At 45.0% G+C, this 932,721-nt stretch overlaps 2 protein-coding genes and 1 long non-coding RNA gene across 11 annotated transcripts in view; 2 read left to right on the top strand and 1 right to left on the bottom strand.

The window, feature by feature from the left end:
- Positions 1-9,689: 9,689 nt before the first annotated feature.
- LOC147733870 (uncharacterized) lies at positions 9,690-18,331 on the bottom strand. Its single transcript, XR_015307594.1, has 2 exons — positions 18,211-18,331; positions 9,690-10,457 (listed from the first exon to the last, which is right to left on the bottom strand). It is a non-coding gene; the product is annotated as an uncharacterized LOC147733870 (long non-coding RNA).
- A 208,878-nt stretch (positions 18,332-227,209) lies between these two features.
- On the top strand, positions 227,210-828,066 carry FGD4 (FYVE, RhoGEF and PH domain containing 4). Of its 6 annotated transcripts, none has more exons than XM_086952768.1 (17): positions 227,210-228,345; positions 666,724-666,897; positions 682,686-682,854; positions 690,352-691,084; positions 732,045-732,134; positions 734,118-734,263; positions 748,508-748,664; positions 777,556-777,694; positions 785,813-785,871; positions 786,677-786,823; positions 789,620-789,792; positions 790,364-790,394; positions 797,353-797,448; positions 800,047-800,172; positions 809,668-809,811; positions 811,838-811,978; positions 824,142-828,066. In XM_086952768.1, exons 1-17 carry the CDS (start codon positions 228,099-228,101, stop codon positions 824,391-824,393), a joined length of 3,024 nt encoding a protein of 1,007 aa, XP_086808894.1. In that variant the 5' UTR covers positions 227,210-228,098; the 3' UTR covers positions 824,394-828,066. The 6 variants fall into 6 exon arrangements, with proteins under 6 accessions (XP_086808894.1, XP_086808898.1, XP_086808899.1 ...); XM_086952772.1 differs by lacking the exon at positions 227,210-228,345 and adding an exon at positions 472,493-473,085; XM_086952773.1 differs by lacking the exon at positions 227,210-228,345 and adding an exon at positions 531,367-531,546.
- A 44,377-nt stretch (positions 828,067-872,443) lies between these two features.
- Positions 872,444-932,721, top strand: part of DNM1L (dynamin 1L) — an 829,340-nt gene continuing 769,062 nt past the window's right edge. For 2 of the 4 annotated variants that reach the window (XM_086952765.1, XM_086952764.1), the window contains exon 1: positions 872,473-872,693. In XM_086952765.1, the coding sequence (XP_086808891.1) occupies positions 872,592-872,693 (102 nt within the window). In that variant the 5' untranslated portion in view covers positions 872,473-872,591. Of the gene's footprint in view, positions 872,694-932,721 lie in introns of all 4 variants that reach the window. The other 2 variants (XM_086952767.1, XM_086952766.1) reach the window with 2 other exon arrangements.

The following is a 932,721-nucleotide window of genomic DNA, read 5'->3' as shown; positions in this document are numbered from 1 at the left end:
CTTGCACCCACAAAATAATTTTCATACACAATATTGTCTCTCATTATACAAAATTTCCCTAACATTGGTGTATCTATATTTATGGCTACATTCACATTTTTATCATCCAGGTTTTCATCATTAAATGTTCATTATTTAAATGTTTCATGTTTAACTTTTTTAATTATTTTATAAGCCATTCTCCTCTCTTCAACCATATCTAGGAAAGTCCTTTCCTCTGCTCTTAATTTACATGTCAAATTATGTTTAAAAGCAAACTCATGAGATAATTCTTCCATTTGCAAAAAATATTCTCCCATAACTTTTCCAGGTCTCTTTTTGTTCAATGTATTATCAATCTTTAACTTAGCAAAAATCTCCTCTGTGTTGGAATAATGATATTCCAATCTTCCAAGCTGATAAAACAAGCTTGCAATTACACTATAAGTTACTCCATATGTAAGAGGAAGGTGATGATACGTCACACCTTCTGACCCTGATGCAGGCAATTTTACACAAACATAACAGTCATCAACATTCATAGTGTGAATATATTTAAGCAATAACCTTGAAAACGTATTTTGCGAATAGACACTAATAGACCTATCTTGATGCAACTATGGTTTATACACATGGGTCTCATGAACCTCCACTTTCTCACTTGGCTTATTCAAATGTGCTTTGATTTTAATTTTGTTAAATTATCCTGAAAAGGAATCACAATAGCTAAAATTATCCATAATATTATCAATAATCCCATACAAATTGAACAACATCTACACCATTTTCTAAAAAGAGAACACTTTGTCTTATAATTATTTGTCTGCATTTTATCTAACAGTGTTTCTTCGACCTTGTGTCACCTATAATTTTACAATGTTAGTTCACTAACAGTGTTTTTCAACCATGTGTCACCTATTCTAATCTATATTATAAGTTATTTCTCTAACAAGTTTTCTTCGACCTTGTATCAACTCCGACCTCTTCTATATTTACAATATCCGTCTCACAGGACTACAGGCTTTTGCTTAATATCATATACTTTGATAACCAATCAATTTTCTCTTATGCTGACCTTTTTACTCACTTTTCCCAATTGCTTTTGGGCAGCACAAATCTTCTTGACTACTATTAACCTCAGCAATGGGTGGTAGAACTATATAAGTCCACTCAGGCGATTTGGATTTTTGGTTTGGTTGTCTTACTCTCTTTGGCCTTTGAACAACCTCTATTTTCTTTCCCAATGTTTCCTTCTGGCTGGTAATCTCATTCACCTGCTCTTCTATCTCTTTTGCTTTGTTTACAAGCTTGAATCTCAATCCACCAGTTTCTTTAGGCCAATTATCACCCTTGCAGATTCTCTTGGTCTTTGGCTCTATTGTGTTATGCTCCACTCTCCAAGCTCTTTTCCTTGGACTCTTCCTTAACACAATTTCATCTGAACTGTCATCAGTTTCACTTTCTGTATCTTCAGCTCTGTCATTGGTTATGATTTTCACAATGTCGTTATCTTCATCTGATTCAGCTTTCTTTTCTGTTAGGAACACCTTCATAACTGGTACTCGGAATCTCATCCTTTTCGTGAGTCACTTCCTATTCCCCAGTCTCAGGATTTCCATTCCTGCCTTCAGAGTGTTCAGATTTTTCCTCAGCTTTTTCTTCTTCAATGACTTTATCTCTGTTTGCTCTTGCGTCTTTACTGGTTTCTGTCTTTACCGAATCTCGACCTTCAAGTAGATCTTCGGAATCTGGTATCTCCACAATCTCCCTTTCACCTTCACCTTCAGACGCAGAACTAGCTTCTGATACTTCCAGATGTCGACGTTCCTGTCGATCTTCTGTATCTGGATTCTCTTCTGATTCAGCTTCAGAATCAGAGTCAGTTGTACTTTCACCGTCGTATGGGTATTCAGGTGCAGGCACAGGATGATGTGGCCAGCATGTACCCACCTCTTTAATCCAGCACACTTCACTGCAGTAGTACTGACCAGGATTACCTGTCCTGGCTTTTGCCACCGAGGTACCAAACAGTTTCTTCTGCGATGTACTTTCATTCGAACCCAGTCTCCAGGGACTAGATCATGAGCGAGATTTTTCTCTTTAGAGTTTGATTCAGTTCCCACCTGGTGGAGCACAGAAGTTACTACATCAGACAGATTTTTACAGTAGTCCAATATGATATCATCATTTATTGTTAGCAATTTGTTAACAGGTACATAAGCTTGTCTCATAACCCTACCCATCAAAATTTCATGTGGACTTAATCCAGTTTTCCTGTCAGGAATACTTCCCAGTGTCATCAAAACAAGTGGCAAGGCATCTGGCTACTTGAGTCCTGTTGCCAAACACATCTTTGCAATTCTCTTTTTAATGGTTCTATTTACCTGCTCTACTACCCCTGAAGCCTCAGGTCGGTAAGCACAATGCAGTTTCTGGTGAATATCCAGAGCCTCACAAATCATCTGCATCAACTCGTTTTGGAAATGTGGCCAGCGGTCCAATTCAATGGCTACTGGGAAACTGAATCGCAGTATAATTTTTTGTAAGAACAGTTTGGCTACAGTTATTCCATCATTCCTTCTGGTGGGAAAAGCATCAACCCATCGTGAAAACAAACAAATTATCACAAGAACATATCTAAGCCTATTGCATGGGGGCAATTCTACAAAATCCATCTGAACTCTTGTGAATGGACCACCCTCCCGTCCTATGGCTCCAAACTCACAACGGTTCTTCTGTTTGGATTGAATTGTTGGCACACTAGGCACCTTTGGCACAATTTTTTAGCAATCATTCTGAATTTAGGATTATACCAAGTTTGTCTAAAAAGACGAATCATGGCATCTCTTCCAATATGGGCTTGACACTTGGTACATTTGTGCCATGTCTGAAATCATGCTATCAGGCATTACTGGTCTTTCATCTTTGTAAACCCAAATTTCATCTTCTTCTCGCTGTCTAAATCCTGCCTTTAGCCAAATATCTTTTTCTTCTCGTTTTGCCTCTTCTTGCATCTGCTTTGCTTCCTGCCATGTCTCAACTACAGTGGTTAGCATTAAAGGACTCGGGAACATGTTCTTTTGTTTTGTCTCGATTGATTGAAATTTGATTTTTCGCACAATGCTTAGCAATGGCATCCGCATAATTATTTGCTTTAGAAATATAATCCTCATTCTTTTTATGTGCTGTACACTTTACCACAGCTATTTTTGCAGGTAACTGAATTGCGTCAATCAGTGTTCTCACAAACTCAGCATTTCAAATGGGTGTTCCCGCAGAAGTTAAATAACCTCTTTGAGACCAAAGCTGTCCATAGTCATGAACAACTCCATATCCATACTGACTATCAGTCACTATGGTTACTTCACCTCTTTTTCCAGTTCACATGCACGTATCAAAGCAATCAACTCCGCTACTTGAGCAGAATGAATTCCTTTCAGACAAGATGCTTCCAACACTTCTGCTACTGTGCAAATGGCATAAGCAGCACTCAAAATACCACTCTCTGTTCTCAGACACGATCCACCTACAAACATCACATAATCTGATTCAGGTAATGGCTCGTCTTTAATGTATGGCCTAGGTTTTGTGCAATACTCAAGAACATCCAAACATTTATGATCAAGTTCACCTTTCTCTTCGGCTTCAATAGTGTCAGGTAGTAATGCAGAAGGATTAACATTCACACATCTGCCAATTGTCACATTTTCAGCTCCCAAAATTTCCTTTTCATAACGAGTCATTCTGCTGTTGGTCCTGTATTGGGTCTTTGCTCTTGTGAGGAGAATCTCCATGGAATGAGGTACATAGACTCTCACAGGAAATCCCATCACAATTCCTTCACTCTGCTCCAGGCTTACACTGGTTGCTGCTACTGCTTTCAGACATCCTGGCAAAGCCTTTGCAACAGGGTCCAAATTAGCTGAGAAATACGCAATTGGTTTTCTCATTCTTCCATGTCTCTGAATCAATACTGACAAAGCACATCCTTCTCGCTCACTGCAGTACAGTTCAAACTCGTTTTCATAATCAGGTATTCCCAATGCTGGTGCTTCACACAATTTTGTTTTCAGTTGTTCAAATGCTTCCATTTCAGTTTTGGTTAAAACTATTGGATCTCTGATGTCTGCTTTTGTCAGTCTCTGCAATGGTTTTGCAATCAATGAAAATCCACCAATCCACTGTCTACAATAACCTACCATTCCTAGGAACATTCTTACCTGTCTCTGAGTAAGAGGCGCCTGCATTCCTTGTATCATTCTGATTCTTTCTGCTGTGACTTGTCTAATTCCTTTTGCAATTTTATGGCCTAAATATTGCACTTCTTTCTGATAAAACTGCAATTTTGACGGAGACACTTTATGTCCTTCTTCTGCCAAATGATTTAACAATGCTACTGTGTCGCTTACACATGGATCTTTTGTTTTGGATGCGATCAAAAGATCATCTATGTACTGTACTAACACAGATTCTCCAGGCATACTTAGACTCTCCAATGATTTCTTTAGCAACTGATTAAAAATTGATGGACTCTCAGTGTACCCTTGTGGAATTCTACACCATGTTAGGATACGATTTTGGAATCTGAACTCAAAAATTGGCTGACTTTCTACATGCAATGGAACAGTAAAGAACGCATTGCATAGGTCAATCACTGTGTACCATTCTGCATCATGAGGAATTTGGTACAAAATCACTGCTGGATTCGGAACGATAGGGCAACATGGGACACCAATTTTATTAACCTTTCTAAGGTCTTGAACAATTCTAAATGTTCCATTTGGCTTTTTCAATCCCATGATCAGTGAGTTACAAGGGCTGCTTTCTATCTCTCTAAGAATTCCTTGCTCAGTCATTTTATCAATCACAGGTGTAATTCCCTCAATTATTTCTGCAGTCATCTTATACTGAGGTATATTTGGGTAACTTGCTCCTTCTTTCACTGTAACCTTTACAGGATCAACACCTTTCATCAATCCTATTATCTTTCCTAGTAAAATCCCATACTTCTTCTATCACCGATTCTTTCAATTCCACAGGAATCTTTTTTCGATCAAAAACAGGAAATAACTTGTTCTGCTCTGCCTCAATCATAAGCATCGTCATTTTGTATTAACTGTCTTCATCGGGGGTTTGTAATTCTATGCCATCTGGCGAGCAATATATGGCACAGTTCATTTTACACAGTATATCCCTACCTAACAGATTAACAGGGCTACTGTGACACACCACAAATCGATGCATCTCTTTGTAACTTCCAATTTCTGCTTCAACTGGTTCTGTCAAAGGGGTTTGTATTTCTCTATTTGCTACACCTACAACTTGGATGGATTCTCCCGAGAGAGGAAGATTTTGAATTTCCACTGATCTTACAGTAGAATGGGTAGCACCAGTGTCCACTAGGGAAGTTATTTCCACATCATTCACCTTTCCGTTCACAAATGGATTAGACTAATCTACCTCAAGAGTGGCTCCAAGCAGACACTCTTCTCCCTCTGTCAGGCACCATCATAAACTTTCATCCGACTCATTGCCACCCTCTTCTTGTAACCAATACTGAGGACACGCATTTCCTCTTTGCGGTCTTTTTACCTGTTCACCTCCGCTGAATCCTGTCTCTGCACTGTATCTCTGCTGGTTTACACTGTCTGGCAGTGGCGGTTGCGGCACCTGACTTTGCTGATTTGCTATCTGCTGTTGTTGCTGTTGTGGATTTATCTCAAATTGCACCTGTGAATTCAATTAATTATTTTCCGCATTAACTCTTGGCGGACACTTACACTCGTTCTTCCAGTGCCCTAACTTGCCGCAATTAAAACAAGGATGCTTTCTCTTTAAACCATCTATATTTCCCACCAACTTTGGTTTACCCCTAAAATTCCCTTGATTCCCTGCATTCTTATTTTTCATTTGCGCTACTTGCTGCTCCGCTACTTTTACTTGTGCCCACATGGCTTTTTCTTTTAGCTTTTTCTGTTTGGCATCAATTTCTTCACTGCAATATTTTGCTTTTCTCAAATCCTCATCCACAGTAACTGACTGACATCCTATCATGCTGTGACGAATCATGTCTCCAATTTCTGTTCTTATTCCATACACAAATCTGTATATGAAGTGACTCACATCTTTCTCATTTAATTCCTCATAACCACTATACTGTTTAAAGACTAACAACAATCTTTCATAAAATGAATGTACTGATTATTTTGGTTCCTGTGTAGTTCTGTCTATTTTTACCCAATCAGTTTCTTTTGGTGGTATTTTATTTTTCAACCATTCTACTGCCTGATCATATTTCCGCATCACGTCAGGTGATGGAGCTACTGTAACTTTGTCTCTGGGAAATTCTTCTCTTGGCCAATATATAGCTATTTTGCATTCTGACCATAGATCTGCTGGCACTACTATGTCAAACAATCCATCTAAATCAATCCACAGAACTTTTGACACTTTCACAAATCTGTCTACTTGACAATACCATTCTACTGGTTTTTCTCCTAATCTTGGGACATCATTAGTAAATGACAATATATCCTGCCTGGTCCAAGGAACATGTACATATCCTCCTCCAGGTATCTCTCTCATAGAAAAATCAGTTGCTACTGCCTCTTTTTCCCTGACCGGAAAAGCTAATGTAGATTTGTCACTATTTTCTTCCTTCTTCTTTGCCCACTTATGTCTCCATTTACTTACATCTCCCCATCTTCTTAATAGTACAATTAGCTCTTTTATCTGCAACAACCTTCCTGCAGTATTCATGTTTTCAATGTCTCTTTCTGCAAAATCCACTCTGTATGATTTCTGCAATGATTTGAATTTTGAAAATTCCACTCCTAATTTATTTGCTAATTCCTCCAGTTGATCATTCACTGAATAAGCTCTCCATGTAATGCTTTTACACAAAAACATAAGTTCATCATCCAGATACGTTTTCAGTCTCTCTGGACCAATTGTTCCAATTATCAATTCTTCCATATCTACCTTTAGCTTTGCTACATCTAATATTTTCGATTCATTCTCTTTTAATTTCAGGGTTTTGATCCACTCACTCAACTCTCTATCTGACGGTCCTACAGGAGTTTGTATTGAACTTATTTTATACAGGTTTCTCTCAGGTGTCACAGAGTCAGATTCCGCAGCCATCGGGTATCTGAATAATGAGCTTTGGTTAAAAGTTAACTCAGGTGGATTCACATTAACTATTCGCTTTATTTCTGACAAATCAGGATAAATATCCTCTCTTGCTTTTTGCGAACCCTGTTGTAACAGTATTGTCAAACTTGGTTCTTTTATTTTCTGGTTTTCAAACACTGGTAATATCGGTCCTATCGTTACGGGGACAGTCACTGCTTCCATATTTTTAGTAAGGTTCTGAATCAATTCATGTGTAGAATGTTCATAATCAGAAATATTTGGTTGCACATTATTCCTATTTTCACTATTTTGCTCACTTCTATGTGATTCATTTCTTGATACAGGAGTACCTGTAATTCTGGCTTCTGCAACAGGTGTATTTGGAGTATATCTAACCTCTGCTCTGTCTGGCAATCTCTCAAACTTGAATATGGTCTTGGGGTTTCATCATTACTTTCATTCATGACTAGAGCATTCGGAGTAGTCCATAAAGAACTTGGCTGATATGGGGGCGGTCTCCTATTTAATATTTCTTCTAAAACAATATCTTCTGATTCACTGTCACCATAATTTTGATTCACTGTCTCCATATTCTTTTTCTTTTCTGTACATTTCCGACCCTCATTTTCATCCACCAATCTAACTGGATACATACCATCACACATATTACTGTATCTCCATCTACGCATTCTGCTTTCATGAGCTCACCCCTTAAATTTTGACCTCTACCTCTCGTCTGATATGTCTGCATAGTCTCTCACTCTCTTGCTTGTGCATCTCATCTTCCCATTCAACTAAAGCCTCAAATTGAGTCGGTCTAGGTCTCGGCTCAAGCTTCATCATTTTGTCTCTCAAATTTCTCAAAACTGCTGCATCAAGTGATGCTTCCTCAGGAAAGGTTAACACCCCATCATCCTGAGTATATCTTGCCCAGTTTTCTAACCAAACACAGGTATGGTAACCATATTTTGATAACATGTAAGAAGCTGGCATTTTCAGTGGAGGAAATAATTTTCCCTCTCTAGTCACAATTTCTTTGTCTTTTGAAAAAGCATTCTTTAATTTCTTAAATCATGAAGGTATCTTCTTCTCTTCTTCGTAATAATAAGATATCTCTCCGATAATTCTCTGTCTTACAAAAGATCGCGCACTTCCCTGTTTACTGTTCCGTACACCAACCTATAGCAGCGCGGTTCACACTAATGCACCAATTACAACACGATCCGTTTTTTCTAAGTGCTTAACCAATCCCTTTTACTGCTTTTTCGTGATGAACCTATCAGCTCCTACTCTAACTTGGTCACGTGAACCAATCCCAGCGCGGCTCTTTTGACGTCCCCAGCGCTCCGGCTTCTGCAGCGCCGACTGACCCCTCTTTTACAAGGATTTTTTCAGAAAGCCGTATTCACAAGATATTTTACAAAATCAGTTAATAACTTACACAAAACAATTCCACTAATCTGTTTCGCTATTAAAGTGATAGAATTTTCAATCACACAAGTATTCTGTAACCGGAGTAGACGACGCTTATCTCCTCAGAATTTTTAGACTCGCCAATAAAGCAACACTACTGGCCTTACCCTTCTGTCAGGCAATAACGAACTCGCTTCTCTAGGAAAGCACATACAGAGATCTTTTTCACCTCCTTAGAGACAATCCCAAAGTTTCGCTTGAACGCGTATTGCAATTACATTTACACAGGATCATACAGAAAACCCTATTCACATATACATGAACTCTGTTTTACCAGTAGGCAGCGCGTCCATCTAACCCACCACAGAATTTCTCTATTGTTAACAAAAAGAGACACCGCTTCTTTTACCCTTCAATCAAGCTCGGGTTAAGACCTACTAATTTCTTCAGCGATAAGTTTTAGTCAGGATACGCAATGATCCCCATGCTGGAAAGCTGAGATTTCATAGACTGCCTTTGCTATACATTTATCCTTTCACACCTAAGGTCCCTAAACAGTGATATACGACGATACCACCGCAGTATATGACAATACTACTTCTTTGAAACAGACTAATGCACTGTGCGACTTTACTTGCCACACTTCCTCTGCCTGCAGACAGAGGCACTGGCTTCACACAACACTTGGAAGCCTTTTTAAAACTACATATAACGTAATACGAACTCAACAGATTTTAGTTCATAATTCTGTACATCAAATTGTATATAGGACTTTATACATAACCCTAGCTAATTTCCTTAGCAACTACTACTCTGCTAACAAGATATAACTGCTACAGCGGGACTCCAGAAATAAACTCTAAATTGCCATGGCCATTTCTCTAAAACCTCAGAAACACACATAACATTCAACAGTGGGGCCCAATCACTGCATACTTACTCTGTTCATATAATTCAGCTTCTAAGATCTGGCCAACAACCCAGGAGTCATACTATAACATTGGCGGAGTGTCTAAACATATTAAACTATTTTTATTTACACCTGCAATGTAAAGCATTTTACCATGGTTTCATTTTAAACACCATTTTATTCAGACACACCACCATAATGGCAATGGATCTGCTAGAACGAAAATTAGGCGTAGGAAGAATCAAAGACCAGCTTTTATATTCTTCATTTATCTAAGTTTTATTCCAAGCAACCTTTAGTATGTCCGACATTTAGCATTTGTTTATTTCTTTATTCAAGAAGAATTCTTTAACTTTATTTTCAAAATGATCATTTATTTTAAACCTCAGAAAATAGACATTTATTTAAAAGTTTAGCATGAGTTTAGCAAAGAACAGATAGTTCCAAATTCATTCTCTCCTATCGTCCCTAGCTAACACCCTCATCTTATCCTAACAGACCTGCAAAGGAAAAACAAACAGTCAGAAGTTAAAGTTCTTACGTTCCAAGCAATCGATATTCAGTCCGGCAGCATCTCCAGAGGAAATCGAAAAAGCGACCCCTTCTCGCCCAAATCAGGGGGTTTTATACACTAACTTAATCTATCTAAAAAGTAATTAACATCTTCAATTCGAACTCTGATTGGACAAATTTGGGGTAGATGAGCACTTCCTCACCATTACAGCATTTGTTTTTCACATGATTCAGCGGAATTATAAAAGTTCTTTGTTTAAGACAGTTCGTGGCCTAGGCGCATCCTACTTTAGCAACAGTGCTCTTCTTTCCCAGGGTTTGGGCATTAGATCGTTCATGCTTGGCACCCATCCTAGGTTCCGGGTAAGGTGGCCTTGAACTCTCCCTCAAGCATAGTCAGCTCACTCGCGCTGGCAGAAATCTTTGACGCGCCTGCGCAGACCAGTACCCACTCGCAGTAGCTCAGAGCGGCCATTTTCTCACTAGGCCTCACAGGCCACATTTGGAACTATCATAGAAACAAACAAAAATCCATGTTAATTATAGTAATGAAACCCATTCTGTTTACCTCCCACCATTCTAATATTTCCCATTAGTTGTTACCTAGTGAGGAAGCCACATAAATGCATTTTTATACTTACATAATCGACCTTTTTAGCACAAAACTTTACAATAAGCACGTTCAAATTGCGTTTTATTTAAACTTAAGCTGCACATTAATTCACATCACAATGACAACATATATTAATTAATTATTTCACTCCATGCAAGCAAGATTAGTACTCCCCATATGTTTGTGAATGCATATTACTCTAAAGTTGATTATTCAAACACATCACACTATTAGTAAATGTTATGTTATGGGACATTAATTTCACGAGGGGTACACAAAATTTTGTGTTTTTCCCACCTCGCTCCATCACACCCAGGGCAGCTTCTACATGTTGAACATGGTTGTTTTCATTTGGAGAATATATCAGGATGTCATAATCTACAACAAAATTATCTAAAAATTCCCTGAGCACATTGTTGATAAAATATTGGAATGCTGCCGGGGAGTCACATAACCCAAACAGCAATATGAGGCCCTCAAATAAAGTAAATCAGGTTTAGAAAGCGGTCTTCCATTCATCTCCTTTCCAGAACCATACTAAATTATAAGTCCCTCTCAAATCTAGTTTAGTGTATATGTGGGCTCCTTTAATTAATCTCCTAAAACTGGGATAAGTGGCAGAAGATATTTATTCTTTACAGACATGTTGTTCAAAGCATGTACACAGTGCAACACAAATGCTCACATCAATTTCGCACCCTCAGCTAACGCTCTTAAACTGGAAGAGCACCCAAATTGCTGCACCAAGCTAACAATCTGCTATGCAAGTAAGCTTATCTTATTGCCAAACGCATGTTGGTCTGTTCTCAAGACAGAAAAAGAAGGATGTGATGGGGTATTAAGCGCAAACCATGGGGGTTGTGGTAGTGGAAAACAGCATCTGTCTCAGAGGCAGGGCCACCTCAAGTTGTTATGGCTGTGACGAGTAGGACTGATAAAGGGGTAATGTACAAGGCCGGACTGGGAACCCAAAACAGCCCTGGTAATTGTGTCGGACCAGCCCTCGCAGTGGTGAGGAGAGGGGTGGTTGCAAATTTAAAGCACTGCTATTTTTCTTTCTGGGGGCCAATAATGCAGCATCGCTGCAAAATCGGCCCCCAGTGACAAAACCAGCCGCCACCGCTGTATAAACTGCCCCCCACCCTCCCGGAATAATGCCCAATGCTGCTACAACCAGTACCCCAGATGTAGTCACCTGACTTAATTGAATCTTGTCACCAAGAAGGATCCTCAGTTATCAATGTAAAGGATCTAGAACATTAACAACAGCTGCAGAGGTATATCCTGTCGCAATAGTTTCTGCCAGGTTAAACTATGATTACCACAAATTAATGCTCTGCTAACATCAAAGAAAGCTTAGTACAAAAGCTCTTCCCTTGTAAAATCTGAATGCCTAACAGGAATAAGAAGTTAGTTACAAATAAGCACTAATTTTAACTTTTGTCGTGTTTTGAAACTATGTGAAAATTACTTAATTATACAGTATGTTCAATGCAGTATACCTTTTTTGATCTGTGACAATGATAGTACATATGTATTATATGCATGATAATCATTTGTCTCCTATTCACTACATACTAACATCTCCATTGTTTTATGGTGCATTACGTTTTGTATGACACTGACACTTACATATAAATGTACTAGTGTGTCATTTACCATTGTGATCGAAATATATAGAACCCAGATAAATGCTGTCACTTCTCACACACAAAGTGAGCATTTACAAAAGAAATACAACAAGTTTGAGACTTCACCACACAGGATTCATTTTCATGGATGCATGGATAGTTCATGTATATCCAGTATGATTTGAAGGTGAATATACACACACTTAAATACATTACATTAATGGTTGTAAATTGCATTCATAGAAGAGTTTTAAGATGTCATCAAACGTCCAAATTTACAGCATGCTGATATTAATTTTCAAATGATTTACATATGTCCTATATCTCAAGTATCATTTCATTTGTTAAAATTAGAGGCCATATTCCCTTGTTTCACATCTATGCAAAAATACATCTCAATATGTACATAAATGTAGCAAGCTGTATGTGTGCTTCTACAGGTACACCCATACTTGTGCGATTATGTACAAGTCACACATATGTAGCTAGATAATTGTTATGTGACATGAGTAAGGGTAAGTGAAGACATTCCTTTGTTGTTATACTAATGGCATCTGTCTATGTGTGATACATGTGAGATTTGAGTAGGGATACACAAAACCCACACAAGCATACAACCATGCCTGTCAAGGACCCTTGTATTTTTTTATATAAATGTGTATGAAATGTGGTGATTTGGTTAGAATTTATATTTTACTTGGGTATTAACACTCTAAATGGACTTGCTGGCCTATTTCACAGGTGTATTTGTTAGCTAGGCCTTAGGTTATTGTGAAGGCACACTTGTATGCCTTACAGATTACCTGATGGAATGTACACACGTGGCACAAAAGTCCACTAGCCTGCCTTGTGTGTTTACGCACACCCATACACACACCCAGAGTTATTCATTGGTAATGGTATTTCTACAGTTTATTATAAGACATTCTGTATGATAGGCTTTATATGTTTAGGTAGACAGTGTGTTTAACTTACTAAGTTGGTCCATGTGTGTTTAGATATAATGTTTATTTTACTATGTCACATTTTTATGGAGACTTTGCATTGTCCTTGCATGACGCAAATGTAGTCAAGAACAACACAAAGCCTTACGTAATATATACAAAACAATGCAAGGTTTGAGGTTTTTTATGGTGTGTATGTAAATGTTTACATATTATAGAGCCACCTGATTGTACTGCATGATAATGACTTTTCAATGGCAATGTGTCCCATTACCTGTTCGAAACCATCCACCCATGAATTCTGAAAGTTTGCAGGTTTTAACATATTTATACAAATTATATCGCATTAAGTTGCTTTTGCTTACCTAATGAACACTATATTGTCTTACTTACACATATTCAGCATTATGCTACACACCAGCCAAACTTTTCCCCGGTTCACTCCTGACCTAAGATTGATAAACTTATCGACCGGAAGGCAGAACATAATTGGCAACACCACAAAAAAAACTCATAGTAACTATATGGATATATAGCGTCAGCAAAAAAGACCTATCTCGGAATCAGAATAGATCAGGCCTCCAACTCACAGAAGGAACTTTATAAAATAGTCAAAGAATTCACTAACCCTGCCGCTTGCCAATTTCCTCTCACTGCATCCCAAGAATGGGTTGATTTTGTAGAGAAAATAGAGGACATTTACAGACAGTTTCCACCTAACACTGCACCTAAACAAGAGACCAACAAATCTACCCCGCCATTCACTCTCTCTCTCTCAAGCAATTCTGCACCATCACTAAGGAAGAGGTAGCTCTTACCTTGAGCAATATCAAATCAGAATCTCCTGACGACCCGTCATCCTCTCAAATCCTATCAAAAATTGCCCTAGTCCTCATCCCTCACCTAACGAAAATCTTAAACCTCTCACTGGCCCAATCTATTGTTCCCACACATTGGAAGAAAGCCACAATCTGACCAATTCTGATAAAACCTGCGGCTGACCCAAAACAACTTGCTAGTTGTCGTCTTATCTCCCTCTTACCCTTGTTCAGTAAGGTTATGGAATCACTGATTAATGGCCAGCTATATAAATACCTGGAACACAACAATCTGCTGGACCCATCTCAATCAGGTTTCCGGGCGTGACATAGCACCAAAACCGCCCTGCTCGAAATTGTCAATAATAATCAGGCTCTCTCTCGATGCAAGACAATCTGCTTTCCTGATACTGCATGACCTGTACGCGGCCTTCGACACCATCTCCCATAACGTCCTGCTGGAACGCCTGTCGGAGTTTGGTGTTGAGGGCCCGGCATAAAGCTGGATTAAGAGATACCTGACTGCCAGGTCCTCCAAGGTTCAAATGGGCACTTTCTTCTACAAAAAAAACCCAGAATATTGATAAAGGAGTCCCCTAGGGCTCCATATTGAGCCCTACGCTCTTCAATCTGTACGTGTCACGCCTGGCTAAGATTATCCAAGATTATGGGTTTGATAAAGTGTCATACGCTGATGACACCCAACTACTAATTACACTCAAGCAGATCCCAATGACACTAAAACCCGATTTAATCAATGCATGGCATCTATCAAAGATTGGATGGGGAACAATCACCTATTACTCAATGCGAGCAAAACCGAAATCCTACTTTTCGGCAATGCTCAGGAAATATGGACAGATGACTTACCTGGGTCCCTGCCCGCCACCCAAAACCGCAGCGCGCAACCTGGGCATTATAATAGACGACAAACTTTCCATGGAGGATCACATAAACACTGTGATCCGCACCAGCTTCAGCCTAATGAGAACCCTCATAAAAATCTTTACGTGGATTCCTTTACCATCCCGGATGCCTCTAGTTCAGGGTCTCATCATCAGTCGTCTAGACTATGGAAATGCTCAACTGGCCAGCATCAATGAGGAGCATTTGTCTAAAATACAAGTATTACAAAACACGTCAGCCAGACTGGTTCTCAACCTTCCCCCCCCCCGCACCTCCTCTGCCCCCAGTCTGAAGGCCCTCCACTGGCTCCCCATAAAGAAAAGGATCATTTTCAAAATATGCTGCCTGATCCATAAGTCCTTAAATGGCAATGGTCTTATTGCGGCCTGTAGGTTCATGGCCAGCTTTTCTTATGTCTTGTATTTGTGGTCATGCCAGCGAGTTTTGCACTCCACAACATCTTTCTTGTTGTTGCCACACAGTTGATCTTGTTCGTCCTTCTTTGCTAGTGGTCATTTTAAGGTGATAAATAATTAATGCGCATTTTGTCACATCACATTAGTATTTTGCTTTCCTTCTCTTTACAATTTGACTTCCTCTTCCTTTTGCCAAGAAATTTGGGTTGGTGGGCTCTTGGCTTCCTGTTGCTCCTTCCATGGTGCGCAATATGAGAAGTGCTACAGAGATTTGGTTTGAGAACCATACGTTTTTTACCTTTCTCACAACTCATTGCAGTCCTGCGTAACGCAATGCTGACCTGCGCCACGTAAAGGTGTTTTACGGCAAGCAATTCAGATTTGTGTCACGTAGGTTGTAGATGCATTATGGTGCGTTCTGCCAAAGCAACAACTTTGCGTCACACTGTGGAATACATCAATGAGCACTGTATCATGGTGCGCCGTATGGTAAATACGACGCATCCATGGCGCAGGAATCTGCCGCAACACGGCGCAACGACTTCTCATGTAATGCTGAACAAAGATTTTAAAGCCAATGGCCGAGCATTGAATGGGACTTTTGTTCCTTTTAATAGTTTAAATTTTTTTTGCTGTCTATACAGGGGCGTGGCTAGAGCTTGTGCCGCCCGGGGCTACCCCTCAGATTGCCGTCCCTTTGGGGGGGGGGGGGGTGCTGGGGAAAAAGGACGGTGAGCACTTGAAAGATGTCCGAGTCTCCGAGGAGAGACACGTAGTGTTGCTGCTAACAGTTACCTCGATCATGAAAGTTACATTTAGTTATTTATAAAGTTTTATATAGCCCGAACTTGTACCCGAAGGATATCAGAGTGCTTTACAATTTGAGGCAAAGGTAACAAATCAGAACATTAGTCGAACATGGGGAATCAAATGGGCATTGAGATGTTTACTCCTCTCAAAATCGGAATGGTTGTTTGTTAGAAATGGGGGTCTCTAGTTGGCAATGGCTGGCCACTGTCCAAGTGGGGACCCTTCTTCCTAAATCGGAGTAAGGGGGCTACACCCTTTGATAACCCCTGCTCAACCCTGTGGTAACGTAGCACGAGCAGCTAGGCTTATCTCAGAGGCAGTGTGTAAAGCATTTATGATCATACACAGTAACACAGTAAAGAACACTACAAAGGGACAAGTTGACATATTACTGCTGAATTCCCAATTTCCCCTTGAACAACCTGCAACTGCCAAAAACAGTCCACGCCTAATTATATCACCCCTGCATAACATGCCTGCTCAGTCGAGGAATAACTCTGTCTTAGCCCACCCACCCAGAATAGTACTTGCTCCCGACAATGCTAATTTTACTTCTCACATGAAATAGCTGAGGGCATCCTCTTACACGCAGGAGTACCACACGGAATTTGTACAGTGTTTTTGTTCACAATCACAATTAATTTAGGTTTCTATTAATTTCCACCACTACACAAAAGACTGCACCCTTGGCATTTACACATCACAGGTAACCTTTCAACTTTGAAACATCTCAACATCGTTTTGTTATTGTTTTGATCCAACAACAAGATTGATGCCCAACAAGACTGATGCTGCCCTTGAAATTACCAGGAGCCACCAACCAACCCTTACTACTCAAATGTAGATTAATGTTTGGGTGCCCACTGCCTTAACACGACACCACCCTAGCGTCGGCGCTGTTCACAGCCATGCGCTGTTCCCAGTACTCACAGCCATGCCCAGTGCTCCTTCAATAGATTCACAGATTAAACTGAGCAAACAAAAGGGCAGTGGTCGTGTCTTATTGTTGCTGGGCACATCCACTGCGGTTATTTATTCCTCGTGACTGCAGAGCCCACAGGACTTGCCCTTCAGCCATTCTCTGGTCATTAGGAGCAGGGCCCTTTCCTTTACACATTAAAGGCCAGGAACCTATAAAAATGTGTACGAGATGACGGCTATGTCCTATGCTACGTACCTATAAGTCGTGGCTTGAGCAAGTCTATAATAATGAAATCTAAGAAATAAAGTAGTCATACGTTTTTTTATGGGTTTATGACATCACAACGCATGCTTTTACATCGCAAGTTTTACAACGCATGCCTTTACAACTCATAGTGTTGAGGGGTGCTGGATAGTGAATAGTTTAATTTACCATTCCAACTCCAGTCCCCGTGGATAGTAGGGAAGGTGTTGGATAGTAAATTAAATCTATTCCCTATCCTAGAGCGCCCCCCAGCGCAATGAGTTGTAATGGTTTGCATTGTAAAAGTTGCAATGTAAAAGCACTGCGTGGTAAAAGTTGTGTTGTAAAGGATGTTTCCTTTTTTTATATAGCGCGAACTCGAAACGAGAACCAGTTACATTTCACATTAATTTTTAGGCAAGGGGTGATTAAGTGATTTGTCCAGAATCGCAAGAGACTGTGCTGACTCAGACTCGAACCGGGTAATCCTCAGTTTCACAGGGTGAAGCTTTGGCCATTATACTACATCATCTACCGAGGTAGAGCACTCTGATTGGATCTTATAATAACTTATATTTTAAAATGCGCGCAAATTCCCTCGAAAGTACAATTTGGAAGAACAATATGTTTGCAATGGAAAAGCTAAAAAATCACAGAAATCCAACATTCATTGGTAGGTTGGCAGACATAGTGCTCATGCATAAAGACGGAGTGCTCGCTCTTAACTCACATCTCTTATCTCTAATTTAGCAAACTCATACTCATGCAGAATGGGTATTAGAATTCAATGAAGTGCATACAGGGCCATAGATCCTCACTAACGGCAGAGTGCAAAACGAGTCTGGGCACTTAAAGAGTGTGGAAGTAGTGTAACATTTGTTGGTGCGTGCTGGTCGTGCAATGATTGCAGGTGTAATTGGACGAAAGGTCGGTCATCTTTATTCTTTCCTTTCCTCACCTGAATTATTTTATAGTTGCGCTGCAGCTGGCCCTGGCCCGGCCGTATGCAGGGGGCTGAAGGCAAGATGAAATAAGAAGAGAATGGTAGTGACGCACTCCTCCAACTCCAGGCTCGACACGACGACGAGGGGCGAGCGTAGGGGGCATGGGGAGGGCGGTGAGCGCGTAACGCCGTCACACTGCTTGCTGGGCGCGGCGAGGGCTGGCCAAAGTCCTTACAGGGCCGTCATTGGTTGCACTAGCCCGCGCCGCACACGCTACCACTGGATTGACGGCCCTGGAGGACTACTAGCGTGACTGAGCGAGGCTGGGAGGAGGAGGGGCAGGCCAACAACGGTCATCACATGATGAATGTTGAATTTTTATTTAATTCCGAACCCGGGCCGACAGTGACAGAAACTAAGTCTGTGTTTACACTTACAGTCAGTATTTATTTATTATAATGCCCATAAGAACTCTGTGCAGTCAGTGCTTAGTGCTAACTTTACATATTGCCATATGTAAAACTAAAGAGCGCCGCCGGTGTGTGTCACAGAGGCCGCCGCAGCCGCAACGGGCCTCGGCCAATGACAGTCAGTGCTGGCCCATGCGGCCGCCTCAGAAAAGGTGCCACCTCAAAAAAGGTGCCGCCTGGGCCGAACTGTCCACCCCCACCCCCCTAGCTACGCGGATGTGTCTATAGAGGTGTATTCACGTTTTGGCCAGGCCGTACAAATGAAGAGATGAACCGGACTACAAAATAATACCACGGTTGAGAAGATGGTCTACGCCAAATTGAGGTCGTTTTCAGGGTGGAATTTCGAGACTTGCTTACTGTGTGTAAGAGGGATATACTTGTTGTGCTGGGTGTATCCCAGTCTTGAAATACAATATTGTAGAAACGCTTGGTTTCACATTGTTGACTGTTCATTGTGTGAGGATAAGTTGGGGCACGCTTTTCGATTCTTCAAACATCATTTCATTCACTTGTTATGCGTTACTGTGTTGGTTGCTTTCAAAGCTGCAAAGATTTTTTGTTTTAATTCACCGGAACAATATTGGTTGTTTTTCTTTGATTAATTACTTAGCGGCAACCCACATCTGGGAATTTTGCCCAAATAGATGAGACACTGACTCACATGCTGCAGGGTTCTTTTATTCCCTCCCATGACTTGTCCTTTCAAGTCGACTATGCTCCTTTTTGGAAACAGCTACACCGTAAATAATTTGTTAAGTATGAAGACAAAAATGTTTATCAACTTGCCTGTAAAAATAGACCTGATGACGATGTGAGCTCTACTTTTCATAAGCTTTTAAAACCACACTTCTCTTCCATTTCATTATGATTACTGAACAGTTCTGTAAATGTGCAGTTTTCTCTTATAGCACCAGGGTGTCTCAAAAAAATATCATTCGAATCTTTAAACAAAATCAAGTTTACGCAGATAATGTATCTACCATTTGTCTGGTTTCGATGTGCTCATCACAGGAGATGTGCAACTAAATGGTACAACATTTCTCAACCACGCAAGGATGAAAGGATAAGCAAATTTACCAGGAATCTAACCTGTGACCATCAGGTTACACATAGACCTCTACATTGTATGCAATAGGCTTCTCTAACCTATCATACCAGGTTATGGAAAACAAGCGATCAGCCATATCCTCAGGTGGTATCAAAGCACAACCAAGCATCACAAAGAAAGACAGTGAAAAGACAAAAATGGACAAACTCTATATAAAATAACTTTTATATTGTACAGTTTGTGTTCACCCCTAAGGGTATGTTGACTCTAAATAAGATATTTATTGTTTCCCAATGTAATGGTTCTCATTGTGTGGATTCGCAGAGATGAGGATCCGCGAGCAGGGGCTCAACCACAGATCACTGCAGCAGATGCATCAGTCCATTGAGCCTTCAGACCAGGCTATTGATTCAAAGACCAAAGCAGCCTGCTGTTACCTGCTCCACTGGGACCACACATCTGTCTTCGTCTATGGGCCACCGAGATGCAAGGCCATGAGATGCGATGGTATAGAGGGAAAGAAGCGGCAGGGGTTTTAGACAATTCCATTGCTTTTTAAAAATATTTTTAGGCTAATATGGGACGTCAGGACCAACAGTAAGGTTTTTCCTGACCTCTCATCCGAATGCACAGTATGCCCGGGCTCTTGACAGTTGCGTGTACTGATTAATTACTTTCTGCATAAAATTCAATCAAGACCTACTGGGAGAATGGGAATATAATATCCAGTTCTTCATCCCTATGAGCAGCACCTGGCCCAAGATACCAAGCTGATAAACAGCCACTTTAACACCATTGAGTAGATGGTTTCTATGAGAGAGTGCAGCCTTTAGGGAGAGTTCATCTCTGGGAGAAAATCCTTCTTGAACTGGAATGTTCCACAGATGTCTTTATAGGATGAGATAAAACATTTCACTGGGACCAACAACACCTTGTATCTGACCTTGTGCAACTGCACGCCCGCCATGATTGTTTCCCTGGTGGATTCTTTTAAACCTTTACATTATTTTTGAGAGCTGTTAGTTTTCAATGCAAAAATGTTTTGGGATTTTGGATTGTTCCCAGAATGTGTACTGAATACCTTGCTTCCTGAACTGGGACGGGTGAATAGGACTGGCCTTGGATGAACAAAGCTCTCCTCCTGCCATTGTTACCACTAGAGGTAGATATCACTGGACCAAGCACAGTCTTGCTACCTCCCTTTTATTGTATGTATTTTTCTACCCTACAATAGCAAGCGAGCTGCTGACATGATATCAAGGAAAGCAGGGGCGGCTCTAGCCTCATGGTGGCCCTGTGCAGGGAGCGTAGGTAGGGGGCCCCGGAAGAGGGTCAGAGCGCGGAGGCCAGTGGGGTCAGGGTGTTTGGAAGTGGAACAGAGCCAGAGCCGCCAAATCCCTGCCAGGGGCCGCCATGCAAATATGTATTATATTAAGGATATATATTGGCATGGTGGTCCCTGGGGTTCGGTGGCCCTGTGCAGGTGCACAGCTTGCACATGCCCAAGGCCGCCCCTGAAAGGTTGTTGTGCCAAAATGCTTGCATTGGGGTGCCAATGGGCTCAACAGATTTGGGGTATGCACCTGTTACAACGCATTTTTTACTCCGCACTACCATTACAACGCGACTTTTACAACGCATACCATTACAACGCATTGCGCTGGGGGGCGCTCTAGGATAGGGAATAAGTATAATTTACTATCCAACACCTTCCCTAGGGTCCACGGTGACTGGAGTTAGAATAGTAAATTATACTTACCACTATCCAGCACCCCAAAGCGCTATGCGTTGTAATGGTATGCGTTGTAATGGTAGGTAGTTGTAACGGTATGCGGAGTAACGTCATACATCCCAGATTTGGACGTCATGGAACAGCAGAAGTTCAGTGTTTCTGAACACTGACAGAATTAAGAGTGAGTTTCAGTACTGTACTACCTTGTGGGACTTTAAGCAGGAGCTGAGATGTGGGGGTGCTCTTGGGTTGAATAGCAAGCGACTTGTGATGCTGCAGTATTTAGGTGCACTATCAGAGCCGCGTACTCGTTTTAATATTGGAGTATCAACAGATGTTTTAGGTCAGGGGTGGGGTGCTGTGAGAATGCCTATGTGCGAGTACCAAAGAAGCTAGGTGCTGAACGCCAGGTTTAAGTGCTGAGTGGTGTAAGTACAAAAGTGCAGGGTCACTTACTGGTGCAAGCCAGAAATGAAATGCATTACCCGAACTTCGTGCTCATCCCAATTCTGAAACTGACCAGGACTGAGGTATGTGCGGTCTCTGGCCTGGTAACCAAGGATGTTGTAGGTTGGAATTTAGCGGTGGGGGAGGAAGGTTTAATAAAGAGTAGAGGTGCATGGAAGAGAACGAGGCTCACGGCAGAACAAGAGGAAAATGGAAAACGGGCAAGAAAAACTGGAGAGCCATAGGGAAGAGGCCTGGATGCATAGGAGAAGTTAAAGCACAGGAGAGATGTAAGTGGTACATGGGGCAAAGGAAGTAAGAGCTGAAGGATAATATAATACCTTAGGACAATGTACAGCTCCCAGGAGATAAAGAGTTGAGTAAACCCCACCAAATATTTAACTCAAATTCGAGTGACAGCCCTAATGTCATTTTTTGTAAACAAGGTCAGGAGAGGGATTGCTGAGCGTGGAGCCCGTAAACATTAACTCCAGGTAACATCTGCACCTACCGCAAGTCACATTCATGTCTCTGATGTCTAGAAATATCTGAACTGAGTAACCATCTTGCCCTTGTTTTGGTTTATAGTTTGTGTTTCCTTACACCGCAGTTCTGTGTGTGTGCATATGTCTTTTGTTAACCGCTCTTGTTTCTTCTGTAAGTAAATGCCCTGCAGAGGTCTCTTGGCGCTATGTGTACTCAAACAACATTGGCCAATAAAGAAATTAAGAAATTGCTTAACTTCAAGCAAGGATGTGTAAGTAGCCCTACAATGACCAGCCCAGCCTGTTCCTGGTAACTACTACCATTTTGCAAGGGGAGTATTTAATTACAATATAGTGTAACACCAAGGAGCAAGATGAGAGATAAAGCCCAAGTGGGCACCTCCCACTATGCAAACCTGCAACACACAAAGTTCAGTGAGTTGTTGACAAAGGAGACTGGACTCTCAGTCATGAGCTGGTGACACCAGGTAGCTGTCACAGTAAGGGTTACCCGATGAGTAGGGGGTGTAGCTATCAAGAGTGCAGCAAGTGCACTGACGTCGCTCTCGCCACCGTCCCACGCATCCGTGACCTCCCACCTCGCCACCAAGACATGGAACACCATCCCCATCCACCCGTGTCAGACCCAGGACCTACTGACCTTCAGGAGACTCCTCAAGACCTGGCTGTTCGATCAGAAGCTGCAACATCTCCCAGCCACACCAGCGCCTTAAGACCCTCACGGGTGAGTAGCGCAATCTACAACTGTTTGATTGATTGAGGGGTCCTCCGGACTCAAATTCTGACTGCCTTTTACTATCAAATTGTGGTTATGTGAGTCAATATGCATTGCTTGCTTTAGGGAGAAATCCTCCCATGCCACTACCCAAGAGAGTGCATGTGATTGAACCAGCACCTATTCATGAATTCTGTGATTAAGTTAAAGGGAGCACAGAACTTGTGTTTCTTCATGACACCCTCAAGAAGTGAGTAAGGAGCAGTTTATGAAGGAACAGAGTCAGATTATATATTAATTATCCCCTATTCCCTAGGCTCCATCATAAATTCACCATAAATAGGAGGTCATGCAATACTCCTCTATGCTTACTGGTAGCTGCTGTTTTTTAGTAGTACTCCTGCTGTTTTTATTGAAACTGAGACAGTGAGGATTACCTTTATGACTTGCACCCTGCGGTCTACTTGTTTCATTGAGTTCCTCACTTCAAGACTACAAGGAGTGCACATCTTGTTGAGATCATCCTGGAGCTGTGATAGAGGATTGCTCCCTTTTAGGTCGAGCCTAGCGCCAGCGCACATGCCCTGTTTGCTTTGCGAGGCATGCAGTAGTCGAGTATGCTGTGGAAGCCTTGTCTTCCCTCAGCACATATTTTGATTAGCTGGTGTCATTGTCCTTGGTAAATGCTGGCTTCTGATTGATAATGAGGCTTGTTAGTCCCTCCTTGTTACCGCCCTGTCACCATTTGTTACCTCCCATGAGGACTGGATCTTTTACTTGTGGTGTTACACGGTCTCCTTCATAAGTCGGTGAGCACTATGATTTGGTTTTTTCAGCGCGGTCCGCTTTCACTTTAGCGGCTGCACCTGTTTATTTAACTAATTTGCCTTGCAGGCAGAAAGGGAGCTTTTCTACTCACTAATATAGCAAGCATTTTCAATGCAATAGGTCTCGCATTTACCCGAGTTTGAGCTCTTGACATTGCAAATAACAATGCCTTTTATTTTTGTTTTCTTTTTTAAAACATAAATAAAAGGCATTGTCATTTACAATGCCAATAGCTTAAACTCGCGTAAATGCGAGAACTATTGCATTGCAAATTCTTGTTTCAGTTGCAGTCATTGGATGTGTTTAGTTATGGGTCCATTCTTTGGTTAGATTGTTGCAGATATCCTTCAAGCTTCTGAACAGGCAGATAGTTAATAAATAGTTTGACAAATTTAAGGGTGGCAGATCCAGGCCTAGCAATAAGCTGTAGTTTCCAGTCAGAGAGCCCAGAGGACCCTCTGGCAATTCATGTTTATTAGACTAATGCATGTTGTTAAATATTGATAGCATGGACAACTTTAATCTAGCAAGATATAATTATATTTTTTAAAGAACATTGTATAGTACTTGTGAGATGTTTCTAACCATACTAACAAGCAGAAGCACTATCAACTGAAGCAAGAAAAGCCAAGGCATTTTAAGTATGTAAATTTAATAGGCGCCAAGATAAAACTGTTGTAAAAATGAATAATAATAAAATTGAAGGTGAAAGCAACATACACTACAAGCTAAAACAACTTTAACAATGAGATCATAAGGAAGTCAATAAATGGTGGGAGGAAATATTGCTCCGGAATTATATTGACAATATTACTATCCCGAGGGGATTGTGTTTATTAATGTTTGTGAAATATAGGAGAATGATCTAAAGGAGTCCACATCACACATTGTAAGGAATTTGGTGAAGCATGCCAATATTAATGCAGCAAAATTGACCAAAAATGTTTAACAGTTACAGACATCTTCAGATTCACTGCCACATAACAAGGAAATCACAATGTATTTGTGATAAAATCTAAGTCTAAGAACACAACGTAACTACGAGTGAGATATTTGTGTACATGACTGTGTGCAGACTATACACGTTTCATGAGAAATATACTTACCGTTATACACTAGAGCAACAAATAGAACAATCATTGTCATATGGTGAGAGCGCTCAGACTTTCTCAGACATTGATTACTCAGGCAATGAAGGACAATCACAAGATTGGAACAAAGTACGACATTTTTTTAAGGGAAATACAAGTCAGACTGGCAGAGATGATTAACAACAAAAACGTAGAAAAAAGGGAGAAATCGACAAAGAACGAAGAGAACTTGTCAAAATACTTAAAGCACACCCTAATGAGCCACAAGACTAATAATTCCAAGTGCAATACCAAGAAGTAAAAGTTAGAGATAAGAATGATTTTGATACAAATGTCACTAATTTTCATGATAAAGTTCGAACCAATAGAAATTGAGGTTCAACAAAGTATTAGATATGCATTTTCCTCTTGCTGAGTATGTTATAGAACAAGGGCTAACAGAAAGTGATCTTAAGTTGATTCTATTTTCTGCCCACAAGTGGAAGATAGTCTCATTTTGGCATTTGACCAATTTGTCTGTTATGATTGTGTCACCACATTCACAGATTCCTGTTTAGCCAGATGGAAGATGACATCTCTTAAGGTATTGAATGACTCAATCAGGATAAAAACTCTCAAATAATCAATGCATAGAGCCTTCAATTCATGCACGCCATGCCCGTTGACAGCATTGATTTTCCAGATCTACAAATCACGGTCATTAATCAGAATCTTTCCATGTCTTTTTTCAATATTAACGGAAGATAGTTGCCATGCACACAGTACCATCAATACCATCCCATATAAAGAATATATTATTGCTAGGAGAAATTGTACTTATGAATCAACATATAAAGCAACAACCAATGATATGATAAAAAGAATTAAAGATTGTCGGCAATCAGTAAACAAAATGTATAACAGTCAGGAAAAAGGCAGATATAAAAAATAAGTCTGAGTTATTTGCTTATAGAAATAAGAAGGGAGTGTACACATGAAATTCAGATATGGAAGCAATACTTCTCAAATGATATTCTCACCATAATCCGAAATTGAGGGAGTTCATTAATAGTATTCACTGTAGGCCGACAATGTATGGAAGAATTGCTCTTTGCATGACCCAATATGACCATTTTGAGAGCAGAAAATTTCAAAGACAAATTAACCAGCGGTCTCTTTATACCTAATATTTAAAAAATTGGTTGACCTGTACAGGTTCCTTTAACTGCAAGGATTGCAGTATCTATGAACTGTCATTTAAAAGATGCAGTGAAATCACTGGTAATATTGGTAAAGAAATTTCTATTAGACCCTTTATCATCTGTAAAAGCATACATGTCATTTATGCATTTAGATGCTCTTGTGGTATGTTTTCACAGGTAGCACAACAAGACCACTAAGAGAACAAATTATGGAATATATTTGAGCCATGAGGAAGAATGATAAATATCCTCCTGCATTTAATTTTCAAGGTGAGCATGATTTGAACTACAAGCAGTTACATTTAGTTAATATGTACACCAGAAAAGAAACATCTGAGGGGAACTAATAGAAAATTAAAAGAGGAGAGCTAATAAAGAATTCAAATGAAGGTAGATGTAATCCCGACTAATATTTTCCCTTTTCTCATAGAAACCTAATGGCTTAAACTCCGTTTAGGGTCTATGGTACGCTGGAGTAAAATTGCCGTTTTGTACCGACCTGCGACGCTGCCCGGACCCGTGGGTGTTGCTGAGACCCATGGGGGTTGTTGCGTGCTGCGAAGACTCCTCGCCGCACCCGCTCTGCGGGTGTCGCGTCGTGCTGCTTGGAGGCAGTGCTGCAGCTGAGGGGCTGATTGGGTGAGGCGGCGGCTTGCCACAGGGAAGGAACATCGCGCAGCAGGGACTCGCTTTCCCAAGAGTCCCTGCTCGGCCGTGATCACCTGGCCTGCACACCTGTGAGCCCCGCCCCCGGACCGGCAAACCACTGAAAAGGGCTGCCTACCCCAGATAACTTGGGACGCTGGAGTAAAATTGCCGTTTTGTACCGACCTGCGACGCTGCCCGGACCCGTGGGTGTTGCTGAGACCCGTGGGGGTTGTTGCGTGCTGCGAAGACTCCTCTCCGCACCCGCTCCGTGGGTGCCGCGTCGTGCTGCTTGGAGGCAGTGCTGCAGCTGAGGGGCTGATTGGGTGAGGCGGCGGCTTGCCACAGGGAAGGAACATCGCGCAGCAGGGACTCACTCTCCCAAGAGTCCCTGCTCGGCCGTGATCACCTGGCCTGCGCACTTGTGAGCCCCGCCCCCGGACCGGCAAACCACTGAAAAGGGCTGCCTACCCCAGATAACTTGGGACGCTGGAGTAAAATTGCCGTTTTGTACCGACCTGCGACGCTGCCCGGACCCGTAGGTGTTGCTGAGACCCGTGGGGGTTGTTGCGTGCTGCGAAGACTCCTCTCCGCACCCGCTCCGTGGGTGCCGCGTCGTGCTGCTTGGAGGCAGTGCTGCAGCTGAGGGGCTGATTGGGTGAGGCGGCGGCTTGCCACAGGGAAGGAACATCGCGCAGCAGGGACTCACTCTCCCAAGAGTCCCTGCTCGGCCGTGATCACCTGGCCTGCGCACCTGTGAGCCCCGCCCCCGGACCGGCAAACCACTGAAAAGGGCTGCCTACCCCAGATAACTTGGGACGCTGGAGTAAAATTGCCGTTTTGTACCGACCTGCGACGCTGCCCGGACCCGTGGGTGTTGCTGAGACCCGTGGGGGTTGTTGCGTGCTGCGAAGACTCCTCACCGCACCCGCTCCCCGGCTGCTGCGTCGTGCTGCTTGGAGGCAGTGCTGCAGCTGAGGGGCTGATTGGGTGAGGCGGCGGCTTGCCACAGGGAAGGAACATCGCACAGCAGGGACTCACTCTCCCAAGAGTCCCTGCTCGGCCGTGATCACCTGGCCTGCGCACCTGTGAGCCCAGCTCACGGACCGCCATTTCTCCTATTTGTTGAGCCCACTGAACGCCAAGCGGGACGCGCCGGGAGAAGCCCGGGACAAGGGCGGGCCCTCTGAGGCCCTCAGAGGTCGAGGAGGCCGGGCCGGGCGCACTCCCCTAACATTTGCTATCGCAAGTATCCCCAAGGTACGTTCTCCATAACTTCTGCCGCATCAGGATTGACTGTTGGACATTTTAAAATTTCGCATAAGGGACATAACATTGACCTGCATCTATCTCCCTGCATTTTGCGAACTTGATTGCACAATTTGACATATCGCTTCTCTCATCTCCAAAGCCCATTATTACATCTATTGCTTTATAGTTCTGATATTGTAATTGAGTAACACTTAATAGTGATAATAGAAACTTTCAAATCATGTCTACTAGGGGTACCAGAAACAAAACTGCAGCTGGGGGGGTTCCAGTGATAGGCCCAATAGACAGCTTCATAACTAGGGCCAATGATACCATAGATCAGGGTATTTTACTTCTAGAGCGCAGGGTTTCACAAGATCTGGCCCAAGCCAAACGATCATCTCTTGGCCTTATTGCATCGGCAAGAACCCCCATCCAGGCTAGAACTATTAATACCGGACCTATGACTGATATCTGTGCCGAGATTCATAGTATACCAAACGAGGTCAACCTTTCAGCATCGAATCCCCTAATAGACTCAGACTCAGAACCTACCATGGACTTGGAAAGGACCCCCAATATGTCCATTAACTCAACACCAGATGAAGTAGTTACAGACAGCACAAGGCAATTAAGGGGAAGGCGGGAGGGTGCCATACGAAAACAAGTAAAGCACACCACAAAGCACAGTACGTCTAAGGGTAGGAAACATAGCGTACCAAAGCGAAAGCCTAGGAAGGGTACGAACCCGCATTTACACTCAAACATAGACAAAACTAATGCAATTATTGAGATAGGCGAAGAGCCTCAAGGGATGCTGCAGGGTACAAAAGATAAATCTGACGCAACTATTGCAAATGACCTGCTGTTGGAAAGAATGGGTGAACTTCTTAGTATTTATCTGTCCCCAATAGAATCCAGACTTGCACATATCGAAAAGCAATTGGCTGAATTAAGCGTCCCCATTAAAAATATTTCCAGTCATGGGGCGCCTATTGGTGAGGGAGCCAAATCAAGTACACCAAAAACTACATGTTCAAAACCTACATGTTCCAAACCTAAGAACCCCCCAGTCCCAAATACAACCATAAAGCCTAAAACCCCACAGGCTCTAGGTAAAGGTACCGCTGCCAATCCACTGGCTGCAAACATCAGCGCTAATCCTACTGCTAACCCTCACATGGCCAATGTAGTCTTAGAGTCAGGGAAGGGGCAAAATAATGCCCCGAATAATGCCCAGAGCAATGGAATCCCAACGAGCCAAACTACTAACTGCGCTCAAAAGCTCCCTAGGAGTCAGCCCGCGCAAAACACGGCAACTAATATAAGGTCAATCCCACCACGTATCAACCTGCCGCCTGAATGTGGGGCATATGTGCTGGTTCTAGTCAATGTATCTAAACTTAGGAAGGATCAAGAAGAAACCCCGACATCCCTTAAAAACAAGACCCTACATTGGCTAATTGCAAATTGCAACTTCCCAATGGAAGGGGCAAGGGAGATTATCCACACCCAGAGAGTGGGATGGATAGGCCCATTGAGGAAAAAGTTTGAGGGGGACTGCATAACAATAAATTTTAAGAACCCCGATTGGGCGGAAAAAACTCTGGCTAGTGCACCACTACCGTCACCATGGGAATTTAATACGACCCTGCTCCCATTGGGTTACTTCTACAGACATTTGATTCCCCCTAAGTTGAATAGAACGAATAACTCTGCCGTGCCTTATCAGGACCCAAATTTTTATACTAGGATTAAGTCTCCACTTTTTCACCAGAACCAAGACTTTAATCCATCGAAGGGCCCCGTTCAGTGCCATCAGGTCTCAATGCCAGCATATCCTTTATACTACCCTCAAATCGCCACAATGCCTCAGTATGATCATAGGGAAAGGTCATATCCAACAATCATTCAGAATCAGTACACACAGTGAAATGAAGTGAGGCCATTATTCAACATTCCAACATACAATCGGTTCGAATATGCTTTTTCGAACTTAGATGAGCAGGACTGACTGGCCAAAACGACTGATGGTAACATTGGAAGCATAGATACAAGTGGTGACAACAAGGGATACCTAACATTAGCAGCAGAAGATAGACTAATTCAGAATAGATCAATTGAAGACACTGATGGCAATATCGGTTGTCCAGTAGCTGATAACACTAATAAGGGATACCAACTAGTAATATCAGCCAATGCCCCTCAGGACACACCAACATATGACCATATTACTACATCTCTAGCCACATATGAATTTAAAACCCACATACCTCCTGAACCCAATGTGAACACAGTGAGGAGCCTTGGTAATAGGCCCATTAGACACTCCAGCCACCGAGGCTTGTCAATTCTTAGCTGGAACGTGGCTGGGCTTGAACAAAGGCTCTCAGATCCGCATTGGGTTAAGATAATTGATGGTATAGATGTTGTTATGTTTCAAAAGACTTGGGCTGTAGGCAACCTACATATAGAGGGTTACCATTGTTTTAGTGTAACAGCGCCCAAACCTAGTCTGGGCCGAGCAGTGGGTGGTTTGTTTATTGGGATCAGGATTTTGGCTGGCGGTACAATTAAAGATTTGTCTCGCGGGAATCCGAACATACACAACTTAGAATTCAGTACCCAGAATCTTGCTGGGCTAGGGATTTTAATCGGGGGGGACTTCAATGCAAAGTTACCAAAGAACTATGGGACTAAGGACAGGCCCACCTAGATCAAGTGGAACGAAGAGGCACTGAACTAATTAACATTCTGACTGAGTTCAACCTTGATGATGCTATGGAAATAGGCCACACTCTCAGTGCTCTTCAGGCTCCTACATTTAGAGGCAGGGACAGTAGCTCCACTATTGATTATATCTTTATGTCGCCCAACTTAATAGACTGTGTAGTAAAGTCGACAGTGTTGGAGACATCGTTTAGCGACCATAATCCTCTTATAGTAACCTTGGATTTTGCACCTAGTCCGGTTTATGCAAACCTAAATGGTGCTAGGGATATTACACCCTCGACCGATGGCTTGCGATTAAAATGGAGGGGGGGGTTGACAGCGGGGCAATCCTGAACAGTGTACAAATTAAATACCCGCATCTGATTATGTCCTGCTCATCCATGGACGGTGACTACTGTAGGATAATCACCGACTTTGGCAAACTGTGCTCAACCATAAAAACCCTCTTGTCAGTACCATTACCCAATGAAGGGAAAGAAACAAGGTGGTTTGACTCTGCTTGCTCATTTGCAAATAGAGAATTAAGAAGGGCCCTTACCACCAAACCTAGGTGTAAAAAGACCATCCAGATAGCCAGGAAGCAGTATAAACTCAAAATAGCTGAAAGAAAAGCCACACTACTTTCGGAACAGTGGGAATCATTGGTTGCCAGTGCAAATCTAGGTAACAGCGGGCCTTTCTGGTATGCGGTCAGGAAAACAAGGGAAATGGGCAAAAAATTAACATCAATTAGCTGTAACATAACTAGTACCGCATGGGAGGCTCACTTCTCTAAAATCTATGCCGCACCACCTGAGGAGTTTATGTCCCCCAGCCCAGGACAGTTGCACGGCTTACATTTTGAAGCCCACGAAGTAAAATTAGCTATAAAGGAGAGCCTTGGAAACAAGGCACCAGGCCCTGATGGTGTGCCCATTGATATTATCAAGCATAGTCCAGAATTATGGGCACCTATTCTTCTTAACGTCTTTAATAGCTTGCCAACAGCGCCCATGCCCACTACATGGACAACTAGCATCATCGTCCCGATCTTTAAAAAGGGAGACAGGTCGGACCCAGTTAACTACCGTCCGATCTCTCTCCTGGATAACACCTTAAAAATCTTGGGGCGAGTAATTTACAACAGGGTGCTTGAATGGACCGAAGATACAGACTTACTGGATCCATGCCAGATGGGATTCAGGAGTGGGGTAGGGACAGTGGAGCAATGCTTGAATTTAAAATTGATAATTGACAAGTATAGCATTGCTAAATCATCTCCCATTTACCTTGCTTTTATGGATCTTTCATCTGCATTCGATCTTGTTGATAGATCTAAACTTTGGACCATCTTATTGAATTATGGGCTAGATGAGGCTCTCGTAAGCGTCCTGGCCTATCTCCATACTGATCTTAAAGCACAGGTCAGGATTGGGATGGGTGGAGAAGTTTCTGGGGCTATTGATATTGGCAGGGGGGAGGCAGGGGTGCGTTTTAGCACCCCTGTTGTTTATTATCTATATTAACGGCCTAGCCAGAAGTCTTAAACAAGTTACCACTGATGTCCCGATAATCCTAGGGAAACCCCTACCAGTGCTTTTATACGCAGACGATGCAGTGCTAATGGCCTGCACACCAAATGCCCTCCGCTTATTAGTTCAAAGCTTTGTTTAATATATGGAGGGATTAGATATGCGTGTAAATTTAAAAAAAATCTTTTATTATGTCATGTGGGCCCGGGAAACGGAAGCTCAACAGAATACATGTAGGGACAGATAAACTCGAATCTGTTCCTACATTTCCTTACCTTGGACTGGTTTTCGCTGCGAATGGCGCGTGGAGTGGGCATTTGGCCCACGCCACGAGTAAGTTCTCGAAAGCCACCAATTCAATTCTGAGCTTGCCTCGCCCGAAGAAAATATGTGCCACAAGAGCTATTTTAAAAATTTTTAAATTACAGTGCCTACCAGTAGCCTCATACGGAGCAGAGGTTTGGGGGTTGGGAAGTAGCCCATGCATTCAGCGGGAAGAAAGTCGTTTTTGCAGGAAAATACTGGGCGCCCCAATCTCATCCTCTGATTTTATCTGTCACAATGAACTAAATCTTCCCTTTGTTTGCGATTTTATCAGAGCCAGACCAGCATTATTCTGGATTAGGGTTTGGAGGAACAATTCAGCCACCCTTACAAAAAATATCATAAAGGATTGCTTAAATTGTGACCATGGGATGGCGATTCCATGGCTCTCAGGAGTCTTCAAGACACTGAGCGCCGTGGACAGGGGTAATTTATTCTCCAACCCTACCAGGATTGAGCCTAAGGATAAAACTGAGGTTAAATATGCACTGTACTCACTTTACAAATCTGAACGGATGGAAAGAGAATCATCTAAATCAACTGTTGTAAAATATTTGGGAAATGAACTGTGTAGACAACCGCTCCCGCTGTATCTTACCCTACCTGTGACCAGTTGGGAGAGATCACTATTGTTTCGCTTAAGAGCGGGTTAAGTGAAATTTTTGTTGTAATTTCCCTTGGGCTATCGACACAGCACAGAATACAATCCATGCCCGTGTGATGGTGTCAGTACACAGGATGATCTGCACTTTCTATTCTTCTGCAAATTTTATTTAAGATATATCAAATGGTTTTTAACTCCATATTTTAAGAAACACAGACCCCTTTCTCTTGAGGAGTCTTATTTAACCCCTTCCAGGCTGATGACGAGCTGAGCTCGTCATGGCGTAGCCTCCTCGCACGCTGATGACAAGCCCAGCTCGTCACGTAAAGTGCGTTTTCGCAAATCTCAGCGTGTGAGCGGAATAACGCTAGCGCGCATGAGGTTAATGTTGGCTTCCCTGGATTCAGATTAATTAATCTTTCGCACCAGCACTTTCCTGAGACTGATAACAAGAGTGCGTAAAACGATGGAAAATCCCTGATGTTTGCCTCATTAGAACTGTATTATATTTTAATTATGAATTTCTGTAATGATGTGTATGTAAATGATTTGTTCTTATCTGGTACTTTTATGAATTTTATGAAATTCGAATAAAGGTCTTTTGAACTTGAACTTGGGTCTATGGTAGTTTCTTATACATTGAAACACTTGGTCTATCTGAAATGTATTGAGAACTGTAGGGACTTTATTGATGTTAGAAATTTCTATTTACATGCATGACATGGGTCATAATTAGTACATTTCTGGAGTGAATTGCTTGTGTATACATTGTAGGTATTGGTATACTGAAATCTCTTAGCTGCTGGGAATTAATCATTCATAAGTGGGTATTTAAATACGTTCTATATTGTACATTAAAATAACTTTATCAGTATTAAGATGCGAATGGGGCAAGGAACTATATTTTTAATAGGGTTACATGTATTAGTAACATATAAACATATTACATTTTTTAATACAATGTAGATTAAATTGAAGACCATCTATTATTATTACGAGTTTTTTAAGCTTTTCAAATCCATATCCATAATGACATCAAAAATTGACCAATGGATGGCTTCATTTCCCATAATGCACCTTGTTGGATGGCTCACCAAATGCACTCTACCTATGCTTTTAATTGATTGCGCCAACTAGGCTATTTTGGTTTTAAATGGGCCACTGAACATGTGTAGTGTAACCTTAAAAAGGTCTACATTTTATTTTTGCACCCAATATGGGCTCCCTATTATTTTCACCTAATTGGCGATTAGATTTGTGACATGGCAAGAACTACCCTAACTGCGGTGCGGCAGTTTAGTGGAGTGGGTGCAGCACTACGGATGTAGTGCTCGCGATGGCCATTGGCCAACAAATACAGTGAAGGGGCTAATGACCTTAACGTAGCGGTCTATTTGTTTGTTTTGTTGAAGTATTATGTTAATTATATTTAATGCAACAGTTTTTATTACATTAACAGCTAACATATTTCATTATATTTAGGTCTTACCAGTAGGTAATATATATATATATATATGCTGTCGTGGTGTACTGAGAAATAAAAAAACTCACCTGCACTCTGGGTCTTCCGTTCTCTTCCTGGTGGATGGCTCTGGATTGAGGGCACGTCGCTGAGAGGGTACGAGTGCGAATATATATATATATATATATATATATATATATATATATATATATATATATATATTCACTGAAAAAACCATAGGTTTCACACCAGTTATAGTTACCTGGAAATTTTAATGACATAAAACCATTGAAATTCCCACGTTATAGTTAGTTGGACTCACTATAACTTGCGCGTGTAATGCACTGCTGTTGACATCACATATTACATCACTCATGACATGGTCAGTGACATCACTCATGACATCACTGATGACACCATCCAGTGAATGTGTGCCTTTCTGAAAAATAAATAAATATTTTTTATATATGTATATGTAAAGGTCAATGGAAGAATAAATGTTTAAATAAGTGTCTAAATGGATGTTTTTTTTTAAAAAAAATGATTGGTTAACTAGCTTATTAAGTGTATCTTAGTGAATACATATATTAGCGAGTAATATTTAAATATTTAAATATATGTATCAGTGTTTCACTTTGTGTATAAGTGGCTGCATGTGTTGGTGAGTAGCTACATGTGTGTGTATATGGGTTATTAGATGTTTTTTTTTAGTATCTTTATAATTGTCTGTTTGATTTGGTGGGGGTGTTACTTAGCACATAGATGCATCAATGACTGACTCACTGTTTGTATGTGTTTTGAAGACAGCATATGTGTAGGATTGTAAGGGTGAATGAGTGTGTATATGTATGTGTTAGTAAGTGAATGACTGTCTCACTAGTGTCTTTATCAGTAACTACATTTGTTTTAATCTAGTATATGTGAGTATTGGTGTATATAATTGAGTTTATGTGAGAGTGAGAGATTGAAAGAGTTCTTGTTTAAATAAGTATGTATTTCTATAAGTGTTTGTTTAAGAGAGTATGTATGTGTAAGTTTCCTTAGAAGTAAGGTGGTAGTGTGTGTATAGCTGTATATGCAAATAAATGGATGTTCAATAGTTTATTTGCATGTGTGAGTATGTGTGTGAGCAACTTTTGGAAGACTGTCGGTGTGTTAACGGATGTATAGGTGTCTCACTACGTATGATGAGTGAGTATATGTATAAGTGACTATATAGAAGTGTTGGTGAGTGAGTGGATATGTATATAAATGGTGGAATTACTGAATTGGTTGCTGTATCTGGTATAGGTATGTCCACTTTTTTTTTAAATGTTATTTTTTATTTTTCAAAATGTGTTTCAAGGGTTACTTTACAGTGAACGTAGGTCAGTCTCTCTGTCACAAGGAGGTGTCATCAGTGATGTCATGAGTGATGTCACTGACCATGTCATGAGTGATGTAATATGTGATGTCATCAGCAGTGCATTACACGTGCAAGTTATAGTGAGTCCAACTAACTATAACGTGGGAATTTCAATGGTTTTATGTCATTAAAATTTCCAGGTAACTATAACTGGTGTGAAACCTATGTATTTTTCAGTGAATTTGATAGGTTTTTTAAATGCTAATTCCTAACTATAACTGGTGTGAAACCTATGTTTTTTTCAGTGAATTTCAAAGTTTTTTTAAATGCTAATTCCTTTCTATATCAAGTTTCTAACCTTTTTATTTTTTTTACAATTTGCTGTTTTGTGTAAGTATCCTTTTTTTTTAATATAATTTTTTTCTTTTGCGCTCTGGGTGCGCTCTCCGGTAAGCTCTCCGGTATGCTCTCCGGTAAGCTTTCCGGTAAGCTAACCGGTAAGCTCACCGGAAAGCGCACCCAGAGCGCTACTTTCGTTCGTGAAAAAAAATATGAATGAAAAGTTAATAATAATGCAAAACATTTCGTACCATACAAATACAATCAGGTTTTTTTATAAGAAAAATGATTATGCATTTCCGTAAAAGTTTGATGACGTCACTTCGGCGCGCAACGTAAGCGCCCTCGGAAGCGCCTACGTTCGCGCCGCGTAAACGCACCCGGAAGCGCCAACGTTCGCGCCACGTATGCGCCCTGGAAGCGCCTACGTTCGCACCGCGTAAACGCACCCGGAAGCGCTCCGGAGCGCGCAGCGTAAGCGCGTCGAGTCATGTGACCTTAAAATAACACTTTTCATTGGTTGCTAACAGTTTTTTTTACAAAGAATGAAATCCCCACCCATTTCCTTCACTTCTTCTTTCACTTTTGTGACTGAAAGACCTACCTTTTTGCTCCAGGATATTTCTTGGTTTTACAATGGCTGCCAGACAATCCAGCAGTGAGGATGACCCAGAATTCATTAATGAAGAGCCTCCTCAACGAAAAGTTAAGGAACATTTCATTTGGAAATTTTTTGAAATCCCACCTGGACAAAAAAAGGTAAATGCTCCAAAAGTGCAGTGCAGGATCTGCAAAGAAGAGCTGTCACGAGGTAACCCTTTGAAAAAGTACTCTTTTGGGAACTTCACAATGATCCGCCATGTCCAGAGGAAGCACCCCCAGAATTTTGCCCGGGAGAGTGTCAGGGCTCTGGCACAAGAGGTTCCCAGTGATGGGGCCTCTACATCCACCGGAGGAGCAACTTCTTCTGGGAGGGGGCAATCACAGGAGCAGGTGCCAAACATTCAACCTGCATTTAACCATGGTATCGTCAGATGCAGATACTGCAATCAACTCCTCACCTATGGGGAGCAAAGTGTCCAGCTCATGGTTCGAGCATTGGAGAACCATCACTGCCCTTCCCACCCCTAATTTTTTTTGTTTTTTTTGCTCCTGTTGAGCAGTTTCCATTCCCTGTTTTTGTTCCTGTTTTGAAAAAAGAAGAAAACCAAAAGTTCTTTTCAGAACTACCTCCAATTCTCATCAAAGAGCTATATTCTTAAAAAAATGAAAAAGAGTAAGTGAAATAGAGTGCATTGATAATTGAAAGGAGAATGAGTAAGAAAGAACAGAAAGGTATGAGAGGAAAAAAGAAGTGAAGTAGGAGGACTGAAAGAAGGTGAGTGTTAGGAAAGAAAGTTATGAGAAGAAGAGTGAATATGGGGAATGTTGATATTCAATGAAAATGTTGAAAAAGAACAGGAGTGTTGAAGGATAAGAAAAGATGCATTGCTGGAGTTGAAGGTAGAAGGCCTCATTTATGAAGCCATGCGTCACTTTAACGCCACCAAAGCATCACTTTTTGTGACACAACATTCCAATAAAAAATGCACCTTATTTATTCATATTTACAAAGTGGCGTTTCTAGGTAAATACATCACTTTGTAAACCCCTGTGCCACATTATTCCTACGTCAGGTGTAATGTATGCAAAAGGGACGTATTGACGCAAGAAAGGGTCGTAGAGGTGACACAGTGAATAAACTGGAGGCCTCATTTGTGAAAAGTGACGCATCGCTACGTGAAAACAGCGATGCATCACTTTTCTAGGCGCACTCCTTATGACATTCCAGATATGTCATATTTAATTTAAGACTAATCAATTCGCAAGGAGTTACAGATACGTCAGTATTTCTGACGTATCTGTAAACACAAAATTGACACATTACTGGAGTGCGTCACAAAAGTGACGCAACTCCAGTAATGCGTCCTTTCACATGGGAAAAGCACCATGTGAAAGGACCTGCGTCAGTCTTACACCTGCTGTGAGGCAGGCGCAAGATTTTGACGCAACAGCATCCTAAAAGTGACGCAGTGAAATCTCATAGATTTCACTGCGTCAATATTAGAAAGCTTTTTGCGGGGGAACACCCCCTCTGCATACATTATACCTGATGCAGATATAATGTGGCGCAGGGTTTTAAAAAGTGACCCATCTACCTAGATGCGTCACTTTTTAAATATAGCGCAACGAGGCGCATTTTTTTACACCGCTGGTGCGATGCGTCACTTTTCTGTGCGCACTCCTTACGACATTCCAGATGTGTCATATTTAATGTATGACGAATCATGTCGCAAGGAGTTACAGATACGTCAGTATTTCTGACGTATCTGTAAACACAAAAATGACGCATTGCTGAAGTGCGTCACAAAAGTGACGCAACTCCAGTAATGCGTCCTTTCACATGGGGAAAGCACCATGTGAAAGGTCTTGCGTCAGTCTTACACCTGCTGTGAGGCAGGCGCAAGATTTTGACGCAACAGCATCCTAAAAGTGACGCAGTGAAATCTCATAGATTTCACTGCGTCGCTATTACCAAGCTTTTTGCGGGAGAACGCCCCCTCTGCATACATTATACCTGACGCAGATATAATGTGGCGCAGGGTTTTAAAAAGTGACCCATCTACCTAGATGCGTCACTTTTTAAATATAGCGCACCGAGGCGCATTTTTTTACACCGCTTGTGCGATGCGTCACTTTTCTGTGCGCACTCCTTACGACATTCCAGATGTGTCATATTTAATGTATGACGAATCATGTCGCAAGGAGTTACAGATACGTCAGTATTTCTGACGTATCTGTAAACACAAAAGTAACGCATTGCTGGAGAGTGTCACAAAAGTGACGCAACTCCAGTAATGCGTCCTTTCACATGGGGAAAGCACCATGTGAAAGGTCTTGCGTCAATCTTACACCTGCTGTGAGGCAGGCGCAAGATTGTGACGCAACAGCATCCTAAAAGTGACGCAGTGAAATCTCATAGATTTCACTGCGTCGCTATTACCAAGCTTTTTGCGGGGGAACGCCCCCTCTGCATACATTATACCTGACGCAGATATAATGTGGCGCAGGGTTTTAAAAAGTGGCCCATCTACCTAGATGCGTCACTTTTTAAATATAGCGCAACAAGGCGCATTTTTTTACACCGCTGGTGCGATGGTGCTTTCCCCTTGTGAAAGGACGCATTACTGGAGTTGCGTCACTTTTGTGACGCACTCCAGCAATGCGTCACTTTTCTGTTTACAGATATGTCAGAAATACTGACGTATCTGTAACTCCTTGCAACATGATTCGTCATACATTAAATATGACACATCTGGAATGTCGTAAGGAGTGCGCACAGAAAAGTGACGCATCGCACCAGCGGTGTAAAAAAATGCGCCTCGTTGCGCTATATTTAAAAAGTGATGCATCTAGGTAGATGTGTCACTTTTTAAATATAGCGTAACAAGGCGCATTTTTTTACACCGCTGGTGCGTCACAAAAAGTGACGCACAGGCGGCGCAAAACTGGCAGCGCAAGGCCTTCATAAATATGGTCCTGGATTTTCCCCGTGCTTCGCTCCGTGGTGCGCTTCCCGGTGCGCGTACCGGGCGCTCCCCCCCGCGCAAATCGAAAAAAAAAATGTTTTTTAAATGCCCCGCAGGACCCTATTTTAGCCCCCACATTAAACCTAGGGGATCAGGAGGGGGTCTACCCTGCCCCCTTATGGTCAATTCCCCCCTTTGTTTTTGCCACCTCTTGTGTCTCGATTTTACCGAGACACAAGATGGCGGCCGCTCCGGACTGTTTAGAATGTTTACAGACACCCAAGAGCCAATCAGCTTTCTGCGCGCAAGTCGCGTGGCGCGCCCGGTGCGCTCCCCGGTGCGCGTACCGGGGCACGCCTATAGATATATATATTTTTTTGAACCTAAATTACTCAAAATCCACTGGAGCACATATCTTGAGACATAGCAAAGGCACATCGGGCTACTAGTCCCTACAATTTTGCCAAGTTTGGTGTAAATCCATTCAGCCGTTCGAGCTAAAAGTGAAATCGACCGCCCTATGGAAATTAACATGGGGAAAACGTGTTTTGGGACCCCCTTTTATCTCGGCCCCTGCTTGACAAATCCCCCCCCAACTTTCAGGGAAAGACCGGAACTCGACGAGGCCATTTTGAGGAAATTTTCAGGCAGATTCGTCAACTGGTGCCAAAGTTATTCCAAATAGAATTTTGAGATTTAACATTGAAAAAAATCCTAACTATAACTACCTACTGGCGACTGCCAGTAGGTAATATATATATATATATATATATATATATATATATATATATATATATATATATATATATTCACTCCGATCTCCTGCACAACACTGCAATGTGAAGGAATCACAAGCCACTCCAGCCGGGTAGGTTTCAGATATTTTTAATGGGCACAAAGAAACGCGTTTCGAGCGCACAGGCTCTTGGTCACACACATATATATATATATATATATATATATATATATATATATATATATATATATATATATATATATATATATATATATATATATATATATATATATATATATATATATATATATATATATATTACCTACTGGCAGTTGCCAGTAGGTAGTTATAGTTAGGACCTAGTTACCATAGGAAAATCGCATCATTCTATTCCCAATAACTTTGGCGCCGAATGATGAATCTTTGCGGAATTTTCAAAACTCGTGGGGCGCTCAAGTCTGCTCCTATCCTGAAAGTCTTTGGGTGATTCGGCAAGTGGGGCCTGAGAAAAAAGGGGGTCCATTCTCCATGTTATTTTCCATAGGAAACTTTAGACACGACTACAGCCCGAACTGCTAAACGGAATTACACCAAATTTGGTAAAAAGGTAGCGCTTGGTTCAGAAAGCGACTTATTTTATTTAAATGGTGTAAATTCATTCAGTACTTGCTGAGAAATTAAAAAAAATAAGAGTCAAAAAATCAATTTCCCATAGGAAACATTAGCCAAGGCTACAGCCCGAAATGCTTAATGGAATTACACCAAATTTGGCAAAAAGGTTGCCCTTGTTTCAGAAAGAACTCTTCTAATTAAATGGTGTAAATCCCTTCAGTAGTTTGTTAAATATTAATGGAAAAAGAAATATATATATCTGGGTGGAGCCTAACCAGACATCTCATTGTGAGATCTGTTTGGCTGTCAGCACTTCATCCAAGAAGTGTTGGCAGCCATCTTGGGACCAATATACATCATAGCACCTCATTAAAAAGCATTGCAGTTAACAGAAGGTTTTAGGACTTTAGTTACATTATAAATCATTTGTTGATGGTACCATACTCATTTTAGGAATTGTGGTGTGTTCTAAGGTGATTTTACCATGTGAAAAAGCCTTCTGCTGGGATATCATGAATCAAGTTTGAGAGAAAATTATTTTCTCATGCTTTTCCCACAGAGGTTTGGAAGATGATCTATAAGCTAAACTGAGAGCATATTTTCTGTAAATCCACATTATCTTTCTCAGTCATGTGAGAATGAAGTCTGACATTCTCAGGACAACATGTACATCCAACAAGGGCAGAGACTGTCAGTTGATTCCTTTGTGTACTACTGCAGCTTCCCAGAGTGTTCTAAAGAACAACTAGAGTGCTAACAGTACTACTTATGACAAAAGTATTGTACACCTGAAGCCATCTTGATTGGAATAAAGTGGTAACTCTTAAAACATTTAAATTAAAAAGGAACAAAATGAGGGGGTTCATTTTGGGATAGAAGGTATGATTAGTGCTGCAGAAAGAAAAAGTAGGGCAGATTTTGAGTGACTTCTCAAATCCTCTTCTATTTCATAAAGAAATTCTGACATGCAGACTGAAACATGCACTTTCAATACCAGCAGCAGACTTCTCTGTCGAGGAGTAGCTTTACTACCGTGATCTAATAAGCAACTAGAGTGTTAACATTTTGAATTTATAGCAAATGTGGGACACATCTGAATGCCTTCTTGATGGAATCAAAGTAAAAAACTGAAAGTATTTCCTACTGAGGAGACTGCAGTATATGAGGAAATTAGGAAACTTCATAACAAATAAGTTTCCCAAGATGGCCACCAGAGACAAAAGAGTCCAAATGTAGCACAAGTATCACCCAGATGTAGCCCAAGTATAGCCCAATGGCAGAATGTCCCAGAGTGTTCTAAAGAACAACTAGAGCGCTAACATTCTTACTTATGACAAAAGTATGGCACACCAGAAGACATCTTGATTGGAATGAAGTGGTAAGTCTGAAAACATTTAATTTAAAAAGGAACAAAATGAGGGGGTTCATTTCGCCATAGAAAGTATGATTAGTGCTTCAGAAAGAACAATTAGGGATCATTTTGAGTGACTTCTCAAATCCTCTTCTATTTCATTAAAAAAATTCTGACATGCAGACAGAAACATGCACTTTGAATACCAGCAGCAGACTTCCCTGGTGAGCAGTAGCTTTACCACAGCGATCTAATGAGCAACAAGAGTGCTAACATTCGGAATGTATGGCAAATGTGTGACACATCTGAATGCCTTCTTGATGGAATCAAAGTAAAAAACTGAAAGCATTTCCTACCGAGGAGACTGCAGTAAATTAGGAAACTTCATAACAAATAAATCTCCCAAGATGGCCACCAGAGACAAAAGAGCCCAAATGTAGCACAAACATCTCCCAGATGTAGCCCACATGTAGCCCAATGACAGAAGTGTGCAAAACACTTTTTATTTTTTGTGTTTTTGCAGTTTTATATAATGCAGACTTGTCAGGTATTGGAGTGCTTTACTTGAGCATTGGTTACATCACACAAGAACAAATTCATTTTGGTTGTAGACATGGGGAGATTAAGTGATTTGATCAGAATCACAGAATGTCGAGCTGAAGCAGAAACTCCAACCTGGTTCCTCAGTTGCAAAGTCTGCAACCCTGGAAGTAACACCACGTCCTCTCCCCTAAGTGCTACATTTAATCAAGTGGTCAACTGGATAAAGAAACAAAGATAACAAATAATCTAAAAGTGCTTTGTCACTATTTGAAAACTCAGAAAATATGTCCTCATTTTAGTTATTTAAAGCACTAACCATATTTTTGATGCAAATAAGACCCTCTCATATATGTAATTTCTAAAGGAAATGCACTAGGTATTACAGTTTTGTCTACATCAAGATGACGTCAGGCGTTCCACACTTTTGTAATAAATATAGAATGTTAGAAATCTAGTTGTTCTTTAGGATACTGTTGAGAGGCAGAGGCCAGGGGCAAGGACTCTGAAAATTGAAGATATGTAGGAGGGTGCGGAGGCAACAATTTGACCACACTGGGCAGGCAGGGAGGGCAGTGGCAGCACAACAGACTATGGAGGGCAGTGGAAAGGGGAGTAGGGGCAACAAACCAACAATACAGGACTGGCATGAGAGGCTGTGGCAATATAATAGACCATTGTGGGCAGAAGGAAGAGGCAGTGGTAGTACAACACACATGCCAACAGACCCGATTCAGCCAGGAAACATCCAATGTTTTTAAGCCCAAATGGGCTTTATTTGATCTGTCTTCTGTCTACAATGTCCTCTTTTTCAATGCAAGTCAAAGGGGAAAATCAGTACCCCAGTTTTTTTTCAAAATCTCCCTCTTACCAAGTTCAAAATGTTAACAAGTATGGTACATTGGATCATGGAAGGCAGGGGGAATTGGTATAGGGACATGGATAACAGAGGACAGGAGGGACATGGAGAGGTGCGCCAAACTGACCCTACAGGGCAGGCATCAGGGTTTGCAGCAGCACAATACACCACACAGGGCATGCAGGACGTGAGTGCAGCACAACAATCCATAGAAAGCAATAGGGAGGGGACAGGACCATACACATGGACAACAGATAACAGAGGGGACAGAAGAGGCAATGGTAGCTAGCTGACCATAATGGACAGACAGGAGAGAAACCAGCAGCATAACGGACCATAAAGGGCAGGAGGGACGGATCTGGGGCATTACAATGGAACAGACAAGCCAGGAGGGAGGGAATAGAAACAGAGGGCTGGGGGAAAGGGGGCAGGCAGGAGCAGCAAGATGACCATGTAGGTCAGGCCGGATGTGCACTACAAGCAAGACACACCATGGAGAGCAACAGTGAGACTATAATGGCATACACAGAGACCATGGAAGGAAGGTGGGACGTGGTCAGGGTTAGCTAGCTGACCACACAGGAAAGGTGCGAAAGGCCATGGCAGCACAGAAGACTATGCATGGCAAGCAGGAGAGTTAGTGGAAGCACAATGGCTATTATGGGCAAGAAGGGGGGTGCAGGGGCATGCACAAAGGACCATAGAAGATAAAAGGGAGGGTCAGGACCTGGGCACAGACAAGAGAGTTCAGGGGAAGAGGCCTCACAACAGACTACGCGGGCAGGCAGGAGGAGCAGTTGCAGCACAACAGACCAGGGAGGGCAGAAGGGTGTGGCAGTAAAATGGACCATGGAGGACAGGAGGAAGGGGATAGGGGCATGGAATGTGGACAGGCAGGCTGGAGGTGGCAGGGACAGTTTACAGTCAGTTGACAAGGCTAGGCAGGTAGGAGGGGAGTGGCAGCTCAACAGAACACTCAGAGTAGATAGGAGTGGCAGGTCTATGGAACATGGTGGGCAAAAAGGATGGAGCAGGATCATGCACACAGACATCGGAGGGCAGGGGGAAGGAGAATAGGGGCAGCAAGCTAAGCACAGAGGCTAAGCAGGAGGTCAATGATGGGGTATAGGATTGGGCAATGGAGGGCAGGAGGAGTAGACTGGTACATCATGCTAAATGGAGGGCAGTGGCAGCACTTCAGACCATGCATGGCAGAAGGGAGGAGGCTAGTCCATGGATTCAGACAACAGAGGATAGGGAGGAGGTGGATGGGGCAGCAAGCTAACTGTTCAGAGAAGGCGGGAAGGCCATTGGCAGAACAATGGCCAAACAGGGCTGTAATAAGGGAGCAGGGGCAGGGACTTGGACAATGGATGGCTAGGAGGAGGGAAGGCAGGAGCAACAAGCTTGGGAGGAGGCAGCACAATGCCAGGCCCTGCTTCCAAACCCCCACCATCCATTGTAATATGCATCTTACTTAACGTTAAAAAAACCTAGAAATTAGCTGAAAAAAACAAGGGACGGTATAGTTAGACTCAGATTTTACTCATACACAACCCATGAAATTCAGCAGTTATAGTTACCTGAGCTAATTATAACTTAAGCCCCCGCAATGTACTGCTAATAACCTCAGACATTGCATCATTCATGACATGGTCAATTACGTCACTCATGACATCAGTCATGACATCTCAAATGAGCTGTGAATGGAATGGAACAATAATCGCTAGAACTTTCTCTAGGGATAGTGTTTGTACATTAACACCCTTTCTTTTCTTTTCTTTTCTTTCGTGTAAGAACCATTATAATATGCAACCTGCCCAGATTAATATGGCTGATAGCCTTTCACTTTAAAGTAATGTGTTGTCCATTGTTTATGTTGATGTTTGCAATCCTAAGTATGTTTATTTTGAATAAGTCACGTTGACGAACATACAGGTATGGTGGTCACGGGGCAAGATATGCTGAAATGACATTGTGTGCATATTAACACTTGTTTCCTTTTCTTTATTGTATCAATTCCTGAATTTTCACATCGTAACCAGGCCAATATGGTCGCCAGCTTTTCGATTAGATTAATATGTAGTCCTTTGTTAATGTTGGCAACTGGAGGCATTTGTACATTTAAATAAGAATACTACAATGACATCTTGTATCGTTATCAAGGTTCGGACGAGCCAAAACGCATGGATCACTTCCTTTGCAGATTAAGTATTTCCAAACTACAACCTGAGTGCTGATTCCTTCCTTGTAAGAGTGAAAGGAGATTAAATACATATATATATAAAATTCACTGAAAAAACCACAAGTTTCAGGGGCATTATAGTTAGAAACTAGCATTTAAAAACCTCAGAAATTCACTGAAAAAACCACAGGTTTTATGAATGTCATGGTTAGTTGGTCATTTCACTCGTACAAACAAGAGAAATTCGGCCACTATAGTTAGTTCTGCTAACTGTAACTCGCGCCCCTGCAATGCACTGCTGATGACGTCACATATTACATCACTCATGACATGGTCAGTGACATCACTGATGACATCACTGATGACATCTCAAATGACATCACTGATGACATCATCCATGGGATCATCTGATGCACCTCCTCACACCCTAAAATACAGACTACCATTCTCAAAACCATAGACACACCAATACTAGTATAGCTACAATATTCTGTGCACTATGCATGCAGACCTCTAATCAACTATATAGCAGTGATACAGTCTTTTAAATACTCAGTACCTATGCAGTCTAGGAATCCCTCTGTCTGTCCCATGCACTTGTCCCTTCACCCATCTAGCACTATGTATGTATCCTATCACTCTGCCAATACCTAAGCACTTATAAATTTAGCATGCACTCTCTTTGCAGCACTAAAATTACTCCAGTTATTAGTCATATACTTAAGGAATGGCCTAGCGACTAACCCAAGTACAGGTATAATGCTTTGTACACTATACATGCAGATCTCTAACAAGCTACATATTATTAATACGCTCTTCCAAATACCCAGTTAATACCTATGCAGTGTTGGAATCCTTCTGTCTGTGCCACGTATTTCTCCAATCACCCATCCAGCACTATCTACGTACCCTATCACTCCGCAATACCTAAGCACTAAATTCAACATGTACCATCTTTGCAGCACTGAAATTATTCTAGTTACTAGTCATGTACCTAAGGAATGGCCTAGCCAGTAAAACTAGTACAGCTACAATATTCTGTGCACTATGCATGCAGACCTCTAATCAGCTACATAGCATTGATACAGTCTTTTAAATACTCAGTTAGTACCTATGCAGTCTAGGAATCCTTCTGTCTGTCCCATGCCCTTCCCCATTCACCCATCCAGCATTATCCACATATCCTATCACTCCACTAACCACTTATAAATTCAGCACTACTTTATTTGCAACACTGAAATTACTCCAGTTATTAGTCGTATACTTGAGGAATGGCTAAGTCACTAGCAAGTGCAAGTACAATATTTTGTACACTATGCATGCACACCTCTAACCAGCTACAAACTATTGATACAGTCGTCTAAATACCCAGTTAGTACCTATGCAGTGTAGGAATCCTCCTGTCTGTCCCATACATTTCTCCAATCACCCATCCAGCACTATCTACTTATCCTATTACTCCACCAATACCTAAGCATTTATAAATTCACTATACACTCTGTTTGTAATACTGTAATTATTCTAGTTACTAGTCATGAACTTATGGAATGGCCTAGCTACTAATACAAGTACAGCTATAATATTTTGTGCACTATCCAAGCAGACCTCTAACTAGCTACATACTATTGATACACTCTTCTAAACACCCAGTTAGTCCTTATGCAGTGTAGAAATCGTCCAGTCTGTCCCATGCACTTCTTTAATCACTTATCTACCACTATATACTTATCCTATCACTCCACCAATCGTAAGCACTTATAAATTAAGTGTTCACTCTGTTTGCAGCACTGTCATCATTCCAGTTACTGGTGGTATTCTTATAAAATTACCTAGGCACCAACACAAGTACACATAAAATATTCTGTGCATAATCCCTACAAATCTCTAAGCAGATACATACTATTGGTCCACTTCATTAAATACTGAAGTAGTACCCATGCAGCGTAGGATACTTACTAACAGTGTCATGCAATTTTTCAATCACTCATCCAGCACTATGTTCCAATTGTATCAGTCTGCCAATACCTAAGCACTTATGGGGCAGATTTACAAGCACCCTGCGCCACCAGTACGTATTTACAAGGAGAGGTATTTCCTCTCCTTGTAAATACGACCCCTTCATACACAGAACTTTGCATTGAAGGGTCGTTCCATAGGTGTTGCTGTGGGTGTTCCCATGCAACACCCATAGAACAAGACCCATCTTCAGATTTATGAGAAATCGTAAATCTGGAGATGTGTGTGAATGCTGAGCCATCCTAGAAATGGGGTAGCAAGGCGTAACGAGGAGAATTTTTTTCATTTCTCCTAATTTTTTCCTCTTTCAATGCATGCTGCATTCCACAGCATACATTGAAAGAGGAAAATGCCTTTACTGATTGGTGTCCCTTCCTGCACAAAAACAATCTCCGCACGACACAGACATCCTTGCACCTTGGTGCAAGGGTGCCCGTGTCACCGCATGGCTCCAGTTTGTGCAACAGTGCAGAGAGAAGCACAGAGTTGCAACATATTCATGTACATATGTCACATCCCTGTGCTCCAAAAGTGCCACAGTTCAGTGCAGCTAAAGAGCTTGTAGTGTCACGCTGCAGTACTTCCTTATAAATCTTCACCTATAAATTCACCATACACTACTAATGCATTCTTTCAATCAATCATGCTGTATACATATATTCAACCAAACTTTCACACATCACCTGGCAATAATAGTTCTTTCTTTAACCAGATAAGGTAGTTCTGATTAGAACTTTTTTTTCTTCTTTTTTCTTTTGTATTTTTTTTATTTTTTTGATCAATTTTGTATTTGTTTTGGTGTTTTTTCAAAAAATGAACAAAAAAAAGAACGAATAAAACAGGAAACCTTTGGAATTACTTATCATTCCAAAAACAAAAAACAAAAAAAATTAACAACGATTGTTGTGTTGCGCAGCACAAACTGCAACCACCGACTGCTCACCGAAGCATATACGTTTCTTACACTTCACGCAGCGTTGCTTGAGAAAGGCGAATTCTGGCTTAATGTCCATTGCATGTGTTCCTGTTTACGCTCCAGACGTACTTGCCACAGCAGGAGAGGGGTTCAAAGCAGCTCGCCTCATTTCCTCCCGAGCAAGATTGAGAGGATGTGTGGTCCGGAGATGCTTGTACATAGAAGCAGTGCCACAAGAGTATTTATTTTCACTGCCTCTTGACAGGACTCGTTACCAATTTTGCATGTCATCTTCCTCGCATTTACTTTCTTCTCTCCAGGTGGAAAAGTGAAGAATTTTCACACTACAGATTCCGGCCTTTGTGGACTTGGTTCCTCCTGCAAGAATTCTTCAGAAGAAGAAATTTCCTCCTGCGGCTGCTGCTGTCCAGATGTTTGCTATTTTTTGAAAAACACCAAAAACAAGCAAAAAGGGTTCTTGTATGAAAAGAGATGTCTCTCTAAAGATGCTCCAAAAAGAACGATCAAAATGGGTGGAGTCCTTCAATAGTTACAGTGGGCAATGTTATGAACCAATTAAATCTTTTTTTGAGGTCACATGGGATTTGTGCACTCTGCGCTCACGAAGCACGCACCCAACGCAACTTCGCGAAAATATATTTAAACATAATATAAGTTTATTATAAGTACAAATATATTATTTGTATGAATATCTTAGATAATCTCTGGCCCTAATATGTATATTAAAGACACATACATATAATTTTAGAACATAAAAAGTTTTTTGCGGTAGTCCAGCACCCAGCACGCCCCAGCACGTATATGACATCACGTGGGACCCTCTACCGTGCAAGCGTCGCGTACCATAATGCGCATGTGTCGCGAATGCGCGGGAGCAGGACTGGTCGCATACAAATCGCGTACATCACGTAATATTAAATCTATATGATGTAACTGAAAAACACGCAGCCGTCGCATACCGTACGCGGATCCTTCACGACTTTTCTAAAATGGCGGCTAGAATCCACCCACCCACAGTGATGTGTACGCTTTGGGTGCGCGACTCCGAATTTTTTTTAAAACAAACTTAAAAAATAAAATAATATAAATATATTAAAATAAATAATAAAACAAAAAATTGAACAATATTTCAGTTTCAATTATTATTTTTTTATGCAATTTTCAGAAAAATATATAATGTTATTTAATGAATACAATATTTATCATTAAACAGTTAAAAAAACTGTAGAAAATCAGTACAAAATAGGTATAACTACTATTACACTTAAAAATTAGAATTTAAAAAAACCTTTGAAGTTCACTGAAACAACCATAGCTTTCAGAGACGTTATAGTTAGAAATTAGCATTTAAAAAAGCTTTGAAATTCACTGACAAAACCATAGGTTTCAGAGACTTTATAGTTATAAATCAGCTTTTAAAAAACCTTAGAAATTCACAGAAAAAAACATAAGTTTCAGGTGTGTTATAGTTATCTGGACATTTCACTCATACAAAACCATAGAAATTATTTTGTTATAGTTAGTTCTGCTAACTATAATTCGAGCGCCCGCAATGCACTGCTGATAATGTCACATATTACATCATTCATGTCAATGACTTCACTGATGACATCACTGATGACATCTCAAAGGACATCACTGATGGCATCACTGATGACATCATCCATGTGACAATCTGATGCACCTCATCATACACTAGAATAACCTTTCATCATTTACTGTAAAATACAGAGTACCATATTTGAAACCATTGACACACCAATACCAGTTACTATAAACCCACTCACTGATTCTTAAATCTAAACACACAACTAGCCATTCAACAACAGAATCACTTATACATGCAGTCACTAATTAATAGAACACTATCAAATGCACTTATACACATATATAGACATTGACACATCAGCAGTCATCTTAGTCGGTTATGCAGTCATCCTACTCACTCATGAAAAAAATTAATCACACTTGCATTTACTCACTTACACAATTATACACACACCTCATTTATTCAAACACATTGTAACTCATAGTTAATATGTTAAAAAATCACCATTACAATTATACACTCATTCATATAGTTACTCTCACTATCACTGACTCTTACATATACTTATTTATATACACCAACTCTCACATACAATGGCTTTTATTTTGAAGATGAACAACTAAAACATATATTTGCTCACCAACACACAAATAAATACACTCAGTCACCCAAACAACTGTTTCCACATGCACCCTTAAACCTAGACACCTAGTCAATCAACCATTCACACATCTATGCATAGAGTTACACACACCCCATCCAACCACACATAAACTCAGCGTCCCATACAAATACTCACCCAACTAATCAATAACTAATATATACACTCATGTAGTTAGTGACCAATTGATGTAGCATGTTATACAACAACAGAGACAGTGATGCACACATTCACATAGTTTAGTTACTAATCCATGTATTAAGTGAGACACTTTTAATTACTCACTTCAACAGACAGTCAGACAGCTACTAAATCATCCATCCAGAGAGTTATATCCCACTCAAACTTCACTAGAGTTTGGTATATATATATAATACATATTTAAATTTCAAACTAAACCACATTCACTGGATGATGTCATCAGTGATGTCATTTGAGATGTCATCAGTGATTTTACTGACCATGTCATGAATGATGTAATATGTGACATCATAAGCAGTTCATTGCGGGCGCACAAATTAAAGTTAGCAGAACTAACTATAACGGAGGAATTAATATGGTTTTGTACGAGTGAAATGTCCAGCTAACGATAACATCCCTGAAACCTATGTTTTTTTCTGTGAATCTATACTACTATTATAAAGAGAGAACTGTGTTCTTTGAGCCAGGTAAACTCAAAAAGTACACCACCAATCGCAACACCCAATACAGCATTGGAAAAGGGAGGTCCAGGAGATGGCTATATAAAAATAAAAATAAAACGTAATTAAAAAAAATTTACCATAAAAAAAGTAGTCCCTTGAAAGTAGCGCCGGCCGGGAGGTGCGTCATGACATCAGGAGCGAGGGGAGGAGCGGCGTACGAAGACGTCCGAGCATTGATTGCAAAGAGCTGAGACTGGAGGACTGGTGAGACGTGATTGGAGCAACCGACGCTGACGTCCTGTTGCGTGTTTATCTAGGTTCCTGATCGATACTGTGACCTTATGCCCCTATTCGGCTATAAATCCATTTATTCCCTATATTGGCATAACCGTTCAAGTGCGATTTTCTGAAAAGTCATCTCTGGCCTCACACGAACAGAGCCACATTCCAGCATAGTTCCCTCTGCCACTTCCTTTGCGACCAATTAGTGCAATGACAGAGCAGTAGTCACTATCTGATATTCCTAGATAACACCCCGAGTTCTTCAACAAGATAAAAACTCAGCAAACCTGGAAATCCCCGCTTGCTATGTTTTGATTAGTAATGGAACTCTAATGAGCAACTGATAACTATCACTTCCTAGTGACATCTTTAATTGACGTCTTATGTCCAGCAAACTTGCGTCAAACCCGGCACCTGTCAGGTATAAATATTACCAACGTTGCCTTAAGCAATGCCTGTTGTACGAGCTACTGAAGCCAGCTGCCTGCACGACCCCGTGTTGGTAAATCTAGCACTCTGTCGCTGCAGCCTGCTATCCTGTGGTGGTGAAGCTGCTGATACCATTATCGCCGCTAAAGCGCGACCTATGGTGCAGTACGCTTAAGGAGCTGAACAGCCGTCCCTCTGCGAAGACATCCAGCAGATTCCAGCTGCCCGCGGACGCTGTCCCCCCTCCTTCCTCGACGCGCTGAAGAGAAGCCGCTGCCTTTCTCGTGCAGAGAAATCCAGTCCCGGCGCTTCCGGTTTACCCTCGCGGGTGACTGGGATATCGAGAGAGACCCCTGAAGGAGATACCAATCCTCCATCATTCTATTCAGAGGTATGGTGTTGACTAAACCCTTAGACGAGAATTCTTGAAACAAACCTTGGTAAAACCAACTTAACTTAAAGCTACTTACTTACTCCCCTTTCACGTGTTAGGCTTAGGTCAGGCACACTGGGGTAGGCTTAGTTAGAAGCACCAGTTGAGTATGTTAGCCTAATGTATATATGACTGTATATATGTTTTATTACTTTTAAACCATTGTATGGCTAAGAAACCATATCAATGCTTTTACAGTTCTATTTCGCAATACTTATCTTACTGTACGTACTTTTTATAATAACAATTATTGCAATTGTGGCAATACATTTCTCTTGTACGAGAAGAAAGACTGTTCAATAAATGTTAACCCTTTATTGTTACACGCCCATCTCTCTATTCTCTACATCTCATGAAAGTAAACTGCACTAGACTGACTGAGTGAAATACATGTCTATTGTTTCACACGACCCTAGAGATTGACTCTTGATCTGAGGAGCAAAGTTGTCATGTTGCACGGTTGTTGGAAAACTGAATCCCTTCTTGTCTTTGCCAAGGAAGCTGATCACTTCCTATGCAGAGAAGAAAGTTTCCAGTGACCTCTGAGCTAGTTGGTAACACAACCCAATTAAGTTTAGCATAGTCAGTGGAGGCCTGGAATATCCGCAGTTCCACGTCGATACTACTGTTTATGTTATTCCAATGCGCAGGGCCTAGTGGGAAACTAGGAACTACACTACATGGCGCCCAACGTTTGGTAAGGCGATAAACTAACGCAAGACTTGTAGAGTAACTCAGTCGTGCATATTTCACACCCCTTTCTCCCGTAAATACTCCAATAGACGTCTGGAGTGGGTGAAAGGTTAAAATCCGCCCGACCTTAGTAGGAAGAGATTCCTATGTAAAGCTCTGGTTTATTCAACGTTGAAGGATACAGTGTTCCAAAATATTGTGCACCTAATCTTTGTCTCCTTGGAGACCTACTCTGCAAACCTTGCATTTTTACAATGCCAGAAAATAACGGAACCACTGGGGCCGCAGCAGATGCGACTCAGCAAAGTCCCGAAAACACAGCCCCGGATGCAATAATCATCCCGGCACAGTTAAGAAAATCTATAACTTCAAAACTTATAGTAAACGGACTGACACCTCAGGGTGGTACAGTAATTTTCGTGATAGAGGCTCACGAGTATCGGCAGACAGAGGTATTCTATTCATGGATAAACTTTCCAGCGGTAAATGCTAGAACAAAAGAGTTTCACTATTACAAAATAGAGAAACCTCCGGAAGAGTACGCTCCTTTCGAGGAGATTGAAATTCCACTTAAATTTCAAGAGCACCTGCTCTGGTTTAATGGCGCCCTAAAACACAATGATCACATAACTAGGCTCGGTCCACTAGGTAGACCAGGAGCCACGTGGCCGGTTCTAGCCAGCTACACACCACATCCTGACATTGCAAAAATGTCTAGAGAAGAGCTGTTAGTACAGCTAAACACATTAATAAAAATACATAGGCAATTAGTCCAATATGTAATGCGGACTGCAACAGTCCAGCCAGCTGTTAATACACCACAGCTGACCCCTCATCAGGGGAACACAAATAAAATTACACCACAGAACATACAGTCATGTCTTGGTAAAACACCCGTAAAACGGGAACAAATTCCTTTCTGGTTAGCACAGAAAATCACTCAAATAGAGGCAGTATTTCCTGATACTACCCCTATTGAGAAACACAGAATCTTGACCATCTGCCTTCCTATGGGAATCGCACCACATGTGGAGGACTGCGACACTTGGGGTAAGTCTTTGCTTCCATTTACACAAAAACACACGGTGTTCCGTCTATGGCGGTAATACCAGAAGTGCTAAAACAGATTCAAAATGAATTCGGTCCAGAGCCCGCTTTAAATCTAGGTATGAAATTACTGAAAGACTTCAAGCAGGTCTCGGCTATATTATTAGCCAATATTAAAGGAGAAGCAGCATCTGTGGCGATCCACCAGAAGTTGAAGGAAACAGATATAAAAGATTCTGTTGAGCTTGCAAAAATCATAGAAAAATGCTATGAAGAATTAGGTAGAGACAGCTTGGGTGGAAAACCAGTAAAGCCCCAACTGCTCGAAAATCCTGAAAAATTATTTATTAAAAATAATTTAAATACTCCTAAAAAGAGCTGGGATGGAAATAAACAATCCACTCCCAAGGAAAAAGTTTTCCAGTCCAGAGGAAGGTCTCCTCGACGGAGGGAACGAACTCCGACTCGAGAACGCCAGTCTCCCCAGAGGGAGCCCTCTGAGAAAAGATATAACCTTAGAAATAGGGATAATCTGAAAAAACCTGATAGATATCAAAGTATTGATACACGTCCCTCTCGATCTCTTCCACAGAATTCGGAAAGAAGAGGACGGTCAGACCCAGGAGAGCACACCAAGTCCAAAGACAAGGAACCTGCTCAAAATAAGAAATCTCAATTTCAGAAAAAGAAGGTAGCCAGTATTAGAGTAATCAACCATGCCGAGAATACCGAGGACACAGTTGAAAAACGGGGAGTGGGCATTGACAATGTTGGACAGTGCAGCAGAAATCAGTATAGCGCGCAAGATCTTGATGAGTCATCTGGAGACAGTGGACACGAATGAATACATTCAGGTTGAAACTGCCGACGCCAGACTTAGCGAGCCCCATAAAATATACGAAATAACATTGCGTATAGAGGGGGATAAGACTAGGAAAATTAAGGGTCTATTTTGGGATAAGCTCTCAAAAGGCTATGATATTCTGTTAGCTGAAAAAGATTGGCCCCCAGAGTTTGTCAGGGAGTGCCCTCGTGGCGAAGAAGTGATTATGCCTGCCTTCTCGAATCACATTCCGATTCACAAAAAATATACATATGCAAGGAAATGGGCAGTAGCCCAAGCACCTGCTTTATATAAAAATCATGTAGGATGGGATGAGGATTCACCGCCTCACAAAATCCAATTAAAAAGTGAACCAACTGCCCAACGGCAGTATCTCATAAAGCAAGAAGCTAAAAAACAAGTCAGGGAGATCTTAGATCAACTTGAGTACCAGGGGGTGATTGAAACATGCACCTCTCAAATGAACAATCCTTTGTTTCCTGTCTCCAAGCCAGACAATTCATATCATCTAGTTTTGGACTACAGACATCTTAATACATGTTGCAAAACTTTTGCAGTACAAAACTCGCATAGTGCAGCCCTAATGAATAATATAGTTAGGAAAAAATATAAAACGACATTAGACATTTCTAATGGTTTCTTTTGTCAAAACATTGCACCGGAAAGCAGATATTTGACCGCTTTCTCCGCATTTGGGTCGCAGAAAAAATTCTGTCGACTCCCACAGGGGTTCAAGAACAGCCCAGGACTATTCTCAGCTAGGGTAACAGAGTTACTACAAATCTATGATGATGAAGCATTGTCTTACGTAGATGATATTTATCTCACAGACGACGACTTGGATACTCACTTGAAAAGAGTGAACACCATTATACTTGGGTTCGCAGCAGAGGGTTACAAATTCAACTTTAAAAAGTCCCGAATTGCCCATCTGACAGTACTGTTCTTAGGGTACGAATTATCAAGTGAAGGGAAAAGCCTAGCGGACAACTTCTTAGAGAAGTGCGCTGTACTCCAAGCTCCAAAAATGCTGAAGAATTTACAATCAATACTAGGTTTTCTGAATTTCGGAAGAACTTACATACTAAATTACGCAGAGAGGGTTAAACCTCTCTACGAACTAATTAAACCTGATTTTAAACAAATCAATTGGACTCAAAAACACACAGAAATTTTGAGATCACTGCAAACAGACATGTTAGCAAAAACAAAATTAGATACACGTGACAACACACGTGATCTTGTAATCCGAGTCATCCCAGGAAGATGCGGATTCACATACCTAACCTCTAATGAGGGAGAAAAGGTACCTATTTCAATTAAATCTCACTTGTACACACAAGCAGAAAAAACATTCAGTCACACAGAAAGAACTGTGAAAGCAGTGCAAATCGCACTAGCAAATGAACGAGAACTAGCACACGGCAAACGGATTAATATCCTTACAGCGGAATCCGCCTTCGAGGCGCTATTCAGCCCAGTAAACCTGCCTACAGTGTCACTGGATCCGAAATGGATTCAGTGCGTAGATTCTCTAGGAGCGGAAGATGTGAAATACTATTTCGCCCCGCAATTTGAAGAACTGAATGATTTAGAATATGAAGAAGAATATCCTCTGCCAATCGAAATTCTGCCTCTCCCACTATACGCCTGTATGATCTACACAGATAGCTTTTTACAGCATTTCAACGTAGAGAGAAAATCCTACGATGCAGCATGTGCGATCATTAAATGTCGTTGGCTGTGCGGTAAAATTACACCGAAAGTAACAAAAACTGAATCTGTAAGAAACTGTTCGGTTCAGCGAACTGAAATCAGATCTTTAAAGATGGCGCTCGAAAATGCAGAACGTGAATTCCCGACACTTATAGTGTGCGATTCTCATTTTTGCGTCAATTCTTACAACAATAAACTGCAGAGTTGGATCAAAAACGACTACAAAGATGACACAGGTGCCACAATAAAGCATAAATTGCTCTGGAATGAGGTAGCTCTTTTAAGTAAAGAACTACAAAAGACTCACGTGATTCACGCACAGAGTCTTCAACGTGATGGCGTTCACGTTGCAGGGAATTCATTGGCTAATACAGCCAAAGCGGAAGCAACTAACCCGGCTTCCGTAGCCACAAAAAAAGCGTACAGATAAGTACATAGACGGGGAAACCATGCTGGCAGTAAAAACGACCGTAAAAGGCGACTGTGCAGCACTACCCGTAAACTATCCACTCAATTATGCATACATAATCGATGCAAACTCCGTTCCTTTTGCTCGAATCCCTGGAGTGGGGGACAGAGTAATTCCAAACATGAACAGGAGAATATTTTTAATAGCAGACACACACATGGGTTTGGGTCTAAGGCACAGAGAGATCAAGGAATCACTGACTGAATTACAATCAGTATTCTGGTGGCCGGGAATGAGTGTAGAACACCAAATATATGCAAACAACTGTGAAAACTGTAATAGGGATCGCAGTGGTGAACCTTGCTACCGGCTACCAGTCAGAAAGAGCGTAACGCTGCCTACACCCCATCCTGCGTCCTATTAACAGTTAAGACGAAAAGCACTTAAAAAATGAGGCCTCCAGCGCTCGGCTGACGCTAGAACGGTTATAAAAGATTTGCGAGTCTATATCGGCATACACGCAATTACCACGTTCCATTCTGACCAGGGTCCTGCTTTCAGCTCTCGAGCTTATAGGGAGGCCATGGCCAGCATGGGAATTGGGTTGCGGTATTCTTGTCCGTCATACCCCGGAAGGGAATAGTGTGGTAGAAAGAAAAAAACGGGGCATAAAGCAATCTATAACAGCGAAGACATTAGGTTCAGGCGCTGGGTGGGTCAAACATTTAATAAGTGTCCAGACTAGTCTTAACAACATGCCAAGAAATTCTCTAAAAGTTTTCAGCCCATACGAACTATTGTTCGGAATTAGAATGCGAGTTCAGGACCTCGATAGTCAGATGTCAGTGGTACAAGAAGAAACAACGCACTTTGATGTAAAAGATCGTTTGGCTGTTTTACAGGAACTGAATGAAACAAGAAAATCATTAAGCAACATAAAGTTAAAGCAACAGCCAAGTACCACTGACGAGGCACCACCCGCAACAGCCCCAGCAAGGCCTGTCTGGATTCCAAAGATTGGGGATCTAGTCAGAGAAAAGATCGCGGTTAAGAAGGAATTTGGGCCTTCTTACAGAAAAGCAGTACCTGTCTTGGCAGTCACCGGAACAAGATCAGTTGTGCTACCGCCCCTTGCTGGTAAAAAGGAGAACAGAGTCGTGTCCATCGATCTGGTAAAACCACAAGCATGTGGCCTATAATCAACAGTAGGCCCAGTGGACTCCCAAGAAACAACAGAATACCCAAACTTGCAACAATCCAAGAGGTTCAAACTGAAAGACTCATCACATTCGATCAGCCTGCAGTGCACAATGAAGGACTATGCAATAATGCCATGGAACTCGTGCCTCTTGAAACACAGATTGAAACAGTTCGTCAAGAAACAACACCAGTCTACAATGATGTGGCATCAGAAAGTGCTACCGAGAGACAGATTGAAAGAACAATCCCATCAATTGACAGAACTGCCTCTGGTTATTTCATCAACTTCGACAACTTCTCTGAAGATCAAAACGATCCCGAAGTGATGCCAGAAACTAAAAAGTCTTTTAAAGAAAAAGCAACGGAACTCTTTCATCAACTGAAGGAAATCTACCTAATTTCCCCTTGGCTAGAGTTCTGGTTCGGTCTAGGTGTATTTTTCCTCCTGCTTTGGCTCATCATGGTACTATGTTTGGGAAAATTCATTGAAGGAAAATATATTACAATGGACACAGCAAGTCAGAACATCAACCTAGTCCTGAAACCACACAGATCATCCCACGTGAAGAAAAGAGAACTGTCAACAGTAAATGTCACAGCAATTCCAATACCTGGTGGGGTAGTATGGGAGAAAACAGACTATGAGATCTATGGTCCGGTCGAAATCCTGAAGTATCCTCATCAACTAAAGGTTTCCTTAAGTGACTTTGTGACACCAAGTACATTCTCTGATGATTGGGACTTTAACAGTATTAATGACATGATGTCTGATTTAGTAATGTCAGCTAGATTCACAGATCATGATTATTTACAAGGTTCATCTAGTTATGAGCAGTTATTCTGTTACACCCACTATGGGGATCATTACTTGCATAAATCTGCACAGCCTAGAAATGTTTTTATGTATAATCAATGGGAACATTGTTCTACACCACCTAAAAGCAGTTCTAAAGCATTTTTTGAGAAATTCAAATACTTTTCAGGGTTTAACACCAGTGATGCAGAAACGTTTTATTATAAACTGTTAGATAAAACAGGAATGAAAACAATGCTGACAAATTCTAAATTGATATATTCAGAAGCATTTTATGACAAAATGATGACATTTGGTTTTGATTATTGGAAAAATAATATTGAAACGAAAACAATTTGGGGTACAAAAGATTGGCAGGTGCAAGGCATAGAAGCACTATTTAGAACCTGCATGATACCTGAACAAATGTTGTTTTTAAATGACACAATACACCAAACATCTTGTCTTGGCCTAGCTAAGATCAAAGACCTTAAAACACTGTCTATACCAAAGCCAATACCTGAAAATGCAACCACAGATATTGAGTTAGACGTGTCACACATTTTACATTTCAACAGAACACATCCTGATTGGAATAAGTGGTTAATCTGGCCTACAGACACAAATAGCTGTCAGGATAGATTCCTGAATAAAACACAGGGGTTAAAAATGACCAGATTAGACCCTAGATACTCCCAGAGACAACATCCAGGGATTATAACAACATACAGTGTAGGGAAACTCTGCCTTGAATGGCTAAAAACATCCACACTGGCTGAAATTAAGCAACACTTGTCTTTACTAAAAGATGGTGCTGATTTGTGCGATTTCATTCTTGGACCACGCAAACAGCGTCAAAAGCGTTTCATAGCGACCAGTATCTATGCTGCTTACAACGAGGCTTGGAAAGTAAAGCAAATTGAAACTGCTGAGAAAATACGAGAAATTGATCGTATTAATTTGGAGAAATCACTTTCTGTGGTAGACAATGGGTTAACGACTCTGTCTTCCAGAATATATTCTTTGGACAATATTGTATCCTCTGCCTTTGATGTGATAGACAGAGATTTGCTAATGTTACAACATGGCCAGTCTCAATTACGCTCTATTATAGAATTAGGCTGGACGCTGCAAAATCTTCGTTCAGGCTATGTGCCTTGGCGTTTAATCAACACGACGTCATTATTTTCCAGTTTTAACCTTACTGATAAACAGATCAGTTTGGCACAGAAAGGAGCAGACTATACAATCCTGAGCATCGAAAAACTCGAGAGATTACCATTGACAATGTCAGAGAGTCCTGTCATTGAATGGATAATACACGGAATTATCACAATTCCGATAACAACTTTCCGATTTAAAAAGTGCCTTGAGTACATACCTGCTGGCCAATATGAACAATTGGGTAAAGGATATGTAAAATCCGAATGGAAATTACCATACACTCATTCTTGCTATAGTGACAGCGACAAAAATGTATTTCTTAGTGGTGAGAACTGTAAACATTCACTAAGCGGTATACTTTTGTGTCAGGGTATTAATTTACACGGAGCATGTGATGGAAATTCAAACAACCTTTCATGCCACCAGCTAGTCACACCTGCAACTCAGATAGAGCCCTTCTTTATGCAACTCGCAAACGGGAGTTACATTCTTAGAACGGATCACAGATGTTGTGGCCTGACGCCAGGGAAAAGTTATCTAGTACAAGTTACGTCCATGGTCAAATGTTGTATGCAAGCATTGTTCCCGAGCGGGCCTCCAGACATAGTGACTCCCCTCTGGCCTCGTCTGAATCTCTATTCTATACGAATTGATACATTAAGCAAAATGAAATCTGTACTTTTACAGACAACCGTGCCTATAACGTCATCTAAAGAGACGTATGATCTTCTAGTCGCAAGGACGGCTACTGAAGTTCATGACCTTTTATCAACAAATTGCCCCGTGCATTTCGTAGAAATGTTCAGCCAACTCCTTAACATGTCTAGTGCAACAAGCATCCCAGGCATATTTAAGACAGTCTTTACGGGACTGCTAACACCCTTCCAGGCAATTTTGGGAATCTTTCCTAATTTTGTGCACTCCATTTTTGGCGGCATACCATTATTTTTGGGACTCGTCGCAGGGATTCTATTTTTGACCCTCCTGCTTCGTTATGGCAAGCCTCGGCTCAGACATAGCTCCCATGGGAATGGAAGAGACAATCCTAGCAATGCGCTACCGGGACAGGATAACTAACGTCCTCGGATTGGCCAGGCTGAGAGATCTAAACATGACCTGGTTCCTTTCATTCAGACCGATATGGCAAAATTGCATTTTACCTGTGCTACGGTGTATGCTTTGCGGCGATGAATGCGTGTTGGACATCTGTCTTTCACTTCCATCAGCAGTACCAATGGACGTCGATACTTTGCTCAGTCCAATAACGGCTCACGCATTGTGTTGTCCCCAGCGGCTACCAATCCTGATGACGGCATTCGTGGAGACTCCTGTGCTACAACCAAGTGGTAACAGTGGAGCGAGTGACAAAAGCAACATCATCCAGGTACAACGTTCTGTGAGCATTGCTGGTCCTGCCTTCGATGACAGCAATCATTCTCACACCTGCCAAGTTACAGCGCTATCTAATTTGGTTGAACTATCACCTGAATTTGTAGACCAATTCTTTGAGAGCCTGTCTGATACGATGTTCTCACCCATAGAGAAACAATAACTTTTGAGAAGCTTTCCGACACACAGCGTTCCCATGAACTCTGAATTCGGCCTTCAGTTTTGATCAACAAAAACTGTCAAGAGCTTTGGAAATCTATTTTCTTTGGATTGGACAATTTTTCTAATATTGACCTTTTTTGGCACGAACAATTCTTTGCTTAACGTAAAAACTATTCTTAGAGAACAGAAGCTTCACACTTCTATTTCTAAACACATCTAGAGACATAACAACATTACACCAGCCTCTAGCACACATGTTATTACAATGCATTTTTATGTGATGATCTATCTCGCCTTTCTTCTGTCATAGATACTTCATGTGTAATTCCTTTAGCATAATCGTTCATTGATTTCATATGCAATACTTTTTTGAATAATTACTATGCTTTAAAAAACGTACAGTACCTAACTTCATGTATTACAAGTACGCCTATTTCGAAAGCATTTATGTATTTTGGGGTGGGCAATGTTACACATGCATCTAATTGCTTTAGTTTTAGTAATTTTGATGGACATTAACCCGTGGAGTGGGTGTTGCGTGTTTATCTAGGTTCCTGATCGATACTGTGACCTTATGCCCCTATTCGGCTATAAATCCATTTATTCCCTATATTGGCATAACCGTTCAAGTGCGATTTTCTGAAAAGTCATCTCTGGCCTCACACGAACAGAGCCACATTCCAGCATAGTTCCCTCTGCCACTTCCTTTGCGACCAATTAGTGCAATGACAGAGCAGTAGTCACTATCTGATATTCCTAGATAACACTCCGAGTTCTTCAACAAGATAAAAACTCAGCAAACCTGGAAATCCCCGCTTGCTATGTTTTGATTAGTAATGGAACTCTAATGAGCAACTGATAACTATCACTTCCTAGTGACATCTTTAATTGACGTCTTATGTCCAGCAAACTTGCGTCAAACCCGGCACCTGTCAGGTATAAATATTACCAACGTTGCCTTAAGCAATGCCTGTTGTACGAGCTACTGAAGCCAGCTGCCTGCACGACCCCGTGTTGGTAAATCTAGCACTCTGTCGCTGCAGCCTGCTATCCTGTGGTGGTGAAGCTGCTGATACCATTATCGCCGCTAAAGCGCGACCTATGGTGCAGTACGCTTAAGGAGCTGAACAGCCGTCCCTCTGCGAAGACATCCAGCAGATTCCAGCTGCCCGCGGACGCTGTCCCCCCTCCTTCCTCGACGCGCTGAAGAGAAGCCGCTGCCTTTCTCGTGCAGAGAAATCCAGTCCCGGCGCTTCCGGTTTACCCTCGCGGGTGACTGGGATATCGAGAGAGACCCCTGAAGGAGATACCAATCCTCCATCATTCTATTCAGAGGTATGGTGTTGACTAAACCCTTAGACGAGAATTCTTGAAACAAACCTTGGCAAAACCAACTTAACTTAAAGCTACTTACTTACTCCCCTTTCACGTGTTAGGCTTAGGTCAGGCACACTGGGGTAGGCTTAGTTAGAAGCACCAGTTGAGTATGTTAGCCTAATGTATATATGACTGTATATATGTTTTATTACTTTTAAACCATTGTATGGCTAAGAAACCATATCAATGCTTTTACAGTTCTATTTCGCAATACTTATCTTACTGTACGTACTTTTTATAATAACAATTATTGCAATTGTGGCAATACATTTCTCTTGTACGAGAAGAAAGACGGTTCAATAAATGTTAATCCTTTATTGATACACGCCCGTCTCTCTATTCTCTACATCTCGTGAAAGTAAACTGCACTAGACTGACTGAGTGAAATACATGTCTATTGTTTCACACGACCCTAGAGATTGACTCTTGATCTGAGGAGCAAAGTTGTCATGTTGCACGGTTGTTGGAAAACTGAATCCCTTCTTGTCTGTGCCAAGGAAGCTGATCACTTCCTATGCAGAGAAGAAAGTTTCCAGTGACCTCTGAGCTAGTTGGTAACACAACCCAATTAAGTTTAGCATAGTCAGTGGAGGCCTGGAATATCCGCAGTTCCACGTCGATACTACTGTTTATGTTATTCCAATGCGCAGGGCCTAGTGGGAAACTAGGAACTACACTACAGTCCGAGCATTGATTGCAAAGAGCGGAGACTGGAGGACTGGTCAGACGTGATTGGAGCAACCGAAAGGTGAAGAAAGGGGGACCCGATAAACGAGAGACGTGTGGCGAGTAGCAGAGAGGGTCAGGAGAGGGGTCACTCACTTGTATGATAGTCACAAGGCAACAGAGCTAGGAAGGGGGCGGAGTGATGTGATGCTGAGGCGGCCAGGGAGCAGGTATTGAGGTACAAAGACCGAGCGCACGGGAAGGGGTGCTGTGACAAGATGTAGTAGATGCCGCGTGGGAAGGGAACAGGTGACAAGGTGTAGTAGATGCCGTGTGGGAAGGGGTGCTGTGTCAAGGTGTAGTAGATGCCGTATGGGAAGGGAACAGGTATGATGTATACAGCCAGCTGGAGCACAAGGGATATGGCAGAAGGCTTGAGAGGGCTGGTATGCGTAGAGAGAACCAAATAGCGGCTTTTGCAGTACGATCATCCATCAGCAAAGTCAGAAAGTCAGTGAGCAAACTAACAAGACTGGATATGATGCAGATGTGTCTACAGAAGTCGAAAGAATGCTGCCCAAGCATCTAAAAAGGTGACCAGGAGGTGGAAAAGTGGGCTCTTATGCAAACCCAAAACATGGTCTGAAAGAAAAGGTTTAAATACACCCAGAGCCTAACCGATCCCTTTTTCTACGTGCAGACGGGGGCTCTGAAGCCTAATTGCTCCCGGACAACGTCGGGACGGGCTGCTAGTATATATATATATATATATATACATACATACATACATACATATATATATATATATATATATATATATATATATATATATATATATATATATATATATACATATATATATATATATATATATATATATATATATATATATATACATACTAGCAGCCCGTCCCGACCTTGTCCGGGAGCAATCAGGCTTCAGGGCCCCGGCCCCTGCCGGCCCCGACATTGTCCGTGGGTCCTCCGGAGTAGCAGCCCGCCCCGACCTTGGATTCAGGGCCCCCGCCCGACATTGTCCGTGGGTCCCCCAGAGCCTTACCTCATCCCCCGCACCTCCCAGTGCTCCTGAGTTCACCGGTCCGCCGCTCCTCGCCGCTCCTCCCTGCCTGTCCGCCGCTCCTCCCCGCCTGTCCGCCGCTCCTCACCGCTCCTCCCCGCCTGTCCGCCGCTCCTCCCCGCGCTCATGTCCGCCGCTCCTCCTCGCGCTCCTGGACGCCGCTCCTCCCCGCGCTCCTGATGTCAGCACGCACGTCGCGGCCGGCGCTACTTCCATGGGACTACTTTTTTTTTCTCGTAAATTTTTTAACTAACCTATATTTTTTCAATTTATATAGCCTATGTCCATCTGCACACCCTGACAATTTCAACGATGTATCGGGTGTGGGGATTGGCGCTGTGGTTCCCGAGTTTACCCGCCTCAAAGGTTCAAAGTTCTTCCTTTATAATAGTAGTATAGATTCACTGAAAAAAACATAGGTTTCAGGCACGTTATAGTTAGGAATTAGCATTTAAAAAACCTTAGAAATTCACGAAAAAAATCATAGGTTTCAGGGACCTTATAGTTAGTTGAACATTTGACTCATATAAAACCACAGATGTTGCCGTGCGTAATGATGTGATCTCTGACCTGATTCAATCTAAACTCTGTCTTATTTCAAAGACCTGCTGGGCCATCTTGTAGGCCAGAGCCAGCGGGCAGTGCTGCCCTACAGACACCTGTTGAGCGCTGTGCTGCGGGAGGGGTGGGGTGCATCAGCCTGAGTGCGCATGTGCGAATAAGTGATCTTGCCTGGGTGCAGTAGGTCGACGCTCTGTCTCTTCCTCCCTCTCTTCTTTTGACTCTCCCTCTCCTCCCTGCCACCCACTCCCTCTCCCTCCCATTCTCACTATCGTCCTTTCATTCGGACTACCTTTCTTTACCTCTTCCACATAGCACACATACTTATGTTTCATTTTTGTCTTGCAGGTTTTCTATGCTGCTTCCACTGGACTCCAACCAACGTCTTTTATATTATACTATTTGTTCTATTAAACTTACGTTTCTATTTATTTGTGTTTTAATAAAGGTTATTTTTGTTTCCAAATAAATACCTGAGTGTATAGGTCTTCTTTTTCTGACAAAACTTGTCTATAGTTTATTGTGAAAATCATCTGTTTATGAGGGCAAACCTAATATTACAGTGCACCTACCAAACATAATCCAACTGACTATTACACAAATGAATCCTGGGTAATTCTACAACTGCAAGAGTTCTATGAGTGTATCACTTTATAAAACCATGAATACTGCCTGTGTGATTACAGAACCAATAAGGCACTGCCTAGGACCACCGAGGCTTCAGGGACTGCCGATGCCCAACCTGCATATTTAAGTAAAGCCCCGGAGTGTGGCGATCCCCGGACTTCAGTTGGCCTCGAACCCCCCAAATGATTAGTAAACAATACCCAGGAAGGTGGCGGTCCCCTAGACTGCGAAACGTCTCTGTGTCCTTCCTCACCAAATTGACATGTGAAATTAAGATCTCCATTCCTACAGAGACTCCGCAATATAATAATTGGATTGGCCGCGGAACATTACCCACCAGGGGCCTTATTTAAGTGAATGGGTGAGAACCCGCTTTTTGGGGGGGGAGGGTTCTCCATTTTTACCATCTGCATCCTCTCTATTAAAGCGATACGAGGTTTTCCTCCTCTCGCCTCAAGTAGTCAAACAAGGATTTGCTATCCCAGGGTGGAAGCCATGCACCCACCCTCTAATAGCAAACACAAATGTCCTGCGAATGCACACCCCGGGACATTGTATGAGCTGCGCCTGAGAGGTCGCCCTCCCTAGGACCATGATGCATTTGTTAGTATAAACGCATACTAACACTACTTAGACACGTGTAATACAGCGACCAGAATGTAGTGAAGAAGCAGAGGAAGCGTAAAATCTAAAAATATAAATCCTACCAGAAGTCAGATGATCTAGTTCAATGAGCCGATGGCCCTGGCATAAGTAGAAACAGCTACACAAAGAAAACCGGTCTTCAGTACAACGCAACCAATTTTGAAATATTGGTGAGTGCTGCCTTCTTTTTACCTTCTCCCGCTCGTTGCCAAATTTATGTAGTGAAGAGGCAGACAGCAGTGGATCCAAAAAGTAGATTTATTACAGGAAAACAAGACACTTGAAACAGCCACCAACAGGAGCAGACAGCAAGGCAACCGTCTTCTCCAGCACCGTGTAGAAACTCCGCAAGGTTCCCCTCATGACAGCCCTACATTCTAACATTACCTACTTAGATTCTAGTAGAATTACATACTAACATTCTACTATGACTTACATTGGAATACTACACAGAGCACATGACTTTACAGCAATGAGCTCATGGTTTCATCGACGAGTCTTAAGACCGGTAGGGGTGAGTAGTTCGCTTCCCACTCCCTGTATTGTATAAACGTAAGCTAACACTACTTCCAGAGGTATGCTACAACGCCCAGAGCACATCACTTTACAGCATTGAGCTCACAATTTAGGCTCATGGTTTAATCCCGGAGTCTTCAGACCAGTAAGGGTGAGTAGTTTGCTTTCCACTCCCTATATACTATAAACCCAAACTAACACTACTTGCACAGTTGTACTACAGCAGCTAGTATCCTACAGCGCCCAGAGCCCATCAATTTACACCAATCAGCTCGGTTTCGGACTCTTCACACCGGTAGGCGTGAGCACGTCGCTTTCCACTTCCGGTATGGTATAAATGCACGATAGCCTAGCAGTCAGTATTTCGCTTCCCACTCCCTGTATGGTATAAACGCCTACTAACACTACTTGCACACATATGCTACAAAGATCAGACCACATCACTTTACAGCAATGACCTCACGGTTTAGGCTCCCAGTTTCATACCCGAGTGTAGCACCATAGCATATCAGCACCATGTCACTCTGAGCAACACCGCACTTTCAGACTGGTAAGAGGGACTACTTCGCTTCACACTCCCACACAAAGGTTATAGTGCTCCTAGCTTCCTTTCCAATGTTATTTGCCCTTTTTTCCCCTTACTCGCTTCAACGGAATCACAAAATGGTGACCAACACTTCCTAGTTGCAACCACTCGCAGCTATCGCAGCCAATCAGCGGCAAGCTCGTACTTGTAACGCCTCAGCCAACCAGATGGCAGGAATCCCAAATATCGATATCTGTAAATTTCGATATTTCTCAAAAACTACTAAATGGATTTACACCAAATAAACAAAAGCGTGCTTTCTAGACCCAACCCCTTCTCCCTACCAAATTTGGGGTAATTGCGTTCACCCGTTCGACCTGTAGCCTTGTCTGAAGTTTCCTATGGAAATTAACATGGAGAAAACACGTTTTGGGACCCCCCTTTTATCTCGGCCCCCCCTTGATGAATCACCCCCAAACTTTCCACATAGGAGCTGATATGGACAGAGAATTCATTTTGAAACTTTCATTAAGATTCATCAAACAACGCCAAAGTTATAAGCAAAACAGAAAATGCTCCTCCTATGGAAACCCGGTCCTAACTATAACTACTTACTGGCGACCGCCAGTAGGTAATATATAGACAGTTGGAGACTGAATACATTATTGAGCTCAATACTAAGACACCTTGAGGGCTCAATATTTGCAAAAATTTGCACTATTACCTGTAGTTTAACCCACCAACAGTGAGTACATTGGCCTAGTTTACATTCTTAATGCACTGTATTTCTTAATGTTTATACTATTGTAACATTTATGGTTTTAATGTTTTTAGTCTCTGCTATGCGACCAGTTTTTTGCATTTTACCATTTATTTATATTTTGATATGAGTGGGTGGTTTTATGCTATTTATTGGCGTTTTTTGCACAGATTTTTAACACTGCTGTTCCGCTGGCCCAACAGAACAGATCAGAAGATCAGAGAAGGGAGGGAGAGGCCAGAGGCCAGTGGGGGGTGAGACTGTGAGACTGCGAGACTGCGTTGCTGCCCCCGTACCTTACGGGGGCTTGTGATACCAGGCACTGTGAAGAGGGCTGGGGGTAAAGCCCGACTGACCCACCACCCCTACCACCCCTACTACATCTCCCCAACTTCTTGGGCCCTATCCAAGTATGAGGTCAGGCAAGAAAAGGGCCCAGCTCGAGACTAAGTCCAAATTCAAGTCAAAGTCGAAGGCCACGACAACAGCCAAACAAAAGGTCAATACAAACCAAGTCAGTGGGAGCCGGGACTCATCCCCAGACGAAGTTGGGGCATGTATCGATCAAGCCCTCCAGGCCGTGATTTCTCACCCCAATCTTCGCCAACCAAAAATCACATCAAAATTTTAATTTTTGAAGGACCCACTCTCCACCACCTTTTCGTACAGTGGAAAAATCCTGGGCCTCCAGGACTCCTTACTTCCACTATCCCCTCTTGAACTGTAAAAAGATCAACCCTCGGGCCAAGCAGGAGATATTACTAACGTTCCTCTCGTAACAGACGGCTTACCTGCACAGGGTCTACTTGCTCATGGTAAAACAGGGACAGCGGGAGAAGGGGAGTTTACAAACAAGGCCATTTGCAGCCCACTTGCCCCGCGGTCAGGCGACAGGGGGGCTAGGCCGGGCCTATGATCATCCCCCTCTCCCAAGCATACTAACTCCTCACCTACCCCAACCACTTCACCTTTACCTTCGACTAGTCATAAGGCAATGCATTTTTTGTGCAACCGCACGACCTGAAGTGGTAAGGACTCTAACCAATGGCAAGAAGACCTAAGCACCTTTAACCCAAACAACCTGTCAAAGACTGCTAATATCCTTTCGCACCAACTGGATGGCTCAAAATTCTGCCAACAGCCCACTGAAGAAATAGCAGAAGAGCAGAGTTCCGATGAAAACCGGAAGGAGACTGTGGAAAATATACCAAACTCTGGGGGTGACGGCCCCATCAACCTAACTTATCTGGGATCACAGGAGTGGGCTGATCTAGTCGCTTCCTACATTCCAGCTACACCGGTTAAACTATCTCTGCCCACAGATGAACTAAACAACAAAACCCAGTCGACCAATCGGGCTTCCGACCAGGAGGCTATACTCTCGATTTCAATAATCTCACAAAATTTTTCTCTTACCTCAACACCCAACAAATCTTCAACCCAAAAAAAGCTCAAACCTAGGACTCAAGCATCAAATGTGTCAAACACCTGGGACATTCTTTTAAACACTATGCAACAAACTGTAGACACTCTCCACTTTCAATCTGATAAAATGGACTTACAGTTGACTCTACTTGACACCTTGGCTGTCTATGTGGGGCAGATTGACGAGAAACTCGGCCAATTAAATTCTTTAATCGGCAGAGTCCAGCAGGAAGCAAAGTTGACGTGCAGCTGCGGTCCGATCATCGACAAATTAGCAGCACTCCCAGAAATAATATCTACTCTGATAGAAGGCCTGCTAAAAGGGCCTTACGCAAGGGACCCGTACATCAATCCCCACAAAACAGCCACTCTCGAACCCTCAATAGAAGAGTCCATTACAGCTAGCATTACAGACAAGGCTGTACTAGCACCACCAGCAGGCCGTTTGTCAACACGCTCCTCTTCACTTCCCAAGGTCCATGTGCCAATCCAGAACGCCAAGGGTGGGCGTCAGCAAAGAAGGAAAGGTCGTAATAAACTAACAAGTTCGAGTAAGGCAGACGTTTTTCCACTTTTTAGGTCTGAAACCAGACAGGAGTCGCAAGATCTGGGCCTAATCACAGTAAACAACGCAAGTACAGAACAAACTTCCGCAGGGCCCAGTGCTTCCTCAAAAGGGGAACACTTGGCAGTAACCATAGAGGCACCTACACAGGAGGGCGGTAGGGCTCTGCCCAGCTGTGAAACCGGCAATTCAAATATTATGGTAAATCGTGGCCTTGGAAAAGGGAAGGACGTTAGCCCCTGCATATAGCTATCCACATTCGAACTTAGGGGGGCCCCTCCAAAGCACAGTCCGGATTCGGCACGAGAAGCTATGACCATCTCTCACTGTGAAAGATCCCGGGCTCAAGAACCGATGAAAATAGGGCTCTCGTGCACCCAAACCCAGCTATACTCCTCTATAGTGGGTGCCCTCATAGCCCCCTTTGTTTCTGAATCCCATAAACTTTCCTCTGGTGACACCCTCACAGAAACTTTACCACAGTCTGACACTAACAACAGAGGGATCCAAGTGCATAGCAACCCCCCAACAGCTCAGTTGGACGATCAAAATAGGAATTCTACTATTATCCTCTTTACCCCAGAGTACGAATCAAAGGGTCCATTCGATATTCTGAACAGAGGTAATCTACTTTGTCTCCTTAGCACCATACCTACCTTAAATGGTTTATGCTCTTCTGACCTTCTATCTGTAGAATTCATAAAAACTGACAGAACACAGGACAAAGAAGCAACAAAAGCTACCTGGATTTCGTCCGAAATTGTAAATAAAATCTTAGATGAGCAAAACATTCTCAAAGCCTGGGGGATTAAACCTGTCCTACACCATAACATAGGATATCCGCTTCCCCTGCTCGAGCGACCTTGGTATGGACCATCTACAAAAAACTTGAAGACGTCAGTGCTTAGGGGCGCACTGGGTCGATCTCCTACAAAAATACAGGCAACATTCACCCAAAAGAGCTCGATGGTCTCTAACTCGGACAATCCCGATGATCATCGGCTATTTAGAATAAGGAACACACCAAGCCACCCACAAGGACAAGGGAATCCAATAGAGCCAGGCTCTCACTTGGCCACATCACTTCTGAAACTGTGCTCGTGGAATCTACATGGGCTCAACGACAAGGCAACAGACACTGAATTCTTGCAATATGTGAAAATATTTGATATTATCCTCCTTCAGGAAACATGGCTGGAGGATCCAGCACACATAGAAGGCTACACCTGCTATCACTCCCCAGCCATAAGAAAAAGCAAATTTGGCCGGCTGGCGGGTGGCTTAGCAACATACATCAAAATCTCAAACATCGGCAGTGTGCAGGGATTTACCACCAACTCTCCTGCTATAAACACAGTTCAGATTACATTACATCTTAGGGGGAAAAAAGAAGAGGTGCTGCTGATCAACACCTACATCAATCCAAAAAAGAAGAAACATGAGTTGAAACTTCTAATGGACCATTTACACCACCTAATGACTTCGCAAACTTCACCCAATTTAATTCTTTCTGGAGACTTCAACCAATACATTTTAGGCTCATCCTCAAATAGTGACATTCAGGCCCAGTCCTACTACTGGAATATTCCAACTCAATCCTTTAGCAGCCAAGGTAAAACCTCCAAGCCAGCGAAGGAGCTGCTGGAAGACCTGGAGCACATCGGCCTAAGGGTTCTAAATGGAAGATTTCCTGAGGACTCTCCATCTGTGGCCTCGTTTAACTCAGGCAGCGAAACCTCTACATAGACTACATGCTAGTCTCCCTCCCATTTTTTCAGCACATACTGGGCTTTAACCTAGGAGACAAGGGAGATAGCAACCACCGCCCCCAGGAAGTCTCTTTTCTTGCCTTTCCGGACTCAATTCTCCCCAATCCAACAGGACCACACGCCTGCCACACCATAAATCTTAAACGAATTAAAACCTCGGTCGCAAACCCGATGGAGGTACTTCAAGTAGCAAAATTACAATTAAACAGCTTAAATTATCCTATGGGTAACCCAGTAACCGTATGGGAAATTTTTATGGCCGAATTCGCAAACACATACTCAACAACAGTACGGCACTTCCCATCTTTTGGCTCCAAGGTCACAGGGAAGATTTCAAGCACCCAGAAACTAACCTTAAAAGACCACAAAAAAGCAATTAATAAATCCCTAAGATTATTGAGAAAAAGCCCGGGCGAAAGGGATCTTCTCGAACAGCTTCGCAAACACCGGACAGACCTCAAAAAACTGAAATGGGTGGTCAACAGATCTAATGAAGAAGATCTCTGGGCTAAACTTCACGATGACTCTAAGGGAAATAACAGCGCCCGATTTTGGTCCACACTAAACAAATTCTTAAATCCAAACCATGGTGGAATAACATCATACATAACCAAAAGCTACTGGGAATCCTTCTAAGACACTCCTTCACAATCAACAGGCCGCTGTAACAAACAAGCCTCAGGTTGCCCACGAGGGCTAACCCCTACAAACAATAAAATTATATGAAAAAGTTAAAATCGAAATTAATGCTGTTGCACTCAGGAAACTGATCTCCAAAGGAAGGAAGGATGGTGCACCGGGGCCAAACGGAATTCCTCCAGCCCTCTTTAAACTTGATCCGGAATACTGGGCAGAATCCTTGACCCCCCTTTTCACCTCTGTCAGCCATTCTGGGTGTCTCCCCGCCTCATGGAAGGGTTCAGTTATCTCACCGATATATAAGGCGGGGGACAGAACGTTACCAAAGAATTATCGCCTAATAGCCCTTCTAGACATTGAGGCAAAATACTTCGCAGGGCTATTATTGATTCAGCTGTGCGAATGGGCCACTAAGTGCAACATAATTCCATCTAGTCAAACTGGATAGAGACATGGGAACTACAACAAACCTCCTGGCACTATCTTTACTTATTGACAAAGCAAAACTGACTAATCAAACTCTTCACTTTTGCTTTGTGGACTTCAATGCGGCTTTCGACAATGTCAATCGAGCCAACCTTTGGAGAAAACTAGCCTCTTGGGGGATCCCTGCCCCTCTACTAAACCTCTTGATCGAATTGCACTCTAACATGTGGGTTCAGGTAAAGCTTGGGAATGGCACGCACCTCTCTAGGCGTATTCAGACTACAAAAGGCCTCAAGCAAGGGTGAGTCTTAGCGCCTACCCTTTTTAATTTATTTACAGCCGACCTGCCACCTGCCCTAGAAGCTTGCAATGCGCACGCACCCCGACTGGGGAGTAAAGCCCTGCCCAGCATATCCTACGCAGGTGATGTGGTCCTAGTTAGTCATACCAAAGTAGGACTGCAGAATCTTATCAACACGCTGCATGGATACGCCGAAGAGAATTTACTCGAAGTAAATATTGACAAAACCAAAGTACTAACAATAACTAGGAATAAAAAGCCGCACACTTGGGTCCTTGGAACACAGGTAGTCACAAACTGCTCTGAATATAAATACCTTGGAATCTTAGTTGATAAAGGAGGTCGCTTCTCAAATCATCTTGAGGCCACAAAGAGAAAAGGTATGCTGATTGCGACAACACTCAAACAGCTAAAAACTAAGCTGACCGGCCCCACACTTCTACCATTGCTCCGCATTGCCCAAGTAAAAATACAGTCATGTATCACTTATGGCAGCGAGGCATTAAGAGGCACAGACGCGAGACTGCTGGACACAATCATTTCAAAAGCATACAGACTTCTCTTAAATTTGCCATCTTATACCTCACAAGCCCAGATCCGGTTAGAATTTGGACTAATCAGCCAAATGCTTTCAAGGAGAGGATCTTATATTAAGTGCTGGCACAAAATAAAGAACTCACCAGAGAACACACTGAACCATCAGCTCTGGCAAGATCTGTGCAGCTGTTCCAAAAAGCCGGCGAAAAAATACTTGGAGGAGTCCTTGATTGTTACAGGACTGAAAGAACTATGGGAAACCCTACTATTGCATGCGCAATTCAAATGCGTAGTAAATAAGAGTATAAAGAGACTCTCGCACGTAGAGGACAAAGCTACCTTTTCCAACAGGCGACACGCCTGGATGACTCTGTGTACATACAAATCACCTGGGTTACAAGCGTATTTTGGTCTGGGGTACTGCAGGAAAACAAAAGAAGCCTTTTTAAAACATATTCTATGAATCTTACCAGCTATACCACATTTACAACCATGGTTGAGAAGGAACTGTGGGACAAAATGTAGCTTATGTGGTGCAGGGAATGAAGATATTGAACATTTGCTATGTACCTGCTTGAGGTTGAAAGAGGAAAGAGCAGCCCTGCTAAAAATTTATTTTAATGAACACAGAATACGCACACGTAGACAAGCAGTTCTTGCTTGTTTCGATCCAGGAATTCCCTCACTAAATGGGAAGTTGGTGAAATTCCTGAAATTAGTGGATCTGAAATTAATAAGCTAAGAAGTCGGCCCAGACATGACTTAAGATATAAGATATAAGATTTAACGAACTATGGTCACTTCCCAAACTCCATTGTTTTTACTAGTATAACTATTAATAATTATGATCTCTCTCTCTTTTAATTTTAAAACTTTTAATTGCTGACATGTGCACTCAAACGTATTTTTGTAATGTTTTAATTAATCAGAAACAATAAACTTTTACTTACTTTCTTACTGTAATATCCCATCCTCGTCGCCAAAATAATGTAGTAAATAGGGAGGATGGTCTGTATGTTTGGTTCTATTCTCCTCTTTTCCCTTTTCTGGATTTCTATTTCTGGTTTGTTCCTTGGACGTCCTTATTACATTATTTTGGCGACGATCCTGAAAGAACCTACTTCAGTCACCTCTCAAGTACTACAAGCAACCTACTGGAACAAGATTTTGTGAAATTTATTCAAGGCACCTCAACTGGCATCGTGACCCCACCAGTGACCTGACACCGTCGCCCACAGCAGCCAGTTGTTCAAGCGTCTGGTGAGTCTATTCTCTGTAAGCCTTTCTAGCAACATGCTTTTGCTCTTAATAACAACTGGCAGCGTTTTCAAAATACAAAGATATGTGTAAAACAACCGCTCGCTTGCATCAATCTGCCAGTTATTCAAGTGTCTAGTAAATCTCATCTCTGACTGTAACTCTTCCAGCTGCGTTTTCAACATCAATGGAATATTGATATAATTAACAGTCAAGTGTTTAAAGATTGAACATTTTACTAAACAAACCTCGAGCAAACATGCAAGGAATAAGTGGCTAAGTGGGAAGGCTACTGACTGTCTATCTGTGATACTCCTTCCTTTAATAACTGAATTTAAGCAGTCACGATTGATGTGCCACTCGTAAATCAGATTAATGGTCGCCTTAAATCTTACTCAGACTTCCGCTTTACCAGCTACACAACAAAAAAGCATATTATCGGTGAAGCAATTATTTTGACTTTAAAAACGTGTACAAATAAATACTTGCTGCCACCTAGTGGAGAAATAATTGACTTCTGCATGACGTTCGGCATCAAATTAAATTTGTTCGACTTCCTACTGTCTAACGCATTTAGAGAAGCGCTGTGCTGATGTGACTAAGTTTACACTCTAGGTGGTCTCGAATTACAGCGCTGCTCAGGGCTTGTTTACTCACCTTCATAAATGTCCGTTGGTCGACGGTTGTTCACGGGCGATCTTCCCTCCTTCCCTCCTGCCGTCCATTTGATGACGTCCGTAGAATGCTCCAGGGAGTTAGCGAAGCAAGATTCTTCTCAGGTCCAGTGACGCCTGTGACGCCGACCTTTGGAGACACGTTCTTCACGCTTCTCACGCCGCTACAAACAACATGACAGCCATCTTGTGTTTGTTTAGGTCGTCATAGCAACAACAGCTACTCGTAACATTTACAGACTACAAGTGAGTCTTAAGGCGTTTGTTTTTCCTTCGGTGATATACACACCAGTGTATATTTCTTCACTCATGGAAACAATCAATTTATACTCAACTGACCAAAATTCACAACAACTTATAGAAACCAATCTGCGTCAACAAAGAACAGTGTACACAGAACCCGGGTGAGAGATCGCTCACCGGAGCTAATGGTGTTTATTTATATATATTTATGTTGCAGAATTTGTTACATGCATGTCTTAACTTAGGTGTGCACGAATTTTAAGCTGCCCATTTTCTTCCAGGTTCCTGTTTCCATTTCTTAGAGACAGCTTTTTGCCACTTGCCACATGTCTTTTATAATATACACTACCATTAGCTACCTATAGTTGTGGTATTTAAGTGAGAAGTCATAATTTAGTATTGTTTGGGTACATTTAGTAGTGTATGGGAGCTGGTCTCCTTACTCTAAATTATCTTCAGTGTTGGGTGGTGCGCACACTCATTCACTGGTTCCTCTTTACATGTGCCCAATCTTTGTTGTCTATGCTTTTCACAATGTGGCTTTTATTCTTCTAGGCAGTTGTTTGGTTGTAGCAGTGACTTAAAATTAGTTGCACTTTAATCAAAATAATTAATTGGTATCCAACCTTTATATCAGTACAGCTGAGAGTTTTAAAAATGTAACTGTATTTGCTTAGAGTTTCAGTCCCTTTTAGTATTCAGTACTGCTTGACAGTTTTCGATATACAGACTCTTTCTGTGTTGCGTAGGGTTTTAGTCCCTTCAGTTTTGAGTTGTGCACATCAGTTGTCCATACACAGACTCCACTGGATTTTGTTTGTCTGTAATTTATTTAGGGTTATACTCCCTTAAGTTTATAACTGTGCATATTTTGAGTCTATACACAGATTAGTACAACATTTTGTTTCCCTGTGTTTTGCTAAGGATTATTATCCTTTAGTTTCCAACAGCACCACATTTGTTGTCCTCACATGGACCCCATTAATTTTGTAGGTGCATTTTGTTATGCTTGGGTTACTTTCCCTTGACATTAATGTAATGGGTTCCTACTCATACTTTATTTTGTATTTCTCTTCCTGTTTAGGAGTTGTTTTAGGGTGCAATTCCCTTTGTGTGACATGGGTTCCCACCCATACTCTGTCTTTTCGGTCCGATTTGAAGGGATTTATGAAAAGTTTAAAGTTTTTTATATCTCTTTTCACGAGTTTTCTAATCTTTGCTAGTTATTTAGCATTTTATTAAGTGCACAACGTGGCTTTCCACACAGTTTAGTATTTATTCTTACAGTGCCAGTAAGTTCTGTTTCTATTTTGGTGCACTTTGTTTTTTTTCACAAAGAGATTACGCCTTATTATCATATTTAGCTTATGTTCTAGTCACATTTTAGTGCCTTCATGCATTTTTTTTTAGCTAAATATGTTCTGTTTTATTGTATTTTGATTAACTTTTCTCGCACTATTTCCATTGCATTACTAATTTGTTTTTGTTTATGGTTAATAGTGTTTTGATGAGGTTCTCCTAATTTGTTCCTCATTTTCTTTTCTGCTTTATTCTTCTTTCTCTGATTTTCTGTGTTCCATAATTTCCATTTCTCTTCGTTCTCCATTCATTCCTGTTCTGGCCAGTAGGTATGCGTTGGAGTTGTGTTTCGTATTTTCTTCTTTTCTTTTCTTTTCTGCCGTTGTGTGAGAAGGGAGGATGGTCTGTATGTTTGGTTCTATTCTCCTATTCCTATTTCTGGATTGCTTCTTTTCTTCTGGTTTGTTCCTATTCCTTCTTCTGGATTGTTTCTTTTCCTATTTCGTTAATTCTTTCTTTCTTGTGCTCTCTTTTCTTGATTTCATTCTCTGCTTCTAAAATGATGTTTCTAACTTTTAAAATTTTATATAAGAAAGGGGGATATGTAATATCCTATCATTCCCTATGTGATGCATTTATACCATCTTTAGAATGTTCATAAATGCTGCAGTCAGAATGTTAGTACTCTGACTGCAGAGTGACAGTTGGATGGGCTGAGCACCTGGATAGGAGCTCCTGGTGGGGTCTCCCAATGGTCTCTCCTAGGTCCCTTAAGTCTCCTATTGAGCTTGTACCTGACTTATCTTATCTGCTCAATAAAACTACATGAAAACTACCTTCAAGCGTGGACCTATTTACTACACTTACCAAAGGATTGAACACTCTTTTATGCTGCATGTGACCATCTCGACCCCTGCCACCACTGACAGAGCATCTTACAACTCCACCTTGCAAAGCGGCTACCGGCATCTTCTTCAATATTCAGTTTAGTGTTGTGCCTCTAAAAAAAATTGGAGCATTTTTATCACTTAAGAACCGAACTTGCTACATTTCAGCAAATCCACAGAAAAACATACTGTGAACAACTTATTACTAATTCGAAAAATACGTCTAAACTGATAATTTCTGTCTAAAGAAAAACTCCAATCTACATGCTGTGGAAAGTGGTGTCAAAAACATTATTACTATAGACATTCACAAATTCTAGATGACCTCGGGAAAGTGATTTTACGAAAAGATGTAAATGTAACCTAGAGACAAACGATGACACACAGAACGGAAAGACAACATTTGGCCAGTTGGAGAAAGCAGGAGTTGGAACCAGAAAATCATTGAGAGCGGGGCCAAGAACTGGACAGTTTCCTTGCAGGAAGGGACGCTGTGCACTTGGCAAGCCTGGAGAGAGGGGTCATGGAGCTGGGTCAAGAAGAAACGTGCTGGGATGCTTGGAAAAAACATATCGTCCATGCGCACGGGTTGGGTTAGGAAAGGACAGCTGCCACTTGCTGATGAAATGAGTGTGGGAATCAAATGTTCAGTAATAGGCAGGAAGACAGATGTTTAACAAGCAGCAGATTCCAATCCTCTCCACCTCCCCCGCCCCCCTCCGGCGGGCTTTGAGATCCGTAGAACTATCTCTATAAAATTTCCCGTGATTTGCCATCGGGCTTAACAGTAATGAGATGAGCTATTTTTTGACATCAGATTATCATTAGCAACAAAAGTGTAAATCAAATGAAAATGGCAGTATTAAGAAGAAATACATTATCTGGTCATAATGCAATGTATCCAAACCTTGTTTACTTTTTAGTTAATTCATTTTGTGTTACAGGTTTACATTTTATTTTTGTTTAATGAGTAATTGTTGCACGAATTAGCTAATATTTTGATGTACATACAGGGAGAATGTTTAAGGGTCTTGACATTCAAGGGCCACAAGCCTGAAAGTCAAGAACATTTTCCAGGAGAATATATTTGTGAAGATGAGTGATTATGTTTTCTTGAATGTGTCTGGAGGGGGAGCGCGCAGAGAAGAGCGATTTTAATCCAGATGTGAACGTAGGCTCACATAGAACTACTATTACCCCTGAGTAGTAAAGGGGAAAGGGCTCAACGTTTAGAATTCCAGCCTCCAGATCTAGTGAATGACAAGCTCAGGCTCCTATTAAATGACATGATTATGGTGTGGGTTAGTTCTTAATTTGCTGTGAAGTTTCCTTCTCCTTTTTTTTTTATTTTTTTTTTAAATGTGGAAGTTTCCTCCTCCAAATCTGAATAACCCTGTAGTTGATTATATATCTTTTATGTGTGTTCTATTTTATTATATGATAATGTAGTTCTAGGCATGGATGATGGAATGTTGGTGGTAGCGTGAGGTGGAGAGCACCATGTCCTAGGATAACTACTGGGAAAGTGGAGTGTTTCCAGGGCCCATTGTCAGTTACCTGGGAAGGCCAGAGCAGGAGGACGTGTTGCTGCAGTTATTGAATCTATTCACTGTTAATGTTGTGCTTAGCTTGGGGGCTTGCAGCACGCTGGGTGGAGGAGGCGAGTCCCCTAAAACAAGAAATCCCGCATGGCCTCTATGGAGGCTGCTGCTGCCTTGGAGACCACCAAGCCGAGCTTCGAGAAGAAGTGCTTCTGTCTGCTGGATAATCAGGTGCATCACTTGTGTCAGCAGAGCACCTGGACCTTTAGGTTTTGTGGCCTGACACAAGCCATATCCACTGCAGCCCTCAAAAGCACAGTGCTGTCCTGGTGAGGTGTGTCCCACAAGCCATATCCACTGTGGCCCTCAAAAGCACAGTGCTGTCCTGGTGAGGTGTGTCAATGTTGTCAGTAGCAGATCTGACAAGAATTTCGGCATCAAAACCAACACATCACGACAGTAGGGTCTCCAAAGATCAATGCAATATTTATTATTTATATCATATTTCACAAGCTACCACTGATTGACCTATGACTGTTGGATATGAAAGAAAAAAATAGTCTTGATATGAAAAGCAAAGAAAAGAAAGAAAGGGCAAAGGCTTTAGAGCAGATGGAGAGTTAACTAATAAAAGTACTTTCAAGCAACCATGAGCAGCACATCTACAATACCAGGCTCATAAATGTGTTGAAATACTGAAAAGTGAGCCAACAGTGACGAATACGTGAGAGTCAGTCAGACTGCTGAAATCGTTTTATCGATATAGTACAATGGTTCTTCCACAGTAAACTGTGCTGCTAAGCAGGCATATGCTGACTGTGATTGCCTACACGTAATTCTTTAATTAATACGCGTCATGGGTTGGTACCTTTATTGACTCCCCTCTAGTTTAGAAAAATGCTTAGGAGTAATTACAAAGGAGCCATAGTTTAATATATAGAGGTTATAGTACCAGCAGATTATTTGGTAACATAATTCAGTAGATTTGTAGAGCACTACGAGTCACCCAGGAGGGTATCCAGGAGGTAGAGGGTAATGTGGGTTAGTCTAGGGAGATCCAGAACGAGCCTGGCTGCGGCGTTCTTCATAATCTGTAGTCGTCGGAGGTGAGCTGCAATCCCTGCATAGAGAACTTTGCCATGGTCCAGCCAGCTGGAGATGAGGGCCTGGGTGATGGTGGGTCTTGAGCTTTGGGGTAGCCATTTGAATATCTTATGAAGCATGCAGAGGATGAAGAAGCAGGAGGACGAAACAGAGTTGACCTGAATCATCATGGTTAGTTTGTTGGCCAGAATGATGTCCAGGTTCCTAGCATGGTGATTAGGGGTAGGTGTAGGTCAGAGTTCTGAGGGCCACCAGGATGTGTCCCATGGGGAGCTTTTGTTTCCAAAAAATCCGCATCGGCAGTTGCTCTCATCCAGTTGGCTATGTCTGTCATGCATGTGTGGAAGTTGATCTTGGTGTTGGCGGTGTCTTCAGAGAGGGAGAGGATGAGTTGTGTGGTCAGCATATGATATGATGTTAAATCCTTGGGTTATGGCGATGATAATCAGAGGTGTCATATAAGCATTGAAGAGGGTGGGGCGGAGCGAGAATCCTTGGGCTACTCCACAGAAGATTTCCTTGGGTTCGGAAGTGAAGGCATACTTTTTGCATTCTTCCAGTGAGGAAAAAGGCGATCCACCTAAGAGCAGCTCCTTTGATGCCTATGTTGTGTAGCCTTGTGATGACTGTGTGGTGAGAGACTGTGTCAAAGGCTGCCAAGATGTCCAGAAGGATCAGAGCTGCAGTCTCTTCTCAGTCGAGTAGGGCTCGGATGTGGTTGGTAGCCGCAATGAGGGATGTCATGATGATGTGGTTGCTGCGCAATCTGGATTGGGAGAAGCCGAGTAGGAGATTCCGTTCCAGATGGGAGGAGAGTTGTTGATTTATGGCTTTTTCTACAACTTTGACCAGGAATGGGAGGCAGGGAGATCGATCAGTAGTTGTTGAGTTCGCTAGGGTATGCCAATGGTCTCTTTAGTAGGGCGTTGACTTCTGCGTGTTTCCAGACCTTGGGGAAGCCGGCTATGGCAATTAAGGTGTTAAACAAGGTGGTTAGCATGTGGCTGATTCTGGCTTCACCTAGGTTGAAGATGTGGTGAGGGCATGGGTCATTTGGGTCCCCTGAGTGGATCGAGTTCATGATGAAAGGGGTGTCCTGTGCTGTGAGCTTGCGACATTCAGTTAGTCGGATTTCTGTAGTGGTAGCGGGGTCATTGCGTTGCTTGAAGAAGTCAGTGGCCATGGATTGGTGTTTGAAGTTTCTGTAGATGTTGGCGATCTTGTCATGTAAGAAGTTTCCAAGGTTGTCGCAGTTCCCGTAAGGGGGTAATGTTGTTTGTTGCAGCTTGGGGATTGGACAATTCTTTGACAATGTTGAATAGTTCTTTGCTGTTTTTGGAGCTTCATTCGATGCTTGAGGCTAAGGTCTGTTTTCTTCTAACAAAGTTACCACTGAAACTATAAGATAATGTCTCGTCATTAAACTATAGCAGTGATCCAGTTTTCTGGAAGATGACTGCAGATCTTCTATGTGGCCATGCATAATGCAGAAAATGGACTACACAGCATCTGGATTCAGATGCTTCAATGCAGATCAGGCAACCCAATAAAAAGAAACAAAATACCACAAAGTATATTTTTCACACAACTAGCTAAAGGATATTACTATATGCCATGCTTTCTATGCTTGCAAAAACACAGTTGATGGACAGAATGCAGAACAATGTCTTACATTCACCCCAGTACAAAGATCTGGGCCTAAATCCATCGTTTTTTTGCACTCCACACCACCCTAGGTCAGACAATGGCTATATGCAAATCAGCCTTGACCCTGTGCCTCATGTGAACAGTCCAGGCCGAACTACCAAGCCATGTCTTTCCTAGACCGGAATCAAGTATCCAAGGACCGGTTTCTGGCTATCAGCCTTCTTCAGCCTGGATAGCTTGGCTCCAGTGATGTGGAGAGCCTGGGATTCACGTCTGAGCATACCCAGCCCACTCAGGGTGAAAATTGCAAAAAACACAGTTGATGGACAGAATGCAGAACAATGTCTTACATTCACCCCAGTACAAAGATCTGAGCCTAAATCCATCGTTTTTGTTGCACTCCACACCACCCTAGGTCAGACAATGGCTATATGCAAATCAGCCTTGACCCTGTGCCTCATGGGAATAGTCCAGCCCGAACTACCAAGCCATGTCTTTCCTAGACCGGAATCAAGCATCCAAGGACCGGGTTATGGCTATCAGCCTTCTTCAGCCTGGATAGCTTGACTCCAGTGATGTGGAGAGCCTGGGACTCACGTCTGAGCATACCCAGCCCACTCGGGGTAAAAATTGCAAAAAACACAGTTGATGGACAGAATGCAGAACAATGCTCACTTTGCCACTGGATTCAAGCAAGCTGGGCTGAAGACGGCTGAAATGCCAGAAACCGGTCCTCGGAAGCTTGTTTCCGGTCCAGGGAAGACATGGCTTGGCAGTTCGGGCTGGACTGTTCCCATGAGGCACAGGGCCATACTAATTTGCATATAGCCATGTCTGAACTGGGGTGGCAGAGTGGGATAAGGATCGGTGATGGATTAAACCCAGATCTTTTGACTGGGTGTGAGTGTTTGATTGATTCAGATGCTCCGTCCATCACCACCCCCTTTTGTACCGCTTTTGGCCGCCATAAGTGTGGCAGGGTATGCTCAGACGTGAGTCCCTTGCTCACTTTGCCACTGGATTCAAGCAAGATGGGCTGAAGATGGCTGGAATGCCAGAAACCGGTCCTCGGAAGCTTGTTTCCGGTCCAGGGAAGACATGGCTTGGCAGTTCGTGCTGGACTGTTCCCATGAGGCACAGGATCAGACTGATTTGCATATAGCAACGTCTGAACTGGGGTGGCAGAGTGGGCTAAAGAACAGTGATGGATTAAACCCAGATCTTTTGACTGGGTGTAAGTGTTTGATTGATTCAGATGCTCCGTCCATCACCACCCCCTTTTGTACCACTTTTGGCCGCCATAAGTGTGGCAGGGTATGCTCAGACGTGAGTCCCTTGCTCACTTTGCCACTGGATTCAAGCAAGCTGGGCTGAAGACGGCTGGAATGCCAGAAACCGGTCCTCGGAAGCTTGTTTCCGGTCCAGAGAAGACATGGCTTGGCAGTTCGGGCTGGACTGTTCCCATGAGGCACAGGGTCAGACTGATTTGCATATAGCCATGTCTGAACTGGGGTGGCAGAGTGGGCTAAAGAACGGTGATGGATTAAACCCAGATCTTTTGACTGGGTGTGAGTGTTTGATTGATTCAGATGCTCCGTCCATCACCACCCCCTTTTGTAATGCTTTCTATGCTAGTGCAAGTGTCAGTCCTTATCTGTTTCAGACAAGCTTTGGTGACTTGAATTATTCAACACTAGTATTATTTACCTTTAGTGTCAAAGGAACATCTTGTTGCACTGTCAAGACATCTGCATGATAAGTGGTCCTAAACAGTTGCATACAAATGCTGTAACATGTTAATACTAGTAATAATTGCAGGTAATAAAATGTTTTGTTGACAGAGGATTGTCCTCCTTTGGTGACTCTTTGATTCATGACTGACCCAAAAATGAAACCTCCATTGGTTGTGTTAATATTTTATCTGCATTTGATCTATTTCTTTCACGGCACATTCCAAGAAATCAGGAAGAGGAAAGGTTTTAACTCTACCTGATAAATATATTTATGTATTAGGATTCCCACATGATCATTTTAATCAAGAAAATAATGTAATATGGACTAAGCTATAACTCCTGATATTAGTGACAGCGATCAGTGGTGACTCCTTTAGTTTCACCCCACTGAGTAATATAATGAAAATGCCTATTTGATCTTTCACAGAATGCTCTCAGTTAAGGGCATATCACTTGCAAGCTGTAATTAACATATGGTAACGCCAGAGATACGAGTGCCATTTATTTAGGGGTACAAGCACGGCTTCGTGAAACGTACAGGTTGGTTGAATGGGTTCTGTGCATGGGTGGTAGAATTATCGGTTGTCTGGATTTGATTTCGTAATCTGCTGCAGAGTGTTGCCATAGCCGCCAGCCTTTTTTTTCTATTTTGCAATCACTTTCTGCGATCTTGTTTTGCTTTGCCCTTGGGGAGTACTAAATGGGTTGGTAATGTGAAGGAAAATATGTATGTTGTGCACAGTAGAAGGTTTCCTCAGACACTGCCAGAGGTCCAGCCAACCAGTCGCTCATGAGTCCTCACTGTTCCCTTCTCTATTTAATGCTGTGGCTCAACCGAAAGAATGTCTTCAGTTGTGCCCATTGCACTGCTGTCGCTGTGGTTTTGTGCAAAACTTAGCATTCTATCTAGCTGTTAAAGCACATTTGACCTTTGCTTGCTCCCACCCACTGTTGGCCTTTGGGGAGCCCACCAGGCCTTTGTATACATCTATGCCTGCTGCCCTTCACTACCATGAAACCAGGGAACTCTGCCTTCTACACAAGCAGTTATGGTGTCTCTCCCCATTCCTTCCTTACCCAACTCTGAGGCTCTGTACCCAACGAAACTGTTAAATCACCATTGGCGCCACTCTCAGTGGAGTTTTCAGATGCGGTCCCGGGGGAGCTGAATCTAGGTATTTCCGATACGTTTTCCCAATCAAGGAACATTGATTCCATAAGGTGAAAACGAACCCCTTAGAGTGACCATGAGGTGCCATTGAGCACAGCTGCAACATTTGAAATAAAAAAAATCGTATGTATTCTACTATGAACGCATGCTTTATACATTAAGTATTTTTTCTTTAATTTTTATTATATCACTGTCTTACTAAGGACTTTGGAGTGGCAAATGCAGAGCTGGTCTCTGCATGGTCCTGACGAAATGCTAGAGGTAGCATGAAACATGTTGACCTTCTCACTGAATCAGTCCCCATTATAGGTTGGTTGGCAGTGATACTCACCCCATTTTTAATATACCTGTCTAGGAGCAAAATAAATTTATTGAGGCCCACTAAACACAGTATTTTTAATATACCCACACCCACTCCACCACCGTACACTACACATAGTCTCTCACTTTGAAGTGCTCCTGCGTAGTACGAGAGTCGCAGCACGCCCCTTTTCGTAGAGAACTGGGAGGGCACCAATGATGAAGCATGTCACCGTGGGGCAAACCTGGTGAGTGAGGGGACACTAGAAAGAAATTTTTCTTTCTTGGAAGGTATCACTGATCAATCTGGTCAGTTAACGCGACATGACCTAGGTCTTGGAACCCAATACTTTGGATTCTTGGTTGTACAAGTTTTCATACGCACCATCCTTCTCATATGCTCTTACAGCTACTGTGCTCTCAACATCTTCAGCAAAGGTCCCTGCATAATCTTCATCCTAAGGCAATGATTCTACTGTCTGCCATTTATCCACTTTAGTGTTTGCGGGAGCAGTAGTTATTTGTTGCAGTAAACAGCAAGCTTTGTTCTGCACCCATCTTTAATGATGATTCAACAGGAGGGAAAGTTGGCACTCTGTAAGCCACCATGATCGAATTTCAGACAGACTACTTATTGGGAGGGGTATGGATTGGTGGTAAATGTCAAGAAAAAGGACCTACTTCCACTCAGAATATAGCAACATATACATACTACATGTGGGACAGAAGTGCTGCCATTGATGTTCATGCACAGCCAATTTCTTGACAATCAAGTGTCTGACTGCACCACTTGCTTATGGCAATGGGTAGAGTGAAAGTGGTGCCACTCAATGAGCAAGTGATGTCAAGCAACATTCTAGGAATTGTGATGATAGACCAATTTGAGCTTTATAGCGTATCCCACAGCCTTCATGCGGTTAGCTATGGTAGTCTCGGGTATATCCTGATTTCACTGGAGGAAGTACCCGACAGGAGATAAATATAGCATCTCAGTTTTGGGGAAAGATCTATGTTGGGTTACAGTGACACCATCCATCTCACACAATCTCACCTTGAAATAGGCCTATTCGAAACAACACAACAATGCATAATGATGAGGATGCACAGGTAAAGTGTATACACTATACACTTCCTGTGGACTTGTGACTGGAGATATCACCTTCCCTCAACCTCTTATTGAAGTATAAACATCCACCTACCAAACTCCCACTTTCAAGAAAGTGGTTGAAATGTACAGAACCTCAAGCCACCATTAAATTCACCCTCACTGTGGGGTTTTAGGGGTCAGCCCACCAGGGTTTTGGGGAAGTGGTGCCGTCCGAGGACTGCATAATGGTTTTGGGCTATGTAGGTAGCTCAGCATATATAGGGGGATGCCATTTTAGGTGCCAGCCACCATTTTCATCGTGGCTGATTCACAGTTGCTACTGGCTTCCTTTCACAGCATCACATGTGTATGTGTTTGTTGATCTATTTCAGCTCTTATGAGTACTCCTATGTGTTTCCTGGTTCTTCTGGGAATTTGTACGACTGTGAACAAGCATCACAACATGGTGGGCTGAAGATATGGGGTGTACTGAGAGTGACTGGCAGGTGCAAAATAATGTTTTGCTCTCCCGAAGAGGGGGAAGCTTTAGATTGGCAGTTGTCATCCATGTTAAAGTTGCTTTTCTACTAAGCAGTGGTTAGCTCCTACATGCGATACACACGTGTTCAGTATGTTGAGTGTTGTGGTTTGGGGCTGTTGTTGACTAATGCTTTTGCTGACTGCGGTGACGTCGATGTTGTTTGCAGGGGAGTGGCCTTCGAGATCCACAGTTACCGTACATGTGATCAGATAAATGTCCATGTTTATGTTTCATTTGTAGGGGTTGCATCCATTTAATCATTGCTCCTGGAATTATCTGTCCGTGGATGACCAATTTATGTAGCAGAGTTGACTAAATTATTTGGCATCAAAATGCAAATTGAGCAAAAAGGAAAGTCAAATTATGCAGGAATCGTGCATTACACACAAATTAAACAACATATTCTGCACATTATTGTCTATCCATTTTAACACAATGACTCAAAATTGATTTCAGATTTTTGTAGTTAAAGTTGTGCCTTAATTACTTGGTGCATTTATATTTTAAAACTTAGCTTACTTTCGGTTTAGCCTGTGTTCTCATTAGAGGGTTTCTGAAAGCACCACATTCCATTATAAAAGCAGCTCTGCAGAACTGGATTACGTAGGTGTCTAACTATGGAACTTAAAAGACAAGCAACATGTCTGAAATTCCTCAAAGTCACTGATATTTTGACAAAATTGTCTGATATGAGCACAAATTTGTTTGAAGTGCATAACAAAAAGAGTCATGACAAATAATGCATCATTCGTTCCATTCATTTTGAATCACATTCCAATAATATTTAAGGTTTTTGTTTTCTGTTGCAGACAAAAATCAACCATGTGAGTATTGTAGCCACCTGATTATTATAATTCAAAGAGGAGACAAGTTAAATTTCACAACGTGTGTCTGTCACAGCACTGCACACCCTGTGCAGCAGTTTTAATAACCTTTGATTCAATTGAGCTATAAACAACAAATGTTATATATTTTGTTGTCATTATTTACATAGCACATATTCTGCCATTGTTATGGCCTTGTAGTGCCCACATGGTCTGGTGCCTCCTCAGCCTGGTTTTTACGACGCAAATACAGACCAGATTCTAGTGATGTCTTTGTAATCAATATCTGTGTAACTGTGTAATCACTGCGATGAGAGCCATTAACATCGCCCTGCCGGTAGATCTGTCTTTGTTCTGCAGAGATATCCTGTGGACTGAAGAAAACAGGCAGTAGGTCACACTGAGCAACTCGTGAGATGTTTTATGGGAATTGTTCAGAATGCGACTGCTATTAGTGACTGATCAAGAGGTTTGTCTCTCAAGGAAATAATCTGAGGTGTTGCCCTCTGTCTGAATGTTATACACAGCACAGCCTTCTCTCTTTCGCTTGCATAAGAGTCCCTTGGTGCCACAGGTGTCTCTTTGATGCACTGTAAGCCCCCCCCACCCTCAACTAATATATAGCATATTTATGTTTCCCAGAAATTTAAACAAAAAGCCTCACTATGAGCCTTTATCTATCCCTTTTTATTTGAACGTAGGTTACGAAAATTGGATCTCATTTATTTACAAGTCCATCTGAAGTTGTGTCAGAAGGCCATGCTGTCCCTTAGGGGCCATGGTAATTTCTGCTCCCCTATCAGAAGATCCCTCTTTTTCTGAGGCATTTCTCTTATCTCTTACTCGTCACTACCGGACTTGTCCATTTTTTGACATTTCCTTTAGGGAAGTGTGTGCAGTCCTTCTCGATCCCTCTTTGTTTTTCCGGAGTACCCCCGAAGCATATTCTAAGCCCTTGATCCTGTCAATATTAGGAATAACTCTTATTAGAGTAGATTTGACTTTCAGGTCGTTTTATTGTTTTATGATACCCTTAATTGGAAATCCAGCACGGTACACCGCCTCACATTGGAACGCCCTTATATATTTTCGCTACTGATCCGTTGGAGCTCCTTCTGATCCTGTTTTTGGTTTCAGCTGGTTGGGTCACTAAGGTATCTCTTCCTATGACAGTAAGGATGTGATTGAGGCAGATCTGTTTCCCTTTGTGCATTTAGTACCGTTGCAACTCTCTCTAATGGCTATGATGCCTTCTTCTCTTTTTATGAGGCCTACTATTATTTCAGAAAGTATGTCAAATTTGCCAAATCCAAAACCAGTGGCTGCTTGTGCACTTCCTTAAATAGTTTCAGGGCCTCATGTAACACTATATAGATATTAGCAAATATGTTCTCACAAATATTACTTTTTGGAGTGGTGGGCACCATTCCTCTAGAAAGTCAGACAGTCAACATTTTGGGCCCGATGTAGGTAGGGCTTTACCGATCGGTATCGGCCGAAAATACCGATTTTTGGCCCTTACCGATCGGTAAACAGCCATCGAGATGTAGGGAACCAAAAACAGAACGAATCGGATAGAAAACCGATTTGGAATGTGTACCGAATGTGAAAGAATCCGATACGTACATACCGAAAATCGGATATGTAACGATTCGGAAAAACACCGATTCGGTTACAAAGACCGAATCGGTCCATGTACCGAATCGTTAGTGACACCGAATCGGAAAATCACCGATTCGGTCCCACTACCGATTCGTTAGTGACACCGAATCGGAAAATCACCGATTCGGTCCCACTACCGATTCGTTAGTGACACCGAATCGGAAAATCACCGAATCGGTCCTACTACCGATTCGTTAGTGACACCGATTCGGAAAATCACCGATTCGGTCCATGTACCGAATCGGAAAAAATACCGATTCGGACATGATCCGAATCGGAAAACATGCCGATTCGTATGAATCTCCGATCGGGAAATTCCCCGATTCCGACAGTTGGGGAGATGTAGGGAGGCACAGAAACACCGAAATCGGCTCAAAATCGGTAGAATTCACTCGGTATTTACCATGGATTGCAATCAGGTGGTAACCAACTCCAACCCATATAAACAGTCCCAAAATTCATTGCAACTTGCAGGATGGCAGCTTTCTATGTCATTGCGAGGCGGCTACGGCTACAGCAGGAAGGACTGAGGGAATGGCTAAGAAATGAACAGGTCTACAGACAGAGGATAACCCTGTTCATGCTCACTGAGGCTGAGATCCTACAGAGATACAGGCTGGACTCTGACACCATACTTGAGCTCATCAGGGACCTTAAGCCATACTTGGACCACCACACCCCAAGGGCACACGCCATCCCTGCGCACGTCCAGGTGCTATGCAGCCTACACCTGGTAGCGTCTGGCAGCTATCAAAGTGGAGTAGCAGCAGCAGGAGGGGTGAGCCAGAGCAGCCTGTCAAGGTTCTTCCACATATTCCTTGACGCCATGATAGACAGGATGGACCAATACATCTCATTCCCTGCAACCCACGCAGAACTGCTACAAACCAAAGCGGACTTCTACCAGATGGCACACTTTCCCCAAGTCATCGGTTGCATAGATGGCACGCATATTCCGATTTGCCCACCAGCGGACACCGAATACATATACCGCAATCGGAAATCGACACACACCATCAACGTGCAGGTGATCTGCAATGCCAAGTGCACCATCACAGACCTGGTAGCAAAATTTCCAGGGAGTACCCATGACTCCTATATATTCCAACAGAGCGGCATATATGCACGGCTGATGGCTGGCGATTTTGGAGAAGGATACCTCCTAGGTGAGCCACATCATCAGACCCCCATAACACATAGTAGGTAGGTGTAATACATGTATGCATGTGTCTAATGTGACCCCTTTCTCTTCCAGGCGACAGTGCATATGCCCTCCGCTCATTCATACTCACCCCCTACCTCAACCCCTCCACACCCAGCCAAAGGAGGTATAACCGTGCCCACATACGCACCAGGAATGTTGTTGAACGGACCTTTGGCATCTGGAAAAGTAGATTCAGATGCCTGCACAAGAGTGGAGGTGCAAGGCAGTATACCCCCATCACCTGCTGCAAGATCATAGCTGTATGTGCAATGTTACACAACCTTGCGGTCAAGAAGGGCACTGAGGTGGAGTTGTCTGACTACGAGGACTATGACGACGACGAAGCTGTGCCACTGACACAGCCAGCTGGGGTGTGTACGCCATGTGATGGCAGATACAGACGTGAGGAGATCACTGAGAACTATTTCTGACTGAGTACAGATGCAAAGACACCTAAATGTTGCTTGGAAAATAAAAATTTTAATAGTGATGCACCACAGTTACATCACTGAAGTGCATCAAAAAATGGAGTCTGTCAAAACAAATAAAGTCCAGGGTTCTGGTATGATCATCCCCCCTTGCCAGCCTATTTTTTGGCCCGCTTTCCAGACCCACTGGGGTGTCCCTCGGCCCCCTCCGAATGGCCTGCAGCATCAGCGGATCGCCTGGTGCTCCTCCTTGGCTCTGATGCAGCGCTGGCCGGGCTGCTGCGGCTGCTGCTGTCACCAGCATCACCCAGGTCCAGGGCAGGATTGGAGGCGGCGTTTGATATTAACATGGCCTCCATGGCCGTGGTGATCCTGGCCATCCCCCTGGTCAGCTCAGCAGTATGCTGACTCTGCACCGACTCCTGATTAGAGCTACGATGGCACAGCTGTGCGGTCGCCGCTGCAAGGCGGGCCATGGCCCGGTTGAGCACCCGGGCATCCCTCCTGCGCGCAACCTCATGCTCCTCCTGCCTGGCAGAGGAGTGGGTGATGGCAGTGGTCAGCCTGCCCAACCCTGCTGCCACCTCCTTGTTGCTGTCCACAACAGCCTGGAACCCCTTCACCAACTCCCCCATCTGCAGGTTGTGCTGCAGGAGCTGGCGTTGGCAGGCCATGGTGGATCTGGCCTGTTGGCGCTGGATTTTGACCATCTGGCCCTCCAGGCCCAGGAACACACTGCCCTCCCGTGCTGGTGCAGCAGTGGTGGTGGTGGTGGTGGTGGTGGTGGCACGGCGTCTGGCACTGCTGCCTCCGGCCTGCTGAGTGGGCTGGGGTGCCACTGGTGGTGGTGTGGTGCTGGCCGGTCCCGGAGCACCTGCTCCCAGGACAGGTAGGACGGGTGGCAAGGCCACGGTTGTGGCAGGAGCTGTTGTCGGCGGAATGGTCTGCCTTGTTGGGGAGTTGTATGGTGAAAATTGCAAGGGGGGTGAGCTGGGCAGTACTGGGGAGTGCACTGCCTGGAAATCAATCACCAGGACTCCCTCCATTCCAAGCCCTGGGGTGTCTCCTTCCTCATCCTCTTCCTCCTCCTCCTGGCCAGGCTGGCTGGTGCTCGGCCCTGCCACTGCAGTATGTGATGTCGAAGCTCCCTCTGCTGCCACAGTGGTGCCGCCTGATGGTGCCCCTAGGTACAAAGAAGCATTTGTAAACTGAGTGCCGATGTATTACAGTCAGTACAATTATGGCATTCCACATGTCCTTGCATCTCCTTACACCGTGTCACACTGTTTCCTGTCTTGTGATTCTGCACTGACATATTTGGCTAACTTCTGCTGACTACATGTACCATGATGCTTGTCTCTTGTATGTTGGTGACAGTACAGTGCTGGTGTTTGCCTATGCATTGTGTCTAATGGGGAGGTGTCTGGTAGGGTGTGTCATGATGCGCATGCTTCTTACCTGTAGCTGTGGCCATCGCAGTGCTGTCCAGGGTCCCGATCCCTACGATGCTCTCCCTCTCGATGGTGCTGGAGACAATTTCCTCCAGCTCGGTGAGGGGTGGCGCCGGGTTCTTGCCTCCTCCGGTGAGTCCAGCCTGCCTTTGGAGGTCGGCCAGCTTCCTCTTGGTGAGGCTGCGGAGGTCATAAAACCTTTTCTTAAGTTCCTCAATGGACCTGGGGGTGACTCCAGCAGCATTGACCTTCTGGGCGATGTCTGCCCACAATCTCCTCTTGGTGCTGTCTGGCACGTTGAGGGACAGCTTGCCAAAGAGCTGGCGGTGCACCCTCACCACCTCCTCAACCAGCACCTGTAGTTCTGTGGTGGTGAATTTGGGCTTCCTCTTTTGGGAGGACTTCTGGCTTCCTGCCTGATCTGCCATATTCTCTTGCTCCTGCTCAGTCTGCAACCTCCTTCTCCCACTGCTGCTAACTGTGTGTTGGGCTCAGGCAGGCTTTCCAGAAACTTCTAGAAACTTCTTAATTGGCTGCACCTGCCAGGGTTGCCACTCCCTGTTTGGGTGGGGGAGGGGGAGCCACCTCATTGGCTGAATCGCCTATTGCCGAGTCTGCTTTTACCGATTCGGTAAAATCCGATTCGGTAAAATCCGATTCGGTATTATCCGAATCGGTAAAAGCCGAATCGGGTCATGCAATGCATTCCTATGGGCTTTTTCGCCATGGGTCTATGATTGCCGATTCGGTTTTTACCGAATCGGCTTTTACCGATTCGGTATTCGCCGAATCGGAAATATCCGAATCGGTGGTAGCCGATTCGGTATTTTCCGATTCGTTGTTGGCCGATTCGGTAATTTCCGATTCGGACCGAGCTGAATCGGAACGTACCGAATCTCATTACCGATGCCGACCGAATCGGTTTTCATTCGGTATTTTTTTCCTACATCTCGTTTTCCGATTTCAGAATACCGATTCGGCCCGCCTCGGTATTTTGAAATCGGAAAATCCCGTTTACCTACATCGGGCCCATAGTGTATTGCTATGATTAGTAGGAGAATATATTACATTTTTCCTGCTGGCCATACAGAAAGGGACTCTAAATACATAGTTAGTGGAAGCCATAAGAGATCCTTCTTTATAGCTAGAGATATAGGAGAGATGTAATTGGTATCTAGTATGTGATGAAAGTGAATGGTATTCCACCAGTACCTGAAAGTAACATTCTGAGCTTGTTTCCAATGTGATGCTATTAAGCGAAAACCAACAGCCAACAATAAATCTATCAACATATAACCTGAGGTTATAATGAATTATAAATAGCAGATGCTGATGGATTAGTATTTAACAATGGAAAAAGTGTAGCCCATATGGAGGGAGGGGAGGATGTAGAAGGCAATGTGGAAATAAATATGGTTAATGGACGTACATAACCCTTCATACTGTGTTCTGGATGTAGATGGCAGAGAAAATTTAATTCGGAGATCAGAGAAGGATAAAAGTTGACCATCAGTAAGAAGTTGCAATACCCAACACAAACCTTTGGCTCGCAAAGTACTCCAACATATAGAACGATTCTTAATTTGTATGGAATTATTATTTCAAATGGGTTGTTGTTGATATGTATCAATTTAGGGGTATGTTGAGGGTAGAAGAAGAGTCAGGAGTTTACAGGCATGGGAAAAAAAATGGAACGTGTGCTTGAGGAATATGTGTTGTGAAAACAAGAATGTACTTAAACGCAAAAAGAGAGATAAGACATTTCTCTAACTGTAGCCACAAAGGAGGATGTAAGGGGAGCTTGGAGGAGAGCCATTGCGCAGCCTCCTTTAAAGAGAAAGAGTAATGATATTTTTTTAAATCAGGGAACTCAAGGCTTCCATTGGGTTTATCCTATCTTTAATGAGGATACATCTATATGAGGAAATTTGCCTTTCTAGAGAAATTTTGATCAAAGAGAGTCTATTTTCTGAAAATAATAGGCAGAGATGTGTAGGGGTATCATAAAACTAACATATAATATCAGTGGAGTAAGCATCATTTTAATTGAGTCAATTCCGTCCTACCAAGAAAGAAAAAGTGGGTGCCAATGGACAATATTATTGTTTAGTATTTTGGTTATAAATGCAATATTCAATTTGAAAGTTTCTTTAATCCTCTGTGAAAACTACAATCCCAGATGCTTTATTTTGGAGGGTTGATAAGCAAAACCTGTGTGATCAAAAAGTTGTTTATTACACAAAGCATTTAAAGGTAATACCTCAAATGTATCAATGTTGAGCCCATAACCTGATAATTGGGAAAAAGTGGCAACTTGCTGAAGAAAAAGAGGAAGGGAAGCTGTAGGGTTGGAACAATATAGAAGACTGTCATCAGCATAAACTGACATCTTAATTTGGTGAGACCCAATTTGAAAACCTGATATATGTGCATCTTGTTGACTTTTGGTTAGAAAGGGTTCAAGTGCAGTAATAAGCAAAATAGGGGATAGTGGACAACCTTGAAGTACCCTTCTGAACAGAGGGAAGTAATATGAGATCAAGCCATTAACAAATATTGCAGCTTTATCGCCTGTATATAACAAGGAAATTAAAGTAATCAGTTTAGGTTGGAATCCAATCTATCTCGATGCCTAAAACATAAAATCCCAACCAATCCTATCAAAAGCTTTTCTGCGTCCAAAGCAATAGCAGCAAGAGGATGATCTAGTGTAGAGGCCTTGCTTAGGATATTGAAAAAGACACTCGCATTGTCAGAGGTCAACCAACCCTTAACGAATTTGGAATGGTTAGGGCCTATAAGATCAGGTAGAATAGTGTCAATGTGCAAAGCCAAAATCTTAGCAACCATTTTGTAATCAATATTAAGTAAAGAAATGGGACAGTAATTCTTACACAATGAGGGATCTTGTTATCTTTTAGAGTTAAACAAATCATGGCATCTTGGAAAGATCCTTGAGAAGCTCCCTTAGTGAAAAATTAATTTAATAAATGTAAGAGGTTGGGAAGGAGAAGCTTTGCAAAATGGCTATGAAATTAAATTGGAAAACCATCAGGCGCAGGAGTTTTCCCTCTGCATAATATTGATACTGCACAAGTGATTTCTTAAAGTGAAATATCTGATTCTAGTGGCTTGAAATCACATTGATGTGAGGGAAGGAAGACAATGGTTTGAAAGTATTTGATTAAATCAGATTGCAATGGTTGTATTTCTGGAAAATATACATGTGTATAAAAGTTAACAAATTCATTTAAAATATCTGTATCCTTAAGGAGAGTAGTCCCTGTATTATTATGCAAGGATTCTATTCTGGTTCTATGTCTTCTAATTTTTATATACTTTGCAAGCAATTTACCTATTCTATTTTGACCCCCATAATAGCGTGCACTGTCTACAATAGGTAGGAAGAGGTTGCATTTGTGGCTAGTCTGTTAAAGGTAAGTTTGGTGTCTATAAGATTTTGTAGGGAGGTCTAGTTTCTGGAATGATAGTAGTAGGCATATGCCAATTGTTTTATTGAATCAAATAATTGGTTGAATTGAGCTTCCATGGATTTTCTCTTTTACAAAACAAAATGTATTATAAAACCTCTTGCCGCAGCTTTAAAGCAATCCCAAATCATTGAAAAGAAGGCTCAGGTGTTGAGTTAATAACCAACAATTCTTAAGCAAAAGATTCAAATTGGGACGTGAATTTAGTACACAAAAGTAGTGAATTTTAAAAGCGCCATCTACCTGCATGTGGTCAAAAAGGGTTTATGGTCATGGTCTACGTATACTTGTGCATGATCTGATATCAAAAAAGATCTTATATCAGACTAAAGAACACTTTGGGCTAATGATTTTCTGAGAAAAAGATATCTATGGCTATGCAGGATTGTGAGTGATGTGAGGCCATAAAACAATGCATATTTCGGACATCCAGGTGGCACATTCTCCAAATATCAACAAAGGATCTACACTGAATGGTGGATTTAAATTGTGAGTGCATTTTAGTGTGGATAAGCTCGACTGTAGAATTTCTAATCAATATCAGAGCATGAATTTGTTTGCAGTCACCACCAAATATAACATACTCATTATCACACAAGAGCAATTTATTATACATTTTGGTCCAAAAAGTATTATTAATAGACACTGAACCATAAGCATTAAAATAGTTAAAGGCACGTTATCAACAAGAAGTTTAACAATGATCCATTGACTTTTAGAATCAGACTCTTGGTTAGCAACCGTAACACGTGACCTTTTGTGGCAAAGGATCAATACTCCAGTTTTCTTCCCCAAAGCAGGGGAAGCAACACAATACCATCACCACCATCTTTTTAACTTGGCAACATCTGTTTCAGAAAGGTGTGATTCCAGAAATAATGCAACATTTATTTTTAGTTTAACTAGATGGGTTAATACCCTTTGCCATTTAATAGGGTTACCAAACCGTTTAATATTTCAAGTGGTAACCTGGAATGAATTACTAGCTCAATAGCATGCCCAATCATATAGTCTACCGTAACAAGTATAAAAAAAAAAGATTCAAAGAATGAGGGAAAGTTTTGCTTAATGAGGAAAGGATACCAGGGTGAGAGACAGGAGAGAAGAAAAGACAGAGTAGAGCCAAAGGGAGGATCATCGGTATGGAACCAGTAAAATCAGAAAACATAGTGACTTGTACAAGTCATACAAATGACAACTGAAGAAAATACCTACAAAAACATAAATGAAAGGGAGGGTGGCAACACCGGAAGGCGATGGCAACACTCGAACTCCACAGGGTGGCAGGGCAGCCATAACTTGGATGAAGACATCACATAAAGATGAGAACTTAAAGGAATTAGATGTGAAGACATATATCTGTATCATAATAAAAGAGACAATACAGAATTAAGGATTAAACTAGTGAAGAAAAAACATCATAACAATTAGACAATAAAAGAAACTATTACTTAATTATTATTAGAAAGAAAACTGACAACAGAAACAGGATGACATTCAAGTAACCCTTGAAGTAGTGTCCATATCTTCTGCTCCATGTTGCTGGAGAAATCTCTTAAGTGTGACAGACTCCTCATAAATGGTTATTGTTCCTTGTATGTTACTTTAAGCAGGCAAGGGTGAATTAAACCAAATCTAGCGTTCATAGAGCTTAACTGAGGACGTATTTCCAGAATTGTTTCCAACAATCTGCAGTAAGTTTGGCAACATCCCGAGAGAAAAACAGTCTGGCCCAGAAAATTCGTTTTTTGGTTTTGACTACAGACATAACTTGTAACTGATTGGTGTATTGCAAGAAAAAGAACTCCTCGTGGTTTGAAGAAACTTTAAGGCCAAGCCTATGCGCAATTTGTATGCTGAGAGGGGTAGTAGTTGACATATTAAGAAGTTTTGGCAGATAAGACTGAAAGTAGACAGTCGGATCAGAGTCCTCCGTGTTTTTGAAGAAGTCTATATATACAGAGGTTATTCCTGCAATTTTGATTTTTGAGGTCCTCCATGTATTTTTTAAGAAGAGAGATTTCGAATTCCAAATGAGAAATAAGGGAAATTGCAAGTTTGAGTCTCTCTGTCTTTTGCTCAACCATTAAAACTTATGATTCCAAAGAAGACCATTTATTATCCAATGTGGGTAATGTCTTGTTAGTTTCTTCCATGAATGGTTTCAGTGCACAAATGTCCTCAAGAATCAAATCCATAGAAGCTGGTGTGAATTTCACTGGGGGCGGAGGATCTTCATTTTTGTCTTTTATTTTCCCCCACCGATATTTTACCTTGTAATGAAGTTTTCGGAATGGTACCTAGGTGAGAGGTGGATTTCTGAGATGTGGCGTCATCCATATTGTTGCCGTTAGAACCTGAGTCTGATAATATAGCCTTGTTGGAGCTACCAGAGAGTTTAAGGTTTCTTATTTTCCCCATAAAAATAAAAGGGCTGGAAAGGAGAAAAGATTCAAAAGATGACTTGTTCTCTGCGAATGTGTGAAGCAAGAAAATAGGTAAAACACACTAGAGGCATTCATAGTGCATCAGAAACTGTACATATAAGAGGCTAAAATGGAAAAACATCATGAAAACAATATTGTCACGTATTTCTCTATATAGAAGGGTAACCCATTCAGTAGAAAGGAAGCAGTGAACCATACTCTCTGAAACATGAGGAAAAAGCTCTTAAAAATATGTTGGAATAAGAGAGCCAATGTCAGTATCAAACAAGATTGTCAATCATGAGGAGGCTCCAAAAGGCAGCTGGGCAAGATATAGTCAGACTCTGAGGTAACATAAAGACATTCTTGTTGAAAGAGCTTGCTCACTCTTTATTTTTAGTCATGAAAAACAGTTGCAGGGCCTCCAGATGACAAGTGCATGTTTTGTGGAGAAAGTGATTTTATAAACAGGAGAGGGACAGTTTCCCATGCCTGCTAAATCGCTGAATCAAGGAACGCACCACTGCCACGCAAAATGGTGGGCGCAACCTCACATTGTGAGGAAAATATCCCTGGGGCCAGCCGCAAACAAAAGCAAGGATCAGCGAAGATAGAAAGGGCGCCAGCGACTCACCATAACATCAGGAGGAGATGCAACGTTGTCCCCCTCTTGTGTGCACTGGAGCGGTCCCAAATGTGTAAAAGGCTCCCAGTATCTGTTAGAGTTCAGCACAGCACCATTATCTTGAGTGTGGAAAAAGCTAACTATTGAGGCGTGGCTACGCAGTCCGACTTGGCGCGCGTGCTTCTGTAGAGCTCCCGTAGCCCCGCCACTATCCGTAATTAATCCTGCCGCCATCTGCCCTGAAGCGATGATTTTGTTGTCCCTGGGAGATGCCCCATGCCCCTTGGCATCCCGGAGCCAGCTGTGTCCCCCCCTGCGCCACCAAAGGGGTGGGGTGTACCATCGACGTGGAAGCCTGCCGTTCCCCAGCCTCGAGTGCATATTAGCACTGGGGCACGCAGCGGCGGAGCCTCGCTGCTGACAGTGGATTCAGTGGCTTCTACTTGCCGAGGGACTTGTGAAGGTCTGTGCCGATAAACAGTGAGTGGTGTGATGCAATAGGAGCAGCGGTGGGCGGCCTGTGGCTTGGTGGTCTCATCGGACCGCAGCATGTCCCCCCTGGCCAGCACGGCCTTGTGTGATGCATATGGGGGTCTGGGCTACTGACTCACCAAGCTACACCAACCATCCTTCTGCCTGGGGTGCTGGCCTGCTGACTGGAGGTTGGGGGAGCGTTGGGCCATCGGCGGTCGTTTTGGGCTGCAGCCTGTGCTGTAAATTGACTGGGGGCCTGTGCTGGTCCTGGATGCCATGGCCCTGGGTGGCTGCCAGATTGCCTTCGGGCCCACCGCCAGGGGTCTGCGAGGGGCCCACGTGGAGAGACCTGCCATCGTTCTACTACATTGATCTCTCTCCCGTCGGAGGCACTGACTGGTGGCTCGAGGGCTAGAAGCGTGCCGGCGTATTATCAGCTGTCTCGGCCCCTGGAATACATGGCCATCTACTCTGAGTGATCTGCTGTGACCCAGTGTGCTTGGGCCCCGGGTGGCAGCCAGCATTGCATGTGGATCTCCTGTTTGGCTAAAGTGGGGTGCTCTACTGCAATGTATAAGTCCCCGCTTGATGGCACACACGGTGGAAGTCTTTGGCGCTGTGGATCCCCCCCCTTCCTGCGGCAGTTGCACAGTTCTTGGCCCAGGCATTCTCCAATCACTCTGGACTATAATCCATGATGAGCGCAAACTAGATCCCAGTGGAGTGCTTCCCTGGCCATTGTATAGAACACACTTCTGATGCCTTATACACATTGCTCTGTATTGGTGGTTTTGTGCAGCCGCTGCGGCCTCTTAAAACGTCCCACTTGCCTGGGGTCACTGGCCCTGGGAATCTGATACCTCGTTCTTGACTTTCATACTCGCTTCCTCGAACTGTGTAGCTACTGTACCTAGATTCGCTCATCCTTGGGGTCAGATCCCAGTTATTGCACCCTGTGAGCTATGACGAAAGTTAAAACTACAGGGGCGGCGGGTGCCAAAGTACATTGGTTAAAAATACCGGTGTAGCGGCATCAGTGTTTAACCCAGGGACCCGACGCCTTCCATGTCTGACAATGCGGTCATACTCGCCGCTATAACACAAACCAGATGCACATCAGAGGCCAAAATCGGAGTGGTGGGCTCAGATGTCATGCTCCTGCGGCAGGACCTTCGCAATGCAGTCCAACGAATCATGGAAACCGAAACTAGGCTCTGAACTACAGAAGACGCGTTGTCTATCCTCCAGAAGAAAGTGTCCTCTCTGGAAACAATCACATAGGGGCTGGCACTGTGCGCAGAGGACGCGGAGGGGCGTGCATGCAGAAATAACCTCCGGTTTGTAGTGTTTCCTGAGGGCTGTGAGGGCAGCGACATGGAGGGCCTCCTGATCAAATGGCTGACGGAGTTGATTGCACCTGGTGCCCTGTCACCTTGCTTCATCATTCAACGCGCCCACCAGGCACTGCAGCAGAAACCACCGCCTGGCTCTTGAACCAGCCCTATCATTGCCAGCTTTTTGAATTATAAAGACGGGGCACTATCCTGCAGCAGGCCAGGCAGCGTGGGCCCCTCCACTACACATCACATCCTATTATTATATTCCCTGACTACACAAGGCTAGTCCAGCAGTGCCAGCAATCATTCACAGGCTAAACTCCAGTCCCTTAAAATTCAATATTCCCTTCTATTTCCGGCCAGACTGCGGGTCGTATATCAGTCAGGCACGCACTTCTTTGAATGACTGATTAGGTCGTTAAGCTCCAGCCTCATAGACCGCCCAGACTGGACTCGGATTCTTCGTCGGGAGGCCAGTGTCCTAAGATCTCCCAACTTCAAAATAAGCAGCGCCGGAGATCACGTTCACAGAGACCCTCCAAGACTCGCAGCAAGCCCCGCATCTGCTCCACAGAGGAAACTGGGGACTGACGGCACCCTAGTTTTATCCTGCTATACCATCACCTATGGCTAGGCCGATGGCACAGCACTTGGGGCTACTTTTATCAGCGTTACCCGTGACTTTGAAGACACTGGCATGCACAAGGGGCGCTTGTTTGGGATCTATTGACAGACGGTAACCCTGGCCCCTTGTTGGGGTCGGGACGCTGCTCTTGCCGCGACAGATACTTTAATCTTTGCTGAGGTATTGGGGTGGGGCTTGGGTAAGTTGTTGGTTCTGTTGCTGTTAGTGTCATGTGTTCACAGTACATGCATATGGTCTTCTCCTTAATCTTTTACTAAGCAGGGCGCTCCACCCACATTCATCATGATCTACCACGTCACTAGATATGTCCAGGTTACAAGATAGGCGCCTTCGTATCATAAGTTAGAATGTTCGGGGCCTACTTGACAAAGTTAAGAGAGGGGCTGTGTTACGTCATGCAAGGGGTCATGAAGCCGATGTGCCCTTCTTACAGGAAAGGCACCCATTGGGTAACAAGACACTATGCCTATTGCGTTACGGATATGTGCAGATTTTTCATTCTGGCTTACTCGGGGTTCACAGGGTGACCATATTGATCCATCGCAGAATGCCCTTCATCCACGAAAAACTTTGAACAGACCCCCAAGGCAGATTCATCACTATCATTATCACCGGTACATTATATGGTGAGTCACTCACCCTGGGCAGTGTATATGCTACCCCACCATTAGCATGGAACATGATTTAATGCTTGATGGGGTTATGGGCAGAGATCCCCCAATGTCTAACAATAGTTAGGGGTGACTGGAACGACATTATATCCCCCGAGAACAACCGATGGCACAGTACAGGTAGACCAATAGAGCCCCGGGAATCAAAACTGCGGCTCTTATTACAGGGGATGGACTGGGTGGACACTTGGCGGCGGCTCCATCCTTCGGATACGGGATACACGTATTTCTCTACCATTCATTGGTCCTTTTCTGGAATTGACTACATCTTTCTATCAGCTGCACACATACAAAGGTTAGAAGTGACAGAGATATTGCCTAGAGGCCTGTCTGACTACTCCCCTATGCTGCTGGACTTACCGCTGAGATCTATGCACCCTACCTCCGATGTCGACTCTCTACTTGCCACTTCCACGATGAGCAGTATAGGTCACATATGCACACCGTCATCCCGGAGTATTACTCACAGAACCTTGGGGCAGTAGAAAACCCCAAGACCCTCTGGGAAACTATGAAGCAGACGCTGAGGGGAATGGACATTGGTTATTGCACAGACCAGCGCAGGCAGTGCCACTAGAAGCTAATACAAATGGCGGTCTTATTGACCTATAACATAAGAGTAGGAGCGGGGATGGTGGCATTGCACGTTGACAATTAGCCCACGCACAGCAAGTATATGCCAGTGAACTGATGGATGTGGCCAGAATGGCATGGCTCACTACGCATAGTAGAATATAACAATGGGGGGACAAATCGAGAGCACTTCTGCATCGCCTCTGTCAGAGGACACTCTGCCCTATGACTATCCCGAGTATCTGCAGCCCGGCCGCGGCTGTTCTCACTGATCCCGCACAAATTGCAGCAAGCTTTGCCAGATATTATGAGACTCTATATGCCCCCAGTGAAACTATCTCATCGCACCTGGCCTATAAATTCATAGATGACCTGCCACCGCGGGCCCTGTCAGAGGGAGGAATTGGATGCTCCAATTACAGTGTCAGCATTGTCTGAAATGCAACCTTGTAAAGCACCTGGCCCGAACAGCTTCCCTTCTGAGTTTTATAAGAAATACCAGACCCTCCTACTGGCTCCATACTAGGCAGCATTAAATGTGTCCCTTCAACGTGGGTGCCTTCCCGTGGAATGGCGCCATGCGGAAATCGTTGTATTCCCCCTTAACACTATACCTTCTATCGCCAAATTTCGCTCCTTAACATCGAAGCCAAGCTCCTAGCCAAAGTTATCGCCACCCATATAGTACCACACATTACGAGTCTGGTCCACCCCGATCAGGCGGGCTTGCCTTTATGCAGGGCCGCGCTACAAGACACAATATCCGGCGTGTACAGAACGCCATTGCATTGGTGGATCGCCTCGGGGAGCCCTTGGCACTCTTGTTGCAGACATGGACAGGGCATTTGACTCCCTTACTTGGACATATTTATTTGCACTACTGAGCAGATTAAATTTCGGCCCTAGTCTCCTCAAATGCATTCAAAGCCTGTATACTGACATTACCACCTCTGTGCAAGTGGCAGACTCTATGTCACCTGCTTTCTCTATTAGGCGGGGTATCCATCAGGGCTGCCCTCTCTCTCCCTACCTCTTCGCGTTGGCCATGAACCCCTAGCAGCCTGGGTGCGGATTGACACACAACTTCACAGCTTTGAATGGTCTAGAAAGATCTCCGACCACATTGAGCTCTATGTGGATGATGTCCACCTTCTTCATGCTACCTGATAGGTCGGGCCCAGATTAATCCGAATTATGGACATTTTTGGAGAAAGATCCGGTCTCTATATGAATACTCACAACTCATATCTATGGAATCTGCGAGCTGTGGACATGTGGGCGAATGGGCACACTAGGTGACAATAGTACGCAAAGGTTTTAAGTACCTGGGGGTCTTTCTGTCATCCTCCCAACATACATCCTGGGAAAGGAATTTGGCCCCGCTGTGGATGCAGATCAAGAAACAGACTTGTTCCTGGTCCCTTCTACCGCTCTCCGTATTTGGCAGATCTGCCATCTTTGAGATGGTCATACTGCCTCGCTTATCGTACAAGGTTCAAAATCACCCATACATGAGTCCACCCGTCTGGAACTCAATTCTGTTCTCCGACATTTCTTCTGTGAGAGGGGTGCAGCTCGGGTGGCACTGAAAACATGCTTCCAGTCCACCTACTGTGGAGACATTGCAACACCAGATGTTCAGGCGTATTATGCAGCCTCACATCTTCCCATTCTGAATGATTGGTGGTATGTGGACAGGAGGGATCCTGCATGTGCATTTGAGCGTCTACAGATGGGTGACACATCACTCCACATGATTCTATATACTACCTCAGTCCTGAGAGAGTTGCCTCAAGCTCCCGTAACGGTATTTAAGCTTTGGAGGAGATCATTGCAATAAATGGAATGGTGGGGCAGGCTCACAAAAGAGACGCCTCTTTGGCACAATGGTCTCCTCCCTTCCCTGGCTTGATTATCTGGTGTCTCCGGCTAAGAGGCTGTTGATATCTCTAAGACAGGTGATGTCCTCTGTGGCCAGACACTGAGGTCATTTCAAGAACTACAACAGGAGTACACACTGCACAGATCACAATTGTATAGATACCTCCAGTTCCGCCATGCCGTTTCCCCCCATATCTTACACATCAGGATACCGTGCCAGACTACAGGCCATCGAAGCTAAAGTGTTTATGGGAGTCCTAGGGGAGCATAAAATTACTAAGATCTACTGAACATTAGTAACAAACAGCCCAAGTACCCGAAACAAAACTAGAGCGGCGTGGCAGCAAGATATCGGCCCACTAGATGAAGAGGACTGGGCAGAGGCTCTGGAATCCCCAAGAACAGCTGCCATTGTGGCACGCTTAAGATATATCCAATTCAAATATCTTCATAGAATTTATTACACCAGGTATAAGCTGTGGTGAGCTGGACTGATTGCATCCCCGCTTTGCCTGCGGTGCCAAATGTCTGAGGGCACTCTTACACATATGGTTTGGCAGCGCACCACCCTCTCCAGGTTTTGGCGGAGGATCATTACATGCTTGCTGGAGGTTCTCTGATGGAACATCCCATACACACCTCACCTGGCCCTGCTCCACATTACCCATGACATTGGAAGTAACATATATAAACAACATTTACTACTGCTGGGCCTTACATTGGTGAAGCGGGACATTGCACGGGCATGGAAGGATGTGTCCCCACCACGGGTTGGGGTGTGGAAAAAGGGTCTTGATTTTTGTATGAGGTTAGCGATGCCTATCTTTAAAGAGAGAGGATGCCCACAGAAACACCCCAAGATTTGGAAGAGGTGGTTGGAATATCGTGGGCTGTTTTTGGAACCCATTCCAGCAGCCTCCATAGAGTAATGCTCGCAATAATGGTAATGGGGACATGTGATGGACATGGGTGTGGGTATTTGAATGACGGAGAACTGTAGCTAGACCTGATATGTGATAGGGAATGTAGCAGTAATGAGACACTATGGCTCCCTGTTGGGGCATCATGTTATATTGTTGGTGTTCAGCTTATTCATGTACATGTATCGTGCATTGGCTGGCTACCCGGTCTTGCCACGTCCATTGTGATTGCGGACAATAAAATTTGTCGTGAAAAAAAAACCTAACTAATAAGAATTCCCTGAATCCTAAATTTACAATTGTGTCAAATCCACCAAAAAGGCAGAATTTCAACAGTTAAAGTATAAAATTCTGTCAATCGAGGTTCTGTGAGTGTCTTGTAGAACCTTTTTGCACACCTAATTTGGGTGCACACATTTTCAGGCCTTCAAAACCCATCAGTACCGTCATTTTAAGTTGTCTGCACTTGTTTTCTGCACTGGTAAATTATACTTGTTTCTACATTCCACATCTTTAAACAATACTCCCACGGATGATTTGCTATGCTTAGAATTTACAATGCAGTTCACTGCTTAATCCTCTAAGGAGGCCTAATGATCACTGAATGCACTCATTCATAGTAAGAATAAACTATCAGCTCAAACCTCTGCCATCTCCGTTTTTACCACTACACTCTTTGTCCCATTGTTCTCTTGCTAAGTACTGAATCAAACACAAGGAACCGAAAAATACAATCTGTTGTGCCAACACCCCAGGTAGCTATCATGCCACACCATAAGCTAACATTGCCATTTAAAAAGTATGCAAATAATTAGAAACTATTTGTAGTTCGTACAAAAACAATCATGCTTATGTGGCACTTTTGTAGATGTAGATGTAGATGTAAGGCTCATTTATACCGCGCTAACAATCGCTCCAAGGAGCATCTCGGCGCATCTTGGCGGAGCATGACCTGATGGTACCCAGCATCGCTCAGAGGCCAGCTGAGCCCGCTGTCTTCAGCGCTGGAAACCAACCCATTGGCCCATCCGTCACAAAAATTCACTAATGTTCCTGCCCATGATCACCATGCAAGGCGTGGTGAAACCAAGACAGGAAAGCATAGAGTAGTCCAACATTCAGGGGAAACTTCCCAGCACACTCTTTATTTTGCTTACCTGAAGCAAACTCCTGCTCTGGGAGTTTGTATTAGAAAAAACCAAACAAGCACTGGCATAGCCAATAGGTCTCGCATTTGGGACCTTATAAGTGTTTAGCCATGCAACAGTTGGTGTTGTTGCACCAAGGATATTCTGCTGCATAACTAGATAGCTTATAGGGTCCAAAAAGCGAGACCTATTGGCTATGCCAATGCTTGTTTAAGTTTCCAGATCAACAATAGCTGGACATGGTTTTAGTTAACAGTTCTTTGACCCAAATGAACTTGTTTTCATTGCTTTAAATGTTATTTCCATTCTGGTTGTAGGAAGCAGTCATTCCCAGGGGTGTGTTGGCTGCCTAGCTGTGCGCATGCCCCGAACTTTGCAAATGAGAAAAAGCCTGGTGCAGGCGCAATTTACAAGTGTGGAGTGAGTGAGTCCCAGGCAGCATGACTCACTCACACAGGAGTTCATGCACTGCACCTGCATACTCAGCAAGGTTTAAGGAAACTCGACCCACTCCCTCCCAGGCATCGAACACATATTTACCAAGAAACTCTGAGAAGAGCCTGCCTGCTGCACTGACGGCTGGTGGTGAGTGTGCCTGGTGAATGCGTGCACTGACGTCTGGTTCGTGTGTGAGCCTGGTGAAAGCATGCACTGATGGCTGGTGGTGTGTGTGCCCGGTGAAAGCGTGCACTGACGGCTGGTGGTGTGTTTGCCTGGCGGAAGCGTACAATGGTGCCTGTTGGTGTGTGTGCCTGGTGGAAGCATGCACTGACGCCTGGTGGTGTGTGTGCCTGGTGAAAGCATGCACTGACGGCTGGTGGTGTGTGTGCCTAGTGAAAGCGTGCACTAACGGCTGGTGGTGTGTGTGCCTGATGGAAGCGTGCACTGACGACTGATGGTGTGTGTGCCTGGTGGAAGCGTTCACCGAGGGCTGGTTGTTTGTGTGCCCGGTGAAAGCGTGCACTGCACTGACAGCAGGGGGTGTGTGTGCCTGGTGGAAGCGTGCACTGATAGCTGGTGGTGTGTGCCTGGTGAAAATGTGCACTGATGGATGGTGGTGTCTGTGCCTGGTGGAAGCATGCACTGATGGCCAGTGGTGTGTGTGCTTTTTGGAAGCATGCACTGATGGCTGGTGGTGTGTGTGTGCCAGGTGGAAGCATGCACTGATGGTGGTGGTGTGTGTGCCTGGTGGAAGCGTGCACTGACGGTTGGTGGTGTGTGTGCCTGGTGAAAGCGTGCACTGACAGCGGGTGGTGTATATGCCTGGTGGAAGCGTGCACCGACAGCTGGTGGTGTGTGTGCATGGTGGAAGCGTGCACTGACGCTGGTGTGCGTGTGCCTGGTGAAAGCAAGCACCGACGGCTAGTGGTGTGTGTGTGCCTGGTGAAAGCGTGCAATGACGGCTGGTGGTGTGTGCCTGGTGGAAGCGTGCACTAACGGCTGGTGGTGTGTGTGCCTGGTGGAAGCGTGCACTAACGGCTGGTGGTGTGTGTGCCTGGTAGAAACATGCACTGTCAGCTGGTGGTGCGTGTGCCTGGTGAAAGCGTGCACCGACGCTGGTGGTGCGTGTGCCTGGTGAAAGCAAGCACCGACGGCTAGTGGTCTGTGTGTGCCTGGTGAAAGCGTGCAATGACGGCTGGTGGTGTGTGCCTGGTGGTAGCGTGCACTGATGGCTGGTGGTGTGTGTGCCAGGTGGAAGCATGCAGTGACGGCAGGTGGTGTGTGTGCCTGGTGGAAGTGTGCACTGACGGCTGGGGGTGTGCGTGCCTGGTGGAAGCGTGCACTAACGGCTGGTGGGGTGTGCCTGGTGGAAGCATGCACTGTCGGCTGGTGGTGTGTGTTCCTGGTGGAAGCATGCACTGATGGCTGGTGCTGTGTGTGCCTTTTGGAAGAGTGCACTGACGGCTGGTGGTGTGTGTGTGCCTGGTGAAAGCGTGCATTGACGGCTGGTGCTGTGTGTGCCTGATGGAAGTGCGCACTGACGGCTGGTGTTGTGTGTCCCTGGTGGAAGCGTGCACTGATGGCTGGTGGTGTGTTTGCCTGGTGGAAGCGTGCACTGACGGCTGGTGGTGTGTGCCCGGTAAAAGCGTGCACTGACAGCTGGTGGTGTGTGTGCCTGGTGAAAAAGTGCACTGATGGCTTGTGGTGTGTGTGCCTGTGGAAAGCGTGCACCGACGGCTAGTGGTATATGTGCCTGCTTGAAGCGCGCATTGACGCCTGGTGGTGTGTGTGCCCGATGAATGCGGGCACTGATGGCTGATGGTGTGTGTGCCTGGTGGAAGCGTGCACTGACGGCTGGTTTTGTGTGTGCCCAGTGAAAGCGTGCACTGACGGCTGGTGGTGTGTGTGCCCGGTGAAAGCGTGCACTGAGGGCTGATGGTGTGTGTGCCTGGTGGAAGCATGCACTCACGGCTGTGGGTGTGTCAGCCTGGTGGAAGCGTGCATGATGGCTGGGTGTGTGTGTGCCTGGTGGAAGCGTACTTTGACGGCTGGTGGTGTGTGCCTGGTGGAAACGTGCACTGACGGATGGTGGTGTGTGTGCCTGGTGGAAGCATGCACTGACGGCTGGTGGTGTGTGTGCCTTTTGGAAGCGTGCACTGACGGCTAGTGGTGTGTGTGCCCGGTGGAAGCGTGCACTGATGGCTGGTGGTGTGTGTGCCTGGTGGAAGCGTGCACTGACGGTTGGTGGAGTGTGTGCCTGTGGAAGCGCGCACTGATGGCTGGTGGTGTGTTTGCCTGGTGGAAGTGTGCACTGACGGCTGGTGGTGTGTGTACCTGGTAGAAGCATGCACTGACGGCTGGTGTTGCGGGTGCCTGGTGAAAGCGTGCACCGATGGCTGGTGGTGCATGTGCCTGGTGAAAGCATGCACCGACGGCTCGGTGTGTGTGTGTGTGCCTGGTGAAAGCGTGCACTGACGGCTGGTGGTGTGTGCCTGGTGGAAGCGTACACCAACGGCTGGTAGTGTGTGACGGCTGGTAGTGTGTGTGCCTGGTAAAAGTGTGCACTAACGGCTGGCGGTGTGTGTGCCTGGTGGAAGTGTGCACTGACAACTGGTGGTGTGTGTACTTGGTGGAAGCGTGCATTGACAGCTGGTGGTGTGTGTGCCTGGTGGAAGCTTGCACTGACGGCTGGTGGTGTGTGTGCCTGGTGGAAGCGTGCACTGAGGGCTGGTGGTGTGTGTGTCTGGTGGAAGCGTGCACTGACAGCTGGTGGTGTGTGCGCCTGGTGGAAGCGTGCACTGGCGGCTAGTTGTGTGTGTGCCTGGTGGAAGCGTACACTGACGGCTGGTGGTGTGTGTGCCTGGTGAAAGTGTGCACCAACAGCTAGTTGTGTGTGTGCCTGGTGGAAGCGTACACTGACGGCTGGTGGTGTGTGCCTGGTGAAAGCATGCACCAACAGCTAGTTGTGTGTGTGCCTGGTTGAAGCGTGCACTGGCGGCTGGTGGTGTGTGTGCCTGGTGAAAATGTGCACTGACAGCTGGTGGTGGTTGTGCCCGGTGAAAGCGTACACCGACTGGTGGTAGTGTGTGTGCCTGGTGAAAGCGTGCACTGCCGGCTGGTGGTGAGTGCCTAGTGGAAGCGTGCACCAATGGCTGGTAGTGTGTGACAGCTGGTAGTGTGTGTGGCTGGTGGAAGCGTGCAGTGGCGGCTGGTGGTGTGTGTGCCTGGTGGAAGCATGTGTCAGGACTCTAAGACCGGCTCATGTGCTTTGCAGTGTAAGTATGGCCAAAACATTCCCAGAGACGCATGGTGCCTTTACTTGGTCCGATTTGGTGAAGTTAAGGAGAACCAAGATGGCCGCCCAAGTGCCCACGTCCCGGAATGGGGTGGCGGTCTAGACTTTTGAGCACAGCTGAAGTGAAGGTTAGGTGATGCGCGAGCCCCCTGCTAACTGCGCACTTCACCACAGCCCTAAGCCAGTGAAGACGTCCTATTGTAGAAGCTAAAAATAAAATCGAGATAAACCTAGTAATTCCTAGTTGGTTGTTCCCCATTTAGTTTAAAACGAAGTGAAGTGTTTTAGAGAAGACTCGGTGCGTTAGTTCAAGCGCGAGTCAAAGCGGCAATATTGGTAAAGCGTCGGCTTCAGGAGCAGAAGTCGTGTACGCCGTCAGCTGAAGAGAAGGAATCAGTACGTCGTCAGCTGAGGAGAAGGAGTCATGAAATCCGTCGTCTAGAGAGAGAGAGAGAGTCGTCTGGAGTGATTACGTTCGTGTTGAAGAACTGAAATTCCCTGAATAAACAACGTTCGAGCAGAGAAGCAGATATCTACTAGTCAGAGCTAAGTTGACAACGTCTTGATAAAATTGTGACTAGATAATTCAACACCTTACCTAACATATAGAAATTGTTGGAAACTTCCTAGCAGAAAGTTAAGAAGGCATATGAGAGAAAACTTTAATATGCTGGTTGATTAAATACAGAAGGACAAAAACCACAAGCATTGCATATATATATACATATGTATCAACTCATCTGAAAAAGTCTTTGAATGACCCATTCCTCAAAACCTGTAATGAAATAAAAGAACAGTATCAGGAGAAGCGGTCGCAGATATACAGGCAGTATTAAAAGATGAAGCGAGTGAGATAACAGAACCCATATAAGGAACAACTCTTCTAGTTAGTGAAGTAAGTGCACTTACAATATTGGGTCATAAAATAAGGTGTAGGTAACAGAGAAACAAAGTACTAAAATTGTCATTTATTCTAAATAGTAACAACTAACCAGAGAAGGAAGACAGTAAAACAACTAGAGCAGAAGAGAAGCAAACGTCCAGCATAGCCAGGGTGGGTGAGATATTAATATCCATCAGTAGTACAAGAATAAAAAGGGAATAGAGTTGGTAGTTATAATGATGTATTAATTTACAGGTTCCAGAGGAGGAACAGAGAACGTTTGGCAAGTAGCTGACGGAAGAAGCCTATTCTGGACCAGTCTCTTCTTTGTTTGTTATTTTATCCAATTCCCCCGTCCCTTGAGGTAATAACTGGGAGGTTCTGTTGAAAGACCTCCGGGCATTGCCAAGAGGGATTAGGGACCTAGCATCTCTGTTCCCGTGCAAGAACCGGTAAGCCAACATAATTTTAGCTTTGAGTTCTGACAGAGTGAAGTACCCAAGTTGCCTTCGCACCTGAACAGAGATGGCAGAAGGAATTGATGTACAATCCTTAGGAACCATTCTAGATGCCATACAAAAAGAATTAGGAGCAGTCAGAGAAGAAAATTGTAACCTTAGACAAGAGGTAGTCAGCGCTAGGAAAGATACTTCAGAATTAGCGCTAAGATTAAGGCAGTCTAGTAGCCTACAGAGAGAAGCGATGAATCCTGTATTAGAAGCCGCTAATAGATCAACCACGCAAGTCATTCATTCTCTATCCCCAGTTATACCATTAGCAGCCCCAGAAAGATTTAACGGGGATCCGCAGAAGGCGCAAATATTTCTCTCCCAATGCTCCTTACACTTTATGTGCCTCCCTTCGATATTCCCTGATGCGCAGTCTAAAGTGGCTTTCATTCTCTCATATCTGAGTGGGGATGCTGCTTCATGGTCCATGCCTCTAGTTACCCGGGATGATCCTTTACTGAGAAACTTCGAGGAATTTAAACAAGAATTCCTTCGAATATTTGACAGACGAAGAATATCTTAAGTAGTGGATAATGAACTACTCGACCTGCGACAAGGGAATCGAGATCTTATTGCGTATCTGGCCCAGTTCAATAAGCTGGTCGTGGAAACTAACTGGCCAGAAAGCAAGAGAGCGGCCGTGTTTATCGTGGTTTAAGAGATTAATTAAATGACACATTGGCTCAGATTCCGAATCGACCATCAGAGATCTCAGCTTTAATTGACTTGGTCTTGGAGATAGATTTCCACCAGGGAGAAAGAAGAGGAGAAAAGAAAAAAGACTTTAGAACGATAACCCCTAGGTTTGATAGAGCTCGGCCCGACAGCACAAGAAGTTCGGACACCCAACCCGGGGCAGAACCAATGCAGATTGGAACAATAAGAGGGCCTCTATCTAAGGAAGAGAAGGACAAGAGAAGAGCTAGTAACTTGGGTATGTATTGAGGATCCAATGGGCATTTTGTTAGAAATTGCCCGAAGAAACCCAAAAGTACCTTCAAGCCGAAGGAAAACTAATGGCACCACCTGTGGATGGAGTTGAACAGGTGGGTGCAATCTCAGAAAAGACTCCACAGGAACATCAGGTAGCGATTACGCTACAAACGGCGGCTCCGCATTTGAATCTGTCCATGGAAGCGAGATTCAGGCAAACAACTCTGACGGATGTATCAGTCCTGATAGATTCAGGAGCCACTAGTAGTTTCTGTGACTTAAGGTTTGCGGCCAAGGTGGGCATTCAAGCCATCCAGAAGACAAAGAGTGAGCCCGTCTGAGCTGTGGACGGAACAAACCTTTCATCTGGACCAATCGTAAGCCACACGGAAGTAATCCAATTGATTTCAAGTGATGAACATAAAGAAAAGATCCAGTTTAACTTAATTGATGCTCCACAGTTTCAGCTAATTCTTGGTCTCCCGTGGCTTACTGAACACAATCCTACGATCGAATGGAGCTCTAGAACCATTGTAATGGACTCAAGTTATTGTCATGAAAATTGTTTTGGTATAACAGAGAAACCTTTGGAGAGCAATCCAGCTTTAGCTCTGTGTTCCACTGGGCATTCCATGTGTGTGATAAGCGTCCAAGAAATTCCTGAAGAGTATAAGGAGTTTAAAGAAGTATTTAATGAGGTGAAAGCTGAACAACTACCTCCACATCGGGCCTATGACTGCAAGATAGAATTAGAGCCAGGTTCGAATCTACCCTGTAGTCGAGTTTATGCATTGACGGAAAAGGAACATCATCACTTGAAAGAGTACTTGGATAAATATTTAGCCAACGGGTTTATTCGGCCTTCGCAGTCCCCGGTCTCATCTCCACTATTTTTCGTGCCCAAGAAGGAGGGAGACTTAAGGACGTGCATCGACTACAGGTCCATCAACAAGATCACCAAGAAGAACCGGTATCCCCTACCATTGATCTCAGTTCTTCTAGATCAAGTGAAAGGTGCCCAAGTCTACACAAAATTGGATTTGAGAGGCGCGTACCATCTAGTTCGAATGCGCGAAGGTGATGAATGGAAGACGGCATTTTGGACTAGATTTGGGCTTTTTGAATACCAGGTAATGCCTTATGGATTATGCAATACGCCGGCTGCCTTCCAGCACTTCATCAATGATGTCTTGAAGGAATTTATAGACCAGTGCGCAATCGTTTACATTGATGACATCTTGATATATTCATCTGATGTCACAAAACATCACGAACAAGTGAAGGGTGTTTTGAGGAAGCTGCAAGAAAATAAGTTGTTTGTTAAATTGGAAAAATGCGCTTTCGAAGTTTCGCAAGTGGAGTTCTTAGGTTTTGTCATTTCACCTACCGGAATATTGATGGACCAACGAAAAGTGGAAGCTGTTACGAACTGGGAATATCCAACAAGTGTAAAAGAAGTCCAAGGCTTCATTGGATTTGCTAATTTTTATCAGAGATTTATTAAAGAATTCTCATGGAAGATCCTTCCTCTTACTAAGCTGCTGAAAAAAGGAACCAAGTTTGAATGGTCAAAAGAGTCGGACCAAGCCTTTCAGTCCTTGAAAAAAGTTTTCACCACGGCGCCTGTCCTGTTACACGCGGACCCTACTGAACCCTTCTATGTAGAGACGGATGCGTCGGACCAAGCCGTGGGTGGAGTTGCTTACCGATCCAGAAAACTGACCCAGGCAGAGATCAACTACACCATCACCGAGAAGGAGTTATTGGCTATTAAAGATGCCTTTAAGGAATAGCGAGAATATTTGATGGGAGCCCAACATCAGGTGACGGTGTTTACAGATCATCGCAATTTGAAATTCTTAAAGACAGCCAGAACCCTCACACCCAGAAAATTGAGATGGTCCTTGTATTTTGCAGACTACGACTTTGTGATTACATATCGTCCTGGAGCCCAGAATGGAAAAGCAGATGCATTATCTCGAACAGGCACAGAAGTTCAGAAAACTTTCACAGAGAATCAACCAATCATTCCTAGCGAAAAGATTATTGGAGTCACGACCTCAATCAGTCTGGAAAAAGATATCGCTGAAGTCATGAGTCCAGAAGTTATGCAGGAGTGGGCAAGGGAAGATTTGAATAGGAAGATTATTCGGCAACTGCCCTTTTACCATGATGCCTTGTATATCCCCACTACGGAATTACAACAACAAGTGATGCGTGAGAGCCATGATGATAAAATGGCCGGGCATAAAGGAGAAGCAAAAACTGAAGAATTGATTAAGAGACACTATTGGTGGCCCAGGATGACTTCAGATATTGAGAGGTATGTTAAGTCATGTGAAATTTGCGCTCAGGGAAAATCAGAACGGCAGGCCCCAAAGGGTCTGTTGCAACCCTTACCCACACCTCCTTATCCATGGCACACAGTAACCCTCGATCTTATCACAGATTTGCCCAATAGTCAAGGCTTTGATACCATTCTAGTAGTGGGGAATGCTTTTTCCAAAATGGCCCATTTTACAGCATTAAAAGGGGTTCCTGTTATATCTTTGTAATGATGTAATGTTCTATGTCTCTGTGCTCACTGGATTCCAGAGTGTGGAATCCAGGGGGCAGTACACAGATGAACAGTTACTGAGAGAGTTGGTCCTTGGATCTCCCTGGGGTTGTTACTTTGAATAAACTACTTTTTATTCTTCAATCCACTGTACTTCAAGTCATTTCAGTGGCCACGAGGATGGGATCGTTTTGAAGAAATTTGAAGATTAAAATCTGGATTAATGAAGAATTCATGAAGAAAAATCAATTAATGAACTGAAGATTTTCTTACAACTGAAGATTTCCAACAACCCCAGATTAAAACTGAACATTTCGATGGATTTCCAAGGTATCTGATGTATTTAACTTTTTTTTTTTACATACATCTTTTTAATATTTAACTACTAAATTTCGTTTAGAATTCGGAACTTAATTGATAAACTCTTCGTTTTCAGAACTTGTAAAGTGTCGTTTACATAATAATATTTTAATGCAATTTGGACAGTGTGCTAAAGCGTAATGCCACATTAAAGACTTCTAAGCGTAATGCCACGTTAAAAAACCTTCATAAACTGCCAACGTTTCCTACTTGAAAAATGCTCCTTTGATTTCATCTCCTTCGCGTGCGCTCGACTCCTCCATTGTTTTGGTGTTTCCTCACGCGTCACTACGTGTCAACGCATACAGCGTCATCACACGTCAACGCGCACCGGCGTCATCGCGTATTACTACGCTAGAACGAATACGTAGCGGCCATCTTCAGTTCCCATAGCAACTTGATGCCACTGATCTTCACCGCTTCACGGCTTCAATTTCATTTACACGCCGCGCTTACAATATCATTGCAAAGACTGCAAAGACCTCTTCGTTTCTTCGACGCATTAGTGGAAATTCAATTCTCATTACAGAACGAAAACAATATTAGTGAAAATTCAACGTTCATTACAAAACGGGAACTATTTAGCAGAAATCTACAACAGCTCAATGTTCATTACAAAACGGGAACTATTTAGCAGAAATCTACAACACCTGCATTTAACTCGCTGACAACGGTGACTACATTATTTATTTTAATTCATTATTTTATATTCCAAATTGACAACGGTGACTACTTTAATTATTTTAATTATTTTTTTTCTTTCTCTCATTATTCTTCCTGCTTATATTGTGTGTTTGATATTACTTTAGTAATTATTATGGATGTCTCTTCTTCTGTAATTGCTCCTCCTAAATTTCTGCAATCTCCTGGTCCTCCATCTATGAATTGGGAGGATTGGTCTGAATCTTTTGAGACCTATTTAGAGGCAATTGGCGGTGATGTATTTTTGCCATCCAGAAAGCTAGCTTTATTAAAACATAATTTGGGTGTTGTCTTAAAAACATTACCTACTATCATTCGTGTTGTTTCAACTGTTGTTGACAATGATGAAAGCAGTGAAACTAGTGAGACAAGCGCAAATGATACATCCATAGATGTATATTCTGATGCATTAAAAGCTTTAGAAGAAAATTACGGAAAGAAAACTAGCATTGTAGTTGAAAGGCACAAATTCTTCTCTAGAGCACAATTAGCTGGTGAAAATGTGCAACAATATGTAGCATGTTTAAGAACTTTAGCCATCACTTGTAAATTCAAAGACTTACATGAAGAAATAATTAGAGATCAATTTATAAATAGGATTAAAAACATTAAAATTCAAGAACGTTTACTTGAAACTCAAGAATCCATCTTTACAGAAAACACTTGATACTGCAAGAAAAATGGAGAATACTTCTCATTACGTTAAAGAGTTAGGTTCTAAAGATGAATCTAGCAATGTTAATGCTCTAACTTCCAGTTATAAAAAGTCAGATTCTAAAGGTGACAGCAAGGAGTTTAAACCTAATTTTTCCAAAAATAAGTCTGCTTTCACCAAAAGAGTGTGTTTCAGGTGTGGTAGTCAAAAACACACTGCGGACTTCAATAAATGTTCTGCTAGTAAGGTTACGTGCATTAAATGCAAAAAGATTGGTCACTTTGCTAAGTGGTGTAGAACGGGTGATAATAGTAATTGGAAACGTTAGGTTAATCTTGTGGAATCTCATGTTGAGAGTGATGATGAAGAATTTGACAGCAATTAATTAATTAATTAAGTAATGATGCTGCAGGATGATTTTGTTAATGATATATCTGATGATTATAGCCCACCTAAATGTGAAGTGCTAATAAATGAAGTGTACATGATGCTATGGGCAGATTCATGTTCACCGTATACCATTATTGATAAAAATATGTGGGAAAATGGGAACAAAGACACCTTAATAACCTCCGATGCACGACCTAAAGGTTATTGTGGCATTAAGTTACCTGTTTTGGGCTATTTTGATGCCAAAGTAACTTTCAAAGGGAGGTCTTGTTCAACAAAAGTATATGTTGTCGAACAGGGACGTGCTTTATTAAGTTGGAAAGATCTTAAAAAGATGGGGTTACTATTAAACCCAAATCATCCTGATCAAGTAGTTTTAGCTGATGATTATCCTGACCAAGTTTTATTAACCAATGAAGATTCATCTTCAAGATGGGAATCTGTCTTTCCCAAATTATTTAGCAAGGATCTAGGATGTTTAATCAAATTTGAGCATAAGATCATATTAAAAGCTGACAACACTCCATCTGTTCATAAAGTAAGGAACGTACCTTTTGCCCTACGGAATCCTCTGAAAGAAGAATTAAATAGATTGTGCGATGCCAAGGTAATAGAACCTATTGAAGCTTCAGATTGGCTTAGTCCCATCGTTTTGGCTCGCAAAACCAATGGAAAAATTAGGATGTGTGTGGACCTGAGAGATCTAAATAAAAATATTTGGGTGGATAGATATCCTCTCCCACATATCAACAAAATGATTTCCAGTATTAAGGATGCCATGTATTTCTCATCAATTGATTTGTCGAATGCATACCACCAAATCAAATTACATGCTGATTCTAGGCATCTAACATCTTTCATTACGCCTGAGGGTGCTTTTCAATATCTCAGAATGCCATTCGGATTGGCATCTGCATCCTCAGTTTTTCAGAGAGTCATGTGTAGTATTTTGAAGGATGAATTGAATGTGAGAATATTTCAAGACGATGTTCTTATTTGGGGGAAGGATCTAATTTCTCACGACCATGCTGTACATAGTGTGTTGCAGAAATTACAAGATGCTGGTCTGACTGTATGTGGTGAAAAATGCAAGTTTGGAGTGAAAGAAATTGATTATCTTGGTCATACTATTTCCAATGAAGGTGTTAAACCTAAAATGAAATTATTAGATGCCATTGAGAAAGCACCCCACCCCATTAATAAAGATCAGTTACGATCATTTTTGGGACTTGCAGAATACTACTCTAAATTTGTCCCAAACTTTGCTGATAAAGTGTATAATTTGAGATTACTAATGAAAAAAGGTACTTCTTTTGTATGGTCAACTTTGTGTCAACAAGCCTTTGAAAACATCAAAAATGATATCACAAAAGCTGTAGCTCTTAAACCATATGATCCTGATCATCCTTCTATAATCGTTGTGGACTCCAGTGCTTATGGTTTAGGTGCTGTTCTTATGCAAAAACACAATGGAGTTGAACGGATTATAGCATTTGCGTCTCGCACACTTAAGGGTGCTGAACCTTCATATTCCGTAATTGAAAAGGAGGCGTTAGCATGTTGGTGGGGTGTAGACCATTTCAAGACCTTTATTTGGGGAACTTCATTTGAATTAAGAACTGATCATCGACCTCTCATTGATATTTTTACCACTAAAGGTGCTTCTAGAGCCACTCCTAGAATAGCAAAGTGGTTATATAGATTACAGGGATATAATTTTCAAATAAACTACGTTCCTGGTCATAAGAATATAAATGCAGACTGTTTATCTCGCCTTCCTTTGCCTTATGTCAAGAATGATACAACTGAGGATAATGATGAGTGGTTAATTGCCAGCATTGAGGAATCCTGCAACAATGCATTCAGTGAACAAGAATGGGTTCAAGCTGTGACCGATGACACCTTACTGCAACAAATTATTAATAACCTACATGTTGGTGTAGATCTGTCATCCCTAGACAAGTCCATTTTGGCTGATTATAAGATGGTTTGGCCGGAATTATCGTTTTATGAGGGCATTCTTAGGAGAGGTGACAGATTAGTTGTACCTGCAGTTCTGCGTGACAAATTATTGAATTTATTACATGAAGGACACAGTGGAATGACTAGCATGAAAAGGAGGGCTAGAAATGATTTTTGGTGGGTTGGAATGGACAAAGATATAGACAGATGTGTTAGGAATTGTCTGGCATGTATGTCTAGTGACAAATCTCACAAATCACAAGAAACTACCATCTCTGCTACTCCTTTTCCTGACGAGCCTTGGGACAAAGTGGCTATTGATATCTGTGGTCCATTTCATGTTAAGGGTATTGAAAATAAGTTTGCTATTGTCTTGATGGATTTTCATTCTAAATGGCCTGAAGTGGCTTTTGTTAGGGATATCAAGGCCTCCAATATAATTGAATTTTGTGAAGGGATTTTTCGTAGAGAGGGCTATCCAAGTATTATCTTATCAGATAATGGTCCTCAATTTATAGCAGTGGAATTTTCTGTTTATCTGAACAAAGTCGGTATAAGACACATTACTACTTCTGTATATAATCCAAGAGAAAATGGTTTGATAGAAAGATTCAACCGAGTGTTGAAAGAATGTATTCAACAACAAAAAAGTCCCTGGTTGGTGGAAATGTATCTTAAGACGTAAGGTAACCTAGGCCAAATGGCTTGAGGGTTATCTACGTTAACAGAGACTACAAATATGTCGAAACACCCTATTGCAAACGGTTTATATACAACACCATTAAAGGTACTTTTTCTACATATTGAATCATTTGGGCGTTTAACAAAAGACTCAGGATTGGATTGTTCTACTACTACTACCTTTACCAAAACTATTATGTATTTCTGTCCTGTATAGTTATATTTGTGTAAAGCCTAAAGATATACGGTGGTCGCCCCAGATACAGCAAAGACCACACATTCGAAAATATCTATCCAGGTAACGAACCTTTATTGATAAAGAAATATTGCAATTTACAAAAAACCAGGGTATTTCTGAATGTTGTAAACTTACCCCCCAGGTGGAATAATTATTGAATACTTTCCGCCACTGAAGATAAGTCTACAGGAGACAGATCAAAGATAAAAAAATCTGCATCCTTCTTAAGATAACAACTGCTTCGAATCCCTCATACAGTTTGAGGTAGGTTGCACACACTATAGTGATATAAATCTGTCACTAGAAATTTAAAAGTGTAATGTAAGCAAAGAGACTATTAGTTTAAAGAGACGCAATACAGCTAAGCGAAAGAGACCAATATGGATAATGTTAAAATGTAAATGGTTCTCAAATTGAAAGGTTCCTTCCTCTAGAGAGGTAGAGACATTGGGAAATTATGTATACGGGTAACTAATCCTTATGGTATGTTCAATCACACTGCACTTTAGTCCATCTAGTATGGCAGGATTAATGTAAACAAAAGAATCCTAGTCGCCCCAAGTTAATAGAGTTAGAACGCTAAGTTGACCAATTTAGTTATGAACTCTGGAGAAAGGAGAATTTGATTAACCCTTGTGTATTCCAAGCATAGGCACTGTAATGCAAGACCTTATATAGGTTGAATATATGTACTGTAATGTAACCTTTCTACATATGTACTGTACTGTAATTTTTTTGCTGTGTCAATGTGATTTCTAATGTAACCCTAAACAGTCAGTGTATAATAGGCCCCTATTGATTGTATGTTTTCTGTAATCTTACCTTTTAGAGATTTTTTAACAAAAAAAACCCTGTCCTGAAGAAGGTGTCGGCATCAACAAAAGACACCGAAACGCCGCGTCGACTTTTGGTTTTTTAAATAATATGTATTTTATTGTACAATGTGTTTTCTGATGCAAATTGATTCTGTAACCGTTTTAATAAATTGTTGTTTTTATACTAGTAGAAATTATAGTCTCTTAATTGTTGTGTGACTTACAGATAGGGTACCTACACTGACTGATTATTTGCAATAGGGTGTTTCGACATATTTGTAGTCTCTGTTAACGTAGATAACCCTCAAGCCATTTGGCCTAGGTTACCTTACGTCTTAAGATACATTTCCACCAACCAGGGACTTTTTTGTTGTTGTGTACTATTTACCCTGTCCCCTAACGGTCTTAAGGGTACCTCCCTCCTTGTGTTGTGAAAGAATGTATTCAACTTGCCAGCAACAATAACGATGACTGCAAAGATGCTGTTAGGGAGATGTTATGGTGTTATAGAAATACTCCCCATACAGCTACAGGAGTATCTCCATTTTCCTTATTAAAGGGGCGTGCGGCTGGATCTAAAGTCAAACCCGCATGGATGTCTAGAAACTGTCCAAAAGTAATTGATGGTAAGAGTTTAGCAAGTAAAGTTCGACAATATCAAAACAAATACGTTCTTAGTCATAATTCTAAAATCAATTGCAGTGATAGGGCATTTAAGGTTGGTGATTGGGTACGTTCACAATTAATGGGAAATCGGAAACCTGGTTCCTCTAAATGGTCTAAACCCAAACAAATTGTTTCAGTAGCTGGTAACATAGTGAAACTAGATGACGGTAAACAATGGAATATAAGAAGCATTACAAGATGTAATGATCTTGAATGTAAACAAATTTCTGATCAGGCTGTAAATTCTCAAAAAACATCTGTTGAGAAAAGAGATGATGTACCCATGTCAGTGTCTACTCTTTATCTTCTAGGCCTAAGTGTAAACCTGTGTGGATGAAGGATTACATCTGTTCATGATTTGGGCACTCTAATACGTGTTGTAAGTTTGAAGCTTATTTTCTTGTTTTCTTTTAGGTTTTGTTTTGTTGTTTTTATAGAAAGGGCGATATGTTATATCTTTGTAATGATGTAATGTTCTATGTCTCTGTGCTCACTGGATTCCAGAGTGTGGAATCCAGGGGGCAGTACACAGATGAACAGTTACTGAGAGAGTTGGTCCTTGGATCTCCCTGGGGTTGTTACTTTGAATAAACTACTTTTTATTCTTCAATCCACTGTACTTCAAGTCATTTCAGTTCCTACTGCCAAACAGTTAGCTACTCATTTCAGTTCCCAGATAGTCAAGATATGGAATACCCAAGGTTGTGATATCAGACAGAGGCACTCAATTTGTGTCGCATTTCTGGAGGGCCTTTATGGAGGGATTAGGTACAGAAGTTAGATTCTCCACTAGCTATCACCCCGATACCGATGGGCAGACAGAGAGGGTAAACCAAGAATTAGAACAATATCTGCGACTGATTCTTTTGAAAGAGGAGGGTGATCGGTCGGATTATCTGTGGACTGCAGAATTTGCCCACAATAATGCAAAGAATAGTTCAACTGGTTACTCCCCCTTTTTCTTAAATTATGGCAGGCACCCAAACGCTACCATTCGACAAACGGATATATCTGTCCCCGCAGTTAAAGAGGTAGTTTCACATCTACGCCAAATACAGCGAAAGGCAGGAGATAATCTCAAGGTAGCTAAGGACAAGTACAAGAGTTATGCAGATCCAAAAAGAAGAGAAGGGCCTTTTTTGACTACAGGAGATCGAGTTTGGCTAAGCACAAAAATGTTAAGATTAAAAGGAAACCGAAAATTTCAACCTTGTTTATTGGCCCATATCCAGTAGAAGAAAAGGTCAATCAGGTCACCTATCGATTGAAGTTACCCACTAGATTGAGGATCCATCCGGTTTTTCATGTTTCTTTATTAAAGAAAGCTTCCACAGATTTGAGAATCCAATCAACCCCAAAACCAATCCAGTTAGAGACAGGAGCTGAGTTTGAGGTAAAAGAAATTTTGGATTCAAAAAGGTCCAGAGGAAAATTGTACTATTTAATTGACTGGAAGGGTTATGGTCCAGAGGAACGATCTTGGGAGCTGAGTGAGAATGTTCATGCTCCTAGATTAATCAAGTGATATAGAACAGGAGTAAGACCCATAGACCCATAGACCACGTTGGGTCTGGGTATAAAGTATATAGAAAAAACAATGTCCCAACAGGTAACAATCAAAAGGCAGTTTATGTATGTATGCACAGAGCATTACATTGGAAGGAGACAAGGAGGCTCGAGTGGTTAGTGCATGGTTTGTAATTCACCAGTTTGTTTGAATATTTACACATGGAAATACAGTTGAAGGCAGCACTGTACAAGAAAATTCATGTGACAACCCAAGGACACTTGGTGACAAGGTGATATATACAAGTGAAGGGTGACGACGCAAGTGATAAGGTGAACAGCGTGAACGGCGCAAGGTGACAAAATTATATACAGAAGTGGCTCAATAGTCAAAAGATTTTTTGTTAGTTGTAACACATTCAATCACAGTTATGAGCCAAACGCTAAAGTGTGCCAAACAATTGCGCTGTGGTGTAGACGGCGTTTCAATCCTCAATGGTTTGGTATCTTCTTCAGGACAGGGTTGTCGAGTTGGTATGGTGCTGAGGAGACTTGGAGGGGGCGGACGCGGGTACAGTTGGCCCCAAGAGCGTCAAGGCGAATTCACGAAAGTATTGAAATAAAGTTAAGGGCACGGATCTCAGTCAGTTAGATCCCGTCTCAGGGTCGTTATATCTGTGCTGATAGATAATGGCGTCTTACTTAGTGTGGACGTCCCAGCAGCGTCTGTATTAATCCGAGCTGCTGCGAGGAACGGAAACTCCCGAAGTTGATTCAATCTGCGGCAAGGTAGACTAGATTAATCAAGTCATTTCATCAGCGGTTTCCCATAAAACCCAGGGGGAGAGAATCTGCCTTGTTGGGGGTCACTGTCAGGACCCTAAGACCGGCTCATGTGCTTTGCAGTGTAAGTATGGCCAAAACATTCCCAGAGACGCATGGTGGCTTTACTTGGTCCGATTTGGTGAAGTTAAGGAGAACCAAGATGGCCGCCCAAGTGCCCACGTCCCGGAATGGGGTGGCGGTCTAGACTTTTGGGCACAGCTGAAGTGAAGGTTAGGTGATGCGTGAGCCCCCTGCTAACTGCGCACTTCACCACAGCCCTAAGCCAGTGAAGACGTCCTGTTGTAGAAGCTAAAAATAAAATCGAGCTAAACCTAGTAATTCCTAGTTGTTTGTTCCCCGTTTAGTTTAAAACAAAGTGAAGTGTTTTAGAGAAGACTCGGCGCGTTAATTCAAGCGCGAGTCAAAGCGGCAAAATTGGTAAAGCGTCGGCTTCAGAAGCAGAAGTCGTGTACGCCGTCAGCTGAAGAGAAGGAATCAGTACGTCGTCAGCTGAGAAGAAGGAGTCATGAAATCCGTCGTCTAGAGAGAGAGAGAGAGTCGTCTGGAGTGATTACGTTCGTGTTGAAGAGCTGAAATTCCCTGAATAAACAACGTTCGAGCAGAGAAGCAGATATCTACTAGTCAGAGCTAAGTTGACAACGTCTTGATAAAATTGTGACTAGATAATTCAAAAACTTACCTGACATAGAGAAATTGTTGGAAACTTCCTAGCAGAAAGTTAAGAAGGCATATGAGAGAAAGCTTTAATATGCTGGTTGATTAAATACAGAAGGACAAAAACCACAAGCATTGTATATATATATAGGCGCCACTTAGAACGGCCTATCTCATTTCATCTACACTTTACATATTAGTTGATGGTCTTTGTTAGGGACTATAAGCTTCTATTATGTATGTAATGTAATTTGACATTCTGTTTGACAAGTGGGCAATGATGAAATTTTATGCATTTGCATATTTTAATCACTGAAACGGTTTAGTTATGGAAACATTTTTTCCCCCTCACCCCCTGATGTCCTCCTGTTCATTAAGTAGGACATCTCAGCACTCCCTCACTTTTTGGTTATTTATATTTACAATCTCTACTGGCGGTATACAACTACATAATATTAATTGGGTATACACTATACGTGCTTAAGCATTGAGCTTTTACTATAACTGTGGAAACCCATCCAATAGAGCTCAATAATAGAAAAACATGAATTTTCATTTAACAAAGCCATGTCACACTATGGAACCTTTACATATTTTCCAATTGTTTTGGTTAAGAACTATATTTACAACATACATTGTGGTATAAGCAATCGAACGTTAGGATATGACTTCAGATTTGTGTATATATATGAAATGCCATTATTTGTTAACTAATGTATTTGAACGATTAATATGTTGCGTATTTGCACAGTCAATAATTTTGCGTATTTGCACTCGTAATATTTGCACAATAACGGCTGCTATGCATTTGCACTTTATTTAATGTATTCCTTGCGTTTGCTACAATAAGGTACACCACAATCTATTAAGGAATGTTAATATCTCCAAAAGGTTGTACTTTACCTATGTATGTCATACAAATTTTCAACTTTGCTCCGTTATAAAATGGCCGAACTGTTAATTACGCACAATATGGATGGGTGCCTACTATAGTCCTCTTTCTAGTTCAATGAAACTGAAGAGAATTTTTGGCGCGTTAATGCAATTAACCAATGTATTTAAATGAGTTATGTACCGCTTACCCGCTGACAGTGAGCAAGGGCGTTCACGCCCGAAACGCGTCTGTTTGGCAGTGTGTTGCACCTCTGCACTTTATATGCAATAAAGGACGAAGAAATATCCTAAGTAAGTCTGGCTGCGGATTTATTTACCTGTGTCTGCGCTCTGGGTTCGGTGTGGAAGCGTCGCACGAACTTTCCGGTTGGAATCTATATATATATATATATGTATGTATGTATCAACTCATCTGAAAAAGTCTTTGAATGACCCATTCCTCAAAACCTGTAATGAAATAAAAGAACAGTAGCAGGAGAAGCGGTCGCAGATATACAGGCAGTATTAAAAGATTAAGAGAGTGAGATAACAGAACCCATATAAGGAACAACTCTTCTAGTTAGTGAAGTAAGTGCACTTACAATATTAGGTCATAAAATAAGGTGTAGGTAACAGAGAAACAAAGTACTAAAATTATTATTTATTCTAAATAGTAACAACTAACCAGAGGAGGAAGACAGTAAAACAACTAGAGCAGAAGAGAAGCAAACGTCCAGCATAGCCAGGGTGGGTGAGATATGAATATCCATCAGTAGTACAAGAATAAAAAGGGAATAGAGTTGGTAGTTAATGATGTATTAATTTACAGGTTCCAGAGGAGGAACAGAGAACGTTTGGCAAGTAGCTGACGGAAGAAGCCTATTCTCGACCAGTCTCTTCTTTGTTTGTTATTTTATCCAATTCCCCCGTCCCTTGAGGTAATGACTGGGAGGTTCTGTTGAAAGACCTCCGGGCATTGCTAAGAGGGACTAGGGACCTAACATCTCTGTTCCTGTGCAAGAACCGGTAAGCCAACATAATTTTAGCTTCGAGTTCTGACAGCGTTCAGTGATGGCTGGTGGTGTGTGTGCCTTGTGGAAGCTTGCAGTGACGGCTGGTGTTGTGTGTGCCTGGTGAAAGCTTGCAGTGATGGCTGGTGGTGTGTGTGCCTGGTGGAAGCGTGCACTGATGGCTGTGGTGTGTGCGTCTGGTGGAAGTGTGCACTGACAGCTGGTGGTGTGTATGCCTGGTGGAAGTGTGCACTGACGGCTCGTGGTGTGTGTGCCTGGTGGAAGCGTGCACTGGCGGCTGGTCGTGTATGTGCCTGGTGAAGCATGCACTGAGGGCTGGTGGTGTGTGTGCCTGGTTGAAGCGTGCACTGACGGCTGGTGGTATGTGCCTGGTGGAAGCGTGCATTGACGGCTGGCGGTGTGTGTGCCTGTTGGAAGCGTGCACTGATGGCTGGTGGTGTGTGTGCCTGGTGGAAGCTTGTAGTGACGGCTGGTGGTGTGTGTGCCTGGTGGAAGCGTGCACTGATGGCTGTGCCTGGTGGAAGCAGGAGCATTCACAGTGATAGAAGACACAAATTAAACTGAAGAAGAGGAGGGGGAAAAGGGGGGGTAGTGCAAGCAGAGGAGCCTGATTATAGCAATAAAAACACAGATGGCAGCTGTGCACATGCACAAGCTTGTGAACGCAAACTGTAGGCCAGCAAAAGCCTCTAGTGGCACTTTTAAAAGCCACTTACTAAATGTCTCGCTGTCTCAGGCGAGACCTAAAAAGGATGCCTAGCTAGCCAAAAACAAAATGGTACCCACGTGGCTTTCAGCCATTTCAACATTGTGAGCAGAGATCCCTGCCACACAGGGATCTCTGAAGATGGCAGGATGTCCTCCCATGGGGGCAGAGGTAAAGTCCTCTGCCACCCCATCGGGCTGGAGGATCGCCCACCATGACTGGAATGAATCCTTTAACACTTTATACTTCAAACCAGTCAGAAATTTACCCCACAGGTTTCCACCTCAGGTGAGCGAAGATTTACACCTGTATGGAAGTCATAAAACCTAACCAAGTTACTCTTAGAAACCAGCCGAGGTTGCAGCTTCCCTGGCGTAACCCTGACAATGGTGTGTGTATTATTGTTGTTTAATTCAAAAGTATGAGAGCAAGTATAAGTTTTTGCATGTGAAAATAAGGGAGCTTATGTCACTTTGTTTTATATTCATATTTCCATCAGGAAAATATTTTTCCGACTGGCGAAATCCCCTGTTCTAAACAGCCCAACAATTTTGTGCCGTTTTCCGACCTCCTGCCACTTGGGAAAGGAATTTGCTCGTTCCCAAGACAGGATTAAATATTTAATTTCCAGAGTTGAAGTTATTCGGAATATGGTTTGTTCACTCCCACAAACATGTATGTCGGTGTTTACAAACTGCGAGGGTATTTCTGCCCAGGACCCAGCTCACTCCACCAAAAGAGGTAGATTTAGTCAGACAGAAACCCCTATGCGATCGTATCCTCTCATGAGTGCATAACATTCTCTTGTAAATAGCAAATATTTTGCACTTGAGAAAAAAGTTATATGCATGCATGTACGTGCAAGTCAGTGTTACATCGGTCCACAGCTCTGTGAATGAAGGCCTTAAAATCAAGACCCAGATGTAAAAAGACAGGTTCTGCACATTTTTATGTGTCCAAATTACTGACCGCTCCTGAAAATTCCAAAATGAGTTGCTATGTTGATAATAGTCATTTACTTCTTGGAGGAGAAGTAGGAGTTTGCAGTGGAGCCCTGGCATGAGGAGTGGCCACCACCTATTTAATGAAAGGTTTTGGGGGCATGGTCGAACCATAATGTCAAGACCCATTGTGTCAGCAAGCACCCGACATATAGTTAGCCAAAGTGCAGTTGCAACAATTTTTCCAGGCAGCTGCGGCTGTCCTACCCACCCAAACCCTTATACAAATTAGGTTTGGCATGAATATTAGGTTTTTTGGGGGGAAACTCTGAGGCAGAGGAAGTCATGGGTTGATAATATTCTCTTGACCTGTGTTTTGAGAAACAGAGGGCCCGATTCACAGAATGAACTTAAGACTCAATCCTAAACTTACTACTATTTTGGTATTCACAGAATGCACTTACTACTTTTGGCATTCACAGAATGAACTTACTACTTTTGGTATTCACAGAAGTTAGGATTTTGTCTTAAGTCTGTCTTAAGTCTGTCTTAAGTTTGTCTTAAGACAAACTTAAGACAAAATCCTAACTTCTGTGAATACCAAAAGTAGTAAGTTCATTCTGTGAATGCCAAAAGTAGTAAGTGCATTCTGTGAATACCAAAATAGTAGTAAGTTTAGGATTGAGTCTTAAGTTCATTCTGTGAATCGGGCCCTGTAAGTGGTTGTCGGGGAGATGGTTAGGGACAGGCTACAAATCTAGCAATGCAAGTCGTTAAAGAAGGTTTTTTAAAGAAGGTACAATCTAACGAAGAAGATCAGCTATAGGTCAGCCAGATCAATCATTACAAAAGTAGCCATATAACAGGTCAACATCCAGCACAAATGTATCTCTTGAAAGGTTTTAGGGGTTCAGGAAATGGTTAATTGGCCAAGAAACAAAAGTTAAGTGGAGTCTGAAATGGGCCATATAAGGCTGGAAGTTCAACGTCGGAAGATAATGTTGAGCCATTTATAAAATCCTATTTGTGGCAAAAGCCACCTTTTCTCAAAAAAGATATTATCAGGATGTCCTTCACAATATTCCATAAAGGAGTGTCTGTCTGGTGGGCAATACTTGTAGCAGGGATTACGTTCTCCTACAGAACTGTGCATAGAGATCTGGAACCTCAGTGAATTAGGATGGCCCAAAACTCACCTCAGTACCCAAAATCCCCTTACCGAGCTAGCTACAGTGTCTCATTAGTCATAACAAACTCCCAATGCTTAGACAAGCCAGAACATGAACTTAGGTTACCTCAGGTATCGTGGAACACATGAACACTCTTTCGCTCTATAATCATTTCAAACCAAAACTTGGAGTAAAGAGGACACGTGCATATTTGAAATATTTATTTACTAATGCAGAGTTCTCAAACGCAGTATCGTATATAATACAAGCAAACATATTATAAGAATCAAAGTTATCAGCATAGTTACTAGTCCATCGAACGGTGACAGCATACGAAAATGCTGAAATGAATAGGAATTAACAACACCTAATTCTCACCCTCCCTATTTAGCATAGTATTTTATATCTATGAAGGTCTCTTTTGGGTTTTAGCAGGGCGGGCCCATACTTCAAAATCTCAGTGGCAGAGGATCACATCATCTTCCACCAGCTCTCTGCATGTGAAGCATCATCAAGTGTGTCTTTGCATTCCCAGTAACTCTATCTTAAACCCGCTTAGAGCCCGATGTTGGCAGCAACTGTATTTGTGTTATGTCTAAAGTGGTGCGAAGTTCAGACCTCACAACAACCTTGTGTTGAGTTATTCTTAGAGGTTTCAGCACTCACTGTGCAGACAGTGTAGCAGACAGTGTACCAAGCAAAACTGATATCACAGCAATAACATATTATTCTCAAATAAATCACAACGCTCTTCTAGGTTGAAAGCTATAATAACAAGTATGTGTTGTGCGCAAACTAAAGCAAATGAAAAATGGCGTTTAAACATTTAATAAGCCCATGCTAACTTAACACAAGATATAGAAAAGAAGTAACTATATGACAATACAAGTACTATAAACGCACAATGTAGATGAAGGTATATTAGTATCCACAAACATGTGCAAAGCCATTCATGAAGTTCTAAGTTTAGGTCTAATTTGATTAGGTCTTGCCATGCACTAAGAGTCACAAGTGTATGCAAGACCCCACCTTTTGCAATAAGTTTACAGTAATGGAATCTGCACATAGAAACACTCGCATTGGCAAAGCCAATATGCCTGTTCACGCATCAAAGCTATTAGGCCTGGTGATAAATGCAAACAAAGGCATGCACAAATGCTTCTTACACAAGTTTACTACATTAAAGTCAGATCTACTGGTTTTCCCAATGCTTGTTTTATTACTAATAGTCCACATGCACACACACACACACAATGTGTTTTGCAAACACCACCATGACCCTTTCTCTCACACACATCAAAAACAATGATCTTATATGTACGAAGACAAGAATGTTATGGTGCAAACGGAGATAGTGGCGATGATAATGGTGGTGGTAATGGCGGTACTGATAATGGTAATGGAGGTGTTGTTAATGGCGGTGGTAATAGCATAATGCTGGTGGTGGTATTAATGGTGGTGGGAACAACGGAGATACTGCTAGTAGTAAGGTAGTGGTGGTAATAGTGATGGCAATGTTGGTAATGGTGATGTGGTACTGATGATGGCTATGGTAGTGGTAATATTAGTGATGGTGGCATTGATAATGTTGAAGATATTAAATAGTGGTAATGGTGGTGGTAGCAGTGAGGCTCAACATTGGCAAGATCTCAAACGGTAATACAAGGGTTCTGTATAATCTCATGCTAAACATCACCAGTGTGTTCTCTCTGCATAGCAAATGCGTGGCCCAGTAAGCGATTCAGCAGGCCAGGTGCTCAGCATTGAAAGGAAATGGGTGGTCCATTAAACATGACTCAAGAGATGTCGAGTGCAAAAACCAGGGCCACCATTAGCCACAGTAACAAGGATGATGGATGAGTAGGAATCAGGGTTGTCGGGCCCCGTGAAGCAGTGAGGAGGAGAGTGGCATAGAAAGGAAGCGGAGACTGCCATGCTGAATGGAAAGGAGGGGATGTAAAGAAGGGGCGGGGATCTCAGGGTGAGCAATTGGGGGTCAGGCATTAGGCAGTCCTGTTAAAATCAGGCGTGCCGGTGCTTCAATGCTAACAAAATCATTAAAAACCTAGTGCACTGAAAACATACCAAATAAAAAAGGCTTGCTTTATGAAAACAATGCATGCATGAAATAAATAATTAAAAGTGTGTTGGCTCAGTGTACTTTATAGATGCATAATTGTCCATTATGTAGATCGATGGAAACACTTCCTAGGAGGGGAAATGAGACACCCAATGGCCCTTAGCATGACAGCGAATGGGACATACTGATCCAAGATGTGATTGACAGTCTCACAAACCAATAGATGATTGGGGGTTTCACAAAGAAGTCAATGGCGGAAGGAAGCTGACCCAATCCTCTTTCTCTGTATATTAGGAATAGTAGTCACACTCACAACTGAGCTGTCATGTCAGACCTAAAACTAAACATTACACAAGTTTAAGCTATGGTCTGCGGGTTTCCTGTAGTGCAGACGTTCAGCCCGTATAGGGTTAGGACAAATTATAAAACTACCACAATCATTTTAGGTTTGGGTTTTGTGACTTGGTAAACATTCGGAAAGGTGCATTTATTTTTATGAACCAGGGAATGTGTTTTCATTCTACTGACCCTTTAATTATGTTCAGTGACCCAATACTGAAGGTGCTCTGTGTTGTGAATAAACAAAAACACATGATTTCAAAACGACTCCAGTGTACCGAAACAGAGCACCTTTTGTTTACACTGAAAACAGAGATCATTTCAGAAACAACTGCCATTTCACCGACAACACAAGGAAAAAAAACAAATATTACAGAATACACATCCTATAAAAGAACCAGACAAAAGCATTGCTGTTCATTTCCAGAAAATCCCTGGTGACGAAAAACCATCTTCTGATTACCTATTGTGGAGACTGCGTCCTGTTCCCGTTAAGAAGACATTAACTGTTCATGAGATCATAGAGGTGGGAGGATGATATAAAGTATCATGTTATTGAGTTTATTCTTCTCTGGTTGTACAATGCCACTGGTGTGGCTCTGTTGAAGCACATCTGCAAGGGGAGCTGTACAAGAGCAGACCCTGACGCTGCTGGAATAATTGTGTAGTTGGCCCGTCATTCCATAGATCATCCAACAAGGGCCCAATATCCTACTGCCAGGGTCCTTGATCTTTCTTAGGAGTACCACATCACACAATCCTCTGCACTCAAGGTGTCACTAAAGTCACTGAGGACCAAGAGGATACAGGAAACATCTGGGTGGGTAGGTGGACAATAATAGAGGAACAGAGTGAGAAGTGTGGAGATGGAAATGACCAGATCTGTCAACAACAAGACCAAATCCAAAAGTCACAGGAAAAATAGGAACTTTACAAAAACAGCAGTACTAACTAGCCTTAATGTGGGGTCTTGTTGGACAAGCACGTGGTTGTAGATCAATGTCTCTGCTGGTGTGATGGGAGTAATCAGACGTAGGATGGTCATGCCCATAATCCTGAATGAGTAAGAATGGTGTTTAGCCTGCTCGCAACTGTCCAGACAAACTTACAAAAAACTAGAGGCTGAAACCTATTACTCCTACCACAGAAGGAGTTAACCCTTTATGCAGTCTACATGACGGATGACTGGATTATATTATCTTCCTCTTTTCTGGTGCCTTAAAACCACCACCACCACCATGGTTTGCTAGTGCTCTTGCTAGCAAAATAGTCTTAAATTGGTGGCATCAAAACTCAGCATGTGGTTTATGTTGAAAGTTGCAACATGCGAATCCACCTGCAAAGGTACGTACTTAACTACTGGATGAGCCATTTCAATTGCAAGGGTAACCAGTAGCAAATCAGTGTGCCCGGTTGAATTGGAAGCGGAGAGAAAGCTGGGATATTTCAGTGTTGGATGCCACTACATGGTTAAATCAGTTAGTTAGTCAAAAAACACTGCCAGTACTAAGTAAGTAATCTGAACTTGGGCATGTTGGATCTGGCCTTTTTGCAGGGTCTCCCCGGATTTCTTGACCATCTGTTGTCCTATCTGTTTTTGTTGGCATTTGGCCTGTGCACTTGACCACTGCTAACCAGGGCTCAGGGCTTGTTTTCTCTCCTTGAAACATGGTATTGTTGGCTTACTCGTAATTGGTACATTTAATTAAATTGTAAGTCCCTAGTGAATGATACTACATGTACCCAGGGCCTGTCAATTAAATGCCACTAGTGGACCTGTAGCACACATTGTGCCACCCACTAAAGTAGTGCAGTTTTAAACCGCCATTTTAACCTAATGAAATAAACTTTTGATAGGCCTAAACCTTCACTTTTATTATATATATGTGAGCCATAAGGTAGGCCCTAAAGTCTCAAAGGGCAGGGTGCATTGTATTTAAAGAGTAGGACATTTGTACTTATGTTTTACATGTCCTGGTTGTGAAATACCTCCTAAACGTGTTTTTCACTACAGTAAGGCCTATCTCTCCCATTAACTAACACTGTGTTACTTATTGCATTTAATAAGTCATAACTTTAGATTCAGAGCAGATAGAGATATGGTGCTTACACTAAAATTAATTATAATTTAAAATCCTCTTTAATGGTAAAGTCAAATTTTGAGTCTCAATTCTGAAAATGCCACTTTTAGAAAGTAGTAGTTTTCTTGTCTTAGCCATTTGTTTCTTCTGCAAGTATCCTGAGTCACATGACTGTAAATGACTCTCCTTTTGCGGTTTGTGTAGCCCTCACCGGATGGTGACACAAAAGGGGACTTGCTGCAAACAGGATGGGCCATCCTGCCAGGATGGCTGGTGGGGGAGATGTGTCTCGCCTCACTTAAACTTCAAAGGCTTGCCTCTAGGAGACCTTGCTTGACCACAACGAATCATGCCTATTGATACTTCTTGACTTATCCTCAGCTTTCGATACGGTTTAAGCATGATAACCTACTGTCCTTACTAGAACGAAGGATGGGCCTAACTGGCCTAGTGCTACAATGGTTCACCTCCTTCCTAAATAACAGAAAACAAGAATCAAGACAAAGCATTCCCTCTCTCAACCCTCCAGGGTCACCATGTTGGTTGCTCAGGGGTCAGCACTCTCACCCATCCTTTTCAATTTACTCATGAAACCCCTGGCAAATGCACTGAACTCTGCGAACATTCTATATCACCTATATGCGGACGACACTCAACTGTATATGAAAATCTCGCAACCAGAAGACTTCATCTCCCTCAACACTATTATACCAGAGCTAGGATGGGAGGTTGTTCGTTCAGATACCTGGCTTCCAAGTGTTGGAACGAACTCCCGCTCGAGCTCCGGAAGAAACCCTCTGAAATCAGGTTCCGGGGAAAACTTAAAACCTTTCTCTTTCCACGTGCATAATCTCTTCTCTTTCCCCAGCCCCTCTTGGCTCACCCATGTTCTTTCCTTTTGAGCTGTTTTGCAGTGTTTAGCGCGGGGACACACTGTTTTTGGGTAACCAGGCGCTTTATAACTGGTTTTATTATTATTTATTATTATTATTCTACAGAATACTGTAAGTTGGCTCACTGACAACCACCTCATGCTTAACACCAAAAAAAAGGAATTCCTTCTCATCTCCCCTCCCAATCACACACCCACGATAGACTTATGGCTGAAGCATCTTACCTCCTTTGACTGTGCTTCCTATATCATTGACTCCGCGAAACCTTGGTAGTCACCATAGACAAACACTTGAACATGCAGGAGCAAATCAATGTTGCCACCGAGAGAGCTGATCATCAAATGAACATATTAAGGAAACTTAAGCCCTTCCTCCCACAGAACGACTTTAAAATTGTGGTACAAGCCCTAGTGCTACCAAGATTGGACTATGGAAGCACCACTCTATGCGGTCTTCCCAAATACAAGCTTGCCCCACTGAGGGCTTCACTTAACGCTGCAGCCAGACTGGTCTCAGGAACTAAAAGAAATAACCACATTTCTCTAACCTTGAAAGGTTTGGACTGGCTACCCTATGAGGCAAGAATACACCTAAAGAATACCTGCATGACTCACAAAGTCCTGCATAGCAATACCCCCAGCTACTTAGCACGAAAGCTTGAGCGATCAGGAGGATGCAGACTATTGCATAGTGGGAGGTCATTAATACTGAATCCACAATACTTCCACAAAAAGAGAACTGGTTGCAAAGCATTCTCAGGGATTGCTCCGAAGATCTGGAACTCCCTACCTTCAGTGGTTCGCAGAATCACTTCCTTTACCTCCTTCAAAAAAAATGTAAAACTGCTCCTAATGAACAAATTCACATCCTAAGACAATAACTCCATAATGGCTACCAGTCTCCTATGCTACCCTTATACTACTGTCTACCTCTTTTGTACTTAATGACTAATATTGAATGTATGTATACTACCTCAACCTCCTAATATGTAGTAATATGTGTATTGTAAAGTGCTCTGATTCCTCCGTGGATCATTCCTTAATAACTACTAGTCTCCTGTGCCACCCATATACTCATGTCTACCTATTTTGTACTGAATAGCGAATACCGAATCTATGTATACTACCTCAACCACCTAATGCTCATCAACTGCATGTTGTAAAGCACTCTGATACCCCCGTGGGTCATGTTCACACTATATAAAACTTTATAAATAAATAAAACCTGACACTAGTCTTCTGTCATCCAGATTTCTTGGACCCTTGACAAGGGAAAGGAAGACAGAGCGAGATGTGGGGGTAGTGGAGAGGACCCCACTTCAAAAGCTGGCACCAGGTATAAATAATGGATCTCCAGAACCACTCATCAGTACACTCCTGGACCTCTGGAAGACCTCTGAAGTACACGCCAGAGAATTAGCGCTTTGCAAACCTTGTGATTCTGTCAGCTCCTACCTCTGTCCGCTGGGTTTTGGAGTCCTGTGCATGCCCGTGCTGCTCCTGCTGTCTGGGAGGTAATCTTTGAGCCCAGGTTGCCGCCGCCATACGCTGGTGGGACTCACAATCCCAGGGTACACCACAGCGCTCTGATCAGCAACAGCTGCCGCTGGGGGTGGCGTGGTCGTCGCGCTACAAAGCACTGCCTCGACCCCCGCAGCGCAAGATTTACACGGGTCACACCCAGGCAAAGCCCGGGCCCATCTGAGCCCATCCAAGACTGATCGAGGCTGGGCTGGGCCACCCCCTTAAATTTGCTCCCTGTTTGCCCTAATGTTGGTTTACTGGCTCCCATGAGAGTGAATTGATTTGGGGACAGCATTTGGGGGTCGCACAGAGAAAAATTGCAGATCTTAAAACCTCTGGAGTCCAGTGGGGCTAGTGCTTCCCCTAACCTACTGACTAATATCATAAAAAATTGTTACAGGTTGGAGAGGCCCAGATAGTAAATAACCATGGGAAAACGGACCCCCTCCGCTCACAAGGCTTGCCACCAGGCAGAAATTTCCCATGCTAACCCCCATTGCTTAACCGACTGCTATCGATAAAATGCTGCAGCAGGCAATAGGATCCGTCTCCAGTGAAATAGAACGCACTGACAGATGCTTCTCCCTAACACTGCTGATCCCAAGCACCTCACCAACAATGGAGTCAGAGCTACTTTATTCACCCCAAACATTAACCGTTCCCGCTATTTTAGAACTGCTGTGCGCCCAAGAAATCATAGCTTCGGAAAATACTACCAAGACCGGCACGGGTGGGGGGGGGGGGGCAAAAAAGAAAGGAAGACCTCGGAAGCAAAATGATCATAAAGGAGGGAAGCATGCGAAACATACTCCAGGGATGGCATCAAATCAACCGCCAGGTAGATATGTTGCCAACGAGAGTAGCTACAAAACTTTGGACCCCCCCAGCATGGGTATCTAATCTAGCAACAGAGCTTAAAGCATATTTCGAACAGTTCATAAAATCCGAATTCGAAGTCACAATGAGACGTATTGATAACCTAACTGCACTGATGGACTCATGGGGGAGAAAAGCTGATGCCATCTTGAATACAATCAAATTTATTAAATCCCTAAATTTGGAAATGGCCCCTCATCGAAACCAGGTAACTCCACCTGTCTGTATACCACCACCCCCCCTTGAAGGGCATAAACTAATTGTGCAAATGAATGCGCTTACTGGGACTAAATCTCCAGCCCCACAAAATCAGGCCCCAGCCTGTCTCCAACACAGGCCTCCCCATTGTCCTGACAACGCTCATGATTCTAGGTCTATAGCAACTACCTCAGGTCCGCTAACAAAACAACAGGCACAAAGATCTTGCGCTGCGGACACCAGGAACACATTTCATCCAAAACCAAGGGAAATAAACTCTACACTTCCCTGTATGGATCTGCCCCCAGTCTCCACCCCCTATGTTGTTATACTAGCTGGAGTGCCAGAGTTGGAAATAGGCAGAGGGAGTCATACTGTGAACTGAAAAACAAATTCACTTTTTGGTTAAATAAATACAGACCACTCCCCCACTTAGCACAAAGCGAAATCCTATTTACACGCAGGGTTAGCTGGCTGGGGCAGAGGCGTAAGGAAATTCCGGGGGACTCTGTTCTGATTAATTTCAGAGATAGTAGGGTGGTTCAACATATACTTGAATGGAGATACTCTAGGGAGTCAGGAGGCATGCAGACCCTGCCCTTGGGTTACTTCTATCCCCCAGTCCCCTGTTAGACAGAATGGGAACTGTGTACAAAAAGTGGGAATTGAGAGCCCAGAGTGGTTGCATGTTAAATATGGGCCAGGGATGCGAAAACACCATGGCATTTAACATCTCCGTGAACAATAGATTTAGTCCCCTGGATTTGGTTGTGTGACTAAATCCTACCTGTAAAAGTTTGACCTACATTACCAAACAGCCAGTTGAGCCCCAAATTGTGGAAGACCCGAGAATGGTGACCAACCCCTTGAAAAAACCTACAAGGTCACTACAGCAATTAGTACTCCAAGTGCTTCTACAAAGATGCTTCGAGATCCTGACTGCAACCCCCAGATTGAGGCAGGGATTTCCGACCAAGCCAAGACCATGTACCAAGCAATACAACAGGATAGACGTTCCCTGCACACTTAGATTGCCATCCTAGACGAAAAACAGAACATTAAGATTCTTTCCTGGAATATAGCAGGTCTTAGCTCACAAATGGATCTCCCAGATTGGGGAGACTATATAGACACTCATGACCTATGCCTCTTCCAGGAAACATGGTCAGGGTGAGACCTACATAGAGTGGGATATGTTACATATTGTATTCCAGCCGCCCAGGGGGCCAGGAGGAGACCATCAGGGGGGCTATGCACATGGGTCGGCACACATCTGGGATGCAATATTAAAATGATAGACACCCTTTCCCCTGATATTTTGTGCATCCTTCTCTCTTTTTATAACACCATGAAGATTGCTATTATCAACATCTATTCGCGTCCAGTGAGGCAGGGGCAAACCTCACAGACCCTAGATTTTTTTGCCACATTTCTTTACACTCTACCAGAGTTTACCCATGTAATTATTGGAGGGGACTTTAAATGTCATTTTGAGCCCTTAAATTGTATTACCATTACCATTACAAGTGAGAAAGATTCGGCTTGGTCAATCCCTGAATGTAACAACTACCCAATCAGGGGTTGGACCCCTTTAGATCTGTAGATGAACTCAGTTACATTTAGCCACTCTCTAAGGGCATGTAATCGTCGATTCCCCTCTGACACCCAGGGTAATTTTACCTTTAATAAGTTGGGACAGGCATCTATAATTGATTATATTTTGGTAGATGTTGAACTATGGCACAAAACTAAAGATTTGTCGGTTAAACCCCGACACGAAAGTGACCATAATCCGTTGGTGTTAGAAATAGCACTCCCATTGCCCAAGGACCATCAAAGTACACCCTAACAACCCGTTCCAAATTCAGTTGCAATTGAAGGTGGTAGAAGAGTACGCTGGGGAACATTCGCACAGTCGACGGAAAAAGGGGCCACTTTGTATAAACAAATTGTTCCTTTTTTATAAACCGCATATCGATTGTTTGAAAACAGTGAAGGTTCTAAATCCTTGTTGTTACTAGGAAAGAACCACCAAGATATGTTTTTAAAATTGGCAGAGTGTTTTTTACAATAGTGACAATACTAGTTCTGATCCTAAACCCAAACATCCTTGGTATAACAAAATGTGTAGGAAAGCTAAACATGATCTATTATTGCGGATTAAAAAGAATGACAATCTATGTATTAAAGAAACCAAGGCATAATATAACAAAAACCCTAGCTGAAGCAAAAACCACCTGGGAGATAGACAAATGGGAAGCAATTAAAAAAGCTTTAGACAACCGCGATATGAGAGGCTTCTGGAACCTAGTTAAAACTGGGAAATCCGAAGGCAACTCAGCAATTGAACCAAACTTGGGGGAAGAAGTTTGGAGATCTCATTTTAAAATGTTATACTCAAGGGCTTTAGATGGAGCTGCAGTTGCCAGGGAAGTAGAAGTGGATAAAACCCCCCTAAATATTAGTGCCCCCCCTAGCACAATGAAAGAGGTCACTGTGGCACTGGGTAATTTGCTTCCAGCCAAGGCACCAGGGCTGGACAGAATTCCTGGCGACCTATTCAGAAATGAACAAGCAGTGTGGACACCCTACCTATGGACATTATTTTAACGCTATCCTACAAGGCATGGCACTGCCTCCGACATTTGCAGGGGCAGACATTATTCCCATTTATAAAAAAGGCACCCTGCTCAATCCAGCAAACTACAGTCCAATAAGTCTCATAGACGTCACACAAAAGATATTTGCCCGTGTTCTCCTTGGTCGATTGCAATCATGGATGCAAGAAAACAAGGTATTAACACCCTTACAAGCTGGCTTTAGGACTAAACCTCAACTATTGTCCAGATGTTCAGATTGCAATTGATCCATTGGAAAACCGGAATCTTGGAGGGTGGTAGTCTTTACCTAACCTTCGTGGATCTTAAATACGCATTCGACATGGTGCAGCGTGATCAGCTATGGGACTTACTCTGTGATATGGGAGTACCAGCCTACCTATGCCAACAGCTGAAGCGCTTGCACCAAAATACGTATGCGAGAATTAGATATGGTAAAAAAAGGGGAATGTAGAGAAAGGGGTGAGACATGGATGTGTTTTTGTCCGACCCTGTTCTCCCTCTTTTTAAACGGTTTAATTGAAACTCTACTGGTAGAAAAACCATAGATTCACCGAGGTTAGCAAACTGCAAAATACCGGCTTTAATGTTTGTGGACGATACACTTGTACTGTCCAAATCTCCCATGGGCATGCAGCGGGTATTGGAGGAATTTTGTTAATTTTGCAGGAACAGGGACTTGGAGATAAACCTCCATAAAACAAAATACATGGTCTTCCATGCTGATACTAACAATTTCCCACCGCCCAAATGGAAGGTAGGGCCTTAGAGAGGGTGTCCATCCCCGATTATTTGGGCCTCATACTTAATGATAAGATGGATTGGGGGACCCAAGTAAAGAAAGCTAATTTAAAACTCACACAGTCCATAGGGGGTATCCTAAAAGTACATAAAAACTGCACTCAGAAAGTGATAGGTCCACCCGCAGAGATATACAAAACACAGGCAAGGGGAGCATCACTATATGGAGCAGAACTTTGGGGCCAATGCCCATCTAAAACATTATCTATAACAGAGAACACTTTTCTTAGGCAGCTGTTTGACATCCCCAGGAGCACCCCCTTAACACCATTAAGGGGTATTGGCCCCATTGCTCACATAATTGCTTCTCAGACACGTCTATTCTGGCGCCGTCTCTGGAGCATCCCTGAGTTAGTAAACTATAGGGAGGAATTAATGGATGTTATGACCATCTTGGGAGCAGCAAACATACCATGGCTGCCCTATATTAGGAACACATGCCAAGCTTTGGGGAGGGCGAATATGTGGTTAACACCAGAAGAGACCTGTCCCTCCATTCCCAAAAAGTCCCAATTCCTTGCCTATAAAGGACACAAATTTGCCCAACTATCACAGAGCACCAACTCAAGCAGTCTGACCTCCAGGTTTCTGATAGTCAAACATCAATATAAGATAGAGTTGGCCCTGGATAGTATTCAACCCCTCTTGGCAAAGAAATTGTTCCTTCAATTTAGACATGGGGCGCTCCCGCTCCGAGCACTTACAAACAAATGGAAGGGAGCTATTAAACTAGATTGCCGAGGGTGTAATTTGACCGAAGAGACAGAACTCCATGTCCTTCTTTTTTGTCCCCCCTATAGAAGGCCAATGTCCAAGTGGGTGCTCCAGCTTTGCAGAAATGTGGGGATTAGCCACCACACTAAGGCCTTTAGGCTATTAAAATATGAAACACAACCAACAATTTTATTTGCAATTTCAAGGTTTTTATTCACGATGTGGTGCATACGTAGGGCCATTATAAAGAAAAAAGAGCTTGGAAAAAATCTAACTGTGCCCACCCATTAATTATGCTGCTAAGCTATGTTTGCACAACTCTTTTAGCTAGAAAAATGGTTTTGAAACCTTCCCTTTTTGAGCTATTTTATCGATTTTTTTAATGTATATATTGTAATTGTTCATAAATGTTTTTAAAATCATGTTCATAGATTACCAGGCAAAGATTGATATCTAAGGTTGTTAATAAAAGGATGATCAGTAGTAGTGGAGTCAGAAAACATTGTAAAACTTGTATTATACTACCTCCTTCGGTCCTAAGGACATTTTGTATTTTTTATGCATAAATGTTGTGTTATATGTTTTAATAATACATGTAACGGTATAATTATATGTGCTTTTATGGCTTTATAGACGAAATAACGTTTTTTAACTGACTGACTGACTCTGAAGTACTGCCTTGATACCCAGAGAACTCCAGTGCAGCTACCAGAGAACTACCCTGCTGCTTGAAGTACTGTCTTGCTGCTAGAAGGAGAACCGGATCATCTCCTGGAATCCAGGACCATGTGAAGTGCCTTTAAGTGCTAGCTGGCTGACCTCCTGGGTCATAACAAGCTCCTGAGGCCTTGAATCCTGCACCTGACTTCTTCTGGAGTGAGCTCTAACCCCCAAGTGGTGCCCCTCAGTTCCTGGAACCTTGGACGCCCGGAAGTGGTGTAAGAAGTACTGCTCCCATATATCTCCAAAACTTGGGACTTAAAAGAAGTCACCAAAAACTACCTGTAAACGGACAGAAGACCTGGACCTACCTGCCAGGTATTTTTCCTACAATTGCTAAAGAACGTATCTCGGCAGGACCACAATAGGAGAAAGGGGTTATTCTTTGGGTAACTTTGAGACAGCATGGGTGGACAAGGAGCACCATATGGCCAGCTTATTCATTCTATGTAATACTAGCAGCCCGCCCCAACGTTGTCCGGGGGCAATCAGGCTTGCTGGTATTCCACCCGACGACATGTAATTTCACTGGTCCCGTACTTTTAAGCAGAGTTTTGGGCGCTGGTACTTATTCTTAACTCTGCTTAACCCCAGGCTCACTTCCATTCCCACGTTGTCTGGGGGCAATCAGGCTTGCTCCCAGTCGCTGAAACCCAGGCCCCCAACCACCTCCTCAGCCCAAGTTCACTGCCACCTTCAGTGCCCCCAATCATCCGCACACGCCCTGCTCCCTAACACTGTGGCCACGCATCCGACGCTGCAAACGAACAAAGCCAGTATACACGCCCTGCTGCAGCGCTAAAGTTTACCTATCATCCCGCTCCAGTCCGCCTTACTTCACCGCTCCTCCCAGCAGTTCACGTACCTCAGGCCGCTCCAGTGTGGCTAAGTTCTCCCTCCTCCCCACGCTGTTGTCCGCCGCCGCTGTAGTCCAGTCCTCCTTAATTCACCGCTCCTCCCCGCGGTTCACGTACCTCAGGCCGCTCCAGTGTGGCTAAGTTCTCCGCTCCTACCCACGCTATTGTCCGCCGCTCCTCCCCGCGGTCCTGTCCGCCGCTCCTCCTCGCGCTCCCATCCTCCGATGATGATGTCAGCACGTATGTGGTTAGCGCACACGGCCGACGCTACTTTGAAGGGACTACTTTTTTTATTGTAAATTTTTTAAATAACGTATATATTTTTTTTATATATAGCCTATGTCCATCTACTGGACCTCCCCTTTCCAACGCTGTATTGGGTGTTGCGATTGGTAGTGTACTTTTCGAGTTTACCTGGCTCAAAGGACTAGGGGCCATATGTATCAAGCCTTTTGCGATTTTTTAAGGCCGAAATTCGCAGAATTTCGGCCTTAGCGAATCTCAAACGGCCTTTTTACCGATTTTGAAATGTATTAAAAATTAGCAAAATAAGGAATCGCAAAAAATTGCGATTCCTTATTTTGCTTAAGCATTTAAGGAATCACAATTTTGCGATTCCTTAAATGCTATGTATAAAGCTTTTCAAAATTGGGAATTCAGGTTTAGAAATCGCAAATTACCACCAACTTGTAGTTGGTGGTAATTTGCGATTTCTTGTAAATATGCACAATTGTGCATTTGTGAGGGTCCCATGTATGTGCGCCATATGCACACACACATGTAATTTTCAGGGGTGGAGCAGGGTGTCCTTGAGACACCCCTACACCTTTGAAATAATTCTCATATTGCGATTAGCAAATTGCAAATTCGCAAATTGCGAATTCGCAAATAAGGAATAATTGGAAATCGCTAAAAAATAGCGATTTTCCTACATACATACCATTTTGCGATTTCTAAAGAGCGATTCCTTAAAAATCGCTATTTAGAAATCGCAAATGGTGATGCTGATACATATGGCCCACAGTTCTCTCTTTATAATAGTAGTATAGATAATCAGGAACTTCTTTCATGCACCCTTGCAATAGGAACACAGCACTCCAGATAGTATTATTTTGTTCTGAAACTTGCATGTCTTGTATTGATAATATGTAATACAAGATGTACCTTCTCAGAACTAGAGTTCCACCTCTTCTTCCATGTGTGGGCCCTGTGAGCTTGTGAAATGTCACATATGCTGCCATATCTAGGATCCACCAGCTGCCAAATGACCTATATACTGAATTATTCAATTTTGTTACTAGTTGGTTTTTCTGCCTCAGATATCTTAACTAAACAAAGGTTCTTCAGGGATACATAATAGCTGCATTGCATTGTTTCACACATTTTAGTCCAGCAACATAGGCCTCACTTAGAAATTTTGTCAGGGGTGATGATACTTCAAGAGTGTAGTATTAAACATGTTCCTGGTTCAACAATGAAGATTTACTGAATATTTTTGGTATATAAATGGCATGTTCATAATGTACTTTGCATAGCTGTGACGCTGTACAGAAGCTGAGTTGGTGGCCATGACTACAGATGGATTGAGAGCAGCAGGACTAGTCAGGCAGATCAGGAATGCTTACTGGCACAAGGCTGAGATAGTGGCTGAGCAAATGAGATGGCGAGTTGCCCACCCAGAAAAGGGTGCGGAGTAGATGTTAGCGTAGGCCCACCAGACAATGATCTAAAAAGAACGTTCCTGGTTAATTTTCTTGCATCCCTGTTTCCTCCTCTAGCCATATACCCGATTCGGCAGTTAGGCTCACATCCACAGATAGCATTGTCCTTGCACTAAGGAGGCTGGGGCTAGAATGAAACTACAGAAGGCTAAACAGGAGTTCAAGAAATGGTACATGAAGAAAAAGACAGAGTTAGAAGAAAAAGAAAGGTGTGAAAGCTGTGGAGCCTAAGCAACTGGTGATGCAGTTTTAGGTTTTCATTTTGCATTTAATGACATGCTTATGCATAGCACGTATAATCATTGCTTACATGTATGCGCATATGACATTTTGTATTTACACTAATAGTGATTTTTATATTAACGATTAATAATGGCAAAAGTGTGTTCATATTCACTTAGCCGGAGTCATTGTAGGCCTCAGATGTAATATTCCATTTTAATATAAATCTTGAATTTCTCCTTGCTGTGCTTAATCTCTCTCTCGTTTTAGGCGCCAAGAAGAATCACATTCTTGTTAACTGTGAGGTTACTGTTAGAGATTGTGTGAATGTTCTTGCAGTAGCATTTTAATAGCCTTAAAGAATTTCCCAGCACCTGCATGAGAAGGGAGTCGGTGAAGAAGAATCCTCCCCTGTGTGATATCTATGAAGGCCAAAGTGATGGAAAATTCTGCATTGTATCACTCATGAGAAGTGGGCTGACACCGACTGTTACATGGATGTTTAATTTTGATTAGTCCCTTCTCTGTGGGAACCCTAGGAGGGCCTCTTTCTATTGAACTACATGATTTAATTGTGAACTTTTGGATGCTTGTTAAGTTGTGATGCATTAGTATTTGGCTACTTCACAGATCCCTGGTCTCAGGGAATTGTAATGTATGCTGACAAGTAGGTAATAATCAGAGAAGGCCAGGAGGAGGCGGGTGTCAGATGGTGAAAGTTTATGGCTAAAAAAGTACCTCACAGAAGGTCCAAGCCTCTAAAAGTAACCACAGTGGTTCCCAGGCTTCCCCACAAGAGGATAAGCCAAAAGGGAATAGATATTTTTTGAAGATTCACAAAGCTGAGAATAGAGGATGCATCTGAGATGTGCCACAACCCCATTCTAAGGTTAGGCTAAAGGTTGCCAAAGTGACCCCTCAGAAGCAGTTTTTCTGGCTGGGTGGCTAGAAGGGAAAACGATTAATCCAATGTTACAATCTTTCCAACACCTCAAACTATATAGAAACTGTATACCAGGGGCTCAGCAAAAATTGTCAGGTTAAGGTTGATGAGCCACACCTCTTTTATTATAGTAATGTCTTATGTTAGTTTATTGTTTATTTCCAAATTCCCTCTTGGGGATACCAGGCTTATCACTGTTCTTGTTCAATTAGGGGGTTGTTGCATCAATGCTGCCTCTGTAACCAAGGAGGAAGAATACTATGTTTCACCTTCAAGATATTTGACACAAGAAAGGTTAGAAATGGGTCTGTAAAATTGAACCTAGATTGGGGTCAAGAGGCCAAATGTATCAAGATTTGGAATAGCGATTACCTAATTATGATTTTCAGCTAATTGCAATTAGGTAATCAGTCAGTCAGTCAAGAGGTCTTCATTCGATTTGCATCATAAAAGACAAAATACATTAAAAAAACAGTTACGATTTTACATATAAGATAATAAATACGTTACATTTTAAAACCATGTTAAAAAAGTATTACATTTAGACAGTGATGTGCAAAAGGCCCCTGACTACATAAGAGCAATACAAAGTTACAACTAGAAACTCATAAAAACATATACAATGGGAACTTCATTTACCAAGGTTGCGAATACGGATTGACCAAGCCCAACTCACAAATTTTGCTACTCCAATGGCGATAGGGGCAGAAGTATCAGTTTTTAGAATCCTAGTCGCTGCAACAGCAGATCTAGTACCTAATAAGCGGCAAACTGGTAAAAGCCAAACTTTTCTGGGTAACGAGTACATAGGGCAGCAGAAGAGAAAGTGTTCAATATTCTCTACTGCTGTTACACAGAAAGGACACTTATCGCTGCCACCAGTCGACCAGGAGTGCGTAAGCCCCCGCACGGGTAACGAGCCTACTCGTAGTTGATGATACAGTTTACGATCATTAGGATTGGTTATTAAGTCCCAGTAGGCTTCGTATTTAGGGGCATCCTTAACAACCAAAAATTCCAGTGACATGGTAGGACCAACAACCATGGTGGATCTCCTCTCAGCGATCCAGTGCCAATAAATATCTTTGAGTGCCCTTTTCGATGGATAGGTAGCACGTGCTGGATCAACCCATAGTGCCTCCAGGCTCAGATTTTTCAAAAGCATCCTGAGATGAGAGAACCAGGGTACCCTATGGGCCCCTTCGAGCTCCCTCACCTCAACAATGGCCTCAGCAAACAGGGATAATTCGAGTGTAGTCCACAGACGACGCCAGAACGCCAGTGGTCTATACCGTACCACGACCTAGATAGATTTAACACCTAAATCAAGCTGCAGGGGTAGGCAAGGTGTTGATTGTGGGAGACCAGTTGCCATTCTGAGGAACCTATTCTGAGCCACCCTCAGAGTGGATAAATCACTATACCCCCACAGTTCTGCACTGTAGATAATTGCAGGAATTATCTTGGAGCCATAGATTTTTACCAACGGTGCCAGGGGTTTAGTGAGAGATTTTGCGTGCTCCTTTAATAAAGCTCCCCCAAGTTGGGCATGTTTCAGGGTCATAAGATCCAATTGGGGTTTCCAGCTCAAGTTCTCACTTAGTGTGACTCCCAAATATGTAAAAACCTCAGTTTGATCCAAAATGGCTCCGCTCATCAACACCTTGGCCTTCGCAGCCTTGGGGCCTCGCAGAACCATAAATTTGGTCTTGCAGACATTCACCTCTAACTCATGCTCGCTACAGAAACACTCAAAACGGGCCAGCGCGGACTGAAGGCCTTGCCTCGTTTTAGAAATAATAAGAGTGTCGTCCGCGAACATGAGGAGGGGAATTTTCCTTCCAGCAAGGGAGGGGGCGTCCGTTGGAAAGTCAGAAAAATACTTAGTCACCCCATTAATAAACAAAGAAAAAAGAGTGGGGGCCAACACACACCCTTGTCTAACCCCTTTGGCGACTTTGAAACTGTTGGTGACCTCCCCTGGACCACCCCATCTTACTTTGGCATAGGTGTTTGAATGCAGATTGATAAGCAGCGCCACCTGCTCTTTGGGCATGCCCAGATCCAATAAGACTTCCCAGAGCTTAATCCTAGGCACTAGGTCGAAAGCGGACCTAAGGTCCACAAATGCCGCAAACAGCAGACCTCCCCCTAGGTAGACCACCTTCCAATATAATAGCATAAATCTAAAAACTTGCTCTAGGGTCCCCATATGTTGCCGAAAACCCGCCTGGAGAGGGCTTAAAACATCATAATCAGAGATCCAACTCTGGATCCTACCCAGAAGTAGGCGAGCCACAATCTTTTGTACAGCATCAATAAGGCTAATAGGTCGGTAATTAGTCGTTACTGAGCAATCACCCTTCTTATGAATTGGGAGGATCTCCGCCCCCAGCCAAGAGTCAGGGACTTTTGCACCCCTTGCCAGAGCATTGGCTAAAAGAACAATGTATGGGACCCAAAGGTCCTGTTCCTGCTTAAACAAATCAGCTGGTATGCAGTCAGGTCCTGGTGCTTTACCCCCCGGGATAACCCTTAACACTGCCCTCACTTCAGTAGAGGTAAAAACCAGGGCTTCGTCAGTAGTGATGGGCAGCAGAGTGGCAGAACTAGTGACATTCGCTTTGAATTGGTTCCCATAGTATTCGACCCATTCCCTTGGCTCAACACAGTTTGAGGGGGATGTATCCTGTGGGCGGTTGCCCCATTTAAGCTGCCGCCAGAATTTAGTCATGTTATTTCTCTGGCAAGCATCCAACAGTTCCTTCCATCGGGTCTCGTCCCAGTTTTTCTTGGCAGCGGCCTACACAGCTTTGTAAGTAGCCCTGCAGCTGCGGATTAAGCTCTGATCTCTTGACTTTAGAGCCGCATGGAGCGCCTTTTGTGACTCCCTGCATGCACTGTCAAACCAGGTTAGGGGCTTCAACTTATTTCTTCTTGAGCCAGTGCACTTAACAAAAAGAGGTTTAAGATTTAGAAAGAGATCCCTATGTAATGTGGTGATATTGTCCAGAAGGTCCGACTCTTGGCAGAACCCACTGATTTGAAGCATTGTATCCCCAAGCATGGTTCTAATCCTTGACAGAACCTCCTCATCAAGGGCTAGTTTAGGCCAACTAACCCTTCTTTCATTATTAGATAGTGAGACCTGTGGCAGGGACGCCTCTGCCACAGAGAGCTCTGCAAAGGTACCTTCTTTGATCGATAGAACCAAGGGATTATGATCACTCTCGGCTCTACTTACTACCACCATATCCAGTAGACTGGGCCACATTTCCACATTCACCAGGATATAGTCAATGCGGGAGCCAGATCTGCCATTGTCGTCGGTCAATGCCCCCATCCTATCGGACTTCAGTCGCCCATTGACTGCACGCATTCCCTGATTCAAACATAGACCCTTCAAAAATATGGCTGATTGGGACCATTTCTTAATAGGTTGTAATTCCAAACCCGGGATGCCCCATAAAGAATCCTCATCTTCGGTGAGCATACCATCATCCAGCCCCAGAGGTTCAAAACAGGTATTGAAGTCCCCCAATACCACCCTATTTGTATTCACCGGCAATGAACTTAAGAGACCCTCCAACACAAGTGCAACAGGTGAGCATTTTCCCCCTTGGATGCCCCGCATATAGATATTTACAATCACCATATTCAGTCCCGAAGACGAGTTTACCCGTATGGCCAACATATCAGGGTTGTCCAACGGGACCTCCTCCACTGTTACTCCCATATGTTGGCGTACCCAGATAGCTAGACCACCCACTGGTCTGCCCCTTACACCTTTCACAGCTGGTCTAGAATAGTTCAAAAAGCCAGCGCGAAATATAGGCCGAGTGGCCCAGGTTTCCTGGAAGGACCAAATATCAGAATGGTCTATGAAGGTCCCCCAGTCAGGCAGATCAAGCTTCGATTCAAGGCCAGCAATATTCCAGGAGCATATCCGTAGCAACGGTGAACACTGGTCAATTGCCCCCTTCCCACCTCCCGCCGAGCTAAATATGGCTGGGCAGGGTGAACAGAGAGATGGGCTGACACCAGTGCAAGAAGGTAGGGAACTTACAGGTAAGACTGAAATGAATGATTCACCATGGGTGGCTTTATCAACATTTAAACCAACAGATATCCCCTGTTCAGGTCCCACTAGAAATGAGCAACAGTCAACGGAAGGGAGTGCAGTTACAGGCTCAGTGGATTGCACTGATAAAAGACTCTCATTTGCTGGATGTAATAAAGAGTTTGATGTTAGAGTCACCATGCCCATTAGACTGTTAACAGAGTACCCCAGCTGTCAATCACACCCATCAAAACAGGAGAAAATATTAAATCTGTTAGAAACTTCTAACGGGGTAAATGGAATCAAATAATCCATTCTCTTGTTCCCATGTAAGTGATCCAACCTCCCTGGAGGCATACTATAGCTTCTAACGGGAACTGTGTTCCACCCAAGATCGTTCCTGATGGGCAAAAGTCCAGGAACTTGCCCCGTGTAACTGTTGTTAGAAGGCAAGTACATGTTGCGCTGTGTATCAGCTAGTCCTCCAGGGTAGAAAGGGGGGGTCACAAGGGATCTTGGATAGAAATATGTTAAGTCATATGGAACTATGGCATTACTCAAGTTCCCCGAGGGCCCATTCAGTATAAATCTGACTGCCTCTGGGTCTCTAAAATTTATTACGATAAGGTCTCCCTTTAAATTTTTTTCCCTGCTGCCTAACCAGGGGAGACGCCTGACGTGAACAATCTCTCCATTAATATAATATGGGAGTGGTCTATTTTGTCCTAGCCAGTGCATAGTTTTATTTTTTAACTGGGAGTACCCCTCCCTTTTACCAACCTCTAGGGTAGGGACTCCTGTGAGCACGACCACAAAAGGCACAGCATCGGGAGGTAATTCAACATTGGGGCCCTGCAATTTATCATTGGTAGGTCGACTCAACCTTCCCCTTACCACTCGCTTGTTCAGGGAGGTAGGATTATTCACTCCCTTCTGAGGTTCACTAGCAGCCTGTGCAGCTGATTTTACTGCTGTCACCAGAGGGACCTGTTGGTGAGCTCGCTGGGTTGCTGGTGCTCCCGAATGGGTATTAAAAGGGGGTTTATTAACTTTGTTAATGCCCTTAATAGGGCCCTTAGGGGCTGCCGGGGTCAGGATAGGAGCAATTAGAGCCTGAGCTGTGACCATCAGTGGGGAGACTGGCTTTTCGGTGATCATGGAAGGCCCTGCCCCAGCATTATCGGCAAACAATGACTCTAGGTTCCCAAGCCGTTGTTCCACCCTCTTCAGAATATCTAGTATTGGGTGCATAAAGGACCTAAATAGGTGCTCAATAGAATCCTAAGGGGTACCAGACAATAAGGCTTTCTCTAGAGGGGGAAAGGCTGGGCTCGCTTCACATAATGAATCGGTAACAGGCATTATATCATTTGTATCTAACACCACAGAAGCCGGTGGCACTACAGCAGAGATTACTGGGGCATTAACCATAGATACAGGTGGAGCATTAACTTTTAGGGATTTACCAAACTCAGAATGACTGAGCTTGCACCTCTGAGGTACCCCCCCCCTCCTACTCCTTTTAGATGGTGGGGGGCCATGGGCTTTGGGTACATAGGGCAACTTGCCCTTCCTTTTAGGTAACTCCCTAGCTGGAAGAGAAGGCACGTTAATTACTTCTTGTCCTGTAATAGGAATACTTGGGGACAGCACATTGGGAGAAGGAGCAGTATTTACAACAACATGAAGCGGCGAAGTGTCTCTAAGAAGTAAGGGGAATTTGTCCAAAGACAGTGGGTCTTCGCTGAAAATGTCAGAGACTGTATCCGGCAAAACGGGTACAGGCACCAAAACCGTCCCGTGAGGGAGGGTGTGCGCCTATTTTATGCGCCTCCTGGCGCTTGTGGATGGTGCACGGTGGGCGCTGTGTCTGCTGGGGGTTGTAGTACCCCTGGCCCGCCCTCCACACTGCAGCAGCTCTCCAGGTGTCCGAGGAGGCGTGCGGCGGGATGCGGGATGGCTCCGGCGGCAACAGCGAGGCGGCAGGTAATCACTGGATTCACTTAATCACCAAAAGGAAATGGGCCACGGCAGGTCCCAACAATGGAAAGATCCCCCGCTCTGCAGGGTATGCGCCTATTTTATGCGCCTCCTGGCGCTTGTGGATGGTGCACGGTGGGTGCTGTGCCTGCTGGGGGTTGTAGTACCCCTGGCCCGCCCTCCACACTGCAGCAGCTCTCCAGGTGTCCGAGGAGGCGTGCGGCGGGAGGCGGGATGCAGGATGGCTCCGGCGGCAACAGCGAGGTGGCAGGTAATCACTGGATTCACTTAATCACCAAAAGGAAATGGGCCACGGCAGGTCCCAACAATGGAAAGATCACTTTCCAAGTGTATGAAACTCCAAGAGTTTCATTTAGTGATTCATAGGGGCTCGCAAATCGACCAACCTCATTAATAACAATGATGTAGGTCTCAATTTGTGACCCTCTAGGAATCGCTAAAAATAGGGGGATGGTGGCCTGCTGGCTTCAGCAGACCATCCTGTTCTTTATTGCTTGTAAATAAATAAAGCATTTTTTTTATGGATCCCGTTTTCCTTAAATGAAAACGGGTTGCGTTTAAAAAACAAAAATGAAAAGTTTTCTTTTCATTTTTTAAGAGCAGGCAGTTCTCTTAAAAAACGTTTTCTCCACCATTCCCAAAGAGGAAGGGATAATGGGTTACCACCAACTAGAACTTAGTTGTAAGTTGCAAATGCTTTGCGACCGAATTCACAGTAACAAAACATTCATACATACCGCTTCAATTCGCTATATGGAAGGGTCGCCCTACACAAGCCCCTTCCAAATACCAAATAACTAACCCATTTTGCGATTTGTAACAGGTTCCCGAATCGCAAAATAGGGTTTGATATATGTAAATAGCCTTTTTTTGCGTTCACAAATGGGCTGATTATCCAAATCCCCACAGTACCCCTATACACTACCCATCCTTAATCACTAAAAGCACCTCACTAAGCACCTCACTACAGTAATACACTATCCATACCTGAACCCTAAAAACTCACACTTGTGTGTGTGTGTGTCCATCCTTGTGGGGACTTGGGTGTTATAACACTCACACTGTGGAGACTTGATTGCACCGTGAGGGCCTGAACCTAAGTCCCCACAAGGTAATTTCTTCTAAATTATATAAAATGACTTCAGGAACATCTGTGTCAATTTTTACAACTTTTGGACGCTTCCTGGTATCGTTATAACTCGCTGAACTGCTGCTGCCTGTGTATTTTGGCGCCTCACATGCATAGCGCTTCCGCAGATTATCAGCCTCCTCCAGCGCTATTGCAATCTGTATTGCTTGTCTGCGCATTGCATTTCAGGACTGCTGCTCTTTCGATAGCTCGCTGTGGCATTTAATTTTGTCAGCGCTTCGTTTACATTGTGCTCACTCGCTGCTTTTCTGTGTTTACTACCCCCGTGTCCTCTGCCCTCGGACCCTCCATTTTGTTGTTGTTGTTCTCCCCAAGCCCGCCCCTCAGCCACACTACCGCCTCCCTGCTGCCCCTCCCACCCACGTTCATTGAGCCTTCCTCTCTCCCAGCCTAACTGTGACCACCTGGACCTGCTTCAGGACGGTCGCTCCACCACGCTCCTTCTGTGCTTGTGCTGTGACGCTGTGACGATTCCGAAGTTAGACGCTTCCTGGTATCGTTATAACTCGCTGAACTGCTGCTGCCTGTGTATTTTGGCGCCTCACACGCATAGCGCTTCCGCAGATTATCAGCCTCCTCCAGCGCTATTGCAATCTGTATTGCTTGTCTGCGCATTGCATTTCAGGACTGCTGCTCACTCGATAGCTCGCTGTGGCATTTAATTTTGTCAGCGCTTCGTTTACATTGTGCTCACTCGCTGCTTTTCTGTGTTTACTACCCCCGTGTCCTCTGCCCTCGGACCCTCCATTTTGTTGTTGTTGTTCTCCCCAGGCCCGCCCCTCAGCCACACTACCGCCTCCCTGCTGCCCCTCCCACGCTCCGCCCCCTCCACTGTCCACATATGTCAGATGGTCCCACGCGCAGCGTCCACGCGCTACGGCCGCGCCGAAGGTGCGCCAAAGGTAAGCCCGTCTACGCCCGTCCGCGCCTGGACCGCGCCCTGCGCCAGACCCCCTGGCCCTCGCAATGCCCAGCCCTCCCGCATTACTTACGACGCCTCCACCCTTCTAGCCCTTAACCCCGGCCGCTCGCCCAACTGGGTCCAAGCCGCTCCCGGACTCACCCATGGACCCTTCTCCTGCAACTCCTGCAAGTTCGACGGCACCAAGATAACCTCCACGAACAAAAAACAGATATCTGACTCCAACCGCCTAAAATGCATCCTGCTCAACACCCGCTCAGTCCACAGACACGCCATCGACCTCTGGAATCTACTCGACGCCATCTCTCCGGACGTCGCCTTGCTAACAGAAACATGGATGAATGCCTCATCAGCCCCAGACATCACCATTGCCATCCCGGAAGGCTATAAGATCATTCGCAAGGACCGTACCGGCCACACAGGAGGAGGCATCGCTATCGTCCATAAGAAATCCATCGCATCTCAACCAGCTCTGACGTCAATCTCGCCAACTCTGAACACCTCCACTTCCAGATCCACATCGACCCCAAGACCACACTCAGAGGCACCCTCCTTTACAGGCCACCAGGACCCCGCGCACAATTTAGTGAAGACATCACGGACTTCATCACTCCACACGCACTCCCCTCCGAGGACTACATCCTTCTGGGAGACCTCAACTTTCACCTTGAAAAGAACAACGACCGCAACACCACCACCTTTTTGGACAACCTCGCAAACCTCGGACTTAAACAACTTGTCTCTACCTCCACCCACATCGCAGGTCACACACTCGACCCTATCTTCACCTCCAGCAAACATGTCTCCTTCAGCCACACCACAGCTCTCCTTTGGACTGACCACAGCTGTGTTCACTTCACCTACAACAAGCCCACATCCAACAACCACCACCATCCCACTCTGCAAAAGAAACTGGAACAAAATCACCATCGACCTGATCTCCTCATCGCTTCTTCAAAACCCCCCCGCCCACTCCTCAAACCCAGACCAAGCAGCCACTAACCTCACCCAATGGTTATCCAACAGCGCCGACACCCTAGCACCACTGAAAAAACGACAAATAAAACCAGGCAGCAAGAAGGCCTCCTGGTTCAACGACGACCTTAAGAAATCCAAGAAACTCTGTCGCTCCCTCGAGAAGGCCTGGAAAAAAGACCCAACCACCAGCACCAAAGACGCCTTCAAAAACGCCACCCGCATACACCACCAACTAATCCGAAACGCCAAGAAATCAGCCTTCAAGGACCGTCTAGATAACAACGCTCACAACAGCAAGGAATTATTCAACATCGTCAAGGAATTTACCAACCCCTCAGCCAACTCCAACGACATCACCCCCTCTCAAGCCCTCTGCGACTCCCTAGCCTCATTCTTCCACAACAAAATTCCAGACATCCACAACAGCTTTGACAACCAAACCGGAGACCAACCCACCCAATCCACTGCAGGACCCCCACCCCCCCTGAACATCCTCAATGACTGGAAGCCAATCTCCACTGAGGACACCATCCGTCTGATGAACTCTATCCATTCAGGATCCCCCACAGACCCTTGCCCTCACCACATATTTAACAAAGCAGACTCCATTATTGCACCGCACCTCCGAGATGTCATCAACTGCTCCCTCAACTCCGCAACCTTCCCGGAAAGTTGGAAGCATGCCGAACTCAGCGCCCTCCTGAAGAAACCCACAGCTGACCCCACCAAACTCAAAAACTACCGCCCTATCTCGCTCCTTCCATTCCCAGCCAAAGTCATCGAGAAAGCTATCAACAACCAGCTCGCCGCATTCCTCAAAGCCAACAACTCCCTCGACTCTTCACAATCCGGCTTCCGAGCCAAGCACAGCACCGAAACCGCCCTCATCGCAGCAACAGACGACATTCGAACTTTACTGGACAATGGAGACACAGTCGCCCTCATCCTCCTCGACCTCTCCGCAGCCTTCGACACGGTCTGCCATAGCACCCTTCTACAGCGCCTCAAAAACATCGGAATCCAAGGAAAAGCACTGGAATGGATCACTTCGTTCCTCTCCGGAAGAACGCAGAGAGTCCGCCTTCCACCATTCAAATCTGAGGCCACTGAAGTCATCTGCGGCGTACCCCAAGGGTCCTCACTCAGTCCCACCCTTTTCAACGTTTACATGAGCCCCCTCGCGGCCATCGCACGCCAACATGACCTCAACATCATCTCCTACGCCGACGACACTCAACTGATCCTATCACTCACCAGAGACCCTAACACGGCCAAAACCAACCTACACGAAGGAATGAAAGAAGTAGCCGAATGGATGAAGCTCAGCCGTCTGAAACTGAACTCAGACAAAACAGAAGTCCTCATCTTAGGTACCTCCCCCTCCGCCTGGGACGGCTCTTGGTGGCCAGAGGCCCTCGGAAAAGCACCCATCCCGACGGACCACGCACGGAACCGGGGCGTCATCCTGGATTCCTCACTCTCGATGAACAGACAAGTCAACGCCGTTTCTTCATCTTGCTTCAACATTCTTCGCATGCTCAAAAAAACATTTCGCTGGATCCCTACCGAAACTAGAAAAACAGTCACCCACGCTCTGGTCACAAGCCGACTGGACTATGGAAAAACCTCCACTGGCTCCCCGTCAATAAGAGGATTACTTTCCGGCTCCTAACCCACGCACACAAAGCACTCTACGAAATAGGACCCGAATGCCTCAACACACGACTATCCTTCTTCACCCCCTCCCGCCAGCTACGATCCTCCAACCAAGCCCTTGCCACTGTACCTCGCATCAACAAAACCACCATGGGAGGTAGATCCTTCTCCTACCTAGCAGCTAAAACTTGGAACTCACTTCCCACTCACCTTCGCCTTACTCAGAACCACCTAGCATTCAGAAAGCAACTCAAAACATGGATATTTGACAAGTAACTCCCCACCCTTCTTCAAGCGCCTTGAGACCCCCTGGGTATGTAGCGCGCTATATAAATCTATTGACTTGACTTGACTTGACTTAATCAGCTCTGCCCCTGTAGACAGGAGATAGTACTGCAGTGTTAAACACACTGCATTCAAACACACACTGCTCCCCAGAAACACTTACTAGCAGCAGAAACGACAGACATGCTGAAGGGGAAGCTAGGTAATCTTGAATTTATCCAAATATTTTTCATGGAATTAACATTTTGTCTATTTATTAAAATAAAACTTTATTTACGTGAAGTTATCAAATTTAGACTTTCCGTGTCTAAAAATTGTTAGTGGTTTTATTAACATTGCTAAAAACAATTTGGGTCAGTTTTGAATCCCAGAATACTTCACTATTGCCTTTTTATCCTTATCTGCAATTAAAGAAAGATGGTGCAATACAATAAAAAATATCCTATCATTTTTTTGTAAATAACCTAAAGGCATCAATACCTATTGTTACATTTTAATGCTTGTACCAGTAATTTTGAAGTCTTTATGTTCCTTTAGCTTTGTTCGCATATCAATATGCACTATGTAATAAATTCTTTTAGATGAGTGACTTCCTTTGCAATGTGCTAAGCGCTATATTCTCACATACAGTGAATGAATGAATGAAATGAAAAGACCATTCATATAGCGCGGTAGCTACCCTCGTCCAAGCGCTCAGACGTCACACCTGGTTAACAGCGGTCAGAGCTAGTCTGGTTTATTGAACAGCCAGGTTTTCAAAAGTTTACGGAAGACGAGCAATTTGGTGAACTGAAGCAATGTTATTCGCACAGCATAAGGACGTTTATTTTTTACCAGGAAAGGCATGTTCTTATAAAATTAGTGACCTTCTTAAAAGATATAGTCATATATCTCCATAATATTTATTTTGAGGTATTTAAAGAGCAGAAAAATATGCAGCTTGATATCAGTGCAATACAGATTACATACTTTCAGTTCAAAATCGCTTCCCAATTGCACATTGCTCTTAATAGTACGTTGCAGCATATCTTTGTAGTAGTCAGTGCATCTAAACATCTTTCCTTATGACATTTGAGTTAAACAGAACCTGAATTCCTGCCTTTGCATGCAAATGTTAGCATTGTGAAATGTATGGGTTTCTTTTGTAGGAACCAATTTGATTGCATGCACACATATGTTAGGTTAATGTATGTTGCTTGGTTAAGTGTGTCACGTTGTGGTGGCGATAGGTGCTCTGCCTTATCTACTTAACGTGGCTTAACACTGCCTTGTAAATAAGTATACTTAGCGTGAAAGGGGAGGACAATGGGCATTTTTGTGGGCGTCCCACCGCAAAAACCATTGATTTTGATACTGACCCATATTTACAAGGGTGGCGTGAATATGGGTCAGCGCCAAAATTAAGACCAGGGAAAACCTGGTCTTACCCTGGCACAACAAAGAGAAATGTTTAATTTCTCCTCATTTATGCTGTTTGCATGTGTGCTGCATTTTACAGCACACATAGAAACAGCAAAGCGCCAATGATTGTTTATGTGCAGGAAGTCAAAAAGTAATATAGCACAGCGAGCTACGAGCCAGCAAGGAAAAAATGCAGGCAAACCGAGAAATATTGGTTAGTACCAGAAGAGTCCCCAGTCTCTAAATATCGGAGTGGAGGTGCCAGACTACAGTAGATGGAACCAGGTTAATGACCTCCAGCTCGATACCTCGAATCTTCGCAGGTTAGCGGTCTAGTGTTCCCTCACCTTTAGTATTTAATGGCGGTATGGAGGAAGCGCAGCGGACGAGCGCAGCGGGAGCGCCGACTTCGCGCCGAAGTCGCGCACAAGTCAAGCCCGTCTGCGCCCGTCCGCGGCCGACCAGGCCCAGGGCCTCGTCGTAATGCCCATTTTTATTCTTACTCCTCCTCCGACCTCCTGCGACTTAAATCCTCAGGGCCTATTCCCGCCTGCACTATCAGAGCGGCTCAGGAATGTGGCATTCTTGTCCCATCTGATTTCTCTGCACTTGAATCCCTTCACGACCCCTCCCCTACAACGCCGCCGACTTCCGCCTCTTTACTCATTTACTATCTCAATACCCGTTCCCTCATCCGCCACCAGCTTGAGATTTTTCAACTGTTGCATCAGAGCACCATCGATATCCTTCTCTTAGCTGAAACCTGGATCACCGAAGACTCAGCCCCTGACATCCTCGCAGCAATCCCTACGGGATACTACATTATGCAAACAAACCGGCCCGCTGGGAAGACGGGCGGCGGGGTGGCGGCTATCATCCGCTCTGAACATACTTTCTCTGAGGTCACGGTGACACCTATTCCAAAAACTGAATGCTTAGCTCTAAAATTTTCCTCTGCTAAGTCGTCCTTTATTTGTGTTATGGTCTACAGACCCCCTGATTATATGCCTCTTTTTCCCCAACTCTTCAGCGATTCCATCGCTCAACTTGCGATAAACCACGCTAATATCCTGGTGATTGGAGACTTCAATTACTGGCCATCTGCTGCCCATGAAAGCCAATCTTCCGCGGAATTCACTGACCTCTTAAATAGCATGAACTTTTTCCAGCACGTCCACACCCCTACCCACCACAAAGGCCATATTCTCGACCAAGTCTGGACGTCTAATCTCGACATCTCCCCTCCTGCTGTCCTCCCCTGCTCCTGGTCCGATCATAGCTTCATCTCCTTTCAACTACATCTGCATACTTTGTGCCCTCCCCCCCTTGCTAAGAATCTCGTGGCTCGTAACTGGAAAAGGGCCAATTTGCCCGAATTTCATGATTTACTGGCCTCCACTGCACCCTTGTCATCGAACTCGCTAGGGGATCAGGCTGACCATCTCGATGAATGGCTACGTCAGGCTAGCAATAAAGTTGCCCCTTTTAAAAAGATCAAAGCTAAGCGCCCTCACGACGCACAACGGTGCTTCACGGACCAACTCAAAGCGGACACACTTGCCCTGCGGCAAGCTGAACGCCGTTGGCGTCGCAACTACGACCCGCAGCTCAAACTCGTCTACACTGACTCCTTAAAGTCTTATAAAAAATCGATTCTGACAGCTAAGACGGCCTACTTTTCACAAAAAATAATGGACTCGAACAACAAAACCAAGGAGATCTTCTGAATTGTCAACGAGCTTTCCCTGCCTGATAGGGTCACCCCCCAACCCCAGCCAACCCAAACCCTGTGCGACTCATTAAACTCCTACTTCATCGAGAAAATCATAACCATAAAAAACAATATCCCGACCCCTGCGTCCCCTATTCCTCCTCCCTTCCTCCCAGGAACACCAATATCCTGGCGGAGTTTCCTCCTATCTCCCTCCAAGATTTCTCCTCTCTTCTTCTCAAAGTTAGCTCAGGGTCTCCCAATGACTGCTGCCCCCCTCAGATTCTGAGAGAAGCCTTCCTTGCTTGCCCGGACCCCCACTAGCATTACTTAATAACTCTCTTGCTACTGTCCCTCGCTCTTTCAAACAAGCAGCCGTTCTACCCATCTTAAAAAAAAACAACGCGGACCCCACAATCCTAAGCAACTACCGACCCATCTCCCTCCTCCCTTACTTAGGAAAAATTTTGGAGACCTATGTCACCCGTTGCCTGAGCTCCTTTATAGAGAAATCCTCCTTCCTGGACCCCCAACAAGCTGGATTCAGACCCCTCCATTCCACTGAGTCGGTCATAGTAGCAGTTATAGACGCCCTTAGGAAAGGCACAGACAAAAACATCTCTCAGGCCCTTGTCCTATTAGACCTCTCGGCGGCATTCGACACGGTCGATCATACCATCCTGATCGACCGTGTCCACAATGCCGGTATCCAGGGGGTGGCCCTCGACTGGCTCAGATCATTCCTCGACCAGCGATCACAATCTGTTCACCTGTCCACCTTCTCTGCACCTTACACATCCCTTACCTGTGGTGTCCCACAGGGCTCGGCACTTTCCCCCTTCTATTTAATTTGTATCTCCAACCCCTCTTAGCCTCCCTCCGCAACTCCCCGGTCACAATCTTCAATTACGCGGACGACCTCCAGTTAATCTTTCCCATTGACTCCCTCCCCTCCTCCCGTCTCAATTTTCAGTCCATCATGCTGACCATCGCAGAGTGGATGTATCACAGCCAACTAAAGCTGAACCCCACTAAAACTGAGCTCGTACTTGTGGGGGTCCCACTCATCCATGGAATTCCACCTTCTGGCCAACATCCCTGGGGACGGCACCCACTCCAGTGAGCACAGTGAAAAGTCTGGGGGTGATTATCTCTGAAGACCTTTCAATGAGACCGCAAATCAACTCTGTCACCTCATCCTGCTTCTTCCATCTTAGGCGGATCCGCAAAATCAGCAGGTTTCTTACTAGAGATGCCCTGATTCAAGTTATCATCGCTCTCATCACCTCTAGGCTTGACTACGCCAACATGCTGTATGTGGGGATTCCTGCATGCCACCTCCACCGACTGCAGCTGGTGCAGAATCAGGCTGCCCGCCTTATTTTCCGCCAGCCTAAACATCAGCATGTCACTCCCCTCCTCCGTAGTCTGCATTGGCTCCCTGTCTCCAAGCGCTGCACCTTCAAGCTGGCATGTTCAGCTTTCAAGGCCCTCTCTGATGCAGCCCCTGCTTTCATCTCTTCTGTCTTGACTCGCCACATTCCCCTTAGAGCTCTTCGTTCAGCATCTCTCAACCTCCTCGTGGTCCCCAAATTCAAACGGCAAAAGCACGGAGGTTCGAGTTTTTCTGTTCTGGCCCCCTCCACTTGGAACTCCCTGCCACCCACACTTCGTTTATGCCCCAACTATGACTGTTTCCGCAGACTATTAAAAACCCTGCTATTCCAATCTGCCTACGAATAACCCTCACCCTTGATCATCGTACTTGTCAAAGTGCGCCATGAAACCGTTGGTGAAAGTGCGCGGTATAAATAATTTTAACGTAACGTTTAACGTAACGATACTAGCGGATCACTATTATTCACTGATGGTATTTGGGTTAAGGAAGGTACGCAGGAATATTCCATTTAATCCCAGAATCACACAAAACTGCTTAGATGTTAAGTGTCTTATGGAAGAGTGGGTGGGCTGATAGCCTTCTCCAGTCATTGCCACGGCACCACAACGCCAGAAAAAAAGATTGCTTATGCAAACATAAGCTATTTACGAGTTTGGTGAGGCTGATGCTGAAGTTGAGCTAGGTTACACACAATGCTGATGGAATAGAGACAAACTTGGGTAATTCGCAAAGAGCAACCCTTCCCAGGATCACAAAGGCATGTTAGGGAGGACCAATATTCCCAAAAAAGGGAGCTGGGGATTTAATCAACAAGGAGAGCAGGGTCATTAGTTACAACTTCATCAGGCGAGGATTAATAGTCAGCGGAAAAAGTACTAGGCGCACATTTGACCAAGGTACAGTACACAACACAGGGCCAGCGGCACAGGCTGAACACGTTGATGGGCTCTTTTCTCGAGAAGGAATAGAAAGGATGGATATGAAGGGTAAGCTAGGTCACACAATGAATGAGAGAATAGGGGCAGGCCAGGGCAACCTCGGGCAGCACCCCCTGGGCAGGATTGCGGGCATATTACACTAGTAGAACGGTATTCCCAGTCATAGCCCAAAAAATTAATGCTGGACGAATTAAAGGAGAAAGTAGATGCCAACCTTCCCCAAGCCCTGGTGCTGCTCGACCTGTCGGCTGCGTTTGACACGGTCGACCATACCATCCTTCTCGACCGTGTCAGCGTAGCCGGCATTAGGGGAACAGCACTTTCCTGGCAGGCGTCCTTCCTTCAAGACAGGTCACAATCCGTTCATCTTTCAGGATTCTCCTCCCCCCCCCCCGTCCAGTCGTGTGTGGGGTGCCCCAAGGCTCTTCCCTTTCTCCCCTCCTTTTCAATCTCTATATCTATCCCCTTATTCTTTCTCTCCGCGAGCAGGGGGTCTCCGTGTATAACTACGCGGATGACCTCCAGCTCGTCTTTGACCTTTCCACCTCCTCGGATTCCTCCCCTTTTCTCAGCTCCACTCTAGTATTTATCTCGGAATGGATGAGCTCTAACCATCTTAAGCTCAATCCGGATAAGACAGAGCTTGTCCTCACGGGTGGTCCTTCCAATCCTTGGTCCCCGATTCACTGGCCCCTTTCTTTTGGTTCTCCCCCCTCACCGGTTTCCTCCGTCCGTACCCTGGGCATCAAGGTCAGCAATGATCTCACTATGCATGCCCAGGTCAGTTCTGTCGTTTCTTCTTGTTTTTTATCCCTCCGTCTTATCCGGAAAGTATCCCGGTATTTCTCCACGGATGCCCTCAAATCCATAGTCATGGCCCTTATCACCTCCCGCCTTGATTATGGGAACGGCCTCTATGTGGGGATACCAGTCGTCGAAAGGCGACGACTACAGGCAATTCAAAGTCAGGCAGCCCGTCTCATCTTTCACCTCCCTAAATCCTCCCACATCATGCCCGTACTCAAGTCCCTAGACTGGCTCCCTGTGCATTTTAGATCTCTTTTTAAATTGGCCTGCCTAACTTTTCGAGCTCTCACCCATTCTGCCCCCCTCTATATTGGCACTTTGATTGTTCCCTACACCCCGGTCCGCACTCTCCGCTCTTCATCTCTCTCCTTACTCCAAGTCCCCCTTTTCCGCAAATCCAGAACCGGGGGCACCCGATTCTCGGTTCTTGCCCCCCAGCTCTGGAACAGACTCCCTCTTCCTATTCGCTCCATTCCTACTTATTCTTCTTTCCGCAAAGCCCTGAAAACCTTTCTTTTTGCTCAGGCCTTCCCTGACTAGCCCCGTCGGATCATTTGCAGAGCTGGGCATCAGATTTTCAGCGCCAGGAAGCCGCTTGGCCACAGTGCGCTTTAGCAAGTCCCTTTTTACATTACATTACATTACAATTAACCATGGTCACAAGCCCTAGCTTTCAGAAGCAGAGCTCCAGATTAGGTAGTTACAGAGTGCGGTGACGCAAACCTCACCATCTGGGAACCACTCCCCCCAGGGTACAAAGATGACAAGGTTTCAGCTACCTGGTACCGGTGCTAGAACTAATTTTCTAGTGGTCATGAGGGGAGCTGTCAGTGGTCAGTAAACCTGATCCAGCGTGGCGGGAGTCACAAGGTTAAAATATCTTCACAGAAGAACATAAAAGGGCCCTCTGGGGCTGAAACGAGTAATGGTTGCGATGTTCTTTGTGGAATAAAGACAACTATATAGCACTTACCAGGTGGTCCGTACTCCATTTTCTTCAAGCAGACAGAAGCCCCTTTGGCGGGTGGAGTACTCCAGAAAAAAATATATAATAAATATATATATATATATATCAAATATATATATATGATATATATATTAATGATATATATATATATATATACATGTGCGCTCAAAGTGTAGAAAACACCAACCACACTTGCGGGGCTTCTGTGCAAGGCTTTATTCTCACAATAGTTGCTAGATAGCTGAGAAACACAGGAACAGGGTTCGTGATGCAAGCCTAATTCGTCGTGTATCCTGACGTGTTTCGAAGGCGGCTGCCTTCTTCTTCAGAGGAGGACGAATAAAGTTTTCAGGGTAGTGGCAGGAAAAGCCCTCTTTTATGTTCATGACACGCCCCTGGATGGGCGCCGTGCCTTATGGTACTTGTATTCCTGCAAATGATGCCTTGTCGCTTATGGCGTCCGAGTCCTGAATTCTCAATTGTCGGGAAACAGCCCTGGACTGGAAACCTCTCGCCAGCCGGGTAGCGTCATGGTGTTTGAGCAGGGGAAAAGATAGATTCATCTCCCGACAAGCTGGATGCTCGCCATTACGGGCTCTTTCCATCTCGCTGTTTGGCGGTGCTCGACGTGATACAGTTTCCCTGTCGGTGCTTTTGCTGAAAGACTGAAATGCCATTTGGTAAATAAAATCGGAAGGAAACTATGCTGACACCGTGAGTGCGTGTTCATTTCTCCTTCCTTGAAGGAGAGCTGTGTTACAATATATATATATATATTTACCTCTGCACCACCTAAATTGTATGTAACTCTGGAGATCACGGAGAAGAGAACATGTAATTGGGGCTAAGGCTGACTCAATGGCACTGTATTAGGGCTCCTTAGCACAAAGACTTCATCAGAACAAAATACACTCTACTGGAGAAAATAACCAAAAATGACAGAATTACAGAGATTAGAAAGCTAGCGTTACCACATATAGGACTATGGAGTAGTCCTTTGAACAGGTTTTAAGATCATTCTCCCTGTATCCACCATGTCATGTGTTGATTGCTTTGCACAGCTGCTGCTTGTATTAACTTCCCCCGCTCTGAGATCATTTAAAGCCTAACACAAACTGATCATAGATGAATTCAGGAGGTGTTGTGACTGTGCCGTTCTGGGTTGAATTATACAGTTTACAGCATATTGTATCATAATGTGGGGATAATAAGGGCACTATGTCCTAATTTTGGGTTCCCCACAAGTCGTTTCCAATATAAATATGGGATCCTTGTCCTTGAGTCTACACATTTACACTCTGTGTAAAGGGGTATAGGTGGTTTGAAATGATGGTTTCATGACATGTAAACCTCCTAAAAGGCGTAACATGGTCTTTCTTGAGCCCTCCCCCCAAGCCCCCTTCTTTCTTTTATAATATCAGCCACCTGCATATGAGTTACTTAAGAGGCAGGGATCTGTCTCTTAGTTTTGGCTGAATTTGCACTTGGCACTTTACACTTTGCACGTGTGTTTGCACTTAAGGGTCTGATAGAGTTAGCACCAGCACTTTAACATCTTTTGAAGGGCAACGTTAATTGTACATATTAGTCTCATATAGATTTGCACTGTTATCCTGTAGACCCTGGATTCAATACCGACATAAAATTGTATATTACGCTGTATATAAAGGTATTATGAATTTAGAAAACCTTCAGCTTGTAAATATGGTATTTTTATACATCATGGTAATTTATTATGCTTTTGCATTTGTTATTTACGTTGTAAATAATTTTTACATTTGTAAATACGGGTCTGTTTTCTAATCTGGATGAACTGCAACTTACATGCTTTTTCAGTTTCTATGTATGTACACGCCCCTTCTTTGTGTTAATTGTGCGCCCTATATATGCACTGTTATTGGTTCTGTCTGGCATGTGATCAAGGTCACCGTGTCGTGACCGAAACGCGTCATGCTGGCAATTGCGAGAAAATAAACCACCTTTGAAGTTATAATCCTGCGCTGTGGAGTGGTCTGTACCTGTGGGTTCCGTTGGTTGTTTACGGAAATCTTTTCCTTTGGCAGAAAACGGAGCAGGACTGTGAGGCGTATATATATATATATATATATATATATATATATATATATATATATATATATATATATATATATATATATATATATATATATATATATATATTTACCTCTGCACCACCTAAATTGTACGTAACTCTGGAGATCACAGAGAAGAGAACATGTAATTGGGGCTAAGGCTGACTCAATGGCACTGTATTAGGGCTTCTTAGCACAAAGACTTCATCAGAACAAAATACACTCTACTGGAGAAAATAACCAAAAATGACAGAATTACAGAGATTAGAAAGCTGAAGGGTGTGAACGGAACAGCAACTTCCATATTATTGACCTACCAGAGGGCATCGAGGGTACCAACATGGTACAATACAGCGAGAGGTGGCTGTCAAATGAGAGGGACATCCAAGAGCTTACACTTTTTCTTCACTGTGGAAAGGGCACACAGGATCCCAAATCAACTTCCACCCTCAGGCACTCCCAAAAATTGTGAAACTTCTAAACTTCGGGGACAGACCTACGATACTGCAAGCAGCAAGGTAAGCAAGACACTTCTAGGTGGACAAAGGCAAAGTGTTGATTTTCCCAGGTTATAGACCAGCATTGCAAAATTGATGTGTTCCTTTTCTTGGTAGAAAACACAAACTAAGGGAGATGGGCCTGAAACTCTGGCACTTGAGACCTTAGAAGATTTACTGATTGAACTGGAGTGGGAAGCCTTACAAAATGCTGCATGTACAGACCCGCCTTGGCAGGAGAAAGAGAAACGCTCCCTTATCAAAACCTTGTGATGTATTGAAAACCCTGCACTTGTGGCCAGAACACACAATAGGGGGAAGAAAGCAAGTAGACTGTTGACTTGGCAGATTAAGCAAGAACATAAGGGTACTCAAATTACTGAAATTACAATAAGTACAGATTCACCCTATACTCTCAAGAATAAATTAATGGAGCCGTCTATGGATCCTCCCAAAAAGTATTTTAAAGCATGGAGATGTAATGTAATACCTTTCAAAAGGGGGGGGGGGGGCGACTCCACTTTGCCACAAGTGTCCCTGGGTCACAAGGAGGAGATGGATGGACCAATTACTGTTCAGGAAATGAGAGGAGCCCTGCTGGAACTAGTAGCCTGGAAGAAACCGGGTTTGGAGGAGCTCCTAGTAAAATTGTACAATACGTAAGCAGACCAGCTGGCCTGAACACTGGCATCACTTTATGATGCAAATTCTGAGGCAATATATGTACCTTCTACCACAAGTGAGGCTCAAATTGTTTCACTGCCAAAACCGGTGCAAGATCTCTTGAACATTTCTCTTCATATTAAGCACTGTTTACAAAATCCCGAGTAAGATATTAGCTAAGAGGGGGAAACATCCTTACGACGCAACTATTACGACGCATAATGGTTACATCGTGGTTTTAACAGCGCAATTCGTTACGTCGACTTGCACTGGAGGGCGCTCTAGACTAAGGAATAGTGTGAATTACTATTCCAACGCCTTCCCTACTGTACGTAGACTGAAGTTGGAATAGAAATTCACACTATTCCTAAGTCCAGCGCCCTCCAACGCAAGTCGATGTAACAACTTGCGCTGTCAAAACTGCGATGTAAAATACTGCGTTGTGATGGTATGCGTGGTATCATCATATATTCGCTAACAGGTTACTACTGGGGCTGCCTGAGTTAATGAACTCAAATATGTAGATTTGTTCCCAGTTCCAGCTCTTCCTTAAAGATGAGAATTTTATTTAGGCTGCCAGATGAAGCTCCATCTCTCTGGCCTAACTGAACTGTTTTGGCCCTCAACTTGGTAAAAAAAAGGTGGCTTTGGGAGAAATATGATAAAAAGGATAACCCTGCTATATGCCAGGTCAGTGTATGAAAAGGCAACCATATTCCTGCCTCATACCGGGTAGGCAGTGGTATATGACGGGGATCATGGTGTCACCTCATGCTGTTTTCCCTAGCAATTGAGCCCTTCACTGCTAGAATGCGGCTAGAGGGGTAAAAACAGGGTTCTCGTTCTCGGAGAGCATGCACTCAGTGTGATGAGGACATGTCATTTATAAGAGATGTGAGTACTAAACTGGTATAATTGCCCAATCCTTGCAAGACTTTAAAGAGGGTGCACAGACAAAATATTGACTCCAAAATATCGACTGGACATAATATCGAGTTTTAAATATAGACTGGACAAAATATCGACTGGACATAATATCGACTACAAAAATTTCGTTTTACAGGTAAGTGAAGTAATATCGACTGTATAAAATATAGATAGCAAAAATATCGAATTTTTAATAATATATAATATTTTATAGTGTATTTTTATGTAATAATATGTGTGAAAAGTGTGTATTAATGTTATAAAATATTTTATTAAATGAATTTTGTTTTTTTAGTAATTGCGTAATGTAATTCTGTCGCGGGTTGTGGGTTTATAGGGGAATAGGGTGGGAAGTAATTTAATAATAATTAATTAATTAATATATGTTTGTAAATATTTATAATTAATAATTATTTGATAATTAATTAATAATAATTAGTTAATTAATTAATATAATTTTGTACATATTTTGTATTAGTAATTAATTGGTAATTAATTAATTGTAATTAGTTAATTACATTAATTAGAGTACATTTTAATATATATAATTTTGTGTTATTGTTAAGTAATTAATTGGGAAAAAATAATATTAATTATTAAAATAATTACAGCTAATGTGTTAATATATTTACTTTATTGTTATTGTTAATAATTATTTGGTAATTAAATAATATTGATAAATTTTGGGTAAAGGAGTATTTTTAGGGTTCAGGGTCAGTTTTCAGTTTTTGGGTAAAGGGGCATTTTTAGGGTTTTGGGTCAGTTTTAAGTTTTAGGGTAAAGGGGTATTTTTAGGGTTCAGGGTCAGTTTTTAGTTTTTGGGTAAAGGGGCGTTTTTAGGGTTCAGGGTCAGTTTTCAGTTTTTGGGTAAAGGGGCATTTTTAGGGTTCAGGGTCAGTTTTTAGTTTTTGGGTAAAGGGGCATTTTTAGGGTTCAGGGTCAGTTTTCAGTTTTTGGGTAAAGGGCCATTTTTAGGGTTCAAGGTCAGTTTTCAGTTTTTGGGTAAAGGGGCATTTTTAGGGTTCAGGGTCAGTTTTCAGTTTTTGGGTAAAGGGGCATTTTTAGGGTTCAGGGTCAGTTTTTAGTTTTGGGGTAAAGGGGTATTTTTAGGGTTCAGGGTCAGTTTTGGGTTTTTGGGTAAAGGGGTATATTTTAGGGTTCAGGGTCAACAAATAAGATTGTAAATAATTATTTTTATTATTTTCATTTATTTTTTAATTATTATAATTTAATTTAAGTATTTTTAAGTATATTTTAGTAATTAAAATTTAAAATTAATTTAATTTAACACTGTTTTTAATAAAGTCGATATTTTTTACATCTATATTATTGTTAACGATATTTTGTACTCGATATTTTTGTACTTACCTGTTTGTAGATACAAACTCGATATTTTGACTGTCGATATTTTGTCCACGATATTTTGGCAAGTCGATATTTTGTCCCTCGATATTATTTCAGTGATCCTTTAAAGAGGTGTCGAGATTGGGGGGGGGGTTCACCAGAGAATGCAGACCAAGATGGATTCCTTCTGAAAAAGCTCCATTGACTGAAGGTGCTCTCTCTTCATACTATCTCGTTATAATACTTAGCTGACGCTGAATTGGCAAAGCCCAAAATCCAGAGAGGACCTGGACCCCAGTGTGCTGGGATTTGACCTATTTGGTGGCAAGCCAGAGGAAGTGTTGCTTGTCTGAGTCCTGCAGTCTGTCTGTCTGTATTTCCCGAAGCCTGACTTTACGTCTCGGAGCTCCGTGGCATGCCCAGATTTCATTGGAAGTAGAGATCTATGCCAGCCCGAGTTGGAGCTTAGCGGGTGGAAAAGACCAACCAACCCAAAACCACTGCAGTGACACTGAAGTCAGTTGATCAGACTGTAAGATCTCAAATGCTGCTGCCCTCCCAATGCTCTCTATGAGTCTGGCTGCCAGCTCACTGAGGACTGTGCCACCACCGCTGTTAACGCTGTCAAATAAGACTAGTCACCACTGCAGCTCCTTCTTATCATATCACAGCTGTTCATTAGAAGTGGGCAGAGAGCTCTGTGGGGTGAAAGATACACATTCTTTTTCTTCACCTCCCTGGCCCATAAACAGTTATGGAGCTTCTAGCACATTGGAGATACCTACCTATGCTGAGACCTTCTCCCCATATCTTGAAATTGTGGTGACCCTCCATTGCAGAATTGGTCTCAAAAGTTTCTTGATATCCCCCAGGAGTTGGCAAACCAGAAAATAATGCATTGTGCAGCTGGTGGCAATATTTCTGCTGTCATGTGGGAGCCGAGCACACTGGTGTGATCAGTGCCTCTCTGGACACAGCGCCCCAACCCTGTTGTTGGACATCATTACCATATTTATTTTTATTTTTTTATTAATTAATTAATTAATTTATTTATTAAATGCCATTTTCTATAGAGGGAACATTACCCGAAGGTGTCAGAGCGCTTTAGAAAAGAACCAGTTGTGATACATAAGGACTTAGGACCACATGAGTTACACAAAAGAAACAAACAGTCAAAAAAATTGCAAATGTACAAGTTGTAAAGTCACACAGGCAAGAGATACAAATAGGAAAAAACAAGCAAGACACCATATAATCGAGACTGACCTTCAGGCTCACAGGAGTGTATGTTGGAAAAGAACCCTTGTTCTTTGGCACCTCAGGGACGAAGTACGAGTAATGCAGGGCAAGTGGGTGGCCTCCTCGAAACGAAAAATGAAAAATAGACACTAAGACTCACTTCCTCACTAGATGTGTGGATGACATGAAAGAAGGGTTAGATACACCACACACACAAATAGACATGGTGGAGCGCTGAATGTCAGATATAGAAGACGCAACTGAGGCTTAGTTCAAGTTCCAAAAAGAGATACTGATGGAGATTGAGAGAATCAAAGGAAAGAATGAGGATCTGGAGGCAGGCTCTTGAAGACGTTACCTTCGTATAGTGGGAATGAAAGAGTCAGCTTTTGGGGCGTGTTAAAGACTATATAGAGCAAATGCCTATTGATATAATTGTCTGTGATGACCTCTCAACGGTCTTCATAGTGGAGCAAGCTCTGCCCTCCAGATGTGCCCCTGGCGCTCCGCCTCACCCTATCCTTGTGAATCTACTGAGCTACCGGGATCAGGACAATATTTTGAAAGTGGCAAGAGAAAAAAACAGAGATCCAATACACAGATGCCTCAATTGTTTTCGACTCTGATTTTGCTTGGAATGTACATGAGGCTAGAGGGAAGGTCACCCCAATCAAAAAAAAAAACTCTGCAACATAAGTATCCACTAGGCTAGGCTACACCTGGCCAGGCTGAGGTTCATTTTACAATGCAGGCCACACATATTCACTGCCCTAAAGAAACTTCCACATTTATGAACAAGAACTCTCTGACACTGTTGCAGCAATGACTCTATATAACATGTGAAATGCAGTGGTAGAGGCACAGGCATGTGGTTCTAGTCACCTGATGAGATTTACAGAAGGATCGTTCCTGTATTTCTGTGTGAATTGATTGGTGTTGTTTGGAGTCATTTTGGGAACAGTATCGGAGTTCCATATATGTTTACGTAGCTCCAGTGCTTTAGACAGATGACAATGTCCTGATGAAACCCGACAAATAACTTTGGGTCGAAACGTTGACACATCCTCCCCTTGGTTATTTTCAAACACACTGTTTGATCCTTTGTTGATTTATTCATGTAGACTTACAATTGAATTTGCACAACCTTGAGTGTCAGTGTCTATGTATATTTTGTGTATATATTTTGTGTATATATTTGTGTAAAGATGTGTAGCCAAACAACTCTCTCGTCATATCAAGGACAATGATCTTCTTGACAATTGTCAGTCCGGCTTCATCCAAAACTGCAGCACTGAAACAGCCCTACTGCAAGTGGTTGATGATGCGCTGAGGATACTCGACTCAGGGGGGTCCTGTCTGCTAATTCTCCTTGACCTCTCCGCAGCCTTCGACACTGTTAATCACAACACCCTCCTCAATATTCTTCAACAGAGAATGGGCATGGAGGGCACTGTGCTTAAATGGTTTGCATCCTTCCTCTCTGACAGATCTCAAATGATCAAAATAGCGAACAGTCTTTCGTCTCCTGTGGCGGTGGGTCAAGGTGTTCCCCAAGGCTCTATACTTGCACCCACACTGTTCAATCTCTACTTAGAACCACTGGGAAACCTCCTAAGCAAATCCGGGATTCACTATCATCTCTATGCAGATGACACTCAACTCTACCTCAAGGTTGCCTCCACTCATGATCTCTCCATCCTAAAATCTACTCTTGACTCCATTCAAAACTGGATGTCATCTCATCAATTAATTCTGAATCCCTCCAAAACTGAATTCCTCCTCTTCTCCTCCTCACTCTCTCCTCCCCCGGTTCAATCATGGATGGATCAGATGAATCTACTAAACAACAAACCCATCATTGTCGACAGCGCAAAATCTCTTGGTGTCATTCTAGACAAAAAACTCAATCTAACTCCCCACATCAATTCTATTGCAAAATCTGCTCGCTACCAACTGCGCCTTCTTTGGGGAATCCGTCGCTTCTTCCCGGAGCAGGACCTTATAACCCTGGTGCAATCGCTGGTCCTCTCCAGACTAGACTACTGCAATTCTCTTCTTACTGGCCTCCCCAAATCTCACCTGTCCCCACTTAAGTCTGTCTTCCATTCAGCAGCTCGTTTCATCTATGGGGCCAAAAGAAGCGATCACATCACACCGTTGTTATCCACCCTCCGCTGGCTTCCCTTCGAGGCTAGAGCTATCTACAAGACCGCTTGTATCACCCACAAAGCCTTGCACTCCTCCTCTCCCCGCTACCTGGTGAATAAACTGAAACTCTCTGGAGGCTCTAGACCTTCACGCAATGCCGAGAATCTACTGCTTGAACCTCCCACTTTCAAGAAGGAAAGAACAATGGCCCAATCCTTTTCAGGCAACGCAGTGAGAATCTGGAACTCGTTTCCGCCTGAGCTCCGGACCACCGCCTCCTCCCAGGCCTTCAAAAGGGACCTCAAAGTTCTCCTCCTCCAGAGACACCTCCAAAAGTAATTCACGTCCTCTTGCTATTCGGAGGAAGACTTCCCACTACTGATATTTTCTACTTTCCATGACCATGGGAGTGCCTTCCCAGTGTTTTCCTGTGGTGGGAGTGTCTGCCTTTTTGCAGTATTCTCCATGTACTTGTGTTCGGTGCCCTTTTGTAACATGCACACAACACTTTGCCCTTGTAACACACGGTTGCTACCTCTCACATGTTTTTACCTTTGATACTTGCACAAGTGCCACCTTGCCTACGTAACGCCTGTTCTTGTGCCTAGCACTTATTGCAGTATTATACCTCAAATTATACTCTGTTTTCTCTTATAACTGCCCACTTGTCACTTTTCCTCTTGTGCACTTTTGACTACCTCATGTATTTTTGGTTGTTCACAATTTTTACTACCTCAAGTATTTTGTTTGCTCACAATTGTCACTATTACCTTTACTACCTCATGTATTTTTGGTTGCTCACAATTTTTACTACCTCAAGTATTTTGTTTGCTCACAATTGTCATTATTACCTTTACTACCTCATGTATTTTTGGTTGCTCACAATTTTTACTACCTCATGTTTTTTGTTTGCTCACAATTGTCACTATTACCTTATGTAAGTAACGTATGTTTTAGTAATCTGCTCTTCTGTAATGTTTCTCATTATGTTTCATTTCTGTTCCTAATGTGAAGCGCTCTGACGCCTTCGGGTAAAGTCCGCGCTATATAAAAATGCATAAATAAAATAAATAAATAAATGATTACACTTTTTAACATTGCGCCATCTGCACTATTGCTTCACTCATGCACTTAAAAACTTCTTCCAATAATAATGAGGTTAAGAGAAGAGCTTTAGGATTTATTCATCTTTACAATCAAACCTGATACACAATAATTGCTGAAATTTGCTGAAGCAACATTTATGACTAGATTACCCAGGAGTAGCACATGAGGTGATCACTTGAATGAGTCCTGAAGGACAATTCTTTTAGTGTAATAGTTTACCCTAAGCCTCATTGGCATTAAGAGTTGTTCTTGTTTTGTTTACATATTTTAGGGCACTTTAGCCAGGGGTCTGTTAAGGGAAATGTCACAGAGACGTTTGGACATTGATGTGTGGGGGTTTGGGGGAGGGGTGGGAGTGCAGCATTAATGGCAATGTTATGTTGGCACATTTTTGTCATGTTTTGGCATTAGTACACATAGTTGTGCTAGCTGTTGGTATGCTGAATTAGTGGTGAGTCAGCATGGCGGCCACTGTTGAAAAGCGTGTCCTTTCACCTGCTTGCACACTGAAGGTGATGAAATGGAATGTGAGAGGTCTGAACAATCAACGCAAGGCCCGTCAGATAATAACGTGTCTCAATAGGCAAAATGTAGGTGTTATGTTTCTACATCACACATTTTTAAAGAGGATATCATGCAAGCGATCCAGTCTTACTTTGTGTTAAATAGTAGGTTGTCAGTCTCCACAATGCTACACTGTGGGGGGTGTTTAAAAAGACTGTACCACGTGAATGCACTGCAAAGTGGCACGTTATTCTAAAGTCAATTTGCAATAAGCTTTGCATGCTAGAAAAATACATCAGAACACTTGAATGCAGTCACTGCCTTCTATTAGACTAGCTCTCTCAACTTGCTGACTTCAGGGACACAGCGGAGAGTGAGGTTATTCCTGGGTATTCATGCACCTGTAAGGCTGTGAGAAATTGGATTGTTGGTTGACTGGGGTTGTTGCGTGGATTCTGCATATACCCAGAACAATGGAGTTAGGAAAGGTCTATAGCAAAGTGACAGACATTGATTAGATAATACAATTTACGTTTTTGTGTAAATAAAAACCTAGAATGAAACAGTATATTAAGTCCACTTGTGTACAGAAACCAATGAGCAAAAAAATTTCTGATACAGCTTTATTGTTTATTGTTGTTGACTATTTTTCTTTTGTTTTTTACTGTTTTTTGTATATATAGTTTTTATAAGTGATTATGTGTTTAAATTTTATATAGTCTTTAATTAAAAATCTATGTCCATAACAATAAACAATAAAGCTCTATCAGAAATTATTTTGCTCATTGGTTTCTGTACACAAGTGGACTTAATATACTGTTTCATTCTAGGTTTTTATTTACAAAAAAACGTAAATTGTATTATCTAATCAATGTCTGTCACTTTGCTATAGACCTTTCCTAACTCTGTTTCTTCCCTATGTATAGCGAGCAGGGGGTCTCCGTGTATAACTACGCGGATGACCTCCAGCTCGTCTTTGACCTTTCCACCTCCTCGGATTCCTCCCCTTTTCTCAGCTCCACTCTAGTATTTATCTCGGAATGGATGAGCTCTAACCATCTTAAGCTCAATCCGGATAAGACAGAGCTTGTCCTCACGGGTGGTCCTTCCAATCCTTGGTCCCCGATTCACTGGCCCCTTTCTTTTGGTTCTCCCCCCTCACCGGTTTCCTCCGTCCGTACCCTGGGCATCAAGGTCAGCAATGATCTCACTATGCATGCCCAGGTCAGTTCTGTCGTTTCTTCTTGTTTTTTATCCCTCCGTCTTATCCGGAAAGTATCCCGGTATTTCTCCACGGATGCCCTCAAATCCATAGTCATGGCCCTTATCACCTCCCGCCTTGATTATGGGAACGGCCTCTATGTGGGGATACCAGTCGTCGAAAGGCGACGACTACAGGCAATTCAAAGTCAGGCAGCCCGTCTCATCTTTCACCTCCCTAAATCCTCCCACATCATGCCCGTACTCAAGTCCCTACACTGGCTCCCTGTGCATTTTAGATCTCTTTTTAAATTGGCCTGCCTAACTTTTCGAGCTCTCACCCATTCTGCCCCCCTCTATATTGGCACTTTGATTGTTCCCTACACCCCGGTCCGCACTCTCCGCTCTTCATCTCTCTCCTTACTCCAAGTCCCCCTTTTCCGCAAATCCAGAACCGGGGGCACCCGATTCTCGGTTCTTGCCCCCCAGCTCTGGAACAGACTCCCTCTTCCTATTCGCTCCATTCCTACTTATTCTTCTTTCCGCAAAGCCCTGAAAACCTTTCTTTTTGCTCAGGCCTTCCCTGACTAGCCCCGTCGGATCATTTGCAGAGCTGGGCATCAGATTTTCAGCGCCAGGAAGCCGCTTGGCCACAGTGCGCTTTAGCAAGTCCCTTTTTACATTACATTACATTACAATTAACCATGGTCACAAGCCCTAGCTTTCAGAAGCAGAGCTCCAGATTAGGTAGTTACAGAGTGCGGTGACGCAAACCTCACCATCTGGGAACCACTCCCCCCAGGGTACAAAGATGACAAGGTTTCAGCTACCTGGTACCGGTGCTAGAACTAATTTTCTAGTGGTCATGAGGGGAGCTGTCAGTGGTCAGTAAACCTGATCCAGCGTGGCGGGAGTCACAAGGTTAAAATATCTTCACAGAAGAACATAAAAGGGCCCTCTGGGGCTGAAACGAGTAATGGTTGCGATGTTCTTTGTGGAATAAAGACAACTATATAGCACTTACCAGGTGGTCCGTACTCCATTTTCTTCAAGCAGACAGAAGCCCCTTTGGCGGGTGGAGTACTCCAGAAAAAAATATATAATAAATATATATATATATATATCAAATATATATATATGATATATATATTAATGATATATATATATATATATACATGTGCGCTCAAAGTGTAGAAAACACCAACCACACTTGCGGGGCTTCTGTGCAAGGCTTTATTCTCACAATAGTTGCTAGATAGCTGAGAAACACAGGAACAGGGTTCGTGATGCAAGCCTAATTCGTCGTGTATCCTGACGTGTTTCGAAGGCGGCTGCCTTCTTCTTCAGAGGAGGACGAATAAAGTTTTCAGGGTAGTGGCAGGAAAAGCCCTCTTTTATGTTCATGACACGCCCCTGGATGGGCGCCGTGCCTTATGGTACTTGTATTCCTGCAAATGATGCATTGTCGCTTATGGCGTCCGAGTCCTGAATTCTCAATTGTCGGGAAACAGCCCTGGACTGGAAACCTCTCGCCAGCCGGGTAGCGTCATGGTGTTTGAGCAGGGGAAAAGATAGATTCATCTCCCGACAAGCTGGATGCTCGCCATTACGGGCTCTTTCCATCTCGCTGTTTGGCGGTGCTCGACGTGATACAGTTTCCCTACAGCGCTCCTATCCCCATCTTATATATATATATGGTGCAGAGGTGAATATATATATATATATATATATATATATATATATATATATATATATATATATATATATATATATATATATATATTTACCTCTGCACCACCTAAATTGTATGTAACTCTGGAGATCACGGAGAAGAGAACATGTAATTGGGGCTAAGGCTGACTCAATGGCACTGTATTAGGGCTCCTTAGCACAAAGACTTCATCAGAACAAAATACACTCTACTGGAGAAAATAACCAAAAATGACAGAATTACAGAGATTAGAAAGCTAGCGTTACCATATATAGGACTATGGAGTAGTCCTTTGAACAGGTTTTAAGATCATTCTCCCTGTATCCACCATGTCATGTGTTGATTGCTTTGCACAGCTGCTGCTTGTATTAACTTCCCCCGCTCTGAGATCATTTAAAGCCTAACACAAACTGATCATAGATGAATTCAGGAGGTGTTGTGACTGTGCCGTTCTGGGTTGAATTATACAGTTTACAGCATATTGTATCATAATGTGGGGATAATAAGGGCACTATGTCCTAATTTTGGGTCGTTTCCAATATAAATATGGGATCCTTGTCCTTGAGTCTACACATTTACACTCTGTGTAAAGGGGTATAGGTAGTTTGAAATGATGGTTTCATGACATGTAAACCTCCTAAAAGGCGTAACATGGTCTTTCTTGAGCCCTCCCCCCAAGCCCCCTTCTTTCTTTTATAATATCAGCCGCCTGCATATGAGTTACTTAAGAGGCAGGGATCTGTCTCTTAGTTTTGGCTGAATTTGCACTTGGCACTTTACACTTTGCACGTGTGTTTGCACTTAAGGGTCTGATAGAGTTAGCACCAGCACTTTAACATCTTTTGAAGGGCAACGTTAATTGTACATATTAGTCTCATATAGATTTGCACTGTTATCCTGTAGACCCTGGATTCAATACCGACATAAAATTGTATATTACGCTGTATATAAAGGTATTATGAATTTAGAAAACCTTCAGCTTGTAAATATGGTATTTTTATACATCATGGTAATTTATTATGCTTTTGCATTTGTTATTTACGTTGTAAATAATTTTTACATTTGTAAATACGGGTCTGTTTTCTAATCTGGATGAACTGCAACTTACATGCTTTTTCAGTTTCTATGTATGTACACGCCCCTTCTTTGTGTTAATTGTGCGCCCTATATATGCACTGTTATTGGTTCTGTCTGGCATGTGATCAAGGTCACTGTGTCGTGACCGAAACGCGTCATGCTGGCAATTGCGAGAAAATAAACCACCTTTGAAGTTATAATCCTGCGCTGTGGAGTGGTCTGTACCTGTGGGTTCCGTTGGTTGTTTACGGAAATCTTTTCCTTTGGCAGAAAACGGAGCAGGACTGTGAGGCGTATATATATATATATATATATATATATATATATATATATATATATATATATATATAATATACATTTTCACTTAATTGTCACTTTGTATATTTATGTGCGGGTGCCCTGTATAACATTTTTTTGCCAAAAAGCTAAAATAGCCCAGAATCAGCGCCCATTTATATGCACATGTTATAACACCTTTGTAGTTTATTTTCTATGTCTATGCATAGATCACGTGGTGTCACTGTGATTTGAAGCGAGAAAAAAATGAGTGTGTGCACTATATAAATGAGAGAATACTGCATGTCCGTCATGTGATCAAGGGCAGACCCTGCCCGAAACGCGTCATGCCAAATTTCAGCTGCAATGGTTAAATAAACGCCTGCTGTGACACTCTGCAACTCGTGTGGTGGTCCGTATTTTCTGTGGGTTCATCCTGGAAACAGAACTTAATCCATATATATATATATATTTACCTCTGCACCACCTAAATTGTACGTAACTCTGGAGATCACAGAGAAGAGAACATGTAATTGGGGCTAAGGCTGACTCAATGGCACTGTATTAGGGCTTCTTAGCACAAAGACTTCATCAGAACAAAATACACTCTACTGGAGAAAATAACCAAAAATGACAGAATTACAGAGATTAGAAAGCTGAAGGGTGTGAACGGAACAGCAACTTCCATATTATTGACCTACCAGAGGGCATCGAGGGTACCAACATGGTACAATACAGCGAGAGGTGGCTGTCAAATGAGAGGGACATCCAAGAGCTTACACTTTTTCTTCACTGTGGAAAGGGCACACAGGATCCCAAATCAACTTCCACCCTCAGGCACTCCCAAAAATTGTGAAACTTCTAAACTTCGGGGACAGACCTACGATACTGCAAGCAGCAAGGTAAGCAAGACACTTCTAGGTGGACAAAGGCAAAGTGTTGATTTTCCCAGGTTATAGACCAGCATTGCAAAATTGATGTGTTCCTTTTCTTGGTAGAAAACACAAACTAAGGGAGATGGGCCTGAAACTCTGGCACTTGAGACCTTAGAAGATTTACTGATTGAACTGGAGTGGGAAGCCTTACAAAATGCTGCATGTACAGACCCGCCTTGGCAGGAGAAAGAGAAACGCTCCCTTATCAAAACCTTGTGATGTATTGAAAACCCTGCACTTGTGGCCAGAACACACAATAGGGGGAAGAAAGCAAGTAGACTGTTGACTTGGCAGATTAAGCAAGAACATAAGGGTACTCAAATTACTGAAATTACAATAAGTACAGATTCACCCTATACTCTCAAGAATAAATTAATGGAGCTGTCTATGGATCCTCCCAAAAAGTATTTTAAAGCATGGAGATGTAATGTAATACCTTTCAAAAGGGGGGGGGGGGGGCGACTCCACTTTGCCACAAGTGTCCCTGGGTCACAAGGAGGAGATGGATGGACCAATTACTGTTCAGGAAATGAGAGGAGCCCTGCTGGAACTAGTAGCCTGGAAGAAACCGGGTTTGGAGGAGCTCCTAGTAAAATTGTACAATACGTAAGCAGACCAGCTGGCCTGAACACTGGCATCACTTTATGATGCAAATTCTGAGGCAATATATGTACCTTCTACCACAAGTGAGGCTCAAATTGTTTCACTGCCAAAACCGGTGCAAGATCTCTTGAACATTTCTCTTCATATTAAGCACTGTTTACAAAATCCCGAGTAAGATATTAGCTAAGAGGGGGAAACATCCTTACGACGCAACTATTACGACGCATAATGGTTACATCGTGGTTTTAACAGCGCAATTCGTTACGTCGACTTGCACTGGAGGGCGCTCTAGACTAAGGAATAGTGTGAATTACTATTCCAACGCCTTCCCTACTGTACGTAGACTGAAGTTGGAATAGAAATTCACACTATTCCTAAGTCCAGCGCCCTCCAACGCAAGTCGATGTAACAACTTGCGCTGTCAAAACTGCGATGTAAAATACTGCGTTGTGATGGTATGCGTGGTATCATCATATATTCGCTAACAGGTTACTACTGGGGCTGCCTGAGTTAATGAACTCAAATATGTAGATTTGTTCCCAGTTCCAGCTCTTCCTTAAATATGAGAATTTTATTTAGGCTGCCAGATGAAGCTCCATCTCTCTGGCCTAACTGAACTGTTTTGGCCCTCAACTTGGTAAAAAAAAGGTGGCTTTGGGAGAAATATGATAAAAAGGATAACCCTGCTATATGCCAGGTCAGTGTATGAAAAGGCAACCATATTCCTGCCTCATACCGGGTAGGCAGTGGTATATGACGGGGATCATGGTGTCACCTCATGCTGTTTTCCCTAGCAATTGAGCCCTTCACTGCTAGAATGCGGCTAGAGGGGTAAAAACAGGGTTCTCGTTCTCGGAGAGCATGCACTCAGTGTGATGAGGACATGTCATTTATAAGAGATGTGAGTACTAAACTGGTATAATTGCCCAATCCTTGCAAGACTTTAAAGAGGGTGCACAGACAAAATATCGACTCCAAAATATCGACTGGACATAATATCGAGTTTTAAATATAGACTGGACAAAATATCGACTGGACATAATATCGACTACAAAAATATCGTTTTTCAGGTAAGTGAAGTAATATCGACTGTATAAAATATAGATAGCAAAAATATCGAATTTTTAATAATATATAATATTTTATAGTGTATTTTTATGTAATAATATGTGTGAAAAGTGTGTATTAATGTTATAAAATATTTTATTAAATGAATTTTGTTTTTTTAGTAATTGCGTAATGTAATTCTGTAGCGGGTTGTGGGTTTATAGGGGAATAGGGTGGGAAGTAATTTAATAATAATTAATTAATTAATATATGTTTGTAAATATTTATAATTAATAATTATTTGATAATTAATTAATAATAATTAGTTAATTAATTAATATAATTTTGTACATATTTTGTATTAGTAATTAATTGGTAATTAATTAATTGTAATTAGTTAATTACATTAATTAGAGTACATTTTAATATATATAATTTTGTGTTATTGTTAAGTAATTAATTGGGAAAAAATAATATTAATTATTAAAATAATTACAGCTAATGTGTTAATATATTTACTTTATTGTTATTGTTAATTAATATTTATTTGGTAATTAAATAATATTGATAAATTTTGGGTAAAGGAGTATTTTTAGGGTTCAGGGTCAGTTTTCAGTTTTTGGGTAAAGGGGCATTTTTAGGGTTTTGGGTCAGTTTTAAGTTTTAGGGTAAAGGGGTATTTTTAGGGTTCAGGGTCAGTTTTTAGTTTTTTGGTAAAGGGGCATTTTTAGGGTTCAGGGTCAGTTTTCAGTTTTTGGGTAAAGGGGCATTTTTAGGGTTCAGGGTCAGTTTTTAGTTTTTGGGTAAAGGGGCATTTTTAGGGTTCAGGGTCAGTTTTCAGTTTTTGGGTAAAGGGGCATTTTTAGGGTTCAAGGTCAGTTTTCAGTTTTTGGGTAAAGGGGCATTTTTAGGGTTCAGGGTCAGTTTTCAGTTTTTGGGTAAAGGGGCATTTTTAGGGTTCAGGGTCAGTTTTTAGTTTTGGGGTAAAGGGGTATTTTTAGGGTTCAGGGTCAGTTTTGGGTTTTTGGGTAAAGGGGTATATTTTAGGGTTCAGGGTCAACAAATAAGATTGTAAAAAATTATTTTTATTATTTTCATTTATTATTTAATTATTATAATTTAATTTAAGTATTTTTAAGTATATTTTAGTAATTAAAATTTAATATTAATTTAATTTAACACTGTTTTTAATAAAGTCGATATTTTTTACATCTATATTATTGTTAACGATATTTTGTACTCGATATTTTTGTACTTACCTGTTTGTAGATACAAACTCGATATTTTGACTGTCGATATTTTGTCCACGATATTTTGGCAAGTCGATATTTTGTCCCTCGATATTATTTCAGTGATCCTTTAAAGAGGGGTCGAGATTGGGGGGGGGGTTCACCAGAGAATGCAGACCAAGATGGATTCCTTCTGAAAAAGCTCCATTGACTGAAGGTGCTCTCTCTTCATACTATCTCGTTATAATACTCAGCTGACGCTGAATTGGCAAAGCCCAAAATCCAGAGAGGACCTGGACCCCAGTGTGCTGGGATTTGACCTATTTGGTGGCAAGCCAGAGGAAGTGTTGCTTGTCTGAGTCCTGCAGTCTGTCTGTCTGTATTTCCCGAAGCCTGACTTTACGTCTCGGAGCTCCGTGGCATGCCCAGATTTCATTGGAAGTAGAGATCTATGCCAGCCCGAGTTGGAGCTTAGCGGGTGGAAAAGACCAACCAACCCAAAACCACTGCAGTGACACTGAAGTCAGTTGATCAGACTGTAAGATCTCAAATGCTGCTGCCCTCCCAATGCTCTCTATGAGTCTGGCTGCCAGCTCACTGAGGACTGTGCCACCACCGCTGTTAACGCTGTCAAATAAGACTGGTCACCACTGCAGCTCCTTCTTATCATATCACAGCTGTTCATTGGAAGTGGGCAGAGAGCTCTGTGGGGTGAAAGATACACATTCTTTTTCTTCACCTCCCTGGCCCATAAACAGTTATGGAGCTTCTAGCACATTGGAGATACCTACCTATGCTGAGACCTTCTCCCCATATCTTGAAATTGTGGTGACCCTCCATTGCAGAATTGGTCTCAAAAGTTTCTTGATATCCCCCAGGAGTTGGCAAACCAGAAAATAATGCATTGTGCAGCTGGTGGCAATATTTCTGCTGTCATGTGGGAGCCGAGCACACTGGTGTGATCAGTGCCTCTCTGGACACAGCGCCCCAACCCTGTTGTTGGACACATTACCATATTTATTTTTATTTTTTTATTAATTAATTAATTTATTTATTTATTAAATGCCATTTTCTATAGAGGGAACATTACCCGAAGGTGTCAGAGCGCTTTAGAAAAGAACCAGTTGTGATACATAAGGACTTAGGACCACATGAGTTACACAAAAGAAACAAACAGTCAAAAAAATTGCAAATGTACAAGTTGTAAAGTCACACAGGCAAGAGATACAAATAGGAAAAAACAAGCAAGACACCATATAATCGAGACTGACCTTCAGGCTCACAGGAGTGTATGTTGGAAAAGAACCCTTGTTCTTTGGCACCTCAGGGACGAAGTACGAGTAATGCAGGGCAAGTGGGTGGCCTCCTCGAAACGAAAAATGAAAAATAGACACTAAGACTCACTTCCTCACTAGATGTGTGGATGACATGAAAGAAGGGTTAGATACACCACACACACAAATAGACATGGTGGAGCGCTGAATGTCAGATATAGAAGACGCAACTGAGGCTTAGTTCAAGTTCCAAAAAGAGATACTGATGGAGATTGAGAGAATCAAAGGAAAGAATGAGGATCTGGAGGCAGGCTCTTGAAGACGTTACCTTCGTATAGTGGGAATGAAAGAGTCAGCTTTTGGGGCGTGTTAAAGACTATATAGAGCAAATGCCTATTGATATAATTGTCTGTGATGACCTCTCAACGGTCTTCATAGTGGAGCAAGCTCTGCCCTCCAGATGTGCCCCTGGCGCTCCGCCTCACCCTATCCTTGTGAATCTACTGAGCTACCGGGATCAGGACAATATTTTGAAAGTGGCAAGAGAAAAAAACAGAGATCCAATACACAGATGCCTCAATTGTTTTCGACTCTGATTTTGCTTGGAATGTACATGAGGCTAGAGGGAAGGTCACCCCAATCAAAAAAAAAAACTCTGCAACATAAGTATCCACTAGGCTAGGCTACACCTGGCCAGGCTGAGGTTCATTTTACAATGCAGGCCACACATATTCACTGCCCTAAAGAAACTTCCACATTTATGAACAAGAACTCTCTGACACTGTTGCAGCAATGACTCTATATAACATGTGAAATGCAGTGGTAGAGGCACAGGCATGTGGTTCTAGTCACCTGATGAGATTTACAGAAGGATCGTTCCTGTATTTCTGTGTGAATTGATTGGTGTTGTTTGGAGTCATTTTGGGAACAGTATCGGAGTTCCATATATGTTTACGTAGCTCCAGTGCTTTAGACAGATGACAATGTCCTGATGAAACCCGACAAATAACTTTGGGTCGAAAAGTTGACACATCCTCCCCTTGGTTATTTTCAAACACACTGTTTGATCCTTTGTTGATTTATTCATGTAGACTTACAATTGAATTTGCACAACCTTGAGTGTCAGTGTCTATGTATATTTTGTGTATATATGATTACACTTTTTAACATTGCGCCATCTGCACTATTGCTTCACTCATGCACTTAAAAACTTCTTCCAATAATAATGAGGTTAAGAGAAGAGCTTTAGGATTTATTCATCTTTACAATCAAACCTGATACACAATAATTGCTGAAATTTGCTGAAGCAACATTTATGACTAGATTACCCAGGAGTAGCACATGAGGTGATCACTTGAATGAGTCCTGAAGGACAATTCTTTTAGTATAATAGTTTACCCTAAGCCTCATTGGCATTAAGAGTTGTTCTTGTTTTGTTTACATATTTTAGGGCACTTTAGCCAGGGGTCTGTTAAGGGAAATGTCACAGAGACGTTTGGACATTGATGTGTGGGGGTTTGGGGGAGGGGTGGGAGTGCAGCATTAATGGCAATGTTATGTTGGCACATTTTTGTCATGTTTTGGCATTAGTACACATAGTTGTGCTAGCTGTTGGTATGCTGAATTAGTGGTGAGTCAGCATGGCGGCCACTGTTGAAAAGCGTGTCCTTTCACCTGCTTGCACACTGAAGGTGATGAAATGGAATGTGAGAGGTCTGAACAATCAACGCAAGGCCCGTCAGATAATAACGTGTCTCAATAGGCAAAATGTAGGTGTTATGTTTCTACATCACACATTTTTAAAGAGGATATCACGCAAGCGATCCAGTCTTACTTTGTGTTAAATAGTAGGTTGTCAGTCTCCACAATGCTACACTGTGGGGGGTGTTTAAAAAGACTGTACCACGTGTCTGCACTGCAAAGTGGCACGTTATTCTAAAGTCAATTTGCAATAAGCTTTGCATGCTAGAAAAATACATCAGAACACTTGAATGCAGTCACTGCCTTCTATTAGACTAGCTCTCTCAACTTGCTGACTTCAGGGACACAGCGGAGAGTGAGGTTATTCCTGGGTATTCATGCACCTGTAAGGCTGTGAGAAATTGGATTGTTGGTTGACTGGGGTTGTTGCGTGGATTCTGCATATACCCAGAACAATGGAGTTAGGAAAGGTCTATAGCAAAGTGACAGACATTGATTAGATAATACAATTTACGTTTTTGTGTAAATAAAAACCTAGAATGAAACAGTATATTAAGTCCACTTGTGTACAGAAACCAATGAGCAAAAAAATTTCTGATACAGCTTTATTGTTTATTGTTGTTGACTATTTTTCTTTTGTTTTTTACTGTTTTTTGTATATATAGTTTTTATAAGTGATTATGTGTTTAAATTTTATATAGTCTTTAATTAAAAATCTATGTCCATAACAATAAACAATAAAGCTCTATCAGAAATTATTTTGCTCATTGGTTTCTGTACACAAGTGGACTTAATATACTGTTTCATTCTAGGTTTTTATTTACAAAAAAACGTAAATTGTATTATCTAATCAATGTCTGTCACTTTGCTATAGACCTTTCCTAACTCTGTTTCTTCCCTATGTATAGCAAGTGCTACTATATTATATAGGGGTCCCCTTCTTCCAAATATATACCCAGAACAATGCGCAGGAAAACAGGATCTCGGTGTATAGAGGTTGTACCTTCCCACCACCTTAGTAACCACAATCCCGAAACTGACCAGCAATAGTGTCTCATTTGTTCTCCTACATAATCACGAAGCTACAGGTGATTAGACAACTCAGAACACAACACTCCCGACTCTCAGGAATAACGGTTGCAAGACATACCCTTTCGCTCACTCACTCATACTTGTCCACAATAAGGATTGTCAGAGTCACTGTATAGTTCAAAATGTTTATTCTAACTATTGTGCTCTATAATGAAGTATATGAGCCACTACCAGCAGCAAAAGGCATAAACCTAGAACAGTTAGCATTGTTACAATACCATTGAATATGAAGGGGGATGTCATCATATACAGACAGTGGAAAAAATAATATAAGGCCTAACCACCCTCCCCTCAGTAGGTTGAGGTTTATTATATAAAGGAAGATCTCTGGGCTTTGTCATCAGACCCCATACCTTAGAGCCTAGATGGTAGGTTTACATCATAGGAACAGCATAGCTGTTCTCCAAGGAAAGGTCTCTCTCCAAGTGTGTATGAACAACATGCATCCCCGTAATATCAAAGCACAAGCTTTCCAGCAGGGTAGCTGCATTTAGCATGTTCTGTCTAGGTGCTAGGGACTGACCAGAACAGAATAACAAGGGGCATGTTTATCGACCTTGCACATCGTGTCCAGACTAAACCCCAGGAACAGCAGAGAACGCAGAAAGGAGGAAGGGCCTTCTCCTACATCGCAGCCAAAACCTGGAACGAGCTGCGGGTCAGCATCAGCTGCACATCTTCAGAAAGGACCTCAAGACCTTGCTCTTTGACTGAGCCGGAGCTGCCTACCTTTATTAGGGGCTGACCAGTAAATTAAATATGCCAATTGGGATTAAGCCAATTCGCCCATGTTTTACGGAGAGAGCACACGAAGTTTAGCACTGATTTGCAGTGGTAAACTGAGCAGAGTCCTAATGCCAGCAAAAGCAAAGTCAATAAACAGGAGGGTTGAAGGCAAAGGTTAGGAGGAAAACCACACCAAGGATGCCAGGTCTAAAACAGGCGATATGGGGAGGGAGAGTGCCAGGGCCATATTATTGCAAGGTTATTCGATCACCGTGGACTGCAATGGAAATAATCAAATAGAATGCTACATCGTTCAAATGATATTCTAAATACATTTGTAGCATTTTACCCTGGTTTCTAAACTGACTGGTCGGAATCAAGCTTCCCCAATATTTCCAAGTACCTGGACATAGATACATTAGCTATAATAGCACAACTGGAGGACAATGGAACAAGCAAGGAACAAATGTGAACTTAAGAAATGGGAAGGACCCTTGTGGAGATGGGCTTCCAACTTAATTCTATAAATGCATTGAAGAGCTGCCCCCTTTCCTGCTGGTAGTATAAATGCTCGGAGGGGGAGTACTGCCCGTATTGTTATATCGTTATAACTTTACTTAAGCCTGGTAAGCCCCCACGTCACTGCGACTCACATGGAACTGTATCACTGGTTAATGTGGTTAATGTGGATAATAAAATCCGGGCTATAGTTATTAGCCAGCATGTTTGTTGCTCACACTGCTGCTGGATCTGATTAGACTGGACTAATCAGGGTTTATTCTAGGCAGACAACCTGCACACCCAGTTTGTGGCCACCCACCAAACTGACACTAACATCTCAGTGGTATGTTGCTAAGGTTTGCAATTCTTTTGAATGGCCATATTCTCTTGCAGTGATGGAGAGTATGGACATGGACAGGGCTGTGCTCCAATAGATTAAAACTTATACAGACCTGGCAACTAGAATAAAAAATAATAACCAACTAATCTCCTTAATTATAATGGGCAGATGCCCCCTGTTTCCCATCTTACTTGCCCTGGCTGTAGAACTCCTTGCTAGCTTCATTAGAGAATTTCCGTCCAGATGTGCAAACACATTTTCCCATAGACACAGTATGGGTAAAACTGTTTGATACATCTGGCCCTTCATCATTCCTGTGGCATCAAATTTGGATTCCATGGGATTTTTCTCTCCGTGTATGCAGATGATATCCTCCTGTTGGTTAAAGACTCTGAGCAGAATTTGAACTTGGAAATAATCACTTTTGGTAGATGGTCTGGTTTATTGATAAATTGACCATAGTCTATTATGCTACTCTTAACAAAAGACCTCCAGCCACCAGTCCTGGAATTCCCACTAAAAAGGCAGGCAGAACTAATACAATATAATTGTGGTATAGATGCTTTTATTAGGGAAAACTGTGGCAAATGCATGGAAACTATTGCTTCTCTTACTGAAAAGTGGATTAGGCTGCCCTTATCTGTAGCAGGCAGGGTGTCTCTTATTAAATTTGTGTTATTGCCTAGCTACTGTATCTGTATTCCAGGATATTCTTATCTCACTTATTAGAGCATTTTTTGATCAGATTAGGTCACTTATGGTTATGCTTGCATGGGCTGGGTGGCAACACAGAATAACATGGGATAAGTTATCCCATAAGGAGGGTGGATTTGCTACCCATAATTGTTGTTATATTCATATGATTTCCCAAGCCCAAATCGTGGTTTTACAAGACAAAGAGTAATCACACTGCGGCAGCAGCAGAGCCCGACTTGGCCCTGTGTGGTGTGGCCAAGGCCAGCCCGAAGGCGCGAGGTAGATGGAGGTTGCGTCAGTGGTGGGGTGGCAGGGTGGGCCAGTGAAGAGAAGGTTGCAGCCCCTCACCTGCCACAGGAGCGCAGAAGGGGTAGAGGCCATTCCTCCAGGTTCTTTCCCTCTCACAGGGCAGGTGACACTTGCTTCCCTAGGGCCCATGGGATCGCCAGGGCCACTGTCATCCTCTCTGTAATAATTGAGAGAGAACAGCTTCCCTGAAACCTCAGTGAATCAAGATGTATTTGGTGCCGAATGACTCACGTAACTAAAGTGTTGCTTGGTAATCTTACCTCCCTTCCGACTTGCCATTGGGAGAATGGTGACGTTATTAATAACAATGAAACCTCGTGATTCACAAGTCAGATAGAAATAGAAGCTGTTTCTGCGGACTGCACTGCCCAGAATCCATCAGGAAGGATGGAGGGCAGGGGAGGCATAGTAGCGCCTCATGGGCGCTACTTATGTAATGTGGGACACTGTATCTTGGGACTACACTACCCAGGATTAATCTGGGAGGTCAGACGAGGCATGGAAGTGTGAGGGTGCTATTTAACCGCATCGCTGCTGCGGTGATTTTTGTGCTGTGCAGAATTTTTTTAATTACCGCGATACATGACGAGCTCAGCTTGTCATCAGCACACGCCACCCGTGGGTGATGACGAGCTGAGCTCGTCATCAGCATCGAAGGGGTTAAGCACTGTTGTGAGCTCGTCAGAGCCCGGTAGAGCTGTTACGCCTCTTCTTTTTCACCCTTTGTTCCTGTGACTGGCTGCAGTGTGGTACCCCCATACTATTCAGTGATGGGGATTGCAGCGCTGGTTTGCCATACAGATGTATGTCCGTTGGTAAAAAGCAAGAGAGGACGTCTGCAGTGAGACTGCTCTCACAGAGAGAAGTGTTTCTATGGATTTAGGGCGTGTTCGCCATTCTGCTGATATCCAAATCGAGGTGGGTTGTATTATTGCCCTTGCAGCTAGTCCCTGTCAACCAGATGAGTCTGACCCCCAAACGAGGCCCCCAGCTCACCTATTGTCTCAGCCCCTAAATGCAAAAGGAAGAAAGTGTGTAATGCCACAATGGAGGGTCTGTCTACTAGCTTGACAATTAGCAACCCTGGTAAGGCTCCTGTTAAGGGAAGGGGGAGATGACATGTAGAGGACATTATACCGACTTCAGTATCCTGCTTCAGGCCCACCTGGCCCCTGTTTTGGATAGATTGGCTTGCACTGAGTCACAGCTTATCTTACTGACTGATAAGACATGTTCTACCCCTCATGCTCCAGCTCTAGTGTTCGTCTCTGCTCCATCGCTAGTGCTACTTCTTAGTGGTTAACCTTATACCGGGGAGAGCTCAGTAAATCCTCAGTTACCTTGTCAGCCAAATACTGAAATTCAACACTCTGTTGCTGATTGTTACTTGTCAGCCGGGGCACATGTCAAGAGTAGTGCACCTCTGGCACTAAGCCTGCCAAGTAACTCCATTGCGCTCACAGGCCACACCGAGCCTATGGAGTGTTCTATTAATATGGTATCTGTTGTAATGAGAGTTTTATTTGATTTATTTCTCGAGTGTAGTTACTGAGTGTTCTTAGTTGTGCTTCATCTGCATTAGCCTTTCTTTCTGTGTTAAGTTCTACATTCCTTTCTGGAATGCTCTATTTCAAGCACCTTGGCAGTTGGACTCAGGCCACCATGTTGGTTGGCTACGGCCTCTGCTGCTGGGGACATATTTATGACGGATAAGTGCTTTCTAAACTTACTTTGCCTCTTCATTGTCACCAAATTTTAGCTAGGAGGATGGAATGATGCATCCAAAATGCGCAGAGCAGCAACATAACCCTCAACAGACTCAGCGGCTAGCTGGTGCCGTGAATAAAAATTAAAATGCTCCATGACAACATTTGGTTCCACCATGAATTGCAACTTCAATCTTTCTAGTGCCTCTGTGAATACAACATAGTTCTTATCTTCCCTTTGGCAGAAATAGTTTGCGCCTCAAATACTCTACATCTTTAGTTCAAAACTTGTATTTTTCCATTGGTAAGGTCATCTCCTTGTCTTGTCAAATTTGTAATACATTTCACAACCTTAAATTATAGGGACACAATATAGTCAGCAAAAATGAGAATGCCATCCTGGAACCCCATATCCCCATCTGAGTTCCTAAAGAGATTGAACATACTTTTTTGTAAATGGGGCTTTGCGGGGGCGTGGCCGACCGGAGGGAGGGTCTTCCCCCCCCCCCCCCCCCCCCCCCCCCCCCGGGGAAGTTTGGGGCCCCGGGAGGAAGGGAGGGGGGAAGACATTGAGCGAGGGACAGGAAACAGGTTTGGGCTGGTTGGGCTCCTTGGGCTGGTTTGGGCTCCTTTTGGGCTTTAGGGTTATAACTGCGGCCATTTTGGGTCACTGGGCACCATTTTGGTGACAGTGACCCAGCAGCCGAGCAGTAGGAAGTTGTTGTTGTGTTTGTTCTGGATTTATTCTAGTTAGGGAGTAGTTTAGGCGTTTTCGGCGGTCTAGCGACGGAAGGTGTCGGGTGCCTGTCAAGCGACGGACCGCTGAGGGGCTGAGCGGCAGTGCGGCGGTATTTGAATTGAGGCGGTGATGCGGGAGCGGCGGTACTTGCAGGCATGGCCGAGTCAACGAGTGCAGATCCTCGAGTGCGGGAAGCGTTGCTCCTCTTAGGAGAGGCGGGCAGGATGGACCTGCTACATGGAGACCTGCGGGTAAGGCCCCCGCGGCGCGCTGCCGATGGCGCCGTGGTGGCAGTGGTGGCCTGCGAGCCACCGCGAACAAGAGCGAGGAGGGAGGAGGGAGCAGGGAGGGGAGAGGGTGTGACGTGCGGTGGCGGTCCGCGGACGGCAAGTGCGCCGGTAAAAGGCAAAGGACCGGGGAAGGGGCACAGGGGCCCAAAGAAGGCGCCGCTGGTGTTCGTGGAGGGGGTGGGGGTGAGGGGGGGGCAGGCAGCGGGGGGAAGATGGGTAAGGCGCGAGAGGGAGGCACAGGGGGGTCCAGAAGGGTGGGCAATGCAGTGAGGAGTGGGGGGTGCTCAAGGGAAGCGGAGGAGTGCACGGCTGGAGGTAGGGGCGGGGGGAAGGAGGGCAGGAGCCCCAGGTGCAGGATGGGGGGGTGCGGGGAGGGGGTTCCGGGGGGTTGAGGAATTGGCATGATGGGGCGGGTGGGGGGGGGAAGCCGAGTGGGGGGTTGCCTGGTTCACGGGAGGCGGGGAGTGGGGGGGAGGGGGGAGAAGGTGCGCTGCAGGGTGCGGGCGGAGGAGAAGGAACCAGGGGCAGTTGGAAGCGGGAGGGATTCTCTGTTACTTATTGAGGAGTCTGAGTGGGAGGGGGAGACCGGGGGAGGAGGGGGGGAGGGTGACTTGGACTGGGGGTCCTCATCGGACGGGGAGGGAGACATGGTTGGGCCCAGCAGGCCAGCGTCACCCCGGGGGGGGGCGGGTGGACAGGGGCAGAGAGGGGGTGAGGCGAGGATGGGCGGGGAGCGGGGGAGAGGCGAAGTAGGCCCGAGGGGGGCGGTTGGGGGGTGGGGGAGGGAGGGGGGCACGAGTGGAATTGGGAAGGCGGGGGGAGGGTCAGGGACAGCCAGGGTGGGGCGTGGGGGTGCGGGGTGTGCGAAGGGTTGGGGGGGCGCAGGGGGGTGCGGGTGGGGTTGGGTGAATGGGGGGCGTCCGGGGCGACGGGGCGGACACTCAGCGGCGTGGGGGAGGTGCGCACCAGTGAGTTGGGGGGGTGAGTTTTCCTTGGCATGCTGGACTTCTCCAAATTTTTCTTGGCAGGAGCAGTTGGCAGGGGGCTCGGGTGAGCAGCATGCGGCTACAACTCGCAGAGTGGATGCGCCGGCTCTGCCTTGTACGGGCGGTCGCGCTCCAACGATGGACCATGTACATGAGGACGATGGATGGCAGGGCCATGGGCCGCTGCCGCCCCCACGACGATGGGTCGAGACGGCCGCCGGGGGACGGGGTTGGAGTGAAAATGTGTGTGGATACCCGGATTACCAAACAGAGAGGGGGAGAAGGGAGAGTGTAGATTTGGGGGAATTGATGACAGCGTGCAGGGATAAGGCTGGTTTGAGCAGGGTGAGCACTGGTCGGGCACAGCAGTGGGGGGATGGTGTAGGAGGCGGGGAGATGGAGTCAGAGGAGGAGGGGGAGTTGTGGGAGGGGGGAGGGGACACGAGTAATGTTGTTGGAAGTATCTTACAGGTATGCCCCCGGCAGTCGGTGCCGCGAGTGATGGCCGCCCCAGCGGAACTGGTTTGGCGGCGGGATCCGGTGCGGACGCCAGCCTTGACGCCAGGTAAGGCAAGTGCACAGTCGGGGAGTGGCTTGGGCGGGCCTCATGGAGGCCGGGTGATCGGAGAGGCGGATGGTGGAGGCACGCCACGGGGTGGCCAGGTGTCTGTGGGTACAGCTGCAGAAGGGGGGGATTTGGTGCGCTTGGTGAAGAGCAGGTATGTGGTGGATGCAGGGGTGTGTACGGGGACGGAGGGGGCAGCAGGCGAAGTGGCAACGGCAAGCGCAGGGACGGGTGATGCGGCGGGGTCCGTAGGGCCGGCGGCATCTGGCATCGGGGCGAAGGAGAGTTGCGATGTGCCGGTCAAGAGGATGCCGTACATGGGGGTGGCAAAACCTTTGGGGCGCACTTGTCACTGGCGACTAAAGAAAAGATTTGGAAAGGGGAATATGTGGAGATTTTAAAATTGCTGCACAGGGAGTTGATGGCTAAGGAGGGTTCGAAGGAGGAGGAGCAGGAGTTAGCTAGGCCCCCCAAGGTGCCGGTAACCATTGAGCACTGGTCGGTGGCTTTTTTGATATATGCCAGTGTGTACTGCGAGAAGTACCCGGACAGGTCGGTTGCGTTGTTCAAATATATGGATGTGGTGCGGTGGGCGCAGGTGACGTACGGCGGGTATGTGTGGTCACATTACGACGAGGAGTTTTGGGCGCGTATGGCGTCGGACCCCGAGGCGAAGTGGGGAGAACTGGACGCGGACCTGTATCAGCAGACGATAAGTGGCGCGATGTTTGGCCGCACCATCTGCACGGCCAGTGGGCTTTCGCTGGCGGCGCCACCCTTTACGGCCCGCCCCACCCTTGGGGGGGTGGGGTCAGGGGATACAGGAATTGAGACTAGCTTTTGGGCATGCTGGGACTTCAATAGGGGGTCCTGTCTCAGGCAAATGTGCCGTTTTCAGCACGAATGCTCCAAGTGCGGGAGGAGACACCCAGTGGAAAAGGCTCATACGCCGGTTAGGCTGGACAGGCTCGAGCCTCTGTTGGCGGTTTATCCGCGGGCGGAGGATGCGACGGTGCTGCGTCGGGGTTTCAGGGAGGGTTTTCGGTTGGGGTATGCGGGTCCCAGGATTTCTCGGTGGGCGGAGAACCTGAAATCCGTTAACGCGCACAAAGGCATAGTTCGGGAGAAGCTGTTCAAGGAAGTGAAGGAAGGGAGAATGGTGGGCCGCTTTCAGGAGCCGCCCCTGCCAGACTTGATCATTTCACCGATCGGGGTGGTCCCGAAGAAGGAGCCGGGTCAGTTTCGACTGATTCAGCATCTGTCCTGGCCAAAAGGCACGTCGGTGAATGACTACATTTCGGCGGAGTTGGCGTCGGTGTCTTACTCGTCTGTGGACGTTGCGAGGAGGCTGGTGACGGCGGTGAGTCGGGGTGCGCTCATGTCGAAATGTGACGTGAAATCTGCGTTTCGGCTGTTGCCGGTACATCCAGCGGATCATCAGCTGCTGGGGATACAGTTTGAGGGCCACATTTTCGTGGATATAGCGCTTCCCATGGCGTGCTCCGTGTCGTGTGCTCTGTTTGAGAGGTTCAGCTCCTTCTTGCAGTGGGCTTTTTCCTGGCGCACAGGCTCTGAGGTGGTGACGCACTATCTGGACGACTTCTTCCTGGTGGGTCGGCCTGGTTCGACGGACTGCCAGCAGCAGCTGGACAGTTTTATGGACTTGATGGGTTACCTAGGGGTGCCCCTGGTGCCGGAGAAGACTCAGGGTCCCAGCACGGTGCTGTCCTTTCTCGGGATAGAGCTCGACTCAGCGGCCATGGAAGCACGCCTACCGGAGGATAAGCGGGTGGTGATGATGGACTTGGTGAGGGACATGTTGGTCAGGGGGAAGGTGAAGGTGCAGGAGATGCAGGTATTGTTGGGGCATTTGAACTTTGCGTGCCGGGTCGTGCGGGCGAGGCTGACGTTTTGCCGCCGGCTGGGATTGGCTTTGTCCGGTCTGACGTTACCACACCATCACATGCGCCTGTCAGCGGGGTCGAGAGAGGATTTGAGAATGTGGCTGGCTTTTTTGGAGCGTTTCAATGGAGTGCCTATGGCGCCGCCAGAGGATTGGCAGTGAGACGTCACTATGTCGTCTGATGCGGCGGGAGTCGGGGGTTTCGGGCTCTACTGGGCGGGGAGATGGTGCGCGGAACAGTGGCCGGCGCGGTGGCAGGCGGGGCGAAGGAGTATTGTGTTCTTAGAGCTTTTTCCGCTGGTGGTGGAAGTGACGGTGTGGGCACAGGATATGGCGCACAAGTGGGTCTTGTTCAAGGTGGACAACATGTCGGTAGTGCAGGTGGTGAACCGGCAGTCCGCGAGGGAGGCCCAAAAGCTGAAGTTGATGCGCGTTTTTGTGTTGAAGTGTTTGGAGCACGACAAACTGTTTCAGGCTCAGCATGTTCCGGGGTGGACAATGATATTGCGGATGCTTTGTCTCGTTCACAGTGGCAGAGGTTCCATGGGCTAGCCACAGAGGCGGACGCTGTCAAGACGAAGGTGCCGGAGGAGCTCTGGATGGTGGGAAAGCGCGGGTCGTTCAACTGGTGAAGGCGTCGGTGGCGGTGTCCACATGGAGGGCTTATGAGCAGGCTTGGCTGGAGTTTCTACGTTCGGGGGCTGTAAGCCGGCGTGGCAATTGGCGTCGGGAGGAGCAAGTGGTGCGGTTCATGCTCGGTCTGATGGATAAAGGGCAGGCGAGGGTGACGATTGCAGGGAAGTTGGCTGGGGTGGCGTTCATGGGTAAGCTCTGGTGGGGTTATGCACCTTCGGCGGGAGTGTTGAGGGGTAGGCTGTTGGAGGGTTGGGAGAGAGAGAAGGGGGCACGAACACGGCGGCGTCGGCCAATTACGGAAGTGATGTTGGAAAGTTTGGTGCGCCTCCTACCGGGGGTGCACAGGGATCAGGCGGAGACGGCGCTGTTTTCCACTCTGATGTCGTGGATGTTTTTTGGTGCTTTCAGGGTGTCGGAGCTGGTGGGGTTGCGCGGGGGGCCGGGAGTGAGTTGGGAGGAGGTGGAGTTGCGGGGCCTGGAGGTAGCGGTGCATTTGCGTCGGTCTAAGACTGATCAGCGCGGAGAAGGCACTTGGGTGGTACTGGGTCCGGGGAGGTCGGAGGCGGTGTGTCCGGTGGCATGGGCGAGACGGTTGGCAGAACGGAGGGAGCAGGACGGGGCGGAGGTGTTTGGCCGGCGGGGGGCCGGGCGAGTGACCGCGGCTCAGCTGCTATGGGTCCTGCGGCACGCCCTACGGTCCATGGGTGAGGACCCGAAGGAATTCGGGACGCATTCATTTCGCATTGGTGCAGCAACGGAGGCGGCGCGACGGGGTTGGGGTACGGAGGAGATAAAGTGGCTGGGGAGCTGGAAGTCGGACTGTTATAGGACGTACGTCAGGATGCGGGGTAGAGGGGTAGAGTGAGGTTGACATGCTTGGCCCATTGCTTACATATGTATCTTTGCAGGTGCAGTGGCGGGGCCGACTGCGGCAGCGAAGAGCATTTACGTGGTGGGCCATTCCTTTGTTAAGAGAGCGGAGAGGGCCGAATGGGAAAAACACAGGAACCTCAATTTGGAGTTGGATGAACCGTTGTTTAGGTGTCTTTGGAGGGGCAAAGGGGGTATGCGTTGGCACGAGTTGGTGCCGGTTTGGAACAATGTTGTGCGGGGGGGGGGTCTGTCCAGATGTGGTGGTCATCCATTTGGGTGAAAACGATTTGGTGCAGTGTAAGGGACTGGCACTGGTGAAGCAAATGAAAAGGGACTTGCTGGAAATCAGGAGACAGTGGGCGGGGTATAACGTCATTTGGTCGGAATTTATTCCTAGGCGGTGCTGGAGAGGGGCGGAGAGGCCTGCAGCAGCTTTTGACAGGACACGGAGAAAAATTAACAGGTAAATGAGGGTTTTTTGTGAGAAAGAAGGGGTAGGTCACGATACGGGATGGAGCTATATATTGTGCAGCTGAAGGAGGCGGTAGATCAGGTGGTTGGGGTGCGCAGGTATCCGAAGGTGCAAGGGCACTAGGGGGGGTCAAAAGCTGTATGGGGCTTTCGAGTGGCGCTTTTCCTAGTTATGGGGGGGGTAGGATAGGAGGAATGAGGTCTCATGGACAGAGGGGGAGGGAGTGTACAGTTGACAGGAGTTGTAAAACAGTTGAGGGAACTTTTTAGGGGTGGGGGTGAGGGTTTGAGCAGGTACGTGTTTATTTAGTTGGGATTAGTTTTGTACGCCAAAGGCCAAGGATATGTTTTGTTAAGATGCACCTGTTCCCAATAAAGCGGCCTTTATCACACCTTAAAATGTCTCCCGTCGGTCTTTCCCCTACCCGTCTCCCGATGGGCCCCAATGGGGCTTTGCGGGGGGCAGGTGCTGGAAATGAATTTGGATGGCGCTTTTCCTAGTTAAGGGGGGGTGGGATAGGAGGAATGAGGTCTCATGGACAGAGGGGGAGGGAGATTACAGTTGGCAGGAGTTGTAAAACAGTTGAGGCAGGCGTTTGGGTAATTGGTAAATATGTATATGTTGTTGCGGGGGAACTCTTAGGGGTGGGGGTGGTGGTTTGAGCAGGTACGTGTTTATTTAGTTAGGACTAGTTTTGTATGGCAAAGGCCAAGGATATGTTTTGTTAAGATGCACCTGTTCCCTATAAAGCTGCCTTTATCATACCTTAAAATGTCTCCAGTCGGTCTTTCCCCTACCCGTCTCCCGATGGGCCCCAAATGGATGCGGCTGACAACAACCCAACAGGCAAGTATATATACCTAAAGGCACCATCTGATGATATGCAGATTTGAGATCAAGAGATGTGAAATATTTTGCACCACCCAACTGTGACAACAGTTCTTGTATTTTTGCTAATGGATGGCAATCAATGATAATTTGTTTGTGTAGCCACCTCAAATCTGTACATTATCTAAATGAAGCAGATAAATCCTCTGGCTCAATTAGGTACATTCCCCAGGATTCTGCAGTAAAGGTGGTGGTGGGTTACAGCACTGCTGCATGATGCAAGAGAAAAACCAAGGTTGCAGCTTAGTGTTAACTACAAAGAGGCCATAAGCAGCCAGGCAGGTACGCACACTCACTTGTATTTCAGGTGAGGGATGAGGCAAATAGACACAGCAACGGAATGGCAGCACTAAAACAAATGTTTTGCCAGCATTAATAAGCGTGCGCAAATAACACGTAGTCCATAAAACCAATGGGAAACAGCATCAAAACTGGAAAACAACAGCATTAATTTATACCTATTGCAGATAAACTGTGTCGGATGCAGCTTACTAAACAATATGGCGGCATGTAATTTACATGCACGCGGGTGGCTTGCTATAAACATGTGCCCCTGGAGCTGCCGAAGGAAGTCGGAGTCCGTGATAGTGGCACATAGACTTACGTGTTGGCCGGGTGGTTCAAGGACCAGGAATGCTTACCACAGAGCTCCTGGAATGTCACTGACAGCCGTTGCATAAGAGATGCGATGAAAAAGGTGGTGACGCCATAAGTGAGCAGAGATTTGGTGGTTGTCAGAAAATAGCTAAATCACCTCCCACACAGCACCTTGATGGAACCAGGTGCAGTTCCTGTAAAGATGACAAGCTCTTTTGCTGCTGAATGTGACGAGACGTGGGAACCCACGTCTGGATACAACCTATCTGTCTTCGCATCCGATGAAAGATTGCTCAGCGGTGATACGCTCAGAACTGGGGACAGTTCTGTGTCACCAAAAGGTGGTGACAATGTGGTGTCCACTCCCCCTATCTTGGCTGTAAATCAACAAAATACCGGGTCCGATAATGTGAGACTGCAAAAGGGGGCTGAATTTTCACCCAATTTGATAGTTTTGAATCTACCCCCTGCTGCCTGTCCCTATGTTATGGTACTGATTGGAATTTCATGTGGAATCTGGTGAGCAGTAGTTTAACAAAGTTATCTACTGACTATCACTAGGAAGGGGGTTAGACATACTTGATGGCACACAGATCTTTATGACATGCCATGTGAACTGGACTGTATCCTTGTTGCGTAAATGATCGCACACTCGAAAGGCACACAGTAGTAGTACGTGCTTTATTGTCAGGAGTTCATCAGATCATAGCTGCTAATGCAGTAGACGTCTATCCAGCTCCTCAGCTCCCAGTCATTTTCCGAGTCTCCCTGGAGATTCTAGAACCGTATCTTGGTGACAGCTCTGCATTCTACCCCACAAAACATCCCCCTTTTTACATAATGAAAACTGTTATTATTGGCCTAATAATGTACATTTATATTCAGAAACAAACATAAAAATAAATATCGTACAGAAGAGTTCATAGGCGATGCCCAACAATATAGTCCTTCCACCACACAGGAGGTTTACAAACCCACTTCTCACTCGTTAACCCTCCAATAGCACATTCCTTTCTTCCCACCTTCAACCCAAAACTGAAATCAACATTACAAGCACCTAAACCCATCTGTTACAACTCTGGAAGAACTGCCTCACCATCATCTTCATCCAAATCTGAGGTTGTTTCGACACTTTCTCCATCCGTACCCCCACCCAGCCGAGAAGCTTCTTCATCGCTCAACCAACCAAAATATGCCTCCTTGTGAAAATTCTTCCAAATTTCACCTGACCCCTAAGCAATCTGTTTAAGGATTACCACCTTACCACTACTTGAATGAACAGCATTGCGCAACATTTCAACCACCTTCTCTGGTTCATAGGATTAACTTGGCTGTTAAACCAGGTTTCTTTATGAGAACCCAGTCACCCACCTGGATTTGTACTGGTTTGTCATCATAATATTTTTTGCTATTTTGACAATTTTCTTCTATTAACTTCCTAGCAGAATCAATTGATCAATGCCAGTACAAAATAACCATCCCAGAGTGCAATTAGTTCTCTGCTTTCTAGCTCTCATACTTAGGAAAAGAGAAATTACTACTGTCTCATTCTTTGTTACTCTGTATGCCCGTACAGTTTTTTTTTTAATTGTGCAACCCAATCTAAAATATTGGAACATGCTGACTGGATAACACCCTTCCTCACACAGTTAAATCTATCAACTATGCCATTACCACTCGAATTGTACGAAGATGTAGTCCTATGTTTCACACCTATGTTTTAAAGTATTTCATGGAAGCATTAGACAAAAACTGCACCGCATTGTCAGTTAAAATTGTGGCAGGAACTCTTTCTATGAAGACTTGATCCAGGAATACCAAAACGGAATCTGAATCAATCTTATCAACAATTTCCACAACCGGCCACCTTGAAAAAAGGTCCATCAAAACAACATATTATTGCGGAGAACCCACTGGCCTTCAAAATGTGCACTGCTACCAATTCCTAAGGGTGCTGAGGAATGAAACCTTCACTCATTGGAGGCCTAAATGTACAAAGGGATTTATCAGCACCTGAGCAATTCATACAGTTTCTCCATACCTTTTTACACCAGAATCCGCCCCGGCTTCTAAAACAACTTAACCACAGATATTGTCCTTACACTGCCAAAGTGACCTTCATGACAATTCCAAAATTATTTTTAAGTTTTGGCGAATTTTGCGAATTCGCAGTACGTGGATTCGTGCAAAAGTAAACTAGCGGTCCGCAAAATCCGCGAACTTTCGTGTGATTGCGTATTTTTTCATTTTTGCGTGTTCGCTGGATTTTTTTCACCGCGGCTACCGCAAACGTACCCATGCGGCCATCTTGTTTTCACTGTTCGCGTTGCCTATTTACGTTTCTGGTCGCTAGTTGCAAGCTCGCGTTGCGCTTTTCCTGTTCGGGCCGCAGTTGCGTGTTCGCGTCCATTTTTGTGTGCTCGCGAAGAAAATATCGAGCAAACTTACCCTTGTGGTTGCAATGGGCGCTGCCATCTTGTTTTTCATTCATTGCTATGGTTCTGGGCATGCCTTTTCTATCCAGCTTCAATCTTTGTAATCCTTTGTTTTTTTTTACTTTAAAAAAAATCTTTTTTACTCTTTATCTATCTCTTTATTTTTGTACATCCATATTTTGTGTTTTTTTCTACATTTCGTTAATCTAACAACTACTTTTTCTTTTAACTCTCTCTTGTCTTTTATTTACTTTTTTTTACCTATTCTTTCCTCTTTTTCCTTTCTTTAACCCAGGACCATGGCAAAGGGAGCCGGCAAGTCCAAGGGGAAGAGTCCCCCTCCCGCATCCCACAGCCGGCTCCCTTGCGGGCGCTTACGGGGGGAGTCTGTAAGTCCCAGGGAGATCTTCAGCGCCGTGAAGGTGGCCGCACTGGTCTTCTTTGTGCAGCGACACCTCCCGAAGACCGTCACAGCAGGTGGCAGGCCCGGAACCGGGTACGGCCTCCGGGAGCGTCGCCAGCTATGGGGTAAGGTGTGCCGGACCATGTATCGGGAGTCAGGAGTCCGGCGTACCTACAACCAGGTGACGCACCGGTGGTTCGACTTACTGGACCGGGAACAAGACCTGCTCGACCTGCTTGGAGTCGAGATCCCTGGGCTTGGTGAGTACTAGTAGCTATTTGATAACTACTTTGTTTTCTTCTGCTCTGTGTTATATTGCAAATATATGTTTTTTCAGAAGAGCAAGAATGCTGCTGTTTGCATTGCAGGTAAATTATATTTCAAAAGCTTCTGTGATTACAGGTGCTTGCCTGCTGAGTGGCGGTGCTACTATGCTTACTTGTTTTCAATTTTGTGCTCATTTGGCCTGATTGATTATGAGTGTACTTTACAGAACCTCGTAATGCTCGAGACTAGAGACTCAAGTCCTTCCTTTGTACTCCTGCCACTAAGAAGAGATAGTGGTGGTGGACTGATAGGTTGAGTATATTATGACTTGTCATTTAGTAGGAAAAATGTTTGTGGTCTGCAATCATGACGGACTGTGTCTGTCACTTCGCGTGCTGCTGAGTGCTGCCAGTCCTAGTAGAACCTTTTTGTAGTTGGTTTAGTGAGTTACATAACTTTCCAATTAGACGGTCCGTGAATCCAGCAATACTAATATCCTAGTAGACCACATCAGATAGGTCAATAAATTTAGTGCAATTGTTGTTTATTTTCCCGAAATAATTTGTTATTGTTTTTTTGAAATGTTTGATTTCGTTGACAACAATCATCCATGTTTGTCTCTTTCTTTCATGTACATCAGCTCCTCCCAGTCTGAGATGGCCAAGAGGTCGTCCTTAAACTTGCCCAAATTGGAGTCGCACTTCTTCGAGAAAGCAAACACCAATTGGGTATCGTCGGCGTAAGACACCAGGGACAGCCCCCTTCTCTTAGCCACCTCTGCCAAGGGTCTGGCATACAGATTGAGCAAGAGAGGACTCAGAACGGAGCCCTGCGGGACTCCCCGATGTAGAACAGCCTCCCGAGAGTGGTATGGAGGAACTAGGCCCTGAAAGGACCCGTCTTCAAAAAAGGACTGAAACCAGGTCAGTGTCAGATCTCTCAGCCCCACTTCCTTGAGGCGTTTCAGAAGGATCCCATGGGAAACCGTATCGAAAGCGGCACTTAGATCCAGAAGAACCAGTGCCGCAGAGTCCCCCACATCCAGACTGCCTCGGATGTTCTCTAACACAGTGAGTAGCGCAGACTCAGTACTGTGCCGCGGCCGAAAACCATGCTGAGTTGTATCAAGAATAGCATTCTGCTCAAGCAACTAGGCCAGGATAGAGTTCACATGAGATTCCACCAACTTGGCCAGAAAGGTAGCTGGGAAATCGGTCGAAAATTCCCAGGGTCACTCGGGTCCAGTGTAGGCTTTTTTAGTAATGGGACCACTTTAGCATGTTTCCATGCCCGGGGAATGGAAGCTGAGCTCAAGGCCAGATTGGCCAGATCGAGACATAACGGGGAGATTTAGGAGTGTAGCTGACGGAGGAGGGCAGGTAGCAGAGGGTCCACCGGGGAGCCAGATCTAATTTTAGAACACAAAGCCTCGTATCCTGACAGGGTCAGAGGAGGGAAAGAGGACAGGCTGACTACCCCTGGGTTGCCAGATGTGTCTAACACCCCACCCTCCAAAGGGGAGGACATCGTTGGTAGACCCCTGTAGATCAGCTCCACTTTATTCAAAAAGTACTGTGTGAGCTCATCGCAATGTTGGTTAGAGCTGATGGAATAAGCCCTCTTGAGCCCCGCACTCTTCATACCATTAAGCAGAGAAAAGATAGTCTTGGCAGGGTTTGAACTGGTTAAGATTTTATTAGCCACATAATCAGCACGGGCTCTGCGGATGCCTTTGTGGTACTGTTTGATGGCTGCCCGATACTCTGTCTTTGCAGATGACTCATAAGAGTGTCGCCACGCTCGCTCTAGCGGCTTGCAGCGCTTTTTCACCAGCGTGAGTGATTCCGTAAACCAAGGATTAGCAGGCCCTCACCCCTTGCCCCCTCGTTTGGCTGGAATACAACTGTCCAGGCCCGCTGTCAGCCATTTCTGAAGACACAAATTGGCCGCCTCCGCATCACGTTGAAGTTGAGGCCGGTGCTCCGGAGCCCAACTGGAAAAAAGGTCCGGATCCAGTTTAGGCCAAGGACGTTTGAGGACTCGAATTGGGCGGGGCTCTTCTAATTTGCCCTGGGATTGCAGAGCAAATGGAACCAGAAAGTGGTCGGTCCAGACCTGCGGGACCGGTGGTGAAACAGTTAAAGAACTTAAGTTGGAAAAAATGGGGTCCAACAGGTGGCCTGCCACATGAGTGCCCTCAGTGACGTGCTGCATTAGCTGGAAGGCTTCTAAGTCAGCCAGAAAACAAGCAACCTTGGCATTTCCCCCATTCTCTAAGTGGAGATTGAGATCCCCCAGGATGATAAAATTCGCCGACTTACTAGCCAGTGGCCCAACCACACTAAGTAGGTTGTCCCTGAACAAGCTGGACGGTCCTGGGGGCCTGTAGATTAGCAGGCCGGATATAGTGAGATTGTGATTCAGGTGGATGTTCAGGTTCATGTGTGGCCTATCGGTGTTCACTCAATCAATAAAAACAAAGCGCCTTAAGTCATCCCATATATAAGCAAATATCCTGTGAAGGGATAGATGATCATATTATCTTCTTCATTTTCCTTTTGTAGTAGTCAGGGGCAGGGCAGGGTGAAAGTTAAATTAATTGAGCAGTAGCCCTTGTAACAGAGTAGGGCCAGTGCCACCCGTAATAGAAAAGTAAGAGCTTTCCCATCTGCATGTACTGGACTGGTAACAGTAACGCGAGTCTGCGTCATCATGGTTTGCGTCTGTTTTTCTTGGGTGCAAGCTGACTGCGCTGGCATTATGCCAGCTTCCATAAGTTTACGTACTAATTTCGCTAAACAAGAGAGAAGAAAAATACTTGTGTACTGTCTGAGTCTAATGTAGTAAGTACATATAGTGCTAGTAGAATTCCTGAAACTCCCACTAATGTTAGAGCAGAGGCCGATGAAGTGGGAGGTTAGATAGATGCATGCCACAAATGTTATGTACTGTGCTTGCAAGTTGCTAGTGCTACTGTGACACAACTTTCTGTTGAATTATTTTGTGTTAATCTTAAAGAGTATTGGTTACAGTATTTTTTTCTTTCTTCATATAGATACTCCTTCTAAACTATCAAGGAAGGAGTTGGCTATCCGGGCCATGCAATGGAAACTGGAGGCAATTGCCGCCGAATATCGGTGGCTGGTGGCTCAGGAGGATGACTCTCAGTCAACATCAACAACAACAGCTGCATCCTCCTCTGCTGCCCCTGGGTCATACAGCCAGCGCAAGCCTCCAGCGGTACGGCGCGGTGGTCCGGCAGCCGCCCGCCGCCGTCGAGCAGCGAAACCAGCAGCTGCCCCCCACAGTACCTGCAAGGCTTGTGTGCACCGACTAACCCTGCGAGTGGCCTACCTTGAGCAGGAGGTGGATAGGCAGAAAACCCTGTCCAAGGCCCTCCGGAGAGAGCTGCGTGGCCACCTGGCCACAGGACACCGCCGGCCAAATTAAAGAGAGACTGTCTCTTGCCCCTTTTTTAAAGACTTTTGGGAGGGTGGGAATTGGGCATTGGGGTTTTAAACTTTTGGTACATATTTCATGGACATTGGTTGGGGTTAGGGAGGGGGGTGGGTCCGGTCATGTGGGATAGTTTATTTTTGTTAGGGTCGAAATAATTATTAATTTTCCACTTAAACATAGCATATGCATTTTTACTGTTTTGTGGGGGAGAAAGGGGGGTTAACTGTACGTTTGTTTTCCTGAAACTTAACTGGCTGGTTGATTCAAATTGTCTAAGTAATCGCTCAAATTTGTACAAAAGTGCCACTGACAGAGTTAGTGAATTCAATTGTCCTACTACTTTACTAGTACTACCGTCAGTCTCTCCTCTCCTCTTACTCCATTATTCTTCCTCCCCCAAAATGCTTATCTTACCTGTGATTCGTGTTTGAGAATAGGGCTAGGCACAGGGCTGGCTGCATGGCAAATGGCGATTAAGGTTGGCTATGGAATCCAGTACGGATGAAATGGCATTGTTGTGGTGGTAGTAGTAGTGGTACACACTGGCAGTTGCAGCATATGAAAAAAAAGGAAATGAGACATTGAGTGGCCTGAGGAGCATTAGAACAGTACGATAGTACATAGTACAGTACACAAGAACAGTGCCATAAATTGTAGCCTAAGCAATGCTAAAGTATTCAATCAAAAGTTAACTACTAGTTGCGTGGATTATGGCTACTACAAGAATTAGTACTGAAGGACATAGCAGCGTAAGCTTTCGTCACGTGTAGGAGGATGTTGTTGTTGATGAATCCACTCAATGGCGGACATGAAATTCTGAATTGATTTACAAATACTCATGGGTGTGTGTCAAGCAGAATAAGAATATATCCTCGGATTCCTTTACCTGCCTTGAAATTGATTTTCTGTTGCTTTTGACCTTATCCTCCCCAGCAAGCGTGTGGAATTATTGGTGCAATTTAGTCACACCTCAATGAAAACAACACAGCCCGGGGGAAGAGGGTTAGGGTTTGAAAAATGGATGGGAATGGGGGGCTTTGGGAAAGTTTTTTGGAGAGAGAAAAAAAACACAGCATGGACAAACAACAAATGAAGAAAAACAAATCTTTGGATACAACATATCCATTAATCTTTAAGTGCATGCATGAAGTTGTTTGCTAAATGGATGGTTAGGTTACTGAAAAGTAGTACTTATACTACAACTTACTAACTAGTACTAAACAATTAGACAGTACAGGGCTGCAGTAAATACGCAATTTCACTTGTCTATCAGCCCTCAGACAGAATAAACACTTAATAGTACATTACATTAGTTTTAAAAATAGCAAAGAAACGTATCAAATAGCTGTAGGGATGAATTTGAATCAGAGAGCAAACGCACAGAGTCGCACTCATAGAAGAACAATAACATTATTTAAAAGATAAGGACAAGTGAAGTGGATACTGTAACTGTATGTTGTAGTTGTCCTGGTCAAACTGGGAAGTTGCATTCATCTAGCCATTCCTCTTATTCGCGGTACTCCTTCATTCCATCGGGCGCTCCATCGATCAATCTTGGTGACCACACTGTCCACTGCCTGCCTCGCGGATGCAGAATTGCGGATTGCTATGGTAAGCCTGAGTTAATGTTTTTCCCATCGCACAGGGTAAGTGACGGCCTATAATTGACGATGGAAAAACAGAAAGGGATATTAAAACACCCCGGAGGAAAAAATATAAGGTACGGTGTGTAGTGCAAAAATAACACTTTGACTTTCAGAGGCGACAGTATTACATACATGCATCATTTCTAAAGTGCCTACTCTGAGTCTCTGTTTCCAGGATAATAATTAGCACACAGCAGGCCAGGGCCATGCAGATGGTCAAGGCAGGCACCACTGAATGAACCAATCTCCATGTAGCATACCTCTTTGACACAGACAGACAAAGCAGATCTAATTTTATACTTTTATACAGCAAGCCACATACACGCAATTTTTTTACATGAACCGCTGTCTGGACTCTGGCATAATACTACACTGGATCGACCACTACATACCACGACTAGACAGACATGTAGTTCTGCTGTGGTTGTTGCTGACTTGTTTACCTGTTTGCCACTCACGAAATGGCCATAGTTCTTCCATAAATCGACGATGATGATCCATCCATCCCAGCGAGTGACTGTGAAGATATTATGTAACAAATAGGATTCATTTCATGCACAACAAAAAAAACAGCAATTGCTTTCATCAGAGCCAGACAGCCAGTGGTGTCCACTGCATGCCACCTCATCATTCATTACCTGTTCCACTTTTTGTCAACATCTTCTTCTTCAGTGAAGGGCCACAGGGCAGCCTCTCGCGTCAATTTCAGAAGTAACAGTCAGCATAGTCAGTCATTCCAGTCCCACTTCTTTTGAGGGGACTCGTCTACGAAGCGACAGTTTCTTGATTCTGCGTAATCCGGCCATCTGCCTTGAGGGAAATGGAAAGGGGGAGTCTGGAGGAGGAGGATAGAGGAGCTGACTGAGTTGTGAACTTGTGAACTTCAGGAATGCAGACAGTGGCACCTTCAATATGGAAATAAGACGAAGACAGTGCTGCTGATGGATTTGTTGTGATTAGATTTTTTTTGTTGTGCTAAAAGTTGCACAACAAAGAAAGACAAACAGAAATAAAAGTGAATAAGGATGAAAAAAAGTAAGTATTTCAAGCCTAGGTGTCAGGGAAGTAGAGCTCGTCCTCAAACTCTGTGAATTGAACAGGGAGTAGGTCAGCTAACAGAGAAGAACTTCCGTCACCTAAGTCGGTGTCCTCTTCTTCCTGCGTGGATTCACATATTTTGTAATCTGGTGGTATGAAGTGCTGATTCATCTTGATCATTGTTAAGCTCTCCACATTTTTGGGCGAGAGGCGGGTCCTTTTTAAAGTTACAATGGCACAGCAGCACTGAAAACATGTTCAGAAGACATGCTTGCGAGTAGGCGAGACAAATAATTTATAGCCAGCTTGGTGATCAGTGGCCATTGAGGCCTTTTCCCATACCAATACACCAATGCGTTCTGATCAAAGAAGACCTCTGTTGGGTCATCCCGATAGGCCTGCACCATCCACTCAAGGTCCTCCAGGGGTGCTCCACTTTGCGTACCATCTGTTGCCTTTGCATCAACACTAGAACGAGCAAACCATTGATGAGTTATCCAATCCGCTTCCGACAATATTATGGCTGGGCCTGGTGCAGGTGATGACACGGTTGCTGGTGTCGTTAACGGCTCTGAGGAAAAGTGACTGCCTTTGGCCACAGAAGTGGACCTTGACGCCGGATGGCTTGCTGCTTTGGTAGTACTTGTGGTGGTTCCTTCAATTTCCTGCCGCTCTTTTTCAAACCAAGTGGCTGACAGAGCTAGCCAATGTTTGTACTTGGAAACATCTGCTTCAGAAAAAGGAATGAATGTATTGCTGGCCAGTGCCTTTTTGTACCTGGGATCCGGGAATAGTGGCACAAATGTAATGTTGTTCTGAATGTATTGCTTTAAACCTTGCCTTGTCAACTAGGCGGCCTAATAAGCTCTACGCCAACCGATATGCGTCTTGTTTTTCAGCATCAACTCGGAACGTCGAATACACCGCCTTCAGTTGGTGCTCCAGCATGCGCAACAATGGGATAGCTTTGCCCAAAGTACAGTCCTCCCTGCTGACTTCACGGGTGAAGACCTCAAAAGGGCGAAGCATGTCTGTCAGGCTTTTAACTAGGTCCCATTCCTCCACCTCTAGCCTCATGTCTTTCATAGAAGCAGCCTGTGCGTGAAAGACATACTCATTGATTACCAAGTACTGCTCAAACAGACGCTCAAGCATGTAAAAGGTTGAGCTCCAACGTGTTGCTACCTCCTAGATGAGTCTTCTGACTGGCACTCTACGGTCACGTTGAATGATCCTCAGCTGCTTCCGGGCCCTAAAGGAATGGCTGAAATGTGTGCAGATTCTTCGGCAGGTGGTCAGTAACATGCTGACTGTGTTTTCATTTTTCAATAAATCTTGAACAATAATGTTAATGCTGTGCGCCAAACACAGCACTCTGAAATAGCCACCATCAGCCATGGCCTTAACTATATTACTGCCATTATCCGGGAAACATAACCAATCATGCCATTCTTGGATGCAGCCATTCAAAGACCTTATTGTTAAACTCCTCCAAAATGTTTACTGCAGTATGAGATTTCTCCATGGAAAACATGGCTACTGTGGCATGTTTCCGGGTAGCTTGAAAAATGGTGACAGTGTCAACACCTGTAGCTATCTTCTCTCTAACCCCCGCAAAAGAGACCCAGTGTGCAGTGATGCACATGTAATCAACAGCTTGGCAACTGGTCCACATGTCTGTTGTCAGGTGGATAGTGTGAACAGTACTCTTCTGCAAAGCTGCCCCAACCACGTCCAGCACATCTTGATGTAATGCTGGAACCGCAACTCTGGCAAAATAGGAGCGACTAGGAACCTTCCATTTAGGGCAGACTGTTGCCACAAATTCTAGAAAACCCACCCCTTCCATGAAAGAAAAAGGGAGAAGGTCCAGCGCTAACATTTTAGCCAGCATTGCATTATACAGACGTGCCGTTGGGTGGTTGCGTTCAAATGGTGCCTGCAACCAAAACATGCTTTTAATGGTGGTCAGGACCGTTTTCATATGTGATGATGATCCAGACTTCTTCAACCCAGTTAGGCTCATTGATGTACTTTTTCGCATTGGTGTCTCTACCAGACTCTTACTGTGTCTCCTAGATGTTGCTGGGGTAGAGGGTGTGGGGGCTATCACTGCAGTGCTGCTGCCAGGGGTACTGTGTGTACCAGAAAAAATGTCTCTCGCGTCTTCACCTCCCCCCGCACGATCAGCTCCTCGTCATTACCAGACGCAAAATCAATGGCTACATTTGGATTTGTACTTTTGGCTTTCCGGATGTTACTTAGGTACTTGTTTACAAATCGAACAAATAACGTGGTATTCCGCCTTTTTGCTAATACTAAAGAAGTCCCAAACTGGGGAGTTGAGATTTCTGGTGGTTGTGAAGGAGGTGCCACTTTCAATGCCAGATGAAGTGGAGTATTTGTCTCTGTTGTGCACTTACAGCACCACTACTTGAGGTAATGGAGGTCGAGCTGGATGGAGGTCCCTGCCGGCCCTTCTGAAGAGAAAATATGGAAGCTGTAGGTCATGTTGGTGTAGTATTAACCTGTGTTGGTGGTGGTACCAGTGCCACGCCGCCCACATCCTGCGCAGCATTTCGGGATCGGCTAAAAATGTCTGTCTGCTGCATGCCCGCTGGGGCTGGAGTGACGACTGTGATGACTGGGTCGTCATCGTCAGACTCTTCATCAGCAGCAGAATACACCACTTCTACTTCTTCTTCGTCATCACCTATAACTGAAAGCCTTGCGGGAACCTTCCTTTTACCTAGCTTTGTCGGCTCATGGCGTGCCTTCCTCTCAGACTGAATTGGTGGGTGCCAATCAAGATCTAGATCATCAGAAGGAAGGGGGCTTGAAGAAGAAGTTGTACTAGTAGCCCTCCTTTTCCTTGCTGGGGATCTGGAAGACAATGGATCATCAGGAGTGGCTTGCTCGGCTGATACCTCCGCATGAATCTCGATTTCCTCATGTGCTGCTACTTCTGGAGTAACAAGCATTGTGGGCAGTTGTGCCTCTCCTTGTGCCTCTCCTTGCGCCTCTCCTTGTGCCTCTCCTGGTACCTCTCCTTGCGCCTCTCCTTGCGCCTCTTCTTGCACCTCTCCTTGTGCCTCTCCTTGCGCCTCTCCTTGCGCCTCTCCTTGTTGCACCTGTGGTTGTCATAGAGGCTGTGGTTGAACACTCGTCAGATGAGTTACACCCTGCAGAACAGCAGGATGCAGTTGAACGAGTTGCAGAGTTGTCTGTGGCCAAACGTGACATCATGTGACGTTGTGCACACACCGCAGCAGGACTTCTTCCTGGCACTACAACAAGTGATGATGATGAGGATGATTCCTGGTTCTCAGTTAAATAAATGTTGCATATGTCGTGCTTCAATTAATAATATTGCAACTAGTCATTTATTATTATTAACACAACACACCCAAAAACGGAAAGACCCAAAATAAAAATTGCAATCCTAATCAAAAATGGATATTTAAATTAATAGAAGAGAGGCCACACAGAGAGAGTTGTTTCACACACCCATTCATCATATAACCCTAGGCCTACTGGCCTGTAACCGGAAGCTTGCCGGCCTATGGCAAAAAGCGCCTGGCCTCAACCCCCACTCACATGGCCAGGCCCTGGACCAGGCCCCAACAACACCAAAAAAAATAGAAATACACACAAAAATCACCCCAATCCAATGCCATCCATGCCCTAAATGATGTTTAAATTCAAGAGACCCCACAGAAAGACTTTGTCCATGCACCACTGAGTACCCCTGGCATAATGGATGAAAGCAAGGCAGACTGGGTACAGGTCTATGGTACAAAGCACACTGCCTGGCTTCAAAATGGCCCCTAGACCCAAACCCACATTGCCAGGCCCTGGACCAGGCCTCAAAATGGCCCCCACCCACATGGCCAGGCCCTGGACCAGGCCCTTACAACACCCAAAAAAATCAAAATACACACAAAAATCACCCCAATCCAATGCCATCCATGCCCTAAATGATGTTTAAATTCAAGAGACCCCACAAAAAGACTTGGTCCATGCACCACTGACTATCCCTGGGCATAATGGATGAAAGAAAGGCAGACTGGGTGCAGGCCTATGGCACAAAACACACTGCCTGGCTTCAACATGGCCCCTAGACCCCCACCCACATGGCCAAGCCCTGGACCAGGCATCAAAATGGCCCCCACCCACAAGGCCAGGCCCTGGACCAGGCCTCAAAATGGCCCCCACCCACATGGCCAGGCCCTGGACCAGGCCCCAACAACACCCAAAAAATCGAAATACACACAAAAATCACCCCAAACCAATGCCATCCATGCCCTAAATGATGTTTAAATTCAAGAGACCCCACAGAAAGACTTGGTCCATGCACCACTGACTACCCCTGGGCCTACTGGCTAGTGTAGCTTTAACACGCACCCCAAAATTAAAAAAAAACTTCCACATATAACAGTCAGCTATTCAATTCCATGCCATCCATGCCGTAAATGAAATTTAAGTTCAACAAAACTCACAGAAACAGTTGTATCATGCACCCATGACTAACCCTGGGCCTACTGGATACTGTGGCTACCCACAATATATATTTTTTTAAAGTTTATAAATTGTAGTTGCAGCAACTGCAATGCCCCAAACAAACAACACCAACTTACTTGTACAATCTCAAATCCAAAAGTGATCCAAACAAAAGGTCCTCAAATACAAATATCCAGCAGCAGCCACAAAGAGTAATCCTTCCAGCTCCAGATCCAAATGAAAAGTGACCAGGACATGGACAAAGCACTGGGAGGAGCCTGCTGGACAGGAACAGGAAGTTGGAGACTCTTGGGCACTTCCTTCCTCCCACCCCCCCAAAAATGGACTCCTTGCACGAAAACGTGCAGCCAAATGTCAATCGGAGGAGTTTTTCTGATCCAAATCATCATTTTCAGAAGGTTTATGCTGACAGCGATAGATTTCTTGTGCAGAATTGCAATTGTTGCGACTTCGGGAAAGCGAGATGTTCAAATCTCCCGCCAGATGTCAGCTGCGCATCGCATCTACGTATTCGCAATTGTTTACTCTTGCGATGCGTGACCGCGGGCCCTTATGACGTATTTGTGTTCTCAAAGTCTCCCAGTGCAAAATGGCGGGACTCAATGACATACTCGCGGTCGAAAAGTCTTGCGCGATCACGCAGCCAGATCCAAAATGGTGCAGAACACGCCAACCAGGAAGAAAACAACTCGGTGAACTCAGAATCACTGTAACTCAACGCCGCGCGTGCAAGATTGTATTTTTGAAACGCGAGCAAGCAAAAAAAATTGCCAACTAGCGAATCGCAGATTTTTGGGCAATTTTGCACGATTCGCTGACCACGAAATTGCCAAAAATCCGCAAACTTCGCGAGCGGAAAGAATTTTCAGCCCATGCTTTATTTTATGCAACCCACACGGGGAATTATTCTGCAACCTTTCCAAATGATGCCGTTCTCTGGTGAAATTCAGACCTGACCTCCCAGAATAGTATAAATAGATCACTCTATGTTTCCTTCCTTGGCCATACATCACAAATATACTTAGAAATGCTCTGCAACGCTTCATCCTTCCGGTACTCCACCTCCCATTCCTCTTTTTTAACTGCTGGTCCTCCACAGTCATGTACTAACGCAACCTTGAAGTTATTCCATACATCATGTTCACTCCTGTTGTGCGGGTATCCTTGAAAAAAAGAAATGGCTACATTATCTCTTCCTGAGAAATATGCCATCGTCTAAGTGTAATCGTGCATTCTCATTGATAGCCTGGCTATTCTTGCAGGTGCATTAACTGTACCTTCCATTGTCAATAACTTAATTAATGGTTTGTGGTCACACTGGAAAATAAGAGGTTTCGCCCACAGAAAATCTCTGAAATGGCCAAGTACACACTGGAACGTCCTTCTCTATAGTTGAGTACTTCTCTTCTGTTGGAGATAAAGATCCCAATGTAAAAGCTATTACACTCTCCTTCCCTGTGGCATCTCTCTACAACAATAAAGCACCAGGACCGCAATTACTAGTGTCCTAGTGTCTGTAGTGATAATGCTGTCAGCATTAGAATCGAAACTTTTCAAAGCAGCAGCATTCATAATTTCATGCTTAATGCATCAACCAGTGATCTTACGAAGTGCAACTACTCACCCATGAGGGTGTCAGAGCGCTTAGTGTGGGGCGGGGGGTCTGCCGTTAAGTTGAAGAGCTAGGTCTTGAGGTCTTTCCTGAACTTCGGCAGCCATGGTGATTGCCTGAGGTGCAGAGGCAGGGAGTTCCAGGTCCTGAGAGAGGTAGGAGAAGCATCTTGCTCCAGCCATGGTTTTGTGGATCTGTGGGATGGTGGTCAGGGCTAGTTGGACAGAGCGGAGATGTCTGGTGGGAGTGTAGAAGGAGAGTCCGTGGTTGAGGTATGTGGGTCCGGCATTGTGAAGTCACGGCGGCATTAATCGTGGGGGGTTGCGCGGAAAGGGGGTACATTTAATAATTAAAAAATTTTTAACCGTACCTGTCCACAGGTCCTGCGTTTTCACAGCTGCGGCTCCTGCTCTCCTCTCCTGGAACAGGAACAGGAAGCAGGCAGCCTCCCTCCCCTCCCCTTAGCCAATCACAATGCTGCAACGGCAGCGTTGTGATTGGTGGGCACGCCACAGAGCCAGGGGCCTATGGGGAGGCCATTTTCTCCATGTAGGATGCATTGCAGCCTGCATGGAGAAAGGGCAGAATACGCATGACTGGTTTGGGCGGTCCCAGAGGGCCAACCAAACCAGTCATGCCCACTCAGGAGTGGGCACACCACTCCTCGTCTGCCAAGCCATGCTTGTAGAGCAGCCCTGCCCACCTACCTGCAACCAAACACTTCTGCTTTCTCGCAGTGCGAGTAGTGGAAACATAAAATGGCAGTTTTTCCATTTTATGTTTCTGCATCTCGCTCAGCGAGAAAGCAATGTTGCAATGCTCCTCCGCCCTAGTGGAGGAGCCGTCCCTGGCATTGTGGAGGGCTTTGTAGGCATGCATGAGGAGCTCGAAGGCAATTCCTTTGTTGATAGGTAGCCAGTGAAGGTCTCTCAGGTGGCCGGTGATATGGCTGCGGCATGGGATGTTCATGATGAGTCTGGCGGAGGCTTTTTGGATCTTCTGCAGTTTCTTTAAGAGTTTCTGAGTGGTGCCAGTGTAGAGTACGCTGCCGTAGTCGAGTCTGCTGCTGACGAGCACATGGGTGACCATATTCTTTGATTCAGTGGGAATCCACTTGAAGATCTTATGAAGCAGCTTGACCGTGTGGAAGCAAGAGGATGAAACAGTGTTGATTTGGCGGTTCACTGAGAGTGAGGAGTCCAGGATGATGTTGAGGTTTTGTGTGTGACCCGTGGTTGTGCGGAGGGGGGGGTGAGCTTTGCGGACCACCAGGAGTCATCCCAGGGGGAGGGGGAGTAGACCAGGATAAGGATTACGGTCTTGTCTGAGTGGATGTTCTGGAAATCCCTTTCACACTCGGATGACCACACAAACTTGTTTTTGTTTTTTAACAACTATCTGATATTGTAACTCTTATCCGCAAATCGAGAAATACATTTGGCACAATACTAGGAAGTCTCAAAAAATGATCAGACACCAACCTTAGAAATGGGAGGAGATATTTCCTCAATAGCATTCACTAAAGAAGGTTTTAGTTTAACTCAATAATGCGCTACAAACACTGTTCTCCGCAAACTTAGATTTAGAGAACTCTACAGTCAAACCTCTTGACTCTAAAATTCCACTCTGGTGTCATGCTTGGAGCAATCCTAACCAAAAATCTAAATGTCATCCTGAAAGAATACAATGCCACCCTCCTTGACAAATAAGGTGAACATCAACCTCTGGAAGATGTCTGCCACCAAAGCTAAACTGAATGGCATCCTTTTAAACTGAAAACAGCCATCCAGTGTAAAGAATGCCATGAGTTTCTTTGATTCAGATGTTAATGAAATCTGATGGTAGGCAAATGACAAGCCTATAATTGAAAACCATTTAGCCTCCTTAAAGCATGACACAATTTCATTGATTTTAGGAAATTGAAACCTTTCTATTTCAATGTTGTTATTAAGATTGCATAAATTCACTTATAACTGTATCTTATCATTACTTCGCCATCAGCGACTAGCAAACTTCAACAACCACAACTCAACATGTAACGTCTAAAGAGAGTGAGAAGATCGCAACGCCCGGTCCAGTCACAGACTGACGAGAGAAGACAGTGTCCGTGAACCAGGACAGGACCGGATGGAAGCAGGTGGAGTGCACGCTGCCTGGAGAAGTCTGGTTAGGAAGATGGAACAGCAAGGTGACCAAACCGCATTGCGAAGAAGATGGAGAAAGGAGAAGAAGTCTGAGTGGCATGACGCCACCAAAGAAGGAGAAAGGAGAAGAGGTCTGAGTGGCACGTCTGCCACCACCGAAGAGAAGGAAAGGAAAAGAGGTCAGAAGCACGACGACAGGACGACAAGAGAATGGAGGATAACCAAGAGGAGTGTGGACCAAGACACCACGACACTCAAAAGGGGAAACACCGAGGAGAACGTGAGAGGTGCACGACAGTCCACACGCACGACCGGGACAAGTAACATCACTGGAAGGAAGCATCCACGTGCGAACCCGACAGTCATCCAGGAAGGACAGAAGCGAGCATGCCGGTCTGTTGGCAACACCCGCCTCTGGGATGGAACGGACGTAAGGGCCGCGGAAATCCAGGGGCAGAGGCCTCCGGGACACCGGTGGCAGCGGGTCCCCAACGAGAGATGGACTGTTGAAGCTCGCGCTGAAGATCCTGGAAGACAGAAGGTCGCACGAGACGGAACCAGTGCCAACAACACCCTTTCAGGTAGAACTCGGACACGGAGAAGAGGACCCGCAGCGACGTCCTTCAAAATCTTGAAGAGACAAGGCGGGCATGCCCACCGGTCCAGTAGAAGCCAGGCAGAAGAGGGCCTCCGGGTCGTCCAGTGAGAGGGGACACCCACGAGAGAGGGGTATCCGTGAGAGGGATACCCTGCAACTGAAGATCCCGTCAGGAACAGACACCAGTTTCAACCAAGCACTTTGAACAGGACGGTCCAGCGAAAAGTAACACACTTGGGACTCAATGTATATTTATACTTCTGCACGTTCACAGGATGTGGAACAGAGCGAGAGAGACTGTAAAGCCCACTTACAAGCTGCAAGTCTGCCAAGGCAAAGAAAAGACATTGCCAGCAATCAACGGAACCAGCAGTAAAGACCACCACGTGGGAGTCGTCGTGTAAATTATGGGTTTTGAATGAACTGTATTTTTCCCCGCAGGTTGAACTCTAGTCAGGGCAATTTGCTTAACTAAGGTTGGGAGGGATGTAGTAACGTAAGACACAGTCTAGTGTCTCAGTTCTTTCTATAACTGCACACCTAACACCCACCCACCACCAGGCGTCACAGGTCATGTGACACTGGCCAATAAAGGGGCCGAGCGCACGTGCTCTGGGCCCATTACCTATCCCCTAACTACTGTGTCTGCGTCTCATTTACTCCTCTACAGCATGAGGGCCTAGCGCCCTCCCCAAACTCTACAGGTGGGGTTCAGAAAGCGCTCTCCTGCCTTCTTTCTATTGAGGTCATTCCTGATGCCAAATGATCTATATGTTAAAAATAAAACTCAACACATCAAGAAGCCCAAAGTCTAACTTGCTTTTAATGCAAAATATCAGTAACTGAGCAAAATTATTAAAAGACAACGCCTGTTTTAACTAACCAGGGCTTTCACTAGAAAAGCTGGAGCATAATGGTAAAGTACATAAAATGTAAGACAGTTTATATAGGTTTTCTCTCAGTAAATCTACCCAATCTATTCACGTGTCAGAAACATGTAATTTTCGGCAAAAGCTTATCTTATAAACTTGTGGCAGGATTTTCTCCTGATTATCTCCTGACTGATTATTCTCCTAAATGCAACCTCCAGTTGAGTCCATTGAAAGCGAGGTTACATTTTGCAGAAATGTTCACATGTACAACCATGAATAACATGGCTTCTGGGCCTACTAGAATCAAGAAATTCACCGAACCTATTTAAGGCTAATGGTTGCTTCAAACAAATATGAAACAACATCCATATTTGGTCATAACATTTTGTCTTAAATGTGTAAAACAATAAAACGGTAATGCATGACCACATAGGAGTACCTGATTATATTTTCACATGACAAATTGAATTCAAGCAATACTAACAAAATAAGACACCGCTCTCCAGGACTGCACCACAGATCATCATATTGTTTTACTGTAAGAGAACCATACGAGTCACTGCTTTCTCACTACAAGCCACCAAACTCCAGAACTCACGGCCAGCCAAGATTAGAAGCATTCTGGAGCATTTAACAGTTGAGACGCGAGTTGAAAATATGGCTGTTATAGAGTGTGACCTATCACTCATACATCACAAGCATGCATCCAGGCATCCTGGTGTCAAGTGCGGCATAAGAGGTTAAGCTATAGGCACTGAGACACTTGAGCCTCGGTTCTGGCCGGTTATTACACTGTGTCCACGTGTTCCTCTGTCAGCTGACCTATATACTGTAGCACCGCCAGCCAACCAGCCGCCATCCTAACCTCTGCCGCAGCACTGTCTGATTGGTCTCGCATTTGTTTGAGTTACAGCTACTGGCATTCTACCTGGCAATGTCTTTTACCTATGTGCTCTGGAGTGTATATATGTGGTGTATAGTGGAATTATGTGGGTTGGATTGTTTAAGTTAGTTGGGTAATTGTGTGGCGTGGAATTGTCTGATGTGGTTTGGATTTGTGTAGTGGAAATATGTGAATTCCCACATAGGGGGCTAAGAGGATATTTAAGGGACCTGCGTGGGCCGTCTCCCCACTAAATCACAGTCAATTTCACAAAAAGAGCCCACAGGTCCTAATGGTAAGTCTACTGGGTATTTGGAATGTGCTTGCCATGATCAGCGGGAAAAATTGGGACAAAGGAAAGGGGTCCCTTTTTAAAGGACAGATCCCCACACACACCATAAGGTGTCATGCTTTATCATAGGGGTACCTCCTCGCATCAAGAGCCTGGTCTTGATGTGGGATACAACCTCCTCGCCACGAGGGAGGAGCTCAGGGACGTTTTTGTAAGGGAGGATGGTCCTAAAACCCTACGTGAGCGTGGTGTGAAAAGGTAAGGGGCAGTGCTTTAGTGAGTGGTGATTAAAACTGCCTACAAGGTTAGTTGGGACAACTTTATTCTACTACCCAGTGGCAGGATTAAAAACAGATAGCTTGTGATGTAGCTGCAGTTATTAGAGACAGTTACATCTAAAAACGATCGACATGTTTCAGCCGGTTGACCTATAAAAGTATTGTGGCCATTGTCAGGATCAGTTTGGAGCTACTGCAAAATGTGAAAAACAAAAAACGATGGTAAACAAGAACACAGTGGACACCAATATGGAATACTACACCGTTGTCCAGGTGTTCAGTAGATTCGACAATGGGAAATGTGGTATAACAAAGAAATAGTGTTCTATACCAATCACAATGTGATTACAAAAATGTAACGCATGGCAGGGCCACACCACAATAGACAAAACCCACATCCAGACCTACTACTGAGTGGATATCAATATGAAACACACCTACAGCAATCAGGTAATCTACCGCCCAAGATACATACGTCGACCATCCTAATAGATAAAGTGATGGCGTTAGAGTCAACCGAAGAAGAAAGAATGCATTGAAAGTGTTCAACAGAGGTGTGAACAAGGAAAGTGCAAAATGAGAGCTACACTTATGCCTATGAACGGGGGGATAAGGGGTAGGGGTAGACACCCTACATAATCTGCATCATCATGCGACAAATGGACTGATACTTTATAGAGCACGTAATTGGCGATTTTAGCATTCGATTTTTATTGAGCTGGGCAGAGTGCCGCTTTCTATTTGTCACATTAACCGTTGACACCTGCCGCGTATACTTTAACCCAACGCATGCTTGCAAGTTACAACAATGCATGCTCGTACACCTCATAGTCTTGGCTTTGTGCAAACGTCATCTCACCCTGCACTTGCTATACAAACCACCTTTGGCCGCGCACCTGGGTAGGCCACCAATTTTGCCTGGCAACAAACTGTAGGACATTTCTTAATTTTATAATGTAATGTTTTATGCCATAGCTTATGCCTTCTTTTAGATTTTTATATTTACTGTTTTTATGTGCTATCGCTTATCGATAAGATTTTAAGTAATCATACAATAAAGAATCATTCATTCATTCAGTCATCATAGAGAGGAAAGAGTGAGTTTCGTATCACAGGCAGATAGACCGGTGATACGATTAACAACTATCAAAGATTATCATGGTTCATTGTATATTCTCACTTTTTGTCTGTTGTTTATAATTGTTTTCAATTTAGCTCTGTGTATATCGATGGGAACTTGAAAAGCTTGACAAGGGATTATGTTCCTAAATATCGGGTAAAAATATTATTTATTCTTCCCTTTCCTTGGTTTTTATGTCCTACTCACTATTTTTTCACAAGTGGATTTGATGGTGAAGGACACGCTTGCTGTACACTAATTTACCCTTGAATTTGACACATGGGGATAGTTATTTATTAAGCCTGGGCGAAGTTTGCGGAGTTCTGCTACGCGGAACTCCCCAAAGTGGAAAAAAACCTCTGCTGCGTTATGCGGAGCTCCGCAAGCAGCGGAGTGTATAGGATAAATGCGTTTTGTGATGATTTTCAGTTCCAGGTGCTTGTCTGCACTGTGCAATCATCGAGAACATCACCATGCAAAGAGCAAGCGGGCGCTGCTTCCTTTCTGCAGCACAAGATTTTTATTCGAAAGGCAGCTTTCTCAACGCGAGCAGACAGTTTCTCAACACAAACGGTCGCGAGCATACGCAACCACTCGCAATGAGAAATCTGACCGCTTGCGTTGAGAAATCTCACCGGGAGGTTGGTTTCCAACGCTCGCCAATGTGATGTTGACAATCGCGAACGAGGAAAAATATCGCCGGTGAGTGGATCTTCCTTGCTCGCACGCGCCCACTTGACGTTGACGAACGCGAACGAGGGAAAAACTCTGCTCCACTTGAGGAACTGAGTTTTTCGGATCTCCGCAAGCTCTGTGTAACGCGGAGTTCAAAAATCTCTGCCGAATCCGCGAGTGGAGCAGAGTTCACGGCCCAGGCTTGTTATTTATGCAAATAAGAGCAAACACTGTTTTTTTCTTCTTTTCCTGGCCATAGGTGAAAACTGAGGATAACAATAATGTATTCAGTAAACCACCGAACAAAATGTATGGCTAGTATTTGATTACGATTTTGAAAGCAGAGTCACAGTTAATCTCTGGTCCTGATGAATGCCTGTGAACTTTATATAGTCATTAAGAGGCTGAAACATGTTGGCCCATTGAGATAGGGTAGTTGTTACATCCTGCCCTTTCACATGTTTTATTCTATCCAGTGGGGGCACCAGAATAAAATTGTATTTTGCCCACCGGGAGATATTTTTTAGACATTAATAATTTTTCTTTTCTCAATTCTTTTTGCACTCTACCCCCCCTCATCTATATTACCATTCTGCTCATCAAAAAACACTCCACTCCTCCCAGGTACTTGGGAGTTGTAGCCCACACAAGGTACCTTGCGGTCCTTGTGTGAGGAGGGCGCCCCATGATGAAGCATGTCACATTCAGGTGAGTGAGGGTTCTTGTCCTTAACAGCGAAATGCTTTCTGTATACTACCAAACATACAATTAGTGTGTTATATTGCACACACTATCACTGCCTTCCATGATCCTTGATACAGTTTAACTTCCATTTAAAGGACATCATAGTTCTAGCCTGAAGCAAAATCAACCTTGGCTCAAAATCATTAGGGAAATGCTGGGCGTGCAGAATCTGGCCACACATTATCTCAAGTGAGTCCATTTTTGTTATTGAAGGGTAGGATGATTGCTTCACAAGATTATCCATGGTGATTGAAAAAGAAAATGTTCATGTTCAAAAAGATACAAAGCCTGATATTAGGTCACTAGGTAAAAGAGTATCAGACAAAAAACCTAAATCTGAATGGTATGATGACTGCAGTAGAGTCAAGGTTTCAGACATAAAACTGTGAGTTTGGTTAGAGTACACTGGGCAGGTTTGTTGGTAAAATCTGATTCACGGTTCTCTGTGCCAGAGAAGGTGTTCAAGGTAAACAAGGTGTATTACAGCATGTGTGTGCAGGTTTAAAACTGTTATTTTGACCTGTTAAAATAAACCTATTGCTAGTCCCCAACCTTTCTTTTTAATAAATACAAGTCATCCCTAGGGTTTGCCATGAGCAGCCCAGTAGGCAAGATGCAATTTATTGAAAAAGTAGTACATGTACTTTTACGTTTTGCATGTCCTGGTGGTGGAAAAACTCTTAAATCAGGGCACAGCACTTCAAATACATGCCTCTAGAAGCTTCTCCTCACTTCAAAGGCACAACTGTGTATAAATACTGGACTTCAGACACCAACTCTTCAGTGCACTTCTGGACCTGTGGATACTCTGCCAGAAAGGACTGCTGTGTTGCTACACGGACTGCCACTCTGCTAGACTGCTGCGCTGAAATGCTGCCTGTTGCTCTCTTGACCGAGGAAGAAGAATTGGACCTTCATCTTCATCTTGAACCCAGGACACCAAAATGACTCCAAGAGCTAGTTTGCTGGCCTCCTGGTCTGGGTTTCGGGGACATTAAAGGTTCACCAACATCCTGCACCAACCCCTGGACCCAGTTGCAGTGAGTTCCTGACGGATATATGACGTTACCACGCATGCCTTTACAACGCGGTTTTTACAACGCATACCATTACAATGCATAGCGCTCTGGGGTGCTGGATAGTGAATAGTTTAATTTACTATTCCAACTCCAGTCCCCGTGGACACTAGGGAAGGTGTTGGATAGTAAATTAAACTTATTCCCTATCCTAGAGCGCCCCCCAGAGCAATGCGTGGTAATGGTCTGCGTTGTAAAAGCTGCGTTGTAATGGTAGTGCGTGGTAAAAGATTCATTGTAAAGGTTGTATACCGTTCCTGACCCCTAAATGGTGCCTTTCAGGTCCTGGATCCTCGGTGTTGCTCAAGGGCGCAGAAATCAAGCTTTTCGGCTCTTCGTGACCCCAAATGAGCCCGTTTATATTGAGACATTGTCGCTCGCAGTGCAAATCAGCACAAAGCTCTGTCAACACAACTCTTTGCACTGCAGCATTGATCGCTCTGAGGCACTACCAACACGAAGCTCCAGCAAAGCCCGCATGTGACACCGGCTGGCTTCATGCTCTTCACCGACGGCCTCCGAAGATGCTCTCCCTGCTCCTCACAGCCCTCTTTAACATGAACGGAACTCTCGTCACAAACTTGAGAAGGTAAACTTCAATTGTCCTAACCTGGTGACTGTATTCGATCTACACTCCATCAAAGTCGGCCTGAAAGAGTGACTTTGACCAGGTACAGCGCAACCAGATATCAGAAGTTGGCGCTTTGTGCTTTTTTGCACTAATTTCACTACATTCTATAGAAATTCTTATGTCCTGCATTTTTGTCGTTTTGGTTTTGTTTCTCTATTAAATGTTGCTTTATTTTTTTTACTTGGTGACTGATCTTTTTGTGTGGTGTTTTTACTGTCTTACTGTTTGAAGTGTAGCACAAACACTGCTCTGTGCCAAGCTACTAAGGGGTTGGTACGTATTCATTTGAAGTTTCCTTGTGCCTTTCCCAGGATTGTGGTTGCCACTTGACATGGGTCACATCCCAATCAACCATTAACTTAATTTCGCACAGCCGGGATTTCGGGAGTGTGTAAAATTACTATGACGTTTCATTTTAAAGGTAAGCATCTTTTTCCAAGGATGATAGAGGTGTTCCTCCTGAAGAGAGCAGCTTTATGTGTCCAAGATAGGTAAGGATAGCCAGCATAAAACTGTGAGTAGAAGGTCCTTGTTTTACTGTCTGGTTGCTTGTGGAGAGAAGGAACTATGCTCTTCTGCTGAACACACACCATCTCAGAAACTACCTGGTTATGAATTCCTCGACGATGTGTCTGCATAACATCCAAAGTAAATAATTACGTCATACTCATAAAACCCTCAAGGAGATTTTTGCAAAATGTAATATCTAGTTTGTCTGGCTATATTGCTAACTATTGAAAAAGAATGATGTTTTGCACATATTGATATATCATACTGGTTTTCCCCTTTCCTCCGTCACTCGACGCGCCTCCATTGCCTTATTATAACCCTTCTACATCCCATTCCTCCGGTCAAGGTTCTATTGTAACAGTTAGAGGCTGATAGTTACTCTGGACGTCAGTTTTGAATAATGCTGTTCTCTGACCTTACTGAATAAACGTCTTTATTGGTCCTTACCTGGTATATTTCAACGCTTTATATCTAATAGGCACAGTTTCAGTAAATAATAAAAAACATAATCCACGTTGACGTTAATCCCCCCAAAAATCAATTCGATCATTTTGGCGGCACGGTGAAGAAGTGGTAACTCTTAAAGAAAAGTGGTAAAATAAATCATGAAATTTGACAATATCCCGTTTCCTCCCAGCAAACAGGTTATCATGTAGCGAGTGATCCAAGTTTTCCCAGGTGGGATCACTCCAGCCCCGCAGTAAGAACGGTAGCACTGGGCGAGCCTGGGCACAAGCCTTGGAATGTGAGCTATGCGCAGACGCCTGCATCCCAGCTATATGTCTCTGCGAGTCTGTGAATAAGGGGCGTTCCCATGGCCACGCGCTCAGCAGTGATAACTTGCTGCCGGACTGACCTCTGCAGGAGGCTGCGGGGCAGCCAGTTGAGCGCGCGCCACGCCGGAATCCTAGTCGGGTCATCTGGGAACCGACCAGAAGTTGACCCACCTGCACAAACTCTACAAAGTGACCAGCAAAAGTGGGAGGGTCATTCTAATGAAACCAAGTGGGCGTGTCGTGTTTGGGAAAGAAGGTGGGTGTGGCTCGCTAGGGGCAGGAAGTGGGCGGGGCTCTGCGCAGGTGAGTCAGGTACGAGCCACGCGCTCTGTAAACAGAGTGGAGCTCGAGAGGCGGGCCCGCGAGGGCACAGAGGGTAGAGCTCGCCTACGAAGCACATGTGAAGCCCACGCTTTTTGAAGTTACGCCAGCGGAGCCAAGGACGAGCTGTTCTACTGACTTGCTGGCAGCGTTCATTTAATACGGGTGGTTTGGGGGAGGCAGGGTTGCCGTTGTCAGCGCGTGGCATGCACAGCACCAGTCAGTACTGGTCCATGGGAGGAGCTGAAGGGCGGGGGCAGTGCGGCTGGAAAACTACGGGCTTCAGGGCAGCGACTGCTTCGGATCCGTGGTATGTGCTGGCTCCGTGGGGAGCTTTCTAGCGCTGCAGTGCTGCTGGCCTTCTTCCGCAAGCATGAAGGGAACTCTCTGCACTGCTCTGTTATCACTCCAAGGGATGTGCTGCTGCTGAATGCTGCTGGTCCAAGGAATATTCAGGTGTCTACTGTTTGTGTTCCAAGGGGTGTTTCTCAACGGAGAGCAGCAGGATCGACACGGAATGTAAACTCCTGGGAAGTTCCATCTCCTGAGGTCTCCATTTCAAGGAGTTGCCCTGACACTAAGTTCTGCTTCCTGATGGCATTGTTTGGATCTGGGTCTCCAGGGCATGTTGGACTGTGGAGTGAGTCTTCTGTAGGCAATGTCCTGCCGTGTCATCTGTTCTCGCAAAAACAGCAATGCTTTGAAATCACTCATTCTCTCTTTCTGTTGGAGTTTTTTCTTTAGGAGAAGAGTGTAAACGTGTAATTTTGCTATTTTGTTTTATTTTTTTGAGGAGAGCTTTTTATTATCAAACCAAACTCAAAATAGCTTATCTGGGCTGTTGTGTGACCAGAAACCTTCTCCAGGGAATTTGCAAAAAAAAGTGGAGTTTCTGACTGAGGAATACAAACTTTGGCCATGTTGGAGGAGTCTGAAGCCACAGTGGTCCCTATTGGGCGAGGACTGAAACGGGACACGAACAGCTGCCGGCGTGGAGCCCTCCTCCACGTTCGTGCCTGCAGGGATTCCGGCGTCGAGGACTTCAGGAGGAAAGCCTTCAAGAAAAGATCAGGCCCTGCCCATGGAGGATTCTTCTCAGAAGACTGTGCTGGTCAGGACCGTCAGCGTAACCAGCCACCTGGAGGCAAAGATGGGCCGCAAGCAGGTACAGGTCTCACCTTTCCATCAGCACCGCTCAGTGATGCCTGCATTGTTTATTGTTATTGCACGTGCAGTGGTGCCCTTGTGACACTCTCGTTAGGATACTGGGATTAGGATAATGATGTGCTTAGAGATGGCCCAGATTTCAGGATAGTTTAAGGTGTAATCCTCTGGCAGATATATTTTTAAATGAAAGCTTGCTCGACTACCAAAGATAAGAAGTTTCAACAGCTGTCATAGGAGATACTTTGAGACCTCTGGATAGATGACCCCGTGTACATGTCAAAATGATCACCTTAGAGCAGCAGTGATGCTGTGACCTCTGAGAAGTAGTGGTACTATTGGCAGCGTCAGCGAAGCATTAGAGCTGTTACAGTACGCTGGCACTATTACCTATACTTAAAGCTATAGTTCGCACTGGTAGTGCTGTGGCACTGTGGGCTGTGTATAGGTATGCAGATTCCTCCTGTTTGATTATCACTCCCTTAGAGTGCAGCAGGTCCCCATCAACACTGAGGCTTCTCTCTTCACCGTATCTCATTACCAAATGACTAATTCACAGCCCAGCCTGCCTATTTCTATGCAATAGAAACAGAAAACTGAAGAAATAAAAGAACCACCGAGCAGTAATGTGCCTGGGGCTTTAGCGCTGATTATGTGTGTTTGGGCAGTGGCAGACCCATGGTTTGCCCTTTCAGCAGTGTCGTTGCCGTAGGGCCCAGACTTTCATTCCCACGGCTGCACTGCCAGTTATGGTGGTCCTACACAATGTAGATGCCGGTGGTGTGCCCCTGCCACTTTGTCTGATTGCTTTACTTCAGGGGAGGAGTGACCATTTGTTAAACCTGTGTAATGGCAGGTGGGCTGGCAGCATTAAACTCTCTGAGGCTGGTACCCTGCCGGGTCAGCGGTCCTTCATCGTAGGTGAACACAATGTACCTTCTACAGAACATTGGAATACTGGGAGCTCCATTGAACACCATGTAGAAGCTCTGGGCTTATACTGGTATACGCCTTCTGCTCCAACATTCAAATGCTTGTCTTTGTTTCTCCCTTTCTAATTTACAACAATATTCCCTCAGTGGGTGGAATGTTCTAATAGCCATATAGCCCTTCTGCCTCGGGCTATAAAGATTGTTAAAGGCCCTCTTCCTCATTACAGCCCTAGCTGCTCAGTTTCAAGGCCTTTAACAAACTGTATAGCTCTCGTGGTGGGGAATAAGGCTATATTAACCCCCTCTAAAGGTATCTAAACATGCTTCTAAAGTTCCGTTTTACTGGACACCATCTGCATAAATAAATGGAGCTTAGGAAGGGTAAGAGGGTAATAGCTCATGTGCGCAGTGCTAGCAGATGGGCATCCCACCAGTCTTGAAGCTTCCCAGCTCACATTCCATTTCTATCCCCTGTATTGTTTTGTACTCCTTTTCTGCCCACTCATTATTACTACCTATTCCTGCTGTTTTGGATCCCTCCTACATTGGCGTGCCTCTTTCCTGCTCCAACTTATTGAAACTAAGCCACCTTGCCTCTGTTGTCCTTTCTAAGATGTAAGGCCTGATGTGTCTGTGACACATTTTGCAGTTCTGCCACTCAGAGCTATCTGCTTCATACTACATGCAGCTGTCCTGGGAAGCACTGTAGTGCTGCTCCGAGTCCACAGTACGTTCCCTGCGTGAGTTGTTAACCTGTGATTGCCTGCTGTGCACCAAATGTTCTGCAGATGAAGGGCTACCTGTAGTCTGAAGCCTTGCTTGTGATGCTGCGCAACTAGCACGGTCCCAAGCCACATTGAAAGGACAGCAGCACACGAATGCTCCCATGTTACAAAAAATGCCTTAAGTCTCGTATCTGCATATCACTGTCAGGTGAGCAAGCAGAGCTGATATTTTAGCCTTGAGTGGGTCAGTGTTGAGTGCGGATGTAGCTAAACTGTGCCCCAAAGCGTGGGCCAAAAGGTACCTTCATAGTGTTTAAGCGATATCCATTTGCAGTGTACCAGTTCACATTCTTGGATGCCCATGTGTGCCATGCCCTAGTCAAGCTGGATTTCACACAAGGACATCAAACTGAGTTAGGCATTTCAGGAGTTGGCAAGACCTATTGCAGACTGTCGATGGGCGTCAATCTATCATATCAGTTTTATCTCAATTTGCCAGTGACGTTTTAAAGTGTGTATCGCACTGCACTGTTTGGATGCTTCAAATAATAGCAACAGTGAAATAGCTAGTTGCTTTTCACTGTGGCCGCCATGGGGCGGCAAACGCAGAGACCGCCACAGGGCCCATAGGGCTATGCCTCTGAATAGCAAATGCAACTTGAAGTGGTTTAGGAGCTTTCTCTACAATCTGTCTCATTAATATCTTCCTCATAAAACTTTTTCCGAGAAGTGTTAGAGTGCCTTAGGGTTTACAGACATCAGTTGTTGTCTTGGAAGAGAGGCGGTTGAACTGAGCTATAAAAAGCTAAAATAAGCACCTTGCAAAGGTGCCAATTACTATTGACGCAGCACGAAGGGTGTTTGGAAGACATGGACATGTTTGGAGTTCTGCCAATTACGTTTCGTTGTTAGAAAGATCACAGTGTTTATGCTTGTACTTTGTTGCTCTTTCTTTACTAACACATGTGCAATATAAATATTGTATATAGCAGTTGCCAATTGAAAAACCTCAATAAGGAATGTGTGTAACTTTTTTTGAGTAAAAAAAAAACTTTAAAGTACAAGCCAGGAAGTTGAAGACTTTTATATATTACATTGTGCTTGAGCTTTTGAGACGCCTCCTAAGAATTCTCAAAATGGATGATTCCAGCTTTTCCTTTCCCCTGCCTCGCCCTTTGCTTAGATTGGGACTTTTTATTTACTTTCCTGATCTGCCTACCAGTTTGCTATCACAGTTCAACAATCTAGGATGTAGCGTTCCCGCTTTCATATTCTCTAAATAGCAACTTTCATTACTTTTGTCATGGAAGTCATTTACCCTTCAAAGTTTAGTGAAAGGAGTATTGATACCTTCTAAATAATGATAAAAATTCAAATTTTATGTTCTGAATTTTTAACACCATTTCTCCCAAGATTGATATGGGGGTGTTTTTATTTGAAGATCACCCAAGTAGATAATTGCAAACACCATTGTTGGATTTCCATTCTGGATTGCTTTCCAAAAATTATGCGCACATTGAACAAAATGTAGCCTCGTAAATCTGCAAGAAGCCCCTTAGGTGCAAGAGATGTCCTCTGAATCTTTGGCTCCTGGCCAGACTATTTTAGTTCGAAGAGCGTCCACTTGCAATGGCAGAGCCGGATCAATGAAGGTAGTGCAACCAGTGAAGGTTTGCAACAGACCTAAATTACTGTTTGCCTTTTGGCTGCAAATGTACTTCAGTTGACAGTGGATGCCAGGCTCTTAAATGGTTGTGTTTACTGTACTGAGGTTAGTCGTTGACTGCTTATGAGGCTCTTTGAAGTTTTGACTAGATTAGAAGTCTTGGTACTCTTGCCACCAACTCAATAATCTTGTTTTCTTGTGCTGCCGTCTGTTTCTGCTCTCCGGCATTTTTCCTTTACCTCCCAGAGGCTTCTCTTGATTGCTTTCATCATCATTTGTAAAATTCAACCAAAGGGGACTTCAGTTAAGTGTGGTGTTTCTACTCCTCAGCTTTTCTCAAAGCCTCAACATCAAGTAGTGGGTTGCTGAGGTTACCCTGTGATCTTATCCTGGGCCAGAGGGCTCGGGATCTGTCTTCTACTTCTCATGGCAGTTTATCTAGGTTTCCCAGTGGTTGGATTTTACCTGTGTTACCCTGCTGGTTGTTTCCTTCTGCGCCGTAAATTGTTGTATTCAGGGGAGTATCAATTGCAAAAAAATGTTATGCGGTATAAAAGTGAGGATTGCTTATCCAGACTGCAGAGCAAAGTGATGACTCGGCTTGTTCTCACGACTTTAGCAAATCTTAGTGCCTGCCTCTTTGCATCATATGCTGGTTGGTTCGCAATATATAGACTGCTGACATATGTTCTCCCATTTAAGGCTCCGCCCTGCCCCCCCCCCCCCCCCCCCATGTCTCATAAATGTAGTCACGAGGCAGGGGCTTTTCGTGGATAATACTTGCCTTCATTCGTTGTGTGTGAACCTTTACAAACAGAAGGATTAGGGTTTCACCTGACTCAGCTCGAACAGCTGCTTAATCTTAAAACTTTTCACAGAGCCCAGCAAAACCTCTTGTTTGCATCTCGTGAAGGATTTTGCTAACGTTGAACTTTTATCTCACTTCAGTTTGTAGCTATTTTTGCCTAATTATGTTTTAGATTATTCTTTCTGGGTTTTTAATGTGTTTTGTTATTTTTCTTATTTGGTTGCATGTAGTGTTTTCCGGTATATTCGCATTTTGGTCGAGAGATCCAACCAAGCGCCTTGAAGCGGTCATATGGTTGTATGTGCGCTCAAATGAAGACACCTGCTTGCTGATACTCTCCTGGAGGAGAGCGGACAGTGTATGATGCCAATATGGTCAGGGACCCCGACCACCCCCTTCCTGTTTGTGCACCATCACCTTAACTTGGAAGTAATTAGTCTCACTAAAGATTGATTCTTTGGAAGGCGGGGGCCCTCACGACCCCCCGGCCGTATTTATTAAAACATGAAAACAAATTTAAAATTGAAATCAACATATTTACACAACAATTAATATACAAAATACAGACGTTAAATTACAAGTGATGTAGACAGGTATAAAGAGCTAACCTTAAGTGTCTAATACAGCGTGTTTCCTAACCGAATCTAATATCCTACATATGAATTTTGCATATCCTAACTTTTTGGGCCTACGGCAAAGTCGTTAACCGGTGTCAGATCCTTTTTACCAGCTAAGCGCTCATGTATGAGTGCGCATGCGCAGAGGGCCCGTTTACCGGGAGAGTATTTACCCCCCTCCCAGTTACCCCCGTACTCTCCCCGAACTCCACTGTTCAAAAGGGGGGCCGTTTCACTCTGCGTCGTTTAATGACGTCATAGTGTCGGTGAGGGGTGACTAACCAATCAAAAGAAGAAAGCGTGACTCCCCTTTCCCCCTCACCCATCCAACCAAGCGGATATCCCGCCCCTGGAGTTCTAGGAGGGACCATTGGCCCCTCCCCATGGGTGACCCCATTGAATGATGGGGCCGCCCCCTAAGGACCTTCAATTGACTGCTCACCGATCATGACCTTACCGCCTGACTGCAAAAATAAATACGACAATTTCTTGTACCTGTAAACGGGGAAAAAGGGCCTAAGGAGGAAAAGAACACCATACTAAACATCCATGCACACCAATACTTTACGTCCTGTTCTTGGGAGAAAGGCCTAAGGAAAACAACATAATACACACCGTAATACAAGATAGCACATCAATATCACATAACACACACACAACCCACCTCCCCCACACACACACACGACCACACCCCAGGATAGCAAAACATATCATAGCATAACAAAACATAGTATAGCATAACAAAAAACAACAAAACGTAGCATAGCATAGCATAGCATTACAAAACATAGCATAACAAAACATAGCATAGCATAACAAAACATAGCATAGCATAACAAAACAAAGCATAACATAACAAAACATAGCATAATATAAAACCTAGTATAACAAAACCTAGCATAGCATAACAAACCATTGCATAGCATAACAAAACACAACGAAACATAGTATAACAAAACATAGAATAGCAAAACATAGCATAGCATAACAAAACACACAAAAACATAGCATAACAAAATATAGCATAGCATAACAAAATAAAGCATAGCATGACATATAACAAAACACAACAAAACATAACATAACAAAACAGAGCATAACATAAAAAAGAATAGCATATCACAACAAAACAGAGTAGCATAGCACAACAAAACATAGCAAAACAAAGCATAGCATAACAAAACATAACATAGCATAACAAAACATAACAAAATGTAGCATAACAAAACCTAGCTTAACCCCTTCCAAACTACCTCCCCAGTGCTGCCCTCGGCCAATGGCCGACGTGGCCCGCCCATTTTGCGGATGTGAAGCACTGCCTCAAAATCGTGGTAAACGGGATAACAAAACAAAGCATAGCATGGCATATCATAACAAAACACAACAAAACATAGCATAGCATAACAAAACATAGCATAGCATACCAAAATAAAGTAAAGCATAGCATAACACTACAAAGCATAGCATAACAAAGCATAGCATAGCAAAGCATAGCATAACATAATACATAGCATAGCATACCAAAACATAGCATAGCAAAACAAAGCATAGCACAGCATAACAAAGCACATCATAACAAAACATAGCATAACATAATACATAGCATAGCATAACAAAACATAGCATAACAAAACATAGCATAGCATAACAAAACATAGCATAGCATAACACAACAAAACATAACATAAAACCTAGCATAGCATAGCATAAAACCTAGCATAGCATAACAAAACAAAGCATACCATAGCATAACAAAACATAGCATGACAAAATAAAGCAAAGCATAGCATAACACAACAAAACATAACCAAACATAGCAAAACATAGCATAACAAAGCACAGCATAACAAAATATAGCATAGCATAACAAAACAGCAAAGCATAACAAAACACAACAAATAGCATAACAAAACATAGCAAAACACAACCAAACATAGCATAACAAAACATAGCATAGCAAAGCATAGCAAAACAAAGCATATAGCATATCAAAACATAGCATAGCATACCAAACGCAACAAAATATATCATAGCATAACAAAACACAACAAAACATAGCAAAACAAAACCTAGCATAGCAAAGCATAGCATAACAAAACAAAACATATAGCATAGCAAAACATAACATAGCATACCAAATACAATAAAGCATAGCATAGCATAACAAAACATAGCATAACAAAACATAGCATAGCAAAACATAGCATAATGAAGCACAACAAAACATGGCATAGCATAACAAAACGTAGCATAACAAAGCATAGCATAGCAAAACACAGCAAAACATAGCATAACATAAAACCTAGCATAACATAAAACCTAGCATAGCATAACAAAACACAGCATAGCATAACAAAACACAACGAAACATAGCATAGCAAAACACAATGAAACATAGCATAACAAAACATAGGATAGCAAAACAAAACATAGCGTAACAAAACAAAGCATAGCATAACAAAACACAACACATAGCATAACAAAACACAGCAAAACACAACAAAACATAGCATAGCATAACAAAACGTAGCATAGCATAACAAAACAAAACATATCATAGCATAGCAAAACATAGCATAGCATACCAAGCACAACAAAACATAGCAAAACAAAACAAAGCAAAGCATAGCATAACAAAACAAAACATATAGCATTGCAAAACATAGCACAGCATACCAAACACAACAAAACACAGCATAGCATAACAAAACATAACATAAGAAACCATAGCATAACAAAGCATAGCAAAACACAGCATAATGAAACACAACAAAACATAGCATAGCATAACAAAACATAACATAGCATAACAAAACACAGAATAGCATAACAAAGCATAGCATAGCATAGCAAAACACAGCATAGCATAACAAAACACAGTATAGCATAGCATAAAAAAACAAAGCATAGGATAGAAAAACACAACATAGCATAGCATAACACAACAAAACATAGCATACCAAACAAAACATAGCAAAACAAAGCATAACATAACAAAGCATAGCAAAACAAAACATAGCATAGTATAACGAAACATAGCATAACATAACAAAACATAGCATAACAAAACATAGCAAAACACAACAAAACATAGCAAAGCATAACACAACAAGACATAGCATAACAAAACATAGCAAAGCATAGTATAACAAAACAAAACATATCATAGCATAGCAATGCATAGCATAGCAAAACACAACAAAACATACCATAGCATAAAACAAAGCATAGCATAGCATTACAAAACATAGCATTACACAACATAGCATAACAAAACATAGCATAACAAAACATAGCATGGGAAAACAAAGCATAGCATAACAAAGCATAGCATAACAAAACATAGCATAGCATAACAAAACAAAGCATAGGATAGAAAAACATAGCATAGCATAGCAAAACAAAGCATTGGATAGCAAAACAAAGCTTAGCATAACATAACAAAACATAGCATAGCATAACACACCACATAGCATAACAAAACACAACAAAACATAGCATACCTTAATAAAACACAACAAAACATATCATAGCAATACAAAACAATACATATCATAGCAAAACATAGCATAGCATACCAGACACAACAAAACATAGCATAGCATAACAAGACATAGCATAGCAAAACAAAGCATAACACACACAACCACACCCACACAACCACAACACACACAAGCACAACTATCTATCTATCTATCTATCTATCTATCTATCTATCTATCTATCTATCTATCTATCTATCTATCTATCTATCTATCTATCTCTCTATCACCCTCACTCTATCGCCCTCACTCTATCTATCTTTCTATCTACCTATTGCCCTCATTCTATCTATCTATCTATTTCCCTCACTCTATCTATCGCCCTCACTCTATCGCCCTCATTCTATCTATCTATCGCCCTAATTCTATCTATCTATCCCCCTAATTCTATCTATCTATCTATCGCCCTCACTCTATCTGTCGCCCTCACTCTATCTATCGCCCTCACTCTATCTATCGCCCTCACTCTATCTATCGCCCTCACTCTATCTATCGCCCTCACTCTATCTATCGCATATCAAAACATAGCATAGCATACCAAACGCAACAAAAGATATCATAGCATAACAAAACGCATAACATAACGGAGCATAGCATAACAAAATTTAGCAAAGCATAGCAAAACACAAAAAAAATAGCAAAACATAACAAAACATAGCATATCATAACAAAACATAGCATAACATAGCAAAAACAAAGCATAGGTTAATCAAACACAACAAAAACAGCATAGCATAACAAAACATAGCATATCAAAACACAACAAAACATATAGCAGAACAAAGCATAGCATAACAAAACACAACAAAACATAGCATACCATAACAAAACAAAGCATTGGATAGCAAAACAAAGCATAGCATAGCATAACAAAACAAAACAAAGCATAGGATAGCAAAACAAAACATAGCGTAACAAAACAAAGCATAGTTTAACAAAACACAACACATAGCAAACCAAAACACAGCAAAACACAACAAAACATAGCATAGCATAACAAAACATAGCATATCAAAACACAACAAAACATATAGCAGAACAAAGCATAGCATAACAAAACACAACAAAACCTAGCATAGCAGAACAAAACAAAGCATTGGATAGCAAAACAAAGCATAGCATAGCATAACAAAACAAAACAAAGCATAGGATAGCAAAACAAAACATAGCATAACAAATCATAGCATAGCATAACAAAACACAACACATAGCATAACAAAACACAGCAAAACACAACAAAACATAGCATAGCATAACAAAACGTAGCAAAGCATAGCATAACAAAACAAAACATATCATAGCATAGCAAAACATAGCATAGCATACCAAGCACAACAAAACATAGCAAAACAAAACATAGCAAAGCATAGCATAACAAAACAAAACATATAGCATTGCAAAACATAGCACAGCATACCAAACACAACAAAACACAGCATAGCATAACAAAACATAACATAAGAAACCATAGCATAACAAAGCATAGCAAAACACAGCATAATGAAACACAACAAAACATAGCATAGCATAACAAACATAGCATAACCAAGCATAGCATAGCAAAACACAGCAAAACATAGCATAGCATAACAAAACATAACATAGCATAACAAAACACAGAATAGCATAACAAAACATAGCATAGCAAAACACAGCATAGCATAACAAAACACAGTATAGCATAGCATAACAAAACAAAGCATAGGATAGAAAAACACAACATAGCATAGCATAGCATAACACAACAAAACATAGCATACCAAACAAAACATAGCAAAACAAAGCATAACATAACAAAGCATAGCAAAACAAAACATAGCATAGTATAACAAAACAAAGCATAACACAAGACATAGCATAACAAAACATAGCAAAGCATAGTATACCAAAACAAAACATATCATAGCATAGCAATGCATAGCATAGCAAAACACAACAAAACATACCATAGCATAAAACAAAGCCTAGCATAGCATTACAAAACATAGCATTACACAACATAGCATAACAAAACATAGCATAACAAAACATAGCATAACAAAACATAGCATAGCAAAACAAAGCATAGCATAACAAAGCATAGCATAACAAAGCATAGCATAGCATAACAAAACAAAGCATAGGATAGAAAAACATAGCATAGCATAACAAAACAAAGCATTGGATAGCAAAACAAAGCATAGCATATCATAACAAAACAAAGCCTAGGATAGCAAAACAAAACATAGCGTAACAAAACAAAGCATAGCATAACAAAACACAACACATAGCATAACAAAAGACAGCAAAACACAACAAAACATAGCATAGCATAACAAAACGTAGCAAAGGATAGCATAACAAAACAAAACATATAGCATAGCAAAACATAGCATAGCATACCAAGCACAACAAAACATAGCATAACAAAACAAAACATAGCAAAACAAAACATAGCATAGCAAAGCATAGCATAACAAATCAAAACATATAGCATTGCAAAACATAGCACAGCATACCAAACACAACAAAACATAGCATAGCATAGCATAACAAAACATAACATAAGAAACCATAGGATAACAAAGCATAGCAAAACACAGCATAATGAAACACAACAAAACATAGCATAGCATAACAAAACGTAGCATAACCAAGCATAGCATAGCAAAACACAGCAAAACATAGCATAGCATAACAAAACATAACATAGCATAACAAAACACAGAATAGCATAACAAAACATAGCATAGCATAGCAGACCACAGCATAGCATAACAAAACACAGTATAGCATAGCATAACAAAACAAAGCATAGGATAGAAAAACACAACATAGCATAGCATAGCATAGCATAACCCAACAAAACATAGCATACCAAATAAAACATAGCAAAACAAAGCATAACAAAGCATAGCAAAACTGAACAAAGCATAGCAAAACAAAACAAAGCATAGCAAAACAAAACATAGCATAATATAACAAAACATAGCATAACAAAACATAGCAAAACACAACAAAACATAGCAAAGCATAACAAGACATAGCATAGCGTAACAAAACATAGCAAAGCATAGCATAACAAAACAAAACATAGCATAGCAATGCATAGCATAACAAAACACAACAAAACATAGCATAGCATAAAACAAAGCCTAGCATAGCATTACAAAACATAGCATAACAAAACATAGCATAACAAAACATAGCATAGCAAAACAAAGCATAGCATAACAAAGCATAGCATAACAAAGCATAGCATAGCATAGCATAACAAAACATAGCATAGCATAAAAAACAAAGCATAGGATAGAAAAACATAGCATAGCATAACAAAACAAAGCATAGGATAGCAAAACAAAACATAGCATAACATAACAAAACATAGCAAAACATAGCATAGCATAACACAACACATAGCATAACAAAACACAACAAAACATAGCATACCTTAATAAAACACAACAAAACATATCATAGCAATACAAAACAATACATATCATAGCAAAACATAGCATAGCATACCAGACACAACAAAACATAGCATAGCATAACAAGACATAGCATAGCAAAACAAAGCATAACACACACAACCACAACACACACAACCACAACTATCTATCTATCTATCTATCTATCTATCTATCTATCTATCACTCTATCACCCTCACTCTATCTATCGCCCTCACTCTATCTATCTTTCTATCTACCGATTGCCCTCATTCTATCTATCTTTCTATCTATTTCCCTCACTCTATCGCCCTCACTCTATCGCCCTAATTCTATCTATCTATCGCCCTCACTCTATCTATCGCCCTCACTCTATCTATCGCCCTCACTCTATCTATCGCCCTCACTCTATCTATCGCCCTCACTCTATCTATCGCCCTCACTCTATCTATCGCCCTCACGTTATCTATCGCCCTCACGTTATCTATAGATCTATCGCCCTCACTCTGTCTATCTATCGCCCTCACTCTGTCCATCTATCGCCCTCACTCGGTCCATCTATCGCCCTCACTCTGTCCATCTATCGCCCTCACTCTGTCCATCTATCGCCCTCACTCTGTCCATCTATCGCCCTCACTCTGTCCATCTATCGCCCTCACTCTGTCCATCTATCGCCCTCACTCTGTCCATCTATCGCCCTCACTCTGTCCATCTATCGCCCTCACTCTGTCCATCTATCGCCCTCACTCTGTCCATCTATCGCCCTCACTCTATCGATCTATCGCACTCACTCTATCGATCTATCGCACTCACTCTATCTTCTCTATTGCACTCACTCTATCTATCGCATCACCACAGCATCACTCTGCACCACCACAACATCACTCAGGGGCATCACAACATCACTATGCGCTACCACCGCATCACTGAACGCCACAGCATCACTCGTCGCCACAACATCACTCAGCGCCACCACAGTATCAATCTGTGCAACCATTCAACACAACTGGTTCAAATATTTTCTCTCAATGTTTGAAGCTTTATTGCAAATGTCACAAAAAGATGTTAATATTTCACTTCTGTTCTTGGATTTTCGTCACAATAAAATACACTGATTATAATCTTCACAAAAGTTATTTGCAAAAGTTTAAGCTATTACCATTATAAATAACAATAACTTTTATTTAAGTATTAATTATTTTAAAAAATGAAAAGTCATTGTTATTTGTAATATCAATACATCCTAAGTCACTTAAATACAACACATATTGCATTACAAATGCTATAGGTGTGACACTCTATCGCCCTAATTCTATCTATCTATCGCCCTCACTCTATCTATCGCCCTCACTCTATCTATCGCCCTCACTCTATCTATCGCCCTCACTCTATCTATCGCCCTCACTCTATCTATCGCCCTCACGTTATCTATCGCCCTCACGTTATCTATCGCCCTCACGTTATCTATAGATCTATCGCCCTCACTCTGTCTATCTATCGCCCTCACTCTGTCCATCTATCGCCCTCACTCTGTCCATCTATCGCCCTCACTCTGTCCATCTATCGCCCTCACTCTGTCCATCTATCGCCCTCACTCTGTCCATCTATCGCCCTCACTCTGTCCATCTATCGCCCTCACTCTATCGATCTATCGCACTCACTCTATCGATCTATCGCACTCACTCTATCTTCTCTATTGCACTCACTCTATCTATCGCATCACCACAGCATCACTCTGCACCACCACAACATCACTCAGGGGCATCACAACATCACTATGCGCTACCACCGCATCACTGAACGCCACAGCATCACTCGTCGCCACAACATCACTCAGCGCCACCACAGTATCAATCTGTGCAACCATTCAACACAACTGGTTCAAATATTTTCTCTCAATGTTTGAAGCTTTATTGCAAATGTCACAAAAAGATGTTAATATTTCACTTCTGTTCTTGGATTTTCGTCACAATAAAATACACTGATTATAATCTTCACAAAAGTTATTTGCAAAAGTTTAAGCTATTACCATTATAAATAACAATAACTTTTATTTAAGTATTAATTATTTTAAAAAATGAAAAGTCATTGTTATTTGTAATATCAATACATCCTAAGTCACTTAAATACAACACATATTGCATTACAAATGCTATAGGTGTGACATTCGCAAAAGTTATAACTATTGGCATTGTAAATGACAAAGCTATTAATTTCACTATTTTCAAAACCAACACATAAAAAAAATTGTTATTTACAATACCAATAGCTCAAACTTTCCTAATGTGAGATCTATTGCATTGCAAATGCTTGTTTAATTTACCTTTCTCTTGTGTAACATCGGTGCTTCTATTCTGGTTTGGAATGGAAAGACAGGCACAGTTTGAACAAGACATGCTTAGTTTTTTAGGGTATTCCTACCCATTTCCAGATTTGCTAAGAGATTCACTGACCTAAAATCGCTGTCAAATAAGGCAAACCTATTTCAGCTGCTCAAGCGTTTTCCACTTTTGAAGCCTTTCCGTGGGTCGTACAGCCATTCAATGAGTATACTAAGCATTAATTAACCCAATTCTATTTTGGAACTTTCTTCTTGCGATTAAGATTTATGTTTTTTTAATAGTGGGAAATAGTGGGTTGATTGTGCTTTCTAGGCTTCAGTATGGCTACAGGGATATCTAGTTTTCAACTTAAAATTTTTAAATAGCCTTATAGCCCGCCGTAGAGGGCTGTACCGGCTATTAAAGGACCTCTCCAGCTTTTAAGGCCCGAGCCGAAGGCCATTAGCAAAGCAAATGGCTTTAACTTAGTCAAAGGCAAGACCCATTGCATTTTCAGTGCTTGTTTAATGTTTACTGTTGCCACGTACTGAATGCCTGAAACAAGAAATTGCAGTCAATCACATTGAACATGGTGTACGTCTCACTGAAGAACCGTCACACGCCGATAGAGTGGGATAATACCTGAGTTAAGGTGTGTGTGCCACCAAACCAGTAACACGAGGCATCAATACTTTTGCAGTCCGCAACAGCTGCCACGTCCCATATGAACCTGATGAATGAAACTGAAGTGCACGTCTGCGGTTATGTTGCCCTAGCAATGTTTGGCTGAATGACACTGGAGATATGGAGGCAACATGAACATGTGCAACATCACAATGCATCAAGTCCGGCACATAGTGAGGGATAACCCCCCCCCCTATCCCCCCTTCTCACTTTCTTTCCAGTCTCTTGGGGCTTACAGATACGCCGTCTACCAATATCAGCCGTCATGCCTAAATACCGAATGTACCCACAAGATGCCTGTATCTCATCTGTATGTGCCCCCGCATTACCACTGTACTGTATTAAAAATATCTTCAATAAAACTCTTTGAAATAAAAAATAAATAAAAAATAAAATAAAAAAATAAGTATTTATTCTAGAGCATCATCTTGTCACAGGCTCACAGCAACTGCCTACTCCCACGTTCAAAGATAAACATTCCAAACACTACTATAATACACCCATTCCATATTCTAAGATCCCAACACAAATCTAACGTGTTTAATGCAAAAGTAGCAATAAGCACTGCAAATAATCAAACAAGAGTTGTCATTTCAACTGACGAGTGCTCTTGTTAGAAAAGAAGGATCAGTTGGAGCCTAATGTACCGTAGGCACTGGAAGCATGTAATAATAAAGTTATTTATAGTGTGACTGGCTACTTCAGCCAAAGTGTCCCTGCTCTAAAACTTCATACTCATGCAATCCCTATGAGGCAAGTTCCAAAATGGCATTACGCCAGTCCAAATAACCAGGTTTTAAGTTTCTTTTGAAAGATCAATTCAGAGCTTTTTTGTCTAATTACCAGGGGCAAGGCATTCCACACCCAGCTAAAGGCGCAGCCTCCCATACGAGCTCTTTTCACAGTGGGGGTGATGGCTATAAAGGGCCCTGTGTATGTACACCAGTTGCCTCTAGGTGTTGTGCACTTACTGAGTGTGTCTTGCAGAAGACCGAATGCTTTTGTGATCGAGTAGCCAAATTCTTCACATAAGTGGAGTGCAGTGTTCCTGACAGAACATATTGAGAAATAATTAGGCATGAGACACAAATGTATGTTAAACACCTAATGCTACAATACATGTAATTCTAAGACACTTCAAGTATGTTTTCTTTCAGTTCAAGTTTATGGAACGTACTCATGTGACAGAAATGTGTTACTGTCAGCAAAAATGTATCTAGTGAGCAGGTGGCAGGAACTTGTCCCTGAGTAAGTACGAGATGTCTTTCTGAAGATGTCGAGTCCATTATTTTTCCAAAATCCTTCTTCTAGTAGCCAGAGTACTAAATTAGGTTACCTCTTGCAAAAATGTCCAAATACCCTTAATAAAATGGCTTCTGGTCCTACAAAAGGTGTGAAACATAGCAAGCGGAATTGAGGCAGAAGGACACTATAGATCAATAAGACGCATTAACCATAATTGATTATAAAATATATTGGTACACGCAGTGATATGCAGATATATAATATACAACTATGTTGAAGTACGTAGAAATTTATGATTGTTTTCACACCATGCCTTATTCAGTCAGTGAAAATTGCTGGTGGCTTTCCTTATAAGCGAGTAATTAACTTTATTTGTATTGCTTAGAATCGAGCTTTTTCCATAGTTGTTTTGGCAGCTAATTTGGTGGATGTTGGATCCAGTGGTCTGATGTGTCATTCACATCTTCCTTCTGCCCAATACGGCTTGAGACAGTCGGCCAACCCATTCCTGCTGTTGGCAACTTCACTGTGAGGGACAGCATTCTATCCTTTCGCAAAGAGCTCCTCCATACACAAAGAAGTTCTTTCAGTGCCAGAGACTACTATGGCAATGTGTGCTTTGAACTTTGCTTTCAGCTAATGTTTTTTCTATTGATGAGGCACAGCAAGTCCCCCAAAATAAGCATTTGCAGAAACCACAAATAAACAAAGCTAGCATAGGAAAAGGCAACCGGCCGGCAGCCAACACTAGAAGTATTGTCTTTGCTATTGCTTGTGTTCCGTGACTTAAAACAATTCAGGAAACAACTTTCTGGCAAACTGTGTACCATTGGAACAATTTAAGCTAGATTTCCATTTTAGGTCTCGCGAAGAGCTGTCGCCAGCGAGACCTATGGTCGTCGACTATGTTTTCAAGGGCTCTAAAAGGAGACAGGAGATGGGGACGCGCAGGCTGCAGGCCGGATCGGGACGCGCACATGAACACGCGCTAGCATCCACTGTGAGCCGTTCCTTAACTTTCACTTTCATTGATAAACATGTACAGCTGGCGCTTCTCCCTGCAAGCCGCATGCAATTGTACATTAAAGTTAAGCTCGCAATGGCTCTAAAAAGAAATTACAGGTTGGTGAGGCGCTTTGCTTCACTGCACTTTGTGGTAGCAGCGCGGCCCTCGCAGGCACGGTAGTGCCGCCACTCACCCGTCTTGGTCGCCTCCCGGTAGCTGTTCTCGGGCGTGCAGCATGGAGGGCATGGGCTGCTTTTTTGTTGCTTTGGCGGCCCCCTCCCACAGTCTCGCCAGCCGCGCATCACTCCTCAAGCTCCGCGAGTAAAGACCAAAGGTGCCGCCACTGGGCACGAGCCGTAGGGCACGCCAAAGTACACGCTCACGGCGTCTCGCTCCTACCCTCCCGCGTCTCTTCCGGCTTGTGCCCCAGTCCCGCCCCTTGGGTCACGTGTGCTTCAGGACCCGCAATCCTGCTTACAAGTAGCGCTGTGGGCTACGATCAGTGTTTGTGTGTCCCGATCCTCCAGCACTCGTAAACCAAGAAACAGGATCGGGACACACAAACACTGAGACGCGCTAGATGTGCACTCTCAAATGCAGCGCAAGCCAGACTGGGTGCCTCAACCCCAGCCCGAAAAGCTTCACTGCGATGTGCACGCACCCCTCAGCTAGTCTGCAGGAGAGGGACAATGTACAGCAATGCTGGCCCTGTGACTAAGGCCCGCTGACACCACACCAGACCCTCACGAGGTATCTTAGTTTTGGACTAATAATCCGCCGCTTAATTCAAATAATAATTTGCGTTAATCATTTTAAAGGTTTTCCATCAACGTCTCCGTGCATTCAGAACACAACTTTCACGGTCCTGGTGATTCGTTTGGAAAAACATTGTTCAAAGGGTGTTAGCCCAGCTTTCTAAATTCGGACTTAGCAACGGTTTATCTACTTTAAAAAAATGGAACACTCGAGTCTGTATGCCATATGAGGATTGCTTCTTGGTGGTGGTAGGGCCCAGTGTGTGCCGTCAAGTGTTTGAATTAAATAGTCAAATCTGTGGTAGAGGGATGTATTCTTGCATGGTTGCGGTGCCATCGCCTGGTATGTTGTTCAAACAATGGAGTGTCTGAGTGCTTGGGACACTGAGATGTGCTGTACACCGTGCCTGCTGACGCTGCTGGCACCCGTGGGCGCCCCTCACCTACTGCCCCGGCAGTGCCCTTGCGGATCGCCTCGTCTGCACCCAGGAGGTCACCATGGTCCAGCTCTTCAGTCTCCAGAGGCAGCTGTTTAAGGTGGGTCTTGGCCTGTCCCCGCCCCTCCTTGGTGTCTGCAAACTCAGCAGGCGGTGGCAGGGCGCTGCAGCCTTCCGCTTTGTTTTCTTTAAGTGGCACATTTTAGGCTCATAAAGAAAAGGCTCTTGGGATCTGTTAAGGTGGCACCGTCTCCTGCAGCTCCACTATATTAGGATACCTTGCTGAGTCAACTTGGCTGCCCAAGCTTGCAATGTTACAATCGCCTCCTCTAATATGTTCAAATTGATATTTGCAGATGGACTGTGCTTTGTGCAGCTTTGATGTCAGGTGGAGGTGGATGCTGTTAAGTGACACAGAGGAAGGACTGAATTTTATTGTTCAATGATGACGTGGTGAAGCTGTAATAGCTGATTAGTGTTAGTTGTAGTCATGTTTCATCTAATAAAGCGCACAATTATACAGAAGTGTTTTCTGTTTAAAGCATCTGCACCTAATATGTCCTGGTAAAACCCTGTTTAGACCACTGGGAGCCCTTTTCTCCCCTCCCCCACCTCCAGTTGCCACTGTGACACACTCGAACATAACTCAATAACTTCTGCCGGGTACACCCAGTTGCACGAGGCCAAGGTGGCTCCAAGCTCACTTCACTAATTCCAAAATATCCAGTATTATATCCAGCGAGTAATCTGCATTAAATCTTGAAAGTAGCATTTCCCTGGTGCACCACAGCTTTATCTCCCATCCCCCACACGCCCCACAGTTGCTTAATCTCGCCCCCCTCCCTTCAATGCCGCAAGAGTCATCGAGAGTGTCCTGGACTACCGGACGGTGGAGGGGGGCGGGCTGGAGGGGAGACCGGAGTATCGCACACACTGTGCACCCGCCCCCCCCTGCTGCCCACAAGGCATATTCCAGATCGGCTGCAATCAGAACCAAAACCATGCTCCACCTCTCAGCAGCACGCTCTAGAAGCTTTTTCTTACATATGTACATATTATTTGTTTTTATATTGCTGCACGAGTCCCCCTGACTACACTATAAAGAACATGTTGCTGCAGCATAATCATAGACTGATTTTCACAAAGCTCACCTCCTGGTGTTACCTTTTAAACTGCAAGCTTTGTTTACAGAAGGTTGATGATCCTCCCTGGGGAAGGGCCGGGGAGCAGTTGCCGCACCTCGTAAACAGCTTCTTACTTTTTGTGTGTACTTGACTGAAGCCTGTCTCCATTTTTGTTGGTTTTCTAGTGTTTATAAAGTATTACTTTGACATGCTTTAATCCCAACATCCATCCTTCTACCCCAAAAGTCTCTCTCTCTTCTAAAATGTCCCCTCTTCCTCAAGCCCAAACTCTGCCTGTCTCTGTTCGCCAAACTCTCTCACCCTCAAATGCCCGCTCTCTTCTCCTCCCACCCCAAACTCCATCCCTCTCTCTCTTTTAAATGGACTCCTCTCCAACTCCATTTGCGGTGAAAGGGTGTAAGCTTGTAAGGGCTTCAGTCTAGGAGTATTGTGATAGTGTGTAAAAAAAATGTTAAACTTTTTTTGTTTTATCTTTTATTTATTAATCCAACTTGTTAATGTTCAACGGCCTCCTGCCTCCAGTCTATGGCCCCAAACGGCCAGTCCCAGGGCCTTTGTTTGGAATTTGAAGCACCGCGGCTGCTGTTTACTCTTTGCTTGTTCTGTTTGAAGTTATTGGAGACGTTTCGGACATGAGAAAGGCCATACTCTGCAACATCGTAGTTTCGCACAATAAACAGACCACGCAGTTATAGGCGTAAAAGGCCATTTATTAGACCAGAACTGCGCATAACAATAGAACAGTAAACAATAACAGCAAACTCCCCAATCATACATCCCCCCCATTCGTTTCAATCATTCATGTCAATACTGAGCCCTAGCGGCTCCAAACACCCTCCACTTGCCGTCAATCACCCTTCCAGCCCCCAGTCATTGCCAACTTCAAACAAACTTCGATCCGTCCTGCGCCAAGTCTCCCCCCCAAGGGATGGGTATGCCCGCTCTTGACCCCCTATCCCTTCGAAACCTGCCTACCGCAGCTCTGGCCTAAACTGGCAACGCAAATGACCGGCCCAAGTACCACCTCCAACTGCCGGGTGGGTGGGCGGCCTTTCGAGCTCCCTCCCGATGGTGCCAGGCGCAGAAAAGAGGAAGATCCCTTCCTCCCCCGCGCTTAAGTACCCACCCCCTAACTCCTCCCCTTCCCCTGCCTGGACTATCCCCTGCGCGAAAGACCCCGGGGAAAGACTAGTCTGCGACTCTGCTTTCCCCGGGGCCCGGCATCGCGCAATAAACAGACCACGCAGTTATAGGCGTAAAAGGCCATTTATTAGACCAGAACTGCGCATAACAATAGAACAGTAAACAATAACAGCAAACTCCCCAATCATACATCCCCCCCATTCGTTTCAATCCTTCATGTCAACTTCAAACAAACTTCGATCCGTCCTGCGCCAAGTCTCCCCCCCAAGGGATGGGTATGCCCGCTCTTGACCCCCTATCCCTTCGAAACCTGCCACCCAGTGGACCCCCTGTAGGGTGGTACACTGCCCCACCCCCCCACCAAGGGGCCGTCCGTCCGTCACTGCAAAGTCACGACCTCCGACACTATATCGACTCGTTCCACAACCTGCTCACCACATCCCGTAGTTCCATCATATACCATGCATTCCCCAGTCGAGACAGATGCACTCCGTCCTCCCTAAAGGCTAAAGGCTCCTCCAGGCGAATTCCAGGATGCGAAATGACTTTCACCCCCCTGTCCACACAGTAAAGTCTCATTGCCCGATTCAATTTTCTCTGAGCCTTTTCAATGGCCCCGTGTTTCATGGCCCCCCTCCAAACTTTCCGGGGGACCAGCTCCGTCCAGGCAATGCAGGCCCCCGACATCCTCGATTTTAGCACATCCAAGTCCCTCTGCATAAGTTGCAACAGAGCCAGTCCAGACAATTGCACCAGGTCGTTCTCGCCCAAATGAATGATCAACAGATCCGGGCACCCCCTCTGTGGGACCATCTTCGCGAGCCAGGGCAGTAGTGCCCCCCATCGCATTCCGCTCTTTCCCCACCATTTCACCTCGTGCAATCGTCCTTTCAGTCCCAGGTTACGGCCGTAAACCTGCTGGTCAGCGTACTTGGATGCCCAGTGCACAAAGGAGTGCCCAACGATCCACGTCACCGTCTTACCACCCGGGCCACCCACGCAACCTACGAAGAAAAAAGATGTTAGAACAGGCAAAACAGAAAATTGCAAACCAACAAACCTGCCTGGGACCCCCACTACTTCCTCACATACCGCTCGCAGCAGCGAGACTTCCAACGACCAATACTCCGGATCCGATCCCAGGACCAACCCAACCGTGCCGCTGCAGTCGCAGCCCCAATACGGAAAGAATGAGTACCAAAACCCGCACCATTCATCCCCAGGCGACCCAAAGCCATCCTCAACACCGCCAACAGCTGGCCCGCCGACATCCTCGCACCAGAAGCATGAAGGAAAATCTCGCCCCCCGCGGGCCACCTGCCCCGCAGAAGGAGCGCCATTCTCGCACCGGGCAAACCGCCCCACCAGATTCATTCAGCCACACCCACGTACCACGCCCCACTTGATCAGTCTTCGAGCGGCCCAGCCATATCCCCAAACGCCCCGCATCCACCCGTACATCCTCAAACAATCGTCCGGCCCCCCGCCTCGTGCCCAGCAACTCAGACACCCGAAACGCCCCAAAAAACATCCAAACCATGCACAGGCGAAACAGGCCCACCTCGGCCCCGTCATAGCAACACTCCGGCAACACCCCAACCAGCCGGACCAACAGGTCAAACGTCACCGCCTCCCGCAGGCGTCCCCCCCCGGCGCCCCTCTCCCGATCTCACCCCCGCAACATTCGAGCCAGCACCACATCCTTGGTGGGGTCGAAACCCAGAAACAAAACACAATAAAAGGAAATGCCAGCCAATTTACCAGAAATCGTAGCAGCAGTCAGGCCACGGTCCATACCGGAAAGCACATAGCCCCTCACACCACCCAGCACTTCCGACTCCCCACTCACCACACCATCCACCGTCCAGCCCATAAAAGAACTAAATTCAGACCATGCCAGCCGATATGTCTTCCTCGTGGACGGGGCCAACAAACCCTCCACCAGACCAATCATCCTCACTCCCCCAAGGCCCAGATGCCGGTCGGCAGCTCGGTCTTGCAGGCGTCCGCTCCCGGCGCCAGATGTCGGAACCGCTGCCACTGCGAACGAGACAAAGCATCCGCAATGTCATTATTCGCCCCAGGGACATGCTTGGCCCGAAACACCACATTCAACTGCAGACAAGCCACCATGAACCTTCGCAACAGCTTCAACACTCGCAGGTCCCTCGCCCTCTGGTTATTCACAAGGTCCACCACCGTCATGTTGTCAACGTGGAAAAGCACCGTCCTGTCCCGAAAGTCATCCCCCCACACCACCAGAGCCACGAGCAAAGGGAAGAACTCGAGAAAAGCAATGCTCCTGCCCTGCTTCATCCAGGAGGCCGGCCAGCTCTCCGCGCACCACCGCCCATCCCAAAAGACTCCAAACCCCGCTGACCCAGCCGCGTCAGAAAAGATCTGGCATTGCCACACTGCCCTCTCCTCATCAAACTCCAAAGGCACCCCATGAAAATCTTGCAAAAAAGTGATCCAAGTCCTCAAATCCGACCGCACCCCCAGCGAGATCCTCACCCGGTGATGCGGAAGCACTGCCCCCGACATGGCCATGCCGAGCCGTCGACAGAACGTGCGCCCCGCCCGCACTACCCGGCAAGCGAAGTTAAGGAAACCCAGCAGCTTCTGAACCGCCCGCAAAGGAATCCGCCGCTCCCCCACAGCCCACTCCAGACAGTCCAAAATCTCCTTCACCTTAGTCGCAGGCAGGCGCGCCAACCAGTCAACCGAGTCCAATTCGATCCCCAGGAACGTGAGGCAACAGCTGGGACCAGCCGTCTTCTCAGGCGCGAGAGGCACTCCAAATTGCACCGCCAAGGCCTGGAAACGCGACAGAGCCCTGCCACAATCCCCCGACCCCGCCCTGCCCAGGAAGAGAAAGTCGTCCAGGTAGTGAGTGACCTCGCGGCACCCGCTCACCCGCACCATGACCCACTGCAGAAACGTGCTAAACAATTCAAACAAAGCACAGGAGATGGCACAACCCATGGGAAGGACCTTGTCGACATAGATGGCACCCCCGACCTGCATGCCCAAGAGCCCGAAATCCGCTGGGTGAATCGGCAAGAGCCGGAAAGCCGACTTGATGTCGCACTTCGCCAGCTCAGCCCCGGGACCACAAGAACGCACCATCCGGACCGCATCGTCCACCGACGCATACAGCACCCTCGAGTCCTCCTCTGCAATGAAGTCGTTCACCGACCTCCCCTCCGGCCAGGACAAGTGGTGAATCATCCTGAACTCCCCCTCCTCCTTCTTCGGCACAACCCCCAGTGGCGATACGATCAGGTCCGGCAGCGGCCAGTCAACAAACGGCACCGCGACTCTCCCTTCCGACACCTCCTTCTGCAACTTCGCAGCCACCACACCCGGCAACTCCTTCGCTGACCTCAAATTTTCGGCCCACCGCCGCTCCCTGGGGCCCTGATAACCCACCCGAAAGCCCTCGGTGAAGCCCCAAAAGAGCCGCGCCGCGGCCTCGCGGTCAGGGTAGCACGCGAGCCACGGGGCCATCGCCTCCACCCTAACCGGAGTAGGCGCCCTTCGGGCCAGGCTGTCCCCGCCCCCTGGCGTTCCGCCATTGTTCAGAAGGGGTGGCGAGCGAGAGACACTGAGTGACGGGGTGCTTCCCCCCACACTTAGAACACTCATGCTTGAACTTACACGGGTAGCTCGAGCAGAAACCCCGACTGTAGCTCCACCACACCCCCGTGGTGGCCCCTCCCGGTTTGGCTGGTTGTCCGGACACAATGGTGCTGGGCACAGTTCCGCCCCCCGCCCCGCCCTGGGCGGGACGCGTCGGAAAAGACCGATACAACACCGGTAAACCGCTGGCCGTATGTGTAGAAGCTGACGAGTGCGACGACGCCATCCACTGCATCCAAAGCTCCTGATCCACCTCCCCCCAGCTCTTTTCTGGATCGGCGCTGACCCGGGCCCGAAACTCCTCGTCATAGCTTAACCAAGCAAAACCCCCAAACTGCATCTGAGCCTTACGGATAATGTCCATGTATTTGAACAACGCAATCGCCCGGTCAAGATATCTCACACAATAGACGCTAGCATAGATCAGAAAAGCCGAAGTCCAATTCTCCATGGTGATAGGCACCCTAGGCCGCCTCGTCAACTCCCACTCCTCTTCCTTGGAACCCTCCTTTGCCTGAACCTCCCGGTGCAACAACTTAAAAACGTCCACACACTCGTGTTTCCAAATCTTCTCCCTCATTTTCTCCGACAAATGAGACCCCAACGGCATTGCCAGCCCCATGTAAGGCATTTTCTTCGGGAGCTTCACCCCCTTCTCATCCTTCCCATCACTTTTGTCAGTCTGCACCCCCAGAGTTACCGACTTACCATCCACCGACTTACCATCCACAGGTGGACCGCCCGAAGGCGCCCCCCCCTCCCTCACCGACCCATCTCCCACTCCCACCGACCTGCAGGCCCGCTTCCGCCCCTCCCCACCCCGGGGTACGTCATCCCAAACCGCCCACCAGGCACTCTCACCTGTCAGTGCCTCCGTCCGCTCCCGGGGCCGTCCTCTGGACTCCTTTCCACGGGCCTTCCCAGGTCCAGTCTTCTTCTGCGATCCGGGGTCGACCTGCAAGACACCAAGGTCGTCACCCCCCGCTGCGCGGCCTACGCCTTCCAGGTCATCCCTCACCTCCCCTTCTTCCAAATCCTCGCTCTCAGCACTGTAATCCAGTTCAAGCACCGGTTCCTGATCCACACCTTCACTTGAGACACACTTCACAGCACGCTTCACTCCCTTGGCTCCACACTCGCGGCCACGCGATCCAGTGGCGCCACCAGTATTCGTTGCCCGATCCCGCGGGGGAGGGACAGCCGCCGCGGACTGCCCTGCTGCTTCCGACCTGCGTCTCGGAGCCGTGTTGCGCCCCGCAAGGCCCCCCTTGACTCTGCCGACAACCGCCGACTTGGATCCCCTCCCGCCCCCCAGGTCGCTCGAACCTGGCAGGGCCCCGGCACCATCGGGCCTCAAAGCCGTGCTGGCCGTCCCTACCCCGGCCGCACCCCCAGTAAGGTGGGCGGCCGGGCCTGACCTCTTCAATCTCGCCTGCCGAATCTCCTCCTCCTGCCTCTCCGCCTCCCTCTCCTCCTCCGAGGTGGAGGTGGGAGGCCCCTCAATGTCGGGGCCCCACACCGAACCTACTCGGGCCCTCGTCTCCTCAGCCCACCTGACCTCCTGAATCTGTTCCAAGATACGCTCCCCTCTGGACCTCTCCTCCCAGGAGACAGAACCCCAAATCGGAGGGGGGAGCGGTTGACCGTGGCCAAAAAATTCGCCCCCCCGGGGGAAGAAACCCACCTGATGGAAACCTTGAACCCAACCCGGGCCGCCAATGGGAACCAGAGTGGGAGAGGCACTCCTGCCCACCGCGAACCCAGGCACCAACGGCCGAACCGCGGCCGGGGTGCCCGCCCTAGAGCCCCGGGACAAGTCAATCGGGCCCCCCCAGACACCCGCAGGTCCAGCCCAGGCCCATCCCCACTAAAAGAGGCCTCCTCCAGGCGGACCAAGGGCCCGGGGGCCCCGCCGCCACCCACCGACCCGTCCAGGCCTGGCGCGGGCCCGGCCATGGAGACACCTAGCTCCACCCCCTGCGCAGCACCGTCCGGCGCCAACAGAGGACCATGGAGCGCCCCCGAGGCCCCAGGCAAAAACTCCAACTGGGGGAAGGGGCGCGCGGAAGTCGTCCTGCGCTTCCCGCCCCGCGCAGTATTCTTGGGGCCCCCCCCCCTTCCGCCCCCCGGGCCACCCTCCTGAACCTGGTCGTCCTCCAAGCAGGCGAAAACCGCCGCCCGCACCCCCGCCGAGGCAGCCCTCGTGCCTCTGGTGGCCCCTACCCAGGCCTGGTCCATGACCCCGGGCCTAATCAGGTCCTCGCGGCCGGCCCTAGCGAGCAGCAACAAGGCCTCACGGACCTGTTCCGCGGACACCCCAGACATCCCAACCAATTCAACAAGAGCAATAAAAACAAGATACAACCCCAGCTGCCGTAAAAACAGCTCAGAGTACAATTCCAAAAGTAGACCTAGGCCCCAACTACGCACTAACTAACTACTCCTTTCGAGCTCCCTCCCGATGGTCCAGGCGCAGAAAAGCGGAAGATCCCTTCCTCCCCCGCGCTTAAGTACCCACCCCCTAACTCCTCCCCTTCCCCTGCCTGGACTATCCCCTGCGCGAAAGACCCCGGGGAAAGACTAGTCTGCGACTCTGCTTTCCCCGGGGCCCGGCATAGTTTTTCATAGCGCCAATGTTCAGCCCGGGGGCAACTTTATATCGCTATGTTAATTTATAATGCGCCACGGTATTATTTGAAAACTGTGTAATTATTTTTTTTGTTGCCTGCCAAGCGCGTTCGAAGGCTGTAATCATTCAGAAATGCAAATAACAGTAGTAAGGAATTCTAAGCAAACACACCTAATAATTTAGCAATTTATACGCAGTGTCACGTAATTTGTCAATAAAACACTGACCCCTCTCAAATAAGTGAAACAATCACAAATGCATGTATTCCAGTTTGTTTTATCAGTGTGATATAGATGAGATTTCCTGTTGCTTTAACTTTTTTTTTCGTCACTAATTCATCTCCAGTCTAATGGTGCATAATTATTAATATATTCTGTATACTTTTTAGAAAATGAAAACGATATAAAAAACAATGTCATTTACAATGCTAATAGCTTTAAACATGTCACTGCGAGGCCTATTGCATTGTTAATGCTTGTTATATAATCAGCAGACTGTCTTGTAAATAATTTTCCTATGGAAAGGGGATATTTTCCTTATGTAGTGGGATCAAGGAGGCCCAGCTGTCTATTAATTTGTGAGAGGAGGTTCTTCTCGGCTGCTGTTTCCTGAAAAGTTCTTACTTTTATCCAAAGTGGCAGCAGTGCTAAAATCTTTTCAGTTTTTAATATGTTTCGACTGCTTAACCCATTAAGTGCCTCATTTAGACTTGGGTGTGTCACAGATTGCCATTTATAGTAGGTATTCCCACATTCCAATAATTTGCTGATTGGGAATATTTGAATTATGCTTACTAAAGATTCATCACAAAGCATCTTCTTGTATAACAAATAAGAGAATCAGTTTGTTCTTATAGTAACCTACGAATGTACACTATTTACCACATATTCACACATATGCATTCACACACACATCCTAAGTATCCAGAATTGTTTACCATGTTTTTTAGTCTTGTGAGAGCTCCTGCAAAAGGTCATGTTAATTTACTAACAATCATAGAGGAAGACAATTCTTTTACACATGGGGTCCGATTACGATGTTAGTGGGGCCATGTCGGTCCCACTGACATCTTTAACTGCGGTCAGACCAACACATTACAATGTGGTCAATCTGACTGCATTGCCATAGGGACCAACCAACAGCTTCCAATGGGCCCAAGGAGCGGTCGGTCGGATCGCATTCCCTACAATGGGGGCGTTGCCTTCTCAGGCACCACCGTGGGGATTATGATCCACCTTTCCGCCAGCCATTTCACTTCGGTTCTTCCAACATGAAATGGCTGGTGGAAAGGGTTTTTTGCAGCCTTTAGCAGGGCCCCTGTCCCCATGGCCTTCTGCTATGGGCCTTGTGGGGCGCCTGTGGTGCCCCCCAAACAACCCTGCATCCTGTGGCAGGCACCACAGGGTGCAGGGATGTTTGTAAACATGCTTCTTTAGATAGGGGCTTGTGCTGCGACCCTTTTCCGGGCCGCAGCACAAACCTCAATGCAAAGAGGCATGGTTCCGACCGCTTCTCATCGGTTGAGTCCAAATTTGGTGGGCGGGACCTCCGACTACCTATTGGTCGGTCTCATTCCCACATCACCATCGTAATCAGCTCCATAATCTTCTCTGTTAGTTCTTAATAGAGCGATGAGGACCCAAGATTGTGTGTACATTGACTCTGGGTGGAAGTAGAGAACCTCCTGTACAAATAACCACCCAAGTCTCTGGCAAGTCTGGTTGCATGATTCTATCCTGACTATTATTATGATCTAGTCTGCGAGAGGGCCTGTGAGAAACTGGTCTGTTCTGTCTGCTCCGTATGCTCCATTGGTTATAACTGCCGACACTGGGGGCTAAGAGAAATCTACCTTATGTGACCAAAATCTTGGCATGCATCATCTCATGTAGACTCTGCTTCATTTGCAAACCAATAAGAGCAATGGCCCAAAGTTTTACTCAGAAGCCCCTAGCCCAGAGTTCTTCAATCTGTGGGGCGCGCCCCCCTGGGGGGGGCGCGACACCATCCCAGGGGGGGCGCGCACTCCACACCAATCTTATCTTTGTTGCCTGCGTCCGTCCGTCCCAAGCCTTCTTAAAGCCGGAATGGTTGGAGGGGGAGGGAGGGGAAATCGACCTGTTCTTTTGTCTTGATAACTCTCCCAGGAGAGGTTTAATTCTTCGCTGACATGCTCGAGCTGCAGTGGGAGGCGGGGGTCTCTACTGCTAAAGAAAAGAAACAGACACGCCGGTTTTGGCAGTGGAGACCCCTTGCCTCCCACTGCAGCTGGGGCATCTCAGCTGTATGAGTTGGCCCCCTCCTGGGAAAGTAAACAAAGTTTCCATAGAAGTTTTGGGAGTGGACACGAGTGCTTACTGGTCACATCATCATATTGGCGAAGAGTGAAAACCTGGATAAACGAAAAACACTACAAAACGCCGAACGTGCAAAATGCTGCTGTAATTTGGTTCCGTTTAAGAAAAGAAATACTTGGAGCCGTCCACCGCCTCGCGTTTCTTCATACAGCGTATTTGCATTACATTTTATTTCTTTTAACTAAACAGAATAGAAGCGTGTGGAGCAGGAATTTAACATGTTTTTGCCACTTTCAATTCTGAGGATTACCTGGCAAAATGTGAGCATCTTTTATGTTTAATTTATTACAAAGAGCCTGTGAGCGCAAGCAGAGTCAGCTTGTACATAATCCTCAGCAGCAGTGGTCACGAGGAGCATGACAGCCGCAAACAGTGCGCGCGCGAGTCTGTCTATTGCAGAGTCCATCTATTGAGCAATGCACGTGCCGCCTGCATTCCAAAGCACACTCTGAAGGGCAAGATTTGATTTCATCCGCCTACTGCTGCAAACCCGGATAAAAAACACGTTTTTTCAGTGGGTAATCTGCAAAAGAAAATATTAATCACGGGCTTTAGAGAACCGGCAAGCCATCACAGTCTCCTTCCATTTTCATGTATTTGGACTTAAATGTTTGCAGCGCTCCAGAGTCTGTTTCCACAGCGTGATGACGAATAAACCTCTTGTGTCATTCCTATGATTCCAGTCATACCCAGGCAGGGCCGGCATTAGCGATGGGGGCGCCTGGTGCGACAATCTTTTTGTCGCCCCCAACTCCCATTACAAATTCGTATTCCCTCACTAACACCATGTAAACGTGCCTCTCATCTCTCCAACCCCCTTCTCTCACATACATTTCTATTGCTTTAAAGAGGTTGCTTTCCTAATCCACTCAGCTATCCACATAAAATGCAGATCTGTTCCACAGCAGGCATATTAATCTTCTGCGCTACTTTATGGCGAGTCAAAACCGCCATTAGGCAAACCTTCAATCTCTCTTTTAGCAAAAACATTCACGAAGATTTATCTTCACATTTTATTGCTGCCTGAAAGTTGGACGCACAAGCAGCTCCGCAGCAGGTTTTTTTACATCCTAAATTATTGCTAAACACAGCGCCGCCCCTCCAGGTCAGCGGCCAGTGCGCCCCCATCAGCCCCTCCACCCTAAAGCCGGCCCTGAACCAAAGGCGCGCTGTCGTTCTGAAGACAGCTGATGGGTTTGGACATTTTGCGACCTCCCACTCCAGGCTGTCAAGCAGGCCCTGCTCAAACATAGAGGGCCGTAAAGAAGCATGGGTGGGCCATTAAGATGATTGGGTACTGGCCAAACAACAACCAAGTATTCAATCGCTCTGGTAATTTAGGTATTGGCACCTGTCCAAATTTAACATAAAACAAGCATGATGTGCTTCAGGCTTTGGGCAAGGGCAGAAACTCTGCTTGTCAAATCTTTAAGATGCAGAACTTTAAAACGGCAGCATGCTGCAGGTCATGTGTGGCAGCAGTTTCTGCTTCCACACAGAGCCACTTACAGCTTGTCATGTTTTTAAAAGAAGTTGGCAGCTTTTTACTTTACAAAGCATTTACGTAATGAGCTGGCAACCCTAATCATAAGACTGGAAGTTTGTTGAGGGATCAGTACATTATTTCCTCCACCCTGATCCCTGGTTTCTGCCATAATAAGCCTCTGTCATTTCACCACACTCACTCACAAACCTGCAGTTTACTAAACACTCTTATTGTATTGAACATTATTTGCTGGATATGCCCGGAATGTGCGTGTGGCGGTCGATTCCAGAAATTTTTCAGGTTGTGGGGGGGCCCATATCTAAAAAAAAACCAGCTGGGGGGGCTCAACCTACAAAAGTTTGAAGACCTCTGCTCTACAGGCTCTGTAAAATGCTGCTGTCTGGCTCCATGCTGTGAGCACCAACTGCTGTTCCAGAACATTGGTGTTATTTCACTCTCTCTTAAGTGAACTCTTCCATTTTGTTGGCTGAAAGGGACAGCCTTAACGTACGTTTTATTATTTGCATTTTACGTGTTGGGAGGAGTAAGGTTGGTTGCAACTATTACCAGTGGCGTGGCCTGTGTCTCATGGGCCCTAGTGTACAAAGAAAAAAATGGGCCCTCCAGCCACTTTTTGAACTGTGAAATACAGCAGCCAGAGTACGGTGGCCCCGTGGGTTCAGCAGGTAGGGTGCAGTGCACTTCACCTGCTGCACCAATGCAATATACGACTATTAACTATCACAGGAGTCTCTCGTCGTAATAGTAATCTAAACAGAAAATGGAGAGTGTTTGCTAGTTGATACTCCTCACACCAATTTACGCCACTTGTGAATACATTTGTCCATGTTTGTGATAGATAGAGAGCGTGTGTTTCAGACCGCTTCAGTTGTGATTCATTCATATAATCCGGCCCTGGTTTGTTCTATCTTTTGTAAGTCCATGCTTGTGTAGTGCAAGGGTTGGGCGGGATGTTAGGCTAGGTTTGAATGAATGAATGAGTACGCTTGTCTATAGCGCATGGCTACCCTCAGGCATCCCAGCGCTGTAAGACCCAAGAACAAATGTAAAAACACTCAATGAAACAGGAATGTCCTCAGTAGCTTCCTGAAGGCCAGATGATTAGATTCAAGCCTGATGATGTCAGGTAGTGTGTTCCAAAACTTGGCTGCTTGGAGAGAGAGTTGGCGACCGCCCATGCGTGCCCGCTTCACCCTCGGGACTGCCAGCAAATTACGCTGGTTGGATCTCAAGGATCTAAGAGATTGCTGACGGCGAAACAGGGGGCGAAGAATGGCCGGGCAATTATTGGAAATGGACTTGTGCGCCATGCACATGGTTTTAAACAGGATCCTTTCCTGTATCGGCAGCCAATGGAGAGACCGAAGTGAGGCCTTCGCCGAGCTACGTCTGGGAATGTTCATGAGTAACCGTGTTGCGCAGTTCTGCACAGATTGCAATATTGGAATAGATCCTGCCGGGGACCCAAGATAAACGGTTTCTAGTCTCTCTGGGTTCTGTTGGACGCATGCCTCCGCTTTGCCTTAGTTTGTTTTTGCCATGGGCTCCCAGCGTCTTCTCCAGAGCATTGACTTACTGACATTAATTATGAAAAATGTTTGGGGGTAGTCGAAGCACTCTATTCTACTGTGAAAGCAGAGTACTTCCATTTCAGCACTTTCCATGTTTAGGTTGAGCTTAGGCAGCGCATGTGCCGCTCTGGGAGGCAAGTAGTAATCCAGACTGTTGCTTGTAGCACCTGCCATCTTTTCCATTTTCTCCTGCCCGTCATACATACATGCCTGCTTTTGATTGGTTAGCATACTTAGTTAGTCATGCTTTTTCGTGTTTTGGTACCTCCCAGTTCACCGCCCCTGCTACATGTGGTCTTGCACGTTTTTTTAATCTATGTTCCTTCCTGCACATTATTTTTGGGGGGCTGACTGGGGCTTTTGTATCAACATGGTGCCTGCTTCACGGGCGTCGCAATTGCATTTTCCAAGGTATATTTTTCATATAATCAGCACGGCAGCCGCCACATGGAGTCATGTTTGTATCTTGTCAGCAATCCTCTACCTGATCGCTGCTTTCCCATTACTGTCTGTGTGTCCTCCCCCCCCCCCCACCACCTCCTGCACGTGGTTTCTTTTTTGAGCCTCCTTTTTGTCCAACCTTTGACCCTTACACAGGGAAGTACTTTGGAAGATTGTTGGCAATCGTAGCAGAAATTCTTTAGAATTATGAAACTTCACTGTCACACTTCACTGCCACGTCAAGCATCTAAAATTTCCTTTTCAGGTCACACCTAGAGACAGCGTGCATGTGCTGCTCTTCGAGACTTGTTGTGGTGTAGTAGTGAATATAAGCCCCGCCCACTCTCCGCCCATATTTGCCATTTGCTTGTGCCATTGTCTGTCCTAAATGCTGGCTTCTGATTCGACAATAGGCTTTTTAGAACCTCCTTAGTACTGCCTCCTCTTCATTTGTCACCTCCCATGGCGACTGGCCCCTTTACTTCGGTTGTTACACGGTACGTCTTCTTTAGTCTTTCAGCACTATTTGCTTTAATGAGGTTCTCCTACTGCAGGCACGACATGCTTTGGTGCCTTCTTTTCCCCTCCAAGCCCTCTCTCCCATTGTCCGTTCCTTCTCCTCTTCCCCCCACCTGCCCTCCCTCCCATTGTCCGTTCCTTCTCCTCTCCCGCCCACCTGCCCTCCCTCCCATTGTCCGTTCCTTCTCCTCTCCCGCCCACCCCCGCCCTCCCTCATTTTGTCCATGTCTTCTCCTCTCATTGTCCGTTATGTCAACCATTAGCAATGCAATAGGTATCATGTAAATTGGAGACCTATTGTATTGCATGTGCTTGGTCTCAGTAGTTCTCTGTGTTTACTGCGGGGATAAGTTGAGTAGGTTTTCTTTCAGTAATGTGGTGCCAGGACTTTGTTTGTTTGAACTGGCTCTTCCTCATGGTCTTGCCTATCAAGATTTCCCTCAGTTCAGACTGAGCCTTCATTATTGTGTGACAAATTCCGGTTACCGGTCTTGATTGTACTGTTTCCGGGGACTGCTTCGGCTTCCACCCTCTTCATTCCCACACATAGTTAAACGCAAGCCGACCCAGATGAGAGGGCTGTGTATATATCAAAATATCGAGATGCGTATTTTATTGACTTGCAATAATATTGTATCTAGACTATTGTTAGATTTGGGGGTCTCTAGTTGGCAGAGGTAGGTACTTTTGACCAATTAGGGACCCTTGTGTCCAGTTATGGTAAGGGGGTACACTCCTAAAATAACCCCTGCTCACCCCCTTAGTAGTTTGGCACGAGCAGGCTGGCTTATCTCAGAGGCAGTGTGTAAAGCATTTGTGAACACATACAGTAACCCAGTGACAACACTACAGATAGACACCACACAAGTTGTAGTATGAAATAAGTATTTTTATATAGATTTAACACAAAGGGTAGGAATAGCTTTGTTCTCTCTAGAGAATAAAAATGCAACACTTTGAGTTCAATGTACCTTTGGATGTGTAATGCTATACAACAAAAGTGTTGCAGGGAAGGTGATGCGTCGGTTCCTTACAGTTAAGAATGGTGATGCGTCGGGTCCCTACTGCTGCGTAGGGGATGCGTCCGTTCTTCTCCGCGTGGGGAGGTGATGCGTCGGTTTCTTACTGCGCTTCCGCGGCGATGCAACAAGCAGCGCTGTGATGCGATGAAGATCTGGTGCAATGAAACAAAATGGCATCTTCTTCTTGATGAGACACAATGCGTGCACCCCCAACGGCCGTGCGGCGACTCAGCGCTTTTTCTGAGCTGGGACAGGCTCTGCGACACGCTTCTCCGGTGATGCGACGGTGTCTGCTGCGACGGCAACACTCTTCTCCGGTGATGCGAGGCACTTTGGGTGATGCGATGGCGACAGCAACGGCACGCTTCTCCGGTGATGCGACAGCGTCTGCAACAACAGCGACACTCTTCTCCGGTGATGCGACGACAACAGCTGCGGCGGCAATACGCTTCTTCATCTTGAGCGCGCTTCCGGCTCCCAGCTACACGCAGTCTCTCAGAAGGCCCAGCTCAACAGTAGGCACTTCAATTCCCAGCAAGGGAAGGCAGGGGAGCTGGTTGGTGAAGTCTGTTGTCCCTGAGACTTCAGCAGGAGGCAAGCTCTAACTCAAGCCCTTGGAGATTCTTTACAAGTTGATTTGAAAGTAGCACAAAGTCCTTTCTCCTTTCTTTGGCAGTCAGGCAACCACTGAAGGCCAATCCCCCAAACAGCACTCAGCTTAGGGATAGCCTCCTCCTCTGTTTCTCTGGTTCCTCTCCTCAGCAAAGGTTCTGCTTGTTTCCCAAAAGTGATCTACAGTTCTTGGGTCTGGGTCCCAATATTTAAACTAGCAAATCCTTTGTCTCTGGAGGCAGAGAGTGTCTGTGCCTAGTCCAAACCAGTTCTGTGCAGTCCTGAAGCACTTTGTTGACAAGACTCCTTCTTTCGTTTTGACATTGTGGGCCAGGGACATCAGACGCACCGCAGAAGGTGGAGCCAGTATTGTGGAAGGCAGGCACAGCCCTATTCAGGTCCCAGGTGCAACTCCTCCCACCCATCTAAATGCAGATAGCTCTATTCAGCCCTTTGCTGACTCACCCTGTCTATTGTAATCCCCCAGCCCATGTCACTCAAACTCCAGACAAGGAATACACAACCTGGCAGAGGCAGGCTTGGATAGTTAGGCAAGAAAATACCCACTTTCTAAAAGTGGTACTTTCAAACATAGAATGTTAAAACCAACTTCACTAAAAGATGTATTTTATCATTCTTAGTTCAGGCATACTAAACTCGAATTTCTACCTATTTCCCTGAGTCAGTTAGGATTATACGGTGTTATAATCAAACTGCCGATCCTGGCCTATGGAGAACAGGTAGCCTTGCAAAAGTGAAAAACGAAAATGGTTGTAATTCACTATTAGGACTTGCCACACACACCAGGACATGTCCTGCCATTTACCTACAATGAATCCTGCCCTTGGACCTACTATAGGGGTGAGTAATATGCAGAAAAGGGAAGGGTTAGGGACTGGCAAGTGGGTGCACTTGCCCAATCAACATGGCGGTACCGGGCGGCACACAGGCTCTGCAATGGCAGACCTGAGACACACTTTACAGGCTGCTTCTGTGGGTGGCACAAGCAGTGCTGCAAGCCCATCAGCAGCATTTGATTTACAAGATATGGGCTCACGTAGTGTTCTGTATTAGGGTCTGACAAGTAAACCAAAGCAGCCAATCATGGAGTCACTAATCCATACATCAATTTACAAAAGGGAGAGCATATGCACTTTAGCACTGATCAGCAGTGGTAAAGTGCCCAGAGTCATAAAACAGCCAACAACAGGTCAGAAAAAATACAGGAGGAAGGCAAAAAGTTCAGGGATGACACTGGAAAAAGGGCCAAGTACAACAACTATCAACTACCAATACATGTTGTATTACAGCAGCAGGTCCATTAACAAAATCTATGCACTCGTAGAACACCAGACAAAAATGCAGAGGAGGAGAAGAGGCCTAACAGTAGAGCCTTCAGAGTTAGAAGTTTTTAATTATAGTTGTCTGAATTATTGTATACATAGTAACATATTAACAAGAAGTAAAATACACCAATGTCCTGCAGTCTGTACGAAAAATTATTTTAATCTTTTTCAAACCTATTGGTACTAATCTGAAACATCCCAGGCAATAAACCTTTGTATTATTTACCCTGACATTCTGGCCCTAAGTAAATTGATGTGATGTGCAATAGAAAAAGAACTCCATAAATCCTGCCACCTCAGACCATGCTTTGTCCGACTTGAAGGATGAGTATCAGAATTTCAATTTTTTCGCACAAAACAATGCAGCAAACAAATTTACTGTGCTACGTTAGGCAAAGGGCAAAGGGGAAATATCTAATAAGCCTGGCCTGCTGCCATCTCCCTCGATGCTGCTCTAAAACGGTGCCTTGTGCGGAGCACAGCCTTGCATGTGGTGAAAGGGTTAGCATGCACTGCTTGGCATAGGTTTTGTGCTGGAAGCCTAAACTTCCAATACACATTTCTATGAGTCCCCAAACTCAAAACAACGTGGGCTTTTGTTTTTAGAAAGGAACACATTTCCACTTAGTTAACGCCTGCTTGAGAAAGTTGTTACATTTTTTATGCCAAGCCCAGGCTTGCTATCCTAGTAGATCGTGCTTTGCATCAAAACCTAAGAGTGCTTGCTCTGACCCACCAAGCCTTGCCCGAGTAAGATCCGCTTGACACAAAGCGATGCAAAGCAACATAAAGCACTGTTTGTACACAGAAAATGGACACCCTTCCAGTGTGAAATACCTTTTGTGCTGGACAATAAATGCCTATAAATCACTTTGCATTACTTTACGGTGGTGCAAAGCCTTGGTAAATCTCTTCGAAGTGCAATTTTGAAAACAACTAAGGGCTTGCTAAAGAACTCTATTCTCGATGTATCAGGCTTGCATTCTCCTCTAGCTCAACAAATCTGAAAGTAAGCCGAGGAGCTGTACTTTGTGTGGTCAGGTTATTATGTGCGGTGCCCGGGAAGCTTTGAGATAGCTCCCGGGGCCGAATGAAGTGCCTCAGGATGTTTCTGAGCTCTCTTTTTCCATCAAGAAACGCCCCCTACACTTGGCCCACACCCAACTTGCCGGCTGACCCTCCCCCCGATTACCGCGCATTATGCCACTCGTTTTTCCGCACTGCCACTGAGTTGCGGGTGTGGCTGGAGGGGGAGAGGCGCACAAACCTGACCTGCTGCATCCCAAAAGAACGGACTTCCACCAGGGCCTGAACCCGGTCGCGACGGGAGGAGGAGAGGCTCACAAGCCTGACTTGCTGCGTCCTACGAGACCGGACTTCTGATTGCGACCCGCACCCGCGGCCGATGTAAGGTTGCGGCGGGAGGGGCACAAAAGCCTTAATTGCAGGTACAGCGTCCCATGAGACCGATCCTTTGCTGGGGTCTCAATCTGCGCCTACCTCTGTGATATGATTTGCGGCGACTATGGACGCGAAGAATGCAGTCTGCAGGGCATGTCTGTTAATTGATGTAAGATCACTGATGATGTCCATGAAAGTCCTGGTTAAGAAGCACTGCAAAATTCTCAATAAATTAGAAGTTTTTGCTTTAACACCGCAGTGTATAAACTACACTTCTGCAGATTGCATCCATCTGAAGACCCTGAACATTAGCAGAATCCCTAAAGTAACCGATGCCTGCCTAACAAAGATAGCCTCTGCTTTGAAAGAACTAACCATGCTGAATGTAACAGGGCGCAATTTGATTAGAGATCGTGCTGTCCATCATATTGTAAAGCAATGTCCAAAACTGGAAGGACTGACTTTCAGTTCGTGCCCACAATCACTTATCTGCCCACAGTTCAATATCTAGATGTACGTGAATGCAAAAAGGTGACAGACACTGGGATCCAGGCCCTAGCAAGAACCTGCCATCAACTTTGTTATCTTGATTCAAGTTCTACGGGAACTGGAAAAAGAGGTGTTTGCTTGCTGGCTACCTATTGTAACAAAACACTAGAGTGCCTAAAGCTCAGTTTCTGCAAAGATGTCACTGTGGATGCTGTTGAAAAGCTGTACAAAAATTTCAAAAGGCTGGGTTTTAAAGAGGACGTCTGGAATTTTCTCGGACCATGCCCCCCTACCCCCCCTGCACTATTCTGACATTCCCCTGAGTACACTTGTCCCCTACCCGGACAGTGGAGTTCGAGCATTTTGTCAGACGCCCGGTGGAGCTGCTCTGTTCAGCTAATTGAGGAGATCGGCCTTGGTTTATCCCCTGGCCGTCACCTGCCCAGCCGGACACTGGACACTGTCTCTCCCCTTCTCCCTGTCTCGCCCCCCCCTTTTGTGTATTTCTGCGGTTTGCCTTTTCCTTGTTATCTTTTTTTCCCATTTTTCTGACCGATACCCGTTGGAACTTCCTAGAGAGCTATAGTGGAGACTGGCCTTGGATTATCTCCCTGGCCGTCACCTACTCATTTTGTCTTTGGGCTGACTTTACCTTTATCTCTTTTCCATCTTCCCCTTCATCCTCTCTCTTCTCACTCCAACTCTCCCCTTTCCCTCTCTCTTGGTCTATCCGGACATTGGACACAATTCTTCCTCGTCTCCCTGATATGGCTCCTTCCTCCCCTCCTTTCCTATAAATTCTCTCAACCGCGTTGTTTGTTTACTGTACCTTACTACGCTATTGTAACTGATGTAATTTGTAACGCAATGTTTCTCTGCTATAGCGCTCCGATACCTACGGGTCTAGCCAGCACTTTATAATCCTTTTGATGTACCTTCTAATGCAACATTCCCCTGGTTATGCGCTCTGATACCTCCGGGTCTAGATAGCGCTATATAACCTTTGCAAATCAAATAAAACTAAAAACAGTTTTTTCCAGAACGCTGAGACCTGGGCAACATGGCTGATAACCGGTGGAGCTGCTTGACAGCTAATGAGGAGTCTGGCCCTGGTTTTCTCCCTTGACCGTCACCTACCCAGCCGGACATTGTGCATTGTTCCTCCTGGTCTCCCCGCTTTTACCCCTTCCTCCTCTCCCTCCTACGAATTATTGAAACATTGTTTATGTGTCTGATGTAACTTGTAGCGCAACGATCCTAAATGTAAAGCGCTCTGATACCCTCTTGGGTCTAGTTTCTTCTATATAGAACTTAATAAATAAATAAGAAGTATTTGCCATGTGAATGCCACCAGCTACATTCATAAAGCCAAGCCTAAAAGGGGACATTGACATTTAGATGAGATGAGGTGCCACCACAGTTCTTCTTCTCGATGTTTTTCAATGTAGAGCATGCACTGCTCTAGGAGATGACCTTTTGGAATTGGTGACGGGACAGGAGAGGTGACGGGTCAGGAGAGGTGACGGGTCAGGAGAGGTGACGGGTCAGGAGAGGTGAGGGGTCAGGAGAGGTGACGGGTCAGGAGAGGTGACGGGTCAGGAGAGGTGACGGGTCATGAGAGGTGACGGGTCATGAGAGGTGACAGGTCATGAGAGGTGACGGGTCATGAGAGGTGACGGGTCATGAGAGGTGACGGGCCAGGAGAGGTGACGGGCCAGGAGAGGTGACGGGCCAGGAGAGGCCAGGAGAGGTGACGGGCCAGGAGAGGTGACAGGTCATGAGAGGTGACGGGTCATGAGAGGTGACGGGTCATGAGAGGTGACGGGTCATGAGAGGTGACGGGTCATGAGAGGTGACGGGTCAGGAGAGGTGACGGGAAAGGAGAAGTGACGGGAAAGGAGAAGTGACGGGAAAGGAGAAGTGACGGGAAAGGAGAAGTGACGGGAAAGGAGAAGTGACTGGGAAAGGAGAAGTGACTGGGAAAGGAGAAGTGACTGGGAAAGGAGAAGTGACTGGGAAAGGAGAAGTGACTGGGAAAGGAGAAGTGACTGGGAAAGGAGAAGTGAAATGAAATGAAATGAAATGAAAATGTGATTTGTAGAGCGCTGCAGCTGCCCTGAGGCGTCCAGGCGCTGAAGTGACTGGGCAGGAGAAGTGACCGGGCAGGAACAGCAACACGGAAGGAGAGGTGACTGGGCAGGAGAGGTGACTGGGCAGGAGAAGTGACTGGGCAGGAGAAGTGGCTGGGCAGGAGAAGTGGCTGGGCAGGAGAAGTGGCTGGGCAGGAGAAGTGGCTGGGCAGGAGAAGTGGCTGGGCAGGAGAAGTGGCTGGGCAGTAGAAGTGAGTGGGCAGGAGAAGTGAGTGGGCAGGAGTGCTGACCGGACCGGAGCAGTGAACGGACCGGAGCAGTGACCGGTCAGGAGCGGTGACCGGTCAGGAGCGGTGACCGGTCAGGAGCGGTGACCGGTCAGGAGCAGTGACCGGTCAGGAGCAGTGACCGGTCAGGAGCGGTGACCGGTCAGGAGCGGTAACTGGGCAGAAGTGATGCGACAGGAGAGGCGACGGGAAAGGAGAGGTGACAGGACAGGAGAAGTGATGGGGCAGGAGAAGTAACTGGGCATGAGTCGTTATTAGGCATGAGCAGGCGTGGTAACCGGACAGGAGCAGTGAACGGGTCGTCAGGAGCAGTGAACGGGTCGTCAGGAGCAGTGAACGGGTCGTCAGGAGCAGTGAACGGGTCGTCAGGAGCAGTGAACGGGTCGTCAGGAGCAGTGAACGGGTCGTCAGGAGCAGTGAACGGGTCGTCAGGAGCAGTGAACGGGTCGTCAGGAGCAGTGAACGGGTCGTCAGGATCAGTGAACGGGTCGTCAGGAGCAGTGAACGGGTCGTCAGGAGCAGTGAACGGGTCGTCAGGAGCAGTGAACGGGTCGTCAGGAGCAGTGAACGGGTCGTCAGGAGCAGTGAACGGGTCGTCAGGAGCAGTGAACGGGTCAGGAGCTGTGAACGTGTCAGGAGCTGTGAAACGGGTCAGGAGCTGTGAAACGGGTCAGGAGCTGTGAAACGGGTCAGGAGCTGTGAAACGGGTCAGGAGCTGTGAAACAGGTCAGGAGCTGTGAAACGGGTCAGGAGCTGTGAAACGGGTCAGGAGCAGTGAACGGGTCAGGAGCAGTGAACGGGTCGGGAGCAGTGAACGAAGCAGATGAAGTGATGGGGCAGGAGCGTTGAAGGGGCCTAGAAGCAGTGATGGTCCAGAAGAAGTGACGGGCCAGGAGAAGTGACGGGCCAGGAGAAGTGACGGGCCAGGAGAGGTGATTAGGCATGAGCAGGAGCGGTAACCGGGCAGGAGCGGTGAACTGACAGGAGAGGTGATGGGACAGGAGAGGTGATGGGACAGGAGAGGTGACGGGACAGGAGAGGTGACGGGACAGGAGAGGTGACGGGACATGAGAGGTGACGGGACATGAGAGGTGACGGGTCATGAGAGGTGACGGGTCATGAGAGGTGACGGGTCATGAGAGGTGACGGGTCATGAGAGGTGACGGGTCATGAGAGGTGACGGGTCATGAGAGGTGACGGGAAAGGAGAGGTGACGGGGCAGGAGAGGTGAAGGGGCAGGACAAATGACTGGGCAGGAGTGCTGACCAGACAGGAGCAGTGACTGGTCAGGAGCAGTGACTGGTCAGGAGCAGTGACTGGTCAGGAGCAGTGACTGGTCAGGAGCAGTGACTGGTCAGGAGCAGTGACTGGTCAGGAGCAGTGACTGGTCAGGAGCAGTGACTGGTCAGGAGCAGTGACTGGTCAGGAGCAGTGACCGGGCAGGAACAGTGAACCGACAGGAGCAGTGAACGGACAGGAGCAGTGAATGAACGGACAGGAGCAGTGAATGAACGGACAGGAGCAGTGAATGAATGGACAGGAGCAGTGAATGAACGGACAGGAGCAGTGAATGAACAGACAGGAGCAGTGAATGAATGGACAGGAGAAGTGAATGAATGGACAGGAGAAGTGAATGAATGGACAGGAGCAGTGAATGGACAGGAGCAGTGAATGGACAGGAGCAGTGAACGGACAGGAGCAGTGACTGGTCAGGAGCAGTGACTGGTCAGGAGCAGTGACTTGTCAGGAGCAGTGACTGGTCAGGAGCAGTGACTGGTCAGGAGCAGCAACAGGGAATGAGAGGTGACTGGGCAGGCGTGGTGACTGGGCAGGCGTGGTGACTGGGCAGGAGAAGTGATGCGACAGGAGAGGCGACGGGAAAGGAGAGGTGACTGGACAGGAGAAGTGATGGGGCAGGAGAAGTGACTGGGCATGAGTGGTTATTAGGCATGAGCAGGCGTGGTAACCGGACAGGAGCAGTGAACGGGTCAGGAGCAGTGAACGGGTCAGGAGCAGTGAACGGGTCAGGAGCAGTGACGAAGCAGATAAAGTGATGGGGCAGGAGCGTTGAAGGGGCCTAGAAGCAGTGATGGGCCAGGAGAAGTGACGGGCCAGGAGAGGTGATAAGGCATGAGCAGGAGCGGTAACCGGGCAGGAGCGGTGAACGGACAGGAGCAGTGAACGGGGCAGGAGCACTTAGTGTGCCTTCAGAGTCTGTCTTTTTCAATCTACCCGTCTGTGCCTCTGTCTCTTTTCTGCTTTGCCCCTCTTTCTCTCTTCCACTGCCCCTCTCCTTGCCCAGTCTCTGTCGCTCCCTTCATCTGTCATTTATGCCATGGCTCAGCCAACCAGAACAAAAAGAAACCGCATTCACAAGCAACGGATTCACATCGCACAAACCAACACATGCTGGGGTTAGTACCACGAAAAACTAGGATGTCCTCATCTCTAAACCAGCGTCTAGTCATATTTCATGTTTAATGTAGTTACAGAAGTCCCCTGTGCTGCTTCCTTTCCCCAGTCTCCTGCTGCCTCCATGGTGTGCGTCTCCACCTCCCACTGCTGCCCTTTCTTTCCTACCCCTACTAAACTCTTCTCGATTCCATCCACTCCTCATGCTTACATTTGCACTTGCAACATGACCCGTTCGCATGGTCGCTAGTAATATTACACAAGAACGCGCTATATATATATATATTTTTTTGGTATTAGAATATTAATAAATTATCTTTACATGTACATCTGCACTGATATGTATATTTTTTCGCCAAGAAGCCCAGAACTGGCAGTGCGTGGTAACTAAAATCCTCCATTAATTAATTCAATCAGCACGGTGGTGAAGGATAGCACAGTGTTCGATAAACAGACTAGAATAGCACTTTCATACATGATGCGAGGCCCAAATTATGCTCTTAATAGATTTAAGAGACCGACTGGAGCAGAACAATGGCGGCTATTTTCCTTCTAGTAGAGCATCGCTTGTGGGCTCAGCGGCGTCTCTTCCTGAGAGTCTTGGAAAAGCGTGGTTTTTCCTGTTCTTCATAACTGCTCTGCAACGTGCTTCTTTCTTGCCAAACAAGATTTGTCTTATCCTGGTGTTAGTGATTCCTGTCAAAGCTTTTGATGGCTATCGAGGAGTGGGTGTAGTCATATAAACACAGGGTTGCAGTGACCCTTCGCCCTTTTTACGACCTTATCCAGGGCCGTTTGAAATGTGTTCTACTTGAGTCGTAAGGCCTTTATTTCAGCCATTTTTATCCACTGATCTGTTGTTGTTGTTCACATTTTTCTTTTGCCCACTACAGTAAGCACTATTAAATACAGTTACAGTTGACAACTTGGAGCACAGGATAATCCCACTTCAGCCATAAACTAATTTAATTGTAAGTGACGGCATTCTACTCTTTTGCAAGGAGGACACCGACCCACCCACCTGTGCTTTCATCACCAAGGACTAGTTGTTGGCAATGTGTGCTTTTTGAGATCAAGAAAATATTTTTTAGCCAGTGTTATAATTTTTTTTTGTATTGATTAGAACAGCTCCCCAACAATAATGTTGTACTAAAAAAGCTTCAAAACAAGAACTCTCAAAGCTAAAAGGATGGCAGGCTAATACCAGATCTATTGGCTTTGCCAGTGATTATGAACCATTGGTGCATATCTTGCTTTAGTAGATGTATCTGTCATTAGGTGATGTTCACTCTGGGTGTTTCTGGGTGGTGGTAACAGACTTCATTGGCAAGCAGCATTGTCTTTTACTAGGGGTGAGGAAGTGAGGCAGACCATGTAAAATCATTTATTTAGTCACAAAATCTTTGTTTTTGGTAAGCTTATGAGTAAGATGTTGAGGATTCTTTCATTTACTGGTTCTTGGCATTTGAGAGTCATGTTCTTGTGCAGATACACATTTCAGAGATCCCCTCAGATCATAGTAAATCTTCCTTCCTAGTTAGCTGTGATAGGCACTTTGGAAAACGAGAACCTCCTTTGCATGGTGCTGAAATGTTATAGTGCTGTTGACTTGCATCAAATGCACTTGTCCTTCTGTCAGGGTAATTTAAAAGCTGTGGAATGTGTCCATAAATGTTTCCAGAGGCAAACATGTATTCTTGAATCAGATTGCATAACCTAGTTTTTAGTAATTGTATAGGGTTTCAATCTCTGGTGCACAGCACACAGGAAAATGTGATGTATGGTTAAACACTTATAAGGTCCCAAAGGCGAGACCGATTGGCTATGCCCATGCTTGTTTTTTTCTCCTTTGCCAAGCCTTTGCATGGGGACAGTTAGCAGAGTCTGTTTAGGCAGTTTCTTTTTAATGGCTGGTTAGAGTAATTGTTGATGGTTTATATTACTTGAGATGTTGGTCTTACTTACACTCCTACAACTCTGAAAGTTTATTGATAGCCTGAAAACCAGGAAGCCAAGGTACACTGGTACACTTGGGGATCACATGTCCTGGAACATGTTTTCTGACAGCAACAGTGAAAAAAATCAGAACCTAGCTTAGCATAATTCACAATATCTGGAGTTAAAATGGTGGAACGGCGTTGATGGTAGATTTGCAGTGATTCCTGGATAGGGATTCCGGCTTTGTGCAGCAGTCCAATGATGATTAGCACAATATTTCCTAGTAATCCACAATGAGGTAATGTTGTGAGACTATGTGCGCTGGGACCCATGCAGTTCTGAGTGGACTCTACAGGAAATTATGTAGCTTGCTGGGAGGTGTTAAGGTGTGGTTATTAACCTTTATGAAGTAATGAGTCGGCAATGTGTGATTGTATGCTGAGGAATAATAATCCAGAGCTCTGTGTGTGGCATATTTCTTTGCATGCTCCTGGGGCTGGGTAGGACACAACAGCTGGCGATGAGTAGGAGATCTATGCACCGAAGAAACGAGACTGCTCTCCCTGAGTGTTTGCAATTCTACAGCAAACTGTTCTTCTGTGCCACATGCACCCAAGTGGATGTGAAGCAGTTCAACGTTGACATATGAGGAGTTAAAGCCCCACTCCAGCCCATATTCGACCCTCAAAGTAGTTGAAGGCGCCTGCGGAGAAGCACATTTAAAAAGACCGCCAGAGTCGAGGAGGCAGCAACTTACAATGTCTACATCTATCACCCCGAGACAGGAAGCCATCGCATCACGTAGAAAGATAAGTACTACTGGGGGGAAGTCAGTACTTGATTTACTTTTAAAAAACATACTGTTCAGACTAATCCTCAGGCCGAGACTGAATCACCATTGCCTCTATCCTTAATCGATGACCAGTACAGTAGTCATGAGGTGGCCCTCCCTGTCCTACCTGTGCCTCAGACAAATGATTCTCTGGGTGTTGATAACGAAGTAACAGAACCGCTAAGCGCTCCCCCTATTATTCAACCTGTTGGGAATGTATTAAACATTTGGACCGTTCCGGTAACTGAATCAATTTCTGAATCAGCTAAGACTTCTGAACCCATACAAACCAGCGAAATGGCAGACGGGTTAGAATCTAACAGAAAGCAGATTGAGGAGGGGCGTGCCATGTCCTTTACCGGGCCAGGTGGAAACATCTTAGGAGTGCAGAGTGGGCTGGCTAGCTGTTCTGGGGAGACAGCCATAAACCAGACATTACTTACAACACCGACTCAGCTGTTAGTTACCTCCTGAAGAATCAATATCTGGAATCCTACACCCTGAGCAAACTGTAGTAAATGTAAATGTAAATGCATTACATGATATTAATGACCCGACAACCAACTCAATTTTGATACAAAATGCTGTTCAGATTTTGGAGGTTGAGAAGGATCCTAGTGAGTTCTACTCATTCTCGGATGAAACTGGAGAGGTCGGAGCTGATGTAGTAGGGGAGTGGTCAGAGAGCTTTGTCTCTACGGAAGAGGAGGAGGAAGATGATGAACTGGAATCTCACCCCTACTCCTCAGAAGATAGCTATGGGGATGAAAGACAGAACGTCAACACAGTTAAAACTAAATCTAAAATAGGCACTAGAATTATGCAAAATAATTTAGCAAAAGAATGCTCTGATAATAATCATGGTGCCAGCTCTGCTTTCTCCGAGATACCTCCTACTGGGGTTGAGACTATTCTACAAGCAATAGCTGCTCATAGGGAAGAGACCGCGTTAGATAGTAAAAGATCTCAGGCAGCTCTTCGTAAAATGCAGGGGGTCGTCAAGAAGCTCTCTAAAACATGCAATAATATTGGTGAGAGAGTTACTGAAATCGAAACAAGGGTTATGACAGCAGAAAAAGATTCCGCTGAGAACTCAGAGAAAATAAAGCTACAGGAGGCAGAGCTAATGGATATAAAATGGAAGCTGGAGGACTTCGAAAATAGGCAGCGTCGCAACAATCTGCGCATCCTAGGAGTGCCGGAGAAAATGGAGGGGGAGAATTTGCGAGCCTTCATTGTTAAACTTTTTTGTGCTTCTATGCCCGAAGTACAAAACTGGAACTGGGAATTAGAAATACAGAGAGCCCATCAAGTTCCATTTAATCCACCACCCAAGCCAGGGCTGTACCCACGAGCCATATTAGTATATTTTGGGAACTTTTTGCTTCGGCAAGTGGTGGCTGAGAAAGCGAGACCAGATCACAAACTGTCTTTCAATGATGTCTCTTTTTTCTCAAGGCCTGACTTTTGTCATGCAACTATTGAAAGACGCTGGCGGTTGCGCCTACTGATTAAACCATTCCAAGAAAAGGGAGCCTTGGCTTATTTGAACAATCCTGCTAGACTTAAAATCATTCATGGTAGCACGACAAGGTTTTTTCAATCAGAAATTAAGGCAAAAGCCTATCTTGATGAAATATCATAGATGGACCCTAGACAATCTGTAGTCAACTCCGGAAAGTAATCCTAACTGTTTAACTAAGAATACCATGTTCTTATGTATGATATATCCTTTGAAATTAACCGTTGTTAATTCTATAATAACTAGCTGATTGGATTGAGAAGCTTCATTAAGGTCTGACAAGATACCGGGCCCCTTTTGAGTAAGGTCATGGTACATAATGGCTTGTATTTAGTTTCTTCTTTTTCTTTTTAGTCTTACACTAGGGAATTATCTTTTCTTTTTCATTTCTAATTCAGGAAGCGGTAGCTCAGCAGAAGTGCAGCACTTCCATCACACAGACTCTAAGTGGAGTCTGAATGCCTACGAAAAGGGGAGAGGGGTCAGCTGGGAGGGACCAGGGGAGGGATTGCAAGGGACGTGGGAAGGGGAAGGGCAAAGGGGGGAGTGGGGAAAGGGGGTAAAAAAATAAAAAATGAACCAGGATCAGTGACAGGAGCATTGTTAATTTTTGAATTAAAGAGAGAGGTGATACAGCAGGACAAAGAATACAATATGAATAAGCATAAAAATATCATGCAATCTTTTTATATCAATAATGGGTAAACTTAGTGTGCAATCCTGGAATGTAGGGGGGCTCCTATCCAGAGATAAACGTATTAGACTGGGTGAATTAATTAAACTAAATCCCGTAGATATTCTGTGCATTCAGGAGACACATATTCCTTGGAACAAAAGAGCCCTATTAAGTTTTAAGGGGTACAACCTGTTGATAACAACTTCCCAATCCTCAAATATAAGGGGAGTAGCAATTTTTGCGAAATCATGTTTTGGCCATGGAATACGTTTCTTATCGGATACACATGGAAGGTGGGCAATTGTTAAACTCGCCAATGGAATTACTATTTGTTCCGTTTACGGATCTAACCATGACGATCCTGCAGTATTTGATTTTTTAGAAACAGAACTAGCTACATGGCAAGGGCCTTTAATTTTCTGTGGTGATTTCAATATTTCGCTTCTTCCGGCATTTACGACTCAAACACCGGAACAGAAATATATGGGTCTGAAACCAAGAGTATATCGTGCAGTCAAGAGCTTAATGTATAGTATGGGATTGATCTGGCTTTTAAATAAACCAAATGATCTTGGCTATACATACTTTTCCCATCCACACCAAAAGCATGTTCGGATAGATTATATCTTCACTTCTAGAGAATTAGCAACTCATTCCAACATAACCAAACCACCTAAGATAATTTCGGATCATAACTCATTAGTATTACTAACCACTTATGATAATAATCCCACCCAAAAGTATTCTTGGACCTTCGATAGGAAATTACTAGTTAATAATGAATATATCAATTACATTAAAACCTGGACCGATGAATTTTTTAATATGAATCGTTATAGCGCGCCAAGAAACATTGTTTGAGATTCCTATAAAGCTGCATTAAGGGGTGAAACTATTAGCTATCAAAATAAAGCTCGAAAAATCTTGAAAGTGAACTATGATTAGAAAATTGCTGCCTTCTCTAAAGCTGAGGAGGAACACACTGTTAAAATAATGTAAAAGCAAGAAGCCGGGAACTTGATGACCCAAATAGCAATATTAAAATCCGAGCTAAATACTAGCCTCAGCCAGAAAGCGGCCCAAACATACCAAACACACAGGAAGTTAATTTATGAAAGTGGAGAAAAAGTGGGTAGACACTTGGCTCTCTCTTGGCTCTCTCTACACGTCAGAGAAATACAAGGAATAATATTTCTTCAATAGTAGAAAATGGACAGACCTTCACCCATGCGACAGATATTAACTACCAATTTCAAAGATATTATCAGAATCTATATACAGAAGATACTCCGGCTACCGAAAGGGATATAATAGACTATTTGGATAATTTTCTTACTAATACGGAGGCTACAAAGTTGCTAGATGATTTCACCAAGGAAGATCTTGAAAAAGAAATTTCATTAGCAGAGGTGAGGGTTGCTTTATCCTTATTATCTTCCGGCAAGGCAGCAGGCCCTGACAAAATTCCGATTGATTTATATAAGATTCTTAGTCAACAGCTGTGTCCTATTCTACATGATTTATTCCTTGGTATTCAATATAATGGTGCTCCACCAACATCTTGGGATGAAGCTAAAATAATAGTTTTTCCGAAAAAGGGAAAGCCCCCCGAACAATTAACCTCATATCGTCCCATATCCCTGATCAATTCGGACTCCAAATTGTATGCAAAAGTTTTGGCGCTCAGACTCAGTGGGGTCGTTGAACAGCTTTTCTCCCCGTGGCAACATGGCTTCATCCCTGGTAAAGGAACTACAGAACACACTCGTCGAGCAATCACCCTATTCGACGCCATGGTTGCCACGGGGGGCCAAATGTCAATGATCCTACTTGACGCTGAGAAAGCCTTTGACCGCGTCTCATGGGACTTCCTGTGGGAAGCGCTGAAACGTAATAATTTCGGCCCTAAATGTATTAAATCTATTAAGTCAATGTACCTTCAGCCCAAAGCAAAAATTCTAGCGGCAGGACTTTTATCTGAAAATATTAATATTGCAAGGGGTACTAGGCAGGGATGTCCTTGTTCACCCCTGCTTTTTGCTTTATATATTAACCCCTTATCTTGAAATTATTAGAAAACAATATTATTAAACCGGTCATTAGCTTCCAATTCGAAACTAAAGTATTGGCCTACGCCGATGACATTACGGTTATTACAACAGACCCGACTGAGGCTATACGTGAAATAGAAAAACTGACTACTGAATTTGGACGTTGTTCGGGCTATTCTCTTAACAAAGGAAAAACGATTATTTTGTGTACAGATAACAGCATCTGCACGGATCAACGAAGAGCCAGAAAGGCTACGTATCTGGGAGTTGTTATGTGCGCAGATACTAAATTACTATCAAAAGCTAATTTCGATCCATTATTGGCTAAGATCAAGAATGATTTTGAAAGAGTTAATAGCCTCCATCTTTCTATCATAGGTAGAGCCAATTAAGTAAAAATGAATACACTGCCTAGATGCCTGTATCTTTTTCGGGCAATTCATTTAGCTATCGATCAGGGAACGCTAGAGTTGATTAATTCACTTATTTCTAAATTTATGTGGCAAATGGTAAGATTCGGAGATCTCTGGCGCTACTATCACTGCCCTTTGATAGAGGTGGCCTGGCAATTCCCAATATAATTTTTTATTATTGGGCAGCATTTTTAAAACAACTCACACCTATGATTAATGGCTATAGTATAGAGAGTCCAGAAGGAGTCGAAAATATTCCCTCAATTTATGAACTTCTTATAGGTCAGGAGGCTAAGGGCTTACTTGTACGGAAAACTGAGGCAAGAAATTATAAGGCTTTCAAGGGAGAAGTTATAAATAGCGCATGGAGGATTTGGAAGAAAGTGACTAAATATTTGCATATTTGCAAGATTAATCGACATACGCCTCTTTGGCCGTCAAATGCCATTGGGGGCAAGGAACTTAATGCTGTCTTAAAGAAATGGGAAAAGGTTGGAATAAGAACCACCGGGACTTTTTAGTAAATAATTTCGACTCCACCTTTTTTGATTTAAAAGTTAAATATAAGTTAACTAATGGAGACTTTTTGAGCTACGCACAGATATTTGCTAAATTAAAGGCCAAAGAGTCCTTAATCTGTCTATCCAAAGTCGAAATTTTGGATGCAATTCCCAGAATAAACACCAGGATTGGAACCCTCTATAACATTCTTCTGACTCAAAACATGATGATCTAGACAAAATCGAAAATAAATGGACCACAAAATTAAACAATCCTATTGTTGACATTGACAGAGTGTTAGAGAAGAGCCAGAAGTTACATATGGCTAGTAATCTTAAAGCGCAACTGTATAAAACTGCATTTGACCTGTATTTTACTCCCGCAAAATTGTTTTTATGGGGGAAGCGTGAGAATGATTTATGTCCTAGATGTAATCAAGGACCTGCTATGCTAACCCATATGTTTTATAATTGTCCTGATTTGATGGTAATCAAAAATATGATATCAGCCTTTTGGGAAGAGGTATTCAATCATAAAATACCAGAATCAGAAACTGTATTCTTACTAGGACATGATTATTCTCTAAATTTAACTAAATCTGAAGAAAGATTAATTTTCATAGGTACGGCAGTATTAAGACTTATCCTATCAACCCGTTGGAAAGAAAGAGATCCTCCTAGTTTTCAGATGTGGCTAGCGCGTTTCCGAGCAGTTTATAGATTTGAAACAGCTATTTTTGAAACAAGAGGAGCCAAATCCAGGGCCCGCGGGGAGGCACTTTGGCGTCCAATAACTAGATGGAAAGCAGGCATTATTCCTAGCGGCATTGGCTGAGTCAAAAATCAATGTTCATTTTCCACTTATCTTAAATATTCATTGTTGTACTTATGTTGATTTTGTTTAATATATTGTTTCCTCTTGTGCTTGATTAACGGTCCAATTTTTAGTATCTGCTGTTTAGTTAACATTCTATTCATTTTTGTCATGTTTTGTTTAATTTTTTCCTTCTGTAAAGTTGCTCCTGTTTTTTCCTGGTTATAAACAAATAAAAAAAAAAAAAAAAAGACCGCCAGAAAACCGCTGGTAAGGCTAAAAGGAGGGATAATGCGCTGCATTCACAACACACAGCCATCATCAATGCAAAGTGAAATGCTAAAGGCAGCCACAACCAGGTATGATAAGAAAACTAAAGACAGTGACAAACAAACACTAGAGACTAAACCGTCACTTACTGTCCAGAAAGAAGATGGTGCCCTATAACCTCCAATCAGGTGTGACAATGCTATTACAGGCACAAGGCCAGTGCTTTCAGAAGGTACCAGCCCAGAAGAACAACTTCTGTCATCTGAATAGCATATGCTTTTGAAAGCAGTAGAAAAGAGTGCAAAGTAGGATGCAACTTTGTTTCTGAAACAGTCATTCAACACCGCTAAGAAGCAGAATATTGGCGCCAGATGGACTGAATGAATCGAAATGTTCAATGATTTCATAGATGCACTGCAAGAAACAGACAATGAGGAAATAATTAAGTGCCTAAAGAACCTTGCAGGTGACAGAGTGAAAGAAGTGATAAAGAAACTATCACAAGATGATGTACTATCATACTGTCAAATCAAGGAAGCATTGGGATCCAAGTTCAGTTTGATGCCGAATGTCGACTATGAAAGGTACATTTTTAATCAAGCGAGACAGAAAGCTGGTGAAATGATAAACTAGTTTGTTGAGGGACTTGATCTGCTTATCAAGCGCTGTACGTTTAATTAATTTTATGATGAAGAAGCCATACGTCTCCAGCGGCAGCTCCTCTGCTAAGGCGGAGGAGCGTCACCCCACTGCTTTAAGAGCAGTGCAGAGGAAAAATATAATGATAATAACGTAACCTTATTATGACTTTATTTTTCCATTCATAGCTGCAGGGAGGTGTGGGGCTGGGCAGAGAAAGAGCCAGGGGGAGGAGTGTTGAGTACACTCAAAGTGCCCATGACTGTTTGGCGGGCCGTCTTGGGCCAGCCAAACAGTCATGCGCACTTTGCATGTTCCCCACCAGGCTGTGTAATGCACAGGCTCCCTGTCTCCGTCTGAGCGCCAAACCAAGGTGCTCAGACCAATGGCAATGCTGAATTACAGCATTGTCATTGGCTTAGAGAGCCTGAGAGCCCGGGTGCTTCCTGCGACCGAGGAGATGCGGCCGAGAGGTGGCGGCTAGCGATGCGACCAACAGGTACGTTTTCTTTATCTTTTCTATTTTCTACACCCCATCTCTCCGCCACCGTTCCCTATCAGCCACCACTGTATGTCTCCGTCATCAATGGCTGTCTGTCAGACTCTTTCAGATAACGCATGTTGAGAGAAATGCTCTGCTTAGAGAAAGTACTAATGGCTAGAAAAGCCATTGAAAGAGCATATCGGCAAGCCGCTGATAGGGAAGTTGGAACAGCAAAAAATGTATTTGCATTGGTCATGAAAAGCAAGTACAACGTAGATGCATGCATGTTAATGCCACCAAAGAAGAAAAAGATTGTGTTTCCGATGTGGGTTTTAATTTCCCATCAAAGCAAATGTCCTGCCAAAAGTTGCAGCACAGAAAACCACTTCATAACGGTTTGCAAATAAAATGAGAAAATAACTACATCACAGCAAGAAGAGTAAATGGATACTAGAAGCATTCTCGCCATGACCACAAAGCAAACAAGCATTGGCAATGCTAATGGGGCTCGCATTTGTGAGAGTTCGAGCTATTGGCGTTGTAAATGTTTTTTACCCATGTCTTTTGTATTGTTGTGGATATATGTTGTGTGTAGTGGAATTATGTGGGTGGTGGAATTGGTGTGGTGGAATAGTGTGTTGAGGAGTGGATTTGTGTAGTGGAATTATGTTGTATGGTGGATAGGTAATGGAGAGAGGCTTCCCTGAATTGCTTTGGGGAGAGTAAACAACATGATATCGACCTCAAGGAACTCTTAGTTGATTTGAAGACCAGCTTAAAAGCAATTGATGCGAAACTGGACATACTCACCAGTTGATTTGATCATGTTATACAACAAGTCGGCAAGCATGAAAACAGACATATCATCTGGAAAATCGCGTCTCTGATGAGAAAGACACTCAGAAAGACTCTAAAGAGCACCTTTTGTGAATTGACAAAGTCCTTGAACTCAACAAAACCAAAAATTGATACAAATAAGCATACTCAAGAAGCAATAATCATTGGATCACAGTGGTTCTGCAGTCCACTGCAGTTACCAAAATTTAATGTTTAGTGGAGACCATGCCCGAAGACAAGTCCTCCCCCAAGAGGTGCGCCGGATCACCTCATTGTTACACGACTGTTGAACTAAAGAGCTCGGACATGGCACGTGAGCGTGGACCGATCCAAAATCAGGGATAAACCCTCTCCTTTTACCCAGACTTCACACTATCGGTCCAGTCCACCCGCCGCAAATTTCTGCCTACCAAAAGACTTCTTCAAAAAGCCGAAATCCTATACGGACTATTGTACCCGGCCAAATTACATATCTCCTTTGATGGTAAACCTCACTTCTTCACATATGCAAAATTGGCCCTCAAGTTTGCCAAGCATGCTACTAATTAAGAGTGCATGCCCAGGGGTTCACTGTACACCTCTGAAGCAAACTTTATTAGTGATGCCGACTGATGATCTGATCATCCAGTGACACCTCAGTCCAGCACCCGTCCTGTCCTGTAAAGAAAGGTACAGTAGTCTATCTCTGCGCACCATTCATAGTGCAGAGCGCAGTGGGATCAGGTGCCTTGTTGGGGAAACAGCGCTGTTTGACTATGAGATAACCAAAGACTGTCTGCAATGGGTCACCCCTTGAGATCCTTTCTATTCAGCCACATAGCCGGTTCTGGCAAGGTTGTACGCTGGGTTACTTTCCGTCTCCAGGGATGATTCCCAAATGAACCATAAAATTGGCAGAGGATTCTAGGGTGGGTGGGTGTGACTGTTTTTCTCAACCATGTTTGTGGGTTGGGGTGGGTGGGGGGTGGTATGGGGTTGTGCGTTTGATTTTGATGTTTTCTTTCTTCTCTAGGTTTCTGCCTCTGTAAACTAACTCTTTTCCACCCAATTGCATTTTGCATGCGAAATTGCACAACCATGTTTAGACCAATGTATTCTATACACAGGCAATATGACCACTTCAACATGAATTACTTGGAACATCTGTGGTCTTAATGACCACCAAAAAGCTGGCTTAGTCCATGCATACCTAACCAGACACAAGCTGTAGTATTGTCACTGGGTTACTGTATGTGTTCACAAATGCTTTGTTATGTTATGTTATGTTAAATCTATTTATTGAGCGCGCTAACACCATTAGGTTTCTTGGCGCTATACAGAGGGAGCAGGGAGGAGAGACAGAAAGACAATGCCTCTGAGATGAGCCTGTCTGTGCATGCCGAGCTACCAAGGGGGTGAGCAGGGGTTATTTTAGGAGTGTACCCCCTTACCCAGACTAGATGCAAGGGTCCCTATTTGGTCAATGGTACCTACCTCTGCCAACTAGAGACCCCCATATCTAACAGCCCCTGATTCTGAAAAGCACCTCTGCACCTGGCCACCTCAGTGCCATCTGAGGTGAAAGCACCTTGGCATTCAGCTGCCCAAGGGCCGCCAAAGTGACCTGCGAGTGCTGCCTTGGACCTTGTCCCATACTCTCCTCAAGTCCAGAAAATTGGTCTTGTAAATCGCTGTACTGTAAATGAATGATGTACTCCCACAGGATAACTTTGCCTGCATCTGAAAAATGCATTGTGTCAACTTTTTAAATGCAAAAATATTCTTCTTGAAAAAACATACTTACCTTGTCATATTGATTCTGGTGCTTAAACATATATAAAGATACGTATTATTTTTTAAATTTGTTGTGGATCTTCTTATTGAGTCATGACTATTGTGTGTATTTGCAGATGTCTAACACTCCTCGCTGGTAGGCCTAAGGCTGCTCAACCACACAACTCCATAAAAAGCACCTTGGGATTGCTAGAGCAAGCCCCTATCTGCTAGTAAAGGAATACAGAACTCTTTGCACAGTATACCTCTTTGTGGTGTACCATATAAGGAGCCGGCTCCCTACCCTGGTGGTGCAGTGATGGGGTACAATACTTGACAACTGCTGTACCACTTGGTTAATGGGTGATTCCACTAATGGATCCAAAATTGTCTTTTAGTTAAAAGGGATTTTTTTTCAATTTCTATATTTTTTCTAAATTGTTTAAACTAACTGTTAAGGCCTTTTGTTAAGTCCCCCAGTCCAAGCTGTTTAGAATTTTAAAACGAGTTACAAAAAGTTTATATTTAAATTTTTTGTCATTTTCTAAAAAGGTTCCAGCTTTAGTAACAAATGTATTCTACAGGCGATCTGGTTCAGGAGCTCAACCAGACCCCTTAGCTGCAACTTACAATGCAGCAGTTATGGGTCCTCTGTAAAAATTACAGAATAAAAACAGGACAAACTCCTACCAAGGCAAAGCTTTATGAGCTTCCTGAGGATGACACTGATCTCCCTTAGGGTCAGAGTCGAGACCGTGGAAGTGAGGAGACCTTAGATCTCCTCTCCTAGGGAAAGAGGACCTCCTAGAGGAGGAACTCATTCTAGAAAGATTTGCCAGGAGAGCGGCTTCAGAAGCCCAAATCCTGGCTGTAGAAAAGGAAAGAGCTGAGATGGGCCTAGGACCCATCTCTGGTGGCAGCAAAAGGAATGCATAGAGAAAAAGATGAAGCTTTTGATCCTAAGCTCCCAAATAATCAGAGGGTGATGATATTACCAAATGGTTTACAACCTTTGAAAGGTCCTGTAAAATTAGGCAACTCAGCAAAAAGTATTGGGGCTCTCTTCTCTGGGAGCTGTTCTCAAGAAAGTGTAGGTATAGGCTCCTGAAAGTGAATTAGGCAGATGCTGAGTCCTTTGACCTCGTGAAGGATACGCTGATTGAGGGTTTTGGACTCACCACTGAGGAATAAAGATTCAGGTTCAGGGAGACTCGAAAAACCCAAAGTCAGACCTGGGTAGAGTTTGTAGACTTTTCAGTGAAAACACTAGGTGGCTGGTTGAAAAGTTACAATGTGCACGACTATGATGGGCTTTATAATCTTATAATGAAAGAGCATCTGTTGAGTAATTATGTTCCTGAGAGATTACATCAGTACCTGGTAGACCTAGGTACATTTTCTCCTCAAGAGTTAGAGAAGAAGGCAGACCGCTGGGCCAAGACAAGGGTCACCAAGACAACTCATGGTGGGTGTGACAAAAAGAAAGGGGTCGCAAAGCTCTACCAAGGGAAAGATGGTGACCTGACAAAAAACAAAAGTCTTCTCAAGGCCCACAAAAACCTGTTCAAGTGGTTGGACCCGAGCCCATACACAGTCTAAGGGACACAGGACCCTTCCCACTCTTGAAAGCCTGAGACGGCAAGCTGGGATCAGGAAAAGGTAGAGGTCAGTAGCTCCCACAGAACATATTGGGAGGAGGGGCCCCTTTACACTGAGGCCAGAGACCCCAAACCTGGTGCCACTAGGAGAATGTGTAGTATAGAGAGTTTCTCCTCACATTGGCCCATGACACGGCTAGCTGGGCATCTTGGCCAGGCTAAAACTTGGATTAGGCTAGACGCCCACTTCTACTGCCCAGGTATGTCCCTGAAGGTGAAGGAATTTTGTAACTCCTGTGCCACCTGTCAAGCCAGTGGCAAGATCAGTGGCCATCCAGAACCCCCCTTAAATCCAATTCCAGTGTTTAGTTTATGGTTCCCTTTGAAAGGGTAGGAATCGACATTTGCTGTGCCCTTAACTTTCCAACTGCATCATGAAACAGATTCATACTGGTAGCAGTGGATGAAGCTACCAGGCACCCTGAAGCAATTCCCCTAAGGATTACCACTGCTCCTGCAGTAACTAGGGCCTTCATTGGTAACTTTAACAGAGTGGGTTTGTATATTTGTTTCTGACAAAGGTACAAACTTCATGTCTGGTTACATAAAAAACACATGTTGGCAGAATGGGGAGTGACTTATATGTTCACTACCCTATGTCATATTGTAAGTAGACTAGGGCAACTTCAATCAAATAAACAGCTCAACAGTAGCGCAACAATACACAAAAATAATCAAATAGAGAATAGTGACACTAATATATAGAAAAATACAAAAATGATTTTATTAATACATGGTAGTCATTAAGAAAGAGAGGTAGTATGCTAATTGTACATCTCTAGGTGAAAAAATGACATGAGCAATATTGTAACCTTCAGTCATTTCTTAAGTCTATTAGACATGATTATTCATAAAATTCAATTCATAAATCTATAGTTTAAGTAATTGTGAACTATGTCCATTGAACAAACAATTTATCCAGTGGTTTCCAAGTGTTGACTCAATGCGCGTTTCAGCAGCCCACGCTGCCTTCCTCAGGAGTTCCACCTCCAAAAAAGTATATTCTAAGGATGTAAGGAGCCCAATTATATAGGGGAATGAGTTTAGTCTATGTCGATGATGTAAGGATGCTTCCTGGAGCAACAAATGTCATGAATCCTATATATTGATCATGGTGGGTCAAAAATGAGATAAAGATGACCCAGCAAAAGGGATCCAGAACTGGCACCTGGTGATATAAGCGTAATACTCGAAAACTTGAGACTAGAACTTGAAAAACCAGGATCATCACTGTTTTGTCATCATAAGATGGTCTAAAGGAGTGCTTGATATTAGCTCAGCAGGGAAAAGGATGAGCTGCTGATCCTATATGCGTATATGGTTCTTGCTGTGTATTGATTGACAACAGCAGAATGCGGGCAGCTCAAAATCAGATGACGATGCGTCCTCACTCTAACGGATACGGAATCACTACCCTATATCACCCACAAACCAATGATCTTGTTAAGAGATTCAACAAGACCATGAAAGGTATGATTGCTAGACTCTCTGGAAAAACTCAGAAGGAGATGGGATGTCTTACTTCCATTCCTGCTTTTTGTGTACAGGAAAGTGTCACAGAAGGGAGTCATGTTTTCACTCTGTGAACTTCTGTTTGGGCATCCTGTCTGGGGACCATTGTGTCTACTGAAGGAAAGCTCAAAGAGGCCTATAAGAGAACCTAAACAGGACATTGTCGACTGTGTGCTTGACATTCATTCCAGGATAGCTGAGTACATGGAAAAAGCCTCTGCTTCCCTCTGGGAGGCCTCGCGGCTACTGCTCCTCCCTCTGAGCGTCACCGCGCCGGGCATGGCCAAGTCTGCTGATGTCTGCAGCTTGCCACCGGGCGGTATGTGCTTGTTCCCCTTCTTGGGGCTGCTCCCCTAGTACCAGAAAGACCCTCCCATCCACTTGAAGATGCACTTTGGCCTGCAGCCTGCGCTCAGACGCACATGGAATCACCACCAGCAGCCTTACGATACGGCCACCCCCACTATCTCGGGCCTCCTCCTTCACTAAATCGAGCCGCCTTGCCTCTGCCAGTGGCTGCATGGTTTGGGCCACCTTATCGTCTCCTGCCACGGGTGCCATCAGGTAGGTCAGAGACAAAGGATATATGCTGCACTATGTAACACCCTAATAAATTTCCCAGAAGCTAACCTACTCACTACGTTCCTCGCAACAAAAGCTCCTAAGTACCAGCCACCGTGCTACCATGATATAATGGAGGCTGGTGTACAAAATTGCACCCACTATATAACAAGCCCAAAATCCTACGTGCAGTACTCTGGACTGCATCATTTCCCCAAACCCCTGTTGGCAGACCTCCATGTGGTCGACTGCCCCCAAATCCACATTATTCTGGGCTGTGCACGATTCCAACAGAAAAAGATGGTTTGTTAACTCATTAGTAGAAATTGAGATTGGTGATAGTTCACAAAAGTACATAGGATCCCGCCAGGAGATAATGCTGTGGAGATATTGGGCAGTTATAAGCTGCACAATAATATAGGACAAAGTGCAGGTGAGAACAGGGGTTGTATTGTCTCTGCATTTTTGTTGTACGCAAGAGGAGAGGGGATTTAAATAATTTCGACCATTTATATACCTGACATCAAATACTCCATAGTATTTTTTTAGTCTAATTGGGATTTGAGGGCTCCTCGTTGGATGTGCATTTGGCTCACTGGAAGTGCATCCATAGCCGAAGCCCAGTCAAAACTCTTTGGAGGCTTCTGTGAATTGAACTTTCCTCTTTCCTTCATGGTAATGCTGGCAGACCCGTTAACCGAGACGCTAGTCACGAAATTGCTTTAAAAACGTGGGCTTGTGCAGGGGAATATGCAGCCATTTCGATCACACCTGACTTCCTCTGAGGGTGTAGGAGAACATGGAGCATTTTAGAAATAAATGATTCAAACTACTACTCTCCTCGGATCAATAAGACATGTCTTGGGTACGAATGAACAGACATCTTGTAGTGAGGGGGTGACAAGCGATCTATTAGCTGGAATGAAGAGGCCTTTAACTGCTAACCTCTCCAGGGACTCACCAGGCGCCTCATGTTCTGTCTCCGCTCCACCGTCTGTCATGTCGTGTACAGCAGTCTAGTGTTTGGGGATAGATTCGTGGGAGGAACAGGAAAGGGAGGAGCAGGAAACGGGGAATGGGAAGTTCAGTTAAGAGCAGGCATGGTAGAATAAAGGTCATGTTGCAACCTGCTCCCGGCTCCTGTGGTAATTAAGGGGAAGGCACGACAATGGCGACGAGGGTGGGATGAGTACTGAAGCCCACAATGCCTATAAACCCCTGCCGCCTGTAAGCGGCCGTGAACAGAGAGCCTGCAGCCTGTGCCAGCGTGGCGAGCACGAAAACAGGAGGACTCAAACGCTGCCCCTGCTGCCCAAAGCAGTGTCCGGCGGACTCCACCAAGCTGCCTGCCCAAGTGAAGAAGGCGCCCGGCGTGCAACGCCTATACCAGGTGATGAAGTGTGGCCAAAGTGAAAATCCGCGCGGAAACGGCGCGAAAATCGTGAAGCACCCAACAAGCAGCTGCGTGGAGCGCTGAGGAACTTGCAAGAAAATCATAGCCCAGAGAGCGCTGGTTAGTCAGCCTGGTCCAAAGCTCCGTGGCTGGAAAGCTGCGTGGAGCGCTGAGGAACTCGCAAGAAAATCATAGCCCAGAGAGCGCTGGTTCGCGTCAAAACAGCGCGAGTGCATCAGCAATACCCCTGGAGGGTTTGAAGTCAAAGAGGAACCTGGGAGCCCACCCCAGCCCTCCTGAAGCGCCCCGAAGAGTGAGGGGTGTCCAGAGAAGCGAGGGACCCCTGTGGAGGCGCCGGAAGAAAAGCGCCGATTCTGCCGACATCAGGGCTCACCCCTGATGCGTGAGGGACGGCACGTAGACAAAAGAAAGACGTCGGGAATTTATCCCTGGCTTACCTGCAGGGTAGAAAGTGGCCAAAGATCGTGGACTGCGCTGGACAAGACCTGCTGGGCATGTAAGCAGCTCCCGGTGAGTGTCTGGTGTGACTCGGTGAGCTGGAGACTGAATGTATCCCAAATCTCGTGGAGAGTGAGATTTCCGAGCGGCCATCTTGGAGTCAGGCGGATCTTGTCCCAAACCCTGTTAAGCATCCATAGCAGCCATTTTGAGGTCAGGCGGGCTGAGGTGGAAACAAGCATTGGCAAATTGGATCACAACAAGCATTGGCAACTGTGAGGGTGGAAACTAGCATTGGCAAATTGGATCACAACAAGCATTGGCAACTGTGAGGGTGGAAACAAGCATTGGCAAATTGGATCACAACAAGCATTGGCAACTGTGAGGCAAATTGTGAAGCAACAAACCCAAGCAAATACAAGCCTTAAATGCAACGAACACGAGCAAATGCAAACCTAAACACAAGAAGCACAAGCCAAAGACAACGTAACGCATCGAACGCTGGCAAAGGTAAATGAACGGACATTGACAAGCGTACAATCTCAAGTGCAAGAATTGCAACAAGACAAGTACAAGCAAATGCAAGGCGCAAGTACAAACAACGCAGATAAACACAAGTCACGCATGCAACACTCAAGCCAACACCAAGCGCTAAGGCAACAAGCACTAGCTCATACAAGCCTCAGGCACAACAAGCCCGAGCAACTGCAAGTCCGGAATACAACAGGCATAAACGAGTCCCGGCTTCAGAGTACGTGCCAGCGCTAAGTGGAAGCAAGCGATTAAACTCAAAGAGGAAATAAGTGTACTTAAGATCTCGACTGCAGAGAATTCTAGAATAACGTGGAAGGCACAAGGGAACAGCTTCGTGACGGTAGCATACTAGGACCTTCCTCTGCCATGTCAGTGAGAAAAGGAAAACACAAACCCCATATCTACATTGAGGTGCCACCCCCAGTGACACAGACCAAAGACCAGAGTCTGGGTTCTAGATGGACTAGGTGGCTAGAATCCTTAGATGCATTCCTTGAAACAACCGGAGAGGGAAGAGATAGCAACCGCTTACTGTTACTACTTCGGCTGGTGGGTCACGAAGGTCGACGTCTAATCAGGACGTTCTCAGCAAAGGACACAGAGACATATAGAACCCTCAAAGAGACGCTACGCACTCACTTCAACACACAGGAGAGTGTGGATCACGAACGCATCGCCTTCAATGCAGCACGGCAGGAACCCGGAGAATCATTACCAAACTTCATAATAAGGCTACAAAGTCTAGTGCACCAGTGCCATTTCAACAAATTTACAGATGAGGAAGCAATTCGTCTCCGGGTAATTGAAGGTTGCTCAAAACCTGAAACAAAACGCAAGATCCTTCAAGGGCGGTTCTCGCTACAAGAAATCATCAGGAGAGCTGACGTTGGCGAGCGAGTCAAAGCAAGACAATCAGCAAAAGGACGGCACCCGACCACAAGTCACGAAGATGCAGGAATGGAGACGTCTCTCATGTCTGTGGGAAAAGCCCAAGCTACAAACAAAGCCAGAAAGAGGGAGGGCGAAGGCAGCATAATGACAAGACAGCGGAATAAACCAAGTGCTGTAAAACACCCAGCGTTAACAATACAAAAGGCAGGGAAGGATGCCAACAACAGCCTCACTGATACGTCTCTCCCAAATCATTCAACAGACACCACACAATATCCGGATGAAGCCTCAAGTGAGACAGATGACAGTCAGCTCAGTGGACATGCGGAAAGGACCAAATACAGACGAGTGGACAAGTCACACCAACTCCGGACACCGACACATGAACTCAGCCGAGCACCCCACTGCCCACCAAATGTCGTAGAAGCTTCTGAAGAAGCACCAAGCAGGGAGTCTCATTACACAAACGTCACTGCCATTAGTACACCCAACAAACGGGAGGAAGAAACAAATCACATGAATTTGCACTTGCCACTGAGGCGCCGGAAAGAGATAAGCACGCGTGCCAAAGGCACCCACAACAACAACGAGATAACTGGGGAGAGACAGTTAACATCACATGAGAGAGACAGTGACCAAACGCTCCATGACCAGACCAAGGAAACAAACGTGTGGTTAGCAAATAACCCATTCACAGCAATACCACAAAAGACACCGCAAAAGCCAAACAGTCTTACAGATGACTCAGATGACTCCGACTCCAGGAGCATATCATCACAGGCCACCAGCTCAAGACATGTATCAGTCAAACAGCCCTCAAAGAAACGTCCTCGGGGGAAAACAGCAAGAAGCTCCTCCGATTCAGGAAACATGTCTGTACGGTCATTCCGATCAACTGAGTCAAGTGAGTCAAGGTCCTCACAATGCTCATGGCACCAATCACCAAAGCGCGTGATAGAATCAGAGAACATTCTCCCTGTCCAGAGCAGCACATCCCACGTCAAGGACCCAAAATATCTGATCACCCCACAATACCACACATTATGTCAGTCACGGTCACGTCACGATATAAAGAATACACCGACACCCCTGAAGGGGTCTGCGAGACTGACTGAACGCGCTCGCAGAAGGAAACCAGAGATACGGGACAGCACTCACCCGGTGAGAAAGGAATACCATGCCACTCAGCAAGAAAGGCAAAATGGGTGGATAAGGAAGAAACATGCACATGCCCGGATGATGAAAGAGTCCACCAGTCCCAAATGCGAGTGGGAGTGGGAGAGACAAACAGAGTCAACAAACGAGTCCCGAGACCAAACCGGGTCACCCATGTCAGACAGTGCCTTGCTGACTGATATTACAAATGAGTCCCGAGATCAAACCGGATCACCCATGTCAGACAGTGCCCTGCTGACTGGCATGCACGACTCGGAACAAGAGGACAGTGCCGCCCCGACTGGAAGGGACAGAAGAAAGTAAGGTCTCGTACAGATGCTCAGAAGAGAACCAGAACACCGTTCACTTCTGAAGGAGATCGAGCGTCAGTCGAACGAGAACTACCAAGGAAAACAGATTGCCGCTATCGAGCTGAGCCACCAACCGTCATCTCACACAAAGCAGCCACGATCGCGTCAGAATCTGTAAATAAGTGGATGACCCGGGAGACTGTTGAAACCCGCAACGAATCTGAGAACCAGAAGACCACACACAATGCCTCATACTTTCAAAGGCACGCTCCCGCAGTCAAGGATATTCTTGTCGAGGCAGCCGACAGCAGCTCAAACAAAGCAGTGCCCCAATAGAGTACACCTTGCCAGCGCCTGAGAAGCTGACTGAGTCTAAGCCTGGAACGGCAATGTGTCTATGACCCATGCGGACTCCCGCAGACCTGTGTGGACAGTCAAGAAACTACGAACATGTTGAAGATGACTATTTTGTTAAGAAAGGGGGAGATGTCATGTCGTGTACAGCAGTCTAGTGTTTGGGGATAGATTCGTGGGAGGAACAGGAAAGGGAGGAGCAGGAAACGGGGAATGGGAAGTTCAGTTAAGAGCAGGCATGGTAGAATAAAGGTCATGTTGCAACCTGCTCCCGGCTCCTGTGGTAATTAAGGGGAAGGCACGACACCGTCCTCTGAACACATTTCCCTTCAGTCTGCGGTCCCATGAAACCGACCTGCCAGCACCGCCTTGACTTTGATCGCGAGTCACATTAGAAATGCTGAGGTAAATTGGCTGAAACCTCTTTTAAGTAGCATTAGTTTACAGTTCAAAGGTAATTGCTTGGCAAGTAGCCTTGTCCAGGAGGAGCAGGTCTTTGATCCTGATCTTCATAACCTGACTTTTAACTGGTGATTTCTGAGCCTGTGATTTCGCAAGTACAATAAAGGGTTAATGCTTCTTCGTCTTGCTCAAAGCATCATTGTTAAATTAGTGCAAGATCCATGTCTCAACACAGGAGTACAACTTCTCTTTCAGATGTGGACGTCTCTCGCTCCCGTCATATTTAGATTACAGTCCGCATTCATTTGTATTCTTGATGAGGCAGGAGGACCACGCCCTGGTACTTCCTTCAGCACCTTCTCATGCTGTACACAATTTACTTTCCATGCGGGAACCTTCCTCTCTGAAATGTTAAAATGGCGACTATCAGATTGTGGCCTTTTCTGTGGTTTTGTGAAGAGGCCTTTGTACTAAAAGGTCACTTCACAAAATTGCTGTTCCCAGTGGGTCATTTGGAGCTCGGCACTACGCTTTATATCTACACCTTCAAGAAAAAACGAAAGACTTGTTTTTTTCGACAATCTGCATATGTCGTCGCTGCTGGTGTCGTTATGTCTGTTTAGCGCCGGGACACTCTTTGAGTAGCTGTGCGCTGTATAAATCTCAATAACATAACATAGCATAACATGATAGAACAACCTACCTAATGAATAATGATTGGGCAGGTTTCAATTTCCACACTCCTGTGATTGGTCACAAACACTGGAATGGTGGCCTGAAAGGGACAGCAGATCACCCTCCGTGTGTCTGCATTTCCACTTGAAAACAATATATTTATTGTTTTAAAAAACTCGACTTGTGTTCCTTAAAGGAGCTGGTGTGACTTTAAAAAAGAATAACCGTTTTCAGTTTGGCAATAACATCGGGGGAGCAGGCAGTGGCCCCCTGCATCTCATAGGCTGTCTCTTTATGGAATCTTTTTTGCAGCAATACTTCCCTTTTTACCTGTGGTGTCCTGGTCAGTTGAGGCTCTGCTGCCTGGGAAGACTGCCACTGTTGGGGTCTGTGAGGATTAAACTTCTGAGATTACTGGATTGCCTGCGTGTTCACTACTCCAGAGTGCTTACTTAGAGGCCTGTGGCATGGTCTAGTCTAGACCACTGAAGTGCAAGAAGTGTCTCCACTTTATGTGGGGATGTCAGAAGAAGGAAAGTGCGCGACAGCAAATTAAAAAGAAAGAAATCTTTTTGTTTGCGGACCTAGGTTTTCTTGCCAATCAGGGTCCTTCAGGGTCTTAATGTAGGACTCCCTAGGACAAATGTCAAGCGATATACAAATGGGCTGTGTGATATAAATGTGGGTATGAATAGGTTCCACATCACATTATATCTAAGTAAATTCTAATGCAGGATTCGGTCTTGCATACGTTAACTAGGAGGGTCTCCGAGCACCCAGGGCACAGCATACTTGCTACTCACTGCTACGAAACCAATACACCGTTCCGGAATGGGTACACACCGGAATGGTTAACTTTACACATGAAACAAGTCACTGATAAATCCATGTATTATAATTTTGAATTGATAACATGCGGAGTCTAGGAAAAGGATCAATATCTATCTATGACACCAAAGGAGCAGGCCAGAATTAAAACCGATCTCAAGGAGCTTTGGAAGAAGAATGTAGCCCTGAGGAAGTTGCTGGATATTTCCCTTTAAGCGACGAAACACGTGTTGGCTTATGAGGCTAAAGTTTTCAACAATTGAACAAGGATAACACAAAGAAAGAAGAAACAAAGAAGAAGACAACTGTTAATCTCTGAATTAAATTCTAATGTAGGGATAGCTTTCTGGCAGCCAGTAAGTGGTGCAATATTATCACCCTAATGGTGAAGTGCCTGTCTATCTTCACTTTAGGTATGTTTTCCTTCGGGTATGTTTCCCCTACTGGTCTACAGCCAGTTGGTCTAACAATAATTTACTCTCTTACAATTGCCTATGCACGTGTTTTGACCTTTTTAAGTCTAGCATTAGCCAAGGCCTTGTGATTTTAGTAAAACTGTATAGTATACTTACTTACAGGGGGTTTCAGCCAGCCCTCATCTTCCATTGGTCTGTTATTTTGTCATCCACATTTTATTTCCACCACTACAGCATGGAGCAGTTGTTCAGACCACTTCAGCTATTGACCGTCTTCTCTGTGAGTGGCTGCATTATGCCCTTTCTCAAGAGACCATATTCAAACAGAAAGTATTTACCTTGAGTGCTAGGGACTGTGCTTGTAATGCATACTTTTTGAGACTAAACATGTTTTTGCTATTAGCCGTTGTTTTTATGTTTTGATTAATGAGGGCCCAGAACATTTACCAAGAATAATGTTTTGCAAAAAGAATGACAGGAAAATGAGCATTGACCTTGACAGTGCTAGTTTTCATAGGTTTATGTCTTTAGACTGTTCCATCAAATGTGAAGTAGACTATCTTCAGTACCATGACTTTGTTGTCACTTATAAGAAAACTACAGATAATGTGCAACGTTTAATGCCATCTATACATTAGCATATTTAGCACAAGTAATTCTAATCTTTTAGATTAAGGACTACATAACCCTTTTAGTTTTTTGAGAAAGCATTAACAATAAGGGCCTTGCATTATTTTGATTTTAAAAAAAATTGATCTCCGAGTTTGCCATCATTTTAACTCGCACCCTGAAAACCCTTAACTACTTCCCATTCGTTCAGGAAGACACCCATTTGGCAGGCACTCCTTCTATCAGGCTGTTCTACACTGCCTCTGCCATCCTTTGATCCACTCTCCCACACACTCCGCTATCTCTTGCACCTATTCAACATGGCCTTCACCACCCCAGCCAGACGTAGCGTTCCAAAAGTCAAGCCCAACACCCCAAAAACTAGGCCCAGCACCCCATTAGCTGTAATCCACATCGCTAGTCACATTTTCACCCACATTAATCTGTGCATTAGCAGACAACGAGGAAAGAACGGGCTGGCACCTGGAAGCACTGGTTAACGCCTGCGGAGGAGTGGTTTGACGCAATCAGAGGCTGTAGGATAAATTGAGAGAAGATCAGAGGCAGGTAATGTCTGGCAGAACATCAAAGGAGGAAGAAATTAGAAAACTGCATTCGTACTGTTCTGTTCCCGGCTTGTTTATGTGGACATCTGGAGGCTACAGACTTCATGAATTGGTCAATTTCATGTTACAGACACAATTCAACATTGAAAAACCTCAAGGTTTGATTGGAAGAACACTAACACAGAAGTCATTTCTGGGACCTGCTACTGCTTTATGTTCAGTCCCTATCCCCAACAAACGGGTGATGCAAGGAGCTTAGCAAACACAAGGAGATGATGGATGGAGCGCTGAAACTTTTCAGAAACTCACCGTCGGTCACAGATCTGGGTTAAATCCATCATCATTCTTTAGCTCACTTCGCCATCTCAGTTCAGACTCAGCTATATGCAAATCAATCTTGACCCTGTGCCTCATGGGAACTGTCCAGCCCGAACTGCCAAGGCAGGTTTTCCCTGAACCAGAAACAAGCATCCTGGGACCGGTTTTTGGGTAACACCCTTCCTCAACCAGGCTAGCTTGAATCCAGTGACAAAGTGAGCAGGGGACCCATGTCTGGGCATACCCTGCCAACTTAGAGCAAACACGAGGAGATGATGGACAGAGCGCAGAAACTTTTCAGACACTCACCCCCAAATTGAATATGGCAAATTTTACATGACTCACTAAATATCTTAAACTTGTAAAGGACGCTGTGAGGCAGTTGCCATAAAACATCTATGGATCTTAGGCAAACAGGTTAGGGATGTGTGATGAATATTGTGAGGGTTAATTTGTTTTCAGCAAACACAACAGGATGATGGATGGAGTGCTGAAACTTTTCAACCACTTACCCCCAGTTACAGATCTGGGTTTAATCCTTTGTCCTTTTGCTCTGACCAGGAACAAGCATCCTGGGACTGGTTTCAGAGTTTTACCGGTCATCAGTCAGGCTAGCTTGAATCGAGCGGCACAGTGAACAAGGGACCCACGTCTAGGCATACCTTTGCCAGCTTAGGGCGATCATAGCAAACACAACAAGATGATGGATGGAGTGCTGAAACTTTTTTAGACACTCACCCCCAGTCCTCGATCTGTGTTAAATCCATCATCATTCTTTAGCCCACTTTGCCACATCAGATCAGACCCAGCTATATGCAAATCACTCTTGGCCCTGTGCCTCATGGGAACAGTCCAGCCCGAACTGCCAAGCCAGGTCTTCCCTGAACTGGAAACAGCATCCTGGGACTGGTTTCTGGGTAACACCCTTCATCAGCCAGGCTACTTTGAATTCTTTAGCGGAGGCAACTGTGGACGTACCGCATGTAGGAGCAACCAATATACCGGTCCTCCTATATGCAGACGACGCAGTTCTCTTAGCTCGATCTGGTGTGGCCCTGAATAGACTGCTAGCCTCCTTTGGTGATTTTATGACCTCGCTAGATCTGAAAATTAACACATCAAAATCCCAGGTCATGGTGGTGGGAGATTTTAGTAGGAAAAGGAAATGTAAATCTTTTTTTTGTAAGAGGGTCCCTAACTTTCCTTATTTGGGTGTCATCTTTGATGATCAAGGAACTTGGGGTCCCCAACAGAAGTGCAAAAGCAACACAGTAGCCAGGTCGTCTGCGGCCCTGTTGGGATTCGCCAAACGGATGGGAGCGAGACCAATGGAGGCCATACTTAAAGTATACAAAGCAAAATTCTTGGCAATAGTCACTTATGGCTCTGCTATTTGGGGATACACAAATCAGGATAACATCCAGAAGGTGGAGAATAAATTCTTAAGATCCCTTCTTTCCGTACCACAGTCCACCCCTACATTTTCAACTCACTCAGAGCTGGGGCTGGGGTTTGTTACAGACCTATTGAAATCTGCCCCTGTAATCTGCTGGATTAAAACCTGGCTCAACCAGGAAATTTCCCTAAATCATTTGATTCTTAAGGATTGCCTTGCACTGGATAGAGCTCACAGGATCCCATGGCTGGTCTATATTAAGGCTGTGTTGACGAAATTAGGAAGACCAGAGCTCTTTCATTCTCCAGGGTGTATAAAAAGAGAAGATGTAAGGGAGATTAAAATTGCCTTGTTAAATCTGTTTACAGCTGAGAGGGAGGCAACGGAGATGGAAAAACCGTTTGTAAGAAGAAACTATGCATTAATAACTGCCCCGGGCCTTGAACCTTATCTTACTCTGGTAACGAGACCGTATCATCGGTCCCTTTTAACTAGATTTCGTTTTAATCTAATACATTTTACGCTAGGCTCTTTTTTTTATCTGGGACACACCAGAAAAGGCTAAACCTTGTGAATGTGATAACTTTTCAATACAGGACACGCAACATTTCATGATGTTTTGTGATCATTATGCAGAAACAAGGAAAAAATATTTGTTGCCACTTTCTCTAGGTGAGTCCCGCTCTCCTGTTTCTGCAACTCCTATCTAGCGCACGTGTCACTTCCATGTAGCGAGTTATTTGGTAGCGTGTGTCCGTATCAATAAGAAGTGATGTAGGTTACGGGGTATCCCTTTTAGTACATGAATTAATTGCACGTTGGTTGTTGTTGTTTTTAAATGAAATACTGAGAACGTTTTTAATCATGCTAATTTTAATTTGTGTAATTTATATTTATTCTGTAATTGTAATCGATGGTCTGCTGCTGTTTATACCCTGTGATGTATTTGTATCCATGTCTTTTTTTGATTTCTAATAATCGAATAAAAGTATTTTGACTGACTGACTGACTGACTGACTGAATTCAGTGCAAAACCAAAGGGGATGATGGACGGAGTGTTGAACATTGCAAGCACTCCGCCCCAGTCAACTGATCTGGGTTTAATCCATCATCATTCTTTAGTTCACTCCGCCACCCCAGTTCAGACATGGCCATATGCAAATCAGTCTGACCCTGTGCCTCATGGGAACAGTCCAGCCCGAACTGCCAAGCCAGGTCTTCCCTGGACCGGAAACAAGCATCCTGGGACCGGTTCCTGGCTAATCAGCCGTCATCAGCCAGGCTAGCTTCAATCCAGTGGCAAAGTGAGCAAGGGACCCACATCTGGGCTTAGCCTGCCAACTTAGGGCGAACAAAGCAAAACTAAAGGGGATGATGGAACGAGTGTTAAACATTGCAAACACTCACCCCATTCAACTGATCTGGGTTTAATCCATCATCATTCTTTAGCTCACTCCCCCACCCCAATTCCGGCATGGCCATATGCAAATCAGTCTGACCCTGCGCCTCATGGGAACAGTCCAGCCCGAACTGCCAAGCCATGTCTTCCCTAGACTAGAATCAAACATCCTAGGACCTGTTTCTGGCTATCAGCCGTCATCAGCCAGGATAGCTTGACTCCAGTGGCGTAGTGAGCACGGGACCCATGTCTGGGCATACCCTTCCCATATAGGGCGAGCAGCAAAACACACAAGGTGATGGACGGAATGTTGCACATTGGCAAAACATTCACCCCCAGTCAACTGATCTGGGTTTCATCCATCATCATTCTTTAGCTTACTCCACCACCCCAGTTCAGACATGGCCATATGCAAATCAGTCTAACTCTGTGCCTCATGGGAACTGTATAGCCCGAACTGCCAAACCATGTCTTCCCTAGTCCGGAAACAAGCATCCTGGGACGGTTTCTGGCTAATCAGCTGTCACCAGCCAGGCTAGCTTGATTCCAGTGGCTAAGTGAGCAAGAGACCCACGTCTGGGCATACCCGCCAACTTAGGGCAAGCAAAGCAAAACCAAAGGGGATGATGGACGGAGTGTTGAACATTGCAAGCACTCACCCTCTCAGACGTTAGTCCCGTGCTCTCCATGCCACTGGAATCAAGCTATCCTGGCTGATGAGGGCGGAGAGTCCTAAACCGGTCCAAGAATGCTTGTTTCCAGTCCAGGGAGGACCTGGCTTGGCAGTTCGGGCTGGACTGTTCCCATGGGGCACAGGGTCAAGACTGATTTGCAAATGGCTGGGTTCAAATTGGAATGGCATGGTGAGCAAAAAAACGATGGATTTAGGCCCAGATCTCTGTACTGGGGTGAATGTATGACATTGTTCTCCATTCTGTCCATCAACTGTTGTTTTTGCATTTGTCACGCCGAGTGGAACGGGTATGCTCAGACATGAGTCCTGTGCTCTCCATGCCTCTGGGATCAAGCTGTCCTGGCTGATGAGGGCTTAAAGCCAGAAACCAGTCCTAGAATGCTTGTTTCCAGTCCAGGGAGGACCTGGCTTGGCAGTTCGGGCTAGACTGTTCACAAGGAGCACAGGGCCAAGACTGATTTGCATATGTCTGGGTTCAAAATGGAATGGCATGGTGACCAAAAAAACGATGAATTTAGGCCCAGATCTCTGTACTGGGGTGAATGTATGACATTGTCCTGCATTCTGTTCATCAACTGTTGTTTTAGCTTAAATCCAGTGACAAGGAGCTTGCCAGGCTTTTCTTCAAAGGCCCAACAGGGAGCCCAAGCTATGATCAGGAGCCTGGCGCTTTTGCACCATTGCTCACTGCAATTTGATTTGCTTTCGTTTTAATGCAGTGATGGGGACAATCTGTTATTTTCTGAAGATCTTCTGTGCCTACTTTAAGGTCCTTCTTTAAGTTATCCATGTATCCCCGCTTCTAAAGGGGAGACGCAGAGCCCCATCTTTTGACCAAAGATTGGACAGCAGTGTTGCCCACTTTCGATCAGTCTTGCCTGTTTTATGATGAGTCTGTGATTCTTCCAGGATGCAGCAGCATGTACAGCAATCAGAGGCTGAGTTGATACACTGATGGCGCCCACAGAGGGGCCATCCCTTGATATAGTGACCTAGATAGTTTTTCCATCGTTAAAGCTATGCAGCTCTGTACAAGACTCCTCAAATACATATCTAAATTAACTACACCCTCACAGAGGATGTGTTGGGGACCATCTTCTATTCTCTTCAGAATGGGCTAGTTGTGAAATCCTCTCTTTGAAGAACAGCGTAAGATGTATCTGTGGTGTATTTGTTGTTCTAAGAAAGCCCTCTTTGTTTATTTGACCAAAGCCCTTCAGGTGTGTGTTAGTGATTTTCTAATTTGTGACTTTGCTATACTTCAAGAGATTGGGCCTCAGCAGCGCCATCGAACATGCCTTTGTTTTCCCTCGAATAATGTCTTGCATAAAGCTGCTGCAGCCCATACTAGCTTGTATAATCTGTTTACATAGATTTCCAGTGTATCTATTTTTAGTGAATATATATGGTTGTTTCTGAATTGATATGCGTCATTTTCAGAAAATGTTCGTGGGAGGTAGTTTGAAGTTTTCCCTAGAGTCTGCAAGCTAGCAGACCAGGCTCTCCCACTGCCTCTTATTAAATGAGTTTCTTTGTTTGGGTGCTTGTCACAGACTCCACTCTGGTTCATTGAGCATGTTTTAAAATTTCCACATCACTTGCCGTCTTTCTCGAGGAGAATGTGCATGCCAACAGCTTCTCATTGTGCTATAAACCCAGAGTGAAATCCCGGAAAAAATGGCCGTGGGTTGTGTAGCGTACAGATTTTTTTCTTTTCTTTTTTTGTTCCTTTAGATTTATTCATTTTATTTTTGCATATTTGTTAGGTGCAGCAACGGCAGGGAACCTAGGAACATTACTAAAGAGGGAAGGTTTCTCCTGGTTCCTGAGTGTACATGAGGACATTACCACAGTTCAAGCGGTACATAATTAGCAACAACAATTTTAAGGGGTACTTGTGTTGTGTAGAGAGTCGGCTAACCAGTGGTTAGGAGGCTGGATTGGGTAAGTCAGAGTGTGGTAGGAATATAGAAAACTATGCGCTCTAGTGCCTTGCTGAATTGTTTTCAAGACAGACCATTTGAAATGCAGGGGCTACTTGTTCCAGAGTTTTAATATATATAGAAGAAAAGTCCGGTTTATGTGTGTATTTTTTATGACCTACTGATTTGGTTTATGCCTTGGACAAAATGAAGGGGAAATTTACGAATTTGTGATCAGAGAATTAATCTGGTCACTCGCACATGTCAGCATTATGCTATGTTACAGTAGCAGCGGTATGATTAGCGCGGGCTGTTCCCGTTGGTTTGCATCCCGCATCATTAGTGTTTATATTCATTATTCTTGAAGCTGAATAAGTCCAGTTCTTTCCTTCTCGACTGCAAATGGTAGGGCAATGCCCCCAACGCTACTGATCACCAGACGCCCCTGACTTGATATACGCTATTCTCATGCAAATCATGTGCATCATAATTATCATAGTAATGAATAGCTGACTGACTACACATTAGATGAGAGAAAACACATTTGTTTTCGGTCCAGGGAGGGCCTGGTCTGGGAGTTCAGGCTGGACTGTTCCTGTGAGGAACAGAGTCAAGACTGATTTGCTTATGGCTGGGTCCAAACTGGGGTGGCATAGTGAGCAAAAAAACGATAGATTAAACCCAGATCTGTGACTAGGAGTAAGTGGTTGAAACCTTTCAGCACTCCGTCCATCATCTTGTTGTGTGTGCTATGTTTTCCTTAAGTTGGCAGGGTATGCCTAGAAGTGGGCCCTTGCTCAGAGTGCCACTGGATTCAAGCCAGCCTGGCTGATGAGGGGTAAAACCCAGAAACAGGTCCCAGGATGCTTGTTCCTGGTCAGGGAGGACCTGGCTTGACAGTTCGGGCTGGACTGTTCACATGAGGAACAGGATCAGGACTGATTTGCATATTGCTGGGTCCAAACTGGGGGGGCATGGTGAGCAAAAGAGCAATGGATTAAACACAGATCTGTGACTTGGGGTGAGTGGTTGGAAAGTTTCAGCCCTTCTTCATCATCCTGTTGTGTTTGCAAAAAATAAATTAACCCTCACAATGTTCATCACACATCCCTAACCTGTTTGCCTAAGATCGATAGATGTTTATGGCAAACTGCCTCACAGAGTCATTTACAAGTTTAAGATATTTAGTGAGTCATGTCAAATTTGCCATATACATGCATGCCAGACAACCTCGGATCCGACCTTCATTGGACAGAATCTGCCGAGCGACTGATCGATCTGCTCGTCCACCCTGCTAGTCATCAATGCCTTTCTGACTTAAGGAGTCCATGGAGCAAGTAGGGGATAATTCGGTCAGAACCTGTATTTTGCAAAAAATGATTAAAAACAATTCTCCTATTAGTTTATCAGCAAGCGCACAGTGATCTTAGCACTGTATCAGGGAGGAAACAAAAGCGCCTGCTCGTCCATCTCTTGAATTCCACCAGCACACACCTTGTACAAGGTCATCCTGGCAGTAGACTTTAGCCACCAATTCTGCTCAATAAATCAAGTATTCAAGTGCAATTCATGCACATATATGAACTGTGTTAACATGCATCCAGGCCTGCAATGGAACCTAGCTTTAAAAACATGCAAAAGTGTGATCATACTGGCCAATTTACTTCCAGAATGAGCAACTGATACTAAAGAAGGCAATTTGTATGTTATAAAAGATCTGGCTCACTTTCTTTATTATTCGAGATTGATGCATACAAATGTACTTGACAATGTCCTGAGGAAAATTCCTTGTAAATTAGATTGACCTAGTTCGATCCTTCAGACACAGTGGCAACCTTCAGGGGCGACCTTAGGCATGTGCAACTGCACAGGGCCACCAACCCCCAGGGGCCACCACGCCAATATATATCCTTAATATAATAATTCTCTGAGGATGGATACATATTTGCGTGGTGGCCCCTGGCAGGGATTTGGGGGCCTCCAGCTCTGTTTCCACTTCTAAACACCCTGACCCCCCGCTCTTCACTGGCCTCCACGCTCCGCCCTGCCCGGACCCCCTCTTCCGGGGCCCCCTACCTACGCTCCCTGCCCAGGGCTGCCATGAGCCTAGAGCCGCCCCTGCAACCTTAAATAGTAAATTTGTATTGAGTAAAATATCAGTGACATTTGTGACTTCTGTTACTTCTAGAGACCTTCATGGGCCAAAATCCTAAATGGACTAAAATCTCAATAATTTAGTGTATGTTTCAACACGAATTTGACAAATTCATTCATTTGGTGGTTTCCAGGTATTGCACAGCACTTCATAAGCAGGGCACGATCATGCCTAAGTATTCATTGTTGTGTGTTTCAGGAAGACAATTATTGTAATACTCTATCATTCAACTTTCAAACCATGAGACATCCTTGAAAAGTGCAAATATTGAACTTATTGATACGTGTCTCTTTTCTTCCCTGGTTTGATCATGGTCCGAGTCCTCTGTCAGGTTTTGTTTGTTGACTTTATTTTGAAGGTTTATATATATAGTTTGGGGAATATATGTTTTTCGGTTTTCTATAAATGAGGCATTGTCTATTCAAATTGTGTATTTTGAAGGTATTCTAGGTGTTTTAGAAGAATCTGCACTATTGAGTAGCAGTTTCTTGAGCATGGTTCTTGACCTATTACACCTATGTGTTTATTTTAATTACTATTTTAAGTTCAAATCAGGCCCTGCCAGGCGTGAGAGACACTATTTTGCTTCGTTTTCCACGGGGAGCGCGGTGGCTGACATTGAATAGCGCATATAGGTATGAGCATGCATTTGTTACTGATGGAAACAGGATTCTACATTGTGGGTAGGCAGTGTTTTCTTGTATGCCTGTATCGATTTTAAATGATTAAATGTATGACAAACAGTTGACTGACCATAAATATTGGGCAGTTTGATGGAGAAAATCAGGGTGTGGGTGTAGCCCGTCCAGTTTTGAGATATGGGTGCGAAAAGGTTATCTTCAGGTAGAGGGCCATTGAGGTAACTCAGATATGCCTTTGGGAGGCAGAAAATAGACATGGTTATGTCAACCATGCATGACCAGAAATGGAATGACAGAATGCGCATGTGTTTGTGCATTCTATGATTGATTCCCGAATTGTCTGTTGAACATTCTGAATTGTAAGCATGGATTAAGAGAGTATTGGGATGCCAATGAGTAAGTGTGATCACTTGGCCATGTAAACGTAGGTACTGAGTTGCCATAATAAATGGATAACGTTGCACACACTTACAGTTGTCATTGAGTATGTGCATGTGTCATGTTATAACTGTATGCACTTGGCCTTATCCTTATGCACTTAAATGAAACGATTGTCCGAGGTGAGCACTTGAGCATATGCACTTAAATAAAATTGTTTTCTGAAGTGTAATGTTTTTGATGTGAGCTCCTGGTCTTATACACTTAAATGCAGAGTTATTCACAGTAGGAGGAACAAAGGAATTGTATTGTTGTAGGGCTTGTTTCTAGGTGCACACCATCTTGGTTTAAAGATAGTGCTCTTTACCTCCAGGTAAAGCTTTTCTGCCAGATGAATCTACAGAAGATTTTAAAAGGTGAAGACTTCAAAAGAAAGAACACAACCAGTAATGTATCCCTGTTTCTGGCTACGGTTGAATGTTCTGCTTGACAAGAGTGTCCTTACGCAAGGTCACAATTTGCTTCATACAATACATTGAGCAAATCTTGGAGGAGTTTCCTAGGCTCGTGGTCCAACCCTTCTATTTGTTTCAGTCTGGCACCCAATCCTCAACCCCTTAGGAGGAGCTGGCAATTGGCATTTTTGTCTCTGCAGGTGCGTTTCTTCTGCATGGAAAACGGCCTCCCCGAATACTGTCTGCCAGACAGACCACTAGCACAGGAGCTTGCTCTCAGCAGGGACACTGGATTCCTTTTGAAAAGTGAACAGGAAAAGACTAATATTTTTGGGTGTGCCCTCCTGTTCTTAAACACTGTCTTCTGTCAGTTCTGACTCTAACTCTCCCTCGGGTTCTGCTTTCTGATTTCTGCAGCAGAGTGTATTCTTCAAAAGGGTTTGAGCACCGTTATCGAGAAATCACTCTGCTTGGATGGAGATCAGAAATATCTTTATAGTGCCCAATTTTCAAGAACTCTACCTGAGTGAACAACTCTGAAATTCATATTGTGCTATCCTTTGGATAAAGAACAGTTAGGAATTTTTGTATCCCAGATGAAATTAGGCGATCTATCGCAAAGCACTGCGTTAGTACCGGATTTTGGCTCTACTTCATAACATATTCCCACCTCTATTCCTTTTTCTAAAAGTTTGATATGACAAAATATGTTACACAATCTATTCATGTAATTGAATTGGCTATGTAGTCCAAAAAACTCTTAAAATACCAAATGTTAAAGGGGTGCGATATCCTGAGTCAAACTGGGGGCACTCTAGAGACGAGACATAGTCTTGAATTGAAATTAACTTCTTTATTTAATTCATAAGGCCCCAACCGCAAGGGAGCATCAGAGCGTCCTGCTCCTTACAATCTTTTTCCCGCACTCCCTACCTCCCTCAAGCATTGTACTTGCATCACAATACCACCGATGACATAGCCAGGAATAAGGGTGATTCCTGGGGGGAACCAAGTTTCCCATTACAACACATCCCCCTCTCAATAAAAGACAACCATATTTATTTATTTAATTTTTTCCCACACATTAAACTAATAATTACATTTCTACCATTATAAATGTCAACACAAAAAGAATTGCAACACCACTAAAATGTATGCGGCATATGGTACAGATTTACAATACCCTTTGCATGAAGTAGGTTACACTATTTGCACACACACACTCTTTTGTCCAGACAGGTTTATTGATACTTCTACCAGATCTCCCCACATTACTATTGTCATTACACTCCATAGTCTTGTTACTACTAGAAATGCCACTATCTGGCACTGGACTCCTTGCAATGTGGACTCTGCGTGGAAATCTGTAGTGCTTCCATCTCTGGAAGATTCCAAGTTCCCACCCACATTCCCATGGAACTTATTAGAGCTATCCTCTATGGAAGATCCCATGTTCCTACTGTCGTTCATATGATCTTCAACCATCCATTCATCACATCTCTTGGAACCTTACATTTTAGGATGGTGAAAACCCTTTCTTTCTTTGTACAAAGAAATGCAACTTAAATGCCACACTTTACCATCACTCAACATAACCGAGTTACACAATACCTTTACCACCTGCATCGGTTGAAAATAATGTCCTTCCCCTTTTTTGTGTACACCAGGTTTCTTTACTCTGCCCAGTCACCTTATACTAATACTAATTTGTCTACACTGGTATTTTGCATCAAAATCATTTTTACACTGCTTAGTCGCTTTAACTAAATTCTGTCTTACCTGGAAGGTGTACACTCACTCCTTCAAGACTTCAGCCTCCAACCAATATTGTCCTTCATGAATGTTATCCTACCACTCATAATCTCAAACAGACTAAATACTGTGGTATTAGATATGCCCAAATTGTTCTCCAAACCTTCTTTACCCAAGCCAAATTTGCCTCCTTGGCCAGCTGTACAGTATTCTTTATTACCCTATGGAAGCGGTGTAATAATAGCAGTTAATCTTTGACTCTCTGCATACAAAGGTACTTGATCGTAAGCCGCCTTTCAATCGATAGTGGTAAACCATTTCATGTCTTTTGGAGCAGACAACATTTCGCCAATTTTGGGCAAGGGAAACTGGTCAATCCATATATTCTTGTGTATATCCCTGAGATCTACACACAGACAGAGTTTTCCATTGACCAAACAGAGGATTACACTGACTCAATTATACCAGCATTGCCAGTTTTACGCTTCCCTGTTCTCTTTGTCTATAGTTACGGAAAAAAGTTTGGGCTAATGTGAAATTTGTGTCTGATCTGCCACTATGCCTGCTCTTTATGGTAACAGGGTAAGGTTATGCTAATTGGTACATGGTCTTTGGTGTCAGCAAATTCTACTGGTGTAGAAAGAAGCATCTGTGATCGTAAAGAAACTTCCTGACCTTCTGTGTACCTTGAGTCATTTGCCTTTGCAGTTCTCACCATGAATTCAGTTTATTTTACATTGTTAGCCAGTGCCTATGGGATTTTAGATTTTATGTTTATTTATTTGAAAGCAATCAGAGGGACCACTGACACTTGATTTTTACTGAGCATGTGGACCTTTGTTTATTTGAAAGCAGTGCAGGAACATTTTCAGTCTTGGGGTTTTCTTCCTTTATAATGTACTTCAATGCTGAATTGAAAGGTACGCTCCTCTGGATAGAGACCTGGAAGTGACTTACCATCTTTTCACTCTGGTGTGCGTACCTTTTTACGTCAAGCATTCAATACCACTTGTATATACTTTAATGTACACTTATGTGTATGTACTTGTGGGCTCTGGAGATCAGCCCTAGGACTTGTCTGCTTCTGCTAAAGGACTTTTTTCTCCGTTCAACTGCCTCTATTTCACTGTCTTGATAGAAAACGACCAGTAGAGGTCAGTAAAATACCAGAATTGCTTAGTGCTTTTTATATTCAGTAAAATATCAGAATCACTTTAGCATTCTCTAGATTCCAGTCCATACACATTGTCTTCCACTAGCAATTTTTTCAAATCTTGCATTTTCAGTGATATGTCCACCGAAGGCCCTGATTTTATATTAAAAACAGAGCTTTGGACTAAACCATTTTCCGCTGAAAGGCAATATTTCTCTCCATGTTTTCCCATACCTGGTGTGTCACGCACTTTGGTGCTTACTTTCCCTCCATGTTAAAGAACAGTAGATGTTTCAACATCCAGGCTATAATGTGCTGCATAGCAAAATACATGTAAGGTCCCAAAGGCGAGACAAATTGCATTGCAAATGCTCGTTTCTTCTGGAAGCCCCAGATTCTCCTTTATCTTCCCCAACACACCTGAAAGGTGATCTCTACACATTACTTCTTAGGATCAGCCCTAGAGCTTTATCAGGTTCATCCAGGAGTGAAGATGTCTTGGAACCATCCTGAGAGAGACGTAGAATGATGTTGCTTTCCTGTTTAATGCTGTGCCTTGTTCACTGCTGATTTAACAAGCTCAATCATTCTCTGCTTGAAATTGAAGATAAGGAACTTCTAGACCTGTGACCTTTGTGCCGTATATCTAGGACACTAGAGAATCCATATGTTCCTGACTTATTCTCTAAATATCTGCATTTGCCCCATGACTTGAAAAAGTGAATGACTTCCAAACTCGCCATGGTGGTGCTCTCCTGCACTTAGCTGCCTCGCTGCTTCCTCTTTAAAATGCACCACAGAGCTGACCCCACTTAAGTGTGAGGCGTCCCTGTAGTGCACAGACAAAATCACTTCTCTGTTCATGTATGGAATCAGAAACTATGCTCCATTGATCTCCCAACGAAGGTACTCTCTAGAACTCTGGTATTCTTCCATTTCAGGTGATAGCACCAAGACATATATATTCACATTTAACCTAGTGTAGGGATTTGAAATACGAATACAAGTTAAAGTGATTGTGAAATGGTTTCAATTATTTATAGCTGGCCATGTTACGTCGACAAACTCACTTCTAGCAATGCAGATATTACCAACACAGCCAACCCTAGAGCATATCCCGACATGTAAAGCTATAAATCCAAACCTTCCCCCATTTTCAGTCGACGTGAACACCAAGTTAAGAGGGTGAGGTACGTACTTACAAGGAAGAGAAGACTCAGAGTAATGAAATTGCTGGTAAGTAATTAAAAAACTGACTCTTCGTCCCGTCCCTGGTTTTTCTCATTGCACAATAGGGAATACTCAACATATACACAAGGACAATTGGAATGGGCACACCTAGAGAATAACTGTTTGCTGCAAAAATGTGAACATGTATTCGTCCAGGTAACAAACACCTCTCAATATTACTTCATAACTGTCGGAAAACTCGTGGCAAGCAAATCTTCCAATTGACCAGCAAGACTGAGTCTTTAATGTTTAACAAAAGTTGAAGGGGTGGATCAGGTACCCACCCTAAAAATCTGCAGAAAATATGCACCCTTATATTCTGCCCAAAAGGCAGCCAGGCCTCTACTGGCTGGCCTTGAACCCCTAATGGACCTTGAATCTGGTGTGCATGAGTAATTAAAGCCTTTATCCAACCAATAAATGTCTGACTCGACGGATTACCTCCCTTTCCAGCTGTAGCAGAGTGAACAGATAAAGCATCTATCTTTGGAAAAGAAGAAACACTGTCAAGATAAATAATCAAAGCTCTTTTATTTTTTAGAGTGTGAAAAGCAGCCACTTTTGGAGAGGTAAGAAAAGAGCTACACTCAGGTAAATGAATCTATTGATTCATATAGAAAGAAGAGCCAATCTTCGGTACAAAAGATTGACCAAGTCTTTAAACTTTTCTGTTAGAAAACATCTGATATGATGATTCTGACAACAAAGAGAGTATAACTCTTTACAATCTCTTGCATCTTCCTTGTTGTCTGTTAGCCTCCAGGATTCCAGTCTCCATAGAGTCAGCAGAACTTTAACAAATAACAATTCCAGGCATGTGCAACTTATTACAACAGTCATATTGGGTTTTTAATGTCTCCACTAAATTCAAAGGAATAGCGATCCTGCAGAAATAACAAAATATTGATAATCTCACAAGATAAGGGGTTTACATTTCTGTTTTCACACTTCTTCATGAATGATTCTCAATGACAAGACTGAGTTGCCTGCTTTCTAGATGCTTTGACCATAGTTGCCAACTTTCTTGCTATGCCTTTCCTCTGTAAGCCAACCCATCTCAGCATCCATAATAGTTGGCAAAATCCATTCCAGAACGGTTTCATCTGAATCACCATCGGAAACCAATACAAGCATACCGAAAAAGGAGCAATGCAGTTCAAATGACTGGGGCCCAGATCTCTTTATGTATGACATAGCTTAGCATTCTGTCCATCGTTTATTGTTTTTGCATTTGTCACCCAGAGATGGACTGGTATGCCCAGATGTGGGATTCGTGCTCTCCATGCCACTGGAGTCAAGCTACCTGGCTGATGAGCGGTGAAACCCCAAAACTGGTCCTAGGATGCTCGTTTCCAGTCCAGGGAAGACCTGGCTTTGCAGTTCTGGCTGGGCTGTTCCCACGAGGAAAAGGGTCAAGACTGATTTGCATATGGCTGGGTCTAAACGGGAATGGCATTGGGAGAAAAACACGATGGATTCAGGCCCAGATCTCTTTACTGGATTAAATGTCTGACATTGTTCAGCATTCTGTCCATCAATTGTTCTTTTTGCATTCCTCCTTCCTCTCCATAATCAGTAATTTCTAAATCACTGGGGATGATGGAAAGGCATACAGGATCCTCTAATTCAGGACAGAAAAGAGCATCCAGATTCAAATCCCTCCTCTTATGCTTGAGCAGAATACAGGGAGAAGAGCATTCTGTTGACTGGCAAACAAATATTTTGCTGGATGCTTCCACTTCGAAAACTTGCTTAGGAACAGAAATGGATTTAGTCAATAGTTTTGGAAAGAAGGAAAATTGTGCTCAGTTGATCTGCTACCGTATTCTGGACCCCCTGAATATGAACTGTAGAAAGAGATATTGCTATTTCTCTGTCCACTAAAAATTGATGTTGAAATCTGAGAGACCACCTTCAAATTAGTTTTTGCTTGTTTATTTGTATATCAATTGGTTGTCATGTTGTCTGTTCGTACCAGCACTGCCTTCCCACTCAGAAGAAGAGAAAAGTACATTCCAGTCAGATAGAAAACTCTTCTCCTGAAGACCACAGCACTTGTTAACCCCTTCGCTGCGGGGCTAATTCCCCTGCGGTGCGCGGGGGAAGAGGGGGGGGACGCGTGCGGCGCCGCCGTGCTTGTGATGAGCTCGGCTCGTCACGCTGCACGGTGGCGCTGTGCTCATGACGAGCGGAGCTCATCATGACCACACCCGTTTTCGAACGTTCAGCACAATAGGGAAATTATCCCCGCGTGCGAGCGTTGCGGCGGTTATGACGAGCTCAGCTTGTCATGAGCACAGCGCAACCGTGCCTCATGACGAGATGAGCTCATCATGAGCACGGAAGGTGTTAAGTCCTTTCTTTCATTCAAACTCCACTACCGGTACTCATGGTGCTTGTTGTTATTGTTTTCTCGGTGGGACATGTCAGATGAAGATCCCTCAAAGTGTGAAGGATTTAACCACCATTTCACTTTCCCTTTGAGATCGTAGTTCTGAGTCTTTGAAACCATCGAGTCAGGAAGTGATCAATTAGGACCCACGGATGAGGTATGGCCCAAGCTACCAGATGAAGAGTTAATGCTATATCTTCTTGGATCTGTGAACATTATCTCACTGTTGGTGTCCTCTGAACCAGAATTTTCAACACCGGTTTCTTCACTTTCAGCAAACTGTGCTCTGGGAGACATACTATTCGTATATCTGAAACATTGCTCCTTTGAACACTAAGCCTCGACATGGTTGTAATTTTGGCTACTCCCATTATACCAACAACCTGGGATCTAACAAATCTTTAGATCTGCATACCTGCCGTTGAATGCTTGATCCTTTGATGAAGAGTAAATCAGACCGTCATCTACATATGAGTGCAGAGGCACCCCTTCCTTGTGAAGAATGATGCTTCTGGTGGCTTGGCAAATTGCAATGTTTAGATATGCATCCTGTAGGTCGACGGCTATCAGGTGCCTCCCAGCATCACGATTGGGATCACCTCTGTAGACTGTCCGTTTTAAAATGGGTAGTAGTCCTTACTCAAGAGCTGACTGCCTTCAGATATAGTACAGGCCTGAAACCTCATGAAGCCTTTTCTACCCGAAATATAATTGAATACAATCGTTTTCTTCCCATGGGTCTGGTGAAATTACATTTGTCTTCAACAATGTTGAAATCCATTTCCACCAAGTGCCCACTTTGCTTTAAAAAAAACTAAAATTTGGAATAAGACTAAGGGTTCTTCCAGAGTTTGAAGTCATAGAGACTAGTTTGACTGCATACACTCTGTGAATTATATTCTACATCCATTTTTCAAAAACATCCACCTCGCAGATCTTGAGAAAATGCTGGATATGACCTCCAACTAGAACAAACCCCTCTCCTTTTACATGAAAGTCAGGACCACAGACTTTTTTTAACCTGACTTAGGTGAGGTAGATTCCGAATTTGTCTTTATTTGGTCTGAAAATACTTCCTGCAAGATTATTTTGAGAAAATGTATTCTAGAACAGCACATGACTGAGATGGTTAAGGTTTACCTGCAATGGCAGAGCATATTTTCTGTCTTTAAAAGCCTTTGTTACCATTAGATCAGACTGCTCCCAGAAAGGTTTCTTACCCAGGACACAAAGCTCCAGCAGATCCACTTCTTCATTTGTATTGGCTTTCTAATCTCTTAGTCACATATGGTATCTTGCTAGAGTTGAGGCTCCTTATCTAAGTGGTGGTGATCTGATAGAATTGCATAAAATATGCAAAAGGAACCTGGCATGCTGCTCCATATTGACCAACAGCTCTGAGCAGCGCTCACACTCTTGCATAACACTAACTACATATTCAAAGTTTATTTGAGCTATTTAAGCCAAAAAAGCGCTATCACTGAGCACCACATTACTGCCTTCAAATTATTTTTTCATGGCTTTATAAATTCTCTTGTGCACTGGCTCAGCTGGTGAGCAAGCCTCTGGATCCTCTTGATTAGCAGAAGTGCAGCCAATCAGTGTAACCAGAATAGAGTCAATCCTGATAAAGCGAGGGAGAAAAGCTTTAGTATTGTCTGTCTAGAGCGGATGATAAGATGGGACTTTTAGGTCAAAGGCTACGCATGTCAGGAAGACTGAATCCTACGGGCATGTCTGTTGCTAACAACTTGAACCAAACCAACAAATATTAATAGCTGGAGCTTAAGAGCCTAGACACCAAGTTATGGGGAGCGAAGGCGTGATTTCATACCTCAACTCAAGAAATCATGCCAAACACTTCTGTGGAGGTTTTGAGTATGCAATTTATTATAATGAATGCCTATTAAGATAGATATATCGCCAGTAGGCAGTTATACTTAGGCCCATGTTTCCATAGTAAAAGTGTATTTTGTGTTGCCTATATCTTTGGCACCATTTGACGAGTCTTCACAAAATTTTCAAACAAATATTTGGCGCTCACTTCAGCTGCTTTTTGGAAAGTTTCGGGGTGATCCATCAAGTGTGATCAAGAAAAAGAGGGGGTACCGAAACACAACTTCCCCATGATAATTCCCGTAGAGATTTTGAACACAACTGCAGCCCGAATCGCTGAACGAAATTACATCAAATTTGCCAGAAAGCTAGCTCTTGGTCCAGAAAGTGTGCTTTTAGTGATGTGGTGTAAATCCATTTGGTAGTTTTTCAGATATTAAACTAAAACCGAATTTGTATATCTAACAGCATGGATCCTCCATAAGCGTGGTAACGATAGCTGCGTTGTAATGGCTGTTTTCCAGCCACCAGCATAACAAAGCCAGGACTCTTGGGGGATGGGTCCCAGGGCCGAAATCGGCCCGGGGAGGGGGGGTGCATCCCCCCTCCCCATTCAATTGTGGCCGGGCCCTAGGGGATGGATTATCCGGGTGGCTGAAATCTCCCCTGGGGATGGGACCTCCTTCCCCATAATCCTTAGTACTATGCAAAGTCTTCCCACCTTTTCCCACATTGATGGACCGTTTAACAAAAGGCCCCTCAGCTCTTTTCCAGACGATGTGGTGGACATTTACCCAATGAGATAGCGCTTACTAATTAGACAGATGAAAGTACTCCAGTTGGTTGGACGTTTTGGGCAAAACTGAGGACTCTTCTAGGAAAAAAATAAGGTTCCAGTCTGTCCCAGGTGCGCATTTCTCAGAAATTAAATCTCAGCTGGAAGCACTTACAAATATAAACATAGCTGGTGCACCAGTTGTGGTATTACTCACAAGGGAAGCTTATCACATCTCCCCAGATATCATTTAAAAGGAGTGCCTCTTTGATTGACTTATTAGTCCACAGCCACTTTTCAGATACTAACGATAAAAAGAAGGCAGTCACAGGATTTTTTTCTTGTATGCGGTGCAAGGCATGCAGGTTCAGTAAGAAGACAACAACCAATGAGATATCCCAATCAAGGAAGAAAAGCATGATTGCCAAATTGCTGAATTGCAAATCGGACCATGTGGTCTACTAGCTTATATGCCCATATGAAAAGAAATATATAGGCAGTACAACCAACAACGGGAAGAAGAGTGTTGGAACACATGCGGGAATTGCTTACTGTGATCCTGTCTATCTAGTTGTAAGGCATTTCTAGGCCCATCATGACCATGTTCGGGATCTTTTCAGATTTTACTGAAGCCAGAGAGGAAAGAGGGGGAGACCGAACAAAAACACTATGACAACTGGAGTCCAAGTATATAACCACACTACAAACTAGAAATCCAATAGGTTTCAACTCCGATGAGCAACTATGGGTTCCCATAGGATAGCACTGAGTTCTTTCCGGTTATATCAGATTTTTAGTTTGCAGACAGATCATGGACCACAGTAACCACTCAGTAGAAAGGCAGCACTGAATACATATTCCATTCCATATGCCCATCCAGGGTAACCAATAGTATCATAACATTAATTCACAATAGAACATCATCACTATGTGGGATGAGCCCAGACAGTGCATAATAATGTAGAACACAATGGTCACCTCACATGGAACTTGTGATTGTGTTATCTTCAATGTATTTGTTAGTAGATTTATGTTGTATTATGCTTATGGCTCCCTGTTTTCCATTTGTTACTGATTTTTACAGATAAATACAGACAGAAAACCATTTATTTTCTTGTCTGTATTTATTTTTAAATGTGGATCAACCCAGAAACTGGGTGCTTTTTGAGTGATTCTAAATACTTTGCCATGACTGCCTGGCCAATAACTGTGTGGATTGATAGGTAAGGGGTTTAAAAAAAAGTAATTTTAGTAAAGAGGCTTAAACAGCAGTAGATATGTACAAGGCTGATAGTGAAATGTACATATTTTCATATAAGTGCATTGATTTATCTTCTGTCGGTGTTCACATCACTGAAACGTGGCAGGCATTCAGGCATGACTGCATATTTATTGGTTAAATAAATGTGGAAATAAACCATTTTCAGCTCTATTGTTTTCACAAACCCCACAATAAATATGGGTAAATAAAGATAAAGTTGACAAAAAATAAATATGGATAAATACAAACGGAAATTTGAAGAAAAAATTATATAATGAATTATGTATCCAGATCTTGTCAACAGCATAGCTTACTAACGGCTGAGAACGATTTGCGGCTTGATTTAAACAGCTACCTGGCTACTTTATGCTGTACATTTTGTTTTACATTGCTGCTCAAATATATTTCTACAATGAAATTCTAATTGAATAATGAAATGATTTGTCACAAATGCCGTTTTCACTTTTTTTAAAGAAAGGATTTATGTCACACAAGGATTTACTTACTTCCTCCACTCTTACCAGAGTGCATGTCTTCACTTTCACGTAGGAGATGCTGTCTTTAGAACTTGGTTGGACGCACCTTCTCTATGGGGTGCCTTCGCTGAAACAACTTCCCGCTTAAGCTGGCAGTCGGCCGCTGATTAACTGTCTAAGGCACATACTCTCTTCTATGACACCCTTACGCAAACGCTGACTGTGCTTGAGAAGGGGGGCCCGCTAGCCCCTCTTAGGGTCGTCGCCCTTCCCTGATCCACAAAGATCCTCTTAAGCATGGACCAAGCACAGCAGAGGCCATGGGAGCTGAAGTAGAACACGATTAAGCTGGCGCCCAACACTCAACTGAGCTTGTCTACCTGGAAAAGACAAAACAAAACTCAATGTGCTGCAGTTTGATGTTTTGGAAATATCCACGTTATGTGGGCTCAGATTGCCAGCTTTCATGTTTCTATAGGACATACAGTTGTTCAATCATCTCCTAGAAGTATTTATGCCTCATTTCATAATAAATAGAACAAGGAAGAGGGTGATGATGTGTTGGTCATGTTTAGGTACAGAGTGAATGGTTGACGCTACGCAGTACCTCGTTGGAAAACATCCCTATGTAGTTATAGTTGGGCCAGATTTACTATAAAAAGCCATTGTTTGTTTTGCTTATAACTTTAGTGGCGTTCGACGAATCTGCACACAACTTTCCCCCCCAAAAAAGTTCATCCACTTTTCTCCTACATAGAGAGCATTTATTTGATCTGTCAAGCAGGGATCAAGAACAAAGCCAATCGGTTTTGCCTACACGAGTGCTAGTGGCTTTGCTAATGTGTTTTAACCTGTATTACACCGGTGTGGCTGCTGTTTAGCGTGGTTAAAATGTTCATAGAATGGAGTGAAGTGACGTGAAGTGTTGTAGACTGGAGTGGAGTGTCTTGGAGTGGCATAGAGTGGATTGGTATAGAGTGGAGTAGAATGTTGTAGAGTGGAGTAACATAGAGTTGTGTTGCGTATTGCAGGTTTGAATGGAGTAGATTATTGTAGAGTGGAGGAGAATATAATGGTGTAGCATCACATGGAGTATCGTAGAGTAGAGTATCGTAAACTGGAATACAGGGAAGTAGTGTAGCGTGAAGTGATGTAGAATGTCATAGGTTAGAGAGGCATAGAGTGCAGTAGAGTTTCATATAGTGGAGTGGTGTAAAGTGGAGTAGCTTGGAGTGGTGTAGAGGAGAGTGTTGGGGAGTAGTGTCATGTGGAGTAGTGTGTCATGGACTGTCATAGACTGCAGTGGTGTAGAGTGCCGCACAGTGGAGTGGTATAGAGTGTCTTGCAGTGGAGTGGCATAGAGTAGAATGTCATAGAGTAAGTGGCGTGGAGTGTCCTAGATGGGAGTGGCATAGAGTATAGCAGAATGTAGTGCTGTGGAGTGGTGGCATACAGCAGAGAAGAGTGTTGTCGAGCGGAGTGGAGTGTCGTAGACTGGAGTGTCATAGAGTGCACTGAATTGCATGGAGTAGCATAGAGTGGTGTAGAGTGGAGTAGTATTGTGCAGTGGCGTAAAGTAGAGTGGTGTAGATGGGAGTGACATAGAGTGTCGCAGAGTGGAGTGACGTAGAGTACAGTAAAGTGTTGAGTATTGTCTTAGACTGGAGTAGATTTTCGCAGAGTGAAGTAGAGTGTCATAGAATAGAGTGGCGTAGAGTGGAGTTTAGTTTTGTAGAATGGAGTGTGCATGGTGTGGCATGAGCATTGCCATTTCAGCGAACATATCTTCAATTGAAATGACCAATACATTTGCACATAAGTACAATTTTACTGAAGAAAACAAATGAAAATGTGTAGATATCAGCTTCACCTAGTGTATTGATTTGTTTTGATCCTATTAAAATATTTGTTTCCACCACACTTCAGGATTTTTTTTAATGTGATTTATTTGTGCTTTGCTAATTCTGCTATATTCTGAAATATTTGTGCTGTTTATTTGCCTTTTATTGTGTGCTAGAAACTAATAACATCATACAATAGCCTTTTTGTATTCCCACACCCGGTAAGATTGTTGCATAAATCCTCTCACTTTGCAGTCAAAGAAAGACAAGTAAACACAAAGCTCTGAGGAAGACAAAGCCTACTATTTGACCTCCGTCTTTGAATGCACAGCAAGTGTGACCTGGTAAAAACACAATTTAAAGGGATGTTTATTGCTCATTCCACTGTGAACTCTAGCCTGGTTATTTTGGGGGAGTTTCAGCATGGCCCACCACCCCTTCCCTACTTCCAGTGACTATAACATTGTTGCAAAACTGAGGAAGAGTATTGTTTACAGTATGCCATTAGTAAAGAGTACTGACCAAAATAAACAAGCTTGTAGACAGAACACTGTTCCTCACAAGCATGCAAGACTGAAGAAGTTGTACTGGCAAAGAGAAGTAGAATCAGTCAAGCAGAAAGATAGCAGGCATGAAACCTTTTCAATGAAATGCATCATGTTTACTGCATCCTGAACTAGCATACAAGGGAGATAACTGAAAACGCATGCACTCTTCTGGGGTGTCTCTCAAAAAAAGGGGGAAAAAAGAGTTCCCAGAAAGTGAGCATTAGTTGAAGAATGCAAGGAGCCGGTCAGAGAGTGGTAAATAGGCTATGATCCACAAGAGGGACAAAGATGCGTACGGTCTACAACAAATAAAGCCAGCAAGTAGAAAGCAAGCAAATATGATTTACAATCCACAAAGCCAATGGTAAGCAGTAGGCAGAATGCATTCCTAGGGAAGCTTTACGAATATGCGTAAGAAGTCTTTTGCAACTGGACAGCTATGAGGTCTGCTAGGCTTTGATTTACAAAGGGGCATAGGAGTAGCATGAAAAATTACTTAAAATTCAGAAAACCTATAGGACGCTATCATAGTAACTGGATAACAACATCAGTGATGTGATTTATGATATTATTAGAGATGTCATCAATGACGTCATTTAACAGGTTATGAGTGATGCAATATGTGAACTCATAAGCAGTGCATGGCAGGGCTGCAAGTTATAGGGATTCAACTAAACTGTAGCTGGTGATTTTCAGTGGTGTTTTCGTTTTTGAAACATTTCTTACCTCATTTTGACACCTAATTAGAAAGCATGTTTAACTTTTTTTTTTTCATTGACCTATATATATTAATTACGTTAATATAATCAGCTACAACACCATTTCTGCAGCTGTGCAGAGACATTTTTTCGACTCTATACCACTTTTGTTCTCAAATATCCTGTAAATTACTCTTTTATTTATTCACTAGCAGCGCGTCCCGACGTTGTCCGGGTATGAATTGCTGCCGGCCAGTAGTATATTGTTTTGTAGGATTTCGTTTTGATAGCATTTCTTATCTGTGACAGGCCTGTGAAACTCTCCGATTCACAGTGCACTGCTGATGCACTTAAGAGTGCGCATTTAGTAGTGTGTGAACTTGAGTTTCCTTACTTTATTTTTCCTTGCAATATTATATAGCGCAAACTCTACAACATTGCATGAGCACAAATTTACATTACAGACGAACACATTAATTTGTTGTAGACACCGGGAGACAAAGCGATTTGCCTGGAATCCCAGGATGTTGAGCTGATGCCGAGATTGAAACGTAGTTCCCCAGCTCTAAAGTTCGCAATTCTAGAACTTGTGGCGGGAGGTGTGTCTAAAAGTGTATGTCGGTGCTGGCCATCAATGAGAGAGACCTGTGCATTTTTCAAATGGGTGGTGAAAAAATATGAGTATGTTACTGGAGATGTGGGCCGCCGTGCCACCAATGTACTTACCGGGGAGGCTAAACATCCATTATTCCGCAACTTTCTTTCCGCATACCATCACTCCGCATACTTTCATTACGAAATTACCATGACTCCACAATGCCATTATAACGCATGGCATTACATTTTATTTGCTTTTACCACGCATACATTTACAACGAAATTCGTTGTAAATGCATGAATGGTAAAAGCATGTTATTCTTTTAATGTTTGGATAAGGTAAGTATGGGTATAGGGGTATATGTTTTGGTGTACTGAGGTATATGTTTTGGGGTGTTTGGTTATTTTAAGGGTTCAGATATAGTTTTGGGTTATGGGGTACAAGGGCAGTTTTAGGGATAGGTATGGGTTTTGGGGTACAGGGGTATTTTTAGGGTTCAGGGCTCGGTTTGGATTTTGGGGTATAGGGGTATTTTTAGGGTTGAGGGGTAGGTTTGGGTTTTGGGGGTGTTTTAGGGTTCAGGGGTAGTAATGAGTTTTAGGGTACAGGGTTATTTTTAGGGTTCATGGCTAGGTTTGGGTTTTGGGATACAGGGGTATTTTTAGGGTTCAGGGGTAGGTTTGGGTTTTAGGGTACAGAGGTATTTTAATGGTTCAGGGCTAGGTTTGGGTTTAGGGGTACAGGGGTAGGTTTGGGTTTTGGGGTACAGTGGTATATTTAGGGTTCAGGGCTTGGTTTGGGTTTTGGGGTACAGGGGTATTTTTAGGGTTTAGGGATAGTTTGGGGTTTTGGGGTACAGGGTATAATTATAGGGTTAAGATGGGTTAGTGTTTAAGGGTGTTGGGGTATTTTAAGGAGTAAGGATGGGTTATGATTATGGGGTGCAGGGGTATTTAAAGGGAGCAGGGTGGGATTAGCACTATTTGAGACATGGCATGAAGGGCGGAACGTACCACACGCCCCCAGCGTTTGTCACTCCCCCAGCACACGCCCACAGCACAACGCAGACACGCCCACAAGGGACTACTTTGCTGGCACGGTTCTTTTACCTTTTAAATGTTAAAGGTGGGCGTCTGCATAGCCTATGTCCTTCTGCTGCAAGTGCCCTTTCCAACGCTGTATTGGGTGTTGTGATTGGTGCTGTGGTTCCTGAGATTACCCGCCTCAAAGGTTTGGGCTCTCTCTTTATTATATTAGTATGGATTTTATTTGTTTATTTATTTTTACTAAGTTCTTTAAGTCGCTTAGCTTTACTCGCTATCTTGCAAGCCATTGCTCGTCTGCACGAGGCGTGGGTCCAGTGCTTCAAATGTAACAAAAGAGTACTTCATAGTGGACATTCTGCTCGAGTTAAAATTAACTCAGTAAAGGACAGTAGTTAAGGAAATTACTTGTTATTTCAAGTAAATTGCAAAGATGTGATATGGCTCCTAGCCTTTAGTAATTACATTACAAACCTTGTTTTAGACTAAAAAAGCTGTTCAGTGACCCGGCTCTTCCCTGGAGTCTCTGCCTTAATTGGTTATTGGTGAAGATCAAACAAGTTTGTTAGCTTTGGCATTTAAATGTATTGAACAGTGCTGAAAGGCAATGAACAATGCTTTGATTGTACTACAGTGTAATATCTCATCCATATTTTGCATGTGTGTGTCATATCATATCATATCACTGAAAAACCCCATATGTTACAGGTCCATTATAGTTAGTTGGACATTGCACTCGTACAAAACCAGAGAAATTCGGCCATTATAGATAGTTGATCTAACTATAGCTTGTGCCCCCCCAATGCACTGCTGATGACATCACATATTACATCAATCATGACATGGTCAGTGACATCATTGATTACCTCATCCACGTGATAATCTGATGCACCGCCTCTTACTCTAAAATACAAACTATCATTTTCGAAACCATAGACACACCAATACCAGTTACTACATACCCAATAACTGATTCCTAGGTCTACACACACATCCACTCATTCAGTGGTACAGTCACCCATACATGCAGTCACTCATCAATACAGCACTATCATATGCACTCATAAACCTATATAGACACTCACACACCGCCACTCATCCATAGAGTTACTCACACACCTAGGCAGTCATGCCAAGAATCAATCACACTCCCATTTACTCGCCTATACAGTTATACACACAGCACTTCACTTATTCATACAGATACTAACACATACTTACTGTCTTATACAATCACTGATACACACACTCATCCATACAGCTACTCTCACAATCACTCACTCACTCTCACATAGTCATTTATATACTCCAACACTCACATATACTGCCTTTCACATATGTAGTTTCTCACACATGTACCACTGAGACATCTATTCACTCACCAATTAGCCTATATACACATTCACCCACCAACACAGCCCTTTACACATGCAGTCTTGAACCCATGCACTCATTAAATCACCTACTCACACATATATGCACACAACAGGCACTCACCCACACCCCACCCATACAGACACTCAAGCACCCATACAGATACTCAGACAACCAATCAATTACCCATATAGACACTCATGTAGCTACTCACCAACCCATGCGGCCGCTTACACACCAACTAACAGACTGATACAGACATTCACACAGTTTAGTCACTACCCCATGCATTCAGTAAGACCTGTTGAACCACTCACTTATACAGTCAGTCACACACCTAATAAATCATCCTTTCAGACACTCATACACCCACTCATTCTTCAATACACCTTGGTATATATATATATATATATATATATATATATATATATATATATATATATATATATATATATATATATATATATAACATATTTAAACTTTAAAGAAACACAGTCACTGGATGGTGTCATCAGTGATGTAATTTGAGATTTCATCAGTGATGTCACTGAGCATGTCATGAATGATGTAATATGTGACATCATCAGCAGTGCATTGCGGGGGCGTGAGGTATAGTTAGCTTAATTAACTATAACAGCCGAATTTCTCTGGTTTTGTACAAGAGAAATGTTCAACTAACTATAACGTCCTTGAAACCCATGGTTTTTTCTGTGAATTTCAAAGGTTTTTTAAATGCTAATTTCTAACTATACATACATAGGTAGGACATATGCAGAAAAAGGAAGAAAGGCGCAAGAGAAATGCAGAAAGAGGCAACAGTAGTCCAGAAAGAGGAAGAAAGGTGCAAAAAGAAGCAAGAAATGTGCAGAAAGAACCAACAGAGGTGCAGAAGGAGGCCTTGTTGCAAAGTCATCGTATGCCCTGGGCAACCCCCAACATTTTGCTAACTGGTACTGGTGATAACTGACTCTGACTAACCAGTCCTGGAGAAGTACAGAAAGAGGTAAGATGGATGCAAAAAAGGGAAGAAGGGCAGAAAGAAGCAAGAGAGGTGTAGAAAAAGGCAAGTGAGGTATAGAAGGAACAAAAATACTGAAGTAAGAGGCAAGAGAGTTGCAGAAACCGGCAAAAAGGGTGCAGAAAGAGGGAACAGGTGTGCAGACAGAGGCATGAGAGGTACAGAAAGAGGGAAGAGTGGTACAGAAGAGGCAAGCGGGATGCAGAAATTTGCAACAGAGGTGCAGAAAGAAGCAAGAGCAGTGCAGAAAGAACCAACAGAGGTACAGAAAGAGGCAAGAGGGGTGCAGAAAGAGGCAAGAAAAATAAAAGAGAGGTGCAGAAAGAGGGAAGAGAGGAGTAGAAAGAGGCAAGAGTTTCACAAAGAGAGAAGAAGGGTACAGAAAGAAGCAAGAGGGGTGCAGAAAGAAGCAACAGAGATGGAGAAAGAAGCAAGAGAAGTGCAGAAAGAAGCAACAGAGGTGCACACAGAGGCAAGAGAGGTGAAGAAAGAGGCAACAGAGGTGCCGAAAGAGGCAAGAGAAGTGCAGAAACAGGCAAGAAAGGTGCCGAAAGAGAGAACAGGGGTACAGAAAGAGGTAAGAGGGATACAGAAATGTACAATAGAGGTTCGGAAAAAAGCAAGAGCAGTGCAGAAAGAAGCAAGAGAGGTGGAGAAATAGGGAAGAGGGGTGCAGACGGAGGCAAGAGGGATGCAGAAATGTGCAAAAGAGGTGCAGAAATAAGCAAGAGCAGTGCAAACATAACTAACAGTAGTACAGAAAGAGGCAAGAGGGTTGCAAAAGAGGCAAGAAAAGGGCAGAAAGAAGCAAAAGAGGTGCAGAAAGAGGCAAGAGAGGTACAAAAAGAGGGAAGGGAGGAGTAGAAAGAGGCAAGAGAGTTTCACAAAGAGGGAAGAAGGGTGCAGAAAGAAGCAAGAGGGTTGCAGAAAGAAGCAACAGAGGTGGAGAAAGAAGCAAAAGAAGTGCAGAACGAAGCAAGAAGTGCAGAAAGAGGCAAGAGGGGTGAAGAAATAGGCAACAGACGTGCAGAAAGAGGCAAGAGCGGTGCAGAAACAGGCAGGAGAGGTGTAGAAAGAGAGAACATGGTTACAGAAAGAGGCAACAGAGGTACAGAAAGAGGCAAGAGAGGTACAGAATGTGGAAGAGATGGGCAGAAAGAGGAAAAATAAGTGCAGAAAAAGAAAGAAAGGTACAGAAAGAAGCAACAGAAATGCAGAAAGAGGCAAGGGAGGCACAGAAAGCAGCAATAGTGGTTTGCACACCATTAGTACCAATTTTATACCCCAATTTAGCAATACGTAACAGGTGACCATTCTAGGTTTGTAATACTTGTTGCTGCATTTTTGGTAACATTTGAGCCTTTTGAGCTAGAAACAAGTTTTTTTTGTTCAAATCTACATATTATACAGCAGATGATGGATTATGTGGCAAGGATGGAAAATGTATAATTGTGCAAAAGTCAGTGCAGCCAAACAGTTGCATAATTCCAGTGGCCCTGCTCATATCTCTGACTAAGTCCAGAAGTGCCCCTCAGTGGTTCCTTCTTTTATTGTCTTATTGAGTGTATAGTTTAGCTTCTATGGAAATGAGGAAGAATAAACATGAGGTTACCACTCCACAACACAGACTACCATACCACGTAATTACTCTCCATAACACATAATCTCACTCTACATAATTCCTATACACTAAATACCATATACTTTCTATCCACATCCAAGTCAATTTATCCCCATAATTTCACTGCACATCATACTACATAATTCCACTACACACAACCTACATCCACTCCAAGAAACATTAGTTAAACACTTTTACATTTACGTCTATAGCTCTAACTCTAGCAAATGTGAAACCTATTACATTGCAAGTGCTTCTTCAACTAGTAGTCACGTTTGCAGAGAGGTGGAGAAAGAGGGCTGGGCCTCCGACCAGCACTCATGAATTCCGCTGTGTAGGACTTGCAGGAGGTACCAGGAGGGTTTCTTGGCCCCCAAAATCCCTCAGGAGCAAAGTGAACTTCATCCCCCAACCCGTAGTGTGCCAAAAGGTGCATTTGCAGAGCGATGGAGAAATCGGACGTGGCCTCCGAAGACGTCCTACAAATACCACTGTGTGAGACTTACTGGAGGTAACAGGAGGGGTAGTTGGCCCCCAAGGACAACCGTGGGATCCAACTACCCCTCCCATTATCCCCAGTAAGTCCCACAAAACAGCATTGCTAAGTTGTCATTGCAGGCCATGCCCCCTTTTCCCACCACTCTGCAAACCCGCTCCCCGGTGCGCTCTTGGTTGCGGGATGAAGTCTCTTTGTCTCCTGAGGGTCCCTTGGGGGCCAACTAGCCCTCCTGTTATCTCTAGTAAACCCCACATAGCTGGATTTGTGAGAGGTGGTCCAAGGCCACGCTCCCCTTTTACACTACTCTGCAAAAGCAACTCCTGGCGCACTGCTGCTTGGGGGATGAAGTCCACTTTAGTCCTGAAGTCCTCAGGACACAAAGGGGCCTCATCGCCCCACCAGCAGTGTGCCAAGAGGTGCATTTGCAGAGTGGTTTAAAAAGGGGCGTGGCCATGGACCACCTCTCAGCAATCCCACTGTGTGGGGCTTACTTGAGGTACATGGTGGGCTAGTTGGCCCCTAAGGACCCATAAGATTCTAGGGGACTTCATCCCCCAACCCAAAACGTGCCAGGAGGCGCGTTTGCAGAGTGGTGCGTGCAGGGGGCGGGGCCTCCGGCGAGATGCCGGCTTCTCTTTTTTCTCTTCTTTATATACATCTTTTGTTTCAATTTGTTTGACAACAGACCTAATATATTTTGGTTCGTTCTTTGTTGATAATTGAGCAGGGCTATTAGGACCATCCTGTTTTCTGTATTGCATGCATTTTAAAGCCAATATAGATTACCAGGCCCACAAGCGTGTACAGGCGTTTAATAAGTGCCAAAACCTCTGAAACTATACCATACCAACAAATAGCCAGCCACCTTCAGTCATAAATCAGGTGCGCAAAGACAGCGTGCATGAATTAGCCATGTCAGCACATTTAGCATGTCACAGAGGTTAATTTTTTTGTCATACACACGACAATGCAAACTTATTGCACCTTATTTCTGCTCATTTGAGACAATGCCTGTTGCATAAGTGCATGCATGGCCGCCAGAAATTGTACCGGGAATGTCAGGGACAGCGTGCCCGCGTTTTTGTTTTGAATCCGTTCCTTCACTATATGATCATTAGCGGCCCTGCTGTTATTTGCCGCTATATGCATGGTGCTGTGCTGAAGTGCGGAGTGTGGAGGGAGAATTATGGGGGCTTTTGTCATTACATTTTGTGGTTTGCTCCGACCGCAGTGTATGTCTGAAGTACTCTAGTAACACAAAAAGATGAGGGGTGATACCCCGAAACCGGTTCCAGTGTTGTATAGCGTTTTAGGACCCTAGTGTAATTTTCTCGATTCATACCCTTATATAGGTATAAATCACATTAACCTTATATAGGCATAGAAGCCATAACCGTATTTAGACATAACCCATCCAGTCCAAATGCAGTCATAGCTACTTCCACTAGTTCCAAAAAGCCACAACGATTTCTTGGAAAACTCGGCTTCAGCAGTCAGGTACATCCCCTTTCTTGAATATTGATTTGTCCTAGAAATCATGGCGTTTTCAAAGAACTACCGTTCTTTGGTGACGTTATTATGCCCGACCTTACGTCAATCCAGGCACCTTCAAGGTATAAATATGCCTACACTTGCCCTAGCAAACACACAGTGGTTTGGAGCAGTTCGACTATCTACTTGCCCGACGCATCTCGCCACAGCAAGTCCCGATGGAAGCCGACCCTCCAGCTGACACACTGACAGAGAGGCTGCCTTTCTCTCGCTGATAATCCAGCTCCAGTGTTTCCAAGCTCCCCTTGCGGGGTGTTGGGAAATCAAGTCCGGAGACAGAGATACCAGACCTCCTTCATTCTAAAATAAAGATACAGAGCTGATTAGACCCTAAGAGAAATCTTGGCGAAGAAACTAAACCTATGCTACACCTCACCTACTTTTTCCCTCGTACTAGACTTACGTTAGATACATTGGCGTAGGCGTATTTTAGAAGCACCAGTTGAGTACTTTTAGTCTTTATTATTTATGTATGTATTTTATGGATTAAATACCATACCATGCTTTTACAGTATTATTTTATAATACTTTTATTGCTGTACGCATTATACTTTACAGCCAGTATTACGATTGTAGCAGTTCATTTCTTTTGCATGAGAAATAAGACTGCTTAATAAATACTTTTATTGAAAACGCACGTCTCACTATTTCTCTGCACCTCTGATGAAATGAAGCATGCACGATTGACTGAGTAAAATATCTATCTATTGTTTCCACGACTCTGAAGATCGGTTTTATTCTTGGGGAAACAAAGTTGTCATGTTAATGCGGTTGTCAGAAACGAATCCCTTCTTGTTCATTCGAGAAAGTTTCTAGTGACCTCTGAGCTAGCTGGCACTCAAAATTAAGTCTAATATATTCGATAGCGACCTAGTCGACCTAAGTCCTACGTCACATCCAATGTTCCCTCTAATTATTTTCCTCTGTGTGCGGCAAACTAAGGTCTCTGTGCGCTGCAGCCAAGGATCTGTGCGCCAAGAACCTGACCGCACGTGTAGACCAGGGCTTTGAGTGGGATGAAAATACTCGGGGATCTTTCAAGGGGCGTAAACAATGCAATTAAGGGTGTGACTTAAAAGTAATTAAGCTATAAATATGTGCATCGCATAGTGTGCCACCCTACTGATATTTTGCTGCCTCTGTCAGTACATCAAAATATATAATACAAGTAACATTACACCTACAAGAAGCCAAGACTGTTGGCTTTGTCAATGGTTGTTTTTAGCATCAAGTTGTATATAATAATAGGAGGATTCGAACTGACCAATATTAACTCTCTATGTGGGAAATTCCACAAGGTGTGATTCAACTAAGTGGAAAATCACCACCAGTAAGGCAGGCAGAAATATGATTTGGACCTTAAACTACTTTGTTTTCTTTTATAGGCAAAACAGAAACTCAAAAAGTGGGGGTGTCTGAGAAGCATTCTCACAGTATTAAATGTAACCCTACAACTAGGCATTCTGGTCCATTTGCCCAGGGCGGCAGAATTTACGGGGGCTGAAACCCTGTTATTACAGTCTGTTGTCAAGCTGCCTAGTTAAATATGGTGCCAATGAGGTATTACCTAGAGAGAAAAAGGAATTCTTTGAACTTAGCTGGTCCCAGAAACCGCAGTGATGAACACGTAGATGGAGGGTAATGGATGTAAAAAGTATGGATGTAAATAGTATCGCTGAGATATCAGGTGTCTGTCTAAAGATGATCATATACAACCTGGCATAGAGGTAGAAAAAAGGGGGGGAGGGAAAGAAAATGACATGATATAAACCTGCCAAAACGGTAGAGTTAACCTTACACTGGGTGCATCAAGAATATGGGATAATAAGAATATGCTAAGTTACCTTAATATCGGTAAATCTAATTCAGGCTCGAGGGGAGTGCATAGCTATGGACTGTGTCCGTTGTTAACACTGCTGAGCTCATCGAATGAACATGATGTAATCAGGCAAACAATCTAGGGAGAAACACAGGGCCATAATCTGTTAGAAACGAGGAAAGAACAGCTGATGAAAAAGTGATGTGACACAGATATTTAATAAATCTACCACGCGGTTGTGTCATAACCTAGAAGGCTCTCTGCAATTGCCTTGCCCATAAAAGATCGAGTGTCAGAGGCCACAGTTCAAGGAGCAGTTGTGTACACAATGAATATAAACATAATGTCCCGGGCCGTGACAAAATAATAGCCTATTTCTATAAAGTATCTCAACAGAAAATATTAGAGAAAACGGCGCTTCTAATCACGGACTTACCGATAATAATTAAACTCCAGCTCCAGTGTACAACAGAAGCAAAACGGACTTTAAAGCATTGGCATAATCATACCATTTTTGCACGCACAGGGCTAAATCGAGCACAAAGCATACTGCACAAATATCTGCCCTAAAGCATTTGCACCCGGAATCTGCACGACGTGTACTTTACACGTCCTGCTTTTGCACTTGCTGCATTTTTTATGGATCACGGCTGGGGCTGATGGTGGCCATTGTGAAAATATTCCTGTTAATGCGCTGCAATTAACAGGAATATTTTCACAATGGCCACCATCAGCCCCAGCCGAGATCCATTAAAAATGCAGCAAGTGCAAAAGCACGTCGTGTAAAGCACACGTCATGCTTTCAGACTTGCTGCATTTCTTTTCTCATTAGAGCACAGCTGGGTGCCAATTGTGGGCCATTGTGAAAATATTCCTGTTAATTGGAGCACATGACGAGCGCTGTGATTAACAGGAATACATTCACAATGGCCTCAGGCAACCAGTTAAATTGCCGTTTTTCGCAGCTCGCGTTTTAAAAGCGGGCGGCGGCGAGAACTTGCGCGCGCTCCACAAGTAGCACTGCGCGCTCGGTACCTTAAAGGTGCGCGGGAGCGCAGCCGCGCACGTTGGAGGGAACACTGGTCACATCTATAGGATATATTATTCCAATATGCAGAGCCTATTGGGAATATAGGAACTACACTACACCAGGTTACTTGACAATGTTCGGCGTTATGTCCGTCATCTTTTTTTGTTGTCTGAAGTACTCACCTATGTTTTTAGAATTTCTAAAGTACTCACCTTGTTTTTTAGTAAGTCGCCTATGTTTTTAGTATGTCTGAAGTACTCGCCTATGTTTTCAGTACGTCACCTATGTTTTTCGTTTTTATTAAATCTGAAGTACTCACCTATGTTTGTAGCATGTCTGAAGTACTAGCCTATTTTTTTAGTAAGTCGCCGATGTTTTTAGTATGCCTGAAGTACTCACCTATGTTTTTAGTATGTTTGAATTACTCGTCTGTTTTAGTATGTCTGAAGTACTCGCATGTGGTCTTACCGCGTGAGTTAAAAGCTCATACCGTTTTGCCCATTTCATTAGAGAAGTGGAGAAGTGTGGCTCACGGTGTAGAGCAGGCAGACCCGGAAGCTGAGGTCAGACCCGGGACCAGGGTTCAATTCCCGATGTGGCAGGGTCTTGAGCTCAAATGTCCACGGACTCGATAATTCTCGCTTCGGTGCCTGCTCTAATCATGGGTTCTCACTCTGCAACTCTGGGCATTAAGCTTGCTTAATCTCCACAACGGCCCCCCTGCGGCGGGATGCCTGGCTTTCACCTTGGGGATGCCCTGTAGGGGCTATCTCACAGGGAAAAGCCAGGACGGGTTCCCAAGGCAAGCGCCGGGAAACCTCCGGGTAGCTGTGCGCTCAATAAATGCAATAATAATAATAATAATAATAATTAAAATTGGAAAGCCATTTAATTAAATATTGAAGTGCTAATTTTACTCGTGATAATTGCGTCATAGCTGGGTTTCAGCAATTCTTCCAGTACCTGATTGTACATTTACTATATGAGAGTCGGAAAATAAATGTTGTAGTTCGACGCTGCATACCCCAACAGCCGATCTTTCAATATTAGCAGTGGAACAGTAAAGCGCTGAATGGTACCTTTCGCTGCAGCTCAGGTGGTCCATATTTCGCGAAAGTCTCACGATAGGCGACGGTACTGGGAAAGGGAGATAAAATGATTCGCCCAGGATTACACATTTTGGCCGGTTAAGGTCCGGTGAACAAAGTTTCTCTCTTCCAAGGCCGGTAATTTAGCCGCTGATCTACGTCAGTTGCCAGCATCTTGTGTCTACGGTACTCCAGGTATATAACCCAATGCTTGAAATAGAAATATAGAAGAAGTGCAGCCTGCAGGTACTCCTTGTCTCAGAGTGGAGTGCCTGTTTGCAGTTGAGTAGAGATGGTACTACTCTGTGCTCTCACAATTAAAAAAGCATTGGAGCAGTACTGAAATGTGGGGGTGCTGAGCACCTGATGGTACCTGACCATTCAAAACAATCTACAGACATTTAAAACTGAGACGCACATTTATTTTTCTTTCTGATTATGAACAACACTAGGAAGGAAGTGCAAGAGGCCTTAAGTCGACAGTGGGTCATATTAAAAAAAAAAAACCTAAACGGATAAACAAACAGACACACTTTCTTTTAAAACATATACTCGAAAACATCAAACACATGCAGACATACTAATATGCTAATTTCTCCAATGTTCCGCTTCACTGCAAGCCATAAATGGATTACTAAAAAGCCCTCTCCGATGAGATAGGCACAAAGCGATACAATCCAGACTAGCGGGCAATAAAAAACAAGCACTGGCAAAGCCTTTGGGACCTATTGACTTAGTCAATGGATGATGCTGCAATCACTAGCATTGCCTTTTGCCCCCAGCGCCGCCTCCCAAGAGTAAGATTTTAAGGCACTATAGTCACATGGGGCCCACGAGGTACATGACCATTCTAAAGAACAGGCCGAACTGTCCCCACTGTTATTAGCACTACAAGGCCTCTCCAGCCCACAAGATAGTTACAAACATTGAGAATGTCGGCTGGCCCTGAAAGTAATTTTGGAGCACAAGAGGGTGGTTCAATAGTAATAAAATATCCGGGAGGGGCGAGATATTAAAAAGTAAAACCACGTGCGTTGGAGGAGTTTGAGTGGTTGTCCAGCACTCTTTAGAAAAATAACACTAGTCGCCCAGTTACAAAACCTGCAGGCGTCTGTCCCAACGGCAAGAAGAGTGACATTTTTATGTATAAAAAGGAAACTAACATAAACACCTGCCTGTGGAATGCCCTGTTAGGGAAGCTCTGCATACTTCATAGCGCTAGAAAAATGTAACATTCTTCTAAAGATCTTGGAGCCTGGGCACACTGGAACCATAGGTTATGAAAGCTTTAAAACATCACCTGAGGGAAAGCTGATGCACTGCACTGGCCTCTTAATGTAAACTAATTTGCTAATGGGAAGCCACGTAGCTCGAGCAGGCATCGGCGGGATTTTAAGGCAAGTGAAGATTTACCTACGCGGCACACTGTCAATTGCATCAAAACTGTATAGCTCATCCTCTCGCTCACGAAGAATCCCGAAGACACCAGACTCTGTTTCCAGGAAGGTATGAAGAACGTGGCAGCCTGGGTGAAGGGCCGTCTGAAGCAAAACTCAGAGAAGACCGAGGTTGTCATCCTCGGCCTCTGCACCTCCAACGGGGACAACACCTGATGGCCCTCCGCCCTCGGGAGCCCACCCACCCCCACAGACCACGCTCGGAACCTCTGCACCATCCTGGACTCCTCTCTCTCCATGAACTGCCAGATCAACGCCGTCGCTCCACCAGTTCCAACTGCTTTCGCATCCTCCGTAAGAACTTCAAGTGGATCCCTGCCAATTGCAGAAGGACCGTCACCCACGCACTCATTACCAGCAGACTAGATTACGGCAACTCCCTCTACGCCGGAATCAACGAAACTCTTCTACACAGGCTCCAGACCATCCAGAATGCCGCAGCCAGACTCGTCCTCGGTACACCACACCATGAGCACATGACCCATCACCTACAAGGCCTCCACTGGCTCCCCGTCGAGAAGAGGGTCACCGTCAAACTCCTCACCCACGTCTACAAATCCCTCCACGACATCAGACCCAAATACCTAAACGAGAGAGTATCCTTCCACGTACCCAAGATGAAACTCCACTCCACCGACCTCACCCTGGCAGAGGTCCCCCGCATCCGCAGGAACAGAACCGGCCGAAGAGCTTTTTCCCACATCGCGCCCAAAACCTGGAACAAGCTCCCAGTGAACATCAGATGCTCCCCAACCCTGCAAACGTTCAGAAAGGACCTCAAGACATGGCTCTTCGACTGATCCAGAACCACCCCCCTCTCCCCCCACAGCACCTTGAGACCTTTACGGGTGAGTAGCGTGCTATATAAACCCCTGATTGATTGATTGATTGATTGTGATAAAAATGCTTGGCCACAGTGTGACGTTACCCCTCTCTTACTGGGAAGTTTAGAAAGACGGGATACCCCTGCTACTCCTCTGATGTTTTGCCCTGCCGAGGCTCTTCTTTCAAAGTCCCTCTCAGAGCCCCGGCGTCAGCTGTTTGGTCCTGTCACGCAGCAGGGCCGCCCCCTGGCTACTGTTAGAACAAGACACCATGCTGTGCAGTTGTCACTCTTTTATAACAACAAGGGGCCCCAATACAGTCAGCCAGGGACCTCGGGGAGCAATTTTCTGAAACAACAGTGGTCCCGTGCATAAAGCAATTAACAGCCAATGAATATAGACGAAATCAAATCTATATTTTGGAAAGACTTGTCCAGCCGGACAGGGGTCCTTCAAGTTTACTGAATAAACAGAAATTTCAAAAGTAGAACAAGGATACCTTCCACAGAGCCCCTGTGTGGTACACAAGCCTGTGCCCAACACTAGCGGGGTGATTACCGTTGGTGAAAATAGGAAAGGTTTCAAGGCAAAACAAGCGTTTTTCTGCTTACATATACATTGTACAGAAAATACCAATTAGCACCGTTACATCAATCTATACAATCACATCAGTATAGGGTGCATGAGCAAGTCGACGGCGTTTCGGTTCCCCTAAAGGGTCATGGGAACCATCATCAGGACAGACAGTAATATTGCCTTTTTCATTAAACCTCAAATTGCCGAGGCAGTACGCCACAGGTGATTTTTTAAGAGTCAATGCTCATTTGGATAGATCCACCAGCCCCAGTTTGGACGGCAGTTGCCGCATTACAGAATCGTAACGGGTTGACGCCAGGGTAAGCCGATAAATGCGGTCAACGCGATGTTCCCGTTGACCGCATTTATCGGCTTACCCTGGCGTCAACCCGTTACGATTCTGTAACGCGCCAACTGCCGTCCAAACTGGGGCTGGTGGATCTAACCAAATGAGCATTGACTCTTAAAAAATCACCTGTGGCGTACTGCCTCGGCAATTTGAGGTTTAATGAAAAAGGCAATATTACTGTCTGTCCTGATGATGGTTCCCATGACCCTTTAGGGGAACCGAAACGCCGTCGACTTGCTCATGCACCCTATACTGATGTGATTGTATAGATTGATGTAACGGTGCTAATTGGTATTTTCTGTACAATGTATATGTAAGCAGAAAAACGCTTGTTTTGCCTTGAAACCTTTCCTATTTTCACCAACGGTAATCACCCCGCTAGTGTTGGGCACAGGCTTGTGTACCACACAGGGGCTCTGTGGAAGGTATCCTTGTTCTACTTTTGAAATTTCTGTTTATTCAGTAAACTTGAAGGACCCCTGTCCGGCTGGACAAGTCTTTCCAAAATATAGTTTTGATTTCGTGCAGTGGTCACAGCTCTGCTAACACCAGCCATCTGCTATCCCAGTAATCTCCTGGCCCCAGGAGGAGAGACACCTGGGGCTACCAACAGCATTCCCACCCAGCCAAGATCAATGTTGGGCGGTGGACCCCCGGGTAATTTTTAGCCTCTGCCAGCCAGATAAAGAGCAGGTACAGAGGAGGGAAAAGCGAGTGCCAACCGCACCCACTCTTTCGAGAGGAAGTGTCTCAGAGCAGTGAAAGGATAGCAGGGGAAGTGAAAGTTACCTGCATACATTATCAACATTTCCCCGGGACCTGGCCCACCCGGGGGCTTATTAAAATGAAGCGCTGGAACCTGATCTTAGTTTTTTTTGTTTTTCTCAGCCGGATTCACGCACCCAACGCAAATTTCTCCGTTTTTGTTTGGTTTTTTAATGCTTTTTTCGGCCCTGGTGGTCCATGTGGGGCCCCCTGAGCAGGCCTAGCGGGTCAGGGTGTTTGTACTCTGCCCCACTTAGTTTTTTAATGTTTTTTCACCCTTTTTCTTGTGACTCGGTTACCGAGTCACAACATGGCTGCCAACACTTCCTGGTTGGGAATGTTGACAGCCAATCAAAAAGAAGCTTGTGCTTGGGAGGATTCGCGACTCCCCCTTGGTGCTCGGATATCGATATTTTTATTTTTTTTATTTCTCAGGAACTACTGAATGGATTTACACCATTTAAAACAAGGTCGCTTTCTGAACCAGGAGCTACCTTTTTGCCAAATTTGGTGTAATTCCGTTCAGCAGTTCAGGCTGTAGCCTGTTCCAAAATTTCTGATGGTAATTAACATGGAGAAAACGCACCTCACTGGTCATCACACATGACTTGGAAAAATTACCCACTTATGATTAAACAAAGACAACATACATCCAACCACACAACCTGCATGTGAGAGCATCTTACTCGTGTCAACAAGCGCCTCAGTGACCCACAAATGGGTAATAAATACTATATGAACATAGGCACTGTAAGTCGAGGGAGTTGGCTCCAACACCCCCACTAAATAACCAGGCTAGAGTTCAGATGGTGAATGAGCAATAAAGATGCCTTTAAATATTTTGTTTATCTTGTTACTATTGCTTTGCGTTTAAAGACCAATGTCAAATGTCATGCTAGGTCTTCTGACAAATTGCTGCTTCTTTCAAAATGGAGATTGATTATAACTATTCTTTCTCTGGCTGAAAATGGAGACAATTTGGTAAAGTGAACTAGTTGATAACCTTGCTGGCATGCAGGGAGTGTGAAATGAAAGGCTGTAGCATGTCTATTTTTTTCTAGCACACAACAAAAATTAAATACCTGTAAGTGAAATGTACAAATATTTCAGAATATGTCGCAAGTTGGGATAGCACAAATGAAGATCATTTTTTGAAATTCTGATGTGTAATGGAAACAGAGATGTTAATACAATACCTCCTGGAACGAATGGACAGCACCAGCCAAACACAGTTGATATCAGAACCCACGCACAGAGCAGGGCACAAGGTGCACTCCATCTTCACGTCAAGCAACAGAATCAGACTAATGCACACCACGGAACTCGCTTGGTCCAACCTTTCCATCGTACACTTCATTATCTCATGATCTCAGTATCGGCATCACCCAGCTTGACCTCTCCATCAACCTTAATCAGGCAGTAGAGAACTTAATCACCTGGATCCCAAGGGTCGCCAACCGAGTTACTCCCATCAAATCAGTCAGAACACACGGTCCCACCAAACAAGCCAGCTGGTACACCCCATAACTCAGTGTAACGAAGCACAGATGCAGACAACTGGAAAGAAGATGGCACACCAGGAGACACAACACTGATTGAGCCACCTTCAAGTCAGCCCTCAACATCTACCACCACCAACTCATAGCTGCAGAAAATGAGTCCCTGAAAAACCGCATTGAGGCGAACCCCAACTAGACCAAGGAACTCTTTGCCATCATCAAATAGTTCACCTGCCCATCAGCCACCGAAAACTCAATCATGGGCATTTGTATAGCACGCTACTCACCCGGAAGGGTCTCAAGGTGCTGGAGGGGAGGGGTCCGCTACTGCTCGAAGAGCCAGGTCTTGAGGAGCTTCCTGAAGGAGATATGATCCTGGGTCAGCCGGAGGTGAATCGGGAGGGAGTTCCATGTCTTGGCTGCCAGGTAGGAGAAGGATCTTCCCCTGGCGGTGGCTTTGCGGATGCGTGGTACGGCGACGAGGGCGAGGCTGGTCGATCGTAGCTGGCGGGTGGGTGCATAGAAGGTCAGGCGGTTGTTGAGGTACTTGGGGCCCAGGCCGTGGAGTGCCTTGTGTGCGTGGGTGAGGTGCCTGAACGTGATCCTCTTGCTGACGGGGAGCCAGTGCAGGTCTCTCAGATGGCCGGAGATGTGGATTGGCTGTGTCGGGAGATGTCCAGGACGAGTCGTGTGGAGGCGTTCTGGATGCGCTGGAGTCTTTTCTGAAGTTTGGCTGTGGTTCTGGCGCAGAGAGTGTATCGTAGTCCAGTCGGCTGGTGACGAGTGCCTGGGTGACTGTCTTCCTGGTTTCAGTGGGGATCTATCGGAAGATCTTACGGAGCATGCGCAGGGTGTTGAAGCATGATGACGAGACGGCCTTGACTTGTCTGGTCATCGAGAGGTTGCGTGCATGGTTCGTTGGTTTGGGGGTGGTGCCCAGGGCAAGGGGCCACCAGGAGTCGTCCCAGGCGGAGGGCGATGATCCTAGGATGAGGACTTCCATCTTGTCTGAGTTCAGTTTCAGGCGTCTGTTCTTCATTCATTCTGCGACGTCTTTCATCCCTTCGTGTAGGCTGGTTCTGGCGGTGGCGGGGTCGTTGGTAAGGGAGAGGATCAGATGGGTGTTATCGGCGTAGGAGATGATGTTGTGTTTGCGTGCGATGGCTACGAGTGGGCTCATGTAGACGTTGAAGAGGGTTGGGCTGAGTGATGACCCTTGTGGTATGCCGCAGATGACTGCGGTGGCCTCGGATCTGAACGGGGGGAGGCGGACTCTCTGGGTTCTTCCGGCGAGGAACGAGATGATCCACTCCAGTGCCTTCTCTCGGATTCCGATGTTGCTGAGGCGCTGTAGTAGGGTGCGGTGGCAGACAGTGTCGAACGCTGCAGAGAGGTCCAGGAGGATGAGGACCGTTGTTTCCCCATTGTCGAGCAGGGATCTGATGTTGTCAGTGGCTGCGATGAGGGCGGTCTCGATGCTGTGGTTGGCTCGGTAGCCGGACTGCGAAGGGTCGAGGGTCCAGTTCGTCTCGAGGAAGGCGGCAAGCTGTCTGTTGACGGTCTTTTCAATGACTTTGGCAGGAAAAGGGAGGAGAGAGATGGGGCGGTAGTTCTGGAGGTCGGTGGGGTCCGCTGTTGGTTTCTTCAGGAGGGCGCTGAGCTCGGCGTGATTCCAGGTCTCCGGGAAGGTGGCGGTGTTGAAGGAGGTGTTGATGATGTCCCGGCGTTGGGGTGCGATGATGGAGTCGGCCTTGTTGAAGACGTGGTGGGGGCAGGGGTCAGTTGGTGATCCGGAGTGGATGGTGTTCATCGTGCAGGTGGTGTCTTCGGTGCTGATCGGGGTCTAGGCGCAGAGGGTGGTGGTGGTGGGCCTTGGTTCTGTGGTTGGGTGCGTGGTTGGTGCGCCGAAGCTGTTGTGTATATCGGCGATCTTGAGGTGGAAGAACAAGTGAGTCGCAGAGATCTTGCAAGGGAGTGATGTCGTTGTTTCCGGCGCTGGGGTTGGAGAACTCTTTGACGATGCTGAAGAGTTCCTTGCTGTTGTGGGCGCTGTTGTCCAGTCGTTCTTTGAATGCTGTCTTCTTGGTGGTGCGGATCAGCTGGTGGTGTTTGCGGGTGGCGTGCTTGAGGGCCGTCCTGTTGTCCGTGGTCTGATCGTGGCGCCAGGCTTTCTCGAGGGTGCGGCAGTTCTTCTTGGAGGTCTTGAGTTCGTCGGTGAACCAGGGGGCTTTCTTGCTGCCGGGTCTGCTGGGAGGGTCCTTCAGTGGTGCGAGGTCATCTGCGCAATTGGTGAGCCACTGTGTGAGGTTGCTGGCTGCTTCGTTGGGGTCCGTTGTGCTGGCGGGAGGGTTCTGGCGGAGGGAGGTGGTGAGCTGCTTGGCGGTGATCTTGTTCAAGCTCCTGCGAGGACCCTGTTGCGGGTGGTGGTGGGTCGTGGTTTTTCTGCAGCTGTGGTCAGTCCAATGGAGTCCGGTGGAGTGTCTGAAGGAGATGTGCTTGCTAGAGAAGAAGACGGGGTCAAGCGTGTGGCCGGCGTAGTGGGTGGGGGTGTTCACCAGTTGCTTGAGTCCGAGATTAGCGAGGTTAGCCAGCAGGGTGGCGGTGTTGCGGTCCTTGTAGTTCCACCAGGTGGAAGTTGAGGTCCCCTAGGAGGATGTAGTCAGCGGAGGGGAGAGCGTGCGGGCTGATTAAGTCGGCGATGTCTTCGCTGAATTGAGTGCCTGGTCCCGGGGGTCTGTAGATGAGGGTGCCTCTGAGGGTGGTCTTGGGGTTGGTGTGTATCTGGAAGTGGAGGTGTTCGGCGGCGGTAAAGGTGTCTTCGGGGTTGGTCGTGATGCGGATGGTGTTCTTGTGTACGATGGCGATGCCTCCTCCAGTCTGGTTGACGCGGTCCTTCCGGGTGATCTTGTATCCGTCCGGGATGGCTATGGCGATGTCAGGCGCTGAGGAGGCGTTCATCCAGGTTTCTGTGAGGAAGGTGACTTTGTGTCGAGCAGGTTCCAGAGTTTGACGGCGTGTCTGTCGACGGAGTGGGTGTTGAGCAGGATGCACTTGAGGTGGTTGTTGTTGGTGCTCGGCTTGTCGGATGCGGTGCAGGTCCGGAGGCAGGTGAATTTGCAGGCTTGGCAGGTGAAGGGTCCTTGGGAGCGTTTCAGGGTAGCTCAGTAGCAGGCGGGGTTTCGGCCGGCGTTGAGTGTGTGGAGGGTGGCGGCGTTGTAGGTCTGTCGTGTGGTCTGGCGTCGTCGAGGGTCCCAGGGATCCTGGCGCTGGGCGCGGTCCAGGCGCGGTCCAGGCGCGGACGGGCGCAGACGGGCTTGCCTTTGGCGTGCCTTCGGTGTGCAATCGGCGCGTACGTGCGGACCCCGCCATAAATGTCGAAGTGGGAGAGAGGAGCAGCTTGGAGTCGGGAACAGGGTGGCGAACGGGAAGGGGGAGTGGGTACATAAGGAAAGAAGGGGCGGGCCGCAGGGGAGCAGCGGCGGGGAGCGGGAAAGACGGAGGTGAGGGGGCACAGTAATAGCGAAACAAAAGTAAGGCTAACAAATAAGGCAGGGGACAAAATACAGTCAGGCAATAGTAAAGGCAGGATACGAGCAGAAATGAGGCACAAGGTACAACCAAGACCGGCAAAGTCTGGCACAGTGATAGCGAAACAAAAGTAAGGATAACAAATAAGGCAGGGGGAGAAAATACAGTCACACAATAGGAACAGGCAGGTTACGAGCAGAAATGAGGCACAAGGTACAACCAAAAATATAGTTTGGATAGCAGCCTCCCTAATCTTGTTCTTGACCAAACTTCTCATGAACATGGTGCCTTGGGTAGCCTGGGACACTGGAATTATTTACAAGGATGTACTAAACTGTAAAGGAAGGAAATGCTAATTATGCAACAAGTTTGGGAAATTAATACTGTGCTAATATGACATTATAGCTCACATAAAATAGAACATTGTGCTTTTGAAAATGTATATTTCAGGAAAGACACTACACATTCGGCAGATAGCGTGGAAACGATTATTTATCAGCAATTAATGATCGTTTTCCGTTAAGGTACAGTGGCTCCATTGTATTAATGCTTACCTTTTTTGTCCCATAGTATAAAAGTTTGTGGAAATCCTCTACGATGTAGCTGTCAGCAAAAAGCTAAGTTTCAAATATGCACTCTGCGTAACAGAAGGTGTATCTTTTTATGCTGCGCACCCCTACTTAAGTTTAAAAGCAGTCTCCGGGTACTAGAGCTATTCTGTGCTCACAGAATTACGTTGATCACCTTTGATGCCTCATCGAAGGACCCAAGCTCTATATAAGTGCAAACCCCTCCCACTTCTATCCCTCCACTATCCCTTCCTACACAAAAAACACTGACATGTCCACCTCTTCAACATCTCATCAGGAGTAGCAAGTGCTATATAAATGCAAACCTTTTCCTCTTCTATCCCTCCACTATCCTTTTCAATCCAATTAACAGACTAACATATCCACCTCTCAAATTAATTTCTTTTCCCTTATACTAATTCACCAATTATCCTTTTTGGGTCCCAGAGTAGTGTGCTACTCACCGAAAAGCGCTTTGACGCCTCGGGGGTAGTAAGCGCTATACAAAAGCAAATAGAGTTGCGTTTCTTGTTGTTTACTGAAATACTTACCCTTATTTATCCATTAGGGGTGTTAAAAACAATTTTGTGAAATCTCTCTAGCTCTTGAATCTCACAACCCTTGTGACTCGGTTTAAATGTATGGGCCTTTTAGTCCAGGGATGCAAAGCCTGTTGGCAAAATACCAAGACATCCTGATGGGGACTAAATTGACATGTTACCAGTTATGAGATGTATTCTACACAGTTGTATGGTAAACAGGAGCAAGGTTTTTGTTATTTAGCTCTACATGCAAAATATACTAAGTTTAGCAAAATATGCAAAAATATAACTTGAGCTGTGATTAAAAAACAACAGCTTTGCTGCCAAAAATGCCCAGGGACTATTTTACATGGGATTTAATGTGAAAAAGTAACGCTTGGCATCCTCGTTTTAAGACATTAAAAGAGTTAGAAATGGTGGTAGGTGTCCTTTACCCAGCAGTCAGCTGGCCACTTGTCATCCACATAATTTTCACCCAGCCCAGGTGTGTATTTGTGAGTGTAGACAGAGATATAGTTACAGGCATGGATCTGTTTCATGGTGAAGCCTTCTTATGGAATGATTTTCAATGATTTCAAAGCTCAGATGTTACAGAAAGAGGCCTTCAGTGTTAATTATTTTCCGCAAGTCACAAGACTGTATTCTATTTGTCAGAAATGTAGCTTCCCTAGATACATAAAATATTCGAATGGATAATTAACACAGCATTGCTTCTTTCAGTGCAGATAAAATACACTTTCACTATGACTGTGCTGATCTCGGAGCTTTATTCAGAACGACTCCCAAGCTCACCCTTTCAGGCCAATCAATCCTTGATGCCAGCATTTACCAATGAATCCTCCCCTGAATGTGAGAATAGACATTGTAAATGCAGAACCCTGTCAGCAAAAAAGTAATTGTCCACCACTGTCATTTATTTTCCCATTTTCAGTTTTGTTATACTTACGCTATAATGTCAATACACTACGAAAGGGAAGTACATTTTAGAATGCCTGTTTTCAGTGTCCGTACTAAGCTGCTTTACATTTAAAATGTTCTTTCCAATGCACTTTTTTCCAAGGAAACTCATTTTAAATAGTAGCACATAATCTGTTCCCCAACAAAAACAAGCATTTGACAAAACATTGACAGATTTCTGCAGTCTCTCGCAAACAATAAATACTCAAAATGAAACCGAGAATGATGTCCAGGGCTCTCAATCTTTCTAAAGAGTACAGAAAATATTTAATAGATTAAGCAGTATAAAAATACATAGTAACCTATTGTGTAGTATGGTCCTGTAGTGCCATCTCGCGATTCAGGTGACATTTATACACAGTTCCGCCTTCAGCTTTGTGGTTTATGATGTCACGTCGATGGCAATAAAGGCCTACATTACACATTTACCCTTAATGTATTCTCTCTATATATATCTATACATACATAAGGTCTGAAAGCCACCCTCGGGGTATTGGGCCTATGTCTTAAAGGTATACCACCAAAGTAAATAAACTCTAACAGACCTAATGAAGACTTGGAACAAGTACAGCCTTCTTTTTGCTAAACTTCATAATAACCTTCTGAAAAGCAAGGGGGAAGTAGCACCTCTCAGTAAAAGGCTTTTTGGCTGATTTTTGTTGTTGTTGTCGATGGTCTAATACCGGAAGTGAGACACCCACTGCTATAGTTAATCGGGTAGGAGCAGCCCGCATTGAACAGGAAGTAAGTATTAAGGGCTATGTTACAGTGAAAACTGAAAGTTTCAATTTATTTCTACATTTGGAGGACTTCACATAAGCACCTTGGAAAAGCAGAGCTGACGCCGCCGTTTCTTGGTGTTTTAAGGAGGTTGCCCGGTGAGAATGTATTTTCCTAGCATTATTAAACTTTTCTGTTGGTGTGTTTTGGCGCCACGTGCCTCTCGAACAGTTCAGTCGGCTAAAGCCCCTGTTGCAGAAATCTGTTCGCATCCTGAAAACTATAAAGTCGGATGCTAGCTGGGCAAACTTAGCCTTTCACCTTTCTAGGTCGATGAGTGAGTCCAATGCTATCAAGAATAGGGTGTTATTTGATAATGCTACGAAGCTCCAAGACTGTGGCACCAAATGCTAAATGAAAATAGCTATTACTATTAAAGACCCAAAAAGATGATTTGACCTGGAAACATTTTAGGATATTTGGTAAATAAATGTAAATGACTGCCGTTTGATGACGTTGCTGTTGCTTCTTAACCAGAATCAGTATGATGTAAAATGTAGATAAGTGAATAGAAACGAGTGGTTGGTTTGCTGGATTTGTTCCATCATTTGAATTGTTTATGCTCAGTTACTTCTAAATTGGGAATGTGGCTGAGTCTCATGTGCTTTCAACTGAATTGTTTTAACATGAGACAAGGAAGAATTAATTTATGACCAACAGGGTGCGTTTTCGCCACTTTCCTATTCGCATTTTACACTAATAATGTAGAATTTGCTCTGAGGAAGTCCACACCAGATGTTCCTTTTATAGATTTCCAAACCAATACCAATACCTATATAACTTTATGCGGATGACGCAGTGCTCATACGACGTACTAGTAATGCACTGCGTCATTTAGTGCTGGATTGCACGCAATATATGAACTCCCTGGATAGGAAAGTTAATTATTCCAATTCCTTTATCCTTGTGGCCGGTCCGAAATTGTGGAAACAACCCCAAATTGTCACTCTTTTAATTATTTAGGGATCATGTTTGATAGGCAACTTAATTGGCAAAACATGGTTGTAAATAGAGCGACCCAGATGGCAAAGAATATTGGGGCTTTAATTAAGTTTATAAAAAAAACAGTCTAAAACCTCTGGATGCTATAAAAACAGTGTATGAAGCATGTCACTTATGGAGCGGCCATCTGGGGAGTCAGAGAATGTACAAAACTTCAATCAATTGAAGATAATTTTTTTTAAAAGTTACTCTCATTACCGAAGTCTTGCGCCAATTTTAAATGCCATATGGAAATGACAGCCCCCTACATTTCTGATAAAATCTCTTTGGCGCCAATATTACTGTGGCACTCAATATGGCGAAAGGAGACGCTCACACTGACGAGAGATATTATAAGTGATGTCCTGAAACTTGATGGGGTGAGTAACATAACCTGGTTACGATATGTTGAATCTACTTTAAAGCTAACGGGCTACATCACCTTTTTCTAGATCCTATAAGCTGCTGTTCTATTTAACGTTTTGAAAGCTCAGCTATCATCTAATATGCAGATTGGAAGGGAGATATTAAATGCCAAGTTGTCAACAGCTAAAATATATCTAACTGTACCAAGTATCTCACAAATGGCAAAAAAATCAACGTACCTAACTTTTGTAACTAATCTACAGCATAGGTACATCCTGATGAGATTCCGTCTAAACTATATTCCTCTAATGTTGGGTATCCCTGGTAATGTTAAGTTGCTGCCGATCTCCCACTCTGTACTTGTGATAATCAGTCAATACTGAATGATATACATTTTTTGCTTTTTTGTAAACATTACCATAATGAGAGGAAAAGGTTTATCATCCCCATTTTGCGAAAAATTAACTTTAGACAATGTCGTGTGGCCTTTTACTATTTACAGCTATTGTCTGACACCTTTATCTGTTCCTCTGTGCCACCCTTTCTTTTAACTGCTCTAAAAAAAGAGACGTTCAATCTGCGGATCCAATTAATTGTAATATGAACTTAATCATGAATGAATTTTTATTATAACTGTTGAAATTGTATAGCTATCGTATCTCAAAAATTATCATACTGTAAGGATGTGGAATGTTTTTATCTTTTATCCTTTTATATATGTAGCATACTTTTATGCCTTCATCATGTCAGCGAAATAAAGTTATTCTGACTGACTGACCAACAGAGATTCTGTTATACACTCATTTCTGTGATGATGTGAGGTCTGAATATCCCTACGGTGACCTAACCGGTTCCCAAACCTAATGCAGCGTGTGTTGTCTAGTGCACCATTGGCAAACTACAAGGAGAGAAAATAATGTGGCTTATGACTTCTTTTGTGTCTTGAGTTGACAAAATATTACCGCACCTGTTGGTCTTTGGGAAAGCTGTATTTTTATTAGTCCAGTTGACTTGGGTACCAGATAATCCTATCTGTCTCATTTAGCAGCAGCCAGAGGACACTGATTATTTATATACCTGGTCTGTTTTAAGGTCTTGTAGGGCTCGCACCTGCATGCTTTGTCCAAGACTAAGTCCGAAGATGATGGGCGAAGGGGACGCTTTTAAAGGGTCTCTTCCTTATATTAGATCGGCCACCCTAACTAGCTTGATCGTCCAGGTTTTGAGTGGCTACCAAAAGGAAAACCACTTTTCACATGTCCTGGTGTAATAAAGTGTCCATAAAAATGTCTTTATCTTGGTTTAATATGTTTTTATGTTCATAATATCCATGTTTTCTTTCATGCAAATCACACCCAAGTGGATCACGAAGATGGAATCGGAATAGCACAAAATCTAATATTCTCCCTCAAGAAAGTGAGATCCTTCCTGGATGTCACTGATCACCCTGAAGCTTAATAGCGCCCAAACAAAGATCCCTTTTACTCGGGGTTGCTCAGCTGCTCAAATCTGACCTACCTCGTGAGACCTTATCCTGAACCCCTGACTCAATCAAAAGCCTGTGTATGCCTTTCACTCCCCATATTCCTCTGGAACTGCATTGGTACATCTTGTGATTTTTATCTCACACTGTGGGGCAGGTGTTACATTTCTTGATTCCCTCCCCAGGTCATCTCATAGGCACTTGTTTCATGGAGTCTGGACTTTGGAAATTGCTCCTAATTGTGCTTTCCCCCAAAAGGTTTATAATGCGATTAGCGTATTCAAAACCTTTCCCATGCCAGCTTTGGAGTTGATGCACCATACATTGACCGATGGTGGCAACTGCATTAAGTTTCATTACTTCACCGAATCTTTGCTGAAATCCGCCCTACGTTATTCAAAACCAAAAACCACCTTTACACTGAGACAGGAAGTGTGTCTAATTCCACAGAGTGAGACTCAGTGACCGAGCCTCCTCTGTTTAGGTTGCCAGATTATGGAACACTCATGAAATTTTGCTATACAGAGCTTAACCACCAGTGCTTAATTTGAGCCGGTGGCATCCACCGGCACTCATTTTTGGGGACTGGCACTCATATTTTTTTCTTAAGACCTTCCCTGAGAGTAAGAGAGGGAAAACACATAAAGTAGAAAGGAGATGGAAAAGAAAGACTGAAAACCTGTCACATAGGGAGAAAGCAGGGGCTGATCATAGTGTGTAGTGTCTGGTTGTGGATTAAAGATGTTGGAGGAGGATTGAAAACTACCGTACCATGTCATTATGTGCACCTACATTTAATAGTGCCTACTGCAGGTTTCTAATCAGAGCTATGGTCACCGACACACATAATAAAGTACTGCTAACCACCTTAATTGTATTAAAGCAATTTAAACATAGCTTTTTCCCCTGGATGGGTGCACCCTTGATCCCACTCGCAATGCTATACACAGCCCAGAATTGCTCCAGCTGCTGCTCACATGTTAAATTAACAACTTTTAGAAAATGGAAAAAGTGACTGCTTTGATGTGATCCCAAATGCAGAGAATACAACTCCACAATAGTCCTACAGGCATTACGGGGCAGGCTTCAGGGTTACAAGCAGCAAGGAGCAATACGCAGGCAGCACAGAGTAATGTAAATAACAAGTATGGAAAGTCCCAGAGTATCAACATCATGTCAGGAAACAGAGGAACAGGCAATCCTAAAGTCAAGGGACACAAGAAAGCAGCTAATTTCTGTCATAAAATGATTAATTGGCCACAGTGTGGGGATGAGGAAAACTTCAACAAGTCCAGTCCTCCATCTTCCAGATGTAACTTTCTTACGACATCACCTGCTTGCGTATCATTGGAGAGAAACCATAAAGGGATGTTTTACTCCCTCTCTTCCCATGAATCCCTGATTTGAAGCAGGAGAATCATACCCCCTATTCTGGACCATACAACTGCACGAATCTCCGCCAGGAAGCTGAGAAATCTGGGTCACAGTTTACTTTGTTGAGTTTTGCTCCGAGTCTATTGTAGTAGACCGGCTCAAGAGAAAAAACTAAGTTGATTTGGTCATAAGATAAGATCAGATCTTAGCCTTGTGTGAGTTTGCGGCTTGATGAGAGCGTGAATAGGTGCCACTGTTGTACTGGTGATGGCACTGGGATCATCCTCCAGACATAACCCACTAAGGGTCCTGAAATCGGCTCACTGCATCCTACTAACAGCCCAAGACTTGTACAACAACCCTTGTGGACAGGACCTTCTCTGTGGTGGCAGCAAGATGCTGGATCCATCTTCCTTTAAATATTCACAGTGAAACGTAGTTTCTTGGATTTACAAAGTTCCTTAAAAACTGCCATTTAGCCAGTGATATTTTCTTTTAGCACTTCTATTAATATCTCCTTTCTCATGGTGCTGAAAAAAAAATTGGGGGCCAAGAGGCTCGATTGTGTTTGTTGTGCTTGTTAAATAAATGCATAACACCATCAACCTAACTCTGCTAGGAGCTCCGTGACATCTGTGCTCAAGGGGCTCCGCCTCCTCGCTCCTTCGGCCATGATACACCACCTGAGTTTCTCCCTGAGGAGGCTTGGGTTTCTGGTGGGGGAGGTTCGCAGTCGAAATTTGCTGAGATCTAACCAGCATGTAGGAGACAAACAGCATGGCTGCTATGGCCGCCATCTTTACCTTATACCTTGCTCCTGCACTCACCCGTGCACGTTGCCTGACGGTGCGCATGCTCCTCTGTTGGAGGTGGGGCCGAGAGAACTGAGCATGAAAAACACAGGAGGGAGATAACTGCAGCTGTTTCTCAAGGAGACAACTGACTGCTGTAGTTTCTATGAGTTATACAACTGCTGAATCTAAAGGAGGGGTTCACTGCATCAGCTGCTAAATAAGAGATCAGTTCATTGCACTCCTATCTAAAGGAGTGAGAGTTTTGCTGTTTCTAAAACTGCGAGGCCACTAGAACTGAAGAACCGGGTTTTAGAACCCAGCGGCGCCAGGGAAAACGCCCGATGTCTTCGTGTTCCCCTGCCTTGGCAAACAGAAACACGGGACACTTCTTGATGACGTCAAAGACCAAATTTATTGGCTGCAACCAGGAACAGAGGTCTACGAAGCACAACACGGGTGGTTCGCTAAAGACTGCACAAATTCATAGAGCGGAGCATCGTCTTTTATGCTAAAAATCACATTCCTGGATAGCATCGATTACATACAAACTGACCAATCGTAGGGTGACATTTCAAACATATCGCATGACGACATTCCCACTTACCGTTGTCAAGCCCACCAGAAATGACAAGGCAAAAACCAACATTCCTGCTCGATCAGGCCGGACCGACCCATCCTAAAAGACCTCAACCCAAATCAATAATTAAGCCATAAAGGAAGGAACAGGAGCAGATGACAAGTAAGATAGAAGGGTGTGTGCATGTACCATAAACTCAGCATTGTCCTGCTCCGTGATCTCTATCTGACCAGCTGCTTAACAAGGAACTGGCTCAACGAGGTCAGCCTCAGGCAAGGGAGTCAGTTCGTTCAGGTCACTCAGAAGTCAGCTAAGGTGTACGTGTCCCAAAAGACTCGTTCGGCCGTAGTCATCGGCCTATGTGAGGGCAACCACACAAAATGTCTGCCGTACACAAAATGAAACCAGAGGGTTCAAACGAAATCCATGAATACGTAGTGTTCTCATTGATCGATTATTACGGAAACACTCGCACATACCACACTCGTCATTTGCGGTCCGCTGACACCAAAGTCGTCTATATCCGACGACTTTCATTGAACGGGTTCAGAACCACAGAACCACAGAACTTGTTTTAAAAGTTTGAAGTCACTTCAGCCTTTTCCATAGGAGGGAGGACACTGTAGCTGTGTCCACAGGAGGGAGGTCACTGCAACTGTTTCTAAATGAGTGTTGTTACGGCTACTGTGGCAAAAGAAGCTGACGGACTACAGTGACCGCGCGCTTCGAATGCCACTTACATCCAAACGTGACCGCAGTGACCTGTTCCCTTGCCCTAACCTCTCGAGACATTTCTGCCGCTTCCTAATGGACTTAAATCTCCAAATAGGGGCTCTTTTCCCCAATATTTTTCTGAAAATAACATCATTTAAGGTTTTAGATCCCAACAGGAGAAAAAAGGTTTTGACGTCACGAGCGCTGCACTTGGGTACTCATTACACTGTGGGCTTCCAAGCTTACTCCACGAGGATCACACAGTGCAACAGCTTGAACACTTACCTGGCTTCTACATCACTCATTCAGTACAGGAGAACCGCAGGGATGCCGCAGGGCAGTGCCAGGAAGGGAAGGACACAGCCCGCAGACCATTGCTCTGTAGCTATCACCACCTTTCTGTACATCTACGCCTTCACCGGAGGTGATGAGACTCCATAGCTGGAAGGGATTGGGGTGGTGTGGCGAGGCGTGGGAGCAGGCTTCAAGAGAGGCTTTATATACCCGAACCCTCAAGCAGCATCTCAAACTGAACTGGACCTTGCAGCCACCCTTTTTCAGACTACATGTGTGCCCTAACATCTGGAAGGACACCCTTCGAAGGTTCAAACCTTCGGCTTCCGGTCTCGCACTCGTAGTTCTGCACCATCATTTTATCCTGTTCACATTTTCTCTACCCTTTGTTGAAAACTCTAAATTGAGGATCTTTGTGTTGTTCGCCTGCATCGTGGCATTATACTGGTCAGCCATGCTCCTCCAACCAAAGGACTAGAAACAAGCAAATCATTCCTTTTCTAAAGATCACAGACTCCTCGTGGCACCAAACATAAAGAAATTCAGAAGTGGAGGGTGTACTTTCACCTGTTTGGCACCAAACCGTAGGAACTCGCTGCCTTTATCCTTGAGCTGGTCTGAGGACGAAACAAAGTTTCAGAAACTACTTTTCTCTTCCAATGAGTGGCTTGCTTTATCCTCTGCGATGGAGCTTTTTCAGTGCTGGGAGGTCCGTTGGGTAGTCAGGCGCTTTACAAATCCCTAGCATAGCATTGCATATTATTAGCCTTGAGAAAGCTACCGGCCTGCATGCTGCTCTGGGGCGAAAGACACACTGAAGTTTCTCACTCCGAAAGCATATTTAAGGCTGATGCGGCACATGAAACGTATCAAAATATAACATTGTATGAACAATGAAAATAAGGAGCCGGTGTGTATCACTAAGTACTAGAGCTGTATCTCAATTGAATCGAGTCCTAATGATAACCTACTGCCTGCCCTACTCTCCGCTGAGTTTCATCTGCCACTGTGGGTATAGGGGTGCTGCCACCTTCCTAGGGCTTGGCAGCACATTTGAATATTTAGCCAATATTGGGCAACACAATCCACAGGGCACTGCCCCTTTCTTCTTTTAAGACCATCAATCACTTGATTACAATCACAGCAGGCATGCTCTCAGTCTCGCAGTCTGTTTCTATACGTTGTTCTTGTGGTGATTGGGTTGTAATGTAGCTTATATATTACTTGCCATAATACTCAGAGGTGGCACTCCACTGCACACTTTGAATTGTGTTTGTGTTTGTTATAGTTGGTTACCATCGACAGCGTATTGAGAGTCAAGGGGCAGAGGGAGGAAGGAAGGGATCCGGGGAAGCCATTGCATAAGCAAGGACAATAATCCAAGAACCCATTTAACAGATTCAATGAAAAGAAGAAAATAAAGGGATTTTCGTTCATGTCTGAGCGAAGCGTGCAGATAGGTCAAGAATATTGAACCAATGTATGTGCTCAGTAATTACCGTAAAAAGTTGGTGGGTGCCAATGGATAAGTCTGAATTTTTGGTGAGTTGTTACCAGTGTATTCATGAGCGATCCAGACTTTGACAGACCGGATGGCAGCTTCTCACTACACTTCATTTATTGTATTATTTCATTTACAAAGTGCCTCATACCCCTGACGATGCGCCACAGCTCGTATGCATGTGGGTGACACTCGTCCGTGGGAGTTGTGTGGTTGGGAGAGAGCGCATCTACAGTGCTTTGGGGCAGGGGCGGCTCTAGGCTCATGGCGACCCTGGGCAGGGAGCATAGGTAGGGGGCCTTGGAAGAGGGAGTCCGGGGGGCCCTGAAGGGGGGGGGGGGGGGGTCAGGGTGTTTGGAAGTGGAACAGAGCCGGAGGCTGCCAAATCCCTGCCAGGGGCCGCTACGCAAATATGTATCCATCCTCAGAGGATTCTTATATTAAGGATATATAATGGCGTGGGTGGGCCCTGGGGTTTGGTGGCCCTGTGCAGGTGCAGAGCTTGCACATGCCTAAGGCCGCCCCTGTTTGGGGTGAATGAGAACCAGAGTTGAGCACTTGTCGTGATTTGTTGCTGCACTTAGCTGGGAGGCAATGGACGTCATTTTGGGGCCACAGATGCGACCTCTGGCTTCAGAGGTGGGAAAATCAGTGCCAGGAGCACACTCGCAGCACTTCTTTCATGGAGCTCCTCTCTGTTTATTTTCTCTCAATTTGTTTTTACTACACTTATGTTGAATAATGTCCCATTATTCACTATTAATGTGATTAAAAATGGGTACAATTAGCTGAAATATGGCCTTCCCTCCAGCTGTTGTAAGTAAAAAGAATGCTTTTAAATGTGTGAATGTTTGCAAATGAGTGTGTGTAACTGTGAAGGTGTGTCTATGTAAGCATGTGTCTTAGTGAAACCGAAGGTCAAAAGACATGTGATGTCACTTCCGCTACCCCTGGCATTTTGGCGAATTGACAGTTCTTGTGTGAGGTTGAAGGGAATGAACTGGATGGGTAAAGAGTGCAAGTGCATTGTGTCTATATGGGGAATGTTTTCATGTTGCAAGTCTATTGTTAAGAAGTTTAGCTCCTGTTGCCGCTGCGCCTAAGCAGTGGCCTTAACATGTTTTGAGAATAGATACGCTCATGCAAGCATGCGGAGCCCTGCAGTCTTACAGTGGTCTGCATCAGACGCATAAAAACCACATTGAGCATAAATCCCCTCGGTTGTGCGTGCTTCTATTAACTACAGGAAATTGATCTCAGGATTGGCAAAGAGGCAACCCATATAGACCAACAATATTCCCATTATACAGCGAGTGATAGTATATGCTCTGGCCTTTTGTCTTAATTTCCACACAACAGTGGTCTCTCCCTGCCATCTCTTCCACTTACCTAGATGCAGGGTGCTATGCTTGTGTCCCGCTCAGTGCCACTAGGAACTCTGCACCCCCACGTTTTTGTTAGGCCACCGCTCCCAAATCCACATTAAGAACTTACTAGACCCAAGCAAGTCTAATCTGCAAGGACACCGTCACTAGCCTTAGTATTTAAAATGGAAATATAGTGGTCCTGGTACTCCAGATCCCAGAGTCGCTGTTTCTTACTGAGAAGAAGGGAAGTCCAGACTTCACTGCCACCTGAGCCTGCCAGTGGACAACCTTGTCTTCACGAAGGCACCCAGGAAGCACATTAGTAGGCCATAACATCCGATAAAATGGCTTCATCCTTGGTGTGTTATTGGAGAAGAAGATGAGCAAACTTTCCTGCCATGCTTAAGAGTTCCTTCCGCCTCGCTCGTTAACTGGCAGCCCTAAGGAATTGAACTATGAATGAACATGTACTTCTCCCGGTCCAGGAGGTGGTACCTGCAAGGGTAGTGTGGTGTGCATACATGCCATTTCAAGAATTATCCCATGGCTCCTGTGAAGGTGCATCTGGCACAATGAGGTTTGACTGTTCCCATGGCTATGTTTGTTAAAGCCAATGGGTGTTGGCTCCAGTGCCATTAAATCGGCTACTTAGAAGGCAGACTTTTTTATTTGTCGCCTCATTGGTCTGAAGAATGAGTGAGCTCCAATCATTCACCCCACAAGAGCTACAGAGTGCAGTGCATAATCATAAGATAGTACTTAGGGCTTGAGAATAGTACACAAGAAATCGTGTTAGAAAAATAATGGCAGAAATTAAATCCTCAATTTTCTAACATTGACAATGATTTCTGTAGGTTTTTATAGCTCCACCAGAAATTACCAGAAAAGGTGTGCAAACATTGGAAAATAGCATTTCTTCAACTAAATTATACAAGAGGAAATATGGACAAATGGTGCCTGTTGCGTTTCAGGCCCACCAAGGAAGACTCGTACCCGAGCTAGGGATTAACGTGGCTTTATTGTCATAGCCGGATCCCGAACTAACTTCCCTTTCCTGCCGTCCCTCCCTATCCGCTTCCGCCTGCCTTGTATACAGACAAGGTCAGGTGGACGACATGACACCTCCCCTCTATATACAATAATGCTTACTGTCTCTCAGAGTTCCTCAATGTGTCGAACAGGTCGTTTGACCACTCTTCTTGTGCGACTGCCCCGTGCTTGTTCAGGAGTAGGACAGTCTCGTGTGTCTTCTAGCCTCACTGACTTAGAACGTGCTCCATCACTGTTTCCTCCGTGGTTCGATGAGTCCGTGTTGGACTCGCTGTCTTGGGATCGAGCATGTGCTGAGGGGTGGTATCTCTTGAAATGGGATATGTTTCGAGTTATCCTTTTTCTTTCCGACTTAGCGGTGATCATGGTCCCCTTTTGACTGGAGACTATCATCGGGTGGGCGAGGCTTCGACTGTCTGCCTTAGTCTTGTAGTCTTGCTTCACCAGCTTGCTTCACCAGCACCCAGTCTCCCACTTAAATGTCCCTATGTCGCGCATGCCTGCGATGCTTGGCGTAGTCTTTCAACTTTGCTTTCTTTGCCTGCTCTAGCTTTACCAGGGGTGTCATGATCAGTGGTCACGATTCGGGGTTGCGGAACGGTGTTTGATGTAGACAGTCGCGTGCGAGGAACTCGGCCGAGCATCAGGGTGGCAGGGCATTGATTCGTGGTGCTGTGTGCCGAGGTCATGTACGCTCGCAACACTTTGTTTAGTGCTTGCTGAATGTCACGGTGAACGAGTTCTGCTTGCTGAACTGTCTTCTTAAGAGTCCCTATGAATCGCTCGACCATACCGTTGGCTTGGGGCCACAGAGGAGTAATTTTCCGGTGTTTAAAGTTGAGGTGTTTAACAAATTCAGCAAATTCGTGGCTGTTGAACGGTGGTCCGGTGTCTGTCTTTACTCCTATAGGTATTCCCCATGCCGCGAACGCTTCATCGATGACAGGGATGACAGCCGACGCTTTCGTGGAGGACACTTGCTTTGTGATGGGGAAGAGGGAGTATTCGTCCATGATGACGATGTACTTGCCTGATTTTAATGGCCCGAAGAAATCGATAGCCACTTGTTGCCATATCCCATCAGGTAGTTCAGACATCTGTAAAGGGGCTGGTGGTTCCTCTCGGCCAACGAATTGACATGAGGCACAGTCTTTGAGCGTGGCCTCCACCATGTGATCGAGGGATGGGAACCAGACACGTTCTCGGAGTGCTTTCTTGGTGGCTACGACTCCTCTGTGCCCTTCATGAGCGAGATTAATGATTCCTTGGCGAAGTCGTTGAGGAATGACTATCCTCCCTCCTCTTAGCAGTAGACCATCCGTGCTGATTGATAGTTCTGGCTGGACGTGTTTAAAAGCCACCAGTTCTTGCGCATCCGCAGAAGCATCCTGGCGGCTGGTGTCCAGGTGTCTCCAGGAGTTGGAGTGTATCCGACCTATGATGGCTTGAACAGAGGGGTCCTGGGCCGAGGCCTCTTAAATGGCTTCCAGGGGCACAGCTGGGGGACATGCACTGTCGATGACGAAGTGAATGTACTCCTCCGCTACAGAGCATCAATGACGCGTCTGTGATTGCGGGTGCCTGGACATGTAGTGTGCTCGGTGTTCAGCCTTTCCAGGTTTATGAATGATGGTGTAGATGTAGTCTTGCAAACAGAGGCCCCATCTTTCTATTCGCTGCGGCATCTTCGCTCGTGGATTGCCAAAGATGGTGATGAGTGCTTGGTGGTCCGTGATGAGTGTGAAGTGCTTTCCGTATACAAACAGATGAAAATGTTCGCAGGCCCAGACGACCGCGAGACTTTCCTTCTCGGGCTGAGAGTAAGCCTTCTCTGTGTCAGTAAGGCTACGGCTGGCATAGGCAAGCACGTGGCGTTGATCAGCGTCATTGTTGTATTGAACCATGATGGCATCCAGTCCCACCGGACAAGCATCTACAGTGATTTCGGTCTTTCATTTGGTGTCAAAATAAGCTAGATTGATAGCGGTGCTCACAGCGCCCTTGATTGTGTTGAACACATGTGGGAAACGAATGCGGTTATGATGCCATGATGCCTCGACTCTACAGCTCACAACAATAAGTTGGACCTACAACGCCCCGGCTCAGCAAAATTATTTCATCAAATAAAGCATGAAAATATCTCTCTGAGTTACGGGACCCCCAACAAAGAAAACATACTTACTGCTTACAAGGTATTCGCCTTAATACTTGCACAACCACGCTGAGAAAGAAGTTTTAGAGATAAACTCCTTAGACGAAGCATCAGACTAGACAACAAAAAAACAGTGACTAACCTGCCCTGAAGAAGTCCGGTTGGACGAAACGCGTAGGCACTGGCTACAACATTGTTTTTATGGAGATAGCATTTTGAACAGAATAAAAGGCCTGACTACCCAACTATTGAAGACTCCTAACTTACTTGGATGGAATGATTGAAATGTTGTAATTATATGGTGCTTTTTGATAATTATTGTTTAATCTGCCACTATGCGATAAAGAAATAGATCATCTCCATACATTTATAGAGTGCTGGACATTGTGTCAAAGCATGTTCACATGCAGATGACCACAGGAATTGTTGGCCTTGGCGGGTGAGTTCCCGGAGTGGGTAGCTGATGGTGGAATAGTCTTTAATGTAGCGGGCACAGTAGCTTGCCATTCCCAGGAAGGAGCGGAGGTCGCCGACGTCCTGCGGTTGTGGAGTGTCCGCAAGGCCAGACACTTTCTCAGGATCTGGCTTCATGCCGTCCTTGGAGAAGATATGTCCATAAAATGTTTGCGTGGACTTGTGGAATTCACACTTGTCCGGATTGAGGGTGAGGTTGGCGTTGAGTAAGGCATGGCCCAACCGGTCCAAAGCTTTGTCATGCTTCACTTGGTTTTCCCCAAACACTAAGATGTCGTCGCTGTAGTTAAAGGCATTTGGGATGCCCCGGATGACCCTCCGAATGGCCTCTTGAAAGATCTCCGCAGCGGAAGATATTCCGTTTATATCGGAATAGACCTTGATGGGTGGTGAAAGTGGTGATATAACAAGATTGTTCATGTAGTTCTAATTGGTGGTATCCCTTGTTGAGGTCCAGCTTTGAGAACACAGTTGCTCCATTGAGGCGAGCAATCATATCGCTGATATGAGGTCCAGGATGTCTTTCCCTCTTGATGGCTGTGTTCGGGGCCCGCATGTCAACGCAGAGGGGTACTTTATTGTCTTGTCCTTTCTTGGGCACTACCACCACAAGAGACACCCATGGGGTGGGCCCTGTGGATCTTTCAATGATGTCCGTCCACAGTAGGTCTTGGAGCTCGTCATCTACTGCCTGCTGTAAATGAAATGGCACCTTTCTGTGGTGTGCACTATCGGAGACACCTGCTCGTTGATGTGTAACTTGACCTTGAATTGGTTCAGTTTTCCGAGGCCCTTGAACAGGTTCAGGAATTTGTTGACGATATCCGGGGAATCATCCATGGTGTTCTGCTGTTGGCAGACTGAGGAGGCAATCCGCTGCATCCGGACCCTCAATCACATGGATATGTGCTTGGATCTGTCGGTCTTTATAGGTTAGAGTTGTGCGGAACTGTCCCAGGCAGGGTAGGGGCTTCCTCGACATACATGTGTAAACTCGAACAGCGTCTGGTTCTAGTCTTGGCTGAGGTTTCATGCTGTTGTATTCCATGGCACATTTGTAGTTTAAGGATGCTCCTGAGTCTAATACAAATTTGGCCAGGTGACTTCCTATTTGAATGTTCAGCCGCGGGTATTTTTAGTCTGTCGGGGTCCGATACCATACATACATATTCGTCACTGTCTTGTGACACTGGCGTGGGAGAGGACGATTCTCGGGACGTTGAACTCTGAGATCTACGTGAGGCAGTTGAGTGAGTGCTTGAGCTGGAGGAGCGACTTTGCCTTCCCCTTACTGCCCTTGCGTGGTGGCGAGGTCCTGAACTTGACTTGGCTGTCTTTGTTTCTGACCGATGTGTTTGGCAGGTTGTTTCAAAGTGATTTTCTCTCCCGCATCGGTGACACTGTTGTCCTATGGCAGGACAGTGTCCCGAGTGCGGATAGTATTGACCGCATCTGTAACATTTTGAGGCCGGCTTGTTTTTTTGTGTGTTAGCTTCTGGCTCCAGTGCGTGTGAAGTCGCTCGGGAGTCCTGCGTCGGTCTTCCTGATTTGCGGCCGTCCGAATGACGCCTCGAGTCCATGTGCGATCGCATTCGAAAGGCTTGTTTCTTTTTTTCAGACTTGCTGGCTTCCATTTTCTTAGCAAGGTCTTTAGCTTGATCGTTGATGCGAGTGAGTCCTTCAATTTCTTCCAGCGTGTAATGTTTCTTCAGCAATTGGCGGCGCAGTGATTCTGATTGGCATCCCTCAATAATACGCAGTCGTAGGGCATCTTCAGTGTTGAACACGTCAAACTCGCAGTACCGGGCTAGGCGTCGAATGTGAGTGATGAAGTCATACATTGGTTCATCTTTTTCTTGGGAAGCAAGGTTGAACATGTATCGCTCGTAATCTAGGTTTCGCTTGTGAAGGAACTTCCGATCCAGGGCTCCTTTTACATCCTCATATGAGATGGCAGTGGCGGCGGGCAATTCTTTGATAATCTGCGCAATGTCCTTTCCTATTAGATTTTGCAAAGCTATCAGCTTCTGCTCGGAATCTTGCACCTGGGACCCTGTCATAAAGTCCTCAAAATCTTCTGCACAGCTCTTCCATTTGGGCCCCGTGCTGTTCCCAGATGTTAGTTCTAGGGGCTCCGGCGGGCGTAGGTATGACACTCCCATCATCATCATCATCGGGCGCGGTTGCGGGGCTTGTGGGGTGGACCCTGTGGCTTCTGGGCGTGAAGTGTCAGGTTCACCAGGCACCTTGAACGCAGATATGGGCTCAATTGGCCGTGTCGAGCTTTATTCCTAGGAATTTTTGTAGGTTTCTTGCACTTGCCTGACCTCAAGATGGCCACCGTGTCAGGAACTGATGAAGTCCTATGCACAATGCCTGACTTCAAGATGGCCGCCACGGAGGACACCAGTCCTTCTTTGTACAGTGTCTGCTTCAATTTCTGGCAGTTTTCCAATAACGGCAGTCGCCGCTCAGACTCACCTTTCATGCGCTGCAAATTTTTGCTGTATGGCACCTGCGTGGCTCACAATTTCCAGCGCTATCGCGTTTAAGCTTTGCGCTCTTTTCGACGTCTCGGGCTGGTCTTCGGCTGTAGACACGTACACTGCGGTCGCAGCGAGGGGCAGAGCGGTGAGTCCGCACCATTCCACCCTCGTCGACAGTGTTGCGTTTCAGGCCCCCCAAGTAAGACTCGTACCCGGAGCTAGGGATTAACGTGGCTTTGTCATAGCCGGATCCCGAACTAACTTCCCTTTCCTGCTGTTCCTCCCTATCCGCTTGCGCCTGCCTTGTATACAGACCAGGTCAGGCGGACGACATGACAGTGCCAATAGTGCATCATTAGTCTGTGGCTGTTATCTATTATATTTGGAAAAGTGCTTGCATCTCATCTACAACAGAGCCATAAACCAGCAATTAAAATGTTGCGGTGTCAAAATAAATACATCAAATTACATAGCGGTTCAGTTACAAGCTATGCAACATGTTACACCTACTGTATAGAGACAATATTACAGGATGCACCAGCAACAAAACCTAAAGGGAACACACATGGGACAATGTAACCATGCACAAAATGTCATATCCTTTATGGACAACACATGCAACTAATGGCCAACCATGAAAAATATATGAAAGCCAGTGTCTGAAGAGGGCTGACACAAAGTATACGTTCTCTCTATCTCCGCTTGTTTCTAATTATTTGTCCTTTTACTTATGGCATGAGGTCGTCCTGGCAGCTAAGGCTGTCTGTTCTCAGACATAAAAAACTTCTCCCTCCCAAACTCAAGAGAGGTTTGAGGAGTCAGTTGTTGAAGGACTGAGCGTTCTCTCAGCTTTCAGGAATACAGGTTTGTCCTTGAGGTATTTAGGTGTCTAAGGAGGCTCTTGTGTACAATAGGCACACGTTGGAGGGTAATCCTGTGTTTCACACATGACCAGTGGAGAGCTGTCCTGTCCGTGGAGACGTGATAGCATCTACAAAGTTCAGATGTTGCTTTGATTTCAACATTTTGTACAATCTGAAGGGTGTTTAACAGCTACTTTGCGTTCCCTAAATAGTGTGGTTTCCCTACTCTAGCCTGGCACTGACTGTTGCTCCTGGGTAATGAAGCATTGTATTTTACTTAGTCTTTGCCAGGGTTCTCCAAACTCGGTCCTGCCAGGCTGTATCCATGCCAGATTTTAAGAAAACGACCCTTCTCTAAATGGGTATATGCAAAAAACCCGGCATGGATCCGGTCCGCCAGGACCGACTTTGGAGAACCCTGGTCTATGCTGATAGTAAATCATTAGGTGTAGATTTACTGATTTAATTAACTTATGTCTTCTTATAGACTAGATCATCAAGAACTTTTGGTGCCCTAAAATAGAACTGCCTGCAAACCATTCCGAGGTGCCTCTCAATCTACCTTTGGGCTCTGGATCTGACGCATTTAATTCTAGATCCGCCGATGTCTGGGGTCCTTGGAAGAGGCAAAGATCAAGCATATTTGCTGAACTGTATTTGGCCAATACATACATTAATGTGCACGCTCTATGCCGGGATCAGAAAAGAACTCATCTAACAACTACCAGACATTCTAAACTTGGCTGCAAGAATCACACTTACCCTCTCACACCTCATGCACAACGCACCACACCTCAAGGAGTTCCACTACTTGTTTGCATATTGGGAGCCAAAGTTCCTCACACACACCTTCAAAGCACAACAGTGGAGCGGCCTACCTCAATAGCCATATCTCCTTTCGCCAACCATCCAGATACTTCCACTTTGCAGGAGTATTTTTTTTGCCACACATCCCACCATTTACAGGACCAGGTCAGGTGGTCTGGCCTTCTCCTGTATCCCCTCTAAAGCCTGGAATGGCCTGCCGCTGCACATCAGAGCCTTCTCTTCAATTCTCGAATTGCAAAAGAAGCTTAAGACTTGGGTCTTCTCATTGCTCCCCCTCCCTTCTCTTCTGCCCCAAACACCCCCGCAGCCCCCCCCCTACATCTCCTAGGTGAGACTAGCTTCACACCTGCTCGGTAGTGCCAGGATACCCTCCCAGGTGATAGCGCGCTGTACAAATATGCACACCATAAAAATTTTCGGTACCTACTGCAAATATTTTGAAATTGTTCCTCGTTTTTCTACTGTTCTGCATAATCCTTTTGGCCTCTCGCATGTGTGTGCTGTCACCTGTTTTCTCTCTTTTCATGAATATTCCAATATGTGCTGCTCTTTTTATATGATTTTTCTTCTTTTGTTTCCTCTAACTTCTCAATGCCCGCAGTCTTTCTTTCATTTACATCTCATGTGCCACTGCAGAGTTTCCGATTATTTTCCTCTTTGTTCAGGATTATCCGCTTCCTCCACATTGTGAGCCAGACAATATTCCAGTGATCGGCATTCACTGAACTTCCAAATGTATTCTGGGAGATGTAGTCTTGATTCATCTCAGTTGACCCAATTGAAATACATTTCTAGTTTATGTTGGTTTGTAGGAGGAAGACTTGGACTGGAATCCGGAGTCACTGGTGGAAAGGTCTCACCTGGTACCCCTGCAACGCGGTCATCGCCTGGCAGTGTGCCCATATAAATGTCATTATTCATTCCTACCCTTAAAACATTATCACCTATTTATCCTCTTAATCAAATTGGATTAGTAGAGCGCAAAAAGTGACATTGAATGACCTTCCAGCACTAGAAGCCACAACAGATAAGGCAACATGTGTGACAATGCAAACAGCTGTATTTGGCGGCATGGGTACTGCGCTGTTCCTGTGGGACTCTCCCTTGTAAAATCGGTCATTATGGAGCATGATTTGTGCTCTGTTGATCAATATAGAACACTACAATTAAGTGCTTGCTGCAGCATCAAAGAGAGAGAGAGAGAGAGAGAGACTGAGACTGACTTTCATTATAACCTAATTATACCCTGGCCATCCCCATGGTGTGCAGATCAGAACACTGTGTCTTGCATCCAAAATACATTTCTTTTCCTTGTGCCAACACAGCTGCTGCGTCCTTTTTTAGGTTGTACAAATAACATTAAAATAGCTCCACCAACTCCCACCCAATCCACTATTCAAGAACAGCTCTACCTGCTGTTTGGCTTCTGGGGATGACATTCTCAACTATCCCCCATTGCTTTGGCAATTTAACCCAAACACTGTTCTGGCCAAGCGGAGGTGTGTCCTGCTCGTCTCACGGTGGAGTGGCTGGGATCAGTGCTCTGTTTTCAGTAAAGAGATTATGACCTTCCGTCCATCAGACTGAGACAGAGGGCAGCAGCTTCTCACGGAGTCTGCATGGAGCCGCCTCTTTCTCGTGGTGCCAGGTTAACTCCTGGCGCTCTGCTGCCACCATTGGCAGCAACACACGGACTATATATGTTGAAATAAGGGCAACATTATTTTCCAGAAAATGTGTTTCTTCAGAGGGTGGGATGATAGTGGATGTGGCGCTAGAGGCTGCATTTCCAGTTGTTGAACCAGGATGTCTGATGTCAAATCCTGCCCCCCCCCCCCCTTAAAATGTGTGATCTCGGGAATGTCGTTTGACATCTCACTTTTTTGGCGGTCAAAATTGCAAACAGTATAAAGTCCAATCTGCAACGTTTTATGCAAATAGTGAACATTTACATGTCCATTGTCAATGTCCACAAGAGGAGAATCTTTGTAAATGTAATATTAGTTTTAGAAAGGTAATGTTACTGGGAACCCCTTTTCAGACCTATCCCTTGTTCATAAGAGGTCTGTTTTGTAGTTTGAAAAGACTTTCTTTTTCGAAAACGGTCACTATTAAAAAAAATGATCCTCTGGTCCTTGTGCTGTCACGCCCACACGTGGCCAGTGATGTTATCTTAGCAGTGCTACCGCTTTCACAAGCTCTGCGCAGACACCGCTACTTGAGAAGTTCGCGCGCGTGTTTGTTCCTCCTCGAGTCGAGGGCTCGCTTCCACTGACAGGAGCCAGCGCTGCTCTGTGCGGCTCTCCAGCGTCACCGACGCCTGACGTCATTCCCTCTCTGTAACCCGCGTGACCTGCTACAGACGATGAATGCTTAGATTGGATTTACATGTCTGGGAGTGGCTCTGGTCTTACAGAGAAGAACCGAATGCGGCATCAGCGTGTAGACAGACAGATGGACAGTCCCTTGCCGGAACTCTATCAAATAGCCCTCGTTAGTGAGTGTAGCAGTTGCGCCAGGACCCACTGCACTCCAGTTAAGGATGTCTTTACTGCATAACTGGGTGGAAGGGGAACATTTTCCGTGCTTGCCCGTGCCCCCCCCCCCCTAAAACACCACAATCTATCTCTCACACACATACCAATCCCCCTTCTCTCTCTCTCTTTGTCGTTCGTTTTTCTCTTTCGTTCTTTTGTTCTCTGTGTCTTTGCATCGCTTTCTTTCTATGTCTTGTGCAAACTCTTTCTATTTCTCTCGTTGCATCTGCGTGTAGACAGACAGGTGGACTGACACATGTTGGCACACAGAGGTATAGCCCTTATTAGTGCAGTAGGTGCAGTGTGCTAGAGTCCATGTTTGTGAGGGGCCCACTGCTCTCCAGTTTAGGATGTCTTTTCTGCAAAACCAGATGGAAAGGGGGCGTTTTCATTGCTTCTCCCCAAGCAACCTTACTACACCACTGCACACACACTCTCTCTCACACTCACACACTTTCCTCGCTCTTTCTGTCGTTCGTTTTGCTCTTTTTGCTCTTGTTCAATGCTCTCTCTGTCTGTGTGTGCAATCTCTTTCTGTTTCTCTTGTGCTGCAGTGTCACTTCTGTGAGAAGTTGGCCCGATATGCAGCGTTCGCTATTCTAGCGACCGCTATGTATCGTTCCAAACGACCCTTATGGTGATTGGTTGTAAGTCAACCTATAGACCAGCTATCCTAGTAGCGTGGATACGAGCAGTCTAAGGCTAAAGAATCGAGAGGGCGCGTTAAGCCAGCTGTTTACCACACATGTACCCCTTGAACACCAAGTGAAAGGACACCACACAAGTGTTATGAAAATAAACAGTATATTTATTAAGAATCACTACAGCCCTGTACTCTTTATGAGGACAGGGTACTAAGCACAAACCAAATCTCTTAGGAAAATACTTCAAGTGCACAATTAAACAAGTGTCCGAGGACACGGAAAGTTTAGTGGTCTCGGGCGGACCCGATAAGGCAAGTCGGAAGCGAGGGACTCGGGACCCTAGAGTAAAGAGGCTATGCAGGCACCGAAATGCCGAGTTACCTAGCCACGAGGGCTGCGGCTGCACAAGTCTTACAGGCGTCGGGGTCTTCGCTGACGAGCCAGGAGCCGGAAGAAAAGGAGTTGCTGGCCGGCGACCAGTGATGAATAGTTCGTAGAGATCCAAGCCTGGATCAGAGATTGATGATACCTGAAAGCAGAGGGGACCAAGTTCGTACTACTAGCCAGTAGTCAGAGGGTACCAGGAAGGCACCGGTTGGCCGTCACCTCGACCAGGTGAGTGGGCGACGCTAGGCTCTGCAGTCTCATGGACCAGGAGGCGTTGTCGGCGACCACGGTGGAGGTGCGAGCTGTCCCACGAAGGATGATGCTGTCGGCGTCGCTGGGCCCAGGATGGGGCAACAAGCCTTGGCAGATCTCAGGGCCACGTGGTGGGCCTAAGATGGCGTCTTGAGTGGACCAGGAGGGTCCGGGGTGCTTCTCGCAAAGATGGAAGCAAGGGCCAGTCTGGAGCAACCAGACCAGCAGTGTTGATTGTCGGATGTCGTCACAGAAGGGCACAAGCCAGCGGCTAGTGACCAGACAACGTGCTGAGCAGCGAGCAGAAGGGCCCCACGCAGATCGTGGAGATGCTGGGGGACTGCACTTCGGTGCTGGAGCGGCTCAGGGTCGGGGCTTCTCGGACCCCAGAGCACTCACCAGAGAATTACTTCGATGGTCGTGCTGGTTAAGAAAGCGTGCAGGTTTTGATGATGGCCGGTCCCTCGAGGTCTCGTCGCACCCACAGATCACAGCTGAGCTGATGACGTGGGTAGAGGTCAGAGGTGCCAGGGAAGCCGGTTCTCGTCGAGCTGGGCCGTCGGATCCTTGAGGAAGGACTTGCAGCAAACCGCAGAGTTCTTAGATGGTGCCCGCTGATGCAGGGTGACTACTCCTTAGTCACAAGGGAGAAATCTTGAGAAGAGTCTTGAATGTCCTTTCGTAGAAAGTAGTTCTTGATTCAAAGATGATCTAATTTGGAAGGGTCCCCGCTCCGGTCTTTATCCTAAAGAAAGGGGTGGGTACATGACTAGGTCCTGCCCTAAGGGTGGGACCAGGAAGGGGGGTAGTTACACCCCTCTCCCCTGCCGGACTTTCCCCAGGCCAGGGCTGGCGCCCCTGGAACTGGTTCTGACCGGCAGATGCGTAGTGAGCACCGGGGTGCCACTCCGCAGTCACCTTCTCGCAAAAGCCCTACCTACCCAGAATACACAAACCCGGTCTGGGACGGTGCGAACACCGCCCTCGACAGGAAACCCTTTGTCCAAGCGCTCCTCGCTGGAAGGACTCCCAGCAGCAGGAGGTCAGACTCGTGTCTGTGGTGGCAGCATCCATTTTGTGGAGCTGAGGCTTTAGTTAACTTTAACCGGGGTTCACAGTTACGTACATGTCGTGTCCCTCTAGAAGGGCGGAATGCTAACCTCGTCGCCAGAGTTGGTGAGAGGGCAGCATCCCGATTCGTATGACACCTTACTCGACATGTCTTGATAACGCGACACCGAAGTTACCGATATGGTACGCGTTATCATGGAACAGCCATTGGGTCTTGATTCCGCAAGCTGCAACCGGGCTCGGCTCGGGCCAGAACACAGTTCACACGAGCCCACGCACTCTGCCTTCAGGATTGTCAAGGCCTGCCATAGGAGTGACTGATAGGAACTCGGGTGTCCATTGTATGGTTAGATATAGGGCTACTATATCTAAAGCAAAGGGTGATTACACGACTTCGCCCCAGCTGTCATGCAGCCAGTTGTGTCAAATTTAGGAGGCCAGCCAGGGGTGGCATAATACATGCTGCAGCCCCTGGCGGCCCTGGGTACACCTATGCCCTGAGTTACAGGGTCTGATAAGGTGGCCCAGTACCAATTGGTAAATGCACCTAGGGTACATATCGTAATTTAGAAAGAGAACAGCCAGGCTGTGGGTCTGATTAGCAGGCCCACAGCCAGAGAAAGTCGTAAACCAGTGAAACAAAAGCAAAAAAACTGGGTGATCATAGGATTGCAGACCCTACTCTCCTACATGACCCCCCCCCAAACGTCGGAACAATAAGCTAACCTTGACCAGGTGAGTCTTCCTGTTCTAAGTGGAAATATCTGGAGAGCCCATCGGCATTGCCATGATCAGTACCAGGTCTATGTTCCACTGTAAAGTCCATCCCCTGTAGGGAAATGGACCACCTAAGCAGTTTGGGGTTTTCACCCTTCATCTGATTTAGCCACAAGAGGGGCTTATGGTCGGTCTGAATCTTAAAGTGAGTGCCAAACAAGTATGGCCTCAGCTTCTTCAGGGCCCAAACCACAGCAAAGGCCTCCCTCTCAATAGCTGATAATTCTTCTCTCTAGGGGTCAGCCTTCTGCTTATAAAAGCAATGGGCTGGTCTTGACCATCAAAATTCAGTTGAGAAAGTACAGCTCCCACACCCAACTCAGAAGCGTCTGTTTGGACAATGAATGGTTTGGAGTAGTCTGGACTCTTGAGGATAGGCGCCGTGCACATGGCCTGCTTTAGGTCATCGAATGCTTTTTGACAGCTCGCTGTCCACTGAACCTTTTTTGGCATTTTCTTACTTGTCAGTTCATTTAATGGTGTCACGATGGAACCATAGTTCCTGACAAACTTTCGGTAGTATCCAGTCAGGCCCAAGAAAGCTCGAACCTGAGTCTGGGTGGTTGGAGGAGCCCAGTCCCTGATTGACTGTATCTTGCTCTCCAGTGGCTGAACCTGGCCTCCACCTACAAGGTGGCCCAGGTATACAACCTGTGTCTGCCCTATCTGGCACTTGGTGGCCTTGATAGTGAGGCCTGCTGCTTGCAGAGCCCCTAACACTTTCCGCAGGTGGACCAGGTGATCCTCCCAGGTGGAGCTAAAGACAGCAAATCGTCTAGATATGCCGCACAGAAGTCATCCAGCCCAGTAAGGACTTGATTCACCAACCTTTGGAAGGTGGCAGGTGCATTTTTCAGACCAAAGGGCATCACCACGAACTGATAATGCCCACCAGGGGTTGAAAATGCGGTTTTAGGCTTGGCGTCCTCAGCTAACCTGATTTGCCAATACCCAGCTGTCAGGTCAAACGTACTTAAGTAGTTGGCCGAAGCCAATCTATCGATAAGCTCGTCTGCCCTTGGTATTGGGTGGGCGTCAGTCTTAGTGACTGCATTGAGACCCCTGTAGTCTACGCAGAACCTCATCTCTTTCTTACCGCCCGGGGTGTGAGGTTTCGGCACTAGAACTACGGGACTAGCCCAAGGGCTGTCCGAGGGTTCAATGACTCCCAGCTCCAACATTTTCTGCACTTCACTCTTGATGCAGTCTCTAACGTGATCAGGCTGCCGGTAGATGTTACTCTTAACGGGCAAGCTGTCACCAGTGTCAACCTCATGGGTGCACCAATTGGTCTGACTGGGTGTTAGAGAAAACATATGTCTGAACGACTGAAGAACCTGTTTACAGTCGCTCTGTTGATGTTCGGAGAGGCTGCCACAAAAGACAACACCATCTACCGATCCATCGTCAGGATTCTGAGTGAGCAGGTCGGGGAGAGGGTCACTCTCCTCTTCCTGTCCCTCATCTAGGGCCATGAGCAAACTCATGTCCTTCCTGTCGACATATGCCTTGAGCCTGTTGACATGAAGCACCCTGTGGGGGCTCCGGGGAGTTCCCAGGTCGACCAGGTAGGTGACCTCTCCCTTTTTCTCCAGGATGGTGTAGGGCCCGGACCATTTGTCCTTGAGTGCTGCTGGGGCCACTGGCTCCAACACCCACACCTTCTGTCCGGGCTGGTAAACAGTCAAGACAGCCTTTTGGTCATGCCAAGCTTTTTGGAGTTCTTGGCTGGCCTTAAGGTTTTCAGATGCCTTCTCCATGTATTCAGCCATCCGCGAGCGGAGGCCAAGCACATAGTCCACTATGTTGGCTGCAGGCTTTTTGAGAGGTCTCTCCCATCCTTCCTTCACCAAACACAGGGGTCCTCTTACAGGATGTCCGTACAAAAGTTCAAAAGGGCTGTAGCCAACCCCCTTCTGTGGGACTTCTCTGTAGGCGAACAAGAGGCAGGGGATCAGGACGTCCCATCTACGCCGAAGCTTTTCCGGTAGTCCATGAATCATCCCTTTTAGGGTCCTGTTGAATCTCTCAACAAGCCCATTGCATTGTGGATGATAGGGTGTAGTGAACTTGTAGTTGACACCACATTCCTTCCACATAGCAGTTAAGTAGCTCGACATAAAGTTTGCACCTCTGTCGGAGACGACCTCCTTAGGGAAGCCCACTCTGGAGAATACTCCAACTAGGGCTCTTGCCACAACAGGCGCTGTAGTGGTCCTAAGGGGAATAGCTTCAGGATACCTGGTGGCATGATCCACTACCACCAGTATAAACTTGTGCCCTGATGCTGTTGGTGGTTCCATGGGACCGACGATGTCGATCCCCACCCGTTCAAAGGGCACCCCCACCACAGGCATTGGTATAAGGGGGGCCTTTGTCGTGCCACCTGACTTACCACTGGCTTGGCAAGTGACACAGGAGCGGCAAAACTCCTTGGTATCTTCGTTCATATGAGGCCAGTGAAAGTGTGAGACAAGCCTGTCCCACGTCTTCGTCTGGCCTAAGTGACCTGCTAAGGGAATCTCGTGGGCCAAGGTAAGTAGGAAACCTCGCTGAGACAAGGGTACAACCAGCCTCCTGGTCATGCCAGGCTTGGGGTCTCTTGACTCAGTGTACAGGAGTCCGTCTTCCCAGTATACCTTGTGGGTACCTGTGGCGTTCCCAGCAGCCTCAGCAGCAGCCTGCTGTCTGAGGGGTTCAAGAGAAGGGCAGTCTAACTGGTCCTTCCCCAGGTCTTCCCTTGAGGGTCCCCCTGAACCCAAGAATTCAACTTGATCAAGTTCGAATTCCCTAGGCTCAGTTTCCCTCAATTCCCGTAGGTCAGCCTCCTCTGAGACTTGATCCACGACCTGGGGCAAGGGGGAAGGCGCAGCCTTAACCCTACTGCTCTTTTTCTTGGGAGGTGTCTGGTCCGTTGTTCCAGGATCCAGCACCTGTTCAGTGGGGCATTTCCTGACCTGTGACCTGGTCACAGCGAACACATGTGCTGGCAAACCTAACATTTCCATGTGAGTCCGGTGCTCCACTTCCGACCATTGTGATGACTCCAAATCATTGCCCGACAAACAATCCACTGGGAGGTCTGAACTAACTACAACCTTCTTTTGGCCAGTTACCCCTCCCCAGGAGAAAGCTACAATTGCCATACTGTGATTGGTAGTGACATTGCGTGCATTGGTCACCAGGAATTCTGTACCCGGCATGATCTGTCCAGGGTCCACAAAGTTAGGCGTCACCATGGTGACGCTGGCACAAGTGTCCCTATAGGCCTGAGCCATCTTTCCATTTATGAAAGGCGTCTGTCTGTATTTGCCCAAGGTATTGGGACTTATGTCAGGGGACACGTCCACGTCCCCTGTACTGACAAGGACAGCCTGAGTGAGTGTGCCAACTAAGTTGTCACGCCCCTCAGAACCCAGGGTTAACCCTACTAAACCCTTGGGAGGCGCACTACCACTGCTGACTGTACTAGGGGGCACAGGTGCCTTAGGGGCTGCAGTGGCAGGAGTCTGCCCTCCTCCTTTCTTGGTGCACTCACTAAACCAGTGAGATTTACTTTTGCAGTACTGGCACCATCTTTTGGATTGGCCTTCTTTCTTCTTTTGGGGAGCCTGACCCCCACCCTCTTTGGGTTGTTGGGGACCTGTCGAAGACTTCTGGTCATTTTGTTCCCCCTTAGAATCTTTACCCTTCTGGTCTGCTTTCTTCTGACCACCTGGATTCTGGCCCTGGTTCTGTTTAACTCTCGTACGAACCCATCTGTCTGCCTTCTTTCCCAATTCTTGGGGAGAGGTCAGATCCGAGTCGACAAGATGCTGATGCAACAACTGGTTCTGACAATTGTTTAAAATTTGTTCTCTCATCATCAAATTATACAATCCTTTGTAATCAGTAACCTTACTGCCCAGCAACCAGCCCTCAAAAGCCTTAGTGGCACAATCGACAAAGTCAGACCAGTCTTGAGCCTGCGTTTTCTGGGTATCCCTGAACAGCACCCTGTACTGCTCAGTGGTTAGGCCGAACCCTTCAACAAGTGTATTTTTCAAGACCTGGTAATCGTTAGCATCCTCCACCCTTGTGGTGAGGAGCTTGTCTCTTCCTTTACCTTCAAAGGAGAGCCACAAGATAGCTGCCCACTGACTCTGGGGAACACCTTGCACAGTGCAGGCCCTCTCCAAAGCAGTAATCCATTTGTGGATGTCGTCCCCTTGTTTAAAGGGGGGCACTATCTTCCCAAGGTGTTTCGTATCAAAACTCCTTTCCCTATTGCTAGGTACAATGCTGCCACCAGTGGGGACTACCCCACTTAACTGTTGCTCTCTAGCAAAGGCAAGCCTCTCTTTGGCCAGGGCAAGTTCTTCCCTTTCAATCCTCAGATTAGCTGCCCTTTCCTTAGCTTCGTACACTCTCCTCTGAGGGGACGTCATCCCTCTTTGAGAAGAGTTGTGAGAGCCATTGGTTTGAAGGGATCTGCCAGAGTCTCTTGACAGAGATCGGGCTCGTCCATTCCCAATGTTAAGCTGACCTGACAGTAGCGCTGGGGGTCCCCCAGTACCACTATCATGTTTGCTTAAGTTGGACCTGCTTAGTCGAACGACTTCTACCTGTCCCTTATCTGCCTCATCCCCAGAGGGATCCTCATCCTCATCATCCTCCACATCTTCGTTCTCAGTTGCGAGGTGGATGAGGTCAGGATCGTCTCTGGTTCCCTCGAGGGGAGGCATGTCTCCTTCTGGATTAGAAGAGCTGGGACGGGTCTCAGCTTTTCTGGCATCGTAAGTCTCCAAGAGACCAATCAGAAAGGACGTTGTGGGGTTAGACCCCTGCTTGATCTTCCTGGAGTGACACACTTGTCTTAACTCCTTGAAGCTCAGCACAGTATATCTCGAAGGGATGACCTGTGGAGGGTCAACTGACACAAGGGGAGACTCAGAGTTTCCTCCTTTGTCCGACATACTGTTTCTAGTGTGGTGTAAGTGATGCACCTACCTACACTATGTGTTTACCTACTGATCCCTTGCTAAGAGTTGCAGCCAAGGTGTGCTAAGCCTTGAGGAGCTACAACAGCTGGTTCAGTAGAACTCAGAGTATTCTAAGCTTTAGGTATATGTACTAACAGTACTTATGCGATCTTTCAACAAGATATTCTTAGGATACGTGTGGTAAAACAACAGCAAGCTCAAATCCCAACCGCTGCTCACCAATGTGAGAAGTTGGCCCGATATGCAGCGTTCGCTATTCTAGCGACCGCTATGTATCGTTCCAAACGACCCTTATGGTGATTGGTTGTAAGTCAACCTATAGACCAGCTATCCTAGTAGCGTGGATACGAGCAGTCTAAGGCTAAAGACTCGAGAGGGCGCGTTAAGCCAGCTGTTTACCACACATGTACCCCTTGAACACCAAGTGAAAGGACACCACACAAGTGTTATGAAAATAAACAGTATATTTATTAAGAATCACAACAGCCCTGTACTCTTTATGAGGACAGGGTATTAAGCACAAACCAAATCTCTTTAGGAAAATACTTCAAGTGCACAATTAAACAAGTGTCCGAGGACACGGAAAGTTTAGTGGTCTCGGGCGGACCCGATAAGGCAAGTCGGAAGCGAGGGACTCGGGACCCTAGAGTAAAGAGGCTATGCAGGCACCGAAATGCCGAGTTACCTAGCCACGAGGGCTGCGGCTGCACAAGTCTTACAGGCGTCGGGGTCTTCGCTGACGAGCCAGGAGCCGGAAGAAAAGGAGTTGCTGGCCGGCGACCAGTGATGAATAGTTTGTAGAGATCCAAGCCTGGATCAGAGATTGATGATACCTGAAAGCAGAGGGGACCAAGTTCGTACTACTAGCCAGTAGTCAGAGGGTACCAGGAAGGCACCGGTTGGCCGTCACCTCGACCAGGTGAGTGGGCGACGCTAGGCTCTGCAGTCTCACGGACCAGGAGGCGTTGTAGGCGACCACGGTGGAGGTGCGAGCTGTCCACGAAGGATGATGCTGTCGGCGTCGCTGGGCCCAGGATGGGGCAACAAGCCTTGGCAGATCTCAGGGCCACGTGGTGGGCCTAAGATGGCGTCTTGAGTAGACCAGGAGGGTCCGGGGTGCTTCTCGCAAAGATGGAAGCAAGGGCCAGTCTGGAGCAACCAGACCAGCAGTGTTGATTGTCGGATGTCGTCACAGAAGGGCACAAGCCAGCGGCTAGTGACCAGACAACGTGCTGAGCAGCGAGCAGAAGGGCCCCACGCAGATCGTGGAGATGCTGGGGGACTGCACTTCGGTGCTGGAGCGGCTCAGGGTCGGGGCTTCTCGGACCCCAGAGCACTCACCAGAGAATTACTTCGATGGTCGTGCTGGTTAAGAAAGCGTGCAGGTTTTGATGATGGCCGGTCCCTCGAGGTCTCGTCGCACCCACAGATCACAGCTGAGCTGATGACGTGGGTAGAGGTCAGAGGTGCCAGGGAAGCCGGTTCTCGTCGAGCTGGGCCGTCGGATCCTTGAGGAAGGACTTGCAGCAAACCACAGAGTTCTTAGATGGTGCCCGCTGATGCAGGGTGACTACTCCTTAGTCACAAGGGAGAAATCTTGAGAAGAGTCTTGAATGTCCTTTCGTAGAAAGTAGTTCTTGATTCAAAGATGATCTAATTTGGAAGGGTCCCCGCTCCGGTCTTTATCCTAAAGAAAGGGGTGGGTACATGACTAGGTCCTGCCCTAAGGGTGGGACCAGGAAGGGGGGTAGTTACACCCCTCTCCCCTGCCGGACTTTCCCCAGGCCAGGGCTGGCGCCCCTGGAACTGGTTCTGACCGGCAGATGCGTAGTGAGCACCGGGGTGCCACTCCGCAGTCACCTTCTCGCAAAAGCCCTACCTACCCAGAATACACAAACCCGGTCTGGGACGGTGCGAACACCGCCCTCGACAGGAAACCCTTTGTCCAAGCGCTCCTCGCTGGAAGGACTCCCAGCAGCAGGAGGTCAGACTCGTGTCTGTGGTGGCAGCATCCATTTTGTGGAGCTGAGGCTTTAGTTAACTTTAACCGGGGTTCACAGTTACGTACATGTCGTGTCCCTCTAGAAGGGCGGAATGCTAACCTCGTTGCCAGAGTTGGTGAGAGGGCAGCATCCCGATTCTTATGACACCTTACTCGACATGTCTTGATAACGCGACACCGAAGTTACCGATATGGTACGCGTTATCATGGAACAGCCATTGGGTCTTGATTCCGCAAGCTGCAACCGGGCTCGGCTCGGGCCAGAACACAGTTCACACGAGCCCACGCACTCTGCCTTCAGGATTGTCAAGGCCTGCCATAGGAGTGACTGATAGGAACTCGGGTGTCCATTGTATGGTTAGATATAGGGCTACTATATCTAAAGCAAAGGGTGATTACACGACTTCGCCCCAGCTGTCATGCAGCCAGTTGTGTCAAATTTAGGAGGCCAGCCAGGGGTGGCATAATACATGCTGCAGCCCCTGGCGGCCCTGGGTACACCTATGCCCTGAGTTACAGGGTCTGATAAGGTGGCCCAGTACCAATTGGTAAATGCACCTAGGGTACATATCGTAATTTAGAAAGAGAACAGCCAGGCTGTGGGTCTGATTAGCAGGCCCACAGCCAGAGAAAGTCGTAAACCAGTGAAACAAAAGCAAAAAATCTGGGTGATCATAGGATTGCAGACCCTACTCTCCTACAACTTCCTTTCGGAAAAGGTTGATATTTTGACTAAAATGGAGCTGTCCGAAGTGTGATAGTCGTTATATTCTTCTTAAGGAAGTCCATTTAAGGCCTGGTTTGTGTGAAACATAAACGGGGATAGATTTCAAGGCCTACAAATGAATGCACTGCGTGAGTTCTGACTCTGTTTGAAGAGACTGCGCGCGGCCTGTGCCCAGAAGAGAGGTGCTTGGATTTCAGCAATAGATGGTCTCTTGTTTGCCCCCCTATGGGTTTCACAGCTGCATTAACATAAAACCCTGTCCCATTCATGTCTATGACCCCTTATCTCGGGGCTCCTGGCTCCAGCCACCCTTTGAAGTCCATTATTAACCGCATGTTTGATGGTTAACTTGAGGAGAGTGTAATAAACTACAGAGAAATCACAGTACGGCTCGTTTCGTGCTATTTAGAGCCTCACAATGAGGACTGATCTTTCTGCTTCTCCATCAAAGGGTGTTTTCTGACCCCCTCTGTGTAAAAAAACAATAGAAGAAGTCAGGATTCAGGGTCGGACGCCTCGGTGCTGCTGCTGCTGCGGATTGTAGACTTAAAGGGAGAAAAATAGAACTATTTATTTTAATATCAACAAAATAATACTCCCAAAATTAAGTAATATCAAATACTCAGTTAAGGTGCTCCTATTTAGTGATGGCTCAGCGAGAAGAGAAACCGTGAACAAATTGTGCGCTGGTGCTATCTCCAATACTATATACATGTGACTGACAGGGATAGTGTGATGTTCTTAATAGTTTCACAATCCATAATCAAATTAAACAAGCATTTGCAATGCAATAGGTCTTGCATATACGCACGTTTGAGCTATTGGCATTGTAAATGACAATGCCTTTTTTATGATTTGGTTTGGTTTTTAAAACATAAAACAAAGGCATTGCCATTTACAATGCCAATAGCATAAACTCACGTAAATGCGAGATCTATTGCATTGCAAATGCTTGTTTTAAATACTGCCCGTTTTCCTTAAAGGAAAACGGGATGCATTTAAAAAATAAGAAGGAACATTTCAGTTTAATTTTTTACGGGCAGGCTGGCAGGCTGGCAGTGGTCCCTGGGACCACTGCCAGCTCTTAAAAAATATTTGTGCATCCATTCCCAAAGAGGAAGGGATCCCCTGGGGACCCCTTCCCATTTGCGGTTGGTTTACCACCCGTCTGGTGGTAAACTGCGACTGTTTTGCGACTGCAATTGCGGTCGCAAAACGTTCCAACATAGGTTTTGGAGTAGCTTGTAGGAAGGGACGTCCTTGGCTCGCCCCTTCCTGATAGCGAGTCGCTAACCCTATTTTGCGAGTAGCTAATTGTTTAACGACTTGCAAAATAGGTTTGGTACATTGGGCTGACCTATTTTGTAGTCACAAAGGGGCTGAAATCCCCTTTGCGACCGCAAAAAACGGTTGTACATCTGGCCCATAGTGTAAAGTATTTGTGCTCACAATAAAACAGTAAAAACACCACAAAAAGACTCCACACAAGTATAGAAAAATAGAGAATATTTATTTATCTGAGTAAAACAAGACAAAAACAACAAAAATTCATAAGTAGAAGTTGAGATATGAATTGTTAAAGATTAAATCCAAAAACAGTGTTTAGAAGTCAATAGCACTGAAAGGTTACCTGAGGTCACACTAGACCAGGGTAAATCCAATGTGCAGGTCCTTCCTACTCCTTTTTGATGCAAACGGTGTGCTGTTGCGCAGTTTACTCCTTTAGGAGTAAGAACCATGTAAAGACAAGAAACCTTATAAATGCCCCTACCAGATCAATATAGTACTGATAGTGGGCCAAAAATGATATCTTTAGACCCATGCAGTCTGTACATTTTAACCCATCCTAAACATGTGAAATTAGTTTTCACAGAATGTTCATTGGAAGTGCAAATGGGTGATATATTTCCCATACAGACCACAGCTGCATAAAAGCAACATCCTGAGCACCTTAATAAATTAGCTAGAGCCCTGCTGCAGACAAGAACTACCATTGGCAAAGCCAACAGGTCGCCAGTTTGCCAACGCTTGTTTTCTTAAAAGCATTGGCTATAGATTTGTGTTGCAACAACTGGAAAAGTCAATACTAAAGTTCAATAATCATCAATATGTACTTTCAAGCTAGCTGTGACATTGCATTAAGACGGAACAAGATAGTGTTCTTGGGGTGTTACTATTTATACTTTCAAGATGGTCTTCATGTTGCATGAGACAGTGTGGGATGGCACCACAGGTACCCTGTATGTAATGCCTGGGTGATGCTAGTCGTTTTGCCCATGATTGTGATGCTATTCTACAAGCACTGATAAAGCAAAAGGCGTGAGCAGTGGCAGGCGGCAGCAGATAGTAGCACAAGGGACTACTTTCAGCTTTGCCCTGTAAAAAACATCCACAAGGAAACTGATGGCAAAGCCTTATAATCTTCTGCGAAATGTCATGGCTTTAAGGATAGCACAACCAAGCAATGACAAGTCTTTAAAAATACCAGAAGCCAATGGCTGAAGGGACAGACCAGAAGCCCACTCTCTGTACAGTGTACCCACACTGTATGTCGTATGTATGTAGTGTTGTATTAGTAAAATGAGGTTACAACTGTCTGAGAGTGAGAACTAAAAAAGGACCATTCCATATGGAAATACAAAATACACAACCTACATAAAAATGTTGGCGTAGTCTAGACCTCCAAGTAACGATTCAACAGTCCAGATTTAAAAAAACACTCACAAACCAAAATCGATATATACTTCATTCACACAAAATGTTTTCCTATGGGGGAAATGAGAAGGCATAATCAAACAATATTTGCAAAGATGGATGTGTGGTATGAATGTAACCATTTATAAAAACAGGTATAACCCTAACACACACCTCCTCCACATTTCACAATACCGTTACCTTCCCTCCAACACACACACGCCTCCACATCGCCACTACCGCTGAGTGGGAATTGATTTCTTCAACCTAGTGCCCAGCTGATTGGATTCATCAGTCTTGAGCCTTGGCTCTTTTAAAAGCACAATGCACTATTAGCTGCTTAGGCCAAACTACCAGTTGGCAGTGGTCATTGAAATTGCAATGTTGTGCGAAAGAAGGAAATGAGGTCAAATTATGACGAGTGGAGTTTGCCAGTACCTTGTGTGAAAACTGAATGTGATGTGAGAGAATACCTCATGATAAAAAAAAGCCCACAAGATTCACTCAGAAGACAGCCCGCGGAGAAATTGTCTCTCTGCCACACAGTACACTGTCCCCACACAAACGTTTCTGCTCAAATCAGCCTCCCACAGGAGAAAACCAAATACATCACCCAAACTTACCCCAGCAAGGCACGATTGTGAGATCATCTACTTGGGCAGAGAGAGCAGAGCGCAATCCGTACCAAGAGCAAGGACTCATTCCCCCCAAATCTGCAAGCAGTTTAACTACAGGAACACATAAGAGGTGATGTCTTTAGCAGAATATGACAAAGCCATGTTTCACTCATCACCTGGCTTTGAGCCGTGTGTTATCTTTGGTGCACACCAATTTATCTGGATATGGCTGCAGTGCGATCAGTTCAAGGAACTGATCAGCTTACAAATAAACTCAAGGCCTCCACTGTGGGTGTAAACCCGCTCTCCACTGTAAACAGCGACGCACAGCACCTCATCCATACAGTGTGTGATCGTGAACATGCGGAGATATGTTCAATGACTAACACGTCTGCCTGATAACTGCACTCTGCATTGTAAACACAGCAGTACGTCACTCGGCGAGCACTTGAAATGTGTAGGCATCAAATGCTGAATACCTCACGTTCTAGCAGATTTGTTTTCAGATAACAGTGGTTCAGGTAACAGAGGGTGAGGGCGACTGGAACAGCTGAGCTGAAAGAAGAGTGGTAAGGCGAAAGTGAAAGCGCTCCATGCGCGCGCTCTGTTCACGTGGTGACAAGAGATGTGAACGCGTACGGAGTACACATCTCCTGTCCATACGCGTGCCATCTCCTGTCCCCCTTCAGAGGAGACACCATACATGTGCACATCAGATGTCCGTGCGTGCACATGGTTTGTCTCCCTTCGCTAGCAAAACCCACAACAATAGAGGCTCGCCAATGCGACGCAATGCATGCGCTGGGTTTGCTAGGCGAGACCTAAAAAACAGTCCACATTTGTAAATTGTAGACATTTCCAGCCACAATAGCAAATTAATCAGAAAAGGGTCATCATCAGGATAGAAATTTGAAGGAGACACCAGAGAATTGCGTCCTGTAATCCTAATGAGTATTAACTCAATAGATACATCATCAGGCTTGTTCGTAAAAACAAGCAAGAAATTAAAGAGTCTGATTAAAAAGGTCAAAGAATAAGGGTGAATCCAGTTCTCCGCGCGCTAAAAACTTGATGTTTCGTCATGTAGAGTCTGCTAGTGTGATTCAACATTTCCCTTGTGAACACAACACAGCTTAATTTTTCTACTGTATTCAATCTTCTATGCCCTCGTGAATTGAGTGGCCACCAATTTGATAAATCCGAAATCAGATGAATGCTGTTGCAAGGATTGGTATTGTGTATGAACATGCGCGCTGTGCCAGAATGAAACCGAAGACCGGCGCGCAAGTTCATACACAATACTGATCCTGGTGACCGTATTAATCTGATCTCGGACTTATCAAATTGGTGGCCACTCAATTCACTAGGGCACATACGACTGAACACAGTGGAGAAATGGTATGTTGTGTTGTGTTCACAAAGGAAATTGTGAAAATCGCTCTAGCAGTCTGTACACGACGATACATCAATTGTTCAGCACACAGAGAACTGTATTCACCCATATTCATTGACCTATTTCAATCGGACTCTTACCTTTCTTGCTTATTTTTAAGAACAAGCCTGATGACGTACCTATCTAGCAAATACTCATTAAGATTACAGGGCTGCTGCTGTGATTCTCTGATGTCTCCTTCAATTTTCTGTCCTGATGATGACCTATTTCTGATTCCTTTGGCATTGTGGGTCAAAACATCAACTATTTCCAAATGTGGACTGTTTTTTAATCTATTAGGCATTGTGACCTTTGTAAGATGAATTTCTTGTATAATATCACAATATCCCTGTCAGCAGGGCTTTAAGTGGGAGGAAAAAACTGGGGGGGGTCTCTCAAGGGGGCGTGGCCATTTTAATTAAGGGTTTGGCTTAAAACATGCAAGTTAAAAATCTATGCTTAGCATAGTCTGCCGCCCGACTTGTATTTTGCGGTTTCTGCCATTGCATCCAGATATATGATACAACGAGTAACATCATACTTACAACAAGTCAGAACTATTAACTTTGTCAATGGTTGTTAGTTTCATAAAATAAATAAGCAGCAACTATGGCTTGCTGCATATGATATGGGAAAAGCTTCCACTTAAAGCTCTGGTGACACCACAACAATGTTATGTTATGTTATGTTATGTGGTTTTTATTTGGCGCACAGATGCTCCAGCTAAGGAGCCTCCTGGCGCCCGACAAGGCAGCTACACAACACAACTAAAATAAAACAGCACAAGCAAATGACTAAGGGAATAAAAATGTTTTCACGGAGCGACGAAAAGAAAGCAAATCGCTCATAGCGCGAATTGCCGGGGGTAAGGAGTTCCACAAGGCAGCGGCCCGCACTCGAAATGAGCGTCCACCGGCCCTGCTTCGTTTAAAGCGCGGTACCACGGCCAATTCGAGGTCTGCCGATCTTAAGGGTCGTGCTGGAATGTAGTTGGCCATGAGGGTCGTAAGGATCGTTGCCGGGGACCCCTTCAAAATCTTATAGGCGACGCAGAGGACCTTAAACTGAATCCGCTGCGCCACCGGAAGCCAATGCAGCGCTCGTATGGTGCTGGAGGTAGGACAGAATCTTGGAAGGCCTACCACCGCTCTCGCTGCGGCATTCTGGATCCGTTGCAGGCGCCCGATCTCAGCAACGTTCAACCCGGCCAGCAAAGAACTCGCATAATCCAGCCTGGAGATGACGGTAGCTTGGATCATGAGTTGCCGGGTAGGGGCATCGAAGAACTTTAGCACAGGACGGAGCCCACGCAAGATGCCGAAGCAACACGCAGCCGTGCGTTTAGTGTGGCATGCAAACGTAAGGGAAGGGTCCAACCAGACCCCGAGGTTCTTAAGCTCGGCGACTGGGATGGGAACAGAACCCAACTCCTCCGGCCACCAACTCTCTCCCCACAGTTCCGGTTGTCTACCAAATACCATCACCTCGGTCTTACTAGCGTTTAGCTGGAGACAATTGAGCGTCATCCAGCTAGCGACCGCCCTCAGTCCTTGTTGAAACCTGGGAGCGTCGACTTCAGCATCCCCGCTGATCGTGACCGCTAGCTGGGTGTCATCGGCATATGACACCATGGTCATACCCCATTGTTTGACAACCTCAGCTAGCGGCCTTACGTACAGATTGAACAACGTAGGACTCAGCGAGGAGCCTTGGGGGACGCCCAGGTTCAACGGATGGAATTTTGACTGATAAGGTGGGACGGTCACGCTAAAGGCCCGGTTGGTTAAGAACGACCGGAACCAGTCGAGAGCAGTGCCGGTAACACCAGCCTCCTCTAAACGCTGCAGAAGGATAGGGTGCGAGACGGTGTCAAAGGCAGCGCTTAGATCTAATAGCACCAGCGCTGCCGTTTGTCCCGCGTCAAGCACGGAGCGAAGGTGCTCCACCATATAAAGCAGAGCCGTCTCCGTGTTATGACCTGCCCTAAACCCATTCTGCGTGGCGTCGAGTATATCAGCTCGACTGAGATGTTCCGAGAGAGCGGCATTTACGTGTGCCTCCATCACCTTAGCCGGCCACGGCAAGAGTGAAATAGGCCGATAGCTCTCCGGCTTGCTCCCATCCAGGCTAGGTTTCTTCAGGATCGGACGAACCATGTTGCTGCTCTTGCGTTTCAAAAACAAAAGGGAAATCCAGAGATAAAATATCTCTCTTTAAAGGATTTCCCTTCTCCTACAACGCTCACCTGGCATGACGTCATGCCGTAACCTCTCCACTAGTGAGAAGTGAGTAGTGTGAGCAGGCACACATGATGTGCCTGCTGTCACTGCAGTCCGAGAAATACGGACAGCATGTCCAGGGCACAAAACAGAGCCCGATAGAGACCCGTTTCGAGGCCTCCTTTAAACAAGCATTGGAAATGCAATAGGTCTCGCATTAGGAAAGTTTGATCTATTGGTATTGTAAATGACACTTTTTTTATTTATGTGTTGGTTTTGAAAGTAGCAAAATTAATAGCTTTGTCAGTTACAATGTCAATAGTTTTAACTTTTGCAAATGTGACACCTATAGCATTTGTAATGCAATGTGTGTTGTATTTACGTGACTTAGATGTCTTGATATTACAAATAACAATGGCTTTTAATTTTGTAAATAATTAATACTTAAATAAAAGTTATTGTAATTTATAATGGCAATAGCTTAAACGTTTGTAAATAACTTTTGTGAAGATTATGTTCAGTGTATTTTATTGTGACGAAAATCCAAGAACATTGCATTTGCACCTACACACACACAGAGCCACACACATATAGATGTGGTGGTGGTGTATCTGGGGGATATGGTGGTGGTGGATGTGGTGGTGGTGGTAATGGTGGATGTGGTGGTGATCGTGGTGGATGTGGGGTGGATGTGGTGGTGGATGTGGTGGTGGTGGTGGATGTGGTGGTGGATGTGGTGGTGATGTGGTGGATGTGGTGAAAGTGGTGGTGGATGTGGTGGTGGATGTGGTGGTGGAAGTGATGGTGGTGTGTGTGGTGGATGCGGTGGTGGATGAGATGGCGGATGAGATGGCGGATGAGGTGGTGGATGTGCTGGTGGATGTGCTGGTGGATGTGGTGGTGGTGGATGTGGTGGTGGATGTGGTGGTGGATGTGGTGGTGGATGTGGTTGTGGATGTGGTGGTGGTGGATGTGGTGGTGGATGTGGTGGTGGATGTGATGGTGGATGTGATGGTGGATGTGGTGGTGGTGGATGTGATGGTGGATGTGATGGTGGATGTGGTGGTGGATGTGGTGGTGATGGTGGATGTGGTGGTGGATGTGGTGGTGGTGGATGCGGTGGATGTGGTGGATGCGGTGGTGGTGGTGGATGCGGTGGTGGTGGATGGGGTGATGGTTGTAGTGGATGTGGTGGTGAGTGTGGTGGTGGATGCGGTGGTGGTGGATGTGGTGGTGGATGTGGTGGTGGTGGATGCGGTGGTGGATGAGGTGGTGGATGTGGTGGTGGATGTGGTGGTGGATGTGGTGGTGGATGTGGTGGATGCGGTGGTGGTGGATGTGGCGGATGTAGTGGTGGATGTAGTGGTGGATGTGGTGGTGGATGTGGTGGTGGTGGTGGATGTGGTGGTGGTGGTGGATGTGGTGATGGTGGTGGATGTGGTGGTGGTGGATGTGGTGGTGGTGGATGTGGTGGTGGATGTGGCGGTGGTGGATGTGGTGGATGTGGCGGTGGTGGATGTGGTGGATGTGGTGGATGTGGCGGTGGTGGATGCGGTGGTGGATGTGGCGGTGGATGTAATGGTGGATGTGGTGGTGGTGGATGCGGTGGTGAAGTGGTGGTGGATGTGGTGGTGGTGAATGTGGTGTTGGATGTGATGGTGGATGTGGTGGTGATGGTGGATGTGGTGGTGGATGCGGTGGATGTGGTGGTGGATGCGGTGGATGCGGTGGATGTGGTGGATGCGATGGTGGTGGATGTGGTGGTGGTGGATGGGGTGGTGGTTGTAGTGGATGTGGTGGTGGGTGTAGTGGATGTGGTGGTGGGTGTGGTGGTGGTGGTGGATGTGGTGGTGGTGGTGGTGGATGCGGTGGTGGATGAGGTGGTGGATGAGGTGGTGGTGGTGGTGGTGGATGAGGTGGTGGTGGTGGTGGTGGATGTGGTGGTGGTGGTGGCGGTGGTGGATGTGGTGGTGGTGGTGGATGTGGTGGTGGTGGTGGCGGTGGTGGATGTGGTGGTGGTGGATGTGGTGGTGGTGGTGGCGGTGGTGGATGTGGTGGTGGTGGATGTGGCGGTGGTGGATGTGGCGGTGGTGGATGTGGTGGTGGTGGATGTGGCGGTGGTGGATGTGGTGGTGGTGGATGTGGTGGTGGATGCGGTGGTGGATGTGGTGGTGGATGCGGTGGTGGATGTGGCGGTGGATGTCATGGTGGATGTGGATGTGATGGTGGATGTGGTGGTGGTGGATGCGGTGGTGAAGTAGTGGTGGATGTGGTGGTGGTGGATGTGGTGGTGGATGTGATGGTGGATGTGGTGGTGATGGTGGATGTGATGGTGGATGTGGTGGTGGATGCGGTGGATGTGGTGGTGGTGGATGCGGTGGATGTGGTGGATGCGGTGGTGGTGGTGGATGTGGTGGTGGTGGATGGGGTGGTGGTTGTAGTGGATGTGGTGGTGGGTGTAGTGGATGTGGTGGTGGGTGTGGTGGTGGTGGTGGATGTGGTGGTGGTGGATGCGGTGCTGGATGCGGTGGTGGATGCGGTGGTGGATGCGGTGGTGGATGCGGTGGTGGATGAGGTGGTGGGTGAGGTGGTGGATGAGGTGGTGGATGCGGTGGTGGATGCGGTGGTGGATGAGGTGGTGGATGAGGTGGTGGATGTGGTGGTGAATGTCATGGTGGATGTCATGGTGGATGTCATGGTGGATGTCATGGTGGATGTTATGGTGGATGTTATGGTGGATGTGGAGGTGATGGTGGATGTGGTGGTGGTGGATGTGATGGTGGATGTGGTGTTGATGGGGGATGTGGTGGTGATGGGGGATGTGGTGGTGGATGCGGTGGATGTGGTGGTGGATGCAGTGGATGTGGTGATGGTGGATGCGGTGGTGGTGGTGGTGGATGGGGTGGTGGTTGTGGTGGATGTCATGGTGGATGTGGAGGTGATGGTGGATGTGGTGGTGGTGGTGGATGTGATGGTGGATGTGTTGTTGATGGTGGATGTGGTGGTGGATGCAGTGGATGCGATGGTGGTGGATGCGGTGGATGTGGTGATGGTGGATGTGGTGGTGGTGGATGGGGTGGTGGTTGTGGTGGATGTGGTGGTGGATGTAATGGTGGTGGGTGTGGTGGTCCTGTGGGTTCCATAAGGGTTTGTGACAGAGAAAAGATGATCTTATTTCAATAACATACACGGCCCTTCAACCTGATTGTTGCCCTGGTAACGGACGCCGCTGAAACGCTGCTGAAGGAGCGGTGGTGGTGGAATAGGCAGAATCCTGGTGAGGAATCCCGGGGGCAGACGGAGGATGGAGTAGGACAGGGGGTGTGGATAGATCCGGGGCAAGGGGTGAAGGGGTGGCATATCTAACATTACATCCCTGAGTGCCAAGCATTGTTGTACATTACTGTGCCAGAGTTCAGCAAGAAACGAGATGTTATTTTAAAAAAAAGTTACCCTTACCGTGCGTATGCATATAATGTAGGTGTATCGATGTTTATTCAGAAGTTCAAGTTTGCCGGCATGGTAGACTAATACATTTACAGATGTTAGTATCGTGCGTATATAGGCTAATGGTCAGGAACATTAACTTAGGACTCTGTGTCAAAGAACAGTCACCGCCATTGTGAAATGGTGTAAAACGATACAGCATAGCGCTGCATTATAGGTCTTTCAAGTTCATTACATGGAACATTTGTATAATAAACACAATTGAGTAATAAATACAATAAAGGGTGTGGGTGGTAATTGTTCCAGACAAGCATGAGAAAGGCTAAATAATGATGCCGCAGCACAATGGAGTGAGCATAGGAAGAGGCCAATGGAACAAAAACAAGCTTTGCTCGGACTAAAAAGGAAATGCTAACAAGAAAAAAACAAAACATAACAGTAAAAAAACTAAACCAAACACTGAGTTGAGTATCCAGGTAACGTAAGAGGAACTGCACTAGCTATAGATGAGGAGCAGAAGGGTGAAATTAAAGATCGCAAGGATAGTAAGGAAGGACAGGGTATTGGTAATGGTGCAGCAGACAAGAGAGGCCAAGAAGCTCATCTCAGTGGGTGGCTGAGCGCCGTGAAAGCAACAGGTCTGAGCGGAGGGCAGTGCCTCTTTCTGCTTCACTCGAAGCACACAGGCAAAGGAGGGGGTGGGGGGGGGGCAATGCTGCGTTTGTTCTCAGAGGGTAGGGGAAGGGCCCCAGACGTGAAGGGGGAGGGGGAATACCCAGAAATACTAGTAACGTTCATGAAATTAAGTGTTCTAAAATAAAGAGTGTGCAGTGCACTCTGATGTACATACAGCACTGTAAATTATATCATGCATTGCACGTTAGGTTGTACAGGGCTGTGAAAGTCCACCCATCCAACGTGAAGAGATACGGAGCCCTGCTACAGTGTGGTGGCAAAGTGGGAAATAAAAAGCAACCAACAACAAGGGAGGAGTTGCACATCGCCGAGCAGAAGTAAAGACCCGTGTGTTAAAGGGCGGTGCTCTGTTGTGCAAGCAGCTCCAACATAGTGAATATGACGAGCCGCATAAAAAAAACAAGCGCAGCACTCTCTCCCAGGACGCCAGACAAAGGGCCGAGTTCAAGTCTAAATAAATAAAACATTTCACAAAGGCACACACACACGAGAGATGAGTCATGGGGTACTTACAATTTTCAGCCTGATAGTCTGGCACAAACTGCTCGTCATTGTCCGGTACCTGAGCTGAAGAGAGAGAGAGAGAGAAACAAAACGGAGGGCATTGCTGTGGGGAGGGGGGGAGGAGAAATGCGACACAGCCGAAACTGAAAGCACGGCCGGCCGGCCGTGAAAGCCTTTGATCCGGCAGGGGGTGGAGCGGCACCAAGCCGTGAGGGGAGAGAGAGTGGGGAGAGGGCGGAGCAGGAAGAGCTGCTCTCGGCAGGCTGGGGAACAGATGCTGCTGGGTAACTGATGAGGGGAGGTGCCCTGAAGAAATGCGACACGGCAGGCAGGGGAGGGGGCGGAGCGGGGGTGTGGGAGGAGTGCGGCTGAGGGAAAAGACATGCAAGGCAGGCGGCTGGGGGCATGTGCACGCGCTTTTAATGTCAATGCGCATGCGCATTGAGCTTGAATTTCACGGGCACTGCAAGGAATCGCCATTGATTCCTTGCAAGTTGGTTAAAGTCTGTTTAAGCCCCCATAGTCTTGCAAGCTCAATGCGCATGCGCATTGACAGGCGAGACCTAAAAACTGCCGGTGCTCTGCACCGGTGAGACCCGGCCCACTTAAAACCTTGTCTGTCAGTCACAAGTATAAAGTATTGTATATAGCTCCAGCGCACTATATATTCACTGTATCAAATTTCAGTGTTCCAGCACGAAATAGGAGCACCTTAAGTAACTGAGTATTTGATGTTACTTTATGTTGGAAATAATATTTTGTTAAATTTAAAATAAATACATTAAATGCACAAACAATGCTTACTTGTAAGGACAGTTCCTTAAGAAACTATTGCCGAGAAAGTCGAGGGCTACATTTACCCCATAGGTACCATTTGTGCCTTTAATCATCGTTCTACCCAGGTCCCTGGGTTATTGGGTACCCCCTTTTTTAGGTTTCGCCTGGGGAACGGAGCGTAAGCTCCGCCCCCAGAGAAATCTGTAGTTTCCAGTAAGGACTCTTGAATACGCCCCTCTGTTCCATTGGCTAGCTCCATAAATGGAGGCTAGCCATTGGAACAGAGATCTGTCCGTCAAGGCCGGACCAGATTCGGGGGCGTTCCCGACATTTTTTCCCTCTCCACCCACTTCTGTTCGTCATCACGGCGGTGGGTGTGTGTTATTTTCTTTTTTGGAGTCCGCCTGTTTTCTTCTTTTGCTAAGTGTCTGTTGTTGGAGTTGGCTGCAAGATTCGAGTTCCCACGAGGCGATCAGGTAAGGAGCATTTTGTTTATAAATGTGCGTGCGCCGTGATCCTCCCCCCCCCCTCCCTCCCTCCCGCAGTCCGTGCGCCGTTCCCGCCTCCCCCCCCCCGTCCTGTGCCCGTTCCCGTTCCCCTCCCTCCCTGTGCTCGTGGTGCTTGTTTTTTTATTTAGGTATGAATGGCCCCGCAGTCCGTGCGCCGTTCCCCCCCCCCCTCCGTCCTGTGCCCGTTCCCGCCCCCCTCCCTCCCTGTGCTCGTGGTGCTTGTTTTTTATTTAGGCATGAATGGCCCCGCAGTCCGTGCGCCGTTCCCGCCTGCGCCCCCCCCCCTCCTGTGCCCGTTCCCGCCCCCCTCCCTCCCTGTGCTCGTGGTGCTTGTTTTTTATTTAGGCATGAATGGCCCCGCAGTCCGTGCACCAATGACACCCTTGCAGCGTGGGCAGTCCTACGGTCTGGTGATGTAAATGGGCATATGCAGTTTTATTTTAAAAGGAATGCACATGATGCAGCTTTCTGTGTTGCTTCCATGCACAGGTTTTGAAAAGAGGCCTGTTTACACTAAATTCTTCAAAGTTGAAAATCGTGCAGCGGGTGCAGTGCACCCGGGAACGAGTAATCTCCAGATTTCCCAATGTTGCCGGTCGTATCTTCACTGCCTCTTCTTCCTCCGCGCACACCCCGGCTCCTACTTCCTGTGTCTGCCGGGCCATTGTTTCTAGCACGGCTAATTATAGCCTCGCTCGTCTACGGTGGCCCTTCAGTGACATCTCTAGCAGGGTGGATGTGGAGAGGTCAACAGAGCTGATGCCTGTTCTAGTCATATGGTCTACATGGTGGGGATAGCTCCCGGCGGCAGCGTAACTACGTTCCTTACCAATCGTGCAGCGGGTGCATTGCACCCGGGAACGAGTTATAGGGATTATAGCTGTTTGCTACCAGCAGAAGGTGGGCGCTTTCTCCTTGTGTGCAGTATCACCAGGGCCCCTGCAATTATGCGGCAGCGGCTGCCCAGAAATGAAAGAGTTATTGCACAAGACAAGGAAGCACTATTTGTCATGATTCCAGCAACTGTATATATATTTATAGATAAGTAACAGTGAATTAAGGTGATGTTTTTCACCAGGGGGTTCTGAGCACATCAAATAGACAACTAGTTGTCCATGACGTCACTCAGAACGCCCATTGAAGCTCTACAAAACAAAAGGCATCATTCTATTGGCCCTGATTAACACAAATGACACCCTTGCAGCGTGGGCAGTCCTACGGTCTGGTGATGTAAATGAGCATATGCAGTTTTATTTTAAAAGGAATGCACATGATGCAGCTTTCTGTGTTGCTTCCATGCACCGGTTTTGAAAAGAAGCCTGTTTACACTAAATTCTTCAAAGTTGAAAATCGTGCAGCGGGTGCAGTGCACCCGGGAACGAGTAATCTCCAGATTTCCCAATGTTGCCGGTCGTTTCTTCACTGCCTCTTCTGTTGGCGGATCTGCTCTGTTCTCTTGAGATGACTCAGTTGTTAAGGCAGGCACCATGGCCGTGTCCATTAATGCGAGTAGTGCAACCTAATTAATTTGTACCGAGTGCAACAGAAAGTGCATCCCTTCCAAGTGGAACTCAAATAGGAAGGAGCTACCAATCGATACAGAAACAGAATGCTGTAACTCCCTGCAGCTAGTAAGGTGCTTGCCCAGATAAAACCATGTACCTTCTAGTAAATATTTTAAGCGACAGTCCATGAGGCATCGATGTTTCACGGAGGAAGTAGGGACTGACAGTATACAAATTGCACTTCATGACTGAGAACTTTTTTAAACAAAAAAAATCACTGTTGACCATTTAGGCTGTTGGGTTTGTTTGTCAATTATATTTTGTCAAGCAGCATGTAATGAGGAGAAGGCCAGGAAACTGGTACATGGATTAGTGTGAGACAACAAAAGCAGTTTATGACTCCTAGTGAAAGGATAGAGGAATATACATTTGTTGGGGGTGTAATGAACAGGAAGAAGGATCGTCTGGTGCTGTAGTGTGCTTCATCTGTGGTAGTCTTGTGGTCAAGAGACCATGAATTGTCCTCACCCTTCTGCGAATATTGTTTTATAATTTTCACACCATCACATAGATTCCTAAAAAAAAAAAAAAAATCCCACACCAGCCAGCTATATTTAAAATAGGTCTAAAATCACTGTGGGTGAAAGTAGTACAGTCACTCCTTAAACACGCTAAGAACATAGTCCTCTACTTTCTTTAGCTCGAACCTACTTCTTTGGAGAGGCAGTGCTCTTTATCTTAAATGCTTTAGTTTGATTAGGACATTCGAGGCTCTAAAAGTAAAGGGGAGTGACCACTATCCATTAAATACAATTCAAAATTTGGCACATTTCAAGGAAGACAAAGGTGCTCCCTATAAAGGTTATGTATCCAAAACAGCTAAGGACAATCATTTCTGAAAAACATCTACATTTATTAAAGGTCCTCAACACAAGTATAGAGAATACGCTGATGAAGAATTACACACTGATGACTTACTATGGTATGAGGACATAATTAAAGAGGTTGTTGCGTGCCTAAAAGTCAAATTGAAGGCCTTTAATATCATTCAAGATCAAAATAAGAGTGAGAAGTATTATGAAAATAGCTGGTTTGATATGGAATGCAGACTTCCAAAACGAAGAATAAGGAAGCTTAAAAGATATATAAGGTTCTCTAAAAATAAAGTGGTTATATTCTATCTTCAAAATTTAAGGAAAGAGCTTAAAAACATGGCAGCAAGTAAGCAGCAGGTATTTAAAGTAAAATGCTGGAAAGTAATGCTCGAAACAATTGAGTCAAACAACGTAAGGAAATTTTGGAGACTGGTATAGAATGGGATTGAAAAAGCGCAGGGGAAACTGACAGGTTTGATAGAAGAGTATGCTTGGGTAGAATACCTGGAGGCAGTCTACAATAAAGATGCCATCATTTGTTAGCCTGATAACATTTCTTGCTAATAAAGAGATCAAAGAGGGGTTCTCAATACCAATAATTAAGAAAACAACTGAGATGCTAAAACTTACAAGAGCAGGCGGCACAGATAACTTATCAGCAGTAATAATAAAAACAGCTATTCCTTGGTGGAACAACTTGCTCCACCTGCTTTTTCAAACAAATTCTCCTGAAAAAAGCTTCCTAGATTGCTGGAAGGGGCAGTCCCTCGAGTCTGGGGTACACCTCCTCCACCTCTGGCCAAGTTCGACCCCCCGCCCCACGTACGCAGCTCTCCCTTCATTGTTTACCTCCTCTCTTTCATCACTTCTCCCTTACCCTCCCTCTATTTCATGCTAGAGGCTTCATGCGAGCCTCATCTGGTGAAACTCTGCTTCTGTGCCACCCCTGACCTCTGTGTGGGGCTCTTTGCATGTGTGTGGGGCTCTTTGCGTGTGTTTGGGGCTCTTTGCGTGTGTTTGGGGCTCTTTGCGTGTGTGTGGGGCTCTTTGCGTGTGTGTGGGGCTCTTTGCGCGTGTGTGTGTGGGGGGGGTTCTTGCGTGTGTGCGGGGGGCTCTTGCGTGTGTGTGGGGGGGCTCTTGCGTGTGTGGGGGGCTCTTGCGTGTGTGTGGGGGGGGCTCTTGCGTGTGTGTGTGGGGGGCTCTGTGTGGTGTGTGTGGGGGGCTCTGTGTGGTGTGTGTGGGGGGCTCTTGCGTGTGTGTGTGGTTGGCTCTTGTGTGTGTGTGTGGGGGGCTCTTGTGTGGGTGTGTGTGTGCAAATGCAATACGTCTTGCATTTGCGACAGAGTAAGCTATTGGCATTGTAAATGAGAATGCCATTTATTTGTTTTCAAAACCAACACATAAATAAAAAGTTTGTCATTTACAATGCCAATAGCTCAAACTTTTCCGAAGGCGAAACCGTTGCATTGTAAATGCTTGTTTTCTTTAACGAAGAATAGAACTAGCCACTGCTGCCCCTTCACTGTGTTTCCGCCACGTTTAATTCTTCTCGTTGAAAGCTGCTACTGTGGGGGTACTGCCACACATGCCTATTATTGCAATCTGTGTTATAACAAAGACGTGAAAGGGCACATCGATCTCAGGAAATACCTTTGTGGCCCAGAAGGTGGCAGTGTAACACAAGAGGAGTGCTGATAGAATCCATTTCTTTACCTCGGAAGTCAACCATGCTCGCATGGTTATTGTAAACAGTTTTCTGGAACTCGATCAAATTCCGTTGTAAAACAAAGATTCCCCTTCGGCCCTTTCCCTATGGTTGACATACTCTGGAAGTTGTTCTATAAAATTTTCTTTTGTCTTTTAAAATATGTACTAAACATTATAAGATGCTGATGAATACTGCATAGTTGCCAAGTTTTCAGACCTCTTTTGTGTAACATCTGTGTTTATAGCCTGCTTACTTGTGACATGTGAAGTGCTTTCGAGTGACACCTTACCATGAGTATACCTAAGCAGTTATGGCCATGTTGTGAAATAAATTTGCAATTGTAACCCATTTTGTGCAATGTGAGGATCTAGAAATGACTTCATGCTTATACAATGCAAGATATGCATGTGTTGCACTGCACTGCGAGGAGTTAGCGTCTGCCTTATAACTACACCACATCATGGCAAGGCATTTCTTGGGCTGTAATAGGTTGCTGTCCTTGGCCAAATAAGGCCCGTTTCCCATCGTGAAGCGTGATACTTTTAGCCATTACTTGCTTTTGTACGTGATAACAGTTGCATTCTGCGATCTGTAGTTGCTTTTTATATCAGTTGTTGACTACAAAGCCAGAACTACTGAAAACGTGTTGCAGGCCTCTAGCCCATTCACAGCTGCAAAGTTTACCAGGTCCTTACCTGACTAGTTAATTCAGCCTGCTTTTTTCTTAGAATTCTGGGACTTGCAATTCTTGTTTTTATACTGAATTAATACTACAAGAATTCTAAGAAAGAACAGGACTAGAAACTTCGCAGCTATGCGACACTTTAAGGTCCGCTGAACAAAGCAGTGGTGTACAAGTAAGGAGATTAATTTCACACAATGTTCTGCTTTAGAAGGGGCTTTAAAATGCTTGCAACCTTTATGCAAGGTGATTCGTTTATCCTGGTCGCCCTTTCCTCGGAGGAGCATCGCCGACTCTGACAAATACACCTCTTTCCCACGCCTCACTCATTGGTGGTTCTGAGTGGATGTTTGTAAGAGTACTTTTTAGGTCTCGTAGCGAACACAGCGCGTCAGCGCTGTGTCTCCGCTAGAGATCTTTTGTTAGCGACTGTGCTTCCTAGGAGACAGTTTCGGCCATGCGCATCCTTCGAGCCGATTTGTAACTGGAACGCGTGCTGTGGCCAGGCGCTATCTCCTGGGAAGCGCAAGCACCACACACGCATGCGCATACACACACACAAGCGCCCATGCACACACGCACATACATACATACAGAGACCCCCCCCCTGACACATACACACACACGCACACACACAAGTGCACCGAGGCCCCCTCTCCCCCTCCCCCGCCGTCACCGTCGCATACACACACGAGCATACACGCATACACGCACACACACACACACACACACACAAGTGCACCAAGCCCCTCCAGCCTTTTGAAACTTACCTGGGCAATGTCGGGGACTCTTCTCTCAGCACGCGGCGCCCAACCTCCTGCTAGCGCGGCCCCGGGTCTCCACACCGCTCACAGGAGCCCCGGGCCGCGAGACGCATCGACTCCGCCTGCCTCCTCTTCCGGTCTGGACGTGGCCCCGCCCCCGTCACAGGCGACCGTGCCTGACTTCCGGGGCGGCCTCCGTGAGCAAAACTCATCACAAATATTTACAAAGACCCTAATCTATGGCATTTAAAAACGAAACATCTTGCAATCAAGGACTATTGTTTTTTACATTAAAAATTAATTATTAAATGACTTTGGCAGAAAAGATATCGAAACTATTTAGCACATGCTTGATTATTTTTCTATTGGGACATGCCCTGTGGTCCTTTTCAAACTCTTGAGCATATAGTGGTAATCCTGAACTGTACTATTTAGACAGTAATAAATTATTGCTCATAAAAGCGTAATACATCAGTCATGAGAACACACCGTAGGCACTGCACATACTTGTCTCAGCAGATATGTAAATTCTTCCTGGAATAAATCCTGCACAATTTTAACGTTGAGAAATAGGCGCCGTGTTTATGACGAAACGAGTGGTTGAATGATGCGCAGAGTGCTGTTATCATTGTTTCTTCCAATTGATTGTATTTGTGTGTGGCACTCCCATGAGGTGCATAAGCCATGCAGCCCTCTGAGACTTTCCCTCAACTGGAAAAGATCATCACCAACTTAGTGTTGAAAAAAGTTTATCCTTCCATGCAAATATGGAGGTGACCTTGAATGACCTGAAAGCACTGAATTCATTCACAAACCATAGTAAGCCCACACCTCTGCACGTCGTACTGCTGCTCTATGTGGGAGAGTTTTCAGAATTCTAATGTGCTTTACTCCCATTAGAGCTCTGCATTGAGAAAGGCCGCAACCTGAGCAAATGTTCCCTGTTGGGGAAACTCCTTTACCATGAGCAAAACATTTTGCCTGTGGAGAAACCCATTCCCTCGCAGCCGCACAAAGTCTGCAGAAATTCAGTTTCTTCGCCCTCCCTAGAAATGAATTCATGCCCGCTTTTTGGGACCAATCTGACAATTTCCAAGGTCCCAAGGGGTTTGCCAGTAGCCACAACCTCACAAGTTTGTGGGTGTTTATGTATCCTCATTGCAAACCATGGCTTGATCCGCGGACTCCAAACCCTCACTTAGGGTTTACCACTGTATAATTGCACTTGGCGAGGCTTTTGTTAGCGACTGTGCTTCCCAGGAGACAGTTTCGGCCACGCGCATCCTTCGAGCCGATTTGTAACTGGAACGCGCGCTATGGCCAGGCGCTGTCTCCTGGGAAGCGCAAGCACCACACACGCATGCGCATACACACACACAAGCGCCCATGCACGCACGCACATACATACATACATACAGAGACACCCCCCCTGACACATACACACACACGCACACACACAAGTGCACCGAGGCCACCCCTCCCCCTCCCCCGCCGTCACCGTCGCATACACACACGAGCATACACGCATACACGCACACACATCACACACAAACATAGCCACGCACTGATACACACACCCCCAATTCAATTCAAATGTTCCTTATTCGGCCAAGATAATGATCATAAAAGCACATAAATGCAGAAAAATCATTACAAAATACAGTATAAAAAAACTATGCCAAGCAAAACAAAAAACTCTAACTTAAATACTACGAGACCTATTGCATTCTTTCGTTATGCAGAACGTAGTCTGTAAAGCACTCTGATGCCGTTCAACCACGTTTGTGCTATATAGAGGGCCACTGGAATTATGTGGCAGGGGAGGGCCAAAGTATGTGGCAGGGGTGGGTAAATAATGTGGTAAGAAAAGCCTTATTATACGGCATAAAACATTTATTTTTGTGATAGTATTCCTTCATTATTTTGTCACTTGTACACTTGTTAACACTGTAAGGGCATTGGTTGCACCCTATTAGTGCCAAATTTAACACCCAAAAATAGAAATAAGCAACAGAAAGGAGAACAGTCTAACTTTGCAAAGGCCCCTGCGTTGCAACATGCATTGTTGCGTTTTTAGTAACTTTTGAACCATTTGAGCTAGAAACAGTATTCTTTTGTTACAGTCTGCAGATTATGCAGTTGATGATGGATTATGTGGCAAATGCGGTAAATCTACAATTACGCTGAAAACAGCTGTGGCCACACAATCACATATTTCCAATGGCCAGGGCTACATAAACTGCTAGTAGATTTTTAAAAAAACATACTTTGTCCTCTCCTCACCCTTGCAGAGATAGCCTATGCCAAAACCACTCTGACTTGTCCTCTACCATATTTAATAGCAAAATCGTTTGTGCAGAGATCCCTATATCCTACTGTGGCATCGGTGTAGAAAAGATCAACTGTATATCCTACTCCCATGTGTCAAAATTCACGACCCAGGTAAACTCCATCTTCCGAAGCCTGGCACACTCACTCATTGCCCTCTCTTAAGCTGCAGCGATCAACACCACCTACTTATATGTCTTGATCCCATGGCACACAGTCTCCACCCTCCCTACAGCCGCAAACACCTTTGACGCAGTTCATCTGTGCTTCACCCATCTGCTGAGAACTCTGGCTCCCCATATGCCCTGGCTTCTTCTGCAAAGACTAATATTAAACTGTCTGTTTTCTAATCTGGGAATAATTTCATTTTAACCCTTTCCCTGCGGGGCTAATTCCCCCGCTGTGCTGGGGGAGGAGGGGGCGCGCACAGCGCCCCGGTGCTCGTGATGAACTCAGCTCGTCATGAGCCACGGTGGCCGTGTGCTCATGACAAGCTCAGCTCATCATGGCCACGCCCGTTCCAATGGAACGCCCAGCACAGCAGGGGAATTATCCCCGCGTGGGCGCGACGCAACGGTCATGACGAGCTGAGCTCGTCATAAGCACGCTGCCACCATGGCTCATGACAAGCTCAGCTCGTCATGAGCATGGGAGGGGGTTAAAGAGCACTTCCATGGAAAGCCATGGTCCATTAGTTCAGGAAGTGAATATCTCTCTCTCTGCTAAGACCACCTCCTACACTCGCAATGACCTCTTTTGAGCCACCGTACTCTAAACTGTCCATAGGGATCTGTGTAAGGGGGCAGCGGATCGTCTTGCTTCAGGAAAACCAGGATTCTTCTGAGGGCTCAGGACATGCCAGCAGCTCTTGTTTTAGGTTCAGGCACAAGGGATTGTGGGATTGGTCCTTCATCAGCTCTTCTAATGGCTCTATGCAGGACAGCTTCTGGTCTTTTTAGGGCTCCTTCTTTAGGGATCTCTCCAGCAGTAGATCAGCCACTCTCCTCAAAGCATAGAGTAGGAGGATAGCGTTTTCTTTAGCGTCTTATCCAGACAGTACAAGGGTCCGCGGAGGACAGAATTTCTTCTCGGGATCTCTCCTCCACAGGAACAGCTCCTCTTCTTGGTGATACGTGCAGAAGTAAAGTGAAGGCAGTAACCTTCCACCACCATGAGGGTAGCGCTTGTGTGACCCTCTAGTCCAACATGACTGCAATCTGTGAGACATGCTAATGTCATGGCACCCCCACCTGACCTGTGTTCACCTATGACAACAAAAATCAGCATTATGAACCTAGACATCAGTACAGTTGGGCTTGCAGGTTAGCGGTACACATCTCTTACCATGCAGAGAACCTTCCAATCCCAACAACCCCCTAACAAAAAAATACATTTTACAGCTTTAACGTCCGTCCAGTTACCTTAAAAGGCTATCATCGAACCATACATAATCTCGTAAAATTGATCATCAGTCCCGTAGCTCTTTACTCGGAACGTTGTCTCGGACACTCACAGACACCAACAAAGACCTGGCCACTTTTGAGCATTCATATTGGGGTTCCAGACTGGATGTCTTCGAAATATGACTAGGCAGCAATCAGCAAGAGAGGAGAGCCTCTGCCAGTCCGTGGGTGTCTACAAGTGTGGATGTTTGTTGGTAATATGCTGCCCTCCCTTGTTTCAGTTTAATTGTTAAATCCTCGGCTCCTTACCAATACCACTCTAGGCTCCTGAAATCTAAAGAAAATGGAGAAGGCGCTTCCTGAATATCATGTAAATGCCCATGGCTGCAGGAACAATTTATTTGTCATAATAAGTCTTAATATTAATGCATAGATGAGGTAGGTTTCACTACTGCGAATAACCGGGAATCCCAGGATTGGACTGGCTTACAAGGCAATCAGACAGAGCCCAATGTGCTGGTCTGACGGATCAGAGGATGGGTCTGTTTTTGTTTTGTTTTTTGCAGTTTTTGGGCCTGTTTCATGGCCAGATTGACCTGTTTTTACTGTTAATTTCCCTGCTTTTACCACAGACATTACTACAGCAAATTCAAATGTATACAATTTCTCGTACCTTGCTAAATACCGATAATGCAAATCTTTGCAAGTTCAAACTTGACCTGATTTGCAAATGTGAGCCACTTTTTAGCTATCTGGTTCACTAATTAGGCCACTTTTATTTTGGCATATTATTTGTCCCTGTCCAACCCTGGTGAAAGGCCTTGTATTGCTCTAGAATCAGACATTACTGCCCTGTTTATGCCAGTAAACCCTAATAGGGGTTTTCATTTTTAACCATGGGGCAACGCTATGACAATAGATTGCACTGTAGGGTCAGGAGATCCCTTACTTAATGACTGGTTGTTCAGTGAGATAAACAAAGGCAGAAACAATCTGCTAATTGATTTAAATAAAAAAAATCTACGGCCATATAACAGTGCGCGCTTCATTAATATGCAGAATGTGTTGTAAGTGTTTCCTCCTGGGCCAGCAGCAATTCACAGCGTTGTACAGCGTTTCCAAAACACTACCGCACAGTAACACTGAGCAGTGGTGTTACCCATCGTGTGTCAAGCTGAGCTAGGTGGAGTGAAGTAACCGTTTTCTATTGTGGGGGTGAGGGGACAATGGTGACCACTTGTGGAAATCTAGGGATGATAGCAAAGGCTCATGGTGACTAAGACCTGGTGCAGACTGTTGGACACTGCTTTTATATATTTAAGTAGGATGGGCCCACGGAGGGAGGAATTTTATCACCCACGCGAGCAGGAAAGAGACTCATGACATTCGGGTGAAAGGAAAGTTTTGCAACTGGTATATTTGGTGAGGGCCAACATGAGATGATGACATCCCTGGATGCCCTCTTGAAATGGTTAGACAGGGTGGGAAAACTTTGCAGAGGTGGCCGGGCAATTGATGAGGGTATGGGAGCAATAGAGAGGGTTGAGACATCAACAAGGTCACTGGACAATGCCATAAGGGCATCGAATCTCAGGGTGACAATATTTTTTGCATACTATCTGAGCTCTCTAAATCAGGAGAAGAACACATGCAGGCTTTTTCCCTGCTCAAAACTTTGGTGGATCATGGTAGTTTTGGGGAGTTTCTCAATTCCTTGACCTCATTCTACAAAATGTGGCAAAGATAAAATAGTATCTACAAACCAATGGAAAACTAATTTTGCTTTTTCCTGACACATGGATTACAGAGGGAGGTAACTGCAAGAACTGCGTAAGGAGTTTGTTCAAGAGTTTTGGCATTTAAATTGAGTCCTGCAAGACTGAGCTACTTTATGGAAAGAAAATGTACAATCTCTCACAGAAGGTGACTGTAAACCCTTTCCTAAAGGCAATACACCTAATGAGAGGTGGTCCACTGCAGGTGAGACCGATAGAGAATAATATTGGTCTTGTAGTTGGCTCCTGACGTCTCTTGGTTGTCACGCTTTTTATAACATGTATTTGGCAGGGACAACATATGAAGTGCAACTATTCAGGTTTTATTTGTGGGGATTTTTCGCCTTGGAATTTCTTCCTCTCCCCTTTCACATGCTCAGCATTTCCCTCTCTTTTATCATTCCTTTTGATCCCCTCTTCTCCTCCTATATTACTTTCTTGTCCTTTCTGCCCACTTGTTGTGTATTTGGTGTCACACAGAATCCCACTGTGCAAAAACATCCGCGAAATTCACGGTTTCCCTTCTTATAGAGCACACTCAACCGAAAGCGAACACTGCATTGTACAAAGGAACAACCAGAGATGCAAAGCATCCTACAGGGAAGAAAAAAAATATTAACAATAAATGAACCTTGCATTCAACAGAAAAGCAGTTAGGAGGAAGAATCTGTGCATTTGTGCAGCTTAGGGTAAATATAAACAAAAGAAAAGGAACAGGGAGTGGAGATGAGATGAGATGAGGCTCAGCAAAAGGCCAATCACCAGAGGAGCACAAAAAAGGGTGGGATGAGGGAAAGGAGAGGGAGGTCTAGAGGGAAGCATGAAGGGACGATAGAGTGTAAAAGTGAAAAGATATGGGGGGAGGGGGGTGTCGGATGAGAGAGACCTATAGAGAAGGAATGATTGAGAGCAGCTTGTTGTATGTTCAATCATGTTATAGCTTCAACAGATCAGTTTTCATTTTTTTTAACAATCATTTTCCTGGACTGAATGAAGCATCCAGATGCCCTTCACACACTGGCATCGTATTTATGAAATGAAATGAATGAAACTTATATAGCGCACGACTTACCCTGGGGCATCTCAGCGCTTGCTTAGGGAACCCGTCCTGGTATTCCCCTGTGAGATAACCCTGGCAGGGTATCCACAAGGTGAAAGCCAGGCATCCCACCGCGAGGGGCCGTTGTGGAGATTAAGCAAGCTATTGCCCAGAGTCGCAGAGTGTGAACCTGTGAGTCGAGGAGGCACCGGAGCGAGAATTAACGAGTCTGTGGAATTTTGAGCCCAAGACCCGCCGAGGCGGGGAATTGAACCCTGGTCCCGGGCCGAACTCAAGCTCCAGGTCTGCCGCCTCTGACCCCTGAGCCACACTTCTCCACTGACAGCAAGGGTAAAGTTTGACAGCTCTGCAAAGTACTGACTTTCTGAACACTTTAAAATAGGTAACTCTGGTTATACACCTTGTATTGATTTCATTTTGGTGTCTAAATTTATATAAAAATAAGCTCTATTTTTACAAAGCAAACTCGGCAGCATGAAGGCCTCATGGTTCAACGTTGATCTTAAGAAATCTAAGAAACTCTGCCGCTCCCTTGAGAAGGCCTGGAAAAAAGACCCAACCACCAGCACCAAGGACGCCTTCAAAATACACCATCAACTGATCCGAAAGGCCAAGAAAACCGCCTTCAAGGAACGACTAGATAACAACGCCCACAACAGCAAGGAACTTTTCAACATCGTCAAGGAATTTACCAATCCCTCGGCCAACTCTAACGACATCACCCCCTCTCAAGCCCTCTGCGACTCCCTAGCCTCATTCTTCCACAACAAAATTGCAGACATCCACAATAGCTTCGACAACCAACCCGGAGACCAACCCACTCAACCATCTGCTGGACCTTCACCCCCCTCAAACATCCTTAATGACTGGAACACAATCTCCACTGAGGACACCATCCGCCTGATGAACTCCATCCACTCAGGATCCCCCACAGACCCATGCCCTCACCACATCTTCAACAAAGCAGACTCCATCATAGCACCGCACCTCCGAGACGTCATCAACTGCTCCTTCAAATCCGCCACCTTCCCGGAAAGCTGGAAACACGCTGAACTCTGCGCCCTTCTGAAAAAAAAACCCACAGCGGACCCCACCGAACTCAAAAATTACTGCCCTATCTCGCTCCTTCCATTCCCGGCAAAAGTCATCGAGAAAGCTGTCAACAACCAGCTCGCTGCCTTCCTCGAAGCCAACAAATCCCTCGACTCCTCACAGTCCGGCTTCCGAGCAAAACACAGCACTGAGACCGCCCTCATCGCAGCAACAGACGACATTCGAACTCTACTGGACAATGGAGACACAGTCGCCCTCATCCTCCTCGACCTCTGCGCAGCCTTTGACACAGTCTGCCATAGCACCCTTCTACAGCGCCTCAGAAACATCGGAATCCAAGGAAAAGCACTGGAATGGATCACCTCGTTCCTCACCGGAAGAACCCAGAAAGTCCGCCTCCCACCATTCAAGTCAGAGGCCACTGAAGTCATCTGCGGCGTACCACAAGGATCTTCACTCAGCCCCACCCTTTTCAACGTATACATGAGCCCCCTCGCGGCCATCGCCCGCCAACACAACCTCAACATCATCTCCTACGCGGATGATACTCAACTGATCCTATCACTCACCAATGACCCTAGCACCGCCAAAACTAACCTACACGAAGGAATGAAAGAAGTAGCCGGATGGATGAAACACAGCCGTCTGAAACTGAACTCTGATAAAACAGAAGTCCTCATCTTAGGTTCCTCCCCCTCCGCATGGGACGACTCTTGGTGGCCAGAAGCCCTTGGAAAAGCACCCATCCCGACAGACCACGCTCGGAACCTGGGCGTCATCCTGGATTCCTCACTTTCAATGAACAGACAAGTCAACGCCATCTCCTCATCCTGCTTCAACATTCTTCGCATGCTCAAAAAAACATTTCGCTGGATCCCCACCGAAACTAGGAAAACGGTCACCCACGCTCTGGTCACGAGCCGACTGGACTATGGAAACACCCTCTACGCCGGGACTACCGCTAAACTCCAGAAAAAACTCCAACGAATCCAAAACGCCTCAGCCAGGCTCATATTAGACATCCCGCGTAAAGAACATATCTCTGGTCACCTGAAAAACCTCCACTGGCTTCCCGTCAATAAGAGGATCACTTTCCGGCTCCTAACCCACGCACACAAAGCACTCTACGAAATCGGACCAGAATGCCTCAACACACGACTGTCCTTCTACACCCCCTCCCGCCAGCTTCGATCTTCCAACCAAGCCCTTGCCACTGTACCTCGCATCAACAAGACCACCATGGGAGGTAGATCCTTCTCCTACCTGGCAGCTAAAACCTGGAACTCACTTCCCACTTACCTTCGCCTTACCCAGACCCACCTAGCATTCAGAAAGCAACTTAAAACGTGGATATATTGGAGGAGCTACGCGGGCATCCAAGATGGTCGCGTGAGCAGAGAGCTCCCGAGACCCGCGCCGTCCGTCTTTATCTATCCTTCACCTATCCTGGTCAGGTTGACGGGCTTTTGTAGCGCTATCTTCACTGATGCCAACGTTCCTATTCTGGTCGAAATCGGACCCTGGGGACCATTTTTCTGACATCTGCAACTTTTTGGCCTGCCCGCGGGCGCGACCGGGGACTCGGCTACCAACTGTGGCCGACCTGTAATTGAACAACAACGGCTGACTGGCATCTGGCCCACCGGAGGTGTACTGCTTTCACTTTCGGTTTCCATCTCTTTGTTCTTGTCTCCTCCTACTCTGCCTGCGCCTGTTGCCTTCACAGCCCACATCTTCCACCGTAGGACTGGCACGGAGGTCGCGATACTCCTATTTCACTGGCACGTCGGAGTTTCGAGACTTTTCCTCCTTCTCGCCGCTTCTCCTGGTTGTCCGGCCACCACTGCAAGTGAGATGGCGACTAAAGCGGAGGCCGAAAAACGCCGGAAGGCTGCGACCCGGGGGGGATCGATCCAGTCCATGATTGATCCAACATGATCGAACGCTATACCCAGCCGAGGGGCTCCCCCGGGGCCACAAGCGTTGGTGCTGAAGGACTTCAAACGGACATGCCATCTTCGTCGGAAGTATCGCTCCAAGATCTTTTGGCTGCCATCACTGGACTCAAGGCCGATATGAGTCAGCAATTCGAAGCCGTCGTGTCCAAGATAGACACGGTGGCGGTGGATGTAACTCTTATTCGGGCCGACTTAGCCAAAACGAACGAGCGTGTGAAGGCTCTGGATCTTAAAGCATCGAGTCTGGTGACGGACATGGCTGAGGCGCAATCCGAGATTGGTAATCTGCGTGCCTCGCATGATCTGCTGGTCAAGCGGATGGAGGACTATGACAACAGGGCCAGGCGGAACAACATACGCCTGGTCGGAGTGCCGGAATGTGATGGTGCTGTATCGACCGACCTGTTGGTCGAGGAACTTATTGTCGCTCAACTGGCTCCAGCAGGACTCAGTAAGTTCTTTGCCGTGGAGTGCGCCTATCGTTTTCCAGGAGGACAAGTGAAGCCGGGAAACCCACCGAGGCCTATTATTGCGAGGCTTTTTCACTACCGGGACAGAGACGCTATCCTCCAGGCCGCCCGCAAACACGGTCCTTTAAAATATGACAATAACTCTGTCTCCATATATCCCGATTTCACTCCCCAAGTGCAGCGGCAAAGATCAGGTTTCCTTGGAGTGAAGCGTCGCTTGAGGGATCGGGGACTGAAATACGCCATGCTGTTTCCGGCCCGGCTACGGATCGAATTTCGAGAGCGTGCCTACTTTTTTGATCAGCCTGAACGTGCTGCCGACTGGTTGGACTCGCTGCCGGCAGATGACTTTGGAAACGGAGGCCCCGGTGGCGCGGAAGGTGGTGCAACGGCCCAGGAGTAATTGGGGCCCCTGAGGTTCTGATTGAGACTATCCAATATACTGTGTAACTTAACTTTGTGCTTTATGTTACTGCCCGTGACGGTGCGGGAACGGGTGATTTCTCCCTTCCTCCTCGGGGGGTTCTTTGTGTAGATAATATGGGGCGACAGGCACACTGCAGTTGGGGGTGGCTTTTTAGTCAGCAGGGGTGCAGGGAGGGGGGTGTTGTGATGGGTTTCGGTTTCGGGGTTGGTTTCTGGGGACTTGGTTGGGTTTTGTTTCGTTTGTTCTGTCTTGGTTTTCATGGTATTTCACATCTTGCAATGACTTTAAACTGTGGGCTTTGCTGGTGGGTGGGGGTGGAATGTCTTTGCAGCAATGGGGGGGGGGTGAAATGCGGGTTCTTTCTTGGAACGTAAACGGCTTGGGTGATAGGATTAAGCGGGGCATTGTACTGCAATTCTTGAGGCGCCACACCCCAGATGTTGTATTCCTTCAGGAGACCCATTTGATTGGAAATGCTTGCAAGGCCTTAGACCGCCGGGGTTATCGCTTGGTTGCACATGCTGGTTTCACTTCAGGATCTCGGGGGTGGGTATCATGGTAAAGTCTTCCCTTGCTCTTGCTATTGACGAGGTTGTCCTTGACGACCGTGGGCGGTATGCTGCTGTGTCTGGGAGGTGGGAGGGTAAACAGATCGTGTTTGTTGTTGTCTATATCCCCCCGGGACTGCAGGCTACCACTTATTCTGATCTTGGCAGGACTCTCCTTGGGCTTCCAGACGGATTGTTAATCCTGGGTGGGGACTTTAATTCTGTAATGTCCGGTGAATGTGATCGACTTCCCCCTAGGGTATTGTTGCAGTCCCAGATGTGGCTCAGTGAAATGGCTGATACTTTTGGCTTGGTAGATGTCTGGCGCTCACTGCACCCCACACTCCAGCAATACACTTTTCACTCTGGTGCGCATGGTAGCCTCTCCCGTATTGATTATTTTCTTATGTTGGCCTCCACTCTGTCCACAGTTCGAGAGATAAGACATCTTCCCCGTGGTATCTCGGACCACTCTCCCCTGCTGATTACAATTTCCGTAGGCGGTTTACTTGGTAACAGGGTCCCCCCGATTCCTCCCTGGCACTTCCGTAACCCCCGGCTCCGCTCAGAATTGGTTAAGGCAGTAGATTGCTACTTTTCTGAGAATGTGGGTTCGGTCACTTCCCCCACTGTTCTTTGGGAGGCTTTCAAGACGGTTATTAGGGGTTCCGCCCTGTCATTCATTGCCGCAGAGCGTAGGGTCAAGAGGGAGGCTGTTGTGGCTCTTGAAACCGAAATAACTGCGCTTGAAAGTGAGCTGGGTGGGAATGACACGCCTGCCCTGCTGCACGCTTTGGAATTGAAGCAGGCAGACTATAGAGCCTGTGTCACGGATGCTGCCAAATTGATGCGGGCTAATCAACTGGGCCGACTGTATGATGTGGGTGACAAAGCTAGCAAGCTCCTTGCGTGGCTGGATAAGACTGAACGTGCGAGTCGTGTTGTTCCTGCCATTGTTCGTGAATCTGGTGAGAGTGTCTCTGATCCGAGTGAAATTGTTGACTGCTTTGTTGACCACTTCCGAACTGTCTATACGCCTGTCAGCGATCGAGACGAGGCCGACTCCAGGCTACTGCTGCGAGACATCGCCCTGCCCACTGTATCGGAGGAGGACTGCCTTGCTCTGGAGGCCCCTTTTACTGTCGATGAGATTGCCCTTGCAATCCGATCCCTTCGCTCCGGAAAGGCGATGGGCCCTAATGGACTCCCCATTGAACTCTACAAACTTTGCCCCGACAAGATGGCCGCCCACCTGCGTCAAATGTTTCTCGAGGCGGTTGAGGCTGGTTGCCTCCCCCTTGAGCAGCGCCTCGCTACCATAGTCGTCATTTATAAGGACGGCAAACCTCGTGACCGCTGCGCCTCATACCGCCCCTTTTCCCTACTCAACGCGGAACCCAAAATCCTTGCTAAGGTACTGGCCAATCGGCTGCTTACGGTGATTTGCGACCTGATCCATCTGGATCAATCCGGTTTCATCCCCCATAGGAACACTGCCCTCAATTTGCGTAGGCTCCACAGCGTTCTCGCGAGAGCTCCAATCCTCGCCGAGCCGGCGGTGGTTGCGTCCCTTGATGCCACAATGGCATTTGACACTATCGAATGGCCCTATCTATGGGCGGCCCTCGCTAAATTTGGCTTTGGCCCTAATTTCATCGCATGGGTCAAACTTCTTTACGAACGGCCACTTGCTCAGGTCGCTGTAAATGGTAGATGCTCGGATCCCTTCCCCTTAGGCCGTGGCACACGTCAGGGCTGTCCGCTCTCCCCACTCCTATTCGCATTGGCGCTCGAACCTCTTGCCGCATGGCTCCGGTGGGAACCCTCTATTAAAGGGATCCGATGGTCCCCAGACCTTGAGGACCGTGTTTCCTTATATGCGGACGATATTCTTCTTTATCTCACTTCCCCTCAGAAGTCGCTCAACGTTCTCTTTGACGTTCTCACGTCTTTCGGTAAGAACTCGGGACTTGTCATTAACTGGACCAAGTCCTGTGTCTACGTTATAGCTGGTTCGCTGCCGCCCCTACCACGCAGGTTCCCCATTCTGGTAGCGGCCGACGGCTTCAAGTATTTGGGGATCTATGTATCCATGTCCTCCTCGATCCGCTACGAGCGAAACTTGTACGCTCCGCTTCGTAGGTTGAAGCAAGACGTTCGACGTTGGCGCGATCTGCCTTTATCTCCATTGGGCCGGGCGGCACTCTTTAAAATGATGTCGCTCCCCCGATTCCTTTACGCCCTGCAAAATTTCTTTGACCCTGTTCCAGCTCGCTATTTCCGTGAGGTCGAGAGTTTACAGCGACAACTTATTTGGGATGGCCGTGCCCGCATTGCCTTATCCAAGCTCACGCTCTCCTGGTATGATGGGGGTATCGCATTGCCGGATATTAGACGGTATTACTGGGCCTCACACCTCAGCGCCATCAACCATGCGACCTATGCTCCGGAGCCCACACCCGCTTTTGCTTTGGATAAATTATTGTTGCCTGGTGGCAATTTCAATAGGGCTCTGTATTCGAAGGCACCCTACCGGCTCCTCACGGGCCCGACGAAATGTGCAGTGCGGGCGTGGAGGGACGCTACCGTGGCTACGGGCTGGGGTGGTAAGCTGACGCGTAAGACACCACTGTATGATTCGGAGCGGTTGGGGAACCTGTGGAAGACAAAAGGGTTTGAGAAATGGGACATGATTGGGATCAGCACGGTGGAGGACCTGTGGGCACGGGGCGCGGTTAAGTCTTTTGAGTCCTTGAAATTGGAATACCGGCTCGATGATAGAGAGCACTTCCGATACATGCAGGTTAGGCACGCCTTATCTTCAGTCTTTCCACCGGGTACCGTTATTCCGCAGTCCTCCCCCCTGGAGGATCGAGTTCTCGACGGCCACGTCCCGGATAGTACCATCTCCTTAATCTACAAAAAGCTTATAAACAACAGAGCTGACCAGCTTGAGAAGCTCCGGGCTGCCTGGACGGCTGATGGACTCGAATTAGACGACGAGGACTGGCAATCAGCTGTGTCCTCCCCTAAGGAGGTGGCTATCCCGGCACGGCTTCGCTTTGTCCAGTTGAAGATCCTCCACCGTGTGTATTTGACTGGGGTGCGTCTGGTGCGAATGGGTTTGGTTTCGGATGGTCGATGCAGGCGTGGGTGTGGGATGGATGGCACCTTTCTGCATGTTCTGTGGGAATGCCCGATGATTGCAGCGTATTGGTCCAGGGTGCATGATGTTATGAGTCGTGTCACGGGGATCCCACTACTTCCCGAAGCACGTCGTTGTCTGTTGAATGTGTGGGAACCGTCTGATTGTAATGCCGCCCAGACACTTTGGGTTACCCTGGGGAACATGGTCGCAAAGAGAGATGTCGCGCAGCTCTGGGGCTCCCCTAGACTGCCACTGTTAAGCGCCTGGAAAGAGAACATGGACTGGTCCATGTTCCGAGAAAAAACCGTGTATGAGGCTCGTGGGCGTCCAGGGAAGTGGTCCAGGGTTTGGGCTCAGTGGAATGCTTATCGCGGAGATATCTGTTCTCCTCCGCTTGACTATGAGGTCCCTCTCCCCTCATCCCCATGATTTACGTTCCTCTTTTAATCCCACTACACGTTCTGTTTTCCCGCACGCGCCACCCCCCCCTGGCCAGTATCCTCCTTTCTACATCTCTTTCCCCCCCCCCACCTCCAGCAACCCTTGCCACTATGATACCATGTGTTTGTGTGTTGGTGTTCTTTCGACAAAATTATAAAATTTAACCTTTCTTATCCTTTTTGTATTGAACTATGCTTTCCTGACAATGTGGACTCGATCCTTTGCTTCAACAACGTGCTGTCTCTGTTTCTACTTTCACTCAGCCTGTTTTTGTCATAGCGGCCGGCCCTGCGGGTTTGTAGGCAGACGCTGTGTATTGTGCATTCGTAAATAAAGGTTTTGAAAAAAAAAGAAGAAAAAAAAACGTGGATATTTGACAAGTAACTCCCCTCCCCTCCTTAAGCGCCTTGAGACCCTCTGGGTATGTAGCGCGCTATATAAATCCTTTGACTTGACTTGACTCTACCCAGCACGGGCGTCTCGCATGCAGAGGTGTACCTGGCTATCCATGGTGCTGAACGGGAGCATCGGGGGCTGACTTTAACAGGTGTGCCAATGCAGACAGGTTTGGGATGCCAGTACTCGACAACTGCACCACAGAAGTTGAGAGTCGACGATGCAGTACGTTTCCCTCTTCTTGAAGCGTAGAGTAAAGTAGTCAGCCAGAGCACCAACAAACCTTGGCAATGGCAAATGCAGCGATGCAGCAAATCTTCTTCCAGATGTCCAGGGACCGCTGTGAGGGATGAGACTCGATGTTCAGGACTACCCTTCCCAGAAGGCTCTTGGACAGTTACTTTTGGGCTGGTCCTCAACGGATCCCAGTGGACAGTCCTCCTTTGGATCTTAGAGGTGCGGTTTGTACCTCCCCACTGCAGGGAAATAGTACCTCTAGTCCTAGGGAGTCCTGGTGAAGTCTTTGGGTTGCAGAGGGGCTCACCTTCCTTTTGGAACCGGTCTCTGGTCCAGGACGAGTCGTAGTCCAGTGAGTGCGGGGTGCAGCCGAGGGTGCAGAGCTCTGCGCCTTCTCTTTGTGGAGTCCTGCCTTGTGCAGACACAGGTCTCTTCTTTGTCCTTCTTCCCTAATGGGCTACTGATCCTGTGGCTAATCTGCCCCTGAGGTGGTCACATTCCGGGGTGGTGTATTTCACTAAACTACCCAGAACCTACTATTTTCTTTAGACTTTCAAGATGTCACAAGCCTACCTCAGCTATACAGACCAGCTAGCCCTCCCTAGAGGTGCGGTTAGCCTTTTGGGATTGTACGCCTACTGAATACCCAATTTCCCACCTGCTCACAACCATGAGTGCCTGGGGGCATCGGGGTGTCTTTATCCCAATTTGAAGACGAGTCACCTACATATCAGAGGTGCTGTGGCCTTTGAGGCTCACCGCACTGCTGTCATTCACCAGCCATCCTGGGAGGGCGGAGGTGAGATGTCCTTCCCAGGCCTTTTGTCTCCATCCTCTGGGAGTTATTGCACTTCCCAGCAGGAGAGCAGACTTCTGTGTAGACGGCACCTGGCTCGGAAAGCACACCATAGCACAGGGAGTCTGAGGCTTTTTGGGGCTAACCACTAAGGATCCCGCCTGGGTACATGCCAGCTCACCCTTGACACATAGACAATGTCACAGTAAAAAAGCACGGTGTTTGATACCCAACACAGTGGAATTTGGTGGTACCGTAATGGTGCTGGCTAACCACTGGCACCAAATACAAGGGACTAAGAATGGGGGGGTTATAGCATGTTATGTTATGTTATATGCCGATTTGTAACGCACACAATTACTACCGGAGTATCCTGGCGCGGTATACCGCTGGGGAACCCGTCCTGGCTTTCCCTGTGGGATGGTCCCTTCTGGGAGTTCCCAAGGTGGAGCCAGGCATCGGCGGCGTTGATGGGGCCGTTGTGGAGATTAGGCATCTTGCCAATTAGGTGTACCAAGTCACATTACCTTTGAGGTAAAGAGCACTAGCACTGGGGCATGGTTAGCAGTTGCCACTGCACTTTCAGTTCTATTACCACAGCATCCAGAGCAAAAGGTGAGGGGGGACAATCCAAAAAGAGCACTTTCCTGCAGGCAGCTTTGTTAATGTAGGGACCACCAGGTCAGCCTTTCAGAGCTTGGTGGGATCTGCATGGCTGGCACTCGTCTGCAGAAGTTGCAGCCTGCATGGAGAACATGCAAAGTGTGCATGACTGTTTTGGACGGCCCCAGAAGGCCGGTCAAACAGTCATTGCGCATTTGGAGTGGTCAAACCACTCCTCCCCTGCTCTAAGAGCAGAGCAGCCCCACCTCTCAAAGCTGCGCAGCAGGAACAAATACAATGGTGATAACCTTGAGTTATTATCATTGTATTTGTTCTTTCTTTCACTGCTTTGCAGCAGTGGGGAGAGCTGCTACTGCCTGCACAATGTATGTGAAAACTTACAAACATCCAAGTTTGATTGGATGGTCCCTTCTGTAAGCAGCCTACCTCTTCTCCACAATCCTACCCAGAATTCCAAGTTTGTGGATGTGGTGATTGCTATGCCGGCAGGTTTTCTGCATTTGTAAATACATTTTTCCCACATTCACTTCCATTAGTTCTGATTTTGTGCACCTTAGTGGAATTGTGCATTGGGTCCATGAGGAACACAAGCAATTTCACTTAATTGTGGGTTTATGTGTAGCAGCTCATCATCACTTTATAGAGGCTTGAAAGCATACATGCCGCATGCTTAAATAAATACAATTCACATGTGTCATGACCATATATACTCACTATTTCAATTTAGTACCGGCAGACACTCTATTTTTAGGGCTCCTAAGCGAAGCGAGCAAAAAGCACTTTTATTAGGGTTTCAAAAATGGACCTTGAAATTCCACATAGCTCGTGCATGTGCATTTCAGGGTCCATTTTGATTGGGCTTTGCATGCGTGCTGTTTTATAACAAAACACGCAATAGGCCATAGGCGGTCGCGTAGCTCCGCCCATGGCCTATTGGTGTCTGTTACGCGCACCAAAGCCCATATGTCTTCAATTATGGCGGCCAGACTCGGCCGCCATAGTTTAAGACATATGCTCGAAGTGGCGCGCGCGGCACACTCACAAGCTTCTTTTTTTGGGGGGGGATCCATTTCACGGCCGAAGCAACTAAACGCTGACGTCTTGTTGCTGTTTGTTGACTTTCACTTTTAAAGATGCATAATTGAGGTGATCTCTTCTGATGCAGGTAAGTTGTTCCTCCTGCCAGCAGTATTGGCTTTCAAGAAGGGTCTGTGAACTTGCAAAGTTTTTCTTTCATGAACACTTGTCTTTTTTGCTGTATATTACAGTTACTATTTGTGTTCGAAAATGTCCTGCATTTGCTTTTCACACTTACACTGCGATTTGGCTCCCAAGTTAAGTTGTTAAGATAAAAAATTGCAAACAACCATTGAAATATGAGAAAAAACTTTTTAAAGTGAAGTCACGTGAAAATGGTGTAACTTTTTTTTAGTACGAACTAGCTCTCGTGTGGACATATTTTCCTATTTATTTCGAATACTATGCTTGGACATAGACTTGGGAAAGATCAGTCAGTGATTTTTTACGTCAGACTTTGCCCATGTAATAAAAATTCAGATTTTTAACTAGGGGTACATCACACCCAGCGTGGTTCATGACTGACTGTTTCTTGGGTATCACAGACACAGGAAAGTAAAGCATCACAAACATAGTAATGTAAATAAAAAAGTAAAGAACAATCATCCTAGAATGGAATGAAAATTGGAAGGAAATAATTCACAATGTTGAGGATATAGTTGACATCTGTATATGTTATAAACTCCAAGAAACAAGATGTTCCAATGAGGGCAGAGAGAAAAGCACTGAACAAGCCTCTTGGCTTTGGGGGTACACCTCCCATCTCCTGGGATTCTGGCCCTCCATCTGTCTCCTGACTGCCTCCCAGTGCAGAACGCTGCGGTGCAGGGGGGGGTTTGGCCGGGCACTTGTTCCTGTCTTAGGCCGCTGAGCTGCTTGCAATATGAACCCTGATGCATAAGGACTCTGCCGGGCCTGTTAGTAGCCTCGTTTAGGCTTCTAGAGAGAAATCCCACGCAGCATTGGGTCGCTCGTTGCAATGGTCTTTGCAACTGGTTCTGCTCCACCGCATGTTCTCTTAATGCACGGGTTTGCCCAACAGCGTTTTCTCTTGATGCACAGGTTTCCCCCAACAGTGTTTTCTCTTGATGCACAGGTTTCCCCACAGCGTTTTCTCTTAATGCACAGACCTACCTGCATAATTTCCTGTTTTTTTATGCCCTTGAGTATGTTCTTCGACCCCTTCATTTGCTTGACTGTTTGGGGCGGTGCCCACACCTAAACGTAGTATACTCTGCAGAGATGTTCAACTGGGACTGTGGAATGCTGCGGGTGGAGGGGAAGTAGGGAGGTTTCAGCATGCCAGGCTGGTGAGGAGGGGGCGGCGGGCGAGGGGGTGTCAGTCTGAGGCAGGACACAGGCTGTCCCATAGAGTGAATCGTTGTGTTCGAGATCAGACTGTCCCCGTGAGCTCATGGAAGAGGAGATCCCCCACACTCCCACCCACAGAGGGCGCGCGTGCGTCACACAGGGTACCCACATTATAATGGGTGCCCACATCACACAGGAAGTCCGCCTTAAAGAAAATTTCATCAGACATTATATACAGTGAATCAAAGTAACACAGGGTGTTCACAATATACAGGTTGTTCTAGTCATGCAGCCTGTACTTATGAAACAGGGCGTCCTCGTGATAATGGGCAATTTTCTTTACACTGAATGTTCGCATCGCGCTGGGAGTCTGCGCGATACAGGGTGCGGATATCATACAGGACGCTCCTTAGCTGGAGCATCTGTGCGCAAAATAAATGATAATAACATAACATAACATAACATACCGGATGTCCCAACCATACTAGTGTCCTCCTCTTACAGGGTGCCCACAGTACCGCGGCACACACATAATACAGGGTGCGCGCATTCGGCCGATTGCTCACTTTGTACGGGGTCGTCCCCCTGTATAGGTGCGGAGTTCCACTTAAGGGCAGCAGGCTCCATTGTGGGCCCAGGGTGACCCCTTTACACAGAACGTGTCCGTTTTACGGTGCTGCTTTCATAAAATCAGGAGGGAGGTGGGTGTGTGTGGGGGTGGGAGGGGGCCTCTCCGTGATCATGGCGCGATCTAACCCCCTTCCATAGGCGGGGGAGTGTTGTCTTTACAGGGGCCGGTGTGATCTGTACAGGAACAGAGACGGGTTTTACAATGCCCGGGAATCTCCGTGTGTCTCACAGGGGTAGGTGTGATTTGCACAGGTGCGGGACACCCTTTCCCAAGACACGGCTCTCGAGGACTGTGCAGCGGCATATGGCATCTGTAGAAATGCCTATGGTCTGTACAGGTGAACCCACAGAAGCAGATGCTGTCCAGGCCTGCTACATGCCAGGAAGAGGGGACGTGTCCAAGGTGGGATTGCATGGGAGGTTTTTGTACATGGCCCGGGCTGTTCCAGTGTGTTCAGGCGAAGGGCTTGTGCTGGGGCAGGGACTGTGCCTAGATTGTCTGGGTCACAGCACGGGTCGTGCAGGTATTGTCTGTGCCACAGCATGGGGGCATGCAGGTATTTGTGCGCCACAGCATGGAGTGGTGCCGATATTGTCTCTGCCACAGCAGGGGGCGTGTAGATATTGTCTGTGCAACAGCACTGGGTGGTGCTGGTGTTACAGGTGCCACATCATGGGTCCGTGATGATATTAAAACATAGCCGAGCGTTGCATACCATTGCCTAGCATAACATAACTTAACAAAAATTAACATAAAAAGCCTAGCCTAACATAACAAATCGTAACATAGCATAACAAAACATATCATAGTATAGCATAACATTGTATAGCATAACAAAACATAGTATAGCATAACAAAACATAACATAACAAAAACACAACCTAGCCTAACACAACACATAATATAGTATAGCATAACATAACATAGTATAGCTTAACATAGCATAGTATAACATAACAAAACATAGTATAACATAACAAAACACAGCACCACACAACACAACCTAGCCTAACACAACACATAACATAGCATAACATAACATAGTATAGCATAACATAACATAGTATAGCATAACATAACATAGTATAACATAACAAAACATAGTATAACATAACAAAACATAACACAACACAACCTAGCCTATCCCAACACAACACAGCCTAGCCTAACACAACAAAACATAGCATATCATAACAAAACATAGCATAGCATAACAAAACAAAGCATAACAAAACACAACAAAACATAGCATAACAAAACATAGCATAACAAAACATAGCAAAACAAAACATAGCATAACAAAGCATAGCATAGCATAACAAACCATAGCATAGCAAAACATAGTATTGCATAACAAAGCATAGCATAACAAAACACAACAATTCATAGCATAGCAAAACATTGCATAGCATAAAAACACAACAAAACATAGCATAGCAGAACAAAACATAGCATAACCTAACACAACAAAACAAAACAAAACACAGCATATCATTGCACAACAAAAAATAGCATAACAAAACATAGCATAACCAAACAAAACATAGCATATCATAACAAAGCATAGCATAACAAAACACAACAAAACATAGCATAGCATAACAAAACATAGGATAACAAAGCATAGCATAACAAAACACGAAACAACATAGCACACCATAAGAAAACCTAGCATAGCATAACAAAACACAACAAAACATAGCATAACAAAACAAAGCATAACATAACAAAACAAAACCACATAGCATAACAAAACACCATACATAACAAAGCATAACAAAACACCATACAGAACAAAACACAACAAAACATAGCATTGCATCACAAAACAAAACATAGCATAACAAAACATAGCATAGCATAACAAAAAGTAGCATAACAAAGCATAACAAAACACAAAACATAGCATTACAAAACCAAGCCTAACAAAACCGCATATATAACAAAACACAACAAATCGTAGCATTGCATAACAAAACATAGCATATCATAACAAAACATAGCATAGCATAGCATAACAAAACAAAGCATAACAAAACAAAACATAGCATAACATAACACAACACAACAAAACAAAACACAGCATAGCATAACAAAACAAAACATAGCATAACAAAACATAGCATGACCAAACAAAACATAGCATATCATAACAAGGCATAGCATACCAAACCACAACAAAACATAGCATAGCATAACAAAACACAACAAAACATAGCATAGCATAACAAAACAGCATAGCAAAACACAACAAAACATAGCATAGCATAACAAAACACAGCATAGCATAACAAAACACAACAAAACACAGCATAGCATAACAAAACACAGCATAGCATAACAAAACACAGCATAGCATAACAAAACACAACAAAGCATAGCATAACAAAATATAGGATAACAAAACAAAGCATAGCATAACAAAACACGACACAACATAGCACACCATAAGAAAACCTAGCATAGCATAACAAAACACAACAAAACATAGCATAACAAAACAAAGCATAACATAACAAAACAAAACCACATAGCATAACAAAACAGCATACATAACAAAACACAACAAAACATAGCATAACAAAACACAGCATAGCATAACAAAACACAACAAAACATAGCATAGCATAACAAAACATAGGATAACAAAACAAAGCATAGCATAACAAAGCACGACACAACATAGCACACCATAAGAAAACCTAGCACAGCATAACATAACACAACAAAACATAGCATAACAAAACACAGCATAGCATAACAAAACATAGCATAACAAAGCATAACAAAAAACAAAACATAGCATTACAAAACCAAGCATAACAAAACAGCATACATAACAAAACACAACAAAACATAGCATTGCATAACAAAACATAGCATATCATAACAAAACATAGCATAGCAAAACAAAGCATAACAAAACACAACACAACAAAACATAGCATAACTAAACATGGCATAGCATAACAAAACATAGCAAAACAAAACATAGCATAACAAAGCATAGCATAGCATAACAAACCATAGCATAACAAAACATAGTATTGCATAAAAAAGCATAGCATAACAAAACACAACAAAACATAGCATAGCATAACAAAACATCACATAGCATAAAAACACAACATAGCATAGCATAAAAACACAACATAGCATAACAAAACATAGCATAGCATAACAAAACATAGCATAACAAAGCATAACAAAACACAAAACATAGCATTACAAAACCAAGCATAACAAAACAGCATACATAACAAAACACAACAAAACATAGCATTGCATAACACAACATAGCATATCATAACAAAACATAGCATAACAAAACAAAGCATAACAAAACACAACAAAACATAGCATAAAAAATAGCATAACATAGCATAGCATAACAAACCATAGCATAACAAAAAATAGTATTGCATAACAAAGCATAGCATAACAAAACACAACAAAACATAGCATAGCATAACAAAACATCACATAACATAAAAACACAACAAAGCATAGCATAGCAAAACAAAACATAGCATAACATAACAAAACAGCATAGCAACAATACATAGCATAGCATAACAAAACATAGCATTAACCCCTCCCCTGCTGATGACGGAACCGCTCCATCATCAGCTGCGGTGGCGCTGTGCTGATGACGGAGCGGTTCTGTCATGGCCCTGCCGCCGCGCCTACGCGGCGCTGATTTCACGCCTGCGCAGCGCGTTTTATTGAGCGGACGGGGCCGTGACGGAACCGCTCCGTCATGAGCACAGCGCAACCGACACTGGTGACGGAGCGGTTCCGTCACCAGCATGCGCCTGCCGCTCTGCCGCCCTCCCCCATTAGCACTGCGGCGGAATAGCCGCCGCGTTGAAGGGTTTAAAAAACATAGCATAGCAACAAAGCATAGCATAACCAAACAAAACATAGCATATCATAACGAAGCATAGCATAACAAAACATAACATAGCATAACAAAACAAAGCATAGCATAATAAAGCATAGCATAACAAAACACAACAAAACATAGCATAGCATAACAAAACAGCATAGCAAAACACAACAAAACATAACATAGCAGAAAACACTCACACACCATGCAGTGAAAATAAGTGTGGAGCAACGAGACATAATATTTATAGCAACTGTGCTAGCAAACACACATTCACAGTACTACAGTCAAATGTGAGTTTAGCACCACAGTGTAGCCAAACTGACATGAGAAATATATTGTTTACTGCCTCGCATATTGCATGCAACAACAATATCTTTACAGAGGGAAACAACTTTCCAAATAGTCATCAGGCCTCCTCAATGTTAATTAACTTCAGTGCTCAAATTTAACCCCATGCATTCTGGTGTTACTTAAATAACTATGTTATTTTAAACACACTTGAAAAATACCATTGTGTAAACTGCATTGTTGAGTCCACTGTAAGCCTCTCCACTGTAAGCCTCGTGCCGAAACGGCAGGTTGAAGAATACCATGTGGATTTGGGGCACAATGTAACATGGTCTCTTCCACCAGCCAGCCTGACAGCTGGCACCCCTCAAATGTCAGTTCCAGCTGTAGCTGTGTCATACACAGAATCAATGTCTTCTGATTCGCTAATGAGAGGAGTTGTTCTGGGGGTCCAAATTAATCGCCATATATTTTATGGGCATTTAGTCTCCACGGCATAAATACATTAAATTAACATTCTTCCCCTGGAGTGTGCTGACCTTGATTTGAACTTGACACTGCTGTAAATCCTCCCCTCCTGGTGGAACATAAAAGCAGGGCCTCGGGGAAAGCACGGCATAAAGGATTTTTTAAAAGCGGTGAACTGGAAAGAAAAGAGGTTTTACTACTGCGTATTATTTCTGCTTTAAAAGAAAGACACCCAGCCCCCAAACTACTTACAGGCTCCTAAACAAAAAGATAGGGTTCACTATTTCCTGCGCACAGCAGGCGGAACATGCATGGTTGTGTTAGCGGAGTCAGGAATTGCAAAGGCAGAGCTAGGCAGGCGGTGTCCGGCGTCTGCTGCAATGACCATGACTGCCCAGGTGAGCTTCTGAAGACATAGCTATTGCAATTAGAAAATCATTTCATTGTAAAACCCTATATGAGCTCCTATTAATCCCTCAATTCAGTGTCCAGACACACCTAGAGCAAAAGAGCTGAATGCAGGACCCCGCCTTGTGGTCTAATTAACATAAAGTTTGTTGAGAAATTGTCATTTCCTATAATTCTGCCACCCAAGTCCTAATATCACACTTGTAAATTAGACAAACATTTTGACCCAGAACCATAGGTGGCGCAATTGCCTATAGTAATGGCCAATGCATTTTAAACGTAAGGAACTTGTAAATTCCTATGGTAGCTGTTGCTACATTTCAGTTCGATTCTAGTGCAGAGTATGGTGTCTGACATGTCAGATCTCTGGCCAGGTTCTACCCATGATGATGATATGTGTGTACCTAGGGATGAGTATTTATGTAGAACAAACCTAGCCATAAAGTAACAGAGCTCTATACAACACAGAGGTATGTCGACACAAAACACAGGTAAGCCAGACTTGATTGCATAGGGAGGGTTCACTTTCTTGGCATTCATGTGCGGGAAGCCGTCGAGGTGGCCACTTCTGGACGAGGAATGCCTTGAAGAGGAGGGTCTACGGCTATTTTTGAAGTGGAAGTGTGAAGGTGTGTGTTGTATCGCAGGTGGGTGGTGCTTCTAATCCTTGGTGCCTAGCAAGAGAAGCCTTCTTCTGCATATTTTTTCGAATTTCTGTGTTTTAAGCCTGACAGTGCCATGGCCGAATGGGTTCCATTCTTCACCGTAGATAATAATCTTGTGTGAAAATTAGGGTGGTGTATGTGCGGTGACCGCCTTGGTTGAAGCAAATTGCAGTACATTGAAGATTATTCAGGCTTGCAGGTGAGGTCATTATAGTTCCTGGAGTGTGTGGATGACCCAGTCATACTATCCCAGTTCCATGATATTTTGCTGCTACATAGAAGGTGTTTTCTACTGCTGTGGACGTCTCCGACGCTGGATTGTACCATCTAGTTGTGAGAAGACCAGTGCAGGGATTGCAGCCATGACATGAAAGCTGGTGCCAGATGTTCAATGCTATTCACAAATGCGGGTCTTGAATCAAAGGATTCTGTTGCTGTAGAAAGTGAGTGACTTAGTCAGTCAAAAAGCTTTATTATCGGTTGAAAACCATAAAAGCGAACAATACATAATTACATAAGACAGCCCTTTAACCAACAGTAGGCCACAATACAATATAGATAGTTAAGCGATACACCTAAAACAATACATAAGTAACATTTAAAACAGGTGAAAACAGATTAAAAAACAGACCACTTACAAATAGTATTAAAATTCCCTCGAAAATTACGGGGAGGTGCTAGAACAGTTATAGCGACTTACTTCTTGATTTTGGCTCCTCTAGTACACCACGTAGAAAATGGGTATCTAGTGGTCGCACACACAGTCAAGGGGGGATAGTCGTATTTCAACAATCTAAACACATCCCTGTAATCCCTGAAGCCTCTGGACTTGCATAACTGTAAGATCCATTTGGTACAAAGGGCAGAAGAGCAGAACGTGCAGATCCGTCTCTTCAGCATCTTCACACCCCGGACATAGGCTAGGTGCATGATGAGCCATTGACCACTTGTTTGTTACTGCCCTCACTGGGAGAGATCCGTGTCTAAATTGGACGTATAATTTCTTCGCCAGTGGGGGCTGAATGTCGTCCAAGAATTTCTCAAATTGATACCTATCATTGACTTCAAGAAAATTACTGGTCAGCCTACCCAAAGATGGTTTTGATGCCATCTGGTCCATTCGAAATTGGTTGAGTGCTTTGACCAGCATCCTCCTAGGAGTCCAGGCAGAGAAGGGTTCCGGGGAGAGCCACAAGTCTATCTTCCCCTAGGCCTGACATAGCTGTTTAATGTGCTTTAGTCAAGGGATTTTTGCTGGGGGAGTCTAGATCCCTCGCGCCCCAGAGATGTTTAATCAAACCATTAAGGAACAGAGAGAAGAGCGTTGGGGCTAACACGCACCCCTGCCTCACGCCCTTTTCCACCGGAAAAGCGGCCGAAAGCTCCCCATTCCTCCCATACCTCAAGGTTGCAAAGGTGCCCTGATGTAAACGTTTGAATAATTGGCACAGATCAGCTGGAGCACCCCTCTCCAACAAGATCGCCCATAGCTTCTCCCTCTGGACCAGGTCAAATGCAGAACAAAGGTCTACAAAGATCAAATACAAACTACCGGCCCCCATAATCACCGTCTTCCAGTAGACCATCTGTAGTCTAAACAGTTGGTCAATGGTGGAAACTTTAGCACGAAAGCCCGCTTGAAGCGAGGTCAGGATTTGATGATCGTCCATCCAACACTGCAACCTTGATAGTAAAATGCGGGCCATTAATTTCTGCAAGACATCAATAAGACTAATGGGGCGGTAGTTGACCGGGTCCAGAGGTTAAGCCTTTTTGTGGATGGGAATGATCTCTGCCCCCAAACAAGTTGGAGGGATTTCCATACCAAGTACGATGGCATTAAAATATAGGCAAATGTAAGGATCCCAAACCTTTTGCTCACTCAAGAACAAATCTCCCGGTATGCGGTCCAAACCCGGGGCCTTCCCTTTTAAGGTCACACTGAGTTTCCCGCAGGTTAACTGGGTAGTATTCCGGGTCTGTAGTGACCTGTAAATGTGGAGCAGGTGTAGTTAAATCTGCTAAGATTGAAGTATTGGTATGAGCGAAGAGAGGCTTAAAGTGCGCTATCCACACCTCTTCACTCAAATTGGGTGTTATAGCACACGACCCCTCAGGCGATCCTGATCTAACCAAATTCCAAAACGCCCTATAGTCGCGTCCATCAAGGGCGTCTTTAATGTTTTCCCATCTTCGGGCCTCCCATTCCAACTTGGACTCTGCGGTAATGCTTTTATAGGTATGTCTAGCCCCTCTTATACTCTCAACTGTGCTGGTTTTTACCTCCCTAACAAGAGCACATTTTCCCTCCCCACAGGGTTTATTAAACCACTGCTCCCAATTTTTTTGGCCAAGCCCTCCTATTAGCTGATGTGTAAAAGTAATCGGCTAGGGAGGTAATTAAATTAGTAGGAATGAGCTCAAGTGCCCGGAAGTGACTTAGTGATATTGGCGAGGAAGGAGTGAATTCATCAAGGATCTTTGCATCAAGGTTTACCTGGCAATTGGTTGCAAGCATACTGCATGCTTACTTGAAGGGTGGGGTCTTATTTTATGGGGCTTCTTTTGCTTTGGATCTTTAAGACTTGAGACATGGTCAGTCTCATTTTGGATCAGCCTAAAGGACTTAGTGTTCTTGATGGTCTATTTGGGTGTGTCATTCTGTCTCCATTAGAATGTGTGAGGAACTATTTTGCAGCAGAAATCAGTCAACAAGCGGCCACAAGTAGTCTGGAGCAGGGCTGGACTGGGTACCGAAATCGGCCTTGGCAAACAGCTTGGCCGGCCCTCCTGGGGGCTGCAGCCGAGCTGTTTGCAAGGGTGGTTTCGGCTGATTTTGTTACAGGGGTAACAAAACGGGCCCCCAGGGGCCCAAAACCGGCCTCCACCTTGGAGGCCCACCAGAAAAATGCCTGGTGCCCGCTACAGCCAGTCCGGCACTGCTGTGGAGCAACTACTGACAAAGGCATCTAAAAATGTAAATCAGAGCAACCATTTTTACATCTCGCCTACACACCACATGCACTGCGCTGCAAGACGTATTGTTTGCAATTCAGTGGGCTTTCAGCCCACCCACAGCATGCCCTTAGTTGTTTATGTTGTCACTCTCATTTGCAGTTTTTCTATTGCTTACCTCCCCTAGGCTTCTCTTCCTTTCTTGTCTTAGCTCCTCCCTGGAGCATGGACCAAGTACGTGTTCTTCCTTGTCTTTGTTCTTCCTCGTCTTTGTTCTTCCTCGTCTTTGCAATACACTATTTTTTAATTTTGTAAATTTTTCAATATTATTCCTCGACGTGCAAAATGCCTTCTTACTTTTAACACATTCATACAGCTTCTTATTTATGTTGTTTCACCCTATCTGCCATCTGTATAGATGCTTTAGTTATTTACGCCCACAACTGAACTACTCTGTCACTCCATGCCACTCTACTCTTCGCCCACTCTACTCCACATCACCCCACTCTATGCAACTCTATATCACTCCACTCTACTTTACACCACTTCTCCATATGCCACTGTACTCTATGCCGCTCCACACAATGCCACTCTATTGCACTCTATGCCACTCCGCTCTATGACACTCCACTCGTCTACGCTACTCTACACCACTTTGCTTCATGCCACTCGATTTTATACCAATCCACTTTGACACCCTACTTCACTCTATGCGACTCCACTTCACTCTACTCTATTCCACTCTACTCTATTCCACTCTACTCTGTGCCACTTCATGCCACTCTACTCTGTCACTCTTGTATATTCCACTCTCCTCTATTCCACTCTCCTATATTCCAAGCCGCTCTATTCCACGCCGCTCTACTTTACTCCACTCTACTTTACTCCACTCTACGCCACTCCACTCTACTTTACTCCACTCTACGCCACTCCACTCTACGCCACTCCACTCTACGCCACGCCACTCTACGCCACTCCACTCTACGCCACTCCACGCCACTCCACTCTATGCCACTCCACTCTATGCCACTCCACTCTATGCCACTCCACTCTATGCCACTCCACTCTATGCCACTCCACTCTACGCCACTCCACTCTACGCAACTCCACTCTACGCAACTCCACTCTAAGCCACTCCACTCTAAGCCACTCCACTCTAAGCCACTCCACTCTAAGCCACTCCACTCTAAGCCACTCCACTCTAAGCCACTCCACTCTAAGCCACTCCACTCTAAGCCACTCTAATCTAAGCCACTCTACTCCATGTCACTCCACATTATTCTGCTCTAAGCCACACCACTCTACTCTATGCCACTGTACTATACACCACTCTGCTCTGTCACCCCACCCCATGCCACTCCATTCTACTTCACAACACTCTACTTTAATCCATTCCACTCTACTCCGCACAGTGCCACCCACTTTACACAACTCTACTCCATTCTACTCAATGCCACTCTACTGAACTGTACCCCTCTCCACTCTCTGCCTCTCCACTATCTGCCTCTCCACTCTCTGGCGCTCCGCTCTCTGGCGCTCCACTCTCTGCCGCTCCACTCTCTGCCACTCCACTCTCTGCGCCGCTCCTCTCTCACCGCTTCACTCTACGCCACTCTGAACCTATACCACTCTGCACGACTCCACTGTATGTCACTCTACTCCATGCAACTCCATTCCACTCTATTCAATGGCATTCTCTATGCCACTCAACACGATATCACTCTACACCCCTCCATTCCACACAATGGCACTCTGTGCTATTGTACTTTATGATACTCCACTTTGTGCCACTTCACTGAACTGTATGCCTTTCCACTCTACACCTCTCCACCCTACATCTCTCCACTCTACGCCTCTCCACTCCTCGCCACTCTAATCTATGCCTCTCTACTCCTCTCTACTCTGCACCACTCCACTCTATGCCTCTCTACTCTATTCCACTCTGTGCCACTCCATTCTATGAAACTCTACTCTACGGCACTCCACGCCATTCTGCTCTATGCCACTCCACGGCACTCCATCCTACAAAACTCTCCTCTACACCATTGTACTCCACTCTACTCTATTTCACACAATGCCACTCTATTTCACACAATGACTCTCTACTGTACTCTACACCACTCTAGTCTACCCCACTCTACTTTATACCACTCTACACCACACCCCTCTATGCTGTCCTACGCCACCGTATGCCACACCGCTATTCGGCAGTCCACTCTACACTTCTGTATCCCACTCCACACTACTCTACACTACTCTTCTCTCTACTCTATCCCTTGTTGAGAAATTGAGGCGGTAGTTTTCTTTCATGCCCGCTTCCAATGCAACCCCTGAAGTGACAGTTTTGGGCTGATTGTTTTGGGATTTTTTATGGGTGTGTTAGGTTTGCTGCACTGGGTTGTACTCTTGATTTGTCTTATATTACCACAAACCTTTCCTGCAGTAAAATCACATATACACGCTGTCTTCCAGTGCACACCCTGAAGTGTAGGTGTGACAGGTTCACTGTATGGGCTGAAGTGTTTGGCATCAAATTGTGGTGCTGTGCAGTAGTTGTAAGATATTATTAGAGTTCCTATTGCTCAAATGGGTGTTAATTCTGATATTTATATGTTTCCCTTGTCGTCTTTGCTTGATATTTACCTCGTGAGAAAGTGTCACTCTTAGCCGTTGAATGTTACTCATAATTACGTAGGAACTTAAGGTTGACAGTCAGTTTAAGGTATCACTTGTTGGATATGGGGGACACTGACAGTTAGAAGGATCTCTAGTTTTACCTGGGGGCCACAGGTGTGTCGGTGATGGTGCTTTTCAAAGGAGTCGCGAATGACTGCTGGACTGCAGTGCTGACTGACTGACACTACATGAAGTTACCCGGAGGCAAGGGCCCGGGCAGGCCTTTATGGAATGCATGTGGTGGATGAAAAAGCATGAAACTGCCTGCGCTGTGGGGAAAAATATGGAAATTGTATTTTTTTACACCATGGACTTTCTTGCAGCTCCAGCATGTGGGAGGGGGGGGACTAACCTAGTTAGTCAGTGTGCAAGTAACATTATAGTGTGTGCCATCACAGCCTGTGATGTCACAATGCATGACCTCACAACTGGCATCACAGTAAGTGGCATCACATATCTTGAGTGCATTTAAGCGCATTATGAGATTTAACAAAGTAGATTTTGCTTTGGGGTTGTACTGAAAAAAGTGGCGCAATCCCGATGCCTCAACTAATTTTACAAATTTTATAAAACCCTGCTTAACCCCTTCGCTGCTAGGCCTTTTCCCCTCCTGTGCTAAGCCCTTTTTTGGCGATTTGGGGTAGTGCGCGCATAGGCCCTTGTAACTTTTTGACCACATAAGGTATCCACGCCAAATTTGCGTCCTTTTCTTCCAACATCATGTGGATTCTAAAGGCGCCCAAGGTTTGTGAATTCCCTTGGAGGGGTCCCGGAAATTAACCAAAATATAGTGGGTTTTTTTGTTTTTTCCAGGAAAATGGGAAAAACGGGCTGCAAATGAAAGCCTCTGGGGTTTTCCCTGAAAAAGTTATCAAAAAAGGGTTTGTGGGGCTGAAATCTCCATTTTCACAGCTTTTAGGGAATGGCAGTCTTTTGTCAGAGAACCGACATTTTTCACACAGTTTTGGCATTTTTCTTGGACATAGCCTTTTTTTGCTATTTTTAGAGCTTTCAACCTCCTTCCAGTTAATGGTAGAAATGAGTTTGAAAGCAATAATGGATCCTGGAAAGCTATACATTTTCGAAAGGTAGATAAAATTCTGAATTCAGAAAGGGGTCATTTGTCTAAATCCATGAAGGTTTCTTTATAGAAACTAACAGTTAAATATTGGAATATTTGAACATTTGTTGAAAAAAACAGCCTTTTGTCTCAACGTTTTCACCTATAACTTTTTCTAATTTTGACAGCTCTTGGAAAGCAATATACCGTTACATCCGTTAGACCTTCCTGGTTGTGGGGATATATAGGACTTGTAGTTTCACCAAGAACCTGACGAACCCAGATCCAAATACTGAGCAGCAACTTGCAATGGTATTTTTTTATTTACTGGGTATAGAGCACTTGTCTTGGAAAATGTATACATGGAAAAATCTGTATGAAAGACACCTATGTATTTCTGAATTGGGTACAAATTATAGAGTTCAGAAACAGTATATAATTGCTAATTTTCAAAATTGGGAATACTCATACTAGCATGAGAATTATTGGTCATTTTTCAAAAATATTATTTTTTTGCACTTTTTGGACAAAAAGACTACCTTTTGTTTTTGCGCCCTAGCTCTTCCAGCACCTAAGGAAACCTAGCAAACCTATACATTTTTGAAAAGTAGACACCCAGGGAAATTCATGATGGGGTGACTCCTCTGCCTACCCTCAGGTTTTGTTACCCAGAATCCCTTGCAAAGCTAAGATTTTGACAAAACAAAAACATTTTCCTGACATTTCTTTGGTGGAAAGTTCTGGAATCTGCGTGGATCAACAAATTTCCACCCACCCAGCGTTCCCCCAGGTCTCCTGAAAAAAATGGTACCTCACTTGCGTGGGTAGGCATAGTGGCTGCGACATGAAACAGCGCAAAACGCAACATGGTCGCACCACAATTTCCCAGTGAAATTTTGCACTTTTTGGACAAAAAGACTACCTTTTGTTTTTGCGCCCTAGCTCTGCCAGCACCTAAGGAAACCTAGCAAACCTAAACATTTTTGAAAACTAGACACCCAGGGAAATTCAGGATGGGGTGACTCCTCTGCCTACCCTCAGGTTTTGTTACCCAGAATCCCTTGCAAAGCTAAGATTTTGACAAAAAAAACAAATTTTCCTCACATTTCTGTGGTGGAAAATTCTGGAATCTGCGTGGATCAACAAATTTCCACCCACCCAGCGTTCCCCCAGGTCTCCCGAAAAAAATGGTACCTCACTTGCGTGGATAGGCATAGTGGCTGCGACATGAAACAGCGCAAAACGCAACATGGTCACACCACAATTTCCCAGTGAAATTTTGCACTTTTTGGACAAAAAGACTACCTTTTGTTTTTGCGCCCTAGCTCTGCCAGCACCTAGGGAAACCTAGCAAACCTATACATTTTTGAAAACTAGACACCCAGGGGAATTCAGGATGGGGTGACTCCTCTGCCTACCCTCAGGTTTTGTTACCCAGAATCCCTTGCAAAGCTAAGATTTTGAGAAAAAAAAACATTTTCCTCACATTTCTGTGGTGGAAAGTTCTGGAATCTGCGTGGATCAACAAATTTCCACCCACACAGCGTTCCCCCAGGTCTCCCGAAAAAAATGGTACCTCACTTGCGTGGGTCGGCATAGTGGCTGCGACTGGAAACGGTTCAAATCATACGGTGGTGAATTTACAATACCCAACTGCAAAACGACCTTGATTTGGGGGGGGGGGGGGCACCTGAGTTTTTGGCCCGGGGATCGGTGGTATTCTTTGGAAAGTCCCAAACCCAAACAGTTCTAAAAAGTAGACACCCGGGGGAGTCCAGGGAGGTATGGCATGCGTGGGTCCCCAAATGTTTTCCTACCCAGAACTCCTTGCAAACCTTAAAATTAAGTAAAAATATCACTTTTTCAAACTTTTTTGCGTGGGATCTCCGTGCCGGCAAAAATTTCCTACCACCTAGCGTTCCCCTTGTTCTCCCGAGTAAAAGGATACCTCACTTGTGTGGGTGCCCCAAAGCCGAACAGTCCAAAAATGAATTTTGAAAAAAGTAGTATTTAAGTTTTACAAGTTAAGCCCCCCTGCCTTAGTCACAGGCCTTTGGCTCACCCACACAAGTGAGGTATCATTTTACTCGGGAGAACAAGGGCAACGCTGGGTGGTAGGACATTTGTGCCGACACGGAGATCCCACGCAAAAATGCATGGAAAACTGTCTTTTTTTACCTAAATTTATGGTTTGCAGGGATTTCTGGGTAGGAAAACATTGGGGGACCCACGCATGCCATACCTCCCTGGACTCCCCCGGGTGTCTAGTTTTCAGAACTGTTTGGGTTTGGTAGTTTCCAAAGATGCCGGCCGAGCCCCAGTCCAAAAACTCAGTCCCACCCCCCAAAAAAAGAAGGTAATGTTGCTATTGGTTATTGTAATTTCACCACCGTACGATTTGGACTTTTTCCTGTTGCAGCCACTATGCCTACCCACGCAAGTGAGGACCCATTTTTATCGGGAGACCTGGGGGAACGCTGGGTGGGAGGAAATTTGTGTGAGCCTAGTGATTCCACGCTTTCCCACACAAAAAAAGTGTGAAAAAACAGATTTTTTCAACAAAAATCGATGTTTGCAAGGGACTCTGGGTAAGGGAACGTTGGAGGATCCACGCAAGTCATACCTCCTTGGAAGCCCCCGGGTGTCTACTTTTCAGAAATGTGTGGGTTTGGTAGGTTTCCCTAGATGGCCGTCTAGCACGGGGCCAAAAACCCAGGTAACCCCTCTTGCAAAAGCTGGTGGTATTGACATTCAACCCAGGTAACCCCTCTTGCAAATTGCAAAAGCTGGTGGTATTGACATTCAATACCACCATCTTTTGCAAGAGGGGTTACCTGGGTTTTTGGCCCGTAAAACTTACATACTACTTTTTTCAAAATTCATTTTTGGCCTGTTCTGCTTTGGGGCTCCCAAACAAGTGAGGTATCCTTTTACTCGGGAGAACAAGGGGAAGGCTGGGTGGTAGGACATTTTTGCCGGCACGGAGATCCCACGCAAAAAAGTTTGGAAAAGTGATATTTTTACCTAATTTTAAGGTTTGCAAGGAGTTCTGGGTAGGAAAACATTGGGGGACCCACGCATGCCATACCTCCCTGGACTCCTCCAGATGTCTACTTTTCAGAACTGTTTGGGTTTGGTACTTTCCAAAGAATACCACCGAGCCCCAGGCCAAAAACTCAGGTGCCCCCCCCCCCCAAAAACTCAAGGTCGTTTTGCAATTGGGTATTGTAAATTCACCACCGTACGATTTGAACCGTTTCCTGTTGCAGCCACTATGCCTACCCACGCAAGTGAGGTACCATTTTTTTCGGGAGACCTGGGGAACGCTTGGTGGGAGGAAATTTGTGTGAGCCCAGTGATGCCACGCTTTCCCACACAAAAAAAGTGTCAAAAAACAGATTTTTTTCAGCAAAAATTGATGTTTGCAAGGGATTCTGGGTAAAGGAACGTTGGAGGATCCACGCAAGCCATACATCCTTGGAATCCCCCGGGTGTCTACTTTTCAGAAATGTGTGGGTTTGGTCGGTTTCCCTAGATGGCCGTCTCGCACGGGGCCAAAAACCCAGGTAACCCTTTTTGCAAAAGCTGGTGGTATTGAATGTCAATACCACCAGCTTTTGCAAGAGGGGTTACCTGGGTTTTTGGCCCCGTGCTAGACGGCCATCTAGGGAAACCTACCAAACCCACACATTTCTGAAAAGTAGGCACCCGGGGGCTTCCAAGGAGGTATGGCATGCGTGGGTCCCCCAATGTTTTCCTACCCAGAACTCCTTGCAAACCTTAAAATTAGGTAAAGATATCACTTTTCCAAACTTTTTTGCGTGGGATCTCCGTGCCGGCAAAAATGTCCTACCACCCAGCGTTCCCCTTGTTCTCCCGAGTAAAAGGATACCTCACTTGTGTGGGAGCCCCAAAGCAGAACAGGCCAAAAATGAATTTTGAAAAAAGTAGTATGTAAGTTTTACAAGTTAAGCCCCCCTGCCTTAGTCACAGGCCTTTGGCCCACCCACCGCCAGCCGCGGACCCATCACATTACAACACTCACACCAGCGGACAGCGCCATTCAAGGGCCCATCACTTACGTATCTGCCACAGCAACTACACAAAATGATGGACTGCGTAGAGTGTCACTCAACTAGCAGTGTGTGTAGTGACCAACAGAAAGTTAGTACTCGCACTCTGCCAGCCGAGCGCCAGTCCACCCACACCACCATCCAAGCACCAGACCATGCACACCGCCAGCCAAACACCACTCAGCGCACACCGCCAGCCAAGTACCACTCCACACACACCGCCAGCCAAGCACCACTCCGTGCACAGACCGCAAAGTACCACTCCACGCACACCATCCAGCCAAGCGCCACTCCACACACACTGCAAGCCAAGCGCCACTCCACGCACACCGCCAGCCAAGCACCACTCCACGCACACTGCAAGCCAAGCGCCACTCCACGCACACCGCCAGCCAAGCACCACTCCACGCACACCGCCAGCCAAGCACCACTCCGTGCACAAACAGCCAAGTACCACTCCACGCACACCATCCAGCCATGCGCCACTCCACACACACTGCCAGCCAAGCACCACTCCGTGCATAGATAGCCAAGTACCCCTCCACGCACACCACCAGCCAAACACAACTCAGCGCACACACCGACAGCCAAGTACCACTCCACACACACCGCCAGCCAAGCACCACTCCGTGCACAGACAGCAAAGTACTACTCCACGCACATCATCCAGCCAAGCGCCACTCCACACACACCGCCAGCCAGGCACCACTCCGTGCACAGACAGCCAAGTACCACTCAATGCACACCACCAGCCAAGCGCCACTCCACACACACTGCCAGCCAAGCACCACTCAGCGCACACCGACAGCCAAGTACCACTCCGCACACACCGCCAGCCAAGCACCACTCCGTGCACAGACAGCAAAGTACCACTCCACGCACACCATCCAGCCAAACGCCACTCCACACACACCGCCAGCCAAGCACCACTCCGTGCACAGACAGCAAAGTACCACTCCACGCACACCATCCAGCCAAGCACCACTCCGTGCACAAACAGCCAAGTACAACTCCACGCACACCATCCAGCCATGCGCCACTCCACACACACTGCCAGCCAAGCACCACTCCGTGCATAGATAGCCAAGTACCCCTCCAAGCACACCACCAGCCAAACACCACTCAACGCACACACCGACAGCCAAGTACCACTCCACACACACCGCCAGCCAAGCACCACTCCGTGCACAGACAGCAAAGTACCACTCCACGCACACCATCCAGCCAAGCGCCACTCCACACACACCGCCAGCCAAGCACCACTCCGTGCACAGACAGCCAAGTACCACTCAACGCACACCACCAGCCAAGCGCCACTCCACACACACCGCCAGCCAAGCACCACTCCACGCACACTGCAAGCCAAGCGCCACTCCACGCACACCGCCAGCCAAACACCACTCCACGCACACCGCCAGCCAAGCACCACTCCACACACACTGCAAGCCAAGCGCCACTCCACGCACACCGCCAGCCAAGCACCACTCCACGCACACTGCAAGCCAAGCGCCACTCCACGCACACCGCCAGCCAAGCACCACTCCACGCACACCGCCAGCCAAGCACCACTCCGTGCACAAACAGCCAAATACCACTCCACGCACACCATCCAGCCATGCGCCACTCCACACACACTGCCAGCCAAGCACCACTCCGTGCATAGATAGCCAAGTACCCCTCCACGCACACCACCAGCCAAACACCATTCAGCGCACACACCGACAGCCAAGTACTACTCCACACACACCGCCAGCCAAGCACCACTCCGTGCACAGACAGCAAAGTACCACTCCACGCACACCATCCAGCCAAGCGCCACTCCACACACACCGCCAGCCAAGCACCACTCCGTGCACGGCCAGCCAAGTACCACTCAACGCACACCACCAGCCAAGCGCCACTCCACACACACCGCCAGCCAAGCACCACTCAGCGCACACCGACAGCCAAGTACCACTCCACACACACCGCCAGCCAAGCACCACTCCGTGCACAGACAGCAAAGTACCACTCCACGCACACCATCCAGCCAAACGCCACTCCACACACACCGCCAGCCAAGCACCACTCCACACACACTGCAAGCCAAGCGCCACTCCACGCACACCGCCAGCCAAGCACCACTCTAGGCACACCGCCAGCCAAGTACCACTCCGTGCACAAACAGCCAAGTACCACTCCACGCACACCATCCAGCCATGCGCCACTCCACACACACTGCCAGCCAAGCACCACTCCGTGCATAGATAGCCAAGTACCCCTCCAAGCACACCACCAGCCAAACACCACTCAGCGCACACACCGACAGCCAAGTACCACTCCACACACACCGCCAGCCAAGCACCACTCCGTGCACAGACAGCAAAGTACCACTCCACGCACACCATCCAGCCAAGCGCCACTCCACACACACCGCCAGCCAAGCACCACTCCGTGCACAGACAGCCAAGTACCACTCAACGCACACCACCAGCCAAGCGCCACTCCACACACACCGCCAGCCAAGCACCATTCCACGCACACTGCAAGCCAAGCGCCACTCCACGCACACCGCCAGCCAAACACCACTCCACGCACACCGCCAGCCAAGCACCACTCCGTGCACAAACAGCCAAGTACCACTCCACGCACACCATCCAGCCAAGCGCCACTCCACACACACTGCAAGCCAAGCGCCACTCCACGCACACCGCCAGCCAAGCACCACTCCACGCACACTGCAAGCCAAGCGCCACTCCACGCACACCGCCAGCCAAGCACCACTCCACGCACACCGCCAGCCAAGCACCACTCCGTGCACAAACAGCCAAATACCACTCCACGCACACCATCCAGCCATGCGCCACTCCACACACACTGCCAGCCAAGCACCACTCCGTGCATAGATAGCCAAGTACCCCTCCATGCACACCACCAGCCAAACACCATTCAGCGCACACACCGACAGCCAAGTACTACTCCACACACACCGCCAGCCAAGCACCACTCCGTGCACAGACAGCAAAGTACCACTCCACGCACACCATCCAGCCAAGCGCCACTCCACACACACCGCCAGCCAAGCACCACTCCGTGCACGGCCAGCCAAGTACCACTCAACGCACACCACCAGCCAAGCGCCACTCCACACACACCGCCAGCCAAGCACCACTCAGCGCACACCGACAGCCAAGTACCACTCCACACACACCGCCAGCCAAGCACCACCCCGTGCACAGACAGCAAAGTACCACTCCACGCACACCATCCAGCCAAACGCCACTCCACACACACCGCCAGCCAAGCACCACTCCGTGCACAGACAGCAACGTACCACTCCACGTACACCATCCAGCCAAGCACCACTCCGTGCACAGACAGCAAAGTACCACTCCACGCACAACATCCAGCCAAGCGCCACTCCACACACACTGCAAGCCAAGCGCCACTCCACGCACACCGCCAGCCAAGCACCACTCCACGCATACTGCAAGCCAAGCACCACTCCACGCACACCGCCAGCCAAGCACCACTCCACGCACACCGCCAGCCAAGCACCACTCCGTGCACAAACAGCCAAGTACCACTCTACGCACACCATCCAGCCATGCGCCACTCCACACACACTGCCAGCCAAGCACCACTCCGTGCATAGATAGCCAAGTACCCCTCCAAGCACACCACCAGCCAAACACCACTCAGCGCACACACCGACAGCCAAGTACCACTCCACACACACCGCCAGCCAAGCACCACTCCGTGCACAGACAGCAAAGTACCACTCCACGCACACCATCCAGCCAAGCGCCACTCCACACACACCGCCAGCCAAGCACCACTCCGTGCACAGACAGCCAAGTACCACTCAACGCACACCACCAGCCAAGCGCCACTCCACACACACCGCCAGCCAAGCACCACTCCACGCACACTGCAAGCCAAGCGCCACTCCACGCACACCGCCAGCCAAACACCACTCCACGCACACCGCCAGCCAAGCACCACTCCGTGCACAAACAGCCAAGTACCACTCCACGCACACCATCCAGCCAAGCGCCACTCCACACACACTGCAAGCCAAGCGCCACTCCACGCACACCGCCAGCCAAGCACCACTCCACGCACACTGCAAGCCAAGCGCCACTCCACGCACACCGCCAGCCAAGCACCACTCCACGCACACCGCCAGCCAAGCACCACTCCGTGCACAAACAGCCAAATACCACTCCACGCACACCATCCAGCCATGCGCCACTCCACACACACTGCCAGCCAAGCACCACTCCGTGCATAGATAGCCAAGTACCCCTCCATGCACACCACCAGCCAAACACCATTCAGCGCACACACCGACAGACAAGTACTACTCCACACACACCGCCAGCCAAGCACCACTCCGTGCACAGACAGCAAAGTACCACTCCACGCACACCATCCAGCCAAGCGCCACTCCACACACACCGCCAGCCAAGCACCACTCCGTGCACGGCCAGCCAAGTACCACTCAACGCACACCACCAGCCAAGCGCCACTCCACACACACCGCCAGCCAAGCACCACTCAGCGCACACCGACAGCCAAGTACCACTCCACACACACCGCCAGCCAAGCACCACTCCGTGCACAGACAGCAAAGTACCACTCCACGCACACCATCCAGCCAAACGCCACTCCACACACACCGCCAGCCAAGCACCACTCCGTGCACAGACAGCAACGTACCACTCCACGTACACCATCCAGCCAAGCACCACTCCGTGCACAGACAGCAAAGAACCACTCCACGCACAACATCCAGCCAAGCGCCACTCCACACACACTGCAAGCCAAGCGCTACTCCACGCACACCGCCAGCTAAGCACCACTCCACGCATACTGCAAGCCAAGCACCACTCCACGCACACCGCCAGCCAAGCACCACTCCACGCACACCGCCAGCCAAGCACCACTCCGTGCACAAACAGCCAAGTACCACTCTACGCACACCATCCAGTCATGCGCCACTCCACACACACTGCCAGCCAAGCACCACTCCGTGCATAGATAGGCAAGTACCCCTCCACGCACACCACCAGCCAAACACCACTCAGCGCACACACCGACAGCCAAGTACCACTCCACACACACCGCCAGCCAAGCACCACTCCGTGCACAGACAGCAAAGTACCACCCCACGCACACCATCCAGCCAAGCGCCACTCCACACACACCGCCAGCCAAGCACCACTCCGTGCACAGACAGCCAAATACCACTCAACGCACACCACCAGACAAGCGCCACTCCACACACACCGCCAGCCAAGCACCACTCCACGCACACTGCAAGCCAAGCGCCACTCCACGCACACCGCCAGTCAAGCACCACTCCAGGCACACCGCCAGCCAAGCACCACTCAGTGCACAAACAGCAAAGTACCACTCCACGCACACCATCCAGCCATGCGCCACTCCACACACACTGCCAGCCAAGCACCACTCCGTGCATAGATAGCCAAGTACCGCTCCACGCACACCACCAGCCAAACACCACTTAGCGCACACACCGACAGCCAAGTACCACTCCACACACACCGCCAGCCAAGCACCACTCCGTGCACAGACAGCAAAGTACCACTCCATGCACACCATCCAGCCAAGCGCCACTCCACACACACCGCCAGCCAAGCACCACTCCGTGCACAGACAGCCAAGTACCACTCAACACACACCACCAGCCAAGCGCCACTCCACACACACCGCCAGCCAAGCACCACTCCACGCACACTGCAAGCCAAGCGCCACTCCACGCACACCGCAAGTCAAGCGCCACTCCACACACACCACCAGCCAAGCGCCACTCCACACACACCACCAGCCAAGCGCCACTCCACACACACCACCAGCCAAGCGCCACTCCACACACACCACCAGCCAAGCGCCACTCCACACACACCGCCAGCCAAGCACCACTCAGCGCACACCGACAGCCAAGTACCACTCCACACACACTGCCAGCCAAGCACCACTCCACACACACCGCCAGCCAAGCACCACTCCACGCACACCGCAAGCCAAGCGCCACTCACCGCCAGCCAAGCACCGCTCCACGCACACCGCCAGCCAAGCACCACTCCGTGCACAGACAGCAAAGTACCACTCCACGCACACCATCCAGCCAAGCGCCACTCCGTGCACAGACAGCCAAGTACCACTCAACGCACACCACCAGCCAAACGCCACTCCACACACACCGCCAGCCAAACACCACTCCACGCACACTGCAAGCCAAGCGCCACTCCACACACACCACCAGCCAAGCGCCACTCCACACACACCACCAGCCAAGCGCCACTCCACACACACCGTCAGCCAAGCACCACTCCGTGCGTAGATAGCCAAGTACCCCGCCACGCACACCGCAGCCAAACACCACTCAGCGCACACCGACAGCCAAGTACAACTCCACACACACCACCAGCCAAGCACCACTCCGTGCACAGACAGCAAAGTACCACTCCACGCACACCATCCAGCAAAACGCCACTCCACACACACCGCCAGCCAAGCATCACTCCGTGCACAGACAGCAAAGTACCACTCAACGCACACCACCAGCCAAGGGCCACTCCACACACACCGCCAGCCAAGCACCACTCCACGCGCACTGCAAGCCAAGCGCCACTCCACGCACACTGCAAGCCAAGCGCCACTCCACGCACACTGCAAGCCAAGCGCCACTCCACGCACACCGCGAGCCAAGCACCACTCCGTGCACAGACAGCAAAGTACCACTCCACGCACACCATCCAGCCAAACGCCACTCCACACACACCGCCAGCCAAGCACCACTCCACACACACTGCAAGCCAAGCGCCACTCCACGCACACCGCCAGCCAAGCACCACTCCAGGCACACCGCCAGCCAAGCACCACTCCGTGCACAAACAGCCAAGTACCACTCCACGCACACTATCCAGCCATGCGCCACTCCACACACACTGCCAGCCAAGCACCACTCCGTGCATAGATAGCCAAGTACCCCTCCAAGCACACCACCAGCCAAACACCACTCAGCGCACACACCGACAGCCAAGTACCACTCCACACACACCGCCAGCCAAGCACCACTCCGTGCACAGACAGCAAAGTACCACTCCACGCACACCATCCAGCCAAGCGCCACTCCACACACACCGCCAGCCAAGCACCACTCCAGGCACACCGCCAGCCAAGCACCACTCCGTGCACAAACAGCCAAGTACCACTGCACGCACACCATCCAGCCATGCGCCACTCCACACACACTGCCAGCCAAGCACCACTCCGTGCATAGATAGCCAAGTACCCCTCCAAGCACACCACCAGCCAAACACCACTCAGCGCACACACCGACAGCCAAGTACCACTCCACACACACCGCCAGCCAAGCACCACTCCGTGCACAGACAGCAAAGTACCACTCCACGCACACCATCCAGCCAAGCGCCACTCCACACACACCGCCAGCCAAGCACCACTCCGTGCACAGACAGCCAAGTACCACTCAACGCACACCACCAGCCAAGCGCCACTCCACACACACCGCCAGCCAAGCACCACTCCACGCACACTGCAAGCCAAGCGCCACTCCATGCACACTGCCAGCCAAACACCACTCCACGCACACCGCCAGCCAAGCACCACTCCGTGCACAAACAGCCAAGTACCACTCCACGCACACCATCCAGCCAAGCGCCACTCCACACACACTGCAAGCCAAGCGCCACTCCACGCACACCGCCAGCCAAGCACCACTCCACGCACACTGCAAGCCAAGCGCCACTCCACGCACACCGCCAGCCAAGCACCACTCCACGCACACCGCCAGCCAAGCACCACTCCGTGCACAAACAGCCAAATACCACTCCACGCACACCATCCAGCCATGCACCACTCCACACACACTGCCAGCCAAGCACCACTCCGTGCATAGATAGCCAAGTACCCCTCCATGCACACCACCAGCCAAACACCATTCAGCGCACACACCGACAGCCAAGTACTACTCCACACACACCGCCAGCCAAGCACCACTCCGTGCACAGACAGCAAAGTACCACTCCACGCACACCATCCAGCCAAGCGCCACTCCACACACACCGCCAGCCAAGCACCACTCCGTGCACGGCCAGCCAAGTACCACTCAACGCACACCACCAGCCAAGCGCCACTCCACACACACCGCCAGCCAAGCACCACTCAGCGCACACCGACAGCCAAGTACCACTCCACACACACCGCCAGCCAAGCACCACTCCGTGCACAGACAGCAAAGTACCACTCCACGTACACCATCCAGCCAAACGCCACTCCACACACACCGCCAGCCAAGCACCACTCCGTGCACAGACAGCAACGTACCACTCCACGTACACCATCCAGCCAAGCACCACTCCGTGCACAGACAGCAAAGTACCACTCCACGCACAACATCCAGCCAAGCGCCACTCCACACACACACTGCAAGCCAAGCGCCACTCCACGCACACCGCCAGCTAAGCACCACTCCACGCATACTGCAAGCCAAGCACCACTCCACGCACACCGCCAGCCAAGCACCACTCCACGCACACCGCCAGCCAAGCACCACTCCGTGCACAAACAGCCAAGTACCACTCTACGCACACCATCCAGTCATGCGCCACTCCACACACACTGCCAGCCAAGCACCACTCCGTGCATAGATAGGCAAGTACCCCTCCACGCACACCACCAGCCAAACACCACTCAGCGCACACACCGACAGCCAAGTACCACTCCACACACACCGCCAGCCAAGCACCACTCCGTGCACAGACAGCAAAGTACCACCCCACGCACACCATCCAGCCAAGCGCCACTCCACACACACCGCCAGCCAAGCACCACTCCGTGCACAGACAGCCAAATACCACTCAACGCACACCACCAGCCAAGCGCCACTCCACACACACCGCCAGCCAAGCACCACTCCACGCACACTGCAAGCCAAGCGCCACTCCACGCACACCGCCAGTCAAGCACCACTCCAGGCACACCGCCAGCCAAGCACCACTCAGTGCACAAACAGCAAAGTACCACTCCACGCACACCATCCAGCCATGCGCCACTCCACACACACTGCCAGCCAAGCACCACTCCGTGCATAGATAGCCAAGTACCCCTCCACGCACACCACCAGCCAAACACCACTTAGCGCACACACCGACAGCCAAGTACCACTCCACACACACCGCCAGCCAAGCACCACTCCGTGCACAGACAGCAAAGTACCACTCCATGCACACCATCCAGCCAAGCGCCACTCCACACACACCGCCAGCCAAGCACCACTCCGTGCACAGACAGCCAAGTACCACTCAACACACACCACCAGCCAAGCGCCACTCCACACACACCGCCAGCCAAGCACCACTCCACGCACACTGCAAGCCAAGCGCCACTCCACGCACACCGCAAGTCAAGCTCCACTCCACACACACCACCAGCCAAGCGCCACTCCACACACACCACCAGCCAAGCGCCACTCCACACACACCACCAGCCAAGCGCCACTCCACACACACCACCAGCCAAGCGGCACTCCACACACACCGCCAGCCAAGCACCACTCCACACACACCGCCAGCCAAGCACCACTCCACGCACACCGCAAGCCAAGCGCCACTCACCGCCAGCCAAGCACCGCTCCACGCACACCGCCAGCCAAGCACCACTCCGTGCACAGACAGCAAAGTACCACTCCACGCACACCATCCAGCCAAGCGCCACTCCGTGCACAGACAGCCAAGTACCACTCAACGCACACCACCAGCCAAACGCCACTCCACACACACCGCCAGCCAAACACCACTCCACGCACACTGCAAGCCAAGCGCCACTCCACACACACCACCAGCCAAGCGCCACTCCACACACACCACCAGCCAAGCGCCACTCCACACACACCGTCAGCCAAGCACCACTCCGTGCGTAGATAGCCAAGTACCCCGCCACGCACACCGCAGCCAAACACCACTCAGCGCACACCGACAGCCAAGTACCACTCCACACACACACCACCAGCCAAGCACCACTCCGTGCACAGACAGCAAAGTACCACTCCACGCACACCATCCAGCAAAACGCCACTCCACACACACCGCCAGCCAAGCATCACTCCGTGCACAGACAGCAAAGTACCACTCAACGCACACCACCAGCCAAGGGCCACTCCACACACACCGCCAGCCAAGCACCACTCCACGCGCACTGCAAGCCAAGCGCCACTCCACGCACACTGCAAGCCAAGCGCCACTCCACGCACACTGCAAGCCAAGCGCCACTCCACGCACACCGCGAGCCAAGCACCACTCCACGCACACCGCAAGCCAAGCACCACTCCGTGCACAGACAGCCAAGTACCACTCCACGCACACCATCCAGCCATGCGCACCTCCACACACACCGCCAGCCAAGCAGCACTCCGTGCACAGACAGCCAAGTACCACTCCACGCACACCATCCAGCCAAGCGCCACTCCACACACACCACCAGCCAAACACCACTCCACGCACACTGCAAGTTAAGTGCCACTCCACACACACCGCCAGCCAAGCACTACTTCTTGCCCAAGGGGTCGCTTCCTAAAAACTAAATTTAAATTCCCTGGTGCTAGTGGGTATTTTCTGCACCCCCCGTGGGCAAAAAGGCAAATAAAACGGGCCGATTTGCACCCAGGGTGGACAGAAAAACAAAAAACACAATCATGGCCACCTGGAAGCGACCCTTACCCAAGGGGTCGCTTCCCAAAACAAACACAGTGCCCCAACAAATATCCCTGGTGCTAGTAGGAAATTTCTGCCCCCCCCCCCCCCTTGGGGCAAAACGGCCAAAAAACAGGCCGATTAGCCCCCAGGGGGGGCAGAAAAACAAAAAGTTAAGTGTGAGGCCACCTGGAAGCAACCCTTGCCCAAGGGGTCGCTTCCTAAAAGCTAAAAACAAAATCCCTGGTGCTAGTGGGCATTTTCTGTCCCCCCTGGGGGCAAAACGGCAAAAAAAACGGGCCGATTTGCCCCCAGGGGGGACAGAAAAACGTAAACAAAAAATATGGCCACCATCTTGGCTCCAAAAAACAACCCTGGTGCTAGTGGGGAATTTCTGCCCCCCCTGGGGGCAATACGGCCAAAAAAACGGGCCGTTTTGCCCCCAGGGGGGGCAGAAAAACGAAAACATTATCACAGCCCGCCTGGAAGCGACCCTTGCCCAAAGGGTCGCTTCCTATAATCTAAAATTACATCCCTGGTGCTAGTGGGGGCATTTCCGCCGCACAATCGCGACGCTGTGCGCGATCGTGAGGCAGAAATGCCCTGCAAAGAGACATCAGGGGAGAGGAAAAACTCTTTCCTCTCCCCTGATGCCTCTTCGCTGCCCCAAACCCCCGCCAGACACTGTAATTCTACCTTTTCCCCAGACGCGCAGGAAGCAGATGGCTTCCCGAGCGCTGGGAATCCCTGATGATGTCAGGGCGCGCTGTGCGCGCTGACGTCATCAGGGATTCCAATGGGGGGGGGGGCGGGGCGGCAGCGGAAGGTCTTTCGCTGCCGCCCCCAGCAAAACAACGAAGATCAGAGAACCTCGGGGGGAGCGCCAGCGCTTCTCCCGAGGGTGGGGCTGATGACGAGCTGGCCTTGTCATCCGCGCACGGCAGGTAAGCGCCATGACGAGCCCAGCTCGTCATTAGCTTTGAAGGGGTTAAAGAAATTGGCAGCAAGGAGAAGCATGTTGGTAGATCTTTTATGCTTAATTGGTTACAAAGTCTGTGTTTTCTAATATTTTTATGGGGAAAGACATCTTCTGCAGAGGTGCCCAGTATATATCATGGAATAATAATTGGTGAGATAACCCAGGCGGTTAAAGTATTTCTTGGAGAGATTTCTGTTTTGTGTAGTCCCAGATCTGACTCGAAGTAGTATAGAAGGTTAATGTGCTGGCAAAGCACGTCATGTAATATGCAGATGATAGAATGTTTTTTTAATGTAGCAAGGTAAGAGGGTTACTGCTTTTAACACAGATCCTTTCGTTACTTGCAGTTCATAAATAGTAAGCCTTTCAATGTAGCACAGTGAGCTATGTAGGACACCTTTCAACCCTCACTGACTCATGCAACACATCTTGTACACTGATTTACACACTTGTATGAAAATAGTGCTATTTAAATTGTGTGTAAATACTGGGACAGACCAACACATATGCCATTCTTACAGTTCATGCACTTGCATAAAGCGACCTAACAAAGTCAAAAGCATGCCTCTCTTAGGTACCTGTGAAGCGATAACAAGCTCTGTGCTTTTGTTTCCCTCTGTTGCATTTACATTTAAGTGTGAGGTTCCAGGCCACTCCGTCAAAAGGAGGCCCAATGGCCTCCGAACTTGGCCTTTGTCTTTGGCTCAGCTGGAGGTGAAGATAAAAAGCCCCCTCGCTGCCAGCACGTTGCTGATGGGAATGAAAAGCAGACAATGTGCAGGTGCTGCTGTACGTGTCCAGGAGTATGAAAATGACACTGGGACAAGTTCTACATATTTCTGTGTGGCCCAACTTCTTGGCAGGGTGGACGGCATTCACCCTGTGAAAATAGTGGGTGGACCCACGCAGCACCTACGCTCCGACCTTTGCTTTCACCTGCAGTGGAGTAGAGAGTGGCGTTGTAACATAAACCCAGCCAATCCACCCCCGCTGCTCACCGTCCTTTTTCCCCAGCTCCCCGGCCAAGGGCGGCAATCTGAGGGATAGCCCCAGGCGCCAGAAGCTATAGCTACACCACTGTTGTAGAAGAGGCAGTGATTGCGAAGTGGCCTTCTGTTATGTGAATTACACTTTCTTCCAGTTCTGACTATGCAGTCCGATTGATTACCTATTAACCGTATCAGGCTCGAGCCTTTTCGGATTGCTACGTTAAATGCTGGTTTAGAACGTCCTCACTTCATTAGATCACGTGCCTTATTAGTGTCAATGAATATAAACATTGTTTAAAACGGCCTTGTGAATTGCATTTACGTACATGAGCTTGTACATCCCACGCTACACTCAATATATTTCAGCCCATCATAGACATATCTACACAACTTAGCTGAGCTGCTCTTATGCTCAGTGTGTGTACAAGGTGAGGCTAGGGAAATGCACTCATTAAATGAACAAAACTCTTGGACTACACTCACCATAAAATATCACTCAGTGTCACACACATGGCGATCCATTCTCACACAAACAATGAAAACACACAAATGTCACACTTATGGAATCAGACAACTTGGCAGCTATGCCATGCTTCTACTAAGTGTGGGTGATATTATACCACTCTCAAGAAAGTGTCACTGATTGTCATTTAATGTCACTCATAATTATACTGAAAATATGAAAATGTCACATATAACCAATCTGAAACTTTGGCTGCTATGACATCATAGTGTGACATGAAAGATACTAATGGCAAACATATTGGCGTTGCCAACCCTTGTTGTGGGTCTGTCACCCTCTCAAATGAATTACCGAGCCAGTGCGACAGTCCAGATAGGCAGAAGTTGAATTTCCTTCTCCTATTTATACATTTTGTAACAGAGCTCATGTTACCCCAAAAAACATTTCGCTTACTAGCCCGCACTGGAGGATAAAAGGCGGAGCAGAATGTTCCACTTAATGTGCAGTCGCACTACCTTAGGAGTTTTTGACAGGCTTATTTCTGCTTCAGTTGGGGTGCTTTCATTTTCGCTGTATCTTTTATTTTAAGAACATAATAGAGACCTTGCCCCGCCCCTTGGGCCTGTGAGGTGCACTTAGCGGGCATTTCTCAACCCCGCGTTCGTCTCGTGACCTACATGGTTCTGACAGTCACCACAATGGCCCTTTCTCGTGCACTCTGACCGTTCATTTGATTGGCTGAGTCACCGCGAGTTGAAACCACAAAACATTGTTTTCCTCAGACGTGGAGCCCCCTGTCCGAGGGGGGGCCTCAATGCCAGGCTCCAGGGTAACATTTGACAAAGGTTTTTCGGATGCGCACTCGCAAGGCCTTTCTGAATAGATAACAATGTTTGTTGTATTTCAGTGTTTCTCTAATTGGGGTTGGCGAATTTCTTTTTCATACAGATTTTACAGCTGCAACAATGTAACTTCCGCGTCGAGGACATCGAATGTAGGAACTAGAATGTGAACAACAAGCCGCCAGAGCACAAGTACTTTCCGGCTTTCACTTTTACTGTTTTGGGGTAAGGGTATGTGTTGTGTTTTTTACTGGGGTGGGGGGAGGTGTGGGGGGCTCACTTTTACCCAAAAGAGCCTCTGAAACTTGTTCATTCAGGTCTGGAGGGGCGTTTTGAGGAATCCATGCGACTTTCCCCTGCATCGTTTATGACCAAAGTGATTCCTGGAGTACTAAATAAATACGTTTGAGTTTTTTTTTAAAGTTTTTTTTCTTTCAGTCAAGCTCCATTTTTATCTATTTTTGTTGTTTTCTGCCATATACACCTCTTCTAGAGGCTGCTTCCAGCACACCCTCACTTGCTGCGAATTTGCCTTTGCTGCTCTTTCCTGTTGTCCTTCCATTCCTGTGGGTGATTTATCCCTCATTCTGTCTGTGTCTGAATGTCTACTGACTGGTGCTGCGCCCTGTTCATTCTGAAAAGTGCAGGGATAACAGTCCAGCTCTCACTTTATCAGAACGGTTTGCCCTCTTGCCTTGTGTAGGAAATTGGATTATTGGTTGAAGGGGGTGATACCATACTCCAACAACAACCACAATTCTTTCCAGGGTGGCACACAAGCAAATCCAAAATTCTTATCCTTTTGGTAGATTGGCACAAAAGCAGTCAGGTTTAACTTAAAGACAATTTGTAAAGTATGTCAAACAGTAATAAAGTTAAAACACCACGCAAGAAAAACCCCACACCAATTTAGAAAAATAGAATAAAATCTAACAAATGATTTGAGATCCAATTAGTAGAACCGGAGATATGGAATTTTAAAAATGTATGTGAAAACAGTGCTTAAAAAGCACAACCGCCGACTGGAGTTATCTAGTCGTGCCGGATCTAGACAAAGTCACAAGTTCAGGCTGATCGCGATCGATTGCAGGCCAGATACAGAAACCTAGTTATGCCAGCTGAGCAAAGTACCTTAAATACTGGTACGTGTTTTGTGTGGAATTGCTTTGCGAGGCTTCGTGTCATCCGACGTCAGTACTGAGGGGCTGCAATGGCCGTAATATGAATCCCTGCTTCATACTGCGTCAGTTCCAATGAAGTTGGCAACTGGGTGGCGAGGTAAGGAGACATTTGGCATCTCTTGCCATCGGATTCCATAAAGCTTGTAACTGTTCAGCTAGGCTTAGTGGGGCTTCGCAGCAGATTTAGTGAAGACTACAGCTGGGCTGGCAAAACACCTTGAGCCCCACTTCCAAGTGTCCAGTACGGCAGGGGGTACAAATTGGGGGCTTATAACTCACAGAAGACATAGTTGAGGTGCAGGGTTCAAGAAAGTTGGAGCTTTTTCTGCCCTTGAGGCTCCGATTAGGATGCTAGTCAACTAGCCCTTGGAGTCACTCTGATGGACCTGGGTGCAAGATGCCGGTTCAGTTCTTCTCACTCAGGCAGCAGAGAAGCAGTCCTCTGGCAGCAGAGCAGCACAGCAGTCCTTCTTCTGAGCCTTCCACAGGTCCAATTGTGTAGTGAACAGTTGGGTTTTCGGGTCCAATATAAATACCTGATGCTTAATTTGAAGTAGGAAATGTTTATAAAGGCCTCCCCCCCCCCCCTACGAAGGTGTCTGGAATGTCCTTCCTCTCTTCCCTGGCTCCAGCTTGTCTGGGGACACAAGAAACTACAGTGAAACCTTTTGTGAGTTTGAAACCCTTTGTGACTGTGCAGTGGCAGAGTCTTTGTGACGTGCATTTGTGGTAGGTGACCGCTCCGCCCCAATCAAGTCAAATATGGACCATCTTGCCAACATCTGTTCCTCCTTTGTCTCACTATCTGGGTGTAATACACAAAGACCAATCGCCAGCTACACCTAGTCATGTGACCCAGGATATAGGCAAACTCTGCATTTCTACTTGCTACCAATTGAAAGTTATCACTTATTAAATGTAATAAGGTAACCCAATGTTAACCTATGGGAGAGGTAAGCCTTGCAGTAGTGAAAAACAAACTTAGGAGCGGGGGAGGCCAAAGCTAACAAAGGGTGATGGGGTGGGTGGGATGAGCGCCGGGGTAGAGGGGAGAGACGGGTTAATAATAATGAAAAAAACATACCCGAAGCCGCCGGCCGCCTCCCGTATTGCGTTTCTCCTGCTGGCCTTTTCCATCGTCCCAGCAGCCCCTGGGACAGACTCCCAGCCCATCCCTGTACTGCAGAGCAGCACAGGGATTGGCCTGAGTAGGCATGAAAGACACTCTGCTCAGGCCTGGTAGTCTGTGGGTTTTCTCTAGCCCAACTGCTCCATGCAGCTTCGCTAGAGAACACCTAAGTGTGCATGTGTGTTTTGGTCAGCCTGAGATGGCCGGCAAACACACACGAGCACTGAAGGAATGCACACGCACTCCTCTTTCCCCCTCCCATGCCCCGCCCCTCCATGCGCAAACTCGTCAAACAAAAAATAAAACGGTGCTAGAGCATAGTTTTATTTTTCGTTAGCTGGCTCTGCGTCAGGAAATGGGACGAAACTCCTTTACCATTGCGGATGAGCCGCCACTGCTTAGGAGTTGTTTTTTGCTACCAGAACATGTAAAACTTAAATGTACATGTCCAACTTTTTGAAGACTTATATGTATTTTAAAAAAGGGTTAGGCCTGGCAAAAGGCTATTTTAAAAGGTCGAAATGACAGTTTAAAACTGCATGCACAGACTGCAGTGGCGGCCTGGGACATGTTTAAAGAGATTCATAAGTGGGTGGCACAATCAGTGCTGCAGGCCTACTTGTGGCATTTAATTTACAGGCCTTGGGTACAAGTAGTACCACTTTACTAGGGATTTACAAGTAAAATAAAAGTGCCAATGGGGTGTATGCCTAACGTACCATGCTTAAAGGTGAGAGCACAATCACTTTAGCTCTGGTCAGCAGTGGTAAATTGTGCAGTGTCCTAAGGCCCACAAAAATTAAGTCTGCAAAAACAAGAGGACGGAAGGCAAAATGGGGAAAATTCACACCAAGAATGTCCGGTCCAGCACCTTGTTTTTGCTTTGTCACCCTGCTCTGTGAGCTTCCTCTCAGTGAACTCTGAGAATGCTGGAGGTACCTCACATCTAGTATTTACTCCCCACACAGAGCACATGACAGTACTGAAGAGGAAGTACTCTTAAAAGGTACCCCTGCCCTGAGTGGAGAGTAAATACAGTACCCTACCAGACTATGGTGAGATTGACAGTAGGTGGAAGCTGAATTACAGCACAAGTGTTTCGCCCATTCACCAGTAGGCCTTGGAGACCCATATGGAAACATTGGTTCAGTCCCACGTAGGTTGGCTCTTTCATTTCCACTTATACGTGAGCCATGGCATGTAGCATGCACTTAGAGTATGTTACATGCTTGAATGCCCAGTAAGGTGTATTCTGCAAGAGTACTGGGATTGCAGGGTAGGATGAAGGTTCCCTTCAGGTGGTCCTTGGTCGGGGTCGAGCCGGCTCATCCATTAGGGCAGAGGAGCATCGCCCCACTGCTTTCTCGCAGTGCAAGAAGCTGAAACACAAAATGGTAATTTAAATACTATTTTATGTTGCTGATTCTCGCGCTACGAGAAAGCATAAGGGTGTGCCTGGTTAGGGGTGAGTCGGGGAGGAGTGGCTTGCCCAATGCTGTGGGCCTTGACCGTTTGGTCGGCCCTCTGCAGCTGACCAAACCAGTCATGCCCACTCTGCATTTTCTCTGTCGGTTGCATGCAGCCTACATAGAGAAAATGGCCTCCCTACAGGCGCCCGGCTGGGCGCTGTCCGCACCAATCAGAAAGCTGCCATTGTAGCATTGTGATTGGCTTAGGGTAGCAGAGTGAAGCTGCCTGCTTCCTGTTCTTGCAGCGCTGGACCCAGTAAGGTGAGGTTTTTTTTTATTTATTAAATCCCCCTGCCTGAACCCCCGTGACCCCCCCCCCCCCCTACACACCTGCCTTCAACCCGCGAGTCATGCGAGCCACGCAGTGGTTAATTTGTAAAAAAAAATAAGTGCCTGGGCTCTCTTTAGGAAGCTGCTTGCACCAGCCCATTTCTCCTGTTAGCGCCACCTAAAGCAGAATCCTGTGATTTTGGACAAACCACTTAGGGCCAAATGTAGGTCGGTAACGGCCGAAATTACTGAATTTCGGCTGTTACCGACGGGTATTGGGCTTTTTAGATGTACGTGGAATTTTTTAGGATTCTGTATTTTACCGAATCGGTAATTTAAGGATTCGGTAAAATACAGAATTCTTAACATACCGATTCTGTAAATTACCGAATCCGAGATGTAGGGAGCACTCAAGTTGACATTAAAGTCAAACCTAAAAGACCAGGGCTCTTCCTTCAAGCCACAGACGAACAATCATACCAGCTGCACACCTCCATGACCCGAGAATCACTTGAGAAGCAAGGCAGCTCGGGGGAGAGGGAGTCATTACAGCCAACCGAATTCTGGACTGGTACCCCGACAGCTCATAATTAAGCAGACACATTTTTCCGAACAATTGTCTGCCATTCACAGGGGGCTATTCTTTCGCAGGAAGCTTTTTGGCGGCACTGGAGGCATAATTGCTCGGGCCTCGATTCACGTCACACAAAGTCTGTTTATTAGCAAGTTACAAACACCATGGTGACCGTCACCGGTCTCAAAGAAGAAGCAGCTATGGTTTGGCTATTTACTCGTTACTGGTGGGGGCGCTGCCTTTACTAATTGGCCTATTGCAGCTGCCCTCCACGTGGTGCTGAACTGCTGGTGATTCTTGTGGTGTTTGTGCCGCGGCGAGGTATTTTGAAAAAAATCTACTCACGCTACCCCCACATAACCAAATATAGTCCAATCAGTGTCCCACCCACCAGCAACACTAAACAAAGAACCTAACGCAAATGCGCATGGATATGATTGGATTTCTATCAGCTCTCACAGCACAGCAACACTGCTAACTAGGGACTCAGGAAGCAAACAACACTGTCTTCGGTAAGTGAGGCAATTATATTTACTTTGCCATAGATGGGCAGACGCGTGGAGTAGACCCTGTTAAATAAGAGCCGGTGATAAGCACGGGAAAGCACCAGCACAAATTAAGCACCGGAGCCGCCAATGCCTTGTGTGATTGAAAGCCAACATATAGAAAAAAGTATCCTCCCCCCCCCCCAGTTCCTCCACCCTTTCCCCCCAAGAGGCACAAGCACTGTAGAGCATCCATTTGGGGACGGTGAACTCACATTCATATCTAATGATACCCAAACCATGCTTTTACATTACACATTCTTCTGACCACCCGTGGCTTCCCCCTTCTGTGCTATGCTTACTACCATGATTGGAAGGAAGTGAGGGTGTTAGGGCCCCAAAACCTTGATATCCCAATTTAATGCTAAGTTAGTATGAAGGGAAACATGGTTGGTGTCTATTTGTATTGGAAAACACAAAGAATAACTGTGCGTCTTAAAATGTAGGACAAATATTCCCAATACCATGGGTAAGGGCCCCAGCCCCAGAAAAAGTGCTATGTAGTTTCAGAAGAGCATGCTTTCATTTACTGGTAAGCTCCTTGGCTACTTTTTTTTTAGGGCCCTCACCAGCTACTTTTCTTATCTGCTTCCTAACACCATTTACTGTTTTTAATGTGGCTATAGGCCACATGTGGACCTTTCATAGAGACTTTTATTGGCCTTCGAACAGCTAACCAATTGTGACCGGTATACCAGGACTGTCCTGGCATACAGGTCAGGTCGTGATTCCTTCTTCCCACATAGACATATATCAATATAAATATAGTTACCATAATCTGCCTACTTGTCGCCATTACAGTGAGGCCTACCAGAAGCCACTACTGGGGCCACACTCCCACAACTAATCTTACGGTGACCATGCATTGTTGAACCGGGATAGAAAATAGGTCCAGGCACCAAAATAAATGTGGCTCCCATTAGAGAGTCTGATAGCTAAAAAATGGTGAATATTAACAAATCAGCAAAACACACAAGATGATGGACGGAATGTTGCACAATGGCAAAACATTCACCCCCAGTCACAGATCTGGGTTAATCCATCGTTATTTTGCTCACCAAGCCACCCCATATCAGACATGGCCATATGCAAATCAGTCTTGACCATGTACCTTATGGGAACAGTCCAGACCGAACTGCCAAGCCATGTCTTCCCTGGACCGGAATCAAGCATCCTAGGACCGGTTTCTGGCTATCAGCCGTCTTCAGCCAGGATAGCTCGACTCCAGTGGCGTAGTGAGCATACCCTTCCCACATAGGGTGAACATCAAAACACACAAGATAATGGACGGAATGTTGCACAATGCATGTGGTAAGTTGCAAAAAGGTGGTGCCTTATATCCACTTAGTTATGGCATGTACACCGGTGGTGGTCAAGGAGGCCAGTTGTTTTCACTCCTAGTTTAGGTCACATAAGTGGTCATTCAGGTAGTTTTAAGAGTAGCTCAGCATGGACTACACATATGTGTTTAGACCTGGTTTTTCATATATGGTGTGAGCGTATACAAAGGCATTTGTAGAGCTTTTTATTGGTTGTATGTACTGTTTGATTAATAGGTACTTCGATCTTCCCAATTACTGAAGAGGCTTAAATTAAAATGTGGCCAAATGAATTGACAAGACATTTTGGAGCAGTCATATAAACTTCAACGGCTGAATAATTATATGGACACATAATCAAAAGGTTCAGGGCAGTACTGCCCACCAAAGTAGTACCCTTTAAGGACTACTTCCTATGTGGATTGCGAATGAAACGAGAAGTGCAACCACATCTTGCTAGTACATAAGGAGGACTGAAGACCAGATTGATTGAATTTGTGGTAATTTTCTTTCCTTTTCTTTTTCGTCTATTTTTAACAAACACTCTAGGTACTGTGTGCAAGGAGTGAGGATTACTATGCCATAACCAAGTAAATAAAATGTTTTATATAAATCATACTGATATCCCAGTGACAAATAGTCTAGTCTAGTCTAGTCTGGATATTTGTATTGCGCAACATATCACATCCCGAGGGAGTCCCATTAATTAATTAATTAATTAATTAATGTTGCATTGTAGTACAAATAATTGTATGATATATCCCCATTAGATAACATGTTAAAGTATAAGAAGTTTCATGGCTGGGTATTGTGGGGTTATTCGGGCACCCCCCCCCTATATGATTAAACTGTGATAGGGGGCACAATGTGGTGGCAGTTCCTGTAGTTGTAGATTTGATCATGACTTGATCATGACTACGGCCACAAAATAAAGCTGTTGGATAATCAACAAAATGTTGCTAGGGGGAAAAAGTGAATGAATTGTTTTTATGATCTAGAGCTGAATCCTGTAGAACGAGTATCTCGAGTTGTATTCTGGTGGCTGCATTCAGTCTGGAAACCATGATTGAAAGTGGCAAAAAATTCGAGAGACCCCTTCCAGGAAGCTTCTCTAGTCAGAACTATCTTTTCTTTAATTTGGCTAGGGAAAAGAAGGTTTTTAGATCAGTTATAAATGGGTGCACTGCCAGTTCATACGCATACAGTTATAAATAATATAAGTCTCCTAGGTGCTAATCGGCGAGTGGACAAACCTGAACCACTCTCTTGAGTAGAAAACTACTACTATCTAGTATATGGATTGCCGAAGCACTCTAATTTGAGTATATTGATTGTTCGGTGACAATTTACAATAAATCAAAACACCAATTTGACAGAAGTGACAAAGGTTCCAACAGATGAGTGAATCTTGGAGTCTTTAATGAAGATTACAGCCAGCCGACACGTGTTTCATCGCCTTCGCGATTCCTCAGGGCTGAAACAAACAAATGAGTAGCATCTAGCATATTCTTTGAGCAGATGGATTTACATACAAGACCATAGTGTATGGTCGTTACAAACATACAATAGAAGCTTCCTCCTGCAGTGAGCATACAGTGATTTTTTCAAGTTTGTTTCACTAGTGCCACCACAACACATCCGTGTCGAAATAGGGTGTATATTGCCGATGTTCTATAAGGACGTGGATATATGTGATAGTGATTGTGATGGATATGTGCAGGGACGAAATAATCATAGTATATCTCGAACGGCAAGCAATGACACGTGCTCTACGTCGCAGCGGAAGTGTCCTATCCGTGTGCGGCTCTTTCATCCTACATGCCAATCCTTTATGAAATAGTGAAAACATGTGTCATTGTGAAAGCATACCTAGATGGCCGTGTCAACGTCAGAAGGTCTGTATGTTTGTTGAAAAGAAAAAGACAAAAAACGAAAAATCTCATCACTAACCGTACTTTAGTGATATTCAGGCAAGATGTCACCAAAATGAGACTGTCCGCCAATAACTACATGCAGACTCACCGCTCAGCTGGTGATAATTCCGACCCAGCCGGGCCCTTGACCAGTTGCACTAATTCGAGTGCGTCCAGCAGCGGTAAATATCTTTATTTCTGTGACAGAGTAAAAGTAATATATGTCACCTTAAATACATGGTGTCTGAATCGTCATCAAGGTGACCTAAGTTGGTAGTACCCTATGTAGTCTAATGTCACAAGGATTATCTTACTAGAGCCATAGTATTCGAAATACCTGCGAGAAATTCCCTTCCTTTTACTCCAACATCAATAATTGATCCGAATTTTTAGGAATTCGTTGCGTGTCATGCAATACCCACAAAGGTACTACTATTCTACTTACATGAGTATAGAAATCAAGAAGTATAAGTGGGGCTCGGAGATCACCCGATATAATTCACAACGTTTGAGACTTCCGTTTTCAAAATAGATACTGTTAAGAAAAATGACATTTCCGTCAAACATTGACATAGTTAGTCATTGCTGGGCAAAGTTACATCTCGGAAGATCTTGACATGATCTTACCTATTCAATTCTAGTACGTGGATACCGGTTGCGGTTCCAATTCAAGCGTGCACCAAGCTAAAAAAAGAACGAGTAATAGGGGTATTTAGACTTATGTTCGTTTCCGGAGAATGAATCATCGTAAAAGTCCTACTTTAGTGCCTGTATACGATCGCATGATTCACTTACCCGTGTTTGGCTCTCCGAATGCGTCCGGCGGGTGCACCTCCTCCGAGCCCTGTTCCTGTTTGGACACGTGACTGTGTCCAAACCGACGTATATGCGCGCCTGAGCGTGACGTGTTCTAAAGACTAGAACGCGTATGAGACTGGCGCTACCGTCCATGTTGGATGGTAACTTTATGTTACATCTATTTCACCTACGTGGTGAATATAAACATCGGTATTGTGATATTCTCATACCGTATAAGATGAGAAAAATTATATATTAGAAATAAAAAAATGTATATATACATATTGGACGCGAGTATATTGTTATGGATATGCGATAAGTTGGTCGCAGTTCAAGTCATCAGAAGCGCTCTAACCGGGTGCATATAAGATTATATACGCACCATTGTGCCGGTGGGTATGTGTCATAGGGAACTCGGGTATTTTAACTAGTGGATTCGTGCTAAAAAGTGCAGCGTGACACTAGATTCTGATATGGTTTTCAATAGTGAAGTGCACACCGTGATTGAGTATGGTTTCTTTACGAGTGAATAGCCCAATCATACTGTGACTGCATATCACATAAAATTGCGTACAGTATCATAAGTTAGTATTTGGGGTCTCATAACAGTATTTATCAGTACAGGAGAGTCATCCCAGCGTTAGGAAAGATCTAAATGTCGACGTATTCACAAACACAGTTCTGCAACATCTTTAACTTTCATGACAATCCATTGTGAATGCAATACCACAGTACCTAGATTCAATCACCCAAAAAGTACTGCATTTCTTGGTCATAATTTAATCCTAACTCCACAGATTTCAAGCGCATAATCCAGATCGCTTCAGTGCGTCTCAGTCTCAGTTCTCGATTCCCACCTCTTACTGCCAAAGGTACAGTTTCTATTCCAAAAAATTGCACATTTTTGTTCCTTTGATCTTTTTGGCAGGAGGCTACGTGTAAAGCCACTGGATATTTAGGGTCACAATTCACAATGGCTCTCACATGTTCCATCATTCTCTCTTTCAATGGTCTAATTGTGCTTCCCACATAATGTTTACCACATTCACATTCAATAATATAAATTACGAATTTGGTTGTGCAATTGATATTACTCCTGATGGTGTAACATACTCCATCAGGGCCCTTGAAATTTGTTGTGCCGTGTTTTGCCCATTTACACATACTGCAGAATCCGCATTTGTGGAAACCCAGACCACGTTGTGTCAACCAGTCAGCACTCCTTGTGTCCCGGGGTACTGTAGGACTCAACTTGTTCCGTAATGTATTCCCTCTTCTAAAAGAGATTTGTGGTCGCTCTGTGATGTACTCGGTCAATGCTTTTTCAGATTTCAGTAGACTCCAATGTTTTGTTAAACTTCTTCGTAAATCAGAATGGAGTGAATTGAAATCCGTGACCATTCTTATGCAATCCTTTTTATCAGAGTTAAGCTTTTGTCTGGTGGTTAGAGTGTCTATTCTCCTAACTCTCTTAATTCTTTTTTCAGCTTTTTCAATGGTGTTATTTGCATAACCCCTTGTATGGAATCTTTCTTTCATGCTGGTAAGACATCTCCCGAACTCACAGTCCTCACTACAGTTTCTTCTTTCCCGAATAAATTCGCCAAAAGGTATGGCGTTAATCTGGTGTGAGGGGTGTGAACTTGAGGCATGCAGGATTGCATTGCATGCTGTTGACTTCCTGAACAGTCTACTGTGCAGACAGTTGGAGGAAATATAGAACTCAATGTCTAAGAATTCTATATTCGTTTTGCTCCACTTCATAGTGAAGCTGATCTCCCACGTATTGTCATTTAGGTATTTAAAGAAATTTTGTAGTTGCTCCTCTGAGCCTGACCAAATGAGGATGCAGTCGTCAATATATCGACCCCAAAATATTATGGAGTCGATATATTGAGCACCCTTTTTGCCCCAAATTAGGTCTGCTTCCAGTGCGCCCATAAATAGGTTCGCAAACGAGGGTGATATCTTAGAGCCCATGGCTACACCTTGCTTTTGCCGGTACCAGTTTTTGTCACACATAAAATAGTTCTTTTTAAGGACCAATTCTATCATTGTGGATAGCATCTCAGTATGTTTCCATAGTGTAGCTGGTCTGTTGAAAAGGAATTTGTTGATAGCCTGAATACCCAGATCCGTGTTAATACTGGTGTACAATGACACCACATCCATTGTTACAAGAAGAAAATCTTCTTGCCATTCCATGTCTGCTAAGGTACTCAGAATATGCTTAGAGTCCTGTATGTAGGAAGGTAAGTTTTTGACTAGCGGGCCCAGAAAGAGATCCACGTATTCTGCTATTCTTTCCGTGGGGCCCCCTATGCCAGAAACAATTGGTCTCCCCGGTGGAAAAGGGAGGTTTTTGTGTATCTTTGGCAAGGTGTATAGCCATGGATATGTCGGTCTGAATACTTTCAAATACAGGTATTCTTCCTCGTTTAGTAACCCTGACTGTTTCCAATTTAATTTGGTGTGGGAAATGTTCCCTGCATTCGAAAGCTAAACCAAAACAGCATTGCCCTAGCCTCTGAAGGCTTTGTCAACTAGAGGAGGCAATAAAGGAAGTTTGGGTCAAACGTATCTAAAATGCGAGCTGCCCTTGACCAAAAACCAGCTGTCATTGTGACGCTAATCCTCGAGAGTGAACTACAGACCAGCTCTCCTCGGGTGGTGTACCTCAGTGCCAGCCAGGCACAGGGTAGAATGAGAGGACACCGGTTTCCCCTGCAGTATGTAGTGTCCTGCTGGACGCGTTCTAGCGTTTGGTACTCTAGTGTTTCCATCAGCCACTCCTTGAGGGCTGGCTTCCACACTCACCCCACACCCATCCATCACAGGCGTCACCAATCAGGTGTCCCTGCTAAGAAAAGGGGCTGGATGCACATGCCCTGGAGCAGTTCCAGTTACTATGATGATGTGTCTGTGTCATCTTTGAGGCTGCATGCGGGTCTAGGGCACAAGTACCTACAATGGCGACAAGGGGGGTTCGACCCCAAGTGTGTGCCGGCAGCATATCTAATGTTCTTGGTGAGGGAAAGGGTAGCCTGCGCATAGCCCCCTCGCAGCCATCGCACGCCAACATGACCTCAACATCATCTCCTACGCCGACGACACCCAGCTGATCCTCTCCCTCACCAACGACCCCACCACCGCCAGAGCCAACCTACATGAAGGGATGAAAGACGTCGCCGACTGGATGAGGAGCAGCCGCCTTAAACTGAACTCAGACAAGACAGAAGTCCTCATCCTGGGATCATCACCCTCCGCCTGGGACGACTCCTGGTGGCCCCCGGCCCTGGGCACCGCTCCCAAGCCAACGGACCACGCACGCAAGCTGGGCTTCATCCTGGAATCCTCCCTGTCGATGACCAGACAAGTCAACGCCGTCTCATCTTCGTGCTTCAACACCCTGCGCATGCTCCGCAAGAACTTCAGATGGATCCCCACCGAAACCAGGAAGATCGTCACCCAGGCACTCGTCACCAGCCGACTGGACTACGGGAACACCCTCTACGCCGGAACCACTGCCAAACTTCAAAAAAGACTCCAACGCATCCAGAACGCCTCCGCACGACTCATCCTGGACATCCCCCGACACAGCCACATCACCGGACACCTGAGAGACCTGCACTGGCTCCCCGTCAGCAAGAGAATCACGTTCAGACTCCTGACCCACGCACACAAGGCTCTACACGACCTGGGCCCCAAGTACCTCAACGACCGCATGACCTTCTACACGCCCGCGCGCCAGCTACGATCAACCAGCCTCGCACTCGCCACCGTACCACGCATCCGCAGAGCCACCGCCGGAGGAAGAGCCTTCTCCTACCTGGCAGTCAAGACCTGGAACTCCCTCCCCACCCACCTTCGGCGAACCCAGGACCACCTCTCCTTCAGGAAACAGCTCAAGACCTGGCTGTTCGAGCAGTAGCATACCCCCCAGTGCCTTGAGACCCTCCCGGGTGAGTAGCGCGCTTTATAAATGCCGTGATTGATTGATTGATTGAGGGTACGCCCTGCTCCTGCTATCAGCATGACAGAAACTAAGGCCACTCGGCGCATACACTGGCCGCTACCATAAGAGGCAGCATCTCACCTGCCGGAGGTCAAGCTGCAACCATCTGGAGGCAGATACAGACAAGCGGCCTGGTGAGTGGCGCTCCGCCATCCGAGTACGCTATTGAGCTGTGGCGCGGCGCTCTGCCAGCAGGGGCGGATTGGCAAGGCGGGCATTCGGGAATGGGCCGAAGGGCCGGTGCCTCAGTGCCCTCTGTGGGCCGTTTTTTTTTCTCCCCTGGCCCAGTCCACAGACTGGACTCTAGGAAAGGGGAGAAAAAAAAACGGCCCACAGAGTGCACGGAGACAGAGACAGAGAAAATGAAAGCAGCCTCGCTGTGCGGCCAGACAGCGATTGTCAGCTGTGGGCTTTCCTTCACCCCTACCCTGCCAAGCAATCAAGCTGAGGCTGGGCTGGGGAGGGGTGATTGTTTGCAATAATCGGCCTCACTGGGGGCCAGGTGTTTCTCAGGCCTTTGAGCCATTTGCACCTCGGCCCCCTGGCGCCCATGCAGCCCAGAAACGGTGTTAGTCTTAACACCTCGCCCACAGCCCTTCATATTCAGGGCATAGTGGGCGAGGAAGAATGGGTCTTGCTGTGGGGGCCTGGTGATGTTTGGAATTTTTTTGTTTCATTTATTTATTTATGCGATTTTATATAGCGCGGACTTTACCCGAAGGTGTCAGAGCGCTTCACACTAGGAACAGCAATAATACATGAGGAGAAAATTATAAGTGGACAAATTACAAAAGCAAACGTTAAGTTACATGAATCAAAAGTGACCATAGTGAGCAACCAAAATACAAGAGGAGCAAACGTTACATTACACGAGGAAAAAGAGATATGTGTGCAGGTTACAAAAGCGTACAAAATACAAGTAGAGGTATAATACTGCAATTAATGGCAGACACTCCAGCACAAGAACAAACGTTACGTAGGCAATGGTGGCACTTGTGCAAGTATCTAAAGCAAACAAAAGTGAGAGGAGCAAACAGTGTGTTACAAGAGAAAAGTGACTTGTGCAAGTTACAAAAGGGTACCATACACAGGTACAAGGGTAATACTACAGTAAATGGTAAACACTCAAACTGCCAGAACACACTGGGAAGGCACTTCCCATGCACCAGCTTCACCTCAGCCTCCCCCCTGGCTACCTGGGTACCTGGCTACCTTGGATGACCCAGAAAGCTGTGTTTTGTGCTCCCCTGCCAGGACATTTTCCCAAGGCCTGGAGGGTTGATTAATTTACTAATTGCAGGGGCCTTACCTCTGTTCATGTGCTCCTGAGCTGAAGGTCTGGGGAGGGCTGAGTAGGTTAGTAATAGCAGGGGCTTTGCTGCTTTTCAGGTGCTCCTGTGCTGAAGGGCTGGAATAATTTTGTGACAAAAAGGGGCCTTGCTATTTTTTTAGTTGCTCAGCATGTAGGCCATTGTCACCTTGGCCCTGTGTCGTGTGCAAGAACAGTATCCTCCCACTTTCATTCCTTGTCTGTGCAAATGGTGTTTCATGAAAGGGCACGCCCCTCGAATGTAGGCCACGTCCCTTAAATATGGGCCACGCCTCTTGAATGTGGGCCACTTTTTTCGTCAGTGCCCGGGCCGAATTGTGATCCCAATCCGACCCTGTCTGCCAGTAGTAGGAATCAGCCTGCACCAGCCCTGAACGTCCTGAGGTCGAATCTACACTCCATGCCCCAGCAATCTTCTGCATGGCCACCTGGATGTGTTGAAAGTGCCTGCAGCGAGCTGAAAAGAGTACACGGCCCGGCAACTCTTCGGAACAAGCGCAAGGCAGCGGCCCAGTGAGAAACACGCCGGCTGCCTGCTGAGACCCTGCCTGCAGGGGAGAGGGGCGTTGGATCCACCCTGCTGCGCCACCTGTAAAGTAAGGCCGCAGCATTAGGATGGTTGCCCTGGCCCCCACAGAAAATGCGACTGGGCACTTCCTACCGGGGGAGTCGTGTGCAGCTGCCCGGCCAAGACTGTATTTGAAGCAACGTGTGGCGCCACACCGGCATTCCCAGCCCCAAGTAACCACCAGCAAAAGAGAGGCCGACGTGGCCAGTGAGAAGTGGTGGCTGCAGCACTACATTTAAATAAAGAGGAAGATCTGATAATAAGCGTCCCTCAAAGGAACTCTCATGTCATGTACAAGTGAACCCTGCGTGTTGCAAAACCCTGCACCGGCATCTCCCACATCAAGAAAGATACCGAGGCCTGAAAGGTGCAGTGAATGCAGCGCCAGCTAGCGGTTATGTGTTTGTACCGCAACCTGCCCTGAGTGTTCGGAGGAGGGGCGTCACATACTGGAGGTTTCAATGTAGGGATAGAGACACGTGCACACAGAACAGAGCCACCATGCAGCCATCAATGCCCCAAACATTAAAGCACCGACACTGCGAGTAGAGCCCACCAAGCATTCTCCCTGCCTGCAGCAGAATCAAGCACAAACCCGAGTTGAGGCCACGTCGCCTTGCATGAACTGAGAAGCCCCCCTTTCCCTCCCCCCACCATTTCCCCAGTGGCAATAGGTCACTGCTGCTCTGTCGCCACAGTAAGAGACCAGCCAAGAGTGCGCCACAAACCCCGGTGGGCTGCCGAGTGTTTTGAAGTGGAGTGACTGTGAACCCCTGTAGAGAGACAACCCCAAGAAGGCCAAAGCTTCCCATGCTAAGAAAGCTGCCAAGAGTACAGCAAACGGAGTGGAGCCAATGGCAGCGCCCCAGAAGAATAAAGGAAGCACGGCAGGGGAGGAGACTGGTACCCTGCAAGCCCTGCTCTTCAGCCTGCAAGTACTGCCCGGGATCAAGGCTGAATGCGCATTGGCCAGAGAGCAGAGGCCACACTCGGATAAGGAAAGTACCCAGGGAGAGACGACAGACCAGCACCTGCAGTGGCCCCCTAGTGGAGAACTGCTGCCACTGCAGGAGATGAAAGGCACGCAAGGTTCCAGCAGAGGGCACCCATGGAGAAAGACTAAGAGTACGAGGTTGCAGGTGCACAGAGGGCCGCACCTGCTGCAAATAAGACCGCAGGAGCCCGAGAAGGAGCCCACAGAGAAGTAAGAAGCAATGCTGCATGATAGAGGCCACACCGGCTGGCCACCTCCGCATCGAATAGCCACCGTTGGCCCATCATTGAGCATTTTCACAGGGAGTGACAGACCCTGTCAAGCATGCCTGAATGGAGGCAGGGACAAGTGCTGCAATTGCGCAGTCTTGCGGTGCAAGCGCTATGCCTTCGAGTGAAAAAGAGGAGATGAAAGAAAGTGGCAATCCTCCATCCAGGAGGCAGAGCACCAAGAATATCCCTGAGGAAGGGACAGGGCCTGTGAGAGGTCCACGAGGACATGAAGAGTCCGTTCTACTGACTGGAGAGAACCTGTGAGAGTCTGTGAGGAAATGAAAAGTCAATTCCTACCGACAAGACCAGGCCTGTGAGAGGCCATAATGGATGAAGAGAAATAGTCCTATGACCAGAACACAACCAGGGAGGTCCATGTAAACTGCGTGTCGCAGCGAGAAGCCTGGGTAGGTGAACAAAGAGAAGATAAAAAAAGTCCTGTGGACAGGACATAACCAGGGAGGTCCCTGTGAAGAGAACATCGCAGCGAGAGGCCAGGTCAGAAAAAAGAGTCGAAGAGAAATAGTCCTGTGAACAGGATGCGCCGGGGAGGTCCAGTGAAGAGAGCATCACTGCAAGAGGCCTGGACAGAAGAGGGAAGAACTTGGTATGACGCCATGTCATGGAAGATTCCAGGAGAAGAGCGTGGCAAGATGTACATTGCCACATCGTAAAGAAGAAGATGAAAGAGGAGGAGGAGAGTGGCACGATGCCACATTGCAAGAAAATGTGATGAGCAGAAGAGTTTGGCATGAGGCCACAGTACAACATTGTTCTCCTCTTCTTTCATCTTCTTCTTTGCAAAGTGTGTGATAGACCCATCACCCGGAAGATCACTGACAGTCATCAGTGATTGTCATTGTTGTCAAGTTAATCACTAGAACCAGCTAAGGAACTTTGCACATCCAGTGTGGAGCAACAAGGCATCCCTGGCACTGTGGGAGGCGGACACCCAGAACCCATCTGTTAGTCCCCAGTGAACCCGAGTCCTGCTGAAGAGAGCGCACTCTACCATTGTACCATCTACCCTGGGGGTTGCACGAGCGAGTTGGACGTGGCCCCATTGGGAGTTTCACAGCGATCCCTTTGCACGGCCTAAGTGAGTCCCTGTACACCCCACGCAGTCCTGTGATAATCCAGGGGCAAAGGCCTCAAGGGAATTCCCGTGTGAGGGAATCCCGGCATGAGAGATGTGTCTGCTGCTGCTCCACGATGGGCACCCGGAGGCACAGAGGTCGAGGAGGGAGACTGGTCACCCAAAGACTATTTGGTAGATACCTCTGCACCGGAGTCCTGCTGGCAAGAGCACACAAACCGTGAGACCAGTGGCGGCTCCTCCGCTAAGGCAGAGGAGCATCACCCCACTGCTTTAAAGCAGTATAATTGAAAAAATAAAATGATAATAACAGAGTTTCTTATTTTATTTTTTGTATTCCTGTAGCCACCAGGTTAGGGCAGGGCGTTGCTGGGATCCCTAGACGTCGGAGTGGCTGCTGCTGCACCTAAAGTCCACATGACTGTTTGGCCGGCCACCTCGTGTCGGCCAAACATTCATGCGCACTTTACATGTTCTCCACCCAGGCTGAATAACAGCCTGGGTGGAGAACATGCCCAGGCTCCCTTTCCCTCTCTGAGCTCCGAAACACAGCGCTCAGACCTATCACAATGCTGCTATCACAGGCATTGTGATTGGTCAAGGGAGTCTAGAAACATGGGTGCTCCCTCTTCATGCGAGGAGAGGCGGCGGCTGACGACTGTGACCAGCAGGTACGCTTTTTTTAAAATTTCCTAACCACCCCACTACCTACACTCACCACCGTCCCCTACCAGTTGCCACTGGTTGAGACCACCACCCTTTGTGGCTGAACGAGTTACTTGGATGCGGTCCTGTTGGTGGTTCCTTAGTGCCCCCTTCATGTGGCCTATGGGAGGCCCGCACAGCCCACACAGTCCTGTGGTAGCCCAGCGTAAAGAGCCTCAAGAAAGTTCCCATGTGGGGCAATCCTGGTACGAGAGAGAGAAGTCTGAAGCTACTCCACTAACCGGTACGGGTAAGCACCATGGCCTCCGAGGAATACTCTCAACCTGTCTTTCCGGGCTTTGCCATCCATGCAGACAGGGTGCCTTCAACAATATCTATGCAGCGGACCCCACCACTTTTCGTGATGCACCCTCAAATTGAACTGTGTAAATAAAGTCCAACACCATGAGACCAGGCGGGACAGAACAACAATGCCTAGGTGGACCGAAACCTCACAGACCTGTGAGTGAGAGATCTGGTCTTCATCCACAGTGCATTTCATGCCCAGAGTCATCTGGTTAAACTACGGAGGCATGCTGAGATCCGCCTGGTGCTACCACCTGCACTTGTCCACTCATTCTGTCCTGCAGACCGCCTGAAAAGACTCTGTGGTGATTTGTTTGATTGTTTTATTCTTTCTCACAGGTTGGACTCATCGTTTCTTTTCTATAAAGTTTGGGAGGGATGTAGTGTCCTGCTGGACACGTCCCAGTGTTTGGTACTCTAGTGTTTTTCAGGGGCGGCTCCTCCATTAGGGCGAAGGCGCGTCGCTCCACTGCTTTCTCGCAGTGCGAGAAGCAGAAACATAAAATGGTATTTTAAATACCATTTTATGTTTCTGCTTCTTGCACTGCGAGAAAGCAGAAGTCAGGGTATGCCTGGTTGAGGTCGGGCGGGAGGGTATGCCTGGTTGAGGTCGGGCGGGAGGGTATGCCTGGTTGAGGTCGGGCGGGAGGGTATGCCTGGTTGAGGTCGGGCGGGAGGGTATGCCTGGTTGGGGACCGGCGGGTCGGGGAGCAGTAGCATGCACCACTCTAAGAACCATGACTGTTTGGTCGGCCCTCTGGGGCCGGCCATACCAGTCATGCACACTACATTTTCTCGATGTAGGCTGCATGCAGCCTACATTGAGAAAATGGCCTCCCTAGAGGCGCCCGGTTTGGCGTTGTCCGTACAAATCACAACGCTGCCATTGCAGTGTTGTGATTGGCTTACTGGAGGGGAGGGAGCATGCCTGTTCCTGTTCAGGAGCAGGAAAACACCAAACGTGTGACCCGGCCCAAGAGAAGAGGTGGTGCGGGACCCGGTCAGGTAAGTTTACTTTTTATTTTTCCTCTAAACCTCCCCCTTCCCACGACCCTCCCACCTGCGAGTATTGCTAGCCGCGACTGGTGTTTCCACCAGCCACTCCCTGAGGGCTGGCTGCCACACTCACCCCACACCCATCCATCACAGGCATCGCCTGCTAATAAAAGGGGCCGGGCGCACAGGCCCTGGAGCAGTTCCAGTTACTATAATGATGCGTCCATGTCATCATTTAAAATTAGGACCCTACACAGTAGAGCACTCCAAGCATCCATAAGGCTAAGAGTTAAGTACTTCACTAAACAGTCAAATAAATACGCACAAATACATCCATTGTTTGGGATTTACACAGGATAACAGTTGATGTGTCCACTCAGTAGTCCCGAACGCTGGAATTAAAAGATTTGCGGTATCACCAATTTATCATACCCACGTGCGTTACGCTTTTATTATTGCGCCATAATTTGCTTGGAGCCGGGAGGTTTGCGGTCGACTGGTGTGAGTGGTTTCATTGCTCTGGCCGGCTGCAAGCGCGCATGCGCACGCTTCAGTTTTGAAAACAAGACTTTTTCATAACCAGTGGGGACTTGCGCAAGAGGTTGAAAGAGGAAATGCCACAAGGGCAGCACTGTGAGGCCGTCGTTTGCTGCGATTAAACGAGGCTTATCGCATATTTCCCAGATCTGCTCTAATAATCGGGCCTTTCTTGAACAGAACAAAAGCCGCGCGGTGGCAACGGGGTTGGAAATCATACTACGCTTTTCCCTCAGACAGCGAAGAACTAGGAATTTAATCTAAAGTAACAGTTCCACATTCTTAGAAAAAAAGAGAAATCCGAAGTGTCACCGGACAGAAGTGTTTCATTTCCCGTTCACTTCTCTCCGACTTCTGTTGAACTTGCATTGCCCATCCCCCAGAAATACTACACTGCCAAAACTCGCCTCCCACTTCTAAAATATTTGACTGCTGGGGGTGTGCACGCCTTGGTCAAAATAGCATCATAAACTTTATTTATTTATTTATGCATTTTTATATAGCGCGGACTTTACCCGAAGGCGTCAGAGCGCTTCACATTAGGAACAGAAATGAAACATAATGAGAAACATTACAAAAGAACAGATTGCAAAAGCATACGTTACGTTACATAAGGTAATAGTGACAATTGTGAGCAAACAAAATACATGAGGTAGTAAAAATTGTGAGCAACCAAAAATACATGAGGTAGTCAAAAGTGCACAAGAGGAAAAGTGACAAGTGTGCAGTTATAAGAGAAAACAGAGTATAATTTGAGGTATAATACTGCAATAAGTGCTAGATACTCAGGCACAGGAACAAGCGTTGCGCAGGCAAAGGTGGCACTTGTGCAAGTATCAAAGGTAAAAACATGTGAGAGGTAGCAACAGTGTGTTACAAGGGCAAAGTGGTGTGTGCATGTTACAAAAGGGCACCGAACACAAGTACATGGAGAATACTGCAAAAAGGCAGACACTCCAACCACAGGAATACACTGGGAAGGCACTACCATGGTCATGGAAAGTAGAAATTATCAGTAGTGGGAAGTCTTCCTCCAAATAGCAAGAGGACGTGAATTACTTTTGGAGGTGTCTCTGGAGGAGGAGAACTTTGAGGTCCCTTTTGAAGGCCTGGGAGGAGGCGGTGGTCCAGAGCTGAGGCGGAAAGGAGTTCCAGATTCTCACTGCGTTGCCTGAAAAGGATTGGGCCATTGTTCTTTCCTTCTTGAAAGTGGGAGGTTCAAGCAGTAGATTCTCCGCATTGCGTGAAGGTCTAGAGCCTCCAGAGAGTTTCAGTTTATTCGCCAGCCTGCTCGAACCCCTTTGGGAAGCACTGTTAACCATCTTTGCCAATCAGCCGTCTAATGGATGCCATGCGCACTTTATATGTGCATACCTGGCAACCTGAAGAATAGTTTCACCTGTGAGGAGGAGGCGGGCCTCATGCCACGAAGTACCTAAGAGGCACTTTTGAACCCCACCCTGCCCACAGGCCCTCTTCCCCCCCAAAAAAAACCAATAATTTGCAATGCAATAGGTCTCACATTTACAAGAGTTTCGTAAATGCGACACCTATTGCATTACAAATGCTAGTCGCACCCCTTTCTTTAGATGAGCCGTGTCTAAAGAAAGGGGTGTGGCGCCCTTAGAGTGAAAGCGCAGCATGGCGCACTTTTGCAAAAAAAAAAAAAATATATTTGTCAAGTTGACCAACATATGCTTTTTCTGTGGCCGACAAAGTGTAAGTGCTGCATGGAGAATTTAAAAAAAAAAAGAATTAAATAGTAAAAAAAAAAATATGCAGCTGTGTTTGGAGCAGCAAGTAAAGCAAAGGCACGGCCGCCACTATCAGCGTGGCGTAGCGTGCTAGGTGAAAAAAAAATAATAAAGCTGTTGCGCGAGAGCCTGTCCTGCCTGCAGCAGCAGGCATGCGAAAACCATTAAACAAAATAGCGCTCGGGGCTGTAATTAAAGCCTACCGATCAACAACACATATAAAGGGAGGTGTCCTCATGGGAAGATACAAATGAAGACAAGGCGGTACTGAGGAGGGATTAACAAGCTGCCTATTTACGAATCAGAAGCCAGCATTTATGAAGGGCAGTGACACAAGCCAATGACAAAATGGCCGGAGAGTGGGACGGGGAATCAAGTACATACTCCAATACAGCATGGCTTGCAGAGCAGCGCATGCGCAGCCCAGGCTCGACCTAAAAAGCTTGCTGAGGCTGGTGCGGATGTCCTGGGGTGTTTTCACTCCCCTTAATAGACGTGGGCAGTTCAAAGCATTGGAAAACAAGCTTGAAAATCACCATTTACAGTAGTTTTTAGCTCTTTTTTCCATGCCACCATGTGATAGCGGCTCCTCACCAGAAGACCCTGTGATGGGAGCCGATTTTGTGCGTCATACGGTGGCACCACATGAGTAGGCAGGTATATATGCAACACGTCAGACATATGCCATATTTGCCGAGATCCAGCTCTATACTAAGAGTGCATCCAGTTTAAGTGGTGATAAGGTGGATGCTACCCAGGTAAACCCCCCCCCCACCTCAAAGCTCATCATGCAAGAATAGAGTGTCCAGATCGCTCCATGGCACACCACTCTTCCATTTCCTGGACTTTGCTTTTGCATACCATAGTTGTCAGGTGTATTGGTCCAATTCGCTCAATTAAAATGAACCAAGACTGCAACTCGGAAGAATACATTAATATGCAAAAGCAAAGTCCAATAATGGAAAAGTTGTGTCTCTGTGACGTGGCGTCATCTGTTCACTTCCAGAATACCAATGAGTGCACAAGCCTAAGCATCATTTGTTAACACAGCAAGCTGTTGTCTTTTCAAGTAATCTTCCTGAATGTGAGCGACCACTGCCCTGACACTCTTATTCCTATTCAGCAAGGTTACCAGAGCGCCGGGGCCTGATATACAGGTTTAGGACAGTGCTTCCTATTTCCAGGTCTGATTTTAGAGGAGAACATAGAACAGGATTTCCCTGTCACAGCCTTGTCACCATTAGAAGAAAGAAAAAATCCAGCGAATTTCAATTATCTTCGAATCAGTTCATGCCACGAGAGATGCATGTACCACATGGTTACATTTATTATAGAACATAGTGTGTTATACACTACAAAAAAAGCATAGATAAAGATCCTGGCAGTATATTTTAATGTTGTGGTTTGTAAATCTTCCATTTACAAATTACAGATTCCACTTAATCAGCCAACACATGTTTTGCCCTTTGGTGGCGTGGAGGCCTAGAGCTTTTTTAAGGATAAGAAGAATCACTCTGTCTTGCGTCAGATATGACAGAATAATTGCGTTTGGCCCGAGCGTTCAAGCATAGTTATACGGCACTGCACCGTTTCATACCTTATTGTTTAGGTTTTACTGTTTAATAAACAGTCAGCTGTACTGTATGAATATGGCATGAATGTGCAGTGAGATATGTTCTTCAATAAGCCTTATTCAGGGGGACAGCTCCACTCCAAAGAAGGGTCACAGAGGCCTCTCACTAAGGTATTACATCACATGACTCTCCTTTGCCTATAGGTGAGATTCCCATGCATCTCTCCAGTGGAGCACTGGTGGATTGAAAAAAGATCAGCAGAACCCATGTTTGCTGCACCTCTGGAGCAATGAAATTGCACACATTGAATGAAAAATGCAATCTACTCAGACAGCTAGTTTTTAATTTGTTGTCTGCCAGACAGAGAAGCAGTCTGGTTTGCTAATAACATCTTGGGAACATTCAGAAAACTTCCATGGGAATGCACTCTGCCCATTACTGCCCATTGGCTTTCTGGTTTTGAATTCACATTTTCTTGCTCTCTGTTTGCTGGCGTTATTGGTTTATGGCTGTCCAGCTTGAGTTTGTCCCTTCCATAGCCCATACCCTATTACCTATATTCTTCTACCAGCACTAGTGTTCTGTCAATAGGTCTTTAAAGCTTGTTCTTATCTTGCCACATTTGCTGTGCATCCAAAGACAGAGATTGAATGTCAGACTCTGTCTTCCAGAGAGCTTGGTGTTTACTTTTCTTTCTCAGACTAACAAATGGAGAGGATTTATGTGACAATCATACTGGCTTCCTGGGGATGTGTTGGAGAAAGGCTGAACAATAAAAAAACAATTCTAGCACACATTTCGATGCCTCTAAATGAACTGTGCAGATATTTCCGAGGATATCAGAATTAGCAAAGCACAAATGAAGCACGTTTTTAGTCATTCTGAAGTGTGGAAATAAATATTTTAATACGATCAAAACAAATTGATACACTCTGTGAGGATATTAACACATATTTTGTGTGCTGTACATATTTATCAGTAAAACTGTATGTCTGTGCAAATGTGATGGTCATTTCAATTGAAGATGTGTTGTCTGTAATGGCAGTGCACTACCACACCATATATATTCCACTTTACCACACCATACATATTCCACTTTACCACACCATACATATTCCACTTTACCACACTCCATTCTACTCTGCACCACTCCACACCACTGCACTCTACTCCGTACCACTCCACACTACGCCACTTTATACTGTGTCACTGCCTTCTACTCTGCACCACTCCATGCTATACCACTCTACTCTATGAAAATGCACTCTACCCCACTCTACTCTGAACCACTGCACTCTACGCCACTCTACTTTGCACTACTCTGCGCTACTCTACTCTCCAACACTGCACTATATGCCAATGTACTCTACTTTGTACCACCCCACTCTACTGTCACACCATTTCACTCTACTCTGAAAAATTTACTCTGAGCCACTCCACTCTGTGCCGCTTCACTCTGCGCCATTGCACTCCACTCTGCACCATTGCACTGCACGCTGCACCATTGCCATCCACTCTGCACCACTCCACTCTGCACCACTCCACTCTGTAACACTGCCAGAGCCGGACTGAGAAGCAAAATCGGCCCTGGCAAAGTGCTCTGCCAGCCCCCTGGTGGTGCGGCTGAGCTCTTTGGCGGGGCCGGATTTCGGACGATTTTGTAACAGAGACAATTTTGCCCAAAACCGGCCCCCACCCTTACGGCACCCCGGGGGATTGCCCGGTGCCCGCAAAGGCCAGTCTGGGCCTGAACACTGCACTTTGCCACTGAACAATGTGCCACTCTACTCTGCACCACTACGCTCTATACTCCTGCACTCTTCTCTGCACCACTCTATGCCACTCTACTGAACTCTAAGCCAATGCACTGTACGCCGCTACACTCTATGCTGCTACATTCTACACCACTCAACTCTGCATTCCGCTACTGCACTTTATGCCCCCCTGCAACACTGCAATCTCGTCCACTGAGCTCTGTCACTCTGTGCCACAGCATTCTATGCCACTGCAATCTACTTTGCACCACTCAATGCCACTCTACACCAATGCATGGTACGCCACTGCCCTCTAATCTGCACTACTCTTCTGCACTCTACGCCAATACACTGTATGCCACTACACTCTATGCTAATCCCCTCTAAGCCACTCATCAACACTGCATTCTGTGCCACCTCACTCTGCACCTCTCGACTCAAATCTGCACCACTCTACTCTATGCCAGTGCACTCTACCCCCACTCTACTATGCACCACTGTACTCTTCACAATTAAACTCTACACCACCCCAGTGTAGGGCACTCCACTCTACAGCACTCCACTCTATGCCACTCCACTCCGTGACATTGTATTCTACACCCCTACTCTATGCCACTGCACTCTACCCTGTACTACGTCACTCGACAGTGCACAACTCCACCCTATGCCACTTTTCTCTTCTCTTAAACTATCTACTCTCCGCCGCTGCCCTCTATGCCACTGCGTTCTAATCCACTCTACTCTGTGCTACTCTACTCCACTCTACACCAAACAACGTTGCACCCCTCTGTACCACTCTACTCTGTTGTGCACCACACTACTCTATCCCACAGTGCTCTACGCCACTCTAAACCACTGCGCTCTATGCTAAGGCACTCTATGCCACTGCACTCTACGCCAATTACTCTGCACCACTGTACTCTACGCCACTATACTCTGCAATAAACAACTCTGTACCAATGCACTCTACTCTATACCACTTCACTCTACTAAAGTGCACTCTGTGCCAATCCACTCTAGGTGACTCTAATCTGCTCTGCACCAGTGCACTCTATGTCACTCTACTCTATGCCACTTCACTCTACGCCACTCCACGCCACTGCACTTAACGCTGTACCACTCCACTCATACCGTCACACCAATTCACTTTACTCTGAAACAATCCACTCTGCACCACTCTACTCTACGACACTTCACTCTACCCTGCACCACTCCACTCTGTGCCACATCCCTCGACCCAACTCTGCAACACGGTACTCTCTGCCACTGAACTCTACACCACTCCACTCTGCACCACTCCACTCTACTTTGCACCTCTGCACTTTATGCCAATACACTGTACGCCACTGCACTCTGTGGCACTCTATTCTGCATCGCTGCACTCTACACCACTGCACTCTTTGCCAATCCATTCTAAATTACTCTAATCTACTCTGCACCACTGCCCTGTATGCCACTTCACTCTAAGCCTCTCTACTCTATTCCAATGCACTCTACGCCACTCTACTATGCATCACTGTACTATTCACACCTATACTCTGTGCCACTCCAGTCTACACTGTACGCCACTCTATTCTACTCCGCACTGCTGCACTCTAAGTCACTGCGCTATAAGCCACTCTACTCTTAACTACTGCACTCTATGCCAATGCACTGTACACTAATGCACTCTGCACCACTGCAATCTATGCCACTCTACTCTGCAAGACTGCACTCTATGCCACTGAACTCCACACTACTTTGCACCACTGCACAACGCTCTCTATGGCTTTGGTCTCTATGCCACTGCACTCTACTCTGCACCACTCAAATCTACACCCCCCTGCTGCATTCTTTGACACTCTACTCTGCCACTCTACTCTGCATCACTCCACTCTATTCCACTTCACTCAATGCAACTCTAATCTACTGTGCACCACTGCCCTCTACGCGACTGCCCTTTATGCCACTCTAACCTGCACTGCTCCACTCTACACCACTTCACTCTACTCTGAAAGAATCTACTTTACGTCACTCCATGCTGCGTCACGAAACTCTATTCTACTTTAATCTGTACCACTGCACTCTATGCCACTGCCCTGTACACCACTTTTCTCAAAACCAATGCGCTCTCCGCCACTGCACTCTACGGCAATCTACTCTTTACGCCACTTCACTCTAGGCCAATCTCCTTCACTCTGAGACTTCCCAGTCTACAACACTCCATGGTTCTACACTCTGACAGTCTATAACACTCTACTCCACTCTATGCCTCTCTACACTACTCCACTCTATGATGCTATGCGCACCTCCCTCTATGCCACTTTACTCCAATCTATTCTATGACACACTACTTAACTAGCACACTCTATGCCACTCTATTCTACTCCAGTCTACAACACTCCACTCTACTACACTACTCCATTCTATGCCACTCCATTCTGCACCAATCCACTCTGCTGTACACCACTCTGACACACTGTGCCACTTCACTGACACTACTCGAAGTCACTCACCTCTACAACACTCTACTCCACTCTATGCCCTTCCACTCTACCACACTCTACTCCCTCCACGACACTCGACAGCACTTTACGCCAACCCATGACAGTACACAACACTCAACACCACCCCATGAGACTCCACTTCATGCCACTCAATTCTACGCCACTCCACAACTCTCTATGACATTCCATAACACTCTACTCTTCTCCAGTGTATATTACTCCACACCACTCTCCTTTAAGCCACTAACATTAGCCATGCGGAACAACAGTCATGCTAGTGTACAACATTGCTAAATCATATTGGCAAAGTCAATAGCTCTTGCATAGGGAGACCTAATGGTTTTGCCAATGTTTTTCTGTAATGAGGGCCATCTATTTTTGTGATCTTTTCTTCAGTAGTGTAGATGAGTAATTGTTATGACATTGTTGTATCATTTTGTTCATAACTGAAGTTATGTTATTATTTTTTACCTGTGGGGGTACAAGCCGAGGTAGTAAAAGTAGTGTTAAATCTTATATGGATCAAGCTCCCAAAAAATCTTCATCATCATTTGGGGATGATTTTTTCCAATGTAATGATGGTCAACATTTTAGGTCCACCGACAGACCACTCACTGTTAGTGGTCTTTTGTTGATTAACTATTGTGTAAAATACTCCCACCAGCCCATTGTTCGTCATTGGTTGGCTTTCTTGTCGACATCATTTGCTTGCTTCTTATTCAATAGCTTTCTGCCTCTGCTTCTGTTTGACCCTCCTCTGGAGCACAGCTTATTTACCATCCTTTTGATCGGATGAATGTATCCTTCAACAGCTGACATCACGGAACAACTTTCTTTTTAAGTTCTTCATGGGACTTTGTATTTTGTTTGTTCTCGCTCTCTCCTGTGTGCTGCTTCCCACTCACATCGCTGCCAGGCCAGCCTGTCTGTTGTCTAGTGGCGGCCGTCACAGCTCGCGGGTGACGGGGTCGTGCAGGCGGGGGAGTTGCGCAGTTGAGTTCGCAATATTAAAAAAACATACCTTGCTGCCGGTCCCGTGTCTCTGCTCCTGCTCTCGTCTATGGACAGGAAGCACAGCCAGGCCCCACTGACCAATCACAATGCTGCAATGCTGCGTTGTGAATGGTGTGAGTGCCTTGACATGGCGCTCAGCCAGGGGCTGGAGGGGTGGGCATGTTCTCCATGCATGCTGTAATGCAGGCTGCATGGAGAACAGGGAAAGTGTTACTGGTTTAGGCAGCCCGAGAGTGCCGACCAAACAGCCATTGTGCCCTTAGGAGTGGGCACGACTCCTGCCCTGCTCTGAGCGCAGAGCAGGCCCTCCGACCCACAAAGCAGCACGAAGTTATTATAATTTTATGTTTTGTGCTTTGCACTGCTCAAAAGCATTGGGGCGATGCTCCTCTGCCATAACTGAGGTGCCCCCACCTCTGTTATCTAGCCCCCGCATTGTGTGATGCTGGTGGTCACCAATGAGAAGAGGGTGGAGAGGGCCATCATCAGACAACTACATTGGTACTGTTAGTTTTTTTACTGACAAGGGAGTGAATGTTGGTCAAGGGCTTAACTACTGGCGTTGGTGTTCCTGGGAGCAGTGATGTATTTTTGGGTGGGATGGGAGGAAGAGTGTGAGTAGGTATTCGACAGTGTGTGCTTTCCCACTGAACACGCCATCTTCAAGAAAGATGGTTATGTGGCAAATGCTGTCATGTGGTCATGATGTCAACCGGTTGCTCTTTGAGGTGCAGTCACTGTTGGGTGACCTCTAGGGGGCGCTGGAAAGCAGCGTTGTCCTTCGTGGTACATGTGCCTTTCTGAGTTCAGTATTTTGAAAAACAAAGGGGTCCCCTGCTTTCGGGTAGCTTGTCAAGAGCAGGGAGAAAGCAATAAACCTTATTGTCGTATGGTTATCGCCTATTGATGAATCAAAATCATTGCATTAACATTTATGTATTGTGAATACCATGCCGAATTGTGAACATGTGTAGCTGTTATCAACATTACATTGCATCAATATTATGATTCACAGTTTTATTGTCTTGGAAATAAACATCTGTCAGATTTACCACAAAAGAAGTCTGTGAATAGCTGAGTGGAAAGTCTTCTAATGATGTTTTAGTATGTTTTCTTAATTGTATATCAAATAAATATTTTGCTCCTTGGAATACAAAATAAATCAGATCTTGACATTGTTTGTTTTATATCGATCATTCGTACCTTCTTAGATTAGGTCACCCGTGTATTGTAATATGCCTGTAATTTGTGTGCAATTTCTTGCTCGAGATCTATTCCAAAGCTTAATTTCTGGGTTCAGATCAGACACCCAAGTGGCCAGAGGCAGTTCTCATGCTATCTCCATACTGCACCCATCATTTCACATACTTAAAGGTCTGTGGTATGTACGCTTTTGTGCCACATAGTGTTGACCATATCACTGGAACTACACTTAATTTATTGCACAAGTAGGTTATGAGCTGAATAACGGGAAGTAGGAGACGGTCGTTCCCACCACAGACGGGTGATGAGTTATTACAGTATTTCACAACCCTGGTTGGTAGGTCACGTTGTCAAGGACTGGCCAGGACCCTGCCTCTGGGGTTTTGATTGGCTTTTATTTCTGTATTTCAGCCACTGCTACTTGTGCTCCGACAGGTACCAGCTGATAATGAATAGGCGCGCTCCCCTCGGAAGTGCGTCCGTGGCAGGCGGGCTCTTCCTGCGCGTGCCATGGGGCAGGGGACACGTCAGGGCCTGCAGTTTACACAGGGCAGGATTTATCTAACGGAATCCGCAAACTCTGGGAGCAAGAGATTCATCTGAGAATTAATGGGCGCGCTCGCTTCTTGTTTAAAGTCTAACTCTCGGAGGGCGCAGTGAGTCTGCGGGCGGGATTTAAACCCCTGCAGCCGAAGGCGGGCGGCCCTTGCTTCCAGAAGCCGTGAACCCCGGCCATGCCACACTGCGTGTTGAAACCTCTGGCTTGCCCAACCCCTGCGGCGTGCCCTGCAGCGGGCCCTCTCCAGCACTATTTCCCATTTTAGAAGCCTTCATTCTGGGTGCCTCAGATCTTACGAGGCTTTAGACGTGTGTCGGCGTTAGATGGAGGAAGCGGCCGCGGGCTGAGAGGGTGATCTCGGCGGGCTGAGGGGGTGACCTCGGCGGGTGCGGACTGCTCCGAAGGCCACGGCCGATTTCACCCCGGGTGCCTGGGCGCGTGAGAGCAGAGCGGGCCGATGGGAGGCTGTAAGTATGGCTGGCGCCTTGCAGCACTGTGTGTCCGTCACTAGGCGCTGCTGACATGCTTGTGCCACCGAGGACCGAGCATCACTGGTGTGCTCGGTGGTGCTGTGTGCTACTGCATCGAAAGGTTTGGTTTGTTTGTTTTTCAGTAGGAACTCCTCTTATAAATGGAGTAAGTTATTTTTCTGTAATGTAAATGCCGATATTTGTTTCTCGGTTGGCTTTACAAACAACAAATCATTGTGCCAAAAACGAGGAAGTGTGGGGGCAGGAGGAGAGGTCAGTAAAATGCAAACGTCGTCTTGAAATGTGTTTGGTAAAGTCTGGTGAGTGCTGTGGTGATTCTACACGTTCACCTAGAGCGATGGGGCCACCAGAAGCAGAGGGCGTGGTTTAAGTCATGTCGTGGTAATATTATCCGTTGATTTGAAGCAGTGGTCGAAGTTCATTCCAAAAAAGAATGGGAACTGTGTTGCTGCGCATAAGGGGGCGGGGCGAGTGAGTATATGGGCGTGGCTAGAAAACAACATTTCCTGTAACTTTTTTCAGTCTTTCACTTTTTGGTAACTACATACAAGATAACACACAGCTTAAATGAAAATTATGTTAATTAGTAGGAAATGCACTGTCTACATTATGAAACCTCCGTTAATGCCCTGCACCAAATCCAGGTTGGTGCAGTGTGAATAGTGACTTGTGTATGTTTAGTGCTACCAGGTCCCAGTCTGTGACAGAAAGCACAGTGAACATGTAAGTCATTATTTTAAACTTGTATTACACACAGTATAAGACAGGCTGCTACAATGTGCGAAAAGGCTTAAGATAAAACGTCTTTTCGAAAACATAGATTTTTTTCAGGCAATACCCGTGCAGTTTTTTTTATTTTTTTTTATCTATCACTGTCTTTTATAAGCACACACTTCATAGCTTAGCTGGTAGCTCCCTTACAGTACCCTGCAAAAAGAATGAATGTGTGTCCTCAGGAAGCCATTTTTTGATAATGGTCTTTTAAAAACACACACTTCACACCTTAGCTGGTAGCTCCCTCACAATATATCCCAAAAAGAATAAATGTGTGTCATCTGAAAGCTTCATGTGATTCCATCAATTAAAGCCAATACCGGCTTCCAGGCCTCCTTTACATTTGCATGTTAACCAGTTGTGCACATTTGCACTTCTTTCAGGCAAGCAGGCACCCTGGCAAGAAGGCTTGTTTAGCTGTTGGCTCCTCTGTCGGTTTCACTGGACAGGAGGCTCCCTGAATGACACTTTATCTGAAGCATTTCAGCTGGCGAAATAAACTGTCCCGGGAAGGTTGACTTTTGACAAAAAGTAGGGGAACTGTTTTCCTAAAATTAAAAAAGGATGGGCATGTCGTGCCCATCGGATTCTTCCCCCACCACCCCCACTTCGACCACTGATTTGAATAGTGGTTCTTCCTCCAAAACATGGTGCAAACTTTCAACCTGGTGTATTGGCCTCGTGGGTGCATGTTTCCGTGTTGGTTGCTCATTTGCCCAGGATGCAGAGGTCCCGGTGGCTTGTGGCTTCTTGGTCAGCTGGGCAAGCTGTTCCTCAAGCCTCTTATGTATTTGCACAATTAAAACTAAACTTCCTGATGATGATCAGTTAATTCTGCATGCCCAGCACAGTGCTGGGTGCATTTGTAACGGTCACGGAGATGCCACCTGCGCATTGTTAGGCTTGTAACTGATTATATACCTCCACAGTCTGTATGCATCTGCTGAACTGTGACTTGCACACTCTGCAAACAATGTTGTTACTATTCATGTTTGTATTTTTCATGGAACAGAACCAATAAATAGAAGTTTAAATTAAATTGAAAGTAGACTTTCTGCAATTCTGTCAGTTGATCACAGGTGTCTCACCCATCTCCCTTTTCCTGGAGAACTTCTCTAGTCATTGAGCTAGTTCCTTCGGATAAGGCAGCTTTTAATCTATCACCGAGGGCTCTGTCAGCATTGATAGAAGATGAACAGTCTGTTATCCTAGAGCTGCGTCGATTGCCACATGGAGATGCACTTCAGGCCCTTAGCAGATCTGACCTGGTAGCGGAAAGATATTTTCCCTGAATAACAGGTATATTCCACGACTGAAGAGAGTTCAGGCAGATAGGTTACGCTAAGCTTTCTGATCATCTTAGGGACTTTCCTCCTAGCTATATCTATGTGCTTAAAAGAAGGAAAAGGTTTGGCAAGCCATGGCTAGATTTATTTCTCTCCAGTACGAATTTCTTCCTGCATTTTGTTCCCAGATCAGGGATTAAGTTTTGAGGGGGGAGGTGTTGATTTATACACCTTTTACATTGATTGCAAGAACCCCCTGCCAAGAACAGAATGAGGGGGTGTTACAGAGTGTGTCCTATGGTGTCTGTTTTAAAATACAGTGGATCCCCTTTATGCTTGCAGAAGTTCCCAAAATGCAATCAACCCCCATCTTACTTTAACCCCTCCTCTATTTATGGTACTTCCATGTCAAGACAGATAATGATTCATCTTAGTCTCTGAGCCGGGGAACTAGAAACCTTAGTTTGTAGAAGAAAACTGCAGACTGATATTTGGTAACAATCGTACAGCCAGGAAAGTGTGCAATGAAGCCAGTATCCTGTGCTTGGCTTCAGGCATTTATTCACTCATGGTGCTTTTCAGGAATCTTAAATCCACATTGTGTAATCTGATGAAAATTGTCCTGTTTTATTGGACGCTTTGTTGCTGGGGCTGAGATCTCTTCTTTGATGGTGCAGTTAGTGTCAGTAGGGGTGTTCAGCGCACTTTTCCTGCTTAAAATGTTCTGCTTGTTTTTAGGGTTCTCCAGTCTTACCATGTTGGTCCCTTGGGGGAATGTTCCTCCCAAGGTTCACCCTCAAAAATCTTTATTTGTGATGGGCAGTCACAGTTTACAGCTGTTCAGGAGAGTTGGCTACCTTCATCTGCTGAACTGAGATTTTTGCCAAAAGGGTCTGGCTTTATGTCCCGCCTCATCTTTTGTTCTGCACGTGGTGCTGCATCTTACTCTGTGAAGATAATATCTCTCCTCATCTCAGGATAACGTCGTTCATTCATAAAAATGGCCAAACAAGTGGAAATTTAAAAGAAAGGTCAGTTCATTTTAGGATTTCAGATTCATTGTTCGTGTCCAATGGCTCAGGCCAGAGGGTGAATACCTTCAGTTGCTGCACTGGATTGGTGGGCGTGGCTGATTGTTTCTTTGCCAGATGAGAAGAAACAGGTTGATGTGTCAACTGGCATTCACCTTCGGTTCACCAAAGAATGTTTATTTCATGAACGTAAAGTTAGGGTGTCCCTCTATTAGACATTTGATGCACACTGAGCTTCTCCTAAAACATTTATTTCACATTATGAACAGCTTGTGGAGCCTTTTTTTGTGCTGCTGTCCATAGCCTTGCAGACTGCTCAGCCTGTGACAAAGAATTTTGGGGAAATGCTTGTGATCTTATTACTTACCGGCTATCTCCATAAAACTTAATCATATTCCCTTTCATGCAGCCCTGTGATCGCCTTATCTCTTTGTGGATTTCTTACCAAGTTTGGCCTTTCAGGTAACACATGGTTTCGGTAGACGGCACATAATTGTGGGTGGAGGCATGGTTGTATTAATGCTATGTCCACTGGGTGAGGGAGTCCTAACGTTCTAAAAACAGTTTTTCAGAGTAAGTAATGGAATTGCCTGCCCTGGGAGTCATAGGGGACACCCCCCCAAAAAACTATTAGTACTCCGTGTAATGAAGATAACCAGTAAGAGATCACAGCATTTACTCAGCCCCAAAATTGTTGAGTGAATGTTACTCTAGAGGTGATGCATATGGCACCATTTTGCCTAATACGTGGGGCAATCTCCGTATTTTCTAACAATGGTGCAAATGGCGAAGAAGCACCACTCATTTTTTTTTAATGCATGCATATTATACAGATTTTGCCTCAAACTAAAGTTTACTCTAGAGTTGTTTTTACATGTTAATAAATGGAGCGGTTACATGTGTACTTTTCCAAATGTGAAAGATGGGGCAAAGTTCGGGCATATCTGTTTATTGTAGTTTTTAGATAAGCAGCAACAATGTCTTAAAATATATTTTATAATAAAGACCATGCATGGACTGTTTTCTTTCTTTGAAAAAAAATATATACGTAATGAGCAATAAATGGATCAGCGAATTTTTGCACAGATTTCACTTTCTATTTTACCCATTTTAACGCTGCTGCAAAAATATTTGTGTAAAACATGATATATTCTAAGCAACAAACATGGTGTGAAATGAATTTGTTCCCTATATTCTATTTTTTTGCCCCACTAGAAATGTTACATAATATGACCATGAGAATGACATATATTGCAACACGAGCTGCCTCGGTTTGCTCAGCTGTCAAGAGAAACTAGTCTTCTTTATAATTGCCCTTTGCGCACAAGTGGCCAATAATGGATCAGTATTACCTTGCTTCCTCCAAAAAAACACAAGGAAATGTGATAAAATATATATATTTTTAAGAACATGATGTATTTGAATGTGGGTTGTGGTTAGAGCTTTGCAATCAATACAATAATATCCGTTAAATCACACATTTTTTTTATTAGATCTTGTTTGAGTTCTTGCATTCCAACATATCTGCAACAGGTTGTAAACAAGTAGTGACAATACCAATAGGCCTGTTGTTGGAGCCAAGACTTTTGGCTTTGCCAGTGCTTGTTTTGTCAAGCTGTATGCATGTTTTTGTTTGCATATTTTCGTTGGGAAGGCTGCTTGGCCTTCATCAATCTAAAAGAAGAAATGGCTAAAACATGCATTGCCTTCGTAGTCCTGCTCACATATAGGAACTATTTGGTGTGTGTATGCGTTCCTTGTGCAGGACATAACCTTTGCTCACAGTGAACATGGACCATAGCGGACCCACTGCCCCATGCTGTATATTGTTGTGGCCAGAAGAGAAATGTGTATTGCAATATTAACAGACCAATGTATGACGAGTGCTGGCTGAAAGCCCCTACTAGAAGGTCAGTGTTGATATAATTGTAGTAAAATCCAATTCTTTTGGCTAATGCCAGTCTTAAAAAAGCAAAAATAGAACACGATGGTGTGAAAAGCACGTTTGAACTAGTGTGCCTTCATTAAGCAGTTCAAGGCAAGTTCACAGCAGCTTTAAGCTGGCTGGGTCTGCGCAGTGGAGAGCTTCCAAGGTAAACATGTCTGACTTAAGTCGGACATGTTTATCCAGTGGGGCTTTGCTGGCTGCCCTGCCTTACTACTTTCTATCACTGTTGACGCGCAGTAGGCTGGCCGTGACTTTATAAGCTGACCGAAGGCCTACTTAAGGCCCAGTGTACGGAAAGCAATTAATGCATGTAAAATATTACAGATAGGGATATATTGACTTTTCCATCCTCGTTGAAAGGTCAGACCTCTGCTATTATGCTCTTACATTGCCTGAACATTACAGATGTGAGTTATGTATGTAGTGTTATACGGCCTGAGGGTCTTTTGACGTAAATGAATGATTGGTTGGATATGATAAAAAAATGGCATGTAATATTGTAATACATATTACATTTTGGGAAATTTGTGATAAACTAAAAAATTTGTTTTTGATCTATTGTGTTCAAGGAGGGAATCCCTTAGTTTATGGGCTGATATTGAAACTGTGATCGCTTCTAAATGCAACTATCAATGTGTATATTTTGAATAGGATCCCCGGGGATGCGACTGGGAAACATGCCTGAAGCTTTTTTATTCCCTGCAGTTGGTGGTGTGGAGGAATGTACGGCTTTGTGTGTCATGCAGATTCATAACATTTAGTAGCTGTCAAGTTTTCAGTTTGCTTATGAGGGACAGTTCCATTTTTTTAGTGTGCTTCTGTGTGATATTGCCATTTCTATGCTTCAAGTGTAACACTTTGACACTTTATTGCGTGTCTCCCAAGTACAGAATGTGAGAAACGACCCCATTTTGCACAGAAACTGTCTACAAATGGCCTTTTAACGGCACAACCACCTTCAAATGTTTAAGCAAGATTACTGACATTTCTTTGAATGCAGAGTGGTCTTGGCTGACAATTCAAGACAGGCCTTGTAGTCGGTTACACAAGACATTGTCAATTGGCAGCTCACCACCTCCAAAACCACTCCTCCCACACTCAGATAAACATACTGAGTGATGGGAACGTACAATACAGGGGGTGTAACTCCAAGATGTCTGCCTGTGTGGCCTAAGTGGCAGCATTATGGAATGGCTAGGTAGGCGAGCTTCCCTTAACAGCTGCTAATTGGCCCCATAGTGTGTGCTACCTACAGCCCTCATAGGCTTTCAAGAACCACCAGAGCATAAGCTAGTTTTACTTTTTAACATTGCAAAGAATGTGGCGAAGACAAATAAAAAACACGATTAGCTGAATGGGTTATCTGAGGCAAAATACATCTCTATAATGTGGAAGGCTGGCATTAATGCAGGAAGAACTGCAGCAGCCGGCACCACACTATGAAGCATTATTTATATTTAAAGAGTACTGCTAATGCTGCCTAGAGAATTGTAACACAAGCCTAATGGGCAAACAGCAGTAGAATATCAAATAGTGTTTGAAAACATCTAGAACATGCTAATTGTGGTTTTGTTACATACTGTAATAATTTATCTTAAAATAGTTCACTGCCAGCATGCAATTGTTTTGAGAACTGAAATATATAGTCAAGCTCATTGGAATTATGCAGCAAGGGAGGACCAACTTTTGTGGTGGTGTTAACTAAATTATGCGCCAAAAAGGCAAATAATTAGGCATACTGGAGCAGATTTTCTGATGGCATTACTTCACTATGTTGTCATTTTTAGGCCGAGTCTGGGCAGCACATGCGCTACTCTACGAGGCATGCTGTATTCAGGTATGGACTTGGAGCTCCACCCATATTTTTTTATTGGCCTTTCTCATATGGAAACTGTGGCTTTTCATTGGTCAAGAGGCTTAGTATCCCCTCCTTAGTATGCCTTTCCTCATTTTGTAACCTCCCATGGCGACACCCACTGTTACATGTGTTGTTATCGGTAGGTTTTAATTACAGCCTCTGAGCACTATTTGTTTTGTGCTGTTGCAGGCAGTACACATTCTCCCACAATGCTTTATTTTATTTTTTTATAGCACGGCAATTAACGCTTATACAGTGGCGGCCGTGCCTATGGTTTATTTGCGGCGCTGAGCGCAGCCGCATGTTTTTTTTTTTTTTACTATTTATTAACTTTGTTTTTAAAGTGCACCATGTCGCAGTTTCATTTTATTGGCGGCTTCACCCCTTTCCTTAGACGCAGCTCATCTAAGAAAAGGGGCGCGGACGACATTAACGCGAAAGCACCGCATGGGCATTTAAAAAAATAAGTATTTGAAATGCAATTGGTGTCAAATTTACTAGAGTTTTGTAAATGCGAGACCTATTGCATTGTAAATGCTTGTTACACATGGTAACACTGTCTGGGCAAAGATTTCACCTATTTAGTACCAGTTTAACAACCAAATTCAGAAACAAGCAACTGAAAGATGATCAGGTAACCTTTCAATCAATCAGTATTTGTATTGCGTGCTTATCACCACAGGGGTATCCAGGCGCTGTGCAACCTTTGCAAAGGTCCTGCCACTGTGTGTGAACACGGCATCTCGTTTTTACTAACTTGTGATCTCTTTGAGGTAGGAACTTTGTTGTTGTTAAAATCTGCATATTATGCAGCAGATGATGGAATATGTGGTAAATGCAGCAAATCCAGAATTAAGCGAAAAAAGCAGTGGCCGCAGATTCACATAATTCGAGTGGCCCTGTATACGCCATATAGGACTACCTGAAGTGTTGTGTACACTGGCACTGAATTACTTTATGTAAGTGCATCCGGGAGCTGATGAATGAAGGGAGCGTGCAATTACCATCTCTCCAACTGTGAGCCTGACACCAATCTGAATCATAGTGCCAGTGAAGTCATTTTTACACAAGTACTTCTTAAGGTGTTTACTCAGTGACATGTTGAAGTAGAGCCAGTGCAGCTCTTCCTAGGGCAGCAGTGTCTGCAGTTCCCTCTTCCCCACTGGTGCAGGGCAAGCGCTCAGTGTGTGCGCTCAGTCTCAGCAAGCAAAAAGGTCTGACTGCAAGAATGAAAGTGATTTCTGAACTATAATGTATGATTTACACATTTTGAATAAATTCCAGGTGGGAAGTAGCATAGGATGTAAGTTGTTGCACGGAGTCAGTTGGAACAGCATCTCACACTTTCACACTTGGTGGGAACGGGGGGGGGGGGGGGGGAGGGGGGGAGGTGTAAGAGACTGCAAGTCACACATTGTGTCTTTCCCCAAAAATGACTGCTATCCCCCATTCCCTGGTAGCATTTTGAGGGATTTTGTTGTATCTTGCAATCACAGAGACCTATCTCTTTATAATACCGAGATAATGCGTTTGTTGTCATCTCTAGCCAGTGTGAAAATACGGGATGCTGTTATTAGACGTGCTGTTGGTTTGGAATTTCTCGAACCGTTCTGCGGTGGGGACACGTGGTTGCAGCCAAACAAAGGGAGCATACAGGTGTCTAAGGACTGACATCATGAGAAAGGAAGCAGACAAAGTTTTTCAGTTGAGCAAGCAAATTAACGCTTTCTTGTTTCAGGAGCCGAAATGTGAAAGAGAGGCTCAAAACCTCAGAGGCGGAAACTACTCTTAGTCAAGTTCAAGAAAAGCTTTATTCGATTGTTGAATAGCAATCATAAAAGCACACAATTATAAAATACATAAGCAATTTCATGTAAAAAAGCTCATAATAAAAACATTACATAAAATCACATTAAATGTTACAGTGTTACATTATTAGAAAAGGAAGGCCATCATTACTGCGCAAAGAGCAATCAAGTAAACATAAGTTTCCTAAGATAAAACACTTTTTTCAAAAAGGCTATGATTCTTAGAACACTATTTTCATTATCTAACATTGGCATAACCCAGACTGTTTTAATATAGGTACCAGAAACAGCCGCCTATCAGTAGAAAAAATGTTACAAAATAAAATAACATGAATCGTAGTTTGGGGGGAAATATTATCACAGGGACAAGGCTGGAGATCTTGTGACCAGTCATTCTTAGCTGGGAAAGTGACTAATCTATGAAAGATCCTCTGCCTATAACGGGTTAATAAAAACCTGTCGTAAGCACCGGGAACAAAAGATAAATAGGGTTGAATGTTAAAAGTAGTTAAAATCAGTTGATTGTGCAGAACTGTGGGCTTTAAAATCTCAGATGTCATTCTCAGGGTCTCCAGCAGCATAAGACACTCTTTTCTCAGATCCTTTCTGGTCACTGCCTTAATGCTAAGAGGATTTGAAAAGTACTCTAAATGGCTGAGATCCTTAAAAAAATTATAAACAGATCTCAGCCAGGAAATCTTCATTACTCCTTCCAATTTCAGAATATCAAGAAGAATATCTCTATTCAGTTTGGTATCCTCTTTCGTCCATAGCCTGTGCCACAATAGCACAATCTCTAGCCTAATTGAATCAGAGATAAACGGGAGACCTAGTTCTGAGTGGCAAATACACCCTGAGGTGCCATTTGGAACAGCTAAGATGTATTTTAAAAAGGAGTTTTCAACTGTCTGGACAGGGTTGAGGTCGGCAAACCCCCATACCCCACTCCCATAAAGAGCTGCAGAGACACACTTGCCTTATATATTTTAATAAGTTCATCAGGAGGTCTTTTGCCCAATTTCCTGGCAAAGATAGTAAGGGCAGGTTTAGTGCGTAAAAGGGCCAATTTTTCTGCTGCTACAGCTTGTACCCAGGAATCGTTCTGGGAGAAAAGGATACCCAAATAAGAGATTTTTTTAGTAGCCTCAATCTTTTGTCCTGCAATGAAGATGTCTCTGTTTGTCTTAAAACCTCTGCCACAGTGCATAATAAAAGTTTTTGAAGAGTTTACCCTTAAACCTAGATTTCATGAAAAGGGTAAAACTATCCACAACGCACTGTAGGCCCACCTGAGTGTGTGACATCAACACGGCATTGTCCGCATACAAGAGGGCTGGGATTGGACGGCCAGCTACTTGAGGAAAATCTTGATTATCTTTACACAACGCTTCCTCAAGTCTATTTATATACAAATTTAAAAGGAATGGAGCCAGGACACAAGCCTGCCTGACTCCACTCCTAATCGAGAATGCAGCCGAGCACTCGCCCTTCAAGCCATAGCGCACACGTGCCTTAGCGTCACTATAAAAATGCTTAGGAAAATAAATAATATTCACATCAGCCCCCAGATCTCCCAGCAAGTTCCATAGTTGAGTGTGGACCAAACAGTCAAATGCGGCTGAGAGGTCCACAAAAGCTAAAAACAACTTCCCTTTCTTAGCCCTCGTGTATTTCCCCACCAACAAAGAAAGATTCAAACCCTGTTCTATTGTTCCTAGACCGGGCCGAAAGCCATATTGCAAATTGGATAAGATAGAATTTTCATCGGCCTAGTCCAGTAGACGTTCCAGTATGACCCGTCCTACTACCTTCGTAATGGTATCCAACAAGGAGATCGGTCTGTAGCATCCCGGGTCATTCCTATCCCCTTTTTTGAAGATAGGTACAATGGTGGACTCTACCCAAGTGGGAAGAAAACACTCTTAGTCATTTGTGAGCCTGGACAGAAAAACATGGCTGAAGCAAGTTACAGTACACTAAAAAAATAACTTTACTCATCTGTTGGCTTATCTAGACTGTATTCGGATGGGTGTGAACAGTTCTCCTAAGAGGTGCTTTGTTGTATCTTGGTGTGTGGATATGATGTGGGTCAGTGCTTTTATGGGCATGCTGATGCTTATTTAGGTGGTATGTACACGTGCACTGTTCAATAGGTGTGTTGTGTTTTTTCCGTATGTGTTGTGTTAGATGATTTTACTTGTTGTCATTTAATGGAGGGCGTGTTCATGGTACATTGACACCCAACTATGTGGTGTATCTCTGCTGTGTTGTTGTTTATACAGAGTTCTGCCTAATTGCATTCTATAGGATGTTGCCTTGGTTTTAAGTGCTGTTGGGCTACCATAATTACTATTTTAGACATATGTGGCAGTGCTTGGTGTGCTGTAATAACAGGCCTTCAGCCTATCATATATCTGTGATATGTACATACATAGACCTGCAGTATAGGTACCCAAAGGAAACCAACTCTCAGATGTAAATATTGGGGCTAAACCTAGGAACTGGTTTAAGTGCAAAAGACAAAAGCGGCACACACTTGTTTCAAGTTATGTTAAACTTTCGGGACAGAGAAATCTGTTCTGGTCATTTCATGTAGATGTTTTACTGGAAGATGCGTGGCTGTCAGGATTAAAATGTTTATTATCGTATTGCCTGTTTTCTGCTATAAATTGGTAAATATGGAGTTGCTATGGGCAAACTGGCAAATTCACTGAATACGAAGAGCCAAAGCACAAACAGAGCCAGTGAATATTTTTCATGTAAATCATGTGACTGAAATCTGTAAAATATGATAGCATTGTAAATTCAAAGAGTTTATTACTTGACGATTTGTGTTTTAATGTAGTGCACAAGATTGTGAACATAGAGTCTATATGAAATCAAGATTATTTGCTTCCCTAGGAGGTTTAACTGGATTCGATGCCCTCTCTGGTTGGTTCTTGTCTCCTTCATTTCATATTACCTACTATTATTGGTCCGTCTCTTGCACCCCAGTCCAAAGATCTGGGCCCAAATCCATCGTTTTTTTGCACTCCACACCACCCTGGGTTAGACAATGGCGATATGCAAATCAGCTCTGACCCTGTGCCCCATGGGAACAGTCCAGTCCGAACTACAAAAGCCATGTCCTTCCCAGAACGGAATCTAGCATCCGAGGACCGGACCGGTTTCGAGGTAACACCTCTCATCAGCCCGGCTAGCTTGACTCCAGTGGTGTGGAGTGCCTGGGACCCACGTCTGGGCATCCCCAGCGCACTTAGGGCGGAATATGCAAAAACAACAGGTGATGGACCGAATGTGGATCAATGTCACACACTCACCCCAGTCCAAAGATCTGGGCCCAAATCCATCGTTTTTTTTTAACTCCACACCACCCTGGGTTAGACAATGGCGATATGCAAATCAACTCTGACCCTGTGCCCTATGGGAACAGTCCAGTCCGAACTACAAAAGCCATGTCCTTCCCAGAACGGAATCAAGCATCCGAGGACCGGACCGGTTTCAAGGTAACACCTCTCATCAGTTTGCAATTTGGGCGGCACCTTCCTTGCTCCCTCATAGTCCATGCCGTAAAAGCTGAACTTTACATCGACTCTTGAAAATCTGAGCAGATTTTATACCTTTGAGGTTTTTTTTATAGCACTAGATGAGAATCCGTTCCTGAATATATCATCTCAGTGTTGCCAAGACCTTGGAATGCCCAATTTAAATATGTCAAGTCTTCTGTGTTTCCAACTTTTTTATATCTGCTTTAAAGTTAAGGCCTACGAGGGGTGTTTGAAGCCCAGAATAATTTATGCTATTTTGCACAAAGTTTTGCTGCTATAAAAGTATTAGTTAAATATTTTATTGTTTTTTTATATATTCTAAACCTGCACTAAAACTCGTTGGATGCACTTTGATTTTAAGCGACAAGTGGGGGATAATGACAGTGTATATACCTGGTCTTTGTCGTGTATGTGGCAGTCTCTATGAAGACTTCCTTTGCCTGATGTTTGTATTTTTTAAAGATGTTTCTTTTATGGTCATATTTTTATATGCCGAATAAAGATTATTAAATAAGTAAAGTCAATAATACTTGGTTAAAATACCTTACGATTTAGTTTGCATATTGTCATCCCACGGGAGCTAGGACCCATTGTTTTAAGTTGTTCATTCAAATGCTTTATTTAGGCATATATTTGTATTTATTGGTGAGGTATCGGGCAGATCACTTTCCAAAATAAAGGGAGATAGTGAAAGAGGAGAGAAATTGTAGAGGTGAAGCCTACCAACCCTGGAAGTTGCAATCTTCCATCATTTGTATTATATGCACTGGATTGCACACAGGAGCAGCAAGGAAGGAACCCATAATGTCGGGCCTTATGCATCATGCCAAGGTATGTATGCTCTGAGGAATCCACCTAGGGGTGGCAAGGAGCAACCATAAGTTAGAGAGACATAGTGGGAGCCTGAGGACACCACGCAGGAACAGGTTGATGTCACCCATGGCAGTGAGTGAGATTAGAGCTGAGGTGTGGTTTGGATGGTGACCACTTCTGTGCAAAGATGTAGCAAGAATAGGATCATGAAAAGGCCCTAATAAAGTTAAACAGGGAAGATGTCCCTGGTAGGCGGCCTTCATCACCCACCCTTTACCTAGATGCCCAACACCTGGATGTCCAGAGGTGAGAGGCTAAGTAGGTATGGGAACAATGTGGCAGATAATACAGACGGAACCCGGGCAGGGCCTGAAAAAGAGGAACAGGAGGTGATAAAGAAGGTGGAGAAGCAGAGCAGGACCAGGGATGGAGACCTAAGCTCAGAAAAGGAAGCAGTCAATCAGTTCACAATTGAAACATTTCAAAAACTGCTCTGTGGCCAAGAGAAGCTTTTTATGGAAACAGATCTTGTGGCATAATTCTACATTTCTAATCACTGTTGCCACCTGCCATTTGTACCGCTGAAGAGCTGCATTACCAATTCTATTTCTTTACCTTCACATGGAGCAAGCTCTCTACTCATTTGTAAAGTTCTTGACCCCGTTCCTGTATATGATTCACACTCTCTAAAGTATCCCCCAGCCCCTTATGGAAGTTTTGGAGGTACACATAGCTCTGTTTATCAAGCACAGCTTTGCACTCTGTGGTGTGCAGTTTGCTTGCTGGTTAATCAAGTTGCAGAAGTGTAAACTGACTTCTTACCTGGAATTTGTGCATTGTTTTGGGTGCCTGTGCTGTATGCAATAGCTCGTCAGTGGTTTCAAGTTTCGCAAATTATGGTTTCCTGTACCTTTGTAGTCCTCTGGGCCTGCTTCTCCTAAAGTTCTCTGGTAAGATACTTTATGGTCCACTTTTTACTGAGTTATCTGCTATTCAAACCTCCTATTTCTGTTTCCACACTTCATTTATATAGCTCTTCAGCAGTGGCTAATCACAGAGAATATGGCTAATGGGTGACCTTGGCCTTCTGCTTACCTTGATCGTCACGGTGATGTCGGTATAATTGACTGATGGACTATACTTGGGCACCATTTTACTCGGTTTCTTACTGTAGTTTCTTTCAGAGGCAGCAAGCATCTCCAACTGGGGGGTTGGGAAATTGTTAACCATTTCCAATATTTTTTTAATTTCATTTACCTCTCTCTTTCCAAGGGCAGTTAATGGTTGTCGTATCAATCAGATTGCCAGACCCTAAGTGTAAGCCACTCTACTTGATAATATCCTCAGCTTCAACATGAAGCAACTGATTGACAGACCCCTCACTCAGCAGGGCATACCCTTGACGGGATCTCCTCCAACAGTAACCACATTAAGATCATGTCTATTCTCTCTGTACCATGATCGGACCATAACGCCATCTTTATTAATTTACAACTAAAAAGACCCTGTAATTCAGCGTAGAAACTACATGCCTCCTGAAAAAATCCGTCCCTGGAAAAAGCTTGAATCTAACCTACTAGCCAAGACACTGGCCAGAAATCCCCCCCACTTTGAATGTGGAAACAGCGAGGACTGGGCTACTAGCTTCAATAATTGGATCACTGAGGCAGTCAACGAACTGGTCCCAATTGAAGAAAAGAAACACAGAAAACGGTCCGTCACTGCTCAATGGTACACGGCCGAGATTAAAGCAATCAAAATTAAGTGTCGACGAATGGGGGGGCGCTAGAGGGCGCCGGACAAGATGGCCGCACTTCCGTGAGGCTCTGTCGAGACCTGCTAATATTCGCCCATTTATCCTAAAATATCTAATACCTGCGCCCTGAAAGTAAGCTGAGGGAGCCCCGCTGCCATCGGGGGTTCGTTGCGACACTTCTTTTCCGGCGCTCGAGGCGGCACTGAGAGCTCCCGGGGCCGAGCCGCTCTGGGCTGGGATCCCGCTGGCGGTGACTGGAAGCCTTGTGGAGGAGTCGTACCGCTGCTGCCCGGCCTGAAGACTCCGCTGCCTCCTGTGAGCCTGCCCTGTAGGCGAGAAGACTGCGACCTGCGGAGGTGTAACTGCAGCAGTGCATGGCCGCGGAGTGACTCCGGAGTGGTGACGAAGCAGCGAACGGCCTGGACCCGGCCCGCCGGTGTTGGTGAGTGGGGCGGGGCGCTACGCAAGCCCGGGGCTGCGGAGGTGGCGCCGGGCAGCGCCGCGCGAGCTGAGGCTGGCGGGGGCAGGGCGAGGGGGGAATACGGCGAGGTGTGGCAGCGGAGCGGCGACCCTGAGGAGAGCATATATTCACCCTGGGCTGTGGCGTTGCATCGCCCCAGACGCTAACGTTTTGCCGAGATCCTTAACTGCACTGGAGGTCTGGCGGCCTGCAACGCGTCCGCCATTTTGAGGGACAGATATCTAGAACAGGAGGCATCGGGCTTAGATTGGTGCCTCATGATCAGTGGCCACGGGCTCAGAAGGAAGCACTGGCAAGAGGGGAGCTTGAGAATGCAGTAATGGCGTCATGTTCAAATGCATCAGTTGCTACGCTGGCTGTGATAACGTAGAGCTGTGGAGTGCCTGTGCTTGCAAGGAGACGCCTTTTTGATTTTTCTCGCAGAGGGCTGTGGCACTACCAGTACTGTACCAAAGAACACTACTGTAGGCTGGAACTAGTGCAAGGCGGTTGGTGTGTGTTCTGGAACCGCTCTGTGAGCGTAGCCTGGAATAGCTACCTTACGACTCTGCGCCCTTTCCTGGGCTATACTAACCGCCACCATGGGCAGACCAGAGAGGAATCAACCGAAAATCACGTTTGAAGCAAAAAAACTGCGCTCATGTCTTCCCAGGCGCCCGCTGAATCTGACCAGGGGGGGGCTGTGGGGGGCACCCCGAACTTGGAATCCACCCTGGTGGCCATGCAAAAGACCTTACAATCCATTGAAGGCACCATGGAATCGGTCAATCACCGCCTCGATCAAATGGCAACGCAATTCGGCCGCCAAAACGAGCGCATGGGGGAGGTGGAGCAGAGAGTATCTGCCACGGAGGATGGCCTAGCCACGGTCTCGTCTAAAGTGTTCAGTATGGAGAGGGTGTTGGCGGTCATACAGGCGAAGAACGAGGAGTTGGAAGGGAGGTCCAGAAGGAACAATGTACGGGTAACGGGCCTGCCGGAATCCACAAATGTTGGACGCATGGAAGACTACATGGAACGCATGCTCATTGATATATTTGGGGCTGACCAACTGTCTCGAGTCTTTATAGTGGAGCGAGCCCATCGCTCTCTAGCCAAGCGACCTCCGCCTGGGGCGCCGCCGCGGCCAATCGTGGCCAGGATCCTGAACTATAGGGACCGAGATACTATTCTTCGGCTTGCAAGGGAAAAGGGCACTATTGACTACCAGGGTAACAAACTTGAGTTCTATCCTGACTTCACTATGGCGGTACAGACGGCTCGTAAAGAATTTGCCGCGGTGAAACAGATGCTGCGAGCTGAAGACGTAGCATATGCCATGCTATACCCCGCACGCCTTCGGATCGGACCTCCTGCGGACAATAAGATCTTTTCTTCCCCCAAGGCGGCCATGGACTACGCCAAAAAACTGAAAAAAAGAGCTAAAGGGACGAAAGAACGCCGGGAAGATGACGATGGCGGGCAGGAGGAGGCCGCCTGATAAGGAGGGTGATATTAACTATGGCGGGGGCGCTGCTGCGGGACACTGTGTTATGTCACCTGCACTGTTACACAGTCTGTTGCTGTTGCTAGGCCTCGAGACTCACTGGTGTCTGCATTGACTTGTACTACACATATGTATACTGTGGAGGGAGGGACACACTAACAGATGGGGGCTCTGCGGAAAATGAGGCACTGTTCTTTGCTAGATCATTTCTCCTGTGTGCACAGTGCAAGGACGGGCTGTGGACCGTTGGGTTTGTGAGCTTTGTACACGTGCTGCGGTGCGCGTGTGGCGCGCTTTCGCCTACAGGTACTGCTCTATTTGTTGTGAACTCAAACAGGGGCTAATCTGGCAATGTACTGAGATTTGCTCGATTATTTCTTAATGGCATTATCACGGAATAGGGCTGCAGGGATGGGGATATCGTTATTGTGTATGGTCTAAGCTCTCGTCAATTCCTGGCTGGAGTGGAGTGCCACTACGCCCCCCAATATGGGAGATCCCCACACGCAGTTGTTTGAATTGTTGGGGTTTGTGAAGGGGGGGGATATGGGGTTGCTTTGGCACATTGGGAACACTGAAGTGGGTGGTGGGATGGGGGTTGGGACTCTTGGGGTTGTTGGGAGACTGTTCTTTTTCCTGGTCAGAGAAGTGGGATCTGCGATGCTGATAGACTGTGTTTGGAATTTCTGGTTATGGTTCGGCCTCTGTAACGGAGGTACTCATGTCATTTCCGAGTTGAGGGTTGTGGTAGATTGGCCTCTAGGGTGGGAGCCGGGGCAGGCCTATTGGAATCAGGGAGGTTTGTGGGATTGGCGATATGGAGAGGGGGGGTAAAATCAAATGTATTACTTGGAATGTGCGGGGTCTCAATAGGCCACAAAAAACTAGACAAATGCTTGCTTTTTTGAATAGACATGGCGCTCAGGTAGTGTTCCTTCAGGAGACGCACCTTCAGGGTAAGGCGGCTGAAATGGTGGGCAAACAATGGGCGGGGGTGAGACTGGCCACGGAGTACTCTTCCTATGCAAGAGGGGTGATGATTCTGATAAAGAGAAATATTCCCTTTGAAGTAACGCATGAAGAAATCGACCAGGATGGTAGATACATCATTGTACAGGGTAAACTGTGTGGCACACTGATAACTCTTCTCAATGTATATGGACCAAATGTAGACGACCCTGATTTCTATGTGACTCTCTGGAACAAACTTTATCTACTTGCACCATCGGCTGTCCTTTGTGGGGGGGATTGGAATGTCGCGCTGGATTCTGATTTGGACAAGAAACAAGACAGACCCCCTGTGCGTAAGAAAGCGGTGGATGCGGTATGCGAGGGTATGGATGGGTTGCAACTGTTGGATGTATGGAGATTCTGCAATCCGACCAAGCGGGAGGGCACTTGCTACACGTCGGCACATGATACATGGTCGCGATTGGATTACTGGCTAACGACTCGAGATGTCAGCGGTTGGGTGGTGAGTGCTGAACATCTGCCTCGTACTATTTCCGACCATGCGCCCGTCACATTGGTACTGCAGCTCCCATCGCATGCCCCATCTCCTTTCACATGGCGGCTTTCATCAGGGGTGCTGACTGATCAGGTGTTGTCTGAACGACTGAGACAGATAATTGAGGAGTTTTTTGTGAACAATGTGGGGTCTGTAGACAATATGAGTACAGTATGGGAGGCCTTCAAGGTGACGGTGAGAGGTGCGTGTATTGGGCTGAGGTCAGGGGTGCTCACGTCCATCAGGGACTCCATGACCAGGTTGGAAGGAGAGTTACTGACTCTGGAGCGGCGACTGGAAGAGGGTGCGGAAGGCACGATACTTGCAGACATTCGGGCAAAGGTCGATGAATATAACGATTTGGCAGAGCAGGAGGTAAAATTCCTCTCCAAACAGGCTACAGCTAGGTATTATGGCGAAGGGGGTAGACCAGGAAAGGGCCTAGCGGAACGAATTAGGGATCCATGGGCACGCCACTGCACGGTGCAAGAGATTGAGGATCATGGGAATGTGGTGACTAGCACAGAGGGTATACTGGCCTGCTTCTCTAAACATTATGCACAACTCTATGAGCACAGGGACACAGCCGACGAGGAAGAAGTGAATCACTATTTGGAGGGCGTAGCCTTGGTATGGCTATCCAGGGGGCAGCAGGAATTCCTCATGCATCACATCACAGAGGCCGAATTTAGGGACGCAATAGCAGCTCTCCCTAATGGAAAGGCGGCTGGTACGGATGGTCTACCCTCCGAATTTTATAAAACGTATGCAGATTTACTGATTCCGCAACTGGCACAGGTGTTAGAGGAAGCGTTCGAATGCGGACAGCTACCGGCATCCATGAGAGAGGCACTATTGGTGGCACTACCTAAACCGGGGAAACCACCTAATAAGTGTGATTCGTATCGTCCCCTTTCACTTATGAACACAGATGTTAAGATAATCGCAAAAGTCCTGGCCACAAGATTGCGCTTACTACTACCAGTTATGGTCCTACCGGATCAATCGGGATTCATACCCCTCAGGTCCACTACGCATAACTTAAGGGCACTCTTTGCTGTACTACACCTGCTTAAAACAGAACTGGCCGCAGCCGCAGTCATGCTTGACGCAGCCAAGGCCTTTGATTCAGTGGCGTGGAAGTACATGATGGCTATACTACACCGGATGGGGGTGCCATTCTTCTTCACGTCACTTATTGCCCTCTTGTATACTGCGCCCACGGCGAGGGTCAGGGTCAACGGGCACGTGTCTTCCTCGTTTCCGATATAGAGGGGGACGAGGCAGGGATGCCCTCTGTCGCCGTTACTATTTGCCATCATGATGGAACCTCTGGCCTGTATTTTGCGGCAAAGGTATGCGGAAGCAGCATTGAAATTCCCGCTCAGATCTCTGGCTGTGTCAATGTATGCAGACGACATGGTCCTGTATGTTAGAGAGCCGGCACTCCACCTGGAGAACATACTACGCGAATTCATTAGGTTTGGTCGTCACTCCGGACTAACTATAAATTGGGACAAATCTGTAATAGTACCGCTCACGGACACAACTCACCAGACCCCATTAGAATTCCCTCTGGAATGGGCGACAGAGTTGGTTCGGTATCTGGGCGTCTGGGTGCATAGGGACTGTCAGGAAGTCATTCGGGCCAACTATGGCGTTGCCATATCTAAGCTGGAAGATCAAGTCACGCGATGGACTCGTCTCCCATTGACTCTAGCGGACCGAATATCCTTAATTAAAATGGTGGTATTACCGAAATTTCTTTACCTATTCGTTAACATTCCTATTCCGTTGAAGTCACATTTCTTTGCAAGGATGAGGTCTCTTCTGATATCTCTCACATGGGCCGGCAAGAAACCAAGAGTGACTTGGGAGGTACTGATCAAGCCGTATGCACTGGGGGGTTCGCCCTGCCGGACATGAGGCTGTATTATCTCTGCGCACAAGCGCACTTCGCGAGTTATTGGCTGAATGCTCCGCCATATACCCCGCATGTGGCACTTGAGGCGAGTGCGGTTCTGCCATATCCGCTGAGGGCCATGATTGTAAACAAACATTCGGTTTTTGAGAAGGGGGAGATAGACACTGTGCGAATCACGGCGACAGCTTGGGAAAGCCTTGGTCGACGGGCTGCCCGGCTGCCGTTATACGCACCGGCTATGCCGCTACTTTACCACTCAGATGTTTCAGTATCCAGCGAGATTGGAGGATTACAGGTTTTGAAGGAAGCCGGACTACAATCCATGGGGGACCTCTTTCCAGGGGCATCGTTTCTCTCCTTGCAGGCCATGACGGCTGGATCAACTAACACGTGCATGGCTACCTTTATCTATGCCCGGCTGCGGGCTGCGATAAGAGATCTGTATCCAACGTACCCAGAAGAGCCACCGACACTCGGGGCATTACAATTGCTGTACACAGCTAAAGACAGGGCTAAATTGATCTCTAAACTGTATAAGGCTGCGCAGGAAGATGAGGGAGGAGGGGCGGAACTGGCTAGAGCGCGGTGGGATAGGAGCCTTCCAGACCCTCTAAGTGATGACGAATGGAATGAATGTTGTAACATGACTGGGGGGTATGTGATAAACGGAAACTTCCGTCTTTTGCATTATAAATTTCTACATCAGTGGTATTACACACCGGTTCAACTGGTTCGGTATGGTCTTCGGACCGCTGCTCAATGTGTGCGATGCAGTGAGGACGATGCTGACTTTGTACACCTGGCCTGGGGATGCTCGCGAGTGTATGACTTCTGGAGGGCGGTGACTGAGTGCCTGACGGTTATGACATCAACTGAGATTAAGCTGGATGTGCGTCTCTGTCTTTTGGGCATAGCTTCTGGTGTAGCCGCGCAATCACGACGGCTAGTGGTACTGGCGCTACAATTAGCCAAGAGGAGAGTCGCTATGGGATGGGGAGGGAGGAGGGCACCTGACGTGCAGCTATGGCTGAGGGATATGGCTTACTGCAGGGACCAGCTGCACTGTTATTATGAAGGTCTGCCAGAGAAATCTCGCCCACAGGACATATGGGCTCCATTTACGCTTTATGTGTTGTCTCTGGAGGATTCGGATAGTGAGAGGAGTACGACCGCTGACTTGCCGGGGGAAGACCAGGAATCTACTTGAGTGTTACTCGAATGCGGGAGAGATGAATGCTTTATGTAGTGTGCTCGTGCTGAGGTGCTCAGTGGGGTCTATACATTTGCTCTGGGAGGTTGATCTGACCAGACTGCCTTCTGTAGACTGGCCGTGATCTGAGTGTATAATGTGAGACTGCGTGACAATGCCTACCCTATTCATGCATCCTATGCCGACTGCTGCAACAGCCAGCCCTTGGACACTGTACGTGTCGGAATCGAAAAGCTCACTATGACCAGGATCGGGAGGGGTGGGGGGAATGGAGATTGTTAGTCGGTTGACTTTGTTCTGCAAAATCAAAAAATGAGACCGAGATCACATAAGGGCTACACGGCCGACATCATTGGTGTCCTTTGAACACTGCAATTAGAACATATGTGGTGCCTACAGGAGCTCAGTCTTTTTTGGAAATCCACTTGTAAAGATGCTGTGTGTTATTAAGCTCATCTATGAATGTATGGTACACTGATTGCGGCCGGCCCTACCAGTGGGTTGTAGGCACACCGCTGTGTATATGAATAATGTGCAATAAAGGTCTACCAAAAAAAAAAAAAAAAAGTGTCGACGAATGGAGCGGCTATGGTGCTCGGACTACAGTCAGGAAAAAAAACAGGAATATTTAAAAGTTCTACAGGAGTATAAATGTATAATTGTCCAAGCAAAATCCACCTATTTCACAGAGAAAATCCAAAATTCCGCTAACTCTTCCAGGGAACTATTCAAAACTGTAGCCCATTTAACAAAAAACCCCCGGGACACAGTTTTTAGTCCAGATCAGAGCTTTGTCGATGGAATTGCCACCTTTTTTCAAACTAAAGTACAAACGGTATATGATGACCTCAGCACCATGGTATCCGATACATCCACCAATGAAGTCGGACAATCCACTATGACCACCTCCTGCTTCTCCAATTTTTCCGTACTAGAGAAGCAGCAAGTCTGTGACTTACTCATCCTGATGAAATCTGGCTCCCCGCTGGACCCTTGCCCCCCCCTATGTACTGCATCTGATCCCTGAGAGCATCGCAAATATCCTGACTCCCCTGCTTAATAAAATCATTCTTCAAGGTGAATTCCCTAAAAACTGGAAAATGGCCTGTATCAGACCTATTCTTAAGAAGGACACCCTTGATCCCTCTGAGCCCAAACACTAGCGTCCCATTTCCTGTCTGCCCTTACCCGCAAAAATCCTGGAAAAAGCCATGAACCAGGAAATTATGAGACATGTGAAGTGGACAATGTTCGGCATACCAGTTAAGTCTGGTTTTCTCTTCCCACCTGGATTTTTGTTTTGCATGGGATAAATTTCTACAGATCATCAAATACTAGTGTCTCCCTGGTGATACCTGTTTGCAGGCAGTGGCCCTCCTGCAAAGTAAATGGAGTGGCCTCCGCCAGACTCTCTCAAGAGCTCTCAGGCCACTGTCCTGTGCTGAGGGCCCCCCTGTAGTTCGGTGCCCCCGCACTGCTGGGGTCTTTGTTACGCCACTGTTTGCAGGTACAACCATTTTGTACAGCCTTCTGTATCAAAGTCAGGGCTGTTTGTTGGCTTGGTGAGTCTGTGCAATGACACTCCACTGATGGCTGATTCTTTTAGCTGCTGTACACCCTTCTTCATGAGCCAGAGGATGCTAATGAACATCAGACATTGAAAGGCTCTGGTGATGGTAGTTGTGGCCAATTGTAAACATGGGTCCTTCAGGTTGCCTCGCCTTACTTGTCAGATGCTTTCTTTTGACTTGTGGTTGCCTCTCCTTGTCAGACCACACTTTGTCTGAGGTTGTGGACATAGAAACTGAGCATTTTAGTCTTCACTAAAGAGGTCTCTCAGAAACATACCTACCTATGCCATCAGTGATGTCATTTGAAATGTCATCAGTGATGTCACTGGCCATGTCATGAGTAATGTAATATGTGAGGTCCTAAGCAGTGCATTGCAGGGTCGCAAGTTCTAGTTAGCTCTGGTAAATATAACTGCTGAATTTCACTGGTATCGTAAGAGTGAAATCTGAACCCAACTATAACGTCCATGTATCTTTCTATGCTTTTTTAAATTCTATTTCCTAACTATGTCCCTGTAACCTTTGTTTTTTTCAGTGAATTTCTACAGTTTTTTATATCATTTCCTAAGTCCCTTTAACCTTTAGTTTTTTTTTTTAATTCGAAGATTACAAATTTTTTATTTGCTAACTAACATGTAACCTTTGAGAGTGTGTTTAGTGGCTCTATAAGTCAGTGAGTGGGTGCGTAAGTGGCTGTATGGGTCAGTGAGTGTGAGTGACCGAGTCTGTAAGTAGATATGAAAACGGCAGATGGGGTTTGTGAGTGGGTGCGTGAATGTGTGAGTGGGTCTGTAAGTGGGTGCATCAGTGGTTTTGTGAGTGGGTGTGTTTTAGTCTCTCAATGGGTTCATGAGCCTGTGAGTGGGTCTGCGAGTAGGTGCATGAGTCTCTGAGTGAGTCTGTGAGTGGGTGCATGAGTCTGGGTCTGCGAGTTAGTCTGTGGGTGGGTGCTTGAGTGTTTGAGTAGGTCTTAGTGCATGCATGAGTGTCTGAGTGGGTCTGTGAGTGGCTTCATGAGTTTATTAGGATGGATCTGTGAGTGGGTGCAGAAGTCTCTGAATGGTTCAGCGAGTGGGTGTGTGCACATCTGAGTGGGTCTGTGAGTGCATGAGTGAGTCTCGGAGTGGTTCTGTGAGTGGGTCTGGGAGCAGATGCATAAGTGTTTGAGTGGGTGAGTGAGTCTCTAAATGGGTCTGTGAGTGGGTCTGTGAGTAGGTGCATGAGTGTCAGAGTGGGTGTGTGCACACCTGAGTGGGTCTGTGAGTGGGTGCATGTGGTTCCGAGTGGGTATGTGAGTGCGTGAGTGTCTGAGTGGGTCTGTGAATGGGTACCTGAGCATCTGAGTGGGTCTCTAAGTTGCTGCATGAAACTCTTGAGTGGGTCTGTGAGTTGGAGTGTGAGCTGATATTACAAAGGGGGCCACGCTAAGCATCGCGATGCACTCGCTAATATCGCACATGGAAAAAAAAGTTTTCCTATGTAATTTTCAGATAAGAGGCCCCACAAACACCCCTATAGACCAACCATGGGGTCAGGGTACCTCTACCCTGACCCCTTATATCTATTTTCATTTTTACTTTCTTCCTCTGGGACCTTGTACAGTTAATTAAAATGACGCCTGCAACTTTCTTCTAAGTTTGCGGCCAGCCTATCATGGCATTCCTGTTGGCCCAGGAATTCGAAAAATCTTCACAAAATAGTAGCCACCCGAAATATACAAATGTGGAATTTCTTTAATATCTCTACTGAACGGATTTACACCAAATTATTTTTTAAAAAGCCACTTTCTGGACCAAAAGCTACATTTCTCCCAAATTTGGTGTACATCAGTTCAGCAGTTTAGGCTCTAGTAGTATCTAAAATCTCTATTGTACGCACTGTCACTTTCAAAGTGGCCGTGAGAGACGATTCTCTCCTGAGTTGGGAGACTGCTATAATAGCCATGGCACACAGGTATGTGTGGGTGTGTCTCCCCAAAACCTAGTGAATCCCCTACCACAAACCTGACTCCTTCTTGGAGAGGTTTCTTTTAGCGAAGGTTTGATCATTGTCAAAACATCCCACTGAATTGTGGGATCTGTTGAGCTCAGACTGCCCTGACATAGGCTTCCTAATGGAGACATGGCTTAAACACTCCTCGCTAACAGCCATTACCGTCGCCCTTCCTGATAAATACCAGATGCTTAGACTGGATAGGGAAAGAAAAGCGGGAGGTGGTATTGCCATTATATTTTATGGGGAAAGGGAACACCTAGGCAAGGCGATTTTTAACACATTGCAGGTATATCAATTCCAGACATACATGAAGACAACATTACTACCCAAAAATCAACGATTTCTTTTTTTAAATATTGCATTTTATTCACTTTTTTTCTTGTAGGAAAAAAAATATATATGTTATCTTTTTTTTGACTTACAAAAATATATCATCATCTATTATATTTCCCAGTTATCATATTTCTCTATTCCTTTTTGTTCATAACAACCTTAGTGTCACATTTATAACCATAAACTCCTTAAATATCACCATTCCTCAATTTGACAATGTGCGAGAGACTAACAGTCTTCTTTAACCCTTGTCATACAGTCAACAATAATGTCATCCTTCTTTATGCTGGTGTCATAAAACTGGCGGCTTGTTGACAGACTGTCATAAAGTATTTCCCTGTCCAGGCTTTTCATCCTGATATTGATAAGGAAATATGTATTTTTAAAATTGACTTTACTCCTCAGGACAAGGGCACTCTTGTTTATTGCCCTCTGGGTCTCTTAAAGATTTGAACTTAAAAATGATCAGAGAACATTTCTCCTCATATGATTACCACCAAACACTTTCTGTTATTGGGGGATTTTAATATCTATAGTGAGGATAGTGAGAATACTGATGCTGCTAATTTTCTTACTGACTTGGCCTAGTAAAGATCAATGCAGGCCCTACCCATTCGGCCGGCCATACCTTGGACATCATACTCACTAACTCGCCCTATATATCTACTGATCCCCCCTGCACAGTGATCTATTTATTTATTTGAGTTTTATATAGCGCTGGCTAGACCCAGAGTTATCAGAGCACTTTACATAAGGATCCACAAAATGACATAATTACATCAGTTACAAGTTACATCAGTTGCAAGAAAACATTTCAAGAGCATCGGAAGACGAAATAAATTGAGCTTAGAAGGGTAAGGGGGTGGGGTAAAGGTGTAGGAGGGAGAAAGGATGGAGATAGGTTGGATGGAGAGACGAAGGAGAGTCTGCCTAAAGTCCTGCTTGGTAGGTGACGTCCAAAGGGGAAATCCACAGCCCATCTCCTCTATAGCGATCAGGTAGCTCCACCGGGCATCAGTCAAGCGGCTAGGTCTCAATGAGAAAACAATTAGAGAGCAAAGAGGAGTGATGAATGGAGCTTAAAGGAGAAAGTGGGTGGAGTAAAGGGGTAGGAGGGAGAGTTCGATGGAGAGATGAAGTAAGGTCTGCCCAATGTCCGGCTGGGTAGGTGACGGTCGAAGTGTTAGTCCACAGCCAATCTCCTCTATAGCGATCAAGTAGCTCCACCGGGCATTGGCCAAACAGCTAGGTCTCCACAGTCGGAGTCAGATCACTCAGTGATCCATTTCCAGATTAGTGGCTTTTACAGAAATCGAGTCCCCTCTTACTCACAACACAACCATTAAAGACAATCGAATAAAGTCACACTTGACTCCTTTGGTAAAAACTTTGTACCTCCCATATTTGGTGAACATATTGATATTGCTAATAGGCTTAGTGTCTTCAATTAGGTTAATCACTTCGGTGATACACTTTAGCTCCTTTTAAACGACAACATACTAACTTCCATAAATAAATTGCAGTTTGATCCACTCCTGACCTGCGTAATGAAAAATCTAAATGCAAAAATTTGGAAAAAATATGGCACAAAACTCATATAGAGAATGAGAAACATAACTATAAAAAGGCACTCGCTTCATACCACAAGAATATAAAAAAGGCACGGAAAGCCCATGTCATCTCAAACTTTAATCAGGTGGGTAACTTGAACAAGAAACTACAAAGTTCTCAAAACTTTTACTAACCCTATTGCCTCCTCCCTACAGACTCCCCCTTCCCAAGTACTATGTGATAACATAGCTAACTATTTTGATGATAAAATCAATCTAATTTATGATCAATTTCCTTATGATTCTAACTCTCTGGATCTTTCTAATATGCTGCCCTCAACCCTGAAAAGGTCTGACGTCGGCCTTGAGCTTTTTACTACGATACAGACACCACAAGCCAAAGCCATGTTAAGAACAGCAAAATCTGGTTCTCCTCTAGATATTGTGCCAGCTTATGTGTTTGCTTTACTTGCCCCTCTTCTGGCACTCTCCATCTGTAACGTCTTGTACACCTCATTGAGTGAAGGGGTACTCCCACTTGAATGGAAGGCAGCTCAAGTGCTACCAATCTGATGTGATGGCCAACTATCGCCCTATTTTGCTTCTGCCGCTTATGAGCAAACTGGTGGAAGGGTATGTCAACACTCAACTGATGGGATATCTTGAATCTCAAGGTACCCTTGATCCTTCCCAGTCTGGGTTCAGACCCAACCACTCTACCGAAACCACCCCCATTGGTGTTACAGATTACATTAAACTGGCACTGGACAACAACAAGGCAGTGCTGCTGGTTTTATTGGATCTGACAGCAGCCTTTAATACTCTCACCAGAAACTGATACACCAAGTGGGAGAGACTGGCCTGCAGGGACAAGCATTAAAGTGGCTTGTTAGTTTTCTGGACCAGGGCACTAAGACGATTAACCTAGGCCCCTTTTGTTCCCATACCTTGCAGCTTACTAAGGGGGTGCCCGAGAGCTCTTGCCTCAGTCCTATTCTGTTTAAAGTGTATGTGGCCCCCCTTGCCAAGATTATTAGAGAATATGAATTTACTCCCTATTCCTATGCAGACGACACCCAACTGCTTTTATCTTTTGACAAGGATACAGAGTTATTTGAACATCGCTTTGCATATGGCATGCAAGCCGTATCTGGTTGGATGGCTGAAAATGTCCACCAGTTGAATGCTGCTAAGACAGAGATCTTATTGTTTGGCTCCGCTCAAACAACTTGGTCCCCTACCTGGTAGCCTGCTGTGTTAGGCCCTGCACATACCCCGTCACCCATGGCAAAAAATGTGGGGGCCTGACTGGATAACTCTCTATCTATGAGAGACCAAGTTATGGCCACCACAGGGCCATGCTACCACATTCTTGAGTTTTCTGTGTAGAGTGTGTTACCAAGGCTGCCCTTATCATTTCGGAGAGCTCTGGTTCAAGCCCTGGTCATTGGCAGACTTGATAATTGGAATTCTCTTTTAGCATCGGCCAATGAATCCCTCCTGAGTAGATTACAGATAGTTCAGAATGTTGCTGCACGGTTGGTTCTTAAAATGCCTCCTCGTACTTCTTTGCGGCCTCTGCTGAGACAGCTTTACTGGCTTCCTATCCACCATAGAATCAAGTTTAAACTCTGCTGCCTTGTCCATAAGGCCCTTTACGTGTGAGCCCTAGCTATCTGGCAGAAATTTTTTTATTTTACCTCCCGAAAAGACTACTTAGATCTGAGGGTAAAGGGTTGCTTGTGGTCCCCCGTTACAGGAAGCTACAAACAGGAGACAAAACTTTTGCCTATCTTACTCCGAAATTCTGAAATGCTTTGCCGAGGATTTGCGTAAATGCTCCAGTCTTTCACGGTTCAGGAAACTCCTGAAGACTGAATTATTCTGTGACTGATTTTTTCCTGACCGTGTTTTGCCTCCTCTGCAGCACGGAGATACCCCTGCTGGGGCGAATACAGCGCTTTATAAATCCCATGCAAATACAAATATGGGAATAAACATGGGAAACACAATTTTTTTGACCCCCACCCTTTTTTCTCGAGCCCCACTTGACAGATCACCCCGAAACTTTCCATGCACAAGAAGACCCAACTTGACCATTTTGGGGGGGGAATTTCAAAAAGATTTGTCAACTGGCGCTAAAGATATAGGCAAGTCAAAAAACGCTTTTCTTATGGAAACTAAATCCTAACTAGAACTATCTACTACCTACTTGCGACCACCAGTAGGTAATTTTATATATATATTTATATATATATATATTCAATGAAAAAACCATTGGTTTTAGGCCATATATAGTTAGGGATTTGCATTTACAAAACCTTATTTTACTCGCATAAAACCATTGAAATTCCATATATAGTTATAAGCGCTAACTATATATCGCGCACCCGCAATCCACTGCTGATGATGTCACATATTACATCATTCATGACATGGTTAGTGACATCACTGATGACATCACTGATGACATCTCAAATGACATCACTGATGACATCTCAAATGACATCACTGATGACAACATCCAGTGACTGTATGTTTCTGTAAAGTTAAAATATGTCTTACATATTGAAGAATGAGTGGATGTATAAGTGTCTGGATGAAGGATTTAGTAGGTGCATGACTGACTGTATGAGTGAGTGATTAAATGTGTCTCACTGAGTGCATGGGTTAGTGACTAAACTGTCTTAATTTGTGCATCATTATGTCTGTTGTTCTGTAAACTGCTGCATGTGTTGATCAGTAGCTATATGAGTAACTATATGGGTTATTGATTGGTTGCCCAAGTATTTGTATGGGAGACTGAGTGTGTGTGTGGGTGGCTGGGAGGTGTATGACTCTGTGCATAGATGTGTGAGCAGTTGATTCACTAGATGTATGGGTTCAAAAGTGCATGTGGAAACAGCTGTATGGGCGGTTGACTGTGTGCATGAGTGTATTGGTGAGTGAATGGATATCTCAGTGCTACATGTCAAAGTAAGTACATATGTAAAACACAGTACATGTGAGAGTTGACATATATAAATAACTGTGCATAAGAGCCAGTGAATGTGTGAGTGGCTGTATGGATCATTGTGAACTTGTATCAGGGATTGTATAAGAGAGTAAATATGTGTTAGTATATGTTTGAATAAGTAAAGTTTGTATAACTGTATATTTGAGGAAATGGAGGTGTGATTGATTCTTTGCATGACTGACTAGGTGTGTGAGTAACTCCATGGATGAGTGACAGTCTGTGAGTGTCTGTTTACACTGATTGTATCTAAGGTTATATTAGAGTCTGAAGAGGTTCATCGTATTATCACATGAATGATATCATCAGTGATGTTATCAGTCATGTCAAATGAGATGTTTTCAGTGATGTCATCAGTGATGTCATTTGAGATGTCATCAGTGATGTCATCAGTGATGTCACTAACCATGTCATGAATGATGTAATATGTGACATCATCAGCAGTGGATTGCGGGTGCGCGATATATAGTTAGCGCTTATAACTATATATGGAATTTCAATGGTTTTATGCGAGTAAAATAAGGTTTTGTAAATGCAAATCCCTAACTATATATGGCCTAAAACCAATGGTTTTTTCATTGAATTTTCAAGGTTTTGTAAATGCAAATTCCTAACTATATATCCACTATAACCTATGGTTTTTTCTGTGAATTTCATTGGTTTTTTAATAGCAAATATGAAAAGCTTAAAAATGTCAAGTACGTGATAAATAAAAACATTTTCGTATTTATGCACGCTGATGTGCTTTGAACGCTGCACCCCCCCCCCCTCCCCTCTTTTGTCTTAGTAGTACTCTCTCTTTGCAGATACTGAAGGGTAGTTAACGCAGGCCTTTACCCCCGTTGTAATCCGTCGTGGCTGCTTGTCTCTCCATTTGATTGATTGTTGTCCAAGCATTTACTGTTTTAGAATTGGTTCTCTTTGGATCATTCTCTATTTACAAACAAGCACAAAGTCGCAATACTCTGTTTAGTCTTTGCAGATAGTGAAAAATCGTGTAAAAAAAATAAAAGTAATCGAGCAAAATCAGTAGGCCACTAATTGGATCTCTTTTTGACCTCGCTAAAATAGAAATATTAGGAACAACCCTTCATGAGAAATACGAAAATAGTGAGATGAACTGAGCTCCACACCATGAGGGCTGCAAGACAGCTCGGCTCCATCACCCATCCCGCACAAAATAACGACAAACCGTATGCAAATATTAAAAATATAGACCACACACCAGCAAAGAAACAGGGTAAAACATTTTATTAAAAAACTATTTACATAACGTTGGTTTATAAGATGATGTCAGTAGTGGACCGATGTGTGAATAGATCGAAAGCAGCACAAGGCTCCAAGATCCGGATGGCAAGCTCCTGGATGTTGGGTGCCATAGTTTAGAGTTCTGAATTTGAGCCTTTTTGAATGTCTGTGCTTTGTTGAATCAAATTTGCGGCTTGACACAAAGCTGACTCAAGCGTTGCTACTGATGCTATGCAGACCAAAACTGGTTTTCAGTTTGTACATTTTTCTAGATTTTTAATCCAAGTTTGGTTGACTTTGTAGAACGATGGCTTCAAATTTTCAACATACGGTGTGGTGGCGCTGACTGGGAGGGGGCGCTTCGCTCCTGCCCCCTCCCCAAGTAAGATTTTCATACGTGAAAGTACGTTAATGGTTTTGGTCCCTGAGATGCTTCGATGTCACTGCCATTCTCAAATAGCATAAGTTCTGGATGTTGGGTGCCATAGTTAAGAGTTCTGAGCAGCGCTTGTAACACTGTCTGAAGCTTATTTCCACCTACTGCAGCTTCACTATTCTCAAAGTAAGTGAGTGTTGTTTGTGGACCTGACTGCATTAGAAAACAATGTGATATGTTACCTTCCTAAACAGCTTGACGGAGGCCCCTGAGGGGCGGTGTGATGGCCATGGACTCGGAGAAGACGCTTGGCTCCGACACCCTCCCCAAGTCTTATAGCACTGGTGTAGCCTGAGATCGCCCCCGACATAGGCGGCCGGCTCCCGGGATCCGGCGGAACTTTTTGCCTTTTGATGACTCTTCAATTCTGAACCTTGTCCCATCCAGCTGAGTTGCGCCCACTCTTGCGGCTACAGCGTCTTGCCCACCATCCAGCTGAATTGCGCCCACTCTTGCGGTGCAGCGATAGGCGACTGCCACAGGACTCTCAAAATGGCGGCCGGCTCTTCGGTTTTGGGCCTGGTCCACTAAAATGGCCCTGGGACACCTTTGAACTCGGACGCTTCCCTGATAGGGCTTGGGTCCCATTCTCGAAAAGCGTCCCCTCAGCCGTGAAGATTCTACAAAAGTCTTGGGGGCCTCCGACTCCCGCAGGCTTCTGGTGGGGAGCGGCTGCCATGATTGCTCGTGGAATGGCCACGACGGAGCTACGAGATAGTAGTGGTCTCATGCTGACGCCAGCTTTAGTCTGAAACATCCAGAAACACTGTAGACTACCAATTCGATCAGTTCCGGTAGCGCCCCAACATGACCCGGAAGAGAAGAACTTGCCCTCCCCTCTTTGACTGATGGTTCTTGTTGCCTGTCCCCTCTGTTGTCATTTAACAGAACTTTTTGGACTGCTGAAAGGAGTTGTGTTCCGAACGCTGGTTGGTGGAGACATTTTGACTATATTCTTGACCTACGTTGTCGCGTAATGCGTTATATGACACGCCGCGTTACCGCACCCGGAAGTGATCCGCGGCGCGCAGCGCGCAACGTAAGCATAACAGGACATGTGACTTGTTAATAAAACTTTTCATTGGTTCATTTTACTTTTGTTAATTTAATGATGAAAAGCTTGGTCATATGACCTAAAAATTACGCTTTTTATTGTTTTCGAACAATATTTTTTTTTCAAACATATGTTATAATATTCCAGGCTAATGTACTTTCCCGGAAAATTTACAACTGTCTTGCAAGTAAAATATATTCCTTTTTCGAGAAAAAGGGCGTTTCTTCCTTCCATGACGGAGCCGTTGAGTAAAAGAGATTCGGCCTGCTATCTTAGTCGCCGATACGCCTGATTATCAGATTCTTATCGATCACTTTATATTGCAGACATGAAAAACACAACTGCTATTAAGCATTTCTTTACTGCGTTCCTACATATTATACCTTTTATCCGTCATGTAATTGGACTGCTTTATTTCACTTGCCTTTACTGATTCGAAAACAGTGACTAAAAGTAAAAACTTTACCAATGTAAATACTACTACCGTGTTTTGTTTTAAAAACCTTTATTGTGAAAATGTCAGTATACAAATACGGGCCTATAACCACGTGGGCCGGCCACGGAGCAAACTGTATTCGTATATGATGAGGAGACATTTACACTGTAGAGGAACGTAACGAGCGGGCCATTAGGTTGCAAGAACAAAGGTGTCTAACAGTTGCGGAATCGGTGGACGTACATTTTGTAATTAAAATACGACACGGCTACTTACAATAACATTTTCTAGATATACATTTGCGGGCAAGGAGTTACGAGTCCCATTTATACCGGCGCCATTTTGGGCGAGGCCGGGCAGGTCCAAGATATAGTCAAAATGTCTCCACCAACCATCGGCCAGACCAGAACCCCTTTCGTCCCTTTATGCTACAAGATGGTGTCTTCCATTCAGAAAATATTGTTGGCAGCATTTTGAAAGGAAACAGAAACAGCCATTGTCCTAGTGAGTTTCACATTGTTACATTTAGGAAGAATGTTGAAGAGTAGTATGTGGAAAATCTGAAGCCATTTTTCTACAAACTCTCAATCAGACTTGGATGGAAAAAAAAATCCTGAAGAATGTACAAACTGAAAACCAATTTTTGTCTGTATAGCATCAACAGTAACGCTTGAGTCAGCTTTGTGTCAAGCCGCCATTTTCATTCAATCAATAGCGTCCCCCTGCACACATTCAGGGACCTGGTCATGTCTTCAGATGAAACGGATTGTAGGAAAAGAAGCAGAAAGGAAAAGGCAAAAAGTTCCGCCGGACCTCGGGAGCCGGCCGCCTATGTCATGTGCCACCTTTGGCCACACCAGGGCAATAGTGAAGCTGCAGCAGGTGCAAATAAGCTTCAGACAGTCCTACAAGCACTGCTCAGAACTCTCAACTGAGGCACTCAACATCCAGGACTTGCCATTCGGATCTTGGCGCCTTGTGCTGGTTCCGACCTATTCACACATCAGTCCACTACTGACATCACCTCATAAGCCAACGGGGCACCCCACGCCGACTTTCGGCGCAGCATTGTAGGATGGCCACACCAGTGCGGCCACTTGCTGGACACCACCTCGGTGCCATCCGGATCTCGGCGCGTTCGAGTCACTGTGCCGGAAGAGTGACCGGAACTCAGCTGAACACGCCGTCTTTCGGCGCAGCATTGTAGGATGGCCACACCAGTACAGCAATTTGCTGGACACCACCTCGGTGCCATCCGGATCTCGGCGCGTTCGAGTCACTGTACCGCAAGAGTGACCGCAACTCAGCTGGACACGCCATCTTTCGGCGCAGCATTGTAGGATGGCCACACCAGTGCGGCAATTTGCTGGACACCACCTCGGTGCCATCCGGATCTCGGCGCGTTCGAGTCACTGTACCGCAACAGTGACCGCAACTCAGCTGGACACGCCGTCTTTCGGCGCAGCATTGTAGGATGGCCACACCAGTGCGGCAATTTGCTGGACACCACCTCGGTGCCATCCGGATCTCGGCGCGTTGTGCTGCCTTCGACCTATTCGCACATCGGTCCGCTACTGATGCCGCCTCACGTGCCAACGGATTTTCTACGCTTTTTGTAGCCCTATGCCGCATAACAGGTCATGTGACTTGTTTATAAAACTTTTCATTGGTTCATTTTACTTTTGGTTTCCTAAAGATGGAAGGCTTGGTCATATGACCTAAAAATAACACTTTTCATTGGTTTAGAACATTTTTTTTTCCCAAACGATGAAAGCCCCACCTTGTTTCTGGATCATTCAGACTGAAGCTGGCGTCAGCATGAGAGCACCACCATCTCGTGGCTCCGTCGTGGTCATTCCGCGAGCAATCATGGCAGCCGCTCCCCACCGGAAGCCTGCGGGAATCGGGGGCCCCCAAGACTTTTGTAGAATCTTCACGGCTGAGGGGACGCTTTTCGAGAATGGAGCCCAAGCCCTAGCAGGCAAGCGTCCAAGTTCCAAGGTGTCCCAGGGCCATTTCAGTGGACCAGGCCCAAAACCGAGGAGCCGTCCGTCATTTTAAGAGCCATGTGGCAGCCGCCTATCGCTGCACTGCAAGAGTGGGAGCAACTCAACAACATGGTGAGCGAGACGCTGTAGCCGCAAGAGCGGGCGCAACTCAGCTAGATGGCCGCCACCTGGGGAGGCCCGTTCACGCCGCCTCCCCCACCCCCGGGCCGCCGCACGCCAATTTTCGGAGCAGCATTGTAGGATACCAAAACCAGTGCGGCAGTTTACTGGACATCACCTGGGTGCCTGTCGTACATGTTGTGTCAGCCATGTGACACTGGACACAGTCCCATCAACATCTCAACGCGTTCTGCTGCCTTGGGACTATTCGCACAACAGACCGCTACTGACGAGGCCTCCCCCCGCACCACCCGGGACGCCCCACGCTGTTTTTCTGTGCTGCATTGTAGGATCCCAAAACCAGTGCGGCACCCAGGCGACATCACCTGGGTGCCGTCCAGAACTCTGCACGTTGTGCTGCCTTGGGACTATTCGCACAAAAGACAGCTTCTAACCATTGTTGCTTTTTGTGTTGAAAAATGTTTAAATGTTTTTAGTTTTTGTTCCGTTCGTTATAGTTAATAGTTAATAAAGTTTTATAATCTTACTTTGTTGGAGTGTTATCTATTTTTTTAAAAACGGGTGAATGGGGCCTTGAATCGGGTTATTGTCATGTGTGGGCTTTGGAAGTGTGCTGCTGCAGGATCGGACATTTCAAACTCAAATGCACGTTCTTTTTCTTACCTTTCCGAAGCATGGAGCGCAATAGCAGGCAGAGAAAGGGTGATGCACGTGTTGAACACTACCTGACCTGGCAAGTTGCTGGCAGTGCCCGCCCGCTCCTAAAAGAGGGCACACACACACCGCCGCCCCGAGTACTTCACAAATCTTTAAAAGACCATGCGCTTGTTCATGAGGCTTAAATGGTTTATCACCTCTTCTAGAACCCCTGCATCGACCCTCTGACGTTTCCTGGAAAAATTACCATGTAACACAATACCAAGCCCTGTCAGCTGAAACCCCCAAGGAATCGTGGGGCATATTATCAAGGGGGTTTATCTCCGCTTTTTTGGCTTTAAAAGCCATGAAAGCAGAGATAAAATTATCTCCCTATTACCAAGCTGTCGCTAACACCAGTTAGTGACAGCTAAAAGGAGATAGCGACCATCTTGGGCCCCGCTTTGCATGTCAGTGATACTTATCACTAATGACATGCAAAGTGGCGTACCAAGATGTTAGCGACTGGAAACAGTCCCTAACATCGCTATCTTCTATTACCAACTTTTGGAGATATTCGCGCTAAGCGCGAATATCTCCAAAATCTAACACCTGCCCTGAGCAGTTCTTAGCCATGTTATCCAATGGGAGGTGGATAACATGGCTAAGAGCATTTGCTCGATAATACATGAATATCGCTGACTTTTCTGCGATAATAGCAAGGTTTATCTGCGACAAAAATCGCCGATGTGCGGCGATAATTTTTGTCTCTAAACAAGTTAGAGACAAAAATTATCGCTAGTTGTTCGTAATATGCCCCCGGGTTTTTGCTTGCAGAAATCGGGAGGCGGGAGACTAGCACTGAAATCAGTAGTCACACGCCTGAATCAGGAGGGTTGGCATGTCTGAATTCTCTACAGCTGGGGCCATAAACTACATCCGCAGGGGTAGGTGATAGCCTGGGACCAGCCTGGCATCTAAAATGGCTGCCGTGCACGACAAAATTGTGGCATTGGAAAAAAGGCAAGATGGCGCAGCCGCTGGAAGAGATGTATCAACATATATGAGCCTCCTCAGCCACCCTCAGGAAACATAGGGGATTAGGATACGTCTCCCGCACCCCCTTATACCTAGTAATTTAATTAACGAAGCACAAAATGGCGAATTCCCGTTTCGCTACCAGTTTGCGGCCCAGTTCGCGGCCCGTGAAGCGCTTCTACCGTGAAAAATCATTTTTTTTTCCTTTTCCCCACGGGACCCTTTAATAACCCCAACAACATTCCTAGGGGGTCAAGAGGGGGATACCTTGCCCCCTTTCATTAAATTCCCCTTTCGTTTTTCACCTCTTCTTCTCTCTCGATCCTACCGAGAGACAAGATGGCGGCCGCTCCGGACTGTTTAGAATGTTGACAGACACCGGAGAGCCAATCAGCTTTCTGCGCGCTAAGTTCCGATAAGCGAAAAGTAAGCGGACCGGATCGCTGCCCGGAGCGCTGTTACAGATATATATCTTGATTTAAACGTTAATTTCTCAAAATCCACTGAAGCACATATATTGAGACCTAGCAAAGGCACATCGGGCTACCAGTCCCTACAATTTTGCCAAGTTTCGTGCAAATCCATTCAGCCGTTCGAGCTAAAAGTGAGGCCAACCGCCCTATGGAAAACTCAATGTAAAAAACGCGTTTTGGGACCCCCCTTTTTTCTCAGCCCCCCCTTGACGAAACCCCACCAAATTTCCAGGGGCTGCTCAGAAACAAAATGTGCCATTTTCCTGAAAATTTCAGCCGATTCCGTCCACAAACGCCAAAGTTATTAGACATAGAATTTTCAGAAATCCCATAGGGAATAAATCCTAACTATATATACCTACTGGCGATAGCCAGTAGGTAATATATATATATTTATATATATATATCTATATATATATATGCTGTGGAGTGATTAAAAACTGATAAACGTACCCCCGTGAGTGCTTCCTTCTTCCTGCGGGAGTAATTCGTGTGGAGAGTTGGAGCGGTACTGGATTTGCGAGTGCACCCTCGCAACGGGAGCACCCGCCTGCGAGTGCGGCGCTTTGGTGTTTTTCGAGCGGCAATATATATATATATATATATATATATATATATATATATATATATATATATATTTTATTTTTCACTGAAAAAAACAAAGGTTTCAGGGGAGTTATAGTTAGCTGGACATTTCACTCGTACAAAATCAGTGAAATACTAACTATAACTCGCGCGCCCGCAATGCACTGCTTATGACGTCGCATATTACATCACTAATGACATGGTCAGTGACATCACTCATGACATCGATGATGACATCTAAAATGACATCACTCATGACATCCTCCAGCGAATAAGTGTTTTTCTGAAAATTAACTATGTTTTATGTATGTATATCTTAAGGTCGATGGAAGAATAAATGGGTATAGAAGTGTCAAAATGGATGAATTTGTTTTGTAAAATTGATTGTATAACTGCGTGATTAAGTGTATCTTAGTGAATACATGGGTTAGTGAGTAACGTCTAAATATGTAAATATCTGTATTAGTCTCTCACTTTGTGTATAAGTGGCTGCATGGGTTGGTGAGTAGCTACATGAGTAATAATCAGGGTGGTGGCAGCACCTTGAGAGTTTGTTTGGGAAAGGCGAGCAGACTGCGAGATTTTCTCTTCTGCTTACTTGCTCCGCGCTGCATTGCTTTCACTGTTTATTTTTAATACATCATTTTACACCCAATTGATTTGAGAATTTTGATGTGTGTTGTATTTTATATTGCACCTTTTATATTCCCTGCGCGCTGCCTCCCGGTCTCCCTGTGCCCCGTTCCACCGCGGCTTACTAGTGCCGATTGGTGTGGAGGGCCAGGTCGGGCGCCATCTTTGGTGAGTCCCGGACCCCGGCTGCTCTCGAGTTAGCGGTCCAGCTCGGGGATGGCCTTGGGCCTCAAATAGGATCAGAAGCTGCGGGCCTGCGCGAATAATCAGGGTGGTGGCAGCACCATGAGAGTTTGTTTGGGAAAGGCGAGCCGACTGCAAGATTTTCTCTTCTGCTTACTTGCTCCGCGCTGCATTGCTTTCACTGTTTATTTTTAATACATCATTTTACACCCAATTGATTTGAGAATTGTGATGTGTGTTGTATTTTAAATTGTACCTTTTATATTCCCTGCCCGCTGCCTCCCGGTCTCCCTGTGCCCGTTCCACCGCGGCTTACTAGTGCCGATTGCTGTGGAGGGCCAGGGCAGGCGCCATCTTTGGTGAGTCCCGGACCCCGGCTGCTCTCGAGTTAAGGGTCCAGCTCGGGGAGGGGCTTGGGCCTCAAAAAGCGATGCCTCAACGAACGCGCAGCGGTCGTGCCGTCTGCGCGCCGAAGGAGCGCCAAAGGAGGGCCCGTCTGTGCCCGTCCGTGCCCCGGACGGGCCCAGGGCCAGCCACTTTGCCCAACCACCTCCGGGCTCGGCCAGCTCAGATAAGATCATGTACTCTCGCCATGACCTCCTGAGTCTTGCTCTGCCTGTTAGAGGGAGGACTTGTCTACGCGCAGGCCAGGATTGTGTCATGGCGAAGTGCCCCAGTTGTGGTTTTCTTCCCCAGCCATCCTTACCCCCGCGTCTAGTTGGTGACATTGGGTGTGCGATAATCAGGGCTGGGCTGATTAATGCCAGATCCGTTGTGAAACATGCTGCCGACATTTTTGAATTACTGGTGGACGGCCAGCTGGAGGTGCCTTTCATAACGGAGACGTGGATGACCAGCTCGTCCGCCCCGAGTGTGGAACTTGCTGTTCCCAGAGGTTTTAAGATTGCTAGGGTAGAAAGGCCTTTGGGCAGAGGGGGCGGATTAGCGTTATTTTTAAGGAGGGGTGGCGCTTCGCCTCTGAGCAACCCGGTGCGGGTGCTGAGGGCGAGGTTCTCCACTTTTCTCTTACTATCTCCCCTCACTTCACCCTAGGGGGGTCTCTGATTTATAGGCCCCAGGGCCTGGCTAGTCATTTCATTGATTCTTTAGAGGAATATATAGTGCCGCGGGCCTTAAGTTTTCCAAAATTTCTTTTGGTCGGCGACCTAAATATTCATGTTGATGCCCCTGACTCTCCTGAAGCCCGTCGGCTGGGGGAAGTCCTCGACCTTGCACAGCTTAAGCATTGGGTGACTTCTCCGACTCATGTTGGAGGCCACCTTCTTGACCTGGTCTGCTCTAGTTTTCCTATCATGACTGTGAGTGTGGAAAAAGTAACGTGGTCCGATCATGACCTGGTCAGGTTCGCGTGGGAGGTGGTGGAGGTAGGTCGAGCAGCTTCCACACCCCCCACGAGTCACACCCAAAAGGTAAATTTGATCGCGTTCAGCAAGGCTCTATCTAGAGCCCGTCCGAAGCTCACTGCGGTAATGGGTGATGCGGTTAGTGGTTTCGATGAGTGGGTGCTGCAGGTGGCTAACGTATCCACCAAACGTACTACCGTGGCTAGACTCCGACGCACTCCCTCCCAACCCTGGTTCTCACCTGAGCTGAGGGAGCTGAAACTAGGCTGTAAAAAGCTGGAACGAGCGTGGAGACGTGGGTATAGTCTAGAGTCTAAGTACGTCCTACGCACAGCCCCAAAAGATTACTATGCCGCCATTAAGATAGCTAAAGGGAATTACTATGCTGAGCGTTTCGCTAAAGCAGAAAACAATAGTATAGAGATCTTCTCTATTGTTAAAAGTTTTGTATCCCCCGTTGCTGATGCTGCTATTCTCCCCTCCTCTGCGCAATGGTGCGAGGACCTGTCTAATTTCTTCATCAGCAAAATAACTAGGATTCAACAGGACCTACTCTCTGCGCTGCCTGCGGACTGTTCAGTGGCCGGTTCTTGTCTTACGCATTGCCCGTGCAATGTGCAACAGCTTATGAACTTTTCGCTGGCTGCGGAGTGTGATGTACTGCCTCTCCTCCAGTCTCTTAAATCAGGCTCTCCCGCTGACCCTTGCCCAGCCCGGGTGCTTTCGGAGGTGGCGGATATTGTCTGCAGTGAGGTCACTCAGATAGTGAATCTCTCCTTAGCTTCAGGTGAGGTTCCTCTTAGCTGGAAACGAGCTAAGCTCCTGCCGCTTCTGAAAAAACCGGGACTGGATGCTACGGTCCTTGGGAACTATCGTCCCATATCCCTTTTGCCAGCATTGGCAAAAATTTGTGAGAAGGTGGTCTTTCGTCAACTGGAGAGTTTTGTGGAGACCTCCGAAGCTCTTCACCCAGCGCAATCAGGTTTCAGGGCGGCCTATAGCACGAGACTGCGCTGGTGGAGATGACGGAGTCGATTCGGGAATGTTTGGACGGAGGCGGCAGAGCGGTCCTGATTTTATTGGACCTCTCTGCCGCGTTCGATACCGTTCCCTACGAGCTCCTCCTCGCCAGGCTGTCTGCTATTGGCATTGGTGGAGGTGCCCTGGCCTGGTTGTCCTCATTTTTATCAGACAGGACACAGCAGGTCTGGATGCCGCCCCATGCCTCGGAGCCTAAACCACTCCTCACGAGGGTCCCTCAGGGATCCACTCTTAGTCCCCTACTGTTCAACATTTACATCACCCCCCTGGTTTATCTAGCCGAACAGTATGGGGCTAAGATTATAGGGTATGCTGACGATACTCAGCTGTTGTTCACCTGGCCAGATGACAACCTGGATACTTCTGCAGTCCATTCGTGTTTGTCCTCAGTTTTTCGCTGGTTAACCATGGCCCAGTTGAAATGCAATGAGGACAAATCAGAGGTGCTCTTTTTTGGTTCTTTCCCCCCCCTGTTCAGGAATACGCTGTGGCCCCCGAATATTCCTAGTCCCAAAGATATGGGTGGCCCCGCGAAAAATCTGGGCATTTGGTTTGGGGAGGACCTAAGATTTGAGGACCATATAAAGAAGCTATCGGGGACTTGCTTTGCCACACTGAGAATGCTACAGAAATTCTTCCCATTGCTCCCTAGGGAAGCAAAGGAGATGGTTGCTTTGGCTCTCATACTGGCAAGGCTGGATTATGCGAATGCCCTGTTCAGTGGCATTCCAGCATACTTGGTTAAACGCCTGCAAAGCATTCAGAATGCTGCGGTCCGTCTCCTATTTAACGTCCCGAGATGGAAGAGTGTGCGCTCTGATTTGCGCACTCTTCACTGGCTGCCTGTTTCACAGCGCATCCTGTTTAAATCCTTGGTGCTCTCGTTTAGAGCAATCCACGATCAAGGCCCTGCATATTTGAAGAAGAGAGTTGTCCTCTATGGCCCCACCCGAACTCTCAGATCATCCACTCTGTTTACAATGTCTCTCCCCCGCTTCAAGCGAGCTAGACTTGGGGGCCAGTCAATAGCTGTTGTCGCTGCTCGCGCCTGGAACGCTCTCCCTTTTCATTTGCACTCCACGCAATCTGTTGCTCAATTTTAAAAAAAATTTGAACTCCCATATGTTCAGGAGTGTAACCTAAGTTGATTTTTCGTCTGTCCTTCCTCTGCCTCCTCCCAATCGCGCCAGGATACTCTCAAGTAATAGAGCGCGTTACAAAACGGTTTATATATACATACATACATACATACATACATACATACATACATACATACATACATACATACATACATACATATCTGTATTAGTCTCTCATTTTGTGTATAAGTGGCTGCATGGGTTGGTGAGTAGCTACATGAGTTTCTATATGGGTTATTAGTTGGTTTTTTGAGTATCAGTGTGTGTGTCAGTATGGTTTGGTGGGGGTATTACTTACTGCATAGATGCATGAATGAGTGACTCACTGTTTGTATGTGTTGAAGACAGCATGTGTGCAGGACTGTATGGGTGGATGAGTGTGTGTATGGGTGTGTTAATGAATGAATGGCTGTCTCAACAGTGTCTTTATGAGTAACTACATATGTTTAAAACTAGTATATGTGAGTATCGGTGTATATAAGTCAGTATATGTGAGAGTGAGAGATTGGAAGAGTTCCTATATAAATTATGTGTTTCTATAAGTGATTGCTTAAGAGAGTAAGTTTGTGTACGTTTCTGTAGAAGTAAGTGTGGTGGTGTGTGTATAACTGTACATGCAAGTTAATGGATGTTTAAGTCTTTGTTTGCATGTGTGACTGTGTGTGTGTAACTCTATGGATGAGTGTCGGTGTGTAACAGAATGTATAGGTGTATGAGTACATATGATGACTGAGTGCATGTATGAGTGACTGTATAGGACTGTTAGAGAATGAGTGAATGTGTGTGTAGATCTTGGAATTACTGAATAGGTGTGTTGTAAGTAGTATTGGTATGTCCATTCTTTTGGAAAATGTTAGTTTCTATTTTTGAGTGTTTGTATCAAAGGTTATATTAGGGTGAGAGGAAGTCTGCCACTCTATTTCAAGGATGATGTCATCAGTGATGTCACTCGCCATGTCATGAGGGATGTAATTTGTGACATCATCAGCATTGCATTGCGGGCGCGCGAGTTATAGTTAGCTGAACTAACCATAACAGGGGAATTTCACTGGTTTTGTACGAGTGAAATGTCCAGCTAACTAGAACGCCCCTGAAACCTATGATTTTTTCAGTGGATTTCTAAGGTTTTTTAAATGCTATTTTGTAACTATAACGTGCCTGAAACCTATGTTTGTTTCAGTGAATTTTTAAGGTTTTTATAAATGCTAGTTTCTACCAATGCCTACAGAGGTATGACATGTGAAGGAAGAAGAAAAAACACACAGAAAGAAACAAATGAAATGCAGAAAGAAGCAACAGAAGTCCTCAAAGAGAGACAAAGAAAAGTGCAGGAAGAAGGAAGACCTGCCGAAAGAAGAATCAGAGGAGCAGAAAGAGACCTTGTCGCAAAATCATCCTGTACCCTCAACTTTTTCAGATGAGTACTGGTGGTAACCAACTAGCCTGGGGGCTAGTTGGCCCCTGGGTCCCTCAGGATTGAAGGGGAATTATTTCCCCAACTTAAAACGCGCCACAGGGCGTGTTTGCACGCGTCACCGCAGGCCCCTTCCCCTCCCTTCACCACTGTGTAAACGCACCCTGTGGCCGTTCTAAGCTGAGAAATTAAGTCCCCTTTAATCCTAAGGGTCCCTACGGTCAAACTAGCCCACTAGGTACCTCCAGTAAGCACCACAGAGCTGCATTGCAGAGAGGTGTAAAAAGGTGCATGGCCTCTGAACACCTTTCTACAACGCAGCTCTGTGGCGCATACTGGAGATACCTGTTGGTCTTGTTGGCCCTCAGAGACCCTCAGTATTGAAAGCGAATTAATTCCCCAACGTACAACTCACCACTGGCGCGTTTGCACAATGGTGAAGGAAGGTGCGTGGCCTGAGGTGACATGTATGCAAACACGCCCTGTGCGCGTTTTAAGTTGGAGAATAAATTCCTCCTCAATCCGGAGGGTCCCTTTGGGGCAACTAGCCCACCAGGTACCTCCTGTATGCGCCAGAGAGCTGCGTTGCAGAGAGGTGTTCAAAGGCCATGCCCCTTTTTACAACACTCTGCAACGCAGCTCCATTCCTCAACTTAAATCGCGCCACAGGGCGTGTTGGCACACGTCACCACAGGCCCCACCCCCTCCCTTCACCATTGTGCAAACGCGCCCCGTGGCATGTTTTAAGATGAGGGATTAACTCCCCCTGAATCCTGAGGGTCCCAGGGGTGCAACTAGCCCACCAGCTACCTCCATTAAGCGCCACAGAGCTGCGCTGCAGAGAGGTGTAAAAAGGGGCGTGGCCTCATAACCGCTCTCTGCAACGCAGCTCCCTGGAGCATACTGGAGGTGCCTGGTGGGCTAGTTGGCCCCCAGGGACCCCCCAGTATTCAAGGGGAATTTGTTCCCCATCTGCAAACGCGCCAGGGGGTGCGTTTGCAGAGTGCTGCAAGAAGGGAGCATCGCCTCTGGCTCGATGCCAGTCTTTTTCATTTTTTTTTGTTTTAAGAAGTGGGCTGTGTGGCCCCCTTTTTTACCTAATACTTTGGCCCTGGGGACCCTACCCCCGAGGGCCTGACCCCTTTTTTTTAATATTAATTTTGAAGGGGGCCGCGTGGCCCCCCTCCCGAGGCCATAATTGGCCGCTGGGACTCCATATCCCCCGGGGCCTGGCCTTTTTTTTTTTCTTATAATTTTACGAGGGGGGCTGCGTTGCCCCCCTCCTTGGGCCACTAATAGCCCAAGGGACCCCATCCCCAGTGCTGGCCCTCTCCGTTGGGGACTGTGGGGGGGGTCCCCAATCCCACCACGGTCCCGCCGGCTCCCCGCGTCATGCGGGAGCCAGCATTGCTTTTCCACATGGGAAGCTGCAAAGATGCAGCTCCCCATGTGGAAAAGCAATCATCTTTGGTATTTGGAAGAGAGAGCAGGTTTCCTGCTCAAACCTGCTCTCTCTTCCAAATACCAAAGCAGTTTGCTATGGCAGGGCGGTAGCCGCGAGGCTCCCGCCCTGCCATAGCAAACTACAGTGTCCCGGGGGTGGGCAATCTGGGACACTGCAGGAGCCGGCCCTGGGGGGTGGTGGTCCCCATGGCCATGACAGGGCTCCAGGAGGGGGGTCCCCTCCCAACATTACAAAAGCCCCGGGGAGGTGGTGGTCCCCGGGACTGGGGGTCTGTTACGGCCCACCTCAATTATAATACTCAGTGCCCCGTGTAGGTGGCGGTCCCCAGGGCGTCTGGGGGAGCTCAAGCCCCCCCACACAGGATTAATTATTTTAAATTAAAGCCCCGGGGTGGTGGTCCCCGGGGCTAGGGGGGCTCTGAGCCCCCCCACCTATTTTTTAAAAGCCCCGGGGAGTGGTGGTCCCGAGGGCTTGGGGGGGCCTTTGAGCCCCCCTACCCATTTCTATTTGTAGCTCTGGGGTGGCGGTCCCCGGGGATAGGGGGGGCTGAGGGTGCACAGAGGGTGCGCGGAGCCTCCGCTGCCATAGGTATCACTATCTTTATGCCTTAATTTCTCAAAAACGACTTAACGGATTTACAACAATTTTAAAAAGGTCGCTTTCTGAGCCAAGCAGTACCTTTTTGCCAAATGTGGTGTAATTCCGTTAGTCAGTTTTTGCTATACCAGTGTCTAAAGTTTCCTATGGTAAAATGATTATTTCACCACTATTTTTAGGTCTTGCCTGCGTAGGCTGCGCATGCGCAGTCTCGCTGTCAAGATTTTATGTTTTTAAGTGACTTTGAGTATCTGGCTTTAAGCCCGCCCCTCTTTCCCATTGGCCAGCGTCACCGTTTATGCTAAACGGTGGCCATCCATTGGGAAAGAGCTTTTGGTGACGTAGACGTTTCTCTTTTTCTGCCGTCCCACTTGGACGGCCTGGCCTGCCTTCCTTCTGCCGTAAAAGGTTTCTTATCTTTCTGGGGCCAAACACATGGCCCCATAAAGATAACAAACCTTTTACTTCTGAAGGAAAGCAGGACAGGCCGTCCAAGTGGGACGGCAGAAAATGAGAAAATGACTAAGTCACCAAAGCGAGCGCTTATGATACACATCTGTCACGAGCGAGTTTGGAATGTGAATGTGTCATTTAACTGGTGCTCCGGTGAGGCGCTCCAATACCTTCAGGTCGAATTCGTTCTATATAAAACGGAAGGAAAAAAAATCCATGTGTCTCCTAAGTAAGGTTTATTAGGAGCTAAACCTACCCATCTGGGAGAATATTATAGAGCGGTACATGTGTGATGGGGCGTTAATTGTTGAGGGAACAGAAATGTTGCTAACTGCTCAGTGTTGTGACAGCGCACACGTGCGGTAGCCAAACAAACTCCACCACTGTATGCCAGCCGGCTCATGCTGAAAAACTTCCCTGTCTGCTGTTCTAACAGAGCACAGCGTACGCCTCTCATCCAATGACAGCGCATATTGTTATGTAGTGCAGAGACCTGGCGGAAGCGAAGGGCAAACTGTCAGGTGTGCTGTGTGTTCACCTTTCGCTGCCCGCCACTGTCTCGGGGAGGCTGTACGTGGCCGCCTGTGACTGGCAAAGGTGACTCACAACTTCCCCGCCTCTCCCCTACTGCAAGCCCTGGCACAATGGGTAGCAACAGCAGCACTCGGCGCGTCCCCTTCGAGGCTGACGAGAATGATAACATCACTGTGGTGAAGGGCATTAGGGTGAGTGAGCCCAGGGGCGTGCACGAACTCGGGGTGCGAGGCAGCACTGACTTCCTAATATGAACCCTCGAACCTCCTTAGCTGGAATATTAAGCAAACTCCTGTGTGAACTCACTAATGCGGGTCAAGAAAGTGGTGTTCGGTACTTTCCTCAAAGAACTCTAAATACGTTTAAGTGTGGCTGCATTCTAAATGGATGAAGAGACCGCTGTTTCAAGTGTTTCCATGAGGCTAAACTCGATAACTTTGCACATTTATTGCTTTAAGATAATCTTTGCATGCCTTCTGAATGATAAATATTGGAGCCTGTGAAGGGAAATCTAATGTGTAATATTTCCCTAAAAATGTAATGGTCAGTGTAATTTATTTTTGTGTTTACCAAATTTTCTGTATTCTGAATGAGAGGGTCTGTTCTTTTTGGGTTATTTCCAGGTTTGTAATTTCTTGCTCATAGGTAAATCCTTACTTTATTTGTTGACTTTTCTAGAAGGGAACTGTCCTAGCTCATTATATATAATTGCGCCCGAGACTATTTTCAAAGAGCAATTTCTTGCGGCATGTGCTATCAAGAAGTATTACTTTTTTACTTGGCAGTAGAGTAATCAAATGCAATCTGGTGTGGTGTTATAAAAAGGTATCCCTTCAAAGACAATTTCTCGTGGGATCTTCATTACAAGGTTCACCAGGACTTCTAAAGCCAAACTTCTATTATGGAAACTCGAACTACAACACCCAGAAAGCAAACTCGTGCTAGCCGGAAAAACAGGGCTTGCTAGGATGGGCCATTTGGCAGAATTGTAAAACGGGCAGTGTCGCCACTCGCCTTCTCTGTTGAGTGCCAAGCCATCATTTCTTTTCTGAATGTTGCTTTTCCCACTGGTGGGATGTGATGCCCTGTGAAGGGAGAGAGAATAGAGGATGCAGACTCTGGACTTTGCAGAGCCTTCCCTGTGCAGATGCAGAAGTGGAGGTGATTGAGGCTGCTGTCAGCCCTAAGGAGTCATGACCACCTGAAGTGAGCATTTCTCTCACAATCACTCAATCAGACACTGGCTCTATACTCACATTTAGCCACGTTTTCAGTGAGATGTCTATTGAGGTAATAGCTATTTGAATATTAGCAGATCGGCAGACCAAAGCTGCGGACTTTGGAAGTGGGGAATCAGGCCCAAGTCTCGGCCTCTGTGTCGGTTCAGCCTCCTGTATTCTGGCTAAATTGCTTCATCTCCCCATGCCTACCAAAAATGAATGTGTCCTTGGGCAGTGTAATGTAATGTAACTTGTGCTCAGCTAAAGCGCTCCAATACCTTAGGGGAGAGTTCGGGCTATATGAAACTACAAAAAAACTATACTTAGGAAAAGTTAGGGGTTTCTTGAAATTGGGATTCTTTGTAATGATGCAGGGAGAACCAGTTATATGCATTTTTAATTGTAACCTAAATGCTAAATACCCTTGCTACCAGTCACGATGGACGGTGTGGTTGCTGTGTTTCAAGGGCGTCTGTGGCCTAGTGGCGGCCAAATTTTGAGACTTTGAAACTAGGAAACAGGTTTGAATCCCAGGATCAACTCCACATCCTGCGATTCTGGGCAAATCCCTCAATATCATTGTGCCTTACCTGTAGCATCTGGTTCTATTATAACGCGTTTTGATGCAAATGTCAAATTCGCGTAATTAAATAAATATATATTTTTTTAAAACAGCACAGCCCTATAGGCAGGCAGATGACTGGCTCTTTAAGTTTGAACAACTTAAGTTTTATCAAAGAATGTTCTATATTTGGGATATCGGCGTCTTTATTGTATTAAAATGCTAATATTTATTAAACATACTTCACAAGCCTACAATAAACATGTATTTCACAATTATAAACAATCTTACGGGAGGTTTAAAATTGTGTTCTTTCATTAGTTTCATTGTATAGATCAATATAGCAAGCATTTGCAATGCAACAGGTCTCCCATTTGCGAGAGTTTTGAGCTATTGGCAAGGCTTTTTATTTATGTGTTTTGAAACTGTGCAAGCGGTGTTTATAGTCCTTGCTTATGAGAAATTTTCAAAACTCGTGGGGCGCTCCAGTCCGCTCCTATCCTGGAAGTTTTGGGGTGATTCGGCAAGCGGAGGCCGAGAATAAAGGGGGTCCCAAAACGTGTTTTCTCCATGTTATTTTCCATAGGAAACTTTAGACTCGGCTTCCGCCCGAACTGCTGAACAGAATTACCCCAAATTTGGCACAAAGGTAGCCCTTAGTTCAGAAAGAACTCTTTTTGTTGAATGGTGTAAATCCTTTCAGTAGTTGCTGAGAAAATCAAAATAAAAAAAATATCGATATATAGAGGCGCGCAGGATCCGCGCACCCTCCAGATCACGAGCTTCATGCTAATTGGCTGTCAACACTCCAAACCTGGAAGTGTTGGCAGCCATCTTGTGCCTCTCTAGAAGCGAGGCACAAGAAAACAGAAAAACTAAGGCGCAAAACAAAAAAAGGGGGCAGGGTAGAAACACCGTGGGACACAGTGGGACTTTTAATGTTTATGAAATGTATATTTTTAGAGTTAATTTGTAAATATGAAAGCATATGATTTTAAATATTGTGTGTGCTTCTGAGATAGATACCGTAATCGGAATTGTTATATAGTGTATACATAAGATTGTACCAGAGCACCGAATTGAAGTATAATTTGAATGCATTTTAAAATAGGATCTTATTGAATATTAATGTTTTTTATAAAAATAAACCCTGAGTTACCAAAATGATACTTTAGTGTGGAGCACAAATACTTGTCTAGTGTCACAATTTACAGACTTAAAGTCACTGATTCAAATGTGTAGACCTCATGGCCACTAGCTAAAAGTTGAATACACAGAAAGGAACCTTTTTTGATAAACAGTTGATACCCAGTCCTTTCTGGTCCCTGGGAAACTCTCTTTTTTGTGGAGAAACACCCTTACCTCCTAGGCCTGCTTAGGGTAAAAAAATGATTATTTCTTTTTTTAAATAGCATGATGCACGGAGGATCCGCGGATCCTGCTGTGAAAATAAAACAAATGAAGTGCGGGCTCCCGTGCTACGTTGTTAATTAGCCCCCGGGTGGGCCAAGTCGCTGGGGCAATGTTTAGATTGTAATGGGGGCCCAAAGCAGCCCCCAACCCTGGGGATCGCCACCCCGCGGGGCTTTTCAAAATTATTTGTGGGGGCTCTCGGCCCCCCGCAGCCCCAGGGACCGCTTATATAGTAAATGGGTGTGGTGGCTCAAAGGCCCCCCCAAGCCTCGGGATTGCCAACCCCGGGGCTTTTATAAAATATTGGCGGAGGCACATGCCCCCCACATGCCCCGGGGACCGCCACCTCCCCGGGGCTCTAATTATTCAAATTGGGGGGTCCGTGATGGACCACCGAGCCCCGGGACCACCACCCCCTCCCCCCCCGGGCTTTGTAAATGTTGGGAGGCGTCTGAGCGGCCCTCCTCCTGGAGCCTGTGATGGCCTTGGGGACCACCACCCCCCAGGGACGACTCCTTCAGTGTCCAGGAGTGCCCACCCCAGGGACACAGCAGTTTGCTATGGCACGGCAGGAGCCACGCGGCCCCTGCCCTGCCATAGCAAACTCTGCTTTGGTTTTTGGAAGAGAGAGCAGGAAACCTGCTCTTCCTTCCAAAAACCAAAGCAGATTGCTTTTCCACAAGGGGAGCTACATCTTAGCAGCTCCCCATGTGGAAAAGCAATGCAGGCTCCCGCTGGAAGCGGGGAGCCGGCGTGACCGTGGGGGGATTGTGGACACCTCCACGGCCCCAACGGAGAGGGCCAGCCCCGGCAGATGGGGTTGCCGGGGCAAGAAGTGATTTTAAAAAAACAAAGGCCGGCCCCGGGGGATGGGGTCCCCTGGGGCCATAAATGGCTTGATGAGGGGGGCAACACGAGCAGCTTGATCACCATAGTTGCCGCTAGCTGCTTTAACTTTTTAATCACTTGCACCTTATTTTTAAAAACTGTTGCTTGTTAAGACGAATTGCTGCTCTTACCTGTATTGAACCCGCATTCCGCCCCGAGGCCCCGTTCCGACATGGCTTGTGCCGCTTGATCGAAGGGCTAAACCAGGAGCTTTTTCCTCACCTCTCCACTTCCGGCGGATGCCGAAGGTAGCGCTCCAGTCTCTGGCGGGCCCTAGACTACATAGGGCACAGAGCAAGCGCAAGCGCAGCGGACGCACCGGTGGCGCACCAAAGGCAAGCCCGTCTGCGCCCGTCCGCGCCTGGACCGGGCCCAGGGCCATACCCCCTGGTGCTGCAGACCCAGCCTTCAAGAGATGTTATTCTCGCACGGCCCTACTTAACCTGCGCTCTCCAGCCAAATGTTCAGGTACTCATTTCACCTTTTACGAAAACTTCTACCTTCCTAAAACCAGAGAACGCTGCCATTTTAAAATTCACACTGTATTAAAACCACACACCAATCACCACTTGCCTTCTGCCAATAAACAAAAAAGGACCAACATTGCAGCAGCACTCATCAACGCAAGGTATTTAGGCAAACACAAAGAAGAAATCGCAGACTTGATCAACTCCCACAAACTTGACCTTCTTTTCATCACTGAAACGTGGACCAACCCTTCATCAGAGCCTGACTTGTTAGTTGCTGTCCCAGAAGGCTTTAATATTCTCAAACAAGATAGAGCCATGAAAATAAGTGGTGGAATCGCTATAATATACCGCAGCCACCTCAAAACCTCTATCAACTTAGTTCCACTCACTACATGCGAGGCTATACAATTTTCCACCGCCTTAGGTCCCTCCCAATTTTTTGCCACCTTCACTGACATTGTGGAATCCCTTGCTACTGATAACTCTACCACCATCCTAGGTGACTTTAATTTTCCCTTAGAAAATTTGGAAGACAAAGACACCAATAGTCTCATATCAGACCTAGAGTCCATGGGTCTGACACAATTGGTTCCCAATAGTACTCATGAAGCTGGCCACACACGTTAGACGGTCTGTTTTCTAACCACAAAAACATCAAGATAAAAGAGATTCTACCTCTTGCATGGTCAGACCATCCTGCTGTGATGTTCGAAATTTCATTGGACTCCCATACACACCCAGCCGCCACCATACACGCCTCTGGCATGTTTAAATCTTGGAGAGATCTTGACAATCAACTACTTATGGAAACCTTGTCTTTCACGCAGCCAGATACCCCCAAAGATCCTAACACAGCCGCTAAAGAATATACCCATTGGCTGACCACAGCCATGAATAAACTAGTGCCCACAAAATCCATCTCTAAAAATCGCAATTCTCCCTCGGCACCTTGGTTCACCAACGCTCTCAGACAGCAAAAACAGATATGCAGAAATCAAGAACGACACTGGAGAAAGGCCTATTCCACCGAAGAGAAACTACTCTACAAAAACGAACTTACAATATATAAAAAAATGATCCTTCAAGAAAAAAGTCTATACTACTCCACTCAGATCAAGCATGCTAAAAACTCTAATAAACAACTCTATCAGGTTGTATCCAAACTCTCTAAACTACCCCCTCAATCAATGCCTGTCCCTTCACAACTTTTCTGTAATAATCTCACCAGCTTGTTCTTTGACAAAGTTAATAACATATACACCAATTTCTCCGACAGGAATAAAGATCATTCCCTGTCCCCACAAACCATCCTACCCCAGTCCGCCCAGCCCGCTTTTAGGCAGTTTCAAAAAATCAATGTCGGCATAGTCTCCCGGCTCCGCTGACCTCCGTCCTCTGCTCTATCATCCTGTTGCTTATCCTGATTACCTGCACCGGATCTGTGTGTGTGATCCGACCCGCACTCCAGTGGTGCAATCCCGGAGTTTCTCCGCCGTTGTGCAGCGGAGCTACGTCGATGGTCGCATTGAGGCCTAACCCAGCAGAGAAGCCGGGGTCTCGAGTGCTGGCTCTGCCGGGTCCGAGTTGAATAACAACAGACTGCTGAAGGTGGTTGGGTCCGGTCTCTGGAACACTCAGACTTTTTTGATTGTTTTGCTACCATCAGCTGCCTGGTGCCCTACAGAAGGTGAGGTGACGAGTGGCGCACGGTGCTGTGTCGCGGGGGTCCCGGACCGGGGGTCCGGTATTCACATCGCCGTTCCCCCGGGTCGGTGCCTCGCTGCGTACTACTGCTCGCTAACCGTCAGTCCCTCATGGCTTACTCCTGCTCCGCCTAATTTTGCCCCGGAGAAGGCGCCTCTCTGTGGGGTCCACCATGTTGGAGGACGAAACGAATCTAGCGGAACAGGCTCGAAATGACCCGTCACCGAGTACGGTGCTGGAGGCACTCATGGCACTTAAGGGAACTATTGAAGTCCAGACTTGCAGTTTGTTGTCTGCGACGGATGGACTCATAGGCATGAGACCGGATCCTGACTCGACGCCCGCGACCCGGCAGCCAGCCCGCTTTTCAATGGATGTCTCGGAGGTGTATCTTGACCCGACGATGGAAGCAGTGTTTGCCCCTATTGAAGTGGATCTACCTGACTGTACTGTGCCTCGTCACCCCACGGAACCGTTGGAACCCCCGATTGTGTATCCCCCGGAACATTTACATGTCGTCTCCATTTTGGATCCTTCCACTTTCTAACCTTTGCTGTTTCGGACCGTGTCGACTCCCCTCCCCTGTCGGTCTTTCAAGATGGCGGATGGGGTAAAACTTGGCTTCGGAGGCAGGGAGGGTCACCATTGGTACCAGCCATCTACATCGGGACCTGCCGTTCTTTTCTCATCTGTGTACTCCTGTTCGGTAGACTTTGACAGTACTTTGTGGGAAGTGCTTTCCTTAATTGATGACTTCAGTGAATTTGATCGACGGGGCCAGGGTTGAGATGCTTCTCCGAGTCTCTCATTGTGGCACTATGTTTAACGGGATTGTTTATTATTGACCTAACGGAGTCCGGTGCGGGGCTGGCTACGACGGGGGAAGGAGACCGGGAGCCCGTAGAACTATGCCCTCTTCCGATTTCCCTCATTGTGTGGGGTTCTTTGCCTTTTCCTTTCTTTCCCTTTCTACTATATTTCGGGTTCTGGTTACTGGGCGACAGGCACGCTGCGAGGGGGGTGGCCGTAGTCATCAGCAGGGGTGCAGGGTGGGGGGTTGTGGGGGTGGGTGTTTCGTTTTTATTTTTGTTCTATGGCCTCTTTCTTCCTTCTCTTCCCTTTTCTTTCTTTTTCTTTTTCCTTTTCCGGGTTAGTGTAGTGGGTTCGGCTTTCCTTACACCCTTGTTTCTACATCTGTACCTTGACTTTTCTGAGGTTTTGGTGCTGTGGGGCGGACAATGATGATGGCGTAGACGAATAATAGTGTGCTACTTATCCTGATGTCGTATGTCTTAACGCCGCTGACCTACACGATAGCGAACTTATTTTGGACACGTTGTTCTTTTGCTCGCCCCCTTTTATGATCCGAGACACTGTACGACACCTGATCCTTTCATTTTTTACATGTAAAATGAAAACCTCTTATCCTGTTTCCGAGTTGAACTGCTTTTGCAACCGATGTGCGTGGTGGATGGAGTTCCTATGCTCCCCAGGGAGGATGGGTCTGACGTTGGATTGTAATAACGTACTGAAATGCTTAGCGGCCAGCCCTGGGGGTTGTAGGCCCGTGTCTGTATTTGATTGCAAATGTTAAATAAAGGATTTAAAAAAAAAAAAAAAAAATCAATGTCACCCAAGTTACTAACGCTATGACTACTATCAAATCAGGCTCAGCCTACGATCCCTGTCCTCCAGCAACACTTCTCTCAGCAGTTGACATTGTAGCCCCCCAACTTACAGAAATCTTCAACTCCATGTTCCGCACAGGGGTCTATCCTACCATCTTGAAAGACACCCTTCTTAAACCCCTTTTGAAAAAACCTCACCTAGACGCCGAAGATACCAATAACTACAGGTCCATTGCCAGCTTGCCTTGTGCAGCAAAACTCGTAGAAAAATTGATGAATACACGACTGTCCCAGTACATTGAAGATCATTTCCTATTAGACGATACCCAGTTTGACTTTCGCAAATATCACAGCACTGAGACGGCACTTATCAAAGCCACTGACGAGATAAGAACCAGTCTCGATCAAAGAGGGACGGCAGTGCTCATTCTGCTTGATCTATCCGCTGCCTTTGACACGGTCGACCACACCATCTTGATCAACCGTGTCAATGGCATAGGCATCCAGGATGAAGCTAAAGCTCTACTCGCCTCCTTTCTCTCTAACCGCACCCAAACGGTTCAACTGGGCAATTTCAGCTCCGCCCAGATGACACTCCCCTGTGGCGTCCCCCAAGGCTCATCCCCAAGTCCTACGCTATTCAATGTCTATGTGACAGACCTAGCGAAAACCATCAAGGACTGTGTGATGAGCCTAACATCTTACGCAGACGACACCCAGTTGGTCTTATCCATTAAAAAACAACGGAGAGAAAATAGCGGCCAACTTTCAGCATGGCATGTTGACTATCAGTAACTGGATGGCGACAAACTGTCTCAAGTTAAACTCCAATAAAACGGAAGTAATGATATTCGGGAAGCTCTGCCCTATTTGGCCCGGAGCCTGGTGGCCCACTGAACTGGGCTCCTCGCCCATACTAGTCACAAAGGTCAAAAACCTGGGAGTACTCCTGGATGATAAACTAACGTTTGCTGCTCACGCAAACTCCATCGTCTCAGCATCATTCTATAAGCTCAAATCTATAAAGAAGATCCTCCCCTTTCTTCCCCCCAACTCAGGTAAAACACTGGTCAAAGCATTTGTCATGTCATCTCTAGACTATTGCAATGGACTCCTTGTCAATGCCCAGCAGAAAGTTATTCATAAACTGCAGTCTGTACAAAACGCAGCCACAAGAATGCTTTCAGGCACCCCAAAGTTCAAACCTATCGCCCAAGTGATCAAAGATTACCATTGACTGGCGGTAAAAAATCGAATAAAATTCAAGGCACTCTGTATAGCCTATAAAGACTCCCGCAAACAAGGGCCTCATTTTCTCCTCAACTCCCTGGCATTCTACACCCCCAACAGAGCATTACGATCGACGAATGCTCTCCTGATGTCTGTACCACGGACTAAAACAGCCTCTTGGGGCGACCGTCGTTTCACTGTTTCAACAGCCAAACTTTGGAACTCCCTGGACATGGACATCAGATCCTGCCCCACTCTCACCATTTTCAGAAGAAAAATAAAAACCTGGCTGTTTAATCAATAATTTCTCTTCCATTCCTCTTTTCTGCTTTCGTTCACAGCGCCGAGACGCCCTTGGGCATTTGTTTGCGCTTTATAAGTTTCATAAATAAATAAATAAATAAATAAACACAGCCCCCCTCCAAATATATATTTTTTAAATAAATGGCCATGCCCAGGGGAATGGATCCCCGGGCCCTATTATGGCCTCGGGAGGGGGGCCACGTGGCCCCCTTCCAATTAAAAAAATAAAATAAAATAGGGGTCAGGCCCTGGGGGATGGGGTCCCCGGGGCCAATAAAATAGGAAAAGAAGGGGGCCACACAGCCCCCCTTCTTAAAAATATATATATATTTTTAAAAGACCGGCATTGCGCCGGAGCCCCCGCCCCCTCCCTGCAGCACTCTGGAAACGCGCCCCCTGGCATGTTTGCAGATGGGTAACTAATTCCCCTTAAATACTGGGGGTCCCTGGGGGCCAACTAGCCCACCAGGAACCTCCAGTATGCGCCTGTGAGCTGCGTTGCAGAGAGGTGTTCAGAGGCCATGCCCCTTTTTACACCTCTCTGCAACACAGCTCTGTGGCATGTAATGTGGGTACCTGGTGGGCTAGTTGCACCCCAGGGACCCTGAAGAATCAAAGAGGGAGTTAATCCCCCAACTTAAAACGCGCCAACGGTGCGTTCGCGCGGTGGTGAAGGGAGGAGGCGGGCCTGAGGTGACATGTGTGCAAACACGCTCTGTGGCGCGTTTTAAGTTGGGGGATTAATTCCTCTTCAATCTTGAGGTCCCCTGGGGGCCAACTAGCCCGCCAGGTACCTCCAGTAAACGCCACGGAGCTGCGTTGCAGAGTGTTGTAAAAAGGGACGTGGCCTCTGAACACCTCTCTGCAACGCTGCTCCTTGGCGCATACTGGAGTTACCTGGTGGGCTAGTTGGCCCCCAGGGACCCTCCGGATTGAAGAGGAAATAATTCCCCAACTTAAAACGTGCCACAGGGCGTGTTTGCAGACATGTCACCTCAGGCCCCGCCCCCTTCCTTTACCATTGTGCAAACGCGCCCCCTGGCGATTTGTAAATTGGGGAATTAATTCCCCTTCAACAAAAAATGTCTGCACTCCCACTAAAGAACCTCGCGAAATTTCACTGAGTGAATTTGTGCTGGGAAAATACCACAGGTTTAGAATTTTTGTAGCACAGAATGTGGAACAACAATCAATATTACTGTGTTATCCCCCATTTCGATGTGTGCAACACGGACTGACTCCCAGAAAAGTCCACACTCGTTGGTATCAGTGTGTACTGGGTGCGCTATTACCTCACGAAATGCCCCAGCACTCCGAGGGGGACCCCCAGTCGTAAGATCGTGGGCCTCACAGGGGAACATCCTTTACAACGAAACTCTAACAATGTGGTACCATTACAACGCAGGTTTTACAACGAAAGTCGTTACAACGACTTTCGCTGGAGGGCGCTCTAGGATAGGGAATAGTTTAATTTACTATCCAACACCTTCCCTACTATCCACGGGGACTGGAGTTGGAATAGTAAATTAAACTATTCACTATCCAGCGCCCCCCAACGCAAGTAGTTGTAACGACTTGCATTGTAAAACCTGCGTTGTAACGGTATGCGTGGTAATACCACGCGTTGTACCGTCATACATCCGGCCTCACATGGTGCAGTGTGATTTGGGCTGGGATTGGTGGCATTCTGTATCTACACCAATGTCTGAATGGGTACCCCCTTTGTGTAGCTTGTGTTTTTCCCTTGATAGACGAGTTAAAAGTACTGCTGTCGTACGCTGCAAGGAACGTGTGGCATGCACACAACAACGCTCCATTGTGCAGCCACTTGACTCTCTGCCTGCTCCAACATTGCGCTGCATAAATCCATGCCGAAGTGGAGCAAGGAAAGCACCTGCTAGGGAGCCCTGCCAGTGCCAGACCCTGCGCTTCCCTTCACTTGAGATATGAAAAAGAGGAAAGAGCCCAAGCACAAAGGGAGCGTGTGTTGCCCAATCGGCAGTAGTCACCGGCGCCTCTGCCAATAGTCTGGCCGGAGTGCGGTTACCATGGCGGCTGCCATCTGCTCCCGCCCTCTAGGAATGTGATTATGCACGCTGTGCCGGGAGAGGCGCGTGGGCTGCGGGGAGCCATCCGCAGTGAAGTGTGCTCGCGCCAGCCTTCCCGGGCTGCCTGACGGAGGGGACACTTGCACGGGGACCGCCTGCATCAAGGCTGCTGCTGACACCCAGCCAAGGGTGGACGGGAAGATGCTTCTGGGCTCCGCGAGGTCAGTGCCACCCTGGGAAGGAGGAGCAGTCCCGTTAGCGGCAGCTGCTTTTTCAAAAGAGATGAAGATGTGGTGTTTTGTAAATAGAAGTAGTGCAAGCAGCCCAAAAAAGGATGGGCACTGCGCTGGCTGTCTTTGGAGGGGAGGTTGTTCTTTGTCTGATCTCTGGGACGTTGTCATTAGTCAGGGCACACGGGCCAGTCAGGGGGTGCGGCGGGGAGGGACGCTGAGTTTTCATTGTGTCACTAGGAGGAATTTTCGGGAATTCAGGGCACGTCCCCCAGACAGTCCCTGGTTCGGGGCCTCTTCACATGCCCTGTGTTGGCTGCTGCCCGTGCTCTCTCCGGCTGGCTGGTTGCTCTGTTGCTGTGATTTAAAAACCCCGCAGATCTCCGCGTTCCCACCGCTGTCTGTGCTGCTGGCAGCTTGTTTGCTGTTTCTTATGTTTTCCTCCGAGTGTCAGCACTGGTGACGAGAGCAGTGCTTGCTTGTTCTTAAGCTCCTTCTTTCACAGTCGTATTGTTTTCCGTTTTCAACGAGGACAGTGATTTCAGGGAGCTATTCCCGTTACTTTAGTGATTGGTGTTGCGTTCTGAATTTTTTAACCTGATAACAGCAGTGGTTTGTCGCAGTGACTTCTTTTTCCAAGGCTGCCGGTACTTTCTCTTCCTCTGGCAGTGTGACTGTTGAGCATAGACTTATTTTTGCTTTTGATGTCAGAAGTCAAGCCCACTAATGCGGACTTGGCATCTTTTTTTTGGAGTGGTGAGGGGGTGGTGCGGAGATAGCAGCGTGCATGTGAACTCACTGTCAGCAGTGCCTCAGTGATGGGGGCGGGGGGAGCGGCGTCATTTGGTATTCGTCCCGAGTGTTTGGATCTGGGGGTCTCCAGTTAAGAAGCGGTTGTATTACTAGATGTTTTTCAACAGAGCAACTATTTCACTTACTTGGAGTCGCACTTGCAGTAACCAAACTTAGCAAAATCAAACACTTTCCAGTGAGTGGAAACAAGGTACATCTATATATTAAATGCTGATGTCATTAATGTATATTGCACTCAGTGTGTGAATGTGTGCGTGTGTGTGAGTGTGTCTATCTATCTAGGGTGCAGCGTGTAATTTGACATTCATTATCATTGTTGAGCGTGGGAAGACTCATCCATGATTCTTGAGCGGCTAAGCCTCAGCAGTGACGTAACGAATCTTGAAGGGGCTCCCTTCAAAGCACATGAAAGACCCCCCCCATTCCAGACCCAGTCAGGAGCTCTCGGGTCAGGGCCATGCATAATGCCGGAGAGGGCCCCTTGGGCTCAAGGACCCCTCCTAACCCCGGGGCTGCAGGTCCTAATGTTACGCCACTGAGCCTCAAGTTGGTTGTGTGATGTCACATCCCTCCCCTCCTTTAGCATTGGTAAAAAACAGCACATAACTCTCTCCTGATCAGGTTTGTGACTTTGTATTTTCATGTGCATTTGTTTTATAAATTGTATTTAATCACACCAGGGTGCAAGTGTTTTCATTTACGGCCTTATGACTACTGGGAGCATTTTTCTCCTTCATTTTCGCTGTACTGTGGGAATACCATGGAATTTGAGCTTTGTATTGTAGTAATGAATACCTGGAAATGCATCTTTAGTGCACTTGCTCTAAATAACGTGTTATTGGACCAGTCGACTGTGGGATATAGTCTGTGTGCAGCTCCGCGGAGGAGTCGCGGAGCTGGTCTCTGTGCCTGTGGGGGAGGGAGAGGGGAGATGGGGGTTGCTCGGTGTCCTTTGTCAGTCCTCCGCCATCCATCCAATGAACTGCTTCCGCTGCTCTCAATAGGGAAGAGCCAGCCAAGATGCCTGGGAGAAGAGGAAAGCGTAGGGTAAATGGCCTCTCACACTGCTGCACCAGATGGCACATACTTCTAGGCACTGCTGTTCGGCAATACACATTAAGTGGAAAATGAAACTGCTTGACGTTTTGTTTTTTCCTTAACACCCGGAATAATGCAAATCTGCAGCCCGTTCATGCGTGTCGGCTAATGGAATGGCCTCAAAATTAACACTTCACCAGCGCACGGTTTTTAGTCTTTGCTAAAAAAAAAAAGCACATAGCTGCAACACAGCTCGCATTTGTTTCCTATTATGATGCACCAGAGGGGGCCAGCCTCCCACGATTTACATCCGGAAGGCCCGGCCTTTATAATTATATTTAATTATGTGCAGATTAAAGACATTGTTGGTTGCAGATTCTGGATGCATCAGTGCGGGCATGCTGCTGGCAAACACAGAATAATGGGTAGCCACAATCTTCATTTCAAAGGAATTTATTATTTCCAGAAGGCTCCCGCCGCCGCCGTTTATCCTCTACATTCCTTGGGACTCAAATCACCAGGAATCCAGTCATAGTCACTGATGGGAGTTAAATAGTTTACTTCACAGTCGAATGCGGACTCCAAGTGAAGTAGGAAACAGTTCTTTCATTTTAATAAAACAAAACCAAGTCCGATCAAATCTGTTGTCGGTTTCAGCTGAAAATGACTTATCGGAGCAAGTGCAGAATTGGGGTGCAAAGAAATGCATATAACACAGAGAGGTTAACCTATATTGCTAAAATCCCAATATGGCAGCCAAGCGCTTTGTGAAAGCCAACGTGCAATACCACTCTGATCGCCTGTCTAGGAAAAGGCCTATGTTTTCAAATGCAGGGTTGGAGAACGCCAGTAGCAACAAGTTCACTTAAGACTATCCACCAGCCAGCGCAACTGACTCCCAAGTCTGTCCCTCTGCCTGGGGAATCTGTCTGTCCCTAGCAAGTGATGTTCTTTATGGAGCTGGGGAAGCTTTGAGGTCTCCGCTTGTGCAAGAAGTGGGGCTCTGGCAATGGGGTTTTAGGTGACCAGATTTCTAAAACATTGTTTTTGTTAGGTGGCTTTCATGGTTAATGCTTGTGTGCATAATTTGAGCAGCATTGGGGCGTGTGATTAAGAAATTCAGAAAAGGGATTATCCTAGGAGAAACCTAGAGTCTGTAGGTAGAAAAGAACCTGTTATTATTGACTCAAAGCGCTATATTCAAAAAATCTTCCACCAACGTGAAGTGCAAAATATGCTTTCAGGTTCGAAAAATTTACAAATCTGCGCCTAACCATGATCCCTACTGTTTTGCTTGCCTGTGAAGAAATGTTGCTTCTTATAATCAGCATTACACTTTTTCGTTTTTTTGCCAGTTTTTTTTCCCCAAGTTTTCTTTTTAAACATTTCTTCTGATCCTTCTTGCCTTTATATCCTAAACGCTTCTGTTGGTAAGAACCTGCCTGCTATGCTGTGTTCTTGTTCTTCAAGTATTGAACTGTCTTCTGTCACTTCTGTGTACCATACATTTGCTCCATTGTCCATTATTTGAGCGGCTTCTCATAGGACCTGTGATATTCCACACCCTTCCTGTGGCCCGTTGCGAGACTCTCTCTGGTCTTCAAGGGGGCAGTGGCACTTCATCTGAGAGTTCATCAGCCATGTGGATAGAGTAGCTTCTTCTTTATGGTTGACTTTACATCTGTGCTGTTTCTTTACTGTCCTGTTGTTAGCAGTAGTTATTCCGGAGTTAAGAATTTGGGTAAGTCTAGTGTACGTGTAGTCTACCCATACCACTGTTTTTTTCCATTCGATTTAATATGAAGCGTAAATTCGATGTAGGGCATGAAGTATGTCCGCTGCAAAAGGCGATAAGGTGAGATCAGAAAATTGATCAACTGTTCCACCATATTTTAAGGATGTACTGTCAGCAGTTTCTGATTTGACAATCTCCTGTTAAGAGCAATAGGGGTGTTTCAAAGGATGTGGACATATTGAATATTGGGCAATGTGAAATCTTCTTGTATTAAGTCCTTGCCAATTTTCTCATGTAATTATACTGTCTATAGGTACTATTGTAGACGCCATACTTACTTAGATCATCTAACAAAAATCTTGTCTGGCTTTGCCTGAGGTGTTACTGAAGCAGTTAGAAAGATTTGTGAATCAGAAAACGTGTGTGTGTATATATGTATATATATATATATATATATATATATATATATATATATATATCCATATATATATATCCATATATATATATCCATATATCCTACTGGCGGTCACCAGTAGGTAGTTATAGTTAGGACCTAGTTTCCATAGGAAATCCGCAACATTCTATTTGGAATAAATTTGGCGCAGGTCGACGAATCTTCGTGAAATTCTCCAAGAAGATGGCCCACTCCGTTCTCAGAAAGTTTTGGGGTGATTCGTCAAGCGGGGCCGAGAAAAAAGTGGGTCCCAAAATGTGTTTTCCCCATGCAACTTTCCATGGGGACCTTTAGCCGCGGCTACAGCCCGAACTGCTGAACTGAATTACACCAAATTTGGCAAAGAGGTAGAGTTTGGTTCGCAGATCACGCTATTTGTTAAATGGTGTAAATCCGTTCAGTAGTTCCTGAGAAAATCAAAAGTAAAATCATAGATATATCTATGGACGAAGTACGGTACGCGTATCCTCCCGAGCACGAGCTTTATGCTAATTGACTGTTAACACTCCAAACCAGGTAGTGTTGGCAGCCATCACAAGAAAACAGAAAAAGAAACGCAAAAAAAAAATCACGGGATGCGCGTAGGATACGGAGGAGGAACTAATTCTCCTTGAATACTCCAGTATGCGTCAGGGGGCTGCGTTGCAGAGAGGTGTAATGCGGCCACACCCCTTTTTACACCTCTCTGCAATGCAGCCCCCTGGCGCATATTGGAGGTTCCTGGTGGGCTAGTTGGCCCCCAGGGGCCCCCAGTATGCAAGGGGACTTAATCCCCCAACTTAGAATGCGCTAAGGGGCGGGTTCACACAGTGGTGAAGGTAGGGGGCGGGGCTTGAGGTGATATGTGTGCAAACATGCCCTGTGGCACGTTTTAAGTTGGGTAATGAATTCCTCTTCAATCCTGAGGTCCCCTAGGGCCAACTAGCCCACCAGGTACCTCCAGTAAACGCCACGGCGCTGCGTTGCAGAGTGTTGTAAAAAGGGGGCATGGCCTCTGAACTCCTCTCTGCAAAGCAGCTCCCTGGTGCATACAGGAGGTACTGGTGGGCTAATTGGCCCAAAGAGGACCTCAGGATTGAAGAGGAATTAATTCCCCAACTTAAAATGCGCCACAGGGCGTGTTTGCTCACATGTCACCTCAGGCCCAGCCCCCTTCCTTCACTATTGTGCAAAATATACTCTAAAATCAGCCGAACTACGAATTCTGATTTACTCACCTGTTATCAGGAGAGACCTCAGTGCTGCATATTTCAGCCCACTACTGATCCTGAAAAGTAATTCTAACCATACTTACAGTAACTTGAATTTCTTTTCATAGGCTAACATTGACTGGTTTCACTTGGAAATTCTTCTAAGTGTGGAGTTTTGGAACTTTAAAATATTCCTCTAAAATCAGCCGAACTACGAATTCCGATTTACTCACCTTTTATCAGGAGAGACCTCAGTGCAGCATCTTTCAGCCCAGTAATGATCCTGAAAAGTAATTTTAACTGTACTTACCAGTAACTTGAATATCCTTCCATAGGATATCATTGCCTGCTATATGAAATATATATAAATAAATAAATATATATATACATTTTTTTTTACAATGTCAATATTTTTAAAAACATATTTTTTTCATTTTATATTAAAAATATGCAATGTAATTTAGGAAATAAAATATCTAAAAATAAATACTTAAAAACAATGTAGTAAATCAGTATAAAAAATAACAATTAATACATTAAAAAATTATCATTTACAAAACCTTTGAAATTCACTGAAAAAATCATAGGTTTCAGCCACGTTATAGTTAGGAATTAGCATTTAAAAAACCTTAGAAATTCACTGACAAAACCATAGGTTTCAGCCACGTTATAGTAAGGAATTAGCATTTAAAAAACTTTAGAAATTCACTGAAAAAACCATAGGTTTCACACATGTTATAGTTAGCTGGACATTTCACTCCTACAAAACCATTGAAATTCCCCCGTTATACTTAGTTCACCTAACTATAACTCGCGCGCCTGCAATGCACTGCTGATGACGTCACATATTACATCACTCATGACATGGTCAGTGACATCACTGATGTAATGGAGCGTGACATCATGTGTGAGTTATGCTTACTGAAGTGTTAATTCTGCGGTGCAGCAGTGATTTTGCGGTGGGGTGAAGGTCCAGGACTGCCGCTTTTAATTTTTCTCCACATAACATCGCAGGGAAGGAGAGGAGGAAGCAGTCCCCGCCCACTTGGGGAGTACTTACGAGGATGGACTGCTTCCGTGAAAACTTGGAGTGCCGGGTTTTAGCAACATCTCCCTTGCTTTCCAGAGTGTTCTGACCTATCAGATTATGGGCACACTGTTCAAAGGTGTGAAGTACGAACACTTGTTATCAAGGTGGTTCTTCGGACACCAGTTATAAGCGATCATAGTCCCCCTTACTATCTTTACTATATGTTGTTTGAAGAATTCAATAATAATTTCAGCTTCGTAATTCGAACACTTTTTTTTTTTTTAATTGTGCCCCTAAGGGAAATTCAGAACAGACATCCTCATCTGAGGATAATAGCAGTCAGCTGTTTTCGAATGGTCAACTCTCCTCTTACCCTAGAGAACACAAGTGGTGCTTCTGATGCCTTCTCCAATATTACTGCGGCTCTAAGTCGCTGCTCCAGATAACTCTGACTCCTACTTTTCCAACCCTTTACCTGTCCACAAGCACTCCACTCCCTTGCCAGCCACAAACACCCGACAGCCCTAACCACTCCTGTGTAATGAGGGCCACCTCTGCTCCTTCTGCTGCCATCGGCTCCCTGACAACCCACAGGAGACGCACGTGTATGGTGGCGCCAACCATGATCTGGAACTGCAAAGTGCTGAATGTCGAGCATGGGCAGAGGTGGCAGTAGGTCCAGGAGAGACCTGGGAAAGCTGGAGTATATGCATGCACTGACATGCTGGCCATCAGCGGAAGTCTCAGGAGGGACAAGTTCAGAGCTTTGTAAATCTTTGAGAAATCCCTTAACTGTAGTTTTCACCTCTCACTTTTAAACTTAAGTCTTGATTTCTATATGGACTCTTCACATGTGTTTCTGCTTTACTTTACTTTACACCCACAACTACCTTGCACTTATAACTTCTGGGCACCTGGTTCAGCTCTTTGCACTTTACTGGACTTACCCTAACACACACAATCAGGGTGACTTCTATAGCATACCTATTCTTTTTTTAATTACTGATTACAGCATACTATTGTTGTCTTCACAGAGGCACATTTCAGCTCTCCCCCACACTTTGCTACCTACTACTCTGGCAAATCCTAACCCACTTCCTAAAGCTTCAACCATCACAAGGCTTTTCAGGTGGAATACAATCCTTCAGTCTGAATACCATTGAAGACTTCCTTGAAGTCCAAGTAAATCGTGCTTCACTTTGTTAAAGTTTGTATCCTTGGTCTCTATCTCACCAATCAGTTAGATTTGTATGGTAAGACTCTATTGTGAAACCACTGTTTCAGATCTGGTAATCCACTCTTATTTTTTTGTCAAATGATCTAATCTTCACTTTAGAATTGACTCTTCAACGTTATCAGTTACTGCCATGAGACTGGATGCCCTGTGATTGTTCGTAGCCTTTGTGGAGGGAGACTACATTTGCCTCTTGAAGGACCATCAACATTTAAAATTCATCAGCAAATATCTGAATAATTTTTGGAGATCTTGCCAGTGGATTCCTTGTTTTTTTTAGGTCAGAGAATGCATCATATCCATTTGTCTTATTCGTCTTACAATTGGTAAAGCACCAGTAGAGTTTGTTTTGGTAATGTGGTACAGTTCTGCTTCTTGCTGTGGAAGTTGACTCTTCTCTCGAATTTTTTTTGCATTTCTCTATTTTTGAAAAGCCAACGCCCACCTTAGGCCCTAATAGTCACCCTGTGGGGCACCGGCACACAAAGTGGCACATCAACTTCAGTCTCATCTTGAGTATCACTTATTGCTTCTTGATCACTACCATGAGGGATCCACAGAGGATACTGAGAGTGTTCTGATGGACATCTGGGACATGATTTTGGAGGGAGTTTCTGAGGGCCTGTATACATGATATGATTGCTTGATCCCTCTGTTGCTTTAGTACTACAAATCATCCCACTCTGCCGACTCATCTAAAGGTAGTATCGAGATTGGCTAGTAATAGTCTCTCATGGTTCAGGTTCCTTTTGGAGGACAGAGAACAGTGCATCACACCGGGTCCATCTTCTTCCTCTCACAAGCTTGACCTTTTGGGTCGCTTATGGTTTTCTTTTGTCCATGGCTCGATTTTCTGCATAAGACTTTCAGACATAATTAGAGACACAGACTTTTTTTTCCGCCCTATGCTGTTGACTCTGCCCAGATCAATACATTACCATTTTAAGGATCAAAGGATACATCATGCAGTAACTGCATATATACAATTTGTGTTCCAACCAAGTCCAGTTTTCAGCAAAACTCCTCAAATGAAGCAGAATAATTGCAAGATGCAAATATATTGAATTATTAGCACAATACACTACTATATTGTGGCATGGGGACAGCCGTGCCCTGGTATGTAGATCTATGTGAGCTTACTCTGTGTGTAATCGTCACAGGAAAGAAGGTAACATGGGAAGCTTTAGGCAGTGTGTGGCTCCAATGGATTAAGCAGCCAAATATTCTGTGCTTTTCACTGGGTTTTGCAAGAAAGATTTAGTAAACATTAGGATTTGAGGCTCTTGTTTTAGTATTTACATTAGAAGAGTCTTCCTTATTAGACCTCTACAGAGCCTTGCAAAATGTGACTCCTTTGAAAACCAAAATAGTGCCCCACTTGACTTACAGCTCAAACATCCTACCCATCCCCATACCTGATGCACAGAGAGTTCGGCTGGAGAGATGAAGACGAGGGTGGGGGCTCTTTACCACAGTGGCACACGTGGAATGCACTGATAATGAATGCCACTTCATTTCCCACGCTAGCCACAGCTAGGAGGACACACACTCATACACACTCACATAAACTTGTACTCATTCACACTTCCTCACTCATACCTTATGCCCCCAGAGTCACTCACCCCCACACAAACAATAGAGGACTTATGCTAAGCCTACAAACTTTGAGGAAGGTCTCAAGGTAATAATACAGTACTTTTCACCGCCTTAACAAAAGAAAATGTTTTGTAGCTTCAGTGTGTTCAGAGGTGGGGAACCTGGTGGAATCCACATAGAATGTAGCATCAATTTAGCACAAGGAATTTGCTCTTTTTTTTCTTAGATGTCGATGTGCTAAATGTTGGATACCCCGTGTCCTTTTAGGCCACTCTACTCGTCCAAGTCGAATTCATATGTGTAGCTGCTATCTTTACTGGGTTTTTTACGAGTATTGGGCATACATCAGCCTTTGGTATCCGTAGAAATACACCCCAAAGAGATGCTATGTGTCTTAATGATGTTTATATGTAGAGTAATGACCGGGGTCATTCAGACACCCAGTTAATCTGCGAGTTATGCCTTTCGTGACTTTGGCTCTTTAAAAAACTTTGTTTTCCTTGTGTTGCCACATATAGAGCATGTGACACAGGCCTGTATCCTTATTTTTTCACATTATTACCATAACACATTCATTGTTTTACTCTCTCTTATCGTAAATCTCTGTTTCATCAGTTTGCAAACCTTGTGCATGCTTTTACGGATGCAGTTTAAAGAACTCTGTGTTCAACGAGACACAAAGTTGGTCATGTTTCTTTAAGTATGTTTTTAGTAATTCTCCCGCAATTAGCAGGATTTGACCAAGCAAAATCATTCCTAAATAATCATTCTCCATTAATGTCGATGTGCTAAATTTTTGACACCTCGTCATTTTAGGCCACTCCGCTGGTGCAAGTCAAATTCATTTAAGTCGCAGTTATCTTTATGGGACCTTGCATGAGTATTGTGCATATATATCAGCCTTTGGTCTCCATATAAATACATCTCAGGGAAATGCCACTCGTCTTCAGGGTTTTTATATGTGGAGTAATGACCGGTATCAATCCGCTGCCCAGTTCATCTGCGAGTTACGCCTTTGGTGACTCCTGCTCTTTAAGGGCCTTTGTTTTCCTTGTGTTGCCACATATTAAGCACGTGACACCCGCCTGTGTCGCTCCTCGGTTGGCTTCATTTGTTTCAAGGTTAGAGCTGTTATTGGCATGTGACTGTGTTGGTGAGGCAGGTTGGCAGGGGACCAGCCGCCTCTTTGGGACTCCGTGGTAGTTTATCACCGCTGCTGGCGGGCTCCCAAGCCCTTGCTGTGTTCAGCTTGTTCTTGCCGCATAATGCTGAAGCTGGCACTTCTCGCCCTTACTTCAAATTAGAAACTGCTGCCTAAGGGTTTAGGAAGTACATGAAACAGATTTTACTTCCCATTACGTTGCCTGGCCGTATGTGTTGTGAAGTGAATTAATTGCACTGGTAGAGCACACTGTTTGAAGCAGGTGTCTGTGCTCTGTAACTTCACATGCCTTATTAAGTGAGTCAAAGCTGGGGGGAGGGGGAGGGGGTACTGCAGTGTACTTCCGGGCTCACCAACTGGTCAAAGTATTAACGAGCAGCAGGGTTATGGGAACAATGGGGTCTTTTATGTATTAATTGAAGTAAGCAAGAAAAATGAGGCCGGATTCTTCATAGTGTTACGATAAATAGTTGCTTGCCCAATTAATTCTCATTTTGCATATAACAAATCATTTTCATGCAGTTTTTGATAATTACAGTGCCACACAGATGTACGCCTCGCATAATGGAACTGGGCTGCCCACTGAATACCAGGCCTTCCAGGCCCCTTAAACCCGTCCTCTTCCTGTCTGCTCTCCATTTGTGGGATGTGTTTCCGAAGATACAATCAGTATGTTGGGGGGAATTTTCCATACGTCGCAGAAGACATAGATTCCACATTATGGATGACGTCGCCATGGATACAGTGCCACTTATTTTAATTTTAATTTTATTTTTTAACTCTCAGATGTTTGTTTAAAAAGTCTTCTTTCTCCGAATGGCCAACAGAAGAACCCGAGTTGTGGGACCACGCCGGCATTAATTGTGACTTGGAAAAAATGTTTCAAAAATGCTCCTACTGTTGTTCAGAAGGTAGAAGACTTTCTGAAATCATTAAGCTGAGAAAATGTGCTTAAGACTAGTGAATACATGGGGTAAATGTGTTCCTTTCATAATAAATCCATCCTTTTACGCACAGACATAACATGGAGGTGGGTTGACCGATAGAACTTTGGTTATGACGAAGTTTGCTGTGCAGTAGGCTTGTAACCTAGTTTCTGATCTCGAATATATTCATTCTCACAATGGCAACTCATGATTCTACCGAGGACAGGACAGATCTGTTCACATTTAGTCTTGGCTTCTGCTAAGGGGCCTGCTGCGTCCTGCTCTTAGTCTAGTTATCTTATCTAGGTGTCTGGGAACTTGAGGGTAGGAGAGTCAGCGTATTTCAGCCAGCCAGTTAAGTGCGCTCCCGAAGATAGGATGAATGCTGAGATATTCTGCACTGTTTGCCATAGGAATCTGAGAGTGTTACAGCTACAGGACCCCATCATACTGATTGTCGAGTCTAAAGAGAGGCCAATAGTAATGGTATACCTCGCCTTCGGTGGGAGACCTGTTTCTGAATGACTCTTTCGTTACACTAGCAGAAGCAGGGACACTGTTCGGAGGAGGACTGGGGCAGTTTTTACAGTAAGCAAGTGTGTCCCTTATAGTCCAGAAGATCTGGACAAACTTCCTTGGGGAGCCCAAGGAATCCCATGTCCGAACGGTGATATTGAGACCGGGCTTGATCAGAGGTCTTGTTTCTCAGTTGTTCACTACTCCGAAGGAGGATAGGCAGACAGACGTAACGTCTGCATGCGATAATTGGAATAGAGACCTTGAGATCCTTCTCATGGACGGAGAATGGAAGAGGAGTAAAGCACAGATGCAAGAAAAGGCAAGTAACTCCAGGTTTATGATTAGCACAATTTGTCTATCACCATAGGGCCTACCTTATGCCGCAGTGACTGCGTAGGATTTCGCCGGCACAGTCAGTGAGTTGTGCACTATGTGACGGGACCCCATCTGATTTTATCCATGTTACATGGGCATGCTGCGGAGTGCGACCCTTTGAGGCTTTGGTGCTTCGGGAGGTGAAACGGATAACAAGAGTCGGGCAGAGCTGATGACACTTCACTGTATACTAGTCCTCTTGTCGCTCCCTCGGGAGGGCAGGAAAATGGGAAATAAATTTGCAAAACTGGGACTTCTGCTGACACAAACGAAATGGAGAGCTAACCTGCTGGGGGTAGTGGCTGAAGAATGTAGTCTTAGAAAGGTACGCACGGATGAAAAGACAGAGAGCGACTTGGAGATGTGGGGTGTGATGTTATACCGCCTGTTATGCGATAGAGGGGCAATGGAGGTTGGCTCGGCGCTGATCTTGCCTGTGGCCGCAGAGGTGGTGACTCTGGGCGGGTGAGGGATACCCGGGTGTGCTTTAGAACGGTAGGGAGCCCTCCACCCCTAGTTTTGTTGAGTGCTGTTGGGGCTTGCGGTAGGTACGTGAAAGTTATGGTAGAGAGAACGAATAGAAGGTGACTGCTTGCCCCCCTTCACCTCCCAAGATTTGTTCAGTGGACTACAATTTAAATTAAGCATGCATGTGCCCCCTACCTCAACACCTCCCCCACTGCTCCAGACCTAGGACTGCGCACGTGATCGTTTTAGGACGCCTTGGGAGCTGAGAGGATAGTATGCTGTAGAATTTGTTTTGGGTTGCTGTTTTGGATCTCAACTCTGTGAGTTTTTGTGCGACTTGAATACTGTAAAATGCTAATAAAGAAATTTGGGAAAAAATACCTCGCCTCCACTCAGACACTCCTTTCACCAGCACTTTCCATTCTTGAGAGGAGTATGAGATGTGGACTTGTTTGGAATTTAATTGGCATTATGGAGCCATTAGTTATGATTACTTATTTAGGAGGTCCAGTTCCAGCATGTTACCATGCTACCAGTATTGAGACAGCACACAAGCTTAGTGGCAGATGGCATTTTGTGCATGCGGGGAGCGAGTGGGCTGCACACGGGCACTCATTCGTAGTCACACCCATCTACATGCACCCTTACTCACACCCATCTACATGCACACTTACTCACACCCATATATTAACAAGCACGTATACATACAACCACCGTTCACAAGTACATCGACACACCCATTCACAGCATGCACTACTACACCTACATTCATTCATACATATACACACACACACTCGCATGCACCAAACATTAAAAAAAAAAGAGGAAAACTTTACAAGTTGCAGCAGTGATCTCAGGTGGCGGGAGGGAAGCCGTGGTGGTTCCTGGAGGATTGGGACTGCCGCCTCCTCTCATTGGCTGACCTTGTTATGGGCCAGCCAGTGAGAGGAGGCGGCAGTCCCTTACTCGTCACAGAGTGGGATGGGGTCAGTGACCCTGCTGACCCATTCCACTAAGTGACGAGCATCACAGATGGACACTCAGACCTGGACACTTCAGCACGCAAAGATGAGATCCTCAGGGGCGAGTCTGCCAGTGATGCACCCCTTTGTCATGAGCGGGATGCTCACATAAGACTTTGCCAGGCTGGGGAGGTCACGGCCTCCAGTCTGACATTTTCACCCCGGCACATTTAGGCTCATGCGCTCAGGCGCCTGTGCATTTAGAGCATGGACAGTGCTTGGATGCCTGACCCAAGCATTAAGAGTGTCTGTCAGGCTGACCTTTGCTCACCCAGACAGACACTCTTCGTGTTTGGAAACAAAAGGTATAATAATCTGAATCCCAAGGTTGAACAGGTGTGATAAAAACCAGGTAATGAGAGACACATCCCCACCAGCTGGATAGATCCGAAGCCCCCCTGGCATTTCGAGATGGCGCAAAGGCGTAGACTGGTGCACTGCGCAAGAGAAACCGTTGTATAAGTCCAGAGAGTGTCCAGCTAAATACCGTAAGGTCTGGGGCAGATAGACAAACTTGGGGCCCATCGGGAGACGGGGAGGGGAAGAACCGACCGGACACAGATGTAGGTGTGATAAAGACCGCTTTATTGGGAAACAGGTGCATCCTGAAAACATACCCCCTCCTTGGCCTTTGCCGTACAAAACTAGGCCTAACTAATTATACATGTACCTGACCAAAAACCCCCACCCCCTCCCCTAAACAGTTCCCCGCCAACAACATAAACATCATTATCAATTACCCAAACTTTGTGTCACTGTTTCAACATCAGCCATATGTACACTCCCTCTCCTCAGCCAGTAAAACTCCTTCCTCCTATCCTACCCCCCCCGTTTAACTAGGAAAAAGCGCCCTCCGATATAAACTTTCCAGCACCTGCCTCCAGCGACAACACTACCCGAAATATCCTAACCCAGAAAGCACCTGCTTCCACAACCTTCCCTGTGCCACCCGAAAGGCATCAACCCCTGGGACAACTTCCCCTCCTCCCCCCTAAAACTTGCCCTAAGGGAGGGTGGGCGGGACAACGCTCCAACTATGCCCACGGGCTGCTGGGTCACTGTCCCACGAAATGGTGCACAGTGACCCAAAATGGCCGGTTTTATTCCCCCCAGCCCAAAAGAAGCCCAAACCTACTAACTAGCCCAACCAAGCCCCGGTCCCTTCCTGTGTCCTGTCCAAATTCTTCCCCCCTCCCTTCCTCCCGGGGCCCCAAACTTCCCCGGGGGGGAGAGCCTCCCTCCGGTCGGCCTCCCCCCGGTCGGCCTCCCCCCGCAAAGCCCCAATGTCTCCTTGTAAATGTATAACTCTATAAGACTCGCAGGACTGTGTAATGTAACCTTGCCTCCCTGTGCATGTAAAAGGTAATCACAGGTGAATGTTGTGATATAATGTACTTGACAGCTGCTGGTAGTTTCTGTCTATAAATACAATAAAATTGTTTAGCAAAAAAAAAACAGGTAGTGATGGTAGTACAGCGGCCCAAACTGAATTCGAACATAATCTACCAGTAGAAGGACCTGTTATACACTGTGAACCATCCTCCTTCCAGAGGGGATGGAAGAGAATGAGAATGCAGTGGAGAAATGACAAACTCCAAATAGTGAACTGTGGACCAGATGGTTTGGGTATTTAAGGTACACCCTGCCTTCATTGGTGGTGATTGTGTTCCCATTCTTGGTCGTGATTAACAGGGGTAGGTGTGTTGAAGGTGGCGGTCATTCAGACGTGCAGAGATTTGCAAAGATCTAGTGACTGCAGAGGGAGAATGTGCATGCCTCAGTGTAAGGATGAGTGTATCGCCATCTGCAGAGCAGGCTGCGTGTGCAGGTCCTTGTACCAAAAAGCTCATGTTATCTCATTATTATCAGTATTCGTATTCGTATTATTATTATTATTAGTTTTATTAGTATTAGTGCTATTATTATTAGTAATAGTGTTATTCGTATTCGTGTTATAATTAGTATTATTATTAGTATTATTATTGGTGTTATTATTACATCTAGGACACACACAGCTGGTGTTATATTAATATTATTATTATCATCATTAGTATTAGCATTCATATACATATTCGTTTTAATAGTATTATTTTTCGTGTTAGTATTATTATTAGTGTTATTATTAGGTTTAGTGTTATTAGTATTATTATTATTAGTTTTAGTTTTCCTATTAGTGTTATTATTAGTATTATTGGTGTTATTATATCTTGGACACACGTAGAAGGTTGATTTCCCAAAGCATGTTAGCTAAAATGATTGTGTGAATCACACATGAAAATAATCTTTGTTATGAGCAGAGTGGAAAGGCCGCCAAGCCACCTACGCCCCAATGCCGGTATTTAAAATTCTACAGTAAAGCCGCATTCAGGGAGCCCGGTTCCTGTACTGTCTCTAGTAACACACGTGCCCACATCAGACATTCAATTATTTTAGACGATCAAAACAGGAAGGTGGCCCCATAGTCACCGGTGTAAGTAGAGATGGTGCCGCCATTCGCACCTCATGACTGTATTTAAATCTATGCGTAGGGAGACCCCTCACCTAGCATTATTATTTCCATGCAGCAGCAGGAAAGCCATTTGTAGATTGAGTAGACCAGGCTTCTCCACTGAGTAGCTTGCAAGATCCTAGTCGCTCTCAAGCTACCTGTTGTTAGTTCTCCTATGTGCAGCCCAGCCTACTAAATTCGAAACTTTTTCTTTGTTGAATTAATCTATGAATACCAAAAATGAAAAGTATGTATTTGAGTTTAAAATGTGTATAGTTTTAGAACCTATAAGCGGATGTGGAGTAAAATGGTTGGGTTTGGTGCCAGGGGCATTGCAACCATTGGTATTCTGTAATACCCATGTAGAGGCATTAACCAATTGATAAAGCCTTTTATTTTACATTACGTCTGGCAACCCTGCTTGATGCTCTGCGATAATCACTGCTGACAACCGTCACGGGGCGGCCACTGTTCCCTTGTATGATGTGATCACCATTGCAGGACTAATAACATCAGTAGCACCGGCTGACTTCCATTCAACATAAGTAGCTCTTATTACAGAAACGTTTGGGGCCTGGTGTCGACTACAAGGGGCTCTGTATGCTATCAAATACTCTAGACTTTCATTTATTTCGACAATTTAAGGTGAAATGCATGTTCTCACATCTCACTATAACGGCTTCGAGTAATCGGTACTAAGGGCGCATGGAAACCAATTAGAATTTGAAACCACAGGCACGCAACTGGTGGGAAAATAATAGTCTTACTCCTGTTGAGGGACACGTACTACAAAGTATTCCCAAGGTACTATGGCTTATTTCCCCTCATTCCTGCACTGGACATAGTTTGCCTTACGAAACTTCAAAGCAGTCCCTGAAGGTGTGAGGCCAATCCAATCGACTTAATGGCAGCCACTCAGAATGGTCTGAACACATAGATGTATTCTGATTGGTTGAAGCGTTGCCAATTAGAATGTCTGAAGCATCTCAGTATTTCAGTCAGTGAGCGCTCACCCTTCAACCAATGTAACTGGTCCAGGTTTTTCCATACCACCAATGGAATGCTGACATCAATAGTTTCTCCCAATGTACATTCTGATGGAAATGTTTGCCCACCTCTCATCTTTGTAATATTGTTATGTTCATATTTATTTATTCACCAAATGTTTTACAGCAAAGACCGGTCACCTTCAGGTAACCTTAGAGCTCTTAACTATAGTTGATGTAGATAAAATACAAAACTTTAGTAAATGAGGTTCAAATAGTGTGGGACTTGGATAGGAGAGAGTTTAACAAAAATTGTCTGCGGTGGTTGGTTAGAGCCGAATTCTAATATGAAGCAGGATGTCTGATTGGCCTCCGGTGATCCCAGCATTCTGTGCTGGCCAGACAGTTTTTCAATACATTTCGCAAATAGAAGTATGTTTGAAAATACTTGTTTTTGAGAAGAACTTTGATGAATAGTTCTGACTTTGTATGCAACTTCCAGTTTAAGGTGTCATTGCCGTCTTGAGGGATCTGAAGCACTGGGACCACTGTTAAAAAGGGAAGTAAGAGGCCGGAAGGGTACAGTGCCTGATGACTATCACTAATGCGTGGGAGGAGCCTCTTGGTTTAGTGGCTGTCTTAAAGACTAGAATAGCATCAAGATTCAGTGGGATCAAGATAGAGCAGCACTGCAAAGGCAGGAAAACTACTCAGTCAATATTCAGACCGGAGAGTTACTGCAAATCAAAATGAAGAAATGCACCAGAATCGTTACCCATGCACGTCATTGGAGGATCACTGTGGACGGCAGCTCTGAGCTCTGTAGGGCATATTCGCCAAGGTCCTTTGGAGTACATAAAAACATACTCCTGTACTACTTCTTTACGCACTTTCACATGCGTTTGTGACTCCACTCTGAAATGTCCAACTCCCTATTAGTAGAAGTGCAAAGCGGGCCCAGTCCTTTCTATTTGTGCTACCTGTATATGAGCGGGTCTATTTTATTCCCAATTTAGATGTTTGGGGCTAATTCAAAAAGGCATGTAGTCGAATGTAAAAGAGTACTACAGGAGTATGATTGTACGCAATATGAAATGGCTTCGTCAATAGGCCCCATAATTCCTTTGCATCTTTTATGTTTCCAGATCCTAAATATGGTGATGCCCATACTGGAGCAATACCATAGGTATCAATGGAGTACCAGGGACATTTGTACATTCCCCACTCTACCCTACAGGAGCCTGCAACCCTGACATGCCGTAACATGTCAGGTGTAACGGAAGTGACATTGTGCATTCTTTGACCCACCCAGTGAGATGACAGTGTTGATATCTAGTCACAATCACCTCCTCTACTGAGAGGCTAAGGGCAGGGGAAGTAGTGGAAACAGTATAGCAGTACTTGTTGTTTCTGCCGCTGTCTTCACGTCAGCTGAGGCAAACTCTAGCATGGGCAGTGCTGAACATACCAATCAGAGTTATCAGCGCCTATCCCTAATTGGCGTCCACGTAGGTGTTCTTTGGAAGTAACAGTGGTAGGGGCATAGTTTAGAAGAACATAGGGAATTTTCACTGCACTTTGCTGCATTCTTGTGACTACCGTGTCTGTTTTGCTTGCTACTGTTGGATATTTAATTGGTTTTACACTTGCAGATTGTTTTTTCTGTCCAACTCCTGTGATTTCATTAGTCAAGGCCTTCATAATATTCCTTTGTGTGATTTCATCATAGCAAAGGTTTTGTTGTTTTGCTTCATTCGCTATCAGGGTGTCGTGCGGCATGTGGACCACTTCCGCAACCCCTACAATTATAGTGAGTTTAATCTGCGAAGAACATATAGAACATGTATTGACCTCCCCACGTTATTACCGCCACAAATGTCCCTCACAACAAAAGACAAAGTCTCTTACTTGGTGCACATCTTTAAAAACCGGTTCAGGGCATGTTTACTTGGTAATAAATGGCTGCCAAAAATCCAGAATTCATTTTCCTTCTCTTGCTCTGACCGATATGCACCAAGTATGACATGGCATGTCTTCTTTTGCACTTCCACTTGTAATTGTTATTGCTTTTAGCCAGTAAGCTAGAAATGTGCCCTCGCGTGCATACTCTGACCTCCTTGATTCGTATGACTTAAATCAAAGCATGTTGTTTTAACTAAAAGAACAAACGGCACACAGGTGTGTTCCATGCTCGGTGTATTGCTCTTGTGTTCATAAATCATAATATATATTTTTGTCGTTTAAAAATGTGAAGACCTGCACAATTACGTTTGTAAATAAAGAGAAAATGTGATGCATGAGATGAGTGCACTTCTTTTATTTGCAACTTGAGTTGGATGGAGTTTTTTCCATAGCGACCATTGCACCTGCCTCAGCATTTCACACAGCCAGCTACTGAACAACGTTTAGTTTCTTGTTTAATAATGTACCATGCATTAATATGCTGATGTGGGGGATTAGATTTTTTGTGATCTTGAAAATGTTACTTTATGGGCTGTAATGAGAAGTATTTTTGGAAAGAATGTCACCCAGTAGGGCTGGGAAGAGCCAATCTAGAGTTCATGTGTAATTTAGTAACACTGGTGCCAATAAATTTAAAGAACATGGTGGAATAAAAGAATGGCTTCTTATCTCAGTATTGTCCAGGGCTTGGACAGTGCCGCTGTCAAAGGGATCTATTGCTAACAATTTTCAGAATATAAAGGGTGGCCTTTGGATACCCGCCTTTCAACCAATGGTTTTCTTTTAGCCATGGGCTTTGTACTTTGCCATTCATGTATTGGCTTACCCCAGTGGAGAAGTGTGGCTCACTGGTTAGAGCAGGCAGACCCTGAAGCAGAGGTCAGACCCAGGACCAGGGTTCAATTCCCGACACGGCAGGGTCTTGAGCTCAAATGTCCACGGACTCGATAATTCTCGCTTCGGTGCCTGACCTAATCATGGGTTCACACTCTGCAACTCTGGGCATTAAGCTTGCTTAATCTCCACAACGCCCCCCCCCCCCCCGCGGCGGGATGCCTGGCTTTCACCTTGGGGATGCCCTGTAGGGGCTATCTCACAGGGAAAAAGCCAGGACGGGTTCCCAAGGCAAGCGCTTAGAGACCCCTGGGTGATAAGCGCTATATAAATCCAATATAATACAATACAATACAATACAATCTCTCACCGAATGCTACCGGCTGTTTGGGTGTTACTTTCTGCCTCCACTCGAGTACTTGCGTTGAACTACATGAGCGACTACTTGACAACTGTCGCCCTCTCCATCCTCTCTGCACACTCAGTCCTCTCTGTCTCGCTCTTATATGCTAGTGTTGCATGTGTTAGCACCTTAAACACAGACCTACATGCTTTGCCATTGCTTGTGCATGTTGCCTGTGTCCCATTCATACATCAATGACATTCAGACTAGGTGAGCTGACTGAAGAACAGAAGTGATTGCTTTCTGAGGGCATGAGCGTTCTCGTGTTTGATTCTAATTCTCTACGCCTTGACCATATTAAAGACTGCCATATGACACGCTACATTTGTGCAAATGTAAAGTTTTATTCTAGTGAACACTCCGCACTTATCTACTGGGCCCCAGCAAGTCAGGTGTTACTTCCTTACTGAGAAGAAAGTTCTTTTAACTCCTTCCGGAAGTTAAAATATGTTGAACTGTGCCACTTTCTGTGTTTGAACTGTTATCTGTTATTCATTAACTACTGCTAATGTTGCAGATTCCTCCGCTCCCTCACCATACTTTTCTCTGAAGGGCATCTTCATGTAATCCCACAGTTAGGGCCTGATGCAACCTGGGATGCGCAAGGGGGTGAGGGCGGTGGGAGCAGGGGGTGGTCATAGAGGTCACATAAATTGGATTTTATATAAACATTTTATAGACTTACAGAAGATTTTATTTACATGCACTCTTTATAAAAGCAGGCATTCACTCTGTCCTCGAAGCGTTCTCAATGTTTGTAATGCTGACATGAGCATTGTCAATGTGTGGACACCTTTTTATGGTAATTCTTTCATGTCTTAATAATCTGTTCAATTTATATTTAAATATGAGTTTAATGAAGAATGTTTTCACGTTCGTTTTTAATTGCTACACGATAAATTGTAAGTGGGGTTCGTGTTAGAGTTTTGAAATGTCAAAAATAAAATACATTGTGAAATTGAATATAAAGTCTTTAACAATTATACCTTTAGGAACTTTTACTGGATACATTTGGGGTTTCTTAATACATAGTGTATTATTTTATAAATCCTGCAACTCCGAAACACTCATTTTAGGTTGGCCTCTATGTGCTCATTTATAGGACTCTCGTTATTTTGTTATATGCTTCCATTTTGAGCCTTTTGGTGCCCACTCCAAGAATATGATTGTGACCCACTAGGGGCTTCTCGAAAGTGGTACTACTGTGCGTAGTTGGATGTGGCCTAGTTGTATTTTGATGGTACCAGGAGCTTTTCATTCAAAAACATACATTTTAATAGGACCAGACAACTTTCATTCACACACATAATTGAATTGTATGTCACAGTCTGCCCTCATGGGCTGCGGGAATGCTAGAAATGATAGCACATACTTTGTACTCTGGGTCAGTATGTTGCGCGTGCCGGGACAGACCCTTTTGCCGGAGTCTCCCTCCCACCCTGACACGTGAATTGGGAATACCCAGTACAAGATTCCTCTTTTACCCCAATAATCCGAACAGAACCACTGGAAAATAAACAACGCTTTTCACACCTTGGAATCTGAGCTATTTCACAGCAGTCTTTCCTGAAGCCACTCATACTAGATGCTTCTTTTGGTTGCAACCAAACCATATATAAACAAAGGAAGAGTGTCCGTCAGTGAGACGTGGGTGTGATCAAGATAGCACGTATTAGTATGAGGCCAGCTGTAGTTGGTCAATACACTGGGCTAACTTTCTAGAAAAAACAAATTATTTCTTCAAGAAACCCTCACTCACCCTAGTGGTGACATGCTTCATCATCGGGTCCACTCGGGAGATCGAGTACCTCCCGAGTGTGCTACGACGCCAGGAGACTGCGGAGCGGGTTGTTGTGAGAGTGAATGTGAAAAAGAAGGTGTAGTTAAAAATGTCAGAGGTTGTCCCAAAAAATCATTTATTCGCTGGTCAACTTGACATATTAAAATTAATGCTATGTGCAGGGAAACTATCCACAAGAAATACAGGTGTTTCCCTGTTAGGGAAGGTCAACATGTTTCTGCCCTTTAAGTGTGTGAGTTTACAGGGCTTTCGTCAGGACCAGTAAGTGGGTGTTACCTCAACAGGTATAGGCGCGCTAAGGCCTACCCTGCTGTAGGTGTGAAAGTTAAAAACAGTGGCACTATGTGTAAAAAAGTGCGTGAAAATACAAACCAAAGGCTGGGGATTTGCCTCAGTTGCGAGGAGCCCAAAAGTCTGCAGGTAGGTAAAAGACAGACAGACAGACAAGACACGAAACATACAAATGAGCAAATGGTCATTGATGATCACGGTTTTGCCATGCAACTTTAGGTGTGGCGTGGTACGTGCTATCAGACCTATCAATGGCCGTGGTCAGTAGGAGGAGATCACGTTGTAAAATGAAAGTTGTGCCCAAGAACGGTGGTGATGGGCCTCAACTAGGGCCAAGGTAGTGTGACCTGGCGCTATTTACAATGGAGTGGTAAATGCCACGTGGGCTTGCAGTGCTAAGTTCGGCCGTGTGGGCAGCCCTGTAGACTGTCCATAGTTGTAACATTACCTATGAAAACAGTATCGGGAATATTACCCGAAGGGTGAATGTAATATACCAAGGCTGCGTAATAGTAATGCGCAGCCCTGCTGGCCGTGAATTAGAGAGCTTAAGGTGGCACACTAAATGAAAAAACGGTGGCAGAGTCCTCACTTGTATTCAGTATGAACCACGCCCCATAGATTCAGAGGGGGGGTGGGAGCGACAATGGCACACCCTGTCAGGGTAAAGATAGACATACACACAAAGGAGAGATTAAGGATGGTAGGCAGGAGCTCACACCCAAACACTTATCTTGTATTGAAGTCTGGTCGCTTGTACATACGCCCGCAACGCTCAGCACCCTCTCGGCACCTAGCTGTCCCCGCTGGATCTCGTGGATCACGAGCGAGGGACGAGCCCGGCGCTAAGCAACCAAACCATCCCTCCTTTAGACTCTAAAGTCCTGATACTTCTTTGATGGGGCACGGACCACCTTGCGTTTATACCGGTGAGTACCCCCTCACTGGCCTAGAGACCCAACGACAGGCGTGGCAAGCACCATGGGATGGCCCCTGGTATCCCCAAGCCTGCCATCACTCCTTCGTGTGCAGTCCACTGATACTCATTTCAGGAAACTCCTTCTGATAAGACTGCCTTATCGCCAGCATCCTCGTCAGGGTCTTCTTTAATCTCTTTTGTTGTCGAGCAGTTAAGTCTGCATCCACTGCCATACATGTGGGTGCCAGTATCACTTGAAAAATATGTTCCTCATGATCGTTTCTTCTCCTTTGCTGGAAAACACCTGTGGCCTTACTAGAGTCACTCGGCAGGGCCCTGACTCAAAAGGCAACCAGAGTTTGCTCCCTGGGCACCTGTCCTTTACCAACACTGTGGCACCCCTTTTTATTAACTCCTGGTTCAAGGCTCTCTGTTGCTTGCTGACTGTGGCGCTTTGGTTTCTCCAGTGTTGTAGCTGGTACTACTCACACCCATTCTGGTGATGAGGGATACATGTCGGCATATACATGCTTAGCTTAGGGCCAAAACAGTAGTCACAAGGGGGGGGTCTGTCTGTATGCCACTTAGATTAGCCGCTTGAGCAATGTGGATGACCTTTGCCAAGGCTCTCATAAATTGTTTGGCCTCCCCATTGACCCGAGGTCACTGAGGCATGATCTTCTGGTACTTGGTGTACCAAGATTGGAAGTACTCTGTTTACCTCCTGCCCAAAGAATGGGGGCCCATTGTCTGTCCGGATTTCTTGAATAATTCTATGGGTTGCCAAGATCTCGGATAACTTGGGTATCACATCACCAGCCTCTGTTGATTATGCAGTCTCTACTTCTGGATGCTTTGGATTATCATCAGTAACAACTAGCATGTATTGCCCATCAGGCAGGCACCCAAAGTCTGCGCTCGCATGGTGCCAAGGAATCCTGGAGATCTCTTTCATTAGTGCATCAGAGATTGTAGGGTCCCGGTCACCTTGCACATTTCACACCTTTGGATGGTCTGCCAAGCCAGTTCCTCTAGCCGTGGAAAGCAGCCCTTGTTCCCCACCCTACTCTTAGTCTTGACCGTTGGTTGGTGCAAGCTGTGTTCTAGACTACTCGTTGACTACTCAACGAGACTACTTGTAAACTACTCTGCTGTATGACCGGTCAGGGACCTTACATGAGACAACCTTCCACCGAGACTGCCTGTTCATGTCGCACATTGTTAACGGACTTCAGTACTTGACAGGCATCATCAGTCTGGTGGGATGCATTGTTCTTAAGAGTCTTCCAGTCTCTGGATTTAAGTGCTGCCACCGCTAACTGAAGGTAGTAATCAGCTTGTGTTGCTGCCGTTATCTAGGCCATGGACATTGGAAGTGGTCTAAACCATTCCACTAATAATTGACTATATTCCTTCATGTCTAGAGCTATTTCTTCTTCCTCTTGAGTGTCCGGCCGAGGTGCCTTAACAGGTAATCAGTCGGTTTCTGCAATCCCAACTTATATTCCTTGGTGAGCCGGTACTATGGCAGCGGCAGTATAAATTTTTCTATTCAAGGGGGTGGCTTGGACATAGACCCTTGGAACAGGAGGATGAGAGAGGCTTGTGATTTGGGTGTACTGTAAATTGTTGCCCATATAGGTACAGATGCAAGTGCTTGCATCCCCAGTGAATGGCTGGGGCTTCTTTCTGGATGTAAGAATAGCCCTGCTCAGTGGGTGTGAGAGCCTGGCTGGCATATGGCACAGGGTCCACCCCTGCAATCCTGTAGCAATAGGACAGCACCTAGTCCCATGGGTCTAACAACCATGTACAGCTCCAAGTCTTTATTAGGATCAAAGATGCCAAAGTGGTATCTGCAAAGAGAGACCTCTGTGTTTTTGAATGCTTGTTCCTTCGCATCCCCCCACATCCAGAAGGTGGAGGTTCTTTATTTGCCTTATTATTATTATTATTATTATTATATTCTTATATAGCGCCAGAATCGACCCCCGAAGGGGTATCTCCGCGCTTGCCTTGGGAACCCGTCCTGGTTTTTCCCTGTGAGATAGCCCCTACAGGGCTTCCCCAAGGTGAAAGCCAGGCATCCCGCCGCGGGGGCCGTTGTGGAGATTAAGCAAGCTTAATGCCCAGAGTTGCAGAGTGTGAACCCATGATTAGGTCAGGCACCGAAGCGAGAATTATCGAGTCCATGGACATTTGAGCTCAAGACCCTGCCGCGTCGGGAATTGAACCCTGGTCCCGGGTCTGACCTCTGCTTCAGGGTCTGCCTGCTCTAACCAGTGAGCCACACTTCTCCACTTGGCAACTGATGATGCCAAGAGTGGGTATCTAAAGAAGCTGATCTTTTTTTCAAGAATTAGCATTTCTCCTTGTGGAGAGTGAGTATGTTGTCTTTTAATCTCTGGAATACAAAGCATGCTCTTGGAGGGTCAAGGAATAAACTAGAATGTGATCACTGACGTTGAGAACTTCGGGGATCCCAGCCAGCAAATCTCCTAATGTGTCCTTAAACAACTTGGCTGCACTGGATATGCTGAAGTGGAGACATTTCTAGTACCAGCAACCGAGATAAGTTGAGCTAGTGGTAATGTAATGCAACTCAGGTGCAAGCAAGAGCTGCTGGTACCGTGACTGCACTATCTGCAGGGATTGTGAGGTGGCTGTGGTCTACTCATGTCTTTGTTTCCCACCGGGATGTCTCGAGACACTGGGTTAACAGGTTTGACTTTGATCAAACATTGTAAAACTGCCTCTATGTGGGACGGTCTAGCCATGGATAGTTTTTGGGAACGGCCCAAAGTGAGAATGTCTCGCCTAGACTTTCCCGGGTCTTGCAAGATTTGTTCTTAGTTTGATTGACGCACAGCTTTGTATGAATGGAGACCTGAATTCATTCTGTTCGTCTGGGAGGTGAACTTGCTGGCCAGTTCCCTGAGCCAGTGTCTACTGGTTCCGCCAGCCCCTGCCTTGCTTGACTTAGTAGGAATCTTTGAAAGTCTTATTTACTCTTGCTGCCAGTGTGTACATTTCCCAGTGCTCCTGTATATTTTTAGCGTTTCCTCAGTAGCACAATTACCAGAAAATCTCTCTAATCTACACCTTTCTCTATCTTGAATCCAAAATAGAAGTTAAAGAAACTTACGTTCCTTCGATGCACCTTGGCACTTTTTGAATGTTCTGAAAGCAGCTCTCAAATACTAAAAATGAGTGAGTAACAACTGAACTGAATCAGTCAAAATTTAAACAAACCTGGAATGAACTAATATTTATCTAAAACAACAAAAATGGTGGTGCTACTATGAGTTCTACTGTTCCTAGGGGAGGGTTTAAATAGGCGCAATTGGGATGAAGACTTTCACCTTCCCGTGAAAATGTTATTGTCTTTAATTTTTATTTCGAGGTGGTATCTAATTTTTTTGGTGCAGCTTTTACTTCATTAATAAGAAGAGTTTGTTGCTCAAGGAAATCTCATTTTAGATCGAGCCTAGTAGACAATACAAGTGCTATCTGCTGCAAGACATATAGTAGTTTACCAAACTTGGAACCTGTCATGGCTTGCTATTGGTTGTCTTTCCCGTCAATCTTTGCTTGCTTCTTAATTATGTCCCAACTTGTCAATGTTGTGCTTGTCCCTCCCGTGGCGCATTCCCTCTTTAGCATCTCTTTGATGGACTCGGGCCGGACAGGCTGTAGCGAGCATCTGGCGTTTTCCCAGTGGGCCGGAAGAGTGGGGGACGGTTTTTGACCCATGGTGACCGCTTTTGTTATAAGGGGCTGGTTTTGCGGCAGTGCTGCGTTATCGGTCCCCTGTAACAAATGTGGCAGCCGTGTTTGACACTAGCACATGCCCACAGCCCTCTACACCTTCCCCTCCCCACCCACTGGGGGAGGGACAGAGCTTCTCTGTACCACCCCCCACCCCTTCAAGGGGGGGGGGAGGGTCGAGTGCAATTGTCAGGGCTGGTTTCGGGTCCCAGTCCGGCCGTGAATGGACTGCTCACTCTGCTTTCATTGCTTGCTTTTCAAGCACTACTTTATTGTGTCCAGTACGCCGTACCAGTACATGAGTTTTTGAGCTGTCTCCCTTGTGTACTTCTCTCCCTCTGCACTTTGACTTACTCTCTAGTCTTGTCAAGCACGCCCATGTCCTGCACCCCATTGCTTTCCCACACCCTTCATGCTGCTTCGCTCACCTGTGCCCTCCGTCACTCTCCCTGATGTTGCTGCACCCCTCCTGCACCTTCAGTGTTGTTTCCACCATCCATGTGTTGCTTCCGACACCCCTCTGTTGTTCAGTTGTCCTGTGTTGCTTCAGCGTCCCCGAACCCACTCCTTACTTTGGCCATTCTGAACAGCATTAAGGAAGCTGTGCAACGTGGTTAACCACTGGACAAGCCGAAAGGTCTCAAAGGTGAAACCAATACTTCTTAAAGGATTGCCTTTTAGACATTAAACCCAGCCCAAAGGTAATGAACACAGATATGGCTTATGATGGCACTGTCAACAGATATGGCTTATGATGGCACTGTCCTTCCATCACACCCCATGCTACGTTATCTCGTGCGCCTCTCTCAACGCTCAAATACAGCACAGCACAGACCTATGCTGGACCTCTGCTTCAGGCCATATAAGCCTCTCAAGGAAGAAGCTCAAGAAACCCTTCTCAGTCGTGGTTCTTTTTCCAGGGATAGGAATGTGTTTACAATTACATTCATTGTGCTGGGCACCCAGCCACGGATCCGGAGACCCAGATTTACGCCGTGTTTCAGAACAGATGTTTCCATCAGAGTTCTTCGCAGCTTCTGGCACTTATTGCACAGATACTATTTCTTTTTCTTAACAGCCAATACCGATGGATCGTTAAGGTAGGCTTAGGGATACCAGCTCAGTAAGGCAGAATGTTTGTGAAACAGGTTACGTTTCAACGTTGCATTAAAGGGCAGGACATCTATCCTATGTATGCTCCACTAGATTTCTCTATGTTAAATTTCTCGCAAGTCCTCCCTTGTAGTTTTTTGGGAGAGGAGGTCGGTCTCTTGTAGAACTCCTTCGATGGAATATATTTTATATTTAATATTAAATGTCTTTCTTGATATAACCTTGTCGCCTTTTAGTAGGAGGCAGGACACAGAATATACACACACACACACTTGCCTTTCATGTTGGAAATTAGAGGCATCTGCACCATGACGCAACTGACAAGGAGCGTGAGTGATGCAGTAGAAACATCTCCTCCAGACCCAGGAGATATAAGGGAGATGTTTTCTTTCACTTTCCTTGGGTCTAGGAGAAGCGGCCAATCTTAGCCTCGGCCCTGATGGGCATGTGTACAAAGAATTGCAGAAGCTTGTCTTGCTGCTGCAGTGAGAGTAGGAAGAGGTTCCAGTTGTGAAACATCCTGATCTGCACTCACACCCCCCATGGCACACATGAAATCCATTGGTAAAAAGTGACTCCTTTGTGGTGATGTGAGCCAAAGGCCTTTGAGTCCTCCTCCGTCCCACCCCTTGGTAGATTTGCCTTGTCCCTCAGACCCACGGAGCTAGCCTGTGTTTAAATCAATGCAAGTATATACAGACATCATGAATTGACAGGTGTTCATAACATAAATAGCAGGCCATGTTCTACCCTTTCGGGGGCAAGGCCATGGATCATACAACCATACCTCAAGGAGGAAACCTGCAACAGTGGATGACGAAACATATTCCGTTTTGTCTGGAAAAATCTGGTCTGTTCTTTCTTTATTGCGTTCAGAGACTAAAGATGACAGAGCTTACAGCAGAATGCAGCCACACACCCAACCACCACTGCATTTCAGGGCGATATTGCCTTTAAACTGCAGCTCGTGTGCAATGCTGTGTAATCCTCCTGCTGCTGATGTTAACAGAGCTGGTGTCCTCGCCTGTGTCACTTACAGGCCGCTCTCCAAGAAGGACAGAAGAAACTGCACCTTCCTTTGGTGTGGAAGATGTGCTGCTCACGTTTGGTCATTTGTCTGGGGTGCTGGTACCACCGATCCTGGTTTGCTGCCCCTTTTGACAGTCTTTCTTGCTGTTCGCATGGTGCGCAGCAGCTGGTCAGGCCTGGCGGTTTCCTAGGGATGAACACCTGTGCCTGCAGGCGTTGCCATTGTGCTGCGTTTCCTTTGGCACACACACCCAGTGCGCCTGACACTGCACTGGGAATGCTGGCTGCGACGGGGCTGCCCCGGCCGCAACCTTGCTTTCCTGTAGAAGTCTCATTTTTGTCGTTCTGCACAGAAACACTGATCCAGCACTCTGAGACGTGAGAAACAGCCTGCAAGAATGACGCCTTTATAGTGCCGTGCACGCTTAGTTTCAGAACTTTCTAGTGCAAATTGTTGATTTGTCCTTGTTGCCGGGTTGCTTTGACTGTTTCTCTTGGTGTGACTGTGCAGGGGGCTCATATTTTGCTGTCGGCGAGTTTTTCTTGTGACACAGCCTCCTATTTGCGGTGCTTCCATCCGTTCTAGGCGTGGCCATAAGTGGAAAATCGCTCCTGCCACACCTATAAAACTTACATTGACGTGGGACTTTTCTTTAAGGACAAGCAAAGGTCAAAGAATAGTCTTTTGGGGTGCTTTACTCCATTCCTCTGGCCGTGAATGTTAGTAGAGATCAATTAGAAAGCTACATATCATATTTTGATAGTTGCGGTCTACACTGTGGCGTACTATTCTACATTTCAAGGCATATACCTTTATCCATGCAAACTGAGTGTAACAAAGTAGTTACATTTATACATCACAGTGAACACCTGTAGACAAAGCAAACCGAGTACAACAAGCAGTTGTCGTTACACACCCTAATGAGCACATGTCGACACATTGTTTAAGCACGCATAAAGATGCGCCAGGCCCAATAGGCTCCACATTGCCATTGTTGGGTGTGGGGAGAGGCCAGGAGTCATGGGGGGCAATGCCCCAGTGCTCCTGGTGCCTATCCTCATGAGAGCAGTCTTCGGAGAACACCCTCTAGTTGCAGCCATGGAGACAGCTGTGGATGCCCTCATACCCTCTTCTCTGCCCCTAAATGTGTGCACTCTGTGGGCAACTGAGATGGGCGGGGTGTGCCGTAATAAGTAAAAGAAAGTGCTCCCACTCAGGAATCCACGGTGTTATTAAACATGTCTAAAATTCACCTAGTCCCTACCATTAACTAAATCTGTTCTCGTTTGACAGATAACACACAGAAGTGTCTCAGTCAGTCAACAAAAAAAACGACAACATTCAGTAGCCCTGTGTGAAAATGTAAGTCATTGCTGTGCATCAAATTTGCATTTAATTTCCCCTGTCTTATTGCTACAGGAATATTGACTTTGAACCTCTGTGTCTCATTTCTGTGTCTTTCTCGTCTGTCATGTATGTCAATTTGTGCCCAATAGTCTATGCCTATCCATGGCTGAGGGAGGTAGCGGGGGTATCGGAACTGTGAAGTTGGAAACTCAAAAAAGAGCGCGGTAAGTGAGGTCAGAGACATGGTGAAATGCTCACACCACGGTCAACTGTGATTTGGGGACAAAAGGAAACTTTGAAGGGAAGATATTTGAAAGCGCATTTGGTGTGATTTATTGTGCTTTTGTGTAAACCCATCTAGCCGGCTGACATAATGATGAAACATCCTACATCTATCCGTGGCAGAGGACCATAGGCCCCTCCTTTTGCTGCTTCTTTTAATGCATTTCAACAACCATCTCTTGGCTGTTTTCGGATTCTAGTTCCTCCGGCATCAACAAATAATAGTAACAGTAAATATACTTAAGGAAAGCCTCTATCACAGTAAGCTCAGATGGATAGAATTTAAAAGCATATTCTTATGTTACAAATCCCATCACATTACCTTAATCCTGAGTTTAGGACCTGGTGGTTATGGAAGATATCCTTGAGCTACAGTCACGGCAAAATAAATTCACTGTTTTATCCTTGTTTTTTGGGGTAGAGGCCATGTCTCAGGTGTCCATTTTAGGCCTGGTATTGTGACCTATGACCGTGGACCTTTGGAAACATAACATAACATGGTTTTATTGCCAATATGTTGATGCCATGAACCTTGCAGGTTCATATTTTCCATGCCGGGTGTAGTATGAATTTATTTTGCTTGTATGATTTAAATATCGTTACTAATGATCTTGTTTAGCCACAATCTATATGTGGCGCTTTGGGAAACAGAATTCTTATTTCTAACATTGTGCTCTATATGTCTGCAATCCTCACATCTCCTTCATACAAGAGTGCACAGCGAATGCGGTCTTTTTAGACATTTTTGCCTAGTTCAAGATGCCCATGTTCTAGCTATAGCTAAGAAGGGGCATCTCTATCTCGCGAAACTCTATGATGGAGGATAGGATTCTCCTGCCCATAGACTTGGATTTGGAAAGGATGCAAGGGTAGAAGATTGAATAGGAAAGTCTATCTAGGGTTGAGCAACGCTTCACACAATGACCGAAAACGGCATGAGATTCTGTTGGATTGCTTTTATAAGATTCTAGGTGTTTTCTTTGTGTTCTAATTTTTTATTAATTTGCCTTTGCTAATGCTCTCATATTTATTGCATTAATTGATTGACATATTCATACACTAGAGCATGATGAAGATTTGTAGATACAAGAGTGTTGTGTTCCTTATGTTCTCTAAACCAAGAAGGGCTCACTTATAAATACCTCTGCTAGGGTCTCTCGCAGATCTGTACACGCTCCATGCTGACATGTTGGTTCATTAGACTCCTGTTCATTCACCCTACTCTGCAGATTCTCAGACCATCTCCACAAGTCTGGAGGCCAAACGAAGTCTACTGGGAGGGGTGCAACTTGCGCTTGTAGCATTAAAAGCCTGTTTTCTGATGAAAGGTGCTTATCTTTGCAAAAAAGCATTATTCGTTACTGGCATTCTCTATTAATGGGGTTATTTTTGGTATCTTTCAGACACCAAGACAGGCAATGAGTTTTTGAAGCTTTCCTTGAAGCTAAATTTGGCTGAAGGGCTGACTAATATTTTATATTTAAAGCCACAAGAACTGAACTCAAGTGTTTCAGAGAAAATGTGTGTTTCATTAGGAACAGAGCAGTAAAAACCCATGCTAAAATAAAAGCTAGCAGTGGCAACTGCTCCTGGGCAGCAGTAGTGGGGCGGGATGGGGGTGAGGGGGTTTAAAAAAAAGACATCTGCTGGCCGCTTTGCCACCACCTCTCCTCTGTCTTCTTCCTTCGCTTTGTACAGGAAGCACCTAGGCTCCCCTAAGCCAATCACATCGCTGAAATACAGCGTTGTGTTTAGTCTGAACGCTGGGGTTCGACACTCAGACAGAGACTGGGGAGCCTGCGCATGTTCTCCACCCACGCTGTATAATACAGCCAGTGGAGAACATGCATAGTGCGCATGACTGTTTGGCTGGCCCAAGACGGCCAGCCAAACAGTCATGCACACTTAGAAAGTGCCACCACCACCCCTGAATCCCCACTCTACCCCCACTCTATCCAGCCCCGCAAAACTGCCTCAGCACAGAAAAATAAATGTATAATAACATTGTGTTATCGTTTTATTTTTCCTTTTTTTTGCAATAGTGGATGAGCCACCCCTGAAAGCTAGTGCTCTTGCGAACGCCATTCAACCACTTTCCCCAAGTCTCAAGAGAGACAAGGGCGGCAGTAAAGTGGCAGCTGATGGTCCTCCATTTTTGCCACCTTCTCTTGCTTCTCCGGGATCTCTGTAGGATGTTGATAAAGTGATGGAAGGAGGGAATTTGCATGGCCTTTTTGCTCCACCAGCCACCACCTCACAGTGCTCCATTTTGAAATAAATAAGTACAGTGGCCTCCAAGGACCAACCCTCTGTGCTTCCGAATACCATGTTTCTACATACAAAATCTGTCCAGTCTTTACCTCACCTTGTGCCTCTTTCTTCCCCCACCCTACACTGCCTGTCTCTTTGTCTCATACTTATGGCTTCTTTTTATTCACTTCTTTCTCAAGTTGTCGCTGTAATCCTATGTTTCTCTTCTTCCTTCTTGTTCCCTTCTTTGCCATTTCCTCACTTGCTCAAAGTCTGATGATCAATAATTCCTGGCACCCAAAAAAATGAGAACTCTTGCCTACCACCTACAACCACCAGCACAAAATAAGCACAGCCGCTCTGCTGCCAACCATTCTTCTCCAGAACCATTGATTTTTTTTTTGTAAAACTTTTTTATTAATCAGCACCAGCATATCAATCACATTACAGAGGAGTAATAATGGAAACACAAGTTGACAATAGGTTACATTAATTGGTACAAAAAGGTCATTCGGAAGGTCTAGGGCGAGGGGGGGGATCTTCCCCAATGGGGGAGAGAGGCGGCTGACCTATATCTCCACAATACGAATTCCACATGCTCCATACACGATACACGCGCCCACTTCTTAGGACAACCACGGGCTACATATACAGTTTTTTCTCTGAACACTGCCCAGTCTAAGTCCTTCTCCCAGTCGCCCACCTCTGGAGGCTGAGACGCTCCCCACCTCTGAGAAATGTTTCTCTTAGCAAGCATAATCCCCAGACTGGCCCACCGTAGCAAGCAATCATTCAAATCATTTGGCTCCCAAATATTCAGTAGACATCTATGTGTGTTCAGGCTGAGTTGCGTGGACAGGACAGTGTTAATTACATGATGTACACTACGCCAATAAGGTTGAATACGAACACAGTCCCAAATTATGTGCATAAAGGTACCTGTTTGGCCACAGCCACGTCTACAGTTCCCCTCATCCATTCTCCCCATCTGCACCAGTTGGGGACCAGTCACATACACCCTATGGTGTATTTTGAGCTGAACAAGTCGGAGGCGTGCAGGTATTGCCACGACTCTAGGCGAGGACACGGCCTCCTGCCATTCCTCGTCGTCATCTCAGTTCCATCACTGGACCACTTCCCCCGAAGCGATTTGAGGGGCCTGGCATGTTGTTTATTAATTTCATATATATTAAGGATATGGTGTTGTCAGGGACGAGAACATCTAAAACTCTGTCCTCCAGTGGAGAGGACTCCGGAAAGATGCTACCGCGCTGTAGGTGGGAACGCAAAGCGTGCCTAACCTCTGTGTAACGGATAAATTCTGAGTTTGTTCATTTGAATTGCTGCTGTAAAGTAGCGAATGGTTTAACATCAGTTTTATCCCATAGATCACTTATTTGCGAGATTCCTATAAGGTCCCACTTGTCGAACCCTTTGCTTTTCCACAGGCTACCCAGTTGTTCGGAGTCCCACAATGGTGTCCCGAGAGTAAGCCTGCGACTCCATCTGAGTCATTTAGTTGCTGCGTGCCAGACTTGAACTGCGTGTTTGGTGGGGCCTGTGAGAGCAAAACAGTGCGGCCCGTAATAAAGGGCTCTATAATAGTTCCCACCCGGTAGGAGCCACATATCCATGTAATAACCTGGGTTTCCCGGGCAGGTGTAGGTGTCATGGTTTATAGCCGCCAGATGGGCCGCCCAATAATACTACTTAATGTTGGGAGGCTAATGCCTCTGTCATACCAATTTAAAGTGAGCTTTTTGAGGGCAATACGTGGCTTTCCACTCCACAGCAAGTCCCGTTGGAGACCCTCCACCTCCCTGAAGTAGGACGCTGGGACCAGGTCTAGGGAATTCTGTAGCGCATATAAGAACCGTGGCAAAGACATCTTAAAAAGGGCCGCGTTTCCCAGCAGGGAGAGCAGAATCGATTTCCATTTGCTAATGTCCTTACACAGCCTAGCCAGGAGGGGAGTAAGTTTTGGGAATAACGAAGTGATGTGTTTAGGGAGAGAAAGATCACTAGATATTTAAAGCCATCTGTACATAATTGTATTGGGCATCTCCTCGGCGGGAAGGGCTCGGAGAAGTCAAGTAAAGCAGGATATCGTCCGTGTAGAGTAAGATGCGGTCCTCCCAATCTGGGGACCAGCACATGCCTCGGATCATTGGGTCGTTGCGTATCCACGCCTTCAATGGTTCCAAGGATAGGGCAAACAGGAGGGGGGACAACGGACATCCTTGCCGGGTACCCCGGCCCAGTTCAAGGGTGGCAGATTTCATGTTGTTGACCACTACTTAGGCTAGCAGTTTAGCATATAAGAGCTCTACCCATCGAATGAAGTTCGGGCCGAACCCAAACTTTTCCAGTACCGCCCAGAGATACGGCCATTCAATGGCATCAAAAGCCATAGTTGCGTCTAGGGAGACTATTACAGCTGGTTCTAGGATGGGGACCGCTCTGCCCAGCACTCCATGTACCCTTTGCAGGTTAAGCGCTGTATTACGATGCATAATAAAACCCGATTGATGTGAATGGACTAGAGTCTCGATAACTGTAATCAGTCGGTTGGCCAATAGTTTAGCTAAAATCTTGGGCTCCGTGTTCAGGAGGACGATCGATCTGTACGACCCACAGTCCGTTCTAGGTTTCCCCTCTTTGTGAATGGTAATAATGGTGGCTGTCCTCTGGTCAACTGGTAGGAACCCTCCCAGACCGTTAATGACCTAAACTTGTAGCCCCAATGGTGTCTAACTCTCATAGGGACACTATGCACACAGCTCCGGTTTTCCCCTCTGACACTGAGAGCAGAGAGCAGGGGTTCAAAAGGGGAGCTGGGGAGAAGGCTGAGAGGGTGCCAGGCGAGGTGGCAGCATGCCTGTTATATTTTTGAACATTTGGACAGGGAGGAGTTGTAAAGATTAGGAAAGGGTGGTGGGGATGTGTCATAAGTCACTGGGAATTTATTATATTTCAGGTACAGCTGAGGATGGGTCTGAGAATGTAAAGCCAGGTTCTGCCTGGCTGTGCCATAACTAATAGATGTCAACTGTCCCGTTTTTGCTGGGACAGTCCCGGCAAGTTGGAGACTGTCGCTGGTAATTCACTATCCCGGGGCAGTCTCGGCAATTGCACTTACATGTTACTGAAACTTGTACAAGACATTTTAGCTCACGTTTCTCTAGGAACCACATCAGACCAGTGCCTCCTGAAGGTATCATTAAGTACCTCAGGAAGTGGCAGGCTCCACGTAGAGTGACTATGATAACACATGGCAGTAGCAGGCAGGCCGAGGCGCCGCTCCGAGGGTCGACAGGCTTAATTGGGAACTAAATTGTATGTTGGGAAGAAACGTGATACCCCTGATCTATTTCAGTGATGCCGCATATTTTGTACCTAAGAAATTTAACGTAACACGATTCTCAGCCTGTTGATGTCAATGCAGCATTACTCCGGGAGAAGGCGCAATCAACTTATAGTCAATCACTGGCTACACTTGTGGTTGTCAATCATCTAGCCACGCCCCCTACCAACAGCTGCAGCAGCCCAAACACAGCTTTGCTGACCGCTGGAGGGCTGCGGGAGGTGCTGTAGTGCCAGGTAAACCGGTCCGGGAGGAGGTGATAAATTATCTGTATCCATCTCAAGGCCCTGGTAGAGATATCTAGAGGGTGTGGGACACGGGCGTCACTGCTGTATGTTTAGAGTGTATTTTAATAGTACGAGTGTGCCTCAACCTCGCGGAAGATACTGCAGAAACTTTGGAAATACTTTCAGCGAACATTCCCACAACTGCAACATGTGCAAGAAATAGAGCTTGAGTACAGGAGGGTTTCACTGTTCCTGAAGATGATATAAACTGCACGTACATGTACTGGGATGAGCAGCGCTACAAAACAAATTAAATATTTGTGTTAGAGGGACTGTGGAGAGATGAGAGGCACTGTTGGACTGTGGTTGTGAGGGAAGCCATGGAGAACGAGATCATGGGGCACCAAAAGAGATTGTTGCACTGGGTAACATCTGCTGGTCCTGAGAGAGTGAGTAAGTAATGTCTGTCACTGTGCTGTTTGAGATTGATAGTTGTGTCCAGTTTGGATGGGATGTTAACAGTCTTGACTGAATATATGTATGAACTTTTGTTGTGAGCTGACGAGGAGACGGATAAGCCACAATTGAAGTTCCAAGTAAGTAAGGACATTGAAAGGTCCGGCCGGCGTATCGCTCCATGCTCCTAACCAAGAAACTGGACTTATAAAACCCTTGTAGACACATCTACTATCTCGCAGAGCTGGATAATTTTTATCAATAAATCAAGAACTGTGTCGCATGAAGTGACCAAGAAACCGCTATAGATCTCAGCAACAACTTACAAAGGGATCGCTATTGGGAACAAGCATTTCATATGAACACCTAAACCTATATTTGGATCACTCAATAAATCAACAATACTCGCTTTCTATATCCCCTGGATACTTGTGTGGTCTGATTGGAAGTGGCCCTGAAGAAGGTGGCCTTGAGCCGCCGAAACACGCGTCGACCAAGTGCGGGTTCTCACATTGATCTTTGAGATCTGCATTCATGATTTTACTTCTTTGTTTCTAATGGTGTGGTAGTGTATGGAGTTAGAGTGAGAATGTTGAGATTGTTGTGAATGAGAGTGGATGCTGACATTTTCTTTTTCTACCAGGGAGTGAATGATTCATGTATCTCTATATATAGCAACCATATTTTGCACTTATTTTTGACTTTTATGCACTTTATTATGCTTCTCTATGTTTACACTATTTATATATTATTAAAAAAATGTTTTGTCTTCATAAAAATCGATAATTCTGCAATATATGATAAACTGATAAAGGAATGTTAATCGATGCAAATCAATGGAATTTATATTTATAATCATGAAATAAACCATATATATTTTTTGAAAGAATGCAAGTAATTTTTGAGCATCTGTCACCAAAATCTGATTAATCAATTGAAGTATTGTTGTACCACTATTATGTGGTAGATAAGGGAAATTTGCTCTCTTTGTCATGTTGAACTTTAATAGCGCATTGCTTATTTTATAATGCAAGTGACAATCCGTGACAGTATTTTAAATAGGTGGAGTTAAATTATGGTAATTGTGTGGGCTGGGTAGAGTTTTGGGGCAGTGGTTGTGGTAAATTTTCAAGTTAGTGATTGATAGCTGTACTGCAAAGTGTCCCTGGAATTTTTTTTTCAAATGTTGGCAACTATGCATGACTCTGCTGCCCCTGATCCACTGTATCCGGTGAGAAGACGACGAGTTTGCAGTCTGACGGAACATTTTATTGTATATGGATAGCTCTCAACATAGTGGCATTTTGCTTTTTGGGGATAGGATTGAGATAATGGACTACTCCAACTGTGTTCTCTTTTCTCCTCGATGTCACTTGGAAACCCTTGTTAGATAGCACCCCATCATTGAGATGTACCCTTGTATAATTCTATATGTTGACTGCTTATCTGGACACACAGACACCTCATTTTTTTAGAGAGAGTTCAAGGGCATGGCTTTTCGGAATACCACCCTCCCACCCACTCGCGTCAGTCACACCTAAGACAACTTAACCTTCTATCCTGCCTCACTTGCCTTCCCCTTGCCATCATCTGTTTTTAGTTGGGCCCAACACCCCGAGTGTTGAGGGAAATCTCAGACTCACAGTTCCCAAATCTCTCAACCTGTACCCAAAGCTTCACCAAGAGGCGTGCCAGCCGAGGGTGACGCTTCTGGGTTGTAATGTGCCTCTGGTTACAGCCTTCTCTCACATTAAGAAGTTATCACAGAGGCTGGAGTTGGGGATTGTGGCCTCCAGCAACTATTCGAAGAATGTTGTCTTGTTTCCATTGTACTTCTGAACTGTAAATTTACTCAAGAGGCTTCCTGGAACAACCTGACAACTGCAGTGAAACACTATACGCCAATAACTGTGTACTCCATTGACATTGTGATGAATAAACTCCCCCGAGAACGGATAGCTGAGGTAGTATGCATTGGAGACCTTTTGTCCCACAGCTGCCGAATCCACCTGCCATTTAGGCTGGTGGTGGCATGGCTAGGGCGTAGTTAAAGTCAATTTTACAGATTAAAATAAGGGGAAAATCCTTGCAACAAATGTGGGTGTTTTAAGAAGACTGAGACGTAACAGGAATGAGGCTGCCACGACATATTTCTCAGGCACAACATCCATTGTTGAAGCAAGTATTTGTCAGGTTCAGGTTTACAAAGCTACCTCTCTAACCAATCCAATTCGAGCTATCCTTCCTGTAACTTCTAGAGTGACTGGTCCTAGGGACTGAAGACGGAAACTGCACTTCTTGCTATCTCTCTACACTGATATCTAAGACTTTTTAATCAAAAGACATTGTTGAAGGTTAATGATGCCTTAGACTTCTGTCTAGGAGGAGCTATGAAGTTTCATCTTTGTGGTATTATAGTGTAAAAAGTGTGCTGTTCTGCTTAGAGGGATTGGAATGTACTGTGTGTGAATCTTTGTGTCAACCACATGGTGCACTTAACAACTGACATGCAAGGCAGGACAGATTGGACAGGTTCTCTGAAAGTAGGTGAGCGGCATTCTTTAGTCCACATTGTCCCAGTGACAGCCTGGGTGATTGTTTGTTTATGAAGCTGAGCTCAGAGCATCACTAGGCCAAAGGGAGAGGAACCAGTACTTTATCTCCAGCTCCTGCCTGTTGCCCGCATTCAGGTCACCGGGCTCCGTCGTTGGTTGTTCATCAGCAGCATGGCTGACACTTCGCAGGATAATACTGGTGAGACTTGTGGTGGTCTTTTTATTTGTTTGGTCATGCACGCTTGGTGGTTGCTGTGTGTCTAACAGAGGCAGGAGGTTAGGAAATGTAAAGCTGGTGAAGGCATGCGTGCGGTGATGTCTGATGGACTTCGGAACGCAGGATGTATCGGACCCAAGGAGAGACCCCCCTCTGTACTTTTGTGATTGTGAACTCTGGAAGTGCATCCAGACCTAGCCCTGGGCTGCAGATGATGCTCACGGACTTTCTATCCTTGTGGAATGGAAGCACATGCTCCATGAAGCTGCACAAATCAGCCCTAGTCCGTACTACCAATTGATATTGAATGAAGGTGTGTGTGGGGGTGTAGGATATGAATACATGTGCATCTTGTTTGATGGCAATCCCATAATGCTGTGATACCATTTCATGCCCATGCAGGTGCGGTCATGCATTATCCAGGGTCAACACCTCCCTTATGTGGTGGCGTAATCCTGATGTGTGTGTCTGCATTCATTTAATTCTGAAAACGAGCACCGACTTGATGTTAAAATATGTGTTAATGTTGATTATTGGATCATTCATTACATGACATATTTTGACTGCTGTGGTTTAAAAGTGGGGTTCCTCGATGTCTTTTTCAACCAGTTGATGTAGAAATGTTTTCTGTATTAAAATGAAAGTTGAAGATGCCTGCTGGGAAGGTGGCATACCTTCCTAAATGTTTGACACCGTGACTCAGAAGACGAGATCAGACTACCAGAAGGTATCTGCTGTAACCTGTGGTTGTTGCTATGCATCCTCTCCTTGACGAGTGCCTGGTTGGGTTGAATGTCAGTTGTAGAGAGTGGGATGAGCAGCAAGGATGCTGCTCCTCGTGGGGCTTTTATCACCCGTAACTATGACTTATCTTAGTCAATAAACCTATATATTATTACCTGCGTGACTGGCTACCTGCTTACAAGAGATTATCTTCATTACAACACTATCACACTTGACATGGGGTTTCAGCGGTGTTGTGTTCTCCGGCTGATATTTAGCTTTACAAGATATGCACAGACCCTGACACAGCAGAGCCGCCTGCACAACAACCAAAGCGCCTACATGCAGTTGTGTAGCTGCTTGACGAGCTTTTCCGCTGCCACAAGGCTTTCAGACCAAAATAATACCCACGTGTTAGTCGACTCAGAACCTCGGAGGTCGACCACTAGCAGGACCGGAAACGGATGTCCATGGCGACTCACCTGTCTCACCGGTGCCTCGTGGTAAAGCTCAGAAACCAGCCATGAGTCGGCCACAAACCGGATGCTCGCGCGGCTACAGTAATGAGCTACAGATCTGAGTGGGCAGAAAACGTTGCTGGCATGAGTGTTGTTCTCCCACACGGAGATACTGTGCCATGATTCATTATCCATCTTTTGTTATATGAAGCCTTTATCACGTGCCTGATTGACCTGGCTCCAAATGCTCCTAATTTCGGGAGATGAGGGGCCGGTGGTAACAGGTTTATCCAGGAGCAGAGGGAGGCGCGGGGCAGCATGAGAACCGGGGTCTCTTGCATCCAGCTAGCGCTAGAACACTTTTTTATTACAGACGAGGCCGACTAAAGAAAAGTCAGAGGGTGCTTGCACCAGTAGGAGCCAGTTCCGCTTCAACTGCAGCAGTGTTAGGCAGGTCCGAGTCTCGGCGTCCGCTCAACATCCTTTGATTCTGGGCAAATCACTCAATCTCTCCCGTGTCTACCAAAAATAAATGTGTCCTTGGGGTAATGTAACCGGTGTCCATGTAAAGCGCTCCAATACATTCGGGTTGAGTTCGCGCTATATAACTGCAAAAAAGGGGCAAAAGAAACACCAGCCCAAAGGTACCTGGAGAGGTATCGCGGGGGTGTTTCCTACTCCCATTAAAGAAGCGGAGTGTTTTCACCAGAGCCCCAGGGACAGATTAACCAGACCACTAAAGGTGAGGTCACGTGAGTCACAAGACTTTAAAAAAGAAACAAACTTTCAGATTCTGAAGTGATCGGCCTGTCTCATGACTGTCATTCTTCTAACGACGCAGTCCTCATTTAGGAACCTGTATGTGTGTTTGGCTCTGTCATTTCACTAATAATATTGTTATGTAGCGCTTTGTACCACACTTGGCCAATTTCATTCATTCATTTAATCTTTATTTCGGCTCATTCAGCCATAAAAGATGCATAAGCAACAACAAGACATTTTGCACAGTGGATACAACATACCAATGGGAAGCAGAAAATATACAATTCAGCAAATAATACAGTAAAATCATCCAAATTAAGATCGGCGTAATAACTATAAAACGAATATTTTTGCAAATACCATCACCAGCCTGAATCAGGGCAACCTAACCTACGTGTAATGTGCACACATTTAATGTCTACAGATCAAGAGCCAGGTTTTTACGGGTATAACTAACACTCAATAGGAATCTGCTGACACAAAACACTGTAAGGCGTCCAGTGTCTGTTTTAACAATCCTATATGCTTCCAGGTATGAGCGAATACCTAAGGCTTTACACAAGGGTTTAATCCATCTTCTCCTGGCTAGGTCGTAGACAGTACAGAAGAACAATATGTGGCTGTCATCTTCTCTTAGATTTAATTGACAACATGTACAATTTGCACTTTTTGATTGCCCTGTAGACTTATCCCATCTAGCTAGTACTGATTTTGTTTTAAGTATACCATATCTAAATTTTAAGTACAGGCTTTTTGCTAGGGGTGGTTGTATCTCATTTAAAAGTTCTTCAAACAGCGGAGAGTCCTTAAAATCAAGAAAGCTACGTGTAATGGATCCACATGAGTGATCATTTTGGTAATTGTGTGTTATATAAAACCAAAATCGGTCCTTCACCTGAATCTTACATCTTTGTGTCAAACACGCTGGATCGTCCCAGAAGTGAGCAAGGCCTATCCGATGGAACCAATTTTTAACATGCTTAAGCCAGGGGTTTGTAATATAAACATCCAGAAACATCCAGATTCTTGACTTCTAGGATTCCTTGTCTATAATCTACAAGTTCGAGAGTACTCCAGAGTCTGACCCAGAACAAAAGTGGCCTAAGTAGTGCAATGTGATCTGTTCATTTCATGTTTGGGTCCATAAACAGTGGTACAAGTGGGGTACGTTTGGGCAATCTCAAGAGCCTTCTATAAAAGTTGTTTTCACTAATCGTAAAGATGTTACCTGCATTTGTACCCCAGATTTCTGCTCCATATAGAGCACCAGATTGAGCCTTAAGTTTAAAAACTTCCAGTCTGTCATAGCACCCTCATACAACGCCTCAGTAACATCGGAATACAAGGGAAAGCTTTGGATTGGATCATCTCGTTCCTCACTGGAAGAACCCAGAGAGTCCGCCTCCCCCCTTTTAGATCAGAGGCCACCGAAGTCATCTGCGGCGTACCACAAGGATCATCACTCAGTCCCACCCTCTTCAACGTATACATGAGCCCCCTCGCATCAATAGAAAGCCAACACAACCTCAACATCAACTCCTAAGCAGACGACACTCGGCTGATCCTATCCCTCACCAAAGACCCATACACCGCCAAAACCAACCTACACGAAGGGATGAAAGACGTCGCCGAATGGATGAAGAACAGCCGCCTAAAACTGAACTCGGACAAAATGGAAGTCCTCATCTTAGGATCAACCCCCTCCGCCTGGGACGACTCTTGGTGGCCACCAGCCATGGGAACCGCACCCAGACCTACGGACCACGCACGTAACCTTGGATTCATCCTGGACTCCTCCCTCTCGATGACCAGACAAGCCAACGCAGTCTAATCCTCTTGCTTCAACATCCTCCACATGCTCAAAAAAATCTTCTGTTGGATCCCCACCGAAGCAAGAAAGACAGTCACCCACGCACTGGTCACCAGCCGACTGGATTACGGAAACACACTTTACGCCGGAACCACAGCCAAACTACAGAAAAAACTCCAACGAAACTAAAACGCCTCTCCCAGACTCATATTGGACATTCCTCTGCAAGCTCACATTTCTGACCACCTCAAAGACCTCCATTGGCTCCCCGTCAACAAGAGAATAATGTTCCGCCTCCTCACCCACACACACAAAGCCCTCTACAACCAAGGACCCGATTGCCTCAACACGCGACTGTCCTTCTATTCCCTCTCCCGCCAACTACGATCGTCGAATCAAGCCCTCGCCGCCATTCCGCGCATCAACAAATCCACCGTGGGGGGAAGATCCTTTTCCTACCTAGCGGTCAAAACCTGGCATTCCCTCCCCACCCACCTCCGACTTACACAGAACCACCTCGCCTTCAGAAAGCAACTAAAAACTTGGATATTCGACAAATAATGCACCCCCCCCCCTCCCACAAGCGCCTTGAGACCCTATGGGTTAGTAGTGCGCTATACAAATTCCCGAACTTGAACTTAGACTTGCCCCGTGACGCTTTATAATAGGTAAAGAACTCTGATTGAATAGAGTTTTACTTTTTTCGATTTGCGTTCTCCATGAGGTTGTTGAATCTAGGGAAACACCCAGGTACGAGAAGTTTGAAACCAGTTCAAGCTTTTGACTATTTAAAAAGAATTGCCCTTTAAAAGATTTATGGGGATTTATGGACATACTTTTGTTTTTTTTCGTATTTATTTCTAGGCCTTTTGAATCGCAGTACATTTTAAAGGAGTTTAAAAGGGTTTGTAGACCCATGGGCGTTTGTGAGATCAGGATTGTGTCGTCCGCAAATAGGAGAGACGCCAATTGTTTAAACGGTAAATAACAAACATTACAATTATCCCCTCGAATTATACTGGAGTTGCCGACCTCGGAAAGATGGAGGGCTGGATGACCGCCTGATTTTCGCCACCAGATTTCAGTCGATGACATCAAGCGGTCAATCCTTGGGTCATTATCCTAGGGCAATTTCAAGTTTATCTCATTTCTGACCCCAGGTGTCCTTCCATTGTGCTGTTGAGTGTTGCGTCATCTCATTCTGTGCCTAGGGGTGGTACTTGACTGCGTCTAATTGACCCTAAGGCTTTTGTGCAGCCGCATGCAGTGTTGAATGTAGTGCCCGTGCATGGCTGAGTTGTACCCGGGCTCCTCATGAGTTCCACACGTCTGTCTGGAAAAATGGTTAATTATTGCCATGTAAATATGCCGTGTATTTAAGTAAGGTACTTCCTGCAAAGTGCTGCCAAGACGAAATTATTTGCACAATAAAACATCTCACGACCTTGCCAGTGGCTAAGTGCATTTAAACAATGATGCTCGGTAGAATCTGCGTTTGACATTATTGTCACAAATTCAAATCTCGCAGGTCCCCTCCGCCGTTCCTCCTTCCGAGGTCGACAAAAGAGTATCGTTGAGTTGATTAACAAAAAACATGTTATGCAGCGCCAAGGTACCCTTGTGGGTGATGCACTATCAAATGCACGTTATGTGTGTGTTTTTTTTTCCTAATGTTTTTGCCAAACACCTTGAAAATGAGGCCGAAATGGCATACTTTGGTATATAAGTCTCTATATCCACATGACATACAAAGGACTGCACACCTGAGTCATGCACTGTCGGGCTCGGAGAGCCCCAAGGGCCGAACTGGAACCTCAAAGCTGCCCCGGGATATATTTTTACTCCAGTGTGATATTGCACCAAAGATGAGGTCTTTATAATGGGATTAATTGGCTCAATTAACAGCAAGGGTGTCCGAATATATTGATTAAAAGTGCTAGCTGTCAGAAGTTGCTGTGAATACCCAGTCAGAAGAAATTCCTGAACTATTCTCGTCCCCTGCACGTGAAATAGGCCCTTCGGTGCAGTTTCCCCTAATCTGCCTCTTCCGTGTTACCCCCTCCCTCGTCGTCCTGGCGCTCTTTACGATTACCCAGGGGCCTTTTATTGAGCTTTTTCTGTAGTGAAATGAAATATTACAGGCCGGTAGACTGGTTAGTGGTAAAGGTGCGGAGTGCATCGTATCCTCTTGTGTGTCATATTTTTCATTTGTATTCTCGATGGCGGATGCGGTTTCACACTGTGGACACAAACACCCCTCATGCCGCAGGATCTGGTGTACCTGGGGAGGAGGCCGCCTCCCGCTGGAGTGACGTGAGAGGCTAACTAGTTTGAGCAGGTTGTATGAAAGGGTGAACATCCATTTTCAGTCAGCCAGTGCGAAATTGGTTTCTTAACTCTGAGACAGCTAATCTGGTTCCTACCTAACCAAGAGCCGCCCGGCGGAAGTGGTCCCTCCGCGGACCGCTCTCATGAGCAGGAGAGTGCTTCCGGTAAGAACTTTATGACGTCTGTCGCCGCTTTCCATTGAAGGTTGGTCATGAGTAGGTAGGGTCATGGGGTCTCTGTCCCCACCACCAGAACAATGTGCGTGTTGCTTTGCTTCACAATTATTGCAGGTAGGGTAGTTAAAAAAAGAGAAGATTGCCTAATGAAGCTTTAATTACTGCAGCTGTTTAAGGTGTTCTACATTTTAAATGATTACAGATGACTGTATTGTACTGTAAGTGGTTAAAACGCAACGAACTTTGAAAGATGAGTAAGAGTAAACCTGTGTCAGTTAAATATATTTGGAACTATAGCCATTGCAGCTTCATTTTGTTTTGCTCTAAGCTCAAAATAAATATGGATAAATACAGATAAATGAGCAACAAATAAATATGGATAAATTCAGAGAGAAATTTGGAAAAATAAAAATACCATAAAACCGGGAGCCCTATTCATAATTAGTCCACGGATTTTTGTATCAGTGTGTTGTAGTTCTGATTACTCTCAACAAAGACATTATTTTGAGAACTTTTTTTGTCTTGTCATAAAATTTAGAATCGCCAGGAATCGCTCCCTCCAACTGTACAATCCCACCTTTACTCCTTTCTCCACACACCTCAAGCGCATTGACTGCAGGGAAAGCACTAAGCGTCAACATCCTCATTTGTGAGCCGAGCGATTCCAGTTGCTGGGATTAGATGGTGATATTTTGAGGAGTGTCACAATAGTGTATCTAGCCTGTGTAGTATTTATTATATGTGTCTGCAAAATAGAGCAAATATCCTGCCTTTGGTTGTGTGAAGTCACAAATACATCTCTATTCTTTTGTTGATAAACGGGGTGACCTGCAATGATACATACCACAGCTGAATTGATAAGTAAACACATTATTCATGCTAGGAATACTTTTATCCAATTTAATATGTGTAGGCGGGCAATTTAATCCAATCTGAGGATTCAACAGCTCTGTTTTTTCACCCTCTTTGACACCCCCACACCATGTGCATTCTGTGGAATAGGTCGAGGAATGTTTAAGGTAACCGTGAACCATTGTAGGTCAAGACAATACAGAAGGTAACACAACGGAGTGTAGTAGTTTCCTCGTGCCCTAGAGTGTGAGCTGTAGGACATCGAACACGTGTCCAACACTGGCCCTTAGCCAAAGGCTGCTGAAACAGGAAATGTAATTGCAACTCCTCATACTGTTCCTATCAACATGTGTACCTGTTTTCAGGCCAAAGCAGTATCTAGTGCCTGGAGCGTTCCTTGTGCATGCGCTGCTGCTCCTGCATTGCTAGTTAGTGTCATTGACTGCAGTGTCTAGTGCATGCAGCGTTCCTCCTACACCACCATACAGTGTCTTTGATCGCAGTGCCGGGCGCATGCAGAGCTCCTCCTGCATTGTCAGATAATGTCTTTAATTGCAGTGCCTGGCGCATGCAGACCTCTTCCTGCATTGTCAGATAATGTCTTTAATTGCAGTGCCTGGCGCATGCAGACCTCTTCCTGCATTGTCAGATAATGTCTTTAATTGCAGTGCCTACTGCATGCAGCGCTCCTCCTGCATTATCATACAGTGTCATTGATTGTAGTGCTTAGTGCGTGCTGTGCTTCTCCTGCATTGTCAGACAGTGTCATTGCGGTACGGAGCATAAGTTGCGCTTCTCCTGAATTCTCAGATAATGTCATTGATTGCAGTGCCTGGTGCATGCTACAGTCCTCCTGCATTGTCAGACAGTGTCATTATTGCAGTGCCCAGTGCACTCTGCGCTCCTCCTGCATAGTCAGATAGTATCATTATTGCAGTGCCCAGTGCACTCTGCGCTCCTCCTGCATAGTCAGTTAGTATCATTATTGCAGTGCCCAGTGCACTCTGCGCTCCTCCTGCATAGTCAGACAGTGTCATTATTGCAGTGCCCAGTGTCCTCTGCGCTCCACCTGCATTGTCAGATAGTATCATTATTGCAGTGCCCAGTGCACTCTGCGCTCCTCCTGCATAGTCAGTTAGTATCATTATTGCAGTGCCCAGTGCACTCTGCGCTCCTCCTGCATAGCCAGACAGTGTCATTATTGCAGTGCCCAGTGTCCTCTGCGCTCCACCTGCATTGTCAGATAGTATCATTATTGCAGTGCCCAGTGCACTCTGCGCTCCTCCTGCATAGTCAGTTAGTATCATTATTGCAGTGCCCAGTGCACTCTGCGCTCCTCCTGCATAGTCAGACAGTGTCATTATTGCAGTGCCCAGTGTCCTCTGCGCTCCACCTGCATTGTCAGATAGTGTCATTATTGCAGTGCCCAGTGCACTCTGCGCTCCTCCTGCATAGTCAGTTAGTATCATTATTGCAGTGCCCAGTGCACTCTGCGCTCCTCCTGCATAGTCAGACAGTGTCATTATTGCAGTGCCCAGTGCACTCTGCGCTCCTCCTGCATAGTCAGACAGTGTCATTATTGCAGTGCCCAGTGTCCTCTGCGCTCCACCTGCATTGTCAGATAGTATCATTATTGCAGTGCCCAGTGCACTCTGCGCTCCTCCTGCATAGTCAGTTAGTATCATTATTGCAGTGCCCAGTGCACTCTGCGCTCCTCCTGCATAGTCAGTTAGTATCATTATTGCAGTGCCCAGTGCACTCTGCGCTCCTCCTGCATAGTCAGACAGTGTCATTATTGCAGTGCCCAGTGTCCTCTGCGCTCCACCTGCATTGTCAGATAGTGTCATTATTGCAGTGCCCAGTGCACTCTGCGCTCCTCCTGCATAGTCAGTTAGTATCATTATTGCAGTGCCCAGTGCACTCTGCGCTCCTCCTGCATAGTCAGACAGTGTCATTATTGCAGTGCCCAGTGCACTCTGCGCTCCTCCTGCATAGTCAGATAGTATCATTATTGCAGTGCCCAGTGTCCTCTGCGCTCCACCTGCATTGTCAGATAGTATCATTATTGCAGTGCCCAGTGCACTCTGCGCTCCTCCTGCATAGTCAGTTAGTATCATTATTGCAGTGCCCAGTGCACTCTGCGCTCCTCCTGCATAGCCAGACAGTGTCATTATTGCAGTGCCCAGTGTCCTCTGCGCTCCACCTGCATTGTCAGATAGTATCATTATTGCAGTGCCCAGTGCACTCTGCGCTCCTCCTGCATAGTCAGTTAGTATCATTATTGCAGTGCCCAGTGCACTCTGCGCTCCTCCTGCATAGTCAGACAGTGTCATTATTGCAGTGCCCAGTGCACTCTGCGCTCCTCCTGCATAGTCAGACAGTGTCATTATTGCAGTGCCCAGTGTCCTCTGCGCTCCACCTGCATTGTCAGATAGTGTCATTATTGCAGTGCCCAGTGCACTCTGCGCTCCTCCTGCATAGTCAGACAGTGTCATTATTGCAGTGCCCAGTGCACTCTGCGCTCCTCCTGCATAGTCAGACAGTGTCATTATTGCAGTGCCCAGTGCACTCTGCGCTCCTCCTGCATAGTCAGACAGTGTCATTATTGCAGTGCCCAGTGTCCTCTGCGCTCCACCTGCATTGTCAGATAGTGTCATTATTGCAGTGCCCAGTGCACTCTGTGCTCCTCCTGCATTTCAGATAATGTCGTTGAAAGCAGTGCCTAGTGCATGCCGTGCTTCTCCTGCATTGTCACATTGTCATTGCAGTGCCAAGGGCCCAATACGCTCCTCCTTTATTATACAGTGTCATTGATTGCAGTGCCTATTGCATGCAGCGCTCTTCCTGCATTGTCCCATAATGTCTTTGATTGCAGTGCCCAGTGAATGCTCTGCTTCTCCTGCATTGTCTGTTATTGATTGCAGTGCCAAGTACCCACTACGCTCCTCCTTTATTAATATACAGTGTCATTGATTGCAGTGCTCAGTGTCCGCTGCGCTCCTCTTTATTAATATACACTGTTATTATTGCAGCGCCCAGTGCACGCTGCGCTCCTCCTGCATTGTGAGATAATTAATGATTGCAGTGCCTAGAGCATGCAGCGCTCTACTTGCATTGTCAGATAATGTCTTTGATTGCAGTGCCTAGTGCATACCATGCTTCTCCTGCATTGCCAGTGTCATTAATTGCAGTGCCTAGTGCCCACTGCGCTCCTCCTGAATTCATACAGTGTCATTGATTGCAGTGCTTAGTGCATGCAGTACTTCTCCTACATTGTCGGAAAGTGTAATTAATTGCACTACCTAGTGCATTGAGCGCTCCTCCTGCATTATCATAGAGTGACATTAATTGCAGTGCCTAGTGTCCCCTGTGCTCCAACTGCATTGTCAGATAATGTCCTTGATTTCAGTGCCTAGCGCTTGCAGCGCTCCTCCTGCATTATCATACAGTGACATTGATTGCAGTGCGCAGTGCACGCTGCACTCCTCCTGCATTGCCAGATAGTGTCATTGATTGCAGTGTCTAGTGCATGCAGCGCTGCTCCTGCGTTGTTATATAGTAAGTAAGTACACTTATTTGCATAGTTAATAAAAACCATTGCAATTCAAAAACATAAAGGTTAAAAACAATTTTGCATACAATGTATAAAAAATTATTTCATAGTGTGTATCTTTTATCTTTTTAAAATCATTTCTAAAAATTAATAATTTAGGCATCCAAAATAGAAATGCTGTTCTGTTAAGATACTATCTTATTATGAATCTGGTGTTGGCATTTTCTTTCCCACCATCCTCATGAACTTCACCAGGCTGCAGTTCAGCTGTGGGTCATTAGGTGCAAAGCAGGCAAGAACTGCTTGTCTTCGTGAGCATAACGAGACGCTAGTTAAAATGTCATTTTGACAAACGCTTTCGTTCTTCCAAGAGTTCATTACAGGAACATAACAGGTGCAGCAAATCTTCTGGCGCTGAGCGGCTTAAACGGCAAGAGGAGCCCACCTTATCCTTTAGCCAATGAGGTAAATGCTGGATACAGGGTAGCAGGCCCAATCTGTACTTCAGGAACTTTATTTTAGTAGTGTTAGCATAGCCCAAGTCGAGGTAGTTCTGTGGTGCTGGTGTGGAGTATCAGGGCCGGCTCTAGGCATGTGCAAGCTGTGCACCTGCACAGGGCCACCAAACCCCAGGGGCCACCACGCCAATATATATCCTTAATATATTAATCCTCTGAGGATGGATACATATTTGCGTGGTGGCCCCTGGCAGGGATTTGGCGGCCTCCGGCTCTGTTCCACTTCTAAACTCCCTGACCTCCTCCCCTCTTTACTGGCCTGCGCGCTCCGGCCCGCCCGGACCCCCTCTTCCGGGCCCCCTACCTACGCTCCCTGCCCAGGGCCACCATGAGCCTAGAGCCGGCCCTGGGAGTATGTGTTCAGGGTCTTCAAGTCATGCAACCTTTTCGAGAGGGATGCCTTGTCCTTGACCCACGAGAGGTGTTTAACTGTCTTCTTGACCAATTTTTTAGGCGTTGAGTGGTTTGTAGTAGCATTGTCATACAGTGTCACTGATGCAGTGCCTAGTGCATGCAGCGTTCTTCTTGCATTGTCAGATAATGTATTTGATTGCAGTGCCGAGTGCATGCCATGCGTCTCCTGCATTGCCGGTGTCATTGATTGCAGTGCTAGTGCCCACTACGCTCCCCAGAATTATCACGTGTCATTGATTGCAGTGCCCAGTGCACCCTGCGCTCCTTCGGCATTGTCAGATAATGTCATTGATTGCGGTGCCTTGTGCATGCAGCGCTCTTCCTACATTATCAGTGTCATTGATTGCAGTGCCCAGTGCACCCTGCGCTCCTTCGGCATTGTCAGATAATGTCATTGATTGCGGTGCCTTGTGCATGCAGCGCTCTTCCTACATTATCAGTGTCATTGATTGCAGTGCCCAGTGCACCCTGCGCTCCTTCGGCATTGTCAGATAATGTCATTGATTGCGGTGCCTGGTGCATGCATGCTGCACTCCTCCTGCATTGTCAGATGGTGTCATTATTAAAGTGCCCAGTGTCCGCTGCACTCCTCCTGCATTGACAGATAGTGTAATTGAATGCAGTGCCTAGTGCATGCAGCGCTCTTCCTACATTATCAGTGTCATTGATTGCAGTGCCCAGTGTCCCTTGCGCTCCTCCTGTGTTGTCAGATAATGTCATTGATTGCAGTGCCTGGTGTATGCATGCTGCACTCCTCCTGCATTGTCAGATGGTGTCATCATTAAAGTGCCCAGTGTCCGCTGCACTCCTCTTGCATTGACAGTGTCATTGAATGCAGTGCCTAGTGCATGCAGCTCCTCTTGCATTGTCAGTGTCACTGATTGCAGGGCACAGTGCACGCTGTGCTCTACTTGCATTGTTAGATAATGTCTTTGATTGCAGTGCCTAGGGCATGCAGCGCTGCTCCTGCATTGTCTGTGCCATTGATTGCAGTGCCCAGTGCACGCTGCGCTCCTCCTGCATTATCATACAGTGCAGTGTCAGATAATGCCTACAAAAGCAAGATGGAGAACAGGGATGGACCAATGTATTGAGGCAAAGAGCGTAATATACTAAGGGATAGTGTGCACGAGGAACAGGGATGGACCAATGTATGGAGGCAGAGAGGTAATATATGAATGTAAATGTAAATGTACAGGAATTTATATAGCGCAAATCACCGAGCGGTTTCTAAGCGCTTGCTTAGGGAACCCGTCCTGGTATTCCCCTGTGAGATAACCCCGGCAGGGTATCCGCAAGGTGAAAGCCAGGCATCCCGCCGCGAGGGGCCGTTGTGGAGATTAAGCAAGCTATTGGAGATTAAGCAAGCTTTATGAAGGGATAGGGTGCCCGAGGAACAGGGATGGACCAATGTATGGAGGCCGAGATCTGATATACAAAGGGATAGGGTAATGTAAAATGTAATGTAAAAAATATTTGTAAAGCGCAACTACCACCTGGCGGTTTCTTGGCGCTCGAGCATGGGGAGACAGACAGTCCGCAGGGCGAAAACTGTTAATTGTAAGCATTACAAAACAAGTGAATTTTAAGGAGGGACCTGAAACGGGTGTAGGGGGGAAGCAAGTCTTATGCCTAAAGGGAGTGTATTCCAGAGGGAAGGAGCAAGGAATGAGAATCTCAGTCTTCCCTGTTTCTTACGTTTAAAAACCGGGACCTTAAGTAGGGCCAGGTGGGAGGAACGGAGGTTGCGGGAGGGGACATATGGGTGGAGTAGTGAAGAGATAAAGAACGGGCCCATACTGGCCAGGGACTTAAAAATGATGCAGCCTAATTTGAATTTACAGCGCTCAGAGACAGAAAGCCAGTGAAGGGATTTTAGCAAAGGACGGACGTGTTGGTGCTTGGGTTGGTGGTAGATAAGACGTGCGGCCTGATTCTGGACAAGTTGCAGCCTCTTCAGTTGGTAGGCCGGGATGCCAACATAGAGAGAGTTGGCGTAGTCTATCCTGGAGATGACTAGAACCAGCAAGACCAAGGTAAGAGCCTCAGTGGTCAGGAAACGAGCAATCTTTCGAATTTTCCGTAACTGAAAAAAACTGGAGGAGACTACAGCATTGATCTGGGGTTTCATCGTGAGGTCGTTACTCATGATAACCCCCAGACTTTTTGCTGAGCTGACTGGACTGGGGGGAAGGCCCAACCTCGCGGGCCAAAAGATGAATTTCCATGGGTTGGCAGCCCCCCCCGACAAGAACCAACTCTGTCTTGTCGGGGTTAAGTTTGAGGTGGTTCACCCCCATCCAGTCACTGAAGTGACAAAGGGTAGACTGAAAATTGTCAATGGACTGGTCCGAGGAGTTGATGTCGAAGACCAACTGGATGTCATCCGCGTAATTAAACGCGGTGACATTGCTACCTCGTAAGGATCGAATAAGGGGTGTCAGGTATAAATTAAAAAGGAGAGGGGACAAGGAGGAGCCCTGCGGGACGCCACATGTCAGCCCGACCCTATCAGCAGAAAACTGAGAAAGCCGGACCGCCTGGTGGCGGTTGCTCAAAAAGGAGCGAACCCAGTCAAGGGCCGTGCCCCGAATGCCAGCCTCCCTGACACGGTCGACCAGAATGTCATGGTCGACCGTGTCAAAGGCGGCCGACAAGTCCAGGAGCACCAAAGCCTGACTGATGTTCGAGTCCGCCCCTCTCCCCAGTTCCTCCATGACAGAAAGTATAACTGACTCCGTAGAGTGGGCGGGTCTAAAACCGGCCTTTGGGAGTCGAGGAATTGTGAATGTTCAATGAACGAGCTCAAGGTGTTAGTAACATGAGACTCAAGAACTTTGCTGAGGTAGGGGAGGAGGGTACCTGAGGAACAGGAATGGACCAATGTATGAAGACGGAGAGGTGATATACGAAGGGATAGGGTGTCAGAGGAACGGGAATGGACCAAAGCATGAAGGCGGAGAGGTGATATACGAAAGGATAGGATGCCCGAGGAACAGGGAAGGACCAATGTATGGAGGCAAAGATGTAATATATGAAGGGATATGTTTCCTGAAAAACAGGGATGGACCAATGTATGGAGGCCGAGAGGCAATATACGAAGGGATAGGGTTCCCAAAAAACAGGGATGGACCAATGAATTGAGGAGGAGAGGTATTATATGATGGGATAGGGTGCCTGAGGAACAGGGATGAACCAATATATGGGGGCAAAGAGGTAATATATGAAGGGTTAGGGTTCGCCAAAAACAGGGATGGACCAATGTATGGAGGCGGAGAGGGGTGCCTGAGGAACTGGGACAGAGCAGTGTATGGAGGCAAAGAGGTAATATATAAAAGGGATAGAGAGCCCAAGTAACGGGTTTAGACCAATGTATGGAGGCAGAAAGGTAGTATACGAAGCTATAGGTTGGCAGAGGAAGAGAGTTAGACTAATGTATGGAGGCGGAGAGGTGATATTCAAAGGAATAGGGTGCCTGGGGAAGTTTCAGGAGGTCTGTGGCCCATGGAGCAGGCACTTTGGGTTGATGGTGGTGATTCAAGGCAGAGGAAGCTCGAGTTAGGACAGTCAGGAAGGAGGACCTTCGGTTCAAAGAAGGGGTAAAGGCAGGAGGGGTCGCACCAACAACGGAGATGCGATGGGCTGATTAGAGCAATGTCAGACCTCCGCAACTGAAACACAGTTGTCATGTGGAATTCCTGAAGCCTCTTCTATCCTTTTGTTTTTTACCTTTTAATTAGAGCTAATGAAAAGAGTTTAAAACAAGCACTGGTAAATGCATTTAGTTTCGCCTTTGTGATTAATAATACTTTGTTTTGGTTGTAAATTTTATCTCAGTGCGCAGTTGTGAAATATAAGTTACTGAAACTTCGAAAAGTGCTATGACTTCTTTACTGAGAAAGGCCATATGTGCAGTAACTGCATTTTTCACACATTTATAGACTTCCCATATTTGCCACAGAATCATCATCAGATGCATAATCTGCAGGTTTAACAAAAAAAGAGCTTCTAACCCAAATGATTCAAGAGTTACTGAAAACGCAGTGACGCGCAGTGGGAATGCCCTTTGCAAAGGCTGACTGGTCACCTTTCTGTTGCTTATTGCTATTTTTGGGTGTTGAACCTGCGACCTAGGCCCAGACAGTGCTAACAAGTGCTGAATGTCAGCGCAAGTTTAGAGATGGATGCCCTTCCCAGCAGCCACATGCATCCTTGCCACACCTCTGCATGATATGCTTAAAACGCCCTCCATCACACAGCTGAAGAAAGCAAAGCTCAGAGTAAAAGTGTAATGGCTCGGACGTGATGTAACAGCAAGAACTGCCAACTTTGGAGCTGGGGAACCGGATTAGAGTTTCGCATCAGCTCCAGCATCCTGTGATTCTGGGAAATTTACTTAATCTCCCCATGCCTACCACAAAAATATATGTATCATCGTATAATATAACTGGTACACAAATAAATGGCTTAAAAACCTTCAAATCCGTTGCGCTGCCTAAAAAAGCTAGAGTGTAACATTGCCCATAGGCATTAGTGCAACCGTACAACTTTTAGGAAATGTAAGTGCTAGCCTTTAATGTATGTGTGATTTAGCTCCGTACAAATTATATTATAATGCACGCTTCAAATGTATGCTTACGGAAAGCAAATACATCAAGTGTGGTTTCCTAACTAATTAAAGCAGCTTTCCAGCATGCTTCAAACAGCTCTATTGTATTTGAAAGGAGTCAGAGCCCCAAAAGCGTATAAAAGCATAGACATTAGAAGCACATTTCCCAAAAAGGTGCACCAGTAAAGCCACATGTTTTTGGTTTCTTGTATGTAAATTGTTATATTGCGTGAACTCCACCCGAAGGTTCAGGAGCGCTTTTACATGAGCCCCAGTTACGTTGCACAAACTCACATTTTAAATTGTTGGCAGGAGGTTGACCCCGCGCTGAGACTTTCACCCGGTTTCCGAGTTTTAAAGTCAGCAGCTTTCTAAGTGCAACCATGCAACCCTTATGTAATCTAGGTGGTAGCTACTAGTATATGTGTGATCCTGCTCTTCCATTTGTATAAACCTTTGCATTTCCTCTTGTTTAATATGTTAACTAATGCCCGTAGGTTCTCCTTTCAAACCAGTATGTATGCACACAGAAAATAAATAAATTAAGCATAAATGCGTCAACTCCACATGCAAAAGGCTCGCACAGAAGAATTTTAAAGATTATAATGCCAACGTGTGAACAAATGTGTGTTGGTGGAGTAAGTGAATGAAAGGCCTAAATAAATGTGTGCTCGCCTGAAAAGCTAATATGTAAAAGTATGTCGAAGAAAATATGTAGAAGTAAAAAAGCATGCTTTAAATGCGTGCAGTCTGGGAAAGTTAACTAAATGCTGGACTGAGTAATAAAAGTGTAAGATAAATAACAAGTGTAGCTAGTGAAATGTAAGTATTGATGTGCGAAACAGTTGGACTCTGTTGCATAAAACAGCATATTTTATTTTTGATGATATTTATGTGTGGGAATTTTAGAATTAACCTATTTACTGTACTGCTGTTTGTACCACGATCCTGCCGTTTAAAAGTACTGGTAATAACTACTCATTTGAGCGTTTGTACATAAACCCTATTTCCGTTACACAAAGAGAAATCGATTTTTTTGGGTAGGTACGGGGAGAGTAAGTGAATTGCCTAAATTTGCAGTACCTCTCGAACGCACAATAGACTATAAATCTAAAAAAAAAAACATCCTATGCTTCTGCGGCTCTAGAAAGAAAAAACAAAATTTCGTCTGGAAGATAAATTCTACCCCTCTAACCCAGGTAGACCAATATAAATACCTGGGAATCTTATTGGACCACCGATTAAAGTTTAAACAGCACCTGGAACAGGGGAAATCCAAAGCTAAGCAGCTTCAATTTGCTTTTAAAACTGTTCAAAAGCAACTAAACGGACATTCCACCGGCCACATTCTTAAGATTGCAGCCGCTAAATTTCTGCCATCACTAACATACGGCTCTGAATTACTGGCAACCCGGGACTCCGCAGTGTTAAATCTCGCCCAATCCAGGCTGTTCAAAAATCTTTTCTCAATCCTGCGTCATATCTCTCAAGCTCAAATTCGTTTGGAGTTCGGTCTTACTAACCAGCTCCCGGCAAGACAAGGAGCACTCGCCAAATATTATTGGCGCATGAGGGATGCAGCAGACTAATCCCTGGCCCACCTTTGCTGGTCAGAAGTTGAAAAACAGGCCGGGCTACCAGACTCAACATACAAGACCTTGAGGCAAGCTCTTGAGGCATTAAAACTGGAAGAATCCTGGCTTTTGCCCATGACTTATTCCGCTTTCAAGCTGATAACCAAGAAAGCAGTCAAACAAGCATCATTACTCATGGATAAAGCAGCATTGCCTGGCAAAAGCCATGCCTGGATCGTTTTGCCGTCATATACCTACCTAAAACCTCAGGAATATTTGAAAGAATGCTTCAGGGACCACTACAGAAGGAAACTAAGCCTTTTAAGGCTGGGCTGCTTCTCGTCCGAAGATCTCACTCCTAAATGGCTACGGTTGTGGGCAACTCCCGACTGCCGCCTCTGTGGCAACGGCGAAGTCTTTACTGCACCTTATATGCATATGCCCGGCACTTCAGAATCTTAGAAAAACGCTTCTTCAATCACTTCTAAGAGAAGCCTTGGTGAGAACTTGCAGGGCGGCGGTGATAAGATGCCTAAGCGGATCTTGGATAGAACTCTCATGTAAAACCATAAAATGTTTTAATCTCGCCGCCATAGAGATGGAAAACAGGGCAGCAACCAAAGAGGTCTCTGGACAATAGGCCAGGCTTTGGCCGGCCACCGACTCTTCCACTCTCTTCCCCTCCTCTTCAAACGGTCGTCTTTTTGTATCACGAGTTAAAAATAACGTGCCCCCTGTTTGAACTACCATTATTCTCCCATACCTTTTACTTCTCTCCCTCTTATCATGAGTCAAAAATAACGTGCACCCAGCACGAACTCACACCATTCCTTTCATTCTTTTTCCTTTTAGACCTTTCCCCGCTAATTTTTCATATTTTACGATATCAGTTTTTAACTTGATTTAAAGTTGATTTTGTGTTGTTTTTATGATGTAAATGTCGCTTGCATGGTGGTAAGTCCACCCTTTTATGATTTTTTTAAATCAAATAAAGTATCATTATAACGCCTAAATTAGCAGGATGTAATACTGGTGCTGAAAGAAGGACCACTTTACCTAGTTCCCAAATCGGCAGATCGAGACAGCAGTAATCTGCGACGTGGTTTCACTTGAAAATGAGCATTCAGATGAGCCAAAGTACTTAATTAACAAAATGCGTTAATGCTGTGAAAGTTAAAAGTTCAAATAAGTAATAAACGTATTGTAAAGTGAAAGAAATTGAGAGAGAAATTATGTGGAGCACGGTTTGAAGGCACTTGAGCAAGTTGTGAAAGTTAAATGCCGAAATAAGTATGAAACATATCGGAAAATGAAGCAAATGGAGATGGCAGTGATGTGCGACGCGGTTTCACTCGAAAGTGAGCAAGCCTTTAAAAATTATAAGCCGAAAGAAGTTAAAAGCCTAAAAAAAAATAAACGGATCAGAGAATCATAGAAATGGAGACAGCAGTGCTGCCAGGGAATGTAAACAAAACGTGTGATACAGTTTAATGTAGCCAGAGAAAGTAATGCTAAAAAAAGTTCTGCACAAAAGACCATTAACACAGTACTTCGGCTATGGGAGCTGATAAGAGCACCTTTTAAAATATATTAAATACAAGAGATTTCCCATACACAGCGCAAGCAAGGGTAGGCGAAACCTAAAAAGAATATGACCATTTTAAATATGTCACTATCTATCTGTACACTGTCTATCTAGTATGGATAACGGCATAGGGGTCCAATGTAGTTTCAGCACTTCCGCTTACCAATCTGACTTTCTTGAATAACTAGTAACCATTTTAAAGAGTTAAATTTAAAATCGTTGCATGTACATTTATTTAAAATAATTATCCTGGCATGAATGTGGCATTCAAGGGTATATTTTGTGCACTCCACTAATAAGGCATAAGTATACAATGCATGTACATGGCAAATAAAGCAACATAATTCAAATCTCCCTAGGTCATGAGGTTCAGTAAATACCAAGGGCATTTATTGTATTCTGTGCCGTGGGTACACACTGCATGGGGTTTAGACCAGTAGATCCCAGTTAAGTGAGCATCATAGCAGGAATACTGCCCACACAAGTTATTTAATGCTGGTTTAAATAAAGTGTGCACAATGGAAAGCCCACATCACATGATGTGATTGTAACCTTGCATGTGTTTAAACAGGGCCTTGCACATTCTGCACACTGTGTTAGTCCATAAGCTTTCTAGTCAAATGCAGGGGTTATTGGTACTATTTTTGGATTTGTCACACCAAATAATTGGGCATTTTTTTAAAAACACTTTAGTAAGTTGTGACTTACGGACCCTCCAGCTGAGGGACACTTGAGGGCTGTGTTGTGGCGCGGCTGCCGAGGCAGCGTGTGCGTAAGAAGGTTTCTAGTAGACTATACTGACCGCTCAGGGCTTCCCTCGATCTTTCTCTGCTGCATTTGATCATCTTCAGTGATTTGGTTTCATGGTTCACAAAGCAAGCGACAAGTCCAGGTCATGACATTGAGGCCCATAGGGTAATGCCTGTGATAAGTGCAAGGCCACCTGCTTGCTGTATCATGTACCTCCACTCACGGTGACATACCAGTGTCAGGCATTTCTGCCGTGGTGCATGCCGCGCAGGTCTGGCAGCATTTTTAAGATTGTTTGAGGCCATTCGGGGTTTCTAAAATATGCGTTTATTAGGTTGTTTCCCTTGAATGCTGCTTGTTAGTTCTCCTACCGAATGGTTGTCTGTAAATAAGTTTTAGAAAAAGAGAAAAACATCCCCCACAGCACCCAGGGTTGTTTTCCAACCATGTTAGTTACTTAAGCCCCATTAATCAGACACTGGTAAAACCCTTAGTAGTTTAGGGGTGACGCAGAAAGTGTAAGACTCTTGAGAGGGGCCGTCTCTATTGGGTTTGTACGGTGGGTTTTTTCTGCCCAGCTGTTCGAGGATGAGATTTAAATAGTTTGGAGAATCTGTGGTACTCTCCCCTTCCCCGGGGAATGAACTTCATTTCTAAGCACATTTGCTCTATCTAATTTTAGCTAATTTCCGGTCCACGCTGAAACCCTACCCAAAGGAACCTGCCTTCAAGATGAGTTAATTTTCCCTGGCTTTTGAGCTGCACTGCTTGCTTGGTGATGTGTCATTTTTGATTGCCATCTGATCGCCATCTGATCCAGATTGTGTTTCACTACAAACTCCCTTTCGCTGCTCCCCCAGTGTATTTGTGTACCCGTGCAGGAACACGGAAACTGCAGTAAGTGGGCCATGCGCTCACATGCTGCGCAGCCAATCAGGGCCGAGCTCCCAGTGTCCTCTGGGGTCAAGGGAATGTCTAAGCAGTGACTTAGCTCACTTCTAGTGTTCTTCCAGTATAGTCCGGCAGAGCGAGGCCACTGGAAATATTGCAGTATTATTTCCTCTGTGTCAATGTATGTTCCTCACTAGCAGTCCTTTGCTAATAAAGGGGGATCTAGACCATTGGCCTTAGTAGAAACAGGTGGCATGCCCTCAATTATATATATATATATATATTTCTTTACAAATGGGTGCAGGAGTGTCAAAGCTAAAGGATAGACTGACTTTTACATAGATACAGGTAAGTCGGTAATGTAAGCTGAGCTGCAGTTACACAATGCCGACTGTAATAGAGAGAGAACAGGGGTTGTCTGCTAGAATCAGAATACAGCGAGTTCCATGCGGATCCCTTCAGCACCCTTGACCTAATTTTTCTACCTGCGCATCCCTATGTTAAATCCATGGCTGTAGTTGTGCACATGCCACCCTCTACATTTACGATTCATTAACTGAGTTACCCTTCATTATCCGGACACTTTAAGTGTTGGGCTTAGGAGTCAAGTGCATTCGCTATTAGGTTCTTTACATACCCAATGCGGACTGATCTGCTCTTGTTGCTCTACCCGTATCACTCTTGCATATCAGATTCAGTACAATCTTTTTCTCCTAACACTTATTGTCGTTCTTGCATCTCGGCGCCCACTACTTTTACTTTACTTCCCAACCACCGTCTACAGCAATCATTTGCGGACTGTAGCAATCTCTTGAATGCTTGTTCGTTTTGTGTCATTGCCAATCCTGATCTTGGTCTATTTTCCACCTGATTCTTTTTATTGGTCCTGTTGGACCTCAGCGCCGCATTTGACACTGTTACCTGCTCACTGCTCCTACAGAGCCTCAAGAAAGGAGCGCTGGATAGACTGGCCTTGGAGTGGCTGAGACCCTTCTTACAGGATCGAAGCTTTCAAGTATCCCAAAGACCGTATTATTCTAAAAGCATTGTGCTGGCTCAAGGGGTTCCCCAGTGCTCTGTACTTAGCCCCACTCTTTTTAACCTATATATGGCTCCTCTGGCAGATATTATTGTGAAATACGGTGTTGTGTCATATGCGAATGACTTGCAACTGGTAGTGTCACTATCTCAATCTCATAAAGAGGCAACCACTAATTTCTCCACCTATTTACAGGAGCTGGCACTCTGGATGTCAAGTAACTGTTTAAAGTTAAACGGCAGTAAGACAGAGGTTCTAATCGTGGGTAAGACTCCTTCGATATGGTCCTCGTTGTGGTGGCGGCAGACCCTGGGCCCCACCCCCTCCCCCAGTAACCAGGTTAAGAACTTGGGGATGTGGATGGATTCTAAGCTCTCCTTTGATCACCACACCAGGATTGTGGCCGGAATAATGAAAGGCCTTCGGAAGATCTTAGATATGCTTCCCGTAGCCGCCAGGAAAACTCTAGCCCATGCGTTGGTAACTTCCCGCCTGGACTACGGGACCGCTTTATATCTAGGAGCTAGAGGTAAGTGTGTGCAGAGACTTCAATGCATTCAGAATGCGGCGGCCCGCCTTGTTCTGATGCTGTCCATAAGAGCTTACTCCAGGAATGCCCTTGCTGCCCTACACTGGCTCCCGGTGAGGAAGAGAATCCTTTTTAAATCCCTATGTGTCAGTCACCGCATACTGCAGGAAAGCGGACCTAGATATCTACATAGTCTAATGTCCCCCTACACTCCTGCCCGGGCCTTGAGGTCCTTGGGGCGGGACAGGTTAAGATTCCACTAAACAAAAGAGTGAGAATGGGTGGCTGATCTTTCCACTAGCTAGCCGGTAAACACTGGAATTCTTTCGAAAAAAACTAAAGGCCTGGCTCTTCCACACATAGGTTTGTTTACCTCTTAAGCTTTCTCAGGTCAGTGCAACAGACAGGGCGATTGGCTGCAGCTCGGGGACACACTTGTGAGTGTAACCATGCGCTTTATAAGCTTACTTATTATTTATTTTTATTATTATTATTATTATTATTATTATTTTATCCTGGAACTTGCTCTTCTCCAAAACTTTAGGCATCTTTTTTATGTTTTTACTGAATTTTCCAAATAAACATACAAGTGACCATATTATATCTGAATCAAACTAATAGTTGATTCGGTAAAGCATAACGTAATGCAAGAATAACAGTAGTACAATTGCTTATCCTCTCTAACCTGGACTATGGGAGCGCCATCTTCACAGGGATGCCGAAAACTCGCCTTACCCCCGTGAGATCTGTCCTAAACATGGCGTCCTGCTCATAACCGGTATTAAGTGGTTCAAACACATCACACCGGCCCTCAAGATCTTCAAATGGCTTCCCATCGAGGGAAGATGCATTTAAAAGACTGCTTGCATCACCCACAAAGCCCTGCAAACACATACCCCCAACTATCTAGACAACAAACTTACAAAAGAAGAAATAATGAGAACTCGGAGAAACTCCAACTCACTTCTTCTCATCCCGCCCAAATTGAAAAGGAATTCTACCATGACTCGCTCTTTTTCTGGAATTGCACCTAGGAAAAGGAATTCACTCCCCAGAGAGCTCAGATGCAGCTGCTTCTTATCCTGTTTCAAAAGGAACCTGAAACTCCTTCTCCTCAAGAAATACTTTAACACTCATGATAACTGAACTGTGTTCCAATAGCTCACTCCTCCATTGACTTGACCCTTTGTGACAGTTGGTTGTCTGATTGGCTCAGCTATCTACTATATTATTTACTCCCATAACGTAAGGTTTTTTTCTTATTGTCTGCATACTGTACCCTCCCTAATTGCCTAACTTCTCTTTTCCTCTATTTTTGCTTATACTTGAACCTACTTGTATAATATTTTATGTAAACCTATGTTATTTTATTCTTTACTTTTTTATGTAAAGCCCCCTGTTACATGTGGGTCTAGCCTGCGCTCTATAAAACCTCATAAATAAATAAAATAAATAAACAAACCAGCATTAAAGTTCATGTACAAAATCAAAACATGTCCTTAGCAAGGCCTGTTCTCCCCTGTCTTCCCCACAACAACACATCAGCATTGTATAGAGTTGACAGGTGAGCAGATTCACAACTATAGTCCGTTCATGGTCGTTTGGCACTCCCAACAGTTGGAGACCTAAACCAGTTTGTGGATGATCAATTAATCCAATGTGCCTCTGCACTCACAATCTTGGGCGTAATGGACAAGAGCAGACTAGACTTGTCCCGGATTCCTTCTGCAACCACATCATCTGCATCCCCCAAGAGCATGTGTTCCTCTTTGTGCCTGAGAATTAAATTGCAATATTATCTGCCACGTCTATATCCAATTCACTTATTATGCATTACCTGGTGCCGTCCCTCCTCATGGAGGCATAGTTTCCAGTGGATCAGAAATAGCCTGTATCATCTCGGCTCATACAATCAAGTGTTCCAGTAACTTATCTTACCACACCATTTTCATTTGTGAAGCCTCTGCAGCTGCCCTTTCCATCATATTGTGATACTTTAGGGCTTGTCCAATGGTTAGCGGATCTGTCTTTTAGCTAAAATAGTGCTCAATCTGAAACACATTTTTCCCCAAGCGCTTCCTATCCCCATGCCTCTTCGGGAGACTATCTAACAAGTACTCTTTTATTGTAGCCATTAGACCACCTGTCACATATCTCCCAATTCTATAGGCAATCTCTTCCCAGAAGTCATGTATAACTGGGCAGTTTCATTTTTCCGAAGTTGGGTATGTCATATGGATAAAATTATACTACATTCATTTGAAACTTGTGTTACTGGGCACAGTTCACCTGCCGACATACCATCAACCGCTCTTTGTCGATGAGATCGCCTTCCAAATAATCCCACCAGTTATCCTGAACTTTCAAGACCTTAGGTGGGTTGTCCACCAGCAATGCTCTATATATGTTAGAAATCATAACTTTACATAGGAGCGAGCCAATAACATTGTCATCGTCTGCATTCGCGGTGGGGGCGTTCGGGAAAGAGGTCCATATGCTATTAGCCATGTGATCTAGTCGTGCTTATTGCAGATATTGGCCTTTGCCAATCCCAAAGGTATATTGTGCTCCCTCAAAGGGGACAGATCTGTTCTCCGGGTATAGATCTGCTAAAACTAAGCATCCACCTTGCTTCCAGCTCTCAATGGTCATAGTTGTGGCTACCTGTGCAAAGGGGTAAATTCTGTAAATCGATATTTCCATTGTAAATACTGGGCGTTTAAAGATCGTCTTGACCACCCTATTCTACATGAAACAAACATGCTCTAGTCTTTAGGCATCGGGTTGATGTAATTATACCCTACTACCCACCCAAGACCCTCTTTTTCTCATTCCTTTCTCCTTGTGATCCCGTTTTTGACGGCTGTGATGTTGCCTTTTTTCTCCTCCCTTCTTTGGTAGCTTTGATGATCTGCTAGCCCTCTGGCCTGTTCCATCATTGTGTGGTGAGCAAAACTCTCTTCCTAACTTCCTTTGTCTCTGATCTGTACTACTCTTTCTGCTGAGTGATGTTAATTTTCATCGCTGTAACCCCCATTCTCCCATCTTCTTGTACACCCTTGGCCCTTACAATGCACCGCTGCCAAAACTCGGAGCCTTGGTCTCCTCAGGTTTATTAACTTTTCCATTTTCTTTATTTAACCTCTTTACGGTCACTTTTTACTTTCTTTCTCAATATACGTTTTTTCCCTCTCTCAAATACTCCTCTTTCATGCACTTTCTTGCCTAAGAAATTTAATTGAATGTCTAAGCAACCACATTTTGTTGTTCGGGGATGTGAACGTTATCAGCTACCCCTAAGAAATCCTTCACTCCATCTCTATACCACAACAATAACACTTTATTGTGCTTCTCTCTTCCTGTGCTTCATTTCATAAAGTGGAGCAGGTATGGAAAATCATGCACCTTTTTAGACCAGGCTAAACTCTACTGCCTCCACTCTGACTCTATTTCACCATGATTCCTTACATGGCAATCTGGTTCTAGCTTACCCTACTTGTTTTTTTTTAAGAGATTATCACTCTCCTTAACCTCTTAATTATTCTGACCCTCCTTTCTTCCCACCACAGACTTGGTCAATGACTTTACTCCAAAATATGATACCATGCGAGTTATCTTCAAATCTTCATCATTCATCACCCACCTTGGTTCTTCTGGATCACCCCACCATTTCTTTGCAATCTCAGGAACGCAGGTTGCTCTCCTCCTTAAATGGGCCGGTTCTACCACTGCCTCTCTGACCCACTAATTGTTCCTAATTCTATACCAAATTCATGTATTTTGCCCCGACCTGACACTACTGTTCAAGCTGTCACTGTGGTCTTGATCCTCTCCGAGCTTCTTAAAGTAAGTGCTTGTTCTACACCTCAAAAACATTCTGATCCTTCATATGCATATGTTGTCCAGTCTGCTTTCTCCACCACTTTAAGCTTCTAGAATAAATTGTTCATTCATAGCTTTCTGCTTAGTCTGACCCCTGTTTTCTTCTCTCTTTGCACAGTTCATTCTTATGAGACAGGGCATTTGATTACTTATTATGTCACCACTTCACAACACTTAAAATGTTTTTCTTTATCTGTTTTTCTTTAACATCCTGCCATTTTGACAATTGATCCCTCTGATTTCTTCTTTCGATTATTACCTCACTTGGCAATCTCTAATCACTTGTACTGTGTGGCCTGGTCTAATCACTCCCTTTTTAGGTCGAGCCTCGAGCAGCTCATGCGCTGCTCTACGAAAATGACCTCTTGGAATCACTCTGGCCTTTTCACACGCTCTTGCGTGTGAAAAGGCCTACAGCTTGCGGTTACGAGCAGCGGCGCGCAGTGTGCCATCTGTCTTTGTGTCAGATTACACACCAGCGCGCGCGCACCACTCGCAATAGACTCGCAACAGCAATGTCTAGTTGAGAACTAAAAAGGAAAGTGACCCACTTCAAACATCTATGACTTGCACTTTACTGTACTTTAAATCCATTAAATGGTCTATTTGAAATGTAGGGATACATTTGTAAGGGAGTATTTGGTTGATACTGATTTTTACATTATTGGTGATTTTTTATAGCGTACTAAATAGCTGAAGCTTTTGAAATGTAATTCACTAAAAGGGCAACCAGAGCCAGAGTCTCGGAAGAAAACAAACACAACAGGACCGTGTCACAAGTGCTGATGTGGAACAGACTATCTGCAGCCTTCTGTGAATGGAAATGGGGCAGGACAGTGAGTAGGCGTTCATCCTCTGGATCCGTTTGGTTAAGGTGGCCAATCATTCTTTTACTAATTTGCCCTTACCTACATGGGGATTATCATTTTGGCTGGTGGAGGGTGATTTTAGCTTGCCCTTTCCTCCTCCTGTCCTGCTTGCTGGATTGACAAACTTGGAAGTGATAGTCCGGGCATCATTGGGTTATCAAGTATTTCGGAACTTCTTCCTCTGATGTTGCCTATAAACCAAGAGCATGGAATGAGATCAGGCCCTGAGTTGCAGCCAGTGTGCTTCATTCCTTTCTCTTTTTAGCTACAAGTCTGGTGCCAGTCACATCCTTTGTTTTCTTCCTAGAGTTTGACTTAAGGTGTTTGCTTATTCACACATTTACTAATTAGACTCATTTGGTTTGAATTCACTGTAAATCGAGTCAATAGATTCAATTCAGTCGCTCTGTGCCGCAGAATGAGTCGCACACCAGAGTTAGTATTCTGTACGAACAGGCAGTCAGTTCAGTAAATGAAATAAACCCAACACAGAGACCTGGTCATCGCATCCACCCGACAAGAGGCTGCGCACAATGCTTGCGCAAGTCAAATGCACTCAGTGCACGTGTGTATTGACATACCTAGCACTGAATTTCCCTTATGGCTTTGGTACAATATTTATGTACATATGTGGTATTTGTAGAGCTCAAACCTACTCTAAAGGCAGCGTAGCACTATACACGGGCAAAGGTAAAGGAAAGCCCATGAGTGATTGGAGGGGTGTCTGGGTTCAGGGAACAGAAGTCTATTGTTACTGCGTTGTGATGTAGTGTTATTTTTAAGGTGACATGTGTTCTTCACTATGCTAAACTCAAGCAGAATTAAGGGTGTTGTCCCCAGATCCTGGGTGCATGCATAGATAGAGTGTACTTTGGGGTATCACGATAATTACCACATAATTATGTGCTACATAATTACACTGCACTCAATGCAACATACACTCCAAATAATAGCACTTAGTGCCATATAATTACACGCCACATACTTACACTCTACTGAATGCAACATACACTCCACACAATACCACTCGGTGTCACATAATTATATGCTACATAATAACACTGCACTCAATGCAACATACACTCCAAATAATACCACTCAGTGCCACATAATTACACGCCACGATTACTCTCTACTGAATACAACATACACTCCCCATAAAACCACTCAGTGCCACATAATTATATGCTACATAATTACACTGCAATCAATGCAACATACACTCCAAATAATATCACTCAGTGCAACATAATTACACACCACCTAATTACACTCTTCTGAATGAAACCTACACTCCACACAATTATTTGCTACATAATTACATTGCACTCAATGCAACATACACTCCAAATAATACCACTCAGTGCCACATAATTGAACTCTACTGAATGCAAGTACACTCCACATAATACCACTCAGTGCCACATAATTATATTATATGCTACATAATTACACTGGACTTATTGCAGCATACACTCCAAATAATACCACTCAGTGGCACTTAATTACACGCCACATAATTACTCTACTGAATACAACGTACTCGCCCCATAATACCACTCAGTGTCACATAATTACACGCCACATAACACTTTACTGAATGCAACATACACTCCACTCAATACCACTCAGTGCCACATAATTATAAGTTACATAATTTCACTGCACTCAATGCAACATACACTCCAAATAATACCACTCAGTGCCACATAATTACATGCCACATATTACACTCTACTCAATGCAACATAAATACACTCCACATAATACCACTCAGTACCACATAATCACACGTCACAATTACACTCTATTCAATGCAACATAAATACACTCCACATAATACCACTCAGTGCCACATAGTTACACACCACATAATTACACTCTACTTAATGCAACAAATACACCCCACATACCACTCAGTACCACATAATTACAAGCCACATAATTACTCTACTCAAGGCAACATAAATGCACTCCAGATATTACCACTCAGTGCCACATAATTACACACCACATAATAACACTCTACTCAATGCAACATAAATACACTCCATATAATACCACTCAGTGCCACATGATTACATGCCACAAAAGTACTCTCTACTCAATGCAACATAAATACAATCCACATAATACCACTCAGTGCCACATAATTACATGCCACATAATTGCACTGTATTCAATGCATCATAAATACACTCCACATAAATGCAGTCTATACTACATATCACCAATCAACATAAATGCACTCCACACAATTTCACTAAGCATAATTTCACTCAACACAACAGTTCCAGGCCACACAATTCAACTCCACACATTTCCAATACACACCGTATAATTACACACCAAGCAACATATTTGAACTCCACAATGTACCTCCAATCCATACCATATAGTGTCACCACCTGAGCTCCAAACATCATTCACTACCACCATTTTGCATCAGCGCACCACCTAAGCATCACGTCAGTCTGCCCTTTGAATCTGGAATTTGTTGATTCTCCTCTAATGTCCGCCCACCATACATGTTCTAATTAAATTACTGTTTTTCCAACCTCCACTCCCCCTTTATTTATGTCCTGCTCCCCCATAACACAAAAAAAATTATAACAAACAAGCATGAGAACAGGCCTGAAAAAGTTTCCAGCGGTGCAAGTACAAAAAAAGTAGAATACATTTTTTATGTTAAAATCTTTGCTGAATCAGGTTTTTCACTTGTATATAATGTTGTCTTCGTTTGTATAAAGGTAACAAAAATGTTTAACACTTTTTGTTATAACTTTTCAACATAATGCACAGCAGCCACAACGGTCTACAACATAGCCAAAAGTTCAGGCTAAACACATAAGGTCCCAAAGGCGAGACCTAATGGCTTTGCCAATGCTTGTTTTATGTTCACCACGGCTCTGCCAGGAGTCGCAGGCTCTTCTGTAGCTCTACATCTTTCTCTCTGTGGTATTTTGAATTTCTTCTATTCAATTTTTAGTTTGTTTTGCACACTCATCTTTCACTTTCTTTACCCCAGTTGTCCATGACCGTTTATAAATGTCCTATTTCTGTTTGTTAGCCAGTGGATCTCAACTCACTCCTTTAATCTCATTCCCAACAAACTACACAACATCATCATCTTTGCTTCATCTCCATATCACTGCTCCACTCCCCTGCCATAGTCGGCCCATTTCCATGATCATCTTTCCTTTTCACAGAAAATATGCATCATCTTTAAACTATCACAGTTGTGGGGCACTCCTGATTCAGTTGTCTGACATACTTATAGGTTCCAGCTTCCTACTATGATTTCCAGGAAACTCACCCTAACAGAGTCAACCCTATTAGCACAACCAGGCGTTTGCCAGTAGATAATGGGCGGCAGCATCTCATCCAAGGAAAACATTTCCTCCCAGATTTACTGCTATGTCAGGGAGTCTGTTCCTTATAGAACATGTAAAAATGATAAGAATCCTGATGCATGGATGTCTGGGATCCATAACCACCATTCATATTTAGCACACATGTATACTGCATACCTTTTTACAAACATGCTACAACATACATGGTCATTTTAGAAAGCCATTTGGGCCGTGCCAATATTGAGTTCTGAAGTTCTGCGTAGGGTAGTGAAATGGCGCACAACAGGTAGTGGTTGAGTCGAGAGAAATGGTAGTTGTGGTTGGTGCAACTGGGTCAGAGAGAACCCTAAACTCTGAAAACAAAGGTGGAGAGATTCCTCCTTTGTAGTTAATTGTAAGCAAGGTCCGGTGCACACAACAAATATGTGTGATATGATTGATCACAAACAAGTAGCAAGAATGGAGTCGCACAAGTGTGTTCTTTTTGTGTCGTTTTATTGGAATGCATATAGTTGGAACATGAAACCAGCCGACACGTGTTTCGTCAAGAAGGGTAATAACCCGTGACTCTTCAGGGCTGGGGGTGACATAAAGAAGGGGGAAGGGTGATAAAAGGGTAAACACGACAGAACACATTACAGGGTAAATAAAGGGATAGGCCAGTGGTCAAAGGGAAACCTAAATGTGTGTGGAAACCAAAAGGGTGAGGTGAGGGGAGACATGATAGTGACATTGTGTGAGTAATATGTTTTGAGTTGTGCCCCTTTCTTCTTCTGGGACTCGGTGTCGCTTCTACTTCCACATTTCTATCCGTCTCCAGCATTGGCATTCTCCTCTTCAGGTTCATCTTCTCAGCCCACCTTTCCTCACCTTATTTCAGTATTGTTGCGCCATCCTTTCCAACGCCAGTTCTACTTCTTAGGAAGGAAAGGAAGTAGGTGGTGCACTGCGATTGTAAACAAAGTTTGTGGAAGTCTGTTCAGCTTTGGGTGCTCTCGAGGGTGGCGTTTCCGTCAAAACACCAAAGAATCATGGAGAATGGTGGTGTACGCAAGATAATGCTAATACATCCCCTGGTGAGGCACTCCGTGTGTAATCATGAAAATGATTCAGAAAGTTGTAGTCCAAATACTATATTTATTCAATGGTATTCATATTAATGTCTTTATAGATGATATTAACAGCATATCAATCCAAAGCGAAATTTTCGTTCCTTCAAGAAGATAAGTGTGAACTCCTCCAAAGCATTTCGGGCGGGGGGCCCTTTGTCACGGAGCGTTCATGTCAAAACGTAGCGGGGACCGCTACTCGGCTGTTCCAGGACCGGTGTTCTGTGCTGCTGCACATTAATATGAATACCATTGAATAAATATAGTATTTGGACTACAACTTTTTGAATCATTTTCATGATTACACATGGAGTGCCTCACCAGGGAATGTATTAGCATTATCTTGCGTACACCACCAGTTCTACTTCTTATGCATCCATGCTCCCTCCCATCATCCACAGATCTTTTTCTCCTATCACATTGCCCTTTCATGCAGTCTTTTCTCTTCTGCTCAAATCCTCTAGCGCACCCATTTTCACTCCTCTTCGCTTTAAATCATTCGTTTTAATTGCCCCAGGTGTTTGAAATGTCTTCACACATCTGCCCGCTCTGCTCCACCTCCTCCGACTTCCATTCTCTAATGAAAAAATCCACTCCCCTCTAGTCCTTTTTATGCAGCATCCCCCTTCTGCGTTCAGGATTATGCATTTAACAGATAAGGCACATCTGAGCGCTTCCATAGCAGAGTAACCTATAGATTCTGTAAGTATTTATTCGTGGAGACCCTTCTAACTGTCAATAAACTAGTATGGACAAAAACACAAATCAGTCTTAGGAAGGTCGGTGTGACTTCTATCTGCAGCGCTTTCCATTTCTATTGCCTGGATATTGCAGGGTTACTGGTGTAAGCCATGGATGATTGGTTGATGGAGCCAGGGATCCTGGTCGGTCCCCGCCTCTGCCTCATCTGTGCCACTCCTGATGCAGTCCCTGCATCTCCCTGTTGAGCTCCTTCCCCTCAGTGAGCTTGATGATGCCCCATTAGGCACTTCGCTTAGGCGCATGAGCACAGGTGTCAATTCACCACAATGCCAAGGGTAGCAGAAAGTGACATCACATAATTTTCTTTTTGACCAATCACATAGCATAAGTGAAATTCTAGGATGGGGCAGTGCATCCTCCCATGATATGAAATCTATATTACCCTCCAGTAAACTTATTTGTTTTACTGCCCAAAGAGTTACATGCCTTAGTTTGCAGCCAGAGCTGCAGAAAGTAAATAGTGCTCTTCACAGCCCCATCAAACTTATGTTGTCTGCTTGGCATTGCCGTTGCCAGCCTCTTCGGCCAGGTGTTGCAAAGACAGTGCCAAGGGTCGCAAGGATCATGCCAGGGGTCGCACATGCGACCCCTGACGACGCATGAGCAATACGTACTGACTGCTGCCTAACTGCACATTTCAATAAGGGCTAATACTATTTGTGGTCTGACGCGACATCATGTTTACCCATCACGATCACTCTGCATTTCTAGCCTTGGTTTGGAAGTTACAAGCACCGAACGCCCACTGTTGTCCACACATATTTCTTTTGATATTACCTAATTGTGTGCATTTTTTTAAATCTCTGATTGACCTAATTAATGTATGAACTTTGAAGCATTTATCCTCTCTTGCATATTTACACTGCTCGATCGCGTCGCAAACAGAGACAGCAATAAGGTGCCACTGACACCCCTCCTCTCTACCTGTGTAAAGTGGGCTCTTCACACATAGCGCCTTATTTAGAGTCTGGCGCTCGGGATACTCTGTCGGGACGTGGCAGATGTATTATAATTGTCACGGGCTATAATGCACTTGTAATATGGCAGATAGGACATCCGCTACGTTAGTGACCCATTACCTCATCTGCAAAACTCTAACTAAGGCCCATAGTCTGTGCATGTTCTACTGGGTGAACACATATCTCGAGAAACATCTGCAAGGCGGTGAGCGGCCTCCTCGTTAATGAAAGCACAGCACATTCATCGCAGGTGACTCAAAGTATACACCATTTTATAGTTTCTTTAAACTACTTTGCGCGTTTAATTGTCTCTCAGGAATGCTCACTTCTTGTGAGATGTAGGTTCGTTAAGCTGTAAATGACCTTTTCCAGGCTCCCTTTGGAATAATATTAAAATAATATTAAAATGTATTATTTTTCTCTCTGTGAATAGGCCTTACGGCAAGTGTTTTGCAATCCTGCAGTAGATCTGAATGGCAACGTTTTTTTTGTATTTCCTTTACTTTCACATTGTTACGTCTGGCTGAAAGGAGAAGATTTTTCTCTAGCCTCTAGTTGTCCCCCAAAAAATCAAAAAAATAAAATCCCATTCTCTCTCACTCACTCACTCACTCCTCCACCATCACCCACCCATTGGTCTGTTCTGTCATTTACAATTGACTTTGCCCACCAAGGCTGAACTCGGAACCCAAAGCAGCCCCGGCAAATTTTGTCAGACCAGCCCCGTGCAGTGCATAGCGAGTGCAGCGAGCGAGCCTGACCACCACAGAAGGGTAATGAGGTGTCATTCTCCCCCCCCCCCCCCCCCAAGAAAATATGGGACGAAATGGTGCATTCTACAGCACATTTTTCATAATATATTCAATTGAATTAGCTTTTAAAGCATAGTAAATTATGCCCTCACTGTGCAGCAGGATACAGCAATCTTTTTGGGACTCTAAAATGATTCCCTCACTATCCCCCTCCAACTGTGCCTCTAGTTCTCCATAGCCCCTCTCTCAAATGTATATTATTTGTTTTATCGCACCTCTCATAACAATGTGGGGTGTTGCAGCAGGCTACATCACACACACATACAGAGACCATGAATCATACGTGTGTAAACCAGTGTATAGATAATGTTACATAAGGCAAAGGGGACTACAAAGTGTAGGATTCATATGTCATCCATACTGGTAGACAGTTTTCAAGAGTGCTTGGTCTGGAAAAGCACAAACTCAGGATTCAGAACATAATGCAGTGGTTACGGTTGACTTTAATAATCAGAACTTATTTCCACCCAAACAAACTTTTTTAGCAACATCAGGATATTGAAAGACTGGGAAAATACATAACTTTCTAACCTGTTCCATGCAACTAGCGTGCAGCTCTTTGAGGGTAGATCTTAGCTCACTGTGAGCTGCACATTAGCAAAAGAATCTCTGTGACAAAAGCAGTAATCCATGGAGCTATGCATGTAAAATATTGTTCTTTGATATGCATGGTCCACGTTCTTTGCAGCAGGAATATTAATCCTCTGCTACCTTAAATGAGTCAAAACTGCCACTAGACCAAATCAACAGTTATCGTGACACTTTTATTGTTGCCGGAAAACAGCTGAATGTACAAGGAAGTTTGCAGTGCCTTTAAAACTGCTACACAGCCACAAAACCGCCCCCACTAACAAAAACAGCCCCCCACCCTTCCAGTCTCTTGGCGAAATGCCCAGTGCGGGCAGTCTGTCCTTGTTGACCACCACAGCGTGGGCAATGGGCCAGCTCACATCAGTAATTTGCTCGCTTCACTGCAAGTGGCGGCATATGCCTAATCACATTTACTCATCGAAGAGATAGGTGGGCAAACCTCTGCCTTCATTTCAAATTTAATTTCATGTTTCTTTTTATTTGTGTATTTACATAAAGAGAAACAAAAAAAGTGCAGCTTGCCAAGCCAGACATATTGGCTTGCCCTAAATGTCATTTTTACCTTCATTTAGTTTTGAACTATCAGTATGATATTTACATGGGGTTAAGATAAGCCATGAACTGTTTGTAGCTTCGACTGACTGTTTCCAGGACAAATTAGAATGCTGTTGTGAAGTGCTTGTTCTCAGTGTCTCTGCTTGTCTGTTATTACCTTAGCATTGAGGAGAAGGTGTGGCCTTACTGCTAGAGCAGTTGACCACGAAGCGGGGAAACCAGGTTCGAGTCTCGGCAGGGACCATCAACATCCTGTGATTCTGGGCAAATCACTTCATCTCCCTGTGCCCAAAAATATGAATGTGCCAGTCTGTAAAGCAACTGGCGCTCATGCAAAGAGCTCTGATACCTTTTGGATCAAGTTCGCGTAAAAAAAAACCTCCGGGGAAAAAAAAAGAAAGTCTGGCCTTCTGCTTGACCATGACCAAACAGGGAAGATGTTTCAGAATGAGCCCCTTAACATCTTCTGAACACTCTGGAAGAAGGGATTATGCATGTTATCTGTCCAAAGGGCGCTCAAAGGTTCAAGTCGGAATGTACTCCTCCAGCCACCAGGAAAATGATAAAGGTGTTCCCCAGGGCTCGATATTGAGCCCAACGCTTTTTAACCTATATGTCTCCCCCCTGGCGAAGGTGATCAGAGCCTACGGCTTTGACACAGTATCTTACGCTGATGATACCCAGCTGCTGATCACCATTGGCCCTGATCCCACGGAAACCAAAGTAAGATTTCAAAATTGTATGGTCGCAATCGACAGCTGGATGACCAACAATTTTTTTAAACTAAATGCCTGCAAAACGGAGATTGTGCTTTTTGGAACAGCAGACAAATCTTGGACTGACGAATGATGGCCAACCACACTCGGACCGTGTCCTCCCCCCCCAGGTCCTCGGTCAGGAATCTGGGGATGATAGTCGATAATAGGCTATCTATGACTGAACACGTCAATAAAGTAGTGCAGACTAGTTTTGGCCTGATGCGCAGTCTGAAGAAAATTTTCAAGTGGCTCCCCCTCTCGTCCCATATGCCCCTAGTCCAAGGCCTTATCATAAGTCGCATTGATTATGGGAATGCCCTATTAACTTCCATAAACGAAAACCTTCTGGCAAAACTGCAGGTGTTGCAGAACACCGCCGCCAGATTGGTGCTTGACCTTCCTTCTCGTACTCCATCAGATCCTTCCCTTAGGACCTTGCACTGGCTCCCTATTAAGAAACGTATCCAATTCAAACTGTGCTGCCTAGTACACAAGACCATCCATGACAAGGGCCGGGTTACCTGGAAAAAAAGCTCAAGCCCCACAAACCGGGCAGAGCCTTCAGATCCTCCAGCAAGCAGCTCTTAAAGGTTCCCAAAGTTCGTACTGTGAGAAATGGCGACAGGTCCTTCAGTAAAACAGCTCCTGACACCTGGGATTCCCTGCCCCTACCGATTGGGGCACAATCGAACTATCTCAGATTCCGCAAAATCCTTAAAACCTGGCTTTTCTAATTTCTCTGTCCTTCACTCTCTTTCTGTCTGATGTCTGTGCAAGCGCTCTGAGACCTTCGGGTGATTTACGCGCTATTTTTACATAATAAAATCCCTGGTCCTGCAGGTATGGGGGAAGTGGGGTGGGCCTTAAGATAAGCTTCAACGTAATTAGAGTATCATAGATGATCTATGGGCCAACTTCTCATGAAGCCGAGGTCAAATCTCATGTGTAGGGCGAGCCAGGAGTTGTGATCTTTTTCAACTTGTCAGTAATGTCTGGCTGCACTGACTTCCCCCTATCGAACAGTTCCGGCCTAAAGTTCCCTACAACTCAGAAATTATTACAGTGGGTCAAAAGTTTAGCATATGCAAATTCTGAATCGACGTATATAGTGGTAACAGGAAGTGTCTTGGACAAGATGTTACACAAGAATGTGTCGAAAGTGATTGCAGGAAATATTGGTTTAATAATTTGTCTACTCTGCTCTTGCTTAAATGGATGGACAAGTATGGGTTGTGGCTGTTTCCTATCTGAGGAGCAAAAAGATTCCAAATATGTGAATAACTTTGCTTATCTACCGCATCTCTGGTATCTAATGGTTTCCTACTTAAACGCGTGCAGTCATGCTGTATTATTAATAAATACATTTCAGCTCTAACAGCATTATGGGTAGAATATCTTGGCAATAAATGAAACATTTAGAATTTTATCTATGTTTCAATAATACCTACCTTTCTAGGTTCCCTTCCTTTTATGAATGTGCATTGTTGAACTTCAAAAATATTGATTTACGATTATAAAAGGGAGAATATAAGGGGGTTACAAAAGTTCAGAAGAAAACATATTTACTACCCAATGCCCTTTTGGTATTGTTTACATAAAGTTTTTCATCACCTTTCTATGAGAAAATCATATCTTTTTACAGAGGCCGGAGATCTAGGGTACTCGTACAATCATCATATTTTCTCAGGAAAGACCACAACTGTGGACAGGTCAGTTTTACTTTTTGAAAAGTTATTCAGGGTTCTGTTACTTGGCCTTTGTATTGGGTACTTCTAGCACTGGTATGGCCTTGCCCCGTCCCCTCCGGGTCTGGCTGGTTGTAGGAAGGAGAATCCAAGCCTTTCGGAAAGGTTGTAGACCAGAGCTTTCATTCCTTGTCTGATCAGGTCACCTGGAGCCTGTGTGAGTGGCTGGAAGGAAGATGTGCTTGAGACTCCAAGAGGTGTGAATAAATTCAGAGCCTAGACATGCTTGTGTGGAACAGAGGATGCAGAAAATAAAATCCATCCATCTGAACCGTACGTAAATACCATCCAGATATAGCTGAAATATTTCGAAGTGTCTGTTGGGCAGTGAGCTTGAAAGTATGCCAAGTATATATTTTTGAACAGTATTGGGGCAAAGGTAACCTACCATTATACTTAGAGGAGCTATCCATACAGTCCAACGTATGTTCCTGCTTCTTGTAATGAATGGGACGTGTTCTGGATAGATTTATTTACTTTTTATTGAAAGTTTTATATAGGGCTGGCAAGACCCGGGGGTATCAGAGCACTTTACAGAACAGGAACAGAGACAAGACAATACACGAGGCAGTGTTGGAGAGCATGGATTATACAGTACAAGTCAATTGAGGGTCGGGTTACAATAGTTTGTGGAGGGGAAACGAGTGATGCAAAGAAAAGAGGCCAGTGGTGGGCTGGGCATTGGAGGTTGAGGGGTTGAGGCGAAGATCCGTTAATTGTTTTTTAAAGCTCGCAAAGGAGGGGTCTGTCCTGATATGCACTGGGAGGGAGTTCCAGATTTTGGGTGCATTGCCTGAAAAGGAGCGCAAGAGGGCTTTTTTTTTTTGCTGGGATGAGAAGCAGGGTGTTGGTGCTTCTGAGATTTCCTGTCTGGCCTTCCTTGGAGAGTTTCGATGCAAGGTACGCTGGTTTCTTATTGTGGAGGATTTCGTGTGTGAGATAGGCTGTTTTAAAGCAGCAACTGGCTTCGATCGGGAGCCATTTAAGATTTCTCATGGAGGGGGAGATGTGGGTCTTTTTGCTCTGGTGACCACCCTTGCTGCTGTATTTAGTGTGGATCTTCAGGGAGCTAGGCGCAATGACAGGTGGTTATGATTCAAAGTGACTAAATGTAGTATAGGTCCCTTACTTTTTATGTAAGGCCACATGCCATCAGAAAGCCAGGATGCTGGATAACGGAAATGGATAGTGACTGAATGAGTGAGGTTGTGTGTTTCTTCTAAGCATGCCTGCAAGGTTATTGATTCATCATTAGCATTTGACAGGCCTACGTCAGAAGTTCAGTGGGCTCAACTAACCCTCAGGGTGGTTGATTGCAGCCAAGTCCCATGGTCTAAATTGGATGGTCTGTGTGCTCACAAAGCCAGAGTGTTGGTTAAGGCTAGGAGAGGCAGTGAACCTGATTGTGTAAAGTTGATTACACCTTCTGGTGATAGAATGCCCTATGAGGAAGAGTGTTGGTATGCCGTAGTTTAATAGTAGTGCTGCACGGGTCTGCAAAGCTGCTTGCAACAGGGTGTGCTGTGTGTATGTGTCCCTACCAGTTGAGGGAATGTGCACCAGGTCACTGAGAGGAGAGTTTGTTTGGGTATCTGTCCATCATATGTGGTCCCTTTACAGGCAGAGACAATTCCATACTTCTCCGTGATCCATTCTGTTACGAGACAGTGGAGGGTCCCCCATGTGTGAGGACTCTCGTGATTTACCTTCATTTATTTGTTTGTATAATTAGCAGTGCTTAATGTAAAGCGCTCTGATATCCGCAAGGATCTTGTTCGCGCTCTATAAAACCTTAAAAATAAATAAACTTAAGCTGGATATCTGTCAGGGATTATATTTGAAGCGTAGACGTTAAATGCAGAATCCTCATTAAAGTTCTCAGCTCACAATTGAAACCTTCTGCCATTTAAGGGTTATTTAAATCAACCTCAGTATGTTCTAGTACCGAATAAGTTAAATAACATGCAATTTAAATTGAGTGGTTCTTTGTTTATGGACTTAGGTAAATGGTTGAAGAGAATAGTTAAACACATAAAAAGTAGATCCGAGCATGTCTCCTGTTGAAAGGTTTCCTTTAGGTTGACAGTACCTACCTGAAGTTGGCATTCTGCGTCTTTATGAATCCATCACACTGCTCATATCATGGGAGACAAAGTCCAGATAAAAAATCTTCCCAGGAAAACAGCGGCCAAGGACAATTCCTACGTTATTCTTTCTGAAGTATATCAAATCAATACCTTTTAGTTTAGTATTATCCAGACATCTTGCCAAAAGCCATGAGGTCCTCAGCGCGTACTGTGTACCTAAATTAATGGTTACGTACATTTTTGCGTCCTGCCTTTCAGTAAGGTAGCTCAGTAAACTCGTGCATCTGCTGCAGGAAGTTCTCTGCAGATCGAAGGTGTCAATCTCTGGACAGTACAGCCTTTCGTCCCTGTGGGGTTGACAATGTGAGCACCGTTGAGCTGGATATAACCAACGTGCGTGCTATGAAATGCCCCAGTGCCATGAAAAAAGCCTAATTCCGAGGCTGTATATGAAGCTGATATCACCAGACCTATTAATTGTGTGGCTTGAAAACTGTGACTTTATAGGTGATATTTTATTGAGGTCTTGCTGTAGCCAAGCCTTCCTCTGGCCTTTGGTGTCCGGCCAGTTTCAACAGTGTGCTAAGTGCTGGCCCTGAGCCTGTTTTTGCCTGAAATACCTTGTGGCAAAGGGCTTTGCCAACACATATTTAAGCTAAACGGCACAGTCTGCATGCACATCTGATGTAATCACTTTTCCTCAGGCTATGCTGCCTTCGGAAGCCTCTCTGCACTGATTGTCAGTTTCTATTAAACATCACAGACCATGCATGCCTTACCTCCGCTTTCACACCTGTGTCTGTCCAACATTTCTATCAATCTTGTGAGGGACGTGTAGAGAGGGCAGTTAGTTACAGTCGACGCCCTTTCCTATGTTAAACTTCCAAAAAACTCTGTGCCCCATTTTAGAATCTGCACGTCACTGTGGTCATCATATATGGACGTTATCTGAATGATTCTATCAAGCCACACATTTCCTTACAGATTGTACATCTGAGATCTTGTGTAGACCAGCCTTTTATTTATAAGAAATAAAGAGAAACGGATTTTGTAATGTAAGAGCGTCCTAGGAGTGTTGACCACGATAGATTCACAAATCATTGAATTGTACTGAGAGTGTTATTTCTAAACGGGGCTTTTAAGAGGCAGGAAGGGACAAACGCGTATAGAGTTTAAAGACGAAGTAAAAGTATTATGGGACAAAATATCGTGTCAAGAATATCGAGGACGAAAATATCGTGAATGTAAGCTTCTATAGGTAAGCAAAGTTTTACCATATAAATAACTCAATATAGTATATATATGCTTGTCAATTTGATCCTCGATATTTTTGGCATAATATTCTGTCCACGCAATATTTTTGCTTCCAATATTCTGTTGGTGATCTGCTTTAAGAATGGCCCTATAGCAACTTCAGTGAGATGATGGATGTAGGCATGAATTTTCATTGGAGGATAAGTCTTGCAGTTGGAGTGTAGATTGGGTATTTCACTAAACTGGGGGGTGGTTCATCACTTGAATCATGTACACAAAGAAAATTGTAATCATTTAATGGAGGTGGCTAAGGCACAGTCGCACCACAGATTGAGGTGGTGATAGATGTGATAACATTTTTTATAGAGTGGCAAGGTCCTGGGTCCTAATGTTTTCCCAAAGGAACTGTTCCAGATGCTGGCAGATCAGCTGGTTCTTGGCCCACTCAACCTGTTCAGTAGAGAACGAGGGTCTGTACACTGTCTAATATTCTCTGACACGCGGTGATAACGATAACTGATGAGGTTGGAACGTTTCCCACAGTATGCCTCATGCCACACCATGTAAAATTCTGGCTAAGGCATTTGCCTATATTCTATTTCCAGTTCTCGAGTCGCGCAGACCTCCAAATGTATCCAGCTTTATGCCCTATTGTCCGCCAAAATGAATTTTCCTAGGATCTTTAACTTTGGTAAAGGAATTGAAGAACCTCTAGCATTTCCTCTGTGCAGTTCTGGAAAAGTTTACCTCGGGCTGGAGTTTAGAGACCGGGTAATGATCATTCACACAGAGCTTACCTCTCTGTGATGCATGTATTTACTTCACCCTTTGTATTTGGGAGAGAGTCTAGGTGACAAATCCCCCTTCAGTCCCTCTCCCCCGCAGCTCTGCCCCCTGCCTGGGTTAAGATGGATCTGCTAGTTATATTTTTTGTTGATGCAGGTGGCAACCCAAAGACTTGTCCTGGACTTACCGAATGAGGTCCACTTACTGCTACATAGTGTGACCCTCAATTCTTTGTGTTTGATGGTGGCCAAAAGGAAATACTCAGGATTGACGCCTCCTTCCAGTAGTTATTCAAACCGTTGGTATTCTCCATTCTACTTCTCACTCCTGATGTGTTGTTTACCCGCCTAATGTGTTTACTGTTTGTTCAAAACATGCACAAAAGAACAGGAAAATCGCGATGCGAAGTAATGCACAGTTGTGGGTAACATGAGGCTATGAACAGAGGTCCCATTTGCATGAATGAGTAAAGCGGTCATTGGTAAGGCAGCAATGAGATCGAACACTTGTTCGAAGAATCACAATCGAGTCTGTAATCTGGGCTTCAAGATAGATTTTACGTTTGAAAATTCTATTGCAACACGGTTCATACAATGAAACAACCGCTTGCCCCCAGGCCAGTTTTAAACATTCAGGGCTTGGCTGTAATCCAGAGATATGTCAGTAAATAAACACACAGGTGCTGGCAAAGAAAAGCCAATACTCCATTTATTCAAAATGATCAATCCAACTGTGGACGGATCTGCTGAAATGTTCAAATCAAGCTTTTCTTGATTGCTGACCACTTTGCCATTGTCTGATGCAAGGTGTCCAACCAAGGGTCTATTAAGGCCAGATTCATTCCAGATTTTCTGGATATTCAAATAGAAAACATTTTTCATAATAATAATAATCTAATTGAAACACATTTACAGAGTCGTGGCATAGAACCAGCCTTTATTGAGCTATGTTGTGCAGCACTGGCCTAATGCATCACACATGTAGGACTGCAGTCCAAGGTGTAGTTTACAATTTGTAGTACAAAATCTGACCTCTACAACATTAAATCTTCACTTTAACATTTATAAACAAAAAAATTGACTACAAAAATAAAGCACCACTAAAGAGCTGTCAGAGATTTTCTGTCAAATAAAGTATGCTTTCTGAAATAATGTATAATGTAAAGATTCTATCCAGTTGTGTTTCCCATAACTGTGCTGCCAAAAAAATTAAAAAGGTTTAAAATGTATTGTTCATTTATTTATAATTTCTTTTTTAAGGCACCTGCCTAGTAACCACTTTAGAACGCTTCAGTCCATCATTTGCTTAGCTGTATATACTAACCCATTCCTAACTTCCCCTTTTTAATAAACATGTTTTTTGTCTCAAAACTTTACTACAGTATCTTTGGATTTGTTGCTTATCTCGATATAGTTTCATACTACGATCTTCATTTTTATCCATATGTTTAAAACAATTGTCTTCTTTTCCCAGAATGTCATAACCAATCTATATTTCCAAATACACATTGCTTAACTACCACAACCTTTCAAAGGACAGAAATCCTACTTAGCTGCCTAACCTTCTTCCACTGCTAAATTAATCATATATATATATGAATTAAGTCATTATTTTAATAGCTTTCTTTTAGTCCCTCTTTATTAAGGCAGTGCTTTATTTATTCATCTAAACATTCCTACCTGGAGCGTGCATGCAGAAATCCCGCCTTTACGAACCAGAGCTTGACCCTATTGGTTGTTCCATGTTGACTTGATTTGTCTCTTTTGCCACACTATGTTGCTTAACTGCGTTTCATTATTGAGAATGCTTGCCCCTAGGTGCTTTGATACATTCAAGGTACTTTTGCCAGGTTTGTCTTCTATTGTAGTGTTGGTTGCTTTTAAACAAATGGCTGTTTTTGTAGCAAAGGCTTTTTATTAAGTGAACTGTTTCAATCCCCGAAAACAATTAGAAAATAGTAGAAAACAGCAGTAAAAAGCTGCTGTGCAGTGCTGTCTGACTTTTTTCCACCAGTCTAATTGTGCCATTTTGATTTTGCTAGATACCCAGATTGATGAGATCAGATTCCTAAGATGAAACCCAAACAATATAGGCACAGAAAATTAAAAATGCATTACTTAAGAAATGGGCACCTAATTAAAACTAAAATGAAAGGTTCCAAAAGGAGGTTATGTTTTCTCATATAGACATCTAATCAACTTTGTGTACTTCTTCCTTCTTCCTGTAGCCCTGACCGGTTTCTTTAGACCCAGTCAAGGCAGCATCTCTTGAAGAGGGCCTGGAACACCCCCTCTACCCATATGAAAGGAATCTCTGAATGATCCACATCACCATTGGTTCTACTCTTTTCAGTATTTCCTTTCGGCTCCTTGAAGGGCAAATTGTATTCTCAAGCGTAGTCCAGTTCATTGCAGCAGTGATCTATAGGAGGACCAGAATTGAGGTGATCCACAGTCTTCTATAACTAAAGGTTTCTGTACGCTGAAGAAATCACAGCTCCGATGCCACTGATCTAGTCTGCAGCTACATTACATATTGTCAATCCGATAAACATGGCGGCCAAGAACAAGGCTATCCAATATATTGAAGAAATTAGCAGCATGGTGCTTTGTGGACTTGATCCTCAAAATGGCAAAGCACCCTTGGTGTATGTGTCCCCCAGTGTGTCTTTACACATTTGTGTACATTTGTCTTGCTATTTTATGCACAATTTCAAAAGATAGTTCCCGTCATTCTTTGTATGTAACAAATCATACAGTAAATTGAATAAAAGCTGTATCAGTAACACCAGTAGTTTTTGTGGGGCACTTCAGGGGTACGAAAATGAGTACAGGTTACACGGATTTGGCAATGGAAGATGTGTATAATTTTTAAAAAATAAAGAATTGTGGCAATTTTTCATGCTTTACATGACAATCCTAAGCACTGTTCCAAAAAACCAAATTCGTGGGTGGGGTAGGAAGCTCCGGTGGCAAGTAACCATAGACCAGGGTTATGATGAAAAATGGGAACAATAACCTTTCATTTTAGCTGTCTGTATTAAATAGCTAACGGAGACACTTCCTTTACGGAGGGAGATGCTGATAGATGTGCGCAAACACGAAGTCAAGTGGCCTGACATGGTCATCTGAGATGATGATAAATTAAAAGTATGTTTTTTAGTAAAGCACTGTATTCTAGTATCACTTGGAGCAATGTGCTGATTTTAATGTTCCCCAACGCAAATTAACAACGCCGACCATTTAATTCTCAGCCTTTTTCACTGCACAAAGTGGAGACACACCAGTGGTGGCATCTGTAGCTGGATCATTGTGTTTTTGTTTATTTTGTAGTCTTGCATCAATGTTCTTAACCTGTTTTCATATCGCCTGTCTTTATACACATCTAATTAAACTATAGAAACCTTTAATGTGTACAATAATGTTAGTTCCTTTCTAAGACCCTTCTCAGTCACTGCTGTGATGAGTCACGTTTCTGTTGTGTGACATTTTTCAAAAGAGTCTTTTTAATGAGGAGGAAAAGGTTATGTGGTCCTTGAACCAGATGTGGTTTCAAATAACATGTTGATGCCGCCTGAATGTATTAAAGGCTAATCCTGGATTCAGACTGTTATGAGTCAGGCTCTTCAGCTGTATTTAATGATGTATACTTGTCCTGTGTCTCCAGAACAAGTTTTGGTATTTTGTTAGACCATATCATTTAATTTTCTAAACAATTTTCCAAACTTAATTTTTAAGACTTCTTCAGATACAACCGACGACCTCGCCTTCCAAATTCATGTTTTAGACCCATTTGAAGCGTATTTTTTAACAACTTTTTACTGTCTAGCTTGACAGCATAGCTGTCCCAAACAATTTTATGAGCATCATTAGAGAGAGGCTTTATCTCTGCCCTCATGTTGGGAGCCTGCAATAGAAATGCAGATCTCCTGAATAGGGGTAAAGTGCTCAAACACTAACCTGTGTCCCTCGAATACTATCGCAGTCATTGAATTAGGGGCTCATTTCTCAAAACTGAAACGTCAATACAATAAATTGAACATTTTCTAAAATTTCACCTCGGGGAGCTATGAAATATAGAAAATATTTCACGGGTCCCTGTGAAATCTGAGTTGCATCATCATAATAAAAGCATTCAAACCCTTCTGCAGTACTTTACCCATATCAGGGCCACTAGTATTATGTGGCATTGGAAGGCTAAATTATGTGGCAGGATTATCTATTGCCTAAGCAGTTTTTCTCCCTCCCCCATGCCTTAGGCCACCCCATTTTCTAAACGTCTCACAGTAGATTCTGCTTCATCAGTACTATATACTTACTACTACTCTTCAGTTTTGCTCACCTTGTTATAGGAGCCACCCACAAGAGCAAGATCACCTGTCCCGAGTGGTGCCAGGGCTCCTCTCTAACTATAAAACCCTTGCTCTTCTGACTAAGTGGACCGCAGAGTTTGCTATGCCAGCCACTCTTTAGCTTCTAACCCGAATGTCACTCGGTGCATCCCATGTTCTGCTGGCGTAACCTGACTTGACTCTCATGCCCTGCTTCCCCAAAGCTTTGGCCCACTGGGATGACCCCGGGAGTGAAGCTCAAGCTCGACTGTCCAGTTGGTCAGCCACTCTCCTCCCACCCCTCTCCCGCGTACATTACAAACATTGTATCACACTTTCAGCAGATAGGGTGGAACATGCTAGATAGTTCTCTATACAAGCGGTAATTTACAATAACAATACTATTGTATAAGAAAGATGGGGCGTTGGGGAATCCTTTTCTGATAAATGAACACCAGAGGTAGAGAGTGAACTTAGGGCTTTGTGCATCTCAGTTCCATCAATATGTTCGTGAGGGATCAGCCTGTTGTATATAGTAACTAAGTAGACATGTTACACAAAGGAAGAACTAACAATACAATGGGATAGACTGAGGGAGCGCTGTGCAAAAATCTTGCTGTAAATCTACAAAGATTCCTCTAGCAGGATCTGTATGGTTATTAGGTGACCTTATGCGTGGGGTCCACTGGATTCAAAGTGGCGGGAAAGTGAAGAGAGCAGACAAATATAACTATCCATAAGGTACATAGAGGAAATATAAACATCAGGATGAACCTGGAAATAGGCTACCCCATAAAGCCTCTATAGAAGGTCTAGATGTCATTCAAATAGGAAAGGAAATGCTACCAGTGACCCATTAAGAAAACATAGCATGTGCCCTCTCGGAATCATACAGAAGCATGCTATGCATCTCTCTTAACACATTAATTGATAGTATATAATTCCGCCTCCCATGCGATGCTTGCATTGTATTGGGGACTATTTTACGTCTAAACGTTACTCTCCGCCATCGCAGTTTAAACTGTTTATCTTGTGGGGACATTGTATATGGGAAACTATTTTTGTTGGGGGGTGTTCACTGAAAGAAACTTTTTTGTATGTGTATTTTGGAGGATTTAAAAGAATATCGACCATCCTCAAACGTAACAAGCGAAATAATAGTCATGGTTTAAAGATGCTGTGATATAGCCTGCTCGACTTCACAGGAGAGAGGATATTTGAGACTGATTAGAGATCACATTATAACTCAACCATAGTGAGACCTATAAAGGCATATCTGCTAAGTGGCCTCATGGGCTACTGCATAGACAGACCAAATAAACCCAGAAAATGATTACAAACATAAATAAACTAAAATAGCAAAAATTCAAAAAAACATTTGTAGCATGAATGGGAGCTGGATGTAGGGGTGTGTGGGTTGCTGCAGCACCTCCAAAATAGCCATACTGAAAATGAATGAGAAATACAGATACATTTACATTTTCTTGTTATTGTGTTAAATTTGCTGTGTGTTCAAAGACAGGGGTCAAATGTCAGGCTGTGTCTTCTGTCAAACTGCTGCTATTGTAACATTGAGATTAGTGTTATTTTTCATTCGCTGACCACAAAGAGAGAGGATTTTGTTAAGTGAACCATGTGACAATCTTGCTGCAGTACAGGGAGAGTGAAAGGAAAATCTGTCAGCTGTAAATTTTTCCTAACACTCAACAACATTTAAATATCTGTAAATAAACTATAAAGAAAAAAAATATATATATATCAGAAGTTTGGAAAGTGCAAAAGAAGAACTTTAAAAAAAATCTGGAGTATGATGGAAACAAAGATGTAATACGATCAAAACAAATCAAGGCACTTTACTTGGTGAAGCGCCAACTATAGATATTCGTGAAACCCGATTTCCACATGTTAGTGAGCTATATAGTTCAGTCCGTAAAACTACATGACTTTCCATTGAAATGGACAGTACATTTGCAAAGTTTTGCTGTCTGCAAATGACAGTGCGCTAACACACCATGCTTTAGTAATATATGTGCGACAGTGGACTGCACAATGCAGCACCGGCTTTCCTGATGAATGGGTGTGGTTCATTTGCTACACTTGTTCTTATAGTGTCTTAGTGTGATGCTTGGATTTTTCACAATCACTCTGACTTAAGTGATGTAACGTTGATGGCAGCCCCCCACCCCCCTCTGAAAATTTGGTCCAGCACCGCTGAGCTCATTGTAACTGAGGATACTGGTAGAAACCCGAGGGCTCGTGATAGTAGGGGTTAAAAGCGGTGTTATGCTAATTTGGGTATTGAAGTATGTTTGACATTAGAAGAATTGTTGTTTATAGTAATGGTGTGGTTTATTATGCACCTTTTGTGTATTTACATGTTTTCTTGGTTTTAGATATGCATATAAGGTGCCTTTGTAGATCACATTATTTTTTATCTTATAAGTATAATAGTAGCACTTTTACAGTGCTATGAAGTTCCAAAACTGTAGTAGCAGAGCTGCACAAAAATAGATTATTGTTGATATGCTAGCTCTGGTTCTACAGCCAACAACATATTGATTGCAGGGATTTCTAGACCATTATACATATTGGGAAATGCAGAGGTGCAAGTCCCAGACTGCAAAGCGCTGTTAGTTAACATCATTCTAATGTCCCTGGGGATCACTAGACATGGTGACACTTGGTAGTTGTGTCTCTTCCGTGCCTGAATAACTTGCTCTTTTGCTTCGAACACATTTTAATTAAATGAGGCGCAGGGCACTGTCCCCACCCTCACAGTTTGAGGGCAGGTGAGGTGGCTGCTTTTAGGACTGGGCGGACAAATTGGCTTCTTGTACCAAATGCGGATCTGAGGGAGCAGTGTACATTTTGTTAAGGTCCATACATGATTTCCTGCAGAAGAGACATTACCCTTCCTAAGTATGCTCTGCATGACACTGGCATTTGGAGAATTCCATGAACTTCTCCACAGGACAACATGTCTTTTTTATTTATTTATTATTATAATTATTTTTGGGAAATTGTGCAATAAAATGGTGTGGTCTATTTCTGGAAAGGGGGACAGTTTCTCTGTGTGCTCTAGTGGTGGGTGCAATATGAGAGTGATGCAAAAATATTTTCCATGGCTGCTTTTAGCTTCCAAATAAATGCAGAATGTGACCTTAGCGAAGAAGCAGCTGAGTCCACTCCATAAAGCTTTGTTCGGCCAGTAATCTAACATCGCGTGCTGACCAAAAGCCACCGCTGCAGTGCCGGGACAACTTCATTGATTGCATTCATGTTTCGTGGTTCCAAATCCAAGGATCACAGTAGCCCGGCCTAAAATATGTCTGTTTTGTGCCGTACAAAAATATAAAAAAGAATCTGTATTCCATAATTTAAAATAATGTGTTTTCCCTGTTTTCCTTCCTTTAAGCTATTATTGGTCAACTTTATTATTTAGTAGAAGTACTTTCCGAACATTAATGAAAGTATTTCCAATATGATATCTTAGTGATATATTTGAATGGATTGTACAGGTTTATGGGCTAACTAAATAGACAGGTCTATGCCTACAAACACATTACTAAACCAACATTGTGAAGTGTCCTATATATTCTCTTAACATGTGTTGTTCATATCACTTAGATCCTGGAGCATATAATCTTGTGGATGGAGGAAAGTTTCCTGTATCTGAAGTGGGGAAAACATGTTCTAATGATAGGGAATGATGCTAACATCCACTGACTCGAGCCTTTTACTGGCCTACCTTGCTAGCCAAGCCCAAACGGAGACTCAGAGATCCAAAAGAACAGGAGTCCATTTTGATCCAAAGAAGTCCTTCATTCCTTAGATAAATTATTTAGTTTGAAGTACCAAAGAATACAATACAAACAAGAGTTTACCCTCATATACATGTAAACTAACTTGTTGAGCTAACAGAGGCCTTTGCCCTAGTGAGGTTTTCCTATAATTACGTCATCTTTGTTGGCCTACCTACGTAACAAATCCCAAAATGTCAAAGAATCTTAAATTCGTGTGTGGCTAGATTATCTCTGAAGCTCCAGAAGCACACAAGCAAGTCACCTCAATTCTTTAAATGCTCCAGTGGTAAACAGTAGAGCTACGCAAAGAGAAATGATCCCCTGGAGAGCTTTCCTGGGAACAGAGGCAATCTGCCTGCAAAACCTGCTGTTATCTACTCGCAAGGAACCATAGATCCAAGAATGCTTCCAGATGGTGCCAAAGCAAGCCGAAATCAGACAAACACAGAGGAAGAACCTTAAAGTCCCAGGTCCCCACTGTTTGAGTTAAATGTAACCAACTTGATGTCAACCTAGCTACCTTAAATTTAGGATTTACTTTTAGACCACGCTCTTCAAGAATGCCTTAAAATGCTATTGCTTACGCAAGACTCTCTTCCTTCATCCCTAGGACTGAACCTAGGCAATCGGGAAGATCTCCCGAAGACCCTGATATTTTTTATATATTTGGTTGATTGAGTTTGTTCCCTCTCCCTCGTTCTCTCACCTGTCTCCCTACCCATTCTTTTGCTGGCAGGCCCATCGAGGTGGGCCAGGCCCACACTTATGTCAGTGCACCATCTTCATGCCACAGCATTTTTTTTAAATAGATTTTAAAGTACAGCAGTTCTATTTCTAAATAACAAGGCAGCTAACACCATTAATATCACTAGATGGCCCAGATGCTGAATATCCCATATTCTCTCTTAGCCTCAGTACGTATTTAGGTCTGGCGTTAGACAATATATTTTAATTTTACTAACATATGTGCAGTATACTTACTGATAGGTGCTTTCAAACAGCCCTCTTCATTTATTAGACTATTATTTTGTCATTCATATTTTTTCCACCTACTACATCACACAGCATTGAGGCAAAGGGTCAGCCCCCTTCAGTCATTGGCTTACTTCCTTGAGGTTGGCACATCCACTCATGAAAGTAGTTCTCTTCCGTGCCAGGGACTAAAATGGCATTGTGTGCTTTTTGAGACTAAAGAAATATTTTTGCATTCAGCCATTTTTATTTTTAGATACACAAGAGCCCTGGAGCTTCCTCAACAATTTTTTTTTAAAACATTGCCAAAACAAGCAATAAAAATGCCAGAATCCTGGCAGCCAACGCACACCTTTTGGCTTTACAAATACTTGTTTTAAAACTTTGAAGCAGGCCCCATTAAGGTCCCCATTTCAGTCTGTTGACCCAGACCCTTCAAAACCCTCTGCCATCAGTTGTGGCTATTATGTCACTCTCCACTACCCCAGTAGGCTTCAGGGAAGGGGACTGACTTCAAAGAATGGAAACACTTTATTTTTCGGGGAAATGATCTTTCAAAATATGCCTCGAGTACGGAATCATAATGACTTCATTTTAATTTCCATGGGAAGGGCCTCTTAAACAACAATGCACCTGCTCTACTGTACCTATGTTACATGTCCTCAGAGAGTCTGGACAACTGGTTGATGTCACCACATTACATTTTGCAACTGCCATTGTTAAGAGCAAAGTAGATGGCCCTGCTTCTTCTAAGAATGAAATCTGCTTACCGTGCAGTACGATGAAGGCTTTGTTTGCTTTTACTCCGTGATGGGCACAGAGGATGCGTGAGTTTCCAGAATGCAACCCAATGATTAAATAGCAGATCCCTTGGAAGATGCAGGATCATTTAGTCACTTAGCATACATTGTAAATACTAGAACGTAAATGCAGATTTGCTCGCCTCCTCACGCCTTTCTAAGAGTTTTGGATTCCAAATTCAGTAAGATAGCAGAGAGCCTTTGTGATAGTTCAAGAGAAGCATGTGGGTTTGATACCTTTGCATGCTTGCTTGCCTCTACCACCAGTAACAGCTTCCTGTGCGTATCTCCCAACCTTGAATTGATAGTACTTCTTTCCCGGGAGGAGCCAATCAAAGTGTTGGTTTTGTTCAAACATGTTCGCTTGCTCCCCAAGTTCTATTTTTGCTTTAGATCATGGTTTGAATAGCTCTATTGGCCTTTCTAAATGTTGGCTCTTGAGTACGATGGGGGTAGAAGCAGGAGACAGAAATGTGTTGGTAGCGATCATTGAACCCTTTACCTTCAAGTCAGAAAAGCGGGTAACTCCTGTGTAAAAGTAGCATATAAGAAAACATAACAGTGTAATAAAAATTCGAATTTCAGAAGGCATGGCAATAAAATACATTCCTATGGAGAAACTTTTCAATATTCAGGAGCAATTTTTGGGAGTTCACAATAGGAGTCCTCTTTCGCAGCTGGGATTTAAAACACCTGCTTGATTTTGTCTTGATAAGGTTTATGGAAGGGCCGAGGGACATCCATCCATCACTTCTGCATGCATCAGAATCCTAGGCCTTGAATCCCCATGTATCTCAAGGAGCTTCATCTGAAAGGGAACATAGATTGGAGTCAAGACCCAGTGAAGATAGTCCTGCTGCAAATACATTTGTCATCATAGTCATTTACGCTTACATTCTGTGGACCATCCGTGTTAGAAGGGATATACTGAATGTTTCATCTTTTTGTCTAACCTGACACTATCAGCTTGAGATTACTACCCCTCGGTCTGTCACAAAGGTTGTCATTTAAAATATGGTAGATCAGGGGAAGCCATGACTTCTACCTTCCTGGTGGAAAACCACCCACCATACTTACAGATCCCCACCAGGCAGGCTGGGATCTCTCTGTATTCGGCAGATCCGCCATTGCAGCTGCTACATTTAACGATTTGAACCTTTGCTACTAAGTGGGTGCCATGTTCTATGTTCATTTTTGGCAAGTATATTGTATTCAGGAATAAACTAAAGCAAAAAATCACTGACCTCGACCTGCAGATTAATCACTGCATGGAGGGGCAAGTGAGCAATTACTCTGTCCACAAACTATGACTTGTGTATATATACATGTGATCCAGACCCTTCCAGGGCCGAAACGCATCATGGCTGACATGGTCTTGTGAAGCTGAAATAAAGACTATGTAAGAGTAACAAATTGTGGTCCGTGCTCCGTTCTTGCAAGGAGTCTGGTGAGGTGAAGATGGATAACTATTGATATATGTGTTTGTATGTGTGTGTGTGTGTGTGTATATATATATATATATATATATATATATATATATATATATCTCGGCCATCTGAAAATAAGTGCTTCAATCACTCTGAATAGAGCAGATGAACCTCAAGCAGGGTGAGTGCATCATTGATTGACAACCCTCCTCCTACTGCACCAAACTATAAGTGATTACTCAGAGTCTTTGCTTTCTTCAAGAAACTTGACATGCAGTTTATTCCAAACCTTCCTCCAAAGGGACATAATAATACTTTAGTGACCCTCCTGGTTCTGCCCTGTTTAACAACCCTTCCTGTCAAATTCTTCACGAAAGAGCCAGCCAATCTTCACCCGGGGCTCAGCGTCGAGCAGGTATTGTGTATTTGCACTGGGACATGCGTCCTTCCAGCCACCATTTGGCCAGTGCAGTATTCCCAATCCTAAACAATACTGATATGGAGGACCTGAGGGAAGGGATACTGACACCTATTGGTCAGATTTGAATCATATAAGCCGCATCCATGGAGGGCTTTACAAGGAGATCTATTAGTGCCTGTATGGTCCTTGTTTCAGTTCCTTTCATCTCAGCTGCACCCGCTACACTTAGAAGTTCCAAGAAATAAATCCTCTACAGCACTGTTTCAGTCCATCCACCTCAGAACTGTGCTGAAAACAATGTGATCACGCATCGGTGGGTCGGATGGGTAGAGAGTTTTAGTGAAAATTAGATGCGATATTATGCTTGCTTGTATGTAAACGCTTGGCAGGTCCCTTCAGTTGGGACGGGGCACCCCAGGCTCGAGTATTGCTAAACGTGAGTCTCTGTGCCCTAATGACAAACTCAACCCGGTGCATTCATGGTCCCCACCCCTCCTCGCCCACCTTCCCCAAAAAAGAATGTGTCAAGTCTCCAACCCAATATTGTTTTTCAGAATCTGGAAAACTGTTCTGAGGTGCCTCATTTCCCACTAAAATCACTAGACTGGGTAGTGATAAGCTCGGCTAATGTAGTTCTATTTTTCATCTCATTGTAAGAAGTTTTGGGGACACTGTAATAGAAGTCAATAGTAATAACTTAATTGTTTCTATGACTTTTACTTCCTACGAAGTAACAAAGAAACCCTACTATTTACTGGGACAGAAGGGTATGGGATCATCTGTATTGCGTTCTTATCATTTTGACATCACTGACATGGCTAAAATTTATTTAGTTTTGCTTTTCTAAAAAAACATGAATATGTGCTTGGATGTATGACTCCTAATTTGATCTTGTTAAATTTAGTATTTCCTATCTGTTGTTTCTTGACTACTACTAACGATACGGCTGGAAATTAAGGGCTGTGAACAAAAGGAATCGCTGGATTAACCAAATCAAATGCAATATCGACTTCATTTTTGAATATCATTATATATTAAAGGTACTTGTGCCTTTGACATCGGACCCACAACTATTTTTTAATGCTCAGTTTTTTTAATGTTTTGATTTTAACAAGACGTTGCTGGTGCTTTTTCCACCTCGATGAATGTTTTTCCACTCCACTCTGTCTGGGCTTCTATATAACATGTTTGGCCTGTGCAGTTTGTATTATAATTGTAGGCCTTAGCGTCTTTTTCAATTTGCTTCTATGATATGTATCAAAACTCTAAATTTTTATAGTTTGCTGTATCCTTTGCAATGTTTCCAAACTCTCCAAGATGAAAAAATATTGTAAGTCTATCAAACATCAATGTTGTGTATCTGTAGATAATTGGGATTTATGGAAATATGCAATTTGTTTTGCAAAATTGCATTTGAATGTTCAGTTTTGTTATAGTAGGACTGTATATAGTGTTGTTTTAATATAACTGCGTATAGTTCTGTTTTCATACAACTGCATATAGTTCTGTTTTCATATAACTGCGGTAATTGCGGTCCAAGCAGAAATATGCAGACATGTTATTTTATCGGAAAAGAGCCACTTTATTTTAGATAAAAGGATGACTTAACTTACTCATCAGCATACCATAAAGCTATCCATACACTAGACCAGTAGAGAGGGTACTAATTATTATTAGAACATTGGAATGTTGGGAGCTCCATTGAAAACAATGGTGTGCTCTGGGCTTATAATGACTGGTATAAGCCTGGAGCTCCAACATTCCAATGTTTCTTTGTTCACTGCTCTGGCTGTGAACAAAGGCTTCAGGGAGCCTGAAAGGGATTCCAATCCCCTCACGCTCCCAAAAGGCTTTGTTTTTTTGTTAGAACATTCTGCCCTCTAGTGACAATGTTCTAATAGCCTTATAGCCCTTCGTAGATGGGCTATACTGCTATTAAAGTCCCTCTCCCTTGTTAAAGGCCCTCGCCTTCGGCTCGGGCCTTTAACGCTGGAGAGGGCCTTTAATAGCCGGTATAGCCCTCTAAGGCGTGCTATAAGGCTATAATAATGCTTTCCATGTCCAGCCCTTTCATAATCCCGTTCCTCCAGTTCAACCTTATGTCCCCCAGTCACCTTTCTTACATCGAAGGCTGGCTTCCCTTCAAGGCACTTATTTTTGCTTGTCTCCCTTTCACTCTTACTTTAAGCTTCTGCAGTAGACAACACTATGTTGCTCTTTTAGCCAGATATCGCTCAAAAGTGTAGTCCTTCAAATATGATGGTTCGTTTAATCTTCATGTAGGTCTCATTGTGTTATCTCCATCATATGTGAACCTCAAAGTGGATGTACGGTGTCCTAGATGTCTTATCTGCTGTCATGGGTGTGGCCTCTCTGCAACAGTAAACACTGTAATGCACTAAGTGGCAAAGGGCATGCCCAGAAGTGGATCCCTTGCTCACTGTCCTACTAGAATCAAGTTGAATGAATGTAATCTTGTAAAGCGCAGACTTAGCCCAAGGGCATCAAGGCGCTGGTGCGGGGCAACCGGACACAGGAAAAAATAGAGCTTAAGAAAAGGAATCAGGGAAAAAGCCAGGTTTCTAAGGCCTTGCGAAATAACAAAAGAGAGGCCTGGCTGGAGATCTCTAGAGGGAGAGAGCTCAACAGTTTGGGCGCGGCCGTGGAAAAGGCTGTGCCACCCCATTTGGCCTTCTGGAACCTAGGCACAACAAGAAGGTTTTTATGAAAAGATCGAAGGGGTCTACTAGGGGCATAATGCTGGACAAGCGACTTGATGTTTTCAGAGCCGGCATCATAAAAGGCTTTGTGGGTCAGACGCAGAATTTTGATAGTGATCCTGCAGTCCATCGGAAGCCAGTGCAGGCTCCCGAGCGTGGCCTTGGCTGAACTGTGTCTCGGGAGATTCAATACCAGCCTAGCTGCCGCATTCTGTGCCATCTGAAGCCTGTGGATAAGGCTCTTGTTAATGCCCAAGTAAAGGGCGTTGCCCCCAACTGGAGAGGCCCAACAAGGCTGAAACCAGTCTTGGGTTACTTGTATTCCTGTTCAGAGAGGGCCTGGCTAGGGAGTTCGATCTAGACTGTTGTAATGGAGTCGGGCCAAGACCCACTTCTATATGGCTGGGTCTAATCTTAGGTCTCCTGGTGGACAAGAGAACAATGGGTTGGAAAGGTACCCAGAACAATTACCAATGGTTAGACTGTTTGCAGGCAATCCTCCCAGCACCATTATACATTTCCTTCTGAAGTAGTGCTCTCTGAGACTTTATCCTCTTGGACAATTCTGCCATGCTCAGATTGTGTTTGAGGTCTCTGGACTTGTTGCATCAACACTTGCTTCTCCTGTGGCCTTTTGGCTTTTTTTCACCGCCTCCCTCCTTCCTGGGATGACCTTGAATCCAGAACAAAAACTCCTGCATTCCCTTTAATAGCACAGCAAAATGTATTTCCAGAGGAGTGGTTCACTGTCCTTTGTGTCCTGACTGACAAAACAAATATGTTACAAATATTGGTTAGTAAAGTTTCACTTAACCTCAATTAGCAACTGCTGTTACCAAATAATAACTTTTTATTGACAATACACTATTTATTATTTTAGTACAAAAGACACCAAGGATACCATACTTATTAGTGTCACTAATAATCAAAAATTCACTTGCCAAACAGCTTAACCCACAAAACAATAATGCGCATTTGTAAAACGTCACATAAAGGCGAAATGAAATAGGAACCTCTCTATATAAATTAATAAAACTTTTCTGACACCCCATCATAAACATTTCTAAAGGTTGTTCAGAGTCAAAATAATATTTTCATATCTGGAAAGTAAAAGTGGCTCCTTCATACATACTTCAATTTAGGGTGACAGTATTGATTTTTTGCTACCATAAAGCATCACACATTTACAATGTATGTTCTTTATGACAGGGCCAGGAATTTATGGTGCATATAAAACAAACCCTGATTTGAAGAACTGACAGTTTTGTTTATTGCCTTGCTCTTTTAAATAAAACTCTTCAAGAATAATTCGTTATCCCGAAAAGTCCATGCTGTAAAGGCTTGTGTTTTTTCTCCAGAGGATCAGTGGCTTTAATAAAGTCTTGATTTTGTCCCTCGTCCTTGGATTGCTACTGACAGTGGATAATTAAATGCCCAGTAAGGAGGCGTTAAATCGTTTGCAGGTGGTCCAAAATACGGCGGCCAGACTAATTCTAAATGCTCCCGCAAGGACCCCGTCAAAACCCCTGTTAACACACCTCCATTGGCTGCCCATACGACAACGTGTCACGTTTAAAATCTGCTGTTTAGTGCATAAATGCCTTTATGGGCAAGGCCCTAGATATTTGGCACAAAAATTTCAGACATACAAACCTGAACGTCTATTGCGGTCCAGCAACCAATGTTTATTGGAAATCCCCACTATAAAAAAAGCCAGACAAGGTGGACGTGCCCTATCATTTATAGGCCCAACCATGTGGAACAAACTTCCATCTGACCTAAGACACAACGACAACCATCTATGTTTTAGGAAGGCCTTAAAAACTCTGCTGTTTCAGGTAGCATAACTTTTCCTGTGGTTCCACAGAGTCAACATATTCCAGAACCTTTTGCGAGCAAAGCGCGGAGATACCTCTAGGTCGATTCTGGCGCGATATAAGCAATTAAATAAATAAATAAATAAAATGTGTGTGGTTCTAGTGGTACTGTGTCATAACATTATATATACTTTGGCTAGTTTGTGTCGAGTGTAGTGTTTGTTTGCTTCATCTCTGGGATAGATGCTAGGTCTGTTAGTGTTTCATACAGAGATAGAGTGAACCATTGTAAGCTATTCTAAAATACCCCCAGTGGTACTGTACTCCCATCTGATCCATCACTTGACCTTGACTGCGTGTCTGAACAGAATGCCTCCAGATGTTAATTGTGGCCAGCAAGGGAGGCTCTGACGTTGCAGGAGATACGTTACGTGTGGATAGCAATGACGGCTCTAAAGCAGCAGTGGACGTATGTTCAGCTCCTGGTTAAAGGGTCTACATTCCTCATTTGGACTCAGTCCTATAGAGAGAGAAACCACATGCTCAGCCCTGGAAGGGAGAACAATCATTGAATGATTGACCTGCTGTTCCAGATAGCAGGGCATCGACGAAACCAGAAATTGAGTAGCAAAAGACTTGTAGAAGAGTTACTTTACCATATGTATTGGCGCTACTACATGCCTAGGCATACGTGAAAAGTAGTTTCTCAGAGACATGCAGTTATACATACCCAAGCATGCATAGCAGTAGTTTGGGGTCTGCGTTGGAGTCTGAGTAGTGAGCATACCCTTAATATCAGTGGGATGTGTAACTAAGTTGTTTAATTTGAGTGAGTTGGCCTTCTTGGAGAATAAAACTGTGCGAGCGAGTGATGGGTCAGTGACAAACACAAGTTAGGGGAAATTTATAAGGATACAGAAAAGAAGTGACATTAGGGAAAGAGTTGTAAGAGCATAACGGTGTAAGAAAAACAGCCAACATGGGAAGTATCCTCTCCCCTACTCCTTCTCCTGCCCCATGTCATGTGTTACCATTTCATGGACCTACGTCTCATACTCCTTCATCCTGTGAATGACCATATCAACCATATTGTTGACAGGTGAGCATATTCCTTAGGTTTACTTCTTTATAAATCTTTCCTAAATTTTTTCGGGTCTCTTCCAATTCCTCACTTTCCAGCCATGTTTAATTCCTCTCTTAAAACGTATATCTTTTATGATCCCTTCATCAATGCTACTATTCTGTTTCCAAAGACGCTGTTATAGACATCTCAGATCTTTACATTGATTTATCACCGATTTTCTTCCTGTACGTGTAAAATGTTGGAATTCAAAATGTGTTCGCATTTTTTCTTAACCTCCACTCCCTTCACAGTATTCTGTCCCCCTAAATGCACTCCCACTATCTCCAAATGTGGCTTCAAATGCTAGTTGCTCAATCATGTATTCGGGCTCCTTGTGATGGCTAAGTAACTTCTGGCTTGTTTGCACATTCTGTTACAGAAACACGTTCTTTCTATTTAACAGTCATTGCATCCTACATTTTGTAATTCAGAGGGCATCGGCTTACCCTACTGTCCAGTCACAGATGGTGATGTAAAGTCCTCAAAGAGAGGAGGGGTAGGTCATCTAGATATGTGGCCTCTGATTAATACTGGCCTTGATAACTAGAGCCACTTAAAAACTACTAGAATCATTTGATAAACTGAAGTTGTCATCACAGGGCACTCTTTTCAGTGTCTAGTCTAAGTGGAAATACCTTGAACTTCGTCAAGAAGGGCGGTCTAACGGGCAGCCATGCACTTGCTGCAAACTACATGCTGAGCATGGACAGATGGACTGGTAAACAGAACATGAACTGCAAAAGAAAATGTAGTTCCTACTTGTGGGTTTCCAAATGGTCTATTAGCGCATCCATTGTGTCTCCAGTTGGTTGGCCCTCCTACCGGAGTGAGTACTTCCCGTGCTTGCTACTCTCAACACTTTTGCCCTTGGCGTCTTTGAGTGCTTTGGGCGAAAGGCTGCATTTAGTCTTGGGGTGCTTACTAGCACAGATGCCACAAATGTTGAAGCGACTAAAGACACTGAGTTAGAACAGTCTTTGCGATGCATCCTGCAGTCCCACTTTTTTGGCGAGACTGACAGACTGTCAATGTGGCCTTCACCTGATTGTCGCACGAATGATGACCAAAGAAATATCGCTTCTCCCTTTATTTCACTCCAGACCTTTTGATTCCCCACCCAAATAACCTCTACATATAATTCCTTCTATCTTGTAAAATCATCCTCACACCCAAACTAATCTCACCCTTACATGTGATAGAGCTCATTCAAACGTTGAACCTGAGCAGACCTATCTCACCCTTCCTGTAAGAGAGCTTGCCAGTATGTGTGTGATCTCCGTGGTCTGTGATCTGCCGCGTCCTCTGATCTGCCGCGTCCTCTGCTGGTTGGTAATCTTGATAGGTTGACACATTTTCCCAACTTTCTTCAGGCAAAGGAAAGCTGGATTATGACTTCACAAACATATAAATAAATTAAATAATTTATATATTGTCCACTGCCACTAGCAACATGTTATATCGCCAGGTCCAAATCTATCATTGAAATGTACGCAAACATTTTAAAACCACAAAATCGATTCCCACAATAGTGCCAGAGGAGGTTAGGGCCTAGTCCTTCCCTATCCTTTTAAGGGGGAACTGTTCAGTGGTCTCAGCAGAAATGTGGGGCTGATTTACGGTCTGTTATGGGAAGGAAGCCAGAATCGTTTAAGGAGGTGAGCAACTTGTGCACCAGCAATAGTTTCACGCTTTGTCAAAAATGAATGTAATATAATGCATATAGCATTTCTGAAGCGCAGCTGCTACCTAAAAACATGTCCTGGTGCTGTAGTAGCCTAATAGCTAATTAGTGTATAACCATGTTTTTAAAGGCTTGTAACCAGTGTTTATACTTCCGTATGGGTAGAGGCATTGAACGCCAGATCTTGGATGCTTTCACAGTATAGGATAAGCTCCTCCCCGCCCCAACCCCCAACATAAAATTAGGGAGTCCTCTATAAGCGAGCATTGATGGATCTCAGACTGCGAGAAGGACAGTAATGTCAGAACTTCTTCTGAAAGAAAAATAGGTGTATGGCCATAGAAGGCCAGGTGAACAGTACACAATAATTTGACTGATACTTGCTTAGGCATAGATAACCAATGTAACGTATTCAATGTCGCGGAGGCAGATGGCCGTTGAGGTCACTGTAAAGCCAATCTTGCAGCAGCATTTTCAAATCTGAGGCCTACGCTTAAGTAAACCTGCACAGGATCCAAGAAATAAGGAGTTACAATAGTCCAGGCTCAGCACAAGTATGTGCTGAGCCGACCCCGAATGTTCTGTCCTTAGATAAGTAGGCACCAAGGGGAAGAAGTGGAACCATAAATGGAGATCCATTCTGCCCAAGGGGAACCCAGTGTACCATTGAACACTAGGCAGTTGCCTTCCACCTCTGTGCAAGAGGTGATGCATCTCCAAGTGTGAATACGAGAGGTGATGAAGGCACTGGAGGGGGTCAAAGAAAGGTACACCAAAGAAGGCCTGCAGCATCCTGCACTTATCCAGCAAGGTGGCATCACCATACTGTTCTCAGAGATAAGTAGGCCCCGGTTAGGGAAGCGGAAACACTCAGATGTACATGTGTGCTAAGCTTTAGGGTGAAATGCACAGAGAGACACTAAAGAGGTTCTCCTCAAGCTCTTCCTGCTGACTTGCTGTTGTGAGACGGGGAGTCTCCTTCTAACAGTGGACATGATTATAAGCATGCTAGATGCCAGTCTGCCTCCTACCTTCAGTCAAAACATCAACCTACAATTGGATTCTAAGAGTCTGTGAATTATTCAGCACAAATGTGTTTTAAATCCCCTAAACTAGTAATCGTTTGGTGGCACAACTGCACCACTCATCCATCCCGCTCAAGCTCCATCCTGACCCAGTATGGGTGTCTCTGAGCTTTGGAACCACCACTACAAGGCGGCCCCCTAAATCATGCCCACTTTAACTCCTACACTGTGTACTTTGAATATTTCCCAGTTACTCCGCTCTATTTGATTGACAATTTCATTATCCAAATCAGATTCATAGGTCTGCATTTAAATTCATAAATCATCCCCTTACGTAATACATAGGAAAATCGCCCCCACTCTTTGGTGGCCTCCTTCATGCTGCAATCATGGGTAATTGTGTAATATGGCCCAATATTACCATCACGGGTTCTTGTAATATAAACCATGAAGCTGAAGGCCAAATGGATTGTAAATGTCACCAGAGCTACAGAATGACAATATTGGACCATATTATACGTTACCAATTATATATCTTTATATCACACGTGTATTTATTGGTTTGTATAATTAGCAGTGCTTAATGTAAAGCGCTCTGATATCCGCAAGGATCTTGTTCGCGCTCTATAAAACCTTCAAAATAAATAAATAAATACATTTAGTCTAGTTAACTTGAAAACAAATGTTTTTCAAGCAGGGAAATGTTTATTTAAAAAGTGTAAATGAAATTCTGGTATATAATGTTTGGTTGTCTGCAGTAAAAAGAGAAAACCAATACTTAATTATTTAGTTACGGTTAAGCCTGTTTGATTTAATCACATTCAAAATTATCCAAATGTTCATGTTGAATGTATTGGACACATATGAAGATTGAAAATAAAGAGAACACAACTACATCTACTCTCTGTGGATACTTGTGATTTGGGCATTGGGGCACAGGATAATGTTTAATGTGTTTAGGGGGCAGTTTTGTCTCCTGCTTGGAACCGAAGAGTGGCCACCTAATATCCCTTAAGCACTGTTTGAACGTAATGTTCCTAAATATTTGATACATTTGTGCGTACCTAGCCACGTCATTGTTGTAATTGCCTGTTTTAATTTAAATTCCAATAAAAAAGAACTGTTAAAAAATGGAAAATTAAAAAAAGCATGTTTTGCTTTTTATTTTTTAATCTTTTGAAAAGAGAGATTGTTGAAATTGCTAACTTCAAGGTGTAGCTAATAGTGAGCACTGATTACAACTAGAATGTCTGTGTTCTGTTTGCCTCTCATGAATAGTTTCTGTTAAAATAATAAACAATGTTCAGGACAGTGGAATTATATAATTCTGTGGTATTTACTGACCAATTACAGATTCAGTAATTATGGATTGCTCCAGGGCTGGGCCCGCCCTTGTCGTCTGTAATAATATTGCAAACAACAATACATGTTTGTCTGTTAGAACCTTAAGTCTGTCTTCTCTACCTTGAGTCTCAACCAGGCCCGGACTGGCCGTTGAGGGCACCGGGCAATTCCCCGGTGGGCCGCATGGTTGGGGGCCGGTTTTCGGCCCCTGGGGCCGTTTTTGTTACAGGGCCGTTATACTGCAAACACGGCCCTGTAACAAAAACGGCCGAAAACCGGCCCTGTCACAGAGCGCAGTCGCACCTCTCCCCCCTCCCCTCTCCTCCCGGAGGGGGGAGGGGGGCCGGCCGAGCACTTTGCCAGGGCTGGTTCTGGTTCCCTGTCCGGCCCTGGTCTCAACACCTCCCTAGTGCTCTCTGCTAAGAAAGTGTCTACCCAGTGCCTGGTTCAGCTGCTGCTCCCTGGCACTCTTATTAAGATCTCCTTCAGAGACGCTGTTATTGTGTTGCAACATTTATATAGCGCGTACCTACTTCCCCTATGTGGGGCACTGAGTTGCATGCAGTGGCGGTTTCTACCTGGAAGCAGCAGTTGGGCAGGGGGAAGGCATGGGTGGCTTGGATAAGGGCCGGACTGGATACGCAAACCAGCCCTGGCAATTACGTGCGCCAGCCCTCCCCCCCCCCGGGGAGGGCATCAGGGCTGGCGGGAACACTGCTGCTGCATTTTTGTACAAGGGGCCGATTTTGCAGCACTGCTGCAAAATCAGCCCCCAGTAACAAAACCAGCCCCCATCTGTCCAAAATCGTCCCACCGGGGAAATGCTGGTGCCTGCTATTGCCAGTCCAGCCCTCTATTGGCTTAAAAAAAAATCACTTGCCTCTCGCCGTCTGGCTGGCAGGCCGCCGCAGCCTCTCCTGCATCCTCTTTCTGGCTTCTTGGGGGAAACAGGAAGGAGGAAGCACCAAGGTGGATAGTCTCGGCTCCCGGTTCACGAGCTGCTCGAACCCGGCTCTGGGCTGCTACAGCCCTTCTTTTGGTCGCCCATTTTCCCCACATGAAGCGGAGCGAGTGGGGCATTTGCGGAGCAACAGAGATCGCTCCTGGGTAGGCGGACAGGTCCGATCTCCCGAGGAGAGGGAGGAGAGGGCGGTGGCGCTCAAGATGGCGGGCGGAACCTCGCCGTGGACTCCGCCGATTGCGGCCGCCGCTGGGAGGTAGGATTGCGACCTGCGCTCCCTCGGCTTGCCTGGACTCTCGCATTTTTTCGCAACAGCTGACGGGACATGGCATCATCTAGCTTTGCTTTGACGGCGACGCCCACTGGGGGAATCCTCCCAGCGCCTGCCTGACTCCAAGATGGCGGCCGGCGGCGACTTTCGGATGGCGATCGCCGCTTCCTCTGGCTCGCCCCAACTTCTCTCCGGCCTCTTGTTCATCCTGCGGCCCTCTCTCAGATTGTCCGGCCAGCCACCAGACCTGCTGCCGATTTGGGGCCACTGCCATTACCGGAATGCCCTGTGGTCCTGCAACACGGGCCGGATTTCCGGATCACTCACCCCTCCCCCCCTGCATGGCACCAGTGTTCTGAATGTGCTGTGCAAGGCTGCATTACTCCCGGAGTCACACTGCTTGCCCCCCTGCCGGCCCGCCGCCGATTCCCACACATCTTCCAGGGCAGTTGAATCCACACACAACCCACCGGCTGCCGTGGCAGCGCCTCACGGCCAACGCGTGACCGCACCAACAGCGTCAACACGCCTTCACCACCTTGCGCACTCACCCCCACTGAGCCGGATGACCGCAAGCTCTCCAAGATGGTGACGCGCCTGCAGCTGGTCTCCTGCTTCATCTCCCACCTGGGCTCCCACCTTCTCTCCTGGACTTCTTGACTTTTTGTTCTGTCCTGGCCAACACTTTGCTGCTGATTTCGGACAGTTTTCTCTGGACTCTGGCCCTCCTTCCATTCCCTCGTCCTTTAACCCTTTTCCCCGTGGATGATCCTCAAATGTTTCTTCCCTTTTCTGCTTTCCCTTCTCTCCATACCCTTGCATCCCTCCCACCCTCCCGTTGTGCTGTGACTGCATCCACACTTATGGAACTCTGCCTTTTGGCATATTAAAATAACTCTAATCACTAGTATATGCAGTAGACCTTTGTACTCTCTACCATTCCTATGTGACCCTTAGTGTATATCCAGTCATATCCCTTCCTACGTATATAGAGATAACTCTAACGATTAGTCCCCTATGTGACTGTTAGAGTTCATCCAGGTGTATCCCTTCCCTATGTATATAGAGATAACTCTAATCATTAGAATATGCAGTAGTCCGCTATGCTCTCTACCATTCCTATGTGACTATTAGAGTATATCCATGTGTATCTACTCCCTATGTAGATAGAGATATTACTAGTATAGGCCTAGAGTATATCCATTTGTATCTCCTTCTTGTGTGACTTTATCTCTTGTACATTTGCAATTTTTTCTGTTTGTACCTTTTTTTGTAACGCATGTAATCCTAAGTCTGTATGTTTTCAACTGGTTCTTATGTAAAGCAAAAATGTGCAAATTTTTTTTTACGCATGTAACCCTTAGTCCTTATGTTTTCAACTGGATCTTCTGTAAAGCGCTCTGACACCTTCGGGTAAAGTTCGCGCTATATAAAATTGCACAAATAAAGGCTCCCACACTCCCCGCAGCCAATCACAACACTGCAGTACAGCGTTGTGATTGGTCTGAGTGACGTGGCACGGCACTCAGCCATGGGCTGGAGGGGAGAGCATGTTCTCCACTGGCTGTAATTCAGCCTGCATATGGAGAACATGCTATGTGCGCATCTCTGGCCAATCAATCACTAATGCTCACAAAGGGAGTGCAAACCACTCCTCTCCGTGCTCTGAGTGCAGCCCCGCACCAAGACGCCTCAATAGGGGAAAAAAATGATAATACCCTCAATTTAACATTTTATTTTTATTTTTTTATACTGCATAAAGCACCTTAGCGAAGGAACCACCACTGGTTGCATGCCCCATGTGTAGGCTGTGTGATTGGAAGTGTGTTGACTTTCTTTTTACCCTATGAGTGAAGTGTTTCCTTGTTGTGCGTGATGACCACCCAGGGGCGTTATTGTGCTATTGGCCGCAGAGCTTAGCAGTGGGACAGGTGAAGAAGTGTGAGAGCGAGGCGCACATTACTCCCCATCCGACCCGACCCTTCCCCTCGCACGTGCACCTCACAGCCAATGGGTAGGCTGTTTATGCTAAAAATAAGCCTCTGACTGCAAAGCAGCGAGGCCTGCTCCGCGTTAGCCGCAAGCAGCTGTCCTCCCTCACCTAAAGACTGACTAATTCCGCCCCCTCGCCATCAGTTTGTGTGGTTATAAATATTTCATTTCTGGCCTCAGCTCCTTAAAGCTGTTTACCGCGCAGAGAGCCTTGTCTTAATACCGCGCAGCAGGCCTGGAGCTGCACTGCGGGAGGGCGCCGCCCACGCCGGATTTAGAGGCCGCGGGGGTGCTGGCACGGGATGGACAGGCTGTGGAAAGGTGGCACTGGGGCCAGTTATTCAATGCAGCCAGGACTGTATTTGTGCCTAAGAGGAAACAAGTATTTGCAATGCAATAGGTCTCGCATTAGAAAAGTTTGAGCTTTTAGTATTGTAAATGGCAATGGTTTTTTTAATGCAGTAGTTAAGTTTTGTTTGTATAAAAATGAGCACCTTGAAGGAGTTCAAACTAATAATAAAAGCATATGCAGCCAATAACTAACACACACAAATGGGGAACGGTGCTGTCAGGAAACTGCAAGTAATTTATATACATGCCTTGCAGGGGCACCTTCAGGATGCTTTAACTTCAGTGCTCCCAGGCCCCACGCAGCTTTAGCGTGCTCATTAGGAGGTTATGCCTATTTCTTGGTGCATTTCCACAGAGCACTTTGGTATTCCCCCGCAGCCCTACAGGCCTGTATGCTGCCCCAGGTTGTCTCGTTTTAATTGTCTCACCTTGGCTGCCCCTCCCTCTGACCCAACCTTAGCAGAAAGATTAAGAGTGGGTGCACTTCAGGAGGAAAGAGGGTAAGCTAGTTTAATATTGTGGATATGCTACTGTGCTTTATCTTTTGAAAACACAACAAGTTGTTTCAACACACACACACATTATATAATGCTGGCGACAATGCCCACTTTGATCAGTGCCTGCTGTCGAGGGGCAGAGAGAGCTTGTGTGCTTCCCCATGGTTGCCTACTGCGCTTGCCTCGGTATCCGACCAAGGCAGTGACGTGGAGATCAGATCGTGGCTTGGAAGAACAGAAATGCTGTCTCAATCACGGAGCGTACAGGCAGGGCTTTAAGTAGGCCGGGTCTCAAGGGGTCTGAGCACCGCAAGAGCAGCAACATTGTGGTAGGGTCAGCAGGGCTTTGATAGGAAGCTTTATCAATGTTATATGTAACAAGCCATAGCTGCAGCTTATTTATCTTATGCAACTAATAACAAATGACAAAGCCAATAGTCCTTACTTGTTGTAGGTATGATGTTACTTGTATCTGGATGCCATGACAGAAACAGCAAAATACAAGTTGGGCGGCACGCTATGGTAAACACAGATTTTTTGCGTAAGTGTTTTAAAGCCATGCCCCTAAATACACTGGCCACGCCCCTTTGAGAGGCCCCCCCCAGTTTTTTCATCACACTTAAAGCCCTGCGTAAAGGGCTTTGGCTACACCAACTACCTTGGGCCCAAGCAAGCAGACCGAAGGCCAGGACTTCATGACCAGCCCTGCCCGATCCCGATGCATATCCGACAGACATGAGCCGCTCAAGAAATTAGGGCATGCATTTAGAGTGTCAGTCAACTAAATACTGCTATACTCCGGGGCGTGGCTTCAAGGGGTGTCTGGGGTGTTACACCCCACTACAAATGTTATTTTGTAGTAAGTAGTTGGGGGCAAGTGTTTTCAGTCAGCTATGTTGAAGCAGGCCAGGGACACAAAAACCTGCACACACACTTGTGTTTCTGTTTTAGAACATGTTGATTAGTTAGAAAGATATTGTGTCTCGCCGTCCACCCTCCACTCTCTTTCAACGTCCTTTTAAGCCCCCCGTTAGGTCCTGCCTCTTATATAATGTATGTTTTTGCACTATTTCCCAGCGTGATTGTTGGTGAAATCTAAAGCTTACACCCCTCCATCCCAACCCACCCGCAGTCATACGGACCAAACCACGCCCCTGGCTAAACTACCCGGCAGGAAACTCAATAGCAGCGGGTCAAAGTACCCGGGTAGTCGGGCCGTCCCCTACACTTCCGCACCTCGGGCGGTGTGGGGCCTGTCACTGCCCGGCTCCCCTGCGCGCAGCCGGGCAGGGTTACCGTTCACAGGGCGCTAGGGTTTCTATCCACAAGGGGCTGCCAAAGAAACCAGAGGCGATGATGGGACGAGGCCAAGAACTGAAAGGTTGAGGACGAGGGGATCTTTGTATACAGTCCTCTGCAACTTACATTCTGCGGTGCCCGAGATATGACCACAACAGACTGAAATAAAGTGATAATAGAACCTAAACTACCTAATAAAAGGTGCTTGTCCAATGCTTTTATTCTATTCATTCTTTATCCGTGTTTTTGCATGTTTTGCTCATGCTATGTTTCACTAAACCAAGTCTTCAGGATGCAGTAATTAAACGCAACAGTACCGTTTCTCTGCAGCAAAAACAAAACATTTCCCAGTGATGTGCCTTAAAGCTAAACATTATTTCCGGAACCATTCTAATTACATCTGCCTACCAGGTTGTATTCCTTACTATTATTTTAAAATTATATACTTTTTACCATGTTTAGGCAATGGAAAGCTTTCTTTTTGTATTCAGTTTTATTTCTGTGTCAAATGCTTCAAATGGAAATAATTCCCCCAGACGTTAGCCATGAAACCGCAAATGAAACCGTGTGAGAGCTCCCAGCCTGTACCGGCTCCAACACACTCCCTGTGTACACGCAACACAGAGGCGAACTATCCTTTCCCACGGAACATCACCGCCGGCCTGCGACCAGGAAGTCAGGCAGGCCGGGCGGGACAACCGGAACCAGGAAGTAGGAGGGCGGGAGCCTACCCCGCCTCCCACGGAAGAGCCGCGGCTGTTTGGAGCACCGGAGCAGGCAGGAGCCTACCCTGCGCCCCGGTGCCGAAGGAGGGAGGAAGAGTCCTGCTGCCGGGCCCTGCAGCTGCCGATGAGAGGAGAGTCGGTGAGTGGGGCTTTGCCTTGTTGCTGAGCTGCGAGGGCGGGGCATGTGTGTGTGTGCGCGTGCGGGGGGCTGTGTATGTGTGTGAGCGTGCGTGTGTGTATGTGTCTTGGAGTCTGTGTGTATGCGTGTGTGTGTGTGACTGTGCGGGGGGGGGGTGTAGGTGCGGCAGCGACGGGGGGGAGGGGGTGTGTGTGTAGGTGCGGTGAAGGGGGGGTGCGTGTGCCTGTGTATACGTGTGGCTGTGTATGCTTGTGGCTGTGTATGCGTGTGCCTGTGCGCATGCGTGAATGTGGGTGCGCGTGCACGCAGCTAAATCCAGCTGGAGAGAAGCGCGTGGCACTTTCTTGTCCTCATTCCCCCGAGTCAGCTAGCTATAGTTCTCCACCTGGACGCATCCTTCGGATGCGAATTCCAGGCTCGACCTAAAAAGAGAATGTGGGAGTGAAGTCGGGGTCAGCTGCTTTAGAGACTGCCAGGGTAACTACCAGGACTTGATCGAGGCCCGTATTCTTCTTTCCTGGAATCTGTTCTCGTTGGTAATGCGGAAATCAGTGGCGAATGTATCTGGGTCCTACATCTGCCCTATAAAGCGCACTGATACCCGCAAGGGTCTTGTTCGCGCTAACAAAACCTTCAAAATAAATGAATAAATGTTATTTTGTATTTCACCCCGCAAGAAGGGGTGGGGAGGGGTGGTTCGAAAAATTACATGTTGGTAAAGCTACTGGTGAATTAATGTTCTTACGGCCATCCAGGGCTTTAAGTGGTATTAAAAAGGTGTGTGTGTGTGGGGGGGGGTCTCTAAAACGGGTTTAGCCAAAATAAAAGTGAAACTAGGAATCTTTTGTGACATCAGATGCCTTTTTAATTATGTCGCCTAAAACATGTGACATGTGAAGTAATATCTGGTGTGGCGCACAGCGTGCCCACCTGGCCAGAATATTTGCCTCCCTAAGTTATTGCATCCGGACATATCCCATAGCAATAAACAAACACACGCCTAAAACAAAACATATTGGCTTTGCCAATGCTTGTTAACAGTATTAGATAAAAATAAGAACAATTTTGTTGTGAATAATTATATTTGAAAATGTTTCAGTTCAACAAATATGAGACACTAATTTTAATGTAATGACGTGGAAGCGGCAGTGGTCTTTCTGAATATGTCCATCTGCCTATGTCACACACCACCTCCTTCCTCTTCGTTACTGTCCTCTCCTGTGTTCTTCTGCGTGTGGACCCCGGGTCACTTCCCCTTCGCCAGGCGCTCTCTCATAATTGCACATCCATGGCATGTTTCTCACTTGTAAATTTAGCATTTTGATTTCCTTTGTCGCAATCACCATTCCAACAGCTGTGCATACTTCCTTTCACACTTTCACGCAAAAAGGCGTTTACAGTTTGCATGTATGTAACCATCACCCTGTGCGCTCTACAGAGAGGCCAATTATTGGATGAGCATTTAGTCTGGACACCTGCTTGACCCCTTAGCACTCACTGTGAAAAACTCTCACTGCCTTCAGCATCAACTCTGGAGCTCTTAATCGTGCCCTTTCGTGAACGTCCGATGACCTCACTCAGACACCCAGGCCCTCATTACAAATTAAGGCATCAGAATATGTTCATGGATTAGAATTGCGAGTTGTGTCATAATTGTCACACCGTCACAGTTGGACCCCCTGAGAGATTCCGGTATGCCAAAGCTGCTGAAACTCATCAAGGAAAAAGGAAAAAATCTGATCTGGAACAGTGCAATTGCGTTGCGCGTGCGCCAGAACCACACATCCCACGGTGCATCGGGTGAATGAGCAGGTCTGGAGCCCGGTGCACCTGTGGGCATGGCGCCCGGTGTCGTCACCTGCCTCTTGCTAAATGCATTATTGTGACAGGCTCCAGCGGTGCACGTGCCTCGCGGTTATCTGCTGGCTCTGATTGCGGAATGCAGTACCAGGAGAGGAGGGTTAATAATTGACGGGCGCGGGTCAAGTTTGTCGAGTTTATCTGGACAGCGCGGACTGATATGAAACAATCGCGTCACCAGGCACAGGTCGACGTTTGTTTTAGGAAGGCCTCGTGCACCTTGGCAACGCGCACGTGAACGGGCACACTTTGGCTTCTGCTCGCCTTTGAACCTGTTTTCCCAGCCCTGGCTTCATCCTGCGCCGAGGTTGTGGGAGCAGAGCGCTCTCCTGTCACTTCCGGGTGAGTGTCTCGAGAAGGGACGGCAGCGTCCGCAGGTCCAGAGTGCTGCACAGTGACGACGACGACTCTGTCCTGGGACTGGCTGTGTATGGCTCCTTATCTGCCCCTCTCTGCGTGAGGCCCTCGGGATCCTGAACCCGCCTCCGGGGCGGCGCCTGTGTCACCCGCAGAAATGATCCACTCCACCAAGCGCGGCCCAGGTAAGCTGCTGGGGTTCGGGTGCCAGGGACAGCTGCCACGGGGCCAGGCGTGGTCTGTGCCAGGGGCGAGCAGCGACGGGCCGAGGCGTGTCTGTGCCAGGGGCGCACCGAAGGGTTCAGGTGCCAGGTGCGCACCGAAGGGTTCAGGTGCCAGGGGCGCACCGAGTATACACTTACAGCGCCGTGTCCGATATGAGCTGGCCTGGGGGTAGCTGCTCCGAGCACCGCTGCTTACCATGCCGCTCCTCTTGCTTACATCGGCAAGGAGGCTCCCTGGTGCCTCTACAGCGCATTTTCAAAGCATAGGCTCGAAGGATGATTTATATGAACCACCGCCCCTGCCGCAGAAGGGACTGCCGTTTCCATGTTCAGGACTTACTGACGATGCTTCGAGTGTACGTGCAGTGCGTGGGGCCGCCATGTGCATCCAAAATATTGGGCTTGTAGGGCATCTGACGTGAGATGGCAGCTTGTAAGTACTCGCGTCGCCTGCCCCGGTGTCAATGACCCTAGTGTCCCTGTTCAGGCTCGGACTGGGACATTAAATATGCCCGGGCCATAAACAAAAGTGACCCTGGAAGTGAATTTCAAAGCTAAGAGTGACCCACAAATTGTACAAGTTTTTTGCAGGTGTGAAAACTGCATGCGCTTGAGCTTGTTACAGACAGTGCATGTTTAATATCAGGGAAATCAACTTTAAAATCAGGCCCAGCCCGCGATAAATCAGTCCTACAAACAGCCAAAAAAAAGGCCTACACACTGACATGGAAGAATAGCCCATCGGGCACAGCCCGGGTGCCCTATAAGCCAGTCCGACCCTGGCCACTGAATTACTGCAACAGACAACCTGCGCCGAATGTATGGTCTTGCATTGAAGTTTGAGAATTTTGTAGCTTGACGCTTTTGTCTTTGTGAAGTGCAGTGTAAGATGTACATTTTCGGTTTATAGGTAGAAAAGCAAGTATCTGCATTGGGTACATTTATAAAAGGTTTTTTACAAACATGGGTTCGGTGGCATAATTGTAAAATCTTTTCCGTCATAATGTATCTGTTTATGCATCTTAAAAAACATGAGGTAGCTTTTCACCGAATATTGGTTCTGGTATTCTTCTGTATCAGCGCTGGTCATCTGTTTACTGAACCTCGGGGCATGGACCGTCCCAAACACATACATCAACTAGGCGAGCTGCCGGAGCCCCAGCTGACTAACAGGTACATCTCGTTTTCCCGCATTCCTTCCGTCTCTTGGAAAGAACCAAGTGTTGTGGACTCCCGGGAACAGCAGCGGAGCAGTCCCTGTCGCTGTTGTGGGTAAATCGTGCAGTCGACTTCAAAGCGTAAGCGAAATTTCACGGAAATGACGCGCCAGCGCGAGCCGATGGACCTCGTTCAGAAAGTCGCAAGTTCCCCATTTAACTATTGTGGGTGGGTCAAAGGTGGGTATTTACTAGATATACGAGTCAATTGGAGAACCATTCTGACATGTAACAATGACGCTTTTGTGGTGTTTTCATTCTGTTTAAGTTGAATAAAGAGATTAACAAAAAAGAGATGGTAAAATAAGAAATCACAGGCTCCCGGGTTTGTGAAGATTTACAACTCTTTGACCAGTACGCAGAACCTTAAACTGTACATGTGGCGTCTGTCTGAGTTTGTCAGTGTGTGTCGTTCACTGGATGTGAGTGACCAAGCCGCAAATTAACAGGGCGAACCCAGCCAAGGCCCAGGGTCAGGTGCAGGAGCTGAGCTGTGAGAATATTTGGCACAACAAACGTCATTTAAAAACAAAATCTCTTCACAATTACAAAATATATATATATATTAAAGTGCTCAAGTGTTTCACCTTAGTACAGAGATGATATCACTGCACTCAGAGACATTTATTACAGTGATTGTTTTTAAATATGAATCTAGAAACATTCTAACCACCCTGACAGTAATGCAACTCGTAAATTAAGAGGCAAGTTATTTGTAATTCTCATTAGAATGCGCCAACTTTACAGCCTGTAAAATGTAACACAAGGTATTTGTACAGCGCTCTCGTGTAGTAATGGAGAAAAAGGAAACTCAGTAAAAGGAAATATTGTCCAAGTGTCACACAATTTGCGCAACCAGGGAAGCTGCGATTTCAGATTGCGCAACTCGTGCACTGGATGGGCCTCTCTTGTTTTCTGATTTACCTGAGGGTTACTGCTTTGTCTTTAGTTCTTGGAGCGTGAGGTGAGAGTGTGGGTGACAGGCAGAAGCTCTGGTCTTTTGGGGCTTTTAGGTCCAAGAGGAGCCTGTACTGAGCCAGAGCCGGGCATCTGCCAAAAGCATCCTCTGCTACCCACCTCCAGTATTCCCATTCATTCCTAGCAGAGCTCTGGTTTTTGAAGATACATCTTGTGAGTTTTGTTTACATATATTGTGCCCTGGAAATGAGACGTTTAAAACATATTTTGTACACATAGGTGTTATTGTCCACTTCCACGCGCTTAATGGACCGCTTGCACCGGGATCATTGAGGTGGACGGTCTCATCACCCTCTGGTCGCTCCCTGAATGTGATGTAAGGCGCGAGGCATAGGCTCCCAAGATGGAGCTTCGGCCTGTGTTGTCCATTAGGAGTGGCCATCCGAACAATGAGGGTGGGTGATGGCGGTGTTCAGTAGCTCGGGTGCAGGGTCCGCAATAATTCATGTTTTACCACATTCTCCTGGATTTCAGCAGGTCCGAAACAGTTTAAACGTCCCATCAAAGAGCACAGACACCAGAACTGTCTGCCAAGCTCCTTTATGGGGTGTTTAGGTGAAGGGGCACTTGTTACACAGCTGCAGGGACATTAGGACATGCATACTCAGTTCTTCAACAACTAGTCTTTGGTGAAAAACACATATGAACCCCCACACTGACACTCCTTCATGACACTCTGCCTGCTCTAATGGCCGTACATAGAAGGGCTGCGATGGGGGAGTGAAGCGACCCTCTGCGTGCTGTCTTATGCTTCACACAGAGCTCACAGGATAGTCTGTACCTTGACCCTGTGACTTCCTCTAGAGGCACCTTTCTGTTCGGGGGTGGGAGGTGGGAAATGGGGGGGTGTGGAGTGGAGGTGAACCCAGCCATTCGGCATTCCGAGGTCAATAAAACGAGTGTCGCTATCAGTTGGGTAATATTGATAGTATATAAAATATTATGTTAATGGACTTTGAATAATAGCACAATTTAAGTATCCCATTGTCATTACTATTATTAGTTTGTTTGGTGAGACTGTTGTGCTTGTCCAGCATGTCTGTCCACCCACTGATGTCCATCCAGAAACAGACTGGCCATGTTGCTGCTTGGTGTAGACCTCACCATCTCTTGAAGTTGTGCTGGGCCAGACCAACATCGGGAATGCCCTCTAATGTCTCGTGCCTGACTTTATGCCTGCTTGTCCTCTTTTTCGGCTACTGACTGGGTCCCGTCCCAGTCCCTTGTGGGGCTCCTGCTAGACGGTGGTTCTCAGGGGAGCACATATCAGGGAGGGTTAAGCGCTTACCTCCCAACATGGGTAAACTAGATGACATGAGATGGTTTGATATGTTGTCCCCATAGAAGAATGTACTCGCAATGACAACATTCTGTGTTGCCGGATGAACAGCTGTGGCATATAGGGACATAATGATTATATGCCATTTGTACTGAGCCAAGTCTTTTCACTTTTGTTTGAAGAATGTCAATAAAACAATGACAAAAACGTACTTAACTACCAGTAGGCGGCTTCTTCTGCTGGCGCTCAAACACACAACTCTCTCTCTCTTCTCCAAGAGTATTCTAGGCCAGGAGGAATTATTCAAATATGCCCACCCCTGGACAATCATTTTAGCGTGTGTCGTCTGGCTGCTGGGACATACCCATGTAGTCCTTCAACCCAGACCAGTGTCACTAGAAGGAACTTCCAGTTGTCTCATACTGGTAGGCTGAGTACAGCTGCCCCCTCAAGGGGCTCACAGGGGGCCGCATGCAGGCCATTCAACCTTTAAATAATGGCGCTCACCCCAATGATATATTCACTGCATGCACGAAAGCAGTCAATCTTGACAAAGGAATTCCTAAGCAGTTGTAGGTATGGAAGTGCAGCTAGTTTGGGCATTGTTTTGGGAATGTGGGTGAATGCTCACACATTTATGACTGTAGACGCTGTCTTCAGTTTCATTGCATTTTTCAGACCACCCAGACCCCATGTGACGTCCCAGCGAGAAAACCCTCAAGTACTGCTATATGTGCCCTTTATGAATGCAAAACATCGACCGATGTAGGGTAATTTCCCCATGTGTATGCAATAACTCTGTATACAAAACCGACTCTGAGAATCAGTAGTGTGCTTGCAGAATTTGAAACTACTTTCCATGGGCAGGTCTGACACCCAGATTTAAAAAAGCTTCGCGGACCACCAAAGAAACTAGCAAATTTGGCAGAAAAAATGTGTTACTGCCCCCCATGATTTTTCTTTTTCCATAAACAGTGCTGGAGATATCGATGAACTGAGATGCAGTGAGGTCCATGCGGGTTTAGCACTATGGACCCAGCGATAAATGTCCCTTGCGCGCCTCTTCCAATGTCTAACCAACGAATGCTCAGAGCCATGTCACATTTGCATTCGTCCCTAATCTTGGTCATATATCTTCATTTTATAAAGTCTTTGGCAGGATGCAAGGAATGTAATAAAATCACATTTCTAGATGATTAAAAAGTGGTAATCTGGGTATCAAATATTTGAGGGACCAAACAATGTACTATGTGGAGAAATACAGAATTCCGATTTTGCTTTTTCGAATATAAGAAAATAATGTGTATTAATTAGGCGTTTCACTTGGCAGTTGACTAGGGTTCAGTGGCACATTTGTGGCTTCCTTGTGTGTGTGTTTGTATGTATGTGTATTACTCCTGTAGCACCAGTCTACCTCAGAGCAAGGGACGGCTTCACATTGAGGCTTCACAACGGGAGAACTGTAAGGGACACATTTCAAGATCAAAAACATAGCCTGAAATGTGGCCATGGTCGGGAAGGTGGATTAGATGCATCTGAAAACATGTGTCTTTAGAACTTTTTAGAATTTCAGAAGTAATAGGGCAACCCTGGCACTCTGCCGATGTTGTCAATGTCAATGGTTAGAGGCGGCAGACCCGGAAGCAGAGAACGGCCTGGGACCAGGGTTCAATTCCCGACGCAGCAGGGTTGTGGACCAGGGTCAACCGGTCTCGATAATTCTCGCTTCGGTGCCTACTCTAACCAGGGATCACACTCGGCAACTCTGGGCATTAAGCTTGCCTCATCTCTACAACGGCCCCCCACAGACGCCGGGGATGCCTGGTTTCACCTTGGAGATACCCAGAAGGGACCATCTCACAGGGAAAGCCAGGACGGGTTCCCCAGCGGTCTTCAGCGCCAGGACACCCCGATATGGGGTAACAGTGCGCTTTACAAGTATCATCATTTTTTTTATTTTTTATTAAATTTGTACTTTATTACACCTTCAAATTGTGCACACAGCCTTCATCGCCTACAACCCGGAGGCCGGCAGCAACAGTAGTCCACACCCAGGTCATTAAGTAGAGGTCACACACATAGCCACGACGCCAACCACCCGAAGGCCTGTTGGCGCAACAGTAGGAGAGGAAGAAATGTGAGACAATATCGAGTTATTAAAGCAATTGATGACTGACCACAATATAACAAAACAAAATCCGACCAGCAGCGTTGGTGATGTCACTCCATATCGCAGTTCTGTGTGCACAGGTAATACAGTCTGTATATACATAATAAGCCAACTACCTGAAGACCAGAGGATAAAGCCCCCCTGGTAGGGGGAGATGAGGAGGTGTAGTAAACCACTAAAAACCCACCCAAGAACAAGACCCCCACCCTGCAAACTAGCCATCATCATTTTTTTTTGTGCCCTATTTGGGTATGTCGATGGCAAAGTCCTGTTTCTACAATATTTCTTTTGCAGTTTCTCATCTCCAGTCGGGTGAGATGCATATCTGTAGTGGAGCACTGTCTTTGTGTGACTGGCGTGCAGATTGGTACCTCCCTGTCAGGAAACCGACCGTTAAATGAATATAGCAGGGAAAACTATGAATAATACCGCTCTTTCCACCTCACTCAACCAGAAGAAAGCCTTTGTTGATTTTTCCTAAGTCTCTCTAGTACAGTGTGATGTTACCTATGTGACAGTGTTTATTTTTAATCTTTCTGCATGTAGCCTATAGCATTCAAAACGATACATAAACTGACCAGCAAATGCAACTATATAAAACATACAGATAAAATTTGGCAATTATCATCAGTTTGGAAAAAAATGCAGTACTAAAGCATAACTAAAGTGTGGCACCGATAAACAAATCTTCCTCTGCCCCTTGGACAACCGCACAACTGTCTTAATTAAGAATGTGTCATTGGCGCTGGTCCTACCCGTCGCGATCACTATTAGCAGCTCGTCCACAGAGGACGTTGTACCTGCTAAACCACTCCTGACCATCCTCAGCTTATATAAGAGTGCCCTTCTTGCGCCAGTGGTCCTTCAATGAGCAATGCAGAAACATAATGAGAACTGTAAGGTACTACACCGCTATGCACCTAGGATATTTGCCACTCCAGATGCTGATGCAGACCTCAGATAATAAAGGAGAAGGCCACCTCGATGTGGAGCAGAGAGGATGCTCACATTAGAAGCTTTAAAGTGTACAAAAAGTGATGTATGGAATGAATGCTTGAATTCATCTCCGCCACTGGTAATTACTCGGGCCGCATCGCAGCCCTTAGAAGCATTGAAGTATACAAAAAGTGAGTAGTGCGGGTTCACGTAAAAGGGCATTTAAGCATTTGTGGAAAAATGTGAACTCTATGGGTCCTGTCATTTGAAATAATGCAGGGATGACATGGGGCAGGTACACATTTTCTGTTTTTTAAGCTGATGCTGTGGGGTTTAGGAGTCCGGATTAAGATATTGTGAATTCTTTGTGTGAAAACGATTAGCAGATGAGCTGTTGGACGCTCTCACCGCGCAGTCCTTGACTGACTTTATATAATGTGTTTCTATAAAGGTGATGATCCTAAAAACGCCCAGCAGTTCTTGCCCAGTTTGTAGCCGGCCTCGCTAAGGTGCACTGTTAGAAGATGTTGTGTTTATATTGTTGCCTCGGTGAGAAGCACTGGGTGAGGAGTCTCAGGGTAAAGGTTTGCTCCGTCTTGTCACTTAGGACCTTGCTCTTAACATATGCATTCATGTGATGCATATGAGTGAAACTTTGGTAGAGTAACACTTAGTACAAACCTTCTCCAGTCAAAGCGACTGACAGTCACAGTACCAGAAACTTTCATATTCGTGAAACATACTTGTTTCGGATTGTGGAATTATGTGGTTAGGGGAATATCATATTGCGGCAGTAAGAGCCGTATCTTATTTGCTCTTCTGAGCAGATGAAAATGGGGTTTCTAATTCATAATGGGAGGGGGTTTTGAACATTTCGGGTACCCACGTCCATCCTATGTGGTCCCTTTACAGGCAGAGGTAATTCCATACTTCTCCGTGATCCAATCTGTCACCAGTCAGTGGAGGGTCCCCCATGTGTGAGGACTCTCCCTGCACGGCAACATGAAGCCTGAAGCATCTTGAGTTGTCGTATGCGTGGCAGATCTACGCCCCGCCTCCGACTTACTGATCTTGACTGTATGGGAGTCACATCAAGTTCTACCTCCAAAACTTGAATTCATTCTAAGGGTACCAGCGTACTACCATATGTTATGTCATTCGTGATTTACCTTCATTTAATTGTTTGTATAGTTAGCAGTGCTTAATGTAAAGCGCTTTGATATCCTTAAGGATCTTGTTCGCGCTCTATAAAACCTTCAAAATAAAATAAATAGAATGGGCAGAACACAGCATAACCCCTACAATGTTCAGGAAAAGCTTTGGTGTTAGACTTGCTGGAAGTATTTGATACCAGGCATTTATTTAACCAAAACCCTTAACAAAAGCTGCATCTATGCAAATGTACTTTGTGTAGGATTTTCAACGGTATCAGCCGCAGGCTGGATGGATGGCCACCCCGATTGGTTGAATCAGTGCCAATCCTCGTCCTCGGTTGGACCCACACTTTCCCCTCATCAGCGCCCGGAAGTGTCGGCTGATTACTTTGTATATCTTATGATCCGTCGTATGCTCTGTTCGGGCCCCAGTTGACATCTGGGTATGGGCCTTGATGGTGGCATATATCGAACATTCAGATTTTGACAATTCAGACTCCACGCTGAGTTCCTAGTTTACCCAATCAAATTACCCAGTTTCGGCTTCCCTGTCCTATTCCAGGCTCTTATTGCCTCACAGGCCCATGTCCTCCCGACCCTGCCTCCTGCCCACAGGGTGGTTTTCCTTGTAGATTTAGTCAACCATCTCACATACATAGTAGCTGGGACCCAGGATCCAATGAACGCAGCATATGGCAGCTTCTCAACTTCCTCCTCACCAAAAGGCAATGGTCTACTTCCCATTGTCCATCTATACATTTTAATCAGTGTCTTTTCCAGGAGCGCACTTGACCATTCCTCCACAATGATTGCATCAGCCCATGACCACGGCCAGTACCATGAAACATGCAAAAGAGTATCTTTCATTCTGATCCATTATTGTTGATTGGACAGTCTTCAGTGAGTCAACTGGTTCAATTAAATTAATTTATTTCCTAGAGGTTTGTCATAACAGAATGTGAACAGATATTAAATACGAGTTTTAAATGCTTAGGAAAATAATTCATATATCATTGCACTCTTTTAAAACTTCTGTTTTCCTCCTTTTATCTGTCTACTTGTCCTGATTTATTTTGCTCTCCTTTCTAAAATAGTGAAATAGAATATGAACAATTTTCGCGTCTGAAAAGTACATACTAGCGGAATCTGGTGCCATGTGTCGCACGTGACACCACTCTACATAAGTGCAGGGGGGATGTGCACATTGAGTTCGCATTGTGCCAAAACTGGACCTTGTTAGGAGAAAGGCACTCACAAGGGCCAGTGAGTGAGTAAATATGCGAGGAACAGGATCCATCCTGTTTCTTGGTGCCGCATACCATGTTCAAAATGTGAATGTTGAACAAAAGCGCATTTTTTTCTAAATGAGCAGATATCCACAAGGGTTCATGCAGGGCTCAAGTCGGGGTACCACGCGGGTGGACGGCGTCCCCTCACTTATTTTACCGGGTGGATGCCGTCCCCCACTGCCAAACAGCTGGACTTTACTCTCTGGGACGAGGAGTTTGGAGCTCACAGCACGCTGCTCACGCTCTGGCTTCTCAGATGCAATCGCATCTAAGGGGTGAGCGAGGGGAGGCAATGAGCCCGATGGCGCAAGCCACCTTTCGTGACGTCACTTCCTGTTGTGACGTCACTTCCTGTGACAGCATCCCCCCACTTTTTAGGTTTCGGCTGCAAAAAAGCTGCGCAAGCAGCTTTTGCGCAGGAGAAATCTATTGAGTTACAGTATGTGGCTCTGGAATCCGCCCTCTGTTTCATTGGCTAGCTCCATAAATGGAGGCTAGCCATTGGAACAGAGAGGCGTCCGTCATGGCCGGACCAGATTCGGGGGCGTTCCCGAGAATTTTCGGCTTTTGGCTACGTCATGCTACGTCAGCCAAAATCCGGGAACGCCCCCGAATCTGGTCCGGCCGGGCCGTGCTTGTTTTTTGTGTGTATTTAGTATGGGTGACAATCCAGATGCCTGTTGTGCTCGCCACTATGATGTGTTCTCCGACGGGGTTCACACAGTGTTTAGCTGCCTGGTTTCTCTGTGCACAGTCCCTTCTTGTTGGCATTGTGCGCAATAAGTGGCCGGTCACACAGTATCTGTTTGTTGTTGAACACGGTGCTCGATGACCTGTTGATTCTTGGTTGCTTGTATGGGTAGCTACAAGACTAGGTTGCCTGTGTATGCAATGCACAGAACCGGTATGCTTGTTGGAGCTGCGCACTGTGCTTGGTTGTTTCTTGGGGGTTCATAAGGTTGCCGGGTGCCTCTTTGAATCCTACACGGTGCTTGGTTGTTTAATTGATTCTGTACGAGGAGGTTAGCTGGTTTATAGTACTGTGCAGTATGCTCAGTTCCCGAGTGCCTGTTGGTGCCACGCACGTCCCCTGGCTGCCGTCGGCTCATGCGAGTGCTCGCTGTTACTTGCTGCCTGTTGGTGTGGTATGACAGCGATCGGCTGCCTCTTGGGAGCGTGCACAGTTCCTGCCTGTCGGTGCTGCTCTGCGGGTCGGTGCTCCGTCCGATGCAGTGTCAGCGCACGGTGCTTGCCCGCCTGTTGATGCTGTATAGGTGCATGCGCTGCTCGCAGTGCCCGCCTGTCAGTTGGCGCAGCGCACGGTGTGGTGTGCAGGGAGCCCGGCAGCCAGGCGGCCGAGCATCCAGAACCCCCTCCAGCAGTTTGCTGTCCCTCACTCTGACAAGAAGCGGAACCCCAGCTGTTTCCGTCACTTCTATGCGCTCTCGGATCCCTGTATGATCCGAACGCGCGCTGAGCACCCCCGGCTCGATCCTTTCTGCTGTCAAAGTTTTATTTTTTAGTTAGTTTGTTCTCCTCGGCTCAGTATCCCGCGTATGCTGCGCGCTGCGGAGCTCCCCGGGAAGGGGACCCCTCATCTCCGGCAGTGCTAATGATGCGCTCCGAGAAGCTGCTCCAACTCCCCCACACCTGCTGCCTCTGAAGAAGTCACTTCTCCCCGCGCAGGTCCACGGACAGGGCAGCAGGTGCCCCCCGGTGCCCAGGGTCACACGTGGGGTGCTTCTTCAGGCTGCAGCGCTCTGCGGAAAGTGCCGGCTGCCCTCCTCTTCTCTTTGGGCGCCCTCCCCAGCGCCGGTGGCTCCGATGCTCCTGGCTGCCAGGTTCAGCCCTGTCAGCGGCTCCTCTTCAGGAAATGACGTGGCGGCTCAGGAGCCGGTTGCCAGGAGACGGAGGGACACAGTCCAGCTCTGCATAGGTGAAGAGAACAGTGCTGGGGGCTGCAGCATGTGCTGGGGGTGCCCGGAGGGTTTATCTATGGCCTGGCGACCGGAGTGCCCCGAGGGTCCGTGAACGGGGCAGCTACTTTCAGTCTACGAGAAACAAGCCTGGGGGTTATGGAGTCACTCACCCAAGTAAAGCTTCCAATAGGTAAACATACAGGGAAATGTCTGGAATTACTTCGTTTGGCCAAAATTCAAATGTTCTGTCGAATCCTTAAGCTGACTGAAGTTCATACAAGATTTCTTTTTCGCGCCATTGCTGAATTCCCTGCACATATGGATGTCCAGCGTGGGATCAGTGTGTTTATTTTCGAGAGCTCACATTTAGAGCAATTTCGAGCACGCTGTGGTGGAGGCTGTAATGGTAACCCTCACAGAAGACCACATTATCCAGCACTGTAGCGTAGCCAGTGTGACACTGCGCTAGTGCAAGAAAGGACACGGGCCCACTGGATGCTGTCGGACACATAAATAAAAGCAATAATCGGGGTTCACGTGCCCCTCAGGCCTCTGGGTGCGGCGTCACTGCACCTGCTGCACCAATGGAAGCTACGCCACTCCCCTCCCACTGCCACTATTACACCTGTGTGATTCTCATGGATGGGCATTTAAATGTTATCAGAGTCTGCAAGTACAGTGCTGCCAGGTTCTACTTAATGGTTCTCTTCATGTACTGGTCACAGAACGAGAAGTGTTAGGTGACACCTGAGCCTGTTGCCTTCCGCTCTTTGTAGCAGGTGCATTAACCCTCTGCGCTGTCTTACCAGTGAACGTGAATACTTACTGCAAATGACAGCGCAAATGCATAACTACAAAAGCACCTCGAGAGCTCGGTGTGATCAGCAGTGCAGGGAGTACTATTTCGGTTTACCAGTTTAAACTTCCTCTCGGCTGCAGAGATCTGCATTTATACTTCAAAGGCAGTAAAACAAAGTGCGCTCACATATGTTTACAGTGCTACGAAACGTCAAAAGGCATGCAGCACTATTCGTTTTTAGGTTTCGACTGCAAAAAAGCTGCGCAAGCAGCTTTTGCGCAGGAGAAAGCTAATGAGTACAGTATGTTGCTCGGGAATCCGCCCTCTGTTCCATTGGCTAGCTCCATAAATGGAGGCTAGCCATTGGAACAGAGAGGCGTCCGTCATGGCCGGACCAGATTCGGGGGCATTCCTGAGAATTTTGGGCTTTTGGCTACGTCAGGCTACGTCAGCCAAAAGCCAAAAATTCATTGCTCATGAAATCGTCCCTGCCGCCGCCCGGCGCCCGACCAGGAAGTCAGGCAGGCCGGGGCGGGCCTCCGGGAGACCCGGAACCGGAAGTAGGAGGGCGGGAGCCTACCCCGCCTCCCCCGGAAAAATCGCGGCTGCATTGGGCACCGGGGCAGGCAGGAGCCTACTCTGCGCCCCGGTGCACTCACCCGGAAGAAGAGAGGCAGCGGATGGTGTAGGCGGGGCTCCGTTGCGAGGAGTAGAACCCCGCCGCCCAGGAGAAAGGAGCCGTCCGCCTGTCCAGCCACGGGACCTCCATGCGCTGAGGAGGGCCCCGCATCCTGCCGGAACCGCAACAGCAGGAGAAGCCGGTGAGTGGGGCAGCTGTTTCTGCTGTTCCCTGCTTGTGCCTCGGTTTTCGTGCCTCTGTGGCCGGCTTCTGGGTTGTCGCGCCTGTGCGCAGATCTATAGCAACCCAGCTTGGCGTGCATCTCCCACTGCCATCTCAGTGGGCGAGTCGTGCTGTATTATTGTCCAAACATCAATAAGGAACTTGGGAGGGACTATTTTGTAAAGAAAGTGGGTGAAAAACTATTGAAGTCAGGCATGAACCCAGAAGTATATAGCTGGGGCAGGATTGACATCATAGGGTTTAGGTGGTTAACCTTTAGATTTTAGGACTAGACAGGCTAGAGGCAAATTTTATGTTGCTAAGCATGGATCACCTGCGCTCGGTTCGTTTGACCAATGTAATTTACACATCATGCTTGATCCAACCAGCCAGGAACAAGTCCTGGTGATTGATGAAGGGATACAAATGAGTAATGAGTTGACTACAAAGTTTCTAAATGTTTTCCGTTGTAAGCTAGGACATTTTAAAGGATTCAAGCACAAGATTATCTTGGTAACTGATGCAAAGCTCATAGTTCACAAAGTACGGAGTATTCATTTTATGGTGAGGGAGGACGTTTCCAAGGAACTTGAGTAGTTGATAAATTGTGGGGTCATAGAACTGATTGATGTGTCAGAATGCATATCTCCTTTGGCCGTAGCCAGACAGGTGTGTGGCTCTGGGTGGGTGTGTGTGGCTCTGGGTGGGTGTGTGTGGCTCTGGGTGGGTGTGTGTGGCTCTGGGTGGGTGTGTGTGGCTCTGGGTGGGTGTGTGTGGCTCTGGGTGTGTGTGTGTGTGTGTGTGTGTGTGTGGCTCTGGGTGGGTGTGTGTGGCTCTGGGTGGGTGTATGTGTGGCTCTGGGTGGGTGTGTGTGGCTCTGGGTGTGTGTGGGTGTGGCTCTGGGTGTGTGTGTGGCTCTGGGTGGGTGTGTGTGGCTCTGGGTGGGTGTGTGTGGCTGGCTCTGGGTGTGTGTATGTGTGGCTCTGGGTGTGTGTGTGTGGCTCTGGGTGTGTGTGTGTGTGTGTGGTAGTAATTGCTGTCTGCTGAGCTCGTCCGTAGGGTACAATAGATCTCACATTTCCGAGAGATTAAGCTATTGGCAATGTAAATGACAATGCCATTTTTTTATCTGTTTTCAAAACCAACACATAGATAAAAAATGTGTCATTTACAATGCCAATAGCTCTAACTTTTTCAAAGGCGAAACCGTTGCATTGTAAATGCTTGTTTTTTAAGACTTGTGCCCTGGGTTCATGTGAGTTGCCTATCTGCGGGTTTTCAGAAGCTTTTGTGAGGCTGGGAACCAAACACTTTGCATGGCCCTTACTGGTTTGCCAGCCAAGTTGCAGTACGTCATTTTAAGAAATAAGTACTCCGAGGAAAGAAAGGGAAACCACTGTGTTTGGCGTCACCTAATGGTATTGCAGCGTCAGCTGCATCAGGAAGGGACAGGACAAGCCTGCTTTTTACTTTATTTAAAAACGTTGTAGTGTATTGTAACATTTACACAGCGCTTAATACCCTTCTGTGGGGTGTTGGCGCGCTTGAATGTTATTACACGAGGGTAGGCCCCCGACTAAGCAAAGAGCCCCAAATGCCTTCCCTCTGTGAAGGTCCTGTCCATCGGTGACATTTCCAGGTAACTTTAACTCGAGCAGTTCACTGGATGTCACAGGGACTATCTCGATTGCCTAAATGTCGCAAGTACTGCACAAGGACATGCTTTCTGAGGGTCCCTGGAAACATTACTTAGTCTGAGGGGCACAAAACTACTTGAAGTGCGCTTTCCAAATTCAATCTGCATGTCTGGTGGTTACGTGTTGAAGTAAGATTTCCCCGAGAGACTGTACCACCGCTCAAATTAATTTCATATTTCCCTATACTAGTTCACCACTAATCCTATTTGGGTTCCGGAGTAGCGTGCCACTCGCTGAAAAGCGCTCTGACGTCTGATCAGGGGTAGCAAGGGCGATGTAAATACAAACCCTTCCCTCTTCTTCCCCTCCACTATTCTATTTCAATCCAAATAACAGACTCCTATGTCCACCGTCTAATTGTATTTCATATTTATTCCCTGTACTAATTCATCACTAATCATTTTCGGCTCTGGAGTAGCAAACTCCTCGAAACGGCTTTGACACCTCGTAGGGTGTAGTGAGCTATATAAATAGGGTGACTAACCGCCTGGAAATTTCACGGACTGCCCGTAATTTGGGCCTCTTGTCCGTTGTCCGTGAAGAATTCTTTCATGGACTCCTTTTGTCCGTACTTTCGGGCTTTAGAGCGAGCTGCCCCCTGCAAGCAGCCCGAGGGTCCTGTAACTCTCACTGCAGGGGCCAGCTCGCGCTGTGATCAGTGGCCTGCAGCAGCCTCTCCCCGACCTGGCACAGGCTGTTATTTGCCCATTATCATTCTGTAGGTCGGCCTCATTATCACATACAGAATGACGAAGGACCAGTGACAACATTTATTGGGGCTCCTCCTGGCAGAGCCCAGGGCATGGCAAACTGCTTTTGTTTATGGGTTCTTGTTACCTCACCAGGGGCCAAGCTCTGGGGTTGGGGGGCGGAGGTGGTGGTGGTTTAATTTTGGCTCATGTTACCCCGGTTTCGCTCTGGCACACAACAGATGCAGTGCAAGGTTCTCTCAACGTAATATTAACTTATTTTGACGTGCTTGTGTTGGTTGTCTATTAACTTATGTAATATTGCGCGACATACTCTGATGTGTCTGTAAGGTACCCTTTGTCCCGAATTTTTGTCCTGAAGTCTGACCTTCTGTCCTGAATTTGGACCCTTTGTCCTGAATTTTTACACTCACTTTTCTGAATTTTCACCCATGCCAGTTGGTCACCCCATATATAAATGCAATTACAATTATGTCCTCCAGAATTCAGCCGCACACTCCCGATTTGTCAATGCCGGTCCTAGCGCCCCAATATTTGTAGTTTTTGTCCCGGTTTTGAGAGGTCGGGTGAGCGCATACTTTATTCACAGTGCCTTGCAGTCTCATGTTTCATCACACCATGGACAGCACCTGCACGGCATCGCCTCACTAAAGCCTCACAGGTGTGTGTGTGTGTGAACATGTTCAGTGTAGTCCGCGACCATGGCCGGCGCCAACATTCCACCCTTGTCTGTGGCCGTCCCGCGTTGTGATTCTGAACTTCTGGCCACCGTGCCTCAGCGCTATGTACACCGCTCATAGTTACACCGTCTCCTCACTGTTTCTAACAGTAAACACATTCTAAGGACACACGCAGAGGCGGTGAGAATAGGAGCTCAGACCTCTTCTTCTTTGACAAATAACACACCACACTTCGCAAGTCCTCGTCGCAATGCACATCTATGTCACGCAGACAACCTTAACATTTCTTGAACGGGACATCCTCCTGGCACGCAGGAACACCGGCAGCGCATTCACACGGTGCCCGCTGTCCACGCGGGCTTCTGTGAGCGTGTGATTGACACATTCCTAGGCTGCAGCTGCAGGTAGACATGCCGTGGTCACAAAGCATTTTACCACCTTAAAGCCCATGTCCTTGTAAATCTCCAAAGATGGACGCTACGGGCCGGATTCTCGAAGGTATGCGGGGCACCGTGCCCTGAATAGGGAGGGGCTCCTTCATGAAGGTACCATCTGACTCGCGAGTGACGGAGTGAGATCGAGACAGATGACATTGTATTCTCGGAAATGGTTAAACAATGCCTACAACCCTCCAGTATTGGGGCGGAGAAGGTTGTAGGTGAGTGTCCCGTCCTATTTTTCTGTGAAGACCTTCAGACTATATAATATGTTTGCAAATTTCAAAGTTCAGACGCACATTTTACTCCTGTCAGAGGCAGGGGTGAGCGAGTGCCTTTCCAGACCAGGCGAACTGAGAAAACTATTATCTAAAATCCCCAACAAGCTTTGATTTCCAGTTGAACTAGAAAAAATTGCTGGCCCCCACTGTGATTTCTTGTCTCGAAATTTAAGAACAAGCAAACAAAGAAAAAATCTTCTGTTTGTAGGGGTTATTTTATTTGAACCCTTTGAAATTTATCAATTCTTTTATATGTTTTCGTGAGTGAGAAAAACACTATATAAAACACTCATACATGCTGGGGGTCGCGTAACTAGTTAGCATGGAGGAGTCTCGTTCGTTATCGGAATTAACCAGACAAATCGCCCGAACGAGACTCCTCCATGCTAACTAGCTACGCGACCCCCAGCATGTATGAGTGTTTTATATAGTGTTTTTCTCACTCACGAAAACATATAAAAGAATTGATAAATTTCAAAGGGTTCAAATAAAATAACCCCTACATACAGAAGATTTTTTCTTTGTTTGCTTGTTCTTAAATTTCGAGACAAGAAATCACAGTGGGGGCCAGCAATTTTTTCTAGTTCATTACATTTTGGTCCAGCTACCCCTCTGTCCCAGGACCAGACTCCATTTTGTAACATTGATTTCCAGTTGGGCATCTTCTAAGGCCATCTTAAAATAAATACCGTACTGTGGGTCCCACGATTAAGTAATCGTCTTGGGTGCCACTTAATCATGATCTAGAAAAAAACCTGATTTCTTTGGATCACATGCTGAAATGCTTTCATTGAAGTACTATATCCTCTTACTGCGTTATAACAAAATATTTACCTTTTCTCTATACGAACTGAGTGAAATTATGTTTATTGTGTGCTTCTACCAACATTTCTTGTGAGTACATGTTCAAAATCTACATTAGGGACATTTCTAGCACAATTTTGTTCAAAAATGAAACTTGCTGGCCCTATGGTGGCCGCCTATGTACCATGAAACAGTATGTCATATTTTCCATTCTGTTATAAATTGATAAAAATGTTAAATGTAGTGTGTGAAATTTATTTGTATAGCACCCTATTTGATGTGCCCTATTTTGTAGATATATGATTCTTAACCTTTTCAATTCTGTAAATCCCCCACTTTATAATTACTAGAACTTGGGGGGCCCCACCCATCCATTTTTGGACTCAAAGGACCTCTACTGAGTCAATTAATGGAAGCCGGAGACCCCTGCCTAAGCAATTTCGATATTTCAAACTCGTTAAAAAGGCACAAAAATACAGAAACTAGCATTCATCAAAAATTACACAAATGATTAAATAAATTATTTCACAAACAAAAAAGATCTAAATTGTAATGTGAAGGGTGGAGCATTTCTAAATTCAATTGAGGTAATTAATTGTTCATACTATATTCTGTTTCATACACTTTCTCTGCTCCTGTGAATCAATCTGAGGATACTAAGTTAACTTTTAGCCTCTAATTTCAAATTCCTTCACATTTACAGAACATTTTAATATTTTAATTTGTAAATGTTTCTTCTTTATTTATATACACTTTACTAATGTGTTAATATTAGAGTTTCTAAGGAGTTGTGGATCCCCTGAGTTGGCCTCATAGGCCTCCAGGGGTCCCCAGACCTTAGGCTAGGGAACACTGTTGTAGATCATCTCCCAAAACTCCACGTAATGTACAACACTCCACTGCGTCCTACCTAGGATCATGCAATAGAAGTACCAATAAATACGCACCTATAAGCGCTATGCGTCACATCATCTAGGTTTTGGTCCACTGCTGTGGCACAAGTGGGGATCTTTAGGCCATTGATTCACCCTTTGGTTGTAGGTGCGTTGTTTCCCTCTCAACAGATCTGTAGTTTTAATTAATCATTCAGGCTCAACACTCAGTGGACAATCTCACCGACTGTTGGAGTGCGGCCGCGGCCATCTATAGGGGCTGAGGAGCCCACACCCCCTTACCTTTGTCCCTCAAGAAGAGTGTCAGTCAGGCTGAGCAAAGGTCAGCCTGACAGGCGTCTTCATTTTCAGGTCAGGCAGCCAGTAGCTAGACATGCGCTAAATGCGAAGGCTCCTGGCTGCCTGAACTGAACTGGACTGGGCTGGACTGGGCACGTCACAGCGCCGGTGGGCGTGACCTACTCCGCTCCGCAAAGGTCCTCAAGGTCACCCCCTCATGAAGAAGGGAAGCGTCACTCGTTGCCTCGGACCTGGACCTTCCATTTTAAGCTCTGAAGTGCCCCGGGCCGAGTGTCAGTCAGTGACGCTCGTCACAGAGTGGAGTGAGGTCAGCAGTCTCACTGACCCCATTCCACTCTGCGACATGGTTAGGACTGCTGTCTTCCCTCATTGAAGGCTGCAGTCCCAACCCTCCTGCAACCGCCAACACTTGGGACTGACGCTTTCCCTTATTAGCTGACCTAAGGTCAACCAATGAGGGAAAGCTGCAGTCCCAACCCTCAGTGACAGAGCTGCGGGTAAGTGATTTATTTTTATTTTTATGAATGATTGGTGTATGTGTGTACGTTTGAATATTTGGTAATTAGTTGTGAATGAATGTGTATGTGCACGCGCATGTGTGAATTGATGGGTGTGAGTGTGCATGTGTGTCCCATCTGCCCCCCCCTCCTAAAATTACTGCCCGCCACTGTTGTAGTGCAAGGTCACAGGTTCTGTCTGTGGTATTTCTAAAACAATTAAAAAATAAGGCCCAGGCAGTGACACAAACATAGTAAATGCAAAAAGTCGTAATCATGCTGGTGGCATTTCCATCACATTGCGTCTACATAAAGTGTGGATTTTGGAGGGGTCCATGGAATATTTTGTAATAACTAAATTTAAGCCTAGCTTCTTTGTGGGCCTTGTTGTGGGACTTTAACTACTTCGCCTATGCGGGAGAATTAATCAGTGGCCGGAGTTCTGGTGGCTCCTGGCCGTCATGAGCACACGACCACCGTGATTAATGACGGCCGGGAGCCGTGATAAGTAGGGGAGCGCCACACCCAATCCCGCCCCCCCCCCCCCCCCCTCGCACCGCAGCGAAATTTGTGCCGTGGCAAAGGGGTTAACAGCAGAGAACCACCCCACTCAAGCCTTAAGCTTACTTGCATTTGTTGTACTTTCCACTTTTTAAAAACAACATGGGTTCTCGTTTCTCCGTCTGTGCATCAAGAGTTGAAAATGAGCCTTTTGGCATTTTGAAAAAACAAAACTATTAATTGAAGCAGGTTTATGGTCTTGTTTCTTTGTATCTTAAAATGTATTCTTCTTCCTGTTCCTCATGTTACTGGAGGAAGTATCAGATCTCAACTGTATCTTTACAAGGCTACTTCCTCTGGCTAGCGCAGGTTGTTTGTCATTTTAAAATAGCATTTGTCTTCTCTACTGCTGCATAATACAGGATTTTTCATTAGTATTAGAGAAACAGTCATTTTCATTGTGATGTGCTTTCTGTTTTACCATTGGATATTGTAATGTGTCATTTGTTTCAAACTATGCTCACAGTGCATTTCTCTCTTTAAAAATGTGTTACATGATGTGTTTTGGGATGTTTGCCAAGACTTTTCTTTGCTCTCTTTAGAGGCAAGCTTTGTCGGTCCCCTATTGACTCCAGAGATTTTACAGACTTTCCTTGTCTTTTGAGATGAGGAGTTGAGCCTGTCGTCTTGCTAATGCATTTCTTTGGCAATGAGGATGTGGATTTTACCTGTTAAAACCCACCTGCCCCCCTGGAAACGCTAATTTCCAACCACCCCCTGTAGATTATGTGGAGAAACCAAAGAAGATGTGTTGCATTTTTTGTGTAACGATTTTGAATTCAAATACACCTTCATGGTTTTGACTTTGAACCTTGTCTGGTGTAAGTTTGATTTTGACTTAGTTTATCTCCTTGTTGGGGTCATCATCCTCTAGGACTCCCACAATATCCCCGATCCTGAAAATGAGCACCTAAGAGTAATAATTTAGTGTCAACAATTTAATAGAGAAAATAGTGTTGAAACTGCCACCTCTGGGACTTGCTGCTGGACATCTTACAAACCCTAAATCACCTCTTGTCTTTGAGCAAAAATTAAAAAGTGCGCCTATAACGAAAATACACATCCAATTGGCACCCTACCAGCACAGGGATGCCTCTAAGTTTATCGTATTATTAGTACATTGATGAAGATGAACCAGATCTAGAAGCACACTCCGTGATCTTCAAGACTGAATATCCAGGCTCAGCATGGAGTTCTAACTGCAAAGAGACATGTGGTAGAATTATATATTGGTAGTGGACCCCTGAACATGTCAGGCATATTTGGTGCAACTGATCACGTGACTAACAAGTACACTTGGATTACCACCTACTTTGCATCAGAGGACTTAACTCCTAACCATTAAGTCTCCCCCTTACCAATTGGCCCAGCATCATGTCCAATCTGGAGAGTGCCAATATTTTTCTTCTGTATTTCAGTGGGCGTGTGAGAGAACCATCTCGTAAACTGATACACAGATCGGTCTCCCTGCCCGCAGGTTTAGAGGCAGTCATTCTTGTTCAAATAACGCATCAGTTTGCTGTGCATTGGGGTACATTTTGCAGCAGATTAATGGAATTTGCTCATAGTCCAAGATAGATGCTCGACGCTCTTTGATAGTTAGCAGCAGTGTGACATAGAGCTGTAGTTTGTGATTACATTACCTCTTAGTAGTGTGACCAGTTTAAACGACTTTGGTCCATGCTTCAATCAATCAATCATAGGCATTTATAGAGCGCTCTACTTACCCGGAGGGTCTCAAGGCGCTTCCGTGTCCACCTTACATTACTAGCAAATCCGTCATAGAGAGAGCTTCTGATTTCACCCCTAAAGGATAACACGGAGACTATCACTGTATATTCTGGTCTGTAAGTTGCTTTTAGATCGTAATAGACCACCTTCTGCGTTTGTTACTGAGGCTCTGGGTGCATGTCCATATTGCCTTGGTGGGGCACAACATGTTGTGTTCAAGGACTGGATTCTTGCAGAGTTCGTTTACACTTGTTGCACCTGTCTTCTCATTAGAGGCAAAGCTCATGAAAAGTCTGCTTACCCTTCAGATATAAGTCATGCTAGTTTGCTCTAGCGTCTTCAGGTGAAATTTGTCTGTTTAACGCTGTGGGTTTGCACTTGATGCTTTGGTTCCTGCATTTAGAATTCTTTGCCACCTATCCAAGAACTACCACTGTCAGGGTAATTTAAACTCTGGTAGGCAGCCTGCTCCCCCTACCAAAAGACTGTCCACTGCATCGTGAGATCCCTCACCACCATGTCTAGGAACTCGCTGACTTCTGTGTGTCTGCCTGTGTAGTGCTTACACAGAAAGCAAATACGTTTATTGGGAGGGTTCCAGGATGTTTCAGCCTCGCTTGTCCATATATATATATTTTTTTAAACAAACCCCCAAAACAACGTTTTCTTTCTAGAAAAACAAAATACGAATGACTGACGTGCTGGGAGTTTTCTCCCTGAACATTTGGGTAAATTGAGTTTTTTGCTGTTAAGAACAGGCAGGCAAATACGTATGTCAGAAGGACCAGTGATCACGTTTCCAATGGTGGAGCTAGCTGAGGCCCGGTGCTCTGCTGTCAGAAACCTGGCACTTCACCCATCTCTAGATGAGGTGGAGAACCCAAAACACTATATGAGGCCATATGTCATGCAAACAATTGACTCTAAGGCTAACCTTTTGAATGTTCTATGTTCCCATTTCTATAATCTCTTCCCCCAGTTGATTCTATTCGATCTCTCCATAATGTATTTTTGAACAATTGGATGGCTATTAATTAGTCGGTGAACATACCCTCTTGAAGCGAAGGTAGTTGCGTCATAAGAATAAGACTTCATCCTACCACACTCTAACATACACATTAACCTATGATCTCATTAGTACAGCGATTGTGGGAGTGGCAATTGTGGCCATTGGCCTATGTGTATATATTTATTTGTTAGGTAAAATCAATTTTTGTCTCGTATATTAATCCTTTGCAATTTCATAACACCCCTTCAGGGTCTTGAAACGCTAAGAATGTCAGATTCTGTAAAGTTGCAGGAGACTTCTTTTTATAAATAATGGAAAATATTTAATGAGTTTTGTCCAAAACCGATCAAAGTCATGTATGTGAATGTTGTCTATAAATAATACATTAATATAAAATGATCACCACGTGGCATGACTCAAAGGTGAAACCTCTAATGGAAAACCAGTGCAGCAAGGGGAAACTGACTGCAAGAATCCAGCCCTTGATATTGATATGATTGACACTGTGGATGAATGACTTGACCATATCAACTATTTGGCAAAAAAGCAAATGCAAGAAAAAACATTTGTATAGAAGATATAGGAGAGCTCACTTGTAAGGTCGAGGTAGATCACAGCCATTCATAAACAAAAAGGCAGAATCTGGATACCATATTCTGCAGCTGAGTTATACATTTTTTGGGATAATTTAATAGTTGAGTGTAATCTAGATCTGGAAAATGTAGGTCAGAAATAATGTCTCTTGGTATCTGCTGCTGTCAAAAAGAAGTAAACATCAAGAGGTGATAGAAACTTGATTTCGAAATTTCATTTGTAATTCAGTAGCTAACATCATTCTGTTTCTCTATTCTATGACCCTGAGTTAATGAGTACAATGTGTGTTTTGTTTTGATTTGTAGGCAACAGTATTGTCTGTCCACCTTTTCTCCTATCTTCTAAATCGCTATCCTCGAGCAAAACCTTATTGGTGGATCAGACATCAAGTAGAGCATGCAATGAAGACCCTCGGGCTCTAAATGGAAACGCTTTGGTTAAGAAGGGGTCACGAAAATCTCCAAGTCCAAAACCTAAAGGTAATTCCACATGTTTATGCTACATTTGGGTGGTAGCTTCTTTCAGTGAATAGTATGCTCTCCTCTGCATGCTGCAAGCTTGTTAAAAATATATATAATGCTTGGTCACTTTCCATAAAGCGCTCTACGTGCATTTGTGGGGGGTGTGTGCTTCTTTGTAATCGAAATGTATATACTTACATATGTGTGTATGTTTTAGTAAAGGCCTACCTGAAATCTAGCTAGATAGCAGCAGAGTCCTGTTGAGAATTAATCCAAAATGCTCTACATCAAGTGGTGAGCCTTGAGGTGAAGTGGAGGAGTGTCTCTGTGATGGGCAGTGACAGCCCAAAGACGTTCACCAATTACTAATGAAGTTCTCTTAAATTGATTTCTCTTTAGCTCTGATCTGAACTCTAAGTGAGACCGACATGCTTGTTATGCTAAGGTGCATTCTTCCATATTCTAAGGGCATAGCTGTAGAAGGGTTTATTTTGTTCTTTTTCTGTCTTATGTTTCTTGGCAGGTATCTTCCGGCTTATTGTATTGGCCTTAAAGAAATGTTCCTTTTTTCGCTGGTATGATGCATCACTGATGATCGCTCACTGATTCGCTAGCCATGAAATGATGCACACAGTGTATATTCATCTGGGTGGGAGAGATGTGATCTGTTTAGGTGTTTGACAAGAAGTATAGCAGTATGGGGTAGTTGCTTCATAGAGTGGCACTCAGGCATGTTGGTGAGCCGGTATCCCCATCCTCCAGGTAAAGAAGGGCTAGTCTTGGATGGTGGTTCCTAGGATCACTTCGGGAATTTATAGCTTGATTCACAATAGGAATTGTTGCCACGTTCTCTATATTGTTATGCCAAAATGTTTTGAAGCAAATGTCTTGGAGTTTAAAAGATGTTTTGTTTACTGTGTGTTGTTGTGCCAGTCTTTTCTGTTGCATGTTGGAGAGCCAATTCTGCATCTGACATTGTCTGATTATGTTAATGACACCTCGATCAGGCTCAACTGCACAGTCCATACGTTTGTAAAGCATTAATGTTCAGACTTGGATGTTGGACAGGATTTCATGGTGGTGCATCATCAAGAAGTGCATGTAGAATGCTATGTAGACCCACAGCATGTCTGTTATAGATTCACTGACAACCAACCCAACTTCTCCTGTAAATAAAACATACTACAAAGGTTGAGCTGATTTCATAAAGTGATTTGGAAAATAATCTAAGGATTGTGGAAAATCAGAGGATTGTGGAGTTTGTCAACATTGCAACATTACAATCGTAACCACTAGACATGCGATGTTAATCAAATGGATCATTTAAGTGATCCAAGTTGATGTATAGGTAAACTGGAAACTGACCCTCTCCATTGACCTTCAAAAATAGACATTAGTCGGCTATGTTCTCACCTCCTCCTCGATTACCCTAACTAACAGGTTCTCCATCGTAAATACCTAAATACCAATACAGCATCCTTCCTCATATTCATAAAATTGGCAGAGCAGTCAGTTAACCAGCTTTGTGTCCGCTCTTACAAAGAATAGCCAAAGGCTTGATAGCAGCAGGACAAGCCACATTATGTCCAACCTCCACATCACACCTCCATAGTATGGTATTTTTAGTAGAATGTTTATTCAAACCCACTATGTAAATATATTTTGCAAGAGTGGTTCAGCATTCTTGTACCCACAACAGAAGTACCATTGTAATATCGAGTACTCATGACTGCCTAATTAATCCTTCTATCTACCCTTCCTCTCTAGGCACTCCTACTGTCACCCTCCCCCACTTACTATCCCAAGCTCACTTGCTTTTCCATTTATACTGTTACTGATGCCAGCCCCTCTGCAGGCCACCTTATTCACTGCCATCAATCTACACCTGGTCCTGTGAAAGCTAGTTGGGTATCAGCGACCTGGAGCTGGCTGGCTTTGTGCCCGAGTGAGAGGCTGTCCAGAGCAGCAGCAGAATGTAAATATGTAAGAAAATGTCACGTCTTGATGTGTAGGTGCATCGCTGCTTGTATAAATATGTTTGGGTGTATGCATAACTATATATTGTGAAAGTGTGTGTGCGTGCATGCGTATTTTAGGAGGGTATTGTAAAATGTTATTGTATAAGAATGAATAAAATCTTTACAAGAATGACCATCAGAATTAAAATCAAAACAAACACCTATAATTAATCCAAGATTTACAATTCCACCTTTAAAATTCATATTATGGTAGTCTTAGGGCTAGTATTAGGAGGCGATTGCCCATCTGCTGGCTTGTAACCATTCATTAAAAGTTTCTCAGTATTATATTGAAACATTTCCCATATCTGGCCAGACTGTTACATCAGTAGAGTTGATGTACAATGATAGTGACTCCTTACAAGTACGTTTTCCATGTGCTAAAAATACTTGTTTTAGAAGGATGTGACGAGCAGTCCCAAATTGATTGGGAGCACAATAGAAGATGTATTAAGGATTTTTTTTATATATGCAAAGTATGCACTTTATTTTATTTTATAAAGGGGTAGTGCTGATTCTGTTGCTCCAATTTAGTCATAGTCGGTAATATTAAAAACCTGTCAAGCAATATATTTCTCCTACAGTCCGACTCAGGGCTTCTTTAAGGAAGTACTGAAGACACAGGGCATTGAAGGATGGAAAAATGCCCCTGTACGGTTCATGTGTGCATAGTGATTCTTTCCTGCCATTTACATAAACGACAACACTACACAGTATTGCAGTAAAAAATCATGTGCTACAATAGGAACCGAAATCCCATACCTGCCTTTCTGCAACTGTAACTAACAAATGTCTACCCTGATAGTTAGACTATCTGCCTACCCTTTCACTTTCCCTGCTCATAAACTTCCAACACTTAACCAAAAACCGCTGGCAACCCTGGGCAACTTTTCAAAACCCCACCACCCAGGAAAAAGGAAAAGCAGATCTACTGCCTGCCCCTTTTTTCTGCCCCCTCACCCCCCACTTCCTATAAGTGCTCTATTCTCCTGAGTAACTATGATCATTTTGGGTCCTGGCTAAAACCTCCCTAATTTCTAAGAGGTATGGGGCCATTCCAAACCTTAAAAGGTGGACCCCATTCCCTCTGAAAAATTCTACAGTGTCAAAGCAAATTTCTTTATGTATAAACCTAGTCCAGATTACAAAAACAGCCCGCCCGCTGTTATTTATTCAACGCTAAGTCCACCGTCATCCTTCTCATTAACACAATGCCCTTCTCCTTACACAAATCATTTTCTCCCAAGTGTATAACCAAAATATCTGAAAACCTATTGCCGAACATCAAGCTGTTCAAGCACAGGATCAATTCCATCCAGTCCATGTCCCCGTTCCTTACCACAATATGTTTAAAAACTGTTCTTTCAAACCGAGATTCCATCCCAAATAATTCTTGCAGGCTTGAAGGTGAGCCCACTTTCGCGAAAGAATGCCCCACTACACAAATAGCCATCTCCTCCGAAACCGGGGACCAGCCACCGAACTGGAAACTAGAAAAATCTGTGTGAGCATAAACATTGTTAACTGCTGCGCCAAGCCCTCCGAAATTGCTTCGCAAGTAACGCTTGTAGCATTCCGATGACCAAAGTCCCAGCTGCATGATGATACTCCTTTCCCACCCTCTATTGTTGGCCTCTGATGCCGCTCCAATTCTGAAATCGTGAGTCGCAAGGTCTGTGCCGTTGATGCCAAGCGATGATAATGCTTTCTTCAATACTGCCAACAGTTGAAAGGCAGTGGCTCTGCTCATATTGGCATGTTTAAACTAATCCCCAATGCCCTTTGGACGCTGCTTACCAGCATACTTCCCCAATGCAAAGACAAGTGGGCGTAGGAGAAGATGCCTGCAGCACAATCCATTTTCCTTGACCCCTCTGATCTGTCTTTTACTTCCTCAACCAAATATGCACCCCCGCCTTACGTAGTGCGACATCTACCCAGCTAACCCCCCACCCCTTCTGTCTCCCATCTGTCCTTGTTCTCTTGTCCATCCATCTAGCATAAACGTACCCCGTTAACCTGCCAACGGTGCGTAAGCCCACAGTAGCTTACCCACAAAGGCAATCCCCGCTAATTTCCCCTGCAATCGTCACCCTGGATAAACCCTAATCAATCCTATCCAGTATGAACTGGATGACATCTTCAACCTGTTATACCTTATCGCAAAACCGCTTGGCGCCTGAAAGCCGATATTCCTTCCACACCAAACTGTAAGTGACCGTAGTAGCCTGAGCCAGCGACCCTACCACCAGTTGTAGCATCCTGTGTTGCCTATGTACCACAACAGCTGCAGCGTGGGCGACGGGGCTCTGTCAGCATCCTTGGCTAGCCTACGGAATCTCCCCCACTGTGAAACGAGACAAAGCATCTGCTATATCATTGTCCACACCTGGGATGTGCAGTGCCCTGAATGCTATGTCATGGCGCAAACGACCTAAGACAAACACTCAGAACTACAGCACCTGCTCAACCCTTGCTGACTGGCGGTTCACTATTGCCACAACTACCATATTGTCTACTCTAAAGGTCACTTTCCTGTGTGCTAGCTGCGACACCCACCATGTCACTGCAACTCAAGCAGGGAACAACTCTAAAAATGCAATACTTCTACCTCCAACTCTCCATTGCGCCGGCCACCTCCCTTGCCAAAACAGGTCAAAACCTTTACTGCCTGCCGCCTCTGAGCAAATCTGTACATCCAATATCAAATCTTCATCCCTTGCAAGAGGAAGCCCATTAAAATACTGTGGAAATACCCTCCACATTCTCAAGTCCTCCTTTACTCTCGGTGACAGACTCGCATGGTGATGAGGTGGTCTCTGTCCCAACAATGCCTGTCCCATCTCCTACAGAAAGTCCTCCCTACTCTCCCTTCGAAGTTCAAATGACCTAGCAAGACCTGTACCTCCTTGACTGTCACTTTCTGTCGAGCCAGCATAGTATCAAGCAGTTCCAGCCTTTTGTGTTTTTTGTGCTCCGGTAAGCATGCCTGCATTACACCTGAATCGATCCCTATTACTAGAAAAGGCAATGCCATGCTAGGGACCATCATTTTTTCAGTTGTCAACAGCGCGCACAATTGCCCCATGAGCTCTTTGAATGTTTTCATGGCATCCTGGCACTCCATGGAGCCTGCAGATCCCACAAAGAAAAATGTGTCCAGATATGTGTCACCTGCTTGTGGTCTGTGCGCTTTGTAAACAACCACTGTAGAAAGGTACTAAAACATACCAATAATGCGCAAGACATCAAACATCCCATTGGTAATGCTTTATCCCCGTACCATTTACCATTGAAATGGATGCCCAGAAGATCCCAGTCATCTGGATGGACTGGAAGCAAACGGAAATATGATTTTTTGTTGCATTTTGCCATTTGTGCCATTGCACCCGAGGTCACCACAAGTGACATGGCCACGTCAACCACTGTAGAAAGGTGCTAAGCACTCAAATACTGTGCATGACCTATGACAACCCATTGGTAATGCTTTCTCCACGTACCATTTCCCATTGAAATGGATGCCCAGAAAATACTGATCATCTGGATGGACTGGAAGCAAACAGAAAGCTGATTTTATGTCGCATTTTGCCATTTTTGTCATTGCGCCCACCGTCACCACAAGTGACATGGCCACGTCAACCACTGATAGAAAGGTGCTAAAACACTCAAATATGACATAGAACAGCCCGTCTGTAATGTCTATCCACGTACCATTTCCTATTGAAATGGATGTCTAGAAGATCCCATTCTATCTGGATGGACTGGAAGCAAATGGAAAGCTTATTGTGTGTCGCATTTTGCCATTTGTGCCATTGCGCCCGCCGTCACCACAAGTGACATGGCCATGTCAGCTAATGAGTATGAAACAGTAGCCTCCTTTTTGTCAATAAAATCCTTTACCGAATTGCCTTCTGGCCATGATAAATGTTGCATGAGACTGAATTTACCTGGCTCCTTCATCGGCACTACCCCAATGGGTGACACCATCACGTTCTCAATGGGACCATTGTTGAAAGGCCCAGCCATTCTCCCTTGACACACGTCTTTGTCTACCGTTGCTTGCACTACTTCTATATGTCCTTTCGCTGACAGTAAATTCCCTGCCCACCTTCTATGCCTTGGTCCCTCATACCCCAAATGGCACCCCATCTAAAACCTTCCCTCAAAATCTCTGCAGCCTTTTGGTCATCCTACTCCTAAAAGGCCTCGTTCAACTTCTCCGGCCTAACCGGAGTATGAGCCCTTTGGCACAGAACCCTGACCCCCATAGCTCCCCGCGCCCCTGCACAGTGCTGTTGTTGTTGACCCCCTAGCTGGCCCCTCTGTGTTTCCACTGTTGGCCCTCTTGCTGATGCCATGCAGCGCTCCGGATATTTGCGTAGTACACACTTACGTAGATCAAAAACACGGTCATCCAATTTTCTATAGTCCAGGGAACCCTCAGCCGCTTGGCCAATTCATACTCTTCCTCTTTAAACCTTCTTTAAAGAGGAAGAGTCAGCATTTCAACATATTCACCCTTCCATTAGCATTCTCTGTTTGCCAGCAGTAAATGCGCCCCCAACGTCTTGGTCACCCCCATGTACGGGAGTCTCTTAATCTTCAACTGTGTACTCTCGAGTTTATCTCTTTTTTTTCTTTTTTATAGTCACCCCCTCTTCTTTATGTAAGTTCTCTGTACTTTTATTCACTTCCACTTTAATTTTGCCTGTCTTACCTTCCTCTTCGGTGGCCATTCCTATGTCTAGAAAGTACCTACCCTTGCTTGACCTACCCTCATTCCCCCCTATTTTCTGCCCCCCTCCCATTTCAATCGACCTCATCACCAGGTTCCCCAGCCCCCCTTTTCCTTTAACGGGCTCTAAGGAGGGTGCCTGTGTTGCTGAAGTCCACCTCGCCAGTGCTGTGGATAATTCAGATTTGTCTGTCCTCTCCAAAGGCCCCAACGCCCTTCTCACCACCTGCAAAACACTATGAGACACATTACTCTGTTTCCCCAGCCCGATTTCTTCATATCTCAATTCACCTTCTCATGGTTCTCCTCATCAAAGACAAGATCCTTGCTCCATTCGGCCTGCGAAGCACTCGATGGCTGCAATCGGGCCACCTTTCTCGTGCCCTAGGGGGTGCTGATTACACCCGCCCGTGCCCCTGAAATCCCTTGACCGTTTAATCCTGTTTTATTTGACCGCTCAGGGCCTACTTATGCCAGCCGCGACGAGGTAATGGGCGCGCTGCTCAAGACTCTGCCCTCCCTTCTCCTCTGCACTAGCAAGCCACTTCCAGCTCTGCTGAGTCCAGTCTTCTTTGGTGATCCTCTGCCTGACAATCAAATGACTGGTCTGGTGTGCTGGGCCTATGAAACCCTTCTCCCTGCTCCCGTCTTCTTTTCCTGCCTTCCTAAAGTACTCTCAGCCCACCTACGCCCCACCTTAAACAGGTCCCCCACCACCCTGTCACTGACCCCCGCCCCCCCCCCCCCATCCTCCACTTCAATCCAGTCCAACTCCTGCCGGTGACTGGTCCTGCCCTGCACCTGGCCCCAAGTCCCCACCACCCTGCTTGACTCCGCCCTCTTGTTGGTCCCCCTTTACCCTTTCTATCAAGGCTCCTTCCCCTTTCCCCATACCCATGGACCCCCCACTCCCGGGCTAAGTGTGCCTCCACCTGCCCTACACTATCCAGGCCTTTCACCTCCTCGTTCCAGGGGGTAAAAATATCAAACCCTTCCCCATGCCTAGCTACCCCTGCAGATTCCTGCTCCCCGGGTACCTTTTCCTCATCCCCCTCTGAAAAGGACCGCTCACATATCCCCACATCAGGGGCTTAAACCAAATTGCTGTCCCAAGGATATCCACCCTCCCCTATTACTACCCTCCCACCCTGTCCCTGCCTCCCAAAATTCTTCTTGGGCATGTCCCCCCAGGAAGAACCCACCCCCCACCCTCCCTCCTACCCTCTACATTTCATGTCTGCTTGCAGGCCCCCATTTCCTCCCCCCACTGGTGTTCATTGTTACTTTCAGGCCCCCGCGCTGGGCCTTCATATCTTCATTTACCCCCGCGGGCTATTTTGGCCCTTGAGTCAGCCTCCACCGCTCCCAAGGCCTCAATCTCACTCGCTGCAGGCCCCGGGACAGAAAGGGCCTACCTTCGCGGTCTGCCAGCCGACACACTACGAGCTTGCTCGCGACATGCCCTGGCTCCGCCCCCACGCATAATAGCCAGAGCCTCAGACCAGCTATGAGGCTAAGGCTTGGCGGACGATGCAGGGGCCACTCTTCTGGTATACGAGCAGCCTCTGAAACTTACCGCCCTCGTCTTGGCCCTCCTGGTGGATGGGCAGGCCACAACGATGGGCGCCACCCCCGCGGACCCACGTTGAGGAAGCCTCGACAAACTCGCCAGGTCTGGGATAGCAGATCCAGATGCCTGGCCTTGAATAGAAGGCACACTGCTTCAAGCACGCAGTAATCCCTCCTTGTTTTTGAAGGAATTCCTAAGTTAGACTGCTGCCTAACTGACAAAAATGTTTGCTACACTGCCCTGCTCCCAGCCACCAGGTCACCAGAAACTAAAATGGTGGCAGGAGGAGCGCAAAGCAAGCCCTTATAATATTGGTCTATACACACAGCAGCCCAAAATCAACAAAATGGCCGGTGCCTGGCCAGCCCAGCCGAGCACACCCTGTGCTCGGCTGCCCCACAAACCTCCCTTTTTCCTTTGTGACCAGGCTGCAGATGTGTTCCATTAGAAACTCGAGAACGCGTTAACACTCAGGATTATGGGCCTGATTCACAAAGGGCCTCCACACTCGTGGCGGAGGCCCCGCACTTGGGGCGGAATCTATTGCGCCCCAAATGTGGAGACTCTCACACAACTGCGTGTCCTCCGCCACGAGTGCGGAGTCCCTTTGTGAATCCGGCCCTATATCTCCACCTGGGGTGAGCTCTGTAGTGGGAGGTACCTTCTTCTCCAGTCGTCGTTTACCTTTGTATTGGCTTTCTTCTCGGTACGTGCTGTGTCTAGATCCCCCTATCCCACCATCCCACCCAGGCTTTGTGTCTTCATGAGCTACACCATTTGATTTCTGAATGTGCTGGGAGTCTGGTGAAATGCAGAGCCATGTATGTGCTTCCATCCTGGCACAATATCCTAAAACAAGTAAAACTTTGATTTAATTATGAAAAACTTATTTTCTACGCAGTATCAGTTAATTTTAGCTTAAATGTTTTTGCTGATGTATGTGTCATAGTTTCGAAGCTTAGAAAAGTATTATTATCACCCCAGCGTTGAGCAGGCAGGCGGTGCCCAAACCTCTCCATCTTAGCTCTGCCAAACACGGGTCAACATTGACCTTCTGCATCCCTTCCCTCCTCGGTGTATCCCTTCCCTCCTCGGTGTATCCCTTCCCTCCCTGCTGCATCTCTCCCCTCCCTTCTGCATCCTTTCCCTCCCAGCTGTATCTTTTCCCTTCCCTCCTTGGTGTATCCCTTCCCTTCCCTCCCTGGTGTATCTCTTCCCTCCCAGATGTTTCTGCACGACGCCTTTCCGGAGCAAAATTCTGCGTCACTGTCTGTCCCAGCAGTATGTAGTGGGCTCTAAAATGATGTCTCAGTTCGAAATCAAAGCACAAAGCGTACCTAAAGCACAAAAACATTCGTGCGCGATGATGTCACTTTAATAAGAAGCACAGATTCTGGCGTCGAGAGACCATGACCACCAGGGCCCCTTTCTCGGGTGGTCAGTGTCCTGCCCTGCCCTGGCCGGGGCCCCTTTCTATGGATGAGACGTTTGACGTCAGCGCACTGATAACATGAATGATGTTTTACAGTTTGTAGAGAGAAAGGACGAGAGAACACGGAAAGATGCAGGGGCCTTCATTTGTTTCCAAGTGCTGACATCAGCACTGCTTCAGTGTGATTTCCTGGTAGAAACCATTAGGGAAGTGCAGATTGTCGCATGTGTGCACAGTGGGCTGTAGCACAGAAAGTGAACGTGCTAGTTGTAATTTCAGGCACGGTCGCTGCCACAGATTTGGGCTTTTAAATATTTGCAGAACTGAAGCAGCGCAGTTTTGCCACCTGAAACCATGGTAAACAGTAGCACTACCCTGGAACCTCAAAGCTGTGTGCGGCTTTGGGTTGGAAAATGGCAGCTTTTGTTCACACATTTGAAGTAAACCACAAAACATGCATACAGTATATTTAAAGCATTCTAACGTATAGCAATGCACGCTAGGACCGTGCTCGAATCACTCGAATGTTACATTATGTTAGGAGCATGTGTGCACCTCTTGTTATCATGGAACAAATACACATTCTCATCGTGGGCGCCCTTTTCTGAGGACTGTGAGTGGGTTGGAGTCATGTGTTCAGTGTCTCCTTTCGTAATGGTTAATGTGAAATGAAAGGTGGTCTGATCGTGCTAAAGGTCTTTGTAGTGCTCTGTGTGTTTGGGCGAGTGTGCCGAAGCACCTTGGCTGTTTCCATTCAGCTGGGTTATCACGGGTGCAGGTAGTTTTGAAAACTTCATCTCCATCTCTGGTGCCAGGTTGTGCTCTCGATCGTACGTTATTTTTAAGCTATTTTTATCTGAATGGTACTAAATTCTGTGCTGATGTAGTGCGGGTGTTTAGCTGGGTGAGCAGTGTGGCTTAGATGATGTTGGTACCATAGCGAGAGCCACCTGTACGGCCTCCTTGGGAATCTGGCTGGCTGAGTAGGGTGGCGCGATCTGCAGAGGCGAGGAGGCTAGTGGGGAAACAGGACTTTCTAGCACTGGCTTCATTATGGACTAGCCATTGTGTCCAGTGGGCAGGTTTCGAGGGCTGGGCGCCCTTCTTTAAGCAGGGTTGCAGTACTTACAATAGCAGCATTTCCCAGGAGCAGACGGGGCCTCTGGCATTGTGAGTACATGCACTTTCTCATTTCCATTTCAAGCATGGGGCTATTGTTTCCTTTTGAGTAATGGGGTAAAGTGCTGGTAAAAGGCTGTGTCACATCTGGTCGGGATATGGTTTACGGCAGTTTGACAAAATTCCTTCTAAAATATCTTTTTAACCTGCAAACTATTCCTTTTCCTTTTCTACCGGACCTACTTGGATGAACTATTTGCATTAGTAACTTATCACATTATCAGCTAGTTCCTACTTTAACTGAACAGAAAATGGCCTACTACCTGTCGACTAGATCCTTACTCAGTATTAAAAAAATTACATTTATTATGTTTTGATGTAAATAACAATTCCGAACAAAAGAGATCGTGCACAGGAAGGGGATAAATTGTGATAAAAGATGGGGCGTGGCAAACAAAACGCAAACGGGAAATCAGGTGCCGGGAAAGAAAGTCTCAATACGTTCGAGAAAGGGTCGAAGTAGTCTCAATATGCTTAAACTTCAACAAACAATTCACCACAAAAACTGTTCAAGGTCTGTTCACCAGGAACATAGGTTTATTCTACTAAGTGAAACATTCATTAGATGCTCTTCCAATTCAAAGCATTAATGTTACTTCATGTATCTACTTGAATATACTTCATTTCCATGTGATATTTACAGTGCTCACAGTGTAACAGAGAGAAAAAGAAGGTTTGTTGGGAAAATTGGGGTGAATGGATAAGTGAGGGACAGGGTAAAGGTGTTGTGACATAGGCACAATTACTATTATGTACAGTGGAACCTTTACAGCCTAAAAAAGGTCAACAGTTCCCCTAAAATCATAACACATAGGTCACAATAAATTGATTTCTTCTGTTCCTATGGGTTTGAGGGTATGTAGTAGTCTACTTTTCGACCCCTGTTTAGTGAAGGGTTGTTAGTTCCTCATTCTGGGGTCTTCGTCAGGACAAGATGTTGTAAGGAGCACTTTAGGAAAGAACTGTCAATGAACGTTCCTTGTTGGTAGCGAACCGCTCCTTTATATTGTGGTGGATGATCGAGATGTGGGGCCGTGAATCTCCCACGGCGTGTTGCTTAGAGAGTCAACATGACAGAGACTGAGAACTCTGAGGAAAAGGGGTAACAATCCGGGGTCATAACTCTCCAGATGAATGTTGCTGGAAAGTCAACAAAATTGAATCTGTATTTCAAGTGGCACTTGAAATTCACTCTCTCTTGTAACAGCAAGTACAATATCCGAGGCCTCTCGCTGCACGTTTCTTTTGCCATGACATAGTATCTTCCATGTATAATTGCACAAAACAACATAAAGATTCGGATTGCATTGCCCCTCCCCCCTCGTATTTCCCCTGCTGGCTCATGGTGGGTAGTCCTTTACGAGAGCAGGTACTAGCTGTCTACATGCAGGTTATCTGTTCTGGCCGTAGAACTTTAAGTGTTGAAAGATAAGTAGCCTCTCTGCAATCTTTCCCCACAGTCTACAACCGGTTGCCATGCTGCTAGGAAGTTGCCTGTCTCTGATCAGATGGTTTGAAAGTGTCTCCGTTGCCACTGCTTTCTCACACCTTTGTGTACAAGATATGTACAGTCAATGTTATTGTTTGCTTCCAATCATATACTGGTACCATTTCACGCACACTAATGGAATATCAATTTCCATCCCTTTCCAGACGCTTATGAACTCTCATTGCCGTAGCATTATAGCTGTATCGTAAGGGATCATACCTCCCTTATTAGGTACTAATACTTCCATCCAAAATATCATTAATTCCATAAAAGCTCGCTTACATGTATTGGAACACCATTTCCTGCACATCCCGTTCAGCACCTACCTTATCCCTCTGGCAACTTCTTACATCTTTTGTCTGGGGTCATGTACTACCCTCATCACTTTCAGTGAAGAGTCTCTATGCAGTACAGATTTGTAATTTGATATTGCATCTCTCCGAAGCTTAACTCTTGCTTCATATCGTATCAAGCATGTTTTCCCAGGTCTCATAGTCTGCTGATCTCAGCCGTCTGGTCCCCTCATATTGAGTGATGAACTTCTCAAGGTTTGTTTTGTCTCTCGTGGTTGGTCCTTTGTTGGACGCATTGCCCAGTGCCTCAGTTGAAAGTATTAGAAATTTTCTTGTGTCGCTATCCAGAAGGCTCGGTACCAGTCTATAAAATACCTTACTATACCTCCCTCTAATATGTCTAGTATGATTTTGCATTCCCCCACTCCGTAGGCCTTGCGCTTCTCAACTGTGTATGCTGGTGTAACATGTGGATTGTTGTGTGTTAGACCTGGCACCTCTAGGCGTGGTTTCCATTGACTTTATGCCTTCTGACCTCCTGCTTTTGACGGTGTGCTGAACTTTTTTTGCTGGCTTTACAGCTCTGTGCACTCTTTCACTGCTGACCAGTGTGGAAGGGCGTGCACTCTTTGTCTAAAATGTAGTGGTTCTTGGTTTCTCCATGATTGGCATATTTGATTTACTTATAACTCCCTAGAACAGTGCACCACATAATATTTCCTGCTATTGACATTTTAATGTTGAACTTTGCAAATGATGCAGCAATTGATGCATTATGCAAGTGCACAATGGCAGTGAAAATGCAGTCATTGCTGAAAACTAAAATTCCAATATCCCTTTTGTAGGTCATTTCCCCAAATCTTCATTTTGAGAATAAAGATAAAGGGTTACACCACTGTCAAACTTAACCCTGTTAGAGGAAAATTGTGTTCACTAAAGAACTAATGTGAATCCCAATCTTAGAGCTTTATTTCTGCTGGGAAATAGTCGCACTGTGAACATTACGTGGAGCATTGATGTATTTGATTGTTCTTTCTCTTTCTCCCATTTTCAGTGCAACCTGCAAAGGGAACATATTACACTTTTTATTTGCTGCATGATTAAAGTCTTTTTTTATTGCAAGACTAAGCTCCATCACTTTCTTTTTCTGAGTTTGAACCCAAAGTGTACACTTGCCTTTGGAGGATAAGTTGTCTGCCTGCCTTTTTCCATACATTGAGAGATTGAACACCCTGGTCAACCTTTTACCCTTCATGTTATTTGAACATTTAAAATCCGATTAGAAACTCTAAGTTCACTGTTAGCCAAGTCAAGAAGGCCCACATATGCCACCACAGATTCTCCAAGAATGTCCCCCCTTTCTTCTACATGAATCATAGAACATCACCTACAAGGGAGTCTGCATCATGCCCATCCTTGATGCCTTCAATGTCCTGTACTCTGGCCACCCACAGGCATGATCAGCAAGCTCAGAACTGTTGAAAGTTGTAGCAGAAGTTAATCCTTGAACTAAAAATCATGGGACCAAGAAAAGACAGCGCTTGAATGAATAGATTGATTTCATTTGCTGCCGGTATATAATTCGAGACAATCTTCTATACTTACAAATATAATCTGGAGCAATGCTTCCAAAGGTGCTACACTGGCTGGGCCTTCAGAACCAACCAGCCAAAAACCCCTTTGCACCGCTTCTGCAAATAAATGCAAATTCTGGAAAATGCTAACGACCGTGCTGTTTCAACAATATGTTTACCACCAAGAAATCTAATGATTGCTCCCCTACTCAGGTTCTGCCGGTCTTCACTTCCATCTTCCATCTTGAATTGTGCGTGCTCTTAATCAGTTGTCCCCTCTGCATACATTACTCTCGCATAGACCATTAGATGCATGTGTACATGAATAAGTGTTTGATTTTTTCCCCATTTTGGATTGGTGAAAATGCTGCTTTCTGAAATGTAATGTTTACTCCTCCATGATCTGCATCGAATATGAATGTTTGTGAAAAAGGTGACCTGTGTGTTCTCTTAATGGAGAGTGAGTGCTTCAAGAATTAGATGTTTATCTGAACTGCAATAGGTGTTCATTAATCTTTAAGTTTTCCAAAAGCATATTGATGGCATCACTTTATCTACTCGAATAGCATAAGGAAAGCCAACATGGTATACCGTATATGTTTGCATAGAGTGCTCATATAAATGGCCTAGATATCCTTTAATTAGTGTGCATCCTATTGTGGTGTAACATGAATATAAGGCTTCTTACCCTCATCCCTCTACTGGGAGTAGGGTAGGACACTACCAAGTTAGTGTGCATGGTTAGAAGAGCGTGTGTTTTAGAATGGCTTTATAGAAGCATTTGCTGTTGCGTGTGGCAGCCGGAAGACCTACATGGGAAACGTGAAAACTGTTGCGGTGCTTCAACAATGCCTAAGTGAGGTTAACACTGTCCTAGCATGTGTCATTGATGCTGAAGGATGTGCGGTAGGTAGAACCATGCTGTAGTGTAACATGCGTACCATGAACAAACATTCTCCATCATTAATGTGTTTCGGCTCAGAGGAGGGAGCCATGCATGAATAGACTTGTTCTGCCTGCATTGGATTTTGTCTGCCTGCGTTGTGAAGGCAGACTCACTGATGCAAGTCTTATTCAACCTGAGAATGGTCAGAATTGTAGCCACCCTGGATCTGAATCTCCTTGGTCGGAATTATGGCACCGCTTCTGGTGTAGGAATATTGGTCCAGCGCAGTGAAGATCTCGGCCAGCATCATAGAGTCCCTTGAAAGAGATGAGTCTTGAAAATGGGAGCCAGCCTCGAAAGAGCACTGGCGTGAGCGCAGTTTCCACGCGGTAGAAGCTGACTGAAATGGCTTTGCTGCTTGATTTAGTCAGTGCAGATTGTTTGCTGATAGGCAGCAAAGCACTATTTTAAACTGATGCAGAAGTTGTTTTACTGTTTCCTGCTTGGTTAACAGCCAACTCTTTGCATCTCCAGAGCGGCTTTACAGATTGGCTGGAGACAGGCTCGCGCAAGTACATAGGTCACTGCTCATCTCCACTCAGTGATGCCTCCTTCTCTTTCTCCTGACAGTTCCTCCAAAGCCTGCAACTCTGCAAAATACCTCTACGCAGACCACCCCCCGAAAATACTGGCAGAAACCGACGATGGAGGAAGGGACCAATCCTTCGCCTGTCCCAGGGGCACATATCGAGAAATCAAAAAAGATTACAGATCTCATCAGCCGCTTTGAATGCAGTGGGTAAGTACGTTAAATGTCTGCAAGGATGCAGATAGAATAATTTAATGTTAGAAAGTATTGTATTGCCTGATTTTTAAGATTATCCAAGAAACTTTAGAAGTTCACTGTATAGAAAATAGATGAGAACGTACCATCACCTGCTCATGAGCCTTGCTCCACATGAAAGTAACATTGTCTGTTAGTAAATGTTTTAATTCATTTAATTTAAAAAAACATTCTACATGACAATAAAAGTGCAACATGTTTAAAAAGTGTCCTGCTTTGGCAATTTGCAGCTAAAAGTGACATGTTTCAGCAAATAGTTAGGAAAAGAAAATTGGTAAAATTGATATGATATTAACATTCATTCTACATATTCTAAAAGCAGCACGTAAACTAAAACTCATCATAAAGAACCGAGGCAAGCGGGAAGGAAAGCAGGAAGTTCGTGTGCAGTGCATTTGCCAAAATGTAAACTTCCTCTACAAACATCAACGTCTCATATTGCTCGCAGCCTAACCCCGAAGCTTATACGTTTTGCATCTTGAATAGACATATTTCACTTTTACGCATGTTTCTTGTTACAACTTACAACTCTTTTGCTATTAATAACTTGCCTACGTAGTGCATTATTTTTATTTTTAAAAAAAGTACAGTCACCGGGGCAGATTCCCCATACATGCAAAACATTACTTCTGGGGACACTTTCTGAAACCGATTTGTTTAAAAGCATTAAGGAGAGGAAAAGGGACCACACTGTAACTGTAATAGACTTTTTAAACAGGCCCTTAAATGCTCGGCAAAATAACTTTGTGGTTGGAAGCTTTTATATGTATTAATGCTCAGCTCTGAAATAAACAAGTTTAAAACTATTAGGATGAAAACACTCTTTTTCTTAAGCTCTCTCTCTCTCTCTCTGCGTGGGTACTTTGGACAAAAGCACCGGATTCTCACCTAGCTTGTATATGGACCCATGTGTTAGTATACAAAAGTTGGAGAGCTCAAAACAAATTGGCCGTCCAGTCCCAAGAGGCCCCTGGTCTTCCATAACAAGCTCCTGTTATCATGATCTCATGCCTTCGTAAAGTCGATGAAGTGGTGGATAGTAGTTATTTTATTTAATTGGTTTCTCAATTATCATCGATAACGCTATCAAATTCATGGTTGTACCTGACTCATATTTAAACCCCGTTTGGCTAATCAGCATTAGTCTTTTTTTTTTTAAAGCCCACTCTTCCAGGTCTGTCAACCGAAGCACTTCATTTCTGTATCCAATAGTACTATCAAACTATAGCTATCATGGCTTGAATATGCACCTTTTTGTATAAATTGGGTAAAGCACTGACCCTCGCCAAGAATGTTGTATTGTTTCTGAGGTTAAGCATTCCGACCAGAACTCAGGATCTTGTTTATAAATAGTGGCAGGTAGGACATCTCCATTCCCTTACAGATTTGTTTTTAAGTTCTTTGTAGTTGAAATCTAGATGGCAAAGGGGTGCAAGATTGTATTTCTAAATTATTGGGAGCCCGTCTCATGGTACAGCATTTTTTTTAGAATGTATCCAGTTTGATTGATCAACATTATTACCCATTAAACAGCGGGACATCTCTCCAGGCGATTAATAAGGAGCCAGAAGACCTGGTTCTTACAATTGTGGGTTCTCTTCAGCTCTGGTCTTCTTGGGCCCGTCTGACCTCCCACCGTTTTTTGGAAGCTTTCCTTAATTTATTTGCCTTCTTGGGTTGTTCTACAGGATCCTGAAGCATTTTTAGCGTCTGAGTTTCTTTGTCCAGATTTCTTCGCTGAGCCCTTAGGGCTTTCGAGTATCATTTATTTTGGGGTAGTTGCTCGTGATGCTCCAGGGGTTGTTCAGGGAATCTGAAATAAGCCTTTAGCTCTTTTTTTTTACCGTGACCCAAGCTGAAATTGGATCCATTGTCTTCCAGATTAAGACCCTTGCTGCTTTTCTCCATTATTTATGGCTGTTTCATGATATTGCTTTCCAATGGAATTGACTGACTTGTGACCCTATTTGTAAGACCAATAACACTGTTATGTTATGTTATGTTATGTTACAGCGTTCTTGTATAGCGCACGGCTACTCGAAAAGAGTGTCCCGGCGCTTTCCACCTGCATCTCAGAATAAAAATAACACAACACAGCAAAAGAAAGAGAGAAAAAACTGAAACTGAAACAATAAGAACAGCCTAAAGATTAAAAAGCCAGGTCTTCAGGCTCTTCCTGAACTGGAACAAATTGGCAGTGCTGCGCAGCGAAAGAGGAAGCGAGTTCCACAGCTGTGGGGCTTTGCAGCTGAAAGAGCACCCTCCCGTGCGGGCCTTCCTCACCCGAGGGACCACCGCTTTGTAAAGGGATTCCGAGCGCAAGGAGCGGACTGGTCGATAGAAGGCTAGTCTCCACCGCAGGTATCCAGCCCCTGATCCAAACAGGGCTTTGTGCATCAGAGTCAGGGATTTAAACTGGATCCGCTTCCGGACAGGCAGCCAATGTAGCGCCTGTAGCAGCCCGGAAGCTCGGGCTCGTCTACGCAGGCCAAAGATAGCCCGGGCGGCAGAGTTCTGTACCACCTGTAGGCGCTGAACTAGGTAATCAGGGAGACCAAGGAAGAGGGCATTAGCATAATCAAGCCTAGAACCGACGAGAGCCTGCACAGTAATACGCCTGTGCTCCTCAGACAGCAGGGGCAGGAATTTACGGAGCATTTTCAAAATTCCATAACAGGTGCCAGCCAGACCCAGAATATGTGTTCGCAGCGATAGCTGGTTGTCCAGCTTGACACCCAGGTTTTTAGCCACCAAGGAAGACTGTGCAGGAGGGCTCATGTCGGACGGCCACCAATGCTGCCACTCCGGATCGACACCGCAACGGAAGAATAGAACCTCGGACTTGCTCGAGTTGGCCCTTAGACTGTTCCGTTGGAACCAGCCAAAGACCAATGTAAGACAGTCCCGAATTCTCCCTCCATCAAACTCCTGGTCTTTCCCGCATGTGAAGAGGAGTTGCGTGTCGTCGGCGTAAGAGACGATCTGGGCCCTATATGCTTCCACCAAGGCCGCCAAAGGGGACATAAAGATGTTAAACAACGTGGGGCTCAACACAGATCCCTGTGGAACCCCAACTCCCAATGGCGGCATCTCGGCAGAGCTCTGGGAAACCCAGACCGTCTGGCGGCGGCCTTCAAGGAAGGATGTAAACCACCTGAGCGCCGTCCCCCTAAGGCCGATGTCATAAAGCCTCGCTAAGAGCGCCCTATGGGGGACGGTGTCGAAGGCCGCCGATAGATCTAACATGACCAGCATGGCCCTCCCGCCGACATCAAGAGTCTCCCTAATGATCTCAGTAACCTCTAGCAATGCCGTTTCCGTACTGAAATTAGGACGGAAACCGGATTGAGATGGATGGAGCAGATTGTTAGCTTCCAGAAAGCGCGACAGGACACCGTGGACGTGTTTTTCCGTGATCTTCGTGAGGGCCGGAAGAAGTGAAATTGGCCTATAATTGTCCAGAACCTCGACGTCGAGACCCGGTTTCTTTAGGAGGGGGATCACCATCGCTCTTTTCCAAGAGCTAGGGACCCTCCCTCAGCGAGGCGTTGAGGATGGGATTAACCAGCGGGTTCACCACCTCCGCCATCCCAGCCAAAAATTTGGCGGGGCAGGGGTCAAGTGGCGAGTCAGATTTCAAATTGGCCAACAGCTGCCTGTTATTATTTCTAATAGTGACCTGCTCTGGATAATGATCCCTCTTGCATCTTGGATTAGATTTTGGTTTCCTCTGAGATTAAATATAGTCTTCAGTCAGCTGCTCTCCACATTAAAATAGAATGTCTAATAACTCGTTAAAAGCACTGTCATATGGAATTGGGAAGTGAAATTGTTTGCACAAGTGAGAGCTCTTGACCAGGTGCTATATTCTCACTTCAGTTGGTGAAAGGAACTGCTCTTTCCCCCACTCCCACATTTCTTCAGCTTCTAGGACAACCGAGACAGTGTTGAAATGAAGATAACTGATCGAACACCAAGGCATCCATTCTCTTTAGGTATTTTAATCGGGTATGCCTGTATTGGTCTTGCAGCCCTGTGGAATGCTTTTATAGAGAGTAGCCTTGTCATTTATCTGCGTTTTATTGATGTGGAAACTCATCTTTTACTTAGGTTCCTCACATTTAATGCCTTAATTCTCTAGATGTATTACTCCCTGTCTGCCCTCCCCAACCGTAGTTCATTATTGTTGTCTCTATATAACCCTGTTGGATCATTATTGCTAAACCTGCATGGTGGTCAGTATTGCCAAACCCGTTCCTGGTATCATTGTGGCTAATTCCTGTTTACTGGTCAATATTGCTAGTCCTGCCTGCTCTTGTTAAAGCTTATCTGGACTGTGGCAATTACTGCTCAGTGAATCATATTAATGTGCAATAAAAGAGCAAATCTGTCAGAGAAAAGTATGCTTCAAAATGCACAAAGTAACTCTGATGTCATATAGCAGACCTTGAGTTGTGGCAATGTTTTGGTTTGCCAGAAAATTCAGCAAGACTGCTTTTCCTCAGAAATGTATTTTCAATTGTGTTCAAAGAATCCTAAATTCATTTAGTTTCAGGTTTGAATTGTAGCTGTTACTAAGTTTCCAATTCTAAGCGTACTTGTCATGCCCAGAAGCATAGCGAATTAACCAGCCTGAAATAGTATTTATATTGGGATATCTTTTAAAAGTGAGAGAAGTCGTCATACAACATTTGCTGTTCATATACTGTTTTCTTCTTCTAAGTAAATTACTTTTACATTTCTTTGTATATCTCACGTGAATTATGATTTCATTTATCATGGAGGTTCTTGTGTTTTAACCTAAGATCCATGCCAACACTGAAACTCTTAACATGATTATTCATCAACGTACATTTCAAACACTGTTAGTATGGACTAACTGTCCACAAGAATAAAGAAAACACTAGGTTTTCTTCAATAAAGCACACCCACCAGGGTTATGCCTTGGTGGCATACTTATTCATTGGATCCATCCCAATGCGGAACGGGGTATGCTGTGACCTACATGTTACGTAGGAGCACTTATTTATGTATATTAAATGATGTAAAAATGATGAAAACAATTTTTAAAATACCTGCCTAATAGGTAAAGCGCTATTTATTCAGACCTCCAGTTAGTATGGTTGAAAAGGGGGAAGGTAGAAAGTATAGGTAATGATGAGCCTGCCTTTCTAGAAGGTCAATATGTTTCAAGCCGTATCCCAAGGCTTTTCTTCAGGACCAAGGATCTAACTCCCTCATACCACTCCTGTGGTACTATTTTACCTACACACACTCTGCTTTATAAGGATATAAAAATATACAGCACCTACTTGGTGCAGAAATATTGCATAATGGTCCTCCAGTTGAGAGGGAAGCCTGTTGTCACACTTAATCCAAGGCTACTGCTCTGTACAATGACCTAAGATTTCCACATCGGGGCCCACATCTTCAATCTAGACATTACACTATTCATAAACTGTACCCTACTTTGTGTCTGATCATCATAGTTACTCATAGATAATAGAGTGGCATAGAAAATCTAACTGAAATATTCTATGGGTCTGGCAATCTCATGGGCATATTAAATGGCAAAGGAATTCCATTGGCAGTTGTACCTGGGACGGATGAAGTATTGTGGTTGACCTCTCTTTGAGCACGTGGAGGTCTGATAAACTATGTTTGTGCTAATGCCACCTTAAAAAAAATATTTGTATGATTTCCCATGCAGCACTTCAGTTCAATATTGTATCTGCACAGAACACTTCCAGTTAATAAGTGGTTGATGCCATTGGTGTAGTTAGTGACTCTGGGCACTGAGGCTGATTTCAGGTTTACATTATTAACATTCTCCCTTTCAAAATTGACTTGCAAGCTTTGCAGTATAATTCCCTAAACTCTAATCCAGCTTTTCTAGAGCACAGATGATTTATTTCGTTTCTTGCTTATGATTTGAGTGAAGTACTTTTGCTGTCTTCAGGCCTAAGTGGTTAGGCTACGACTTCTGCTTTGTGTGAGGGAATTGCTGTTAATAATTTTGGAAAGCGTGTGTGTTCATCCAGCTTTAATGTATGATTTGCTACATACAACCGTGACCTTATACTAGTCACCTCAGCTTCATATTACCTTATTTTATTTCCTCTTGTTTCAGGATCTTTTCCTTGTTTTCCTACTTGTTTTTGAAATGGTGTGCTATAAGACGTACAGTAAAAGGGGATCTATAATGAGTTTCACTTCTCTCTCAACTCTCTGGGATGGGTGTTTTAAGGCTGAGAAAAAAGGCTATAGGCTAGCAACGGGTTATCTGTGTAGAGGAAGATTTTAACATTCTTGTTCCTTATTTATGACTTTTATTTTGAGATTTCCTGGTAGTATATGGTCCAAACCCTGCTGCTCATGTGCTGATTGTAGGTTTAGTTCACAATGTATAAAAGTTTGAAATACATTTGACTCAAAGTCAACATCCCAGTGAGTCAATTTGGCTATTCTGCTGTAATACATATCCTCAAAACATTTAAATACATATTGTCATTGTTTTCTAGGGAAGAATACCCTTCTGCATACCTATGTTTTCCTTACTTTGTGCACTAGCAAACATCTTAGTCATCTGAATCAAGTCTGTTTCTGCCCATGTCGGCTTCATTTTCAACAGGTCTTGGGTTTGTATTGGCGGCCTTGCAATGGTTAAGCTGTAAACTATGAATAAGATGCTATTTTTTAAAACCCCTTGTGAATCATTCTTCACGGTCATCCTTTGTAAACTGATGATGCTTTTAAATTCGTTAAGCTCAATTACTGTGGCTTTTGGAGTAGCCATGTCACCAAAACAAAGGTTTATGCTCTTAATAATTGAAGTTTATGGTTAACTGTAACAATGGCACCATTTGCCACAGAAAATCTTCCAAGTCAAATCCTAGCACTTCAACGAGATCATCCTTTGTCTCCAATACTTCGGATGGTAACAGGCGGCAAGCATCTGCAGGAAAGTAGAAATCAAGGTACATTTTTCTGTCTTGTTTTATGATTTTTCCTTTTTTGCGATTAACAAATTTCCCTTTAAAAAAATACTTTTCCGTGGTTTTTCTTTGTTCAAGACAGTGGTTGATGAATTTAATCAATCTGAAATTAAGTCCATAAAGAATTGGACGGTCTGACGAAGAGAAATGAAAGGCATTAGGAGACCTGGACATAAAAAGAAGCTATTGACAAAATGAGGTGGTTAAAATGTGCCCGGTGTATGTAAATCTCCTGTTGATATTCACTACATGTCCAAACGTGAAAGGGTTTGATGAAGAATGCATATGCTGTGATGTTTCTTAGATTTTGAAAAATTAAAATGAACAAAGCACTGTTATAATTTGTATTTTTAAATTCATTGAGGGCCTTGAAGAAGACAAGCCTTCATCTTCATAACAAAGTAAATGAAATCCATGTGTTTCTGCATGATACATACATTTTTTTTATGCTCTGCAGATCTGTGGAGCCGAACTGTGACCATCCCCCAGGTTGCAATATGTTGAGACCTCAAGAAAGACATGGCCCGAGAATATTGCTTCAGCACAACAGTTTCATAGAGCACCCTCTGCTCCAGCGGCAAGGAAAAAGCACAGAACAAGCTCAGGAAGTACAGACACATACAGTCAATGGCATCCTTGAAAACAATTCTTTAGATCACAATGAGGTCAGTATGCGACCATCCCAAAGCACAAACAATAACTTTCCTCCAGTGGATACAGAAGTGGATAACAAGTTACTAAATGGGGAAGCAGAAAGCACTACCACAGACTTAACATTGTCACAAGCAAGGCGCAGCAAAGGAGAAGTCACTCACAGTTGCCAGAGAACACCAAGCAGGGAAAAGATAATGATTTCACAATCAGCAACAAAGTTGTTAGATGCAGTGGATGGTCAGGAGTGCTTGGAAAAAGAACTATTGGTTGGCCAGGCGCAGGCAGATGGAATACAAGATGGTAAGATGAACTCGACCAAACTAGTGATAGGAAAGCATATGCCCGAAGAGTCACAAAATGGAATGAAGGGATTGGAAAGAGAAACCTTAGCTGAGAATGAAAACATTGAAAACATTTTGGGCAAGGTGGACAGCATTGAAAAACAAATAGTAGGGGATGATGCTGAGCTTGCAGAAGCAACGAAAAAGGAGCATATTCATCAGGACGAGCAGGATCAGCCCGTTGAAGTCAAGGTGGTAAGTTTTGTGCATTTCCATTTATTTTGTGGAATGATCATCCACATTTCTAATATGGTTATTCTGTGATAAATTGTAGTTCTTTTCTATTGCATTGTGGCCCAAATTATCATAACTGAAACCACAGTTTACATAAGTTTCTCTGCCAGCCACGTGTTTAGATTCAGTTATTGAGTTTGATGTCTGCATCCCAAGGCTGAATATCAGGTGTGACAGAAAACCTGTATTGCAGGTGGTTCCCTGTTACAGTAAACCCGAAATATGAGTTAGCTCTGTGTGATCAAAATCATTTGAAACCACCATTTGAGTATGATAAGGCTTACATATATGGTGCTTTGTGGACAAATGATAAAGAAGGAATTCTGCAGTTTGTCAAGCAGAAAGAATATATTATAGTAATACAGAACCTACATGGGTACAGTTATTGGCCTTAATCATTGTGGACTTTATCCAGATTAATAGAATTCCGCTGCTGGTAATTAATGTTTACGGGTAGTATTCCCGTTTCTAAATCTGGATATTACAAATTATTTTTCTCTGTGATAGGGAATAACATGCTGTCCTATTAAGACCAGGTAAAAAGAAAAAAAAAGAATAAGGATCCTTATTCTGGGCTGAATTATGGACCCTTACCTGCTCTCATTTACCATCAGCTTTTAGCAGGCAGCAAATTAGAGTGGGGATTTCTGCTGCTCTGGGGTCAGGTATGGGTTTGAGAAGAATATCTGGGACCAGGGGATACTGCTCACAGGCTGGAGAGAGTGTTCAATGTTCTCACCAAGGTGAAGCAGGGATTGGATGTGCGATGGGGGCTGAGTCCCACTCTCCCTGGACCCGACTCGATTGCAGTTTTAATGGGTGTGTTTTGCACACCCAATTGAAATGGCCCAGTGTGCTGCTACTGTGAAACCTGGGTGTGGGAACACCAGGTCAGTTGTGTTTGGGTGCAGCTCTGTCCTCATCCAAGGACACTGCTCTACCTGACCATAGGCAAGGAGAGTGATTGAATTCTACTAAGGGCTTGGCCTAGCGTACAATATAAAAGACAATAGAAGAAAACACAAAATAAGGGATAATATTTAATGTGGGAATGGCAAAACAGTAGAAAGTATGCTGTTGTCTTTAGAAAAAGTGCAAACCTGATGCAGTGGCAACTTAATAGTTTCTGTATTGCAAGGCTTTTTTGGAAAAATAGGCATAAGCCTAAAGGTTGGATAAATGGTTCATAATTACAGAAGTCAAGTCAATTTTGAGAAATGCATGGGATTAATACCAGATGACTACAGATTTAAGTGGTGCCACAAATAAAGAGGCTCAGGAGCATAATGACCAAGTTATGGCTTTTGGTGATAGATAACTGGCGGAGGGATGGTCGGAAACAGAAGCGAGGAGGCCGTATGGGGTCAATAATGATGGTTTTATTAAGGTTACAAACAAAATCAGGTAGGTAAGAGATGGCCTACGTAAATCAAAAGTTCAGTAATTAGTAGGGAAGTCCGTAAATCCTCTGTTATCTGTATGGATTTCCTCAGGGTCCTAGTTGATCTTGATGGTGTTTTATCCTTGGTTATTCGTGAAACCTATACGGGTTTCCTCCACTGGGTTTGGGTCTCGGGTTAGGCTAAAAAAAAAACAAAGAAAGCAGCGGTCAAAACCTTGTCCTTTCTAAGCCAATATACCGTGACCAAACCACATGAGGGGGAGGGTTAGTCAATGGCAGTCTTTATTTGGTGCCCCAACAAGAAAGTCTCACTGCAGGCAGGCGGAAAGGGGGAGGGGGTAAGTGCACAAGAATGGGGGGGTGTAAACCAAAACAAGTCGCTAGGTAAAGGCGAAAACAATTTCTACCATCTCGTGGCTTGATACCACCTCCCGCCATCCGCTTCGCCTTCCCTCCCTAAGTCCCTTCGCCCGTCACGTACCGCGCTGGGCCACAACTCTCCAGAGTTGTGGCGGCTTCTGCGTCTTCCGGGACTCACCACCCCTCGGTCCACGTCTCAGGGCTTTCCTCTTCGGGATCTCTGAGTTTGACGTCCTCGTAGTTCCTCTCCAGCTCTCGGAACTTCCAGGACTCTCCTTCCGATGACGCGCTGACTGTCTCGTCCGTTTCCTTTTTCTGTTGTTCTTGACCTCCTCCTGCGGCTCCTGATTGGTCGACGTCGTTTCCTGTCCGGCCTTTCAGCCCAACTGCATCCGGGGTCGTTTGGACATTCTGCAGGAGGAGGGAAGAGGCAGGTATTATCGGTGTCAGTCCTGCTATTTTGCGCTCTTTAAGGTAAGGACTCCAGTCCAGGTTGTGAGGGGTTGTATCGTCAGTAGAAAAAATGCGTCAAGTGCCTTCCACACAATAACAAACATCACCAGTTAATACATAGATTTTATAGACTCTAAGCGGAAAGCACACTCCTGCTATCGTGCATAAGTATAAGACAACGGCACTGTATCACATCTATAATAAATTGATTTTCATGAACTGTCTTCTGGTTCATCAGAAAATATGTGAAACAGTCTGTATTAAAATATTGATTGCAATATGTATAATGAAATAGAGTGATCTTGACCGGGCAAAACAATGACCATTGTGCTAATTTCTGAAATGTCCTATCTGCGTTGAAACAAAGTTTCAAGTATCCGCTGATATTGCAAACACAGTCGCTGCTACTGCCACTATGGAGTGGCAGGAAGCAGGGCAGCAGGAGAGTCGGATGGGTAGGTGGGGGTTTAAATGACATTTTATTTTTAAACGTAATTGTTCCTGTGGCCACGTCGATGCGCTTCCGTCCTGCTGCTCCCGCCAGTCCCTGTGACAACAGACTACCCATTCAATCCAGACGCTAATCACATACTATGAGAGCAGCATGGGGATTGGCCTGATTGGGCTGGCTTTACACTTCGCTCAGGCAAATGGAGTCTGTGCCTTTCTCTAACCTGGCCATGGAATACAGCCGGGTTAGAGAAAGCGAAGTGCGCATGTCTCTTTGGCCTGCCTAGGAGTGCACAACGCTCCTCCTCCCCCCATCCCATAGCCCTGCCCGACTCTCCCTACATGTCCTGGCTCAAAGCCAGTAGCTGAAAAATAAAACTCGAGTGAAATATAGTTTTATTTTCCAGCTGCTGGCTCTGAGCCAGTGGGGCGACGCTCCTCCGCCATTGCGGAGAACCCGCCGCTGTGCAAACATATTTCTGGTGGCCTCACCTCCAGCAGTAATTGATTGTAGGAGGGGAGAACTGCTCAAATCGTAGACTATTCCTGTCTGGGTGGGAGGTAGTGATAATGAGCATTTATCTTTTGACCTGCTAAATGTATGCTGTTCAGAATTACTTTCAGTGTAGATGAACTGTTTCATTATCTTTCTTAATTAAAAGATAATTGAAAAGATCGTAGACACAGACTGCCAGCATGCAATGTTCATTGCCAGACAGTGATTACTTTATTTGCACACTGCATACATTCCTTAGCTCTGTAAGTCTGTAAGAAAATACCTTTTTTGCATTATCACCCCAAAGGTTTTGGACAGATGTTGCTGGTTTTTCGACTGTAAGAGTGCACAGAGGCCTGCTAATCAGAACTCTGGCCCTTAAAAGTATACATTTGGCTTATAACCAATTGGTATAACTTTACACACTGATAAGTCCCTAGTATATGGTACCAGGGCCTTTAAATTAAAGTGTCCTACCAGGGCTGCAGCGCTTATTGTGCCACCCTGGATGCGGCCATGTCTCCCAGCCTGCCACTGCCGACTGGCAGAGCAGGTTTTAAGCTCCAAACTCGACTTTGCCATTTAAACGAATGGCACAGCCCAACCCTCCTTTTAGGTCTCGGCCTGCGAAAGACTGCGCACATGCGCAATAGAGCTGGCCAGATTTAATGAGGTAGGGTATTTTTCACTAGCGAGGTCAAGCCCGAACCTCTTTTCCATTGCATGGCGTCCCCGTTCATGCTAAACGATGGCCAGCCATTGGAGAAGAGGTCCTAGTGATGTCTTCTTTCTCTTTAAGCCCCGTCCTTTTCAGACTGGCTTACTTGACTTACTGCTGCGGTAAAAGCTTTCTTACCTTTTTTATGGGGCCATTTGTTTCACCCCATAAAGAAGATAAGAAAGCTTTTACCCTCCTCGCAAGACCTCTGTTTTCCCCTCCCATCGTTTCTAAAGAATCATCAGCTCATCGCTGTCTGTGTTTAGCACCTAGCGTGTGTTTTGCAAGGAGCCCGTTTTGCCAAAGGGGAGCTTCTTCCGTGACCTCCTCTGCCCGCGCTTGTGAGGAGTCTGAGAAGCCCTGTGTCTGCTTGCACCGCCGCCGGCCCAAGATCTACAGGAGCGCTGTGCCTGCTGACACCACCGCTGGCCTGGGATCTCCGAGAATTCCTTGCATGCATCAATGCGGACCGTGGAGCCAACACGGCACAACACTGTGTGCCTGTGTGGTCCTACAGCCCGGCTAGCACCGTGACCTTCGTGGGGGCCGACAGCGGAATCACCAAAGTGCGGCATGTGAGCATGTGAGTTATTGGCAGAGCTGCTGTGAGAGGAAAGGCGGTACGAAAGGCGAGCTGTGCTGTAATCCCCGGCCGCGAGGCGTTGCCTAGCAACCGGGGCTTCTTCAGAGACGCATCGCCAAGGGAAAGGGAAGCCACCCAGCAGGACATCACTGCCGCGTCATGAGGGAAGTCGCGCTCGAGTCAGAAGAAGACCGCCCCTGTCTCCCTGTGCAGCATCTGCCAAAAAGAGGATTCGCCCATGCCCAAGTCCAGGGACGCAGAGACCGAGAACCCCCCACCGCAGGTAAGGTACTCTGCAGCAGTCTGAGGCTGCGAGCCGGACTGTTCCTTTTAAACATGATCGTGGCTAGGAGTAACATGGTTGGGGGTTGGGACACCAAGGCCTGTCCCGGTCTCCCGGCCTGATTGAGAGCATAACGGGGAGCAGCATTTCAGCTATAAGTACAGCAGGGCATATTGTCCGTAAAGCCCAATCTTTGAGGCAGCATTTCGGCTACATGTACAGCAGGGGCATATAGTATTTCAGCTGTAAACACAATAATTGGCCTAAACCCGATCGAGGGGTGAGAGGGGCCCGTGCACCAGGGACAAGTGTCCAATGTTGAACACATTTTAAACACATTTTAAAGTGACTTTCCATACGTTTGAAGCAGAGTTTACATCCATACTGGCTCTACAAGTCTATTTTCCTTTTTCCTACCACAAACCTTATCAAAGACATTCCCAAAAAGAAGCTAATTGTGTATGTGGAAATTTTTTTGTTTTTGGTCTTGCCTAAAATTTAGATGAAGACATTTATATTTTTATAAATAACTTGTGTGGTGTCCATTTGTGGTTGTTCACTGTGTACTACTCAATGTATCGTCTTCTGAAGAATGAAAGGCAGGCCCTTCCGTCTTCGAATTAAATCACGAGCCTTATATATAATTACTCAATTCTTCACAGAGTCCTGAGAAGTCTTTAGAACTACCTATCCCACACTATGCCATGTTATATTGACATTTCGAGTCAGGGCCAGGAAGTGGAATCCGCTCTAATTCTGACATGATAAGAATTCGGCGGAGGCCAGGGGCTGAGCGCAAAAAGTCCACGCACACAGACCTTGGAAAAGAAACCTTTTACTCTCTACTTAACTTAACCTCTACTTATTAAATTACAGCAATACTATAATTACTGCTGCCGGTATAATTATTACTTTTTTGATATTCATTATCATTCATCATTATTCCAATATTAACATTTTATTCTCAAATATATGTGTATTATGTTTTATCATGTAATTTCTTTGCTATTCTGCCCACATTCCGCCTCAAAGTACAGCCCGGTATTCACTAAAAATGAAAGAAATAGATGTTTTTTCTATTTCATTCATCTTAGTATAATCGCGCCACCCACGCTTTACGTATAACATTTTAAAAGTAATGCGCAGGTGCTGCGATTATACCAAAATGAAATAAATAGATGTTTTTTCTATTTCTTTCATTTTGGTGTAATCGCGGCACCCATGTTTATACCAAATTTACGAGAGATATGCTGGCATTTGCGAGAGATTAAGCTATTGACATTGTAAATGACAATGCCATTTATTTATCCATTTTCAAAACCAACACATAAATAAAAATGTTGTCATTTACAATGCCAATAGCTCTAACTTTTGCAAACGTGAGACCGTTGCATTGTAAATGCTTGTTTATTGTACATGTCAGGCCTACCGAATCCTAGGGTAGGGTGCTGTTGATTGAAAAGAAGGACATGTATTTTTATATGTCCTAACCAGTGGAGGCTGGTGACATTTGAAAGTGGTAAGGCATAAAATTATTGTCGTACTGCACTACAGCGAGCGAGCGAGCCACACCATTGGAGAGGTGCTACCCCCGAGAAAAGTTTGAAAAAAGAGTGGACAAATAGTGCATTTTGAAGAAAATTTGAGAAAGCAGGAATGTTAATAAAGCAATTGTGAAAGTGCAGTTATTACATTAATAAAGAGATGTTATCTAACAACATTGGTAGCTGCTTATTCAGTATAACCACAGGGCTTCATAACAGACTTCGAGATACAATGACTTGTTAATATTCTGTAAATCCCTTCTTAGAATAAACTAAGAAAGTAAAGAATGTCCTGCTTCTAGAGCCTGAAGAACAAAAATGCAGAATTAATTAGCCAGGGGTGATTCACAACTCTTCAGGCTGGCATGGTATTGAAACAAATACTGGAGATCCAAGACTACCACCCTAATTAACCTCACTCTGTGCACACCCTTGCACGTTACTGAAAATATCAGGCTCTGGTCACACTTTGATGTGACACAACGATAAGAGAAAGACAGCAAACATCTTCAAATGTTCATTTCTGTCTTCAAATGTTGTCCTTATTGGCGGTGAGGGACAGGCAGGACGCAGACAGATTGACTGTGCCAGGCTACTTGTGATGAATGGTTTTGTACAGATTCTAAAAACAACAAAAGGCTAGTTTATAGAATCATAATTTTATTTCAGGATTCCTCCTCCTGTCTCCCCTCAGCATCACCTCCTCTTACTTAAAGTCTGGTGGCACCCAGAGCCATAAGCAGCACCGTCATAAATTAATTAATGCCGGAACTGGAAGGAGTGGGGGGAGAAAGATAAGAGCCTTTTTTTCTCTCATTTGAATGCAGTAGAGACAAGAGGAAGACCTGCTAATCAAGATGTAGCGAATGTGTTCCATTAGCTTTCTTTAACCAACTGGTCCTCATCTAAACATAACTAAGCAGAATCAAGCGATCCTAAATGAGTACGCACTGTAATCATACTGAGACTGCCACAAAAAACAGAATACTTTTGTAAAAGAAGTATTTTATATGTTATAGTTAGTTTCCTTCCTAGTTTGCATGGGGAAACGGTTTATGTTAACGAAGGGTATAAAATGTGCATTAAAAATAACGCTCAGGGGAGGAGCCAAGCAGGCGTTCGAAATGGCCGCATAGTCGCTCGGCTCCGTGAGCCCTTTCGCCCCACACGACTATCCTGGCGTTTATCCTGATCTGAGAGAACATACTTTGATAGGAGAAGACCTACGAACACCTACCGCGTATTCCCGGAGCTCCGGTGTGCAGCGGATCCTTTGAATAGTCCCTGTCTGCTCCGCGGCCTAAGCGGCTACGAGACCGGGGCGTTGACTCGGCGGGGTCTCCAGCCACGCCTGTAGCGTTGACGGCCGTTGATGGCGACGAGGAGCCTGCCGTTGGGTGCCGTTGACGTGAAAGACCGCTTCTGGCGGTGGAGACCCGGTCCGTTTGTTGACGACTCTTGAGGAGCAGTGGGGAGACATTGGACCGGAGGGGCCGCTTGAATCTTGCCCCCCCATCCCCACACTTTGCTGCCCGGACATAACCAAGGTCTACCCCCAATATAGGCGGGCGGCTCCCGGCCGGGACTTTAGCCTTTTGGTGGCTCTCCTTTTTGGGGCCTGGCCCACAGTTTGTTTGCCCTGGAGGCACGTTCCGTGGAGCCCGCATGGTGAGGCCTAGTCCCTGAGTGTGGTGAAGAGGGACGGGGCCGGCTGGATCAAGATGGCGGCGGATGCACTTCTCTATGACCCGAGTCTGGATCGGATGGCTGATCTGCAGGTGGGGCTGAGATGCTCGCATCATACAAAGGAGTTCATTTCCCGGGACGTGATAGCTGCTCTAGCTGTTTTGCACGAAACTATGCTTTGCCATGCCCGAGACTTGGGCGGAAGAATGGACGCCATCGCGGTTTCGCCGTCCTTGGCGACCACGCCCCGACTCCACGGGACTGCTGGTGAATTTGCTGCTGACCCACTGGAGGAAACTTCGGCTTCACGTAGGCACTGGGGACCGCCTGAGGTCTGTGCTCCTGTGCGGGCCGACTCGATTGCTTATTTGGATGTCCCCTTGGGAGATTTGCCTGGCCGGCGGCTGGAGATGGAGTGCTGTTTCTCTTTTTGGAATGGAATGGTGGTGTCGCAGCGTTGGCTGGATTGGGGAAGCGCCGCTTACAACGGATATATCGCATCGCGCTGACATTGCATCGCGGCGATTACATCGTGGACGACATCGCATCGCATGTCAGCACGACGCATGCAAGTGCATCGCATTGCTATAGACATCGTTAACGATTACATCGTGAATATACAAGGGAAGCAGCATTTGTTCATTTGTAGACGATTACATCGTGCATTGGGAAGAGCATTTGTTTATTTAAGACATATTTATTTAAAAACATATTAGATACCAGGAATTACGAGGGAAGCAGCATTTGTTTATTTAAGAGTGGCACATCGTGAATATACGAGTGGCAAAAATATATCATATACCGGGAAGCAGCATTTGTGCATTTGTAGACGATTACGTAGGTGTGAAAAACAGTAGTGTGTACCGAAATATATGACTGTTCTCACATCCATTTCCAGATATGCACAAACGTGTAACTTATAATCTAAAAAAAATAGCAATAAGTGAGAAAACAACAAAAGAAAGACTTCGATTAACCCACGTGTCTTATGCTAAATAAACCAGGTCTATTGCTTTCTTGGAATCTTTTATGCATATAATTATTTCTGCTGGTGTCAGGACTGTGCATGGTGGTCCAGCACAGAAAACTATTAAAATAACCATTATGTGTAAAGAAAAAACTATCAGGGACTTTTTAAATATGGGTACTAGCAATGTACCTCCATTGTGGGTGTGCATTTTTCCTACCCGGATTTTGTGCTGTCAGTTTCACCATACCACTCCGACATAGTCGACATGCTGGAACTGACATTTATTGACTGGAAAAGTTCCAGCATATCTCAGAGTTGTGAAGAAAGAGAAACTCGGCCCTATAGGTTCTGATAGATTAGCTAGTTAGTTAGCCATTTAGTTAGTTAGATAGGTAGAAAGTTAGTTTAAAGTTGCTCGAAAACTTAAGTGACTATAATCTTTTCATCAAAAATGGAAAGGCTTACACACTTCACGAGTTTTAACTAAAATGTAATAAACGTTTCTTCTTTAGGTAGTGGTGAGGCCTCACCACATGTCAAGCACATGGAAGAAGTGCCCTTGTTCTTGGTGAACATTCTATCTTCCTGATACGAAGACGCTCCGCCCCATGTCTGTGTTCTCCCCTAGTTAAATGAATTCCTAATAGAGGCTGTTGAGAACCCTTGTAAAATATAATGTCCTCATCATTTTGCTTCCAGGTGTCAGGAATCCCTTAATTCCCACCGGAGATGTTTGCCCTGTAATGCCAAGTAAATTCCTATAATAGCCATGCAAGTCAATAGCCACTTGCAATATGCGGTACACGCTACAGCAATGTTTTAAAGAATATAATAGCAAAACTTAATCATGTGAAAGGCAGCAAAAAAATGTAATCTAACTGTCCAATTTCAAACTGTACTATGCATTAAAAATTTACTTAAAGCCAATTTAAATAATGACTGTAAAAATGTTAGTTGGAAATATTTAACATAAAATATTATTTAAAATCTCATTAAATTTTATAAAAATTGAAAACACTGAAGCAGTGACAAACATTTATAAATCGACATCCTTACTAAAGCGTTTACCCGTATCACATCAGAAAAGTCAAAAGGAAAATGATTTCTCTTAATATTAGATGTGCATTATTTACAATACAGAACAAGCAACCGTATATATGTAGGCCTGTGTAAAGTAACTGTTATACTGTGCAGCCTTTGCTCAGTAATCCATCGAACATATACTGTGTAAGGTCAAAGAATATATATACAAGAATGCCAAAGCCTAAACATGCAGAATGACTGGTGCAAGACAGATATCGAATTTTCAAAGGGAAATTATGTGGCTGCAATATGGCTGCAATATTAATTAATGTATGTTTTCACTCAAGACTTAGGATGATGTGTGCATTCTACAATAAAAGACAAGTGAATTGACACAGGAGGAGCACTAATAATTGTAATGTTTGACTTAGAAATAGAAACAAGTTTTGGTAATTATTAGAACTTTTTAGGAAAGTGCTGTTAGGCAGTCAGGGAGAGATGCTTGTCGAGATAACCTGCATGTTTTTGGATAGTGAAGAGGTCGATGGAAAGAGTGTAAGCTTCATTCAAAAGCATGCATTTGATTCAGTGCTAGTGAGCTGAACTGAAAAAGCATTTGCACTTCTGCCACGTCGTGTGCAATAGTGAATCAGCAAAAACAGAGCATTTGGTATAAAGTGTGTGTGTGTGGGGGGGGGGGGGACAGACAGAGGTAAGAGGGGCGTTAGAAAAATGAAAATGGGAAGTTTAAGGGAGCACAATAGAATCCCAATTTAGGAAACGCACGTTTTATATTGTTAAATTGGGTGAATTGTATACACTATATTAAGAGGCACGTAGCACTCTATACTCTGCCACTTTCTGGATTGTGAGGCATCCTGCTTCTACAATCGCTGCTGTCACTGTTTACATTTCTGCTGCACAGCACCCCGTTTCCAACCTCATACAATAAGTGCTACTGTGATAGACATTGCATTTATATCACACATTAGGTACATGACAGCTATGGGAGCCTCTATTAGATAAGGATATGGGGGAACTGGTATTTTGTTTATTTGTTTAATTTTACCGACCCATCTTTATCACTTTGTATGGCCATTAACAGTATTAATGGACTGCTAATGTGATCATGTTTCTTCTCATCACTATAAAACTGTATTAGTGAACATCAACATAACAATCTTGTTGTCACTTAAAGCACAAGCATAATGCAAAGTGATGGCGCCTCTCTGAAGAATGTGATAAGTGCCCCCTAAGCTCCAATTTTTCACAAATATTCATAGCCTTTGAGCTGAATGGGGCCCCTGGGTCAGTGGCTAGGGGCCCACCTAAAGGAACAACCCCACCCCCATCCTCCCCCTTGCCCATGCACCGCATTGGCTGCAGGGCCCTGTGTAACGCCCCTGACCTAAAGAGGTATAGTAACAGTAGTAAAAACAGGCACGCAGAAAAGCCTTCCTTGGCGTGTCAAAACATGTCAAAATGAATTCGGTCTTCCGTTTTGCAGGCAAACAGCACAGCAAAACGCACGTTTGGACCTGTGTGGCTAAGTATACCACCATCCGCAATGAAGATAATTAAAACTGCAGTAAACAGTACAATAATTATTGCCAAGTACCTACACGACTTTTATTCCATCCAACCATACACGATTCTGTAAGTTGCTATGCTGCGTGTTCTATATGAAAGGGCATTGGCTTTGCAGTTTCCTTTACCGCCTCGGCTGCCGCCTTCGCTTGCAGGACATCCCCTTGTCAACTTTAATTGTGACTGGCGGTCACAATTAAATGCGGTAACGCACACCAGGTCATACTTGTACCCAGAGAGAGCGTGTCTGACAACACCCTGTTAAACTGTACACCTTTCATGGCGCGTGGAAGTGTGTTCGATTCCACAACAGGCAAGCAGCAATCACGGGTTGAACAAGATACCTCGCCCGACACTATGTCGACAGGGTCACAGGCACAAATGGCTGCAGACGCGGTGGGCAATACTATATATACCCCCACCCCCCCACAAACCCATTGGCCGAATTTTTTTTGAAACTGTAGGCTAACACATCGCGTTGTCATGTCGCGCGATGTTAAATCGCCGATGTGACACGCGATCCAATGGAATTGCCGCATTTGCGGCGCAAATGCTTGCGACGAAATAATGGCCGGTGTAACGGCCGATGCGATGTCGTGGCCGCGATCTAAAGTGCCGCGATGCGATTGCGCGCGATGGTTAGTCATACAACCGATGGATTGTGTAACTCTCTTCTCCTGGTTGGCGTTGTCGCCTGTGAGCTTTGGGAATCTTCCGGGACCGATGTTGATATCATTTGTTCTTGACGGTTTACACTTTGATGGGCTTGGATTATCAAACTCTTCTATGGTTGCGTCCCAGCCGGACCCACTAGTACTGTACGGACTTTTAGGATTGTGCTCCAAATTGATCAACGAGAGGACTTCTGGCTGTGTTACTGCTAGACAGGGTCAGGGATGATGTGGGTCATGTCTCTTGGTGCTATTATTGTTAGACGGTGCAGTGGGTATGTTCAATTGATATTGTATCGTGTTTATACTAGTGGTTGGTTATTCTCCAGTATAGTATTGCCTCTATTCTGGGATTTCCGTGGTGTAGGGGTGAAGGGCGGGGTTGGGCGACTCGATGAGGGCCCTCCTCCGCTTGTTTTCTTCGCTTTTCTCCTTTTCTTTCTATATTTCGGGTTTCCATTAGGGCGACAGGCACGCGGCTGGGGGGGTAGGCCATGACCTTCTGCGGGTGTGCAGGGTGGGGGTAGTGGGATGGGTGTTTGTTTGTTCTTTGTTTCTATGGCCCTTTAGTCCTTCTTTCCCTTTTTAGTGTTGTTGTCGCGCATGCTCTTTGCGATATTTTTGGTGTTGAGGGGCGGGGGTTAGGTTTGTTACCCGATGGGGCTGTGCACACCTTTCTTCTGCTTTGTATATCCTGCCCCCCCGATGACTCCTTCGTACATTGCTGTTTGCCGATATCCTGATTTGCACATTGTTGCGGGACTGTGTACGATTGTGCGACACCTTCTTAGTTTCTTATTTGAAAAATGAACCTCTCGAATCCTGATTTTCAGCTGTTGTGTATGAATACAAGCTGCGCACTGTTATTCTTTCCCCTGGGGGCCACACTGCTTTAACCATGCATAATGCTTGCTTTACTTCTGTTTAGCGGCCGGCCGGGATGGTTGTAGGCCCATACCTGTAACTACATGCAACATAAATAAAGGTTAAAAAAAAATAAAAAAATAACGCTCAGTCTTGGATCAATGCAACCAGGCTGCACAAGCACCCCAGCCCAACAGGACGCATCACTAAGCAGCGCGATGTACACGGGGGCTGTCCTTTCATGCTGTTAAAGCTCGAGAAGGACTTATTTTCTGTATTGTGACAGAGCACACCACTGCCAAGTTCTAATCTGCAATTAATTGATTTCCATGCATGCAGGCAAATTCGGACCGCCAGTGTATCTCGCTCTGGCAATACGGTTTTAGTGCACCTTGACACACACACCACCTGTTTCCCCATCTGATATCCAGAAAGGTTATTTAATTCAATATAATTCATCATCGTGCTCTGGTGTTGTTGGAAGCAAACGCATTTAGCAACATGCAGCCATTGGACAAATAAACTCACTCTAAGTTCATCGGGAAAAAACCTACAATGACAGGATTACTCTCTCTGTGGTGTTATCTACACCGGCTAATCCCTTACATCAAATCTACGAAATGTCACATGTCCTCATTGTTTGGTCAATTGTTAAAAAAATAATATTAATATTAAATAAACTGCCATCCTGGAAAATCAATTTAACCCGGCCAGGTGTCAGACTTCGCCACCAGCAGTAGCACGAGACGCTTTTAGCAGTGCACTTGAGTTTTTGCAATGCCAACACTCGTGCTGCTGACAATAAAAGAAGCATTTTATCAAGTGAAAGAGGGAGAGAAACAATTGCTAAATTGTATCGCAGTTTGCAAAAAACTACTCCTATGACGTCAAGGCTTACTTTGAACTAAATAAAAGTAAGTTTTAAACAAATGTTTTGCAGGGAAAAAAATCACCATAAACTCAGGATCCTGAATACATATGCAAGGGTATTAAAATGGCCGGAATTTACCTGGCAATAACGGCGATGCATACATATTATGCCAGGCTGGCATAATCCGCCTGTATCGCCGTGTGTTTTTTCAACATCCCGTTTCTATTTCCGGTCTGTGCTAGCAAATTTTATTTTATCTGAGTGGACTGCCTTGGGATTGCAGGGGCGTCTTTGCCTACTTTGTGAGAACATTTCAGCCTGTGCACCTAAGACAATGTTCGCTGTCCTGTCTTCTCGGTTCAGATGGCTCTCACTTTAGTGAGTGATTGTGAGGAGATGCACTTGAGATAAGTGTACAAACTTTTAAAGTGCACGGTTCACTGTACGCCATGCGCACCCTCAGTCGCGGCTCTCGCTCCAATACTCGTGGGGGGGGGGGGGGTGTTCGTGGTCGCGCGGGGTGCCGGGCGAGATTAAAATAAGGCAGCATGCCATGCAGCATTATTTAAAGCAAACTAAACTTAACGGGTCCGCGCCGCCTCTGCCGTCCTGAGTCCTCTGAGTCCTGGGCCGGGGTCCGACTTCCGCGTTGGCGCCTTGGCATTAAGTACCGCCTGCGTCGGTCTCAGCCAATCCAGACGCTGCTCCAACAGTAGCACCAAGATTGGCTTGAGCAGTAGTGCGAATGTTCTGTTTAGGGCTTAACATTTTTTGTGACCAGCCCGGACATGCGCATAATGCTGCTCATTAGAAGAGTGGCATGGAACAACCCTCGCTCTTCTAATGAGCACCGCCTAGTGCGCATGTTCGGGCTGGTCGCAAAAATGTTAAGCCCTAAACAGAGCATGCGCGCAGCGCACTCTTGGTGTTGTGCGCTTCGCTTTCCACCTAATACATGTGGATGTCAATCATTCACTTGCAGCAGCTGAATCTGTAGTGCTGCCCCGCCCCCTCCTGAGCCGACTGCATCCTGCTCCGGCGGCCTGCTGGGATGGAATGATGATTGCATTGTGTGAGACAGAGACAAGTCAAAGTCAAAGTCTGACTGACGGCAACGCTCAGTGGGGGTCAATACCCAAGCACCCTAATGGACGCACCGTCCCTGGTCCTAACAGTAAAAATCCCAAATTGTCATTTTTACGACATAAAAGCTAGTAGCCCCTTTGGCAAGTATAGGGTTACACACTGACAACTCAGCTGTGCTAACATCTTAATTGGACTACTAAAGTTGAACTTCAAGGTTTCAAAATAATCATTGCATTAAACCTGACTTGGTCACGTCAAAAATAGTGTAATTTTTAGAAAGTTGCCCAAGTTTTCCAGTGGCCATTCACAGATGTTGGCCACAAGACAGCCTTCTGCCCACTTGGGGAGAGGTGTTAACAAGTTCCAGGAGAGGGATCACTATAGGCCTGCCGTAGGGAGAGGTATTACCTCTACCTGGCATGAAGCCATAATGGGTGTGAGCCCAAAAGTCACGTTTCAAAGGGGAAACCGCCTTTCAAGGGCAAATGGTGGACACATATGAGAACTCATTTGTTCAGGTAGATGGATTGGCGCCAGGGACAGAGATGGGATTCTCAAACTGTTTTTTTTTCCGGGGTCGTGTAGTCCTCAGGTAGTCACACCTCTGGAGTAGGCTACCAAGCTCCACTCACCGAAAGAGGGGTCCTGCCATCCTGGGAGTGGGCGAAATAGTGCCCACTCCGGAATAGCTAGATGCCACACATTTCAGGAATTTGTCAACTGGCGAGAAAGTTCCTAGTAGTATGTTGGCTAGTAACCTCTTCATCCCCCAAGGGTACTTTCTGGGCATAAATATGGCACCCCTAGAACCCACTCCTCAGAACTCATCTTGACTGTAGAGAGGACCAAAGAAGAACTGCCTTGCTATTCCCTGCACCTGGCTAGAGAGGCTGCACCAACCATTGGACTGCGCCTGCTGATGCTTGGGCTACTAAAGAGAGGACTGTGTCTGTGGTACCTGCCTCATGGCAAAGTCGCTCCAGAGTCACAAACATCAGAGTTGAACTCCAAGAGTCTGCTAACTAAAAAAAAGTTGAATTAGACCGTCCAAAATCTGAGGAGCCCTTCCTAACTAGTCAGTAGCCACAATTGCCTGATTGCCACTGAGTAGCCCCAGACAGGTCCACATCAACTGAACAACATTATCAGCATCTTCAGCATCCTGTGTATCTTTCATCAGGAACACTCCGTAAAGTATATATCATTTATCCCATAGCCCCTGGAACTGGACTTGAGACTGCTTAAGTAACACAGTAACTGTCCTACAACTCCTTACTTGCCCCTTGACCTCTTCCCTGTTGGAGTTGGTTGGCCAGATTTGCTGAACACAACTTTATAAACGTTTGACACAGTTTACAAATGTTCTGCTTACCAATGTTTGTTGGAATTTTACATACAAAGCTGTGGTTTCAGATGTACTTAAAAATCTATATTTTCATAACCCTCTGGTGAAATATGTTTGCTGTGGGGTCTAAAAATTCATTAAAAGAATATTTTCTTTAGATGCATGTTTCTTCAGGTGTAATGTTTAGAAAATGGCAGGCTGTTAACTCAAGGCAACAGTATTTGTGGAATGGTGTGGCTCACTGGTGTGGAGTGGTGTGGCTCACTGGTTAGAGCCGTAAGCAGAGAACGGCCTGGGACCAGGGTTCAATCCCTGACGCGGCAGGGTCGTGGACCAGGGTCAAAACGGACTCGATAATTCTCGCCTCAGTGCCTACTCTAACCAGGGAACACACTCGGCAACTCTGGGCATTAAGCTTGCCTCATCTCTACAACGGCCCCCCACAGACGCCGGGGATGCCTGGTTTCACCTTGGAGATACACAGAAAGGGACCATCTCACAGGGAAAACCAGGACGGGTGCCCCAGCGGTCTTCAGCGCCAGGATACTCCATGGGGTCGCAGTGCGCTTTTACAAGTACACCCACATTTACATTTACATTTACATTTGAACTTAGCTGAGGTCCTATGCTGTATTATTTGGTTAGTGTCTCTAGGGAGCTGCACTGCTCTTGATAATTGAAAGCAATCCCTATGATTTTGAGTTTTCCTGAAGATATGTCTTTCCCCTATGACAACATGACTGATTAGCCAGTGATATTGTAATGTGTTGCCACCGTAGACACATCTAAGAACAGCAGCATTTTCAGCCTCAGTGATGCGCAGGATTCGGGTCTGGAGGTAGTGAGGAAAGGAGCGAGGTGGTGGGTGAAGAGTTAATGTGAGATTATCATTTTGTACCACCAGCTGCTTGGTTGTAGGATGGATAGATACAGTGTATGTGGAGAACATATAAAACATCAGGAAAACCATAGAAAAGTACATCTCTCTTGAAGACACTTTAACATTAACGAGAGAGGAAAAAATAGACTAGAGTATCCATAAAAAAGAAATTTCGACAGCTAGTTTTAGGAGGGGGAGATGGAAATGCTCTTAAAGCCCAGCTATTCCAATTCCATGAGCTGTCCGAGTTGTATATGCAAAAGCATAACTGTATACATAGCGGTCTATGGGAAAGGCCCTTTGCTCTGCTGCTTTGAAGGTCTACCAATCGACAAAGCGAGTCTCAAGGAGGTTCTCCGATGAAAAGCTTGTAGAAACACGTAGTGCAGATAATAGTCCAAAATCGCTGGCAGAATTAATTGATGTCACAGGCCGTTGATATTTCCCTCTTTTAATACCATCGAGGCTGCTGTTAACTAGCCCTTTGCTCCTTTTTGCCCAGTCTCCACTTCCTGCGGATTCTCAACCTATACCTGTGACAAAATCTATCATGCGTCTGTCTTCAATCTTTTATTTCTGTTACTGTGTTGCTTTTTTACTTTTATTTTTTACATATTTTTATTCTACTGCTGAAAACATAACAAGCAGAAAGCCAAAAAACTGAATCAAAGAGAAAATACAAGGTGAGCTACAAGAACATAAGGAGACGTTACGTCCTGCTCGGTCTGTAATTAATATTTACAACAAGGGGTGGTGAGGGACAGAGTCTCTGAATTAAGCAGAAAACTCTCACCCAGTCAAGAGATCAGGGCTAGATCCAACACCGTTTTTTAGCTCACTGCACCATCCCAGTTTCAGAACCTGGCTGTATGCAAATTAGTCTGTTCCTGTCCCAGTGCATGATGGGAACAGGGCAAACCAAACTACAAAAGCCAATTCTTACACTGGGAAGGAAACAAGCTCCCGGGGACCGGTTTCTGGCATTACAGCTGTCTTCGGCCCGGTTTGCTTGAATCCTGATGGTGCAATGAGCAAGGGTCTCACATCTGAGAATACCCTTCCACCCTTTTCTGAATCGTTTTTGGCCACTATAGGTGTGGCAGGGTATACTCAGACATGAGTCCCTTTCTCACTGCACCATCAGGATTCAAGCAAGCCGGGCCGAAGACGGCTGAAATGCCAGAAACGGGTCCCCGGTAGCTTGTCTCCTTTCTGGTGAAGAATTGGCTTGGTAGTTTAGTCTGCCCTGTTCCCATGATGCACTGGGCCAGGGACAGACTGATTTGCATATAGCCAGGTTCTGAGCTGGGATGGTGCAGTGAGATAAATAACGGTGATGGATCAAGCCCTGATCTTTGGACTGGGTAAGAGTGGTCTGCTTAATTCAGACACTCTGTTCATCACCACCCCCTTTTCTGAATCGGTCTGTAATTAAAGCACCATACCGTTACAAAAAAAAGTTAACAGGGTTCCTACTCACATACTGCTTAGTGGAACAAAACCGGAACATCCCTAAACACGGCAACAAAGATCAATCCATGTCTATAGATGCATTTAAAGAACTAGAGGATGCACAATGAAAGATGGCGTAGGTCCTTGCCTCTAGGTTGTGAACATGTGTGCCTCAAATCGCACCCCTTGTCCCGACTTCCGCACGCGTCCATTTAAGTTGCACACGGAGCCAGCAGAACTTTTCGGTGGGGCTTACGATTAACAGGACATGGCAATTAACTGTTTAAACAAGACAATTATCAAGTCAACAAATCCGTGTAAATATTTGTCCCCTGAACCCTTGTTCATAATCCTAATAAACAGTACTCAGTACACATATCAAACGTGTTCAGGAGCCTGGGCCCATTGCTTATCTGATACTGACGTGTAAATTGGGATTAAACCCAGATCAATTGACTGGGGGTGAGTGTTTGATTTGTTCCAGCGCTCCTTCCATCATCTCCTTTGGTATTGCTTTGTTTGCCCTAAGTTGGCAGGGTATTCCCAGACGTGGGTCCCTTGCCCACTTTGCCACTGGATTCAAGCTAGCCTGGCTGATGATGACTGATAAGCCAGAAACCGGGCCCAGGATACTTGTTCCGGTCCAAGGAAGACATGGCTTGGCAGTTCGGGCTGGACTGTTCCCATGAGGCACAGGGTCAGACGGATTTGCATATGGCCATGTCTGAACTGGGGTGGTGGAGTGAGCTAAAGAATGAGGATGGATTAAACCCAGGTCAGTTGACTGGGGGTGAGAGTTTGATTTGTTCCAGCGCTCCGTCCATCATCTCCTTTGGTATGGCTTTAATCCTAATAACGAGTACTCAGTACACATATCAAACGTGTTTGGGAGCCTGGGCCCATTGCTTATCTGATAATGACATATGTAAATCGCGTGCGCTCAGCGTTCCTGCTGCTTGGTTTTCAGTTGGCAGGTGTAGAGTAGTAAGGCCTTGTAAAGGACGGTATAAGCCAGCGTGCACCCCATGTCCGAGGGCTCTGGGGAGCCGTGGGAAACTCCACCCTACCCTGACCCCAGTGTGATGTTACTGCTCTGTATATCTTGTTGTAGGTCAGAAATAGTTCAGCTGCAATGCCACTAGGGAGTCCTCCAGTTCCTGAAAAGAGAGAAACAACCCCTCATCATACCGGTCCGCCATATGTGTGAGCCCCGCTTCCCTCCAGCTCTGAACCCTATGATTGTGGACTGCCTCTTGGAGTGCCGCAGTCTGCCACAGCCAAATTAATGGGGAATATGCTGGCGATGTCTCATTGCCATGAACATGCCGCTGAGAGCAGTATTATGCGACCAGTAAGTGACACACCGGGTAAAGGGGCCATGTACTCAATGAAATGAGCTAAGTATAAAGAGGGAATGTAGGCCTTTTTTCCGCAAGCGTTTACAACGCATGCCATAACAACGCGGTCGTTACAACAACCGCGTTGTTATTTTGTATACTGTTACTACGCAAGTCGGAACAACAAATTGCTTTTAGGGGGCGCTGAATGTTGGAATAGTATAACTTACTATTCCAACTCCAGTCTGTGCAGACACTAGGGAAGGTGTTGGATTTTAAATCCAGCACCTTCTTCCCCCTAACGCAAGTCGTTCTTCCGGCTTGCGTTTTAACGGTATGCGAAATAGCACGGTTGTTGTAACAACCGCGTTGTTATGGCATGCGTTGTTTAGCATGCGAACAAAATGCTGTTTACCATAAAGAGGTGTCCCATCTAGCAACCTATTCACTGACACTCACTCCAAGCAGGTGGCCATCCCTAACCAGCAAACCAGCCACTGCAGTCATGCTGCAGCATAATAGAGCTCAAATTTAGGGGCCCCAGTCCCCCCTACTTCATGGGTCTAAATAGCCAAGAGACCACCACCAGGCGCCTACCGGGACCCCTAATCAACTCCACAAGGAGCCTATTCCGGCCTGTGAAGAAAACGAGAGGGAAGCTGGAGCAGCAGGCGAGGAAGGATGAGCATCTTTCTGATCACCACTCTGCCCACCGGGGACAGAGGCAGCGATGTCCAGAACGGTAGGGATCCCCGTATAGAGGACAAGGCATTGCCCAGATTCCCATTAAGGAGGTCGTCATCATTATGATATACTTGGAAACCTAGATATTTAAATGTGGTGAACTGCCACACCAGCCTGGAAAGAGGTAGTTCCCCACTGTGCTGCTTGACCTCAGAATACAGACTTCTTATTGGTGTAGTGGCATGTTGACCCTGGTGTTGCTTCTCTCGTCTCTTGTGAACACTAATATATTTGCACGCTTCCTGTCAATGTGTGCAAGAGAGACCCTGTTTCTGGGAGTGCTTGTTTAAGTAGAGTAGTTCCCATTCTTCTACTTCAGAATAGGCACTGTTCCTACTCACACAACTCGTAACTGCAGGTGTTGCCGGTTAGTTGATCAGTGACGGTTGACCAGTGACCTTGCACTAGCTCTGACAGCTAGCTTTAGAAATGTCATACTCTGAGCCTCCTTGAGCCATCTGTGCTCTTACAGGGATAACCTTGTAAGGTTCCTTCCCCCTCACTGTCCTTGGACGGCTGACAAGGTGTTCTGGGGGAGATGCTGCCAGTTTTGGTCAAACCACAGCTTCCACAACATTTTGATCCAATGCATCGAATGCTCTTCTGAAGTTCGCATGCCCTCTCACATTTAGAACTAAGCATGATACTCACTCTACAACTTCAGTCCCCATCTTGCTTACCTTCCTTGGCCACCTAGGCTGAAGAATCATTAGTTCATCTTTTCACAGAGTCTCCGGCCGAAAGTTCAGAGTGTACAGAAGTTCTAGCTTCTAACGGCTAAGCTAGACATTGTGTACACCCGGAAGAAGACCTTTAGCTATCGCTTTGGCTTTTCAGCCAAAAACGTGCACGCGTTCCACTGCCTTCAATGGCAATGCGTGCACGCCTGGCGATTCACTTGCGGGAGCGAGCGCCCCCATATGGTAGCAATTATCGCTATTGCAAGGGAATCTCGCAGCTCCCCTCCTCCCCCCTGCTGCCTGCAGCGCTTATGGTTGTTTACATTGGCGTTCTCCGCCTGAAAGATGCGGCTCTCGGGTGTTTACTTTGGCGTTCTCCGCCTGAAAGATGTGGCTCTCGGGGCGAGTTTGCAAGGTTTTGGCAGTAGTGGGATATATTCTTGATCGCAGACTTTTTCCTGGAAACTACTTAAAACCTATGTGATTCCTGTGTGTCGGCACCGCTTGACCATTGGGGAATAAGACTAGTTAGGTACGAGTTGCTTCTATTTTTAAGTGTCATTTTCTTGAAAGTGTATGAGTTACCGCAAAAAATGGTTTTAGTTTTAACTGCTTCGTGCCATATCACATGAATAAAACACGCGTATTGCATTTGGGTTCTCTTCGTCTACCTGACATCTTAATGGTGTTGTGATGAACGAGTTGATGAGTCTGCCTGAGGTGGAATAATACAGCGAAGTTTTTTGTAGAATATGCCTGCTTAATAGGTTTAGTGCTCTAAAGTAGTCGACTCGGTACTCCAGTAACTACTAGCTCGTATTTTACCCACACGTCATTGCTGTCTACCAGTGAGTGGGATTAGAACCTGGGAGTGTCGTTTTTTTCTGTTGAGCGTCGAGTCCTGTTCTTTAAATCGATGATAGTTCTACATAATGTAATGGGGGGTATATCTACAAACCTATTCATTAAACTGGTCATATCTGTGCAGCCATTGTACACATTAGTCAGTTGCAAATATGCGAGGTCGCAGGTTCTCGTGTCACTAATTGGGCTTAAAGGTCCTTTTGTGGATTAAGGGTCGGACCAGTCATATTTTTTTTATTGTTCAGTCCACAAGTGAGATTTTTGACTATCAATTATAGTGTTTCGGAATTCCGGTATGCTGACTGGTAGTGCGTATAGGGCCCCTGGTGGTGCTTGTTGTAAGGCATCGGCTAGCAGGTGTCGTCCATACTTGAAGAAGCTACGCCTGAGGCTTTAGATTCACTTTTGTGGTCGCTTTGTCTGGAAATAACTGCATTAGACAAATGCCTTTACCCGAACGAGAAGTGCTGGCACGCAACATTTAAAATATAGTGATGTAATGGGCCTTCTGGGTGGCTTGGTCAAATCGGTATACTAACTTCATTCGAACAGGGAGGTTGCTAATACTAAGTTGCTCGGTGAATTTCTGTCATGCCAGTTGAGGTTTGGTGAAACTTTAAAATGGTAGTTCTAGCAAGGTTCTCTGTATTTTGCTGGCTATTTAAAAAAATCTTTAATCCTTATTGATAGCTAAGGTTTGCCTGTGCCCCACTGCCTGCTGTAACTTTTGACTCCAATCAAGACCTGTGAATTCCTTACATTCCTGCCCCTTCGTCTGCCCGAGCCCTTCCCACAGGAGCAGTGCACACAGAGCAATAACTCATAGTAAGCTTACTTGCATGGTTCTGCAAGAACCAGGCACCACAAGTACAAAACCATCCAGCTTTTACTCTGCTTGCTTACAGTAGGCCTATGAACCCGTAAAGCTATTTTTGCCAATACATACCACTCCAAAGTTTGCATGGTTTATATATTTACTAAACTACTTTTGGCACTTATATCTGTTGAAAGAACTTTGCAGTACCTCTAACTTTCATAAGTGCAGGTCAGTGGCTACATTTTTTTTTAAACCATACAATACCATATCAGCCACCCTCCCCAATCTCTCGCTTCATCCACTCATTATGTTCTGGGTGGGCTTCAGGATCCCAGAAAGCAGCTTTACGTGGGTCCCTGCAGTCATTCTATCCCCTTTTAACACCATTGTCCATTTCCTTGTTTTTTATGACCAAAAAAGCAAAAAAACAAAGCCACATGTCCTGTTTATTATGAATTCATTGGTGTATGTCCCAGACACATATCCCAGGTGCAATTATTTGTACGTACTTCCCTGCTGTTTCCCAAATGCCTTCCGTGTGTATTTAGCCACCTGATTCATAGTAGGACATTTATGTGAGTGAGCCGGTACTTTATTTTGCAAGACGCAGGTGAAGCCTTGTGTCCTTTGAGTGCGCAGGTCGATTAGACGGCCACCTCCGGGGGTGCCATTTAACTGCCATGCAGCTTGCTTTTGTAAGTAAAGCTCTTAATCAAAATGTTTTTACTTTTGATTTTTTTGTACCAATCACAGTAGCACTAGTCAAATAGAATGACTCCACTGCAGATAAAACAAGCATTGGCATAGCCAATAGGTCTCGCTTTTGGGACCTTATAAGTATTTAGTTCTGCAGCGCAATATCCTTGGTGCAACAACACCAACTTTTGCATCACTAAACACTTATAAGGTCCCAAAGGCGAGACCTATTGGCTATGCCAATGCTTGTTAATACACAGCAAGGAAACATTTAACTGTAGGAAAGAAACTTCAGTGATAACATTCGCAGCTAAGTAATAGAGTCATCCTTTCTATTACATTGATAGAAATAATGAAGGAAAAAATACATTTCTGAGGCCTAAACTGAAAGAACATAATACATTTTGAGGCCTACATTCAAAAACCACAAAATCCGCTTTTTCTAAGGAAAATGTATTAGCTTTAAAGCATTTGGAGAAATATAGACGCATAAGAAAATAATATAAGAACACTATTTCATATTGCTTTTAAGCACAGTCTAATTATTTCCATGAATAAATTAGCAGCTTTCTATAGTTTCAGATTCTACGTGTTGAGAAAACATTTTAGCAGGAAACTTTTCATTAATGCTTTTCTTTTCAAACATTACTCGCTAAAGCACAAACTGTATTTATTACTTTTCATTATTATCGTAACACATGAAGTTTTCTTCTCTCTCGGTCACAAGTAACTCAATCTCAAACTAGTTTGCAACCCTTCTGCATGCTTTTACGATGCAGTTTCTATACTCTGTGTTCAACGAGACACAAATGTTAGTGAAATTTCTGAAGTACTTTTAGAAATCCACACACAATGAGTAGGATTTGACCAAGCAGAATCATACTTAAATAATCATGCTCCATCAAGTATTATGTTTTTTAAAGAATGATTTTAATTCTTTTGGAGCAAGTCTAGAACTTTTACTGTTGTCTTTCTTTTTCCCCTCAGTTGCCCTACCTCCATTAAAAATTAGAATCGCACACACTAAACTTCTAAGGGGCTGCACTTTCTGTAAATAACTTCATTCTTTGTCTCTGTAACATCAAAATACCACTCACTTTTCTGTGCTGCAGTGGTCCTTGTATCACAGTTCCTGAGTCAGGTTGTCTAAGAAGCTCTTAAATGGTTCTTCCTCCCACCCCTCAGTGTGACCTTCTAAGCAGAGTGTTCCAAAAGAGTCTTATAATCATTCTCATAGCCTTTTCCAGGCATATTGAAGATATTGAAAGGTGAATGAAATTTGACTTATGGCTAGAACTATATTTATATTTTAATATCTTTAAAGTCATTATTAATAACAACCACTGTTTGTATTTAAATATCCCAGATGTGTGAGATTTAGTAAGAAAGACATATGCCCACCCGAATCTGGTGTAGAAGATGCTGCTATCATTTACATCTTTAGATATACTTTTAACTACTTTTAAGGTGTATGTAGAAAAATTAACCGATAGTTGCACTCAATCAACTATTCTGAAATGTAATCAAAATTTGTAGCAATGCACGTGCTATCTTGGTGTGTGCACTGTTCTGATGAACACAAATAGAAATATAGAACACTTGCTGGCAGTAAACCAACTAGCCTGTCCCATGGCGCACAGATTAAATATGTCTGTGGGCTCAATCTTTTTTCACTAAAGTAATGAGTGAACTGAAGTCTAAACTTTACGTAAAATGTTTGATATTTTAATTATATGTTTTCATTTAGAAACCTGGGATAATCTCCATCGTGAGGGATATCATTCTGCTTTATTGGTTTACCGCCAGCAAGTTTTCTATATTTCAGTGGGGATGTGGCACACCAGCCTGTAGACTCTGTGCGCATGTACTGGTAAACTGAGTACAAAGACAGTCAGAATACATAGAGAGGAATTAATATTTCTTGGCAAAATTAAACAATACATTCTTCATCTGTTTTTCCTAATAAAATGGTAGTTTGTATAGCAAATGTAATATCTGCTTTGGGATTTACCTATATTACCAGCATTCTTTTAACTGGGATGTAGATTTTCCACATTTCACAGAAGTAAAAGAGGATTGAGACAGTAGTACTAGTCTCAGTACACAGCGGAGATCAAATTTGAAAAGCTGAGAAAGAAGAAAATATCTGCTGCTAAATAAGGGAGGCTTACTGTGTTTTTCTCCAGACCAGTACCCATGAATGACACAACTCCGTTTCATATGGTATTTTTCAAACAGTATGTAAGCCTTGACCCTTAAGATGTGTATTGGATCTGGCACTTTCTGGTAGGGTGAGGCGATGGCTTAGCCAGGCAGAACCTACCACTGCCGTTGGGGGCGTGTGATTACACACACTGTATAACCTTTGCTCACTTTTGGGTAGCTTAGCACTGAGCAGTCAGGCTTATCACAGAGGCATTGGCATAGCACTCATGATAAATACACTGAGCATCACTAAAGAGGCTTCACACCGGATGTATGTAAATAATATTAGCATTCAATACACTCAATAATTAACACAACGTGAGCATCATGTATTTTGAGGCATAAATCACATTTGGAAGTAATACTAGCAGTACTAGATCTAACCCCCACCCCTGTCAACCTTAGTCCCACCCCAGCAATTCGTATAATTCAATACCACACAGTTATAGGGTGCACCCCGGCCCACAACGGCATCAGAAATATGTACATACAAGGAATTATAACACTTTGTAGCTGCACCACAGGCCGACGCCATATGGGTAAAACCAATGCCAACCACAGTGTTCTTCTGGCAAGAAATCAATGTGTTAGGCAACACTGCCGGCCAGTGTCGTGAATCACAGGCGGTCCGTAGACTGTCACTCCCACACACACTCAATCCGCACCGATACACGGTGCAAAGGATATATGGCAAGTTTGTACGGAACGCGCTTGCACAGATATGCACTCAGCACTGTAATGTGGTGCAACTGAGACCCAGCAGGTCAATTGATCGCACACTGCACCCTGTGGCCCAAGCTTCACTCCACCCACCAGCTATTCTTGACTGTCCTGCCCCCACGAATGGAAGATAACCAGCTCTCCCCCTGGATACTATGCCATACATGGCTGAAGTCACACTTAGTCAGGGAAGCAGGTGGGGGTAGGGAGCAGACTAATTAGGAGGCAGTTGTCAAATAGGGGCTTGGCAGCCACTCAGGAAGTTCACCCACTGGATGATGAGCAGAAGTGGGCTGAGGGCAATAGTCAGTCACTCAAAAGGGTTCCATAAGAGCCTTCCGGCACCAGCCCATTTCTGTGAAGCACAAGCAGGTCATGCAGTCTCTTGACATGCTTCTTATCGCTCTCATAAGCTTTCCTTCAACCCAGACAATCACTCTAACAACGCAAGCCGGTCAATACTACCTGCCAACACGATATCATCGGGGGCCATGTTAGGAGAGGGCAGTTGGTCCGCCGCACTGATAGCAAACAGGGAACAATCGATGAATGGAGAATGAAGCTGGGGAGCCTCTTTGAAGAAGTAGGCACACCGTCAGGTATATGTCTATCAGAGATGCACCAAGGATATCCGGGCACAATGTTTGATGCACATTGATATGGGTCACACCAGACCGTTCCAGTCACATTCAATGAAGAGTTGCAAATGTCATACCTCCCTTGAAATGAGGCTCAATGCCAGATGCACGTTGATATTGATTTCAACAGAGTATTCTGGTTACACACAACGAAGAGTTGCAAAATCTGTACCTCATGGAAATGAGGCACAACGTCACTGGGTGTTGATATTGGTCACACCAGGCTATTACAGTCACACAGAGCAAAGAGTGGCAAATTCCATACCTCCCTGGTAGTGAGGTATAATGTCTGGTGCATGGTGAATGAGTTGCACCAGATAATTCCAGTCACACACACAGGCACAAGTTCAGCAATGACTCACGAGGCAGAATAAGGCACGACGACAGTTATGCCTCCACCCCCAAGGGTTGCAACTACTACTACGGTTATGCCCATACCTCAGATGGCCGCAACCTGTGAATCGGACACCATACGCAATGAGCATGCAGTCAGTGTGTCGCACGAGACAGATGCAGCACGATCAACGAAGTGGGCCACGCTGGATCCCGCATTCTGTTTATCCTCTCACCACCAACAAGAGGCTTATGCGCACTGACGTCCCCACACTGCGGGGCCACATGACTTAGATGCAGGCACGATTTTGGAGGCTACGCACAAGGCAATCCGGTTTCCAGGCTCAATTCTTAGTTCCACTCTCACACCGCACTACCAGTTGGGATACAGCAGACAATTTGGGCTTTTAAGAGGGCTCCGCTCACCAGGTGTCACAAGTAGATGGTGTGGGTCCCTCTTAGGAGATCTTTGATGTCACTGAGACCTCTGAAAGTACAGTTGGCAAGCCAACAAGACCTTGGAGAGAGCACTGCAGGGTGCCACGCAGCATCAGGTCATCAGCCCAGGTCAGACACTATTCCGGAAGGACGCGCTCTCCATTTTAATGGCAGTAATCCTCCTTGTGCACAACGGATTCCTCTAGCTATGTGCACAACGTAATCTCTGGTTCTCCAGTCCCATGTCCCCACAAGTGTTTCTCTGCCCTCCTGAAGTATAGCACTAGTAGTTATACTGTAGTGTGCCTTTGAATTGGGGGGTGGGTCAGAGGGTTTCCCTTTGAACCACAGATGTTTCTTAAAGTTTAGTGGGGCCATGATCTGACTCCCTGAGGCCAAGTGTCAAAACCTCTTCCTCCAATCTATCCACCCAGGCCCTCAAATTGCAGAGGTCTGTCATTACAGTTGCATGCCCAATGTTTTATAGTTGTCGCTGGGGAATGCTCAGGTGCTCTCCCCCAGCCTCCAATGTGGACTGGAGTCCTACTAGGCGAAATGCCCACTTTCTAAAGAGAGACATTTGTAAGCTAGTAATGACCAAACTACCTTTACAACAGAAAAGAGTTTGTCAATGTGAATTGAATGATGGGAAACATGATGAGGCTGCTTCACTGCATTCAACCATTGCAGCCTTAAGTAAGTTCAACCATTTCCCCATATTAGCCTACGGGATTAACAAACCTCATAGGTAGTGAAAACACACATGAGTATTCCTCACTACTTGGGCAGGGAACACCCATGTGTACATGTCCGGCCTTTTACCTACCACTCGCTTCACCCATTAAGACGTACCCTCGGGTTGCTCTAATGGTATTGAATAGTCCTTTCAAGATGGCTAGTGATTTAGAAAGGACAGCCTGAGCAGAAGCGCAATTGCACAAACAAAGACCAGCAATGGCAGCTGGACACATGTTTAGAAACTCCCTAGGTGCAAGTGCGAACACTGGCCTGCAGTGGCAGGCAGAACATATGTTCAAGCACCTCAGAGGTGCAAGTGCGCACACTGGCCTGCAATGGCAGGCGGAAAACATGTTTTAAAACATCATAGGTACAACTGCACACAACGGCCTGCCGTGGCAGGTTGGACACATGTTTAAGCTTATCATTGGTGTAAGTTTGCAGACCGGCCTGCAATAGCAGGCTGGACACATATTTAGGCACCACGTTGGGGCCAACTCGCACACCTGATTGCAATGGTAGGCTGGTGACCCGTTTTACAAACATCAAGTAAGCACCACTTCCTAACATGTGTAGGAAGAGCACAGGCACTTTCACGCTGCATTTATAGTGGGAAAGTGCCCCAATCCCTAAGGGCAATGCAACACAGTTAGCAAAACCCGGAAGGTGTCCAATGAGAAGAGCTGATCCCCTAGGTAGGGAAACGCACATCGGAGTTCTTCCCTACCCGGGCAGTGAACACGCAGGTGTACCTACCACACCACTCACCTACCCCGAACTACACCCCCCAGACCTTACCCGTGGGCTGCTCTGGTGGTAGGGATAGGCCACATGAGGGTTGGCTGATGAGTGAGAAAAGCCAACCTAGCATGATACTTGTTTGGCAGGCTATTCCCGTGGGTGGCACAATCAGTGCTGCGTTTCTCTATTAACCAGTGCTTTACCCGCCATGAGTATGTGGTGCACCTTTTTACAGGGCACTCAAAGGTTTAACAGCCAATCAAGTAAGCACCCTTTCCTGTCATGTGTAGGAAGGGCGCACACACTTTCCCACCGTACAGTGGGAAAATGCCCAGAGTCCTAAGCTCATAAAAAAGGAGTTGGCCAAAACCAGGAGGGCAAAAAGCAAAACGTTTTAGGAAAATCCATCTAAGAAGGGCCATGTTCAACAACGTTTATGGGAATGTCCCATGCCTCAGTTGTATTGATATCTTTGTATTTTTAGAAAGTCTGCATTTACAGTGTATCAGCTGAGATCTTTGTTGTCCATGTACTGCTAAAGGATAATTAGATTATCTCCTCCCAACCATATATGACAAATGTTATTGCACGGCACCAAGGAGTTCCATAACAATACAGGGGCACAAAAGTGAAGTACCAGTGCTTTTACATGGTTATCAAACTCATAGGTAACCAGCAATATCCTTATTATGTACCTAGTTATAGTATATTAAACTATACAATCAGTGACTCCCCATCTTCCTTTCCGATGTCAGCGTGCAAAGGCAGCTGGACCGATGCACATACTCTGTGCTTGGCCAGGTTGCAGGCCCTGTACTTTTGAGCGGCTAAGCAGGCGGCTTGACTGCTGTGCCAGAGCCTCTCCTCTCTGAGTTGCAGAGCTAGCATGTGCTGCTTCTCCTCTCTAAAACACTGTAGTAGGCATCTTTGCCAGTTTGTCTTGCCTCTCCTCCCCTAGAGGTGCTGCATGTGCAGCCTCTTCTCATGCTTGCTGGCCAGTTTGCTTTTTGGAAGGGGTCCTGTCTCCCTGAGTGAGGTTATGGTGGGGAATGGAGGGACCTGTCTTGCTTTCAGTGGCACACGTTTGTATTTCTACATCACTGTGTGCCTCAAGCAAGGAGTAACATGATTGATTTTCTTATCACAGGCTCTTTTTGACAGAGAACATTATAGACTACAGAGATTACCCACTCTCACAGATTATAGCTAAATAAACAATAACGATAATGTACATCTTTGTTACCAACCTAATGGTTTTGTCAATGAACTCTACTACTGCTCTTTGTGTAGCTTAACTGTGTTAATGGTGACCAACCCTGGCCTTTTCTGGGATTCCATGAAGTATTGCTGTGGTTGTTGCCTTTCGGAATAAATAAAATAAATGTTCACCTCTAAAAATACAATAATATAACCTCTTTAATATTTTCTTCACCAGCAAAACAGAACATGATTCAGTTGTACTTGAGCATGCATGAAATGTGCCCAATTCCTTAGAAAAATGTTCATGTAATCAATTATATTTTTAGAAATAACGTTGCTGTACTGCCTCTTTTCACTTGGCCCACAGAAAAATGTACTTTAGCTACTTCCATTTATAAGCGTTGGAACAATAATTGCATCTCTTCAACATCTTACTTTGCTCATAGCAAACCTTGCTGTACCTGGATCCATAAAACTATCTCAGTCTTCCGAAGGTCAACTGGGAATGTAAAGAAGCATATGTGTCTTCATCATTTCATGCCACTGTCCACATCGTTGATCTCCGGTATGATCAATTGAACTATTTAAATTACACTGTTGGACACTGAAATGGCACCCATTTGTGTGTCAGGAATTCAGCATTAATCCCATCCTTTGTCTAACCAGCTTCTAAAAAGCTTCTACTGGTGGGTGGAGATTTTGCTGGTGGCGGGGATGCACTCAGAAGAACAGGACACCACCTGAAGATGGCCGCTCTCTGAGTGAGCTCCTTCGGCTGCGCACTATAATCCTTCAATAATCCTGCGTCAAACACTGCAACAACACTCTGATGCCGTACAACAAGACATCGGAAAACTAAAGCTCCCTGATGGTGAAACTCTGACCCAAATCGCAGTTCCACATCGTCTGCGATCTTTGAAAATAACGTAGCGGAGGTGAGCCCTGGGACATGCGCACCGAAAAGTGAAGCCTCCACCTCGAGCCCAGCCTGATAGAAAGTGGTGGACCCTGTATAACTTTCCCACATTGAGGGGGATAAAAAAGAGCTAAACCCACCTGAGTAACGCCGTAATGCTTCTCCCTTCCCTCGGCCCGGTGACGTCTGTTGTGGCGACTGGTCTCCGGTATTCACTGAGGCCAGGTACTGGATCCGAGCTGCGCTGGTGGAGGTTAGAAACTATAAGTGCCTCGCCTGTGCCGCAGACCGAACAAATACAGCACGTAGAGCTCTGTGCGGAGGTAAGACCGTTGCAGATGCCCCGCAAGACCAACTGCGAGTGCTCTGTGAGGGGAATTGAGCTGGGGAAGTCCGACGGGCGCTCTAGGCAGAGAGCTTCCAGCGAGTGTCTGGATTGGCTGACAACCTCGCCAAATGGCAGACAGATATCCTGGGCAGTAAATGAAGCTGGCAGTGCTGCGCTGGGGGACACCTGACACGCGGCCCACATACTGTTTAAAGGCGTGAGGCAATACAGTTGACACTGGTCAGACCAGAAGAGCAGACATGATACAAAGGCACCTGGCACTGAAAATCTGCCTTATTTGAGACAACAACGCGCAGCTGCAGAATCCCACACAAATCGTCCTCCCAGTACAACTACCAGTGATTTCAGACAGTGGAATCAGGCAGCCTGTAAGGAGTACCGAAACCAAGCCATCTAGGCTGCAGAGAAACACACAATCAGTATCAAGCAGTGAGATTCAGGGTCAGCGAGAAGAGGGCTGTGTGCATAACATGGTCATCTGGAAATATACACCTGGCCAAACCAACGCTGCTTTCCGTAACTTGGGCCGCCTGCAATAGTCACGCACTGCCCAGGCCGCCAAAGCGATGGCGAAAAACGGCAAACTACAACCCAAACTCCACTTAGAACAAAAGAAGACGGTAGGGACGCACTCAGAAGAACAGGACACCACAGAGGCTGCAACACCTGCTCCGAAGGGGAAAGTGAGCCTTAAACAAATATTATCATCCATGCAGACCACTCTGTCGAATATAGACAGGAAAATAGACACGCTCACCTACAGGGTAGACCCAATGTCAGAACGACTAGACAAATACTCAGAAAAGATTGATATGATGGAATTGAGACAGTCAGAAGCTGAAGATACGCAACAACAGTCCAGAATGACTCAGGAAAAAATGGAAAAGACCCTGATGGCCCTACAAGAAAAGACGGAAGATTTGGAAGCGCGCTCCCGCCGCAATAATGGGAATTGCGGTAACGACCAACACAGGAAATCTGGAACGGTATGTAGAAACCTTGCTGACAACCCTGTTGGGTAGAGAGACTTTTTCAGATGTCTTCATAATAGAGCGAGGGCACAGGGCACAGGACCATGGCCCCTTCCCCTCCCCCCCCCCCTCGGGAACCCGGTCCTCGAGCCGTCCTTGCAAGGGTCCTTAACTACAGAGACCAGGATGCCGTTCTGCGGAAGGCACGTGAGCTGGGGACCTGAGCTATTCATCTATCCGTACTTTACACCCAGGTCCAGGAGGCGAGAGAAAAATTCCTAGCAGTGAAGAAGGTACAGGACCATAATATACCATATGCGATGCTCTATCCTGCCTGACTCCAAATCACAGACGGAGGGAGGAATAAAGTATTCACTGACCCCAAAGAAGTGCTCAATACCTACAGAAGAGAGGCCTCCCAAATACACTGTGAAAATCACCGAGAGGCGGCCTGGATGAACTTGAACAAAATGTGGGACCAGAAAATGAGGAATAAAAACCAGTTCCCCAATCCTTGGCAGACACTGAAAGAGAAAAGATATCAAAAGGAGTCACCAAAGGGACTAAGAATGAAAACTCCAGGATGCAGATAAGTGATATTGTAACTCTTAAGCACATGAACATTTTATTCTTTAAAGAAATTGTGACACATAGACACTACTGGGGGGTTATGTCACACAATAAAAGACTCTGCTTCTATTAGGGAACGCGAAGTCTCCCAAGACCAGGCACCTCATTCTTTGACTAAAAAGTGATGCATATAAATAATAAAATGTGTGGCCCCGTGTATTCCAACACGGGGGTTCCCAGCAGGCAACTCACACCCCCATGTGTACATCACACCAAGTTATCGTTTGTTTGTTGGGAGGGGGGCAACAGGGGACCGATTATTAAGGGATGTCTCCGATGCGATTGGGGCAACGGAGTGGGTGGGGGAGGCAGCGGAGGGGAACATTTTAAACAATGGTTAGAGGCTCATATGCTGCAGAAGCATGCACAGACACATACAAGTCCATAATACAACATACAGGCATATCCTGGTATCCTGACACCTGGTTGACACCATGACACACACCACTAGGTCCTTAACACTGCTGACATGGAAGGTTCGTGGCCTTAAGAATCGGCAGAAAATTAGAAAGGTATTAGCCTACCTCGACCGCCACAAAGTGGATGTGGCTTGCATCCAAGAAACCAATCGTACCAAAACCTCGGAACTAAGAGTGGGCTCTCGCTAAGCGTCCACTCAGATAGCCTCCTCCTACTCCACATATGCCAAGGGAGTATTGATACTAGTTAAGCGGGTGATCCCGTTTACCTTACTCAACTCGATACTAGACGATCAGGGGCACTACATCGTACTCCAAGGTAATTTCGGAGGAACTATCTTGACAATAGTAAATACATACAGCCCAAACTTTGACGACCCAGTATTTTTTAACAAATATGGGGCGCACTAACAACACTGACACCAGCGGAAACTGTCTGGGGGGAGAGATTTTAATACATGTCTCGACCCTACCATGGATAGATCAACATGTAATGTCAAATATGGTAAACACGCCGCTAAGACACTCACGGAGGGCATGGAGGACTGGGTGATGGTGGACCTGTGGCGCCTTAGACATCAGGGGATCAGAGAGGGAACCTGTGTCTCCACAACTCATAATACATGGTCTTGAATAGACTATTGCATAGCATCTTGCACAGTAAGCACATGGACGGAATCTATTGAACACCTGCCTAAGACCCTATCTAATCACACACCGGTCTGTCTGAAACTTTCCCCCCGACAGTTCACATGGCGCCTCCGACCGACAGCAATGCTTGACCAGGTGTTCCGCAATTTTCTTAATACAAAGCAGGGACAGTCGAAAGTTTCCGAACACTATGGGAAGTGTTCGAAGTAACAATTTGTGGTTTCTGTATAGGCAAACATGCTGGGATACTGAAAGATATACAACAACAGCTAATTAAGACCGAACAGGACGTCAAAAAGTTAGAATTGGAACACGCGAGAACACTGAACCCCCTGCTCCTGGCCGAAATTAGAAATAAACTAGACACATATCACGAATTTGCAGACAGTGAAGTGAAATATACACTGCGCATAACTACGGTGAGGGCAGATGCCCATTTCGCGCATTGGCAAATAGAATACGTCCGCACACCCCACATCCCACATCACGCAAATCGTGGATACACACGACACATCACACTATGACACCCTATCTATTTTTAACTGTTTTTCGAACTACTATACAGGGCTCTATTCCACACTGCATCTGCGGTGGAGATGGACAACTACCTAGATGATATAGCTCTGGCTCTGCTTTCTGACGAGCACAGAGAATACTTTAGCCACCCTATAACAGAAGATGAACTAAAGGAGGCTATCAATTCACTCCCAAAAAATAAGGCCCCAGGGACAGATGGATTACCTTACGCGTTCTATAAGGAATATGGCTACTTAATTATACCTCGTTTAACAGCAATGTACACTGAGTCATATGAGGAGGGTGCACTATCACCATCTCTGCGAGAGGCGTTGTTGATCACGCTACTTAAGCCAGAGAAAGACCCAATTAAATGTGACTCATACCACCCACTATCCCTCATCAATTTGGATGCCAACATTTTGGCCAAAACTATAGCACTAAGGATACAATCCCATATGCAAAAACTGATCTCACCGGATCAATCTGGGTTTGTCCCAGCGAGATCGACAACGCATAATCTACGCAACATCTTCACAATGTTTCATCAACTGAACCCGGATCTAACTGCAGCTGCGGCCTTACTGGACGCAGCAAAAGCATTTGATTCTGTGGAGTTGCCATTTATGTTTACAATACTTCGTAGAACGGGATTTCCCCAACCATTCCTGCAGTGGATAACATTGCTATACACGGAACCATGTGCTAGGCTTAGAGTAAATGGAAACACTTCAGAACCCATCCGAATCTACAGGGGAACGCGGCAGGGATGCCCACTTTCCCCGCTACTCTTCACTCTGCCACTTGAGGCACTTGCATGTAAAATCAGGCAAAAACACGCCAATGCGGCTCGACACCTATGGACAGTGAGCATATCACAATATGCAGATGATATGGTCATATATACACGCCACCCAGCAGACAACCCAAATAAATTGAATAGCGAATACACCCGATATGATTATTACTCCAGATTAAGTATAAACTGGACAAAGTCCATGATTATCCTACTGACACAAATCACACAGCAACCCTCATTAGATTACCCTTCACAATGACATACGGAACCGGACAAATATCTAGGGGTATGGATACACCTTGACCCTGAGGTAGTAATACAAGCAAACTACGGCACTGCCCTTACAAATCTAGAAGACCAAATAAACAAATGGATCAGGTTACCACTCTCCCTGGCTAATAGAATAGAGCCACAGAAGATGTTGGTCTCCCACGATTTATTTATCTCTTCACCAATACACCGGTGCTAATTACGTAACAAATGTCGATGAAATTGCTTATGTACATGACCAAACTTACTTGGGCAGGCAAACAACCAAGAGTAGGATGGAAAATACAAGGGGGTTTTGGATCGCCGGATCTCCAACTCTACTTCTACTGCGCACAGGTGCAGCATGCACACTACTGGCTACACCCGCTTGCACATATACCCCACATAACGGTAGAAACCGAATCTGACCATCCGACCCCCCTCACGGCGTACTTATTTGAACCAAGACAACACACCCGGGAGCAGAAATCAACCCGGTATGCTGCACGTCAGCAGCATGGTATATGTTGACAAAACAGGCAAACAAACTTCCTATATATGCACCAGCACTTCCATTACGCAATCATCTACGTATAACGGTGACGCAGGAAAAAAATATGCTGCAACTGTTAGGAGACATGGGTCTATCCAAGATGAAGGATATTTTTCGAAATGGCCAGTTTATTTCACAAGCTGACACAAAACTGTATACACCACACACCATTGTAGTTATTTGCATATTATAGACTACCGGCTGCACTACAAGATATCTACTCCACATTCCCCTGTGAACCGCCCATACACAATGCATTTCAAACGCTCTTAAAATCACCTATGCTTCAACAGCTGGTCGCTAAACTATATAATGCAGCTCAGCGTGAACAATTCAGAGAGCAAGAACGGGCCCTCAAAAAATGGGAAGATATGCTAGGCACTCCAATATCTAAAGAAGATTGGGGATATAGCTGCACACTCCCACAAATATTCACCTCAAACTGTAATGTAAGAATTATACATTTTGAATATATACAGCAAATATACTATAACCCAGCACAATTACACAAATATGGCCTTGGGTAAGACGACAGATGCACACGCTTTAATGCCCAGCGGACAGACTTTTTACATATTGCATGGGCATGCCAACAGATTGAACCATATTGGCAGAAATGTTCGCCGAGCAGAAACCAGATACCAAATTCACCCCAAGTCTGTTTGCTAGGGATACATAATATCAAACGGATTAGAAGACGTAAACTGTTAGCTGTGGCATTGCTACTAGCTAAGAGACAGGTGGCTATGAAATGGGGGAGTAGACAGACGCCGAAACATAACAACTGGATCACTGATATGACGTACTGCAAAGCACAGTTAGAGACATACGCAGAGGAAATACCGGAGGCATCAAGTCCTAAGGACTTTTGGTAACCACTCACGCAGTATTTAAGGACCAGGTGGGAAGATAAATGAACACCATTTATTCAGCGGAATGTTAGGACATAGAGGTAGCTCAGTGTGAAATGTACTAAATGCTTTTATGTTGTGGACTTTATTGATGTGCACGCTGTAACATGTTAAGACTATAACCAATGTGTATAGAAATGCCATGCAAATAATAAGATGTTCATGATATATGTACCTTGCAGGAGACATGGACTTAAACAAATGAAATAAGACAAGAAAAGTGATATGAGAAATGCATAGAATGTATGATGTGCCTAACCATTAATAAAAAGTTAAAAAATTAAGAAGCTTTTGCTGCTTTCTCACTATACTACCATGCTTTGAAAGTGTTTATCCTTATGTTTCATGCTTTTTTGAACGTTTCCATTAATTTCTACTTTTGCTATTTTTGACCAGCTAGGCCATATTGATTTAATGTCCCTCATTGTTTGTCTTCTCCAAACCTACAATACTTATTCAACCAGTCTTGCTCTGCCTTGGTTAGGTCACTCACTTGCCAATAGTCTGCAATTTTTCTTCAGTCTTGCTTATATATATGCACCTCTGTTACTCTCTTCCTTCTCCAAGGCATCTGAAACCAAGATAATAGTTCTCGCCTATCAGCGTTATTGGCTTTGGCAATCATTGTAGCCATGCTGTGCAGCAGAGTTTGTTTGAGAGACTAGGCAATACAGATGTGGGGGGGGGGGGCTAGAGAGAGGATGTGGGTGGAGAGGGAGAGGATAGATGAGAGAGGGATAGAAAGCAAACAGACATTGGAGGTTTGTCAGGATGGTCTGGGACACACACAGACAATGAGGGTGTGTGGGAAAAGCTGGGGCAAGCACATGGATAATGGTGGTTGGTGGGAGGGGCTAGGGCAAGCACAGCAACAGTGAAGTGTGTGCAGGAGGGTAATAAGGGAGGAGCACCAGAGGAGGACGCAAGAGAGACACCTGGAAAACACACACACTCTTGTAGGTAACAAAAGGAAAAAGTAGCACCCGAAAAAGCAAATAGGAGAAGAACACAGTAACAAGTCCATGCTCCAGGGGAGGGACAAATACAAGAAGAGGAAGGAAAGACTCCAGAACCTGGTAAATAAGAAGGAAGCCAATGAGTGTCAATGACGCTAAACAATGGTAAGCGATTGGGGGGGCCTCTAAGTATGGTCACAAAAGGTCTTACAAATTTTAGGCAAGCCCTAATAAGGGAGCCCGTATACTTTTTTTGCACTTATAGCCTGGATAAAGAATGAATCTTCATTTGATCAAATTATCAACCTTTATTAAGGAAAGCCTTTGTATTGATCACCCATTATTGAGGAGTTTTTTAGTAATGTGATTGCACCCTTGAATGTACTATTTCCTGATTGTTTAAGTTGGTACTGCACCAATCCTAAAGTGATATTGCCTAATGGTTGTTCCCTTAGAAGTATAACCCCACATGTTTATTGTGTAAAGTAATTCTCTGACTCTGCTCTGCAAGGCTGCTATCCCTTCCACGGGTGACACAAGTGCACTTAGTTCAATGCACCAGCCCTTAAATGTGAAAGGCAGACATTTGTAGCCCTGCAGATTTCCACCCAATACATAGTTGAAGTGATATCAATGCTTTTGGGTATACTAACAGTACCTAAACAGGGATCCAGGGACACAGTGGTGACCAGAAACAAACGTTTTTCATTTGTTTCACTCACACACACACACACACACACACACACGCAAAATGATCTAAGGAAAAGATATTTTAACTAAAAAGCACATTTATTTCAACAGGTGCACACTGTTGCTCAACACATCCAAAATAACCGCCCAGAACACGATTAAAACATCACAAATGCACGTTGCAAACAACAAGAGTAAAATGATCATTTCTACAGTGGTTAAAATGTCATTTGAAAAACTAAAACATTTAGGCACTACGCTAGGAGAGTATTGAGAGTAGAAATAAAAATGAACGTAGAACGGATGTTCTGAAACTATTTTTAAAAATCTGAACATGAAATATAGAAAATTGAGCTTTACCTGAAACAATTGGGTATTGGTCCTTAGCATTCCTCTTCGCTGAGGTCAGTTCGGCATCCTTTTTGTTGCATATCCAATGCCCTTGACTGTAACTGTTGGACCTACAGAGGCTAAGAAACAATAGGAGCTTCTGTTTTAGGCTGCCCAATTCCTAGTTATTATTTTGTAAATGGGCTGACTCTGTACTGCGTCACTGTTCTGTATCCAGTTATTTTTGCTTTATATTGGATTCTGTAGAGAACAATGAATTCCTGTCCTTGATGAATTATCCTCTTTCCAGTGTCAGTGAGCTGTGTCTGAGATTTCAAAGAGTAAACTTCGAGGTGTTAATGCCTCTTAGGTTTAATTCCTTATTGAGATAGAGGTGGTTTTCATAAGTACTCTCAAAAATATAACTTAAAAAGTCTATTGCTAATAAATGGTTCCAAGCTAATCTATATATATCCCTAACACAGGGATTCTGGTGGATTGATGGTATTTTAACCTAGTGATGTCATGAGGCCTTCAAGAAGTCACCCACAAAAATACTTGAAAGACTTGATTGTACCCCCTAAAATGGAAGAAGAGTGGTGTAAAATAATGTTCTTTTTCAGCTGGTAATATCAGACCACCTCAATGATGTGGCAAGTTTCAATAATATGTTCTTAAACATCCATCTCAAACTGAAACCTCTACTTGTTTATTCACCTCCGAGCCCACCTACTCCCCAGGAATGTGTGTATTCAGCACTGTTCATTTGGCAACCTATAACACATACCTGTCACTTATTACATAGGAAGCGTCCACCGCGCTCATGTAAACTGCACAAGGCAGTATGCAGTGCCAAGATCTATGTTGAACGCTTCCAGTGCTTCTCGCGGGTAGATCGCACCAATGCCCTTAACAGTTTTATAACGAGTAAGGCTTGACCAACCAATAAAAAGAGATGCGCTGATTTTGTTTGGACAGCTTTTAAACCAAATATAGGTGAATCAGTTTTTTTCACTGTTCATTAAGATCGAAACGTTTATGTAGATCTCTGTGTGAAAAATGTGATGTTTGGATACCTGTAATGAACATATGTGCTCTTATTTTAGGAAACAAAAGAGCAGAAGCTTCAGAAGATAGCAAATGAACTTTTGCAAACAGAAAGAGCTTATGTCAGTCGTCTTCACCTCCTCGATAAGGTATTTGTATGTCCTCGCAACCCCTCGCTTAAATGAACCTACACATATGTTTATTTGGGTCGGGGTTTTGTTGCTTTTTATACTTAATTGCAAATTTGTTTCCAATGTTTCGACATTTGAAGGGTCTTTGGTACAAATTTGATGCAGCAGTGTGCATGCGCAAACCGAAAGACCATGGGATGGAAAGCTTTAAAGAATTAGATAAATATCATGACACACTTCTACTACTTTTACTACATAGTTTTGCAGCTACACATATTTAAAATTTAAGGACAAGTTAATACAGCGATTTGGCCTGAATTGCATATTTTGTCCACGCATCTAAATGGGATTTGAAAAAAGATTTCTAAACTCAACAATTTAACTAGAAGACCACAGTGCTTCCCTACTTATTAGTTCTACCACTAGTTCTACTTTTAATTGTTTGCTGCATGTTTAGCAGACTTAGTCACAGGAACACTGTCATAAATGGTATTTTTGAGGGCCCCATTTGCTTATACCTAAGAAGAGGGCCTCCTAGCGCTGATGAATTCTAGAACTCTGCCTAGATGCTTAGGAGTTTAGAGTTTGGCAGCCATGGATCAGTGGCGGGTATCCTGCCCGCTATACAGAACGTCCCATTGACTATAATAATGAGTTGTAATATGGCGAAGGGTTTATCCACCATGTCAGTGATAGAGCACCCTGTCCTCCAAACTCTAACTAATGCCATTAGTAACTTAACCTGGCCTCTTTGGTCCCACAGAAGAACAACACATGCATCGCAACATTTCTTCAAAAACTATGCAAAGTTGACGTAAACAGTTACCAAACATTATGGGTCACTCTGGGGCTTAGAATAGTTAAAAGAAACAGAGCAGCTTTGGGGGACCGCACACGTACCCACGCTTACAGACTGGAAAAAAGACCTCAATTGGTGCATGTGCAGGGAGAAGACAGTCTATATAGCACGGGGCTGCCCCCGAAAATGGTCCAAAATCTGGGACCCATGGAACTCTCATAGTGGGAATATTTGTAGCCCAACCCAGGAATTGAACTTGATGGTGCCCCCCCCCCCCCCCCCCCATGACTTCCAATAGAAAGTATTGTTTCATTAACGATCGCCGTTTGTCTCCACTGTAAGCATTCTTGCCTAATCCTTCGTACTGTATGTAAATGTCAATGACTGTTAATGAAAAGATTTAAAAAAATATATATACACAGAATATTAGTTCCCTGAAATCCAATCTTAAACCAGTTTATCAAAATAAAGTGAACGACATTCGCCAGCCAAATCCATACCAGGTGGCTAGCATCCTGTTTCTGTCCTGTCGGGTCTTTTAGCTTAACTCCTCCCAACCAGATTAAGCTCTATATTATATTTAAAAAATATGATATCACAAACACACTTCATTTGCATTATAAGTATTTACAATTATCTGACATTCTGCGAATATTTGAATTGTGATGAGAGAGTGAGTTTGGTCATTTATAAAGGATGCACTCTGCAGAAAGCCACCTGGTTTGGTTAGAAGAATGAGAACCAGCTTGGACCAGTTCTTAAATGGGACTAAAGTTTAGTTCCATTTATGCTCGCCAGAGACCCGATGGAACTATAGAACACAAAGCAATAATGCAAGAAGCATAGGTGATCTGCATCGCCAGTGTGTGGAGGAGGCTTGGTCTAGTCCAGGAAATTGGCCTTCCATGCGCATTCCTCCTTTTGTGCCCATTGTAATGTCAGATACTAATCGTATTATTTTTATTAGGATCACCTTGTTAGACCTTCCTGGGACTGGTGTCAGCAGGGCTTTGAAGCAGACTTATAGCACATTATGAGGTTAAAGAACATGTTTGAATTGCCCTGGCCAAAAGGATGTGCAGGCCAGAGATTAAATACATTATGCAAAGGCTGTTTCTCTGCTGCTGGAATATGTTGTATCTGATTGACCTCAATAGGTTCGCAAGGCGCTTGATTTACTGCCAGCCTTTTTCTAATTGCAGATATTTTATGCGGGGCTGTTGGAGGAAGCAAATAAAGGGTCATTTCCAGCCGAGGTGGTGAATAAAATCTTTTCCAATACTTCATCAATAAATGTCTTCCACAGCGATTTCCTGCTGCCCGAGTTGGAGAAGCGCATGACGGAATGGTAAGAGTTACTTCCCGTAAGGGAGGACGGTCTTACTCGGTTTTAATCAAATGCCGCCACACTTTGTTGAAACTAGTTTATAGACGTAAATAAGAAATCAGCTCCTTAATGTGTTTTAGATCAATTGCAGTTCATATCTTCTGCCCCCCGAGGTGTTTATTTGATAGATTGTCAGGATTAACGGCCATGGGCTGTCCAAACTGAGATGCGCGTCTATTTCATCCACTGGGCTTTTTTTTGTATCCTCTTAAGAATACACGTTACACTTTTGAATTTTCTGGTTCTCCCCCGTTTGCCAATTTGAGTTTTGTGGTCTTTGGCATCTGAACTCCCTTGAGTGAAAATATAACGCAATATTGTTTATTTCATTGCCCATCGTCCTCTTTGCACGGTAGTTTATCTAGCGAGATATTGTTTTATGGAGAGCAGCAATATATTACCGCAACTGAAAATGCGTATAACTTGATAGTGCTGATGCAATGTCCACAGGTGTGGATTGCGACTTTGTTATAGGATCCTGATAATAAAATGTGATTTATTTTTCAAAAGACAACCAACTATTTTGAAAGTTAATAACTTCCTCTTTCCGCAGCTTGCTCTGACGTTGTGCGTCTACTGTGCTTTAAAGAAGACGAAAAATTAATATTTATTGCAGAAACAGTACTTCTACTCTGTTCTGCAGTGCACCTGGGATGCAGGCATTTGGCTCTGTGAATAATAGTAGCCGTCTCTTGCAGTATCGTTTTCATTTAATATTCGTAGAAGTAATTAAAAATATATGGGAGACTCTCTTAAAGCTTATGCAGGAGATAGCACATGTTTCGGCACTTAAGCATGGATTCAATGCAAATTGAGATTTCTGTTACACCAGGCAGCTGTCATTCTGCTAATATGGTTGTTCGATGTGCAAAATGGTGGAAGATGAGACTTCAGACTGCAAGCTTGCTGTGCATTATTCAGATATGGCCTATGGTGCATGGCAGATATTCTTCCTATACAGTTTGGTGCACCTCCTTAATATGCCTTATTACACTTCCCCTGGGTCATTTTAAATACTTGGGAGTCTAAAAATCATAGACTCCCATTCTGTCTTAGTTGTAAATTTAGCGCAATAATGACGCCTACAGATAATGATATTGTGAGGTATAGTAATTAATTAATGCGCAGTTACAACACAAGTCTGAGTTATGGACATCAAAGGGATAAAATACACTGGTTCAATCAAGGTGTATTTATAGAGTGCTGCCCGTCACTCAAGAGGGTATTTAGGCCCTTGCTGTAGGTCTCATTCGAAGAGCCAGGTTTTGAGCCCTTTCCTGAAGTCGGTCGGCAAGGGAAAGGTGCAGAGGTGGAGGATATTCTAGGCTTTGGTGGCGAGATGGGAGAAGGCGTGTCCTTCAGCGTGGCAGCGGTGTATGCAAGGGATAAGGGCGACGTGTGCTGAGCGGAATCTCCTGAGGAACGGTGGAAGTGTGGCCAGTGGTTCTAGTAAGCGGGTCCTTGTTCATAAAGGGCTTTGTAGGCATGGGTCAGGAGTGTGAAGTGACATCTGTTGTGGACCAGGAGCCTGTGGAAGTCTTTCAGGTGCTGGGTGATGTGGGTTCTCTTTGGTAGGATTAGGATCAGTCTGGTGGCTGTGTTTTGGATCGTCTGGAGTCTTTGCATGAGTTCGGTGGTGGTATCCGCATAGAGTGCATTGCCGTAGTAGGCTGGTGATGAGGGCATGCGTTACCGTCTTCCTGGCGTTGGTGGGGAGCCACTTGAAGTTTTTGCAGAGGATGGGGAACATGTGGAAGAAGGCTGAGGAGACATTTCATGGATAGTTCACTCTCTAGGATGATGCAGGGGTTGCAGGCATGGTCTTTTGGCATGGGAGTGGGAGTCCGAGCTCCGACAGCCCCCAGAAGTCGTTCCAGAAGGGTGTGTGTTTGCCGAAGATGAGGTCTTCAGTCTTGTCTATGTTGAGCTTTAGGCAGTTGTCCTTCATCAATGCTGAATCGCTCTTTATACAGTTGTGGAAGTTGGTCTTTGCCGATGTGGAGGCAGGCAGAGAGTGATAGGACGAGCTCTTTCTCATCACCGTAGGATATGATGTTGATGTTGTGCCATCTGACGATGTGTGCGAGTCGAGTCATGCAGACGTTAAAGAGTATTGGACTGAGGGATGAGCCTTGAGGAATGCCACAGATGTTGTGCTTGGCTTGAGATGTGAAAAGTGTGAGGCAGGCTTTCTGGGAGTGTCCCATGAGAAAGGATGCCCCCATCTGAGCGCGTCGTCTGTGATACCGATCTAGCATAGGTGATTGATGAGTGTGTAGTGGGCGACCGTTTCTAAAGCGCCGGAGAGGTCCAGCAGGATCAGGGCTGCTGATTCTTCTCTGTCGAGTAGGGTGCAGATGTCGTCTATTGCAGTGGTCAGAGCTGTTTCGATGCTGTGGTTGGTTCTGAATCCTAATTGGGAGGGGTCTTGCAGCTTGTTTCTCCCCAAGTGTTCGGTAAGTTGGAGTTTGATGGCCTTTGCCAGCACTTTGGCAGGGAACGGGAGCAATGAGATGGTACAGTAGTTTTGGAATTCGTTTTGATTGGCCGAGGGTCTCTAAAGGAGGAGTCAGACAGGTTTCATGTCTTTCGACTATTCCTAGGTGCACACACTCGAAATTTGTGCTATTTGCCCTTACAGTTTGGTTTGACAAATAGCAAATTTTAATGAGGAAAATTTGTCTCATGAAAATTGAACGCAGAAAAAACTCACAGGTTATTTTCTACCCAACATGTAATCTCTATTCTGGGGAACACTGTAGTGTGCGCCAGAACCGGTGCTAAGGGGACGATTGGAAAGAGGACCTTAACCCAGTGTTTCAGATGCATAAAGGCTAACTCATATTCAAGCAGCATTCCAGCGCAGCAAGGACTTAAACCCCTTCACTGCGGCGGCTATTCCCCCGCAGTGCTAAGGGGGTGGGGTGGAAGAGCGGCGGGCGCATGCTGGTGACGGAACCGCTCCGTCACCAGCGTCGGTTGCGCTGTGCTTATGACGGAGCGGTTCTATCATGGCCTCGCCCGCTCAATAGAACGCTCAGCGCAGGCGCGGAATTAGCGCTGCGCATGAGCGGCGGGCGGGCCATGACGGAACCGTTCCGTCATTAGCACAGCGCCAACGCAGCTGATGACGGAGCGGTTCCGTCATCACTACACAAGGGGTTAAATAAGATGCTTAGATATTACCTTGTCAACTGCTGCCCTTCAAGTGCATAAAATAAAAGCTGTGTCCATAGCCGAGTGCTTTGACGTTTAACTTCTGAAAATTAACTGATGCCAATTGAGAAATGCTTTAATTGATAATGTAATTTGGTAAGCAAGCTGCTGCCATGGTGTGTCTTGTCACATTGAGATCAGAAAAACCATTGGACATTTGACAAAGCAGATGTTTTGGCGAGTTTGTTAATGGAAACAGGTTATGGGTGGAATGTATGTTTAGAGGAAGCTGATGCCATAATGTGGCAGCCATGCCCAACAAAACGCACAGCCCATGTAGACATGGTGCTATTGAAACCAGCAGGAAAGCCAAAGAAGGGGAGCAGAAGTGACAAGTAGAGATAAGTTGCAAACTTGCACCTGAGGTAGTGGTGGCCCAATTTATGGACTGAAGAGTACCTTGATAATTATTCTGTTCCCCGCTAGTCAAGTGGATAGATCATAGGAAATGGAGCATCCACAAACGAAAACAAGAGGTAGGCATGCTGCAGAGTTCTGCACAATTTGTAGTCCTAAATAAGACTGTTTAGATACGGGTAAGTAGAGAACATTGGCTTTACCTAACCTAGAGGAAATGGCTGTTTGAATGACGATTCTTTTGCCAAAGACAGAATGTTGCCTCAGGCATGCCAATGATAACTTGTTCAAGTACAAAGTCAAAGGCAAGGTGATGTCATTTGCTGCACCCACATTTCTGAAATCTCTTCACTCTGTTGTTGGACAAGACACCACACTGGAGGGCACCAGGATTAAAACCTCTTTTTTATTAGAGTTACGTTTAAGGCTATTATTCCACATCCAGAAAAGAATTACAAATGTTATTTGCAGCTGCTTTCTCAAGCCTTAGAGACATTTGAATGTCATCTGGGTGTGCATAAAAGGTGAATCTGCAAAACCTGATTATACTGGTTAAGATGACCACAATGCTGGAAACAAGGCTTGAAGCCTTGTGGAACTAGGTATTTCAGTGGGAAATAGGAGGAACTGAATTAAATTGGTCTGTTGGAATAGACCTGTCTCCATCTCTTGCAGCTTGGAGATGAGTCTGGAGTGGTCCATGGTGTCAGATGCAGCTGACTGATGTAATAGGCAGTGGCATGACTTTGCTGCCATTCACATAGCTTCCAAGGCATTAACAAACATAGTCTCTGTGCCCTGATTTGGCTGAAATACATTCGGCTGATTCCAACGCTAAAGAAAATTTCAGATGTGCAGAGAACTCTACATTGACAGCATTTCCCAAAAGTGTGGCTCTGATGATGAGAAGACGTATGGGCTAGAAGACGCTTAAAACCATCAGATCAGTCGTACCATATCGTGTAAGATTTTACACTCAAACTGAAATTTTAAATCTATAATTTCTGTTATTGTGAATAGATGTATATATGGTATTAAACCTTAAATGGTGTTAATACTGCGATATAAGTTCTCTGCACTGGCTGAAATTTGGAAAACAACATCTATCTGCAGGAAATAAGAACACGAAAATCCAAGCATGCAGGTAAAACAGGTAACTAAAAACCTTGAATCAAAAAGAGAATCGATGCGATGAGACTTGAAAATGCGCTAAAATCTGGAGATTGACAGTTATCTGTAATTAAGAACCTTAATACAACAGACAATTGTTATACTTTTAGTCACAGGCCCATAGTTAATTTCCTCCTCTTTGCCCTGTTGTATCCCAAGGGAAGATGCAGGTTAAACCACCGTATAGAAGAGGGAGTCAAACCTGCTAGAACTGCTCAATCTCTTAACACATCACTGGGCAACTCAGTGTTCCAATATTCATGACACGCCTGATTTGGGATACCTTGAACAGAAGTTAATTTTTGTTTCCATCGAATTTACAATTGTGTACCCTTTTTTTAAAACTTTAAGTCTCTGTTTGAAAAGTGAGAATAATGATTGTCTATATTGTAGAATGATTGATCAAACAAGGCATCTGCACGTAATAATCATCACATTTGATGCCTTTTGTGATATGTTACATTGTCGCAATATCTTGTACACACTATTGTGATCCAGTATACATGAATATCACCATATATTAGTCAAGAGTTATCTTGCATCGGCTGTGAGTGGTCTGCTGGATGGTGTTAAACATTGATGGAGGCAATATAGGGTTTTGTGCAAGATGGTGTTTAAGTATGGGGTGGAGGTGATGTTGGGTGTTCTGCTGGATGGTGTTTAAGCATGGGATGGAGGTGATATAGGATGTACTGCTGGGGATGGAGGTGATATATGATGTTATGCTGGATGGGGTTTAAGCATGGGATGGTGGTTATGTAGGGTGTTATGCTGAGTGGTGTTAAAGCATAAGACAGAGGTGATGTAGGGTGGGCTAGAATGTCTTGGTGTCTTGCTTAGAGTCGTGGTTAGTGGATTATAGGTAGATACAATGTTTGTGAAGTTATTCTTTTGACTCAATGTTTACTGGATCATCCATAGTTTGTGTTCTCTGTCGCCAAATATTGACCCAATAAAGACATTTAAAATGAGGGTGAAAATATTTAAAACTATTCACACCTACAACTGTTATATTCATGAGACTGAAGGTTGCTGTCAATTTCCAATGTGAATTCGCAATGGAATTTGCAGCAAGATTAGCCTTGCAGATGTTGTGAAGTTACGGAGGAATCCTGTTATCGTTTATGTCTGAAGGTACTTTCCTCTCATGTGAGTATTTCAAGACATCTAGAGATAGCTGCAGCATCATTTAAGGATGTCCTTGAAGAAATAGTTGCTTCATTGAATCTGATCCACCAGTTACTGCATAGCATACCTGCTAGCTCTTGACTAAGCACTGCACAGAACAGCAGTGTATTTATGTTATACATTTTGAGTCACACTTAATGACTGTCACTTTGTGTGGTTTTATGAGTGAAATAATGAAACTGAATGACAGTACACAATTGGGGTAGAGCTCAGAGTGAAAGTAAGTCTTGCAAAGTAAGCAGATAATAGTGACATTCTCTAAGCATTGTGGAGGTTCAGTTACATATGGGACCATGCATTTAGTATTTTTCTGGGGGTTCTAGGTTTAAACTCTGATCAGCAGAATGAAATTATGATTGAATATCCTGAACATATCGATGGCACTTATAGCCTTAAAGCCTAACCTTTGCTTTGGATGGCTGAACTGGCATCGCCAAGACTGATTGAATCCTGAATTTAAAACATGCCAAGTATATGATGTATGGGGCAGTATGGCAAATCGATGGGTCCTTATTTCCAATCAGGAGATACATGGAAGGGTAATGTAATTGGGAGACGCCTGTGGTTCTCTTTAGGAGAATCCTGTGGCCATGTGTCATCAAAGAAATGGTTTCTTAGAATATTGCTCTAATTTGGATAGTTAAACAACTCTCCTACTCCTTTGCTTAATGCGCTAAAAAAAGAGTAGGAACATCACACAAAAAAATGATGGATGAAGTGTTGAAACTTTTCAAACACTCGCCCCCACTCACAGATCTGAGGTTAATCCATTGTTATTGTGCTTGCCACGTCACCCCAGTTTGGACCCAGCCATATGCAAGTCCAACCCTGGGAACAGTCCAGCCCGAACTGCCAAGCCAGGTCCGCTCTGGACTGGAAACAAGCAACCAGGGACCGGTTTCTGGGTGTCACCCCTCATCAGCCAGGCTAGCTTGAATCCAGTGGCGCAGCGAGCAAGGGACCCACGTCTGGGCATACCCTTAGCCAAACCCTGATCGGGGACTGGGGTGAGTGTCTGAAACGTTTCAGCACTCTGTCCATCATCTCCTTGTGTTTGCTTATAAAGAGTTGACTTGTGCTGTCACTTGGTAGTACAGGACCCGGGGATTCCATACAATGACAGGGGAAAATTGGTGAAGTTGCAGGTTGTAGATGGGATATTGGGTAAGAGGTTTGACAGTAGGTATCTGTTGTCTCTGTGGTGCACCAGACTCACCGGACCAGTGCCCTCCATCCCCTCCATACTTAAATTTAAAGATTTTCAAGTTCATGGACTTTTGTAAGTCTGTACAAGGTAGATGACACGATCAGTTGCTGTTCCTCTTGTTCCAGTGTGTTCATGGGATCTTGACAGGTAGCTGGGGTAATATCTTGGGCAATCGCTAATTTCTTGAAGAATGATTAAACCTGTCCATGTTGCTTCTAAGACTGCGGCACAACCGGACACATCTGGATGTGCGATAGGTGCATGCCCTAATACAGTGACTGATCCGTTTTTCATCGTATATTTCTGGCAGTAGCAATTGCCTTTGTGTAGACTTGTTGAGAAGTCCAGGAATGGGCAATTTTCAGTCGACTCTGACTACTGTCCTCTCCATTAATGTGAAGAATCCTGTCTTGCGTATCTCTACGTATCAGAGCATTTTCCATGCAAGTGCAGTAGAGTTGCAAACAACAATTGCTGGGGAAGGGAGTGCTGTGTTGTATTTGTTCACCAAGAGGTTAATTGTCAGCCAAGAGCAGTAAATGGATCTTTTTTTTGAAAAGCGAACAGTAGTGAGCTTAATAGTTAAGCCAACAATCCCTAGGAAACTAGTCAATTAATTAAATGAATATTGTGACATATAGACAAAATTAATAGAAACAAAACTAGCTGTGTGTTTACAAAATAGTTTTTTAAAATTTATTTAAATTATTTTCTTCATTTTTGTTGAAAGTTTCTTTTATAAAAAATACATATATTCAATTAAAAGATCAATGACATACATTCTATGATTCAAGAAGATTGTGGAAACATATTGAGAAACAAGGGAAAAAAGGAACACACGACACAAATGACTATGTTGTTAAGTAGGGCTAGTGGAGTAAGCAAAGCAGTGAATGGAGACTCTACGCGCGTTTCAGCTATTGCCTTCTTTAGGAGTCCGTCATTTGCAATAGGACATAAAACACAACAGTAATAATTAGATGGCAAACTATCTTGGGTTTATTTCGTAGCTTTATTCAGGAAAAATTATTCTGTTGGGGGGCAGCGCTCCCGTTATCTTATTATCGTGCGTCTGTTTCTTATTGGTATGCTTCTTGAGAGGCTTGCTGAGATATTTAAGGTAAAGCAGTAGAATGGATGACACTTTTTGTTGAGTAACTGGCTAATTGATACTAAGCGATAGCCAGTCCGGCAGAGCGTGAGACGACTGAAGTACTCTTTACAATATATATGCAGATTCTGTAGTAAATGTAGAAAGCTTATTTCCTTGCTTGATAGTTAAAGGATCCGCGGCGTTAGCAGACTTTATCGGCATAAGACACCATGATCTAGTTGAAGGTGTGTAAATTGTTTATATCATTTCTTAATGAGTAACGGATCCGGAGGGCTTAGTCTACATCGGACGCCGTGATGTAAATGGGGGTCTGGATATCGTGAGTCTTGGTGGCCGAACCAAAGGTAAATGGATCTTGAAATCTTTTTTTACTACGCCTAATTTTCCTGACACTGGCATTCACTGGAGGTGGACGGAGTACCTCGTTTATGTTGTGATCGGTTCACAATTTATCTTAAAACCAGATTTTCTTTAGCCAAGAGTAGGTGCATGTAAGAGTGAGAGATGCACTGAGAATGCAAAATGGCATTGTCCTTTTCTTTCTAAAACAAATATTAATTCGATTACAGCAAATTCTTTCTGGTTAAGGGAGCAGTTTGTTCTGAGGAAAGAAGTGACTTTGGCGTTTGTGAAGTGCTATATTGTTGAAATATCTTGTATTCTTGTATTCACTGTGTTCCTTGGTTTGGGGACACAAAAGTGATAGAGCACAAGAGACCAACAATGCCAATTAGGTTTGTTTAGAAAGCCCTCACTCACCGACCTGGTCGGTGACATGCTTCATCATCGGGCCCCACTGGGTGTGACCGAATGTCACCCCAGTGTGCTTCAACGCCAGATTTACTGCGGAGCGGGTAATGTGAAGATGTGAGAGCTAAGTGGTGAGTTACGTGAACAGAGTGAAGTGGTGAGTTAAAAATGCCTTGTATGTATCAAAAATTGATTTAATGACTGATCATCAAGGGCAAAATTAAAAAATGTGTTGGTAAACAAGGCCAACTAATTTGGATGGTCTGTTTCCAATAACATTAAGTGATAGTGAATGGTCAACATGTTTCTGCCAATGTTGGTATAGTTAACCTGGCATTCGTCAGGACCTAGAGTGAATAAACCCCGGCGGTATGGGCACGCTAAGGCCCACCCTACCAAGGGACGTGAAAGTAAAAAATGTCTGTAGAAGTGCAAAATAAAGGGGGCTTCACCGAACAAAAAGGCGGGAGACACACACCCTCCTTGTCTCAAGGTCAGAGACAACAAAAATTACATGCACCTGTGAAGGCAAGAGGGTACAGACAGACTTGGAGAGACAAACAAACAATTAGTTCTTGGTCAATGAGCCAACAGATTTAAAACCGGTGACTTGTGCTCGTGTGGGCTAACAAGTGCACAACACACGACTAGTAGCAGAGGTGCGTGGCTCTGCCTGTGGCTGTATCTCATTTATATTACTTGATAGCATTAACAGTGTCAAGCCAGTCTTACGTGAAGTACGTATCGTTTGAGCACATGAATACAATGCCCATCAGTGCGCCTGTGTAATATCATGCGCTGCGAGGAAGATTCGTGACATAATGGGGAATGGCGGTACGATAGTGAACCTGAACCGTAACACGCTCACTGTTAACAACCAAGCGATCAATGGGCCAAAGGCCTGTGACCACTAACCCCATCCAAGCGTAGTGAGATAGACAGGTTCTCACTTCAAAAGGGATGAACTTTCACCCCATAGACCGCGGGAGGGGGGTGACTGCGTATTTGGCACATCCTGCAAAATGGGAAAGGAACAGATAAAGGGACGGGCTTAATATCGAAGCTTCAAAGGTACTTAGCTCTTATGCTCTTACTCTTACCGAGTATTTACAATATTTATGTTGGCAATATTAGCACAGTCGACGGGATCTCACACTATTTAAATGGCGTGGCATAATGTGGGATGTATCTAAACAGAGTCTGATTACTGGGAGCATAACCATTGACATCGCGTGTCAGTGTCAGGGGACGGGCGAGTGAGGGCGAGTGAATTGCCGGTATAGTGCCCTTACAGCTGCTGCTCGTAGTTGTTGGCTGAGTGTGGTCCACATAATGCCACGCCATTTAAATAGTGTGAGATTCCGTCGACTGTGCTAATATTGCCAACATAAATATTGTAAATACTCGGTATCTTCACCAGCATGGGCATATCATATTTAAGCCTCCCGCTATGAGCCACTTCATTTCCGTATTGATACAACGCATTGCGCTGTCTACAGCTACTTCTTTCCTATGTTGATACAACGCATTGCGCTCTCTAGTTTGTGAATGTCTCTGCGGGTTTGTTTATCCCGGGCTTGCACTCCCATTGGCTATTTTTCACGCATGCGCGCCACATGCCACGCCCAAACCCGGAAGAGCGTGCGCTGATCACCGAGCCCCGCTACATATACCGGCTTGTCTTCCCAGGTCCGGATCGGCGAGACCCAGTTCTGAGGTTTGATCAGGTGGACATTAGGGTGCCTGGCGTCGTGGGCGTGAGTACTGTTCCGGCCGCACTCTTCCATAAGAGCTAAGTACATTTGAAGCTTCGATATTAAGCCCGTCCCTTTATCTGTTCGTTTCCCATTTTGCAGGATGTGCCAAATACGCCGTCACCCCCCTCCCGCGGTCTATGGGGTGAAAGTTCATCCCTTTTGAAGTGAGAACCTGTCTATCTCACTACGCTTGGATGGGGTTAGTGGTCACAGGCCTTTGGCCCATTGATCGCTTGGTTGTTAACAGTGAGCGTGTTACGGTTCAGGTTCACTATCGTACCGCCATTCCCCATTATGTCACGTATCTTCCTCGCAGCGCATGATATTACACACGCGCACTGATGGGCATTGTATTCATGTGCTCAAACGATACGTACTTCACGTAAGACTGGCTTGACACTGTTAATGCTATCAAGTAATATAAATAAGATACAGCCACAGGCAGAGCCACGCACCTCTGCTACTAGTCGTGTGTTGTGCACTTGTTAGCCCACGAGCACAAGTCACCGGTTTTAAATCTGTTGGCTCGTTGACCAAGAACTAATTGTTTGTTTGTCTCTCCATGTCTGTCTGTACCCTCTTGCCTTCACAGGTGCATGTCATTTTTGTTGTCTCTGACCTTGACACAAGGAGGGTGTGTGCCTCCCGCCTTTTTGTTCAGTGAAGCCCCCTTTATTTTGCACTTCTACAGACATTTTTTACTTTCACGTCCCTTGGTAGGGTGGGCCTTAGCGTGCCCATACCGCTGGGATTTATTCACTCTAGGTCCTGACGAATGCCAGGTTAACTATACCAACATTGGCAGAAACATGTTGACCATTCACTATCACTTAATGTTATTGGAAACAGACCATCCAAATTAGTTGGCCTTGTTTACCAACACATTTTTTAATTTTGCCCTTGATGATCAGTCATTAAATCAATTTTTGATACATACAAGGCATTTTTAACTCCCCACTTCACTCTGTTCACGTAACTCACCACTTAGCTCTCACATCTTCAGATTACCCGCTCCGCAGTAAATCTGGCGTTGAAGCACACTGGGGTGACATTCGGTCAAACCCAGTGGGGCCCGATGATGAAGAATGTCACCGACCAGGTCGGTGAGTGAGGGCTTTCTAAACAAACCTAATTGGCATTGTTGGTCTCTTGTGCTCTCTCACTTTTGTGTCTCCAAACCAAGGAACACTCTTTTGTTGTTTTCTTTCTAGTTACAGTGGGGACTAAGAGTGTTCACTTCTTTCCCTACCTCTCTTTTTTTTTGATTTGTTCTTGTATTCACTGTCACGACACATTAGAAAGGAGTTGTCTTGCATCGACTGTGTTATGCACATCACATACAAACTTACAAAAACTTGATCCATCAGAAGACAAGCGAAAAATGAAAACCTCAGTGTACCTTCATCTCCCTGAAGTGTGAATTATCTCATCTGTTTGAACTTGCCATGGACTTAATTTGTCCAGGTGATTGATTGCAGGTGGTGGGCATCTGCACTCATGTAGAAAAATATAAGTGCAATGGCGAAATGTTTTTCTTAATAGCCCGATGCTGGCATTGCCATGTGCTGGTGCTGCCGAATACGCTTTTTTCTTCCACCACCCTATACTTGCTGTATATTTACCAGACTCTTCCATGCTCCTTTTTAGCCCTACTTTTTGTCTTTGTCAAAGTTTTCCTATCCTCCTCTTCCTTCTTTTTCTATCCTTCTCTCTCTTGTGCTGTGGAACACATCCTGGTGATGAGAAATAAGTAATCTCCCCAGAATTGAGTACATTTGCAGAAATTAAGGGCTGGTGCTTATTCTTTAAACTAACACTTCTTCTTTACAGATCTCAATCAATACACTCAGTTTTTTAAACCACTTTAAATTAATCCCTCTAGCAGGCCTACATATTTACCTCTGTTCGTCCTGCCTTTGGCCATTTGTTTTACTTCAGTCTTCACACCTCTTGCAGCTCTCTACCTCCAATCCTTTTCTTGAACAACATTCTAGAGCTCAGGAGCCAACAGACAGACAACACTATTCAAAGGTGATAATGAGTCCTCATCAAACACTGAAGGATGTTCTATCTTCCCAGCTTTCGGTTTGCCTGCCCCATTTGGAGGTCAGGCAAGTTTTGAAGGCATAACCACAACTCGCCCCAATGTTAAATACCATGTGCTCCATGCTGCGGTCCACTGGCGTTCTGCCCTGCCGGCACCATGTCAGTCAATTCTTTCATTGTCTGCAGGAAAAAGACACATGATAAGTTGATGGATGGCTCCCAGGGCCTCTAGGAAATAGTTTTTTGGTTTCCTAAAACCAAATTCATTGTTTGGTGGTGTAGGGGTGTGGTGGGGGGTTGGGGGGGGGGGTGTTCCTGTAGGGAACACAAAAAGATGCACAACAGTCCACTATTCCTACTATGGCATGGAGTACCAGCTGGTGTAATTTTTACCAAAGCTATTCCTATTTTTGGGCGACAGAACTTTTGGTGAAAAAACCAAGACAGAAAGAAGAGCTAAATATGGCAGTCCAGTTGCTGTTGGTCCAGAGGAGGTGATTCCCTCACCGCCTGAGCAGATTAGTGGCTGGTCCTCCAAGCCTAAGTGATACACAGTCTTTAATTTTTCAGTCTAATATCTTCAGTACTTTCAGGAAGAATGACTGTCAGTCCCTTGAGTTCCACGTGGAGAGCCCCTCTATTCGCTTTCATTTTATGAACACTCAGCTTCGTAATATGTGTATTTCAGATACTCCTGAAGGTAAACCATATCTCAGACTAATTTCTTCATGAATTAAATAATCTTACTTGGTTACCTCTAAAGAACAATTAACATTTGAATAAAATGAATAAAAAATAATTGGAATCAGGCTAATAGCCAGCGAGACAGAGTAATTTAACATGGCTTTCTTACAGAATATTAGAATGCTAAACGGTTAAATGAAGAAACGTTCATTTAGCGCTTTGTCGATGTGTTCGCTGTGAGTGGTTTTAATACTTCTATAATGACTGAAATGTTATTGTATGTTTGGAATTAACACCTATTATCTGCACCTCGAAACGAGACAAATAGTAGAATGTGCTTATTATTTTTGAAGTTTGGTCTTGTAAACAAATATGAAAATAAATTATTTATAATGAATAAGTCTTTTCTTGTGGTTCATCTTTTTAATTCATTCGTACACTTTTTAACAAACCTATAAGGTCACCAGAAAGAACGACACCGCAATCTGATAATTACTAGCAAATTCCAAAGCAATAAAATGGCTGATTCATGGGAAACAGGGCTGACGTCTCTGTTGTTAACTTTGAAGACATTTTTCAAATGTGTTCGGTTTCCCATGTGCTTTGCTTACACTGCGTTAATTTCGTATTTAGTCCTATTGAAGAAGCACATGTGCACAAACGCGAAAAGGGTGCGGTTGACCGTCAACCATTAATGTCATCTTCTGGTCTTGCAGGTCCACCACCCCCAGGATTGGAGACATTCTGCAGAAGTTGGCCCCCTTCCTCAAAATGTATGCCGAATATGTCAAAAACTTTGATAATGCCATGGAGCTGATGAAGTCATGGATGGAGCGGTCGGCCCAGTTCAAACTCATTATCCAAGATATTCAGGTACCAGGTCACTGATTGCAGCGCATAAAGGCATTTGCAAACACAAACAAGTTTTTAAAAAAACACCATGCTAGAACGTGCTTCTGAGAGGTAATAGTTCAAGCAAGCTATGTTAGCTCTTTGTCACTAATGCAAACAAGGGATTTAATGCGGGAGCAACCCTGCCAGCTCTACATAGCAAACACTCAGTTTTCTGAATATGGGTCATTCATTTAAAACTGCAGCCATTTAGGAAAGTGCCTTCTATGCTATTAATTTAAAGCAATCTCTCCATTTTTAAATCCATTCCTAGGGCTTCGTCATAAATAAGAATGCGGACACTGAAAAAAATGAAAACAGAAATGTCCGTTTTTAAATAAAATGGCTCGAATTACAGTATGGATTATGACACTAGAATTTCAACAGGGGACATATGTAATATTTCATTTCCTCAAGGGGCACAAACCCAGCGGCCATCTCTGACATTATCGAAAGCGCCATGCTGTGACGGACTTGAGATGAAGGATGCTGGGACCAAGCCGAGCTGTTCTCTCACACCGTCTGTCAGCTTGAGATTACTTCAGTCCTTCTTGGTGCTGGGTTCACACTGTGCCTCTGTTGGGACCTGGGAAAGTGTAAATGATCTGTGATGGCTTATGGGTTGGTTGGAGTCCACCGTCTCTGTTGAGGCAGCTGCGTTAAGAGATGGTGGAGGTTGAAACATCAAACCAGTGGTCTTTTGGTGTTCATGGTGGAGGGCAGAACATCAGAACTTGTACGGATCAAAGTAGTAGAGAATCAGACAAAACTGGGAGAAAAATGAAATGTGTAAGTAAATAAGACAAGCATTGGCATTGCCAATAGGTCTCACCTTTGGGACCTTATATTATAGCTATCCAGCACAATATCCTTGGTGCAACAATATCATCTGTTGCATGGCTAAACACTTATAAGGTCCCAAAGGTGAGACCTATTGGCTATGCCAATGCTTGTTTTGCATAGTTCTGGATTTGACGATTAACACAAATCGGTTCATTACAAAAAAAAAAAAGAAGAAAATTGTCCAACTCAAATGGACAGTTACTAAATTGCAGCAACGTGTGTTGCTGTGCAGTCGAGGGCACTTCGGAAAGGTTGACTCTAACTTTCAGTAACATTCCTGTACGATTAAACTAATACGGCGAAACCTGTGCCCAGACAGTAAGGTGTAAAAATGGCAAAATAATGAATCGATACCATCACAAAATGTGCCACATTATGCCACATAATTAAGATTTCCTTGTTACATAATTTAATGAACCCAGTCAGATATGTTGTTCCTGCCTTGCCGCATAATTCCAGTGGCCCTGCTCATACCAAGTTAAACCGGGCCGGACTGAGAACCAAAACCGGCCCTGGCAAAGTGCTCGGCCAGCCCCCTGGGGGTGCAACCGAACTCTTTGCCGGGGCCGGTTTGCGGCCGATTTTGTTAAAGGACCGATTTTACAGCTATGCTGCAAAAACGGCCCTGTAACAAAAACGGATCTAGGGCCCAAAACCGGCCCCCACCCTTGCGGCGCACCGGGGGATTGCCCGGTGCCCTCAACGGCCAGTCCAGGCCTGAAGTTAAACCGAGAAACTGAGCAATAGGCAACTCTGGGTGTTCAGCTTAAGCCCCCTGCCGACACCAGCTGGATTCCCCTGGGATTACTGCTAGAGTAGTACAAATAGATACTGCACTGCCACTGCCTGCCCAGTGGCGCAGCAGACTCTGTCCCATCTAATCTAGAGATGCCCCCACATGCACTAGGCCTCGCAGTCATCAGTGTCTTGGACTCGTGCAGGGACCCCCTCCACCCCCAGCACACCCAGGGTAGCCTCAGTCTCCCCAGGACAGACTTACGTTTCGCGGGGGTCCGCTTCGGAGGTTGTTGTAATAGCCTCGTTGGTAAGTGTGTCGGTCGGCAGTGTAGCGACTTCCCTGGACAGGGACACCCTCTGGGCCTCGGCTCCCTGCGGAGGAAGAGAAACGGTGAGAGGAGGACACTGAAGAAAGGACAGAACAGTACACCCTGGAACCGGAGCTGTGACCCACCCAAGGGTTTACTAGAGAGAGTAACTGTGGGACACGGCGGTGGGTGGAAATAGGGGCCTGAGAAGCAAACCCCGCCAGCCATGTGGCCACTCGTGGAAGCTCGGGTGGAGCCCAGACGGCCCATGGCACCAGACAGGACTGCTGATTTGAAGTGGCGGCCCGCTTCAGGCGCTCACCATCACGGAAAGAAACGACCCCCCACCTTCCGGTGCCACCAGCTTCACCATGCCACCTGGACTGCCAGGCAGAGCCGGCCTCTTGGAGGTGGGAGGACTGGCTTCAGGGTACGTGACCCGGAAAGAGTGCGCCAGGGACACAAGACACCACTGCTCACCTTCTCTCCGGCGACAACATCGAACTCCACCGTCTCGCCATCTCCTACGCTGCAAAGGTACTTCCGGGGATTGTTCTTCTTAATTGCTGTCTAGTTAAAAAAATAAGAAATCGGTCATAACAGGTTGCAGGGTTACATTTATCACTCAGTCAGTTTTGCAGTTTACTCAATGTATCAACCGCTGAGGACCAGAAGCGAGTGAGGTGTCTTAGGCATCCTACCGGTGAGCTGCATGGTTAACTCACTAAACGACTCACTCACTCATGCAGCCACTGGCCTCTTGGAGGTGGGAGGAGTGGCTTCAGGGTGCGTGACCCAGAAAGAGTGCACCAGGGACACAAGACACCACTGCTCACCTCTCCGGCGACAACATCTAACTCCACCGTCTCGCCATCTCCTACGCTGCAAAGGTACTTCCGGGGATTGTTCTTCTTAATTGCTGTCTAGTTAAAAAAAAATATGAAATCATTCATAAGAACTCATACACCAATACAGCCACTCACACACTGAATCAGTCACCCATGGAGCTACTCACACGCCTACTCACTCACCTATACAGTCAATCACACACCCACTTACATACTCCTACAGATACCAAAACATACTCTCTCACCTGTGCAGTCACTGACACAAGCACACACTCACCCATACAGTGACTCATATACCCCTTCATTCACCTATACTGCCTTTCACATACCCAGTTACTCACCCATTTACCAATGACAGATCCACTTACTCACCCACACTGCAATACACACACACTCACCCATACAGCCCCTCACAAGCACACTAACCCATAGAGCCACTGACTCACCCACTCACTCATCCATGCAGGCAGTCCCACCCCCTCACTAACCCACACACCCACTCAGACAACAAATCAATTACCCATACAGTCACTCACGTTCCCACTTACACACTCGTACTCCCACTCATTCACCAATGCACCTTGGTATATATATATATATATATATATATATATATATATATATATATATATATATATATATTTAACACTCATAAATGTTTTTAAAAAACTCCAGTCACTGGATGATGTGATCAGTGATGTGATCAATGATGTCATTTGAGATTTCATCAGTTATGTCACTGACCATGTCAAGAGTGATGTAATATGTGAGGTTATAAGCAGTGCATTGCAGGGGTGTGATTTATAATTACTATAACAGCTGAATTTCACTGGTTTTGTACGAATGAAATCGGAGTCAGTGTTCCAGTGCAGACCGAGGTAAGGGCATCCTCACCGTCATGTGGTCCTTGACAAAACCAAATGCCTTTGAAAGTAAATTTGAAATGTACATTTTATTTAATTGTTTAGTTAATTTAAACCAGAACAATTAAATCAATTTATAATAAAAGCAGCATTTAAAATCTTTTGAACTAAGTTGCCAATCAAGCCCCATAAAATAATACCTAACTGCAACCTTGCATATTTGTCTAAATTGACCAACAAGTCATCAATTTCAGAATGGAGTTAAAATTACAATATAAAAAACTTCAGTTGTCAAGCGTTTGGCTGTTTAATTGCGGTTCCGTCCAGCAATGATTTCTCCAGTTTAATTAGATTTGTAGTTCAATGTGTCCCAGACCTGCCGTTCTTCCGATCAGTAACCCTACGATGATTTGCGTATTATTACTTCCTGGGAGTGATCAATATACGTAAATTATAGACAATCCCTTTACTTACAATTTTTTTTTTTTTTAAATAGTACATCTGTTTGGTTTAAAATCTGCATTTAGTCCCCATGATTAAAACCCCTCTTGGGCTAACGTTTTCAAGGCCTGATTGTGAAGTCAGAGGAATTTTATCAACTTACAGTTCATTTGGGGATCAGAAGGATCTAGCCCTTTCTTTATAGGAGATCTGCAGGTCCGTACACCTCTGTTGCGAAAGGCTTTTCTCAATAAAAGGAGAAGTGCTGGGTACAGTTTCTGGCAGATACTTATCAAATGACTGAGATCTTCCATATGGCTGCCACAGTGTCGACATACTATTGACTCTTTTTACCAGCTTGGATGCTCTACTAATGAAGTTCTACATATTTTGTTTTATTCAATGCCAGTCCTTTATAGATGTGTACATTCTGCCAACTGTATCGTTCATTAGCCGGAATTCCAGACGCACTTGCGCCAGTGAAGCTGACCTAGGAAGTTGAAAAACCTTTTAGTAGGTACTGGTTATTAGATTATTTTGAGGACTGCATCTTTCCATCGTAGGGCCGCACTGCCATAAGTCAAAGTTGGAAGTGTTTTGGCTGCTACTACCGACAGCAGTGGTTTAAACAATGGCCCCTCCAGCTTTTTTGTCAGTGACCTATAAGCTAATGTATTGCACACACACGCCAAGCCATATTGCTTTTCTGCTCATGGTCATTTAATTTATTGTCAATATGAAAGCCCATATATTTTTAATAGGATACTTCCTATAGAAGTTTGCCTTCTAACCAAATGTTCTGATGAGGACCTGACTGGTTGCAAACAAGCATTGTTTTAGTTTTGGATATGTTGATTTTTAGTTTGTTGACTATTGAAAACTCTGTCATTTCAGATAGTAATCTGCACAGGCCAACCATAGTTAAACTCAGTAAGACGACATCATCTGCATATGAGAGACGTGAGAGAAGTAGCGGACACAGTGAGAGTTGGTCTTGTTGAGCTTTGCGGCCAGGTCTGATATGAATAGATTGAACAGATGTGGGGCCAGCACACCACCTTCTTTCAAGCCCTTACTTGTGTGAAATGTTCTCGAAACTCTAGAACCATCATCAAGTTTTACTCTCAGCCAAGTTTATGAGTAGAATAGCATTAGGCCTCTTAAACTTCTATCAGGATCTTCCAGGCCCGGAGTTTGTTCCACAGAAGTTGCCGATCCACGCTATCAAACGCTGCCTTTAAATCAATAAAACAAAGAATGTAATATATCACACCGACGTTGACCTGTTTTTTCTATTGTAGTGTGGAATTATCAATGTAGTCATAACTTTTTATGAAATATAAAGACTCCATTAATTAATTTCAGAATAGTTTTCAGTTTAAGTTATATTTAAAGGTAGATTGCCCTGGGGAATCATTTCCATCTGAATTATTTAGTCTGTACTATTATCCACCAAAGAACAAATTTTGTTCTGTTTCGTTGTAATTATCAAAGTGGACCAATTTTTTTAAACTTCTAAAGTGCCAAGAAGCTTAGTGCTTGTAGACCGGCTTCTTGGAGGTTGCATGCACTCTCGTATTCAGCACAACAGCGGTCTTCAAATATTTCACTAGGCCAATGAATTGAAGTCTGTGCAGTGGTTCCAAAGCAGTTGTGGCTAAAGAATAGCCTGGTGCTGTAAGACCGCACCCAGGGTGCAGTGCACTGCACCTCCTCTTGAACCCTGCACACTGGCTTCTCCTTGGCAGCTGCCAGTGATGCCGACAGGTACTGGGATGAGAGGGAGAAAGGGTCAGGGGTGCTGTGGTAGGGGCTCAGACTATGACATAAGAGGGGGCAGGGGCTGCCATTCCTAGCTTTCATGACAGTGGAGAAAACACAGCAAGATCTCCATAGTGATTGTGATACTGGGATAGGCATACATCACTCACTCTCCCAAAGGAACCAGCACTTTCACATGGCCTGATATCATGAGACATGCTTGCACCACTCTGCAGCTCCTGTACGTTTCCAATGCACTGAAACCACATCTGGAATATAAGAGCATGCAAAGGAGAACAGACAGTTGGTCCTGGTTAGGGGTTTAAAGGAAAAACAGAAATGACATGCGAAAACTATTGTGAGCACATATGCACTTACATAACACCTAGTGCCAGGCTCATACACAGATGCATACAATACGCCTTTTGACCAGCGCTAGAAACACAGACATAACAGACCCTGGGTTCCAGGGTCAGATAGATTTACCAGTGTTTCTGGCACGTTCGTAGCACCCACCTTTGATTTGTGGCACATAAATGCATAATGCACATTTGACCAGTATTGTGGGCATATGAAAAGCGCATGAATCATACAAACACATGACCAATGTCAGGGGCAGAAAGAAAGCACACACATTGGGGCAGGATCGTGGGCACACACCCATAGAACACAGGAACAGGCCAAGCACACACACAAAGCATGATCATGAGACAAGAGCACATAGAGACGGTACACATGAGGCAGTAGTATCCATGTGCATCTGGTGTTGGGCATCAGTGTGCCTGTTTAGGTTTCAGGCAGGAAAATATTTAGTTAGAAAACAGATTTTTTTTTTTAATTTGTGTGTCTTCCTCTTAAACTGCATTATTTGGGACTACTGTCTAGCTTCTTTTCAACTCCAGTACCCAACCAAGCCCAGTCCAGCCTCCTAGGATGGCCAGGTACACCAAGCCAGTCCCAGAGTTCCCCTCTGCCCACTCTGGCTGTCCATCCTGAAATCGACCTGGACGCGTAACATATGAGAAGAGCAGGCACATTGGCTGTCAGCCGAAGGTGCCCAAGTTTAGCCCTTCTGCTGTTTGTGCCATGAAGGGTTGCGATTCCATTCCTTAAACCGCCTGTTCTTTGTCATCCCAATCTATCCACACAGCCCCAATCACACTGCACCGTAGGCAGCATGTTCAGGCAAAACCAAATATTCTGCACCCCATCGAACATATTTCAGACATGCCATGTGAGCCACTCAGGTTCATGAACACATTTATAGGTGATACTCAACACCTGTGCGCTGTATTGCAAGACCTGATCCAACCTCTGCACATAGACAACCGTAACAGCACCACGTCAGAGCCTAGTATCGTGCCTCTCTCCTCTCCGCACTTGTACATCTTGCTGCCTGTAGTCTTTTGTTCTCCATCCATCACATATACTCTACTTACAAGCAAGGTCATGGCTGCATGCCCTCCTTCATGCACAAATACAGCATCCCACAAAGCATTTCCTACCTGTTCATATAAATAGGTGGCAGACTGCAAGCCCTCCTTGTGAACGGTTTTGCTAATCCACATAAATCGTGAACCTTTTCAAATGTTGAATCACACCAGATTAATGTGTAGCCTTGCATTCTAAGGCACCTGAACATTGATGCCTTGGGCATGCATGCCACTGCTCTTCTTCACTCTCGTGCTGCTGTTGTGTTGACTTTCATAGCTTCCAAATGTCCCCAAGGTAATTGTCTCATTTTAAATCAGTCCAGACCTTTTAACAGACATCACATTGTATTCTGAAATTTGAGCTTTTTCTGTTAACATTGTAACTATGAGCTCAAAAACCACAGCAGTAACGTGTGTTGGGTAAAAAGGCAGGATTAGCTGAAGATATTGAGAGAGCGCAAATTTGAATAGAAATTATGTATAGGCCGTATTTACAAGCACATCGTATAACGTAGGAATGAAACGTATATCGTAACGTGAAGTTGACACTTATAGTATAAAGTTAACTGATGTAATCAACGTAATATAGGAAATGTAACTATATTCACTTTAGAACATGTATTAGATTTAGAAGGCCCGTGTATGTAGTAGGCTGATATAGAGAAAGTATAGAAATGCTTACGAAATGTAGAACGTGCAAAGTAGAATTCATGTACGTGTGAAACGTTAAATGGAGAAGCGGCGAGAAATGTAACGTGGAGAAGTGCGCAGAAAGTATACATACGACGACGTAACGAATAAGCATATAACTTCGTACTCTATATATTATATATATTCTATGTAAAATGTATTCAAGTATAATCAAGACTTTGCTAAATACGAATATATAAATGTGTGCTAAAGGTTATACTGTGTAGAAGGCTTTTTGTGAAAATGTTAGAAGGAGTTAGATCATTTGTGATTCTAACCTGACTGACCAAGGGTTAGCAGGAACACAGTCCAATGTATATAATTTAGCGGACGTATAGGAGTCGTAAATAGCTTGATGTGAACGTGAGAGCCAAGAAGTCTAGCACTTGTTAGATTTAAGGTGACAACGCTGGACAAGGTTTATGGCCTGAACGTGATGAGAAGCGCTAAGAATTTGAAACTTGTTTTTGAATGACCATTCACAGGACCTAGAAGGTCAAAGAATAGCAGTTGTAAGTTAAAGTCTTGTTTAAGTTCATATGATTTCTGATCTGAAAGTGTCAATTGAAATTGCCAATAAGAAGATGAAGATGACATCTAAAGAAGAAAGGTCAACTTAACGGACGGCGAAAGAGATGAAGCAATGGAAGAAGCCAGAAGCTGACATCATCTGGGAAAGTCCATGGTGGGCGTCAAGGGGCGTTCCACCCACACTGTGATTGTGTATTTTAGGGACAGCACCCTGGGGAGGAGGTAGCAATTGGAGATTAGGAACAGCGAGACGAATTGCTCAGAGCGAAGGCAAGGGTAGATGACTTGAGCAGATGCGCTGAGAGAGATCAGAGCGCAAGAGAGCAGTAGGCCGAGGACCCTTAAGAAGAGCGGATGGGTAGGCAGAGAGGGTACTGCTTCTTAGACTTAAGTTACCTTTAGAGGCTAAGAGAGTTTGAACTTCTTTGGGAGTCAAACTGCTGACACCTTTTTAGGGAAGGAACTAACGAAGTAGGGATGTCACTTAGTACAGAGTAGGGACAGATTTAACGTGATACTTTTCTCTTTCTGTAGACGACGCCAAGGAACCACTTCACATCGAAGCTTTAAATTGCTGAACGTGGAATTGATTTTGTATTCCTTTGTATACTTTGATCCTGAGTGGATTGTATTTGCATTTTACTTTGACTTTTATATAAAACTTTTAAACTTCATCAGTTGTAAGTGGTTCTTCCGAGTGGCGTCCGTTAATGGGGTTAGTCTAACCTATGCGGGGGTTGTCTTTTACTCAATGACAGATACTATCGGTCCAAAATAGATGAATGAGATAAGTTATTAAATTGATCATAAATTGATATCAAAATCTCATTCCCCGCAGTTGGTAGCAGAGAAATGATGGTTATCTTCTTGAGGAAGACGACCTAGGCCAGGTTTAGTTTACCCCAAGGTCCCTAGTCATCGACGACCAGAAGAAGAATCCCAGCCGAAGACGGTGCTGACGGTGTGTCGAGAGAAAAGCAGCAGAATCGGTCGAGAGTGAGTATAAGGGTCATGCGTTGTAAGATTGCGGTGTTTTATGTTGTTCCTGTGTTGTAATGTCAAGCGGAGTTGAATGCCTGTAGTGTGATTGAGGGAAGGTTGTGAGCGCGCGCAACCGGATGAAATCTTATGTCCAGAGGACTTAAGTGGTTCGGGTGTATCGAACACCCAGAGTAATTTGTCTACCATTGAAAGGGGGTCATGAGGTACCATTGATTTCCCGACAGACCGATGATAGGGGGAGCGTATGAGTGAGTGAATGAGTAACGGACGCTGGTCGTACGTTTACTGTGTGTAAGTAACCTATCAGTTGAGGCGATCGTCTGACTGTAAGAGGGAAGACGTTTCGTCAGTTGAGGTGACAATTACAGTTAGACTGTGGCCGTACAGTCGGAGAAAAGTGATCGCTTGGACGGAAGTAGTCATTTTTCAGTGTATGAATGAAAACGCATGTGAAATCGTGAGACAAATTGAGAACGGAGGAGAATTGCTGCAAGAGGGAACGAGTGACGTCAGCCTAGAACCGCGCTGAGATTGGTTAGTTTGTCAGACGTCAGCGAAGAGTCGCGCTGAGATTGGCCGATTAGCGAAAGCCGTGTAGGGATTGATTGGTTGGTTGTCAGTGGGACGTAAACAAGGAAGAGTAAAGGGAAAATTGTAAAACATCGAAAATGAAGTGTTTTAAGAGTTTAAGAGCACTCTTTAGGAGAAATAGAAGAAACTTATATGCCGGAGAGGAAGCTCCACCAGAAGGCACACCAGCTTATTATATGGCAGTGAATGTAGGCTTGCACTCGATACTATGGATTTCCGAGTGGAATAAGCTAACGGAAGGGAGTAAGGAACTGACGTTTCCGAGATTTGGAACGTTTAAGCTAGATGTGTTGAACGAACTGAAAGCGACGATGCTTTCAACAAGACCTCTACCGAGGCCAACACAGTTTGAAGCACTTAGTGTATGGTTTAGAACAGCACACGAAAAGAGCGTAAAGAGGCGCCAAGAAAGAGTGAGAAGATCAGTAAAGGCAGTACAGGATGCTAAATGGGACGAGGAAGCTAAGAAATGGAGGGTGCAAAAGATGGAAGCGGACAAACTGTTCACCATGATAGAAGCCACGGGAGAAAAGAAACCTCTAGAGGAAGAAGAGGAAAGCGAGACAGAAGAGGAACTGATAGAGAGGCTATTGACAGATAGACCACCTCCGTACAGCGGAGGGGCCGCAAGTCCTATATTACCACAAGAGGACGGAGCTAGATGGGGAGAATATAAATCGATCCCAGTATCAGAGTGGGATGCCAAGAAAGAGGAGGAGGTACCTCAATCTAGTTCCGAACAGAGAGTAGTGGGAAGATCCGTGGTCCAGAAAATGCCAGAAACACAACATGCAAGGTCTTACCAAATGCCAGATGCTCTACAAGTACCGGTTACCATAGGCCCTATTGTGTCAATCTACAACCCAGAAGGGGTCCAGCAGGAGGAACAGGCACGATGGGACAGGGACAGGGCAGAGATGGAGAATAGGGATCAGAGACAGATATTAGCACCGATGAGTCGGAGTACCCCATTAGATGCGGCAACAGGTCCCTGGGTAGAACAAGGGCGTCAAAGAGGGCCAATGGACTTAAGGGGACCAAAACCGAAGACCTTTAAGGAATTAAGGGAATACCTGAAGGATTGGGATACTGCCGAGGAGATTAGGAATAAAAGTGTAGAAACAGGAGCTGAGTGGAGAGACCAAGATAATCGGGTTCTCTCTCATTGTGGAGCTGGCGAAAGCAGCCCGGAGTGGGAGAGAGGGAGTCAGGAAAGCAGAGGAAATAATTGTCCTACTATTAGCGGCAATAGGCAAATGTGCGACGACAGGAGTACAGGGTGTGGCGAAGTGCCTCGCGTCACCTTTAGTGAAGGAGAACAAAGGACGCAGGAGTACCGTAATACTTTCAGATGCACTCACCATACCCCGGGTGAAACAGTGCAACATTGGAATCACGGAAACATGGAGAGTCGCGAAGCGTCTCGACATGCATCCGGCGATAGTAGACAAAATCATGACAATGTAGGGAGTCGCGAAACGTCTCGCCATACTTCTGGTGATCAGGATCGAGATCGCGGGAGCATGGGGAGTCATGAAGGACCTTATCGTTTATTGAGCGACACCAGACAGCAAGCGAGTTATAGTGATGTTGAACAGAACGGTGGATCCTATCTCGTATCTGGAGAAACCGAGCCGAAACGACGCAATGTAGGGATGGGGGATGGAGTAATGTTCCACCACACCCCACGGGAAGATGGAAAGGCTTGGGATCTAGAGAGGTGGGAACAAAGAGATGGAAGGAAAACTCCTCATAACTCACCTGTGTTCAGGCGTAGGGCGCATAGTGGAGGTGAGAGGGGTATGAGCGAACCACCTAGGACTGACATACTGAGAGCTGAAATAAAAGCAAAACGGCTCGATGTAATGAGTTTAAAGTCAGACCTAGATGAAATAATTGATGGCACAGTGGCAATAGAGAGATTAGAATTGTACGCACCAGATGAAATATTGTTTTTATCCAAGGATGTTACTCGGAGGGCGAGGTCAGCTCATGAGAATTTAACTAATTTGGCAAATAGATATATGATAGACCTATCACGAACTAAAGCTTTACAGGGTAACCATAGGCTAACTTGCTCGGATCAGGATCTGGATGAGCGTAGAACGATAGCGCTGAAGGTACACATAAGGGAATTGATTCAGAGTATTAGAATATGGAGAGATCTGGATAGATGGGAGGAAAGATGGTCTAAGAAGGGATCCGTAAGAAGGAGTTCGCTTACAAGGTCCCTGGATACAGACCTAATGCGAATGGAAGCATTCCCTTTGCGAGAAATCGCGAACGGAAATTACGTTCATGTACCCTGGAGTAGGGGGGATTTGGCGGCATTTACCAATTCCTTCCCAAAGCTTAGAGAAAATCCCGTCGAGTGGTACAAACAGGTAGAAAGGTTTGTGAAGATCTCGAAGGTACTGTGGATCGACTTGAACACATTGTTCGATATCGTAGTACCCGGAGATTTGTGGACGGCATGCAAGCTTAGTGTTGAATGGCCTACTTGCGAGCCTCCGAGAGATATTCGGACAAATGGTCCATCAGTCAGAGTCATGGAGAAATACGAAAGAGTCATAACATGGCTGAAAGAGAAAGTGCCAGTGCATGATATAGATTGGGTTAAGATAGATCGAACTACTCAGGAGCCGAAGGAAACAGTCCATGAGTTTTATGAGCGATTGCTGAAAGCATTCAAGCAGTACAGTGGGTTAGATGTAATGGATCCTAAGGACATAGGGCAGTTTGTGTCGAAGTTTGTTCTAGGATTAAGACCAGACATAAGCCTGATGATACAACAACATCTGATCTGTTGGCAGAACAAGCCTTTAGATGAAATTCTGAGGTATGCAAGGTACTGTAGTGACGAGATAGATTCGAAGGCTAAGAAACTCAAGGAGAAGTTAATGCTGGTACAAATGCAAGCAGCTGGAAAGGGTGGACAGCGGCAACAGGGAACAGGAGCGCAAGTAAAGAAGCAGAATAATCAGAGCAGAGATGAGGAAGAAAGACCGAGACCGAGAATGGATATTGCGACACTGAAAAGGACAACTAGATGTCATCAGTGTAACGAAGTGGGACATTGGCGACGCGAGTGTCCTTACAATGTTGAGACAGGGGAATTAGAACAAGAGGAGGAAGAGGTACAGAATAACGTGGTTAAGGGAGCCGCAGCCCCGAAGGGAAAGTTTATCAAAGGGGGGACTCAGACTCCTCGAGCCCCGTTTCCTCAACCGCCTCGCATCACAAACGGAGGGAAAACCTATAGACAGATGCCATTGTTTGTAGGAGGAGAGGAATGCTACTACGTTGATCCTCTTACAGGGCAACGAGTAAGCAGGGAGGAAGACTGTACTCTAGGAGCCGCCCTGGAAGTAGATCAGAGAGGACCATACGTAGAGGCTGAAGTAGCTGGATGTCCTACAACCTTTTTGGTAGATACGGGTGCTACTCGATCTACGTTGAGATCAGCGGTAGTCCCAGGTTTGCCAATCTCGGGAGAGACGATTCAGGTGGTAGGAGTTGCAAACAAAAGGATGACTAATCCTTTGACAGAACCAGTGACAGTGAAGATAGGGAATTACAGTGACGAACATCAGTTTGTGATCTGTGATTCTAGCCCTGTGTGTTTGCTAGGAAGAGATCTATTGTGCAAACTGAATTGCACAATACATTGTACACCTGAAGGAGTAGAAGTGCAGACAAATGATGAGGATGCCGATTTTAAAATTGTAAACTCGCAAGAGTGCGTGGAACTATATCCTACCTTAACAGTGGAGGAACTTCCACAGGATTTGAGAGAGAAAGTGTCAGATGAGGTGTGGGATTTTACTGGAGAAGAAATAGGACTGATTAAAGGAGTGGAACCAGTAAAAATCTTGGTAAGAGCCAATGCTGAGTATCCAAGAACCCCACAATACAAGTTGACTCCAGAGACGATTGCAGGAATAAAGCCTGTGATCGAATCCATGATTAAACAGGGAATACTGAAGGAGATCGTGGGAAGTCCATGTAACTCCCCGATTATGGGTTTGCAGAAGCCTAGTGGAAAATACAGAATAGTGCAGGATCTTCGGAAAATTAATAATATTGTTGTCTCATGTTGTCCAGTGGTACCGAATCCATCAGTGATATTATTTCAGATACCGTTCCAAGCTGAATGGTTTACAGTGATAGATTTGTGCCAGGCTTTCTTTTCGATACCTTTAGACGAAGAGAGTCAGTATCTTTTCGCTTTTAAGCTGGAAGATCGCGTTTTAACATGGTGTCGCATCCCTCAGGGGTATACAGAAAGCCCATCGATCTTTAACCAGTTATTAAAACGAAATATTGAAAGTCTAGTACTGCCCAAGAATTCGGTTCTAGTCCAGTACTTAGACGACCTCCTAGTTGCGTCAGAAACTGAGGAAGCTTGCAGAGAAGACACCATAACCTTGTTAAATCACTTGGCCGAGAACGGACACAAGGTGTCTCCAAGTAAGTTGCAATATTGTAAAACTGAAGTGCAATACTTGGGCCATAGGATTGAAAAGGGAAAGCGGAAGGTGTCTCCAGATAGAATAGAGGCGATTATGAAAATGAACGCGCCTACAACACAATGAGAAGTCAGGATGTTTCTAGGTATGGTCGGTTACTGTCGACAGTGGATAGCCAACTTCTCACTGAAGGCAAAACCGTTATTACAACTGACGCACAAAGGAGTAAGTGATCCGGTACCATGGGACAAAGATTGTTTGATGGCGTTTTTGCAGCTGAGGGAGGACCTATGTCGTGCCCCGGCTTTAGGAATGCCTGATTACACGAAGCCATTTTTGCTTTACTGCTGCGAAAGAGAGGGATGCGCTTTAGCAGTTTTAGCTCAGATCCACGGACATGCGCGTAGACCAGTGGCGTATTTCTCGGCTACATTAGATCCAGTAGCCGCAGCGTTGCCCGGATGTCTCAAATCCGTAGCTGCAACGGGTGTCAGCATTGAACGATCTGAAAGCGTAGTTATGGGTCATCAGTTAGAAGTGTATGTACCACATTCTGTAGAACTGTTAATGACCAGGACTAAGACTCAGCATCTGACAAATAGCAGGCTCACACGCTACGAGCAAGTCATACTGGCTGCCGAGAATGTGACCCTAAAAAGATGCTCCGTCTTGAATCCTGCAACTTTGATGCCACTTCCGAATGAGGTGGATGATGAAAATTGTACAGATCATGACTGCCTTGATGTGACTGAACTATGCACCAAACCGAGACCCGATATTGTAGATGAGCCATTGACGGACCCTGATGAAATTTTCTTCGTTGATGGTTCATGTGTAAGAGACAATATCGGTCAGCTGAGAGCAGCTTATGCAGTTTGCACAATTACGAGAGTAATAGAAGCCGCTTGCCTGGAAGGAGTACACTCCGCTCAGGTAGCTGAAATTGTTGCTTTGACTCGTGCTTGCTTAGCGGGCGACAAACTTCGAGTCACCATATACACCGATAGCCAGTATGGTTTCGGGGTAGTTCACGATTACGGGCAGTTATGGTCTCAAAGAGGTTATATGACCTCCTCGGGTTCTCCCATTAGGAATGGAGAATTCGTGAGACTTTTGTTAGAAGCATTACAAGGTCCAACAGCCATAGCAGTGGTTAAATGCGCTGCGCATACAAAGAATGTTGACTTTGTGTCACTAGGAAACCGCTACGCGGATGAAGTAGCGCGTTATTGTGCAGAACAGGGATATTCTCACACTGATGTAAAAGTGGGGGGAATCCAAGAGAGGACTGAATTGACCATGTTGTTAGATACGGTAGATACGTGGGATGAATTGAGAAGTGTTCAGGAAAATGCACCAGAGGATGAGAAAAAGAGTTGGGAAACAGCTGGTTGTTCTAGAAGTGAGATGAATTTTTGGATATCTGCAGATGGGAGAGCAGTTTTACCAAATGAACTTGTTAGTCCAATGGCAAGGAAATTGCATGGATCAGCACACATAGGAAGAGATGCTATGGTGAGAGTATTCAGACAAACGTGGTTTAATCCTAAATTTAGAGTAGCGGCAGAAGCGGTGTGTCAGCGATGTACGATCTGTCAGCAACTAAATGTGGGCAAGAGAACACCAGTTACATTGAGTCATATTGGGAGGTCTGGGGGGCCTTTCAATAGGATGCAGCTTGATTTTATTGAAATGCCTAAATGCAACAGACTCAGATACGTTTTAGTGATTGTTTGCATATTTTCTAGATGGGTTGAGGCTTACCCTACACGTAGGTGCGATACACTTACAGTAGCGAAATTGTTACTTAGAGAGTTAATACCGAGGTTTGGGGTGCCATCCTCTTTGGAATCGGACAGAGGAACTCATCTCAATAGCCAAATAGTGAAGATGCTATGTTCAGCTTTGAATATCGATCAGAAGTTACACTGCAGCTATCGACCAGAAGCTTCAGGGATTGTAGAGCAAATCAACAGCACGATAAAGTCCAGACTTGCCAAAGTTTGTTCAGCAACATCCCTGAGTTGGCCAGACGCACTTCCAGTGGTTCTTATGAGCATACGTAGCACACCTGATAGAAGAACAGGTCTCTCTCCGCATGAAGTCCTAATGGGGAGAGCTATGAGATTGCCATCGGTTCCGACTGCAGCTCTAGTGAACATCACAGACGATTTGATCTTGGACTACTGTAAGGGACTATCTGATGCCGTTAATTCTGTGTCCCTCCAGGTCCAGGCTGCAGAGGTTCCATCAGCACAAGATTTGTGCCATGACCTGAGTCCGGGAGACTGGGTCCTGGTGAAGAAGCATGTCAGGAAGAACTGCTTAGACGTGCGCTGGAGAGGACCGTTTCAAGTTATACTTGTGACGAATACCGCAGTAAAGTGTGGAGGTCTGCCAAACTGGATACATGCCTCACACACCCGAAGAGTGCCAACACCTCTAGAAGAAACAGCTCCTCTCTCGGATGAGAATCCAGCGGAAAGCGGAGAAGCCATAGAGGGGGAAAGCCAAGCTGTGGAGGTGAGCGAAGAAACTGAGATTGAGACGGAACAGGTCGACGAAGGTCAGGATACCAGTGAGACCGAAGTCGCCTCGGGAGAAGAAAGTAATTGGGAGTCCGATACAGATATCGAACAAACTGAGAGTGACCAAGAGACTGGTCCAAGAACAAGGAGCAGGAGGACAAAGAGAGACGAAGCCAGTTGGCCGGAGAGAAGGAAAAGGCCAAGCTCAGAAGAAAAACAAGAAAGAACTCTTGTTCCGATCGAAGAAGAATCAGACCAGGAGGAGGAAACTACAGACTCAGGAACTGAAAGTCCAAGGAGATCGAGAAGGGTACGTGTGCCCTGCAGAAGGTACGCCACTCCAGAGTGGACTTATCTAGCAGATGTCTTGGGGACAGAAATCTGGGAGAGTGAAGAAAGTGAAAGTAATCGATCACGATCCATTTGTGGCAGTGGAGATATGGATGTTGACGCCTGGACTCGAGACTGAGGGATTACTGACTTTCACACTTCCCATACCCCCATATTTGAGTCAAATTCAAGATCTAGTGCTAAATAGATTACAATTTCCAACGTTTGGTCAGCAAATGTCAGAAGAAGAAGAAAAAGTCATTCGTTTTGAATTATTGGAAATTGTCGTGAAAGCTGCAGGTCCGAAAATAATTGTTGATGCATAAAAGACTTTTGTATATAAGTTATAAAGAAGAAGATAACCTAGCGCCGAGTGGAAAGAAGAATAAAATTAGGGATTACATTTAGAGGACGGAGAAGGTTTAGGGTTGTCTGTTGTTAAAAGAGAAAAGACATTGTTGCGAAAAAGAGACTTTGTTGATAAAAAGCACTTTACAGATTGAGAAAGCGAATAAAGCAAACAAAGACTGCAGAAGGAAAACCTTTTCGCAAAAGAAGGAGCTACACTGTTTTGATAACATGGAGAACGGCAACCCAAACCGAAGAGCTAGATGTATAATAGGTACACTAATAGCGGTAGTAATTTTTTTCATAATTACGGTAGTGACCATATCATACATAATAGGACATGAAACGGATAAAGAAATAGCAAATGTACAGCCTGTAACGACTTTGAAACCTGCTCTTGTGGGGAAAAAGGAGGAGAGCAACGTTATACGTGAAAAGGCGTTATTGGCAGATGAAGCTCGTAGATTACATGTAGACGAGTCACAGGGAAACTTTAGGTCAAACGCATATGCTAAACTGTTATATGAATATATCGATGCCATGGAGGCCAAAGATTGCTATGTTTGTATGCAATTGCCGGCTTCTGTAGACGAAGGCATTAGATATCATCATCTCCCATTGACTTATGGGATAACATGTAGTTTACTGCTTAGTATATTTTATGGTAGGGAAGGATTTGAGTACTACTTTTCAAATTATGATTCGGTACTGCCTGAAGTTCCGAATTATAAGCAAATGAATAAGTGGGACTATTATAAAAAGGAGGATAGACTAGCCAAATTCTTTCTTCCTTGGGATACACTAGATACATCCTATGCACGCAGAAATAACCTAACTTGCAAAGTATCAGAGGTTGAGAAGAAGTTCATAGGACAAGTAGATGATAGATACAGAAGACAGAAGATTCTAAAAATGTCAGGACAGTGGAAAACAGATTGGACCGAAGAAGAGAAGGCACATAAAAAGAAAGGTAGCAATGGTCCAATAGCATTGGATAGAACGCAGAAAGGAAAGTTATGTTTAACTCGAAGCAAGACGTATTACGAGAGTGTATTTGTAGGTCAAGTGAGTTGCGAACATGCTTTTCGTTTAGAGTACTATACGAAAGATTTCATGAAAGGGATGCAAGCTATTCCGAATGTGTATTTTGTATGTGGAAGAAATGCCTATGTAAAACTACCTGACAATTGGTATGGTTCGTGTTACTTGGCAATTGTCTTCCCCAAAATATATCATGCAAAGGATGTAGCGATAATAGAAGGAAAGGCTTCGAGGAGAACGAAAAGGGAAGTAGGAGATGCAGAAGTAGTAGGAGATGTATTTGGAGCAATGTTTCCTATGTTAGGTTTAATACTTAACGATGTTAAGATCAGGAGACTGGCTACAGTTGTAGATAGATTATCCGCAAATACTGCAAGGTCATTAATGTTGGTAGAAGGTGAGATGCAGTCGATTAGAGCAATGGTTCTTCAGAACCGACTTGCTTTAGATGTACTGCTAGCAAAAGAAGGCGGAGTTTGTAAGGCTTTGAAGGTCCAGGAATGTTGTACTTATATTCCTGATACTTCAAAACCACTCGAGAAAGTCATACGGAACATTACACAGATTCATCAAGAGATCGAAGATTTATCCAAAATAAATGTTTGGGAAAAAGTTGGTCATGGAGTAGGAAAGGTTGGGAGTTGGTTTGCCAGCCTTGGGAAAAGCATAGTATGGTACATAATAAAGCCTGTATTGATAGTATTGATTTGTATAATCACATTGTTAGGTTTAGTAAAATTATATAAATGGTATAGGTCGAACCGGTTACAACGAACGATGAGAGAGCAAGAAAGGAGATTAGCTGCTTTACAAGATCAACAGTATAAAAGTTTAAGAGCTCTCGAAACGATGAAAAGAGGGAATATTGTACCTAGTTCTGTTTAGAGATGTTATTCAAATTGCATTTAGTGATGACTCCTAGAAGTCATCAAAGGGGGGACTGAGAGAGCGCAAATTTGAATAGAAATTATGTATAGGCCGTATTTACAAGCACATCGTATAACGTAGGAATGAAACGTATATCGTAACGTGAAGTTGACACTTATAGTATAAAGTTAACTGATGTAATCAACGTAATATAGGAAATGTAACTATATTCACTTTAGAACATGTATTAGATTTAGAAGGCCCGTGTATGTAGTAGGCTGATATAGAGAAAGTATAGAAATGCTTACGAAATGTAGAACGTGCAAAGTAGAATTCATGTACGTGTGAAACGTTAAATGGAGAAGCGGCGAGAAATGTAACGTGGAGAAGTGCGCAGAAAGTATACATACGACGACGTAACGAATAAGCATATAACTTCGTACTCTATATATTATATATATTCTATGTAAAATGTATTCAAGTATAATCAAGACTTTGCTAAATACGAATATATAAATGTGTGCTAAAGGTTATACTGTGTAGAAGGCTTTTTGTGAAAATGTTAGAAGGGGTTAGATCATTTGTGATTCTAACCTGACTGACCAAGGGTTAGCAGGAACACAGTCCAATGTATATAATTTAGCGGACGTATAGGAGTCGTAAATAGCTTGATGTGGACGTGAGAGCCAAGAAGTCTAGCACTTGTTAGATTTAAGGTGACAACGCTGGACAAGGTTTATGGCCTGAACGTGATGAGAAGCGCTAAGAATTTGAAACTTGTTTTTGAATGACCATTCACAGGACCTAGAAGGTCAAAGAATAGCAGTTGTAAGTTAAAGTCTTGTTTAAGTTCATATGATTTCTGATCTGAAAGTGTCAATTGAAATTGCCAATAAGAAGATGAAGATGACATCTAAAGAAGAAAGGTCAACTTAACGGACGGCGAAAGAGATGAAGCAATGGAAGAAGCCAGAAGCTGACATCATCGGGGAAAGTCCGTGGTGGGCGTCAAGGGGCGTTCCACCCACACTGTGATTGTGTATTTTAGGGACAGCACCCCGGGGAGGAGGTAGCAATTGGAGATTAGGAACAGCGAGACGAATTGCTCAGAGCGAAGGCAAGGGTAGATGACTTGAGCAGATGCGCTGAGAGAGATCAGAGCGCAAGAGAGCAGTAGGCCGAGGACCCTTAAGAAGAGCGGATGGGTAGGCAGAGAGGGTACTGCTTCTTAGACTTAAGTTACCTTTAGAGGCTAAGAGAGTTTGAACTTCTTTGGGAGTCAAACTGCTGACACCTTTTTAGGGAAGGAACTAACGAAGTAGGGATGTCACTTAGTACAGAGTAGGGACAGATTTAACGTGATACTTTTCTCTTTCTGTAGACGACGCCAAGGAACCACTTCACATCGAAGCTTTAAATTGCTGAACGTGGAATTGATTTTGTATTCCTTTGTATACTTTGATCCTGAGTGGATTGTATTTGCATTTAACTTTGACTTTTATATAAAACTTTTAAACTTCATCAGTTGTAAGTGGTTCTTCCGAGTGGCGTCCGTTAATGGGGTTAGTCTAACCTATGCGGGGGTTGTCTTTTACTCAATGACAGATACTATCGGTCCAAAATAGATGAATGAGATAAGTTATTAAATTGATCATAAATTGATATCAAAATCTCATTCCCCGCAATATCACGCGTAACAGTGGCACACCTTGCAGCTATACGTTCTGTTGGACTGATTTTGAAAAGTGAGCAAAATGTCTTTGGTTTGTCTGGGAATAATTGTGCATTGATAAGAAAAATAAATGTGAATGGTTCTTCACCATTTTGCTTGTTTGCTTAAAGCTCGTGTTGTTCATTTTACAAACATACTGCTTTGGGTTTTAGAGTTGCACAAATTGTAAATAATCACTAGAAACATTGGCTGCCAGACCTTGCTGCTTTATTATCCCTTTATCACATGTCTGCATTGGTATTCTATGTTTTAAGCATGTATAGTCGTAATATTCAAAGCGACATCTCTGTCAATACATGGCTGCTTGTAGCACTAAACCAATGGTCTGAGGGCTACTGCCTGCCTGCAGGCTTTAGTCTAGGTGTTATCATTCCACAGGCTGCTGGGGAAGTGTTGCATTCCCTATAGGGACTAGATGTATATGAAGGAACCACCTTGTCAATGCAGCTTTATAGCAGCCACATTTTAGCCATGGTTGGGGCAGAGCCTTAAGGGCTGGGATAATAACACATTCTGACTGGGCAGCTAAAGCAGTAGTTGTCAACGCCCTACTACTAAGCCGCATGACTAAGTACAGCAAGCCCTAGGACTTCTCTAGTCTACACCACAAACCACCTACTGCAGAAGGCGAGCTCGGGATTCCTTTCTAAGTGAGCTCTGCAAACAAACCATTAAAATACATTTCCTAACTCTTGCTTTCAGTAGAAAAGGATAATTTATGGTCTTACCTAGGGAGTAAAGCATAATTTGGGGTCTTACCTAAGGATAAGTTGAAATGTCCCATATTTTGAACGTGTGATGTTTTGAAAATGCAAAATCTATTTTAGAACAGAAGTTAAGAATGTTAATGCACTTAATAAATAAGGCACAATATGTGTGCTTGCAGAAAGCACTAATCCTAAACAACCTGCTGAAAGGCGAGTGTAATATGTTTTCCATTTAGTGACTCACAACCTGGAGTTTCAGAGGAGCGTCACTTCAAAAGTGGCTGTTAACTTCAATCAGCTTCTCTGTGAAAGCTTCATTAATAATTTGGAGGGCCTGATAATTGCACCAGCCGCCTCTTGATGCAGCTTTTTAAATACTACTTAAGTCTGAGCTTTGAAATGTTGACATTTACGGTCCCATCTTTTGAAGGTGTTTGTTCTGGTAAATAAGGGTTGCTATTTCAGTGTGTGCTTGTGTGAAACAGTATACAACGAGTTCAGCAGTTGCCTATCTTCTTGCTCAATATGGGGTAATTTGCAAACATCAAATTACCTTATTTACAGTTTCATATTAAGTGTTTCATAACATCAAAACGTGATTTTTCACAAGAATGGAATTGTTTTCAACCACAGTCACTGATGACGTGTAAAAATAATAATTGAAAACATTTGATACGGAATGTGTGGTTGATGGAGGAGCTTTGTTGTACTTGTCTTACAGACTGGCGAGCATGGTTCTACTCCTAAATTTCATGGAGAGCTGAATGATCAGGGAGGCTCAACCACCGTTGGTCCTACAAGGAAGCTGCGTCACATTACATTCATCAGTAAAACTTCAACTCTTTTTGTTCAAAAATGGAAAATTCCTACCCTCGGGTTCACCAGGAGGCTTCACCTGTTCTGATTCCAAAGACAAATTCCACAGCTTCTGGTTCATCAAAGAATCTCCAAGTTCTCTGTTTCACCCAGGAAATTCTACCTCTTCTGATTCGTGAGCGAACCTCTGTCTCCTCTGATTTCATCATTGACACTCCACTTCTCTGTCTCATTATAGTAGGCCCTTTTCTGGGTTTTAGGTATGCTCCTGCAAATATTCCTCAGTAGGGAAACTCCACCAATTCTAGAATACCAGGAAATCCCCTCCTCTGCTGGTTTATTGGGGAAGCTCCATCTACTCTGTTCACCCAGTTCATCATGATAGGTGCACATCTGGCCCTAAAAGCTCCAGCTCATCCAGTAATCAGCTTTCAGTTTCTTCCCCCGGTTTTTTTTGGTCCGAGTATCTTCACCTTCTCTAGTGCCTCAAAAGATCTACATCTCATCTATTAGATCATTTGAGCTGAACTTCCTCTGATTCGTAATTGAGCTTCATCTACTCTTGTTCATCAGAGAAACTCTACCTTCTCTGATTCTTTACAAAACAAAATCCTCCTCTGGTTCACCAAGGAAGCTCCACCTTCTCTGGCCCCTTAGGTAACTAATGTTTATCCCTGCTGTGGTCTTGCGTGAACGCTACACCACCTCTGGCTCATCTGGGAAACTTCTCTTCATCTAGTTCATTGAGGAAGCTCCAAGTCCTCTGGTTCTTCTCAATAGAAGCTTGTCCTGATTGGTTCATCATAAAGACTCCTTCCCGCCTTGTTTATGAAGGTACCCTTTCCAGACGTTCCTGAGGAATTTCAAGCCAAATTAGCTCAAACTATTCAAGATAGACTCTGAACTTGATACCACTGGCTGCTTGGGCACAGAAGTTGACACTAGCCTAGTGCTTTGGCAGCACACTTGAATGCAATCCATGGGCTTCTCTAGAGACATCTACGCCTCCTTAATGGACATGCCAATTGATGGGTGTCACCTATTTGTGGAGAACGCTGATTTTGCATTGGAATGCTTTAAAGAGAGCCAGAACGCAGCTAATTCCCTAGACCTTTCTGCTCCTGGTAGACCGTATACTCCCCCTTTCACCCCTTTCAAGGCTATTCCAAGGGAATGGCATACTGCCCACACCAAGGCCTACTGCCCCCACAACAGCTACTGCATTTCTTTCAGAGTTGCGGAAGGGGATCAACCAGGCAGCATCCAAGCCATCAGGTAGCCAACTTTTCAGTCCCACACCCTCAGGAACCCACCTCCAAGTTGCTTTAGTTTGCGTTTAGTAGGACACAGCCATCATGTGGGAGACAGGATCAAATATCCTCCAGGGCTGGCAAAATATAATATCCTATAGGTGGGTTCTCCAGATCGTCCAACAAGACTATGCCATGCCATTCCTTTTTGGTCCGCTGCACCTCCCACCTGCATTTCGAGATCTTTCAGAGGAGCACTTGTCCATTCTACTCCAAGATGTGCAGGCTCTTTTGACCAAAATAGCCATAGAGAAGGTTCTGACTCAGGAAATAGAGACTGACTGTTACTCCTGTGATTTTCTTGTACCTAAGAAGTACAGAGGTCTTCGTCCTATATTATATCATAGTCCTTTGAATAGCTTCTTGAGGAAAAACAAATTCAAGATGCTCACCCTGGCCCAGGTTCCGTCTGCCCTTAATCCAGGTGACTGGATGGTTGCTTTAGACCTGCAAACCGCTTAATTTCATGTACCGATTCTGGAGTCCCACAGGCTCTACTTGTGGTTCAAGGTGGGCCAGGAGCATTTTCAATTTGCCTTGCTCCTTTTCAGCCTCCCCAGTGTTTCTCCAATGTTCACAAAAGTGATGGTGGTGGTTGCAGCTCACCTTTGGAGGTTGGGTATATCAGTGTTTCCTTACATCGAAGACTGGCTGTTGAAGGGGTGTTGGCGCATACGGTCATAGACCACCTCCAGACAAACAGAAACCTTCTGACATTGTTGAGGTTCATTGGAGCTTGGCTACTGGGTAGTTTCTGGCCTTCCCTCTACCCCAACAAGATTAGAACATTCAGGATATGATCCCAATGTCGTAGCCTTGGTTATGGATCTCTGTGAGAGTGGCTGTGAGGCTTCTGGGCCTCTTGGCATCCTGTTAGCCTGCTAATCGATTATACCAGGTGACATACATTTTTTCTGCAGTAAAATCTGAAGTCTCACTGGCCCCAACACTAGTGTAGCCTATTGGATTCCATCCAGGTTTTGGATTAGACCGCACAAGACCCGCAGTGGTAACTCAGCTGCAATTGGACCTGACTGGGGTGAGTGTCTGAAAAGTTTCAGAGCTCCGTCCATCATCTCCTTGTGTTTGCTCTATTTTCCCTAAGTTGGCAGGGTATGCCTAGATGTGGGTCCCTTGTTCACGTTGCCCCTGGATTCGAGCTAGACTGACTGATGAGGGGTGTTATCCCGAAACCGGTCCCAGGATGCTGGTTTCCGGTTCAGGGAAGAACTGGCTTTGCAGTTCGGGCTGGACTGCTCCCATTAGGCACAGGGTCAAGGCTGATTTGCATATAGCTGGGACTGAACTGGGATGGCGAAGTGAGCTAAAGAATGATGATGGATTCAACTCAGATCTGTGACTGGGGTGAGTATCTGGAAGGTTTCAGTGCTCCGTCCATCATCTCCTTGTGTTTGCTTCGATATTTGACCTACAGCATACCCTCTCTCTGCCCCACCCAGAGCTGACAGTAGTCACAGATGCATCACTGTTGGAATGGTGGAGGTCGACTCGGAGAGGTGGAGATCAGATGACTCCGGTCTCCTTTGGAGACGCTACTCAACATCAACCTATTGGCATTGTGGTCTGCTCACCTGCTACTGAAGGTCTTCCTACCATTCATTTCTATGTAATTTTGCAATTCCCCCTGTCATCTCAGCTAGCTTGAGCCTAGCTTTGGCTATTTGAGGCCCCCACTCCATGTTTTTTGTCAGGGTGACAGCTAAATATTCGAATACCAACACCCTCTCCAGCGTAGTGCCGTCTAGACATGGGTTAGAGCAGGATGTATTGGCTGGGTTGAAGACCATAAACTTGGTCTTCTGGGTATTAATCTCCAGCCCCCTGATGTTACAGAAGATGACCACGCTATCAAGGACCCTCTGTATGCCCATGGGCGACTTTGACATTAAAAGGGTGTCGTCCGCAAACATCATTGCTGGCACCTTTGTGCTTGCTAACTTCGGGGTGTCATTGTCCTTTACCTCAGTGAGTTGGGCAACCAATGCGTTGACAGAGGCAAAACAGGGTGGGTGCAAGCACACAACCCTGCCTTACGCCTCTGTCAACTGGGAATTGGGGAGTTAGTTCACCTCCTTTCCCACACCTAACCCAGTGGTGTTTGATTGTATCCCTGATTTTATTGGACAACGGGGTGAAGGTAGTCACACAGGTGATCGGTTGATTCTCAACCGTGGCTCTTTCCTGTCGTTCAAGGAGAGCTTCTCGGTTATTATTCCTGGCCCGTTTCCTGACTTTCAAGACATCGCTTTTAGGGTAGCCTCTGTCAAGTAGGTTCCTAGAGAGGATTGCGGACTCCTTCTTGTAGTTGGACACATCACTACAGTTGCGTCTTATCCGTAGGAATTGGCCGAAAGGCAGGTTAGTGCGTAAGGCCCTTGGATGGTGGCTCTTGTAGTGGAGTAGGCTGTTGCGGTCTGTGGGTTTCCTGTACATGGTGGTTTTAAGAGACCCTTCCTCCAGTTTTATTGTTAGGTCCAGGAAGGAGATTTCATTTGGCAAGGAGGCCATGGTGAAATGTAGGTAAGGGTTCAGTGTGTTGACCCATTCAAAGAAAGCCTCGTGGGAGGTCTTACACCACATACATGACACAAGCATGTTGTTGTTTTTCTTCTTCTTTGCACTTTTTGTAAGGTCCTGATGAATCGCGGGTGATTTTACCCTGAGCGAGAAACATGTCGACCAGTCTCACTTCGAGCCTTCTCTAGGGTCACTCGACCTAACCTGTTGATACCTAGCGAGCTAGTTCCACGTTTTAATTGCAGCTAGGGGACCCCCAGAATAAAGTGAATTCCGGTACCCCTTGCTACATTTTAATAACCTCACCAAACAACATACCATCCTGCCCACACACCCTCACTTCACCATAAGGCTGTTGGATAAAAAGATCTCCGCCAAAGAGCCCCTCTTTGAGGTGAGCCCGTCGGGGTTGCACCGCCTCCCCGACGAGGAGCAAATGCCTATGATGAAGCATGACACCCTTTTGGGTGTGTGAGGCAACTACATCCAACACAATGGATGCCCTAGGGTGTCACTCAAACACCTTTGGTCACGCCAGTTAAATCTCCCTAGTCTGTCTACAGGAACAGTTCAGCAACCCCTCTATTGCAGCATTAAATAAAACACATAAGTAGGGTCCCCATATTTTTGGTTCTTCCCTGAAGTTCCCCGGTAGCTTATCGTATCCCAGTGCTTTGCCGAAGGGAAGCTTATTTATTGCATTTAAAACTTCAAGCAAGGTGATCTCAGGGGCTTCTTCGTAGTTGGCCCTTAGCTGAATTGTGGGTTTATCATCATACATGCCGGATACTTCCTTCGTGGTATATAGAGCCTGGAAATGTACTTTCCATGCTTCTGCTGCTATGTTTGGTTCTATTGCTGACTTTCCTTCACTACTGCCTGTGCTAACTATAGACCAGAATTCCTTCGTATCCTAATTTGGTCTTCACTTCTCTCCTGTGTTAGTCATTTAAACCCACATACAGGTGCCCGCAACGTCTCCTGACTGAAGACTGCTTTTCTGGTTGCAGTTACTTCCGCGTATCATATTAGCTAACTCCAAGCTCTCTTGGTGCAGCCACCTTATACCACCTTTTTCTCCAGACAAAGTGGTAATGCAGACCAAGACAGCCTTTCTTACCTATGGTTGTTACTTCTTTTCACATTGGACAATCCATCACTGTCCAAACGTCTTTTGCCACGCTTCAGTTCTTGGAGTCATGGGATGCATCCAAAAACAGCTTTGAGCTTTTACTTCACTCACACCAAAGACTATTAGTGGAAGATTATCTGTTTGTGGCATACTCTGGAAAAGAAAGGCTGGGCAAAAAATACATTTGTCATAGTGGATAGTCCTCTGCAATATTATCTGCTATGCACTAGCCATGAAGCTGTCTCTTGAGGGGTTGAGGACCGATTCCTCCAGGGCCAAGACTGCTTCAACTGTTCTGGCATGGACGTCGATGCACACGCTCACCAAGTGCTACTGCCTTGGCAGGTCTAATGGGATGGACAATTCACCCATTCAGTCTTGCAGAACTTTTTGATCTGAGTCATCTCACAGACCCACCACTGTGAGAAGGTACGGCTTTGGTATCTATTCTAAAGGGGAGGAATCTGTGGTTGGAAGTGTCTATCAGAAGAACAGGTTACATACCTTTGGTAACTCTCTTTCTGGCAGATACTCTATATAACCATAGATTCCTCACTGCCCTTCCTCCTCACCATTTTGTCGAATGGTCTCCTTCCCATTATAAAAAGGTCCTAATTTCATTGATTATCATTAAGCTCTGTGTCCAAGGGCATGGACTGTCCAGAAAGAAACTGATGGCAGCGCGCAGGGTTAGTGCTTGCATGCGAAGCATGACACCGACTGACCCGCTAGGAGCGTTGCTGTTAAATCTTCTGGTTACAGTCTGTTGCCTGGGGATAGTCTAATAGTGAGGAATCTGCAGTTGGAGTGAACCCCCAGAAAGAGTGCTACGAGAGGTAAGTACCTTATTATTTCTGACTTTCTGTCCTGAATTTTGTATGACGAGTTGCAAAATCATTTGGATACAATATATTTAACTTAACGATAACTACTTCTGCATAGTAGGTACTGTTTTTTCACTTGTCTGTAAATTGTTATTAATCTGCTACATGTATGTATTTTGTAGAGACAAGAGGTTTGTGGTAGTCTGACACTGCAGCATCACATGCTGGGGCCGGTGCAGCGGATCCCGCGATATGAGATGCTTCTGAAGGACTACCTACAGAAACTGCCGCAAGACTCTCCTGATAGAAAGGACGCTGAAAGTAAGCACTATGCATGGTGTATATATTACGCCAACATCTACATGCTCCATTTTTAGGGCTCATCTGTAGGCAAGCTTAGATGTCTTTTTTGGCAAAACCTATTGCTGTCAATATATTAATTCAATGTGGGGTGTGATTAGTGTCAGACCATAGCTCATGATTGGATGGCTTTGTTGTCTACCTTACTTCCCTGCACCTAATTCACTAGCTTTCCCCCATTCTTGCTTTTGACCCACCCACTAACATGTTGGTCTCCTAGTGTCAGGATATGATGATTATTCCTTCCACTGCTGATGTCAGATCTCGCTTTACAGTGCGTGGAAGGGACTGTTTTCTTTCTCTCCCTCATCACCATGCAGTGTCCTCTTGCCCCCATCCCCTTTGTTAAATTATTTATGATTTCTGCCACCAGCGGGAGCTGCCGGTTTTCTACCATCTTAAAATTTATTTTTTTGCTGCATTTGAAAATGATAATCCTACCTTGGCATGCACCTATTAATGGTTGTTTTAACAAATTCCATTAACAAATGCCCACTGCTGATAGGCATGCCTCCACTCTGGCCATCATTGAACCTGAAATATTAAAATATATCAATAGACATTCAAAGATGGCCACAGCAGATGCACGTACCTGTGGCAGCTGTCTATTAGTGTAGTTAATAATATTTAAAAACTCCTTCCAAGATGGACACTGCAGATGCTCACATTTGTAGCGGCTCTCTAAGCCAAAAAAAGCATTGGCAGAGTCTATCTAAACCAAAAAGAAAACATTGGCCGAGTCCATAGGTTTCACTTGAGTGCTACTGCTTTTGCCAATGGGTAAACTGTCCCTCTTCTAGTATTGTCTAAAAGCTGTGTTTCTCTTTTTCATAAACTGCTTTACAAAACAAAATAATTATTGAGTAGTTGTTCGTTTAAGTGATGGTATGTCTAGGAGGTCTAATGCCTTATCTGGGGCTCCTGTTTCTGCTTTTGCTCTGTGCCAGTTGGCACAGAGGTGATGAGTAGCATCAAATTCCATATTTTGTAGGTTAGGGCTATTCTGCTTCATTTAATTTTGTGTTCATAAGCGCTTTTGCAGGAGCAAATGTCAGTGGTTCGATTTTGTATGCATGACAATGAGTTTTTGTGGCCATAAAACAATGCTGATTAGTCAACGTCAGCAAGTGCTCGTATATCCAAGAGCTATTGTTTTTGCTAATGTGTTTTTAGCCATGTTGTTAACCAGCATTAAAAGTTAGTGACAGAGAGGAGAGTGGTGTGGAAGCGAGTGTCGTAGAATGGAGTCGGGCGAGGAGTGGCGTAGAGTGGAGTTTAGTGGAGTGGCTTGGAGTACAGTGGAGTAGTGTGTCGTAGAGTGGAGTAAAATGACATAGAGAGAGTTGTGTAGAGTGACATACAGTGGAGTGTCGTAGAGTGGAGTAAAGTGTTGTAAAATGGAGGGTCGTACTGTGGCATGGTATAGAATGACTTACAGTGGAGTAAAGTACATAGAATAGAGTCCAGTAGAGTGAAGTGGGATAGAGTGTTGTTTAGTGGAATAGAGTATTGTAAAGTGAAGTGGCATGGTGTGGCAAACATTGGAGTGGTATAAAGCGGAGTTGCATACAGTGGAGTTTCGTGGAGCGTCATAACAGGCATTGAGGGAATTGTGTAGGGTTGTAGGGTGGCCTACAGTGGAGTGGTGTACAGTGTCAGACATTTAAATTTTGTTGTATGCTAGAAAAAAAACGTTTCATTCCACCCGTAGTATCCAACAAGATTGTTGTTGTTCCCTTAGAAGTCAGCGATAGAAAAGTAAACATCAAGCTCCATTTTAAGACAAAGTCTGACATTTGATCTCTGTCTTTGAATGAACAGCAAATGTGACAAGACAAGAACAACATTTAAAGGCCTGTTTACAGAAAGCGAGCACTAAGGAGCAATGGTAAGCAGGCTGTGCTCCTTGGGAGGGACAAAGACATGCTGGACAGCCTAAAACAAAATAAAGCTAGCAAATAGAAAGCAAGCAAATGTGAGTTACAAACCACAATGGTGAGCAGTCGGCGGAATGCATTCCTAGGAAAGCTTTCAGAATGTCCCCAAGCTGTCATTTCACAACCAGACAGCTGCGCTGCTTGGTAGGCTTCGCCATAAAAAGAAAATTGTGAAAAATAGCACGCCACTTGCTTGTACAGTGCTAAGTTGTACAGTGATATAAATTACTGGACACAAAAATGTGCAATTTAATAGCCTATTAGACGCAGGTGCAATGTGGGCTTCAGATGTTCTCCTTTGCAGGGTGGGTTACGTTTTCTTTCTGGGTTAGGTCACTTTATCTGCTGTTTAATGAAATGAAATGAAATGAAATGAAAAGAAATTTGTAAAGCGCATGGCTGCCCTTGAGCGTCCCAGCGCTGAAACCAAACACAGGACCACCACCCAAATACAACAGAAACAGACCTAAAGGGGAGGCTCACAAGAGCTGAGGGAAGTATGGCCAAACTCCCTGTGTGTGAGGGGAGCAGCCTGTGTAGGTCGTATGTCCTTCCATTCTGAGAGTTGGTCATTTACCATATTACACAGTGTCTGCTTCTGGGTGGCATACATAAACGCAATTAGTGAGTTTACCACATTACTTTTACATCTAGTTCATAATTTCAAAGAAACATAAAAGAACGCCCTTCAAAAAAAGTAACCATTTTGTAATTCATGAATCAATTTGCAAACTTTTCGCAGCATATGTACTACACACTGAAAAACGTGTAGTGCCGTGTGTGATTTGTCTGCTTTAAAGATTACTTGCTAACACTGCTTCTTAAAGATCAGTGCATGCTGAAGATTTCCACGCAAAGGTCAATAGTTTACACTCTATCAACCGAGAGAATGGAACCCTCGTTTTCAATGTGTTAGCACTGCCACCTAGTGGCTGGACAGGAAAACTATTGCTAAAAAGTAGGGGTAGGAAGGACATTGGACTTAAAATCGTCATTTAGTATTTATGGCCTACTATCAGGGCTCGAGTAGGGGGTACCCGCAGGTACACGGCGCCCCCCTAGTCTTTTCACAGGATGGCCCCATCCCCCCTGCCAAGATGTTGGGCCCCACAGAAATATGCTAAACTTGTCCCGGTGTAATTTTCAGTCACCGGGGCACGTTCAGCAGCACCTGCACGTTGCCTGCTCCCCATTCCCAGCAGCAACGTGCAGGCAGCGAGGGAGCCTTTTTTTCACCTCCAGCTCAGCCGAAGTTAGTCTGTCCCAGTATTTACACAAATAACTTAAATTGCACTATTGTATTTATTTGATAGCGCTACGTCGTGACATCATGAGGAAATTTGCATATTGTCTTACTTGGTCAGTCCCCCCACTTCTTTCTATAAAACTTGTGCCCTGGCTACTATGTTGTGTTGTGGTAGCACTGGTAGATTCCTTTTCTTACTCTTGTAAAAAAGAGTTGTGTACGAGACGCAAATATATGGTCCGGGTGCGCTTTAGTAGAATAGTAAAGATATAAAGGAGTGTTGCATGCATGAATCTTTCCCCCCTTTACATTTTTGTCGGCCACCTCAGACTAGAGATGTGTAGTATCTAGGTCTCTATTTTCCAGTAGGGCTGGTTAGTCGCGTGCCTTTTTCTTAGGGCTTTTAAGCATGCGGGTAGTTATTTGTGTCTGCCGCACTCTCTATTTAGTGCTTTGACTCGTCATTTGAGGTAATCCGCAGAGGCGCTGCGGCACAGAATGCGGGTGCTGCAGTATCCTCACAGCCCAGCCTGCGTTCTTTTCCTTTAGTGCTTGCATCGTTTGCAGCTTGTACTTTCTGTAGACTCGATCTAGGCCAATTGGGGGTTGTGGTGAAACTGGTAATTGCACAGAAGCAAGAGAAAACATGTTGTTTGTGGTATGCAGATCATTGTAAATGTAAATGTACATGTATTTATATAGCGCAAATCACCGACCCGGTATCTAAGCGCTTGCTTAGGGAACCCGTCCTGGTATTCCCCTGTGAGATAACCCCGGCAGGGTATCCACAAAGTGAAAGCCAGGCATCCCGCCGCGAGGGGCCGTTGTGGAGATTAAGCAATCTATTGCCCAGAGTCGCAGAGTGTGAACCCATGAATCGAGTAGGCACCGGAGCGAGAATTGAGTCCGTGGACATTTTAGGACTCAAGACCCCACCGAGCCGGGAATCGAACCCTGGTCCCAGGCTGACCTCTGCTTCCAGGTCTGCCTCCTCTAACCAGTGAGCCACACTTCTCCACCCATCTGGTACTGTAGGCAGGGTCCTTCCTCCACCCCAGCTCTTCTTACCAAGCAATTGGAGAACCTCTTTAGCGAGCCTGCTTATTCTTACCACCCTGAGACCTGAATGATTGTTCAGAGCACACACTGGCTCTCAAATGCAAACTGTGCGCCACCCGGGAGCCACGCCAAGCACGCTCTGGCTTCTTCAAGACATAAAACCCTGAGATCCTGACTGCTGTCAACAGCGCCTGTGCGACCGTTAGCATCGTTTTCCAAACTCATCCGGAGGACAGTAAATTCGGTGCAACGCCCCCATACGGCATCATTCACCATGCCTTAAATCAGGGTTCTCCAAAGTCTGTCCGGGTGGGCCAGATCCATATCAGATTTTTAAGATAACTCTATTTATCTAAATGGGGATATGCTTAAAATCAGGCATGGATCCGCACCTCGGGGGCCGACTTTGGAGAACCCTGCCTTGAATAATTCACCTTCGTCCTCATGTTACTGAGCTTCTAGATGCATTGTGCTCCCTGAAGGAACCAGCAGTCGAATACAAGGAGCTATTCACTTACTGACTTGACCTCTACCAAATGTATTATGTCACAAACAAAATCCTTAAAAAGCAAAGTCACTTCAAAGACATCTTGAAATGTTTTTCATGGCCACCAATTAGGGTTGAGACTCCCAAGAGCAGCAGAGGCATGGTGGTGAACATCGGAGGACTCTTAGCATCTCTCTATCTGCAGGGACTCTTGGGGACTTAAAGTACGGCATACGACACAGTCCAGCTGACCTGCCGGCATGATGGGGCCAGTTTAGATGATGTGGCCTTGTAATGGCACCAGTCATTCCTTATCAAGCACACCCAACAAACGCCCATGGCCTCATTGGCCTACAGTCTCATTCGTAAAGATGGTCTTCCCTGGTGGGCTTCAGTCTTCCCTCTTACCATGGTAAGTAAACTCCACCAGCTGATCCAAAGGTAAATAAAAGTCCCACTATGCGTTCTTCAGCTGAGGAATGGATCTGGGACCAAGGCAATCAAAGAAACGACATAGAATGACCTGTTCACACCCTCTTCTGCATAGAGGACTGCCGCCTGTGCCCGATCTGATGGGAGAATGGAAGAAAGGCCTTCCAATTCATCGCTAAGGTGTTGTGACAGTAAGACAGTGGATCATGGAGCCGGGTATAAGCACAGTGGGAGTGAAGCAGTTAACAGCAGTCAAACAATTATTAGAGCACGGAATTAACAAGCGCTCCCTTTCGTGATTTTGGAAAACATTTAACAAAAACAGATAATAATTTGAAAGTGATTTACTTGGCAGCCGGTGAGAAGGAACTACCTAAGGAGATCTGAGCAGTAGCGTAGCAAGAATATCATGGGCCTGGTGCAAGCAAAGAAAATGCTCCCTCTGACTCCTGTTGCAGATATTGTTAGGGTTCAATGGGCCCTTTGGTCCCGGTGCCACTGCACCTGCTGCACCAGTCGTAAGTACACTCCTGTTTCTGAGAAGTTATAGTATAACTCATGGCGTAGATTGGCAAAGTCGTCAACGAGCACTGAAAGTGGAATGCATGCCACTGTGCTAGAAGAGCTGTAGTGGAAGAGGTACGATTGAGCTCAAGTTGTTGCATTGTCGGGTGATTGTTAAGAAGTTCTTGCTCACATAAAGGAACTGACTGGATTTACAGTGCTGGATGATTCAGTGATATATTTACTGGGTGACTGAAAAAAACAGAGGTCGCTTCGTAGTTTCAATGAAATTGACATTTGTCCAGTGTTTGACGAGCACTCCAACCACCTGAACTTTAGTGGAACAATATTAAAAAAATGGTATTAAGAAAAACAATCTCCGCCTCACTTGGGTAGACTCACTCTAAATTTGCTGCTGTGGGAGGCCTCCCAATTCCTCACTGTGCTGTCCAACTTCTGCCAACTCACTTGTGTCTAAACAGGTCTTTGATGCTTTATCACATCACATGCATTGAATTTAAAGGCCTATTGCTCGGGTGATCTATTCCCAGCTAGGCCTTATTTCCACTGCATCAAATTTCTCTCTACTGGTTACTGGTAGCAAGGTGCTCCATTTTTAAGGCTTTGTGCCTCTGCCGCACAGCCTCCAATGAGCCCTTCGTTCGGCTTCTGCAAACCTGCTTAACTACCAAGGATCGAGAAGGCCAGGCTAAGAGCGAATTCCTTTTCGTGCTTTGCAGATGCATATTGGAATTCTCTCTCTTCAGAAATCCGAGTAGTGTTCAGTCATGATCTGTTTTGCAAGCAGCTTGAAATGTGGCTTTTCTCAGTATGTTTTGCAGCTTGCCAAAAGCCATTTTCCTTTCGTTGTCCGTGCAGCATACACGCATTTATCATTCATTCATTGATCCTTCTGATGTACCTCATGCTGAAGCATTGTAAACAACATCTCCATCCGTCTCACTTTGAGATTGTCTTCAAATTTAAACATACCTCTCTTGGTCACCTACTTCATTAAATGAGGATTAAAAAAGGAATAGTTCAGTGCTGTTGAATTCATATTTGACATTCGTCCCACTTGTCTGTCATGGAAATGGGCACACTGTCAGCAATTGTCTTGGCATATTGGAAGGTCCCCAACATATTATGAACTAGCCTGCCTTTGGTGTTGCTAGACACATCACTACCCTTTGACAGGGAAGTAATGATGCACTTCTTGGTTTAGGATTAGTATCACTGTTTTAAACTAATTTACATACTACTATAAACAAACAACTCCGTGTGTACAGACAGACTCCTATTCTGCATTTCCTCTGCCTTGTGGAGTGCGGAAAGGATTAACGCTTTGCTCCTAGCAGGTAAAAGCCCATTTCTCCCTCAGCCTTAATTCTGTTAAAACTGCAGTTTTACTTCTCTCTGGAGCCTATATGCCACTCTAGATTTAAATAGCGGTTGACACAGCAAATACTTTGGGAATATTCCCTTCAGTGAAGCTCTGCAACTCACTCTTAACCTTTTTTTTCAATTTAATTACACCTACAAAAGAAAAGAAAATACATGATTCCACAACTTTAGATCCTTTGTTCAATCCCCCATATTATTTCAATTAGGAGGTGTGAATTCAGACTATTCTCCACTGTGGATCAGCTTTATAAGGCACCCAGTTGAGAGAAACTGATTATTAGAATAAAGCTAAACATTTCAACTAATATCTCCACTCCCTGCTGTAGAGCCCTTGTGATTAGTACAAGTGTGAATCAGCAGGACCAGAAAGCTGATGTCCTAAACACACATTCCACTTAAAAATAAAATGTCAAGAGCATAAGAGGGACAACATTTAGCAGATGAAAAAGGACTGTGAACAATTCATAAACTCTCATGAGCAAATTACATTCATTTCATTATGGTGCTCCATTGTAACTTTCAACCCTGCATTGAGTAGCACATAGCAAAAAGAATAGCATTCTTTACACAGGGAAGTTGCTAAATCCTATTCTGTTCTAAAGTTTGTTTTAGGGTTGATCGGGATTAATTTTGCTGATTGGACAGAGAGGGATTTTTCAGCATATTTGTGCTTCCAAAAATCTTGCTCTAGATTACTCTTTTCATACGTTTATGAAACACTGCTTATGTTTTTTATATTTAAATTCCTTTATATGTTGCGTATTCAGATCTTCACATTTTAGACCGCTGATGCTTCATGATGAACCCTATGAAGTACCCGGGTTGGCTTATTATCAGAAGATATGTTTGTTGTTGTAGGTTTGCTTCGTGGTGCACATTCATGTGTTATTAAAATTAATCAAAATAAATACATTTTAAAAGTGTTAACTCCTTTTCTTAGTGTATGGTAAATTTTTCAGAATATAAGACAAATTCTTGGTAAACCTATATCATTTCTCTCATCTTTCCAGAGTCCTTGGAAATCATTTCCACGGCAGCAACTCACTCAAACACGGCTATAAGGAAAATGGTATGTTTTTAGTAATTTAATAATCTTATATTTTTATACAACACATACAAGCTACAACACATTGAACGTTTTGCTACAATGTTCATATGAAGAAAAGAGCTTTGCTAAAACAGAGACAATAATCAAAGGTACTTTACATTGAGAAGCCTGTGCTTTAATAAGTATAATAGGAAATAATGTTTGAGGTAGGTGCTAAAGGTGTTTGGTGTCCTTTGTAATATCTTCTGTCTACTCCAATATTAGATTTGTTTATTGATGAAGTGAGTCAATATGGACTGCAGATACATTTAACTAGTCGGTGGAATGCAGGCAATACTGTTTAGCAATGATCTTAAAAAAAAAAAGCCATAAAGGAAAACAACACCTATCCATTTCTTAATGTTATTGCTACCTGTTTTGGGGTTATTTCTCTTTTACCTTATCTTCACGATGACATTTTACTTCCAGAAACCATTACAAATAGCATCTTTGATATTTTATACTGTCTTCCCTGAGGGATTTTGCTGCGACTCACTGCAGGAGATAATTTAAGGCATCCTCTCAATTTAAGCTTTGTTCTCAAATAATGCAGCATACGTTTGAACAGTGGAAATTCAAAGATATCTGTTGGTGGGACTACCACTTTTGCAATTGTTTACCAATGATTTTTTAATTATTCTTGGTTTGGACGAATGTTTCTTTTTCGCAGGTGGTCTAATTTCATTTAAATATACAAAGGCAAAGAATATGTGTGCCTGGTATAATTGGCTAAAGATAGATTTTAAATTTGCTGTGTTATAAAACCTTCCCATTGTTTACTGTGTAGGAAAACTTGAAGAAGCTCATGGAGGTGTATGAAATGTTGGGAGAAGAATATGATATTGTCAATCCTTCGAATGAACTCATTAAGGAAGGAGAAATCCTCAAACTCGCTGCCCGGAACACATCTGCTCAAGAGCGATACCTTTTCCTGGTAAGACTGGACCTTCACATTTTCATGTTTCTCATTATCCTAAGGCCAGACGACCTGAATTGTGAAAACGTTTTTTGCTTCCTTTTTCATTTTTTGAATGCATTTTGTATTTTTCAAATGTTGAGGTAAACGAATTATTCAGGTTTAGTTTTAGACAGTTTCTCTCATCAAGTTTTGTATTATTTCCAGGTCATGCTGTAGCTCAGTGATGTCTTGAATCAATGAAAAATTTAAACATAATTGTGTTTCATCCATGGACTTATGTGGTTTAATTCTGAATCTTTGAGTAAGAGACCTAGAGGTTGTAAGTAAAGACCGAAGAGAAAAAGGGGGGGTGGCAGGTCTTTTGTAGTACTAGGCCCTCAGTCCTTTTCCTGGGACAACTTGAGAAATTCTCGGCCTTCATTAAAACCTTACCTGCTAACTACTCTCTATTTTCTTTATGTCTCTTTCCCTGTGTGTATTTTTGTGTTCTTTCATTGTTTAGTTATTAGTAAAAGTTGCGCACTGTAAATTAATAAGTACATCATTATAGTTGCTGATAAATCTTAATTCTTCAGAAAAGGGGGTGGTGATGAACAGAGTGTCTGAATTAAGCAGACCACTCTTACCCAGTCCAAAGATCAGGGCTTGATCCATCACCGTTTTTTAGCTCACTGCACCATCCCAGCTCAGAACCTGGCTACATGCAAATTAGTCTGTTCCTGTCCCAGTGCATGATGGGAACAGGGCAAACCAAACTACCAAGCCAATTCTTATACTGGGAAGGAAACAAGCTACCGGGGACCGGTTTCTGGCATTTCAGCCGTCGTTGGCCCGGCTTGCTTGAATCCTGATGGTGCAATGAGCAAGGGACTCCCATCTGAGTATACCCTTCCACACTTATGGTGGACAAAATGATTCAGAAAAGGGGGTGGTGATGAACAGAGTGTCTGAATTAAGCAGACCACTCTTACCCAGTCCAAAGATCAGGGCTTGATCCATCACCGTTTTTTAGCTCACTGCACCATCCCAGCTCAGAACCTGGCTACATGCAAATTAGTCTGTTCCTGTCCCAGTGCATGATGGGAACAGGGCAAACCAAACTACTAATTGAGCTAAATAACGGTGATGGATCAAGCCCTGATCTTTGGACTGGGTAAGAGTTGTCTGCTTAATTCAGACACTCTGTTCATCACCACCCCCTTTTCTGAATCGTTTTTGGCCACTATAGGTGTGGCAGGGTATACTCAGACATGAGTCCCTTGGTCACTGCACCATCAGGATTCAAGCAAGCCGGGCCGATGACGGCTGAAATGCCAGAAACCGGTCCCCGGTAGCTTGTCTCCTTTCTGGTGAAGAATTGGCTTGGTAGTTTGGTCTGCCCTGTTCCCATGATGCACTGGGCCAGGGACAGACTAATTTGCATATAGCCAGGTTCTGAGCTGGGATGGTGCAGTGGGCTAAATAACGGTGATGGATCAAGCCCTGATCTTTGGACTCGGTAAGAGTGGTCTGCTTAATTCAGACACTCTGTTCATCACCACCCCCTTTTCTGAATCGTTTTTGGCCACTATAGGTGTGGCAGGGTATACTCAGACATGAGTCCCTTGCTCACTGCACCATCAGGATTCAAGCAAGCCGGGCCGATGACGGCTGAAATGCCAGAAACCGGTCCCCGGTAGCTTGTCTCATTTCTGGTGAAGAATTGGCTTGGTAGTTTGGTCTGCCCTGTTCCCATGATGCACTGGGCCAGGGACAGACTAATTTGCATATAGCCAGGTTCTGAGCTGGGATGGTGCAGTGAGCTAAATAACGGTGATGGATCAAGCCCTGATCTTTGGACTGGGTAAGAGTGGTCTGCTTAATTCAGACACTCTGTTCATCACCACCCCCTTTTCTGAATCGTTTTTGGCCACTATAGGTGTGGCAGGGTATACTCAGACATGAGTCCCTTGCTCACTGCACCATCAGGATTCAAGCAAGCCGGGCCGACGACGGCTGAAATGCCAGAAACCGGTCCCCGGTAGCTTGTCTCCTTTCTGGTGAAGAATTGGCTTGGTAGTTTGGTCTGCCCTGTTCCCATGATGCACTGGGCCAGGGACAGACTAATTTGCATATAGCCAGGTTCTGAGCTGGGATGGTGCAGTGAGCTAAATAACGGTGATGGATCAAGCCCTGATCTTTAGACTGGGTAAGAGTGGTCTGCTTAATTCAGACACTCTGTTCATCACCACCCCCTTTTCTGAATTGTTTTTGGCCACTATAGGTGTGGCAGGGTATACTCAGACATGAGTCCCTTGGTCACTGCACCATCAGGATTCAAGCAAGCCAGGCCGACGACGGCTGAAATGCCAGAAACCGGTCCCCGGTAGCTTGTCTCCTTTCTGGTGAAGAATTGGCTTGGTAGTTTGGTCTGCCCTGTTCCCATGATGCACTGGGCCAGGGACAGACTAATTTGCATATAGCCAGGTTCTGAGCTGGGATGGTGCAGTGAGCTAAATAACGGTGATAGATCAAGCCCTGATCTTTGGACTGGGTAAGAGTGGTCTGCTTAATTCAGACACTCTGTTCATCACCACCCCCTTTTCTGAATCGCTAAATCTTAATTCAACATCAACAAGAGAGTAATGTAGATAGTTGAGCATGCCACCAACACGACCACAGATTACTAATGGCCCTCCATCATCATTATCCGCAGATATTCTTGTTCATTCAAATTCCACCTTCATAGCACACAGAGTACTTCTGTTATCTTTGATTTTTACTTGGTAGGAATATGATGCATACCTAAATCCTTTTCTTTTTGTTTTGCAGTTTAACACTATGCTATTATACTGCGTTCCCAAATTCAGCTTAGTGGGCTCAAAGTACTCAGTCCGTACACAGATTGGTTTAGACGGTATGAAAGTTATAGGAACTGTCAACGAGGATTATCCACACACCTTCCAGGTATCCGGAAAGGAACGAACACTAGAGCTGCAGGCCAGGTATGTCTGTGTATGTACGATACAAAGATGCATTAAAAGTCACCCTCTCCTTCACTTGTCTTAACATTTAAATAACATATTTTGCAAAAAGGTAGTGAGGTAGTGAGTTTGTGAAACCACACAGAGGAATAGAGGAAAGCAACTAAACCAAAATATAATATGCAATAGACCAGAACAGTGCATTCAAATTGGTAAAGGTGCATTAACACGATATCTGATAAGAAGATATTATGTATGGGTAACATGCACTTTAGATTTCGGTTTACACAAAATACTTACTAAGCTATTGAACTAGGCCCCTTCTCCAGAGATTTTTGTTTTTTTACCCTTCGGTAAATAGTTTGAGCTGGTGGTAAGTAAAAGGATTTATATGAAATATGGAATTTGGTTAATTTGCAGTTGCCTCGTGTTTAGTTTATTTTCATAGTTGGAATGGCATTTTATGAGGTTTCCATATTGGATTCAGATGCAGCAGTGTTTTACCTAACATGTCTAAATAGCAAATGCACTATTATCAAATGCATATTTCTTTAATTTGCCATTTGATTTTCGCTCTTCTGTTTCCTGTTAGTACCAAGCACGACAAAGAAGAATGGATTAAGGTAAATTAATGCATATCACGTAAGCTTTTTCTGCAAATAGATGTTTTTATGAATGTGGCCAAGTGAAATGTGGCATATGTTGGAGATCCAGCTCTTTGAAAGATGTCTTTACATTAAATGTTATTTTCAGAGATATTCTGAGCTTTTCATCATACAACAATGATTTGGAAATCTGGTTACCAGCTTACTTTTATTGAATGTGGCAAACAATTTCCATCAGCCATGGAGAACTAGTCAAAAAGTTACAATATGTATGGCAAAGCGTTGAAGCTTTCTCTGCCATATACAGGGGAACCTTGGGGTCACTGGACGCCAGTGCAGAGGTAGTGTCAAAGCCACGCACTCATGAGTGCTCGTCAATAGCACAATATGTTTATGAATGTGGCTCATAAAAAGTGAACCCAGCTACAATGCAATGGAGCATAGTACAATGGATTAGTAGGGCCTAGGGCCTGCAGGCCATATAGGTTGAGGAGAGGATGCAGAAAGGTTCAGTTGCAGAGGTTGCAATCTATAATGGGTAGGTGGGGATTGCCATATGGGGCAGGAGGGAAGGGAATGGGGATAATGTTTTGAGGGGGTGTGGCATGTCAGCTTTAGAAATTGAGACGGTCGGCAGAATGTGAGGAAGAAGAAGAGCGAGAGGGTCAAAGGGAGCGAAGTCTCTCTTCAGAGAGTCTAGTAATGGGGTGGCTGTGCTGATTGTAAGCACCATTTTCGCTGTATCAGGAGTAGAAAAGGGCTGGGGTCCGGTCATCTGGGGTGGAGTCCCATAGCCTCTTAGAAGAGCAAAATAAAGGCTGGCTTATGGTTTTCTCCTTCCTTCATTTACTGTGTCTGGTCTGCGATGCTCCTGCTGTGCATCTCGTACATGCCTACTCATGGCCTTACCTTGATGGCCAGGTATGGTGGGTGCCGAAGTAGACTTCCTTGTAGGCAGTGCATGCAGGTCTTGAACATGCTGCAGATGAGGCAGTGTTCTGGGGGTTCCTGTGATCTTTCCTCTGCAGACATTTGATAAAATTGACAACTGCTGCATTTGGGACACTCAAAGGCATTAGGATTAGCAGGAAGGTAAAGAAATGAGGCAAGTGTTCTTGTGCTGGCAGTGCCAAGATCACCCATCTGTTCTTTGTCAAATTACATTTTGATATGGCGACAGACACAAAATTGCCCCAGATCTCCTATCAGAAAGCATTACACTCTGGATAGGTAGGCTTAGGATACCTCTGTGTTAGAATTGTTCAAATAGATTCAGTTTAGAGGGTCTATATAGTGTTGTGAAGTCTTAACATTTCTTATTAACCAAATGGTCATCACCAGAGTAGAACATAAGCCACACAATTCGTGCCTTCTGTCAGTAGGGTTGCTGTTAACAGCACAACTTTTTAACCAGGCCTTTGTTTCCATTCTTACCTGCAATGTTCTCTGGGTCTGCCTCCTTCAACCACTGACTTTTTTTATAACCAGCTTCTTTCCAGTCATTGGCTTGTGAATTTGTCACTTACTACGTGGCTCATCCCAGAATAGTGTTGGTCTTTCAACTAATTCTGGTGACTGTTTGGGTGTATCCTTCCACCTCCAATGGAGGTCCTACTTTGCAATGCATGAGGGGCTCTTTGGCATCTCAATGTATTCCCTCTGGTTGCCTATTCCCACTAATACATGAACTCTTGTGGTGCATGCCAGTCTTTGCACGTGTTAGCACATTACATTCTAAATCAAAATCAAATCAAAAATACTTTATTCGGATAGGGCCATATCCATAAAAGCACATTCAATTCTAATTTATTGGCTTTGCCTATGTTTGTTTTTTTATGATTTTGTGGGGAAACACATATCTCAGGCTTTAAGACTAATATTAAAATGACGTAATGACTCTACAGACTGATAGATCATTGTTGTAGCCGACACATACAGCATAACCCACATGTTGATAAAGATAATAATGTTGCTGCATCACGTTGCATAAAAGGTTATAACATGATTAAAATGATTGCGATGGATTTGAACTATGTGAATTCTGTGCTAGGATCGTTGCTCAACAGAGAATTTTTGTAAAGGTTCTCCTTGTGTGGTATCTTGGAATTTATCTGTGCACTTAGACTATAATTATTCTGCTAGCAATGATTGTTTAATCAGAGATAAGCACTACAGATATGCTGTCTTTTAATGCTGCAAATAAGATGTTACTACTCATTTTTTAGGTTTCGCCTGTCGAAAGCTGCGCAAGCAGCGTTTCGCGCAGGCAAAATCTTTTGTTTACAGTATGTGGGCTTTGTCCCGCCTCTGTTTTCCATTGGCTAGCTCCATAAATGGAGGCTAGCCATTGGAAGAGAGAGGCGTCAGTCATTCTGCGAGGCAACTCGTGGGCGTTCCGGAGATTTTTTTCTCATCCAGCCCCTTTTCGCACGTCAGTGCGGCGGTGGGCGGGGTTTATTTTTTTGTTCGTCCATGTTTCTTTTGGTCATTCCGCGGCCGACCGCCGCCGGAGGAAGTCCAGGTGAGTGCTTTTGATTGTGGTCGTTCCCGCCGCCCCCCCTCTCGCTGTCCGTGGGCCCTTTCCCGCACCCTCCTCCCGCTGTCCGTGCCTTTCCAGCCCCCTCTCCCGCTGTCCGTGCCTTTCCCGCCCCCCCTCCTGCTGTCCGTGTGCCCGTTCCCAGACACCCCCCCCCTCCCGCTGTCCGTGTCTCCGGCATTGTTTGATACTCTTAGCACACGATTTATGCTAGGCCATCCAGCTGCAACCTCTGTCGTCTCTGTGGCTACTTTTTAACCCCTTTACTGCTAAGGCCATTTTACTATTCTCCTCTAATTTCCATTGAAATCAATTAAAAGTGCATGACGAGTTACCCTTGTCATTAGCAGCCAAGAGGTTAAAAGTTCATGGTTCATGTTGCTTTAGATTACTTTCAATGTTTAGCCTCGGTTTGATGTCAGTTCAGGGTATGGTTCATTAATTTCTTTGCTTTACCAGCTTTTCAGTCTTTTTCCTTTGGGGGCCCTGCAGTGTTGGCATATGATTAAGGCATACTGGTTTGTCTTCAGTCTGTATGACAGGGCACCCCCTCCCTCACTTACGTTTGTAGTAATAGACAGCATGTGGTGAAGGTCAGACATTAGGTCAGATAACGGGGCGCCTGCCCACTTCTTGCTCACTTCTTGCTCTGTGTATACTCCGGGTGTGTGACAGTAAGCTCGATTCCCCCACCCCTCCCGTCCCCGTGGTTCTCTCTGAATACAGTTGGTGGGATTCTGAAACTGTTTACGGTGTTCCCCACTTACTCTCCCTAACCACAGTCTCTCCTAATGTCAGTTTTCCATGACTCTTCGTCTGCCCCTAAAATAATCACTTTCTTTTCGAAAATCAGCATGGCTTCTAAATCATTTACAGCTTAATCTCTGCACCACAAAACCACATGTAAGTCATCACGGTAGCATTGAAGCTGTCATTTCCGGTGTTGAAGCTGCGCAGCCGCAGTGCAACCTCTGTCAACAGGGCCCGTACCTTCTAGGGCTCGGCACCCTTATATTGCATTAAACGGTGAGTGTGTGTTGGATTGTTGGGACCTGAAGTTAGAGGTCGTCTGTTCTTACCCCCACCCCTCCCCCACTACAACATCGCAATTTAAGCATGCAAACTGTATTTCCTGCCTCTCGTAAACCCGGCGAGGACCCACAGAGAAGGTGGCCGTTGTACATTTGTACCTTAAAAGCCATTGTGTGAGGGGCAGGGATCCACTTGAGTTGCCTTTGAAAAGAAACGCTGTCACCACAGAACCTCCAGTGTCTCTCTTTTGATTCAAGCCGCTATAAAGACCTCCTGCCTGTGTGTGTCAATGAAGGGAGGGTGTTATCACGTCAGTCATATGCAGATTCACGCACATTAGCCCTTTGATCAGCAAGGCAAGGCATTTCCAAGTACATTTATGTAGACCATTTTCGTCGACGAAGGAGGCACGAGGGGGGGGGGGTGTTAGGATCGATACAACACCCAGTACACTGTACTGTCCCACCTAAGGCACTGATTAAATGAACAGGTTTTCTGTGCCCTGGGGAAGATGATTCTAGCAGACAGTATCCACGCCCCACCCCTGCCCCTTGTAGACATTCCTGATCTCCTCTTGTGCGTACACCACATACTGCCTTGCTAACCATTGCCCGCCTTGGGGACAGTTGCACAACAAGGGCGTTATTTATCATCACTGCGCTTGTTCGTAGTCTGTGGCCTGCCTCAGAAGTGTAGCGCTACATTCTGAGGTTTTTCATTTTCTTTACTGAAACTATCATTTTCCGCTTTCAATTCTTTGACCCAAAGAACCCCCCCAGAGTGCAGCACTTTAGCTCAGTGTACATTTGTACATCTCCTGTCCTCGTTAATTGATGGTCGTAAAACAGTGGTAGTAACTTTCTGGGCCATTAGCCCCCAGAAGCCTTCACAGCAGACTTGCAGCCATGCGACGTAGCCGACGTGCTGCTGACAGCAGTAATTGAGGCAATCTGTGAAGGCAAGCTGCCTGCAGGCCTGGGCTCTGTTTCTACAAAGTCCGGCAAAACGTATTCCACAATGCACACTTATCCGGATCACCCTATTATCTCCTCAAATGGTTACAGTAATATGTGCTTTGTGGGGGTCGCAGTGTGTGGGGAGGGCTCGCATTGAGTGGGGGGGCTCTGTGTGGTTGTGTGGGGGGGCTACTGTACCCACGGAATTAATATGGCACGGGTCCAGTGCCCGAGGGTTCTCATTTCCATGGGCCCACGCCTACAAACTCATGAGGAAGCACATTTGTGATCATGCTGTGCATATTGCTGTTACTGCACCTATTATCTCCTCAAATGGTTACAGTAATATATGCTTTGTGGGGCTCACAGTGTGTGGGGGGCTCGCAGTGTGTGGGGGGGGGGCTCTGTGTGGGTGTGTGGGGGGGCTCGCAGTGTGAGGGGGGCTCGCAGTGTGTGGGGGGGCTCTGTGTGGGTGTGTGGGGGGGGCTCTGTGTGGGGGTGGCTCTGTGTGGGTGTGTGGGGGGCTCTGTGTTGAGTGTGTGGGGGGCTCTGTGTTGTGTGTGGGGGTGGCTCTGTGGGGGTGTGTGGGGGCTCTGTGTTGAGTGTGTGGGGGGCACTGTGTTGTGTGTGGGGGGCTCTGTGTGGGTGTGGGGGGAGCTATGTGTGCATGTGGGGGGGCTCTCTATGGGTGTGTGTGTGGCATTTGCGAGAGATTAAGCTATTGGCATTGTAAATGACAATGCCATTTAGTTATCTGTTTTCAAAAACCAACACATAAATAAAAATGTTGTCATTTACAATGCCAATAGCTCTTACTTTTGCAAAGGCGAAACCGTTGCATTGTAAATGCTTGTTTCATACTGCAAGGATGAAAAGCTAAGTGAGCCGTGCTGAGCTTACAACCTAGGATCTGCATATTTCTAATCGATTTGGGCGGTGATTGCTTTGTTCATAGAGCTGTCTTGGACTTGGTTTTTGTAGTCGTCCCAATTGGGATCAAGCTATGTTAAAGTTGGACGATATAACCTACACTAAAGTCAGGAAATATTTGACTATTTTGTGTCATTAACCACAGTTCAATAGTAAATCCTTATGATGTGGATAGTAAACACAGAGATGTTTAAGTGAGAATTCATGTGCTACTATTTCTGTCTCTGTGTGGCTATTAGATGAGGGTGTGACTTGGCAAGTTTAGGACTTTGCGATATTCTTCTTATTTGCATTTATTTTAGTTGTGGAATTTGTCAGTGTAACTTCATTTGATGACACGTTGTCAAGCTGTCTTTATTAGCAAATGCAACACCAATACAAAGTTATAAAAAAAAAAAAACAGACAAGACAACCAGAAGCTGTTTACGTCCTTGTGTCCTTTGTCCTTACTTACCTAACAAGCTTTTACCAATTTTACTGGTCTGAGAGACCGAGCATTTGACGGCCTTCGTTTTTTCTTGTGCTCACTAACTACAGGCACTTGGCTGAACTAAGGGTTTGCTGTGAAAGTTCCCTCCTCCACTGCTTCATATAAAGTCATCTGATGGAGAGTCCTCGTGCATGCTGTGCACACGGAAACACCCAAAGCAAGCAGAGCCCTCGCCTTACTCATGTTATCCAGTAGTGGGCCCTCTTGCGTGCTGTTTGTCTGTTTTCATCTCCACTAAAACACATTTTTTGTTTCACTTCCAAAACGACCATTATGATGAGTTTCTGCACACAACCAATGCGCTGTTGTGTCGTTTTAACTGGCACTCGTGACTCGGTGCATTGCAATCTGCCACAGTAAATATTCCACAGTAAACCACATCACATGTAGAGTTCTTTGTTGTATAGAAACCCACTGTGTGACAGTTGTTTAACCCAGCTCCCCACTGACGTTGTTTTGTCCAGTGCTTAATTTGTAAAAATAATTAAATAAGTGCAGAAGCCCACTGTTTTTCAAGAAGCACACCACCAGCGCCGCCTAGTTGTGATTTCACCTCATACCTCTTTCCTCCACCATGATCAGTGAGTGTGCCCTTATCTCATTCTTGCAGGTTCTGTTTCATTCTTGCTTTCAGTCTTAATCACTGTTTTCCTGTGTTTAACTTTTCCCTGCCTGTCCCCCTTTCTTCCTTTCCCTCTCTTGTTCTGGGTCAAAAATCAGCTTGGTCCCCAAAAACAAGGGCCTTTCGAACCACAGATTCAAAGCAAGCACTTGTTTTGTCAAATCTCTTAAATCCCCTTGCCTCAATTAAGAACTATGTGTATCTGAGACTATGCACTGGTCTTCAATGGCGAGAAGAGCAAAAACTTAAGAGTGTAAATATTTTGTCCAAAGTTACATTGTGGCTATCATTGCCTTAATTTTGTAATAAGGGGAGACATAGGTAGGCATTAATCATCAAGATTCATCCATAAGATTGCAGTATTCCTTTCATTTCAATGTCTCCTGCTTTATGACAATATTCTTTTTTAGGCTTTTCAGATGACGATAGAATCTTTTCAACAAAGGAATGAAACGTTTAAGACGGCCGCCACAAAGGAATGTGAAGATCCGCCTCCTGAGATTTCTGTGAGTTACTCACTGTTAATTGATGCTGTATTACTATTACTCTAGATGTCTTTCCATTATACTGACTGACCGCCATAAACTGTGCCTGGGTGCATGTAAAACAAGCCTGCCAAAGTAGAACAACCTGAGTGTCTTACTCTTAGCGTTGAGGGTTTCAACAGGGCCCGTGCACAAAAGTTTCCATTTTACAAATTCATGTTTAAACTTGACATCTTTTTTAGATGGTGACTTTTAACATGCTTTGCATGTACATGATAGCGTAAACAGAAAGTGTTCTGCTTGCAACGCACATTTCTTCATAAGCGTTTTATCGTGACACTGTACATCATGTTCAAGGATAAAGTACACTGAGCACACTTTCCTTGTAGTCTGTTGTCCTTTTGGAGGCAGCTCTGAATCGGTAAGATAGATAATAACATTGTCAAAGGACCTCAGACACAGTGCAAATGGAATCGGTTTTGATTATATAAACAGCTTCTGAGCTTTGGCTCATCAGAGGAGCACTTCCATGGAAAATCCTGGACTCTAGCCTGTGACTCATTGCCAGCTGTGCTGATTTCCATCACTATCCTGAAAAGGACGGTGGCATGTTCTACACCAAATCACCAGATTGGCTTCCGGATACATCACTCATACAGGCAAATGGGGAGCTAAGCTGCACCACAAGATCTGGAAGAATGCACTTCTTGCTACACTCTTTAGAATAGAGTGAGTCATAGGTACGACTATCATTATGAGATATATATTCATATAATCATTGCAACATTATCATGGTAAAATTAGTAATCCTCTTCCCCATTCTTGTAATGCTGGGAACAATGCTTTCTTTCCTTCTACTTATAATTGCAGCTCATGAATTTTACATAAGAATCCAATTGCTTCAATAAATGTTTGAAATGTCAATTTGCATTTTTTTTGTAGCTCCCTTTGGGTATGCCTATGGTAACTATGAAAGGGTAGATCTGTTTCCAAAATTTCCTTGAGGGAGTCAGAGTGGCTATGTTCTAAGGTTGCAGACCCCATCCTGTTCCGTTAAGGGGTCCTGATGGCACACTGTGAGCTAGCCAGGAATTGGGCCAACATATTCTGATTATGTGCATTGACAAAGTCCCCACATTTTTACGCCTATGTTGTAGAAACGCACAGTCTTACTTGGTTAGTATGAACTATACGATATTAGGAGGAACCTCTATGAGTTTTATTTTGACTTGTACTGGGTGCTCCCTTGTGTCTGGACAAAGCTATATCTCTCTGAAGAGTTATAATTAGAGCGAAAAACTGTGTCGGGGGTTGCTTTTACTCATTTCAGGTTGGCTTGAGTTGGTACATTTTTTTATATTTATTTATCCATTGGGTTTGTTATGCAGTTAACCTAGGTTTATTAGGGGGAAAAAATTCTTTCTGAAGTTTAAAAAAACTGATTTTGTTGCCCAAAAAGGGTTTCCCTGTTAGTTTATTGTAAGAATGTTTTTCATTGCTTTTTCATGACCCAATTAAAATCACATGGGAACAATTCCAAAACTTTAGTGCAGAGGGACAAAACACAGAGTTTACTACATTGAGCTTTTACTGGCTGCCATCCCTCTCTACTTAAGAGGAGCTATGTGGTGTTGCGGTAGATCGTAGATCGACATCGAAGTAGCCACAACATAGCTCATCTTCCTCCTTCACCAATTGAAAAGGTGCAAACTGACCTGTAGCACACTAAGAGCCTGATTCCAGTGGCGTGATGTCTCCATGGGTAATATTGCCCACCCAAGTCCCAGTTTCACCCAGAAAAAACAAATGTGTTTCTTTGCACAATTTCCTCCTACACAAAGCAGGATGAAAATATGCGTGAAACGGATCTGGAATCAGGAGCCACATGTGGTATTGGACCAATAATTTTAGGTCTGACATGTTATTATCCATTTTGGGCCTAGAAATTTGGATGGCTGGAAATTTGGATGGAGATATCATCTGCATTCAGTAACCTTGGTACGGTATCTCCTCCTCCTCCTGTTACCGGTTAACTTTGAATTTGGACATTAATGAGTTAACTGCTGTCAGAATATTTGTTTTAAAGAGGAATCTGAAATACTTATTGCACTTTGAGAGTAAATCATGGTGAATGCCAAAGATGCAGAACCAAAAACGGGACTTTTCACAACAGCGTAATAAGACTAGGTGTTATAAGAGCAATCTGAGGATAGCAAAGATATACCTTTGCTTCACCTTAGCCAGTCATCTCCTTGTGTTTTGCCTTGTGTCAAGACAGTCCCCAAGAGTAAAACTGAACCCATTCTGTTCATAAGATGGAATCAAGTCTTTAGGAATCACTTAGCAACTCCCACTTATGATTCCTCTTAAATATGACCCATTCTTTGTATTTGTTTTTGCTTTTTTGTTCAGTGTTATTCTTAAACTGATGACATGGAGCTTTATTGCGTGCCATCGGTGAATTGCACTTTTTTTCATATACAGGTCTTAATGCTTACACACAATTGAAATAATTATTTTCCCTAAAAATGTTATGTTGCTGGTGTTCTAGACAGAAATTTAATATTATTGGAGTTTTAGAATTATTTTCCCTAACAGATATGTATTGTTATGTTTTAGAAAGCTGAGCTTGGAAAGAGGGCTCCACGATGGGTACGGGACCATGAAGTGACCATGTGTAAGGAATGCCAAGAGCCTTTTAATGCGCTGACACGACGGAGGCATCATTGTCGAGCTTGTGGGAAAGTAAGTTGAAATCCGATTGGCAAGTTTACCTAATTACTTCCCTCTGCACAAGAGTCAATTAGAGAAAACATAAACAGTGGTTATGCTTAGTGTTGTAACTACATTTACAGCAGCTTAGCTAGTGTGCATGTGTCGGTGTGTATGGAACCTTGGAGTGCATGATGTCAGCGTGGAATGTTGGTATGCCTAGTGGACTGGAGGAGTGACAGTTGGATTGAGTGGGTGAGCTATGAAGATCAGCTCCTGGTGGGGCCATGTACTAGCTTGGATCAATTTTGTACCATCTTCAATGATCCTGTAACCAACATCCTTGATCCTGTAACTACATAATAAATCTCTACTTGGATCTACCTCATGACTACCATTATACATCATTTCACTTAGCATTTAGTAATATTTACTTAGCTCCAACTTTAGGTCTGTTAACACCTTTCACTAAGATCAGGCAAAACTCCCTTGCATGTTAGCTCTTGGATCTCGAGATGTGTGACCTTCTTGATGTTCTCAGATGGGCTTTCACCCTAGGATAGGAATGGAAACCTCTTTGGTCACCTTGCTAAATGAACTTAGAAGGGGTTAAATGGGGACTTCACTGTAGGTCTAATATTCCTTTTCATCACCTGTGATACAATACAATGGATCGCACCATTTTCATACATTGTATGATGTCATTCAACCTGTAAGGGCTCTTTGGTTTCTTCCTCCCTGTCCGGCCACAAACAGTCTTTTGTGAGTTCTCCCTTTTGAAACAAGAGATCACACTTAAAGTTGCCAAGACTCCTATTTGTTCCCATCCTTTTCAATATTTACATGCAACCTTTTTAAAGATTATTAAATCTTGTGTTGCTGAAACTATCCTTTGCTAATGAAACTCATCTGATCCTGCTCATTAACTGCCCTCCATCTGAGGTACAGAACACCCTCCCAGACCGTTTCTCAGCTATCTAGGCCTGGATGAGCAGAAATTCTAGAAGCTCAAATTCAGCAAAACAAACACACTGATTCTGGACAAGGGCAGTCTGTGAAATTCTGCTTTCAGCTCATCGAAACAGGTCCAGTGCCATCTCCTATTGCCAAGGTTGATGGTCATGGGTTCTATTTACATACAGACCTTAAACTAAAAGATGAGCTTAATTCTGTTGCAGCATCTTGATTCTTTCAGATACAGCTGTTAAGAATGATCCCTCTCATTTGTGCCGCAGCACCCGTGAGCCCTGGTAGTAGGAGTGGCAATCCTCTCAAGCATAGATCGTGCCAACATTTACTCCTTGGGTCTTTCTGTGTGCTTGATCCAGAAGTTGCAGGGAGAAATGAAATAGCAGGCAGATTTCTGAAGCTTCCATTGCTTCCAACATATTCAATTCAAGGAACTCTGTTCTTCCTTGCACCCTGTCCAGTCTATGGATGCATCCAGACGTATCCATTCCTGACATTCCCACCATGTTAACCAGTGTTTTTCCACTCAGGTGTCTCATCCCTTCTCTCTGTCCCACATTTTAAACAGGCACATCTGGGTGGCAGGCTGACAGTTATAGAAGCAGCTGATGATTGTGCTTATCCTGCTGGCTACCCACTCTACTATCTTCGAGGTCGTCAAACGTAATCTTTTCTGTTAGCATGGACCTCCACGGGCCACTCGTATAGGGTGGACTGTTCTTTCCTTATTTAAGGCCTGGCATGAAGATACCTTGAGTTGAACGATGTACTGACAACTCGCTCACTGAATCACTTGCCAAAAAACACTGAAGGCAGCTCTGGTAATGCTGAGGTATAGACGAGAGCAAAACCTTGACAAATACAGTGTATACTCCATATCACTAATAGTGTGCTAAAGTGTAAGCAGTGGTAACAAGATGATACACTACTCAATATACAGACCAAAGCAGGCTGTGAGAAGAGTTTACACAAATTCCTAGACGATGCAAGTGTGGAAAAGCTGTAAACATTAGTATATTCTTTCTCATTTTTAATGTGTGAACATTGGAAAGACATATCGGTATCTTCTGGCTTCAGTATGGTACATGACTATTAAATACACATACTCTAAGTAAACTATGTCTGTTAAGCAGTAGTTTTGCAAAAACATTTAAAAACACTCAGTATGTGATAACAGAATTTGATATTACACTCTGTGTTTTTGTTTAAAAAAAATGATATATCTGTAGTGCATGCCTAATAGTAACCACCTAATTCAACAGTTAAGCATTTAAATAAAGTGAAACTCATTGAAAAAATAGTTATTTGTTCACTTAGTTATGGTACACAGCCATCCTGGAAGTCAACAAGTTCCTCACGCCTGTCTCCTGCTTTTTCCACTGACTACATTTAACCATAGGAGGACAGCGGGTTGCTGAGAAAAGTTATTGAGCCAGTCTTCATTGATTGAAAATCCCCAAAAATCCGGTGGGATTGAAATCGGTTTTTGATTGGAGGGCTACGTTGATGTTAATTTTAACTGATAATCTTATATAGTGCTGTTTTAGTGTTCATCTGATGTGGTTATTAGCTGTTTATCAGTATTAATACTGTGAGCGCATAAAGCAGCTCCCATAAATTCACGGAATTTACTGAAGTTTCCGGAGACAATGATGAAGCCCTTATAGGCAGTGAGCTCCTCCTAGTTTGTTTGCCCCGCACATATACTAAACTCCAGAATTGAGATGATGCCCTTTATTATGGAGATTATACATTCCTTCCTGGATTTAGGAATTGGTACTTTGTGAGCTTAAGAAAAATCCCTCTAAAAAGAGAAAAATTAAACACTGAAGACCTGAGTATTTTGTGCCATATTTCTTTGCTCCCCATACGTGGTAACATTTTGAGAGAGAGCGGTCACAAATGGAACTTCTACAGTATGTGGAATATAATCACCTCCTGGATGTATTCCAAGATGGATTTCGCCCAGGGTTAGGGTTGGGGCTAGTGGCTTCCTCTGTGGCGAGCAATCTCAGAATCTTGCAAATCAAAAGTGGACAGTTGTGTTATCTTTCAGTCTCCTTTGGTACCATCGATCACCAAGTCCACTTGCATCTGCTATGTGAAGTGGGGCTTGAGATCATCATCCCAAGTGGGGCTTGGGATGATGGCCTTTTCTTGTTTTTATCCTTCCGGGTTGTTCACAGGCAAGTGTTTCAACTGGGGCTTTATAGTTCACAGCCCAAAGTGCTAAAATGGAGCATTACATTCTTTCTCTGATTCGATTAAACCTCGACCTAAGGCCTCTGGCAACTCTGTTCATGGGTAAAGTTACCTGCTATATTTATGTGTATGATACACGATCAGTGTATTAGCGGAAATCAACACTTAGTGACAGGCTTTAAAGAGCACTGAATAGTTTAATGGGGTAGATGAACGTCTTAAAACTGAGCACATTCAAGTCAAAAATATCCTGGTTTTCTAAAAAAAACTCTCTGGTAAGACACTCTGTGGCCAGCATCCTTGCGTCTGCCCTGCTCCAATGAAGGTGGTCCGGTACTCAGTCATCCTAATTGACTACTTTGGACTTTAGTACCCGGTTTTGTGTGGTGATAAAAGCTTTACATTGCAGCCTCCATATTTCAAAACCTATATTTCCCTGTTTGTCTTTCTCTCAGAGGATCACAGTCGTGCATGCGTTTTTTTGTGCAGTCTGGATTGGACTTCTGTCATGAAATCTGCCTGGGCTTCCCAAGATGAGAGTGAATTAACTACAAATAATCAGAATCCCACTGTGAGGCTCATTTTCAATCTGCTGAAGTTTGAGAGCTCTTCCTCGTATCTGTCAAGATAAGCTGCTTGCCTGTTTTATAAGCAAAAACAATAACGACCCCTCTTTTCTGAATAAGGAATTTGTATGTCCCCCATCCAGATCTGTGATCTCAACCTTTGGCCCTACTCGCCATCCCACAAAGCAAAACCAAGAGGTTTGGTGGAAGATCTTTCAGGTTTACAGCTTCAGAACTCTGAAGTAGTAGTTCGCTATGTATATTAAGTAGGTTTAGGAAAAGTAAAAAACGTGTCCTGGCAAGATCCTTAGGCCTGTGGTCTATTGAGTAATCTGTCCTGCAACCCTAATCCAACTAGACAGTGTCCTCTGGGGAGCACCAAGAGACTCATAGAGAGAGAATGTAGCACTTTATAAATGTACCCAACTAAAGAAAGAAAGTAAGTAACTCTGTCAACTTGGTAGAACCTGTATTGGTTTTCAATCATACACCAAGCACCCAGAAATAGATTGATACATAAACCAAATGTCCGCAATACAATTACCAAAAAGTATTGTATTGTATTGTATTGTATTGTTATTTATATAGCGCGGTTGCTGCCCAATGGGCGTCCAAGCGCTGAAGTGTGGAGACAGAACTCAGAAGACAGAACTGGGAGTGACGGAGGGTTATGATTCGATGGATTTGGCAAACAAGTAGGTTTTCAATTGTTTGCGGAAGGAGAGTAGGTTTGGATTAGTTCGATGATGCAAAGGAAGTGAGTTCCACATCTTAGAGGCGTTTAGGGAGAACATCCTTCCTCCGGACCTAGCTCTTTTCACTCTGGGTACCGTGGCCAGGAAGGCCTCCGTGGATCGAAGGTTTCTCTTTGGGTGGTATTGGGTGACTAGCTGTGCGATGATAGCTGGACCAGACTTCCAGAAGGCCCGGTGGGCAATACATAACGCCTTGAATGCCACTCTCTGTCGGACTGGAAGCCAGTGTAGGCTATTCAGTGCAGGTTTTGCTGTAAAACTAAACAGACACTATTTTAAACTGAGCACTATTTCAGCAAGTGCTGAAACAGCATGGCAGCCTATGTATCAGTTGTCCGTCACGACCTCTTTCCATGGGCACTATGAATTGAGAATATCCATCAAGTTAAAGAAATGCTGGTCAGTGACTCTGGTAGCGATTTAGAGAATTCTGTTCATGGAGCGGTGCTTCACATTCTCTCTTTTAATTCACTACTGAGAAACACAAAATACCTGCTTCCCTGCTCTACTTTTCCCATTGGATGATTCCTTCCTGCTGTGATGGACAGGACTCTAATGGAAATTGTGAGGTTGTTATAAGTTGTGTAAATTCTGCATCAGCACCCAATGGTAATCTAACATGTATAATGTTCTATAAATTCTGAAATCAACCCAGTAGTGATGATACTGTGTATAATCTAAGATGCATTATGCGTTGTAAAGATCCCATGGGACAAATTAGGATTGGAAAACTAAAAGTAAAGTTTATTCTTCCATGAATACATTTATCCCTCTAGCTGCTTTTGCTCTCTCTTTTAACGATATCTGTCATTTTTCAAGGTATGTTTTTTTCACAACACTGCATAATTATTACAACATAATTTGTTTTTACTGTATCTTTATTGTTTCAAATCAAAAGTGAGTTCTCCATGAATAATTTTCAAGTGTTCACTCGCACTTCGCATAGCAGACATCATAGAGTAGGTCTCCTTTGGTCTTATTTGTATATACTATCCATTTCTTTGAATATAGGTTGGCTAGCGACTTCTGTTAACAATGAGGAGGAATTATCACCAGGTCCTTCATACTCCAGCCTGTCTCTCTTCCCGGTTAAACCCACTTCCCTGTAACAAATTAAAAGGAATTAACAACGGGTTCTACATATTATAGTCTATCTACCTGCCCTTGACTAAATCCCCCCCATCCCGTTTACTCCGCCCCTCCTACCCCCACAGCCCCATTATACTCTAGATAACCATTCCCCTTCCCAACAAGTTCTTCACTTTGCTGGAAAACGTAAGTGTTGCTTCCAATTCCCTTCCTTCGACTTTCATTTGTTAGATGCATCTCCTGTTTCCACTCCTCATATAAAAGACCCATTCCACCTCCTTTTAAGGTGCTTGCGAGTCTCCCTTCTGCAGGAGTTTGTATTGGTGTTCCCCCTTCTGCAAATTTAAAAGAAAAGAAGTCCCTGAGCTTAAGGATATCCCTTACGTCGTCATACAACCAGCCAAAAATTATTGTGGAAGGCAGTACTCGACCCAAAGAATAACCGTACGATCCAGTTGGAACTATATTTGCTCATTAAATAGTGACTAACGTCAGTTTGGGAACTCTGTGTAAGGTAAAATAAAACCATGCAACAATTAAGAACAATCTACTATGAAAAACAGTTAAAACCATCAGTTTATTTCTTAAGAGTTAATGACATATCTAAGCTTCACAATACATGATTCAAACATTTCATATTTATACAACGATATACAGTAAAAAAAAAACAAGAGTCGACGCAGCGTTTCGGTGTCTTATGTGGATGGGCACACCTTCTTCGGGACGTTTTTTTTTGAAAATCACTAAAAAGAAATACAACAATTAAAATTTACTTCCAGCGGAGTCCTAATGCATACTGACGTTAGAAATTACATTTTAGCTTCTAGTAATGTATCATCCTATAAAGTCACATGTTACAGCGCCTATAGCGTACAAATATTGCAATTTAAACAAATCAAAAATTATACACAGTCCATTAATCACTGTTTCTTATGAAAGGCCCATTCACAGCTAATTGATCACAGATTTTTATACATGGCCCATGTTGTTTTTGATACCTTACATGTACATTGACTCGCTATTTCACCTTCAAGTATATATCTCTTTCTTTTAAGGAATTCAATATCACAACATGCCTCGAGTTTAGAGGGATTTGAGGTAACCGATTACACCTAGATGATACAGCTTCTTATTCTTTTAGCGACGTATCTTGCAGTTTTGGTAATGGATTTTAAAAAAAAATTCCACCTAGAGGATAACTTTTATGAAAAAGTTTACTCAAAACCCTATTTACTAATGTTTCATATGACCATCCAAGCTTCTATATCTTCTATGTCAAGAGGTCAGGTAATCAAAAAAGGCTTCCTACCTGAGTCAAAATATTGCATTAACGGGATAGTTGCTGTATCAAGGGTGACCACCGTATGGGTAATGAGATCAGACACGATTGTGCTAGAAATAGACAGAAATGCACGATATTTTGTTTATCCTGTTAAACACTCATGTAATGAATAAGAGTCTTTTATTAAAGTCAAACCTTAATACCTCTTTTTTAAAATGCTGAATGCAATCCTATCATGGAGTCATTTGTAAAGGAAGTCTTGCGACTGCTGGACAGATAAAAGAGGGAAACGTCTTGGTACTTGCTTCCTTCTGCCGTTTTGTTTATATCCGTATTACGGCTTTTAGTCTAAGAGGAAAATTTCCCCATGTTAGTATCAGTATACACCTACCCTTAGACCTACGACATCTAAAACATTATACTAATGTCGTTTGTCTCCAATATTACTACAACATCTAAAACATTATAGTAAGTTAGTTTATCTCCAATTTTACTAGTTGGATATAGCCCATAGATTTTACTACTATGCCTTAACCTTGGTAGTAAGTTCTCAATCGTTAATAAGACAACAAGCACACTGCTTCGTTTGTCTCCGATTTTGTTAGTTAGATGTGACGCCATAATTTAACTACCCTTTCTTAACTTAGGCAGACGATTATTCATCATTAGGCGAGTCAAAAAGAAGCGCTGCACTTTAATACTAGTTACACTTCACTAAGAATTAACCTGCATAAGCTTCACTTAAAGTTAACCTGCATACAAGTTATTTTATCGAACATTTAACAAGCTCGAAGGGCCATTACCCAAACGGCTCTCACTATTCTAAGCCCACATACCTTCTTATAACGCAGCGGCCTCCCTGTCACCAGGTCTTGGTACAGCTTTCTGGTGTAATGGAGGTCTTCTAATTCCGCCGTTTATATAGCGCCATAAAGGTCAAGGGTCAAGGGTTACTGTAGGCTCCCCAGTCAGGTGCTACCCGTCGGCCATGTTGAAACGGGTATTGTTATCAAAACAAACTCCATCCCGTATTAACAATGTTTTAGAAAGTTTTCTTTATGCTTTTTAATTTTTACTCCCGTTTTACCCGCTTACTCTTTTGTCACGTATTGTACCTGGATCGATTGTTCGTTTATAATATACATTCAATCTAATCGAGGATGTGATATGTTCTATACTCGACTCGGCGGCTAATGTCAATGTGTTTGCCATCTTGGAGTGGGTTTATTAAAGGTTTCGGGAAAATTTAACAAAATGTAATCCGTCTAATTTGTATTCCTTCGAATAATTCTATAGAATTATTTCGATCCGAGCGCTATGATATGGGCTTACTACTCATTATTATGAGCTTAGTATTCAGTATTATAAACTTAGTACTCATTACCTATATGCCGAATGAACTATCCTCAAAAATTACAAAAACTATTTATAGCTTAGATATGTCATTAACTCTTAAGAAATAAACTGATGGTTTTAACTGTTTTTCATAGTAGATTGTTCTTAATTGTTGCATGGTTTTATTTTACCTTACACAGAGTTCTCAAACTGACGTTAGTCCCTATTTAGTGAGCAAATATAGTTCCAACTGGATCGTACGGTTATTCTTTGGGTCGAGTACTGCCTTCCACAATCATTTTTGGCTGGTTGTATGACGACGTAAGGGGTATCCTTAAGCTCAGGGACTTCTTTTCTTTTAAATTTGTCCACCCTGTCCCGTATTGGTTCAGAGGGTACCTCCCTTTTTGGTTTTGGTATTAATCCTCCTTCTGCAAATGCAAAATAGACCATGTTTTCCATATGAAAACAGTTTTAGAACTCCCACCAAGTTTTTGTAGTAAAAATGCTCTTGGATTTATGTAAGGCACTGCTATGTGTGCTATTGCACTAAAGACAGGGACACCATATGCAAATTGGCGAGATTCTTTCCACCTACAAGGAGTAACCCTACCAGTCAAGGAGCCCACATGTATGTCATTTGGTTCTTGGACAGTGGTTGACTCTGTTACAATTCCAGGAGCCCTTGTAGTATGTCCCCGGGAACTTAGATGTTTACATTACCCACACCCAGAAGTTACTTTATCCATATATAATGTTAAATCCATTTTCAATTTACACTCAGTGGTAGTGTTACATGCTCTTGAGCAGCCAACCGGTTCATTGCTGCTTATGATATTTCTGTTTCAAGTTGAACTTTATCAAAAGTATGCATTTTTATCTGTATGTTTTTCAGACTGTCTACAAGACATGGTGGCAAGAAATCTGGGGGAAAAATGTTGTTCGTAACTGATGCTTTTCCAGATAATTTTGGGGACATTTTTAGCAAATTTGAATTATGTGGAAAAGTAAAATGTAAAGGTGGAACCCCTACTTTATTCTTCTCTAATCACATTAGAACAACAGTTTAAACATGCGGCGATCGTTTTCCTGTTGGTATCTGCTGTGTGTGGCAGACATCTGAGACAACTGCCTCCAGAGAAGTATGTTCTAGATATTTGCACTCACTGTTTTTACAGCTTAGAGAATCTTCAACCTGCCAGAGACAACTCAGCAGTGCAGTGAGCTATGTCTCACGCACTCATTAGGGCAACAAAAACAAGCAATGGTATGTTGTAATTTGTCTTCCATAAATCTGAATTTTTCACCTCGTATGTTTGTTTTATTTAAGGTTGTTTGTTGGAAATGTTCTGATTACAAAGCTGCACTTGAATACGACGGCAATAAAATATGCAAAGTTTGCAAAGATTGCCATAATTTCTTAACTACTGGCTCCATGGGCAAAGAAGAAAAGAAAAAGAAGGGCTATCTTGTGGTAAGAGAATCTATTACAAGTAATATTGCAAATCAATCAATGCAGTAATACTGAATGCATCCCTATCCATATCGGTACCAGAGAAATACAGCTTTGACAGATTTAGATTTGAGCTTTTGTAAGCATCGCAGATATACATCTGTTTCTATGTTTCAATGGTTTATGGGTGCCTGAGATTGTATCCTGCAGTCAACCCTAACCGCAGTCGTTAGATTTAATCCCCTTCATACAAACACTGTTGATTTTTAATATTGACTTGTGGTGCAAAGTCCACTGCAAATATTACATATCTAAAGCTTTAATATAAAAAGGCTGTTAATACCTTTTTTGTCTCTTATGTTCTTGGTTCACCTGGCCATAGATCAAGAAAATTATAGCGAATAGCATAGGAGTCAGACCACTCAACTTGAACCCTGTTATAGATGGGATTGTGGTCTGCTTTGAAGATTAATAGGTCCAGTATAGCATCCTAAATATTTATGGGAAGGTTACAGAGTGCAATAGGTTATTCTCTTGAAATAAATATTTAATTTGAGTGATGTGAGTATTTGTACGTTTAGTTCATGAAAGACTAAAATCTTATAGGAATGTATGCTTACAAACCAATCTGTGCCTTTGTTTGTTCTCCTCTTAAGTTTCACAAGGTAGTACTAAGTCCCCACCTAACTCTATAGCAATGAAAAGAACCTGAGAAAATATAATGTCATGTTCTGTGTATGTTTCTTCATGGCACACAAAACATCCAATGGGAACAGTACTTTTGAACTCTGGTTTTGTGCCAACATGGATCGAATTTATTGTGTCACTTGTAGTATGATTAGACCAATCCAACAATACATTATTCGTCCGTTAAACTGGATTAATAAAGTCCAACAATCAGCAAAAATGGATTTTGCCGTGTGATAGGTTTTCGCTTTTTTAGGGTTGTATTAACTCTTATCTCGGGTACTCTTTGTTACTAAACAAAATTCAGTGATGTCAAAATTAGCAAATTTCTTGTTTTTGGTCTTTCAGTTTCAAAGTAGATTGTTAATGGCACTTCTTATAAAAAGAACATCAAGCGTGAAACACCCACATTAAGGTATCTGAGGAAATGTCATATTGTTGACATTTATTACTGCAATTCCATATTTGAGTTGTTTTAAATTCGTTCAAATCATCGGATCCCACTTCGAATTCCTTTTCTTCTGTCTGGGGACTCTATAAACAATTCTCCTGCAGTTTTTCTCTCTCTCACACACACCCTCCCTCAAACCCTCTATCTCTCACTCATGGATATATTGTGTACTGTGCATATCATGGTTGCATGGTGACTCCATCATTTCATTTTAGGACAGGTGTTCTGAGAGCTGCAACATGCAGGTGTTCAAGAGAGATGACAAACCCCAGGGGCTAAGACCTGTCATTGCTTTGACTGAGGAAGGAATTATGTCATGAATTGTTCTTATCCTGCTTGCACTAATTTCATGCCCAGTTTGACTGCTTAGGTCCAATGCAGACTAGGTCTTTCAAATGAGACTTTCAGTTAGGAGCCAAAATCCCATGGTCGTTGCTTTTTAATCTACCACATCTCCCGACTTTATGCTAACATCTCTTTGCTTGCCAAGAGGGGACAGTACAAGATAGTGAGTCAGAGTAATAAAGTAAAAACGTACCTCTCTGTACTGACAGTCTTCCGAGAGACAACATGGATGGTATCGGAGTTACTGCAGGCGAGTTGTTGCTTTATGTTGATGTGTCGAATTAAGTCTTTTTTGAATTTTTGATAGAGAAAAGCAAATGTTTATTTTGGGTTATCCCTAACGTTGTCAGACAAAAGCAGCCGAGTAATTTTCCTCATGGTTACATATCTGTTTTCTATTCATCCCAAAGTGCAATCATGTAGCATATGTTATTTTATAATGAAACCTTAAAATCGTATTGGACTAGAAATGTGAGCTTACCACATGCAATGTGGCCAATTCTCTTGTCTTGTGCAGGTCTGCTGTGTCTGCTCTTAAGAGGCTTTACTTTTGTTTCTCCCTAGGTTGAGGCAGCTGAAATCTCCAAAAATAGCATCATTTGTGGCTTTCTTCAATATAATGAGAAATCTAAGCCATGGCAGAAAGTGTGGTGTGTTATTCCTGAACACGACTCCCTCGTATTGTACTTGTACGGTGCCCAACAGGTAATGAAGCAGATGTTGTCCTCACAGAAATAAAACATGTTCCTGATACACATGATTAGATTGTAAAGCACGTCCATTTTACAATAGTTTTAGGAAATCTTAAGAGGTCAAGTAGGAATGTCTAAGGAATCTTTTTAAAGCTGAATAAACTATTAATGCCACTACTCAGTTTAACATGACATTGTGCAAAAACTGTACATAATGGAAGAGAGCGAGCCGAGGAATTCGAGCTGAATTGTTAGCTCGTAGGCTAACTGTGTCTCTTCTAAACTGGCTCAGTAAGATCTTGGTTGTCTAAATGTCATTAATATTTGTAGTAAAGAGCTGATGCATTCCCATCAAACTCACTATATTAACACTGAATGAATGAAGATGGTTCAATCTGGACTTCAAGATTGAGCAAGAAAGCCTTTCGACTCTGAAACACAATGTGCAAGAATAAAGAGAGATGTGAAAGACTTTGAGACAGTGTTACTAAAGGTCAGTGAGAGGGCAGGAAATACTGAGAAAGAGAAGATGATAGGGAGACAGATTAAGCCAGAGTAAAGTCTGTATAGGAGAAAGAAAAGGATAGGGACAGGAGAAGATGGCAAGAGAAATAAGCATTGAGAATGGGATATGGAAAACATTGAGAAGGGAATTGTTTCAATTAATTCTCTCTTTGGAGAAAAATGGTTAAAGCAAAATGAGGCATGGTAAATAACACCTGGGCCAAGCAATTGGGATGTCATTATTGAAAGGAGAGAAATAAAAACCAAAAAAATAGGTTGACAAGGGAAAGAATTCAACATGATAATAACTATAGGGCCCAGGTTATGGAACGAACGAGGGAGACAAAGCGTAATAGAGTAAAATGAAGTCTAAGAATATGGAAAAAAAGGGAGCGGGTGTTCGGCTCAGTGAAAGGAGCAGAGGAGGATTTCCATAGGAAGGTAGAAGAATAAAGAGAGAGCTCTAAGTGATGAAGAGGTGTTTTGAAGAGAGAGATGAAGACAAAGGAAGAAAGGGGCCAACAACATTTTACATAAACAGATTGGAGGAATAAAGGCTGAGATAGCGGGATGTGTGTGAGGACTAAGAGAGCAACTGAGCCAAAGATAGAAAGGAAGAAAGGGAGCGAGAGGAAACAAATTGGGATGAGGAACAAGAGTGAGATAGAAACAGAAGAGATAAAAAAGAACATTATTACTAAAATCAGTAAAATCTCATCGTTAAATGTATTTTCAATTCTGGGATGTTAATTAACTAGAGTTGCAAATAAAAACTAAATATAGAAAAATGGGAAAATGAAAAATGATGGCTCAAAAATGGATAGCACTTAAGGCTTCATATATGCCCTAGAGCTTGCGTAGGTGGCCAGGTGGTGGAGCGGCATGCTGGCAGGGAGAGGGCACCAGCACGCCGCTCCACTTCTGAGTTGCATCAGTTCTCCTGTTTGTCCAGGTATGGAGAGGATTTGGGATGGAGTGGGGTTGTGGGATAGTTGCCTTAGAAAGGGACAATGTGGTATTGTGCACAACTCTTGGCTTCATAGCCTTATCTCAAAGATCCCATGTTGAGTGGAGCAAAGTAAGTGCCTCTTTGGACTTGAGCTGAGTAGTTTTTTCCGACCCTTGAGCTCAAAGAGTGTCTTGTCAATTGAAAGGTGCGATTCCCACCCAAAAGCAAAAGAAGCTAAGGAGGCTTTTAATTGTTGTTATGAGCAGTTAAAGAGGGGAATTTATCTTTCTTTTATGCACATTAAGAAGTAGTGTCTTATTTAATTGTTTATCATGTTGCTGTTTGCTGAGGAATTGTGCCTTTTTCACTGAAAGTGCATCCTGGGCAGACCCAGGATGGGTAAAACACTAGGGGGTGCAAAGGATCCAGCGAGTAGCTAATTTGACTACAGTCTGCAGAACCAGTAGCCTTGTCTCTTGCAGCCTCAATGCACCAATTTGTATCCAAATATTTTAAATCCTCATTTAAAACGCAAGATCAATCTGACCACTTTTGTGTATTGGCAGAGAGTCTATGTGACCAGTTTGATAGAACCTCAGAACTTTCCAACCTGGAGCTCTATAAAGTGGATGCTACCTATTCAATCCTTGTGGGAAAAGGTCCTGAGCCTTCTTTGTTGTCTTGTATGTAAATTGCTGCATGCTTAGTGGATTCATTATTAGCAAGTGTGGTGGTGTCTGGGATGGTTTGGGGCTCAAGTGGATCTAATTTTCACCCGCTTTTCCCATTGCAAGGGCATGATAGAGACAAGCATCCCCAACAATGATCCATATTCATATGCATTTTATCCCCAAGTTTGCATGCTATTCCCAACTTCTTCATCAATTATTCATCTTCTTCTTCTGCCGATGCAAGTCAAGTATCTTATAATTTGGCAAGCAGAGCTGTCAAATAAAGTTTAAACAAGGTGCAAGTCAGCACACAATCCTGTTGTAATCCACTGTGCACCTGTATGAAAGGAATGGTCAAGGGTGAATACACAGACTAAGTAATTGAAAGCCATCATAAACTGTGTATGATAACATATGCCATTATCATTTCATTCATTAGCAAATACCTGCTTTGACAAACAAGATTCAGTTAATGATGTAAATGCTCCTGCACAATCATCTGTGCATATCTCTTGTTGGCTAATGATTTTAAAAAAGAGAGGAGAGGGTCCTGATTCTTTCTTAAACTGCTCTTTTACATATAAAGAGGGCTCGGACCCATAGCAAGAAGAAGAAATAAAAGAATCCCTTTTCTAAACAGATAGCTGAAGCAGGACAGGTGCAAGATCCCTCGATTACAATTTTTTATTAAATATCTGTGTTCTAGCCTACTGGGAAATCTTTGTTAAAACCCAGCTTAAGGGGTGGATTAGTGGAACTTAAACATTTGGGGACAACATGTAATGTCACTTAAAAATGGTAATGTAATTTGCTAAATCAGATAATTTGAAGTCTTGTGCCAAAGCGGTTAGTTCAAAATTGGTATTGCCATTTTTATACATGTCTTCAGCTTTAAAGACTTTGTAGACTAAAGTCTTATATAAGGGAGGCAATGATCATTGGCTGCTACAGATTTCACTGCCTTTTCTCTCTCAGTTCCTCCAATTCAGCATATAATTCCCATCATTGTTTAATATATCCCCATTGTGTTTGAACGTGGTCAGACCTGTCCCATACTGACTCAGTTTCAAATCGTGCAGTCTATTGTGAAAGACCTTATTTCCCCTAGAGGATAGAAAGATCTGTACAGTTTTGAGAAAATAGCATTAGAAGCTACCTTAAAAGGGATTAGTAGTATGTAATTAACTCCTCAGGTAGGACGTCATTTTCCAGGAAAGGTTGGTTCATTGAATTGTGCCAAACAATGAAAAGTTACTTGAGGAAATCTAGAAACCGTTAATAGAGAATTGTGCCAATATTTCATATCCATTCTTATTGTGCTTAAAAGACATTATAGAACCTTAATTAAGGAAAAGAAAATAAAGTTTAATACAATAATTAGACAGAAATTGGAGTGATTGTATTATCAGGAGACTCTAGGAAATTTTGACAATTAGTAAATCAGAGGTATTTGACCTCATTGGCTTATGTAGTTCATAAGGATCTGTGGGTCATCAGTTTGTTGAAATTGCATAGTCATCCAAATGGCCCTTTGTTGTTTCCTATAATGTGGATAATACACAGTTTGATTGACGTATGAAAGTATTAGAGAAGAAGTCCAGAATTTAAGCAAAGCAGCTGAGTCAGGCACCTTACCAGCTATGGTGCTGAAATATAGTGTGCATTGGTGGGCACGATTATGACCTTATTTCCAATGGGTAACCCAATCTGGCAACTTTCCAGAATCCTGGAAAGCAGGCGTGGTGAAAACCATATACATGAAGGGCAACTTAATTCTTCCATCCAACTAGCTGATGATAAGTTTGATAGATGTTATTGCTAAGATGTACTCGAAAGTTGTCCTCCAACATCTGAAGGCATGGATCTTGGAGAACAGCTTATTTCCTCCTGAACAAGTCAGTTTCCATGAAGGTCATGCTATCTCAGAATATTGTTTTTCTCTTTGGGCCTTTGAATGTAAGTCAGTGGATCACATTGATAGTATATACTGCTGCTCCTTCAACTTTAGCTCAGTATTTGATTTATTGATTGAGTGTCAGAAGGTTATTATTTGCTAAGAAATATGATAAATGCTCTTGGTGCCTGGGAGGAGACAACATGGAGAGAGCCCACTTTCATAAATAGTTAGGCCTGACTATCTCTGGTTCCTTCAGGTGGGCTGAGTATTTCAATCAGATGTCAGTTAAGGCCCAAGCAACCACTGAAGGACTAGCAAAGTTAAATCATCCATACGGGTCTTAACTTTATTGCAGGATTTTACAAGTAAAATAGTTCCAGAGCTGAGCTTTTAGCTTGTGACAACAGAGCCACCTGGGATGATATAGAAAGCCACTGTTTACACTGGAAAGAGATATAAAAAAGTGAATGAGCCCTGGCAACGAAGACCTTAAGGGAGATGTTTGCTATGTTCTTGTAAAGACAATACTTGACTCCAGAATAAAAGTATTTTTTTTTAAAAAAGGTCTTAGTTTAATTAATGGGGCGCTTTAATGACAAAGGATGTACTACCTTTCCTGGTAGGAGTAAACCCCATCAGTCTGGAAGTATTATAGTATAGGAACCAACCTACTCAGTCAGGCATGTATTATAGTCTCCATTTCTGTGGAAGTTATCAATCCTCACACTCAGGAGGGTTGATCATTACTATTCTATTTCTTCCTAAAGTTTGTTATAATTTAGATCTCTTTTCACTACAATAGAGAGAAAGAGCTCTGGTCAGGACAATACCTTCAGTTCCACATCACCTCCAATTCTGCACCCAGACCATTCCTGCCTGAATGTAACGTAACTGCAAGAGGTAAAAAGTTCCTTTCTGTCTGATCCTCCCAATGTAGGTATGGACTTCTATTCCTGTTTTGTTTTTTGTCAGTTTTCCAAATACTCCAAAGGACCCACACAGGGTGTATCTTTGGTGTCTCGGCTCTGAACACAACTCTAAGCTGTGTGCTAAGTGCCGCCTCATGCCCCGGTAGGTGAATTGAGACCCAGAGGTGAAGGAATAGTTGTGGCTTTGAGTGTGTGTCTCGCTCACTCTCCAAGCCATGGGCTCAGATTCTGACCTGGGCTTGAGGCTGCTTCTACAACTGTTAGTCTTGGCACTCAAAGTCCTCTGGTAAGTTGAATTCCAAGCCCAGGCATAAGAAAACTTTGCAGGTCTCGACCTCATCCTGCCATTCTGACTTTAGAGAGGTGTGAGAGTGTCACAGTGTCATTCCAATTTTTCAAGGTCTCTGGTCACTGAACAGATTCCTCAGTTGGTCCCTACACTCTCTAAATTTCCCAGGCTGCTGTCAACACTGCTGAAAATCCAGCTCCTTCTGGTATGCCTTTAGACTCTATGAATCCCAGGGGCCTCCAGTTGGGTTCACAATCATCATGCAACCTGACTCTAACCCAGGACCTCAGCCATATTGCACCTGTCCGCAGAGGCTCCATTATCTTTTTGTTTATGACTCTGGTCCTGGATGGTAGAGGATGTGGCATTACTACCAGAGCTACAGACTTTGGAACTGTGGAACTAGGTTCAAGTCTCCGTGTTGCCTCAGCTTCTTGTGATTGTGGGCATATCACTTAATTTCCCCGTGCCTTAACCCCTTCCACACTCATGACGAGCTGGGCTCGTCATGGCGTAGCCTCCTCGCACGCTGATGACGAGCCCAGCTCGTCATGAACAATGGACTTTCAAATAATTCAGCACTGGAGGAAAATATCAATAGCAGTGATGGTGTTAAACAATGAACGTGACCTTGTGAAATGTAACTGGGGCTAATATAAATTGCTCCAATACCTTTGGGATGAGTTTGCCCTATAAAAAACAAAAAAATGCTATGACAGAAAGGGGCACCCCAAGATGATGGTGATGAGGGTGAAGGTGAAAGGGACTGCTTGCTCCCCCTCATTATACTATGATCAGCTATACATTGAATAATAGAAAGCCGGTGGGCTTAATACCTCAGCGTGACTTGCCACTTGGGATACGAAAGGAAGAAAGTGCCATATTGACAGTGGTTGTTTTTAAGGGCAGCTGAGACACTAGAATTGCAGCTATCCTCCAACGAGATGACCAAATCGAATGTTCTGACATTTTTGTAGCCCGGGCCAGTGACCTCTGAGCCCTTAGTTCCAATGCACTCACTGACACTTTGATGTCTACTTAGTCAAAGCCTTGCTCTTCCCCACCTGTGAATTTTCAGGTAGCCAGATATCACAAGCATCCTGATGTAAAGTCTCTGAGCTCGGGCTCTATCTTATGTAGGCACCGACTCCATCATGATTAGAGGCGGTCTCCATATTCCCTCTCTCACACAGTAGGAGTCAACATCTTTCCTGATTTATGCAGAATCATTGTAATTTCTGCCATTCAAAGCAAGATGTCACCTGACCATATCTTTCGAACAACTGTGAAAGTGTCAAACCATTTGATTAATGACACAGTTACGACCATCAATGCAACATTTGTATGGGTCAAATGTCTACTTTCCACTATGTCAAGGTTAATGAAGAACATATACAGACATATCACCAAAATGATGCAGTCTGAATTGACGTCCTTTTACCTTATATGTTCATAAGGAAATGTGTAGGTCACATACCTTGATGCACATAATCTATGTCAGAAATTCCCGGACTTATATCCGAAATTCCAGTTTTAGTATATAAAGCCAACCATTTGTTAAGAGGTCTTTCGCCCAGATTACTGCCTGAGATTCAGCCAGTGATGGTCTCACCTACTGCTGGCGCACTTCACACTTTGCAGATGCTACATCTCGCCTGAAGCTGATTACGCAGACTCCCGGGGGAAGATCGACTGACTGCTACTGCTGTGTGTGTTTGCCCTTCACGGGGAACACTGTATTTGCGCCTCCGCCAATAAAGGCAGCCTTTGCGGTCAATAAGGTATGCAGTGTGTCTCTTCTCCCTAAGAAACTCTGGACTGCAAATTGCTCTGCCTTACATTCTCTCATAGTATATCACATAGAAGTAAATATTAGGGTGATAGGTACTAGATGACATTTTAAAAACATTTTAATAATGCTAGAAATGTTCATTTTATTCTCATTATTTATAACATGCCTTCTTACTTTTTTATGATTTTCAATGTAGTTGTTGTAGATGTACTGAGAAACCGATTGTTCCTGTAGTAATAAATACTTTAATAGTGTTCATTCTTCTTAGTACAGTGTGATTGATACTGCGTCTAACGAAATAAGGTTTGTCACTGTTTCCAGAGTGCCCCTTATCCTTTATGGTATTGTTAGTACCCAAAAGCCATACTTCTATATCAATTGCACATTGCATGCTACAAAAACTTGTCTTTCACATTCATCGCTAGTGCATTGAACCAAGTCCACTTGGGAAGTCAGTGGGAAAGCATATCTTGTAGAGTTACGACAAAGCCATAACTTACAAAACAATCCTACCCCAGAGAGTCTTATTGTACAGGCCTCGACAAGTAAGGTGCATCCTTTTCCAACCACTCAGAATAGGGAATGCAAGAGATAAAATGCTTTTCAAAAGCGCATGTTTTTTTCTGCCAGTCTAGCACTACAGTCCATAAATGCTGTTTGTCTACTGAGCCACTACACATATTGAGACATGACCATTGAGATCCTGCTGTCAGTCCCGGAAAACCTAAGGCGTCTTTGGCGGAGATTATACATGATGGACAGAACATGGCCAAATATGTTATCCACGTAGGTCTGGACTCTACGGACTGCCTATCTGTAGATGCGTGACTGTGAGCCACAATTTTCTCTGGCAATGTACATTCCTCCCAAATGGATATGCCTTTGAATGGGTCCCACCTTTATGGTAAGAAGGTAGACTCTGCTGTGGAATACTTTAAAGTCAACGTGGCTCCAGAGAGCTCCTTGAGGCTGTTGACCACTGCCGAACAGTTTCATCATTAATTGCAAAAGTTTAGAGTCTATTCTAGAAGGCTGGTGTATATAGAGAAACATCTCACATATCACCGAAAAAGGGAGAGGTGGGGGTGGAGATAAGCAATGGCGGGACATCCACTCTGCTTCCAGAGACAAAATCAGAAAAACAAAGGAGAGTGGAACCTGAACAGGCCAAAAACGTTTTTAAGATATCCTCACCCACTGCTGTGTTTTAGTGGCATGTTTCATCACCACTAGTTTATTCATTCTAGTGGTTTGCTTCATCATCGGGTCATCAACCGGAACACCTGGTGTTTCAGGGTTGGCCAAACCTCCACGAAGAGTGGACTTGGAAAGTAGAGGGATTGCTACAATCTCTATTTTCTTGTTCCAGAGAAAGATTGGGCCTCATGCCTTTTGTGGACCTTCAGCCTTTGAATGCCTTCATGTGGAAGGACGAATTCAGGGCCCAGGTCATGTGGACCTCTGCAGCAGAATTTTGTCCTTGGGCATGCAGGAAGTGTATTTTCAATCATTGGGGTGATTCTGGACACAGCAGAGTTCAAAACTTACCCCCCTCCATAATGAGTCGAGGACATTTGTGCCATGATCCAGTTGTTTAAGGCTCGTCCTGGATCATGGTGAGAGCAGCTCTGAGTCTTCTTGGCCTCTTAGACTGTTGTATACTCCCCGGCAGCTATCCCAGATGGCACATTCAAACTCTGCAATGGAGCTTCAAGTTCCAGTAGTTCCAGCATCAGGGGAATGTGGCCAACACCATCTAGGTCTCGGAGGAGAAGACTCAAGATTTGCATTGGTAACTGTTTAAACACAATTGGTCCAGTGGCAGGCCCCTCTCGCTACCTCTCCCAGAGCTGGCATTGATAATGGATGCATCCCTGATGGGCTGGTGAAGTCATTAGTGGAAGGTGGAGGTCAGGGAGCTCTGGTCTATGGTGGAGGATCGGCTCCACATTAATGTGCTGAAGTTGCATGCCATTCAGCTGGCCATGAAGGCCTGCTGTCCAGCGCAGGACAACAGCACCACCATGTGGTACTGCAGAAAGCAGAGTGACCCTGGCTCCTGTGTCAGGAGGCTCTGCTCCTCAGGAGATGGTTGAAGGTCTAGGGCACTTTCCTGTTCCCGAACCACCTAGCAAGATCCATAAATGCGAGAACAGACAAACTGAAAGGCAGTATCTGGGAGATCATGAGTGCTGTCTACATCTCAAGATGTGAGTGAACAATCACCTGATCAGGAAGTTCATACAACCCGTACAATCCCCATTCTAAGATGGCCGACATTCCCCTTTTTTTGGTCCGTCTTAAGTCTTATTAACTTCGCGAGCGAGGGTACAACCATTTGAACAGGAAGCAGCTGGCAGCAAAAACTTACGCTTGAGAAACGAGCTTCACTGCCCGAGAAAGTTCTCCCACTGAAATGTCTGTGAGCCCATTCCACCAGGGCTAAAGCTGCTGCCTACTATGTTGGTATGCAGGGTGCCGGCATTTGGCATCTGCTAGAATGCAACATGGGCATCAATGTATACTTTTCCAAAGTAATTCTGCCTAGGCAGCCAACTTCAGTGAAAATACATTTCACTTGCTCGACCCAGAAAGACTTTTCGGCATGAGTCTATTGCACAGACCCTCCATGTGAGGAGGCATTGCTGTGGTATCTATTCCAAGGTGAGGAGTCTGTGGTTAGAAATATCCATCAGAAGAACAAATTACTTACCTTCAATAAAATACTCTTTTTTGGTGAATAGTGTATCTAAAGACCAAATCCTCACCGCCCTCCCATTTTCCCATTCTATAGAGTGGCTTCTTTTTAACAACCAAAAATGTCCCAAATTATTTTTCGGCACACTTTTACCAAAAATTGTGTGCCACGCTCCACATCTGAAGCTATGGATAGAGTACAGAAAGGAACGTGACATCAGTGCACCTAATTTGCATAGTGATAAACCACTAGTCGAACAGCTCAGAAAAAACACAAGCATTACAAAGATAACTGCTTCAGAATTAACTTCAAAGCATTATCAGAAAGCCAGGCAGAGGGCCCAGGTGTGCTCTGTGATAGAGAGCACTGTCTTCAACAGGATGTATTGCCCATAATGTCTTGCAGTTGTAAAGAAACCAAGTGTTCTGTAACACCACCCCTTTCCAATGTGTTCTATTCCTCTGATAAATCCCTTCGAAAATAAAAACTGAAATACATTAGGTATTCTTATCCAACAAAAAGTTCAGATAAGCTGACCTTCTGTAAAGCAGTTGTCATCCACCCGTTTGCGGCAACACATATGTAAGTACATTGTTAAGTTGTCTAGCACATTAGCTGTCCTACCCTTTCTTTGCTATGTTCCATCAACACAGTAATCGCTGTATCATGGGATTCCTCCATCAATGTTGCAGTGGAGCCGCTATTATCAAGAATGGAGTCTCCATGTAGCTGACAGGTCTAGCCTCTCCATGTGGTGAGCCCTATGAAGGTCTTGGGGAAGGTTATGGAATGTGTGCATACTTGCTTCAGGCTTTAGAGTAGAGCTGGGTGGGAGAACTCATGTCAGGCATTCCAGTAAAATACAGAAGTAGAATGTTCTACCTTCCTACACGCCTGCATGGGCTTTTTCAAAGAGTTCAGGCACCAGCCTGTCTGGCTTGTGTGTATTGGTCATTTGCGGTAAAGACTACTGAAGTACCTATATTACCATGAAATTGTTCACTTTGAGCATGTTTTAGCTTAAACATATCATCAGTTCTACAAAAGCCTGCTATACGTCCAGTATGCTTGGAGCGGAACGTCCTCAAAGAAGGCTGCATTTCCTTTTCAACCTAAGCTATTAAACTGTTAAATCTAATAAATCAGCTGTTTTCCATACCAGCGCTCATCCATTCCCTTCTGTTGGGTGCTCTCTGCTCCCGGAAGAGCCTTTCACTCTGTTGCCTTGCTTAAGTGTAGATATTTGTCCTATGCCTCTCTATCCCCAAGGAGAGAACTTCCTTTCATCTCAGATAAGTTGGCCCTACAAAAACACAGTTATGGCTTGTATTAATTTAATGATTCAGGTGCATTTTAAGACTCTATGACAGACTGTATTTTTTATTTATCGAATAGTGTCCACCTTTGCCTACTTGCACTGCTGAGAGCAGTGCTTACCCGCACCTCATGTCTCTGCACTGTTCTCAATATCTTGGAGAAGTTGCTTCCCTGTGGCTACTCCTGGAAAGGCCCTTAAAGTCAATACTGTGGCACGGTCAAGTGCACATGCACTGGAAAGGCCCTTGCCAAGTTGGTTTAGGGGAGTATGCACTTCCATATGACAGGTAAGGTAAAGACAGGTTTCTGTGAAAAACTTGGGATGTGTTCAAACAAATGTTCAAGGAGCTGCTCTGTACTCAAGACCTATTTAGGACTATATTTATCACGTCTTGCACTTGTTGCATCTTATTATCTTTTGTCCTATATAGGTAAGCTATGGTTAAGCTGTGGTCTGATTTGATTCAGTAGAGTTAAGTGTTATATTTCTAGCAAATCCTTGCTAAATGTGCTCTACATTGTTACTGCATTTGGGCAAAATGAGCTCCTAAGGGTTTTATTCTAGGGTTTTCTTCCATACTTACCTGTTAAGTGGATTCTTTGACTTTAAACCTTTAAACCTATCGCTTGGTGGGGATGTGGTGGGCAGTGTGCAGGTATTGCTTATTCTCAGATCCTGTTTGGACACTGCTGTTATCTAACCCAGCTCTATGGTGAGGCACACCTACTAGATTCAGGTCTGAGTTCCTTGTTATAAATCCTTGAACAACGGGTGCAATTCCTCCAAAAGGTAAAAATCGCTGTGTTATGCTGTTAATACTGGGTTACGTAATTCCTTAACTGTTTTTTAGCCAAAGAGAGTGTTCAAACCATGTTATCACAGTAAACAAAATTTTTCTTAACAAAAATCCGGATTACGCATTAAATAATCTGAAAAGGCAAAGAGACGTTTGCAATGCAACATTGATCCTGGACTTGTAGTTTGAATTAGTCCTGCAGTGTCACCCACCACTTAGTTGCTGTGGGATGTACGCTGGAGAAACTTTGCTAGAGCCAAACAATGTTATATTGTTGTCCTCAAAAAAACAATACAAAAAATTGAAAAACAAAATTTTTGCTTTGTTTTCCAGGACGTTAAAGCTAAGGCAGCCATTCCATTGGTGGGCTACATTGTGGATGAAGCTCTAAGAAGCTCTGAGTTCTCCCACATTTTCAGACTAACCCAGTCCATATCCGTGCACAATTTCGCTGCGGACAGTGAAGAACTGAAGCAAAAATGGTTAAAGGTTATCAGCTCGGCTGTAAAAGGAGAGACACCAAAGTGCCAAAACGATCCACACGTCAGTTTGGAAGAACTCCATGAATCTGCATCACAAAGCTAAAAATGTTAAATCTCTTGCCATACTCTTAAGGGGCAACCTAAAAATCCTGCACGTGAAGCAGTTTGAGCGTGTCTAAAACTGCAAACCTTGGCGACAAAACAGTTGACTTATCCCTCACACATCTTTTGTGCATTCCACCCAGTTACCCTGATAATCACTGTCCAGGCAGGGAGCAACTTAGGGTATGTGACGATTCAGAGGTTGGCTGCGTGGCTATATGATGCAAAGTCTGTGTGCATTACAGACTTAAAATTTGTTGACTGCCACATAAAACTCTTTGCTGAGACATCTGTGATAATTATGGGCAGTCTAGGAGGTCTAACTGAGTTTTATGTGGTCGAATAGTCAACCCATCTGTATTCCGATGCAAGTGACTACATCCACAGGTCGTTGTCTGATCCTTATTTCCTTGTATTCCCGGAATCTCCTTTTTTAATTCACTTCGTGGATAAAGAAGAGCGATCATCATTGCCGAAAGATTCCAGGAAAACCGCTTGGAAATTACAAATTGTGTGGCTGTATGCTCAGTCCAAGTATGAGTAGCATCTGGGAAGTAAAAAATGGGGGTAGCAGAAGTAATAATTATTTCAATTTCAGGAGTCCTTGAAAACCAAATCTAAGCTTTAAGCACTTTATGATGAAGTATCTTTTTGTGTATAATATAATCCTTTCTGAAAGTTATGTTCACATGTTTTGAAACTATTTTGGCACAGTTCTTAAAACTAAAAAATGTGTTTGTGGTTTGAAGCTATTTGAAGAAATCAATGGAAAACATTTAATGCTATTGTGTCATTTTGATGTTGTTCATTTTTAGCCTGCTTTTTTTCTGTGTTGGTTCAAATCACTCAGGCCACACTGCGTCTGATGACACAATAGGGAGACAAACACAGGATTCTCAGATATCTAAATTAAGGTGTAAGAATTCAGTACAATTCAAAAAGTGAGTCCCTTACTGACTGTGCCCCACCCAATTTATCGCAAAACTAAAACTACATTTCCTCCAAATTTGTTTTTTAAAATAATATATTACACTATGTTCTTCCCACCAGCACAATGAAAAAAGAAATGAAGATGGCACAAAGTAATATATAAAAATGTGTGATTTCTCGCAGTAGACTTCAGGCACAAATATTTTGGAAGCGGATGTCCTTCACAATGCTCTGTTAAAAGTCAATGCAGTTTGATAAAATGGAAAGTCAGTGTTAGCAAACATTATGTTGGCTGCTATTAAGCAGAAGTTGTAACAAAAAATGAATTTGTAAATTTATTTACTTTTTTGACTCCATCTTCAGTTAAAAAAATGATTTTAGATATGTTTTAACTTCTTTATTTGGAGAAAAGGTGTATAATTTTTGTTTGTGCTGCATAGACAGCTTTTTAATATCCTTTCACTGTTCACCTTTGTTTGATGTAATCATATGGTCCATATGCCAGCATAAATTCCAATGTTAAACAACGGGGACTTTTGTCTGGAACTTTTACTGCAGAGGTAGGAGTAGGCAGTCAATTAACCGCGGCCCTTCTGCACATCTATTCGTTTCCATTCCATAAATGTAGTATAAAACCTCAAAAAAGGTGTTTGTCAGTTTTTCGAGACTGAGCAAACTGTATTTTATTAATGGTTGGCTACTTCACCATAGCAGAGATGGATTAAATAGTTATATATATATATATATATACGAGCAACAAGCAGGAAATCAGTAGATCCTGTGGTTTCGTACATTTTGACATATTTTAGTAAAGCCTGGAACCATTGTACTTCCAAACAAAACATATGCCTCGCAAGCACCAGCATTATAATTTATTGTGGATCCCGAACAGACTAGGATGAATATTGTGTTTTTGTTACTAGCTAAGGTAGACTGATTAAACTAGCCATATATTATTCTGGTTTCAGCAGGCTTGGAAACGTATACAGAACATATAATGTGTTAACAATGGTACAGTTGTCAATATGTAATGTGTTTGCAGGAAGACAGTGAGTCCCAGAACAATTGTTTAGTGGAGGGTGCATAGTTTTGTAAACAGTGTTACAGTGTAAGTGGACATATAATTTTTAAGAAAAGCAGGGCATTCTACTCACAGTGGGCCTTAATTACCATCAGAATATGCTACCAACTCCCGAATAATTGCTGATCTGGAGCCCTTTGCTGTGCTATGGTAATGAGTCACAAAGGCGTTCATTGCTTGTATTATATTAAAGTCAATGTTTAATGTTAAACTGTCAATTTGTTTTACACATGTACTGGTCAATTGTATCCAGGGACTAATAACAGTCCAGGTAGAAGGAAGACAGCGAGGCAGGGAATCTATCTTCTACATACAGATTTTAATATTGAAGAGAAATATATTTCAATGTTATCTCAAATTGGAAATCCCAAGAGGAGAATATGCATTTAGCTAATTGCAGCTGGGGCAAATAATGAACAGTAATGGTGGAAGTCAACCAGGTTAGAAGCAATACATTTATCCACTGGAATACTGTTGCAAGATGTAAGTCTAAAGTTGGTGTCAATATAATGCCACATATCCTGATGTTCTTTGTCTCTTCATGGAATGAAGAGTAAAGGTCCGTGATTAAGCAACTGGCAGGAACCTCTGTGATGTTGAGACAGCTTTTGCATGGAATTGCTGGTTATTGTGGATCCTGCTTACGGGTCACAATGCGATAAATGTGGCCTCAAAACTTATTTTAATTCAACGCCTGGGATCTGTGCTGACATTCCTTTTTTTATATTTTGCGCTGCAAATTCGCTCATCAACTGTGCCAACATTGTCTTAAAGACATGTTGCTGTAAGAGCAACATAGTAGATTATATTAGGACTTGACCTGTTCTAAAATGACCTGGAAGAGTTGTCTAGTCCCTCATGTCCCATGTCGACATAAGAAATTACATCCACTGCTCTTTCACACACATGCAGGCACACACCCATCATCAAATCATTTTCGCCAAATGATTTACAAATCTATTGACTTCAAAGCAATTTATATTGGTACACCATTGTTCTGCCAGTTGTTCCTACTGAGTTGATGTGACCTTTTTAAGTTTTCACTCTGGCTTCATAAAATGCCACTTCTGTGCATATCGCGTACTGTAGAAAAATGGAATATCCGGGGTCCTCATGAAAAAATGTGGTTTTAGCACAATCATTTTCTGTTTGCTTTGGTTCAGTGTATTGATAGCCCTTAGGTGTAAGATGTATTCAAGGGACTGGAACTGCCATTTTTGTATGTGAAGTGTAGTCTCTTCAACAAAAACAAACCTTAGCAGTGCGTCCCAGGCTTTTTTCTGTGAATGTACATAAGCTTTTATCAAAGCACTTAAGCTTGCCATGAATATCTAGTTGACATGAACGTAATTTGTTTTGTTCTAAAATAGAACTTTCTTTGTTAAGTGGATGTAAATGTTCGTTGTCCTCTCATATGTTGAAAAATTCTAAATCTACAATTTGCTGCATAAAAGAAAAAAGTGGCTATTTTCCTGTCCATAAAACAATGAATGTACAATATTGGATGATACTTTGAGTGTGTATGTATATATTATGTAACATATGTATATTCGGACATGTAGGGAGGGTCGGTTTTGAGAGTATTGTAAAAATGAAGCACTTTAATTACTGCTAAATTAGTTGGCAATTTGTATCTTGTAAAATAAAATCATCATTAAATCTGTATTGTTTACTGCGACATGATAGAATTTTGACATTCGTTTTCTTTTTAGATCTTTTGTAAGTTGGTTTCTGCATTATGGACCTACTATATACAAAAAAAAATTTGTGGAGTTAACTGTAGATATTGTGTTTTTCCTGTAGCCACTATGACATGTTGAAAACAATTAACACGCAAGTAAAGAAAAAACAACTTCTCCATTCATTTTAACTGAAAGTTGTGTATACAAAAATAAGCTGCTTACAAAATTCACAGACTGCAGTGCTACAACTACAGGAGATGAATCGCAAGACGTAGCCCATAATGAAGATGAAGTGCTAGAACTAAAGGAGATGAATCGCAAGACTTGGCCAAAAATGAAGATGAGTAAATGCAAGAAAGCTTAGATGAGCTTTTGTGTTTGTATGCAATGGGCAACGTACTAACCGGGGAACTTGAAAGCATGCCCACCAAAATATTCCTTTTAAAGTTAAGGAAACACCTTGTTGTTCTTTTTATTTGAATATGATACATGAATTATATACATTGGGACCAGCTCTGGAAAAATCCAGAGTCCCCAAATTTGACTGATGTGCAGATAAAATAATCCCATGTGTCTTAACCCCTTCGATGCTTGTGACGGAACCATTCCGTCATCAGTCACGGTTGGGCTGTGCTGATGACGGAATGGTTCCGTCACAGCCACACCCATTTAGATCGGGGCCAGCACAGGAGGAAAATTCCTTTAGCAGCGATGAGGTTAAATCTCCGAAATGAGATTTGTTCCGATTTAAATTCTGCCATTATGGTTGAATTTCTGAATAAGGAAATGTGCTCAAAGGATCCGACTCTGTCCTGGTTCCAGGATAAGAACAACTATCTACAGTTGTTAAACATTTAAACCTTGAAATATTTTCGGTATTACCAAACATATACAGTTAGTTTTGCACTCCAAAAAATGCTTATACATTTACTCCTTTCATTGGCAGGAGTAAATGTGTATTCAGGGTGGACACAGGGAGCTAACAGCTACCAAAACTAATGTTATTTGTTTACAAGGCTTCTTGGCATTTTATGAGGCACCAGTGTTTATGTTGTTAACCTAACAAATTGTCAGTAACTGTAGAGCGCAAGCAGTCCCTGTCGATACAAAACCCATTGCCTTTGAGAATATTTTATGAGTAATACCTAACCAGAAGATAAAAGCAACATATAGAACATATGTGTTCATTAGGTGGGTCGAAGTCATCAGGAATGAGGGGGCTAACTAGTAAAATGATTGTTCTGTACATAAAACACTACAAGGAGAGGTGGATCCTCTTTGTTAAAAAGAAACGCTGTAACTGATTTCTTGAAATTATTAAGCTGGAATATTGTTGAAGCATATTCCATTCTCTTTTGCTGTGGCTAGTTAAGAAGGCTTTGTTGAAGAATATTCCTTTCTCTTTTACTGTGGCTAGTTTAAGAATGCTCTGTCATTACAAGTGACAGTTCTCCTTTTCAGGCCTGGAGCAAAGACTGTGATGTGAAATGTAAGCTATGCCACAGACATACCACTTGCATTTACAGCCAATGCAAGGATATGAGAGCTGGTGTAATATTGTTGCATCTTAATCGGCCATATATCAACCTGTCAACAAGATTCTGGACTAGCTAAAGGCAATGTAGGTGTTTTGCAGGGCAGCAAAGTATGTTGCATTTTCATAAGGACCCAATTGAACAAAGGCATTGATCACTGTGATGTGCCATTTTGGGCAAACAAATGGCAGTAGATGCCTCACAATTTCCATTTAAAAAAAAACTCAGATTGCCAATTGTGGAGACATGGGTCTCTAGACAGAGTTAACATTCTGGATACATGCCTCGGGTGTGTAGAAACATTGCAGGTAGTGATAGGGGAACAATTATCTGGACCAATCAACCTTCTTACAGTGTAACTGTTTCTTGATAAGTTTTTTATTTTGACCTCTGCTAGAGGTCAATAGAATGACAAGAGTCCTAAATCGTTCATATACTTTATTACAGGATTCAAGTTACTGCAATTCCAAAAACAAAAGTTTTAACAGCTTGATAGCAATCTTCTGCTAATGGTGGTTCGCAGCTTGGTTAGCAGACTACACATTATTAGGTGAAACATGGGATTTAAATACACGTAACAAATCTTGGATCCCCAAATTACAAAGTGTTCAAACACGTTGTTCATTTCTTAAACCTTTTCCTCTGCCTGTGAGACATCTGAAATTTAAACTCTAGCTTCATAAATTGAGAATCCGTGCAATCTATGTTCTACAAGCATTTTGAAAGGCGGCTGTAGTTTATTTGATACCGCCATCCTGCATATAAACAAAAAATCATCATCTCTCAGCAGTTGGCTTCATCTGGCACAGCTTTCCACGCTTACAGTTTGCACTGTTTGTGAATTCAAGAGACTTAAATAATTCATCTAGGTGAAGGTAGAGATCTCCACTTGTAATTTTCCAACTTTATTTGTGAATCAGGTCCTTAGTATTTGGGAAGGATAATGGTTTATATCTAGGGCTCCCGGTTTTATGGTATTTATTTTTTTAACATTTCCGTCTGTATTTATCCATATTTATTTTTATGTCATTTTATCTGTATATATCTGTATTTATTTTTGTCGCAAGCAAAAAAAGACGTTGCAGCTAGTATTTTTCCACATTTATTTAAATAGACAGTGCAAATGGTTGTTATAGGTTTAGCTATATGTATATATGCGCCAAATATGTTTCATGCAACATCCATCCAAAAACTTTTCTGTTAGATCAAAACAGGAACTCACATATGAGAAATGGGAGTGGTGTCACAGAGATTACCTGCGATAATATTAGTGATCTGATGCTGTGTTACAATATTGAAAACACTGTCAGTAGCCATTTTTAGGTCTCGGCTAGAAGCGAGCGAAGCTCTCTCTCGCCAGAGACCTTATTGTTAGCGGCTCAGCTTCCCAGGAGGACAGCACTGGCGGCGCGCGCCGATTTGTTCTCGCCAGAGACCTTATTGTTAGCGGCTCAGCTTCCCAGGAGGACAGCACTGGCCGCGCGCGCCGATTTGTTAAGGCCACGCGCACGAGAACGCGCTCGCGGCCAGGTGCTGTCCTCCTCGAAAGCTGCCTCCCTTCCCCGTGCAGGGCGGGCCGCCGCGCTGCCTGCGGCGACCCGGAAGCATTGCCGGCCAAACCGGAAGTAGGTGCTGTCCTGCAGAGCATTGCTTTTCAACTCTCTGCTCCTCATTGCCGGAGACGGCTTTTCATTAAATACTCTTGTAGAACTACTTTCCACACTCCTAAACGCTTTCGTGAGTCAGCCCAATATAATTGCTTCTGCTTTGCTGCGTAATTGTTGTAAATCATTTATGTCAAAGAAGGTCTACTTGTAAAAGATTCGATACGAATCTAGAGGCCATTGTTTTATGCAGATTGAAGTATTTCCGGGTGACAAGAGTGAGCCCGCTAGTCTACTAACCATTAATTCCAAACATTGAGCTGACTTTCCCCTGGTTCGGTAATTTTTCTTCTGCCTTTTTTTTACATCCATGTTTCCAAGAACTCCTTTACTACTTTAGACCCGCAGACATCTGTTTACAAAAAAATAGGATGGGGCAAATTTGCGTAATACAGATGACCTGCTTGACGATTCATGGGCGACAGTTCGCCAAAATGCTAAATGTAGCGGAAATGACATCACACGCCCTTTTACCATCAATGATGTGACAGGACTAACCATTTGTTCCAGCTTTAGATCCTTAGTAGCATTCCATTTGGAGCCCAAACAACAGGAAGTAAACAGGGCTCTACAGCCTTCTCAGATCGGGCTTCAGTTGCGGCTGTTTGCCAAACCTATTATAGTTTTTCTAAAAGAGGGCTTCGGAGGAATATTTCTCTCTCACCACATTATTTACTGTTAGGTGTATTATTCCTCCAGCAGTGCTTCCATTGCAGTGCAAGAGGTATAGGCAGAAAATATGTTTCATCTCAAAATTAAAATGAATCCACACACCTTTGCCAAATTTAATTAATCAGTGAGTAGTGAGTGCAGAGTAGTGAGTGCAGAGTAGTGAGTGCAGAGTAGTGAGTGCAGAGTAGTGAGTGCAGAGTAGTGAGTAGTGAGTGCAGAGTGGTGAGTGCAGAGTGGTGAGTGCAGAGTGCAGGGTAGTGAGTGCAGAGTAGTGAGTGCAGAGTAGTGAGTGCAGAGTAGTGAGTGCAGAGTGGAGAGTAGTGAGTGGAGAGTATTGAGTGGAGAGTAGTGAGTGGAGAGTAGTGAGTGGAGAGTAGTGAGTGAAGAGTAGTGAGTGCAGAGTGGTGAGCGCAGAGTGGTGAGCGCAGAGTGGTGAGCGCAGATTGGTGAGCGCAGATTGGTGAGCGCAGATTGGTGAGCGCAGAGTGGTGAGCGCAGAGTGGTGAGCGCAGAGTGGTGAGCGCAGAGTGGTGAGCGCAGAGTGGTGAGCGCAGAGTGGTGAGCGCAGAGTAGTGAGTGCAGAGTAGTGAGTGCAGAGTAGTGAGTGCAGAGTAGTGAGTGCAGAGTAGTGAGTGCAGAGTAGTGAGTGCAGAGTAGTGAGTGCAGAGTAGTGAGTGCAGAGTAGTGAGTAGTGAGTGCAGAGTAGTGAGTAGTGAGTGCAGAGTAGTGAGTAGTGAGTGCAGAGTAGTGAGTGCAGAGTAGTGAGTGCAGAGTGCAGAGTAGTGAGTGCAGAGTAGTGAGTGCAGAGTAGTGAGTGCAGAGTAGTGAGTGCAGAGTAGTGAGTGCAGAGTAGTGAGTGCAGAGTAGTGAGTAGTGAGTGCAGAGTAGTGAGTAGTGAGTGCAGAGTAGTGAGTAGTGAGTGCAGAGTAGAGTAGTGAGTGCAGAGTAGTGAGTAGTGAGTGCAGAGTAGTGAGTAGTGAGTGCAGAGTAGTGAGTGCAGAGTAGTGAGTGCAGAGTAGTGAGTGCAGAGTAGTGAGTGCAGAGTAGTGAGTGCAGAGTAGTGAGTGCAGAGTAGTGAGTGCAGAGTTGTGAGTAGTGAGTGCAGAGTAGTGAGTGCAGAGTAGTGAGTAGTGAGTGCAGAGTAGTGAGTGCAGAGTAGTGAGTAGTGAGTGCAGAGTAGTGAGTAGTGAGTGCAGAGTAGTGAGTAGTGAGTGCAGAGTAGTGAGTAGTGAGTGCAGAGTAGTGAGAAGTGAGTGCAGAGTAGTGAGTAGTGAGTGCAGAGTAGTGAGTAGTGAGTGCAGAGTGCAGAGTAGTGAGTGCAGAGTAGTGAGTGCAGAGTAGTGAGTGCAGAGTAGTGAGTGCAGAGTAGTGAGTGCAGAGTAGTGAGTAGTGAGTGCAGAGTAGTGAGTGCAGAGTAGTGAGTAGTGAGTGCAGAGTAGTGAGTAGTGAGTGCAGAGTAGTGAGTGCAGAGTAGTGAGTGCAGAGTAGTGAGTGCAGAGTAGTGAGTAGTGAGTGCAGAGTAGTGAGTAGTGAGTGCAGAGTAGTGAGTGCAGAGTAGTGAGTGCAGAGTAGTGAGTAGTGAGTGCAGAGTAGTGAGTAGTGAGTGCAGAGTAGTGAGTAGTGAGTGCAGAGTAGTGAGTGCAGAGTGCAGAGTAGTGAGTGCAAAGTAGTGAGTGCAGAGTAGTGAGTAGTGAGTGCAGAGTAGTGAGTGCAGAGTAGTGAGTGCAGAGTAGTGAGTAGTGAGTGCAGAGTAGTGAGTGCAGAGTAGTGAGTGCAGAGTAGTGAGTGCAGAGTAGTGAGTGCAGAGTAGTGAGTGCAGAGTAGTGAGTAGTGAGTGCAGAGTAGTGAGTGCAGAGTAGTGAGTGCAGAGTAGTGAGTGCAGAGTAGTGAGTGCAGAGTAGTGAGTGCAGAGTGGTGAGTGCAGAGTGCAGAGTAGTGAGTGCAGAGTAGTGAGTGCTGAGTAGTGAGTAGTGAGTGCTGAGTAGTGAGTAGTGAGTGCAGAGTAGTGAGTAATGAGTGCAGAGTAGTGAGTAGTGAGTGCAGAGTAGTGAGTAGTGAGTGCAGAGTAGTGAGTAGTGAGTGCAGAGTAGTGAGTGCAGAGTGCAGAGTAGTGAGTGCAGAGTAGTGAGTGCAGAGTAGTGAGTGCAGAGTAGTGAGTGCAGAGTAGTGAGTAGTGAGTGCAGAGTAGTGAGTGCAGAGTAGTGAGTAGTGAGTGCAGAGTAGTGAGTGCAGAGTAGTGAGTAGTGAGTGCAGAGTAGTGAGTGCAGAGTAGTGAGTAGTGAGTGCAGAGTAGTGAGTGCAGAGTAGTGAGTAGTGAGTGCAGAGTAGTGAGTGCGAGTAGTGAGTGCAGAGTAGTGAGTGCAGAGTAGTGAGTGCAGAGTAGAGAGTGCAGAGTGGTGAGTGCAGAGTGGTGAGTGCAGAGTAGTGAGTGCAGAGTAGTGAGTGCAGAGTAGTGAGTGCAGAGTAGTGAGTGCAGAGTAGTGAGTAGTGAGTAGTGAGTGCAGAGTAGTGAGTGCAGAGTAGTGAGTGCAGAGTAGTGAGTGCAGAGTAGTGAGTGCAGAGTAGTGAGTGCAGAGTAGTGAGTGCAGAGTAGTGAGTAGTGAGTGCAGAGTAGTGAGTGCAGAGTAGTGAGTAGTGAGTGCAGAGTAGTGAGTAGTGAGTGCAGAGTAGTGAGTGCAGAGTGGTGAGTGCAGAGTGGTGAGTGCAGAGTGGTGAGTGCAGAGTAGTGAGTGCAGAGTAGTGAGTGCAGAGTAGTGAGTGCAGAGTAGTGAGTAGTGAGTGCAGAGTAGTGAGTGCAGAGTAGTGAGTAGTGAGTGCAGAGTAGTGAGTAGTGAGTGCAGAGTAGTGAGTGCAGAGTAGTGAGTAGTGAGTGCAGAGTAGTGAGTAGTGAGTGCAGAGTAGTGAGTAGTGAGTGCAGAGTAGTGAGTGCAGAGTAGTGAGTGCAGAGTGGAGAGTAGTGAGTGGAGAGTAGTGAGTGGAGAGTAGTGAGTGGAGAGTGGTGAGCGCAGAGTGGTGAGCGCAGAGTGGTGAGCGCAGAGTGGTGAGCGCAGAGTGGTGAGCGCAGAGTGGTGAGCGCAGAGTGGTGAGCGCAGAGTAGTGAGTGCAGAGTAGTGAGCGCAGAGTAGTGAGTAGTGAGTGCAGAGTAGTGAGTAGTGAGTGCAGAGTAGTGAGTAGTGAGTGCAGAGTAGTGAGTAGTGAGTGCAGAGTAGTGAGTGCAGAGTAGTGAGTGCAGAGTAGTGAGTGCAGAGTAGTGAGTAGTGAGCGCAGAGTAGTGAGCGCAGAGTAGTGAGCGCAGAGTAGTGAGTAGTGAGTGCAGAGTAGTGAGTAGTGAGTGCAGAGTAGTGAGTAGTGAGCGCAGAGTAGTGAGTAGTGAGTGCAGAGTAGTGAGTAGTGAGTGCAGAGTAGTGAGTAGTGAGTGCAGAGTAGTGAGTAGTGAGTGCAGAGTAGTGAGTAGTGAGTGCAGAGTAGTGAGTGCAGAGTAGTGAGTGCAGAGTGGAGAGTAGTGAGTGGAGAGTAGTGAGTGGAGAGTAGTGAGTGGAGAGTGGTGAGCGCAGAGTGGTGAGCGCAGAGTGGTGAGCGCAGATTGGTGAGCGCAGAGTGGTGAGCGCAGAGTGGTGAGCGCAGAGTGGTGAGCGCAGAGTGGTGAGCGCAGAGTGGTGAGCGCAGAGTAGTGAGCGCAGAGTAGTGAGCGCAGAGTAGTGAGCGCAGAGTAGTGAGCGCAGAGTAGTGAGCGCAGAGTAGTGAGCGCAGAGTAGTGAGTAGTGAGTGCAGAGTAGTGAGTAGTGAGTGCAGAGTGGAGAGTAGTGAGTGGAGAGTAGTGAGTGGAGAGTGGTGAGCGCAGAGTGGTGAGCGCAGAGTGGTGAGCGCAGATTGGTGAGCGCAGAGTGGTGAGCGCAGAGTGGTGAGCGCAGAGTGGTGAGCGCAGAGTGGTGAGCGCAGAGTGGTGAGCGCAGAGTAGTGAGCGCAGAGTAGTGAGCGCAGAGTAGTGAGCGCAGAGTAGTGAGCGCAGAGTAGTGAGCGCAGAGTAGTGAGCGCAGAGTAGTGAGCGCAGAGTAGTGAGTAGTGAGTGCAGAGTAGTGAGTAGTGAGTGCAGAGTGGAGAGTAGTGAGTGGAGAGTAGTGAGTGGAGAGTAGTGAGTGGAGAGTGGTGAGCGCAGAGTGGTGAGCGCAGAGTGGTGAGCGCAGAGTGGTGAGCGCAGATTGGTGAGCGCAGATTGGTGAGCGCAGATTGGTGAGCGCAGAGTGGTGAGCGCAGAGTAGTGAGCGCAGAGTAGTGAGCGCAGAGTAGTGAGCGCAGAGTAGTGAGTGCAGAGTAGTGAGTGCAGAGTAGTGAGTAGTGAGTGCAGAGTAGTGAGTAGTGAGTGCAGAGTAGAGTAGTGAGTGCAGAGTAGTGAGTAGTGAGTGCAGAGTAGTGAGTAGTGAGTGCAGAGTAGTGAGTGCAGAGTAGTGAGTGCAGAGTAGTGAGTGCAGAGTAGTGAGTGCAGAGTAGTGAGTAGTGAGTGCAGAGTAGTGAGTAGTGAGTGCAGAGTAGTGAGTAGTGAGTGCAGAGTAGTGAGTGCAGAGTAGTGAGTAGTGAGTGCAGAGTAGTGAGTGCAGAGTAGTGAGTAGTGAGTGCAGAGTAGTGAGTAGTGAGTGCAGAGTAGTGAGTAGTGAGTGCAGAGTAGTGAGAAGTGAGTGCAGAGTAGTGAGTAGTGAGTGCAGAGTAGTGAGTAGTGAGTGCAGAGTGCAGAGTAGTGAGTGCAGAGTAGTGAGTGCAGAGTAGTGAGTGCAGAGTAGTGAGTGCAGAGTAGTGAGTGCAGAGTAGTGAGTAGTGAGTGCAGAGTAGTGAGTGCAGAGTAGTGAGTAGTGAGTGCAGAGTAGTGAGTGCAGAGTAGTGAGTGCAGAGTAGTGAGTGCAGAGTAGTGAGTGCAGAGTAGTGAGTAGTGAGTGCAGAGTAGTGAGTGCAGAGTAGTGAGTAGTGAGTGCAGAGTAGTGAGTAGTGAGTGCAGAGTAGTGAGTGCAGAGTAGTGAGTGCAGAGTAGTGAGTGCAGAGTAGTGAGTAGTGAGTGCAGAGTAGTGAGTAGTGAGTGCAGAGTAGTGAGTAGTGAGTGCAGAGTAGTGAGTGCAGAGTAGTGAGTAGTGAGTGCAGAGTAGTGAGTAGTGAGTGCAGAGTAGTGAGTAGTGAGTGCAGAGTAGTGAGTGCAGAGTGCAGAGTAGTGAGTGCAGAGTAGTGAGTGCAGAGTAGTGAGTAGTGAGTGCAGAGTAGTGAGTGCAGAGTAGTGAGTGCAGAGTAGTGAGTAGTGAGTGCAGAGTAGTGAGTGCAGAGTAGTGAGTGCAGAGTAGTGAGTAGTGAGTGCAGAGTAGTGAGTGCAGAGTAGTGAGTGCAGAGTAGTGAGTGCAGAGTAGTGAGTGCAGAGTAGTGAGTGCAGAGTAGTGAGTGCAGAGTGGTGAGTGCAGAGTGCAGAGTAGTGAGTGCAGAGTAGTGAGTGCTGAGTAGTGAGTAGTGAGTGCAGAGTAGTGAGTAATGAGTGCAGAGTAGTGAGTAGTGAGTGCAGAGTAGTGAGTAGTGAGTGCAGAGTAGTGAGTAGTGAGTGCAGAGTAGTGAGTGCAGAGTGCAGAGTAGTGAGTGCAGAGTAGTGAGTGCAGAGTAGTGAGTGCAGAGTAGTGAGTGCAGAGTAGTGAGTAGTGAGTGCAGAGTAGTGAGTGCAGAGTAGTGAGTAGTGAGTGCAGAGTAGTGAGTGCAGAGTAGTGAGTAGTGAGTGCAGAGTAGTGAGTGCAGAGTAGTGAGTAGTGAGTGCAGAGTAGTGAGTGCAGAGTAGTGAGTAGTGAGTGCAGAGTAGTGAGTGCGAGTAGTGAGTGCAGAGTAGTGAGTGCAGAGTAGTGAGTGCAGAGTAGAGAGTGCAGAGTGGTGAGTGCAGAGTGGTGAGTGCAGAGTAGTGAGTGCAGAGTAGTGAGTGCAGAGTAGTGAGTGCAGAGTAGTGAGTGCAGAGTAGTGAGTAGTGAGTAGTGAGTGCAGAGTAGTGAGTGCAGAGTAGTGAGTGCAGAGTAGTGAGTGCAGAGTAGTGAGTGCAGAGTAGTGAGTGCAGAGTAGTGAGTGCAGAGTAGTGAGTGCAGAGTAGTGAGTAGTGAGTGCAGAGTAGTGAGTGCAGAGTAGTGAGTAGTGAGTGCAGAGTAGTGAGTAGTGAGTGCAGAGTAGTGAGTGCAGAGTGGTGAGTGCAGAGTGGTGAGTGCAGAGTGGTGAGTGCAGAGTGGTGAGTGCAGAGTAGTGAGTGCAGAGTAGTGAGTGCAGAGTAGTGAGTGCAGAGTAGTGAGTGCAGAGTGGAGAGTAGTGAGTGCAGAGTAGTGAGTAGTGAGTGCAGAGTAGTGAGTGCAGAGTGGTGAGTGCAGAGTGGTGAGTGCAGAGTGGTGAGTGCAGAGTGGTGAGTGCAGAGTGGTGAGTGCAGAGTAGTGAGTGCAGAGTAGTGAGTGGAGAGTAGTGAGTGGAGAGTAGTGAGTGGAGAGTAGTGAGTGCAGGGTAGTGAGTGCAGAGTGGTGAGCGCAGAGTGGTGAGCGCAGAGTGGTGAGCGCAGAGTGGTGAGCGCAGAGTGGTGAGCGCAGAGTGGTGAGCGCAGAGTGGTGAGCGCAGAGTAGTGAGCGCAGAGTAGTGAGCGCAGAGTAGTGAGCGCAGAGTAGTGAGCGCAGAGTAGTGAGCGCAGAGTAGTGAGCGCAGAGTAGTGAGCGCAGAGTAGTGAGCGCAGAGTAGTGAGCGCAGAGTAGTGAGTAGTGAGCGCAGAGTAGTGAGTAGTGAGCGCAGAGTAGTGAGTAGTGAGCGCAGAGTAGTGAGTAGTGAGTGCAGAGTAGTGAGTAGTGAGTGCAGAGTAGTGAGTAGTGAGTGCAGAGTAGTGAGTAGTGAGTGCAGAGTAGTGAGTGCAGAGTAGTGAGTGCAGAGTGGAGAGTAGTGAGTGGAGAGTAGTGAGTGGAGAGTAGTGAGTGGAGAGTAGTGAGTGGAGAGTGGTGAGCGCAGAGTGGTGAGCGCAGATTGGTGAGCGCAGAGTGGTGAGCGCAGAGTGGTGAGCGCAGAGTGGTGAGCGCAGAGTGGTGAGCGCAGAGTAGTGAGCGCAGAGTAGTGAGCGCAGAGTAGTGAGCGCAGAGTAGTGAGCGCAGAGTAGTGAGCGCAGAGTAGTGAGCGCAGAGTAGTGAGCGCAGAGTAGTGAGTAGTGAGTGCAGAGTAGTGAGTAGTGAGTGCAGAGTAGTGAGTAGTGAGTGCAGAGTAGTGAGTAGTGAGTGCAGAGTAGTGAGCGCAGAGTAGTGAGCGCAGAGTAGTGAGCGCAGAGTAGTGAGCGCAGAGTAGTGAGTAGTGAGTGCAGAGTAGTGAGTAGTGAGTGCAGAGTAGTGAGTGCAGAGTAGTGAGTGCAGAGTGGAGAGTAGTGAGTGGAGAGTAGTGAGTGGAGAGTAGTGAGTGGAGAGTGGTGAGCGCAGAGTGGTGAGCGCAGAGTGGTGAGCGCAGAGTGGTGAGCGCAGAGTGGTGAGCGCAGATTGGTGAGCGCAGAGTGGTGAGCGCAGAGTGGTGAGTGCAGAGTGGTGAGTGCAGAGTGGTGAGTGCAGAGTGGTGAGTGCAGAGTGGTGAGTGCAGAGTGGTGAGTGCAGAGTGGTGAGTGCAGAGTAGTGAGTGCAGAGTAGTGAGTGCAGAGTAGTGAGTGCAGAGTAGTGAGTGCAGAGTAGTGAGTGCAGAGTAGTGAGTGCAGAGTAGTGAGTAGTGAGTGCAGAGTAGTGAGTAGTGAGTGCAGAGTAGTGAGTAGTGAGTGCAGAGTAGTGAGTGCAGAGTGCAGAGTAGTGAGTGCAGAGTAGTGAGTGCAGAGTAGTGAGTGCAGAGTAGTGAGTGCAGAGTAGTGAGTGCAGAGTAGTGAGTGCAGAGTGAGTGTGCAGAATGCAGAGTAGTGAGTGCAGAGTAGTGAGTGCAGAGTAGTGAGTGCAGAGTGAGTGTGCAGAATGCAGAGTAGTGAGTGCAGAGTAGTGAGGGCAGAGTAGTGAGGGCAGAGTAGTGAGGGCAGAGTAGTGAGTGCAGAGTAGTGAGTGCAGAGTAGTGAGTGCAGAGTAGTGAGTGCAGAGTAGTGAGTGCAGAGTAGTGAGTGCAGAGTAGTGAGTGCAGAGTAGTGAGTGCAGAGTAGTGAGTGCAGAGTAGTGAGTGCAGAGTAGTGCGTGCAGAGTAGTGAGTGCAGAGTAGTGAGTGCAGAGTAGTGAGTGCAGAGTAGTGAGTGCAGAGTAGTGAGTGCAGAGTAGTGAGTAGTGAGTGCAGAGTAGTGAGTGCAGAGTAGTGAGTAGTGAGTGCAGAGTAGTGAGTAGTGAGTGCAGAGTAGTGAGTGCAGAGTAGTGAGTGCAGAGTAGTGAGTGCAGAGTAGTGAGTGCAGAGTAGTGAGTGCAGAGTAGTGAGTGCAGAGTAGTGCGTGCAGAGTAGTGCGTGCAGAGTAGTGCGTGCAGAGTAGTGCGTGCAGAGTAGTGCGTGCAGAGTAGTGCGTGCAGAGTAGTGAGTGCAGAGTGAGTGTGCAGAATGCAGAGTAGTGAGTGCAGAGTAGTGAGTGCAGAGTAGTGAGTGCAGAGTAGTGGGTGCAGAGTAGTGGGTGCAGAGTAGTGAGTGCAGAGTAGTGAGTGCAGAGTAGTGAGTGCAGAGTAGTGAGTGCAGAGTGAGTGTGCAGAGCAGTGAGTGCAGAGTGCTGTGTATTGGCAATGTAAATGACAATGCCATTTATTTATGATTTAAAGAAAAAAAAGAAATGTCATGAGCAATGCCAATAGCTCTACCTTTAATGATGCCGAGACCATTGCATTGTAAATGCTTGTTATTCTATGTAAACACATTTAGAATTTAGACAAGTGTACCTGGGTACTTTCAGTGACCTGGCCAAAGACAGCAGCAAGCTCTCATTTCAGAAAAAATAAAGGCCCTTGCATTAGTCCTGCCAGGCTCTATTTCCCTCACAATCCTGAAGCATGAAGCCTAAAATATCCAACAACAGCCACGTAAGTGGGCAGCTTTTGATTCACATTTTTTTTAAACTAAGTCCTTCGCTAATGCAAAACCCTTTTTCCATAAGTTAACTAGTCTCTGCTTTGAAGACATTGGGCTTGTATCACTTCCCTTATTTTACCTAATACTGCCCGTAGCATTTGAACAATTTACTTTAAAGCTTTAATCCCACACAGTGTAGCTGCAGCCACAGTTCTTCCTCACACAGTGGAGAAAATAAACAATTTAACTTGAAAAGGGGCTTACAGATATGCCCCAGCTGCCTCTGTCTCTCAGGAATGTTTTTTCATGCTTCACCAAGTCACGGAGGAACGTTTCAATTTAAGGCCTGAAAGTGAATGCAACCTAATTTTCTTAATGTGTTTATTCTGCTGGTATATCTGACCTCTTTGGGTCACACATTTCTGCCAGTCTTAGCTCCAAGTATTCGCGCTGCTAACAACGCCCCCACCTCCTCAAATGTTAACACCTGTAGTAGTGCAAACAGTGAAATACAGGTCCACCCCCCACCCTTTGATTAACCTGTGACCTAAAACTCACTGGGGTGCAGGCTCAGCGATGGAGATGTCAAAGGAACCGCAGAAGGAATTTCCCGTGCCTAGCAGAGAGTGATTAATGGCTCAGCAGGTGCTAATGAGGGCAGTCATAAACGGCAATCAGGAAGAGGGCTCAGAGAATCTAATTTAGTTGTATTTTTCCGCTTCTATTTATAAATACAGACAGGAAAAAAATATTTTTCCGTCTGTATTTATATGTATAAATCCGTATAAACGGAAAACCCGGAGCCTTAGTTATAATGTACGGCAGCTTCCTATGAAGCTCTGTTTGATAATGGCCTCCATTTATGTGCAACCCGGCTGTTCTGTGACCCGCAGCATCAACAAACATACATCATTGTCTACCTACCATACAAGGGCTCTTATAAAGTTTGCCATGATGAATTCTGTGGTGAGATGGTGGTGCTCTCCTTATTGGTCTTTTTGAGGGTATCTTCGTTCACGAAGACTCTCACATGCCTGTTTCTTCGCTTTCTCAAAGGACATTTCACTCACTGGTGATACGTGCGGCTTCCAGTATCTACAGCTCTTTCATCTTCAACTCAACATGCGAACGTGGAAGTGGATGTGTTTGTCTTGGTTTTGAAATAGGGTTAGGGAGACTAGATTTCTCTCGTTGTTTGTGGGGGTGAGGGTGCTGGTTATCATTGAGTCCAAAGGATTTTTCCAATCTTAAAAAGGCAACTTGTAGTACTTGTAGGTAGCACTGGGCAATGTTGAGGTCTGCACTACAACTGGTTTCAATTCAGGAAGACTGATTTTAACACTTAGAAGGTTGCAGATTTATCTGCCCAGCTCCTCCTTTTCCCCATGCCCATCCTGGCTAGATTTAAGTCTGGAAGGGACTGTTAACATGTTAATATGGAGAGTTGGTATTAAGATTTGTTTCTTTGCTTATCTGAGTCTTTAGAAGTGTTTTTTGAACGGTTTACAAGAGCTCGCCTTTAATCTCTGTATCTTGTCCATCTATGCTAGATGGGACAGGAAATCTTGCAAACAGTTTCGTTCCTGTGCTTTAGGTTGGGAATTTTCTGAGCAGTGTGCCTACTTGGAAACACTACCTACGTAACAACCTGCAGGGGATGCAGCGAGCGTGAGAACATAAATTCTGGTGACCATTTTGCGCAGAGGAACTGGAAGCATATACCAAGTCAAGGGCAGAGAGCGCAGTGAGCGCAGGAGGGGGTTGAGTGAATGTGGGGTGGGTTTCTCGACAGGACGCTCTAATTTGATAATATAGCAGCATGTCCATTGGGCCTACAGTGCCATTGATGGTGCGAAAGGTATTATCGGTATAGTGGTCCGCCATTCGCGCAGCGCGCTTGGCCATGCCGGCAGTCTGCAAGCGAGAGATCTCTCCGCGCGGGGGTTTGGGAGGAACAAAGAGAGCGGTCTGTAGTGCCCAAGGAGCAAAGAGATCGACCGCCACCGCGACATGTGGTTGGTAAGGCGTGGGGTGTAACCAGAAGTGAAGAAAGCTAGCCTGGGCACTTAGCGCATATAACTTGAAGTCTGGGGTGCCTATGCTACCTCGGGACAGAGGGAGTGTAACAACAACGCAAATATTGGGGGAGGAGCTTCGCGGGCGACCAAGATGGCCGCGTAAGCTCGGAGCTCCGTGGACCGTCCGATCCACCGCAACTATCCTGCCTGAAATCCTGACCCACGTTAGTGGAACTACAATGCTGACGGCCTACTGAGGCGGGGACTGCAATCGGCTTCCAAATCGGTGACTCCTAAGCAAAGTTACGTTGAGCTGAACTCCGCTCCGTGACGGTGCCATTGTCCATCCGGACTTCGTCACTTCGTCACTTCGCCTGATCGGCCTGCACGGTGCCCGCCTGCCGCCTCCTTGGTGAAGACACTGCGCTCTTGCCTAGCCCTCGTCGGCCTGAACGAGACTGCTTGATCCGTCTGCCTCTCGGCTGTGGACCCAGACCTGCTGCCGCCTTTCCTTTGTTCTCAAGAACCCATCATGGCGGGCAGAGGTGATCCGGACAGGACATCGAATAAAGGTGGTCGGGGCAAATCGCAAACACAGAACAACTGCATGGAGCGGTATGTGAACCTCAAGTCGCCACCTACATCGGGGGCCGTCTCTAAAGGGACCCCATCGACTAGCCCGCCGGACGGCTCGGATCCTACCCTCATGGACATCATGGGTGCCATCACTAGCCTCCGTGCCGATGTACAGCAGCAGCACGAGACTCTGTCCCATAAAGTGGACTCCATGGCCATTGACATTACCCTCATCAGGGCCGACTTGGGCAAGACCAATGAGCGTGTGAAAACTCTCGACATCAAGACCGCCAGTCTGACCTCGGATGTCTCCGAACTGCAAACTGAGGTCCGTAACCTGCGATCGACTGCCGATCTTTTCTCAAAGCGGCTGGAGGACTTTGAGGGGCGAGCCAGGCGGCAGAACGTCCGTATAGTAGGGGTGCCGGAAGGGTCCGAGAATGGCGCAGCGGACCTGTTTGTGGAGGACTTGGTCAAGACTCATTTGGCGCCCTCTGGACTGAGTAATTTTTTCTCAGTGGAACGTGCCCACCGTGTGCCAGGGGGACCACCTAAAACGGGGGCGACGCCGCGACCGATTGTGGCGCGCCTCCTCAATTTCAGAGACCGAGATGCGATCCTCCAGGCATCCAGATCGCACGGACCACTTCACTACCAGAATGCGGAGGTGCACTTCTACCCGGACTTCACCAGGCTGGTACAACGTCAGCGGCTGAGCTACGCGGGGGTGAAGAGACGCCTCAGAGACATGGGTCTCAAGTACTCCATGCAGTTCCCTGCGAAGCTCCGTGTAGAACACAAGGGACGTGCCTTCTTTTTTGACTATCCTGAGAACGTTAGCGAATGGCTGGACACTGTTTCGCCAGCGCGTGATGAGCAAGAAGATGATGTTGGAGGCGCCTCGGGCGGAGCGGAGCGGCAAGAATGAACTGGGAGCTGAGGCTACCCCTGCCTCGAATGACCGCCGGACTGGTGTTTTTGGTGCTTACTATTCTCTCCTTTATTTCCATGGTGGGTGGCAGGACGATTTCACGGGGATTCCTCACTCCTCTGGGTCTTTTGTAGAGTAGTTAATGGGGCGACAGGCACACTGCTGGTTGGGGGGGCTTTTTAGTCTAATGTAGGGGTGCAGGGTGGGGGGTTTGTTGGGTACAGTTATGGTTTGTGTTGTTTTCCTTTTTCTTTCTCTGATGTGGCAATTGGACATTGGTGCTCCTGAACTTTTTCTGATGCGGGTGTCTTTGGGCTTTGGGTGGGGCGGGCAGTGGAGGGATGAGGGGTAGGTTGTTAAGAATTCTCAGTTGGAATGTTAACGGGTTGGATGATCGAATCAAGAGAGGGGTGGTGATACAACTGATTAAACGGCATATGCCAGATATTGTCCTTCTTCAGGAGACACACTTGGTGGGTAACGCTTGTAAAGCCCTGAATCGCAAGGGTTATAAAATGGTGGCGCATTCGGGGTTCTCTTCCGGCTCCCGGGGGGCGGGCATTCTCGTGCGCGCGTCCCTTCCCCTGGAGATAGAGACCACTTTAATTGTTGATAGGGGGCGGTACGCCGCCGTAGCTGGTAGATGGGAAGGGCGTTCCCTCACGTTGTTTTCTGTGTACGTCCCCCCAGGGCTCCAGTCTAGTACTTTTCAGGACCTTGGTGGTGCCATCTTGTCTATGCCGGCTGGTCGTTTGATAGTGGGGGGTGACTTTAATTCAGTTTGCTCCTGTCTGCTTGATCGCCAACCGCCCCGCGACTTACGTGGCCCACAGATGTGGCTGCCGTCCTTCCTTGAGTCTACTGGGCTGGTGGATGGGTGGCGACTTTTGCATCCCACGCTCCGCCAATTTTCCTTCCTATCGGGTGCGCATGGGAGTCTTTCGCGCATCGACTATGTTCTCACATTGGCTTCGGACGCACTTGCCGTTTCCGAGGCCCGCTTTCTTGCGCGGGGCATTTCCGACCACTCCCCGTTATGGGTCTCCTTTGACTTTGGAGTGACACTGTCGGAACGTCCGGCAGCGATCAATCCGTGGTATTTCCGTGATTTCAAGACCCGCTCCCTCCTGGCCAAATCTATTGATCTTTACTTCTCTGAGAACGTGGGCTCGGTGAGGTCGGCCGTTACACTATGGGAAGCCTTTAAGACGGTGCTCCGTGGTGAGGCCCAGGCGATCATCGCTGAGACCCGTCGAACTAGAGACTCTGACATGCTGGCTATCGAGCAGGAAGTGCTGCGCCTCGAGGCCCAATTGGGACCCGATCCGGACCCCTCTGTCCTCCATACTCTCTCGCTGAAACAAGCGGAGTACCACGCCCTGGCCACTAATGCCGCTCTTGTCCTGGCCAAGGAACAGCGAGGCCGTATCTATGATGTGGGCGATAAGGCCGGGAAGTTGTTGGCTTGGCTTGACAGAAGGGAGATGGCCAGCCGTGTGGTGCCCGAGCTCATCGGAGATGACGGTGTGGTCCTTACGGACCCTAGCGCCATTGTTGATTCTTTCGCTGGCTACTTTCAGGGGGTCTATGAGTCTGCCTCTGACTGTTCGGAGGCGGACTCGTCGGCCTTCCTCTCCGATATTGACCTGCCCAGCCTTTCCGAGGAGGAGAGAGAGGACCTGGATAGGGACATCACTGCGGATGAGATTGACCTTGCGATCCGTTCACTAAATACCGGAAAGGCCTCCGGGCCTAACGGTATACCGGTGGAATTGTACAAAATCCGTTCGGACTCGGTCTCCCCGCATCTCCGTAGAATGTTCTTGGAGTCCTTTGAGAGAGGCTCTCTCCCCCTGGACCAACGACTAGCTACCATCGTGGTCATCCACATGGAGGGTAAACCACGGGACGTTTGTCGCTCATACCGTCCTATTTCCCTCCTTAACGTGGAGCCCAAGGTCCTTGCCAAGTTGCTGGCTAATCGCTTGATTGGAGTTATTGGCGATCTTGTGCACCCCGACCAGTCTGGATTCATCCCCCACCGCAACACTGCCCTTAACTTGCGCCGCCTCCACGGTGTCATGGCCAGGGCCCACACTCTTGAAGAGCCGGCTGTTCTGGCGTCCCTGGATGCCACTATGGCCTTCGACTCGCTCGAATGGCCGTACCTGTGGGCAGTGCTGACCAAACTCGGGTTTGGGCCTGTCTTTGTGAGCTGGGTGAAGCTCTTGTATGCGGACCCGATGGCCAATGTCACAGTCAATGGCCGCCTTTCGGCGCCATTCCCCCTACGTCGCGGTACCAGACAGGGTTGCCCCCTGTCCCCCCTCTTGTTTGCCTTGGCCCTCGAACCACTTGCAGCATTGTTGCGTTCGCATCCTGACTTGAGAGGCATTACATGGGCCCCTGGCTTTGAGGACAGGGTCTCCCTGTATGCCGACGATATACTGCTCTACCTGACTTCCCCCTGCAGATCCCTTATCGTGGCCTGTGATGTCATCAAACTTTTTGGGCGGTACTCTGGCCTGGTTATCAACTGGGCCAAGTCCTCCCTATATGTCCTCAAGGGAGATACTCCGCGTCTCCCCAGAGGCTGCGGTATTCAGATTGCCTCACGCGGTTTCAAATACCTGGGCATTTACATCTCTGGTAATCCCAAGTTAAGGCATGACAACAACCTCCTTCCTCCTCTTCAGCGGTTGCGGCGTGACGTGGACAGCTGGCGCCATTTGCCACTCTCCCTCCTTGGCCGTGCCGCTCTTTTCAAGATGATGGCCCTGCCCAGGTTCCTGTACGCACTTCAGAACGCTCAAGACCCTGTCCCAGCCCGCTACTTTCGTGATCTTGAAGGCCTTCTCCGTGCCCTCCTCTGGGAGGGTCGCCCCCGCGTTGCCTTTCACAAACTCACGCTCCCCTGGTACGATGGGGGCATCGCCCTCCCAGACGTGCGCCGTTACTACTGGTCTTCGCAGCTAGCTGCCCTAAACCATGGCTTCTATGGCCCAGTGGTGAGCCCCGGCTATGCCATGGATAGGTGGCTGATGGGCGACGGTAATTACTATCGGGCCCTATACTCCAAGTCTTTTGACCGGAAGTTGACGGGCCCCACCCGCACGGCTGTCCGCACCTGGCGAGCAGTTACTAAGGCACAAGGATGGCAGGGCAGACTCACGAGGTTCACTCCTCTCTTTGATTCCGACATCCTGGGTAGACTATGGCACACCAAGGGATTTGATAGATGGGACCTTATCGGCATCAGCAGGGTTGATGACATGCTCTCCAAGGGTTTGATTAAGACCTTCCCCCAGTTACAAGCTGAGTACCAGCTGGGCGCGACGGAGTTCTTTCGCTACGCTCAGCTGCGACATGCGCTGCTTTCGGCCTCTCCGCCGGACGGCGTCATTCCCGAAAGTTCCCCACTGGAAGACAGGATCCTGGATGGGCATATGCTGGACAGCGCAATCTCACTCTCATATAAGAAGTTGATCAATGCACGCACGGACCTCCTCCTTAGTTTGAGAGACCAGTGGGTAGCAGATGGCCTTGAATTGGACGACGAGGATTGGCAGAGTGCGGTTTCCTCTCCTAAGGAGGTTGCCATTTCTTCCCGTCTTCGCCTCGTACAGTTTAAGGTCTTGCACCGGGTGTATATGACAGGGCCCCGATTGATGCGCATGGGTTTCTCGCCTGACGGTCTCTGTCGCAGGGGCTGTGGGGCTCCTGCCACTTTTCTACACATCCTCTGGGACTGCCCGGTGATCGCCTCCTACTGGAGAAGGGTACACCGCGTTATGGAGGAGGTTACTGGCGTGGCTGCCCAGGCGGAGGCCCGTCGATGCCTCTTGAATGTATGGGAGCCTTCCGACCACAACGTTGCACAGACTAGGTGGGTTACCCTTGGGAACATGGTAGCTAAGAGGGACATAGCCCAGAGATGGGGTGCGGCCGAGGCCCCCCTACTGGTACAGTGGAAGGCCAACATGGACTGGTGCATGTTTAGGGAGAAGACAGTCTATGTGGCCAGAGGGAGACCTCGGACTTGGACTAAAATTTGGGGAGCATGGAATGAATATAGGGGGGATGTGTGCTTACCGCCTGAGCCAATCAATCAACATGATAATGCTTCTCCCTAACCTGTGACGCCAACTGAGCTCTAGTTTATTTTATTCTCCTGATACCTTCCCCCTCTCGCCTCTTTCCCATTCTGCAATTTGTCCTTAATACGTGTTTCCCTGCCTCATTCCCTACCCATCCCTGACACCCAGCGTCACATTTTATACACTGCCACTTCCGCGGGCGCCTGTTGTTGTATTTATATCATATAAAATTAACCTTCGATGATTATGTCTCAATTGTTTGACACTATCTTTCTCCTTTATTCTTGCTGCCTTGCCTCCGGGATGTCAGGCTGAATAGCTGTGTGTTCTGGTGTCAATAAAGGTTTTCAAAAATTAAAAAAAAAAAAAAAACAACGCAAATATTGATCCAAACTTGGCTACAGGCACAACTGTGGCATAAAGTAGAAGAACTGATTTGTCTATCAAATTTGGTAAAACCAAAAAATCAATGCACTTTGCTCACATTTCAAGCCAGCTTACAACAATACAGTACAAACTAGTTTGTAGAGCGTACAGCGGCCTCCTCAGGTGACTGCTGTTCCGTCCATTGTATTTGCAGCAGCATGCTGGGGTGCACAGTTAGATTTCAGGTTGACCCATTGTTCATCATAGCAACGCCCAATGCTGAACCAGATAAACATTGTAAACCTATTGAATGTTACATTTCCAACTCTGCTGATCAAGTATACTCACCTATCATTCTCTGTTTTCCAACCAGTATGATTATACCCCATCTCCACAACAAAAAGGTTATGTGTGTCGCTACTACAATGATTGTGCTGCAGAGAACAAGCTCAAGTCTGGTGTTTCTGTCCTACTGCCTTTCACTTTTTCCCCAAAATTACTATCACTGACCGTGAGTATACCTTTTCTTGCCAGTATCGGTATTCTGGGACAGCAGTAACTTTAAGTGGGTCTGCACCTTCAGAACGTGACTGTTTGCCAGACCTATAAATCGATCCGTCTGAAACCCCATTCGAGCTAAGGTACAGGACAGAATATAAATTCAAGAAGAGCTAGAGGCAGCTTATCATCGTGATTTTGTTGAACTGGCTTCATTTACTCACACAGTGTCATCTAACCATGTTCCACCTTTGAAGCAGATTGATAACATCACTGTGAATAATAGGTAGTAGTAGAGGTACAGAGATGGAAAAGACTCTTTCGACCCACACCAGTTTGGTTTTGGCATCTCCAGAGACATTTAGTAGGAATTTGTACAAGTTTCATAGTTTTATAATGCAAGGGGAGAGGTGTGGCACAGCGGCCAGTGCAGCTGACTGGGAAGCGCAGGGCTCGTGGTTCTTTCCCCGGCGCCAGCGGCAGCTCAGCTCAGCACCATGTGACTCTGGGCAATAGCTCACTTAGTGCCCGATGTAGGTAATCTCAATTTACAGATTCTTAAATACCGAATTTTACCGATTCGGTATTTAGGAATCGGTAAATATGATGTAGGTAAAAAATCGGTAACATTTACCAAGTCTGTAATATTCCTTATTACCGAATCGGTAATACTGATTCGGTAATAAGGAATACCTTCCCATTCATTCTTTTGGGACTGGAGGCCCATGGGAATGAATGGGAAGCCATTCACAATTACCGATTCGGTATTACCGAATCGGTAATAGCGGGAGCATATTCAAGGGTGGCAGGGTGTCACATTGACACCCTGTTGCACCCCTGAATCGTGCATGTGTGCACATGTGGCGCACATACATGCCCTAGGGGCATGTTTGTCTGCCACATGGCATTTGGAAAAAAAGCTATTTATTGCTTTTTTAAAGGTATTCGGTATTTTCCACCAACGTGTAGTTGGCGGGAAATAACGAATCCTCAAAGCAAAAATGCACTCACTTAAGTGCTACCTACATAGGTTTTAAGGATTCGGTAATTTACTGATTTCTTAAAATAAGGAATTGGTATTTTACCGATTCCTTACAATAAGGAATCAGTAAATTACTGAATCCTTATTTACAGCCTCCTACATTGGGAAGGGCTAAATACCGATTTTCGGCCGTTACGACCGGTATTTAGCTACCTACATCTGGCCCTTAATCTCCCCGTCGCCCCCCCCTTTGAGGTGAGTAGTTTGCGCTTTACACATACCGGATTTAATGCCACTTATATTTCTTGGGGATACCTAAAATATCACTTTGCATTATTGTATCTATATAAGGATGTATTATTTGGCCAACACCCCTTATTTTAAAGCAAAAGTTTTGCCTGACTAACTGACCCTATTTATCACTTAATTTAAAGTGTATTTTGACAAAAGACATACCACTCAATCTGCTCAGGCTAGCCTTTTAACAAGGCATCAGAGAATTCAAGATCTTTTTAACTGTATCAGTCCATACCAACAATTGGCAGCTGAAGCTGTATGGACAGATGAATCTGTGGCCAGCTTTCATCAGGGACTGTGAGAGAAGTTAAAGGACGTGCTATGTTTAAAGGTGAATCAACCTATCATATCTGCAGTGTTAATCGAGTTAATATAGCAGATAGAAGCCCAACATAAGCCCCACTTTGCTGAACGCAGAAGTTGCGACTGGTAAATATGGACTCTGAAAAAACCAGATAATAGCAATGCAATGGTACTGAGAGAAGAACCTATACAGGTTGGAGAGAAATGCAAGACACTTTCCCCAAAGGGAAATAACAGAAAAAAGGCAGGTCTTTGCCTTTGTTATGGGAAGAATGGACATTTTGTGATAGCTTGTCCACAGCTGCTGGGAAACATATTGGCTCATCCCTGAAGGACGGATTCATGAGATATTTGATTACTGAAGTGTCCGACAAACACTGCTTATTATTTCTTGCAAGTACTCAATGTCACCTTTCAGGGACCCTTCACAGTTCATGCGCCTCCAGAAGTTAAACTGATAATAAGTTCCAGGCAGAGATTCAAATTCCACCTCAAAAGAAATCTGTGAAAGAAAAAATTACCTTCAGGAGCAGTGTGCACAGAAAAATCTACTGATATTAATGGCCACACAAACAGGCCACATCAACAAGCTATGTTTTGATTTGATTTATGCACTCACCTTTCTAATTGTCACTGATCCTACTTGACTGAGTCTTCAGATTCAGACATAAAGAAAATGAACATACCATCATCATTTGTACTGAAAATTGGCAAACTGATCTAATTCCTGAAGAACCCATTTCACATGATTCCATCTACCCACTGATTGTCAAAGAAGATATAATTCTGCTCCGATATTTGCAAAAAAATCTCCATAAAGTCTTTATAAAGTGCTTATCTATCATTCAACTTCATGGGCAGGAGCACCAATCTTCGTTGACAAGGCCAATGGGAAATACAGACTTTGTATCAAGTATAGAGAAGTCAACGCCATCACAATCTGTAATCAATATTCTCTCCCCCTTATTTCCATAGTCATCAAACTAATAAAGTCAGCTAAGATTTTCAGAAACTGGATCTCAGAGAAGCTAATAATCTTGTGCTAATATGGGAGGGGGATTTGTGAAAGCTTGTTATGTCCACTTTGACTACTTTTTTATGCCCTTTGGTTTGCGCAACGCTCTTACTGCATTCCAACATGTTGTAAATTATATATTCAGAGACCTCTTTGACAGTGGAGGCTGGCAGGGCATGGGTGGGGTTGTGGGGATGAACAAAAAAAACACTGACCTCCTCACAGCCACGGTCGCTCCTCTGTTGGTTCTCTTCCTGGTGAGTCCTAAAAGTGGGAAGCACACCTAAGCCAATCACAACGCTGCAATGTAGCATTGTGATTGGTCTGAGCACTTGCTTTGGTGCTCAGACGGGGACTGGGACCCTGTGCATGTTCTCCACTCAGGCTGTATATTACAGCCCAGTGGAGAACATGCAAAGTGTGCAGGACCGTTTGGCTGGCCCAAGACACATTTGAAGTAACACTGTTCAGGGCGGCCTTCGCAACAGCATTCTTCATAGCATTCAGGGTCAGCGAACTAGTGGCCCCTACAAGGAGTGGCTGGTGGTAAGCTGCCTGCAGTCAGCCGACTTCAAGATAGGCGTATCCTACATAGAGATGCTGCTGAGAACGTTAAAAATAGGCGGGCAGAGGGGCACTGGTACAGCTGGATTGCATCAGCGACCTAAAACTTGGACGTTTTGCCACCACTGCTTTCACTGCTGGGGCCGGGAGGAGCGGGACTGGACCACAGGTCCCAGGCTCGTTAGCGGCCGACGCAGCCGCCAACGCCCGCACCACGCTACCGGAGGTGCTTTAAAAGCATCACAGGACTACGGTAGCACGGGACGCGAGCTGGCATGCCCGGGCGAAGCCAGGGCCAAGGGCGGGCCCGTCTGAGACAGGAAGAGGCTGGGCTGGGCCACCCCCCTAACATCAAAATCCTTAACAACAGCTATGGGTAAGCGGAAACAACTCTGCAGCCAGGATTAGGGGGGGCTAAAAGCAAAAATACCAAGGAAGTCTGCGTCTATTATTTCATTTCTAACCTCGGCGGTAGGAGCCTTAAATAAGGAAATAGCTAATGCCGAAAAAGAACTGGGACTGGGTATGAGTCAAGACTCTGGGGAGGGGAATATTGTAATTGAGGACACCCCCAGAATTCCTCTACCTCTGGAGCCAACTATGCTGATAAGAAAGTAGTGAGCGGAGAATGATGTTGCTCCAACTAGGGGCACGGTTGGTGCAATTGAAGAAAATCTGTCAGACTTCAACAGGGCAACAAAAGGGGGGATTATGGGGCCGCTAGGGAGAAAGAGGATCACCAAAAAAGTCAATAAATGTGACAAAGGACCAAAAAAGAGCAATTCTACACAGGAGGATGTTGTGGATAAGAACACTCATTTAATATTGAGGAAACTGGTGGAGGATATATTTAGCTTGTGGATGGAATCTATACTTACAAGCATTGCTAAAGACATAACTGACTCATTGAATACTACTGTTGCGAGTATTTTGAAGAAATGTGAGTGTATTGATTCTTTTTTAAGGGACTCGAAAATCCCATATGACACCCCTAATTTTACTACAATACCTCAGGTCCAAATAGAGCCTAGGTTTTATATAGGGTAGGATCGTCCTGGTACTCAATCACAATTGCAATCCTTTGATAGGACAAAACCTAGCCCCCTGAATAGGACAGGGGTAGTCCAGGGGACTCGAGCGGGGGGAGAATCTCCAGCCATGATGGTCAGAGACCTTTAAGCTTTCCATCTAATGGTTTGACCCTGGTTACTAGTGGGAGTCAAGGTATACAAGAGAGGAACACTAGACCGAATAGCTGTAGACTTAATCTTCCTCCAGAAGCCACTCCTCTGGTAGCTGTTCTTATAGGGGTGCCTCCATCTGGAAACCGTGACAATGAATCCACCCCGGCTTAGCTATGGAAAACTAAAAACTGGTGTGACCAACAATGTAAAGGCAATTTGGATGTTTCATCTCATATTATAAGGGTTAGACATGTGGGGTGGGTTGGAAACTGCCCCAAACAGGATGGAGGTGATTGTATCATTGTTATACTCGTCAGCCAGCTATACTCGTCCATCTATGATCCTGTGTTATCAGGCGCCGGGAAACCCTTTTTGGGTAGCTGTTGCGCCATACAAGTTTATAAAATAAATAAATAAATAAATAACTTCGATAAACGGGATATAGCTGGCCGGTTGTTTTGGGACAGTTCTGTGTTGGGGAGGGGGGGCATCAGAGCTATGCCCCTTCGCTTCTTTTACCCTCCATTAAGAGGAATAAAAGCATTATGTAGATCCCCAAGTGAGGTATGCCCAATGATGTATTACCAGAGCGGTGATTGTCCCTCTCGAACTAGAGAACTGGAGACCCGTTCAGATAGGCCTAGCTGGAGACCAGTAGCAGTCCCGCAATCATTATCCTTGCCGACTGCGTATGAAGGAGGTGGTTTAACTTTAAGAAATAGATTTCTCCCACTGTCCCAGCTAGATGTGAATGACTGACTGGAGGCGCCCCATGAGTGCTCCCACGGAGACAGCCAAAACGGCAAGGTTATAGATGTAGATACAGCTCCTAAATGTAAGATCATCAGCTGGAATATAGCGGCCCTAGAAATAAAAGAAATGATTCTAGCTGGCTGGGTTTCTCAAAACAATATGACATAATCGGTCTCCAGGAGACGTGGTATAAGGCAGATAATTTTTGGCTGGGTGGGTATGAATCGTATTGTTCCCCCGCACGCTCTGCTTCGGCAGGTAGAGCAAAAGGGGGCCTCCTAATGCTTTTCTCGCTAAAATTGATAGGGTCCCTAAAGCGGCTGGAGGCGGGTTCCCAGAATTGCTTGATAGCAGAATTGTTAACTCCTACCTTCCCCAAAATATTATTTGTCAACTTTTATTACTCTGGGGAAAGTGATTTTATAAATCAACATTTATGTTACTTGAAATGTTTTCTGGAAGAGTATAGGTTGAAGCAAACCACTTTTTATTACATCGCCCTTATGGGCGATTTTAACACTCATATTTGTGAATTGAACTGTTATGGTGATGACCACTTAGGACCAGCTCATTCTGTGACACCCTACTTTTGAACCCAGCTTTAATGATCCAATTGATCAGATCCCCACTTTTAAAGCTAGGGAGAGGGACACTGTTATTGACTACATATTTATCTCCCCCCTCATGTTAGCTCAGGTAGTGTTTTACAATGCCAGGCTGTCACCTTTCAGTGACCACAATCCAGTAATACTAGTGCTAGAAAAAGATTGTGGTCTCTTGGGAAAAACAGGAAAGAAAGCGGGGATTAGTTTTGTGGTAACAAGTGATCAGGGCAGAAGGCTTAAATGGGCTAATGTAATTCCGGAACTCTTCCTTTTGAATCTCTGTGAGAAGGCCAAAGATGATATTGTAATACGTGTTGATAATACCACCTCAGGGGTTGAGGTCCTTAGAGCTTTTGAAGGCATTTGTAGTCAGGGAACATCTGATTGGAATATGACAACTAAACCGAGTCGAACTATGCGTGAAAGGTGGTTTGACAACAACTGTTCACAGGTCGATCGCAACTTGGTCCAAGCCCTGCAAAATATACCTCGAGATAAGAAGCAGATAGCCATGTTAAGGAAACAGTATAAGACCGCTGTTTCTATGTGGAAAAATTAGATCAAAGAGGAGGCCTGGAATGCACTCTTATCTGTTGAAGGCTTAAAGGATAGCTCGAGATTCTGGGCCATTGTTAATAAACCCTTTTTTCCGGTATAGAGAATGGCTCTCTAGAATGCAATATTACAGAGGTCCAGTGGCTCTCCCATTTTGAAGCAATGTATGGTTCTAATGTCACGTGGACCTCCCCATTAGCATGGAAGTTGAAAGGGTTTTACCTCCTGTGGTTTTTAAGGAGGAGGCTGTAGAAAGGGCGATAATAGAGATGTCTAGTAATAAAGCACCTGGCCCTGATTCCGTCCCTGCTGATTTGTATAAATGTAACCCAAAATTCTGGGCCAAGATATTAACTAATGTTTTTAATGTATCAAGTGCATAGGGGTTTCCTGCTTCATGGTCTTTATCCACGATCATACCAGTTTTTAAAAAGAGTCAGAGAGGGGATCCTCGGTGTTAAAGACCGATATCTTTAATTGACTCTGCCATTAACATTTTAGGCAAAGTGATTTTAGCTAATGTCGCGGAATGGGTGAACGATAATGAGGTTTTATCCAACCTACAATATGGTTTTAGACAAGGTAGAAGTACTATGGACCAGTGCCTTAACTTACATCTAATAATAGGCAAACATACCATAGCCAAAGAAGGCACCTTGCAGATGGACTTTATGGACCTTTTTTGGCGTTCGATCTGGTTAACAGATCGAAGCTGTGGACTTTTCTGCTTGATATGGGCATTGACTCCTGCCTAATCCATTTCTTGACTGATGTACACCGGGATCTCTCAGCGACAGTCAGGGTCACCCAGGAAGGTAAATGCACAAGGCACTTTAAATCAAGTAGAGCTGTCTGTCAGAGATGTATATTGGTGCCACTACTTTTCAACCTTTATATTAATAATCTAGATAAGACCCTAGACCAAGCAAGCTTGGATATTCTGCGAGTAGGAGAAAGGAGTATTCCGGTTCTCCTATACGTGGACGACGCTGTGTTATTAGCCCATACAGCTATAGGCCTCCAGAGGCGACTGGATGCCTTTGGGGCCTATATGAAGTCCTTGGATTTAATAGTGAATATAACGAAATTTCACGTCATGTCAATGGGCCAAAGAAATAAAAAAGCAAAATCCTTTTACTGTAATGGAGCAGAGGTGTCTAGGGTGTCCTCTTTTACTTATCTGGGGGTCTTATTTGATGATAGAGGTACCTGGGTCCCCCAACAGAAAGTAAAAAAATGTGCAATGGTTAGATCAATGGCTGCTGTACAAGGGTTTGCACAGCGCCTGGGGGCTCGGCCCCTGGAAGCCATGCTCAACATTTACAGATCTAAATGCCTGGCTGTTGCTATGTATGGCTCCGCCATCTGGGGCTATAAACATGTGGAAGGGGTGCAGACAGTCTAAAACAGATTTTTATGTACCCTTTTGTCAGTACCTCAATCAACCTCAACCTTTGATATTCACCAAGAGCTGGGGCTTGGATACGTGTCAGATTTGTTGAGGTTGGCCCCGGCGGTATACTGGCTTAAGACCTGGATTAACCCAGATCTCACCCTGAATCATCAGATTATTCAGGACTGTGTTACTCTGGATAAAGCCAGTAGTATCCCGTGGTTGCACTATGTTAACCTGATGTTCTTCAAACTGGGGCGCCCAGAACTCTTTAACGTTCCGGATGCGATTAAAAAAGAGAATATGAAATGGGTTAACACTCCACTTCTGAATTTATTGATGATGGAACCCGAAGAGAAGAAGTTAAAGAAACCCTCAGTCATAGCTCAACTTTTAATAAAAACGTCTTCACTAATTGAGCCACACTTGAGAAGAGTTACCAAGCCTTTCCATCGCTGGCTTTTAATCAGGTTTTGTTTTAACCTAATTCACTTTTCGCTGGGTAATCTGCAGGGCTGGTGTAAACCAGAGGACATAGGCTCATGTCCCTGTGATAATTTCTCATCACAGGATACACTGCATTTTCTAATGTTCTGTGACTATTACAATGAAATTCGCCGGAGCTTTTTAGTTCCTCTGTTGAGGGGAAAGGACTTTTCACAGGTTAGACCGGCATTATTTTATCTTCAACTGCTTAATGATACATGGGATATCTTCAATATTGCCAGTTTTCTAGTTGCAGTGGTTCGTCTCAGGAAAAGAAGGTATCCAATGCTAAACTTTGTTTGAAAACTCTTGTTTTATTCTTCTATGACATTTTTCTTAATTGAGTTTTTAAACTTTGATGTATTATATAATTGATCCTGTCATATTAATTATTTTTTAATATCGCTCATACGTCTTATTGATTACGATTTTATTATATTGTGAATTGTACTTTTATGATTTTAATTAATCGAATAAAGTGGTTTGACTGACTGGCATCAGCGACCCCAGGTACTATGCAGTATGCTGCATCTTGGCCTACATGGCAATACGCCTCTCAGAGGCTGTGGGCAGGTGGCTGTCTAACACCTAGAGGACACATGTGAGGCCCCAGTAATTTTTTTTTTTTTTTTAAGGGAGGGCATGTGTGCAATGTGCCACCTGACAATGTGATTGTTGCTTCAGCAGGGAGGCGCCCTCGGCTGGTATGGGTGGTAGGCCCCTCATATTGAAGGACTGGGCTATTTTAAGGCCCAGTGGTGCCAGGGGACAACACCTGAAACCTTCGTGGGTTACCTGTTCCGGCGTACAAAACACAGAGACACGGGACACTTCCTTCAGCGTCAAAGATTCAGCGTTTATTTACTGCAGGGATACAGAAATCGCAAGAAGTACACCACGTGTAGGTTCTGAGAGACTGCTTCGAATTGCAACAGTGGGTCGCTCCTTTTATACATATTTTAGTCACAGCACAACATGGCGAACAAAAGGTTACAACTCAGTTCCCACAGTAAACTTCAAAAGGGTCCCTTTCATGTATTCAAGAGCCCGGAACATAATTACAGTAGCATCGCCGGTTCCCAACTGTAAAAGTACATAATCTCATCATTAAGTACATTCCATTCTGGCTGTAAACGAGTTTAAGAAAAGAGACAGAAACAGGTGCAAGGAAGACAGAAAACAGACAACAGATTGAGAAAGAGTGTAGGGGGCAATATCGGAAGCATGATTGCAGGATCAAAGGATTCGTGCTTAATGCATGCACGGCTGAAACAATAGACCGGCACGGCAAGATGAGCCTCGAGCAGAGCCATCTGCCTTTGCTGTGTCATCCCCCTCGTCATAAAGACACCCTCAAAGGAACACGTGTCTTCCGCAAGAGCTTGGGAATCCCAGGGTCACGAAGCGGACAGTGTCCGTTCGCTGGCTACTTGAGGGCAAGAAACAAAATGGATGCCGCATCTAAAATGGAACCCGTGGGTTCAAATGAAGAAACCGACGAATAAGACGAACGGTGCAGAGTAGTGTAGCGAAAACGCATACACCCACTAAACTCGTCATTTGCGGTTCATAGATACCAAACTCGTCCATATTCGAACGAGTCGAAAACGTCGTCACGATTCTCACGGATCCTCAGACGCTCCTTTTGCCCTCAAGTAGGCAAGCACTAGTCGATATCAGAATCGATCTCGATATTCATCAGATCGTTCAGATGTTGCTGCAACATTATTCTATCCATCAATGCTTCTTTGGTAACAGATGGCCGTCTTATACACGTTGTAACACAGAGACTACATAAGGCAGGACCACACTGCACGCAAAGGCAACACTTGAACAGAAACGTCACAACAACCCCGATGATCATCAGAATCTTCCAACCCCACGTCGACATTAGGCCCCAAAACCATCCTAGTAGCGTCCAATCACCTACGTCCACGTGTATGGACTCGGAGATCTTATGCAACTTCGAGATGGCTTGATATACAGTTGGAGCGTTATCAGGAATGAAAATACAGCAACTCGAATGGATCACCTTGCACACACCACCTCTATCTGCAAGAACAACGTCTAAAACCATACGGTTCTGCAACGTCATAAGCCTATCCGCCTGAAGCTCTGCTGTTAGATTACCAAGAGCACTCGCAGTTATATTAGCAGTCAATTCGACCACACGAGTCAACTGTCTCAGGTTCCTACTATTGACCATAGGTCCCCAAAACGGCAGGAAACCCTTAAAGAAGTCTCCTGCTTCTTGACCGGCAGTATCCTCTTTGCTAATAACGCCTCTCACAACTCTAGTCTTGTGGTAGTCCGAGGCAACTGTAAAAGTCGGTGGCAACAGATTCGCAATGTAACAGGTGCCCGAGAAGTCACGGGGCAACCATGTATATGCGCGATCGTAACATACGAAGTATGTACCCTTGGCAGTCAGGAAAACAGGGGAAGAGAGAATCGGTAAAACATATGTTTCAGAGCAAGCACTCTTCCCAAGCTGAGCTCGCGGATTTCGACCAAGTCCTTGCAAGCAGAAATTACCAAGGTGGGGTAAGATCCAGATCAGAGACGAGCTTTTAAGCTGTCTATCACCCACTGATATGCTATACTCAGCCTCACTCAGATCCTTGTATGCTCGCACCTCTTCCTCTGGAATAAGCGATGCATCAAAAATATCTCTATCTAAGTCAACAATCGCTCTTGCCAAAGGCTTGTGGTACGGGCCGGGACCAGGATCTGCAGAGCGTGGCTCTCGATGGGGGTAGGGATCTAGTGCACTACGGAACATAGTTTGGAATGCTCGAGCTGACCCCTGGGAGCTGTAAGGAAGAACCAAATATGGAATACCCCTATCCATGGTATGTGGCATTAACCCACACACCCAACAGTTAGTAGTATTCATCACCAACTGATGTTGATGTAGGAGCTGGACAAAGGAGTTGTTCATGAATTCCGCACGTCTAACCTGTTCATGTTGGGGTACAGGATGAAAGGAATGTGGAGAAACAGATTTCGGTTCAAAAGAAGAAGTAGGTGAAGCAGAGTCAATAACGACTGTATTCCAAAATACACTCCACCCACCAATAGCATAGAAACAGCCAGAAATAGCAGGAATACCTGAAACAGAAAGCATTTTGTTCGTACAACCCTATTCAATTTCAACCTTTGAACCGACATCCTCTTTACTTCCGACAGCTTAGAGAACTCCATCCTCTAAAAACCGTCCGTAACGTTCTTGACGCACTTCGTTCTGAGTAGCGATTATCAATTCCCAGGAGTTCCCAGAAATCGACAAAAGTAACCGACCTAATGTCAGGAACCTGCTAAACAGAAGGAAGTACCCGCACGGCCCTAAGGTCAACCCGGATGAAAGGTTTACTTAAACAATCATTCAATTTTAATGCAAATCTCCTAGCTGTGGAAAAAGGAACACACATGAAAAAGTACTCAAGAATTAATAGAGGACACAATTGTTCATAATGTTCGTGGCAGCAGCAAAAAGGGGGGGTAATATGAACTCAAAGGGAAAAAAACCCAAAAAGGAACTTTTATTAGTCTTTGTCACGAGAACGAAGGAAATATCTGCTTCTTCCAGGACGAGTCTGTTCTTCAAATAATTGGTCGGATTGCAAACCAGTGTTCAATTGATCAGGTGACAGTTCAAGCCTCGAGTTCTCCAATGCTGATGGTTCAACAGATGTATCTGGCTGCAATGAAGTGTCTCCTACAGGTTGGGCATCACTAAACGGCACAAACCGTACTGGGGCCTCAGTTTCTGTTGCGGCAATCCCAGTTCGGACCCAAGAATCTGCTGGCAAAGGGATCTGAACTTTTTTGGTGTGGGTGGCATGCACCCAATTCTTTTTGCCTTCCAACCGAACTGCAGTTCTTGTGGCCAGCAGGAGTTGGAACGGACCCACAAATCTCGGCTCCAAGTTACGCTTTCTTCCAAAGTTGCGGGTGACGACCCAGTCACCCGGTTGGAGCCGATGTCCAGGACCCTCTGTCTGTGCCGGTAGAGCTTCAAAAACCTGTTGATGAATTAACCTCAGTTTAGCAGTCAGATCATGAAGATAATCAATTAACATTGGATACTCGAGACTATCAAAGGCCTTAGGCCTCGGGACTCCCCAAATGTTCGCAGGACGGCCGAACACAATCTCATATGGGCTAAGCCCTACTCGAGAGTGTACAGTCGCCCTGGTCGACAAGAGAGCCAGAGGCAAGGCATCAGGCCATGACAAACCAGTCGTAGCTTGAATCTTAGCAAGTTTTAGTTTCAGAGTGCCATTGTACCCTTCAACTAAACCTGCTGACTGGGGATGGTTGGCGCTATGGAATTTTTGTCGAATTCCAAGGCCCTTACACACACTCTTCATCACACTCCACACAAACTCACTTCCGTTATCCGACCATACAATCCGTGGCATTTCATACCGAGGAAAGTTTTTGTACGATTCAAGAGAGTGTCAACTGCATGCGGAACCATCACCGTAAGCATATTATCCATAACCAGTCCTGCAGATTGCCGGATGGACACCGCAGCTGCCGCTGTCGCTCTCAGACAACTGGGCAATGCTCTAGCTACTGGGTCCAAGGTCGAGGAAAAATATGCACATGGACGCTGCTTACCGCCAAATTGTTGCGTCAAAACACTCAACGCACAACCTTCTCTCACGTGAACGTATAGTGTAAACGGCTTGCTGTAGTCAGGAGTACCTAACACAGGGGCCGAACACAACGCATCACGCAATTCAGAAAAACTTTTCTGACACTCTTCAGTCCATGGCAAAGGAGTCGGAACATCCTTGCACGTGAGGGCTACCAATGGCTTCGCTAGCAATGAAAAATGTGGAATCCATTGCCTGCAGTATGACTTGATACCTAGAAAGGCACGCACATCTCTCTGAGTTGTTGGCACAGTCATTCGAGCGATCGCTGCAATTCTTCCTGGGGTCAACCTTCTTCCCTCCTTTGACAATAAGTGACCTGGATAGGTTACTGCTTGACAACAATATTGTAGCTTAGAGGGTGACACCTTGTGATGTAAGTCACAGAGATGCTGTAACAGCGATACTGTAGCAGCTTTGCAAATCTCTTTAGTGTCAGCAGCCACTAACAGATCATCAACGTACTGAATCAAAGCCGCACCAGCCGGTAATACAAACGCGTCAAGTTGACTCTTAAGAGCTTGGCTGTAGATCGATGGACTCTCACAGTAGCCCTGAGGAGCGCGTTTAAACCTAAAGCTGCGACCTCCTAATGAGAAGCCGAATAGATCTCTGCTTTCCTCAGCAATCGGAATGCTAAAGAAAGCATTCTTCACATCGATCACTGAGAACCAAGGGGCAGAGGCTGGAATCAGAGTCAGTAAAGCCGTAATGTCAGGCACCACAGGAAATTGTGGAATCACAATTTTATTTACCTCCCTTAAATCAATGACAAAACGATACACAGGAGGTTTGGATGGATCAGTTAGTTTTAAAATAGGTAACACAGGACTATTACACACGTTTCCCCGAGTTTCCTCAATAACATCCTTCTTGATCAAGTCGTAAATGATCGCTAATAGCGCTCGCTCACCATCAAGAGAAATACGATATTGAGGAATACGTGGTAATCGCACATTTGATTTCAATTGGACAACATAAGGTGATATGTCCAGCAGGCCCACATCATTGGGACCTGTTGCCCACAAAGACTCAGGAAGAGAACTCAATTCCGGTGGGAGCTTATCAGTTGACAAGTACATAGGAGAGATCACTCTCTGACCCAATGTAAGCTCCACTCCCGCAGGAGAACAATACAGAGTCGCATATAACCGCTTCAACAAATCCAGGCCCAAAAGATTCTCACCACAACCAGTAGTCAAAATCAAAGGAGCTTCTAGCTCATGCGGCCCAATTGTAAGGGGCAAAGGGCTAGAAACTGGATTGCTAACGGGGGCGCCAGAGAATCCAACGGAAACATTCGTTAAGCCAGACAAAGGTGCGCCAGGGAGTTTCGAATGCATGATGGAACTTTTCGCTGCACCAGTGTCCAACAGAAAAGGCTCAACTACGCCCAATGTGGCAACTGCGACGTAAGGCCCTCTCTGATCAACCGGAACTGATACTACTCCCTCTCTTTGTCTGTGGCTGTCCTAGTAATTACCATCAGCATCGATGTCATGTTCGACGTAATAGTCGTCCACGTGATACTGTGCAGATCTGCCAGATGATGAATCGCGCCGATCAAAGCAATTGTTCGAATCTGATGAAGTAGTAGAACGCTCATTCTGATTTTGAGAAGTACCACGGCCTCTGCCACGTGAAGCCTGTTGAGGACCACTACGACCACCTCGGGCCGAAACACCATTATTTCAGTCACGTAAAACCGGACAATTAAACTTCAAATGGCCCTCACCCCTACAATAGGCGCATTGATTGTATCCAAGCATAGATCTCGGTGTGGAGGAGTCAGTACGCGACTGCGTCCTAGAAGACTGTGTTTGCGATCGATTTTGCTGTTGTGAGTCATTTTGATTCGAGCGCGGAGGATACGCTTGCTGCAACAAAACCTTAGTTTTAAGCTCCTTCGTTTTCTTATCTGCACAATCACTTTCTTCCTTTTCTCTATTTTCATAATATTGAGCCGTAGCTAATATTTGAGCAGTGGTAGAAACAGCCCACGAACTTTCAGAATTTTTCAACTTGTTGCTGAGTTCAGGCAACAAATTCGATACAAATTTATCTACAAATAATCGCTGACCTCCCTCAGTGCTCATATCCTGACCACTATGATCGATAAATGCCTCCTCAAATCTAGTAAAGAAATCGGAGACACTCTCGTCTTTCTTTTGCTTACACGCAGACAATTTATCCCAGTTAACTCTCATTGCCGGCATAAGTGTCTTCATAAGTGTAATGATCCTCTGAGGCAGATCAGTAATGAGCTGTTCAGGTTTAGCCCCACCAACTTGTCGTCCGTCTGCCGCCGCAAGAGCAGCCCAATCACCGCCTAACTCGGCTGCGTGATTCTCTTGACGGATTTTAGCCCAAATTGGTTGAGGTACTACATTACCAAACAACATGTCTATATCGGCGAGATTCATAATAGTAGCATCCACAAGTTGGGATAACACCTTATAATAACCTGCCGGATTTTTGCGCGGGTCAGGCAAAGTTTGTTTCACCTGCAAAACTTCGGATCGCTTCCATGGGAGGTGTATCCAAACTCTCTGGAAGTGTGGTAAAATTGGAGGGTTAGCACCAGGATTACCTGGCATCCAAACTGGAGGAACTTCCCGCATAGGATACTGACCAGGTTGTGCCATCCACTCCTCAGTTTCGTCCTTAAACAATGCTCGAGGTTGTACTATAGATCGAAAGGATAGGAGACGCTCTAAAGCACTTCGAACATTACTGCCCACAATCATACCGTTCGAAAACTGATTCTGGAGTTCAGTCATTTCAGACGGTACATTGTCTCCCTCATCATTATCCCACTCTTCTCTTAGGGACTTACACATTTCCTCAAACACGAATCTCTGCGTGGGCTCATTAAATTGAGAGAACGTCTCACAAACCATGCGCGGAGTGTATTTAACGGGATACCTAATCCATTTACGCGACATTTTCACTAACGTATCACTCTCCCTACCACCAGGAATTTGACTTCGTCTCTGGGAGACATCGGAAACATCGGACCCAAGAATTGGTCCAAATGGAGAGTAAAGATTAGCCACAGCATTCGGTATGCGACTACGGACAGAAGGGGAAGAGGAGAGAAGTACAGGAGCAACAACATGAGGGCTAAACGTAGGAGCAGAAGGAGTAGCCGAAAGAGCAGAAGTAGCGGGAACAGCAGAATGAGAAGGTATAGGCAGTGGAGCAGTAGGATGAAGGGCAGGTAAGGGAGCAGGGACAGCTTGAGGAACAAGAGTATTCGGAAGGACAGGACCAGCGACAGGCTGACCAGCAGCTGCCGGAACAACAGGTTGAGGGACAGGAGGAACCACAGGAACTGTAGTATCCTGTGCATATGGAGGTGGTGATTTCATTAGATAGGACAGCAAAGGGTCCTCTACCACTTCTTCTCCCTTTTTATCAGAACTTGACGGTAAACCGGATAACATTTATCCACCGCCATATGTTGCAGTCTGGCAAAAACTTATTTTTCCTTTTCTTCTTTGTCTCGCTGAAACTGCTCTGCATTTCTCATTACCGTAACGATACCTTCCCTCTTATTTTTCTTAATCTGTTTGATTTCTTTCTGCTTGGCCTCTTTACGCCACAACCGAAAGGAATCAAACATGGCCGGCCTAGATTTCTTTTTAAACAATTTTGCTTCGAGATTATCCAAAATTGCAGTTTTGAAACTACCATGAGGTGGCCAACTAAGGACACCATCGTCTTTAGTATAGTGGATCCAATAATCAGTATATATGATAGGACCCACTCCATGGCGACTATAGAGCTCATAAATTGGAGTTCCAACTGGAGGTATCGGACATGAGTCCTCCAATCGGGAATCTGTGCCGCAACATTTAAAGAAACCCAACAAAGTACTATGGCCAGGCATCGTGCACACTAACCGAGTCTCCAAACTTCAAGGGTTATCGAATTACGATATCCTCGCAAAAATGCAAGACGCTCGGGTTTTGGCAATTGCAATCGTCAAATAAAACTCAACAACTAAGAACCAACAACTAAGAACAACAAATGCAATGGAACCATGCATACGACCAAGTTTCAACAACAAAGCAAAGGTCCTATAAAGGAACCAACAACTGAGGACTGGGAGCGACACACAAATACTTAACTGAAAGATCAATGGCGTCACCAGGAAGGCCCATCTATCGTCTCGCTGTACAAAGGTCTACGCCAGGCGCCAAAACAGGTCGACAGTCAGGGCATCAGTCCGTCACAGCCGTCAGGAAGCGGGAATCTTCGCGGGAAAAGTCTTCGGGCCACTTATTTCGACAACAGGATCGATGAAGCGGGGTGCACCTTCCCTCAGAGATTTCACACGAAGTTCCTCACGATCGTCGGGCTTTGGACCGGTACCGTTGATGTGGCCCTACGTTGGGCGCCAACTGAAGGACTGGGCTATTTTAAGGCCCAGCGGTGCCAGGGGATAACACCTGAAACCTTCGTGGGTTACCTGTTCCGGCGTACAAAACACAGAGACACGGGACACTTCCTTCGGCATCAAAGATTCAGCGTTTATTTACTGCAGGGATACAGAAATCGCAAGAAGTACACCACGTGTAGGTTCTGAGAGACTGCTTCGAATTGCAACAGTGGGTCGCTCCTTTTATACATATTTTAGTCACAGCACAACATGGCGAACAAAAGGTTACAACTCAGTTCCCACAGTAAACTTCAAAAGGGTCGCTTTCATGTATTCAAGAGCCCGGAACATAATTACAGTAGCATCCCCGGTTCCCAACTGTAAAAGTACGTTATCTCATCATTAAGTACATTCCATTCTGGCTGTAAACGAGTTTAAGAAAAGAGACAGAAACAGGTGCAAGGAAGACAGAAAACAGACAACAGATTGAGAAAGAGTGTAGGGGGCAATATCGGAAGCATGATTGCAGGATCAAAGGATTCGTGCTTAATGCATGCACGGCTGAAACAATAGACCGGCACGGCAAGATGAGCCTCGAGCGGAGCCATCTGCCTTTGCTGTGTCATCCCCCTCGTCATAAAGACACCCTCAAAGGAACACGTGTCTTCACCAAGAGCTTGGGAATCCCAGGGTCACGAAGCGGACAGTGTCCGTTCGCTGGCTACTTGAGGGCAAGAAACAAAATGGATGCCGTATCTAAAATGGAACCCGTGGGTTCAAATGAAGAAACCCACGAATAAGACGAACGGTGCAGAGTAGTGTAGCGAAAACGCATACACCCACTAAACTCGTCATTTGCGGTTCATAGATACCAAACTCGTCCATATTCGAATGAGTCGAAAACTTCGTCACGATTCTCACGGAACCTCAATATGTCTCCCTAATGCTCACCTGGTGGCTACCAGGAGGCCACAAGCAGAGGGGCAGACAGGTCAACATGTGTGTCCGGTGGTGGGGCCACCCGGGAATGAAATGGAATCAGCTTTCAGCAACTCTACAGGGAATGCAGGCGGCCGCAGCATGGCATGCCGACATCTTGATAATCCATCGGGGGGGGAGGGGGGGAGGGAACCACCTCACACAGTTAGGGAGAAAATATCTCCTCTGTGCCATCCAGGTGGACCTGAACAAGACGGCCAGGGGTTTTGGTAACACCACCATCATATGGTCCGAATTGATAATCAGGTTAATTTGGCGAGGAGCACAGTCACATAAGGCAATCGAAAACTCAAGAAGGAAACTGAACATTGCGGTGAGCAGATTTTGCAGAATCAATGGCCACGAAAAGCATCAGACACGGCCTCATCAACTCTGGGTGCCCGGAGCTTTACGCACAAGACTGGGTCTACCTGTCAGAAGAAGGGATGCAAGTGTTTTGGGCCAACCTATGGGGACCAATGGCATTAGCCGACTGCACATAAAAAATGGGGAAAAAAAGAAGAAGAAACAGGGGGAGCCGCCGGGACACGTAAGCCTCTCTTACGATGTGGCTGATAAGGGTGTACAGTTGTTGGTTATGGAGAACAATGACAGGACGGTGTGTAAGAAGAGGGACACTCACTTGGGGATGTCTTACGGCAGGGTGAGAAGGCCGGAAGAGGGGGGTATCTAACGGAGACAGCACTCGCAGCTCAGACCAACCGGATGGGAGAGCACAAAAGGGATAAACAAGGTAGCAAGTTGGGGTCTAACTCCGGGGAGAGGCTACCCTTCATACACACAATTAGCATGAAAACCAACGGAACACTTTATGACCCCCAAAACCTGCAGGAATAATTTATGACCCCAGTAACGGGGCGGGATAATGAGCTGTCACAGGATGCTTTATGACCTGTAAAATAAGAAAATGATTTAAGATACTAAGGTATGACAGTCCTTGATGACGATTTATGGCCAGGGTCATAAAGTTATGACCAGGGCTTAGTATTATAAGAGCTAACGTTATGTCAGGCAAATCAAAACTGCAGCCAACATCGACCACAACATAACAACATGTGTTGGCTGATTCATTGCAAGAGCAAATGTAAGGGTTGCATGTAATTTGGAGTGGGCACAGTGCGGGAGTTATTGGAGTGGCTGCCTCCAAAGGGGGCCTCATGGGCCGGGGCCATAACAGCCGGTGGGGACCCAAAAGATCCGGTTTGGCTGCGTCAGCGCACCCGGAGAAAAAAGGGCTGGGGGGGGGGGGGCAGCCTCCACCTGCTCCTTTACCCCAAGAGAGAGCGTGCCAACAAAAGGGTACCAAAACACCTGGCTGGTGGGGTGCGGGGGCAGGTATTGGTTCGAACCCGATGCTGTTTTGTGAACAATTATGTGTGGATTTCAATGTCTCTTGTAGCTTCCACCCTTTGGTGTGCTACCTGGGCAGTTAGTACATATACTGTCCCTTGTCATGAATCCCTGTTCAGTTTTAATATTCTGTTCCCTATTCCTACACCCTACTGTGTAGTGCAGTGTGTGACAAAAAAGAAAACACCAGAAATGAGAGAAAAAATGTGAGAAAAGATGTGCAGTACCTCACGGAAGTAACACCATGGGTGTCCGCTGGTTGGTTCTCACCAGTGGACTCAGGTTCTCATCATTTAATGATGGTTGGTTCTCACCAGTGGACTCAGGTTCTCATCATTAAATGATGAGAACCTGAGTCCACTGGTGAGAACCAACCAGCGGACTCCCATGGTGTTACTTCCGTGAGGTACTCCACATCTTTTCTCACATTTCTATTGTTTCCTTTTTTGTCACACACTGCACTACACAGTAGGGTGTAGGAATAGGGAACAGAATATTTAACTGAACAGGGATATATGACAAGGGACAGTATATGTACTAACTGCCCAGGTAGCACACCAAAGAGTGGGAGCTACTAGAGACATTGAAATCCACACAGAATTGTTCACAAACAGCGTCGGGTCAGATAGTTGTGTTGAACCAGTGAGGGGGGGCTTGACCTGACTGCTTTAGAACCCCTGTACCTCCTCGTTGAAGATAGTATTGGTTTGAAACCCCAAATGGGGGAAGTTGCTGCCGTAACAAGGGTGCTTGGGGGCCATTATAAGGCACTGCTCTGCCAGTGTAATCCAGGTATTCTACCTAGAGGAAATAGGGAGGGGTGCCAAGATGATCATGAAACCCACCCACACCTAAGGAATAGCAGCTTCACAGTGCTGGACAACAGGTAAGGTGGATAAAGGGGTATAGTTGTTGGTTATGGAGCACACCGACAGGATGGTGTGTAGGAGAGCCACTCACTTGGGGATGCCTTACGGCAGGGTGAGTAGGCCAGAAAAGGGGGTAGCAAATGGGACAGCACTCACAGCCCAGACCTGCCGGATGGCAGGGCACAAAAGGGACAAACAAGGTAGTGAGTTGGGGCCTAACTCCTGGGAGAGGCTAACCCCTACAAGCAATCAGCATGAAAACCAACGGAATGCTTTATGACCCCCAAAACCGTCCGGAAAGATTTATGACCCCAGTAACGGCGGGATAACGAATTGTCATAGGTTGATTTATGATTTGTAAGATGAGAAAATGATTTATGAATCTAATGTATGACAGTCCATGATGATGATTTATGGCCAGGGTCATAAAGTTATGACCAGGGCTGCGTATTACGAGAGCTAATGTTATGTCATGCAAATAAAAACTGCAGCTAACATTGACCACAGCATAACAACATGTGTTGGCTAATTCACTGCAAGAGCAAATGTAAGGGTTGCATGTCATTTGGAGTGGGCACAGTGCGGTGTTATTGAAAAAAGAGATGTAAAAAATATACTCTCCAGTTTTCAGTCAACAGGAGGGAGCGAGGCTGATGGAAGGCTAAGATGGCTGGAGAAGTTCATGTTCTTCGGCTGTGATACGTGGCCGGGGAGGTAGCTAGGGCACTGCTGCCATGGAGGCGGAGGTGTAAGGGAGATCTTCAAGAGTCAGAACCAGTGAGAGCATCCTGTGGACTACTCCGCAATAAACATAGAGGTGTGACACTACAAGATTGAGAGGAACTGGTGGTGGCGCTCGGCAGTTGATAAACCCAAGTCAGAGATGGGGCCAACGAGAGTTGCACCAATAGGGAAGTAGTTGAATAGGACATGTGGTTGTGTGCAGGCAGAGGACTGTGCTGTGTAACTGGGATGACGGTTATGAGCTGTTGGTGGCCTGGTTGTGTGAAGCATGCAGTCAGCGCGACAGGAAGGGGGAACTCTACCTTCCATGGCTGGAGGTTGAGAGCCTCTAACATTGGAAGCGGAGACTCCCATCGTAACAACCTACATGAGCCCTACCCTGCTCTCAGCACCCATGTGAGCCTCTCCTGTGGGCTGGTGATACTGCACAGTTTGACGGAAGATCTTTTTGTGAATTTTGAGAAGTGGAGGAAAGCAGCAGAGCATTGTCATGCTGATAAAGCCCTGATATGGGGAGTAACAAAAGAGTAAAAGAGAACTACTTTGGATCCAAGAAACACACAAAGTGGTGTGACAAGCAGTAGGGTTATGGAAAACTCTTGGAGGTCTGAAGCGGTGAAAATGTTATTTTAGAATCTATTAATGCACCGGAAGCAGATTAGGGAGGTGAAATAGTGACAATGGTTTCCCATATAAAGAACATAAATGGCAAGATGAAAAGCTGGACGAGTGGAGAAAAAGCTCCTTATTCTACAAAGTCAGACATACCTAGGGGGTCATTAGGATCGCGGACGGACTTGAGTCTGTCCGCGACCCCAGAGTATGAGGGAACGTCCGCATGGACAGCGGCGTTCCCTCTGTGCTGATTAGGATGTGACCGCCAGAGTGGCGGTCACAACCTATATCTTTTACATTGCGGTGGGTGCAGCTTCAAGCGGCACCCGCCGCAATGTTAAAAATGCATACAATGCATTTGTATGCAGAAAGCGGCAGGCACCGCGCGGTGCCTGCCGATTTCTGTATACAAATGCAGGGGTACCATAGGTACCCCCCATGTGCACCCCCCACCCCCCTTCACCTAGGGGGCCCGCAACGGGCCCCCGCAGTGAAGATACACATGCTTTTCCTCGGCGGAAAACCCGCCGCGGAAAAGCATCTTTGGAAGCCCATCCTAATATGGTGGACGGTGTCTGAGAGACACCGCCACCATATTAGTGCTTTTCCGCCGCGGTTGTAAGCCAACTGCGGCGGAAAAGCTGCGGACGGAAACCAGGACCCACCAGCCATGCTAATGTGGCGGTGGGTCTTTGGTGGGTCCGCTGCGGTTTTTCCGCATCCTCTGGGCCGGCGGTGGCTACCGCCGGCCCAGAGGATGCGGAAATTCCGCAATCATAATCGGCCCCTAAATGTGGTATAATGGCTAATACCACGAAAGAAAGATGTATGTCCTGCAAAAACAGAATTTTGAGCCTTGAAAAAGTACCTGGCCTTCACGCCAGTGACTTGGCTCGGTGTACAAGAATAGAAATACTGACGAATAAACATGGAATAAATTATTTCAACATACAGTACAAGAAATCGTTCCGAAATATGTGTATTTTGTTTTCTCTGAGCGTTTAACTTGAATTACATTGACATGAAATTAACTTTCACCCTGATTTCAAATGGCCGCGTGACGTTTCTAAGATTCTATCGCCCTTAAGCATGGCTTCCGCTATTGGCACATTACCGAGCCGAATTACCACTCGCGTGCTACATCAACACTCAATCTGACACTTCCAGGACGTCCGTTGTTATATGCCTGTCATTCGGAACTACACTTCCCGTGAAACCGCATTCATCGCTCCTCCTAAGCTCAAGGGAGTATAGACGGTTACGTAGCCTGGCTGTACTACATTTCCCGTCGGGCTCCGCTGCGCCGCAACGGCGCACTGCCTCCTGGGCCGGGTCAATGGTTGCTTCTGGCAGAAGAAGCCGGTGGAGGTAGAGTGCTGGAGAGCAGTGCCGCTATCAGCCCCCATTCATTCCTGCCGCTGTCATGGAGGCGCTGATTCCCGTCATCAACAAACTGCAGGATGTCTTCAACACAGTGGGGGCTGACGTCATCCAGCTGCCACAGATCGTGGTGGTGGGGACCCAGGTAAGCGCGCGCGGCCCCGTGGGGTGGGTGATGGTGGCCGGGTATGGACACACTGTTCAAAGAGACACAGCTTCCTCTTTCATTTTGGGAGGTCATGCCCATCCATATCTGCTCGTGCTCCCGAGGGTAATAATTGAGGTGGTGCTTGAGCTGCAAGGCAAGGGTTGCAGCTGTCAAGGGCACGAACCAAGAGACCTGCACAGCGACTAGGAAGCGAGGGGATGTTGAGGGAACGAAGCAGAGGATGTTTTTAAGGGCACAGTGGATGCAAGAGAACTCAGGGGAAGGGAGTGAGTGGATGAGAGGAGTTGAGGTGTTTGTTGATAATTGTAAACACAGCACGAATTATCATTCAGTAAACAAGAAATACACAATGAATACGAAGCATTGCTTGTGGAAAATCCAGTTATTTTTATTGCATGTAGTTTATACTCCGCCCATTAGTGGAAAATGAGTTTTGAGATTCTGGCATTTGCTTGGGTAGTTGAACAAATAATGGGGGTGAATGTTGACCAGTGCTATCTAAAACCGATAAACTCTAGTATCCAGTCACAGATATAGCTGGCATTATTTTCATTGCAGTTTTAATATATGTAGATCAACAATGCATCACGTGCGTCCCGCAGGAGCTGTTTTGTAACTGGCTGTGTCAAGTAGTGTTTCTTGCTCTTAGTCAGTGAAGCAACCGCTGCGGATAGCGCCTAGTAAGATGCTTCTGGCGGGTGCTGGTAAAGGCAATACAACTCGAGGGCGTGCCATTGAGATTAAGGGGCACTGGCCAAGCTGCCGAAGAAAAGAAGTGGCAGCTGATGCGGGGAAGAAGCCTTTGATTTTGAGGGGTTCCCGGCTTTGTCCAGGTAATGGCTCATGCTGATTGTGAGAAAACATAAATACACTATTCTACCAAGATTTTCTGTGAACGTGTGGGATTTATGAAGCTTTCCTGAATTTCCAATCATGTCTCGCCTACTCATGGAAAAAAGATCTGTGAATCGGGTACCTTCATGGGTACCTTTAAAGGAAAGAGCAAGTCAAAATGGATATGATACAGGGTTCGAACACCTAAACACTGGAGGAAAATGAGCTACTTTAGTGAGGCCAGCTTTACTATATAAATATGTATAATTTTCTTTGCAAAGAATGGCTATCGGGACTAGGATAATTAAATATTTATTAGTTACTGCTGGAGAGGCCAAGGGATGATATTTAGACCTAAGCACCAATCGCATATACCTTTTTAAATCTGTAGTTTTAATGGCTAATCAAACAAACTGTGTTAGTTCTAGTGATACCTTTATTTCAAAATTACCTACACCTTACTTTTTGTGTGTGTGTGTATATATATATATATATATATATATATATATATATATATCGGCGTTTAAACAACAGTAGAACGCAATGTGTTCCAGTTATGCTTCGAGAAGAGTTTGAAAGAGAACCATAAGTGGCAAACTGCCTCACCGTTTTCTCTTTCGACAGGTTCTGCCTTTTGGACGAGTGTTTGCATTGTATTGTATTTGTGATATATGCATGACGTAGGACCCGTTGGTGTAAGTGTGATGTAATAATTTACGTTTTGTAAATCAGTGCTTATCTGTTGGAACCGCGGTGTATCTCAGTGGCATGTGCTGATTGACAGCTCAAGGCCATTGAGAGGATCATATATTGTCCTGCTTCCACACATGGGCATTGTGTATAAATCCCCAGAACCCTGTGTTGCCAACACCTAGGAAAGGGATAATAGTCCGACTTTATATTAAGTTTTTCTTAATTACCGACAAGTCTAAGAGGTCGTCAGAGCGCTGTACCTTTAGATCACATGGTCTGATGGGAGATATGTACGTGCAGTTCTGGTGAATCAAAGGGCTAGAAAAGTTATCTGTTTTCGTTTGGGCAAGGTATGTGCATAGGTTGCTCAGAAATAATGGTAGAAAAGAAATCACACGATCATATGTATAAATAGTCAAGTTCATGCATCCATTGCATATTTACTGCAAATGCCACTTGGACACAAATTTAACAGGAATATGGTCACAATTTAACTATTGGAAGTAAAAAGAAATGCTGTGAAGGCAGTTACATAAGTGTAAATAAAGGGAGATATAAATGGAATGCATATATATATAATTTTTTTCTGTCACAGTACTGTGCAGCACATCCATTTTAACCGTCGAGTTCGAGAGAAAGGTGCTATTAACTCGAGAATTGTATTTATTTAAGGTGCAGCTTAACAAGGGAACCGACTCCCAGCGTCCTTATTATTGTAGATCTCACGTTGTAGCATGTTTATGTGATTGTATTACTATGGCAGTGTGGGTAACACAGGGCCTGATTTTGGAATTGGCTGACAGGTGAGGGATAACCCGTCCGCCGGAATATTCATTCCATAGGAAATAATGGGATTTATATTTCGGCAGACGGAATTTCCGTCGTAACCCGTACGCCTAGTTCTGATTCGGGCCCACCGTCACCTAACAACTGATTGTGCTAACAAAAATCCAGAGCTATGCGTTTTGCCATTGCTCGTTTTCGTGTTGTCTTGCCAGTTCCTGATAATAAGAGGCCACGTCTGCTTTAATGCTATGGCTCAAGTGACTCTACAGGGCACAACACATTCGTATGCTGAGTCTCCAAGTAAACTCTTGAACATTTTAACCCGAAAGCAGTTAATTAATACTTTGATTCTTTAGGTTTTTGCAACCAGCAGTCGATATCCTTGTGGAAATATTTGTGATTCAAATTCACATTACAGTGTTAATGTATTGGCCTGAGTTGGTCAGGCTGCGCGTTTAGTGGTGGATCACATTAGTTATTGTAGCTAGTAACTAACGAACCATATTGGAAAAGTGACCTAGAACCGAGTGTGTGCTCAAAACTGACAATGTGAACTATTTTGTTTGGCAGGCAGTTAAAGCGATCTGCATGTGTGGCGACAACACCCGCACACATTACATGCACCCCGATCATGCAGAATATTTTGGCTATCATCCGCTTTCACTTAACTACAATCCTAATAGTAAACTGCTCTAGACTCCATCCTACCCTATTCTCCTATCCTTAACATTTATGGAAGTGTGATTGTTTTATGTTTTCCCGGTGAATGTAAACTGAAGGTGGCCGATCACATTATCAAGTCATAAGTTTGAAATTTCAATCCAGGGCAAAAATATAGACCACAAATTTTACTAGGAAACAACACCTTACACAAGGAAACAATTGTATTTGTCTTAATTGCTAGTGTGTTAGTGTTCATCCACTGTCAGACTCAATCCCACAAATTCATTTATCATTATCATGAATGAAATGTAAATGTAAATGTACATGTATTTATATAGCGCAAATCGCCCACATCGCAGGCATCTATGCGCTTGCTTAGGGAACCCGTCCTGGTATTCCCCTGTGAGATACCCCGGCAGGGTATCCACAAGGTGAAAGCCAGGCATCCCGCCGCGAGGGGCCGTTGTGGAGATTAAGCAAGCTATTGCCCAGAGTCGCAGAGTGTGAACCCATGAGTCGAGTAGGCACCGGAGTGAGAATTATCGAGTCCGTGGAATTATTGAGCCCAACCCCCGTCGGGGCGGGGAATTGAACCCTGGTCCAGGGCCGATCTCAGCTTCCGGGTCTGCCGCCTGTAACCCCTGAGCCACACTTCTCCAAAACCTAGCCTATTTAGCAAATGCCAGCCTCATTAAGCTGCCCCTTCCATGACTCAAACCTATTCTGATAGATAATTGTCTAAACAACCACAGGATGGTCTTTGAAACATTTGGAATAACGTGTTATTAAAATAGTCATGTTGGTCAGTTTTCTGTAGATGTAGTATATTCACTTATGGGGCTTTGTTGTTGAAATGTCTCATTGATTGCTTTCTTAAATGTCACTGTAGCAGTCTGTTAAGTTTAACCACTGGCAATAGCTCGGTGTAGCACTCCCACCCATCGTTCCTTCGCTTACCATGCCACCTTAGTTTGCCAGTGCTTAAATTGTAAAAAATAAAAAGTGAGTGTCAGGGCTGAATGTACTTTTCAGGATGCCACTGCAGTTTGCATTGCCCTAATCAGCACTGCCAAAAGTCAGTACCAATACGGTAATCGGCACACAGCTAACAATTTGGACTATTCCAGTCCACCCAAAGCTGTCTGAATTGCCTGGAAGTGCTGGTACTATTAATTTTTAATGCATATTTAATTGTTAAACTCTCCTGAGGTGCTTGCCTCAGAAGTAGACAATCAGTGCCACTGGGTGGTGGACTGTCGTAAGTGTTGGTTATGAGAATTAAGTGCTGTTGGGGAGCCCTGGCAAACACAGACTCAAATTAAGGACTGGTCTGGGCCGAGCCATATGCAAATCAGTCTTAACCCTGCTCCTCATGGGAACAGTCCAGCCTGAACTGCCAAGCCAGGTCCCCCATGAACCGGAACACAATCAAGCTAGGACTGGTTTCACCCTAGTTAGGGGCTCATCTGCTGGGTACATCTTGGTTAGAGTGAGAATGGGATCCATATCTGAGCATACCCATGCCACATAGTGCAGTATATGGAACACAAAAAGGGTGATGGGAGGCTGCTTGCAATAGCTCAGGGTAATGCTCCAACCCATCGTTCTTTTGCTCACCATGGTATGTTAGTTTAACATTTGTTTTAATAAGTTTTTTTTATTAAAAAAAAGTGATTACAAAGGAACAATATCGTCCATCCTCTTTCTATATCAATTCATCCTCCTGAGAGAGATTCATCCACAGATCATAAAACAGTCTAAAACAAATCTTCTACCATGATGAACCCTCATCATCAACACATGCCCAATTGGTCCGTGATCTTAAACAATATCTTTTAAAAAGCATTAAATATAACATGCTCCACTCTCTCCAACACCCTCCTCCTGGCCTCCTCCCTAAAGTGACTGTGCAAACGTCATGCCATCTTCTAAAGGAAAAAACAACAATTGATGTACAGAATGCAGAACAATGTCACACATTCACGCAAGTATAGAAATCTGGGCCTAAATCCATTGTTTTTTTTGCTCACCATGCCATTCCAGTTGGGATCCAGCCATATACAAATCAGTCTTGAACCTGCGCTTAACGGGAACAGTCCAGCTCGAACTACCAGGCCAGGTCCTCCCTGGACTGGAAACAAGCATCCTAGGACCGGTTTTGGGCTTTCAGCCCTCATCAGCCACAATAGCTTGACTCCAGTGGCATTGAGAGCATGAGACTTACGTCTGGGCTTACCTGTCACACTCTGGGTGACAAATGCAAAAATAACAATTGATGGACAGAATGCAGAACAACATACATTCACCCCAGAACAGAGAGTTGGGCCTAAATCCATCATTTCTTTTGCTCACTATGCCATTCCAGTTTGGACCCAGCCATATGCAAATCAGTCTTGACCCTGCGCCTAATGGGAACAGTCCAGCCGGAACTGCCAAACCATGTCTTCCCGGACACCCCTCATCAGCCAGGCTAGCTTGAATCCAGTGACTGGGGGTGAGTGTCTGAAAAGTTTCAGCGCTCCGTCCATCATCAACTTGTGTTTGCTTGGTAGCTTGATGTTAGGTGTGAGAAGCGTCCAATTATTTTTTGATGTTTTGGTACTTGCAACCATGAGCGAATAATTGGGGGAGGGGGAGTGGGGAATACGTTCCAGAATTCAAAAAACAGGACCAGGGCTTGAAAGGCTACTCAAGGGTTACATGGGCTAACTTGAGTTCTGAAAGTAATTAGAGAAGCAGGAGCAGACTGAATGGATTTTACAAGCCTGATCCAGTCTGAGTTTTTTTATAAACCTAACATGGAGAACAACGTGTCTTAAGTTTACTATCCTGTTTTTAATTTCTTTTGCTCTATAAGAATGTTACTTGTCTGAAACCACAGCTAGTTTCCTCTACCGAAACTCCTTCAGCATAAATTTACTCTTGATGCGACACTCGGGTGCGATATCAAGCACGCCTTCCAAATCCTAGCTCCATGTTACTGAATAGTTTGTAAGTTTCCGGTCCATAACCACATCTTGACTCCATTCCAGTTCATATAGTCAATGTGAATTTCATCTGGTCATAGAATATAATTATTTATTTACAGAGCTCTGTGAATCGGCCCCTATTCGAGTTGCACCCGAGCTGTTCCTTAATTCTTTATGCTCGTCATTATCCAGGAAATTTCTTGATGGGCCTTTCAACCAATACTACTTTGACAAACTTGAAGCTTTAACATTCCAACACAGTTCTGAAGTAAGGAGGTCGCCTTGAATAAATCTGGGCAAGCCCCATACACACTTGGAATTTACCCTCAGCATTAGCAACAATCCCTAAAAAATGATACGTTTACAGCAGTACCTATTGTAAGAGTCTGTTGGCCACTTCAGCCTGTAAAGTTTCTATTTTTTTTTAAATTATTTTTTTTAATCCAAAATTGCCCTAAAATATAATTAGTTTATACTGCTGAATCTTAGACTGTTTCAGATATTTTGGAAACTCCATCCCATAGAATTGAAAGTAGGCTTTCAGTCTCGATCTTTTGGAATTCCCAGGATTCATAATCTTGTTTGAGCTTTCAGATGCCGTGGTCCTCACTTTCTCCACTTCTGGGTATTGTGTGTTTATTACCCCCACTACTAAAAGATACTGCCTGTCGAATAATGTGCAGAATTTGCACTCGTTTTTTCCACTGCTGTCAACCTTCATCTGCTGAAATTCTTGAAGCTGGTCTCTTTACAAGTCCTTTGGCCTAACCGATATGTATTTCACTGTGCTGAGTAAGTTCAATCACTCCATGGTTTTTAGCATGGGAATGCCATGCTCAAAGTTGCCATTTATGTAGAATTGTAATAACCTGTATATTTACATAAACATATTATGTCTGTGTCTTGATAATAACTTAATTTGTATTTCATTGCATGCATAACTGTCTCTGTAGCCTACCTCTGAAAGGTTGTTGGAGCCGGTGTAGCAAATTTCCCTTGTTTGCTTGGTCATACCAGAGATTTTGCTTTTTTCTGGACCCTATTTTTTTGAAGGTGTTATGGCTCTGTGCACTGTGAAACTGCTCATCAGTGCCAGTGTGTATGGTCTGGGTCTAAAATTTTATTAGTGAAATTGGTTTTACCCAAGCGGTATATTTAGCTTTCTTGCAAGACCATAGTAAACGGTGTAGTAAATGAACCAATGGTGTAGCATTTAAATGTCTAATTTACTACGTATTGTTTCTAAAAAGAAATAGATTTGTCCTGTAGTTGACCAGATGCTTTTGTGATTTTGATAATAACCTTATGCTAAAATGTTTTTATTTTTTAGTCTTGGTACAAAGAATTGTGCATCAGTGAATACAACCACAATGATTTTGTGTATTAACTCCATTTTATCAGTCATTCATAGTATTATTGCTAACCGGTTCTTCAGTTTGAAATGCCTCGAGTAAATCACAGTCTATGAGGATGGATTATTTTGAGGTGTTTAAGACGATATTAAACTGTTTGCTGCTTAGATTTTCAGGACCCAGATATAAACCATTGAAGACCACATCCTACCATAAGCATTGCTTACTTTGTTGACTAGTGTTTTGCAAAGTAACCCTTAATCTGATATGAAAACCACCTGACCGAAATACCATTGTGGCACAATATGTTGTTTTTTGCGCTTCATTCTAAGTTTTGCCCCTAGCAAATCTGTTGGAAGGCTTCCATCGGATCTTCTGACATGCAGTCTGTTAATCTTCCTGTGATGACTGAGAGTTTCCACAGCTACTCTTGACCGTTCCTCTAATCTGGTTATCTTTAGAGTTTGTTTTTATACCATGTTTTGTTTGTCAAGATTTCTTAAAATATCTCTTTACTATTTCAGTAGCCCAAATGAAAATGTTTCTACATACAGAATAGTTTAATTTTCCTTATCTAAAAATGCTAGTTTTCACTTATGTGTTAATATCGAGCGAGGAACACATAACTTGTTTAAGCGTACAATGTGTTTGTTGTGATTTACAGTGCACATTACTTTTCATTACTGATTTGAACCACAGTGAAAATTATTCAAGCATTTGCATCAATTTTCAGTTCTATTAAAGTCATGGAGTTAAAGATTATGCCTATCTATCTTTACTGCAAAACTTACAGCAGCCTATAAAAGCACAGCAAAACGCACTACATTTTCCAGAAGTCCATCAACAGGGGTATGGAATCTAATAAAATATTTACTTTACCATGGGGCAAGTTGCTTCATGAATCTACTTGTCCTGTAACAAAACCCACTTGTCCCTTTTGTGCCATGTAATGCGGCAACAAATTATGGCAACAATCTTATTATATAAGAGTGCTGATATAGCCTCTCTGATTATGGCAGAGCTCATACCATAGTAGGTTTTGAATACTAGCAAATCCCTTATGATGCCACCTTTCTGCAGATCTACATACTGGGGCTGAAGGTAGTGGTAAGCAATAGTTCTAGGATTGGAATACCCTTTTGAGTCTGTGCAAACCTACTAACTTGCATTTTTTTAAGGGTATTCACCAACTCTTCTCTAATCTTTTCCCCATATTGAGGGAGATTGGAAATTTAATCCTGACAATGGTAGACGTAAAACTTCTTCCAGGGTTGGGAAAAAATTGGTTTGGAGAGAACGTGAACTTGCAAACACTCAAATTTTCGCATGAGCAAGTCTACACATGCATATTTGCTTATGCTAAAACGCAGTTCACAAATATTTTCTAGGGGTACTATTTCTTAGTATACTTTTGGTAATTCACCAGAGCTTTATATCTGCACTTAATTCAAGAAAATACACCATGGGTGCTCTTTTGAGACTCTCTCTTTTTTTTTTCTTAATTGGGCCTCAAGTTAAGTCTGGAGTTAGCCAGGACCGGTTGTGTTTATTAAAATTCTTTCTCTCTGTGTCTATCGGCTGGCTTCACTGTGAGTGACCACATACTGCTTTGTCACTAGGAGCATATTGGCACACAAAGTAGTTTTGCTCAGTGCCAGGAACTACTATGGCAATGTGTGCTTTTTGAGACCAAAAACATTTTTTTGCTTTTGCCAATGTTTGTTATAATGGTGAGTGCCTGGCAGCGCCCACACCAATAAGGTTTTACAAAAACCATGCCAAAATAAGTCACACATTGACAAAACCAAAAGTCTGAACACTAATTTCAGACCTACTGGCTTTGCCAATGCTTGTTTATTTTTGTTTCCCATTATAAATATTTTTGGGAAATACTAGCATACATTTTACTAAATGATGCTACAAAGAAACGTTACCTAATGGAGAAGTGTGGCTCAATGATTAGAGTGCCAGACCCTGATGCAGAGGTCTAGCCCGGGACTAGGGTTCAATTCCCCGCCTCAGCAGGTCTTGGGCTCAAAAATTCCACGGACCTGATAATTCTCGCCTCGGTGGCTATTCCAATCATGGAGTCCCACTCTGCAACTCTGGGCAATAGCTTGCTTAATCTCCACAACAGCCCCCACAACGCTAAGGATGCCTGGCCTCCACCTTGGGGGTGCCCAGGAGTGGGCGCCTCACAGGGAAAGCCAGGATGGGTTCCACAGCGGTATTCGTACAAGCGCCTTGAGACCCTTGCGGGTGAGTAGTGCGCTATACAAGTATCAATTTTTACAATTTACTAATTTTTAGAGTAGTTTTGCAAAATGTTTTTTTCCTACTTGCATTTTTTTGGTCCTATTATTTTGAAAGCAAAGAAAGCTCAATTTTGCTTTCAAGCTTCTACAGATATTTGAATTTAATCAGAGAGCTTTCTACACAATTCCTTTTTAAACTGGGAACACTGTCAGTAGTGCAGTCCAAGCTTACAGCATTTACTTAGAGCGCTCACCCTAATAATAAAGGATTTGCATTAATGAACCATACATGCGTGTTTGAACAACATTAACATATGGACACAAATATTACCTTAACTGACTGCAGACATTGCCCTTCCCAGATCCATAATGTGGTACTGTAAACTGGCAGCCAAAGCGTTTGTGATGTAGGCCTACTTGTCCCAAGGACAAAAGACACGTGAACACTTGTTGCCCTTGACCCCAAACAATATGTCCTGGGTGTCAGGCTATAGGAATTCCACATCCCTGATCAACCAACCTGGTACCACCAACCCCCCCCCCCCACCCCCCACCCCCCCACCCCCTCATATTACAAACAGCCCACAAGGACTCCTCCTCACTCTTTGCAAGTTAGACGTTTGTGCAGCTTAGCCATGCACCTGAACATTTCAACAAGTCCAACACTGCTTTTGATCCTCTAGCCGTTGGGGCATGATCTAACTCTGGAAAAAGAGAAGGCAGCTAAATAACTATAAACACCGGCAAGAATGTCGTCAACATCGGAACTTGTAAACTACGGCCATTCAGCCCCGGAAACACTCAACTGTGCTTTTGGTCTGAAACTGTTGAGGAAAAAAGAGAAGAGTAACCTCTGCCATATGGCACCTATCAAGGACGGGTACAAGATCATCAGCCACGAAAATTCATACAATGATGATTATTGTGCATGTGGGATAATCATCAGCTACAGGTCCTTCATAGAATTGAAACATTTGATGCAAAGGTTTTGAAAATATTTCATTCTGTTTCAGTACCGGAGGCTCATATTATGCCTTGTTGAAAGCTGATCCACCACCACAGAATCAAAATTTACAATAGGTTTATAGTAAGAATGTTTAAAAGTAGTCTAATGACCAATTAACAGCTATCATAATGTTATGACTAATGGGAATCTAATGAAAAGGGCTTAGATACCATAGCTCCCCTTGCTGAATGTGCACCAAACACAGGTACGTCGTCCCCTGCTTCTGCCAGCAACCATCTAACCCAATGTACCAACATGGCAGAGACCACCAAACCAAGGGGTTTTTGCAGACCAATCAACTATTCCCCAGAAGGATCACGTATTATCGACTACGTTGCCAGCTCATACGCCTTAAGGCATTCAACGATACACAACTGTGTGGATTGTCAAGAAAACAGGGATAGGTAATACATCTAGAAAATGTCTTTGTGCTAAACACCCTATCTGCAACGTTGAGAGCTTTGATATCCTAGGTTCTAATGCAGGAGATGAGACAAAGGAGGATAGTCTGTTTGCCAAACAACTGCTTGTGCCATAAAAAGCATTTTTCTGGCCAGTTTTGTATGTCAGTTAGCACCACATTTACAGCCCAGAACGAGAATAACAAGGCCTCGGAGGAGACTTGAATGCCCTGGTAACCCTTCAAACCTAATAGGGAAACTCATGGAGAGGCTGCAGGCTAAAGCATAGGATCTTGAGGCGCGCTCCAGGTGAAACAATCTGCGTATAGTGGGGCTGCCGGAGTCAACCCCGACAGAAAACATGGCGCTGTATGTGGAGAACCTCCTTGTCACACTGTTGAGCCAGAATGCCTTTTACTCTACTTTTGTGGCGGAGCGGGCCCATTGCTCGCTAACGCAGAGACCTCCGCCTGGGGCCTCTCCGCGTCCAATCATACCTCGAATAGTGAATCACAGAGGCAGGGACGCAGCATTACGGAGAGCAAGAGAACTTCGGACGCTCTATCATGAAGGCTCCATTTTGTCATTGTATCCAGATTTTACCCCGCAGGTGCAGGAGGCGCGCAGACGTTTTGCTCCCTTGAAATGTAATCTGAGAAAGCTTACATCGGTTATCCCATGCTCTATCCGGCCCACCTGAAGGTCACTTTTGATGGCAAAGTGAAAGTTTACATGGACCCCAGCAATGCACAGCAGGCGCTAAAGGGCTACACTAAAGCACAGGCCAATAAGCAGGTGCAAGAAAGTGACTCTGGAGGCAATAACTCTGCGGGAACGCTTGATCAAAATGACTGATGAACTACCCCTCTGATGGTATACCACATCAATCAATCAATCAGTGACACTTGTAAAGCGCGCTACATACCCGTAGGGTCTCAAGGCGCTTGGGGGGGGGGGGGTGCCGCTACTGCTCGAACAGCCAGGTCTTCAGCTTCTTCCTGAAGGAGAGGTGGTCTTGGGTCAGGCGCAGGTCGGACGGGAGGGAGTTCCAGGTCTTGGCGGCCAGGTAGGAGAAGGACCTTCCTCCTGTAGTCGCTCTTCGGATGCGGGGGACGGCGGCGAGGGCGTGGTTGGCTGATCGGAGGTGGCGTTTGGGAGCGTAGAAGTTGACTCGGCTGTTGAGGTAGCTCGGGCCTTGGTCGTGTAGGGCTTTGTGTGCGTAGGTGAGGAGGCGGAAGGTGATTCTCTTGTTGATAGGGAGCCAGTGAAGGTCTCTCAGATGTCCGGAGATGTGGCTGGATCGTGGGATGTCGAGGATGAGTCTGGCTGAGGCGTTTTGGATCCGCTGGAGTCTCTTCTGGAGCTTGGCGGTGGTCCCGGCGTAGAGGGCGTTGCCGTAGTCCAGTCGGCTGGTGACGAGGGCCTGGGTGACGGTCTTCCTGGTCTCTGTGGGGATCCACCAGAAGATCTTTCGTAGCATGCGTAGGATGTTGAAGCACGCCGAGGAGACGCTGTTGACTTGCCTGGTCATGGAGAGGGAGGAGTCCAGGATGAAGCCCAGGTTTCGTGCATGGTCTGTCGGTTTGGGTGCGGTGCCCAGGGCGGGAGGCCACCAGGAGTCGTCCCAGGCGGAGGGTGAGGAGCCCAGGATGAGGACCTCCGTCTTGTCCGAGTTCAGTTTCAGGCGGCTGGTCGTCATCCACTCGGCTACCTCTCTCATCCCTTCGTGCAGGTTGGCTCTGGCGGCGGCGGGGTCGTTGGTCAGGGAGAGGATCAGCTGGGTGTCGTCGGCGTAGGAGATGATGCTGAGGTGGTGTTTGCGTACGATGGCCGCGAGAGGGCTCATGTAGACGTTGAAGAGGGTTGGGCTCAGGGATGATCCTTGGGGGACGCCGCAGATGACTTCGGAGGCCTCTGACTTGTACGGTGGTAGGCGGACTCGCTGTGTTCTTCCGTCGAGGAAGGAGATGATCCATTCCAGCGCCTTGTCCTGGATTCCGATGTTGCTGAGGCGCTGTATTAGGGTGCGGTGGCAGACCGTGTCGAATGCCGCGGAGAGGTCTAGGAGGCCGCGGAGATAAACCGTAATAACAAATGTGGTAGGTTTTTGCGCAATTATTGGCAGTCTATCCTACACTAAAAAGTAGTAGAGAGGGTAGATGCCGCGTGTTAGAACTGGGGGTCTCTAGTTGGCAATGGTTTGCACCTTTGTCCAAATAGGGACCCTTGGTTCTAGTCAGGGTAAGGGGGCTACACTCCTAAAATAATCCCTGCTCAACCCTGTGGTAGCTTGGCACGAGTAGAAAGGTTTATCTCAGAAGCAGTGTGTACAGCATTTGGGAACACATACAGTAATACAGTGAAAATACTACAGATGGACACAACACAGGTTTTAAAAAAGTACAATAATCAACAAAACTCCCTCGTGACCTTTAAAATATTAGTTCATGGTGTAACCTCTAATTTGCAGGGCAACAACACATCACAATATTTTTACTTTTTTACATTTGTTTTTTATTTAGATTCTTTTTCTTTCATTTAATTTCTTTTCTCTTATTACAACATGTGCAAACCTATTATTTTCTCATTTGAAAAATCATTTGTTTTCGTCTCAGTTTACATTATTATCCACAAATCTACAAAAAACAACATATTCATAAATCATACTCCAGGTAGAGAACACCCTATTCACAAGCATTCATACACACTGATACCCATACATCACTTAAATTACTCAAAATCACAAAGCAACCTAATTTCTATCTTTATCTGTTGTCCAGTATATACCCAGATGGGTAAGATTATTACTAGGATTTGGCCAACGCGTTTTGATGGGAAGAAACAGCAATGTAGACCACCTTCATCAGGACCCTCCAGATAAATCTAATGTTCTCTACACCCTGGGATGTTAATCCGAGTAACACAGACAAGACCAAAGAGAAACCGGATGATGCAGCAGCCTAATGTTTTGAGGGCTCGGTATCTTCTCATTACTTTTGGAGCAGTATCTTGTATAGCAGTTGTTATCGTTTCCTATCAAAGGAGCAAAATGCCCCATAGGAGGGTGAGGGCAGGGGGGCTCTTTGGTTCAGAGCTAGACTAAAAGTGAAAACACACTCTCTCCCACATTCACACTCGTAGATGTGCTATTCGCCGTTCCAACTGTCTGCGTCCTTGTCCTCTCCTCGATGTAGCTGCATCCCAGGGTGTAGAGCACATTAGATTTATCTAGAGGGTCCTGTTGGAGGTGGTCTACATTGCTGTTTCTTTCCATCGAAACGCGTTGGCCAAATCCTAGTAATGATCTTACCCATCTGGGTATATACTGGACAGCAGATAAAGATAGAAATTAGGTTGCTTCGTGATTTTGAGTAATTTAAGTGATGTATGGGTGTGAGTGTGTATGAATGCTTGTGAAAAGGGTGTTCTCTACCTGGAATATAATTTATGAATATGTTGTTTTTTGTAGAATTGTGTATAATAATGTAAACTGAGACGAAAACAAATGATTTTTCAAATGAGAAAATAATGTTTGTACATGTTGTAATAAGAGAAAAGAAATTAAATGAAAGAAAAAGAATCTAAATAAAAAAACAAATGTAAAAAAAGTAAAAATATTGTGAGGTGTTGTTGCCCTGCAAATTAGAGGTTACACCCTGAAATAATATTTTAAAGGTCACAAGGGAGTTTTGTTGATTATTGTACTTATTGCTTTTCCCCTCTTTCTCCCTGACCTCAAAGAAAACTTCAGAAGGAGTCCCTCAAAAAAGCTACTTATTTAAAAAAAGAAGTGTTCTTTATATATAGACTTAACACAAGACCACAAACAACAAAAATCCACAATACAGTATTACGAAAATGACTTTAAGATGGTAGAAATAACTCAGTTCACTTTTAGATGGTAAATGCAACACGTTTCTCACAAAGTACCTTTGGATGTGTCACGCAAGATTAACAAAAGGTTCGCAGGGAGAACGATGCTTCGGTTCCTTGCTTCGGGGGAGGCAATGCGTCGGTTCCTCAGTGCTTGCGCAAAGTAGGCGACTCATCTGTTTCTTATCGGAGAGGAGGTGATGCGACTATCTCGGGGTGCATCCCTGTTGCGATGGGACAAGATGGCACTGCAATGAGACTATCCGATGCGACAAGATGGTGTCTCTGATGCGATGCGACAACTTGAAGGCGATGCTTGAACGCCCAACGGCTGAGCGGCGACTCTGGAACTTCTGAACCGCGGCAGGCCCTGCGACGCGCTTCCCCGGTGATGCAACTGTGACCCTTGCTGTGGCGAGACGCTTCTCCAGGGATGCAATGACAAACCGCTATGCCAAAGACACGCCTTTCCGGTGATGCAATGTCAACCCTTGCAGTGGCGACACGCTTCTCTGATGATGCGATGGCAACAGCTGTGGATGCAACATGCTTCTTCTCGTTGATTCGCACTTCCAGCTCCCAACAACACTCATGCTTCTGCAGACAGAATTCCCAGCAAGGAAATATGGGGCGGGAGCTGGTGGTGAAGTCTTGTATCCCTGAGACTTCAGCAGGATGCAAGCACAGTTCAAGCACTTGGAGATTCTTCTTCAAGATGGTGAAATTTGCAATAAAAGTCTTTCTCCTTTCTTTGGCAATAAAGAAACCACTGCAGGCCAACCCTAGAAACAAACACACTTGCACAAGGGCAGTCCAATTCCTGCAGATTCTCTGGTTCATCTCCATGACAAAAGGTCGGTCTGATTTTCAGAAGTGATCTAAAGTCTTGGTGTCTGGGCCCCAATATTCATACTAGTAAATCCTTTGTCCTCCGAGGGCAGAGGGTGCCTGTACCTAGCCAAAACCAGTTCTGTGCAGTTTCCTGGCAGGAGGTGGAGACAGCAATATTGAAAGCAGACCTGCCCCTGGTAGCTGAAAGGAAATCTCCTCCCCCCTACACTCTATTCTATGAGTTCTCAGGGGAGTGAAGGGTAATCTCCGACCCCCTTCCCCCCCACTCTCTGTGCAGCTAAGGTCCTATTCAGCCCAGCCTTGACTCATCAGACTGCTGGAGCCCAAGCCCTACTGTCACTCACAAACCAGACATGCAATACACAACCTAGCAGAGGCAGGCTGGATGGTTAGGTCAGAAAATAATTACTTTCTAAAAGTGGTATTTTTAAACACAGAATGTTAAAATCAACTTTACTAAAAGATGTATTTTATCATTCTAATTTCAGATATAATAAATTCATTTTTCTACCATGTTCCCTGGGTCAGTTAGGATTATAAAATGTTATAATCAAACTGCCCATTCTGGCTTATGGGGACAGGTAGCCTTGCAATAGTGAATTACAGCCAATTTCGTTTTTCACTATCAGGACATCCTACACACATCAGTGCATGTCCTACCTTTCACATACAATGCACTCTGCCCTAGGGCCTACCTTATGGGTGGCTAACATGTAGAAAAGGGAAGGTTTAAGGACTGGTGAGTGGGTGCACTTACCAAGTCGACATGGCAGTACTCACAGGCTTTGTAATGGCAGGCCTGAGGCACACTTTACACGCTGCTTCTCCGGGTGGCACAATCAGTGCTGCAGCCCACTAGCAGCATTTGATATTCCGGCCCTGGGCACACATGATGCACTATACTACAGTCTGACAAGTAAATCAAATAAGCCAGTCATGGAGTCACTAATCCATTACAATAATTTACAATAGGGAGCACTTGCACTGTGGCTCTGAATAGCAGTGGCACAGTGCCCAAAGCATGTAACCAGCAAAAACAGGAGACCACAGCAAAAAATGGGAGACTCACTTCAGTGGTACCAGTTCTAACACCACGCTTCAAGATGTCAGAGTACCACTAATGCGAGTTCGCATACCGCTCCACTAACCCGGGCCCGAGTCAGACCATCAGGAGTAATCAACTAAGACTGATAGTCATCACGTAGAAAGCAGGGAAACAAGGGGTGGAGGTCAGGTCACCACCACCTCAGGCGGCTACTCCGCCGGAGCAGGGCTATGCGCGGGGGTGTCTTCATCATCTAGGTCCAAGAGTTGGAGGTCAAGGACCAACCGCTCCCGCGCCCTGGCCCTCTCCAGAGCCGTGTCATTGCTCGCCCTGAGTGCAGCCTGCATGCGGAGCTCCCCCTCACACCGTGCCCATTTGTGTAGCTCAGCCTTCCATCTCTCTACAGTGGGGCCCCTACTTGACTTCCATTGGGATGTTATGGCACGCTTCGCTAATAGTAGGCCTAGGTCCAGAAACTTGCTAGTGATTTTGTTCTTTGACGTGTGTGGGAACCAGTGTAGGATGCAGTGTGCCATGTTAAATTGCAAGTCCCTCTCCGTGATCTCCCCCAGAGTATCCACCACCTCCCGCCAAAAGGAACACAACTGCGGGCAGGACCAGAACATGTGCTGGAAGTCAGCCACGTCCGCCGGGCATCGCGGACATGTCGCCGGGTGGGTCGGGAAATATGTATGTAATTTGTCAGGGGTCAGGTAGGCCCTGTGCAAGACGTAGAAGTGCACCAGCTGGAACCTAGCGTTGCGCGTCCCGTTCCGGGCCCGTTCCACTATGCTAGACCATGCCCCCTCAGGAATCTCCGTCGCCAAGTCAGCCTCCCATCTCGCCTTCAGAGATAACAGTGGGGTGAAAGTCTCCGAGACCATGCGTCTATATAGGCACGTGACAGCCTTGACCGTCCCCGCCATCATCACTACGTATTGGCAGCCCAGCGAAAGCGGCGGTTCCGACATGCCCGTCCTCCAGTGCTTGCGGATCGCCGGCGTCAGCGCCGCGTGGAGGAGGAAGTCCCCCCCCCCCCCCCCCCCCCCAGTTCAAAGCGGTCTCTCAAAAGTTCGAAAGGCAGCAGCACTCCGTTCTCATATAGGTCCCCCATGGATTCCAACCACTGCTGCCCCCAGCTCTCAAGTCGGCGCCACAAGCCCCCATGTGGGAGTGCCCCGCACAGCTTCAGCGGGATCTCAGGTGCATATGGGACTGTAATGTGGCCCCTCCGTCGATATCTGTTCCAGCATTTCCGTGCCGTCGCAAATTCCTTGGTGAGGTGGAACTCTCCCATCGGAAGTCCCAGGACAATCCGGGATAATACCTGAACCGGTCCCGCCGGCTCCCCGGATCCGTCCTCCTCTCTCCTGGCTCTCGCGACCCACTGTGTCAGCCATTGCACCTGGGCCGCCAGGTAGTATAGTTCATAGTCCGGCACCGCTAGCCCTCCTTCCGCTCTAGGACGGAGAAGTGTGCTGTGCGCCACCCTGTGTCTGCCCCCCCCCATAGAAAGCCGATCACCATCGACCTCAGCTTCCGGAAGTAGCTCGCCGGGATCCAGATCGGGAGCGTCCTGAAGAAATAAAGCAGCCGCGGCAGGGTCACCATTTTGAGGAGCGCCACTCTTCCCATTAGCGACAATGGGAGCGTGCTCCAGAAGTCAAAGTTCACCTTAGTGAGCCTTATTGCCGACCCAATGTTGCCCTCGAGGATGTCTGCCTGATCATGAAAGATCGAGGTGCCTAGGTAGCGAAGACTCCTCTCTTCCCACGTCACTCCTTCCGCAGACTGAGAACAGTCTGCGTGGGCGGGCCGGGAACAGGTAGGACCTCGTCCAGTTCACCCGGAGGCCCGACACCCTACTCAAAGATTGCAGGAGGGACTTGGCCCCATGCAGGGATGCTGCAGAGTCCGCCAAGAACATCAGCAGATCGTCAGCGTACAAGGCGATGTGGTGTACTTGTCCGTAGACATCCAGCCCCTGATATGCCTGTCCCTGCCTGGCTCGCGCCGCCAGGGGTTCGACCGCTATGGCAAATAATAGGGGGGAGAGAGGACATCCCTGGCGGGTGCCCCTGCCCACCCTACACATCTCAGAGATTATTCTGCCAGTCCTGACCATCGCTGTGGCGTTCCGGTAGAGTAACGACGTCCAGTCCACGAAGCCCTCGGCCAGACCCAGCGTGCGCATGACATGGAAAAGGTACGGCCATTCCAGGCTGTCAAAGGCCTTCTCCATGTCGACTGCGAACACCGCCGCTTCCTCACCGTCGTAGTTGTCAGCTTCCAAGACATGTAGGAGCCGTCGAATATTAAGCGCTGTGTTGCGGGTCGGGATAAACCCGGATTGGTCCGCGTGGATCAGCGTGGACATATGAGGAAGTAAGCTCGTCGCTAGGATTTTACTTAAGATCTTGTAGTCCAGATTGAGCATGGACCGTGGCCGATACGCCGCCCTATCCCATGGCTGTTTGCCCGGTTTCAATAGCGGGACGTTGAGCGCCTCACCAGTGGTCATCGGCAGGCTGCCCAGCCGCTTCGCCTCATTATAAAGCCACGTTAGGCGGGGTGCTAGGAGATCAGTGTAGGTGAGATAGAATTCCGTAGGGAGCCCGTCGGAGCCCGGCGTCTTATTTATCGCCATGCTCTTGATTTTTTTTTTTAACATCATTTTTATTGCATCACCAATAGAAATGTACAGACAATATAATCATCAGTAAATATACAGCATGTACAAGATTATTATGGTCCAGTCCTTCTCCATCCGGGGGGTCCCCCTCGTCCTTGGTGTGGTTGACCTCATCCCTGGTCACTTCTCGTAACTCCTTACAACGTCTGACCGCTACATTAGGCAAATATCTCTGGGTTGCTTTTGTGGTTTTCACCCCTCCCCCTCCCCAAATTTCGGTACCCCAACACCTCTCCAAACCAGCCTCCCACCCACCCTCCCCCGTGGTCGCTCTGCGCTAGGTTAACAGTGTAAAAGTGTCCGGTGTGCTGAAGGAGGAAGTAGTCATTCGCTAAGGTGTGTTCTCCTGTGTAGTGATAGGGTCTGCCCGGTCCAGTTCGCTCTCGCCCTCCTGCCCCTCATCATCCATATCACGGAGCGCCTGCACCATCACTTCCCATGCAGTTGCCCTTTCCAGAGCCTTCTCGTCATTCAACCTCCAGGCCATCTGATACCGTAGAGTACTTTCACACGCGGCCCATCTCAGACACTCCCCATACCATCTTTTATACGTGGGTCCCACTCTGGACTTCCAGTTTCTCGTGATCTCCCGCTTGGCCAGGATAAGCCCTAAATCTATAAATTTACTAGTCGTCTTGTTCCTAGGCGTGTGAGGGAACCAATGAAGGACGCCAACCGCTTTAGTGAACTGGATATCCCTATCTGTCGCGCCGTTAAGGGCCCGCCCAACTTCCTGCCAATAGTCTCCCAGAGAGGGGCAATCCCACAGCATATGGCCCAAATCCGCCCCAATTGTGTTACATCTGGGGCAAGCAGCGTCGGCCACCCCAAAATACTGTTGGATTTTCCCGGGGGTGAGGTATGCCCTGTGAATGACAAAGAAGTGAATTAATTGAAACCTGGCATTTCTCGAGCTCTTCCGTGCCCGCCTTAGCAACTGGCCCCAGGTCGTGTCAGGTATCTCCACTTGAAGGTCCAGCTCCCATTTGGCCTTCAGGGCTGCCAAAGGCTGCAAGGCCTCCCGCTGCATCCTAGAGTACAAGCACGTGACAGCCTTAAAAGTTCCCGCCGCCATCATAGTGTACTGGCAGGCCATCGAGGTGCCCGGTTCCTGCAGCCCTTCCCCCCAGTGGGCTTGCATAGCGCCCGTGACTGCTGCGTGCAGCAAGTAGTCGCCCCTCGGAAGGTCAAATCGCTCCTGCAGGTCCTGGAACGGCAGCAACACCCCATCTTCGTAGAGATCACCCAGCATTTGTATTCCCGCCTCCTCCCATCCTAGCAAATGCGACCAGTCGCCTCCATGTGGGAGGGCGGTGACCATCCCCAGCGGAATTTCGGGGGCATACATAAGGCGGACACCCGCCCGCCTACGGGCCCGGTCCCAGCTTAGCCGGAATGTCTGCTCCTCGACCGTCAGGTCTCCCACCCGGAGCTTCTGGTGCAGCGTAATGTACGCCAGAACGTGCCGCGGGGTGCCTTCCACTCTCGCGTCCTCGGGGCCTCTATATACTCTCGCCACCTCCTGAGTAAAAATCTGCAGCTGCGCGGCTAGGTAATACCCTTCAAAATCCGGCACTGCCATACCTCCTTCATCTTTGGGGCGCAACAGAGTGTCGAGCGCTATGCGCCTCCGTCCCGAGCCCCATAAAAAAAGCTATGACCAACGACCTCAGGCGTTTGAAAACAGAGCTCGGGATCCATACCGGGAGTGTCCTAAAATAGTACAAAAGCCTGGGCAGGGCTATCATTTTAAGCAGGGAGATTCTACCAGCCAGGGATAGCGGCAGAGTCGCCCAGAAGTCCATGGATCCCCGCAGGGCATTAATACAGCGAGTGATGTTGCCGTCCAGTAGGTCGGTCGGGGTATGATAAATATAGACCCCCAAATAATGCAGACAACGCGGCTCCCACCGGAGTTCCTGAGCAGTGAGTGGGCACGGTTCTCCCGGCCTCAGGGGGAACAGGCAGGATTTAGGCCAGTTGACCCTCAGGCCCGACAACCGGCCGAACTGCCCCAGTAGCTGCCGCGCCCCCTGGAGCTCGGGGCCCGCATCGGCCAGAAACATCAGCAGGTCATCTGCATACAGGGAGATGAAGTGCGGCCTTCCCCTAAATGATAAACCTGCGTAGTGGCGGCCCAGTCTGGCCTCCGCTGCGAAGGGTTCCATCGCCAATGCGAATAGGAGCGGGGATAGGGAACAACCCTGTCTAGTGCCACGCCCGATCGGGTATTGTCTCGAGATCAGTGTGCCCACCCGAACCCTCGCTACCGCCTCGGTGTACAGGACCTTGGTCCATTTTATGTATCCGTCCCCCAGCCCGAAGCGGCGCATCACCTCATACAAGTATCCCCATTCAAGGCTGTCAAATGCCTTCTCAATATCAATGGAGAGGACAAATGGGGAGACGGCACCCGGCCAGCCCGCACCCATCAGTCTCGTAAGTCTACGAATGTTATGAGTGGTGTTGCGTGTCGGTATGAAACCACACTGGTCACCGTGAACAAGGCTTGTCATGTGTACCAGCAGTCTGTTGGCCAGAATTTTACTGAGGATCTTGTAGTCCGTCGTCAACATAGACAACGGACGATACGAGGACAGAGCCGCACCCTCTCTGCCCGGTTTCAAAAGCGGGATCATGAGGGCCTCGCACATGGAGCCCGGGAGTCGACCCCTCTCCTGTGCCTCATTGTACACCTCGCGCAGCCGTGGGGCAAGGTATTCTAAGTATTTACTATAAAATTCGATCGGTAGCCCGTCAAGTCCCGGGGTCTTATTTCTGGCCATCTGTTTTACTGCACAACCTATTTCTCCAAGAGAGATGGGCCGACCTAGCTCTTCCGCCTCCGAGTCCTCCACTCGTGGTAACTGTAACCCGTCCAAGAACTCTTCAAGCTCCTCCGCCCCTCCTGTTCCACCACTCTCATAGAGCCCCTCATAATAAGCACGAAACTTATTCAGGATCCCGGGTTGAGTGTGGCAGGGCTCCTCCCCTGTCTCCTGGATCCTCATGATAGGCACTCCCCTCCGAACTGGGTTAGCGAGCCAAGCCAGCATCGACCCCGCCTTATCACCTTCCGCATGCGCCCTCGTCATGTACGCCTTGTGATCGAAGCTACGCAGCCGCTCCAGCTCTACCGCCAGCCCCTCCCGTGCCCCGCTAAGCCCCTCCTGCAACTCAGGGTGATTCGGGCGCCTCTTCTCTAAGTCCCTCAGCCGTGCCTCAGCCTTATCTAAGTCATCCAACAGAGTTTTCCGAGCCCCAGCCGTGTGCCCAATACAGTGTCCCCGCACCACCACCTTAAACGCATCCCATTCTACCGCCCTCGTGGAGGTCGAGCCACTGTTCTCCTCAAAGTACCTCTCAATGCACTCACCCAGGGCCTCCCTGAACAACAAGTCATCTAGGGTGTCGGGCTGCAGGCGCCATGTTGGCACGCAGTTAACAGTCACCATCCAGTCCAGAGACATCAGCAAAGGGTTGTGGTCCGATAGCGTCCTGGCCAAGTATTCCGCCCCTCCCACCGCGGGGAGCACACACGCCGAGCAAAGAAACGCATCCAGCCTCACATGCAGGTCATGTAGGTGCGAGTGAAAGGAGTAGTCCCTAGTGGTGGGGTGCAACGCCCTCCATGCATCCGTGAGGGCCCAGCTCTCCTGCCATTCCAACCTACGCTTGGCGACCCTATGCACTGGGGACGCGCGCAGCGGGGGATGGGACCTATCTAGTAACACATCCTCAACCGAGTTGAAGTCCCCCCCCAAGAGGACCGGCCCTGCCAAATAACCCGCCAATTTGCCCGAGATGGTAGACAAGAAGGCGGGCAGGTCTACATTAGGAGCATACACATTACAGAGAGATATCACCCTGCCTCTCAGCCTCCCCTCCACCGCCACATATCTGCCCTCCGGGTCCACCAATGACTTTGTGACCTGGAAGGGGACCCCCGCCCGTATCCAAATCAGTGTCCCCCTTGCAAATGCTGAGAATGTCGTGTAAAATAGCTGTCCCCTCCAGCGCCTTTGCAGAGCAGCCCCTTCTTGCTTATTAAGATGTGTCTCCTGCAGGAACGCTACATGAACCCCCCTACGCTTGAGGTACGCCTGAACTTTGTCTGCGCGTCATGGACTGCATACCCCGCACATTCCAGGTTACACATTTCAACGCCCCGGTACTAGCCATCCCCCCCTACACAACCGGACCAGACAACAAAGAACAATGTTCTCACAAGTCCCGCGACCACGGGCCCACCCACCCACCCTCTCCAAACAGGAAGCCGAACCCCTCCAACAACAACTACCCCCCGAGCAACCCCAACTGCTCGCAGCTCCCACCCCCCCAGGACAGGCCCCCCCGCAACTGGAAGTACCCCCATCCAAACCAACACTCCCGACCACCCCTCAAGGAAAGGTGGTAATGGTCGCAGTCCCCACTGCGGTGACCTTAGGGGCCAGTAAGGCGTGGCTTGATGCGATAGAACCTCAAAGCAAATCAGCCCCGCGCACTCCACCCCGCAATCCCCACATTACAGATCCCCAAAACCTCAAGTATTAGCGTTCCACTGCCACGGGCCCAGTGCCCCGGTGTCCAACCAACGAGTTCACTCCACCAGTTCAGTTCAACACGCCTCTAGTATCTCCTCCGAAGTCTGCGGTGTCACAATAGGGCCCCGGGCTCCACCAAATTCCGATTGTCCCGTCTCCGAGCCCGTGCCCGGTTCCTTTGATTCCGTGCCCTTCCCGGACTGACTTCTGGCGGCCCTGGATAAGTCCGCTACCGCCTGTAGCGCCGCCTGCCTCTCCGCCTCCGTCTGCGACACCGATGGCTTTCCGGTCCTCCTGCGGTTCCTCCTGATCCGTTGGGATTGCCTGATCGGTTGCGCCACCTTAGCCTCCTCCTCCCTGGCCTTAGCACCGTCCGTTCCCGCTTTATAAGTTTCCCACCAGTCCCAAGCGTCCGCGGAGGTCGTGAAGAATAGTGATTGCTCATCCACCACCACTCTCAGCTTGGCGGGGAACAACAGGGAGTACTTGATGCCTTCCTTGCGGAGCTACCGCTTGAGGGACAGAAAGTTCGCCCGGAGCCGCTGCGTCTCAAATGTATAATCCGGGAACATGGTGACTCTGTTGTTGTCCACTTGAAAGGGCCCTGCCTCTCTCGCCCTCTGTAAAAGCCAGTCTCTGTCCCGGTAATGGAGCAACTTGAACACCACTGGGCGAGGAGGAAGGCCCAAGGCTGGCGGGCGCGCTGGAACTCTATGTGCCCGTTCCAGGGAGAAGAAGGGGGACAACCCCTCCGGTGCCACCTCCGTCCGCAGCCAGTTATCAAGGTAGCCCACCATGTCATCGCCTTCGATTTTTTCCGGCAGGCCCACTAGGCGTACGTTGTTGCGCCTGTTCCGGTTTTCCGCATCTTCGGCCCTCCGTTCCAGCACCTTCAAGCGGTCCATCACTTCCGTCAACTGGGCCTTCACAGTTGTTTGGCCCGGGGCTAATTCCTTAACCGTGATCTCCACGGACTTCACCCTGTCCTTAAGTTTATCATGGTCGGCCTTCAGGAGGCCCAAACCCGTCGCCACCTGAGCTATGTCTTGTTGTAGGGCGTCCTTTGTGGTAGCGATGGCCTCTAGGATACGATCTTGCATCCGCTGCAATGCCGCTTGGTCTCGCTCCGCTCCCTCCGCAGCCTCAGTATCGGTCGCGCCATCTCCCTTCCCCTTCGGCTTCCCCATCTGGGCCGGCCCGAGCGGTGGCCTCCGAGTATGTTCATGGTCGCTCTCCGAGCGTCGCCGGGTTTCGCCCTCCGACGGGGTCCCCGGATCCAAGGTTATCTCCAAGAAGCAGGAACTCCGAACGACCGTCGGCCCGGCTGGCACCAGTCGTGCCAGGGGCCCGGGGCTTTCGTCACTGGGACACTGCCGCACTATCGTCGCCACTACCAGGGGGCGGTCCCCAGCCACCGCCCGAGGATGCGCCCAAGGTCCACTTCGACACCTCGGGAGAGGCGCGATACAACCGCCAGCACCTCTGATTTGTCAGGGAGCAGTCCTTAGCGGGTCTCCGGGCAGATGTCTCCGTCGTCTCCAAGTCTCATGCCACCGCCGCCATTTTAGGGTCTGCGACTTCTCGCCCGGGTCCAACTTTCAAAGTCGAAATACTGCTGTGGAATGGCTCTGCGTCATCCTCCGTGGGCACCGGACCCTCCGCAGTACCTTCCAGTACCGGATGATATCGATTACATCGGGGTCCGATCAGATTTTCAGGATATTTTCCGGGATCGTGCACGGAGCTCCGAGCTCACGCTGCCTACCTCCTCGGCATCCAAGCCACGCCCCATCGCCATGCTCTTGATGGCGACTTTCACCTCCCTCTCCTCAATTTTGCCACCGAGCAGCTTTGCGTCTTCTTCCGCCAGCTCCGGCAAGTCTAGTCCCTCCAGGAAGCCCCGGAATGCGTCCACCGACGGCAGGACCCTGCTACGGTAGAGCTCCGTGTAGTAATCACAGAAGATCTCATTAATCCCCTGCTGGTCAAACCGCGCCGCACCCGAGTGGTCTCTGAGCTCGCGGATGACCGAGCTCCGGCGTGCCGGATTGGCAAGCCAGGCCAAGACAGCTCCTGTCTTATCACGCTCCGAGTGTGCTCGGGTGAGATAGGCCTTGTAGTCGAAGCACCGTCGGCGCTCCACCGTCGCCGCCACCAGCTCCCGCGCCTCCAGTCTAGTTTTCAATGGGAAACATTAACCAAACCATACTCTGAAGGTGGTCTTAATGCTCTGGATTTTGAGTTGTACTATTGCACTGCGCAACAGATGCATGCATACTATTGGCTACATGGTGCTCAGGATATCCCACACTTGCATATTGAAAGTGACAGTATATCTCTCGTCACTGTCGGAGTACCTCCTTAGTAAACCACAAAGACAATACCACACGAAAGATCCAGGTGGGAGCACAAGAAGCCTGCTATGGACACCTTGCGTGCTCAGCTCGTTATGAGGCACGGTTGCGCTGTGCTCATGACGAGCTGAGCTCGTCATGACCGTCGCGGCCCTCCCACGCGGGGATAATTCCCCTGCTGTGCTGAGCGTTCTACAGAAACGGGCGTGGTCATGACGAACTCAGCTCGTCATGAGCACATCTTCACCGTGACGAGCTGAGCTCGTCACAAGCACTGCGGCGCCACTCGCCGTCTCCATCCCCCCAGCACCATGGGGGAATTAGCCCTGCGGTGAAGGGGTTAACTTCTTTATAATCCGCAATTTTTGATGCAACAAGGCACCGAATGTAAATAAGATTTCAAAACTCTACTATTATAAAGTTATTACAGTCGAGTTCTGACGTCGCAATCCCTGTTGCCAGAGTCATCAGCTGAGGTGAAAGGCATGTCTGGTCCCGGAGCATGATTAAAGCAGCTGTTTAAAGCAACAAAATGAACGTTGCTTTTCTTTCTTCTGCCTTATTTTAATAGCTTACAATGACAAGTAGAGAGAATGTTTGTTTATTTTTTGCACTTCTTGGATGAACAAAAGCAGGAATCTGTCTTCCTGTTTCTACACATTCCGAGCAACCCCAGTTTTTAGGTCTCGCGACCTATCAATGCGCGCAAGCGCATTGAGCGGAGCGAGAATTCAAGTGCTCAAAATGCTCGTGAAACCAAGGGTTTCGTTTGTGCGGTTTTCTTTAAGTTCACGTGAATCACGTGACCAAACAAGCACGTGCATCAGCCTCCCTCCCTCCCTCCTAATTGCATTTTTTCACGGCCGCACAGCACATCAAAGGGCTTCTCCCAGCGTGTGCTGTGCTGCTTCTTCTCCCCTAATTATTCATGGCTGGCCGTACGCCTCTCGCGCGCATATGGCTCGTGTTGTTTCAGCACAGCATGCACCTCTCCCCGTTGGCTCCAGAACATCTTGGAAGCTCCCGGGGACTCGGCACGGCGTCAGCAGTCTCGGATTCGGATCGCCGTTCTTTGATTGTATGTGCCTCACTTAATCCAAACAGGTTACACTCGGGCAGCCATGGATGGCAACATTAATAAAATGCATTCATAGGTAGCAGTGCGTTGGCAGACTACCCTTGCATAGCATACAGCGCACTTAACCCGCTCTCTCAGTACATTATTGAAACAGGGGGCAGTACTAAAATAAACTAGCGATAATGCTGTATACCCCAAAGCCTTCAAGAGCGCTCCAGCCATAGTGTTCGGAAACGCCATTTGTTCAAGCCTACTTCCATTTTATCGCAACAAATGAGGATCTTCATGAAGTTTTCAGCATAGAGTCAAAATAGCATTGTGACACAGTCACTTCTCTTGTTGATTCCACTTTTCATGCAAGAAAGGCGATGCCAGGTTGATTATTATACTACAGAAAGCGAGGACCCGATAAACAGCTGAACCCTCGCAATGAAGAAACCTAAAATGGCGTCGCGTCGCACACTTACTACTCATTGGAGTGCCGCAGTCCCTCGCGACCTCTTATTTGACATTCCGATCAACTTCGCGCCTTTCAGACATCCCACAGTATTAATCGAGTAACACGGTTGTAATACTCACCCATTGTCTAGTACACACCCATGGTTTCTCCACAACATAGATAAGCTTTGCTAAAGTATTTCAGTCTTGAGGCATAGGCCTTCATTGTTTCCAAGGTTTGTGAGCATTCACATCTTTGTGCGTGCTTGCGAAATACACCTCATTTCCAGAGCATGCCCTGCCAATGACAAAGACTGCAAAACCAGGCTGCATTCTCACGCAGCACAGACGGCCGAAAGTACCAAACAACTATATTTATTGGCACAAACCATCCAATTCGGTGCATGTAACACAGTTCTGTCGTACAGGAAACACAACCTCCTGCCAATGACTTAGCCGTTCTGACTGAAAACGGTCTGTTGAGGACTTTGGACGAGATGAAAGGGCACCGACTCACTGACTGTAAACATCTTACGGTGTATGGCCCAAGCAATCAAGCTGTAAAACTGAACCCCGTGCGGCTGCTGCCTGTGGGAAAGTAGAAGGGAATGACAGCAAACAGGAAACATCTCTGCAACTCCTCTGATTCAGATCAAAAGGCACACAAGCTGACCCCCAACACCGATTGTCTTCTTGGCAGTTGCATTCATTATGAAGCATAACATTTGTCTGCCATGATATACCTATTAAAAATAGGTTTTAGCAACAATATGTTCATGAAAAGCAAGTCCTGCTTTCCAGACAAGACCAGAACTGCTTGCTTCCTAACAGGCGTACTCTACTCAGCTTCACGCATTCCCTGCACACTCTGGCGCATTTTGTATTTGTTTGTAGGTTTTATTGCAGTTGTACTAGAAGGTTTTTAATTCCGCTCCTTAAAGGCGCCTCTGTTTTTAAACGTACCCTGGCACTTCCATTTCTGCAGACCTCCCCAATCCAGAGGTACGGGTAGGTGTGGTCACCTTTGTTGAACATGCCTTTCCACGCTGGCAAATATTAACGGGGTGGCTGTTGCGATTATCACTGTAAACTAAGCAGATTTGAGGCTGCTTTCTATTTGCCTGAATTGTGTAGCTTTTCTGTGTCTGACATAAGTTTTATATTTATGGTCTTTTATTATTGTTGTCATGCTTTTCTCAGCGATCTATTGTTTTTTATTGTGTATGTGCTTATATTGTTTATATTTATCGTCGCCGGAGTGCAGTAGAAATTTAAGAAAATGGAACATTTTACCTCGTTCGTATGCGGAAGTGGAACAGATTGCTAGTGGTTAATTCAACACTTATTTTGTCTTTCTTGGTGTGCCTTGGCGTTGGAGTAGCATCCGGCTTCTCAGCCTCCCTGCTTACTTTTGTTTTTTTGGAGTGGCATTATGAGTGCAAACTCACGTGGTGCCTCGGAGGGCCTTTGGAACACGTTTGTGCTTGGAAGCTTTACAAGCATGGTCTTTTTAGAAAACATGATCAAGAAACAGTGAGGGACCCAAGATACCCTTGAGGGCTTGGGTAATTAGATAAAGTGGTATGGATGCCTTCAAGGGAATTCGTTTGAATAGTGTTTGATAATTTTAAATTAATTTGGAGGGAAAACTTAATGATCCCTATATGTAGTTAATACATCACACTAGGAAAAATTGGCTATTATAAATAACTTCAGCAAGGTCTTAACACATAAACAACATATAAACAACAAGCACAAAGGTGTATTTATAAAAATAGACTTTATCAAAACAAATCAAGTGGTAAATAATGTCATATACAGATGAAAACCATTTGAGTAATAATTAGGACTGCAGGTACATAAAAAAAGTAAAATTGAGAAGTAACACAGCAGAACCTAAAAAACCAACTATCCCAAGTCAGAATCAATAAGACAAAATAGGGATAAGTTGAATGTCGACGTTTCGGTCTCCTAGAAAACACTTTTCGAGACCATCCTCAGGACTGATGTCAATTACGTACTGTATAGGACCAACTGTAATCTGAAATATAAATATTTACAGTTACAAAACTATTATAAATTGAGTTAACTACACCCTTGTGACAAAACTAAACAGACAATAATTGAACTAATACCTGAAGACAAAAACATTTACATTATAGACAGACATAGATAGACTTTGTTAGCCAAAGGAATGGTATTTCCATTTGTTTATCTGAACCAATCGATAAGTGCTCCATTTACTATCTGCACAAAAACAATTCATGAAAATGATTGGTCTGTTGTATAGAAGAAATGCATCAAATAGCAATTGCTTACTGCAAGGAAAAGGACATTGAAACAATCAAATACGACATTGTGCCATCTGATTCTAACAGCAATGATAAATTGTGTTTTCAGAATTTAAACTGAAAAATCGATTTTGTGGTACATACACAACATTGTACTAAGCATTCAGAATATATTAGTTTATTATATGTCTACATATTAACAGAAATTTCCTGTCAACAAGCTATTGGAGAGACGTTATGAAAAAAAAAAAACAATTTCTTAATTCATGCGAATGCTTTACAAACAATATCCAATGGGAGGTGATAACATTACCTCAATCGGAACGCTGCAAGTTTAAAGATGAGAAAGGGACTCGACCACAAAATTTTGTTACCCAGAACACTGGAGATGCTCCTAAATATGAGAACACTTAGTTATTTTAAATTTAAGCCAGAAGTCACATATGGTCAAAAATAGAGGGAATATGCAATACCTATTTATTTTTCAAATCGCCACTTCAGTATAATGCAGAAGGGATGTCGTAAATATAATTTACCTGGACATTTTTCTATACATTAATATCAATAAGGATAGCTCATAAAATGAGAGGCAGAGTCCGTGGTGTCCGAGTTCAAAAGGGCTTTATTGCAATGGCTCGAGCCAGGGGAGAATCGGGTTCCATCACCACTAAGGTTCAGGAAGGGATGTCTAACGCTTTATTAACATCACACATTATATATAGTAAAATCACATAATTGCAATGAATACAGTAGGCGGAACACTCCAGGCGGAGCAAGTGAAGAAAGAGAGATAAGACCACATGGGCGTGAAAGAAGGCGTGTAAATAGGCGTACACGAAGGGGTTTACTCGATGAGTCATATGAGTGTCACAGGTGGGCGGATGCATAGAGAGGTCTGCAGGGTCAGCAGAAACCTTTACCCTACATGTGCGCGCAACTGGCCATGACGTGAAAATGACGTGTAACTGGGGAGAGCTGGGGGTTGACTTTAGCACTAGTAGAGGAGTCTGGAGTCTGAGAAGTCAGAGCGACCTGTACCTTTGGCATATCTGATATCTTGTGTTTGGAGGATGTATTGTCTGAAGTAAAGGTCTCTCGAACAGAGGCCGTTCATCATTGAATGCTAGTGTGTGCATATATTTCTACGTGCATTGCGCAGGGGGCCATGGGCTTACTATGGCAACGGGTTCAGTAAATCACGTATATGGAGACAGGAAGGCTAGGCCCTACGCTCTGCAGGCGGAAAATGTTTACCTATTTCACTAGACTGGAATGTGTTTTTGCGGAGGCAGAGCAGATAACTGTAGGCAAAATACCGTCTTGGCAGGCCGGGCACCTCTCGGCTGGGCAGGGAGTGAGGGAGAGGTCAGGGATGCATACCTAAACTGCAGTTTTCAGAGACAGAAGAGGCTCGGAGCCTGAATTCAGGGCCTGGCTCGACTGGGCCACAAAAACGTGTGCATCTCATGTTAAAACGTGTACCATGTAAATGCATTGGCAACGTAGGCCTCAGTGCAGAATTAACGTTGTATTCATGGAGGGCCTAATAACAGACATGTTAACGGTGGACGCAAATGCATAAGCGTCTTCATTTCGGCCATAGAGGGAAAGTGCATGGATGTCATGCATATATACTACACGTTGGGGTACACGTAGGGGATACATAGGCCATATAAAATTCCATTTTCCTCATTCCCTCCTTGTCCCCTACGTTCCCTTCAAGATATATCTATTTTCATGAGCATGGGAACGTGGACGGGGAATACAGGCAGTGGCACACAAGCCGCAAATCGCTGGACCACATTGCAGACAGAGACAGCAACCGAATACTATGAGCAGTATTATTCCTAGGAATGACAATACTTTCCATCCCCAGGCTGATATCACGCTCCAGAGCCAACCGGACCAAGTCCATGTGCCAGGATTCTGGTGTATCTGATGAACTATTTTATGGAGCCTTGTTATTGCTGTATACACTGATGGTGCGTTATTAGGAATAAACACACAACAACTGGAGCCGATCACTCTACAAGCTCCGCCCCTATCGGCCAGGATGACGTCCAGAACAAGGCGGTTCTGAAGAACAACAAGTCTCATAGCAGACTGCTCCTCTGTTAAGTTACCTAAAGCAAAAGTAGTCTCATTCACTACTGCTTCTAAGGTTCTGGTCAATTTGCGTATTAATTTACTATTTTGGACGGGACCCACAAAGAAAAAGAATCCTTTATTGAAATCTGTATATTGCTCCCATGCTGTCTCAGTTTGATCGACAATTGGGGACTCGATCTCCCTCTTTTGCCTTACATGTACGAGTCGGGAATCTCGGTGATAATTGGATGGGGCTAGAAAAACTGGTGGCAGTAAGAATGCAATGTAACATGTTCCACCCGAATCCAAGGGTAGACGTACATAAGCTGTCTGACCACAAATAAAATAGGAATGGCGGGAAGCTTTGAAAGCAGACTTTCCTTTAACACTGAATTCGACCACAGTATTACAATCACTGTGTCCTAAGTACACTGAACCATTTTTCCTAACGCATAATTCACCTTTCACTGGTAAGACTGTTATAAACGGTGAACCTGTGTTGGTCTCGGACTGGACATTCAGAATCATGAGGTTGAGGGAAAAATTACCTAATTCGTACACTTCATTTTCTAGATCGGTCCCTTTCCTTTGGGGAAGACCGTCTTCGTCTGGGAAACATGCTTTATTCATAACTGTGTTCAGGTCTCCCCATATCCAATCGCCCTGGGAAACTGTGGATTTACTGTCTAGTGATGACATTAAAGCAAACCATGCTCCGCTCGAACCATTGTGCGAAAACGGATAAGGAAAGAGGGGCAGAGCTCCCTTCATTTTCTGGTAGGGTGGGAGTAGGCCACATACCCAGCAATTCGTGACATTGCTGGTCTGGTGGGAATGGTGTAACATACGAATAAAAGTGTTGTTGCGCAGTGCTAATCGATAGGATAGTTCGTGAGGTGGCAGGTCACTGAATGTGTGCTCTACAGTGTCATTGAAAGAAGAATGTACATGTGAACCAAGAGGAGGAAAGAAAACATGTAGCGTCAAGCTTATACATATAATCGATATACTTAGAATAAACATAATGATCAAAGTAACTATGCATCTACTGCGTAAGGATTTGCAGTATTTCTCTTTCATATTTTTCTGTCTATCTCTCTGACTGTTTGGGTCTACGATCTTTTTTCATATCAGGAACCTGTCTAACCGCTTCACCCGAGGGGGACTTAAACAATTAAACGCTGTCTGCCTTACTAGACCGTAGTTTTAGTCTATACTCCTGTTGCGGAGTTTTTTCTAGCAAAGGGAGTTTAGTGTCAATATCAGAACTGTTCTCAGAAACCTTCGCGAAACAGTCTTTGGAATCCTTTCCTGAGCCAAGTCCATGAAATCGCTTCACGTGGTGGGCATGGATCCAGCCCTTCCGTCCTTCCACTTTAATAGCCGTCCTCGTCGTCAGTAGCACAAGCTTCGGTGACTTCCAACGGGGCTCCAGAGGGCTTGACCGGTCAAAATTTCTCACCAGGACTAGATCACCAGGGACGATGGCGTGGTCTTTAACCTGGGTGTTGTCTGGGAAAGCGGCGGCAACCTGTGAACGACAAGAGTGTAGTGCAGACATCAAGGAAGCCAGGTAATCTGTCAGCATATTACTGTCAACATCTGTGATTTTTCTCGGCATAGGCGTACCCCACATATTTGGCGGTCTACCGAAAACTACCTCATAAGGAGATAGTCCTGTTCTGGAATGAGCTACCATACGCATGTAAAAGAGGGCAACCGGCAGGGCTACCATCCAATCCACGCCCTTTTCTGCACAGACCTTCGCTAGTCGTGTTTTTAGAGTCTGATTGTGTCTCTCGACGAGGCCAGCTGCCTCTGGATGTCGTACACAATGGAACTTCCACTGGTACCCTAACAGAAGAGATACTTGTTTCATTAATTCAGAAGAGAACGGCTGTCCATTGTCTGAGTACACGACACGGGGCAAGCCGTATCGCGGAAAAAATTCACGAACCAACTGCTTGGCAGTGGTTACAGCAGTATAATCTGAGACTGGGTACGCTTCTGTCCATCTAGATAGGGCACATACAACTACAAGGACATACTTGAATCCTCAACATCTGTCCATCTGAATATAATCCATCTGGAGGACTTCAAAAGGGTGGTCAGGAGGATGAAATCCACCTTGTTCCACGGGAATGCCTTTGCCTGGATTGAACTGACAACAGATCATACAGGTACGTACTTTCTGTTTCGCTGCTGCACGTAAATGCTTGTTGAACCAGATGTTCTGTATGCTGTCTAACATGGCTTTTTCTCCTAAGTGTGCTGGACTATGTGCTGTATTTATGATAGTTTGAACCATGGAGTCGGGGAGAAACCATGTGGCTTTTCCCTTTTGTCATCCATCCCTGATCGGTCTGGACCCCTCCTAGTTCAGTCCATTTCTTGATTTCGTCTGATGTGGCATGTGTCTGTATGTCGAGTACATCTTGTGTGGGATCCTTGACTGTCATGCAAGTTGTCAGTGATGGTACTTCAGTCTTTGTCGTGTCAGATGGAATGTCTGTATGAGTCTGTGCTGTAAGTTTGGCTGTTCGATCTGCCAGGTCGTTACCCTGGGAAATAGTGTCAGTGACTTTAGTATGTGCCTTGCACTTCATGATGGCTATTGCTGTAGGCAAGTGTATTGCATCTAACAGAGCTTGAATGAGGGGACCGTGCTGTATTTTGGCACTGTGGGAGGTCAGAAAACCTCTCTCTTGCCAGAGGACTCCAAAGTCGTGTACGACTCCGAATGCATACTGTGAATCTGTGTATATGTTTACTTTCAGGTTCTTGGCTCGTATACAGGCTTGGGTCAGAGCAATGAGCTCTGCTGCTTGGGCAGACAAGGTGTCAATACGTCGTGTTTCTATAACTTCAGTATCAGTGGTCACTGCATATGCGGCCACTAGCTCTCCTGTGCTTGTTCTCATACATGAACCATCCACGTAAAGTGTCAGATTTGGATCGGGCAATGCAATGTCTGTCAAGTCTTGTCTTGGCTTCGTCACTGTGTTAATGACTTCCACACAGTCATGTGGTGCAGGGTCTGATGTACTTGAGGGTAAAAGTGTAGCTGGGTTAAGGATGTTACAACGTCTGATCTCTGTGTGGCTGGAACAATGTCAGTTCATATCCTGTCAGTCTTGCTATAGTCAGGTGTTGTGTCTGTGTCCGATTCAAGAGAACTTCCACTGAGTGTGGAACCTGTACTGTCAGGGGATGTCCTAACACTATGGAGTCGCTTTGTCTGATTGCTAGCGCTGTTGCTGCAACTGATTTTAGGCACGCAGGCAGAGCCTGGGCCACTGGGTCCAATGTACTAGAAAAGTAAGCACAAGACTTGTGTTTTCCTGCCTGGTCTTGTGTGAGTACAGATAATGCTGTGCCATTGCGTTCAGTAACAAAAAGTGTAAAAGGTTTGCTGTAACATGGTGTCGCTAAAACTGGTGCTTGACATAGAGCTTTCTTCAGTTCATCAAAAGCAAGGGTATGTTCCTGAGTCCAAGGGAGGACAGTCGAAGTCGCTGCCTCCTGTGTTGTCAACTGTATAAGTGGTTTGGCTAGAAATGCATACTGGGGAATCCATTGTCTGCAGTAAGAAGTGAGGCCAATGAAGGCCCGTACCTCCTTTTGTGTCCTGGGCTGTGGAAAATGTGCAATTAACTGAATGCGGTCTGGTGTCAGCTGTCTACCCCTCTTGGACAGCAAGTGACCTAGGTATACAACTTGCTGGACACAGAATTGTAGCTTTGAAGGGGACACCTTGTGCCCCTTTTCTGCCAGGAAGTATAAGACCGACAGTGATGCACGTTCGCAGTCTCGTTCTGTCCGCGCTGTGATCAATAGATCATCAACGTATTGGAGTAGTGCAGTGTCAGTAGGCATGTGAATACTGTCTAGCTGTCTTTTCAGTGCTTGACTGTAAATACTAGGGCTTTCTGTGAACCCTTGAGGAGCTCTTGCAAATTTGAAGCTTCGGCCATTTAAACAGAATCCGAAGAGATACTGGCTTCCCGGATGGATGGGGACACTAAAGAAGGCGTTCTTGAGATCAATTACAGTAAAGAACGCTGCTTCGGAATCAATGGCAGTCAATAGAGAAGAAATGTCTGGGACCACTGGGTACTGGGGTATTATGCATTTGTTCAATTCTCGGAGATCAATCACTAGTCTGTAGACCGGTGGTGCATTTGGGTCAGTCCGTTTAAGAATCGGAATGATAGGAGAATTACATACATTGGAGTCAGTTTCTACAACCACTCCTTGTGCAATGAGTTCGTCAACAATTTTCAGTAATGCTACTACAGCCTCAGGTGGTAACTTGTATTGTCGGATTCGTGGCAGTACAACTCCTCGCTTGAGTGTGACACGGTATGGTGTAATGTGCATGTAACCTACATCAGTCGGACCTTGCGCCCATAAATGCTGTGGTACATTCTGAAGTCTTGGATCAAAATCTCTCAACACATAATGTCCTTTAAAATCACGTAAAAACAATCTCACTCCTTCCGGAGAACAACAAATCACTGCTCCTAGTTCTTTCAACGTTTTTATACCAAGCAAGTTTTCTGGACACGATTTCGTAAGCAACAAGTCTGTAGTACGAGACAGTGGACCAACTCCTAGGGAAACTGGCTTGGATACTTTGTTAACAATAGGCTTTCCTGAAAATCCCAGGGAAATATTCTGTGAGCCTGAGAGGGGTGCCCCTGGAACCTCGTCGTGACTGATGGTAGTTCTGCTCGCCCCTGTGTCAATCAGAAATTTTCTATCTTTTCCTATTACATGACTATGCACATAAGGACCCTCTTGATCTACAGGAACCTCGATAAGGGGTAAGCCAACCTCCCTCTCTAGGCTGTTTCATGAATACTGTTGATAATCTGGGTAATCTGACTGTGCATACTTGTACATTTGCTGCGTGACATGTTGTGTGGCAGCTATGGGTTGGGGTACAGCTACTGTCTGTTGTGCGTTCTGTGGAGGTTGCGTATTCGGCTGAACGTGTTCCTGTCTAGGAGGACGCGGTCTTTCTTTCGTCTTGCCTGTAGCTATATTATGTTTCAGGACAGTACATTCATTTATATAGTGACCTGGCTGTTTGCAGTAGTTGCAATGTCCTTTGACAGGTGCCGCGCCCTTTCTTTGACCATCGGCGGCTGGAACTGATTGAGCTACTAGTACTTTCATTTTCGTGTCTTTCATACGTCTCTTTTCGTGTTCCTGTTCTTCTCTAATTCTGTTCTGGTGATACTGTAGCATTTGTAACATTTGGGAAGGGCTACTAGCTTGCCAGGTACTTTCAACCTTTAATACTCTATTTTTAATCTGGGGTAAGGAATTCTCTACTAATTTGGTCACAAAAAGATGTGGATACGATTCACTACTTGTCTTTAGGCCGCTATTAATAAAACATTTTTCAAATCTAGAATAGAAGTCACTAGTGTCTTCATCTTGTTTCTGTTTGCAGGCTGAAATGGCATCCCAATCTTCCTTTTTGGTAATCAATAATCTCGGCAAAACCTGAATCAATAGCTCGGGTAATTCTGTAACTTTATCCCCGAGACCAGTACCAGGGGTTCGTGTATTATCCTCGTTTTCTAATTCTGCCCAGTTAATCTTTTTCTCTCCCACCTCCCACTCTTTTTCTTTGAGTTTTTCGTAAATGCCTGCAGGTAACAGGACTTTCAACATTTTAATCGTATCAGCATATGTATACTCTCCCATGCGGAGCATGTCTTTTAATTCACGGTGAAACCCTGCTGGATCTTTATCATGACAGGGCAGTAATTTTTTCATTTCCAATAATTCCATTTATGTCAAGGGAGTGTAAACGTATACTCGTTGAAGCTCACCCCCGTCAGTTCTGACGGGATGAACCTCTCGTAAGGGATTCTGTCTGTCTATGTAAAAGGTTTTCCTTTCTCGGTGTGGAACAGGAACAAAATGTGGGGTCAGGAAAGTCCTGTACTTATGTTGTTGTTCTAGTATGACATTAATTAATTCGGTACCTAGACCTCTCCATCTTGCTAGGAGTAAATCGTCCAATAATTTATACAGGGGACCTGGATCAGAATGCTGATTCTCGTACAATGTGATGAGATGTTGAATCATGTACATACCAGCTAAACGCTGTTCTTCCGGAGGAAGACTCAAAAATGTTTGCGCTACTACGTCATCCTTATATATAGTAGAATTGCCGGCCCATTGTACTGCTGACCGGGCTAGTTCCTGTTGATGCATGGTACTAAGTTCGCTACTCCCTACTCGTCTTTTCAATGTTTGGTCCGTGGCTTGGAATATGTGTTCAAGGGAATACTGTTCTGGTATGGGAGAAAGAGAGCGTTTATTGTAATCTAGACGTATGGGTCTGTCAAATTGTCTTGCCCTACCTACGTAATGTATTTTACTTGGGTTCTCAGTTAATAAATCATCGTCCTCTGAGACCTCATCGTCTTCTTTCTCAGCTTCTTTCTCATGTATATCAAGAATTTCTTTACGAATTTTCCTGTACATGCTTTCTACACTACTCTGTTTATCATGTTTACCGGCAGCTATGTTGTCACTCCAGTTTGTCAGGACTTTAGTTACTTCTTTATCTGGCTGGTCCCGCTCTCTGATCAAACAATTAATCAAAAACTGTAGGAGCATACGTTGAAGCTCCACTTTTCTATGTGCCATGGCCTCGTGAATACTTTCTGGTCCCTCCCCCGTTCTGATGAAGTGGTAGATTTTGTCTAAGTGCCCTTTCATGTCTGGTAAAATAAGCAAATAATCTGCAACACGTCTTAAACGTATTGAATATATAAGCATAGCACCGTCTCCTGGTACGGGATCATATATACAATCGGTAAGGTACTGTCTAAGGGATTGAAAAATAGCTGCTTTAGGCGTGTGTTGTAGTGCTAACTCTCGTAGTGATGATCGTTTTAACGGAGGTGGTCTAGAGGGACCCCCTCCCGCTGCTCCTAGACTGGAATCGCCTTGGCTTGAATCGGCTTTTACTGGCTGCGCTGTCGCTGGTAATGCAGGTTGATCCTGCGCTACAGGTGCTGGGAGAAAAGGATTCGGAGGGGGGTTGGTAGCAGGAGGAACAGTGGGGGAATTCGTATTATCAACTGGGTTGGGAGGAGGATTAGTAGGAGGTACACGTACGTTTACATACTCTGGAGCAGCGTCATCTAAATAAGAAGAAAGAAAAATGTCCGCTGCGGTCTGTTTATGACTACGGAATTTAGTCGGGATCAGTGGTGGCGGCAAGTTACTGGGTAATTCCGGGGTCACTTTAGGTAGGCCCTCGGCGAGAAGGGGATACATGCCTTTAATAAGGGCATTTGTTTGTCGGTCTAATTGTTCTGCTCTCACTCGTTCACCTTCTGCTAGTAGTTCTTTTTCTTGGGCTCTTTCTGATGCTTCTCTACTTCTCTCTGCTTTCTTAATTTCTTTCTCTGTTCTTCTATGCGCTTCTTTACGCCACAATTCTATGGCATCTTTCTGGGATTGTCTGGCTTTCTTTTTCCACAGTGCTTCTTCTACTCTCATGATGCAATCAGCATCCCATGTCCCTGAGACAGGCCATCTATATTTCTCTTCCAGGTCTTTAGTGTAATCCACCCATAAATCTAAGTACAGTATGGCATCTAAGCCATGTTTGTGGTACATAAAGTGTCCAGGAGTGTCCCTTGGCGGGACGGGAACTGCCTCTTCGAGTATCCCTTTCCTAGTCCCTATCTGACGTAATTTCGAAAACAGCGGCATGTTTGTACTAGTTCGAACGAAAACACAATAAGCACAATACTCAATAATAGACTGCAAACATTCACTCATACCACGACATTAAAACATTACAGATACTACCTGGTACATAGAATAACACAATTCTGAAATAATCGGAAATACAATACTATACTGGATGCACTGCTAGAACAGTACAGTCATATCGGTCCCATAAAGAGTCACGTCATACCGCATCCACCGAAATGGACACGTCTATACCGGGTCGGTGTACCCAGACCCGTCTTGACCGGGCTCAAATAAATGAACTCGTCTAGATGCGTTCCCAACAATGGTACTCACCGGGAAGCAAAACTGAAGGCCTCGGAACTGGACTGGACTGCTACGGCTTCTGGTACTGTGCGTCTGCTACGCATGCGCCTCGGAACAGGTGGGCCTCCGGATACCTCGGACCTTGCTCTCTCGGTTCGGGCTCTGGTCGGGATGGTCCGCAATCCTCACCGCCTCGTGTGGATGCCTTGTCGCAGTCTCCGTCTCCTCCGTGGGCCTGAGGGAGTTAGCAGGAAAACCCGCGGATGTGCACAGAAATGGGTCCGTCACGGCTGTAGAAGGGGTCAGGGGGCTGCGCTTACATCGCCGGCGCGTGGGGAAGGGGACTAGTCCCTGTTCGGGCGCCAGAATGTCGTAAATATAATTTACCTGGACATTTTTCTATACATTAATATCAATAAGGATAGCTCATAAAATGAGAGGCAGAGTCCGTGGTGTCCGAGTTCAAAAGGGCTTTATTGCAATGGCTCGAGCCAGGGGAGAATCGGGTTCCATCACCACTAAGGTTCAGGAAGGGATGTCTAACGCTTTATTAACATCACACATTATATATAGTAAAATCACATAATTGCAATGAATACAGTAGGCGGAACACTCCAGGCGGAGCAAGTGAAGAAAGAGAGATAAGACCACATGGGCGTGAAAGAAGGCGTGTAAATAGGCGTACACGAAGGTGTTTACTCGATGAGTCATATGAGTGTCACAGGTGGGCGGATGCATAGAGAGGTCTGCAGGGTCAGCAGAAACCTTTACCCTACATGTGCGCGCAACTGGCCATGACGTGAAAATGACGTGTAACTGGGGAGAGCTGGGGGTGGACTTTAGCACTAGTAGAATAGTCTGGAGTCTGAGAAGTCAGAGCGACCTGTACCTTTGGCATATCTGATATCTTGTGTTTGGAGGATGTATTGTCTGAAGTAAAGGTCTCTCGAACAGAGGCCGTTCATCATTGAATGCTAGTGTGTGCATATATTTCTACGTGCATTGCGCAGGGGGCCATGGGCTTACTATGGCAACGGGTTCAGTAAATCACGTATATGGAGACAGGAAGGCTAGGCCCTACGCTCTGCAGGCGGAAAATGTTTACCTATTTCACTAGACTGGAATGTGTTTTTGCGGAGGCAGAGCAGATAAGTGTAGGCAAAATACCGTCTTGGCAGGCAGGCCGGGCACCTCTCGGCTGGGCAGGGAGTGAGGGAGAGGTCAGGGATGCATACCTAAACTGCAGTTTTCAGAGACAGAAGAGGCTCGGAGCCTGAATTCAGGGCCTGGCTCGACTGGGCCACAAAAACGTGTGCATCTCGATGTTAAAACGTGTACCATGTAAATGCATTGGCAACGTAGGCCTCAGTGCAGAATTAACGTTGTATTCATGGAGGGCCTAATAACAGACATGGTAACGGTGGACGCAAATGCATAAGCGTCTTCATTTCGGCCATAGAGGGAAAGTGCATGGATGTCATGCATATATACTACACGTTGGGGTACACGTAGGGGATACATAGGCCATATAAAATTCCATTTTCCTCAGGATGATCGGGGTTTTTTTTCTTTTCCTTTAGCGGTGACCGGATCAAAATGTGCTATATAATGTAAGCCGAATAAAAATGTATCAATATAAAGGTGAAAACTGTTCTAGATAAGTATTATTAGAACAGGTTAGGCCACATACCTCTGATTGAGGGTCGAATGGCCACCAGACAGAAATGAGGGTAGTTTAATCACCAAGCAGAAATGAAGATAAGGTCTTCATCCGTCATGGAATTGATATTGAAACCTAATCTGGAAAGATGCATGATGGTAATTAATAACAGATTTTTATAAACCTAAGTCTGTATAGGGTAAACGAGGTAAAAAGAATTTACCTAAAGGATCCACCGAATCAATGTAGAAATTTGTAGCCACTGCAGACAGTCAGAGCGAGTTCTCTAAAATAAGAAAAAATGGAAAAAGCTTGACGCTTATACCAAACCATGTTGGAGCTATAAGGAGGGACCTATGAAGTACCGCTTACCTACTATCTCGGCGTGGAACGAGATGGAGACAACGGGCAGCACAGCAGAAGCAAAAGTATCAATTGACCGCCGAGTCTCTTTTTAAAGCGCCGTTTGGAGCGCGAGATAGGATTAGGAATCAATGGGAACGGTCGCCATATTGGAATGGTCAAAAAAGCGATATGTGAAGAGTCAGCCACAATGTAGCCGTTCCTTAAAAGCCTCACGTGAGCGCAGGCGGACGAGACTTAGAGTTTAGTGAAAACAATCTCCATATTAGAAGGGTCAAAAAATGAGTGTGTTTCGATTCGACTACGTTGTGACATATATTTAAAGAACCTTAAATTAACACGTAGTGAAATTTCACAAATGCACAAGTTATGTTAGTGAGCTTGTGATATGTAGATAAATATTAGGCATATGCTTATTTATAATTTAGAAGCCGATAATATGTAATTAAATTCAACTGAAGAATATATTGCGGCTAGCATATTTGATATGGACTTATTTAAAGAGCAAGGGAAATCACAGTCGACAGGAGTAAAGACATGAAACATTGTAAACCACTGTTTACAAAACAATGGATCAGTTGGTAGAGCATCCGCAATTCAGAGAAAACAAATTGAAAGTTCTTTGATGTAACTAATAAACACAGTTTATACATAAAAATGTATTACAAATTAAGTTCAATAGGGCAACCAAAGTAACTGAGGTGACTGTTTGGAACCATGAAGGGAAATTATCAGAATTAAGATGGGGGATCTTTAGGAAAGGCATGCCAAAGCATGCCATTCCGTAGCAGAGTTTAAGCCCCTCTTGACTGTGTCGGTAAGGCAGATAAGCTTACCCTCTCTCATTGAGAGGACCTTGTCTATGTTATTCTGTCTTACATTTGGTCTGATTACTTCTAGAATTCACCAGAGCATATCCGTTTCTTTATGACCACATTGCAAATAGTGTTCAACTAGTGGGGCATTTTCTTTTTTGCAACGAATCCGTGACTGATGCTGAAGAATTCGTTTTTTGATGGGTTGAATAGTTTTACCCAAGTAATGTAGCTGGCAGGGGCATTGGATGCAATAAACCACGTTAGTGGTATTGCAGTTAGAAAAAATTTTGGCTGTGAAATTAACGTCATTGATTTTACATGTTTTAACTGTCTTAGTGGTAGCACAGGCCGCACACATATTGCATTTATGGTGGCCTATTAATGGAACTAGTTGCCTCATGTTATCAACGATGTTTTCTTGGGTGGTGTGGTCATATGCATGAATCAATCTATCCTGCAGATTGGTATTGTCTGTTTAGTTTTGTCACAAGGGTGTAGTTAACTCAATAATTTATAATAGTTTTGTAACTGTAAATATTTATATTTCAGATTACAGTTGGTCCTATACAGTACGTAATTGACATCAGTCCTGAGGATGGTCTCAAAGTGTTTTCTAGGAGACCGAAACGTCGACATTCATCTTATCCCTATTTTGTCTTATTGATTCTGACTTGGGATAGTTGGTTTTTTAGGTTCTGCTGTGTTACTTCTCAATTTTACTTTTTTTATGTACCTGCAGTCCTAATTATTACTCAAATGGTTTTCATCTGTATATGACATTATTTACCACTTGATTTGTTTTGATAAAGTCTATTTTTATAAATACACCTTTGTGCTTGTTGTTTATATGTTGTTTATGTGTTAAGACCTTGCTGAAGTTATTTATAATAGCCAATTTTTCCTAGTGTGATGCATTAACTACATATAGGGATCATTAAGTTTTCCCTCCAAATTAATTTAAAATTATCAAACACTATTCAAACGAATTCCCTTGAAGGCATCCATACCCCTTTATCTAATTACCCAAGCCCTCAAGGGTATCTTGGGTCGCTCACTGTTTCTTGATCATTTTTGCGCAGACAATAGTCTGTTGTGAGCCGCTTTAACCAGTGGTTGTTCTCAAAGCCCTCTATAAGTCAATGTCTGAGGCAGAAACCTTAGTTTATTCGGATGAATATATTCTGAAGATTGCATCCGGACCTTCCCTTTTAGGGAATAAAGGCCCAGTTACTAACTTGCCTTATGAATCGGATCTTAATCAACTGGAAAGACTGAAAAAGAAACTTGTACGCACTGAATTACATGCGAAATTTCTGACAGATTGTCTAAATGCCAATATCATTCCGGCAGGTCTACAAATACGTAACATCCCAATTATCTTTGTAGACCACGAAGAGTTTAAAATTGGATTCAGTTTCTCTGCCATCAGATGCTCAAGGACCTGGATGGTCCTGAGTATAGAAACAGCACTTCGCCAAATCCAAACTCTTACAAAAGAAATCGATTTGTTGGAGAAAAAGATCTCAGAGGATAGCTCAATTAGTGACAGCAAGCTGCTCCTAGATAAAATTCAACAAACCATCAAAGAATTTGAGGAGTTTAACTCTCACAAGAAAACCGAAAAACTCCAAAACGACATTAGGAGATATAACAAAGAAAGAACATATCCCTATCTGAGAAAAGATTTCTATACATCTCAAGGTCCAAACCAGCAAGCAGCTAAACGGACTAATTTTTCTGACACCGGCTCTGAGTCTGGCAGCGATAGATCATTCAATTCTAACTATCGCCAGCAAGACCAACAACCCTCTACATCCCACCAACCTTTTTTAGCTCAGGACCAACGAGGCTCCAGACCACCAGGGAGGCCCCAACAACCGAAGCGAGGATGGTTCCGCAAACAATACACCCTGGGGTTCTGGCAGACCCGGAACCGTTATTACGAATGGTGAAGGATGATTTGACCATACCTATTTTCAATCTCTCGACCCATAATCTCTCTGAACAAGAAGTTGAAGTTTTGTCCAACGGCTTGAGCTTTGTCCCTACGTACAAAAACGACCTGTTTCAAACCAAACTCGAACTATATCGGTTTTTCCGCACAGTTCGTTTAAAAAACTTTTTTGCAAATAACACCTCAGAGTTCAAAACAGGCTTTACAGGACTTAGAAATCCCTCCACATTCTATCCATCCAACACGATGGTAAATAAAGATATCATCACTTTTGAGAATGCCACCCTTATAGAGATTGAAAATCTATTCCAAAATCCTTGCAAGTATAAATCTAACCTATCTAAAGAACAACAATTAGCTCTTCAAAACCTCCAGAACTTGCCACAAGCCCTGCTTAAACCAGCAGATAAGGGAGGAGGCATAGTCCTATGGGATAAGTCCAAATATAACGATGAAATGATGAGACAATTGTCTTTACCTACACATTACAAGAAATTGACATGTAACCCCGCTAAAAGATTGACTCTGGAAATTGCAGCCTTAAGCAAATCTGGCCTAGAGGGAGGCTGGCTTAATGACAAAGAGGCCTCTTTTTTGGTCAATAAAACACCTACATTGCCTGTGATCTATCTGCTCCCTAAGGTGCATAAAGATCTAAACAACCCACCAGGCCGCCCAATTGTTTCGGGCTGTAATTCCATCCTAAAGCCCCTTGCCCAGTATTCTGATTATTTCATCAGACCCTTTGCCATTGAGCGTCCATCCTACATCAGAGAGACTACAGCGGTTATTAATGAGGTGGAAAATTTCTATTTTGATTCAACATCTAGTATACTTGTTTCTATGGATATATAAACCTTGTATACTAACATTCCACAGATAGAGGTACTAGACATTTTAAACACTCTTTTGGAATCTAGACCAAGACCACATTTTGTACCTACGGCATTCATTCTTGAATGTGTCAGAATCCTTCTCTGTGAAAACTTCTTTCTATATCAAAACTCATTCTACTTACAACAGAAAGGAGTTGCTATGGGCGCGATTTTCTCCCCAGACATAGCGAATATCTATGTTGCATGCTTTGAGGACCAACACATTTGGCATACCTCTAATCCATTTTCTGCTAATATCTTGAAATGGCTACGTTATATAGATGACGTTTTTATGGTGTGGCACGGAACTGTTTCTCAACTGAAAGACTTTCACCTCTGGTTGAACTCTAGGAACACAAACTTTCAGTTCACATTGGAATATAATACCCAAGAAATGCCTTTTCTAGACATTACCATTAAAGTTGACATTAACCATCAACTCTATACTACTCTGTTTACCAAGAAAACAGCTAGAAACACCTTATTGCGGTATTCCAGCCACCATCCCCAGGCACTGAAAGATGGGTTACCCTTCGGGCAATTTCTTCGGCTTCGACGAAAGTGTACGTTTAAGGATGACTACTTTTGTGAAGCCAGAAAATTGAAGGACAAACTACAAGCCCGTGGCTATCCTTCCAGGCTCTTAAGAAAATCTATGAAAAGAGCCTGGTACAACAACCGTGAAGCCCTACTAACTGTCAATGAACGTCAAAATAAAACCAACATTGTGTGTGTGTCCACATTTGGAACACACTCCAATGCAATCAAAAGAATAGTATCGAGACAATGGAATTTACTCCATTCCATTCCTGAATTAACACAAAAACCTCTTTTTGCCTTCAAAAGAGGTACCAATCTGCAGGATAGATTGATTCATGCATATGACCACACCACCCAAGAAAACATCGTTGATAACATGAGGCAACTAGTTCCATTAATAGGCCACCATAAATGCAATATGTGTGCGGCCTGTGCTACCACTAAGACAGTTAAAACATGTAAAATCAATGACGTTAATTTCACAGCCAAAAATTTTTCTAACTGCAATACCACTAATGTGGTTTATTGCATCCAATGCCCCTGCCAGCTACATTACTTGGGTAAAACTATTCAACCCATCAAAAAACGAATTCTTCAGCATCAGTCACGCATTCGTTGCAAAAAAGAAAATGCCCCACTAGTTGAACACTATTTGCAATGTGGTCATAAAGAAACGGATATGCTCTGGTGGGTTCTAGAAGTCATCAGACCAAATGTAAGACAGAATAACATAGACAAGGTCCTCTCAATGAGAGAGGGTAAGCTTATCTGCCTTACCGACACAGTCAAGAGGGGCTTAAACTCTGCTACAGAATGGCATGCTTTGGCATGCCTTTCCTAAAGATCCCCCATCTGAATTCTGATCATTTCCCTTCATGGTTCCATACAGTCACCTCAGTTACTTTGGTTGCCCTATTGAACTTAATTTGTAATACATTTTTATGTATGAACTGTGTTTATTAGTTACATCAAAGAACTTTCAATTTGTTTTCTCTGAATTGCGGATGCTCTACCAACTGATCCATTGTTTTGTAAACAGTGGTTTACAATGTTTCATGTCTTTACTCCTGTCGACTGTGATTTCCCTTGCTCTTTAAATAAGTCCATATCAAATATGCTAGCCGCAATATATTCTTCAGTTGAATTTAATTACATATTATCGGCTTCTAAATTCTAAGTAAGCATATGCCTAATATTTATCTACATATCACAAGCTCACTAACATAACTTGTGCATTTGTGAAATTTCACTACGTGTTAATTTAAGGTTCTTTAAATATGTCACAACGTAGTCGAATCGAAACACACTCATTTTTTGACCCTTCTAATATGGAGATTGTTTTCACTAAACTCTAAGTCTCGTCCGCCTGCGCTCACGTGAGGCTTTTAAGGAACGGCTACATTGTGGCTGACTCTTCACATACCGCTTTTTTGACCATTCCAATATGGCGACCGTTCCCATTGAATCCTAGTCCTATCTCGCGCTCCAAACGGCGCTTTAAAAAGAGACTCGGCGGTCAATTGATACTTTTGCTTCTGCTTTGCTGCCCGTTGTCTCCATCTCGTTCCACGCCGAGATACTAGGTAAGCGGTACTTCATAGGTCCCTCCTTATAGCTCCAACATTATTGTTTGGTATAAGCGTCAAGCTTTTTCCATTTTTTCTTATTTTAGAGAACTCGCTCTGACTGTCTGCAGTGGCTACAAATTTCCACATTGATTCGGTGGATCCTTTAGGTAAATTCTTTTTACCTCGTTTACCCTATACAGACTTAGGTTTATAAAAATCAGTTATTAATTACCATCATGCATCTTTCCAGATTAGGTTTCAATATCAATTCCATGACGGATGAAGACCTTATCTTCATTTCTGCTTGGTGATTAAACTACCCTCATTTCTGTCTGGTGGCCATTCGACCCTCAATCAGAGGTATGTGGCCTAACCTGTTCTAATAATACTTATCTAGAACAGTTTTCACCTTTATATTGATACATTTTTATTCGGCTTACATTATATAGCACATTTTGATCCGGTCACCGCTAAAGGAAAAGAAAAAACCCCCCGATCATCCTTCTGCATTATACTGAAGTGGCGATTTGAAAAATAAATAGGTATTGCATATTCCCTCTATTTTTGACCATATGTGACTTCTGGCTTAAATTTAAAATAACTAAGTGTTCTCATATTTAGGAGCATCTCCAGTATTCTGGGTAACAAAATTTTGTGGTCGAGTCCCTTTCTCATCTTTAAACTTGCTGCGTTCCGATTGAGGTAATGTTATCACCTCCCATTGGATCTTGTTTGTAAAGCATTCGCATGAATTAAGAAATTGTTTTTTTTAATTTTTTTTTTTCATAACGTCTCTCCAATAGCTTGTTGACAGGAAATTTCTGTTAATATGTAGACATATAATAAACTAATATATTCTGAATGCTTAGTACAATGTTGTGTATGTACCACAAAATCGATTTTTCAGTTTAAATTCTGAAAACACAGTTTATCATTGCTGTTAGAATCAGATGGCACAATGTCGTATTTGATTGTTTCAATGTCCTTTTCCTTGCAGTAAGCAATTGCTATTTGATGCATTTCTTCTATACAACAGACCAATCATTTTCATGAATTGTTTTTGTGCAGATAGTAAATGGAGCACTTATCGATTGGTTCAGATAAACAAATGGAAATACCATTCCTTTGGCTAACAAAGTCTATCTATGTCTGTCTATAATGTAAATGTTTTTGTCTTCAGGTATTAGTTCAATTATTGTCGGTTTAGTTTTGTCACAAGGGTGTAGTTAACTCAATAATTTATAATAGTTTTGTAACTGTAAATATTTATATTTCAGATTACAGTTGGTCCTATACAGTACGTAATTGACATCAGTCCTGAGGATGGTCTCAAAGTGTTTTCTAGGAGACCGAAACGTCGACATTCATCTTATCCCTATTTTGTCTTATTGATTCTGACTTGGGATAGTTGGTTTTTTAGGTTCTACTGTGTTACTTCTCAATTTTACTTTTTTAAGTACCTCCAGTCCTAATTATTACTCAAATGGTTTTCATCTGTATATGACATTATTTACCACTTGATTTGTTTTGATAAAGTCTATTTTTATAAATACACCTTTGTGCTTGTTGTTTATATGTTGTTTATGTGTTAAGACCTTGCTGAAGTTATTTATAATAGCCAATTTTTACTAGTGTGATGTATTAACTACATATAGGGATCATTAAGTTTTCCCTCCAAATTAATTTAAAATTATCAAACACTATTCAAACGAATTCCCTTGAAGGCATCCATACCCCTTTATTGTTTTAGAAAACAAGCACTGGCGTTGCCAATAGGTCTCGCAGTAGGAAAGTTGGAGCTATTACAATTGCAAATAACAATGCCTTTTATTTTTATTTTCATTTTAAAAACATAAAGGGCTTTGTCATTTACAAAACCAATAGCTCCAACTTTCCTACTGCGAGACCTAATGGCAACGCCAGTGCTTGTTTGAACTGACTTGTTTTGAATGGTTACTAATATCTGTTTGCAACAAATACCTAGCAGGTTTTTGGTGTGTTTAATTTTGCACTAAAGGTTTTATTTTCATTCTTAATGTTTAACATGCTTGCCCCTTCATATGAAGGAGCTACACACCAAGGTTTTAAATACTTTGTAGGAAAGGCAATAGTGTGACTATTTATTATATGGGATCAAGTACCCCCTGGCAGACATGATAAGGATATTGGAAGCCACCTCCGAATTCCATTACCTTACGTTCAGCCTTGCTCGTCTAAATGGTAATGGGACTCCTGTGACTTGCAATAGCCTTATAATGTACAGCAGGGGGTACTTTATTTTTGTGTATATATATATATATATATATATATATATATATGTGTGTGTGTATATATATATATATATATATATATATATATATATATATATATATAATCATGAGCGATGTAATATGTGACGTCCTCAGCAGTGCATTGCAGGCGCGCAAGTTATAGTGAGTCCAACTAACTATAACGTGGAATTTCAATGGTTATATGTCAATAACATTTTACAGCTAACTATAACTGGTGTGAAACCTATGTTTTTTTCAGTGAATTTCAAAGGTTTTTTAATAGCAAATTTCTATAGCTATGAAATGTAATATTTTTTAAATTGAATCCTATATTGTATATTTATGTAATACCATTTTTTTAATGTATATTGTTCACTGTTTCACAAAAGACATTTCCTCTATCTTACAAATCTTGATAGCAAGCATTATTAAAAAGCAAGACACAAACCAACAGCAAAGAAACTCAGGGCCTGATTTATGAAGGCCTTGCGCCACCGGTGCGTCACTTTTTTCCCATGTTAAAAGTGACGCACCGGCGGCACAAGGCAATCCATAAATAAGGCCCAAATGTAAATACCATTGATTTGCCCCTAAAATCGTATTTTGAATAACATTTTTGAAACACAGCGCAGATCCTATGTACCAGCATTCAATTTCACTATTGAAACCTCACTGTTTCACAAAATACAAAACATCTCAATCTGCTTCCAAATCCGAGGTAATGCAAGTGACATCATTATAAAAGGTTCAGTTATATTTATTTAATGAGGCAAACACTAATAATTTCTTCTCAAAAATATAAAAGCCATCCATTTACCCCAAAATCGTTTTTAAATAACATTTTAAAAACACAGCACAGGTCCTATGTACAAGCATTCAATTTGACTACTGAAACCTCACTGTTTCACAAAAGACAATTCCTCTATCTTGCATATTTTAATATCAAGCATTTCCAAAAAACATGCCACAAACCAACAAGAAAGAATCTCAATCTGCTTCCTAAATTGAGGTAACGCAGGTGGGTGAAATAATTCTAAAAAGTTCAAATATATTTCTTTACAGAGGCAGACACTATTAATTGCTTCTCAAAAATATAAAAGCCATTCTTTAACCACAAAATCGTTTTTTAAATAACTTTTTACAAACACAGTACAAGTCCTATGTACAAGCATTCAATTTCACTACTGAAACTTCACTATCTGCTTCTAAATCTTCTCCATAGAGCAAACAAGTCTCTATCTAAATTAAATGAATCATTACTTACCTATACAAATGCTTTGGGAGATTGAGAACAGTGTCAGACACACACACCAATTTTTCTTTAGCAGAGCAAAAGGTATGCACTCAATACACTGAAACCAAGACTGGCACAGAAAACCTCTAATTCTACAAACATATGCCTCATTTCAACCAATCAAAACTATTCCCTCACTATTTTCAAACCAACACCCTTCCCCCTCTCAGACCTTTCTACCTGTTACCATAGCAACTCCCTCCTAACTGAACTCTCAGGTTCAAAAGTTTATTCTACAATGTTGCAAATGAACGAAGCAAGGATGTTTGACCTCTCAATACACCAGCTTATCCAGGGCATTATTGCTTTAATTGACTTTTTCTTAACCATTCAAATTGCTTCTTTCACACAACACAACCATGCACCCTAACTTTCAGTTTTCAACTATCTGAATCCACCAATCATTGCTTGTGATTCAAGAGCAGGGAAACTCCTATTTTTTTTTTTGTAAACTCCTACTGTTCCAACTGCCATTTCATTCCCACACTTCATCTGACTGCACCAGAACCTTCTCTCATCATTTATTCTGTGTGGATTATTGGACATAGCTACATCCACTGGGCTCAAAGGTATGCAGCTAGCAGAAATTTTCACAACCTTGATTTATCAAATGTGGAAATCAAGTGGATTGGCCAGAGAGGATTGAGATGTCACCAATTGATACCATTGGTGAAAACCTTTTTGCATCTGCCAAACCCTGACCTCTTAATAGTGCACTGTGGTGGAAATGACTTGGGCACTTGGACTGGGGTTGGTCTGGAAATGCTTTTAAAGTACACTTTTGATCAATTGATGACACTTTTTCCACAAACTGCCTTGGTATATTCCAATATATGCCAAAGACAGAAATGGAACTGGTCCAACCAATTTTGTCCACAATTTGAGAAAGCACGGAAACATGTGAATAAATGTGTTTCTGCTTACATGAGAGACTATGGAATGGGTTCAATATACAACAATAACTTCCGTTACAACATGCAAGACATCTACAGAGGAGATGGTGTGCACTTCTCAGATGAGGGGAATAGAATATTCCTCCTGAATTTAAGACTGTGCATTGGAACCTACTTATACGTACCTAAATCAGCCACAGAACCCAAAAGCTCTTTTCAGAGCTACCCTACCTCTGATCACTCAAAATGATTATCTTTCTCTAACTTTTTTCACTATTTTTCACCAGAGTACGCTCCCCGGGACGCTCCCCGGTCCGCGTACCGGGCGCTCCCCCCGCAAATTTTTTTTTTTTTTGTGGCATATATGCCCCTCCTTAACTCCCCTCAGAAAACCTAGTGGGTCAGGGGGTGTCTACTGTGCCCCTTTTTACCCATTCCCAACGTTGTTTGTCCTCCATCTTGTGTCTCAATTCGACCGAAACACAAAATGGCGGACTCCCGTAGCGCTCCCAGTACGCGTACCGGGGCGCGCACCGGTGAGCGCTCCCCAAAAAAATGTGGGAAACAAAATTACATAAAAACCACTGCACAGACTTGCACCAAATATAGCATAGACCCAACTATATACCAGTCCCTACCATTATCCCACATTTGATGGTTTTCCATTGAGCCATTTGGGCTGTAGCCCTGTCTAAATATCCTGAGGTAAATTACATGACAAAAACACATATGAAGTGTTACAATTTACAACCAATTAAAATGTTACTTTCATTTCCTACTTTTTTTTCGTGACATTTGATTGGTTATGCACATGAATATAATTGAAAAATGAGAGGGAAACACGACCATTTTGACAACAACTACCTGAGATACATCTTTAAAAGATTTCCTCATTTATCTTAATCACCTTTCTATAAGGTAAGTTATAAATTTGTGAAGGGGCACTTTAAGTTCATTAGTAAAAACGTTTTCTGACAGTTATTTACTGTCCCTCTGGTATAATTACAGATTGAGATAGGCTTTTCTGTTATAGTTCTAGATTGAATTAGGCTTCTCTGGTATAATTATGAATTATATTAGGCTTCTTCACATACACTTTTTTTATATTTCTACTTCCTAGCTCATACCATACACTACCCAAAGATAACTTCACTGTTAAAAACTCACAAGTACCTGTCTGAACTTAAACCCAACAGTGCCCTATCTCTACTGATATATTTATTTTGTATGCAATTTGCAGCAAGAAAATGGAAGGAGAACAAAATAAAATTAATATTTCAATTGAAATTGATATGGAGAACAATCCTAAGGAAGAGATTGATGATTTAGACTTTTTGGATCAGTCTCTGGACCAAGACTTACTTAATTGTGTGGAAGAAATTGAATCATGGAATCCAAATGAGGACATACCTGATGAAATAATGTTGGAAATTCTTTTAGATTTTGAAAAATCACACCAATAAATGTTTATTTTAAAATTAAAAATTGTTCGAGACATTATTCTTTTTTTTATATGTAAATTATGAAATAGTACCAAAATAGATATAATATAAAGTGAGACTTATAGTATACTGTACAACTTTTTTATGTTACATAGTAATTTTGCTCATAGTTACTTCCTTTCTCCCACTACATTATCTCCAATGTGTATTTAACATCTCTTTATCATCTCCTGCCTCCATGTTGTTTCTGCTTTCCTGACAGACTATGGTATGAATTCCATATACCACAATAACTTCTGTAATAACATGCAAGATATCTACAAATGAGACGGTGTACATTAAATTTTAGGCTCTGCATTGGTACCTACATGTTGGTACTTAAATAAATAATAATAAAAAAAAACAATTTTATTAATAAACCTACATTTTTTGAAAAGTCTGTCATTCTATTTTCCCCATTGTACGCTCCCTGGTGCGCTCCCTCCCCGCAAAAATCGATTTATGTTTTATTTATTTTTTTGCCCCGCGGGGCCCTTTTATGGCCCCCACATCAAACCTAGGGGGTCAGGGGGGTCTACCCTGCCCCCTTATGGTCAATTCCCCCTTTGTTTTTGCCACCTCTTGTGTCGATTTTACCGAGACACAAGATGGCGGCAGCTCCGGACTGTTTCGAATGTTTACAGACACCCGAGAGCCACCTGAGAGCAAATCAGCTTTCCGTGCGCAAGTCGCGTGGCGCGCCCGGTGCGCTCCCCGGTGCGCGTACCGGGGCACTGCCATAGATATATATTTTTTTTTTTAACCTAAATTACTCAAAATCCACTGGAGCACATATCTTGAGACATAGCAAAGGCACATCGGGCTACCAATCCCTACAATTTTGCCAAATTTTACTGGAAATTTTATTCAGCTGTTCGGGCTAAAAGTGAGTTTGACCGCCCTATGGAAATTAACATGGGGAAAACACGTTTTGGGACCCCCCTTTTATCTCGGCCCCCGCTTGACGAATCCCTCCCCACATTTTCAGGGAAGGAGCGGAGCGGGACACCTACTTTGAGAAATTCGCAAAGATTCGTCCACCGGCGCCAAAGTTATTCCCAATAGAATGTTGCGGATTTCCCATGGAAAGTAGATCCTAACTATAACTACCTACTGGCGACCGCCAGTAGGTAATATATATGTGTATATATATATATATATGTGTGTGTGTGTGTGTGTGTGTGTGTGTGTGTATATATATATATATATATATATATATATTACCTACTGGCGAAAGCCAGTAGGTATATATAGTTAGGATTTTTTCTCTATGGAACTTTTGAAAATTCTATGCCTAATAACTTTGACGTTTGTGGACGGAATTGGCTGAAATTGTCAGGAAAATGGCACATTTTGTTTCTGAGCAGCTCCTGGAAATTTGGGGGGGGTTCGTCAAGGGGGGGCCGAGAAAAAAGGGGGGTCCCAAAACGCGTTTTTCCCATGTTAATTTCCATAGGGCGGTTGGCCTCACTTTTAGCCCGAACGGCTGAATGGATTTCCACGAAACTTGGCAAAATTGTAGGGACTGTTAGCCCGATGTGCCTTTGCTAGGTCTCAATATATGTGCTTCAGTGGATTTTGAGAAATTAACGTTTAAAACAAGATATATATCTGTAACAGCGCTCCGGGCTGCGCTCCGGTTCGCGTACTTTTCGCGTATCGGAACTTTGCGAAGCGAAGCTGATTGGCTCTCCGGTGTCTGTCAACATTCTAAACAGTCCGGAGCGGCCGCCATCTTGTCTCTCGGTAGGATCGAGAGACAAGAGGAGGCCAAAACAAAGGGGGAAATGAAGGAAAGGGGGCAAGGTAGACCCCTTCTGACCCCCTAGGATTGATGAGGGGGATATTATAGAGCCACGCGGGGCCCCAAAAAAAAAAAAAAAAAAATCCGATTTTTTTCGCCGTAGAGACGCGTCTTGGTACGCGAACCAGGCAGCTAACCGGCAGTGTAACGGGAGTCTGAGGAGTAGCTGATTGGCTGTCAACATTGTAAACAGTCCGGAGCGGCCGCCATCTTGTCTCTCGGTAGGATCGAGAGACAAGAGGTGGAAAAAAAAAGGTGTAAATGAATGAAAGGGGTAAGGCAGACCCCTCCTGAACCCCTAGGATTGATGAGGGGGCTATTAAAGTTCCCTGCGGGGCATAAGAAAAAAAAAATTGTGATTTTTCGCGGTAAAGGTGCTTCCTGGTACGTTAACCGGGCAGCTAACCGGCAGCGTAACGAGAGTCCGACATATTGTGTTTTTTGAACGTTTGTGATATGTGCACGTGTGGATTTTGTCTAATTAAGGTTAAAAAAATATATATATATCTTTAAGCGTGTTCTGGCGCGCTTACGTTTTGGGTTTGGTTTGCGCTGCAGAGACGATACGTCACGGTTATGCGATGCATCATGAGGCGTCTCACGGGCTACGTGATACGTCACTTAATAAAGAATATATTTTACAGCTATAGATATTAGCTTTTAAAAAACCAATGAAATTCACAGAAAAAACCATAGGTTATAGACCATATATAGTTAGGGATTAGCATTTAAAAAACCTTATTTTATTTGCACAAAACCATTGAAATTCCATATATAGTTAGTTGCACTAACTATATATCGCGGACCCGCAATCCACTGCTAATGATGTCACATATTACATCATTCATGACATGGTCAGTGACATCACTGACATCACTGATGACATCTCAAATGACATCACTGATGACATCACTGACATCTCATTTGACATTACTGATTACATCACTGATGATATCATTTATGTGATAATACATCTTCAGACTCTAATATAACCTTAGATACACTCAGTGTAAACAGGCACTCACACACTGTCACACATCCATGGAGTTACTCACACATCTAGTCAGTCATGCAAAGAATCAATCACATCTCCATTTCCTCAACTATACAGTTATACACACCTTACTTATTCAAACATATAGTAACACATATTTACTCTCTTATACAATCCTTGATACTAGTTCACAATGATTCATACAGCCACTCACACATTCACTGGCTCTTATGTTCAGTTATTTATATATGTCCACTCTCACATGGAGTGTGTTTTACATATGTACTTACTTTGACATGTAGCACTGAGATATCCATTCACTCACCAATATACTCATGCACACAGTCAACTGTCCATACAGCTGTTTCTACATGCACTTTTGAACCCATACACCTAGGGAATCAACTGCTCACACATCTATGCACAGAGTTATACACCTCCCAGCCACCCACACACATACTCAGTCTCCCATACAAATACTTGGGCAACCATTCAATAACCCATATAGTTACTGATATAGCTACTGATTTAAACATGCAGCAGTTTACAGAACAACATAAATAATGATTGCCAAATTAAGACACTTTAATCACTAACCCATACACTCAGTGAGACACATTTAATCATTCTCTCATACAGTCAGTCATGCACCTACTAAATCCTTCATCCAGACACTTATACATCCACTCATTCTTCAATATGTAAGACATATTTTAACTTTACAGAAACATACAGTCACTGGGTGTTGTCATCAGTGATGTCACTGACCATGTCATGAATGATGTAATATGTGACATCATTAGCAGTGGATTGCGGGTCCGCGATATATAGTTAGTGCAACTAACTATATATGGAATTTCAATGGTTTTGTGCAAATAAAATAAGGTTTTTTAAATGCTAATCCCTAACTATATATGGTCTATAACCTATGGTTTTTTCTGTGAATATATATATATATATATGTGTGTGTGTGTATGTATGTATATATATATATATTCACAGAAAAAACCATAGGTTATAGACCATATATAGTTAGGAATTTGCATTTACAAAACCTTGAAAATTCACTGGAAAAACCATAGGTTATAGACCATATATACTTAGGGATTAGCATTTAAAAAACCTTATTTTATTTGCACAAAACCATTGAAATTCCATATATAGTTAGTTGCATTAACTATATATCGCGGACCCGCAATCCACTGCTAATGATGTCACATATTACATCATTCATGACATGGTCAGTGACATCACTGATGACATCACTGATGACATCTCAAATGACATCACTGATGACATCACTGATGACATCATTGATGACAACACCCAGTGACTGTATGTTTCTGTGAAGTTAAAATATGTCTTACATATTGAAGAATGAGTGGATGTATAAGTGTCTGGATGAAGGATTTAGTAGGTGCATGACTGACTGTATGAGAGAATGATTAAATGTGTCTCACTGAGTGTATGGGTTAGTGATTAAAGTGTCTTAATTTGGCAATCATTATTTATGTTGTTCTGTAAACTGCTGCATGTTTAAATCAGTAGCTATATCAGTAACTATATGGGTTATTGAATGGTTGCCCAAGTATTTGTATGGGAGACTGAGTATGTGTGTGGGTGGCTGGGAGCTGTATAACTCTGTGCATAGATGTGTGAGCAGTTGATTCTCTAGGTGTATGGGTTCAAAAGTGCATGTAGAAACAGCTGTATGGACAGTTGACTGTGTGCATGAGTATATTGGTGAGTGAATGGATATCTCAGTGCTACATGTCAAAGTAAGTACATATGTAAAACACACTCCATGTGAGAGTTGACATATATAAATAACTGAACATAAGAGCCAGTGAATGTGTGAGTGGCTGTATGAATCATTGTGAACTTGTATCAAGGATTGTATAAGAGAGTAAATATGTGTTACTATATGTTTGAATAAGTAAGGTGTGTATAACTGTATAGTTGAGGAAATGGAGATGTGATTGATTCTTTGCATGACTGACTAGGTGTGTGAGTAACTCCATGGATGTGTGACAGTCTGTGAGTGCCTGTTTACACTGAGTGTATCTAAGGTTATATTAGAGTCTGAAGATGTATTATCACATAAATGATATCATCAGTGATGTAATCAGTAATGTCAAATGAGATGTCAGTGATGTCATCAGTGATGTCATCAGTGATGTCATTTGAGATGTCATCAGTGATGTCATCAGTGATGTCATTTGAGATGTCATCAGTGATGTCATCAGTGATGTCACTGACCATGTCATGAATGATGTAATATGTGACATCATTAGCAGTGGATTGCGGGTCCGCGATATATAGTTAGTGCAACTAACTATATATGGAATTTCAATGGTTTTGTGCAAATAAAATAAGGTTTTTTAAATGCTAATCCCTAACTATATATGGTCTATAACCTATGGTTTTTTCAGTGAATTTTCAAGGTTTTGTAAATGCAAATTCCTAACTATATATGGTCTATAACCTATGGTTTTTTCTGTGAATTTCATTGGTTTTTTAAAAGCTAATATCTATAGCTGTAAAATATATTCTTTATTAAGTGACGTATCGCGTAGCCCGTGAGACGCCTCATGATGCATCGCATAACCGTGACGTATCGTCTCTGCAGCGCAAACCAAACCCAAAACGTAAGCGCGCCAGAACACGCTTAAAGATATATATATTTTTTTTTAACCTTAATTAGACAAAATCCACACGTGCACATATCACAAACGTTCAAAAAACACTATGTCGGACTCCCGTTACGCTGCCGGTTAGCTGCCCGGTTAACGTACCAGGAAGCACCTTTACCGCGAAAAATCGCATTTTTTTTTTCTTATGCCCCGCAGGGAACTTTAATAGCCCCCTCATCAATCCTAGGGGTTCAGGAGGGGTCTGCCTTACCCCTTTCATTCATTTACACCTTTTTTTTTTTCCACCTCTTGTCTCTCGATCCTACCGAGAGACAAGATCACGGCCGCTCCGGACTGTTTACAATGTTGACAGCCAAACAGCTACTCCTCAGACTCCTGTTACACTGCCGGTTAGCTGCCCGGTTAGCTGCCCGGTTCGCGTACCAAGACGCGTCTCTACGGCGAAAAAAATCGGATTTTTTTTTTTTCTTTTTTTTTGGGCCCCGCGTGGCTTTATAATATCCCCCTCATCAATCCTATGGGGTCAGAAGGGGTCTACCTCGCCCTCTTTCCTTCATTTCCCCCTTTGTTTTGGTCTCCTCTTGT

The sequence above is a fragment of the Lissotriton vulgaris genome, chromosome 1_2 (assembly GCF_964263255.1).
Source record: "Lissotriton vulgaris chromosome 1_2, aLisVul1.2, whole genome shotgun sequence".
NCBI lineage: Eukaryota > Metazoa > Chordata > Amphibia > Caudata > Salamandridae > Lissotriton > Lissotriton vulgaris.
Note: the sequence above shows the minus strand (reverse complement) of the source record. Positions and strands in the feature narration are given on the sequence as shown.

What these genes read in the sequence shown, in the direction of transcription:
- FGD4 (XM_086952768.1), top strand. Translation starts at nt 228,099, where the DNA reads ATGTTGGAGGAGTCTGAAGCCACAGTGGTCCCTATTGGGCGAGGACTG. An exon ending in TGATAGAAAGGACGCTGAAA is followed by an intron (nt 777,695 to 785,812) that starts GTAAGCACTATG and finishes TCATCTTTCCAG; the next exon opens with AGTCCTTGGAAATCATTTCC. An exon ending in AAGAGCGATACCTTTTCCTG is followed by an intron (nt 786,824 to 789,619) that starts GTAAGACTGGAC and finishes TTTGTTTTGCAG; the next exon opens with TTTAACACTATGCTATTATA.